The 1,137,614-nt window shown below is 46.3% G+C and overlaps 1 protein-coding gene and 2 long non-coding RNA genes across 4 annotated transcripts; 1 reads left to right on the top strand and 2 right to left on the bottom strand.

Annotated features, from left to right (window-relative positions):
* Positions 1–168,890: 168,890 nt before the first annotated feature.
* Positions 168,891–175,789, bottom strand: LOC146045322 (uncharacterized). The gene is made up of 3 exons (XR_014465412.1): positions 175,657–175,789; positions 169,181–169,342; positions 168,891–169,069 (listed from the first exon to the last, which is right to left on the bottom strand). It is a non-coding gene; the product is annotated as an uncharacterized LOC146045322 (long non-coding RNA).
* Positions 175,790–418,203: 242,414 nt separating this feature from the next.
* On the top strand, positions 418,204–942,722 carry CDH13 (cadherin 13). The gene is made up of 14 exons (XM_083164015.1): positions 418,204–418,642; positions 520,921–521,032; positions 608,657–608,862; positions 639,602–639,712; positions 707,190–707,342; positions 739,255–739,399; positions 785,942–786,120; positions 835,158–835,298; positions 869,465–869,647; positions 872,479–872,732; positions 916,856–916,998; positions 922,009–922,242; positions 925,092–925,310; positions 935,777–942,722. The coding sequence occupies exons 1-14, from the start codon at positions 418,595–418,597 to the stop codon at positions 935,782–935,784; spliced, it is 2,136 nt and encodes a 711-aa protein (XP_083020141.1). The 5' UTR covers positions 418,204–418,594; the 3' UTR covers positions 935,785–942,722.
* On the bottom strand, positions 488,191–493,604 carry LOC146045677 (uncharacterized). 2 transcript variants are annotated; one of them, XR_014465556.1, is made up of 3 exons: positions 493,473–493,604; positions 491,892–492,080; positions 488,191–488,510 (listed from the first exon to the last, which is right to left on the bottom strand). It is a non-coding gene; the product is annotated as an uncharacterized LOC146045677 (long non-coding RNA). The 2 variants fall into 2 exon arrangements; XR_014465555.1 differs by lacking the exon at positions 488,191–488,510 and adding an exon at positions 490,351–490,775.
* Positions 942,723–1,137,614: the final 194,892 nt, after the last annotated feature.

Genomic DNA, 1,137,614 nt, shown 5'->3' with positions numbered 1-1,137,614 from the left:
GACATGCCTGTTCTAATTAATTGTATTCTCATGTAATCATTTTTTTCCTCGTTCATCTTTATCTTTAACTAAAAAACCAGTTAACAGTTAACACATGTCGTCATTACTGTCTCAGGTGTATGATTTTGCAGGTGTTAATGTGTTCCTGAAACACCCCCGCCATCCCGAAGCGTGGTGAGCCCCGCGAGGGGCGGCGGTACGCATCCTCCTGACCTTTTCATACCCCCACTATCCACATCGGTGTGGAGTTGATTCCATATAGTGTGGCGAGTGCAGCGAGCCACCGAGCCCGAAGCATGGCGAGGGGACGCGGAACACATGTGAAGTTATACGTGTCCCCTCGCGGGGCTCATTGCGCTCACCACACTTCGGGCTTGGTGGCTCGCTGCACTCACCACACTATATATGTTCGACTCCACTCCAACGTGAATAGTGGTGGTATGAAAAGGTCGGGAGGACGCGTACCACGTACGCTCGCCACGCTTCGGGATGGCATGGATGGTGGAATAAACAAGGTCGACTGCTGTTACGTCGACTACTGTCATTGTGAACAGATTTAATAGTGTTGTGCACAATGCACCCCTATGTACCCCTATACCCAACTGAATTTTGTGTCTACTACTTGGACGCTACAGCGTCCAAGCAGTAGCCGATTTTGCGTGTACTACTTGGACGCTATAAATGCAATGTTCAGACGCACTGTCAGTGGTGCCGATGAGTCACTACACTGACAGGTCATTGTGGTGCCACAATGACCTGTCAGCACACAGATGAGAGAGTATCATTGCATTCCTGCTGGGGCGTCTGAGACGCTCCTACGTATCACAAAGATGGAGCGCCTCTCTGCCGGTGCCCTCATGATCCCCTCTCCACAGGAGAGAGGATATCATGTGGGCACAAGCGCTGTGTGAGAGGCGCTCACTAGGCTTCATAGGAGCTTAGGAGTAGCAGCGCTGGGCTGCCTTAGAGGAGTCAGCGTAGCACGCTGATAACTTACATTACAGAAGTAAGGCGGCACGGGCTGCCTGACGGTCCTGATGGGTCAAATGCCCCCCCATTGCCACCGACCCTGAAGCGTGGCGAGCTGGCCGCGCATTACTTCACAGATATTATGCGTTGCGCTCGCCACGCTTCGGGCTCGGTGCACTCGCCACACTATATAGGATCAACTCCACGCCGACGTGGATATTGGGGGTATGAAAAGGTCGGAGGACGCGTACCGCCGCCCCTCGCGGGCTCGCTGCGCTTGCCACGCTTCGGGTTGGCGTTCATCGTGGGGTGGCGTTAACAATGGGGGGGCATTTGTCATGTTAAATACCCATAAGGGTGGGTATGCAATGAAAAATCGGGTCCATTGGCCCATTTAACATTGTTCCCTATGTAAAATCGGGTCCATCGCATTGGTCGCATCGCATGCCTTAACATAAGGCATGTGATGGATGCGATTTTTTCATTGTCGGGGAAAAGGCTAAAAATAGCCCTAAAATTGCATCGGTCACGTATATCGCATACCTTAAGTTAAGGTATGCGATCACCTACGACGGGCGCCGTGCTAGGAAACAAGTACCCTTTTTTTATTTTCCTCACTAACACTATTTCTTTAATATTTTAATTACATTTCATTTTCTCTCTCTCTCTCTCTCTCTCTCGCTCGCTCTCTCTCTCTCTCTCTCTCTCTCTCTCTCTCTCTCTCTCTCTCTCTATACATAGCTTCGGCTTCTTACCACTTCGCTGGCCATGGTCGCGTAAAGCAGATGCCTGTACACTGGGGAAAACGCAAATAACCGGAGCCGAGGCCTAATGCCTACACTGACAGGCAGAGCTAATCCACTACCATCCTTGAGCCAGCCAGGAATAGCAATCAATGCCCAGCGCGTCGATCGGGCACACCATGTGACCTGCTATAGTGCAGTGAGTCAGTGACAGGAATAGTTATAACCATCACATGATGCACAATGTGTACCCATGTTAGTATATAGCAGTCGTGTCAACTGCTTCCTTCAGGTACCTGACCGCCTTATGCTTTACCGTCCTGGGAAGGGCTAAATTATGTGATTTGCATCTTTAGCCCCACCCCCTCCCCCCAAAAGCCACGGATTGCGGTAATTTACCGCTGCGACCAGGGAGAATCGGGGGGTGCCGCCAGTATCTGGGAAAGTTGCTCACCTTTCTGGGGGGGCCAGGAGGGGGACCAAATTTTCGGGAGCCTCCTGGCTATTCCGAGAGGGTAAGCAACTCTGGCATAGCCACTGTAACACTTTCTTACAAAGGATACCATCAACATTTCAAATATAACAGTTCAGCTTACTCATAGGGAGCAGAGCAAACAGGCAGAGTATTCACAGCAGTATTAGTGTGCAGAGTCCTCCAGGACAGAGAGCGCTGCTAAAGGTGCAGTCTCTCCCCCACATTACCCACTACTAACTCATGTGGCCTGGTTTTTATACCTTAGCTTGTCCTAATTAAAGAAAAGGGTGTGGTTCAGGGCCGGACTGGGACCAGAAATCGTCCCTGGCATTTTGAGAACACAGGCCCACCTGTAGTAGGCGGGACTGTTGAGCGGCGAAGCCACGCGGCGAAAAGGGGACGTGGTCTCACAAAAAGGAGGAGTGGCATCAGAAAAAGGAGGCATTACACACCGTAATGCAAATTACAGAATATGACACAATCTGGACCCCACGGGCTGCTCCCCCTGTATAATAACAGGAAACCACAGGCTGCACCCCTGCACAATAACAGAATACCACAGGCTGCCCCCCCCTACACAATAAATGGACACCGCAGGCAGCTCCCCCTGCACAATAACAGAACACCACAGGCTGCCCCCCCTGCACAATAAATGGACACCACAGGCTGCTTCCCCTGCACAATAACAGGACTGAGGAGTCAGGACACCACAGGCTTCTCTCAGAGAAGTTTTCTGGCAGAAACCTGTTCTCCCCCTTCACAGATGAGGCTTTGAAGCTGATTTCATATAAAGTATTCCTCTATAAAGCAGTGGGGAGGGGGAAGAGGAACCATTTTAATAAAGCAGAAGAGGTGGCAGTGGGAGAGGAACAATCTTTATAAAGCTGCAGCAGCATGGAGGCCTGAAGAAGGGAGACGGTGGGGATGAGAATAAAAGCAGCTAGTTAACATTAAAATCTTACCCTTGCTGTTGCTCATGCAGGTGCCGCCGTGCTGGTGCCGCCGTTCCGCTGGTGCTTCCGCTCTCAACCCCTCTGTGCTACCCGGGCTAGTAGTGCCTCCAAAGAGAGAGACCCGGGGAGGCTGGAATTTGAAGGAAAGTGACGTCATGACGGGGTACTTCATGACGCCGCTCTTGCAGGACCTGACCCTGGACCTCCGGGACTCACACATGCGCAGTCACATTTTTCACGGGAGACAGGTCCTCAGTGCAGGAGGCCGGCGGCCATGTTTCCTAAGCCGCGGCTTTGAGAATATGGCTTAGGAAAAATGGCAGCCGGCATCCTGCAGACTGCGCCAGCGGATCTCAAATTCGGCCATTCTGCCATTTGCCAGAAGTGCCAGATGGCCAGTCCGGCCCTGGTGTGGTTCCTCCCTGAGCTGCAGGTGATTAACCCTTTCCTCAACCTGTGGGAGAGACTCATTCTGCCACAATGCGCACCTGGACCTGCTCAACCTGCAGTACCCCTGCACCCAGCCACGGCAACACCGCACCCATCCCTCCCCCACTCACATCACCCCCGCTCCCACCCACACCCTCAGTAGGGAACCCTCCATATAAAAGTAACCATATTTTACGTTATACAGTTGTTCCCCTAACAACGGTGTGAAGAGCGCCCATAGGGCGGGATTAATCACCTAGTATGACAATGTTTGCTCATTGTGGAATGACCAGTACACATACAGTGCCGTTAGCAGTAGCATATCTAGCGGACTGCTCTCCTCAGATACTTTAATACTTTACAAAATCATTATGGCATGCATGCTGCATTTTGGGGGCTACAACATTATGGAGCCACTGTGACTCTACCCAAAACCAGGCACTCGTACCATAAGGCAAGGCTGGGGGTAATTTGCAAAGAACCTTCCCTGGTGTAGGACAGTTGTAGATCACCCAAGATTTAACCTTTGTGGGATGTGGAGAAAGGCAGCAACTATCCCCTCTGTCCCCGTCCCCTTCCTCTTTACCAGAACCCCTGTTGAGTCCCATCCTGACCAAATGGTAGTTGTGGCCCTCAATTAAATCAGTGCAAAGCATCAAACAACCCAGAGATAGAACATCTACAATGTTTACTAACCAGGGGAGGCTCTTTCCTGACCGTAGGAAGGGGGACTACCACTAGGCGCGCTACCGATCTCCCCTGCCACTGTCCAGGGTCCCTGCACCTGTACAATGCATCCTACAAGGCACGGTGCATGCACAAAATCCTGGTTCCTATGGGCTGCATCAGCTGCAGCCTACAGAAACTGGCTAAGGCTGTACTTTAAGGCAGGGAGTAGTATTCTACAGGAAGCCAGATCTCTGCTTACTGCAGCCTGGACTGGCAGTCCCAGGGGAAGGGAACACCTCCTAATGGGACGGCCTTATTGCAGTTAACTTCCAATACCAAGTCCCTGCCAGACACAGCAGTTAGTGCAGTCTCATGGACTACATCTATCTTCACTAAAGATGAGCCAGATGGCAGATGGGGTTAAGGGGGTTTGCAGTCCTGCAGCCTATAGGTAATAAGCGCGGTGGGATAGCAGTTTGTAGCGCAGCGCCAGCTAATAGACAGTTTGCACTCTACAGCAGTAAATCCCATACAATGCCGTAGCTCAAACCTTATAAGTTACATTTTTGCCAAATGAAAAATGAATCTGTCAGTGGGAAACAAGAAACATAATCCACAGAAGGAGATTGAATTCAACTCAACAAGAACAGATACAGCAAGATGAATGTTTAATTGAGTTAAGCCAGGTAACACCATTTAAATCAAATCCACACTTCAGCCGTGGCGCCCGGTGTCGTCTGTGTGTGTTCTGTGCTCTCTTGTTTGTATAAATGACTGTAATATTACTGTGTCTGAGTTTGTTACTCTGGATGAGGTTTCCATCAATATCGCTGTTTTCTGGTAGTGTTGTTGCTGCTGCTGTGAGGCAGATGTGAAGTGTGCACATGATTCACATCTCTCTGTTATCCGCATAATTCACTGTAGCTCCCAAATGGATGGAATTCCATTACTGGGCCACTTACCGCATCGCCTGGTTTATGTCCTACCCCATACAAAGTGTCTAGGGAACCCGTTTCAGGGGTTAATTAGTTATGTGTGTAATAATCATTATAGTGCAGAGGAATGTCTAAAAACCAGAACACCTACCCAGAACGGCTCCAATCATCACTGATCACTAGAATGCTCACTGTATTGCATATGGCACAGGCATCAAAAGAGGGGTGCAGCAATGCAGCACACACCAAAGTGTCACCTTTCATGGGGGTGTCACCAAAATGGCAGCTCCTCCACAGTGCCGACAATGTCCTGCAGCAACCAGTTCCTGGCACAGAGAAGAAGCTGAAAATTACTAAGATGGGAGTTCTATTTCACATGGGATGTTGCTATGGGCAACCAATCAGAATCTACTACCGTGGGTGCTGAGAATGCCACCCAGAGTGATGTAATTGGGGCTTCCTGTGGGCCCCCGCACGCTGCCATATCCCGGGTGGTGCATAGCTGAGCAGCCGATGTGCCTGCACTCTCTGGCTCTCATACAGTAGCCAATCAGTGTTCAACAGTCACAGCAATAGCCAATCAGTAAAGGTTGTGATCTTTTCCTGGTCAGGAGCATTCTGGGAGTTGTAGTTTAGTGTTTGTATAACTTCTCGGCTCTCCTCAGCGGCTCAGTACTGCCCTCCAGTGGCCGGTGCCCTAGGCAAATGCCTAAAGCTGCCTAGTGGTGGCGCCAGCCCTGGCCACACCCCATGTAGTGACATCAGGAGAGACTTCCTGTGAGGCCATGTCCCTTTGCAAGTGGCCAGACACCATTTTGGTTGAGTGTCCAGGAGATATGCAGAGGAGTTACTTTTGGCCAAACCGGGTGTCACTGACCCCAGTGCCGCCACTGCATATTGGTCACTGGAATGGTCCCTACATTAATGCCAGCACTAATATTTATCTTGCCTCCAGGGAACTGGGACAAACTTATACCATTGCTAGAAACCTCTCTGTATTGTATATTTGGCATTGGTGTACAAAGAGCTCAGCTGCCTCTCTTACCAAAAAACCCACAGCTCATCTGCATTTTTTCAAATTTGCCCCAGACAGATGAAAACGAGCGCAGATTACACCAACAGTGTTTTCTCAGAGAAGAGTCAGGGAAAATCAAGCGTATCTGTTAGCACTTGCAAAATATATCAAAGGCAGCAGAAATTCTCCTAAATCCGCCTCTGGCAATATAGTAACACTCAGCCGCAGAAAGTGTTAAGACTATCGCACACATCAATCACTGACAGGTCTCTCGCTTCCTACCAGTAGGCTCCCATCACCGGCACTGCCAGTAATGCATCTCGCACACCTTTTATCTGCAATGAGAGCCGTCGTGTCTGATATCAGTAATATGTCTTTGTAATAAATACAACCGGATCAACATAATGAACAATTTGCTCAAAACTTAATTTTGCAGAATAATAATCTTTATTCTGGAACCATTATGGAACGACTTGCTGGGGTTTTGTCGAGTTTTAATTTCAGTAATAATAAATAATGTAGCGCTCTAAGCTGGGGAAGATAAAGGTGAAATTCATGTACTATCCGCTCACTATAATGGAAATATTAACTACTTTGTTCTAGAGAAGGTTTCCAATTAGTTTCTTGGAAAATGATATTCTTCTTTAATATAGATATGATAGCTCATTCTGAAAAGTAATTCTGATATCATATAAACCACTTCCTGGAGAAAAAACTTCCATTGCAATTAACGCTGACTCCGTACACGGCTTTATTAAAATCAGTGGGTCCGAATGATTTTTATTTAGCCACACAAAAATATGTAAATGCCCCTCTTGTAGCAGCTGCTTTCCAGAGCCAATACCGTCCGTCTCCTAGCAAATGCACCATTGCGCAGGCTACGTGCAGGGGCCCATTCTGCTCCTGCCCTGTTGCTAGGCCCCCGGTACACTAGGACCGGTTCAGAGTGCCGAGGTATTGAGGTGCTAAAAAAAAAATTTTGATCACCATTGTGCGATGGAGACGGTGGAACGGGTATTGCAGTAATAGTAATTTCCTGGCTGGTAACCTTGTCATGAGGTGCGTTATGATTTCCAGACGGTCAAAATACCGACAAGCATTGGCAGAAAGTCAAAATACTGACATGTTCAAAATGTCGACATCCATCATGTCTACATGTCATAAATGCTGCCACTTTCAAAACTCTGGCATTACAAATGTCGACATGTCTAAAAGTTGATTTTTTTAAATGTCAACATAGGGCGACATAGACACTTTATAAGTGTACCGCATCCCCTCGCATGGTTTGTTGCGCTCGCCATGCTTTGTACACGCTGCCTCGCTGTGTTCGACACACTATTATAATCTAACTCTATGCCCACTTGGATCATGAAACATGGACCAAGTTGGTGTCAAAGAAAAAAATCACGAATGTCATCATTTTGACTATGTTGGAATGTTGACCATGTCGGCATAATGAATATTGGCATTTTGCACTTGTTGGTAAAATGACTGTATGCCAATGCTTTGCGGGTCTTCCCTTTTCAAAATGTCCTGCTCATTGTCAGGGGATTCCCCTCTGGCTGCTGCCTCCTAAAATGGCCGCCGCCTCCTCTAGCATGCTTAGTAACTCGCTCCTCTCTTTGGGGGTTATTCTAGTTCATTCTTTCTGACAAAATCCTTCTTAGATGGACAAAACCATGTGCACTGCGGGTGGGGCAGATGTAACTTGTGCAGAGAGAATTAGATTTGGTGGGGTTTTTCTTCAAAGTGAGATCTATATTGCAGTGTAAAATAAAGCAGTCAGCATTTTCCCTGCACAGAAACAAAATAACTCACCCAAATCTAATTCTATCTGCACATGTTACATCTGCCCCCCTGCAGTGCACATGGTTTTGTCCTTCTTAGAAGGATTTTGTCAGAAAGAATGAACTAGAATAAACTCCTTTGAGACAGTGGCTATTCTAGGAGAGACATTTTCAATGGAACCACATACAACTATCTGCAGGTCCAGGCAGTGGCAAAGCGAGTAAAAAGGGGTGTGGCCTCTCCAAGAGGGGCTTGTTTTTTTTCGGGAATGATCACTATAAGGGTATGGCCAGTGCTCCTCCAGCCCCTCTGTCTCGCATAAACAGATGTTGTGCGCACAGCATTTATTCATCGCAGCTCACAGTGAGGGATTACCACATGACCCCCCCCCCACCACAGATCAATGCTTGCCACCCCAAAATCAGGAAAGTTGGGAGGCAGACTTTAAGCACGGTGTTTCCAGGCATAGGATTGGCCTTGTTGTAGTTAATTCCCATCCTCAGAACATTCACATTTTGAATGAATGAAAATTCTCATAAATAACAGAATAAACAGATTACTCCTTCCCTGCGCACTGGAGCCGTGTCTGCTAATTACTGCAAACCAACAATTTTAGCAGCACCTAGTGTAGGTTAAAAAAGCAAGAGAATAAATACACCATAGTCAAATAATTGGTGGACATTTATACAGAATCAGTTTAAACCCTTTCATTATACTGAATTGCGGGAAGGTGGCACCTGCAAATAAATCAAGCTATTTTATATTCTGTCAGCCAGTTAATCAGAGATTGGCTGCATGATACTAATGGAACTTGGTATTTATCATGATTATAAATTATAGTATTTACATTCTTATTGTGATGTTAAAATTGCTAGCTGAGGTCAATGGTGTTATAAAGTAGATAAAAAAACACAGAGCCTTACTTATGAATGCAGATCCGGATAACATAGAAATTTTAAAGAGCACCTGTTAGCAGATGGTGATGGCAGCCATTTTCTCTGCACTTGTTGGAGTATAGCAACAGCTGAAGGCTGTGTATGCTGGGGCGACTATACTGGAGCGATAGTAAATGGCGGTGTTTTTTAAGCTATAACTGTGTAGTCTCTATTGTACAATGTAACATTTGCCTCATGGCATGGGGGCATGGCCATGGATTATAGCCTTATTTTTTGTGATGGTGGGGTCTTGCCCTGTGCTTCCAAGCTGCTGTGCTGCTCTCAGTCCCTCTACCTACTGTTAGGCTGCCACGTCATTGGCAGGTGCCTTTGACCACCCTGAGGCATACTTCACTTACTTTTTAAGTTATACTTTCCAGTGACATCATCAAGCCCTGTCCCCACTTCAGCAAAATGCTGCAATGATGGGAAATGCTGCATTTTATCCCTATCCCAGTCGCTCCGTGATTGCCCCTCCTCCCATTCCACAGTAAGGTAGGTGGGCAGAAACTCGCTAACACTTACCATGATCATTACCAGGAACAAAGTTATGGAAGGGCAATGGACACTAGGGGACCCTAGCGCTGTCCCAGAGTCTAGTGCGCATGTGCCGGTCTCCGGAAAAATGGTGATGCGGCCATTTTACCTTTGATTTTCCTACTGCTCATGAGTGAAATGCTGGAAGTATGACCACTGCCGCTGGGACTCCCAGTGGGTAAGTAATGGAAAAAATGGGAGCAGCGTGTGTGGTGTGGGCCCCCATGGACCCTGGGGGCCATGTGCACTGCCCACACTATAATTATTTCTGCTCAGTATTCACTGCTGAAAGAGAGGGGAAGGGGCCACAGTTAAGTTGCAAGTATAGTCAGAAAACTGAGGGAGAGACAAGTACATTTACAGAGGAGAAAGTCCTCACAGAACTCTCAAAACTGAAAGTGGATAAATCAATGGGGCCAGATGGGATACATCCAAGGATACTAAAAGAGCTTAAAGGGGAGCTGGTAAAACCAATAACAGAATTATTCAACCAGTCACTAGCTACTGGAGTAATCCCAGAGGACTGGAAAACAGCGAATGTAGTCCCACTGCACAAAAGTGGAAGCAAGGAAGAGGTAAGCAACTATCGACCAGTAAACCTTACATCAGTAGTAGGGAAATTGATGGAAACACTCTTAAAACAAAGAGTTGTAGAATATCTCAAAACCAGCAATTTACAGGATCCAAAACAGCATGGGTTTACTGGGGGAAGATCATGTCAAACAAATCTTATTGACTTTTTTGACTGGGTGACTAAAGTAATAGATCAAGGTGGGGCTGTAGATGTAGCTTATCTAGACTTTAGTAAAGCTTTTGACACTGTCCCACATCGCAGACTGTTAAATAAACTTGAAAGCTTGGGATTGGATTCTAAGATAGTTGAATGGATAAGAGCGTGGTTGCAGGACAGAAAACAGAGAGTTGTAGTAAACGGAGTACAGTCAAAGGAGGGAAAGGTTACAAGTGGAGTACCCCAGGGATCTGTACTTGGACCGGTGCTTTTTAATATCTTTATTGGTGATATTGCAAATGGAATTGAGGGTAAAATGTGCCTTTTTGCAGATGACACAAAGGTATGCAACAGGGTAGACACACCAGGAGGGGTAAAACAAATGATTGAGGATCTAGGCAGATTAGAGAAATGGTCAAGAGAATGGCAACTACAGTTTAATGCCAAAAAATGCAAAATCATGCACTTGGGTCTCAGAAATCCAAAGACTCAATATAGTATAAATGGCACTATAATGGAAACTACTGAGGAAGAGAGGGATCTAGGTGTCACTATTTCTGGGGACTTAAAAGCAGGTAGGCAATGTAACAAAGCAATGAAGAAGGCAAGTCAGATGCTTGGTTGCATAGGGAGAGGTATCAGCAGTAGAAAGAAAGAAGTAATAATGCCACTGTATAGGTCATTGGTACGACCTCACCTAGAGTATTGTGTTCAGTTCTGGAGGCCATATCTCCAGAAGGATATAAATACATTAGAGACTGTACAAAGAAGAGCAACTAAAATGGTGCATGGCCTACATCACAAAACGTACCAGGAAAGACTAAAAGATCTTAATATGTATACTTTAGAGCAGAGAAGGGAAAGGGGGGACATGATAGAAACTTTCAAATATATCAAGGGCTTTAACAAGGTACAGGTGGGAGACATTCTTCACAGGAAGAGGAGCAACAGAACACGAGGACATGCACTGACACTAGAGGGAGGAAGATTCAGGGGAAATGCGAGGAAGAATTTTTTCACAGAAAGAGTAGTAGATAAGTGGAATAGCCTCCCAACAGAGGTGGTAGACGCAAATACAGTAGTACAATTTAAACATGCTTGGGATAAGCATATTGATATCCTTACAAAAAAATAAGGATCAAATATGGTTTGAGGTAACATGTTTAAAAAAAGGGGCAGACTAGATGGGCCAAGTGGTTCTTATCTGCCGTCAAATTCTATGTTTCTATGCCAGTGGTCACAGTGATACCATATTTATGTACGGGGAACATAGATTGGATATCTGGCCTAAGCATACCCCTTTTGTTGTGTTCTATTGTCAACTGTCCTTCATTTCCACAGGCAGCCTTAAGGTATTATGAGTAGCCGACTGCACACCCTAATTCTAAACATAATGGCCCTTATTTTGATTGAGTCGGACAGGTACACATGAGTTTGGATTGCGTATTCCTGCTGAGTGCGCGTGCGTACAATACGCAATGCGCATGTGCAGCGGTGGCACTCCGCACTCGGACGGATCGCTACACACAAAAAATGTCCATTGAACACTCTCTGACAATATGGGCGTAATGTGGGAGTATCTATGGGCGCGGTTTTAAAATGGGCAAAACTTGGCGTAAATCAGGGTGTCAACATGGGTGTGGACAAAAAGTGCTAGGCGTGCACTCGGACCTCTCACCGAGCGGTCGCTACTCAACACACCCAAAATCTTCGGTGCAAACAAGTAGCTTTCATGTCTCGGAGGGCAGTAGTTCATGTGCAGCACGTTCGGTGGGGCAATCAGTACGCACCGCACCAAAATTACTCTCAGCTGAACACAATACTAACCCACTCCTCTGGTCAATTTACTTTAAGTACCCCATTCCTCTACTGAGATTTCATGCATTAACCCATTCAGTCATTGCAGTCTGCAAAACTGAGGGACACATAAACACAGGTATAGGTTTGAAACTGCCACATTCTAAGGAATACACTGTAATGTTGTAAGGGTTAATGTAAACTGCAATTTGGGTGTACAAACATTTAATTGAATGTTATTGAAAGTAACAGAGGGCGTTCGGTCGGCTGTGCGGCCGATCGGACGCTGAAAGACCATGCAGACTTGTTGAGTTCCGTCCGCACACGGTAGTGTGGATGCAGACCAACGCCACTCCGTCTTATGTGGTAGTCCGTCCGAACGGATGTGGTGGCCTTGCAGGCGTGTCTTCGCTCACTGTATGGATGTGCAGTGCATTCGGTCCTATCCACAACGAACGCACATCCAAACGAGTGAACTAGATTAAGGCCCTATGAGAGGTGCTGCTAAGCTTAGACTTGTAGTTCAACACAGATAAAAAGAGAAAATGCAGGTCACTTTGGCCAAAAATATAGGTGTACCAACCACAACCCAGTGACCTCATCTGACGCACATAACTTCATTAATTAATTATACATTTTTTACCTACAGTAAATGCTCATTGCCAGGGTGTTTTGCTCGTTGCCAAGGGTTTCATACTCGTTGCTGCTAGGGGGTTACATACTTGTTGCCAGAGAGTTACATGCTCATTGCCAGGGGCTTTCTTGCTCATTGCCAGGGGGATACATGCTCTTTGCCAGGGATTACATGCCCGTTTCAAGGGGGTTACTTGCTCATTGCCAGGGGTTTCTTTGCCCTGACTGCCAGGGGGTTTCTGACTTATTGCCAGGGGTTAATACTCATTGCCAGGGATTACATGCTCATTGCTAGGGGGTTTCTTGCCCATTGCCAGGGGTTTATTGCCCTTTGCCAGGGGGTTAATATACGTGCTTGTTGCCAGGGGTTTTCTTGCTCATTCCCAGAGGTTACATGCTCATCACCAGAGGTAACATAGACATTGCCATAGGGTTAGATGCTCATTGCCAGGGGCTTGGTGTTCACATCACACTAGTGCTTCCAGAATCTGGCACTTCCGTGTAGTGCTGTATGCGCTGCACTCCCCTAAGTAATACTAGAGGTCCTCTGCCTCCTCCAAGGCAGCGGCCATTTTTGGAGGGCCATTTTAAACAGATTCTATGCGTACAGCGAGACCGCATGGAGTCTGCAGATAGAGAACCTGAGCCTCGTGCCTTGGGCTGCAGTGGCGTTGTTGCACCACTGATTATAAGGGTAACACTGTCATTGCGTACATCAGAGCATTAGCAAGAGATTGTATCACACAGCGATATACTACAAGACCCAACAATGGTGCAGGGTTGTAGTGGGATAAGCTGCCATTCTTCATCGTTCAGCAGGCACTTTCCAAGGAGGTATCACCACAGCAAACGGTGTATTTCTTCCATTAAAGCTAATGGGACGATAAAAGGAGGAAAACTGATCCCAGCCATTTACGCAGCTGAATGCAGTCTATCAGGACAACTATGGTCATTTACATGTAATGGTGCTGGAGGAATGACTCAGTTAGCATGAGGTGGAGACATCAATCTGTATAATACATTTACTTTGTTTATTTGATTTGCTTATTAGCAGTTATTTATATGTTTTTGTATTTATTATGGGATGTTTAACCTTTTATTGACCAATTATTTATATGATGTAAATGTATGATACAGCCTATACTAGAGACCATTTATAGTGTTAGATATTAATACTGTATTTCATACAGAATCCATTGTATACAAAGAGCAATGTTTCCATTATTATCCAGGGTCATTACTGGGTTGTTTTACTGCTCCCCCAGACTCCCACACTTGCTCCAATGTTCTGCATAGTGGGATATTGTGGATGACATTTGGAAAGTCCCTCTAGACATCCTGCGTTTGTCCCTGGGGCTTCTCTACCAGACCCAAGTAATTTGTACCTACCTCCCTACTGTATAAGACATCAACTGGTGCTTTTGCAATAGTTTATTGCTAAACAACTCTGTATATAGGAATTTGCAGATAGTGGTGCATTTCCACAGCTGCTGTGCATCTTATTACAATGCACCTATGTAGGAGGTCCCTGAATGTGACGAGCTGGAAATTATGTATGATGAGCTGGATATGACGAGCTGGATATGATGTATGACGAGCTGGATATAACATATGATGAGCTGGATATGACGAGCTGGATATGATGTATGATGAGCTGGATATGTATGATGAGCTGGATATGACTGTGCAAGCTCCCATTCTGCTTTTGGGAACTCTCCACTTTCTAAAAGTAGCAATGGGCATTGCGCAAGTCTCAGAGTCATACTCAGTGTTGCAAGTAAGGTGGTACGGCGTGGTACGGAGTACCTGTAAGAAATGTGTGCAGGTACGCAGTACCACTTACCCCCTGACCCACTGTAAATTCTATTTTTATTTTAAGTCTAAATATAATGCATCCGCAGCCCGCCCACCGAGCATTATGAGTGGTGCTGTATGCAGCTATCGGCTACTGTTGATTTAGCCTGTCACACCAACAGGCATCAGCGGCGCCAACAGCATGAAGAGCAGGCTCCACAATTGTAAGCACAAGCTGCCGGTCTCTCCCCCAAGCAAGAGCCAACCCACCCCCAGACATTCCCTGTTTCTCATTCCTTCTCTCCTGATGCCAAGCCACTATTGTCATTTAGTCACTCCTCTAGCTTTGTGTGACCACACCCCTTCATGACACATGGCCACGCCCATTTTTGGTGGAGGCTATTAGTACCACCAAGAAAAAAATTCTACTTGCACCACTGGTCATACTCCCAAAGTGCATTGCTGCCTAAGGGGGTTATTCAGGTTGATTTGCAAGGCTGCGAATTCCCAGCCTTGCAAGTCCACCAAACCCCGCCCGGTAAACGACCGCTCGCCCCCCCACACCCCCTCAAAGTGCGGCTTCGCCCGAACAGCTGCAAATGGATGTTATGCATAAACATCCATTCGTATGGCTTGGGTAACCACCCACTTCTTTCGATGATGTTTAGCGTGTGCGCATATATAAGTGACTTTTCAGTCACTTACATTTGCGTGCACACTGGCATGGATATGGGCGGGCAGCTGACATCCGGTGATGTCAGCTATCCGCCCCCCACACCCGCGTCACTGCCTCATTACCATGAGAATGCCCAGTGTTCTCATGGGAACGCCCATGGAACGCTGGGCGTTCCCATATGGTAATGGGGCAGCCCGGCGCCCCCCGCCCATCTCCTCCCCCCCCCCACACCGGCATGGGTGCGTGCACCCGGCGATCCGAAAGGTCACCGTGGGTGCACGCACCATACGTCTGCACATGCGCAGATACCCGCCTGCGCATGCGCAGACGCGCAACATCGGTACTGCGTGCCAATGGATCTGAATCAGGCCCAAAGCTTCCATCAGCAATGTGATATGTGATGCCCCTGTCCAGGTCTGCTGTCCAGTAGGTGCACACTAACATCACAGACCCTGTCCTCTATGACGTGCACTGGCATAGTTGGCATACCTTGGTGTATTGCAAGGGACAGATGAGATAAGCAGCTATGGAACTTCTGCAAATGGAATCTAACAGAGGAATCGGTCATTCTCCGACTTCTGATTTTGCTTCGCCCTTCTGCACTGCATTGATTAATTGCTGACTATAGTCTACAAACAGAGGTGGGACAGCGTGGTGCATTTATTCTGCTCTATGGTAGTCGCTGAGGGACATCCTCACCCAAATGTAGCAGATATTATCAGACTTCTATAGGGTTTGGCTCGCTATCTCCAGGTGTATAAGCTACAGTACTTAGCGCGATCACACATGACAGGAGCCCCCCCCCCCCATATCCTCATCATGGCACCACAATTACCACTAAATGGCATCAAAGACAGAAAAACATTATGGGGCAAATTTCCTAATGCTTCTAATAACGAAAAGAGGGGATGTTGTCCATAGCTACATCAGATTCAACCTGTTCTGATGTAGCATTATAAATACGCCACTGGGTTAGGCCACACTGTATCCATAGACACTTATCACTAATGCAACAGATCCCACTGGAAACAAGCACAATAATTACATACGGCAATTTCTTCAGCGTTCCTAAAAGTCTATATCATGCCAGATGCAGGGCCGGTTCAAGGCTTTTCAGCACCCTAGGCAAAACTTCAACCTACTCCCCCCCCCAATTTTTTTTTTATCATGTGGTCATCCAATCCCCGTGACACCCCCCCCCCCCCCAAGGTGGCCAAGTACCCTACTTTTCCTAGAGGTCCTCTACACCCTCCCCTTTGCCACCCACAACAGAGTACAAGGAGGAGGGGTGAGCAATGTAGGAAGTATGACTCAAGGGAAAGTATAGAGGTGGGGTCTTAGAAGTTCCACAGCCGCCACCTGCATTAAGTACCTCATAGACATCCTTGATTTTTTGATTTGAAGACTTGGTGGCGCCCCCCAGATCCTGGCGCCCTAGGCAGCTGCCTAAAGCTGCCTAGTGGTAGAGCCGGCCCTGGCCAGATGCACTAAGCCTTGGGAGAGAGATAGATTTCGGTGAGGTGTGTCCAAACTGAAATCTAAAAACTTGTGGGCTACATACAAAAGCAGCCAGTATTTCCCCTGCACAGAAACAATATAAATGTGTTTGGTCTCTTAACACTGCAGCATGGCTTGTTTCAGATACAATGTGGATTGCTTGTTTTGCTTTACTTCCCAATCGGAATCAGGATGTACAGTAAGTAAAAGGTGAAGTGCATCGGTGTGGGAATAAGCCGCAGAGCTACACAACAGCTTTTTCTTTATCTATGCACATAAGATGCACATTGTTAGTGAGAAAGGCTGGTGGTCCGGGACCTGGCGCTCCAAGAGGGGCTATGCTCCGTGATTTCAGCGACAGTGTGTGAGAAGGACACATCTACAGTACACGGTTACAGTCCTGAGAAGATAAGGACCACTAAGCCAAACATTCGTGGTTGCTTCTTACTAGCCACATTTGCATATGTATAATATAATGTATCATATCTTGACAGCTCTTTAGACTTCTGACATTTGCTGCCAGCTGACACCAGCTTACTCTTCCCGCTATTCAGAGAACTCCATTGTCTTTCTCAGCCCTCTCATACATAAAGGAGGTACAAACGCCTGGCTGAGCAGCTTCTTGCAGATAGGTTACTGAGAGGCCGTCTGCTGCACGTAGGAAATGTCTTAATTTGCCAGTGCAATATGGGACCCCCAGGGTGTCATCCGCTGCTGGTGCACCTAATGCCCATTTTCGACCGCACTTTGTACCTGGTATTTAGCAGTTTTTTTTACCGTTTTAAACCGGTCATTTGTGCAGTCTGAAAGGTGCAGAGTGAATTTACCGGTTCTATTGAATTGGTATTTCTAAACGGTAATAAAGCTGGGTCCTACCCGTTTCAGACCCATTTTTTTTTTTCATGCACTGTTTTCTAAGGGTTAAAACGTGTTCAGTGTTGTGACGGAACAAAAACTGCACTGAAATATCATTTAAGGACAGAAACTGCACTGAAATACCGTTTAAGGACAGAAACCTTGACCCACCCACAGTCCATCCATTGACCCGCCTCCAGCCTTTCCCATGACCTGCATTATCATGGCTCTTTTTAAACATTTGCTTCAATTCCATTCTTGATTTTGGACACCTTAATGCCACATACACGTTATGCCACACTCCGTAATGCCCATTACATGTTACATCACACACCGTGATGCCCATTGCACATTACACCACACACCATGAATCCCATTGCATGTTATGCCACACTCACCCCTCCCTCACCCACGCCACACTGGCCTCTCCTCCATTCACAGCACACACATACCCCATCCCCATTCCTTACCCACACCAACCCCGCCCCTCCAACAACGGCGGAACCCCTGCCCCTGACCATCTTCCACCCAACTGCATCTGCAACTGACATATATATATATATATATATTTGTCCAGAGATCCGCACACTTATCCAGGCAGTGTACAAACATGGGGTGCTCCCCTAAGGAAGTCAATTTCCAAATATAGCAACAGGGTCCGGGTTTTTAAGCCAGAGAGGGCACTCACCACCACAGCAGGTAAAAATATTATTCACAGACGATCACATCACATAGTCGACGTTTCGGGGTTGAAACATCGACTATGTGATGTGATCGTCTGTGAATAAATATTTTTACCTGCTGTGGTGGTGAGTGCCCTCTCTGGCTTAAAAACCCGGACCCTGTTGCTATATATATATCTTGTTGTCGTTTGGCTTGAGAAAGGGGCGCAGCCCCGAAACGTTGCCTGTATGCACAAATAAACCCTCTTGGTTTTTGTTCACCTTTACCTGAGTGCCGCCCGTCTCTGCTTCCCATATATATATATATATATATATATATATATATATATATATATATATATAAATATAAATGATAGGATACACAGCGCTATCTAAAAAGTACTCAGTCCAGCAATGAAAGCCTATTACTAGGCAATGATACCACTAAAAGTCCCAGTATATTCGGGCTGCAGCTCCCTCCAAAGGATGATCCCTGGGATTCTCAGGAATAAGAGATGTCTGTATAGGATAGAAGAACAGAGGGGCGCTCCATAGTGCATAAAACAGTTTTATTTTTAAAAAGCACACAGCAGAAGTAACAAGCCAATGGTTGCTCGTACCGAAATTTGCATCAGTGTGGGCTGGATACCACAAGGTTTAAACAATATTTTACCAGGCCAGGCAAAACCACCAGACGTCTGGGGCACCGACAGGATAAGGCAGCCCACGCTGCTTCTTCCCTCACGGGTTACACAGCGCGCTGGGGATCCTTCGTGGGAACAGACGGCAGGAGGACACCTGGACCAAACAGGCAGCGAGCGTCACCGTAGCCACACCCTAACGCGAAGTGTTCCACGAAACGCGTTAGGGCGTGGCTACGGTGACGCTCGCTGCCTGTTTGGTCCAGGTGTCCTCCTGCCGTCTGTTCCCGCGAAGGATCCCCAGCGCGCTGTGTAACCCGTGAGGGAAGAAGCAGCGTGGGCTGCCTTATCCTGTCGGTGCCCCGGACGTCTGGTGGTTTTGCCTGGCCTGGTAAAATATTGTTTAAACCTTGTTGTATCCAGCCCACACTGATGCAAATTTCGGTACGAGCAACCATTGGCTTGTTACTTCTGCTGTGTGCTTTTTAAAAATAAAACTGTTTTATGCACTATGGAGCGCCCCTCTGTTCTTCTATCCTATACAGATATATATATATATATATATATATATATATATATATATATATGTGTGTGTCTAGTGTCTGTGTGACTCCAATACACTACCATCTGTACTGACTGATGTTTAAATGGGGAAAGAAATCTTCTATTAGTAGTAAATGACTTCTCACGCTGAGCTTGTGACAAGAAACTCTGGTATTAGGGTGAAAATAGATAACAGCAATATAAATAAAATGAAATGAAATAAAATGGATTCTTAGAGTCCCTCACTCAGGAGTCGATGGAGATTTTAAGTGGATTTTGGAGGCATTTGGTTAAAATGTAATTGTTAAAAACTGAAATGTGCATTTTCACCACTCAGCTGAATTAGTTAATAGTCTACATTTGAAAAGCTGATATGAAAAGTGCATTTTACAGACTGCGCTTGTCTCCTGCATATGAGACGTGTCACGTTCTTGTGTTGGCATGGCGCTCCAGATCGGCGACTTTCTACTTTCTTCTGACTCATAAAAGGAATTTTACTTCATCTATAAACTTTCTGCAGAACTTCTAGCTGTTCAGAGATGGAGGAAGTTGCATTGACTTTGTGCTCTGTGGCTGGCCAAAAAAGATGGCGACTGCAGGCTTATGCGATCCGCTGCTGCACCCAAAGGCCTGGCTGGGATTTAGTGCTCCAGTATATGGCTGGGAACTAGTGCTTCAGTACTTGGCTGGGACCTAGTGCTTCAGTACTTGGCTGGGACCTAGTGCTATAATACATGGCTGGGACCAAGTGCTGCAGTACATGGCTGGGACCTAATGCTGCAGTACATGGCTGGGACCTAGTTCTGCAGTACATGGCTGGGACCTAGTGCTGCAGTACATGGCTGGGACCTAATGCTGCAGTACATGGCTGGGACCTAGCTCTGCAGTACATGGCTGGGACCTAATGCTGCAGTACATGCAGTGGCGTAACTATAAATTTTGCTCCCCCCTGCCAGCCAGTGGGCAGTGGCAGGCAGCAGCATGTCAGTGCGTCCAGCGGGTGCTGGCACCCACATAGACCAAACAGTGGCTTGCTCCCCCAAGCGGCAGCTGAGGCTGTCTTACAGTAGTTACGCCACTGAGTACATGGCTGGGACCTAGTTCTGCAGTACATGGCTGGGACCTAGTGCTGCAGTACATGGCTGGGACCTAATGCTGCAGTTACATGGCTGGGACCTAGTGCTGCAGTACATGGCTGGGACCTAATGCTGCAGTTACATGGCTGGGATGTAGTGCTGCAGTACATGGCTGGCACCTAATGCTGCAGTACATGTCTGGGATATAGTGCTGCTGTACATGGCTGGGACCTAGTGCTGCAGTACATGACTGGGACCTAGTGCTGCAGACAGTACATGTTCCATCAATATAATCTGTGCTGCAAATTGTCATCTGCTGCTGCCATAAATGGGGGATATTCCACATTAAACGCCAGCAGCAGCCTATAGATTACAACACAGCAGAGCCAACTACTACCACTATTGGTATGAGTGTGAGCGCTCACCCTGACAGATACAAAGATCCTGTGCATACACTTGGGCTTCCCGGTGTAGACTTTATGTAGTATAATTCTGTATTAGTACATAGCAAGCCGGAAAGATGTCAAATGCAAAAGTCACTATGGTAGTTAGCATCAGTGTGCAATATGACTGTCTTGGTGTCCTATAGGGTGTGGTATATTAGAAAAACGTTGAAATTGCTGGCGCATGCACAACCTTTTACACCGCGGTCAACTTGCAAACAATGCAGTGACAGTCTAAAGCGTGACAAGGGTGGCCATGGAGCATAAAGGAGGTGTGGTGCAGACAACAAAGCCGTGTCTGGACAGTTGGGGTGGGCGGCAGTGTGATGTCACTCGCTGAAGCTGCGATGCAAAAGATGGACTTCGCAGGCTGTGCAGCCACATGAATACCCCTAATGCACAATAGGAGCATCGCTGGGAGAGGCATCCCATCCCATTTCTGTACATCCCAGCGGAGCAGGAGGATGCTGTGGGATGTGACCCCGGAGGCGGGTACTGACAGGGTGAGCATCAATCACCCGGGTACCTAAATATATACAAACTGACAACATTGATTGTACTGCCAGCAGGCAGCTAATACCTGAAGCAGGAGGCAATCAGTGACGCCTGACCTAGGCCGATGCACTTCTGGAGCCCTAGCACTAACTATACTGATGTGAACTCGTTCTCTTTTACTAGAAGACATAAACAAAGGAACATGACTTCCCCTCACACACCTGGCCATGCCTGCATTTTCCCTGACACTCCCAGATAACAGCCGGTTGCCACCCACAAACGCCGGCTTCCAGTCACCTGACGTACGGCCAGTGATAAAAAAAGGCGCTGGATTCTATCACAGAATGGCCTCATGTACTGTATGCGCCGTCGTTCGAATTTGCAGCTGTGCGATCAGGTCTGAATTATACCCTTACTGCCGCAGTATTGGGATGAAGAATCCTGTTGCGGACGTTCCCAGTGTACTCGGAGCCGTGTTGTAGATTACTTGCCTTGGGGGTTCTCTCTGAACACGAGGTTATTACTTTCTTTGAGTCAAAATAATAAATAATATAAAAGAATACGTCTGCATGCGATGATCAATGGAAGTTTCTCTGCCTGAGTAAATGAGGTTCTATGGGCCCCAAGACAATGAGAGGTTATGGTATTACTATTGTGGGTAACAGTCCAAAATCCTGACACTCATGTGTGTGATGTTATAGCAAATATAACATAATTTAGAGAATTAATAATACTTCAATATGTCTATTATATATATTCATAATCTTACAGAAGAGAGAGAGAGAGAGAGAGAGAGAGAGAGAGAGAGAGAGAGAGAGAGAGAGAGAGGTATGTCTTTTATAGGGTGCACCTAAATGGTCTTGGTTAAAATGTAACCTTTATTAGTCTCATTAAAACTAGCGAAATATGACAAACACACAACAAAAGTGAATACAAGGGAAAGGTAAGGTGAGTTTATTAAAAATGGTGGCTTACTAGTTGCGCACATGAGTTATATGTATAATTATATGGTGTAGATTTATTTTGTCAACATATATATATCAAATAAATATCAAATTGTAAAAATAATACATAAGTACCGGTAATAGAAATCACTATCCCTTGTGTCTGGGTATAGAAGAAAATGTTGCAAGTTCAAAGTTGCAATCTAGTGCAACAGTGTATCTTTGTGAAAAGATCACTGAAAAATGAGCCCTTTCATATACAGTATTAACAGTACAAGACATTAGTTGGCAAGCTGCTCAATCAGAATGTGATGTCACTCAGGTGCCAAAAGGGAGGGGTAATTCTGGTTAGGAAACAAAATATTTTGTATCCCAATTGCAGTGAGAAATATCCCAATTGAGTGAGAAATATCTACATAATAATGATTGGCTGGACGTTTATCTCTCCTTATCACCCTTGCATTTATCTCTTGTTAAGGCTTAATACATCTGCTCCTATGTATTTATCTATCTATGGGGCGCATTTATCATGATCGCATTTACAATGCGATCTGGGCGGAATATTACCGCCCAGGATCGCATTGTAAAATGCGATCATATCGGGGGATGTATCATTTTTAAGGGCACAGGGACAGGGCTCCGATAGGAGCCCGTCCCTGCGAAGCCCTAACCCGGAAGCTGGGAGGTCAGTGCATGCGCGGTAATCCGCTGACCCCCGCTGACCTCTCTTACCGCACTGCCCTTCTCGGGCAGTGCGAAGTGTAGCCATAGGCTACAATGGGCTATCGCCACATTACAATGGCGATTGCCCATGGGTGCAATGCCGGGCTGCCCGATGTTGATACATCTGGCAACTTCGCATCCCCCATAGAAATCTATGGGAGATGCGGCCGGCGGCGCTGCAGGGAGGATCGCAGCAGGGATTGGAGATCCCTGCTGCGGTCCCCCTTTAATACATTTAGGGGATACTAAATATTTGCGGTGAACCCCCGAAAATGGATGTTTTCGGGGATTTAACCGCAAATATTGCTTGATAAATGCGACCCTATAAAAGGCTAACCACTCCTCACCTTAGAGAGGAAGTACCGCCACTAACCACTAAAGGCCACTGGATGGACCAAATGACTCCTTTGTGTGCTAAAAGATGTTATAACAGAAAGTGAAAGCAATGTTTGCAGGGACACTGATCTGTTTCACACTTGCTGTATATGGAGAGAGGGAGCTGTGAAGACAGAGAATGGAGGCAGGAGCTAAAAATGCAAGGTTATTTATTTATTTATTTACAGGTTCTTATATAGCGCAGCAGATTCCGTTGCGCTTTACAATAGTAGACAGTGATAAAACAAACTGGGTAACAACATACAGACTTGGAGGTAGGAGGGCCCTGCTGCAAGCTTACAATCTATATAGTTGACATTATCCCTTTCATGTCAAGATTACCAGTTACTTAATTACACATTGCCAGAGTGAATTTGCAATGTCAAAAATAGAAAATACCATTGATAATGGGTACAGAAACGTCCAACTTTCACGAAGAAAAGAAAGGGTTGCTTTATGTTGATATATAAAAGATTGAGATTTAAGCACTTCCTCCGCCATTACCGTCCCTCACCCTGACTGCAGCGCACATGTACAGAGGGTGCAGAAAGATCCTGTAACTCCTGACAATGTTGTATTGATTGCTCGGAACAAAATCCATAGCAAGGAGTAAGGTGCTTGTTTATTTTTTTTAAGATGAAGCTCTCTCTTATACAGGTATTGATTGGGGAGAAGTCACCAGGGAAAAGGCTTTCATGTACTGTAGATCACATCTCCAGCAAACCAAACAACTGGCTGAGTAGGATGTGGGGAGCTGAGAGACGCCAAACCCATGTGCAGCCGCTTCTGCAGGTGGAAGTCTTTCAGAAACTGCTTGTGAAGGTTTATGTTTATATTTTTCCTAATGGATTTTGGTTATTAATCCGTTTTATTAGCAGATAAAATATAACAAAGGGGAAGAGAAAAATGAACCAGTGTAAGTTTATCTGGGGAGGCAGCGTTCTAATACCATATTCTGCGGGCTCAATATATCATTCCAAGCATAGGGCCAGCTAACAATGACAGTGGGCACTGACAGCAACAGACTGAGACAGGCGTAATGTCTATAAGGTAAAAAAAGGCTGTGGGGGGAAATTTACTAATGTAAATACGCCTGAAAAAAATTCGTATTTATCGGGGTAAATACGTTTTTTTCAGACGTATTCGTATTTTTGGCATTTACTATGCCAAAGGAATCACCATTCAAAAGATTTTATTTATTATCGCTATTGATCTGGTCCCCTTCTTTCCTGCAGTAGTCCAGGGGGTCTTGGCCTCCGGGGGAGGAGCCGCGCAGCTCCTATGCCAGTACGGCTGGTTCGTTTTTTTGTTTTGCCAAGACCCCCTGGACTACTACAGGAAAGAAGAGGACCAGATCTACACCGGATTAGACCCATGAGTATAATTTCCTTCCACAGGTCCCCTATGGATTACTTTGGACCAGGACCCCAGGACACCGGACCAGGACCGAGGGCTACCTACGGGCTCAAGATAGGTAAGTATGTATGTATGTATGTATGGGCTCCGTGTGTATTAAAGTTTTATTTTTCTTATGTGTCAGTGTGCTTTTATTTAACTATTGGTTTTGTGGTGGAACTAAGAGTCCCAGCAAGCCCATTAATGGGCCGCATGCTGGGAATTGTGGTTCTCCACGTCCCAGTATGTGTTCCAGGCTTGCTGGGACTCATAGTTCCACAACAAATCCCAATGGTTTTATGGTCTATTTTTTTTACCCTTTATCAGCCCGGTACCCACAGCCCAGGGGTACCGGGGACAGCACCAGGCTTCAGCCTGGCCAGGTAAGTCCTGGAGGGGGGACCCCTTTATTGGGGGGGGGGTCCCCACTTCCTCAGGACCCCTAACTCATGTTGACCAGTCAGAGGGATGAATGTGCTTTGGCCGGGGGGACTTGTATAAAAAGTCTCCGCCCGGCTGTGGCATTACCCTGCTGGCTGGTTGGGCCTGGGGCTGGTTCTAAAAATACCGGGGGCCCCTATTCATTTTGTCCCCCAGTATTTTGGGAACCAGACCGGCCCTGGAGCCTGGGGCTGGTTTTAAAAAATACAGGGGAGCTCTGTGCAAATTGTTCCCTGATTCTTTAAAACCAACCCCAGCTCTTTGAGCCTGGTGCTGGTTATGGCTGTGGGGGGGACCCCACGCCATTTTTTAAAATCTATTTATTTATTTTTCTAAATAGGCAGACTGCCTATACGAATTCGTATTAGAGGCCGTATATACGGCCGCTAATACAAATTAATACGACATCGGGGATTACAAAGCAGTCGTATTTGACTGCTTTGTAAATTCCCCTCTGGAATATGAATTTGCATACGGCTAAAACAGCCATATGCAGTCGTATTCATTCGTAATAAGAATACGAATACAAAAAAATAATATTCGTATTCTTAGTAAATTTCCCCCTGTGTGTCGTAGCATGAATAAGGAACACTATCCTGTGATGTAATGTGAATAAGGGACACTACTATGTTGTGTAACATGAATAAGGAACACTATCATGGGTACTTGTGTAATATCTGGGCGCCCAATTTTTTCATTGTATTGCATCGCATCGCATAGCATGCAATATAGTGGCATACAATTCATGCGATGCGATTTTTCATTGTAAAGACCACCACTATCCAACTACGCATGGAGTTGATTTAATATAGTGTGGCAAGCACAGCGAGCCTCGCGAGGGGACGCAGAATACATGTAAAGTAATCCGCGTCCCCTCGCGGGGCTCATTGCGCTCACCACGCTTCGGGCTCGGTGGCTCGCTGCACTCGCCACACTATATAAAATCAACTCCATGCATAGTTGGATAGTGGGGGTATGAAATCACCCATGGATGACTATACAATTAAAATTTGGGTCTTTACAATGAAAAATCGCATCGCATCACATCGCATGCCTTAAGTAGTGGCATGCAATGAAAAAATCGGGCGCCCAGATAATTCACAAGTACCCTATCATGTGATTTAATGTGAATAAGGGACACTACTATGTTGTGTAACATGAATAAGTAACACTATCATTTAATGTAATGTGAATAAGGGACACTACTATGTTGCATAACATAAATAAGGAACACTATCTTGTGATGTAATGTGAATAAGGTTGCACTTCTGTGTGACGTAATTTGATTTGGTACTTCCCAGCAATACCACAACCCTTTCTGTCTCTATTTAAAATATCTGGGTTCTGTGCTGGGAGAGGGATGCTCGGTCATGGTCAGAATGGTCGATGTGCTAGGGGGCACCAGACAAAAACTTGCCTAGGGCATTAAGTTGACTAGGGCCGGCTCTGCTTAAATAATAACTTCATAGCAGCTGCTCCTTGGCTCCCACCTTTGGGCTAACGATAACCTTTTCCAGGACAAATTTAGTAGATTAATCACTTCTAGGTAGATCCAGTCCCCTACCTCTACATTTAGATAGAGGGGGCTGAGTTCCAGCACAGATTGACCTATTATTCTCTAGAAGAGAATCAATGAACCTTGGGATGTCTCCCTAATACATTGGGGCAGCATGTTTGGTGTAATGGTTACCATTATTGTATATTCTCCCCGTGCATGTGTTGGTTACTCCGGTGGCTCCGGTTTCCTCCCACAGCCCAAAAAATATACTGGTACAGTAGGTTAATTGGCTCCAATAAAAATTAACTCTAGACTGTCTGTGTGTGTTTGTGTATGTGGTAGGGAATATAGACTGTAAGCTCCACTGGGGCAGGGGTGAGTGTTCTAATATTCTCTGTACAGCGCTGCGAAATATGTGTGCGCTATATAAATACCCGGGAATAAATAATAAAAAATAAATACATTTCATAACCCCTCAAAGATTTATCTATTTCCTGAACTGCCAATAATAGGTGTTTTGGGGGATTAAAGCGGATGCCTTAGACACACAGGGGCAGATGTACTAAGCTTTGGATAGTGATAAAATAGAGAGATAAACTGCCAACCAATCAGCTCCTAACTGTCATTTATCAAACTCAACCTGTAACCTAGCAGTTAGGAAATGATTGGCTGGTTCTTTAGCCCTTGGAAATCTTAGAGCTGGGGTAGCTCCAACTCCTGTCCTCGAGAGCTACCAACAGTTAATGTTTTCCAGATCTCCTCACCGAATCACAAGTGATGTAATTAGCTCCACCTGTGGATCTTTTAAAATGTGTTAGTGAGTAATGAGTGCACCTGTGCAGCAGCTAGGTGGTCTGGAAAATGTGAACTGTTGGTAGCTCTCGATGACTGGAGTTGGCTACCACTGGCTTAGAGCATCCCTACTTTTGTTGACCAGTTCGAAATCATTACCGGACTTCTGCAGAATTTTAAACAGGTCAAATATAGCACTGGTTCTCAACCTCGGTCCTTAAGGACCCCCCAACAGTGCACATTTTCCGGGTCACTCGGCAGGTGCACTCATTATTCACTGATGGATTTTAAAGATCACAGTTGGACCGCGGTTGAGAACCACTGAAATAAAGGACAGAGAATTTTGGGGCAATGAGTTGGCTTATCTCTGTTTCGGAAATAGACCGCTATGTCTATTTTTATATAAAACTTTGGTATCTGTTTATAAATATGGATTTATCTTTTGGCCAAAGGATCCTATTGGTTGAAACTGATTTGATTAAAATATATATCTTTTTTTTTTTAAAGTTGGTTTTAGGCTTAGTTTTTTCTGCCATCAGAAATCTTCATGAAATAAGCCAGATCCATATTTTGGTTTGTGCAGGTGTAATAGATATTACCTAGATAAGACATCCATAGGACTACGCCAGGCACCTCTATGAAGTTTTCCACAACTTTTGAATTTCTGATTAATTCTGGGATTCTGCCTCCTTCCAAGCTGTGACCATTGAGTGGAAACAGACACATTCTCTCCGGCGAAGACAAGAGCATTGCCCTCTATTCCGACAATTGTGACTCCTTCCGCTGGGAACACACTGTGAGGAATGATTATCTTCACAGATGTCATCATGATTTCTCAAACTTGCCAATATATTTCTTCATTTGGCAGGAGAATGTGACAGCAGGCTTAGCCGTGCCAACCTGAGCAGAGAGAGGTAGCCGTCCGATGAGGCTTATTGTTGGGTGGATGAGACTTAAATGGCCAATCTGAGCGAAAAAAAGGGAAATTTGGCTCGTTACTTACTGTATACGGGAGACAATGATGCAGCGAATTCCTGCCCTTGTCATCCTGCCTTTCAGTTTACTGTAATATAAGAGCTTTTAATCTACCCATTACGTCACTGTTCACAAGGATTTTGTAATCATTTCTGGACTTGGTGGAGGGGATGCTGGAGATTTATGTGGCCAGAAAATTGCAGTGCTTTCAAACCAAAATTAGAAATTCCTTGGTGCGTTAAAAGGAGATACATGATGATAAAATGATGTCCTCTTTATTGATCTATACATTCTTACATAATCTAGATTAATGCTTACAATTGTTAGCAGAAGTGAAGTCCTAGTAGGCTCCTTACAGGTAATTCCCAGCCCCCTCTTCCTCCAGGATCCACAAGTTTCCACATCAGCTGATACCACTTATCTGTCTGACAGATGTCCACAGTATGCCCAACCGCTAGAAGCAGTGAGTACACATGAAGCCTTTCACATAGTACAGTGCTGAATACCAGTCACACAGGACCCTCTTCATTTAGAGGATGGTAAACCCCCTTATGTCTGCAGTTTCAAAAATGCATGTGGGGGTGTGCTACCACTAGACAAAAAAAATGATTGACTAGCACCAAAACAAAAGAACAAAGTTGTCTTATATGTGGTGAACCTAATTGTTAATAAAATTTACTTTTATTCAATTTTTCATATTAAAAACTCGGAAAATATAAAATCAAACGAATAGAAGTGAAAAGACATAAAAAATGTGTAATAACATATGATGCCTTACTGACAGTGCAATGATTTATGATTTCATATGTTTGATAGTTATAAGGCGTCTAACTCGCTGACACTATACCTCTTCTATTAATATAATTGTAATTATTACTATTAGGTATGTTCTGGGTCTATATACGGTTAGCTCTTTAGCCCCGCTATCAAATACATATGTCACTACTGCCAATATAAAATATAGGGGTATTTCAATCATTGGATACCATCACTATGAATGATTCTTTCCCTTGAATTTTCTGATACTGAGACCAGTAATACCAATGTTGTCGAATCAGTAATTATCTTCGATATAACTTTATGATCAATAATTGGGTTAAAATAACCCTGAATTGCAGTTCATATATTTGTGTATATAGATCCCAGACACGGATAATGATGTTATAAGATGTTCGTTACTATATACTGCTGTGATATATATAGCTATACATACCCCCTTTTTTCTTCATTCTCCTTATCATTTTTTCCACTTCTCTCTAGTCCTCTTTTTTTACAATTAAAAATAATTATTGTCAATTTTCTGACCTCAGTGATATACAATTGAATCCTTCTCTTTAATTGTTTTGTATTATATGCAGTTTTTTTGTAAATTAAACCATGACCTCATAGTCATTTTTTTATCACTTTCATCATCATTTTCTTTTTTGATAATTGGTAATATTTATCTATCCTTAATACCTCACCATCTATAGTCATTGTGAGGCTAATTGAGTAATTCAACTATTGATGTATTTTAGTTATATTCGATAGATATTCATATTTTTTTATATACAGGTTGAGTATCCCGTATCCGAGTATCCGTTATCCGAATTATTCCAAAAACCACACATTCCAGAAAGTAAAAAAAAAAATATTTTTTTGATAAAAACACACTGGGGACATTTGTAACAGCACTACTGGTGACATGATATGTAACTGGCACTATATATGTGCAAGAAAATGGTTGCTTGGCTTTCAAATTCAATATCTGAGATAGTACACAAATTTTGTTTCATGTTTTGAAACCTTGTTTTTTGAACAAATAAAATATATTTGTGTGTATTTTATGTGGTAATAAAATATATTTGTGTGTATTTTATGTGTTTATACAGCATACATGCAAGATACTTCAAAATACATAATTGAAATATTAAAATATTCCGAAATACGGAATAATCCGTTATCCAAAATTCTCCTGGTCCCGAGCATTTTGGATACGGGATACTCAACCTGTATATATTTTTTATATATATATATATATATATATTTTTTTTTCACATTCCCTTAAATGACATTACACCCTTATCCATATTAGCACTATGTAATTAAACTTTTCCACAAATAAATTTTTTCAACCTCCCTAATCGATTTTTAGTTATAGTAGCGCTATTTAGCAGCATTTCCCCTAGGTGGAACGCAGGGTGCGTTCCACTCTTAATTGCCTTGGATGCCGAGATCTATTCAGGGATAGCCCTATAACATAAGGAGATCTTCTTATGGTGGAACGCATAGTGCGTTCCACCGCCGTCTCCCGCACTTCCGGGTAGCCGGCGCCTCGCATATATGTTTGGTGTGAAGCACCAGGAAGTTGTTTTTTCTTATGGAACGCATGATGCGCTCCATCATTAATCCCCGCTTGTCCACGCTACTAAAGGCGGATATGACGTCATTGGAACGCATAATACACCCATCGTGCGTTCCATGACGGATAAAATCCCACTATCTCTTTTTTCAGAAACTATACACACCGTCACTGTATGGTTTTTTCTTTATTATGTTAGCGCCAGTCAATTTATTAATACCTGGACTTTTTTACCTTCCCACATGCCTATTTATAGGCACTTTATAGTTCACATCCTATTAACAGCTACAGGAAGTGACGTTTTTTCTACACCCTATATATACCCAGCTCACTCACTGATCTGTCACTCTCACTTTTGGAGCTGAGCAGTACACATCTTTTTATTGGGCTACTAGTAAGTACTCACCTATATTGGTAAATTATTGCTGTTTGATGTCATGGTTTAATATGTGAGTTGAACACGCTGTTGTTCCTCTAAACTCAAATTTTTTTCAAAGAATGTAATCCGTTAATAAATTTTTTTATGTACATTTCTTCAGTCGGAAATAATTTGTTATATATATATATTCTATTTTTCTGTCAATCTCTGCTATACTTGCAGAGATTGCTGAATTGATTATAATAGAATGTCAATTTTATTCACTTCACCAGATTCCCCTTATCTATCTACAATTGAAAGTGGTTATTATAGCCGTATAACTTTGAATGGTTTCTCTATTTGTTTATCCATCTGTAAATGAGCTGGTGGTATGTACTTTTTTCATCATACTTCAAAAGGAAAATAATCTGTTTTGAAATGTTATACTGAGGATTTTATTGAACTTTAATTTTAGGACATTATGTTATAATCACCTAAGGACATCTCCTTTTCGTGAAATTTCTATACATTTGGTTGGTGTCCAAACCCTAAACCATTGACTGGTATGTGATCCAAAGGACCAATACTTAATCGTTTTCCCTCTCCCTTTTCTTACACCTGCTCAACCTATTACCCTCTTCTTATTTGTTTTTATCCAATTTATGGACATTGTATTTATCTGTATTTACTGTAATTCACAGTGTGACCATCGTTGCCTACTTTTGTATTGTGCCCCTGAGGAAGTCGTGTTCACGACGAAACGCGTTGGGCCTATTGGGCGCATCTCGACTATTGACCTGAATCGTGTTTGTCATTTTATACATTGTAAAGTGTATCAATTTCGACCTTTGTTTATACTGCTATGCTCTGTGAGCAAATGTTTATTAAATTTTTCATATTTTAAACTATACTGTCTTAATAATTGAAAGGTCCCAGCGCACCCTGAAAACCTCTTTTTCTCTATTTCTATACTGGGTCCTATCTAACAGGGGACCCCCTCAGGGTTGCTGCTTAACTAAATTCACTGAGCGCATTGTGTGGCCTTCTTTTTCTAGCTATACATACGCCTGAAGGGCAAAGGTTACTTTCATTTAACATTACACCCCCTCTGCAGTGGTGTAAGGAAAGGCAGCCCTAGCAGTCGTGAGGGGGAGCTGGTGCCAACGAGGCGCAGCAGGGTCACGGCGTACTCAGAGCCGAAGGCTATCCTGTGTAAGCTCTGTAGGGAGGAAGCTGTGTATGTAATGCTGAGCTGCCTGTAGGTGGCGCTGCAGCGCACAGCTCCTCGGCTCTCAGGAAGCTCCTCTATCTACACGACATGGGGCTGCCTGAGCTGAGAGACTGAGATCAACCTGGAATGGATGGGTGACAGGCTAACTCTCCAGGACCGGGTGTGTGTGTCCCATGTTGTGGGTGCCAGCCACATGGTCAGGTGGGCACTATGTATGCTGGCCCAGTGAGCACTATGATGTTTTGGTAGCAGCAGTGGGAAGGGGGAGGATAGGGTATGTGGAAACTGGGTGCCCTCCATTGCATGTGGGGGTTATTTGCTTTATTATTGGTGTTTGTAAGTATGCTCTGTGTCTTGACCGCGTTTCAAGCCTCACTTTCATCTTGTGGTGATGGTTTCATTTAGTACAACAGCTTTGTATGCTGAATGTAGCAGAAATATATAAATTTATTTAGCGAATACCGCTCTCTTTGGTTCTTATTGTAATTGTGCATCTGGCATTATCAGTGGGTTTTTGTTTTTATAAACAAGTTATATCGAGTAGTCACCCAGATGAATAGTCGCCATTTTGTTTAGGGGCATTTTGCCCATTTCTTTCTTTTATTGTTATTTCTGAGGACCATGGCTAGTAGTTAGTCTATCTGATCAGAGATACAGTCATAGTTTTATTTAACATATCAAATTTTTCTTGAGATTTAATAAGATTTTTTAATTCATCCAGAGGTCCTTGCCAATTAGCTTTATATATTGCCACACAGAGTTTTAGATCACACAATTTTTTCATTGACCTTGCAATCAACATTATTTGGCTTAATTTTTTTCCGAACAGGCTTTACAGGTTTTAAATGTATATACTACTGCTCTCTCCCGGTGTAACCCAGGCACATATACTACTGCTCTCTACCGGTGTAACCCAGGCACATATACTACTGCTCTCTCCCGGTGTAACCCAGGTACATATACTACTGCTCTCTCCCGATGTAACCCAGGCACATATACTACCGCTCTCTCCTGGTGTAACCCAGGCACATATACAACAGCTGTCTCCCAGTGTAACCCAGGCACACACACTACTGCACTCTCCTGGTGTAACCCAGGCGCAAATACTATTGCTCTCTCCTGGTGTAACCCAGGCACATATACTTCTGTTCTCTCTACCCCAGTGTAACCCAGTGCTCTCTCCTGGTGTAACCCAGGCGCATATAAAACAGCTCTCTCCTGGTGTAACCCAGGCACATATACTACTGCTCAATACCGGTGTAACCCAGGCAAATATACTACTGCTCTCTCCTGGTGTAACCCAGGCACATATACTACTGCTCAACACCGGTGTAACCCAGGCAAATATACTACTGCTCTCTCCTGGTGTAACCCAGGCACATATACTACTGTTCTCTCCCGGTGTAACCCAGACACATACAGTATACTACGGCTCTCTCCTGGTGTAACCGAGGCACATACATAGGTGCCGATTCTGTGGGTGCTCAAGGGCCTGAGCACCCATGGAAATTGATGAGCATCCACGGGCCCGAGTCCCGCTGCTGGGCCGCCATATTAACTTGCTAATTTGTGGCTGCAGCACCCACATCGCCGGACCCGCCACCTGGGAAACAGTATGCCGGGAAGAGTCTATTCTGTCCATGGAGTACCTGCACTGTGGGGGAAATTTATGTACCTGCACTGTGGGGGCATTTATGTATGTGGAACTCTGTTGCTGTAATTTTAATATTGGAGACAACTGTGCTCCATAATATAAATTGGTATTATTTTGTGGCCACACCCCTTCCCCATGAAGCCACTCCTCTATATTTTTGGCTTGAGCACCCACCAGCAAAAACATAAATCGGCACCTATGGGCACATATACTTCTGTTCTCTCTCCCCCAGTGTAACCCAGGTGCATATACTACTGCTCTCTCCTGGTGTAACCCAGGCGGATATACAACAGCTCTCTCCTGGTGTAACCCAGGCACATATACTACTGCTCAATACCGGTGTAACCCAGGCAAATATACTACTGCTCTCTCCTGGTGTAACCCAGGCACATAGACTACTGCTCAATGCCGGTGTAACCCAGGCAAATATACTACTGCTCTCTCCCGGTGTAACCCAGGCACATACAGTATACTACGGCTCTCTCCCGGTGTAACCCAGGTGCATATACTACTGCTCTCTACCGGTGTAACCTAAGCACATACTGTATACTACTTCTCTCTCTGAATAATCCCAATGTTATCTCCTTCATTAGCATAACAATTGTAGCCAGATATACTGTACTAAGGGCAAAACTTTGGAAATCCTTTTTACATTGGTCTTGCACTGTCGTAATCTAAAGTAATGTGTTTTACCTCAATCCATTACCAGAGGCAGGAGGATAAGCACATAACTGGAGGAGCGTGATGCAGCATAATTCCTGGCCATTAATGGTCACTAATGCTAAGACTTATTAATGCTATTTTACATTATTGCTAGAAAAATGCATCAGGCAACGGTAATTCTAAATCAACCATTACATCTTTATTGGATGAAGACCAACACTGTACTTTGTTATTAATATTTTACACGTTTAAGTAGGGTGATCAAATTCCTAAACCAGCAAGATGGGCACATCAGTGTTAAATTGTCCAATAAAAATATAATTATGTGTAATTATAATCTTTCTTGTTGAATTACTCTGACAGTTATGTTTGTGTGTGTGTGTATAGCACCACTGACAGCAGTGCTGGGCCCAGGCACTCAGAGGGGGCGTGGTCAATGCACATATTACACAATGCACATGTTGGGGGAGATTCTCTAAGCTAAAAATGAAGTAAAAACCTGTTATTGGGGTTTTTACCGCATTTTGGGATGCACTAAGCATCCCCCGCCGGGTTACCGCGGCGGTGGGCATCGCCAGAAAAATTTGGCGATGCCCCATAGAAGCCTATGGGCTTCTAACGCAACCCCCCCACTGACCCACAGACGCCCCGCACGGACCCCCGCCGCCCCGCATCGCCCCCCCTCACCTGTGTCCGGTCAGCACAGAGCTGTGCTGCCCGGACCTGTGACCTCCTCCCTGCACTGATCCTCTTCTGGGTGCAGGGAGGAGGAGAGCCAGCCCCCCCCCGCAGCAGCAACAGCCAGCAGCCGGGTAAGGGAGGGAGGAAGGAGCCGCTGACTCACCACAAAGGACAGCTCTTAACGCAAGAGCTGTCCTTTGCCATAATTATCACATAAGTTAGTGCATAAGCGATAATTATGAATGCGATGGGCGGTGATAGGGGGCGGAGCTGGGGTGCGGATGTTAGAACATCCCCCCTTTATGTTACACTGTTTGGATGGGAAACACTGTAGCACCACATTTCCCATTCACATACAGTCACAATTACATACTGAATTTAGGTATGCTACATATTTTAAACGACAGAAGTTGCCTGTGCATCTGATTAGCATAGCAATGTGCAAAATATGCATTTAATGGGACAAGAGCTATATTGACAGATCAGTTTTGCATTTTTAAGGTAAAAAATGTTTGTTACAAATGTGTTCTAATTCTGTACTGTAAGTGAATTTAAACATTGCAGATTCTAAATCACCCAAACAAAACCAGCTGTAATTATGTACGATTGTATACAGCTGTTTTGTGTCCAACTTTCAAACTTTGCTCCCAATACATCGGCCGATGTGTATCTTTAACAAAGTAAAAAACACCTGGATACGACTTTTTAGTGGCAGCTGGTATTCAGAGCCGAATGCTTTTGACTTTTAGTGAACTCGAATGCTATTACATTTGGCGACTTTGTGAAAAATTGGATATTTTACTAAATCTGACCTAAATCGGCTTCTATTGCATCCCGGCATATGTCTTAATAACAATATGTAATAATGATGCTTTTCTTTACAGTGCCCCAACAGTCTTCTTTTTCCTACATATGCAACTGTTTGATTATCTTCAGCCACGATTAGCGAGTCCATAGCCTGAACAATCGCAGCTGCTTAGGAATGTGCATGCCAGCATTAATTAAGCCCACTTTCATTTAGTTGAGGTAGGATGTGCCCATCCCAATCCTACATCTGTCCGAACGTCCAACAATGGTTACCAACACGCAATGAAACGCTCAGCGCCTGATAACTAAGGGGAACAGTAACCTTTAATAAAACCAATGGCAGCAGAAGCTTATTGTATCATAAGAGTGTATCCAGTCCACATTGGATTAATGAGGCTGGTAAAATGATATCAGGAAAGCTATTTTGGGGGATGACTGATGGGAGTAGTAATAGAATCTCTTATTCTCCGCCAAAACAATCCTACTTGTACAGAACCATATGAAAGAGCCTAATTACCATAGATCAAGTTTGACTAAGTCAAGATTAATTCCAGCAGGAAAATGGAAGATGAGGCATTAAAATGGTCAGAATTTTGAATTATTTCATCTCCTTTTCCATTAAAACGAGGCTCATGAATCACCGGGGATACTGGGAGGACAGGAGGATGGGGAGAGAGGAACGCGAAGTGTTTTCTTTTTCCCTCAGATCGCTCTTTGTATCAGATTGCTCCCCAGTGCTCATGCTGTTAAATCATCCCAAGGCTGTCTTTTACGGGAGCGAATGCTGACACGGTAACCATATTCCAGCAGTTATGTCCTCATTGTACGTTTAATTCCGTAGGCCATTCCTGCCGCGAGCGCTGTTACCTTCTCCGGCTCTGTGTTGCGCAGCTGCAAAACTGGGGAGATCCTCTGGGAGGAAACAACAGATATAACAAGGGGGAAGAACTGAAGCCGTACAAAGCACGATAAATCAGAGCGCACAAAACTGTTTTATGTGAGTATATACTGTATATTATGTATAATATATATTGGCATTATACAGAGACAACACAGGCGGAAAGTACTAATGGAAAATGTGATAAAAACCCTGTTTTAAGAGTTTCTACTGCATTTTCATATATACTAAACTTGGGGCCTCGATATTCCGATGAATAACCCTATAGAAGCCTCTGGAATTCTTTTCCCAAACTTTCTGAGAGGTAATTGATACAGATCCCTCCCAGTCAATCCGATTTAAGCCTATAGGCATCTTCCTGGGAGGAATCCAGTATGATTCCTCCTAGTACCCCCTGCAGTCCTCTCATCCCTCTGTACATGCGCAGAGGGACCCCGGATCCAAAACCCATAAGTCCCGGTGTCACAAAGGGCAGTTATTATTGGTGAGACCTGTCCTCTGTGATACTGATTGCATATATTAGTACATAAGTGATTAATATCATTGCAATGTTTGGCATGTCGCTATCGCCCGACGATTAAGATCCTGCACGCAGTATAAATCTAGTCAGATACCAGTCATGGCCAGTGTTCTCACTGGAGAACACTAGCTTTGACAGATTGTTTAGCATCAACAGTTGGAATGTATGTGTTCCCTGTGTGCCCAATGGCCAATCCACCCCTGGCTCTAGAGGGGCCTACACACCGGGAACACATACCTTTCAACTGTACCTTCTTGGCAGGTCCAGTACAATCTTTTTATGGCCTGTACCTTTTTTGAGGTCTACAACTGCCCATTGTAGGTATAGGAAAGGGGACGTGACCACTCCCCCCTTACGCATGGCCACGCACCTTTTCTGAATTTGTACCGGTTTTTGCTCTTCAGATGTTGGAGTGTATGGGAACATTCCCAGTGGGATGACATACTATTCACAAGAGGCCCCACCACCTGAAGAATCTTCGTGATCGGTTTATGTTCAGGGTGTCAACAGAGGAAGACATTTAGTAAGTGTTATGTCAGCACTGCCATTTGGGTCTTGTGTGGTCTGCGGTGCCTCTGGTTACTCAGAGGTGCTGCTGTTATTAATTGCATCCTGCAGTGCCTCTGTGTGGCCAGAGGTGCTGCTGTTTGGCCCTGCATGCGGGGTTGTGGTCTGCGGTGCCTCTGGTTACTCAGAGGTGCTGCTGTTATTATTTGCATCCTGCAGTACCTCTGTGTGGCCAGGGGTGCTGCTGTTTGGCCCTGCATGCAGGGTTGTGGTTTCTGAGGACAGTCCCAGCTGGTGTAATCAGCTGGGCTGGGCTGTTCTCAGAGTGCCATCCCCAGCTGCAGCACATGTGAATAATTGTGGGTTTGTCTCTATGTGCTGCAGCCATTGGTCTGGGCTGCCTTTAACCCCTTCCCGACATTTGACGTACATTTACGTCATGGTCGGGATGTACTTCCCGACACATGGCATAAATGTACGTCATGAGTTCAAACTGTCACCGCGTCTATAGACGCGGTGACAGAGGGACGATGTCTGCTGTCCCTGACAGCAGACATCTTCCCTCATTGCCATGGGGGGGCAGCGATGCCCCCCGCCATCGGCGATCGCTGTGATTGGCTGTTCAATGTGAACAGCCAATTACAGCGTTTTCTGTGTACCGGCGAATAACGTTCGCCGGTGACACAGGGATCGGTGGTGATTGGTGCTGTTAAGTACAGCACCAATCACCACCGGGTGTAAGGGTGACGCTGGTGGTCACCCCACCTCACCCCACCTGCCCCCAAAGGCTGTGATTGGTCCGTCGGACCGACGGACCAATCGCAGCCATTACACCTCAAATGAGGTAACGGAGACAGCCCTGCAGCCGCCATTCCGGTCAGGAACAGCGTGCAGAGCGGTCTCCGTGCCCATCTGTGCCTATACTGACCTGATCAGCGTTGGTGGCATCCGTGCTGCCAGCTCCTGTGACTTCCTGGTGCTTGTGTTGCTGCTGCAGCAGCGTCATTGTGTCAGAAATTGTGTGATATAATTTTGTATCTGCTGCCCCCTGCTGCCCCCCTTTTGTGCTGATCAGTATAAACTAACTGATCAGCACCTTTTTTGGGGTGCAGGGTTTATTTTTTTATATATATACCCTGTCAGGTTGCACCCACAGTTGTGTGCCTGCTGCCCCTCACTGCTAATCAGTTGCATCACTGATCAGCAGTTTTTTTTTTTTGGGGGGGGGGTGTTGTGGGTTTTTTTTTTTAATTTTTTTTACACCCACTGTGATTTTGTGGGTGTCCTGTGGCCGCAGAGCGCTGATCAGTGACGTACATCACTGATCAGCATTTTTGGCACAGGGTTGATCTATTTTTTTTTTTTTATCAAATTACTGTTGCCTTTGACTCATCAGCATTTTTTTTTTTATTTATTTTTTTTGGACGGTGCTGTGGAGTCTTTTTTTTAAATTTTTTTTACACCCACGGTGCTTTTGTGGGTGTCCTGTGCCCGCTGAGCGCTGATCAGTGACGGATGTTACTGACCAACATCTGTGCTCAATTTTTGGCGCAGGAGTTTTTTTTTTTCTTTTAACTTACACGTGTTAAAGCACTACATACACACTACATACCCCCCGTGTTGAAATAAAGTTTGTACCCCCCCCTACACTATACACGTGTTGAAACACTACACTTAAAAATAATAAAAATGTCCCAATCATCGCAAAGACTGTTTTCAGCGGAGGAGGCATATGCCCTTCTTGCCTCTGACACTGACACAGCCAGTGAAGTAAGCGATGAATTGGCATTTGTCTTAAGCTCCTCTTCCTCCTCTAGTGATGAGGGACCCCCTCAAAGACGCCCCCGTAGAGCAGCTGAGACCCCCCCCCCCCCAATGATTGATCTCGTATGGACCCCACCACCAGACAATTTTGAGCCCCAGGTTCCTGAGTTTTTGGCCAACCCAGGAATCAAAGTCTTTTTCTCTGATGATTTTATAAATTTAATGGTGGACCAAAGTAATTTATATGCCCAGCAGTTTATTGCCCAAAACCCCACGTCATAATTTGCTAGGTGGACCCCTGTAGATGCAGTAAAGATGATGACGTTTTGGGGTCTGGTGTTACATATGGGCATAGTTAAAAAGCCAGAAATTAGGCAATATTGGAGTACAGATGTTCTGTACAGCACCCCACTTCATCGTATGGCCATGACCCGGACTCGTTTTGAGACGATCCTTAAATTTTTGCATTACAACGATAATGCACAGTGCCCACCCAGAGATGATCCCACCTTTGACCGGCTATTCAAAGTCAGGCCGGTCATTGATCATTTCAGCGCCAAATTTGCTGAGATGTACATCCCCCAAAAATTCATTTGTGTAGACGAGTCACTTATACATTTTAAAGGAAGGGTTAAATTCCGCCAGTACCTTCCCAATAAGAGGGCAAGGTATGGCATAAAAATGTATAAGCTGTGCGAAAGTACCTCAGGGTACACCCACAGGTTTAGGGTATATGAAGGGAAGGACACAAGAATTGAACCGCCAGAATGCCCCCCCTCCCTCGTAGGTGTTAGTGGAAAGATTGTCTGGGATTTAGTGCACCCCTTCCTGGATAAGGGTTATCACCTCTATGTGGATAACTTTTACACCAGCATCCCCCTGTTTAAGGCCCTTGGTTCAAGAGGTGCAGCAGCTTGCAGTACTGTGCGCAAGAACCAAAGAGGCCTCCCAAAAACGCACGTTGCCCAATTACTGAGAAAGGGTGAAAGCAGGGGAATATGCACCGAAAATATGTTGTTGGTCAAATATAAAGACAAGAGGGATGTCCTTATACTGACAACAATTCACGGAGACAGTACCACCTCCGTCCCTGTACGAGGTACCAGTACCCACACCTCAAAACCTATTTGTATCCTAGATTACAATAAGTACATGGGCGGAGTGGATCTTTCAGATCAGGTACTGAAGCCGTACAGTGCCCTGCGGAAAACAAAAATATGGTATAAGAAGCTGGTCGTGTATATCATCCAGATGGCACTGTATAACGCTTACGTACTATTCCGTTCTACCAGCCAGATGGGGACATTTATGCACTTTCAAGAGGAAGTCATAAAGGGCCTAATATTTGGGAACCAGCAGGCAGAGGGCCCCAGTACTTCTAGTACTGGCCCCCGTATTGTATCAGGGCAGCATTTTCCTAACGAAATCCCCTCCACTGGAAAAAAGGGCAGGACACAAAAAAGGTGCAAAGTTTGCTATAAAAAGGGAATACGAAAGCAAACTATTTTCCACTGTGAAACTTGCCCCGACAAACCCGGCCTATGTATGAAGGAGTGCTTTAAAATATACCACACATCTATGGATTATTAGGTTCATCATTTCACCGTGCTTCGGGGGTCTTGCTAATGCGACATAGCACCCACCATTCATTCCACCAGAATGTGTGCTGCAAAATCCAAATATCACTCCTTCCCTTCTGAGTCCTGCCATGCACCCAAATGGTATTTTTTGGTCACATATGAGGCATTGCCGTACTCGGGAGAAATTGGGGCACAGATTTTGGGGTGCTTTGTCTCCTTCATTCCTTGTGAAAATTAAAAATTTTGAGCCAGAACTGCATTTTTGTGTAAAAAATGTAATTTTTCATTTTCACAGCCCAGTTGTACCACAATTGGTGAAACCCCTGGGGGTTTGAAATGTACACTATACCCCTAGATGAATTCCCTGAGGGGTGTAGTTTGCAAAATGGGGTCACTTGTGGGGGGGGTTCCACTGTATTGGTGCTTCGGGGGTCTTGCTAATGCGACATAGCACCCACCATTCATTCCACCAGAATCTGTGCGGCAAAATTCAAATATCACTCCTTCCCTTCTGAGTCCTGCCAAGCACCCAAATGGTATTTTTTGGTCACATATGAGGCATTGCCGTACTCGGGAGAAAATGGGGCACAGATTTTGGGGTGCTTTGTCTCCTTCATTCCTTGTGAAAATGAAAAATTTTGAGCCAGAACTGCATTTTTGTGTAAAAAAATGTAATTTTTCATTTTCACAGCCCAGTTGTACCACAATTGGTGAAACCCCTGGGGGTTTGAAATGTACACTATACCCCTAGATGAATTCCCTGAGGGGTGTAGTTTGCAAAATGGGGTCACTTGTGGGGGGTTTCCACTGTATTGGTGTTTCGGGGGTCTTGCTAATGCGACATAGCACCCACCATTCATTCCACCAGAATGTGTGCTGCAAAATCCAAATATCACTCCTTCCCTTCTGAGTCCTGCCATGCACCCAAATGGTATTTTTTGGTCACATATGAGGCATTGCCGTACTCGGGAGAAATTGGGGCACAGATTTTGGGGTGCTTTGTCTCCTTCATTCCTTGTGAAAATGAACAATTTTGAGCCAGAACTGCATTTTTGTGTTAAAAATGTAATTTTTCATTTTCACTGCCCAGTTGTACCAAAATTGGTGAAACCCCTGGGGGTTTGAAATGTACACTATACCCCTAGATGAATTCCCTGAGGGGTGTAGTTTGCAAAATGGGGTCACTTGTGGGGGGGTTCCTAACTTTTAGCATCTTATGGTGTCTAGAAACCTACATGGTGCCTAAAAAATAATCTCATAAAAAGGAGGCTCCAAAATCAAGTAGGTGCTCCTTCTATTATGAAGCCTGTGGTTTGGTCAACGTGCACACTAGGGCCACATATAGGATATTTATGAAAACAAAAGAATTGGGGGAATCAATTTTTAGTCACATTTCTCTAGTAAAATCTACTGTGTTCCTTAGAAAAATGTATTAAAATTGAAAATCTGCAAAAAAAATGAAATTTTGAAATTTCACCTACACTTTGTTTTAATTCCTGTGAAACACCTAAAGGGTTAACAAACTTCCAAAATGCTGTTTTGAATACTGTGAGGGGTGCAGTTTTTGAAATGGCATCATTTATGGGGGTGTCTCACATACAAGTCCCTCAAAGTCACATCAGAACTGAACTGGTCCCTAAAAAAATCAGTGTTTGAAATTTTCTTGAAAATTTGAGAATTTGCTATTCATATTTTAAGCCTCCTAGTGTCCAAAATAATTAAAAGGAGGTTGAAATAATGATGGAAACATAAAGTATACATATGGTCTATGTTAGTTATTAACTATTTTGAGTGGTATGATTATTTGTCTCACAAGCATTACGACATTTTGGTATTTTTCACAAAAAAACACAGACTGTATCGACCAAAATTTACCACTAACTTGAAGTACAATGTGTCACGAGAAAACAATCTCAAAATCACTGGGATAAGTAAAAGCAAAAAAAAGTTATCCCCACTTAAGTGATACATGTCAGATTTGAAAAAAAGGGCTCTGTCAGGAAGGCAAAAACAGGCTGCGGCGGTAAGGGGTTAAAAGAGGCATTGGCCCTGAGCTCAGGGCCTTTGATAGTTCTTTGATAGTTCTCTGTTAGTTAGCTTCCTGTTAGTTTGCTGAGAGCTTTCTTATACCATGTCCTGTATCCTGAGTCCTGTATCCTGAGTCCTGTAATCGTGTTTTTGTCCTGTATCCTGAGTCCTGTAATCGTGTTTTTGCATCTGTTCCTGTAATTGTATCCTGTACCGTGTACCTGTTCCTGATCTACGATAAAGCAGTGAGTTCCATCCATCCTGCCTCTGTCTGTCTGTGCCTCCAGCAATTATACCTATCGTGCTGTCCAAAGGGACTCCTAACATTATCAAAGGCCATACCGAATTGCTGGAGGGGCAACAGTGTAACTTTTGCCCTATCTTGTTATGGAGCCTGTTAACCGCAATCAAGTCCTGGCAGATCAGATCATGGCCTTGACTCGTGCCCTGTCGGACTTGTATCGGAAGGTGCAGCCCCCCAAAGCGGTGTCCAATGTGCACTTCCGCAAAGCTGCATCCGATGCCTCAGCCGATGGTGTGCCCCCAGGAGAGGTGGCCGATCCCGTAGCTGATGGTGTGTTCCCAGGAGAGGTGGCCGATGTCAAAGCCGATGTCCCGGTCTCCGCCAGAGGGTCCGATGTCCCGGTTTCCGCCAGAGGGTCCGATGTCCCGGTTTCCGCCAGAGGGTCCGATGTCCCGGTCTCCGCCAGAGGGTCCGATGTCCCGGTCTCCGCCAGAGGGTCCGATGTCCCGGTCTCCGCCAGAGGGTCCGATGTCCCGGTCCCCGCCAGAGGGTCCGATGTCCCGGTCCCCGCCAGAGGGTCCGATGTCCCGGTCCCCGCCAGAGGGTCCGATGTCCCGGTCCCCGCCAGAGGGTTCGATGTCCCGGTCCCCGCCAGAGGGTCCGATGTCCCGGTCCCCGCCAGAGGGTCCGATGTCCCGGTCTCCGCCAGAGGGTCCGATGTCCCGGTCTCCGCCAGAGGGTCCGATGTCCCGGTCTCCGCCAGAGGGTCCGATGTCCCGGTCCCCGCCAGAGGGTCCGATGTCCCTGTCCCCGCCAGAGGGTCCGATGTCCCGGTCCCCGCCAGAGGGTCCGATGTCCCGGTCCCCGCCAGAGGGTCCGATGTCCCGGTCCCCGCCAGAGGGTCCGATGTCCCGGTCCCCGCCAGAGGGTCCGATGTCCCGGTCCCCGCCAGAGGGTCCGATGTCCCGGTCCCCGCCAGAGGGTCCGATGTCCCGGTCCCCGCCAGAGGGTCCGATGTCCCGGTCCCCGCCAGAGGGTCCGATGTCCCGGTCCCCGCCAGAGGGTCCGATGTCCCGGTCCCCGCCAGAGGGTCCGATGTCCCGGTCCCCGCCAGAGGGTCCGATGTCCCGGTCCCCGCCAGAGGGTCCGATGTCCCGGTCTCCGCCAGAGGGTCCGATGTCCCGGTCTCCGCCAGAGGGTCCGATGTCCCGGTCTCCGCCAAAGGGGCCGATGTCCCGGTCTCCGCCAGAGGGTCCGATGTCCCGGTCTCCGCCAGAGGGTCCGATGATCCGGTCCCCGCCAAGGAGCCCGATGATCCGGTCCCCGCCAAGGAGCCCGATGATCCGGTCCCCGCCAAGGAGCCCGATGATCCGGTCCCCGCCAAGGAGCCCGATGTTCTAGCCCCAGGAGGGGGTTCCGTCTGTCTAGCCCCAGGAGGGGGTTCCGTCTGTCTAGCCCCAGGAGGGGGTCCTATCCAGCCCCAGGAGGGGGTTGCTATTGCCCTGGCCTCCGGGTCAGAGGACGTTATTGCCCTGGCCTCCGGGCCTGAGGACGCTGTTGCCTCCGCGGCCTCAGGACGCTGTTGCCTTCGCGGCCTCCGGGCCTGAGCCTGTTGCCTCCGTGGCCTCCGGGCCTGAGTCTGTTGCCTCCGTGGCCTCCGGGCCTGAGTCTGTTGCCTCCGTGGCCTCCGGGCCTGAGTCTGTTGCCTCCGTGGCCTCCGGGCCAGAGTCTGTGGCCTCCGGGCCTGAGTCTGTTGCCTCCGTGGCCTCCGGGCCTGAGTCTGTTGCCTCCGTGCCTGAGTCTGTTGCCTCCGGGCCTGAGTCTGTTGCCTCCGGGCCTGAGTCTGTTGCCTCCGCGGCCTCCGGGCCTGAGTCTGTTGCCTTCGCGGCCTCCGGGCCTGAGTCTATTGCCTCCGCGGCCTCCGGGCCTGAGTCCGTTAATGCCCATGTCATTGAGCATAAGTTGAGAGCCGCCGTGTCGGCTGTCAGTCGCAATGTTCTTTCTTTTAGTGCACTAACGCCTGCCATGCCAGAGGTCCGTGAGGGTCTACCTGATGTGCCAGAGGTCCGTGAGGGTCCACCTGATGTGTCAGAGGTCCATGATGGTCCAGCCCCAGAAGGGGGTCCTTGCATCATAGACCCAGGAGGGGTTCTTTCTGCCCTTGCCTACGGGCATGAGGTCCCGTCTGTCTGGAGAGCCGTCACGGTGGCCGTCATTCTGGGAAATTTTTTTTTTCGAACGGAACAAGATCTTGCCGGTGTCTGTCATCGCAGAGGTCCTGTCTACATATGATGTCCTTGTCGTTCTCAAAGAGACTGTTGCTATTCCCATTAAAAGAGGCATCAGCGTGAACTTTCCCAAAGGCGTCTGGAATCCGCCTTCTCAAGGCGATCAAAGCCAGATGAGGAGTCATCTGAAGACATTTCCTTTGATGGTAATCTTTCCCATTACCAGGTCCTAGCAGATTACTACTTAGATGCCATGAATCATGATCCCTCTTCCGGAGTCAATATGGCTTATATTGTAAAATGTATGATCTTATCCTTCCGAGGAGAAGCACTAGAATGGGTCAATCCACTTGTTGAAGCCAATGATCCTCGACTGCGAGATCTGATATCATTCTCCAGGGCCGTGATTGACAAATTTGGATTAAAGACTCCTTCATCTTCCTTGGTTAAAAGTCTGCCCATGCCTCTTCAAAACCATGGGTCATCTAGATGGCATGCCGAGAGTACTAGAGCTTCTGCAAGAACTCAACAGTTAGGGGCATTCGTGTCGGCTCTTTAGCACTTCATGGTCTCAAAGAATCATCTGCTAAAAAATCTTTGATCTGCACCCCAGAACTAGACTCCAACTCAGATTATGATTCTGAACACGATGCCGCTCCTTTTCTGGGTGGTCTAGTGTTGGCCAGAGCCCATTTTGAAGAGCCAGAGGTGTCACCAGCCTTGAAGGGATCTAAGTGTTCTTCTAAGAAAAAGAAGCGCCGCAAGCGACCTTGAAAATTTCCATGTGGGGTGTTCGGAGCCCACCCCTAGAGGGGAGGGTAATGTCACAACATTCAGTTATTGTTTGGTTCTTACCTGGTTTGTGGCTTCTCCTGTCAGTTCAGCCCTGCTCCATGCTGCAAGGGAGTTCTGTGTGGTCTGAGCTTTGCTAATTGATTACAACACCTGGGTGAGTCCATGCTGCCAGACAGATCTGTGTAACCTGACCATTACTAATGATTAAACACCTGAGTGAGACATGCTCAGCTCTCATTGATTGAGGCACAGGTGATCCAGTTCCTTGTGCTTCCTATAAAAGGCAGTCACTGGCAGACAGAAGGTGCCAGAGTATAGGTTCACTAACCTGCTCCAGCGTTCCCAGTGCTTGGTCTGATATCCCGTGTTACCAGTGTACGATTTCAGCTATTCTCCTGCCTGCTCCCTGTGTACTACATCCGTGACATCCAGTGTATGACCTTGGCTTGTTCTGTGACTATTCTCCTGCCTGCTCCCTGTGTACTACATCCGTGACATCCAGTGTATGACCTTGGCTTGTTCTGTGACCATTCACCTGCCTGCTCCCTGTGTACTGCATTCGTGACATCCTCTGTATGACCGTGGCTTGTTCTGTGACCATTCTCCTGCCCGCTCCCTGTGTACTGCATCCTGTGACTCCCAGTGTATGACCCGGCTAGTACTTGGACTCTTGCTCAAGCCTACTCCTATAGTACCTGTATCTGTCTACAAGTTCCTGACCCGACAAGTCTGACCATGAGTATTCCAGAGCTTACCCTGCCTTACGCCCAGTGTTTACCAGCATCATGTGGGAAACCTGACCAGGGGACCGCGACCGGCGTACCGAGTGCAGCGAAGCCCAAATCCCGCTTGGAGGGGTCACTGGCGAAAACCACCGGTATGGTTAGACTCCGCACCCCTGAGTCAGGTCAAGCCAATTCCCTGTCTGGCATTCACCCGTCAGAGTCAAAAACCGTGACAATATCAAGCAACCACTGCATTCCTAACCATCAATAACTCAAGACCACTTGCTTTATGTTTTCCTGAGGTACTCTTTTTAACATAGCCCTAGATCCGTGTCTTAGACTTTCTTTGAGTAACAAAGGTTGGGAAGGTGACCAGTTGGCACACAGTTTCGGCATTTGATGATGACCTCCTTCCTTATGTCTAACCCTAAACAGGCGATCCCAATTTTACTCCCTCTTTTCTCAGAATTTAAAAAAGTAGATGGTTTTAAGATCAACTATACAAAATCAGAAGCACTGGCCTTTTTTCCAGAAGCAAAGTTAGGTTGGGGTAACACCTTTCCTTTCAAATGGGCTCCCAGAAGTGGGATCGCTTATCTAGGTATTCCTTAACATCCTTCCCAATTATACTCATTGAACTATGGACTCCTATGGTCTAGAACAACTGCTGGGTTTGCTAATTGGGCTCATTTACCCCTCTCTTATGTATGTGGGTAGGAGTTATTTCTATAAAATGATTACCTTCCCCCCAGTTCTTATACATATTACAAATGCTCCCAATTATCCCACCAAAAAAGCATATAGTTAAATTTAACAAAAAGTTGACCAAGTTTTTGTAGTCGGGTAAATGACCTAGGGTACCTTTGTACAAAATGCAAAAAAAAACGGGAACTGGGAGGACTCATCTTACCCTACTTTAGAACATATAGCAGCAAACTACAGAATAGCTGTGGGCTGGATTACGGACCAAGACTTCTCATGAACAAAGTGTTATCCCTGATATCCATCTAGCATCACTACTACATCTGTATTGTTATCTGAAGAAGCCGCTGATACGTCATTTTTGATTGATACCTCTCTGGAATTTCAAGGGGACCTTCTCCATCTGCACCCTACAAGTAACGCTGCCTTGATCACAGTGACTGGGTCACAACAGGCAGGTACAGGGAGTTGTCCCCCCCCCCCCTTTGACTTTTTTGTCTGGCCAGGCAAAGGGAGAAAAAAAGATATCTACTCTGCCAAACTAGTAGATAATTCCACCACTTCCCACCAACCAACAGGACTAACATATATTGCACTGACTGAAATCATGGAGTCCAAGTATATAGTTATTGTGTACTAACAAGCTAACGCGTATATATACTTTTCAATACTAATTGTCATAAATGACCTTAGAATATTCATTGTTTAGATATATTTTATATGTGTTATGTTTTATTAAATGTGTCACTGGCCAGTGAATATTTTTAGTATAATAAATTCTTTTTTTTTTTAATTAATTTGCTTCCAGCGCGATCCTGTTGTTTGTTTCTTTTGGATCTGGGCAGGAAACATCTATATATGTGACTATATATTCTTATACGTATATATCTATATGATATATTGCTATCTTAGAAAATATTCTTTTTAATTGGACAGGTGTGAATACTGGGTTGAGTGCCGACATTCTTGTATGTTTGCCACTACTACATCTGTCTCCCCATACCCTACCAGACTCAGTGAGAGACTGGGGGCCAGATGTACTAAGCTTGAAAAGTGATAAAACGGAGAGTGATAAACCACCACCCAATCAGCTCATAACTGCCATTTCACAGGCTGTGTTTGAAAAATGACAGGTAGGAGCTGATTGGTTTGTGGTTTATCACTCTCCATTTTATCACTTTTCAAGGCTTAGTAAATCTCGCCCAATGTCCTTCTTCGCTCTATACTGTATGTATGGCGTGGAGACTAACCAGGTTCAATATGAAGGCTCTCAAACACACCGCTGCTTAGCGATTCAACCAGAATGAGGCCCTTTGTACCTTAAACAGTTTGATTATAACATTTGTGCTCAAGCATGGATGTGATTAAAACCTGAACTGTATTGGTGCGTTGTCACAAATCCAGCCTGCCCTCAGATACTGCAATCAAAGACAGCTGGTAAATGGCGGTTCATACTTTGGATAAATACACAACTTTTTGGCCACTATGAAGGAATTTACCTACGTTACACATACGTATAGCATAGGCCTCAAGGGCTCGCAAGTTCCATAAAAATCACAAATAATATGTAAGATTAAATGGATTTAATAAAAAAATATGGTACTCTTTACCTAGAACGGCGCCCGCGATTAGAATCGCGGGCGTCGGGGGTAAAAAATCGCGGTCATCGCGGGCAAATCGCGGGTACATAAAAATCGTGTACCCGCGATCACCGCGATTTTCCCATAGGGAACAATGTTAAAAAGCCTGATTGACCGCGATTTTACTTTAAAATGCCTCAATGCCCGCGATTTTCACATAGGAATCAATGTTAAATGGGCTACAGAGCCCAAATAGGCACAATTAACCCTTAAATGTCACCCCAATTTTTGTACGCCACCCCACGATCCACGCCAACCCGAAGCGTGGCGAGCGCAGCGAGCCCGCGAGGGGCGGCGGTACGCGTCCTCCGACCTTTTCATGCCCTACTATCCACGTCGGCGTGGAGTTGAGAATAGAATAGTGTGGCGAGCGCAGCGAGCCACCGAGCCTGAAGCGTGGCGAGCGCAGTGAGCCCCGCGAGGGGACGCGGATACCTTCACAGTTATACGCGTCCCCTCGCGGGCTTCACAGGTATCCGTGGCGAAAAGCGGACACCTGTGAAGCCCGCGAGGGGACGCGTTTACCTGTGAAGGTATCCGCGTGCGCTCGCCACGCTTCGGGCTCGGTGGCTCGCTACGCTCGCCACACTATTCTATTCTCAACTCCACGCCGACGTGGATAGTAGGGCATGAAAAGGTCGGAGGACGCGTACCGCCGCCCCTCGCGGGCTCGCTGCGCTCGCCACGCTTCGGGTTGGCGTGGATCGTGGGGTGGCGTACAAAAATTGGGGGGACATTTAAGGGTTAATTCTGCCTATTTGGGCTCTGTAGCCCATTTAACATTGATTCCTATGTGAAAATCGCGGGCATTGAGGCATTGAATGCAAAATCGCGGTCAATCAGGCTTTTTAACATTGTTCCCTATGGGAAAATCGCGGTGATCGCGGGCATCGCGTCGCGGCCGTTTATGTACTGCCCGCGATGTCGCGATCACCGCGATGGGCGCCGTTCTAGGTAAAGAGTACCAAAAATATATTTCCAAGGCTTAATTATGAAAATATTTTATAAGATGACATACAGGTTATAATGGATTTTTTTTTTCAGAAACTGTTTTTTCTCTGAGTACAGGTACTTTTTACTCTGAGTACAAGTACTTTTATTTCTCTGGGAAGCTCCCCCCGGTGAAAGCACTCTGACATCACTTGCTTTCCCTCTTATGCAGCAGCAGAACCAGGCAGTCAGAGTGTGAGCAGGACTGTAGACACAGGAGTACCAGATTTCATGAGCTATCTCTCTGTATTAGGAAATGAGGAGACACAGCCATTGTGTTTGCATTGCAGCCATATTCGCTTATTGCTCAGCTGCTTGCATTGTTTTTTTTTTTTTTTTCATTTTGTTTGTCATTGTTTGCAGCTCATTTTGAGCAGATCATTACCACATGAATGTATGAAGCTCTACACTACGGAACAATAAGATCAGACCCAGCTGCGAACAGGTTTTTTTGTATGTCAGTATTACACCAAGTTGCGAAGAAGAAACATCTGTTCGGGAGCTGAGATGCCACCTTGGGGACCGATTGTTTTGTGCTAACTTTCCCTGATTACATTTACCGCAGTTGTCATCTTCAGAGCTGGGTCGGGAAGGTCAGCGTTCAATCCGTCCGTTACTACAGCAAGTCCATTCCTCCTAGCCCAGAAGGTCTCTCCAGGAGCCCACAGCCCATTATTCCAGTAGAGAAAAACATATCGTCAATATTCCAAATGGAGAATTCTGCACCTGTAACTGCTCCCACCAATCTTAAGCTGGCCATACATCAGAAAGATCGATCTTAAGATCGATTGCGCTCATGATTGTGTACAATTTCCCTTGAAATCCCCGGCAGTCCTTGGTGGTTTTTGGACACACAATCTACACACAATCCATCTTACAATCAGTCATACAATCCATCTGCTGTATGATTGTGTATACAAGATGTGCACACAATCTGCATACAATCCATCATACAATCAGTCATACAATCCATCTGAAGATTGATTGTATGATTTGTGTACACAAGATGTGCGCACAATCTGCATACAATCCATCTTACAATCAATTGAGATTGTATGATTGGGTACAATATCTTTCTGATGTATGGCCACCTTAACACCTAAAACCATCATGAAGAAACATCTATGAAGTTGGGGGTGAATGTCCTTCTCTTGGAACACAAAGAGGATCCATGTCCCCCAAAGGGTGGCAAAGAGACTTACTTTGTGCATCCCGCGGATGTTATTTATTTCAGTGAGATCTTGCAACAAACATCTGACAGATGGCTACTGCATTGTACATGTCAGCCCTCTCAGTAGAGTCATGTCATGGAATAGTATCTAACAAACAGTCAGTGGTAGAATGGCAAACCTCTGCACCTCCAGCTGGGGTCCAGCTCGCCAGTATCCGCCGTCCCAGGCGCTGAGTCCTCACTACAGGAGAATAGGGTTAAGGTCAGGCTGCAATGAGGGAGGGTTAGGGTTAAGCGGTAAGGTGTGGGGGTTAGGGTCAGACTGGGGGGGTGGTTAAGGTTAGGCTGCGGGGGGAGGGTTAGGTGGTGCAGTGTGGGGGTTAGGCACTAGCAGGGAGGGTTAAGCCTGCAATGAGGGAGGGTTAGGTGGTGGGGTGCAGGGGTTAATGTTAAGCACCAGTGGGGAGGGTTAGGGCAAGGCTGCGGGGGGAGAGTTAGGTGGTGCGGTGGTCAGGCATAAGCAGGGAGGGTTAGGCTACAGGGGTTAGGGTTAGGCAGCAAGGAGGGAGGGTTAGGTAGTGGGGTGCAGGGGTTAATGTTAAGCACCAGTGGGGAGGGTTAGGGCAAGGCTGCAGGGGGAGAGTTAGGTGTGCAGTGGTTCGGCATAACCAGGGAGGATTAGGCTGCAGGGCAAGCTGTGGGGGTTATGGTCAGAGTGGGGGCGGGGCGTGGTAGTGATTAGGGTTAGGCACTAGCAGGGAGGGTTAGGCTGCAGGGGGTAGGGTTAGGCAGCAAAGTGCAAGCATTAAAGTCAGGCTGCAAGGAGGGAGGGTTAGGGTTAAGCGGCAATCTGTGGGGGTTATGGTCAGACTGGGGGGGGGTGGTAGTGATTAGGGTTAGGCACTAGCAGGGAGGGTTAGTTAGGCAGCAGGGGGTAGGGTTAGGCAGCAAAGTGCAAGCATTAAGGTCAGGCTGCAAGGAGGGAGGGTTAGGTGGTGGGGTGCAGAGGTTAGGGTTAAGCACCAGTGGGGAGGGTTAGGGAGAGGCTGCGGGGGAAGGGTTAGCATTAGGTTACAGGGAGGGAGGGTTGGGGTTAGAGGGGCAGGGGAGGGTAAGTATTCTTGACTGACCTCTGTAGGTAATTGCTCCATCGAATTGCTGGCATCGATATTCTGACTGCTTGCATCGTACCACTGGGATTCCATTACAATCCCACGTAGACAAAGAAAGGATTGGTTGAATGAGAGGAAGAACCATGAGAAAATATTATTCTCATGATCATTGTCTCTCCCCCACAAAACTGCTCCGTCAGCGCTGCTCTGGAAAGAAGCGCCTTTATATGTTGTTGTTCTCCTTTATACCCTTGTGTTGGTCTCACGGCAACACTCTAATCATACGGATGACTCTCTCTGATCTCATGCCGCCAACAAATCCACCCAGACAAGCGGCTGCCTAACGTCTGATGATTAGTCGTGAGGAGATTTGCCACTGACAGGATACTCCGTCACTTCACTCCAGATTTACAGGAATAAAACTTTCATTAACAGGATCATTAGCACAACCTGATTTACTTCTGCGCGCTCACCTCACGCATCTCCCAGAGCAGCCATTGCAGCGCGATTGAATTTCAAAGCAATAGGTAGCTCCATTAATCCCATCTACGTCCAACCTTTCCCATGTCCCTTAAATCTGCAGGATTGCACTAATGGCCGGGTACTTCACGTTTTATGTGCGTTGAGATTTAAAGGCGCTGGGAGCTTCATCACGCCAGCGTCTCGTCAGCAAAGCGTTAACTGACGCCGTGATTTACATCTCCTTTGGAGGCATTGTGCAATGTCGCCCCCCTGGAGCTGACGCAAGGTGTCTTTATTATGTTGCACTGTACGCTGGTTTTATGTGAGTGAAACATGAGGCCTCCTTTATCCCCTTTATTCAGCCGTTTTCTCTAAGCATTGTGGGAATTGGTGATAGCGCTACAGAACAAACAGCCCTAAAATATACGACGCGCCTACCTTCTCCCTAACGGGTTTATGCGGCGCTACACTGCTTGTTTACAGGCCAGGACACATCTGATGGAGAACAAGAGAAACTCAGTTTGTGTGCAAAACAAACTCTAAAAGATTTATTTTTTCATTTTGTCTCGCAGCCTAAATTTATTAGGTATTGTGCCGACACGGCGAGGAGCCGCCGACGCTTACAAATATAATTTAAAGTTTGGAAATTATTTTATTAGGAAAGATGTTATGTTTTAGGAGTTCATTTCATAAAGGAAGAAGCGCCGTTACTCCGCGGAAGGCCGATGGGAGCTTTGCATGGTGCGATTATTTTGCGGCGATGGAGGCAGTTTCCTCCCAGCAAAACTATTTCTAAATAAATGTTCTGACACGCTGGAGTAACAAGGTGCAAGTGAACCCCTGTTTAGGAGACTGCAGACTCGCAATGTAACAAGCCGGGCCTGCTTCTGTGTCACACTCTGCTACAATTGCGTCAGCGTCTGTTGTTTTAGACGTGTCTACGACCCTATGCTAATGTATCAGCCCGTCCTCTGACGTACGACCCTGCGCCTGACTGCAAAGACTAGAAAGCCCGTTTTGCTCACTGCAGTGTCAACCATTGAGGGTAATTCAGATCTGATCACATGGCCACGAATTTGCACAGCCCCGCTAGAGTGAAATCCCGCCTTGCGAATCAATGTGCTCGCCGCGGATATGTATGCATATTTACAGCGACAAATCCAGAACCCATTGTAACAGGCTCATCATCGCATGATTTATCCTCTGTGCACCGGTCATCGCAGGCTCAGAGCATCCCTGGATTTATTACTCTGCGGCATATCCGGCCTGGAGCTGATGTCACGCCTTCCCCTAAAGTGCTCAAGCACGCCTAGTGTTTTCCCGGACACTCAGCGGTTTTTACTGGCGCTCCTACATTTTTCTTAGCACTCCCACTACTTCTTCAATCACCTTGTGAACGACGTGTGTACAGAAATAGTAGCAGGACTTTGGGCCAATTCAGGCCTGCTCGCTAGGCGGCGTATATTTGCTGCCTAGCGAGCAGGTAAACGCTGCCCCACCAAAGGACCTACTTTCATCGGGACGCTTTCCACCGAATTGGGGGCCGGCGCTGACGTCATGTCATGTTATCCATCCACCTACGCTTGCTGAGGTCCGCCCAGCAAAAGGGCGCAATGGGCGCACCCACTGGTTTTTTTGGACGCTGGGTGGACCCAGCGACCACCCCCCGCCTGTCACTCAGGCTGCGAGCTCTCCGGCAAATGAAAAAAAATTGCCAAAGGCGCTCGCTGGGGGGGGGGGGGGGGATGTTTTTTTACACATTTGCATTATCACACACGACAGGGCCGAATTCGGACCGGTGCTATCAGGTCAGAATCGGCCACTTCATTGCAGGATGGCTTCCCGCACCTGTACTATGGACCGTACGCATGCGCAGTCTATAGGTAATCGGCCACCGCGTAAATTCGGCGCCATTCGATCAGGCCTGAATTACCCCCTAGAAACGTCATTAGTTGCAACCATCGAATCCAAATTCGTCCGACTCCAACTCAGACCCAAAGTCTCTGGTGGCCTTGTTCCCTTGACCCCCCAGATCTGGGTAAGGAGGTACAGCTAGAGCATCAGTAGAGGGGTGTGACGAATGCTCTACCTTAGGGGCATCACAAAAGCATTCCCCAGCCGGATAAATTGAGTGGGTAACAGGTGACGGGGCATAGAATGGGTTAATAATCTGTCCTTTGCATGTGCTCAGTATTTAAAATTCCATTTCTTGCTGCATTGCATTCTGCAGCGTCAGATATTTTACCTTTGGGAAGCTTTAACTAGTTGGCCAATGCTCCCTGCGGATAGTGAGCTGCGAGAAAGTCATCTATTCGTACAAATTAATTAGGAGCAGAGATATATTTCATGCGAATTACCGCAGGTGTCTCTTTGTGTTGTGTTACTGTTTATCCCTTCCTCCCTCACCGCGCACTAACTCACCGGCTCAGAACGCAGGGATCCACAGCGGCCCTATGAGAACCCCCCCATCTGACAATGCCGGTTAATCATTCTGTAATGCATATCCTAATGTTAATAAACGGGGGAATTCTTTTTCACTCTTAATCTGACATTCTGACAATGCCGCAAATAAAGAAGGATTGACGGCATTTCTGCTCTACGGAAACTGGCAGAACACAGGAAACATATTACTGGGAGCCTAAATAAATTCGGCACCAGCTGTAGACTAGCTGAGGAGTAAACAGAATTACTTAAAGGACCCTGGAACCCCAAATGAGCAGATAGGGACTGTGAGGATAAAAATAAGTCACAGATCAACATTAACCTGACATTCTACTACAGCAATTATTAGGGCTGTCTCCTTATGGCATCTGTTGTAGGTTGGAGCTGAGGACGCAGAGACCATTTATCAAATATCGCATTTACAGTACAATGCGATCTGGGCGTGGAATAATACCGCCTAAGTTTGCATTGTAAAATGCGATCTTAATGCTGGCATGTATCATCCCACAAGCGCAGGGACATCCCTGCGATGCGCTCAGCTGGAAGCCGGGCGGTGGGGGTGGGGGAATCTGCGCATGCGCGGTTAGCACTGCCCCCCCCCCCCCCGCGTCGACCGCACTGCCCCGGCAGCAGTGCAATCCTGTAGCCCATAGGCTACAATGAGCTATCGCCATCCTAGAATGGCGATAGCCCAGGGATGCAAAGCTGGGCTGCCCGATGTTGATACATAGGGCCTTATTCTAGTTCACTCTTTCTGACAAAAGCCTTCTTAGATGGACAAAACCATGTGCACAGCAGGTGGGGCAGATGTTACTTGTGCAGAGAGAATTAGATTTGGGTGGTGTTTTACTTCAAAGTGAGATCTATATTGCAGTGTAAAAATAAAGCAGTCAGTATTTTCCCTGCACAGAAACAAAATAACTCACCAAATCTAATTATATCTGCACATTTTACATCTGCCCCCCCTGCAGTGCACATGGTTTTGTCCAGCTAAGAAGGAATTTGCCTCTAAGAGTGAACTAGAATAAGGCCCCTTAGTTACAGAGTAGGTGAGACTTGCGTCCATCTAGTTCAACCTATGTTTATACTTATCCCTTGTTGTAAAGTATGTTCTGATATTTTAAAGACAGATTATGTTACTTATTCGTACCCATGGACGTTTTTAACCAATAAATGTTTATCCAACCTTATTTTAAACGTATTTATAGTGTCTGCCGACACCACTTCATCAGGAAGAGAGTTCCAAAGTTTGACTGTTTGATGATACATCGGGCAGCTTTGCATCCTCTATAGAAACCTTTAGGGGAGGCGGCCGGTGGCGATGCAGGGGGGATCGCAGCAGGGATTGGAGATTCCTGCTGCGGTCCCCCTTTGATACATTCGGGTGATACTTAATATTTGTGGCTAACCCACGGAAATGGATATTTTCATGAATTTAGCCGCAAATATTATTTAATAAATGTGTCCCGCAGTCACTTGAGCTGCTGAGAAGTCACTGGTACTGCTGCTGGTACTGCTGCACTATAGGAATCCACCAATCCTCTCATTGGCCCTTATTCTGATCGGTGCGGATATATCCGCGTGCGTTCGGCCCGCCGATGTTTTGTGTCTGCGCATGTGCAGAGGCGTCTCTGCGCATGTGCGAGCGGGGCGTACGGCGAAATTCCACATGATATGTGAACACTCCGAACAGGGGGTGGAGAGGGGCGTGAAGGGCTATTTGGGCTCATTACCATATGCATACGCCCCGCGTTTCATGGGAGTTCCCATGAAAACGCTGGGCGTACGCATGGTAATGCGGCCGTGACGCACGCGTAGGGGGCGGACATATGACATCGCCGGATGTCAGCTGCCCGCCCAGATCTCTGCTTTTGCACGGAAAAATGTCCGTGTGGTCTGAGGTTGCGGGTGCTGGTGGAGCGACCATCGAATGATGGGGGAGGTTCCCTTAGATGGAGGAGGCGTATTCCGTGAAAAATACACGTGCGGACAGCTTCTTACCGCATACGGACGGAGTTGGCGATCCGTATGGAAGGCGGGGTTTCGCACGCACGGTCCTGGCCGCATAATCGGCTCCGGCCGCACCGATCAGAATAAGGGCCATTGTGCTTCTGTATAGCTGTCATTTTCTGTGAGGGTGATGATTTACTAATTCTTGGAGAGTGATAAAGTGGAGTGAAATAAAGTATCCATCAGTCAGCTCATAACTCATTTTGCAAAATCATCCTTTAACATGGCAGTTAGGAGCTGACTGGCAAGTAATTTATCTCTCTCCAATGCTTAGTACCACTATCATTCAGCAAGATTTAGCATTGGATTTAAAGAAGCCCTAGGCAAGGATACCCGTGCATACATTTTTTATCTGTGTTTTTATTATCAAAACAAAATCTTATGTACTCACTGTTATATACACTGGTAGATGAATCAGAGCTTCAGCAGAGTGGCGGTCATTCAGCTCACCTGCTGGTGAGTGTATTCAGGTACGAAGTAGTGGTGCAGGATGCTGGAATTTCATCTAAAACAGAATGAGTAAATTTGTGGCACCCACGGGTGGCTCAGATCTTTCGCTCCAGGGGATTGGGGGATAATAAATGAGTGCAGGCTTGAGCACAGATGCAAATTAAACAGGTGCAGTTTTATTTCTCACCCTCTGACAACCACAAGAATCATGGTAAAGGAATCAACAGTAAACACTCCAATATACCGGAGTCAGGTAGCGATAGCACTCCTTCTAAACAATTAAACTTAAATCAGAATATCGACATACACTCAACTGTGTCCCCTGTACAACCTGCACAGAGCTTATCAACAGTATCAATACAGATACCATAATGAAATGAATTACTCGCTGCTTCTACTAAACCTCTCTATACCTTCAACTCGAGACTAAATGGTACCGGTATCCACTTATGGTCCTGGACCCGAGTCTAGAACTCGGCCTGTGCACAGGAATTAACGTACAACGTATGTCTCTAATGGACAACCCGGCCTTCCTACGGATAAATAGCCTGGGTCTCACTTTAATCAGGCCTTCCTACGTATCAATAGCCTGAGTGTCACTCAAATCAGGCCTTCCTATGGATCAATAGCGTAAGTAGGGGCTCTTTCTCCAAGGGATCAGGGTTGCCTTGAATTGGCCTGCTTGGATCCAGGGGTGCTGAAATGCTAGGGGAAGAAAACCCTCTTTATCTGAGGAATCCTGTGGCTGCCAGCTAATGCTGTATTCGCTGGTACTAAAGGACATTAGGCACCCCTTCCCACCTTCAGCCTGCAGTAACCCTATAGGGCCCCATTATCTCTCTGATGGGGCTTACACTGATGGGTTTATGGGGGTTTATGGCCACCAGGGCCAGACTCATGGTTCTGTCACAGTGGTGCTGGGTGGCAGAGGGTTCAGGCTGCCTCTATGCCCCTGTCTCGGGCTGCTGCTCCTTCCGTCAGCCTGCTGCACTGTGTGTGTGTGTGTGTGGGGGGGGGTGATGCTGGGAGTCCCCCCGGCCGCCTGCCCTTGATGAGCGGGACGGCGGGGACACGTGCTGCCTGGGAGTTCGGCACCTGAGGAGCCGTCGTCCGCTTGCTGGATGCCGGGAACAGAGCTGTCACTCAAAGCTCCGTCTCCGGCACTTCCAGCCGTTCTTCCCAGCTGCCGCCTCTGCTGTTGGAGACCTCCATCCCCTCTCTTCTCTCCCCTCTCGTGCCAGCCACTTTCTTCTCCCTCATGCGCGCACGCCTCCTTCTTCCACCCCTGATTCCTCCCAGTCCGCGCCGCTCTCTTCCCCTGTTTCCTTCCGGTCTCCTCGCATCAGCACCTTCAGAGGAGTTTACCCCTCCTCTGCTGGAGGATTCATCCTCCCTGCTTCTCCGCAGTGGAACCCGCTGCAGGGTGCCACAAATTCACTAAAGAAGAGATAATGTTGCCCATAGCAACCAATCAGATTCTGTCTGTCATTTCTCTGTTGCATCCTAGAAAATGATAGCGTACCATTGTTGCACTCTTGTACAGTCAGAATGGTTCTGCACATGCTCAGTAGTAACCTCATGGCCATCTTGGTACATGGAGTGAAACTACCTCGAAGGCACGAAGTGAAAAACTCATGTCAACCTTTTCATGTACAGACTTTTCACACTTTACTGTATCACGCCCCTCTGTAGAATGGTGGCAGCCATTTTGTTGGCTGAACAAGTAAATAGTCTCTCAGTTGACTTGGATTAGTACCGGGGAACACAGGGCTACTGCATTTCCTCAGGAACTTTTACCTGTCTGAAGAAAGTGCTGAATTTTCCTTTCTCTAATATCCTCTGTGCCACAAATATGGAGGAAGGCGCCATTTTGCCTCCTCATCAGTTGTCACCCTGTATTAGTTATAGTGAGCGATGCACCATTTGCCGCTACAACGCGTCCTGCAAAGTGTTGTGTCACCAGGGTGACAGCTGACATCAGATATGTTCTTGATTGTACAGCACTTTATATATATCCATTGATTTATTACTCCCTTACAGTATTAGTACTAACGCTGCTTTCACAGAAATGTGCAAAGTAAACAATAGTGTAGTGGTGTCTCCGAATGGTCCATACGTGGATGGACAGCGCATTTCTAGAGATCACCTCACGTTTGCCTTCATTCTTTGGACTGCTAATGGCTGCAGCGATTTGCAATGTTGCCAGGCTGTTCATACGGAGCAGTGCGGGTCGCGGGCATGGGGTGGCAGCCCTGGGTGTTGCCTATGGAAATGCCCAGCCTTTCATGGGCGTTCCCTGATATCACATGAGGTCAGCTGCCCGCACTGTCTTTGTCCCACTGACTTAGACAAAGATTAATTGTCTAAGATTACTTGTTTCCTAGCACGGCGCCCATCGCATGGCATTGTGTACCTAATTTAGTGGTGTGCGATGCGTGCCATGCGATGCGATGCTTGTACAATTAAATATCGCATAGCATGCCAGCAAATGGGATGCGATGCGATTTTTAATTGTACAAGCACCCATGCCATGAGATGTGATGGGTGCTTACAATGAGATGTAACCCCCAGTATCCACGCCATCCCAAAGCGTGGTGAGCAGCTGCGGTACGCGTCCTCCGGCCTTTTTATACCCCCACTATCCACATCGGCATGGAGTTGATTTTAGATAGAGCCCGAAGCGTGGCGAGTGCAGCGTGCCCCGCGAGGGGACGCAGAATACGAGCCCAAAGCATGGCGAGGGGACGTGGAATACATGTAAAGTAATCCATGTCACCTTGCAGGGCTCGCTGTGCTCCCCACGCTTTGGGCTCGTATTCCTCGTCCCCTCACGGGGCAGGCTGCGCTCGCCACACTTCGGGCTCGGTGGCTCGCTGCGCTCGCCACTCTATCTAATATCAACTCCACTCCGATGTGGATAGTGGGGGTATGAAAAGGTCAGAGGATGCGTACCGCCGCCCCTCGTGGGGCTTGCTGCGCTTGCCACGCTTCGGGATGGCCTGGATACTGGGGGTTACATCTTATTGTAAGCCTCCATCACATCTCATGGCATGGGTGCCTGTACAATTAAAAATCGAATTGCATCGCATCGCATGCTGTACTATTCCAGGGGGATGCGATGCGATTTTTAGGAGCCCATACGATGGAAATCGTGGGCACCGTTCTAGGAAACAAGTACCGATTTAACTTAGTCAGAGAAATCATTCGATGGACTGCGACCACGTGTGAGGGGATGAGTCTTCGAGGTGATATTTGGGGGGGCGGTGATTCGGCGGGGCAGGCACTCGGGGACTCTCTAAGCTGCCAGGGAATCGACCAAAATGAGTGTAGTTACAAGGGGATGGTAAAGTGTGAAAAACTCATGTCGACCATTTCCCATGTTGAGCTTTTTCATGTCGACCTTTTGGGGAACAGACCATTCACAACGCTAAGCCAGGACGACCCAGGATCTCAATACCAGGTCTGACCCGATTCCGACCCAGCATTTTGACATTAAACCCGGATCGCCCATTATACAGAGGGCAATCCAGGTTTCGTGCTTACACGCCGCAGCGAGCCGTGGTGCAGAGGGATAGTGGTACAGTACTAGAGAATGCAATAGACTAGACACCGCTATGGGCCTTATTCTAGTTCACTCTTAGAGGCAAATTCCTTCTTAGCTGGACAAAACCATGTGCACTGCAGGGGGGCAGATGTAACATGTGCAGAGATATTTAGCTTTGGGTGAGTTATTTTGTTTCATAGTTGCCGATATTTGTTTTCTCCTCTCTGGGAGAAGCCCAGAGAGGAGACCCGATAGTAGTATAACAGTAGTATGTCAAGAGGGCGGGGCGAGGCCAGCATCATCTAGTCCCGCCCCCATGGCAGACGAGCACCGCAATTCCCGGGTCCGCGTATTGGGGGAGGGGCTAAAATGACGCAAAATGATGCGGTTTGCGTCATTTTAGCCCCGTCCCTCACAGCGAACCCGTGGAAAACGGTATTTAGGGCAGTATAGAGGGGGTTTGCGGGGGCTGCATGGGAAATGTGGGAGGATTGCCCACCTTCCCGGGGGGGGCCGGGAGGGGGACCCGATTTTCGGGACCCTCCCGGCAATTCTGGGAGGGTAGGCAAGCCTGTTTTGTTTCTGTGCAGAGAAAATACTGACTGCTTTATTTTTACACTGCAATATAGATCTCACTTTGAAGAAAAACTACACCCAAATCTAATTCTCTCTGCACATGTTACATCTGCCCCACCTGCAATGCACATGGTTTTGTCCAGCTAAGAAGGAATTTGCCTCTAAGAGTGAACTAGAATAAGGCCCTATATTTTTGTTTATTTCTTTGCTGTTCACAATTAAGTTGTTGACAAGGCCAGGTCGTTAAGCATCCCATTACCATGACAACTCTATCAGGCCGCCACAGCCCGCTGCGTTACCGCTGTCTCTGGGGCGAGGAGCGTTATCTGTCTCGGGCTGATTTTCATGACATTTGCTAATCATTTTGTGAAATAAAAGTCAGGTTCCCATTGTCACCGTCACATTGTGACTGCTCCCAGCCCACACCTCGGTGGGAATCCGCGGCACTCTGAGAGGAAGATTATCCAGGGGGACCCCGGGGAACAGCAATTATTCACATTTTGGATAATTCTGTCGCCTTTAAACTGCAGCTGAATTCCCAGCGGGCTGCAGATGTCATTATGTATGAGCAGGAAATTTCCCCTAATGGAAATACAATCAGTAAAAACATTTATGGTGTATTTTAATTCTCTTTTTTCCTCCGCTCACACGAATACAGCTTGTATTGTAAGAGCCATGATCAAAGGTGGCATATAGGGAATATAACCACTGGGATATTTAGCAGTTACATGTGTTCCATCATTGCGGAAAAGTTGAGAAAAACACAGAGATAAAAAGTAAATACCTGGTTCTGCAGGTGATGTCATACAAATGGCAGTGATGTCATACACATAAGTGATGTCATACGCATAATGGTTCAGTAGTGTATCTATCATGGGAGCAGGGGAACTGGCGTGTAACATACCCTGCACCAACCAATGCGCCACTATTGCTGCCTGTACAGTGCCACTCCTCCCTATGCCCACTTGGCAGTGCCATACTGTATTTTCGGTGACATATTTGGAAAGATGTCTCCGCACTGGAGCAGTAAAGTCTCTAGTACTGCATATGCAACAGCATAGGGTGGGTGGCTGCTGTGGAGCGTGAGTTCCAGGGGTCTAAGAAGGATAGGCGGGCTCCAGGGCAGTACATTCTAAGTGTGGAGCCGGCCTCCAGCCAATCAGAGCTCATAGATCGGCAGCTGCAATTAGTGATTGGCTGCTGCACTGCAAGCTTTGATAGAGGTACTAGTGATTGCATTATGTGTGAGGCACTACTGGGGGCATTATGAGCCAGAGGCACTACTGGGGGCATTATGAGCCAGAGGCACTACTGGGGGCATTATGAGCCAGAGGCACTACTGAGGGCATAATGAGCCAGAGGCACTACTGCGGGCATAATGAGCCAGAGGCACTACTGTGGGCATAATGAGCCAGAAGCACTACTGGGGGCATTATGAGCCTGCGGCACTACTGGGGGCATTTTGAGCAAGTGGCACTACTGGGGGTATTTTGACCAAGTGGCACATCTGGGGGCATTATGTGTGTAAGGCACTATTGGCGGCATTATGTAGAAATGGCACTAAAATGCCTTGGGGGAAGGCGCAAGGGAGGGGGGGGGGGTGCCATGACATGAGCTTCATGTTACACGTCTGTGCCGATATGCCATCTTTCTAAAAAAAATCACAGAAAAGCCATGCCATCCAAACAGGTATGTGATGGCTTAAACCGTACATCCATTTATTATAGAGTATTATTATTAATAACACACAGTGTAATTTCAATAAATCAGTTAGATGACCCTTGTAGTACCTGTGTTTGGCCAGTGATACTGTGCAGCAGTATAGAGCAGTTTCTTGTGATTATCAAGCATCTACATACAGTAAGTATAATTGAATGATGTGTGTGCGTATGGATGTTCTACGATAACTCTCGAACGCTTTAACTAATCGTCTTCAAACTGTGCACACTACTGTACCTTATCATCTTAAGGGACAATCTAAGGGGCAGATGTATTAACCAGCGTTAAGTGCAAAAATGCACTTAACGCTGGTTAACTGGGGGGGATTACGTCTGTCCTAATGTATTACTAGCGCACCTAACGCACCTAACTGTCCCTGCAATCCCCCCCAGGGATTAACGGCCGGGGTGATGTATTAACAGCCTTCAAGGCGTTAATTCACCCCGGCCGCTTCGCCAGCTCAGGGCTAGCGTTGTCCTATCCCCCACTATGGGGACAACGCTAGCCCTGCGTCTGGCTTGGGCTGCGCTGGAGATCTCGCGGTTTTAGCGAGATCTCGCGCATGCCCAGTAAGCCGGGCAGGGGGGGCGACGGCGACTGCGCATGTGCGGGGCGGCGAGGGAGACGATAAGGAGAGCCGTTAACGCTGGGGATAACGGCTCTCCTTATCGGCTTTGGGGGGGTTAATACATCTGCCTATAACGTTTGCCCGCTTCTCCACGTTATGCTGGAGAAGCGGGACTCGTTATTCGCAAAACGTTATAGGCAGATTAGTACATCTGCCCCAAAGTTCGGAGATGGGTTTAATCGGATGACCGCTTAAGGGTGCTGTCATAAGAGTCCATGCTATTTATTTTGTTTTCATGCATTGTGATATGTCCTGGGTGGGGGTGGGGGGGGGGGGGTGGGGGTGGTGGCTAATACACGTGACCCAAATACTGTATATCACTTTAGTGCACTGTGCTCAGCCCCTGATAACAATGTAATATAATATTTCTCTTTATCACTGTACTTGGTTAACCAGCATTTCCAGTGCGTCAGTCGGTGTGGAATAGCCACTCATTACTGCAGCAATTATTACACTGAAGCGGCCTCTTCACAATGCAGCATTTAAATAATATTGGTACAAATTATTAAAACATAAATTGAATAAAAGCACACATAAGTTTTTGCTACCTGTATGTGGAACACGCACCGTATTGTAACTGTATGAGAGCAGAAATCAGTATGTAACTACAGAACAATGGCTTTCCGCTCTAGAGAAGTTGTTGAACTGGAAACCCTGTAACACGTTACAGCGAAATTAAATGAGAGCTAATTATTATTATTTTTTTGCTAGAGTGGTATTTGTACATGGAGGAGATGTTGAGTACATATCCCACAATCCTTTGTGGTTAGTGGGTAGTACTGTATATATTATTGCAGTTGTTGTATCTGAGCAGCAACTGTTGAGCTGGCATTAGATGGCAGGCATTAGATAGTGGCATTAGATGGCAGGCATCAGTTAGTGGCATTAAATGGCAGGCATTAGATAGTGGCATTAGAAAGTGGCATTAGATAGTGGCATTAGATGGCAGGCATTAGATAGTGGCATTAGAAAGTGGCATTAGATAGTGGCATTAGATGGCAGGCATTAGTTAGTGGCATTAGATGGCAGGCATCAGTTAGTGGCATTAGATGGCAGGCATTAGTTAGTGGCATTAGATGGCAGGCATCAGTTAGTGGCATTAGATGGCAGGCATTAGTTAGTGGCATCAGATAGGGGCATTAGGTTGCAGGCATCAGATAATGGCATTAGATGGCAGGCATCAGATAGTGGCATTAGATGACAGGCATCAGATAGTGGCATTAGATGACAGGCATCAGATAGTGGCATTAGATGGCAGGCATCAGATAGTGGCATTAGATGACAGGCATCAGATAGTGGCATTAGATGGCAGGCATCAGATAGTGGCATCAGATAGTGGCATTAGATGGTGGCATTAGATCCCAGGGGGTGACATTTAGGGGGAAATTTACTAAAGGAAATTTGTAAAAAAAATAGGTGTATTTGTATTTAGAAATACACTTATTTTTGACATTTACTATCCCGAAAATACGGCAATTCGTATTCGTATTGATGTGCTATCATCAATACAAATACGATGGCCACCATTTGGTATCCACCTAGTGTCTCTTCAGGAGGGGGGGGGGGGGGTCTGGGGACCCCTGACAGTGCTGGGCAGAGTAGCACTCTCCCCATGGGCCAGATTCTCTAAGCTTCAAAAGTGATAAAATGGAGAGTGATAAACAGCCAGCCAATCAGCTCCTGTCTGACATTTTTCAAACACAGTCTGTGACATGGCAGGTATGAGCTGATTGGCTGGCTGTTTATCACTCTCCATTTTATCACTTTTGAAGCTTAGAGAATCTAGCCCCTTATCTGCAAATAGGAAGCAAATGTGCAGAAACCACTGTCCCTACACTAAGGGAACCCTTTAACTTTTCAGTAGTGATCCCGTCGCTGGGTCAAGAACGTACCCAGATAAATTGGCCTTAAGTTCTTGATTAAAGTGAGACCCAGGCTAGTTATCCGTAGGAAGGCCTGATTCAAATGAACCCAGGCTACTGATCGTAGGAAGGCCGAATTCTAGATTCAGGTCCAGGACAGAAATCGGGTACCGGTACCGTTAAGTCACATCTTGTTAGGCGTTATAACATTGTGGTTATTAGAATAAGTGAAGTTGTGTATTTGGTACGTTAAAGATAACATTGTTGTGGGTTAACCTTGCATAAGTTGTTTCCCGGGATATGGGTAGTGTCTACTAAGGTTCTGATTAGGTTAAATTCTACCAGATAGTGTACCATTATTATACAAATCCTGGCATTTTGAAATGCGTACTATTGATTACCGTGCATTGGGTCATTAATCTTGTGTTTGCGGTGACTTGTTTACCTGCAGCTGTGACATACCCTCTGGTTGGAGGGCTAGAAATAAAAAACTAAATCTGTTCAAGTACATCATCTTCCTTGAATCTATATTCCTTTATTGCTGTCCCATAACCTGGAAAGAAAGACCCTTGCCTGCCCCGTGCAGGGGCAAACGCAGGATTTTCAGAAGGGGGTTTCCAGAGGGGCAGAGCAAAGCACGGAGATGAACACTTAGGTGACCCAGTATATGCCGGGTCAGTTAAAGTATTATAGATAGACCAAATGTATATAAATAATAATAATATATATATATATATCACACACACATACAGGGGCGTCAACAGCAGTGTAGACCCCTGGGCATAGCAATGTATTGGGGCCCCTACCGATCCTCCAGCGGTAGGGGTGGGGGGTGCTATGAGCGGAAGCTTTGATGTCCCACGGGTGGTAGGGGGTATTATATCAACCGCTTAGCATGTACGGCCTGGATCAGTAATTTCCACTAATTACCCCTTTACTGCACAGATGGTGGGAGAAGGGGGGCATTGGGCTGAATGAAGGGGCCCTGATACATACCTTCCAGGGTGGTAGAGGATGTTTAATATGCAGAGGAGGGGTGTATAGTGGAGTGGGCTTATTATTCATAATTTTCTGGTGGGAGGACAGCTTCCTTGACTGCAGATATCTCCAGTTCCCAGAAATAGATTTCTTAGATTTTAATGGAATGAAACTAAAGAATCCCACCTACCAAATGGTACTGGGGACTAGGGGATCAGAGTTCAGGAGGCAGAGCAATCTGCCAATGAGGATATAAAACTACATACCAGGTGTGTGGAGCTGGGGCAGTAACCAGCTGCTGGAAGGCTGATATCTCTGGTTCTGGGAACAGTAGAGACAAGCTACTAGTGTCCAGCAAATGGGGAGAGTCCCAGCTTTTGGAATATACCATCAGAAAAAACTCTAATGCTGCTTTCAGACCGCATCTCTGGCTTTGACCCTGTATTTGGAAACGTTTCCAAAAACGGGTCTGCCAGATAAAACCCCTTTCACACCGCAGCACTTAAACGGTATATTACCGTTTAAGTCAGGGCTCGACAAATTTCTATAAAATCTAGGAGCCAGGATGGAAATGTAGGAGCCAGATATACTAATAACAGAGACAGTGCGTGCCAAAGCCGTGCACCGAAAAAAAAAAATTGCACACGCCATAATGTCCATTACTTTACATGTACACACGCCATAATGCCCATTACATCTATACATGCCATAATGACCATTACATATACCACACGTCGTAATGTGCATTACACATTTATACCAAACATCCTAATGCTCATTACACAATATGCCACACACTAATGCCTATTACGTATAATACCATATGCCGTAATTACATATTATGCCACATAAGTTCCACTTACCTACATGCTCATTGATATGGGTTTAATGCTTGATGCCATAGGTTAACATGCTCTGCCAGGAGTAAATTCTTGTTTCTATGGGTGCCACTGTGGGAGCCCCCTGGCCTCGCCTTCCCTGGGGCAGGCCTGTAGTAGGCTGTAGTTAAGGCTGGAGGTGTGCTATATTGGAGTGGTCAGGTCTCTCCCTCCAGCCCACGGGTCTTCGGCTGAGCAGCTGCTGGTCACCAGGGGAAGGAAGTCTCCCTGCTCCATCAGCGGCTGGGGGTAAGTGGTAGCAGCAGCCGGGTACATGGTGGCTTCGCAGTGGAAGGAGGAGCTGGACCTGCTGCGGCTCTGTGTGGGGATAAACGGGCTGCTGCGGCTGTGTGCACTGGAGGCCAGGATGCTACCTGCTGGGGCTGTGTGCGAGGGAGGCCGCCTGCTGGGGCTTGTAGTGTTCACTATAGGATTTTTTTTTAGGGCAGGGTTGTAATCACCAAGCAGGGCACATTTTCTCAACTGGGAGGGCATTTGAACTGGCAACACATTTACAATCCCTCCCCAGGAGTGCCATAGAAAAAATGCCCCCAGTAGTGCCATGCTGCCAGTAGTGCCACAGATATAATGCCCCCAGTAATGCCATGCCGCCAATAGTGATAGACAAAATGCCCCCCAGCAGTGCCATGGATATAATGCCCCCAAGCAGTGCCTTGGATATAATGCCCCCCAGCAGTGCCATGGATAACACCCAAATAATACCCACTGCCCTGGCAGGCCTCTTATGAGGGGAGAAGCAGGGCTCAAGCTTCTCCCTCCAATGGACCCCGACTGCCATTTAAAATATGGTGCCAGCCCATAAGCCGGCTGTGCGTCCCCCGCGCCCCAGGCTGTTTGGAAGGGGCACCCTACGGCCAGCAAGAACCGATGCCGATGTCCTGTCCTAGTGAGCCACTCTCAGCAGAGGTGATCAGTGGCATGTCAGCACAGCAGGGAGCACCTGTAAGCGCTAACAGTCGCTGTTAACTATGCTGACACGCCACCTCTCCCTCTGCTGAGAGCGGCTGTCAGCAATTCCTCCACTGCGCTGAAACACCGCTGAGGTCTCTGTTGAACAGAGGCAGCGTGTCAGCTCTCCGGGGAGGGCACATTAGAAACTTAAAAACCGGGCGCGGCGAACACTAGACCTGTGTGCGCCGCCGTGCGGGGGTGGCCGGACTGCTGCCTGCTGGGGCTTGTGTGCGGGGGAGGCCGTGTTGCTGCCTGCTGGGGTTTGTGTGTGGGGGAGGCCGGGCTGCTGCCTGCTGGGGTTTGTGTGCGGGGGAGGCCAGGCTGCTGCGGTGGGCTGTGTATGGGGAAGGCCGGGCTGCCACGACCAGATTCTGCTTCCTCCATAAAAAAAAATCTGGTCGCCAGGAAGCAGAATCTGGTCGCCGTGGCGACCTGGCGCCTGGGATTTGTCGAGCCCTGGTTTAAGTGATTTTTTGACACTGGCAGACCCGTTTTTGGAAACTTTCCAAATACAGGGTCAAAGCCAGTGCAGCCTTCAGCCCTCCCCTCCGTGCAGCTCCCCCCTCCTCCCCCCCCTCGCGCGTGTCGACCGAGAGCGTGTCGACGCCCCCCGCGCATGTCGACGCCCCCCGCGCATGTCGACACCCCCCCGCGTGTCGGCGCGCCCCCCCCCCCCCCCCCCCCCGTGTCGACTTACCCCGTGCCGGTACCTCCGTTGTGGATCCCGGCACTGCAGCTCAGTATGCTCGGAAAGCACTTATGAAAAAAGTGTCTTCCAGAAAATGGCTGCCCCATAGGAAACCCTGTTTAAAAAAACTGTCTTTCGTATGGGGGCAGCCATTTTCTTAAAGACACTTTTTTCATAAGTGCTTTTCCAAACATACTGAGCTGCAGTGCCGGGAACCACAACGGAGATACCGGCACGGGGTAAGTCGACACGGGGGGGGGGCGCCGACACGCGCGGGGGGGGGGGTGTCGACACGCGCGCGGGGGGTGTCGACGTGCACGCGGGGGGGGGGGCTCCAGTGCTGTGAATACTTAATGAGCGCTCATTAAGTATTCACTGTGCTGAATTTAGGACCCAGCTCATTGGCTGGGTCCTAAATACCGTTTCAGAACTGATTTTGAGCCTAAAATACCGGTTCTGAAACGGGTAGGACCCTGCATTTTAACCGGTTAGAAAAAACGTTTTTTTCTAACCGGTTAAGTGGTCCTGCACCTTTCAGACCGCACACATTACCGTTTTAAAACGGTAAAAAAACGGCAATATACCGTTTTTAAAGTGCGGTCTGAAAGGGGCATTAGTCAGACAGAACCTGAAAAATCTGACTGGGAAGAGCAATTAACAGGCATGGATGGGACCACTGATTTGAAGTCAGATATCTCTGGTTCCCAAGGGCCGATTTTTTAAATTCTTGTACCCATGGAAATAGGGGACCCTCAGCTTTCAGCCTAGGGCCCTTAGACTCCTGGGGGGATTCTAGGTACTCAGACCCCCTCCCCTGTGTGCGCCACTGAGTGTATGTATTCCCAACCTGCAGAGATTAGTGTATGCATTCCTCTCCTGCCATAGGCGTGCGCACAGGGGGTGCACAGACACCTCCTAATGCACAGGCACCCCCCGCAAGGTTGGAGCACCAGTTGGGCAGCAGTAGTGATGATGCGGCTCGGCCGGGCTAGCTTGCTGCTGACCACCCGTGTACAGCAGCCTCCTTCTTCCGGCACCTTCTAAAAAAAATTCCCCGGTTATCGGGAGGTAGGGAGGGGGGAAGGGGAGAAGTAGCCCGCATCCATCAGGCACCCGCAGCCGTCCGCCCACCCTGCGCTCCTGTACTTACGTGCACCAGCATGAAACATGCCAGCGGCGGTGAGGAGCCGACATAAGCAACATGGAGCAGTGTGCGGCCATTTCAGAAGCGTTTGCATTCAGGCCAGCCATATCCTGAGCCAGTGGCTGCAGCAGCAAGGAGCAGTAAACCCCCACGCCAACGGTGAAATGCTCTTCGCTGTTGTGGAATGGTACTCCTAGCAGTGGAGCCTGGGGGTGGGGGAATATGTGTATGTTTGACAGATGTCTTATATGGTTGGAAATATATATATATATATACTGTATGTGTCCTGGTGTATGCTTATACTGTATATGTATGTATATGACATTGATAGAGGCTGTGTTTGGCTGCATATATATGTATGTGCCGTGTGTGTGTGTATATGGATGGATGACAGAGGCATGTCAGAGGCAGTGAAATACTTCCTGTTTGTTTGTTTGTTTCATATACAATTTGGTAGCACTTTCCATACAGCATTGTTGGTGTTGGGGGGCAGTTGGCCACCAGGGAGCTGGAGTGTTTAACCGATGTGATAGCATTCCATGCCCAGGGCCAGGTCAGATCATGGTTGTATTGTGCCACCAGCAAAGATCTTTCTCAGATAATCCCTGCAGGTCCTGCTCAAATGGTCCCACTCTGGCACATAGTGTGACATGTGATTGTGTCTGCGACTGTGTCTCCCGGGGCACTGCGTGTCCCCTGGGCAATGAGCATGTAACCCCCACCTGGGCAATGAGCATGTAATCCCCGCTGACCAATGAGCATGTAATCCCCTTGGGCAACGAGCATGTAATCCCCCTTGGGCAAAAAGCATGACATCCCCATGGCAACAAGCATGAATCCCCTGGTATCAAGCATCTAGGTAAGCAGCATTTATGTGGCATAGTATGTAATAAGCATTACAGTGTGTGGCATAATGTGTAATGGGCATCATGTGTGTCAAATAATGTGTAATGGGCATCAATCACAGTGTGTGACATAATGTGTAATGGGCATCACGATGTGAGGCGTAATGTGTAATGGGCGTCACGGTCTGAGGCATAATGGGCATCATGGTCTGTGGTGTAACATGTAAGGGGCATCAGAGTGCGAGGCGTAATGTGTAATGGGCATCATAGTGTGAGGCACAATGTGTAATGGGCATCATGTTGTGAGGTGCAACGTGTAATGGGCAGTACAGTGTTTAGTAAAATGTGTAATGGGCATTCCGGTGTGTGGCATAATGTGTAATAGGCATTACAGTGTACATTTTTGCAGCATGCCTAAGGCGTGCACTGTCCCTTATGTAGTATATATGGGGGGGGGGGGGATAATTAATTCTGAAGTGCATATACATAAATAAGTCACCTAGTTACTTTGCATTGATGCCAAATAGACATTCATAGACACGCCAAGTAGGCTGTGATAGACACGCCCAGTAGGCAGTCATAGACACACCACTCCAATGGTGCACCCCCTAAGAAAATGTGCTGCGTACACCTATGTCTCCTGCACAGGTCAGTGTATGTATTCCTCTCCTGCACATATTAGTGTATGTGTTCCTCTCCTGCACAGATCAGTGTATGTATTTCCCACCTGCATAGATCAGTGTATGTATTCCCCACCTGCACAGATCAGTGTATGTATTCCTCTCCTGCACAGATCAGTGTATGTATTCCCCACGTGCACAGATCAGTGTATGTATTCCTCTCCTGCACAGATCAGTGTATGTATTTCCCACCTGCATAGATCAGTGTATGACTTCCCCACCTGCACAGATCAGTGTATGTATTCCTCTCCTGCACATATTAGTTTATGTATTCCTCTACTGCAAAGACCAGTGTATGTATTCCCCACCTGCACAGATCCATGGGCGGATTGGCCCACTGGGATACCGGGCTTTTTCCCGGTGGGCCGGCCCATTTCAGCCATGCAGCGTCCGCTCGCCCCCCCCCCTGGCTGGGCCGTGGACCGCCAGACCGCCTTCTCCGCGGTTAGAGGCTGCGGCCACAGCACTTTTCCATCAATAAATATGGCCGCGGCCGGCCTCATCCCTGGCAGCAATTATAATGGGCGCGGGAGTGCTGGTGCGCATGCGCGGTCGCACGCAGCAGCTCCCGTGGCCCCTTTGAGTTTGTGTGTGCGGCTGCTAGGTTGATCCCCAGCAGGCAGCGCAGCACGAGTTTATTGCGTGCTGGGGATCAAAAACAGGAAGGGGGCGGCGCTGGCAAAGCAGCAGAATTAGAGACTGAGCAGCAGTCTGCAGCGCCGCCCACCCTTCTGCTAGCCTCCTCCCTATAGCAGCAGCAGAGCAGTAGCCCGGCAGCCACAGCAACAGGAAGAGCCAGCCAAGCATGGGCAGAGCCTGGAGCAGCTCTACAGCTAGCCAGCCAGGTATGTAATGTGTGCTGGGGATGGGCATGATATGATGGGCATCAAGGTATGTGGCATATGTATAATGGGCATCAAGGTGTGTGGCATATGTATAATGGGCATCACGGTGTGTGCCATATGTATAATGGGCATCAAGGTGTGTGGCATATGTATAATGGGCATCACGGTGTGCCATATGTATAATGGGCATCACGGTGTGTGGCATATGTATAATGGGCATCAAGGTGTGTGGCATATGTATAATGGGCATCACGGTGTGTGCCATATGTATAATGGGCATCATGGTGTGCGACATATGTATATTGGGCATCACAGTATGCGGCATATGTATAATGGGCATCACGGTGTGCGGCATATGTATAATGGGCATCACGGTGTGTGGTATATGTATAATGGGCATTACGGTGTGTGACATATGTATAATAGCATCATGGTGTGTGGCTAATGTATAATGGGCATCACGGTGTGCGGTATATGTATAATGGAGCATCATGGTGTTTGGCATATGTATAATGAGCATCACGGTGTTTGGCATATGTATATTGGGCATCATAGTGTTGTAATCTAATGTTTTAAGTAGTCATCCAGCAATAGCAAAGGTTAGCATGGCTTCTGTACCAATTACATAAATGACCGTACGTAGCTGCTTCTGCGAATAAAATACAAAAACTCTGTCCGTAAAGTAAGGACAAAATCCGTAGTGTAAAGTCGTGGCAGCCACTGTTTTGTAGAAGAGATTTTTACGCATGCGCTGTACTGTTTGGGAAAAGTGACATCTGGTGGTCAATGAGTGTAACTGCATGTTACATTTACAAGATTACGTTACGTTATAACGCGATCTATAACGGGACTATAGCGCAAGGAGCAGGCGCGATCCATGCACGATTTGCATAGCGCACTTTATGCGCAACGCAGCCACGATGTACTTGGGCATATCTGTATGTATAATGGGCATCACGGTGTGTGGCATATGTATATTGGGCATCACAGTATGCGGCATATGTATAATAGCATCATGGTGTGTGGCATATGTATAATGGGCATCACGGTGTGCGGCATATGTATAATGGGCATCACGGTGTGAGGCATATGTATAATGAGCATCACAGTGTTTGGCATATGTATAATGGGCAACACAGTAGGGTGACATATGTATAAGGGGCATCACGGTGTGTGGCATATGTATAATGGGCATCACGGTGTGCGGCAAATGTATAATGGGCATCACGATGTGCGACATATGTATAATGGGCATCACGGTGTGTGGTATATGTATAATGGGCATTACGGTGTGTGACATATGTATAATAGCATCATGGTGTGTGGCTAATGTATAATGGGCATCACGGTGTGCGGTATATGTATAATGGAGCATCATGGTGTTTGGCATATGTATAATGAGCATCACGGTGTTTGGCATATGTATATTGGGCATCATAGTGTGTGACATATGTATAATGGGCATCACGGTGTGTGGCATATGTATAATGGGCATCACGGTGTGTGGCATATGTATAATGGCAATGTATTCCTCTCCTGCACATAATATTGTATGTATTCCTCTCCTGCACAGATCAGTGTATGTATTTCTCTCCTGCACAGATCAGTGTATGTGTACCTCTCCTGCACAGATCAGTGTATGTATTCCTCTCCTACACAGATCAGTGTATGTATTTCTCTCCTGCACATAATATTGTATGTATTCCTCTCCTGCACAGATCAGTGTATGTATTTCTCTCCTGCACAGATCAGTGTATGTATTCCTCTCCTGCACAGATCAGTGTATGTATTCCTCTCCTGCACAGATCAGTGTATGTCAGGTTTGCCGACCCTCCCGGAATTACCGGGAGTCTCCCGAAAATCGGGTCCCCCTCCCGGCCCCCCAGAAGGGTGGGCAACCCTCCTGGAATCAGGGGGACCCCCACTGAGCCCCCCGATCGCGGCATTTAAATGCCACAATCCGCGGGTCTCAGGGGAGGGGGCGGAGCTAAAACGAGACACTCGTGTCATTAATGATGTCACAGTCAAGCCCCGCCCCCCGAACGGGTAATGAAAGTCTCCTCTCCGGGCTTCTCCCAGAGAGGATCATTTGAAAGTCGGCAACCCTGATGCATAGTTCAAAATTTAATGGAGGATTATAATAAAACGGGCGGAAGGAGGGGGATTGCCGGGCAGCGGGAGGCAGATGCAAAAATCGGGAGCCTCCCGCAAAATGCGGGAGGGTAGGCAAGTATTGATCAGTGTATGTATTCCTCTCCTTCACAGAGTGTAGTTTGCTGGTCTGAATCAGGCATCATGTATTTCATGTATTTCATGCATTTTAGCGCTAATATTTGAAGAGGGAATTACAGTCAGTTATTGCTAGTCTTTCAAAATGAATTCTTTTTTTTAAATAAATGAATTCCATTCCATCTGCAATGGGAAATGCTTTTGTGTGTTTGATGCACATTATGTGTTAATATAATTATATGTTGAAGTGCAGCTTTGTGTTTTCTGCGTAACATACAGAACATTGTATAAGACTTCTGGCTGTTACTTTCTCTAACACAGTCACACACATTCTGCTGCACAGCTGTATTCCCTGTATTCCTGGCCTGCCATTTCCATTTATTTATGGAAAACAGCGACACAATATTTAGCAGCAAATGTTATCAGCCGAATAATAACCACAAGATACCATACACTAACAAAGTGTTATTTCACATTCCCAGCAACTGTTACCCTTCTGCCGAGCTGGAAATTACTGATAAATAAGACACTGGCATTACGTTCCATGGATATAATACTATCTCGTAATCAGTGTATAATGCCGCAGTGATAATCCTGTAACAGCGCACTACTTAATGGCTGAGCTCAATGGCAGCCGCTGGATAAGCTAAGAATTATTTATGATCTTTATTAATACCGTAGATTGGTAACAACGGCTGTTTCTTTTCTTACGTGAAGGAAGAAATCATGTTCCAATGTGTGTTAATCGTTTCTTTCTGGGATATTCACCCCCGGCGAATATATCAGTCACATGCCCTGGAATTTTGTTCCACATCTCAAAGTGGTTGTCTCTGGCTGCGTGTGATGTCATCACATACAAAGGTCTCCTACAAGGGTTAGGTCTAGATCCTAGTTGGAGAAAGGTCCTGTGATATCACAATCACATGACACAGCACAACAGGGGGAGGAGCAAGGTTCGAACATGGGAGCCCAACTTGCAGGCTCACTTCTGGGCATCGGATCGCAATCGGATTTGGGCACTTATTTACCTGATTTCTTGGTTTTATGTGTCAGAATCGGGTGAAAGGGGCCCAAATCACACTAGTGTATTGCCAGTTAAAGCAACATGGAAGTTCTCAACCCGATTAATACATCATGGGCCTTAGGCAAGAGACCTGCTTGGATTCACTCTTCTGTTAGTAATAAATAAAAGCAAATAATCGCATTAGCATTATGTCAGTCCCTCTGGTCAGTCCTAGGCTGGAGTCTAGTCCCTCTGTAGCTGGTCAGTCCCAGGCAGGAGTCTAGTCCCTCTGTAGCTGGTCAGTCCCAGGCAGGAGTGTACTCCCTCTGTACCCGGTCAGTCCCATACAGGAGTCTAGTCCCTCTGTAGCCGGTCAGTCCTAGGCAGGAGTTTTTTCCCCAAATATTACACAGATTTGATTTAGTTAAGTAATAAATATTTTCCTGAAACCATCGGACAGATCTAACGAGTGATATTCTGGTTATGTATGATAAATGATGTTCCAGCTACTGTCATTTTTCAAACACATGACAGATGGGAGCTGATTGGCTGGAATGCTATTCATCATTTATAACAAATGATAAACAGGAATATTGTTAAGTCTGCCCCAATATTTTAATGGAAAATAAAATGACCAGGGGTTGCTTAGTAGCTCCCAGTATAATGTGTTCCCCATCTTTTGATAATCCCACACTTAGCGACCCTGCTCCCTGCACCCCATATGTATCCCACATTGTTTCTCCTCTGACATAAATCACACTGAAACTTCCCTACTCACAATGATCAGGGGCGGTTTGGGAATTAAAACCAGCCCGGGAAATATCTTGAAGCAGCCCTAATGGGGGGGAGGGTAGCATTATGGGGGTGTGGCCTATTTTAATGAGGCCACGCCCCATTTCCGCTGCTGTGGGGGCATGGCTAGTTGCTCTCCGAGCTGCTGGCTATGTCCCCAGCCCCTCAGGCTGCAGAATAGGCGCATGGGAGGGGGGACGCAGGGTGGTGTAGAATGCTGGGAGGGGAGATGCAGGGTGGCTGAGGACGAAGGGAGGGAGGATGTACGCAGGTTGGCATAGGACGCAGATTGTGAGGGGGCATGGTGGCACAGGATGCAGTGTAGGAGGGGGAACGCAGAGTGACAGAGGATGCAGGAAGGGGAGACGCAAAGTGGTGGAGGATGCAGGGAGGGGAGACACCGAGTGGCGTTGGTTGCATGGTGGCAGAGGATACAGGGAGGGGGACGCAGGGTGGCGTAGGATGTAGGGTGACAGAGGGGAGACACAGAGTGGCATAGGATGTGGGGTGGCGAAGGATTCAGGTAGGGAGGGGGAAGTGGACAGTGCTCGAAGTGGACATTTTAAAGTGGGGGTATGGAAAAATAAAGGACTTATATATGCGCGCGCCGAAGTAGCGCGCGCTTCGGGAAAGGGGGTGTGGCCACTGAAAAAGGGTCGTGTCTTTAAGTGTAGCGTACCACACCACATACCCCTTATACACCACACTAGTAGGGGGATGCGGTTAATTTCCCGGCGGTCGGGATCCCGGCGGTCGGAATCCCGACACTGGAATCCCGACCGCCGAAATCCCGAAACTTTCTCCCTCCGTGGGTGTCCACGACACCCATAGAGGGAGAATAAAATAGCGTGCCGAGCGTGGCGAGCGCAGCGAGCCCGCAAGGGGGGGCGATCCATGTCCCCCCCTTGTCGGGATTTCGGCGGTCGGGATTCCAGTGTCGGGATTCCGACCGCCGGGATCCCGACCGCCGGGAAATCATATCGGATCCCTAGTAGGACCCCTTATACTATCTAATACTAGTGCCCTTACACATTGTGCAACACAGTATGAGCCAATAACTCAAGGACAGCAAGGACAAAGGGACAGAGAGAGTGACAGCAGACAGAGAGTGACAGCGGGGACACAGAGAGAGCCACATATGTATATTGAGCATCACGGTGTGTGGCAAATGTATATTGAGCATCACGGTGTGTGGCAAATGTATAATGGGCATCACGGCGTGTGGCCTATGTAGTGTTCACTCTAGAAATCTTTTAGGGCAGGGTGCTGACCACAGGAAGGGCACATTTTTCAATCGCGAGGGCACATTTTAATTTAAAAGGTCAAAATGGTGACACCTGAGCTACAAACAATCAGCACGTTTATGCTACAGTATATAATCCACCTTGTGACACCTGAGAGCGTCACACCATCGGCACATTTATGCTATATAACCATCTTGTGACACCTGAGCGTCACAGCATCAGCACATTTATGCTATATGATCCATCTTGTGACACCTGAGCGTCACGCCATCAGCACATTTATGCTATATAATCCATCTTGTGACAACTGAGCGTCACACCATCGGCACATTTATGCTATATAATCCATCTTGTGACACCTGAGCGTCACGCCATCAGCACATTTATGCTATATAATCCATCTTGTGACACCTGAGCGTCACACCATCAGCACATTTAGGCTATATAAACCATTTTGTGACAACTGAGCTTCAAACATCAGCACATCATTTATGCCATAAATGTGCTGATTCTTTAAAGGTCAGGTGTCACAAGATGATTTTAAACCATCTGATCACACCTGAGCTTCAAACTATCAGCACATTTATGCTATAAAAACCATATTGTGACAGCAGAGCTTCAAATATCACCACATTTATGCTATATAATATAAACCATCTTAATATCACACCTGAGTTTCAAACCATCAGCCAGGGATGGCCATCGGTGCAGACGCTATCGATGGTTTATTTCGATGACAATTCTGCTCCCAGCCATTGATGGTAGTAAACTATCTGATGGGTAACCATCAATAGTTTTAGCTACCAATGGTCATTCCTTATATATGACTGAATGGGCCTTGGGCCGATCAAAACCCGGGGGCGGGACTTCCGAGTGGCGGAGCTATGCTCCGTGTCCCGGCACCTTGTTAAAAAAAAAAAAAGGACCATCGGTTCTCATTTGCCATCGATGTAGGGAAACCATCTGGTTCTCCCACATCGATGGCAAAAGTATTTAACATCAGCAATAAACATCAATGATTTCAAATCATCGATGGCCATCCCTACCATCAGCACATTTATGCTATAAAACCCATCTTATCACACCTGAGCTTCAAACATCAGCACATTTTAGGCTATATAAACCATCTCTTGCGACACCTGAACTTCAAACCATCACTCTGCAAAGTCATTTATGTAATGTATGGATCAGTGGACACCAAGTAGGTTGACAGTTGTTAGATTGACATGCAGGAAGGTCGACATGGGTCAAGGTGAATATGACATTACGGTCGACACAATCATAAGCACAACATATTAAAGTAGATCGACAGTAAAAGGTCAACATGGGGTTTTTCACATTTTTTAATACGAATGTGAGCAGTGTCGAAATGGACATGGAGGAGGGGAGGGTGGGGGTAGTACCGCGTCCACGCCCTAGTGGATGGTAGGGCATAAAATACCACTTGTCAGCACATGTGTCGGCTCAAAAAACTGTGAAACACACCATGTCGACCCAGTGCATGTCGACCCAGTGCATGTTGACCCAGTGCCTGCATATCATTTATAAAGACATTTTTTAAATCATAGCAAATAATTTAATTAAACACTCAATAAATCACTCCAAAACAATGAAACAGGCTTTGTGATAGTGCAGGACCCCCCCCCCACCCCACCAATAACAGGCATTGTGATAGTGCAGGACCCCCCCCCAACCCACCAATAACAGGCATGGTGGGGTGGGAAGTGGTCCTGCGCTATCACAATGCCTGTTATTGGTGGGGGGGGGGTCCTGCTCTATCCCAATGCCTGTTATTGGTGGGGTGGGGGGGTCCTCACAATGCGCAGGACCCCCCCCCACCAATAACAGGCATTGTGATAGCGCAGGACCCTGCGCTATCCCCCCCCCCCCCCGAAAAAAAACAGTAATATGCCCCCAAAAATTACCTACAGGGTGATTAAATCCTTGAAGTGCCCCAGGTCCATAGAGGATAGTCATGCGCACACACTGCCTAGCAAGGGTAAAAAAGCTGCCCACCAATAGGGTCCTCCCTTATATAATTTTATACTAGCAAGAGGGCTGGGTTTGCCAAGGCGGGAAAGGCAAACCCAGCCCTCCTACCTCACCAGATTATTTTACCCCCAACTGCATTTACGCAGAGTGGGGACTATGCCGATTTACACTATGGCCCTTATTCTGGTTGGTGCGGCCGGAGCCGCACACGGTGCTCCGGCCGCACAAACCAATCCCCGCCCACGAGACGGATCGCCACGGCCGTCCGTACACGGACGGCTGGCGATCCGCATAAAAATGGTGGGGCGTACGCCTCCACCATGGTGGGAGCTGCCCCCTGCATTCGATGGTCGTCGACCATCGAAGGCAGGGCCGCACGCCACAGCAGCTCCCGCAAGCTGAGACCACACGGACAATCGTCCGTGTGATAGCTTGTATGGGGGCTGAGAGCTGACATTCGGCGACGTCAGCTTTCCGCCCCCATCAGTGGCGTCATACCCTGATTAGCATGCATACGCCCCGCGTTTGCATGGGAACGCCCATGAAACGCGGGGCGTATACATAGGGAAATGAGGGTATGAAGCCCCTCACGCCCCTATACGCCCCCTTTGCGGCGGACGAAATACGTCTGCGGCGAATGGGGCTGCACATGCGCAGATTGACCTCTGCGCATGTGCAGACTAAAAACATCGGCGGTACGGCCGCACGCGGGCCGTACCGTCCAATTCAGAATAAGGGCCTATGTTTGACACGTGCATTTCACGTGTCTCACGTGACTCACGTGTCTGGGCAGGCCAAGGAGGTGGGGTGGACAGGCAGGGGGAGGCGGCATGCTGCTTGTAATAGCCCTGACACGCCGCTCACCTCTTGCTACGTGACCGGCATGTCAGCTCGGCAGGAGGGAGGAGGCATGCTGATTGTAAGAGCTGACTGCCGCTCACGTAGCAAGAGGTGAGCGGCGTGTCAGCACGACAGGGGGGAGACATTATGCAGGGCGCAGGGCGTGCGGGCGGAGCGGCCAGGGAGAGACATTAAGATGCGGCACATATTATTATGCAGGGCGGGACAATAAGGGCAGGGCGGAATTGAGCATGTTTTAAAGGGGCAGGGCGCAGCGCCCTGCAAAAGAAGCCTAACGGGAACACTACTATGTATAACCAGTCCATTATACATATGTCACACACCGTGATGGCCATTATACATATGCCACACACAGATGCCCATTATACATATGGCCCACACCGAGATGCCCGTTATACATATGCCACACACCGTGATGACCATTATACATATACCACACACCATGATGGCCATTATACATATGCCACACACCGTGATGCCCATTATACATATGCCACACACCGTGAGGCTCCATTATAGATATGCCACACACCGTGAGGCTCCATTATAGATATGCCACACACACCGTGATGCCCATTATACATATGCCACACACCGTGATGCTCCATTATACATATGCCACACACACCGTGATGCCCATTATACATATGCCACACACCATGATGCTCCATTATACATATGCCACACCGTGATGCTCCATTACACATATGCCACACACCGTGATGCCCATTATACATATGCCACACATCATGATGCCCATTATACATATGCCACACACCGTGAGGCTCCATTATACATATGTCACACACCGTGATGCCCATTATACAAATGCCACACCATGATACCCAGTACACATTATAGCACACACCGATATGCCCAGTATATATTATAGCACACACCGCAATGCCCAGTATATATTATAGTACATAAGTGCTGCTCACCTACATGCTTGTTGCCAGGGGTTATATGCTCCTTGCAGGGGTTACATGCTGGTTGGCACATGGGGGGGGGCATTGAAATCGGGAGCATCGCGTTGGTCTTGTGCCATTATAATGGCACAAGATGAGATGGACTTGATTAAGTCCATTTTACATAGGAAACAATGTGAAATGGGCCAATATGACCCATTTCACATTGTATATGGCCCCGTCATGGTTAAAAAGTTCCGCAACCCCATTGTGAGCGTCACCCCACGATTGACGCCAACCCGAAGCGTGGCGAGCGCATCGAGCCCGCGAGGGGCGACGGTGCGCGTCCTCCGACCTTTTCATACCCCTACTATCCACATCGGTGTGGAGTTGAGAATATAAAGCGTGGCGAGCGGACGCGTATACCTGTGAAGTTATACGCGTGCGCTCACCCCGCTTTGGGCTCGGTGGCTCGCTGCGCTCGCCACACTTTATATTCTCAACTCCACGCCGACGTGGATAGTAGGGGTATGAAAAGGTCGGAGGACGCGCACCGCCGCCGCTCGCCACGCTTCGGGTTGGCGTCAATCGTCAGGTGCCGTTGAGGGGGTAAAATTGGGGGTCTGGGGAATACTTTACATTGAATCCAATGTAAAATAGGGTCCCAGGCATGCGATGCGACCGACGCGATTTTTCCGACACGATCACCCCGATACAAATCGGTGTGGCCGTGCTAGGAAACAAGTATCAACGATACTTATACACATAACGCCCTCAGTAGTAACGATGCTTATACATGTAATGCCAGCAGTAGTAACGATACTTATACACAATGCCAGCAGTAGTAACGATACTTATACACATAACGGCAGCAGTAGTAACAACGCTTGTACACGTAATGCCCACAGTAGTAACAACACTTATACACATAATGCCCACAGTAGTAACGATACTTATACACATAACGCCCACAGTAGTAATGACACCTATACATGTAATGCCCAGAGTAGTAACGATACGTATACACATAACGCCCGCAGTAGTAATGACACCTATACATGTAATGCCCATAGTAGTATCGACATTTATAAATGTAACGCCCACAGTAGTAACAGCACTTATACACATAACGCCCACAGTAGTAACGATACTTATACACGTAATGCCTGCAGTAGTAACGATACTTATACACATAATGCCCACAGTAGTAACGATACTTATGCACATAATGCCCACAGTAGTAACGATACTTATACACATAACGCCCGCAGTAGTAATGACGCCTATACATGTAACGCCCGCAGTAGTAACGATACTTATACACATAACGCCAGCAGTAGTAACAATACTTATACACGTAATGCCCGCAGTAGTAATGACGCCTATACATGTAACGCCCACAGTGTGGCTGGGTGGTGGGTGAAGGAACTTCTTGCGTGGCAGGAGGTTTGAGTGGGAGGTCGGCTGAGTAGGGTGCTGTGTAGGCGGCTGAGTGCATCATCGCCGCAGCCATGCTTTGGGGCCCTTGAGAACGCCTGGGCCCTGGTCAGCTGTACCCTTTGACCCTCCCTGTCGCCGGGCCTGAGTACATCCCCCACCCCCATAGGCAGACATGTCACGTAATCAGATCCCCCTCCAGCACAGCCCCCCACACACACACACACAAATAGGCAGACTTGTCACATATTCACATGCCCCAGGCCCTCCAGCCCAGCCCCCCCCCCCCCCTTCATAGGCAGACATGTTACATACCCCTCCAGCACAGCTCCTATAGACAGACATGGGGGGGGGGGGGGGGGGTAATCTGAATGTCACATGTCTTGAGTGCCTATGGGGGAGCTGAGCTGGAGGAGGATCTGAGTTGTCACAGTGAGTATGTCTGCCCTAATGCAGACAGCAGACAGTCACAGACCCCCTTCCCCCTCATGTGCAGGAATGTCACATACACAGAATCCCCTCCAGCACAGCCTACACTGTAAAACTGGCACATGCAGGGATATTAATTTCCCCTGTTCCCTCACACACAGTGACAGGAGTGAGTCTCTCTTTCTCCCCTTACACACACACACAGACACCCATTCCTAACAAGGTTGCCAATCAGTGTCCCCAGAGCCCACAGTGTGACTTACATAATGGAAGCTGAAGCCCGGCCACAGCGCTGCTGCTGTGAAATCTATCACGGGTAAGTATTTCTGTTCTTCCCTTTCTTTACAGATTCTCCATATAATACTTGAAGACCATTCTCAGTCAAATAATGCAAAACATTTTATTTCACTAAATAACAATATTGGTCAATTTAATACATTTCACATTCAAAGTATTCACAAATAACAATCAGGAATGAAAGTTTTATTTAGCTGGAACTGCGGACGTCTGTACTTCAACTGTCTCCTCCACATCCTACTCCTCAATTCCTAGAATACCTATAACAAATACCCTACCTTCTTGCAATAAGATAATCAAGTTATTACAGACTACAGATACATCTACCATATATATTAAACTGTTACAATGTAAAATAATTCATTTCAATAACAATTTCTAAGAGGCCTCTACTAATTCAATTACTATAGTTTGTTATTATTGCGCAATAATGAGTTCATTTTACCCTTAGTGTCTATGACTTAACTGCAGTTACTCTCCTTTTAGTCAAGCGCTTATAATGTGTAAAGTCTTTCTATCTTGTAGAACTCCAGATTCTGAGGGAGAACAGGTTCCCCAATTAATTTGTAATCCACTAAGCAAAGTACTTTGGAAGGAAGGTACTCGTTAATTGTCCCTGAAGTCACTGTGTGCACTTTACAAGCGCAATAATAACTTCACTTTTACTGCTGATTATAAACTTGTTCCCGTTACAATTGAAGGAAATGTTTTCCTGAATTTTTAGGGAGATGTTGGGTGTCCAAAGTCTACTTGACCATCTCTCTCTCTCCGATAAGACAAATGGGACGGTTTCACTATAGGATGGACTAGTTAATGGTTAACTTTTGTAATCCAAAAGGGTTTAACTTGGTTGACTGAAGGGCTTGCTAATATAAACTTTCTTCACTCCATATTCTCGGATATATATATATACCTACTCAAAGGGTTAATTCTCATTTTTCTCAAGCTCTGCAACTGTCAGCGGGTTTAGTCATAAGTTCACTGTAACTGTTTCTGAAGCCTTTCATATGCACTTTTACTTTAGTAAATCTGTATTAACCATCACCGCTTGTACTGTATTAACATCTCCTAAGGTGCTGCAGCTGGGGCGTGGGTATAAGCTGTCAGTCTGCACTGTTTTAGCTGCTCTGTGTCTAGTGCAGTAGGCAGAACTGGGGATGGCCTAGGCTGCCTGTGAGGGTGCTCTGTAAACTGTCCCTGGAGAAACTGTATTTCCCTGACAACATCAGCTGGTTGTGAAGTAGTCTGTATTTATACTGTACAGCTGAGATTTATACTGGGAGGATACTGATTAATATATATATATATATATATCCCTCCTCACAAAGTAATCACTTAAGGTGTCCCTTTAGCTGTCCATCAATGTCTCTATGAAGACTTGCAGCCAGGCTTTAATCTGGAAGGGGCTGTCCGGAGGCTGCACTATACTGCTTTGGGCGCTGGCTCCATACTCACCACACCCCTCTCTTCTTTTGGACTGCTGCCGAGCTCAACTCCTACTCACTGCCCCTCTCCACAGAGACACTCCATCTTCTCCTCACAGACTGCACAGCCCCACAGTTGCTCCCGCCCAACTGTCATCCCCTGACCCTGGTCATGTGACCAACTCCTGACCTCTTCAACAGTTGCAGAGACTGCTGGGAATTGTTCATCACTCAGACAATGTCCCCTGTGGGGATAGCATATATTACAAACAGATATGGTATCTTGCATTAGGAATGCTTAGTATGGCATCATATGTCCATATATGAAGTTATCACATTTTTTCCCCGGTAAAGCATTGCATGTCCTCAGGCAATGGACTTTATACATTTTAAAACATCAATATATCACTGCATATATATACTCTTAACAATGCAAATCATTACATACTTTTGAATCAAAACAGTTTACATTTTCATCATAAACCCTTATTTACTTTAAACAAGTTTTGCTTAGTCTCTGAATCGGAGGGGTTTCACCCCTCGGGTACTTCTAATGAGTCTGCTGGACATCTCCTCTACACCATCTTTGTGGAGGAATGGGCCACGTTCCACTGCCTCTCTTCTTTTCTCTGCGAGGAGTATTTCCCTAAGGCGCTGAAGATATACTGGGTCTTCCATAGGATGGTAGGGGACTTGTGGTATTGCGTCTTCTTCTGTACAGTCCTGGCATGGCTCGAGTTGGTTTCTGTGTACAATCTTAAGAACTTGGTGGTCATCTCCATCTCTTCTTATTCCATACACCCCAGTGTCTGTAGCCGAAAGATGAACAATTACGTATGGTTCAGATTCCCAGAAGGGATCTAAGTCGTTACTCCGATTGTCATCCAGCTTCCAAACTCTGTCTCCCACTCGGAACGATGCAGCATTCGCGTTCTGGCCATAAATTGTCCCCTGTTGGTGGTGGGCTGTCCCCACCCTTTCTTCCACTACTTTCTCAGCCAGTTCATGCCGATGCTCGTGTTCGTTCACCCTATCGGTCTGTATCATTTCCGTCCCCTCGGGGAGGGTGTCAAGCTCCTGATTCTCTGCTCCGTTTCCCCTATCAAAAGGTTGCCCGTGGAAGAATGGCGGTGGACTTCTGCACTGGATGGGTCTCTGCTGAGGGAATGCTTCCTCCACTCTCTCCCCTTCACTTGCTTGGTCTGTACTTATGCCTTCTCCACCAGATTCGGCAGCATCCTCTACTTTTGTCTGGTAAGACCATCTGCGGAACTGACGTCTGTTGGGAGCAAACCGGCTTCCTTTAACTGGTACACCACCAGGGCCCGTCACGTTGGCTGCCTCAGCACCCTTCTCTCCTTCTACCACATCAAATTCAACCGTCTCGCCCTCTCCAACACTGCGCAGAAATTTCTGGGGGTTGTTTCTCTTTATGGCCGTCTGATGGACAAAGACATCATCTTTTGTGTCATTCCTGTTGATGAAGCCATACTTCTTCTTGACATTAAACCACTTGACGGTTCCTTGTACTTTTGTAGCCAGCACTCTCTTCCCTGCCTGGCTTCTTCGGTCATAGACGGTGTATTGCATGACTCGTCTCGCAGTCTGAGGTCGGTTGAACAGTTCTTGTGTCAGTGTCGAGATTAATTCTTCCGGGCAATTTCTTAGGACATTCATTCCAATTATTATGGGTGGTAGCCATTGGTCTTTAACGGCTGTAATTAAACATCCTTGATTGAGGAGATGAGCTTGTCCTATCTCGATCTCAGCTTCAAAGTATCCGCAACAATCAATACGTTGTCCATTACTGGCTAACAAATTCAACCCGGCCGGTGGTGTGGCTATGATACTTTCTTTCCTCCAATGCTTAATGAACTCATCCCATCGAATCGTAGTCACTTGTGACCCGGTATCCAACAATGCTGGTATGCTGACTCCATTCACTTTGATTTCAATGGTAGGGCAACACCCAATGAATTTTGGTACCCATTCTTGCGATGTGGGACCTTCTACTGAAGATTCTCCCGACGGTTGGTCACGGACCTCGGGAGTTCTGTTTAAATGTTCTGTACTGTGGCAATTTCGCTCAAAATGCCCGCTCTTTTGGCAAAGCCTGCAGATGGGTCTTCCTTGTTCATCGAATGTATCTGTAGGAAGTCGTTGAGAGCTCCATGAAGCGTTTCTCCCATCATTTCCGTAACGGGGATCTCTCTCCATCTGCCAGGGTCTCTGTGATGTCTGCGTCTCTTTCAATGTTCTCAATTCTCGACAAAGATCAGTCATGCCTTGTGTCAATTCAGCAATTTGCTCTTTCATTTCTTCAATGGGGTCTTTAAAGGCAGCAGATTGAACTAGCTGAAAACCGGTTTCAATGGATCCAAGGGTAGTTCCTTTTTTGGGCTTATCACCTAACACCCTTGTTATCAACTCCTTGAAGTCTGCAAAGCTTATAGGTGATTCTTGTCGATGCAACATTTTTACTTGTCCTTTCGTAATCGCGTCGTAGATTCCATCAAGAAATTGATTAGTTAAAGTTTCATCTTCTTCGATCGGTTCTCTTGGGGCACACAACTTTATATCCTGCAATGCCTCCTGTAATTCTACGGCATATTCTCGTAGCGTTTCATGCGGTTGTTGCTTTCTAGAATAGAACTGTGTCTTTTAAGTTCTGATAAAGTCTTAGCATCGAACACTTCCGCTAACTTGTTCAGTATGTTTGTTGCCGATTTCTTTCGGCTTTCCGGCCACGACTTCACTTCCCTTTTCGCAAATCCTCTCAGTTGAGCCAATAGTATCTCTATTTGTTGATTTTCATCTAATCTATATACCTGGAACATGGTGTCACAACTGAAGGGCTGGATGAAGTCGTGTGGTGTGTAGCAACCGGAGACGGACCAGAGGAGGAAGGATTAAATCGTGCAGGTTTAATAATAGAATTCATAAATAGAACAATACACGCTTGAATACTTTGTTAAGTGGCAGTTTAGCAGTAATAAGAATTGAGCCGGCACGGCACTTTGTAAAGAAGAAAAAGTTCATTTAAACAATGACAGTTCAAGCACTGCGGACTGCAGGTTGGGGTCTTGGAAAATGAAGAAATCCGGAAAGAGAATGCACTTGATGGTAATGAGGGATCCTTGAAGACTGAAAGAAGATGGATGATGACAGAAGAATGGGAAGTTGCTTGGAAGCAGACGACTTGAAGAACTTAGGCCAGGAAGCTCAGGGATGCAGGCAGAGACCAGACTGTGGAGAGATCTGGCAGCGATGGGGTTAAGCTGAATCGAGACCAACACAGAGCACTGAAGCAAGGCACCAAGTCAGGAGAGGTGAGTCAGAGAGCCGGAGTCAGCTGGGAGCTGTGAACGCCTCTGGAGACTCTTTGTACTGACACTGAACAGGCCTAGGCAGATCCCCTATATCCCTAGAGGGCGGCTGCCATTGGCTGTCAGGTCAGTATGGGCGGAAACCTCAGACAAGGACCAATCTGCTATTTGCCCTTAATCAAGATGGCGGCACCGGCCTCCCGGCGCCCCTACAGCACATACCGCTACACTTGCTGGCGTCCCACGCTGCCTGCTGCCCACCAGACTGCCGCTGCCTGCTGCCGCTGACCTGGAGACCACTACACGCTAGCCGACGGCGGGCGCGAACGGGTGAGTAGTAAGCCCGCCGCGCACCGCCGCGGCTGCGTGTGACAGTACCCCCCCCTTTCTGGGTGACCCCAGGGCACCTACGCACCTTGTGTGGATTTCTTTGAAAGAACTGTCTCACCAGACGAGGAGCATGAAGATCTGCAGCATCAACCCAGGAATTCTCTTCAGGACCGAATCCAAGCCACTCTACCAGATACTGAAGATGGGTATTGCGGCAACGTGAGTCGATAATGCGCCTCACCTCGAACTCTGTTTCTCTTTCCGAGCCAATCTTGGGCGGTTTAGGCACCTTCTTCTGATATAAGTTCAAACGCAAAGGTTTCAGAAGAGACACATGGAACGAATTTGATATTTTTAAGGAAGGAGGGAGCTGTAGTCTGTAGGCCACCGGATTAATCACCTGAGTGATCGGGTACGGCCCGATGAACCGAGGAGCCAGCTTCATGGACGGTAACCGAAGGCGTATATGGCGGGTAGACAGCCATACTCGATCTCCAACCTTCAACTTAGGAGCTGCTCTTCTTTTCCTGTCCGCCATCCTTTTATATCGAGCGGATGCTTTGAGGAGAGCTGTATGGACGTCTGACCAGATCTTTGCAAACCGTTGTAGGGAAGAAGCAGCTGCAGGGACTTCGGACAATGATAGATCTGAGAACTCCGGAGATCGGGGATGCTTGCCAAAGACAGTGAAAAAGGGAGTGGTGCCGGAGGAAGAATGATAAGAATTGTTGTGCGCAAATTCCGCCCAAGGCAGAAGGTCTACCCAGTCGTCTTGAGAGGAAGAGACGAACAAACGAATGAAGGCCTCCAAGTCTTGGTTGACTCGTTCTGTCTGCCCGTTGGTTTGTGGGTGGAAAGCAGTGGAGAACTTGAGCTTGACTTGTACAGCAGAGCAGAGAGCCCTCCAAAACTTTGCGACGAACTGCACGCCACGGTCAGAAATGATCTCTTTGGGCAACCCATGGAGTTTGAAGATGGTGGAAATGAAGAGCTGAGCCAACACTGGAGCAGATGGAAGACCTTTCAATGGGAAGAAGTGCACCATCTTTGAAAAGCGGTCGACCACCACCCAAATTACTGTATGCCCTTTGGAGGGAGGAAGTTCGCAGATAAAGTCCATAGACAGGTGGGACCATGGTTCTGTTGGTATGGCTAGAGGTAGAAGAGGACCGACAGGGGACGTTCTGGAGGACTTATGCTGAGTGCACTTTACACAGGAAGCGACAAAGGAGTTTACATCGCGACGGATGGTAGGCCACCAGTATGACCGCAATAGGAACATTAAGGTCTTCTGTGCCCCGGTATGCCCTGCGAAACGGGAAGCGTGTGCCCAGGACAGCACTCTCTTCCGGAGATTGAGAGGAACGAAGGTCTTGCCTGGTGGAGGTGAAGGCTGGACTGTTACTTGAGCAAAGACCAGAGGATCGAGGATGGGTCGAGGAGGAGTCTCAAGATCAGCGGAAGTTTCAAAAGAGCGTGAAAGGGCATCGGCCTTGGCATTCATCGTCCCGGGTCTGAATTTGATTTGAAAATCAAAGCGTTCGAAGAACATGGCCCAGCGGGCTTGACGAGCTGTAAGACATTGGGCCTGCTTGAGGAATGAGAGGTTCTTATGGTCGGAGTACACCGTAATTTTATGTCGTGCCCCCTCCAGGAGGTACCGCCACTCCTCCAACGCTGATTTGACTGCCAGTAACTCCTGCTCTCCAATGGGGTAATTCTTCTCCGCTGGAAGAAACTTCTTGGAAAAGAAGGCACAGGGATGAAGCACCTGGTCCTCCCCTCTCTGTGACAAGATTGCCCCTACCCCCTCTGAGGATGCGTCCACCTCAAGAATAAAGGGTTTGTCGAGGTTTGGCTGGAGAAGGATTGGGGCGGAGACAAAAGCATCCTTTAGTTGTTGGAAGGCTTGAGAGGCTTCAGGTGACCACTGACTTGGATCAGAACCCTTACGGGTTAGAGCAGTAAGAGGTGCAGCAAGGGTGGAGAAGTTCCGGATGAAACGACGATAGTAATTTGAAAAGCCCAGGAACCTCTGGATGCCTTTGAGCGTGGTGGGCGCTGTCCAGTCTAAGATGGCTCTTACTTTCTCTGGATCCATCTCTATCCCAGTGCTGGAGAGGATGTGGCCAAGGAATGGAATGGAGGTAACCTCAAAGACGCACTTGTCTAGCTTGCAGAATAATTTATTTTGGCGAAGGCGCCGCAAGACCTCAGCTACTGTTTGCCGATGGAGATGGAGGTTCGATGAGAAGATGAGAATGTCATCGAGATACACCACAATGGAATGATACAATAAATCTCGAAATATGTCATTTACAAATTGTTGGAAGACGGCTGGAGCGTTGCAAAGACCAAAGGGCATCACCAGGTATTCATAGTGGCCGTCTCGGGTGTTGAACGCCGTCTTCCACTCATCTCCAGATCGTATACGGATCAAGTAGTACCCCCCTCTTAAATCCAGTTTAGTAAAGATGGAAGCCCCTCGGATTTTATCGAATAATTCGGTGATCAGAGGCAAAGGATAGCGGTTCTTGATCGTGATATCGTTCAGGCCCCTGTAGTCGATACACGGGCGGAGGGTTCCATCTTTTTTTTTCACAAAGAAAAACCCCGCTCCGGCTGGCGAAGTGGACGGGCGAATGAACCCCTTATCCAAGTTCTCTCGAATGTAGTCAGACATGACTTTGGTCTCTGGCAGAGACAAGGGGTAGATGCGGCCCCACGGTGGGAACTTCCCAGGTATCAACTCTATCGGACAGTCCCAGGAACGATGAGGCGGCAGGGTATCGGCACCTCCTTTGCTGAAGACGTCAGAAAAAGAAAGATATGGTGTGGGTAACGACAAGGGTGGAGCTGGTGAAGATGAAAGACTGGAACCTCCTACTTCTTGAGGATTAGTTTGATGGAGTGGAATGACACGAGGCATGCAAGTAGTTAGGCAGTTCGTACCCCAGGCTGTGATCTCCATACTGGTCCAATCAATATGAGGGTTGTGCTTAGTAAGCCATGGTAGGCCCAGGACTACCTGGTGTGAGGACTGAGGAAGGACAAAAAATTCTAGAGTCTCTTGATGTAAGGCACCGACGAGAACTGTCACTGGATCGGTCTGAAGGGTGATTTGCCCGCTGCTGATGCGACTCCCATCTACTGCAGTGAGAGCCAACGGATGGGCCAAAGGTTGCACCGTCAAGGAATGTTGAAGAACGAAAGAGGAAGAAAGGAAGTTCCCGGCTGCTCCGGAATCTAGTAGAGCCTGGACCTTGATTTTTCCCTGAGGGCACACAAGAGTAACAGGAATGGTGGGCACAGTTGAAGAGGGAGATGAAAGCAGAACTCCTAACCTGCAAGAGCAAAAAAAAGGGAAAGGGTGGTCACCCGCACAGGATCCTCCTTATAGTCGGAGGAAATTGTGGACCCCCCAAAATTTTGTAATAACTAACGTGTAGCTATGAAAATCTCATATGTGGGAGGTGTGCGACCACTGGACACTTAGGGAACAACTTTAATACAGAGAGAGAGAGAAAGTGTGTCCTTAACGGGTGCACCTGAAAGGTCCTTAACAATAAAATTTAACTTTTAATAAATGTTTATTAAAACTCAAGCGAAATATGACAAACACACAAGTAACATAGACATGTGAATACAAGGGAAAGGATAGGTGTGTTTATTTAAAATCGGTGGCCTACTCGTGTCGCACTGATCTGTATAACAGGTTATTTATAACCACGTTTGTTTCTGCACCTTAAAGGTTAATAAAGATTAATAAAGATATTACCGCGTCAGTGTCTTATGTCGTGTCTTCAGTCATGTAAATCTTAGCTAGTGTCTATATATATGCTCGAATCAGATTATGATTCTCTTCACTGAGATTGAACAAAAACACACACCTAAGGAGTGAATGCCTTTGTTCGTATAGGCAAAATCACTCGTGTCGACTCTGTGTCGTCTTCCAAGCTGTATGTTTAAATTTTAGGCCCCTTTAAATAGTGCCTTGTTTATACATCATCAGGGTGCCAGTACATACAGTCAGGTGATTATCTGCAACATCTTCATTGAATTCAGATGTCGAAAAATATATGTGGTATGTCCACTACTACCTGTCGACACCAGGTTTTACGTGTGAATGCAGCAGAAGATGTAGTTATATTTCTAAACCACAAAATCTGTGTGTGGGACAAATCTCCTTTCTGCAGCCCAATCTTTAATCTGACAAATATCAATTTTAAGTCAGATTGGTATAGGGTGTGTCAATCGTCGTGTGTCAACACAGATTACATATATGGATCAGTAAGGTGTGTACTGTCTACACAACACTGTGGGTTTCTACACAGGTTTGTAGAAAGAGATAATTGTGGATTCAAGAAGACACTGTATTTAGACATTTTTGCAAAGCATATCTGAGAAATCAGTGCCTTTATTAGTGTAGGCAAGATCACTTATGTTTATTCTGTGTCGTCTCCCAAGCTGTATGTTAAATCTTAGGCCCCTTTAAGTAGTGCCGTGTTTATACATCATTAGGGTGCCAATGCATACAGTCCGACAATTTTTCTGCAAACACCTTTATTAGATTCAGATGTTTTAAAATTGTGTGGTATGTCCACTACTGCCTGTCGACATCAGGTTTTATCTGTGAATGCAGCAGAAAATGTGGTTATATTTCTAAGCCACCGAGTCTGTATGTGAGAAAAAATCTCCTTCCTGCAGTCCAAATTTTAATCTGACACATATAAATTCTAAGTCAGATTAGTGTAAGGTATGTCAATCATCGTGTGTCGACACAGAATTTATATAGATTAGTGATGTGTGTACTGTCCACATAACGCTGTGGGTTTCTACACAGGTTTGCAGGAGGGGATAGTAGTTAGTTCAGGAAGACACTTTAATTAGATATTTTGCAACATTGTGTTATACGTAAGGTCATGAGCTCATGTAGATAACTCTTATTTAACACATGGTAGTAGTATGTTGCAATTGACACCGGATGGTTACAGTATCTCTGCTGCCTGCACATTTAAATGGGGTAGACTACGATGGTATCTCCCATTGTATATGCAGATACAGGAAGAGTGCAGAAGTAGTAGTAATGAGAATTCCCCGCAGCATACACTGTACACTTATGCCGTGGAGGTAGAGGGTTAGATTGGCGTGTATCTCAGCTCTATGGCTGTGTAGCCAACCCCCTATCTTGCCAGTAATATGTGGGGTTACGTGGTGAGCTATGAAAATGACACAGTGATATTTACGTGCCAGGTATTACAGCTAAAGTCAAACTGCCGCCGTTGCCCGTCTAAGAGATTGCGGGAACAACAGCCGGTAATAGACAGTAGCCACGCTCAGATATAACCTGTGGGTAAAAAATTCATAAATCAAAATGCAGTGCTAAGTATTGGCGAACGAGTAGGCGCCACCGCTAGCCGGCGCGCGCTTCGCCTCCAGCTTTTTCAAGGCCAACCCGACTCTTGAACCGGATGCTCCTTATATACCCTGTTAATGTGGGCGTGTAGCGGAAACTTCGTTACTGCGTATGATGGACATTTGTGTTTCCCTATCAGCAGATTACTGCTGGATAGGGGCGGGCGAGTTACCCGTAACTCGGATTAGCAGCTTCTTCTCAGCCACCGGGTCGCGATAAGGTAAGTATCTTAGTTACAGTGTGTATGTATAGTGATGCCGGAAATTCGTCTTCATAAGAATCATATTCTGTATATGTTGTGATTCTCGGCTATCACTATTTCAAAAGATCCCGTCTGAATGGATGTGTGCCACATGTCAATGGTAGTCATGGTAACCAAGGTACACATATCCTCCTAATACATTGCGTGGGAGGTTTGTGAAGCGCATATAGGATCGAATGGGTAATTGGTTAAGATAGGGTTAAGTTAGGTTCATTCCCAGTTAGGGCTTCCATTCATATCTCGTTTTAATGTCATTGTCGTTCTGTGATTAATCTATTGCAGGTATGGTTTGAGGTTCTAAATGCATAGAGTCTTCACGAATCGCTGGTAGTCATGGTGACTAGGGTAAACATGCCCTTCTATAGTGGTATGGCTGGTATAGTGATACTTAATCTTAATGTGCAGCGTAATTTCTCAGAGATAATGGTATTTATATTATTACATTGCTGCGCTTATCCGCGTATTAATAGAGTGTCAGAAGGGTAAGATGAAATGTAAGGTGCCTGTCGAATCCTACTTAAGTGACAGTGCTAATAGTGATTTGTAAGTGAAATAAAGATAATATCCCACTTCAAGAGAGACTTAAAGTGGGGATAAATATTAGTGAACATGTCAGGCGATCAATCCGATTGCCTGTTAATTATAGTACAATAAAATAGAATAGAAGAATTTTAAGTATAAACGGTGTGACACAGGAGAATCCCTGTCGAGAGATCTAGTATACGTGTGTGAGTAGTGATAAAAAAAGAGAAAAGGGAAAACAGCAAAATCAAACGTGAAACTGTGAGTGTAAACTGTGAGGTGAAGAAATATATTGGAAACGTAACAGTAATAATTATGCGAATTTCATAATGATAGGAAGGTCACCAGCTGGTATATATGTCACAGTGAAAGCACTAGGGGATTTTTAGGGAGGAGTAAACAAGTGGAAGTAGCCAACCATCATGTATCACTGGTACGTAGTGGTGTAAGTATAAATATGGCATAGGATCCTATATCTGAGGTCCTGTATCTATTCTCCTCTATATCCTGTACAGGGGCAGTGGGTGTGCTATCCCTTGGTATTGACCAAGCTCTATTTTTGGATGACACATGATGATAAATAGCGAATGGAAAACCACAATGCATAATGAATGAATACGCCGCAGGTAAGTATGTTACTAAGAGATAGATACCTATCACAATATACAATGGTGAATCCTGGGTTCTGTATTTGTGAGGACGTATCGAGAAAAAGGAGGAAAGAGGGAGAAAAGGGGGAGAAAAAGGCACCATGATTTACTGGGTACCACTACACACGGTTTAAGTAACGAATAGAAATCCATAATGCATGAAAAAAATGCAGCAAGTGGATATGTAGGTCAGAAATAGATACTTCTCCCAGAGAGATACATTACCCCGGTAGTATATTTAGGGGTTATATCCGGAAGGACCAGAGGGAAAGTGGGAAAGAGGAAAGGCATCATGATTTCATGGGTACCAAATTCCTACAGAAAAGATTATGCCTATTTTGTTACAGGAAGGCACTATACTTGTTTTCCTCATTCAGGCCTTTAGGGGACATAGTGTCAAGAAGAAAAATAAGTCGGGTTTCTTGTTTTAAAAGCTCTTTATCAAGATCCCCCTTCCTGATCCCCATTTCCACTTTTAACATTCCAAACGCTTGGATACCTCTAGGGTTGTTCTGATGGTATTTGTGGAAATGGCGGGCTACTGGTGTGAGGGTCTTCATAGCTAGTTTATCTCTTGGAGCATTCTTAATGCTGGCTATGTGCTCTAAAATTCTCTTTTTCAGGGGTCTGATGGTTTTACCGATGTATTCTTTCCCACACGGGCATTTTAAATTGTACACCACCCCTGATGTGTCACAAGTGATGTAATTCTTGATCTTCCAAGTGCTTCCAAACTTGTCGCAGTAGCTGCGCTGTGTTTTCATGTAGGTACAAGCTTTGCAAGTGCCGCATTTCTGGGAGCCTGTCTTGGCCCTCAGACCACCAAGAAGATCAAGAATTACATCACTTGTGACACATCAGGGGTGGTGTACAATTTAAAATGCCCGTGTGGGAAAGAATACATCGGTAAAACCATCAGACCCCTGAAAAAGAGAATTTTAGAGCACATAGCCAGCATTAAGAATGCTCCAAGAGATAAACTAGCTATGAAGACCCTCACACCAGTAGCCCGCCATTTCCACAAATACCATCAGAACAACCCTAGAGGTATCCAAGCGTTTGGAATGTTAAAAGTGGAAATGGGGATCAGGAAGGGGGATCTTGATAAAGAGCTTTTAAAACAAGAAACCCGACTTATTTTTCTTCTTGACACTATGTCCCCTAAAGGCCTGAATGAGGAAAACAAGTATAGTGCCTTCCTGTAACAAAATAGGCATAATCTTTTCTGTAGGAATTTGGTACCCATGAAATCATGATGCCTTTCCTCTTTCCCACTTTCCCTCTGGTCCTTCCGGATATAACCCCTAAATATACTACCGGGGTAATGTATCTCTCTGGGAGAAGTATCTATTTCTGACCTACATATCCACTTGCTGCATTTTTTTCATGCATTATGGATTTCTATTCGTTACTTAAACCGTGTGTAGTGGTACCCAGTAAATCATGGTGCCTTTTTCTCCCCCTTTTCTCCCTCTTTCCTCCTTTTTCTCGATACGTCCTCACAAATACAGAACCCAGGATTCACCATTGTATATTGTGATAGGTATCTATCTCTTAGTAACATACTTACCTGCGGCGTATTCATTCATTATGCATTGTGGTTTTCCATTCGCTATTTATCATCATGTGTCATCCAAAAATAGAGCTTGGTCAATATCAAGGGATAGCACACCCACTGCCCCTGTACAGGATATAGAGGAGAATAGATACAGGACCTCAGATATAGGATCCTATGCCATATTTATACTTACACCACTACGTACCAGTGATACATGATGGTTGGCTACTTCCACTTGTTTACTCCTCCCTAAAAATCCCCTAGTGCTTTCACTGTGACATATATACCAGCTGGTGACCTTCCTATCATTATGAAATTCGCATAATTATTACTGTTACGTTTCCAATATATTTCTTCACCTCACAGTTTACACTCACAGTTTCACGTTTGATTTTGCTGTTTTCCCTTTTCTCTTTTTTTATCACTACTCACACACGTATACTAGATCTCTCGACAGGGATTCTCCTGTGTCACACCGTTTATACTTAAAATTCTTCTATTCTATTTTATTGTACTATAATTAACAGGCAATCGGATTGATCGCCTGACATGTTCACTAATATTTATCCCCACTTTAAGTCTCTCTTGAAGTGGGATATTATCTTTATTTCACTTACAAATCACTATTAGCACTGTCACTTAAGTAGGATTCGACAGGCACCTTACATTTCATCTTACCCTTCTGACACTCTATTAATACGCGGATAAGCGCAGCAATGTAATAATATAAATACCATTATCTCTGAGAAATTACGCTGCACATTAAGATTAAGTATCACTATACCAGCCATACCACTATAGAAGGGCATGTTTACCCTAGTCACCATGACTACCAGCGATTCGTGAAGACTCTATGCATTTAGAACCTCAAACCATACCTGCAATAGATTAATCACAGAACGACAATGACATTAAAACGAGATATGAATGGAAGCCCTAACTGGGAATGAACCTAACTTAACCCTATCTTAACCAATTACCCATTCGATCCTATATGCGCTTCACAAACCTCCCACGCAATGTATTAGGAGGATATGTGTACCTTGGTTACCATGACTACCATTGACATGTGGCACACATCCATTCAGACGGGATCTTTTGAAATAGTGATAGCCGAGAATCACAACATATACAGAATATGATTCTTATGAAGACGAATTTCCGGCATCACTATACATACACACTGTAACTAAGATACTTACCTTATCGCGACCCGGTGGCTGAGAAGAAGCTGCTAATCCGAGTTACGGGTAACTCGCCCGCCCCTATCCAGCAGTAATCTGCTGATAGGGAAACACAAATGTCCATCATACGCAGTAACGAAGTTTCCGCTACACGCCCACATTAACAGGGTATATAAGGAGCATCCGGTTCAAGAGTCGGGTTGGCCTTGAAAAAGCTGGAGGCGAAGCGCGCGCCGGCTAGCGGTGGCGCCTACTCGTTCGCCAATACTTAGCACTGCATTTTGATTTATGAATTTTTTACCCACAGGTTATATCTGAGCGTGGCTACTGTCTATTACCGGCTGTTGTTCCCGCAATCTCTTAGACGGGCAACGGCGGCAGTTTGACTTTAGCTGTAATACCTGGCACGTAAATATCACTGTGTCATTTTCATAGCTCACCACGTAACCCCACATATTACTGGCAAGATAGGGGGTTGGCTACACAGCCATAGAGCTGAGATACACGCCAATCTAACCCTCTACCTCCACGGCATAAGTGTACAGTGTATGCTGCGGGGAATTCTCATTACTACTACTTCTGCACTCTTCCTGTATCTGCATATACAATGGGAGATACCATCGTAGTCTACCCCATTTAAATGTGCAGGCAGCAGAGATACTGTAACCATCCGGTGTCAATTGCAACATACTACTACCATGTGTTAAATAAGAGTTATCTACATGAGCTCATGACCTTACGTATAACACAATGTTGCAAAATATCTAATTAAAGTGTCTTCCTGAACTAACTACTATCCCCTCCTGCAAACCTGTGTAGAAACCCACAGCGTTATGTGGACAGTACACACATCACTAATCTATATAAATTCTGTGTCGACACACGATGATTGACATACCTTACACTAATCTGACTTAGAATTTATATGTGTCAGATTAAAATTTGGACTGCAGGAAGGAGATTTTTTCTCACATACAGACTCGGTGGCTTAGAAATATAACCACATTTTCTGCTGCATTCACAGATAAAACCTGATGTCGACAGGCAGTAGTGGACATACCACACAATTTTAAAACATCTGAATCTAATAAAGGTGTTTGCAGAAAAATTGTCGGACTGTATGCATTGGCACCCTAATGATGTATAAACACGGCACTACTTAAAGGGGCCTAAGATTTAACATACAGCTTGGGAGACGACACAGAATAAACATAAGTGATCTTGCCTACACTAATAAAGGCACTGATTTCTCAGATATGCTTTGCAAAAATGTCTAAATACAGTGTCTTCTTGAATCCACAATTATCTCTTTCTACAAACCTGTGTAGAAACCCACAGTGTTGTGTAGACAGTACACACCTTACTGATCCATATATGTAATCTGTGTTGACACACGACGATTGACACACCCTATACCAATCTGACTTAAAATTGATATTTGTCAGATTAAAGATTGGGCTGCAGAAAGGAGATTTGTCCCACACACAGATTTTGTGGTTTAGAAATATAACTACATCTTCTGCTGCATTCACACGTAAAACCTGGTGTCGACAGGTAGTAGTGGACATACCACATATATTTTTCGACATCTGAATTCAATGAAGATGTTGCAGATAATCACCTGACTGTATGTACTGGCACCCTGATGATGTATAAACAAGGCACTATTTAAAGGGGCCTAAAATTTAAACATACAGCTTGGAAGACGACACAGAGTCGACACGAGTGATTTTGCCTATACGAACAAAGGCATTCACTCCTTAGGTGTGTGTTTTTGTTCAATCTCAGTGAAGAGAATCATAATCTGATTCGAGCATATATATAGACACTAGCTAAGATTTACATGACTGAAGACACGACATAAGACACTGACGCGGTAATATCTTTATTAATCTTTATTAACCTTTAAGGTGCAGAAACAAACGTGGTTATAAATAACCTGTTATACAGATCAGTGCGACACGAGTAGGCCACCGATTTTAAATAAACACACCTATCCTTTCCCTTGTATTCACATGTCTATGTTACTTGTGTGTTTGTCATATTTCGCTTGAGTTTTAATAAACATTTATTAAAAGTTAAATTTTATTGTTAAGGACCTTTCAGGTGCACCCGTTAAGGACACACTTTCTCTCTCTCTCTGTATTAAAGAACTCCTAACCTGGCCTCCCTCGGGGAGGTTAGGAGCGGTCGTTTCCCGGACGCAGTGGGCAGGAAGACAACAGATGAGCGGAAGAACCGCAGTACATGCAAAGATTCTCACGACGTCTACGGGATTTTTCTTCAAAGGAAAGCCGAGAGCGGTTGATCTGCATGGGTTCGTCTGGTGGTGTGGTTGTGGAGGGCCCAGGTCTAGGAACAGGAACAGCGTTGGTGGTGAGACGAGGGCGGAGACGGTCGGAGCGATTTCTCTCTAGTTGACGCTCCTGCATCCGTAGATCTACTTTGTTGCACAAGGAGATGAGTTCAGCCAAAGTAGCAGGAGAGTCATGGGTAGTTAATTCGTCCTTGATACGACCTGCCAGCCCATTCCAGAAGGCGGAGACGAGAGCCTCTTCATTCCACTTTAGTTCCGAAGCCAGAGTCTGGAACTGCACAGCATATTGTCCCACTGAGCGACTACCCTGGCGAATTCTCAGGATCTCAGTAGCGGCAGACGACACTCTGCCAGGTTCGTCGAAGATGTGATGGAAAGAGGTAATAAAAGCTTCATAGTCATTGAGCAGGGGATCAGCACGTTCCCAGAGAGGGGACACCCAGTCCAAAGCTGACCCTGCTAGGAGAGACACAATATAAGCCACCTTTGCCTTGGAAGTAGGAAAGTGAGAAGACTGTAAGGTGAAATGCACATCGCATTGGTTCAGAAACCCACGGCATCCTTTCGGAGAACCATCATATTTGCTGGGGGTTGGTAATTGCATGTGATGAGGAACTATTGGTCCAGGTGTAGGAACAGGGACTGGAACCTCTGGAGCTGGAGCCACAGAAACTGAGGGAGCCGCCGGGGGCGAAGCCAAGACCTGAAGGAATTGAGCCACTTGACGTTGGGTAGCCTCCACTTGCTCCAGACGAGCCATGATGCTGTGAAGTGCGTCCGCCATGGAAGCCTGTTCTTCACCCGACTCCATCGGGTCAGTACAAACTGTCACAACTGAAGGGCTGGATGAAGTCGTGTGGTGTGTAGCAACCGGAGACGGACCAGAGGAGGAAGGATTAAATCGTGCAGGTTTAATAATAGAATTCATAAATAGAACAATACACGCTTGAATACTTTGTTAAGTGGCAGTTTAGCAGTAATAAGAATTGAGCCGGCACGGCACTTTGTAAAGAAGAAAAAGTTCATTTAAACAATGACAGTTCAAGCACTGCGGACTGCAGGTTGGGGTCTTGGAAAATGAAGAAATCCGGAAAGAGAATGCACTTGATGGTAATGAGGGATCCTTGAAGACTGAAAGAAGATGGATGATGACAGAAGAATGGGAAGTTGCTTGGAAGCAGACGACTTGAAGAACTTAGGCCAGGAAGCTCAGGGATGCAGGCAGAGACCAGACTGTGGAGAGATCTGGCAGCGATGGGGTTAAGCTGAATCGAGACCAACACAGAGCACTGAAGCAAGGCACCAAGTCAGGAGAGGTGAGTCAGAGAGCCGGAGTCAGCTGGGAGCTGTGAACGCCTCTGGAGACTCTTTGTACTGACACTGAACAGGCCTAGGCAGATCCCCTATATCCCTAGAGGGCGGCTGCCATTGGCTGTCAGGTCAGTATGGGCGGAAACCTCAGACCAATCTGCTATTTGCCCTTAATCAAGATGGCGGCACCGGCCTCCCGGCGCCCCTACAGCACATACCGCTACACTTGCTGGCGTCCCACGCTGCCTGCTGCCCACCAGACTGCCGCTGCCTGCTGCCGCTGACCTGGAGACCACTACACGCTAGCCGACGGCGGGCGCGAACGGGTGAGTAGTAAGCCCGCCGCGCACCGCCGCGGCTGCGTGTGACACATGGTTTCAATTTGTTCCCTAAAGTCGCGAAACGCATTGGTTTCAGTTATTCTCATATCTCCGGTATAAGTGGGAAGCCATGGCGCACCGATGTAATAGGGCATGGTTATCACTGCCGGTTCTCCTTGGTCCTCGTTGCCAAGCATATCTTCTTGTCTCTCCTGACTATCGTCTTGAGGCATTTTGAGTGACGCTGGGTTGGGTTTTCTCCACTTTTGATGTACGAATCCTGTTCGTCAGACGCCAAATGTGAAATCTATCACGGGTAAGTATTTCTGTTCTTCCCTTTCTTTACAGATTCTCCATATAATACTTGAAGACCATTCTCAGTCAAATAATGTAAAACATTTTATTTCACTAAATAACAATATTGGTCAATTTAATACATTTCACATTCAAAGTATTCACAAATAACAATCAGGAATGAAAGTTTTATTTAGCTGGAACTGCGGACGTCTGTACTTCAACTGTCTCCTCCACATCCTACTCCTCAATTCCTAGAATACCTATAACAAATACCCTACCTTCTTGCAATAAGATAATCAAGTTATTACAGACTACAGATACATCTACCATATATATTAAACTGTTACAATGTAAAATAATTCATTTCAATAACAATTTCTAAGAGGCCTCTACTAATTCAATTACTATAGTTTGTTATTATTGCGCAATAATGAGTTCATTTTACCCTTAGTGTCTATGACTTAACTGCAGTTACTCTCCTTTTAGTCAAGCGCTTATAATGTGTAAAGTCTTTCTATCTTGTAGAACTCCAGATTCTGAGGGAGAACAGGTTCCCCAATTAATTTGTAATCCACTAAGCAAAGTACTTTGGAAGGAAGGTACTCGTTAATTGTCCCTGAAGTCACTGTGTGCACTTTACAAGCGCAATAATAACTTCACTTTTACTGCTGATTATAAACTTGTTCCCGTTACAATTGAAGGAAATGTTTTCCTGAATTTTTAGGGAGATGTTGGGTGTCCAAAGTCTACTTGACCATCTCTCTCTCTCCGATAAGACAAATGGGACGGTTTCACTATAGGATGGACTAGTTAATGGTTAACTTTTGTAATCCAAAAGGGTTTAACTTGGTTGACTGAAGGGCTTGCTAATATAAACTTTCTTCACTCCATATTCTCGGATATATATATATACCTACTCAAAGGGTTAATTCTCATTTTTCTCAAGCTCTGCAACTGTCAGCGGGTTTAGTCATAAGTTCACTGTAACTGTTTCTGAAGCCTTTCATATGCACTTTTACTTTAGTAAATCTGTATTAACCATCACCGCTTGTACTGTATTAACATCTCCTAAGGTGCTGCAGCCGGGGCGTGGGTATAAGCTGTCAGTCTGCACTGTTTTAGCTGCTCTGTGTCTAGTGCAGTAGGCAGAACTGGGGATGGCCTAGGCTGCCTGTGAGGGTGCTCTGTAAACTGTCCCTGGAGAAACTGTATTTCCCTGACAACATCAGCTGGTTGTGAAGTAGTCTGTATTTATACTGTACAGCTGAGATTTATACTGGGAGGATACTGATTAATATATATATATATATATATATATATATATATATATATATATATATATATATCCCTCCTCACAAAGTAATCACTTAAGGTGTCCCTTTAGCTGTCCATCAATGTCTCTATGAAGACTTGCAGCCAGGCTTTAATCTGGAAGGGGCTGTCCGGAGGCTGCACTATACTGCTTTGGGCGCTGGCTCCATACTCACCACACCCCTCTCTTCTTTTGGACTGCTGCCGAGCTCAACTCCTACTCACTGCCCCTCTCCACAGAGACACTCCATCTTCTCCTCACAGACTGCACAGCCCCACAGTTGCTCCCGCCCAACTGTCATCCCCTGACCCTGGTCATGTGACCAACTCCTGACCTCTTCAACAGTTGCAGAGACTGCTGGGAATTGTTCATCACTCAGACAATGTCCCCTGTGGGGATAGCATATATTACAAACAGATATGGTATCTTGCATTAGGAATGCTTAGTATGGCATCATATGTCCATATATGAAGTTATCACACTGCTCCTCGACTCTCGACTCTCCCCTCTCAGACTGACGTCATCAGTCTGAGAGGTGCTCCCCCTGGCTGCCAGCGGCTGTATCTGCAGGCCATTGCAGCCGCAGCAGCAGGGAGGAGGGAGCCGGACGGAAGCACACACAGCCATCTTCATTTCGGGCACAGTGCCACGGCCCAGCACGGAGATGCCGCGACGGCCCAGTTAGGTAGGATAGCGGCACATTCTGACATAAAAGATTAGATCCCCACAGGGCAAATCACATTGGCCCCCACAGGAAAAAACCAAACCTATTTCCCCCCATATAAAAAACAATCACACTGGTCCCCACAGGTAACACAAATAAAATACATTGGCCCTTTAAATGAAAAGAAGAGCCCAGTAAATAAGACTTGAACTGGTGGTGGCTGTAAACTAGTTTGGGCATCTCTAGATCTGGGGGCACACTTGAGAACAGCACTAGTGTGCCACGGCACAGTGGTTGAAAAACACTGATGTAGAGCATAGTTAACATGACAGAACCTATGTTTCCTGGATGAAATATACTGAAATTAACATAGACAACAATTTAACCTAAAGTGGCCAGTTCATAGTTACAGTTGTCAGCACCTCATCCTGTTCCATTGGAATTTCTACGTGACACCCATTCATTAAGCTTGTAATACAAGAGGATCACTGATATCTCCAGGTTATAGTTCTCTCCTGATAGTGTGCATACTTGAATGGTGCAGGACAGCTCTGCTCAGGGGTCCCTGACAGTATATGGCCTGTAACCACTTATCATCCTGCCCACCCTTACTACTAGAAATGCATACCCTCCAACTGTACCGATTTAGCCGGTACAGTACCGTTTTTTTTATGGTCTGTACCGGCTAAATACAAATGTACCGAATGTACCGTTTTTTTCACATTTCCCAGCCGCTCCTCTCACTCCAGTGATGCTGGTCGGATCAGGCACTGCGCAGCCAAGATCTAGCCAAGTGCACCCGTTCCCGGAGGTGCATTGCGGCCTGGGACAGCGTGCGTCGCGCAATGACATCACGCAGCCCACGGCCCTGCTCCCGAACGCTGCCTCACACAGGTTTTAAAATTCTTGGCGGACGCGGCGGGGCAGCAGCGTCTCTGAGGTGGGAGGTGAGCGGGAGCCCCCAGCAGCGGCATATTAAGCTGGGAGGTGAGAGGGAGCGCTGATCACCTTATTCACATGGTAGGTGAGGGGGAGCGCTGAGCACCTTATTCACATGGTAGGTGAGGGGGACCGCTCAGCAGCATATTCAGCGGTGAGGGGACCGCTGGAGTGCCTCTGTTTGTTCCTGTATCAGTCTATTGTGCCTGGAGGGCCCCCTCGGCAGCTGCTTCAGGAACCCACGGAGTGCCCGGCTGATATAGTACATACATATTATATAATGAAAAAAATGGCCAATAAATACACATTTGGAAAGGGAGCGTAACCACGCCCCTTTATCATTGACCACGCCCATTTGCCCACAGCCACGCCCCCTTTCCAATTGTGTACCGATTTCTGTCCATGAAATGTTGGAGGGTATGGAAATGTGAGGGCTCTGATTTCCCAGATCCGAGCCCCCACAAACGTCACTAATCCGAGCCCGGATCCGAGCGGTGCTCGGAGCTTCCCTCCTGACTCGGATCCAGGCCCGCGGACAAAAGTCATATATATAATATCTCTTTGGCTTTTGTGGTGCGTAATTGACTACCGTATATTTTTTTGGTGGTGCATAATTATAAATTGACTACATATAATTTTTTGGTGGTCCGTAATTGACTACCGTATATCTTTCTGGTGGGGCCTAATTTATTGAGTACCGTATAATCGTATATAAAATAAATACCTCTCTATTGGTGCATCTACTGCCATATATACTTGCACTCCAGTGGTGCTGTGCGGTGGTGTAATATTATATTGCATAACTCCACAAAAATAATGGAGATGCAAAATATGGAGACTCAATTAGGGAAAGATGAAGGGCAGTTTCCTCTTACTTCTGAATGTGCTGCAAATTCAAGTAGTAATGATGACATAGACAATGAGATGCCATCAATGTCGTCTGCCAAGGCCGATGTCCAGTGTCAAAATACGGGGCACAGAAAATCCAAAAAGCCAAAGTTGACTAAAAGGAGGACCCAAAAAAATAAATTCAAATCATTGGAGGAGAAACGTAAAATTGGCAATGTGCCATTTACGACACGGAGTGGCAAGGAGCGGTTAAGGCCCTGGCCTGTATTCATGACTGGTGATTCAACTTCACATGACCATGCAAGCCCTCCTACCCCTCCCTTTAGAAATTTGAAGAGATTTCAGCCGTCATCAAAAACACAGCAAACATCTCTGCCTACTAAAGAAGACATGTTATCACAAACCCCTTGTCACGGCTTGTGACTCAGGCTCACCTGTTCTTGATGCGGGAACCGGCTGGATGGATTCTTTGGCAAAGGTAAAGCGTGGAGGATGTATATAGCTCTTTCTCATGAATAGATAGTGGCAGTGAAAACTACCTTAGGTTATGGAAATTTTCAGGAGTCCAAATCGAGGCCAAAACGTCATCATCCTGCGTCGGATTTGGATCTCTATAAAAGGTCCGGCTCCGGCGCCATCTTCATTCTGCATGTAGAAGTCAGACAGCACGGATGTTGCCGTGCTGTCTGCACAGAATATAAACCTATGGGGGACAAAAAAACACTGTGGGGGGATATACTAAGGAGGTGCAACTAATGGGGGATCAAATAGAGGCTGCATAAACTGAGTGGGGCTGCTCAAGGGGGACAACTATAAAAGTCGGGAATCTAAAGGTACATTTACTAAGGGGGAACTAATGGTGCAGGAACTTTTGTACATCTACTAAAGGGGAACTACTAAGTGGAAAACTATTCAGGTTACAGCTACTAAGTTTTTTGTTTTTTATTTCAATAAAAAAAGGTGTTTTTTTTCCTTAACCTGCAAGGGGTGTTAAGTGTGCCATATCAGTCCAGCTGTGCTGCCCAGTGTCCCGTATCAGTCCAGGGGTGCCCGCATGTGTGCCGTATATATATCCAGGGGTGCCCAGTGTCCCATATTAGTCCAGGGGTGCCCCCATGTGTGCCTTATAATTATATGGGTGCCGCCATGTGTCCCATATCAGTGCAGGGGTGCCCCCATGTGTCCTGTATCAGACCAGGGGAGCTGCCATTTTTTTATGAAAAGAAAAAAAATGTTTTGTTTTTTTTTACTCCAAGGGCTGTTAAATGTGCTGTATCAGTCCAGGGGTGAGCCAAGAGTGCCGTATAATTCAAGTGGTGTTACTAAAGTCTGCCGTATTATTCCAGGTGTGCTGCTCTTTCTTTATTAATTAAAAGAATAAAAGTTTTTCTTTTTTTTTTACTGCAGGAGTGTCGCCATGTCTGCCGTATAATTCCATGCCTGCCGCCATGTGTGCCGTATCAGTCCAGGGGTGCCGCCATCTGTGCCGTATAATTCCATGTGTGCTGTACCAGGTCAGGGGTGCCCGCATGTGTGACGCATAATTCCTGGGGTGAGCCAAATGTGTCATATAATTCATGGGTTGCTGCCAAGTCTTCTGTATAATTCATGGGGTGCTGCCAAGTGTGCTGTATTAGTCCAGGGGTGATGCTGTGTGCCATATCAGTCCAGGGGTGATGCTGTGTGCCATATCAGTCCAGGGGCGATGCTGTGTGCCGTATCAGTCCAGGGGTGCTATTAAGTGCGCCATATCAGTCCAGGGGTGATGCTAAATGTGCCGTATCAGTCCAGGGGTGATGCTGTGTGCCATATCAGTCCAGGGGTGATGCTGTGTGCCGTATCAGTCAAGGGGTGCTATTAAGTGTGCCGTATCAGTCCAGGGGTGATGCTAAATGTGCCGTATCAGTTTAGGGGTGATGCTACTTGTGCCATATCAGTCCAGGGGTAATTGTAGGTGTGCAGTATCAGCCTAGAGGGTATGCTAAGTGTGCCATATCTGTCTAGTGTTTGTGCCGCACACTTGTGGGGCTTATCATAGTTATCCAGCTACCTCGGTGCAACCTTTTGCCCTAAAAACAATATTGTAAGGTGTAAGCTGTTCAGAATAGACTGGAAATGAGTGGAAATAAATGTTATTGAGGTTAATATAGCGTAGGAGCAAAAAATAAAACCCCAAATTCTGCGATTTTAGCAGTTTTTATGCTTTTTTAACAAAAAATCAGAACCCAAAACCAAAAAAATCCAAACACAAAACACTTAGGAGGTGTTTTGCCAAAACCCATTAGAACCCAAAACCTCAAGGTAATCAGAACCCAAAACCCGAAAAGTGGCCGGTGCACATCTCCAGTTTGCACCAGAGGATCCTGGGTGGATGCTGGACTGTGTCGGCGGATGCCGAGGTATTACCAGGTTGCACCGATGGGCGTCTGGATGATGCTGCAATGGCCACAGACAGATACAGGGAGCGGTCGGACGTCACCGACAGACTCAATGGAGATACCGAACAGCACCAGTGGGCGACTGGGAGATGTCGGACTTCACCAACGGACTCAGGGGAGATACCGGACTTCACCGGCGGACTTAGTGGAGATACCAGACTGCACCGGCGGACGACTGGAGGGTGTCGGACGTCACCGATGGATTCAGGGGAGATACCGGACTGCACCGGCGGATGACTGGAGGGTGTCGGACTTCACCGACGGACTCAGCAGAGATGCAACGACGGAGCCTGGAACCAAAATAACACTCACTGGAGAGATAGCAGGAAAGCTAGCAGTCACAGCAGCTAGAGAGTTGTTCAGGCACCTGAATGCTGCAGCTGGATCCCTTTTATACCTTCCTGTTCCCCTGGGCAATCAGCAGCAGCTGGAGGACTGGAGAGTGACGTCATTGGTTCACAAGATCAGCTGATCAGGAGGCAAGATGGCAGCGTCCAGCGGAGGACATGTATTCCAGTGTCCTAACAGTCTAGGAGACTGGGACGCTGTCGGGGGACAGAGGGAGACATTGTAGCAGCGTGAGCCGGAGCCACTGCCAGAGCTGAGAGAAGAGGACGGGACCACCAGTAGCTCAGCTGCTATATATAATTTAATTCAAAAATAATATTTGTGCTGCATGGGACTGTACTTGGGTTACCACCTTTGTGTTGAGAGATTCCCGGACAGTGACCTGCCTCTTGCCCCGCCCCCAGCCCCGCCCCTTGATCCGCCCCCACCTCCACCTTTTTTATGTTTTTTTTTAACCTTTGCCTCAATTCTATTCTTGTTTTTGCACATAATAATGCCCCTTACATATTAAGCCACACACCGTGATGCCCATTACACATTATTCCACACACCGTGATGCCCATTACTCATTATGCCACACACTGCGATGCCCCTTACATGTTACACTACACACTGTGATGCCCGTTACACGTTATGCCAGGGCTAGACAAATGTTTTTTTTTTTTTTAAATCTAGGAGCCAGGATGAAATGTAGGAGCCAGACTAAACAAATAAAACAGGGATAGTGCGTGCCGAAGGCGCGCATCAAAAAATTCCACCGTAAATCCTATTACGTCACACATCATGATGCCCATTACACGTTATGTTGTACACCGTGTTGCCCATTACACGATCTCATACACCGTGATGCCCATTACACATTATCTCATACACCGTGATGCCCATTAAATGTTACATCTCACACTGTGATGCCCATTATGTTACGTCACACAACTTGATGCCCATTACACTTTACGTCACACACCGAAATGCCCATTGCACGTTACATCTCACACTGGGGGTTATTCTAGTTCATTCTTTCTGACAAAATCCTTCTTAGATGGACAAAACCATGTGCACTGCGGGTGGGGCAGATGTAACTTGTGCAGAGAGAATTAGATTTGGGTGGGGTTTTTCTTCAAAGTGAGATCTATATTGCAGTGTAAAATAAAGCAGTCAGTATTTTCCCTGCACAGAAACAAAATAACTCACCCAAATATAATTCTATCTGCACATGTTACATCTGCCCCCCTGCAGTGCACATGGTTTTGTCCATCTAAGAAGGATTTTGTCAGAAAGAATGAACTAGAATAAACCCCACTGTGATGCCCATTATGTGTTACATCACACAATGTGATGCCCATTACATTACACACCGTGATGCCCATTACACATTGTGCCACACACCGTGATGCCCATTACACATAATGCCTCACACCGTAATGCCCATTACACATTATGCCTCACACCGTAATGCCCATTACACATTATGCAACACACCATGATGTTGTTTACATATGATGTGTGTATACCACACACCGTAATGGCTACTACATGTTATGCCATATAAGTACCGCTTACCTACATGTTAATAGCCAGAACCTTCATGCTCGATGCCATGGGGGATTACATAGTGACAGGAGGGGGAAGCAAGTGATTTTATCCCAAATAATTGGGATGCTATCACTTTAAGAAGCGCAGTCTGATCTGAATAAGCATTGACACAATTTTATAGTAAAATACTCTGATCAATTTATTCAATTATACAAAGTAATACATAATACTATATGTGTGAAGTGCACTTCACCACATAGAATACAATAAAAAATTAATATAAAAATGAGTACACATATACAAAACAATGACAGACAACATAAAACATAAATGGCTGGCTGTGGTGTTTAGAGGCAGATTTTAAGCAGGCTTGGTTAAGATTTCAAATGGCATTTTGTAATCCTTTTGTATAGTTACCAGTCCTTTGGCAGGGGTTGTGGGTGGATGTAGGTGGACATGCCTCCTTAATAGGAAAACCTCCGTGGGTGGCACTTTCTCTCCTCCTTTACCAGTATAGTGACTGGATATATTACTGTCCACTGATGATATAAACCCAGCTGGTACTCTGTCCAAAAGACCTGGCGTCTGGTTCAGCTCAAAAACGCGTTTCTCCGCCTTGTGTGCTTATCGGCGGCTTCCTCAGTTTTTACATAGTGAATGAATCGGTGGTCGGAGGAAGCCTGAGCTCATCATGAGCTGCCCGTCTGCAGTCCAGACCAGTCCTCTCCTCCAGTCTGGCCGCAGCCTGGGCCGGTACTAGTAGTAGCTGGGGCTGGGTGCTGCACCACCCAGGCAGGTGAGAGTGGAAGGTAAAGAGACACACAGGAGCAGTCAGGACTGCGGGTGCAGACGCGGGTCGGAAACAGGGCGGCCGGCTGGGCTGCACAGCCTACTGTACTAGTTCTACCCAGCGGTAATACTGCGCTGCACCACAACAACTTGGTCCGTCTGACTGTCAGGCTCACACACTGCGGTGCAACCATCGTCACACAGCGAGCGCCACAGGAGGAACCGGAGGGGGGGGACATGACACACTGTCCCTCCTCCGAGCGCGCAGCGGGCGGAATTCCCGGACATTGTATAGTCCAGAGCAGCCACCCGTCCGGACTCCGGATGCCATTCTATACACTGGCCACACTGACAGTGTCCCCACTGTCCCCACACAGTGTCCCCTCTGCAAATGCTGGAAGGATCACCCACAGTGCAGTTCCTGATTTAGATCATGAAGGTGTCAATGTTGTAGACCGAGAGGAGGATATTGATGTAGCAGGCACTGAGAAGGAAGTTGACAAGGAGGATGCTGAGGTGGTTTCCTTAAATGAGGCACCAGGGGGCAAACAGTTGTTGTCCATGCTAGGAAAAAGCCCATCGTCATGTCTGGGCAGAGGACCAATAAATCCACCTTTACGCCACCTCTACGGTCTGGATTTTTTTTATCCGAATCCGGACAACAAATGTATTGCCATATGTAGCTTATGTAAAGCTCCAATAAGCAGGGGTAAGGATCTTGCCCACATAGGGACATCCTCCCTTATACGTCACCTGAAGACCCTTCATAAATCAGTGTTTAGTTCAGAAACTGCGGCTAGCAGTCCAGGGACACCTAAATCCCTTGGTCCTCCTGTTGGAGCCAAGCGCCTAAAAAGCACACCATCAACTCCCTCCTCGTCAATTTCCTCCTCGAACCGGATCGGGGGGAGTCCTGCAGGCTATGTCACCAGCATGACTGACTCCCCTATCCGAGATTCCTCCGGAGGATCCTGCAGCGCTACGCCTACTACTGCCGCTGCTGCTGTTGCTGCTGCTGGGAGTCGGTCATCATCCCAGAGGGGAAGTCGTAAGACCACTACGTCTTTCATAGAAACATGGAAACATAGAATTTGACGGCAGATAAGAACCATTTGGCCCATCTAGTCTGCCCCTTATTTATCCTTCAGGTAATCTCAACCCTTTTTAATACTTATTTCTTTGTAAGGATATTCATATGCCTATCCCAAGCATGTTTAAATTGTTCTACTGTCTTAGCCTCTACCACCTCTGATGGGAGGCTATTCCAATTATCCACTACCCTTTCTGTGAAGTAATTCTTTCTAACATTTCCCCTGAACCTACCTCCCTCCAGTTTCAGTGCATGCCATCGTGTTTTATTACTTATTTTCCTTTGAAGACAAATTCCCTCCTGTACTATGTTAAAACCCTTGATATATTTGAAGATTTCTATCATGTCCTCCCTTTCCCTTCTCTGCTCCAAACTATACATGTTAAGATATTTTAGTCTTTCCAGGTAAGTTTTGTGATGTAGGCCATGCACCATTTTAGTTGCCCTTCTTTGTACACTCTCCAATGTATTTATATCCTTCTGAAGATATGGTCTCCAGAACTGGACACAGTATTCCAGATGAGGTCGTACCAATGACCTATAAAGTGGCATTATTACGTCTTTTTTTCTACTACTGATTCCTCTCCCTATGCAACCAAGCATCTGACTAGCCTTCCTCATTGCTTTGCTACATGGCTTTCCTGCCTTTAAGTCACTTGAAATAGTGACTTCTAGACCTCTTTCCTCCTCAGTAGTTTTCATTATAGTATCCTTGATACTATATTGAGCTTTCACTAAGCAATTGACCGTCCAACAGTCGTTTGCCATGAAGACAAAATACGACAGCAGTCATCCTATGGCAAAGCGGATAACTGCGGCCTTGACAGCTATGTTGGTGTTAGAAGTGCGTCCAGTGTCCCCGGTACCAAATCCTGTCTAGATTCCACTTCACTAGGCAGGCGATACCCCCAATGTACAGGGACATGAGAAAAAGTGTCCTTAGTGCCCTGAAAAATGTGGCTGTACCCACTGTCCACTTAACTACGGACATGTAGACAAGTGGATCAGGGCAAACTAAGGACTATATGACTGTGACAGCCCACTGGGTAGATGCATCGCCTTCCGCAGCAGCAGCATCTCCTGGCAGGCTACGCTGTGTATCACCGGTTTCAGGAAGAGGCACAACGCCGACAAACTCTTAGAGAAACTGAGGGAAATCATCTCCCAGTGGCTTACCCCCCTTAGACTCTCCTGGGGACTTGTGGTATCGGACAATGCCAGTAACATTGTGTGGGCATTAAACTTGGGCAATTTGCAGCACGTGCCATGTTTTGCCCACACAATAAATTTGGTGGTGCAGCAGTTCATCAGAAGTGACAGGAGAGTGCAGGAGATGCTTGTGGTGGCCCGCAAAATTTGCGGACACTTTCGGCATTCTGCCACTGCCTGCCGAAGGCTGGAGTGGCAGCAAAAACTCCTCAGCCTGCCCTGCCATCTGCTTAAACAAGAGGTGGTGACTCGCTGCAGAGGATGGAGGAGAAGCAAAAGGCCATTCAAGTCTACACGGCCACCTACGACATAGGCAGAGGAGTGGGGCTGCACCTGACTTAAGCGCAGTGGAGGCTGATTTCCGTGTTGTGCAAGGTCTCCAGCCGTTTGAACTAGCCACACGTGAAGTCAGTTCCGACACTGCCAGCATTAGTCAGGTGATTCCCCTGACCAGGCTGTTGCAGAAGCAGCTGGAGAAAGTGAAGGAGGAGCTAAAGCGTAGCGATTTCACAAAGCATGTCGCTCTTGTGGATGAAGCCCTCCATACGCTTTGCCAGGATACGAGGATGGTCAGTGATCAAAAAAAGGGAGAGAAAGAAAGACATTTGTTTGTGGATGCACTCCTGATCTGAAAGATCGGTACTATTATTTCAATACATTTTTATTTTTTATATATAAAACCATGGGGACTCCTATTGTCTTTATTAATTTGGTACTTGACAAGGAGTTACCCACAAATTTGCGAAAATAAGAGGTTAAAATATCCCAACATACATACATACACAAGGTGATGGAAAGTAAAGATTTGTGTTGGAAAGAGTTTTAAAATGTAAAGGCAGATTTTAATAGGATGGTCTTGATTTGTAATAATCAGGTAATATTCCCTTATGGCGTGTGCCTTGTTGGTTTGTGTTTGTAAAGATTGACTAAACAGAGGCAATTCCTCAAAATATGTAAAAGTTACTTATGTAACCGAAGCCACGTAAAATGAAAAAACGGACATACATACAGATTCCGGGGCGCCAGAATGTAATACACAGATAGACGGGCTGAGCCCGAGGAGATGATCATTGGCGCAAGACACACACGTGATTAATCACTTGACACCAGCAGCGGCATGACGCCGCACAGAAATGACAGACGCATAGCGAGCCGCGTCATTGGCCGAATAGATGACACGTGACCCGCGGATTCAAAGATGATTGGCGGGACACATAAAGACCGAATGGTGGCTAACAATCGTTTGGCTAGCTTGAAGAAGCACCCAATGCGAAACACGTGTCCTAGACCCGTGCTAGGCAGATGAACAGGATGTAAATTGTGTCATTTGTTTTTATATCAGATTCACTGTTTGTTAAACTATAGCATTACTGCCTAGACCTACTACTGGAGGAACGAAAGCAACCTCTGCTCACGCAGTCTCCCAACATAGGGTAACCTGCAGGGAATGCACTGTATGTCAGTTAAAATTAGAGCATAGCACACCGCCAAACCTAAGGCAATATTATACACCTGATCAACCACCTAATACCAGATCGGTTAAAAAAGGTGAAAGCAGGTGGAACTTAAGAGTGTGTCTATAGCAAAAATAGCAAAAAACATTAAATACCTGAAACAGCTGCACAAAAACCCATTGGCAACCTAGCCAGCAGAACGGTGCTAAATATATATAAAAAAACACCAGCAGAGGTCAGCAGTAACCAGTGGGAGCAAAATAAAATGTATCCAAGACTGCTCATCTGAAATCCTGGGCAGAAAGCCAAACAGGAACAAGAGAGTAGCAAAAAGTATCCACTGAGGGCTATAGAAACTAGATGAATACATTCCTTATCTATTAAATGAGTAATAACATCACCTAGCCTACCAAATACCAACAGGAGGAATTGTGTTATAAGCGGCCAGATATATATATACAGTAACACGCCCTAAAATTAACTGTGGAGAATACAAACTATATCCCCGAACAGCTAAGTGTGACATAGAGCCAGAAATGAGGCCAAATCACACACTTCACTAAATAAAAATCCGAGGAGAATACAGTATATACCACCAAACAGCTAAGTGTGACATAGAGCCAGAATTAAGGCCAAATCACACATCTCACTAATTGCCAAATGCTGACAAACAGCTAAATAGGTATATGTGATAGAAGCTGAAAATTATGTTTACAATGCTCTGTGTGGTATAAAATCACAATCCCCAGGTATAAATCACTGAAACAACCTGTGGGGAACATACCACACACCTATAAAACAATTAAGTGTGACATAGAGCCAAACTTGCGGCCAAATCACACACTCTATCGAACACCAAACGCTGATCTACAGCTAATGAGGTATATCTGATAGAAGTTTAAAGTATATTCACAATACTGTATACATCCTCAGACAGAATTAAATAAAAACAACCTGTGGGGAACACACCATATATTCACAAAAACAGCAAAGTGTGATATAGAGCCAAAATTGAGGCCAAAACACACACCTGATCAGCTACCAAATGCTGACAGAAGCTGGAAGTATATCCGTCAAACTGTATAAATAAGACCGCAAAAACTGCCAATAGGTACATATCAGAAATAAGGGTCAGTAAAGACCAGTGGAAAACGACATAGATCAAATCCACCACTACCCAAAAATCCGCATACCTCCTAATTTAATTTAGCGCAATAAGAAAAGTGATTCAATCTTTACAAACAGTGTGACACACAAACCAAGAAGGCACACGCCATAAGGGAATATTACCTGATTATTACAAATCAAGACCATCCTATTAAAATCTGCCTACACGTTTTAAAACTCTTTCCAACACAAATCTTTACTTTCCATCACCTTGTGTATGTAAGTATGTTGGGATATTTTAACCTCTTATTTTCGCAAATTTGTGGGTAACTCCTTGTCAAGTACCAAATTAATAAAGACAATAGGCGTCCCCACGGTTTTATATATAAAAAAGAAAAATTTATTGAAATAATAGTACCGATCTTTCAGATCAGGAGTGCATCCACTAACAACTGTCTTTCTTTCTCTCCCTTTTTTTGATCACTGACTCCCAGTTGGTCAGGATAGCACCCCCGCTATATGCAATAAAAACAGCGGTAAAAGCCCGACAATATAGGGCAAAACATAGAACAAATTGAGTGCAGAATCCACAACCCCATCTGTTCCTGTACGAGGGTGGTCAGTCTGTTAAAGACAGAGGAATACATTCTGGCCACCATGCTCGATCCTCAGTTTAAAGCGTATGTTGAGTCTTTGTTTCCGGCGGACACAAGTCTACAAAGGTGCAAATACCTGCTGGTCAGGAGATTGTCATCTGAAGGGACACTGTGACACGGCCCCAGCTCCTCCTTCATTTTCTCCCACACCTGTGCCTGCGAGGAAACAACTGCGATTTCCCACACAACCCGCTGGTGAGGATGCAGGGCAGGCAGGAGGGAGTTGACATGTCTACTGTCGGTGCATTGGATGCTGTCACCATTGAAAAAATGGTGGAGGATTACTTTGGTTACAGCATCCAAGTAGACGTGTCAGACAGTCCTTACCTATACTAGCAGGAAAAAAAGGCAGTTTGGAAGCCCCTGTACAAACTGGCTCTATTTTACATGCGTTGTCCCCCCTGCAGTGTGTACTCCAAAATAGTTTTTAGTGCAGCGGGGAACCTGGTCAGTGAGCGGCGAAGGAGGTTGCTTCCGCAAAATGTGGAGAAGATGATGTTTATAAAAAAGAATGATCAATTATTCAATGAAGACCAGGAATTGCCTCCAGAGATTTAAACGGGACCTGTGATTGTGGAGTCCAGCGGGGACGAATTGATAATTTGTGAGGATGAGGAAGTACACACTGAATCAGAGGAATCAGAGGAGGATGATGAGTGACGGTGACATCTTGTCGCTGTAGAGCCAGTTTATACAGGGAGATATTATGAATAGTTTTTTTTGTGTGGGGTCCCAAACAAACCCATAATTTCAGCCACAGTTTTGTAGGCCCTGTCACTGAAATGTTTGGTTTGTTAAAGTGTGCATGTCCTATTTTTGCAACATAAGGGTGGGTGGGAGGGCCCAAGGATAATTCCATTTTGCATCACAATTCAGTAATCCTACTGCTGAGAGTCATTCATACAGTATGTGGGACTTGTCTTTTCAATGCGTACAACTGTTTGCGTTCTTGACATTGATAAGTGGACTTGTCTTTAAATGCATACAACTGTTTGCATTCCACTAATGAGAGTAATTGATTGCTGCACCAATTGCCCACTGCTCCTCGGCTGGTCACCGCCTGTGCTCAGATAGGGTGTTACAGGTGTCTGCGGGAAGCCATTCTGCAGTGTCGTTAATGTAGGCACTGTACCTTAATCACAGATAACTGATACATGACTGTGTCACAGACACTGTAATGCAGATGGTATTCCCTATATTATTCCAAGAGTCCGCCGCTGCCACTCTCACCCTGCATTATTCCGGGAGTCCACCACTGCCACTCTCACCCTGCATTATTCCGAGAGTCCGCCACTGCTGCACTAACCCTGCATTAGTCCGGGAGTCCGCCACTGCTGCTTTCACCCTGCATTATTCCGGGAGTCCGTCGATGCCGCTCTCACCCTGCATCACACAACCAGATGCCGTCGGAAGATGGCCTAAGTGACAGGAGCGTTTCTGCCACTGCCTGCAGAATGCTGCTAAATCTCCCACTGCTCCTCGGCTGGTGGTAAACAACACGATCATAGCCAGATAGTGGTCTTATTAGATATTAAACTGATAACAATAGATTCACAGCACACTCACAGACCAACTCAGTGCTGCACCAATCGCCCACTGATCCTCGGCTGGTGGTAAACACGATCAAGCTAGATATGGGTCTTTTTGGGGCCTAGTTTTTCAAACTACCACCCTGTCTGCTGCTGCATTGCCACTCCTAGATGAGTCACGTGTTTGTGCCACACACTTGTGTGGCTTAGCATAGTTATACAGCTACCTCGTGCAACCTTTTGCCCTAAAAACAATTATGTGAGGTGTTCAGGATAGACTGGAAATTAGTGGAAATGAATGTTATTGAGGTTAATAATAGCGTAGGAGCAAAAAAAAAAAACAATAATTCTGCGATTTAAGCAGTTTTCATGCTTTAAAAAAAAAAATCAGAACCCAAAACCCAAAATGTTTAGGGGGTGTTTTGGCAAAACCCATTAGAATCCAAAACCTGAAGGTAATCAGAACTCAAAACCCAAAATGCGAAAAGTGGCAGGTGCACATCCCTACTTACTACAGAACAGCACTCAGTGCAGCAATGTGCTCTGGACCCTAAGAGAGAAGGGCTGAGGGCACCATTAATACGGCGCTAGCTGAGAACAAGGGGCGGATATGTAATACCCTGTGAGTGGCAGGTTGCTGCAAGAGAACAGCAATTTAGGGGCTGGAGTTAGGTGTGGGAGGGGCATGTCCTAGCTCAGAGCTACTGCACATTGAGGTGTGAGAATACAGCTGCCCAGCATGTGTGGACTACATGCAGAAGCAGCCAGTAACTGAGCACCTGGGTAACCCCATACTGCACTGCAGGGGGCAGATGTAACATGTGCATTATGAGAATACAGCTGCCCAGCATGTGTGAACTACATGCAGAAGCTGGAAGTATTTATCAGGCTACACCATGACCAGGTGCAAAGTGATTGGCTTCTGTTTCCTTTACTCTGAAATCAGAATTGCTCCCTAAATGCATATATTGGGCATTATGCAGACTTGTTGCATCTCTCCACACACTTATTTCCATAGCGGTCACCGTTATCAGTGCACACTTCTACCAGCCCTGCTGTGCTACAGTACGCACAAAACATTTGTCTGAAAACCGTCATAATAATAACACGTATGTACCGCTCTGCACAGCCGACAATGACCAGAATGTGCTATGGTTGTAGCTGCATACAATATCAAGGATCTGTGTAAATGATAAAATGGATGATACAAGAGAGAGATAAAGGGCCTTACTCTGGTTGATGCGGGAGGACCACGTTCGCATGGTCAATCCGAGCAAATTCCGCATTCTCTCGGGAGAGCGTGAGTCCGCCCACAGCACAGCTGTGCACGAACGGGGGTGTGGCGTTCACATGAGCATATACCACTGTGCTCGGACGGATCTCAGCCTTTTCCACCGACATCTGGCGTACATATGAGTGTACGCCACTGTGCTCGGACGGATCTCAGCCTTTTTCGCTCAGAGACTCAGTGTGTCTCCTCGATCGTGAGAGGATGTGCGATGCCGCAGGGAGCCTGAGGACGGTGGCAGGCAGGGAGATGGAAGTCTCCCTGCCTGCCCCAGAACATTTGTGGGGGGGAGGTGGGCTCCCCGGGAGCAAGGCAGCACAGGCTGCCCCCCGGGATAGCCAACAGGGGACCGGGTATTCACTACACCCAATCGTGCATATGTAATGATCGGGTGCAGTGAATATATGAATATCTAATGAGCAGCTCAGCTCCCGGCCCCCTGCTGGCTGCTCTGTGTAAAAAAAAAATATATATATATTTTTTAATTAAATATATATTCATGTGCTTACAGCACATGAATAAAAATAGCATGCCCCTCCTCAGAATAAAATTCCTGATTTTTTGACACCAAATGTAAAAAACAAAACACTTTAGGTACTTGTTTCCTATCTGGGCGCCCAGGTTTTCTACGTACGGCACCGTAATGAAATCGGATCGCATCGCATCGTACACATACACGATATTGAACGATGCGATGCGATGCGATCCGATTTGATTTCCCATAGGAAACAATGTGAAATGGCTCAATTTAGCCAAATTATCATAGGAACAATAGTACATGGGCCAAAAACACCCCTGAACATTGAAATGTCCCCCCAAAAGTAGTTGACGTCACCCCGCCATCAACGTGAACCCGAAGCGTGGCGAGCGCAGCGAGCCCGCGAGGGGCGGCGGTACGCGTCCTCCGACCTTTTCATGCCCTACTATCCACTAGGGCGTGGAGTGAGAATAGAATAGTGTGGCGAGCGCAGCGAGCCACCGAGCCCGAAGCGTGGCGAGCGCAGCGAGCCCCGCGAGGGGACGCGGATACCTTCACAGTTATACGCGTCCCCTCGCGGGCTTCCCAGGTGTCCATGGCGACGTGGACACCTGGGAAGCCCGCGAAGGGACGCGTTTACCTGTGAAGGTATCCGCGTCCCCTCGCGGGGCTCGCTGCGCTCGCCACGCTTCGGGCTCGGTGGCTCGCTGCGCTCGCCACACTATTCTATTCTCACTCCACGCCCTAGTGGATAGTAGGGCATGAAAAGGTCGGAGGACGCTTACCGCCGCCCCTCGCTGCGCTCGCCACGCTTCGGGTTCACGTTGATGGCGGGGTGGCGTCAACTACTTTTGGGGGGACATTCCACTGCTCTAGGGGTTTTTTTGGGGTTTCTGGCCCATTTACCATTCTTCCCTATGCTGATTTGGGTAAATTGATCCATTTAACATTGTTTCCTATGGGAAATCGAATCGGATCGCATCGCATCATTCAATATCGTGTATGTGTACGATGCGATGCGATCAGATTTCTCTACGGAGAATAGCATGGTGCGCAATTAACTTAGCGGGCGCCCAGATAGGAAACAAGTACCACACTTTATTTTAAAAGTTCACATTCCACTTCACCATAAAAAGATAGCGATTGCTACTCTATGAATCATGGCGACAAAAACCTTGAAATGTATTCGCCATCTGGTCATTGAATAGGGTGATTCACCGTTTTAGTCAAAAAATCGCCGTACAGCACGAAAATAGCACAAAATCGCCATAAAACATGGTGAATCAGCCTCATTGAATACTGCCCTATGTGTTATTTAACCATACAACCCACACATTCAGACCACATTCATTCGTTACCCTTCACGTTACATTACATATTGAAGTGATATTACACATCTGTATGTACCTGCCCTTACAAACACTCTAACATATAAAAAAAAAACACATACAAATTCTAAATGTATATTAACTTTTATTTTTAACAAAATAAAACAAATTTTTAAAGGAGGTCCTCAAGTTTGGCAAATAGGATGGCCAGGTAAATGAGGGTAAGGTGAATCTCAACGTGTGGGCCACTCCTATGATTTGTGGATCCTTTTTTTTTTTTAAATATGGGAAACACATTTGCATTAAGGGTGTAGACAGGGCTATTTTTCAGCAGGCTCCAGCAGGAACTGTGGCCCTTATTCTAGTTCACTCTTTCTTACAAAATATTTCTTAGATGGACAAAACCATGTGCACTGCAGGTGAGGCAGGTGTAAAACCCCACCCAAATCTAATTATCTCTGCACAAGTAACACCTGCCTCACCTGCAGTGCACATGGTTTTGTCCATCTAAGAAATATTTTGTAAGAAAGAGTGAACTAGAATAAGGGCCTCAGTTCCTGCTGGAGCCTGCTGAAAAATAGCCCTGGGTGTAGATGTATACAAAATAAATAAATTTACATATTGAAACATGTTTAATTGGATTAATACTACATAAAAATAAACCTCCTTTAAACGGTGAGAAGTGTAGAAAGAGAACCTTCCAAAGTATTTCAGGGCTGTGTTCACATTGCAAAAACCTGCTTTCAACCCGTTTTGAGAGAGCGAGGGCTGCCTAGGCATGAGGGAATATAAGAGTCGGTGCAGTTTGGGATGGTATGACAAAGATAGAAATCAGAGTTTAACTTTGAGAAAAAGGGGAATGTGGGATCTAAACCAATCTGCGCAGAGCTGCCTATATTTCTGGTTCAAATGAAAAAAAGCCCACCCGGACTTTTAATACAATTTAAGGGAGTGTAGAGTATTTGAAAGATAGAAATATGGGCGCTATGGAGATATGTGGAGATAAATGAAGGTTGATACTTCCCTATTCGTGACTTTCTGATATCTCCTTATCTCTTCTTGGTCCCGTATTTGGAATATGAAAAGATAAGAAAAAAGAGGGACAAATCTCCTCGTGTAATCCTGTTTGTACTAGGTGATTACAAGAACCTTCTATATCACAAAGTTGGTAATCCAATAGCTTATAATATTAGCTATTGAGTTAAATGTGGATCAAATGAACATGGGGGTTCTTATCTCCCCCTTCCAAGTGCACTCACACAATAATAGAATGTTATGCGACTTGTAACAAAAATCTTGTATTCAAACAGGAAATGTATCCACATATAATGTATTGGGGGTAGGTCCCCCTTCCAATTTACTCACTCAGAGCTGGAGTACAGATCGCATGTAGTCTGGGTCTTTCTCCAGATGTCCTACGTCCTTGATGGGAGTGTGGGTAAATTTGTTATATCTAAAAGATGACACTGATGGATACTGTATATAATACAACAGGTATCCTTTTTATTTAATTGATAAACATATGTGTCACTTTTAACATAAAACCCATACAAAAAGCCTCTGAGAATACTTTACCTATCAAGGACCGGTACTAACCGAAATTCTATAGTTGTTTAGAGTGGGCAGGCTAAATGGGGCCCCGTTTGTGCCTGACCACCTGAATTCTGGTGTTCCCGTCCTGTAGGTCCAAAATATCCAGTAAGCATCCAAAACAGTTAAAATTCCAGAGAGGATAGTCCACCAACGCGTTTCGATCCGGGCTGGATCTTTATCAAGGTGCATCCTCTCACTGCAACCCTTGTGGTTTATATAGCTGTTTGAATGATGATAATTGGGGGCAGGTCCATCCGTTTTCCCGCCAAAACGAAACAATTAAAAATGTATAACTGATATAGTAAATGGAAATTCCTATGTGATGTTATACATTACACATGTCACAGGCGATTCCCTGGTTTGTAGTCACATGATCTGCTGTGACATGTGATTTCTCCAGTTCCTGAATGGCGATGTGTCCTTCTGTTACGTTCCCGCAGCTCTGTCCAATCAGGATCGCGCTTCCCCGTTACTTCCGCCCGCCGTGGATCTTCTTTGTTTGCGTTCCACGTAGATGTATTCACTTCCGGGATTTTCCATTCTGGTGACGCATCCTGACGCTGAAGGGAACGTCTTGCGTTCCAGATATCATATCCTGCTTGCGTTCCATATCGCGCTGTGCCGGGTTATCTTCTAATACAGTAAAATCTCCTTTTTCCTTTTATCTTCCGATGTCCTGAGGAACAAAGTGCATTATAGCAGCATTTGGTGTGACGGACATTATGAAACTATTAGAACGAAAAAAAAGGAGTTTAAAAGCAAAGGAAATGAGTAAGAGGTATTTCCCAAAAGGGATTTTAGCAGCATATTGTTAGGACAATGTTTTCTTTAGCAGCAGGGGGGAAGGGAATATGAAGGAGGTATTCACTTTAAAGGGATTTTAGCAGCTTATTATTTGAACAGTAATCTCCTTTAGCAGCAAAAAAGTTTTTAAAAAACGTATTAAAAATGATCCAGATATGGAAGTGTGGAAAGAACTTAATATAAATATATAAAAGTTGTATAAAAAAGGTAGAAAAATAAAAAAATTGAGAAATTGAAAAGCATTGAAAAAAAGGGGAGGGAGCGATTATAAAAGTCTTTTTAAAAAGATCTAAAAAAGGGTTTATATTTATAAAAACCATTTCAATTTGAAATCTTGGTTTAACCCTGAAGGCACCAGTGTTTTATAGTTATAAATGCACTTCATTTCTGTTTGTGCCAACAGTTTGGGGAGATTCTTGTTTCTTTCTGTAGTTTTCACAAGTTTGAATCCCCAAAATCCCTTTATATGATTAATGGAGCACTGATGTTCCTTTTTAAAATGTGCTGAAAGGGAGTGCAATTCAAAGCCTTTCTTAATGTTCCTTAAATGTTCTCCCATTCTTATTTTCAAAGATCTTGACGTTCTACCTATGTATGTTTTATCACATGAACATTTAATAGCATATATTATGTTGGGGGTGTTGCATGTGATAAATTCTGTTATTTTAATGTTTTGTCCGTTAATCTGAATTTGTTCAAATTTTGATTGATTTGGACTCTTTATATTGCGGCAACCTGGACATAGTCCGCATCTGTAAAAGCCAATTGAACGGTTGTAGCTCTGTCGGATGGTGTCTGTGGGACAGAGGCTCCGTACCAGTTTGTTTTTAATGTTTTTTGATTTCCGATAAACATGTATTGGCCTTTCGGGTAAAAGCTTACCTAAGACTGGGTCTTGTTTTAAAATTGGCCAGTTTTTCTTAAAAACTTTCTCTATGGCCTGGTGTTGAGAATTGTACTGCGTAATGAAGGCCCATTTCATTCTATCATTTTCTTTTCTTTTCTGTTGCGGTTTGAGGAGAAGTTCTCTTTTTGTGTTTCTTGCCTCTGTTAGACCTTGTTCTATTTTCTGGCTATCATAACCGCATGATTTGAATGCCTCCTTCATTTTACTAGACTGTTCCTCAAAGGTGTCTTCTTCCGTACAGTTTCTCTTTACCCGCTTAAATTGGCCCCCCGGGATCCCATTCAGCCAATTTCTGTGGTGACAACTGTCCGCCTGGATGTACGCCACAGAATCAGTTGGCTTTTGATATGTTTTTGTGCAAATGTTGCCGTCTTTAATAAAAATTGTCAAATCTAAAAAATTGATAGTGATTTTATCAATGTTAAAAACCAATTTTATATTAAAAGGATTACTGTTCAGAAAAGTGCAAAAAAGGTCCAAAGTTTCCATATCTCCATTCCAGATAAATAAAATATCATCTATATATCTGTACCAGGACACCAGGTTTGCCCCATATGGGTTATTGTTCCATATGTATGATTCCTCCCAATAACCCATAAATATGTTTGCATAACTGGGGGCAAACCTGGTGCCCATAGCTGTACCCTTCTGTTGGAGATAAAAATCACCTTTAAAAACAAAATAGTTGTGTTCAAGTATAAAAGGAATGCTCTCTAAAATGAATTCTTGAAGTGATGTGCTCATTGTGGAAGCTCTTAGGTATTTTCTCACTGCCTCTACACCGTGATGATGTTCTATAATAGTGTATAAAGAGCTCACATCCGCACTTACAAGTGTATAATTATCTTCCCATTTAATACTTTCTAATTTGTTTAACACCTCCATAGTATCCTTTAAATGGGACCTGTTTTTTAATACGAATGGTTGGAGGTGGTGATCTACGAATTCAGACAGGTTTGCTGTTAATGAATCCACTCCCGAGACGATTGGACGTCCCGGGGGATTTAAGGGGTCTTTGTGTACTTTGGGGAGTACGTAGATTGCTGGGATCTGTGGATTTTCAATGATCAGGAACTTAGATTCTTTAATGCTGAGAGTTTTATTTTCTTCGTAGTTTTTAATCAGAATTTCCAAAGATTTCCTGTATTCTGTCGTTGGATCCTTCTTGAGTTTTTTATATGTGGTGCTATCTTCTAATTGTCTAAGCACTTCCGCAACATACTTTGTGGAGTTTAACTTACCCATAGAAGTGCAGTGTAGATGGGGTAGCCAATCAGGTGTAGAAGGGGTGGTAGCTTAGGTGGAGGTATATAAGAGGTAGTCAGGTGATCCATCTTCCTCTTGAGTCTGGATTTTTCGTTCAGGATCAGGGACAGAAAAACGAAGCTAAGTAACTTTTATTAGTTTGGTTTCATACCTCTTGCTGCTAGATACCATGCGCCGCTCCCAAAGGCAAGCCCCCCCTCCCCGCTGGCTCTCGGACTCAGCGCGACCCCTGTCTGCCGCAGCAGCACGGGGGGTCACCGCGCGCGAGCCACGGCCTAGCGCCGCTAGTCATAACAGCCCTACCTGCTCCCAGTATCCTGCAGCGGCTGCTGCGCCGCGTTCCCCCAGCTCAGCGGCGAGCGTCTATGGCGGGTCCCCGTCTGGCTCGCCGCTGGACCTCTCCCGCTGCCCAACACAAGCGCCGGGCGGGGCGCGGGGTGTGCACATGGTTGCACAGCCCCCTATCCCCGCGCCGCCGCCCGGCTCACCGCGCGCTGCTCAGAGCAGCCAGGATCTTTTCCTCACCCTCCCCAGCCCCCTCGCGGCAGACTATGAGCCGCGAGCGGCAGCAGGGAGGCATACACCGCCGCACAGGAGTTATATTCCTGCGGCTTCCCAGTCCTCCTCCCCGGGCGCCAGGTCAGACTGGCCTATGATCCACGGGGGGGCCAGGACACCCGTAGATATGGGTGTAGATGAATCCCAGCAGAGTGGCCACAAAGCTACTCACAGTGCTCTGGCGCCACCTGCTGGGCACATAGCGTTAACACAAGGCCCCATAAGACTCCACATAGGGGGTTTTGTGCAGGGTCAGGGCACCCCTTCCTCCGGGGCCCCTCTGGTGGGGCCCATACAGCAGCTTCACACGCTGCCGCCCCCGGGGCAAGGGGGACCATGGGCCCAGCCACCTGGGGCCGCGCTCAGTGGGGACCAGACACAGGGACTCTACCCCGGGTCACTTCCCCGCTTTCCCCCGCTGTTCCCTCCTCCGGGAGGGCAGCAGTTCTCACACCAATGGCCCTACCCCCCGCAGTCAGCCCTAGGCCCTTACATGCAACAGGCCTACCAGCCGCAATGGGGGTACCCCCACACGGCGGGCCCAGGCCCCCAAGTTTTCCAGGGCCCCGGTATGGGAGGGCACTACCCCAATTACTTGGGGCATGGTTGGGCAGGGCAACAGCAATTTACCCTGCAGTACCCGCCTGGCCCATACGGTGGTTTCCCACAGGGTTTCACATCCCAGGCCCAGGCGGCCGGCAGCGCCACCGTCACGTCTGCCGTGGGGCCACAGCGCAGTAGGGAGGGAGTATTGCCAGGTGTCCCCAATGCCTCACTAACCAGTCTTGCTTCTTCCGAGGTGTCGGCCGTCCAGCAGACTTCGGTACCAGATGAGGCACGTCCCTTCAGAGATGGCAACCATGAGGCTGAACAGGAACGGCGAACAACACGCACGACGCCGGCTCCCACAGCTGTAGCAACATCGGGTGCCTCAGGAGCCGCTGCAGGAACATCTCAGGCCGCCGGGTCTCTTGGGGCAGAGGACATACCGGGTGATGGTGAGCACGATGACGATGATGCTGATTCTGCTTGTTCCACATCTGGCCAGTCATCTGGTAGCAGTGACGGGTCAGATACCGGTAGGCGCCCCCGTAAACTAGCCCGGTTAGTTGCGCGTGCAGTGGCTAAAAAGGTGGGGGGTAGCAAACAGGCCCCTAAGGCTAAACCTGCAGAGAAAACACAGCCCCCCACTGACATGGCGCACTGCGGCAACACAGCGGTATCACGCGGCTTGCGCAGGGGCATCAAAGGCAAGATAGCCAAGGAGGAGCACGAAAAGGCCAAGAAAGCTGCTGGGGCAGGGGAAAACCCTTACAGGAGCTTTCACAACTGGCTGAAGGGCTTCCTCATATTTGGGTCTTGTTACCTCGACACCAGGCCTGAGGAACACAACAATGTCCTTAGGTACATTTATTTGGTGAACGAGACGTTCATAGCTTACAAGGGCTCGGCGTGGAGGGACTATGATGACAAGTTTCGTCTTGCGCACGACGGCACCCGAGTAATGCCCATGGGCCTTAAGCACGTGGAAATTTGGTTGGAGGTCATTGGGAAGGGCCACACAGGGGCAGAGGCAACACACAAGAAGCCCTTTCTTGGGGGGAAGAAGGCGGCCAAACCCGCCGCCAAAGGCAGGTGTTTTGCGTTCAACGACTCCAAGTGCGACAGGGGTGCGAAATGCCGTTTTCGCCACGAATGCCGCAATTGTGGAGCCAACCACCCGGCCAAGTCCTGTAAGTCAGGCACGGGGGGCGAGCACAGCGCCGGCGCTAAGTAAAGCCCCCTCCCCCATAGTCATAGAGCAGTTAGAGCTGCGTTTGCGATCCTACCCCAACAGGGAGGATGCCTCATTTTTGTTAAACGGTTTTCGTTACGGTTTTAGTTTGCCAATTCCAGAGGATGTCAGGGTAGTGTCCCACAGGAACCTTAAATCGGCAATGGAGTTCCCCGAGGTGGTGAGACAGAAAGTACAGGCCGATGTGGCGTTGGGCAGAATGGTTGGCCCATTCGCTTCTGACCCAGTGAGTGACTTGTGTTTCTCGCCGTTAGGCGTGGTGCCCAAGAAAGCTCCGGGGAAGTATCGGCTTATACAACATCTGTCTCACCCTCATGGGGCATCCATTAATGATGCCATCCCGATGCGTTGTGCAGCGTCAAATACCAGCTGTTTGATGAGGTGCTGGCATTAGTTCGGGGGTTCGGCAGGGGCGCCCTAATGGCAAAGCTGGACATTGAGTCCGCTTTCCGACTCCTACCGTTACACCCAAAATCCTTCAGATTTATGGGTTTCCGCTTAGACGGGGGGATTTTCCTCGATAAGTGTCTGCCCATGGGTTGCTCCGTCTCCTGCTCATACTTTGAGAAATTCAACACTTTCCTACATTGGTGCGTCCAGGAAACCTCAGGGTGCCCCGGGGTGGCACATTACCTGGACGATTTTCTCTTTGTGGGACCTGGAGGCGGAGACACTTGCGCTTTTGTGTTGTCCGCGGCGATTCGGGTGTTCCAAACCCTTGGGGTGCCCATCGCGGCGGACAAGACGGAGGGGCCCACATGCGTGATCTCGTATCTCGGCATCGAGATCGATACTGCGGCCAGCTGTTGTCGCCTCCCGGCGGACAAAGTCAGCAAATTGCTGGGGCTCATAAGGGAATGCTTGCCGCGTAAGAAAGCGCAACTGCGGCAGGTACAGTCACTCCTGGGCTCCCTGAATTTCGCATGCAGGGTCATACCGATGGGCAGGGTGTTTTGCCGCAAGTTAGAGAGGGCCACAGCGGGGACACGGGACCCACACCACATGGTCAGGTTGTCCAGGGAAATCAGAGATGACATGGTCGTCTGGGCATCATTCCTGGTTAACTTTAACCGGGAATTGCTCTGGCCCTCTGAACCGGCACCGAATGCCAGGCTTCAGCTATTCACTGACGCCGCAGGGTCCACAGGTTTCGGGGCGTTTTTCCAGGGGGAGTGGTGCGCCGCGCCATGGCCTCAGTCATGGGTCGACAGAGGTTTCACTGCCAACTTACTCTTATTGGAACTCTTTCCCATAATAGTGGCAGTGGGGTTATGGGCACGGAGGTTAGCGAACCAGACAATCGTGTTCTGGTGCGATAACCTGGGTGTTGTACACGCTATTAACAACCAGCGCACCTCATCCCCCCAAGCCCTGCGTCTGTTGCGGCATTTAGTATTGCACTGCCTGCAGCACAACATACATTTCATGGCGCGTCACGTCCCGGGGGTAGATAACTGCATAGCTGATGCGTTGTCTCGGTTCAACTTCGCGAAGTTTCGTGAGTTGGCACCCAACGCATCTCCCCTTGGGCTTACTTGTCCATGTTCTGTGTGGCAGATTGTAGAGCAGACATGATGGGGCTAGCATTGCGATCCCTGGCCCCCTCCACCCGTAGGGCGTACGCTGCGGCACAGCAAGACTGGGAGGCGTTTCAGGAGTCCCCGGCGAGCAGCGGTAAGTCGGTCGATGACCGTTTACTGGCGTTCGTATGTGGCCATTACAAAGCTGGCAGGTCTAAATCTGCCATGTCATCAGCCCTAGCGGGGATATCCTTCCACGCCAAATTGCTCGGGGTGCGTGATCCCACCAAGTCCTTTGTATTGACTAAGGCCTTGCGTGGGTGGGCTAAAGAACGCCCTGTAGCAACGGATTCGCGCAAGCCAATCGACCCGAGTATGCTCAGGCAGTTAATTAACTGTGTGCAGAGCGTGGCGGACAGCGCAGAGGAGGCGTCGCTCTTTCGAGCGGCGTTCTCATTTGCGTTCTTTGGGGCCTTCAGGGTGAGCGAGCTTGTAGCGGCCAATAAGAGTGCCACTGATTCCAGTTTGCGGTATGAAGACATGGTCTTCCAGGAAGGTTTAGTCCTTTGCAAAATCCGCCGGTCCAAGACCGATCAGTTGGGCAAGGGCCGCTGGGTCACCCTGAGGTCCCAGCCAGAAGGGGACATATGCCCTGTGCGCCTTGCCGCGGCATATTTGCCTCTGAGGCCGGCAACCCCGGCACAGTTCTTCGCGCACGCTGATGCATCACCCTTGACGCGCTTTCAATTCACTGCTGTGTTTAAGCGCTGTGTGGCTGCGTTGGGTTTGGAGGTCGCCGACTACGGGACGCATTCGTTCCGTATTGGTGCGGCCACCAACGCAGCAGCGGAGGGCCTTCCAGTGAATGCCATTCAGCAACTCGGCCGCTGGAAGTCCTCCGCTTATAAATCTTATATACGTTTAGATAAGGTTTAGCACGCGCCTTCGGCGCTGGATCCAAAAACTATGTTTACAATCGGTTTTGTAACGGCAGCGTTACCGAATCGACGGTGTGAAGGGAATTTTTTACTTTTTCCTCCGATAGTGGGCTAATTACAATTGGCTTCCCCCCCTCAAGTCCACCGGAGGTTTTTTAAGGTTTTCCCCTTCACTTGGATTCTAGTGTACTAATTCATGTTGTGCATTATATGTCTAACCCTACGTTGTGCATTATACAGTTTAAGTTTGAATGCTAACCGGTTAGGGTTTTCTTTTTTAGCCCTTCCCCCCCATTCAACGACTCATGCCACTGTCTGGTTCGTCGGGCATTCATACATTTTCTGGGCATCCAACCATCAGTTAGCTGTCAGGGCCCGGGCAGAGCTAGGGGCGAAGGCAGTACATTGGTTTGGTGTCAGGGGTCTCCGGTGGGATGGTCTTTTACCATTATTGTCTGATAAAGAGCGTCGCTGGGGTCGCCCGGATGTGTTGGTGATACACCTAGGAGGTAACGACTTAGGCCGGGGAACCAGCATAGGCCTTATTTTGAGGATCGAGGCTGATCTTAAGACTCTGGTAGGCCTTTGGCCTGGATTGCGGATAGTTTGGTCCGACATAGTGCCTCGTTTCAACTGGAGGGGCTGCTGGAACCCCAAGTCATTAGAGAAGATCAGACGCAAGGTCAACTTTGCGGTCTCCAAAGCGGTCACGTCCATGGGAGGCACAGCGGTTAGACACCCCTCTTTAGCCCTGGAGACCCCATCCTTCTACAGAAGGGATGGTGTACACTTGTCGGAATCAGGCATGGCCGTTCTACTTCAGGACTTGTTTCAGTTGTTGTAGATAGGGGATTAGGTTTGTGTTACTCTGGTTGACTTAGTTATTGATTGGTTTGGCGGGCTTGGGTTCTACAGTAATTGTCTTTAAGTGGCAATTTTTGAACCCAGCTGTGGCGGGAGGGCGCTCTCGATCAGCAGTCCAGTTTGAAGTACAGGTGGTCACTGTGAGGTATTGCCACCCTCTGCCAGGAAGGCTGGTGAGTTCTGCCCCCGAGGGGGGACGCAGGACACTTTTAGAACTGTCCTCATTAGGCCCTAGGAGGGGCGGCAAGACAGTCACAGCGCAGGCTGGCTTTGAATTCAATGGGGGCGGTTTCTTCGCCCCAGTTACAAGTTGGGGCGTTGCAGTCGCCGCCATTGCTAACTTTATGACTGGCTGGTCGTCAAGCGCTCTCTAGGCCATCCCTTTCAATAGGGTCATACCACAATAAATACCCTTTACCCTTTTAAACTTATGCAGTGGTTGTCCGTGTCGTTATTTCAGGTCACGTGTCCGTGTGAGTTATTTCAGGTCATGTGTCCGTGTGATTTACTGCTAGGGGTAATCAAGGTTTAAGTTGAAAGAAAAGGTTCATCTCAATAATGCATTAGACGCCTTAGAGAGAGCGAGGGCTGCCTAGGCATGAGGGAATATAAGAGTCGGTGCAGTTTGGGATGGTATGACAAAGATAGAAATCAGAGTTTCACTTACCCATAGAAGTGCAGTGTAGATGGGGTAGCCAATCAGGTGTAGAAGGGGTGGTAGCTTAGGTGGAGGTATATAAGAGGTAGTCAGGTGATCCATCTTCCTCTTGAGTCTGGATTCCCACCCTCCCTCCCTTGTGCTAACCTACCACATGGCCTTTTGGCCGTCACCCAAATTTGGCTCTCATCAATTTTAATTTAATTGGTGGGAGGGCGCTCTCGATCAGCAGTCCAGTTTGAAGTACAGGTGGTCACTGTGAGGTATTGCCACCCTCTGCCAGGAAGGCTGGTGAGTTCTGCCCCCGAGGGGGGACGCAGGACACTTTTAGAACTGTCCTCATTAGGCCCTAGGAGGGGCGGCAAGACAGTCACAGCGCAGGCTGGCTTTGAATTCAATGGGGGCGGTTTCTTCGCCCCAGTTACAAGTTGGGGCGTTGCAGTCGCCGCCATTGCTAACTTTATGACTGGCTGGTCGTCAAGCGCTCTCTAGGCCATCCCTTTCAATAGGGTCATACCACAATAAATACCCTTTACCTTTTTAAACTTATGCAGTGGTTGTCCGTGTCGTTATTTCAGGTCACGTGTCCGTGTGAGTTATTTCAGGTCATGTGTCTGTGTGATTTACTGCTAGGGGTAATCAAGGTTTAAGTTGAAAGAAAAGGTTCATCTCAATAATGCATTAGACGCCTTATGCAAACGTGTCTTAAAACGGGTCAAAAGCCAGTTAAACCCCTTTCATATTGCATGTTGTAAAGGTATATTGCAGTTTTAATACTGTTTTTGTACCTTCAGATTCAACCCGTTTCACCCATAGAAAGCCAAACAAGGGCCCTTATTCTGCTTGGTGCGGCTCCGACCGTGCAGGCGAATCCCCGCCTTCCATACGGATCGCCACGGCCGTCCGTACGCGGACATGTGGCGGTCCGCATGAAAATGGCGGGGGATACGCCTCCACCATCTTGGAGCAGCCCCCTGCATTCGATGGTCGCCGACCATCGAAGGCAGGGCCGCACGCTCCACCAGCTCCCGCAACCATAGACCTCACGGACACTTGTCCGTGTGAAAGCATGTATGGGGGCAGGCAGCTGACATCCGGCGATGTCAGATGCCCGCCCCCAACACATGCGTCACAGCCTCATTACCATGCGTACGCCCCGCGTTTGCATGGGAACGCCCATGAAACGCGGGGCGTATGCATAGGGAAATGAGGCTAAGTAGCCCCTCACGCCCCTATCCACCCCCTTTGCGGCGGTAAAAAAAATTGTGCGGCGATTTCGCCTGCACATGCGCAGAGTGCCCTCTGCACATGCGCAGAGCGAAAACATCGGCGGAACGCCCGCAAGCGGCCGTTACCGCTTAGATCGGAATAAGGGCCCAATGTAATTTTAAATGTTTTTTTCCTGCTTGTGGGCGGGGATCATGTGTGGTTATCATTTGTAGCAAATGCCGTTTCTGAGCTGTTCAGACTGCAGGAAAAACGGCTCTGAAACGTGTAGGATCCTGCTTTTAACACGTTTCAAAATATCGGTATTTTGTAACCGGTAAATTGATTGTGGAGCTTTCATATTGCAGATGGTACCATTTTAAAGCAGTTAAAAATCGGCAATATGCCGTGTTGAAACTGCAATGTGAAAGGTGCTTCAGAGTGGTATTGAGCACTCTTTGGCGTCCGACATGCTTGGTGCGCTCGCCGAGCGAGGCGGTTGTCCCTCTGTGCAGTTTGAGTGCACACCCCCGTGTACGCCCAGGTATACGCCCAGTTTTCTGGCCTCTTCCCTAAAAACGCCCACATCACGCCCACTGTCCCCGTGTGATTACGGATAGGATTTTTTGCTCAGGACAGTCCGTTCGTCAGCGGTGTGCTGATGATGCACATGCGCATAGCGAAAAAAAACCTAGGACCATGCAAACGCGATCCTCCCGCATCAACCAAAATAAGGCCCAAAGTTCCTACCTTCCTGCCATGTTACATGCTGTGCTACAAAAATGTCAGTCTTTGTCCAAGCTTTGATAACTCTCCTCCAACGTGTGCGGTGATTGGCGGCAGGGCCGGATTTGTCACTAGGCCCGTGAGGCACGGGCCTAGGGGCGGCACCTACTATGGGCGGCAGCTGCAAGGCACCTGCTGTAACCCAGTGTGTCAGTCTGACACTGACTCTTTTACAGAGCGGCCGCTCGCTGCCGCTCCTTAGTGCGGGGAGGAGCTCTCTCTAGCCTCTCCATGCCCACAGCTGCGTCTGTGTGCTCGGCAGCGCTGCCGCTGTACCTATTCCACCCTGGGGAGCAGCGCCGGCACTGCAGCCTGAAGCTATAGGTTAGTCCTGTGACCGTCCCTCCCTCCCTCCGTCTGAGCAGAGCATACAGGCAGTATGCCTGCCCTGCTCACTCACTGACAGCATGAAGTTCCGGAACCCGGCGTCCACACAAGTTGTCAAAACATGTTACCTACTTTACTTTCTGTTCCTTGCAAGAGCAAGGAACTATTCTCCCTGCACTGCAGTGCACTCGGGTTACGACTAAAGAGCCCTCCCTCCTATCATCATACTGCTGCTTCACGGCCACGGAGCTGAATTAACTGTTTGCATCCTTTCTATTAAATAGTAAGTGCAAACAAACTGTCATGTATTGGGCTGGACTGGGGCAGAGCCTAGGGGGAGGCCCACTTGACAGGGGTTGGAAGGAGCATAGTGGGTTCATGGATAAAGGGGTTGTAAAGGGGGGTGACTGTGTAGTGACATAGGGGAGGGGGAGGGGCCTAACAGGGCGGCAGGATAGTATATATTGAGGGGTTCACGTAGCCCCAGGTCAGACATTTTGTCAAGGATTAAGAAGCTGACTTGCTGACTGATCGGGTGTCACCCAAGCATGACAGATATCGAGACTGCGCTGGCCTCCTTGAGGAAGGCGGCCGGTACGCAGGGAGCAGCCTGGCTACAGGAGCAGGTAGCGGGCCTCATACGGGGGTTGGGGACGGACGCTGACACGTCTGACCCCTCCGGCGCACGGCCTCGGAGGTCCAGGCCTCCGGAGCGCCTTAGCCCTTCTTTCACCCCCAGAACCCGGCGCCGATCCAGGAGCCCCATTCGGGACCCTTCAGGCAGTTCCGCGGGACGGACACCTTCCTCCCGGCAGGCGCGGTCTGGGAGGAATCCTACAGGGCGGCGGGGTTCACAGCGCGGGAAGGGTCGCCTTCCCGTGCGAGAAGAAGCAGCGGAGATGACAGCGGGCACGAGCGCGGCCGACGAGGAGGCCCAGACGGGAGGTCGGGGAGAAGGCGGCAGTACCAGCGGGGTGAGAGCTCCAGGGAACGAGCGGCAGCCGGCTGGCTTCGACGTCGATGATGAGCCTGCACGCAGTGCGGCGCCCGCAGGATCCGAGAGGGGTGCGCGCCCGGCCACAAGACCGAGTAGACCAGAGGAGGTGCCTGGAACATCTGGAATGGGAAGTGCGCGTCTGGACACAGGAGCTGCGGCTGCTGGGTTCACAGCCCCCAGGCAGCCTGGTGAGTCATCTGTTTTGTCTTCTGGGCCCCTGGCAGGGAGTCAGGGGGTGGCGGGTGTAGCTCAGCGAAGTGAGGCTACTACGGGTATGTTTGAGTTGGTGACAGGGTTTGCAGAATGGTTTACAAAGGTGAGGCAGGGGACAAGTCAGTCGCCAGCCAGCGCGTGGGTTACGCCAGGCAGTACAGGGGGCGTTAGCAGTTCGGGGGCTACGCAGAATAGTGGGGAAAGTGTGGTGGAAACGGTGCAAGTCAGTGATTCTGCTAAGGGGGAGGTTTATGTCTGTTTTGAGGGACCGCTGGGGGCTCACTTGAAACAGGAATTAAGGGATAAGGTGTGGAAAGGGGAGTATGTAGACATATTCTCGCTGCTACCATTGGAGCGCTTTAATTTGGACAGGCCACGTAAGGAAGAAAAGAAGGAGGAGGAGGAACGTCGGAGGTATAGGTTGATACCGCGGACGTTTTCTAATTGGCTGCAGGCTTTTGCGATTTTAGCCAGTGTTATAGGGGAAAAAGCGCCAGAGAACTGTTCGGCTTTGTTTTGTTATATGGATGCTATTGCGGAAGCAGAAAGGGTGTACGGGGGTCAGGCGTGGTTGAGATATGATGAACAGTTCAGGCAGCGTAAGGCGGTGCGGCCGAATATCAGGTGGGATCATAAAGATATTGGGTTGTGGTTGAAGGTGACGGCACCAAATAGGTTAGGTCAGCCCTTTCGAGGGGACAGGGGGGGCCCAAGAGAAGGGGTCTCCAGTACGGCCTTGCAGAAGGGCCTATGCTTTGCATTTAATGAGGGAGCATGTCGTTTTGGAGCAAAGTGCAAGTTCAAACACGAGTGCTCCTCATGCGGAGGTGCCCATGGAGCAATTAAGTGTTTCAGGGGAAAACCGAGGGAGGCTACCTCAAAAGGGGGAGACTCCAATACGATTGGGAAGGATGCTGGGTTATCTGCATAGATACCCAAACAGGCAAGCGGCGGTGTTGTTAGAGGAGGGGTTCCGGGATGGTTTTCGAATCCCTTCAGAGGTGGCGGGGATGGGGGTTTTTAAGGGTAACTTAAAATCAGCGAGGGAGCACCCAGAGATAGTGGGGGAAAAATTGAAAAAGGAGGTGCAGCTGGGGAGAATGTCTGGGCCTTTTGCATCACCGCCTATGGCAGATTTGATAGTGTCCCCATTGGGGGTTGTGCCCAAAAAAGAGCCGAATAAATTTCGCCTCATCCATCACCTTTCTTTCCCTAAGGGGGCGTCAGTGAATGATGGTATTGACCCAGAGATCTGTTCTGTAGTTTACACGTCATTTGATGAGGCTGTTAAATGGGTGAAGAGTTTTGGGAAGGGTGCCCTGTTGGCAAAGACAGACATAGAGTCTGCCTTCCGATTGTTGCCTGTTCACCCAGCAAGCGTTAGGTTGTTAGGGTGTTTTTGGGAGGGAGGGTACTTTGTGGATCGTTGTCTCCCGATGGGGTGCTCCCTGTCATGTGCCTATTTTGAGGCCTTCAGCTCATTTCTGGAATGGGTATTTAGGGACGTGTCAGGGTGCAGGTCAATCATCCACTATTTGGATGACTTTTTGTGCATTGGCCCAGGGGACGGCAAGATATGTGAACTGTTGCTGTGCACTGTGGAACGAGTGGCAGCAGATTTCGGGGTGCCATTGGCCCCTGGTAAAACTGAGGGGCCCAAGTCGGAGATTAGTTTTTTGGGGATTACCATCGACACAGTGCGGATGGAGTGTCGATTACCCACAGACAAGCTAGTGTCGCTTAAAGCAGAAGTTGGGAGGGCAGCGAGAATAAAGAAAATCAAGTTGAGGGAGCTGCAGTCGTTGTTGGGGAAATTAAATTTTGCATGTCGCATTATTCCAATGGGCAGGATTTTTAGCCGACGCCTAGCAGGGGCGACGGCTGGAGTTACGTCCCCTCATCATTTCATTAGGTTAGGGAGGGAATTGCGCGACGATTTGAAAGTATGGGCGGAATTTTTGGTGTCGTTCAATGGCAGAGCGATGTGGATGTCGGACACGGTGGTAGCATTTGATATGGACCTGTTTACCGACGCTGCCGGGAGCGTGGGCTATGGGGCCTATTGCCAGGGTCATTGGAGTGTAGGAAAATGGCCGGAGGCATGGATTACTCGGGGTTGGGTCAGGAATCTAGCATTGTTGGAACTCTTCCCCATACTGGTGGCAGTAGTGATCTGGGGGCCTTTATTCAGAGACAAGAAAGTCTGCTTTCATTGTGATAACATGAGTGTAGTGGAGGCAGTCAATCGCTTGTCGGCTTCATCGCCTCCAGTGGTTAAAGTTTTACAACGATTGGTGCTAGAGTGCTTAGCCCTGAATGCTTGGGTGGTGGCTAGACATGTTCCGGGGGTGGCTAACGATATAGCGGACTCCTTGTCTCGTTGGCAGTGGGACCGGTTCAGGGAGCTGGCACCGGGAGCGGATCGGGACGGGGTCGATTGCCCGAGGCACCTTTGGAAGCTGCTGGAAGAATAGCGGAGCAGCTCATCAGGGATTCACTCGCACCTGGCACGTGGTCTGCGTATTGCCAGGAGTGGCAGCAATGGAATGAGTGGTGCGAATCAGTGGGCTTGCCAGAGAGAGAGGACGAGATCAGGGTGTTGTTGTACATAGGCCATTGCAAGGAGATGGGGTGGTCCACCGCAAAGATAGGCAGGTGCATGGCAGCCTTGGCATTTGGTTTTAAGGCTAACGGGAGGCAGGACGCCACCAAGGGGTTTTTGATAACACGTGCTCTTAAGGGTTGGAGGAGGGGCCAGGCGGTGCAGGATAAGAGAAGGCCGGTTTCTTTTAAGCTATTGCAGGATTTGGGCAGACAGCTGGGGTCAGTTTGTAGTTCGGTTTATGAGACCAATCTGTTTAGATTGGCATTTTCACTGGCGTTTTTTGGAGCACTCAGGTTGGGGGAATTGGTCAGCCCAAGCGTCAGGACACCCGGGGGCCTCAGGGACGAGGAGGTCTCGTTGTTTTCAGACAGGGTGGAATTTATCATCAGAAGGTCGAAAACCGACCAATTCGGCAGGGGCAGGCGGGTGGTGCTGTTTGAGGTACAGGGGTCGTTCATGTGCCCGGTGCAATGTTTCAGAGTGTTCAAGGGTTGCAGGTTTGCCGCGGGGCAATTGGGTGATCCATTGTTGTTACATGATGACGGGTCATTTCTCTCCCGTTTTCAATTTATTGGGGTTTTCAGGAAAGGGCTGCGGTTGTTAGGCCTTAGGGAGCAGGAATATGCAGGGCACTCATTTAGGATAGGAGCAGCTACGGAGGCAGCTCGCTTAGGTCTCGGGGAAGATTTAATAAAGAAAATTGGAAGATGGGATTCGGCGCGATTCAAATCCTATGTGAGGGTGGGAATGCTATAAGATGCAGGGAGCGGATCATTGGAAGTTTGTTTTTGTTTATTTTCTTTAGGTTTAGGGCAACCTCCATGTCTCATATGGATCATGGGACACTCTTACGTCTTTTGGGGCGCGGTCCGGGCCGGGATGAGAACAAACGGAAGACGATTGGGTTTGGATGGCCGCGAATTCGATGTCCGCTGGCTGGGAAAGCGCGGCATGGTGTGGAGTGGCGTACTACCAGAGTTCCATCGTTTCGTGAGGCTGGACAGGCCCCCCGAGATCTTGGTGCTACATGTGGGGGGTAATGATTTGGGGGTTAGGCCGTTCCGGGAGCTAATTAGAGATATAAAGTTTGATTTGTTGCGCTTGTGGGCGTTATTTCCAAAGGTCATTACAGTATGGTCCGAGATAGTGCCCAGGAAAGTGTGGAGGGAGGCGCGTTCAGTGGAAAGGATCAACAAGGCTAGGATCAAGGTCAACAGGGCCATTAGTAAATTTGTGGCCATGAATGGGGGAGTGATGGTGCGCCACCTTGAGCTGGAATCGGGGTTGGGCGCATTTTGGAGGGAGGACGGGGTCCACTTGAACGCAGTGGGTATGGATATGTGGGCTTTGGCTATACAGGACGGGGTAGAAGTAGCTGTGGCTTTGTGGCGGATACGCAGGGGGTAAAGGGGTTAACCCCATGCGTTGTGGCGGAGGGGATCCTCGAGGTTGGTGATCATGGAGGCTTGGTTTTTGTGGAGGGGAGGGCCCCATGGCGGGGGCTGGACTCCTCAGGGTGAGGCTATGTGGGTACATCGTCAAGGAGCACGGGGTCTATGCAGATCGGTGCCCTCGAGCCTGCTCAACGGCTGGGGGTAAAAAGGGTCAGAGAGGTGCTCGGAGATGTATGCCAGATTGTTAGGGGTTTTGGGCCTCGAGGATCACCTTTGCGGGTTATGTGGAGATCAGGAATAACTGTTGGTTTTATATATGTTGTTAATGTTTTAATAAAAAATGGCTGCTGTGGCCAATTTAATCCAATATGAAGGTGTGGACTATTATTGTGGGAAAGGGGGTCTGGGGGTATAAGGGTCACAGCGAGTTGACAAATACCCTGTCATGTATTGGGCTGGACTGGGGCAGAGCCTAGGGGGAGGCCCACTTGACAGGGGTTGGAAGGAGCATAGTGGGTTCATGGATAAAGGGGTTGTAAAGGGGGGTGACTGTGTAGTGACATAGGGGAGGGGGAGGGGCCTAACAGGGCGGCAGGATAGTATATATTGAGGGGTTCACGTAGCCCCAGGTCAGACATTTTGTCAAGGATTAAGAAGCTCCCACCCACCCTCCCTATTGTTAAGGTTAGTGGGAATGATTGTATTAGTTTAGGGTAGGTTATTATTTGTCACAGTGGCTAGGGCGGAGGGGATCCTCGAGGTTGGTGATCATGGAGGCTTGGTTTTTGTGGAGGGGAGGGCCCCATGGCGGGGGCTGGACTCCTCAGGGTGAGGCTATGTGGGTACATCGTCAAGGAGCACGGGGTCTATGCAGATCGGTGCCCTCGAGCCTGCTCAACGGCTGGGGGTAAAAAGGGTCAGAGAGGTGCTCGGAGATGTATGCCAGATTGTTAGGGGTTTTGGGCCTCGAGGATCACCTTTGCGGGTTATGTGGAGATCAGGAATAACTGTTGGTTTTATATATGTTGTTAATGTTTTAATAAAAAATGGCTGCTGTGGCCAATTTAATCCAATATGAAGGTGTGGACTATTATTGTGGGAAAGGGGGTCTGGGGGTATAAGGGTCACAGCGAGTTGACAAATACCCTGTCATGTTAAACTAAAAGTATGTGCCTCCCAAGTGTCCCCCCCAGAGCTAATTATTGTGCGTTTCCAACACCAGCATTAGATGCTGGTTTACTACATATGTTGTCGGTGACTGAGTACTGGTGTTCTTATTTATTATGGCATATATGTGTGTGTGTGTGTGTGTGTGTGTGTGTGTGTGTGTGTGTGTGTGTGTGTGTGTAAATATATATATATATATGTATATTTATGTGTGTGTGTGTATATATATATATATATATATATATATGGGGGGGGGGCGGCCAAAGATGTTGTGCCTAGGGGGGGCCTGGCCCCTAAATTCGCCCCTGATTGGCGGGGGAAGTGGACCGGAAGCCTGGTACCCCAACGTTACAGATGCACGTGAGATGGGATCATTGTACCTGTTAATGAATCTGTGGGCCAGGATCAGAGCATTATCTGATCTCCTGTCAATCAGCGGCTGCACTTCTAGAACACAGTTATATTTATCACATCAACTCTGAAGATGATTATAATAAGTTTGGTTCTGTTAATTGCTTGGATAGGAGAAAGAGCCACACACAGCTGATCCCATTCTGATGAGTCATTTAACCCTTTCCTGTTAGTAGGTGACTCTGCACTGCATTGTCAGAGACATCCTTTGTCAACCTTGCATGCAGGCCGATGTATGGCATCGCTAGCTCTGTCGCTGCCAACTCCCCCACCGAGTCCCATCGCCCGCTATGTTGTGCTGGGCACACCTCGTCTAAGGGGTACCCAGCTTAACTCCGTCTGAGACAATTCTGTGGAGCTCAAACAAGAATCCAACTGTTTCCAGATATGCAGCCTTAGAACTTTAAATCTTTACTGTTCAAATCCTTGTAATTCATTATCTGTATATAGACATGGAGATTATTGCCATGTATTCAGTTTTTATTGCCCCACTTTATCTTGAAATATTGTAAGTAATTTTATATAGTGAGAATAACCAAAATTAGATTTTAAGGATGCTAACCTCCTCTAGCATCCTCAAAAATGGTCTGCCGTATGGGGGCAGCCATTTTGTGTGTGTTACTTTTCATTTTTTATTAGCAGCAGGAGCCTGGAGAGCCGTGACCACAGACAGATGCGGCAGGCCAAGTACCAGCAGACGGCAGCGTGTAACAATAGCCAGGGCCGGTGCAAGGCACCGGAGCGCCCCAGGCGAGTCGGGGTGGGGGCGCCCCAGTGCCGGGGGGAGGGGGGGTGGTACCTGTTGAAAAAACTTGTGCCCCGGCATCCCTGCAGTGCTGCTGGGGCGGTCAGGGGTGAGCGCTAGTTATTTTCTATTCACTACAGGGACCCCGCCGGCCGCAGCCAGCTTTATACACATGACGGCGCCGCAGGTACCCCTGCGGCACGGACACCCCTGACCGCTCCAGCAGCACTGCAGGGACGCCGGGCGCAAGTTTTTTCCACAGTTCGCTGGGGGTGATGGGCGAACTGCCGCCCTCCAGGTGCCGGCGCCCTAGGCAAATGCCTAGAGCTGCCTAGTGGTGGCGCTGGCCCTGACAATAGCCTCGCAGACCCCCGGCGCCCACACTTTCTCAGCGCCTTCCCGCCACTGCGGGGGCAGCGGGGCTATAGTTATGCCACTGTTCATCAACTTTGGGTAAGTGAAAAAGTGGAGAGAACCAGCCAATCAGCTCCTAACTCATTTTTTAACCCCAGCCTGTAATATGGCAGATATGATTGGTTGGTACTTTGGGGCAGATTTATTAAGCTTGGTGAAGTGATAAAGTGTCTGTTTTTCATCACTGGCCAATTAGCTCCTGACTGTGAAGTTACAGGCTTGGTTTGAAAAATGACAAGTAGGAGCTGATTGGCCGGTGATAAAAATCAGACACTTAATCACTTCACCGAGCATAATAAATCTACCCCTTTATCTCTCTCTCTTTCTCTAATAGTCACAATTATAATTGTCAACATTCTCCTTATAGCTTGTCAGAGTTATTTACATTACAGAAAAATCAACTTTTTTATTTTATAAAGGTTATTTTTGTTTTGTGTTTAATATATGATTTTTTTGTTGTTCTTCTGTGGTTTTGGCCCACGCGGAGGGACCAGATGCACAGTAGCGTTATGCTGGCCTCGGTATAGTCTACAGTGACAGTCCCCAATGACGGAGGTCACCTTTGCCCATCAGGACCATGATAATAAGTGCCAGGAGTGTATCTCTTTCATGGTTGTCCTATATTAAACGCAACTTAATATAAACTCCTTTGATGATTATACCCAATGGCATCAAGCTCTGAGATTCTGAACCACTTCTACAGTATTTCTCTAGGGTCATCAGTAAATAAGCTTCAAGATAATTTGGGTCTCCTACAGTATATTACCATATCAAAGATGTCTGGAATTTTTGATGTCTATACCTGAAACTTCCTAGGGACATTATAAAATTGCAATATGGGAGATTATACATTTCTTTTTTCGAATGTTCAGAGAAATCATTGTTTTCTCCAAATATAACATTAAGCAACCTTGAGCAGTATCCAAAATATCAAAACTTTATTTAAGAATAACGAAGTGCCTGCAATAGGCATGTAGTGGGTTAAACATCCCAGTCTGTGTGTCACCCTTGGGTAGCATGTGACTCGGGGATCCAATAAGGTTAATGGGTCTGGCGGGTTTAGCTGGGATATCAGGAAGGGGAGGAGGCTTCCTCTTCTTCCTGCAGAATTTTCCCGCCCTCCCTCCCCTTTTGCTTTATTATAGGCTGGTTGGTTTCATCGCGTTAGCTGATGGGCGGGAAAGAACGGCAGGTTTAATCAAATTAGCTTACATTATGTGTTGTTGTTACATATATGGCTTGTTGGTGCACTCATCTCTCATTGACTTAGGCCTTCGCTGGATCACCCGTTCGGGGACTGCGACCCCACCCGGCTGGGTGGGTAGTCAATGCAGTAGGGTAGAGTGGATACCACTTGTTTGTTGGGCCAGTTACGTTTGTAGTTGGGGTGGAGTTTTAGTTTATTAGCCGTTCTTTCTTGGCCACCATTAGTTAATTAATTAATTAATTAAAATAATCAATTTAGTTTAAAAGTTCGATAAATAAATCAGCTAACAATTTCTGCCAAACCTATGTCTCCGAGTCGTTATTTCCGGTTTAGTTATATAAGTTAAGAATGTGAAATGTTTTACATGCTAGAGGAACACATGCTGTAAGACATTGGGATGTTTAAACCCTAATATCGCATAATCTACTACAGCGATTTCACTGTAGCAATCTTCAAGATTAAGTAAATTGAAATGTCCCATATTTTTTTGGTTTCTTGAAGTCTGGGGGTGGTGCTTTGAATATACCAGTTACTGTCACGCTTCAGAGTTAATGTCATGGGCCCACTGGTCATCTGTTCAGATACGTCAATCTGAGCAGCTCCGGCCGTGGCTGGGGTTCACTTTGGACACACGGGTCCCCTCTATGAGGCACACTGCCACTAGCAAAGTTTGATTTAGCGCTTCCAAAATTGCGCAAAGTATGCCTTGCTCGCACTTCAGGGCCGTCTTAACAATCTAGTGGGCCCCTGGGCAAAATAATTTTTAGGGCCCCTCCCTCTCATCCTCCTCAAACCCCCCTCCACCAACCTATGTGCAGCAGCGGAGGGCTGGGAGCTTGAAGTAGCGATCTGGGCAGCATGTGGCGGTGATCCGGGCAGCAGCTGTCACCCAGCGGCATCTGTCCAGGCAGAGGCAGCGGCGACTCATCGGTGGAGGCGGTGTTCCAGGCAGCGGGGGCTGGGAGCTTGATGTAGAGGTGTGTGGTGGGGATCCAGGCAGCAGCCGTCAGTGTTGTCCATCCAGGCAGTTTGCTCAGAACTTGATGTAGTGCTATTTGCCGCCGGGTGGGAAGCGCTGCAGATTTTGAAAAGACTGATTGGCTGAGTGTCCGGCCAATCAGCGTCCGGCCAGACTTTTCAAAATCAGCAGCGCTTCCCGCCCGGCAGCAAATAGCGCTACATCAAGGTCTGAGTCGCCGCTGCCTTGACGGACAACACTGACAGCTGCTGCCCGGAGGATCCCTGACACATGCCGTCCAGATTGCTACATCAAACCTCACGCTGCCCGGATCACCGCCGTCCCCGCTGACAGCTGCTTCCCAGATCCCTGCCAGACGCCGCCCGGATCGCTACATCAAGATCCCAGCCCCCCGCTGCCTGGATCACCGCCGCCACTGCTGAGTCGCCGCTGACAGCCGCTGCACGGATCCCCGCCACCCACCGCCATTCCCCAGGGCAGTGCCGTCTTCCCCATTGGGTGGGCCCCTACAATCCTTGGGCCCCTGGGCAACTGCCCATTAAGCCCAATGGGAAAGATGGCCCTGTCGCACCTGACCACACAATACAGTATAGAACAAAGGTAACATTTTGACCATTCTTCTTTGGCTTACAGGTCCTAAGAACACATAATCAGAAACTGGAAATATGTATTATTTATTCCTAGAAATACTACAGAGCTTTAGTGATAAAAATGGTTACAAGACTTTACAATGATTTTAAAAGTACACACAATAATACAACTCAAATAAAATAAAAGGGTAAGAGGACAGAACTGTATCTTACACCCAAGTACTCATTCTGTAGTGGGGGGGTCTCGACATGAAATCTTTGGTTGCTTCCAGCTAGCTTAATACATACATATATACAATCATCGGGCCATTCTGTTGAATTGTACACTCAGTTTCCAACGGGTCATTTTCCCACATCATCTCTCTGGTAACTAGGGACATCCACTGTTCCAGTCAGGCTCAAGTCATATTCCAGTTCCATTCCAGCTCCAGTCATATATTGGGTCCAGTCCGGCTTCAATCATTTTCCAGTGCTAATCCAGCTCCAATCACATTCTGTTCCAGTCCTGCTTCAATTTCAGTCAACTATCGTTCCAGTCCAGCTTCTATAATATATTACAATTTTGTTCCTGTGCAATATAGTTAATTGTTTCCCTGCATGCCTTCGGGCAATTCCCTTTGAAGCCATGGACCTGATTCTCCAGTGCTCCCTACGGTACCTCTGTGTAGTCGTAAGGTGTCCATACACTACTGTGAGAAGTCGCAGCAGTGTATAGCCATCGGATCCCCTTTCAGCCACTTGGGACTTTCCAGGACAGCAGAATCGCATGCATTACATCGCATGCAACCCCATTCCATGCCGCCGGGAGGGGGTCCAAGTTGAAGGTCGGACGCTCAAGCAGGTTCTGAACTCCGACTCCAATCCGATGAGCATGGGACCGCAGTAGCGCATGCAGGGGGGGTTTCTGAGTATCCAGAAACCCCCCCAGGAGTCTAAGGGCCCTAGGGAACCGGAGATATCTGACTTCAAAACAGTGGTCCCCATCCAAGCCTGTTAATTGCTGTTCCCAGTCAGATATTTCAGGTTCTTTCTGACGTAGAGTTTTTCTGAGGGTATATTCCAAAAGCTGGGACTCTCCTCCTTTGATAAACTGTCTCTACTGTTTCCAGAACCAGAGATATCAGCCTTCCAGCAGCTGGTTACTGCCCCAGCTCCATACACCTGTTATGTAGTTTTATATACTCGTTGGCAGATTGCTCTGACTCCTGAACTCTGATCCCCTAGTCCCCAATACCATTTGGTAGGTGGGATTCTCTAGTTTTTAATTCCATTAAAATCTAAGAAATCTATTTTCGGGAACTGGAGATATCTGCAGTCAAGCAAGCTGTCCTCCCACCAGAAATTTATGAATATATAAGCCCACTCCCCTATACACCCCTCCTCTACGTATTAAACATCCTTTACCACCCTGGAAGTTATGTATCAGGGCCCTTTCATTCAGCCCAATGCCCCCCTCTCCCACCTCATCTCCCACCATCTGTGTAGTAAAGGCGTAATTAGTGGAAATTACTGATCCAGGCCCTACATGCTGAGCGGTTGATATAATACCCCCTACCAACCGCGGGACACCCCCACCCCTACCACTGGAGGATCACTAGGAGCCCCAATACAATGCTATGCCCAGGGGTCTACACTACTGTTGACGCCCCTCTATGTACATAAATATATATTATTATTTATATAGCGATGGTGGCGGCGGCACTCAGGTCTTAGTAAAAATAACTACAGTAGGCTGTAGAAGGTTTCAACGTTTCAGCGCTTGTCGCGCTTTTATCAAGAACAGCATCGGCAAGCGCTGAAACGTTGAAACCTTCTACAGCCTACTGTAGTTATTTTTACTAAGACCTGAGTGCCGCCGCCACCATCGCTATATCTATCGGGCCCCTGTCTCCACGGTGTGCCCGCCCGGAAGGCACCAGGCAAGTACCCCCTCTATCCGGAGTGCCGGGGATCACCGCCTATATTATTATTTATATACATTTGGTCTATCTATAATACTGTAACTGACCCGGCATATACTGGGTCACCTAAGTGTCCATCTCCGTGCTTTGCTCTGCCCCTCTAGAAACCCCCTTCTTAAAATCCTGCATTTGCCCCTGGACCGTGCATCAGATCGGATGGGATTTCATATACATTTGGGCTGATTTCACACAATTTCTCTGTCCGATCTGCCAGAATCATGTGAAATTGACGCAAATCACATAAGCCTTTACTTTATGATCAAGAGCTGGCTGAAGCCACCTAGATTTTCCCCCACAAATAGGGGGGTATTCATTGCAGCCGACGAGGGGTTTAACATCGGGGATTGCCGAAAACAAGCGATCCTTGACGCTTAACCCCCGCGCCGGCCGCTCAGCCTATTCAATGCACTGGGAAAATCCTCGCTGTCAGAGGACAGCAAGGATTCCCCCAAACAGCGAGGCTCACAGATAATGCAGGGAGCCCAGTGCATTTAGCCACTAACCTCGCTGTTTTAGCGTCCGCTTGCACCGTTTCCCCCTTGCTCCAAAAACCTAGCGAGGGGAGAAACGGCGTGTGCAGGGGGTTGAATACTGACCCTACAAGCTATGACAGCGAGCAAGCAGCACTGCTCACTGTCACAGCTCACAAAAAGTTTACTTTTGGGTGTCATTTTTTTCCCCACCTTTCAAATTCACACATCTGACATCTTTTGAAGCGATGGTCGGGTTTGCTATTCACATGTTTTTCTTTAGAGTAGCGGCCTGCATGGAAAGTGTTGCCCCTGTTGAAGAGAGGCTTTCTGGGAGTAAGGTATTGTTTTTATCTGCCTTTTTCCCAATGCTGCCAATAGACAGCCCCCAATTATATGCCTGCAAGTTTTACCCTTCCCTCTGCCTGGGTATATGAGTTTGTCTCCATTATTATTATAATTTTATTTATAAGGCGCCACAAGTGTTTCGCAGCGCCGTACAATGGAACAATACAGAGAGACAAAGCTTGGCATAACATTGAATAAATAACAAAAATACAGTACAAATAAAGAGCGCCACAGATCAATACACATTACAGCTTAAAAGTAGTGAGGACTCAATCAACATACAACTAGAGGCTAGATGCCAATGATGGAGATAAGTATGCGGACAAAGATGGTCACTGAGTGTTGGAGTATAGGATAGCTGTGAGTGAAGTGTGAAGAGAAGAGGGCTTTGACAACAGGAAGGAAGAGGACCCTGCTCGGAGGAGCTTACAATCTAGTAGGAAGGGGAGACAGACAGATTACAAGAGGTGCAAGCAAGTGGGTGGTGGTTAGATAGCAGGATGTAAGCAGGCAAGGGGTCGGAGAACCAGCTGGTTTATGCAGTGGAAGGGTATGCTTTGATGAATAGGTGAGTTTTCAGTGCCCGTTTGAAGCTTTGCAAGGTCGGGGAGAGTCTAATGGAGCGAGGGAGTGCGTTCCACTGAAGGGGTGCAGCACGGGCAAAGTCCTGTACTCTAGCATGGGAAGCAGTGATCAGGGTGGAGGAGAGACGACAGTCGTCAGCCGACCGTATGAGAGTGCCCCCTGGTAAGCAGACGCGCCATGATTCTGAAAAGCAGATGTGCGAGCAGGTGGGTGCCACATTCAGGGAGCTGCTGCAGAATATGAAGAGCGGAGGACTTGCGCTGCAGCCTGCCGCCCACAGGAAAGAAGACGAGCCGCTGCACTGTGCAGGGAGCCGGAGCCTGCCTCCCAGAGAAAAGATGATGAGCCACTGCGCTGTGCAGGGAGCCTGACACCCACAGAGAGAAGACAAGCCACTGTGCTGTGCAGGGAGCTGGAGCCTGCCACCCACAGGAGATAAGATGAGCTGCTGTGCTGTGCAGGGAGCCGAAGCCTGCTGCCCACTGAGAGTAGATGAGCTGCTGCACTGTGTAGGGAGCCAGAGCCAGCGTCCCAGAGGAGAGAAGACGAGTCGCTGCACTGTGCATGGAGCTGGAGCCTGCCACCCACAGGAGAGAAGACGAGCCACTGCACTGTGCAGGGAGCTGGAACCTGTCGCCCAAAGGAAAGAAGATAAGCCACTGCACTGTGCAGGGAGCTGGAACCTGTCGCCCAGAGGAAAGAAGATGAGCCACTGAGCTGTGCGGGGAGCCGGAGCCTGCAGCACACAGGAGATAAGATGAGCTGCTGTGCAGGGAGCCTGCCGCCCAGAGGTGAGAAGACAAGCCGCCAGGGCCGGCGCTACCCACTCAGCGAGGGATGCAAAGCAGGGAGGCGCCAGGCTAAAGAGGCGCTGTCCCTCCCCGCTCTGCATCCCCGCTGATTTATGCTCTGCTCAGCTGTTCTGCTGGTTGCTGCTGCCTGTCAAAGCGTAGGACAGTCAGGCAGGCCGGCAGCAGCGCCGGCAGCTAGGAAATCCTCCCGCCAGTCCCACTCCCGAGTCCCTTTAAAAGCATTAGAATAGAAAGTCAGCGCAGCTGGTCCAGAAAATGGGCGGAGCTACATGGGACATAGGGGCGTGGTTAATCGGGAAAATGGGCGGAGCTACACGGGAGAGCGTTTCCTTTGTCACACTGGCAGCCAAGCAGCTTTATTAAGTAAGTGGGGACAATCAGTGAGAGAATGAGTGTGTGTGTTGTGTGTGTGTGTGTGGGGCATTATTTGTAGAAGTGCTGCAGCTATTGGGAACATTAGGCCTGATTCTGGTTGACCCGCAAAACTGCAAAATGTGCAGCTTTGTGGATCCTTTAAGTGCCGCCCTGAACCCGCACGAACGTCTGCCTGCCCTCACACGCCAAATTTCCCTGCAGGCTGGGAATGGATGTTTTGCATAAACATCCATTCGCAGCCTTATGCGGGAGCAAAATCATTCGATGGTCGCTGACCATCGAATGATTTTGCAAGTGCTCGCAGATGTTAGACATCTCTCTGGTGTCTTACATCTGCGAGCGCCCTGTTCGGGAAGCGGGTGGGCAGCTGACATCAGCTGCCCACTCCCTGCACACGTGTCATGGGTGAATTTCCATGGGAGCGGCCATAAAACGCAGGGCGTTCCCATGGGCACGACGATGGCCTGCTGCCCCCCCCTGTGTGTGAGTGGCCCGCGAATAATCAATTTGCCGTGCCCGCTCGCTCACAGAGGCTGCATATGCGCTTAAATACTTATGCGTGTTTGTAGTCTCTAAAAATCGCACCCCGTGCGAACGTGCAGTGGAGCGATTCAACTAGAATTACCCTCATTATGCGTGTAAGCAGTGCTGCTCCTACGGGCATTATGGGTGTAAATGGAGCGGCTGATATGGGCATTGTGCGTGTATATGGCGCTGATACTTAGGGAATTATGGTGGAAACGGCGCTGCTACAACAGCCAATATGTGTGTAAATGGCGCTGCTAATGAGGGCATTATGCTTGTAAATGACACTGCTACAATGGGCATTATGTGTGTAAATTGCGCTGCTAATGAGGGCATTATGCGTGTAAATGGTGCTACTATTATGGGCATTATGTGGGTAAACGGTGCTGCTACTATGGGCATTATGCATTTAAATGGCGCTGCTACTGCAGACAATATGTGTGTTAGTGACACTGATGCTACTAGGGGCATGGTTTGTAAGCCGTGCTGCTCCTGCGGACATTGGGCCTGATTCTGGTTCATTTGCAAAAGCAAATTCTTTTTCTAATGGACAAAACCATGCTGCACTGCAGGGGAACTGGGGTGTCATAAGAATCAGGGGCACTACGTGTTGTGTAATGTGAATAAGATTTTGCTACCATGTGGCGTAATTTCTAATGGGGATATTATTGTGTGTGTACATCTATTTCTTGTGAGACTACACCCTTTTTTCAGTGCGCGCCTCTGGTGTGCACTCTCCCTTTGTAAAGTATGGGAGGGCGCAAATTTATATTTTGCAGGAGGGCGCTGAACACCCTAGCACCGGCCCTGCGAGCCGCTGTGCTGTGCAGGAAGCTGGAGCCTGCCAGCCACAGGAGAGAATATGAGCCACTGCGCTGTGCAGGGAGCCGGAGCCTGTCACGCAGAGGAAAGAAGACGAGCCACTGCGCTGTGCAGGGAGCTGGAGCCTGCTGCCCACAGGAGATAAGACAAGCCTCTGTGCAGGGAGCCAATGCCTGCCGCTTGAAGGTCGACAGGGCTTAGGTCTAAATATGTAAAAGGCCAACACAAGCATTAGGTTGACAATGGGAAGGTCAACAGTTAAAATGTGGAAGGAGTTGGTGTGACAATGAATATGGGCGCCAAGGGATTTGGAATTTTACAAGATTTATTTATACATAAAAAACAATGGGAAGGTATAAAAAACATTTAAAATCATGTAATAAAAATTCCTATTTACCCCTAAGGGTATTTGGAGCCAGCAAGGATGGAATGTCAGGATGCAGTCCGGAGTGTGCTTGTGTGCTTGTGTCTCCAAATACCTATGCACTAGGGCTGAGTCCTGGGTCAAGTTGTGGGATACCAGTCACTGCCGTCGTGTTTCGAGCATCTGAGTGCTCTTCTTCCTGGGTGCAGTTAAAATGTTGTTGGGTTTTTCAGTTTTTCTGAGCCGACATGTGCCGACAGGCGGTATTTCATGACCTACCTTCAGGGGCGGATTGAGGACTAAAAGTGGCTCTGGAAAATTTCTGGCCTCATGTGAGCGGCAACAAATCAATAAAGGGTGGAGCCAACATAATAGTAGTTGGAATTATTACATCACTATACTTAGATACATTGTTGACAGGCAAAACTAATGCCACACACTGTAATGCCCATTCCACATCATGTCAGGGCTTTACAACTTTTCGTAAAACAGGGACAACAGGCAGAGCCAGATTAAGGTATAAATGGGCCTGGAGCTGAAAATGATCAAGGGCCTATTATGCAGGGTTGTGGCCAGCACCTAATAATGTGGGTGGTGTGATCAGTGTTCTGGTTGGGTGGACTGCTCATGGGTGTGTCTGCTTTTGTGTAAATGCTTTCATATAATTATATATGCCTGGAAAAGGCAGGGGGCTGGCATAAGAAAAATGCTCGGAGATACAGTTTATTGGCGGGTGCCCTCCAAAGGTGCACCCACAGGATGCCAATGTCCTAAGATACTTGCGGGGTGAGGCGGCACTCCAGTCATAAAAAAAATACTGAAAGCCGAAACTTGGTAGACAACATTTCAGCACCTTTTATGTGGTCACCTTAGTTTACCACACCAAATACCCCTTATACAAATCATGCAACACAATAGTAACCCCCTTATACTGTACTTGCCTCTTACATATTATGACATATGGAATGAGCCAAAATTCACACTGTGGCACACAGATTGAGTCAAAATTCATGTTATGGCACACAGATTAAGGCAAAATTCACATTTTGCCACATGGATTGAGCCAAAATGCACACTATACCGGGCATGTCCAAACAGTGGCCCTCCTGCTGTTGTGAAACTACACGTCCCAGCATGCCTTGACATAGTTTTAGCATTCCCTAATAGCAAAACTGTAGCAATGCATGGTGGGACTTGTAGTTTCACAACAGCTGGAGGGCCATAGTTTGGACATGCCTGCACTATACCAAACAGATTGAGCAATAACGCACAATATGCTTCATAAATAGGGGCATTGCGTGCCAAAGGCGCGGATTAAAAATCTACACCATAATGCCCATTACATGTTAAGCCACACGCCATAATGTCCATTACGTATTATGCCAAACACCATAATGCCTATTGAAAATTATGCTACATAAGTGTTGCTTACCTACATGTTCATTGCCAGGGGTTCCATGTTCATTGACAGGGGTTCGATGCTCATTGCCAGGGGTTCCATGCTCGTTGCCATGTGGGATTACATGCTCATTGCCAAGGGGGAATACATGCTCGCGGTAACTGGGGGACAGCCACCGCCGGGCAGAAATGACAGCCATTGACAGCAGGGCCAGATTAAAGCAGGGGCAAAAGGGGTCAGTACCCATGGGCCCCCTCTAGCTAGGGGCCCCCTGTGGTTCGCATGTATTTTTAATAAAAACATTATTAATATTTTTTTTTAGCTAAAGGGTTTGTGCATGAGAGTGGGGTAGTGCTGCAGCTTCACCTATCTGCCAATGTGACAATGATTAATGTTGGTGTGAGGGGGAGAGAAAACCACCGCCACCCCCCTTTCAACAAACAGCTATATCTTCGGAAACAACTGACCCATTTACATGTAGGCTTCGAATGATTTTGGTCCCGTGAAACTGAAACTGGGCCGTTTGGTTCCAGAGAAATCTGTCCTCAAACAACATGAACAGCCATGAAATTACATTTCAGAAATGACAAAAAAAAAAAATTGGTTTACCCACAATATCTCTAGAACCAATGAACCCATATGGACCAGGTATCAGATTGAAGGCCCAGCGATTTGGGTTCGACTGAGATCAACCTCGAGCTTCTGTGATGCCGGAGTGGGAACTGGCAGCCGTTGGAACCTGGTGGAGGTCGGAATTAGCGGGTCCCATGTTATCCTATGGGGACAACGTTCCAGGTTTGCCTGGCGTTATCTCTGGTTCCCGGGGGGCTAGCGACATGAGGCTGGGCTCGTTGGAAAGCCCTGGCCCTCAGCTAAAAAATGGGCCTATTTGTAGAGTGGGCCTGGAGCTGTAGCTCCATCAGGCCCATTTTTAATCCGGCCCTGACAACAGGGATAGTGCGCGCGCCAAAAATTCACAACGTATAGCCTTTTACACGTCACACTCCCATTACATAGCATACCACATGCAACAATGGCCTGCCAGGCTTGCTGGTGCCGGGCCCCTGGCCCCCCCAACTAACGACTACACTACGTACAAGAACCGTTGTTAGTGTTACCTATGATTTTAATTCTAGCCCACAAAGCAATTTACTGCAGACTTTTTTTTAACCTTAATCCTGTATTAAAACATACATCGCTCTCATACATACTCCGCCACTCTCATACATACATACACCGCCACTCTCATACATACATACACCGCCACTCTCATATATACATACATACATACATACATACACTGTTCTACTACAAACACCAATCTCATACATACACCGCTGTCTTACATAAATCACCGCCACTCTCATACATACATACATACATACATACATACACCGTTCTACTACAAACACCAATCTCATACATACACCGCTGTCTTACATAAATCACCGCCACTCTCGTACATACAGTACATGCATGCATACACTGTTCCCATTCATCCCTCCCTCACCCTAGTGCACACACCGTAATCCTGTATTAAAACATACATCGCTCTCATACATACTCCGCCACTCTCATACATACATACATACATACATACACACACACCGCCACTCTCATACTGTACATACACCAATCTCACACATGGGGGGAAATTTACCAAAATGGATTCGTAGAAAAAAGGTGTATTCATAGGGAGAAATACACCTTTATTTTACGAATTTGTATTTTCGGGATTTACAATCCCGAAAATACAACAATTCGTATTCCTAAAGATGGAACATTCGTATTTGTATTTACAAATACGAATGTCTACACCATCGATAGGATACGACAGAAATCACCATTCAAAAGAATGGTGGTTCCTGATGTACTAAGCAGCCGTACTGATAATACGGCTGCTAAGTGGTGTGAAACACCCACGCAAATACGACAGGAAAATACACCTTGCTTTCCCTGTCGTATTTGCTTTAAGCCTGCACGGATCAGTCAGATCCGTGCAGGCTTTAGTGTAAAAAATTGAAAAAAATAAATAAATATTAAAAAAAAATCAGGTAATTAAAAATCAGGGAACCCGACAAATAGGGGTTCCACGATTTTTAACAACCAGCCCCAGGCTCCAGGTCCGGGGCTGGTTCCCAAAATACGGGGGACAAAATGACTAGGGGTCCCCCGTATTTTAAGAACCAGCCCCAGGCCAAACCAGCCAGCAGGGTAATGCCACAGCCGGGGGGAGACTTTTTATACAAGTCCCCCCGGCCAAAGCATTAACCCCTTGACCAGTCAGCCTGGCCAGGGGCCCTGGGGGAGTGGGGACCCCCCCAATAAAGGGGTCCCCCCCCTCCAGGACTTACCTGACCAGGCTGAAGCCTGGTGCTGTCCTCGATGCCCCTGGGCAGTGGGCATCGAGCTGATAGTGGTGTAAAAAATAGAATAATCTATTGTCTAATACTGGGGCACTATGAGTCCCAGCAAGCCTCCCCCGCAAGCTGGGACTTGAGGAACCACAAGTCCCAGCCTGCGGGGCATTAAATGGCCCGCTGGGTCTTGTAGTGCCACAGTATTAAAAATAGTAAAATAAAACACACTGACACACACTTAAAATAAAACTTTAATACATACAAAGCCCTTACATACTGATACTTACCTATCTTCTTCCCGTAGGTAGCCCTGGTCCTGTGTCGTCTTCTGGTCCTGTGTCGTCTTCTGGCTCCATCATGACGTCGCTGTCCATGTCGTCCTCGCTGTCAGCGGTCCGGAGTCCGACGAAATCCATGGAGGAAGCTGTGGAAGGAAACCATACTCACCTGTCCCAGGGCGACGTAGTCCAGGTAAGGGTCTTTGCAAAAAAAAAAAAAAACGACACGCGAAACCAGCCGGACAGCAGAGAGCCGCACGGTGTTTGTGTACATCGTGCGGCTCCGCCTCCCGAATGCCGCTATTGCCCGCCTTGCGGCCTAGCGGCTCCTGATTGGCCGCTAGGCGGCCAATAGCGGCATTCGGGAGGCGGAGCCGCACGATGTACACAAACACCGTGCGCCTCTCTGCTGTCCGGCTGGTTTCGCGTGACGGTTTGTTTTTTTTGCAAAGACCCTTACCTGGACTACGTCGCCCTGGGACAGGTGAGTATGGTTTCCTTCCACAGCTTCCTCCATGGATTTCGTCGGACTCCGGACCGCCGACAGCGAGGACGACATGGACAGCGACGTCGACATGGAGCCAGAAGACGACACAGGACCAGAAGACGACACAGGACCAGGGCTACCTACGGGAAGAAGATAGGTAAGTATCAGTATGTAAGGGCTTTGTATGTATTAAAGTTTTATTTTAAGTGTGTGTCAGTGTGTTTTATTTTACTATTTTTAATACTGTGGCACTACAAGACCCAGCGGGCCCTTTAATGCCCCGCAGGCTGGGACTTGTGGTTCTCCAAGTCCCAGCTTGCGGGGGAGGCTTGCTGGGACTCATAGTGCCCCAGTATTAGACAATAGATTATTCTATTTTTTACACCACTATCAGCTCGATGCCCACCGCCCAGGGGCATCGAGGACAGCACCAGGCTTCAGCCTGGTCAGGTAAGTCCTGGAGGGGGGGGACCCCTTTATTGGGGGGGTCCCCACTCCCCCAGGGCCCCTGGCCAGGCTGACTGGTCAGGGGGTTCAGGGCCGGTGCAAGGCACCGGAGCGCCCCAGGCGAGTCGGGGTGGGGGCGCCCCGGTGCCGGGGGGGGGTACCTGTCCTGCGGCGCTGTGTATTTAAATCTGGCGGCGGAGGCAGCGGGGGTCCCTGTAGTCCATTAGAAATCACGAGCGCTATCCGCCGGGCTATGCGAAAGCGCTTCTGTTGTGAAAACACTGGCAGCACGCTGATTGGCTGAGATCAGCATGCGCCGTGCTGCCAGAGTTTTCACACTAGAAGCGCTTCCGCATAGCCCGGCGGATAGCGCTCGTGAATTCTAATGGACTGCAGGGACCCCCGCTGCCTCCACCGCCAGATTTAAATACACAGCGCCGTAGGACAGGTACCCGGGCGGCACAAAATGCCGCCCTCCAGTGGCCGGCGCCCTAGGCAAATGCCTAGATTTGCCTAGTGGTGGCGCCGGCCCTGAGGGGGTTAATGCTTTGGCCGGGGGGACTTGTATAAAAAGTGTCCCCCCGGCTGTGGCATTACCCTGCTGTCTGGTTTGGCCTGGGGCTGGTTCTTAAAATACGGGGGACCCCTAGTCATTTTGTCCCCCGTATTTTGGGAACCAGCCCCAGAGCCTGGGGCTGGTTGTTAAAAATCGGGGAACCCCTATTTGTCGGGTTCCCTGATTTTTAATTACCGGCCCCGGCTCCTTCAGCCTGGTGCTGGTTATAGCTGTGGGGGGGACCCCACGCTGTTTTTTTTTAAATTTATTTAATTTTTCTATTTTTTTTACACACTGCAGCCTGCACGGATCTGACTGATCCGTGCAGACTGCCTGTACGAATTCGTATTAGCGGCCGTATATATGGCCAGCTAATACGAATTCCTACGACATCGGTGGGTTACAAAGCAGTCGTATATGACTGCTTTGTACATTCCCCTCCGGAACACGACTTTGCATACGACTGAAACAGTCGTATGCAGTCGTAGGGGAAATACCAATATGAAAAACTAGTTTTTTTCATATTGGTAAATTTCCCCCATTATGTCAGGGCTTTACAACTTTTCGTAAAACAGGGACAACAGGGATAGTGCGCGCGCCAAAAATTCACAACGTATAGCCTTTTACATGTCACACTCCCATTACATAGCATACCACATGCAACAATGGCCTGCCAGGCTTGCTGGTGCCGGGCCCCTGGCCCCCCCCAACTAACGACTACACTACGTACAAGAACCGTTGTTAGTGTTACCTATGATTTTAATTTTAGCCCACAAAGCAATTTACTGCAGAGTTTTTTTTAACCGTAATCCTGTATTAAAACATACATTGCTCTCATACATACTCCGCCACTCTCATACATACATACACCGCCACTCTCATACATACATACACCGCCACTCTCATACATACATACATACATACACCGTTCTACTACAAACACCAATCTCATACATACACCGCTGTCTTACATAAAACACCGCCACTCTCATACATACATACATACATACATACATACATACATACATACATACATACATACATACACCGTTCTACTACAAACACCAATCTTATACATACACCGCTGTCTTACATAAAACACCGCCACTCTCGTACATACAGTACATGCATGCATACACTGTTCCCATTCATCCCTCCCTCACCCTAGTGCACACACCGTAATCCTGTATTAAAACATACATCGCTCTCATACATACTCCGCCACTCTCATACATACATACATACATACAGTACATACATACACACACACCGCCACTCTCATACATACATACATACATACATACATACACCGTTCTACTACAAACACCAATCTTATACATACACCGCTGTCTTACATAAAACACCGCCACTCTCGTACATACAGTACATGCATGCATACACTGTTCCCATTCATCCCTCCCTCACCCTACTGCACACACCGTAATCTCATACATACTCCTCCACTCTCATACATACTCCGCCACTCTCATACATACATACATACACACACACCGCCACTCTCATACTGTACATACACCAATCTCACACATACACCACTGTCTTACATACAACACCGCCACTCTCATACATACATGCATGCATACACTGTTCCCATTCATCGCATCCCTCCCTTACGCTGGTGCACACACAGTAATCCTGTATTAAATCTCTCCAAGTGGCTACTGTCCTGCCTCCTCTTCAGGCCATGTACTGTATGTTATATAAAATTAAAATGAGTCCCCTGCCCAGCCGTCGCTGATAAGCGGCCGCCCACGCCGCATGCAGCAGCGCTGTCCACTGCACTGCCCCCTCCAGAGGCGAAACAAGCGAGTTGTGGGCCCCGGTTCAAAAATATGGTTTGGGCCCCCCAAGCACACACAAAAAACACACATTGTGGCTTGCTTTCTTTACTTCAAATTTAAAGCCCATTATACACTGTAGTGCCCATTACACACTGTGGTGCCCATTACACATTCACACACTGTGATGCCCAGTACACATTATACCGCACACCATAGTGCCCATTCCATATTATGCAGCACACCATTATTGATTATTGGCAGCATGGTCCATGTTGTGGAGGAGGAGGAGGGGCAGTGCAGTGGAAAGCCGCTCAGAGAGAGCCTCAGATAGAACTAGCAATGCTGTGACCCACACAACCAGAGTCTAACGCCAAGACCAGGGCCGAAACTAGGCTTTCTGGTGCCCGGGGCAAGACATCCCTTTGGTGCCCCCCTCACGGCCCCGCCCCTCCCGGCCCCACCCCTCCCGGCCCCACCCCTCCCGGCCCCACCCCCTCCCGGCCCCGCCCCCTCCCCCACAAAAAAACCTCGAGACTTTAAGAAATGGCACCATCACATTTCAAAATAGTTTTATTGAAATAAGTCCAAAAAGGAATGCATCTGCAGATTTACATAATTCGGAACATGTATGTATGCTAAGTAATTCCTATCTGGACTGTAATGTCGCTAGTTCCAATATAAAACACAGAAGTTCAAAAGTAACAGAATTTGTGCATCTCTAAACATTGCAACAGAGCAGCCTTAGGATACTTTCAATGTTCTAAAGCATGGGTCCTCAAACTGCGGCCGTCCAAATGTTGTGAAACTACAAATCCCAGCATGCCTTGCCACAGTTTTAACACTCCCTTATAGCAAAACTGTGGAAAGGCATGCTGGGATTTGTAGTTAATAACATCTGGAGGGGCGCAGTTTGAGGACCCATGTTCTAAAGAGTAAAGACAAGGACTGACAGCATGCTGCAGACATTCACAACCAGGACAACATACAACATTCCAACCCTGTGAATGCAATCAGACGCCAAAACTCAAATATAAAAGGTATTCAATACATTCCCTTGTAGTGGAATTTGTGCAGCTCTAAACAGTGCAACAGAGCAGCCTTAGGATACTTTCAATGTTCTAAAGAGTAAAGACAAGGACTGACACCATGCTGCAGACATTCACAACCAGGACAACATACAACATTCCAACCCTGTGAATGCAATCAGATGCCAAAACTCAAATCTAAATGTATTCAATACATTCTTAAACAGTGCAACAGAGCAGCCTTAGGATACTTTCAATGTTCTAAAGAGTAAAGACAAGGACTGACACCATGCTGCAGACATTCACAACCAGGACAACATACAACATTCCAACCCTGTGAATGCAATCAGATGGCAAAACTCAAATATAAATGTATTCAATACATTCCCTTGTAGTGGAATTTGTGCAGCTCTAAACAGTGCAACAGAGCAGCCTTAGGATACTTTCAATGTTCTAAAGAGTAAAGACAAGGAATGACACCACGCTGCTGACATTCACAACCAGGACAACATATAACATCCCAACCCTGTGAATGCAATCAGACGATAAAACTCAAATATAAATGTATTCAATACATTCCCTTGTAGTGGAATTTGTGCAGCTCTAAACAGTGCAACAGAGCAGCCTTAGGATACTTTCAATGTTCTAAAGAGTAAAGACAAGGACTGACACCATGCTGCAGACATTCACAACCAGGACAACATACAACATTGCAACCCTGTGAATGCAATCAGACGCCAAAACTCAAATATAAATGTATTCAATACATTCCCTTGTAGTGGAATTTGTGCATCTCTAAACATTGCAACAGAGCAGCCTTAGGATACTTTCAATGTTCTAAAGCATGGGTCCTCAAACTGCGGCCGTCCAAATGTTGTGAAACTACAAATCCCAGCATGCCTTGCCACAGTTTTAACACTCCCTTATAGCAAAACTGTGGAAAGGCATGCTGGGATTTGTAGTTAATAACATCTGGAGGGGCGCAGTTTGAGGACCCATGTTCTAAAGAGTAAAGACAAGGACTGACAGCATGCTGCAGACATTCACAACCAGGACAACATACAACATTCCAACCCTATGAATGCAATCAGACGCCAAAACTCAAATATAAAAGGTATTCAATACATTCCCTTGTAGTGGAATTTGTGCAGCTCTAAACAGTGCAACAGAGCAGCCTTAGGATACTTTCAATGTTCTAAAGAGTAAAGACAAGGACTGACACCATGCTGCAGACATTCACAACCAGGACAACATACAACATTCCAACCCTGTGAATGCAATCAGACGCCAAAACTCAAATCTAAATGTATTCAATACATTCTTAAACAGTGCAACAGAGCAGCCTTAGGATACTTTCAATGTTCTAAAGAGTAAAGACAAGGAATGACACCACGCTGCTGACATTCACAACCAGGACAACATATAACATCCCAACCCTGTGAATGCAATCAGACGCCAAAACTCAAATATAAATGTATTCAATACATTCCCTTGTAGTGGAATTTGTGCAGCTCTAAACAGTGCAACAGAGCAGCCTTAGGATACTTTCAATGTTCTAAAGAGTAAAGACAAGGACTGACACCATGCTGCAGACATTCACAACCAGGACAACATACAACATTGCAACCCTGTGAATGCAATCAGACGCCAAAACTCAAATATAAATGTATTCAATACATTCCCTTGTAGTGGAATTTGTGCAGCTCTAAACAGTGCAACAGAGCAGCCTTAGGATACTTTCAATGTTCTAAAGAGTAAAGACAAGGACTGACACCATGCTGCAGACATTCACAACCAGGACAACATACAACATTCCAACCCTGTGAATGCAATCAGACGCCAAAACTGAAATATAAATGTATTCAATACATTCCTAAACAGTGCAACAGAGCAGCCTTAGGATACTTTCAATGTTCTAAAGAGTAAAGACAAGGGCTGACACCACGCTGCCGACATTCACAACCAGGACAACATACAACATTGCAACCCTGTGAATGCAATCAGACGCCAAAACTCAAATATAAATGTATTCAATACATTCCTAAACAGTGCAACAAAGCAGCCTTAGGATACTTTCAATGTTCAAAAGAGTAAAGACAAGGACTGACACCATGCTGCAGACATTCACAACCAGGACAACATACAACATTCCAACCCTGTGAATGCAATCAGACGCCAAAACTGAAATATAAATGTATTCAATACATTCCTAAACAGTGCAACAGAGCAGCCTTAGGATACTTTCAATGTTCTAAAGAGTAAAGACAAGGACTGACACCATGCTGCAGACATTCACAACCAGGACAACATACAACATTGCAACCCTGTGAATGCAATCAGACGCCAAAACTGAAATATAAATGTATTCAATACATTCCTAAACAGTGCAACAAAGCAGCCTTAGGATACTTTCAATGTTCAAAAGAGTAAAGACAAGGACTGACACCACGCTGCTGACATTCACAATAATTTTCTTTACCAATGATAACAATTTATCTTCCTAGAATATTGAAAAATAGATGAACAAATGTTTAGTTTAATCTCATAGATTGGCCTAGGTGTCGTGGTCTTTAAAAAGCTGAACATGTCTCTATAATGAGTTCATTCCATCACTACATTGAAGTCAGAGACATTTCCACATTTTTTCAATGGTCTAGACATCTGCACTTCACGTTTGACGTCTGCCAATCTACGATTGCACTACGCATTTGTGTATTTTTCTTTTTTCTATATTCTAGTGTTCGGAATTGTCACCACGGGTAACAAAATTCTCAAAAACATCCAAATCTGCACTTTGCGAGCTTTTTTGGCAGCTAAGATTTTTATAACGTCAGCATAGCAAATACTAGAGGCTCTCTTGTGTTCAATTGAAAGTATACTGAGGTTTGTCAGTCTTTCTTGACCCATGGTACTTCTGAGGTAGGTTTTATTAAGTTTTAATTTAATAAAACTTTATAAAACTCCTGTCTCCTGTGGCGACAGACTGGAAACATTATAAAAATTGTAAGTGCTGTAGTAACATTAGCCTATGCCTCCAAAAGCCTATGTTTGTGGATAAGGAACAAGATGATGATGCATGTAACAAGTCGCAGGAAAAATTGCTTTGGATTTCGCCATGCAACAGACATTCACACAATCCGGACAACATCCAACATTCCAACCCTGTGAATGCAATCAGACGCCAAAACTCAAATATAAATGTATTCAATACATTCCCTTGTAGTGGAATTTGTGCAGCTCTAAACAGTGCAACAGAGCAGCCTTAGGATACTTTCAATGTTCTAAAGAGTAAAGACAAGGACTGACACTACGCTGCTGACATTCACAATCAGGACAACATACAACATTCCAACCCTGTGAATGCAATCAGACGCCAAAACCCAAATATAAATGTATTCAATACATTCCTAAACAGTGCAACAGAGCAGCCTTAGGATACTTTCAATGTTCAAAAGAGTAAAGACAAGGACTGACACCACGCTGCTGACATTCACAACAAGGGTAACATACAACATTCCAACCCTGTGAATGCAATCAGACGCCAAAACTCAAATATAAATGTATTCAATACATTCCTAAACAGTGCAACAAAGCAGCCTTAGGATACTTTCAATGTTCAAAAGAGTAAAGACAAGGACTGACACCACGCTGCTGACATTCACAACTAGTACAATCCAATACATTCCCTTGTATATAGATGTAGCATTCAAAAATATTTCTATAATGCAATAATTTTCTTTACCAATGATAACAATTTATCTTCCTAGAATATTGAAAAATAGATGAACAAATGTGTAGTTTAATCTCATAGATTGGCCTAGGTGTCGTGCTCTTTAAAAAGTTGAACATGTCTCTATAATGACTTCATTCCATCACTACATTGAAGTCAGAGACATTTCCACATTTTTCAATGGTCTAGACATCTGTACTTCACGTTTGACGTCTGCCAATCTACGATTGCACTACGCATTTGTGTATTTTTCTTTTTTCGATATTCTAGTGTGCAGAATTGTCACCACGGGTAACAAAATTCTCAAAAACATCTAAATCTGCACTTTGCGAGCTTTTTTGGCAGCAAAGATTTTTATAACGTCAGCGTAGCAAATAGTAGAGGCTCTCTTGTGTTCAATTGAAAGTATACTGAGGTTTGTCAGTCTTTCTTGACCCATGGTACTTCTGAGGTAGGTTTTAATAAGTTTTAATGTACTAAAACTTCTTTCCCCTGAGGCCACAGAGACTGGAAGCGTTAGAAAAATAGTAAGTGCTGTGGTAACATTTGGATATGCCTCCTCAAGCCTATGTTTGTGGATAAGGGCCAACATGCCTGCTGGAGGGGATGATTTCATCTTTTCATCGACTTCCAAAGCATGAAATTTGAAACTCTCAATTTCATTGATGAACTCTTCTTCATTTATATCTTCTTTGTACATTTGTGCCAGATCCTTTGCTCGTGTTTTCAGGTGCTTTACTTCAGTTGTTTGAATCTCCATCCCATGTAGGAATCCAAATTTTTGGTTGATTTTTTCAAGTGCTTGGAATCTCTTCTTAAGTTCACTTATAATTCTATCAATAATTTCCAGTAGTGAAATCCTCAGCAATTTTTCCTGCGAGTTGTTACATGCATCATCATCAGCTGTTTAATCGAACATCTTCCTTTTCTTTCTTTTTCTTGTTTCTTTATAATCAACTGTAAGGCTGTTAGAGCATGCAATATCTTTAGCCTTTGTTATAGCTTCAGGCACAGCACTGTCTCTTGTTGATTGAATCAGATTTATCAATGCGTGTACATTTCTTACTGCCTTGTCAACTGTGACATCACATTTCTGTAAATATTTGCTCACGCGATTAATTTGTTTTAGTATTCCATACCAAAAACAAGTGATGATTACAAATTCCAACTTGCTCATGTGTTTTAGTAGCGATTTTGCCCCTGTCTTAGTTTCCGGAGAAGACAGAGTACTGGTCCCCAATTCCTCCAGGGCCTTCAGAACTTTATCTAAATGTTTGTATACTGCCTCAACAGCGTCCACCTTTGCAGACCATCTTGTATTACTTTGTGATTTTAATGAGGTTGGGACGTGTTTTTTAAAAACTTCCCATCTCGAGGTTGATGCTGCAAAGAAAAGATAGAGAGAGTGAAGTGTCCCAAAGAACTTCTGTGCTTCAGGAGATACATCAGCAGCATGTACTCCTACTAAATTTAACGAGTGTGCAGCGCAAGGCACAAAGTATGCCAATTCATTTTCTTGGAGTATTCTTCTTTGGACGCCTTTGTACATTCCAGCCATGTTCGCTCCATTATCATAGGACTGACCTCTGCAAAACTTCATGTCTAGACCATCAGCTTTTACTTTCTTGAGAATTTCTTCACTCAAACCAAGGCCTGTCTTGTCAGTAACCACAAAAAAATCAATAAAACTTTCTATAATTTCTGTGCCACTCTCACTCACTTTTACATATCGAATTACCTGTGTCATTTGTTCAAGTTTGCTCACATCTGGAGTGCAATCAAACATGAGTGCAAAATATCTTGCTTCTTTTATCTCTTTCAGTATATCTTCTCTTACTTTTTTGGCCATCACAGCTAGGAATTCGTCTTGAATAGCCGGAGAAAAGTAGCTTACTTGGCCTTTCTTGTGACGTTGTATGTGTTCACGCAAAGGATCATTGTAGTGGGATATAAGATCTATGGTGTTTAGAAACTTCCCACTGTTGGGGTTACCAAAGTCAGCACTTTCTTCAGTTCCTCTTAAGGGACTCCCCTGCTTTGCCAAGAACAATATAGCATCAATAATACAATACAAGACTGCTCGCCAATGTTTTTCTTCCTTTGCTATCTGCTGTTGCAGTTCTTTGTCGATACCACCCATTCCAATTGAGATTTCTAGAGTTTTCCAAGTACAAAAACATGATTTGTGATGTTGTGAGTTCTCATGGTCTGGGATTTTTTCACTGAGCTTTCTCCACTTTGTTAAACCTTCCTGTTTAGCCAAATAGGATAGAGATGTTTCTATTGAAGCTTGAGAAAATAACCTACATGGAATGCAGAACAAAGCATTTTTGGTTTGGCTATACCCTAGCCATGATCTGTTTACTTTATGACCATTTGGTAGCTGTTTGGAAAACCACTCCTTTGTGAGATGTCTCCCATCTCTCAAGCTTTTGCGTAGATCAGGAAAAGATTGTGTCTTTGCTCTCATTCTTGTAATGTAACATCGCTCAAGATCCATAACTATTCTTGGCCATGTACCAGGGTCACTGAAATCAAAAGAGAATTCTGCACAAATAATATCTTGTGAGCCTGACGAGGTTACAGAAATGGAGTCCTGGTTGTTAACGTCTGTAGAGTTGATGTTACGGCCTTGTGAGCCTGACGAGGTTACAGAAATGGAGTCCTGGTTGTGAATGTCTGTAGAGTTGATGTTACGGCCTTGTGAGCCTGACGAAGTACCAGAAATGGAGTCCTGGATGTGAATGCCTGTAGAGTTGTCACTAAGGCCTTGTGAGCCTGACGAGGTTCCAGAAATGGAGTCCTGGTTGTGAATGTCTGTAGAGTTGATGTTACGGCCTTGTGAGCCTGATGAGGTTACAGAAATGGAGTCCTGGTTGTGAATGTCTGTAGAGTTGATGTTACGGCCTTGTGAGCCTGACGAAGTACCAGAAATGGAGTCCTGGATGTGAATGCCTGTAGAGTTGTCACTAAGGCCTTGTGAGCCTGACGAGGTTCCAGAAATGGAGTCCTGGTTGTGAATGTCTGTAGAGTTGATGTTACGGCCTTGTGAGCCTGATGAGGTTACAGAAATGGAGTCCTGGTTGTGAATGTCTGTAGAGTTGATGTTACGGCCTTGTGAGCCTGACGAAGTACCAGAAATGGAGTCCTGGATGTGAATGCCTGTAGAGTTGTCACTAAGGCCTTGTGAGCCTGACGAGGTTCCAGAAATGGAGTCCTGGTTGTGAATGTCTGTAGAGTTGATGTTACGGCCTTGTGAGCCTGATGAGGTTACAGAAATGGAGTCCTGGTTGTGAATGTCTGTAGAGTTGATGTTACGGCCTTGTGAGCCTGACGAAGTACCAGAAATGGAGTCCTGGATGTGAATGCCTGTAGAGTTGTCACTAAGGCCTTGTGAGCCTGACGAGGTTACAGAAATGGAGTCCTGGTTGTGAATGTCTGTAGAGTTGATGTTACGGCCTTGTGAGCCTGACGAGGTTCCAGAAATGGAGTCCTGGTTGTGAATGTCTGTAGAGTTGATGTTACGGCCTTGTGAGCCTGATGAGGTACCAGAAATGGAGTCCTGGTTGTGAATGTCTGTAGAGTTGATGTTACGGCCTTGTGAGCCTGACGAAGTACCAGAAATGGAGTCCTGGATGTGAATGCCTGTAGAGTTGTCGCTAAGGCCTTGTGAGCCTGACGAGGTTCCAGAAATGGAGTCCTGGTTGTGAATGTCTGTAGAGTTGTCGCTACGGCCTTGTGAGCCTGACGAAGTACCAGAAATGGAGTCCTGGATGTAGGTACTGCTTGAATTATCTCCCTGTGGATTTCGGAGTTTCTCTTTTAACTCTACTGCCTCCAAATCACAGGTCTTTTCCATTTCACCTGAAAAAATATACAATATGAAAATATAATATTATACAATTTACTACTTCACCTGTACATCAAGTAAAAACTTAAGTATTATAATATAATGCATTAATATTTTTAACTTACCTGTCTTTGATTTTTTGTCGCTCAACCATGACGACATCAATGATGATAAACGTTGTGCTGCTTGTTCTCTTTGCCTCGCCTTCTTCCTGTTCTCTGCTCCAGAAGGTTTTTTCGACATCTTTGTAACCAATATTCACTTCATGCAAATTGTGCAAAACAAATCTACAAGCCAAATATAAATATTTCAAATCCTGCGCCAACAATTCCATCTCTTTTCTGAAGTTATTTATATAGTGCATATATATATTCCGCATCACTGTACAGAGAATATTTGAACATTCCCATCAGTCCAACACTTCCATGCACAATTAGACTCTCCGCTAGCCTCCAAACTTTCAAGCGTTCCCTGAAAACTCACCTCTTCAGGCAAGCCTATCATATTTAAGTTCTACACGCATAATCCTCTGAGGCACTTATGTATTATATAGCTTCCCTTCTGGACTTGTAACTTGTTGGGACTGCTATGCTATTACTGATGCCTGTCCTTGTGTTTCCCGCCTATATACCAAATAGATTGTAAGCTTGCAGCAGGGCCCTCCTACCTCCAAGTCTGTCTGTTACCCAGTTTGTTTTATCACTGTCTACTATTGTAAAGCGCAACGGAATCTGCTGCGCTATATAAGAAACTGCAAATAAATAATAAATAAATAATCAGTCCCTGCCCCAGTGGAGTTTACTATCTATATTCCCTACAAAGTGGGGGATTTGTGATACAATTTTGCGCTGGATAAACCAAAGCTGCTTGGTACACCAAAAAAACAAGTTTCACCAAAACTTGAAGAGAAGCAAATACAAACAAAAAAAGATTCTTAGTGTGACAAAAGAAAAAGAAAAAAGTTCCTTCTATCGTTGAGTGCCCCTTTGGAGATAAGGATGAGGGAAAAATCTTTAACCTGAGTAAAAGAGTACTCACAGTTGAAGAAGAAAAAGTCCTCAAAAAAGGACTCAAATTCGCCCCAACTAATGATGCTGATCCCTTCAAATTATATATAGATCTGCAAAAATTCACGAGAAAAATCACAATTAAGAAATTTTTTGCAGAAAAAGAAGAAGGAAAAGATAAATCGGTTGAGGTTGCCACCGACTCCGACACTGGAGGTCCATCCGGGTCGGGGTACAGGGGCAAGTCGACTTTTTATCCATCACATATAAAGGGTTGTTTTATTGAGAGCTTCAACAAAATTGTGGCAGAGGAACTTAACTCTTTAACACAACAACAACCTAAAAAAAACAAAAAATTCAAAAATATGAATTTAACATCGAAAGAATTTCGGGCAATTAAATCCTTAAAGGATGATGCAGAAATAGTCATAAAGCCGGCCGATAAGGGCGGAGGGGTCGTGATCCTTAATAAAGATGATTACATCCAAGAGATCAATAGACAGCTGGAGAGTGGTAACACTTATAAAAAACTTAAAACAGACCCATCAATACGCATCAAAAAGGAATTAGATGCACTCATCCTTAGAGCTCTCCAAAATGGAACACTCACTAAGGCTGAATTTGACTTTGTGAGTATTAAGGAGCCTTCTGTCCCCACAATATATATATTACCAAAGGTCCATAAGAACCCATCCAATCCCCCGGGGAGACCTATAGTGTCCGGCACCAACAGCCTCACATCTAACCTGTCCGCTCTTGTGGACTTTTACCTACAACCTTTGGTGAAGAATACAAGAGCGTACTTAAAAGACACTAAAGATGTTCTTAATAAAATTAACAATTGTGAATGGGAAAAGGGTTTCTTGTTGGCCAGTGGGGACGTATCCACTCTTTACACTATCATTGATCCAACCAAAGGCCTGATAGCTGTCGAGTATTTTTTAAACAAATCCGATCTATCCCAGGATGTAAAGGTTTTTATCCTTGAGAGTATAGATTTTATTTTGAAAAATAATTTCTTCTATTTTAACGGTAACTATTTTTTACAAATGATCGGTACTGCCATGGGGACCAGGTTCGCCCCCAGTTATGCTAATTTATATATGGCTTACTGGGAGGACCTCACTATCTGGTCCTCTCCAGAATTCGGGGCGAGCCTGGTCTCGTGGCAACGTTATATCGATGATGTTTTACTGGTGTGGAAGGGGGATGAAAATACTCTTTTACAGTTTTTTAATAAGTTAAATCAGAATGATTTTAACTTGAACCTGGTTTTCATGTGGAGCAATGAAAAAATTGTATTCCTAGATTTAAACATCTATGTCCAAGATGACAAAGTATGTACCAGTAATCACATTAAATCTACAGATTCCAACAGTTATATTGAGCGTAACAGCCAACATCATAATAACTGGTTGGAAGGGATACCTTTTGGACAATTCTTACGTGTAAAACGCAATTGTAGTGACAAAAACATATATGAAGAACAAGTGAAGGATATGTCCAACCGTTTTTTAACAAAAGGTTATGAAGCCAATGATCTTATTGAAGCAAAAAATAAAGTAGATCTTATAGATAGAGGTGAACTCTTGAAAGATAAAAATAAGATAAAAGATCAGAAGAATAAAGAATGGTGTTTCATAACCGACTATAATCCCCATTTTAAGGAAATTGAAAAAATCTTTAAAAGGAACTGGAAAATCTTACAAAGTGACCCTGTAATAGGGGACCAGCTCCCTAGATATCCAGGGTTCATTTATAGAAGAGCCCCCTCACTTAAGGACAAACTAGTAAAAAGTTCTTTAGAAGCTGCACCAAGAACTAGTGACCGCACTAAAGGCTTCCATAGGTGTGGGATGTGTCTCATTTGTAGAAGTGTAAAAGGTACCAGCAAAATAAAAGAGGTCACCATTAATGACATAACGTATAAAATTAATGAATTCATAACGTGCAATTCAAAAAATGTTATATATTTTATCGAATGCAAATGTGGTCTATTTTATGTAGGAAAAACTACTAGAAATCTAAAAACTCGTTTATCAGAACACATATATAATATAAGGAAAGGGACACTAACCCATACCCTTTCGGCACATTTTAAGAATGTTCATAACTCCAGTGAGTGTGGATTAAAATCATTTGGTGCTTTAGAACAAGTTATACCCACCTGGAGAAATAAGAACATAGAAACGAAACTTGCACAGACAGAAATGAAATGGATTTTTAATTTGAATACGTTAGTACCAAATGGTCTTAATGGTGATTTCGAAGTAAAGTGGTTCCTTTAATTTTACTGTCAATTTTTAATGTCATTTTTATATTAATTTTTTATCATATTTTATCCCTTTTTAACATTGTTCTTATTCTTGTCCTTTTTTTTGCATATAAATGGATTTTGTATATTGCTGCGATGGACTGGTATCGGGACAACCAAGTGCAATGGAAGGATATGCCCCTTAAGCATTTGCACTTTAATCCTATGGATTGACCCGTTTTCAATAGATCGAGGACAAGAACAGGAAAACAGGAAGAAAGAATGGACTTCATAGTTTTTAAATTAAATTATTGTTGTTTTTCTCCGATGCTTTATTATAATAATGCTAGTTGGAACGCAAACGGAGATTTTCTTCCTTGAGAACGTCCACTTCCGGCACTTTGGAACGCATAGTTCCGCTGCAGGTGAGACGCAAGCGTCACATACACGGAAGTTTGACGCGCTTCCGGGTCCGGCTAACACGCCGGATGCCGGCTTGTTGCGCGCGTCTTCCACCTTATTTAAACAGCTCTAGCCAGGGGCTACGGTATGCTCCTGATGAAGGACCCTTTGGTCTGAAATGCATTGAGCAAACCGTACCCCTGGCTGGAGGAACGAACACACGCTTTTGGGAGAACATCTCTGACCCGCTGACCACCTATATTTCTGGTTATCCGTTATATCGTCTGGTTTATCCATCTGTGGCTTTGGGTGAGATCCCCCCCGTCTTGAATCACTGACTGGTGATGATATGCTTTTATGTAACCCTATCCTTGTGAGTGCATCTATTAATAAATTGTACCCCCCTATACAAAAGGTGTTGCACTATGTCTCATCTCTTTTGATAAGGGTGCTGTTTGAAAACAGTGGAGCAAACAACGCATTATCTTGGACACATCAGGATTTACCTTGGGCTATATCTGGCATTCTCTTTGGGCATACCCCCGTGAATGGGTGAGATCCCCCCATCATTTATCACCGGCTGGTGACTATATGCAATATATTACCTTATCTTTGTGAGTGCATCCTTAAACAAATTGTACCCCTTTAAAAAAAGGTGCTGCACGATGTCTCATTTCTTTCTATAAGGTTTCCAATTGAACAGTGGAGTTAACAACAGAATCTCCTGGGCATATCAGGATCCATTATATGGTTGTCGACTCTGTTGTCAAAATTAGTGTAAGTCCACCCTTACACTTATCACCTCAGCGCATGGGACACTAAGAATCTTTTTTTGTTTGTATCTATATTCCCTACCACATGTACACAGACATTCTAAAATTACTTATATTGAAACCCAATTAATTTAACTGTACATTTTTGGCATGAGGGAGGAAACCAAATTACCATGAGGAAAATCACGCAAGTACGGGGAGAATATACATGTCAAAACTTCTTTGTTCTCTTTAGAGCTGGATAACAACATAACAATGACATAGCAATAGTGACATGGATAGTCCATATGGTGCAATTTAATTTTTTTTTTTATATGGATAGTAATTTAACTGTCTCAAAAGAGAAAATAAAACCAGATGTCCTCAGCTAACTCCTCCTCTAGTTGTACCAGTTACAAAGCAACATTAGAGCACCTGCAAGGAATAGTACCGACAATTGCATAAGACTCATCCAAAGTTTTGAAACAAGTCAATTACAAGTATCATTGCTGAAGTCATGAATACCACAAACAGCAGTTACATCGTTTATATCATATGAATAATGTACCAACAAAAAGAAGCATACAAAGCTAGAAATCTTAAGGTCCATAAACACAGGGTGACTATGCCCAGCATGTATAGACAGCGATGATCACGTCCAGGCTGGAGGGAAAACCGCTCAGTGCATATACACTGAGCGGCTTTCCCCCTGACTGGTGAAGACGGAGGAGGGAGGACGGCTTTGCATAGTGCAGAGCAACCCTCAAAGCAATAATAATAAACATGGGAGTAAACATATATATACACACACACATAACCCTGAAAACTGTAATTAACAAACAGTAGAAACCAAAAAAAAAAAACAGGAACATACAGTATACATAACATCAATTAGCAAAAAAAGGCCCACGGCGGGGCTCAATAGTACATGTTATGAAATGAGCCTCGGCGGGCTCTAGGCAAACAGGGTGCACCATGCACGGTAACCGCCTGACAGCACAACACAATCCTTAAGAGGAAAGCATAAACATATCCAGAGTATGCAACAGAGCAATCACTGACTATACACAGGAGCTGTACAACCAGTGGGGATACAATACCCTTAGCGGGATCATTAAAGACATACACTGTTAGCATAATATGCACAGTCCCATGGCATTGTGTACATTAATCCAGTATAGTCCATCCATCAAGTATATTGGCCATCAATAAAGTACATACATTGAGATATATAGATATTGCTTGCTGGACAGTAAATAGAGAAAATACTGCTTCACATGTGCCCTCTAATATAAAACAATAATGAGAAAATGTATTCCTGGGGCAATTTGTTTCATTACACTGCAGAATCTGTGAAAGCCACCATTTCTATATTTAATATTTACAGAAGTATGTATATAAAATACATATTAAATATACACACATGTGCATAAAAATTTTATAGTGGCTTTCACCAATTTCAAGTCAAAGGAGTAGCACGTGTAGTGTGTTCATTCACAAACATCCTACACTATCCATTTCACTACAATGGCATATATATACACATGTATATCTATGTATGTGAATATCTATGTATGTGTATATCCATGTATGTGTATATCCATGTATGTGTATATCCATATATGTGTATATCCATATATGTGTATATCTATATATGTGTATATCTATATATGTGTATATCTATATATGTGTATATCTATATATGTGTATCTCCAAAAGGAACGGCACTCAAACACTGTTTTCAAGTGCAAAAAAAGAAGCCTTGGCACTCAGACAATAAGCCTCTATTCAGGACTGTGGTGCCCAGGTGCACGGTGCTGCCAACCAGGTGGAGGGTCTATATATGTAGTAATCCACCGGCACTCACTCGGACATCATACAAAGCAGTGGATAGGCGTATGTAGTCTAATCAGACTATACGCCTATCTACTGCTTTGTATGAAGTCCGTGTGAGTGCCAGTGGATTATATCTCTCTATCTATACATACCCTGTACCCAGCAACCTTGCTACTAGCCTCTGAGTGCTACTTCATTTACAGTGTATATATATGTATATAGTGTAAAAGAAGTGGCACTGGGCTAGTAGCAAGGTTACGGGATACAGGGTACGGCGACTCCTTCATCAAGTTAATTACACACAGTGCAAAAGCAGGCTTAAATATACAAGAAATAAGGAAGAAACTTACCCCCACCCAGTGCAATTAACGGTCTGTGGCCGCCAGAGGTGTCGTCAGCCCCAACTTCCGGGTGTAGCTTTCACTCCGAATAGTGGAAGTTCATCACACGGGAGAATGCGTGTCGTCGGGTGCTGTGTAGTGACATAAGGCATGAAAATCAATAGAATAAATATTATGAATGTGACATAGCTCCTGTGCGCATAAACAGTGGCATCCGAAGTTACAAAAATACAGAGGGGGATGTATGAGTGTGCAAACTGAAAAAAACATTGGAAAATTGAATGGTATATACCATGGGTCCTCAAACTGCGGCCCTCCAGATGTGGTGAAACTGCAAATCCCAGCATGCCTTGCCACAGTTTTCCTATAAGGGAGTGTTAAAACTGTGGCAAGGCATGCTGGGAATTGTAGTTTCACAATATCTGGAGGGCCGCAGTTTGAGGACCCATGGTATAATACGGTCGTTTGGTAGACTGAAGAGAAGTATGTCGACAGTCATTAGGTAGACACCGCTAGGTCGACATGCGGAAATGTCATGGTCAAGGTCGACATGGTATTAGGTTGACATGACCGTGAGGTCGACATAAGGAAGGTCGACTGGTCATAAGGTCCACATGGGGTTTTTCACGTTTCTTGGATCCGACATGTGCCGACAGGCAGTATTTCATGCAATACCATCCACTAGGGTGTGGTCTGAGATTAAAATACTGTTCCCGGGCGAAGCAAGCGATGCAAGGGTACGATTCTCTCTGTCAACTGTGCCCATGTCAACTGTGTCAACATTGGTGTAAAAACCAGTGAAAAACCCCATGTCGACATTCCTCATGTCGACCTAACTGTCATGTCAACCTAAAACCATGTCAACCGTCCATGCATGCTCCCTGTCGAAATAAACCCATGGCGACTTGACATCATGGAACAGTCAGAAGCACTCAGTTTTGCACAGAAAGAAATAAAACCATTAATCATAAGCCATTTGTGTGCTTACAGTCGACACAGCAGAAGGTATTTTTACACCACCAAAAAAAAGATTATACACATATTATTACATGATAGATATACACTCAGTACTCACTATATTCTGAAATGAAATATATATTTAAAAATTATCCCTCAGTACTGTCATTATTGACTCTCTCTGAAGGTAAATTATTAACCAGTTGCTGACTAAGGATTGACTCAGTCAGCAGTTAGGGTTAATAATATAGCTTCAGAGAGAGTCAATGAGACTGAGGGATAATTTATAGATTTTTAATTTCAGAATAAAACCCGGACCCCCAATTTCTCCCCCTGGGCCTGGGCCAGGGCAGGCCCTGGTCCTCAAATAATACTCAGTATTATTTGAGGACCAGGGCCTGCCCTGGCCCAGGCCCAGGGGGAGAAATTGGGGGTCCGGGTTTTATTCTGAAATTAAAAATCTATAAATTATCCCTCAGTCTCATTGACTCTCTCTGAAGCTATATTATACAAAGCTGTTTATCACAAATGACATTTGTCTTTCCAAGCCAACAGAGCATTGCTATCTTGTGTTCCACCTCACTGTGTGATAAACAGCTTTGTACTACTAAATGGTCACTGTAGGACAATGAATTGCAAGAACTACTTTCTCTGTGTCTTGCCAAAATAGCTGTATATGGGGCTTGTTACCTTTAACATAGGCTAAAGTGAAGCATGAGAAACTTCGCAGAACCCCTTAACATGTAATAATGTCATAATATGCACAGCTTAAACCAGAAGTTCCAAAATGGTGAGCTACAGCATGTTTTCTTGTCTTGCCTGCAGCCAGCCCGTATATTATTACCTTAGTGGAGTCGCCCGGATAAATAACTTTTTCACCCGCTCACTGTCACACTTGTCTGACTCTGAGTTCCAGGATGCGCCCTGGGCACAGTGGTGGCAGCCAATTCTTGCCCTGCCTGCTGCTCGAATGTGGCTAGGGCGCGGTGGGGGAGAGGTCTGGAGGTGATCACGCTGGCTTGGTGGCGGTGCGGCACACTGTCATCCGGCCGCTGACTCAGCGGCTGAGTGAGTGACGCTGGCTGAGACTGTGTCCTGGCTGGCTAGTGACCGACTGGGTCTCTGCCCAGGATGGGCTGCCCCCGCCGGCCTCCACGTCCTCGAATGCGGCGGGGAAGGCCTGTGATGGCGCGCTGGCTGGCTGGCAGGCAGCAGCTGCGTACTGCTTCCTCCTGCCTCGCCCGACGCCGACCTGCGCAATGCCTTCCCGCGCGCGGGAAAGTTCATAGAACTACCCGCGCGCTGACTTTCTTTCCGGCGCCTCGTTGACTCCTCCTCCTTGTACGTGTGGGCGGCGCATGCGTCATGACGTCACCCGTACACCATAACAAGGAGGAGGAACCCGGCGGCGCCGCGGACATGTTTAAAAACAAGCGTTTGTGCCCTGCACGGTCAGTGGCACTATTGCGCCCCCCCACTCCAGCGCCCAGTGCGCGTGACCCCCCAGCCCCCCCCTAGTTACGGCCCTGCCAAGACACACAAGCAGTGAGAGAGACTGCTCCATGCAGGAGGAAGGTGAGAGACTCCCTGAAGCACCGACCCAGGAAGGGAGAGATACCCCATTGTGACACCCGCACTTCTACAGATCTGCCCCATGCTGTCCCTGCACAATTAGTGGTCCTAACACATCCCCTCTGCTACTCCCCCCCCCCCCCCCCCCATGTTTCCTACCAAAGCTGCGAGGATGCAGAGAGCAGATCCCTATAAAGCATCCTGAGCAGGAATGGGGCCCCTAATTCGGATGCTTTGGATGTGGCACCCAGTATGCTCCTGCTCTCCATCACCTTCCACATCCTTCCCACTGGTGTGTCCCAGACACCTCTCCCACACACGGACCAGTGTGTGTGTGTGTAGACTGTTTAAAATGTATCTTACTTTTTTTGGGGGGGGGAGGGGGGAGGGGGGCTGGATGGGGTGCAGCTGTGCTCTGCCTCTGGCTGTATATGGCTCCTCCTCATCTTCCTGATGTGCAAAAGGTGGAGTTGGGTACACAGGAGGGGTGCTGTGCTGGGTATTGGGTAGGCACTCTTATACATACATACACCCTGCCGCTCTCATACATACAGTACATGCACAGACACCCTCATACATACACGCACCATCACTCTCATACTGTACATACATACTGTACTCCGGCACTTTCATAGTTACATACATACACTATCACTCTCATAGAGAAAAAAACACAGATACTGGGGTATCTGTTTGGGGCGCCTGTATGAGTGGTTAGGCCTGCAGCAATCAAAAACAGGGATTGTCAGTCCCTACAAAACAAAGGAAAATGTGGGGGGAGATTGCGCAGTATTGATGACAGACCAAGGTTTTGTAAAAATGTAACAATAACAATTTATTAATACATATAACACTCTAAAAGGTGGTGCAATTGCATCGGGGGGATTAAAATGGAAATGAATGAGAAATTGAAAAAGCTGAGCCCAGTAATTAGATAATGTCACCTTATTCACTGGCAAGTGGAATGTGGGAGATGGGGACGATGGAATTGTCCTCCAGACACTAGGATGGGAATGCCCTTGCAGAGTTTCCTCCAAATCGAAGTTGAATTGATGATTATCCTTAATTTGGATTCTCTGTAGCAATAGGGTTCCACTTGTGACCATGTATAGGTACCTTAGATAGGTGGCGTTCCTTCAGAGGTTGGTGCCACGGTGGAGTGGTTAGGAGGTAAGTGTCCCGGTCTGGTTCTCCACTGATCTTGGTGACCTTGAAAAAGCTGCTCTCAAGCAGTGAAACGCTTTGGCACAGGCACATCAGCCACCCCCTTCCACCATTGCTGCTGTTCCAGATATCACCTTTGGCCAGGAAAATTACAATTTCCAACTGATCAGTGGAGAACCAGACCGGGACACTTACCTCCTTACCACTCCACCGTGGTACCAACCTCTGAAGGAACGCGCCACACGGTATGGTGGCAGTGTGCAGGGGCCGGCCCAAATTGCTGGAAATGTCACCCTGCCCCGCGGCCCAGCCTGACTCTGCACCTGCAGCCTTCAGCCTCAGGGGTGGCTGGCCTCCCGGGAAACTTCCCGGTAAGTTTAATGGCCAATCCGCCCCTGCCTACCATCCACTAGAGCGTGGTGAGAAAACATACTAGTCTGCAGAGCATAGTTAGGCACCAAGCTGAAGGATAGCGAGCACATGCAGGGCACTTTTTAGATGTCCATGTCGACTGTGTCAACATTAGGGGGGGGGAATGAAAAACACATTTCAACCCTTTGACTGTTGACCTTCACATTGTCGACCTAAAGCTTGTGTCGACCTTTTGACTATGACAACCTTAGCCATTTCGACCTGTTCCAAGTGTCGACCTAAGCCCTGTTAATCTTCAGTGATCGACCCAATACATGATGACCTTAACTTGGTCGACCCAATGACCCATACCCATTTTGCCGGTGTGCTTACACTCTATGGGCCTTATTCTAGTTCACTCTTTCTGACAAAATCCTTCTTAGATGGACAGAACCATGTGCACTGCAGGGGGGGCAGATGTAACATGTGCAGAGAGAATTAGATTTGGGTGAGTTATTTTGTTTCTGTGCTGGGTAAATACTGGCTGCTTTATTTTTACACTGCAATATAGATCTCACTTTGAATTAAAACCCCACCCAAATCTAATTCTATCTGCACAAGTAACATCTGCCCCACCTGCAGTGCACATGGTTTTGTCCATCTAAGAAGGTATTTGTCAGAAAGAGTGAACTAAAATAACCCCCTATGTGTGTGTGTGGGGGGGGGGGGGTTCTGGTGTGCCTATACTCTATGTGGGATGTGTGCCTATACTCTATGGGGGGAGGATGTGTGCCTATACTCTATGGGGGGGAGGATGTGTGCCTATACTCTATGGGGGGGGGAGGATGTGTGCCTATACTCTATGGGGGGAGGATGTGTGCCTATACTCTATGGGGGGGAGGATGTGTGCCTGTACTCAATGGGGGGGGGGGGAGGATGTGTGCCTATACTCTATGGGGGGAGGATTTTTGTGCCTTTACGCTATGGGGGGGGGGGTGTACATATACTCTATGGGAGGGGGGTGTCCCTATACTCTATGGGGGGGAGGATGTGTGCCTATACTCTATGGGGGGGGGTTGTACATATACTCTATGTGTGGATGTGTCCCTATACTCTATGGGGTGGGGGCATGTTGCTATACTCTATGTGGGGGGGGGGGGGTGTACATATACTCTATGGTGGGGGATGTGTACACTCTGGCCCTTAATCAGATCTGATCGCAGTACAAATTTGTTCTCAAAATGGGCAAAACCATGTGCACTGCAGGTGGGGCAGATGTAACATGTGCAGAGAGAGTTCAATTTGGGTGGGGTGTGTTGAAACTGAAATCTAAATTGCAGTGTAAAAATAATGCTATGGCCTATAATCACGGCGCTGCTGCCAGGCCACACCCCCATTTTTCGCCGCTGTGGGGGCATGCTCAGCAGCTCGATGAGCTGCTGGCCAGCCCCCAGCCCCTCTGCCTGCAAGAATAGACACTGTGCGCACAATGTCTATTCACGGATGACAGGGGGGACTCACAACAACGCCCCCCCACCGCTGCGGGACACTGCCGGCAGCAGGAGGGCAGCGGGACAGCTGGGAGGTATGCTGAGGGCAACAGTGGGCATTATGTATAAGCAACACTACTTCTGTGGACATTTTGTGTAATGTGAATAAGATGGTGTACTGTGTGGCGTAATTTGAACAGAGTGTCCTATTGTGTGGCCACGTCCCTTTTTTTGTGTGTGCGGTCCCTTTGTAAAGTATGAGAGGGCGCAAATGTAAAGTTTGCAGGAGGGCGCCGAACACCCTAGCATCGGCCCTGACGACAAATGTTTTTCTAACCCATTCCATTCCAGAATCATAGCACCGTGCTCCACACAGCATTTTACCGAGATTCGATGGCCTGTGGGGTGATAGCAAACCCGACATAATGCAATTGTAATTTGATATGGCTCCTCCTCCCCACAGGCCCAAGAAACGCGGTAAAATGCCATGGAGGGGACTAATTATGTCTAGTCACAACACTGAGCAACCACAAATACTGCTGTTGCTTTTCTGCTTTTCAGGCTCTGAGTCCCAATATTTACAGTAAGTGCAAGTGCGTGTATGAGGCAGCATTTGTATCTACAGATGGCGCCATTTTCTTTCAGCCCAGCAACGCGCCAAGATGGGGACACGCTAGCATCTCACGCCCACACAGGGGCGTGCTACACAGGCACCTGAATCAATCAGAGGACAAAAGCAGTCGTACTTAAACCCCAGCCTGCAGGGGTATCTACCACACACACCATCCTGAGGAAGCCTTGTTGGCGAAACTATTCGATGTTTGTGGAGATCCCGTCAACGCCGTTTGCACAATACGGCACTGACGGGTAAGTCTGCCGGCAGACCCCCTGTACCCTGGAAACAGGTACTTGTTTGACAGAAGCAACAATGCATATGATGTTAGAAGCAACTAAGCAAGATAATGTTTGTAAGATCTGATGCAACAGTGCATAAGGTGTTATAAATAACTTAGGCAAGAGGTTGTTTGCAAACACAGGTGCAGCAATGCATAAGATGTTATAAATAGCTAGAGCCAGAGGCTGTTTGCAAACACAGGTGCAGCAATGCATAAGATGTTATAAATAGCTAGAGCCAGAGGCTGTTTGCAAACACAGGTGCAGCAATGCATAAGATGTTATAAATAGCTAGAGCCAGAGGCTGTTGGCAAACACAGGTGCAGCAATGCATAGGATGTTATAAATAGCTAGAGCCATAGGCTGTTTGCAAACACAGATGTAAAGCCAGAGAGAAAAGGTTATAACCAGCCTCAATGGTAGCTTCACATCAGGATCTGGGCTGAATGGGAGCTGGGACAAACTGGAGCACAAGGCAAGGTCTCTGACACACAGGAACAGGAACTATCACCAGCAGCTAGTGAATGAGTAACCACAACCAGCAGCTAAAAAGGCTGGCCAGCCCATGTGCACTAATTACTGATTGAGCCCAGCAGCAGTACCTAATCCTACCTGGGCAATGGAATACAAAGGAGGCATTGGACAAGGTGGGCAATATGTACACCCTTTCACCCTGTGCCATATGATTTTGGTGTGCACTGCCCATATACAGGATAATTATATAGCAGCAGGGACACATCTGATGACTTCTCCAAATATCTGTTCAACAAAGCCAATAAAGATCATTAAATAAATGCAATGAAGAGATGAGTCTCCTTGTGAACCTATCTGTCACACCCGAGACATCGGTACTTTGTCTTTATAGCACAATATCTGGAAGCAGATGAGACAGAACTTGTAATAAGTAGATTATTATTTCATAAAGAAGCTTTGATCATATTCCCAGTACTTATACTTATAGTCATTACTCTACCCCATGTGGTAATAATCCTTACAGGTCCCTGCAATACCTGCTGCACTATTGGGAACCTTGTGGTTAACCACTAAACCAATGATTTTTCTGCAGTACAAATGTCATTAATAATTGTCCAAATTTTTTTATTTGATTTTTTTGAATTGTGAAAAACATTTTGAAGAATCGGGCTGTCTCGCTCACACGCTGGCCATGGGTCCCATTGTAACATAAGCTAGATGAAAGCAAAAGGTTGACACATGGAAAGGTCGATATTGTTTTTTCACGTGCTTTTTATTTATTTATTTTTTACTTTTTGAGGCTTTATGATCCACGTGGACCACGGTTGGACTAGAACGGTGACTTTGAATGAGGGAGGGCATGCAAAGTGAGTCATGTAATGGTACGTGCCACACTAATGGGGGATCCATGTCAGCAGGTGTCGACAGTGACACATAGGTGAAACTCTCATGTTGCCCTTTTGCGCGTGTCAACTTTTTGTCAATGTCGGCATTGGTGCCTGAGCGCCATTGTTGGTATTAAGGTGTGTAGTATAATGTGTAATACCACACCCCTTTGAGATGCCACACCTTCTTTCCATTAAGCCACACCCCCATTTGACAGGTTGCAGGTGGGCCTGTGTGCTCAAAATGCCAGGGCCGATTTTTGGTCCCAGTCCGGCCCTGGTGGACTTGCATTCCAGGCGACTGGCGGTTATATGTCTGTTTTGTGTCACCTAAATCCATGAACATCTCACACCTCATATCCAGTCCCCTCCATTATAACAAATTAATTAAATTAAAGTGAACGCGGAAGACTGTGCAATAATGACTAATTTAAGACTCTTAATGACAGACATGGGGTTTGAGTGGTTAAATCTTGGCGCCGTCCTTGGCACGGGCATGCAAAGGTTTGCTCCAAAGATCAGCTGCTGTGACTCCACTCTTGGCCGCCGATATCTAATGTTTAGAAGAATGTGAAATTGAGGTTGAATTTACAGAATCAATTGGATAATGTTATGGAACTGGCAGGAGAGAGAATGCACATTACAGAAGAGTAATTAGAGACTGAGCATGTTAAACAGTGAGGAAACAGGAGATGTAGGGTATTGTGACATGTGTCTACTTATGTGCTCAGCAGCCCTCTATGTAGCTGTGTTACTCTCATGTATGCCTACTAACATACATAACTACTGTATAGTGCACTTTATACAGACACCAATAATCCCAATGCAAACTGTGGTGTATTCCTGATTCCCATGTTCTTGTATGCATGATCCATATTCCCGATTCCCATGTTCCTGTATGCATGCTCCATATTCCCGATTCTGATGTTCCTGTACGCATGCTCCAGATTCCCATGTTCCTGTATGCATGCTACATATTCCCGATTCCTATGTTCCTGTATGCATGCTACATATTCCCGATTCCCATGTTCCTGTATGCATGCTACATATTCCCGATTCTGATGTTCCTGTATGCATGCTCCATATTCCAGATTCCCATGTTCCTGTATGTATGCTCCATATTCCCGATTCTGATGTTCCTGTATGCATGCTCCATATTCCAGATTCCCATGTTCCTGTACGCATGCTCCATATTCCCGATTCTCATGTTCTTGTACGCATGCTCCACATTCCCGATTCCCATGTTCTTGTACGCATGCTCCATATTCCCGATTCCCATGTTCCTGTATGCATGCTACATATTCCCGATTCTGATATTCTTGTATGCATGCTCCATATTCCCGATTCCCCTGTTCCTGTATGCATGCTCCATATTCCTGATTCCCATGTTCCTGTATGCATACTCCATATTCCTGATTCCCATGTTCCTGTACGCATGCTCCATATTCCTGATTCCCATGTTCCTGTACCCATGCTCCATATTCCTGATTCCCATGTTCCTGTATGCATACTCCATATTCCCGATTCCCATGTTCCTGTATGCATGCTCCATATTCCCGATTCTGATGTTCCTGTACGCATGCTCCAGATTCCCATGTTCCTGTATGCATGCTACATATTCCCGATTCCTATGTTCCTGTATGCATGCTACATATTCCCGATTCCCATGTTCTTGTACGCATGCTCCACATTCCCGATTCTCATGTTCTTGTACGCATGCTCCACATTCCCGATTCCCATGTTCCTGTATGCATGCTCCATATTCCCGATTCCCATGTTCCTGTATGCATGCTCCATATTCCCGATTCCCATGTTCCTGTATGCATGCTCCATATTCCCGATTCCCATGTTCCTGTATGCATGCTCCATATTCCCGATTCTGATGTTCTTGTACGCATGCTCCATATTCACAATTCCCATGTTCTTGTACGCATGCTCCATATTCACGATTCCCATGTTCCTGTATGCATACTCCATATTCCCGATTCCTATGTTCCTGTACGCATGCTCCATATTCCCGATTCCCATGTTCCTGTACGCATGCTCCATATTCCTGATTCCCATGTTCCTGTAAGCATGCTCATATTCCTGATTCCCATGTTCCTGTACGCATGCTCCATATTCCCAATTCCCCTGTTCCTGTATGCATGCTCCATATTCCTGATTCCCATGTTCCTGTATGCATACTCCATATTCCTGATTCCCATGTTCCTGTACGCATGCTCCATATTCCTGATTCCCATGTTCCTGTATGCATACTCCATATTCCCGATTCCCATGTTCCTGTATGCATGCTCCATATTCCCGATTCTGATGTTCCTGTACGCATGCTCCAGATTCCCATGTTCCTGTATGCATGCTACATATTCCCGATTCCTATGTTCCTGTATGCATGCTACATATTCCCGATTCCCATGTTCCTGTATGCATGCTACATATTCCCGATTCTGATGTTCCTGTATGCATGCTCCATATTCCAGATTCCCATGTTCCTGTATGTATGCTCCATATTCCCGATTCTGATGTTCCTGTATGCATGCTCCATATTCCAGATTCCCATGTTCCTGTACGCATGCTTCATATTCCCGATTCTCATGTTCTTGTACGCATGCTCCACATTCACGATTCCCATGTTCCTGTATGCATGCTACATATTCCCGATTCTGATATTCTTGTATGCATGCTCCATATTCCTGATTCCCATGTTCCTGTATGCATGCTCCATATTCCCGATTCCCATGTTCCTGTATGCATGCTCCATATTCCCGATTCCCATGTTCCTGTATGCATGCTCCATATTCCCGATTCTGATGTTCTTGTACGCATGCTCCATATTCCCGATTCCCATGTTCTTGTACGCATGCTCCATATTCCCGATTCCCATGTTCCTGTATGCATACTCCATATTCCCAATTCCTATGTTCCTGTACGCATGCTCCATATTCCCGATTCCCATGTTCCTGTACGCATGCTCCATATTCCTGATTCCCATGTTCCTGTAAGCATGCTCATATTCCTGATTCCCATGTTCCTGTACGCATGCTCCATATTCCCAATTCCCCTGTTCCTGTACGCATGCTCCATATTCCTGATTCCCATGTTCCTGTATGCATACTCCATATTCCTGATTCCCATGTTCCTGTACGCATGCTCCATATTCCTGATTCACATGTTCCTGTATGCATACTCCATATTCCTGATTCCCATGTTCCTATACGCATGCTCCATATTCCTGATCCCATGTTCCTGTACGCATACTCCATATTCCCTATTACCATGTTCCTGTATGCATGCTCCATATTCCTGATCCCATGTTCCTGTACGCATGCTCATATTCCTGATTCCCATGTTCCTGTACGCTTGCTCATATTCCTGATTCCCCTGTTCCTGTATGCATGCTCCATATTCCCGATTCTCATGTTCTTGTACGCATGCTCCATATTCCCTATTCCCCTGTTCCTGTACGCATACTCCATATTCCTGATTCCCATGTTCCTGTACGCTTGCTCATATTCCTGATTCCCATGTTCCTGTATGCATGCTCCATATTCCCGATCCCCATGTTCTTGTACGCATGCTCCCTACTCCCGATTCCCATGTTTCTGTACGCATGCTATATATTATGTATGGGGTACTTATTGTAGGTGCAGATGGAAAATCCAAATACGACAAAAAGAATCTTCCCATGCACAGGGTGGATAGAACACATTGAAAAAAGCATTCAGAGCACAAATAGGTTGCACCAGGTAATGTCTGCATTATTCCCACAATAGCGCAGATATAGAAGCAGCTGTGGCGCGCCAGCAGTTAATGCTAGAGTTGCATTACCTTGTTTACACACAATGGGCGAGATGCTGCAAACAAAAAATGCGGTAAAAACCCCGTTTTCAGTTTTTACCACATTTTCATATGCAGCAAAGCCCCGCCACAGGGGCTTCACTGCGGGGGTTACGCCAGTTCTAGATGGCGTAACCCCATGGAAGCCTATGGGCTTCCCTTCGTCCCGCGCCGATCTGCGCCACCCCCCATCACCTGTGTCTGGCCAGCCTCCTGCTGTGCTGCCCGGACCAGTGATCTCCTCCTCCCTGCACCTCTTCCGAGTGCAGGGAGGAGGAAGCAGAGCTGGGTACGGGTCTTATCGCAAGAGCTGTCCTTTGCCTTAATAATCGCATATGTTAGTGCATATGCGATAATTAACTATGCGAATGCCGGCGATGTGCAGCTGCATTTATTAGAAAATCCCGCCCAATATGATAATGCAATGAAGTATTATATACACATAACCGACACCTGGGGGCGCAGTTCCTAGGGGTAGGCACTGTCGCTGCTGAGGGTACTTGAGGGCTGAGACTCTTCCACCTGGTCCCAGCAGCCCCGCTCCCTGGAAATTATGTCACCATGTTACCAGGCACAGGGGTTGACTATAGCTCCGGCGCAGCCGTAGCAGGAAGAATGGAGTCTTGACAGTGATTTTATTAATAAATAGAAAGTTGCATGTTCCGTTTAATGTGTAATTAAATACTAACACCCAACAATTGCAAATTAAATTAAATTCAAACTTATGTTACTTTCCCTTTATAATCAAATGGGAATCTCCTTTCCTGTAGTAGTTTAAACGCAAGTGTTAATTAAGCAATGAAATCAATGCCTGTGATGTCATATAGAAGCCATGTTTTATTTATTTATTTTTTATTTCTCATAATAAGGCAGATTTATTCAAGATTGGAGAGAGATTTAGGGTTCCATGTATACCCCTTTCACACCACAAATGCTGGGTCGCAACCGGGATTTGGACACGGAAGCGGCCCAGCATTTGCAATGTCTTATGCTGCTTTCACATTGCCTAAACGTTTATGGTCTGAGCCACTAAACTCCCTTCAAACCCCTTTCACATTGCAGGTGAAAACCATTTTAAATAGCATGTAATACCATTCACACATTCAACCCATTTAACCTCCAAGGAACACGTTTCAAGCCATAAAAATAGACCCTTCCTCACTGCCCAAAAAATGTCTCTGAAACGGGTAGGACACTGCTTTTTAACCTTTTACCAAATACCGGTATTTGTTAAAGGTTAAAGCACCCTGGAGCTTTCACACTACAGCTCTACCCCTTTTAAAAGGCTAAAAAACCATCAATTTACAGTTTAAGAACTGCAGTGTGAAAGGGGTATTAGACATTATAGTGACCCGGGTCGCTGATGTCAGAAGGGGGCGGAGCTGAGGCACATCAACGGGGGGTGGGGGAGGAGTCAGCACTTGGAGCTGATGTTGTCTCCGAGTGCTGCCTCCTGCATAATGTGAACGAGACCCGGGTTGCTCACCCGTTCACAACCTGGGTCAGAGCTTGTTTTCACAACGCAGATCAACCCAGATTGACACGGCAATAACCCCAGTTGCTTTGGTGGTTTTAAAGGGGTGGTCCTAAGCCTTGGACAGAGATAACAACCAAGCAGGTCCAGAATGCCCATCTGGCTCTTCTGGCAAGTGTCAGCAGGGCCAATGGTCCACCTCCAGCCATGCAGAAAGACCAGGGCTGGCTGAGCACTGGCCAAGATCTTCCTGGTTGCCGACTTTCCTATTGTATGATCTTCGCACAATACAGACTCAATGCAAGTTCCGTGGCACAACTGTGAGTTCTACACATTTACTTATAAAATATTTATTATTTATTATGCAACCAAGGTTCAGCATTTAGGAGCAAGTGGCTAACTGGAAGGTCCTAGTGACCTGTGAGGTCAGTTTGGGGCTTGCACATTGATGAGCACATTTATACATTATTGTTGTCCTGGAAACAGCAGATTAGTTTCATGGGCTGACATCCATCCTGCTTATATCCGGCCCGTCTTCCCAGCAGTGTGCAATTCTCCAACTACCCAACCATAATTGGGAATCTGCAATTTTTGTGTTTGCATTTTAGTTCTATAACAATCTTGTAATTAGATTACAATTTTGTGTATCGTTTATCCCTTCACGTAAAGCTGTAATGTATCTTCTGCTCATCTTTCTCACCTACGCTAAAATATCCTGCGGTTCAAAGGATGGGAAGCCCATTCTAGCATAGAGGGTGTACCGCTTACTCCCACATTTTGTTAGAAAGAAACATGATTTGTGCTTCATACAGCAGTTTTAGGGGTAGGATCCGACAATGTCTGCAATTGTATTGCTGTTTCTCAAAAAGAGTAAACATCAGATCTACCATAAAATTGTAAAGATAATAATTCAGGTGAATCTACACAGGGAACAGAGGCACAAGACATTTGCGGGGAGAGTTATAAAAAGTTGGAGAGAGATAAACTGTAGAGATAATGTGGAGAGCAAAAGTATTTGCTAATCAGCCTCTAGCTGCTAATTTGAAAACCTCACCAGTAAAATTACAGATAGAAGCTGTTTGGTTGGTATTTTATCTCTCTCCAAGTTTTGATAAATCTCCACCTTTTTGGTGGACCATTCTCTAGCCACACCCTTTATGTACCCTCACAGGAAATCCAGCACTCCAGCACTAGGTTGGTTGTAATCTGTGATAAGTACAATTTAGTCCAGGCATTCCCAACCACGGTCCTCAAGGAACACCAACAGTGCAGGTTTTAGTGATATCCAGGCTTCAGTACAGATGGATTAATCAGAATCCCTCAGATACTACTAATTAAGTCACCTGTGCTCAAGCCTGGATATCTAGAAAACCTGCACTGTTGGTGTGCCTTGAGGACCGTGGTTGGGAATGCCCGCCTTAAAGGGTATTTCCCTAGGCACCCTGGGTTGTAATCTGTCTTGTCCTGATTAATCCATGGATTCCTGTTTTGAGCTGCTCAGGTAAATGAATCTACCTGTATCATGTGTATCATGTGGAAAGCCTGTATCCTGCTAATATTTATCTTTCATGAAACTAAACTGGACTCCGTGAACAGTTTCTAATGATCTTGCTACAGTGCTAATGATTTGTGCCCATGGGAAATGGCATGACAGTGTGGCATTTCTGGAGTCTACTCAATAGTTTGATGCAGTGTAAAGAACAGTGCAGTATTTCTCTTTAGGGCATTTACTTATTGTTACTTTTGTCAATTCTATATAGTTTATTATTTGAGAGAATTGTCCAGTAAAACATTCATTATGCAGTATTTTTATTTTTTATTGCAAGGCATTTACTTATGCATGCAAAAATCTGTAACGTCTTATAAATTCTCTACTGTGGAAACTGCTTATTATTTAAGAGGAGTGTCCAGTAAAACATTTAAGAAAGAAAACCGAGGGCTGATTAAGCAAGAGGTGACATAAACCTCCGGAATCTGAGCTGCCTGCACTTTAGGTTGTGTGATGACAGGGTGTTATGAAAAGATTAGTGATAGCCAATTAGGGATCAAGGGAGGAGTTCCTTGAGCTAGAAATAGGCAGGAAGTCATGTGATCTTCCTCTCTGGTCAGAATTTCTACTGAGGATGGTAGGAATATGCTAGTGCTCTAAAGAATCTTTCTTCCTCTGTGTATTTCTTCTATAATCTTTTCTTCCCCCATCTTGAATCTTCTTTCTGTTATCCCTCTCAGCTAAAGTTTAAAAGGAATGTGGTAGAATGCACAGTTAGTGATCCTGCCACATGGTCTCTGAATTTCCTTCTATTCCCAGTGTAAAGCTGCCTTTAATTCCTACTCCGTTCCTTGAATCTTCTTCCCTCTCCTACTCCTTTACTTCCAGCTTTGCTCTCCCTTCCCTGGTCCCTGCTGCTGCTCAGCCTGGTGCCTTGGTGCAGACATTGCAGGCTTCCGGGCTGGTAGGGGTAGCATTGCTGGGGACTGTTGTGCAGCAGACTTTCAGTTTCTTTCTGTATGATGTGTGATTGCTAATGCAGATATTGCAGGCTTTCAGGCTCCAGGGATTAAGGGGGATATTTACCAAAATGGATTCGTAGAAAAAAGGTGTATTCGTAGGGAGAAATACACCTTTTTTTTACGAATTTGTATTTTCGGGATTTACAATCCCAAAAATACAACAATTCGTAGTCCTAAAGATGGAACATTCGTATTTGTATTTACAAATACGAATGTCCTACACCATCGATAGGATACGACAGAAATCACCATTCAAAAGAATGGTGGTTTCTGATTTACTAAGCAGCCGTACTGACAATACGGCTGCTAAGTGGTGTGAAACACCCACCCAAATACGACAGGAAAATAGAACACCATTTTCCTGTTCTATTTGCGTTTTAGCCTGCACGGATCAGTCAGATCCGTGCAGGCTTCGGTGTAAAAAAAATAGAAAAATAAATAAATGAAAAAAAAAAAAACGGCGTGGGGTCCCCCCCACAGCCGTAACCAGCACCAGGCTGAAGGAGCCGGGGCCGGTAATTAAAAATCAGGGAACCCGACAAATAGGGGATCCCCGATTTTTAACAACCAGCCCCAGGCTCCAGGTCCGGGGCTGGTTCCCAAAATACAGGGGACAAAATGACTAGGGGTCCCCCGTATTTTAAGAACCAGCCCCAGGCACAACCAGCCAGCAGGGTAATGTCACAGCCGGGGGACACTTATAATATAAGGTCCCGCGGCCAAAACATTAACCCTACTGACCAGTCAGCCTGGCCAGGGGCCCTGGGGGAGTGGGGACCCCCGCAATGAAGGGGTCCCCCCCCTCCAGGACTTACCTGACCAGGCTGAAGCCTGGTGCTGTCCTTGATGCCGCTGGACGGTGGGCATCGAGCTGATAGTGGTGTAAAAAATAGATTAAACTATTGTTTTTTACTGTGGCACTACAAGTGCCAGCAAGCCTCCCCAGCAAGCTGGGACTTGGAGAACCACAAGTCCCAGCCTGCTGGGCATTAAAGGGCCCGCTGGCACTTGTAGTTCCACAGTTAAAAAAATAGTGCACAAAACACACTGACACACATCTAAAATAAAACTTTAATACACACATTACACACATACTGATACTTACCTATCTTCTTCCCGTAGGTAGCCCTGGTCCTGATGTCCTCCGGTCCTGTGTCGGCGTTCCTCTTCATGTCGACGTCCTTCTTGAAGTCGACGTCCCTGTCGGCGATGGCGTCCGGTGTCCGGGTCCGACGAAATCCATGGAGGAAGCTGTGGAAGGAAACCATACTCACCTGTCCCAGCGCGACGTAGTCCAGGTAAGTGTCTTGGCAAAAAACCAAACCGAACACCCCGAAACCAGCCGGACACGGAGACACACGGTGTTTGTTTACATCGTGCGGCTCCGCCTCCCGAATGCCGCTATTGGCCTAGCGGCTCCTGATTGGCCGCTAGGCCGCAAGGCGGCTAATAGCGGCATTCGGGAGGCGGAGCCGCACGATGTAAACACCGTGCGGCTCTCTGTCCGGCTGGATTCGGGTGTTCGGTTTGTTTTTTTGCCAAGACCCTTTGGGGGGGGGGGGGGCATCCGCTGGGAGATTCTTCGCCTATGGCTGAGCAGTTTGCCCTGCAGGGGCACGCTGTAGATTTCTGAATGCGTGCATAAAATGTTGGGAGCCCCCCGTGAAAGACTGCCCCCAGAATAAGCACCCTTCAGTAAGGCCCTTTCTACTATTAGAGAAGACAGCATGGCCAGCTGGTTGCACAGGTACCCTCATAAACATGGTAGTGTTGCGGGGGCTGCGGCGCAGTGTGCGAGACAGGATCAAGGAGGGGAAATATGTTAACTTCTTTACGATGACGGCGCAGACGAAAAAGGATTACTGTGGTTCGGGGTTCTGCTGGGCAAGATGCAACATCTGTTTAACCATTTCAGGGTTCTGATTGCAGTGGACAAGAAGGAGGGACCGGTCACGTGCCTCTCCTTCTTGGGCATTAAAATTGATACGGTTGCTGGATGCTGCCGGTTGCCCATTGCTAAGCTTGTACGGCTACAAGGGGCAATCGCATGGTTTCTGGTCTCCGGTAAGCTTCGGGTGCGCCAGCTGCAGTCCCTTCTGGGATTGTTCCACTTTGCGTGCAGGGTAATCCTGATGAGGCGAATTTTCTGTCGAAAACTCGAGCGCTCCATAGCGGGCAGCGTTAGGCCACAGTTCTTTGTGCTTTTCAATGCAGAATTGAAGTGCGACTTGCGGGTGTGGGAGGTGTTCCTTAGGCGGTTTAACGGGGTCCTGATCTGGCCTGGCCCCTCTCGGAGCAGTGGTGAGGTGCAATTGTTCACCGATGCTGCGGAGGCGGTATGGTTTTGGGGCTTTCGTGGTGTATCGCTTCCTGGCCAGGGGATTGGGTCAGGAAGGGTCTCACCAGGAACATGCTCCTGCTAGACCTCTTTCCGATCGTGGTGGCTATGGAGCTGTGGGGCGATAGTTTGTGCAATGCCTGCATCACCTTCTGGTGTGATAACCTGGGGGTGGTGCAGGCCATCAAATCGGCAGAGCTTGTCATCGCTGCCGGTGGTGCGTTTGCTTGCACGTTTGGTACTGCACTGCTTAACTTGCACTTTGTTGCCAGACACGTGCCTGGTGTCGACAACTTGATTGCCGATGCGTTGTCCAGAGGAGACTAAATTAGGTTTCAGTCTCTGGCTTTGGGTGCAGACTTAGTTGGTGAGCCCTGTCTTCATTATGTTTGGCAGGTGATCAAGCTGGCATGGAAGAACTAGCCATGTGGGCCATTGCGCCTCAGAAGCTTCAATGCTATCAAGCTGGCTGGCTTGAGTGGGAGCAGTTCAGACTGTCCGCCCCAGGCAGGTAATACTCCTCATGAGGTCATGTTGGCTTTTGTGTGGAGTTTGTACTCCAGTGGACACACGGTGTCAACGGTGAGACGTCTGCTGGCAGGGGTGTCGTTTTTCTCATCTCTGTATGGGAGAGCGGACCCTGGTCGGTCTTTCCTTGTGTCTCGGGCCTTGCGGGGCTGGCGGCGCGCTTCTCCTGTGGCCCCAGACAGCAGGAGGCCTATAGATGTGTCCCTGCTGCCTCCTTTACTGGGGGCGGTACAGGATATATGCTACTCTGATTATGAGGTTCAGCTCTTTCGCCTGGCATACGCCATGGCATACCATGGGGCTTTTTTAGGGTCGGCGAGCTGGTAGCATCCTCAAGGCATCGACCTTCTCCTCTGTTAGAGGATGTGTTGATACAGGTTGACTTGGTTTGGTGCCAAGTGCAGCATTCCAAGACGGATCAGGCTGGGAGAAGTTAGTGGCTGTCGCTACCTCAGTGCCCGGTGGAAGGGATTTGCCCAGTGACAATGGCGAGTGCCTTTGCACTGGTCTGACCTGACCTCCCTGGAGCATGGTTAATGCACAAGGACGGTTCTCCATTGACCAAGTACCAGTTCTGTCACGTGTTGGGAAGAGCTTTGGGCTCCCTTAGCCTGGATCCGAGGGAGTATGGAACTCACTCCTTCCGGATCAGGGCGGCCACATCTGCTGCTGCTGCGGACCACTCCGACGCAGAGATACAGTCTCTGGGTTGATGGCGTTCGGCAGCATTCGACAGATACATTCAGCCTCGTTTATCTGTACATCTGCCTGACCATAGCCGACTGGACGCATAAGTACTTGTCTCACTTTAACGGGAGTCTTGAGGTGGTCCACTTTCCCCCGGGGCCTAATTTCAATCATGACTTGCTAGTTTACTCCGGGGGTTTTCTGTGCAGTGTGCCTCAAGGTCTGGTCGGCTATGGTCCCTTTTCTTCTCCCCTCCACTGGTATGTATGGATATGTGAGCATGGTGAGGCTGACAATGTCATTCGTGCTAACATGTTATTGACATCTTGCAGGTCGCCGAGATTCCAAGACAGTGTGGGTGATGGATCACTCATTTGTCCACTGGACATCGAAGTCCTGTGGGGTCTTGGATGAGCGTGTGCGACCTAGGGCCCAGCGGGTCCGATGGATTGGAGTGCGTGGTATGCATTGGGAAGCATTGCAAGGCCTATTAATAAAATCTGTGAGGAACTTTGGTGTCTCGGAGATGCTTATTTTGCATCTCGGTGGCAATGATTTGGGCCAGTGCACGGCCTTGGAGCTTAGGTCTGTTCTCATCAGGGACCTGCACATTATTGCACAGACGCTCTCTGGTTGCCAATTAGTTTTGGTCCTCAATGATCCCTACGCGGGTCTGGAGGAATGCCAGGTCTGGTCCCCGCTTGGATGGCACCCGTAAAAAGGTTAATTCTGCGGTGCAGCGTTACCTGTTGGCGAACGGAGGGGGAGTCATCCGGCATGATGGCATTGTTTACAAGCAGGACAGCCTGTATAGGTCAGACGGTGTCCATTTGAGTCCAGAAGGGATGGCCAGCTTTCTGGACAACTTTTTTACTTGGTTAGGTTAGGAGTGCTGTGCGTTGTTTAGTGGTGGCGGTGCTGCGGCTTAGGGCCTAGTTTATGGCGGTAAAGAATGGTCCTTGTTTAAATGAATATTGTATGAAGATAGTGGGGTGCGCTCTCCCAACATCGATATGTCGCTAGCCCATGCCCCTTAGTCAGGAGATGGGCTGCACCATCCGCATGGGTGGATCGTGAGGGGAGAGTTGGACACCAACGATGTATGAATGGTGTGTTGTGATCTTACCCCTCTCTCTTTTCTATGACCATTCTTTAGGGCCGCCAACCTTTATAGTCAAGTTATAGCTGTCAATTAATACATTTGACATCATATTTTGAAACGCCAACACTTGTGTCTGTCTCATTATTTTAGTGTTAAATTAGTTTTAAGGTTTTATATAAGTTTATTAAAGTGTGGGGCATAAAAATTGCCGATGGTGAGTTTAATAAACATGTGCTATCTGAAAGTGCCGATGGTGAGTTTAATAAACATGTGCTATCTGACACATATACCTATGCATGAAAAATAAATCTGTTAGTTTCCTATCGTGGAAAAAGACCTGTATTAATGAAAACTACAGTATATGATAAACTTGCAAGTATGGTCTTCAGCGAAGATTGGCTGTGCTATTCTGAATATATGGCATGCTGTTCTCTATATAAAGTTGGTCATCTCTAAAGTGTCCTGCTCTCTATACGTGTCTGTAATCTTGATCATAGTCCACGTGGATCACAAAGCCTGAAAAAGTCCATTAAATTAAGAAAAAAACTACTTTTCAGGTGTCGACAATGGACATGTCGACCCTTTGCTTGTGTCACCTTTTGTCGATGGAGTGCATGTGGACCTTTTGTCACTGTCGACCTACAGTACTGCACATGGACATTTTTGTGTTGACCTAGACGCTGTCGATCTATAATCTGGAGCAAGGGAGCACCGCACCAGACATGCTGTCACTATGCTTGGTGATCTGTGCAGTGCTGCCAGTGCAGGAAAGGTGGGCATTGTAGAACATAGGGGCAGGGTGTGTGATGTGGGCACAGCCTGCACCAGTTCCAGTAGTGCTAGTGACTTTATGGGGGTCCAGCACTCTTCCGTCCCCCAATATTGCCGTTACTGGCACAGGCTATGGGCACTGCTGCTAGAAGCACCTATGGGAGGAGGCTATGAGTACTGCTACTAAAAAGCACCTATGGGAGGAGGATATGGGCACTGCTGCTGGAAGCACCTATGGGAGGAGGCTATGGGTACTGCTGCTGCAAAAGGGAGTTGCACTGCCTATTCCTAAATGAATATAGTTTATTATGCTGTTAATACAGGGTATGGCCACTGGTGCTGGAAGCGCCTATGGGAGGAGGCTACGGGCACTGCTGCTGGAAGCACCTATGGGTGGAGGCTATGGGCACTACTGCTGGAGGCACCTAAGGGAGGAGGCTACGGGCACGGCTGTTGGAAGCGCCTATGGGAGGAGGCTACGGTCACTGGTTCTGGAGGCACCTATGGGTGGAGGCTATGGGCACTGGTGCTGGAAGCATCTATGGGTGGAGGCTATGGGCACTGGTGCTGGAAGCATCTATGGGTGGAGGCTACAGGCACTGGTGCTGGAAGCACCTATGGGAGGAGGCCACGGTAACTGGTGCTGGAGGCACCTATGGGAGGAGGCTATAGGCACTATTACTGGGAGCACCTGTGGGAGGAGGCTATGGACACTGCTACTGGGAGCACCTATGGGAGGAGGCTACGGTAACTGGTGCTGGAGGCACCTATGGGAGGAAGCTATGGGCACTGGTGCTGGAGGCACCTATGGGAGGAGGCTATGGGTACTATTACTGGGAGCACCTGTGGGAGGAGGCTATGGACACTGCTACTGGGAGCACCTATGGGAGGAAATGATTAATAAAATATATATTTAAACAATTTTATTCTACACCAACAACAATAGCACTGAGCAGACACTTCCCAACATCTAAATCAGGAGACACCCATAGAGGAGGAGCAGAAGGCGGAGATGATGGGTGGGGTGAACCATTGCATCATTAAGTCCCGCCCCTTCTGACCACCTAGCCTTAACCTCCACCCCCACACAGCCTAACACTAAATAACCCCCTCTACTGCCTAAACCAAACCCACATGTAAGGGAATAGGGACCACCTACCCTGCCCTACCTCCGTTGCCTCGAGCTGGAGTTGGCGGACGCGTGCAGAACTAGGCTTCGCCAATAATAGCCACGTCCGAAGGAGCTGGTTAGTCCAGCTCCAACCCTGATGCCACCTGGTCTTGAGAGCGACAACACGCCCACCAAGGCCAGAGGAGAGCAAGGGGACAACTAACTAACCCTGCTCAAGGATAGGGGTCCCCGGATTCCCCGAGGGGTGATGATACTAGGCGGTAACCCTTATTGGACGCAACAATGCGTAACGATGGTACAAAGAATAAATGGCAACAATGCTCAAGAGATGTGATACAAAGAAATAGCAACAATGCTACATGAGAAGATATATAAAATGGCAACAATGCTTAAGAGATGTAATATAAAGAAATAGCAACAATGCTTAAAGAGATTTAATATAAAGAAATACGCCACAATAGCAGGAGGGAACACAGGGTGACCCCTGACTTATCTGGAATGTGATGGAACCACAGATAAGCCCCTCCAGACCTCCGCGGATGGCGAACTCTCACAGCACGACAATCCACAGGCACCAGGACTATAGCAGAGCAAAACCAAGTAAGGCAAAAAGGATCCTCCAACAGGCTCCAGGACCAGGAACACGATCTCAGCATACAGCTGAAAGGACGCTATAACCGGCATCTGTCTGAGAGAGACGCCGGCTTATATTTGAATTAGCCGCCCCCTGGGGCGACATCACTTCCTGTCCGTCCTGCAGAGTCTTCCCCCTGCAGAGACGGCCGCAGCGGAAGTGACGTGTGCCGGAAGACGCCAGGTACGGCGCCTAACAGTACCCCCGCCTAACAGTACCCCCCCCCTTGAGGAGGGGTCAAGGGACCCCCAACCCTGGGTTTATGTGGAAATTCTTCAAAAAACCTTCTCTTCAAAGAAGGAGCATGCAGCTCGTTGTCCGGAATCCAGGATCTCTCCTCCGGGCCGTATCCTTTCCAATGAACCAGTAACCTGAGCTGATTGCGGGTCACCTTGGAATCCAGAATCCTTTCTACCACAAACTCCTTGTGACCCTGGACAAGGATTGGTGCAGGTCTCTGGCGCCTGGGCTGAGAATCCTGCTTGAATAGGGAGCAATGAAAGGTATTGTGAATCTTCATGGTCCGGGGAAGTTGGAGACTAAAAGCCACTGGGTTGACTTGACTGATAATCTTAAAAGGGACAATAAAGCGGGGACCAAGTCTATGAGAGACCTGGCGAAGCTTAATGTTCCGGGTTGAAAGCCAAACCCAGTCCCCCACTCTAAACGGACAGGGCCTCCTGTGCCTATCGGAGAACCGTTTGGCAGATGACGACGAAGCAAGAAGAGCCTTATGAACCTTGCTCCAAATGGCCCTCTTCTGTGACAACCAAGAACCGCCCCCAGAAGATCCTGGATCAAACGAATTGGCTCTGGGGTGTTGACCAGAATTACAAAAAAATGGGGACATCTTAGAAGCTGAATGCCATGCATTATTATATGCAAACTCCGCCAAAGGCAGATCCTCCGACCAATTATTCTGGCGTAACATCTTAAGAATTGCTCCAGAGTTTGATTGACTCTTTCAGTCTGCCCATTCGACTGGGGATGATATCCTGAAGATGGACTGAGGTTGATGCCCAAGGCAGAACAGAGTGACTTCCAAAACTTGGCGACAAATTGTACCCCCCTATCCGAGACAATGTCCATCGGGAGACCATGGCGGCGAAAGACATGAAGCAAAAATAATGCAGCCAGTCTCTGGGCGGAGGGAAGACCGACAAGAGGGATAAAATGAGCCATCTTACTGAAGCGGTCCACTACCACCCAGATGGTATCATGACCGGTGGAACAGGGCAAATCAACAATAAAATCCATGGAGATATGGGTCCATGGTTTTACAGGACAAGATAATGGAAGAAGTTGACCCGTGGGTGGGGTGCGGAGGGATTTGTTTCTGGCACAGACCTCGCAGGATTTGACAAAAGATTCCACATCCCCCCTCATTGATGGCCACCATACCGAACGAGAAATTAAATCCAATGTCTTAGATGTACCTGGATGACCTGCAGTCTTGACTGCATGAAACTCGACTAGAACCTTTCCTAGGAGTCTGGAGGGAATGAACAATCTCCCCGAGGGAGTGCGCTCGGGTGCCTCCGATTGTGCCCGTAAGACCTTATCTAAGAGAGTCTGAGTGATACCAACACAAATCCGGGAAGATGGAATAATGGTTTCTAGCGCTGATTCCCTCTCCTGGAGGCCCAAAAAACTCCTAGACAAGGCGTCTGCCTTGGTGTTTCTGGACCCTGGCCTGAAAGTAATAAGAAAATTAAATCGCGCAAAGAATAACGCCCACCTCGCCTAACGGGCATTAAGCCTCCTTGCATCCTGTAGATAAGAGAGGTTCTTATGATCCGTAAAAATGGTCACCTGAAATTTGGCCCCCTCCAACCAGTGCCTCCATTCCTCCAGAGCACATTTTATGGCAAGGAGTTCCCTGTTCCCCACATCGTAATTGCACTCCGCGGAAGAGAATTTACGAGAATGGAAGGCACAGGGATGTAAAAGACCATCCTTGGAATCTACCTGCGACAGTACCGCCCCAATGCCAATTTCAGAGGCATCTACCTCCAGAATAAAAGGGCGGTCAGGATCAGGATGATGTAAGATACGAGCGGAAACGAATGCCTCTTTGAGATGGCGAAAAGATTTACAGGCCTCTGTAGACCAGACAGCAGGATCTGCACCTTTCTTAGTAAGTGCGACGATGGGCGCAACAATATCCGAGAACGCAGGGATGAACCTGCGATAGTAATTCGCAAATCCCAGAAACCTCTGGACCGCTTTAAGAGTAGTGGGCTGCACCCAATCCATGATAGCCTGAACTTTGGCTGGATCCATACAGAACCCCTCCGGGGAAATAATGTAGCCAAGGAAGGAAATACTACGGACCTCAAACTCGCATTTTTCGAGTTTGGCATAGAGACAGTTCTCTCTGAGTCTCTGCAATACCTCTTTAACATGTACTCTATGTTGTTCTAACGAAGAAGAAAAAATCAAAATGTCGTCCAGATAAACAACCACAAAAATACCCCAAAAATCCCGAAGGACGTCGTTAATGAAGTCTTGAAAGACCGCAGGGGCATTAGCCAACCCAAAGGGCATTACAAGATATTCATAATGACCAGTGTGAGTGTTAAAAGCGATCTTCCATTCATCCCCTGCTTTGATTCTTATCAAATTATAAGCACCTCGGAGATCGATTTTTGAAAATACAGTGGCAGAGCGAAGTTGATCAAACAAAACGGAAATCAAAGGCAAAGGGTATGAGTTTTTGACAGAAATCAGGTTGAGTTGTCTGTAATCAATACATGGACGTAAGGTCCCATCTTTCTTGCCAACAAAGAAAAACCCTGGCACCACCGGAGACATCGAGGGACGTATAAACCCCTTCTTTAAATTCTCGGCTATATACTCCTCCATAGCCTTTGCTTCGGGTAACGACAAGGAGTACAAACGACCCTTAGGTAACTTAGCCTGTGGTAGTAGACTAATGGCACAGTCGTATGACCGATGGGGTGGTAACGTATCGGCCTCCCTTTTGGAGAATACGTCAGCAAAGGAAACATAAGGAGCAGGGAGCAGGGGATTGACGAGACTAAAGACCCTGACAGGGAGGTGTAGACATGAGTCAGCGCATGACCCACCCCACTGCAGCAGTTCCCCAGTCTGCCAATCAAAATGGGGGTTATGCAATTTCAACCAAGGCAAGCCAAGCACCACAGGTGCTAAGGGACTATGGATAACAAAAAATTCTAACTTTTCAGAATGGGTGGAACCTATGCTTAGGTCTAACGGCACGGTGCGATGGGAGATCAGTCCCTTGGGAAGAAGACTACCATCCAAGCCAAAAACAGATAACTCGGATGGCAGTGGGACTAATGGAATGGCAAGATCTTGGATCAACCGGGAATCGATGAAATTCCCGGCTGCTCCACTATCCACAAAAGCTTGGGATTCCCATCGTTGAACCCCTAGCCCCAAACATACTAATAATAAAAGTGAGTTATTGGGAGACAAGCGAGATTGACCTAAAAGGATTCCTCCCCTAACCCCTAGGCCTTGGCGTTTCCCGGACACTCCGGGCATGTGCCAACAAGGTGCCCCTTACCCCCGCAATACAGACACAACCCTAAGGAACGTCGGCGTGCCTTCTCCTGGTTAGATAAGCGAGACGCTCCAATCTGCATTGGTTCTTCAGTCCCGCCTACGAACTCTCCCCCTGCATCGGCAAGCGGGCAGGAAGGCAGCTCCCGCTCAGAACGCCTCTCCCTGATGTGCCTGTCGATGCGAACTACCAACTGCATCAAATCATCTAAGGAGGCAGCCGCCGGATACTGCACCAGGAAATCCTTGACCTGATCTGCCAGGCCAAGACGGAATTGTCTCCGCAGTGCAGGATCATTCCAAGTGGTATCCCCAGCATAGCAACGGAATTCGGAGCAATAGGCCTCCGCAGTACGGCGACCTTGTCTTAAGGCCCTGATGTGAGCCTCGGCGGAGGCTGCCTTATCGGGATCATCATACAGCACCCCCATAGCTGTAAAAAACGCATCCACAGTCCTGAGCTCAGGGCTATCTGCCCCTAATCCAAAGGCCCAGGTCTGTGGATCCCCTTGGAGTAGGGAGATCACCAACCCAACCTTCTGAGCCTCGGAGCCAGAGGATACAGGACGGAGACGAAAATACAGTTTACAGCTCTCCCAAAAATTGAAGAACTGCTTCCGGTCGCCAGTGAAGCGGTCGGGTAGATTCATCTTAGGCTCTTTTACTGGTTGGGGTATAGCAGGTGTTACTCTTCTAACCTCCTCCTGTGTCTCCACTCGCAGGGACAATTCTACAATCTGCTGCGTGAGGAGACGGACCTGGTCAGAGAGTACTTGAGCAGGATTCCCTGCCGCGGGGTCCATGATGGACACGCAAGAAAACACAATCAAAAACCTGGGCAGAGCAAAAAAGAAAATCCTCCTCTACTGCTGAGGATCCTTGTAAATGGCCGGTTATAATGTAAGGGAATAGGGACCACCTACCCTGCCCTACCTTCGTTGCCTCGAGCTGGAGTTGGCGCACGCGTGCAGAACTAGGCTTCGCCAATAATAGCTGCGTCCGAAGGAGCTGGTTAGTCCAGCTCCAACCCCGATGCCACCTTGTCTTGAGAGTGACAACACGCCCACCAAGGCCAAAGGAGAGCAAGGGGACAACTAACTAACCCTGCTCAAGGATAGGGGTGTCCCTGCACCCGGACGGACGGCGAGTACAGTGTCATCTGACGCTGCAGACGCAGCGTCATCTGACGCGGCGGGGGACGTTGCCGAGCAGCGTCCCAAGCCTCGCTCTGAGGCTAAGCGTCGGGGCGTTGCTAGGCAACGTCCCCGAGCTTCCGCCCGGCAGCCAGCAACGCGCGCGCGCCTGACGTCAGTCAGGCGGCGCGAAATTCGAATAAATAGCCGGCGTCTGCTGGGCACAGACGCCGGTTATAGCTTTTGCTCACCTTAGCAGTGTGCTGCGCTCCCCGGTCCCCTTGGTCCTTGGTCTCAGCATCCTTGTGGTCAGTCCTTGCTGCAGTCCTCCGGGTCTCCCAGCCTGTCAGCTGCTGTCTGCCTTTGGATTCCTGTGTCCCTGCATTCCCCTGGACTCCTCTGCTGTATTCCATCCTCAGCCTGTGAGCCTGCCGTGGACCCACAGCTTCCATCTTCCGTGGGTCACGTAAGTGCTCCAGTGGAGCTCAGGTCTTTTCCTTCTTTGGTTCCCTGGCCCTCCGTGGCCTAACCCCTCCGTGGGTTTATCCTTGGTTATCCTCTTTTGTCTTGTTGTCCCTGTCTTTTGGTAGTTGTTCCCTCGCCCCCGACTGTCACTAGTGTTCTGGTTAGGCAGGAGTGTCACCGTTCATCCTGATCCCTGCTTTGGGAGTCACGGTCCCTTTGGAGTGTTTTTGGGGACTCCCTTATACCCACTGGTGTCTGCGACTTGGTCGCACTCCCCGTCTTGGCCTGGTGCCGGCAGTCAGGGGCTCATTACCAGTCAGGTCCATTAGTCAGCTTATCCTCTTGAGACTCCTCGTGGCGATCGCTTACCCCTTGTCCCTACATAAGACCTGGCTGCATCGGGGTCGGAGCGGGCCTAACTCGCTCCTTCGAACGCGGCGGCCACAGGTGAAGCCTAACTCCGCAGGGGTTTGCCATCTGCCTCGGGGACTCAACAGAGAGAGTGTAGGACCCGCTGTGGCCATCCTAACCGGCGGTCCCGGCTGTGGGCTCACGCCCTGTTCTCTCTCCGTCTGGAACCTGTGTTGTCCCTGGTGCCCAGACCAGAGCAGCGTAACAAGGGGTCCCCGGATTCCCCGAGGGGTGATGATACTAGGCGGTAACCCTTATTGGACGCAACAATGCGTAACGATGGAACAAAGAATAAATGGCAACAATGCTCAAGAGATGTGATACAAAGAAATAGCAACAATGCTACAGGAGAAGATATATAAAATGGCAACAATGCTTAAGAGATGTAATATAAAGAAATAGCAACAATGCTTAAAGAGATATCATATAAAGAAATACACCACAATAGATGGAGGGAACACAGGGTGACCCCTGACTTATCTGGAATGTGATGGAACCACAGATAAGCCCCTCCAGACTTCCGCGGATGGCGAACTCTCACAGCACGACAATCCACAGGCACCAGGACTATGGCAGAGCAAAACCAAGTAAGGCAAAAAGGATCCTCCAACAGGCTCCAGGATCAGGAACACGATCTCAGCATACAGCTGAAAGGACGCTATAACCGGCGTCTGTCTGAGAGAGACGCCGGCTTATATTTGAATTAGCCGCCCCCTGTGGCGACATCACTTCCTGTCCGTCCTGCAGAGTCTTCCCCTGCAGAGACGGCCGCTGCGGAAGTTCGGGGCGTTGCCTAGCAACGTCCCCGAAGCTTCCTGGTGACGTGTGCCGGAAGATGGCCACCGTCCTAGCAGCGCAGACGCTGCCGAGGGACCTGGACGGCGGCGACGCCAGGTACGGCGCCTAACACCACCTTCCCTGGCCATAAGTTAGCGATGCCCGCATACCTACCATTTGGCATCTGGCAGTTGGGATTCCCGTGCTGGCATTCTAAGTCTTGTTGGTGTTCCGGCCCTGGTCTCCCAGCATCGGCATTCTGACCTGGCTTTACTGCTCACATGTGCTGTATCTGTCAACTCTGTATTTTACTGCAATTCATGTTTTCAGTCAGGTAAAGTATAACTCCCAGCCAGTATGCATTATTGGCATTGCATGATCACAGGCATTGCCGTGACTCTCACCCCATGCCACCTCATCACAGCGCAGAGCATTCCTTGGCACCCGGAACTTTCCAATGGCGCGCAATGTCGTACTTAATTGCATGTGCTGACTTTTAATTTCCCTTTTTTAATTAGAGCTGGTAAACAAGGATAGATGGCATTTAGCACTCGTTAAGCAGAATCGTGCCAACTCAGACCTGAATACTGCGCATGCATGCATTATGGTCATATTAAACATTCAGCGTGTGGATGTCACCTACCCCCTCATTACAGTTATGCCTTCACTGAAAACATCATGTCCCCAGATGAAAAAGAAGACGTTTCTTACTGGAAATAATCCCGGGACTTGGAGAAGGCTCATATGGTATATCTATTATTTCCAAAACAATATGCTGATGGGATAAGGAACAACAGTTTTACTATGCAGATGTGGGGTGCACATTAGCATATAAAGCAGTGCTGAGTCAGTTTTAATACATATACACAATTTTTAATAAAGCAAAAAAATATATAAAAACAATTCAGCACATTGATAATAGTAATAAAAGTATGGTGCCTAAAGGATGGAAATTTTGTGTCAGCCACAGAGGTGGTCTCCGGGGGTAATAATAATCAACAAACTGGTCGCCACAAGTTGAGAGAAAGAGCATACCCCTTAGGTCAGTGGTTCCTAAATTGTGCGCCTGGGGTGACTCAGAACACTTGCAGGCCTAGGGGTGCGGTGAAAAATATTCTGATACTGTGATTCAAAAAGTTTGGGGACCACTGCCATCGGTGATGGAGTCCAAAGCGCTTCTCCTTGTAGAATATTGAGCAATCATTTGTTTTAGGTAAATGGCAGTCCCTCTAAGCAGAGAATATCCACCTCCTGCAGTAACGTCTCCTCCCAAGATGTACAGTATGTGTCCCAGGCTGGTTCAAATGGCAATCCTTAGGCAAAGCGTTGGCGCGCTGATGCCTTTCCCTGCCTTGCATGGCAGCTTTATCATTATATGTTCTATGTTGTTTATATATTGTGTACAGGTATACTGTATGTATTAAAACTGACTCAGCGCTGCTTTATATGCTGATGTGCACCTCACATCTGCATAGCAAAATTGTTGTTCTTGGTTTCTTGTAAGGATTGACTGCCCCACAATTAAAGCAGCTGCTACTGGGGGACTCGTATCAATTGTAACCTTGGTTACTCAGTTTATTAAAGGGCCTGATTCTGGTTGACTTTACCGAGTCCCAGAGTTCCCACCCCACCGAACCCCCCACCACCACCACCACCGGACCCCTTGCAACCATGCATGGGGATGTCTTAACACATCCCCTCGCATGTGCCCGTAACAAAATAAATCATTTGATGGTTGCCAAATGATTTCTCATGGGCTTGCAAAAATATGGCAGTAGACAATGACTTCTATATGCAATCTCCGGGATGAAGAAAGGGCGGACGACTCATGTAGACCGTGCCCAGTCCTCCATTAATAGCTCCGCACCGGGGCAGGATTAGCCCCAGAGTACCCTGTAATCCATATACCTATCCTCCCAATGCCCCGATTAGGGGACTTGATGGCAGTCCTCTGTCTTTCCACCATTATGAAATTTGTGGGGGGCAGGAGATGGGGGGTGGCAGGTATTCCCATAATCTAATTACTTATTTTTGCTAACAACATGGTTGTAGCCAGACTGGGAGATCGTGTGGACGGAGCAGCCACATTTGTGACATAGACACCCCATTGTGGTCTATGGTCACACCCTCTGTCCCACATCCCCACTTGTTGCTACAGTACATGGCATTAGCCTGGCTACACTAGGCTGTGGCTCACAGATCAGGATTAGATCAAGATTTTTAATTGTCATTAAAAATCTCACATGTCAGGAAGAAAGCAGCACAGCCACCTTTGTAAAATACCTGTGTCCCTGTGGCCACCATAACAATGTGGTAGCCGCCACGTTAGGGGTAGCTATATACCCTTGTTGTAGATATGTATATGTTATGAATGTACAGTTAATGTCATACTACAAGTCTCATAGAGAATACTTTATGTTTTGTGTAATAATTAAACCCTATAGGGGACATTAAATGTATGTCTATAGGCATGCCTCCACAGAAGGCAAGAGACTGTTCTTTTAATGGTTTTACACTGTGCTCCCCGCCAGAGAGACATTAGACAGGGAGCAACGAACTGCTGGCAGAAAACCCCTATGTCGATAAAGTTATTCAGCCCGTGCACATGACGGGCACCGTGAGCCACGAGAGCCTGGGTAAAAAACTGACAGCCATTAACGGCTGTTGAGGAGTTGCTGGAGCAGTAAGGAAGTTAGCAGAGCTACGCAGCTGGAGAGGAAGGTGGAGAGCGGTGCTGGAGAGAACCGGACTGCTTACCGGCGTTCAGGCGATCCTCCTGGTCTCTCTAAATCTGCGGTGACCCAGCAGTGAGTGTCGGAGGGAACCCCGGTGGTGTCACGCTTCCTAGCTTCAGACGGGGAGCTCCGGAGTCCAGACGCATCATCAGTGGGAGGCGGCGACTAGGCGGGGCTGCAGCAGACGAGAAGCAAGAGAGAGGGGTGTGGTGAGTCAGTATCCAGCCCCAAAAAGGCCGCCCGGTACCTCCCCCGTCCAGCCTCTCTCACAATACACGCATCAGCTCTAGCAAGCCTGAGTGACAGTTCTTAACCGGCACCCCGCTGCTCTACTCAGCTGTGGCCACTAATCTGTGCAATATAACAGTGTTACCTCCCAGTCCAACCTGTATCCAGAGCCTGCATACAGGATCATTACTTAGTACAGAGGAATATTCTTTATTAACAGTCATGGTTGAAGTTATAAACTATATGGAGGAGCTTTGTAATTAAAGACTGATAACTAAAGGCGCTACATTGCTTTAATAGTAGCCAATAGTACTGGTGAGCTTTACTTTAAGCTGCCAGCCAAAACTAAAGCGCTTCTGGGACACTATATCCGGAGACAGACTCATTAGCAGCAGAGCAGTCTCGTCATTATAAACCTCACCTAAGCAGCATCAGACACAGCTCACAAAGTAAACTCTCTGGAAGATAGGTACTGATTCGGCATTATAAACGCCAGAGAGATCAACGCAGAGCATGGAGGATCGATATTGATATCCCAGACACGTCAGTGCAGCTTACTCTTTTTGGGACCTACAACCTACTCTGTATTCAGCATATAGACTAAGGCAGGATATCACTTAGGGAGACTTACCTTTCCAACCTTGGATTACAAATTCCTAGGGAATAGACATCGCAGCGGGGGACCGGAAATCCTACAATAAAAAGTAAAGACAGTTATTTAAAAGCGCTTACATAACAGGTGACTATAGTCATAAAAGGAGTTAACTCTAGCCTATCATCAGTCAGAAGGGTTATTGCGCAATAATCACCCATTTGGGTAATTGAAGGCCTTATAGGAGATAAAAGGTACTGGGAAATGTTTAACGTTTTGATGTAGTTGATATATAGGAAATGTTTTAACAGTAATTAGTTTACCTATCTATAAAAGTAATAACAACTTAGTGTAACGGCTTAGACAGAGGCCTCTAGGTGCTAGTATAGCATTTATTTGCGTTATTTGCCATGGTAATGTTTTGATTATACATTATAATTGAATTGCTATATACTCGTTTATTCTGCTGTCAAACGGTGGAGCTGATTTTTAAAGCAGTATTGTTAGACAGTAACTTCTCACAAATGTTATGTGAGTGAATGTTTGTATTTGCATGTTTATATTTCATGCCCAATAATAACCTTGATTTCAAGCAGGCTTTCATCGAAAGCAGAGTTCCAGTTTAATAAAACTACCTTATTATTTTATTTTTGTGCTTTATTGTAACGAACTGTTTATAAGTGTATAGTTAGATAACCTGTAAAAGAGAAGAGATACTTACCCGAAAAGTAGAAGATATTTACCTGTGAGGACCACAGAATTGGCGTCGCACGAACAGGATTCGTACAAGAAAAACAGCAAAATGTCCAGCGGAGATTCAGCTGAAGGAACCCCGCAACCAGCCATGGCCACCCCTAACCCAATTACCTTGCCATATCATTTTGGAGCGCCATGGATTCCATGCTATTCTGGCGAAGAAACAGGAAAGGATGGCGTTTCATTGAAAGCATTTAAAAAGAAACTGAACTCTATATTTATACTTCATCCATTAAGTCCACAGCAACAAGTGGAAATAGTTATAGGGCAGCTGAAAGGACCAGCACTAAGGGAAGTTTGGTCCTGGCCAGCAAGAGAAAAGCAGACGGCAGATCAGATTTTTCAGAGACTAGCAACAACCTTCCATATTGCCACTCTATCAGAGTTAAAGTCACAGTTTTATGCAAGAAAGCAAAGGTTGGATGAGACTTTGAGAGATTTCGCCCTGAGTCTTCAGGAAATGCTGAAGGATATACAAGAATTCGATGCAGAAGATGCCCAGATTCCAGACGAAAATGAGGCTCTTATCAACAGATTAATCGAAGGAGTACACCAAGACAGTGTCCGGACCCAATTGAAACTCTTGCGTCTGCAAAAAGACGAAGCCTCATTCCTAGATTTCAAAGATGCGGCCATTAAACTAATTGGGGTTAAGCGTAACACTGGAGCTGGATTCCCGGAACTCCCAGGGTATCAGGAACATTCATTTTCAAGTCCAGATGAACTTTTGGGGGCAGCAAAGGAGGTTAAGACACAACAAGTGAATGCTCAGAATGCACAGTCGGCTGCTGGAGATCTAAACTACATCCTAAAAGGACAGATAGAGGATCTAGTTACAGGAATGGCTGACATGAAGAAAGAGATTCAGAGGTTAGCAAACAGTCGACCCAACGAAAGACCAGATTCTGATTGGCATACTAGAGACCGTTCTTCACGAGGCGGATGGTGGGGCCCTAGTCAAGGAAGAGGCCGAAGGCCAACGGATCAATTCGACGCCCAAGGTCGTCCCATCTGCAGGAGATGTGGCCGCGGTGGTCATATTGAGCGAATGTGTCGTCAGGAAAGACCTTTAAACTTGAATGCCCCGGGGACAGAGACCGATCCCCGGGGAGATTACCCTCAATAGGTCCGTCCCCAGAAGAGTGGTGCTCTCGATATACGGGGCGATGCTCTGTAATACCTGTATATATCGATGATGTCCAAGTCCTCGCCACTCTAGATACTGGGTCACAAGTCACCACCATAGACTATAAACTTTTTTGCCAGCTCTGGGATAGAAAGGAGACACTCCCACCGCCCCCCACATGGCTTAGACTCCTAGCCAGTAATGGCCTGGCCATCCCCTGTGAAGGATATTGTGAGGTCAATGTAAAAATAGGACAGACACTGTTAACTCGGCATGGGTGTCTTATCACGCATACTGAAGATTCGTCTATCCCTGCAATAATCATCGGGATGAACATCCTGCAAAGTTGCCCCAATGAACTGATTAATGCCTTACAGTCAGAATTACCCCACGTGCCTTCCTGTCACCAAAAAGCCTTATGTCAAGTGATAAAAGTGTTGCGTAGCCAAGAACAGTTTGTGAAAGAAACTGGAGAAATCGGAAGAGTTAAGTTCACGGATCAGAGAGCCTTTGTGGTTAAACCAAATACGGAAGTTATCCTATGGTGCAAAGCCCGGTGTGGCCCAATGGGAAGATCCTATCAGGCATTGGTGGAACCGAGCAGAACACAATCCCGACTCGACCTAGTCGTTGCTCGAACCCTTGTCACTGTAAGCAATGGAAGGATACCTGTCAGAGTGCTCAATCCGCATGACTATCCCATCCGAGTAGCACATCACCAGACATTGGCGAAATTGAGCTGGATAGCTTTCCAAGATGTCCATGACGTAGTGAGCTTCAATCAATCCTCCACCGCTACAGCTGAAAGTACAGAAGATAAGCCCTGGTGGAAAGAGATACACATCGGGGAGGAAAACACCCCGGAGGAACTCATAGAAGGCGTTCTGAGAGTGGTGCAGGAAAACGCCCAAACGTTCAGTAAATACCCCTCCGACTTCGGAAAAGTTGAGACCATAAGACATTTCATTCCAACTGGGAACGCACCAGCCATAAAAGAAAGATACAGAACGCTGGCTCCTGCCTTATATCAGCCGGTGAAAAAGATGTTAGAGGACATGAAGGCGAGTGGGGTGATTCATGAAAGCTATAGCCCATGGGCGGCACCCATTGTCATCGTGAAAAAGAAAGACGGAAGTTTGAGATTCTGCGTCGACTATAGAAAACTGAATCAGGTTACTCATAAGGACGCTTATCCTTTGCCCAGAATTGAGGAATCCCTGACGCCCTAAAGTTTGCATCGTACTTCTCCACCCTAGATCTCACCAGTGGCTACTGGCAGATCCAGGTAGCCACTGGGGATCGTGAGAAAACCGCCTTCACCACCCCCATGGGACTTTACGAGTTTGATAGGATGCCCTTTGGGCTTTGTAATGCTCCGGGAACATTTCAACGACTAATGGAGCACTGCCTGGGGCATCGAAATTTTGAAATCGTCTTACTATACCTCGATGATGTGATAGTGTACTCCAGCACGTACCATGATCACCTCCAACATCTACATGAGGTGTTTCAAAGACTGGCAGAATTCGGCTTGAAGGTGAAGCCCTCCAAGTGTTTCCTTCTTCAGAGCAGTGTCAAATATCTGGGGCATGTTGTAAGCGCCCAAGGAATTGTCCCTGATCCAGATAAGATTTCAGCTATCCGAGACTGGCCCGTGCCAAAGACCATTAAAGACGTTCGCAGCTTTCTGGGGTTTATAGGCTACTATCGTAGATTCATAAAGAACTTTTCCCGTGTGGCTGCCCCATTACACGAATTACTACGAGGGATCAATAGACAACAGCAGAACAAACAGACTCCCATTAATTGGACTGAGACCCAGCAGGAAGCTTTCGATACCCTTAAGGAGTTAATGACCACTACGCCCATCCTCGCCTACCCTGATTATAGTCAGCCCTTTCATCTATATACTGACGCCAGCTTTCAAGGGCTTGGGGCCGTGCTGTCTCAAAAGCAACATGATCAAGAGCGTATCATTGCCTTTGCTAGTCGAAACCTAAAAAAAAGTGAAAGGAATGATAGTAATTACAGTGCGTTTAAACTTGAACTGTTAGCCCTCGTTTGGGCAGTCACGGAAAAGTTCAGAAATTATTTGCTTGCAACCCCGTTTGTCGCATTCACGGATAACAACCCGTTAGCTCACTTAGCAACGGCTCAGTTGGGAGCCCTTGAACAGCGGTGGTATTCCCGGTTAGCCAACTTCCAATTTGTCATCAGATATCGATCTGGGAAAAGCAATGGCAACGCCGATGCTCTCTCTCGTGTCTCTCAAGAGCAGTTTATTCAAGAAGATGCGGACAAGTGGGAAGAGATAGAAATGCCAGCTTTCCAAGACATCTTCCTTGGTAAAACCACCGTTTCTAAGGAGAAGAAACAGCTAGCCGCTCAAGCTGAAACCGATACTTCGAGCCCTGAAAACAGAGATTATTGGGAGCAGATTCAGGGGGAAAGTCCACTGTTGACCAAATTGAAGACATTGATAACCGCTAAGAAAAGGTGGAAGTATGAATGCGAACCAGAAGCGGATCCTGAGCTCATCCGATTATACAAACAGAGGAGCAAATTCCGTTTCCAAGGGAACCTACTGGTGCGTGCGATCATCAACCCCAAAACACACGCTTTAATCCGTCAGATAGTGATACCCAGATGTCAGAAGGACAGAGTGCTTCAAGCTTATCACAATGACTCCGGGCATTATGGAGCTGAGAAGTTAGAATCCACTGTGCGGCAACGTTTCTTTTGGGTAGAGATGCGGAAAGATATGGAAGAATGGTGCAAGAATTGCACGAGATGTATACTTAAAAAGAAACCGGCAACGTCACAAAGAGCTCCACTACATCCTATTGTTAGTCATCATCCCCTGGAGCTGGTTCTCATAGACCATGTGAAATTAGAACCGAGTCGCCAAGGTTACCAATACGCCATCACGATCATAGATCACTTCTCCAAATTTGCTGTCATCATGCCTGTGAAGGATCTTACGGCCCGAACCACTGCTGAAATAATTTGGAGAGCCTTTGTAAAACAGTACGGTTATCCCGAAAGAATCCTCACCGACCAAGGGGCTGCATTCGAATCAACCTTGTTCCAAGAACTGTGCAAATGGTATGGCTGTAAAAAGACACACACTACGGCCTATCATCCCCAGTGTAACGGGGCCTGCGAAAGACTCAATCAGTCTCTAATTAACATTCTAAGAGCCCTACCCAAGTCAGAAAGGCAAGATTGGCCTGAATTGCTACCTGAGATTTCTTTTGTCTACAATAACACGGAGCATGGAGCTACCGGATTCACTCCATACTATCTGTTGTTCGGAAGGAATGGCAGGTTGCCTGCAGATCTAAAGTTGGAAGTGCCCCAGGAAATGTCCTCAGTGGAGAATCCAAAAACAGAATGGGTACAAACTCATCAAAAAAGAATCCGTGATGCCTACAAACTTGTTGACCAAAGAAGGGATAAATTACATCAACAACAGACTGAGTATTATAATGAAACCGCACTGGCAGAGCCCTTGGCAGTGGGAGATGTTGTCTGGAAGAAAAAGAACCAACGACAGAGCAAACTGGATTCGTTTTGGGAGGAACAGCTGTTCATCATCAAAGAAATACCAAACCCTGGAATGGACATTTACCAAATCTCAAAATTGGGCGAAGAAAACTCAGTAGTAATACACCGAAACGAACTCAAGAAATGTCATGATTCAGTGTCAATTCCTAAGCTTCCTGTCTCGGAGCCTACAGATACGGACAGCAGCGGCTCATTCCCTGAAATGTTAAAGCTATTCTGGCCAGGGTTAGCCAATGGCATGCCTTACTGCTTTATGAATGTTTCTGAAAATCCAAATGTTGTTAACCTTGGTAATGAAATTCCTGTATTCCCTGAAATTAATGTTTCTGTCATTCCACATGATGAAGTGGCCCAGGATACCTCAGAGTTAAGACGTTCGAACAGAAGTACACAAGGCGTCTTACCTCTCAGGTATAGAGAGTAGAAAGAGAAAGTTTTTAATGTGTTACTGACATGGTCAAATGTAATGCAGTATTGTTTATTTTTTCCTTTTGAATCTTATTCTAAGTAGGAAAGATTCCGTTTATTTTTAAAATTTGTTGCATGGGGACATGCAAGGTTCTACGGGGAAGTGTGTGGTAGCCGCCACGTTAGGGGTAGCTATATACCCTTGTTGTAGATATGTATATGTTATGAATGTACAGTTAATGTCATACTACAAGTCTCATAGAGAATACTTTATGTTTTGTGTAATAATTAAACCCTATAGGGGACATTAAATGTATGTCTATAGGCATGCCTCCACAGAAGGCAAGAGACTGTTCTTTTAATGGTTTTACACTGTGCTCCCCGCCAGAGAGACATTAGACAGGGAGCAACGAACTGCTGGCAGAAAACCCCTATGTCGATAAAGTTATTCAGCCCGTGCACATGACGGGCACCGTGAGCCACGAGAGCCTGAGTAAAAAACTGACAGCCATTAACGGCTGTTGAGGAGTTGCTGGAGCAGTAAGGAAGTTAGCAGAGCTACGCAGCTGGAGAGGAAGGTGGAGAGCGGTGCTGGAGAGAACCGGACTGCTTACCGGCGTTCAGGCGATCCTCCTGGTCTCTCTAAATCTGCGGTGACCCAGCAGTAAATGTCGGAGGGAACCCCGGTGGTGTCACGCTTCCCAGCTTCAGACGGGGAGCTCCGGAGTCCAGACGCATCATCAGTGGGAGGCGGCGACTAGGCGGGGCTGCAGCAGACGAGAAGCAAGAGAGAGGGGTGTGGTGAGTCAGTATCCAGCCCCAAAAAGGCCGCCCGGTACCTCCCCCGTCCAGCCTCTCTCACAATACACGCATCAGCTCTAGCAAGCCTGAGTGACAGTTCTTAACCGGCACCCCGCTGCTCTACTCAGCTGTGGCCACTAATCTGTGCAATATAACAGTGTTACCTCCCAGTCCAACCTGTATCCAGAGCCTGCATACAGGATCATTACTTAGTACAGAGGAATATTCTTTATTAACAGTCATGGTTGAAGTTATAAACTATATGGAGGAGCTTTGTAATTAAAGACTGATAACTAAAGGCGCTACATTGCTTTAATAGTAGCCAATAGTACTGGTGAGCTTTACTTTAAGCTGCCAGCCAAAACTAAAGCGCTTCTGGGACACTATATCCGGAGACAGACTCATTAGCAGCAGAGCAGTCTCGTCATTATAAACCTCACCTAAGCAGCATCAGACACAGCTCACAAAGTAAACTCTCTGGAAGATAGGTACTGATTCGGCATTATAAACGCCAGAGAGATCAACGCAGAGCATGGAGGATCGATATTGATATCCCAGACACGTCAGTGCAGCTTACTCTTTTTGGGACCTACAACCTACTCTGTATTCAGCATATAGACTAAGGCAGGATATCACTTAGGGAGACTTACCTTTCCAACCTTGGATTACAAATTCCTAGGGAATAGACATCGCAGCGGGGGACCGGAAATCCTACAATAAAAAGTAAAGACAGTTATTTAAAAGCGCTTACATAACAGGTGACTATAGTCATAAAAGGAGTTAACTCTAGCCTATCATCAGTCAGAAGGGTTATTGCGCAATAATCACCCATTTGGGTAATTGAAGGCCTTATAGGAGATAAAAGGTACTGGGAAATGTTTAACGTTTTGATGTAGTTGATATATAGGAAATGTTTTAACAGTAATTAGTTTACCTATCTATAAAAGTAATAACAACTTAGTGTAACGGCTTAGACAGAGGCCTCTAGGTGCTAGTATAGCATTTATTTGCGTTATTTGCCATGGTAATGTTTTGATTATACATTATAATTGAATTGCTATATACTCGTTTATTCTGCTGTCAAACGGTGGAGCTGATTTTTAAAGCAGTATTGTTAGACAGTAACTTCTCACAAATGTTATGTGAGTGAATGTTTGTATTTGCATGTTTATATTTCATGCCCAATAATAACCTTGATTTCAAGCAGGCTTTCATCGAAAGCAGAGTTCCAGTTTAATAAAACTACCTTATTATTTTATTTTTGTGCTTTATTGTAACGAACTGTTTATAAGTGTATAGTTAGATAACCTGTAAAAGAGAAGAGATACTTACCCGAAAAGTAGAAGATATTTACCTGTGAGGACTACAACAATACCAGTGGTCAGTGTGATGTTAGTGTATGAGAATGCTTAATATTTGTAGACACTTCCTTACTAATATAAGTAAGCCTGAATCTTCGGTGATGGTCCCTAGGACCAGGGGAATGCTGGGAAGTGGGAGTTCCTGGGGCAGTGTGTCTGGAGCTGGATGGAATAAAAGAGCACAGCAGTGAACTCACTTGTCTCTGTGTCATTATGACTGAATTTACAAACATATGAACAAAACAGTCAGTCAGGTTGTTAGTGGGATGGTTGGGATGAGACTGCAGCCTCGAGTGGCAGATACTGTACTACAGCTGTGCAGCACCAGTGGAAACATGGATACAAATAGGCCCATTACTAGGGGTGTTCAACGGTGCTATGATGACCCAGCAGTGGTGGATCCATACAGGGTGAAGATCAGTGTGGGCACCCCTGAGGCTCATAAAATGTCTCTTCTGGCCGCTATAGAGCAGCACCATAGTCCACAGCACATTGGGACTGTTTTTTAAAGCATAACAGGTACCTTTGTACTCACTGTTGTATACACACTGGAGATGGATTGAAGCTTTGCATGAAGTGGGGTTCTATACAGCTCTCAGGCTGGTGAGTTTATGCTGCTTGCAGGTAGCGGTGCATGTCTCCCCATGTCAATTCTCACACAGCATCACTGTATATTAAGAATGTACAAGATGGCTGTAATACATCAGATTGGAGAAAAAACCTCCCTGGGTCTTCAAACAAATTACAGTATGGTCTTGGTGTAGCACCAATGATTTTGCGGCCTCTCCAGGCTGGGCTTTCCTTGACATGGTCACATCTGATGTGACCAGTCAGAGATGCCCACTATGCAGCTGCAGGAAGATAATCTTCCAAATGCCATTAATCCCAAAGGGTCCTCCCATGTGCCTCTTTATTCCCTCCCCCAGTGTCTGCTGTTCAGCCAATCACTGCTGATTGGGCAACCAAGTGGCACCCTTTACCTGGAGGCTGCAAAGAGCCAAGGAAATGTAAATAAAGCAGTCTCCCATCCAGCCACCACCTCTCTGCATCGCCCCCCCCTCCCATCACTGCTGATGGGTCCATGGAGAACATCGGCAAGTATGATACAGATTAAAGAATTGTCTTGTTGTGCTGACCAGGGGAAGGCCATGCTCTAGCCATGAACTGGAACGTTCAGACGGGGACTATGGTGTTGGGCTTTGACAGGTAATAAGAAACCATGGAAAAAATAAAACAACAATAATATATATACCCGAGCACTCATGGCCATGATGGGAGTAGTAGTTGCCTATCTGCCCTTGACCTAGAATCCACAGTCCCTATAGTGCCCCAGCCAGGACGCATCCAGGTGAGGTCAGCTTTTGACGCTGGCTCTGTACGACCTTGAAATATCATTGTTGTGCAGCTAGGGGTCCACACTCGCCTCCGAGCAGGCATGGAGCTGCCCTCGTACAGATGCTCAGAATTATAATAGTTAAATTGCTGGGAAGGCTTCTGCCAGGAAACAGAACCCGCACAATATCACAGCTTTGTGACAGCTCTGTCTCGCTCTGTATCAGTAACAGTTCAAAGAATGAATAGATTTTTATTATCTCTTTCATCGTGTGAAACAATGCGAGTGCCCATGAATAATCTACATAAAGGAATGCAGAGGTTGCGATTAGATAGGGAGTATTTGCCTGGATGAGTAACTTTGATTCCCCCTTCGCCACAGACACTCCGTCACCTGGTTATTTATCAGATGTAGCGCAGCCTGTGTGGCGATGTATCTAACGCACCGTGTACATTTATATCAGGCTTAGCGGCCCCGTCGTGCTCCGCTCATTACATTAGACGTAGAGAGCAGGTGTAGAACGTGACTGCGGGTAATAGCTCCCAGTCTGACCGCTGTATACCCTTAGATACTTTACATTTTATTTGATCTTTGGATATTTTTCATCTTTCATTTTGTATTAGTTAGTGAAGGTGACAAGGAAATAATATTTTTGGAATTTGGAACCAAATTGACTTTATAAAACTTATTATTTGCAACTGTTTAATGAAAAAAATTTCAGCCGGGTTCAGGCTTACTCGGAAGGCGCCGAAGTCATCCCCGTTCCGATGGTGGGGGGGTCTGCGCATGTGTGTATTTGAGCATGTGCAGAGCCCCCAGCGTTCTATGTTCGTGCCCATGAAAACATTGGGCAGGGTTGCCTACCCTCCCGGAATGGATGGTCCTGGAAATCAGTTCCCCCTCCCAGCCCCCTGGAAGGAGGGGCAACCCTACCGCAAAGCAGCCCGGCCGCTACCCCCCTTCCTCGTCGGGGGGGGGGGGGGGTCCGCGGGTCCAATGATGCGAATCGCTCCATTTTAGCCACGCCCACCGCAGTGCAATTCCTTAAAAATCTCATTGCACATCGGGGGGCATGGGTAAAATGGCTACGCCCCAAAAACAAGAAGCCACTCATGTAGAAAGTAGGTACAGTAAGTATGACATTGGGTGTTCCCCTGGGAACGCAGGCGGCCATCTCCAGCTGAAATAAAAGTCTGTTTTCACTGACTTTTATTTCTGATGGGGATAGAAATCATTAGATAGTCGGCAATCATCAAACGATTTCTCTTCCCTTCGGCCGCATTTTTATTTATTCTTCTTTTTATTTATTACCAGTTATTTATATAGCGCACACATATTCCGCAGCACTGCACAGAGAATATTAGAACACTCACATCAGTCCCTGCCCCAGTGGAGCTTACAGTCTGTATTCCCTAATATCTTGTTACGCCCCTGATTATACGAGAGCGGTATACTGTGTTCACACAATGCTGCTCTGCGTTATAACTTGCAGCGGCATAATTGGGTCATGAATTGTGCTGCAACTTTTAGCTTGTCCTGCGCGGAGCACGCGGCGCTAAGTCAGCCGCTGCTGAAGGGCTGCATACAATAGGGACGTTTTTGATGGAGAATTCAGAAAAACTTGTTCACACAATTTAGGATTATGCAGAATTGCTAATAAAATATCAGCAGGAGTTAATATCAGACGTCTCATTCCTCTCTGTAATTGCTGTTGCACAATAGGGGGCAGCATAGTGCTGCTCATTAATGCCGTGGCAAGAGGCTGCTGGCTGGATTCTCCTTGTGAACAGGTCACCTGTTTTCCTTTTAACATACTGACTCCCCAAAAAGAAGAAAAATCATTCATATTAATAATAATTTATAGCTGTTTGTGGAGCAGCGGGAAATGTGACTTGAGCAAAAGAGTTTTGTAGAGAAAGAGTTGATTATAAATGAAAGTTACATACAATCACCTCCTGCACCCTCTCACAGCGAAATCACATTACCTGTAAAAGCCGCGTTATGGGCAAAATGAAGTAGGGTGCAATTTTTTTACCCTACACTACCCCTAACCCTGCACACCTTTCCCACACTCTGCACTACCCTACACTACCTCTAATCCTGCACCCCTTAAGCACACTCTGCAGGAGGAGTCAGCCACATTAGCAATATCAACTGCTTTCAATTAACTGATTCAAACTTGATGGGGAGGAGAGGTGCCCCCATTGGAGCAGGATCCCGGCGGCAGATTACTTCATTACCTCCCAGAGTACTGCCTCTGCGTAACCCTGCACCCCTTAACCACACTCTGCACTACCCTACACTACCCCTGCACACCTTACCCCCACACTGCACTACCCTACACTACCCCTGCACACCTTACCCGCACACTGCACTACCCTACACTACCCCTAACCCTGCACACCTTACCTGCATACTGAACTACCCCTAGCCCTGCACCCCTTACCCGCACACAGCTCTACCCTACACTACCCCTAGCCAAGGGCATAACTACCATAGGTGCAAGGGGTGCAGCTGCTATGGGGCTCAGAGCGGAAGGGGACCCATCTTTGCTGTCTAACTAATATGTTTTACATACATTTATCACCATCAGTTGCTTACAAACTTTTGCTATGGGGCCTACGAATATCTAGGTACGCCTCTACCCCTAACCCTGCTCCCCCTGCCCTCACACTGCACTACATTACCCCTAACCCTACACCCCCTCCCCACACACTGGACTACACTACCCCAACCCTGCACCCCCTCCCCTCACATTACATTACACTGCCCCTAATGTATATTCATTTGTGCATATCTCCTGACATGCTTGCTACCTGGACTTCTGTCCTACATATTTGGTGTCACTTGTGTTGGACTATTACATTGATAAGAAGATGTTTCCTCACAGGTGAATTCCAGGTAGGAAGCATCTTGTCCATCCTGGAACAGGTCATTTTCAGTTGTATGGATTGTGTATAATGAATTGAAACCGATTGTGTACTGTATTATTATCAGATTAAATCTAATAGTGTAATAATGCCCAGACACTCTGGGCCACTCAGAGCTCCCCCCTCCTAACTCTCCTCTCATCAGTTCTGCTGCTGCATAAGAGGTAAAGCTAGTTATGTCACTTCGCCAGGGGGCCCCCTTACAAACAGGCGCCTGGGGTAGAGTATGCCCTAGCTATGAGACCCTGAGGTGGCAGTAGTGTGGTCGGGTGTTGCAGAAGTACCACCTCCCAGGTGCTGACCAGGATACTATACATTACCATGCACAGTATAAAGCCCCCTCCTGCATGCCAGTACAGTAGTTATGACTGATTAGAAATGATTAGAAGTTCTGTCTGACAAAAGGTGGAATAATGTAACTAATTGGTTGCACCTTTGTTCTGTTCTAAATCTGGATTTCTCCTATTGTTCATCTAATTCGTGAGTTCATTTTGTAAGATGTCTTTGTGTTCCCACATCTGCGTGTGACACAGAATCTATTCTAGTAATGTAATGTGTATTGTCTCATGGTGATGGAATCCAGATCCTGCTCACAATGTAACTTTCCTCATACACAGAGACTATTAATAATGTGATTGAGGTGTCCTACAAATCAGTAACTGTATTATTCTGCTTCCTAACTGACACACACTCCAGTTATATGGTGCTGGGGAAGGGGGTGCACTGTGCACAAGGAAGATAGACAGGTGGGGTCCCCTAAGCAGAGGAGGAGCACTGAGGGCCAACATTAGGGGGCCTGGGTAGGAGCTCATATAGGGGCAGGCAGAAACTTATAAGGTGGTGTGGGCAGAGGCTCTACCATCCATGTGGGCTCTGCTTGGGAACAGCTGACACCAATTAAAAATGGAAAAACTCATGTCGAGTTTGAATGAGGCACAGATGGGGATTGAGGTAGAGATGCACATAGGTAGAGGGAGATGGGGAGGGAGGTGGAAAGGCACAGATGGGAGGGAGGCACTGATAAGGAGGGAGGCAGAGAGGCACAGATGGGGAGCTAGATAGAGGCACATATGGGGAGAGAGGTAGAGAGGCACAAATGTGGAGGAAGGTAGAGAGGCACAGATGTAGAGGGAGGTAGAGAGGCACAGATGTAGAGGGAGGTAGAGAGGCACAGATTGGGTGGGAGGTAGAGAGGCACTGATGAGGGAGGGAGGGAGAGGCACAGATGGGTTGGGAAGTAGAGAGGCACAGATGTGGTGGGAGGTAGAGAGGCAGAGATAGGGTGGGAGGTAGAGAGGCACTGATAAGGAGGGAGGTAGAGAGGCACAGATGGGGAGGGAGGTAGAGAGGCACAGATGGGGTGGGAGGTAGAGAGGCACAGATGGGGTGGGAGGTAGAGAGGCACTGATAAGGAGGGAGGTAGAGAGGCAGAGATGGGGTGGGAGGTAGAGAGGCACTGATAAGGATGGAGGTAGAGAGGCACAGATGGGGAGGAAGGTATAGAGGCACAGATGGGGTGGGAGGTAGAGAGGCACAGATGGAGTGGGAGGTAGAGAGGCACAGATGGGGAGGGAGGTAGAGAGGCACAGATGGGGAGATAGAGAAAAACATATAAGGGGGGGGGGTAGAGAGGCACAGATGGGGAGATAGAGAAGCACATAAAGGGGGGGGGTAGAGAGGCACAGATGGGGAGATAGATAAGCACATATTGGGAGGGAGGTAAAGAGGCACAGATGGGGAGGGAGGTAGAGAGGCACAGATGGGGTGGGAGGTAGAGAGGCACAGATGGGGTGGGAGGTAGAGAGGCACTGATAAGGAGGGAGGTAGAGAGGCAGAGATGGGGTGGGAGGTAGAGAGGCACTGATAAGGATGGAGGTAGAGAGGCACAGATGGGGAGGAAGGTAGAGAGGCACAGATGGGGTGGGAGGTAGAGAGGCACAGATGGAGTGGGAGGTAGAGAGGCACAGATGGAGTGGGAGGTAGAGAGGCACAGATGGGGAGGGAGGTAGAGAGGCACAGATGGGGAGATAGAGAAAAACATATAGGGGGGGGTAGAGAGGCACAGATGGGGAGATAGAGAAGCACATAAAGGGGGGGGGTAGAGAGGCACAGATGGGGAGATAGATAAGCACATATGGGGAGGGAGGTAAAGAGGCACAGATGGGGAGGGAGGTAGAGAGGCACAGATGGGGAGGGAGGTAGAGAGGCACAGATGGGGAGGAAGGCAGAGAGGCACAGATGGGGAGGGAGGTAGAGAGGCAGAGATAGGGTGGGAGGTAGAGAGGCACAGATGGGATGGGAGGTAAAGGGAGGTACATCTGTACATTACTGTAGCCCTAGACAGACACACCAGATAAGAAGGGAGGTGGAAAGGCACAGATGGGGAGGGAGGTAGAGAGGTACATATGTAGAGGGAGGTAGAGAGGCACAGATGTAGAGAGGCACATTTGTAGAGGGCGGTAGAGAGGCACATATGTAGAGGGGGTAGAGAGGCACAGATATGGAGGGAGGTAGATAGGTACAGATGGGGAGGGAGACAAATTGAGGTACATATATACAATACTGACACACCAGATGGGAAGGGAGGTGGAAAGGCAAAGATGGCAAGGGAGGTAGAGAGGCACAGATAAGGAGGGAGGTAGAGAGGCACAGATGGGGAGGGAGACAAATTGAGGTACATATATACAATACTGACACACCAGATGGGGAGGAAGGTAGAGAGGCACAGATGGGGAGGGAGGTAGGTAGGCACAGATAAGGAGGGAGGTAGGTAGGCACAGATGGGGAGGGAGGTAGAGAGGCACAGATGGGGAGGGAGACAAATGGAGGTACATATATATATATATATATATATATATATATATATATATATATAGGGAGTTTGCGGCCCGGCACTCCACTGCCTGGTCAGCTGCCCCAGTGCCCTTCCACAGAGAGATGGGTATAGTAGAAATAAAGGATGGCACTCAGGAGACTTTTAAATACGTGCTGTATTAGCTGTGCAAAAAAGAGACCAACGTTTCGGGGAAGTCTGGCAGGGGACGTTGATGGACAGGGGGGTGTCCGAAGGTGCGCACTATAATCACTCTTTACTTTTCCATACCCCCACTTCAAAATTTCCATACCCCCACTTCAAAATTTCCACTTCGACCACTGTATATATATATATATATATATATATATATATATATATATATATATATATATATATATATATTAATATATATATAATACTGACATACCAGATGGGGAGGGAGGTAGAGAGGCACAGATAAGGAGGCACAGATGGGGAGGGAGACAAAGGGAGGTGCATCTAAATAACACTGAACCCGCACTTCGAGGGGGTGGCAGGTGGGCGTCCATTCCCCGGGCGAAATCACAGCCTTGCAAATCAACCAGAATAACCCCCTATATGGGTAGCCTGGGGCAACGCTGGCTCAGTCTGAGAGGTGGACGATGAAGGCTTAAGAAGAACACAAGTGAAAGATATGCGGGGAATGGCATACGCAACACAATATCAATGGAAATGAAGAGAAGTTCCCTGAATTCCTCTCTTCCTCGCAGTAAGGATAAGGCTGCTGAGAAGCTGGAAAGTCCATCATGTCCTCCTGTAAGATTATGTGGTTAGCACTGTATGGTACTTACACTGTCAAGTTCCACTGAGGCTCTGTATATTCAATGGCCGGCGCTGCTGACACTTTTTGGGGCCTTAAAAAGATTTTAAATGGCCATCTAATCTGTAACCAGGGAAAGACGTCCTTCTGTATTCCAACCGAGAGCAAGATTTCAAGTGGCAGAAAGGACATGGGGAGCAGTATTGTGGCATAATGGGGGTTATTCTAGTTCACTCTTTCTGCCAAATTCCTTCTTAGATGGACAAATCCATGTGCACTGCAGGTGGGGCAGATGTTACTTCTGCAGAGAGAGTTAAATTATGGTGGGGTTTTACTTCAAAGTGAGATCTATATTGCAGTGTAAAAATAAAGCAGCCAGTATTTACCCTGCACAGAAACAAAACAACTCACCCAAATCTAATTCCCTCTGCACATTTTACATATGCCCCCCTGCAGTGCACATGGTTTTGTCCATCTAAGAAGGATTTTGTCAGAAACAGTGAACTAGAATAAGGCCCAATGTTTGCTGCGCCTAACTTGTCCTGATTGGTAGAGTGCATGGAATCGGTTACTGAGGTCGGTATCTTTTCACGAACGGATGTATTGCATTCCCTCTAGACTGTTTAAGTGGGATGCAGGGCCTTCACCGATTTTAAGATGACATAGGCCCTTACTCTGGTTCATTCGCAAAGGCAAATTCCTTCACAAATGGACAAAACCATGTGCACTGAAGGGGGGCAGATATAACATTTGCAGAGAGAATTAGATGTGGGTGCGTTATTTTGTTTCTGTGCAGGGTAAATACTGGCTGCTTTACTTTTACACTGCAATATAGATCTCACTCGGAAGTAAAACCCCACCCAAATCTAATTCTCTGTGAACAAGTTACATCTGCCCCACCTGCAGTGCACGTGGTGTTGTCCATTTGAGAAGGAATTTGCCTTTGTGAGTGAACCAGAACAAGGGCCATAATCCGCCCTGGCCATTTGGAAGTGCCCAATGGAAACTGTGCCATCCCTGCCCACAGGCCGCAGTGTCCCCTGGAGGAAAAAAAGCAGTTTCATGATACCCGCTGGGTGAATAAATACTGTACTATGCATATGCAAATGTGTAGAGTTTGAGGGAAGCTGTTCATTACCGGGGCGGACTTTTTCTCTCTACGCCCTTTCTTACATGCACTTACTGAGGCCGCCCCCCCTTGACGGTGCGTGAATCACCAGAAAATGGCTGCATTGCCCATTATCACAATGATATTTGCAAACGTAGCAGAAAGTGTAATTAAATGGGTACAGGGCGTGTGGTATATGGGGCCCCTGGACCCACATACCACTTCGCATGAAGCTGATTTGACGCATTGCATTGCGGCGACTAAGAAAAACATTAGATTAAAAAGATACTGATTACAAGTTAAGCCGCACTGGTTTCGGCGCACAGGAAAATACTGTATGGCGCAACTGTAGCGAATTAGGACACGTCTGCGATGGAGATAAATATGGTCAGTATTGGTGATGGAGAACCCGGAATGGGGAACTCTGAAGAGAATGTTTGACGTTCGATTAAAAGACATTTTATACTAACTGTTTCTTTGTAATTAAAAGTATTAAAGAGTTTTTAATGTGAACCCTGTGAGGAGAACAGCGGACGGCAACTTTCAGGCCGCAAATTGGAATCTGAGGCTATTGATTGCACTGCCATTGATTCTGGCTGGTTACTTGTTATTATCATTGCAATTTCTTACTGTTAGGACTCAGACTGCAGGAGCTGAGTGTGTGTGTAGCATATATATACGGTATATATATATATATATATATATATATATATATATATATATAGATAGATAGATAGATAGATAGATAGATAGATAGATATAATGTATCTTCCTGGGCACGGATGGAGACGCTGAGCTGGGGCACAGAGGGAAATCTATTCATATTTGCTTATTTCAGACTCTGTCCTAACTTGGCCGGATCTGTTTTTCAATGAAGCGGTGCAGTCTCTCTGTGTACACCTCTGAATCAGCCCCATTATGTGCTGGAGACCCATAGCAGGTGGCAACGTAATCCGGTATGGCTACTGGGGGACCTCATAGCAAGAATCTGGAGGGGCCCCACCCCATTTCTTCCAGAGTGATGCCTTCTCTTCACAGCTGTTTTCCAGTTATGCCCCATTCAATGCACCACAGTGTGGTGTCCCCTGGCAGGTATTGGCCTGCCTGCGTTCCCATGGGTACGATCATAAAATGCTGGTTGTTCCCATGGTCCAGCTCCGTTTCCGCTCCCTGCCCTCCCCGCAATGAATGGCCCGGCTAGTGTTTAAATCGTGGAAACCGTTTGGTGCCGGCTTTTGCACATGCACAGAAATACTCATGCACAAACTCCGACCATCAGGCTAGGGCTGAATTTGGATTGCTACGAGCGATCCTGAATTGGACCCATAGAGCCAAGAACCCTAAAATCACTGAGCCGGTACGTCTGCCTTTAGAGGGCTTTATTGAGTTAACGTCACTAGAAGATGAGGGTAAATTATCATAAATAAGCGCCACTCTCGCCTCCCGTTGCCTGTTAGGTGCAATCTGCATTATATTTATTTAGTGATTTGTTTATTTTCAAATTTGTTGAAGCAGATGCTAAAAAAAAAAGAAATTTGCCACCTCCGCGATGTGAATTTTTTTATTGTACGTTTTATTTGTTGTTGTTGTTGTCAGCTTTAACTTAAGCAACGTGTGAAAATAGACAAAGCATTAAATACTTAGGAAAGATAGTACTGTAGGTAACAGGTTACCAACTGATGTGAGGGGCGCAAATGATATGAGGTACCTTGTCAAGCTGCGGTAAAAGAAAGGGGGTAGTCAGCCCCCTTCTAGACAAATAAAAGGCGAGGGGTTACACTGCGCTAAACAATACACTTATCACTTGGCATTTCTAATAATCTGTTGATAAGTGTATTGTTTAGCGCGGTGTAACCCCTCTCCTTTTCCAAGGCATTAAATACTGCCTAGTATCTAACAAGCTGCAGTAGCGAGGTGGGTAATTTATTCATAGTAAATGGTCAACACCAGCTGCAAATCTACTGATTACATTTACATGTTGGTCCCATATTGGTATGATGAACTGGAAATGGCCTGATGGGAGCGATGGGATTACTTTATCTCACCCCAGATGCCAGCAGTTGGCCATTGTGTACAGCCAGTGTAGATTCGGGCATGGAGGGACCACTGGGGAATACAGTGGCAACGGCCCATGCTTATTGGTGTGGTCATTCTCCAGAAGGGGTGTGGCCAATCACCACATTGGCTGGCCTGACTATTATGCTGCCCATACACTTGTGAGATATCGCAGGCCTTCTTGTTCAATTTCGACTACATCTGGCCAATCAATTGAATGATTGTATGCATTTTTAAGGGACATTTCGAAGTGATGCACGGGCACTCTGCTTGCCGTCTTCCAGCACCCTATAAGCCATCTCAAGATGGCATGCGACATCGGGTGCTGTAAGGGGGCACTTTTTTTGCACCAAAAGATGCGATCGGTGATGGTCATCGCACTTCTATGTCGTATTGTGTATGGGCAGAATTAGAGAGTGCATGGGCTGTACCCCTTAATAACACTGTATATAGTAAATATTGCAGGCTTGCCTACCCTCCCGGAATTGCGGTGAGGCTCCCAAAAATCGAGTCCCCCTCCCAGCCCCCCAGGAAGGTCGGCAATCCTCCCGCATTTGCCAGGGAGCCCCCCCCCCCTCCATGCCGCACTAATTACCGGTTTTCATGGGTCTGTGGCAAGGGGCAGGACTAAAATGACGCTATTCATGTCATTTCGCGTAATTTTAGCCCCTCCCCCTCCTCACGGACCTGTGAATCGCAGCATTTGCATGGATTGGGGGCGGGGCTTTGAGTCATCAACCCCGTCCCCGCCCCCTGACCTGGAGATCCTACTGTCCTCTCCGGGCTTCTACCGGAGAGGCTTTTGTAAAAGTCGGCAAGTATGAAATATTGGTAGTTCAAAAAAGGCAGTGGTGGGTTTAGGGGTCAAGTCACCCCCAATACCTCATACAGTATACACACAACACACTGACAGACACCTAAATGACATAAAGCCCCATACACACTAAGCAATATTACAAACAATGTCACTTATTTTTTGTAATATCGTCCAGTATGTACGTTCTGCACAGGACTATGGTGTATTCACTACATTGCATTGCTGTTACTAATCAGGCACAATATCATGTATGCACTAGAAGTATTTATTTTTATACAGGGCCCAGGGGACCATGCACTAATGGGCAGCCAAACCTCCAACCATGAGCCCCTATCAATACACTTCCTTCATGGGCTTTTCATGTCCGAGTCTGACATAGGCTACACCACTGAGCCTCGCGGCATTGGCGTAACTAGCAATGTTGTGCCTGCCGCCCTCATCTCCTGACCAGTTATATCCAGAATAACATTGATACCTCCAACAAGCTTCTACCTTTCTCACCATCAGTCCTTCATGTCCTCTAATCAATATGACGGCTGTCAGAGCTCATCATTGATTCCATTTCTGGACAGCCTTAGCTTGCTAGATGGGGAATTGATCCACTGACATTCCCAGAAGCCTCCAGTGCCAGAGTCCTGGGAATGCTGCCCAGAGGAGGAATTAGCAACTTCAAAGAACCCATTACACATCCCGATGTCCACCAAAACTGGCACCGCTGCTCCCCTTATTCCCGAGCGAGTCACCTGACTGCAGAGTGCACCAATTCGTCCCTTTGATACTTAAACACCATCAGCATCCGTGTGGCTGATAAGTGCATACAGTCCGGCCCATGGCGAGGGTCCTCCGCCATGTTTTTCTTTTCATTCCCAGCAGCCTGAATTCCAGGGACCTCACATTAAGGCTTATTCACATGGTACTGAGGCCTTTTGTCCTCGTACGCTAGTATCGGCCCTGGGGTGTGAATGTGCAAGGACTGGTTTGTCCAACCAGAGGGCCTATACACGCAGTAATACCTCATCTTGGGGCTAATTCAGCTTTGGGTCCTAATGTGAGAATTTGCAGTGGACTGCGAGGAGAAAGCCGCTGCCCAGACAGAAAGAGTAACGGCCCCTTGCTAACTTGCAAGAGATTTGCGAAGGGATCACTATTTGGTATCCGCTCTTAAATCCATACGCATTTCCTGAACCATAGAACAATTTTTGCAGTCTGTAAAACTATGGGCCTGATCGAGAACCCGCTTGCGTTCTTTCAGGGCGTGATGTGGGAGCCCTGCTAAATGCGGGAGGCTTGCCCACCCTTCTGGTGGGGGCCGGGGTAGGTAAGTACCCTACTACACACTGCACTGCTCCCAGCCTCCCCCTCTCTTAGAATGCCCCTGCTGCATTTGCAACTGTTTTCCTACTTAGTATATTTACTAAGTAACCTTAAACTTGTTCTGAGAGTTCATTTTAACCACATGATGATGTTACAGAGGGACTTCTTCTATCAGTCCCAGTGCAAATAAACCACGTGATGATGTCATAGAGGGTCTTCTTCTATCAGTCCCCGTGCAAGTAAACCAAATGATGATGTCATAGAGGGTCTTCATCTATCAGTCCCAGTGCAAATAAACCACATGATGATGTCATAGAGGGACTTCTTCTTCTATCAGTCCCAGTGCAAATAAACCACATGATGATGTCATAGAGGGGCTTCTTCTATCAGTCCCAGTGCAAATAAACCACATGATGATGTCATAGAGGGACTTCTTCTATCAGTCCCAGTGCAAGTAAACCAAATGATGATGTCACAGAGGGTCTTCAGCTTTCAGTCCCGGTGCCAATAAATCACATGATGATGTCACAGAGGGTCTTCATCTATCAGTCCCAGTGCAAATAAACCACGTGATGATGTCACAGAGGGTCTTCAGCTATCAGTCCCAGTGCAAATAAACCAAATGATGATGTCACAGAGGATCTTCAGCTTTCAGTCCCGGTGCAAATAAACCACATGATGATGTTACAGAGGGTCTTGTTCTATCAGTCCCAGTGCAAATAATGCACATGATGATGTCATAGAGGGTCTTCTTCTATCAGTCCCAGTGCAAGTAAACCAAATGATGATGTTAAAGAGGGTCTTCAGCTTTCAGTCCCAGTGCAAATAAACCACATGATGATGTCACAGAGGGTCTTCAGCTATCAGTCCCAGTGCAAATAAACCACATGATGATGTCAAAGAGGGTCTTCAGCTATCAGTCCCAGTGCAAATAAACCACATGATGATGTCACAGAGGGTCTTCAGCTATCAGTCCCAGTGTAAATAAACCAAATGATGATGTCACAGAGGATCTTCAGCTATCAGTCCCAGTGCAAATAAACCAAATGATGATGTCACAGAGGATCTTCAGCTTTCAGTCCTGGTGCAAATAAACCACATGATGATGTCACAGAGGGTCTTCAGCTTTCAGTCCCGGTGCCAATAAATCACATGATGATGTCACAGAGGGTCTTCATCTATCAGTCCCAGTGCAAATAAACCACGTGATGATGTCACAGAGGGTCTTTAGCTATCAGTCCCAGTGCAAATAAACCAAATGATGATGTCACAGAGGATCTTCAGCTTTCAGTCCCGGTGCAAATAAACCACATGATGATGTTACAGAGGGTCTTGTTCTATCAGTCCCAGTGCAAATAATGCACATGATGATGTCATAGAGGGTCTTCTTCTATCAGTCCCAGTGCAAGTAAACCAAATGATGATGTTAAAGAGGGTCTTCAGCTTTCAGTCCCAGTGCAAATAAACCACATGATGATGTCACAGAGGGTCTTCAGCTATCAGTCCCAGTGCAAATAAACCACATGATGATGTCAAAGAGGGTCTTCAGCTATCAGTCCCAGTGCAAATAAACCACATGATGATGTCACAGAGGGTCTTCAGCTATCAGTCCCAGTGTAAATAAACCAAATGATGATGTCACAGAGGATCTTCAGCTATCAGTCCCAGTGCAAATAAACCAAATGATGATGTCACAGAGGATCTTCAGCTTTCAGTCCTGGTGCAAATAAACCACATGATGATGTCACAGAGGATCTTCAGCTTTCAGTCCTGGTGCAAATAAACCACATGATGATGTCACAGAGGGTCTTTATCTATCAGTCCCGGTGCAAATAAACCAAATGATGATGTCACAGAGGGTCTTCAGCTATCAGTCTCAGTGCAAATAAACCAAAATATGATGTCACAGTGGGTCTTCAGCTATCAGTCCCAGTGCAAATAAACCAAAATATGATGTCACAGAGGGTCTTCAGCTATCAGTCCCAGTGCAAATAAACCACATGATGATGTCACAGAGGGTCTTCATCTATCAGTCCAGCTGCAAATAAACCACATGATGATGTCACAGAGGGTCTTCAGCTATCAGTCACAGTGCAAATAAACCACATGATGATGTCACAGAGGATCTTCAGCTTTCAGTCCCGGTGCAAATAAACCACATGATGATGTTACAGAGGGTCTTGTTCTATCAGTCCCAGTGCAAATAATGCACATGATGATGTCATAGAGGGTCTTCTTCTATCAGTCCCAGTGCAAGTAAACCAAATGATGATGTTAAAGAGGGTCTTCAGCTTTCAGTCCCAGTGCAAATAAACCACATGATGATGTCACAGAGGGTCTTCAGCTATCAGTCCCAGTGCAAATAAACCACATGATGATGTCAAAGAGGGTCTTCAGCTATCAGTCCCAGTGCAAATAAACCACATGATGATGTCACAGAGGGTCTTCAGCTATCAGTCCCAGTGTAAATAAACCAAATGATGATGTCACAGAGGATCTTCAGCTATCAGTCCCAGTGCAAATAAACCAAATGATGATGTCACAGAGGATCTTCAGCTTTCAGTCCTGGTGCAAATAAACCACATGATGATGTCACAGAGGATCTTCAGCTTTCAGTCCTGGTGCAAATAAACCACATGATGATGTCACAGAGGGTCTTTATCTATCAGTCCCGGTGCAAATAAACCAAATGATGATGTCACAGAGGGTCTTCAGCTATCAGTCTCAGTGCAAATAAACCAAAATATGATGTCACAGTGGGTCTTCAGCTATCAGTCCCAGTGCAAATAAACCAAAATATGATGTCACAGAGGGTCTTCAGCTATCAGTCCCAGTGCAAATAAACCACATGATGATGTCACAGAGGGTCTTCATCTATCAGTCCAGCTGCAAATAAACCACATGATGATGTCACAGAGGGTCTTCAGCTATCAGTCACAGTGCAAATAAACCACATGATGATGTCACAGAGGGTCTTCAGCTATCAGTCCCGGTGCAAATAAACCACATGATGATGTCACAGAGGGTATTGATCTATCAGTCCCAGTGCAAATAAACCACATGATGATGTCACAGAGGGTCTTCAGCTATCAGTCCCAGTGCAAATAAACCACGTGATGATGTCACAGAGGGTCTTCAGCTATCAGTCCCGGTGCAAATAAACCAAATGATGATGTCACAGAGGATCTTCAGCTATCAGTCCCGGTGCAAATAAACCACATGATGATGTCACAGAGGGTCTTCAGCTATCAGTCCCGGTGCAAATAAATCACATGATGATGTCACAGAGGGTCTTTAGCTATCAGTCCTGGTGCAAATAAACCACCTGATGATGTCACAAAGGGTCTTCAGCTATCAGTCCCGGTGCAAATAAACCACATGATGATGTCACAGAGGGTCTTCAGCTATTAGTCCCAGTGCAAATAAACCAAATGATGATGTCACAGAGGGTCTTCAGCTATCAGTGCCGGTGCAAAAAAACCACATGATGATGTCACAGAGGGTCTTCAGCTATCAGTCCCGGTGCAAATAAACCACCTGAATTCTGTAAAACTACATAAAGGAACCCTCCCTGAAACTGCTCTTATTTCCCCCACATGAACCATGAAAAACTCATGTCCACCGTTTGACTGTCGACCTTCCCATTGTCAACCTAATGCTTGTGTTGACCTTATCCATGTCGATCTATTTCATGTGTCAACCTAAACCCTGTTGACCATTAGTGGTCGTCCTAAAGTATGTCGACCTCAATACTGTCAACCCTATAACCCATGCCATCTATTGCATTTTACCATAACATACCTCACAACTTTTATGAATGATCCGGTGAGATAAATGATCACGGCACCTCCGCGCCCCCCCCCTCTCCATTTTTACTGCTGCGGGGGCTGTGAGAGCTGCTGGCCATCCCCCTGTCCCTCCCTTCAGTGAACAGAAAATCAGGACAGCTGTCTACATGGGTGTTTAATGATAAAACACTAGGAATAAATGGGTCTATGTACTAAATCCTGGATTCTAAATCCAGATTACAGGCTCTGTTTGAAAAATTATAATTAGGAGCTGATTGGTTGGTGTTCCATGATCTATGTAAGACAACAGGGAGAGAGATAAAGTGATAAAGTGTAGAGAGATAAAGTACCAGCCAGGTAGATCCTAACGCCCATGCTACTGGGTGTTCAAAAATGACAGTTAGGAGCCAGTTGGTTGTGTCCCCGGATCTATGTACTAAGCATGGGAAAGAGATACCACATAGAGAGATAAAGTAGCAACCAGTCAGCTCCTAACTGTCAGGTTACATGCTGTGCTTGAAAAATTTCAGGGGCTAGTTGGATGGTACTACAGGAAGCCTTGGGGAGAGATAAAGTAATGTCCAATCAGCTCAAACTATGTGTCATGGCACCCTGGGGTGCCTCAGGACACTTTCAGGGGCGCCTTGGTTTGGTGGTCCAGGACCAATTTAAAGTATTTATTGTCAATTTAACAGGCCAAACTGCTGGTGGCTACCAATCACAACATATATCCTGTCCATCACCATATAACTGACCATAATTAATTTTTTTTAGGACTTTCTCAGAAAGAAACTTTTGGCCTAGGGGTGCTATGAAAACATTTTAATGTTCTAGGGCAGTGGTTCCCAACCTTTTTTCTCTCTCGTACCCCTTGATTAGGCTTTTCATTTATGAGTACCCCTCCGCTCAGTTTGAGTGGAAGTGAGCGGTATGAATGTCCTTATATTGAGGAGTAGTAGAGGAGTAGTGTGCAGTCAGGAATTGGTTCCCTCTGTCTGGCCTCTGGCTGTGTACTGTCTCTGGGGTTACCGCTAACGCCTGAAGGGTTAATGCTGCTGTTTCCTACACACCGTGTCAATGCAGGGCAGATGATCGCTGATGTCTGTGGGCAGCGCAGCTAGCTCCCAGTGGATTGCTGGTCAGGCAAAAGGAGATGCTGATGATGCTGCAGATGGAACCAGACGTGATGCAAAATTGTTTGCTCCCATGGCAATGGGAGATTTCTTACACCATCAGGAGACTTATTTTTCTTCTTCCGCCATTACCAATATTATTTTCAAGTACCCCCAACTGATCTGCAAAGTACCCCCAGGGGTACTAGTACCCCAGGTTGGGAACCACTGCTCTAGGGGGCCGCGATTCAAAAAAGTTTGGGAACCAGTATCATAGCCCTTAAAGTCCCTAATCCATGCTTCGCTTGTAACAGGTGTGACGGGTTGGAAACTGCTGGGAGGCAGGGGGTTACAAATGCCCCCGGGGTCTGTGATCCCAGAGAGTGTAAACAGAAACAATTGGGAGAGAGGAGAGCAGCCCTGCGCACATTTTCCCCGCAGCGGATGCCGCGCTCTACAGGCGTCTGATCATGAAATCTCCATAGACAGTTTGCTGAGGAGCTGGATGCGGCGTGGAAGGATTTCTCGGGATGCTGAGGGGATTAACATGTCTTATGTCAGCGCCTCATGTCTATTCCAGCGATAAATGACAGTATCTCATATGTATGCAGGGAGCCCTCACTGTTTTATAGCGGGACTCAATTACAATAACTTGTCAATTGCATTTAACCACTGCTGGGACAGAGGGGATTATAGGGCAGGCCAGAGCACGCCGAATCCCTGGAGATGGGGCTTAAATACCCAGCTCATCTCATTTAAATGGCCAAGAGATATCGCTTTGTGACAAGAGAATGGCAACTCAACCTGTCATGTGTTCTCCCTGATATTGTGGTATAGGTTAGCATCTGGCAGCCGGGATAGGGGGCAACTTCTCCCAGACATCAGGGGGTGGGCACTTACGCAGGTGGGAGGGGGTATTATTAGCATAATCATTTAATTTAATTATAATTGAATAATAATATAGTAATTATACAAACACACATCCTATTTTATTTCTGTATTACATCCATCCCAGCTTAGGTTTGCTTTCACAATAAAATTTACACATGTCTGTACTAATTCATAGACTTATTGAGCCGTGGGAAAAGATAAAGTACTGTAGCAGCCAATCAGCTCCTAGCTGCCATGTTATAGGTTGTGTTTAAAAAATGACAGTTAGGGGCTGATAGGCTGCTACTTTATCCTCATCCACTTTATGTATCGCCAAGGCTTAGAACATCTGCCCCCAGATACTGTAGTCAAGACCGTTTTAACAGAATTGTCGGCCCAGGGAAAAGCAATGCACCTGGGCTTCTAAATATATTTAAATGAAAATAACTGATCCCCTCCTGAGGTCCCGCACCTTTACTCCACATGGTTCCACACAGGAAATGACTGTCAGAACTCTGATTGGTGGATAGGTTCAGGCATGCACCATTCAGCAGCTGACATTCACTGTGTGGCTGCAGGCTGGGAGGGGGGTACAGAATGCTGCACTCCGATGGGTGAATAGCTTCAACCATCCATCAATTAGCAGCTGACAGCCATTCACTGTGTGGCTGCAGGCTGGGAGGCGGGTACAGAATGCTGCACTCTGATGGGTGAATAGCTTCAACCATCCATCAATTAGCAGCTGACAGCCATTCACTGTCTGGCTGCAGGCTGGGAGGCTGGTACAGAATGCTGCACTCCGCTTGGTGAATAGCTCCAGTCATCCACCAATCAGCAGCTGACAGCCAATCATTGTCTGGCTGCAGGCTGGGAGGCGGGTACAGAATGCTGGGTACTTATGTAGTATCTGGGCGCCCGATTTTTTGATTGTATGCCTTAAGTTAAGGCATACAATCAGATGCGATGCGATGCGATATCGCATCGCATCGCATACGACCATATCGCATGCGATGCGATGACCCGATTTTTCCATAGGATTCAATGTTAAAATGGACTGAGTCCATTTTAACATGGAATTCAATGGGAAAAAGGGGTCCTTTTCATACCCCTACTATCCAAGTGGGCATGGAGTTGGATATAAACCTGTGGCGAGCGTAGCGAGCCACCGAGCCCGAAGCGTGGCGAGTGTAGCGAGCCCCGCGAGGGGACACAGAATACCGTCCCCTCGCGGGGCTCGCTTCGCTCGCCACGCTTCGGGCTCGGTGGCTCGCTACGCTCGCCACAGGTTTATATCCAACTCCTTGCCCACTTGGATAGTAGGGGTATGAAAAGGACCCCTTTTTCCCATTGAATTCTATGTTAAAATGGACTCAGACCATTTTAACATTGAATCCTATGGAAAAATCGGGTCCATCGCATCGCATCCGATTTGGTCGCATGCGATGCGATGCGATGTGCCCGATCCGACTCGATTTCTAAATCGGGCGCCCAGATACTACATAAGTACCGAATGCTGCTCTCCGCTTGGTGAATAGCTCCAGTCATCCACCAATCAGCAGCTGACAGCCAATCATTGTCTGGCTGCAGGCTGGGAGGCGGGTACAGAATGCTGCACTCTGATTGGTGAATAGCTCCAGCCATCCACCATTCAGCAACTGACAGCCATTTACTGTGTGGCTGCAGGCTGGGAGGCGGGTACAGAATGCTGCACTCCGATTGGTGAATAGCTCCATCCATCCACCAGCAGCTGACAGCCATTCACTGTCTGGCTGCAGGCTGGGAGGTGCGTACAGAATGCTCTGATTGGGTTTCATTTATAACCGGAGGGGGGACCCCACTCCGTTTCTTTCCCATTTTTTGGGATTTAACCCCTTTTTTTGGACATAACCATGCACAGATCACAATGATCTGTGCATGGTTCTGTCAAATTCACCAGTCAGAACCTGGTCTAATTTTTGGGCGATTTTTGGTAACGTTTACCAAAATCGCACCCTATTACATGTGCGATTTGTATACTTCATAATGGGAAAACATCTGGATGCGAATTGAAGTGTGACTAAAAATCGCCACTTAAAAATGTGCGATTTCGTGGCAAAAAGTGCGATTCGCACCCTATTACATGTGCGATTTTTGGAAAACGTGCGATTTCGGCCATTTTTTACCTAAAATCGCACATGTCTAAAAAGTCAACCCCTATTACATTTCGCCCCCGATGTCCAATTTACAAATGTCACGAAATTCAAAGAATTCCGGGTACTTGTGTATTTTGGCGGCGCCCATCGCATCGCATACCATAAGTCATACGATGGTATGCGATGCGACATGATATCGCGCGATATTGTACAATGCCATACAATTTAAAAATTGTATGACATTGTATATGGCATACAATGCCATACAATGCAATGCGATGCGATTAAACATTGTATAAGCACCCTAATGGGTGCTTACAATGTTAAATGCACCCCCCCGCCACCCCCCACTATAAACGTGAACCCGAAGTGTGGCGAGTGCACCGAGCCCGCGAGGGGCGGCGGTACGCGTCCTCCGACCTTTTCATACCCCCACTATCCACTTCGGCGTGGAGTTGAGAATAGAAAGTGTGGCGAGCGCAGCATACCTGTGAAGGCCGCGAGGGAACTCCGATACCTGTGAAGGTATCCGCTGCGCTCGCCACGCTTCGGGCTCGGTGGCTCGCTGCGCTCGCCACACTTTCTATTCTCAACTCCACGCCGACGTGGATAGTGGGGGTATGAAAAGGTCGGAGGACGCGTACCGCCGCCCCTCGCGGGCTCGGTGCGCTCGCCACGCTTCGGGTTCACGTTTATAGTGGGGGGGGGGGGGTGGCGTGGGGGTGCATTTAACATTGTAAGCACGAATTCCGTAATGTGTGTATTTCCCAGTTAAGAGGATTGCGGTAATTACACAGAACAGAGATTATCAGGCTTTGTTCTTACATGATAAAATTCTAGCAGAAGTGCAGGAAGCTTCATAGGGTCCGGGCTCAGCTGCTGCTGCTGTAACAGTAAAAAAAACACAGTTAAGTTAAATAAGTAAATCCTGAAGAATGAACGGCCAATGCTGCTCCTCACCTCTATTGGGGGAATTCAAGTGTTTTGTGTGCCGGCAGCCACTAGATGGCCCCGGACGGTGCAATTCCATCGTTGTTCCGTTAGGTGGTACTCAGCCGCCTGACGCCTGACAATATTGTTATGTCATTATGGAAGTTAAATAAATGCATACAGTATAAAACAATTGCAGCTGTGAGTTATGATTGGGCGACCTGGAGTCAGGTGAGGTGTGCACCATAGAGCATGCTGGGATGCAGTAGGAGGCCAGCAAATCTCCTTTGTGAAAAGCAGCCCATCACCACCCCTCCCCCACCCTGCCCCCAAACGTCGGCCTTATTCTGACTGGATCGCAAACAGTTTTTCTATGATGAGTAAAACCATGCTGCACTGAAGGTGGGGCAGATGTAACAGGTGCAGAGAGCGTTAGATCTGGGTGGGGTGAGCTGACACTGAAGTCGAAATTGCAGTGTGAGAATAAAGCAGCCAGTATTTATCAAGGTTGCCTACTTTTAAAGTCTGTTTTGTGGGAGAACCCCGGAGAGGAGACTGTCAGCAGCACTTCTGGGGGAGAGGCCTGATGTAGACGTCATCAAGCAATTAGCGAGTCTAAGAGTAGGGGCCGGGCTAAAAGACACAATTTGCATATTTAGCCCCCCCCCCCCCCCCCCCCCCCGCTGTGATTTTAACTCTGCTGCTGGGGAGATGGTGGGGTCTGGCAGTACCTTTCTGAGGGCTTCCCACCATTCCAGGAGGGTAGGCAACCCTGGTATTTACCCTAAACAGAAACAAAATAACTCCCCCCAAATCTAACTGTCTCAGCGCATGTTACATCTGCCCCACCCGCAGTGCAGCATGGTTTTGTCTATTAGAGACATATTAAACGGTAAACCAGGCCAAACATTCAATGACGCACATGAGCAATACTGGCCCAGTGTAGTGAAGCTGTAGGGAACAGGGGCATGTTATGGGTGAGATATGATTCAGCTGCTACCACTACACCCACCGCCAATGGGCCCATTGCCAGAGTGGAGTGCAGATAGGCTTCCTGTGCTGAGAGTGCTTGCTGGGTGTATTCTCAGAGGTCTCGGATCATACATTTACTTCCCCATTATCCCTCTATCTCTGTGCTGCTAGATTTAGGCCAGAACATGCCATCTGGAGCGCTCACCAGGACTCATCCTCCAACAATTCTCCTGGCAAGCTCCCTGGGAACATGGGTCCTCTCCGACGTTGGCACAAGCTCCCGGAGCACCCACACAGAAACACTCCCTAGAAAATCCAATCCTGTGACAGTTTCCAAGTGTGTGAATTTGGGCTGTTCTGCTGGAGGCTGCAAGCCGGCTGGGTGAACCTGTCCGTAGAATGGACCCGTGGCCTGAGGTGGGTGATCTTGGATGGACCAAACCACCTGGTATGTGGGGGAAATAAAAAACACTTCTATTTATTTTCATGCCTGTCATGGGTCACGGTACCAAAGCTGTGATACATTATGATAGGATGTTACACAATGACATTGTTAAAATCAGGGGTTCGCTCCACATGTGTCACAAAATACTAAATCAGGGGTGTCAAACTTGCAGCCCTCCAGCTGTTGTGGAACTACACATCCCAGCATGCCCTGTCACAGTTTTAACACTCCCTAATAGGAAATCTGTGGCAGGGCATGCTGGGATGTGTAGTTCCACATCTGCTATGTATGTAAATGAAGCGTATTAGGCTGGGAGCTCTGGGTTGAGTGCGATTTCAGACTCTTTTTTTTTTTTAAAGTTAATAGTCACTAATGGACATCGCATGTACTCTAAAACTGATGCGATGCGATGCAATGAAGCACAAAAAGTACTGCCTGCAGATACTTTGTGTGCTTTCCAATATTGTACCCACGGGGACGCGCATCACATCCCCGCAGGTACATGTTGCAATTTAAGCCGATGCGATGCGTTTTGAACTTTAAAATTTCAAAACGCATGCTGAAATCGCAGCGTGTACGGGCACATTTACAGCTGGTTACATTTACACCAAGAAACAAAGACAAACAAACAAAAAACATTTCCTTGTCAACCTTTAAGTTCACTTTACATTTGTGCCTGTCAACCATTGCTGGAGTTTATATCATGTTGATCTATTGACACTGGCAACCTTTTCACCATGTCGACCATATGGGGTCAACTTTTTGACTATTTCTAGACCTTCTCCTCAAATTATGAAGGGCAGATGTACTAATCCTTGGAGAAGAATAAAGTGGAGAGAGATAAAGTACCAATAGATCATGACATTTTGGAGACGGTTGGCTGGTACTTTATCACTCTCCACAGCTTAGTAGAGAATCCTGAGGCAAATCCTTCAAGTGGACCTCCAAGGCATCATAGTCCACCAGTTCCAGTTATCTGCAATTGGAGCCAGGGGTGGGTTCTCCTCTCTGTCCGAGCCCAGGACTCCAGTCACACAGACTCCCCCCGTGATGGGAACCCAGTGATCACCTACTGCAGTAACACGACATTAGCCACATCTTGGAGAACCCCTCACCGCTCAGACAGAAGGATACAACGACAACCTCTATCCTTCCAGGTGTTCCTCTTCCCTTCTCCTATTCTTGCCTTTATATAACGGAGCCTGTGCTATTGTGACTTGCGGTAGTAGGTAGGTGTCTTGATCAGAAGTCTCATGTCTTTACGGTAATGTTCCTTATCCATTATCCACTTATTTTTTTTTTTACAATTTTATCATTATCTTTTAAAGTTTTCATGGCTGCCTGCTCTTCTTTCATACAATTGGGGTTCCTTCTTCTCTTCTTTCTCTTTTCTTCCAAAAATTCTAAATCTGTATCTACTGCTTTCTGGAAACTTCTATTGGGGCATCTTCTGTGTGTTTAGGGCAGGTGGTCGATATTTCTTTCAGTCCCATGTGTATACTGGATGTATCCAGGTCGTTATCTCTCCATCTTGCCGTGGTTTTTGTTTCCGAAAGATTTTTTTCAAGGTGAGTTTGCAAAGTTTTGGAGATCAATGAAAGTCTGGAATTCAGTCAAGTTATTTGACGGAGCAAATTTGAGACCCGTTCTTAAATCACATAATACTTTGCTTAAATGTGTTTACTTATGTTAAAAATTCCTATTGATTGGTTATACTTCTCTTTCTGTGTTTGTATTGTATCTTCTTCTTGTCTCTTATACTGGGAATACGGAACAGGGGAAAAGACAAGAAAAGATACAAGAAAATCAATAGGAATTTTTAACATAAATATGCACATTTTAAGCAAAGAGGTTTTAAGAACGGGTCTCAAATTTGCCGTCAAATAACTTTAATGAATTGCAGACCTTTATTGATCTCCAAAACTTTACTTGCAAACTCACCTTATAGAAATGATTTTATAAACCAAGATGGACCTGCATACGTATACAAAATGACAGAAATGTGTATCTATAACACTATAATAAATATTATGTAATGCGCTATACACTTACTGAAGCTATATTGCTAAGGAGGACAGGTTTGTGCCCAATAAGACACATTTGGGTGTGGAATAATCTCCTGATAGTCGGTGTTCCAATGGTCAGTACCAACATCAAAATCTTGACTGTTCAAAAGCCCCGACAGTGGGGATCCCGACTGATGGGGGATGTTCTCTCTTGTGGAGGTCCACGACCCCCATAGAACGAGAATAGAACCTGTGGCAAGGGAAGCCAGCCCAAAAGGGCATCTTTGCACCCCAACCCCCACCCCCAGTACTGGTGGCCGGTATACTGACTGTCGGTATCCCAAATATTGGACCATCATACTACACCCGACACATTAATAACACCAGTATTATAATTACAGTGGGCCCGATTCAGACCTGATCGCTAGGCTGGCAGTTTTCGGATCTCAGCGATCAGGTAAACGCCACCCCATACACGCAAAATCCCGCCCATGTGCACAGCTGCAAAGTTTGAACTGCGATCACCAATGGATGGGTGTGCCCAGGTGTTTTCAGGGAAGTCATGTGACATCAGCTCCGCCTCCGATCAAACTGAGGAAGCCGCTGATGACTGCTGAGAGGCGGAGAAACGCGTTTTTGGAGCTGTGTTGATACCAGGATATCGCTAAGTGACCCCTGTATACTGCTGCTAAAATCCTTCTGCAGAGTGGGTACACTCTTTTGGCTGCTGCTATACAGTATCCCTCCTCAGCAATTGAAAACATCTAGCTGAGTAGAGGAAGGACTGAACCCTGACCACATAAAACGTGGGGACATTTCTGTGCAGCCTAAAGCTCTATTGATAGAGCAGGACTGGTAACTATGCATACAAATCTGCCTTGCCAATATTATATTGAGAAATAAGCATTTTGGTCTATCATATATGCCAAGCATCCTTTTGTCTTATGTTGTTTGTCTTGTCTGTCCAATCTATGTTTGAAGTGCACTTCTGTGAATTTTTACTCTATGTATAAATTGTTTATAATTGCTTTTTAATAAATATTTCCATTAAGGGAATTTATTATTGTTATTCTTTTCTGAGTGCAACTGCGCTCCTTGGGTATGCATGCAGCCTAGACAGCATGCAATTTCTTTGAACCGCCTCCGATCAGCCTGATTCTATCACAGCCGCTGAGTAAGTCCTGGGCTACACACAAACTGCACACACTGGAAATCATTACTTGGTGCACGGCTGTTATCTGGGAGTGTCAGGGAATACCCAGGCGTGGCCATGTGTGTGAGGGGAAGTCATGTGATGTCAGCTCCGCCTCCGATCAGCCTGATTCTATCACAGCCGCTGAGCAAGTCCTGGGCTACGCATACACTGCACACACTGGGGAATCATTACATGGTGCATGACTGTTATCTGGGAATATCAGAGAATACACTGGTGTGGCCAGGTGTGTGAGGGGAAGTCATGTGATGTCAGCTCCGCCTCCGATCAGCCTGATTCTGTCGCAGCCACTGAGAAAGTCCTGGACTTCACACACACTGCACACACTGGGGAATCATTACATGGTGAGCAGCTAGTGAATGGATTTGCGGCTAACTCACTAATCAGTGTAATTTTCGCATCCGCACGTTTACAGGGGGGGGGGGGGGGTGTTTCACTCTGTTGGTGCGGCACATACCTGATTCGCTGGGCTCAGCAATATAGCAGTCCAGCGATCAGGTCTGAATAACCCCCTTAGTTCCTAGCATTATCGGATTCGCTCTGCCGCCAACCCTTGTTGATTATCTAAGTGAGCAGTCCACATGAAGAGCATCCATATAAGATGCAGCGTTCTCCCTCCACCAAGTTCTCCATCTGACGCTGCAAGGCGCATCCCGATATGGGTGATGTCACAGCAGAGGAGAAATGGCTTCGCCAGTCGTTAGCATTCTGGTGGTAAATGACACACCGATTGTCAGCAAACAGCTGTCACAGTTATATTGCAGACTGAGGGACAGCTGAGAGAGGACACCAGGGGCTCCCCCCGGATGATTTGCAGTTGCACTGTACCGTTAGCACTGAAATAGAACCCGGCGTGCTCAGGGAATGGTCTGATTCTAAATGAGGATGTCTGTTCTCGCATTCTGCCTGACAGCGTCTATTCTCCCTCTGCAAGTGGGCGGACAGCTGGACGGAGTTACTGCATGGCTGGCTCATGTATGATTGAGGTATATATAATGATACAAATAAATGGCTCTGTGTGAGGTCTGAATGTTCTCTAGAAACAATACACGGAACCAATAGGAAGCGCACATTTCATACGTTTACATGAGGTTATTTCCTGCAATAATAAAACAAGCAGGTTCTGTGCGATTGATCATTTGTTGGGAGCATGAATTGTGCAGCGTGGTGTCAGACTGGTGTCACTGAGCAGTACCATGTACCCAATAAAGGCTTTGATAGCTTACTCTGAATCACCGTCCAGGAGGCGTATCACACTGTGCCCAAAGGGCGTGTCTAGCTCCACATTTGGGTGTGTCTATGCCTAATGCAGCCCATACACGGTCCGTTTTCGCCGGCTCCATTCAGTACTATGCAATGCGCGCTCCCGCGCATCACATAGTACGGTACAAAAAGTATGTGCTGCACATACTTTTTGTACTAGCTACACATCGCATCGGATCGCAGTGCATGCACACTGCATGCACAAGGCATGCGATGCGATCCAATGCGATGCGTGCTAATTAAGTGCCGAACGGATCCGTTAAACGGACCGTGTATGGGCACCTTAAATGCTTGCACAGTAGTTCTATATAACAATAAATATTGTTATAACTTTGTTGCCTGCAATATCAAGGTGGCCATACACATTACAATTATTGTATATAATATCGCATCTCATTGCATCTTGGTTTTATGAAATGAGATCTAGTACAAAATGTATGTGCAGCACATACTTATTGTACTAGATCTCATCTCATCGCAAAACAGAGATGCGATGAGATCAGAGGCGGAACTACCATTGATGCAGCAGGTGCATTGCACCGGGGCCCCTGAGGACTAAGGGGCCCACTACTGCCTAGATCAGCAGCTTGTACATCTGTCACCCACTGTTGTGGGGACCAAATTGTACTTTTGCACCTGGGCCCAGCACTCACAAGTTCCGTCACTGGATGAGATGCGATATTGTATACAATATTTGTAACGTGTATGGACACCTTCAGGTTTCTTGTTTGTATCTTTATAGTCACTGTGATATTTATTTTCTTCTCACTCAGCAGAGTATACATGATTAATGTGATCCCTATGCAATAAATTCCAAATACAATTTGACCTTGTGTGTATTCAACCCTAAGCATGTAAGTATTTTTTCAGTGTATTAGATATTATTTTAACAGTGGAGTGTCTGCAACTTGTAAGTACTACCTATATTGGTTGGATGTACTGTTTTATGTATCATTATAGCATTAGCCTAATCATTATGGACACCAGATATTCATATTAAACAAAGTAATAAAGACCTGAGTTTTCTATTCTTCTCTGTAAGACTTTTGTAATGAAATATAAACTCTCACCCCAGGCAGCTGGCTTCTCCCTCTCCCAGTCTGCATATCATCCTGCTCCACCATAACCACAGGTTCTGGAACAGTCCCAGACTCATGCTGCCCTCGCTGAGGGAATGTGAAACACAGGTAATTCATAGTGTTAGTTGGGCTGCAATGCGTTGAGTAACGGTTTGCAAGCTGAAATACAAACCTCTGTAATACATTTACCAGCAGGAATTATGAGCAAATCACTAGAGGCAGAACAGTGCATACTGTAACTGGGCCACATGGCAGAATCAGGTTAGGGAACACTTGGAGGCAAATATCTGATACAGGGCGTCAGGGGTGCCAAAACACATACATTGTGGGGGTGAGGACTGATAAAATAGGAAACCCCCCTCCCCTCTGTACCCTATCCCTACAAAAAAAACAACATTTTAGTCTCACCTCCTCTCCATCCCTACATGACATCACACATCATGATGTCACATATAGGTACAATTTACAGAGGACCAATGCATTCATGTAGTTGCACAGCCTGGTAGACTTCTCTCTCTCTCTTCCACAGGGTTGCCTACCCTTCCGGAATGGCTGGGAGGGTCACGGAAATCAGGTCCCCCTCCTGGCCCCCTGGAAAGGGAGGTGTCGAAGTTTAATTTCATCTACACACAATTTAGAGTATTATGGACGCCATTTGTGTTTGCGTATCTAAGTAAAGTGTGCATGGAGGGAGCGAGAGAATATGCGCTTGTCAATGGCAGTTATAATGTTACACATAGTCTTATATGTAGCCATTTAGCTTAAAAATGCACTACACATAGTTTAAGGTTAAAACATATTCTTTTTCCCTCATGTTTGGTATCAGTGGGGCAGATGTATTAAGCTTAGGTACGCCCGTAGTTAGGAATAAGGGTAACAGTTTGTCGTAGCATTATGCAACTGACTTATTGTCCATTGTTTACTTAATAAATAGGATTTAACAGGGGCAAGCCTGCCGGAATGCTGCGTGTCTCCCGCGACCTCCCTACTTGGCAGGGGCCCGTGGGACCAAAAGACGCGAATAGTGTAATTGTAGCCCCGCCCACCACAGTGCAATGCCTGAAATACTGGCATTGCATGGCAGGGGTCGTGGACACAATAACGCAATCACGCTGACTACACCCGTAAAATGCATCATCTTGCGTAGCTATGCCCCGCCCACCCCTTTTCCATCCTGTCAGTGGCCCCGCCTAAAAAAACCTCTTCTCTCTCCCTGGCAGCCCAAAAGTAGGCAACCCTGCTCTGCCCCCTCTCTGTCTGGGCCCAGGACTCCAGTCCCTGCACCTTGGCACACGTACCCGTTGTTTCGCCACTTTCCTGTACCCTTGGGTGTTATTACTACTAAAGGCATTATGAGGTTATCATGTTCCATGACTGAACATAGAACAAGACAAATCACACTGAAAACTGTGGAGGCGCTGAGGCCCCTCATCGGACTAATGCTTACTGAACGGTACATTTACTAAGATGGCAGTTCTATTGAAGATAGGGTGTTGCCCATAGTAACTAATCAGATTCTATTACTTATTTATTTAGCACCTTCTAAAACATAATAGATAGAATCAGATTGGTTGCTATGGGCAGCATTAGTAATCGCCATCGATGCCATTTCCGTTGATTGTTACCATTGATGGCAATATTGCAACTGGTCATCGATAGGGCAAACTATCTATACTGGCACCATCAATGTTTATACCTATCAATGGTCATCTTTTTCCTTTGACTGATGGGCCTTTGAGCCATTCAAAACATGGGGGCTGTGCTTCTTGGGTGTCAGGGGCGAAGCTATGCTCCGTGTCCCGGCCTCTTGTGGAATATTCGTTTATGCTTGACATCGATGGAGGAAAACCATCTGGTTCTCCCCCATCGATGGCAAAACTATTATACATCGACTATAAGCCATCGATGATTTTGAATCATCAATGTTCGACGGCTATCCCTAGGCAACATCCCATCTTCAGTAGAACGCACATCTTAGTAAATTAACCCCTGAGTGTCTGGCATTCCGTTATATGTGGCAGAAGTGGAGAATGTTCTGCAAAAACTGGAAAACATTATTGCTGCGTGCGTCTCTAGATTTGATGCTCTATTATTATTTCTTATGTAAAATTGCTTGCATGCAAAATCTGGTTACAATAGCCCGTGATGAGAAAGTCGTCCGCTTGCTGCGATGGCTTCCGCATGGTGGCAGGAGACAGTTTTATCCGCAGTGATTGCCTACCATTTTCATCCATGGGTGCCTGCAAGGAATCAGGAGTCACAGCTGCCTTGCCAGCTACCACGCTGGCGTCGGGCGGACACGAAACCGACACAATATTCTCAGACATTGATGTAAAGGGGACAATTAATTCTCTGCATTAACCTGATGTGCCTGGCCTGGTACTCCCCATGGGTAAACACAATGTACGCAGCAGGAAAGTGGAACCGTCATCACAGAACTATACATCTGCCGCGTAGAGTAAATTTCCTTCGCCCCCTCATTACCTGACACTTATTTTCCAGCAGATATTTGTACTCTCCGGCTCTGCGACATGAAAATGGTTATTTTAATTGTCTATTTACTCCCTGCCTATTGTCCTTTTTTTCCTGTGGTTTTCAATCTGAAACAAATAACAAGCAGAGTAACCACTAGCTACATTTCTGCTTCATGCAATGTACTAATAATCTGCATTCATTGGCAGAGACTGTAACGGGGATCAGGGCACTTATTCAATTGTACATTCTTCCCTCTAGTTGTGATGAGACGTGTATGGCAGAGGAATGTCAGCTCTTCAAGGTCTTCTAAGGGCACGCTGGATCACCAGCTAATACTGCTGTCATTAGTAGCCAGGGAAATGTAAGGCAATCCATGTGGCTGACGGACAATGCAGTGGCGTAACTATCGTCCCGCAGCCCCCGCGATTGCGGGGAGGCGCTGAGGGTATGTGGGCGCCGGGGGGGCTGCGGGATGATAGTTGCCTTCTGCCACCGGACCGGTGGTTTTATTTGCACCACCGGGTCCCAGCTCTCCCGAGTCCCGGCAGCCGCAGCGCTGTTCTAATACAAAAAGGTGACACTTGGAAAATGGCTGCCCCCATACCGCAGACAGTTTTTCATCTGCAGTATGGGGGCAGCCATTTTCCAAGTGTCACTTTTTCATTAGCAGCAGTAACGGGAGAGCCGCCCGGGACCCGGCGCAGACGGATGCGGCCAGCCGGCCACGCCGGCCAGAGGTAACACACACACACATACACACAAACACGTCACACATACATACATACAAACACACACACACAGAAACACAACCCCCCCTCCCCACCGCCGTACCACGGCTCCCCTCCGCTCCGTTTTTTTTTTACCGGGGGGCGCCTCCTGCATTGTCGGCAGGGGGGCGCCGAAAATCTAGTTACGCCGCTGGGACAATGTCTAGGTCAACAGTGAGTAGGTCAATGCTAAAAGGTCGACATGCACAGGGTCATTGACAAAAGGTCAACACAGGCAAAATTTGACGTGGCAATGGTTGACACATGAAAAGGTCTACATGAGTTTTTCACAACTTTTTTAAATTCTTCACTTGAGCCACAACAGGGGACATGGTGCAATAATTGGGGGTTCACATGCTCAGGTGTCGACGTTGACACTAAAGACAAGAGAAACTCGACCATTTTATGTGTCGATCTTGTGCTTCTTTTTTAATCTATGTCGACTTATCCTTCTGCTGTTGAGAGCCATAATGATGTGGGCTGAGCGATCTGTTTAATGCACATGCAGGTGATCTGACGACATCTTGACTGCATGTGCTAAAAATCTGAACAGGCGATGACAGCATGTGGGACCACGCATCACCATTGCTATGGGACATACACATGGGGTGATCAGTAGGGCATTCTAAAGCCTCTTTGCTTACTACATCATATTCTGTGTGACTGTGGTTGCCATGGTAGTTATATGACTTTGTGAATATCTGCTGATTTACTCATCATCAATTGCAGTCTAGAAAAAAACAGTCTAGAAAAAAACAACCCGAAAAAGGACCTTACCAGACATTTGTTCCTGTGATTAGCTGCTTTAAGAATGCCCAGTTCTGTGATTCCGTATGACCTGAGTTTTCTATTCTTCTCTGTAAGACTTTTGTAATGAAATATAAACTCTCACCCCAGGCAGCTGGCTTCTCCCTCTCCCAGTCTGCATATCATCCTGCTCCACCATAACCACAGATTCTGGAACAGTCCCAGACTCATGCTGCCCTCGCTGAGGGAATGTGAAACACAGGTAATTCATAGTGTTAGTTGGGCTGCAATGCGTTGAGTAATGGTTTACAAGCTGAAATACAAACCTCTGTAATACTGTATATTGACCAGCAGGAATTATGAGCAAATTACTAGTAGAGGCAGATTAGTACATAACTGGGCCACATGGCAGAATCAGGTTAGGGAACACTTGGAAGAGTCTATAAGGAGGCAAATTTCTGATACAGGGCGTCAGGGCTGCCAAAAGACATACATTGTAGGGATGAGGACTGATAAAATAGGAAACCCCCTCCCCTCGGTACCCTATCCCTACACAAAAACATTTTAGTCTCACCTCCGCTCCATCCCTACGTGACATCACACATCATGATGTCACATATAGGTACAATTTACAGAGGACCAATGCAGTCATGTAGTTGCACAGCCTGGTAGACTTCTCTCACTCTCTTCCACAGGGTTGCCTACCCTCCTGGAATGGCTGGGAGGGTCACGGAAATCAGATCCTTGAAGAGCTAACATTCCTCTACCATATACGTCTCATCACAACTAGAGGGAAGACTATACAATTGATTAAGTGCCCTGCTCCCCGTTACAGTCTCAGCCACTGAATGCAGATTATTAGTACATTGCATGAAGCAGAAATGTAGCTAGTGGTTACTCTACTTGTTAATTGTTTCAGATTGAAAACCACAGGAAAAAAAGGACAATGGGCAGGGATTAAATAGACAATTAAAATAACAAACACCGGCTACAGTGTGTAGATGTTGCAGAACTAACATGACCGGCAGCAGCCACAGAACTAGTACTTGGTTGCTGCTCCTGCTCTTCTATCGACTGATACATATTGACTCAGTGCTTATAGTTAGTAATGCAAAGCACCTACATGTTGTAGGAAACCTACTGATTAGTGAAAACTATTTTTTTTCTTTTTTTCACAAATGACAACTCGCACTGTGGAGTCACAGTGCTTGTATTTATATGAACACAGTGGGGTACAGCAGCTACAGCACACACAAATTGACCCCCAAAAAGTTTTTTATTTCATTTTCAAAAAAAGTAAACAAAAACATTTTGGGGATCAAATTGTGTGTGCTGTAGGTGCCATACCCCAATTTGTTCACATAAATATAAGCAATGTGCCTTCGCAGCGAGTTGTCATTTAAACTTGCTGCAGAGTCACAGTGCTTATATTTATGTGCATGCAGTGGGGTACAGCACACAGAGTCACAGTACTTATATTTAAATGAATGCAGCGGTGTATATCATATAGAGCACTCACAAGTCGGAAAAGAGAACTATTCAAACAAAACTTTTTTCACAAATGGCAGCTGACACTGTGGAACCAGTGCTTGCATGTATGTGAATGTATGGCATCTACAGCACTGCACCATTGTACAACTTCATCCACACCTTTTGTCATGACAACATTTTGTGTTGACATTCAGACTATTTTGACATTCTGGGGTCAACATTTGGAATGTCTATTTAATATACATTTGACCCAACAGTTGTTGGTTCAGAGCATATTATTTATTTATTATTTATTTATTAGCAGTTTCTTATATAGCGCACACAGATTCCGCAGCGCTTTACAGAGATTATTTTGACCATTCACATCAGTCCCTGCCCCAGTGGAGCTTACAATCTATATTCCCTACCACATGTACACGCACACACAGACATTCTAGGGTTAATTTTGTTAGGAGCCAAATTAGCCAAATCAGTGCTGTGAGGCAGTAATGCTAACCATTACACCATCCGTACTGCCCCTATATTGCATTGTTTTAAGGGGTCCATTTAGCCAGGCCATGGAATGATGGGGAAACTTAGTTGTTTTGTATTTCTCCTGACTTTTGTATTCCTCATGACTTGTTAATGAGAAAAATACAGCTAGTAATTTAGAAGGCAATCGATCTGTAATCAATATGTAGGTGAGTTTCCTTACATATCTCCCTGTGCCAGTAATCTGGTAGAAGCACATTAAAATTTAACGGGCTTTCAATCCTCAGAGGAGCAGCGTCTGCCTGTTGTAGGGGCAAGTCTAAAAACGTATCAAATATTGTTTTACAAACAGAATCGGCTTCAATTAGCGAATGTCAGAGGCGGATGCTTGTGAAGGATGCTTGACTGATTAAAACTGGTTTGCAAACATAAACGTAGAAGAGTAAATGAAACAAAATTCAGTGCTTGACTTATAATACCTTGTAATTTATAAATGATATTAAGTGGTTTGTAAGGCTGCACAGGGCATTAAAAAAGAATTCCTTCCGAGTCATAAGTGGATAGCAGACAAACTAAATGCTTTCTAAATACATACTGATATTAGAACATGTTACAGCGGGTACTCCAGGAAATAGAACGCTTTTTTTTTTTTAATGTGCATCCATGTCTGAGTTTCTGGCTGTGCTTGTGGAGGTGAAGTACTCTCCCAGCAAAGCAGAGAACTCAATTATATTCCCTGACTCAATGCATTTGTGAAGCGTGTTGTGTAGACTTCAGATTCAAGGAGATAAACAGCGGCCCATGCAGTCGTGAGTACTCTCTCAGTGGCATAGAGCTGCTCAAGAACGTTCAACCGCTTTGAAAATCAATTCCACTGGTACGATGGCCACATACTTGTTCATCCTCAGATCCTGATTCAATCTGTGCATCCAAAACTTGTCTCTCCTGTTTTCCCTTTGCAGACACGGTATTGAATTACTGTTTGTTTGCTAACATAATATAAAAAAAACAAAAAAACAACAGCGGTATTCAATTTGCGATTGTATTCCAGGTGTTCTGTGCTTCTACCTTCTCAGGAAAAAAATAAAAAGTTTAAACATTTAAACAAAATTTGAAAGGAGAAAAGTATTTTTACATCTTTTCAATAGAGCCATTTCTACAAGATTATTGGCAGATGCCCAAAAGTTGGTAGGTGCATAGAGGATGTGAGCAAGGATGTGCGCAAGGAGAGACCACATGTTGATTTCAAACCAGAGCGGGTTTAATTGAAGATAACAGGAAACAGGTGGTATAAGAATAAACAGCTGTAAATATGATAGATATAATCTTCTCCTGGGCTAACTACTGTTCAGATGTACTGCACTGCGATGCTCCAATAAAACAGTGACAGGCTTGGGCATAGGAAGGCCCTTTTATAGAGCCAAGTAAACAACATGCTCCTGCAGTCTAATCAACATGGGCCTTTCATTCTGGTAATTTAGATTTTGGGAGAGCTCTCACATTTTTTTTAAAGCGGCAATCAACCAAAATCAACCAAGTTTTTTCAGTATAAATGATTGTTGCTTTAAAAAAAATGGGAAAATCTCCCACTTTCTGATTCTGACACCTTATTTGGCCCCTACTGTTATTGCAGATGATGACAGCTCATAGAGTTTACCGGTTTGAATACATGTCAACAACTTTTAGCGCCCCTACTTGCTGTAATACGAGTTAGTGTATCCTTATATGCCATTATCAATTGCACTTTCAAAACTTTTTCCAACCCTATGGTAGGTGCAGTCTCTCCATCTGTCCATGGCCTCCTGTTGAATCAGACTCTTAGTGCTTGTCAACCTCTACAGCAGCAGGTAATCTCAGCCAGGCTGGAAATGTTCCCCAGTTTAGGAAATACAGCACTTGCTTTCTAAAATGGAAAAAGAGAAAGTTGACAAACACTTTGGAAGTGAAATGATCATCTTCCGTTTCCATGCCGACTGACTTCTCCGTTCTTACTGTCCTGAAGTGCATAGAGCGTCTACAGAGAAATCGGCTGACATGACTTTAACTGGCAATTAGCATGCTGCTAGGAGAAGGCTTGTGCCACGATCCTGATGAGGAACCCACCATACTTCAGTATTATTAACCCCAAAAGTACCCATTCTACTAGATTATTCTGTTCTGTTTACATATGTGGCATTAATTTTGGCACGCAGCATGTATTATGTACACTATGGGTAAACCCGACTGCAGGCATACATTTTTCTGTTATGTTGTTACAAAATTATATTGTCCCCCTAATGGGCTCAAATCACTAAGTGCCGACCCATGACTAAATGTGGCTACTTGTCTCACTTACAGTACAAGCGGACTCATGGGTTTCTGATCGCAGTCCCATAGGGCAATGTACAATATTCTAGGAGTCTGGAATGAGATCGGACTGCGAGTAAGACGAGATTCGCTGCTGTCGTTTCTGCACACAGCACCTGTACGCTGTCACTTGGTCAATAAAATAATCACGGCAACAGGGTTTCCCAAACTGGGTCTTCAAGGTGCCACTAGCAGTTCATGCAAACAACGTGTCCCACCAACACCTCTGCCAGGCAAACAACGTGTCCCACCAACATCCCTGCCAGACAAACAATATGTCCCACCAACACCCCTGCCAGACAAACAATATGTCCCACCAACAGCCCTGCCAGACAAACAAGGTGTTCCACCAACACCTCTGCCAGGCAACCAACGTGTCCCACCAACAACCCTGCCAGGCAAACAATGTGTCCCACCAACACCCCTGCCAGACAAAACAATATGTAGTAGTAGAAAAGAACAAAGGAGATCAGCGCTTCAAGGGTTCCCAAAAAATAGAGCTAACACCACATGTGTAGGATATAATGCAATAAAGTCACCATCCATAAAATGCGTCAAGTTAAATGATCCTTTTGGATTTCTTCCAATACAAGGTTGGTCACTCTCCTCCTCCCCCCCATTAGATGTGGATCACATAAAAAAGGAAAAAGATGGAGAAAACATAGTGCATAAAATAAGTTTTATAGGTTTGCACTTACAATTTTAAAAGGGGTTAAAAGCATGTAATATAAGTCCCAGGCACAATCAGGAACAGTAGATGTTAATGCGAGTCCCAGTTCTGGGTCTGGTGATAGGGTGAGCCGATTCCACATTCCCAAAAAGTAGCCAAGGACTGTCCAGAGCAAGGCAAGGCACGCTTAATGCATTTCGGATTTACAATCCTTCCTCAGGTGTTATTGGGTATTGCCTGACACATCGGTTGTTCAGCTGCATCTTGGTTTATTGTGCGCACAGAGAAACCCAGTTCTTTTTTTTGCTTTCATCTATTGTTTTAGACAATGTGTCCCACCAACACCCCTGCCAGGCAACCAACGTGTCCCTCCAACACCCCTGCCAGGCAACCAACGTGTTCCTCCAACACCCCTGCCAGGAAAACAATGTGTCCCACCAACACCTCTGCCAGGCAAACAATGTGTCCCGCCATGCAAACAACGTATCCCACCAACACTTCTGCCAGGCAAACAATGTGTCCCACCAACACCCCTGCCAGGCAAACAACGTGTCCCACCAACACCTCAGCCAGGCAAACAACGTGTCCCACCAACACTCCTGCCAGGCAAACAAGGTGTTCCACCAACACCCCTGCCAGACAAATAACGTGTCCCACCAACACCCCTGCCAGGCAAACAACGTGTCCCACCAACACCCCTGCCAGGCAAACAAGGTGTTCCACCAACACCCCTGCCAGACAAACAATGTGTCCCACCAACACCCCTGCCAGACAAACAATGTGTCCCACCAACACCCCTGCCAGACAAACAATGTGTCCCACCAACACCCCTGCCAGACAAACAATGTGTTCCACCAACACCTCTGGCAGGCAAACAACATGTTCCACCAACACCCCTGCCAGGCAACCAACGTGTCCCACCAACACCCCTGCCAGACAAACAACGTGCACCAACAACACCCCTGCCAGACAAACGTGTCCCACCAACACCTCTGAAAGGCAAACAAGGTGTCCCACCAAAACCCCTGCCAGACAAACAACGTGCACCACCAACACCCCTGACAGGCAAACAATGTGTCAAATAAAAGAATGTTAAAAAATTAACTAAAATGCTCTCGGGATATTGTTTAGTGGACCCGATTATGATAAATTCATACAAATTACTGTGAGAGATCCTGCCATGAAATACTGTTTGCCCATTATAACAGAACTTCTGTGGCATTACAATGGAGCATTTCCCGTTTGCAGAGTGTTTCCCATTGACGTTTTTGTTGCTCTGACAAAGTGCATCTGAATTGTACTCAAGGCTTTCTGGGTAAGAAAATGATGATGGTGTAATACACTTGTGTGACCTTGTCCAAATGGATGCCTCTTAATAAGAATGAAGGCACCGATTAAATCCCCTGAACCTGTCCTAAACGCCTGGAAATTGCTCCATCAGTGAAGTATAAAAAATGTTTCCGCTTCTATCCTGTGTTTGCTCTACAAACTCTTGGGATCAAAACCCACTAGATTGTGGCCATTAGCGAGGAACGAAGACAACAACATTTCACGTCAGCGAGGTGTCTCGTAGAGCGGTTCTTCAGGGGAGAGGAATCCTCAGTAGAGCGCACAAAAGGAATGGCTGAAATCAAGCAGTACAGTACATTGAGTCTTTGGCACGCGACCTAGATATATATCCACCTGAGGGCAATGTTCTGAGACGCTCCTTCCTATGGCTCAGTATGACACTCTTCCTCACACCTACAAAGCTGCCTGAGACTTCAACGTGAAACAAAAACGAAGTGAGGTTGGCTGAGTCTCCCGGTGGTCCACAGGGGCCTGCTGATAACACAGGGAAGATATATGTATATACACAGACATTATCCCAGCTGATTGAGAACACAGGGAGCTTGGATGGTATTGATTAACTTGTTTGGTTAATTGGATAGTCATTAAGATATGTCATTACCCCCTCCCCCCAGCCCCCCCCCCCCCCCCCCCCCCCCCCCTCCACCATGGCATGGGATTTTCATGCACATACAAAGCATGCAAACTAACGGTGAAGTGTTAAAGTGTTTTGTTTTTAACACCGGCCAATCAGCTCCAACCTGTCATTTTTCAAACCAAGCCTGTAACTTTACAGTTAAGAGCTGATTGGCCGGTGATAAAAACAAGATACTTTATCACTTCACCGAGCTTAATACATCTGCCCCTCAGTTACATGTCAGACATCAGCGGCCCTTGGCACCACTCAGGGTACGTCCACAGGACGATGCTTCATGTTTAACAATATCGCCACTAAGTAAAAGCTCTTATTAATGATTCTCAGAGTCATTATGTGGCACGCCGACAATTCTACCCTTTAAATCCAACGAATCTAAAGAGGAAAGCATGATATTATTATTAGACGCCATTGGGTTTGTAATCTCATTTGTCTTGCAAGAAGCATGAAAGAGGGTTTGGTAATCCATTTTTATTCTGCTTTGCCCGCTTCTTTGAAGAGGAGGTCGCCAAAGGACGTCTTGGAGGACGGGGCTGTGGTAGAAGCAGGCTGTGTATGGATGTGTGTTAAGCATATGCTAAACGGAAATGAACAACGTGAAGGTAGGTAAGAGCCACTTGGCCTACTTCCATACCTGGTCCTTAAGTGTCATATTCCCTTCCTAATCCCCTACTTCCTATACTCTAATACTGCTGTGCCCTCATCTACAGCCATCTTATCTCTACCTCTGCAGAAACAATCACAGCATGGAACTGCTAAGGAGGAGCTTGGAATTGTTCTTACGCCCCTTTCCCTCCCATTGATTGTTGTATGCTTCCCTCTATTGGTCACAAAACCAGTTTTCAGCCTGCTTTTGTGAGTGCTGGTTTATTGAAGTATAACGGGTAAAGCTGTACTCACTGTTGTGTGTGCACTGGTTCTCAATGATGGAAGTATCAGCGTAGTAGGGTTCTTTACTGCTCAACACCCGCTGAGTGTATGCTGCTTGCAGATAGTGGGACAGGAAGCTGGAACTGCTTGATTTTGATGGACTTTCTGGAGCTAAGTCCCTTTTCACACAGTGTCACACAGTCCACTCTGTACGAAAGATGGTTCAGGCACATCAGATTGGAGGACAGACCTCCCTGGGTCTCAGTGTCCAGAATGTATGCACAGTGGAGAGTACGTACTACTTTTTTAACAGGAAAAAGAACATAAATTAAACATGAATAAATTCAAAACATTTAACTGAGAATGAAATATGCGGTACTTGTTTCCTAGCACGGCGCCCATCGCATACCGTACTTAGTGGTGTGCGATGCGTGCGATGCAATATTCTGCTTGTACAATTAAATATCGCATAGCATTGCATGCCACCAAATGGCATGCGATGCGATTTTTAATTGTACAAGCACCCTGATGGGTGCTTACAATGTTAAACGCACCCCCATTGTCAACGCCACCCCCACTATCAACGCCAACCCGAAGCGTGGCGAGCACAGCGAGCCCGCGAGGGGTGGCAGGGAGCGTCCTCCGACCTTTTCATACCCCCACTATCCACGTCAGCGTGGAGTTGACTTTATATAGCCCGAAGCGCGTCAAGAGCAGCGAGCCCCGCGAGGGGACGTGGCATACGAGCCCGAAGCGTGTCGAGCGCAGCGAGCCCCACGAGGGGACACGGAATACATGTAAAGCAATCCGTGTCCCCTCGCGGGGCTCACTGCGCTCGCCACACTTCGGGCTCGCCACACTATCTAGAATCAACTCCACGCCGACGTGGATAGTGGGGGTATGAAAAGGTCGGAGACGGGCAGGTATTCCGCTCCCTGCCACCGAGTAACTGGAACGTGTCAGTGTGTGAAACGCTCGCGTGTACCTGTCAGATGGAGCACCTCTCCGCCCGCATTCGCCAGCGACGGGAATATGGCTAATCCCAGCGCTGGCTGTGAGGCGCTCCATCTGTACATCGGAATCTGTATGAGACCGGCCAAAGCCATCAGATCGCAGAACCAGAACCCATAATGAAAAAATCTATTATTTTGTTCCAAAATAGGACAATGGGCTTTAACCAATCAAATTCTACTTATTTATTTAGCACCTTTTAAAAGATAATAGAATCGGTAAAATCCCATTTGTTGACCATTTTTGAGTCGACCATTGCAATGTCGACCTTGAACTTGTTGCCCTTTTGTACCTGAATACCAAATTACAACTGATTCTGAATCAGGCCCAATGTGAGGATATAATGTACAGTAATCCCACACTGCAGATTGTTCTGCACGCCTCCACAGGGAGTAAGGAATAATCTGCAGCGTTGGTGGTCGTGAGTTGCAGAGAAAATAATTGGAACCCCTTTCGCCCATCACCTGAATCCTCAATCTCCATCCCCCATACGGCGGCCGATTCAGAGCTTGCACATTTTGCTAGGGAACATTTTATATACTGTAGCACTCTAGTAGTGGCCGCGTTTTATTCTACACCATAAATATTTACCTGATTATCCATTAAAAAGGTTTGGACCATTTAATTTCACATAAGTGGGTCTTATAGCTAATACTCTAATTATATGCAGAGGTAATTTCACCCCAAACATCGCATCTAATTAACATTTAATTAACTGAAACAGTGATACGCAGCGGGGGATGTTGTGTAGCTGGTGGGTAATTGACGCCTTACACGGTGAAAATTACACTATGCATTAGAGGTATATACTGTACTGTATACATATTTACACTGCCGTGGATTTTTTTTTAAATGAATGTTTTGTCTGAGAAATCTATAATTTGTCAAGTAAATGTCAATGTACAGTAAATATGTCATGCTTGCACACAGGTGGTACAAAGGAAAATGGAATACGTTATACTGCCGATATTTGGGAGGAAAATGCACAGAACTGTGGATTTATAGCTGCTGGCAGGAATTACGACCTGCAGGCTAAACATACAGGACAACATGGCAGCCACACTGTCTTCTCTGCGGTATCTGTCCTCAGATACGTCACTTGTTCCATCCATAACCATATGATGATACATTGTACTTAATTCATTGTCCTTTCAATTATGTTTTACCCTTCTGAGGCAGATTTTTCTCTAAAATTATAAATTGTAAGTTTTACAAATAAATATTATTATTTCTGATCAATACATTGAGCCCTATTCACCTAACTCATTAGCACTCGCTAAAGGCGTTATGGGACCTGTTTATCATGTAATATTTGCGGCTAATAATAATTCCCGGTAAATGCTAATTTAGCAGCAAATATTAAGTATCCTTCCCTCCGGCAGCCGCATCCCCCATAGGTTTCAATGCGATGCTGCCCGATGTATCAATATTGGGCAGCATTGCACAAGGTCCCGGGGCAAACTGCCATTCTGAGATTCTGAGATGGTGGTAGCCCATTGTAGTCTATGGGGTGAGGCAGTGCGGTCAGTATGTGTCAGCGAACACCCCCAGCACCCAGGGAAGCAAATATGCCAGAGGGGTAGGTGATATTATGTACTAATGACATATTCCTTAGTATCACTGCGTGCTAAACAGAGTATGGGGCGCATTTATCAAGATCGCATTTACAATGCAAATTGTAAAATGCGATCATATTGGGGCAATCATTTTTAAGGGCGCAGGGACAGGGCTCCGATAGGAGCACGTCCCTGCGAAGCCCTAACACGGAAGCCGGGGGGTCAGCGCATATGCGGTTATGCGCTGACCCCCGCCGACCCCTCTTACCGCACTGCCCTGCTCGGCAGTGCGATGTGTAGCGATAGGCTACAATGGGCTATCGCCATATAAGAATGGCGATAGCCCAGGGGTGCGAAGCCAGGCTGCCCGATGTTGATACATCGGGCAGCTTCGCATCCCCCATAGAAACCTATGGGGGATGCGGCCGGCGGCGCTGCAGGGAGGATCGCAGCAGGGATACAGTGACAGTAGTGTAACCTGACTATAATCCCCTGTTTCGCTCCATGTTGCATATTGCTGGAGTGTGCTAATGCGGAGGGGGGCGAGGGAACACTAAATTATACGTTAGGGCTGGAAATTGTTGCATTGAGCTGTCGTCCTCAGTGTAGTTGGTAACAATTGTTGCTGGCCGACAAAACCCTCTATAAAAACAATTTTACATAACAAAGCAAAATCACAATTTCCCTCCCATTCTCCCATTATCCTCTGCCTGATTAAACAAACATTTCTGTAACTAGCACTTGCACATACATTCTGCTCGCTGGCAGGTGAGAGACACGTGGGCTTACAGTCTACTACATTCAAGAACCTTGCCACACCTGTAGTTGCTCTATAAACTCCCTAGGGGTCACCTTCCTCACCTAAGCCAAACTTATCTTATAGAGCCTGTATGTCCAAACTGTGGCCCTCCAGCTGTTGTGAAACTACACATCCCAGCATGCCTTGCCATAGTTTTAGCATTTTCTAAAAGCAAAACTATGGCAAGGCATGATGGGACATGTAGTTTCACAACAGCTGGAGGGCCATAGTTTGGACATGCCAAATGGAGGAAGACATGAAAAACAAGAGATTACGCAAATAAAAGGTCGACATGAGTTTTTATAAGTTTGTGGGGTGTCAACTTTTATCTTGTAGCATACAGACCCCTGTGCGCGGCATACTTTATCTTTCCCAATCATAGTCCAAGTGGCTGGTAAAGTATGAAAAAGTTTAAAAAAAGGAAAAATATGGTGAAAAACTTGTGTCAACTTTATACTGTGTCAACAATGAATATGTCTGCCTATTGACTACTGTATGTTTACCTATTTACCATGTCGATCTAATGCATGTTGAGAGGAATGTCATCGCCATACAGAGGGGTGAGGCTTAATGACGAGGTTTGCACCATTTTAGCCCCGTCCCTTTGTCTTGGATCTGAAAAGCAGCATTTCCACATGTTATCCTCAGTGCCCAAGGACATGAGCTCTTGGTCCCTCCTCCCGAAGTCTGCAGAAGCATCTCCTCTCTGGTCTTATCTCAGAGAAGTCATTTACAGTAGGAAAGTGTAGTTCAGACATGTCCAAACTTAAATTGCTACATTGCATGTGGCTGGTGGTGTTCCTCACTCAGAGCTCCACCCTCTGCCTCTCGCATTCTTTGCTAGGTGATTAGTCTCTAGTTTTAGGGGTCAGGGAATTGTTTTACCTTTTACCCCAAAATATATTTAGATACACCGATGTTACCCCTTTGATTTGAAAGGAAGGAAATTATATCATTGTTATACACACTGTACCCCCAGAAATTGATGATATATCCTGCTAGTACAGTACACAGCCTGGCAGCCGTTGATGATTATGATGATGACCATGTACCACACACAGCCATATAAGGTAATAATCATCATCATCAATGGCTGCCAGGCTGTGTGTGGTACAGCCATTGATAATGTGATGTCCAGGTAACTATTAGTGTCAGGATTACAAGATGATATAGGGACTGTGCAATGTTTACCCCTAGACTAGAGATGGGTATACCTTGAAAGGAGCCTATAACCAGGCAAAGAAATTTGGCACTGCAGCCACAGTACAGACTGCGTACTGCCGAGATGGTGCAGCAACTAGTCATCTCTACTGGAGAAGCAGGGGACTTGGAGGAGGGGCCTCACGCAGGGAAGTGTCTTATACACAAGGGTCTGATGCACTGCACTGCGTCAGATCCTTGTATACTACAGTACTGTAACACACACAGCCCACACTGCACTGCGTCAGGTCCTTGTATACTACAGTACTGTAACACACACAGCCCACACTGCACTGCGTCAGGTCCTTGTACACTACAGTACTGTAACACACACAGCCCGCACTGCACTGCATCAGGTCCTTGTACACTACAGTACTGTAACAGACATAGCCCGCACTGCATCAGGTCCTTGTACACGTCAGTACTGTAATACACACAGTCCGCATTGCACTGCATCAGGTCCTTGTACACTCCAGTACTGTAACACACACACCCGGCACTGCACTGCATCAGGTCCTTGTACACTCCAGTACTGTAACACACACGGCCGGCACTGCACTGCATCAGGTCCTTGTACACTCCAGTACTGTAACACACACAGCCGGCATGTATATAGAATCTATATATAGATTCTGTATGCAATTAAATGAAATTCCTGGTGGTAATGGATGGTTGCGCTGCCGAGACACAGCCTGGCATGCATATAGATTCATATGCATGTACAGCTGTGTCGTGGCAGCCCAACCATCCTTTACCCCAAGAATTTCATTTTTATCCCATTTGGGGTAATTTACCCCTGTTCCTTGACCACTGCTCTAGTTCTTTCTAAAATTCTAAAACTGTTAAACTGCTGGATTACCTGCGTGGCAGACCTCTGCATTTGCTAAATGGAGGTTGGCCTGCTATATTAATATATCCCTATAAAAATATCTGGCATGCTATTAAATACATCCCTATCTGAAACGGGTTGGGATCATTTGGTCTACAGCATGATGGTCGACAGTCATTAGGTCGACACCATTAGGTTGACATGGGAAAAGGTTGACATGAGTCTAGGTCGACATGGGAAAAGGTCAACATGGTTATAGGTCGAAAAGTCATTTGTTCGACAGGCTGTTAGTTCGACAGGTCATTAGTTCGACAGTGTCTAGGTCAAGTCAAAAGGTCGACATGGGGTTTTTCACTTTTTTTAGCTGAATGTTAACACAGTTTAAAGTGCACCGCTTCCCCTCGCATTGCTTGCTGCGCTCAGCACACTATTTTATTCCTCCGCCATACCCTAGTGCAGGGGTGGGGAACCTTTTTTGTGCCAAGGGCCTTTTGTATGGGGGAAAAAATCCTTCGGTGGCCATATGTAAAAAAAATTCTTACAAAATGTCCTGCTGCAGCTGTCCCATGCTCCAGTGGCTGCTGCTGAATAGGACCAACAGTCTCCGGCTGCTGTTGATTAAGAGGAATCTCGCGAGAACTACCGACCTCATGTGAGAATTCCCCTGTACTTGACTCCCGGCAAAGCCGCCGGGCGGGTGGGCGGGCAACTCAGACTGGCTGTGGGGGCCGCATACCGCCCTCGGGCCTGAGGTTCCCCACCCCTGCCCTAGTGGATGGTAGGGCATGAAATACCGCCTGTCGGCACATGTTGGCTCAAAAACCACGACCTAGACACTGTCGACCTAATGACCTGTTGAACTAACGACCTGTCAAACTAATGACCTTTCGACCTAGAACAATGTCGAACGTTTCCCATGTCGACATTTTCCAATGTCGACCTAATGGTGTCAACCTAATGACTGTCGACCATAATTCTGTAGACCAAATGACTGCATCCCATCTCAAACTGTTTAGTACTACCCATACTGTATCTTTGTGACAGTAAAGTATTTTTATGTAGTAGTATTTCTGTAGTAGTTTTCCATGACAACAGAAAGCTCAGAATTCGAGATCAACTAAAAATGTGCACTAAATTCCCTGAATGCTTTGGAGAATAAATTCCATTATGCCATTGTGTCGTTACTGTTAAGAGTTTTCTTTTAAACTTCAACCTCAGTAAAACAATTGGTGATTTGTGTTAATAATTCATAGAAATTAAAGGATATTGAAAGTCTAACATTGAATGCATCCCACATTATTTTACATTAGCATATCTACATAAATTGGGGCTCATGCTGAGTGGGACAGGATTTGCACATGACTTGTAAGCGCAGAATGCCTATAGAAAAAAATAAATAAAAACATTTTGTTGTGCTTACTGAGCACCCCCTGCTGCACCCCCTAGTGACGCCTCTGGAGGGGGAATTAATTACTTGGGGGTCCCACCGGAACTGTCAGCAACAGCTGCAACAGCTCTTCCCATGCTACAGTATGTGCTGTGCTACAATGTAGTCAGGCAGGTGCTAAAATGCTACAGTACTTTATCTGTATTTTATGGCCACACAATTAGGCCACGCCCCCTGAAATGTACCTTGGCCCAGCCAGCCCTCTCTGCTGCCCTGATCATTGATGGACTTGGGTTCTAATATTGTTTGCCTCTCTTCTGGTTGGAAGGACCCTGCCACCTGGCCCTACTAATACCGTTAAAGCACCTGCATCCCCTTCGCCAGCCACCTATTCTTACAGCAGAGACAACGCTAACCTTGCTGCTGGCTCCAGGCTGCACAGGAGATCTTGGGTGAGTAGTGAGATCTTATGCATGCCCAGAATGGCGGGCTGGCGAGGTGTGTAGAAAACATGCTGATGCGCGGTCTCCAGGGGATCTAGCCGGAGGGGGGAGTTTGCGTAGATGTCCCTTCCTGCTTTGCCCCGTTATTGCACCGCTATAATACATCTGCCCCACTGAGAGGTAAATGTCCAGCCAAACAGCTCCCATTGTGCCACTGATAGGCTGTCTTTGTATTTCAGAGAGTCTTCTGCAGAATGCAGAAGGGTGGTGAACTATGGCCAAGATGCGACCAGCTAATGAATACGCAAAGATCCGTTCGCTCAGTGAAATTGCTAGGCCCTGCGGTATTTGACTCAAAATCAGCACCAAAGTAACTAATTAAGCCCTTTAGTAACAAGAGAAGTGAAGGAAGATTTCGGCAGCCACGTAATACATGTGGAGGGGGCACTAGCCCCATCAGAGATACCACTGGGATAACATCATCAATTTAACATATTCCACGTTTGGGATTAGAGTTGCACATTTGCAAGTAAGAAAATGATCTCTGAAAATTCCCCCATGGTATTACAAGGTTCCGGGAAGAAATTATTGCAGGATAGAAGTGAAGATATTTCAGATACGGACACATTGTGACAGATAGATGGCTCCGCTGTGATTTACTTGTTGTGACATTAAGTTTTCCTTTGCAAGAGAGTAATGGGGCAATTCCCTGCCTGGGGGTACGATGTATCCTAGCCAGTTACTGGCTGTTAGTAATTTGCACCAGCTGAAGCTGTGAGATATTGTGCATCAGGGCAGATGCTCTCTGTTACACCTGACAATGCTCCCAATTCCCAGTATGTAACAGGATTGGTACGAAATCCCGGTGGTCAAAATCCTGACACCGGAATCCTGACCGCTGAAAACCTGACAAGGGGGGGTTGTGGATTGCCCCCCCTTGCGGGCTCACTGTGCTCGCCACGCAGCGGGCCCGGTGCCTCGCTACGCTTGGCACACTAATTTATTCTGTGTCGGGAAAGTATCGGGACTTCGGTGGTCAGGATTTCGGCGGCCGGGATTCCGGCGTCGGTATTTTGACCACTGGGATTCCGACCGCCGGGATTCTAACTGCATCCCTATGTAACACAGCAATGCCCTTTATTCACAGTATTTCACACAGCAACTCCCCTAATTGAGAGTATGTCAAACAGAAATGCCCCCAATTCACAGTATGTCACACATCAATGCCCCTTATTCACAGTATGTCACACAGCAATGCTCACTATTCACAGTATATCACACAGCAATGCCCCCTATTCACAGTATGTTACACAGTAATACCCCTAATTCACAGTATGTCACATTGCCCCAATTCATGATATGGTACAGAACAGTGACTAAATGAAATATGCATAACACATGTAAATGCATGTATGTGTAATACAGATTAGGTACATCAGACATATGTGTATACCACAGATCAGGTAGATCAGATACAAGTGTGTACCACAGATAAGTTACATTAGACACACTTGTGTACCACAGATCAGGTACATAAAAAACATGTGTGTACCACAGATCAGGTGCATCAAAAACATGTGTGTACCACAGATCAGGTACATCAGACACATGTGTGTACCACAGATCAGGTACATCAAACACGTGTGTACCACAGATCAGGTACATCAGACACACGTATGTACCACTGATCAGGTACATCAGACACATGTGTGTACCACATATCATGTACATTAGACACGTGTGTACCACAGATCAGGTGCCAGTGGCGTAACTACTGTAAGGCAGCCCCAGCTGCCGCTTGAGGGAGCAAGCCACAGTGGGGTCTATGTGGGCGCCAGCACCCGCTGGACGCACTGACATGCTGCTGCCTGCCACTGCCCACTGGCTGAGCACCAGAGGCAAATCAGCACGCAGCGCGGGTGCGGCCATAGCAGAGACGACAAATCCCCCCCACTGATTCAATTGACTGTACACAGAGCCGGCTATTGGCTACTGTGTACAGGATGGGCGGCCTGGGATGCGTCGGAGCCAAGGGAATCAGCAGTGTCTGCTGGTTTCTCTTCCTCTATCATGCTTCAGCTTCTCTGTTATGCGTGTGACGTCATCACCTCACGCTGGGGAAACACGCTGGAGAGGAGCCCGAGGGGGGCACCACAAACTTTTTGGCGGGGGGAGCAAAATTTATAGTTACGCCACTGTCAGGGGCATCAAAAACAAATGTGTACCACAAATCCGGTACATCAGACACATGTGTGTACCACAGATCAGGTGCATCAAAAACATGTGTGTACCACAGATCAGGTACATCAGACATGTGTGTACCACAGATCAGGTACATCCAGGGCTATTTTTCAGCAGGCTCCAGCAGGAACTGAGGCCCTTATTCTAGTTCACTCTTTCTGACAAAATATTTCTTAGATGGACAAAACCATGCGCACTGTAGGTGAGGCAGGTGTTACTTGTGCAGAGATAATTAGATTTGGGTGGGGTTTTACACCTGCCTCACCTGTAGTGCACATGGTGTTGTCCATCTAAAAAATATTTTGTCAGAAAGAGTGAACTAGAATAAGGGCCTCAGTTCCTGCTGAAGCCTGCTGAAAAATAGCCCTGGGTACATCAGACACGTGTGTACCACAGATCAGGTACATCAGACACATCATGTGCACACCCTCCAACATTGGAAGGGCAGAAATCGGTACACAATGGGAAAGGGGCATGGCCATGGGCAAACGGGGCGTGGTGACATGCGTACTGGGCATTGGACTCTGTAAATATGGGAAAAATTTAAATTGTTAGTAATATGTTATGTTATTTTACATATATGTGGGATCAGGCACCATGAGCAAAAGGTTAACATTAATTTTAAATGTATAAATGTATAAATTACTTGTGTACCCCAGTTTGAGCTCAGTTTGACAGTCTGACACTGCTGCACTTCATCCAGCAGCTCCGAATCCCGCCACAGACGCGGCCCTGTTGCTGCACGGGATTGGGTGAAATCCGGACCACTGGACTGCTGGACCAGCTGTGTCAGTCTCCCTGCAGCCAGTGGCTGCTCTTGCAGTCACTCAGGGCCTTATTCTGGTTGGTGCGGCCGGGCCGTACGCGTACGTCCCGGGGTTTTTTATGATCTGCGCATGCGTACATTCGCTAATGCGCAGGCGCGAACACTCCACAACGCTTACGGACGGGTCTCAACGTGCGAAAAAACCTATACGCGAGTGTACGGGCATTGGGGGCGGCATAGGGGCGTGATGAGGGGAGCGGCCGAAATAATGAGGGAAAATGGGCGTAAATATGGGCGTACACGGGGGTGTGCACCAAAAATGAGCGGTGCTACTACCGCACGATCGACTAAAGCAGCGTTCATTTCGGACACAAAACAGGCGGCCGCCAACCGCCATCTCAAACCACCCCTACAGATACCGCATGCCAGCGTGCGCCTGGATTTGCTAATTTACGCTGATTACTACCAAACACATACACCTGAATGTAATAACCAATGCTGCAGTCTATTAAGTCCAAACCATGATTTCACTACCTGCAAGCCACACACAGCACTCAAACACATTGGAAGCTTATCTTTCTATACTTCTCTACATTTAAAGGTTTGTTTAATTTAAGGTAAGAATCTTTGTAAGACCTGCTTATATATGCTAAGGTAGGTATTTGTTAAACAGTTATACACATTCACTACGTGCTTTCATAGACTTTACACAGTAGCACACTCAATCTACACAAGTCGACATGTGTCAACGTGTTCACTCTAATACAAACATAGGTTTTGTATTTAGGATACAATAACATAAACCACATCTAACACCTACAAAGGATGTTTCAGCAATGTTTTAAGCCCATGGCCACTATTTTGCACATTAATTAATTCAATCAATTAATTAATTTTCATAATTATAGTTGAAAGGCAAGATTTGCAGGTCCATATATGTGAAGGGTATGTCAGCGTACACGGACGTACGCTCACTCTCACGAGCGGTGACATAAGCTGACTTTTCTATTGAAAACAATAGGGACCCGTCCGTGCAAGCTGGCGTACGCTCAGATAGCCGCAAGAAGTCGGTGGGAAGACGGACGAGAGACGTCCGTAAACGGTGGTGTACGCTCAATTGTACGCCAGTTGTCGGAGTGTAAGGGCTGGCCCGTCCGTGTACGTTGGCGTACGCTCAATTGTACGCCACTCCCCTTTGACGTTGTTTCTGGCCGTACGTATGCGGCTGAGTTGTGGGTGGACTTAACCCCAACGGCCGCGTACGGATAGCGTACGTTAATAGCGAACGTACGCACGTTTGGCCGCTCCGATCAGAATAACCTCCTCAGTCCGGGAGCAGCAGCAGCAGTAGAAGGCAGCGCTAGTCCGGAAGCAGATATCTAAGTCCGGCAGCTGCTGCAGCTACGGGGAAGGAGTGTGTGTGTAATCACTCCCTCCCCCACCCCCCACTGCAGGGAGACGGACACAGCTGGTCCGGTCTGGCAGTCCGGTTTTCACGCAATCCCCTGCTTCGCTGCCTTGCACAGCCTCTGGTGTGCGGATAATTTATATCAACGGCGCATGCGCCGCGCGTCCTGTACATAGACAACCCTGCGGAAGCAGGTCCTATGACGCGGCTCAAAGCACGCTGGCTGCCGGGAACGGGAGATGCAAGGCACCACTGGGAACGGGTGCGGCACATAATTTCATACCGCTGCGGGGCCCGATCCGAGCAGTGCAGCCCCCACAAACTGGTGGAGTTGCTGCCGGAATCGTCGGAAATCAGTACATTTATTTCTGGCCGGTACAGACCGTTATAAAACGGTACTGTACTGGCTAAATCGGTACAGTTGGAGGGTATGCATGTGTACCACAGATCAGGTACATCAGATATGTGTGTGCCACAGATCAGGTACATCAGACATACATGTGTAACACAGATCAGGTACATCAGACATGTGTGTGCCACTGATCAGGTACATCAGACATACATGTGTACCACAGATCAGGTACATCAGACACACGTGTGTTCCACAGATCAGGTACATCAGATACATGTGTGTTCCACAGATCAGGTACATCAGATACACATGTCTGTCAAAGATCAGGTACATCAGACATGCAAATACCTTGTAACATTCTGTCTCCAGAAAGAGTGACTTCTGCGTGCTTCTGGCGCATGCTCCCAAAAGGGGGCGTGACCAGTGTTCCCTCTAAGCTGTGCGCTCGTGCGCGCGCACACAACTCGACGAGCGTGCGCACAGACATTACAACAGTGCGCACGAAGCAGCAGTGGTCCCTTTTTGCAGTTGTGGACTCATTTATTGTGTGTTTCACCCATTAACTACATTGTGGGCTGTGTTTTAAATGTTTAATACCATTTTGAAGTAAAGTTAACACATTCTGAACGTCATTTTCCAGTTATATATAAATGACGCACAAAAATTAAAATTTCCTTCCAAAGTTGCACAAACAAAATCTTTTGCCGCACACAGCCTTTGTAAAATTAGAGGGAACATTGGGCGTGACCTCATGGAAATGGGGAGTCATTTTGCAAGACTTTTGCGATCATGAGCTACGCTCAGTTTTCACCACTATAGAGACATGCTGCTTTGACAAAAGTGCTACTTAAAATCACGCGGACCCTTAAAAATCACCCATAAGTTTCCATAATGGTATTAAAAGTTATTCCCAGTGGACCAAGGTCCCAGGTACTGCAGGGGGCATGGTGGCAGCATCGTCATAGTTACACCTTCCCAGAGGTGATAGTTACACCTTCCCAGAATAACTGGGCCGCCCTGGTGTCCAGGTGATCTGTACTCTCTCCCTTTTTGGCATCACAAGTGGATAAAACCACAGAGCCAGTCGGTTTGTTTTCTTTCTCATCTTTTCACCATGTCAGGGGCCGATGCTGCAATAGTACTAACCACGGGCCCCGGGAGATAGGGATGTGATAGATTGGACCATCCAACATGCTCTTTTAGAGAGGACATGGCTCTGTGCGGGCGAGGCTGCTGGTCCACACCTCATTCTACATGTGGTAGTGACATTCTGCAGTTTGCCTGTAGTGCCCCTGGTTATATCCAAACTGTGCCACACAGGAGAATTAATTATCAATACTCATCCCAGCTCTATGCGTATATATCGTTCCAAATAGCTCCTTGTCTCCCCAGACACCCCCCCCCCCCCCCCGATAGGCCCAGAAATAACCATTTTTTGCAAGAATTTTGCCAAGATCGTGCTTTGCATATAATTTATATGACTAAGTTGCATGTATGTGCATAATATGTGTATATCTCATAAATAGCCACATGACACAGTTCTGTTTCTGTAAACACCAGTAGTAGCACATGAAAGGCCATAACAAGGGTGGTGTAGAAGGTGCATGTCACACAGTACATTGCCCTGTGTGTACAACCAGCGGCATCCACACACCATCCCCTTTGTGGATCTGTCTGCTCCCTTCCCGCTCTTTTCTCTCTCCTGTGGCTGTTCTTTCCTCTGACCCTCTCCCTATGCTGCACCATGTCCGACTCCTACCCCTGGATTTTAGATGGCATCCCATGACTGATGTGGTGGTCCCAGAATGCCCATGGGACATACAGCACCGGATGGTCCGCTATCTGGCCGGATCCCCAGTCTGGCAGGTGGTGGGTATTGGTGCTGAGGGTCTCACTGTGGTTGGCTTCCCCAACTTACTGTGCAGCTGTGGCATGCTATCTCTGTTTCAAATATGAGGGGGAAGGGGGGGGGTTTGCATCAATTCTCTTTCTGCACTAAAATATGTAGTTACGGCACTGAGCCCATGCACCTGGTTAACACCAGTAACGCGCCACCCGTGTTTAAAGCTTCTAAGGCGCCTATTGAATTATTGTGCTTAACCTTTTCTTCCAACTTAAACATTGATTACCCCTAGCAATAAATCACACGGACACATGACCTGAAATAAATCACACGGACAACCACCGCGTAAGTTTAAAAGGTCAACAGTATTTATTGTTGGTATGACCCTATTGAAAGGGATGGCCAGGAGAGCGCTTGGAGACCAGCTAAGTCACAAACGTTAACAATGGCGGCAACTACAATGCCCCAACTTGTAACCAGGGCGATGAACCGCCCCCCATTGAATTCAAAGCACAGCCCGCACTGTGACGGTCTTACCGCCCCTCCTATTGCATGGTGAGGACAGTTCTAGTAAGTGGCCATCGTCCCCCCTCGGGGGCAGGACTCACCAGCCTTCCTGGCAGAGGGTGGCAATACCGCACAGTGACCTCCTGTACTTCAAACTTGACCGCTGATCGAGAGCACCCTCCCGCCAATTGTTAATTAAAATTTTTGTGAAACCAAATTGGGTGAAGGCCGAAAGGCCAGGTGGTAGTTTAAGAAACAAGGGAGGGAGGGTGGGAATCCAGACTCAAGAGGAAGATGGATCACCTGACTACCCTTTATATACCTCTGCCTAAGCTACCACCCCTTCTACACCTGATTGGCTACACCTAACAACCCTGTACTTCTATGGGTAAGTGAACTCTTATTCCAGCTTTTGTCATACCATCACAAAATTCACAGGCTCTTATATGCCCTCATGCCTATGCAGCCCTCGCTTTCTCAAGTACTTCTCTAATACATCAGAAACATCTCACGGATGATAATATACCCCTACTTACATACAATATGGGCTCAAAAGCATAAGACAGTCACAGGCCTGAGCAACTAGGAAATCAATGTCAGTTGCTCATTCACAAACAGCCAATCACAAGCAGCGCACTAGTGTAAAGCGCTTTCTCCACCCTATATATGTCACTGATCAACTTATGACAATGGCTGCTTCAAGAGATTCCCGGCTATGTGACAACACGTCTCCAGTATCCCCAGGGCATAGAAATCCCTCATGTGTCTGTAAGCTCAATAATACTCATCCTCATTTATTCTGTCAGCATTTTATTCCTTCCTGAAATAAAAAGGTGGAAGTCCCCCTGGGATCTGTGAGAAGCCCCCCTGGGACCTGTGAGAAGTCCCCCTGGGATCTGCGAGAAGCCCCTCTGGGACCTAAGAGAAGCCCCTCTGGGATCTGTGAGAAGCCCCCCTGGCATCTGTGAGAAGCCCCCCATGGGATCTGTGAGAAGACCACCCTGGACTCTATGTGTAGCCCCCCTGGGACCTGTGAGAAGCCCACCCAGAGATCAGTGAGAGCCCCCCCTAGGACCTGTGTGACCGATTTGTGAGAAGCCCCTTGGGATCTGTGAGAACCCCCCTGGGAACTTGGAGAAGCCCCCTGGGACCTATGAGAAGCCCACCCTGGGACATGTGAGAAGACCACCCTGGGACCTGTGAGAAGCCCCCCTGGGACCTATGAGAAGCCCACCCTGGGACATGTGAGAAGACCACCCTGGGACCTGTGAGAAGCCCCCCTGGGACCTGCAAGAATCCCCCCGTAAGAAGCCCCCCTGGGACCTGCGAGAACCTCACCCTGGGATCTGCGAGAAGCCCCCCTGGGACCTGCGAGAAGCCCCCCTGGGATCTGTAAGAAGCCCCCCCCCCCTTAGATCTGCGATAAGCCCCGCCTGGGACCTGTGAGATGCCCCCCTGGGACCTGTGACAAGCCCCATGAGATATGTGAGACGCCCCCCCGGATCTGTGGAAAAAAAAACCTGGGACCTGGGAGAATCCCCCTGAGACCTGTGAGAAGCCGCCCTGGGACCTGTGAGAAGCCCCCAGATCTGTGAAACCCCCCAGGGACCTGTGAGAATCCCCCTGGGACCTGTAAGAAGCCCCCCTGAAATCTGTGAGAGGCACTCTGGACCCTTGAGAAGCCCCCCCCAGATCTGTGAGAAGCCCCCCTGGGACCTGTGAGAAGCCCCCCTGAGATCAGTGAGAAGCCCCCCCCCCCCCTGGGACCTGCGAGAAGCCCCTCTGAGATCAGTGAGAAGCCCCCCCCCCCCCATGGATCTGTGAGAAGCCCCCCTGGGATCTGTGAGAAGCCCCCTGGGACCTGTGAGAAGCCCCCCCTGAGATCTGTGAGAAGCCCCCCCTGAGATCTGTGAGAAGCCCCCCTGGGATCTGTGAGAAGCCCCCCTGGGACCTGTGAGAAGCCCCCCCTGAGATCTGTGAGAAGCCCCCCTGAGATCTGTGAGAAGCCCCCCTTGGACCTGTGAGAAGCCCCCCCTGAGATCTGTGAGAAGCCCCCCAGAGATCTTTGAGAAGCCCCCCTGGGATCTGTGAGAAGCCCCCTTGGGATCTGTAAGAAGCGAGATGTGCGGGAAAAACAAACAAACCCTGGGACCTGTGAGAAGCCCCCTGGACATTCATGTACTGCAATTTAAAAATCCATGGCTTAAAGCACTGAAGGCGAGGACCAGAATATTAAATGGAGCCCTGAATGGGCCCGGCGGGCAGTGCGTAGCCTGGCAGAGAATGGCAGCATTGGCAAATTGACTAGTAAGAAAAATGAGTTTAAGAGCCGCATTCAAAATGCATTGGGGCAGTGCCAGCTTTGTAAGGGCCGCATTGGACGGCAAAGGGTTACAGTAGTCCAAGCAGGGGATTACGTGTGCATTGGTGCTGTCGCTGTGTAAGGCAAGATGTGCGTTTTCAAGGTATTTGCAACAGGCATTATTAATATTATTATTATTCCTACATTCAAATAGATCTGACATTGAAGCACCTTCTCCCGATTCTAAATTGGCCCACAGGATACGTTGTAAGCAAAAGGAGGTTTTCGGGCAGTTCATGGGGGATCGCGGGCATCTTCTCCCCCAGTATATGGGCACCTTTAGTCCCTTATACTCCATTGTTATTCTGGACCCGTTTGCATATGATCCTAACTGCATAGTTATACGGTAATATGGATGGTACAACATTGCAATATACAACAGCGCAGTGTAACAACATAACAGCCTCGCCGATCACAGATGATGCTTAAATCCTTTAAAAATGTTGGTAAACTGCACTTTTATTGGAGGACAGTTAAAAGCCTGTCACAATGATGGCTTCTGCAATGTACTTTCACTTTGAACTGTGACAGTTTTTGGCCCACAAACTCTCCACTCCACCCCCAGTCCCTATCTGCTCCCACCTTCAATCTCTGTCTTCACAGCTCCCTCTCTCCATATCCAGCAAGTTTGAAACCGATCAGTGTCCCTGCAAAAAGTGCTTTTACTTTCTGTTATTTCCACTTTTAGCACACATAGAAGTAATTTGTTCTGTCAAGTTTCCTCTAGTGGTCTTTGGTGGTACTTCCCCTCATAGAGCAGTAGTTTGCCATTTATATATATACAGTAGAATAACACGTTTATAAGCTATGCAAGGTTGGGGCCTGTAGCCATTGCTAATCCTTATGGCAGAGGAGTGATCAGTAAGTGAAAAATAAATAATTGCCATCTACGTTAATTTCCAGCCGTCACCTAAATCAGGATTCCTGTTCCCACAGATTCCTTGTAAGGAAGTCTCATTACGGAGCTCAGTGGGTAACGCCATGTAAATCATCCGTCCTGACGATTCTGCATTCTCCCTCCGCACCGGGGACTTTGCATCCAGACAGAACGTCAGATGCTGATACAGATATCTCCCATACTTCTGAGATGATGAGTCTGCAAGGATTTGTATTACATGCAGAATAAAAGACCCGGGAATTATATATTGCGCTATAGAGAGGCGTTTCGCTGTCGCCCCACTGCGATTCTAAATTAAATTATTATTATTCATTTAATCCTTTAAACCTCCGTTTGTGTACATATCCTAAATATTCCGGAGTCTTTGTTAGTAAAAGAGAAAATGTGATTTCACGCTTGCATTTAAATGCTAATAAGTTAGTAAATGTTTTGGGCAGTTCAAGCTTTGCTTATCCATTATCGCAAGTGAAACTGTCTGGAATACATACGGCGGTCAGAAGGCATTCCGCGGCATAGGTCTCATTAGCGAAATCCTCCATCGCTCAGAATGTACAGATGATGGAGGACATCGCTTACAACCTGTGGAAGCACGCACCGTTAATTATATTGTGCCTGATTCAACATGGATCTGAAAAGCAAAATCTTTCTCTAATGGGCAAAACCATGGTGCACTGCAGGTGGGGCAGATGTAACAGGTGCAGAGAGAGTCACTACCCCCACAACCCAGAAGTCACCATTACAGATGGAGCGCCTCTCAGCCAGCGTCGGGGCTCGCCAGAATGCTCCCGCTTGCGGTCGCCGGCAGAGAGGCGCTCCATCTGAATGGGACGCACGCGCATCCCAGCTTTCGGGCCGCGGGGGACGCGAACCCTGCCTGTCTCCGCTTCAGGGAGATGGGCAGGGTTAGGGGGGTGCGGGAGGCGGTGGGGACTGGTGGTGAGCTCCATCGGAAGGGGACACATGAGCGCCTCATGCGTGTACGTTAGTGTGGCGGGCACATTGCGGGGCGGGCTTGCCCTGTACTGGGCTCCCTCCCTGCAGCCTAGTGCGACCAGTTGCAGAATCTGGCCCTTTAAGTATAAACACAGGGATAGGTGCATTACTCCTTCCCATCTCCAGTAAGTGCGCCCCCAGTATTTGCTGCTGTATTTTCCTTGCCTGGCTCTCTCCATCTGCCTGCAGAGAAGCCTCTGGTGTGTTTATCCCATTACACCTTGTGCTCATCTCCCTCCCTGAGCTGTGATTTACTGTCAGGACTAGATCTGCATTTAATCTCATTATTCCTTGCTCTCTTAATGCTCTGTTTAATTTTCTCTCTACTGACAGTACATCTAATCTGCTTCATGTACTGTAACTGTTATCTCCCTCATCGCCCGCCGCAACGCTCAATGCTGCAGTCGTACTTGTTCAGCTGATTTCGTCTAGTGGCTTTACGGGAAGTCACCGGGGGGAGAAAGGCGCCATTTGTAGGTTCCATAGCAGAAGTTTTAAATTCCCCTTTGTAACACACAATAGTGAACAATGTATATAACACACATAACATAACCCCTCTCAGCTGCGGGCCCCATAGCAGCAGGTCCGGATCAAGGTTTGTGGGGGCCCTGGACAACACAAGGTCCAGCCCCCCCCCCCCGACGGAGGCTAACTCCTCTCCCCTGGGCCCAGTCGGAGGCAGCCCCCTATGGAGGCAGGCTCCTCCCCCCGGCCCGGTCAGAGGCAACCCCCCCCCCAGACGGTACCTTGGATTGGGGCAGCGTGGTCTGAACGTCCGTGATGTGCCGGGTCCCTGCGGCGGATGTGAAGTCAGTGGTGGGGTCCCTGAGGCGGATGGGAACTACTAGTTCCCGCCTGCCACAGGGACCCTGCGGCGGACTTCACATCCACCGCAGGGACTCGCTGCCCACCCCGCTGCCTGGCACCCACCCACCCGCCACCCCACAGCTGCACTGGTAGGGGCCCTGAAATGTATGGGGACCCCAGGGCGACCACCCCTGTCGCCCCGTGGGTAATCCGCCCCTGCCTGCATATAACACATGTACCTATGATAGGGAAGGTGGCCCCTTTCAGCTCTGGCCTCACAGCAGCTGCACCCCCTGCACCTATGGTAGCTATACCCTGTATATAACACATGTACCTGTGACAGGGAAGGTGGCCCCTCTCAGCTCTGGGCCATCCAGTTTACAATTTAATGGTGTTTGTGTTCCAAACATTTTTGGCACAAAAAATATTTTCAGTTACTTTTGAGTACTGCAATAGTGCCAGTCAGAGCTATCATTGGTCTTTTGTTGTCCTTTGTGTCAGGGCTTAGTTTGTTTGTGAACCCGGACGAGAGCAGATGCCCAGTTGGCTGGATGTACGAGGACGGAAGATGAAAGGTTTGATGTAACAATTATTCATGCATATCTTACAGGTAAGTATCTAAGGTTGAATGAAGAAATTAATGACTTAGGACCAGATGTATCAAGCTTCAAAAAAGCTTCAAAAAGTGATAAAACGGTGAGTGATAAACAGCCAGCCAATCAGCTCCTACCTGTCATGTTGCAGGCTGGGTTTCAAAATGACAGGTAGTGTTAGGAACCATTAATAATGGTTCAGTTCTGTTTTCTGTTCTGTTCAGTTTTTGTTTGGCATTTGACTCTCTGGTGGCCTCCAGTGTTAGGTCTGTGCCACTACAGCTCAGTATTCTGTGAGCTCAATATACAAGTCTGCGAGGTAAGGAGCTCTTTATTACAGCTTGGGAGCTGTCTGGATCGCTCTCAGCTGATTAATCACTTGAGCCCTTCATAGGGGATTCTCTCTAGCTCTGCCCTGCCAGTGATAGCTTTTAGCTTCTAGTCACCAGCTTCCTGTTTCCTGTGCAGGTTGCTGCTTTTTCTGATCCACAGCTGGTCACCTGTCTGGGTACTGCTCTGTTTGTAGTTCACCAGCTGTTTGCTGGTAATTTGTCTGATTCTCCCTGCACTTTGCCCAGTGAAGCCTTCCTGGCCTTTGGCAGTTCCAGTCTGCTTTCATTCAGTTACAGAATCCTGTTTGTCTGCTCCAGTCTGTCCCAGCCTGCTCTTTACCATCCATGTCCTGTGGTCCAGCTGTGCCTGTTCCAGGTCACGTAAGTGCTCCAGTGGAGCCTGGCTTTGTTCTTTGTTTTTTTTTATAAAGTTCTTGCAAGCCGCTATATTCCTTTGTTGCTTAGTTTTGTCTGAAGTTTCTTTGATTCAGCTCTTCCAGGTGTGGAGAGGCCCACGGTAGTGGGCATACGTTTGTTTTGGGGTACTGTGTGTTTGTGTACTTATTATTTACTTTTACGTGTTTTAGGTTGGAGGCACCCCGGTTCAGTTGTGTCCGGTGTTGACGACTGGGTCGCATTCCCCGTCATTTGCCTGGTGACGTTAGGGATGATGCCTTGATAAAGAAACCTTTGGGTTTTGAAATGCGTTGGCCATGGAGACAGAGGGTGGAGGACTGGACCAAACTGTGAAAGGCTGCAGGGACACCTGGTTTCATTATACCATTTGCCTATTTGTCTACATTCTTTATGTGGACCACAATACTCTTGGAATCTGAAACAGTGGTGATTCAACGGTGACGTTCCCGCTCCCCAAATAAGTGAACTATGTCTACCCTAAAAAGTAGACCACCTTAAAGGGTACGGGTTCCATTCATTTCAGATTATCCACAGAATTAATGTTGTTTTACTGTATGTAAAAAATATAATACACTATTGTGGTTTTCTATCTCTTTACTTTTTGGGTACTTACCAAATGAAAGCGAGTGAAAAAGCAATATCAGTGCCAACAAATTGTCGGTATTTTTTTGCACTGTGGTTATATTTTTGTATGTAAGGTGATTCATACAACCTGAAAATATCCTAGGCGGCGATAAGGTCACCCCAAAAAAACCTTTTCCTCGGTGCAACGACTAGTTTCTGCATGGTATAAATCAGTTCCAGCTCTAGTGTATATCAAGCCCATACTTAGAAACCATGGCTTGCAGTGGACCAGAGGAGAGGTTTCCATAGCAACCAATCAACTTTCAGGTACATTTGATCACATACATTCTAAAAAATGATATATAGAAATCGGTTGCTATGGGCAATGTCTACAGTCTTTTCACTGCTTGATACATCACCCTTATGAGACAATGAATTACCCTGGGGATGCACCATTATATTTAGCATTTCCTCGCTGGAGAGGATATTGCTGGGAATAACCCTTGTCACAGGGACAGCATACTTCCACATGAAGGTAATGTGGACCATCCGGTCCAGGTTTTGGAGCAGCAGCAGCAGCAGCAGCAGCAGGAAAACTGATGTGATCAGAGTTGAGCTGATTAGCAGCACCTGTGCTTTCCTGATATGTGTTTCCAGGGCAAATGATCAGAGATCCTGATGGTGGAATATCTGCCCAGGTGATAGGCCCGGGTGTGGGCTATGGTAGGGACCACTGGAACATAGGAAGAAGTTTGTACTATGCTGTGACACCTGTATGCTGCAATGCTGTAACCTTCCTTGCTTATGTTGATTACCTGGTATGCTGTTTACCTGCTACAAAATAAAGACCAAGACTTCATCTGATTAGGTATACTGTATGTGCTTCCTTGTCACACCATCTTATGTATAATGTTTGGCCTGTACACTCTTGTTTATTGCTTCAGACGGTTAATGTTTTTGTATTATAAAAAAGTATTTTTTTATTTTTTTTATTTATGGGCACCATACAGGAAAAACACAAAATATTATTTATAACCTTTTTCTTCTCCTGTTTCCTCCCTTATCTACAGAGATAACAAATATCTTCTTTATTGGATGTTTGTTGTATATTACACATCTCATAAAATGAATAAAATCAATATACGCGCTGTATATTGATTTTTTTACTCTTTTTTATGAGACATGTACATGTGTTCATTTTGTTATTACAGATTATACATGATTGTATTGCACATTGGATGCCAAATCTTTATTATTATAGTCATAAGCGCTGCCACATTATATACTATTCATTATTTATAGAAGCCAATTAATATCAATCAATGTAATATTCTCTCAGAGACTATTTGGGGCTTTTCTTAGTGTGTATGTGTTTGCAGGTCTGGTAACGAGGGACAAATTGCGTAATCCCCGTAAGCAGTGGCATGCGGACAAGTGTCTTCAGATCTGCATTAAGGAGGTTATTCTGGTTGGTGCGTAAATGTCCGAATTCTTTCGGAGCGGACCGCACGCCACGCTGTGCGGACATCGTACGAAGAAACGCCCACCGGTCCTCCGCATTCGGACGGACTCACACTTTAAGAAGAGGGCGTGTTTACGGATGACATCCAAACCTTGCGTGTGCGGTGGACACACACATATTCTGCACGGTCTTACAGCATCTGCACGGTCTTACAGCGTCAGAACGGACGGGAACCTGCCCGTACGCACCGATGCGGTGTATTAACGCAAAACTCACGACTATTATCTGAACTCATAAATCGGTCACATGACACACTTATGCAATTAGGCATAATAAATAAATAAATAAAATTTTATGTTTTCCCTAACTGTAATACATTTTTAATTTGATCCCCAAATGTGTGCTGTTATTGGTGAATGTAAAAGTGACATGGATATTTATATTAGTGATAGCAAGTTCTGTCCATTGCTTGCAGTGTAAATGTGTGTAAAAAATGCTGCCGTGCTTTCAGCATATATTTGTGTGTTTTGTAATGGTCCATTTAAGCTGCAATGGTTCCAATTGAAGCAATGACAAGAGTGTAATTAATGAGTAATGAGTAGAGGAGTGGATTGTATTGTGTTCAGCTGACATTGGTTCAGGTGCGGCCGTACTAATTGGGCGTTCCGAATGCCTAGCGCATGACCGAGTGGTGTCCGCAAAGCAATACTTGCTTATGGAGACCGCATATTTTCTGCCTTTTGGTTCGTTTGCATTCGGTGTTCTGTCCGAATGCACGCCTACCAGAATTAGTGCACTCCCTTGTGTACGCCCATGTTTACGCCCAGTTTAGCCCACTTTGAAACTACGCCCATGTGTACTTCCGAATGACACTCATATTACGCCCATATTTCCCGAGTGAATGCGGTGCACTTTTCTGTACGGTATTAGTGAGAACGAGTACGGAGACCGTGCGTGGCACATGCGCATAGCGTTGCCCACACATGCGCAGACGGCTAAAAACCGCCATCCCAAAGAATTCGGAAAATTACGCATCGACCAGAATAAGGCCCTAAATGTAATACGCTCTCATTAGCCATTGTTCTGTTGCCCCTGCAATACCTGGGTTGTGCTTGCGTGACTGTGGGGTTACCGGTGAAGTAAGACTTGTATTAGGTGTAACAGGTCCTGGGTTAGCATTTCAGGTAGGTGCAGGTATATGTCCTGTGTCTCTGGAAGAACATACTTGGATACTTCTACCTGCTTCTTCTGGGAGCAGAGAGGGAGGGAGCAGCCGTTCCTAAGCAGGGGTGTGGAGGAGGTGGTCTGTGGGAGTGGCATTAGGATTGTATAACTAGCCACGCCCCTGTTTTTCAATGCCTGCATTACCGACACCGAAAACTGGAGGCAGGGCTATGATGACGTAATTTAACTTAATTATTGTGTAATTACTTACCTTCCGAAGCGTTGTCTTCACCTCCAGCATTGTATTTTATTTTAACTATCTCCTCAACTGTTCTCTCATTCACCACTGTCTTAGTCACCTAATTCCATGGTATCCTCTTTTTCCTCCTTGTCCTTTAGGCAACTCCATAGCAAAGACGACAAAACAATTGGCTGCTTCAGAACTATCCTTAAGACATAACCTAGTTCCTAGTGGCTATTGTTTATCGTTCAAAACAGCCGTTTTGAGCGATTTTCAATTGAAAATTGCCTAGTGTGTACGCCCCACAGATTGCCTCCTAGCGATGATGCGAGCTCCCGCATCATCGCTAGCGAGGTCCCACGTCGGCTGGTTTTACCAGCATGCCAGCGATGATGGATGGTTTTTTATCCATCATCGCTGTATGTGTACGCTGCACGGGCTGAAAGATTAACCACTTTCAGCCCGTGTGCCGCCCCGCCGCCTCCCCCTGCTCCCTCCCCCCTCCCCCTGCTCCCAGCACGGAGACGGAGCAGGGAGGAAAAGACTCACTGCCGTCTGCGTCTGCCAGCAGCCGCAGCAAGCCCGCCGCCACGCAGCAGCTCTCGGTCCCCCCTGTCACGGGGACCTGTCCTCCTCTGTCAGCACTCGGTGCCGGCGGCAAAGTGCTCCCAAGTGTCCCCCTACTGACTCAGCTTCACTGCCACCAATGCAAGGTGTCCCAATTTTTATATATATATATATATATATATATATATATATATATATATGACCACTGCCACAATGCAAGGCTATATATATATATATATATATATATATATATATATATATACATATATATATATATATATATATATATATATATATATATATAACCACTGACACCAATGCAAGGCTTCCTAATATTAATATATATATATATATATATATATATATATATTATATATGTGTGTGTATACTGTGTATATATATATATATATATATATATATATATATATTGTATCAATATATATCTATATATCGATATATATCTATATATCGATATATCGATATATATATCGATATATCGATATGTATCGATATATCGATATGTATCGATATATAGATATATATCGATATATAGATATATATCGATATATATATATGTATATATAGATTCGGTATGGAATCCCGGCGGTCGGAATCCCGACCGCCGAAATCCCAACAAGGGGGGGGACGTGGATTGCCCCCCCTTGCGGGCTCGCCACGCAGCGGGCCCAATGCCTCGCTACGCTCGTCGCGCTAATTTATTCTCCCTCTATGGGTGTCGTGGACACCCACGGAGGGAGAAAGTTTCAGGATTTCGGCGGTCGGGATTCCAGCGTCGAGATTTTGACCGCCGGGAATCCGACCGCCGGGAAATTAATCGCATCCCATATATATGCCCACCAATGTATATTATAGTGGTAACGGCCAGGGCGGCGTTTACCTGATCGCTGGGCTCCCAATATACGCAGCCCAGCGATCAGTTCTGAATCAGGACCCAAGAACAGAAACGCACTGAAATTAAAGGGCCCCTGCTCCCACTCTTGGAATATAAACCCCGCCCATTATGTAAATATCCTTTTATAATGAAAGATTTTCATCAAAGTCTTTCGCCGGCTGAAAATCTCTCGCTCTTTGGTGAAAATAGCTCAGTGTGTACGAACTACTTTGGTGAAAGATATATCTTTCAGAGATTTTGGCAAAGTCTTTTGAAATGAAAATCTTTAAGTGTGTATGGGCCTTTATATTAAATGCATCCTTCACCCCAGACCATCATTTATAATTTCTTCATTCACAATCTATCCTCAAAAATAATTCAGTGTCGTTGGATTGTGTCCAGACTGCGGTCCTTACCTGTCTTACCATGGAGTCATTGACACTCTCCCAAACAGTTTCCCGACCATCTTATAAGACCCAGTGATCATGCTGCCAGCCTTATAACACTCTCATTCAGCTGATATCAATAATAAGCCTTCTGTGAAGCCAGCAAGCCATAAGAATTGAATTGGGCCTAATGGATGGAACCCGTCCTTCTCTCTCTTCTGCTTTCAGAAGAACAAACACAACATTCCTGGTGTTTTAAAATATATAAATTGGAAACCTTGGCCAAACATACCAGCCGTCCAACACTATATTATGTCGCATCTCAGAGAGTGTTTATTTGTTTTTTACTTTGGGGGAAAAAAAAGATTAATATTTTCCTAAAACATACGTGTAGAAATATACTTTATATCCAGCAGAGAAATGTGTTAATTACACCTAAACAATATCAGCATAATAAAGAAAAAAAAAAATATATATATATATATATATATATATATATATATAATATATATATATATATATATATATATATATATATATATATATATATATAGCTTTGTGTTTGGTGGCACTCCCGCAATCCACAAGATGCCGTAGAAGGCTTTTATCACAATGACCTGGTGCCCTCCGTGGCGCAACAAACTGCTGCTATATATATATATATATATATATATATATATATATATATATATATATATATATATATATATACCATATATACTCGAGTATAAGCCTACTTTTTCAGAACATTTTTTATGCTGAAAAAGCCCCCCCCCCCCCCTCGACTTATACTGGAGTGAGGGTCCCACTTGATTCAATACGTTTTCCCAGTTTTTTTGTTGTAAAATTAGGTGCCTCGGCTTATATTCTGGTCGACTTATACTCGAGTATATACGGTATATAGAACTCACACATATTATTAAAAAAAAATATATATATAGTCATTGTTCTCAGTGGTTGTGTCATTTTAATGCATTGCTAGGAACATTCAGTACAGCTCCGTAATAGCAAGTGTGACATTACTCTCAAAACAGCTCAGCTGAATGGATGGAGGCTGTAGAACCGCAGCTACAACGGAGACTGAAGAATGAATCGATACAGGTTGTGATGGTAGATAAAAGAATCAAATGGCTAATAAGCCGACCTACAGCACGGGAGAGCATTGAGGAGAAAAGCAGAGACAGATGAGTTGGAATAAGAAGAAAGTAATTATGCCAGGGCTGGATTGTGTACATATTAATTGGGGCAGCTATGATAAGTGGTGAGTCTAATTTGATGCTAAGCGATTGCTCCTTCAGCCTCGCAGCATGGTACGCGGCACGTGAGTCATAATTGAGCGGATTTCTTGAACTTGGGTACAAACGCGATAAGCCAATTAGTTCTTGTGTTCCCACAAACAAATAAACCAATTCAATGTAACACGTTATCGTTCCGCAAAAAGTAGCAATTTATAATAAAGATTCCGTAAAAAGTTTATATGGGATTTCTGTTTTTGAATTGATGCGTCTCGAATCTTGTTGGAAAAACAATGCAAGCCTAAGTGTGGAATTCAAAATCCTTTTTGGGAGAAAATAAAACTCAAGCACACGATTACCCAATTGGGACTGGTACTATTATTCCTATTTTTTTTTACGCACTGTAAATGTTTATATATGAGCGGATCACTAGCTCCCATTCACTATTACAGGACTTTCATCGGGCTGCTCCCATCCTATGGAATGCCCTTCCATGCACAATTAGACTCTCCGCTAGCCTCCAAACTTTCAAGCGTTCCCTGAAAACTCACCTCTTCAGGCAAGCCTATCATATTTAAGTTCTACACGCATAACCCTCTGAGGCACTGATGTATTATATAGCTTCCCTTCTGGACTTGTAACTTGTTGGGACTGCTATGCTATTACTGATGCCTGTCCTTGTGTTTCCCTCCTATATACCTAATAGATTGTAAGCTTGCAGCAGGGCCCTCCTACCTCCATGTCTGTCTGTTACCCAGTTTGTTTTATCGCTGTCTACTATTGTAAAGCGCAACGGATACTGCTGCGCTATATAAGAAACTGCAAATAAATAAATAAATAAATAAATAATAAATAAATATATATATATATATATATATATTTGTGATAAACCGCACCCACTTACTAAGTCAGCCACTGAGTCCAGATATGGCAATGTAATATTTGTAGAACTGAAGACTAGCAACATCAGATTTGGTATAAGAAAAAACTTTTTAGTTCAGGCATATATAAAGTGCAGAGTGACAAATGTACAAAAAAGAGGAGTCCATTTGAACAATTGTAATGATCTCAATAAGTTGAATATACTTAGCGATCATGGTTCTCCTCTACAAAAGGTCATTGCACTGTGCTAAACTGCCTGAACTAAAAAGTTTTTTCTTATACCAAATCTGATGTTGCTGGTCTTCAGTTCTACAAGGAAGGTGAACAACTGAGAGGAGAGTGCCGACTATTCGTCTACTATATATATATATATATATATATATATATATATATAATTTTTGGAAGTATTCCGCTCTCAATTCAATATCGATAAAGGGGGTGCTCCTACTGATGAATCAACATCAAGGTATAGGGGAATTGAAGAGGGCACTCACCAAGTTGTAGTAAAACATCAACTGATTTTTATTGGCATCTGATAACCAAGCGTATCGGATTCAGTATTGAATCCCGGCGGTCGGGATCCCGGCGTTCAGAATCCCGACACCGGAATCCCGACAGCCGAAATGCCGACAAGGGGGGGACGTGGATCGCCCCCCCCCCTTGCGGGCTCGCTGCGCTCGACACGCAGCGGGTCCGGTGCCTCGCTACGCTCGGCACACTAATATATTCTCCCTCCAGGGGTGTCGTGGACACCCCAGGAGGGAGAATGTGTCGGCATTTCGGCGGTCGGGATTCTGAACGCCGGGTTCCCGACCGCCGGGATTTTAACTGCATCCCAGCGTATCGACGTGACGTTACGTTTCGGTCCAATACAGACCATCCTCAGGACAAGGTACAGCATTACAAACAACTGTCAGTAGACATGCGACCTGGCATCCTTTCTCCAGAGAGGAATCTGTATCCTCTCTGGAGGAAGGATGCCAGGTCGCACGTCTACTGACAGTTGTTTGTAATGCTGTACCTTGTCCTGAGGATGGTCTGTATTGGACCGAAACGTAATGTCACGTCGATACGCTTGGTTATCAGATGCCAATAAAAATCAGTTGATGTTTTACTACAACTTGGTGAGTGCCCTCTTCAATTCCCCTATATATATATATATATATATATATATATATATATATATATATATATATATATATATATATATACTGTATATGTCTCCTGTATGTCCGGCACTCCCAGCTTCTTAATCTTAGTGTGCCCGGGTGCCTTCCCCTGTGGGCAGATGTCCACCAATATGTACCAGCAAATGATAGGCGTCACTCTGGGACTAGTGATTCAAAGTTGAAATTTAATGGTGTTCCATGGTCTTCGCCGTTTTGGGCATATGCCCTTCGTCAAGACCAAAACACAGCAAAGTGTACCAAATTTGAGGGTCAGCCAGCAACAACTATATATATCAATATATATCTATATATAGATATATATAGATACATATCTATATATATATATATCTATATATATATTTTACAATGATTATTATTATTATAAATTGGTTTAGCAACTGCTGTACTGGGGCTCCATAACTCTTTGGACAAAAAGTTTAGGGCTCATTCTCTTTCTTTTTCCAGTATAAAATAAATGACATCATTCGGGTCTGAGATTGAGGTGTGGGGTGCATAGGTCGGAATGTAATGCGGTCTGTAATGCTGTCTGCTTTTTATAAAGGGTCAATCAATTACAAGGCATAAGCAAACGTCCGAGTTCTGCTGGCATCCCGCACTGCCGCCGCAATTTCCAAATATATATGAATATTTTTGAAGAAATTTTTTTTCTTCAGAAAGAATGTCCAAATTCCAAAACTTCAGTCAAGTGAATCAGTGTGTGCTCAGCACACCTCATGGTGGATATACCGCTGAGATTGATTTTTGGTGCTTGGGAGTGAGGTAGAGGCGCTTGTAGCCAAACCTCCCACAACGCAATGAGCATGGCCTACCATAAACACTCCATGAGAAGGCTTATCCATGCTCCCTTTAGCAACCACAGTACCCGTTCCCTGGGCTGTCCCGTCTTGATGGTTTTGACCTCTGCTACAACCTTTGAAAAATATGAGACCAAGTGTAAGGGATGCCAGCCATTCTATGGACAAGATGGACCAAGGAGAAACTATTATGTACATTTTAATCATGAACACCACCTTTAAAGTGAACTTGTGACCTCCAATGTGTCCATTCTTTTCAGTTGACCTGTGTACTTTGTTACTAGAAACCAATAACCTCACTCATTCACCATCTACCCAATATTCATGAGAAGCCTGCCATATCCATATTAAACCAGTTCCAAATTCAATCACATTTCAAAAGTTTGAAGGCCCGGACCAATATCACAATATCATTGTAACTTTTCAACACACCTGTGCCGTTTACCCGTGATGTTTCTTATCTTCCTAAAATGTCTCAAAAATGTTACGAAGTTATAAAATAATAAATGTATACATTTAAGATTGAAGGGGTTTCAGGAAAATGTTCCATTCTAGAATGGATTATCCAAAAGGGTTCTAGAATCGATCCACAAAAGGTAGCAGGTATCTTTGTCTGTGAGGTCTATATAATAGATGCCTTGACTAGGTGGAAGTGACTTGCTGTCTTTGTATTCAGAAACATAAAGCTTTATTTTATAGAAAATGACAAAATTGTGTCCGTGTCTTACACTGGGGGAAATGTAATGTTTGGAGACAGATATAGTAGACAGAGAGCACCAACCAATCAACCAACTACTGTCCTTTTTTCAGTGAAACATGACAGTTAGAAGCTGATTGGTTGGTACTTTATCTTGCTCCCCCATATTTCAGTGTTCCCCATTGACACTTCTTAGCTTATAGGTGTCCTTTAAAGTCTAAATGTTTAACATTAAAAAGTGGTACTCTCCGTGACTTCGTTCCAAGCCTTTTCCATAACTCATTGTAGAATACCAATTAGTTCTTTAAACAATATGATTAAGATCCATTACGTTGGGGGGTTTTGTCTGATATTTGACTATTAGCACAAAATATGCCAGGGGATAGCGATGTTGCAAAATAGATTATTCCAAGTAATTATGGTTCAATGTAATTACTACAAAAATTGAGGTCAGTAGATGGCATTTAGCATTACAGACTTAAGAGATTCCTCAGCAGATTTATCCTGCAGTCTGGCTCCACAGCCAATTATTAAAAGCTAACATTTTGTATAACAAGTAGAAAAGTGTTTCCTTTCGGCCTCCAGATTTGATGGATAAGTCAATGTTCTCTGCCTATGCGAATCACGTACACAAACACTCCGTACTTACTTGATGTGCATCTTAAAGAAACCCGCAGCCAAGAAACATGTAAAAATTATTTAGATTGAATAATTAAGCAGTAGAAGTAAGCCTTAGTGGGGCTGACGCGCGTGGGCGCCATTGCCAAAACTTACATTTTTACTAATTAATCACCCATGAATATAAAATACACAGTTTATTGTTACCGACAAATCAAAATCTGAGGCAACAGTTATGTGAGCTGCTGTGACATCACTATTTCTGCTCTCTATTGCAATCCATGCAGCGCCTTCTGCTAAGCAAGCCGGTCAGTCTGCTTACTCACTGCAGAGGTGTGAAAGATGGTATGATACATATAAAGTATATAATTATGTGTCACATTCCAGTTACTTTATATGTCACTAAGATCAGGAATACACATACAGTAGATATTTACACCATAGTTGCGTACCCTCCCATATCCTGCCGGTGGCTCCCATTTTAGGCATAAATCTCCTGCTGTCCCTGCTGATGACTCTCAGTATCCGCCCTTGTGGGGACAGGAGAGAGAGAGACAGCAACACATAACCCCACAGGGTATTCTTATCTGTGCTTTTGGCCCCCCTGGACCCAGGGGCCCGTGTGCATGGCACACCTTGCAGCCATTTTCCTTTGGTGCTCCTAGTATGGCTTCCAGTCACATAGGGGCCAATTCATGAGCCAACTAGTTTCTGGGTGTCTTCTGTAATGGCCCATTTATTGCAAGGGACCCGATGGCTCTGCCTAATATTCAGTAAACTTTGAGATGTTTCCTGAGTTTCCCAGTTGGAAAACCCCCCCCCCCCCTCTCTTTATATGGCTGTGGTCACCGAAACCTCATTACTTCCAATGGACAGGAGCGCCGGCTTGCAAAGAAAAATACACCTGCTGCATACATGAATTCAGGTAACAGGTGCACATTGGGACAGATTTAGGGGGGTATTCAATTGGGTATTCAACAGGGAAAATAGCGGTGGGCGCCTATTCAATGCTGTCTTTACCCACAGCATTGAAGAGGCAGATCGACAGAACGGGCCTGACTTTAAAAGCTGTCGGGCCCGTTTTCACTGCCGAATCTCGACAATCAACGGCCGTTTACATGGACACACCCCCTTTTCACCGATTGGCAGACAGGACATTGAATCCTGGCTGGTGATATGCTGTCAAATACAATGAAAACGGGACGGATCGACAGTCGTGACCCGGGATTGAATACCGAATAAGGAACGCTGGTACTTTGGTAGCAGTTTCAGGGAACAGGACCCCTAGATACAAACGAATGGCTACAATATGTCATGTAAATGGAGAGGGGGAGCGGTAGGGGAGGATGTTACTATATACACAACAGACCGATCTCTATCTTAAGCTTTCCATATTGCCTTAAGATTTTGCAACTTTGTTAAGGAAATATGTGGATAAAGTTTGCTGATTATAACATTGGTGCTTTACACCAGCAATATTCAAGCACGCCATCCTGTGTTATCATTATTAATATAATTTACTGAGTAATAAAACATGCACAAAAAAGCATAGTTATAGTTATCATTTATTGGCATTTATTGTCATTGTTTAGTCAATATTACATCAGGACAAGCGGACGTCTTGAATGAAAAGGGCTAATTTTGCCGCCATTCTGCTTGCGCAGAAGTTTAATGCTTGCCATCTAAATGGGATGTGTTCATAAACAGATTTGTGCTCATCAGCGCGGTGCATTTATCCCAGGTATAATGTAGCCATTACGTGCGCAATCTAATCGGAATGTGCCGTGATAAAAGATTGCAGCCAAAAAAGCGTAAACAAAATAATTTTTTACTGCTTATATGTGCGTCCCTTAAATTCTATTTATCTATGCAATTTCTTTTTATATCCGCCCATTCAGCTTGTTCAGGGCGGTGGTAAAGCCTCTGTATAATACAGCTATGCATATATCTTAATGTGGCGGGGAACGTGCCAAGTGGCTCCAGGCAGATTTACAAAACTGGTGCTAAGATTTAGCATGTTTACGTTTCCATAACTTTCCGCTTATCTATAAATATAATAAAACTGTAAGGGTTGCGTCTGTACACGGCAATTTGTTTTAAAGAAATATACTTCTAGGGACTGTTTATAAACTATGGAGACGGTAAACAAAAACAATCAACATTTTTGAGGGAAGAAGGTGGGATAGGACGGGAAGGGAAGAGCACACAATGTAGAAGAGGGACTGACCCACTGAGGATTTTAGTGCCAAGCCGAGGCGTAACTACAACCATGCGGGCCCCATAGCAAAATCTTGATAGGGGCCCCGCACCACTGTCACTACAATATCCCTTAGGGGACAGGAGAGGGAGATATAAAGATGGTGTCTGAGAAAGAGAGTGCTTTCTGGAAAAAGAGGGAATGAGATAGAGAGGAGGGAGAGAGAAAAGGATAAGAAGGGGCATAGATGGAATTAGGTATAGAGGGTGTCAGAGAGAGAGTGGGGGGAGTTAGAGAAATTGAGGGGTGCAAGCATAAGTGAGAGACATTGTCAAGGAGGGAAGGAGAAGGAATGAGAAGCAAGAAAAGGAATGTCAGGGAGAGATTGGATGTCACAGAGAGAGACCGTCAGAGGGGAGAGTGTTATTGAGAAAGAGTCAGAGATAGAGATAGACAGTGTCAGGGAGAGAGAGAGAGTTTCAGGGAACAATAGAAAGAGTGTCAGGGAGGGGAAAAAGAGATGTAGCGGGAGCAAGCAGGAGCCAGGACAGCTAGGACAGATGGGCATAGACAGACCAGGGACTGGGGCATGGACGGAGTGACAGACAAAGCAACATGTGGATGCATAGATCAATAGATTGACAGAATGGGAAATGATGGACTGAAGGAAAAGGGGGCATAGTAGGACAATACATATATCTAGGAATGCAAATTCTGAGATTTCAGGATCGAAATGCACATGTGCAGCTGATCCCTTTCTGCCAGCAGTGCTCGCTCAAGTGCTGCCTGGCAAACATGTTGTGCTGCTGCACAGAGTGATGTTAGAGATCACCTCCCAGCCAGGCACTGACTGCCCCCTCCATCCTCCTGCTGTAGGACTACTTCTAAGGAGTTCCCAGCAGGAACATGGTGGCAGGAGGACAATCCCAGGATAATGGGATTGAAAAAATGGCCCAGGTTTGGCCTCCCCACATATATCTGTATCATACTTGCCTACTTGCTGGCTGCCTTTTCCAGGAGAAGGCAGTCAGCTCAGTGAGGCAGAGGGGCGGGGCCGCTGCTGCAAGTGGAAAAGGGGCATGGTGGTGGCAGAGGAAAACTGCCTTGTGGGCGTGTCCAAAGCAGCTGCATAATTTAGCCACGCCCCTGTGGCGCAAAAATGACGCGATTCGCGTCATCTGACCCAGGGACCCCCCCTGTCGAGGGGGCAGGTTCCTTGGAGTCAGACAGCTTTCCGTATGTGAAATTGGAAACTTCAAGTGGCCCAGGACAAAAATCTCAACCAAACTAGCCACATTTAAACGGGACTAAATAAAATATAGGTGTGGCCCAACTTAGACCCATGTGGGAGTGCATTTAGAAGAAAGAGGGGGACACACAGAAGGGAGTGGGGGAGGGGGCTGGGGAGCAGGGGATTGCAGACTGTCACCTGCAAGGAGGGGGGTCTCAGGCACACAGGAAGGAGCAGGAAGCAGGCTGTCACATGCTAGGAGGGGGGTGGCTCCCAAGCACACACAGGTGGGTGCATTGAGGCAGATTGTCACCAGGAAGGAGGTGAAGGGGAGGTGTCCCAGATGCACACTGGAGGGAGCAGGCTGTCAGCTGCAAGGAGGGAGGGGGGGTCACAGGAACACACAGGTGGGAGCATGGGGATCACAGTTGAAGGGTAGGGGGATTCAAGCAGCCTGGGAGTGGTGAGAATGAGGGCAAAACAAGTGATTTGCTGCAGGAAGGGGGATGGGGTTGAAGTAGCAGCACCTTGCCCCAAACCCACCCAGACAGTCTGGGTCCAGTATCCTTCCTCTGAACGTTGCACCAAATGTGGAAGCCAGCGAACATCCGGCTCCATGTGCTGCGCTGCCTGGTGGAAGGTACTGCACTGACTTCTAGGGTGACCAACTCATCCCTTTAATCCATATTAATTACACAGGTTCTGTGGCTGGCTTTCACCTGGTTTTAAACTGCCACACCTCAAGACTCCATTTCACCTGGTTTTAAACTGCCACAGAACCTGTGTAATTAATATGTGTCCCGGATTAAAGGAATGAGTTGGTCACCCTACTGACTTCCCTCCCCACATCTGACCTACTTCCGATGTCCCCAGCTGTGCGCACTGCTACGGTACGTACAGCAAAAGAGAGTAGAGACTCTCAGACTGCTCCTCATGTGAAGGAGCCGCCAGGCAATCAGAAAAGGCAGCTGTACTAGTGCCCTCTAGTGTGGCAATCTACGCAGCCTGACATATGCCCTGCTTAGCCTCCACCTGCCTTCTTCCCTACATCGAGCCCCCCCCACCTTAGCGGCCAGGGCTGGGCCCCATAGCAGTTGCATCCCCTGCACCCTCCATAGGTATGCCACTGGTGCCAAGAATCTCTTTTCTGTTCCCAACTGGTTTTGTGAATCTGCTGTTCAGTGCAACTCTATCTACTCAGTTCCAATTGAACAGGTTTTTTTTCTTTCTTGCAGTGTCTTTGCATTGTTCTGCTGGCTTCAGAATAAATTCCTGACCTATACATAACCACTCCTTATACCTGCTGCACAGATGGCCACATATTATCAATGCGCAGTCGGGTATTTTGCACTGGTTGAGTTCCGTTAATTGCTTCGTGCATTGATATTACATAAGGATGTATAATATATAATTGTCACCAGGGCACCTGTTATTAAGGTATTCTATACAGTCATATTATCTTGGACTCCTAATGATGGATTATTGTGAACTATAGGTAAATTGCTAGAAGACGGGATCTTTGAGTAATTATGATCGCGCGCACACAGTGGCTGCTTAATCGTGCTCGTTAGTGATGGAACAAAGCTCTTCATTTAAAAGACATCAAATCTAGGTCAAGCACATACTTCTAATTGGCCATCTACTTATGTTGGTGTCTTCTCTGTTCTGTGTGCATTCTAATGGCTCAGGGCCTGTTCTAAACGTTCTTGGGCACAGTTCTTATTTAGTACGCAGTGGAGCGACTTTATGCCGCTGCGCCTGTGCGACATGGACAAAAAGAGTATTAATTGGCCAAGTGATGCTGTAAAGGGCGGAGTATGAGTGGTAACGCAAACGTAGGCGCTTTGTGACCCTTCTAGGGTAACAGCTTTTGACTTCAGTTACAATGGTTCTGGCTAATTACTTACTGCGGCCGCACAGCGTACCCCTAGGGCTGCGGTAATTGACTGTTCTACCACTGCTGGGATTTGTACATATGCGATTAGTAACAACAAAGGACAGCTCTTGCGATAAGAGAAGTCCTTTGCGATGCCACTCCATCGCTGGACTTCTGGGTCTGATGGAGTCCCTCTAAGCATGTGCAGAGTGGTGGCCCAGAAGTGGGGCATGCTGGGAAGGATCCGTGATGGATTTCTTACATAGTGCTCTAGAGCGAAGCTCATAAGCTTCTATAGGGTATCACCAACAAAAGCGGTGGTGCCCCAATGGAGAGGTTTTAGTGAATACAGAAATGCTGTAAGCCCTGGGGAGAGGGCTCATAAGCGCGCTCCATGTGGGAGTACCTATGCCAGATTCTTAGTTTGCGTTATACCTGACTATGATCCTGCAAGTGCCAGGAGACTCCAGATTTTTTGGGCGCTCCCCCACACCCATGGAAAAGTGACCAGATCTCCTGCATATAGCCCTCTTCCTAGTGACTGATAATCCCAACTCATCACCGAAGGTGCAAGCAGCGTCTCCTCTATGGGCTTCACACAGTAGGGATGGCCATGGTTGGGCTAACCATTGATGGTACCATTGGTGAGTAACGAGGCTCTCTTATTGGAACCCATGTACCGGCAAGTAACCTGCAACAAAACCACACAAAAAATTGCTGTAAATAATGTTACATATTGGGAGGTAATCATAGAGGGCTCCCAGGCAGCGGATGCAAGTATGCACTAACCCAATTCCCCCCTGTAATAGATACCCCACACTTCCTGCTTCTGCGTGAATCCCCGGCCACCGGTGTATGTGATGGTGCTAACAGCACATGTTTATGTATATCACATCCAAGGATTTACTGCTCGGCAGACGCACAATCCGACACAACCTTGAGAACTGCAACAGCCCAGAAAGTTTCTGATGAAATGATTCTTTTCTGCCTAATTTATCTGATGAGCTGCAATCGGCCTCTGCCGGGAATGGGGAGAGCCTGAGGTTTGGGAAGAGTGATGCGCAGAGATCTTCAATTCAATCAGTGAATCTCATTTGTGGAATGAAGGAGTGAGGGAGCCGTATATATATCTGTGGGGCTGCGGTTACTTAGTTACCTGACTGATGCGTCGGCTGTGATGGGCCGACCCATGTCAGTTATTGCTGAGGATAGGACATATCACTGTCAGATCGGATGAGATTGCAAGCTCTGCAGGCGAGAAATTCAGCAAAACATTTAGGGAAAATTAAAGTCTTTACATGTGTCAGATATGAAGAAAGTCAGACTGGAAACAGCTTGGCAGGAATGTATCAATCTGTGTAATCAGTTGTAATGTTGACAAGAAGTCACCATTATAAACCAATCAGCTTCTATCTATCATTATATACAATGTATCACTAACCCCCTAACACATTTATACAGTGGTATTTCTTCTAGGAGAAAGAATACAGGCTACAAGATACACTTATCAGTGAAGATACTATTGGCGATGCCGACACAAAGGAAATACTGAGTGCTGATTATACACTTGTATGCCAACATAGGGGAAATACTGAGTACTAAAGATAAACTGGTATACGGACACAATGAAAATACTAAGCACTGAATATAAATTGGTATGCCGACACAAGGGAAATACTGATTATTGAATATACATTGGTATGCCGACACAAGGGAAATACTGATTATTGAATATACATTGGTATGCCGACACAAGGGAAATACTGATTATTGAATATACATTGGTATACCGACACAAGGGTAAAACTAAATATACACTTGTATGGCAACACAAGTGAAATACTGTGTACTGAATATACATTGGTATGCCGACACAAGGGAACTACTGATTACTGAATATACACTGGTATGCCGACACAAGGGAAATACTGAGTGCCGATTATACACTGGTATGCTGACACAAGGCAAATACTGAGTACTGAAGATACACTGGTATGCCATCACAGGGGAAATACTGATTACTGAATATACAGTACACTGGTAAGCCAATACAATGGAGATACTGAGTACTGAATATACATTGGCATGCCGGCACGAGGGAAATAATGTCGACGCAAGGGAAAAAATTAGTATTCATTGGTATGCCGAAACAATGGAGATACTGAATGCTAAATATACACTGGTATGCTAACACAAGGGAAATACTGAGTGCTGAAGATACACTGGTATGCCAACCCAACAGCGTACTGGAACCAAACATTCAGGTTCTATGGGGTAGATTTATTAAACCTGGAGAAGTGATAAAGGGGGAAATTTACTAAAAGAAATTTGTAAAAAAAATAGGTGTATTTGTATCCAGAAATACACTTATTTTTTACATTTACTATCCCGAAAATACAACAATTCGTAGTCGTATTGATGTGCTATCAATACGAATAAAAATTGCCATATTTTCGGGATAGTAAATGTCAAAAATAAGTGTATTTCTGGATACAAATACACCTATTTTTTACAAATTTCCTTTAGTAAATGTCCCCCTTTTAAGTGTCTGGTTTTTATCACGGACCAATCAGCTCCTACTTGTGAAGTTAAAGGCTTGGTTTGATAAATGACAGGTAAGAGTTGATTAGCCGTGATAAAGACCAGACAGTTTACCACTTCACTGAGCTTAATAAATCTGCCCCTATGTCCGGCTGCGCTGGTTAGTGTGGCGGCAGCTGAGGCCCTCTCGGTCTCTTTCCTCTTCCGGCTCTGCGGCTGTGGGTCCAATAGTGATGGCGGCCCTTAAAGAATCAGGCAACTAAAGCATACGCAAGGAGGAAGGGGGGGGGGGAGTGTCTCTGACTACCAAGAACACCCCCCCTCCCTTCCCAACATGATATTACAAAGATATTACAATAGGGGTGGAGGCAGGGCCAATATGACAATATTCCATTACAATTGGGTCATTCTAATATAAAGTTAATGCCACTACTAAATAATATCTGTAATAAATTAGGGGGGGGGGGGGGTTCGGTGACCACAGTGAACTGTAAAATGTTCTTTTTGGAGGATTTACTGCTGGTTTATTCTTTCCTGTCTCACAGTCAGTTTCCATTACCATCAATATGGAGCAGGAAAATCAGAGGTTAAATAATGGTTAGAGCAGCGCCAACTTCTACTGCGGAAACATCGCCCCTTTATATTGATGCAGAAATGACTGTCTGACAGGCTTATTAATGATCTTGTTTAATATCACTGACACAGAATAGTGAAGCGCTCATCGGCGGTGTCATGCGTGGGAAGCAGAGGTGCGGCCGCTAACTGCGCATATCTATAGCCATGAATATAAATGGCCCTTTAAATTACATCTCGGCTTCACAATTATGAAATAACACTAATAGGATGCATATGTCGCCCGCTGCAGTGGGAGGTGATGTACGGTATTAGAAACAGCATAAATCAGGAGACAAGGTTAATGGATTAATAATCTGCAGCCAATATATGCTAATGGCCGGGAATATAATTAGCAGCAAAAGCGCCATGGCCCCGGATACGGCCTGGAAGGCAATGCACCCGGTAGACACCAGATAGAGATATAATACGCGGAGATCATAAGCAACATATGTATTAGGTGATGGAGCCGTCGCCTCGGTCATATAGTATAAATCTATTCGGTATCACTGGCATACCAGAGATACATACATACTGGCCTATCGGAGGTACATACATACTGGCCTATCAGAAATACATACATACTGGCTACAGGAGATACATACATACTGGCCTACAAGAGATACATACATACTGGCCTACCGGAGATACATACATACTGGCTACAGGAGATACATACATACTGGCCTACAAGAGATACATGCATACTGGCCTACCGGAGATACATACTGGCCTACCGGAGATACATACATACTGGCCTACCGGAGATACATACATACTGGCCTACCGGAGATACATACATACTGTACATACTGGCCTACTGGAGCTACATAAATACTGGCCTACCAGAGATACATGCATACTGGCCTACCGGAGGTACATACATACTGGCCTACCAGATATACATACATACTGGCCTACCGGAGGTACATACATACTGGGCTACTGGAGGAACATACATACTGGCCTACCAGATATACATACATACTGGCCTACCAGATATACATACATACTGGCCTATCGGAGGTACATACATACTGGCCTACCGGAGGTACATACATACTGGCCTACCGGAGGTACATACATACTGGCCTACCGGAGGTACATAAATACTGGCCTATCGGAGGTATATCAATACTGGCCTACTGGAGGTACATACATCCTGGCCTACTGGGGAGTTTCATACATACTGGCCTACCGGAGGTACATAAATACTGGCCTACACGAGATACATACATACTGGCCTACCGGAGGTACATACATACTGGCCTACCAGATATACATACATACTGGCCTACCGGAGGTACATACATACTGGGATACTGGAGGAACATACATACTGGCCTACCAGATATACATACATACTGGCCTATTGGAGTTACATAAATACTGGCCTACTGGAGGTACATACATACTGGTCTACTGGAGGTACATACATCCTGGCCTACCGGGGAGTTTCATACATCCTGGCCTACCGAAGGCACATAAATACTGGCCTACACGAGATACATACATACTGGCTTACTGGAGGTACATACATACTGGCCCACCGGAGATACATACATACTGGCCTACCTGTGATACATACATACTGGCCTACTGGAGGTACATACATACTGGCCTACTTGAGGTACATACATACTGGCCTACTGGAGGTACATACATACTGGCCTACCTGTGATGTACACATACTGGCCTACCGGAGGTACATAAATACTGGCCTACCAGAGGTACATACATACTGGCCTAATGGCGGTACATACATACTGGCCTACCTGTGAAACATACATACTGGCCTACTGGAGGTACATACATACTGGCCTACTGGAGGTACATACATCCTGGCCTACTGGGGAGTTTCATACATACTGGCCTACCGGAGGTACATAAATACTGGCCTACACGAGATACATACATACTGGCCTACCGGAGGTACATACATACTGGCCTACCAGATATACATACATACTGGCCTACCGGAGGTACATACATACTGGGATACTGGAGGAACATACATACTGGCCTACCAGATATACATACATACTGGCCTATTGGAGTTACATAAATACTGGCCTACTGGAGGTACATACATACTGGTCTACTGGAGGTACATACATCCTGGCCTACCGGGGAGTTTCATACATCCTGGCCTACCGAAGGCACATAAATACTGGCCTACACGAGATACATACATACTGGCTTACTGGAGGTACATACATACTGGCCCACCGGAGATACATACATACTGGCCTACCTGTGATACATACATACTGGCCTACTGGAGGAACATACATACTGGCCTACTTGAGGTACATACATACTGGCCTACTGGAGGTACAAACATACTGGCCTACTGGAGGTACATACATACTGGCCTACCTGTGATGTATACATACTGGCCTACCGGAGGTACATAAATACTGGCCTACCAGAGGTACATACATACTGGCCTAATGGCGGTACATACATACTGGCCTACCTGTGAAACATACATACTGGCCTACTGGAGGTACATACATACTGGCCTACTGGAGGTCCATACATTCTGGCCTACCTGAAATGCATACATACTGGCCTCTCCCTTCTAACCCCTCCTCCCCGAAGCCTAACCCTAATCCCCCCCTCTAGTGGCTAAACCTCACCCCTTCCTCAACCGCAGGATTTCATAATTAATGCTGGGATTTTCGGTGCTGGCATCCTTACTGTACTTAATTTCGGCCCTCGGGGGCCTAGCGGTAGTCGGGATGGCGGTGTCGGTATACTGAATGCTGGCATCTTGACTGCACCTACACAAGCTATAGGACAGAGAGAAGCAGCAGTGATAGGCTGGTAAGGAAGGCCAGTTCTGTCCTAGGAATGCCTTTGGACTCTGTAGAGATTGTGGGTGAGAGGAGAATGATCAGCAAGATAACATCATTATTGGATAATGCTTCACACCCTCTCAAAAATATTTTGACGGATCTGTGTAGCACTTTCAGTGATAGGTTGCTTCACCCTCGATGCTCAACGGAGAGGTACCGCATGTCTTTTCTACCTACTGCAATCAGAATGTACAACTGTCATGGTCTGTAGAGACCTACATGTTCTTAGATTCTAGATTTATATTGTTTGGACTTCTTATCTTATTTGCTATTTTCACCCTTATCTGTACTTGAACCTTGCTGTAACAATTGTAAATTTCTCCATTGTGAGACGAATAAAGGAATTCTATCTATTCTATCTATCTATCTATGGTTATGAGAAGGGAACATCACACCTCCTGCATGTATTACTGATCTGAGATGCGTCCTAGGATGCAGTATTGGATCCTCCCTGACACCATCGAGTGGCGAGCGGCATCCATGGAGATGCTCAAGCCACCCTCCAGAAAAAGGTCAAAAGTCTCTTTCCAACAATGGACATCACCATCCTTTTCCCCGCACATCCCTGATGTCGCACATCGCAGTCCCCTCCCTGGCTGTCACTGACTGTCCCTGTCAGTCTGATACTGCCCTTGTGTCACAGGACCCATACTACAGGCATGCACAGTACGCATCCTGCTGAGCAGAACATTGGTACTTTGCATATCAGGGCGTACCTGTAACCACATCTGAATCAGCCCTCTCTGCCTCGCACCACAATGCAAATCCCAGTATATCAGAGCGCCCATTTATTACTTTTAACAGAGCAGCATTAATGATCTCTGTAATTAGTCCAAGCTGACGAGCCAGGGGAATTAAATGTTTCAATCAATACAACTCCAACCTCGCTACTAATTTAGTGGGAGCTGTGATTTGTAGCATCAGAATGTTGCTGCTGCTACATGGTATCATAACCTATGATCTGCACCGTCAATAGCGGCGACAAGAACACAGCGAACAGAAATAAAACATTTGCCGTAACCACGCCGACATCTGACATGCGGTCTTAAATTCTCACCCCACGATGGAGCGGAGCAGAATATTTACTTGCTCAGAAAAAATATAGAAACATGAAAAAGAAAATTCAGCGTGTTACAGAAAACGCGAAATGATAAAACAAGGAAGGAAATCCGCGTCAACAGAGGGGGAAAAGGGAAACGGCAAATATGAAATATGTGGTAATCTCCTGAAAGGCCGCCACGTTTCACTGTTTAATTATGAAAATTTTTCTCTCTTGACAAGTGGAATGAATTTAGCCAGCCATGCATGGTGAGAGCGTGGAAGTGTCTGAAAATTAAATCAAAATCAAAAATGAAAAATCTAAGCGTAGGTTTTATTTCCAACGTGAGGAGAACCATCCTTTACATCTGACATTTTATGATAATCCATCAGGAACGCAATTGTTCACATTTCGAAATAGCGCATGTTGTGGACAGGAGGGGATAATTGAGAATGTTTTGCTGTATTTAAGCAAATATTATAAATCTCCCAATCTACAATTATTCAATATTTGGGTTTGCTTGAAGTTTGTGTGCTTAATAATGCAATCTAATATTGACGGATGCTCTTGGATCATTTATATTAACACTGCTATTATTGTTACTGGAGTCTAGTCCTCTCTTGGGACGGATTTCTCCAAAATAAAAACAGTACTGTACATTTGTAACTAAGAGTCGCAATGACATATATGCATGATTAAAGTGCATCAACTTCATTGAGAATTGTAGCTTTTGCTTTCTTCTCCTTCCCCTCCACCTCCTCCTTATTCTTCTTCTTCTCCTCTTTCTCCATCTCCTTTTTCTCCTCTACCACCACTTCCTACTCCTCCTTCTCCTCTACCACCTCCTCTTTCTACACCTTCTTCTTTTCCTCCTTCTTCTCCTTCCTACTCCTTCGTCTCCTCATCATCTGACTCCATCTCCTTCTTCATCTCCTCCGCCTCCTTCTGCTTCATCTTCTCCTCCTCCTCCATCTCCTTCTTCTCCTCTACCACCACTTCCTACTCCTTCTTCTTCTCCTACACCACCTCCTCCACCTACACCTCCTTCTTCTTCTCCTCCTTTTTCTTCTTACTCCTTTTCCTTCTTCATCTCCTCTACCTCCTCCTCTTCCTCCTTCATCATCATCTCCATTTTCTTTTCCTTCTCCTCCTCCTCACCTTCTTCTTTTTTCTTGTTCTTCTTATTCTTCCTCTTCTCCTCCTCCTTCTTCTTCCTCATTGTCTTCCTCTCCTTCTTCTTCGTTGAAATTTTTTTCTTCTTCTGTTATTTTCGGTAATAACTGCCCCTGTGATTATTGCAGGATAGCATCTGGTTCCTCTGTGTTAATGAACTCCAAAGCAGCGTTCAGTAAAGGAAAGGAAAATTAAAGGTATCTATTAATTAAGCATGAGGCTCACTCGCTTACTGATCCTCACCTTTGATTGCCTTATGGACCAGTCTGCAAAAAACAGGGAGGATAAATAATAATACAGTAGTTCCAAAACTTGGTTAGTGAATTGTAGGGTGTGAGTATATTGGACTTAAGCCTCACACTCCAGACAATGGGTTCCGACCTCTTCACTATGCATATTGGTATGGGAAATGCAATAAATACTGGTCACCAGGCATTGCATTCTGTATTGGTATTGGTGTATTGATGACTAGGCATCATAGTATAAGGACTGCATTGGTTACTGGTCACAAATAAATCTTTCTGTACTGGTCACTAGTCATCACAGTATGGGGACTGCATTGGTTACTGGTCACCAGGCAATGGTTCTGTACTGGACACTAGCCATCCTAGTATGGAGACTGCATTGGATGACTGTCTATCTATCTATCTATCTACTCCTCACCTCAAGACAAGAAAGGTCAACACCGGAAGGTCACAGTGGTTTTTTGATACATTGTTTGATGACTGCATTGGTTACTGGTCACCAGGCAATGGGTTCTGTTCTGGTCACTAGTCATCATAGTATGGGGACTGCATTGGTTAGTGGTCACCAGGCAATGGGTTCTGTACTGGTCACTAGTGATCCTAGTATGGGTACGGCATTGGCTACTGTTCACAGGCAATGGATTCTGTTCTGGTCACTAGTCATTCTAGTATGAGAACTGAATTGGATACTGGTCACCAGGCAACGGGTTCTGTTCTGGTCACTAGTCATCATAGTATGAGGACTGCATTGGTTACTGGTCACCAGGCAATTGATTCTGTACTGTTCCCTAGTCATCATAGTATGAGGACTGCATTGGCTACAGATCACCAGGCAATGGGTTCTGTACTGGACACTAATCATCCTGATATGGGGACTGCATTGGTTAATGATCACCAGGCAATGGGTTCTGTACTGATCACTAGTGATCATAGTATGAGGATTGCATTGGTAACTGGTCACCAGGCAACGGGTTCTGTACTGGACACTTTACATCCTAGTATGAGGACTGCATTGGATACCGGTCACCAGGCAATGGGTTCTATACTGGAGACTTGATTCATTGTATGAGCACTGCATTGGTTACTGATCACCAGGCAATGGGTTCTGTACTGGTCACTAGTCATCATAGTATGGGGACTGCATTGGTTACTGGTCACCAGGCAATGGGTTCTGTTCTGGTCACTTGTCATCCTAGTATGATGACTGCATTGGCTACTGATCACCAGGCAATGGGTTTTATTCTGGTCACTAGTCATCCTTTTATGGGTACTGCATTGGTTACTGGTCACCAGGCAATGGGTTCTGTACTGGACACTAGTCATCCTAGTATGAGGACTGCATTGGATACTGGTCACCACACAATGGGTTCTGTACTGGAGACTTGACATCCTAGTATGAGGACTGCATTGGTTACTGGTCACCAGTCAATGGGTTCTGTACTGGTCACTAATAATCCTAGTATAAGGACTGGACACTAGCCATGCTAGTATGAGGATTGCATTGGTTACTGGTCACCAGGCAATGGGTTCTGTACTGGACACTAATCATCCTAGTATGAGGACTGCATTGGTTACTGGTCACCGGGCAATGGGTTCTGTACTGGACACTAGTCATGCTAGTATGAGGACTGCATTGGTTACAGGTCCCCAGGCAATGGGTTCTGTAGTGGTCACTAGACATCCTAGAATGGAGGCTGCATTGGATACTGGTCACCAGGCAATGGGTTTTGCCCCCTCTAACCCTCCCTCTACAATAATAATGCCACTGTATAGGTCATTGGTACGACCTCACCTAGAGTATTGTGTTCAGTTCTGGAGGCCATATCTCCAGAAGGATATAAATACATTAGAGACTGTACAAAGAAGAGCAACTAAAATGGTGCATGGCCTACATCACAAAACGTACCAGGAAAGACTAAAAGATCTTAATATGTATACTTTAGAGCAGAGAAGGGAAAGGGGGGACATGATAGAAACTTTCAAATATATCAAGGGCTTTAACAAGGTACAGGTGGGAGACATTTTTCACAGGAAGAGGAGCAACAGAACACGAGGACATGCACTGAAACTAGAGGGAGGAAGATTCAGGGGAAATGCGAGGAAGAATTTTTTCACAGAAAGAGTAGTAGATAAGTGGAATAGCCTCCCAACAGAGGTGGTAGACGCAAATACAGTAGTACAATTTAAACATGCTTGGGATAAGCATATTGATATCCTTACAAAAAAATAAGGATCAAATATGGTTTGAGGTAACATGTTTAAAAAAAGGGGCAGACTAGATGGGCCAAGTGGTTCTTATCTGCCGTCAAATTCTATGTTTCTATGTTTCTATGTTTTATGTTTCAGTCTGACCCCCTCAACTAGTGCCTAACCCAGTGGTTCCCAAACTGTGCCTAGGCATCCTGGTGTGCCTCAGGACACTTGCAGGGGTGCCTTGGGATGGTGATCCAGGATCAATTCATATTATTTAAGGACAATGTAACAGGCAAAACCAGTGCTGGTGGCAACCATAACATATGGGGACAAACAGAAGCAAATCATGTCCCTCACCACAGAACTGTGATTTAGAAACACAATGTACTTCATTTCATATTTTTTTCTGAATTTCTCCATAAGAAACATTTGACCTAGGGGTGTCTTGAAAACATTTTGATGCTCTAGAGCATGGGTCTTCAAACTGTGGCTCTCCAGATGTTGTGGAACTACATGTCCCAGCATGCCCTGACAGTTGTGGCATGCTCTTATAGGAAAAAATGTGGCAATGCATGTTGGAACATGTAGTTTCACAACATCTGGAGGGCCACAGTTTGAAGACCCATGCTCTAGAGTGCCGTGATTCAAAAAAGTTTGGGAATCACTGGCCTAACCCCAAACCCTGCCCCCTAAACTTGACCCACCTCTCCACAGCCTAACCCTAACTCCCCGTTCTAAGTGCATAATCCTAACCATCCATTCACCGGCTAAACCCAGCCTATATACTTATGTTCAGCATCCCAGCAGTCACAATTCTGGTGCTTCCTTATTGATGTCAGTATTCCAGCACTGGTTTCCCTGTGTTATTCATGATGCTGTTGTTGGTATTGCAAACTCCGGCATCCTGGAAAAGTGCTAGGAATATTGGTGGCGTAGGCCTGCCTGTCTGTCTCTATCTATCTACTCCTCACCTCAGGACAAGAAAGGTCAACACCGGATGGTCAACCAGCAGAAGGTCAACAGGGATTTTTGATTTTTTTCCCCCACTGCGGTTCCAGTTCATGCCCTACCATCCACTAGGGAATGGAGGGAGAATAAAAAAGTGTGCCGAGCGCAGCGATCTAGACGCCTAAAAAAACACCCGACCTTCTGCCGGTCGACTTAAGGACCCCGTCAACCTTCTGACTGTTGAACTTCCAGTGTCGACCTAAGGAGTGTCGACCTTTCTTGGGTTGACCGAATGATCCATACCTCTCACCTCTATGAGGTGAAGTACTGCCACTGACCACTAGAGGCCACTAAACGGATTAAATTTCTCCTTTGGGTGCTAAAAGATGTCATAACAGAAAGTGAAACCAATTTTTGCAGGGACACTAACATGTTTCAAACTTGCTGTATATGCAGAGAGGGATCTGTGAAGACAGACATTGGAGGTAGGAGCAGCTAGGGACTGGGGTGGAGAGTTTGTGTGCTTAAAACTGTCACAGCTCAAAGTGGAAGTGCATTGCAGGAGCTGTCATTGTGACGGGCTTTTAACTAGTGCATATGCAGGTTGAATATCCCTTATCCAAAATGTTTTGCATTTGGAATATTTTTACATTTGAATGAGGTATCTTGAGGTCTCTTGCATTTATGTTGTATAAACACATAAAACACATGAAATACACATGAATATATTTTATTTGTGCATGAAACAAGGTTTTAAAACATGGAAGTTTGTGTACAATTTTAAGATGCCCATACACGGTTCAATATTGCCATGCGTTTTAAACTAGATCGCATCGCATGCAAATCTACGCAAATTTGCGTGCGATGCGATCCGAAGCTAGTTAAAAAAGCACGGGCTGCACAGACTTTGGCCCTTATTCTGATCGGTGCGGCCGGATCCGAATATGCGGCCAGGACCGTGCGTGCGAAACCCCGCCTTCCATACGGATCGCCAACTCCGTCCGTACGCGGCAAGAAGCTGTCCGAACGGACCGCACGTGTATTTTTCATGGAATACGCCTCCTCCATCTCAGGGAACGCCCATGAAACGCGGGGCGTACGCATATGGTAATGAGCCCAAATAGCCCTTCACGCCCCTCTCCACCCCCTGTTCGGAGTGTTCACATTTCATGCGGGATTTGGCCGTACGCCCCGCTCGCACATGCGCAGAGACGCCTCTGCACATGCGCAGACACAAAACATCGGCGGCACGAACGCACGCGGATATTACCGCACCAACCAGAATAAGGGCCTTTATGTGCTGTGCAATGGAATGCCTACAGGAGCGCGCATCGCATTGCACGGAACCCTCGCACCGTGCATGGGCACCTTTAAACACTGAATTTAAATGCCAAGCAATCATGTCCTTGCACATATTTAGTGCCAGTTACAAAAAAAAAAACAGTAAATTTTGAGAAGTATGCCGTACTTGCCTACTTTTGAAAACTAGTTTCAGGGAGATTATAGTTGTTAGTAGAATTGGTACTTGTGTAGTTTCACGGCGGCAGCCTAAGCTACGTTCTCAGCATAGCCCAACGGCTGCCTAGCGTAGTCAGTGTAGTGTCCCCGCAGCAGCCCTGCATAGTTAGCGTAGTGTCCCCATCAAGCAGTGTAGTCACCGTACTGTCCCCGCAAGCTGCATTTATGTCCCCAGCGTCCCTGGCAAGCCTAGTGAGCACCTTTCACACACACTGGTAACCACCAGATCCCCTGAGGCGATGATGCGGGCGCTGGCGGAGAGGCCGTCCTTCTACCTGAGACGCACAAGCGTCTGAGACACTTGTGCGGCTCAGTAATTCTTGCGCCAGGGTACGGCAACCCTGCCCATGTCCGCTTCAGGGAGACGGGGTTAGGGGTTCGGTAGCACGTGCGTTTCCTGCACAAAGAGGGGTGCGGGCGCAAGTGCGTCTCATGCACAATAAAGGACTCATTTGCCAGTGCTCCATGTTACATACTGGCAAATGCCTCCTTTTCAAACCCCCACTATCCACGCCAGCGCAAAGCTTGGCGAGCTCAGCAAGCCCCATGAGGGGATGCGTTATTCGTCCTCCCAACCAATGTTCCCTCTAATTTTACGAAGGCTGTGTGCGGCAAAATATTTTGGCTGTGCAACTTTGGAAGGAAATATAAAATGATGTGCATCACTTATATATAACTGGAAAATGACGTTCAGCATTAACTTTACTTCAAAATGATATTAAACATGTAAACATTCAAAACACAGCACACAATGTAATAAATGGGTGAAACATACATTAATTGAGTCAACAACTGCAAAAAGGGACCACTGCTGCTTTGTGCGCTCTGTCATGTCTGTGCGCATGCTCGACGAGTTGTGCACGCGCGCACGTGCGCACAGCTTAGAGGGAACACTGCTCCCGACCTGTTCATACCCCCACTATCCATGTCGGCGTGGAGTTGATTTTATAAAGTGTGACGAGCACAGCTCGCCACCGAGCCCGTAGCGTGGCGGGCACAGCGAGCCCCGCGAGGGGACGCGGATTAATTGACGTGTATTCCGTGTCCGCTCGCCACGCTTTGGGCTCGGTGGCTCGCTGCGCTGGCCACACTTTATAAAATCAACTCCATGCCGACATTTATAGTGGGGGTATGAACAGGTTGGGAGGACGAATAACACGTCCCCTCATGGGGCTTGCTGCGCTCGCCAAGCTTTGGGCTGGCGTGGATAGTGGGGAGGACGAATAACGCTTTCTGCATTCCCTTCAAATGCAGCTGATGTTGATGCAGCTGCATCAACATTTGTGTTGGATGATTTGTTGGTTGTTAGGACCAGAATTAGTGCGGAAAGCGTTCTCTGCACCAAGGGTTTTGCGCCAAGTAAACTCCCGCAAGTAGGAGTCAAGGTATTGGCACACAGTGCCCCTCTGTCTCTTGTTCCTCCACTTGCATGAGCCCCAGAGCCTTTCAATGTTTTATTATTTATTTATTTATTAACAGTTTCTTATATAGCGCACACATATTCCGCAGCGCTTTACAGAGATTATTTGACCATTCACATCAGTCCCTGCCCCAGTGGAGCTTACAATCTATATTCCCTACCACATATACACGCACACACAGACATTCTAGGGTTAATTTTGTTTGGAGCCAATTAGCCCTCCAGTATATTTTTGGATTGTGGAAGGAAACCGGAGTAGCCGGAGGAAACCGGGGAGAATATACAAACTCCGCACATTTAGAGCCATGGTGGGAATTGAACCCATGACCTCAGTGCTGTAAAGTATTAAAGGTACTTGTGGAGTATCACGGCTCCCACGACCTGCATCGTATGCAGATCGTATGCTAAAAATCGCATCGCATCGCATCGCATGTGGCATACGATGGCATACGATGCGATGCGATGTTTTACCGATTTTTGACTATTTCAGCTCAAAAATCGTATGCCATCGCATAACATCGTATGCCATATGTAGTGCCATACGATGTCATACGATGCGATGCGATGTTTTACCGATTTTTGACTATTTCAGCTCAAAAATCGTATGCCATCGCATAACATCGTATGCCATATGTAGTGCCATACGATGTCATACGATGCGATACGATGTTTTACCGATTTTTGAGCAAAAATGGTCAAAAATCGGTAAAACATCGGATAACATCGTATGCCATATGTAGTGGCATACGATGTCATACGATGCGATACGATGTTTTACCGATTTTTGAGCAAAAATGGTGAAAAATCGGTAAAACATCGGATAACATCGTATGCCATATGTAGTGGCATACGATGTCATATGATGCGATACGATGTTTTACCGATTTTTGAGCCATTTTAACTCAAAAATCGTATGCGATCGCATCGGATGCCATACGATGGCATCCGATGCGATGGCACCCGATTTTGCACTGAAATGCATCAGAATGCATTGAAATGTGTATTAAAGTAGTGAAATGCCCCCAAATGCCATTTTTCATAGTGCACCACCCCCACTATCAACGTCAACCCGAAGCGTGGCGAGCGCAGCGAGCCCGCGAGGGGCGGCGGTACGCGTCCTACGACCTTTTCATACCCCCACTATCCACGTCGGCGTGGAGTTGAGAATAGAATAGTGTGGCGAGCGCAGCGAGCCACCGAGCCCGAAGCGTGGCGAGCGCAGCGAGCCCCGCGAGGGGACGCGGATACCTTCACAGCTATACGCGTCTCCTCGCGGGCTTTACAGGTATCCGCGTCCCCTCGCGGGGCTCGCTGCGCTCGCCACGCTTCGGGCTCGGTGGCTCGCTGCGCTCGCCACACTATTCTATTCTCAAAGCCACGCCGACGTGGATAGTGGGGGTATGAAAAGGTCGTAGGACGCGTACCGCCGCCCCTCGCGGGCTCGCTGCGCTCGCCACGCTTCGGGTTGACGTTGATAGTGGGGGTGGTGCACTATGAAAAATGGCATTTGGGGGCATTTTTCTACTTTAATACACATTTCAATACATTCTGATGCATTTCAGTGCAAAATCGGGTGCCATCGCATCGCATCGGATGCCATCGTATGGCATCCGATGCGATCGCATATGATTTTTGAGCTTAAATGGCTCAAAAATCGGTAAAACATCGTATCGCATCGATGGCATACAATGCCATGCGATGTTTTACCGATTTTTCACCATTTTTGCTCAAAAATCGGTAAAACATCGTATCGCATCGTATGACATCGTATGCCACTACATATGGCATACGATGTTATCCGATGTTTTACCGATTTTTGACCATTTTTGCTCAAAAATCGGTAAAACATCGTATCGCATCGTATGACATCGTATGCCACTACATATGGCATACGATGCCATGCGATGGCATACGATTTTTGAGCAAAAATGCTCAAAAATCGGTAAAACATCGCATCGCATCGTATGCCATCGTATGCCACTACATATGGCATACGATGCCATACGATGGGAGCCGTGATACTCCACAAGTACCGTATTAAACACCATACATACTGCCCCAATGTTTTGGGTATGAACCCCATTGTCTGGGTCCACGAAATTGTAGTGGTGGTTGGCGCGCGCATGATGGTACCCTGTCTGCTCAAGTTGTTTGTTGTACGTGTGCCAACAATCTGAGTATATGGTGGTACCCGGTTCAATATACATCTGGATGGCGGGCATCAGAGTTCTGGCGTTACGGCTGGCCACTGGTGTTAGGAAACATTCACCTGTCTCACGGGATATGCCACCAAAGAGCCACTACTGAGGCAGGACGCGTCCAACATGATTTTTGCGCTGAACAAATAAACTTTCATCCACCTCAACAATTTTGCCAAGCCCACCAATCCGGCGTTGGGGCTGCGACATCAAATCAAGGGTACACGCCTCCCACATAAGGTTGTTTTAAATAAAATAAAAAATTGGAAATCATAAGGTGGTGCTCACAAAATTTAATGCTTGTTAGCTCCTCTGCCCAAGAAAATATGAAGCTCAGAAGGGTCATAAATGTCAGGTGACATCTGCGAAACCACTGTGCGGCCCGGACACTGACCTTCTTGCCACAGCTTCTTATGTGGCAGTGCCACATTCACTCCTTTACTTTAAGCCACATAGGATGCCCGTTGACGCAGGTCTGTGTCTATGGCAGCAAGTGGTGGCGTTGTAAAAACTCCACGACTCCGCCTCCGTCTGCGGCAGGTTAAAGATGGTTAATGCTTCAGCAGCCATAACTGACACAATGAAATTAGTGGTGACAGAATGCTGACTGACAATGCTAACTGCGTAATGCTGACTGGCTACGCTAACTACGTAAGCTCCAGCTAGCCGTTCTGCGGTACGCTGATTCTGAGAGGGACACTGGCTAAGGGAACACTGGCCGCGGGAACACTATGCTGATTCTGACAGGGATGCTATGCTTACTGCACAAGTACAGTAGAATATTGCACAGCGCCCCATTGAGGGGGCGTGTCATGCTCCACCCAAACTGCTTGTCTAATTCCATATATGGAGAGATTGTAAAAAGAGATTGTGAACGTGGCACTTAGAAGCGTGGGTGTGTACATCTGAGAGGAATCTTTTAAAATGACACAGTGTATATCCAAATGTAGATGAGCCCCAGAGCAGTTAGTAAGAGCTACTATACTTGGTAAAGTGCTGGGAAATGGGGCTGATGATTCAATGTAAATGTATCTCTCTCTCATTCCTTTTTTCACCAAAAATGTAACAGTGTAATGTGGGCTAGGTGACATGAGGGAGATTGCTAGACTAATGAGGGCGAGAGAGAGATTGCTGCTATTTCAGGGAGTCTCCTGCAGAATGCAGGAGGGGAGGTAACTAAGATGTAACAGTGTAATGTGGGCTAGGTGACATGGGGGAGATTGCTAGACTAATGAGGGAGAGAGAGAGATTGCTGCTATTTCAGGGAGTCTCCTGCAGAATGCAGGAGGGGAGGTAACTAAGATGTAACAGTGTAATGTGGGCTAGGTGACATGAGGGAGATTGCTAGACTAATGAGGGAGATAGGGAGATTGCTGCTATTTCAGGGAGTCTCCTGCAGAATGAAGGAGGGTAGCCAACTGTGAAGTATGTTTTTCTGAATAATTTGGATAATGGATATTTGGATAAGGGATTCTCAACCTGTATATATATTATTATATACAGTACACTCTAAAATGCTTCTGAATGAAATCTCTACCTGTTCCATATTTGCAATCAAATGTTGTTGAGCAGTTTATTTGCAGCATAACTGCGCTAATTTGATCTCGCTACAGTCATGGTGGGTTGGTGGTTTCAGGCTTAATCCAGTATCTTCCTTACAGCGCTGCCGCGAAAATATCCGGGCAACTCTGAGCAGTGGTTTTAGCTTTGTGTATGAAAGATTCATATTTTGGGCTTAGAGATCCTTTAAATTCTAATATAAGAATCAGATGAGGAATGCAACAAAGGGACAGGTCACAGGGCTAAGTATCTCTTTCTGCCGCCTCCGAATGTGTTAGTAAGTAGGAGATTTAATGAGGGTGCTCATTGGCCGGTGAAGTTTGCAGGGATTAGGCGCTCGGCTTGCGCAGAATTGAGCAGGGTTGGAATCCTATGATGTGAAATAAGTCCGTCATCTTCAGAGGCTCCCCACACCGCGCCAAAGCTGAAAGGCTCTTATGATTACATTAGTCTCTCCACTCCAAAAGAGACAAACTTTCTATTCTAATATTGAGGTTAATCTCCAAAACACTACAGCACAGCAGCCGCGGCGAGCAGCGCTCTGTGAGCGGACTTTGAATTAAGCAGTGGGAGGTTTTATGTCGCCCGCTCTCATCTTAGCGAGGATGAAACGTCTTCAGAAAACAAACTGCATCTGGCCCGCATATATTTTCGGATCACAGGAAGACGCGTGTGTCCGGCGCGTCTCCATTAGTTTTTACGGCAATGACTCCGCGCCATCTGCTTCCAGAATGAGATGTTTTAAATCACAAGGAAACAACAAGGGCCCTAATCTTATCCAGATGACTTTGGAAATTAGCCTCATAATTACTAGAAAGGTCTACGGTAATCAACACAGCCAGACAAATTGGGTGGAAGCCTGATGGAACTGATGATGTTTTTATAGCCGGAGAAGAACGAAAGAGCCGCGTGCGACTGTAATGCACATGTACGCAGCGAGCACTGGGCCTGACAGCTTTGGCAGCAAAGCAAAACAGAACACAAACGGGCAAAACCATGCTGCACTGCAGGTGGGGCAGATTCAACAGGGTGGGTTATATTGTTTCTGCGCAGGGTAAATACTGGCTGCTTTATTCTTACACTGCAATTTAGATTTCAGTTTCATCACACCCCACCCAAATTTCACTCTCTCTGCTCCTGTTGCATCTGCCCTCCTGCAGCGCACGTGTGTATTTTTACAGCATCACTAATGGAAACGAGGACCAAAGGGCAATGGGGATGTAGGTAAATATGTGTGTGAGTGTGCCTGCGATGCTACAGCTGCCCTTTATATGTAAATAAACATTACAAAAATTGTGCATTTGACCTGGGTACGTACTAGATGATTTATCGTCAGCAATATATTGTGCGTATTGTCTAGTGTGTATACGCTATATCTTTAACAAGGCTCTCTCCCATGGGTAGCTAGTGATGTCCTCCGTTGTCTGTACATTCTGCTCAAATTAACTATATTGTCTGACATCACTGAATGATATCATTAGTAATATCGTTCAGTGTATATGCACTGCTGTATATTGTTTGCCAGGGAGTTCAAGGGAAATCGTTGTCGGAAGTCGCTCATAGACGAATTTGTCTAGTGTGCTTCTGGCTTTGTACTGATTATGTAAAAAAAAAAAAAGGTCTTTTCTATTCAATTCATTTTATTTGCTTATTTAAGTTTTTGTTTTAATTAATGTGTGCGACAGGCGCTCTGGTGTTTTGTGTAGTGTTTTTGGTAGCATTCATTTAAAAAAAAGTATTTTATGCATAGAAAGAAATGTTCCTACATTTAACAAAGATGCATTAAATATCTACATTTTCTGTTCTAGTCCTAAAATAAAAATGTCTCCTCATATACATTGGCAACATTGAATAGATTTGTTTATCCTTTGCTTGAATATATATTTTTTTAAAAAACAGCTTTATTACTGCTTATTTCTTTCTGGTACAGGTTGAGTATCCCGTATCCAAAATGCTCGGGACCAGGAGAATTTTGGATAACGGATTATTCCGTATTTCGGAATATTTTAATATTTCAATTATGTATTTTGAAGTATCTTGCATGTATGCTGTATAAACACATAAAATACACACAAATATATTTTATTACCACATAAAATACACACAAATATATTTTATTTGTTCAAAAAACAAGGTTTCAAAACATGAAACAAAATTTGTGTACTATCTCAGATATTGAATTTGAATGCCAAGCAATCATTTTCTTGCACATATATAGTGCCAGTTACATATCATGTCACCAGTAGTGCTGTTACAAATGTCCCCAATGAGTTTTTAGCAAAAAAAAAATTTTTTTTTCACTTTCTGGAATGTATGGTTTTCGGAATAATTTGGATAACGGATACTCGGATACGGGATACTCAACCTGTACTTGTTTCCTAGCATGGTGCCCAACGCATCGTATACCATAATCTGCTGCGCTATATAAGAAACTGCAAATAAATAAATAAATAAATAAATAAGGCTAAATATGGTATACAATGGGATGCGATCAATGTTCCCTCTAATTTTACGAAGGCTGTGTGCGGCAAAAGATTTTGTTTGTGCAACTTTGGAAGGAAATTTTAATTTTTGTGCGTCACTTATATATAACTGGAAAATGATGTTCAGCATTTGTGATAACTATACTTTACTTCAAAATTATATTAAATATTTAAAATGTAGTTAATGGGCGAAACACACATTAATTGAGTCCACAACTGCAAAAAGGGACCACTGCTGCTTTGTGCGCTCTGTTGTAATGTCTGTGCGCACGCTCATCGAGTTGTGTGCGCGCGCACGTGCGCACAGCTTAGAGGGAACACTGGATGCGATGCGACGCGATATTGTACAATAAAATATTGTATCGCATCGTATGCCATACAATGCGATGGTATGCACATTTTTTATTGTACAACCACCCTGATAGGTCCTTACAATGTTAAATGCCCCCCCATTGTAAACGCCACCCCCAGGATCAACGCCAACTCGAAGCGTGGCGAGCGCAGCGAGCCCGCGAGGGTCAGTGGTACGCGTCCTCCGACCTTTTCATACCCCCACTATCCACCTCGGCGTGGAGTTGACTTTAGATAGTGTGGCGAGCATAGCGAACCACCGAGTCCGAATCCTGGCGAGAGCAGCGAGCCCCGCTAGGGGACAAGCAATACATGTAAAGTAATACGCGTCCCTTCGCGGGGCTCGCTACACTCGCCACACTTCGGTCTCGGTGGCTCGCTGTGCTTGCCACACTATCTAACATCAACTCCTCGCCGACGTGGATAGTGGAGGTATGAAAAGGTCGGAGGACGCGTACCGCTGCGCTCGCCACGCTTCGGGTTGCCGTTGATCGTGGAGGTGGCATTGTCAATGGGGGGGGGGGGGGGGGTTGGGCATTTAACATTGTAAGGACCCATCAGGGTGGTTGTACAATAAAAAATCGTATACCATCGCATCGCATGCATCGTATGCATGTATGTATGTATATGGCATGCGATGCGATCACATAAGATGCCATAAGATGAAAATATTGGGCGCTGTGCTAGGAAACAAGTACCTTCTTTCTTACTTAATCCCGAAAATCTACAGGCACCTGAGCTGCTTTTAGAAAACTTAAAATGGGCACAACAAGTTGAAATGATAAAGCAGGGCTTGGCAGTTATTCCTCTTTTAAATCTCTAGGTATCATCAAATGTCTTATTTAGAAGATGCAGATGCCATAACTTATGGCTTTACATGACTTTGTAATGATTCAGGATAGAGGAGCACCATCCTCCTAAGATGGAATTGTTTTTCCAATATATTTTTTCCAATGTATTAAAATGCTTTCTGTTACCTCAGAGAACATGCTGCACAGAAATATACATGCACTTCAGCTGCTTTTGGAAAATTTACAATGGGCCCAAAAAAGGTGAAATTATAATGCAAGGCATGGCCTTTACGCTTCATAATCCTTACAGATAGAGGAGCACCACCATTCTTAGATGGAATTTTTGGATGGAATTTTTCCATCAATAGATTTTTATTAACACAAAGTTTTATATGGGGTACAGAAGAAGAAAAAGGAGAACTTGGGGGGGGGGGGTGGAGGACTGCATTCGGGATTGGGAACAGTACAGTGAATATAACAGGTGAAACAAAGCAAAAACACGCCGCTACGCAGAGCGAGCTGTACACGAGGCAAGTAATACACAAAACAAAATAGAGCATTAGGGCAAGACTAGATAAACATCCTTTGATAACCATGGCTCTGTTGGCATAAGAAGACATTTTTTTTTTTTTTGGCATCCTGCCTGAATCTGGCTTACTCCTCGGGGGCGGGGGGATAAGCACTAATCGAGTACCTGGGGTGGGGTAGAGTCTGGGTCTGGAATTTCATTAAGGCTGAACATAGATGGCTGCCCAGGGGGCTCGGAGGAGAAGAACTTAGTCCCTGCTCCTTTTGTTGTGTAGGTGCGACAGGGAGCCCATCTGGAGTGGGGTGAGGAGGGTTTGGTCGAGTGGGGCTGGAAGCTGGTCTCCATAAGGTAATGGTGGTTCGTTTTTAGAATAACCTAGAGGAAGGGGGGGGAGAAGGTTGTTTCCATTGTTGGGCTAGATTTGCTCGTGCCGCGATGAGGATGTGTCCGAGAACATATGTTTTCCCTGCAGGGATTTCCTGGGGGTATACATGGAGTAGGGCAAGGAGTGTGTCAGGGGGAAGTGTTATCTGGAGCACTGTGGAAATTAGATTAAAGACCTCCCCCCAATACTCCCTGAGTTTGGGACAAGACCAGAAGATGTGATATATATTACCCACATTCCCGCACTGTCGCCAGCACATATTGGAACATGTTGGCCAGAAGGTATGTAGACGGTCGGGGGTTAGGTAAAGTCGACTGATTCATTTGATATGCATCTCCGAATGATTGAGGCAGCAGGACATTGTGCAGGGGCGGGCTGGGCCGGGGGGCAGAGTGCCACATGCCCCCCAGGCCGGTATGAAGTGGCTGGGCCGGGGCCGGCTGTGTGTGCATCTTGAACAGCGCTGCCGCTGTCTCCGGGTCCTGCCGCACAGTCCTCCATGTACTGTATGGCAACGGCCCCTCCAAAAATGGCCACCGCCTTGGAGGAGACAGACACTAGAGGTAGTGCTGTACCTCTAGTGTCTGTCAGAGCCTGGATGACAGCGCGGCCGGGTCCGCACTCGCAGTCCTAGCGGAAGCGAGGGGGGGAGCGACTGCCTGAACCCGGAGACAGTGACAGGCTGGGGGCTGCAGCTACCCCCCCCCCCCCGGATCTCACCGCGCGGCTCTCTCCTGCTGCCTGGAGAGACGCACGGTGCAGCAGTGCACAGAGACAAGTGTCACGCTGAAGGCTGCTGGAGGAGGAGCTTCCCACCTTTCAGCTCCAGCCTCCCAACCATGGCATGCCGACAACGAGCACAGTCCTGCAGGCAAGCTCCAGCGCAAAGTGTGGCCCAGCATCTGAGAGCATCAATATGTTGTGCATGCCCCCCACCAGGTATGTTCCCCTGCAACCCTGAGTTATCTCCCCCCTAACGCGCGCGCACACACACACTCACTCACTCCCTACAGGAGCCTGCAGTGGAGGTCAGCTGCTGTCTGCTGCTGCTTAAGAGAGAAGGGGGTGTCCTCTCTGTGTCACCCTTGTCCTCTGTGTCAACCATGTCCTCTTCTGTGTCAACCCTGTCCTCTCTGTCACCCTTCTCCTCTTCTGTGTCAACCCTGTCCTCTCTGTGTCAACCCTGTCCTCTCTGTGTCAACACTGTCCTCTCTGTGTCAACACTGTCCTCTCTGTGTCAACACTGTCCTCTCTGCGTCACCCTTGTCCTCTGTGTCAACCATGTCCTCTTCTGTGTCAACCCTGTCCTCTTCTGTGTCAACCCTGTCCTCTCTGTGTCAACCCTGTCCTCTCTGTCACCCTTCTCCTCTTCTGTGTCAACCCTGTCCTCTCTGTGTCAACCTTCTCCTCTTCTGTGTCAACCCTGTCCTTTCTGTGTCAACCCTGTCCTCTCTGTGTCAACCCTGTCCTCTCTGTGTCAACCCTGTCCTCTCTGTGTCAACCCTGTCCTCTCTGTCACCCTTCTCCTCTTCTGTGTCAACCCTGTCCTCTCTGTGTCACCCCTGTCCTCTCTGTGTCAACCTTCTCCTCTTCTGTGTCAACCCTGTCCTCTCTGTGTCACCCCTGTCCTCTCTGTGTCACCCCTGTCCTCTCTGTGTCACCCCTGTCCTCTTCTGTGTCAACCTTCTCCTCTTCTGTGTCAACCCTGTCCTCTCTGTGTCAACCCTGTCCTCTCTGTGTCAACCTTCTCCTCTTCTGTGTCAACCTTCTCCTCTCTGTGTCACCCTTTTCCTCTTCTGTGTCAACCCTGTCCTCTTTGTGTCAACCTTGTCCTCTCTGTCAAGTCTGTCCTCCTTTTCCCTCTCCGTGGCAGCCACTATCGCGTGTCAACCTTGCCCTCTTCGTTTCACCCTTGCCCTCTGTGTGTCACCCTTGCCCTCTCTGTGTCACTTTTACCCTCTCCGTGTCACCCGTCACACTTACCTTCACTGTGTCTCACTGTATGTATATATAGATATGTGTGTGTGTGTATATACTGGCACTCCAAGGTCTTTTCAAAGCGTGTATTTAGAAAAACATGGAACAAACCATGTTTGTTCCATGTTTTTCTAAATACATACTTTGAAAAGACCTTAGAGTGCCAGTATATACACACACACATATATATATATATATATATATATATATATATATATATATATAGCAGGCAAATATATGTTTAATAGGCATTACGGTGTGTGGCATTATGTGGAATGGGCATTAGAGTGTAAAATTTTACAGTGCGCCTTTGGCGCGCGCTGTACCCATTTCGGGTGTGTGTAGGGGAATGATTGTTTAATAATTGCTGCATACTAGATAGAGGGGAGAAGGTAGGTTGGTGAAATGATGGTGATGGTGGTGGGCCACTTGCTTGTGTTGCCCCCCAGGCTGAAAGTTGCCAGCCAGCCCCTGACATTGTGTATGAAGATAAGAAGATCTTACGCCATTGGGGAGCAGAGAGTTGGGTGCCCAGATCTAACTCCCATCTCCTATGAGCGGCTGTCTTAGTAAACTCAGGGGGGGTTATCAGGGTATTATACCAGAAGGAGATGTCACCTGTGGAGAGCGTCAGGAAGGGTCGGGAAAGGACTGGTGGCGACCTTCTGGGAGGGAGTGTTTGGAGAAGTGGGAGTTCCACCAATGGGCCAGTTGTAGGTAGTGGTGGTACTCATGAGAGGGGAGGGAATATGTTTCTTGTAGGGAGGCGAAGGGGAGGATTGTGTTGACGTTCGACACATCTCCTAGGGTTTTGATCCCGCTGTGTTTCCAGAGGTTCAAGTTGAGATTGGGTATTAATTTTGCCACTGTAGTGATGGTGAGAGTAGTGATAAGGGTAGATGGGGCACGAAGAATGGTAAGTAAATGATCCCACACATGTAGCGTGGCAACTGTCGCTGGGAGGAGGGCTGGTAGGGGGGGTCTGATGTGTTTTGGGATCTTGAGTAGGTCAGGAAGAGGAATATGTGGGCAGTGAGATTGTTCAATGTCCACCCAAGCCCTGGGAGTAGGACTTTCGAAGTAGTGCTTAGATGGGGCAAGGAGGCAGGCTACTTGATACTGAGACAGGTCAGGGAGGTTGAGTCCTCCAAATGCCCTCGGGATTGACATTTTGGAACGGGCCATAGCTGGGGGCTTTGTTGACCAGACATACTTCGTCAGGATGGAGGTGGCCATTTGCAGAGACTAGAATTTTTTTTTTATTTTTTTTTACAGTAAATTTAAATGTCTGCTTACTGTTTCATCAGAGAAAATGTCACACAGGAATCTAAAGACACAAAAGGTTAAATTATAAAGCAGGGCATTGCAGTTATAGTCATTAGAGATAGAGGAGCACCACCCCCCAAAAAATGATTTTCTTTTACTGGTGCATCAGAGACCATGCTGCATGGATCTAGCTAAGTATAAGCCCATGAGTTATCCCATTACCGATGCTAATTATACACTAGTTTATTATTATTATTCTAAGGTGGTTTTACTTGTTTTTGTTTTCATACAGTATAAAGACCTTCATCTAACCCTCCCCTGACTCCTATTATATTAAATGACTTCTCTTCTCGCTGCTGCCTGACCCGATGCATCTGCCTAATCCCGGAGTAGCTGCACCTCGCCGTGCCCTCTGTTGGACGTGGTTTATCTGTGAAGGGAAGAGGTGCTCGGTAGCGTGCTCACTGCAGCTTATACACAATGCAGATGGCCAGCAGTTTCACAGACTCCAGCAGCACTGAACTGTGAATATAAAAATCTGAGGCAAATGGCATGAATATTATGGCTCTGTCACGCCACAACAGACAAATTACCGTGCCCCAGTTTACACAGTGGCACCTGGTAAGAATTCATTGCAGTAAACTGCTTGATTTCATTCCATTCCGGGGGGCGGCAGCTCCTGCTTGTGCACAGCTGAGGAATACATTCATTAGGATAAATCTGTGTACCGCGTGTGATGAATCTCAGTGAGGTGCAAGGTGTTCCGTGTCATAGAGATAATATTAAACAATAAAGTCTTAAAGGGCCCCTGTCACCTGACCTAGGCACAAGTCTTACGTATTAATGCAAAGTAAGTGCATTTAGGTCCTACTCGGCACAATGCCTGGTGTACCCCTGATTAAGCGCGCCTTGGTTTCAGGAAGGTGAAAAAATCGGACGAGTTGCGCTGTACAATAATAAAGTATTATTCATCGTGTGTGCATCAGAACTGTATATAAAAGCCAAACCCAATACAAGGCTACATAGAATGTGATAGCAGATAAGAACCACATGGCCCATCCAGCCTGCCCATGTACAGACAGGCGAGGGTTCATTTTTGAGAGCTTTTTAACCTACCAGTATATTTTTGGATTGTTATGCTGTTGTTATAGGAGTATCCGGCCATTTTCACGAGTAGATTCCCTGCCGTCTATCCATTCAGAATCACAGCCATGATCGTCACATCTCCGCAGATCAGGGCTGGATTAAGCCTTCGGGGGGCCCGGGGCACTTTAGACAGGGGGGCCTCCTCCCACAATCTGCACGGAAGAATATTACACTGTCAAAACACAGTATATACAGTAAAGGCGGTATAAACTTGGTCAATGGGTAACTGCAGGGGGGGTTAATATAAACACACACATATATATATATATATATATATATGTACTCCACATCAACTCTGGCACTCACTGCATACAGGTATAGTGGCGGCTGGTGCCCTTACACAGCGTGTCTTGCATATGCAGAAAAACACTGAACATATATTCTGGATAGCGGCACTCAGCAATAAATCAGGCAAGAAAACAGCATCAAGACGCCAACGTTTCAAATGTATTTCACATTTTTCGTCAAGGCAACGAAAAATTTGAAATATATATATATATATATATATATATATATAAATACCACAAGAAAAACCTGTGTTTGTCCCTCTGTACCTTACTCTGTAGGACCCCTGACAGCGCTGCCTCTGATTAAAAACCCTCCCATGACAAGTCTGCTGCTGCTGTCCTCCATGGGCCTGAGAATCTATGATGAGCTCCACAAAGCAGAGCTCAGCACAAGCCTCTCAGCCTCTGACCTCTTGTGCAGTCTCATGGGACTAGTCAACCCCCAGTAATGCATTGTCACATTGGCAGATCGGTGAAGCTGCAGCACTACCCCACTCCCATGCACAAAACCTTTAGCTAAAAAAAAAAACTAACACCCCCCCCCCCTTAATTCAACCCTGTCATAGATGGGATACGTGCCCAAGAGGCGCATCCGTTCCACGTGTCCGTGCAGTGGCCACAGAGCACACCACCTGATCTTAAATCATCACACGTTGGTGCGGGCAGATGGTGCAGTCTGCAGTTGGTTCTGGAATCAGGCCAAAGTACGCAGCCAGGCACTGGTAAAAAGGGGCTTGGCCAGCAAGAGGGCCATTAAAAAAATTAAGCAGGGGATCATCCGGGGGTTGCAACACCTGCTCTCGGAGAGAGAAGGCAGGCTGGTGCTGCAGCTGCTTCTCTCCCCCCGCTCAGCACACAGCACTGAGCAGCATGCGCTGAGCTGGGGAGAGAGGCTGTGCTGGAGCAGCCTGCCCTCTACACCCACTGCCAGGCACCCTGCAGCGAGGGAGGGGGGCGCAGGCCCCTCCATCAGACCTGGGCCTGGGTAAAAAGTACCCCCCCCCCTTCCCCACGCTCTTGACGGCCCTGGGTGTGTGTCCCTGTGACCCAGTAATTCACCAATGGCACATCTGGGAGAATAAATATTCAGTATTACAGCTGATTGTGGAGATAAGGAATCTTTATTTTCAAGTGCTGGCTGCAAATGATAATTAATGAAGTCTTAAGGTTTTTAATTTTTAAATGAAGCTGAAGATAAAATTGTGAGCAGTAAAGCAGCAGCCGATCGGCTTATGCCTTATGTGTTATGAAAACACACACCCTGCCACCACACCCCCTCATATGTGCCCGCCCTGCCACTACACCCCCTCATATGTGCCCACCTTGCACCACACCCCCTCATATGTGCCCGCTGCTGAAGAAATCATTCCATGGTGGGCGACCATCAAAAGATTTTTCTAGGTCTCGCAAATATAAGTCAGTGCAGGCAGCTAACGTCAGCCTCCCGCCCCCGGCACCCCATGTCACACTGGCATCTACATGGGAACGCCCAGCATTTGCATGGGAATGCCCCATGGGTGTTCCCATGTCCCATCACTGTTACAGCCCCCTGTGCAAGGAACACACCGATGCAGGTCAGCGAGGGCGCTAGCACAGAAGCACTGCACATGCACATATGACAATATGCGCGGAACTTCACCATCGGTATGCGTATGCACAGGGGACCTTCAGTAATTAGAATGAGGGCCACAGTCCCCTTATGCACATATTTGTTGTCTAATCCCCATTGAAGGGCCCAGAAAAAAAGCTACGTAACACTGCGCAGTGTCCAATAACTGGCGTCCGCTACCCAAACTAATGCAATCTCCGCTGTGAAATTGTCTCAACATTGCTCCTGGCAGCAAATGAGTTGAAGCAGGTTGAACGGTTTTGTAATATAGTCAGGAGCCGGGTCATGCCAGGTCTTGTCATTCTATCAATTCGGAAAGAATTACGGGGGCTCAGGACGCCGAGCGCCCCCACACCTTGGAAAAGTTAAAGGCTTCAGGCAAATAGTTCAGACAACTCTTTTTCTACTCTGGCAGATTATGGGTATAAATTGTCTGCACTGATTTGCCGCTCTGTAAGTAATATCTTCCTGCCTCTCAGAACAGGGACACGTCTGTAATTGCGGCGAAGAATGGCGCTCCGATGAGGTGAAAAAGTAATTCTGGATCATTTCTGAAAACAATGTAGTAAAATCAGCAGCAGCCTTAGTTATAGGTAAGAGGACGAAACCTTATCCTGCCTTAGTGCGTACTGCAGATCAATCTTCATAAACGGTGATCAAACTGGACACATTAGCAATCAGACATCCAAGGGGAACGGACAGCGATGTCTGGCTGAGCACCGGCCGTGTTATGGAGCTAAAGTTTATCTCTGTCCAAACCTCATTTCATTTTTTCCGTCTGTAAATCCGTTCCCTATCTGCACAATTCTGTATATTCGCCATTGATAAAGGGTTAACACAAGCTAAAGTTCCTCATGGAAAGATTGACATAAGTTTTTGTGTTAATAGGGGTGGTTCCTAACTTGTAGAGTCCTGCTATCAGGTATACGCCGCCCCATGCAAGTGAAATCCCGCCCCATGCAAGGCTGTGAATGGGTAGCTGCAAATCCATATGCACCATTGATTGATTTGATTGGGAGTGTCCAGGCCACTCCCTCCTAAGGTTGTGTCACCTGATAGGGATTTCCACATTCCTGCTGCGCTTGTTGAATTATACCCATGTACAGATTGGTTACCTTTCCACTACAAATGCTACTAACACTGACATATCTGCTGGCCTCACCCTGGCAGAGGTGCTACTATTCCCTCCTGGTGCAGACCTGGCGCATATACTCCCCGTGCAGAGCTGGCGCATATGAAATGCACCTTGTACACCTTTACATCTGCATCAAGGAGGTCATTCTGGTCGGCTCGCAAAGCAGTGGTAATTCACCGCTGTGCAAGCCTTGTAACACCGCCCGTCGGGTGTTCGAATGCTGGCCCCCCCGCTACATTCCGAAAGTCCCCGCTGCACTGCGAATGGATGTTTTGCATAAAAATCCATTCGCAGGCTTGCATCTGGGCCGGAAATCATTTGATGGTCGCCGACCATCGAATGATTTCTGTAGTGCTCGCAAATAGAAGTAATAGTAGTTTGTTTGATTATAAGGCGCCACAAAGTGTCCGCAGCGCCGTACATAGCAAACAAAAACCAAATGACAAGGTAACGTACAGGGTGTGTTGATAAAATACAGCATAAATAGGGGTATAGCTGGTAGAACTAAAATCAGCACCAGTTCTGAAGTAGGTGTCGAAATTGTCGAGGAGACTGAAGATGAAGTAGAGGAAGGGAAGAACAGGGCAGGAGCGCTGGTGAGGTAAAGAGGTAGGGTGAGTATGTGAGGAAGGAGGACCCTACTCATAAGAGTTAACATACTAAAAGGATGTGGGTGGACGAACGAAAAGCAATAGGATAAGTAGGAATGGATGGGAATGGATGGAGGGGTAGGGTAGGCAGGATAGGAGGAGCGAAAGAGGTTAGGAGGAGGAGGGATTAGCTTGTCGGAAGAAGTGGGTTTTGAGGGAGCGCTTGAAGGAGGTAAGGGAATCAGAAAGCCTGATGGGTGGCGGGAGGTTGTTCCAGTGCAGGGGGGGCAGCGCAAGAGAAGTCTTGGACATGGGAGTGGGGGTAGGTGATTAGGTGAGGCGTGCGGTGGCGAAGCGAAGAGGATGGGAGGGAGTATGGATAGAGATCATTTAAGAGAGTTAAGGAGCGGTGGAGGAGGAGAGCCTTGTAGGTGGTGGTGAGAAGTTTAAAGAGAACTCGGAAAGGAATGGGGAGCCAGTGAAGAGATAGACAGAGGGGGGAGGCGGAGGTAAAATGGCGGGAGAGGAAGATGAGCCTAGCAGCGGTATTAAGAATGTATTGGAGAGGGGCAAGGCGGGCAAGAGGTAGCCCGGAGAGAAGGATGTTGCAGTAGTCAAGGCGGGATGACAAGAGAGTGAATGAGAATTTTGGTCGCGTCAGTGGAGAGGAATGGCCTGATGCGCGATATGTTGCGGAGGTGAAAGCGGCAAGACTGTGAGAGAGCACGAATGTGGGGGGTTAAAGAGAGAGAGAGGAGTCAATGATGACACAGAGGCAGCGCGTTTGGTCGGTGGAGGTGATCTCGGTTTCACCAATGCTGATGGAGATAGTGGGAGAAGAGGGGATATTCGGGGATGGAAGATTAGAAGTTCAGTTTAAGCCATGTTTAGTTTCAGGAAGCGTTGGGTCATCCAGGCTGAGATGGCCGTGAGGCATTCGGAGACCTTGGACAGGAGTGATGGGGATAGGTCGGGGGGGGGGGGGGGAGATAGATTAGGGTATCATCAGCATACAGGTGGTAATGGAAGCCATAGGAGCTGATGAGGGTGCCCAGAGAGGTGGTGTAGAGGGAGAAGAGGGCCAAGGACTGACCCTTGGGGAACAACGACTGTGGGGTAGGAGGAGGAGCACGGAGTGGAGATGGAGAAGGAGCGATCGGAGAGGTATGAGGTGAACCAGGAGAAGACCGTGCCAGTGAAGTCAAAGGAGCAGAGGGTGTTGAGCAGGAGAGGGTGGTCAACAGTGTCAAAGGCAGCCGACAGATCAAGCTGGATGAGGATAGAGAAGAGGCCTTTGGATTTAGCCGATAGTAGATCATTAGTGACTTTGGTCAGGGAGTTTCAGTGGAATGTAAAGGGCAGACCACAGATTGGAGGTGGTCTAGAATGGAGTTAGCAGTAAGATGATTATAGGCCAGACGTTCTAGGATTTTTGAGGCAAAAGGGAGGAGGGAGATGGGCCTGTAGTTAGAAGGAGAGTTGGGGTCCAGATTTGTTTTTTTTTTGAGAATTGGGGAGACAAGAGCGTGTTTGAAGGAGGAGGGGAAGATCCCAGAGGATAGGGAAAGATTAAAGAGGTGAGCCAGGTGGGAGCAGACCAACGTGGGTGGGAGAGGTAGTCCACTGAGATAGGCCAAGAGAGGAGCAGAGAGAGAGGAGTTTGGAAGTACCAGAATCAGCTAAGTTATCTAAGGGGATATTAAAGCCACCAAGAATGACAGAAGGTAGGTCAGAGGAGAGGAAGTGTGGAAACCAGGAGCCGAAGTTGTCAAGAAATTGGGAGGTATTGCCAGGGGGACGGTAGATTGCAGCAACACGGAGGTGGTAGGGTTAGTACAGACGGATGGAGTGAGACTCAAAGGAGGCGAAGAGGAGAGAGGGTGCAGGGTGAATGACACTGTAGGTGCAGGAGGCTGACAGGAGAAACCCACGCCGCCACCTTGGTGACCGTCAGGCCTGGGGGTGTGAGAGGTCTCCACTGACTTAGATTAGTGGCGACCTGCTCTGAGAACAGGGGGGCAGCTGACGTTTTTGTGGGTACGCCCAGGAACTACATCCCCCCTTGTGAGAATATGCAAGTCTGCGAAGGCGCATGCATAGAAGCCATGCACATGCCCATAAGTCAATATGCGCATGCGCAGTGCTTCAACATCTAACTTCCTGTGCGAAGGTACAGGTTAGTTCACAAACCAGAATTAGGGCCCATGTGTAACTGACATATGTATATTTAGCCTGGGAATAGACCAGTAGGACACAGTCACACCAAGTACGCCAGCTGTATAGACTACAGTAGAAGTGCCCGTTACATACATATTTGTGGTCTAAACCCAATTTAAGGGCATCACAAAAAGCTAAGTAACACTGTGCAGTGTCCAATAACTGCATCCCTGGGAGACACTGGCGTCCCGCTACCCAACCTAATGTAATCTCTGCTGTGAAATTGTCTTAACATTGCTCCTGGCAGCAAATGAGTTTGAACAGTTCTGCAATATAGTCAGGAGACGGTCAGCCCAGACTCTGTCACTGTCTATTCTGGGAGGAATTACCGGGGCTCAGGACATGGGAGAAAATTTACTGACATCCATTGTCTTCTGATGGTTATCAAGATTTCATTAAAATCTGTATGTAACATACTGTATGGGGCTCTGAGGTTTATGGGATGCAGGTTAGCCAAACCATATGCAAATCCAGATGCACTGAGAAGGCAGGGCAAGGCAAAGCGATTCTAGATATTTAGCCCCACCCTCTTCCCCTCGGACCCGCGATTGCCGGTAGGTATAAAACCATCCTCTGCGGGAGACATGCCTTCTCTTCTGGGGCTGTGAGGTAGTACCCCAAAAATTGTACATCTTGCAAACAAGATACAGTAAATGCAACATGTTTGCCACTGTCATTTGAATGCATATTCTATAAGGAAGTGTGGGGTGTACAGGGAGAAGCAGAGACTGACAGTGAGAGGCAGGGGAGGCAGAGTGTAACAGGGAGAGGCAGAGGGTGACATTGGGGGTGGGCAGAGAGTGACAGGGAGAGGCCGAGCGTGACAGGGAGAGTCAGAGGGTGACAGGGAGAGGCAGGGGGTCACAGGGAAAGGCAGAGGTCACAGGGAAATGCAGAGGGGACAGGGGGAGGGTGAGGGTCACAGGGAGAGTCATAGGGTCACAGGGAGAGGCAGAGGGTGATGGGGAGGCAGAGTGTGATAGGGAGAGGCAGAGGGTGACGGGGAGGCAGAGGGTGACAGGGAGAGGCAGAGTGTGACGGGAGAGGCAGAGGGTGACAGGGAGAGGCAGGGTAAGCAGAATGTGACAGGGCAAAACAGTGGGTGACAGGAAAAGGGTGACAGAGGCAGCAGCGTGCCCTTGTCCTCAGGTGCCCCAGTGCACTGCACCTGTTGCACCAATGGTAGTTCCACCTTTGACATAAATGTAACTTGATGAAACCATACATGCCAGCACTGCTGTATGTACAGTAGGAGACAGAATTGTAGCATCACCCCAGTACTTGCAGCAATGTAACAGAGACATTCTGGCTGCAGAAACAAAATCAGGAAGGCTTAAAAAATCATTACTAATCAATTGTGCCTGCTGCGTCTCCTCACACAGTAATGTCTCCTCAGCAGCCGCTTTCTAACCTAGATTTCCACAACAGCTCCGAGCCTGGCGATAGGAGGATTTCATACACACACTTCTGCCGCAACGTTCACGCGAAACAAGTCATTACTGTATATGCAGCTGATAATATGACAGACGAGGAATGCACATGTAGGTTTTTATCAGCACAAGCTCATAGGGATATTGGGGAATGGGCGCCGGACATTTGGTCTAGATCATAATTGGTTCTGTTCCACAAATGTTTATTGGGTTGTGGTCAAAATTACAACATTCATAAGGTCAATGGAAACATTGAAAGAGTTGGAATGTGTAGAATGTTGACATGTTCACAATATGGACATGTGAAGTGTCATTATGTAAAACCCCAACATTCTGCATGGATGGTTAGGCTAAGGGAGGGGAGGGTTAGGCTGAGGGAGGGGAGGGTTAGGCTGAGGGAGGGGAGGGTTAGGCTGTGGGAGAGGAGGGTCAGGCTGTGGGAGGGGAGGGTTAGGCAGTGGGCAGGGAGGGTTAGGCTGTGGGAGGGGAGTGTCAGGCTGTGGGAGAGGAGGGTTAGGCTGTGGGAGGTAAGTTAGGGTCAGGCTGTGGTAGAGGAGGGATAGGCAGCCAGAGGTTAAGGTAAGGCTGTGGGGGGGGGGGGGGGGATGGTTAGGGATAAGGTGTGGAAGAGGAGGGTAAGTCTGTGGGAGGGGTGGGTTAGGCTGCGGGAGGAGAAGGATAGGATGCGGGAGGAGAGGGTTAGGATGCAGGAGGAGAGAATTAGGCTATGGGAGTGGAGGGTTAGGCTGAGGGAGGGGAGGGTTAGGCTGTGGGAAAGGAGGGTCAGGCTGTGGGAGGGGAGGGTTAGGCAGTGGGCAGGGAGGGTTAGGCTGTGGGAGGGGAGGGTCAGGCTGTGGGAGAGCTGGGTTATGCTGTGGGAGGTAAGTTTGTGTCCGGCTGTGGTAGAGGAGGGTTAGGCAGCCGGAGGTTAAGATAAGGCTGGGGGGGGGGGGGGATGGTTAGGGATAAGCTGTGGAAGAGGAGGGTTAGTCTGTGGGAGGGGCAGGTTAGGCTGTGGGAGGAGAGGTATAGGATGCGGGAGGAGAGGGTTAGGATGCAGGGGGAGAGAATTAGGCTATGGGAGTGGAGGGTTAGGCAGCCAGAGGGGAGGGTTAGACTGTGGGAGGGGAAGGGTGGTTAGGGATAAACTGTGGAAGAGGAAGGTTAGGCTGTGGGAGGGGAGGATTAGGATGCAGGAGGGGAGGATTAGGCTGTGGGAGGGGAGGATTGGGCTGTGGGAGGGGAGGATTAGGCTGTGGGAGGTTAGGGTTAGGCTGCAGGAGGGGATGATTAAGAATAGGCTGTTGGAGGGGAGGTTCAGCTTTGGTAGGAGTGGGTTAGAGGTAAGAAGTTGCTGCAAGATCTAGTGGACTGTGGATAAGAGGCATATGATGTAATTAGGGTATGCGTCATTGGGTTGATCCATATTAGGTCGACCACTGAAGGTTGACACATGAAATAGGTTGACATGTCTAAGGTCAGCAAGGAAGATTCGGGAAGCTGACAGCAAGTGAACCAGTTCTTGGCAGTTATTAGCAATTGCTGCATGCATGGGTGGAATTTGCAAATCAGTTGGGAGGTGGGACATTATACAAAGGCCCTTATTCAGATCTGATCGCAGTACAAATTTGTTCTCAAAATGGGCAAACCCATGTGCACTGCAGGTGGGGCAGATGTAACATGTGCAGAGAGAGTTATATTTGGGTGGGGTGTGTTGAAACTGAAATCTAAATTGCAATGTAAAAATAATGCAGCCAGTATTTACCCTGCACAGAAACAAAATAACTCACACAAATCTAACTCTCTCTATGCATGTCACATCTGCCCCACCTGCAGTGCACATGGTTTTGCCAATTTTGAGAACAAATTTGTACTGCGATCAGAGCTGAATAAGGGCCAATGGGCCTTATTCTGGTTGGTGCGGCCGGGCCGTACGCGTACGTTCCGGGGTTTTTCATGATCTGCGCATGCGTACATTCGCTAATGCGCAGGCGCGAACACTCCACAACGCTTACGGACGGGTCTCTACGTGCGAAAAAACCTGTACGCGAGTGTACGGGCATTGGGGGCGGCATAGGGGCGTGTTGAGGGGAGCGGCCGAAATAATGATGGAAAATGGGCGTAAACATGGGCGTACACGGGGGTGTTCACCAAAAATGAGCGGTGCTACTACCTCACGATCGACTAAAGCACCGTTCATTTCGGACACAAAACAGGCGGCCGCCAACCGCCATCTCAGACCACCCCTACAGATACCGCATGCCAGCGTGCGCCTGGGTTTGCTTATTTACGCTGATTACTACTCAAACACATACACCTGAATGTAATAACCAATGCTGCAGTCTATTAAGTCCAAACCATGATTTCACTACCTGCAAGCCACACACAGCACTCAAACACATTGGAAGCTTATCTTTCTATACTTCTCTACATTTAAAGGTTTGTTTAATTTAAGGTAAGAATCTTTTTAAGACCTGCTTATATATGCTAAGGTAGCTATTTGTTAAACAGTTATACACATTCACTACGTGCTTTCATAGACTTTACACAGTAGCACACTCAATCTACACAAGTCAACATGTGTCAACGTGTTCACTCTAATACCACTTTCACATCGCCGACACGTTTTAAAAACCGGTATTTAAAACGGTAATTAAAACGGGTCAGAGCCTTAACATTGCCGCAGATTACCGTTTTAAATACCGGTTTATACCCCTTTCACATCGCACTTTTAAAACGGTAAATTGCCGTTTTTTTTTTCCCTTTTTAAAACGTTTAAGCCTGCACTGTGAATGCATAGCATTGTACACATTCACATTGCACAAAAAACGGCAAGGAACCGTGTAGGACTCTGCTTTTTACACGGTTCGAAATGCCAGTTAACTTTAAACGGTAAATCGGCTGTGGTGCATTCACAGTGCAGGCTTAAACGTTTTAAAAAGGGAAAAAAACGGCAATTTACCGTTTTAAAAGTGCGATGTGAAAGGGGTATAATACAAACATAGGTTTTGTATTTATGATACAATAACATAAACCACATCTAACACCTACAAAGGATGTTTCAGCAATGTTTTAAGCCCATGGCCACTATTTTGCACATTAATTAATTCAATCAATTAATTAATTTTCATAATTATAGTTGAAAGGCAAGATTTGCAGGTCCATATATGTGAAGGGTATGCCAGCGTACACGGACGTACGCTCACTCTCACGAGCGGTGACATAAGCTGAGTTTTCTATTGAAAACAATAGGGACCCGTCCGTGCAAGCTGGCGTACGCTCAGATAGCCGCAAGAAGTCGGTGGGAAGACGGACGAGAGACGTCCGTAAATGGTGGTGTACGCTCAATTGTACGCCAGTTGTCGGAGTGTAAGGGCTGGCCCGTCCGTGTACGTTGGCGTACGCACAATTGTACGCCACTCCCCTTTGACGTTGTTTCTGGCCGTACGTATGCGGCTGAGTTGTGGGTGGACTTAACCCCAACGGCCGCGTACGGATAGCGTACGTTAATAGCGAACGTACGCACGTTTGGCCGCTACGATCAGAATAACCTCCATAATGTGGAGTATTCTCGCTGGAGTCCAGGATACCTTGGGAATTATGACTTCTCCTGGACCCTGTGAGAGTGGACCAGTGTGCTATTATTATTATTATTATTATTATTATTATATGTCATTGCATATGTCTCTGTGTCTGTGAGCCACCCGAATACTGCCTGGGGCCCGCGCAGTAAGGTTGGACACCCTGATCCTGTAGGCGCTGATGGGGTTTATTCATAAATCTGCTTGGAAATGTGAAAAATGACTTTTCGGCTAAGTTTGTATATAATTCATACCCTCCGGCGTCGTGCCATGCGGGCGCTCAGCCAAGTGTGATGAGGGACATTAGTAAATTACGTCTGATAACAGAAAACACATTTTTGCTGCAAATTAGCCGAGTTTTGCTCCTAACGCCCCTGATTCTGCAACTCGGCGTACACGAGCCTCTGTGGCCTGCCGGGAAGCCGGCGATCTTCCTAATGAGAAGAATTAGGGACAGTTTAAATCATCTCATTCCTGGTCCATAAAAAGCAAAACTCCTCTCACAGAGTGAGAAACACATAAAATAATACTTTATGGAAATGTATTCAATAAAGGAGAGTAACAGCCAAAAAACAAACAGCCCCACTTATTCACCCTCGGCTGGGCACATTCTTCTACACCAGCATCTGTATAATAACGGGGATTGTATTCCATGGAGACGTCTCTATACTCTGTAAAGGCTTCCCTTGTCCATAGGCTGCAAAGCTTACAATCTAATTACTAATGTAGATACTGTAAAATAAGCAAACATTTTGGAGCAGATTCTTGGGAACTGATTCAGAGCTGATTGCCAGGGCAGGCGAAAGGGGGGGGTCAAAGGGGACACTCGTACCGGGCCCCGACCAGTTGAGGGGCCCAAAAGCTTTGAGGAACTCAGGGTCTGTAAGCATGACTGCCTAATCACCTGTCTGGCTACCCGTACTAATGAGTTTAATGACACAACACACCAAACCACACAATGCGCAATGCTGTGCCCTCCCATCTGCCCTTCCCTATTATATTGCATTGTGAATATTAATTATCTGTTTATTTCTATTAAATTAAAAATACATTCAATATGCAATGTAATAACAATCCACGTTCAGTGTTGGGGGGCCTCAAAGATATCAGTGTTCCGGGCCCCAAGATTTCTGTTGCCGGCCCTGCTGATTGCTGCTGTGCGATTTAGCAGCGCACTGTGATCAGATAGTCAGTGCCCAGACAGATGAAAATCCTGCCCTGTGCAAGTCTTGCGAAAATACCGTCACTCGACGCAAAGCTGCAAATCCAAACGCAACTCTCTCACCATCGAATGATATTTTTAGCGTATGCAGTCTCTGTGTAACCCAGGAACTACTGAGCCAGTGCAATAGTATCAGGCTGATCGGGCCGTAGCTGACGTAGCTGGTTTCCCTGACACTCCCTGAAAACGGCCGGTTACCACCCACAAATGGTAAATTCTTATCAAACTGCGACCAACTTGCAAATAAAAAAATGTGCTGATTTTTGTTGCTGCTCAGTGTCACACATGCGCGTTTTTTCCCAGACGCATCAGCAGTCATTCGATAATCGGTTGCTGTATGAATTCACCCAACAGGAATCAGGTCCAAATAACCCCTTAGTTAGGCTCACTGACAATGGCGGGAAATGAAGCATTTCTTTTCTTATGCACACATGGCTACGTCACACTGCACTTGTGATCAGAGTGCGTGCGCACAGAGGGTGACTGACAGTCTGCTGACGCCCTGCGTCCTATCTCACAGGAATGATTTGCGCAGGAATTAGGCCCATTTTCACAGCTGTGGTATAAATGCTCAGTCTTAAAAATGTCTTTAAAATCTTTCGGGCATCACTGTGTGGTAAGTTGGAGGGGTGGGGGTTGTTTGGGGTGCCTGTGTGATATCTGCCATTGGGCAGGTCTCCAGAAACAAGGTGCCGCCATGTCCCAGTGACTAATTTCGCTACTGCACATGTGTGGCGGCCATGTGAGTCTTGCGATTTGCAAAAGGACACAGGTACCACTGTGTCAGATGTTGCCCCTTAAATCAGGTAATGCCAGTGATGTGCAGCCAGTGTACCACCATGATGCACCCACATTAAGTTGTCCCCAAAAGTTTCTGCCAGTTTGGCTGATTTCCTGTAGGCCTGGTGTTCCCAAAATGACCATAACTGCAGATCTCCTCCAATAACGATAAGAGAATTAAGAAATTTCTTATGGGTTATGCATACTATTTATCAAGCTATGAAAAGACCCTTCTCAAGCCAAAACTGATTTCACTGGAGATAAGTTTCACTTACCGATTTAAGGCTACCACTAGCTGGCTATGGCTGCGGTACCGTATCTATCACCAGACAGCGAAAGAAACAGTACAAGAACTGACCAGGTTAATGAGAATACGCCCCAAGTGGTGGTCAGCACGATGCAGGACGCATCTTCCACCTTCATATGACTTGAAATGTTTGACTGGAACATGGTCTTCTACAGACATGACTAAATACATTGGCTTTTTGTTTCTGTCTGCGCTTTTCATCCAGGTTCAGGGGCAAACGCACGATTATCAGAAGGGGGTTTCCAGAGAGGGGCGGAGCAAAGCACGGAGATGGACACTTAGGTGACCCAGTATATGCCGGGCCAGTTAAAGTATTATAGATAGAACAAATGTATATAAATAATAATAATAAATATATATATATATACGCACACACATACACACATATATATATATATATATATAGAGAGAGAGAGAGAGAGAGAGAGAGAGAGAGAGAGAGAGAGAGAGAGAGAGAGAGAGAGAGAGAGAGAGAGAGAGAGAGAGAGAGAGAGAGAGAGAGAGAAGATTGGTTCGTTCCGGACGAAAGAGCAACTACCTTGGTGCCTTCCCAGGAATTGTAGTAGATACTGTTGTTCCCTTAGGCTCTTGAATTTGAGCTTCAGGAAAGAGGCGGCACTCCAAGGGTTTAGTGAAAATAGCAAAACTTTTTATAAGTTCATTGTAAGGAAATTGGACATCAACAGCGACGTTTCAAGGCCTGTCGGCCTTTTCATCAGGATGTCGTCCAAAGTGCAGTTAGTGCTGTGCAAAACAAGTGTCTGAGCTGCAGCTCTCTTACCTGGTTATATGACTTGTGCGTGTCCGTGTGTCTCTGCTTCCCCGGCTCCGTCAGACGCTGGGGAAGCAGAGACACACGGACACGCACAAGCCATATAACCAGGTAAGAGAGCTGCAGCTCAGACACTTGTTTTGCACAGCACTAACTGCACTTTGGACGACATTCTGATTAAAAGGGGTGGGGGAAGCTTTGATGTCCTGCGGGTGGTAGGGGGTATTATATCAACCACTCAGCATTTAGGGCCTGGATCAGTAATTTCCACTATTTACCCCTTTACTGCACAGATGGTGGGAGATGAAGTGGGAGAAGGAGACATTGGGCTTAATGAAGGGGCCCTGATACATAACTTCCAGGGTGGTAGAGGATGTTTAATACGCAGAGGAGGGGTGCATAGTGGAGTGGGCTTATTATTCATAATTTCTGGTGGGAGAACAGCTTGCTTGACTGCAGAGATTTCTTAGATTTTAATGGAATTAAAAACTAGAGAATCCCACCTACCAAATGATATTGGGGACTAGGGGGTGAGAGTTCAGGAGGCAGAGCAATCTGCCAACGAGAATATAAAACTACATAACAGGTGTATGGAGCTGGGGCAGTAACCAGCTGCTGGAAGGCTGATATCTCTGGTTCTGGGAACAGTAGAGACAAGTGTCCGTCAAAGGGGGAGAGTCCCAGCTTTTGGAATATACCCTCAGAAAAACTCTAAATTAGACAGAGCCTGAAATATCTGACTGAGAAGAGCAATTAACAGGCTTGGATGGGGACCACTGCTTTGAAGTCAGATATCTTCGGTTACCAAGGGCCGATTTTTAAAATTCTTGTACCCATGGAAAGAGAAGACCTTCAGCTTTCACCCTAGGGCTCTTAGACATCTGGGGGGGGGGGGGGTTCTGGGTGCTCAGAAACCCCCCCTGCGTGCGCTACTGAGGTTGTATATCACCACAGAGAGTAGTTGATATTCACTAGGAGAGAATGTGATCTGTATTCAACCAAGAGCTGTGTTACAGCTGCAAGGGAATGCACATACCATGCCTTGTTATATAAATGTAAGAGTGAAAAGCACAGAAGGTATATAGTTATTTTGACTGACAGAAAGCCTGCGATTGGGGATGGTAATATGATGTTTACTGGGTGTGCCAGATAAAATACAGGCGTTTCTGGGAAGGGTCTGAAATCAGCACTGGTCTGTCGCAGATTAGTGGCAGTCTCAGAGTTACTCACATTTGCACAGACGGCAAAGTCTTATCGATGTTCCAGGACTTGCAAAGCCCTTTTTGAGCAATATTGTGAACAATATTAAGTAGTGTGCAAGGGGCTTTAGGGACATCCTTAATTTTATTATATGCAGACTCAGAGACGTCCCCCAGACCCTGACGCCCTAGGCAGCTGCCGAATGGAAGAGCAAATCATACATATATGCCCCTTAACACTATGGGGGAAATTTACTAAAGGAAATTTGTAAAATTAGGTGTATTTGTATCCAGAAAAACACCTAGTTTTTACACATTTGTATTTTCGGGATTTACTATCCTGAAAATACGGCAATTCGTATTCGTATTGAGGGCACATTCGTATTTGTATTTACAAATACGAATGGATACACCATCGATAGAATACACCAGGAATCGCCATTCAAAAGAATGGTGATTCCTAATTTACTAAGCGGCCCTATTAAAATACTTATCGGTAAACGGCTGATAATTGCCGGCCAGATACGCCAGGAAAATATACTTCATTTTCCTGGCATATTTGGCAGAAGCCTGCACAGATCAGTCAGATCTGTGCAGGCTTCAGTGTAAAAAGGTTAAAAAAATAAATTAAAACAACGGCGTGGGGTCCCCCCCACGACTGTAACCAGCCCCAGGCTCACAGAGCCAGCCCTAGTTCTAGTCCTAGTAAAAATCAGGGAACAAACCGAGCACTAGGCTCAAGGGGGACACCGGACCCCAGGACCGATGGACGGGGATCTACCTACGGGCTCAAGATAGGTAAGTATCAGTATGTATGGGCTATGTATGTATTGTATTAAAGTTTTATTTTTCTAGTGTCAGTGTGCTTTTATTTAACTATTGGTTTTGCTGTGGAACTAAGAGTCCCAGCAGGCCCATTAATGGGCCGCATGCTGAGACTTGTGGTTCTCCAAGTCCCAGTATGCGTTCCAGGCTTGCTGGAACTCATCGTTCCACAACAAAACCCAATGGTTTATTCTAATTTTTACAGCCCGGTACCCACCGCCCAGGGCCACCGGGGACAGCACCAGGCTTCAGCCTGGGCAGGTAAGTTCTGGAGAGGGGGGACCCCTTCGTTGGGGTGTCCCCACTCTCCCAGGTCCCCTGCCCAGGCTGACTTGTCGGTAGGGTCAATGTTTCGGCCGTGGGACCTTATATAATAAGTGTAACATTACCTGCTGGCTGGTATGGCCAGGGGCTGGTCCATAAAATACAGGGGACCCCTATTCAATTTGTCCCCCTGTATTTTGGGAAGCCTGGGTCTGGTTTAAAAAAAATCAGTGGAGCCCCATTTAAATGGTTTTCTGATTTTTTTTTAAAACCATGTCCGGCTCTTTGAGCCTGGGGCTTGTTACGGCCGCATGCGGGGACCCCATGCCGTTTTTTTACATTTATTTTTACTTCTTTTTTTACACAGTGCAGCCTGCACAGATCTGACTGATCTGTGCAGACTGCCTATATGAATTCGTATTAGCGGACGTATATACGGCCGCTAATACGAATGAAAAATATAAAGCAGTCGTATTTGACTGCTTTGTAAATTTCCCTCCGGAATACGAATTTGCATACGGCTAATACAGCCATTGGCATTCGTATTCATTTGTATTAAGAATATGAATATGAAAAATCGTATTCTTAGTAAATTTCCCCTTATGGTGTATCCTGAAATAGGCTGCCATGCACTCAGTGCAGGTATATTGCACAATGCCTGACTGAAGGTAGTTCTCTTCTATGTATTATACTGTATATGGAAGAGAGAAGTAATGAGGTTTCACATGAGGACAGTGCAATGTGAATAGCTTATTATACTACCTGTGATTATTATCTCGTTGCTCATTTTTGCAGGGTTTCCACAGGTACTGGGAACATCTGTTTGCTGAGCATTTATGCTGCACATTTTCCACGCCTGTTAGAGTTTAAGGAGCAGTCGTCCCTTTGTACATGAATTTATATTTTATGCAGAGCTGACTGAACGCAGCGTAATAAGAAATGTTTTTCTAGGCTGTGTCTCTGGCAGAGAGCGCAGAAAACAAGCGCACCGCGAATGTAAATGCCCCGAGTTAGCAGCGCACAGCGCCGGTCATTCTGTGCAGTGGCATAGGTTCGTCCTAGTTGCCCGGAGGCAAAATAAATATTGATTCCCCCCCCCTACACACACACGTGTATGTATGTATTTATGTTATGTATATTATGTTTAAAATAAAGAGACATCTATGATCCTGCTATGAGGGGAGTCAGCTACAGAAGACGCAATATTGATGGCTTTCAATTAACTGATTCAGACCCGCAGGGGAGTAGAGCCTGGCGGCAGATGACTCCATTGCCTCTGGTACTGTCTTCCTGCCTGGTGGGTCTTGTCTCATTTATTAATAAGTGATAAAACACATTGCATTTGTAGTGGCGTAGCTAGATCACTGAGCCCTAGTGGTGGCGGGGGAGGTAGCCGGCGCAGGGGTGCAGCAGATTTTATGCAGTCTCCAGGAGTGTCAGATTCCAGGAGCATATAACCCCCTGGCAATGAGCGTAGAAACCCCTAGAATGTAACCCACTGGCAACGAGCAGGTAACCCCCTGGCAATGAGCATAGAAATCCCTGGCAACAAGCATGTAACCCCCTGGCAAGGAGCATAGAACCCCCTGGCAAAATGCACGTAAGCTCCTGGCAATGAGCATAGAAACCCCTGGCAATGAGCATGAGTCCCCTGGCAATGAGCATGAATCCCCTGGCAATGAGCATGAATCCCCTGGCAACAAGCATATAACCCCCTGGCAACGAGCAGGTATCGCCTCACAAAAAGTGTGTAATCTCCTGCCAACAAGCATGTAACCCCCTGGCAATGAGCAAGTAGCCCCTAGCAACGAGCACGAACATTTACGATCCCGACAAGGAAAAAATCCCGACATTTAAAATCCCGACAAGGTCAAAATGCCGACATATAGAATGTACAGTGAAACAGTCAACATGACTTTTAGTCGACAGGTCGCGAGGTCGACATGGGTTTTTTCACTGTTTTTTGACCCGACATGTGCCGACAGGTGGTATTTCATGCCCTACTAGGGCGTGGTGGGAGAATAAAAGCGAAGCAAGCGATGCGGTTCACTTCCAACTGTGTCCATGTCGACCGCGTCGACATTCGGGTAAAAAAACAGTGACAAAACCCATGTCGACCTCGCGACCTGTCGACCGAAAGTCATGTGGACTGTTTCATCTGTACATTCTATATGTCGGTATTTTGACCTTGTCGGGATTTTAAATGTTGGGATTTTAAATGTCGGGATTTTGTCCTTGTCAGGATTTTAAATGTCGGGATTTTGTCCTTGTCGGGATTTTGTCCTTGTCGGGATTTTGACCCTGTCGGGATTTCATACCGAATCCGTAGAAGGTATATATGGTAATAGGTATATAGGATAGAAGGTATATATGGTAGAAGATTATATAGGATAGAAGGTATATAAGGCAGAAAGTATATATGGTACAAGGTATATATGGTACAAGGTGTATATGGTACAAGGTGTATATGGTAGAAGATATATAGGATAGAAGGTATATATGGAAGAAGGTATAGTATATGGTAGAAGGTATATATGGTAGAAGGTATAGTATATGGTAGAAGGTATATATGGTAGAAGGTATAGTACTGTATATGGTACTGTATATGGTATTATATAGAATATAAGGCAGAAGGTATATATGGTAGAAGGTATATACTGTATGAAGGAATGTATATATGGTAGAAGGTATATATGGTAGAAGGTATAGTATATGGTAGAAGGTATATATATGGTAGAAGGTATAGTATATGGTAGAAGGTATATATGGTAGAAGGTATAGTATATGGTAGAAGGTATAGTATATGGTAGAAGGTATAGTATATGGTAGAAGGTATAGTATATGGTAGAAGGTATATATGGTAGAAGGTATAGTATATGGTAGAAGGTATATATGGTAGAAGGTATAGTACTGTATATGGTAGAAGGTATATATGGTAGAAGGTATAGTATATGGTAGAAGGTATATATGGTAGAAGGTATAGTATATGGTAGAAGGTGTATAGACATTGCATAAAAGTCCAGCTTAATATTACCTCAATAACGATCGCTGACTCAATCTACTTCTGATAATTTCAGACTAATTACTGATGTTAGTTAATTAGCAGACCGCTGTTACCGTCTTTATAACATGTGACCCCTTTAATACAGATGAATGTTAACAAAGCTCCATTGATACGAGCCCAACACATAAAGGTGCCTGCATGTACAAGCTGTAAAAATAAAGTAATTGTTAACGTATAAAAACTGTCATGGTGAGTTGGTTGGTTGCCATGGTAATAATTTGCTTTTCTTTTTTGGAATATTCTTTACATACAGAACAGGAAAACTGCAAACAACTCATCTGTTGTAGGTTTATGCAATTTATGTGCAGAGCATCCAATGACAGGTAGGGGGAAATTTACTAATATGAATTCGTAAAAAATAGGTGTATTCGTAGGCAGAAATACACCTATTTTTACACATTTGTATTTTCGGGATTTACTATCCCCAAAATACAGCAATTCGTATTCCTAAAGATGGGACATTCGTATTTGTATTTACAAATATGAATGTCTACACCATTGATAGAATACGACAGGAATCACCATTCAAAAGAATGGTGGTTCCTGATTTACTAAGCAGCCGTATTGATAATACGGCTGCTAATTGGTGTAAAACAGGCACGAAAATACACCTTGATTGTCCTGTCGTATTTGCCTTTAGCCTGCACGGATCAGTCAGATCCGTGCAGGCTTTAGTGTAAAAAAATAGAAAAATAAATAAATATTTTAAAAAAACCCGGCGTGGGGTCCCCCCACAGCTGTAACCAGCACCAGGCTGAAAGAACCGTGGCCGGTAATTAAAAATCAGGGAACCCGACAAATAGGGGTTCCCCGATTTTTAACAACCAGCCCCAGGCTCCAGGTCCGGGGCTGGTTCCGAAAATACGGGGGACAAAATGACTAGGGGTCCCCCGTATTGTAAGAACCAGCCCCAGGCCAAACCAGCCAGCAGGGTAATGTCACAGCCGGGGGACACTTATTATATAAGGTACCGCGGCCAAAACATTAACCCTACCGACCAGTCAGCCTGGCCAGGGGCCCTTGGGGGAGTGGGGACCCCCCAATAAAGGGGTCCCCCCCCTCCAGGACTTACCTGACCAGGCTGAAGCCTGGTGCTGTCCCCGGTGACCCTGGGCTGTGGTCACCAGGCTGATTTCAGTGTTAAAAAAAAATAGATGAAAAACTATTGTTTAAAACTGTGGAACTATGAGTCCCAGCAAGCCTCCCCCGCAAGCTGGGACTTGGAGAACCACAAGTCCCAGCCTGCGGGGCATTAAAGGGCCCGCTGGGTCTTGTAGTTCCACAGTAATAAAAATAGTACAATAAATACACACTGACACAATGAAAATAAAACTTTAATACATCCATTACACACATACTGATACTTACCTATCTTGAGCCCGTAGGTAGCCCTCTGTCCTGGTGTCCGGTGTCCTTTGTCGTCCTCCAGGTCCATGTCGGCGGTCCGTGTCGTCCTCCAGGTCCATGGCGGTGTCCGGGTCCGAAGTAATCCATGGTGGAGCTGTGGAAGGAAATCCTACTCACCTGGTCCTGTGGTGAAGATGTCTTCTCTTGGAATGCCGTAGTCCAGGTAATCTTCAAGCTGCCGGCGCTCCCCGCACTCTCCGCATCGCACTGAGGAGAGATGCAGAGATATTTCATATTCTGCGCATCTTCTCAGAATGATTCTATTGGCCGCCTAGCGGCCAATCAGGAGCCAAGAAAGTTGGCTCCTAGGCGGCCAATAGAAATCATTCTGAGAAGAGGCGCAGAGTATGAAACATCTCTGCGTCTCTCCTCAGTCCGATGCGGAGAGTGCGGGGAGCGCCGGCAGCTTGAAGATTACCTGGACTACGGCGCAGTACCGATGTTGCGCGTCTGAGCATGCGGGTATCTGTGCATTTGCAGGCGTATGGTGCGTGCACCCACAGCGACCTTTCGGTTCGCCGGGTGCACGCACCCATGCCGGCGTGGGGGGGGGGGCGGAGATGGGCGGGGGGCGAGGGGCTGCCCCATTACCATATGGGAACGCCCAGCGTTCCATGGGCGTTCCCATGAAAACACTGGGCGTTCTCATGGTACTGAGGCAGTGACGCGGGTGTGGGGGGTGGGTAGCTGACATCACTGGATGCCCATATCCACGCCAGCGTGCCCGCAAATGTAAGTAACTGAAAAGTCACTTATATATGCGTGCACGCTAAACATCATTCGATGGTCGGTGACCATCGAAAGATGTGGGTGGTTACCCGAGCCATGCGAATGGATTTTTATGCAAAACATCCATTCGCAGCTGTTCGGGCGAAGCCGCACTTTGACGGGGGGGGGGGGGGGGGGGGGGGCGGTCGTTCAACGGGCGGGTTTGGTGGACTCGCAAGGCTGCGAATTCGCAGCTTTGCGAATCAACCTGAATAACCCCCTTAGTGCATTTGGCCCTATAACTGCGCTGTCGTCTTGATGTAGAGAAAACAGATAATTTTTTATCCATTACTCAAACACTTTATTGATGAAAAGTCTCCGGCGCTGCAGCTGGGATAATGTGCAGCCTGTGGCCGGCCTGGGGTATTATATTCTCTGCATAGTTCACATTAGCATATACGCCCAACTTCCCAGCATCAGAGCTGACGATCCATGTGCTGATACAGGTTGGACGTGTTCCTTAGATAAATGTTATATAGATAATTATATTGCACAAGGGAAGTGCTGATATTAGTATTTGCATAGTACCGCTCTACCAAAGATGGCCGCTATTGCTCACCCAGTAAGGCCCATACTGAGGGAAGAGGCACTGAGGATATCGCCAGCAGGATGAGGCATGAGGCACCAGGATACAAGGAGCAGGGGAACTGGGTATCAGGCAGAGGAAATTTAATAGGAAATTCCAGATGCAAGGAACATCAATGAGCTAAAAAGGGCTAAGTTTTTTTTATGTCAACAGCTGCCAACATGGGCCCCCATTAGTATAGTGCATGCCCTCTCTTGGCTGGCTTCATTCCCAGTCGGAGTCCACCTGGTTGTTAAATTATGAAAACGTCCAAAATAATGAAGAAAAAAAATAATGAAAAACTCATGTCGATTTTTTCTTGTGTCAACCTATTTCATGTTGACCTTTTACTTGTGTTTTGTGTACTTATTTTGTCATTGAGGACCTTTTGCATGTTGTTCTTTTGGTGTTGACTTATTGACTGTCAACATAGACAACAATGTAGACCTAGCAGGTGGATCCCAACTGAAAGATATAAGGCGCCTAGAGAATTATGCTGTTTTATCTTATATCTATTACTTAACACTTAAGCCTAGAAATAACTCACACTGACACCTTAACTAATAAATAAGACACGGACACCAACTGCGTAAGTTTAAAGGTCATCTAGGATATTTATTTAAAGATGGTATGACCCTAATTGTTTAGGGATGGCAAGAAGAAGCACTTGAGACCAGCACCCTCAAAACGCGGATGCCCCTCATGGCGGCGACCAGGTCGCCCCACTCGCTGGCATCACTCAAATAACTTGTGCGTACAGCCCGCTCCGCAGCGGCATGCCACGCCCCTCCTAGGGCCAGACGCGGGCACTTCCAGGAAGTGTCCAGCGCCCCACCGCGTTGAGTCGGGACTCGCCTACCTTCTTGGCAGAGGGGCGGGCCATACCCTACGGAGACCACCTGACACCACACCTGAGTGCTGGTCGAGAGCGCTCAACCGCCGATTGTAAATCAAACTAAATTCAAATTTGGTGAAGGCTCAAAAAGCCCATGTAGCACTTTAAAAGGGGAGGGAGGGTGGGAATCCAGACTCAAAGAGGAAGTCCTTCCTGCCTGCTTGCCTATAAGTACCCCTCTCTAAGCTGACGCCCCCCAGCTACCCCATAGGGCAGATCTACCTGCCACTCATTATTTGCCTCAGGCCTTATCTTGACATTCACAACTTTATTTAACTACTGCAAATTCACAGGCTCTTAATTACACTCGAGCCTATGCAGCCCTCGTTACATCTAAGGCGCCTAGAGAATTATGCTGTTTTATCTTATATCTATTACTTAACACTTAAGCCTAGAAATAACTCACACTGACACCTTAACTAATAAATAAGACACGGACACCAACTGCGTAAGTTTAAAGGTCATCTAGGATATTTATTTAAAGATGGTATGACCCTAATTGTTTAGGGATGGCAAGAAGAAGCACTTGAGACCAGCACCCTCAAAACGCGGATGCCCCTCATGGCGGCGACCAGGTCGCCCCACTCGCTGGCATCACTCAAATAACTTGTGCGTACAGCCCGCTCCGCAGCGGCATGCCACGCCCCTCCTAGGGCCAGACGCGGGCACTTCCAGGAAGTGTCCAGCGCCCCACCGCGTTGAGTCGGGACTCGCCTACCTTCTTGGCAGAGGGGCGGGCCATACCCTACGGAGACCACCTGACACCACACCTGAGTGCTGGTCGAGAGCGCTCAACCGCCACTGCCTTGGCACTCCTACCCCGCCGGGTTAAACTGTGCCACAAGGCCCGCCACCCTAAAACAACAACCTACGCCCTAACTACACTAAACTAGCGAGAATGTCCTGCAGAAAAATTGCCATACCGGGGTCCGATAGGTGAACCCCGTCTGGCCTATACAACTTGTGGTTAGTTTTCGAAATGGTGGGATGCCTGACTGCTTTACCACCCTTCGCCACTATGTACCTGGACACTGCATGGTTCACTTTCTTTCTGGCCTTCTCAACAGCCTCTATGCTCCGACACCCCCGCCATGTGAAACGGGGCACTATGTCTGACCATACCAGTAATACACCTGGCCAACGCTCCTGTATCCTCGCCATGTCATTCTCGATTTGTATGGTTAATGCAATGCCTGTCCGCTTGACCAGGTCATTGCCTCCCAGGTGTATTACTAAAACATCAGGTACGCCCAATCTCCTAGCTTTGGAGACTAGCAGGTCCCACAGGCCATCCCACTGAAAACCCCTAATGCCCAGCCAGTGCACCTCCTGTGCCCGAGACAGCACCGGGGCCGCGGCTGCCAATGGGTGCCTAGCAGCCCAATATATGTATGAGTGCCCCACTAACCAAACCCTGCCCAGAGTCCGTAAGGAAGGGGGAGGGGCTGAAAAAGAGAAAGCCTAAGGTTAGCATATAATATTATACTGTAAGGCACAACTGGAATGCATGACTATAGACCCGAGTGAAGGGGAAAAATCTTAAAAAACCTCTGGTGGACTGTTGGGGGAAGCCAATTGTAATTAAGTCCCCTGCAGAGGAAAAAGTAAAAAAAATTCCCTTCACACCGTCGATTCCGGAACGCTAAAGTTCCAAAACCGATTGTAAACAATATGTTTTCGGGTCAGCGCAACAGGCGCTATCTACAACTTATCTAACCTTATATATTTCTTATAAGCGGCTGACTTCCACCTCCCCACCGCTTGAACTGAGGATGGTGGAAGCCCCGCTGCGGCTGCGCAAGTTGCCGCCCCAATTCTGAACGAATGCGTTCCATACTCTTTCTCGGGGAGACCCAAAGCCGCGACACACCTCCGAAACACAGCCGCAAACTGGAATCGGGTAAGTGGCCCCACCTCTTTGTGTGCCAGGAACTGTGCCGCGGTGCCTGGTCCGCCCGAGACATACTCCTTAGCCAGGGATACAGGGCATATCGCCTTATTGCAGTGCGCTCTCAATGTAATCCAGACGCCCTTACCCGCTTGGTCTGTCTTAGACCTCCCTATCTTGCAGAGTATCTTCCCCTCACGGAAAACTACATTTTCTTTGAGGAGCCCAGAAAGCGCGCGCTTGTTAGCTGCCACTAACTCGCTTACTCGAAAGGCCCCAAAGAATGCAAAGGAAAAAGCTACCCTGAAGAGCGCCGCCTCATAACCATTCTCCGCCACTCGATTCAGACACTGCATAAGGTCCCCCAGCATGCCCTCATCCACCGGGCGACGTGAGTCTGGAACCCCTGGCTGTGCCCTAGCCCACCCCTTTAGAGCTTTGGATAGTACAAAAGATCTGGTAGGGTCTGGCTCGCCTAGCAACTTGGCATGGAACGCTATCCCCGCCAAAGCCGCCGCCATAGCCGACTTTGACCTGCCATTTTTATAATGTTCCCAGACGAAGGCTAGTAACCGGTCCTCGACCGACTTACCCTCTGCCTCCGGTGAAACCCGAAAGGCTGACCAATCCCTCCAAGCCGCCCCATAAGCTCTACGTGTGGCCGGGGCCAAAGATAGCAGGGCCAGTGACTTCATGCCGACTCTATGACCTGCCATACAAGAGGGGGACATCTGAGCCCTGTGACAGCAGCCTCTGGTGCCAGCTCCCGAAATCTCTCGAACTGGAACCTCGAGAGTGCGTCTGCTATACTGTTATCGACGCCTGGGACGTGTCGGGCCCTAAAGTGTATATTGTGCTGCAGACAATGCAAAACTAGGTATCTTAGCAGGCGCAATGCCTCTGGCGATGTGGCCCTCTGGTTGTTGATCGCATGTACAACTCCCATGTTGTCGCACCAGAACACTATGTTCCTGTCCGCCAACTGGCTGGCCCACAGCTCGACTGCTACAATTATGGGAAAGAGCTCCAGCAGTAACAGATTTACCGTGAATCCACGGTCTATCCATGACTGTGGCCAAGGTGCGCAGCACCATTCTCCCTGCAAGTAGGCCCCAAATCCCGTCGAGCCCGCAGCATCCGTGTATAGCTGTAGTTCCACACTGGAGGCTGGGTCTGCCGGCCACAGCAGCTCCCTGTTAAACTGCTCCAGGAAACAGGACCAGACCGCTAGGTCACCTTTTATCTCCTGCCCTAGCCTGACTGTATGGTGTGGGTCTCTTACCCCCGCTGTGGCCCTCTCCAGCTTCCTGCAGAACACCCTACCCATAGGAATGATGCGGCAAGCGAAATTGAAAGATCCCAGCAGCGACTGGATGAGCCGCAACTGGACCCTCCCCTTCCGCCGGCACTCCTCGATCAGCGCCTGCAGCTTTGCCACTTTATCCTCTGGCAGCCTGCAACATCCACCCTCAGAGTCTATTTCGATACCCAAATATGATATCACCCTGGTGGGACCCTCTGTCTTGTCAGCTGCTATGGGAACCCCCATGGCTGTCAATATATCTTTGGCCCTTTCCAGAATGCGCTCACATGTGTCGTCATCTCCTGGTCCCACAAAAAGGAAATCGTCCAAATAGTGAGCCACCCCTTTGCAGCTCGCACTTTCCTGTATGCACCAATGCAGGAAAGTGCTGAATCTCTCAAAGTAGGAACAGGAGACCGAACATCCCATGGGCAGGCATTTGTCGATGTATATGCCCCCCTCTAACCTGAAACCCATAAAGCGGAATGAAGTGGGGTGCAATGGGAGCAGCCGGAAAGCGGACTCAATGTCCAGTTTCGCCATTAGTGCCCCTTGACCAAAACCCTTAACTATCTCCAGAACTTCATCAAAGAGCTGGTAATGCACACTACACTGTGATTCCGGTATGGCGTCATTGATCGACCTCCCGGGGGGGTAAGACAAGTGTTGTATTAACCTGTACTTCCCCGGCGTCTTCTTAGGGACTACGCCTAAAGGGGAGAAGCACATGTTGGGCAAGGGTTCGGCTGCAAAGGGGGCCCGCCATCCTACCCAGCTCTATCTCTGCATACACCTTTTGCCTCACAACCCCTGGGAAATCCCTGGCCGATTTCAGGTTTTTATGGGATCTCACTAAAACTGACTCTGGTATGGGTAACTGGAAACCAAACTTAAAACCCTTAAATAAAAACTGTGCCGCCTCCCTATCGGGATAAAAGGCTAGGCGGCGAGCCAACTCGTCCAGGACTATGGGGGAGTGGGCCTTACTTGTTGCTAGGTCCTGCCTCACCCTGTTCCTGGGCCCTTCCAGACTTGCAGGTTTTCCCTGAGTGTCCTGCCCCACACCAACGGCACTCGTGTCTGTAGCGGCATTTTGCCCCTCTCTCACACTTCCCGTCGTTAAAGGCAAAACACCTGCCTTTGCCCGGGGTCTTCGCCCCGGGTTTCCCCCCGAGAAAAGGCTTCCTGCCTGTCTGCTCAGTGGATGGCTGGCCTTTCCCAATGACCTCCAGCCATATCTCTACATGTTTGCACCCCATGGGCATGGTTGTTGACCCCTCGTGAGCCCGACAAAACTTCTCGTCATAGTCCCGCCATGCCCCATTCCTGTAGCTGATGAATGTCTCGTTTACCAAAAATAAGTAGCGGAGAACATTCAAATGCTCATCTGGCCTGGTGCTCAGGTAGCACGAGGAAAAAATGAGGAAACCCCTGAGCCAATTGTGGAAGCTCTTGAATGCGAGCTCCCCATTGGCTGAGGATTTCTTGGCCTTGTCAAATTCCTTTTTCATATCGGCCGTCAAGGTGAAGAAATCCACAAACTTCCCCCTCTTGATCCTCTCTTTAACTCCCCTACGGAGCCCCCTGGCTATAGCTGTATTAGAGCAGTGGACCTTATCCCCAGCCGTATCTGTAACGGGGGGGGGTGGCGCCTCCCTTTGTTTGCGCTTTGTGCCTTTGACCCTCTTAGCCACGGCTCGCGCAACCAACTTTGCAAGCTTGCGCGGGCGCCCAGACTGCCCCTCATCCCCACTACTAGCTGTGGAGTGGTAAGATGATGATTCACATAACGAATTGTCAGTGTTCTCACCATCCGTGGATTCGGCCCCGTCCTCGGGTTCAGGCCCTGCTTCTGGGGCCGGCTTCTCTGAAGGCCTGGGCCTTGCTGATCCGCCAGACTGCCCTTCATCACCGGAGGCGCCCCCGGCGTCCCTGTCGCCTGTAACCGCCATGGCGACCGGGGTAGATGACCTTTGACCCGACCCGGAAACTTGCAGGATTCCTTGCGTGGCTCCCTGTGCCGAGCTCGAGGCCCTCCCGGCCCGGTCTGAACCTGTAGACATGTCGGGAGACAAATGCAATGTATTACCCCCAGAGCCTGAGGTTGCAGACAAAACAGCCTCTCCCCCGGGTGCCCTACCCCTTTCTGCACTCCCTGCAGGTGTATAGTGAGGGCGCGTAGGGGTAAAATTTGGCTGCTGCCCGTATGGGTGTGGCTGGACCCCACTCTGATAGGGATGCTGCCACCCTGATGCCCAGCTAGGGGTGGGCTGCTGCTGGAATGATGGCCAAGCCTCCCCATAAGGCCCCTGCCCCGCCCCACCTTGTTGGTGGAAATATGGGAAAGATGGCTGCTGTCCCCAGGTAGGCTGGTGTGACATCGGTTGCTGCACTGGTGCATACCCTGTGTGGCCGGTGGATACCGCCGTCGGGAAAGGCCAGGCCCCCTGCTGGTGTGCGGTGCCCGCGGGCTGGTGAAACTGCTGGAAACCTGGGTAAAATGCTGTTTGACCTAAACCCTGGTGTCCATGCTGCAAAGGAGCTGAGTGAGGGAACATGCCCTGTGGCGCCTGGTTCTGCCCAGGGCCCTGGTGCCACGCTGCCTGCTGCCCCTGGTAAAACTGAGCCGTGGTAGGCCCCGTGCTATCCCCGCTGCCCCGGGTTAATGCTGGTGGCCCCCCAGAAAAAACTCCCGTCTGCGGGACAAAACTGCCAGGCAGTATGGGCTCCCCAGTGTGTGCCAGGGAGGCCTGCAGCGTGACCAATGGTGGCCCCCTTAGCAACGCAGGTAGCCTTGCTGGACCCCCTGTAATCACCTGCATGGGGCTGGAACTAGTTGTGTGTGGGGTAGATGGCCCCCCTCTGTCCCCATAAGGCAGCGCGTACACGGGGGCCCCAGGATCTGGGGGAGGTGTGCTCATCCCCCCTTGTCCCTCCTCGCGGTGGACCTGCACTCTGTGTACCCTAGCGCCTGGTGACCTAGTGTGGGCAGCCAGCGCCTCGGCCGAGGTGCCTGGCATGCCCCCGCGCGTTGGCGTGCTACCCGCCTCGCTAGACGCGGTCTGACGCTGTGCCCCGGCAGCCGCCGGGGACCGCGCGATCCCCGCGACTTGAGCTCCGCTGCTGGGACTGACTGCTGACAGGGGAACAATTCCGCGCTGCAGCGCCGGGGAGAGAGGGCGCGCAGCCTCGCGCTGGCGCTCTGTGGCCTCAGAGTACTGGGCCACGGCTGGTGTTTTACCACCCCCACGCCCTGCTACAGTGATCAGGGGGCGAGCGGCGTCTGCCAACCAACGGGGGGGGGGAGCGCTGCGCTTGGGACGCCCTGACATCTTTAAGTAAAGCAACTAGCTGCAGAACAGAGAAAGTAGAAATACTTAGCTTCGTTTGTCCTTGCGCTTGGTCACACAGGATTGTCTCAGCAGAAATCCAGACTCAAAGAGGAAGTCCTTCCTGCCTGCTTGCCTATAAGTACCCCTCTCTAAGCTGACGCCCCCCAGCTACCCCATAGGGCAGATCTACCTGCCACTCATTATTTGCCTCAGGCCTTATCTTGACATTCACAACTTTATTTAACTACTGCAAATTCACAGGCTCTTAATTACACTCGAGCCTATGCAGCCCTCGTTACATCTTCTCGCTGTACCATACACCATCCCGAATGGAATGTAACTGGGCAGGACATGCACATACTGCCCCTGTATGCTGCGCCACTCAGGGCCGTAACTAGGTTTGGGCAAATCACCCTCCATCCCCATTACCTGCACTTCTGTCTCTCATGGTGCATGGCACAGCTCCCTGCAACCAGTAACGCGGCAGTAGCAGCCCCTGAAGCAACCTGGATTTCGAAGACGGCTGTGCTATCCGGGTTCTGGCAACTCCGCCCCATGCTTGAAGTCACATGCAAAGGAGGTGGGGCCAGCACTGGACGCCATGAGCGCTCGTTACAGCCCTTAGTAAATATGTATCAATATTTTAAAAAAATGTCATACAGTAGTTGCATTTTCATTATTCTATTAAATTCGCTGTCATCAAATGAGGGCCTATGACTGATAAATGAACATAATACAATTAGGGGGCGGCCATTACTGTTGTGCCTGGGGGCACCCTGCCCCTAAATCCGCCCCTGCTGCAGCCAGTTGGTTACTCAGGATGATCAGGGAGTTCACACTGCCCAGGGACAGGTAATCTGGGGCAGAAGACGCAGTCCCGCGCCCAGAAAGGCTGACTGCTAAGAGGGTGAAATGGGCAAAATATTCCACTCAGCAAACTTTTGCCTGGATGAAGTCGGCCACATCAGCTAGTTATTATTATTATAATGCATACTTGCCTACCCTCCCAGGATGCCAGGGAGGGTCCCGCAAATCGGGTCCCCCTCCCGCCCCCATGGGAAGGTGGGCAAGTCTCCCGCATTGTAGCCACAGCCCCTGTTCACCCCTTCCCCTTCCGAATTTTACGTGTCCGCGGGGAGGAGGTGGGGCTAAACTGATGCAAATCACGTAATTTTGCGTAATTTTTGCCCCTTCCCCATCCACAGACCCGCAAAATAATGCGGCTGCCGGTCGTGGGGGCGGGGCTTGGTGACATCAGCCTCGCCCCGCCCCCAAAACGAAGCCTTGTCCAGTCCCCCTTTCACTCCTCTCCAGGCTTCTCCCGGAGAGAGGAGTTTTTAAAAGTCGTCATGTATGTTATAATGTCCTTCGTACAACCATCTTGTTTGCAGCATCGCTGCTCTGGGATAGACATTAATGCTCAGCAGACAATAAAATGAATGACAATTAATAATATCCTTTTCATTAAGGAACATTAGCTTATTCCACAGGAAAACAGAAACACTCTTAGAACCGTAGAGATAAATAACCACAATGGCATATCCCGCAGTCAGGACTTTCAGCCACGGGAATGGGGACTTAGTGAGCGCTCGCTCAGCGTGGCGTGGATCGAGAAGCCAATGCATTAATGAGCCAAGCTGCAATTTCCCAGCAATTAGAGGCCCATTAACTATAAAAGAGCGCACCGCGTTGGTGGTCTGGGGATTGATATGAAGTGCAGCGCGACTAGATATCTGAATTAGAAGGATATCTCTATTACGGGAAGTATGACGCAGCCTTGTGCACAAGGTCATCTGCAGCACCAGCAGCTCCAGGACTCATTTAGAAGGCTTGGAAGCTTTTGTCAATGTGTTGGAAGGAGAGCTGGGCTTTCCGGAGTAATGGACTGCTCCTCAGGCTCACATACAGCATTTAGGAAGAACCATCTAATTCAGCAATGGGGAACCTTCGGCCCTCCAGCTGTTGTTGAACTACACATCCCAGAATGCTTTACTACAGTTTTAGCATGGCCAAATAGTAAAACTGTAGCAGTGCATGCTGGGATGTGTAGTTCAGCAACAGCTGGAGGACCAAAGGTTCCTCATCCCTGATTTAATGGGTCAATATGACTGCTGTCCATCCATGTCACTGCCATTGGTAGTGGAACTCTGTTGGCTGGAAACCATCAATGGGAAGTCGCTATTTGCTATATGTGATGGAGCCAATCAAAGGAGGAGGGTGGGGCTTTAAATAGCATGCTGAGTGCGAGGCTAAACACTATATCTATATCTATATATATAAAAGGCTAAATACACCTCACCTCTGAGGTGAAGTACCGCCATTGACCACTAGAGGTCACTCCATCAGCCAAATTACTCCTTAACAGAAAGTGAAACCAAAATGATCTGTCTGTTTCAAATTTCCTGGAGCTGTGAAGACAGAGATTGGGCATATGGAGGGATTTGATGCTATATAAGGGGCATATGGAGGGATTTGATTCTATGTAAGGGGCACGTGGAAGAGTCTGATGCTATATAAGGGGCATCTGATGCTATATAAGGGGCACTTTTGTGTGAATTTCGGGATTTGGCCCGTTGGACAATGGTGCACCCTTCCCCTGCTACTGAATTCCTAGATGGCTTTCCCCAGGGGCAGTTATTGTGCCCCCTCAGAATCAGGCCTGTAATACTCAGTATGATTCTGGAATCCAGCACATTTGGAGGATGCTTCCATTACCGAGATAAACGGCTGAGACTGTACAAACAGCGCAAACCAGACACATTCTACAGCAAAGTCTTTCCTTTGTTATGCAAACTACAGAACAATGATCTCTGTTCTCTGAAACATCGGATACCACCATAAGATTTATAAACGTGTATATACCAGCAAGCTGCCCGGATGAGATATTCTGCTACATTCTGTATGTGGGGACACATCATAATTCAGGGCCTGGCTGCTGGTGCCTGATGATTAACTGCCGCCCGCGGCCAAGGTAAGATCCGATAAAAAGTGAGGATTTGCGCTGCATCTGTTTTACTAGCAGCGTTATATCCGAGATATGAAGCTTCTACAATAATAGTAACAAAGGAGGAGTGGTGCTTTGTTTCACTGGTCATTTCGAATATGTCAACATCAGGTCCAAAAAAAGGGAAAAACCCCATGTCGACCTTTTGACTGTCGTCCTTTCCTAATGTCGACCTAATGCACGTCCACCTAATGACCCTGTTGACCTAACCCATGTCGGCCTTCAGTCATGTTGACCTGCATGTCGACCTTCATGCATGTCGACCTAGTGGTGTCGACCTAGTGACTGTATACTGTACCAGTGACTCTTTATCATGTTTTGAATTGCCAATCAATTAAAAGTCAAAACTAACTTTTAAAAGGCTAAACAACCAGGTTGGATCCTCCTCTTGTCTGCGGTCCCAGTGCATCTCCTGTTACATTTCAAATATCACTTGCTAAATGGCCACCGCTTTACAGCAGACAGTTATTTAGGATGCTAGAGGAGGCCGCTGCCTCCTCTAGCATCCTTAATAACAGTCTGCTGTGAGGGGGCAGCCATTTTGTAAGGGGTACTTGTGCCGAGACTGCAGACAGGAATCTCTGCTGGTCCCGGCAAGCCAGCAGCAACAGGCTCGGCAGTGGCGGTCCCATTACCAGCAATAGCTTCCGGTCTGAGGAGCTATAGTTATGCCACTGCATTACGCTGCATAAGGCTCTGAATGCATTCTTCCCAATGTGATCTGTACCCATTTACCAAGTTCTGGGTTTATTAGCCCATTCTAAAACTCGGTCCTCAGGTCCCCTACACAGTGCATGTTTTGCAGGTCTTTTCACAGAATCACAAGTGAAATGAATAGCTCAACTGGTGGATCTTTTAAAATGTGTCAGTGCGTAATGAATGCACCTGTGCACCTGTCAGGTGACCTGGAAACCGTGAACTGTGTTGGGTCCTGAGGACCGAGTTTGAGAACCCCTGCTCTACTGTATTCAACTGTAAAGGTGCCCATACTGTACACGGTACAATTATTGTATGCGTTATGGACTAGATCGCATCACATGCGTTACGATTTGCATGCAACGCGATGCGATCTACAGTAGTTCAAAAAGTATGTGCAGCACATACTTTTTGAGCTGTGCGATGGGATGTGCGCGGGATCGCGCATCTCATCGCACACTGCAATTGTACCGTGTATGGGCACCTTAAGTCTCCATTTCTCATTTTGCTTATTTGTTTATGTACTCTGTAAGTGGGCGCTGCAGATCCATTGTGGCGCCATATAACTAAAGGATAATAATAACTAAGCTATATCTTGTCCCTGCATTGTTCACCGGTTGCTATGCCTCTCTGTCAGCTCAGCAGCCAATCGCCAGCCTTATTTTAAAACACAAAATTCCACTCGCCTGCTGCTTTGCGGAATAATACGCGTCCATCTTTTCCTAGGGAGAATATGTCTTTCCGTGAGGAAAATAAAACAAGATGCATCGGACAATGCTCCTCAGTAGGTCACACCGCTGACAGAAATTGATGATATGAATAATAGAATTCTCAGCGCTGGCTCAAGATTACGCTCATGTCTCTCAAATTGTCTCACAGCGAGATCCAGAAATAGCCGCTTTATCGAAAAACAGGGCAGAAAAAGGGAAAAAAAGTAATGTGATATCAGATCAGCAAATAGGAGAAATCATCCGTCAAAACAATTCCAAATGTATCAATGGATCTGCAGCAAGGATGTAATGGGTAATAAAGTGGCCTGTACAGCTTACCTCATAGGACGGCGAGCGGTGCAGATAGTGAAGCAATCATAGAACTTTCTGTATTATTGTGTAATAATCGCCATGACTGTACGATGCATAATTGTACAAGGAAGATTCTACACTCAAGGGGCCAGATGCACTAAGCTTCAAAAGTGATACAATGGAGAGTGATAAGAAGCAGCCAATCAGCTCCTACCTGTTATGTCACAGGCTGTGTTTGAAAAATGTGAGGTAGGAGCTGATTGGCTGGCTGTTTTACACTCTCCATTTTATCACTTTTGAAGCTTAGTGCATCTGGCCCAAGGGGTGTAGACACTGTGCGATTGCTTTGCATCGGGATTGAATCGCGCAGCGAGGCAAAAGCATTGCATTTGAAATATAAAGTACAGATGTAGTCTTGCCTGCACGGTCTATTTTTCTATTCAATTTTAATGCCACGCATCGGGATCAGATTGAAATCGAATGTGTCCGATTTCCTTTCGATTTTATTTTGCTTATAAAATAGACTACATTGAACCATGTGCCACTACTGTACTCACCCTAAGGTTACTATTAAGTGCATACCCTCCAACATGACCCATCCCATTAGGTACAAAATGCTCTGTTCCTGGACTTCCCTGCCAGTGGCAGTTACAGATGTGAGCCTACAGCACAGTCCAATATTCAAAGAGGGGGGGTCACATCAACTCTCAGTGATGTTTGGGATGGCAGCTGGTGTGGCTCCCCTTTTTAATATTGGACTGTGCTGCAGGCTCACATCTGTAACTGCCACTGGCAGGGAAGTCCAGGAACAGAGCATTTTGTACCTAATGGAATGGGTCATGTTGGAGGGTATGTAAGTGTCCTGGCCCATCTATCATAGTGGCTGTATTAAGGCAGGAGCTTTTGTCCCATGTTTGCACGGTGGTAGGTATTGTGCTTCCCAGCAGCTGATGCCATGTACAGAGGCTAGGGGTGCCACCTCAGTCATCTTTGATCCTTGGAGTTTCCACCCCACCACCTTCATGTGGGCGTGGCTTTGTAAACGGACGTGACCTCATCGGAAAAGTGGGCCCGGTCTCTAATACAGACATGTATTGAAGTCCCTATAGTTACATTTAATAACACATTTCCCCTACTGACAACTCCTACACAGAGATACCTCATACATCCTCCCCTCACCCTGACACCAGTGACAACAACTTCACAACAACCTCCCACACCCCCTCACTTCTCTAACATGCAAATCTGCCCCAAACACTGACCGTCCACACACACAAATCTCCCCCTCCACACTGGCCTCGCCATTTCCTCACCTGACAGCACAGACGGCACTGCCCTGGGACTGATACACAGTAGCAGCCGGCTTATCTCTCCTCCGAGGCTCAGTTTGGGAGGAAGCGCTGCTGCAGCATCCTAAGCTGTTGGCTGCACAGTGCTCCTCCGTCATCTCCTCTCCTGCAGCCCACTTTAAATATTTCTGGAGGTGGAGGGAGCTGTGGGGCGGGCAGCAACTCTCAAGTGCTGGAGACGCACTGTGCGTGCCCTGTGGCCTTTCTGGCACCCAGGGCTCGTGCTCCGCCGAAACCACACTCCCTACGCCCCTGACAGTGTGCATACTCAGTTGGGAGGCTGTGGAGGCTTTCAAAGCCACCTAAATTCCGGGACAAAAATGTCCTGGAGGGATGCCACCAATTCAGGGAAAATCCAGGAAATCCTGGATAGTTGGCAATCCTAACAGCGGCCCATAGGCTTCTCAGTGCAGTGAAGCCGACAAGGCCTTTATTAGGTTGTAATGACAATTTAATCACGTGATTGATGAGAAGTCTCATGACTGCAGTATCCACAGGCAAGGGGTACACTGTGCTGTCACTTCCATCGTGCACTTCTAAAGGGGGATGATAAGATGCAATATCTAATAGAACATTGGTGAAGGCACATTCTGCTTGTATATATCCGAGAGGTCAGTACACATGTATCTAACAATACTACACCCAGTGTCAGGGGAGGCTGGTGAAACAGGGATTATACTCCTTACATAGAGGAAAACAATTCTCCAACACACTGCAAAGGTCAGGCACAGAGACATACACTGTACATGATAATAGATTTGCACATTCCATACATTTATGATAAGCCGCCAGCCACAGCAAGGTGTCTCTGCATTGGTGATCCTATGCTATGTGATAATAGCAACACTTTGGGTCAAACATTTATTTCTATATTGGGACCCCACCCACCTGGAGGCACCCAACACAGGGACAAACGCAGGATTTTCAGAAGGGGGTTGCCAGTGGGGCGGAGCAAAGCACGGAGATGGACACTTAGGTGACCCAGTATTATTTATATACATTTGGTCTATCTATAATACTTTAACTGACCCGGCATATACTGGTGTCCATACTATACTAAGTGTCCATCTCCGTGCTTTGCTCCGCCCCTCTGGCAACCCCCTTCTGAAAATCCTGCGTTTGTCCCTGTGTTGGGTGCCTCCAGGTGGGTGGGGTCTCAATATAGAAATAAATGTTTGACCCAAAGTGTTGCTATTATCACATAGCATAGGATCACTGATAGATACATACATACATAAATACATACATATACATACAGGGGCGTCAACATCAGTGTAGACCCCTGGGCATAGCAATGTATTGGGGCCCCTACCGATCCTCCAGCGGTAGGGGTGGAGGAAGCTTTGATGTCCCAAGGGTGGTAGGGGGTATTATATCAACCGCTCAGCATGTAGGTCCTGGATCAGTAATTTCCACTAATTACCCCTTTACTGCACAGATGTGGGAGATGGGGAGGGAGAAGGGGGCAATGGCCTGAATGAAGGGGCCCTGATACATAACTTCCAGGGTGGTAGAGGATATTTAATATGCAGAGGAGGGGTGTATAGTGTAGTGGGCTTATTATTCATAATTTTCTGGTGGGAGGACAGCTTGTTTGACTGCAGATATCTCCAGTTTCTGGAAATAGATTTCTTAGATTTTAATGGAATTAAAAACTAGAGAATCCCACCAACCAAATGGTACTAGGGACTAGGGCAGTGGTTCCCAAACTGTGTGCCGTGGCTCCCTGGGGTGCCTCGGGACACTTGCAGGGGGTGCCACGGGTTGGTGATCCAGGACCAATTCAAATTATTTATGATCAATTATTTATGGACAAAACCAGTGCTGGTGGCTGCCAATCATAAAATATGTGTACAAACAGAAGCAAATCCTGCCCTTTACCACGTAACTGAACCTAAGAAGCACATATAAACAAAATTTACTTAATTTTATATATATTTTTTGGGCCTTGGGGTGCCGTGGAAAAATTCTAATACTCTAGGGTGCCGCGATTCGAAAAAGATTGGGAACCCCTGGACTAGGGGATCAGATTTCAGGAGGCAGAGCAATCTGCCAACAAGTATATAACACTCCATACCAGGTGTGTGGAGTAGGAGCAGTAACCAGCTGCTTGAAGGCTGATATCTCTGGTTCTGGGAACAGTAGAGACAAGCTTCTATTGTTCCTCAAAGGGGGAGAGTCCCAGCATTTGGAATATACTCTCAGAAAAACGCTAAGTCAGACAGGACCATACTGGTCCATTGCAATGTGCGGGGGGGGGGGGGGGGGGGGGTTATACAGCTATTATTCTGTGGATCACTGTCTGAGAGGCGGGTATGGGATCAGTAGCTGGAGGGTTTGCTGACCCTCCCAAACTTGAGTAGCACAGGCCCAGCGCAAAGTTGTGAGCTTTGGTAGTTTGCAGCATGATTTTGCAGCTGCCTTGGGACCTGGATCCACCCCTTGTGCACTGGAACCACCCCCTTGTGCACTGGAACCACCCCCTTGTGCACTGGACCCGCCCCCTTGTGCACCGAATCCACCCCCTTGTGCACTGGATTCACGCACATGTCCAGTTAAAGACACAGCATAGAACATCTCCACTGCTCCACGGTTGTGACCAGTAGGGTGCCTACAGCGGCACCATACATCCAGGAGCTTTGCTGAGGCGTCTTCTAGACCCTCCAGACTTCATCCTGCAGTCTGTGCAGCCCGCTAGAGCATTCTGAAAACTCACTGACACAGGTGACCACGCCCCATTAATGAAATAATCAGTCCTGATATGACTGTAGCTCCACCTCCTTTATGCCACCATTATCCAAAGGCATGACTGGCACAGGGCACCTTGTAGCCTTGTTACAGCACACCTTGGGCACCTTGTAGCCCTGTTACAGCACTGTCTGTATTCTGTACCTATTGTTACCCCAACTATTCTGTTTAAGTATTGTGCGGTTTTCATACTCTGTGTCTAACTTGGGGATTAGCTGCATATAGGTTTCATTGCGCACACCTTTGACATCCATTTAACCCCAACTATACAGAGAAATAGGCAAATTGCACAATTGCATAACAAAGTGTGACTTACGTCTTACTCTTCTCCTTGACTATATTATAAAACAACTAGTTAAATTCCCATCAAAATTACGGCTTCTGCAATGTACTTTCACTTTACTCTGTGACAGTTTTTAGTCCACAGACTCCCCACTCCACCCCCAGTCCATATCGGCTCCCACCTCCAATCTCTGTCTTCACAGCTCCCTCTCTCCATATACAGCAAGTTTAAAACAGATCATTTTGCTTTCACTTTCTGTTACATAGTCATTTGGTCTGTCGAGTGTCCTCTAATGGTCACTGACGGTACTTCACCTCAGAGGTGAAGAGGATTTGGGGCTGCATATATAAACTAATATTTGAGGCTAAATCCCCGAAAACACCCGTTTTCGGGGGTTAACCGCAAATATTAAGTATCCCCCTAATGTATCACAGGGGACTGCAGCAGGAATCTCCGAATCTCCAGTATCAACATCGGGCAGCCCGGCTTCGTACCCCTGGGCTATTGCCAATCTGATATGGCGATAGCCCATTGTAGCCTATGGGTGCATATCGCACTGCCCGAGTGGCAGTGCGGTCAGCGGGGTCGCGGGGGGGGGGGTGTCAGCGCGTAACCGCGCATGTGCAGACCCCCTGGCTTCCAGCACCAGGCATCGCAGGGACGGGCTCATTTCGGAGCCTTGTCCTTACGCCTAGAAGGTAATACATTGGGGCGAAATGATCGCATTTTACAATGCGATCCTGGGCGGTAATATTCCGCCCAGATTGCATTGTAAATGCGATCAGTGGTAAATGGGGGCCTTAGCCTTTTATACATATAAATAAAGCATTGAATGGCTGTATCGATTCGAGGTAGCTTTATCTGTCCATTTTATAAACGTAAGGATAGCTATCACATTCCCCAGATCTGCATCCTGTGGACAAATGTGTGTTCTATATAGAGACATACATTAACCCTCCTCGTTTCCCTGAGGAACTTATTACAACAGAACAAATATAATAATATCTAAGGCGTAAGGTGGAAAACCTTACAGATCCCAGCGGCTGTGCAAGTCCCAGTAAGTAACACACAGGGAACGCATCTCACCCCCATAATAACCTACATAGTAATTGTATGTTTGCAATCCTGCATCTGATAAACACATACGCTGTGTAAGTAATGAGCGGGGACGCAGCGTACAGCGGTATCTGAGGATGGTTTATTTACCTCATTAGTAGATAGAAGCAGATTATATATTGCATTTAGTTATTGGTTCTCCCAGGAAAGCAGGAGTGTGACATTCTGTGATTGCCGGCGGATCCCAGGATGGACGCAGGGAGCCAGCGTAACACGTATCTACTTACCTCCTGCTGAAATCACAGGAGCGACATGACCGACATTGATCTACAGAGGGATGACATATACTTATGAGATGCACAGTAATTAATGCCTTACAGTACAGTGCGGTCATACAGACCTGTGAGGTATTTCCCTAGCGTTGGAAATAACTAAATTTTTTAAAATACGATTTTCAAACTAAAGTTTTTGGAGTTCGAATAATATTTAGAGACGTTGATATTGGTGAAGACATAGGATGAAAAACCTAGTTAAAAACAATAAGAAAATAGGCGATTAAAGACTAAATAATAGAATACGATTGATAAATGGTGCTCAGCCAATCAGCTCCTCATGGTCATGTGTTGGTAAAATGACAGTTAGGTAAAGCACCATTTATCATTCGTAACGAGTGATAACAAGAATATCACTCATTAATGAAATCTGCCCCCAAGGTTGAAACACCGGCATAGCATCAGTCCCGCAGACCATGGGCAAAATGTAATAGGGTGAGAGTTTCAGAAAGTGAGAGATTTTGGTAGAGTTTTCCCATGTTTTTTAAAGCAGCAATCAATTACATGGCAAAATCAACCTGGTTTTGCAGTGTAATTGATTGCTGCTTTAAGAAACATGGGAAAACTCTCCCAAAATCTCTTACAGAGAGATACATTAACCAGAGGTTCCCGGATTCCAGGAACGCTGGCGCTGCCAGCAAGCATGAAACACCTGGCAACGAGCATGAAACCTGGCAACGTGCATTAAACCTCCCTGGCAATGAGCATTAAACCCTGAGCATATATAACTATCCCCCATGATGGCAGTACGGTCATGAACATTACAACTTGCAGCGTATGGTGACTGCCGCCATCTGCCCAATGTGACTGATATGATATGTGCCCGGATATGACAAGGAGTTTGTTACTCTGTATATGGAATTTACTAAGTGATGCTTTGAAACCTCACTGTAATTACAGGCTGTCCTATAAATGATGCTTTATTCTTAGCGCTCCACTTGTACAATATATTTTGCTGTTTGCGGACGCACACGTAATCCTAGGCAGTCGCATTTGCTATATGATCTCTGCAACTAAGGGCCCGATTCAAACCAGCTCACTATGCATCCTAGCGACCAAGTAAATGCTGCTATGCTGAATGCTACCCAAATCCCTGCGCTACACTGCGACGGGATGTGTACGCTTGTGCATCCGCTCGCATGTGGCCGCACAGATGACAAATCATTCAACTGTCGCTCACCATGTGCAGAATTGTCTATTTACTAAGACCCCACTTGGGGCTGGTTGTAATGCGATGCGTGCGGGATCTTTGTGGTCTACCACTCTGGTGCCACCTTTTCTGATACAGTACATCAACTGCACCATGTGGCGCACGGGGATCCCACTGACACAAGGCGCCATCATAGGTATACGCCGGTCTGCAAAAACGATTCTTGGATATAAAACCGTTGAGTCTGTTGTTAAGATCATTTCTCCACCTTCACATGATGAAAGTGACTTGTGAACACGGTTACAGTGTTAGGAGAAGGGATGACTGTGTCAGGCGCGCAGGATAAATACTCTCACTTGGGTGCTGTGAAGATTTGTTAACATTTCGCTACAAAGGTTTGTGCACATTCAGGACCTGCCATGTGAAGGGCAGACAGGCGACGGTGAAATTGGTTTTGTTTAAGAGAAAACAGTAGATGCGTGAAGCCGGCCGCCGCCTTGCTGCGCCATTACCGCAACACGCTGACCTTTGGGTCTGCCACATGCTCGCTTTTAGAATAGGATGGATCTGCTACTGAAGCGTGCAAAAGATGCCTGAGTGATCTGTCTCATCACCGCCTGTCACTGCTCACTGGTTACACCAGAGACACCATTTCCAATAAGCAAAGTAACACATTGTGCTGCTTAGGAGGAGACGGATGTGTATGTGGCATTATCTCATCTTATTCCTTCAGCTTCCAGGACAAAAGCCGTATGCAAAGTAGTGCCCGCTTGTAGGAGATCATTCCCCATCAGATCTATACAGCAAGTGCCAGATACTAATGTGCTATTCTAACCAGGGGTGCTGGTACTTGTAGTTCCACACCAGCTGATGAATACCAGCTTACAAAACCCTGTGTACTACTAATCACAGAAATAACAATACATGGGTTTATTCATCAGAAATAACTTCTACTGAACATCACTGAAAGCTCATTAGCAAAGAACAGCCGAGATAGGGGCTGATTCAGCTTTGTTAGCTAAGCAAAAAAATGGGTTACACCAAGCTGCATTGCAGGTGGGGCAGATGTAACAGGTGCAGAAAGTGTTAGATTTGGGTGGGGTGTGTTGAAACTGACATCTAAATTGTAATGTAAAAATAAAGCCATCTAACATGCTTGGGATACATGCAAAATAAACCTGTATTTACCCTGCACAGAAACAATATTTGCTCACCTCGCAGAGCAACATGGTTTGTTCAAGATATACAGGGGTGGGGTCCTGGGGTGCACACCTTTTTTTAGAGGTGCGACCCTGCGGAGACCTTTCAGTAGAACTGCATACAAAGTCAAAGGTGCAGGTGCACAAATTAAACTCCCAATTTCAAAATTTTTGCAATAAAATTTGTTCAAGACACAAAATGATTTGCTTATATGCATCTGAATTCTAGCATGAAAGCTGGCGAGCAGGGCCCTCCGATGACTATGTCTGTCTGTTTTATTACTGCTGTCTCCAGCTGTAAAATGCACCAAATTTGCTGCACTAAATAAGATGTTAATAAACAATAAATATATAAACTGCTAGAATTTTTTGAAATTCACATGCAAATTATTCCTTGCATGATATTAAGGACCTTATTCCGGTCTGTTCGCAGCCAGCGTTCGTTCGCACAAGGGTCCTTATGCAGATCTTATCGCAGTACAAATTTGTTCTCAAAATGGGCAAAACCATGTGCACTGCAGGTGGGGCAGATGTAACGTGCACAGAAAGTTAAATTTGGGTGGGGTGTTTTGAAACTGAAATCAAAATTGCAGTGTAAAAGTAATGCAGCCAGTATTTACCCTGCACAGAAACAAAATAACTCACACAAGTCTCTCTGCACATGTTACATCTGCCCCACCTGCAGTGCACATGATTTTGCTCATTTTGAGAACAAATTTGTACTGCGATCAGATCTGAATAAGGGCCAAGGTCCAATGTTTAGAGCAGGGGTAGGCAAGTAATTTTTAATGGAGTCCAGATAGTTCAAATTATTTTGATCGAGGTCCACAAAATCATATATCTATAATGTTATTAATAACAAGTTTTTATGTTGGTGCTAAAACTTATACTACATTACACTACAATTTAAGTATAAGTTTCAGCACCAAAATAAAATCTTGAGGCTTAAGACTTTAAAACAAGCCTGCACTGCTGGGTAGCTTGATGTTAGTCCATCTCCTGTGCCTGTATATTTGTTTGCTGGTTCCTTGGGGCTACTCCACGTTGCGGTGCATGGAGGACTGCAATGCACTCAGCTCCTCAGGGGATACGGTCGTATTGTCGACAGCACTTAGGCCGACAGTCATTAGTACACTGTTAGGTCGACAGGTGGCAAGATCGACAGGTGTCTAGGTCGACATGGGTTTAGGTCGATACATGCTGTTTCTTGAGCCGACAGGCGGTATTTCATGCCCTACCATCCACTAGGGCAGGGACAGGGAACCTTTTTTGTGCCAAGGGCCATTTGTATGGGGAAAAAATTTTTTCGGGGGCCATATGTAAAAATTTCTCTTACAAATTGTCCTGCTGCAGCCGTCCCAAGCTCCGGTGGCTGCCGCTGAATAGGACTGACAGTCTCTGGCTGCTGCTGATTAAGAGGAATCTTGCGAGAACTACCGACCTCCCGTGAGAATTCCCCTGTACTTTACTCCCGGCAAAGCCGCCGTGCGGGTGGAAGGGCCACTCAGGCCGGCTACGGGGGCCGTATACGGCCCCCGGGCCTGAGGTTCCCCACCCCTGCATTAGGGCGTGGTGTGAGAATAAAATAGTGTGCCGAGCGCAGCAAGGCACCATGCCCGAAGCATTGTGAGCAAAGCGGTTCACTTCCAACTGTGTCCATGTTGACATTCGGGTAAGAAAACAGTGAAAAAAACCATGTCGATCTAATGACCTGACGACCTAACCCATGTTGACCTAACGCATGTGTCGACCTAAACCCATGTCGACTTAAACACCTGTCGACCTTCACCCATGTCGACCTAGAACCATGTCGACCTTGCCACCTGTTGACCCAACGGTGTCGACCTAATGACTGTCGACCTAAGTGTGGTCGATAAAACGATCCACACCCCTCCAGCCACCACATCAGTCACTTCCTGGGACACCGTGTCAGGCTGATCACGTGACTCATGTAACCAATCACTATAGTGCTGGCACCATGGTGGGGGAAGAAAGATGGATGCTGTTGCCTCTCTGCATCCTTACAGTGTGAATGCTATGCTACTGTAGCTCTGCGGCACTAATCTATATTCTAGCGAAGGTCCGGTTTCCTGTACTTTGCGGTCCGGAGTTGGACCGCGGCCCGCCAGTTGCCTACCGTTGGTTTAGAGTATGCGCATGCACAGCCGCATTTCTGAGCATGTGCATATGCCAGGTGCATGCGGCCACGGTGAACAAACTGTTCGCTGGCTGCTGCCAGGGAGCGTGGGATAGTCGTGCCCATGGGAACGCCCAGAATTTCATGGGCATTCCCATGTAAACGCTGGGCGTTCCCAGTTCCCAGGGCAATCGGGACGTGACATCAGTGCCAGAGGCAGGCAGCTGACATCACTGGATGTCAGCTGCCCGCCCACTTCCTCCCGAGGGTGCATGCAAATATAAGTGACCTGAGAGTCACTTAGATATGCGTGCACATTCCACATCATTCGATGGTTTGCGACCATCGAATGATGTGGGTGTTTGCACATAGGCTGCGAATGTATGTTTACGTTACACAGCCATTCACAGGTCTTGCGTGTGAACACACGCAGCAAGGGGGGGCGGGCGTACCATCCGCATAGCGGGTTCTGGTTGACTCGCAAGGGTGAGAATTTGCATCCAAAAGAATCAACCAGAATAATCCCCTAAAGCTCTGATTCTGAGGTGTAGGCACATGCATTCGCTGCCATGAGTACACAGCAAGTGTGCAAAAATGAGGCAGATACTTGGATTCGCACTGATACGCCCACCGACAGCTTTGCATCATGGAACAGGACTGCCAGAGCGTTAGATGTACCCATCACGGAACAGAATTCTCCCCCACAGTCTTGCTTTAGGAACCACCTAGAGATCCCCCATATTACAATTGCCAAGCAACACGTACCAACTGTACAGTATATATAGATTCCACTCTATTAAAGTCTAAAAAAAAGCATTATACAGCCCCCCTCCTGCTGGTAATAGCATTACCTTTCTCATAAATGATGACTTCCAAAAATAGTTTCTTATATAAGGAGATTGGGGAGTTCGACCAACCGGATCCAAATCCTGATTTCCCTATGGATACTGAGATGTTGCTTCCAGGAGAGATAATAAGAGATAGATTTTAGCATTTACACCAGTTGTCAAGCGTCAGACACAGAACCGGGAGATGGGCGCCCATCTACAGATTATGACCCTTCTCTGCCTGCAGGCCACCGCCACTGCATCCAATGCACCATGGCGTTCTATATATTATTATTCAATAGCCTTCCTTCTACTGCGGAAAGTAAATATACAGTATGCCATATTATCACCCATTTCCTCCACTTAATATAAGTGTAAGGCTACAGAATAAGCCTGTGAGGATGCTGCGGGAAGAATGAGGTGTAAAATATGGGTGGGTAGTAAAATGGGGAAAAGATAGAGAAGGCTGTAGAACCGGGCAATACATGGACGGGAAAGGGGGCTAAGATCTGCATGGGGGGAGAATTAGGAGTGTGGTGTCTAATACTCTATCAGATTTCGTTAGGGGGTTTGTGCACCCAGGAATATTTACTTCGGTATACACAGCACCTGGTGGCATGCCTAGTATCATCTAGAGGGGATTTGTAGCACCAGTTACCTGGGGCTGGGTGGGATCCTCCCATAGGCTACAATGGCAAACACCATCTTAAGATGGTATTAGCTAACAGAGCCAAGCTTCAGAATGGTTTTATCTTGGCAATCTCACAATAGAGCAGCCATTGTGGAAAGAGGGAAACTGTGTTGTCGTCCCAGATGTGTCGGCCATTCTGAGTGACCATAGACTCGCTCATGAAGGCCATGTTTTTTTTATGATCTGCCTCTGATACCATGTACAGTATGTGTGGGATTTGGGCATCTTGGTACATTTCCCACACCCTTAGCCTAAAGCCCCATACACACTAGCCGATATGCTGTATGAGCTATATTAGCAGTTTTTCCCAAGCGATATCGTTCACCGTGACCTGCTGAACATGCAGGTTGTTGGCAATATACAGTAGCCACCAAAATTGACATGAATGTTCAGCATATGGGGGGAGGTTGTTAATGATAAGTGGGAGCATGCATCGTTAACGATATTGAGTATACACACTGGACATTTATTTGAATGATACAACTCACAAGGGGCGGGATGTTGTAACATCCGCGGCCCCCTTCGCCGGGCATCGCATTATTAATAACGGCATATGCTGTAACATATGCGGTTATTAACGGAAGGGACAGCTCTTGCGATAAGAGCTGTCCCTTGTGATGCGGTGCCGGCACTGAACTTCCGGGTCTGTGACTCTGGAGTCCATCTGCGCATGCGCAGAGTGACGCGCCGGCCGCAGGGCATGCTGGGAGGGATCCGTGCTGCGGTAAGAATCCCATAGGCTTCTGCAGGGAATCGCTAGCTTTTGCTGGCGATTCCCTCCGCAGCGCTGCCACTGCGGAGGAACAATACAGCATACAGAAATGCGGTAAAAACCTGATAACGGGGTTTTTACCGCATTTCTGTGATAGAGAATAGCCCCCAAGGGCTCTTCTGAGCGACATCATTTACAGTAATCTCGTCTAGTGTGTGTGGGCTTACCACTGACCCTAAGCCTAAACCTGCCGGCTTCACCAAATATTACAAAACTGCGGTAGTAAGCATATCCCTAACCTTAAACCTCCACCGAACCCTAAACTTAATGTCGCATCTCGCAAAATGTTACAGACAAAGGCATTGGATCACGTCTTTACTTCTCTTTACCAGTGATGTGCAGTGACCCATAGGAACCTATCAGTTTTATCAGTCTAGAGAGGAAACTAAATAAGCCAATGGTTGCTTTGGGTTACAGCACATGTATTAAAAAGGCATTATTTATTTATTTATTTATTTTTCCTGCATCAAATTTAAATGGTATTGGCAGAGGCGTAGGGAGGGCGGAGCCACCGGAGCTCATGCTCCAGGCGCCGATTGGTGGAATGGCGCCGCCGGCCCGCCCCCCCTCCGCAAATAATCCCCTACAAGTATCTCATACTACACTAACATGTGCCAGCGGCTGCCCCTAGCTGCTGGTCCTGTCACTTAGCGTCAGCGTCAGTGGCGTAGATCCGAAGCGGCACCGCTGCAGCTGTCCAAATAGCTATTAGTTAGGGACGCGGAGGAAGCCCTCGCATCCCTGACTCCTCCCCCTTTCCCTACACGCCGCCGGCGCCGCTTGGCAGAAAGCGAGCAGCAGGCTGGTGGGTGACCGTGCGCGGGGAACAACCCGCAGCGTCTGTAACCAGCCGGCACAGCAACCAGCCCGACACCTCCCGCGCCGCTCCCCGGGGCCCCAGGCACCGCTCCTCCGCACTGTGAGAAGCCCTCTGCCTGCCCCTCTCCTCCTCCCGTGGCCCGCTGATGGGAGCTCCCTCCGATGCTGCCCCAGAGACTCCAAAAGACCCTGGGGAGACAACAAAACAGCTGCCTGCCCCTGGTGCCCAGCTCCAAACAAGCCGCAGAGATTTCTTAAAGGCAAGGTGAGCACTATATGAGTACACACTAGGGAAAGGGATTTACATGTCAAAATCCTTCCCTAGCAAACAAGGGGGTGGCAGGGGGTCTCTGCAACAAAGGTGTCCCCACAGGTGTCTGCAAAGAGAAAAAAACAGCAGTGGGGGGGTGGATGGGTTCAACATCCAGAAAAGCCATGCTGCACCAACACCCCACTGGAAAGGCAGCCTCCTGCAGAGCTCCGTCACTGTCCCTGCATCCCCCACGTCTGTCTCCACATCCCCGCCATCTCTGTCCCCACTGCCCCCCGTCCCAGCATCCCCTCTTCCTCTGCCCCCACATCCCCTCCATCCCTGTTTCCCCACATCCTCTCTGAGTCATCGCCTCACCCAAACTCCGGCCCAATCTGTGTGCCACAATGCGAACCCTGGCTCTATCCATGTTGCACAACGCGATTCCGTTATAGCGTCTTACATAGCGCAGCAGATTCCGTTACAGGGTCTTATATAGCGCCGCAGATTCCGTTAGTGTCTTATATAGCGCTGCAGATTCCGTTACAGCGTCTTATATAGCGCAGCAGATTCCGTTACAGTGTCTTATATAGCGCAGCAGATTCCGTTACAGTGTCTTATATAGCGCAGCAGATTCCGTTACAGCGTCTTATATAGCGCAGCAGATTCCGTTACAGCGTCTTATATAGCGCAGCAGATTCCGTTACAGTGTCTTATATAGCGCAGCAGATTCCGTTACAGCGTCTTATATAGCGCAGCAGATTCCGTTACAGCGTCTTATATAGCGCAGCAGATTCCGTTACAGCGTCTTATATAGCGCAGCTGATTCCGTTACAGCGTCTTATATAGCGCAGCAGATTCCGTTACAGCCTCTTATATAGCGCAGCAGATTCCGTTACAGTGTCTTATATATTTCAAATATAACATGCCAACACATGTTAGCCACGCCCCCAATTCATTACCGGGAGGAGGGGGGGGGGCGCGAAATATGCCCTTGCTCCGGGCACCATGGCACCTAGCTACACCGCTGGGTATTGGATGGTATAATGTAGCATCTATGTTCTCCTTCCTTCTCTCTAATATAGTGTCTACAGACGGTAAGATTTGGCTTCCGATGTTCCTGGTGTAATTCATCTCCCTCTTAGTACAATAAAGAGACATGTTAAATTCTAGCACTGATATTTTTATATCTACAGTAATTAAGGATGGATAGATCAATGGAAACCATTGTTAAACAAAATGATGGTTTTGGCAGCGGTAACCAACTAGACTTTGTCATTTTTACTATTTTCCTATAGAAAAGGGATGCCACGGGCAACACGCACTTTTTTCCTTTCACATTTCATAAATGTCGCTTATCAAGCAAATCTCTCCATACCAAAACCAAACACTCAGCTACAAAACTGTATGTAATTGGGAGTATGCGGTTCCTTTGTAATGGGATGGAGTGGGGGAGAGGAGGGGTGGTAGAATATATTGGCGGGTGCGAGGCTACAGGGGACTTGTTGTCACCGAGGACAGGAATATTACCATACACACTAATAGCACACTCATTAGGAGATCAAAGTTACGCTGTCTATGGCAATCCAGCAACAATGGGCTAATTACACATAACTAGGGTCTAATGCACAATGCAGTTGGACAATGGGAATTTTATGAACTAGTTTTAGAGCGAGACGTCCAATTTATGGCCGCGAGGATATTATCAGGGAAAAAAAACAGTTTTTAGCCGTATCATTATTGACAAAGGGAAGATAATTAGTCATAATAGCGGGCCTAGAGGAAACATAATGAGGATGGGGAGAATACAAGACCACAACTCACTCCTGTGCGAGGAGAAGAGCCTGCCATCTTCCACTGTAATTTAAATAGTTCAGCTCAACCCTTATTGATTATTTGTCGCAGAGGCATAAAACAGATATCTAGAAAGATAATACTGTACAGGCGCACGGAGGATGGACCTTCCCCACCAGAGAGGGCCGGAACAAAGCTTTGTCTTGGGAGCATCATGAGATCAAAGTGGGATTAGATGTCAAAGTTCCATCTCTAGTCATCAATGTCTGATGGGGGAGAGATCACATTGCATTAAATTGCATGCATGTGTTCTGGATGCTAGGCTATGATGCGTCGGCACGCTTGAGCTGCGACATAGTGAGGCCATTTTCCCCGGGAAGCCACATGCATTTCTCACATTTCACATTCACACCTGTCTTCTCAGAATGCTTTCCAAAATCTGACGAGTCAATAATGCATTTAATTTAGGCACCAATCACAAGCAGCACTTCTGCAGACAGAAATGATTTGTCCTATAGTACAGGTAATGGACCAGAGAAATTGGATTTGGATCTGTTAAAATGAAACAGGGAATTAGCGGCAGTACAGAGCCAATCCCTTCAGAACCACACAGGGAATTAGAGGCAGTACAGGCCCAAACCCATCAGAAGCACACAGGGAATTAGCAGCAATATAGACCCAATCCCATCAGAACCACACAGGGAATTAGCGGCAGTACAGACCCAAACCCATCAGAACCACACAGGAAATTAGCGGCAGTACAGACCCAATTCCATCAGAACCACACAGGGAATTAGCAGCAGTACAGACCCAATCCCTTCAGAACCACACAGGGAATTAGAGGCAGTACAGACCCAAACCCATCAGAACCACACAGGGAATTAGCAGCAACATAGACCCAATCCCATCAGAACCACACAGGGAATTAGCGGCAGTACAGACCCAAACCCATCAGAACCACACAGGGAATTAGCGGCAGTACAGACCCAATTCCATCAGAACCACACAGGGAATTAGCAGCAGTACAGACCAAATCCCATCAGAACCACACAGGAAATTAGCGGCAGTACAGACCCAATCCCATCAGAACCACAATGGGAATTAGAGGCAGTACAGGCCCAATCCCATCAGAACCACAGAGGGAATTAGTGGCAGTACAGGCCCAAACCCATCAGAAGCACACAGGGAATTAGCAGCAATATAGACCCAAACCCATCAGAAGCACACAGGGAATAAGCAGCAATATAGACCCAATCCCATCAGAACCACACAGGGAATTAGCGGCAGTACAGACCCAAACCCATCAGAACCACACAGGGAATTAGCGGCAGTACAGACCCAATTCCATCAGAACCACACAGGGAATTAGCAGCAGTACAGACCCACTCCCTTCAGAACCACACAGGGAATTAGAGGCAGTACAGACCCAAACCCATCAGAACCACACAGGGAATTAGCAGCAACATAGACCCAATCCCATCAGAACCACACAGGGAATTAGCGGCAGTACAGACCCAATTCCATCAGAACCACACAGGGAATTAGCAGCAGTACAGACCAAATCCCATCAGAACCACACAGGAAATTAGTGGCAGTACAGACCCAATCCCATCAGAACCACAATGGGAATTAGAGGCAGTACAGGCCCAATCCCATCAGAACCACAGAGGGAATTAGTGGCAGTACAGACCCAATCCCTCAGAACCACACAGGGAATTAGTGGCAGTAAAGACCAAATCCCATCAAAACCACACAGGAATTAGTGGCAGTACAGACCCTATCCCATCAGAACTACATAGGGAATTAGCATCAGCACAGAGCCAAGGTTTACCTCTCCTCTCAGAACCACAAAGGGAAATAGCGACAGTACAGAGCCAATCCCATCAGAACCACACAGGGATTAGTGGCAGTGCAGACCCAATCCAATCATAACCACACAGAAACCCAATCCGATCATAACCACACAGGGAATTAGCAAGAGTACAGACCCAATCCCATCAAAACCACACTGGGAATTAGAGGAAGTACAGACCCAATGCCACAGAACCACACAGGGAATTAGCGGCAAACGGACCCAATCCCATCAGAATCACACTGGGAATTAGCGGCAGTACACACCCAATCCCATCAGAACCACACAAAAGTATTAAAGGCAGTACAGTGCCAATACCATCAGAACTACACAGGGAATTAGTGGCCATTCAGATCCAAACCCATCATAAACACAGGGAATTAGAGGCAGTACAGACACAATACCATCAAAACCACACAGGAAATTAGCGGCAGTACAGACCCTATCTCATCAGAACCACACAGGGAATTAGAGGCAGTACAGACCCAATAACATCAGAACCACACAGGGAATTAGAGGCAGTACAGACCCAATAACATCAGAACCACACAGGGAATTAGCGGCAGTACAGACCCAATCCAATCAGAACCACACAGAGAATTAGAGGCAGTACAGTCCCAATCCCATCAGAAGCAATAAGGGAATTGGTTGCAGTAGAGACCCAATCCATTCAGAACCACACAGGGAATTAGCGGCAGGAAAGACGCAATCCCATCAGAACCACACAGGGAATTAGTGGCAGTACAAAGACAATTCCATAAAAACCACACAGGGAATTAGCGGCAGTACAGACAGAATCCCATCAGAACCACACATGGAATTAGCGGCAGTACAAAGCCAATCCCATCAGAACCACACAGGGAATTAGTGGCAGTACAAAGCCAATCACCACACAGGGAATTAGAGGCAGTATAGACCCAATACCATCAGAACCACACAAGGAATTAGTAGCAATACAGACCCAATCCCATCAGAATCACACAGGGAATTAGAGGCAGTACAGACCCAATCCCATTAGAAGCACAAAGGGAATTAGCAGCAGTGCAAACTCAATCCCATCAGACCCACACAGGGAATTAGTTGCAGTAAAGAACCAATCCATTCAGAACCACACAAGGAATTAGTGGCGGTACAAAGACAATCCCATAAAAACCTCACAGGGAATTAGCGGCAGTACAGACAGAATCCCATCAGAACCACACAGAGAATTAGTGGAAATGCAAGCCCAATCCCATCAGAACCACACAGGGAATAAGTGTCAGTACAAAGCCAATCACCACACAGGGCATTAGAGGCAATACAGACCCAATCCCATCAGAAGCACAAAAGGAATTAGCAGCAGTGCAAACTCAATCCCAGCAGAACCACACAGGGAATTAGTTGCATTAAAGACCCAATCCATTCAGAACCACACAGGGAATTAGCGGCAGGAAAGACCCAATCCCATCAGAACCACACAGGGAATTAGTGGCAGTACAAAGACAATCCCATAAAAACCACACATGGAATTAGCGGCAGTACAGACCGAATCCCATCAGAACCACACATGGAATTAGTGGCAGTACAAAGCCAATCCCATCAGATCCACACAGGGAATTAGTATCAGTACAAGCCCAATCCCTTCAGAATCACATTAGTGGCAGTACAAAGCCAATCACCACACAGGGAATTAGAGGCAGTACAGACCCAATACCATCAGAACCACACAAGGAATTAGCAGCAATACAGACCCAATCCCATCAGAATCACACAGGGAATTAGTTTCAGTACAGACCCAATTCCTCAGAACCACACAGGGAATTTTTAGCAGTACAGACCCAATCCCATCAGAACCACACAGGGAATTAGCAGCGTACTGCAAATACCATCAGAACCATACAGGGAATTAGTGGCAGTACAAACCCAACAGACCCAATGACATCATAACTAAACAGGTATTAATGACAGAAGTGAGCCAATCCCATCAGAACCACACAGGGATTAGTGGAAGTACAGACCCAATACCATCAGAACCACGCAGGGATTTAGTGGCAGTTCAGACCTAATCCCATCAGAACTACACAGGGAATTAACAGCAGTACAGACCCAATCACATCAGAACCACACAGCGAATTAGCAGCAGTACAGACTTAATCCCATCAGAACCACATAGGGAATCAGTGGCAGTACAAACCCAATCCCATCAGAACCACACAGGGAATTAGCAGCAGTACAGACCCAATCCCATCAGAACCACACAGGGAATTAGCGGCAGAACAGACCCAATACCCTCGGAACCACACAGGGAATTAGCGGCAGTACAGACTCAATCCCATCAGTACCACACAGGGAACTAGTGGCGGTACAGACCCAATATCATCAGAACCACACAGGGAATTATCGGCAGTATAGATCCAATCCCATCAGAACCACACTGGGAAATAGCAGCAGTACAGACCCAATATCATCAGAACCACCTAGGAATTTAGTGGCAGTACAGACCCAATCCCATCAGAATCACACAGGGAATTAGTGGCAGTACAGACCCAATTTTTTGGAACCACACAGGGAATAAGCGGCAGTATAGACCCAATCCCATCAGAACCACACAGGAAAATAGCGGCAGTACAGACCCAATATCATCAGAACCACATAGGGAATTAGCAGCAGTACACACCCATTCCCATCAGAACCACACAGGGAACTAGTGGCGGTACAGACCCAATATCATCAGAACCACACAGGGAATTAGCGGCAGTATAGACCTAATCCCATCATAACCACACTGGGAATTAGCAGCAGTACAGAATCAATATCATCAGAACCACATAGGGAATTAGCGGCAGTATAAACCCAATCCCATCAGAACCACACAGGGATATAGCGGCAGTACAGACCCAATATAATCAGAACCACATAGGGAATTAGCGGCAGTACAGACCCAATCCCATCAGAATCACACTGGGAATTAGTGGCAGTACAGACCCAATTTTTTGGAACCACACAAGGAATTAGCGGCAGTACAGACCAAATCCCATCAGAACCACACAGGGAATTTGGGTACTTATGTATTATCTGGGCTCCCATGTCAAATGCACCCCATTTTTTCATACCCCTACTATCCAACTACGCATGGAGTTGATTTTATATAGTGTGGCGAGCGCAGCGAGCCACCGCGCCCGAAGCATGGCGAGCGGACGTGGTCTCATAAGAAAAACAGGAGCCCAGATATTACATAAGTACCAGAATTTGTAGCAGTACAGACCCAATCCCATCAGAACTACACAGGGAATTAGCAGCATAACAGACCAAATCCCATCAGAACCACACAGGGAATTAGTGGCAGTACAGACCCAATCCAATCAGAACCGCACAGGGAATTAGAGGCAGTACAAACCCAATCCCATCAGAACCATACAGGGAATTAGCGGCAGTAAAGACCCAATCCCATCAAAACCATACAGGTATTAATGACAGTACAGAGCCAATCCCATCAGAATGACATAGGGATTTAGTGGCAGTACAGACCCAATCCCATCAGAACCACACATGGAATTAGCAGCAGTACAGACTTACTCCCATCAGAACCACATAGAAAATCAGAGGCAATACAGACCCAATCCCATCAGAACTACACAGACCCAATCCCATCAGAACCACACAGGGAACCAGTGGCGGTACAGACCCAATATCATCAGAACCACACAGGGAATTAGCGGCTGTACAGACCTAATCACATCAGAACCACACTGGGAATTAGCAGCATTACAGAAACAATATCAGCAGAACTACACAGGGAATTAGCGGCAGTACAGACCCAATATCATCAGAACCACACAGGGAATTAGTGGCAGTAAAGACCAAATCCCATCAGAACCACAGAAGGAAATTAGTGGCAATACAGTCCCAATCCAATCAGAACCACACAGGGAATTAGCAGCAGTACAAACCCAATCCCATCAGAACCACACAGGTATTAATGACAGTACAGACCCAATCCCATCAGAACCACACAGGGATTTAGTGGCAGTACAGACCCAATCCCATCAGAACCACACAGGGAATTAGCAGCAGTACAGACCCAATCACATCAGAACCACACAGGGAATTAGCAGCAGTATAGACTTACTCCCATCAGAACCACATAGGGAATCAATGGCAGTACAAACCCAATCCCATCAGAACCACACAGGGAATTAGCAGCAGTACAGACCCAATCCCATCAGAACCACACTGGGAAATAGCGGCAGTACAGACCCAATATAATCAGAACCACACAGGGAATTAACGGCAGTACAGACCCAATCCCATCAGAACCACACAGGGAATTAACGGCAGTACAGACCCAATCCCATCAGAACCACACAGGGAATTAACGGCAGTACAGAGCCAATCCCATCAGAACCACACAGGGAATTAGCGGCAGTACAGACTTAATCCCATCAGAACCACACTGGTAATTAATGGCAGTACAGACCCAATCCCATCAGAACCACACAGGGAGTTATTGGACTAAACTATATTTGCATTTATTTAGCTATCTCGAGCCTCTAGTATCTAGTCCATAGGTAAATCTATTTTAGTGACTAGCCCTGTCATTGCCTCTGTAATACAGAGGATTACTATATTCTGATTGCTGTCAGTGGAAGGTAGCTAAGATACAATCAAGAGATTTATTTAGATGGGAGCAGGTGGAGGGGCAGAGATGAGGTCACGCGATGCATGGACGGCTGAGCAGAACTGAAGTGCACAAGTTATCAATAAATTGGAATTGAATTATGCACCTGACAGGAGACTTGTGCAACGTTCAGCTCTGCAAACTGCAACCAGAGCCTTAATAACCGCTCTAGAAAGTAACATGGTACAAGCATTTTCTCATGTGTCGCATACAGTGGGTTACAAATAAGCCAAAAGGACATTTTTTTTAGGCAAATTAAATAAATGGATATCCATAGGTCCTACCATTCTAGACTCACAGGCACCAAGATCTGGGCAGATACCAATTTCTGCTGGCTAGTCATTCCTGGGGTATGGGTCTGCCAAAAAAAGTTGTTGCTACACCCCCTTCAACAGCATCCCAGAACACAGTCTACAAAGGGTCCTTTGTCATGCCCATCCATACCCGGGCCCTCAATGTACCATTGCAGCCTTACTACCAGTTATTACATTGACATGGCCTAATTGCCCTCAAATGTGTATTAACAGTTAAATCTCCTAACTTAAAGACCTGTAACCATTACACATAACTCAAATAATGAAAACATCCCATGCAGGTGTCCAGCCCATGTACAGTAACTCATATCACAGATACTAACGCTTGACCAATCAGCTGCAATGCAATCAAGGTGTGATCATTCCTGGGGAAGTTGCCATTTCAGCACTGGTGGAGGTGGACAGCTCCCACGTATTACAGGTGCTGAATGTCTGGCTAAGGGCCCAATTCAGAGTTGATCGCTGATGTGTGAATACGCTGTCTGAGGCATGCCTAAGGCATTTCAGGGAGTGCCTGACTCGCTCAGCCTGTCTCTGCCACAGATGACCGGGAGGGTCAGACTTACTCCTATTTGCACAGACTGGGAAAATCATTCAATGGTGAGTGAATTGGGTATTGATTGCCACAGTATAGTAGATAGTGATATTTTTGCAATCCATTTGTGAAGGTAAATCCAAGGGGAAATTATTGAAGCTTTTTTATTCAGAAGTGTGGTCTTGAAAAGAGACAAAAGAGTGCAACATTTCCTAGAAACTTGGGAGAGCTACATCTCCACTTTGTCATCCCTGGTTTGTACGCAAATCCATTACTCTTTTACCAGTGATATATGGTATACTGTATGCACAAACTCTAACAGCAGACCCACCTATTGCCCTATGATATATTTCCTTGCTTTGATGGGATGAGAGGAGATTCCGGTACACACAGACGACTATGATTCTTATTTCGCTTTCTTGTTTTCTCTCTTTTGTTGATCAATAAATTTTTGTTTATAATTATCTCATTATATTAATTTATGTGATGTGCTGTAATGATCACCAAAGCAAATATTTCACACACACACACACACACACACACACACACACACACACACATGCTTTTATTGTCAATGTTTACATACATACATTCTGAAACTCTTGTTTACTTTATGTGAATGTATAATGGTGTGTACACACCTGAGATGTGCCGTGCGATGCGATCCCCGATGCGATCAGATCGCATCGGATCACATGGCAGCATGCAATGGTATACAATTTTGACTATATAGTGCAGATCTAGTAGTAGTAGTACGTTTATTTATAAGGCGCCGCAAAGTGTCCGCAGCGCCGTACATAGCAAACAAAAAACAAATGACAAGGTAACATACAGGGTGTGTTGAAAAATACAGTATAAATAGGGGTATAGCTGGTAGAAATAAAATCAGCATCAGTTCAGAAGTAGGTGTCAAAATTGTCGAGGAGACTGAAGATGAAGTAGAGGAAGGGAAGAACAGGACAGGAGGACAGGTGAGGTAAAGAGGTAGGGTGAGTACGTGAGGCAGGAGGACCCTACTCATAAGAGTTAACATACTAAAAATAGGTGGGTGGACGAACGAAAAACAACAGGATAAGTAGGAACGGAGGGGAACGGAGGCAGGATAGGAGAATCAAAAGAGGTTAGGAGGAGGGATAGGCTAGTTGAAAAAAGTGGGTTTTGAGGGAGCGCTTGAAGGAGGTAAGGGAATCAGAAAGCCTGATGGGTGGCGGGAGGTTGTTCCAGTGCAGGGGGGCAGCGCGAGAGAAGTCTTGGACACGGGAGTGGGAGGAGGTGATTAGGTGAGAGGTCAGTCGGCGGTCAGCGATGGAGCGAAGAGGATGGGAGGGAGTGTGGATAGAGATCAGTGAAGAGAGGTAAGGAGCGGTGGAGGAGGAGAGAGCCTTGTAGGTGGTGGTGAGTTTAAAGAGAACTCGGAAAGGAATGGGGAGCCAGTGAAGAGATAGACAGAGGGGGGAGGCGGAGGTAGAGCGGCAGGAGAGGAAGATGAGCCTAGCAGCAGCGTTAAGAATGGTTTGGAGAGGTGCGAGGTGGGTGAGAGGTAGCCCAGAGAGAAGGATGTTACAGTAGTCAAGGCGGGAGATGACAAGAGAGTGAATGAGAATTTTGGTCGCGTCAGTGGAGAGGAATGGTCTGATGCGTGAGATGTTGCGTAGGTGAAAGCGGCAAGACTGTGAGAGAGCACGAATGTGGGGGGTGAAAGAGAGGGAGGAGTCAATGATGACACCGAGGCAGCGTGTTTGGTCGGTGGAGGTGATCTCGGTTTCACCAATGCTGATAGAGATAGTGGGAGAAGAGGGGATGTTCGGGGGATGGAAGATTAGAAGTTCAGTTTTAGCCATGTTTAGTTTCAGGAAGCGTTGGGTCATCCAGGCTGAGATGGCCGTGAGGCATTCGGAGACCTTGGACAGGAGTGATGGGGATAGGTCGGGGGAGGAGAGATAGATTAGGGTATCATCAGCATAAAGGTGGTAATGAAAACCATAGGAGCTGATGAGGGTGCCCAGAGAGGTGGTGTAGAGGGAGAAGAGGAGAGGGCCAAGGACTGACCCTTGGGGAACACCGACTGGCTGCGGGGTAGTAGGAGAGGAGGAGCTCGTAGTGGAGACAGAGAAGGAGCGATCGGAGAGGTATGAGGTGAACCAGGAGAAGACCGTGCCAGTGATGCCAAAGGAGCGGAGGGTGTTGAGCAGGAGTCAACAGTGTCAAAGGCTGCCAACAGATCAAGCTGGATGAGGATAGAGAAGAGGCCTTTGGATTTAGCCGATAGTAAATCGTTAGTGACTTTGGTCAGGGCAGTTTCAGTGGAATGTAAAGGGCGGAACCCGGATTGGAGGGGGTCTAGAATGGAGTTAGCAGTAAAGTGGCTTAGGAGACGATTATAGGTCAGACATTCTAGGAGCTTGGAGGCAAAAGGGAGGAGGGAAATGGGCCTGTAGTTGGATGGAGAGTTGGGGTCCAGATTTGTTTTTTTGAGAATTGGGGAGACAAGAGCGTGTTTGAAGGAGGAAGGGAAGATCCCAGAGGATAGGGAAAGATTAAAGAGGTGAGCCAGGTGAGAGCAGACTGACGGACTGAGACGACGGATAATATTGGAGGGGATAGGATCGAGCGGGCAGGTGGAGGGAGAAGCGGATTGAAGGATAGAGTGGACTTCAGCAGCAGTGGTGGGGTAAAATGAGGACAGGGGTTGGAAGGAGGGGAGTGGAGATGTAGGAGGGGAGGAGGGAGAGGCTGAGGTCATGGCAGCAGTGATGACAGTCCTGAGAGAGGAGATTTTGGTTGAAAAGTAGGTAGCAAAATCAGCGGCTACGATGGAGGACGGAAGAGCTGGAGGAGGGGGGGAGAGCAAGGAATTGAAGGTGGCGAAGAGCCTGCGGGGATTGGATGATTGGGAAAGGATGAGGGACTTAAAGTAGGATTCCTTGGCCAGAGCAAGGGCAGAGCTGAAGGAGGAAAGAATGAATTTGAAATGGAGATAATCCGCAAGGGAGCGTGATTTCTTCCAGAAGCGCTCAGCAGTACGAGAGCACTTTTTAAGGAATCGGGTGATAGGCGAGTGCCACGGTTGGGGGTCGGAGCATCGAAGGGGAATAGAGGAGGGAGGGCAGGCAGAGTCCAATGCCGAAGATAGGGTGTCATTATAGAGGGAGGCGGCGAGGTTCGGGCAGGACATGAGGGCGATTGGGGCGAGAAGAGGACACAGCGTGTTTGAGAAGGCAGCAAGATCAAGTGTGTTGACGTTATGCCGTGAGACAATGCACTTGGGAGGAGGGGTGGGAGAGGGGGAAGCAGTGAGGGAGAAGGAGATGAGGTGATGGTCAGAAAGAGGAAAAGCCAAGATAGTGTAGTCAGTAAGGGAACAAGAGCGAGAGAAGACGAGATCGAGGGAGTGTCCTTGGATGTGGGTGGGAGAGGTAGTCCACTGAGATAGGCCAAGAGAGGAGCAGAGAGAGAGGAGTTTGGAGGTACCAGGATCAGCGGGGTTATCCAAGGGGATGTTAACGTCACTAAGAATGACAGATGGCAGGTCAGAGGAGAGGAAGTGTGGAAGCCAGGTGGCGAAGTTGTCAAGAAATTGGGAGATAGGGCCAGGGGGGCGCTAGATTGCAGTGACACGGAGGTGGTAGGGGTAGTATAGACGGATAGAGTGAGACTCAAAGGAGGAGAAAAGGAGAGAGGGTTCAGGGTGAATGACACTGTAGGTGCATGAGGTTGAGAGGAGAAAACCCACGCCGCCACCTTGGCGACCGTCAGAGTGTGAGAGAAAGAGAGGCCACCGTGGGAGAGAGCAGCTGGAGAGACAGAATCAGAGGTGGAGAGCCAGGTCTCGGTGATAGCAAGGAGGTGGAATGCTCTAGAGATGAATAGGTCATGGATGGCAGGGAGTTTGTTGCAGATGGATCTGGCATTCCATAGTGCACAGGAAAGAGGGGGGGTGGGTTGTGTATTTATGTGGATAAGGTTTTTGGGATTGCAGAAGCGAGGGGGGGTCGTTGGGAGGGTGGGGGTGCAGGGGCGAGTGGTCAGGATAGGTATGGGGTGGGAGTGGGGAGAAGCGGTTGGAGAAAGTGAAGTTGAGAGATTAACAGCCATGAGGACCAGAGGTGAGAGGGTAGGTTAGTAAAAGCAGACAGAGGGATTTGGGGGGACAGACAGCATCTGTAGTAGATTTGCGAGGATGTGGTAGAAAACAGAGTGAGAGAGAAGGTAGCAGATCTGCACTATATCGTCAAGGCAGCCAAGACTTTGTGCCGTGCGATACGGGAGCGCGCATCGATACCGATGCGATGCGTGCGATACCGATGCGATTCTGACTGTATAATCAGAATCGCAGGGTGATTGTACAAGTGTGTACACACCATAACACTTTGATTCAATAGAAAATAATTAAAAATAACAAAAGAAGTTGTCATTTAACAAAACTGATAATGGGTTTTAATTCCGTTCAACAAATCTCAGTACAATAATGCAGGGACATCAGCTAATAAACAGAACTATATGTTTCAACATCTAGATTGTCCTAATGCACTATTTGTTTTTTATTTTATTTTATGTTTGGTAACATAATTACAATATAATAACGATACTGTATAATGAATAATAGTTTTGATGACATTTTTTTGTGTTGAAGTTTTTCCCTGAGTTATTAGTGTAGAGTAAAATGACTGATTGTTTTGACACTCACACAACAATCTGCCAAGTCTGGGTATTAGATATTATTTGAAATCCCATTTTTATCACTTTGACGGGAAGAGGCGCTCAGCAGAGACTTTAAGCATTTCTTCTGACATTTATATTGATGTATTTTTGTTTAGTATCATATATTTGTTACGTGATATATGGCTAGTAGAAATTAGCTTGTTTTTGTATCATAAAAGGAAGCCTCTTTGGCTGTTAATGACAATATGGGAGGAACGCATCAGTAAAGAGTTGTTCATTTTCACATAATGGACAATGGGGGAAATTTACTAAGAATATGAATAATATAGGCGTATTTTCCTATACAAATACGCCTATTTGATGCATATTTTCGTTAGTACATTTCCCCCAATGTGTTTTAAATTATCTGGGCTTGGTTTTAAAAAGTGGACATTGATGATAATTCATGAAATTGCGCAAGAACAGCACAAATCCTGCATCAGCTGCGGATATACTGTACACGGTATTCAGGCACTCAGGATGACGGCGGCCATAATACCAACCCTGGCATCCCAATAGTGAAAATCCTGACAAGGGCTCCAATGCCACCCTAACCTTCCCCCCTACCTTATAATCTAACCCTCTCATGTAGTAGCCTAACCCTACCCCCCCCCAACCTGCCAGTAACCCACACCACTGGTGCCTAACCCTAACCCTAAACCTACCCCCCCCCCTTTGTAGGAGCCTAAACAAGTCCCCCTCTCCGCAGCCTAACTCTAACCTTCCCCTCCCTGCAGCCTAACCCTAACCTTCACCTCTCCACAGCCTAACCCTAACCTTCCCCTCACTTTAGTCCCCCCACTATTGGCTAATCCCCTTCCCCAGCTGTGCACTAGCTAGACCTGTATACTTATTAAGATCAGGTTTAGCCGTGCATAGCAGCTAAACCTGACCAAAGTAATGGGGGCAGCGTGAAAAGTCCTATTTGGGCTCTGAAGTGGATGACATTTTCACCGGTGCGAGTTGAAATGTCGGCATGGAGCTAGATTTGAATAGATCTGATGGGCTCCCTCTAGTGCCTGCCAAAGCAAAACATTTGAATTCAGCCCAATGATGCAAACATGCAGCCACGCCCCCTGAGGGACCGACCACCTATCCACAGCCATGACCCCTCTCCAGATGAAAGCTGGAGACCTAGAACCTTGTTTTATTCATTGGGGAACAGAGAAAGGGAATAAAAATCTTTGCAGATTAATTAACAATGCGCAGCATCGAATACATCACGGGAACCACTGTATACACTTCTTAAACAGAAGATTAATGTCATCCTGACTGTTTTGTTCAGTGATAAAATTCAATTTCCTCTATTACACTCCAGAATCTCAGAACATCTAAAGTGACAAAAAAAATTGTTACATACATTTTAATGGGCTAGCTGTAATTCACCCACAAAAGAACAGGGGGGGCACTTATATGGGCCTATAAAATATTTAAAGCATAGTAAAGTAAGTTTACAGGCATCCAGACGTGCCTCAGATGCGGGTGGTTGGAGAAAATTAGTTGGATGAATATATACATGACTTATGATTGGCAAGGGATGATAAAAACATTAAAAAATAAAAAGATCCCTCATCATTGTGCAAAGACTTTAAATAACCCCATATTATGCATTCAGACTGGTCTTCAGAAGAAGAAGCGTATCAATGCACTAATGAGCTCTGATATTTACTATGACGTCTTATTTATAGAATGACATTTAAGCATTTTTGTTGTTTTTCAAGACTATTCTTTCACGACAAGCCAATTTCCATAAGACATTATGGAAGGCTGGGAGAATGCCATGGATGGAACCATTGGAATAAACTCATATTTTATTGGTAGAACAAAAAAAAGAAAAACTCTGCGTAATAAACCCGCATAGGTAATGCCGCAGAAAAACGTGGATCCGGTGGAATTAAAATACTGCAAAAGGGGAGAGGGGGGTTATCATAAACAGGAAGCAAAATCCCAAGTGATGCTATTACTGTATCTCCGTTCATCCAGATGGACACGGCTTCTGTTATGTGCCTGTCACACGATATCACGAGTACACGCCTAGATCACGGGGAATTTTGAAATCACTTCATTAAGAAAAAAATAGAAAATGTCAATGAAGCATTTGAAGCAGTTCTGCAAAGATTCCAGAGGACGACGCGATGAAGGGCGGTTGCTTACTGTGACAGACGTTGGGCCACCTCATAGGGACTGACATTGGGCCACCTCATAGGGAATCTTAAAGGAGTGAATTTATTAAAATTAGACTGATGCTTTTGCATTACTTTTTACAGGAATTTATGAAGATTACTGTATATTGAGTAGAGCATTGCTTCAATGGAAAAGCAATCTAGAGCATTAACAGTTACTTTTAGGTAGGGACAAAGGCAGAACTTTCTGGGCCCCATAGCAACATTTCGAAGGGGCCCCCTATTAATTATTCTAGAGATGCATCCCTCCATTGCAGTTGCTAATATTATGCCCCATAGTAGAACCCCAGTTTATTTTCTAAACCATAGTAGTGCCCTCAGTCACATTTTGTCACATTGTAGAGATGCCAGCGCACATTATGAAACACATTTCATATAAGAGTTCAAATTATGCCAAATTAGAATGATAAAATTATACTATGCTGCACTGCAGTGCCTCCACTTTATACTATTCCACATTACAGTGCCCCCAGTTCATATTGTGCCACATTATAATGCCTACAGACCATATTATTCCATACTATAGTGCCTCCACTTCATAATTTGACACACTACAGTGCCCCAAGTTCATATTGTGCCACATTAAAATGCCTACAGTTCATATCATGCTACATTATAGTGCCTCCACTTTATATTGTGCCACACTATAGTGCCTCCACTTCATATTGTGCCACATTACTGCCCACAGTTCATATCATGCTACATTATAGTGCCTCCACTTTATATTGTGCCACACTATAGTGCCTCCACTTCATATTGTGCCACATTACTGCCCACAGTTCATATTATGCTGCATTTTAATGCCTCCACTTCATATTGTGCCACATTACAAGCCTTGGAGAGAGATAATGAGTAAGTAAAACCAGGCATAGTTCCCCCAGCTCCATATGTATGTTGAGAGAGATAATGAGGACAGAGATAAAATACCAGCCAATCGACTCACAAATGTTATTTTCTAACACTGCCTGTAACATGACAGTTAGGAGCTGATTGGTTGCTACTTTATCTCTCCACTTTATTACTTTTCAAGGCTTAGTGTGTTTTTGGATTGCATGAGGAAACCGGAGAACTCAGGGTACACCCCAGCAAACATGGTGAACACATATCAACTACACACAGATAACACTCTGTTGGAGAATTTAACCATGACCTCTGTCTTGTGAAGCAGCAGTGCTAACCATTACGCTAGCATGGTCTGGTCTATTAGTGCCATTCCAATAACAGGCCAAGCCATACTTGCTTTCTTTTGAAACCGGATTCAGGGAGAATGTGATGGTAACACGTATGAGCGCGGTGCTATACTATATATGTGATGTCACCTCTGATTACCAGCGACATCCTGTAATCCTTTACCCCATTTTCCATATATACCAACTCCATAATGTGATACATTCCAGGCATTGGTCCTGGTTGGTAACACAACCTTTGGGTGACTTTACATTGGCTGCTACTCAATAGAAAAGGGTTTATCCAGATCCAGCAACCCGGTAACCAGCCAAGCTATTTTGCGGGGTTGGGTCTTGGGAAGGACCCGGATTAAGGGACAGCGCTATTGTGTAAGCCAGGGTTATCCAACACGGCACCCAATGACTGCATGGGGAGCTCCACTGCGAGTGTCATGCTCTCAAGTGCTTTAAGAACAAGTGAAACATTGCACACCACTTTCCATGCTCAGTAGTGGTCATACTTATATAGTAATGATACATAAACGCTGATATAGCGCCACCTCTGAATCAGCCCCAGTTACTGTAGGTAGACTGTGGTTCTGCAGCCTCATGGATTGGCCTTGGCATAGATCCATTCTCTGTCACATTGTAAGCTGGTGCTCAGGCTGCATGAGCACCACATCGGACGGTTGTGTCGTTACTTTGACATTTACTGAATGTGCTGAAACTCAATTTACCGACCTGCTTACGGCTATGAGCTGGAAGGGAGATACAGTATCAATGGCTCATTGATTAGAATTACCAGGACATGCCTGTCTCATTGTCAGCGAGGAGCTGAGAAGAGAGCTGTAATTAGAGGAACATAAATAATTTATCTCCATTGCACTAAAGTCTGCAAGTGTGAAAATCCTTCTATCCATTTATAACAAAGCAAATTGCTCTAACCATTGGTGCCGTGTAAATGCCGGCTTCCGCTGACACAGGCCTGATAATGGGTGGCTCTGTCAACATGTCGGAGATGCAGCAGGGCAATTACAGGACATTTTGGTATCCTATTGCACCTAACACCCCGCCTTCAGTGTCCCCCACATATGCAGGTGCCATTATGGAGGAGATAGGGGCCGCAGGTTCTGAGTCAGACTATCGGAGGGGTGGCCAACCAATCAGAGGCAATGAGCCAAAAAATATATGTTATCGAAAGACAAAGAGCTGATACCATGCAAAAATGGGCGTGGCCTAGCTCCCACAAGGCCGGGGGAACACTACGCTGATTTTGACACGGACACTACGCTAACTATGTAACGGGCGCCGTGCTATTACACAAGTACCGATAAATATGTATTAGATACAGTCCCATAAACATATCTAAGGGAGACGCATACAGTATAGAACAGTTATTGTGACATAGGGCCATATTCAATGAGAAAAATTAGCCGTGCACTCGCCCTGTTCCGGAGGGCTCGCTGCCACTCCTGCTCCCACTATTCAATGTGGTTAAGACTCGCCGCCACTCGCGGCGAGTCTTAACCCCTGCAGTGGATGAGCGACCGCGGCAGGGAGCTGGGGGACGGTGGCAGCCAGGGAGATTAAAGTCTCCCTGGCTGCCCCAGAACATATGTGGTGGGGAGGAGGGCTCCCCGGGACCCAGGCAGCACAAGCTGCCCCCCCCCCCTATAGCCAGCGGGGGACCCAGTATTCACTGCACCCGATCGTGCATATGTAATGATCGGGTGCAGTGAATATATAAATATCTAATAAACAGTTCGAGAGCTCTGGCCCCCTGCTGGCTGTAAAAAAAAAATATATATTTTTTTTAAATTAAATATATATTCATGTGCTATAAGCACATGAATAAAAATAACATGCCCCTTCACAAAAAAAATTCCTGATTTTTTGACACCAAAAAAAAAAAAAACCTTTTAGTTTAAAAGTTCACATTCCAGTTCTCCATGAAAAGATAGAGAATTGCTACACGGAGAGACACGGCGAAAATCACTTAGAAAGACGGCGAAAATATCACATTGAATAGGGTGGTTAACTTTTGGAGAGCAAAATGCTCCTTCCAACGCGAAAATAGCACAAACTCGCCATAAAACACAGCAAATTTTTCTCATTGAATATGGCCCATAGTATTACGCAGTCATCCCATTAGAAATCGTCAATGTTTTGTTTTGCTTTGTTCAGCATTTAAGGTCCACTAAGCTTCCCGGAAGAATCAACTCAAGAACTATCAAAGACAGTTCTATATCTATTATCTCTGTTATTGATCTATATCATTGATCCTGCTATAATTATTATATCTTGCATGTTAATGGGATTCATTTGGTGTGCAGGTGCTGATATTGCAGAGTAATATACATTAGGCACACACCAGCTGATGATTATCACTATGTTACTAACCCATGCGTATTGGTTTATTGAGAGATAGCAGTTACAGCCGTACTCACTGTTACATGTACACTGATGATGGAGTGGAGCTTGCACGGCTGCTGGAACAGCATTACAACAGGTTATAACCGGGTCTCTCATGGGACCTAAGCAGGAGACTTCTGTTTCCCACCATGCCACTCTACACAGTAAAGACAAGATGGCCCCTCCACATGCTCAGTAGAGATCTCTGCGTCCATCTTGGGGCAGGGCATGAAGCCTCCCTGAAGAACAGGATGACTGGAGTCTGTGCAAAGACGCACTCCTCTTTCATCTGGTCTATAGTAGACTGGTAGCTCTCTTAACCTTTTGAGTGCCAACATCTCTGTGTGCAATGTGCAAAATATCCACTTACAAAACCCCAGCGTCGCTCACATTTGTTATATGAATTCAAATAAATGTTGTGTACAAGCTGATTATATTTCCTATATAAGGTAACATTACCGGTCATTATGATGGATACAAATGTTTGCTTAGCAATTTTCACAACTATTTAAAAAAAATTCACATGCCACCCAAAGGGTTAATTGTATTTTCAGTAAATACGCTGAGGCAGACATTGTACAATTGGCCGTGTGTTTAGAAGAGAGGATTGGGGGAGATGGGTGAACTGGGAATCACAAGTCTTCAATAGAGCATTGATGGCTGATTGCTGTGTAATCAGATGTACCAATAATTATTTACGACCCGCTAAAGTGCGCCACAAATGCGATTTTCCGCTTGTGCCTAAATTTGCGCAATTGCAACCAGTTTTTTAGGGAAAGTACAAGGTTGGGTGGCTAAGTAGGATGAGATCTGCGTGGTGGAAAGTTTCAAGCAGACAATAAGAGGGGCTGTGCAGATCAGGGGAGGTCCTTACAGAGTTAAAATAAAGTATGTTATGGAGGTAAAGAGAATTACAGGTGTATGTACAGGGGAGCTGCCTGGTTTACAGGAGGGCACAGCCTTTGTTCCGCACATAAAGGTTGAAGTATTCATCAGCTCCGAGGGGCGAGAGATCAGGTTCCGCTGCATTAACATGACGCATTTCACCACCTCCATTCTCACTTCTGCAGGGACGCTCAACTTTAAATGCATTTCGATCAAAGCGTTATTGCAGGTGATAAATTCCTCAAAACCTTTTGGCCGCCAGGCTTTCTTGGTGGTAGTTGTGTAAGCCACTCACTGCACTCCTTCTTGGATTCGGGCTGGAATTTCATTGGTGAAGGGGATAACGTATGTGGGTGGTCAGTGGAACGGTCTGCATTGTGGGAGATTCCTCTATAGGATGCAATGCTGGAAGGCAGGAAAAAACCTCTCCAACAGTTGCATACTCGAGTCCAAGTTGTTTCACCATCACCACTGCAGCCTAAAGAGCAACTACCGACTTGACAGACTGTCTTGCTCACCAATCAAATCCGTTTTCACCTTAACCCATGAAATTGCAGCTCGGGTACAAGAACATTAACCCTCCCACCACCACCACAACGCTAAGGGCCCCCGTAAGGTTGTGAAATGTATTGTTGCCATTCAAATAAAAAGCCCACGATTCATTTATATCCTTATTTAAAAATATATTTTTCTGCTTGCAAAAAAAAAACTAAAATGACCCCCCCCCCCCCCCCCCCCCCAAAAATGGTTTTGGGATATTTCCCAGGCTGCACCTCTCTTCTGCTAGGAGACAGGATGATCTTTGGTCTCCAGCATGGCTGTGCTGTAATTGCTCAGTTGCCTCCTGAACACCTGGGCTGCAGTACAGCCGCCGCCAAGAGAGTCATCGCTTCCACAGCTCCCCGTGGTCATAACTATATATACTGCAGACATTTCCTCTCTTTAAAGCACATTTCTAATAATGTGCATTATCCGAACCCGGCTCGCAGTCTATTACAAAGGCAGAAATATGATATGAAGCAGGACGGGGTAATAATGTCCTTACTGCCAGCAAACAACATGAAATTACCTCTGAGACTAATTAAATCAGTGTAACCTGTGTACGCTCACTCCTGCGTTTTCCTGGCTTTGTATCTGAATTATTATAACATTTACCCCCTTAGCTAGCGCTGAGGGAACCAGGTGGATCTTCAGACATTTCTGGATATTATTAGATGTTATACTGCAAAGGATTTCTTCTTCTTCCAGAGACTCCTGAAGACGGGTTCTCCTATAGGTGGAATATTTAAACGTCTCTCTAGCTGCCATTTAAATCCATGTCTTTGATACCTGAACAGGTCACAGAGGTGTCATCAATCGCTGTCCTGCCGACACATCAGGGAGTCAACGGAACCTGTGTTAGAGGGCCCGGGTGCCATGTTTCTGGAGACCTACATGTGGTCACAGTAGCTTCTGACACAATGACAGTCTGCACCACCGCAGAAGAGGGGGCCCAAACTGCAAATGGGCCCCTAATCTCTCAAGGCACCTCTGCTTTGACTGATTGTGTTACTAAGGCAATAGAAATAAAGGGCAGACAAGCCTGATTTAGCATTAAGGGCATGATTCAGACCTGTCTGCAGGATCTCCTCGCTGTGCTATGAGCAGATGTGCATGCTTACACATCCGCTCGCAACCGCCCGCACAGAGGAGAAATCATTTAATGGTTGCTCACCGTGGCCTTCTCTGAATTGGGGTCGGGCGCTGATGTCATGTGATGTCATAAGCAGGAAGGGGAACGCCTGCAATTTCTGGGGCCTCCCAGCGTTTCTATGGGCACATTTATTATTTTTGTGGGCACAGCCATGAAGCACCGAGTGACCACCCCGGAATGCCCCTCCTGGCTGCCAATCACTATGCAAACGCCCCAGCAAGTAGAAATCTCGTTGAAGGTGCTCGCTGCAGGGGTCTGCACATGTGCATTACCACCTTTGGAGACGGGGCCCAATCCAGACCTAAACAAGCAGGACTGAATCCGCCCCTATGAGCAATAAGTGGAGAAATATATATTTTTTTATTCAGCTTTAGAAAATAAATGTCACCACTAGGGGCGTTATTTATGAAGTTACTTATACAGTGCTCACATCTTCCATAGAGTCCCTGCACCAATGGAGCTTACAATCCATTCCCCTAATGCAGGCATGTCCAAAGTCAGGCTCGGGGGCCAATTGCGGCCCGTGCTGTAATTTCAAGCGGCCCACAGCCTCCAGCTGGAACCGGGCAGAGCATCAGATGTGGGAAGCACAGGACACTAAAGGTGGGGCCCCGGAGAGGGCGCCTTTACCTTGCTGTCTGCTGCAGTTAGAAGGTGGCAGCCGCCACAGTCAGATGTGTTTGGTGTCCTACCCCTGCTGCTGCAATTGTATATCACCCTACTCCACAATCACAGTGACAGCAGTGTTTGGGGAGGGGGGAAGCTTGCTTCCATAACATGCAGAGTGGAGGAGGGCAGCAGCGGGAGCCCAAGCATCTCCTGTCTTTGCAGTGCCTGCTTTTCCTCTCCTTCCTCTGGCTCACACAAGGGGCTGGGAAACATACAGAGAATGGAGGGGGCAGAGTGGGGGAACATACAGTGAAGGAGGGTCAGGCTGGGGGACATACAGTGAATGGAAGCAGTGATGGCCATTCAGAGAAGGGATGCAGGCTGGGGGACAGAGTGATTGGGCGCAGAGTGGGGAACATACAGTGAATGGGGGACATACAGTGAATGAGGGGTAGGCTGGGGGACATACAGTGAATGGGGGCAGGCTGGGGGAAATACAGTGAAGGGGGACCATTCTGATGTGATTAATGATTCAAATAATGTCAGGCTGAATGGTCGGCCCCCACACATTTACACCTCACCTGCCCTAATGTGAGCGCTCCCTCAGCAATGTTGGCAGCGCCAGTTCTGGCTCTAGCTGTGATGCCGGCATTCATACTGTAACTGCCGGCAGCATCCCGTCTGCTGAGATGCTAAATGTGTCCTGATTACACCTACCCATGCAGGTGACTACTACAATTCAATGTTTTGCTTTCTGACACTTTGGGAACAAACGCCCTTCAAATATACCGCGTACTGGAAATGTGTGAGAGCAGAAACGCTTCCCGTAACCAGAGCCGGGAAAACCACTATTCTATTATTATTTTTTGTTTATTAAAATTTTGCAATCAAATCTCATTAGAATTTAATGAGCAGCCTTTAATGTGGTGGCTTTGTGTACGGATTCCTATATCTCGCTGGCGTCTCGCCAAATGATTCCAAGTGTTGTACGAGACGCTGCTTCCGGAAACTGCGCAGATAATTTATGGCTTTTCCAATATTTCTCAGCACTGTAGATGTGAATAATGGTAAATACTGTACATACAGGTGATGCATTAACCCATGACGATGTAATATACTGTACAGCGGAGTTTTCCTTCTTTGTTGTTATGTGCGTCCTTTTTTTAGGGGGAATTTTTTATTGTTTGTAAGTATTGATTTTGTTATTTAAATCAGTATTGGTAACGAGTGCTCAGCACCGGATCAGTGATACATTGGTATTGACCAGAGCTGCAACTGGACTAGTTGGTAGCCTGTACTAGAAGAAGCATTGGCGCCAGTCCCCATTTTCAGGAACATAAGGTGAGCCCTAATCTCTTATATATTTGGCTACATCTGTTACTCAATGTGTGAGTGTGTCTATAACGCTGGGTGGAGCCTCTGACTCCGCCCACACACACTCACATAGTGACAGAGAACCAGCCCACAGTGCCAGACACCCTCTGCCTCCCCATGCTGCCAGGCAAAGACACTGCTACTCCACAGCCACCAGGTGAGCAGCATATCTGCCTGCACCCCCCCTCTGCCAGCACCCTCCCGCCCCCCCCCCCCCCCACCCAATTGCGGACCCCCGCCCCCTTCCGCTATTCGCGGACCCACCCTCCCGCGATTCACGGCCCCCCCTTTCTGCGATTCATGCCCCCCCTCCTGCGATTCTCGGGCACCCCTCCCGCGATTCGCAACCCCCACGCGATTCGTGACACCCCCTCCCGCAATTCACGCCACACCCCCCAGCCCCCCTCCCGCAATTTGCCCCACAATTCGTGCCTCCCCGCGCCACTCTCGCGATTCGCGGGCCACACCCCCTGTGATTCGTGGCACCCCACGCGATAAGCGGCACCCCCGCGCCCCCCTCCCGTGATTTGCGGACCCCCGCCCCCTCCCGCTATTCGCGGACCCCCCCTCCCACGATTCTAAACCCCCCCTGCGCCCCCCTCCCGCGATTCACGGCACTCCCCGCACCCCTTCCGCGATTCACGGAACCCTCGCGTCCCCTTCCCGCGATTCATGCCCCCCTCGCACCCCCCTCCCACGATTTGCGGACCCCCGCACCCTCCCACAATTCGCGGCCCCCTGCACCCCCCCTCCCGCAATTTGCTGTTTCCCCTGACCCTCCTCTTGCAATTCAACCCCCCAGCGGACCCCCCGAGACCCCGCTCCCGCATTTGACGTACCCCCGTGAGAATGGGGGATCCTGTACTGCCACAAGCAGGTGCCGCCACTTGGTGGGAAATCCGGCCCAGGCTGCCGTGCTGCAGGTTCCCCCACTGCCAGAAGTGTCCCCACGGTCCTCTGCACCAGCGCCACAACTTTTATCAATGTCTTGCCCACATACCACTATTATACAGCCTCCTGCTCTCATGCACGCTCACTCCCTCCCAGTGGGAGGAGATGCTCACCCACTGCCGGGAGCTGCATACTGTCCCTCACCCTCCTCAAGTTCTAGGGATGCCCATCAACCATCAATGATTTCAAATCATCAATGGTTTATGGCCGGTGTTGAACACTTTTGCCATTGATGTGGGAGGACCAGATGGTTTTCCTACATCGATGGCAAAGGAGAACCGATCAAGTTTCAAATTTTTTTATGGTGCCGGGACACGGAGCATGGCTTCGTCCCCCCACACCTGACAGTCCCGACAGCAAGTCCACGGCCTATTCAATCAGATATAATGGATGACCATCGATAGCTACAACAATCGATGGTTATCCAAGTAATATTTTACTACTATGGATGGCAGGGTGAAAAATCACCATCAATGCCAAGCATCTATGGCGTCTGCACCAATGCCCATCCCTACTCTGCAACAGGCAAAAACCTTTACTACCCCTCATGCCCACACACCTCTATCACTGCCCTGCCTCCTGTTCTCCTGCCCCGTAACTTCCGCTAGTGGGGACCCGCTCACCCTGTGTTGCCCACATTCCCTACCACCCAGCCTCCTGCTGTCATGCACCCGAACTCCCACTCAGTAGGAGGAGACACTGACTCAGGGCCACCGTCCTGTACTGCTGTGCTGCCACGGTGGACCCTCACCCACTGGCAGAAGCTGCACAGTGTCCCCCACCCTCCTCTTTAGTCCCCCTTATGCCCACACACCCCTATCACTACCAAGCCTCCTGCTCTCCTGAACCGTAACTTCCACCACTGGGGAGCCGCTGACTCAAAAACACCCTACTATACTATTGCACACACACACACACACCTAAACAACATGCACACACACCCCCCCCACCCACAAATGTCACTGTACCCTCCACACTATCAATGTACATCTTACTCTGTAACCACTTTTTAATTAAACAAAACAATACACACCCCCTTCCAAATCATATGCTCTCTATTTAACACATTTCACCTATAACTCAAGTTGCAATACAGGCATCTTACATACAATTCTAACCATATTTCTCACATCACAAACGTTCACAAATTAAGGGGGCGCAAATTAAGGGTTCTGTGAGTATAGAACACCTATACTCACAGAACACCCATAACAAAATGGATTTGGACACCTGTCCTTAACTATTGTTTATGTACTTAGGGGGTGATTCTTATTGACTCGCAATATAGCAAGCTTCAACCCATCCCAATGTATTGGGGACTGCGCATGCTCTATTACACAGGACATCAGTTACACATCACCTCGCATGTTACCAAGTGGAATCGGTGGCGATGGGGGTGGGGCAGGCGTTCAGATGGGCGGTACCTCTGGCGTCCGGTAAGCTTCAATGTTCGCAGCTTACCGACCCAACTAGAAATGGGCTCTTAATTTGAAAGCTCTTTGTCATTTAGGGCCTTATTCTAGTTGAGTCGGATGGTTCCGAATGCAGGCGGAAGGCCGATGGTTGGCTTATCTGTGCATGTGCGAACGCAGTGCACGTCCGAATACGGCGTGAATTCTGTGCAGAAAATGAGCAGTTAAAGCAATCCGAACAGGGGGTGGAGAGGGGCGTGAAGGGCTATTTGGGCTCATTACCATATGTGTACGCCCCACGTTTCATGCGCGTTCCTGTGAAAACGCTGGGCGTACGTATGGTAATGCGGCCATGACGCACGTGTGGGGGGGGGGCGGACATACTGTATAACATAGTCGGATGCCAGCTGCCCGCCCATATCCCTGCTTTTGCACGGAGAAATGTCCGAGTGGTCTGGAGCATTCGGTGCTGCCTGACCACTCGATCCAGCATTCGATGGTTGGCGAAAGATGGGGGAGGTTCCCACAGATGGAGGAGGTGTGCACATGAAAAATCCGCTCGCGGTCCGTTCGGTCGGCATCTTACCGCATTCGGACGGTGTGAGCGCTCAGTACGGAAGGCGGGGCTAAGAACACTCGGTTCCTGTCCGAAAACACGCATCCGACCGAACTAACAAGAATAAGGCCCTTAGTTACAATATCTTTATTTTACACTTCACATTTCTTTTCAGTCACATCCTCTTTTATTTAGTACCCAGGATTTGAACCTATGACTCTTTATATTGCAATCAGACATGACTTATAAATCTATTTGCTCATGGATGGGAATTATGAGAGTATATACAGTATATGCCTTTAAAAAAAATATGGATGAGGATGAATGGGCTGTCGGACATGAGGGAGAGATGGGGGCAGCCTGCTGTTGATACAAAGAAGAGGAAGTCCCAAGTGAGATTGAATAAGACAGAAACATGACAGGTGCTGCAGAACAGCGCCCCCTACCTTGCAGTGCCCTGTATGTCAGCACAGCCCAAGGGCTGGCTGTACCCTGAAAGTGGAAAATCTACTGGTTGTTCAGCAACTGCTCATTGGATTATTTCATGTGTTACCTGTGGGGACTTTTACTTCAGTCTTAAAGCTCATTCACATTAGTGGTTTTAATACATTTTAGGCCTCATTGCAAGTTGCCACTCATTACTCGCTCCCATTCCCGACTGCAGGATTTTCTTTGGGCTGCACCCACTCTGGGGAATGCCCTCCCAAGCACAATAAAACTCTCCCCCAGTCTCCAAACCTATAAGCGTTCCCAAAAAAATCATCTCTTCAGGCAAACTTATCAAATTCCAGAACCACTCACAGAACCTTGCATTCTGGTGGAATCAATGCAATAAAGAATACAGTATCTATCCTTATGTATCAATGCCTATTTCCCTATAGATTGTAAGCTTGCGAGCAGGGCCCTCCTACCTTTTGACTGTCTGTAAATACCCTGTTTGTTGTATCACTGTCTCCTTTGTAAAGCGCAACGGAATATGCTGCGCTATATAAGAAACTGTTAATAAATAAATACCGGTAAGTTGGATCAGCTCTGCTGCAGAGTTAAGGTACCAGTTACAGACACATGGGGACGCTCTAGTGCGGTTATGTAGTGATACATTGCCGGCAATATCACAGCGCAAGAGGCCCACATACAGTAAGGCTGCTGAAGGACAAACGTGGGCAACTGTACGTTATTTATAACATTGCTATATTTAGTTCTCGTTTTCCTTTAATCCTACCATAGAGAATCCCTGCCCCGTTAATGCATGTGTGCATTAATTACATATCTAAGCAGGGCTTCAGCTGCTGCTTCATATACAGATATAAGCCTTCAGTTAGGTAAGTAAAGACATCTGAACAGCCGAGCGTATATAAATACAGAGTTTGTGCAGCCAGCAGTGTGTAACAGGAGCTCAGTACAGCAGTACAGCCATGGAACACTATACACTTTGTTATTTATATAAGACAATGCTGATTTTTCTACTTCCATTTTATGTCGGGGTCCAGTCTCCTCACTGTGGGGGTTATTCTAGTCCATTCTTTCTGACAAAATCCTTCTTAGATGGACAAAACCATGTGCACTGCGGGTGGGGCAGATGTAACTTGTGCAGAGAGAATTAGATTTGGGTGGGGTTTTTCTTCAAAGTGAGATCTATATTGAAGTGTAAAATCATGCAGTCAGTATTTTCCCTGCACAGAAACAAAATAACTCACCCAAATCTAATTCTCTCTGCACATGTTACATCTGCCCCCCTGCAGTGCACATGGTTTTGTCCATCTAAGAAGGATTTTGTCAGAAAGAATGAACTAGAATAAACCCCTGTGTTTGCACATGGTTGTAAACAGGGCCATAACTAGGTGTCCTGCGCCAGAGAAAGAATTGGTGACACCATCCCCCATATTTAAATGAAGGACAATGCACTCCAAAAATTGGGGATGTGGCTTCATTTGGAAGGGACGTGGCCACAGATCAGTACCAACTGATATTTTGCTGCACAGTGGTGTCAATCATTCAAATTAGGAGAGACATTATACCCTTATACACATTACGCCAGGTACAGCCCCCTATACACATTATGCCATGCACAGCCCCCTATTCACATTATGCCAGGTACAGCGCCTATACACATTACACAGTTAGATTCCCCTATACACATTATGTCAGATAAAGTCCCTTATACTGGTTATTCAAGATAAAGCCCCTTATACACATTACACCCAGTAGAGCCCCTTAAACGCTTTACACCAGCTAGAGCACCCTGCACAAATCACGCCAGGTAAAGCCTCTTATACACTTTACATCAGGTAGCGTCTCTTATAGACATTACTTCAGGTAGAGACCCTTATATACTTTATGTCAGGTAGAGCCCCTTATACACTTATCACCAGATAAAGTTCCTTATACAAATTACACCAGGTAGAGACTCTTATACACTTTACATCAGGTAGCGTCCCTTTATACATTACTCCAGGTAGAGCCTCTTATACACTTTGTGCCAGGTAGAGCCCCTTATACATATTAGGCCAGGTAGAACCCTTATACACATAAACAGAAGTATTGTGCCCACATCTAAATCAGGCACTTAGCTACTTGGGCTGTCTCCCACCTTATAAGATCTTCATAGATAAGCCCAAGGGAGGGGGTGTATATAGGTGCCTAATGCCCCCCTAATCTCGAGGGAGATAAAAAGTTGTGATTTGTCACACAAATTCTTCAATCTGAGTGGAAGGGAGTCTGATTTCAACAGAGAGGGACTACCCCCCCCCCCCCCCCTTTAGGGATCTTTGAAATGTAAACATTAGTTAAGTATTTCCTTATAATATACTGTATGCTGATTCATTGATTGTAGTCTGTGGTCTGTGCACACAACCCTGAAGTATTTAATATGAAATCCTAAGAAACACTCCTGCCTGTTGGAGGTCCATTAGTACATTGCCCAACAAGAGCTTCATCATGAACACCCCAACGCTGGCCATGAATGTATAGAGCAGGCCATTCTCCATAGCTAAACATCCATAACCAATAAGAGGCCTATTCTAACTTGAGTTAGACTCCTGGGCACATCACAAATCTATTCCTTGCTGTCAGTGGGAAACCAAAACACACTGTGTTAAAGAAATCTCCCCCTACACAGTCTTCCAGAAAGCAGGTTCACATTAACTGGAGGAAGGAAGATCTCATGGTCTGGTGACACCAAGATTTACATTTTCGGTCTTATTGCGAACCACTTCAGCGCTCAGCAATTGACATGACAATGATGGAAAGCTTACAGAAAAGACACATTAAATTATCATAATTATAAGGAAATCAGTGTCATGGAGTGGTTTAATTAAGGCACATCCAGAAGTTGTATAATGATTTGAAAATTGCTAGTACCAAAAATTCCCTATAAAAATATATATATACTGTATTATACAGTATATATAAATAACTTTCCCATTGAAATTGGCCATCAATGGGAAACAAGATAGGCCGCGATATACATTTGAGTGGCGGCTCCAGGGGAGTGGCTGCAGTATAGTTCAAAGACGCCGAGTTAGTCTCTGGCTACTCCCAGCTGCGATGACTGGTGACCAGTGGAAAAATTGATCTTCGTTACTGTACACATCTATTCGTACAGCGTGCACATTCATTTGCAAGGTGGGAATTCACTGTGGGTGGCGTCTTGTTTGTTGGCCGCTGCAAATTTCCTCTGCAGCAATCAGGTCTGAAACATCCTTAAAACATAGCGGGGACATTTGATACGGACCGTTAAAGTGCCGCAATTATTAGTACCTTGGACGTTTTTTTCTCTTCTAACATTGGGCCTAATGAATTCGCAAATCGACTGATTATCAAACAACTGAGTATTCTTATGGGCTCGGTGCAGTGACAATAATAAATGAGTTGGATTATAGTCACTGAAATCTCCTTACATCTATCAGTAATAACTTCTAGGCTGAATAATATTTCTGTCTGTGAATATCAACCGTACTCATGTTTGTGTTACGTGCCTTCACTTCCCATGCTAGTAAGAGGTCACTTAGGTTATTCTCTATTTGTATTTATTTTAGCAATCTCTGGTAACAAATTAACACTTCTCTTAAAGTTGAGATAATATTTGTACCTCGGGAGAATTACTGAATTACACTTCAAATGAGTTTCACCAGCAGCAGAGAAAATTAAGATCTTGGTTTTCAGTTTAAATTGATGCTCCAGACTCTCGATGTGCTAATTGTGTTACTGTCAATTCACCAGCGTGGTATTCCGGCCAACTGGAGATACTGCAAAGGGGGAGGGAAGTGATATCCCCGTGGGATCGCATTCGACTTCTCAGCTGCAAGTATTCTTGCTGTTTGTCATTTAGACATTGTTATTAATACAGTAAATTAGAATAAAGGGCCTCATTCAGAGTTGACAACTGATCAACCAATTTCCAGATTGAGAGCTTATCGAATGACTGCACATGCGTACGGATTGCAGCACGCATGCACGATGGAGAAAAGCGACACAAATTCCCTATGGATCATCAATGCAATCAAACACACACACCCCTGCAGTTTGACTGGCAGGAAGCAAGCATTTGGTGGTGGTAACCAGACGTTTTCGAGGAGTGTCAGAGAAAAAGCAGGTGTGCCCAGGTGTTTTCAGGGAGGGTCTGTGACGTCAGCATAGGCCTTGATCAGACGGTCTCTGTCACAGACGACCGGTAGGGTCAGACTCACATTTGTAAAGACTGGTAAAACCATTCGGTGTTTTATAAATTGCGTATGGATTTGTGGGTGGACAGCGGATATCATTCCATTCGCAGACTTGTGCTAAGCATGTTGACATTCTTACTATGGCCCGATGATTGTCATCATAATAACTGTAAAAAAAAAAATACCACGGTTAGCTGGCTGGGAATTTTAGTGTTCTGCAGAAGGGGATTAGAGTTCAATGCTAATAAATATATCAAGAGCGGAAACTGGCAACTTGTGAGTGCACCAGTAAGTCCATATATACTACTTTCTGCTCTCGGATTGGTGGTTTGGATCACATGGCTGGGCCCTGTAGTACCATTGGTTATTCACCGGTCTGCTAACTCTATTCAAAATGGCAGTGCACCGCAGATGGACCATCTCACAAGTAAGGGGTTGAGCGTCCACTACTGTCAACTGGTAAGGAAAATAGCCCCCTCCTGTGGTCCCAATCTTGTTACCTAGTAGTAGTACGTTTATTTATAAAGCGCCACAAAGCGTCTGCAGCGCCGATCAAAGCAAACAAAAAACAAATTACAAGGTAACGTACAGGGTGTGTTGAAAAATACAGTATAAATAGGGATATAGCTGGTAGAACTAAAATCAGCATCAGTTCAGAAGTAGGTGTCAAAATACCTACCCTCGAATCCACAGCCCAAGGGGGTTGGGAAGAACATTGATGCTTTGTAATACTGGTAGTCTGTGTGTGTGTGTGTGTGTGTGTGTGTGTGTGTGTGTGTGTGGGGAGGGGGGGTCTGACCACCCTGGAGCTAGTTCTCATCTCAGAAGAGTAGGAGGTTGACTAAGAAAACTAGGAATGATTGAGTATTTGGTAAGATATAAGGAACTTGGAAGGCAAGTGTCCCCATTTAATATATTTATTTTTAAACAGTGCACTGCGCATGACAACTATTTCCAGAAAAATACACCACTGAATGTGGGACCTCCATATTACTTTATCTCATTACCATAATCTTGTTCTGCAAAATTACATTTCGTTGTTGCACTTCACCGCAAAATGAAATGCGTTGCTACACCTCCATTGTTCTATGCTACGAATGGAATAAGACTCCACCCAACACCTCCAACTGCACAAGTTTACAATGTATGGACCCCGGGCAAGAACCTAGAACCTTGCTTCTTCAACTTACTACACAATGTCCTCTGGCCAAACATTACACCACTCTCCAGGGTCTATGGCAACCTCAGGGAAGCTGAGGGCCACATCGGGCCCCAAGGAGACCTGTTGGACAGCCCTGTTTCTAGCAGATTATCATCCAAGGAATTACAACAACAAAACTGTAAGTAAATGACATAGTAGAAAGTTACAGCAATGTTCCGTGCTAGAGACAACATTCTTTCACCAGTCAGTCAGCATATAGAAGTCAATTATATTTCTGTTCCCCGCTCGTTCCCTCGCTCTGGAAGGCAGAGTGCATTTCTCTGTCAATAAAATACTTAAATGTTCTGTTACTTAGAACCCGCTCATTGTGTTAAATGTAGAACATATTGTAAATTCCAGTCAGGTCCCAGTGTTGTGTTTGCTTCACTTTAAAGGTATTTAACTTGTTTTTTATTCCTGTCTTGAATTTCAAACGGTTGAGTTTATCCGCGGAAGCTCGGGAAAATAAGACCCCAATTCAGCAGCGGCAATGTCTGTCTCTATATTAATGAAAGCTGGAGACAATCGCTCTCCGCGATACCAGATTCACAAATCACTTATGTAACCGTGAGGAAAACGCAAAGTGTTCAGTTAATTTCCAATGTGCTGCAAAGAACACAAGCCCCATATAAAGCACCTACTGCATAGGAACCGGTCTCTGCTCTGCTTAGGAGATTGGAGGCAAAAAAAATTACAATATATGCAAAAAACAGAGGAGGCAAATGTCCCATTATTTCAGCAGGAAAATGCTGCATTGTGTATCTGCTTATTATGTAGGAATAACGATAGAGCGGCATTTACAGATATTTAGTGTTAGGAAAGTAAACAAGAAATCTCACTAGAGGCAGGTGTGGATCATGAAGTTGACAGTAATTAGGTTGAACCCAAATATTCAACGTGCACAAGGTCGACATTGAGAAAAGGTTGACACATGAAAAGGTCAGCATGCGTTTTTCTTTTTTTTTAATAACGTTTTTATTTCATTTCACATTTTCAGACATAGACAAGACAGTAAAGCAGTATGCAAACACCACTTACATATACAGGACAAAAAGGAAATTAATACAGTGACATTAATAAAACACTACGCACAAACATAGATAGTCATATCTCCTCTTCATAGTTCTACCTTCCTATGGAAACCTCCACCATACTCCTGCTTTCATCCCCCGTTTGTAGGCCTACCCCTACCTTTACAAATAGATTATATACCTTTCAGTTCCCCCGCCCCCCTCCTGCTCCCAAACTCACTACTCGTTTCCCACAAAAAACCCGATGCCCGCCCGCACCCCTCCACAAGTTTACATATGACAGAAGGGGGAGATGAGTTGGGATAGAGATATAGAGGTCAACCCCAGGGAGAGAAAAAAAAAAAAAAAACGGGAAAATCCTAATAGTTCCCTGTGTATGGAGGGTGCCTGGTGAACGGCCCCAATACTTGTGCCTCCCCATCAAGTATGGGGATTAGTGACTTCAGTCCTTGGAATTAAAAAAAAGGTGAAACCCTGCCCCCTTTCAAGATTCCCTCCCCCCTCCCGTCCTCCACCCCTGACAGCAGGAATACCCCCGTTGCTGCCCTTGTGTAAAGGCAAAGACGGTGTCCGCCAATACTGGTGGCTCCGACCTGTGCTTCCCTTCTAAACCATCTACCCCTAAAGCGCGGACTGTGAGCCCGTGTATCGTATATGTGAACATGCCTATTTTCACTTTTGTTGGTGACACCTGAGTGTGTGGACCCCCAATAAGTGTAATGCATGTCGATCTTTTAATGCATTGACCATGGCAATGTCAACCTTTTGTTTGTGTCAACCTTTTGTCAATGTTGACCATACGCCAACCATATGTTGTCAACCTATTGACTGTCGACTTATCTTCCGGATCCCCTAGAGATAACTCAAAAGTGTTTTTGGAAAACTTTGAAAAGTGGCCAACGGATGCGTTTGTAGCATGCCGTTATTGCGATAGACACTGAAGGGCCAATAGAACATGCAATAGATAATATACTACACAAGTAGCTTCTTAGCGATCCACAACACATACAATACAAAGAGCATCTTAGTGATCATCGTACAATACAGAGAGCATCCCAGTGACATACATACAATACATTTATATAGAAGCATGACCCTTCCCTCACATTCTCAACATTTGGGTGGAGGTATAAGGACTGTCTATGAGGCCTATTTAGTAAGCCTTTGATTGTGATAAAGTAGATGAAGATAAAGTAGCAGCCAATCAGCTTCTAACTGTCATGATACAGGCTAGGTTTGAAAAATGACAGTCAGGAGCTTGAGCACCGCTGTCGAAAGTACGACATTGGAGCCGGTTTAACCCATCGGAAAGGTTGCAACAAGTCTGCGTTTGAGTCACGATTCTGCATATTGCAAGGAAATGAATCATTCTTTAATTAAATTAACAGTGTTTAAAATTAAAGGAGATCTAAATTGAATCCGCTCCCTTGTAGATGTTTCCTATGTATTCATCCCTGTTTTAGACACTGTTTTAGACAGTATATTCTCCCTTTGTTATGTTCCCGCTGCCGAGTCCTGGCACTATATTTCCTAACGTACAATTCTTTACCCAATGCATTATTAGCAATAATGACGGCAATTAGCTGGGATAGCTTTTTTTTTTTTTTTTAATGATTTGAGAACTTTATCCGAGACGTAATCTAACTCAGCCGATGTTCCTCGTCCCTAATTAAAATATAATGTCTGATTAAAATTATGCTATTTGCCTTCTGTTGTAACACTGAGTCATAATTGGTGGCAATATAGGTCTGTAAATGCAGAGGCTGCTACCTATTGTTATAGGGGACAATCTGCAGTTGTCTTTTGTTGTTTATTTAGTAACAAAATGTTTTTCACACTGTACAATATGGCATATTACATGATCACAGGAGATGCGGTCAGGACGCCGGCCTTCACTATACTGATGGAGGCATGTCGACTGCAGACAGAAGACCGGCGCTGGAACCTCAAAAAGGATCACCGGAATACTCCTAATCTGTCAGTGTGTGGGTATGGCTGGAGAAGGAGTGTCCAGGGGAGGCTCAAGAGGGAGGGGGGGGGGGGGGGGGGGCAGCATGGTTCAAAATTCAAATATGGGAGCCACAGCAACTGCCACCAACTTCCATTCCAAACTGATTCACTGGAATTTGGGGTTCTCCCTTATTTGAATCTTGCTGCAGCCCCTCCAGTCATCACTGGTTAGGTCTAAGCAGTAGGGGGGGGGGGGGCAGGCTTAGGGTTAGGGTGTGTGTGTGTGTGTGTGTGTGTGTGTGGGGGGGGGTTTAGGTTTAGGCACTTACAAGAGAATTAGGCTGCAAGAGTGTTAGTTTTAGGTAGTGGGGTACAGGGTTAGGCACGAGCAGGGAAGGTTAGGGTCAGGCTGCAGGAAGAGGGATGTAAGGGTTAGGCTGATGCATGCGAGGGTAAGGGGGGTAGAGAGAAAGGGTTAGAGTACATACAGGTCGGGATTCTCAATTTTGGGATGCTGGGGTTGGTCTTGTGACCACCGTCATCCTCACAAGATATCCCAGAATACATCAGGAAAAATATTGAAAACTATACTGCGCTAATATATATGTGTGAGCTACAGTATATACTTTCCTACCTTCTACCGAATGTACCTGGAAGGTGAGGACAGAGCTACCCCTGAACGATGACTATACTGTCCGTATCTCCAGAAGTAGGTGCCTGCAAGTTGACGCCTACCACCCCAGTGATGGATACCGGGCTCCATATATGGAAGAGAAACCGTAAGTGGATACTAAAATACGTTATATTATAGACATGTTATTACGGCTCCTGTGCCGAGCGTAAATGGGCTGAGAATATTATTTAAACACTTTGGTAGACTGTGAAATGATTTGCAGACGTGTAATAATATCTGAGTGTGTGACTCACATCTCCCTGATAATCTATATATAACAAGCATTGCTGTGAACATTCATTCATCTTAATCATGTGCGGTATGTGTGCTCCCAGCGGCGCAACTAGAAATTCTGCACCTCCTTGACAAAAATGGTTCTGGCGGCCCCTCATACATTCATTATCATTTTTACTGGTTGTTAGGAGATATCTTACTCATTGCCAGGTGCTTCTTGCTCTTTGCCAGAAGTTTTGTGCTTGTTGCCACTTGCCAGGGGTTTCATACTCAAGTTTTCACGCTTGCTGCCAGGGGTTTCATGGTCACAGGAGTGCCAGCTTTCCCAGCACTTCCGGGTGACGCTGACACACCTGTGCTTCCCTAGCATCTGTCTCCTCCTAGGCGACGACCATTTTTTCAGGGATACTTTTAGCAGAACATGCGCCTATGCTGCGCTGGTTCCCTAAAGCCACCGCTTTGTCAGTGGTGGCATTTCAACCCACTATGTCCTCTCTAAAGGGTCTCATACGTATTCAAAGGTTTCTTCCGCTTGAAATTAACTAAAAAATAAGTATTAGGTACTTGTTTCCTAGAACGGTGTCCATCGCATACAGATGTATCGGGCCTTGTTGTTGCTGGAGATCCGCCAGCAGCATGCTGCTGGCGGATTGCCAGCAACACGGCGCCTCTATCTGACTGAGACGCGCGTGCGTCCCCCACGCACGCGCGTCTCAGTATCCGGGTGGCGGGGCGGCGAGGCGGACGCAATACTGTCCGCCTCCCGCTCGAGGGGGCTGGGGGGGACCTCTGGCCACTATGGAGGGGGGGTGCGGTCGCCCGGTGTGGGCACCGGGCGACCGAGGGCAGCACCGTCGGAATGGCGGCGGGGCAGGGGATGGCGATGGCGACGCCATCGCCATCACCTGCAAAGATGAATCCCGCTACATCTGTACCATCGCATACCTTAACTAGTGGTATGCGATGGTATGCGAGCCGCACTGTACAATTTTAATATCGCATGCCATTACAATGCCATGCGATGCGATTTCTAATTGTACAGGCACCCTGATGGGTGATTACTATGTCAAATGCACCCCATTGTTAACGCCACCCCCACTAGCAACGCCAACCCGAAGCGTGGCGAGCGCAGCTAGCCCGCGAGGGGCAGTGAAATGCGTCCTCCAGCCTTTTCATACCCCCACTATCCACATCAGTGTGGAGCTGATGTTCTATAGTGTGGCGAGCGCAGCTAGCCCCACGAGGGGGCGCGGAATACATGTGAAGTTATCCGCGTGCACTCGCCACGCTTCGGGCTTGGTGGTTCGCTGCGCTTGCCACACTATATAAAGTCAACTCCACACCAACGTGGATAGTGGGGGTATGAAAAGTCGGAGGACGCGTACCGCCGCCCCTCGCGGGCTCGCTGTGCTCTCCACGCTTCGGGTTGCCGTTCATAGTGGCGGTGGCGTTAACAATGTACAATTAAATCATTGTTTTGATCGCATCGATTGCATCGCATGTGATCTGGTCGCATGTGATGCGATCGATGCGATCAAAACTATGGTATAAGGTTAAAATCGTTAGCGCCGTGCTAGGAAACAAGTACCAAGTATTATATATAAAGCTATAACACTGTAAAAATGGAGTGGCGGCCATTTCCTGGAAATTTGTGTGCAAGACATGGAGAAGACACCAAGACCATGGCGCTTTCTTACAGTGCCTGAGGGTCTAGAGTGCCTACATGGTGATTGCACAGAGCCTGCCTACAGGCCCTCTCCTCCTCTTATACCACTACATTAGCTTTTTCCACAAACCTACATGCCACAATTGGTGCTAGATGATAGCCAGATAGACAATGCATTTGTTCATAGTTCCTAAAGGGCACATGCACACCCAAAAAATTATATTTACCACCTTCTGGACCACGGTAACAAAAGGTACCATCAATGGTTTACCCACTGATGGCCGACCCAATAGGGGGTGTATATGCCCTAATGGCACTGACCACACTCACATACAATTTGCCACACCCAAATGACACTGGCCACATTCCTATTGGCTGGTTGAATTTGCAATACTCAGATTTGTCCTCTTGCTGGAACCCTGGAATGTGCAGACCAAAACAGTTTCACCAGGGTTTCTGTTGGGTTGCATTGGGAAAAAGTTAATCGTTCGTCCATAAATGGCCATTGAAATAAGTGTGAGACACACAATTGTTTTGGATCCATGTGGCCCCACTGCTTTCCACTTTCATCGGAGGCTGTAAGATGTATGTTGGATCCCCGGAAAATGGCTGCTTTTTTTTCAGGCTACCCAGTAATGCGCTTCCGAAGATCAGCCTGAAACTTTTCAGCTTCTTAGCAAAGCGTGGGGGGGATGTGTCCGGCGTAGGGCTTTGCTGGATGTGGAATTTTCAGCCATGAAATTCAGAATGTTTGTTTGCTCTACCCTTAAACCTAAGAGCTTGTCTGATAAACAGCTGCATAAAATCTAACGGCGTGAAATTGGCTGTCTGTGTTGCATAATAAGTATCACTGCGCCAGCAAACCCCCAGTCCCGCTCCTTGCCTCTACAGCTACCAGTCAAGGGGATCCAGATAGAGTGAGTTCCAGTTTCAGCTAGCCAGCTGCACCATAGTGCTCCTGTATAGTACGCAGTTTTTTGCTGGTCTTCTTTTGTGTTGTATGTCAGCTCATGGCTTGTTCCAGAATATGACTCCATGTTAAGGCGTCGACACGTTGGGAGAATGTGGGATTTACTTGTACTGTAAAAGATAAACTCCAGATATAGCATAGGGGGGAAATCAACATGTTACTACAATAGAGTACATTGTCAGAACTTTTGAAACAGCGCCACCTACTTTACCTCCAATCTTACCAAGAAATACTTAGCCTGTAGCTGTTGTTACACTCCAACTATAAAATATTAATGTCAGGCCTGTGAATGGGATCTAAAGCAATTTCCCCCAAACGCTTGTACTTCTTGCACCTTATTTCAAGCTGTAGTCTTTACTTGTTTTAATCTCTGCAATCCCCAAGAAGTACGTGGCAGTGGACTGTTGTCAATTACACTCTGTTCAGGACCTCTGTGTCATCTTCTTCTGGCGGATACTCCTTAAAGGATGGGTTATTTACTAAACCCTTTAACACATGGTTACAACTACTGTACATATGGTAACTACTCAATTCATCATGTGTGATCCACCTTAACAACACTAAGGGCTATTTCACACGCTCCGGCTCCTGCCGGGCGGCGAAAACCCGTACGGCCAGGAAGCTGTGCAGCACACAGTAGATTATCATGGAGGGGATGGCCACAGCCCGGCAGCCGTCCCTTGCAGTGGCGGGATCCGGCTGCAACCGTGCGGCCGGGCCGTGGCCGTCCCGTGTGAATGGACACAATAGTGTCCATTCACAACTAATGTGTGCAGCACGGCTCCCTGGCCGTGCAGGATTTCGCCGTCCGGCAGGAGCCGGAGTGTGTGAAACCGGCCTAAGGACTGTTAGGCTTTTATCAGGGAGCACAAGGCATGCGGACAGTCAGATGCCTTTATTAATGTCACAATGAATGTTCGGAATCACAGTACAGAAGCTAATGTGGCATAGGCAGACGGGATAATGATAGAAAATCACGTAAAGGAATATAGGGGGTCATTCCGGTGTGTTTGGTCCCCGGCAAATTCACAGCACAATAGGGACTGATGTTTACACTCTGTGCATGCGCATATTCACATGTGCAGGGCTGCTGTGCAGACGCCTTCGGTGACTTGTAAAGTCATATGAGTCAAGACTGACATATTTGTGAACAGGGGAAGATTTATTCAATGGTCAGCGACCATCCAATCCCCCGTACGCTCCCCTTGTTTATGCTAAACATCCATTCGCAATGCGTCGGGAATGTACGAGCTGCGGCAGGGGGGCCGGGCATTCAGTCCCCTGGCGGACGGCATTAGTTGGCTCGCTAAGCAGTGAATTTATGCTGCTTAGCGAGTCAACCAGAATCACCCTTAATGTATAGTAGAGTTCAGTATACTGTATAAAACAATAATTGAGGTGGTCCCAAAGTCCTAGAGAGACGCTGACCGAAGACCCCAACAGGTCCAGCACAACATCTTACTACTTTCTATGAATTTTGTGTAGTTGGGGAGGGGGCAGGTGGTGGAGATGATACATGTCGGACTTGATGCTTAGTAGCTGAATATCGGAGTGAGGTGCTATAAGACGTCAGCCCACTGAGTAAGTATTGTAGAGGTAAGGACTGTAATTGTACTACATAAGGCGCGTTGGGAGTGTTATAGAGGTAAAAGACAAATGTGCGAAAATGTAACATGTATAAAAACAAGCAACAGGCTGACGTACTATACAGTGCTGAGATAAGTGTTGTATTGTGATGCCCTGAAGCAGCTCTGGGCCCTGTGTAGTCAGTGTACCAGCACCGGGCCCTGTGATTGCTAGTTACCCCATCATTATTGTGTCTAGTTCTAACAAGTCATTAAACTTTTACTGTTTTATATCTCTGTCATTGCTGTGTTATTTTTTCTATTAGATATTTACCAATGATGTCCCTGGGTTTATTTAAAGCCCCTCAGTTTTCCAGCTGATGGATAATTAGGTTTAATATGTTTACCCGATATACAGTATTTTATCCATTTATAATAAATAGCGAATATCTTTAATGATCACCTTCCCCTCGCTCCCCGCACCCTCAGGTCCCCCTCAGCCGTCATTTGCTCTGTACATACGGGGACAATTAATCCGACACAGTGACGACAGCTTTGAAGTATATTTTTCCCACAAGCGCTTTGGATTTGATATCACACCTGAGAGCTGAGAACAGATAAGAGAAATGACTGTTTATAGCCACGTTATGTGTAAGCCATATAGAATTTACAGCTTCTCGTTAGAAGGGGAATAAAGGATGGAGGGAGGAGGGTTTTGGGGATAGAGTTTGATGATAGCAGCAATGCAAATAATTACTAAGATGGGTTATCTCAAGGGTACAACCAGCACCTTCATGGAGCTACACAGCGACCTGCACCCGCCATACCCCCCGAGCGCATGACGTCATGCCAATGAGCCCCAGGGCAGAAGAGCTCTGCCCAGAAGAACAGGTACCCTGGGGTTCAGTAGGTTTTTCAATGGACAATGGACGTTTTAACAACGGTCATAATACAGACACCCATTAACCGATAGTAAAATTATACACCGGGACCAAATACCAACAGTCATTATGCCAACATGTTTAATTGACCGAGATAGTCTGCACACAACACGCTATTATATTCCCTGCCAGGTCCACTGGGATGGTAAAGAATGAACAAGTCTGTTTTTAGACTAAAATTGCTTGAAAACTCATGTCGACATGTTGGCATGTCAAATGTCGTCATTTTGACTATGTTGGTCAATTGAACATGTTGCCATAATGATTATTGCTATATTGGTTGTGTCTGTATTTTGACCTAAGGTCAACGGGTGTCTGTATAATGACCATTGGTAAAATGTCTGTTGGTAAATTGGCTGCTACCGGTACCCTACTAGCCAGATGCCGGAACCGCTGGAAGACTGGACCACACAAAGCGCTGACATGAGCCCCATCCAGCACCTTTGGGATGAGCTGGAGCGGACATTGTGGGTCATTCTAATCCATGAAATCCCCTGAACGTTCGCTCAAGGGAGAGATGGTTTGGGACTGTGAATGCACATACACATGTATGCGCATGTGCAGCCGCTTGGTGAGAGCGGACGTGGCAAATTTCTTATTGTTCACACCTAGCAGTGCGTTCGTGCAGGCAGCGGGTGGCGCACAGATGACACACAAAGCTGCTCAAAGCTTGCATCTTGATGTGCCAACCAGAATGACCCCCATTGTGAGCCCCGGCCTTCTCCACCAACATCAGGGCCATACTTGCCTACTTTTGAAAACTGGTTTCAGGGAGATTATAGTTGGTAAAATAATTTTGCACAGCGCCCCATTGAGGGGGTGTGTCATGCTCCACCCAAAGGGCATGTCTAGTTCCATATATGGAGAGATTGTGAAAAGATATTGTAAACGTGGCACCTAGAAGCGTGGCTGTGTACTGCTACATCTGAAAGGAATTTTTTTTAAATTACTTATATCCAAATGTAGATGAGCCCCAGAGCAGTTAGTAAGAGCTACTATACTTGGTAAAGTGCTGGGAAATGGTGCTGATGATTCAATGTAAATGTATCTCTCTCATTCTTTATTTCCACAAAAATGTAACAGTGTAATGTGGGTTACTTGAAATGAGGGAGATTGTTAGACTAATGAGGGAGAGAGGGAGATTGCTGCTATTTCAGGGAGTCTCCTGCAGAATAGGAGGCAACTATGATCAGGGCCTGACCTCATACTGTACATGCCCTACAGAATGATGGGCACAAATCCCACAGAGACTCTCCAACATCCTGCGGAAGCTTCCACTAAGAGTGGCTGCAAAGGGGAACACTCCATATTACAGTATACATGTATGTGTACACAGGGTCATTACAGTGGGTGTAATGATCAGGCCTCCGTATTGTGTATTCATTTATTCTCTAGAATTTTATGTTGTTTTTTTTTTCAACAGAAGTTTTTCTTGGAAGTGCAGAGAGAGTCACTGGGGTCTTTGCATGTGCGCAGGGGCTCCGCATGTGTGCTGCTGGGGCTCTGCATAGGTGCTGGGTCTCTGCATGTGCGCTGGGTCTCCGCATGTGCGCTGGGTCTCTGCTTGTGCGCTGGGTCTCTGCTTGTGCGCTGGGTCTCTGAATGTTAGCTGGGGCTCTGCATGTGCGCTGAGTCTCTGCACGTGCGCTGGGGTCTCTGCATGTGCGCTGGGTCTCTGCACGTGCGCTGGGGCGCTGCATGCGCTGGGGCTCTGCATGTGCGCTGGGTCTCTGCATGTGTGCTGGGTCTCTGCACGTGCGCTGGGGTCTCTGCAGGTGCGCTGGGGTCTCTGCAGGTGCGCTGGGTCTCTGCACGTGCGCTGGGTCTCTGCACGTGCGCTGGGGCTCTGCATGTGCGCTGCTGCGGCTCTGCATGTGCACTGCTGGGGCTCTGCATATGCGCTGGGTCTCTGCATGTTAGCTGGGGCTCTGCATGTGTGCTGGGGCTCTGCATGTGCACTGGGGCTCTGCATGCTCATTAGAGTAGCACAGTGGCCTGCAGCTACAACTCCTATCACAGAATAGCTTCTTCCGTGGCAACACAGCAGCACTCAGCAAATAAACATTCTTAAATCACACTGAAAGTGATCTTCCTATTGCTGTGATAAGCCATGCTAAGAACACATTACACATACCGCATCATGCTCCTTACATAGGGTTACATGTTACACATTGCTGGATCCAGGGAGAGGTGACAGGGGCGATCGTCCCGGGGCCCCACACATTACACTTACTGCATAATGCTCCTTACATAGGGTCACATGTTACACATGGCTGGATCCAGGGAGGGGCAACAGGTGCAATCGTCCGGGGGCCCCACACATTATACTTACTGCATAATGCTCCTTATATAGGGTCACATGTTAAACATGGCTGGATCCAGGGAGGGGCAACAGGGGCAATCGTCCGGGGGCCACACACATTATACTTACTGCATAATGCTCCTTATATAGGGTCACATGTTACACATGGCTGGATCCAGGGAGGGGCAACAGGGGCAATCGTCTGGGGGCCCCACACATTATACTTAGGGGGTGGTTCTGGTTGACTCACAAAACTGCGAATTTCACAGCTTTGTGAGTCATTTAGGGCCCCATTTATCAAGTAATATTTGCGGCTAAATCCCAGAAAACACCTGTCAGGGGTTAACCTCAAATATTAAGTATCCCCTGAATGTATTAAAGGAGGACCGCAGAAGGAACCTCCGATCCCCCCTGCAGCGCGATGCTGGCCGCATCCCCCATAGGTTTCTATGGGGGATGCGAAGCTGCCAGATGTATCAACATCGGGCAGCCCGGCTTCGCATCCCTGGGCTATCGCCATTCCCTGCGAAGCACTGACCTGAAAGCCGGGGGGTTTCGGCATGTGCAGTTATGCGCTGCCCTCCCCCCCCCCCCCCCCCGCGCGCGACCCAGCTGACCGCACTGCCGCCCGGGATGTGTAGCCTTAGGCTACAATGGGCTATCGCCCTATTTTGGGAGCCTACCGGCCATTCTGGGAGCATAGGCAAGTATGTTTTACAGGGAAGGATTCAACTGCACCAATTTCCAGAAGTAAGGGGCGGGGTTTGGCGTAATACACTATGCCACACCTCTTGTAGATGCTTTTGAAACCTCCCCTTTTGGGTTCAGAAAAGACACAGGCGCTGACATTTGCATTCATAATGAAACCTTGTTGATCAATATGTCAGTAAACGCCTTCCCCCACTGCGTCGGTTATGAACGCATGTGTCGGCAGTCACCAGCATTTACTATATATTATGCATCTGATGCTGACACCAGCTGATTATCACACAGTGCGAGTGCTCAGGAACATAACATGTGAAGGAACAGGAAAATCAAACATCACACTTCACCTTCCCCCACCTCCGAGGACGACTAATTATTTCTCTGAATAGGATGTTTGCAAAGAAGATGGGTGAAATTTAAATGTAATCAAGTCCTGTCTCTGAGCTGCTACTGTCTGCTCTGCCCTCACTACACCATCTGCTGCCGAGAGTGGGAGCAGGTAACACTATGTGCTGCTGTTTATAAAGAAGAATACAACAAGAAAATAGAGCGTTTGTCTCTCACGGAATAGAGTGTTACATCCTGGCGCTACAATATTAGAGGCCCATTAATGATGTCATTCTTTTCCAGCCCGATTCTGAGTTGCATTGCATATCTATTGCAACCTGTGTACATGCTATGGCCTACAGTACAGGAGCAGAGTTGTATGCAGGGCTCTATCAATAGGCAGCTGCCTAGAGTGCCAGTATCAGAGGGGGCACACTGAGTCTGCACATCACAGAAATACACCTGTCTCTTTATTGAAGCATATCAGTGGTATGTCCAGAAATCTTCCAGGCTCAGCTGTGCTGATGGTGCTGGCCAGCTTGACAGATTTCCGGTCTAAACCCCTTTCCAATCCCCTGGGGACTGTCCACAAATCAGCAGAATGCATTACACAGTTAAGCCCGCCTCCCAGTCTCCTATTGGCTAGGGGACAGTATTAAATGTGTAAGGCGCAGCGAGGCAGCTGGGAATCAGCACTAATGCTGTGGATCCCCACTGGCAGCCCACGCTTGCGATCCTGTTATCCCCCTTAAACTCCCTCCCACTGGTGTTTTTTTTTAACCCACCACAGGGGTTAATGCAGGGAACAGCTGTGAGTTGACACCTCCACTTTCACCTGTGGGGCTGCACTATTACTCTCAGCTTAAAGTATATGAGGCACTGTTACTGTGTGGCATCATGTGTAAGGGACACTACAATTGTGTGGGTATAACGTGTAAGGGGCACTACTACTGTATGGGCATAATGTGTAAAGGGTACTGCAACTGTGTGTGCATAAGTAAGGGGCACTACTACTCTAGGCATACGTATAAGAGGCACTGCTATTGTGTGTGATGGACACTACAACTGTGTGGGTACAATGTGTAAGGGGCACTATACCTGTGTGGCATAATGTGCAAGGGGCACTACAACTGTGTGGGCTAATATGTAAGGGGCACTGTATGGTACTACAACTGTAAGGGCTTATGTGTAAGGGGCACTACTTCTCTGGGCATACATATAAGAGGCACTGATAATGTGTGTAAGGGTCACTACAACTGTGTGGGTACAGTATAATGTGTAAGGGGCACTTCTACTGTGTGGTATAATGTGTAAGGGATACTACAACTGTAGGAATAATTTGTAAGGGGCATTACTACTGTATGGGCTTAATGTGTAAGGGGCACTACAACTGTGTGGGCTAATGTGTAAGGGGCGCTGTATGGGCATAATGTGTAAGGGGCACTACTACTCCGGGCATACATATAAGAGGCACTGCTATTGTGTGTAAGGGTCCCTACAACTGTGTGGATATAATGTGTAAGGGGTACTACTACTGTATGGGCATAATGTGTAAGAGGTACTACAACTGTGTGAGCTAATGTGTAAGGGGCACTAATACTCTTGGTATAAGTATAAGATGCACCACTATTGTGTGTAAGGGTCACTACAACTGTGTGGGTACAGTATAATGTGTAAGGGGCACTTCTACTGTATGGCATAATGTGTAAGGGCACTACTACTGTTTGAGCATAATGTGTAAGGGATACTGCAACTGTAGGAATAATGTGTAAGGGGCATTACTGCTGTGTGGGCATAATGTGGAAGGGACACTAATACTGCATGTTCATAATGTGTAAGGGGCAAAGTACTGTGTAGCACAGTGGTAGCCAACCCTAGCCTACAAAAGCTACCAACAGTTCAAAATTTTCAGACAACCTAGCTGCTGCACAGCTGCACTCATTAATCACTGACACATTTTAAAAGATACACAGATGGAGCTAATTAGCTCACTTGTGATTCTGTGAGGAGACCTGCAAAACATGCACTGTTGGTAGCTCTCGAGGACTAGGGTTGGCTACCCCAGGTGTAGCGGATTCAGTATTGAATCCCGGCGGTCGGGATCCCGGCGTTCAGAATCCCGACGCCGGAATCCCGACAGCCAAAATCCCGACAAGGGGGGGGACGTGGATCGCCCCCCCTTGCGGGCTCGCTGCGCTCGCCACGCAGCGGGCCCGGTGCCTCGCTACGCTCGGCACACTAATTTATTCTCCCTCCAGGGGTGTCGTGGACACCCCAGGAGGGAGAATGTGTCGGGATTTCGGCGTCGGGATTCTGAACGCCGGGATCCCGACCGCCGGGATTTTAACTGCATCCCGGTGTAGCACTATGTGTAAGGGGTACAACTACTGTAGGCATAATGTATAACTGTCAATTCTACTGTGGGCCTAATGTGTAATGGGAACTAATACTGCGTGGCATAATTTGTATGGGGCACTACTTCTGAGGCCATAATGTTAATAAATGGAAATAAGAAATATTATTGTGTGATGTAATAAGGGACACTACTATGTGCTGCAATGTGAGTAAGGGGTACTTTTGTGTGGCCACACTGTTTCTCCACAAGACCACACCCCTTTTTTGCATGTCTTCTTTATTTCAAATTGTGTTTCAGTGTGCAAATCTGGCTCTGGTACTTGCCAGGGTCTCCTCAGCCATTTACCTCACCACACGGTCCCTGGTGTGTGTGTTTGCCTTAAAACACCCCTACCAACACACTACGTACAAGAGCAAGGGGAAGTCACATTATTGCGGTCTTTTGGGGAACTTGCCAGAATGGATACCTATCAGACATCAGATCATAAGAAATAATGTTGAAAATAGGATTTCACTTTCATTTTGGGTGTAGTTATCCCTCCATAAGGCAAACCCACACCTACTATAACAGCATTAGACAATGTGTGACCCTACAGCTACTGTGCAACTAAACATCCCAGCATGCTCACTTACAGTAATGGCATATTCCATCAGCAAATCTGTGGCAGAATCTTCTGGGATGTGTAGTTCCACAGCTGGTGCTGTGCTTCCCCTACACTAGAGCATTAATTGCACTGTCAATGGAAATAACATAATAGTCTGCATTTTTTGCCAAATTACTAATTTTTCACAGTTTTTAGCAATCAGCAGCTGTCCTAGAGAACACTGCACTGGACCAAAGTGTCCGAACCCTGGCTAGGTCTAGGAACCCTCTCCATTGTATATTACTGTACCAATGGTGCTATCACTACAATGAGTACTACATACCGGGTATGGGTAAAATCCGGAATCGGATAAGACACCGGAATGCCGGACTGGACATCAAACTCTGCATTCCGGAGCTTGTAGTATCCGGTCTGGGGGTGTCCTGTCCGGGGGTGCTCCATCTGATGGGGCTGCTCTCGCACCTGTCACCTGGGAGAGGAGAGGGGGGAGAATACAGCCTCACCGCATGGTCCGGGGGTGTAATAAAAACTGGAACGGTCCAGACCACACAGGGAGGCTGTAATCTCCCCTTCCCCATGTCCCTGGTGTGAGCAATCACAGGCATCCCCCCGGACAAGACACCCCCCGCATGGGACACCCCTCGGACCAGACACTATAAGCTCCGGAATGCAGAGTTTGATGTCTGGTCCGGCGTTCCGGTGTCTTATCCGGTTCCGGTTTTTACTTAGTCCCCTACATACCTGCCCAGTGCCCACAGCCCTAGCACTGCTGCCCCTCACATGTCAACACCAGCGGCTGCAGCCTATAGTACTCCCTGAAGGGTTGTACATGCAAATATATAACATGCATTCAACTCGATCCAAAGTGTGCAGGATCCCGGATTTCCCTGCACCGAGATTAATCATTCTGCAACATCCCCAGACTCTGCAAGCAGCCTGCTACATTGTATCACACTGACATCCTCTTCTATTTAACCCCCTCAATGCCGGGGTGCGTGCTGCAATGCACGAGCTCTGGTCCAGATACCACTCCAAAAATATAATCCTAATAAAATAATATAAAAGAACAAATTGCTCAGTGCCTGTGTTAATGGGGAGGACAGCAGAGACTACAGCAGCCGTGCAGGAGAGAGGAGGTGATTGCCAGAGGCGGGTACCCAATATCAGCTTTGCAAAGTGGGGATACGACGTGTGATGAAATGCACCTTGTAAAGCCATTGGCTCTGGTCACCAGCCTCTATCCAATGCTTTACTGATGATGCTGCTGATCTATTTGGGAAGTTGGCTGGCTGTCTGAATGCGAAGCTTCTTCTCAAAGGCTGCTCCACAGTGGAAATATGCACAGTGCAGCCTCAGTACATGAATGATAGAGCCCTGTGATAGTCCCTTCTAGCCTGGCACAATGGATCCCAAATCTCAGCTGCTCACCCTGTCCTTGCTGCTGTCCCAGGTAAGGTGCAGTGTTCTCCCATCTGCTGCTGTGTGCACTGGTTCTGTGGCATTGCTGCTGTACAGAGCCATCCTGACTGCCTGCCTGTGTCTGCTATCAGGCTGGAGACAGAGGGTCAGACCCTTTGTTTTTGGGGTGGAGGGAGGCTGATCTAAAATAGGGGTGCTGGCTTTGTGGTCCTGGATCACCCCCACCCTCCTCCTGGCTGGTGCCCCCTTGGGAGATGGTAGCCCCCTCCTCATACTGTAGCTGCATCTCTCAATCCCTATAAAGCCAATGTGTGTCCTTCTCTGGGATTTCCATTGCGGTCTGAGTTGGTTCTTGCTGTGATGGAAACTTGGGGGTGATGGAAGATACTGTACAAGGGGGATCTGGGGTGGAGTTGGGGTGTGGGGGCATTGTGAATGGACTTGCCTGTGAACAGACTGTTCCCTGGATTGTTGTGCTGGTGCTGGAGGATCATGTGTGTATATATAAGTTTGTACTGGAGATAAAACCGGCATCGTCCCCACAGGACCCCTGCAGCCCCCCACAGGACCGCTGCAGGGGCTGGGGATTATTTGTGTGTTGTTTTTATGTATTTATTTGTGTATTTATTTATTTATTATGCATTTATTTATTTGTGTATTTATTATGTATTTAATATGTATTTGATTTATTGCTGTTGTTGAAAATGATTTTATGTGTTTTGCAAAAAGTAGCAAGCTTGCGAGATTTGTAGTGGGTCTGTGTGTGCCAAAATGTTGCACCCTATTGCAGTGCTGAGCAAGACCCTCATACAGTAGATATACACAGATACTGTAGTACAAACAACTGTGTCTCTCCCAAACAAGGCATGTGAGCACTGCTGCTGCTGTCAGTCAGCCCTGGATATCCTACCCTTCTCCCCCCATCCACAGCTCCCACCGCACCCTAATTCCATGGGAAATACTGTACACTTGTCATTTGAGCTTCTCTGCCAAAGACCACTCATCTCAAAGAGCTGCTTATATTAAAGGATTTGAGGGAAGGGTATCACAGCACCCCCTATTACTTTATCCAGACACCACCCCCCCTAAAGTTTTTTGATTACCTATTGCAATATTAGTCCATCCGCAGCCCTTGTGAGCAGGCTCCTTAGCATCTTGCCTGTGAAGTCTCTCTCACCTTGGGCACATAGATCTATGAACCTAGATGTTATATGAAGCAGGGTCTTGGGTGATGTTGTTGCACTGATATACTCAGCACTGATATACTAATTTTAGCAATTTGCCTTTATGTGGCTATTGGTTGGTAGGTGCAGTCCTCTTGGCTTGGGTGGGAAAGGGTTAAAACCCAGAAGTGCATTTTAGGACTGAAAGTAGCCAGAAAAGCAAAAGACTTGCAGAGCAATGGAATCTGAGGGTGAAATCAAGGCAGCTGAGCATCATTTAGGGCAAAGGCATCCAGACCATGCTGCAGCTGCAGCCTATGCCCCCTAACAGTCCAATTCTGGGTTCCTGCTGATTGCAGACTGTCAGAGAACACAGAACAAGTTTGCAGAATCTGACTGTCAGCTTGATACCAAGCCCCCAGCAGAATGCAACAAGGTACATTTGCAGTAACGTGGATTTTAGAGTCCTCTCTGGCAATGAAAGGGTGTTGTGATCATTGTAGTAGGCGGCTATCACAAAAAGAATAAAGGTAGATGGGAGAAATATTTGGTGTCAAACAACTTTCCAACAATGGCTAAATCAGTTGGTGAATACTTAAGTCATATAATCATAAGGTATGTGGCTTATGTAGCTGTATTAACTGATATATAATTGTGGAGTAGGCGAGTGCTATGGAACTAATGCAGGGGGGTTATGGTATGCAATATAAGGATTGTTGCACTAGGTGTGCTAAGCTCAGTCCCAGCTGATTACAGGTAGTGATTACTTTTAGTGCTCTGTATTTCACATTACTTCATGATCAGACAGATCTATCCTCAGCTGCTTGTTCTGCAAAACATATCAAGCACCCCCAGCAGTGATGATCTTTATTCATTTACAAGTTATTATATATCGCAGCATATTCCGTTGCGCTTTACAATTGTAAACAACAGTAGAAATAAACCGACATAGAGGTAGGAGGGCCCTGCTCCCAAGCTTACAATTTTTGTTTAAATATGGTTGTAGATGGCCAGTGCTTGATTACAGCCGCCCATAATACCACCTGTTGCTGCCAGCCCCACCTACCTAATGTTGTGCTGTGACCTCGCACAGGGGGCTTTTGTCTGAGCCCAGAACGTTTCAGCTGTATCCTGTTGACTGTTTGAGATCCAAGCAGACTGATATGATTTAGCCAACCGTTCCATCGCTAGACTGCAGTGTGCCATCTCCACTGTGGGCACAAGTTTATGGTTGGCGAATAGCGTTCGGATTAAAGTTTCCATCAGAAGAGAGATTCTGCTACCAGGATATAAGATTTATACCTATTGCTATTTATTGTCAAATAGAAATTTGTGACCCCATTTAACCTACTGTAGCATGCAGTATGTAGTGGTAGGGTGCCGGTGGCTTCTGAAGGGCAAACTTCAATCCAAGGGGTGTTTTCCACATGCCCATTAATGGTTAAATTATATAAATATTAATTTTTTTTCATTGACATTTTTGGAGGTTACATTCAGCACGTTGTGAAGTTTAACCCTTTAAGTGCCAAGTAAATTTGTCAAAATAGGTGTGAAAATTGCCAAACAAGCATTTGTACCCATCATAATGACCTGTAATGTTACCTTATATAGAGCATACAATCTTTTTTTATTTGAATTTATATATCAAATTTGAGTGACGCTGGCATTTTTAGAAGATATTTTGTGCATCTCTCACAGATGTTGACAGTCAATGGGATTGAATCAGCCTCTACCAATAATCTAGCTGATTGGGCATACACACAGGGCGATTTTGCCCCAATTCTAAGCGATCTGACTAGATTGCTTAGAAATAAAGCATGCTCTGTGTGTATGGCCCCAGGTATAGTCTATTCTGCTAAATCGCAGGGTTTTGCCTATAAACAATATCTCATTGACCCTGTGTACGCTGCTTTATGCTGGAAATACAATAGACCAACTTTCATCCAGCTGGTTGGTTGGTTGGATGGAATAAAAATCTGGTACGGGATTGGAGCAAATGTAATTGATAGTTCAGTAATTTACTCTCAAAATCTGGATATGGAGAAAATGAACTGTCGCTCAATGTCCTGTAGTTGAATCTGATTTAATCAATTTGACTTTTTTGGAAGTTTTTGTGGGTTTGTGAGCAAATTGCTGATTGTCCTATACTCCCAATACAGTACCAGATGTCCAGTCCAACCAACCCACTGATTGGATGAAAGGGTACTTGTTTCCTAGCACGGCACCCATCGCATAGCATACTTAGTGGTGTGCAATGCGATATTCATGCTAAATTAACAGGAGTACTTGTACAATGAAATATCGCATAGTATTGCATGCCAGCAAATGGCATGCGATGCGATGCAATTTTGTAATTGTACAAGCCCCCATTGTCAATGCCACACTATCAATGCCGACCCAAAGAGTGGCGAGCGCCCGCGAGGGGCGGCGGTACACGTCCTCCGACCTTTTCATACCCCCACTATCCACGTCAGGCGTGGAGTTGATTTTAGATAGTGTGGCAAGCCCGAAGCGCGGCGAGCAGATGCACAATACATGTAAAGTAATCCATGTCCCCTCGCGGGGCTCGCTGCGCTCGCCACGCTTCGGGCTCGGGGTGCATTTAACATTAAAAGCACCCATCAGGGTGCTTGTACACTTAAAAATCGGATCGCATTCCGCTATATTGCATGTGATGCGATTGTATAAGATGTAATACAATCAAAATCGGGGGCACCCTGCTAGGAAACAAGTACCGATGAACGTTGGTCTAATGTATGCCCAGTGTTAGTCCGTAAGAAAAACTCAGCAATTTTCACAAAACTGATTTACAGGTAGACTTTACAAATACTTTACACTCATTCATCCTCCCGCGTAGTTACGGCTGCCGTGCACCCTGTTATAACCGGCTGTATACACTTGAAAAATACGTTCTGTAAGTGCCATATATTGACTGAAAGGGATGTTAATTACTGTACCAGAAAGCAGCCATCTGTGTCATGTATCAAGTAGCTGTAATGTGTGGGTGGGAATCGGGATACTGTACCGTTCTAAGGCGCTGTTCTCGCTGGGTACTGCTGTTATCTAGCAAGGTAAGGCCTAGGTTCTCCCTGCAACTGGGGTGTTCATAAGACATTGTGTAACTGTTCTTTCACTATTTAAGATTTGTGGCTACTTCTTTGGTAGGAATTCCCCAATGGCGGCCTGAGTTATTGTAAACCCTGATATATACTGTATGTGTATGTATGTATGTGTGTGTATATATATATATATATATGTATATATATATATATATATATATATATATATATATATATATATATATATATATATATATATATATACTGTGATGTCCCAATGCTGCAAAGTAGATTCCGGGGTGCCCTCCTCTGGTCAATGGCTTGATCAGTGTCTGCAAAACACGGGGTGTGGGTGGCACTCTCTCGGTCTTCAGTAGAGTATCGGTAGAAATCAGGCGGCTGGCACCATATAGTGGTCAACGTTTCAGTTTTATTAGAAAAAAAGGTCCTGACGAAAGTTTTTTTCTAATAAAACTGAAACGTTGACCACTGTATGGTGCCAGCCGCCTGATTTCTACTGATACTATACAGAAGACCAAGAGAGTGCTACCCACACCCTGTGTTTGGCATACACTGATCAAGCCATTGACCATAGGAGCGCACCCCAGCATCTACATTGCAATATTGGGACTGAGTGCCGGACATCACAGTTATTTTTTTTTTTCCACAGTATAGGGTGGCACTCCTCTAATGCCAATAATGTCTGGGTGGATACATCCCCCCTTGCCTGGATGCTCCTGGCAGAGAGCCCAACATATTACATACAAGAAGGCGGAACTCGTATCAACGGGTCAGAGTGGGCAGAAGTTTATTAATTCTTCATCGGGACATGATTGTTTGTGTGTGTGTGTGTGTGTGTGGGTGCGTGACCCAGAACCTGTTCACAGCAAGGAAATAGCTGGTGCTGGGAATTTTGTCTTCTCCAAGCGCTAGCTAGGGTCCGACTTCTGCCTCCAGTGACATCACGACCTGGCATTATTTCCATGTTCAGCCGCCATTGTAAAAAAGGGTCTCAACCCTGGTTCCATCACAGGTAGTGCTAAAAACAAATCCTGGTTTCGACCCGGCTACTCAGTAGTGGTATAATTTATCCTTAATATATTTTCGGCGTATGGGAGGAAACCTTTGCACCCGGAGCAAACCCTCTCAAGTATGGGGAGGACATACAAACGTCACCCAGTTATGGTGGGGGATCAAACCCATGGCCCTCAGTAATGCTATCCATTACGCCAGTCAAGTCCAACCTGTGGCCCTCCAGCTGTTGTGAAACTACACATCCCAGCATGCCTTGCCATAGTTTTAGCATTCCCTAATAGCAAAACTGTGGCAAGGCATGATGGGACTTGTAGTTTCACAACAGCTGGAGGGCCATAGTTTGGCCATGCCTTCATTACGCCCTCCGTGATGCCCTGACTGATGGTTTTCCTTTACGGTTGCCCAGTGTGAGCCTTGTCCTGTCACCAAGGGCCAGTCTGTCATTGATTGAGATATTAGAGCCACAGTATCTGGTAGTTCCCCCTACAATGGGATCACATAAGATCTTGTGCTGTCACAGCCCAGCGTTATGTCCACAGAACTGTAGAAGGCAAAACCAACTGAACAGACCATTAGGAAGTATATGAAGTGATCAGCATGATGCACTAACATCACTTACTGTACCTGAGTGTAGCTGTTCATTAGCTGCAGAGACACTTCCATTATAATAACAGCTGTGTAACTCTTTTTATGTTGCTTCTGGTTGCCAGGGGAAACCTTAGATGGAAATATAGAGTTCGTCGGCGTCCTGTCCGCAGCATCAAACATTGATTGACAGCATCAGCAATATTGCTGGTAATGGCAGCTAATGAGCAGTCGCAGCCTGGCAGGTGCTTGTTTTACTATAGTGAGTGAGTTAAGCTCTATTATTTATTAATATAGAGTGAAATTGCGCTTGATAACTGAAGCCAGATGAGGTGCAAAAACCTATATAGGAGTAAAATATTTGTGCATTCTAATGTATCCCTGAAGATATTGGTGAGGTTGGCTACATACGGATGACCACCAGCATCCAAAGGAGGGTAAGACCCTAACCATTAACCCTAGCCCCCCACATGTCCTACATACTAGTTGTGTGTTGGCCTAAGTGCACCTCAGCGCCTTGATCATCCAATCAGAGCAGTCGGGAAGCATTTGCTATCTGCATGTAGCCGGAGGGTGTATGCAGCCAAAAAGTATGCTGATTGGTTGATGGATTGGGCTCTCCACCACTCGGAGATCAGCATTCTCTACCTACCTTCAAGCCTGCAGCCAGACAGTGAATAGCTGTCAGCATGCTGATTGGCGGGTGGCTGGATCTATCCACCAATCAGAGTGCTGATAGCCAGTTACTTTATAAAAGCATGTTGAGAGATTGCACAGAACCACAATTAAATAATTTCCCACTAATGGGCGTGTAGGGGCCCCAGTGTGTTGCTGTGCCAAGGGCCTTCTGTGCTGTAAAGATGGTTCTGGTGCAGAGAATGTGAGGGCACTAACAGACCCGTCCGTTCGTCCGTCATGTGCGGAGATCTATGAGACATTCACCGTTTTGACCTAAACATGGGATTGAGGCACAAATTCATGGAGAATATTACACAGGGCCGTGTTGCATTGTGGACATAAATGTTTCCATTACGTGTAACACCTTTCACCTAGTGTGTGCGTGTTCCATCTCTGACCGTAATAAACACAGACCAATGGGAATAAACAGCATTACAGGAAGCTCCGATTACCATGCTCAGGGTCTGAAAACCACATTAATGTACCTGTGGTGTATGATGATCCTGTAACCCCCGGAGAAATATATATGCTTTTTACTAATGTATTCACACTCTTGCAGACAGAAAGTTGGTTGTTTGGAGATTTCTCCGGTATCTCGTTTCCCGTGAGGGATGATAATGTGTTACCATAGCATATCTTGCCTCATGTTTCCTCTGGTTTAAACCAATGGCTATTATTGCTGAATTCTCTTGTCTGACCATCTGAAGGGTAAATGTGGTTTTCTGTGGGCCTTATGGCTCAGAGTGATGTAATTTGCTCTTAGGATTGACCTCTGTTATCTTATGAAAATTGGTGCAGCCAACAAAATGGCTGCCTCCATTATGTGACATGTGGAATCTCCCAGTGATGGCACTACATCCTAATGAAGCGCTGGGCTTGCCTCATCAATATTGGTGCAGCAAACAAAATGCCTCCATTGTGTGACCTGTTGTATTTCCCAGTGATGGGTGGCACTACATCTTTGTGAATCGATTTGCTTGCCTCATTAATCTTGCGCAGCCAACAAAATAGCTGCCTCCATTATGCAACATGTTCGATTTCCCACTGATGGCCCTACATCCTACTGCAGTGGTTCCCGAATGTGGTCATCAAGGCACCCCAGCATTACAGATTTTATGTATATTCTGCTTTTGTACAGATAGTATGATCAAGGTACTAAGTCACCTGTGCCTAAGCATGGATAGCCTTAAAACCTGGACTGTTGGGTTGCCTTGAAAACCAGTCTCCTCAACATTGATCAGCCTATAAAATGGCTGCCTCCACTTTGCTGAATGACCTGTCTCCATTTCCTAGTGAACCAAGTGACTTTCGATTTCATGAATATTGCTCCGGGCCTCAAAAAATATCTGCCTCGGGTGTGTGTAGCCCGTTAATGGTCATTCATCACCCATGATGTCCTAGTCTTGTAAGATAATTGTTGTTACCACTTTGGCTAATTGCACAACACAACATTTAGACAGATTATTTTGCCTTTTACTTAAAACCACGAGGTTAGCTTTCCGCCCATCCGTTCTCCTTTCATTAAAGTGATAACGTCATCCTTTCCAATCTTGTTAATTGCTGGGGAGGTGAGAGGCTTTCGGAAGAGTCTGGACATCCCTTATCTTGTTTCCCATGGAGTAGGTAGCAGACTGATGGTCAATTAAATCTTGGCAATGTTTGGACTGATCCAGGACAGTCTGCTATTGTGGAGTAATTCATGTTCTGGCAACAAGCAAGCAGACGGTCTATAGTCTTTCACAGATAATATAGCACCTTTATTATCCAACTTGTCTTCTGCAAATCACTGTCACAATGTCACACTGTTCTCTAATCAGCCACCGGTCTACACAACACCCTAGGCTGAACTATGACCAACTACAGTATGTCAGATGTTTAATAAGAAGATGGCATCAAGGACAAGGGGACAAATGCCCCTAGGGTATTCTCAGATTAAAGTGGAGGGCCACAGAGTCAAATGAGCAGTCTAGGAATATAACACACCTACTCATAGTACAACTTCTGATTGGGAGAGAAATGAGTCCTAGTCTGTTTTGTATTCGATTAAGGTGGCCAATATATCGCCCGCTTGATTGAATGGCCGATATATCGATGCACTATCGGCAATTGTGTACAATCAATATATCTCTTAATGGAGTCGTTAACAGATATATTCAGCTGTGCAACACAGGCAATGCATAGTGCTGTATGGGCGGACAATCCGTCGACCACCCTTGCAGCTGTGCCGGGAGCAGTCGGTGATTGACAGCTCAGTGAGCGGGCATATGCAAATGCACTCATCCATTTGTGATGCCAATCGCAACGGATCGAGAAATGTGTTTGCAGATAAATTGATAAATATTATAATTATACTAATCTAGTGTGTACCCAGCTTTACACTCAGAAGTCTATTGCCTCATTTTGCAGGTCTCCCCACAGAATCACATGTGAAATAGTTCCACCTGTGGATATTACAAAATGTGTCAGTGAGTAACAAGTACACCTGTGCTCCTGCTAGGTGACCTGGGAACTGTCAGTGGTTAATGAATGCACCTATGCACATACCTGGTGACCTGGGAGATGTTTTGGGTCCTGAGGACAGAGTTTGGAAACTGCTGCTCTTCAGATTAGATCTCAGTTTGGTCACAATCTCTCTGCATGTGTTATATCTGCACCACCTGCAGCGTGGAATGGTTTTGCCCAGGTAAAGTTATTCCATTATTGTTTTTTATTTATTCCAAACTCTTAGCCTGCCCATACTGTATATTATGTGTATGCCCCATTACAGTGGGAATCACAGGATTTCTAGAGAGGGGGTTTACAAATGCCATCCGAACACAATCAAAGTGAAACATTGGAGCAAGTGCGGGAGTCTGGAGGAGCGGTAGAAGAACCTAGTAATGACCCTGGACATTAATGTATGCAATTGTCTTATTATATGCTGGATACTCTAAGGAATACAGTATTAATATATAACACTATAGATGGTCTATAGTATAGGCTGGATCATACATTTACATGATATAAATAAGTATAGTCAGGAAAAGGTTAAACATCCCATAATAAAATGCACAAACATAATAGAACCAGTACTGCACATTCTAAGCTCTCATACTCCTACCTCATGGTAAGGCTCCTGTCTCTTCTCCCTGGCAGCTGCTCTCTGGTCCAGTGCACTGATTGAGGACTCCGATCCAGACACCCAGCAGACTTGGTAGAAGAAGCTGGTACACTGGGCATGTGCAGCCGCTCCGCTCTGTCCCTTACACTGCGTGATGTGGGGGTAGCTCTAGTAATCATATTATATGCCATTCCTATTGTTATTATAATTTGAGCCACTTGCTAAGAGGAGGGGGATTTCCAGGCAACTGGTCACCCACCTACATTTGCCTATGCATTAATAAAATACAGTAACCTAATTATTCCTCTGCTTACGATCGTTGGTGACAGGCAGTTGCGGTACATCATAAGTAGTAACTGAACATTATATACAACAAATCCTAATATACCTATTACATGCTGTTACTAGCGAATAATATTTGGGTTCTTTACATATGCAATGAGCCTGCTGCAATGCACCGCTGCCTTACAGCCGCAGGAACGCATTTCATCAGACTCCCACAAAAAAGCTTTAATAACGTTCCGCGACTCTATTTGTACTGTGAAATAAAAAGGATTAGAATAAATTATGCAACCTCCTTATTTGAATATTTAGAGAAATCACTTGTCCCCTTCAGCAGAAAGCCGTACGCCTCACATTTCCATGGGAGATGTCCCTCTATTATTTATCATCACCTGCATAGTGGAATACAATCTGCATCTGTGGTAAAATTAATCGAATCTATTACTTCTTCTCACATTATGGCTCTGCTGACTTCATATAGACTAGAGGCAGCCATTTTGTGGGCTCCAACATGGCTGCTTGTCTCCAGTACCTGTAGCAATGGGCCCTATTTACTATGGTTCAGTGAGGATTTTGCAACATTACATAATGCACAATGCAAGCTGCCATTATGTTTCCTCCTCTGGTGCTGTGAACCAGAGAGCAGCCGCCCTGTATGGTGGTATCTTTAAAGTGTGGCTCTACATCCTGGCATGCCCGGACACAGTTTTTGCTGTGAGGGCATTCCATATGGAACTGTTACGTTGCTGTCCCAGCCTTGTCTGCGTATGGGGGTGCGGCCAGCAGGTAGATGGAGTGTAGGCTGTAAGAAAGCATCATCAAGACCTGCCCCTTGCAATGCTGTGCAGAGGAACGGGGGTTCCCGAACTCTGTCCTCAGGACCCCACGCAGTCCACGTTTTCCAGGTCACCCAACAGGGTCACTGGTGCATTCATTACTCATTGACACATTTTAAAAGACCCACAGGTGGAGCTAATCAGTGGAGGTTTTTACCTATGGGCTGCAGGGCTGCAGCCCCCCCCCCCCCAGGTAAAATCCGCCACTGTCTCTGCCTAGGTGAAGCCAGATGCAGTCTCTGAGACTGCTCTGGCTTCAATGTGACTGGCTGTGGCTTCCTATTGGAAGTCCGACCTGCCAGTCACTCAAGGCAGTCCCATTGAGAGGTGTTCCCTCCCTCCGGGATGCCTCTCTGTGCGTAAATGCGGGGCAGCCCCCAAAACAGGTTCTGCACATTCACAGTATCACGGACTATACTGCGCATGCGCCAGATCCAGGAACCTGATTAAGCCTCTGGGGGCTGTTGCAAAGGTGGACTGGGAGGTGTGGGGAGCTTGGCAGCAGTAGGGGGGGGGGGGGGAGCCTTGCATTGCTGCAGCCTGCCTCCTCCAAAAGGGTAAGAGCCGCCACTGGAGCTAATTATTTCACTTGGGATTCTGAGGGGACCTGCAAAACATGCACTGGGTGGTGTCCTGAGGACAGAACCTGTGTTCTAGAAGCTTAAAAAAGAAACTACATATTTGATAGATCCCACACAATACTTCCCAACTTGGACATCTGGAAAAAGGACACGTAAGACACGGACACTGCCAATCAAGTATTTATGCTGGAACCAGGATTTCTCCATCTGCTGAGCAATGATGTGAAATATGTAATGTCACTTAGTAAATAATGCATCTCCATTTATATAATGTATCATTTCCCCCTACAATGGCCAATACAATTTCCTGTCGGACCTGTGGTATGAGGGCAGGGCAGCTGCCATACAGTATCTGCCACCCGCTGGTCTTAGTACTGAGCAGATGCACAGTACCACATCTTTTATTTACAGCCTTTGTGACACTTGGCGGTAGCGTCACTGTGTATATATCATAACGATAGTAGAAAATATCCCGCAACAGCGTCTGCTATCCACTAACTTTATATAATTGCGGAACTTTCAGGGCTTGCATCCAGGAAGCGACGGCTGTATAAGGAGACGCGGTCTGATTCAGACCTGATCACAGATCTCCCAAAAACAGGACTCAATGGACCATTTGGGGGGGGGGGGGGCGGCTAACACATGGCCAACATCTGGCTTTGGCTGCCGGTCATATACACTTTAGCGATGTGGCAGGACTTCAATACATTAAGTCATAGTTCACATTGACCATGTGATATCACTGCACCCCCACTACGGGGATTCAATTCGTTTTAATAATAATAATTTACTGCGGGCTACAGTAATTGATCCTCCAGGGTTATCAGACATTGTTTTGGGCGTGGGGGACCTAAGAAGGCTCAGAGGGAAACAAAGAAGCCCAATAAAAACTTGTTACCAATCCGGAAGCAAAAACTCATAGGTCCGTGAACTTATCATGAATTGTATTCGGGGGAGGGGGGGGGGCTATCCAGTTACCTGCAGCCATTATCCGAGGTTAACTGGTTCAGGGGCTCACCATTTATAGAATTCCTTTATTCGTCTCACAATGGAGAAATTTCAACCCTGAAATCTCCTGATACCCACACTTATTGGGTATTACACAGACACCGGAATTGCGGGCCAATTTTGGAGGCTAATTGAATAGCCTAGGAAGGGGGGGATTAGCCCAATTTATTTATCGTGCCTGAAAAATATCGAGGCTAATTTAATTCAAGTGATCACCCTCCAAATGTATTAAATGTTATATTCTACATACAGTATATGATGGAATGTACAGTCAGGTGTCCCATTTATTCTATATGGTGTTATTTAATTAATATATATTACATACTGTGTGTTTATATACTTGAGGGTATTATGGGCCCAATTCAGACCTGTTTGCTGGGCTGAGAGTGTTCGGAGCCCAGAGGGCAGGTAGCCACTGAACTCGCGCCCACCTCTGTGCATACGCAGCCCTGCATCATCAAATGATTAAGCCATGGACTCATTCGGCGCTGCGAAGGCCATGGAAAAAAGGCCACTCCCAATGGCTGAGGAACATCTGCGTTTTCTGGGGGATGCCTAGGAAACATCGGCGGCACGCCCCCAAACGCCCAGTGTCAGTCACCCTGCGAGCAGCAAGAGACGGCTAGCCTTTGATCACAACCTTCCATCGGATGGCTTCTGCATGCATGGTCATCCGATAATTAATCATGCTGCTAATTTGCTTCCTGTTGCAGGAGTCCGAATCGGGCCCTATGTGCATAAACACGTGTATGTATTATACACTTAGGATGAGAACTGAATACAGATGTTGGTACTTGTTTCCTAGAACGGCCACACCGATTTTGATCGGGTCAGTCGCATCGCATCGATCGCATCGCATGCGACCAAATCGCATGCGATGCGACCGACGCGATGGCCCCGATTTTTACATTGATTGAAATGTGAATAGGGTCCCTGGGACCCTATTTTACATTGGATTCAATGTAAAATTCTCCCCAGACCCCAATTTTAACCCCCTCAACGACACCCCACGATTGACGCCAACCCGAAGCGTGGCAAGCGTAGCGAGCTCGTGAGGGGCGGCGGTACGCGTCCTCTGACCTTTTCATACCCCTACTATCCACGTCGGCGTGGAGTTGAGAATATAAAGTGTGGCAAGGGGACGCGTATAACTTCACAGGTATACGTGTCCGCTCGCCACGCTTCGGGCTACGCTCGCCACATTTCGGGTTGGCGTCAATCGTGGTGTGACGTTCACAATGGGGGGGCATATACAATGAGAAATGGCCCTTATTGGCCCATTTCCCATTTTTTTTTCACGATTTCAATGTTAAAAATATGTTAACATTGAACCCTATGGCAAAATCGGGTCCATCGCGTTGGTCGCGTCGCGTGCCATGTTAATGCACCCGACCAACGCGATGGACCCAATTTTGCCTTTGCCGGCAAAATGGACCTGATTTCAAAGGAAATCGGGTCCATCGGGGGTAATCGTGTACCTTAAGTTAAGGTACACGATTACCCCTGATTGTGGCCGTTCTAGGAAACAAGTACCCAGATGTTATATGGCAGGTTTATGGTCACATAAGGCCCCAGTATATTGTAATCTGCTTTAATGTCAATAACATCCTTTATTCCAGCACTGACTCAGTGTTTCCTAATTCCCACCCAGCACCCGTACCCCCAATATGTCCCCTGTGACTATTCATAGAGGACCCATCTCGCCTGAGGCCATGTAGCCACTTCTCTATGGGGTGCTATAGATACTGATGCACTATTGTGTCCCTGCATAGTTCAGCATCAATAGCCCCTGTGTGTTGTCACTCTGTACGCGTTGTCATCACCTCTCCCTTTCTGCCCTTTCTTGGGTCTCAAACGCACTTTCACAATCCACAAGATCCAAGAAGCCTCTGCAAGAAACAAAGCCCCCGAGTGTTTCTCCTTGTGTCGGCCTGTGGCTTCCAAGTTCCTAATATCAGATCTGCAGCAGGTTCCGCAGCAGCGAATGCAGGAGGGGAAGCCTGGGGCGATCGCTTCTTAGAGACCCTTTCTTCTGTGCAGTCTGTCTGCATCACAATCAGCAAAGACCTCTCTGATCTGGAATATGTGATTCATAGCTTCCCTCTGATGTCTGAGAGATGGGAATAGGGACCTCTGTGTCTAATGTGTTGATTTGCAGCGTAAATTCCTTCCAGCGTAGAAATGTTCACTATTACTTATTATTAAGATGGAATTTGTCTTCCAGATCCCGTAGCCGAGCGATGTTTTATTGATCGGCGATTAAGATTGCGTTGTACTTATGGTTTCGCCAGCGCTGGGTGAAATCGCCATCACACACTGTATAACAGCAATGCTTTGGATATTTAGCAAGCCTCCAGAAGAGGGCCTCATGTGCAGCACTAAAGGGAGAGCCATACGCTATTATACATGGCATCAGTGCTAAAGCCTGGGATTCATCTGTCCTTCTGGGATGTAAATAGATGAGAATGAGAAATGAATGGATGGCTGTGTGATTCCTGATGATACATTACAGGAAGGGCGATCATTATTGGAGCGGGTTTCAGTTTGTTTGATTTAATTGTTTCATGTTGACAAAATGCAAGTCTCTGGTGTTCCGTGCCAGCCGCGCCATTCTGGGCTGTGCATATTGGGAAGGTGTTGTATGATATACAGTAGTAACACATGCAGGATCGATGCGAATAAATACTCCTGCATTGCACGCACAGGTGGGTGCAATAGCAATTCTAGGGGTCTCTGAGCATTGACAGGTGGTGGGCACACAATCAGAGCGGCAAAGCAGCATTGTCTACGTACCATGCTGATTGGTGGATGGCTGGGCTAGGGTGCAGAATTCCCTACCTGCCTCCCAGCCTGGAACCAGACAGCGAGTACCTGTCAGCCTGCTGATTGGTGGATGGCTGGAGCTGCCCACCAATCAAAGTGTTGACAGCCAGTCACTGTATGGCAGCATTTAGGGAGATGACACAGGACTGTAGGAGGGGGTAGGTTATGGCTTTTTAAATATGTTTCTTTTGAATGGGTGTGGAGGGGCCCCAGTGCGTTGTATTGCCCGGGGCCTACAATTCTATTAAGACCACCCTGAATATGGCAGCTTGTGCATGCCAAACTTTCAGGAGCTATTTCAAGCGGTCAATATTAGGGTGACCAATCCCGGGACCATGATCGGTGGGATGCCAGGATTTGGCCCCAAAATTGCTAGGATTTAAATCCTGGGATTGGAGTATCCCGTTCCGGAATTTCAGGATTAGACTATGCACAGTGTAATGCAGGGCAGTGTCTGAGCACCCGCACACAGGCTGCATAGTGTGACGTCAGAGATCACCATGTGCAGGCCACACCGCCACATTCCCACTCCGGACAGCACCGCACACTCTGCTGGTGCTGCCACCCGCCCTCTCACTCCCTGAGGCACCGCTGCTGTCTGCCTCGCTCCCAACCGCCTGCCCATGTAAGTAAATGTGCAGGGCGGCCGGTGTGGTGGGACGGGGAGTGTTTTATTTATTAGGGATGTCAATCCCGGGATTGTAAAAAATGCCCTGGGACTGGCCTCCCTAGTCAGTATGGCTCTTTGTCTAATATTGCACCTCCATGCAATCTTACTAGACTGCCATTGGCATGGTCAGTGTTGTGCTGCACTGATGCAGGTGTATTGCTTGGCTGCTGTGTGGGGCATCTCAATGAAGGAACACCCCCTAGTGGCTCCCCCTAGTGGCTGCCTTTGGTGAAGTATTTGTGGTACTCAATATTCATGTTCACTTAGGTGTTACTTTGATATTGGTAATAATCTTTTAATTTGCACCGAGGGCCTGCCCTGCTGCCCGCCGAATCTATATGTACTGTTCCTTTCTATCCCCTGCTCTGTCCTGTGGAATAGGTGCTGGAATTGTGCAAGAACATTGTACAGTATACAGGTATTTGTGTGTATGTGTAAATAGGTCCGCATAGTTCTGTAATCTGTATACTCCTGTATTACAGTATATGCATTTACATGCATACTTACTTACCTTTACAGCACATTTCCCATTCCCACCTGGTGTCCTTACCAAGATCTTGTCCAACGTGACCATTCATAGTGGTCCAATCTCCCCTGAGGCCATGTAGCCGGGGTGTGTCGCTGCACAACATCAATAGCCCTTGTGTGTCTTCTTTGTACCTGTTCTCTCTCACCCTCACTCTCCACCCTCTCTGTCTCTCACCCTCACTCTCCACCCTCTCTGTCTCTCGCCCTCCGTCTCCATCCTCTCTGTCTCTCGCCCTCCCTCTCCACCCTCTCTCTCTCCACCTCCCTCTCCACCCTCTCTGCCTCTCGACCTCCCTCTCTGTCTCTCGCCCTCCCTCTCCACCCTCTCTGTCTCTCGCCCTCCCTCTCCACCCTCTCTGTCTCTCGCCCTCCCTCTCTGTCTCTCGCCCTCCCTCTCCACCCTCTCAGTCTCTCGCCCTCCCTCTCTGTCTATCGCCCTCCCTCTCCACCCTCTCGGTCTCTTGCCCTCCCTCTCCACCCTCTCTGTCTCTCGCCCTCCCTCTCCACCCTCTCTGTCTCTCGTCCTCCCTCTCCAAACCTCTCGCTCTCTATCCTCTCTCGCCTTCTCACTCCCCTTCTCCTCCTCCTACTTTCTCTCTATCTATCCATTCACCTCCTCCTTGCAGCTGCTGCTGTCTGCAGAGTATAGCAGACAGCAGCGGAGGCTGTGTGTACCCCTCTGCGGACATCCCCCATTCATGTAAATGGGAGCCGGGTCAGATGACCCAGCGTACCCATTTACACATCCCTCTACCCAGGTCCTAGCCATGTTCTACCCAGGTCAGGTAGCAATGGCTAAGTTGACAAGCCTGTGTCCTGCCCCCTTCCCCGGGTATCTGAATAATCCTTGCTACCAGTTCACCATAGTCTTATTTTGATTATGTTAGAAATGAAAGACCACATTAGAACGGGACAAGAACGGAGCCTATCAGTTAACTTGGAGCCATTGATGTAATTGAGGCATGGGGCACTCTGTGCCTCGTTTGCACAAAATGGCCGCCCCCACAGTGTGTAGGTGACGTGTACACTTTAAGAGAAAGTTATCCTTGCGCTGGTGCATTAAAGCCCCATATTCTGCTGTAGGACGCATCGTTTTACCTCCGCTGCTAGATAAACAGACAGCTGTGCGCTATCAAACTGAATATTTATGCTCACATAGATTTCAGTTGTAATTCCTGTAAATGGCCCAAACTTGGCATCTCCTTGTACACAAGCTGTTCCGGGCCTCCCACAATTCCAGGTTTCTCTGTTCTGCAATTTTTATTTACAAATCATAAACTTCTGTTTTTTTCTCCCAAGACTTAAGTTTTTTTTTTTTTTTTAGAGATTATACAACAAAGTTTGGAACATATTAACCCTTCTGTCATCTGATGGTTTACACCAAACCCACTGCGGTGGTGTTGGTGAAATTGACGGTCAGGTCTTTGCTGCTTTCCCCTCACTGTAATAATGCACCATTATATGACTAATAACCAGTGGCGGCTCTTACACTTTTAAAGGAGGGGGGCTGCCGCAATGCGCCCCCCCTCCTCCGCTGCCATAGCCGTGCTCCCCGCACCTTCCAGTCACGGCCGCCGGTCCCCTGCACGGGGCCAGCGCATGCACAGTAACTTCATACATACGGTACATGCCCTGGCCGCAGCCTCCATGGGCTGCCTTTGCAGCAGCCCCCGGAGGTTTAATCAGGTTCCCGGGTCCGGGACATGCGCAGTATGGTCTGCGGTACTGCACATGTGCAGAACCCGTTTTGGGGGCTGCAGCCCATAGGTTAAAACCGCCATTGCTAATAACATCATGTACAGCTATAAAAGGGATGAATAAACTCCATATAAGTTGTGTAACTGTGGGTCTGATTCAGAACTGGTAGCAAGGCTGCAATTTTTGCAGATGGACAAAAAAAACATGCTGCACTGCAGATGGGACAGATGTAACATGTGCAGAGAGTTAGATCTGGGTGAGTTATTCTGTTTCTGTGCAGGGTAAAGACTGTCTGCTTTATTGTTACACTGCAATTTAGATTTCAGTTTAAACACCACTCTGCACCTGTTATATCTGCCCCACCTACAGCGCAGCATGGTTTTGTCCATCTTCCAAAATTGCAGCCACGCTAACCGGTCTGAATCGGGACCTTAGCAAATACCCTTCTGCTTTATAACATAAGGGTGATGTACTAAGCCCTGGGGAGAGAGATAAAGTAGCAATCTGCTCCTAACTGTCATGTTACAGGTTGTACATATAGAACCTATAAGAACAACAGAAGAACAAAAACAGAGCACATGTAACAATTAGCAGAACAATTCTTAGTACACAATACAGCAGTTGGGAGCTGATTGGGTGATACACTTAGCCCGATTCAGACCTGCCTGCTGGGCTGCAAGTATTCATACCCCAGTGAGCAGGTAGCCGCCGCCCATCCTAATATACTAAAAAATTAATAAGAAAAATGCGAAGAAAATTAAGAAAACCTGTGATTTCTGGGCCGTCGTTATGTATCAAACTGTGATTCCAGGGCTGGGAATAACAAACGAGGGACCCAAATGTATATTGCTTTGTATATTGCTTCTGTCTAATGGGTCAACGTTGTTATTATCCCTGTGTAAGTGACGTAGGCCGCGGCCTTTCGCTCTCTGTACAATCACCTCCCGGGGACGGTAATGGCCCTTATTAAATACTCTATGTGCGCACCAATTTACCCGTAACCTGAATCACACATTTGCTGAGGGAAGGATCTCAGAGGTCTGACCTTATAATAAATCAGAAAAGTGTTATGTGTGTTCCAAGTTCATAATTACATTTTATTTTCCTTTTATTCCTCAAACTCCCAATTTGCATTGCTCAGGGCTGTCTGAGAAGGCGTCTTAGTCCTGCTGTACCAGTAAGTGCATGTTACATGAACAAAGATGAAGGAGGTTCCGCTCGTACGACTGTGATATTTCCATGCCTTCCTGCAACTTTAATTAAATGCACAGCTTATTCTGTCTGTGCTTTTCAGTCCTGTCTCTTTACCATCAGGGCAGTGATTTATCTTGTTGTGGTCACTGCATGGTGTGGTTGAGTCTGTCCAGCAAGGCACGTCATTGGTATAGCTCTTTATGTATTTATATCATGAGAGAGCGCTGTCAATTTGGGATACGGTCATTAGGTCTAAAAACTCATGTCGACATTTTGACTGTTGACCTTCCCATTGTTGACCAAATGCTTGTGTCGACCTACCGACCCTGTTGACCTATTTTAGGTGTCAATCTAAGGCCTGTCGACCTACAGTGGTTGACCCAATACATGTCGATCTAAATTGGGTCGAACCAATGACCCATACTCATCTATTTGTGTTGCTCAAGGTAGGGATGGTCATTGGTGCCCTCACCATTGATGTGACCATTGATGGTAGCAAATAATGCCATGAAGAGACATGAATGGTTTCCACCACTGATGGTCAGCCCTGTAATATCACTCACTAGCCAGTGGGCCAATCAGAACTTCGGGGCATGGCTTTGCAGGGGCATCAGGGGGAGGAGCTCAGCGACAAATCCCAACAGTAATAAATCGAGGGGGGAACATCCGGGGAGCTCAGTACCATTGAGGGTGGAGAACCGTTCTCCATCGCTGGCAAAACTATATAATATTGGTGTTTAACCATTGATGGTTTGTAACATTGAGGACCTAAAATCAAGGACTCTGTACATACAGTATCTGCCCCACCCCACCGGATATCAATGCATGTTACATCCGACATCCCTTATCTGTGGTTGAGTCCAAATCAGCTCCTCCCCAATATATCCTAGCCCCTCCCACACGTCACTCCAAAACACTCTTGACTGCTGAACTGCAGTTTGATTAAAGATCGTCTTTGGAAAGGGTTCACTATAGATGGTGTCTTTGGTGCTTTTTATCCACGGCCTGGAATCCTCAATGGATACCAATTAATGGTTTGAACCAACTACAGTATGTACAGTATGAACATCATTGCTTTGTGACAATCAAGGAAGGGGGTGGGGCTGAGTGGCATGATTAATTTGTTGATTTAAGCAATTTGCCAATCAGGGAAGGAATGGAGTACTGGCCCGCCTGATCCCCAGAAAAAATAAGTTAATCTTTCCTCTCCAATACCAGTGTGGGCAACTATCATTGGTAGCAGATCATCAATGATCGATGGCCATCCCGAACGCCGATTGAATAATATGTTGTTCAGGGTCCTCCCCTTATTAACTCACCAAAACTTTTGATATAGGCTATATAACTAAATGGAGGCACTGGGTAGGGGCGTGACCTGTCCATGGGTAGGGGCGTGGCCTGTCCATGGGTAGGGGCGTGGCCTGTCCATGGATAGGGGCATGACCTGTCCATGGGCAGGGGCGTGTTCCCAGTGTGAACTATGGTAGTTACCCTGCCCATCATTTTGTTCTGAATGTTGATGTAGTTGCTAAGTGTTCTAGCACTGACATATCTATAAGGGGTGCAAGGTCTGTGGTGCACGTTGGCTCCTGATGTTTAGAGAACTGCAATTGATATTGTGCCACAATTGCGACTCTCCCAATTTGCGGAGGACGGTGATCTTGTCTTATAAATCTGATGTACCGGACAATCTTAGTAACGTTTGGGTCATGCAGACGGACAATGCTGATGGTCACAATGGTGATCCAATGCTATGACATGGGGTGCAGTCATCGGTTCTGAGATGGCACCTCCTGTGGCATTACCATGAATTTTGCATAGCGTTTGCCTCCATCTCTATTTAAGCCCCAGAGTGCGAGTAATTAATGTTTTGTGTATGTGACTAGCAACCACAGAAACCAGAATTACTGTGTATCTTATTAAAGGTAATAAAATATGGTCTGTGGTTTTGGACTTTATTGCACATAACTAGATTCTATGACTGTCCCATAAGACCAGTGCCACATTGATGAACAAAAGTTTCATTTAGTGGCGCATTAAACCCAAAGTGTAACCAACACGTTCCTTCATTTTATTTCTTCTTCACCGGATTAATAAAATATATTAGTGGTGGATCCATGCTCTCCCTCTCAACCCTCTCTGTGTCTCGCCCTCCATCTCCACCCTCTCTGTCTCTCGCTCTCCCTCTCCACCCTCTCTGACTCTCGCTCTCCCTCTCCACCCTCTCTGTCTCTCGCTCTCCCTCTCCACCCTCTCTGACTCTCGCTCTCCCTCTCCACCCTCTCTGTCTCTCGCTCTCCCTCTCCACCCTCTCTGTCTCTCGCTCTCCCTCTCCACCCTCGCTGTCTCTCGCTCTCTTTCTCCACCCTCTCTGTCTCTCGCCCTCCCTCTCCACCCTCTCTGTCTCTCACCCTCCCTCTCCACCCTTTCTGTTTCTCGCCCTGCCTCTCCACCCTCTCTGTCTCTCGCCCTCCCTCTCCACCCTCTCTGTCTCTTGCCTTCTCTCTCCCCCCTCTCTGTCTCTCGCCTTCTCTCTCCACCCTCTCTGTCCCTCGCCCTGCCTCTCCACCCTCTCTGTCTCTCGCCCTCCCTCTCCACCCTCTCTGTCTCTTGCCTTCTCTCTCCCCCCTCTCTGTCTCTCGCCCTCCCTCTCCACCCTCTCTTTTTCTCGCCCTGCCTCTCCACACTCTCTGTGTCTCTCGCCCTCCCTATCCACCTTCTCTGTCTCTTGCCTTCTCTGCACCCTCTCTGTCTCTCATCTTCTCTATCCATCCTCTCTGTCTCTCGCCCACCCTCTCTGTGTCTTGCCCCCTCTCCACCATCTCTGTCTTTCGCCCTCTCTCCCCTCCTTCTCCCTCTCTCCCCTCTCTCCTCCTCTCTCTCTTCCTTTCTGTCTCTCCCCCTCTTTCTCCACCCTCTCTGTCTCTCCCTCTCCCAATCTCTGTCTCTCACCCTCCCTCTCTATCTTTTTTCCCTCTCCTCCTCTCTGTCTCTCACCCTCCCTCTCCACTCTCTCTGTCTCTCGTCCTCCCTCTCCACCCACTCTGTTTGTCTCATGCCCTCCCTCTTTACCTTCTCTGTCTCTCGCCCTCCCTCTCCACCCTCTCTGTCTCTTGCCCTCCCTCTCCACCATCTCTGTCTCTCCCTTACCCTCCCGCTCCACCCTCTCTGTCTTTCACCCCTTCTCCCCTCCTCCTCCCTCTCTCCCCTCTCTCCTCCTCTCTCTACCCGTCTCTCTCTCTCTCTCTCCCTCCATTTCTGTCTCTCTCTTCCTCCTCCTTCTCTCTCCCCTCCTCTCTCCTCTCTCCTCTCACTCTCTCTCTCTCCTCTCACTCTCTCTCTCTTTGTACACAGGAGCAAGTAATAAATCTGTCAGCTGCACTATAATGATCAACTGAACTCCATCTAATTATGCACAAACTCACAGTTTATCTATCATTCCGAAAGTGTCAAGAGCTGCATCTACATTTTTAGTGTTTCCAGCTGGGAAACGAAGACTGGGGTCAAGTAAAAAATAGTTCATTCCCATTACGGGAAGACCTGAATCTATCCTGACTCCACGTATTCATAATAGTGTTTTAGACTTGGTCTAATTTGTGGCCATTTTTCTCGGAGTACAGATCGGGAGCAAAGGATGTGGGACATCAATAACCATCGGTGTAACCTAATTAATCGGCACCACCCTCGCATATATACTACAGTGACAATAGTCGCAGAGAGTCTTCGGTTCCAGCTGTCTGTTGCTTGGACAATACATACATCATCTCTGTACATTTAATCGCTACAGTAGCTCTTCCAAGATGTATTACTGTATATTTGGAATCTGCACCTGGTGTCTGTTAATAAATGTACTGTTACTCATTTTAATGCCAGGGTTTTGCTTCTTTGTATGTATGTACTGTATGTGTGTATATATATATATATATATATATATATATATATATATATATATATATATATATATATATATGTATATATTATTATAGCAAATGCTAAACTTGTCCTCCCAATCAAACTTCTTTTATTAATTTAGGATGCTACAGACCTATGGGGAATAGGTCACCTAATGGCTCCTAGCTGCCAGCAGTGACGAGGTCTCATTATTTTTCTGAGCGCTGAGAATTTATCATTTACCATCACCTGCTCCGTACTCCGTCATCTTTCCAGATTTATTTTTGTTTGTGAACCGATCGATGTCGCTTAGTCACAGGTGCTGGTGATCTGCGGTGGAATTCACTTCGGAATATCCCCTGTAATTCATGCAGAATAAGATGCTATATGCATTCAAACTGGAACTTTAAATGGTGTCTAACAAACAAAGCTTGTATTTGCTAGCTAGTTAAAATGAGTTTGCAAAATCACTTGATGTGGACAGTTCTTGGCGGGTATCGTTGATGCCCCTTCCAGACATGGCGACCAATCGCCATGGTATTCTTTTTGGAACATGCATCAGGGGCCGAGTACTTGACCCCATAAGTGTCCTAATAATGTAGTTTACACTGTAGGCCGGTGGAAGCTGGTAGTTTTTGCCCGGGGGGCATTTAGGAGAGGAGAGGACCCGTGTGCCGTCTGTGTGCAGTAAAATGTATATCCAAATGTAAAAGTATGTGTATATATATATATATATATATATATATATATATATATATATATACACAGTCATGCTGGTGAGTGAGGTCAGTAGTATATTGATAAACCACAATGGTGCCCAATAATAATTTGAAAGGTTTGTTATTGTTCATGGTGGTAAAGGCATTCGGCAGGGTACCACATTTATTGTTTTTTTATCTACAGTAAGTGGCCATCTTGGGAAAGGGCACTAAGCCTCCCTCGAGGACAGAAAGGCTGTCTGAAGTAGCATACTCTTAAAAATCCTTAAATATGTAACACTACTTTGTACACTGTATGATAATTCCTGAGCAAGCACACACGTTATGTTCTCCAAAGCCCTATAATTACATGATATTTTTTTTTTTAACCCCAACCAAGAGCCCATTTTTTAAGCCCATTATTATGCTGTAAAAAATGTAATGTGCGCCTATGATTTTTGGGTGAGATCTTACCAGTAACATACATGTTGGCGCCTGTTACAACAGGGATTTTTCCTAAATTGCAAATGTTTCTCCAAAATATTGTATATTTTCCCACCCTCACAAATGTTTTGCGAGTGGGCAAATCCTGCCAGCCACCCATGGTGTGGCCGCTGATGGTTCAGTTTGCTAAGAAATTGAATTGCGCCATCATGACCCCACCCCCAGTGTTTCAAAGCTGAGAATAGCGGCACAGGGGTTGTTGCCACAAAGGCTCTGATCCTCGTCCAATCACAGACTATATATGCATTTTAAATCTCCTTTCATAAACATTAAATCTACAGAACAGAATACATATATATATATATATGGTAATAACTGCTTCCAGGCGAAGATGATAATTTATTGTCCCGGAGATCAATACTACAATAATTAATAATAATAATAATAATATTGGGATATCCCAGGTACAAATCTTTAAATCTCCCACTCTCCCCGGGAACTGGCAACTATGGATTCTGTGGTTGTCTAATTGCTTCATTAAGATCCTGCCGCTGATATGACTGTTCCTAAGAAAAGGCTTCCAGCTGTTTGCTATGAATGTAAATACGCAGCGCAGCAAAATTCCCTGAGCGCGGTAAACAATTCATATGTTTTATTTTCTATGTACAGTAAACATTGCGCTATTTATAAGTAGTGTATATTATCCACTTTATTCCCTGTAGTTTTTGAATGATTAGAATTACAGCTCCGCCTCCTCTCTCGCACACATTTTAATTATATAGTCGACCTTGAGTCTTCCTCATTAATGGCAAATCCCAGCCGTTAACTGGATGACGTTTTACAGATGAACATTCCATGTGTGTCTGTGTCTGGGGTAACTGCCGATAAAGTGTTGCCTAATATGGAATCCATTAACTTAAAAGCGTACTCAATCGCAGGGGTAAGTGCCCTGGGCCCCCTTCTCTCAGGCTTAAAAAAACCATTGCAAATATTTTATAAGGGGTAGTGGCGAGGGAAGATAATTCATTAATATTAAAGATATAAGGGGTGAGGGTGATAATTAAATATAATATATAATGGGTGAGAGGAGAATTTATGAAATATGTTCTCATTTTTATTTGAGGGGTGGAGCAGATAAGGTGCTGGGAGGGGCCTAGTCACCACAGGGGAAGGCCCCCTGAAGGCTTAATCCAGCCCTCACTGATTATTACGTTTGGCCCTGAGTGTCAGAATAACCACCAAGGCCTGATTAATGGTTCCAGCTGCCCTAGGCTAATGCAAAAGTGACACCCCCCCCCCCCCTCCACACATTGATCATTTATTTCCGTACATGCTTGTTGCTGTGGGAGTTACATGCTTGTTGCTGAGGGGGTTACATGCTCATTGCAGGTGGGGGGGTTACATGCTCAGAGCGCACCAGCATTCCCATAATCCGATCTTCCAGGTAGAGCTCATCTGACAGATGCTGAAGGCAGGACTGGATTACGGGCTTAATGGGCCTGGAGCTGAACATTTTCCTGGACCTATATGATTTGTGGAGAAGGTGAGGCCAAGACCATGTATACATGCAGAACCCATGCACTATACGCCCCAATGTCTCCCTAAATATATAACAGTACATTAATGACATAAATGTGTAAAATAGAAATGCAATTGTAATACTTATGATCAGTGGCAGTTTTTACCTAAGGGCTGCAGGGCTGCAGCCGCCCCCCCCCCCCCCCCAGGTAAAACCTGCCACTGTCTCTGCCTAAAGTGAAGCCAGATGCAGACTGCACTGGCTTCACTGTGACTGGCAGTGACTTCCGACCTGTCAGTCACTCAAGGGCATCCCATTGGGAGGTGTTCCCTTCCTCTGGGATTCCTCTCTCTGCGCAAATGCGCAGCAGCCCCCAAAACGGGTTCTGCACGTGTGCAGTACCGCGGACCATACTACCCATGCGCCGGACCCGAGAACCCGATCAAGCCTTCGGGGGCTGCTGCAAAGGCACCCCACGGAGGCTTGGATCAGCGCATGCGCAGTATGTATGAAGTTACTGCGCATGCGCTGGCCCCATGCAGGGGACTCGGGAGCGCGGTGGCCGGGGACAACGGCAGCAGCGGAGGGGGGAGGTCCGCATTGCGGCAGCCCCCCTCCTCCATACTGGCAAGAGCCGCCACTGCTTATGATGTATGTCTGACCATGTGGTCAACTGATGTATGGAGGTTATTCTGCAAGTTGCAGCCTTGCAGAAATGCGCATGCGCACAGCCCGATGCTCCAGGTTGCAGCATGATCAGTCCATTTGCTGATCTGGCTTTGCTAGCCACTGATGGAGATTGAAGCCACTAGGTGGCGCTTGTGTAGGTTTGTGTATGGCAGGGGCGTCAGGGGAGGGTTTAGCCAGGACCCCTAACATGGCACACCATCATATTAGGGCATGGGTTAGTGGTTACACCCCCTGACCCCTCACCGTGTATAATACTGGGGCCTGCGGATTTTATTAAGGAATGTTCCTTGTATAATATTATAGGATGCATTCATGGAACGCCGTCATAAAAGATAGATAATAATAGGCATAGTGTTGACATTGCTAAAATGTGAAAAGGTAACCTGTCGGTTGACTTTGTCACAGTGTCAACAGGTGAAATGTTGACATTGTGTGAGTATCGATATTAGGGTAGGCTGCTGGGTTTGGGGTGAGGGTTAGGCACTGACCTACTATATAAATGCATACATGCCTTCTAATAGAGTCTTGTTCAAAACAATCAGGGATGGGTGGGATGGTCGATACTCCATGTATACATATAAATACACAATATAAGATATAGGGTTGGGGTCCTAACTACATGTAATGAGAGGTGCTACCTTGCTGAAACTTGTAGTGCTGCACACACGGAAGGTCCGTACACATTTGTTCTTTCTCTTTGTAAGTGAAAACCCTGGAAATTATCGCCCCGCGATGGCAGAAATACAAATTGCCATTTTCGGAGTGTCGGTGACTTAATTTTGATCTTGAAAGTAAATGTGTGAAATGATAGAATTTTCCATGTGGGATTCCTGTTCCATAGTCTCTTGCGGGTAATTGTGGATTATATTAAGTAGCGATTATATGGGGATTAGAACGTATGGAAACTGATAATAATGATGATGACATTTGCAGCTTTGCTCACTTGCTCCTGAGACTCTTAAATACCTTTTGACAAAGTATATCAATCTCCATCTGACATCTGGCGAGGAACCATTGTTTTGGATTGGGTCCCGTGGGGATCATGCGGAAAAAGCGATTTAATTGCCTTTAGGATGATTAAAAAATATCATTACTCTGATGAAATGTAGCTATTGGGTCTGGTTGGTTCTAGCTGCAATTCTCAGCTAATTTCCTCCTATTAGTCGCCTCTTCTTCAGCTCCCGGTAACCCACGGGCTGCCCGCTCTGTGCCATTAGTGCTGAAGAGGCGGCACTATGCGTTGTGAGAGCTGTCAGTAATTACGTCTCCTCGTGTATGGGAATGTAGAGGCTGAGTGGGCTAATCACAGATTTATATATTCACTGGAGTGGATGTGCCAAAACCTTTATAATGCAGTTATCCTAAGTATGTGTGTGTATTATATATACTGTATTGTACGTACCATCCTAGCCCAAAAAGGGGAAAATATCACAAATAAACAGAAAGCAGTTTCACAAATGCCCAACTACCCAGCCCTCCTCCTGCCACCCAGCCCTCCTCATGTGACCCAGCCCTGCCCATCCAGGGCCGGCAACAGAATTATTGGGGCCCCATACACTGATATCTCTGCGGGCCCCCACCCCCTATGCTGGAACATAAACTGGAGGCGCCCTGTGCCCTTTACTGGATTGCTGTTGACCAGGGAGGGAGGGATAGATTGGGATGGAAAACTAGCCTGGGACATTTCTGGGAAGCAGCCCTATAACTGCAGCCTGCGCTCTATCAAACTGCCGTGCTCCCTCACCTTGCGTTCTAACACACTGACGCTCTACCTCACCCCACTGCCTACACTCTATAACATTGACAAAATCCCTCACCGTGCGGCCTGAGCTTCATCACACTGACGCAATCCCTCAGTGTGAGAGTGCAGGCCACGGGGTAGTTTCAATGGCGTCACTTCCCAATGGATCGTATGCACGATTTGCATACAATTCGATCTGCGATGCGATTTAGCACACCCCCACTATCCACGTCAGCCCAAAGCGCGGCGAGCGCAGTACGCGTCCTCCCGACCTGTTCATATCCCCACTATCTACGTTGTTTTTATAAAGTGTGGCAAGCGCAGCGAGCCACCGAGCCCGAAGCACGGCGAGTGTCCGAGGAAAACGAACCCGAAGAGTGGCGAGCGGACGCGGAATACACATCCAGTAATCCGTGTCCCCTCGCGGGGCTCGCTGCGCTCACCATGTTTCGGGATCGTTTTCCGTGGCCGCCTTTCCTGAGCCTGCCCCGCTGACTCTAGTCCTGTCCGCCCGGACATCAAAGTCCGCGCCGCCCCCACCGTCATTACCATTTCCACGTAATGCCGTTGCATCGTCATGATGCGGCAGCGGCCACTCCTAAACCGCCCCATGCCTCCAGTAAATTTTCCACAAACTGTTCTGTTCGGCTGAGGGACTCGGGGAGGGAGGAAAATGGAGATAACTGCTAGTTGAGGTACTGAGCATACTTTGGGCCACTCAGATCGGCGGGGCCCAGGACGGTTGTCCCCCTTGACCCTCCTGTCTCCGGGCCTGTGCCCATCTACCAGCCCTCTTCCTACCACCCAGCCCTGGGCCTGTCCATCTACCAGCCCTCCTTCTGCCACCCAGCCCTGGCCATCTATCAGCCCTCCTCCTGCCCCCCAGCCCTGAGCTTGTCACTCCTGCCACCCTGCCCTGCATCTGCCCATCCACCCAGCACTGTGCCTTCTGCTCCTGCCACCCAGCCCTGAAACTGCCCTCTACCCTGTCCTGCGCTTCCCTCCCAGCTCGGCTCTTGCTGCACCCACCACCCAGCTCTGTGCCTACTACACAGCCCTGCACTTGCCATACCTACCACCCAGCCCTGGGACTGCCCTTTACCCTTCCCTGCATCCTCCACCCAGTCCTGCATCTGCCACACCCACCACCCAGTCCTGCGCCTGCTGCACCCACCAGACCAATGACCACCTAGACCAATGTTTTGTACCAGGGATATCTGCACTTACCGCAATGCGTGTGTAATTATGTCAGACTTGTGTTACGTTTGGCATGGACCATATTATCATCCCTCACACCATTAATATCACACATGAATGGAGATGGCACAGACACTGGCACAGAGGGCACACTTTGATCAGATCTGTTACAGCTTTACGTGGCATAAACTTTTCCTGCCAACAAGATTTTGTTTCTATTACAAGCCTACAGGATGCCAGCAGCGGGTGTGAGGCGCCGATACTATTCACTGCAAACGGGGCAACATTTTCTTTTTTTAATCTTTTTAAAAACCCTCCTCAGACCCGGATCTCTGATGTCTACAGGACTTTACTGTTTTTGTTCTGGATTTCTGTAAAGTAATCTTTTATTTTCTGATAAACCCATATTTATTTCTCTTTCCAGCAGCGCAGAAAGCTTATCTGGTGGGATTAGTTCCCCTGAGTCTCGCACACAACCACAACCAGCTTCTTTGGGAAATGTTTTCCAACTTATGTCGTCTTCTTTTATTGAGGGCGGTGGTGCTGTTGGCGAGGGGGAGCACAAAGACACAGTTGCCACTAATCGCTGTGTTAACACAGATGACTGTCACTGTTATCTTACCTATTTGTGCAGTACACTGGACATCTTCATTCCGGTACTCCAAAGTGCATTAAAGTGTGCTGCTTACTCTAAAATGGGCACCGCCTCACCAGCGGGAGTAAGGGGAGAGCTCTGATTGGATGAGGTATAAATAGTATCTTTACAAAAAATAAATTGCTACCAAATATTTAGGCTTCTGTGAAATAGGTTTGGATGGGATACATATGACATTGCCTCGGTCAGGATGCTGGAGGTCAAAAGACCACCCTCGTCACCCTGAAACAGATAATCCTGGCAAGGGCTTAGCTAGTACATAACCCCTCTAAGAACCTGCACCTAACCCCACTTCCAGCAGCCTACACATACCATCCCCCCCCAGCAGCCTAACCCTAACATCTCCCCTTCCCCCAGCAGCCTAACCCTAACATTTCCCCCCCAGCAGCCTAACCCTAACATCTCCCCTTCCCCCAGCCACCTAACCCTAACATCCCCCCCAGCAGCCTAACCCTAACATCTCCCCTTCCCCCAGCAGCCTAACCCTAACATCCCCCCCCCAGCAGCCTAACCCTAACATCTCCCCTTCCCCCAGCAGCTTAACCCTATCCTCTCCCCCACTCCCAGCAGCCTAACCCTAACATCTCCCCTCCACCAGCAGTCTAACCCTAACATCTTCCCCACCCCAGCAGCCTAACCCTAACATCTCCCCCCCCAGCAGCCTAACCCTAACACCCCCCACCCAGCAGCCTAACCCTAACATCCCCCCCAGCAGCCTAACCCTAACACCCCCCCCAGCAGTCTAACCCTAACATCCCCCCAGGAGCCTAACCCTAACACTCCCCACCCCCAGAAGCCTAACCATAACATCTCCCCCAGCAGCCTAACCCTAACACCCCCTCCAGCAGCCTAACCCTAACATCTCCCCCAGCAGCCTAACCCTAACACCCACTCCTGCAGCCTAACCCTAACACCCCCTCCAGCAGCCTAACCCTAACATCCTCCCCAGCAGTCTAAAACTAGCATCTCCCCCCAGCAGCCTAAACCTAACCTCTCCCCCCACAGCAGCCTAACCCTAACATCTCACCCCCTCAGCAGCCTAACCCTAACCTCTCCCCCTCAGCAGCCTAACCCTAACCCCCCCAGCAGCCTAACCCTAACTTCTCTCCCCCCCAGCTGCCTAACCCTAACATCTCCCCCCTCAGCAGCCTAACCCTAACCTCTCCCCCCAGCAGCCTAACCCTAACACCCCCCAGCAGCCTAACCCTAACTTCTCCCCCCCCAGAAGCCTAACCCTAACATCTCACCCCCTCAGCAGCCTAACCCTAACCTCTCCTCCCTCAGCAGCCTAACCCCCCCAGCAGCCTAACCCTAACTTCTCTCCCCCCCAGCTGCCTAACCCTAACATCTCCCTCCCCCTCAGCAGCCTAACCCTAACCTCTCCCCCCTAGCAGCCTAACCCTAACCTCCCCCCCCCAGCAGCCTAACCCTAACATCTCCCCCCCCCCCCCCCCCCCAGCAGCCTAACCCTAACTCCCTCCCCCTGCTGCCTAACCCTAACATGCACTAATTCTATATGATCCTTTTCAAGTTCTGGACCTGGTGTTCTGGCAGTGGTCAGGATGCTGGTGCCGTTATATTGAGCGCTGGCACCCGGACCACCTGGATACTGACCACATCCGGTTTGAAACATGGTGATTATTCAAACGTGAATTCGGTCCCTCGGCCGATGGTGGGGGCCTGTACATGTGCAAACCCCCTGTGTGAACGCTTTTGGCAGGTATCCCACTCGCCGAGGTGTTCTGTGCAGGCAGGGGGCTGTCCAGCGTTTTACGTGCAAGCCCATAGAAAGGCTGGGTGTTCCCCCTGCGTACATAGGCGTGTCGATGCCTGTTAGGGGTGGGCAGTTGACATCACATGACATGACCGGGCAAGATAATAGTCAGTGTAGAGTGAATGATTTTTCACCGACGCAGACGCATGAGAAATGGACGTATATGTACGCTTGCACATCATCCCCTTTGCCTGTGTCTACGTGGGCGAAAGTTAAATGTGGGGATTCACACAGTGGGCAGCGTGCGTGCGTGCGTGGGGGGGGGGGCATTCGGCTGGGCAGCATGTACCTATTCGCTAGGCTGCAAATCAGGCCCATAGTGTAACAGCAGTTACTGTAGGTCAACATGAGCATAAGGCATAAGGGCAACACATGCCAAAAGTTGACCAGGAAATGGTCTACACACAAAAAATGTTGACATGTCTTTTTAAACTTTTTACATCTGAGCACGTAAACCCGGCTAGTGTACCAGGTTCTCTTGCACATATCCACCCCTAGCCTGGATGGTATATGGTCACTAGGTTGACTGGCTTTAGGTCAATAGGGTCATTAGGTCGACTCAAGCATTAGGTCGACATTGAGAAGGCCGACATTCAAAAGGTCGAAATGGGTGTTTTCACTTCTTTTTTTTTTCGAGTGAACATGTGCCGACAGGCGGTATTTCATGCACCACCATCCACTAGGGTGTGGCGGGAGAACAAAATAGTGCACCCATATGGTGTCCATGTCAACTGTGTTAAGTTTGGGGACAAAAAAATTTAAAAACCCATGTCAACCTTCCCAATGTTGACCTAATGATCCTGGTGACCTAAAGCCATATCGACCTCTGGCCTGTCGACCTTTATTTGATCGATCTAATAACCCATACCCATCTGGATCCCCTGCGAGAGAGCGTCCGAATTGATTTATGGCCCCCCGTATACAATGTGCGGTGGCAGCGGAAGGATAGAACATGGATTGCACTACACGGAGGATGTAAATACTACGTTACATTTCTCAGCAGCGATTCCTACAGAGGAGCCGTATTCATAGGAAGCTATTTCTGTGGTTCTGGAGAACGTTTGCAGAGTTCTTTTCAAGGCTTCTCCTATATAAGATAATGCCGTAAGTCTGTCACAGCCATTCACATGGAATATTTGAAGTGCCGCGTGGATCCATCTCATTAAAAAACCCTTTCAGATGCCTTAATTGGACAATGCCGAGGACTTTGCCGATACAATTATGGGCTGAAGCGGCAGATAGACCGAGCCGCCATCTATCATATAAAGCTACACTGCGCTGTAACCCACGCCTAGAATTATATCCGCTCTCAGATCAGAATTTAAGGACCCTTCAGGCAATATAATATATTACAAAAAGGGGGAGAGAAAAAAGGGCTGTTTAGGGGAACGCACTGAAAAATGATTAAAACATAACTTTTATTGATTTTATTTTAATATTCCCTATATCAACAGTTAGGGGAAAAAATGGCGTAAACAGTAAATTCTTAAGGGGTTAAAATGACGTACATACACAAATACATATAGTGTGTTAGAAAGATAGAAATAATGTGTTTTAAAATTAACACAGATGACTGCCCCTGAAAATGTCTGTTTAATAAGCCCTGAGATGAGAAAATGAAATTGCTTAATTAAAGTGTCTCCACCATGGTGGAGACACTTTAATTAAGCAATTTCATTTTCATTTTAACCCCTTAAGAATTTACTGTTTACGCCATTTTTTCCCCTAACTGTTGATATAGGGAATATTAAAATAAAATAAAATCAATAAAAGTTATGTTTTAATCATTTTTCAGTGCGTTCCCCTAAACAGCCCTTTTTTCTCTCCCCCTTTTTGAAATGTACACTATATTGCTGTAGGGAACAGCACCCCCGCCTTGATAAAATATTCTGGGGCCTATTTACCCTGTACCAATCAGGGAATATACTAAATTAAGTAGGTGTGCGAGCATGCACCAACTCCCTTGGGAGTAAACCCCCTTTTTTTTTAATATAATATATTAGCCAGGATCTATATTAACTGAGATATTAAACCCGATTCTAATGGAATTTTGTGATATTAGAATATAAAATGAAACGGGGTGAAATAATTTTTCTTTCTCTCCCCTGGTTATCAAAACTCCAGTGTGCCCCTACTGTTCCCATTCTACTGCCGAGTCGCTTGGGTTGACCAAGGATGTGTCCTTGGATATCTAAACATGTATTGTAGTGTGTATCTATGTATGTGCATTTATCTATCTATCTACCTATCTATTGCTCTCTATATAACTATATGTTTTGTATAAAGGTGAATTTTGCAGCATAGAGCATATTTACGCAGATACTGTACGCAGGTTGGACACAAGTGCGGGCGTTTCAAAATGAATGTCAAATTTATTAATTGACAACTTGACTATGAACAGACTTTAGATGGTGGCGGCACTAAAGAACAGTCAGGGTAGCATAACTACATACAAACCACACATTTTGGTGATCAACTCTCTCCTAGCAACCCACCCGTGCAGGTGGTGTGACTCGTCTCCCGGCCAGGATGATGGGTTAATGACATATCAATGTCGCGAGACATAGAACATAGGGATGGGAGGGAGGGGAAACGCACAAAGAGGACGTTCACACCACTTCCTGTCCTCTCCTAGACTGCCCACTCCTCCCCTTTACAGCCTATTGGCTAAGCCCTTCCTGATCCGATCTCACAGTAACTAACAACAGGCTACTTAAAGTGACAGCATCACAGAACCCTTCAGCGGTTTATGTCACCTCTGTGCTTAATCAGCTATCGGTTTTCTTTATGAGTGCAAACCCGGCGTGAATTGTAACGCATAACCCTGTACCCCTTCCAGATCTGTTTGACTGGACCCTTCCATCACTACTGTGGCCCTTTCCACTTTAACGCTGCAGTCATCTGAGCTGATATACTCTATTAATGGGATACATGCAGTGGTGGCTTCAGGGAGTGGGGCTGCTGCACAGTTCATATTTCAAATAGGGGAGCCACACCCACTGCCAGCGAGTCAGTTAGGAGTGGCAGTGGGTGTGGCTCCCTTATTGGAAATTTGAACAGTGCTGCATTACCCCCTGCCCCCAGTAACCCATTGAGTGCACCTTCCCCAACCCAATGCACCTACAGATATCTGCGCCCATTTGTGCAAGGCTGTCTACCAACTAATCCTCACTTGCTCTGTCCTGCTGACATCACTGTTGTCTCTTCTGTACTCATGTAATACTGGCATATGTCTGCCCAGTCCAGGCATGCCCGGGGGCCAATTGCGGCCCATGCTGTCATTTCAAATGGCCTGCAGCCTTCAGCTGGAAGAGGGAAGAGCATCAGATGTGGGAAACACAACACAGGACACTAAAGGTGGGGCCCCGGAGAGTGCGCCTTTATCTTGCTGTCTGCTGCAGTGAGGAGGTGCCAGCCGCCACAGTCAGATGTGTTTGGCGTCCTACCCCTGCTGCTGCAATCGTAAATCACCCGACTCCACAATCCCAGTGACAGCAGTGTTTGGGGAGGGGTGCAGCAAGGGGGAAGCTTGCTCCAGTAACATGCAGAGCAGAGGAGGGCAGCAGCGGGAGCCCAAGCAGCATCTCCTGTCCTTGCAGTGCCTGCTTTGCCTCTCCTTCCTCTGGCTCACACAAGGGGCTGGGAAACATACAGAGAAGGGAGGGGGCAGGCAGGGGGACATACAGTTACTGGGGGCAGAGTGAGGGACATACAGTGAAGGAGGGTCAGGCTGGGGGACATACAGTGAATGGAGGCAGTGATGGCCATTCAGAGAAGGGGGAGCAGGAGCAGGCTGGGGGACATACAGACATCCCCTCTCCCTTAAACATAAGTGCACTGCTGCAGTTTACAGTACCTTCAACATTGAAGGAAGGTCTTCCTTGTCGGCGCTGGGTCTAAGCTACTGCAGACAGTCCCAGCTGCCTCCCATGTCTACCGCAGCGCACAGTGCTGGCAGCGCAGCAGCATGGGTCCTCCTGAATCCTGTCGAGCCCCGGTGCCAGGAGAGTGGCTCCATCACCACTTGCTTCTCCTTCTCCCTGCTCAGTCACACACAGACAGTGCCGGACTGCCGCTGCGCTGTACGGGACAGCGCCGCTGACACTCACGCTGCGCTGCCCGGAAGCAGGACCGGGCAGCAGCAGCAATTCAGAGAGAGGAGGTCAGAGTGTCAGCCCGCCGCCTAGCCCCACCGCCCGTGACGCTTGGCGGCAGGGACCGGGCGAGCAGGGCAGGAGCCAGGCGCCGGGCAGGGCAGCAGCCGGCGCTGCGCACGCTGCCCGGCCCGTTAGTTACTTATGCAGACAGGGATCATTTGCGGTGGGGGGGCGGGCCGGCGGCGCCAGTCAACCAATCGCCGCCCGGAGCATGAGCTTTGGTGGCTCCGCCCTCCCTACGCCTCTGCATATACCCTACAGGGTTACAGTCTCATGTTACTGTAGAGCCACCCTGTAGATCAGGCACGTCCAAGCTATGGCCCTCCAGCTGTTGTGAAACTACAAGTCCCATCATGCATTGCTACAGTTTTGCTATTAGGGAATGCTAAAACTATGGCAAGGCATGCTGGGATGTGTAGTTTCACAACAGCTGGAGGGCCACAGTTTGCACATGCCTGCTGTAGATGCTGCGTGTCCTCCCCAGTCACAACATTAATTCTGCACTTGTCAGCCGCCTCTCTCCTCGCCTGAGCACCTGGCGCAGCACAAGGGGACGGGGTTATGACACTTCACAGAAAGATGATGACAGAAACGCAGACGACACGTTTTGATGTTCTTCAGGCTTGTCTGAAGCATAAACAGGATTACACATCAAAGCTGCGCAATTCTCTGTCACGTTTTTTTTTTTTTTTATATATATATAGAAATGTCTGGAATGATCTTTCAAGCCCAGAACAAAGGAGGATATTAATAAAGGTATGTGGCCCCTAGGTCACTAATGGTCGACAGTGACTAGGTCAACATTGACAGAAGGTCGATACAAGCTTAAGGTCGACATGTTCGACATGACTAAGGTTGACATGAGTTTTTTAAGGTGGTTCTCCATACTTTATTATTGAAGTGGGCATAGCGTGAGACTATAATAGTGTGCCAAGAGCAGCGAGGCACCGTACCGGAAACATGGTGAGTGCAGCAAGCCAAGAGGGGGAACGCGGTACACTTATAGAGTGTCCATGTTGACATAGACACCAACATTTTTTTTTTTTAAAGACTACCGCCACCTGACCACTAAGAAAGGAGGGGGGCAAACCAGAGCCCTCTTCAATAAGCCACCAAATCCTTTCCTACGTGGCTGGAGCAGTACCCATTCTGTATTGTGTTTAAAATAGCAATACAGTTGAAATTGCTGCCCACAGTATGCAGTTCATATGTCTTTTTGCCCATTGTCAATCTGTGTGGAGTTTGTATGTTCATCATGTGTTTGAGTGGGGTGCCTTGGCATCCATTCGGCACTGCCCGGTATGTCTGCATACCTCCCAACTTTACTAGGTGGGGAAGCGAAAGCAGCCTCTTCGGAAGCATGTCCTGAATAGGGGTGGAGCCTTGGGTAGTAGTGGTGGAGCCTTCAGTGGTAGGGGGTGGGGCCTCATACCACAAGCCCCCTTTTCATCGTTTTGGGGGAGTGTCCCCGTCTCTGTTAGATGCCATGTGCATCCATTCATTGGCTGATTTAAAGAGCCAACAGTGATCACAGGTTCTCCCAACTTGCCCACAGGGGCCTATGGGTGGTACAGTGTCCAATTAGCTGGGCTGTCCGGCTGTAATCATGAAAGTTGGAAGGAATACGTCTGATCTACAGTTTATGTTATGTCTTGAGACGGCAGCTGGGGAGCGGGCAGACCTACACCTTACACAACAGTACAGATGTTTCCTGCTCACTGAAAACATACATATTTCGCATCACGCTTCCGAGGCTAAGGATGCGCAATGTTACGGTGCCATCCTTTAATAATTCATCAGATAAGGAAGAAGCCTTGTCTGATCAGATCACAATTCTGTAAAAGCTGAAATTGAGCATAATGCTGAATGTAATTTTGGAACATCTGCCTGTAATACCTCGGAGCAGCTGCTTAGTATCTGATCTCCAAACAAAACCTGAATTCATTCCTTGCTGTCACAGTTAATTCTCCTCTGTAAGGGTGCTGGAGGATTAAGGACCATGTGCTTGGTTTTATGTCTGTCAGAGTACAAACCTCTGCAGAACCTAAACCGGGAGCGGCTCCTGGGACAGAGAAACCTGCTACCGTGTAACCACCACCGGCACCGGAGCCGCTCCTTGGGCAGAGAAACCAGTTACTATGTATCCACCACCAGCATCAGAGTCTGTGCGGCTAAGCGCGTATCCAGTGCAGGTGGTCTGGTATCTCCTGTATCAAGGGCGTATCCCTCCAGCTGCTGGGGAACCACACATACCAGCATACCCTGACACTGGTTTGTGGGTAGAGCAATGGTCTCCATCCAGTGTTTTACAGCGAATTGTATGAAGGAGACTCTGGTTTTCTGCAGACACGGGCACTGTGGGATTGGATCCGGATGTGGTTTTGAACATAAACTGTTGTGGGTACTTGAGGCCCTCGATGGTGCAATCAGTGGTTTGCACCGTTGGCAGGATACCATTGATGACCAAAACATATTGATGGCTATGTTATCTGCCATTGATGGTGATGAATTATGCCTGGTACATTGTTGACAATTTCTGAGTGCTAGTGTTCCCCATTAGATATATCTGTGCATATGATTATTCGCTCTATAACACGAGGTACTGTAACTGTGGTTTAATTTTGATGGTCTTTGAAATCCCGAAATGAAGTTCATTCATCACTGGGTGACCTGTCCGCCAGCCGCAGTCTGCTGCAGGGAAATGCGCACTGTGCTTTTACAACCAAACTCCATTCCATGTAAATTCTACTGACCTCATAAGTTCCTGACCGTCGTCCAGTTGACTTTGTAATCTTTGCCTCTTGTAACTATTCCGGCCAATAAAACAGAATGATGTTCTGCGTGGCTCTAGATTCAGCAGATGGTTCACAGAAGGCTCACGAGCATGTCATTGTTAGTGCATACTTGCCTACTTTTGAAAAACTTGAGGATGCGCCGTGCGGTGTCAGGGGGCGTGTTACACACTGCCCAAAGGGCGTGTCTAGCTCCACATATGGGCGTGTCTATGGGTAAATGCTTGTTGTTGCAAGATATTTCTATATAACATTAGTAACAATATATTTGGGGCATTTTGCAAGTATTGATACCAACATTGCTGCCTGCGATATGAGGTTTCTTGTTTGCAGCTACAGTGCATCCAGAAAGTATTCACAGCGATTCACTTTTTCCACATTTTGTTATGTTATGGCCTTACGTATTTCAAAATGGAATAAAATCTTTTTTTTTTCACTCAAAATTCTTCACACAACACCCCATAATGAACATGTGAAAAATGTTTTTGGGAGATTTTTGCTAATTTATTTTTACAAATCCAGAGTTTTTTCGCATGCACGTGCGCACATACCTGGGATTTTTGTCAGTGAAAGCGGCTAAAACTGAACACAAGAAGGGTTTTATTGAGTCTTTTCAGGGTGAGCTGCAATGGAAAAGGCTCTTACCCAGGATTTTAAACCCAGGAATCACCAAAAAAGTTGCTGACTGGTCCCTCCTCCGAGAGACTGTTTTCAGCACAGGAATACAGTGCAGTGAAAATGAAGAAAGATCCCAGGTCTGACCAGGGATGTTGTTGAAAAAGGGGTAATTTTAATAAACCCCCTCAGACCTGACAGTAAGGTAGACACCCCCCCTCAGCCCCCACCCCTCCCCGTGACATCCCCCGCTATGTGTAAGCAGCAGCATCACTATCTGGATATGTATTTGACAAATTGCATTGTTTCTCTTTCCAAAGCTGTGGATACATTTAGTTTTACAGCTGGATGCAATAAAATGAAGCTTATTCAGGGTAACTTTTGGATCTCCCGGGGTCCAGATTTAATGTCACCACTATTGAAGTGAGCTCGATAAATCTGCAGATTGGAACATCGCGGCCTTTTCTCAGCAGCTGTTGTCTCCAAGAGTGCGTTTGCGTTCTCACCTGGAAGACTAACTGCAGTTAATATTTTATGGCTCTCCGCTGTCGTTATTATTTGTACCGTTATCTCACCATCGCAGGATTCCTCGTTCCATCACAGTTGTGTTCACCAGCACAATGCTTATGTGGAGCTGGAAAACATTTAAGGGTGCTGGGTACGTTTTAGGACATCATAAAATCTATGGCGCAATCCTCAGTGTCACATTTAGTTTTACGAGTAATTCTCACAGATGCTGACATCTAATAAACATTGTAATTGGCCAGCATCATCCCACCCCTGACACCTGCTTGTGATGTCACACAGCTGCTTCTGTTGTCCACCCCATGAACTGTCCTGAAATACCCACGTTGTCCAGACCACGACCCCCCAACGCAGTAGCACCCACAAATTGCCAGGTCGCGCACCCCCTGCCGGCTATTAGACTGTGGTTGCATTTCCTAGAATGTGACCGCAGTTTCAGGGATCTCTCAAGCGCGCTGCCAAGTGCGCAGATTACCGCAAGTCGGCTAAATGCGATTTTTACTAATTAGTGTTAGAAACTGCATTAGGCCCATGGTTCAAAACAGATGGGTGTATGAGGACACGTGCACATATGTTTGATTTTTATTGTTATAGGTAATTAAGTGCATATTTTGTAGGATGATAATTATTGCCATTTCCTAGATTTTCATGAAAATGAAATTAGCAAAATGATCTTTCCCAACCACAATAGTGTATAAGAAGCCCAATGTGGGTATGTACACATGAGCAGTGCATCCCTTTCACACCCCATTCCCAGTCCAACACGGGATTTTGAACACTGTTCTGACACAGATGTGACCCGTTCACATTGCACTGGTTATTCCTGAGTCGACTCTGTTTACAGTGAGCCTAGAGCCTGGATACCAGAAAGGTAAATATAGGAGAATCGGCCCTTTTCAGGTTCACAAAGGTGACCCAATGTCGGAGCACCACAGGAAGCTCCCATCAGTCCCAGATTGGATAATGCATTTTGAACGGGTCCTACTCGGATTGTCTCCCTGGTCGGAACCGTGTTCAATCCTGCTCACTACCCAGGTTACTTTTTGGGAAGCGTTCTCACTGCCTCAACCTGGAATTGCGTAGCATCCCAGGTATAACGGGTATAAAGGGTGTTAATGAAACTTAGATGCCTATAATACCCCTTTCTACCAAAGTATTTGGTCTGATCTGGGATTTGGAACACTCTTATAACAAGCCAGGTCAGTCCTGCGACCTGCCCCTTTTTCACTGCGATGCTGAGTCGACACAGGTTGGTGCAGTTTTCTAAACACTAGGAAAACTATCAGATTGGGACCTCAGGGGTGTGGCCTCCAGTTAGGCCACACCCTTTAATTGAAGCTGGAAGCTTCTGGGCTGCCCACTGTCTTCAGAGCGGTGCTGCTGTATACATAATAGGGCAGACCACAGCACTGACGGTGTGCTCCGTAGTCCCCAACTGCTCTCCAGACATTGCGGTTCAGGTGGTACAGGCTTTCAGCATGCTGAAAACGGGTCCTGGATCACATGACCTCAGTGATCCATTTACACTGCCCCTTAACCCAGAACCTATTTGTGCCAAACCATGCTTGCTACAGACTACAGGGCTACAGTGTTGGGTGTTCAGGGCCTCTGCATTGGGCAAAAAATGCAGCGGTGCTGCGGAAACTCCGGTCACACATCCTGTGCGTAGTTGGGAGTCCTGTAATTTCTTCTGCTGGCGGCCCAACCCCCTTGAATGACGACACAGTCGGCACATGGTGACTTCCCAGCCTTAGTACTGTCTGGTTGGCTGTTTGCATATTAATGCATACTATTGCAGCTGTTTTCCATATATTACTACAAACATCTGTTCTCTTCTAACAAGAAAAAACCTGTTTGGAATCTGCACATTTGTGCCACAAACCAGTTGACAAACTGAAATAAATAAGCGGATAGATTGCAGCAGCCTTAAAACCAGTAACCGTGTCAGTGGGCGGGAACAGGACACCCTGATCCAATCAGAGTCTGATACTTTTTCTTCCTTCTCATCAGTGCATAGTTTGCACACCTGCCAGCGATAGGCTCATGTATGTCTTTGTGTGGCCCACATGGGCTGATTATTGCTGGGAACAACCCCCCCCTATATCCAGCTTTGGCTTGAATGCACCCTTATTTTTTAGGCCAAGGCTGGCATGTCCCCTCCATTTCCTGTTCCAGCTCTCTAAACGTAAGGCGCTGTAAGTACGAGGCGCGTTTGACTCCGCCTGGGCGTTACAACTGCGTAACCATTTTCTGCCCCCAAAATGGGGGTCCCGTGCTCTTTTACAGTACCTTGTGTCTGTTCTACTGACCTGATTGGTATCTGGTTGATACTGTAGGTCATATGAAGAAGAAGAGAAGATTTGCACTATGGATGCATCCATAGCGCAAATCTTCTCATCTTCTTCATATATTGTACCCAACTTGCCCGGATAGCACCCCCGCCACATGAAATTTGAAAAAAGGCCGTCTCCTAAAATCCCCTAAATAGGTAGGATTAAAATCAAAACAGTGTGCAGATTACCAACCTCCTCCCCCTCTCCCCTTTGAGATGATACTGTAGGTCGGCATACTGTAAAGGTCTTTGAAGAGGTCTTTGAGTTTTTCACGTTTTTTTTCCCCATGTGTTTTCCATACGTTAACATTCAAGTGGACTCCAATTAGGAACGTTAAAATGTGCAGAGAACAGTGTTATCCGGTGGAGACACCATGCAAGGGAAACGCACTACACTGATTGGATGTCTGTGTTGACAGGTGTGTACACATTGACATAAAAAAACCTCATGTCAGCCTTTTCATGTGTTGACCTTTTTGTCAATGTCAACCCTTTTGCAACCTTTTTATTTAATTGACATATTGACTGTCGACTTAGACACTGTAGACCTTTCCATCCACCCCCAAACTGATCATAAGGAACCAAATTATATAGAGCTCAAAAGCCTTGTGCCGCCCCTACCAATGAATAATGGCGTCGTAGGAGGGTGTAATACATACCTTCTAATTCGCCGAATGTTGCTGATTCTGGCGCACCTGGTAGGGAAACCTAAATATTTTCAAGACAACGCAAACGTTGCATAGAAATCTTTCCCTGGATTAGTTCCTACAGTGGGGACATCTGCTCTAATACATTGTGCTATAATATTGTGCTGTGAAAACGAGATCACCGCTGCTATAATTACCATTCAGATCATTTACTGAAATGTGAATTGACATATGTATTTTTCCCCCGCCCGGGCCCATCCTGCCAGACTGCGCCGCGTCAGCCGAGCCTCAATATCCCGCGCTGATCATTTGCAAGCCTTGATTCCCTGCTTCCCTTGTGACCGCATTGCAATGACAATCAGCTGGGGAGGCAGTTCTGCGTAGTCCGGCGGAGAAGCCGTAATATGCTACAAATTGCAAAATATAAGCCATATCAAGAATCAAATCAAGTTTCCAGCACTTGCCAGCTGTTTAAATTGTGCGTTCTGCAATTGGTTTCTATCTGCTCGGCTGTGAAGTGGCTAATACGTTTTGTTTTCTTCTTATAATATGCGTAGTGCAGAGACATGTTCTCTAACATACCTATTACAGGAGCGTCACGCCTCACTGCGCAGCGCCACCGTATTTCTGCCGTGCAATCCCCCCCCCATTGTGGGCCCGATATTAGCCTGGTAGCACAGCTGTGAATTTCACAAGGTGTCTGATTACTGATACCCTGCACATTAGTATGGTTCATAGGCGTGTGGGGTCTAAACCGGCCGTTTAGTGGGGTTATTATTTTATATGTTCTCTTGCCCAATCCAGTCCTTCCCACCAGAGGGGCGTAACAAGATAGGGGTCCCCATACCTTCACCCCTCCCCCTCTGCTCTAGCCATCAGTGCTAAGCTACAGAGTCTAATGCACATGTGCAGGTCTCTGGTAAAATGGATACTAGAAAGATAAATATAGGATAAATAGGTGCAGAAATGGACAAATACACAAGAAGGACATACAAACTCCACACAGAGCCCTGCTGCAAATGAAACACAAGATCTCTTCACTGTAATCCTGACAGCGATGGTCACCATTGTGCTACCGTGCTGTCAGTAAGTCTGTCCATTCTCAGTGGGTTTACAGAAATCTCTGCGACTACTGTGTATGATGTGCGGAAACTTCTAGTGACCTTTGCAGTTACGGTTTTCCTTCCGACAATCTCTGGTCCCAAGGGGCTGCTTTGCATATGCTGTTCTCCCTTTACAGGCTGTATCAAGCTGTTCTTACACATACTCTACACCCAGAAGCAATCTGGCGCACCGCGATGGATATTACTACTATTCTCTGAATCCTGAAACGGGGAAAGTATCATATGGAGTCAAAACTTTCTGTATAATTGTTTCCTCTGTATTTCATGGGGAAAAGTTTATTCAGAAAGGTCACGATTTACGCAAAGGTGATACCCAGAAGCAGAACTCTGTAAATGCAATGGAGTCATCTGCTGCCGGGCTCCTGCTCCCAAGGGGGCACCTCTCCTCCCCCGCAAGTTTAAATCCATGAAATGAAAGCCATCAATATCACTTCTGTGGTTGAGTTCTGAAATCTATATTCTCTCTCAAAATATAACAGATACATGTATATAAATAATTTTATATAAGGTTGTGTGTGTATGTTTGGGAAGGGAGGACACCATTATATATCTTGCCTTCTGACCACTGGTGATACCATGGGCATACACGATACTGTATCACTGACTGTATGGTTACAAATTGGTAGGAGATGGGTAACTCTCACTATACAAAAATAAATGCCACAGGATGTTCTGGAGAGTCCTGCATTTCGGGGATCTCTTCCAAGCCAGCAGATCCGGATTCTAAATCCGCCAACTTCCACAGGGAAGTGGGTTATCTGGGTGCTCTGCCATGCGATTTTTTGTTAATAATGTTATTGTTGCCCAACCCCACCACACAAGGCGGAGACTATTGCATTGTGCATGATGACTGCATTGGCGCTCTGTAGCGGTACCACGTCCCTCGCAATTCCCACCGGTGTCTCTCCCACCTCACAGTGGCCTGGGTAGAAGGATTGGAAAATAACTATTAATTCCTATTGAGAGCTATGCTTCCATATAGTTATGAAAGGATATTTTTATTTACTGTTAATCATGACCTAATGTACGCAGAGATGGCGGCAAACAGACTGCTCCTACAGTATGGACCCAGCCATGCCAACAGCCTCTCCCAGCGTGACATGCCCCAGGTGACTCTTAAGGGGCCTATTTACCATACAATATTTACGGATAATGGGTGTTGTCGGGGGTTAGCCACAAATATTAAAAATCCCCCTGCATTTCAGTTTTTTCCTTCATTTATGATTACCGTTCTCCTCCAGCCGCTCTGCATGATGTCCATGGCGTTTCGGGCAAATAATATATAGCCGGTGCTAAAGGGGAATTACTGGGACGACCCAAAAAATTCTGTTGGAGCTGTAAAATGAATCTTTTTCTGCTATATTGCCCTCAAAAACATATTTAAAGATAAAATATAGACAACGATTCCGAGGATCGTCCGCGCCTTTTCCATCTTTGTGAATTTTATATACGTGGGTCCATGGTTTCTTCCAACACCTAAGGCAATGGAGACAAAGGCTTCAGATCTAATATCCCTATATATTCAAGCCTTCAAAGCTTAGGAATCCTCATCGCTCATCCCTCAGTCATGAGGCACCGTCCCACCACATAGTCCAGATTTCGGTTTACCCCTTGCAAATGGAGAACATTCACAGGATCTACCATGTGTGAGCCACGTCCCCACTAGTCCAAGTTTTCATGGCTCTGGTCTGTGATGAGGACATTGCTGCAAAGATTTTTTTTATTTCCCCATTGATTATGGTTGCCACCACACCTACTAGGATGCTGACATGCCCCAAGGGTATATTTGAGGTTTCTATGATGTGCTTGGTGCCTCATGTCTCAGTGACCTCCTCTATAGATGAATACTGATTGAGCCCGTTTTAAAATTGCTGCGTGCGTTGTGCAGTTGCTTCCGCCTTTCTGATAATTGTGGGGCGATAGATTTGTCAAAATCAATTTTTTTTTTATACACCGTGACAAATGAGCGAGGCCTTACACTAAGAGCATGGCCAACCATATAGTCTGTCACGCCCCCAACATGTGGCCATGCCTCTGTCATGGGCGGAGTAGACTGTTACAGTTGCAATGATACATTATGTGGCCACGCCTCCTTTGTCTCAAAATTTGGCCCAAAATTTCTCTTGGCAACCCCGGTGCATGCCATTGCTACTGTAGTTCCTTGATCAGGTGATTTGGCATGTTCTAAGATCATGTTGGTTTAATGAGATCACCAGCGAAGGCGCCGAATCACTTGCAGATTTTCTGCATCCAGGTCTTAGCTCATTAAAGCTGCAAAACAGTCATACGGGGAGACAGGGGAGCTCAGTGCCTCAGTACATTTGAGGTGAGCATCATATATATGTAAATCACAGTTCTGTATAAGGTTCATCTCGTATTACCAACTGGTTTACATGCAAATTAATTCCCCAGAGATCCAAAGGCGGAATAACAAGAAGAAGAAAAAAACGACAACATTTATAACCGAGATGCAGAGACTTTAATTTCTGGAGGCTGGAACAAATCAGCCGTTTAGTATTATAAGGAACATCACATCTTATTTCAAAGGGATTATTGCAATCACCATTAAAGGCAGGGAACTGCAATTAGCTGCAAATATTTGTTTTGGTCCTTTCAGGCTAGAAAGTGACTGTAAACAGATTTTCCGGCTCCGATTCCAATCAACGGATTTAAACGGTAAACAAAGGGGCACAAACGAGTCGCATTCTGCCGCCATGCCCGCAATCAAGGCGTCCTGCTGGTGCCAATCAGCCGCAACGCTGTGATTCACCAATGGCTTGATTTGTATATTGTCATAACATGGATAGTGTTCCAGAACTCTGCGAGACCAGAGGATTGTGTAATGTGATATTTGTTTAATGTTCAAGGGAAGGTCCCTGGTGATTTAAATGATGTCCATGAGTTAACATTATTTCCAGTCAGTAGTTTAATATGTCTCACCCCATTGATGCCCCTTAAAGCTTGATTTATTGATGTGATAACCCAGGTCCAGTGACCTGGGAATTCAAACCACCTTGTAGGGTTGGTCCTGAGAAGGTCCCGGATTGTGGTTCAGTGACCCGACCCGGGATCTGTTGACAGCACGTCAGCACCAATAGAGCAGGCACTAGGAGATTATCATGCTTAAGTGCAGCGCCTGCACAAGTGAGCAGGAACGTCATCGCCTCGGCAATGAGCCGGCCGCTTGTCTTAAAAAAGTCTCAGCCCGGTCTCACCCAGGATGGACCCGTATATGAAATCCTGGGTGTGACCCGGCATTTACTAAAAAATAAAAATAAACTATATATGTTTTGTGTAAATCAACAAAAATCTGTATTTCTTAACGTGGCGCTGCTTCATTTTGCCGGTGATTTGCACTCAGTCAATGGATTTGTCTCCAGGACATATGGTGGGCGCCATGTTCCTGGAGACCTGCACATAGGTGTAGTAGACTGTGACACAGTCTAAAGTGCTTCCAGAGAGGAGGGGCTGACCTACAAACTGCACATGGGACCTCTCCTCTCTCTCCGCACCCATAAGCACAGCCCAGTCACCTGTCTCCTAGAATTCCCTGGAGACTCCTATAATGTCTCCTATATGGGATTGGCTGGCTGTAAGAAGGGCTTCAAAGCCAAGGAGAAGATGGAGTTAACTGGTAAGACTAATAATCCTCAGAAAATGCTAATGGAACATAATGGAGCCATAGTTTATGGTGAACACTCGAATCAGAAAATGTAACTTCATATTGATTGGTCTCGTTTAAGATCCTTGCAATTATGTGTGCTGTGTGATGGAGATAATGGTCACTTACAGCGTTCCCCTCATTGCTGTAATGGCGGAGGAGAACAATCTTATCCGCCGGATACGGGAGTCATGCTTACATCATGGCCAAATGCCGGGCCACCACAAGCGGCGTTATCAGCAGACTGACTTCTCGTTATCAAATGCCATTATTATTTCATTGTGGTATAAGCTAAAGAGAGCACAGCGGCACAGTGGTTAGCATTGCAGATTCAAAGCGCTGGCATCATACCAGCCATGGACATACTAAAATAATGCAGGTTGTATGGATGTTACGTGGTAGGGTTAGGGCTAAAACCGGCTTCAAACATTATGTCAACATAGTGACTGGTTGTTATGTTGACATGCAAATCAACATTGTGAATGCCGAGATTCTGAACATGTTACTGTAACTCGCACTCACACACACAGGTAGGTTTAACCAGCTTCTGATAAAATGTTAATATCTTTGTGTTTGTCTTTGTAGTAAGGACATTCAGATTGTAATATGCTCCACTGGAACAGGGACAGTTGATTAAATATTCTCTATAAAGGGTTGCGTCTCTGGCATACTCACCTCTCCACTGGTCTGGCAGCACAGCTCAAAAATCACTGGGAAAATGGCTGTCGTGGCCGATTTCCAGTGATACGTAAATGCTCAATAAAGATGTCCCCGGAGACTTGCACATGTGCATTAGACTCTGGCACAATGTCTACCAGACCATTGGAGACGAGGGGTCCCATCGGAACCAGCACACAAGAGCCCCCTCCTCTTAGAGTGCCTCTGCGTGCAGACAATGCATGCGCTATATAAATAACGGGCTCCGCTACTACTGCGCAGTTTACTGTTTCCAATTGTATCCAAGTGAATAGTAAAATATGAAAGAGTTCAATGTAAAACAAATTGTGAAATTGTGACCATTATCATGCTTATATATCTTGTTGACCAATAACTGTCGGCTTAAAGTCCAGATACTATAAATAGCGGTTAATGGCATTGGCTGATGCCTGCTACATGCAATACACACACATACAGTAACATGTTACACACATACACACACATACACAGTAACACATGCTGTGAGACACTGTCCCATGCACAACTACAGTGTACGCTGTATTATTTATATCCTATGCTGCAATACACTATGGGGGTAATTCTAATTCCCTCGGAACTCGGCGAATTGGAGACCATTGAATGATTTCTCCTGCAGCGGCAGCATGCGTGGGGGTGTGTCTTCGTTGCACATCCCCTCGCATGGTTGCGAAGGTAAACGGCAGCGGAGGGCCCAGTATGCTGCGAGCTTCGCAACTTTCCGAGCTGATTAGAATCACCTCCTATATATATTATTAGTTGGTATATTCAACTTTCCAGTGGGCCCTCAATACCCCTCCTCCTATTTCACTTCGGACCACTCTAAATAAGACCATACATAAATAACTTAAGAAAATTATTGTAACTGGTGATAGACAAGCCGGCCAATGGGATATGTTGTTAGACAAGCCGGCCAATGGGATATGTCGTTAGACAAACCGGCCAATGGGATATGTCGTTAGACAAGCCGGCCAATGGGATATGGCGTTAGACAAGCCGGCCAATGGGATGTGTATTCTGATTGATTGTGAGAGACAGAGAATTGAGAACTCTGCAACATCTTTTTGCTCATCTTATAAATGTTCCGTCTCTGAAACTGTAAAGGAACCAAAAATAAAAAAAAACTTCAGATACCTGGTGGTGATATTTCTATAGCTGTGACTGACAGCGGAACAGTGAGACCTGCGCAGTGTCATTATCTGTCACCACTCCGGCTTATTAGACTAAACCGGATAAGTCGGCCGTCGGTAATTGGGCATCTACAGAAGGGAGGGCTTACTGATGTCATCATTAGGGGGGGTCGCACTTATCTGATAGGCCTGGGGTATAGCTGTTCACCTGTAAGAGTCTACATTAGCTGGCTATTATTGTCAGGAGCGCAGACGTAGCTCAGGAAGATGAGCCCCAGCCTTGACCTCCCGCTGTATAAATCAATTTCTTCTCGTTTGGAAACGCTAAGAGCGCCTGTCACCTCCGAGACGGAACAGAAACAGGAAAGAAGCCTCGGATGTGTCCTATTATTTTAGGGTGGTTAAAGTCAAAAATAAATCCTTCAGCGGCTTCCTTCATCCTTCAGCACTCATAGAGATGCCTAATTCTATCTATATAGTAATGGGAGCGGATATACTTGTATGTGGTTTATGATGGTTTGTAGAGGAAGCAGAATGGGAGTTTTGAAACCCACACAATCATGGGGAGAATATACAAACTCCGCACAGTTAGGACCATGGTGGGAATGGAACCCATGACCTCAGTGCTGTGAGGCAGCAATGCTAACCATTACACCGTCCGTGCTGCTACATCTTGGCAGAGATGCAGCCTATAGGTGACAAAGGTGGTATTGCCGTTACAAAAAAAATGTTCTGTTTAATTTCCAGGAAATGTTAAATGACTACAGTGTTTGCAATGGTGGAAAATTTGTTGTTTCCATTTTCAAGAAATTGGAAATTCAACAAGAACTTTAAAAATTATTCTACAGTCAAATTTGTAAAGCCGCATCCAACTGGTTATGGCTTAAAAGGCCAAAAGTGTCTAGATCAACACAAGTAAAATGTCGACACATGAAATGGTGGACTCATTAAAAGTCCCCAAAAAAGTAAAATTCCAAAAATTGCTGCAGACTTTTTCTTGTGTTGACCTATCAACCGGATACCATCCAACCATCCTGTTAAATCAGATTGCTTTTATTTCTTCATTGGCTTTAACTACATCTTCACCATCATTAATTTGTGACATTGCCCATTAAAATACAAAGGGTACTCTTTACCTAGAAGGGCGCCCGTCGCGGGCATCCCGGGTACATTTATGTATGGCCGCGACGCGACCGACGCGATGCCCGCGATTTCCCATTGAAACCAATGTTAAACATGGAAATCGTGTCGGTCGCGTCGCGGCCGGCCATAAATGTACCCGCGATGCCCGCGACGCGATGCTCCCGATTTCCCATAGGAATCAATGTTAAAAGGCGCGATGGACCCGATTTTACTGTTAAATGGCTCAATCCACCCGATTTGGCCATAGGAATCAATGTTAAATGGGCCACAGAGCCCATTAACCCTTAAATGTCCCCCCAAATTTTTAACGCCACCCCACGATCCACGCCAACCCGAAGCGTGGCGAGCGCAGCGAGCCCGCGAGGGGCGGCGGTACGCGTCCTCCGACCTTTTCATGCCCTACTATCCACTAGGGCGTGGTGTGAGAATATAATAGTGTGGCGAGCGCAGCGAGCCCCGCGAGGGGACGCGGATACCTTCACAGTTATGCGCGTCCCCTCGCGGGCTTCACAGGTGTCCGTGGCGAGGCGGACACCTGTGAAGCCCGCGAGGGGACGCGTCTACCTGTGAAGGTATCCGCGTCCCCTCGCGGGGCTCGCTGCGCTCGCCACGCTTCGGGCTCGGTGGCTCGCTGCGCTCGCCACACTATTATATTCTCACACCACGCCCTAGTGGATAGTAGGGCATGAAAAGGTCGGAGGACGCGTACCGCCGCCCCTCGCGGGCTCGCTGCGCTCGCCACGCTTCGGGTTGGCGTGGATCGTGGGGTGGCGTTAAAAATTTGGGGGGACATTTAAGGGTTCATTTGGCCTATTTGGCCCCAAATCGGGTCCATTGAGGCATTTAACAGTAAAATCGCGGTCAATCTGCCGTTTTAACATTGTTCCCTATGGGAAAATCGCGGTGATCGCGGGCATCGCGGCCATCCCGATTTACCCGCGATGCCCGCGATGACCGCGATTTTTACCCCCGACGACCGCGATTTCAATCGCTGGCGCCGTTCTAGGTAAAGAGTACCATACAAAGTTGTCTGTCATTGCGTAGTCTCATAACCCTGGCCATCTTTTTCTCCTGCAGTTTAAAAGACAGGACCCAGTATAGAGATAAGCTTGTCCCATGCGTCAACATCAAATTGTCTTAGCACAATCATCTATGGACATCGTAGGGTACATTGGTCAAAAACCTCCATGTGTACTGTCTGGCTCGTCAATAAGACGAAGGACTGTTTTGGGTTCTTTGTGGTAGAGATAACGCGAATCTGTAGGTCTGTAAGTGGATGGTGCTGCTGATCTTGATCTCTAGTGCATCCTCTCTTCATGGTAGACATAAGGCATGGGTCTTCAAATTGTGGCCCTCCAGATGTTGTGGAACTACATGTCCCAGCATGCCCTGACAGTTTTGGCATGCTCTTATAGGAAAAAATGTGGCAATGCATGTTGGAACGTGTAGTTTCACAACATCTGGAGGGCCACAGTTTGAGGACCCATGACATAAGGCCTCATGAATGCTCAAGGACGGACGTAGCACTTGGTGATCCCTAGGTCTGTAAGTGGATGGTGCTGATGGTGGTAAGTGGATGGGGCTGCTGATATTGTCCTATAGCACATCCAATCTATTATATAATAAAACCATTCTATTTTCTTTACCTAAAACAAACCAGACACGAGGGGAATGTTCCGTCAGTATTTTTCCCTCACCGTACAAATTACCACCAGGCCTTTCCTTCCTCAGGAGAGAGCTTGTTTTTGAGACAGCCACTTGAACTCCCAATTCTGAATTTTTTAAAGGCTGTCTGGCATCGTACAGCCACCTCTTCAGAAATTCACAACTAATTGCAATGTAATTTGCATATCAAAGTAAATTACATCCTAATCAAACATTTGACTGCCAGACACTTCCCTTATTTTAATGAAAATAAGATTTCTCCTTGCAGGATAAAAAATAAATAAATGCTGCGATATCTTTCCGATGTCCGATGCTATTTTTGTACTGTGACAAAAGTGAAACAAATTTAGTTTTATCTTTGCTTTGCGGATTCCAGGGTAATATTGTGATTTAATATTGTCTACATTTAGATGGGATGCTGTTGATTCATATCAACCTTTTCCATGCCGACACATTGCTTGTGTCAACCTTTTGACCATGTTGACTTTTTCTTGTGTCGACCTATTGTTTGTCTACCTAATTACTGTCAATCTTATGATCCATACCCATTTAGATTAGGGGTTTAGAAGAAAATCAGGATTTGTTGAATGTGTTGCGAGTGGTTCTTTGGAGCTGTTTTTACTGCTGTGTGGGCAGAAATCTGTATTCTGTATTTTATTATGTTATAGTCGTTGGCTTAATCCATTGTGTTTAACAAGTGGCAACAAAACCATAAGGCATAACAGTGAGGTTAGGGGGCCCTGCACACCATCTTACAATCTCACGGGAATTTGGTTTGTATGACAGGCGGTGGGGATGCAGGTGGATAGAAAACAGATGCTGCCATTCTGATGGGGGAACCTTAACCACTGGCTAAACCTAACCGCCCTGCAGTTTGGCCCTAGGATCCCCCCCCCCCCGTCCACGCAGTGTAACCCTAGCTCCCCCCCTAATGCTTATTGAGCGCAACCCCATTTGACACTAAGGGCCTTATTCTGATCGGTGCGGCCGGATCCGAATATGTGGCCAGGACCGTGCGTGCGAAACCCCGCCTTCCATACGGATCGCCAACTCCGTCCGTACGCGGTAAGAAGCTGGCCGAACGGACCGCATGTGTATTTTTCATGGAATACGCCTCCTCCATCTCAGGGAACCTCCCTCATCATTCGATGGTCGCAGACCATCGTATGCAGGACCGAGTGGTCCACCAGCTCCCGCAACCTCAGACCACACGGACATTTTTCCGTGCAAAAGCAGGGATCTGGGCGGGCAGCTGACATCTGGCGATGTCATATGTCCGCCCCCTACACGTGCGTCACGACTGCATTACCATACGTACGCCCAGCGTTTGCATGGGAACGCCCATGAAACGCGGGGCGTATGCATATGGTAATGAGCCCAAATAGCCCTTCACGCCCCTCTCCACCCCCTGTTCGGAGTGTTCACATTTCATGCGGGATTTGGCCGTACGCCCCGCTCGCACATGTGCAGAGACGCCTCTGCACATGCGCAGACACAAAACATCGGCGGCACGAACGCACGCGGATATTACCGCACCAACCAGAATAAGGGCCTAAGTTCACCACTCACCCTATACTAGATGTTTGTTCTATGTTCTTCCCACCTTTATTGGGCGGTCTCTCTAGGGGCAGGCATTAAAGCATAGACCGGTATTACATTGATGGCAGAAACAGTCGAAGAAAACAGTCATTGGCTTATGCCATCAACGACCAACAGACCGTAGAGGCAACTAGAGGTGGGACTTGGCTGACCAATCATGTTGGGGGGGGGGGGGGGCAGAGCCAACTCCTGCAGAAGAGTTGCCCAATGCCCACTACCCACTATTTGGGCAAATAACATAATGTACAGTAGTTATAGAGTATGCAGCTGTGGTCATATTAAGCAGACAACAACGCTACACTATGACATAGAAAGTATATGTGCCTTCCCCTCCCCCGCCAGGAAATACTGTACAGCTCTAGGGAGTATTGCATTAGCTGATCAATAAATATTCCAAATATTGTACATACAGTGTATGTAGAGCGCTGTGTAAATGACGTTATTCCTCCTGGTTACCTAAGGGAATAAATCTGTTTGCTTATTGGCTTGCATCTCTTCTGTGAGGGGAAGTCACCGGGGACATTTGTCCTAATATGTAGAGACAGCACAACGAGGTACGAGGTTCTGGATTTAATGCCTGAAAAACTCCATCTGATTGATTTGAATTTGTATGATGGCGACCTCTGCGTCTTTACCCCGTAGTCAAAATATTACTATTTCATTTCTACTATTTTAGGGATTATTTTCTGTTTCAGCCATGCTACCGTTCCCATTCCCAATCCACATGGAGGATAAGTATGAAAAAGTCCAAAAAAAAAGAAATTTAAAAACCTCACGTCGACCGATCCTGTGTCAACCATTGCCATGTCGAGCTATTGCTTGACTATCGACCTTGATACTCAACCCATCAACCAGAATTCAGACACTCTTGTTGCAGTGTTTTAATAACTCTGATTGGTCAGTGGCTGCATCCAATCAGTTTACTGAAATACTCCAAAAGAATCTGCAGCCATTTAGACCCCACCAGATTGGGGGTGAGTTACCGAGGAGCAGTTATGGGTGCTGGATAAATCTGCCGCTATGGGAGGGGTTTATCCCAATAATACCACATTTTACAGTAATCTGCAAACTTCCATGCAGATGTGATCAGGCTGCAGGTAGGAATATCGCAGCCACCCAAACGTGACGCATTGTTTATATCCAAATTATTGCATTTTATCTTAAAAAGGTGCTTACAAGTGGTTGCAGTGCCGTATTGGCCCATCATTGTGCCTCGTTTGTACCACCATACAATGATAACGTTTTTTGTTGTCTGGTGGAGATCGTACCTCCATGTATCTTCTCTGGTCACCGCCCGCTGGGGGAGTGGGACATATAACAAAGCTACTATAGAGAAGTACATTGGTTGCCAATATTAACCAATCTGATTTTATTTATCATTCTTGATAAATGATAGTGAGAACCTGATTGATCACCATAGGCACCATCTTCACTTGTGCTCTTTTAGGAGGTTTAAGACATACTGTATCACACCTAGAATTCTGTTTTAATTGACCTAATTTTGTGTTCATTCTAGCACCCACCATTTTTGAAAACCCATGCAGTTACTCTTCCCTGCCTGGAGTGTCGCTGTCTGCTGTAGTGCTTCTAGCACAGTGTGGTCTGTATATCAACACTGATATGTAAACCAGACCTGTGCAAGCAACAACACAGAAGACAGCGACACCCGAGGCAGGGGACAGGAACTGCATGGGTTTTCAAAGATGGCGGGTGCTATAATGAAAACTATAATTAACTGCATGAAATGATGTAATGATTATTAAGGCATGCAACCTCTCGGAAACTTGTTTCTGTATGAAATATTTTTTTTCAGAAAGATCATAAATACTCAGGAAATGGATAAACATCCCATAATCAATATACAAGGATAACACACCTGTCTCTTCTTGCAGGCAGCTGCTCTCTGGTATCTCTGGTCTGTTGCACTGATTGAGCGCTTTAATCCACACAAGCAGGCTTGGTAGGAAAAGCTGCTGCACTGTTTTGAACCTTTACATGTACTTGTGCTACTTTTTGTCATGATCTGAGCTGCTGGCTAGGAGCAGGGGGGTTCTAGGCAACTGGAACCCCCCTTCTGCTTTGGGTACCTACTCCCAAATTCTGCTCGATTCCCCTGGTTCCAGCTATCACAACTACAGTTGTGCAGCTTCCATTATCCAATCCAGAGGTGGAAGGAATCACATAGGGGGTTATTCTAGTCCATTCTTTATGACAAAATCCTTCTTAGATGGACAAAACCATGTGCACTGCGGGTGGGGCAGATGTAACTTGTGCAGAGAGAATTAGATTTGGGTGGGGTTTTTCTTCAAAGTGAGATCTATATTGAAGTGTAAAATCATGCAGTCAGTATTTTCCCTGCACGGAAACAAAATAACTCACCCAAATCTAATTCTCTCTGCACATGTTACATCTTCCCCCCTGCAGTGCACATGGTTTTGTCCATCTAAGAAGGATTTTGTCAGAAAGAATGAACTAGAATAAACCCCATACTGACTTGGAAAATATTCTGTGGACATCCAATCAGATGTCAGCTACCTTTTTAATACTTGCATGGGATTGCCTTGTTTTCCGATATAATTACATAGGTGGGTCTGTAGAAATGTTCTATAATTATCAGACACCTTTTGAGGAGGCCACAGGTTCCGGGGGAATTAAAACCTCAGTGCATAGACCGTGGAAAACCTCTTTAAAGACCTGAATTACGTCGCGATTGTTCTTTTGATTAATTAATTGAAAATAACAAGCCATAAATACACTCTAACACAACATAACCTCAAAGCCACAGTCTTATGCCTCATTCAATAACCATTTCCTTTTAATTATCAAACTCAGGAAGTAATCAAACTTTTCTCAAGTGCTATTGAAAAATCATTTTTCTGGTTGCATTATCTCGATGTAATGACTGCTGCACTATAAAGGGATAAACTAGAACATAATGTTAATTTTCTCCACTCCTCAACGGCAATCCTGAATAACACACCCGTTAAGGAGGAACGCTCATTTAAAAGACATTGTATCGCCTGGCACATTATAAAATGGAGCCAATCCGTCACACAATGGGAGAGAAATTCTCATACAAACTGTTAGATTGTCTCCTGGCAGACCAATAAAATAACTGATGGACACAATTCCTCGACAAATTGAAATGAACGGTGGGTGAAACGTTTTCTATTTTATTTTTATTTTTTTAAACAATGCATTCAATTTTTTAATTGCAAGCTCGTCAACGTGCACAGCTTGCAAGAAGTTCAAGTGGCTCACGATGACAATGGGAAAATCTTTTGCATATTATTTATCGATTCCTGGCGGCTTGGGCGGCAAATCCGTGGAAGGGAGAATTGCGCTCACAGAAGGAATGTTCTGTAAGAGGGGAATAGAAAACCACTTTCCATCAAGATTATTGTATTTTGGGACTGATTCAGACCTTATTGCCAGTACTCATGTCACAGTCCTCCCCTGAAACGCCAAGACTGTCATGCTTTTTTTTTCTGGCACACCCAGAAAACGTCAGGTTGCCGCCAAGAAACAGCGTCTTCCTGAATAGCGACCGAGTTGCGAATAAATTTTTCTGTGTTTTTTTGTGGCGATCAACTCTGTATCTGGCACTTTGTACTCTGCATTGTAAATAATTCTATCAGGACCGCCATTACTTTATGGGCATTTCCCTTCTTATAGTACAGTGAGCAAATGGTGAGACAGGTTTAGTCACTCTTATACCACTTTTACATCAGAAATACCGGGTCACACCCGGGTTTTTGGACTCTGCTCCAACTCGAATGCGACCCAGCAGTCATTCCCTTTTACACCAGCCCTCCCCTGGCATTAAGCTGGGCGGGCAACACCAGCAAAGGTGGGCCCTGAACCGGCTCTTGGAGATGACATCAAAGCCGACCAACACACTGGGGGCAAGCCCAGCACCTGGAAAAGCTGCTGGGCTCCCAGCCTCCATGCACCCCCAGATTCATTCTGTGAGGTGAATGGATGCTCCACACAGGCATCCATTCACCTTTTCCCAGCCTCCCCTGCTGCCTGCATAGTACCGCAGAGAGCAGTACACGGCTCCTGCCCAACCTCCGAATTGACCGCAGGGCACTGCATAGTACCGCAGATAGCAGCGGAGGCTGTACGCGGCCCCTGCCCAACCTCCGGACTGACCGCAGGATGCTTCGTTTCGGTGGTATGGGCTTCCCTATTTGTGGAATTGGGTCCTCTGAGCATTTGCCGTGTCCGACACCGGGGAACAGGACTCAGGTTCATTTTTTTACTCCATTTACACCAAGCCCCGGCCTGGAGTGGAGTGGCAATAACCCGGGTCGAGGCTCTGGTGTAAAAGGGGTATTTCAGAATACTAATAATGTTGGAGTGGGTTACATATTTTTTTCCTGCTACATCAGGACTCCATGAAATAAAAAGTTTGAAATTGTCAGAAGAAATTGAGAATTACTATTAAATGGAAATCTTTAATTGTAGCCAAAATAAATATATTACATTTTTTTTTGTATTATTAGTAAAGATGTTTAAAAGCATATGGCAGAATATTGTGTAGCTGTAACATCAAATGTGGGGTTGTATACCTTTTTAAGACTTTAAAATAAGAATAACATTTTTTTACTGTATTTTTTGGTACTTGTGTACTAGCATGGCGCCCATCGCATCGCAGACCATAAGGCATACGATGGTATGCGATGCAATGCAATGTTATGCGATGTTATACAATTTTAAATTGTATACCATCGCATTGTATGGCATTGTATGCCATTGTATCGCATATACAATGGTATGCGATTTTAAATTGTATATGCACCCTAATGGGTTTTTTCAATGTTAAAAGTGCCCCCTATAAGATAATTTAACCGTGATGGGTGCTTAGTATGTTAAAAGCACCCCCAACGGCACCCCCACTATGAACGCCAACCCGAAGCGTGGCGAGCGCAGCGAGCCCGCGAGGGGCGGCGGTACGCATCCTCTGACCTTTTTATACCCCCACTATCCACGTCGGCGTGGAGTTGATTTTATATAGTGTGGCGAGCGCAGCGAGCCCGAAGCGTGGCGAGCGGACGCGTATTACTTTACATGTATTGCGCGTCCCCTAGCGGGGCTCGCTGCGCTTTTCACTATATGAAATCAACTCCACGCCGACGTGGATAGTGGGGGTATGAAAAGGTTGGAGGACGCGTACCGCCGCCCCTCGCGGGCTTGCTGCGCTCATAACACTTCGGGTTTAACCATTTTTATTAATTTACAGTCTATTTTCTACTGACCCACTTAGTTTTCAGTAAAGCCCCCATTGAAAATGGAGGGTACTGGGGCTTTTATAGGCTAATGTTAGCTTTGCGTCCGGGGCTTAGAACATATGGGGAATGTAGACAAAAACAGAAACTGGTCTTTTGAATGCATTTTCTATTCAGAGCACAGTAATAATAATATTTACTATTTACTAAATTATTATTACGGATTTAGTATTATTATTTATTAAACTATTGTTACTTATTTATTTATTTTTACATTAGTACTTCAGATTTCTGGTTTGTTTGTTTTTCTAATGCGACCTCTCTCCTATACGTTGTTCTGTTAACGCTCCCCCTTTCTCCCACCAGTTCTGCGACACACTATTAATATCACCAGGTTCCCTGGTATGTACAGAGAATGAGATGAATGGCTCTGTGTTCTGTGACAGCTCATTGCTCTGCCAGCGAATCGCACAATAGCAGAACATTTCCAGCTTCCTTGTCCATAATAATCAGTCCGAGTTCCATTAGTCATAGAAAGTGTTTGGTTTTTATATTTATATACAGTATTATACAGAATCCTTCTTACCCTGTTCCTGAGCTCTGTCTGTCCATACAGTCTGGATCTGTTACCACCCAAATTCAAATGGGCGGTAACAGTTGGCTGGCAGGCTCCCTAGGACACACTGAATTCAACTGAGTGGTAACAGATGGCTGGCAGGCCCCCTAGGACCCACTGAATTCAACTGAGTTGTAACAGATGGCTGGCAGGCCCCCTAGGACTCACTGAATTCAAATAGGCAGTAACAGGTGTCTGGCAGGCTTCCTAGGACCCACTGATTTCAAATGGGCAGTAATAGGTGAGGGGCAGGCTCCTTAGGACCCACTGAATACAAATGGGTGGTAACATGTCCTGCAGGCCCCCTAGGACCCACTGGGTAGCTGGATACTGCATAATATGGAGCTGCTCACAGTGACCATGCAAAAGCCCTTGAGTGTACAGTAGCAAGCAGCGGTGGACCTTGTGAGTGGCGGGCCCAGGCCCCCTTCTCTACCCCAGCCCAAGTTCACATTATGCCAGACAGCAGTGGGTGACAGAGTAAAGCAGGGAGAGAAGCAGTATGACCTAGAGAGGCAGAGGGTTACAATGGAAGGCAACGGGTGACAGGGTGAGGCAGTGGGTGACAGGAGTACAAGCAAAATGTCCTGTATGGTACAGAGAAGAAGGTATGAATCTTGGTGGAGGCAGGAACACAGTGACAGGCACCCCATCATTTGTGCTGTCCTCTGGAGCCAGTTACACCGGGTATGAGCTGCCTTTTATTCCCAACCTTCAGTAAATCAGAAAAAATCTACAGCTATCTGTTATTTAGAGGCAGCATGTGACCATGATCATTAGAATTGATAGGTGGTAAGACTCCGCTATCAGTCCGGGAACACACAAGGTCAGTCCCGCCTCTAATGGGCATGTTCCTCAGGCAGCATGTGACTGTGACCATCAGTATCAGTCTGGGAACACACAAGATCAGCCCCGCCTCTCTAAGGTAATGGGCAGGTCTCTCAGGCAGCATGTGACTGTGACCGTCAGTGCTGATAGGTGGCAGGACTCCGCTATCAGTCAGGGAACACACATGGTCAGCCCCGCCTCTAAGGTAATGGGCAGGTCCCTAAGGCAGCATGTGACCGTGACCATCAGTGCTGATAGGTTGCAGGAGTCCGCTATCAGTCAGGGAACACACATGGTCAGCCCCGCCTCCCTGTATAAAATGATAGGTAGCAGCTGATTGGTTAATATGGGAATCTTCTCCCCCTGTCCTATCTATATTATAGGATACATCTCTGCCTTCCTAGGGCCAGATTCTCTAAGCTTCAAAAGTGATAAAATGGAGAGTGGTAAATAGCCAGCCAATAAGCTCCTACCTGCCATGTCACAGACTGTAATTGAAAAATGTCAGGCAGGAGCTGATTGGCTGGCTGTTTATCACTCTTTATTTTATCACTTTTGAAGCTTAGAGAATCTGGCCCCATATCTGTTACACCAGACCATACTGTGTCCAAGCTCACTCTGGTTTCATCTATAATTGTGTTCCAAAGAGATACTTTCGCTTACTGATCAATAATATTTAAGTTTCTACTGTGAATATATATTTATTAATAAATATATATATATCGGAAACATTGGAAGCCAAATCTTACCGTGTGTACACACTATTAGTCATTACGGTCTTCTATACGATGATACTTAGTGTAAAATGGTCCTCATTCAGGAACATCGCAGCTTACTGAGCGCCTGAGACTCTGCCTGACCGAATACCTGACACCCCCCCCCCCCCCCCCCGCCCCTCTGATGACAAACCTCCTCGGAAACATGCAAGGGGATGTGTAAGAGAATATATCCCCTCATATGAGCTGCTAGCAAGACCATCGAATGATTTGTCCTGCCGTTGCAAATAAGTCAGTCTTAACTGAGTTTTATTTGCGAGTGTCGGGATGAAGACAGGACAGACGTCTGACGCATGTCATGTCAGCCGCTCGCCCCTGGCAGGCATCGGCCCGCTCATGTACCCATGAGAACATCCAGCGTTTTCATGGGGATGCCCATAATACCCTGGCATTCCCATGGTCCAGCACCGTCACCACTCCGGGCCCTCCCTCCCCTCTGTGAACTCACTGCGGCCGTTCGCTGTCGGGGTTTGCACATGCGCAGAAAGTTCATGTGCAATACCCGACAATCGGGACAGGAGCCAAATTCGGATCACTGCGAGTGATTCTGAATCGACCCCAATGTGAGTTGACAGACTGGAGACCGCCAGAGTCCATTCAGTATGATCCATCTGCTGAATTTTCTGAAGTCTTCTGCTCCGAAATAGTCACGGGGTAAAAACAGCATCAGATCTATTCCTATCTCTGTAATGCCGACGTGACAGGTCGTCATTAATATTTCTCAGCTGTTCAACAGTGATTTTTTTTTCCGTATGTCGTCACTCTGTCCTCCTGATATTTGCAGCTCTTCAATGTTCTCCAAGAGATGGGAGAAGTTGTAAGGATTTTAATGAGTCTCTGGAGGTAATTTGGACACTGTGACCGTCTCTGTGACCAGGGCTGACACTAGGATTTTCGTCACCTGGGGTAAGGCAGTAGCCTGTGCCTCTCGCTACTAGATCTGTGGTACAACATTCATGGTGGCAGGATCATCACGCCCTGATCTCCAGGCCAAATGACATGACATTATGCGCACAGTGCAGATAGGGGGAAACATTATTGTGTGGTGCAGGCATGGAACCTGGCCATGATCATGGGATGAGACATTGACAAAAGTTGGGTTGGAGGAGATCCAGCCATATCGGCACCCCCTCAATTCCAGTGCCCGGGGCACTTGCCATCCATCCCTAGAGGCGGACCTGCTGTGACCCATGGTAACATTTCCTGGTCACGAAGCGCAGTGAATTCTCAAGGACTTCACCAATGTGAGCACTTCCAAAGTTTCAGACGAACAACTAGGATGCTGCAGGGTGAGTGCCCAGTGGTGACAACTCCTGGATATCCCTATATTGGGCGAGTTGAAGAGAGATCGCAAGAACTAAAACGTGGTGTCCAAGTCCAGTTGCACTTTCCGAGTCTGGATAACATTATGTGAACCATTTATTATGTGGAATAGTTTGGCTTTGGGATTACTTTTTCTACCCAATTCCAACTCTTAACCCTCTTTTGAATCTGTCATTCCCTTCTCCCTTAACTGTTCAGCAGGGCTCCTCTCCCTGACCATTTCTGGAAAGCCTGGGTGATATTATTTATGTGCGTATCCATCTACTCTTCTGGAATTTCCTTGTTACCCCAGAATAATGGGTTAATGGTTTTTGTCCTGCAGTATTAGAGACTAAAGTAGCCTGTGGGGAAGCGGCGTCATCTGGATGTTCAGTAACCTGATTCACGTCATCATGTTCCCACCCTATAGCACAGTGCCAATCTCTGAGGGTCTCGCAAAGGGGCAAGAGAACATTGCATTGAACATTGCACATGCCATCAAATGGTTAACCATTGATTGAATGGAACAATACTGTAAATGGGAAAACATCAATTGTTAGTTCCCTCTAGTGATACGCATCAGTGGTTCAAAGTGGGGCTAACTGACTGGAAGAGAGTTCAACAGATAAACCACAATTCATAGGGCGGTATTCAATGAGGCAGAATCGCCAAGTTTTATGGCGATTCTGTGTTTTTTTCATGTGTGCCGGCGATTTTTTGAGCTGTATAAGCGAATCACCCTATTCAACGTCTTCTATTCGCCGATGACGACCGGTGAATGAAGCACCAATCGCCAAATGTTATTCTCTACAAATCGACGTTTTTTGTGTATAGGGATTTTCATGGGGATTCGCCGGTAGTCGACGGGAATCGCCAAAAGTGTATTCAATGAGAAGTTGGCGATTCTTATTTCTTGTGTCATATCGCCGTTCCTCACCGAGTGTCCCTCGTCATCTTTTTGTGGTGAACTTTTATCGTAACCTGTGAAATAATTGGTTTTAAGTGTTCAATTTAACTCTGCAAGTGTAATATAATATTATTTGCTGCCCTTGTGTGATGTGATGGTCGTAGAAGTGCTATACAAATATATATTTAATTTTTCCTCGTATTTTTTTTTTCTCCCACAAAGCAATGTTCTTACCCATGGTGCACCTCACTTACCCATGATTCTCCTCCCCACCTCACTCCTTCGTTTGGCGTTTGCGGAGATTACACAGCTTTTGCAGTCTGCTGTATAGGAATCGTTTTTTCAGGGTAATTTGCATTTTTCTTGCATTTCACTGCAATTTCTTACAGTACTGAAGCTGTTTAGGGAAACGCCGGATTGGCTGAGAATCGCCGTTGGGGGCGGCGATTCTCAGCCACGTTGAATAGGGTGACACAGCTAGTCCCGGCGACTCCCTACGCTTGGCGAATCGACGTAAAAAACCGGTGAATGGCTGGCGAATGTAAAATCTGAATCACTGTGACCAACGATTCAGGTCATTGAATACCGCCCATTGTGTTGACATTGGGCTTCTGCCAGCGATGTTGGATCAACATTAGACCACTGGCAAGTACATCGGTTTGAAACCATTGATGGATGGTACCCATCCCTATGTTGCACTGGCAACTATGTGTCTGTGTATAACTTTAGCATTATTTTCTTTATACTGTAATTTTAAGAGCCTTCCGGACACATTTTCCAATATGATGCTCCATATATAGTGTCGCTGAGCGGTGCCACTATATACCATTATTATTAATAATAATTACTAGTATAGGGCCAGCATATTCTGTAATACAGTCTCCTCCTGCTTTTATTTCCCTTTCACGCATCCGAGGCCATCACAGGTCTTGTACCTCAGCAGAATGTTCTGCAAAGTCGTCTCCATTGCTTAAATACAAACTGCAGTCAGTGCAAAGTCTACAGACTGCAGATAATAGTCCAACATCCGGTGTTCCGCTCTTTGATGCAAAAGACTGGATCATCCTGATAAATGGTTAGATTGTACAGATAAGCCTCAGCGGAGAGACACACAATGAGCATTCTCCCCAATCCAGCTGACGCTGCCCGTTGTGTGTGTGACAATGAGCTCGCTTACACTTCTCTGTCTGCTCCTGCCGTGATTTACACTACATGTAATGGTTACTGCAACCGGTGTTCTCATCCTAGGACAAAGCTCCTGAGCATGCTGTATTGGTCCACACACGTTCCCCATTATTGATGGCTGTCCATGTGTCCCCTCACCAGAAGCGATAACAGTTCTATTATAGCTCATGATGATCAGGGTGTCAAAGCATCTCCGTGTTCTTTCTAGCACCCTGCATATTTCTAAACCCGTGCAGTTCCTCTTCCCTGCCCGGGGTGTCACTCTCTGCTCTGATGCTCCTAGTACAGGTCTGGTCTGCATATCCATGCTGAAATACAAACCACAGTGTGCTAGAAACAGCAATGCAAAGAGCGACACCCCAGGCAGGGAGGAGGAACTGCACAGGTTTTGTAAGTTCGGGTCCCAGAATGAACACTTAATGGGTTTATTTACTAAGATGGGAGTTCTAGTTCAGATGGGATGTTGCTATGGGTGACCGACCAGATACTACTCTATGTATTAATTCTACAAGTTGCTAAATAAATAAAAAGTCGTTTCTGAATAGTTGGTCCATAGCAACATCCCATGTGAAATAATGTAGCTTCCGACCCATTTGCTGGGCTGCAAATTCGTAGCCCTATTGATTATTGGACGACCGTGCATGGGCACGATACGCAGTGCGCATGAGTGAGCCCTCTGAACGCAGCGAGCAAAGGCTACCGGGTTTGCTGCGGGCGTTCGGGGGCAATAACGTAGCGTTTTCTGGGAGTGGTTCAGTAAATGCAGCTGTTCCCCGGCCGTTGGGAGGGAGGGCCGCTGACATTATCATTTGATGGTGATTGATCTTCCCCTGTGTGCATGGCGTGTGGTGGGGTGGTGATTACCTGCTCGCTGGGCTCCAAACACTCACAGCTCAGCGAGCAGGACTGAATCACGCCCAGTATGCAGGCACGCACCTGCGCAAACAAACGATTACAGGTCCTGCCCAAACTTCAAAGTTACTTTAAGGTTTAAAACCATTCTTTGTAGATTTTGTAGACCAATAAGAGAAAGTTGGGGTGTTAGACAAAATAAGCGTTACTAGTTGAGCTGATATACAGTATATAATGTTCCAGGGCTGTAACTAGGGTGGTGCTATCGCACACAGCGCTGCAGGGTCCGGGATGCGGTAGGTGGCATTTGTCAATTACTGGATTTACTTGCTTTTATTTGTCCTTTTTTGAGGCCTGGCATCTAAATGCCCCTATCTCCTTCCTTGCTGACATACCCAGGATTCAAACCCATTGCCTGTAGCATTGCAGTCAGACACGCTCTATTTATGAGTTATTTGCCCTTGCATAAGAAGCTAGAGAACTAACTTTTGAAGCTCACCCTTTGTGAAAAAAAAAATGCTTTATTTAAATAAAGCCACTATTTATATATTAAGGCCACTAATGCTTAGTTATGTCTACAGCGTCTGGTATGGGGAATACTTTCCTGTCACCTGAATATCCAGGAGACTTCTAAGAGTAAAGTAGGGTGGTCTCCTGGATCAAAGCAAACTGTATGGGTGCATTAGTTGCATCATTGTGACACCATCCCTAGTGTGGCCGAAATATGCAGCATGGGGGGGGGGGGGGGGGGGTGATGGGCAGAAGCATAGTGCCCCATGGCCACCACAGCTCGCATGCCATAAATGCATTAGGAAAACTTGGTCACATATTCTAATACAACACATGAATCCAATACAGAGAATCCACTGTACACATAAATTACATCTTTATACAGAAACGTTGCTGTAAAGCGCAGTTTATCCAAACCTCCTGACCTGCTTCATTACGGAGCAAGCGGCACCTTGTTCCCCGCAAGTAAATGTTGCAAACGGATTTAATGGTCATGCATTATGTAGTTTTATTTTCATGAATATTTACAATGCATATGTGGCATTTGCTTCACCCAGAGAGAGAGAACGGATTCCTCAGACTTTAGCACCTCGCCTGCTCCTGTGGATTGTGTTTTTTTCACCTTGATAAACTATGAAATGATTAGTCTGATGAACAAGCGGAGGAGATCACCATTGCTCCACGTGGGGAACATCACGCAGACAGTGAAAGCAGGACGGCTGCAGAAGTTTCATTAATATACTGATCTATTTCCCAGTATATGTATATATTATGTTGCTCTTTAAATGCACATGCAGGGGATAATTCAGACCTGCTTGTCAGGCTGTGTTTATTTGGAGCCTAGCGAACAGGTTAATGCCGCCTCACTGAATGGTTGACATGTATGGCAATGGTGCAAGTGGCAATTGATGGCAAGATACTATGCAGTGGATTTTGACCATTGATGGTCAGCCCATTTCTTTGACTACCTTTAGGGTTAAATAAGGGATATATGTATTAACAGAACCCAAATTCCATTCCCCTCCCCTCTTGTACTACATATTAGTTTCCAGGGACAGGTACTAAGCATTGGAGAGAGATAAAACACCAGCCAATCAGCTCCTAACTATACTGTCTCAGGCTGTTTAAAACATGACAGTTTGGGTACTTTATCTCTCTCCAAGGCTTAACACACAGAACTCAAAGTCACCGCTGACTGGTGATAAACCTCTGCTCAGAGCCAACTGGTCCTGCAGGTAACGGAAGGCAATGTGTATGCTCGTTCTCTCCCAGTGAATACTTAAGGTACATATATTAGTAAAATGCAGCTTGACAAATATCGAAAGTGATAAAGAGAAGGTGGAATAGGGCTCCTGAGAATACCCACTTGTCATTAATCTCGTCATTGCCAAGGTCATCACTCATGCAGGAAAATCTCTGCAGGCTGATATCTAACAGACTATACCTAAGCATTAAAGGCCAGACGTACTTGTTGAGCTGATTCTGAACAGCTCTCTCTAATGAAAGGTCTGTCTGTGCCCCGTGTTGACATGCTCCGTCTTCAAGAAGGACACTCGTCTCTCGGAATGTTGTACAAATCATCAAACGTATCATCATGCACTTTGCAAATAAATCGTGTTATTAACTGTCTCATCTTCAAGGGCAGCCGGATTCCGCACCCTCCGCTGCACTGAGCATTTTTCTCATTTTTATCGTTTTTGGCCAAATGAATAAAAATAAAGAGCCGGTCTTCTGGTCTCTGCACGTACAGGAGAAATGCTATTATGAGATGATGACCCTATTCAGGGTTAACTTGTTATGAGCGTAATATAATATGTGTCTGTGTGCGGGATTTCTGGGGGTTGGGAGGTCTGATTAGGAGGTGCATGCAATGAGGATGTTGGACGCAGTAAAGTGACTTTTGACAATTTCACACTTTACCGATACCACGCACACAATGAGGCCAGCGTTTTGGGGAGGTGATGGGGTGGTTGTCTCCTGATATACTCTGTGCTGCTGGGAAACCTGGTCCTCCCACTATGTAATTCTTAGTCTGTGGCTTCCTGCTGCCTCCATTCCCCTCCTCATATCATGTCACTGCCCCTGTCTTCACACATCACTAATCTCCTGATATACTCTGTGCTGCTGGGGACCCTGCTCCTTCCACTATATAACTCTCAGTCTGTAACTTTCTGCTACCTCCATCCCTATACTCATATCAGGTCACATTGGGGACAGTAATTAACCAAAAATGTTGCAGCTCCCTGCCCAAAAAAAGTTTCTGCCACCCCCTGTAGCACCTATCTCCTCCAAGGCAGCAGCCATTTTTGGAGGGATATTTTCAGCAGATTCCATGAGGACAGTCAGACTGCATTGAATCTGCATATACCCTGCACCCCCATTACACCCTAGTGCTCCTTCTTATTTAAAAAAAATAAAAATAAAAAAAGCCTTAAAACTGATATCCTGTAATGGACAAGGGCCCTTATTCAGATCTGATCACAGTACAAATTTGTTCTCAAAATGGGCAAAACCATGTGCACTGCAGGTGGGGCAGATGTAACATGTGCAGAGAGAGTTACATTTGGGTGGGGTGTGTTGAAACTGAAATCTAAATTGCTGTGTAAAAATAATGCAGCCAGTATTTATCCTGCACAGAAACAAATTAACTCACACAAATCTAACTCTATCTGTACATGTTACATCTGTCCCAACTGCAGTGCACATGGTTTTGCCCATTTTGAGAACAAATTTGTACTGAGCTCAGGTCTGAATAAGGGCCAAGATCCCTGCAAGATCATCCAAAATTGAACTTTATTATTTAAATACTGTATATAATTAGTTGCATTTAAAAAAAAATGTTATAGGGCCTTATTTAGAGTTGTTTCAGTTGGGGCAGATCTAACATATGCAAAGAGAGTTAGATTTGAGTGTACTGACTCAACCTGAACTCTAAATTGCAGTGTAAAGCTGGGTACACGCTAGTAGATATATCTACAGACGGATCGGGCAGCGTGTTCTCCATACACGATCCATCGGAACTGACATCAGTATGGGCGAGTGGCTGTGTTGCACAACCAACGTGATATATCTGTGAATGACGCCGTTCAGATATATCGATGGCAGACATTGTCCGATATATTGGCCAGTGTGTACGCACCTTAAGAATAAAGCAGCCAGTATTTACCCTGCACAGAAACAATATAATTTCCCCAAATCTCTCTCTCTCTCTCTCTCTCTCTCTCTCTCTCTCTCTCTCTCTCTCTCTCTCTCTCTCTCTCTCTGCACCTGTTTCATCTGCCCTACCTGCAGTGCAGGATGGTTTTGCTCAGTTGTGTGCTTTCTCACTAACCATGCTGAATCAGGCCCATTTCACACTGTAGTAAATGCATTGAGAACATAAACATTCCTATATTTCACCCAAATCCCAATTTATTTGGGTGTTCAGTTCATTTCCCTGTGGATCACTGTATATTTGTGAGGATGCACGTCTGGAATTATTCACGCCATATACGAAGCCCATTTCGCCAAATATTCTCAGCACAAAGTGTGGGTGTGTGGGCAGGAAGCGAGCGTTGTTACTTGGCATCTCCCATGGCAGTGGCGGATCTGGGCAGAGATAAGACGAGGGGCAGCATTCAGCACTGCCCGGTATACAGCGTATGAAAGCAATGACCTTCTCCTAACAAGTGTCTCCAACAACAGCGCAAGTTCATCCCTCACACTCCGCTCCCGGATCATTTGATGTCTCGCTTTGGATGTGGATTCAGCGGTTCGGGTGCTGTGGGCAGAGGGCACCATTATAGCGAGCTTCTTACTCATTGCAAATGACTGAAGTGAAAATATTAACACCTTGTTGAGTGGTCAGCTACACGGTGGTGAAAATATAACTTTTCTTGTTGCCGTGGAGAGCAGAATAAAATGCTCCTTTCACGCCTTCGTGGGCCACAATCACTACCCGCGGCAGTGCGAGGTGATTTACTACACCATTGCCGTCAGGTAATGTTTGTTATGCTGTGCGTTATGGACGGTACAGTAAACTAATATACTGCTGGCTACACCGCAAGCAGACTGGCGGTATTATATATATATATATATACATACAGTATAGAGAAAGAGAGAGAGCGTGTATGTGTATTTTGCACTGTATTATATGTACTAGCAGCAGTACCCGGAAGCAGAGCCGGATCAAGACTGGTTGGGGCCCAGAGGCAATGACTTTGTGAGGGCCCCCACAAGTGAAAATGCTCAAAACTCCCTCCCCTCCCGTGCGCCTCCGGGTTTCCCTACAGTGGCAGCCTGCACACCCAGTGACTGAATGGCAGGCTGCTGTGTTCCACAATATAGGACAGCTGAGCCGCTCAGCTGCCCTGTTCTGCTATACGGCGGCTCAGCTGTCAGTCAGTGCAGAGGGGAGCTGGGAGCCAATGAGAGATGCCTGCGGCTCCCATCTGCACTGACTGACAGCTGAGTCGCAGGTATGTGAAGCAGCATCTTGGCACAGAGCCACTGGCTGCAGGGAAACTCTGGTGGCGTGGCCTCTGATAATGTGGGGGCCCAGGACAACCGCCCCTACCTTAATCCAGCCCTGTCTGGCAGTCCCTGATAACTAAAGTCTGTTACCTGGGGTTTCCACACTTTGGTAATATATAAGGGTATGGACCAGGATCATTGGGTTGACAGGATTTAGGTGGACAGTCATTAGGTTGACCACTATTGGTGAACAGGCAGTAGGTCGACAAAAAATAGGTCAACATGCAAATGGTTGAAATTAGTTTTTTAGGGTTTTTTTTTTTGTCGACGTAGGTCGACATGGACACTGTGTAAGGGTTCTGCATGCCCTTGTATGGCTCGCTGCACTTGCAATGCAAAGCAAACACTGCCACATTGTATCACATGAGATAACGGCCCCCCGTAATCAGGATCTGTAATACGGCCTACAAAATCAGAATCAGAATCATCGTTATTGGCCAGGTATACTTGCGTATGATTGGAATTTTTTTGTGGTAACAGTGCAGCATCAAGCAGGGAACACAAGCGGGGTGGGAAGAGAGGCATAAACATACATCACATACATTTCACATATATCTAGAACAGTTCGAGTTAGTATTTGGTACGTTCAATACTGTTTAGTTGGTGGACAGCTATTGGGATGAAGCCTATTGTAGTTCTTGTCGTCTTTGCTGGGATGGACCTAAAACGTCTGCCTGACGGAAGGGATTCAAACAGGTTGTGGCCAGGGTGTAGCTTGTCCGCCAAGATCTTTCCTGCATGCTTATTGACCCTGGCTAAGTATAGTTCTTGGACAGTGGGGAGCTCCGCCCCAATGATCTTTTCTGCCATCCTCACCACTCTTTGCAACCTTCGTCTGTCATTCTCTTTTGCTCCTCCGAACCAGATTGTGATCGAGGAGCAAAGGACAGATTCTACTATGGCAGTGTAGAAGATGAGCAGCAGCTCCTGCGGGATGTTGAATTTCTTGAGTTGCCTCAGAAAGAACAACCGCTGCTGAGCCTTCTTGACAGTTGTAATGATGTTGGGACCCCATTTGAGGTCGCAGGAAATCTTTGTTCCTAGGAATTTGAAGGAGTCGACCCTCGACAATACTCTGTCTGATATTATAAGTGGGTGCATGGCATTTGGTTTCCTTCTGAAGTCCACCACCATTTCCACCGTTTTGAGGGGGTTGAGGTCAAGGTTGTTTCCGCTACACCATTTAGTAAGCCGATCCACCTCCCGTCTGTATGCCGACTCTTTTCCATCCATGATTAGGCCGATAACCGTTGTGTCGTCTGCAAATTTTATAATTTTTACTGACTGTTCTGCTGCGGTGCAGTCGTTTGTGTAAAGGGAGAAGAGCAGGGGGGAGAGGACACATCCTTGAGGGACGCCGGTGCTAATTGTGCATGTGTTTGACATGAATGCGCCTGCTTTCACCGCCTGTTTCCTTTCAGTCAGGAAGTCAGTGATCCAGGAGCATGTAGGTTCTGGGACTCCTAGTGAATGGAGTTTCAGGATGTGAGGGATGATAGTGTTGAATGCCGAGCTGAAAGCAACAAATACAGTGGCGTAAGTTCGTCCCAATTGCCCGGAGGCAAGTTAAGTGTTGGTGCCCCCCCCCCCCCCTCCAGCTAATACAGACACATACACACCTCTGTCACTCAATAAAAACAGACACTTCTGTACAGGGGTGGATTCAGAACAAAACAACAGGGGGACCATGACAGGGGGAGGGGTTATTTGTGTGTGCCCATAAAACAACGGGTGTGGCCTCACAACAATTTCTGGCTCCCAAAAGCAGTGGTGAAAACTGAAAAGGTGATGGGGTGAAGAAGGAAGGGAGGCAGTGATGGAGTGGGGAGTGAGAGGTACAGTAAAAGGGGAGAGTGACAAGGAAAGGGGGAGTGAGTGAGAAGGGCGGAAGGGGTGGAGTTTTGGACAGAGAGAGTGGGGGAGTGAGAGAGAGGAGGAAGTGTGGAGTTTTGGACAGAGAGAGTGGGGGAGTGTGAGAGAGGGGAGAAAAGGTGAAAGTGAGTGTGAGAAGTGGGGGGCTGAGAGTGTGAGAGGGGGGAGAGAGATAGAGAGGGTTCTAGAGGGAGAGGGCTGAGCGTAGAAAGGGGGTGAAAGAGGGAGGGTGAGAGGGGGTGAGGGTGAGAGAGGGTGAAGAGACAGAGTTGAGAGAAAGGGGGGGAGAGACTGTCAGTGGGAAGCAAGACAGAGGGGGTTAAAGAGAGAGGAGATGGGTGAGAGGGTGAAGAGGAGAAAGAGTTTGAGAGAGAGGAGTGAGAAAGGGGGATGAGAGCGGAAGAGTGAGTATGCGAGAGGGGGAGAAGAAAGAGGGATGAGAGAGGGAAGAGACCGATATTGAGAGAAGTGAGAGAGGGGAGTGAAAAAGGTAGAAAAGAGAGATAGGGGTGAGAAAAGGAGTGAGTGGGAGAGAAGGGTGACAGTAAAGGAGGGGGGGAGTAAGTGTGAGAGAGGGGGAGAATAGAGGGGAGGTTGAGGGGAGAATGAGTGTGAGAAACAGGGAGAAAAGAGAGGGGTGGGAGTGTGAAAAAAAGGGAGAAAGATAGAGGGGGAGAGGGAGTGTGCGAAAGAGGGAGAGAAGAGAGAGAGAGCATTGATTTAAGTGTGAAGGGAGCAGCATACAGATCAACATTACCTTCTCTGTGTCACTGGATCTCCGTAAGAATGGTAGTGCTCATGCGGGGGGCGGGGGTGCCCAATGTCCCACGGAGGTGTTGCAGCTCCCAGTATGTGTCCTGGCTCCCTCGAAGAGTGGTATACGGGTCGGCCTGCTTCTGTGTGAGGTGACATGCGGGTCGTCCAGCTTCTGTGATATGCGGGTCGGCTGTTTAATACGTAAAAAAAAATCACATAAACGACACGGGTTGTATGTTCACGTGCCTTGGTGGCCCTCCAAAATCTGCCACTTTCTCTGTCACTTAAAACACACCTGTTTCACTGAAAACACACATGCAGCACACCTCTTGAATAACATACACTTCTGTCACTAAAGAAATACACACATACACTTCATTCACTTATAAACATCCACGCACACAGACTGCTCACTTATTAAACGCCTCCTGGCACATCTCACATTATTTGCATAAATGTACCCATTTATTTGGGCTGCAGATAAAGAAAAAATAACCCATACTCACACATATACCTCCATAAAGGGGGTCATTCTAATTTGTTCGCATCCAACGTGCGTTCGCATGGGGAACCTATGTTGTGCGTATGCGCTGGCACATGTGTATCGCCACACTATTCGCCAAGCGCAGGCACCCATGGGAATGCCCAGCATTTTATGGGTGTTCCCATGGTAATCGGCCTGTGACGTGGGTGCCAGGGGTGGACAGCTGACATCACCGGATGTTAGCTGGATGCCAAGTTCCTCTCCAGCGTGTACGCATATCTAAGTGAACTGAGTCACTTAGATATGCGTGCATGTTCCACATTATTTTACTATAGTCGGCGATCATCGAATCATGTGGGTGTTTCCACGTAGCATGCAGGGGGGAAATCGGACTGACATTTGGAGGGCGGTGTATCACACACCTATACACATGCATATATAGTCACACATATATACACATACTGTCACACACTTATACATACCTACACTTATGCATACATATACTCACACACCTATTCACCCATGCACACATTCAAAAAGTATAATAATTACACACAGATAAATACATACTGTACATAATAATTACATACACACACACACACACACACACACAGATAAATACATACTGTATATAATACTCACACACACACAGAGATAAATAAACACAGAGATAAATACATACTGTACATAATAGTTACACACACACACACACACACACACACACACACACACACAGATAAATACATACTGTACATAATAATTACACAAACACAGATAAATACATACTGTATATAATACTCACACACACACACAGAGATAAACACAGAGATAAATACATACTGTACATAATAGTTACACACACACACACACACACACACACACACAGATAAATACATACTGTACATAATAATTACACACACACACACACAGATAAATACATACTGTATATAATACACACACACACACACACACACAGATAAATACACACACAGATAAATACATACTGCATATAATACTCACACACACACACAGATAAATACACACAGAGATAAATACATACTGTATATAATAGTTAAGCACACATACTGTCACACTCACCATGCTACTGCTGAAGGGCCTGGGATGGCTGGCCTGGCAATGACTGTGTGTACAGTCTCCAGTCCAGTGACGTGTAGCCACGCCCCCTTTTCGGACTGCTCCTCCGGAGCAACTCGCTCCCTCTTATCTGGCTGCAATGTGTTGCAGAAACTGAAAGTAAAGCTCCCAGCAGCCCTGAGCTTCCTGCAGCAAGGTCTGCTAGGAGCTGTAGTTTATTTTAATTTTCTCTAATGCTGGCTGTCACAGCATTGTTGTGTGCACTATGCTCCTGAGCTCCTCACTCTGTGCCCCCCCTAGTGGCTAACGCCCGGCGGCCAATGTCTCCATTGCCTCCGGGAGTTACGCCACTGAACAAATAGTATCCTTGCATAGGTGCCTGGACTGTCCAGGTGCTGTAGAATGTGGTGCAGCCCTAGGTTGACTGCATCCTCGACACTTCTGTTTGCTCGGTAGGCAAACTGCAGGGGGTCGAGGTGAACATTTGTCACAACTCTCAGGTGGTTCAGCACCATACGTTCAAGCAGCGGCGTAACTATAGCACCGCAGCCCCCGCCACCGCGGGGGGGGGGCGCTGTGCATGTGGGGGCGCCGGGGGCTGCGGTGCTATAGTTAAACCCCCCCCCCCCTAATCCCCCGCAGACTGTCACTTACCTATCGCGCTGGTCCCGGCGGCTCGTTCTTCTGCTGAGGACCACCACAAAATGGCCGCCCCCATATAGCACACTGTTCTCTGAAACTGTCTGCTGTATGGGGGCGGCCATTTTGTGGTGGTCCTCAGCAGAAGAACGGAGCCACCGGGACCAGCGCGATAGGTAAGGCTGTGGGGGATTGGGGGGAGGGGTGTTTGCATAGGCGGCGAGGCGGCGGGGGGGGGGCCAAAACTTAGCTACGCCACTGCGTTCAAGCACTTTCATGACCACCGATGCTAGTGCAATCGGCCTGTAGTCATTGAGGTCTTTCGCAGTTGAGCTCTTGGGAACCGGCGCGATAATTGAGCCTTTGTAGCAGGTGGGGACCTTGCACATTTCTAGTGAAGTGTTGAAAATCCTGGTAAAGATATTGGCGAGCTGCGTTGCACAGGTCTTGAGGACAGATGGAGACACTCCGTCTGCACCCTGGCCTGTATAATACGCAGGCCAGGATATCATCCCGTGCTTACTGACATCAGCAGATCTTCTTACTGACATGTTCATTCAGAACTCCACACTGTGACCCGTATTCTAGTTCACTTGCAGAGGCAAATTCCTTCTCAAATGGGCAGAACCATGGGCCTTATTCTAGTTCACTCTTTCTGACAAAATCCTTCGTAGATGGACAAAACCATGTGCACTGTAGGGAGGCAGATGTAAAATGTGCAGAGAGAATTAGATTTGGGTGAGTTATTTTGTTTCTGTGCAGGGTAAATACTGACTGCTTTATTTTTACACTGCCATATAGATCTCACTTTGAAGTAAACCCCCACCCAAATCTAATTCTCACTGCACAAGTAACATCTGCCCCACCTGCAGTGCACATGGTTTTGTCCATCTAAGAAGGATTTTGTCAGAAAGAGTGAACTAGAATAAGGCCCCATGTGCACTGCAGGTGGGGCAGATGTAACATGTGCAGAGAGAATTAGATTTCGGTGAGCTATTTTGTTTCTGTCCAGGGAAAATACTGACTGCTTTATTTTTACACTGCAATATAAATATCAGTTTGAAGTAAAACTCCACCAAATCTAACTCTCTCTGCACATGTTACATCTGCATGTTTTTGAACATGCTTCAAAAATATTTTTTTTTTCAGATAAAATCTATATAAGTAAATGAAATAACTTTTTTTATAGTGGATCTGCATTATTGAAGATCTATTTGTACCTTTTTGAAGCATATAAACTGTTATTTGTAACCTGATTCACTGACTGGGGCTGATTGCTAATCATCTGTGCTGTGTGGGGTATCCGGTCTATAATGTCTAGGTCATCCACTATTGGTCGACACCATGAAAATGGTCAACATTGTTTAGGTTGACACTAACAAAAGGTTGACACAAGCAAAATGGCAACATGTCAATGGTTGACACAGGAAGCGGTTGACACGAGTTTAACTTTATTATTTTTTTTAAACAGAATTCATGATCCAAGCAGGCATAGAGGGAGAATATGATAATCTGCCACATGATGTCTATGACAAGAGATGATGACATAGACACAAAAAAGTTGACTCGTGTCGATCTTTTCCTGTGTTGACCATTTCCATATTGACCTTTTTGCATGTGTTGACCTATTGCCAATGTCGACCTAGACAACGTTGATCTGCCCCTGCAAAAGACCTGCTCTGCCCATGTAGAGAGCAGGATAACCTGGTGTCTGCTGTCTCTCCTACATGGGTCCAGGATCACGGCCACAGACTGGACTCGTGGTGATGTTACTCTGGTTACCCCAAAGACCTCGAATGGATATTTGTACACTTGGTGGTGCTGTACTCTGTATTTCCTTTGTTCCCCACATTGTTAAATTGCCTCTTCGTCTTATGGAGCTAAGCGGATATTCCCGGTTACCACCTTTACAGTTCCGTCTTGGTGCTGTTACATGAACGATGCCACAGTTACAGTACATGTATCCTATTGTCAATGTTCAATTAGACTTCTCCGTCCTGTTCCCTGGCCCTGCTATGGTATTTGCTTATTGATTTCCTTTGGGGTGGTAACGTTTCTTGTTTAAATGTTCCACTCCTCTGTTTTACCACTGAATGAAATGTTTCAATGCTCTGTCTCTACACTCATTTAAATATTGGCCTAGCGCTCATAGGGCAAGACTCATTTTAGTTTATTTTGGTAAGATTATGACGGCATAATGATCTGAGGCTAACGATATTAAGGGTCAATTTACTAAGCCTTGGAGAGAGAGAAAGTGGACGGAGCTAATATACCAACTCGCCAGCTCCCAATTTATCTCTCTTAATACATAGTTTGCCATAATTATAATGTTTCATGGATATTTTGCGGCTGATTCTCATTGACTCGCCATTGTGCGAGTTTGGCACCGTCCCTATGCTTTGAGGACTGAGAATACGCTATTATGCCCATGTGCAGCCAGCTTGTGGGAATGACTTTGCCGAGCCGTACACAAGCATCGAGGAATGGGGCTTGCCCATGGGAACGCCTAGCGATTAATGAGTGTCCCCATGGGTACGCAGGTGGGCCGATGCCTCAAATAAAAGGGAAATCATTTGATGGTCGGCATCCATTGTTTTTTTTCCCCTGCTGTGGCATCTCAGATGCTCGGTTCACAGCTTACCAACCTGAATTGGGCCCTGTTTTCCTTTTTAGAGGACATTTGGGGCCAAATGTAATAGGTGAGAGTTTCAGAAAGTGAGAGATTTTGGGAGAGTTTTCCCATGTTTTTTAAAGCAGCAATCAAATACACTGCAAAACCAGGTTGATTTTGCCATGTAATTGATTGCTGCTTTAAAAAACATGGGAAAACTCTCCCAAAATCTCTCACTTTCTGAAACTCTCACCCCATTACATTTGTCCCTTGGCGTCTTGCTACATAATTATTTTTTTAGTTTTATGTCCTGTTTTTTATCTTAGGCTTTACAGTATGTAAAATGGACAATTTAATTAAGGGGATTTCCAATCTATAACCTAATAGCCTGTACCTCTTTTCTTTTTTCTTACACTTTTACTATTATGTTGCAAATTATATCCTTAGTGTCCATCACCCTTGGTTGTACTCTGCATTGTTTAATAATAACTACGTATGTATCCAAAATAATAAGAAGCATTATGAGAACAAAAAGCCAACTAACTGAATATACGGAAACATTGTACCCTCAGCCCCCTGATTCCGGCCTCCTGTTAGAGCCAGCCCCGCTGACCGCCAATTAAAGGCCTTTCCCATACAATAAATATTAAGCTATGGTTTTATAAAGTTAACATTTTATTTCATGCTCGAGCAGAAAGGAAACGGCATTTCATAATTAAGTATAAACATTGAGCAAAAAGTAACATTAACCACCCCCCGACAAAACGCATTTAAATCTAAAACTAATAACTTCTGTGAATATACGTAGTGACAAATGGAACCATTTGCGGAGCCTTATGTACAGTAGGTGATAATTAGCTTTTTCCATGCTATTAACCAGAAGGAAAGCTTAAGCATTCTGCCATTTATAATCGGAAGTGCCCAGGGAGCATAAAGGGATATTTGCATAAAATAACCCCCTAATTTTGCGACATCCGTCTGCCATATTTATAAATGTTACTGGCATTAGTTTTAGTAAATTTGGAGTGTGGATCTTGCAGCTTTAATATGTTCTTCCCCTGCCAGGCAGAGCCGAGCGGGGAGCGAGCCAGAACTGAATGCTAATGAGGAAGGCAAATCATTCAGATCTCCGCGCGGCACCTGGGTGATGCCATTTGCATCAAATTAATAAAACCATTTTGGAGTGATTTGGCAATTTCTCAAATTCATCGCTTCAGTGCGAGGGCTGCGGGAGATCACACCGTGCGCTAACAGTGACGTCCTTGACCGTTTTGTCTGCGAAATATATTTTTTTAATGGGTAGTGATCTCCTTAGTAACTCTGAATCAGAAGATTATTGTAAACACTGAGTTAATCAATTAAGAGTCAAGTGGGAGTCATTTCAGAGCGTCTAACTCCACGGTCAGTCAAAGGGGAAAATGTATTGAAGATGGGGTGTTGCCCATAGCAACCAACAACAACATAATTCACTTTTTTTCCAAATGGATCGGGACGCAAAATTGGCCCAAATCAGATGTGTTTGTTATCCCATCCGACCCAATGCGCGGTCCCGTGTGCAACGGGTTGGACCCTGGAGATTGAACCACCTGCACATAAAAACTATGTACCCATGATGTATTGGGTCAGATTCCTTAGGTGTGTGCCAGCGGTGATGTGCCAGCGGTGAAGCACGGCTGGCACACACCTATGTGCAGGTGGGCAAGGGTGGACAGCGGCGAGTGTTGGACAGCGGTGAGCAGTGGGAAGGGCAGCGACGCCCAGATGGGAGGCTGCTAATTGGCTGGGAGTGCTCTCAGCTCATCAACAGCCGGTCAGTCTTTTGACAGCACCTGCTGCCCGCCCCACCACCTGCAACTGCCCTCCCATATCTCCGCTTGCACCCTCCCGAGGTGGTGAGCAGAAATCGCCCATGGATGAGGGCATTTAAACATTAATTTGGGCAGCCTAACCAGTGCTTTAGATGGGTATAGCTGTTTCATGCATCCGTACCAGTGTTTTGGGGCCAGACAAGTGCCATAATTAATGGGCCCCCAAAACAGTTGAATTGCTTGATGGTCGCAGACTCAGTAATGATATCCTCCTAAAAAAAAAAAAACAGTATCGCCCCCAAATCACTTATACTGTATAGATCATAATCTGCAGAGATAATGTTATATAAGGGGTGTGAAGCTCATCTTTCCCTCTCTGTCTTATATAGAACACCCCTTTTGCCAGCAGGGAAAGTAATCACGCGGCGGTGGCACTTACATTTCATATTTGTTTAAATGTGTTATGGGGAAGTCATTATGTTTGGAAAGAAGACGCTATTCAGAGGGAAATAATTACTTGCTGACAAAAACATTCAATGAGTTTCATTTTCTGCATCTGTAAACAAACTCTGAAGTAAGCGCACAGCGGCCTGATGCCGGGAGACGGGGAAACAGATTGGGGCGCCAGAATTTTCAGTAAAGATTAATTAACAGAAACAAAAATGTATAGCTGCTGAAAAGGAGAATTAATTAGTGATTTTTTTCCTTGATATCAATGTTTTGCCATTAGAACCGTATTTCCCAAGTGGAAGTTGCCATATTATTTCCTTTCTTATTTCTAAGTCTGCACAGACTTAAATTAGTGCATAGTGCCCCTAGTGGACGTTTATAGTGAAACATGGTGAAATAACATACAGGTACCTGCATTAGTGGACCCAGTAGTGTTGAGCAAACAAGACTTGAATAATGGCACAATTCTGCTATTTTGGTAAAATAGAATGACACGGGGCCTAATTTAAACCTTATTGCAGGACATATTTTGTTAGAAAATGGACAAAACCATGCTGCACTGCCGGTGGGGTGGATGTAGAGAGTTAGATTTGGGTGAGGGGTGTTCAAACTGAAATCTAAATTGCAGTGTATGAATAAAGCAGCCAGTATTTACCCTGCACTGAAATGATATAACTCCCCCAAATCTAACTCTCTGCACCTGTTACATCTGCCCCACCTGCAGTGCAGCATGGTTTTATCCATTTGCTAACAAATTGTCAATCCCTTAATTGCAATAGAAAGAGAAAAGAGTATGTGCCAGCACTGGCTGAAAAATACACAAGACGGTATAAAATTAACACATTTAAATTAACTTTTATTAAATTATTTTTTTCATTGATTGCCATTATATTATATACTAACTAGGATTAAAATTTGTTAATTTTATACGGTCTTGTGTATTTTTCAGCCAGTGCTAACAAATTGTGCCCAATGATTAGCTCTGAATTAGGTCCATGATACGGACTATGGGCCTTATTCAGATCTGAGCTCAGTACAAATTTGGGTACTTGTGTATTATCTGGGCGCCCGATATATCGAATCGCATGCCACTAGTTAAGGCATGCGATGCGATTGGACCCGATTTTGAGCCTTTCCCGGGCGGAGAGTACAATTTTAATATCGCGTCGCATCACATGCCTTAACTAGTGGCATGCGATGCGATTATACCCAATATTACATTGTACAGGCACCCTGATGCCTGATTACAATGTTAAATGCACCCCCAGACCTGATTTTTAATTGTACACCCCCCTAATGCGTGATTACTATGTGAAATGCCCCCCCCCCATTGTTAACGGCACCCCAGTATCAACGCCAACCCGAAGCGTGGCGAGCAAAGCGAGCCAGCGAGGGGCGGTGGTACGCGTCCTCTGACCTTTTCATACCCCCACTATCCACGTCGGCGTGGAGTTGATTTTATATAGTGTGACGAGCCTGAAGCGTGGCGAGAGGACGCGTATTACTTCACATGTATTCCGTGTCCCCTCGCGCTCGCCACACTACATAAAATCAACTCCACGCCGACGTGTATAGTGGGGGTATGAAAAGGTCGGAGGACGCATACCGCCGCCCCTAGCGGGCTCGCGGCGCTTGCCACGCTTCGGGTTGGTGTTGATAGTGGGGTGGCATTAACAATGGGGGGCCATTTAACATAGTAATCACCCATCAGGGTGGGTGTACAATCAAAAATCGGGTCTGGGGGGCATTTAACATAGGAATCAGGCATCTGGGTGCCTGTACGATTAAAAATCGGGTCCAATCGCATCGCATCGCATGCAATATGCGATGCGATGCAACCCGATTTTTTAACGTGCCATGAAAAAATTGGGCGCCCAGATAATACACAAGTACCCAAATTTTTTGGGAAAATGGGCAAAACCATGTGCGCTGCTGGTGGGGCAGATGCAGTTTGTTTCTGTACAGGGTAAATACTGGCTGCATTATTTTTATACTGCAATTTAGATTTCATTTTCAGCACGCCCAACCCAAATTTAACTCTCTCTATACATGTTACATCTGCCCCACCTGCAGTGCACATGGTTTTGCCCATTTTTCGAACAAATTTGTACTGAGCTCAGATCTGAATATGGCCCTATGGGTTGACGTAAAATACGGTGACCACTATTGTTTGACGTACATTAGGTCAACATGGACAATTTGTTGACACAAGCAAAATGTTGACATATTCATGACAAATTTTTTGTAACTTCTTCATACTTTTCCCATCCACATGGACTACAATTGGGAACTGTAGCTTGCTCGCCATCCAAGGATACACGGTATAGGTATTGGGGGTCCATGTTCTAATCTACAAATGTACACCAAAAAAATGTGAAAAACTCATGATGACCTTTTTCACGTCAACACTCTGGGTTGACCAAGACACTGTTGTCCTAAATTACAATTGTATTAATGAAAGTCTGCATGTATTCAAAGTGGATGTTGACCATGGGGTCATCCGGAATTTTGACATTGGGTTGTTAAAAAAAATATGGTCAATGTTGATACTTGAGCTTATGGTCCCCCAATAATGCTTCCGGCACGGTACTATCAATGCGATTGGCACACTTTAACATTCCCAAACGAAGCTCACGTGGATGGTAAAGTATGAAAAAGTTAAAATAAAAATAAAAAAAAATGCACGTCAATCTTTCTTGTGTTTTTTTTTTTTTTTTTTTTTGGGGGGGGGGGGGGGGGGGGGGAGAGAGAGAAAAAGAAACCCCCAAGTCTGCTTATCACAAAATTAAGGATGTCTATGAGGGAGGAGGTCATCTGTGTTGCAGACTGTGGCTTTGGAACTTCTAAGATGCCACTTCTACAGTTTCATTTGAGGGGCTGGAAAGTCGGTATTGGAGGCAGTGTGGGAATGGTGGTGGTGGGGGGGGGAGCAGTAGGTTAAAGTTTTGCCTAGGTGCCCATAGGCCTTAGACCGGCACTAGGGTACTTTTGGAAAACCTTGGCTGTGCACAAGTGCTAATGGCATCTTATCAACCTGAGATTTCAGTAGATTGTAGTCAAAACGGGAATTAATTATCAACCAATGGTCAAGGTCATAGAAGATCATGACTGGTATTGAATAATTCAGTCACCTCTGACCTCATAGATCTATAAGTATTTGTCCTTTTAAATAATGAGGGTTTTTGAAAGAGGTGGACGGTCCCTTTAAATCTAACCAAACCTTCTGAGTTCTTGAATCCTACTTTCACATTAAGCCATTAAAAGAGCAAAATACTCACATTAATACAAAGTTTGGACATGGTCCTGTACATAATTGCTAGATCAGCACTAGATCTAAATACGGTCTTTTTAGAATATCAATTGGTTTAATAAAATGGAACAAGTACAGTATATGTGCGTGAGTGCATAAGTTCTGCATGACAGGCTTGGATACCTGACAAGTGTCGCAGCTCTCATTTTAGAAATCCACTTACTGTTCAGTTCAGCTAACAAGGATTTGATTTAACAGGGCCATTAAGAAAAATTATTCTTCGGGAACAGCGGTATAGCGCTGGATTGCAACAATTTACGACTCAATTTTAAAAAGCGGTATTAGGTACCTGTAAATGGAATGGAGGGGGCATGTTCTTATCCAGAGTTCAGGAGATAAGCTTTTAAGAGTTCTCAATTTCATTCCTACTGTTCACACCGCCCCTAAAACATACTGAAGGAGCTCTCAACCGCAATTACAATGGGGCAGGTACCAAACAAAATCATTTTTAAAGTAAACTATTTGTGTATGTATGTATATGTGTCATGGAAAGGTAAGAATGAGAGGGCAGGGAACGTGAAACTACTGTAGGCTACAATAGTGGGATAGCTTACGATTTGAAGATTTTGTTCCTACTGTGGCATCTAGGCAAGTGCCTAGGGCCACCTCCTGCTTGGGGCACCACAGCAAAAAAAATACATAATATTGAATAAACTAGTTAACAGCCCATCAAAATCACAGAACAAAATGTCAGTAATGTCAAGGCCAGTGGCGCACTCGAAACTTGAATTGCTCCAATGGGTTCCATCTAGTGGCCTTTGGCATGCACAACACTTGAATTCACCCATATAGGTGAGGAGCACCGCTAAGCATTTTTATATAATATTATGTTTCTTTTGGTCCTTTACAGATATTTTTTTCATAGTTTATCGAGTTGAGACAATAACTGAAACCTTTAGAATAATGGGGCAGATGTATTAAGCCTTAACAAGAGATAAATGCAAGGGCGATAAAGAGAGATAAACATCCAGCCAATCACCTCCTTACTGCCATGTTACAGGCTGTGTTTGAAAAAAGTCAGCAAGGAGCTGATTGGCTGGACGTTTATCTCTCTTTATCACCCTTGCATTTATCTATTGTTAAGGCTTGATACATCTGCCCCAATGTTATTAAAACAGCTTTTCGGAAACTTACCATCAAACTCCAGGCCAAGAGCAATGCAGAGAAAGAAAAGAACCCCAAAAATCCTAAAGGATGCTATCATGTACAGAAGTAGCCAACGTAAGGTACAAACATCTTACGCATTTCATCTTGGTATAAATATCACATCTAAGATTTCATCAGGGGCATCTTATTAGCTGGGTGGTAACAGGGCATTTGCACGTACAGTAGGCTTAGTTCATAGAGGGGCATGTTGATGGAGTTGTGTGTTATCTGAGTGTTTCCACCTGGTTCCACATGGATCCTTTACACCATGGACAGCGCACTGATAATGTGGGCTATGAAGTGATCTATTCTCCTGTAGGAAGAAAGCACAGAGTATTGGTTACCGAGAGCGAATTACAAAAGCAAATTATTCTTAGAAAACAGAATGAAACCCATGAATAGGAGCACAGAAGTGCATCACAATGCAGAAATGTACCACCGGGATTCAAAACCCACACGTTCCACCTTCCTGGGCCATGACCTTGTGCCACACAATGCTCTTCTGACGACAATTGCACTTGCACTTCAGTCAATGAGGTTTTGATTCCTCTCCACTTAAGATGTGTCCTCGGTTACACGCTGCAATCCCAGGTCTATCATGTTTGCATAAACAGCGGGTCTTGAAGTACCCCTTATACCTGAGAAACCTGATAATAAAGGTAGCACTCCCTTCTGTCATGCACCAGCATTATTCATTGTATGATTATGTGACTCTTATAAGACCAGTTGACTTTCATTGTCTTGGTCACAAAACACTTCAGGAACCTCTTACAAAAGAATAATTTACAGTAAAAGATACATTATATTATAGAGTATATATGGCAGGTAATCTACTCTCTGCATGCATACATCTGCTGTAGGAAACTAGCCCCACTCAGTCAAAGGTGGGTGCACATAGTGGTCTGATTTATGGTAAGCATAACTTAGACCAGGCATGTCCAAACTATGGCCCTCCAGCTGTTGTGAAACTACAAGTCCCGTCATGCCTTGCCACAGTTTTGCTGTTAAGAAATGCTAAATCTATGGCAATGCATGCTGGGATGTGTAGTTTCACAACAGCTAGAGGGCCGTTGTTTGGACATACAGATGGAGCCGGCTCCATCTTTGGCCGGCGCTCGCCAGATGCCCTTCAGCAATAGGGACCGGGATGCGCGTGCGTCTCTCAGTATCACGGCGGCTGGGCAGCATCTCCCTTCCCATCCTCGCTTCAGGAGACACTGCCCAGTTCAGGGGGGGGTGTCGGGCCGGCGAGGTGGACCGGTGGCGAAGTCGGGGGAAGCAGCGGGGACCCCCGGGTGCGCGCGGCACCCCTGGCGGTGGATGGCAGTAGAATCGCCATCCACTGCAAAGATGGAGCCGGCTCCATCTGTACCTGACTTTCGGTGGTTTTAGAAAGGATGGGTCTCGTGTGCAATCTCTTCGCATCACTGTGGCAGAGTCTACTGCACACGCACGGGTCTCTGTGACTACGCTGCCTGCGACATGTTCCCAGTGACTCTTCTACTGCGCATTTGCAGATCTATGGGAAAATGGCAACTGCAGAAATTTACAGTATGTACACCAATATCGGAGATGTGAGTAAGGTGTTGTGTGGCCCTGTAGAACTATAGTCCTGTATAGTCCCATTATAGATGCGCCCTTGCTTTATGTACTGGGGTGATTCAAAGGTGCATGCAAGTTAGCGCAGTCGCACTGGTGTTGTGCTCACAGAAATTAATGTGGCTATGTGCCCATATGCCTACCCTGCTCTTGTGCTTTAAACGGATGTCCTCATTCTCAATACACATTTACTCCAGCCTTATCCTTGGCATTAGAGATGCGCCCGAAAGCTATGGATCTCTGCCAACCCCAAATTCTACCCCTAAAGGTTCCGTTAGTAAGGATGAGGTACGTGCATATTATGTGCATATTTCCTGCTGCCAACCAGAAATGCAGATTCATCCACAAGAGAAGATCCAATTTGCGCGTACAACTCTGAATGTCCCACAGATGCACACCTGCTCACAATGAGTGTAACGCTCTCAAAATCACACAAGACAAGCAAGACAAGCTTGCATGTAACTCTGCAACAACCCCAGACTGAGCTCTTGTCTGCAACAGGGATGTCGTCATGACATTCACAATGGCAACAACACCGTGTTGACAGTTTTGATGTTGGCATGTGCCGAATGTCGATATGCTCACAGTGTTGACCTGTGAAATGTCGGTATTCTGCACAGACCGGCGGAGGAGGTTTAGGCTGTGGGATGGCAAGGTTAGGCATGAGTGGAAGGGTTGGCCACTCGGTGGCTGTTAAGCACTAGGACTAGGGGGTAGGTTAGGTTGTGGGAGAGAAGGTCTGTGTATGTATGTATGTATGTATGTATGTATGTATGTATGTATGTATGTATATTTTGTGACAAGGATCACATACACGAAACTCAGATGAAGACTTTGATGTTTATTTTGAACAGTATGGCACAGCATACAGATTAATTCCACAGGAAATCGTAGTTTCAGGCAGCAGCATACAGCTAATCCCAGCATAAACAGACTCTTGCAAATGCTCCAGTGGTCCATACCATAGCCCACACCCTGGCCTATCACTTGGGCAGCGAATCCACCATCAAGAGCATTTGCACCTTGGAAACACTTATATCCGGAGATCCCAGGTGCTGCATTAATGTGGAGAGATGCTGTCTCTGCCACAATGTATATATAAATAAAATATTGAAATCCTTTCATGCCGACACCACTAGTACGTGGCTTACGGTCAGCTGCCCATTCCCTTTCTACTGAGAAGATTATTTCCCCGCTACAGGTGGGAAGGACGGTCTGGGCTGTTGCCATGGAGACGCTCTTCGGCCCTTTTTGTTTTTCATTAAGGCAACCTCCATTTATCGCGTTAAAGTCGCCATGTCACACATTGTCCGTCAGTTCGTCTTGCAGGTCAAGACCTTGACGTCCGTACCCATCGCCTCCATCTTCCCCAGGACAACAATACATGACCACAGGGATTTTGCAATGTTATTATATTAGCAGAAAGGGCGAGAAGCCCCATTGGATTGTATAAAATCAGTTTTCTGTGCATCCGGAGAGGTGAAATCCTGCCACCGCTCCCTCGCTCTCCATCCTTCTTCATATTGGTAGCTGATAAGATGGCATGTCAGCCGGCTGCGTATTGGGCAATCACTCAGCTGTACAAATGGAAAGTGTTGGAGATGCATGTGCTAGGAGAGGCTGTATTTACAGGTGCAGACCCTATTGACTTTTAGATTTGTGCATTTACTTTCCCCATCCCTGCCATTAAGATCTCCAAGGTCTGTACTTGGCTGCTTTCTGGGCGTCCATAGATCATGGCTTGACAAGCAGCCTGCAAATTAACCGTTCCGTTCCCTTGCTCGGAATCAATGCTGTTGCTGTGAATAATGATCCGTCTGTTTCGCATTTTACCCATAGTAATCTAAACTCCGTACAGTTACAGTTTTCTGCCATCAATATTCCGTTATATAGGGTCAATATTCGCACATCGCTCGGTAACGAGTATGAGCTGCATGGATAACCTTCATTGATTCTGCACATTGCCACAAATATTAGGAAGCTGTCGTTATTCATCGATTTAGCGCAAGTCGCTATCGGTTCCCAGAGAAAATAATAACGTACAGTGTTCCTGACCAGATTATTTGACTAGACATCCTTGCACAGGGCCACATGCCGAAGGTGGGATGAGTACGGCTCCGAAAGGCTAAAGAAGAAGGTAGTGAAGTATAAATATGATATACAGTAGGCTGGTGAAGACCTACGTTTGTTTCAGTGCTTTGTGGTTTGGTGAGCAGGGCTCTCCGGCTGCACTCTGTCAGTCTGATATTACTCCGTCTGGTTTTTATTACAGTTTTATTCCTATGTGTATAACGCAATGGAATTTGCTACAGTAGCACTATATAAATGCAGTTAGGTCAGTAAATGTTTGGGCACTGACACAATTTTCCCAATTTGAGCTCTGTACGCCACCACAATGGATGTGAAATGAATGAACTGAAGCACAGACTTTCAGAATTAATTCAAGGGGGGTTCAACAAACAATAATATGACATGTTTAGTAATTGCAGTGTTCTTTATACAGAGTCCCCTATTTCCAATGTTATTGGAGCATGCTTACTGATCTTCTGCCTGCCCCTCCATCATTCTGCTACAGGTTGGTTTTCGTTTCATCTGCCCAAAGAACGCTGCTCCAGAACCGGGCTGGCTTTTGGCAAAGTTTAATCTGGGATTTATGTTTGTTATGCTAGTGGACGGTTTTGCACCTTGTGGTGAACCCTCTGTATTTGTTCTCCTGAGGTCTTCTCTTTATAGAATACTTTGGTAATGATATAATGACCTTTAGAAGAGTGTACTTCACTTGACTGTTGGTTTTGAGGGTCTTTTCCATGAAAAGGATCCTGTGATCATCCACCACTGTTGTCTCCCGGGTTTAATATGTGTTACAGATCTAAGCAGCGCTTTGTTTTTGTTTTCTTGGAATGCACCAAACTTTAATTTAGCCGAATGCAGATGCAGACCTTATCTTGGACATGGCCAAACTGTGGCCCTCGAGCTTTTGTGAAACTACACATCCCAGCATGCCTTGCCATAGTTTTAGCATTCCATAATAGAAACACTGTGGCAAGGCATGCTGGGACTTGTAGTTTCACACCAGATGGAGGGCCATAGTTTGGCCATGCCCTCATTGATAATGGAATAACAAAGAATAACAAAGACCTGTCCATGGAACCAGTAGCGCACGCAGGGGGGGTTTCTAAGTACCCAGAAACCCCCCAGGAGTCTAAGGGCCATATGCTGAAAGCTGAGGGTCCCCTCTTTCCATGGGTACAAGAATTTTAAAAATCGGCCCTTGGGAACCGGAGATATCTGACTTCAAAACAGTGGTCCCCATCCAAGCCTGCTAATTGCGCTTCCAAGTCAGATATTTCAGGTTCTGTCTGACTTTTAGAGTTTTTCTGAGGGTATATTCCAAAAGCTGGGACTCTCCCCCTTTGAAGAACACTAGTAGCTGGTCTCTACTATTCCCAGAACCAGATATATCAGCCTTCCAGCAACTGGTTACTGCTCCAGCTCCACACACCTGGTATGTAGTTTTATATACTCATTGGCAGATTGCTCTGCCTCCTGAATTCTGATCCCCTAGTCCCCAATACTATTTGGTAGGTGGGATTCTCTAGTTTTTAATTCCATTAAAATCTAAGAAATCTATTTCTGGGAACTGGAGATATCTGCAGTCAAGCAAGCTGTCCTTTCTCCAGAAAATTATGAATAATAAGCCCACTCCACTATACACCCCTCCTCTGCATATTAAACATCCTCTACCACCCTGGAAGTTATGTATCAGGGCCCCTTCATTCAGCTCAATGCCCCCATCTCCCACCCACCCCATCTCCCACCATCTGTGCAGTAAAGGGGTAATTAGTGTAAATTACTGATCCAGGCCCTACATGCTGAGCGGTTGATATAATACCCCCTACCACCCGCGGGTCATCAAAGCTTCCCCCACCCCTACCGCTGGAGGATCGGTAGATATATATATATATATATATATATATATATATATATATATATATATATATATATATATATATATATATATATATATATATATATATATATATATATATATACAAGGTGTGTGTGTGTATATATATATATTATTATTATTTATATACATTTGGTCTATCTATAATACTTTAACTGACCCGGCATATACTGGGTCACCTAAGTGTCCATCTCCGTGCTTTGCTCCGCCCCTCTGGAAACCCCCTTATGAAAATCCTGCGTTTGCCACTGCATGGAACAGCTTTTGAGTCAGTTGTCCAATTATATATGGCCCTTACTTCAATATTACAGGCTGTGTTTGAAAAATGACAGGAGTTTTATGGTACTTGGTCTCTCTCCACATTTTCTCTCCCTCAGGCTTAGTACATAGACCCCCAGATTTGCTGTCATTCATTATACATCTTCTGGGAAAGCTAATGTGAGCTGAAGAGTTTTGCTTCTCTACCTTGCGTGACCCAGGCCCCATAGACTGGATGGCGTAAGAATGCCAGTGTTAAATATACGGAGGTCGATGGGAAGATTAGGGCTAGGCACTTACAAAGGGGTTAGGCTGCGGGGCTCTTAGGTTTGGGCACTAAAACTGGAAGTCAGGCTCTGGGGAGGGAAGGTTGGGGGGTTGGGGCAGAGGGTTAAGGTACCTATGGAGCCCCCCTGTCAGGATTCATCAGAAGACCTGTAATCAATGTTGATATATTGCATGTTGACCTTTGGTGTGGACCTATTGTCTGTGAGCTAATCCACGCCTGAGTTACAAAATAATTCCAAAAATAATGGGCTATTTCCACGTGCCACACAGTACTGTCACAGCATTGATTACAATGTTCTAGTAAAACGCAGTACTGTATATGTAATTGTTGAACCAGTCCGCTATGAAGAATTGTACCTAGACACTAGACACAACCTAAGATCCAACAAAATCAAGACACAATTGATAAGGATGACAGTAAAATAAAATACTGTACTACCTTTTATTAAATTAGCAAAACTACTTATCTGGCCAAATCCTTTAATCGTCTCCTAAGGAACGAGAAGTGTCTCTGTCACCCTCCAGCTTATTTGTGATGGGAGAGAATTGTTCCGGCCTTCTTCACCAAGGAAACATTTCCAAAAATTACAGTTCTGCGAAATTCAAGCTGCTATGTACAATGGGAAGTGGATTAAAATGACAGAACACTTCCAATTCTTCTGAAACCTCTGAGATTCCATAGATGGTTCTATTGTAGTTTGAGGACTATACTGACACGTTCTTATTTTTTTTCTGCATAGAAATAAGTCCATTCTCAAAGTTTTCCAAGTGTACAGTAGGAGGAATGGGAAATGCTTGAATTATTTCCAGCATAAGCAAAAACTAAAATATATTGTTATTAAAAAAACAAAACCGTGCTGCGTGTTAGGATGACATCGTCCCCAGGAGAGCGCGGGAAATAAATATATTTTGGCAGCGCAAAATAGATTGTAGAATAAAGTTATTGTTCTGTTCCATTGAGACATGAAGTTATATATTATTGACGCAGTACAAGAAGAGAGAAAGATGTTTTAAGACACTTTACAGAAAAGTACAATACGGCTGTAAATATTTTATGGATCCAAACTTCACAGAATTAGGTGTCTACGGTACATACTTTCCTGCACTGTGTTTAACCAATAATGTCCATCGTTGGAGTTTGTATGTTCTCCCCGAGGTTGTGTGGGTTTTATCAGAGTACTCCAGTTTACTCCCATTCTCCAAAAACTTACTTGTAGCATAATTGGGCAGCACGGGTGGGGAAATAGTTAGCATTGATGCCTCAGGGCAATGAGGTCTGGGGTTTCATCTCCACCACCTAATTGTGTGGAGTTTGTATATTCTCCCTGTACTTTGTCACCGAGGGGGTGTTGCCTAGCAGAAGGACAGCCCACTCCCCCCACCCTCTCATTTTATGGGAGTATAATGTAAATATTTTGAATCTTTTGGACGCATCACAGTCCTCGATAGATATCTACCGTTGTCTCTCCATTTCTGACAGCAGGGACCAACAAGGCGCTCATGAGGGTCATAAGCAGGGGCTTCTGAGCATCAATAGCAGTCGTGGTCACTGCAGTGAACCCCTGTCCTTGCCCAAAAACTTTGTTGGTTGACTGGCAGGCCGAATTGAGCTTAAATAAAGAATCTAAAGAATTTGGGGTTTTAGATTTACAGTGGGAGATTACACTAAAGTGGGAGTCTCCCACAAGATGTGGGAGGGTAGAAAACTATGCTTTAGATGGAGGAAGTCTGTAGTCTGTACCGTTTTGATAGCCACTTTTATGACACCGCTGTTTATTTCTGCATTACCGCTGTACTGCTGATACTGCTGTTACTTGTGTGTTTCCCTGATGTTACCAATAAACCTGCTTAAGTGGATCTGTGTGGCCTTCTGTATCATCCACCTGTGGAATTGTACTGTTGAGCAGGAGTCCGTACCAAGCTGCAGGGAAAAGGTGATTCCAGAATGGGGAACTTGAATTTCTAACAATTATAAAGTGGCCGTTCTGAGCGTTGCATGTTCCCCCACTACATGTTTAATTCCCATGGAACAGAATAGCAAAGTGTCCAGGACACTGCGCCTCTCCCTCGCTGCTGATTTAGATTAAAAGCAAAAAAAAATTCTCTTGTGAAAGTCGTCTCTTATCCATCAAACACTAATAACTCATTCACGCTATTCTTATTAAAGCGCCAGAAGATCACGGTACAAACTATTCAATCAAAACTTGATTATCCATGTAACTACTTTATTTTCCCTTGGGGGTTCCAAAATGTAAGTGTGGTCAAGAAGAGTCAATACGGTACTCTTTACTTAGAAGGGCGCCCACGATTTTGATCGTGGGCATCGTTAGTAAAAAATCTCGGGCATTGAATGCACTAAAAAATCGGGTGCGATCAACGGACGAGATGCCCGAGATTTCCCATAGGGAACAATGTTAAATGTCTCAATTGACCCAATTTTCCTGTTCAATGCCTCAATTGACCCGATTTTTCCATAGGAAACAATGTTAAATGGGCCACAGAGGCCAAATAGGCACCCTGAAGTGTATAATGGCCACCCGAATTGTTAACGCCACCCCACGATCAACGTCAACCCGATGCGTGGCGAGCGCAGCGAGCCCGCGAGGGGCGGCGGTACGCGTCCTACGACCTTTTCATACCCCCACTATCCACGTCGGCGTGGAGTTGAGAATAGAAAGTGTGGCGAGCGCAGCGAGCCACCGAGCCCGAAGCGTGGCGAGCGTACGCAGACAGCTGTGAAGCCCGCGAGGGGACGCGGATACCTGTAAAGGTATCCGCGTCCCCTCGCGGGGCTCGCTGCGCTCGCCACGCTTCGGGCTCGGTGGCTCGCTGCGCTCGCCACACTTTCTATTCTCAACTCCACGCCGACGTGGATAGTGGGGGTATGAAAAGGTCGTAGGACGCGTACCGCCGCCGCTCGCCACGCTTCGGGTTGACGTTGATCGTGGGGTGGCGTTAACAATTCGGGTGGCCATTATTCACTTCAGGGTGCCTATTTGGCCTCTGTGGCCCATTTAACATTGTTTCCTATGGAAAAATTGGGTCAATTGAGGCATTGAACAGGAAAATCGGGTCAATTGAGACATTTAACATTGTTCCCTATGGGGAAATCTCGGGCATCTCGTCTGTCGCATCGCACCTGATTTTTTAGTGCATTCAATGCCCGAGATGGCCGAGATGGGCGCCCTTCTAAGTAAAGAGTACCGTCAATACAATCTATTATGCTACGTTAAGGTTATTACGCTCTGGAGGCGGAGCTTTATTATAACAAACGTGGTTTCGTATTGCCAATATTGGCCTTGTGGTGTGTGCAGAGCGTAACGCACCCTGTTAGAGAAATGGCACTAGTTTCCCCAGGCATTCAAGGCAAATTCACTCTCTACTGGACAAAACTATGCTGCACTGCAGGTGGGCAGATGTAACGTGCAGAGAGAGTTATATTTGAGTGAGTTATTTTGTTTCTTTGCAGGGTAAATACTGGCTGCTTTATTTTTACACTGCAATATAGATATCAGTTTGAAGTACACCCCTCACCCAAATCTAGCGCTCTCTGCACATGTTACATCTGCCGCACCTGCAGTGCACATGGTTTTGTCCATTAGAATTTGACCCCCTATGTCTGTGACCCACATTTGTCGCCCTTTTGTCTTTTTCATCCGCACTCAATAATTAGGCCAGAATCGGGGGCCATTGCTAGGATTAGAACCGTTTGTAAATCACTGTTCTCTTTCCATTGCTATAAATGTGCTGGGTTCACTGTATACTGTGCAGAGGGGCTTCATAAGTTACAGTATAAATTATATACATTTCTCCAGGTGTGTAGTGTGATTTGTCGGCTGGCTTGTGTAAGAGCGCGGTGTGGTGAAGTATGCATCAGAGGTGCATCTCTGCTGTGTCATGCCAGACCAACCGCCCTCTCCTGCCATCACGCTTATGATTTTTGGGCACATTTCATTAGGGTGTGTAGGAATATTCTCGCCCACATCTGTTCCTGAAAATGTTCCATTGAATGTTCCATTGTAAATGCGATCAATGATAAATGGGGGCCTAAGGCCCCCATTTATCATTGATCGCATTTACAATGCGGTCTGGGCGAAATATTGCCACCCAGGATCGCATTGTAAAATGCGATCATGTCACCTGAATGTATTATCTGCCGAGCGCGATGCCTGGAGCCGGAAGCCGGGGGGTCCTCGCATGCACACCCCCCCCCCCCCCCCCCGCTGCCTCTCTGTCTATAATGGGTGCACATGGGGTGATGGGGTGTTGGGTCTAGAGGGGCACACGCTGCACCCATGTTCCTCAATACTGTACCTCTCTGGCAACAGCAGTGCAGCATATTCACGGGGAAAATGGCCACCACTCCATTTTCCCGGAGACCTGTTCATGCTATATACCCTGGCACATCACCAGGGTGTGCTCACTTGTGCCGATAGAAACAGAGGTGTATCTATAATTGGTGCATTGTGCATGACACACATGGGTCCTTGAGCCCCAGGGGGGGCCACACTGCACCCATTTTTAATACTTACCCCTCTGATGTCCCGCGATGAAGGCAATAAAAGTTCTGTGCATGCGAGGTAGAGTCTAAGCCTTCTAGCGCTCCAACTTTACTGCTCTGTGTGCTGGTCAGGAAAAAGGAAGGTGACCGAACGGAGGAGGTTGCACAAGGCCCGCCTCCTCTCTTACAGCGCCTCTGGCTAGAGCGGAGGCTCGGCCAGAAATCGCACTCAGAGTATACAGAGTTGTTAGTAGCCAATCTAAAAGGGCTGGATGTCTATAAGGCATACATCCTTGTACATAATACAGGTAGTGGCTGTGGATCTACTAAGACGCCACCTCCACACTTTCACTTAAAGAGCTGAAAGTTGGGTATTGGTGGCAGTGTGGGGCTGAGTGGCAGTAGTTTGATGTTTTGTCTAGGATACCCGAAAAGCTTCATACTGGCTCTTCAATCAAATCTATTTTGGAGCACCTGCTTTTCCAAACCCTGTAGATATCTGGGCAATACTACACTTTGTGGGACCTAACTATGGGGATTATTCTAGTTCACTCTTTCTAACAAATTCCTTCTTAGATGGACAAAACCATGTGCACTGCAGGTGGGGCAGATGTAACATGTGCAGACAGAATTAGATTTGGGTGGGGTTTTACTTCAAAGTGAGATCTATATTGCAGTGTAAAAATAAAGCAGCCAGTATTTACCCTGCACAGAAACAAAATAACTCACCCAAATCTAACTCTCTCTGCACATTTTACATCTGCCCCCCCCCCCCCCCCCTGCAGTGCACATGGTTTTGTCCATCTAAGAAGGATTTTGTCAGAAAGAGTGAACTAGAATAAGGCCCTAACCTACTTATTCCAGAGTGTGGCGGCAACTATACGTAGCCAAGCTGCCCTTGTATGGACTAGTGGGACCTAAACATCTAATTTGGTCATGATACACCTGGCCTAGACTTCCGGAAAGGTTTAGAAGCCTCCCGAATCTCAGGGAGCTCTTCTGGACTCACAAGGCCAGATCTGCCCATTTGGAGAGTCTTGATGACTCCATATGCAGCAATTTGGACCAACATTGCCTAGTAATGCATCAGTATGCAATCGTGGCTGGGTGGGCGCGATTTACGGCGCCCTCTCCAGCATCACCCACCTTGGTCTCCCCTTCCACCTGCTTGTGTAAGTTATAATCACTGGAGTGTACGCTGGAACAGACACCTTCTGTCCAATTTCTGATTGTCCTCATTACTGTTGACAAGTTCATTCTCATAACGCTGTGTTAGTATATCATTACATTATCAAAGCTTTTCATAGCCTTGTCTTGGGGATAATTGCACTTCTGACATTTTAATTAGTTTCTGCATCCTACCAATAGCAGGTAGCTGCCCGATGGTTCGCCGGTTCTGCAGCAATGGTGTGACTGCTGCAATCAATCTACCGCGTGTCCTCATTTCTAACTCTGCAAGGTCAGCGCTGGATCGGAGCGCAATGCTATTCCACTTCCTCTGCATAAATCTTCCTCCGAATATAAAAATAATGGATGATAATTCTGTATCAAACGCAGGCTCGGATGTATATTTCTTACTGCTAAAATAAACTGTTTCCCGTGACCTTTCGTGTACAATACTCCATCTCTGTTAGATAATACTCATTGGATGAAATTTGTTATCTCATAAAATAAAGTTTCTGAGGACGCCGGGTTCCGATCTTGCTTTAGCGATATCTGACCTCCTGGTACAGTCTTGTTTTATATTCAGGACCAGCGAGCGCTCAGCCTTACAGGGAACAACTTTTCTGACATCCCCCAGAAACTTGTGCTAAAGTTTTATCAACTGAAAGATGCAGATTGTGACCTTAATAATAACAACAGAATGGGATTAGTTCTCTTTGGGGGCGGGGGATTAAATGGGTTTATCTGATTGGCGCATAAACTGTATTTCCGTGTATTAGTCACCTTGCCAAGGGCATGCACAAACAAATGCAAATATCACTCACAAATGAAATGTTCATTAACCCTAGGTGTCTCACCAGAGCAATGGTTACATCGATCTTATGGTGGTGGAAAGGCTGGCGATGAAAGGGCACACACCAGTTACCTGGGTATAAACGGGTCTTGGGGAACTGCAAGTCTCAGCATGGTCGGTCTGCCAATCAGCGCCTATTTATAATTTAGTGGTGGGATGTCATCTCAAAATAACAGCCTTCAAATATATATATATATATATATATATATATAATATTATACACAGGTGCGTACATGTGCATTTTAGCCTCCTGTCGCATTAAAAAGGTGTCTCTGGGCTTTTCTCTGCTTTTTCTTTTGAATAGCGTCATATCTGCAAAACGGCACAAGCAGCTTATGCTGATTAAAATGATATGCTACATGCGGCTTTGTCTGCATACGAAATGCTGAGAGTGCTACAGAGTCACACAGAGCTGAAGCGTTATGTAAATGGAGTATAGATGTATGTGGACACAGCTGTATATATTACTGTATACATGGATCTCCATGTATTAAAAAGGTTTTCAGGAGGTATTGGTGGCTTCTACCATAACTATCCTGGACCTTGTTCCAGCTGGCAAGTGACATCAATAGATGGCGTCGGCATTAGAAGCCTATGGGTGTATTTTCACAAGAATCCATGGAGTGGGATCCAAAGGATCCCACTCCATCATATGCCAATAGCTCTCATGCGCATTTGGACCTCTGGGTTATAAATCCAGAGTTCTCTAGCACTGGGACAGGTTTATAGATATGTCCTGGTAAGATGGCTAAATGTAAACAAGAATCCCAGTTTGCAAATGATTCTACTGCAATTTATATGTATCCTCCACCCCCGGAAGTTATTCACAACTTGTGTAGCAGATGCTGATGTTGGCTACTGCGCATATTAGTTGTAGATGCTTCAACAATGATCCTGCACAATAATCCTGCATTAGGCCTAATGTCCGCTCTAGTACATTTGTAGTATGTATCCGTGCAGTGTCAGCACTTGTGGCTTGTGGGCCACAAGTGCTGCCACTGTACAGATACATACTACAAATGTGCAAAAATATCATTTGGGCAGAGGGTGAAAGAAGGAGGCAGGGGAAGCAGAGTGGGTAACAGCGAAACACAGTGGGTGCAAGGGAGAGGCAGGGGGAGGCAGTGAGCAGGGAAGCAGAGTGGGTGACATAGAGGCAGGGGAAGCAGTGAGCAGGGAAACACAGTGGGCGATAGGGAGAGGCAGTGAGCAGGGAAACATAGTGAGTGACAGGGAGAATCAGGGGGAGGCAGTGAGCAGGGAAACAGTGGGTGGCAGGAGAAGGCAGTGAGTAGGGAAACACAGTTGGAGATGGGGAGAGGCAGACGGTGACAGAAAGAGGTAGAGGGAGGCAAGGACCTTAGACACCGCCCTCCGCCCGCATTGCTGGCCGCCCCCCCTTGCACACAGTACCCCCCGCGCAGCTGCAAATGGATGATTTACATAATCATCCATTCGCAGGCGGGGAGAAATCATTCAATGACCGAATCAATCTGAGTAAGGTCCTAGGTGTGTCATGGAATCACAGTGGGAGACAGGGGCAGCAGTGGGCCCCCTATTGCCCAGGGGCCCTGGTGCTCTGGACCTGCTGCACCAATGGTAGGTAGATTTATTCTGGTTTAAAATGATTTCTCATTCTGGTCTTCCCATGGGATGCAGTTACAATCCCGGCAGTCGGGAACCCAGGCGTTCAGAATCCCGACGCCGGAATCCCGACCGCCGAAATGCCGACACTTTCTCCCTCCGTGGGTGTCCACGACACCCCTCGAGGGAGAATAAATTAGTGTGCCGAGCATAGCGAGGCACCGGGCCCGCTGCGTGGCGAGCGCAGCGAGCCCGCAAGGGGGGGCGATCCACGTCTCCCCCCTTGTCGGCATTTCGGCTGTCGGGATTCCGGCGTCGGGATTCTGAACGCCGGGATCCCGACCGCCGGGATTCAGTACTGAGGGGTGAATTTATGAAGCTTGGAGAAGTGTTATCTATCCCCATAAAGAACGTTATGAGCAAGGTGATAATGGTTCAGCCAATCAGCTACAATATGTAAATTGACAGGTAAGAGCTCATTGGCTGAACCATTATCACCTTGCTTATAACGTTCTTTATGGGGATAGATAACACTTCTCCAAGCTTCATAAATTCACCCCTGAATCCCTTCCCATTCCCAGCAACTGCGGATCTATTCCCCACAGCTACTGTGGGATAATCGGAAACATTTCCTCTACACATTTGTCGGTATTTATGGGCGCCCGATTTTAACATCGGGTCGGAAAATCGCATCGAAATTGCATGCGAGATCGCATGCAATCCGATGTGATTCGATGCGATTTTTCATAGGATTCAATGTTAACAAGGTCCTGTTCATTTCCCCACTATCCAAGTGGGCATAGAGTTGATTTTATATAGCGTGGCAAGCACAGCGAGCCACCGTGCCCGAAAGCGTGGCGAGCTGCCGCCGATTATTTAAAATGTTTTCCGCGGGGCTCGCTGCGCTCGCCACGCTTCGGTCTCGGTGGCTCGCTGCGCTCGCCACGCTATATAAAATCGACTCTATGCCCACTTGGATAGTGGGGAAATGAACAGGACCTTGTTAACATTGAATCCTATGAAAAATCGCATCGAATCGCATCAGATTGCATGCGATCTCGCATGCAAATTCGATGCGATTCGATGTGATTTTGCCGAAAAATCGCGTCGAATCGCATCTGATTGTATGCCTTAAGGTAAGGCATACAATCACAAAATCGGGCGCCCAGATACTACATAAGTACCCATTTGTCTGTTTCTACTTAATTCTATAACTCCTGACAGTAAGACGATTATTGTTAGTGACTGACATTTTCTTCTGTTATACTTTGGTTTATAAATGTGCCAATTTATTATCAAATCAACCTAATTCATGTCGACCACTAGTGACCCACCTGTTCACTCTCTGTCTGCCTCAAGGCCAGATGCTATCCCTGAGCACAAATACAGCTGGGTACACAGTATACAATATGTTCCACTGCTGATTATCGTTATCGGACAAGCGATATAGGGCATACCCACTGTGACATCAGCCAGCTGGACATACTGTCATTGACGATATACTGTAGGCAAAATTTGACTACAAATTCAGGCGACAGGGGGGTCATTATAGTGAGTACACACTAGACCAGCGGTTCTCAAACTGTGGGTCCTGACCCCCAAGTGGGTCCCGACCTTCTCAATATGGGGTCGCAACTATTCAAAAATCTGTTGAATTGTTTATTTTAGACTCCTCTCATCATTCTATGCCTCCACAATGCTGCCATGCAGGTGCTCTCTGAGGACTACACATGTTATGTGATCTTCTGCAGTAACTTTCTGGGGTCCCGTAATTATTTTTATTGTCTGATGGGGTCCCAGAGCAAAATAGTTTGAGGACCCCTGCACTAGACGATAAGCAATTATATAGTCACCGATATACAACAGTTGTCTTGCATATTGTTTAATAAAATCTTATTATGTGTGCACAAATCTGTCGTTCTATATAAAATAACGCAAAGCTTAGAATTGGTGGCCCATTAGCTAAGCTATTTTTGCTGGTCTTCCTGAGAAATCACACATGTGGGATGCTATATATGAACCCAGCGCTGCAAAATGCATTCATGCTACAAAGATTTGTATGTGCGGATCTGCAGTAAATATGGCTATGGTATGGCGTTTGCCTGCGGCAAAGGTTACGCCATTAGGGTTCCTCATTTGTTAAAACATGATTTACTGTGCCTGAAGATGATGTTTTATACATTGAAGCATTGCTGCTGTACTTCTGCTTTTTAGTGTTTTATTACCATGTCTCACCGAACCTGACTCCTGCTGAGGAGATGTACGAATGCACCGGGCTCTGAGCCCAATTCAGATCCATTTGGAGGGCGGCAAATTCACTGGGAGTGTTCAGGGGTGACTGGTATTTGTTGGTCTTCCCCACAAAATGGTGGGTGTGCAGGAGCAGAGCCACGGCCACCAGCGCTGCTGCCCACCAAGTGCCCCACAAGCCACCAATGATCACTGCAATTGCCTAGTTTGCCTATGCCTAGGGCCGGCTCTGCATCCCAACATGCCTGGACACAGTGCAGGGGTAGTGAACATGTGGCTGTGGAACTATACATCCCAGCACGCACATCCACAACAACAGCCACACCCTCCGCACACCACATACCGCCTCCTATTTCCAGCCATGCACCTCACAAATCCCCCCCCACACACACACATGTACCAGCTCCTGCTGTGCCAGGTGCAGGAGTTGATGCGTGCCCTCTAGGTGCAGGGGTATTGAACATGCAGTTGTGGATCTACACATCCCAGCATGCTCTGACATTGTTTTGGGGGGGAAATAAAATTTTGGCTGGGCATGCTGGAATTTGTAGTTCCACAGTAGCATGTTAAATACCCCTGATGTATTATAAAACATGATAAATCGAAGAAACATATGCGTCTCAACCTTTTGGTTATATACAGTTTTGCAGCTGTCATGTTGCGCCAGTGTCGCCTGGCGCTGGCGGAGAACGACATATCATTGCGCACCTTTCAGGTCTCACCGTCACCAGTAGCTGCAGCTGAATAGAACATTGACCTGTATCCCAACCACAGCAATGGGGATAGAACATGCACTATGGAGGAATCTCATTTCTGAGGATAGAGAACGCTTTGTCTGCCTTTATTCAGAGATGCAGATGACCGTTTCTATCTGAAGCTCATAGCATCCCTTTAACATAACCTGTGAGTAAGCCGATGGGATATTTGTCAGGTTCCTAGTAAACTGGTAATTCTGCTGTCTGTGCAAATCTATCCGGTTCCCCAAGAGCTTGATGCTGACATGTTTCCCTTTGTCTCCCGCAGGTTCTGGCTTTCGCTGTCGCACGAGATTATGATTGCATCCCCGGATTCCAGCAGAAGATCTTCTACATCGAGCAACCCGTGGAATTTTTGGTGGACCAGATCGTCCTGAATGGTAGGAGGTCATAGTCTTCCTCTATAAAGGTTTATTTCTTGGTAGTGTTTTGGGGGCTTTGCGTTGTGCAGAGGGTGTATGACACGTACATTTTGATAACCGTTTGCAGTCACGGTAAGGAGGCTGATAATGATGGAATAATTCACGGTGAAACGCATTGTGTCGTCAACTGCCAACTTCACTGGTAAAGAGGGCAGGATGCAGGAGTGGATCCCAGAAGAACCGCCTGCTACCAAATCTGGGAGTCACCTGGAAATTCTGTGATCACTCCCTTGTAGACATGCAAAATGGGAACGTAGGCCTCAGCTAAGAAATTTGTTTGATTCGTGTTGCTTTTATCCAGTAGTATACCGGATGGGATGTACAAAGGTATTCATTCATGTCTATGGCGTGTACGGAATTAGGCTGCTGCCCTACAGGAGATATTGTAACATTAATATTTGCAATATTGCAGGTAATGACTTGACCACATGTCCTGTTTGAAAATGGACTTAGAGCTGCATTTGTGTTATGAATGAAGTTACTCTAAAGCAGAGCTATGGTCAAAGTGACAGACTTGAAGTAATGTATTGTTTTCAAATATGCATTTTCCATGAATGGGGGACAAATGGTAGGCAAGAATATTAAGCTTCTTCATGGGCAAACAAGCTGGAAACTCTATTCTGGTGTTTTGTGCTCTGGTCTTAAGTTGTGGATGTGTAAATTACATTTCCCAGAATGCCGATCTTTGGGGCTGGCACTACTCCTGGGCAAACCTGTGTAATTGCCTGGAGCAACCATGAGTAGAGGGTGTCTAGTACACCAATGGAGTTACATAACGTCACTCAGTGTTTTTAATACTGTTGTGGATCTCTGGCATCATCTAAGGTGGTGTTGGATTACCACTTGCAATTGAAGGTGGCTTCTTGGTAGTGAATTTATTAAATGTCCACACAACAATGCAATGGTTGAGGTCTTCTGCTAATTTCGGAGTCCCACAAACACCCCGCAGGGAGGGGTGTGTGCAGGGGATGAGTGTGTTCTACTGTTTTGTTAGTAGACCTACTGTAGAGCGAAAGCAGGAATTACATGGGGGAAAAGTATTGACTGAAGAAGTATAACTTTTCTGGAATGTATCTGTCATAATTGCAGAATGGTTCGTTACATAACAAGTGATTTGTGTTTTTGCTTCTGTTTCCATTTGAAGCATATTTTTATCCGTCGTACACTGTGTAACGTTTGTATAAATTGCATTATGAATCTGTAAATTGCTATTGATCATTTGCTCGTAAAAGGCTGACAATAATCCGACACTTTGTTTTTGTTGTGTTGCGAAGAGCGGGTTTCAATAGATCACAGAGCGAAATCAACAGCATTTTGTTCAATAAAAGTGTCTCTACCGAGGCGCCGGTGCCACCGCTACCAGCGCAATAAACTCCCCGCCATAGCACACAGTTCCTTAGGGCTTTATATTATTTTATATCTGCATGAAATAGAAATGTAAAATGTTCACAAAGTGGTTTAAATCCTATTGTTAGCTGAGGATACAAACATAATATTTTCAAATAAAAATCCAATCAGCCGCTTTTGTGATATTACCTGAGCTTTACAATATGATATAAAATTGACTGCAATGTACCCCGGAGGAACGGACGTTAAACCGACAGGCCACCAGTAGGAAAAAAAACAAAAATGGGGACATAAAATGTCATATATTCAATATTCCACCATTTGTGCAGGAGAAGTAAAGAAAATAGATTTCACTTTGCATACTAACCGGAGGCGGTCGGAGACGGTGGTCTCACAATTAGGAATTGAATTTTTGTAGAGCAAAAAATTAAAAAAATTGCAGATACAATATATGTTTATGGACATAAAGCAATGTGATTCAAACCACACACAGGGGGTTATTCTAATCCACTCTTTCTGACAAAATCCTTCTTAGACGGACAAAACCATGTGCACTGCAGGGGGGGCAGATGTAACATGTGCAGAGAGAATTAGATTTGGGTGAGTTATTTTGTTTCTGTGCAGGGTAAATACTGACTGCTTTATTTTTATACTGCAATATAGATCTCACTTTGAAGTAAAACCCCACCCAAATCTAATTCTCTCTGCACAAGTAACATCTGCCCCACCTGCAGTGCACATGGTTTTGCCCATTTAAGAAGGATTTTGTCAGAAAGAGTGGATTAGAATAAGGCCCACAATGTTGATTTCACATGGGTCAGGAAACATGGCATTCACCCATTCATTCCAACTTTTCAAGATGTCTCCTACAGTATTCTCTCCCTGCTGCGACCCAACCCAATCCCATGGCAGTCTCCCATGCGTCCCAACTTCTCGATTTGTCTCCTACAGTACTCTTTCCCCACTGCGACCCAACCCAATCCCATGGCAGTCTCCCATGCACCCCAACTTCTCGATTTGTCTCCTACAGTACTCTCTCCCCACTGCGACCCAACCCAATCCCATGGCAGTCTCCCATGCGACCCAACTTCTCGATTTGTCTCCTACAGTATTCTCTCCCTGCTGCGACCCAACCCAATCCCATGGCAGTCACCCATGCGTCCCAACTTCTCGATTTGTCTCCTACAGTATTCTCTCCCTGCTGCGACCCAACCCAATCACATGGCAGTCTCCCATGCGACCCAACTTCTCGATTTGTCTCCTACAGTATTCTCTCCCCACTGCGACCCAACCCAATCCCATGGCAGTTACCCATGCGACCCAACTTCTCGATTTGTCTCCTACAGTATTCTCTCCCCACTGCGACCCAACCCAATCCCATGGCAGTCACCCATGCGACCCAACTTCTCGATTTGTCTCCTACAGTACTCTCTCCCCACTGCGACCCAACCCAATCCCATGGCAGTCACCCATGCGACCCAACTTCTCGATTTGTCTCCTACAGTACTCTCTCCCCACTGCGACCCAACCCAATCCCATGGCAGTCTCCCATGCGTCCCAACTTCTCGATTTGTCTCCTACAGTATTCTCTCCCTGCTGCGACCCAACCCAATCCCATGGCAGTCTCCCATGCACCCCAACTTCTCGATTTGTCTCCTACAGTACTCTCTCCCCACTGCGACCCAACCCAATCCCATGGCAGTCACCCATGCGTCCCAATTTCTTGAGTTATCTCCTACAGTACTCTCTTCTTACTGCTGCCCAACACGATCCCAGGTTAATTGGGGTGACTGTGATGTTCGCCATTGCTGCTCCCACTCTAGTGCCCAAGGACAGAAAGTGATGACTCCCCTGAATATGCTGCAACCACTGGGGATGCAATTCCACGTTTAAGGGCATGTACAGTGAACATCACCACAACCAGACCATCAGCCACCCTCTGGACAATACTGTACACAACATGACTGGTCACAATGGGTGTCCTTAACATGGTCCTTCACTAGCATGGGCCCCAACAAGTCACTTGCTCCAAGGTCTCCTTGGCCCCAACCCAGCCCCAACTTTCACCATGTGTATGTGGCAGAGACTAATAAAACAAGAGACCTTACAAATGATGAACAGAGGAATGACAATAGTATGCAGTATGGATGACGACTGATTGTTAGCAACCAATAGCTTTGTCATGGGTGATGGAGGTCTGATGGATCTACACCATTGATAGACAAGAATCCTATCTTGCTATTGGTGTTGGACTGGCCCACCACTTAGATGGAACCCAACCCTGCGCCACTCATCCCATGCCTCCTTTCTCTGGTCTGCTGGGGATAACCATAAATGTTCTCCTCCAGTAGTTTCTTACTGTCGATGATAAGCACAGATGTTAAACTATAGAAGGGTCAAAAAAAGGCCTGCCTTCAATCCACTCAAACACCACCCACTTTATGTCAAAACAGTTCTTATTTTTGTGTAACCCTCATCCTCAAGACCGTCATGATGAAATTGTGATAGTTTGTAGATAGTTCCTCTCCAGCGTTGCCCCATACATACAGTGTACCACCGACTGGTCCCCAACTCTCCTATGCTTGTAGCAATATCCATTAAGATGATTTAATCGGCTGCTTATCTACTAATCTAATTCCGTGCACTTCACATACAGAAATGAAGATAAAAGATACAAATACAACACAAATACAATTGCAACATTAATGCAACACAAATACAATACAAATACAACATAAATACAACACAGATTCAAATAACAAATTCAAACTCTTTATACTGAAATGCTGCAAAAGAAGTTCAACAATTCTAGTAAACAGGAGAAACATATATATATATATATATATATATATATATATATATATATATTTATATATACCAATTATAAAATATTGAATGTCCTTTACTAACAAATTAAAATAATTTAATTTGGCACAAGTTACACGCCTCACCATTCTCATTATGTCCAATTTCTCACAGTGTTTAGATATTGTGTTGCAAAATGAAAAATTTGTATATTTTTTTGCTTGAACCCCTTTTGACCCTTATGTACGTTACCAATAATATCACCCACCCCCTGCCTATTATATATTTATTATTTATTAACAGTTTCTTATATATCGCAGCAGATTCCGTTGCGCTTTACAATAGGAGACAGTGATAAAACAAACTTGGTATTTACAGACAGACAGAGGTAGGAGGGCCCTGCTGCAAGCTTACAATCTATAGATGGTATTAGCCAATATGACTGCCACTCTGTGTATTTGTGGCAATAATTTATACCAGTGTTTTTCAACCACTGTGCCGTGGCACACTAGTGTGCCTTGAGCTGTTCTCAAGTGTGCCCCCAGATCTAGAGATGCCTAAACCAGTTTACAGTCACCACCAGTTCAACTGGTCTCTTCTTTTTATGTAAAGGGCCAATGTATTTTATTTTTGTTACCTGTGGGGACCAATATGATTGTTTTTTATATGGGGACCAATAGGTTTGTTTGTTTTTCTTGTGGGGGCCAATGTGTTTTGCCCTGTGGGGATCATAGTGTGCCTTGGGATTTTTTAAAACTTATTTAGTGTGCCCCAAGGTAAAAAGGTTGAAAAACACTGATCTATACTGGGATCTATTGTGTTATGGCCAGTCCTTAGTCAGCGCCGTATACTGTATGTATTTATATCTAGGGTTACTTAATGTGTTTTGTCGCTGGGTAAGCGTGTGGGACACTAATGGTGTTATTAGTATGTCACAGATAACATCTCTGCTGCCGCCCATGCTAATCATCTGCTTGTGTTAGAGCCGCGTAATTTCTAGAAGGTGCCATTAGCGATCCGAGCATTTTATGGCAAGCGCAGACATCTGTGTTGCTAATGGGTTTATTTAGCTCATTTTGCTGGATCACAACATGTTGCAGAGCTGATGGTTTCCTGTTTGTTGCTGTACTAACTGTCAGACTAAGAAATACTCAGAATCCATGTAAAGCTTGATTGGAAATCGCCAATTTCATTGACCACAATCACGTTGGTTACCAGTAGCGACCATTGGCGTCATATTACAAGCTTAAAAAAGAAATTATAATTTTTTTCTTTATATTCTGCATATTTAATAATGGGATCCTTTGATGATCATACAGATGTGTGTGCAGTGATTGGATTGCATGTCAACTGACTTTGCTATAGAGTTATAAAAGGTTGGAGAGAGATAAAGGAGACAGTGATAAAGCATACTTGCCTTCCCTCCCGGATTGGTCAGGAGGCTCCTGAAAATCAACTTCTGCTCCCGGCACCCTGGAAGGGTAGGTAAGGATCTTGGAGTTGGCCACAGGCCCCCCGCGTTCCCCCACAGCCAGCCTTGAAAATGGCCGATCTGGTAACTTGGCATTGAAGATTAGGGGAGGGACCATGACCAGGCAATCACGCCTATATCTGTTGTGAGGTCACAAACCCACTGCTTTGTTACAGGCTGTGTTTTGAAACAGTTAGGAGCTGTTTGGTTGGTACTTTATCTCTCTCCAAAATTTGATACATCAGTGATTAAAATTCTGTTTTGTAGCATCATGTCTACCCGGATTATATGTTGCCATGGTAAACTGCCGACAGACTGACAGGCTAGTTTACCGGTCTCTAAGCCTCTCCCGATGGCAGTGATGGCTCCAGCGTATACTTTTAGGTCTCAGTGATGCTTTGACAGTGGCTTGTGGCGTGGGCAAGAATCTCTCCCCATACATATCCTCAACCTCAGGTGACACATAAAAGAACCAGGTTGAATTCTCAGGTATTAAAACAGAACATATTGGGGAAAAAAGTTGTCTGGACCAATATCCATATAAGGGTCAGGGCAGGCAGCATAAAATCAATTACTGTAGATCCAGCATCTAGTTAGGATTCAGTACAGGCAGTAAACAGAACCAATGTAGATATCCAGGCATGTATGATGGCAAACAACAGAACCAGGTCCAATATTCAGGCAAGGATCAGTGTAGAGTTGTTAAGGGTCAGGGCAAGCAGAGAAAAGTGCAAGAACAAGGGGCCTTATTCTGATCGGTGCGGCCGGATCCGAATATGCGGCCAGGACCGTGCGTGCAAAACCCCGCCTTCCATACGGATCACCAACTCCGTCCGTACGCGGTAAGAAGCTGGCCGAAAGGACCGCACGTGTATTTTTCATGGAATACGCCTCCTCCATCTCAGGGAACCTCCCCCATCATTCGATGGTCGCAGACCATCGAATGCAGGACCGAGTGGTCCACCAGCTCCCGCAACCTCAGACCACACGGACATTTTTCCGTGCAAAAGCAGGGATCTGGGCGGGCAGCTGACATCCGGCGATGTCATATGTCCGCCCCCTACACGTGCATCACGACTGCATTACCATAAGTACGCCCAGCGTTTGTATGGAAACGCCCATGAAACGCGGGGCGTATGCATATGGTAATGAGCCCAAATAGCCCTTCACGTCCCTCTCCACCCCCTGTTCGGAGTGTTCACATTTCATGCGGGATTTGGCCGTACGCCCCGCTCGCACATGCGCAGAGACGCCTCTGCACATGCGCAGACACAAAACATCGGCGGCACGAACGCACGCTGATATTACCACACCAACCAGAATAAGGGCCAATGTTATGGATATCAGCAGTGCAAACCGAACTCTCTATACAGGTGCACTGCACCTATCACAGGCAGTGAATGCTCCATGAGTTTATCTCCTGTATCCGGATATTTCATGCTTTTATGCTCCACAATTTGGACAGGGTGCAGTAGCCAAGCAATGACCTAAATATCTCTCCTTCATACTATCCTGGTATGTAGGTACATATCGTATAGATGCATGTGTATCATTTAAAAGCCTTTATCACTTGTCAAGGTTCTTCTGAAGGTCGCATCTCAACCTCCAGGTGGACATCCAGCCGCTGGCTGCCGTCCCCATTTCCTGGCCGCCCTCCTTCCCACCGCAGTGACATAAACCGCCAAGACCTCCGCGCCATATGCAGAGGATCCCTTTCTAAACATTAATCTTGTTTATTCTTAACATGATTTTGTGGCTTTTCAGGGGATTTTTAATTGACTATAAATCAAACCCAACATGTGAGAAATGAAGGCAATTAAGAGGAAAGCATTTGGCCATGCATTCTGCATACCAGAGTGGCGAGTATCCGAGCGGTGATTTAAATGTCAGAATGAAGGGTGTTTTGACCCGCGCTGAAAAGCTTTAATTCCGAGTCTAATTAATGACTGACCCTTTGTTCTGCTGGTTGATGGATTATAGGTTACATCAGGATGCAGAATATCTTAGTGCCGCTGTAGGTCTGCGCGCAGTGTTGTCGCACTTAGTACAATTCCAATTTAATGTAATTGTTTTACGCCGTGTCAAGTTGCAGCTTCGGTGACCTGTCTCTCCCATTTTACGTTGATTGCGAGCAGCCCCCGATGGGTTAAACGGTTGATCTATTGGACACCTGTGGAGTCCCCAAATAAGATTTAATTTATTTAAAGGCCACTAGCATTAATGCAAATTGTGTAGTAGAAACTGAATCCTACGGTATTAATATTACTTTTCAGTATCTCTAATGGGAAAATAACTCGCTTAGCATTATTAAAGGTAGTCATTACAATAATAAATAGCCCAAATGCATTCATTGTAAGGAAGTGTTCAATCAAAGAAAAAGCATTCTCTACATATCATGGAAAATGTGCTCATTTTAATTGCTTTTAAGTATCGTTAGCTTTGTATAGGGTTTCATAGGGTTGTGGTTGCCCAGAAATCTCAGATTATGATAATAATAGCAATGGTATATAATATGATTACTAGAGCTGACATCACATTGTGCAGTGTAAGGGACAGAGTGGATCAGCTACACATGCCCAGTGGTAGCAGCTTCTTCTACCAAGTTTGCTGTATGTGTGTGGATCTGATTCCTCAATCAGTGCACTGGACTAGAGAGCAGCTGCCAGGAAGAAGAGACAGGAGCTTTACCATGAGGTGGGAGAATGTGAGCTTAGAAAATGCAGTACTGGCTCTATTATGTTTATGTATTTATTATGCTATGTTTAACCTTTTCCTGACCACTTATTTATATTATGCATATGTATGATACAGCCTGTACTACAGATCATCTATAGTGTTAGATGTTATTACTGTAATCCATACAGGATAGAATGTATAATGACCGATGTGTACATTTAATGTCCAGGGTCATTACTAGGTTCTAGGTTGTACAGCTCCCCCAGACATCCGCACTTACCCCAATGTTCCCCAGAGGGGGAGATGGTGGACAGCGCTTGAGGCACAGATGAGTATCACTCAGATCCCCTTTTATTGATAAATGAAGGCAGATTACATTTTATGTTCATGGGTGTCTTCGTCTTATTTATTTTTTACACAGATCACTGATTAATTATCAGATTGTGGTAAAATTGTGGGAAATATAACACAATATGCTTTAAAACGCGGGAGAGATAAAGTACCAACCAATGTGCTCCTAACTGCCAAGTTACAGGCTCTATTTGCCTATAGAGTGTAAGCTTGCTAGCAGGGCCCTTCGACCTCCTATGTTTGCCTGTTATTACTAGGTTTGTTCTATCACTGCTGTTTCCAATGGTAACAGCATTGAAGCGCTATATGCGACACTGTTACATAATGATTTCCCTCTGTTTTATCTCTCTCCTAGCTTTCATATTTCCCCCATAATATGTTGCCCCCTATGTTGGATCGCAGGGCTCAATTTAAGGTTTTAAAAAATGAAAGGCATTATGATAAACATGCGACGGACTCCATTGCGTTATGTCTGTGGCGGAGGATGGCCAGCTGTTTCTCTAATTGGCTAAGGCGTCAGGCACACGTTCAGTGTCGGCTAATAAGCCAGCTTTCCACAGTGCTGGAAGCCTCTGATTAACTACAATTATGTGCTCGAGATCTCTTAGCAGACTATTATAGCAAGCGTTTCACTGAGATACAATGTTAACGAGAGGTATCCGGAAGATAGGTCAACAGTCAAAGGTCGACACCAAAAGGTCAACATGCAGAAGCTTGACATTAACGAAAGGTCGACATACACAAGTTAAACATTGTTTAAAGGTCACAAGAAGAGCGACATGTCAATTGTCAACACATGAAATGGTCGACATGAAGTTTTTCATGTTTTTTTTTCTATTTTGTTGGTCTTTTTCATTCTTTACCATCCACTTGGACCCAGATTGGGAACGGTAAAGTTGACTAAATCATGATGACGGAAGCAGACACTATTTCTGGGTCCATGTGCTCAGTTGTCAATATTTGACACCAAAAATAACGTGAAGAACCCATGTCAACCATTGCCATGCCGACAAGGAGAGACAGGCAGCCTGCCATGAGGTGGGAGAATGTGTGCTTACAAGTATTTATTTTTCTAGACCCCCATAGGTATTCAGTGTCTGTCGAGCTCCTTATTTTTGGCGAGCTTTGTTGTTTTCTCGACGAGAGGTTGGTTTCTTATGAGGTTACCTATTCATTGTCTAGTTTTCTCGACTTGTCGAGCAGAGCTCGCCTGATTTGGTTTTAGGTTTCCTCAACTGTCCAGTTCAACATTTCTCAACTTGTCGAGTTATTTTCGGTAAAATATGTCAAGATACTTCCTGCATCCTATTCAATGTCAATGTCATCTGACCTCGACTGTTTGAAATCACTCTTCCCTCAAATTTAACTCGACAATTCTTTCTGTCGTGACAGGGGAGTTTCTCTTGTTGCATGTCCAAAAATTGTGTTAAGTGTATATGCAGGAATCCCTAATGTTTGTAGTGCTTATCTTGACTTCTGTCTTTTTGTTTCATTTTTCATTTGCTGCATGTTTATATGGTATGTTTTATTTCATTATTCCATTGTCAGCATCAGTTTTCAGCTTGTATTATTATGCATTTGTTTAAATGATTCCATTTGCCATATAAGAATGATTCACTTTTTTTCTGCTCACCTTTCACGTTCACTGTGCTGGATTTTGCCCATTGAAAGTCTTCTGTATACATGTATTTGTGTCTACTTCTGGTTTGACCACCAAACACCTATGTTTAGGTCCCTTGTATCCATGCTGGGGCAGAATTACCCAGGATTCAATGTTTGTTGTTGCCATTCTTTTGTTTACTTCTCCCACAATGCACTCTGTTTACTTCAGAGCTCTCACTTCTGTACTGAGACTTCATTGCGCAGTCTGCTGATTTGGAAATGGATTTTATAGGAGAATTTGCATTTTTAACAAGATATCTACTTTCATGTCATTGACTACAATAATGGAGCCTATCTCAATCACCACTTTCCTCTTTGAACTTTTTGTGGTCCGACGTTGTCATCAACAATAGGGGAGAACTCGACCTGTCGAGCTAAATTTTCATGTTGAGCAAAACAAGAAAAACAAATGCTTGACAATTTGGACTGTTACTTGTGGGATTGAATACCCCTCTATGTCAGAGTTTTCCTAACTATGTCATTACAGTCCAGGTATTTAGGATATCCATGCTTGAGCACATGATAATTAGTTATTACTATTTATGCAGTTGCTGACCTGGCTTATGGCTCTCCATAGTATGATGTGGTCAGAGGTCACCAGGGCCAGCAACAGAAATCTTAGGGCCCCGTACAGCATAGCTGCCTACCCTCCTGCATTCTGCAGGAGACTCCCTGAAATAGCAGCAATCTCCCTCTCTCCCTCGATAGTCTAGCAATCTCCCTCATTTCACTTAGCCCACATTACACTGTTATATTTCTCTATCATCCGTATGGGATATTGGGGATTTCATCATAACATAGGGGGGGAGAAGAGAGGTATCCGCAGGAGACAGGCACATAGAAGCTCTTTCACTGGGTGTACTGGCTCCTCCCCTCTACTTCCTCCCACATGACCAGTTTAAGAAAATGTGCCCTCAGGAAAGGGTGCTCACTGTGAAGCTCCAGTTTCATTTCTTTATTATTTTGGGTCTGCTGTTTGTGCTTAAACAGCATTCCTGCATTGTGGGAAACCAGGGGAAGGGTTCAATTGCTGGCCTCTTCAGGTATCAAATTGACCCTGCTGCAGGACCACTGTCCTGAGAGGGGGGAGATTCTCTAACAATCGCGGCACAGCTCCGCTCCCCTTCGCCACCCATCGCATACATAATTATCGCATATGTTCTAACATATGCAATAATTATGGCAACGGACAGCTCTTGTGTTAAGAGCTGTCCTTTGCGGTGAGAGTCGATGAGTCCCAGCGGCTTCCCCCCCTCCCTTACCCGGCGCTGCTGCTGCGCCGGGCCCTCCTCCTCCCTGCACCCGGAAGAGGATCATAGTGCAGGGAGGAGGAGGTTACAGGTCCGGGCAGCACAGCTCTGTGCTGCCCAGACACAGGTGAGGGGGGTCGGTGTGGGGTGATGGGAGGTCGGTGCGGGGCGGCAGTGGGTTGGCTTCTATGGGGCATCGCCAGATTTTACTGACGATGCCCTCCGCCGCGGTATCCTGGCGGGTGATGCTTAGAGCATCCCAAAATGAGGTAAAAAACAGATAACGGTGTTTTTACAGCATTTTTAGTTTAGAGAATCTCCCCCAGGGTGTTTGCCACCACGGTCGCTTAGATGTCAGCGTAGCTCACCCCCAGCATGCTGCACACCCCTGGTTCAGCCCGACAACATCAGTGGTGAGTATGACCCAGGGTTTCCTCAGTGGGCACCCCGGTATGTGATGCAGCAAGATGGCGGTGGCGATCGCGGCATCCCTGCAGGGGCCACGCAGCCCTGCCACAGACTGGATATAGGTGCAGCCACTGTACCCCAAATGCAGTTCACCGCATTAGGGCTAATTATGCCCATTTTTCAGTATAAATATGTAACCCCCAGTGCTATGCACTGGGCAGGTCTTGCTCAGAGTGGGACCTGACCTCTGAGATCACCAAACTAACAGTTTACTGGGCTCTGTAATCACCATTATTCACCTCCTGGGACACTCCTCGGCAGGGGGGAGGAGAGGGAGTTCTGCAGCAGTGACAGCACAGGTTTTGGGCGCTTTTAACCTTGTGAAGGGTTAATAACTGCAAGTACTGTATATATGTAATCCTCTGATGTTATGTATGTTACCAGCTCTCTCCAATCTGAGAGATAGGTTTTTGGCAGTGGTGTAGCTAGGTGCCTCGGTGCCCGGAGCAGGGGCATGTTTTGTGCCCCCCCCCCCCCCCGATTTGTAGTAGACGGGCTCTTGCGCGACGTAACGCCAATTACACATAAGGTCACACATGATGCCCATTACATACTATATAACAAACCATAATGTCCATTACACATTTGACACATAAGTGCCACTTACCTACATGCTCATTGCTAGAAACCTCATGCTCAATGCCAGGGTCTTCATGCTCGTTGCCAAGCGGGACTAAATACCTCATTGCCAAGGGGTATGCAGCCCGCTCTCCGCTGGATTGAATTAAGTCTCCCGCTGGACTGCTAGCCAATAGGCGCTCGTGGTTCAGCAGCCACCAAAGCTGCTTCTGATTGGCTTACGTACACGTTTACACTTCCCCTTAGTAAGGGTCCTTCCTGGGACCAACACTGCAAGCTAGCAGGGTTGGATTTCCTGATCACTGGACCCGGATTAATCTTTTTTCACTGAGCCATAATCTGTGTTAGCACTAATACCCCATTATTGCCATGATATCAGCAAAGGGTCTCGGTGAAATACGTTTGTGTAGCCATAACATACCATGTGGATGCAGAGGCTATGTGAATATACATGGACTGCAGCAGACATTAGTGATATCTTTGCACTACCCCTAATGATAAATACAGTAGAAGAGAAGCTGTGATAACCTTTGATCAGGCAAAAACAAAAATTCTGGATATCAGTGCTTCATAAATAGACACCCTAAGGTTATAATTTTACATAAATAAGTTTGCCTTGGAGTCAAGGTCTTCTGTTGAAAGGCATGAATGATCCTCAGCTCCTCGGATAGGCAGCTATTGACAAGGCAGCTATTGAAAAGAGGCTTTCTATCAAACAGTGGTGAGACGATTACTACTGTACCTTGAAGCTGGTGGAGCAGTGGTTGGGGATGTGTCTTCCACCTCGACATGCTCAGCCTGCAGCTCCCGCCTCAGGTTCTCCCTCAGGCACTCCGCGGTCACCGCTCCATTCCCTGCCATATATGTAAAAATATCGATGGTCATCCATTGCATAGTTTAGCACTATCGATGGCCAGTTGCAGAATTGCCATCGATAACGATGGCCATCCCTACAAATGAGGTGCCTGAAGTGGGGGAGGATTTAGATGAGCCCTTACAGGACTCACAGCCTGCACTTACACTCATTATGGCCATTAGGGATGTGTTAGATCTCCCTTTAACTGAGTCTATAGTGGGGATCCATTCTTTGGAGCCCAGAAAAAGCAGCCTATTGTTTATCCAGAACAGGCTGATTTGGAGGACATATTCAAGGCGACTTGGAAGTCCCCAGAACAACGTTTTAAACTTACCAAGCGGTTTATGTCTGCATTCCCTTTCGAGCCGGCTGGCCAAAAGGTGTGGGAGGAGCCTCCTGTTGTGGACACGTCCTTATCACGCAAGGTGGTACAGCCGGTACCATGGTCCTCGTCTCTGAAGGACAGCTCTGTTAAAAAGGTAGAAGCTACCCTTAAGGCTGTTTATACCGTTAGCGGCGCATGTCTGCGCCCAGTTCTGGCAAGGTGCTGGATGGCTAAGGCCATCCACACCTGGGCCTCCCAGATACTGGAAGGTTTGTAAGGGGACATGACTGTGGCGCAGGTTACAGAGAAACTGGGCCACATCCAAGATACAGCCAAAATGCTGGGCGATGCACAAAAAGAATTAGGTGCAATAAATGCACGCAATTCAGCCATGGCAGTCTCCGGACGCAGAACCCTCTGGCAACGCCAATGGGCGGCTGACGCTGATTCGAAGCGTAGCGAGGAAAATCTCCCTTATACGGGGAGATTGTTTGGGAGCGAGTTGAATGACCTGATTTCCAAGGCTACTGCTGGGAAATCAACATTCTTCCTGTCTACTCCCACTGTGCACCGCCAGCCCTTTGCAGGTCCGGCGCAGCAGTAGTTTCGGGCCACCAGATTCCGCCAGAAGGTGAGAGGTGGCTCCAATGCGCAGAGGGGTTCTCGGACAAAGTTCTGTAAGGCCACAGCCTCTGCAGTCCAGGATCGTAGCTCCGGAGCTACGACATCCAAGCCTTCTGCATGACCACCACGGGTCATACTCGAGGTGGGAGCTCGTCTGCTGGACTACGCCCAGGTGTGAGAGGCTTCCTGTACCAATCCTTGGGTGCGGACTCTCATTTCGCAAGGCTACAAGCTAGAGTTTGCAAAGCCACCCCCGCACAAGTTCTTCAAGTCAGGGCTACCAGCTTTGGAAGAGACTCAGGCCACCCTGTTACAGGCGATTCAGAGACTATTACTGTCTCGGGTAGTTATCCCGGTCCCTCCTCGGGAAAGGGGCAGGGGTTACTACTCCAACCTTTTTGTAGTACCAAAACCAGATTGTTTGGTAGGGCCAATTTTAAACTTAAAGTCTCTCAATCCATTCCTTAAGGTAACTACTTTCAGGATGGAGTCCTTCGGGCGGTCATAGCAGGATTGGAGCAAGGAGAGTTTCTAGCATCTCTCAATGTGAAGGATGCTTACCTGCACATCCCAATATGGGTCCCACATCAGGCATTCCTGAGGTTTGCTATTCTGGAGGACCATTATCAATTTCAGGCCCTTCCCTTTGGTCTGTCCACTGCACCCCACGTATTCACAAAGGTGACGGCGGAGATGATGGTGTTACTCAGAAAGAGGGGGATAAACATCATACCCTATCTGGACGACCTCCTTACAAAAGCCAGCTCGGAGGAGGCTATGAATCTGGCAGTTCAGGTATCTACACAGGTACTTAGGTACTCTTTACCTAGGACGGCGCCCATCGCGGGCATCGCGTCCATCGTATGCACTAAAGTAACGGGTGCGACGCGACCGACGCGATGCCCGCGATTTCCCATAGGGATCAATGTTAAATTTTTCAATGGACCCGATTTTTCAGTTCAATGCCTCAATGCCCGCGATTTAGCCATAGGAAACAATGTTAAATGGGCCACAGAGCCCAAATAGGCACCCTTAGCAGTGAAATGTCCCCCACAATTGTTAACGACACCCCACGATCCACGCGAACCCGAAGCGTGGCGAGCGCAGCGGTACGCGTCCTCCGACCTTTTCATACCCCCACTATCCACGTCGGAGTGGAGTTGAGAATAGAATAGTGTGGCGAGCGCAGCGAGCCCCGCGTGGGGACGCGGATACCTTCACAGGTAAACGCGGCCCTACGCGGGCTTCACAGGTATCCGCGTCCCCTCGCGGGGCTCGCTGCGCTCGCCACACTTCGGGCTCGGTGGCTCGCTGCGCTCGCCACACTATTCTATTCTCAACTCCACGCCGACGTGGATAGTGGGGGTATGAAAAGGTCGGAGGACGCGTACCGCCGCCCCTCGCGGGCTCGCTGCGCTCGCCACGCTTCAGGTTCGCGTGGATCGTGGGGTGTCGTTAACAATTGTGGGGGACATTTCACTGCTAAGGGTGCCTATTTGGGCTCTGTGGCCCATTTAACATTGTTTCCTATGGCAAAATCGCGGGCATTGAGGCATTGAACTGAAAAATCGGGTCCATTTAAAAATTTAACATTGATCCCTATGGGAAATCGCGGGCATCGCGTCGGTCGCGTCGCACCCGTTACTGTAGTGCATGCGATGCCCGCGATTTTTTACACCCGATGACCGCGATGGACATCGTGGGCACCGTGCTAGGTAAAGAGTACTGGTACTTATTGCACACCGGTGGTTACTGAACCTTCCCAAGTCCTCGCTGATCCCATCGCAGCGGCTGCTGTTTCTGGGCACGGTACTGGGGAGCAGAAAGTCTTTCTGCCAGGGGACAAGGTTCAAGCGCTCCAGATCCTGGTGAGCAGTCTATACTGGCTGCGGTACAAGTCTCTGTCCATCAATGCATCTGGGTCCTGGGCAAGATGGTTGCCTCTTTCGAGGCGATCTCATATGGGAGGTTCCACTCCCGTGTGTTCCAGTTAGACCTCCTAAGCAAATGGTCAGGATCCCACCTGCAGATGCACAGGAAGATTTTCCTGCCCACGATATCCAGGGAATTACTGAAATGGTGGCTCCATCCTCCAAACCTGCTGGTAGGCAGGAGGTTTGGGATCCAGAATTGGATTCTGCTAATGATGGACACCAGTCTCCAAGGATGAGGCGCCGTGATGCTGACTTTCCAAGGCAGGTGGTCCCTTTGGGATTCCAAATGCCACATAAACAACCTGGAGTTGAGAGCGGTGTTTTACGCCCTCCTGCAAGCTGCACCTTGGCTGGAAGTTCAGGCGGTAAAAGTCCAGTCGGACAATGCAACGACAGTGGCATTTATCAACCACCAGGGAGGCATGAGAAGCAAGTCCTGCATGAGGGAGGTCACCAAGATCCTCAGTTGGGCAGAGGCTCATCTGACTGCGTTGTCGTCACGACCTTCACCCGGGGGGGGGGGGGGGAATGGAGCCTGAAAGAGCAAGTCTTTGCACGCATTGTGGATCGGTGAAGAAACCCACAGATAGATCTGATGGCCCCCAGGCTCAACAAGAAGTTGGCTTGGTACTGCTCCAGGACCAGAGATCCTCAAGCGGAGGCAGTGGACGCACTGACAACACCTTGGTGCTGCGACCTGGTGTATGTATTCCCGCCAATTCCATTACTACATAAGGTTCTAAAAAAGATAAGATCCGACGGAGTGGAAGCAATTCTGTAAGCTCTCGACTGGCCTCACAGAGCGTGGTACGCAGACCTTCAAGCCATGTTAGCGGACGACCCTTGGCGCCTCCCTCAAGAAAGGGACCTGCTCACTCAGGGTCCCTGCATCTGCAAGGCCTTAGAGCAACTATGTTTAACGGCCTGGAGGTTGAGCGGCAGATTCTAGCTCACAAGGGATTGCATGCGTCAGTCATCTCTACGATGACTAAGGCCAGGAAGCCAGGAAGCCGGTGACTTCTGCACATTATCACCACATTTGGAGGAGTTGGGCCTACGTTTAGGTGCCTTGAAGGTACAGATTTCGGCCCTCTCCATTTTCTTCCAGAGGAAATTGACCTCTTTGCCGGAGGTCCAGACTTTCCTGCAAGGGGTGCTGCGTATTCAACCCCCCTTTGAGCCGCCTACACCTCCATGGGAATTGATTTCTTGGTCTTAGATTTCTTGCAGTCTTCTTGGTTTGAACCCTTGAACTCAGTGGAGTTAATATTCCGGACATGGAAGACAGCCGTTCTGTTAGCTTTGGCTTCAGAATGGAGGGTGTCAGAGCTGGGCACTCTGTCTTGCAAGAGCCCATACCTTATATTCCATGAGGATAGGGTGGAGCTCAGAACGAACCCACGTTTCTTCCAAAGGTTGTTTCGGCCTTTCATTTGAACCAACCTAGTGTGCTTCCAGCAGGTGGGCCTCACTCGGAGATCCCTGCTACGTTGGATGTGGTTCGGGCTCTCAAGTTGTACGTCCAGAGGACGGCTAGGCTTCGTAAAACAGATTCCCTCTTTGTTCTGTACAATGCTCAGAAATAAGGTCATCCAGCCTCAAAGCAATCAATTGCTCGCTGGCTTTGTACTGCTATCACACAGGCCTATGCTGTGGCTGACCTGCCTGGCCCTGATACTGTTAGGGCTCATTCTACCAGGTCAGTGGGTGCATCTCAGCTGCACGGGGTCTTTTGGCTCTGCAGCTATGTATGGCAGCTACATGGTCGAGGCAACATACATTTGTCAAATTTTATAAATATGGCACCATTGTCGAGGAGGACATTCAGTTTGGGAATGCGGTACTGCAGCAATCTCTGCACATTCCCGCCCGTCACTGAATCTTGGGTATAATTCCCATACATTATGATGAAATCCCCAATATCCCATATGGATGATAGAGAAAATAGGATTTTAATACCTACCGGTAAATCCTTTCTCGGAGTCCATATGGGATATTGGGCGCCCGCCTCAGTATGGGATCTTGCTGCCTTGTTGATCCTGAATAATGGATCCTGTTACTGTTATCTTGAATTACAGTTATACTGTTTCTTGACTTCAGGTATATTGCCAAAATTGTTCTTGGCCATTGTTGTGTTACGGGTGTGCTGGTTGCATGTCACCACTTTAATACATACTGGGGCAGATGTGTTTAGCCTTAACAAGAGATAAATGCAAGGGTGATAAGGAGAGATAAAGGTCCAGCCAATCAGCTCCTTACTGACTTTTTTCAAACACAGGCTGTAACATGGCAGTTAGCAGGTGATTGGCTGGACGTTTATCACTCCTTATCAACCTTGGATTTATCTCTTGTTTAAGCTTAACAGATCTGCCCCTTTATATGTTAACACATAGTTATATCCTTTTCTCATTTACTTTCCATTCCTTCAGGCACAGTTTCATATTAACTGGTCTTGTGGGAGGAAGTAGAGGGGAGTAGCCAGTACACCCAGTGAAAAGCTTCTATGTGCCTGACTCTTGCGGATACCTCTCTTCTCCCATACGTTATGATGAAATCCCCAATATCCCATATGGACTCCGAGAAAAGGGATTTACCGGTAGGTATTAAAAGCCAATTTTTTTTTTTTTGGGGGGGGGGGGGGGGGGAATGAATAAGAGACAGATACAGTTACATTGAATCATCAGGACCATCTCCTAGCACTTTAGCAAGTATAGTAGCTCTTACTAACTGTTTTGGGGCTCATCTACATTTGGATATAAGTCATTTTAAAAGATTCCTCTCAGATGTAGCAGTACAGACCCACGCTTCTGGGTGCCATGTTCACAAATTCTTTTCACAATCTCTCCATATATGGAACTCGACATGCCCTTTGGGTGGAGCATGACACGCCCCCTTAATGGGGTGCTTTGCAAAATTCTATTACCAACTATAATCTCCCTGAAACTAGTTTTCAAAAGTAGACAAGTATGCCGTACAGTGATGTCTCTCGGGCCCCCCGCCCTTCATCCACCATCAACCCCGCCCCCACCCATATGCTAGAATATAAACAGCCAGTGACCTGTACACATTACTGGACCACTAACACATAAACACACAGATACGCATACAAACATATATAGCTACACTAGGGCCGGCAACAGAAGTCTTGCAGTCCAATTCACTGATATCTCTGGTCCTCCCCTCCCCCCCCCCCCCCCCCTTGACCCCAGACCCTCACATTACATAGGGCAGTGGTTCCCAAACTCTGTGCCATGGCTCCCTGGGGTGCCTTGGGACTCTTGCAGGGGTGCCCCGGGTTGCTGGTCCAGGACCAATTAAAATTATTTATGGTTAATTATTTATGGGCAAAACCAGTGCTGGTGGCTGCCAATCATAAAATGTGTACAAACTGAAGCAAATCCTGCCCTTTACACATAACTGACCCTAAGGATCGCATATAAACTCAATCTACTTAATGTTTTATTTATTCCCCTTTTTTTGTGGCCTAGAGGTGCTGTGAAAAAAATTCTAATACTCTAAGGTGCCGTGATTCAAAAAAGATTGGGAATCCCTGACATACAGAATATTATCCATGTATTTATTTTTTAGCTGCTCAGAATGAGTGCTAGACCCTAGGTACCTCCAGTCTGTCCTGGCTGTTTCTCCTGCAGACAATGCACTGCTCCTCTTAGGTGGAAAGACCCGGACTGCTACAACAACTGAACAGAATGGCAGGAAGGAGGGCACAATGTTGTGCAGGTTCGTGTGTGTCGGTGTGAGGTAACTTATAGCCACTACAGGGATACAGAAAGGTGACCTGGGGTAGGGCAAAAACTAGGGCCCCTGTCACCTTGGTTGGCTAACTATAGTCATACATTTATAAACGTATTTGGTCTGCAGTTTAACAAAAAAAAAAGTAAATACAGTAATACATACAGTACATACATAAATACACACACACATATGCACATGAATTGGGTATGGGTAAAAACCGGACCCAGACATGACCCCGGACCGCACATCAAAATCCTCTGTCCGGAACATGTAGTGTCCGTTCCAGTGGGGTGTCCCATCCTGTCACCACGGAGAGGAAGAGGTGGAGAATAAATCCTCCCTGTATGGTCCGGGGCATGTAGCAAAACCGGAACGGTCCGGACCACACAGGGAGGCTGTAATCTCCCCTTCCCCATGTCCCTAGTGAAAGCTATCACAGGAATCCCCCCGGACAAGACACCCCCAGGACGGGACACCCCTGGACTGGACACTACAAGCTCCTGACTGCAGCTTTTGATGTCCGGTCCGGCGTTATGGGGTTTTGTCCGGGTCTGGTTTTTACATAGCCCCCATGAATATATAGTCACACATACTGTACTGTATATATACATTCCCTCCAACTTTACCGATTTTGTACCGAACTGTACAGGGTGCATTGCGGGTCCTGGCCAGTGTGTGTCGCGCTGTCGTCACGTGGCTCCTGCCCGGACCCTCCCGCACTCTTCCTTGTGGGCCCGTCGGCGCATGCGCTGCTGAGAATACTAGACGCCATGGAGCAGGAGGACTTGGGATCACCTGTGGCGGCTTGCAGGACGTGGCGCAATGCGGTGAGAGGGGAGTGTGGTTCAGTGGCACTAAATAGGCATACACACACTACACTACACATTCGGAAAGGGGGCGTGGTCCATGACCACCCAGGCTTTACCCGTGGCCACTCCCTCTTTCCGGATGTGTACCGATTTCTGCCCTTCAGATGTTGGAGGGTATGTATATATATACTGTCACACACACATGCATACATTTACACACATATAGTTACACACCTACTCACACAGCCACACACATGCGCACATTCACACAGTCACAATTCGTACACACACAAAAAGTGTTAGTACACTTGATAAAGTCGCGTCCTCTGCCACGAAACGTTGGTAAACTACACCTGTCGTGTATTTCTTTACGAGTGCCGCAGTCCTCTCTCTCTCTCTCTCTCTCTCTCTCTCTCTCTCTCTCTCTCTCTCTCTCTATATACATACATATAGCAGACCGTTCTATGTGTATCTTGTGGTGTGAATTCATTTACAGTTCTGTATTTATGGTTTCTCTGTAGACATGTGTTTGGGCTAGGCAGCGTTCTATAGCGAGAACCGTTATGTTTCATGTTACAGTAGCTGGGAGCAGAAGAGCGAGTCTGTGACTCAGATCAGGATTCTTGAAAGTCCACAGAGCGGACCCTCCACAAAATACCCCTACACAAGGAAACGGCGAATGTCGGATTCTCCTAACGAGATCTTCCGGGAATGCTCACACCAAAAACTACCAGCCAAGATCAAGGACATTTGTGTTGTAGGGCATTTGCATGCGTCTGCCATGCGCATCCCAACTCAGCTTCATAGTAACTGCTCTCTTCCTTGGTTTTGTTGTGATTTTCCGTCCTCGGGAAGCAGAAACTTGTCTATTGGTCTCAGCAATGTCCTGCAGGTGGTACGGTGATGGAATGGTTGATCTGCAGACAAAGATGAAGACAGGGTTACCCCTAGCCCCAGCCTTCCTCTTCCTATGGGAGACCATTTTACTGTCCTCTCTGCCCTCCACAATAGCACATGGAGCCTTTGTTCCTAGTCCTTGTCTTAAGGTGCATACACATGGATAGATTTGGGCAACAATTCAATGTCTTTAACATTTTCTTCTGAACTCCTGCACAAACAATTTGGTGTCAAATGATGAACGATTGAGCAAACGATTACACATGAACGATTGATCTTTAACGATGGTGGAGGGAGAGGGAGCCAGTCAATCAGCCTTACCAAATCGTTCATCGTGCATACACAGGAAACGATTGGTACACATCGCTAACGATTGGTCGCTGATCTATCTGCATGCAGGAAAGATCAGCGACCTCTACCAACGACCGGCGGGTACGCACATCGTCCGATATATCGTTCATACACACGGAACGATTTGAGCGTTAGGTTGTTTCAATCCGTCGGGAACGCCCAGATCTTTTGCCAAATCTTTCCATGTGTACGCACCATTAGAGTACATTTTACCACTCCACGTCTCTTCTGGTCGCATGGTCCTAGCTGATGGACCCAAATGGATCAGCTCCTGATGTTTTAATGTCACTTTCTCTGCACAGAGCTCTACCTGTTGTGTTTGTCCATTATACTCATAAAACACTCCATGAAACTTGTATTCTGTGTCTGCGTATGACCAGCCTGAATCCACCAAGGGAACAGGGGAGCAGTTCAGAGAAGTGCAGCATAGCGAGTTTAATGTTAAATTTGGGTCTTTTTTACAGCGAACCACTAATCTGAACCAGAGATGCCGATACAGATTTAGGGAGAGTTGTACTTCACGTCATTGATTAATCGAGGGGAGAGAGAAAGTACCAGCTAATCAGTTCCTGGCTGTCATGTTACAGGCTGCGTGATTCAGAGTTGTTCGCTGTTGTGCAAATTCTCAATCTGATCGTTTACCAAATGACTGCGCATGCGTACGGATCGTAGCGCACATGCACAAGCCCAAAATAGAGACCGGAATAGCTTACTGTATGGATCTAGTTGCAATGCCCTTGCAATTTGACTGACAGAAAGCCGGCGTTTGTGTAGTGTTCATTCTAGCACTCACCATCTTTGAAAACCCATTCCGTTTCTCTTCCCTGCCTGCAATGTCTCTGTCTTCTGTAGTGCTTCTAGCACAGTGTGGTCTGTACATCAGCACTGATATGCAAACCAGACTTGTGCTAGAAACACTACAGCAGACAGCAACAACCCAGGCAGGGAAGAGGAACAGCATGGGTTTTCAAAGTTGGTGGGTGCAAGAATGAACACTATTGTGGGTGGTAACCATCCATTACAGATGGAGCCTGGCTCTCGCCAGGGGTGCGTGCGCACGAGACGCTTGCGCGCACCCTGTGGCTACGGTGCTTTCACCGCCACCTTCCCTGGTGCCCCTTGCCGCCCTGCCATCCCCCTATGCCTGCCTGTCTCCCTGAAGTGGAGATGGGCAGGGACCCGCAGCGGCACCATCTAGAAACTGGACCGCGCATACGTGTGAGACGCATGTACCTCTGCGCCGGCGAGCGCCAGCACCAGCATGCTGGCAAACCCCGGGCAAGAGCCAGGGGTGCTCCATCTGAATCTGCGATCAGATCTGAATAAGAGTCTTTGTACTCTCCTCTCTCTCTGCACTCTCCTCTCTTTCTTTCTGCACTCTCCTTCTTTCTCACTCTCTCTACACTCTCCTTGCACTTTCTGCACTCTCCTCACTCTCTCCGCACTCTCGTTTCTATCTCTGCACTCTACCTCTCTCTCTTTGCACTCTCTCACTCTGCACTCTCCTCTCTTTCTTTCTGCACTCTCCTTCTCACTCACTCTCTCTGCACTCTCCTTTCTATCTCTGCACTCTCTCTCTGCACTCTCCTCTCTCTCTCTGCACTCTCCTTTCTATCTCTGCATTCTCCTTTCTATCTCTGCACTCTCTCTGCACTCTCCTCTCTCCCGGTCTCTCTGCACTCTCCTCTCTCTTTATCTCTCCGCACTCTCCTTCTCTCTCTCCGCACTCTCCTTCTCTCTCTCTGCACTCTCTTTCTCTCTCACTGCACTCTCCTTCTTTCTCTCTCTCTCTGCACTCTCCTCACTCTCTCTGCACTTTCCTTCTCTCTCTCTCTCTGGGCCATATTCTCTAAGCTTCAAAAGTGATAAAATGGAGAGTGATAAACAGCCAGCCAATCAGCTCCTACCTTTAATGTCACAGACTGTGTTTGAAAAATGTCAGGCAGGAGCTGATTGGCTGGCTGTTCATCACTCTCCATTTTATCACTTTTGAAGCTTAGAGAATCTGGCCCTCTATCTCTCTCTGCACTCTCCTCTCTCTCGGTCTCTCTGCACTCTCCTCTCCATCTCTCTCTTCACTCTCCTTCTCTCTCTCTGCACAACTCCTTCTGTCTCTGCACTCTCCTCTCTCTCTTTGCACTCTCCATCTCTCTCTTTGCACTCCTTCTCTCTCTCTGCACTCCTCTATTCTGCCCTCCATCTCTCTCTGATCTCCTTCTCGCTTTTCTCTCCCCTCTCTCTGCCCTTTATCTCTCTATCTGCCCTCCATCCCTCTCTCTCTGTGCCCTCCATCTCTCTCCATCTTTCTCCCTCCACTCACCTTCTCTCTCTCTCTCCTTTATCTCTTTGCTTTTCTTCTCGCTCTCCCCCCATTCTTTGAGAGAGTGTGCACCCTGGAACCCCCCCCATGCAATCCCATCCCCTATAATGGTACCCCCCCCCTATAATTTTCTTCTGGATCCGCCTCTGGGCCTACAGTATGTTACATTGCCCTTTCCTAATTCCACCTCTCCATACGAATGGTTAGGTAACGCAAAGAACACTGCGCAAACTGGCGTTTGGCCCTCTGCATAATCCCCTCTTGCGCCATCATTAGAACAAGCATATTTTATGAACGTTACAAAAGTATTGTGTACAGCCCTAGCTCCTATTAATAAGCACTGGTTCAGCAAAGGGTAAGGAACATCTGGTTACTTGCATATCCCCCCCCCCCCTCCCCTCCCCTCTGAAAACTTTGTTCTAGAGGTTCCGTGCTCCGATCAGATCAGTTGCATGCTCAGAAAATAATATCTCTCGCATAGGCGGATTTTCAAAGCAATTTGTCCCCTTGATGTGGAGTTTCAGATATCTGCCATTTTGGAGTGTCCGCATAAACCACAGACCGAGAGTACATGAGATCTCTTAATCAGGGCTTACTTTAGTACATCAAAATGAGCGTTGCATCCCATTCATCTCCCTTTCCCGCGGACTACCGGCATCTAGCAGATGCAAATACCATCAATCTGAGAGTATAAACATCTGAGGCATGCATACGTCTGCCACTTACACATGTATCACTGGGAATGTTATCTTCTAACACTGGAAATGTCATTATGGGGTGGGGGGAGTTTGCAAATATGTGTCTGCCATTAACAGATCATCCATCGTGGCATTATCACGGTTTCGTCTGGTCTTGGGATGAAGGCTTTCCAATGTTTTCCACAAAATATTCAGAATTTACTAACATGGGAGTTCTTTGGAGGATGGGATGTTGCTATGGGCAACCAATCAGAATTTACTTTTTATGTATTCAGCACATTCTAAGGCGGGAGGGACAGTTGGGAGAGCCGGTGATCACCGTTGGTCTGCAGAGCAGTCGGTGATCACTGAATAGAAGGGATCTATTTATGTGGGGAGGGCAACTGGGGGCATGCCCCAGAGTGACACATAGCCTCCGCCCCCACACACATACACACGCACCTCTGGCCCAGCAAGTCACGCTTAGGGAACTTTGAAAGTTGGTAGGTGAGTCAGGGGCTCCGAACTCTAAAGCATGGTCATGATGCACAATAGATGATTATAGCAGTCACGGAGGGGTGAGGGAGTCCACTGTAGGTCACACCCCCTGAATTCAGGTCTCCGCCTTCTTTCCATCTGCTCCAGAGAACAATAGCACATACTGGGCAAATGCAATCATAATGTAATAGATCGCATTTCTATTAAGGTTCTGAAAATTATATATATATATCATCAGTATTTCATATAAGGATATCGTATATATCATCAGCATTTCATATAAGGATACCGTATATATCATCAGCATTTCATATAAGGATACCGTATATATCATTAGCATTTCATATAAGGATACAGTATATATCATCAGTATTTCATATAAGGATACCGTATATATCATCAGTATTTCATATAAGGATACAGTATATATCATCAGCATTTCATATAAGGATACCGTATATATCATCAGCATTTCATATAAGGATACCGTATATAGCATCAGTATTTCATATAAGGATACCGTATATATATATATATCATCAGAATTTCATATAAGGATACAGTATATATATCATCAGTATTTCATATAAGGATACCGTATATATATCATCAGAATTTCATATAAGGATACAGTATATATATCATCAGAATTTCATGTAAGGATATAGTATATATCATCAGTATTTCATATAAGGATACCGTATATATCATCAGTATTTCATATAAGGATACCGTATATATATCATCAGAATTTCATATAAGGATACAGTATATATCATTATATCATCAGTATTTCATATAAGGATACCGTATATATCATCAGTATTTCATATAAGGATACTGTATATATATCATCAGTATTTCATATAAGGATACCGTATATATCATCAGTATTTCATATAAGGATACCGTATATATCATCAGTATTTCATATAAGGATACCGTATATATCATCAGTATTTCATATAAGGATACCAAATATATCATCAGTATTTCATATAAGGATACAGTATATATCATTATATCATCAGTATTTCATATAAGGATACCGTATATATATCATCAGAATTTCATATAAGGATACAGTATATATCATTATATCATCAGTATTTCATATAAGGATACCGTATATATCATCAGTATTTCATATAAGGATACCATATATATCCATACCTCCCAACTGTCACGATTACAGCAGGACAGTCCCGATTTTCGGGTCCTGTCCCACTGTCCCACCCGCGGCAGGCATTGTCCCGCTGCGGGGGGTGCCAGTTGAGAGACCCCCCAATCTAATAGAATAGACGCAGTGCGCATGCGCACAGCGTCTATTCTCGTATGAAAATGAGGTCAAAGCTAATTAGCATAAGCCGCGCCCTCATTTGCATACACTCCGCCCCCTTTTCGGACGCGAAGCCGCGCGAGTGTCCCTATTTCATTTCATCAGAAGTTGGGAGGTATGTATATCATCAGTATTTCATATAAGGATACCGTATATATCATCAGTATTTCATATAGGCCGCTCGTATTTGGGGCTCAGTGATCCTGTAAATGGGGGTCTTATAATGCTCAATTTGGTTTTGTCCGCTGGTACTGTTAAACCCTGACGTGCGAGTAATATCTATAGCAGCGCTGTAGAGTAATTCCTGCATTATACATGTGTATAAACATGTTCAGTGATGTGTATCTGTAACCTCAGTACAGAATCATAATTATTTACACTTATGATAATTTACTGCCGTTTCCATCGCCTGCGAGTTGCGTGGTTAAATCAGTGATGTATGTTATACATATTGATAGATTCCATGCCCCCACATCTATTTTGCTTGTAAAGTAATTAGTTTTCTAAACATGCTGCCTGCAAATGTGCCACGTAGGTAATTCTGCCACTTGTCGCCGGTAATGCTCAGATATAAATGTGATTATTCTTTTGCATTTCTGTATTCTCTTAGTGGCCGTTTTAGTTTTATCCCCTTTCCAGAAACACTGGCAGAGCTGCCTGCAATAACAAGTGCAGAGTATCCAGCTGTTGCCTCTGCAGACATGAGAGATGGCGCACTGGTCATAGCAGCATCTGCTGCACGCATTATAATACCTGCCCTGTGACCCAGTGGTGCGTGATTGCACAGCTAGTATAAAAGATTTAGGAAAGGATTCACCTCCATGTCGGTTTGTATCTACCCAGTTTGTTTAATCACTGTTGTTTCCGATTGTAAAGCACAACGGAATCTGTTGCGCTATATAAGAAGCTGTAAATAAATAATTGTTTTTCAATATTGCGTAAAACAGCAACTAAAAGAATAACGTGTCCGCCCACAGGATTAATGGTCTAATAATGTAGTTGTGGCTCGTTCTAAGGAGTGTGCATAATACTAAGCAGTGGTGTAAGCCGAATCGTGTTGTTACAGTGTATGCGCGGGTGGGCATAATTACAAGATTGTGAACAGCTCCAGAAAGCTGATAAAGTCTGAGCCTAAGAATGCAGCTCCTCTCCGTAAATCCACTTCCAGCCAATCACAGGGCCCACATCATATGGTGCCTGGAGACCTACTTTATGAGGCTTGCTGGCAGGACAGCACAACAGTCCTAGGGCAGTCCATTACCAAGTGTCATGTTTCTCAGAAGCTTCTACAGGCAGACTCCTAATCAGTGGTGGTCTTTACCTATAGGGTCAGGGCCGGCTCTACCATTAGGCAGTATTAGGCAGTTGCCTAGGGAGCCAGGATCTGGGGGGGGGGGCACCACCAAGTCTGCCTATCAAAAAATCAAGGATGTGCTCTCATATCAGGGGAGTAACACAGTTCCATATAACCATTTACCCTTCCCCTTTTCCAAAAACACTCCTGGTCTTCCGCCCAACTTGCGTTATGCTAAACACACCCTTATTAGGAGCAAACCTTTTAAGCCCTGTACACACAGTGCAATTCATTTTCTATTCAATCTCGATGTGATAAGGATCGAACCGCACGGTGCAATGTACACATTCGATTTTTTACTATATAATACAGATTTAGCCGCACAGTCTATTTTTCTATTTGGTTTAGATGCTGCAGGATTGCACATCGGGTTCGAATCACCATCAAATGCATCTGAAAACCGTTCGATGTCTATTCGATTTGATTTTAACTATAAGACCAAATCGAATCGAAAGCTAGTCAGAATCGTGTGTATGGGGCCTTACCTTGTACTGTATTTTTTAAACACATATGACATTTTCTTGTCCTTTTTTGTAACACAGTAACAGTGTGCTGCTCTTAGTATTCAGTCCGACATTTAGGTTCAGCTGCCGTAGTCTCCCTGTATCTGATGGAATAATGCTGCGAAGCATTAGTATGTGTCGTGCTATGCCAAGTAGTGAATACATCTGAAAAAATTATGCTAATCTGATAGGTGTTAAATGTGTCTCGAAGGTGTAAGCTCAAAGGCCATGGAATCTCATCATGCTTTCAGCGACGGATGATGTGTGAAATACCCAACAGGTCACATCACCTGCATCACAGACATGGCTAGGCACGTGTGACAAGGCGTACCACTTTGTACTGTTATATATTAGCAGCCAGCATGCCTGACATTTATATTGGCAGTAAATAAATTCCTAGAAATAAAGATTCTCTGCAATTCAACTTGTGGAAATTCAGTATGTTCTCATAAAAACTAGAAGTAGGGGACATCTGCAATTGGTGCAGCGAGCAGGATCATCTGCAATTGGCGCAGCGAGCAGGATCATCTGCAATTGGCGCAGCGAGCAGGATCATCTGTAATTGGCGCAGCGAGCAGGATCATCTGTAATTGGCGCAGCAAGCAGGATCATCTGCAATTGGCGCAGCGAGCAGGATCATCTGTAATTGGCGCAGCGAGCAGGATCATCTGCAATTGGCGCAGCGCGCAATATCATCTGCAATTGGCGCAGCGCGCAAGATCATCTGCAATTGGAGGAGCAAGCAGGATCATCTGCAATTGGAGGAGCAAGCAGGATCATCTGCAATTGACACAGCATGCCGACTCAAAACATTATTTATTTTTAGTTTACCGGAATAACTGCACCATCTTCCTCTCTTTGTACAGAATATGGCAGGCTTTAGTGATGTGCTAGCAGATAATGGAAAGAAAATACATACCACTATGACTAAATTTAATAAACTATCAATGATATTCTGTTGTGTCAACAGCCATCTCCCTTTCCAGAGCCCAAGTAGTAATTATTCCGCCAGAACATCGGCTAGTACTATATGAGGTATTATTAACTTACAGTGCAGTCTTTTAAATGCAATAACACAGATGAGTGCTCGCTATAACAACAGTTTTGTTTATAAAGGGTGTGTAGCGGAACTGTATTCTGCTTATTATAGGCATAGCTGTAAATAATATTGGCTGTTAGAAATGATGTGACCTAGAAGGCAGGGAACACCACCTCTCCATCTGTGTTCCATTACCGGGAATCTCAGCCGAAGATCTTATTATGAAAATGGATGGGATAAGATTAAGCAGCAGTCACAATGATTTTCTGCTGTAGTTACACCAGATACAGGGAACGTTTCCAATATGCCTTTCTTCTCATAAGTTCCATCTTGGAGAACAGCAAGGCCGCACTATTATGTTCCCAGAGACCTCTTCAGGAGACACTAAACATTAATTGGTTGTATTTGGTTTTATTCATTGTAACTATGGAAAGGAAGGAACAGGTGGTTCGTTGCCTGGGCTGTGCCATTATATTCCCAAATCTTTCATTTATTTGCATGATCAGACATTAGGTTTAAGAGCTGGCGGAGACCAGAATGCCGATTGTTGTACTAAGGTGTATGCAGAAGTATCCTAAATTACTGTATTCCTAGCCACCTGGGAGTACAGGAGTGCGGGTCTAGTAGCTAAAAAATATGCCATAAGGAACAGACTCAATACAGCTTATAATAAATGTATCCAGAAAGTTCTATAACTAAATAATGAAAATGTATGTATATGCAATTCATGTGACATATTCGTATGGAAACGTCCAGGGATACTATGAGCTCCAGTGGGCCCAGTGCTTGGGGGTTTGGTAATATCTATGGGATGCCATTGGACGGATGCTCTTAGCAGAACACTGGTGTAGCCACAGAGTAGGGTAGCGGCTGCCCAGCGGTTCAGTAGGTCACTATAGGTCACATGACATGCACTTTGTGGATGACCTCTTAGTATCATACGTTCACCTGGTGACTTGGTTTCATAAACTCATGGTGGTGGCTAGCCAGGGGGATGAACGCAGAGGAATATGGGTCCAATTTGGTGGGGCAGTGGGACATTATACAGATATTTGGGGCTTTATGAATATTATGTGTTAATATAACTGTGTGTATTATGCAGGGAAATTATTTCCCAAGCCTTACAATTTGTAGCTGTGTTTGCTTGCTACTGACTGTCTACTCCATATTACTTTTCAATTGTGGGAATTGGGAATTACAGCAGCACCGAGTCCATTCTATTGTGAGCAGCCGGAACTGTAATAACAGTCACAGATCCATATAACAAAATGCGTGTAGTCTGGATAGCGAATAGATTAAACCAATCTTACTTTTTATTTTTTAATCCAATTTCAGAGAAGTATTTGTATTTATTGTAGAACATATTACATACTTGCCTACTTTTTAAAATGAATTTCAGGGAGATTATAGTTGGCAGGAGAATTTTGCACAGCGCTCCATTGAGGGGGCATGTCAGGCTCCACCCAAAGGGCGTGTCTAGTTCCATATATGGAGAGATTGCGAAAAGAGATTGTGAACGTGGCAACTAGAAGCGTGGGGGTGTACTGCTACATCTGAGCGGAATCTTTTAAAATTACTTATATCCAAATGTAGGTGAGCCCCAAAGCAGATAGTAAGAGCTACTGGGAAATGGCGCTGATGATTCAATGTAAATATCTGTCTCTAATTCCTTTTTTACCCCAAAAATGTAACAGTGTAATGCAGGGTTGCCGACCCTACCGGAATTACCGGGAGTCTCCCGAAAATCGGGTCCTCCTCCCGGCCCCCCGGAAGGGTGGGCAACCCTCCCGGAATCAGGGGGACCCCCACTGAGCCCCCCGATCGCGGCATTTAAATGCCGCAATCCGCGGGTCTCAGAGGAGGTAGCGAAGCTAAAACGACACACGTCATAGTCGACCCCCCCCCCCTGAACGGGTAATGAAAGTCTCCTCTCCGGGCTTCTCCCGGAGAGGAGCATTTCAAAGTCGGCAACCCTGGTGTAATGTGAGCTAGGTGAAATGAGGGAGATTGCTAGACTAATGAGGGAGAGAGGGAGATTGCTGCTATTTCAGGGAGTCTCCTGCAGAATGCAGGAGGGTAGGCAAGTATGACATATTAGGGTTTCTGGTACTATCGCAGAAGGTATTCGAATGTGCTGTAGTTCTACATGTATCCTGCTGTAATGTACAGAAAGACGTGAGTACAGTACAGTACATCTGATGCACCATACTGCAAATGGAAAGGGCACGGAGGGCATTTAATATAACAGCAGTGTTATAAACCTCCAGCTTTTATAAGGGAGGGATTTGGTTTCTGTTTGGGCTGTTATTGCGTTATGGAGGATGGAATGGCTTAATTCCCGGAGGCAATGGAGACATTTGGAGGGGGTCACTGGAGCAGGCACCAGGACCACAATTGCCTTTAGCGGTAGATTACATTGTAGCTGCGACAGCCGGGAGCACCGGAAGCGTTTACATGAACCGCTGCTCCGGATGCGCTCAAACCCAGGGCTTGTCTTGTTGGGGCTGCTCAGGGTCCTGATGCTGAGACCAGGGATTCCTCCGTGGTACCTGCCCTCTCACATCCCGTGCTTCTGAGGAGGCTGCTTTTTAAAGTTAATGTCAAGGGGATCCCCCGTGTCCACTTCAGCCATTTTGCTGTGCTGCTTGGTCTTCTCCGTGGACCCTGGACTTCACTCTGATAAATCCTTTTACAGACGGGCAATTCCAGGGACAGCTGGGTGCTGAAATGGGTCTTTACCACATTTTCGGTTTAGAGCATCCCGCCCCCAATCTATTACGTTATTAACGTACATTAAAGTAAATTGCAACTGTGTTCATTAAGGCATAGTTAAAATATTTGTTTTCTGTTGTGGAAACCGTCCCATAAGTGCTTCATCTTATTTTTAATGTGTTTCTTTCCCGCTGTTGGTGCTGGCAAATCACATTTACAGCAAATAGGTGCGAACGGGACTTAATATAGTCATCTCGAAAACATGACTTCTAGAATCCGTCTCTGCGCTGCTTACCTGCCTCTGTGTCAGCGCTCAGCACCAATCAGTGTCTCCGCAGCCGCGTCACTGGCACATCTGCCGACAGTCTTCAGGAGCCAGAGCCACAAACACTGGGAAATGGGAATAGATTTGTTTTCTGTTTTTAGCTACAACACATGATTTGCGCTGTAAGGATAGGCAGCGCCTCCGACATACGGTATAGACGTCAACGTTGTTCTGTGTCTGAGGAGATGGAACAGCAGGATTCTGCTAGGACATCACCCAGAATGCATTGCTGTAGTCCTCTAACCTCCCTTATTCTGCAAGAGTCCAAATATAGGTGGCCGTCTTCTCACCCTTGTGATCTCATGTCTATGTTATTAATACAAAGTGATATCCTATTTGCAGTAGGATAAAAAAAAAAACTTTTAATAAATCAAAATGTCAGCCTTTTGGGCAACTTTGCCTACTTCATGCTGACACCCTCTATCTGCAGAACAGTGTCTACATTGGTCTCCATGAACTTGCAGACATCTCTTCTGCATGCAGCCATTTTGCTGGTGACTTGTGCTGCTACTGCAGCGCACACACTGGACTTCATAGAGATAAGTGGGTCAACTTGGGTGCAGGGCGTGTGCTGTGTATAGCCAGATTAACCATTTTAGGTCCAACGTCTAGTCAGGATCAACAGCCCTAGCACTAGTAGCAGATCCAGTGGTGAGCCGCTTTAAAATAAGAACATTATAGTAACATAACATAGTTCAACTTTATGCAGACCATTTTTGAATAAAAAAAATTACAATTAATTTAAACATTTAAACCAGACAATTGTTTCAATTGTAAAACAAAATTGGACTGCAAAGGGTTAAGGAAGGGGCACAGAGGGTAGCTTGGGGTATAGTATTCCCTACCAGGTATAGTATCCCCTATAAGCCCCCCCCCCCCCCCCTCTACACGCGCACACATAGAAAATCCTCCTGTTTTATGTGCCGCCCCCCCAAGGTTTAATCTGGGCCTTGGTATGGGCCCCCTTGTTCTAAATGCCCCAGGCCCCCCAAAGGTTTAATTCAGACTTGGTGGTGTGAGCCCTTGGGCACAGGGTGTGGTGTGCAGTGCACACCCTGCTCTCAATTTAGATATGCCCCCTATGCTGCAGCCCCCGATTTAGTTGTCCTATTTACCAAAGAATAACATTAGTTGAGTAGCCTATTTGTTACACTGTATAAAAATTCCCAGAAGAGGGCTCTTAAAGAACCCACCCCAGCAATGGCATTAGTGTATTACATATTATCCTTCCTGACACATTGGCCATTGACCACATAGTCCATGGGCCTTATTCTAGTTCACTCTTTCTGACAAAATCCTTCTAATTATCTCTGCACATTCTACATCTGCCCCACCTGCAGAGCACATGGTTTTGTCCATCTAAGACGGATTTTGGCATAAAGAGTGAACTAGAATAAGGCCCCATGTCCATTTCACATTTGTAGAATTATAAAGGTCCAAGTTATTCTTAAATTGCCTGTCCCAAGTGAAGTCATTAGCAGATGCAGGTAACCAGAGCTGTAAGGATCGGTGGGCGACTAGTGCCACTGCCCATGTCACAAGACTACGGGGTTAGCACTGTTGCTGCCCCAGTGGCACAATATTTTGGCATGTAGGAATCCTAGAACATCACCCGAACCTCGTCCTCTGCATGACTTCATGGAGTAACACAAGGACACCTGCTGTCACCCCCATCAAGTGGATACCACGTTGTACTCTGAAAGTATAGTGAAACTGCCTAACAAATAACAATGCCACCGCAGTTCAAGTGGTGACTTTGGGGAGCTGGCGCCACAGACTGGCACAAAATCTCTGCAGATTCCAAACGGATGGCCAGACTGCATGAAATCTGCTTAAAATGGCCCTGCAAACAAGGACACCACCTTATTTATTCATTTATTCACAGTTTCTTATATAGTGCAGCATATTCCGTTGCACATTACAATTGGAAACAACAGCGATTAATCAAGCCGGGTAGAAACAAACCAACACAGAGGTAGGAGGGCCCTGCTCCCAAACTTACAATCTTGACGGAGAAAGTTGTCTGCGAATATGTAACCCTGGGCAACAAGCATTTAACCCTTGGTAATGAGCTTGTAGGTAACACAATTGTAATTAATGGGGGGGGGGGGGGCAGTAACGTCTTTGGCAGGGGGGCACAACATTTCTGGTACGGTGCACGCTCTAGTGGCACTTCTAGTATTACCATGTTTACTACAGACATGCAGTTCTGCCCTCTTACATAAAACAGATACATTCCGATTTTCACCTTTATCCACAGCATCCCGATTCCCTGCTACATTCTTCTCTTCGAATTATTGCCCTTTCCTGCCCGTAGTAATGTAACATGATATCATAAGTGCGGTGCGGACGGGAGACAGACAAGAAAAATAAAATGATACTCAAACAAGAGTGATAGAAGAGATATCTGTATCTATGTCAGCGGGTAACATCACTACTCATGACAGATAATAACATCGTACACTACTCCAGGCGCGATAGGACTTCTCTCCGTAAAGCCGGTGGTTGACAAATATAATCTACTTCATACACAACGGTGTCTGAACAATTCTCTATTCTTATGTACAGTCTGGACCGTACTTAGCTGCAGGCTTGTACTCCAGCCCTTCTCGGCCTCTTTCCCACCCACCCCCGGGGCACACTGCCCCAGATCCTGCCTATGTGGCACCGCCATGTGAGAGATTCATGGCTTTCATCACCCATTAAACAGAACTTTTAAAAATAAATAAATGAAAAAATTAAATGGGTACTTGTGTATTATAACGGTGCCCGATTTCATCTAAATCGCATACAATATCGCATACGATATCGTATACGATTAAGCGGCTGATTTGCGGGCTATTTTTGGCCGATTTTCCGCGATTTCCTGCAGATTTGCATGCTATTCCATCCTTGCACACCCCCACTATCCAAGTCAGCCCGAAGCGTGGCGAGTGGATGCGATACGCATCCTCCCGACCTGTTCATACCCCCACTATCTACGTCGGCGTGAAGTTGATTTTATAAAGCGTGGCGAGCGCAGCAAGCCACTGACCACTAAGTCCAAACTCCGGAGCTTGGTACATATGGTATATGTGGCCAGAGTTTCCAGACAGACTACTCACATAAAGGCAGCACATCGCTGTCACACAGTACTAAGTGCAGCACATTCCCACCTTACTGACAGTGGCACATTCCGGCCTCACTGACAGTGGCACATTCCGGCCTCACTGACAGTGGCACATTCCCACCTCACTGACAGTGGCATATCCCAGCCTCACTGACAGCAGCACATCCCAGCACAGCAGCAAATAGTGCATTCTATAAAGTGTAGCCTGTAGAACGAAAAAGAAAATTCTGTCTGGAGCAACACTGCAATCCTGTGGCCCATTTTTAATGGGAGGCCTGGAGCTGCAGCTCCATTAGGTCGATTGTTAATCCGGCCCTGGGTAACAGGTAAAATTTGTCAGTAATAAATAAGTGCACCTGTCGGGTTACCTGGATGCGTTAGCTGTGTGGAGTTCTGAGGACTGAGTTTGAGAACCACTGCTATACGGGAAATGCGGTCTTCTTCACCATGCTAGATGCCGATATCACCAAGGCAGCTGAGTATCACTTGCGTTTCCTAAGCGCCATCATCAGACTAGAGCCCTATTTCGGGGCCGGCCAGATTGGTTGCACTCGACTGAAGTTGTTTGTGCAGTTTAGAGCTTCCCCCGCAGGGATAACCTCTCAGCGTCCGTGTTCCGTTCCAGGTAAGTCTTATTTTAGTTGATGGTAACTGCTGTGCTCGTTTCCTCCAGATGCTCTCATCTTTTCACTTTATTTAGTTACTTTACTCAAAAGCAAGGACATTAGAAAGAGCCAGCTGCCCACCCCCCCTTCCCCGCCACTGCCAACCCCCCACCCCTCTCGCCGCTGGCACATCTTCTGTATGTTGGATAAATTATGCAGCTCTCATGTCTGCTGTGTTAGTGCATTGCATTACTGATGGCATGCAGATTCATTGCCTACACCTGTAGCTGTACTGGGAGAGGAGATCTATATACTGGTCATAGGTAGGTGCCAACTGCATGCCAGTCCTTGCAGATCAGCATTTCTACCCCTCCCCCCAACACCACTCATGCCCCCTCCCTGCAGTGCAAATCTGCCCCCTCCCCCTGTCTTCTCTGCTTGAATTAAGACCTGCCTCCTGGTGATGTCAGATATAAATCATCGGGGGTGGGGGTGCTGAAGTGATCAGGGCCGTTATTGAAAGGGGTGTGGCTTAATTGGGCAGGTATGCCCATACCCTCTACATAGAAAGTATGAAAAAAAAAGAATTGTAGAACCATCGGGCACTGGTATCGGGTGGTTGTCAATTAGTACCTCTTTTGTTACATTTTGATAGTCACCGCCAATGATGGCCTTTAATAAATAGGGCAGGATATACTAAACTTGCGCAATACATCCCGATCACATCTGTACTATTCGCATATGTACTAAGAGCTGCCCTTTCTGGAATCTGGAACCACTGGATACAGTCACCTTTTTATGAAAGAATAACTTTGCAGCAATAAGTAGACACATAAGATACATTTTAAAGTATTTTCACGTTAGGGAAGACTAATTAAATACTATAATTGAATATATATGTATAATATTATCACTATCACTATAGATGTTTTTTTTATTTTCTTTTTTATATGTATGTGTGCAATGGAAAAATGAAGTTGAGAAAACCTGTCTCTTTTTTGTCCTGACTCATAGGCATAGAACAAATAAATATGAAAGAGGAAGGGAAGAAGGGGAAAGGGGGAGAAAAGGGAAAGAAAGGAAAAGGGGGAAGAAAGGGAAGGAAAAGAGAAGGGAAAGAAAGAAGAAGAAGGGGAAAAAAAAAAAAAGGGAGAGAGGAGAAGTCAAGGGAAAACCAGGAGAGTAAAAGTGAAAAGATGGGAGAATGTCTAATTTAGCGGGCCCAATAGGGGATAAGTGATACAACATAGGCGAGCCGACAGATAGTGATAAGGGGGGGAATTTACTAAAGGAAATTTGTAAAAAATAGGTGTAAAAATAGGTGTATTTGTATCCAGACATACACTTATTTTTGACATTTACTATCCCGAAAATACGGCAATTCGTAATCGTATTGATGTTCTATCAATACGAATACGAATTGCCGTATTTTCGGGATAGTAAATGTTAAACATAAGTGTATTTCTGGATACAAATACACCTATTTTTTACAAATTTCCTTTAGTAAATTTCCAACCAACGTTTCCGATAACCAAAAAAGAATGGGTAGATTAGTTAGTCTCAAAAATAAGCAAACGCGATATCTAGCACTTTAAGAAGATATTCTTCAAATCATGTTAAAGCACCTACACAAGCTGTATGTATGTATGTATGTATCTATGTTTGTAATGTATTGTATGTATTGTTTTTGTAATATAAAATGTAATAAAGATTTAAAGATTTAAAAAAAAAAGGGTACTTATGTAGTATCTGGGCGTCCGATTTAGAAATCGGGTCGGATCGTGCACATCGCATCGCATCGCATGCGACCATCGGATGTGATGCGATGCGATGACCCGATTTTTCCATAGGAATCAATGTTAAAATGGACTGAGTCCATTTTAACATGGAATTCAATGGGAAAAAGGGGTCCTTTTCATACCCCTACTATCCAAGTGGGCATGGAGTTGGATATAAACCTGTAGCGAGCCACCGAGCCCGAAGCGTGGCGAGCGTAGCGAGCCCCGCGAGGGGACACAGAATACCGTCCGCTCGCCACGCTTCGGGCTCGGTGGCTCGCTACGCTCGCCACAGGGTTATATCCAACTCCATGCCCACTTGGATAGTAGGGGTATGAAAAGGACCCCTTTTTCCCATTGAATTCCATGTTAAAATGGACTCAGTCCATTTTAACATTGATTCCTATGGAAAAATCGGGTCATCGCATCGCATCCGATGGTCGCATGCGATGCGATATCGCATCGCATCGCATCTGATTGTATGCCTTAACTTAAGGCATACAATCAAAAAATCGGGCGCCCAGATACTACATAAGTACCAAAAAAAGAGCTGCCCTTTCTGCTGACCACCAGTCCCTGGACTTCTGGATTTCGGACCCAGGAGGTGCACAAAAGGATGTGGCAGCTGCAGAGGATGCTGGGAGGGATCCAATCGGATACCTCTGACAGAAAGAAGCCTATATGCTTCTATAGGTGCACCCAAAGCTACCACATTTAGGGCTGAGTACATAGGGGAAAACAACTGGGGGTTTACTCTAGGTTTCTGTTGGGACATCCCACCCATAGAATGAAACATGAACTTACGGGTAGCACAAGTAATGTAAGATAAATCCATGGAGAGCTTTCAGTCTTCTTCCCTTTGCTAAGTGTCTTCGCTTGTTCTAGAAACCCTTTCTTAAAAAGTAAAAAAAAAAATGAAATAAATAATCCGATGCTGGCTCCCCGCACTCTATTAATACTTCTCATATAATTGAATGTTCCTATCGCATCACCTCTGTCTCCTCTCTCCTCTAAGCTGTACGTGATCAGCCCTTAAAGTCTCTCCCGATAAGACTTGGTATGCGGCTCATGCACCGTTTAATGGCCATTCTCTGTTTTTATTATTTTTTTTTTTAAATGTCTTTTTGGAGCGAGAGCCCCTCAAACGTTACTCAGTCCTAGCGGTGAGGTCTCCCGGAAAATGCTGTGTCCCAGATACACATAATGCCCCCAATAGACCAGATGTATTTTATTACCATATATAAGAGAATAAGTAAACTTTGCACTTATTAAAGTTACACAGATATTACACAGAGTTTAATTAAATTGTTGAGCGAAGCCCTCAATGTGCATGTAGTGGTGGTGTTGTTAAGGCAGCAACTTGCCCCCAATTTACCCTGAAAACACATCGGGTGGGGTGTTTATTTAAATACCACTCTAGGGGCTAGCATAAGTGCGGCATAGGAGTGATTACATTGTCAGCATTCCCGGCATTGGGTAAAAAGGAAAAAGAGAAAATGCAGGCACATACTCTATATACTAACAACACTGAGAATACATCCTGCAATTTAATATGCAGTAAAATTGATGTTTTTAGCATAATTTTGGCCAAATATATGGGACCACCTACCATGGCCATGTGACCTCCTCAGGCGGGTGCCTGCCTAACATTCCTAAGATTAAGGGCCAGAGCATGGTATCCCCCCCCCCCCCCCAAACCTATAAACAGTATAATTCCCCTGTAGATAGAATATGCCACCAGAGAGAGCGTCATTTTATGATTGAGCCCAGCACTCCATCAGCTACTGGGCTGCCCCCAGCCTATCCCAAGACATGCCCTTTCTCTCGCCCCCACCCCCCCCCCCCCCACCCCATACAAAGCCGGTAATATTGGCATTACTTAGTGGGGGCGTGGCTATGATGATGTCTCCATTAAGCCACACCCACATCTGTTGCCTGCCACATTGAGGCACACTGCCGATACAATCACTATGACAGGCCACACTCCAAGCATCCAAATGTAATAGAGCATGAGACAATCGGTCAGATTTGGAATGCAAAGAAAATAAAAATTGGTACATTAAAGGCCCTTACACACTAGAAGATTATCTTTCCAATCTGGCTGGTTGGAATGAAAATCTGGAAAGGTATGCAGTCATCTGCATAAATGTCCATACACACTAAAAGATATTGGCATCAATCTCGTTCAGAAAGAGGCTTCTGAAAGATATTGATGGCAATATCTTCTAGTGTGTATGCCTAATATCTTTAACAATGTGCCCCCAGGCTCATTGTTAAAGATAATGACATCTTCCGGGAAATTTGTTAAATCTGCCAATATTGCTTGTGCACCCATCGTTCAGTGTGGATGCACAATATCTTTCATGATCAGCTCAAGGGAAATCGTTCACCAATATCTATATGCTCCAATCACGTCTGGGTGTCCGTTCCCATTGTATAGGAGTCCATTGTCTACAGACCACCACAAACACTTGAAATTCAAAATCCATCTCGCTTTTAGCATGAAACAATTTGGACTTGCTTGGATACTAAATGGTTGCTTCCCCATTGCTGGGTATCAATTTGCGTGAAAGAAGTAATTCTTCTGCTGCCTAATCATCTGTACTTTACAGCGCCGTTTGCGACTTGATCCAGGTTCCAGAGACGAGACAGATTTTTTTTTTTGTCTACATTTTTAATGGCTTTTTAAGTACAGCTTTTACTACTAAAATGCATCTTATTGCAAATTGCAGCTCGCTGTTCTCTGGGAGGGCACGGGAGACAGGCGTTTCACCAAATGTGATTTATTATCAAGTGAAGAAAAAAAAAACTTCCATTTTCTTAGGAGTTACTTGAAGAATGTCAACTGATTCTCTGCATATGCTGAGACAGATGGCTGTTCTGCTGTACATAAGTATTTCTCCGGCAAAGCTATTGACATCTTGTATTATATGATGTAATATCGTTGTCTATGTCTTGTAAGCCTACGCAGTCCCCCTGGATGGCAACTGGAGTCACATTCGCTGTTAGTTAAGGGATCGATGTCACATTATCTTGTCTTGTATTTGGAACCTTGCCATTGCATTACTGGTATTTAGACTATAAATATAAATATTTGGCTACATGCATCCATTTGTCTCTGCGGCCATGTGCTGAAATCCTTCAAGAGACCTTATGATGTGCATATGAAATCTACAGGGTGGACGCTGGTGCTGTTGGACGACCGTGAAGAATGGGAAATTTTGCACTATGTTGTATATTCCATGAGGTGGGAATTACACACAATTAGAGCAGTCAGGCAACATTCTTTACCTGCCAGCTTGCTGATTGTTGGATGGCTGGAGCTATCGACCAATCAATGTGCAGCATTCTCTACCAGACTCCCAGCTTGCAGCCATTCAGTGAATAGATGTCAGCTTGCTGATTGATTGGTTAATAGCTCCAGCCATCCACCAATTAGCATGCTGACCTCTGTTCACTAAATGGCTACAAGCTGGGAGTCTGGTAGACAATGCTGCACATTGGTGGATGGCTCTAGCCATCCACCAATGTGCAGCATTCTTTAGCAGACTCCCAGCTTGCAGCTATTCAGTGGTAGATGTCAGCATGCTGATTGGTGGATGGCTAGAGCTATCCATGTGACCCCTGCAGGGCTGCCATCAAGGGGGGGGGGGTTATTGGGAAGCCAGTACCTGGCTAAAACTGCGAGGGGTGCCTGTTTCTTAATTGGTGCTGGGCTGCAAAGTGACTGCACCTGGCATACCGGCCAACTGCCACGGACAAAGCACTAGCAGCCGCTGTTTTTGTGAGTTGCTCATTTGTTTATGTATTTAGGTGCTGTGGAACCCTTGTGGCGCCATATAACTAAATAATAATTTGAACTAAAAAGTGGGCGGAGCTTTGTTTTTATATAAAAATCAGTTACAATCGACAGTTTTCTTTTTATTGCTACATGAAAGCCTCACATCAGTATGTGTTTCTTCAAGTCAAATGTCATAATTACTGATAAATCATGCATTAACTTTTTAATTAACCGACGGGTTTGCCAAGCCAGGATAAATTGTGATGTTCAGCTGCAACTAATTATGCCTGAAGGCCTGACGAGCCGAGTATACGTTATCAGATCTGACATTTCCACATTCTTCAAACTTACTTTCTTTATATTCTTCTTAATTACAATACTCATTTGCAATGAACGCAATCGTTATTATGGCAGGATCTCACTAAATGTTAGATATCGGTGTAAATATTGATGTACGAGCGTAACCTGGGACCGTCCGTGCTTATAGCTGCCATTTATCAAGGCCCAGAGGTCTGATGCTCAATTCTTAGTCCACGGTTGATTCTATCAATAACTGGGTGAGTGCTGACACAGTGTAGGGCAGTAATATGTGGCAGGGCATGCTGGGATGTGTAGTTCCAAAACAGATGAGTTTGAAACCACTGCTGTAGGGAGTCCGGGGCGTTTTTTCCCTCCATATGTAGAAAAACAAATATGTTATAAAGTTGCAGAATTATTCCTGACCTTGGAATTATGTGTAAATCATGTCAATGAATGGACCGCATATTAATGGGAATATGTTAACCCTTTGAGTGACAACATCTCTGTGAGAGATGTGCGCTACAATTCCAGCGTCATTCACATTTATTATATAAAATCAAATAAAAAATGTTGTGTAAAAAAAAGATTAGATTTCCTATATACTGTAAGGTTACATTACCAGTCATTTTGATGAATAAAGATGTTTTCTTGGAAATTTTCACAACTATTTTGACAAAGTCACATGGCACCTAAAGGATTAATACAAGGATTTCTTCTGTTCCCGATCTCCCTCATCCTGGAACCTACAGAATAACCTCGGTGCTCCCTCATCCTGGAACCTGCAGAATAACCTCGGTGCTCCCTCATCCTGGAACCTGCAGAATAACCTCGGTGCTCCCTCATCCTGGAACCTGCAGAATAACAAACCTCGGTGCTCCCTCATCCTGGAACCTGCAGAATAACCTCGGTGCTCCCTCATCCTGGAACCTGCAGAATAACCTCGGTGCTCCCTCATCCTGGAACCTGCAGAATAACCTCGGTGCTCCCTCATCCTGGAACCTGCAGAATAACCTCGGTGCTCCCTCATCCTGGAACCTGCAGAATAACCTCGGTGCTCCCTCATCCTGGAACCTGCAGAATAACCTCGGTGCTCCCTCATCCTGGAACCTGCAGAATAACCTCTGTGCTCCCTCATCCTGGAACCTGCAGAATAACTTCGGTGCTCCCTCATCCTGGAACCTGCAGAATAACCTCGGTGCTCCCTCATCCTGGAACCTGCAGAATAACCTCGGTGCTCCCTCATCCTGGAACCTGCAGAATAACCTCGGTGCTCCCTCATCCTGGAACCTGCAGAATAACCTCGGTGCTCCCTCATCCTGGAACCTGCAGAATAACCTCGGTGCTCCCTCATCCTGGAACCTGCAGAATAACCTCGGTGCTCCCTCATCCTGGAACCTGCAGAATAACCTCGGTGCTCCCTCATCCTGGAACCTGCAGAATAACCTCGGTGCTCCCTCATCCTGGAACCTGCAGAATAACCTCGGTGCTCCCTCATCCTGGAACCTGCAGAATAACCTCGGTGCTCCCTCATCCTGGAACCTGCAGAATAACCTCGGTGCTCCCTCATCCTGGAACCTGCAGAATAACCTCGGTGCTCCCTCATCCTGGAACCTGCAGAATAACCTCGGTGCTCCCTCATCCTGGAACCTGCAGAATAACCTCGGTGCTCCCTCATCCTGGAACCTGCAGAATAACTTCGGTGCTCCCTCATCCTGGAACCTGCAGAATAACCTCGGTGCTCCCTCATCCTGGAACCTGCAGAATAACTTCGGTGCTCCCTCATCCTGGAACCTGCAGAATAACCTCGGTGCTCCCTCATCCTGGAACCTGCAGAATAACCTCGGTGCACTCTCGCCCCTTTACAAATTTTAGGTCTCCTTATTAGTTACAATATTCACAATACATTTTGTTCTCCATAGTAGCGACTAAACAACCGTGAGAACCTTCGGGGCTCATTTATCAGCGATATGATAAAACTCGTTAGTGATGAAACTCAATGGGCCAGATGTATCTAGCTTCGATATGTGATAAAGTGGAGAGAGATAAACAGCCAGCCAATCAGCTCCTAACTGTCACGTTACAGACTGGGCTTGAAAAATAACAGTTACTGTAGGAGCTGATTGGCTGGTTGTTTATCACTCTCCACTTTATTACATTTTGAAGCTTGATACACCTGGCCCATTGTGTATGATTAACCCTGCAAAAAAAAGTAAAAACTCATATTGACCTTTTGTCTGTCGACCATTCCATTGTTGACGTACTGTATACTTGCGTCGACCTAAGCCCTGTTTTTGCAAATTTAGTGAAAACCTTGTAAAACCCAGCAGTTCGTCATCTCCGAGAGCGTCGTCCATCATTACCGGCACATTATGTGATATATAATTGCTACTTGGAAAGTTCATACCACTCAGCAGAACAAACAGAAGGGATCCAGCCTTGGCGAGCATTGATCTCTGTTCAGAAATTGCTGTAGTGCCGTAGTAATGGAAGTGTTATTGTGTAATCGATGGCGTCTTTTGTTACAGCGCATGTTCATTATTACAGGGCGCCGCGTTGTGGGGAACCTAATGGACAGGAATCTGAAAATAATACATATAGCGTTACATTTCTCCTTGTATGCTATTGCTTGTCACTCCAGTATCTCAGCTTCCATACAGAAAGAAGGCTCCAGATGTGTAATAAGATGTAAGGGGACACTGGTACAATGGGCTTAGGGAGATCTCCCGGCCGACACCATCAGCATCTAAGTGTCTGTTAAACGCACGTTCGGAGGCTAGATGAATCGGAAGTATCTCTTACATTAATCACTAATACCGTAGTTCATAGTCCGTTGACATATTTCTGTATTCTTTTCCCTATACCAGATCAGGCTAGATACACACCATGCGATATATGGTTCCTGCAGCAGGCAAATGATATAACATCGTGTGCAGACACATCACATCGGGCCGGCAGCGCAAGTGATTCTGATAGATCTTGGTATCTGGTTGAGAGTCACTAAAGCGCAACGGAATCTGGTGCGCTATATAAGAAACTGTAAATAAATAAATTAGGTCCACATGCTTTTATTTTTTATACTTTAACATCTACGTGGACTCCAGTTGGGAATTGTAGACCTTGCCCAAAACACGGCGAGCGATGCGGCACACAAATTTGTGCTGAAATCTATAAATTGACACCCCAAAATAGTTTTTTTTTCAAAAATTCATGTTGACATTTTCATTTGTTGACCATTCCCGCATCAACATTTTGACTATGGGACGTTTATACTGTAACCCTTGCAGATATATCCTTACATCTGAATGGGTTACATAAAGGCGTGGATGGGCGACCAAATGGTTACATTTGTTTTGAGATAATGTAATAATGTAACAATAATGTAATAATGAAGTGTGTATGTGTGTGTGTGTGTGTGTGTGTGTGTGTGGGGGGGGGGGGTTGATTGTAGCATTTCCATGTAACCAGTGAGTTGGATGCATAATAACAATTCTTCTATACGCAAATGAGAAAACTTCAAGGAATTGATGCTACAATCTCCATCACTGGATCAATGTCTATATTCAGAAAAGTTTCATATGGTTATTTTATGACTTCCATTGATCAATTTGATGCGCAACACTTGTCGCAGGACCGGACAATTTTTGGGGGGATGGTCATGCATCAGGCCCAAGGCCGGCAGTGTCCCGCAAAGAAGGGCAGTTGGTAGTCCCCCCTAAATGTCGCACATCGTCTATTCCAGGAAACAGAGTGGCTGGGGCCCTCACAACGGCGAAAACGGGGCATGGCCTCGCATGAGAGTCGTGAGCATAGGCCACGTCCCCTTGCCACTAGACCACACCCTCAAATTTTGGGTGACTGCAGGATCCCGAGTTAGGTTTTTCACAAGTTGGGAGGTATGATATAGATACTAGGTGTATGACATCTGTATGAAGTCATGTATACAAGTCCGATAAGTAAGAATGCTATACGTTATAAGATACAGATCATTTTTGCATAAAGACAAAACCATGCTGTGCTGCAGGTGTGGTAGATGTAACATGTGCAAAGAGAGTTAGATTTGGGTGGGGTGTGTTCACACTTAAATCTAAATTGCATTGTAAGAATAAAGCAGCTGGTATTTACCCTGCACAGAAACAATATACCCCCATGGGTGGTGCAAAGCTTTCCCCCACGCCCTGTCAGATGGGGGAAGGCTTTGTCTGGGAGATCTTATGCACCAAGCTCGGAGGGGGCTGGCACAAGCTCTGATATTAATAATGCCAGTTGTGGTCTACATGGAAATGATTGACATGAGTTTTACGTGTTTCTTTTGTAAACATGGACCCCAAAGAAGTGTTCCGTCTCAGGAGTGTGACCTCGCTTCAGGATTTGCTGCGCTATGTAAGAAAATGTTAATAAAAATAAAATAATAAGAAAATACCTAGAGGCAGTATTTTTGTTTTTGGTGTATCTGGAACTTTTAGTTCAGGGTACTGTACCTGCATTTAAGAAAGCATGTAACCAGCATATACTGTATATAGCACAGATTCTGAATCCAATGCACAGCCATCGGCATTTGTTATCAGCATTGGTTGAAGTGTAACACTTGACTTGCGCTGCACTAGCGGAGGTTCTGCTTCCCGGTCTTCACCAATTACAGGATCTACAGCAGATAAGAGGGATGGGGGCCTGCGGTGGCCCAGCGAGAATTTGTATTTTATTTGGCTTCCCAGGGAATGATTAAAGACCAGACAAGATGTTCCCTTACTTTCTAATCTTAGATTGAAATCGGCAGCAGTCATTCTTTTCATCCAATTACCGGCTAAGTAAAGATTTGATCCGAAGTAACCGGCTGGGGCAACAGGGTCTAAGATAGGAATTTAATAGGTGAAGAATTACCTTTCCCGTTATCTCCTACGCAACCACCAATTTCTTCATGAGAAACATTTGTGTGTGTCGGAAAATGGGAGAGGGACGGTTCTAGTAAATGGAAGCAGACCGACCTGTTCTGGGATTATTCCATTTACAGCAGCTCTCTGGGATAGCCATACATTGTTCAGTAGATAATAAGTATTGATTATTCTTGATGGCAATAAACTCAAGTACTGTAAGTGTATGGTATCCATTTTCCCACTGAAGCCACATTTGCCTACTCATGGCCCCTGGAATCATGGGCAAGTCTCCTGGATGGTTGGCACACGACACCCCCCCCCCCCCCTCCCCTGGCCATTGGCAGGGGCCAATGATGGAATTCTTGCTCAATTGCTTCATCGTGATCCCATCTCTTGCCCCACAATGGCCGTTATCTCACACCTACTTTTTCACTAATACAGGTCCCACCATACATTTTAGTTAGGCCCTGGCTACCATCACTAGCTGTAGCCTGTAGGCTTTTGCTACATTCTTCAAAAATTTCCAGCAGAGGGATCCTCCAGAACCCTCTGTGGTAATGGCTGTTGCTCATGCATGGTTGGCGTACTGCTCATGTGTAGTGGCACTGTGGAGAAACAAAACAGCTTCTAACACTGGCTAGTGGTCAAACTCTAATAATTAATAAAAAATAAAAAAAAATCAGCGCTCCCTCGTATGGCACATGCTGTCAGGGGATTTCCCTCTCCCTTTGGTTGGGGTCTGTCATGTCTGCCCCCATTATAATTGTCCTTCTCAAAATGGCTGCTGCCTTCTCTAGCAACCATATTAACTGTCTCCTCCATGGCAGCTGCCATTATTGGAAAGACATTTTTAATGTGAGGCAGATGCAACAGACACCAGCAGTGGTGGACAGAGGGGAGGCAATCTTCTGACAATGAGCAGGTACTAGTGCTAGCAAAAGCCCACAGAGATACCTAGTGCCTCAAAGCCACCTGGGTGGGCTATTACAATGCCAATGATGTCGGGCTCTTGCATATGTTTGAGTTTTTGCTTTCAATGTTTGGTGACATCTTCCTGAAGATATCACTAAGAAAATCGCATCTGCCACAGGTATACTCTGGAGGAGGGGGGGGGACGGGGCAGTGGAACCAGGCACCACCTGGACACCTCCACCAGTCCAGATAATTGGTGATGCTGCCACTTAGGGGGAAATTTACTAAAGGAAATTTGTAAAAAAATAGGTGTATTTGTATCCAGAAATACACTTATTTTTGACATTTACTATCCCGAAAATACGGCAATTTGTATTGATAGTACATCAATAGGACTACGAATTGCTGTATTTTTGGGATAGTAAATGTCAAAAATAAGTGTATTTCTGGATACAAATACATCTATTTTTTTACAAATTTCCTTTAGTAAATTACTCCCTTAATGTCAAGCCTATGTCTTTAATTGTGCTACAAGTAAGGGCTATGGCATCAATGTAATTATTCTACTTTCTCTATAAAGAAAAGCCTGATTAAAAATCAATTTATTAACGACACGCAGTTATTTGATCTGTGCTCAGATTTTTAAAATCTATACAATATAATACGTCTCCGTCTTTATTTGTTCTGATGAATTCATTGGGGCGACCAAAACAAACAAATTAATTTCCCGTTCAGAGTTTATCTACAATGGTACATAAATATCGCCCTCGGCTTCCTGATTAATGGAGGAGAATGTTGCCCCGTGTTTATATATTTGCACATCACAAACGTGACTTCAAAGGGAACAATACAGCGAAAACGTAAGACGGTTCTCTTTATCTATATACAGGATGGAATACGCGGCGTCTGTGCTTATCAGGACTGACAATTATTAGTTATAACTCTGCGTTCTATACAAAAACACAACTTTGCTAGATAACAGCTGCAATTTCTCATCGAATGGCGAATAGTGCAAAACACTGACTGCTGTCCTATCTTGTCTGCATATGTATTGCAAGGAATACTGGAAAGTCTAATGCAGGGTACACACCACGACGACCCGCTCACGATGCACATCGTGAGTGGGTCGTCAGTGTCTTGTCCGACCCGCTCACAGTGATGCGGGGGGGCACGACCCGCTCACGATGTGCACCGTGAGCGGGTCCCAGCCGATGGTGACCCGCACCCGGCTGTATGGTCGTCATTCAGATCCTACCTGCAGCAGGTAGGATCTCAATAACGACCGACCCGCGGGACCGGTATCGGTCCACACCAGGACAGAAAAGGGCCCAATCACCACACAATCTACATCCAATTGGTCGGAATTGAATCTAGATTGAGGGGATCGGGCCCTAGTCGTCCTGGTGTGTACCCAGCATTACTGCGACTCGCTTGTAGCCCGTGTCTGCAATATGATGACTTATATGATGACTTACTGTGTCCTTATAGTGCTGCAAGCTTATCTCCCAGCATTTAAACCCACCCATGATTTGATCGAAGCCTAACCCCATCTTCCTAGGAATACCCACTTTTCAGGGAAATACTCTACCACCCTATTCAAGGTCTGCCAATTGGGACTGTCCTAAGAAATGCAGGAGTTGGAGACAAGGTGGTCTCCACTTTTTAGTTGCTGTGGAACTACAAATCCCAGCAAACCCCTGCAGCTAATGCTGGCCCTACATCAGAAAAACCTGTTCACAATCATGATTGTGTCCAGATTTCCCTTCAACTCCCTGGCAATGTGCTCACAATGGGCACACAATCCAGCATACAATCCAGCTGCTGCATACAACCAAGGGGTCAGTGCTCGTTGCCAAGGGTTAATGCTCATTGCCAGGTGTTATAGCTCGTTGCCAGGGGTTATTGCTCGTTGCCAAGGGGTCTCAGAACCTCGGAGGAGACAGATGCTAGAGATCATATTTAAACCTCTATCATCTGTCAGATGTTAGAGGTCAAATATGATCTCTAGTGCCTGTCAACTGTGAGTTGGAGGAATGCAGGGAAAGGCAGCAGCAGGGTAGGCGGTGGACCCGTTCAATGACCGATGCATGCACATGCAGTCTGATCCAATCATGACTGATCAGAGACCATTCAATTGACTGATTGGGTGCACACAATCTGCATGCAATCTGTTTTACAACCCCTTGAGATTGTAAACTTGGGTACAATCTTGTTCTGGGCATACACCATAGAACGATATATCTGATGCTGAAATTGGATGCAATTTCCCTTGAACTCCCCATGGAGCTTCCCGGGAGTGGCACTTTTCAGATGATATATCGGCCCGAAACATTGAAATTGGCCAAAGTCGGGCAAAATCGTTCTAATGTTAAGGGCCCCTTAAGTTATAACGATGGGACCACCATCAGTTTAGCCATTAACCCAGCACTTTGACTGGCACCTCTCAAATATTTTGAGGGGGGAGCACCCCTTGCTCCCTCCTGTTACAGCTCCTGCAAGTCGCGGTGGACGTGTAGTGGGATCTTTTGGATCCCTTTCCAGTGATTTGCAAAGAAGTTGTACTAATGTAAATCGCTGTTAATACGACCACTGCACCAGATCTGTGTAAGTTCATCAGAGTCTCAGCTCCTTACTGCCCACAGCCTATAAAATGACAGAAGCTGATTGGCTTGTACTTTATCTCTCTCTGAGTTCCTCTGTCTGTCTCTGTCACGCTCACGTTCTCCTGTCTACCAACCTCTCTCTCAGGCTGTTCCCACCGCCGTCTCCCTCCCTCTCTCTATAAGTAAAGCAAATGTTCTGCTTCCCGCCGATCTTGTGCGAGCATGGAATAAATAAAAATTATCATCAATATGAAGAATAAATTGCTGTGATGGCAGAAGCTCGTCGCTCAGGTAATTTACATTAACTTCACATTTTTTTTCTCTTCCAAATCCCACAGCAAAATGAATTTCAAATAAATCGAATTTCCCAAAGAGAAAAGTGTTACCTGTAAGCTAGGGGCGGGTGCAAGAATTAGGCTCCTCCCTACTACATAACTTGTTTGTGTCATGTAGGGTTTTTATTTTTGTCATTTCCAGGCTCCTAATCACATGACGGAATGGTAGAGGACACGGCGACCCTCCGTGGGTGCGTTCTGAGCGGCGTCCTTCAATGCACATGGTTAATAACTACATTTAGAATTCAAGGTTATGCGTATTACCGAAGTGTTGCCTACCGTGGAAACCAGAATAATGTTGTGTCTGCTCTTATTTGCTCTGTACTCATCACCCTTTTACAAGACTGCACTGAGTCCTGTAGGATAAAGAGCGCTATATAAATAAAATTATTATTATTATTATTATTATTATTATTAATAATAATAATAATAATAATTGATAGTAATGTAATAATCTTGTTTAATTTTTTTTTTTTAAATGCAAAAATTACAGACTTGTAAAAATCTAAAGCATTTCAATTTTTTAAATTATACTTTATCGCCAACCTGCAATGGTGGTAACAATGCCTTACCGGTAATGTGGCGGTAGTAGTGCCAATATCTATTTGGTTAAATAAGCTTCTTGTGCCCTTTATTTATAGGGGGAAACCTATCACATGGGTATTCGCTGCTTCAGGCCTTATTTCACCCTAATGTGCCCTACACACATGCCAATGTGTGTAGGGCAACCTACAGTAGCTATGCTAGGTTGGGCCGTTCTGCTCCTCTGTCGCTCACAGAGCTGACAGCACACACACAGAGCGAGCTGTTAGCTTTGTGTGTTGAGTGAGCAGACAGCGCCAGTGTTCTCCGGTGAGAGAACCCTGGTGATGCCGATAATGATGGACACTATTCATCAATCTCGGCCAGCGATGCGTGGGGATGCACATTGCTGTCACTATAGCCCCTATACACACACACAGATGTAGGGGCATTTTCTAAGCGACTTTGCCAAACTCAGCAAAGTCGATTAGAAAATGCCTTAATACCGGTATGTGTGTAGGCCGTATAAGATCTACCAGTCTAACAGATTCCTATTTTCTATTTATTGTGGACAGGTTCCAAATAATCTATCACAGTACCATTTTTTACTCTCTCTCTCTCTTTGGTCGGGATGTATTAATATACAGTTCATCGCCGCCCCTCACCGCCCAGCCGCCGCGATGCTACTGCATATGTACTAACATATGCTGCTAGCATCGCGGTGCGGTGACGGAGACCTCCATGATACCTGTAATGAGGTGTGCGGGGTCTCCATCACATCCCGGTCGGCTGTCAGTGTCCCCGGCGTCTCCTCCTCCCCCTGCAGCCGGATGTCCTCCCGGCTGTGACACCTGCTGGGGGAGGAGGAGATCGATGGAGGACGGGAGGGGGGTCGCGCAGGCAGCAGGCGGTGATAGATGCCCAAAGACTTCTATAGGGTATCGCCACCCAGAGGTGGTGATACCCTGCCCGGCGGAGACGGGGCGGACGGGTAATGGTACATAGAAAAATGCAGTAAAACCCCCGTTTTACCGCATTTTCCCTTTAGTACATCCCGCCCTCTCTCTCTCTCTCTCTCGATCTATGAATTATACAAAGGGTCCAATCATCATGGTTCTACCTGCTAGGCCACTAATAGATTGACTGGGCCCAGATAGTTGTGACTGTGCATGGGGGGTATCCTGACCTTGGCTACACCATCTTGGTAGTGTGGTTCCACCTCTTGCACAAATAATCTTGGGTACTTGAACTTACTCTCCATGGCCCTATCCATCATGTATCTACCCAATGGCCACTGTGTCCAAACATAAATAAATATACAGTATATATATATATATATATATATATATATATATATATATATATATATATATATTAATGATGTTCTTTGTTCCTGGCAGAGGGCCACACTATTCTGTTCTTCAATGACTCACAAGAACCCCCATAGTGCTCACCACTATATTACGCTGATGTATGGGAGCATTAGGCTTCACAGTGTACGGTATATGGAAACCAGGCGGTTACACGCCGCCTCCGCAGCACCCAGGACAATTATACATTACAGATGCTAGTTAGCTGGCAGATTTCACGGATTCTTAGCACTTTCATTATTAATTTACTAGCAGAACGCGGAGTCACAAACAGACGGCTCGACCATGTTGAGTGAAGCTCATGCATAAATGTACTATGATATATCATTCGGAACCTGTCAGCAAATCACCACCGGGAGCCTGTTAGTTTATTCTTCAGACATCAGAACATTTAACATGCGGATGAAAGAGACATTTCTCATCTGTGCAACGCTAGAACGCTGCAGCAATGTCTACATATGAGGTGTGACAGGTTCTAGAGACACCATGTACGGTACAGAATTAAATATATGTATGTAGTATAAGTGTGTGTGTGTGTGTGTTTGTGTGTCTGTATGTGTGTCTATGTATGTATGTTTATACATGTATGTATGTATATTAACTAATTGTCTTCAAACTTTGCACACTACCTTATCATCTTAAGGTAAGTTCAGAGTTGGGTTTAATCGGACGACCCCTTAAGGGTGCTGTCATAAGGGTCCATTTCCGTTGTTTCCATGTATTGTGATTTGTCGTTGGAACTTAAGGCTTATGACTTTTTGAATTCAACACAATAAACAGATTCCCTTAGATGGACCCTTAAAGGCCTATAACAGTCCATTAAATGAAAAACATTTTCACTTTACAAAACTTTTGACAAACGGCATGAATAAGCGACTCATCGGCAGAGTGGTTTATGAATTGAACACTGTAGATATCGTTGTGCAATCCGCGTGAGATCGATCCCCAGTCAGTTATTTTTTCCTCTTCATTGTTTGCTTATTCATTGAGGGTTTTCAGGATCTTCTCTACCGGCTGCAGCAGCTAGTGCCCTGCTGTGATTGGCAAGGGTAGGAGGATAGTTGTAGACTTGCTGTACCTGCTGCAGCAGCTTCTGCCCTGCTGTGGTTGGGTAGGGTAGGTGGATATTTGGAGACTGCTCTGGCTGCTGCAGCTGCTCCTGCCCTGCTGTGGTTGGGAAGGGTAGGTGGATATTTGGAGACCTGCTCTGGCTGCTGCTGCAGCAGCTTCTTCCCTGCTATGGTTGGGAAGTATAGGTGAATAGTTGGAGACCTGTTCTGGCTGCTGCAGCAGCTTCTGCTCTGCTGTGGTTCGAAAGGGAAGGTAAATAGTGGGAAACTTGCTCTGGCTGCTGCAGCAGCTTCTGCCCTGCTGTTGTTGGGAAGGGTATTTGGATGTTGGAGTCCTGATCTGGCTGCTGCAGCAGGTCCTGCTCTGCTGTGGTTGGGAATGGTAGGTGGATAGTTAGAGACCTGCTCTGAGTGCTGCAGCAGCACCTGCCCTGCTGTGATTGGGAAGGGAAGGTAAATAGTTGGAGACATGCTCTGGCTACTGCAGCAGTGTCTGCCCTGCTGTGGTTGGGAAGGGAAGGTGGATAGTTGGAGACCTGCTCTGGCTGCTGCAGCAGCTTCTGTCCTGCTGTGGTTGGGAAGGGTAATTGGATGTTGGAGACCTGATCAGAGCTGCTGCAACAGCAACTACCCTGCTGTGGTTGGGTAGATGGAACAAGAATTGAATAAGCATACCTGAATGGGCCCTAAGTGTATGTATGTGTGTATGTATGTGTGTGTGTGTATATATATATATATATATATATATATATATATATATGTGTGTTAATTGTAGCTCCCTGCACCTTTTGAAACCTGTGTGCAGTTCCTGCCTTGGGTATTGCTCTCTGCTGTGGTGCTTATATCACAGACTAATCTGTAGTTCAGCAGAGAAATACAGACCACACTGTGCACCACATCAATGGTGGTGCTTTTATCTGCACATGGCTGGGGTTTGAGCAGTGGCTAGAATGCACCTGCCATTAATATAAAGCAGGGCCAGCCATCCTGTTCGTTGAGCTAATATTTATTTTAAAATGTATTTCTCTATCATCCATATGGGATATTGGGGATTTCATCATAACGTATGGGAGAAGAGAGGTATCCGCAGGAGACAGGCACATAGAAGCTCTTTCACTGGGTGTACTCGCTTCTCCCCTCTACTTCCTCCCACATGACCAGTTTAAGAAAATTTATCCTCAGGAAAGGGTGCTCACTGTGAAGCTCCAGAGAGTTTTCCTACAGTTTCATTTCTTTATTATTTTGGGTCTGCTGTTTGGGCTTAAACAGCATTCCTGCATCGTGGGAAAACAGGGGAAGGGTTCAATTGACAACCTCTTTAGGTACTGAATTGACCCTGCTGCAGGACCAATGTCCTGAGAGGGTGTTTGCCACCACAGTCGCTTAGATGACAGCGTAACTCACCCCCAGCATGCCGCACACCCCTCAGCCCGAAAAACATCAGTGGTGAGTATGACCCAGGGTTCCCTCAGTGGGCACCCCAGTATGCGATGCGGCAAGATGGCGACGGCGATCATGCAGCCCTGCCACAGACTGGATTTAAGTGCTGCCACTGTACCCCAAATGCAGTTCACCGCATTAGGGCTAAGTATGCCCATTTTCCAGTATAAATGTGTACCCCCCAGCACTATGCAATGGGCGGGTCTTACTCAGAGCGGGACCTGACCTCTGAGGCCGCCAAACTACCAGCTTCCTGCTTCTCCCTGGGCTCTGTAATCCCCATTATTTACCTCCTGGGACACTCCTAAGCGGTGGGGAAGTATAGGGAGTTCTGCAGCAGTGACAGCACAGGTTTGGGGTGCTATTAACCTTGTGAAGGGTTAATAACTACAAGTATATATTAGAGATGAGCGGGTCCGGATCTCCGGGATCCGACAGATCCGAATATCGCGATCCGAGTCTGGATCCGAGCCGGCTCGGGAGTTCCCGCCTAAATTCCGGACCGAAAACGAGGCAAAACGTCATCATTGCGCTGTCGGATTCTCGCGGGATCTGGATTCTATATAAGACGCACGCGCGCCCCGCCATCTTTACTCCAGCATAGGAGAGGGAAGAGGGTGGTTGTGCTCTGTGCTGTGCTATAATAATAATATATTATTTTCCTGCTGCTCACTCGATTAGGGTCTGCAGGGGCTGCTGTACACAAGTCCAGTGTACAGGGGCTGCAGTGGCCAGTGTACAAGGGGCTGTACAGGGGCTGTGTTCAGTGTGACAGGGCTTGTGTGTCCAGTGTGACAGGGCCTGTGTACAGAGTGACAGGGTCTGTGTCCAGTGTACAGGGTTTGTGTCCAGTGTACAGGGGTTGTGTCCATTGTACAGGAGCTGTGTACAGGAGCTGTGTCCAGTGTCCAGGGGCTGTGTCCAGGGGCAGTGTCCAGTATACAGGGGCTGTGTACAGGGCCTGTGTCCAGTGTGACAGGGCCTGTGTCCAATGTGACAGGGGCTGTGTCCAGTGTACAGGGGTTGTGTCCAGTGTACAGGGGCTGTGTACAGGGGCTGTGTCCAGTGTACAGGGGCTGTGTCCAGTGTACAGGGGTTGTGTCCAGAGGCTGTGTCGATTGTCCAGGGGCTTTGTCCAGGGGCTGTGTCCAGGGTAACGGGCTGTGTCCATTGTCCAGGGTGACGGGCTGTGTCCAGTGTCCAGGGGCAAGGTCCAGGGGCAGTGTCCAGTGTGATGGCTGTGTCCAGTGTACAGGAGCTGTGTCCAGGGGGGGTGTCCAGAGGCTGTGTCCATTGTCCAGAGGCTGTGTCCAGGGTGACGGGCTGTGTCCATTGTCCAGGGGCTGTGTCCAGGGTGACGGGCTGTGTCCAGGGGCGGTGTCCAGAGGCTGTGTCCAGGGCTGGCGCCACCACTAGGCAGCTCTAGGCATTTGCCTAGGGCGCCGCACACTGGAGGGCGGTAGTCCGGCCCTGGATGTAGGTGAGCGGCTAAGCGGCTCCCCCGCCATCCCCAGCAACCTCGTCGGCTGCCGATGCATCACACCCTCCCCCTGTCACTTCACTTCCGACAAGTTCAACCCACCCGTCCAACGCTGCTGTGGAGAGACGCGGCACCCGGCAGGTGAGCGGCTTCCCCCCACTCCCACCAAACTCAGCGGCTGCCGCCGCATCACTACCCAACCCCTGCCCAACGCCGCTGTGAATCGACATGGCAGGCACCCGGCAGGTGAGCGGGTTCCCCCCTACCCCCAGCAAACTCGGCTGCTGCCGCTGCACCGGCCCTGGCTGTGTACAGTGTGACGACTGTGTTCAGTGTACAGGAGCTGTGTCCAGAGTGACGGCTGTGTCCAGTGTACAGGAGCTGTGTCCAGAGGCTGTGTCCAGGGTGACGGGCTGTGTCCAGTGTCCAGGGGCAGTGTCCAGTGTCCAAGGGGTTGTGCCCAGTGTGACAGGCTGTGTCCAGTGTAAAGTAAGAAAAATAAATAAAAGTAATAAATAAAATAAAAACACATTTTTGGAGGATGATGGAGGAGGAAATAGTGGGAGATCAACAACCTGATAGAAGTGCTGAAGCTGCTACCACCAGTCATGACAAGGCTGATACCTCTTTGTATTTTTTGCTCTTTGGAGCATTTCTCTTTTTTTGGGATAGTTTATTAAACTGCCACCCTGTCTGCCTCTGCAGTGCCTCTCTGCTTCCAAGATGTGCCAGGTTGGCAGTGTAAGGTCCACATGGATGTGATGCCCACTGCTGTCGCTTAGCTTAGTCATCCAGCTACCTCGGTATATCCTTTTGGCCCAACTACAGTAAATGAAAACAATTTTGTAAGCTGTGAAGTGATCAAAATTGACTAGAAATGAGTGGAAATTAATGTTATTGAGGTTAATAATACTTTAGGGGCAAAAACAGGCCCAAATTCTGTTATTTGAGTCATTTTTAGCATTTTTTCATAAAAATCCAGATCCAAAACCAAAACCAAAACCCACAATGGTGGTTTTGCCAAAGCCAATCCAGATCCAAAACACAAAGGGAGATCCAGATCCAAAACCAAAACCCGAAAAAGTGGCCGCCGCACATCTAGTGTATATATATATATATATATATATATATATATATATATAGACTCTTGTTTCAGTCCGGCACTCTCCCCTGTTCAATGCAGCTTACGTGGGTGCCTTCCGGATACATGTATAGACGTCAGTTCCAAACAAGCAGCAGCACTCCACGATTTACTGTGATCAAAAAATTTATTCCAACGTTTCGGGGCGTATTCCCCCCGTTCTCAAGGATACCTGTTGCACTGTATCCTTGAGAACGGGGGGAATACGCCCCGAAACGTTGGAATACATTTTTTTATCACAGTAAATCGTGGAGTGCCGCTGCTTGTTTGGAACTGACATATATATATATATATATATATATATATATATATATATATATATATATATATATATATATATATATATATATATATATATATATAGCCACTCCAGATAGCGAGCACACACGGACTTAGCAACAGAGAGTTATCCACAACCAAAGCAAACCCTGTTTGGTTGTGGATAACTCTCTGTTGCTAAGTCCGTGTGTGCTCGCTATCTGGAGTGGCTGTATTACTATATCTGCTGAAGCACTGCGGCTGTTGTCCTGCTGTAGGAGGGTGCTCGTCTACTGGACTTGTGTGTGTATATATATATATATATATATATATATATATATATTTATATATATATAATCCTCTGTGATTTATGTATGTTACCAGCTCTCTCCAATCTCAGAGCTAGGTTGTTAGTGTACAGGTCCCCCTTAGTGCCTCTGAGTCTTACCCACAGGCTTGTTAAGCTACCACACATAAACTGAAATCGTACTTGCCTACTTTTCAAAACTAGTTTCAGGGAGATTATAGTTGGCAGTAGAATTTTGCACGGTGCCCCATTGAGGGGGTGTGTCATGCTCCACCCAAAGGGCATGTCTCTTTCCATATATGGAGAGATTGTGAAAAGAGATTGAGCACGTGGCACCTAGAAGTGTGGGTGTGTACTGGGGGCCTTATTCTAGAGGTGGATAGCTAATGACGCCAGCCCTGGAAGCACGGTCTGCGGCCCAGCTGAGGGAAATCTGGACTGGTCCACCGGGAAATGGCCCGGTTTCCCTGTGGGCCAATCCGCCTCTGGGGATGTGTTAGACCTCCCTTTAACTGAGTCTGTAGTGGGGGATCCATTATTTGGAGCCCAGAAGAAAGAGCCTATTGTTTATCCAGAACAGGCTGATTTGGAGGACACATTCAAGGCGGCTTGGAAGTCCCCAGAACAACGTTTTAAACTCACAAAGCGGTTTGTGTCTGCCTTCCCTTTCGAGCCGGCTGGCCAAAAGGTGTGGCATGAGCCTCCTGTTGTGTACACGTTCTTATCACGCTTGTCCAAAAAGGTGATACTAGCCGTACCAGGGCCATCGTCTCTGAAGGACAGCTCTGATAAAAAGGCTGTTTATACCGCTAGTAGTGCATGTCAGCGCCCAGTTCTGGCGAGTTGCTGGATGGCTAAGGCCGTCCACACCTGGGTCTCCCAGATACTGGAAGGTTTGCAAGGGGACGTGACTGTGGTGCAGGTTTCAGAGAAACTGGGCCACATCCAAGATACGGCCAACATGCTGTGCGATGCACAAAAAGAATTAGGTGCAATAAATGCACGCAATTCAGCCATGGCAGTCTCCAGACGCAGAACCCTCTGGCTACGCCAGTGGGCGGCTGCCGCTGATTCGAAGCGTAGTGTGGAAAATCACCCTTATACGGGGAAGAGATTGTTCGGGAGCGAGTTGGATGACCTGATTTCTAAGGTTACTGCTGGGAAATCAACATTCCTCCCGTCTACTCCCACTGTGCAATGCCGGCCCTTTGCAGGTCCGGCGCAGCAGTCCTTTCGGGCCACCAGTTTCCGCCAGAAGGCGAGAGGTGGCTCCAATGCGCAGAGGGGTTCTCGGACAAAGTTCCGTAAGGCCGCAGCCCTTGCAGGCCAGGATCGTAGCTCTGGAGCTACCGCGTCCAAGCCCTCTGCATGACTACCCAGCACCACCACGGGTCGTACTCGAGGTGGGAGCTCATCTGCTATACTACATCCAGGTGTGGGAGGCGTCCTGTACCAATCCTTGTGTGCAAACTCTCATTTTGCAAGGCTACAAGCTAGAGTTTGCAAAGACACCCCCCGCACAGGTCAGGGCTACCAGCTATGAAAGAGACTCAGGCCACCCTGTTACAGGTGATTCAGATACTATTACTGTCTTGGGTAGTTATCCCGGTCCCTCCTCGGGAGAGGGGCAGGGGTTACTATTCCAAACTTTTTCTAGTACCAAAACCGGACAGTTCGGTATGGCCAATTTTAAACTTAAAGTCTCTCAATCCATTCCTTAAGGTAACTACTTTCAGGATGGAGTCCCTTCGGGCGGTCATAGCAGGATTACACTAGTTACACTACACTACAGTTGCATCCACGACAGAAGGGAGTGAATCAATAGAATAAAATGAAAATGGTTTAATAAAGATACTGTGATACAAGTTGATACTGATGGCACAAATAATATACTGTAGGTTATGCAAAAGTAAAAGTCAATAGTCCAATACGTTATTGAAGAATATGATGATGTTTGGTACTTGGAAGAATATTATAGTGTTGATTGAAGAATTGAAGAATAACTGAAGAAAAGGAATTTGAATTGGGTAATTGAATAATTGGTTGAAGGATTGGAGGTTTGAATGAAGACTGAAGCAATAACTGAAAGATTGGATGGTTGATTGGAAGATTGGATGGTTGGTTTGAAGATTGGATGGTTGGTTGGAAGATTGGATGATTGGTTGGGAGATTGGATGGTTGGTTGGAAGATTGAATGATTGGTTGAAGATTGGATTATTGGTTGAAGATTGGATGATTGGTTTGAAGATTAGAAGAAGAAGACTGTCCTTGCTGGATTGGATCGTGGCTGCAATCAGAGGTGACCTTGGATATTAACCGTCGGGAATGATAAGTAAGATAATACCCCTTTGGGAGGCTAACCTTACTTGGTCCGCATTGGCGGCAGTGGAGTCCGTGGTACACGAGAGGAGCAGTGGATGATCTGCAGGAGAGTACTTCACTAGGAGACACGAAGGTTGTAGTGGGAACTACAGAGCCAGACCGGAGCAATGATGCTTAGGGATAGACATCATTGTACTGACTGCCGGTCTAACCCGGCCAGTCAGTACTTAACAGCTGAACTGTGCGGCTATTGGTCAGCCAATTGACAGGGGAGGTGGAGCCGCACAGGACAGGCTGAGGCAACCGAAAAGATGGCAGCCGCCAGAGGGGCGACAGGTTTCAGCCGGCAGTGAGTGCGCGCAGCTGCGCAATTGCTGGCATTCAGGCAGAGGCCTAACCAGGCACAAACACACATGGCGGCTCAGGTCTCATGCCACCCAGGCTGGGCACAGCACAGGGGATTTGGGTGAGAGCCATGGTGGATGTGACACATGGATTGTGATTGGCCAGACCTGGGAATTATCTGGGAGCATAGTGGGATTTCAGGAATAGCTGGATTCTTAATGGAAGAATGCCTGGAATGTATTATCCAATCAATTGGCTGCTTTTCATTTACAAATTTTCTAAACTTGTTGGCACTTAGAAAGCGCTATAAATGGTGGCCATTGTGTGTCCTCGCTACATGTACAGGCAGGGAACCTCTACCCACCATCATTTATTCATAAGTCATATTGGGGCAGATTTATTAAGCCTGTTGAAGGGATAAAGTGAAAGGTGATAAAGTAGCAGCCAATCGGCTCCTCTCTTGTTACAGACTGGGTTTAAAAAATGACAGTTAAGAGCTATTGGCTGCTGCATTTTTACCTTTTATTTTATCACTTTACCAGCTGAATAAATCTGCCTCAATATACCCTAGTTATAAAGGAGTTATTGATTTATCATTTAACCATTGGCCCTGTTCCTAGTGCAACCTCTGATTGTATAGTATAGGGGAACAAGTGACTATTGTATCGATGGCCCATGGATATCCGCAATCAGATAACGTTATACAGTAGCAGTCCTATCATGTCATCCAGCAATCTGCTCATCTGTCGTCCAAGTCTCAGCAGCAGAAAGAGTTTTCTACTTTTAGCTTTTTATTCTATCAATGGGAATTCAAATCACATTTCACAGGCGAGGTACAAAGGTGCTTCCATAATGGAGGTTGTGAATGTCACGCGAATTAGAAAAAAAGGGACATTGTAAAAAGGGGACAATAAATGAAAGATCGCTGCAGAGAATAGGCTGCGGAGTTTAAAGGTAGAGACTCGGAATATTGTGAATAAAAAATGGTGGTAATGTTTCATCTCTCACCTGACCTTTACATGTGACCCTGGAAGCCACCAGCACAGCTGCAGCCAAGGATTTACCGCGGGAAACATGAACTTTCCCTCTTTCTGATCCAAAAATGTTGAATTGGAACAAGAGGTCTTTGAAATGTTCCCCTGTACAGCAGATCTATAAAAAGAGGAGATAGTACAAGTACAGACTATCCGTGCGCTACGTATGCCCTCAGCCTGATTCTTATATAGAAACAGGCCTGCCGGGATTGCCTTGAATAATACCAGCCTCCTGCGGTTGTTCCATGCAGACGAGGTAGCATCAGAACTCCCACCCCCCCCTCCTCTCATGTCTTGTAGATCTTCCTAGTGCCATCTTGATATAGAAATGGGGCATGGTCTTGTCCAATTGGATCCGCTCAAAGCACATTCTGAATATTGTGCTCATCTGTGGCATGCATCATAGTGGGCGTGAGATGAACATACAGTAGATCCTAGCTATCAAACTCCTGCTATTGACGGCCAACTCAGGAATAAATAATTAGGAAGGGGAGCGCATGCTCTCTGCAACAGAATATGATGAGATTCTTCTTCCTCCATCCATTATCCCAGTAAGACACCACACCAAACCCTATACCCTTACATCCACCAAAATAGGTAATTTTACACCATAAATTAGTCTCTACCTTAAATTAGTCACTTCTGCCAACTAAATGCTCATCTGCCTCCTGTAGATCAAATAAATAATATCAGTACCCAGATCCTTCCCTAAAAGGGAAACCAATGTGTGTGACCCAATATGGCACTATATATTAACATTCCTAACTTTCTTAGTGTTAGGCGTAGGGTTTTCAGCCTGTCTCCAAAGAAGGAGCTCTGCCAAGATCAAATTATTATACGTCTAGGAGCTGACTACTAAGCGCTGCAGGGCATTATGCCTCGGTCGGAAGGGGTCATTGTAGAGAATTTGAAACTGTTCCACTTGTTCCATGTGGACTCTAGTTGCCACTGTAGCACGCACCACCAAACTTTTCAGTGTTCAGAACACCCCTGATAATACCACACAGTAATGCCCCTTACACATGACACACATTATTAATGTCCTTATAACCATAATGCCCCTTACACATTATGCCAACCTTTATTAATGCCCTTCATACACATAATGACATACATAATGCCCCTTACACATATGTTGCACATTATTAATGCCATTATACACATGACACACATAATGCTCATTACACATATGTTGCACATTATTAATGCCCTTATACACATGACACACATGCCTGTTACTTATATGTCTCACATTATTAATGCATTTATACATGACACACATAATGCCCCTTACACATATGCCGAACACTATTGCACAACCAACCCACCCACAGACAGCACTCGCACAGCCGCTAACATTATCCCGACTGCCCGGAGTCAGACAGCATGGCGAGCGCAAAAAAGCCCCTTGCGGGCTCGCTACGCTCGCCACGCTACGCTCGCCACGCTACGGGCACGGTGGCTTGCTACGCGAGCCACCTATTCTATTCTCCCTCTATGGGGGTCGTGGACGAGGGAAAATAGCGGGTGGCAGTCGGGCACCCGGCTGTCTGCGTTTTGACAAGTCGGGATCCCGACATCGGGTAAATAACTGTCGGGATCCCGACTGTTGGGAACCCATCCGGCACCCCTTGGATACAGATGTTTCCTCATACATCTTGTCTCAATAGGCCATGCAGCTCCTGGCCAGTTCTGCTAACGTTGGGTGCCTTTTTTGCTGAAAATTTGTCTTATTTGCATTGTTATGACCAGCACACACAAGGAGCTTCCGATGATTAAAATGATATGCGGCATGCCTATATTTTGTGTGCGACTGTGGCTGTACCTGCATACAGAATGCTATGTTACAGTGATTTCCATGAATACACTATTTCATATGCAGATACAGCCTCACTCACACACAGAATATAGGCATGCTGCATATCATTTTAATCAGCAGAAGCTGTTGATGCCCCCAGGCATTCCAAATGCCCTAGGCAAGTTTGCCTATGCCTAAGGCCTTCTCTGCAGTTGGGAGGCATACTAATGTGTCAAATAATTGGACAAACAAGCCACCTCCCCAGATGTACTCACCATTCCATACCACTGTGGTGCCAAGGAATACCCTTCCCTGAAAAGTAAGCCAGCATGTCAGGTAACACCCAAGGCACTCATGTTTCCTGAAGTCCATGTCCTGCCAGTGACGGACTAATTAAAAACAAGGCTATAGGTGCAGGCTCAGAATATATTCCACAGAGAAAATGATGCACCCCTTTCTTTTAAGCCACCACTGTGCTTTTCTGGGCATTCATGGGCCCGGTGCATGCATAGTAAAACCCCAGGGCAGAGTTGTGGGTAGTTTGGCATTCCTTTTCCACATTAAACCCACAGCCTATGCAAAGTCAGCAGTTCCACCACTGTATTGGTGCTATAATGACGCTATACCCTATCCGTGAGCAGCTCACTGGGACACACAGGTTATTATTCCTTGGTGCTCAGGCATACTGATGGACCAAGTAAAACCTAAAACCTGATGCAGGTGATACACTGGTACTGCCGTCATATCTCCGGGTCACAAAAGATTCCCATCAAGCAGCTTGTTGGATAGAGAAATCTAAAATGTATTTTTTCTCTCTTAAAGGGTTAAATAAAACACTTTCTCTAGAAAATGTGTTTTTCAAGACTATTCCCGTAAATATATTTAAATAATGTCTATCTCCGTCCAGGCAATAACTATTTTCACTTGCACTTGAAATGTCTACGTCTCAATAACAATTTACCTTGAACAAGGAAAAAAAAATGTAATAGTTTTTATTTGTGATATATCCATTATCCGCGGAATGCATTACCCGACGCTACTGTAACTAAGGCGAATGGTACCAACAAGAGAACGGCAAAATACGAAATTACTCACTTAGGCCTAAAGCAACTATCTTGAATAAAACTTTCCTTTCTGCTTCTCCGAAGGACTGTTTATCGAGCGGATTTATGGTCTGCGCAAATTGATCTCTTATAGTGTAAGGAATATTTTAATACCTCGCATAACTGTTAACCCCTGCTGACATTTTTAAGTCGGGCGCTTTTAAACACTGTATTGCTGAGTTTGATGACTCGTTGCCTGCGGAGACCTGTAACTTGGTGTACTGGGTGTGACTAGAAAATTCTTTAATGTCTAGATAGAAAATCAAAAGGACGATAGGTTTTGACTGTTGACCTTGACGCTGTAGAGTAGACCTATCAACCAGATATCGGTGTTCACCGCAGAAGCTTAATAAATCTAAACACACTTTTTAATTTATAAAAAAAAAACGCATATGCCGCAGCCTCTTTAATATGTGCTAGACTTTATGAAAAACCGATGCTTCCTCCTGCATCTGAAAACTTAAACCTTCTTGTAAACGTTCTTGACTGATGCCATTTCCTTGCCCCTGCGGTGCAGCCCTTTGTAGACGATTCCAGATCCCATTTTCTTATGCACGGTTTGAAAGGCAACGTTTGATGTGGAAGGGAAATGCTTTGGGACGGCGTGTATACAGTTAGATTACATGACGCACTTTTAATGATATTGTCCTCTGCAGCGATTCAAGTCAGATCTTGGCGTGCAAGTCAATATTTCAATGGAGATTTATTCGATTTTGTAACCATTAGCAAAACTCTGATAATCTGAAAGCTAGATAAGAGAAGCAGAAAACAAAGGCTGGAAGGAGGGAAAAAAAATCCCCACCGTCCCTTTCTGTCAGAATATACAGATCTGCAAGATAGTTTCATAGAAATAATTGCGATAAGCCATTATACTGAGTTACTTGGCTTTTTATTTCTTTCTATTTTTTTTAATCTAAGTTCTTTTAGGGTATTTCATGACTTATCATCTCCTATTACGCTGCTAATGGCTATTGACGGCCATTATAAGGAGACCACCAACAGCCATTTTGCTAACGATCAATAAACATTACCTCATAAGCGTTGGGTTATTTAAGAGCAAGGCGTATTATTTTATAGTTTTAATTTACTGTATAAAAGGTCATTAAGTTCCAGTAGATCTTTTATTAAGAATATCTGATTGGAAATATAATGTAATTTTATGACTTCTGGTAAAGTAAATGTCGAAAAGTCATGCACAGCAGGGAGCCATTTTGGTGCGGTGAAAGAACATCAGGAGGGCAATGGGGTCTACAGGCAGATGAGATGTTTGTTTATCTGAGGTAGTCCTTGTATACATTTCATTTGGTGTTCTCGCTTTTGGATAAACTCTCCATTGCGGCATAACGCCCAACATTTGAGAGCTTGGACGCAATGTGTGTAGCACATCACAGTGTATTGATGGTGACTGTGCACCTGATCTACGTTTGCAACCACCTGTCTCCAATTATCTCCCAAACCCTGTTGGATGGCATGGCCATTAGAGAATTCCTGTTGTATTTGTCTACATGGATCCATCGGTTGACATTTGGGAGAAGGATGGTCTGTGAGATTCAAGGACAGCCAGCAGAGATGGAGGTAGCCAACCGCCTGATACAGAGATGAAGGGGGTTATTCTGGTTCACTCCTTCTTGGTAATTCCTTCTTAGATGGACAAAACCATGTGCATTGCAGGTGGGGCAGATGTAACATGTGCAGAGAGAATTAGATTTGGGTGAGTTATTTTTTTTCTGTGCAGGGAAAATACAGACTGCTTTATTTTTGCACTGCAATATAGATCTCACTTTGCAGTAAAACCCCACCCAAATCTAACTCTCTCTGCACATGTTACATCTGCCCCACCTGCAGTGCACCTGGTTTTGTCCCTCTAAGAAGGAATTTGCCAGTAGGAGTAAACCAGAATAACCCCCAAAATGTGGTTGTAGATCACAGAGCCGGGAGTGCTATGATGTTCCCCCAACTTCTGGTTGGTGCTTGGATCTAGCAGCCAGACCACTTTGTTGCAACTGGTAGATGGCACACAAATACTGTATGTCTACTTTTTTTCAAAGATTTAGTAAATTAACTTTTTAGAAACTACATGATTTCCTTTCACTCCAAATAGAATGTTATCCCTAAATCAGTGCCATTGCTCCCACTTCAAAGGTGTCGCGCACATGGTCGGAGTGATTCTCTGTGGAACCCATTGCTTTGTGTGTCTTACCCAGTTCCTAATAACTTGCACCTAGCTGCACCTGTCCCTGGACATGACCTGCAGAACAGGTTTGGAATTCCTTACGCGCTACATCTGGTCTACAATGCTTAAGTGACCCAGGAGCTGCTCTGTCTGGGGGATGCTGTGTGATGCTTTGTTAACTGGGGGATGCTGTGTGACACAGTGTGAACTGGAGGGCGCTGTGTGACACAGTGTGAACTGGAGGGCGCTGTGTGACACAGTGTGAACTGGAGGGCGCTGTGTGACACAGTGAGAACTGGAGGGCGCTGTGTGACACAGTGTGAACTGGAGGGCGCTGTGTGACACAGTGTGAACTGGAGGGAGCTGTGTGACACAGTGAGAACTGGAGGGCGCTGTGTGATATAGTGTGAACTGGAGGGCGCTGTGTGACACAGTGTGAACTGGAGGGAGCTGTGTGACAGTGTGAACTTGAGGGCGCTGTGTGATACAGTGAGAACTGGAGGGCGCTGTGTGATATAGTGTGAACTGGAGGGCGCTGTGTGACACTGTGTGAACTGGAGGGCACTGTGTGACACAGGGCCTTATTCTAGTTCACTGTTTCTGACAAAATCCTTCTTAGATGGACAAAACCATGTGCAGGGGGTAGATGTAAAATGTGCAGAGAGAATTAGATTTGGGTGAGTTATTTTGTTTCTGTGCAGGGTAAATACAGGCTGCTTTATTTTTACACTTCAATATAGATCTCACTTTGAAGTAAAACCCCACCCACATCTAATTCTCTCTGCACAAGTTACATCTGCCCCCCTGCAGTGCACATGGTTTTGTCCATCTAAGAAGGATTTTGTCAGAAAGAGAGAACTAGAATAAGGCCCTCAGTGAGAACTGGAGGGCGCTATGTGACACAGTGTGAACTGGAGGGCGCTGTGTGACACAGTGTGAACTGGAGAGCGTTGTGTGACAGTATGAACTGGAGGGCGCTGTGTGACACAGTGTTAACTGGAGGGCGCTGTGTGAACTGTGGGATGCTGTGTGACGCAGTGTGAACTGGGGGATGCTGTGTGACAGTGTTAACTGGGGGAAGCTGTGTGACAGTATAAACTGGAGGCCGCTGTGTGACAGTGTGAACTGGGGTATGCTGTGTGACAGTGTTAACTGGGGCATGCTGTGTGATGCAGTGTGAACTGGGGGATGCTGTGTGACAGTGTGAACTGGGGGATGCTGTGTGACGCAGTGTTAACTGGGGGATGCTGTGTGACGCAGTATGAACTGGAGGGTGCTGTGTGACAGTGTGAATTGGAGGGCACTGTGTGAGAATGTGAATTGGAGGGCACTCTGTGACACAATGTGAACTGGAGGGATCGATGTGACACAATGTGAACTGGAGGGAGCAGTGTGACACAATGTGAACTGGAGGGAGCGGTGTGACACAATGTGAACTGGAGGGAGCCGTGTGACACAATGTATACTGGAGGGCACTGTGTGATACAATGTAAACTGGAGGGCGCTGTGAGACATAATGTGAACTGGAGGGTGCTGTGTGACAATGTGAACTGGAGGGCGCTGTGGAATCGCCAGCCCCTGCAAGCATGAGCCGCGCTCCATCTGTATATTCAATCCACATTATCAATGACTGTATGCTATAAAAAAAATATTATCTATATATACTGTATGTCTGTGTCCGCGTGTCTCTGAAACACTGCCATCTGTTGGCAGCGAGTGAAACTACATCTCTTTCTCTCTCACACATGCAAAACACGCAATCACAAGGTAGCAGACTAGCTTTCAAAGCATTTGCTTCAAGCGGGGTTCCTAGTGTGTATATATAAGCCCCAGCCTGGTGTCTCTGGTACATGGTAAGGGGTGTTTTGCTGCGTCTCTGGTACAAGGTAAGCAGTGTTTCTCTGAGTCTCTGGCAGTGCCAGATTAAGCCTTCGGGGGGCCCGGGGCACTTTAGACAGGGGGGCCCCCTTGCACTTGTCATTACTGGCCGCAAACTGCATGGGAGAATATTACACTGTAAAAACACAGAGTAAAGACAGTATAAACTTGGTCAATGGGTAACTGCTTACTCTGTAGGACTGTTGGAGACCTCACAGTCCCAGTGCTGCCTCTGATTAAAAACCCTCCCATGACTTGGCTGCTGCTGCTGTCCTCCATGGGCCTGAGAAGCATGTAATAAGCTCCACCAATCAGAGCTCAATTTATTTTATTTTTTTAGAAAATACATGCCAACCACAGGGGGTCCCTAGCTATAGGGGGGCCCCAGGGGAACTGACCCCTTTTGCCCCTAATTTAATCCGGCCCTGGTCTTTGGTACATGGTATAGGGTGTTCCGCTGCGTCTCCGGTACATGGTAAGGGGTGTTGTGCTGGGGCTCTGGTATACGGTAAGGGGTGTTTTGCTGCGTCTCTGGTAAATGGTAAGGGGTGTTCGGCTGCATCTCTGGTAAACGGTAAGGGGTGTTTTGCTGGGGCTCTGGTACAAGGTAAGGGGTGTTTCTCTAAGTCTCCGGTACATGGTAAGGGGTGTTTCTCTCAGTCTCCGGTACATGGTAAGGGGTGTTCGGCTGCATCTCTGGTACACGGTAAGGGGTGTTTTGCTGCATCTGTGATGCAAATAAAATGCAAAATATAAAGAAAAAGATGATACTCCATCTCTCAGTGTCTCAGTGACCGTGGTCCTCTCGCACCGCATGGCATTTAGGTGCCGCGTAGGTGTATGAGGGAACATCTATACTGCGCTTCCATACTCCCTTGCATCACTTGCCAACCAGTGTCATCTATGCGCATATGATGATACAGTAGATGCAAAAGACACCGCTCAGAGAACTAATGAAGATTTCCTGGGAACTGACGGATTATACCATGTGAAACAGACCTCATGGATACATTTTTTAATTGTCAGCTTGTTATAATAATAAATAAAAAAAACAGTGACCCACAGCTAATTGTTAAATGAGAGTAGATTCTAAATGAATTTGTTTGTCTTCCGTCATTCATAACCTGCGCCGTCGCTACTAATTTCACTGTTATGGAAGTGAGATGTTTCCTGAGAGCGATTGTTTTTCTGCTCATGCTGACACGTCGGAATGACAGCTTATTTACATGGCGCAGTCCCGTAGGACGGGGCTTGTTTACCGATAGATGATATGTGATAATATTCTTTTAGGTGATCTCTTTGAACAAAGCTGAAACAGAATAACATTAAGTTGTTTTGTTTACGGTCTCCATAGATTTATTTGGCGGCATCTCGACTGAGAGACAAATGAATTCTCGCTACTGTAGATGTCGCAGTATACGGTAAGCGATGACGGGGGCGCCAGCTGTTGACGCACATAGGACGCAGACCCTGTGGGGTCAGGCAGAGGCATTCCAGACAGATCTGCCCCCCTACCCCATCCCTCTTTCTGTGTTTTTGATACCTGCCAAGACCAATGGCTGTCATTGGTACCAGCCATGCCTCTTACAGCCCGCTTACCCCCTTGTAGTTGCTTTTGTAGAAGCGACTGAATTGCGCAAGATACACAAGGTGCTTTTTGCACCCACTTATGTGAGTGCTGAACTGATATAGAAACTCTCAGAACAGACAAGGTTTGAGATTTGTTCAACTCCACTCACTTACAGGGCCTCTGATTTTATCAAGATTATTGGGATGCTCAATTTGCGGATTACTGCCATAGCAGAATATTCCATTAGAATTTAAAAAAGTATAACATGTTGCTTATCTGGATGTAAATCCAATCTCACAGCCCAACCCTTACAGTCCCCTCCCGCCGTCCAACCCTTACAGTCCCCTCCCGCCGTCCAACCCTAACAGTCCCCTCCTGCAGCCCAACCCTAACAGTCCCCTCCCGCAGCCTAACCCTAACAGTCTCCTCCTGCAGCCTAACCCTAATCTCCCCTCCTGCAGCCTAACCCTAACAGTCCCCTCCCGCAGCCTAACCCTAACAGTTACCTCCCGCAGCCTAACCCTAAACCTCCCCTCCAACAGCCCAACCCTAATCTCCTCTTCCTGCAGCCCAACCTTAACCCTCCCCTCCCACAGCTCAACCCTAACCCTCCCCTCCCGCAGCCCATCCCTAACCGTCCCCTCCCGCAGCCCAACCCTAACCGTCCCCTCCTGCAGCCCAACCCTAACCTTCCCCTCCAAAGCCCAACCCTAACCCTCCCCTCCCACAGCCTAATCCTCCCCTCCCATAGCTCAACGCTAACTCTCCCCTCCCATAGCCCATCCCTAACCCTCCCCTCCCACAGCCCAACTCTAACCCTCCCCTCCCGCAGCCCAACCCAAACAGTCCCTTCCCGCAGCCTAACCCCAACAGTCGCCTTCATCAGCCTAACCACAACAGTAGTCTCCTGCAGCCTAACCCTAACCTCCCCCAACCTAACCCTAACAGTACCCTCCTGCAGCCTATCCCTAACAGTAGCCTCCCGCAGTCGACATAGACACAGTTGGAAGTCAACCGCAGCCCCTCGCATCGCTCGCAATGCTTCGAGCACGGTGCCTCGCTGCGCTCGGGACACTATTTTATTCTCCCACCATGCCTCAGTAGATGGTAGGGCATGAAATACCGCCTGTCGGCACATGTGGGCTCTAAAAACAGTGAAAAACCCATGTCGACCTCGCGACCTGTCGACCTAACCCATGTCAACCTAACGCATTTGTCGACCTAAAACCATGTCCCATGTCGACCTTGTTGCCTGTCGACCCAACGGTGTTGACCTAATGATTGTCGATCTAAGTCGGGTCGACAATACGACCGTATCCCGTGCCAACCTTGTGCATTTCAACCTGTTGTGCATGTTGACCTTTTTGGTGTCAACCTGTAGACACTGTCGACATATCATCCAAGTACCTGAGCCGGAACAACCAATGTATCCAATCATCACCATTGCCGCACATACAGTATACAGTAATGCATAAGGCTGCTACAGGACATATGGAATGTGGATTATTAGACTAATACCCCTTTCACAAAGAAAATAAAATGACGTGTCCTTTTTCTGTTGGAAAGAGTCAACCCGGCTTGTTAATCCCCAAAACTGGAATTAATCAGGGTCGAGAACCTGGGATTTTTGACCCTTTCATATAGAAGAAATAAACGTGTTAATCAGAAAACTGCGGGTAGACATTTTTAATACAGGAATTTGCTTTCCTGTGTGATGGAGAGTGTGGGGGGGGGGGGGGGGGGGGGGCGGTGTCAGCCTGGGACCGGGGAATGACTCAGCACTGAAAATTCCATGCAAAAGTCAGGAATTTCAGACATTTCTGTCTGAAAGTGGTGTGCTATTGATGGGAAGTTTCCCATAGCAACCAATCAGATTGTATCTGTTATCTTCTAGAAGATAAATAAATAAGAAGTAGATTGCTAGAACTCCCACTTTATTACATTTACCCCACAGTGTCTAGATAGAGGGTCAATAGGTCGACATGCAATAGGTGGATAGGGTCAAAAGGTTGACATGGGAAAGGTCAACAGTGTAAACCGATCAAGATGTTTTTTTAAGTTTTATGTGTCAATGATGACAACTGTTGACTTAGAACCCCAATTATTGCAGTGTGACCCCTCTCATACTTCGCCATGCTTAGGCCTTGGTGCCTCACTACGCTCGGCAGAGGGTTAAAAAAAATCATGAAAATCTTGCGGCAACTTCGTCATGTCAACCTTTTTCACCATTCGGCCATTTTCATGTTGTCCTATTGCATGTCAACCTTTTCATTTTGACCTTGCCATTATTGCGACTATTGCATGTCGGCCTTTTGGAGTATACCTAGTGCTGACAGTCTATCGGGGGGGGGGGGGGCGGCGCATCGGGGGTGCAGTCCCCCTGAATCCGGGAGGGTTGCCCACCTTCCCGGGGGGGGGGGGGGGCGCGGGAGGGGGACCCGGTTTTCGGGAGACTCCCGGACATTATGGGAGGGTAGGCAACCCTGATCTAGACGCCGTAGTTCGATCAACCGGAACCAATTGGCAACATAGACTATAAATAGTGCACAGTACAAACACAGGTGGGGGAGGGGGGGCACCCCCATCTGTCGGCACGTGTCCCCTGTAGACCCATCACCCCGGATCTGTCACAAGGTGAGGGTGGCCCGGAGGTGATCAGCATGAGAAAATAATGCCACAAGATGACCCAACTAATTACTCAGGACAAGGCTTTTATATTCATGGATTTCTAGTCGCATGAACACCTGCATTAGATTCTCTGCTCTGCTGAGTACACTGTCAGCGCTTGCAGGAAATGAAGATATAATTAGTATTGCTAATTAACTATCGGAGACAAAATGCATTTCCTACATGTATTTTACTGGTGTACTCTCTATGTGGACACTGTTGTACGGGGTATGGCTGATTACACACGGTAATGACTCTGGTTTGCAGGTCAGCGATAAGCAGAATATGCCGCACATGTGCTAAAAAGACGGAAACGTTATATATGAAAGTGAAAGAGATAATAACGGGGGCGTATGATAAGAACGTACCCACTAAAGGCCCCCATACACTAGGGAGACTTCTCCTAAGGACAAGTCAGCCCCGATTTCCCCTGAGCTTCCCGGGCAGCTCCCCGGGGAGCTTGATAAGATTGGGCGCAGCGGAAGAATAGAAAGAAATCCTATTCAAAAGACTGGGCGGCCGCTGATTGGCTGGGAACTCCCGCCCAGTCTTTTGAATAGGATAGTTTATATTCTCCCGCTCGCCGTGGGGACCGCAGAGCAGCAAGAGAATAGAAACCATCCTATTCAAAAGACTGGGCGGCCGCTGATTGGCTGAGTTCCCAGCCAATCAGCTGCCACCCAGTCTTTTGAATAGGATTTATTTCTATTCTCCCACCGCGCACCCGGTCTCTGCTCTGCATCTGCGGTCCCCGCTCCCTGCATGCCGCTACATCTCGTGCAGCTCCCCCGGACCGGTCCCCACTCCCAGCCTGCTCCTGCCACTCCCCAGACGGCTGCACATGACTTATCTTATGTGCAGACCGTCCGACATCTGGATCTGATCCGATGCGCACAGGACCGCACATCGGATCAGATCAGATGTCATACCCTACGCAATTTGGCCAATTTCACCCGATTTCTCGGCCCAATCCTCCAGAATCGGGTGAAATCGGGGCCAAATTGCGTAGTGTATGGGGGCCTTTACTGTCTGAGAGACTCCTGGATTGTGGGTGGCTTTCCTGTAATAACAAAGATCCGTGTACCGCGCCCTTGGGTCACCACCTGCATCACCATAGCCACTGCAGGTAATTGCAGTTCTCTGTGGTCACTTCTGTCTCCCACCAGCGGGTACATTTACTAAGATGGGAATTCTATTGAAGATGGGATGTTGCTCATAGCAACCAATCAGATTCTACTTTATTTAGCACCTTCTATAACAGGGATGGGGAACCTCCGGCCCTCCAGCTGTTGTTAAACTATACCTACATACAGAATTCCATGCTAGAGTTTTGCTTTCTGGCCATGCTAAAACCATTGCAGGGCAGACTGGGATGTGTGGTTCCACAACAGCTGGAGGGCCAAAGGTTCCCCATCCCTGTTCTAGAAGATAATCAATAGAACCTGGTTGCTATGGGCAACTTTGCAACTTCTGTAGAACTACCATCTTAGTAAATGTAACCCCATGGGTGAAATTTAATATGGTAGGATGGGAATCGGTACATCTGTCAGAATGAACTTAGCTCTACAGTCATTAGGTCGACTGGCAGGAAGGTCGACCTGATTTAAGGTCGACATGGGTCAAGGTCGACATGACTTAAGGTCGAATTTGCATAAAGGTCGACATGAGGAAGGTCGACTGGTCATAAGGTCGACATGGGTTTTTCACTGTTTTTTGAGCCGAATGTCGACACAGTCGACATGGACACAGTTGGCAATGAGAATCGGACCCTCGCATCGCTCGCAATGCATCGGGCACGGTGGCTCGCTTCACTCGCCACAGCTTTAATAACCTCCTCCACGCCCTAGTGGATGGTAGGGCATGAAATACCGCCTGTCGGCACATGTCGGCTCAAAAAACAGTGAAAAACCCCATGTCGACCTTATGACCAGTCGACCTTCCTCATGTCGACTTTTATGCAAATTCGACCTTAAGTCATGTCGACCTTGGCCCATGTCGACCTTAAGTCAGGTCGACCTTCCTGCCAGTCGACCTAGCGGGGTCGACCTAATGACTGTAGACCTAAGTTCATTCTAATAGATGACCGCTTCCCGTAGGATGAAGGTAAGAGATTTGGTAAGAAATCCCCAGGGTTTTTTAAAAGCAGCGATCATTTACACTGCAAAATCAAACTGGTTTTGCAGTGTAAATGATTGCCGCTTTTACAAAAACTGGAGATTTATTACCAAATCTCTCACTTTCTGAATCTCTCATCGTATTACATTTCCCCCATGTCTCTATCCACAGTCTCTCACACAGTTCTGCAATGGCTCCGCACAGTAGTGATGTCAGTGGTCATCTTGGATAGTGGCATGAAGCCTCACTCAAATCTAAATCTCTCTGTGCATGTAACTTTTGCAGTGAACAAGGGAAGCTGAACTTGCCAACATTAAACTGTTCCCTTCGAGAGAGTTCCTGGGGGAGAGAGGTAGCTGATCAGTGCAGAGGCTGGGACCTTCTATGGCTGATGTCCATCCATAGCTGGAGTGGCTCTTCTGGGACCCCCTAAAAATTAGAGTGTCAGCCAGAATATATCCGTAAGAAAATATAATTGACTGTCAAAATGACGTTTTCTGCAATGTACTTTCACTTTGAGCTGTGACAGTTTTTAGCCCACAAACTGTCCACCCCACCCCAGTCCTGCTCCTACCTCCAATCTCTGTCTTCACAGCTCCCTCTCTCCATATCCAGCAAGTATGAAACAGATCAGTGTCCCTGCAAAAATTGCTTTCACTTTCTGTTATGACATCTTTAAGCACATAAAGGAGTAATTTGGTCCATCGAGTGGCCTCTAGTGGCCAATGGTGGTACTTCACCTCATAGAGGTGAGGTGTAGTTAACTATATATATATACACACACATTTGTAGGGAAGCACCTGCTATTATATAATAACCAAATATACATGTATTTTAATAGCACAGCCAAGTACAATTATTTGTCATTGTAGGATCCATTTGAAGCATTTTAATCATTTTCCTCCAGCGCAGCTTAAAATAATGACTTTGTTATTAAATTCATGATTTATCCTTTTTCATGTTAAATGCTAGCTAGCCGCGGGGCCGCAATGTCGCACGGGTACCAGAGGTCAGTTTTTGAGAGAACATCTTTTATATTCCGAAGTGCACGGCGAATATTTATTTATTTTTCTACATAATAATCAAAAACATGCAAATGAGTCACTTAGAGAGTCCGTCCGTCCGGCGCCGCTGCGCGAGGCGCATACTCGATAGCAGTCCTTGCAATTGGACACAGTTGTCATCCATATGGCTGATTAAGCACAATAACGATGTTCATTTGCAGTTCACTAATGAATAGACTCTTAATTCAATCATGCATACAACAAATTCCCACTTGTGAATGCGCTGACATCATTGTCCTGTCTACGCTTCAGTGAGAGAAGCCTCCTGGATCTCCATGACTGGCGCAGCCGATTCATTGTAGTACGTGCCAGGAGGAGCCGAGGATCGTTGGCACAGAAAGAGTTAAACAAACCCAAGAATTAAAGCCTGCATTAATGTGTTGCGTCTGCTTTCCCACAATGTCATGTGTCGTCCCCTGTCTTTGTTGCCAATACTGACATATAATGGGACATTTATCTTCCTGTGATGTAATTCGGTAGTATGATGGCTGTGATACTGTGGTATTCATGTTATGGGCCCATCCCAGCATGCAAGTCTTGGGAAACGGATGCTATCAAACCTAAAAAGACCAGTTGAATGGGTTTCCCAGTGTGACCAATCAGATTGTAGTTCTCATTTAGAATGTTTTAGATAAATGACAGCTAGCACCTGACAGGTCCTCTTTACAGGGACGTAACTAGATATTCGTAGGCCCCAAAGCAAACGTTTGTAAGGGCCCCTATTTAGCAACTAATGGTGATAAAATTATGTAAAACATACTACTTAGAAAGTAAAGATGGGCCCTCTTCAGCTCTGGGCCCCACAGCAGCTGCACCCCTTGCACCTGTGGTAGTTACGCCTTTGTCTCTTTAGCAGGCTTGATGACCCGCTTACTCATTTTTCACCTTTTCCCTTTCTCAGTTCTGTAGGCCCCGAGAACTCCTCTAGTGATTATTGCTGTTTTCCAGTGGATTAGATAATCCTGTCTTTTGTTGCTCATTACTGATGATGACCTGCAGAGGCCCCTACTGAGTGTCAGAGCTGGATATCCATTAGGCAATCTCAGCCTCTGGTTGGAACTCATTTTGGGCCTGGAGGAGTCAGATTGCTGTTATTGGTGTAAGGCCGAAGCAGGGTTCATGGAGAATCTGAGCACCCAAAGTATGTACAAGGTACAGTAGCTCTGCAAGTCACCGGACCAAGGAGAAGTTATGGCTCTGATTGGATTTTCTGGGATACTTGCTTACTTTTGAAACATCATGTCAGTGAGGTTGTGAAAGCGGCACCTGGAAGCGCAGTTGGCGTGTACTGCTACGTGTGAGAGGCGTGTCATTCGTGACTTCCATCCAAATGTAGATGAGCCCCAAAGCAGACAGTAAGATCTATTGTACTTGTTGAAGAGATGGCATTGATACGTGCCGGGGCTTGTTCCTGTATTGTGTATTACACGTGGCTCCATAAAAGTGGCCACAAAAAGCCTAATTTAAATTGCAAGTAGTCATCACTGTGCCCTAAAACCAATACATGGAAATGGCTGATGATTCCATATGAATGTATATACTGTATGTTTGTGTGTGGTAATCCCTAAAAAAGTATTTAGCTTGTGGACCCAACAGTTCAAGTACTTAGCACGTCACCTCTATATGTGCGTTACTACCATTTCACCGTCATCCTATTGTGTGTAATTAGAGGAGGGACACAGGGCTTTCAGCATCCTCATGAAAACCTCAGCTTACTGCCCCCACCACCACGCATACACCAATATCAACTTTCCGGAACCTCAGGGGCCCGTGTGGAGATGGCGTCTTCCAAGCCCAACACCTGCCGTTTGCAGGAATTTCAGCAAGGACGCCTCTCTCATCATTCATTTTGTAATGGTCAGACTCAGGGGCTCACCCCATATTCTGGAGCCCCTAGGCAGCTGGCCATTGATAGCGTGGGCCCTGGTGGCACTCCATGACAAGAGCTCATTGGCTGATACTTTATCTCTTACCAAATGACATATGCCGTTATGCTCTCCAAGCTACGATGACTCATCCGAACATTGAGAGGAGATCCATTTCTGCTAAACCGTTTATATAATGCCGGAGCATTACTGTACCTGCTATAACGTGTGGATATTATTTCAGGGAATCGACCCTGCTGTATGTATCTCGGAGGGGTCCCGCTTTTTAGTGGTTACATAAAAATCATTGAAATGCGCTTTTAGATCAATCTTTTTTGCCCGCGGCTAAGATAGTTAACTTATTTGTCAAAGTACCATCTGCCAGACAACTCTGCTATGTATTATTAATTTGTGAACAGTTGCTGGCGTTACAACTTTGTATTCTGCAGATTTAAAATGCTCTTAGAGATGTAGAGGGAGCGCGCGAGCACTAATCTTATATGTACGATTGCAGTTATTCCAGCAGTGAAGCCTGTAAGCAGTTATTATCTGTGATGTGGAAACACCTCGGCGCAGTCAGCGTTCGCAGCAGAACTGGCCGCTCTCAGCCCTCCTGTATGTTTCTGTCTTCCCGAATTTCAGCAGCTGTAATGCTAAGAGACAGATCATAAAAACACAATCTGAAGCTGCGTTTGACTGGGCTCAGAGCAGCAATTATTGTTATACGTCTAAACGGGGGCCCCAGGGATGAGCGGGAAACACAGAACTTTAGAATAAAGAATTATAAGGTGAATTAGAGAATAGGAAACAGGACGCCAAAACATTTTGTTACCTTTTGTTAATTCTCTCTGCACAAGTTACATCTGCCCCACCTGCAGTGCACATAGTTTTGTCCATTTGAGGAGGAATTTGCCCATACTTGCCTACTTTTGAAAACTGGTTTCAGGGAGATTAAAGTTGGCAGTAGAAGTTTGCACAGCACCCCAGTGAGGGGGCGTGTCATGCTCCTCCCAAAGGGCGTGTCTAATTTCATATATGTAGAGATTGTGAAAAGAGATTGTGAACGTGGCACCTAGAAGCGTGGGTGTGTACTGCTATATTTCAGTGGAATCTTTTAAAATGACTTATATACAAGTGCAGATAAGCCCCAAAGCAGTTAGTAAGAGCTACTATACTTAGTACAGTGCTGGATAATGGTGCTGAGGATTCAATATAAATGTATCTATCTTTCATTCCATTTTCCCCCAAAAAATGTAACAGTGTAATGTGGGCTAGGGGAAATGAGGGTGATTGCTAGACTAGTAAGGGTGAGAGGGAGATTGCTGCTATTTCAGGGAGTCTCCTGCAGAATGCAGGAGGATAGGCAGCTATGAATTTGCCTTTGCAAGTGAACCAGAATAAGGGTCATACTGTATTTATATGATAGCACTAGGTTACTTGCTGAAATCACAACTCTGGACAGGTGCTGTTGTTTGTCTTCTCTTTGCCATACTTCAAATGTCTTCTTCCAAACTCTCCATGTAAGTTCTATATAGATGTAATTAGGGTTACCACCTTTGTGTTGAGAGATTCCCGGACATTGACCCGCCCCTTGACCCACCCACAGCCCCACCTCCTGACCCACCTTCATTATTTTTTTTTAAACACTGCTTCAATTAGGGTAACAAAGTTATTTTAAATATTAATAAACTGTTCATTTAATTTATGTTTAGCTGCTGCAGCCTAATACAGACAGTATATGTATAGGGCAGTATTCAATCAGCGAAATCAGCCGAAAATCAGCGACCTTCGCTGTTTAACCCCTGCGCCGACCGCTCCCCATTTTCAATGTTCCGGGGAAATCCTTGCTGTCCCCCTTGCACGGGGGCACCGTCAAGGGGGCTGTTGTGGCCAGGCCGCGACAAAACGGGTCTGCACTGCCGGGGAAGTGCCAGGCATCACTATCTACTGCGGTGCCGGGCTTCCACGAAGCATCAGAGGAGTAGGAGGCAGGCTGTTTTATCGGGGCGCTGCCAGAGGGGCAGGGCGCATTTTGCCCTTTATAAATCAGGCAGGGCTCAGCGTCCCGCTAAAACAGCCTAGCGGGAACACTATATGTATATGCTGGGTGCATGTGAACTCAGCGAAAAATCACTGGGCGTACACATGCTAATGCGTTTGTGACGCACGTGGAGGGGGGGAGGTGTCAGCTGACATAACCGGATGTCAGCTGCCCGCACAATTCCCTGGATTCTATGTTATATGTAGGTATGTATTATGTGTATAAGGAGCACTAATACTGTGGGCATTCGGTGTATAAGGTTCAATACTACTCTGGGCATTTTGTGAATAAGAGGCATTACTACTCTGGGCATTATGTGTAAAAAGTCCATAATTCTATTTAATTTTGGGCCTCATTTACTGTATATGGGTGATCACTGCTTCCTCTTAGTTAAGAAGAAGCATATTGCAGAGAATCACTTTAATATTGCAGTCCCTGGTTTTTCTGTGTCTATGCAGTGTCTCTGTGGTGTGTTCCACGGCAGGATTTAGAGGTCAGGCTACCCCTAGGCATGACATTTTTGGCTGACCGCCACCCTGCTGCAGCCCAGCACACACGGATCCCTCTGCCAGCCTGACCCGATCTCCGGTACCATGAGTGGGGCCTCCAGCAGCTTGTGCAGAGCCGGCAGCTGCTAAATGAGCTGGACGTCCTCTGGGAAATTGTACACCGGGGTCTCCTGGGCTCTGGAAAGTTTGTGCAAATGAAGGGGTCCATGTCATCCAGGTACTGCACCCTGCAGACCCATGGTGGCTTCTGATGTCGGACCCTGCCCTGTACAGAGCTCTATACTGCGGCAGGAACACTAGCCCCAAGATGGCAGACAGCATGAGGCGGGAGTACCCTAGTGCCATCCCTGGTCGCGATCTACCTCCTGTGATAGGTGCCACTCCTAGCAGGGCCGGTGCTAGGGTGTCCGGCGCCCTCCTGCAAACCATACATTTTGCGCCCTTTCACATTGCCATTGCAAATAGCTGCAGCCCGATTGTGGGAGTGTATGCAACATGCGATCCTATGGAGGATCTCGGGTGCATGTACATGTATGCATACACCATCTCAGTGCTGTGTCCGCAAAATGTTGCAGGCACTAAAGGTGCCCATACACGCTGCGAGAATCGCATACGTTATGGGCTAGATCGCATAGCACGGCATGAATGCAATGTGAGTGCGATGCGATCCGAAAGCAGTACAAAAACTATGTGCGAGGGGAGGAGATAGAGGGGGTGGAGTGTTGAGGACTGGCAGTTGCACTGGCACAGCACACTGAGAAGAGGGAAGGAAGGGGAGGCGGCGCTGCTGCCTGTTTGTCATTTGATTGACAGCTGACAGGCGCAGGGAGCAATGGGTAGGGGGCGGATCCGGACATGACATGTCATCCAGGCATTCAGAGACAGGGCTACATGCCTCAGCGCAAGTGTCCGTGAGGGGGCAGGTCGCAGGAGGAGGACAGTGTGTGCGTGGTGCAGGGAGCTGCTCAGCCTCCCCATACTGCTGCCCGCTGTCAGACAGGCGCTGTGGGCGGTGTGCAGGAGGCAGTGACAGTGAGGGCTGAGGCAGCTTTAGCAGAGCAGGGAGGGAGACAGCGCCTTTTCAGCATGGCGCCTCCCTGCTTTGCAGGAGCTGCTGAGTGGGTAGCGCCGGGCCTGACTCCTAGGCCCTTACCTCATGTGTGTTCTTTTTATCAAGCAGAAGTGTTGTTGGTGACCGTAGGGTCCTAGTGAGGCTGAGTGAGAATACCTCTGCATTCTTCCTGGCACCAAGAGAAACGCTGGGTTAATAAATTGCTCCACAAGTCATTCCATATGTTGGACTGAAATCACAGTGTAAGAATAAATCTTACAGGTATGTTTGTATGTATGTGTATGTATGTATGCTCATTACAAATGCTGGTACGGCTCTCCCTGTATAAAACAAATGCCCCACCCCCTATCCATATCCATATAGCAAGGCGTTCACCATTTTTGGAGACCCTTTCCACTGTTCACTAACGGTAACAGTCAACTCATTCCATAAAAGCGGCCATGAATTGTACATAAACCTACTCCATCCTCCCCTGCAGTATAATCAGGCTCCAGCCAATCAGGATAAATGATGTTGCTGATGGCGTTACCCAAGATGGAGGTGTCTCTACAATGAATGTGTGCAGCCATGTAATATCTGTAGTTGCTACATATAATCCTCATCAGTGGATGGCTTTGTATTATTGGAATGGTGTGTTGGACACATTAGTATATGGATGTCTCTTTCATGTAGGGTTATAGACGCGGGTGCCGGTAAGAAATGTCCTACAGTAAATTCTGTTTGGATGTCGCTAGCAGGTGTATGATAGATACTCATTTATCCAGCAAAAACCAAGAATTCCGATGCTTCATTCATTGTAATACTAGCATGCCTAATTATATATACAGCGGAGTATAAAAGCAATAATTACATAATGAAGGGGTGTTGGGAAGAAGATTATGTAGCCTTTTATATGCAATAAAACATGCTGCAGATGTATCACAGAACACACAGGATACAGTAACCTCTGTCTGTCTCCCCCTCACCTAGCACAGCGCACAGGGCCACAAATAACCTAATATTTAGATTTAATTTGCACTATGTAGTGATGTGCGCTACTGTCTCCTGGGCTGACCCTTACACCTCCACGTTCTCATACCCGATGAGTGCGCACCTTACCGTAATATATTGTATATAAAGCTGGCGCTGTCTTCAGAGAACCGGGAGCTGTGGTGGGTTTGGTTTGGGCTGATAACAGGTAAGAACAAGTGATTGATAACTGGACTGTCAAATGTGCTGCGTTTTGTGGCTTCTGATATTAATTTGCGCCATTTTCCCATGCACGAAGGCCTTGTATAATAGCTGCCGCGCCATTTTCTTGGTGATTATTGCAGAGCTGCTGCTGCAGGGCTCCGAAGGGTAAGTATTAAAAGAAAATGGTGCACGGTGTGGGGCCCCCCTGGACCCTGGGGGCCGCTGTGCACTGCACACACTGCACCCATTATAAATACGCCAGTGTTCTGCCCGTCACTGGTCTGTGTATTTTAAAGGTTATTCGTAAGTTTCCTTTGCATGTGAAAACATGAAAAACTCTTGTCGACCATGTCTATGTCGACCAGAACCTTGTATCAACCGTTTTAGTAATGTTGACCTTGGGTATGTTGACCATTTTAAGGTGTTGACCTAGTCTCTTTCTCGAGCAATAGTAGTTGACCTAGTGATTGTGGACCTAGACATTGTCTACCATTTATACCGTAACCCTGTCATGTAATGGACAATATGTGGTAGATGCTCACGGTGTGCTGCTGCAGCCTGGGGAAGAGTGGGGGAAGGGATGATGGTTCTAGCAACCCATAATACTGCACCGATGGCGATACTCCAATCGGCCCTTGATAGCAATAAACTATTGATGGTCATCCAAATTCTTTGCTGGAATGGCCCATGGACCAATCAAAATGTGGAGGTGGGGCTTCATGGGTGTCGGCGGATGGAGCTATGCCTCGTGTCCTTGCACTTTGAAAAAAAAAAACGGTACTTGTTTCCTAGCACAGCGCCTGTCGTCGGTGATCGCATATCTTAACGTAAGGTATGCGATGGACGCGACCAACGCGATTTTAGAGCTATTTTTAGCCTTTTCCCCGACAATTAAAAAATTGCGTCCATCTCGTCCATCGCATGCCTTAAGTTAAGGCATGCGATGCGACTGACGCGACCAACGTGATTTAACATTGAATGCATTGTATTTAATGTTAAATTGCTATGTAAAATCGGGTCCATTGTATGCCATTATAATGGCATACAATGCGGCCGATGCGATGGACCCGAATTTACATAGGGAACAATGTTAAATGGGCCAATGTGGCAAGCGCACGCGTAATACCTGTTTTTGCCACGCTTCGGGCTCGGTGGCTCGCTGCACTCGCCACACTATATAGAATAAACTCCACGCCGACGTGGATAGTGGGGGTATGAAAAGGTCGTAGGACGCGTACCGCCGCCCCTCGCGGGCTCGCTGCGCTCGCCACGCTTCGGGTTGACATTCATCGTGGGGTGGCGTTCACTATGGGGGGCCATTTGACCCATCAATGAAAATTGGGGTCTGGGGGGCATTTAACATTGAAACCAATGTAAAATCGGGCCTCAGGGACCATTTTACATTGGTTCCAATGTAAAAATCGCGTTGACGCGATTTTTTGGGACCCGATGGATACAATTTCCATCGCTGGCGCCGTGCTAGGAAACAAGTACCGAAAAAAACAAGAGTAAAACATTGGTTTTGCTGTGCCATGGATGGAAGGAAACCATCTGGTTCTCCTCCATCAATGGCAAAAGTAATCAACATTGGCCATAAACCATCGATGATTTTGAATCATCAGTGGTTCGTGTCCATCCCTAAAACTGCCTGTGGCATGAAGTGTGTATGTATGTATGTATGTATGTATGTATGTATGTATGTATGTCTTTATCTGTTTGTATTAGTTACTTTGTGACTGTACCGTCTGAATCGCCTCCTACTTTTATACAGCCAGCACCCGGCTAATAACGTCCACGGTTATCATTACTCGCACTGCTAAATAAAGCTGAGCGCAGCCGTTACCACTTTTGCAGGAAGGAAATCAGATTTCTTTATGAGCCGCACATTTTCCTACAGCACCTAAACCTGCTGCGTAAGGCAGCTGCTTAATGGGGATATTTATCAAACCTTCTAATAGGACTGGCCAATCACATTCCAGGTCTCTAGTACACTCTATAAACCGCAAGCTAGGACCTGCATGGTTGCCATGGGAAACGCCTCTACTCATTCTGTATGTAACACTGTATATCCCTGTAACAGTAACTCTTTGTATAATAATGTTACATGAAGTAACACGGTGTTCCCCAGCATGGCACGCCGCTGGCACACAGGAAGATGAGAGAACTACATTGGCAGGAACCGGATTGTGTGTGTTTTTTTCTTTTCTTGGAATCAGTCTCGCTAATTGCCGTGTCATTATATGCCTAATGGTTTGAATATTAGATATTGGTTGGTTTAATTAGTGCAGCCACACTTCTTAGGAGGAACAGAATGGATAAGATATGGGTATGTGGGTTTCCGAATAGCTGCCAAATAAAACAGCCGGGTGGAAATGGCCTATTCTCTTCCCCTTACTCCCAAGGGCGTAGGAGAACGCCACAGCTGAAACAGAAGCTTCTTTATGTCACAGTGCTACATTGTACACAGACAATAATCCAGATGGATTTTATTTTTAAAAGATATTACGCTGGGAAAAACGTTTTTTTTTTCTAGCTCTTTTGATTTACGTTCACGGTCTGCAAAAGGCAATTGCAAGACTCCTGGTAGATACAGCCGCTCACTGCTAGGGTTATTAGTTTAAAGGAAAATTGTCTTTGTGGCACAGGCTGTCATTCAGAATTTGGGGTTGACTCAATTAGGGGTGTTGTGTGGGAGAGGCTGGCATTGTGTTCTAGCAGCATTGGTGTGCCAGCCACAGTCATTGCCCCTATACTGCCCAGATGTCAAATCTACAGTGTGCATTTTTAGTTTGAATGAGGTGTGTATTAAAATTCTGGTTTTATGGGCTCCACCTACACAGTAGTGCCCCTATCACCATATTATACCCCACAAAGTAATGCCCCTTGCACCATATTATGCCCACATAGTAATGACCCTTGCATACGGTAATACTGCCCCTTACTAATTATACCACAGTACCTGCTTGTTGTCTGGGGCACGTTTGTGACTGCTGCCTCCTCTAGCATCCTTTACAACAGTCTCCTCTGAAGCAGTTTACGGAGGGTAATTTTCAATAGGATTCCATAAGGAATACTGCCTGCAGCACTGGCCATGGTGATTGCACCACTCATCCAACCCTAGAAACGGACCTGCGGCTGGTTATGTACTGCTAGTGACATCACCACTGCTGCATATTGTGGTATTTCCATTATACTGCACATCTGGGATTAGTAAGCATCCAGACTCTGGAATGCCCAGAGGATTCCCGGGTGTGGTCTACTACACAATGGGGTAGATGTATGAAGCAGTGATAAGGGAGGAGAAGTGATAAAGTAACTTAAAAGCCAGGAGCTGATTGGCTGGTGATAAAGTACCAGGCACTTTATCACTTCTCCTTCCTTACCCATTTAACATCTACCACACAGTTTGACATGCCAGACCCAGTATGTAATGTACAGCAACAATGCCTTACTGGAAATTCTGTCTATACTGTATGTTGGTAGCTGATGTTGGAGGCTGTATTAATGGAAATAATTTAGAAAGCGGTCACCGGGTCCAGTTATAATGGATGCAATCTTAGTAAATGTCACTGGTTACGCTCTGGCCCTTATTCTGGTTCACTCGCAAAGGAAAATTCCTTCTCAAATGGACAAAACCATGTGCATTGCAGGGGGGCAGATGTAACATGTGCAGAGAGAATGATATTTGGGTGAGATATTTTGTTTCTGTGCAGGGAAAATACTGTCTGCATTATTCTTACACTGCAATATAGATCTCACTTTGAAGTAAAACCCCACCAAATCTAATTCTCTCTGCACAAGTTACATCTGCCCCACCTGCAGTGCACATGGTTTCGTCCATTTGAGAAGGAATTTGCCTTTGCGAGTGAACCAGAATAAGGGCCTTTGAATCCAAGACACCAGGTTTTCCAGGGTGTAGGAGAATAGTGTTCTGCTTGGTTATATTATACTATTGCATATTGGCATTGTCTGCACCAGGTGACAGAACTGTAATAACATATATATACTATAATATAACACGTCCCTCTCTCTAATTCTCCTCACAGTGCAGTTTGATGACTGCCAAGGTAACGAAGACGTGGTATATGAGGTCTCTAACCCGGACTTTATGGTGGAACCCGATGGATCGTTAATCGCACTCAGGAATGTGAAGGAAAATCTCAGGGCTTTGTTCATCCATGGACGCTCCTCCCATTCTGACGATATGGCAGAAGTGAAGATCCTCGGGAGAAGGGACAGACACGACGCAAAGGTGAGACATACTGTACATCGCTAGATGCTGCTTGCATTACAGTATCATCCATGGGATACTGCCAGGGACCGCTCCACTATTAGGCAGCTGTCTAGGGGGCTCCAGAATCTGGGGGGGCACCCCTGAGTCTATCACTAAAAGAAGTTAGACTCTGACGTTTTACCATGGGTAACAAAACCCCATGCACCAGCCCTGGGAGCTGGGAAGGTAACGAGAGCTATTCTCCAAGCATTATTGCACAATGCCCTATACACTTAACATTCTTAAACAAACAAGGATAAAAGAAAGTGGAGCCTGTAATTGAGCCCCCTGCCTACACTAATAGCGCGGCGGTCCTGTTCCACCTGGCGCTCAGGTGTCTGTGTATTTACCATTGCAGCAACAGATTATTTGTGGTTTTCTCTGTGTGTCTGACGTGTTTCGCATTATCTGGGCAATACGGGTTACTCTTGTCCTATAAATGTAATATAATGAAATGCCGCTTTACTACATAAAGTTTTACAATTCCTTTTGGTAACAAGAGGCCAAAACGTTTTACTGTATTATAATAATACTGAAGATCCCATAATTACCGTTTTGACCCAAGGCCGTTACAGTTATGCATTATGTAGGGAATCTCTACGGGAGCCTTAGATATGCAACTGAGATGCATAAACCTCCATTCCCCAGAGGCACCATCTGCTAATGATGGGACATATAGTGGCAGCTCTGTTCTGTTATAGGCTTATGGTGGACAAGTTGCCGGTGGCATGCGTGGGACATAGGCAGCCGTATTGCTGCGGTATGGATGCCAGCCAGGATCAATGTGTAGCAGCCTTTGCCAGCAGACCCCATAGTGGCTTAGATGGGCTGGGTAAAGGTGGGCATACATCTACAGATCGAGTGTCAGATTGGGCTGGTTGGAACAAAAACCTGATAATATCTGAATGACAGCTTTTGGCAGTTTTCCAGCATTTCAAAGCAAATGGTTAACTGTCATTTGCTCTCATCCATTACCAGGATTTTGTTCCAACCAGCCCAATCTGACAATCGATCTGTAGATGTATGGCCAGCTTTAGTGTGGTCATCATACAGTAGGACTTCGGGGACAGGGCTTAAAATGGTCCTGGAGAGGTGGTGGAACGCATTTCCCTCTGCCACCTTATTACACCCTGCCCCAATTAGGCAGAGTTGGGGCCGGTGGTTGGGTGTTTGCCCCCCCCCATAAAACTATAATGCTTTTCTGTTAGAATTACTGTGCAGGGCCACAGTGGAGGTTGAACTAGATCCACCCTACCATTAGAGGTCTCCGTTCCACCCCGTTCCCCCCACTTTAGCCCCTGTACAGGAGCTATAGCTACCCCGATGCCGAGACCTGCATATCTACTTGTCCCTGCACTCCACTAGTTGCCATAAAAATGCCCTGCACAAAATGGCCCCCTCACAGCAGACAGTTATTGAGGTTGCTAGAGGAGTTTATTTTTTACGCCACTGAGCCTTCCATGTTATTGTACTACAAATACCCTCACTAGGGCTGGGTACACACTTAGCTGACGCATCCACTGCGTGTAGAAACAAGTGTCTGTGGAGTAATTCAGCGCAATAAATTAAGTAGGGTGCAGCTGTTCAAACAGGAGAAGGTACACCACCTTCAAGGTACAGATTCAAAGAACAAATATGTTTGAATGGTAGCGCAACCCCCTTAAAAAGATGTAATGGACACAATAAATATTTATAAATTTATTGTGACAAAGAATGATAAAACAAGCATAATAAAATACATGTATGATATTTACAAAAGATCCAAGGGCAGGTTTCAATTTCCTATGGTTACACCAGGCAAATATAACGAAGACTTTCTCTCACCATATGATGGGATTGCGGTGGGCTATGCTCCCATATGAAGTCCTGCGGCCACACCGCAGATGGCTTGGTGTAGAAAGAGTCCTCAAGTAAAGTGCTGGTGCGTCCTTCAAAAAGTGTCTGGTCGTTTTAAAGTGCAAGGTGCCAGTGCACTGTGATGGGCAGTCTGTATCCAGAAAAGCTGCAACGCGTTTCGGAGAACTAAGTCCCCTTTTTCAAGCTGTGTATGGATACCTTTTGCCACAGACTCCTTTTAAACCCACTTCCTGGGTCTGATAAGTCTGCTCTTCCAATCAGAAACGCTGACAATTCGCGGGCAGGAAGTGCCGTGCGTTCCACACGGCACTTCCGGTTTGCGTTCCATTTGCCGCGGCAAATGGAACGCAAACCGGAAGTGCCGTGTGCCCGCGAATTGTCAGCGTTTCTGATTGGAAGAGCAGACTTATCAGACCCAGGAAGTGGGTTTAAAAGGAGTCTGTGGCAAAAGGTATCCATACACAGCTTGAAAAAGGGGACTTAGTTCTCCGAAACGCGTTGCAGCTTTTCTGGATACAGACTGCCCATCACAGTGCACTGGCACCTTGCACTTTAAAACGACCAGACACTTTTTGAAGGACGCACCAGCACTTTACTTGAGGACTCTTTCTACACCAAGCCATCTGCCGTGTGGCCGCAGGACTTCATATGGGAGCATAGCCCACCGCAATCCCATCATATGGTGAGAGAAAGTCTTCGTTATATTTGCCTGGTGTAACCATAGGAAATTGAAACCTGCCCTTGGATCTTTTGTAAATATCATACATGTATTTTATTATGCTTGTTTTATCATTCTTTGTCACAATAAATTTATAAATATTTATTGTGTCCATTACATCTTTTTAAGGGGGTTGCGCTACCATTCAAACATATTTGTTCTTTGCATCCACTGCGTGGCCAAACTAACAAGTGGTGAGGTTTATGCATATACACGTACCAAGCGCCCGCCTGATATGTCTCATTTGAATAAGCCCCCTCCAGTTGCCATTCCATATTCAATGAATTCTACAGCTGGTATATTAGAGGGGTCGTCCGCACACACAGGCAGATGGACTGACCTGGGTGATATATAAGCATTGGCTGTGAGGCAGTGCGACCTATGTCCATGAACGATGTCATTTACCAACATTTCAGCTGTACACACAAGCACATGGTCCAGCCAATGGATTGTTAATCGCTGTATGAATGATATATCACATAGTGTGTCCCTTGCCAAATATTTTGCATTCATTTAGCATTAATTGCAGAAAAACTGAGGTACTTATCATCATTTTTACCAACCACGACCACTTCTGAGTCCCCCAATGCAGCACAAACCAGTCACGTCAAGGGTTATATCCCTGATTTCTGAATTTAGATGTAATTAATATGAGGACATATGTGAATATTATGGATAGGCAGCTAACTGAAACCAATGCCAAGTTACAGCCCTTGCTAAGGATTCTGGGAGTAAAAGTTACCACATACAGTAGACTGTAGTTTCCCTATAATCTCTTCTGCTTTTTGTTGCTGTTTTTGTTTACTGCAGCCGTGTTCCTCTGTTTCCGTACAGCTGGCTCAGCCCGAACTACTGAGCCAGCATGTAAATCATTTTACTAAGATGCCTGTAGTCATCCGTGAACAGAATGTAGCACCCCAGCTGAATTACACTCCACAACCCCCCCCCCCCCCCCCCTCTCTTTCCCCCCTAAAAGACTTAAAATGTGTATTTTATGTGTTGGGTAGCAAAAAAGACCTGGGAATATTATGCGCGGTAGTTACCAGGCCGCAGAGCACCACTTAGTAAACATGCCATAATGGGATGTAAATGCTCGGCAGTGCAGGCACCACGGGGTGTGGGCACTTTGTAGCAGTTTTAGAGTTGCAGAGCCAGGCAGAGAACCGTTGTGGCAATGATCACAAGTTTGGCATCATAGAGCGATGATTTTTCCAAGCGAACAATAAAAAAAAAGAGAGGAAAAACAAAAAGCTTGAGATAAAAGCATGCACGCTGCCCTGCAGCAGAGCCTGTGTGTTCTGCACGTTCTGCACAACAGTGTGAGCCGCAGTGATTAAATGGAATCTAGCGGGCCCTTAAGTCACTTGCAGGCTCCAGATGGGAGCGGTTAAATGATTAGAAGGAAGGGGGGGAGCATCTTGGGACGATGAGAAGTTGCTGTCGCACAAAACAGGTGGTAAGTAGGGGAGGGGGTGCAGACACGTCTCCTCTCCCTCTCTGTGAGTTTCTGCAGGGAAAACACTTTGAAGCCCTTTCTAGATTGCTTTACTATCCATGCACATCACAATTGTTGTGAACGCAACCGGAGGTTGGGACATGGCAACTGTAACCTGCCAAGACCAGTGCCTTAAAGGGACTCTTCTCTGGAAGGCTGTACAAGTCTCAGGAGCAGTGGCATCTGTGTCGTTAGCACGTGGGCGCTCAGTGTTTCTGTGCTAGGAGGACCTGGCGCTGTCTGTGTGCATATATCTATCTAGTGTTGCTGTTCTAACAGAGGTTTGTTCACATTTACTTATAGTTGGTTCTGCATTATCCAGTGCAGGCAGATACTGGGGCTTGCAGTCTGAATTAGTCCCAGTGATGTTCCGTGGCAATGTGACGCACCAGGAATATATATTGTTATTGTCATATGTTGGTGATTTTGTTTCTGTAAACAAAAGGGGATCTGTAGCAGTTGGGAGCAAGTGGGCCATTTGGCCTTTGTGTATCCCACCGCTCAGCAAACACTATGTAGATCTGGGGCATTGGTCATTGAGTTGACCCATATTAGGTCAACATGCATTGGGTGGACCACTGAAGGTCAACACATAAAATAGATTGACATGGCTAAGGTCGATAGGGTTGGAAGGTTAACACATGCATTAGGTCGACAATGGCAAGGTCGACAGTCAAAACTTCGACATGAGTTTTTCAAGTTTTTTTTTATACCAAATGTGTTTTTTTTTGGGTGTAAAATTGTAGATTGCATCATATGGACTCCAAATTAGTGTAGCGCAGGGGCAGCCAACTCCAGTCCTCGAACTACCAAGAGTTCACCTTTTGCAGCTCACCTCGTAGGTACATAGATGCACTCATTATTGATTGACACATTTTGAAAGATTGACAGGTGGAGCTAATTACTTCACTTGATTCTGTGAGGAGACCTGGAAAGCATGCACTGTTGGTAGCTCTCTATGACTGGAGTTGGCTATCCCTGATGTAGTGTGACCCCTCGCTCAGCAATGTTGCTGTACCGTGGTTGACATAGACAAAAGGTCAACATAGGTTTTTGGTGTAAATTTTTCATCAAATGGACCCCTTTGCTCGCCATGCTTCAGGCAAAGTCCGTCGCTCCACTTGGCGCACGTTACTGTTCCCAATCAGAGTCAATGTGGATTGTAAAGTAAGAGAAAATAAAAAAAAAAATAATAATAATATTAATAACTTGACATTTTCATGTGTTGACCATTGCCACATCAAACTTTTGTTTGTGTCAACCTTGTCAATGTTTACCATATGAAATCGATTTCAAATGGAAAACCATGCTGCATTGGAGGGGGGGCAGATGTAACATGTGCAGAGAGACCTTAGTAACACCATACTGCCCTGCAGGGGGCAGATGTTACATTTGCATAGAGACCTGGGTAACACCATGCTGCACTGCAGGGGACAGATATAACATGTGCATAGAGACCTGGGTAACACCATGCTGCACTGCAGGGGACAGATATAACATGTGCATAGAGACCTGGGTAACACCATGCTGCACTGCAGGGTGCAGATGTAACAGGTGCAGAGAGACCTGGGTAACTCCATGCAGCATTGCAGGAGGGCAGATGTAAGATGTGCAGAGAGAGAGAGATTGGTTGGGGTGTGTTCAAACTGAAATCTTAATTGCAGTGTAAAAATAAAGCAGACAGTATTTACCCTGCACAGAAACAATATCTCTTTGCACATATTACATCTGCCCTCCCTGCAGTGCAGCATGTTTTTTTGTATTAGAAAATAATTTTTCTGTTGAGATCTTTGCTGAATTACCTTACTGACATCTTACTGACACTTTACTGACAAAGCAAGGCTGATAGAACACAGGTGAGACTACTGGAGAAATCCCAATTGCCAGGCTCCTCTACTGCCAACCAGTAATTGCAACCGAGTGGGGTTTTCTTGGCAAACCTGGGATGGAAGATAAGATGGAGATCTATCGCCCACAGTACCTCTGTCCCTGCAGCGCTGCATATTATATCCTATTATACTGCACCTGTTTTCACCACATTCAATATAAAACTTTCTTGAAACTCTGGAAGTGTTTAATTTGCAGAGAACATAAAACGGCAGCAGTACCCCGAGAGCCCAGACGCTGCAGCATATGTGTGTGGGCACATTTCCCCTTCCCAAAATATGCTTTATTAATAAGCTCATTTATTTCCCTTTATTTTAATGTTAACGGTCATTAAAACATGAGAAAAATTGTTCATTATCTGAAGCAAAATCTGCACAATAGAAAACCTACGTACAGATGGGAGAAATTACTCCCGGCCTGTTCCAGATCGCCATTTGGGGAGTCAGAATTCAGCGACATCTTTGGGGAATGTCTGAAGTTTTCTCTGTATGTGTTGGGAGCGTACTTTCCCCCCATTTCAAGGGACACCATGGTGGTCCCAGCCACATTTGCAGAGGGCATGTAGTCAGAGGTTGACCGTAGCAATGTCGACATTCATAATTTTTTTTTTTTTTTTTATTTAATTTTTCTCTTATATCATTAATAAAGGAGCAACAAAAACTGCTGAAATCATGCAATTTTTGCAATCTGAATCCCAAAATTTGGATTTAAAATTCAGATTGGAAATCCACATTTCGAACCACGAAAGAATCGGAACTGGGGTTCAGATCAAACCTCCTTAGTTCAGATCCCCAAAATTCAGGTGGATTTGGATCTCCGGAGAATCAAAATAACATGTTGACATTGTTAGAAAGTTGGCATACGGGTTAGGGTTATTCACTGTCTACATAATGAATGTCGTCATGGTCAACGTAGACGTTCTGGCCACGTCACGGAAATTCCCACACATTCCCACAGAACCTGGAAAACGCAGCTGATCACCACTGGGTCCCCAGGGGAAAATATTAACACAGTATAATCCCAATACTAACGTCAACATTCACTCAAGATACGAAGAGGCAACTTCTGGCTGCTGGTCCGTGAGCTAACGTCAGCACTAAATAAAAAAACCGCCACCAGCATTGTTCCCCCATGGTTGCCTGCAGGTGGTACAGATCATCACTACTGCCATGTAGGCCCCCTCTCTATCCAGGCCCACTACTGAAGTCCCCACCATCTCTCCTTTGATGGCTTCCCTGTTTATGTAAAATAAGTTCTGGTTAGTTCTCCACGCTGCACGAGTTGTGAGACGACAGCGGACGCCCTTCCGCATGGAAACTTCATCCTGTCCTTCCGTTGGGAGAAGGGTCAGCTCTCGCTGTACCTCCAGCCCACCCCCTCTAACTAGATCTGCCAGGCTGGAATTAATGCTATCACATGGCCCCTGGTCTGACGCTAATTGCCAGGTGTTGCTGATTTATTTGTATGCTGCAGCAATGAGGAGCGATGAAGTATCCGACCAAATGACTATTAAGCCGCTAGTATGATTACAAGGAAAGCAATCCGTCATCCTGCACCCAGATAATTTTCCTCTTATACATGTAATTGCTGTAACCAAGGCTCGTACAGCCGCCTTTGCTGTTCTCAGGCCCTCTCCCACTTCCCATTACATTTCCAATCAAAAGACTTAATGCTTAATTTTATAGAGACAAATGCATTTGAAATAACTGAGCGGAGGACACCAGAGAAGCATAAATATTTGATAAGTAGATGTTTCCCCTGATTAGGCTGCTAATGTTGGGTTGCAATCCATAGGGTGGGGGGACTGTATCGCAACCCCCCCCCCCCCCCCCCCAATTGTAGCACAGATAAGGCCACTAACTCTGCTGCCTGGAAATCATAGTGTTAAACATTGAAATCGATAGAAGACCGTTCCGGCCAATCTCCCAGAAATCCTTATATAGCAAATGGCCGCTTTTATCAGGAATGCCATTCTTTGTGAATTTAGTCTAGTAGCATACGGCATTACTAAATGCGGATGCGCTTGAGTTCAGCGACGGGATGCATCCCACCCTATACACAATAACAGGACTGCTCTAGTTCAAACCGGTGTAATATGCACCGTATCCAAAATGGCCGTCTTAATCACAGCAGGTGCTCAATGTATTGCAAATAAAATATATTGCGCCTTCGGATGTCAACTGAATTGTGCAAAGAAAAAAGTACTTAATATAGTTTCAATGCTTTGAATGATGCTTACATCAATGGTTCGTTACTTAAATGTATTTAAAAGAAAAACTGTGTGCTACATGTGTGATAACCGGTACGCTGCCTCAGGAAAAGTTTTAATTGAAAACCATTATGACTGTCCTTAACATAAAAAGGCTTTTTAATTAATCCCATGACTGCCGGAGTGGCTGCCGGATGCGGTGCTTGTGCCTTTTAGAAGTCGATAGGTTAAAGAGTCTCCCTGAGCAGATACAGGGCTCCCATGGGGAGCGGTTTTGGGAGTTTTCTGTGATGAGCTAGAATAGTTGTTGATGTGGCCAAATTCATTCTGCATGTAGAACCTTACCTTATGGAAGGAAGACGTAGCAGGGAATGCATCCAATAAACAAACTGAGAACACCAATTCATGGGGGGGGGGGCTTTGGACCTGTGACCAGTAGCAGCTAAAGAGTTGGGGCTGCGGCACAGTCAAAATTCATAGTTTGGAATGGCAGTTGGTTGCAGTGGGTGTGGCTCCCCTTTATGAAGTTTTAACTGACCCTGCTGCCACCCCAGTACTGGGGGGCTTCACGGTGTGGCCCTGGTACTGATACCTACCTTGGGCTTCTCAATTAGAGCAGCAATCAAATTCAGGACTGCCCAACACCCTCTTTCCACTGGTAGATGCTATCCATGTAGCTAGGCACCTGCACTTTGACTAAACCTTTGCAGCTTTGGTTGATAGAGCTAGAGGGTGAGATATAATAGAGGAGTGACCAGAATGTCTGGCTGTGGGCTAGTTGTTTGGGAACTGGCAGTTGAAATGCTGGGCTTATTTTTATGGCTTCTTTGGCTAACTAAATCCTGATGGTGGGAAACAAATGCAGTCCTCATATCCCTTATACAGTAGCTTGCGTTTGTTGTAGGCGATGGAGTCGATTATCCTGTGACATCCGGACTCTGGTACCTTCCGCAACAGTGGTGGCGCTATTCAGCCTCCAGACTTGGTAAATATTGGAGTCCACTTGACGTCTGTGCCAGTCCATGAACACCATCTGGGCATCTCGGAATGGGCTCAGTGATTGGGCCAACACCTATACGGTTGGTGCTCAGGATGCCTGGCAATGTATTGCTTGTTGTGATGGGCGCCTTGGTTGCAATGGCTCCATATTGCTGTCATCGTCATCAAGGTCCTAATATACCAGTAGCACCGACGGTCTTTGGACATCCGGAGCTGGTGGTGTGGGTAGAGTTGGCAGAAATATTGGCCGTAATGGACCTGTAAAATATGTTAATTACATTTAATTAACACTGAACCCTCTACAACATTCATGTAAACATGTTAAAAATCATTCAGAATAATTGTTCATCTATGTAAAAGGGATTATTTACTAAGATGGGAGTTCTATTGAAGATGAGATGTTGCTATGGGTAACCAATCGGATTGTATTATCTTCTAGAAGATTCTAAATAAATCTGATTGGTTGCTGTGGGCAACACCCCATCTTCAAAAGAACTCCCACACAAATTTTCACAATATACTTTGTTCTGCTGTGCGCATGTTGATGATCTGATTGCTTAACTGGGACGAACTTACGCCATTGCAGGCTGACCCTATGTTAACCCTGCATATAACCGGCTGTCTGGTGGCTGCAGCCATAGCTATAGAGCGAGGAACACAAGACACTGAGCCTCATTCTGTGCTGAGAGCTGAAGGACAGGCAAAGTTATTTAAGTGCAGCATTTACCCAGGCGGTGCTGTCACACAGACGCTCCCATCATTTACTCCTACTTTAATAAGCAGCGCTGCTCGACTTTGCGCTGGATCCTCTTCTTTATGATCAATCAGGACGTGACAGATAAGGACACACGCGTTCCATCCCCACCGATAAGTGTTCCTGACTGAGTGACATTAAGTGGTACATTTTAACATTTGTCTGAATAATAAGTTCAGACAATAAACATGCCGGGAAGTAAAATTACCAGTTTCAAACCTTCTATTCTGTATATGAGTTTAAATTGGCCCCTTTTCTTTAAATAAGTAAACTTTCCCCGTATGATTGTGTTCTTGTAATCCTTCTGCCACAATACTCACACGGCGTAGGCATAGCTGCTAATCTAGTCTAAGAGAGACTTCTAAGTCCAACTTCATATACAGTATATCTAGATCTACCCTGAAACTTTCCCCATGGTCTAAACATTTAGCAGTAATGACAACAAAATGATCTTGTACTTAGTGGCGGATCCTTGGAAGGGGGGTGGGGTGCTTTTCCTCCCCTGTAATTTTGGTCTGGATCCTCCGTTGACACGCCATCTTCAGTGGAGCAGAAATGGGTAGGTTAGGCTCAGGCCAAGCTGTCCTACCTACCAAATATGTATAATTTATTAAAAGTGAAATAAAATGTCACCGTTCCTTGTTTTTTGCCATTATATTTAATTGTCAATCATCAAATGAGAGTTTATAACCAAACTATGTAGCTGTTGCACCTAGGAGCGACAGGATCCCTAAATTCGCACCTGAGTGACACTCAAATGGACCTCCATGGATGATATGATTCATTTGGTGGGTCCCAGGAATGTTTTTTCCGTCCCCTCCGTAGGCCCCTGATCGGCCCTCTTGAGACCACACGGGCCAGCGCTTGCGCAGTGATTACTGCCTGGGCTTTCAGGCGCTCCGCTGTAATCTTTACTTGCCAGCTACAGACACAAATGAACTCAGAAAATGTTGTTTTATTTCGCTGCAAGTGGATTTTTCTGCACATCGCCTTTATTCAGTTAGCAGCGGATAGTGGCGGCTAATCCCAGGGTTGTGCGTTCATCCATGCTAGTGTAAGGATGTATTTACAGACCCGGAGAGACACCTGTCTGAGACATTATTGTCCTGTCCCCATGTTTGTCTCTGTTTCCTTTTTCATCACTGCGCCAGCTGGCCTCCCTCCAGTCAGAGCCGCGAAGAGACATTGCGTGGCGTGGCGTGAACCTGCTGCATTCACAGACACTAATTCCCTGCAGAATTATGCAGAGTTACCTAGGCAGCACAACATCTAAATACAACCTTGACACCGCGTGTACGCACATTACTATAAAGACATTTAATATGTGCAGTTAAGTATAATTTACATTCATTTAAGAGTTATTGTGTCATTTTGGACTTAGCGGAGACTCTACGTGTGTCCCGTCTCTGGGTAATACTGCGCAGATCTCTCGTATGAATAGAGAAATTCTGTTTATATTTACTGTACTCAGGGCAACATTCCCGGATCAAGGGAAAGTTTTCTTATGGGGCCTATATACAGGGCGACACTGCTGAGCAATCTGAGCAGTGTAGAGCGCTGAGATCACACTGGCCCTGCCTGGTGACTAAGTAGATTTATCCAGCATGCAGGATATTAATTGCCGGGCGATATCGCAATGCATCGCTATCGCCTCTACACTTGGAGTGTTGTAGTCATATCTGTCTCCTGACCTGGCACACGCCTATCTCCTGACCTGGCACATGCCTGTCTCCTGACCTGGCACACGCCTATCTCCTGATCTGACACAGGCCTGTCTCCTTTCCTGGCACACACCTACTGTAGACTCCTATACCTGTAGTAGAGAATGTGTGTTCTGGGCACAGGTGTGCCAGGAAATAGATGTGGCATGATGACAAAGTTCCCCGTGTGCAGCCTTTGTGTGTAAGTCATTATTTTTATCGCACCGCCGGGTTACAGCTTTACTAAAATAAAACAAGACAAAGGCGCCTTACATCCCCAAAGTGACTGAAATCAATTTTCAGATGCAAATGAAGGTGACGGAGGTGAGCTTGTTTTATACGCCATAAATTGCTTGTCTGTGGTTTGATCTTATAGTCGCATAAACAAGAAGGATTGTTGGCTGAGAACTGCGTTACAGTCACGGAAAGTTTTATGTTGTCGGAGAAGCTGTAACCGGGGAAATTACAAATATGAATGTCCCAATTTCTTACCTGGACTTTTAACCATTCTGGGCACTGAGAATCCAGTCTCCGGGGAATAGGTCGAAAATATCTAGAAGCACAAGGTCGACAATGAGAAAAGTGTGCCACGAAGCATGGTGACTTACTGGGGGTCCATGTGCTCAGGTGTCAACACAAAAACAACCTTTTTACCTGTTGACCCTTTACAAATGTTGACCCTTTACACATTTCAACCTTTTCCATATTGACACTTTACATGTGTCAACCTTTTTTTTCAAGGTTAACTTTTAAAATTGTTAACCTTGTGCATGTGGACTTTTTTGTCCACGTCGACCTTTTGGTGTCAACCTATTGACTGTCTATCTAGAAACTTTAGATCTGGAGCTGAGTATACAGCGATTCCAATCAGTAAGCACCCAGCTTAAACGCAGACCCCCAGATAGAACTGATGCAGTTTTTCAGTGATGTCACTGTGACTTTATATTGCCTAGTCCCATGATTCCGGGCTCATTTAGTGACTGATGACATCACTGTATTGATTCGTATTCATGATCCACCATTTACAGTATGTAACAAAAAAAAGTGCCTCTACAGTAATTCTTTCCTAGGTCAATAATGACATTAATTATTTACTGTAAACAAAGATGTCTGTTTTGCAGCATGGTCCATTGCTGGGTTGGAATCGTTTGGTCGCCAAGCATTAGGTCGATACCACTAGGTCGACATGTGCATGGTCGACAGTCAAAATGTCGACATGGGGTTTTTCACAGTTTTTTTACCCGAATGTCGACCCTGTTTGAAGTGCACCACATCCCCTCGCATCCCTCGCAATGCTTGAGGCACGGTGCCTCGCTGCGCTCAGCACACTATTTTATTTTCCCACCACGCCCTAGTGGATGGTAGGGCATGAAATACTGCAGCACATGTCGGCTCAAACAACAGTGAAAAACCCCATGTTGACCTTTTGACTGTCGACCTTGCCCATGTCAACCTAATGCTTGTGTCGACCTAGACCCATGTCGACCTAGACCCAAGTCGACCTAGCTGCCTGTCGACCTAATGCTTGTCGACCAAGTTGTTGTAGACCCATTGACCTTATCCCCCATGGCTCACGTGTCAGCTTATTCCCACGTGTAATCCCGAATTTGCCATTTGTTTGCGGAACTCATGAGCTGTGAAGTTCAGTCCAACTTTGGGGATTCACCCGTAGGACAGTCCCAGCTAAGTGGATTGCTGCAATTAGCCACAGAGTAACACATTGTATACCTCCCCCCCCCCCCCCTCTATAATATGAAGCAGATAGATATCTGCTTCTAACAAATGGAACATCTTTATAAATATGTGCTAAAAATAGTAAATCAATGACAAATTCCTGAGGACTACAAGTCCCAGGATAGATAGCTGTACGCAATGGCAGCTCTATTGATAGTCTCAGTTCCTGAACTGATGCATCTACTGACATCAGTAGTGAAAAGAATAGGGGGCCCTTGGTGTTTTCTAGGTAATTATAAATTAATTTGTCATCATAAATAAAATAGATAAACTTAATTGTTCATTTAAATTATTGGCAAAATCATGAGGCTGGTGACACAGAGGACTTGCATCATTTATGGGGATTTTCCCCCCGAGAAATACTAATTTCACTTTATATTGTGCTATTAAAAAAGAGTCTTGTCGGAGCCAGCGACTTTCCCCATTCAGTGAGAGACTTCCTAACTGCCCACACTTACCAGAGAGGGATCTGGGTCCCTCTCCATTGATACTGAAGCCAATTTTTGGAGCTTGATAAATTAAGCCAGACCTTTTGCCCCCTTTAAATACTATGGGTTATGTGTGTGCCCAATGATCTCTTAAATCTTTGTAATATACCTGCAGTAATATTGCGCCTCTACGGCCTTGATATTAGGATTTATTCAACATTAAAGCCCCGTACACACGGGGGAGATATATTGCTCAGCCATATATTGCTGAGCAATATATTGCTCAGTTTCTCCTTTTCATCAGCGACCAGAGATGGTCGCTGATGAAAAAGAAACTGCTGGGGGAGCCCGGCAGTGGTAATCAGCTGGTCGCAGGAGCATGTTCCTGCCACCAGCGATCACTACAGGGGTAAAAACGGGAGCGCGTACCCGGCGATATATCGCCGGTGCACACTCCCATCGCTTAGCGACCATATTTCCCGCAATATTAAACAAAATCGCCCCCATGTGTACGCACCTTTATACTCCACTCCCCCTTATTTCATAGTTGGTAGACTCCCCCCTAAATGTTTGTGATCAGATATTGTCTGGAATGCACTGCGTTCTAATGTAACGCTATACAAATAAACAATTGTAATGGTAACCATGACTACAGTACCTGATTGATCACACTAGAGAATAGAGAATCTGCACTTTCACGCCTATTGGTTGAGGCTGCCCCCTTGTGCCCAGGTCAGGTGATAGAACGGGTCAGATTACCGTCACAAGCTCTATACCCTGCCAGCCATGGCTCCTTGCAGATTTGTCTTAGTCTCCCCTCTCCGATGCTTTTTTTTCAATTAGTTCCAGTCACATCTTTTGGTTGAAGCAATTTCGTGTGACACGTTGCTCCTCCGGTGGGAAATCTACAAGACGGTCTGCCCTTCTGTCTGCGGCGAATCTGGGGAGCTTCTGCCATCCTAATACCCAGCTAGACATGACAAGTGCTAACCTGCTTATGTGTGCCGTCCCCTGGGTGCGCTTCTCTGATCTGCACTGACGGTTTGTTCTGCTTACACCACCAAGCATGGCTGTTTTTATTATTCATGTGCAAAGGGTTTAGTGTCACAGCTGTAACCTGGAAACACTGCGCCGTAATGTGGTGACTAACATACAGCGGTCGCAGGTGCATGGGCTGCAAATGGGCCTCAGCTGGAAATTGGGGACGGATTGAGTATTTTGCTGATAACTTGAAATGGGAGTCTCCTGCTTACAAAAGTGTGCCATTTTTGAGGGGAAATGAAATTTTAATACTGTACAGTATAAATCATGACGTCTTCAGTGCTGAAGAATTCATGCCTCTGTATGTAATGCGCCTCTATGTGTCCTGTATGCAAAACCATCTCATGTAGCAAAGGGCAGGGGTGTCCTAATACCTCCCACACACATGTTAATAACCCAGTGCTGTCACCTCTAAGCCTGGGTACACACCAGCACGATCCTGATTGTTAGTAGATCGTTAGCAGATTGTGTGATGGTCGCACGATCTGTTGGAGCTAGGGTGACCAACTCATCCCTTTAATCCGGGACACATTAATTACACAGTTTCTGTGGCTGGCTTTCACCTGGTTTTAAACTGCCACACCTCAAGACTTCATTTCACCTGGTTTTAAACTGCCACAGAACCTGTGTAATTAATATGTGTCCCAGATTAAAGGGATGAGTTGGTCACCCTAGTTGGAGCACACTAACGATCTAATCTGATCCCAATCCAATCTGAGTCTGTATCCCAGGCTTTCCCAACCACGGTCCTCAAGGCACACCAACAGTGCAGGTTTTAGTGATATCCAGGCTTCCGCAAATATGGTTTAATCAGAATCACTCAGGTACTAATTAAGTCACCTGTGCTCAAGCCTGGATATCACTCAAGCTGTGTACACACGGGGGTGATAGGGGCTGAAATCAATGGAAATATGGTCACAGGCGACCATATTGCCAGTGATGGGAGTGTGCCCTGGCGATAAATCGCCGGGTGCGCTCTCCCATTTTCAGCCCCATATCTGGTCACTGATGAAAAGGAGAAACGGAGCAATATATTGCTCAGCCATATATTGCTAGCAATACAGTATATGGCTGAGCAATATATCTCCCCCGTGTGTATGGGGCTTCAAACCTGCACTGTTGGTGTGCCTTGAGGACCGTGGTTGGGAAAGCCTGCTGTATCCAGTTGAATGGATCTTTTACAGATCCTACCTGCACCATGTAGGATCTGTAAAACGACCAAACGACAGCGGGGACGCGCATCGTATTGGAATAGGATCGGAATCGGATCTAAACATGCAAAAACATGCCCAATCTACATACAATCTACATCCAATCAGTCGGAATTGTACCCAGATTGATGGAATTGAGCCCTAATTGTTCTGGTGTGTACCCTGCCTAAGATTTGGCCACATAGATGATTCTCTGCAAAAGTCTTCAGTCACTACATGGCTTATCTCAACGTTTCATCTAATTAAATCAGATTTATTGTTAGAACTCCATAATTCCAACAACTATTTCCCTGAAATGTAGCATATTTAAAATGATGAGGACAGAACATTAATATATAGTTTAATGTGACAAAGAAAGTCACAATGCCTAGTGAATGTAAAATATATGTGTGTGTGTGTGTGTGTGTATAAATCTAGATATACCTCTATAAGGAGAAGTACCGCCACTGAACACTAGAGGCCACTAACCACTACATTACTCTTTTGTGTGCTAAAAAATTTTCATAACATAAAGTTAAAGCACTTTTTGCAGGGACACTGATCTGTTTCAAACTTGCTTGATATGGAGAGAGGGAGATGTGGGCTGAAAACGGTCACAGCTCAAAGTGAAACTAAACAAAGTGAAAGTGGATTGCAGAAGCCGTCATTTTGACGGGTTTTTAACTAGTTTCATTATATTTGATTATATAAATAATTCTACAAATACAGAGGGTTTACAACATTAGGATGAGGCGGCTTTGTTATTTTTGGATCTAATTCTGTATGAAGGAACGCAATTCCCCTAACATTTTTTAAAGTTTAGTGTAATGGGTTCTTGTGATTCGTTATTTCTGTGTAGATATAATAAGGCCCCAGAAAATGTTATGAGTCCATAAAGTCCTCATACCCTCTGCAGGGGTGTAGGAAATATTTTACAAGTTACGGTAAGTTATTAATTGACCCCTAAACCCTACAGTATACATTGTTCTACATAAGAGAACTAGGGCACAGCAGCACTGCAGATCTCCTTACAATATGAGGGGGAAATCTGTGGCGCTGATGGTCGCTATGTTCCGGGGAAACGGTGACCGTTAATCTTGGCTTTATTATCTAGGAAACCGTAGTTTAGTTTGAGTTCAGTTTCAGCACTTTTACAGTAGAATGAATCGTCTGTTTTTCTGCTAAAGATAAAGTGACGCCCACAGGGGTCAAAGTAAAATGTCTGCGTTCAAGTAGCAGCTGTATTTAGAACCCATTCCAGAACCAATAATTGCAGCTGTAACTTTCCTAGGGTTATACTGAGAAACAACATATAATTTGCCATGAATACTATCCTAGTTGTACAGTATATTATGTGCAGACTAATTGTGGGCTCCGTACGTCCGTACAAAGCCACTGAAGCGCACGAGCAGAACGTTGCAACAATTGAAACAAAGTAAAATGTTCCATTGGTTTTAAACAGGCGCACAATGCAGCGTATCTGGACCGTGCAACTTGGTGGGCCGGGCATGGTCGAGTACCAATCACTACCTAGCACCAGAGGTTAACATAAGGGGGAACGGGGTGGAACTGAGTTCCACCACCTCTAATGGTGAGGTGGGACATTTTAACCTACACATTGGCCCTGCACAGTAATTCTCACTGGAAATCATTCTAGTTTGCAGGGGGGTGCCAAAAACTCTACCCCTGGCCCTGTCTCTGCCTAATGGGGGTAGGGGAGGGGGGTAATTAGGTGGCATAGAGAAATAAGTTCCCCCACCTCTGCATGACCACTTTAAGCCCTGCTTAGCAAAGACTATGAAATTACAGTCAGAAGGTGGATGGTTGCTTTGGGCATCTTCTCTGTTTTATGTAGAGCCAAGGTTTGATACATTTCCCCCTATGTGTTGCTTAGAACATTTTCCCGGTACCTGTTGGTCAGAGAGGCCCTTGTCTGTGACAGTTGCATCCACCTGAGGCTCATTGGCTCAGTGTAATGAAAGTCTTATAGGACAGCTGATCCCCACAAAGCAAACCCCCTTCTTGCCACTGCAGACTGTGACATTGACGTCCTCTTCAGTCTTTTTAACCCGGAGCTGAGCTGATTGTTCTGCCTTCTGCTCTGACCTTCGTCCAGCTCTTTTAGTAAGAGTACACGCTGGTAATTAAATTTGTTTCTGAACTTGTAGAATTCTCCAAGGGTGATCGAGCACTGAGAGATAATGCTTCGTAGGCCAGCAGCTAGCCGCAATGCTTGGGCAGAGAAGGAGAACATTAATACAGGGAATGGGTCCATTGGTCTTATTCTAGCAAGATCGGATTATCTCCACTCAGAACGTACTTAGAACGTACTTGGTGTAAGCTGGGAGCTGCACCATCTGTCATCCAGAATAGCGGTTTAAGGTCTTAAACTGTCCACACCTGAACGAAAGTGGCCCGATATGATCTAGTGGTCAATAGGTCCACAGTGTCTAGGTCAACATTGTCGAGGTTGAAAAAGACAAAAGGTGAACACAAACAAAAGTATGACATGGCAACAGTCGACACACCACATTAGTTTTGGTTGATTTTTTTTTTTCTTTTTAAAAACCTTCTCATACTTTACCGTCTGTGGACTATGGTTACGGTAAGGGTGCCAAGTGCAACGGAGCATTCATTCACGCCAAGGCTTCCTTTTGATGGAGTCGTGTCGTATTCGCCTGACCGTAGTCACACAGTCCAATCAGTGATTGGGTAGGGTTGTTACAGTGAGTGCAGTAATTGGTTGTTTATGTCAGAGGCCCTTATTCTGATGTGTGCGGTACGGCCCGCGTGCGGCCGTACCGCCGATGTTTTCACTCTGCACATGCGCAGAGGTCACTCTGCGCATGTGCAGGCGAAATCGCCGCACACAAAAATTATACGCCGCAAAGGGGGCGTATAGGGGCGTGAGGGGCTTGATAGCCTCATTTACCTATGTATACGCCCAGCGTTTCATGGGCGTTCCCATGCAAACGCGGGGCGTATGCATGGTAATGAGGCTATGACGCCAGTGATGGGGGCGGAAAGCTGACATCGCCGGATGTCAGCTCTCCGCCCAAATACAAGCTTTCACACGGACGATTGTCCGTGTGGTCTAAGCTTGCGTGAGCGGGTGGAGCGTGCGGCCCTGCCTTCGATGGTCGTCGACCATCGAATGCAGGGGGCAGCTCCCACCATGGTGGAGGCGTACGCCCCACCATTTTCATGCGGATCGCCAGCCGTCCGCGTACGGACGGCCGTGGCGATCCGTCTTGTAGGCGGGGATTGGTTTGTGCGGCCGGAGCAACGTATGCGGCTCCGGCCGCACACATCAGAATAAGGGCCAGAGTGAGGGCAGTACAATCTGTGGTTGGGTGAGGCTGTCAGAGTGAGTGCAGTGTAGTCACCCAGGGCCTTATTTTGGTTCAATCTTTCTGACAAAATCCTTCTTAGATGGACAAAACCATGTGCACTGCAGGGGGCATATGTAAAATGTGCAGAGAGAGTTAGATTTGGGTGGGGTTTTACTTCAAAGTGAGATCTATATTGCAGTGTAAAAATAAAGCAGTCAGTATTTTCCCTGCACAGAAACAAAATTACTCACCCAAATCTAATTCTCTCTGCACATGTTACATCTGCCCCCCTGCAGTGCACATGGTTTTGTCCATCAAAGAAGGATTTTGTCAGAAAGAGTGAACCAAAATAAGGCCCCCAGTCCGAACTGTGATTGGGTGGGGGTTGTTAGTGAGCGCAGGGATTGGGTGATTATGTCAGAGAGATTGAAGTATAATCACACAGTCCAATCTGTGATTGGGTGAGGATGTCACAGTAATTAAAGTGCAGTCACACAGTCAGATCTGTGATTAGGTGGAGATGTCACAGTGAGTGTAGTGTAGTCATACAGTCCTATCTGTGATTGGCTGAGGATGTTACAGTGAGTGCAGTGTAGTCACACAGGCCCTTATTCTAGTTGACTCGGACGGATGCGTATTTTCAGATGGCCGCCACGTGTTCTTATCCCTGCCTACCATACGGATCGCTCACACCGTCCGAATGTGGTAAGACACCGAGCCAATGGACCGCAAGTGAATGTTTCATGTGAACAACTCCCCCATCTGTGGGAACCTCCCCCATCCTCCGATGGTCGCTGACCATCAAATGATGGACCGAGCAGTCAGATGGCTCTGAGTGCTCCAGACCACTCGGACATTTCCCCATGCGAAAGCAGGGATATGGGCGGGCAGCTAGCATCCGGCTATGTTAGCTGTCCGCCCCCCACACCTGCGTCACGGCCGGATTACCATATGTATGCCCAGCCTTTTCATGGGAACGTCCATGAAACGCGGGGCTTACACATATGGTAATGAGCCCAAACAGCCCTTCATGCCCCTCTCCACCCCCTGCTAAGATAGTTCGGACCAATCGTTTTCTGTACGGAATTCACGCCGTATTCGGAAGTGCGCAGCGTTCGCACATGCGCAGAAACGCCTCTGCACATGCAAAAACACAATACATTGGCCATCCGACCGAACACGCAGCCGTCCGACTCAATCAGACAGTCCAATCTGTGATTGGCTGAGGATGTCACAGTGAGTGTAGTTTAGTCACACAGTCTGATCTGTGATTGGCTGAGGATGTCACAGTGAGTGTAGTGTAGTCATACAGTCTGATCTGTGATTGGCTGAGGAAGTCGCAGTGAGTGTAGTGTAGTTTATATTCATCTGATCTGTTAGCATATGTGAGTCCGGCTGCTCTGTCACCAGTATAAATCTCCCTGAGACTGGTGACATTATAACCGTTTCATTTTTCTAGCTGTGCATTTAATAATTGCTTTTAGAATTGCTCTTGATTTTCCCTCTGAATAAAAGATCCCTTCCTCACTCCTGTATATGTGTTCGAGCATTCTCCCTCTAGCGCATCAGCTGTAATGTGTAATCACAGGGATGGTTTATGCTGAGAACCCCATTTACTTATGCAATATTGACTGCCGCAGTTAGTGAGAGCATAATATTTACCTGCGCATGCAAATTGCGCCTAAAGGCAACTGATTACACCCAGACAGGTGCTAGGGACAGCGTCATTCTTATCTCGCTGCGCCTGCTAGGGCTCATTATCTTGTCACTACTAATATATTGTATATTCCTGCATCCCAAAAAGGCTGAAATTGTATGTAAATCAATGTATGCGCCTGAAGAACACTGTGATCGACCGGACGAGAGATGGAGTTTAGATAAGAAAGATTAGACCTGGTGGTTCCGTCACAGTGCATAATGTTGTATATCATTGTGGTCTTTTCTCCGAGGACGTGGCTTAGTGGGATCCACTCTGAAATCACTTACATGTTCGGGAGGAAGTGGGCGGGCAGGTGACATCCGGTGATGTCAGCTGCCCACCCCTCTGCACCCGAGTCATCGAGGCATTTGCATATGAACGCCCAGTGGCCTATAAAATGACCGAAGCTGATAGTCACTATGGGTGACTTAACTTTATCTTTTTCGCAGGTTCTCCACCTAAATTGTATAGTTACCACAAATTAGTTTGTATCTCCTTTCTGGTACACGTGCCTATACAACATCTGATTGGCCGGGTTAAAAAGTGTTTTATTTGAAGTCTCTTAATCAGAACGATGCAGCAAGTGTCGCATCCTATGGCAGGCGGTGCGTTATCCCCTGCGCCATACTGATTATACTGCAGTAGCTGCATTTTTTGTAACAGGGATTAGGAGATCGCATACTAAATCTGGCTTTGGGTTGTACTCTTGGCAGGAAATAAATGCATAGACATAAAGATGTTCTGTGCATTTATCTTCCCTTCACAAATCTTGGGTTATCACTGCGCCCTGCCATATTTACACACAGTGCTCCTGACTCATCAATATACCTAGAGAACTGATTAAGGCTCGTTCTTATCCTGTGCACTACAGCTGCTCCCAGCTCCTCTTCTTCCCTTATCTGCTCATTTTACTGGAGCGTATACTGGAGATTGTGGGCATTATGAATCCAAGTTTAGTCCCTTTGGGACACTTTATGCTGAATAAGTAAAGAGAAAATGATGCAATATTAATTATTGCATCTGATAGCACAGTCAGGTCTGGCTGTAAATGTCTACACCATGAAAAGATAGGACATTCGGGAAGGAATAATGTGTTATCAAACTCAACCATAATCACCCAAGACTTCGCTCTTCACTCTTTTTGCAGTGCCACGAAAAAAAAAAAAAAATGCCCTACTGACTCCATGATTCAGCCCTCTTGGCAATCCCACGGGGCTCGAAGTGGTTGCCTAGTGGTAAATCTGCTGCCAGTTAGCAACCATCAATGGTCTGATGGCAAATATAAATCATCGATGGGAGACCATTGTTGGAAAAACATCTGTGTAGATTAATTGATTCTATAAAACCGCTGCTCAGTCCACACTCAGGGATACCACCCCCTCTGTAACCACAATCCATTACGATGGAAAAACAGATGAGGGATGTTCACATAAAGGTGCCTTTAAACCAGATTTCTCACCCTCAGTACTGCTTATAGGCCTGCAGATGATATATTCAGGGAACTTCCCCTTGACTGTATGGATGCAGGACCATTTGTCTACAACAAGAAGATAGACAGCCATTAGGTCGACACCATTAGGTCGACTTGCTTTTAGGTCGACATACCACTAGGTCGACATGTCATTAGGTCGACAGTGTCTAGGTCGACAGTCAAAAGGTCGACATGGTTTTTTTCACTGTTTTTTTACCCAAATGTCAACACAGTCGACATGGACACAGTTTGATGTGAACCGCAGCCCCTCGCATCGCTCGCTTCGCTTGCAATGCTTCAGGCACACTATTATAATCTAACTCCACGCCCTAGTGGATGGTAGGGCATGAAATACCGCCTGTCGGCACAAGTCGGCTCAAAAAACAGTGAAAAAAACCATGTCGACCTTTTGACTGTCGACCTAATGGCAATGTCGACCTAATGGCAATGTCGACCTAATGACATGTCGACCTAATGGTATGTCAACCTAATGGTATGTCGACCTAAAAGCATGTCGACCTATTGAGTTGTCGAACTAATGGTGTCGACCTAATGGCTCTCTATCTTCTTGTTGTAGACAAATAGTCTGGATACCGACTGTATATATTCACCTAGAATAAGGTTTAGATGATCCTCAAAATGTTTTTTCAGGTCAGATTTATATTCTCTCAATGGTTTGTAGACATGCCAATGGTATAACCATGGCTGTTACTAGAAAAGCATATTTATTCCTTCAGAATTAGAGAAGAACGGACTGTTTTTCATCCTAAAGAGACAGTGCTTGTGAACCACTCATCTGTCTGTTTAAGCATAGACATCGATGGCTCGCAAATGATGGTCGGTTGATGATGGTGGCAAGCACCCAATGTATTACTTATCAACACAATCTCTTTTGCTGAGGGGGTCTGAATAATTCTTCATCATAGGAGATACGTATGAACTGTCATGCTGTACTCTCTTGACTATTGGTTTAGAAGACAAAATGGCCGCCTCACCACAGCTTCCCCTTACACAACTTGTATCTATCCAGTTCCTGCTGAATAGAATCACTTGCCTGCTGTACAGCTGTCAAGAATGGTAATTTAGACGTGTCAAGTCATTTAAAACCTTAATGAACTAGACCGTCTCTCCTACATATCAGATTGGAATCAACCAACCGTTCCCTTCCTTGATGCGCTTGCTACAATTTAGAAGGGTTAACGAAACTCCTGTGAAAGATATCTGCAGTAAATTGAGACTCCGTCTTATAAACAGAATTATTTAAAGTTTCATAGCTTACTTTATAACACAAAAAAAATCTAATTTAATATTTATTGCTGCCATGAAGAATCCCCAAGCAAGAAGGTTCATTAGTAAGCAATCGCCTTATAGATTTTTTTTTTAAGGGATCTGAAATTCAGATTTCACACAGAGAGAGGAAATTGCCTTATTTCTTCATTCCTTACAAACATAACCAAGCAGCTTTCCAGGGCGCAGGGTTCCCCTCAGAGTAACTACAATTATTGGCTTATTCACGAATTTTACATGTGATGTTCTGCACGTAATATCAATTTGAATATATCTGTGGGGTGAGCGAGGGGTTTGAGGATGCAAGTAGGTTTTAAATCGCAAAGTTTGGCAGTTATTTATATAATAGTCATCAATGCATGTATAGGGGGAGTTGGGGCATGCACTCCAACGGCCCCCACCGATTGAGATGAGGCAGACTTAGCTGTAGAGCAGTGTTTTTCAACCACTGTGCCGTGGCACACTAGTGTGCCTTGAGCTGTTCTCAAGTGTGCCCCCAGATCTAGAGATGCCCAAACCAGTTTACAGTCACCACCAGTTAAAATGGTCTCTTCTTTTCATGTAAAGGGACAACATGTTTTATTTTTGTTACCTTTGGGGACCAATGTGATTGTTTTTTATATGAGGACCAATAGGTTTGTTTGTTTTTCCTGTGGGGGCCAATGTGTTTTGCCCTGTGGGGATCATAGTGTGCTTTGGAAAGTTTTAAAACTTATTTAGTTTGCTGCAAGGTAAAAAGGTTGAAAATCACTGCTGTAGAGGGTGAGGCCAGCTGGGCCGCCAAGAAGAGGGGTGGTATGCAAGCGAGGGAGGGGAAACGGAACAGGTAAGTGGATAGAGAAGGAGCGGGCAGACTTGGTAGATACCTGGCGCCTTACCCAGTTCTACTTAAAGGGAGGAGGAAATGTGGTTGAATCTGAATTTCATTTAGTTTTCCTACAAAATAGATATGTTTGTTCTTTTTGATTAATTAAAGCCTCATACCATATTATGGACCATATTAAAGAACAGCATGTCTACATATTGTACATAAGTACATTGGTTGCTATGGGTAACCTCTCCACTGATCTACTTAACCACTCTCTTCACTAGTTGATACATAAGCCCCTAAATAGAGATGGCCATTGACCATCTATGATTCATAAATTCAATGGTTTATAGCTGATGTTGAATACTTTTGCTGTCAATGGGGGCCAACCAGATGGTTTTACTCCAACGATGTCACAACATAACTGATTTTTTTTATTTATTTATTTTTTACAAGTGCCGGGGCACCTGTAAAGCCCCACCTCTAGTTTCTAAATGGCCCATGGACCAGTCAGTGAAAACACAGTTGGTAAAACCCTTAATGGTTATCCATTGTATAGTTTATAACCATTGATAGCCACTTGCTTTATGACCACACAGATGGCCATCCCTACCCCTTAATGTCTTAATTCCCACTTCTACTGAAGTCAAATGGTTCATGTGACTTTGGCCAAAGAATCAAAGACCGAAAGGGAACATTTACTCTTCAGAGGAGGAGTTAGGATCCAGGATGGGGTAATATTAATTATAATGGTGGAAAAGGAGTGACTTCTCTGAAGCCGTGGGTCTTGAATGCCAAGGAGACAAATTAGGACCTTTTAAGGTTCTTCTAATTATCTGTATGTTCTCATCCAATGGGTTAGATAATGTGAAGCTCAGTTTTACCTGGCATACGGAATTGATGTTCTAAATTTACTGTACAGTTATATAATGCATGGGGAAAGCCCTGTTGGAATACTTGTTGACTTTGTAGAATTTAATAATTGATATTGGAATGTTACGAGTACAAGCTGTGAGCTTTTGTACGACATTAACTTTTATCTCTTCGTTCAGTTTAAATAAAACCCATTGGTGATATGTGTAGTACATTTTGCGGAGGCTGGAACGCTGGGTTATGGCCGCCAGTAAAAAGATTTTTAAACAAACTCTTAGAAATACTTAACCGAGATCAATAATATGCTGGGGAGTCATTTGACTTTATTTTTCATATACACCACTAGACAATTTGACACAATCAAGACTAATTTATCAGCATTTCTCAATGACGAGGAAGGCAACAGCCACTTAAGTAGCTAATAATGAGCTTCAGAAGGGCTCACCTTTCAGATATTTTTTAAATGTTCCTCCTGACAGATCAATATGTTTCTTGCATTCTTGCTTATTCCCATGACAAGGCCTAATGAAGTTTCCCAGCCAAGAGTGATGTCGCCGGTTCTCGGATACAGACTGGATCATTTATTTAAATTTTCCCAAACGAACGAGATTCCCCAAAGATTCGTAAACAGTACAAAAATTATTTGATTAAGTGATATTAGCCAAGATGAAGACATTAACTGGTTCGTTCCTAGGTGTTATGCAGCTCCGAGCTCAGCAATTATAGAGGCTAGTCCATTCACAATTACTGACAAGTAAATCTAGAGTCCAGGTGGTTTAAGAGGTTGGAGTACAGCTACAGGGCTGGCAATTACTTTAAGGTTATTGTGAGTCAACGGTCTATTTGTATTGCCTATCACAGAAGTAACATAGGGGATTATTCTATATCAGTGTAGCATGGATAAAATAAGGTATTTTTGAAAAAAAAAATCCCTATGAACAAACAAAAGCTTTTTCATTTTCTCTTTTACTAGAGATAACTTTATCAGCCCATCTATGTGACGGGCATCAAAATAACGCTGATAATTAAAACATTACAGATAAAAGGCTAATCTCTAGAAGATTATATTTGACATTTTAATGGTTGATTATCTCTCTTTTCCATACTTTTGACCTCTGGCTTTCACCAGCATACTCTCATTTTAGAGTATTTTGTTATCAGAATTTTTGTCAGATGTACAGTACTAAGCCTTAGAGATGAATAAAGTGGGGAGAGATAAACTACCAACCAATCAGCTTCAGTAATTTTTTTTAACACAGCCTATAACATGGAGCTGATTGTTACTTTATTTATCTCCACTTTATTACTCCCCAAGGCTTTGTTCATCTCTCCCTCATTCTTGCTTTATGTTCTGGGCACAGTAGATCTTACCTACAACAGGGGTTCCAAAAGTCACTACTCAAGTCCCCAAACCGTTCATGTAGAATGTGACTGTAGGTCACAGAAATGTGCCCAGCTAGGTGGGCTGGGAAACGTGAGCTTATTATGGGGTCCTGGGGTCTCGGTTTGGTCATCACAGGTCTATTAGATGTGGGAGATGGGACAGTTCACTTCCTGTTTGGGGCGGATGTGTTAGATAATGCAATAAACAGATAAAATCTCCGTCGACGGTTGCTAATTTATACACCAGTTTTAAAAAATAATAATAATATACACTTAACTAAAACAAAGACCAGGAAACATTTTTCAGGGAAAAGAATTGGCAAGGGAAAAGAACTGGCGAGGGAAAAAACTGCCTTACATGCAATGTTCTCTATTCATCCGGGTTCAATGGTTGGCACCTGTTGGTCCATCATCATCAAATCAATGCCTAATTGGGGTTCAACTGCCAGCCCATAATCAACTCAATGCCTAGTTGTGGATCAACTGCCAGCCCATCATCATCATCCCAATGCCTAGTTGGGGGCTAATTACCAGCCCATCATTATCAACCCAATGCGTATTTAGGGGCCCACTGCCAGCCCATCATCATCATCATCAACTCAATACCTAGTTGGGGATCAACTGCCAGTCCATTATCAGCATCAACCCAATGCCTAATTGGGGCTAATTGCCTGCCCATCATCATCAACTCAATGCGTAGTTGGGGGCTAATTGCCAGCCCATCATCATCAACTCAATGCCTTGTTAGGGGCTAATTGCCATCCCATTATCATCAACTCAATGCCTAGTTGGGGGTCAACTGCCCGCCCATAATCATCAAATCAATGCATTATTGGGGGCCAAATACCTGCTCATAATCATCAAATGAATACCTAGTTGGGGGCAAAATGCCAGCTCATCATCTCCAATTAGGGTAGAATCAGCCAAACCCATGAATTAGCCCAAGGAGAGCACCTCAAGCCTTACAGCAAGAAAGCCACAAGATAAAAGGCAAACAACATTATTAAAAAAGATTAGAGGGAAGATGAGGAAGTCCTAAGAAGCAAGATACCTCCCAGATCTAAATCTCTGATATGTCCAAATCATACCATGCCCTGCTGTAAGACCAATTTTGGTACTAGTTTCCTATCTGGGCGCCCAGGTTTTCTACGTACGGCACCGTAATGAAATCGGATCGCATCGGATTCGGTACTCGATGATGTACGATGGCATACGATGCTATCCGATCCGATCCGATTTCATTTGAAATCGGATCGTATCGCATGCGGTGACGCGATCAACCTGATTTTTACATTGGAATCAATGTTAAATGGTCCCTGAGACCCGATTTTACATTGATTTCAATGTAATAACCCCACAAACCCACGATTTGTATAGGAAACCCCCCCCCTGATGGTTTAAAATGCGCCTCCATTGTTAACGCCACCCCAGTATTGACGTCAACCCGAAGCGTGGCGAGCGGCGGCGGTACGCGTCCTCCGACTTTTTCATACCCCCACTATCCACGTCGGCGTGGAGTTTAGAATAGAATAGTGTGGCGAGCGCAGCGAGCCACCGAGCCCGAAGCATGGCGAGCGCACACGGATACCTGTGAAGCCCGCGAGGGGACACGGATACCTGTGAAGTATCCGCGTCCCCTCGCGGGGCTCGCTGCGCTCGCCACGCTTCGGGCTCGGTGGCTCGCCACACTATTCTATTCTCAACTCCACGCCGACGTGGATAGTGGGGGTATGAAAAAGTCGGAGGACGCGTACCACCGCCCCTCGCGGGGCTCGCTGCGCTCGCCACACTTCGGGTTGACGCCAATACTGGGGTGGCGTTAACAATGGAGGCGCATTTTAAACCATCAGGGGGGGTTTCCTATATATCCTATGGGCCAACCATGAAAGCGGGAACGAAATCGGATCGCATCGTTCAATATCGTGTATGTGCATTTGTGGTATCCGATGCGATGCGATCCGATTTTTATACGGAGAATAGCATGGTGCGCAATTAACGTAGCGGGCGCCCAGATAGGAAACAAGTACCCCAATTTTCTCACAAAACATGAACCTCTTACTACTTCATGTGTGCTGACTCCAGCCTCGGAGGTGTAACATCCAAGAGGCACAGGAACTGTCTTTCATCGGTACTCTTTACCTAGAAGGGCACACACGATTTTGATCGTGGGCATCGTTAGGAAAAAAAAATCGCGTCAGTCGCATCGCATGCGACCAAACGCGATGACCACGATTTCCCAACAATGTTAAATGTCCCAATTGACCCGATTTTCCTGTTCAATGTCCCAATTGACCCGATTTTCCATAGGGAACAATGTTAAATGGCCCACAGAGGTCAAATAGGCACCCTGAAGTGTGAAATAGCCCCCCCAATTGTTAACGCCACCCCACGATCGAAGCGTGGCGAGCGCAGCGAGCCCGCGAGGGGCGGCGGTACGCGTCCTCCGACCTTTTCATACCCCCACTATCCACGTCGGCGTGGAGTTGAGAATAGATAGTGTGGCGAGCGCAGCGAGCCACCGAGCCCGAAGCGAGCCTGCCACGCTTCGGGTTGACGTTGATCGTGGGGTGGCGTTAACAATTGTGGGGGCCATTTCACACTTCAGGGTGCCTATTTGGCCTCTGTGGGCCATTTAACATTGTTCCCTATGCAAAATCGGGTCAATTGGGACATTGAACAGGAAAATTGGGTCAATTGGGACATTTAACATTGTTCCCTAAGGGAAATCGCGGTCATCGCGTCGGTCGCATCGCATGCGATTTTTTAGTGCATGCGATGGCCGCGATGGGCGCCCTTCTAGGTAAAGAGTACCCTTTCATCTCCATTGCTTCCCTCAGACCTCCGAGTTATGTCCCTTTCAGACCACACTTTTTACCCATTATTTTGCTGTTTTTTTACCGTTTTAAAACGGTAATTTGTGCAGTCTGAAATGTGCAGAGTGAATTTACCGGTTCTATTAAACTGGTATTTCTAAACGGTTATGAAGCAGGGTCCTACCCGTTTCAGACCCGTTTTTTTTTTTATCCACTGTTTTCTATGAGTAAAAACAGGTTCAGTGTTGTGAAGGAACAAAAACTGCATTGAAATACCGTTTAAAGACATGCGGTGTGAAAGGGGTTTTAGCTGGCAGACCCGTTTTTAGAAATGTTTTAAAATACCTGGTAGAAGCCAGTTTTGCGATCTGAAAGCAGCATTAGAGGAATGGGCAAAACACGTTCCTAAGTAGTATTGCAGTTCTTATAAAATTCATATAATACTTCCTACTGTGGTGGGAAAGTTCTTTAAGTAAAGTGCTGATATTTTTGTATTAAGTAAGTCCCATGTAAAAAATAAAAAGTTTGCATTATTATCTAATTTGACAAACTTTGTGATTACTTAAAGAAAAATGAACATATTTAATTATTTTTTTTAGGTATTTCTTGTCATAAACACTTTTTTTCTTTCTGATCATACAGTATTATAGAGATTTTGGTGTAACTTTGGGGTGCTGATTCCGAATACAACATCAGTTTATCTAGACTGGCGCTAATTTTTGATATACAGGGATGCTCAACTACCAACTGTCTAGGATTATTCTAGAATGATTTTAACTAAAACATATTCACATGTCTTACCTTCCAGAATGTTCCGGAAGTTTCTCATATGCATGCATTATGACTAAGTTCCCTATTGTGTATCCATTACCTAAAGAACTAGAGCCAATTTGGAAAAAAAAAAATATTTCTGAATTCAGCAACCCCCCAAAATACCTTAAATCATTTAAGTATCCTTGGTAGCTAAGCAATTCTTTTGTTGGGCTGTGTTATTATTGATATGTTTCCAGTTACATATTGATCTTTTTTTTTCTCCTCAGAACAAATCACAGAGACATCACGCACTTATGAGACATAGGAGAGCAATTGTTGCACCAACTATCTCTATTCCAGAGAATCAAAGAATACCGTTTCCCAAAACGGTGGGCAAGGTAAGTGTCCATTGTGTCCTAATACTGGTACAGAATATCCATTATTCCAGACTATTTTAGATGTATATATTTTTGGTGTGCTCGTGTTCCCGTCTGTTCTGTTTGCACAATATGGGTAAAACCTACAATCTTTTTACCCATCTTTCTAAAAAAAAATAGAAACAAAATATAAGGCCATGCTCAGAACATTAACTATCTAAATCATATTGAAATATGAATTTATTAAAAGCATTTTGAACCCTTAGCAAACACAATATTAAAGCAACACCAGTCTTGGTTACCACTAATGGGATAACTGCCAAAGAAACATGAGTGGTGTAGACACTTGGGTGGCCAAATGTTAGAGCACAGTAATTTCATTGTGCAACACAAAACTAGCAACAAATATACTTCCAATATTGTTAACCTCATTGATGTCAGGATAGTGCCGGTCTTCTGGCCCAAGTCCAGATGCAAGAGTAGGTATTCTGACTGCCAGCATCCTGTCCACTGGGATTGTCCCCGAATCCCCCTAGAGATAGTTAGGATGGGTTTGGTCTTGGCTTGGATTACTGCAGCTTTGGCTAGACTGTTATTGGTGGATATAATACTAATGTCAGCCCACACATGGTACGTGGCCAAAATTGGCAAAATCTGTCAGTTAGCTCTTAGGCAGTTGGATAGCTTGTGGCTCTCAGGGGCCATGATAGTGGTGGTTTGAAGATGAATGTGTCCGCAAGTCAACAGAGGCCATCTTCTGTACGTATTTTCTAACATACCTATGAGTGATTATTCCATTGGACCACTTTTATGCATGAAGTCGTCTTAGATTTCCACTTGTCCCAAATCTCTCTCAGTTATCACATCACGATTAGTATTATGTGGTTAAATAAGAAGAGTCCCTTATTTTAATATGGCCTACCCCATGGAGTTTGGGTTCTAAGCTAAATGCTCATTTATGTGTCATGGCTAATGAGACTCTTTGGGACAGTTCATTTTGGATTACGGCTAGGAAGCCTTCTTGGGGTACACCTGCTGCCCGCTTACTAAAACAGCTCATAGATTAACTTGGTAAGATAAGAATTGGTCCAGTAAATTATAAAACGGTTATCCTACATACAATATTTTGTTTTCTTTTGTTAGACTTAAGATGTACGTGATGTAGGGGATCTGACATCTTCCAGGGAAATTACATTTTCAATGATTGATTAGTTTGCATCTTGTACAGTAAGAGTTCACGTTGTTTCAAGGTCGATTTACTCATACTAGCATTTACTGTCACTCACAACAAGCCCGTGGTTCCCAAAAAATAAAGAGAAAACCGTGAACCTCATTGCAAATAAATTTGGCTTAGTAACCTTTTCGTCCGGTGACTGGTCTGGATCTGCAGAGTTGCTATTTCTCAAGTTACTCTCATTACTTCATACTGTAACCTAGCAACATACATGCAATACCGAGAAACCAATAGAATTATCCTCCAAAAAAGTGGCTTTTAACTGGTGTATAACTCCCCCTATATAAATAGGTGCAGTACGGATGGTGTAATTACTGCCTCACAGCATTGAGGTCATGGGTTCAATTCTCACCATGGCTCTAACTGTGCGGAGTTTGTATTTTCTCCCCGTACTTGCGCGGGTTTCCTCCGGGTACTCCAGTTTCCTCCCACAATCAAAACATATGCTGGTAGGTTAGTTGGCTCCCAACAAATTAACCCTAGAATGTCTGTGTGGTACATGTGGTAGAGAATATAGATTGTAAGCTCCACTGGGACAGGGACTGATGTCAGTGTTTAAATATTCTCTGTAAAGCGCTGCGGAATCTGTGTGCGCTATATAAGAAACTGTTAATAAATAAATAAATGTATATATATATATATATATATATATATATATATATATATATATATATATATATATATATATATATATGCAGATAACGACCGGCACTTGGTACATCCAGGCAATAGGGGAGGTGCCTTCCACAAAATAATATAGCAGCGGTTTTCAGATAAATGAAGACTGGAGGCGGCACTCTCAGTGAAGCATGACAACCTTGTATTAAAACATCACAGTGGTAAAAATCACAGTGGAAAAAATTTCAGCATTGTGAGTCGACAGTTTCGGAGCTTGCGCCCCTTCCTCAGGACTACTGACTGTGCAACAAAGCTCAACAAAAGTGAAGTGCAGAAAAACAACAGACATATAAAACAACTTAGTTTAAATAGATAAGCACACTTACGTGATCCTGAGCCCTGACTGTGCAGCGGGGCCGACTTCCGGCAGCGTGCCCACGTGACAACTGACGTCAGTCCGTTGTCCAGGTAACCCGCCGGGCCGGCGTCAGCTCCAGCTGACAGACGGGGGGTGAGAGGAGACATATTCAGAGTGTGTTTGCCTGCAACAAGTACAGGGGCGCACATATTAGTGAAGATAGGCATCGGGTGTGAAGATTTTTAAAGTAGCAAAGTGCTTATACATTATAAAAAATTTAAAAGACAGAACAACACTACATAAGGATACATCCTGTATGCATCTCATGTATAAGATCACATTAGTGTGCTTTTAACATGTACAGTAGATTGCGTAACATATATATAGCAGCCTGCAATATACAATGCATGTTAATTAACCAATGGCTGCCTATATTCAACTCAAAGACATATTACAGCAGCCTAGTGGATTGCATATTTACAACATGTTTTTATTCAGCAGATAGTATGAGTACTACAAGGAAAGTGGATTGCAAATGTGATGTCCCCCTAATTCCAGTACTACACAGGTTAGATGAAAGGGGTCAGGTGTGCAGTATAACAATATAACAACACTATGGCCCTTATTCTGGTTGGTGCGGTAATATCCGCGTGCGTTCGTGCCGCCGATGTTTTGTGTCTGCGCATGTGCAGAGGCGTCTCTGCGCATGTGCGAGCCGGACGCACGGCAACATTCTGCATGAAATGTGTACACTACGAACAGGGGGTGGAGAGGGGCGTGAAGGGCAGTTTGGGCTCATTACCATATGTTTACACCCCGCGTTTCATGGGCGTTCCCATGCAAACGCTGGGCGTACGTATGGTAATGCGGTCGTGACGCACGTGTAGGGGGCGGACATATGACATCGCCGGATGTCAGCTGCCCGGCCAGATCCCTGCTTTTGCACGGAAAAATGTCTGTGTGGTCTGAGGTTGCGGGAGCTGGTGGACCACTCGGTCCTGCATTCGATGGTCTGCGACCATCGGATGATGGGGAAGGTTCCCTGAGATGGAGGAGGCTTATTCCGTGAAAAATACACATGCGGTCCGTTCGGCCAGCTTCTTACCGCATACGGACGGAGTTGGTGATCCGTATGGAAGGCGGGGTTTCGCACGCACGGTCCTGGCCGCATATTCGGATCTGGCCGCACCGATCAGAATAAGGGCCTTAATGACTTTAAAACATGTGTTGTATCTTCAGCCAGCCTTCTCCTGTGACATGCAGAGCGGCTGAAGTTAGGTTCGCACTCTGTGGTGCGGCCATTTTGATTTATGTCTTCAGAGTCTTGAGTAACTTTTGTGTATAAATGGTGAGGCTGGAATTAAATCAGTTACAATAAGTGAAAGAAACTGTATCCATCCAAAGCACAAGTTGTTTCCCCCGTGTAGTGGTGATAGCAGATGATTTCTGTCAGTACAACAAAGTGGCTCTTTAAAATGGATTTTAAAGGTTTATGTAGACATTTTAAGAGAGTTTCAGGTATTGCACAATATAAATGCATTGATTGGTTTAAGGATATTGATGTATAGAAGTGGTTCTCAACCTCGGTCCTCAGGACCCCCACACAGTGCACGTTTTCTAGGTCACCCGGCAACTGCACAGGTGCACTCATTACTCACTGACATATTTTAAAAGATCACAGGTGGCACTAATTACTTCACCTGTGATTCTATGTGGAGACCTGGAAAATGTGCACTGGGTGGGGACCTGAGGACCGAGGTTGAGAACCACTGCTGTATAGTGTCTATTATTACCTTGTGCCTATTATTACTTCTGTGCCTTTCTCCTTATTTCTGCTTGTTATGTTGGTCTGAATATATATATATATATATATATATATATATATATATATATATATATATATGTATATGACAGCTAAGGCATTTTTATTTAAATATTTGGCTTTGGAGCTAATTCTGTTTAGTTTTCCATGAACAGGTAAATAAGATGTGGCAGGTTGTGTTGCACCACACAACATCGCCCGCAGCAATATACTGTACCTCGTGCTCAGAGAAAGTTGCAATTCGAGGGGCCTGGCCCATTAGTTTGCACCTTTGTTGGGATTCTCTGTAAGTTGCGTTGTGTCAATGTGCTTATCAAGTACTGTGTGCATCTACCGCACATGCCCACGGCATTTTGTGGTTAGGATGGTGATAAGGTTGGTTTGCCCCTTGTGCCTGTGTCTACCCCTTCAGTATGGTGTGGCTAGACCCTTTTTCCTGTGGGCCCAAGTCATCTCATTTACATATCAGGGACGGTATTGGGAGCTACTGTACTGTATGTTACAGTGTATGGCATCATGGATTACGCCATCGGAAAATGTATGATCTAGTAAAGCATGAGGCGTGATCAACTGCTACAGTAACATAACATCGCCTTGCTGCTGGCATCTTCCAGTCATTCTGGAACCTAGGAAATTATATTAGTTAGGAATTTACAGCGACACAACCACATTTGCAACATTATACATTTTATAATTTTGGGCTACAGTATTGTGAGTAAGGACAGGTCCAGATTATGGCTCAAATCTTACTCTCTCTGCACATGTTACATCTGCCCCCTTGCAGTACAGCTAGACCTGCCCATTTTCACCCAAGGCACACCCACATCCCTGTGTGGCCACACCCCTTTCTGGCTACCAAATCTGGACAGTCCCAGTAAAACAGGCACTGTTAAGACCCCCATTTAGAACATTTTGTACTTAGACGGGGAAAAAATGAATTAAATACAGCACTGTAACCCAAACCAGGTATCATTTCACTAAATACAAACCGATATCTGAGTGTTAGACATGAATGCCATTACTTTGTGCAACGGTTTTCCTAAATGTTCTCAACCTCTCCAAAAGTTCTTAAACATGATGTAATATACATACATCCAAGCAACCCTGGTTAGAAAGTTTCCCAGTTCGTTAAAGCTACTGGGTAAGAGAGATCAAGCACCTACATAGGATACCGAATCTGGAATCTAAATGTTGTTGACCAATATAGACATGGCAGAATTGGCTTACTACACGTGGGCCTGAAACTCTGATCTGTAATCCCGATACAGTCATAATTTTATTTACGTCATTGAAGGGCCTGGCTGTGTTAATCCACTTAGCGACTTTCCTACATGCCTCATTAAATGGCTTCTGCCCCAGCTCGGCGTGCCATCTTGGAAGGGCGCACTGAGAGCTGTTATGTGACAAATCACATAGGGCGCGCCGTCTTAAGGGATAACAATGGATATTAAAATGTTTAATAACACTCTTGGCAGCTTCCGGCTTTGTGTCCAGATGGCGTGGGTGACATCCGCCAAGCGTTATTGATGTTGCTCTTCCCTGGCTAGCCGATGCTGGCAAAGGGAGGTTATATTCTTCTGGTTCTCTTTTCATATACGTCTTATCCAATGTACTTGTTCACAGCGACCGAGATGAAGATGGAAGCAGCAGGCCGCTCCGTTCTGCCTTAATTACAGTGACTATTTGTCTGGGATCCATTAGCGCTGATGGATTTGTGTCGCGGATTTTCTATGATAAACTGAGAGCTACGCAGTTTACTGACTAGTGATCGCCCATTGTCCGCCCTTAATTGTGGCTCTGCGGCCTGTCGGCCTTTTTTTCCACGTCAAGCTCGAGCGTTTTGACAGAAAACTAATATTCTACAAAGGGGCAAATTGAGAGGTTTGGGTAAATGTATGTTATTATGCCTCAGATATGGTTTTTAAGAAATCTATCGCTTAGAGGCTTTTGAAAATCTCTTATTGAAGTTCTCGCCGTATAATTTACAGTCCGAGTCTGCTCCCTCGGGAGGAAAACTTTCTTTTACTGCAGACGGTACATATTTTTTTTCTGTATACTGTAGCTGCAATTTTTTTCACCCCTTTTTGTCGCCAATATACAGTATATTATTAGGTACTTGTTTCCTAGAACGGCCACAATCGTGAGTGATCGTGGCTCTTAATTAAGGGACACGATCCTCACGATGTGGCCGATTTTTTACAATTTTTTCCCTTTGATTGACAGAAATCGGGTCAATCGGTCGGTCGCGACCAATTAAAATCGGCCGCGATGCGACCGACCGATTGACCCGATTTTTCCATAGACTTCAATGTTAAAAAATCTTTTAACATTGAAATCGGTCGGTCTTGTGCCATTATAATGGCACAAGATGAGATGGACTTGATTAAGTCCATCTCACATAGGGAAAAATGATAAAAAAGGTGAAATGGGCCAATATGACCCATTTCACATTTTTTATGTGCCCGCCATGACCCCACGATAGACGTCAACCCGAAGCGTGGCGAGCGCAGCGAGCCCGCGAGGGGCGGCGGTGCGCGTCCTCCGACCTTTTCATTCCCCTACTATCCACTAGGGCGTGGAGTGAGAATAGAATAGTGTGGCGAGCGCAGCGAGCCACCGAGCCCGAAGCGTGGCGAGCGCAGCGAGCCCCGCGAGGGGACGCGTATACCTGTGAAGTTATACGCGTCCCCTCGCGGGGCTCGCTGCGCTCGCCACGCTTCGGGCTCGGTGGCTCGCTGCGCTCGCCACACTATTCTATTCTCACTCCACGCCCTAGTGGATAGTAGGGGAATGAAAAGGTCGGAGGACGCGCACCGCCGCCCCTCGCGGGCTCGCTGCGCTCGCCACGCTTCGGGTTGACGTCTATCGTGGGGTCTAGCCCACTTAGTAACATTTGGGGGGGCAATTGAAAATAATCATGTGAAAAAAAAAAAAAAATCGGGTGAAAAATCGGTCGGTCGGATCGGTCGCATCGCATGCGACCAAATCGCATGCGATGCGATCGATCCGATTTTTTATCTTACGACCACAACGATCTAAATCGTTGTGGCCGTGCTAGGAAACAAGTACCTATTATTATTTATATATATAATTATTTATTACTAGTTATTTATATAGCGCATACATATTCCGCAGCGCTTTACAGAGAATATTTGAACATTGACATCAGTCCCTCCCTGCCCCAGTGGAGCTTACAATCTATATTCCCTACCACATGTACACGCACACAGACATTCTACGGTTCATTTAGTTGGAAACCAATTAACCTACCAGTATATATTTGGATTGTGGGAGGTAATCGGAGTACCCGGAGGAAACCCACGGAAGTATGGGAAGAATATACAAATTGCGCACAGGGCCATGGTGGGAATAGAACCCATAACCTCAGTACTGTGAGGCAATAATGCTAACCATTACACCATCACCAAAATGTAACATCTACGGATCTGACATGTACGGTTATAGGTACTCTCCTCTTTTGCATAATGGGTCTGGGACTAAGCCAAGGAACCCCGATTTACTACCTGCCAGTATCCAATCACATTCGAGATCCATGCATCTGCAAGCGTAATCCTGCATAAACCATTGCAACATTTGAGATGACCATGGTCACCATCGACGATACCATTGATTGGCAACCTTGATGGTGTGACACCATCTGCAAGAAAACCATCAATGTTTCACCCACCAATGGACTACAATGCATTAAAGCCCAGTAGCAGAGCTTTACGGGGGTATATGGATGATAGGTCAACATTGACAAAAGGTGGACATGCACTAGGTCGACATAGTCCGGAAGTCGACACAGGCAAATTGTCAACATACCAATGGTGGACATGAAAAGGTCAGCATGAGTTTTTCACATTTTTTTTCTTTTGTTGGACTTTTCGATCATTGTGGACTACAATTGGGAACGAGCATGCGTGGTAAGTGCTACACTAATTTGGAGGTCCATATTGACGGGTGTCTACACTAACACAAAAAAAAGACATGAAAAACTCATGTCAGCATTTTACACGCGTCAGCCTTTTTTCATGTTGACTTTGCGGTCATCCTATTGGGATGAACTCTTGACTGCCGATTTAGACACTGTCAGGAAGCATGTGCTGCCAAATTGCGCTAATTTTAGATGCACACCAATGACACTCCAACTGGTCAGCGCAGTTCCGTACCATCGTATTGGTGCTACCAGTTCAAAATGTAATCACAATTTTACCAGATTTAAGGCACCAAACATACTGTATATATGGTAGAATTGTCAATAGATCCAGATGGAACTGTTGGTGAAAGTTGCAGTCCGCAAACACTTTTCTTTTTACCTTTTTTTTTCAAATAAGATTTTTTTACTGTAAGTAATTGTAATTTATTTACAACCAAACTTTGGACACTACTGTGACGTTCGCTGCTCAATGATCGCACTGAGGGCCTTATTTTGGTTCATTCTTTCTGACAAAATCCTTCTTAGATGGGCAAAACCATGTGCACTGCAGGTGGGGCAGGTGTTACTTGTGCAGAGAGAATTAGATTTGGGTGGGGTTTTACTTCAAAGTGAGATCTATATTGCAGTGTAAAAATAAAGCAGTCAGTATTTTCCCTGCACAGAAACAAAATTACTCACCCAAATCTAATTCTCTCTGCACATGTTACACCTGCCCCACCTGCAGTGCACATGGTTTTGTCCATCTAAGAAGGATTTTGTCAGAAAGAATGAACCAAAATAAGGCCCTAAGTGTTTTTTAATCATTGTATATATTAAAAGACTAATGCTGTTGCTCACCTCTATGGGGGGAATTCAAGTGTTTAGCTCAACAGCGGCCACCATCAAGCATTGCCCTATTTCAAGCATTGCCTTGTTCAGATGCGCACAACCGTCGCCTCTGACATTACTGTTATCTTACGTTGTTCAGTCATTTATATAACAGTTCTACAATTAGAGAACTCCATCTAAAATGTTTGTTTTTATTTTAGAACCCATTTGTCAGGCAGTTCAGAGTATTTCTTGCAGACTGGGCAGCTGTACTGTAGGGTACAGCCATTCTCTACCAGACCCATCAATCCATATAAAGCACATTCATAAATACAGGGATTCAAAACTCTGCAGTCTTACTTATAAACTCATTGCAAGTATAACCCTTATACAACAGATATGCCAGTATTGTCTTTATTAGGCTGATTAGTATTCTACAATATGTATTTTACTTGCAGAACAAGCCAGCTTCTTACAAAAAAAAAAATCAATACACAGTGCCATATTTCTAGGTAAGTCCATATCACTGCCAAATCACAGGTGTGATTCAATAAGAGTGATACCTGCAATGCAGAGTGATGTAGGGGGTTATTCTGGATGTGCCCACCAGACGCCAACCTGCAAATGCCGGTACATCTACTCCCCACCATCCTTTGTATATTTTACCCTTACTTGTGTGGGTTTCCTGTTCCTGTGGGTGCTCCTGTTTCTTCCCACCCTCCAAAAATATACTGGTTATAATGAACCCCCAACAAAAAATATGAACCCTAGTGTGTAAGAGTAAATGGGTGGGTCATATCCGCCATCACATTCTGTGTTTCTGTGTAAAAGCGAGGATGTTTTGGTGCCATCCTAAAGTTGTACAAGTATGTCCCCAGCTTACTTGTCTAGACTCTTGTGAGACTCCCAAATCTCCGAATGTCTGTTGGGAACCCTGGACGGGTAATCCATCCTCTCAGATCCACATGAAGCACGGATCGCTTTATTTATGGCCGTGCCTTCATTCTGGCCCTCATTAGTACCATGATGAGGTCACTGTAGGACCTGGATCTCCTGCAAACCTATTTATAATAATTTGCGTCAGTTGCTGATTTTCTATTCCTGCAGCCCATTATCATATCCAGGATTCCCAGATACATTATCTGTGTTCCTATAAAGGCAGCTGATTTGGGAACCTTTTAGTGTTGAAGCCTCCGCAGTTGTTGGCTTCTTGCAGACCAGAAGTATACAGCAGATCTGTCTGCTCCCCATTACAGTAATCTGTGAGCCTAGCTAATTAAGGCAGCTGGGCATCGTTTCTGGGTGATGTTCGCGGAGTTAGAGAGTTGTTCTGTTGGGCATGAAATGAAGTTGGCATTTCATCAGAGTAAACAAGTCATTTACTGATATGTAAAGCCGCATGTCGCATCCTAGCTGGATTATACATTTCTGCATCCTCTTATTGAAGTGTGTCATAAACTAGAGATTAAATAATGTTCAGGTATGGTTAGAACTGCAGCTGGTTACCCATGGGCGGCCCTCGCCCCTTTCCTTGTGGCCCTTGCTCCCTCCGAAATCTTCCAGAAACTTTATTAAGCTTTGACTTATGTATTGTACCCTATCGTCTCAGCGCCAGGGCTGAATGATTACCTGCATTGGCTGCCTTATAGCTTTACTCTTAAGGGGCATATACACGGAGCAAATGTGTGCTATTTTCTAAACAATCTGACTAGATTGCTTAGAAAGTAAGCACAGATCTCTCCGTGTGTATGCCCCGAGATATTAAATACCTTTAGCTAACTAGATACTGATCGCAATCTCTCATTCTGATCCACTACCCGGCCTTTTTTTGCTTAAGCAAAATTGCTTAGCACAAATCTCTGCATGTGTATGTGCCCCATTTTTGGGGGGAAAAGGAATGAGAGACAGATACATTTACATTGAATCATCAGCACCAGCACTTTAGCAAGTATAGTATCTCTCACTAACTGCTTTTGGACTCATCTACATTTGGATCTACTGTAAGTCATTTTAAAAGATTCCTCTCAGATGTAGCAGCACACACCCACACTTCTAGGTGCCACGTTCACAATCTCTTTTCACAATCTCTACATGGGCCGGATGCATTAAGCTTCAAAAGTGATAAAACTGAGAGTGATAAACAACCAACCAATCAGCTCCTGCCTGACATCAAACACATTCTGTGACATGGCAGGTAGGAGCTGATTGGCTGGCTGTTTATCGCTCTCCATTTTACTTTTTACTCCATATCACTTTTGAAGCTTAGTGCATCTGGGCCCATATATGGAACTAGATGCGCCCTTTGGGTGGAGCATTACATACCCCCTCAATGGGGCGCTGTGCAAAATTCTGCTACCAACTATAATCTTCCTGAAACTATTTTTCAAAAGTAGGATAGTGGTTTTGTCTCTAATGGATGAAACTTGAATGTAATATGACTTTTTTTTTTGTTTACTCTTTAATAAGTTGGGGCCGCCAACAGCTGTGTTATGCCCAGGTAATGGAAGGGGGTGTGGTCAATGCAGGTGGGTTTGGGTTTAGGAAATAAAACAAAAATAGTTTTCAAATAAAAGAATATAACGCTACAATTAAGATTCTACAAGATCCTGTTTATTGGCAAAGATAAAGGGCATTGAGTAGGTGTTTTCTGTACGCTGCACTATTCCAAACAAAAGTTCCAATTTGCAATAAAGTAGAAAAAGTTTGCAATAATTTAAACAGTTTGCAAAGAAGTTCCATATATAATGTAATAGTTTGCCATTAAAACACTACTTAAGGGTTTTTGAAGTCAGACAAAAGCTTTGCCAAGGCCTGGAGAACTGCAGCCTGTCATCTATTTGGGATCATAAATCTGCAATCCTTTTACCTACAGTATGTCTGAAAATGTTTCCATCTCCTCTTGTTTTGGAAATCAATTACTGTAAAGTGCACTGGTCCCTGTCACGCAGCTGCGCCTGTTGTCGGTCATCGGATACAGCTGCAAACCCCTTCCCCCTATGTATATACATTTGACCAAAAGTGCCAACACTGAGCTGCCCACTTTTAGCGTTCGTGCATGGTGTAATACCGGTTCATGCATCTTTGTAGGGCCATCAAAACTTATATCATCCCTATGCAGCTTCTCTGTATAACCATGGCCTCCGATGCCTGCCACAGTGCGGCTAGGAACGCAGCCACTTCCACGCACACAGGCAGCACGGATGGTGTAATGGTTAGCATTACTAGTATACAGTACTGAGGTCATGGGCTTGAGTCCCACCATGGCCCTGACTGTGTGGAGTTTGTACATTCTTCCCATGCTAGCGTGGGTTTTCTCCGGGTACTCCGGTTTCCTCCCACAATCCAAAAATATACTGGTAGGCTAATTGGTTGCCAACAAAATTAAACCTAGAATGTCTGTGTGTGTGTGTGTGTGTGTACATGTGGTAGGGAATATAGATTGTAAGCTGGGACTGATGTGACTGTTCTCTGTACAGCGCTGTGGAATGTGTGTACGCTATATACAGTAACTGGTAATAAATATTAACCCAAAACACCCATAACATGCCCATTGAACACCCATGTTTTGTCTGCACTGCTTGCCACCTTGCAACATTTCTGATGACGCCATGCACTGTATGTGCTCTCAGAAATTTTCACGCTTGCGCAGTTACATAAAACCGCTCACCTATGTGCGTCTGTGCGGATTGCGTCCAGCTTTTGCCGCAGCCGGCAGATATCAGTAAGAAATCCCCCATTCTCTGACCTTTTATCTTTCACTAAACTCCTACAAAGCGCATCAGGCAGCGATCGCTCTCAGTAAGTTTTACGGGACAGAAATTAATTATCTCTGTGAGTTTTCTCTTTTTTTATGTATTTTGTGCTGTGTTCGCTGTCAGCACTTTCACGCAGCGCCGCGTGCAGGATAATGTGACGGAAATGCAAACAAGAGATGAGATTAAATCATATTTTGCTTCATCTGCAAATCCAGCTAAAAACAAGTGTAGTACCTAATGATTGACTGGGTCAGCAGAATCGCAAACTTCCAGCCTATGGCGCAGCGCGGCCGGCGCTTAGTGTGGAGGCGGTATTACTCAGGTAGAATCGCTTACAAGGGAAAGAACTGTAAAAGTCCAATTACTGTTCTGTAATCCGGGTTTGCTTTTTCTTTTGTTTGTAAAGTGGAGTTAATATACTGAAAAAAAGGGTTCTCGATTAGAGGGTAGACGGTGTCTACTCAGACAGTGAATAGGTTGATGCCAAAAGGTCGAAATGTACAAGGTTGACAAAAGCAAAAGGTTGACATGAGGTTTTTTCACTTTATTTGGTGTCAGTGTCGATACCTGGGCACGTAGATCGCCAATTAGTATTGCACCACATGTAGCCCACTCACTCACTGCCCTGCGCACCTATTGGTTTATTCGGGGGAATGGTTTATGGGCATTGTGCTTCTCATTAGGCCACACCCTTTGCCATGAGGACACACCCCCTTTTACTGATCACCGCTTTAAAAACATTGTGAGGTGTGGGTAAGACAGGGTTGCCGACTTTTAAAAGCTCCTCTCTGGGAGAAGCCCGGAGAGGAGACTTTCAGCAGGAGGCGGGGCTCAAACGTGACATCATTAAGCCCCACCCCCACGAAGGAAAGTTTCTTAGTTTGCCTATCTCCGTGGAGGGGGCGGGGCTAAATGACGCAATTATGATGCTTTAGCCCCGCCCCCTCCCCGGTGATCTGCAGACATAAGGTGATTTAAACGCCGTGGTCAGGGGGGGGGCGCAATCAGGGGGGTGGGAGCGGGGGTCCCCAGAATCCGGGAGGGTTGGCCACCTTTCCGGGGGGCCGGGAGGGTGACCCGGTTTTCGGGACCCTCCCGCCCATTCCGGGAGGGTAGGCAACCCTGGGGTAAGAGCCCACGGGAAGCAGTAAAGCACGTTACTCCAACCTGTGGCACCCTTCGTAGCTACTGCGCTTATGCAGAGTTAAAGCTATGCGTGCGCAATGTGATAACGGCCTCGGTGCAGAGCGGGAACTGCTGCAGCCCAACCTTTGACCTAATACATGTCAGCCACAAACATAGATAGGGGTGATTCAGGTTGGCTCGCAAAGCACATTTGGTTTGCTGATGGACAAAATAATGTGCACTGCAGGTGGGGGGGGGGAGTGTACTTCAAACTGATCTCTATATTACAGTGTAAGAATAAAGCAGCCAGTATTTACCCTGCACAGAAACAAAATAACTCACCCAAATCTAATTCTCTCTGCACATGTTACATCTGCCCCCCTGCAGTGCAACATGATTTTGTCCATTAGCAAACCAAATGTGCTTTACAAGCCAACCTGAATCACCCCCATAGTCATCAATCCATAATCCACACCCGTTAAACATCGTTATCATAGACAACTCTGGGGATGACTGGTGCGAGAAATATTGGAGGTTGCGCTATGATATTACAGGGAACTGCTCATCCCCCAACAATATTGTATTTTGACTAGGGATGTGCACCGGCCACTTTTCGCGTTTTGGGTTCTGATTATCTTCAGGTTTTGGGTTCTAATAGGTTTTGCCAAAACACCCCCTCAAGGTTTTGGATTTTGGGTTCTGCTTTTTTTTTTTGAAAGCATAAAAACCGCTAATATCACTTTTTTTTTTTTTTTGCTCCTACGCTATTATTACCCTCAATAACATTAATTTCCACTCATTTCCAGTCTATTATGAACACTCCACACCTCACAATATTGTTTTTAGGCCAAAAGGTTGCACCGAGGTAGCTGGATGACTATGATAAGCGACACAAGTGGGCGGCACAAACACTGGACTGATACAGAACACTTAGCATCACCCCTGGACTGATACAGCACACTCAGCATCACCCCTGGACTAATACAGTACACTTGGCAGCACCCCATGAATTATATGGCAGACTTGGCTCACCCCAGGAATTATGTGTCACACATGCGGGCACCCCTGGACTGATAAAGCACACATGACGGCAGACATGGCGACACTACTGCAGTAAAAAAAAAGAAAAACTTTATTCTTTTAATTAAAAAAAGAGCAGCACACCTGTAATTATATGGCAGACTTAGCAACACCCCATGAAATATACAGAACACTTGGCTCACCCCTGGACTGATACAGCACACTTATCAGCCCTTTCAGTAAAAAAAAAAAAAAAAAAAAAAGGACAGCTCCCCTGGTCTGATATGGGACACATGGGGGCACCCCTGGAATTATACGGCACACATGCAGGCACCCCTGGACTGATACGGAACACATGGAGGCACCCATGGAATTATATGGCACACATGCGGGCACCCCTGGATTTATACGGGACACATGGGGGCACCTGTACCCTTTCGTTTTCCCCATCCAGCAGCCCCATTAAGTTATGCATCCTGTTAGTTCCCCCTTGTTTGTCCCCCGAGCAGCTCCCATTGTGTCGGGTGCCAGACGGGGTCCCAACAGTCGAGATCCTGACAAGCATTCACCCGGTGTCGGGATCCAGACTGTCAAAACACCGACAGCCGGGTTCCCGACGGCCGTTGGCTATTTTCCCTTGTGGGGGTGCCCCCCTCCTGCTGAAGGCAGCACGGACACATCTGTGCTATCTGACTTTCACACACAGACTGAAGATGAAGCCGGAACTTACTGTATGTAGAGTTCCGGTCTCGTGAGAATCCGGCGCGGGATCATGACGTTTTGGCCTCGTTTTCGACCCGGATTATCGGCGGGATGGACGTGAACGGCTCAAGAACGCCGTGGATAAGGTAAGTTCGGGGGGGGGGGGGGGAGGGGGTGTTCGGATCTCTAGGATCCAAACCCGCTCATCTCTAATTTTGAGAAGATACAAACCCAGATATCGGTTACCCTAATGCAATAATTAATCTAACACCCATGGTAATATTTTAGTAACTACAATCAGCTTTGTTAGATACTGAACCCATGGAATATTCCCTAATAACCTTTGCCCCAAGGCGAATAGATTTTATCCAGCATAGTTACAGTTAAAGTCAACATTCGGTTATGGTTCAATTAGGTTCACTTTTAATGCTGTTCCAAACACACAGCGCTGTGATGATTATTCTCACCAGCCAGCCTGACTCTAATTACTTCCATTCCAATGATAACACTTCAACAACTCTAAAATGTTCACTTGTACTAATTAACGGCGCTAGGGCCAAGTACATGAGCCAAGTAATATTGAACGCCTAGTACAATATATCTGTGACTGTGCCAGGGACAGGCACAGGGACAGCCAAAATATTGCAGATCCTAGCACCTGTCAGGACTTCTCAGCGATGGATTTTGGGTCATCTACTTACTTTAAAGTATATAGCCTAACTTCTGGAAGTAATCTGAGCGAGATACGTCCTGGGGGTCATTCATGATGAAGCCTCAGTTATCGGCCACTGTGGCATTGCATACAGTATATACCTTTGTGTTATGCACATATATATTTTGCAGATGAGCGATTACCTGCTTGGACAGATGGGCTGACGGCTGGGCTTTATGGATGGGTAGTCTGTAGATGTAATGCCCCGAATTATGTGTTGGAATGACTTTATAATGGGTTTTCATTTCATGGGCTATATAGTAACTTGTACCACAAGGGGGGCAGAAGGCGTTTGCATTTTCAGTTAGGAACGGAGCTTTTAATGTGCAATTCTACGATTTTTACGAGGACCTACAATTTCCCCGTTAATGCCTAAAGGTGCCCATACACGGTACAATTGCTGGGAGCGATGAGATGCGCGCTCCCTTCACACATCTCATCGCACAGCTCAAAAAGTATCTGCTGCACATACTTTTTGTACTAGATCTCATCTCATCTCCTTGCATTGCAAAACCTATACGATGCGATGTAGGCCAAATTGTATACAATAATTGTACCGTGTATGGGCACCTTAAGTCTTTCCTTTGGTCAGAATGGGGCCGATGTTTATTGCAGCACAGTGTAGCTGTGATACGGTGGGTTTACCATCTGTAAGGGAATAATTCAGGCAAGAGTTTTGCAAGCTGCTTTTATATATTATAGTGTTCATTCTAGCATCCTGCATCTTCCAAAAACCCGTGCAGTACCTCTACCCTACCTGGGGTGTCGCTCTCCGATGTGGTAATGCAGGTCTGGTCTATATATCAGTATGAAATACAGACCAGACTGTGCATTTAAGCACCACAGCTGAGAACAGCACCCCAGGCAGGGAAGAGGAACTTTGGGTGCTAGAATAAGCACTATAATCAATATTTATTTATAGTATAGTATACACGAGTAGCGTGTTATCAACACTGCGTATGTTACAGTCCGTGATCTGCAAGGATTGCTGCGACATACTGTAGTCCATAGATTTAAACGGTAATAACATAACAGGCGAAACCAGCCTGTACAATTAGGGTTAATGCTATCATTACGCATATCTGGGTAGTTGCCAATGGTTATGTGAGGGGCGTGGCTTCCACTAGCTCTGAGTATAAGGAAACCTTTTGTTTCTATTTTTTTGTATTTTATGGTACTATTTACTAAGTTCTGAAAAAGTGGAGAGAGATCAAGTTTCCATGTCATGTTACAGGCTGAGTTTGTAAGTGACATACAGGTTTCTCCCAAAAGGGGGCATGGCCTTGGCAAAAGGGAATAGTGAGCCACACCTCCCGATTTTGGCATTGGGGAGCCCCAGATCTCACCAGCCCCTCTGCCTACTGTGAATAAATGCTGTGCATATTATGCACACAGCATCTATTCACTACAAAGCAGCAGGTGACAAGGGGCTTCCTAAATGCTCCCCCCCCCCCCCCCCCGCACACGCTCACACACACGGGACATTACGGCCCACCGGTGGGGCAGTCAGCCAGTTAAAAAAAAAGTGACTGTCACATGAAAATCGGGATGGTGTGGAGTTCAGCAGTTGGAGCTGAGAGGGCAGCCAGCTTGGCATAGCAGGGGGCTGGGCCAGCGGGGAGGGGGGGGGGGGGGCGATTCTATGGGTGCTCAAGGGCTCGAGCACCCACGGAAATTGGTGAGCACCCACGGGCCCGAGTCGCGCTGCTAGGCCGCCATATTAACTTGCTAATTTGCATCTGCAGCACCCGCATCGCCAGCCCTGCCACCTGGCAAACAGTATGCCGGAAAGAGTGTATTCCGTCCACTCTTTAGTGACCCGGCGGCTGCCGCATAAAAGATGCTGCCCAGCGCCATTAACAGAGCTGACAGAAGCATCTTCCCGGCATTCCTATGCATGGGGGTACGTAGGGTTATCAGAGAAACAGCTGCAGGTCCACAAGTTATGTGTAAAAATTATTTGAATATTGGAGACAACTGTGCTGCGTATTGGTATTATTTTGTGGCCACACCCCTTCCCCTTAAAGCCACTCCCCTATATTTTTGGCTTGAGCACCCACCAGCAAAAACATAAATTGGCACCTATGGTGCAGACTAGAGGGGTTTGTGCAGTGTGCAGAGGGGTGTTGTGCAGTGCAGACTAAAGGGGTTTGTGCAGTGTGCAGAGGGGTGTTGTGCAAACTAGAGCGGTTTGTGCAGTGTGCAGAGGGGTGTTGTACAGTGCAGACTAGAGGGGTTTGTGCAGTGTGCAGAGGTGTGTTGTGCAGAGGATGGCGGGCCTTTCCGGGGGACCAGGAAAAAGGTTCAAAACGCGGGAGACTCCCGCTTAAAGAGGGAGGGTAGGCAACTATGAATTGTACTGGTCGTGTGTTAAGGTGGCCATACATCAGAAAGACCGGTTTTACAATCTTGATTGTGTCCAATTTCCCGTCAACTCCCCAGCAGTCCTTTGTGGTTATTGGACACACAATGTACTCACAATCTGCTATACAATCCGTCATGCAATCCATCTGCTGCACAATTGTATGATTGAAGCTTCATTTAAATAGGGGGCTGGCCTATTAGGATCAAAAGGATACGAGTACCAAAAATCTATTTTTTGATTTATTTATTTTAATTTACATCTGCTCACATCTGCTGTGTTATGCCATTATTAAATTGCCCAAATGCAGCAATCATCTGACAATTGTTTTCAGAGTAGTGACAGAATTGTGCAAAAGGGCATCCACCGCTCTCTTCAGCCTCCTGCCCGTCTGCCGCTTGGATACTTCTGCGGCTCCCAGCATCTTCACTGCCACGGGCCGCCTGGAAGCTGCACTTCTCTTCTCTGCTAGTCAGTCACATGACTGATTGTATGAGCCATCTAAAGACAGATTGCATGTGCTTAAAAGCACATGCAATCTGCTCCCAATCCCAATTGATCTGACGTGCAGAACGTCAGATCAGAGGACCAATCCTCCAATCTCTTGGGGCCGGGAGATTGTATGATTATGTACACACAATCTGCATACAATCCATGTACTCATGAATGTAGACAATGGCATGATCCTGATGCCATGCGCGTGTGTCTAATTCGCACCCGCGGCTCATAGAAGCGCACAGAGTGTTGATATCATATTGTGGCTACATCTGTAGTATATATTCCCGGCTCCGCAGGCCCAGCAATCCCCGCTGTGTCCCTGTAAGTGAGTCTCGCCTGCAGGAGTTTGATTCATGAGTGTCTCTGCTAGTTACTTCATGCAGTGCTTCAGAACTTATTTTAAGACTAATCCTTTCCCCCTTTATAATATTGTTTGTGTAAATTATTGCTGCCCACAGGCCGCAGCCCAGCCACCGGTGTGAAGGCGAACGCACCGAGCTGATTCTCATCAATTTCCAGCTCAGTGACCTGCAGCTAACAGTGTTTGATCCCTTCCGAGGTAGAAGCTTCTAATGGACAGGTCTGACTTTGAATCATGAGAGCAGCGGTGTATGCCTGAGAGCCCCGGCCAGGCCTGTTACACTGATAAATCTCACAGACTGCGCCACTACTTCTTTTTTAAAAAAAAATATTTGTTCATTTTTACAGCGGAATGATTTATATCCAGTATAAGATTTTTTCCGAGTTGTTTAAACAAACACGGTTAAAAATATAATAATGATAATAATAATAAAGCAAAAAAAATCAATAGGCGCCCTGCATACATTTCTGGCGGACATTTTTCAGCGTTCTAAAATAATAACCAGTGATTATACTACGACAAATCTGATGTTTAACAATGGATTATTGTATGAAACTAATCACAAATCACCAGCAAATTCTGGGGTATGTTTGTGCTAATATGGTGGGTGACCACAGTAATCATTGTCCCCTTATGCCAATTGCCTCCCTAGTCCTGTTCTGGGAATGTCCCTCTGCTCTGCCCGTAGTGTCCTGCCATGGGGGAAGTTGGGTGGGAGCGCAGACACCACTGTGCACTCTCCAATGTCCAGGGAGAGTGTAAAGGGCAGCCCAGTATCTCATAAAGGACCAGATGTACTAAGCTTCAAAAGTGACAAAATGGAGAGTGATAAACAACCAGCCAATCAGCTCCTGCCTGACATTTCTCAAACACAGTCTGTGACTTGGCAGGTAAGAGCTGATTGGCTGGCTGTTTATAACTCTCCATTTTAACACTTTTGAAGCTTAGTGCATCTGGCCCAGGGTAATGCCAGGGGTTTCCCCTGCACCTCTATGGCCAAGTCCAGCCCAGTGTGATGGTGACAGTTTTACAAAATGGGCTTGTGTTGTCCCGGTGTTGTAGGTGTGCCAAAAAAACTGGACACAGCATGCCAAAAAAACTGGCAAGTCCTGTAGTTGTAAATGGCTACTGGATGCTTGAGTTACAGAGAGAGTGGGCACAAAGGCATCAGAAGATGGGCGCAGACCCATCTTCCACTTGCGCCAATGTAGGACTGCTAAAGAAATGCGCTGTATGTGGCAATCGCTGACTTCAAAGAACCACCTAAAATACACATGGGTACGCCTGTGATTTCACAAAAACACCCAGATGACCCCAGGTTAGCACCCCTAAACACTGGCTTCCTGCCAATCAAACTGTGGTTATCCTGCAACTTCTATGCGTGCAGATATTTACACTATTCGGTCCCTCGCTTTTGCAGTACAAACGCCACGCAGTTGTTCGATATTCGCTGAATTAGGCCCCTTGTTAGACACAACCCTGCCCTTCAGAGTTAACCATCTACAAAACTCCATTCTCTTTGTTTTGTAGCCGTTTGAAGTTCGATTCGGAGAAAGGTTTTCCCAGGTGATAGTTAAGCACAGTTTCCCTTCTAATCTTTCCCGAGACGCCACTTCTGCACCATTTAATGTGCGTTTCATGGGGTCCAGCATCTCACAAGTCAAACTGTTCCAATAAAGATCTCTGCTAAATTTGGAAAAATTCACCGGCGGGTTTTAAAGACACAAAGCTCAGACAAAGGGGACATAGAAGTTTCCATTCAGGCTTTTGTGCGCAGAGGAAATATCACAGGCCTTGTTGTAAATTCAGTGTATTCCCAGCGGTGCCCCTGCCGTACATCTGCCGATTGTACACCCAATGATTGCACTTTTCACAGCCACTAACACAAATACAACTTCTGAAGATGAAAAAGAATCCATTTATTGGCGTTCTAAAGCTTCCTGCGTAGTCCTGAACTGCCGGAGTCTTTTATATGTGTCACAGTAAAAGTTCTACATCCTGATATTTTTAGTTTCCTCCCGAGTTCCGTCTTGCTGCCTCCCCCCCCCCCCCCCCCCCTCTTCTGACAGGATAAACTCCTTATATTCCACTGCGTGTAAAAATGCCAAAGATATCACGTTTAATAGGTGTCAGTGCCGCCCCTGCGCGATGCAGTGTTTGATCTGTATTTTACCACTGTTAAAAATAGTTTTGCCTGAGAAGTTCTGGATTACACCAGATATAGAAGGGGAAAATATCCCTGGCTTTCGCTCGTCAATTTTCATCCAGCACGAGTATGATGGGGAGTGGGGTGCATTCATATTGTTCCCATTGCAGACATTACATAACCCTTTGAGTGCCAAAGCTGCTGTGAGATATTTGCTAATTATCCGCTAAAATGCACAGCAACATTTTTTTTTTTTTGGTTGGGCAGCAATAACTAAAGTGATTCACATTCCTCTACTTCGATTTTTAGCAGATATTTTGCACATCTCTCACAGCAACGTTGGCAGTCAGAGTTATATAAAGGGGAAAAAAATTACAAACGAGTAAAAAAAAAACTTATGGGACTGAAATTGGTACAGTACTTGTGTAGTTTCACTGCGCCACTTACGTATTCAGTGTAGTGTCCCTGTCAGCATCAGTGTAGTGGTCCCGCGGACAGCATAGTGAGCGTAGTTAGCATAGTCAGTGTCTCTGTCAGCATCAGTGTAGTGGTCCCGCGGACAGCATAGTGAGCGTAGTTAGCATCGTCAGCGTCCCTGTCAGCATCAGTAGTAGTACGTTTATTTATAAGGCGCCGCAAAGTGTCCGCAGCGCCGTACATAGCAAACGAAAAACAAATGACAAGGTAACAGATAGGGTGTGTTGAAAAATACAGTATAAATAGGGGTATAGCTGGTAGAAATAAAATCAGCACCAGTTCAGAAGTAGGTGTCAAAATTGTCGAGGAGACTGAAGATGAAGTAGTGGAAGGGAAGAACAGGACAGGAGCACAGGTGAGGTAAAGAGGTAGGGTGAGTACGTGAGGCAAGAGGACCCTACTCATAAGAGTTAACATACTAAAAATAGGTGGGTGGACGAACGAAAAACAACAGGATAAGTAGGAACGGAGGGGAACAGAGGCAGGATAGGAGGATCAAAAGAGATTAGGAGGAGGGATAGGCTAGTCAAAAAAAGTGGGTTTTGAGGGAGCGCTTGAAGGAGGTAAGGGAATCAGAAAGCCTGATGGGTGGCGGGAGGTTGTTCCAGTGCAGGGGGGCAGCGCGAGAGAAGTCTTGGACACGGGAGTGGGAGGAGGTGATTAGGTGAGAGGTCAGTCGGCGGTCAGCGATGGAGCAAAGAGGACGGGAGGGAGTGTGGATAGAGATCAGTGAAGAGAGGTAAGGAGCGGTGGAGGAGGAGAGAGCCTTGTAGGTGGTGGTGAGGAGTTTAAAGAGAACTCGGAAAGGAATGGGGAGCCAGTGAAGAGATAGACAGAGGGGGGAGGCGGAGGTAGAGCGGCGGGAGAGGAAGATGAGCCTAGCAGCAGCGTTAAGAATGGTTTGGAGAGGTGCGAGGCGGGTGAGAGGTAGCCCAGAGAGAAGGATGATGCAGTAGTCAAGGCGGGAGATGACAAGAGAGTGAATGAGAATTTTGGTCGCGTCAGTGGAGAGGAATGGTCTGATGCGTGAGATGTTACGTAGGTGAAAGCGGCAAGACTGTGAGAGAGCACGAATGTGGGGGGTGAAAGAGAGGGAGGAGTCAATGATGACACCGAGGCAGCGCGTTTGGTCGGTGGAGGTGATCTCGGTTTCACCAATGCTGATGGAGATAGTGGGAGAAGAGGGGATGTTCGGGGGATGGAAGATTAGAAGTTCAGTTTTAGCCATGTTTAGTTTCAGGAAGCGTTGGGTCATCCAGGCTGAGATGGCCGTGAGGCATTCGGAGACCTTGGACAGGAGTGATGGGGATAGGTCGGGGGAGGAGAGATAGGTTAGGGTATCATCAGCATAAAGGTGGTAATGAAAACCATAGGAGCTGATGAGGGTGCCCAGAGAGGTGGTGTAGAGGGAGAAGAGGAGAGGGCTAAGGACTGACCCTTGGGGAACACCGACTGGCTGCGGGGTAGTAGGGGAGGAGGAGCTCGGAGTGGAGACGGAGAAGGAGCGATCGGAGAGGTATGAGGTGAACCAGGAGAAGACCGTGCCAGTGATGCCAAAGGAGCGGAGGGTGTTGAGCAGGAGAGGGTGGTCAACAGTGTCAAAGGCAGCCGACAGATCAAGCTGGATGAGGATAGAGAAGAGGCCTTTGGATTTAGCCGATAGTAAATCGTTAGTGACTTTGGTCAGGGCAGTTTCAGTGGAATGTAAAGGGCAGAACCCGGATTGGAGGGGGTCTAGAATGGAGTTAGCAGTAAGGTGGCTTAGGAGACGATTATAGGTCAGACGTTCTAGGAGCTTGGAGGCAAAAGGGAGGAGGGAGATGGGCCTCTAGTTGGATGGAGAGTTGGGGTCCAGATTTGTTTTTTTGAGAATTGGAGAGACAAGAGCGTGTTTGAAGGAGGAAGGGAAGATCCCCGAGGATAGGGAAAGAGGTACTTGTGGAGTATCACGGCTCCCATCGTATGGCATCGTATGCCATATGTAGTGGCATACGATGCGATACAATGTTTTACCGATTTTTGAGCATTTTTGCTCAAAAATCGTATGCCATCGCATCCCCATCGTATGGCATCGTATGCCATATGTAGTGGCATACGATGGTATACGATTTTTACCGATTTTTGAGCATTTTAGCTCAAATATCGTATGCGATCGCATCGGATGCCATACAATGGCATCCGATGCGATGCGATCGCACCCGATTTTGCACTGAAATGCATCAGAATGCATTGAAATGTGTATTAAACTAGTGAAATGCCCCCAAATGCCATTTTTCATAGTGCACCACCCCCACTATCAACGTGAACCCGAAGCGTGGCGAGCGCAGCGAGCCCTCGAGGGGCGGCGGTACGCGTCCTACGACCTTTTCATACCCCCACTATCCACGTCGGCGTGGAGTTGAGAATAGAATAGTGTGGCGAGCGCAGCGAGCCACCGCGCCCGAAGCGTGGCGAGCGCACGCGGATACCTGTGAAGCCCGCGAGGGGACGCGTATAGCTGTGAAGGTATCCGCATCCCCTCGCGGGGCTCGCCACGCTTCGGGCTCGGTGGCTCGCTGCGCTCGCCACACTATTCTATTCTCAACTCCACGCCGACGTGGATAGTGGGGGTATGAAAAGGTCGTAGGACGCGTACCGACGCCCCTCGCGGGCTCGCTGCGCTCGCCACGCTTCGGGTTCACGTTGATAGTGGGGGTGGTGCACTATGAAAAATGGCATTTGGGGGCATTTCACAAGTTTAATACACATTTCAATGCATTCTGATGCATTTCAGTGCAAAATCGGGTGCGATCGCATCGCATCGCATGCGATTTGATCGCATGCGATGCGATTTTTAGCATACAATCAGCATACGATGAAGGTCGTGGGAGCCGTGATACTCCACAAGTACCGGGAAAGATTAAAGAGGTGAGCCAGGTGAGAGCAGACTGACGGACTGAGACGACGGATAATATTGGAGGGGATAGGATCGAGCGGGCAGGTGGAGGGAGAAGCGGATTGAAGGATAGAGTGGACTTCAGCAGCTGTGGTGGGGTAAAATGAGGACAGGGGTTGGAAGGAGGGGAGTGGAGATGTAGGAGGGGAGGAGGGAGAGGGTGAGGTCATGGCAGCAGTGATGGCAGTCCTGAGAGAGGAGATTTTGGTTGAAAAGTAGGTAGCAAAATCAGCGGCTACGATGGAGGACGGAAGAGCTGGAGGAGGGGGGGGAGAGCAAGGAGTTGAAGGTGGCGAAGAGCCTGCGGGGATTGGATGATTGGGAAAGGATGAGGGACTTAAAGTAGGATTCCTTGGCCAGAGCAAGGGCAGAGCTGAAGGAGGAAAGAATGAATTTGAAATGGAGATAATCCGCAAGGGAGCGTGATTTCTTCCAGAAGCGCTCAGCAGTGCGAGAGCACTTTTTAAGGAATCGGGTGATAGGCGAGTGTCACGGTTGGGTGTTGGAGCATCGAAGGGGGATAAAGGAGGGAGGGCAGGCAGAGTCCAATGCCGAAGATAGGGTGTCATTATAGAGGGGGGCGGCGAGGTTCGGGCAGGACATGAAGGCGATTGGGGCGATAAGAGGACACAGCGTGTTTGAGAAGGCATGAAGATCAAGTGTGTTGACGTTATGCCGTGAGACAATGCGCTTGGGAGGGGGGGTGGGAGAGGGGGAAGCAGTGAGGGAGAAGGAGTTGAGGTGATGGTCAGAAAGAGGAAAAGCCGAGATAGTGTAGTCAGTAAGGGAACAAGAGCGAGAGAAGATGAGATCAAGGGAGTGTCCTTGGATGTGGGTGGGAGAGGTAGTCCACTGAGATAGGCCAAGAGAGGAGCAGAGAGAGAGGAGTTTGGAGGTGCCAGGATCAGCAGGGTTATCCAAGGGGATGTTAAAGTCACCAAGAATGACAGATGGCAGGTCAGAGGAGAGGAAGTGTGGAAGCCAGGCGGCAAAGTTGTCAAGAAATTGGGAGATAGGGCCAGGGGGGCGGTAGACTGCAGCGACATGGAGGTGGTAGGGGTAGTATAGACGGATAGAGTGAGACTCAAAGGAGGAGAAAAGGAGAGCGGGTTCAGGGTGAATGACACTGTAGGTGCATAAGGCTGAGAGGAGAAAACCCACGCCGCCACCTTGGCGACCGTCAGGCCTGGGAGTGTGAGAGAAAGAGAGGCCACCGTGGGTGAGAGCAGCTGGAGAGACAGAATCAGAGGTGGAGAGCCAAGTCTCGGTGATAGCAAGGAGGTGGAATGCTCTAGAGATGAATAGGTCATGGATGGCAGGGAGTTTGTTGGGTGGGGGGTAGGGGGGTGGGGTGGGTTGTGTATTTATGTGGATAAGGTTTTTGGGATTGCAGAAGCGAGGGGGGGTCGTTGGGAGGGTGGGGGTGCGGGGGCACGGGGGCGAGTAGTCAAGATAGGTATGGGATGGGAGGGGGGAGGAGTGGTTGGAGAATCAGTGTTGTGTTCCCGTGGACAGCATAGTGAGCGTAGTTATCGTAGTCAGTGTCCCTGTCAGCATCAGCGTTGTGTTCCCGCAGCCAGCATAGTCAGCATAGTTAGTATGCGTCCTCCTGACCTGTTCATTCCCCCACTATCCACGTCGGCGTGGAGTCGATTCTATAAAGTGTGGCAAGCGCAGCGAGCCACCAAGCCCGAAGCGTGGCGAGCGGACTCGTAAAATGAGCTTCGCTAATTACTTGACGTGTATGGTACTTGTTTCCTAGCACGGCGCCCAATATTTTCATCTTAGGGCATCTTATGCGATCGCATCGCATGCCATATAGCCGCATGCAATGCGATTGTACAACCACCCTGATGGGTCCTTACAATGTTAAATGCCCCCCCATTGTCAACGTCGCCCCCAGGATCACTGCCAACCCGAAGTGTGGCGAGCCCAGAGAGCCCGCGAGGGGCGGCGGTACGCGTCCTCCGACCTTTTCATACCCCCACTATCCACGTCGGCGTGGAGCCCGAAGCATGGCAAGCGCAGTGAGCCCCGCGAGGGGACGCGTATCACTTTACATGTATTGCGCGTCCCCTCGCCACGCTTCGGGTTCGTATTCCACGTCCCCTCGCGGGGCTCACTGCGCTCGCCACACTATCTAAAATCAGCTCCGCGCCAACGTGGTTAGTGGGGGTATGAAAAGGTCGGAGGACGCGTACCGCCGCCCCTCGCGGGCATGCTGCACTCGCCACGCTTCGGGCTGCCATTGATCCTATGCCCCTATAGTTGCCTGAACCAACCTTAGCTCTGGGATCTCGCACTACAACTACCTGGACAACTTTTTTTCCCAGGGTCACCATCAGGGTGGGACCACCGGGACTCCAGTACCAGTCCCAGGCAGCGAGCGGGCCCATCCTCGGAGTGGTGTTAAGCCACAGGCTCATTGCAGCTGGCACATGGCAAGGCATTCTTGGAGAAAGCGCTGGTTGCATTCTAAGAATGGCACAGGCCGCATACCAATGAGAGCTTGCAGACAGGCAGCAAATCAGAAGCCACATCAATGGGGGGCTGCCTATTTTACCTCTCCTGGGCACCACAATGTCTGATGGCAGGCCTGCTTTTTCTGATCCTGGAGGCCCCACCCTCTCAATATGACATCATGATTGTGTCACATCTGGGTCGGGGATAGCCTATAGATGAGTCAGGTGGTCCGCAGATGCTCAATGACCTGAAAGTGCTGAATTAAGTTATTTACATTTCATTTATAAACAAACAAACTACTATAGTTATTTATATATGACGGATCTAATGGGTTTGAAACATGAATACATACAGTATAAGAAATGACTTGATAATTGGGCATCTTAGTGTGACGGGGCGAAGGGTTCTTCTTTCATGTATTAAAATAAGTGGTAATGAGCCCTATGGTTGCTGTAAATACATTTACTAAGGGCAGTAGGGTCGGTGCCCCATCATTAATTCACCCCATTATCACAGTTATGTCACTGGCTGCCGGCCAGGGTAATGCATACAATCCAGTTTTGCTGTGTTTTCTATTAGACTTTGAAAACTCCTTTCATCTCTGTTCATCTATCATCTGGGTGATCAGTTTGTTGAAGTTTAAAGAAATATAAATAAAATAAAGGCCGTTATTCCTGCGCCCGGGTCACGCAGGCGGCAACTCGTTTCACTAAATTGATTTTCTTTCCCAGCGAAAGGATTTATCTCTTGATTTTGAATGAATTGATTTTATTACTTGGCTTTGTATTTTGAGCCGTCCTTCCTACTCTAATGCTCGGAGAAAGCATTGCATTTAAACAGCAATACATTGGCTGCATTTGTGTTTGATTGAGATCCGCATACTGCTAAAGCAGCAATTCTACATCGTTTTGGATTACTTCAAATAATAAGTTGGTGTTTTAAAGAATTTTTATAAGAGGCCTTTATAAATCGTTCTCTCCTTATCAAAATCTCTCTGGAGGGTGCAGGAAAATTATGGTTGCACCAAGTTCACAGCTCTCACTATGTCATGTGATAGGGGCTGTGCGTGCCCCAATGGAGCAACACTTGATTTAATCCATCTGGTGGCGCTTTGTAGAAAATACTTGAATTCTCCCCATATAGTCTTGGATCAGTTCCCCTCCTCTGTTAAAATGCTCCTGCATGGAACCCATACACTTTTGTAATTCTCTTGTATAATCTAAATGGCTGCACAGTGTGCACGGGGCTGGTGTGTAAATCCAGCACTCCAAGCTCTTTCCTGCACTCCCATTAAGCCGCCGTCCTGAGCGTTTCTACATAACTGCCGCCACCAAGTTTTATTTAATTTCCACATGACAAGTACAGATAGACTAGACCACAATGCTGATAGATAGCAGTCTGGGCTGGATAAAGTGATGGATTGGACCCTGCCGGGGGCTGACACAGGCTGTAAATAATACATGTGGTGGGGTTCCACTGATTCCTTTTTTGCTTATTATTTTCTATTTATTTTTTATTTTTTAGTCACTTTATTTATTCCTAAACATATACAACCTTTGTCTTTGTGGTACCATTGGTGTACGGTGAAAGCAGGAGATTCAACAAATATCATGATTGATGGAGGGCACTGTAATGTGGCACAGTATGAACTGGAGGGCACTGTAATGTGGCACAGTATGAACTGGAGGGCACTCTAATGTGGCACAGTATGAACTGGATGGCAATGTAATGTGGCACAGTATGAACTGAAGGGCACTGTAATGTGGCACAGTATGAACTGGAGGGCACTGTAATGTGGCACATTATGAACTGGATGGCAATGTAATGTGGCACAGTATGAACTGGAGGGCACTGTAATGTGGCACAGTATGAACTGGGGGGCACTGTAATGTGGCACAGTATGAACTGGAGGGCACTGTAATGTGGCACAGTATGAACTGGAGGGCACTGTAATGTGGCACAGTATGAAATAGAGGGCACTGTAATGTGGCACAGTATGAACTGGATGGCAATGTAATGGGGCACAGTATAAACTGGATGGCACTGATGTGGCACAGTATAAACTGGATGGCAATGTAATGTGACACAGTATGAACTGGAGGGCACTGTAATGTGGCACAGTATGAACTGGAGCGCACTGTAATGTGGCACAATATGAACTGGAGGGCACTGTAATGTGGCACAGTATGAACTGGAGGGCACTGTAATGTGGCACATTATGAACTGGATGGCAATGTAATGTGGCACAGTATGAACTGGAGGGCACTGTAATGCGGCACAGTATAAACTGGAGGGCACTGTAATGTGGCACAGTATGAACTGGAGGGCACTGTAATGTGGCAAAGTATGAACTGGAGGGCACTGTAATGTGGCACAGTATGAACTGGAGGGCACTGTAATGTGGCAAAGTATGACCTGGAGGGCACTGTAATGTGGCACAGTATGAACTGGAGGGCACTGTAATGTGGCACAGTATGAACTGGAGGGCACTGTAATGTGGCACATTATGAACTGGAGGGCACTGTAATGTGGCACAGTATGAACTAAAGGGCACTGTAATGTGGCACAGTATGAACTGGATGGCAATGTAATGGGGCACAGTATAAACTGGATGGCACTGATGTGGCACAGTATAAACTGGATGGCACTGATGTGGCACAGTATAAACTGGATGGCAATGTAATGTGGCACAGTATGAACTGGAGGGCACTGTAATGTGGCACAGTATGAACTGGAGGGCACTGTAATGTGGCACAGTATGAACTGGATGGCACTGTAATGTGGCACAGTATGAACTGGATGGCACTGTAATGTGGCACAGTATGAACTGGATGGCAATGTAATGTGGCACAGTATGAACTGGAGGGCACTGTAATGTGGCACAGTATGAACTGGAGGGCACTGTAATGTGGCACAGTATGAACTGGATGGCACTGTAATGTGGCACAGTATGAACTGGATGGCACTGTAATGTGGCACAGTATGAACTGGATGGCAATGTAATGTGGCACAGTTTGAACTGGAGGGCACTGTAATGTGGCACAGTATGAACTGGATGGCACTGTAATGTGGCACAGTATGAACTGGAGGGCACTGTAATGTGGCACAGTATGAACTGGATGGCAATGTAATGGGGCACAGTGTGAACTGGATGGCAATGTAATGTGGCACAGTGTGAACTGGAGGGCACTGTAATGTGGCACAGTATGAACTGGATGGCATTGTAATGTGGCACAGTATGAACTGGAGGGCACTGTAATGTGGCACAGTATGAACTGGAGGGCACTGTAATGTGGCACAGTATGAACTGAAGGGCAAGGTAATGTGGCACATGAACTAGATGGCACTGTAATGTGGCACTGTATGAACTGGAGGGCACTGTAATGTGGCACAGTATGAACTGGAGGGCAATGTAATGTGGCACAGTATGAACTGGAGGGCACTGTAATGTGGCACAGTATGAACTGGATGGCACTGTAATGTGGCACAGTATGAACTGGAGGGCACTGTAATGTGGCACAGTATGAACTGAAGGGCAAGGTAATGTGGCACATGAACTAGATGGCACTGTAATGTGGCACTGTATGAACTGGAGGGCACTGTAATGTGGCACAGTATGAACTGGAGGGCACTGTAATGTGGCCCAGTATGAACTGGAGGGCACTGTAATGTGGCATAATATTAACTAGGGCACAAATATGGTTCAGAAAATGAACTGGAGCATAAACCTAATAACTATTACGGAGAGGTGTCTCTCACAAATCACTGGGACAGAGGCCCCTTCGATATGTTGCGGTGGGTCCCAGAAGTTGGAGTTACGCCGCTGGCCATATCCCTTGTTCATACCCACATCATAAACTCCCCATCAGGTATCCCCAGGTCCACACCTTTCCATCTCACCATAAACTTAACCTAAACCTTAACACTAACTTATCTAATAAAAAAGACACAGACACAAGTGCTGGCGTTTCAAAATGAATGTCAATTTATTTTGACAATTAAACTAACTATATATATAATGGTGGCGGCACCAAAGAACGGTCATTATAGGAAAGTGGGGTTAAAGATGTTACCATACACACCATCGCTGGTGATCGCTCTCCCCGGTCATCCACTCGTGCTAGTGGTGACCACCCCCCGGGCGGAAGCATGGCCGATGACCATCGATGTCAGGGGAGAGCGACACCCCACTATCTACACACACACATCAAGATCTTACAAGGATGACCGTTCTTTACCGCCGCCGAAGAGAAAAGAAATAGGGAAGGGTGGGCGGGGCTTTTTCAGACAGAGGAAGAACTTCCTGTGAGTATGTTCCTTTTCTTCCCTGTCTATACTCCTCCCACAGCTCTGATAGGCCTTGTGCCCATCCTATTAACATATCAGCTGACCTTCCAGCGTAACCTGGGGAACCATCAGGGGTTTATGCTCACTCAGTGCTTAATCAGCATTCGTGGTTCTTAAACTCCCCATCAGGTATCCCCAGGTCCACACCTTTCCATCTCACCATAAACTTAACCTAAACCTTAACACTAACTTATCTAATAAAAAAGACACAGACACAAGTGCTGGCGTTTCAAAATGAATGTCAATTTATTTTGACAATTAAACTAACTATATATATAATGGTGGCGGCACCAAAGAACGGTCATTATAGGAAAGTGGGGTTAAAGATGTTACCATACACACCATCGCTGGTGATCGCTCTCCCCGGTCATCCACTCGTGCTAGTGGTGACCACCCCCCGGGCGGAAGCATGGCCGATGACCATCGATGTCAGGGGAGAGCGACACTCCACTATCTACACACACACATCAAGATCTTACAAGGATGACCGTTCTTTACCGCCAAAGCTAGGCCCTAAGCCGCAGCACCGCCACCGAGTAGGAAAACGCTCAGCACTGTGTATCTAACCAACTAAAGACATCGCCCAAAAACAGAGCCACGCCCTCCGGGCTCAGATGAACGCCATCGCTCTTATACAGCGCACTCCGCTGAAAGCTGATGGCGTCATGGCGAATAACACCCCCGCCATTGGTCAGCAGATACTTCTCAACTGCAGCGTTCACTGTCTTCCGTGAACGCTCCAGGCGGGGGCAGGACATCGCATTCCTCCACACTATCCTCGATATAATAGAGGACCACACCAACTTACATGCAGGCAAATACAAATAAATAAAATAGAGGTCCCGCACAATCACTGAGCGTAGCTCGAGAGCGGTCACCCGCCCTAAATCATTGCCACCCAGGTGGAAAATAATGACCCTCGGGACCCCAAAATTTCTCAGGGCTCGAATCAGCCCGGCCTGCAGCCCTTTCCACAGCATACCTCTCTCACCCAGCCACCTAACCTCCCCAGCTCGACCAAACACGCGTACATCAGATGCTATGTTTGCCCTGGAAGCCCAATAGACAAAGGAATGTCCAATCATCCAAATGGACTTAACGTCCTGTCGACCTGAAATATTATAAAGAGGTTAGAAGGCTGTCGACAAGCTTGCATACCATGCATTCACCACACTTGTTAGAGAGAGGAATGAGAAAAACCGTGGCCGACCAGCTCTTGAGGCACAAAACACACCGTCTGGAGTAAACTAACAATTACGCCATGCCAGATTGTAATTATAGCCGAATTGTGCCCCCAGACGGATGTGAAAACACACCTCAAGGCCCCCACTGGAAGTTGGCGAGCGCTTATGCGTCCAGTTGACCATGGTGGAAAGTGACAGATAAAGCTGGCCGAATGTACCTCCGGAATGCTGCCGAGCGCCATCGACCCAGAGATTGAATCTCTGCGTCGGAGCGGCCCTCCGCAGCCGCCGAGGTAGCAGCCCCAATCCTGAAGGAATGAGACCCAAATTCCTTAGGATCGAGACCCGTGGCCTCCAGCGCCCGTCATAAGACGTGACAAAATTGGTATTTGGTGAGCGGTGACCCATCCTCGTGCATCAGCCATGCGCCTGGAAGGTCCGGGCGCACCTGGGCGAAGGCCGAGACCAACGTCACAGGGCACGCCCTTTCCACCGTGCACGGGAGCAAGGACAGCCACCGCCCCCTCCCAGCCTGGTCCGTCTTAGATCGTCGCAGGTGACATAGCACCGAGTCAGCTTGGACCACCAGGTCGTCCACAGCCAAAGGCGAGGGCGCCCGTTTTGACGGGGCCACCAGCTCCCCAATCCTGAAGGCCCCGTGGTATGCCATCACATACGCCGTGCGGAACAAGAGTACCTCGTAATGAGGCCAGCAGATGTCCCCCAGAGCGTCCAGCAGTGCTGGAAGTAACGACATATCAATGGGACGCCTACAGTCCGGGGAGGCAGGTGTAGCCCGCCGCCAACCCCGCAGCGCCCTAGACACCAAAAATGACCGGGACGGGTCCGCCCTACCCTGCAATGAGGAGAAAAACGACACCCCTGCCAAAACCCTGCGCACGGAGGCGACAGAGCGACCATTGGAGAATGCACTCCATACAAAGGCCACCATGGCCGCTTCAGGTGTCTTACCTGCTTGAGGAGCAGACAGTCTGAACTGCTCCCACTCCTGCCATCCAGCCTGATAGCAGTGGAGCGTCCGTGGTGCGATAGCCCGCATGGCTAGCCCCACCAATCCGGCCTGATCATCTGCCAAATATAAGAGGGACAGCATTCACCAACCATAGATGCATCAGGAGCCAGGGCCCGAAACTTCTCCCAGTCGGCCCTGGACAATGCGTCTGCCACAGAGTTCTCTACTCCGGGAACATGTTGTGCCACAAACTGTATGTTGAACAGCAGGCATCGCAGCACCAATCGCGCAAGCAGGCGAACTACAGGCATGGAAGCTGAACCCTGCCTGTTAATAGAGTGTACCACTCCCAAATTGTCGCACCAAAATATGATGCTGGAGTCGCGAAGCCTGTCTGCCCATAGCTCAAGCGCTACCACAATGGGGAACAGCTCCAACAGCAGTAAGTTTTTTGTAAGCCCTTCCGCTACCCATTCCACTGGCCATGGCGCAGCGCACCAGGACCCGTGCAGGAAGGCTCCGAAACCCACCCCGCTCGCTGCGTCAGTATACAATTGCAACTGCGCATTGGTGCACGGGCTCGCCGGCCAAATCAGGACACCGTTGAACTGCTCCAGGAAGGAGAGCCAAATGCGTAAATCCCTCTTTATCTCTGCCGAGAGACGTACATAATGGAGGGGGTGCCTGATGCCTGACATGGATCTCTCCAACTTTCTACAAAAAACTCTACCCATGGGTATGACCCTGCATGCAAAATGCAGAAGTCCCAGGAGCGACTGAAGCTGGCGCAACTGTAGCTTACCCGTGGCCGATGCCAGGCCAACGGCCCCGTGTAGCCGAGACAGCTTGTCCTGGGGGGGGCGGCAACAGGCCGCAACTGTGTCAATTTCTATCCCCAAGAAGGACAGGCACTGTACAGGGCCCTCCGTCTTGTCCGCCGCAATGGGGACACCGAACTCCCTGAAAAGATCCTGCAGGTATGTCTGCAGGAGCTTGCATCGCTGGGAACCGGCCGGGCCCACGCACAGGAAGTCATCCAAGTAGTGGGCCACACCAGTTTCGCCTGAACCCGACACCACGCACCAATGCAAGAAACTGCTAAATCGCTCGAAGTAGGCGCAAGAAATCGAGCAGCCCATCGGCAAGCACCTGTCCACGTAAAAACCCGTGGGAAGGCGAAAGCCCATGAACCGGAATGATTCCGGATGGAGAGGGAGAAGGCGAAAGGCGGACTCAATGTCCACCTTGGCCAGCAAAGCCCCGTGTCCGTGGCTGCGCACTATATCAAGAGCCTGCTCGAACGACTGGTACCGCACGCGGCACAAGTGTTCAGGGATGGAGTCATTAACAGAGCTGCCCGGGGGATGGGACAGGTGTTGGATAAGCCTGAACTTGCCGCTGGCCTTCTTGGGGACCACCCCTACCGGGGAGAGAACCAGGTTCTCTATAGGGGGAGACGGGAAGGGGCCCACCATCCTGCCCAAGCTCACTTCTTTGTCCACCTTTTCCAAGACTACCTCGGGCATCTGCATTGCGGATTTTAAGTTACGGGGGGCATGCGCTACTACCTCCCCCCTGATTGGCAGGCGGAAACCCAGGCGGAAACCTTGCTCTAAAAATACAGCCTCCTCCCTACGTGGATACCGTCCCAGCCATCCGGCCAGGCGGTCAACCCGCACAGGAGAAGGGGCCTTACTGAGGTGCACCCCCGGCTGCTGCAGCCTGGGAGGTGCCACCCTGCTTTCCCTTCCTACAGTCCCTAAATGGGTGATTGCCCCAGCATTTTGAGCATGCGTGCTTGAACTTGCAAGAAGCTCCGAGGGCGCAGCCCGCTCCGTTAAATGCAAAGCAACGCCCGGCGGGGGCTCCCCCCGCCCTACCGCGAAAGGGTTGCTGTTGCTTGCGAGGGGCGGGGCTGGAGGCTGGCGCAGCCGCAGCAGCAACCGCAGGAGCGGCCGCCGGCTTTGGCCCCATCCAAATCTCCACGTCCTTACACCCCAACGCCATAATGGCCAGCCCTGACTGCTTGCGACGGAAGTTCTCATCATATGAGCGCCATGAGGAGTCGGACTCTGACAGGAACATCTGATGAATCATGTGCATGTAGCGCACCATGTTCATGTGTTCCTGCGGTCTTGTTTCTAAGTAACAAGCCGCGAACATAAACATGCCCGCCTGCCACCGGTGATAGGTGCAGTAGGCCTCCTCCCCAATACCCCCTCGCCTCTTCGCCGCGCGATATTCCTTTTCGGCCTGCGCCGTCATGGAGAAGAAGCTGACGTACTTCCCGTCCCTAATGCGTTCTTGCACGCTGCGTCTGAGTCCCCTGAGCACTGCCGTGTTCTCGCATTGGACTACCTTTCCCCTGGGAAACAACGGGGACCCTGAGCTACCGCTGGAACTAGAATGCCTACGGCGCCTACGCCTGTGCCGCCTGCGGGATTTGCGGCCTCCCGCCTCCTCCGACGTTCCCGAATCGGACCCGCCAGAGGAAGAGGAGGTATGCGCGGCCCTACGCCTGCGCCGCTTGCGCTTAGACGCCGACCCACCTGAAGTACCTTCCACTGGTACGAGGCTCATCTGAGAGGGCTCCTCCACCAAACCCACAGGAGGGGTACCCGAGGCAACGATATCCCTTGCCGTGAGAGGGGGCGTAGGTCTTGTAGCCACGGCTGGGGCTGTCCCACCTGACAGGGCTGGGGTAGGAATCACTGGAGTAGCCAGAGGAGCGGGACTGTTGTCTAGGGCCCCTCCTACCTGCGCAGGTGACTGCCTCATAAAGTTGGATAGCAGGGACAGGAACTGCTGCACCCCCCCATCCTCGGCCGCAGGTAGCGGGGGGGTTGAAATGGGCACGGGTGCAGGAGGGGCAGGGGGCTGGGCGCTGCGTATTGGGACTAGCCTGGCCCTTCGAAGCAGCTGCCGCCCCGCCATGTGAAGAGAGGACCTCATCCCTGTGGCCCTAACCCCCCTGGGGGTTTCAGCAGGGGCTGCTGGCCCCATCTGGGCCCTATTCGGCCCCTGACCCCCACCCCTGGCTCGCCCACGGCCTCTACCCGATCTACCAGTAGTGGGAGAGGGGGCTCCGGATGGGAGACCCCCTTGAGTCAACCTGGAAGCCAGGATGGGAATGGATGAGGGGCGGGGGCTGTGTGAGGCTCTAGCATCAAGCTGGGTGTTTGGCAACCTTGCTGGCGCTGACCTGGCCCTGGCGCTGGACCGGGCGGAAGGCCGCGATCCAGGCCTAGCAGCCGCGCCATTGTATATGCGGGGGCCTAGGCCTCTTCCGCGCACTTGTGCGGCACGGGCTCTACCCCTGCCCGACCCCCCTTGCACACCGCGGCCCCCGCCGCGCGCACCGCGGCCTGTACCGGCTGCACGCGAGGTCCGGCGCCGGGCCGCGTCATCAGCCGGCGCCGCGACCATCGCGTCATTCCGTGCGGGCGGCTCAGGCGCCGCCAGACCCCGGCGCGATCGCCTCCGGTCCCCACTAGAACCACCAGGGATCACGCCGCTAGGCCCAGCGACCTCCCAGGCAGCCTCCGCATAGTCATGGAGGCGGGCAGGCGGGCGGGTAGCCCTGCGCGGCCTGTAGGCCATGATCAAAGCGCAGGTAGGCTGCTACACTAAGAAGAGAGGGACAGATGGAGATAGAGAGGGACAGATCTAGAAGACAGGAATTAAGAAATATAGAATGAAAGCTCCGTTGGTAAAGATACAATACAATTGATTGCTGCAGAGCAGCGCTTGCCTGATCCTGCAGCAGCTTTTTCAGACAGAGGAAGAACTTCCTGTGAGTATGTTCCTTTTCTTCCCTGTCTATACTCCTCCCACAGCTCTGATAGGCCTTGTGCCCATCCTATTAACATATCAGCTGACCTTCCAGCGTAACCTGGGGAACCATCAGGGGTTTATGCTCACTCAGTGCTTAATCAGCATTCGTGGTTCTCTCTGTAATCGGCTTGGCTGAACGTGTCGCTTCATCTGGGCCATTTGATACTACTTAGTGCCAGCATTATTAGTGCTGTGCTAATAGAGCGCACGGCAGGAGGAGTCGCACGCTTGCACAACGCGTTCAAAGGGCCTAGGAGTCATTATCCGGACAGTGGTAGCGTTCTGTGCGACTACAAAGTCCTGAGTGACCAAAAGAGAGAGGAAATAATGAGGAGAATGACAGCAGGTTTGTTGTGATCACAAAATGTTTTCTGCATGATGGAAGATCAATACGCTCTCGTCATTACCAGACACGCTGCGAAATGGTAAAGTGAAAACAACTATGGACTGGCCTGTTGTGGTAATTGGCGGAGCTGTCAGAGCAGTGATCAGACCAGCTCCCAAATTACAAGTTACAATGAGACCATCAGAAAACTTGCTGTTTACTTTAAATGGGAGAAGTTCTGTGCTCCGTCCCCCAGCCCTTCATAGAAACTGGATAATTACTCTCTCCTCTTTGTGAGGGAGGGCGACCATGTTGGCTGTGGAATGGCACAGAATTGTCCCAGTCATCAAGCTTTGTAATGACAAGGCGTTTTATCGGCTCACTTATACTGTAACAGGCTGCTTAGTTTTACCTTTTCATTAGTAATTCTTTGGTTGCAATTGGAAAGTGTACAGGACCATTCTGCACACACACACACACACACACACACACACACACACCTCCTTCATCAATTAACATATCTCACTGGATAACTAAAAATAAAGTAACAATTCCTATAGAGGGCATACACTTGGCATACCATCGTTCCAGAGGATGGCAGTCATCACCCCGGGACTCGGGGGTGTTTACATTCTGGATGTCGACCAAGGGCACAACTACAACAGGTGGTGGTGGTGGGGGGGGGGGGTTAGGTGCAGCTGCTATGGGGCCCAGAGCTGAGAGGGGCCCATTTAGCCTGTCGAAGTATCATGTGCTGTATACATTTTTCAGCATTAGGTGATAAATAGGGGCCCTTAGAAACTTTTGCTATGGGGCCCACGTGTATCTAGTTATGCCACTGATGCCAATTGTTTGTATTTCGGCACCAGCATTGTGAACTGCGTCGGCGTTCCGGTATCCCAAGTGCCGGTATACTGTATCCAACCCCTATAGAGTGCACCACTGGACATGGCACACGTATGGATAACTAATGTTTATTTGTAAATTTAACAGATTCAAATATTAAATGAATCTGCTGCAGGTTACACATTGCACATTACAGGGGGAATGCAATTGTCCACATTATTTTACCATGATCCCCCAGGGTACCCAATTCACCCCAAAGTGATCACGATGCTGGCACTTATTGCCGATCACGCTGTTTTCATGATCATGACAGCGAAAACACGTAGGCCAGTGAACTTATGCCTGATTCTATGGGCGGGATGTAATGCGCTGCGAGCCCGTCGGCCATGCGGAGTGGAGGCCGAACTAGGAGTTTTTTTAAAGGGGAAATCCTTTAAAATACTGCCTCTTTACCTCAGGGTTTGCCCAGCATCCAGCATTGACATTTTTGGGGATTTTTTTATGCCCAAAAACAGGTAATTTTTTGGGACCCTAAAACCAAGCTCTAATTGGATTGCCCCCGCAAAAAATATTAAAAGACTAAAAAGTTACCCTAAAGTCAGGTTTTTAGCGTCAGAAACATTATCTGGCTCATTGGTTTCCCCCGTATACTGTATGACACCCTAAAGCCCTATACACTTTAGGATAGTATGAAAGATATCTTTCACTATATCGCCTAGTGTGTACAGTCAATATCGTTAATGATGTGCACTCTCACGCATTGTTAATGAGCCTCGCTGTCTGCTGAACATCTAGGTCAATTTGGCTACAGTATATAGCCAATGAGCTGCATGATCAGCGGGTCCCACTGAGTGATATAGTTATATACCAGGGTTGCCGACTTTTACATTATCCTCTCCGGGAGAACCCCGGAGAGGAGACTGTCAGCATCACTTCTGGGGGCGGGGCCTGATGGAGACATCATCAGTCCCTGTCCCCACTGATGCAATTCACGCAAAATGCGGGTCTCCAATTAGGTGGCTGAGCTAAATATACCTGATTTGCATATTTAGCCCCACCCCTTCCACCGAAAAGCCGCAAATTCAAGCTTCTTCTGCACCCAGGTACATGAGGGGGGAAGAGGACTGCCGGAATCCGGGAGGGTTGCCCACCTTTCCGGGGGGCTGGGAGGGGGACCCGATTTTCGGGATCCTCCCGGCCATTCCGGGATGGTTGGCAACCCTGTTATATACCAATATTGTTAACTATGTCGGCCGCGGTCAAAATTACATAGTGTGTTTGGGGCTATACAGTTGAATCATTGTTAAGCTTACGTACAACAGACTTTCGGGTGAATCCAAGATCATCGCCGGTAAAAGGAATGACCCTTTGTTGGGCCTTAAAAGTGAGACATGTGAAGACCGTTCCAACGCTGAGTTAATACTCCGATCCTAGTAGATGTCTACTCTTAGGTAAGCAGAAGGACAAGTTGCTGAGGACAGATATAAATGTGATATTTGAAACACTTGGAAGATTCAGTAAAATCTCTTGTTGTATTGTCAAAAGGAAAATTTTACATCACACTGAAAAAATCAACCTCTGTAGTGAGTAAAAAGCTACTTTAAGAGTTACCATAAAGATTTTGTTACAGTTAGTTATTTTTGACACATCCACAAAAGATAAATGTGAGGCTTCAGCAGAAAAGACCGTCCTGTAAGACGTTACAATAGACCTATTATGTGCTAAGGTTGTGTGGCCAGTGGCTCAAGAACTTTCATCTGACAGAAGGAAGAATGGATTTAACCCAGAGGTTCCCTAACTTCTGAATCGCGGCTCTCTGGAGTATCTGCATTTATTCTTTGGCACCCCGAGGCCAAAAAAGTTTCTTATTGAGAAACTCAACAAAAATGATTAAGGAAATTGTGCTCCCCTGTCATCCTCAGGGGCTGCTACGAGGTGAGGGACAGGGCTGCGCTACATGGTGGGGACAGGGCTGCACTACGTGGTGGGGGACAGGGCTGCACTACGTGGTGGGGGACAGGGCTGCACTACGTGGTGGGGGACAGGGCTGCGCTACGTGGTAGGGGACAGGGCTGCGCTACGTAGTGGGGGACAGGGCTTTGCTATTTGGTGGGGACAGGGCTGCGATACGTGGTGGGGGACACGGCTGCGCTACATGGTGGGGGACTAGGCTGCGCTACATAATGGGGGACAGGGCTGCGCTACGTGGTGGGGAACAGGGCTGCGCTACATGGTGGGGGACAGGACTGCGCTACGTGGTTGGGGACAGGGTTACGTGGTGGGGGACAGGGCTGCACTTCTGTCTGTCCACATATTTTGTGATTGACAGCCCCCAGCTCTGACAGAAAATGGTTTTCTTGGGAACTGGACAACCAAACACTGCCCCTCTGTCTCTGTGCCTGGTCCCCCTGCCAAATATCACCAAGCCGCCAGTATACCGCTGTTGGTATTTTTACAGCATCCCCCACAAAAACGTGGCTTCATTGTGCTAGTGTACATTACACTGTTTTTGCAATGTGTAATAATATAATGACGCATCATAAACACCAAAGAATTGTGGTTCGATTATTTGTAAATGCAAGCCAAATTCTCAATGTAAAATGGTTATAAAATGTTACTCAATATAAACTTTGTTATGCCCTTTATGAGATCGAAACCCCTTTCAGATCGCACTCAAACGTGGGTTATTGCCAGGTTGCTGCTGGGTCAAGGTGCGGTGTAAAAAGCAACAAACCTTATAACCTGGGTTGACCAACCTGACTATTCGGCACTGGTTTTAAGAAGGCTAAAACCCGGGTCGCCCTGTGTATAAAGGGTGACCCGGGTTTAGCGTGAAGGTGCCGGACTCCGGGCCAGCATTGCGATCTGAAAGCGATATCATGGGAATCTTTCCTTCAGTATGTCCAATGTACTGTAAATGTTAATTAAGTCAGGCACAACTGAATTGTATTATTATAGCACACCTGCTTCTGTGATCTAAAGCCGAATCACAAGACCCCTACAAGAAAATGGCAGCCTCCTACACTGGGGACATACAGTATGTAGTGTCCGGGGATTGGAGATGATGGTCACCATTGCATATCACCTTCTCGTACGCATACTGTATCTGGGGAGCTACTGTGCCATGCAGGGCCATCTTAACAGCAGTGTAGGCCCCTGGGCAAAGCAATGCACTGGGGCCCTTAGTCATTCTCCCCTCCTAGGGGTGGGGGGGTACTATCAGCAGCAGCTTTGATGTCCCACTGGTGGCAGGGGGTGCTCTATCTTCCACTCAACATGTAGGACCTGGAGCAGTAACTTCTTCTAATTACTCCTTTACTGCACAGGTGGTGGGAGGGAGAAAACTAACCTGTGGAAGGGGGCACTGAGCTATAGAATAGAATAGAATTCCTTTATTCGTCTCACAATGGACACATTTTCAATCGTTACAGCAAGGTTCAAGAACAGATAAGAGTAGTAGCATAATAATAAGAACACACATAATAAGATAAGATCCAAACAATATAACTCAAGAATCTAGGAACATGCAGGTCTTCTTCAGAACATGACAGTTGTACATTCTAATTGCAGCCGGAAGGAAAGATCTGCGATATCTCTCCGTTGAGCATCGAGGGTGAAGCAACTTATCACTGAAAGTGCTACACAGATCCGTCAAAATGTTTTTGAGCGGGTGTGAAGCATTATCCAATAATGATGTCATCTTGCTGATCATTCTCCTCTCACCCACAATCTCTACAGAATCCAAAGGCATTCCTAGGATAGAACTGGCCTTCCTTACCAGTCTGTTTAGTCTCTTATTGTCGGCTGTTGAAACACTGCTGCCCCAGCAGACCACTCCGTAGAATATGGCCGATGCCACTACACAATTGAAGAAGGTCTTCAGGAGCGCTCCCTGCACTCCAAAGGATCTCAGTCTCCTCAGCAGATAAAGTCTACTCTGCCCCTTCCAATACAGAGCATCGGAATTATCAGACCAGTCCAGTTTATTGTTAAGGTGAAAACCCAGATACTTGTAAGTTCTTACGATCTCAATATCCATTCCCTGAATGCTCACAGGAGTTGGGGGGGTATGCTGACGTTTCCTGAAATCAACTACCAGCTCCCTAGTTTTCCTCGTGTTAAGTTGAAAATGGTTCTCCACACGCCAAGTAGCAAAGTTCTGCACAAGTTCTCTGTACTCCTTATCGTCCCCATCTACGATAAGACCCACAATAGCAGAGTCATCAGAGAACTTCTGTAGATGACAGGTTGATGTATTGTATGTGAAATCTGCAGTATAGAGAGTAAAGAGAAATGGTGCCAAAACTGTTCCCTGCGGCGCCCCTGTACTACAGATAATAGTATCGGACTGGCACTCCTTGGTCCTCACATACTGTGGACGGTTTGTAAGGTAATCCAGGATCCAGGTGATTAGATGATGATCCACCCCAGAGTCAACCAGTTTCTCCCCAGGAGCATGGGCTGAGTGGTATTAAAAGCACTGGAGAAGTCAAAGAACATTATTCTCACGGTGGCCCCAGCTCTCTCCAGATGAGGTAGGGACCTCTGCATCAAATGTAGGACAGCATCATCCACACCAATTCCAGGCTGATAAGCAAACTGCAATGGGTCCATAGCAGATCTCACTAGAGGTCGAAGATAGCCAGGGACCAGCCTCTCCCGGGACTTCATCAGTTGAATGAAGGGTCCCCTTGTAAAGGACTTCCAGGGAGGTAGGGGGTGTTTTATACACAGTGGAGGGTTGGATAATGGTGCGGGCTTAATATTTGTCATTTGTCACCGGTGGAAGTGCAGCTTGTTTGACTACAGATATCTCCATTATCTGGAAATAGATTTCTTAGCCTTCAATAGTATAAAAACCTAGAGTCCCAACTTTCAGAAGGTGCTGGGGATCAAAGATCAGACTGAGCCAGAGGAATCCATTGACAAAAATATAAAACTGTACATCAGATGTTTGGAGCTGGAGCAGGGACCGGCTGCTGGAAGGCTGATACAGTATCTCTGGTTCTAAGTCAGACAGAACCTGAGAAATCTGACAGTGAAGTGCAATTAACAGGTCGGATGTGGACGGCTGCTTTGAAGTTAGATATCTCCATTTCCCCAGGGCCGATTTTCTAAATTCTGGTATGCCTGGAAAAAGGGGATCCTCAGCTATCAGTATAGGGCCATTATACGCCTGGGGCCCTTGGGCAAGAGCCCATTAAGAGCATACGAAAAGAAAGCCCTGTGCCATGGCATGCTCCCTGTGCACCTCTCCATATACAGGAGACGGGGTGCATTACTGTAGTCACACCTCCAAATATGCCGTTTTCAGAGGTTTATCTGCATACGGCTTATGCACCAAGCTCTGAAATGCATGGATGCGGAGGGCAATGCCACCTTATATGAGTCTATGATCGTCTTATCACGTTTCCAGCATAAGATGTGTCCAATCGGATCCCTATAGCAGCAAGACCCAAAAGTCCTATCATCTCAGAGGACAACTCTTACCAGGAGAACTGTGCTTTGGGATTTTCTTCATGCTTACAGCTTGAAGTTCACATACCCAAAAGTCACGTTGGTGCATGCTCTACACCAGGGGTTCTCAAACTCAGTCCTCAGTACCCCACACAGTTCACATTTTCAAGGTGCACTCATTACTCACTGACACATTTTAAAAGATCCACAGGTGGAGCTAATTACTTCATTTGTGATTCTGTGAGGAGACCGGCAAAACATGCACTGTGCGGGGTCCTGAGGACCGAGTTTGAGAACCTGTGATCTACACTAAAACAACCCTGTGTGATTAGTATTTTGGAAAGCAGCATCCCAGATTCCACTCATTCCTTTTATATCTCTCCATCGAATGACGATATCGTTCCTTTCTATCCTACGTAATGGGGCCAACTAAAGGGCACGGTAATGACCATCTGTCTCGAAGTGCCGTGTGCCTGGAATTACTACTTAAGGGAAAATATCAGTCGCTCAATTAAGTGAGTGGAACACAAGCGGGCGGCTTTGTATAGGTGGTTACAAGTTCATGCTGAAGGTCACAGGGGCACAGGCACAAAGACTAATGTAATGGAAGCGTTCATAGGTTTTCATTAATAGAAGTAGGACACTCTTATCGCAATCTCCTCCCAAGCTGCCCCGGCCTCTCCGCTGCACAGGGATTAATGTGCATTATTGCCAGATTGTTTCTTTTCACAGACTTTAACAGGAAGAATTTATAAGGAGCTAGAACCTGAAACGTCAACGATTCTGCAACAAAAGGAAAAGTCAATTGGAAAATGGCCTTTTTTTAGAACTCTACAATACCTCACATAGGGGCATATTTATTATCGGGTCCTAGATCTGAACATTATCATTTCAGTAGATCGCTAGGATGTTTTAATAATCACACGTGGATGGGGGCTTCAAAAGTCCATGTCCATGCAGTATGAAACTAATGCAATAGCCTCATCTTTCCTTTCGGTGCTGTGTGCACTACTGAGCGAGTGATGAGTCCCAGGGAGGGATCCTGGGGATCCCCTCCTGGTAATGTTTATGAAGTGCAGGCCATAGGCCACAACATTTAAAGCAATCTGGAGATGACTTTAGCTACTGGGACCAACATGTATTCTAAAGTGGCTTGTTTATCTTACTGGCTGGTGGGAGTGATCGTCAGGTCACACGTGATGCCATGCTAGTCTCTCCTTTCCAGACTAGACCGTTACTTAGGGGTCAGTGACAACGCTTTGCCGCATGGGTCAGCTGTTGGGCATGACCAGAGCGAGTAGGTGGAAACCATGCCTTGCCACTTGCTTGGAGAAATGGTGTCCGCTTTTGGATTGCCCGGGCTCAGCGTGGGCCTGATCTGCCCGCTTTCTCCTTGTCTTGATATCAGTTATATAGTCATTAACGTTGTTCATAAAGTGATTTTTATTGAAGATGAGATGTTGTCTATAGCAACCAATCAGAATTGTCTCTTTGATTATTCACCAGAGTTTTACGTTTGTATCTCACTGGTTAGTTATATACTATTATATACTATACTGTTCTATAACTCCCAGGTACTGTACAGACCCATTCCAGGGCAAACACAGGATTTGTAAGGGGGTTCTTATAAGGAACAGAGGGCATCCTCATCATCTCCTGGAGCCCATAGCATGCCCCCAGGGTGACAGAAACTGGGGGATGTCACTTCCTGCCCGACCACAACCTTTGCTGCGCGGTCACGACAATTCTTATGGGCGTTTGACGGACTTTATCCCTTGTTGTTTGTTGGAGAGATAGAGCATGATGCAGACTTGGATGCCAGTCACAATGTGGATGGATCTAGCGGATGTGCCAATGTAGGACACAGACAAAAGGTCAACGTGAGTTTTTCTCCTTTCTTTCCATGTTCTCATACTTTACCATCCACTTGGAAACGGTAAAGTGCGCTGAGCGCAGCGAGGCATCAGGCCGGAAGCATGGAGAGTGAAGCAAACCATGCAATTGTATGGGGCTACACCAATTGAGGGCTTATGTTGACAGTCGTCGACATTGACAAAGAAAAACAACTTTTTTTTTTAAATTACGTCAACCTTTTTTCTGGTTAGCATTTTGTCATTGTTGACCTTTTGTATGTCAATCATTTGTCAATGTCAACTTGTATGTTGACCTATTGACTGTCTACCTAGACCAGGCCTGTCCAAACTATGGCCCTCCAGCTGTTGTGAAACTACACGTCCCATCATGCCTTGCCACAGTTTTGCTATTAGGGAATGCAAAAACTATGGCAATGCATGCTGGGATGTGTAGTTTCACAACAGCTGGAGGGCCACAGTTTGGATATGCCTGACCTAGACATTGCAGACCTATCCATCCACACCTCTGTGGAACTAGACATGTCTGACCACTGGAACCAGATGTGACCTCATCCTCGCTGGTTCCTGCCACCAGCATATAGGCCGTCAGTGCTTTGTAGACAGTCAATAGGTCAACACCAAAAGGGCAAAATGCAATATGTTGACTTGGAAAAGGTCGACATTATCAAAAGGTAGAAGCATAAAAAAGGATGACGTGTTTTTTTCAAATGTTTTTTATTTTTTGACCTTTCCATGCTTTACTGTCCACTTGGACTGCAACGGAGAACAGTAAAGTACGCTGAGGGAAGTGAAAGTATGTGTTCTATTGGGGGTCCATGTCGACATTGACACAAAATTGTGAAAAACTCATGTTGGACTACTGCATGCAGATGTCGACCTTTTGGTGTCGACCTTTTGACTGTCTATCTAATAAATAATGATCCACACCAGCTGTAAGTCAGCTGTCCGCTCACACTAGCGGGTGATGCCCGTTCCATGCCATATATCTGTGAGATGTTGCTGCACATGTTCGCACCTGGCCTAGGACTGCAGGAGGGATAGTCGGAGGGTAGCGGCGCCCTCTCTGACCAAGCATTTCCCATTTAATTATAGTTAGTGTATTTTGTTAACATGAAGCTCTCGATTTTAAATCAAGCTCGGGCACAAAAAATGATGAACGACCCAATAACACGTTCATCAGCCATCTGAAATCACTCACCATTAACTCTAATTAAACTGATTTTTCTTCCACTGAGCAAATAAAATCAATCTGCAAACCGACATAGACCCAGAAAAGCTGCAGTCTTTAAACTGCTGACAGAACGACGACACGATGCAGCCCGGTTTTATCCGTCATTAATTCCTTCACTGCCGGTGGGGCCTGCAGCACATCGCACAAAGGAAATCTGGGATTAAAAACACTGAATGCTCAAATTGCAGCTTCCAGCAACCGCGGTGTTAATATCGCCCGTGAGCTAAATGCTGGGATGAGCGGAGTGTGCTGAAGGCTTCTATAGTACTTTGCAGCAAAAAGGTAGACAGTCACTGTAGGTCGACAGGCCAAAGACTCACACAACAAAAAGGTTGACATACATTAGGTCGGCATAGACAAAAGGTCAACACAAGCAAAAGGTTTCACGTCAACCAGAAAAAGGTAGACATGATTTTGTCACACTTTTTTTTTTTTTAAAGGACTTGTTCATACATTATAATCCCAGTGGACATGGAGGGGATATAATAGGGGACACGGTCATTAGGTCGACAAGAATTGGGTCGACATGCAGCAAGGTCTTCATGGGTCTAGGTCAAAATGGGCAAGGTCGACACAATCATTAGATTGACATGGGCAATGTCAACAGTCAAAAGGTCGACATGGGGTTTTTCACTGTTTTTTGAGCCAACATGTGCCGACAGGCGGTATATCATGCAATACCATCCACTAGGGCGTGGTGGGAGAATAAAATAGTTTGCCGGGCATAGCGAGGCATGCGAGGGGATGTCGGGCACTTTAACCTGTGTCCATGTCGACTGTGTCGACATCCGGGTAAAAAAAAATGTAAACCCCATGTCAACCTAATGCTTGTGTCGACCTAGACCTAGGTCGACCTACACCCATATAGACCCAAGGCTTGTCGACCATTGTGTTGTAGACCTTATGATCCATACCCTATAACAGTACCAGTACAGAGTACACTTATGCATTGTCCATGTTGACATACAGTAGATACCAATTTGAATAAAATCCATGTCAACCCTTTTACAGGTTGACGATTTGCTTGTCTAACTTTTGTCTATGCCGACCAAATACCTATCAACCTTTTTGGTATGTCGACCAATATTTGTCGACCTAGAAGGTAATTCTAACCACTAAGCCGCCATATTTTATATATACAGTACGTCTAGTCACTTATAGTTATATGCATCCTAATTCATGTCGGCCCTTTGTCAGTGTCGACCTATTGGCACTGTCTGTGAGCCAATCCACACCCGCTCTGCAGCGCAGGGAGCCACAACACATCGGCGCTCTGCATCTGTCCAGGGCCCTTTCACCTTCAGATAACTTTTTCTACCTTTAGAATAACCAATGTTTATCCCCTGACCTTCCATGCAGAGCGCAGCCGCCTCGATTAGTCTCCAAAGGGACCGGTGGCTGAGGAAAATCTATAATTAGATCTCTGCAATATACACTGCATTGGGAAAAGGGTGTAAAGCCGATTAGGAAAATGGTGTTACAAGCTTTCAAGTGGTGGGGTTAACTCTGCCGGCGCCAGAGGGGCTCACGCCGGTGACATCACTTCCAAGTACCGGACGGAGCCTTTGTTTTCCAAATGAGCTTTGAGCGGAGCGGCTGGGAGGCGAGATGAGGTAGGGGGAAGGTGAGAGAGGAGGGGTGATGAGGTGGCGGGAAGGTGAGCGCGCTGGCAGGTACATAATGCACATGATAAAACTCTCCAGTCTCCTGCTTCTCCCTCCGCAGGGGACGCCTGGGAAAAGGCTTCTTTTCTTTTTTAAACTATGAGGTTATACATCTTTAGACTGTTATGGCGCTGGGGGGTTTACATGACTTACTTTTATTTTAATTATTCCTTCTTTTACATAGAGGACACGACTTCCCGGCTGTTTATTTCGGGAAATAAAATTAATTAACAGACGTTAACTGTCTACATTTAGGGCCGATTCAGTCCTGATTGCTGCTGAGCTAATGTGCAGTGGCCAGCGTTCAGGTAGATGGCATAGTGAACTCCCGCCTTGCGAATAAATGTGTACGCCCTGCGAATAGATGTATACGGCTAGCGGAGATTTTGCAGCTGAGCCAAAATATCTAAAACCCTTCGTCAGACGCTCACTGTCAAATGTTTTTTTTTTCCCACTGGGCGCCAGTCATTGCAAGCGCTGCGTAGCCAGAGATTTAGGGGGTCATTCAGACCTGATCACGCAGCTTGAGTTTGCAGCAGCCAGCGATCAGTGAAGCCACCACCCCACTCCAGTGAGATCCTGCCTTGCGGATTAAAGTGCGAAATCCTTCGTAATGGGCTCACCATCAAATGATTTACATAGAACACAAGTCATCGCAGTGGTCTGAGACTTAATCAGCGGCTGCGATGAAAACAGGCACATCCGGACTGAAGCTGTTGCTGTCGCGCCTTTGTTTTCCCTGACACTCCCATCGGTTTTTCCACCCCCTCACGCCCACTCCCCTCACTCCCCACCAATTGCTCTGTAATGTGACAATGTGACCAATGTACTAAACCTTGGAGAGAAATAACCAACCAACTCCTATCATTATTCGAACAGAGCCTGTAACCTGGCAGCTAGGAGCCAATTGGTTGCTACTTTGGGTTATATTCAATGCCGATCAGGCGAGCTATGACGATGAGCAGTGCCTATTGCTCGCCGTCATAGCCCTCCCTTAGGCGGCGAGGGGGTTAAACACCAAGGATGGCTTATTTTCATCTACCCTCACCATAAAAGCCCCCTCGCCGACCGCATTAAATATAACCCTTTATCTCACTCTAAGATTTGATACTTCCAGCATCTTTGAAGACCACATTGTTACTGATACTGAGCATTAGCGCTGAAGTGTGTGCAGCAGCTGAGATTTCCTAGTGTGTAAACACCCGCTATAAATATGAATTAAAACCATTTATCTGCAAGAAGCACAATCTTCCTCATAGGGGATTAGAGAAACGTTTTACATAAATCCTGAAACCTCACAAATAAAAATGCTCTTTGCCATTCTATATGCAGTAATAGAAAAGGACACTTTATAATGTAGAAGAACTGCAGCGGGCTACATTGGGAATGGTTATACTCACAGAGCCCTTTACTTACACTTTATATTTCTGTAAGAATTATGTTAAACAATGGGATTGCATCATTGTGCACAGAAACATTAGGGGAAATTTACTAAAAATGACATGGCTACAAATACGCCTATTCGTAGCCATTTCTGGCCATAGTTAAATTCTGGCCATAGTTAAATTCTATTTAACTATGGCCAATATATGGCCATTCGTATTCCAGGAGTGAAATGCAAAACTTGGCTCCTGAATGGCCGCTTGGCGGGGGAGGAGCGGAAAATGTAAACAGCGATGGCTCATAGGCCCTTATTCTGGTTGGTGCGGTAATGTCCGCGTGCGTTCGTGCCGCCGATGTTTTGTGTCTGCGCATGTGCAGAGGCGTCTCTGCGCATGTGCGAACGGGACGCACGGCCAAATTCCACATGAAATGTGTACACTACGAACAGGGGGTGGAGAGGGGCGTGAAGGGCTGTTAGGGCTCATTACCATATGTTTACACCCCGCGTTTCATGGGCGTTCCCATGCAAACGCTGGGCGTACGTATGGTAATGCGGCCGTGACGCACGTGTAGGGGGCGGACATATGACATTGCCGGATGTCAGCTCCCCACCCAGATCCCTGCTTTTGCACGGAGAAATGCCCGTGTGGTCTGAGGTTGCGGGAGCTGGCGGAACACTCGGTCCTGCATTCGATGCTCTGCGACCATCGAATGATGGGGGAGGTTCCAAGAGATGGAGGAGGTGTATCCGTAAGAAATTCACTCGTGCTCCGTGCGGTCAGCGGATTACCGCATTCGGACGGAGTGAGCAATCCGTACGAAAGGCGGGGTTTAGGACGCACGGTCCTGGCCGCATATTCGGCTCCAGCCGCACCGACCAGAATAAGGCCCATAGTTACATAGTAGTTACATAATTACATAGTAGATTAGGCTGAATAAAGACTTGCGTCCATTGAGTTCTAATAGCTTATCCCTTGTTCTATGTAGTGTATTCTGATATTTTTAAAGACAGATTATGATTCTTATTTGCACCCCTGGATGTTTTTTACCAATAAATGTTTGTCCAACCTTATTTTAAATGTTTTTATTGTGTCAGCCGACACCCCTTCACCAGGAAGAGAGTTCAAACAAAATCTTCTTTCTTCTAATCTAAACTCGTGCCCACATGTCCTAGAGTCCTTCCTTGCAGTAAAAATGGCGCTTAACAGATCCTTATATTGGCCCCTGATATATTTGTACATGTTGAGCATGTCCCTCCTTAAACGTCTGTTCTCTAGTGTAAACAGTCCAATTTGCTCAATCTGTCCTCGTAGCTTAAATTCTTCATTCCCTTAATTAGCTTTGTTGCTCTTCTTTGGCTCGGGTCAGCATTTTGTTTTTTTACCTGCTGTGGACTCAACTTAGAATGAAGATGACTTCATCCACGCCGGAAGAGCTGGAGAGTATAATTTCCTTCTGAATGTACCAAGAAGGGGACAGGTTCTTTGGGTCATGGTAGGTAAGTATAAGTGTGTCTGGGCTCCTGCAGGGCAGGCGCCACCACTAGGCAGCTCTAGGCATTTACCTAGGGCGCAGGCCACTGGAGGGCGGCAGTTCGCCCCTCGCCCCCACATGGAGGTGAGTGTAGGTGCTGGAGCGGGCAGGGGTGTCCGTGCCACGGGGGTACCTGCGGTGCTGTGTATAAAGCTGGCGGCGGCGTCCCTGCTGTGAATAGGAAATAACTAGCGCTATGCAGCGGCACAGGAAGCGCTGCTGGGTTTGAAAACACTTGCCTCATGCTGAGATTCAGCCAATTAGCGTGTGGCCAGTATTTTCAAAATCAGAAGCGCTTCCCGCGCCACAGCACAGCCAGGCGGATAGCGCAAGTTATTTCTTAATCACTGCAGGGAAGCCGCCACCGACAGATTTATACACAGTGCCGCAGGTAACCCCGTGGCACGGACGGACACCCCTGCGCTCTCCTGTCAGTTGCCGGCACAGACCCCCCTGCCCGCTCCCCAGACGGCGCAGCAGGTACACCCCCCCCCCCCCCCCCCGGGCACCAGGGCGCCCCCACCCCGACTCGCCTGGGCCACTGCGTAGTCTTCCACCGGCCCTGGCGCTCCTCATGAAATAAAGTCGTACTTTTAAGTGCGTGTGTTTTTTAGCTATTGGCATTGTTGTAGAACTACAATGCCAAAGGGCACTTTATTGCCCCCACATTCTGGGACTTGTAGTTCTCCAAGTCCCTGCATGTGGTGCAGGCTTGCTGGGACTTCTAGTTCCACAACAAGGCATAATTGATCTTTTGTTTACACTGCAATTAACCCAGTGCCCACCACCCAGGTTTTCAGCCCAGGCAGGGTTCATTCTGGGTGTCCCCACTCCCCTAGGGTCCCTGCTCGGGCTGACTGGTCAGGGGTTAATGGTATGGCAATAAATAGTATGCAATCAACCCAGTGGCCACTGCCACCAGGGACAGCCCGGGCTTCAGTCCAGGCAGGGTTAATTAATGGGCTGACTAGTCAGGGGGTAAATGGTATGGCCATGGGACCTTATATAATAAGTGTCCCCCGGCTGTGCCGTTACCCTGCTGACTGGTTGGGACCGATGCTGGCTCTCAAATTATGGGGGGCGGGGGGGGGGGGGGGAACCATGCCGGGTTTTTTTAAGTATTTATTCATTTTATACATTTTTTACATTGAAGTTAAATGGTTCTGACTGATCCATGTGCAGGCTGCGGAATCATATTTGTATTTGGTGGTTTCAAAAATTGGGGCATGTCGACCCTATGTTCTGGAAGTGGCTAGGCCAAGGACTGCACTGCAAGGTGGTGGTGGTATGCAGGCAGGGGGCACCATTTCCAACTCTGTGGCCACATTTTGAAGAAGGCCCTTTTCTGTTCCAACATGTCTGTGCCCTAGGCACACAGCAAAGACTATACAGTAGGGCGGAGTGAAAAAGTTGAAATTGAGATATTCAAAATCGGCTAGTGTGGAACAGTTGTGACTCGACCTAAATAAGAAACATGCAAGAGCGTTTTGCTCTAAGTCAATATCTTCTGTTCTTCTGTTCCGGCAAGACACCTAAAGTTGATTTGGATGAAAATAACGAAACGTATGAGGAAGCTCCGATCTAGTTAAAATTATGTCAGGAAGTCTTAGAGTGGTTCATTAATATACTTTTAGCATAGTAACAAAACAACAAAAAAAACAGTACAAGCTTGTCCTAGTACAAAGTTATTAACTTTGGCGGGAGAAAAAATTCCCTGATAACTGACCCGTTTTCATGGTCACAATTGTGAATATTTTGAGTTTTCATCTGAAAATGTTTTTTTTCTTGTTTTTTGTTTTTTTGGAGCAGATGCTCTGTAATTGAAGTGACCAAGAGAAAATACTTGGGGCAAAAAATCAGGGTAAATCCCTTTTGTTTGCCCTTAATAGAATAGTGCACCTCTGTGTCTTCTAATGTCCAACTCTTTACTGAATGCTACAGTAAGTTCAGTATATGCCAATCAATTATCAGCAATACTGTATTTCCTAATTATTAGACTGTTAAATTGGGTCAGTAAGCACATAAAAGTGCTTACTGACCCAATTTAACAGTCTAATAATTGTGGACATCAATCACAAGTGGTTTGTATAAAACTGAACTCAAAACAATTTTTTAAAGAATGATTTTATTTTTCAAAACATTAGTTGTTTATTACAGCATAATGCATGTATTTAACTGTTAATATATTGGCTAATCTTTTGCATAAATATTTGCTCTAATGCAGCCCAGTTTAAAATAAACTGCCACAATTAAAGACAATAAACAGAAGTGTATAAAATACTGTACCTAAATAACCGAGCGTAATGCATTGTTAAGAGAGATGGACATTAGAAGACACAGAGGTGCACTATTTTATTAAGGGCAAACAAAAGGGATTTACCCTGATTTTTTTGCCCCAAATTTTTCTTCTTCTTCACTTCAATTACAGAGCATCCTCTCCAAAAAAGAAAAAGAAAAATACTTTCAGGTGAAAACACACAATATTCACAATTGTGACCATGAAAACAGGTCAGTCACAGTATCAGGGATTTTTTTCTACCGCCAAAGTCAGTAACTTAGCACTAGGACAAGCTTATACTCTTTTTACTATGCTAAAGTATATTAATGAACCACTCTAAGACGTCCCGACATTGGCCATTATTCTGGTTCACTTGCAAAGGCAAATTCCTTCTCAAATGGACAAAACCATGTGCACTGCAGGGGGGGGGGGGGGGGGGCAGATGTAACATGTGCAGAGAGAATTAGATTTGGGTGAGTTATTCTGTTTCTGTGCAGGGTAAATACTGGCTGCTTTATTTTTACACTGCAATACAGATCTCACTTTGAAGTAAAACCCCACCCAAATCTAATTATCTCTGCACATGTTACATCTGTCCCCCCTGCAGTGCTCATGGTTTTGTCCATTTGAGAAGAAATTTGCCTTTGCAAGCGAACCAGAATAAGGGCCATCATTTTAACTAGATCGGAGCTTCCTCATACGCTTCGTTATTTTCATCTAAAAAGCTAAACTTTAGGTGTCTTGCTGGAACAGAAGATATTGACTTAGAGCAAAATGTTTTACACGTTCCTTATTCAGGTCAAGTCACAACTTTATCACACTAGCCGATTTTGAATATCTCAATTTCAACTTATTTACTCCGCCCTACTATACAGACCTGCTGTGATGAGTCTGGTGTAGAGAATGTGACTGGCCCGCACAGAGCCCGGACCTCCGCCCCATCCACCACTTTTGGAATGAGCTGGGTGGACATTGTTAGCCCCCGGGCCCGAGCCATCGGTTATGGTATAAAACATAGACAGACTCATCATAGACAGTCATATGGTCGACCACTAATGGTCCACAGTCACAAGGTCAAGATCATCGACATGCAAAACGTTGACATGGTTAAATGGTCGACATGTTTAAAAGGTTGACATGAAAAAGGTTGACATGAAAAAGGTTGACATGGTCAAAAGGTTGACATGAGTTTTACCTCTACGCACTAGTGGATGGTAGGGCATGAAATACCGCCTGTCAGCACATGTCGGCTGAAAATTTAGTAAAAAAATGCATGTCGACCTTTTGACCATGTTGACCTTAACCCTGTTGACCTTTTCTATGTTTACCTTTGGACCCTGTAGACCTATTGTGTGTCGACCTTTAAACCCTGTCGACCTTTTGACTGTCGACCATTAGTGGTCAACCATATGACTATCGCTATGAGGCGGTGGTGGAATAGCTACTGGCCGGGGGGGGGGGGGGGGGGGGGCAGACACTACTCACCAAGCTTCAGGTTCATCCACCGCACCGCCACGCTTCCGTCTGCTAGCTGGTGACGTCATCCAACAGCGACCAGCGGCCGCAGCCTGGTCACAAAGTGCAGCACAGTCCAAAACAATATATATAATATATGCATATATGCGGCGGACATATTTGTTTTGGGCTATGCTGCCGTTTGTGACCAGGCTGCGGCCGCTTGCTTATATCCCCACATAGGATGACCCCAGCCGTGGAAGCACGGTCAGCGTCCCAGCCAGAGGGAAATCTGGACTGGCCCACTGGGAAATTGCCCGGTTTCCCGGTGGGCCAATCCGCCTCTGTTCCTTGTGCTCGGCACACTATTTTATTCTCCCTCCACACCCTAGTGGATGGTAGGGCATCAAATACTGCCTGTCGGCCATTAGTGGTCGACCATATGACTATGATGAGTCTGTCTATGACCAGTCCGGATACCGAGCCCTCAGCGCCTGACCTCGTACATGCTCTACAGAAAGAATGAGCACAAATCCCACAAACCCCATATTATTGTAGATGGCTATAATAATGCTTTCATAGGGCTGCTGCTTTAAATGGCACCTGTCACCTTAGCACAATGGAAGTGGCCATTTTGTGAGCTGAACAATTAGCCAGACACACAAAATGGCCTTAGAATGCTGACTGGTTCCTAGAGAATTAATCGCCTCCATTCTCCAGAGTATTTGCGCCTCATTGTTCTCACCGGTTCCTGTGACTTCCACATAAAGGTTACTCACATGTTATCTGACAGGTTAAACTTTAAAGTGGAATTATAATTTAATAATAATGATTTCTAACTATTTAGAATATAATAAAAAGTTTAGTGTAGTAACAATTGTTGCAGACTTTACCGAATTCATTTAATAACTATTATTATCATTTCTCCGCTGGCAGCTACAGGTGTGACATTCATTATACTATGCATCAATTGTTGTGCACCTATTAGATTGTAAGCTCATTTGGCCAGGGCCTCCTGTATCTTCTGTTTCAGGTTGTCGTATGTTCTTTAGCTGGAGCAGGATTCCATAAATGTAAAGTACTACATACATATTGCTGCTTTTACAATAAAAAGGAATAATTCGAATTTAAAAAAAAAAAGACTAAGAAAAATATTTAGCTTTATGGCCGACAAGATCAAAATGCTGACATGGACATGGAATGTTGCTAACTGCCCAACTGACACACTTTGTGAGGACTTTCACCCTGTGGGCTGTAGTGTCCTGCGGTGGGTTGTGTGTGTGTATGTGTGTGGGGGGTGGTGGGGAAGTTTTGCAGGGCTAGGATGCAGTCAGTATTATGGTTAGGCTGCAGTTAGTGCTAGGATTAGGCTGTGGTTAGGGTTAGGCTGCAGTTAGGATTAGGCTGTGGGTAGGTTTAGGCTGTGGTTAGTGTAAGGATTTGGCTGCAGTTAGTGTTAGGATTTGGCTGTGGTTAGGGTTAGGCTGCAGCTAGGGTTAGGCTGCAGTTAGTGTTAGGATTAGGCTGCGGTTAGGGTTAGGCTACAGTTAGTGTTAGGATTAGGTTGAGGTTAGGGCTAGGTTGTAGTTAGTGTTAGGATTAGGCTGCGGTTAGGGTTAGGCTACAGTTAGTATTAGGATTAGGATGAGGTTAGGGCTAGTTTGTAGTTAGTGTTAGGATTAGTCTGCGGTTATGGTTAGGCTGCAGTTAGTGTTAGGATTAGTCTGCGTTAAGGGTTAGGCTGCAGTTATTGTTAGGATTAGTCTGCGTTAAGGGTTAGGCTGCAGTTAGTGTTAGGATTAGTCTGCGTTAAGGGTTAGGCTGCAGTTAGTGTTAGGATTAGTCTGCGTTAAGGGTTAGGCTGCAGACAGTTAAGATTAGGCTAAATTCTGACATATTGTCCTACACTGGCCAAAATACAATGCTTAGTTACGGAGTCACCTTCCAAGAACTGGTAGCCAGAACGCTCCTTCATGTGCTGAATACGCTGCGGACAGGTGCAAGGCATTTTGCGCTGCACATTAATTCCGCATGATTGAGGAACATTCTGTGATACAGTGCGTCAGTATTGTAGCCAGTATTGCAGGCGATATTCTGCATATTACAGAGGCTGTAGCCAGGGAGAATTTAGCCGCCTTATTTGTCTGGAATATAATCTTGAATTCACATTTCCTTTCAGTCCATGTCCAATTCATGGGACTAATGAGCGAGTGTACAGAGCCTTTGTATCAGTGTTCCTGGAAGACTCTGCGATGGTCGCACAGAACAACCATTCCCCTTTGTAAGGATGAGAAAGGGCACGCTATCAGCTTTTGTGCATAGTCCGTGCTCCTAATTGACCTTCTCAGATGAAAGAACTTGTCTTGTGTCTGAAATTGACTAATGCACCCCCTCCCACTTACACCCCAAGCGCCTCGGTTTCATGGAGAACTGTTACGTTTCCTTTTGTCTACAAAACACATTCCCGCATGTTTCCTCTGTGAATATAATCATTATTCAGAGTTAGGTTTAAGTAAAACGAATCCACTGCAAATTGTCTCATGCATCTGTACACTGCGCGCGGCTATAACGCAAGGATGCGTGGTCCAAGTACTGTAGTAGCAGGCTTTAGTTTTTAATTATTAACTCTTTGTAAATAGCCCGTATGCCCTGTTGTTATGTGTCAGGGTCTTCAGTGGCTAAGAGTAGAAATGAGTGAAAAAATATTCCATATAGCACTAGCACTCAATTAAAATGTTCTGCGGGGTTCTTGGCGTTACCATCAGAGTCAGAACTCTCAAAGCAAATTTGGAGGCTGTCTCTGGCTGGGGTGCCGATATCTTTGCCGAGCAATGGTACTAAGGAGGGGATATGGCCAGTCCCTGGTCACTCTAGCGCAGTGATTTTCAATTTTTTTAAATCGTCATGGCAGTTTCAGGCCCCCATGAGGAAAAACACATTGGCCCCCACAGGAAAACAAACATACCCAGTGGTCCCCATATGAAAAAACAATCACACTGGTCCCCTCAGGTAACAAAAATAAAATACATTGGCCCTCACATGAACCAAGAGACCAACAAATAACAGTTGAACTGGTGATGGTGGCTGTAAACTGGTGTGGACATCTCTACCTCCGAGAAGTCGCACTAGTGCCTTAAGTCCTCAGACTTTGTAACAGAGAGACCATGGAACTGATTTATAAATTATTTCACGTGTAAATTAAAATGAGATAAAGGTTTTTTTTAAGTACAATACAATTGTTAGAATAAATATTTAGGTTACTACAGGTGCTGGTCCTATAAAAGGACAATGCTCCAATTTAGCTCCTACCACATATTGCGAGCAGGGAGTGGCCCCGCCCCCCAATCACCATCGGAGCCTGACTGATGTATCAGCGGTGATGGGTATCATTATGTTATACGTCTGAAATCCTTGTAAGGCTAAATACACCTGAGGGGAATGCGATAGACTTAAAGTAACAATAATAAAATTACAGACACAACAGGTATATAAAGAAAAATGACCACTTCAGCGCAGGCCGCAGTACAATGCATGGGGGGGGGGGGGGGGGCACTATTTTTATTTGTCCTTTTAAAATGTCGATGAATATTTACCCAAAGAAAACAGAAAACATTATTTAACCAATTATCCACTTATTTGAGTTTTCGTTAGATGATCAGCGGCGTTCTCCGGATAAATGGGATTAAACAGCGTGACAGCTTTGCTCTCCTCATAAAGACACCCACCATTTTTTCAATAACCTCACATTAAGTGTTTTGTTTACCGTCAGAGAATAGGCCTCAGAGCGCACGTTCCGCCTTTTGCTGTATTCCGTTCCTGTATGAAGGAGGAAGCGTTTTGTCATTTTGTAGCTCGGAGCTTTATTGATCTGGAGACCCCTGAACGCCGCCTTCAGCTTTGTTCCATGGCGTATTGACTGATTAAACCTGTGGTTTAATGATTGCAGGTGTCGGCCGAAGCGTCCCTTTCATGGCCAGCCGGGGCTTATCGCCTCATTGCTCCTGAGAGATGAATGCCACCTTTTGAGCTTCAAATATTTATGAAGTGAGCAGATAAAAGCAGCACAGAAGGAAATATAGAAGTAATGACGCTTTTCTAGCCATTAACCATGAGATAAATAGCCGGCTGGAGATTTGGTAGTGCGCCTGGGGAGGCGTCAAGTAAAAGGTGGCAGTTCTTCATTAGAATTTGACTTTTTGATTTTTCTGATGTTAAGATTAAAAGGTTTCAGTGTATTGCTGTTCTGATTGTATTGCAAACAACTCATTCCTGTCATTAATCCTTTGGTTTATGGTCCCCGCTGTTTTTAAGGGGGGGGGTTTAATAAGAAAAAAATCATTAGGGCCTAGGAATTCCCCCAACCCGAATATGTGGCTCCCACAAAATCAAGTGGACCTTCCGGCCCCCGCAGAAGGACTAGGTAAGTCTCCTGATTTTATGGTGTCCTCGTCCTGCTGCACACTTGGCAAGTGCTGTGGTCCCTCCTTCTTACATCGTGGGGTACAAAGAAAGTAGTATGTAACATAGGGCCTTATTCTGGTCTGTGCTGCCGGAGCCGATTTGCGGCCAGGACCGTGCGTCCTAAACCCCGCCTTCCGTACGGATTGCTCACTCCGTCCGAATGCGGTAACCTGCTGACCGCACGGAGCACGAGTGGATTTCTCATGTATACACCTCCTCCATCTCTGGGAACCTCCCCCATCATTCGATGGTCGCATACCATCGAATGTAGGACCGAGTGGTCAGGCAGCTCCCGCGAGCTGACATCGGCAATGTCATATGTCCGCCCCCTACACGTGCGTCACGGCCGCATTACCATACGTACGCCCAGCATTTTCATGGGAACGCCCATGAAACGCGGGGCGTATGCATATGTTAATGAGGCCAAACAGCCCTTCACGCCCCTCTCCTCCCCCTGTTCGTAGTGTAAACAATTCATGCGGAATTTGGACGTATGTCCCTTTCGCACAAGCGCAGATATGCCTCTGCACATGCGCAAACACAAAACATCGGCGGAACGAACGCACGCGGACATATCCGCACCAACCAGAATAAGGGCCATAATGAGTGTAGGCTGTAACATGTGAAGGAGAGGGGGGGGTCCTATTATCCACCATCATTTTCTCCTGAAAAAAAAAAGGTCCAATTTTTTGAATGATGGACATTATTGGGCTAACCAATTAAAGCCCTTGCTTCAGAAAAAAATGCCCCATTTTGGGGGAGGATGACACATGGGCTCTGGGACGAGTATCCGGAACTAGGTGTTATGGCAGCCCTGATGGCGGCTTATTGCTTATGATGCTTCGGATACATAATCCCTGGTCAGTGCCCGCTGTCGGGGATAATTACAAATTAATTAGCTTCAGTAATTAATTGGACACCACCATAAGGGGTGGATTCAGTAACCCGTGACAAAAAAAACTGCTGTTTTGGTGATATTTAACTAAATATAACATACTGTATGGGCAATTCAATTAATGTCCGATATTATTGGAATAATGTACCCAAAAAGCACAGCCTGAACCATTCCCTGTTTCTGAGATTCTAAAACCGCCACCAGACAGACCCCTGCACTCATGTCATGGTCAAACTCGCTTAGATGAAATCCCGTCACCTTCTGATGTTTGGCCTGGACAACAGCTGAACCTCTTGACCATGTGACATGTGCATACTGTACCTTTAGGCTGATTATTACTAGACCTAGGGATTTGTTTATTAAACTATACATATGTATCCCATGTAACTCTGCTCACGTTGGGTGCCTTGTACTATGTGACTAGGATGCACACAGATACTGCACTGATAAGTGCATAGTTGCCTACCCTCCTGCATTCTGCAGGAGACTCCCCGAAATAGCAGCAATCTTACTCATTAGTCTAGCAATCTCCCTCATTTCACCTAGCGCACATTACATCATAGTTATCTCCCCTCCTGCATTCTGCAGGAGACTCCCTGGCATAGCAGCAATCTCCCTCTCTCCCTCATTAGTCTAGCAATCTCCCTAATTTCACCTAGCTCACATAACACTGTTACACCATAGTTGCCTCCCCTCCTGCATTCTGCAGGAGACTCCCTGACATAGCAGCAATCTCCCTCTCTCCCTCATTAGTCTAGCAATCTCCCTCATGTCACCTATCCCACAATACACTGTTACATCATAGTTATCTCCCCTCCTGCATTCTGCAGGAGACTCCCTGACATAGCAGCAATCTCCCTCTCTACCTCATTTCACCTAGCCCACATTACACTGTTACATCATAATTACCTCTCCTCCTGCATTCTGCAGGATACTCCCTGACATAGCAGCAATCTCCCTCTCTCCCTCATTAGTCTAGCAATCTCCCTCATGTCACCTATCCCACAATACACTGTTACATCATAGTTATCTCCCCTCCTGCATTCTGCAGGAGACTCCCTGACATAGCAGCAATCTCCCTCTCTTCATCATTAGTCTAGCAATCTCCCTCATTTCACCTAGCCCACATTACACTGTTACATCATAGTTACCTCTCCTCCTGCATTCTGCAGGATACTCCCTGACATAGCATCAATCTCCCTCTCTACCTCATTTCACCTAGCCCACATTACACTGTTACATCATAGTTACCTCTCCTCCTGCATTCTGCAGGAGACTCCCTGACATAGCAGCAATCTCCCTCTCTACCTCATTTCACCTAGCCCACATTACACTGTTACATCATAGTTACCTCTCCTCCTGCATTCTGCAGGATACTCCCTGACATAGCAGCAATCTCTCTCTCTCCCTCATTAGTCTAGCAATCTCCCTCATGTCACCTATCCCACAATACACTGTTACATCATAGTTATCTCCCCTCCTGCATTCTGCAGGAGACTCCCTGACATAGCAGCAATCTCCCTCTCTTCATCATTAGTCTAGCAATCTCCCTCATTTCACCTAGCCCACATTACACTGTTACATCATAGTTACCTCTCCTCCTGCATTCTGCAGGAGTCCCTGACATAGCAGCAATCTCCCTCTCTACCTCATTTCACCTAGCCCACATTACACTGTTACATCATAGTTACCTCTCCTCCTGCATTCTGCAGGAGACTCCCTGACATAGCAGCAATCTCCCTCTCTACCTCATTTCACCTAGCCCACATTACACTGTTACATCATAGTTACCTCTCCTCCTGCATTCTGCAGGATACTCCCTGACATAGCAGCAATCTCCCTCATTAGTCTAGCAATCTCCCTCATGTCACCTAGCCCACAGTACACTGGTACATTTTTTGGAAAAAAAGGAATGAGAGACAGATAAATTTACATTGTATCATCAGCACCATTTCCCAGCACGTTACCAAGTATAGAATGTCTTATTGACTGCTTTGGCGCTCATCTACATTTGGATATAGGTCATTTTACAAGATTCCTCTCAGATGTAGCAGTACGCACTCACAATCTCTTTTCTCAATCTCTCCATATATGGAACTAGACACGCCCTTTGGGAGGAGCATGACACGCCCCCTCAATGGGGCGCTGTGCAAAATTCTATTTCCAACTATAATCTCCCTGAAACTAGTTTTCAAAAGTAGGCAAGTTTGGATAAGTGTGATATGTGACACTTGTATAGTGTGTGTGTGCGTATGTGTTTGTGTGTGTACACGGAGAAGAACATAACTTGTATTGGATACAAGCTGCTGCAGCGGCTACATTGTAATAGTTCCTGTACAGACACTGATACATACAAGTGTTGTGGTATACGACTTGGACTTCAGTTCTACAGTCCATAGGATGGGCACTAATTGGTCGACAAGGACTTTTAAACGATCGATATAACAATGGTCGACACATACAACATGAGGTTTCCGAATTGATTTAAATGATGGCGTGACAGTAGCAATGATGCATGAGGCCACATCTATATTTGCAGTCACTCCTGATGAATCCTACATTACTTATATACCAGGGCCATCTCTATTCAGCGTAACCCCAATAGGTAGAAGCAGCCTCTTTATATGTGGGCGCAGCTCTGGGTAACCAGACTTGTTCCTTCAATGCAGCAGAATTCTATTTAGACTTGATCCTCATCCGCAGACCTAAAGCGCAGCATTGGGGCAGAATTGTCCATGCAGGAGCTACAGTAAGGGATGAAGTCACCGAATTACATGTATTTGGCTGAGCGGAGCCTGGAAGTGTCCCCCCGTTACCTGACACCACCACAGAGAACATATGCATCAGCCGCAGGAAGGACTAACTTGGCAGCGCTCAGGACCCATGTAAACATTTCATCTGGCCGGGGACCAACACAAACAGCCCAGTCCATGAATTATAAAGTGAGGTCCAGGTCTGAGTCTGAGCTAGGAGGCAAAAAGGGCCATCGTTCTACACACGTTCCCTACTGCGCAGGAACACTGGCCAGCGGCGCACTAAGGCGAAGGAAGATTTAAACGGGCAATATTGGACTGGCACCAGTTTGTCTCATTTCCAAAACAGCATCATTTTCATCTCTGTAATATCTTATACTGGGTGCAGCTGCTGGTTTCAAATACATTACAGTAGGGTTTAAATATTATTATAACAATTACTATTTTTCTGTTTATATAACTCCGTTATGGGCAACTGGTGACCACCCCCCCCAAGTGTCCCCCACATTCCCCAGCTACACACTGTATGTATTAATTGTTGCCTGTAATACAGTGCTAGGCCTGCTGATATGGTATTACAGGTGGATGCCTCTGTCATTGATTACAGTGATGGTAAGGGGGCATATTGCTATTGTCGTGGCATTTATATGTCAGAATTGGCAGCCCGATCCACACCCTTCACTGGGCCTGATTCACACCCAGGTTTGGACTGGCCCACAGGGGAAACTCCTGGTGGGCCCCAATGTTTGGGAGCCCTACCTGATCTAGGGGCTATAGTATATTTTCTATAGTGCATTGCCATTATTAATCTGGTACATTATCATACAGTACATGCTCTAGCAGTATATTTACTATATATGCCATGATATTGCACTCTCTAAGGGTTTGTCAAACCTCTGTTGCAATTGGCCACACCCCCTATGGATATTAGCCACACCCCGAAACAAGGGTCCCTCTCACTGCATTCCCCTATGGGCCCTTCATGTCCCAGTCCGACACTGTTCACACCTCACACTCACTAGTGCAACACTGCTACTTTACCTTATGGGGCAGCAAATATCTCTGAGCAAGATCCCAGCGCAGTGGATGTTGTGCAGAATTAGCCGGGTGAATCTTCTGGCATCAATTAAATTCCTTCCAAAGAGGGAAGTGCTGCCCTTAGGAATCCGATACACTTGTGGGCCCTATATACTTGGGGCCCTGGTGCAGACCTTGGATGTATCCGGTTATCTATCACTAAACTATGTGATCTTCAGGGAGTACATGAGTAATATCACATTGGAGCCATTTTCAGTGATTGTGAGGGAAGAGGTAGACCCATTGCCTTGGTACAGTATTGAAGACCATTTTGTAAGGTACCTTGTGTCTCATTGATGCCTCTAGTTACTAATGAATTGACAGGTTCCATTCTCGGGTATATCGGTTCAGCAACGCATCAGTGCGCATTAATAATAACAGGGCCGACAGTGCTAGGAGGTCGATAGTCAATAAATCAACACCAAAAGGTGTACATGCACATAGTCGACAGACAAAAGATAGGCATTGAAAAGGTTGACACATGAAAAGGTAGACATAAGTTTTTCACAGTTTTTGTGTGTATTAATGTCCACACCTGAGCATGTGGACCCCCAATACATGTAGCCATGCTCCGGGCATAGTGCCCACTCACTCCGCTATTGCCACGCTTGGCACACTACCGCTCCCAATCATAGTCCTCGTGGGTGGTAAAGTATGGAAATGTTCCAATAAAGAAAAAAAAATATTGTGAAAAACTCAATGTTGACCTTTTCATGGGTCTGCCATTATCATGTTGATTGTTTGCTTGCATCAACCTGTTGTCCATGTCGACCAACAGTGGTCGACCTATTGACTTTTAATACATGTCGACCTTTAGTATAATCCAGATCCTGTGTTACAAGTTGTTGGTGTAAGATACACGCGTCACATTGATGAATGTTAATTACGGAACACAATCATGTTTGTCTGAGAATCCTCATTAATGCTTCCCATTCACATCTCATCCCCCCAGTTCCCTGCTTTGTGAATAGCTTACATAGGAGTCTTACACATAGATCCTGCATTGTCCTGCAGAGCTGGCCTCTCGCACACCACTCAAAGCATTGACCCAAAGGTGGCGATACCCTACACTGCGGTATCATTTTTGATACATTGGAAAATGCAGTAAAACCGGGGTTTTACCGCATTTTCCATTTGATACATCTCGCCCCAAATCTCTCACTTTCTGAATCTCTCATCCTATTACATCTCACCCAATGTGTCTGCTATATAGTATGTACCATATATGATGTACATCCTTATATAATGAGGGCCACTAATCTATGGAAAATCTGTTGTACACAGCATTACATAATACAGCAATAATGGGAATTGTTTGATAATGTTGTATTGCACAGCCATGGCCACCTATAGTATTAGTCAGATCATGTTGTATCGCACAGACATGGCCACCGATAGTGTTAGTCAGATCATGTTGTATCGCACAGACATGGCCACTGATAGTGTTAGTTAGATCATGTTGTATCGCACAGACATGGCCACCGATAGTGTTAGTCAGGTCATGTTGTATTACACCGACATGGCAACTGATAGTGTTAGTTAGATCATGTTGTATCGCACAGACATGGCCACCGATAGTGTTAGTCAGATCATGTTGTATTACACCGACATGGCAACTGATAGTGTTAGTTTGCAGTCACTGTGCCAGAGTCACAAGTTGCACCCGAGTTTGATGCAGTTATGATCCCCCTGCGTGTAACAGCTAGTATTGAACGTAATCTGAGTTGTGCGCATTATGCAAAAAGCCTGCTCCATGATCACTGCACAGTTTCACCGGCCATGTACCTGGTGCAAAATAGTCATGTGTTGTGTGTAGGCAGCGGGCTCAGGTACTGTGGGGTATGTCCTAATGGAAAGGGACGCAGCCACACTACCTTACAGAAAAAATGTCGTTTTAACGTGGGCTGGGGAGACAGGATGAAGCTAAAACTGTTGAAGGGCATGCTGGGATGTGTAGTTCAACAACAGCTGGAGGGCCGAAGGTTCCCCATCCCTGCTCTATTGCATACAGTGTCCTTTATGTAACAAGACCGATGAATACGTTAATGTCCAGGGTTCTTACTAGGTTCTTCTACCGCTCCCCCAGACCCCCAATGTTCTGCAGAGTGGAAGATTGTGGATGGAATTTAGAAACCCCCCTTCTAGAAATGCTGCTTTTGCCAATGCACCCCCCGGCTCAAATGCTTATGCTAAGGACAAATTTGATGGCCCATTTATCAATGAGTCTTAAAAATCATAAGTGATAAAAATCATTGTGTATTATAAATAGTGCTGCAGCCAATCAGCTCCCAACAGTTATTTCTCAACACCTAGCAGCAGCTGATAGGCAGCAGCAACATTAAGCACACACAACAAGCTTTAACACTCTTTGTAAATGGGCTCCTATAAATATATCCCTATGTTTATACAGTCACAACATAAAATGTAGTTCCGGTTCTGGCTTTCAGGCCACCAGTTTGATCCTTCCACTGTAAACCATGGGCCATTTACTTACTTTTCGGAAAACACATGCTGAGGCATCTTGCGGTATGAACGTGCACTATACTCAGTGCTTGTGATGCTATCATTAAAGTGGATCCATTTTCTCTTTCAGGTGGTGGTCAGCGATAGGATACAGGGATCACGGTTGCGCCTGTTTGGAAAGGGCGTGGATGAGGAACCCAAGGGCCTATTCAGAATAAATGAAAATACAGGAGAGGTTTCGGTGACGAGGGCACTTGACAGAGAGGCCATCGCATTCTATCAGGTAAGTAACAACGACAGACTGTGACATCTGGCTTCATTAGCTGAACATTGTTACTGTATCAGTTCCTAGTCAGTGTATCTTTTGCATATCTAATTGGATACAGTACCTGGGGTGGGGGGGGGGTGGACTTTATCCCTATTGCAGCTTGTGGGCAGGGGCGGGGCTTGAGTTAATAGGGGGGAGTTTATATTGTCTTATTACAGTGAGCAGAGCCTATTGTTACTGAGTGCGTCATCACCAGCAGAGCGTGCACCATTAGTGTGTAATAGTGAGCAGATCCTGTTGTTACTGAGTGCGTCATCGCCAGCAGAGCGTGCACATTAGTGTGTAACAGTGAGCAGATCCTGTTACTGAGTACGTCACCACCAGCAGAGCGTGCACCAGTAGTGTGTAACAGTGAGCAGAGCCTGTTGTTACTGAGTGCGTCACCACCAGCAGAGCGTGTACCATTAGTGTGTAACAGTGAGCAGAGCCTGCAGTTTTGTTTTTGTACCCCACTCTGAATGGGGAGCTGCTCCAGTAAATAAATGGATATGGGGTTTGGTGCTAGGAGAGCTAAAATTTTAAAAGTATACAACGTGACAAATATGACAATATAATACTAAGGGGAGTGGGAATGCTGATACAAATGAGGGTGACCTTGTGATGGAAATTGGTGCAATTAAGGTCCCCATATCCTGTTAGCTGGTTCTGTTAATCCAAAGTTTTTCAAGACTGTCCTGAAGACCCTGGAAGTGCAGAGCAGGTTTTCCAGACTTGCAGCAGATACTGAATAAAGGCAGGACAGGGGGGCTTTGGGAGCTGGGATGCAGCAGGCAGGCTGGACTGGGGTAGTTGTGTGTTACAGGAGCTGGTACTGTAGCTCTTACTTGTGCATTGTGAGCTGAATGATTGTAAAGTTGTATGCTTTTTTAATGTTAGCGCTCCTAGCACCAAACCCCAAAGTGAGCAGAGCCTATTGTTACTGAGCGCATCATCACCAGCAGAGTGTGCACCAGTAGTATGTAACAGTGAGCAGAGCCTATTGTTACTGTGCGCGTCATCACCAGCAGAGCGTGCACCAGTAGTGTGTAACAGTGAGCAGAGCCTATTGTTACTGTGCGCGTCATCACCAGCAGAGCGTGCACCAGTAGTATGTAACAGTGAGCAGAGCCTATTGTTACTGAGTGTGTCACCACCAGCAGAGCGTGCACCAGTAGTGTGTAACAGTGAGCAGAGCCTATTGTTACTGAGTGTGTCATCACCAGCAGAGCGTGCACCAGTAGTATGTAACAGTGAGCAGAGCCTATTGTTACTGAGTGCATCATCACCAGCAGAGCGTGCACCAGTAGTGTGTAACAGTGAGCAGAGCCTATTGTTACTGAGCGCGTCATCACCAGCAGAGCGTGCACCAGTAGTGTGTAACAGTGAGCAGAGCCTATTGTTACTGAGCGCGTCATCACCAGCAGAGTGTGCACCAGTAGTATGTAACAGTGAGCAGAGCCTATTGTTACTGAGTGTGTCACCACCAGCAGAGCGTGCACCAGTAGTGTGTAACAGTGAGCAGAGCCTATTGTTACTGAGTGTGTCACCACCAGCAGAGCGTGCACCAGCAGTATGTAACAGTGAGCAGAGTCTATTGTTACTGAGTGCATCACCACCAGCAGAGCATGCACCAGTAGTGTGTAACAGTGAGCAGAGCCTATTGTTACTGAGCACGTCATCACCAGCAGAGCGTGCAGCATTAGTGTGTAACAGTGAGCAGTTGCCTATTGTTACTGAGTGCGTCACCACCAGCAGAACGTGCACGTGTAACAGTGAGCAGAGCCTATTGTTAATGAGTGCGTCATCACCAGCAGAGCTTGCAGCATTAGTGTGTAACAGTGAGCAGAGCCTATTGTTACTGAGTGCATCACCACCAGCAGAGCGTGCACCATTAGTGTGTAACAGTGAGCAGAGCCTATTGTTACTGAGTGCATCACCACCAGCAGAGTGTGCACCATTAGTGTGTAACAGTGAGCAGAGCCTATTGTTACTGAGTACGTCACCACCAGCAGAGCGTGCACCAGTAGTATGTAACAGTGAGCAGTTGCCTATTGTTACTGAGTGCGTCATCACCAGCAGAACGTGCACGTGTAACAGAGAGCAGAGCCTATATGTGTAGATAAGTGCAGAGCACTCGTTAGTCCTGCACTTTGTTCCTGTGCTTCAGCGTCTTTACACTCTGGGAGATTACTCCTAATTAATTTGTACCTGCTCCTATTGTTTTTTCTTCTTCACAAATGGATGTTAATGTGTCTCTTATATCCTGCCTGCTCTGCAGAAATGCTCACGATCGCAATTAAACCTGCAGTGTAACTATAAAAATAATAGAAACACTTTAGTAACTTCAGTATACAAAAAGGATTTAAATACTAGTTGCTTTAGACCACATTCATTTACATTACATGAGCATTACAATCCTCCCACCGTCTGCTGCAGCGGTCACATCTACGCCTCAGCCAGTGTCTGCCATTTGTGAGCAGGCAAAGTCTCACCCCCCTCTCAGACTGACCCTTGCCCTCATGCCTCACTGCCTAAACCTAACCCTCCCTCCCCACAGCCGGACCCTGACCTCCTCCTCTTCCCCGTAAGCCTAACCTTACTCCTCCTCTTACATGTGCTTAAACCAAGCCTCCCCTCCCCACAGTCAAACCCTGACCTCCCCCTCACCCCACAGCCTAACCTTACTCCTCCCCTTACATGTGCTTCAACCAAACCTCCCCCTCCCTACAAGCAATCCCTGACCTCCCGTTCACCTCACAGCCTAACCTTACTCCTCCCCTTATATGTTCTTAAACCATATTTCCCCTCTGCCCACAGCCAAACCCTAAACTCCCCCCACAGCCTAACTTTACTCCCCCCTTGTAAGTGCCTAAACCGACCCCCACTTCTCCACAGCCAGACCCTGACCTCCTCCTCTTCCCCGTAGCCTAACTTACTCCTCCCCTTACATGTGCTTAAATCAAGCCTCCCCTTCCCCACAGCCAAATCCTGACCTCCCCCTTTCCCCGCAGCCTAACCCTACCCCCCCTTGTAAGTGCCTAAACCAAACACCCACTTCCCAAGCCTTACCCTAACCTGCCCTGCATACTTACTGATTGGGATTTTGGTATTTCGGCACCCTCACCCCTGTGACGTTCCACCACGATCTTCTGATGGCAGTCATAATGCCGGCTTCAGTATCCTGACCCCCAGGACCTTGACCACCAGGATGCTACCCGCATCCCAATTAGTGTACATCCCCTCGCATGCCTCGCTTCTATTGCCATGCTTCAGGTCAGGTGTCCCTCTCCGCACCTCTGTGCCCAGCGCACTTTACCCTTCCCAATCACAGTCCATATGTATAAAAAGTCCAAACCTTAAAAAAATCATGTTGACCTTTTCTTATGTTGACCTATTGCTTCTGTCTACCCTTTGACCATGTCAACCGTTTGCATGTTGACCACGTCGACCTTTTGACTATCAACCTAAACATTGCCAGTCATCCACCCAGAGACCATCCCATGCTGTTTCATGTCTTAGGGGGTTATTCTAGTCCATTCTTTCTGACAAAATCCTTCTTAGATGGACAAAACCATGTGCACTGCAGGTGGGGCAGGTGTTACTTGTGCAGAGAGAATTAGATTTGGGTGGGGTTTTTCTTCAAAGTGAGATCTATATTGAAGTGTAAAATCATGCAGTCAGTATTTTCCCTGCACAGAAACAAAATAACTCACCCAAATCTAATTCTCTCTGCACATGTTACATCTGCCCCCCTGCAGTGCACATGGTTTTGTCCATCTAAGAAGGATTTTGTCAGAAAGAATGAACTAGAACAGCGGTTCTCAAACTGTGGGTCATGACCCCAAAGTGGGTCCTGACCTTCTCAGCATGGGGTCGCGACTCCATGTTTCTGACCATCAGGCTAATGACTTTTCTAATCTCAGTGATTCAAGGAGTCTAAACAATCTGTTATATATGTGCTGTCTGCTGACTACACATGTAATGGACCTTCTGCGGTAACTTGCTGGGGTCCTGTCATTATATTTAATGTCTAATGGGGTCCCAGAGCAAAATAGTTTGAGGACCCCTGAACTAGAATAAACCCCTTAGTGATGAGTGTGAAGGAGTTGGCAATAGGGGTCTAATATGGGGGTCTGCGCAGGTGGACAAATAAATCACCCCCTGATCTAAATCATTAATCATATTAGAAGTCAGTGCAGTCATCCAGTATGCTGCTAATCTATTTACTGTATTATATGGTCCCGCAGCTCCCCTGTTACTTCTAATGTGCTTATACTGGATGAGATAATGTTCCCTTGCTGCAAATTATATTACCTAGAAGGAGTGCGAGAGCGAGGACACAGGAGCTGACTGCAAAGCGATGTCGGCAGAACAGGAAATACATATTTATAATTTCATGCAGATGTCTGATTTAAATATTGTATTAATCAACTGTATGGAGCTGATGATAAATACCTGCGCCAGGGAGCGATCTGGGCAGGAACTGCATGTGTTTGACTGAGCGTGCAAGAGGAGAAATCATCGCCCGGCCTCTCACCATTAATCCTCTCACCCGAATTTAGCTGCCTCTACTATTTTTTTAATTTAATTACTTAGATAATATCAGGAGATTTTTAATCCCGATGCCAGGCTGATGAGAGATGAGCGGCGGGTTGTTTTTTTCTTTCTTTGTAGGATGATGAAGAACACTTATTTTATTGCTCCTTGCTTCGGAAGAGGTAATCACAATTAATAACAATAATGGGCGGTGTGTTAAATTGATTAATCTTGTGTAGGAACTGCAGAATGCCACATATTCTCATTCATCTTGTTTATAGAGCAGCGAGCATCATGTGGGAAGGAAAACAATGCAGGTTTTTAGAATATGCTGCTTCAAAAATTTGTGAACTGTGAATTTGGAATATTTTGTTGGCATGTCAGCACGTCGGCATTCACTGTGTTGACACGTGCAGCATTTTGACATGGTGAAATGTTGACCAAACATTCTTGTTCGGTTTTCATAACCAAACCCGCCACTAGTGCCTTACTCTGTTTACCCTACTGCAGCCCCACCCTAATCCTCCCCCTATAACATAACGCCTCTGACCATCTAGCTATCATAATGCCTCTGACTATGTACAGTACGTAGCTACAGTATAACACCATTAACATAACACCTCCGACCATGTAGACCAATAACCTAACGCCTTTGACCATGTAGACATCACACCAATAACATAATGCTTCTGACCATGTAGCTATCACACAAATAACATAACACCTATGACCATGTAGACATCACACCAATAACATAGCGCCTCTGACCATGTAGCTATCACACAAATAACATAACACCTATGACCATGTAGACATCACACCAATAACATAATGCTTTTGACCGTGTAGGCATCACACCAATAACATAACGCATCTGACCATGTAGACATCACACCAATAACATAATGCCTCTGACCATGTAGACATCACACCAATAACAACATTCTGAACATGTAGACAGCACACCAATAACATAATGCCTTTGACCATGTAGACATCACACCAATAACTTAGCACCTCTGACCATGTAGCTATCACACCAATAGCATAGCGCCTCTGATCATGTAGACATCACACCAATAACAAAGCGCCTCTGACCATGTAGCTATCACACCAATAACATAATGCCTTTGACCATGTAGACATCACACCAATAACATAACACATCTGACCATGTAGACGTCACACCAATAACTTAGCACCTCTGACCATGTAGCTATTACACTAATATCATAACCCCTCTGACCATGTAGACATCACACCAATAACGTAATGCCTCTGACCATGTAGACATTACACCAATAACATAGCACCTCTGACCTTGTAGCTATCGCACCAATAACTTAATGCCTCTGACCATGTAGACATCACACCAATAACATAACACATCTGACCATGTAGACGTCACACCAGTAACTTAGCACCTCTGACCATGTAGCTATTACACTAATATCATAACTCCTCTGACCATGTAGACATCACACCAATAACATAATGCCTCTGACCATGTAGACATCACACCAATAACATAATGCCTCTGACCATGTAGACATTACACCAATAACATAGCACCTCTGACCATGTAGCTATTACACTAATATCATAACCCCTCTGACCATGTAGACATCACACCAATAACATAACACTCTGACCATGTAGACATCACACCAATAACATAACGCCTCTGACCTTGTAGACATCACACCAATAACATAATGCCTCTGACCATGTAGACATCACACCAATAACATAACATCTCTGACCATGTAGACATCACACCAATAACTTAGCACCTCTGACCATGTAGCTATCACCCCAATAACATAACGCCTCTGACCATGTAGCTATCACCCCAATAACATAGCGCCTCTGACCATGTAGCTATTACACTAATATCATAACGCCTCTGACCATGTAGACATCACACCAATAACATAGCACCTCTGACCTTGTAGCTATCTCACCAATAACTTAATGCCTCTGACCATGTAGACATCACACCAATAACATAATGCCTCTGATCATGTAGATATCACACCAATAACATAATGCTTTTGACCGTGTAGGCATCACACCAATAACATAACGCATCTGACCATGTAGACATCACACCAATAACATAATGCCTCTGACCATGTAGACATCACACCAATAACATAACACCTCTGACCATGTAGACATCACACCAATAACAACATTCTGAACATGTAGACAGCACACCAATAACATAATGCCTCTGACCATGTAGACATCACACCAATAACATAATGCCTCTGATCATGTAGACATCACACCAATAACAACATTCTGAACATGTAGACAGCACACCAATAACATAATGCCTTTGACCATGTAGACATCACACCAATAACTTAGCACCTCTGACCATGTAGCTATCACACCAATAGCATAGCGCCTCTGATCATGTAGACATCACACCAATAACAAAGCGCCTCTGACCATGTAGCTATCACACCAATAACATAATGCCTTTGACCATGTAGACATCACACCAATAACATAACACATCTGACCATGTAGACGTCACACCAATAACTTAGCACCTCTGACCATGTAGCTATTACACTAATATCATAACCCCTCTGACCATGTAGACATCACACCAATAACGTAATGCCTCTGACCATGTAGACATTACACCAATAACATAGCACCTCTGACCTTGTAGCTATCGCACCAATAACTTAATGCCTCTGACCATGTAGACATCACACCAATAACATAACACATCTGACCATGTAGACGTCACACCAGTAACTTAGCACCTCTGACCATGTAGCTATTACACTAATATCATAACTCCTCTGACCATGTAGACATCACACCAATAACATAATGCCTCTGACCATGTAGACATCACACCAATAACATAATGCCTCTGACCATGTAGACATTACACCAATAACATAGCACCTCTGACCATGTAGCTATTACACTAATATCATAACCCCTCTGACCATGTAGACATCACACCAATAACATAACACTCTGACCATGTAGACATCACACCAATAACATAACGCCTCTGACCTTGTAGACATCACACCAATAACATAATGCCTCTGACCATGTAGACATCACACCAATAACATAACATCTCTGACCATGTAGACATCACACCAATAACTTAGCACCTCTGACCATGTAGCTATCACCCCAATAACATAACGCCTCTGACCATGTAGCTATCACCCCAATAACATAGCGCCTCTGACCATGTAGCTATTACACTAATATCATAACGCCTCTGACCATGTAGACATCACACCAATAACATAGCACCTCTGACCTTGTAGCTATCTCACCAATAACTTAATGCCTCTGACCATGTAGACATCACACCAATAACATAATGCCTCTGATCATGTAGATATCACACCAATAACATAATGCTTTTGACCGTGTAGGCATCACACCAATAACATAACGCATCTGACCATGTAGACATCACACCAATAACATAATGCCTCTGACCATGTAGACATCACACCAATAACATAACACCTCTGACCATGTAGACATCACACCAATAACAACATTCTGAACATGTAGACAGCACACCAATAACATAATGCCTCTGACCATGTAGACATCACACCAATAACATAATGCCTCTGATCATGTAGATATCACACCAATAACATAATGCCTCTGACCATGTAGACATCACACCAATAGCATAACACATCTGACCATGTAGACGTCACACCAATAACTTAGCTCACATGACCATGTAGCTATTACACTAATATCATAACCCCTCTGACCATGTAGACATCACACCAATAGCATAGCACCTCTGACCTTATTGCACCAATAACATAATGCCTCTGACCATGTAGCTATCACACAAATAACATAACACCTATGACCATGTAGACATCACATCAATAACATAATGCCTCTGACTGTTTAGACATCACACCAATAACATAATGCCTCTCCCGTGTAGACATCACACCAATAACATAGCGCCTCTGACCTTGTAGCTATCACACCAATAACTTAATGCCTCTGACCATGTAGACATCACACTAATAACATAATGCCTCCATGTAGCTATTACACAAATAACATAACACCTATGACCATGTAGACATCACACCATTAACATAACGCCTCCGACCATGTAGACATCACACCAATAAAATAATGTAGCTATTACACTAATATCATAACGACCATTATTTATTTATTAACAGTTTCTTATATTGGGCATCACGAATGGTGTAATGGTTAGCATTACTGCCTCACAGCACTGAGGTCATGGGTTCGATTCCCACCATGACCCTAACTGTGCGGAGTTTGTAGATTCTCCCCGTGCTTGCGTGGGTTTACTCCGGTTGATCCGGTTTCCTCCCACATTCCAAAAATATACTGGTAGGGCAATTGGCGTCCAACAAAAATTAACCCTAGAATGTCTGTGTGTGCATGTACATGTGGTAGGGAAAATAGATTGTAAGCTTTACTGGAGCAGGGACTGATGTAAATGTTCAACTATACTCTCTAAAGCAGGCATGTCCAACGTTGGCCCTCCAGATGTTTTGAAACTACACATCCCAGCATGCTTTGCAATAGTTTTAGCATTCTCTAATAGCAAAACTGTGGCAATGCATGCTGGGATGTGTAGTTTCATAACATCTGGAGGGCCAACGTTGGACATGCCTGCTCTAAAGCTCTACGGAATATGTATTCGCTATATAAGAAACTGTTAATAAAATAAATAAATAATAGCGCAGACATATTCCGCAGTGCTTTACATAGAATATTTGAACATTCAAATCAGTCCCTGCCCCAGTGGAGCTTACAATCTATATTCCCTTCCACATATACATGCATACACAGACATTCTGGATTAATTTTGTTTGGAGCCAATTAGCCTACCAGTATATTTTTGGATTGTGGGAGGAAACAGAGTACCCGGAGGAAACCCACGCAAGTACGGGGAGAATATACAAACTCTGCGCAGTTAGAGCCATGGTGGGAATTGAACCCATGACCTCAGTGCTGTGAGGCAGTAATGCTAACCATTACACCATCCGTACTGCCCCGGACCATACAGACATTACACCAGTAATGAAATGCATCTCTATTAAAATTCATGTACAATTTCTCATAAGCTCGGAGTGTCGACGTGGTATAGACGGCCCGTACTTCTTATTAGTGGTATAGTCTCTGTAGAGTAAGCTGCAATATACAATATCCATTTAACAGGTCCCAGAAGAATTTAGAGAAACAAGAACTCTGTTCCCAGAAAATGTAATATAAATGAAACGTGTCAGAATATTGCGTCGGCAAACTCGCTGCAGGATAAAATAGAACCTTTACTGGCATCAGGCCTTAAAGTCTGATATTTTTGTGTGTGGTTTAAAACCTGGCTCCATGGTACAAGGACATCGGGACACAATGTAAAACACTAGTTTGTCCTTCCCGTCACCATGAATCTCAGTGTCCGCCTTACATTTGTACAGGACGCCGCAATGTGAGAATTACTATTGTGTGTATATCTCAGTAACATTATAACCGTGTAGTAATACGTGTCCGCGTCATAAAATCACATTTCATTCCCAGATTTGGAGAAGGCACCGGGGCCATTACTCCCCCAATACGTTCTCATTGAGGAGTCGTTACCAGTAAGAGGCCGATTCAGTGATATCAAGATGATACGTCAACAGTGTCTAGATATACAGTTAATATGTCAATAGACACAAAAATGAAAATAATGACAGCGCCCAGACCACTGCAGCCTAGGGATACACCTTGAGATTCCCAAATCTCAACACATAGACAGTACAAAAGAAATGTTGTTCCAAAATGGCGCTGTGGTCTCCTCTTTTAGGATGTGTGATTTTATTATCACCAATAGGGTGGAATCAAATCTCCCTCCTTCCGTCCAGTCGTTCTTAAAGACAACCACAACTGACCTGGGTAAAATTCCCTATGTGCCCGTAATGGTTTCTTTAATTTTCCACGACCTCTGCATGCATAAGTGACGGTGCCAAATCAGTACGATCACCAGGACCCCATGAAATGTGAACTCACCAGAATCAGGTGCCCTATGTGCATTCCCACAGGTAGACAGCTTACTCCATGGAATTTTTGCAGTATCCAAAAAATTTATTTCCAACAATAAAAATACATAAAATGGATAAAAAGTGGGAAGGAAATCCCAAGGTGTGTGGCGGTCTGGGTTACCTCCCAATCCGGATGGAAGGCCGCCCAGTTGCTGAAGATGGTAACCAGCACCTACCACAAACCTCTAGGGTATTTCTCTTTCTCCTCCAACCACCAACGCGTTTCGGGCTATGTGAATAAGCCCTTTTTCACCATCTTCAGCAACTGGGCGGCCTTCCATCCGGATTGGGAGGTAACCCAGACCGCCACACACCTTGGGATTTCCTTCCCACTTTTTATCCATTTTATGTCTTTTTATTGTTGGAAATACATTTTTTGGATACTGCAAAAATTCCATGGAGTAAGCTGTCTACCTGTGGGAATTCGGAGGCAAAAGAAACCTTTCCATGCACATAGGGCACCTGATTCTGGTGAGTTCACATTTCATAGGGTCCTGGTGATCGTACTGATTTGGCACCGTCACTTATGCATGCAGAGGTCGTGGAAAATTAAAGAAACCATTACGGGCACATAGGGAATTTTACCCAGGTCAGTTGTGGTTGTCTTTAAGAACGACTGGACGGAAGGAGGGAGATTTGATTCCACCCTATTGGTGATAATAAAATCACACATCCTAAAAGAGGAGACCACAGCGCCATTTTGGAACACCATTTATTTTGTACAGTTAATATGTCGACACCAAACGTTCAATATGCAGAATGTCTACATTGACAAAATGTCAACATGGACTAGGTCTATTTGGACAAAATATTGACACACATAAGATGTTGACATGAAGTTTTTCCATTTTTGTTTCTTTTTTTGGACTTGATTCCATCCATGTGGACTCCAAATGGCATTGGTAAAGTGTGCCAAACGCAGCATGCCGTGCAAGGGGATGCGTTACACTAATTGGTGGCCCAAGTACTCAGGTGTCGACATTGACACACTAATTTTTTTTTAATGAAAAGCTTATGTCAACCTTTTTCATGTGTCAACCGTTTCCATGTTGACCTTTTGCTTGTTTCGGACATTTGTCACCTTCCACTGCATGTCGACGTTTTGGCATTGTCAACATTGTGCATATCAACCTATTGGTGTTGAGCTATTGATCGTCTATCTGGACACCGTCGTCCCTTTAAAATGTCACAGTCTCTACTCCTGAGGGAGCGGATGTTAAAGGAAAGAGGCGGATCCTTGCCTAGCACCCTTCTACAATAACCTATACCGGCCCCTAAGCAGTCCCATAATACCTGCTATGGGCTGATAGATCGGGCTCTGCACCCTGATACTGCTTCTTTGCCAGCGAGCCCATAAAAACGTGGTGCCTTCCCCTGCGGATGCAGGCGTGTTGATGAACTCACCTATCTCCACCCAAGGTAAAAGTCTGTTGAGACTTACAGTACTGTTATCTGCGAACGGGAGAAAAAATCATTTGATGCTCAGCAACCATCCACATGCGAGATTATGTGCAAGCGGGGATTCAGGCGGCGGGCAGCGTTTATCTGTTCCCTAGGCTGCAAACTTACGCAGACTAGCGAACTGGTCTGAATCAGGCCCTTCATTTTTTAACCCCGCCCCCATTACGAAACACGTTGCGAAGCCATGATACATACAGTAATTCTCTGCATACATTGAAGTTAGATGCTACTTACATTAGGTGAATCCATTCTTCCCCGACATCCTGTTACTTTACGACGCGTGCTGTTATATTTTACTTTAGCTCATGGTCAAAATCGTTTTCTTTTTGCTTGGGAAGAATGAATGGTGTTTACTCCACTTTCTTTTCACTAGACAGCTTTATAATGTAGTATAAATAGTCAGTGAAAGGTAAGTAGCTCTCCCTGCATAATGACTCAGAGCTTTGTAAATAGTTAAACTCCTTAGATGATGCCTTCACAGTGTACTCGGCTGCCTTGCAGAAGATGCCTCTATTTCCCATCTGATTTGTACACAGCATTATAAAATCACACCGTATCGGCCTTGCCAAGAGTGTGGTTTGGCTCATATGCATTCGCCCAGGCGAATCAGCGCTATAATTGTGTTTGCTGCATCATAGCGGGTGGAGGGGGTCATTCGGTCGGCCAGGCGATGGGTGTGAGATGAGGGGCCTTTGCCAGAGTCACCGCAGTGCAAGCAATTGAATCCCTTCCCCATAATGTCAACAGTCATATTGCCACAAATGTCACGAGGGGTTGACTCCAGAAGGCATCTGCTTATACAGGAAACAGGCAGCATAGTCATAATGTTGACATACTGTATGGAACATGGTGGCTCAAACACCATCCACATAACCCAACCATAGCTCTTCCCATTGTTCCACAACATGTCGATATACTACTATAAATACCTGTTTCCTGTATAATCAGATGCCTTCTGGAGTTGCCCACTCATGACATTTGGGCTCTTGGTAGTCATGAGTGGTCAACTCCAGAAGGTATGTCATTATACAGGAAACAGGCATCTATGGTAGGATCCTGATATATCATGACCACCATGGTGGCTAAACTGCCCCCAAAATCTATCTTTATGGGTCTTTTTCAGAAATAAGTTTTATTTTTGCCTCTTTGAATTTAGCTATTTGCTATCTGTACTTTATAGGACATTTCCAGTTGCTGTGAATGTGTACGTCCATATTCAAATCTTACATCCACCCAGTGGCGTAAGTTCGTCCCAGTTGCCTGGAGGCAAGATAAATATAAGTGCCCCCCCCCCCCCCCCCCCCACACACACACATACCACCTTATATAAACGTATGTTATGTATATTATGTTTAAAATGAAGAGAGTGTGACATCTATGGTCCTGCTAGGAGGGAGAGTCAGCCACAGAACCATTATTAATGGATTTTAATTAAATGATTCAAACTTGGTCCTTACCTAAAGGCAAAAAACAGTGGGTGGATTTGGAGTCCCAACTGTTTTCCCAAGTATCCCTGTTAGATCTGCTCTGGACCCCGGCCCAACAGAGACCCCCAGCACACACCGCTACTCGGGCCATATCGGACTCCCTATTTGCATGGGACACTTTAGTTATATCGTCCAAAATGGTATCTCTCCCCTCCCGCAGCCTCTCTGTATATGCCCTATCAAAAATGTTACCCAATATGAACCTCTCTACCTGGATAAAATGCGGCATTGATTCCATCGCAGACCTAATAGATGGTACTTCCATAACTCCCTTTAGCTCCCTCCAGGACCACTTTTCCCTACCAAATAAAGAACTCTTCACTTATGGCCGGATCGTCCATTGGCTAAAAAGTGTGATCAGATCCTCAGGACCAATCCTACTACCTCCCCCTAAAATTCTATCAAAACTAGCTCTTGGTAACTCCAAAGGATCAATAAGCTTTTGGTATTCAGAGAGCCAGGCTGACACCTTAGATACTAAATCCACTACTCAAATCAAATGGGAAGACGCCCTGGAGTGTTCCTTTTCCCAACACCAATGGGAAAAAATTTATCTTGCATCACATAAAATATCCAAATGTACCAACCATCTCGAAATGCACTTTAAACTCCTACACGATCTATACTTCACCCCTGCCAAACTCCATAGAATCTGGCCCTCAACCTCCGAAATGTGCTGGAGAAATTGTTCAAAGATTGGTGACACATATCACATTTTCTGGGCCTGCCCGAAAATAATACAACTATGGATGGAAGTTTTTAACCTTGCTTCCAAAGTCATCGGGGCCCCAATCGTGGGGTCCCCCCTCCCAGCGCTGTTGCATATATATCCCCCTGATCTCCCACAGACCAAATGCTACGTCTTAGGCCATTTGTTTATAGCTACACGAGCAGCAATAGCCCAAGATTGGAAAAAGCCAGCTCCCCCACCTCTCAGTAAAGTTATCAGGAAACTACACCAGGCGTTCCAAATGGAAACTATGGGGTTAACATACTCAACTAAAACACCTTCTCCCCTAGTGACTTGGTCCTGTTGGCGAGATTATGTTACCACCCCAGAAGGGGCACTACTGATATACAACACGGCCTAAAATATTGCAAAACCCATTTGGTCAACTCCACTCTATCGCCAACCTTTTATCTGTATGTATTGCATTCAACTATGCCCTCAGTGTAACTTCTGTGTGTATTGGCATTTCTATATGCATCTGCTTAAACTGTTGTATATTGGATTGTACCCCCCCCCCCCCCTCCCCTTCTTTATTCTGTACCCAGATCCCCTTCCGTATGAAACGGAATAAAACTCTCAATAAAAATTTATATTGGAAAAAAAAAATGATTCAAACTTGCAGGGGAGGAAAAGGTGCCCCATTGGGAGCAGGAGCCCGGCGGCAGATGGCTCCATTGCCTCCCAGAGTTCTGCCTCAGCATCCACCTGGATTTGTACTAAGACGCCCACTGGTGGTTTTGCAAAACCCAGCAGCTGCATGCGAGGACCCAGCCGCTGCTAATCAGTTGATATCGAAGTTCTGAGTAGACCAAATCCTTTTAAGTGCAATTCTCACCCTCTATTCTTATCCTTGGGCCTCACAGGGAAATCTATATTGAACAATAACATTTTATAAATTACGCACGCCGCTGCTCACTATTAAAACAGTTTTGTCTTATTTCAGTTAGAAGTAATTAATTTTGCAATTTTCAGATGTTTCTGCTGCGATTCATTCTGCGGCCATGGATTTACCCGCATATTTAATATGATCTAGACGTGCGAACGTGATTAATTAGCTAGACGACTACAGTTAAAACAAGAGGCGAAGAGGAATAACTAGCTGCTCCTCAATGAAATATTGATAGGTTTGTATTATTGTTATTCTTCCCTGGGATTGTTCTGTCTGTTGCGCGCCTCACACTGTGTGTACTGATGATATTTGTGCGGCTGCTGTTCTAGCTGCGATTTATAAACGAGCTGCAAAGTGAAGTGGCAGAAAAAATTCAATGTTATCGATCCTGTGTGAAGCCAAAAACAGGATGTGTACCGCCACAGAATGTACAATGTGTTCGTCATCTATGCACAGACAAGGCCCTCATGTCAGGGGCCAAATCGGTAATAATACTGTACGTCCAATCAATTCACAGGGGGCCAGAGGCACTAAGGGGCATATTTATTAATAATTACATAATTCATTTACATAATGAACTTGGGAGTCAAGTCACTGGCTGGTGTGAGGGCTGAAGTGCTAAATTGGAAAACTGGTTGAGGTGCTAAACTGGTAGCTCTTGCGTATGGGTAATGTCTTGGACGCAAGGAGAAGGCTGTGTGTCCAGCATAGCTTGGAGTAATCTGGCTGCTGGTGATCGGAGGCTCTAGGATGACAGCCAATACTCAAGTGGATGACTCCAGAATGCACAGCGGTTAATAAATGGCTTTCATAAGGCTGAAACCAAGGAAAATCTAGGATCGGACTGGAACTGGAGGATTACCCTGGATCGAATTGGACATGGAGAAATACACTGGATTGGACTGAGAGCGCAGTAATACATTGAAATGGACCGGAACCAGAGGAATACACGGGATCGGACTGGAACCAAAGGTGTACACTGGATTGGACTGGGAGTGGAAGAATTCACAGAAATGAGCTGGGACTGGAGGAAAACACTGAACCTTACTGTAACTGGATGCATATACTGAATGGGACTGGAGCCAGAGAAATACTGTAAATTGTACCAGACTGGAACTGAGGAATACACTGTACCAGACTGGAAGCAGTGGAATACACTGGACAAAACTAGAAGCGGTGGAACACACTGTACAGGACTAGAAGCGGTGGAATACACTGGACAGAACTGGAACAGGAGGAATATACTGGATGGGACAGGAACTAGAGCAATAAACTGGAACTGGAGGAATTTACTGAACTGGACTGGAACCAGCAGTGCAGTAAGTAGCAGCTTCACTGGTACCGCATTTTCCAGGAACAAGGTAATGAACTTCGGAGCATAACAAGCAGCGCACAGCATGGACTGTGTATGACATTACACTGGCCAAGGCTGAATGTAAAGGAAGACCCTTTATACTGTACCCCTGGCTCACTAGGTATTGGACATAGACATCATGTGGTGGAATACTGGTCTCCCATTTGTAGTGCGGTGGTCAGCTGGTACAGACTGTCTTGGCGACGCCCATCAGCCAGAACTAGTGGGAAAGCATTGGAGTAATTACCACAAAAGTGGGGCATTGGAGGACATGGGAGCAGAAGCCACAGCTAACATGAAGCCACAGATGAGTGGGGACTGGCTGACTGTTGACTGGACTAATATCACAGATAAGTAACCTTGTGGCACAGGATCTGGACAAGGTTTGTGACACTGTCACTGGGGCATTTACAGGGCCGGATTAAGCCTTTGGGGGGCCCAGGGTCACTTTAGACAGGGGGGCCCCTCCCACTTGTCATTGCACGGGAGAATATTACACTGTCAAATGGGTCACTGGGTAACTGCAGGGGCGGGGGAATTAATATAAACATAAATATATAAATATATATATATATATAAAAAATCCGTACAATATCACTAGAATTTTGCGCTAGATGTTAATAGGTCGCTAATAACACTAGATCCCCTACTAGACTAGAGGGATCCACACCAATCAAATACAAAACCAATAGTGTTAAGCAGCGCCCAAATTAATTTCTGTCTTTCCTACTTCTTTTACAATTAATAGTCAACCAAGATTCCTTCTTACATATAAAACATTTATTATAAAATACATAAGAACAAACATTCTTAACATGGAAGTATTTTCTTGGGATTAAGGATCATACCAAGTACCCAACGCATTTTGTCTCTTTATGAGACTTCATCAGGGGTTTGATACTTTTAGTATGAATCTTTAAGAATTCGATGGTATTGTAACTTTGAGTAGAATTCTAATAGTTTTCTTGATAATAGAAGTTCAATGCAAAAAATGGAGATTTTTTGCTGTATTAATTAATACTAGGTATATGATCTGCCAATATTCAATCTTCCTTTATTTCAATAATAATAAATATGAGCCATTAGTAATTAAGTAATAATTTCATCATTTAATTAGGAACGTGTTTCCCAGGACCAAAAAACTGTGTTCATGTAAAATAGGGGTGTCAATAAAAGTGACAGCCTTTTTTTTTCTAACCTCCAAAAAAATTAATGGAACAATAACTTTCTAAAATAAGGCTTGTAACAAGGTTTAAGATCCCCTCAATGTGGCCTGTGCATGTGAACTCTCCAACATCCAAATGGCAAGTCATTGGATGCTGCTGTCTTCCATGGGCCTGAGAAGCATGTGATGAGCTCAGCACAAACCTCTCAGCTTCTGACCTCTTGTGCAAAGTCTCATGGGACTTAGTCACCTTCCAGTAATGCACTCCAGTGTGCCTTGGCTCCCGATGCTCAGCACCCTTAATCATTGTCACATTGGTAGATAAGTGAAGCTGCAGCACTACCTACTGCCATGCACAAAACCTTCAGCTAAAAATAAAAAATATATATATATTTTTACATGCCATCCACAGGGGGCCCCTAGATATAGGGGGACCCAGGGGTACTGACCCCCTGTGCCCCTCCTCCTTAATCCGGCCCTGGGCATTTAACCACTAAATCACTGTCATGACTTGACCCTACATGTTCTATTGTAGAATACCTCTTTACTAACTCTTCAGGCATCAGTGCTGAAATAACAATGTTTTAATCTGTTTGTTCCATTTGATAATTTAAATTATAATAGAATGGTTATTTGGAAATTCAGGGACAGATCTGGGTGGAAGGGTCCAAGTTGGAGGGTCTGATGTCATAAACAAAATAGATGGAATTGTCTGTGGTAAACAAAGTGGGTCCGATGGCAGTACCCAAGTAACAATTACCACTGTCGCCTTCTCCGCCTGTGTTCCATGTTCCCAGGTAATGGCAATGGGAGCCAACTAGCTTGAGAGAATATAGGAGGACACTGTATCAAGCAGTGTAAAGAGTGAAGAGGTTGCTCATCGCAACCAATCAGCTTCTACCTATGAAGCTCGTTGGTTGTCATGGGCCACTTCTCTACTCTTTCTGGTGCTTAATACATCTCCCACATAAGTCTTTGGAATGGAAAGTCAGTTTGTTACTGCGGGTAGAACTGTGCCATTATAAGAAGAAAAAAGACAATTTTATTCTCCAAAATTGGAAATGGTGGAAAGGCAAGTGTAGGAGTAAAGGGTGTTGGTTCAAGTCATCGAGGTTTCTATTGGAGTGACCAGTAAGGTGGTGATGTGACTTGTGCAAGTAATATTGGATATTCATATTACCGTATATACTCGAGTATAAGTCGACCCGAATATAAGCCGAGGCACCTAATTTCACAACAAAAAAACTGGGAAAACTTATTGACTCAAGTGGGACCCTCACTCGAGTATAAGCCGAGGGGGTTCTTTTTCAGCCTAAAAAATGTTCTGAAAAAGTAGGCTTATACTCGAGTATATATGGTACTTTGGTTCTAGAGCGTTTACTTCTTTACTGCGTATCCAGATGGCCGTCAGACAATGTCTAAGTCGACAGTCAATAGGTTGTCAACATTTGGTCGACAGGGGGAACAGGTCGACACAAGTAATAGAACAATACATAAAAAAATTGTTGAGTTTTTCAAGATTTTAAAAATTTTTGGACCCTTTTGAATTTTTTGGATTTGTCAACTCCGATCAGGAACAGTTAAATCTGCCGAGCGTGCCAGTAGTGGAGTGAGACACCTGGCCTGAAGCATGGCGGACAAAGCGTTACACTAATTAAGGGTCCACAGGCCTAGGTGTCGACATTGAAACTCCAACAATAAGTTAAAAAATCATGTTGACCGTTTCCCAATGCCAACCTTGCGCATGTCTACATTTGAGGTTAATGTAATATGCCACATACTTTCTACTGTGGCTGTAGAGACAGCTGAGAAGGAATTCAGCCACTGTCTACGTCTCCTACGTGGTCCAAGATGTTTTCAATGTAAATCTCTCACAATTGTTTTGTTGTTGTCTGGGTTTTCTCTTAGAAAACAGATGATTACTCAACTTTTATTTCTTCTTTATCTCTCTTCGATATAATTGCCGCAGAAAAGCAGACGCTAACCTGTGATTACCAGAACATTTAAATATGATTTCCAAAAATATTGACTAGATTACAAATTATGTGCAAGAGTCTAGACGTTTCTTTTGCAACATGAGAGTAACCAACCGATTTCCCTGGAATAAATAAAGTAGCGATACAGTAGATTTTTTTTGCAAATTGGACAATTAAGCATGGTTCAGTTCTCGCCTTAATGGAGTCTCTCTACGGCAAGTCTTGTTTTTTTCCATTTTTATGAATATGCCACAAGGAAATCCACTTGTAGTAATAGCACAGTTGTAATAGTATCTTCTAAAGATCTCTAATATTCTCCGTCTGGAGCCTCGATGTCCTAGGTTTTAATTTTATTTCCAACCATTAGCTTTGCATAGAATAAACATTACAACACTGGGACCTAATCGTGTTTCTGCTTTATTAAATCACCAAATAAGAAAGTCAGGAACTAGTCTGCGTTTAACCCCTCCCTGCCTGTTTGGGCACATCAAGCTGCAGGAGCTGAGAACCAAGGGAAAGAGCCGTCATCAGTGTCTGGTAATGACTCCATTTCCGTCCAGTCTGCAAACAGTCAGTTCCGCCTGGCTTTTGGAGAAGCCTGGCCAACAATGGAGTCTAGCTCTGGATTTACAGTCTTTCAGACTGATGCAGTTGGTCACTAGCCCCTGCCCTTGGTGGAAGGCCTAAGGACAAACACATCTTTGCATACTTCACTCAAGATATAGTTCTGTCAACACATTCTCTCTAAACTTTGCCAACATGCAAAATGCCCCGTTAAGGACCCAGTGACGCCCCTTCCACCTAGATGAGTTTGTCAATAGGAGTTATCCAATTACTGTATATGTGGTAATCAGATGTTAAAGCGGGGGGGGGGGGGAGACTGCATTCCACCCCCTGTAATGATGAGGTTGAACGAGATTAATCACCACCTTTGTTCTGCACAATAATTCTTACAGAAAAGCATTATAGTTTGCCGTGGGATGCCTACCGATGTCCCTGGCTCCGGGGGAAAATTAGCTGGCAGAGGGATATGAGTTCCAACACCTCTCCCGGACCATTTCAGACCTGGTAGTAATAGAAGGTCAGGTTCCATTAGGCTCCTGAATAAGCTGGAAGCAGCCTAGCCTCTTGACCATATGTTGCTGGTAGAAACTGACCTAATATGATCCTCGTCCCTTCTACAACCACCACACTCTGTACAATGAATTGACCATTATCCCAGCTAGTATAGTCTACGATGCATTATACTGTAGATCTAAAATATGATGTGCCATTTGTCTGATCCCCTTTTTCAGATGCATTTTTGTGTTTTTGGTTTATTTTCAAAATTACTTTTAAACACCATTAATATAGGTTATATTATGTAATGATATTTATAGGTCTGTCTGATGGGCAGAACTATGTGGACTCTCTTCTCTTTCTTTTATCTCATGAATACTAAACACAGTATTATTGGCTGCTACTCAGGGGATGTGGCCTTGCGGTACGGCCCTGTGTCTTTATCAGCCAGGTGGACCGGCCCATCAGGCCATCGCCCTTCCGACATTTGCCACAAGTGCCAGATGGCCAGTCCGCCCCTGTACATATTGCACAGTATCAGTCCCACCCACATCAGCCCCTACCCCAGTGCAGCTTGCAATCTATATTTCTTAACACTTGGCCACACACATGCATTAGGGTTTATTACTTGAACCTACTGTACAAGCATGTTTTTGGCATGTAGATGAAAACCAAAACTCATGAAGAAAGCCACGCAAACACAGTAAGAACATACAAACTCCCTTGTGCTTTGGGACAGCAATGCTATCCACTGGGCCAAAGTGATGCCCCTCAGGCCAGCAAAGCTTTGTACAGTTACCGTACATCTGCTTTTCTAAGGGATTCGGGGGCAATAGTTGTTGGAGATGGAGGATGATACTGCGTATATTCCAAGATGGTTCCTCCAGGGATGCTGCATTCTATACCAAAGATGGCCACCGGAGATAGTACCGGCATTCACTGCACCAGCTTGAGTGACATAGTGGGAGATGAACATCTTTCCCTTTACTCCAGAGAGATCCTGCATTACCCTGCCTCACACCACCATCCCAGCATCCTGCCGATCTTGTGCATGCGACCTTTTGGTGTCGACCTATTGAATATCGATTGATATCATCCGGAGAGGGTAGGGTTGAACTACAGGGGTGGGAGAGGTTAGAGTTACATTTTGGGGGGTGTTACTTAAGGATAGGGTGCAGGAGGGGTTGTTAAGGGTCAGTCTGCGGGAGGGATGGTTCGTTCAGAATCCCGACGCCGGAATCCCGACAGCCAAAATCCCGACAAGGGGGGGACGTGGATCGCCCCCCCTTGCGGGCTCGCTGCGCTCGCCACGCAGCGGGCCCGGTGCCTCGCTACGCTCGGCACACTAATTTATTCTCCCTCCAGGGGTGTCGTGGACACCCACGGAGGGAGAATGTGTCGGGATTTCGGCGGTCGGGATTTCGGCGGTCGGGATTCCGGCGTCGGGATTCTAAATGCCAGGATCCCGACCGCCGGGATTTTAACTGCATCCCCTTATTACACATCATTATAAAATGATAAGATTCATCTACAAAAGAAGTTTCCTTTTAATGAGCAGCTATTACTAGTTGCCATGGGATACTGCAGTAATAATTGGAATATAGTGCACATTGTATTACTCTTTCCCCGCTGTCAGGGGCTTATTACTCCGGGATCTCTGCAGAGCTGACTCGCGTCACAATGTTCTGCACACAGCCGATATTAATGTTCCTGCAGCCGTCATCTGTCTGTCAGCAATCTCTGATGTCTGCTAAGATTACATATCTAGCTTACTGGGTAATTATTATTTTACATAGGAAAATGTAATTGTTTACCATGAATCATTTACGTGCGCAGTGTGACATGACATCATGCGCTGTTAGCAGTGTGACATGGGGCAATTATTTCCTCTGCAATGAAATATGTGTGTTAATGTATATATATTACTGGTAAGGAGATCGGTGCTGCTAGGGTTGTCAGTGCAGTCGCTAGTACAGTGGTTAGTAGCGCAACGTACGCAGGATAACGTTGTTGTCATGGGAGCAGGGGGCCAATGCTATGGGTTACGTATATACTGATATATACGATTAGTATTGCAAAGGATATCTCTCGCGATAAGTGCTGCCAATCAGTCAATCTACGCATGAGGGGCGTGGCAGCTGGATGAGGTGCTGGGAGAGATCTGATTGGATCCTTCTCAGAGCAGAATATCGAAAGAAAGCTTCTATATTCTAAGCTGGCGCTACCCACCACATGGAAGCCCAGCATTGGGGCCTTTAGTAAAGTGTCATGGGACTTAGTCAACTCCCAGTAATGCACTGCACACTTGTGTAGTCAGTGTGCCTTGGCTCCTGATGCTCAGCACCATTAATCATTGTCACATTGGCAGATAGGTGAAGCTGCTGCACTACCCCACTCCCATGCACAAAACCTTTAGCTAAAAAATCAACACAGGGGGCCCCTAGATAGAGGGGGGCCCAGGGGTACTGACCCCTGTGCCCACCTTAATCTGGCCCTGCATAGGGGCCAACGTCCAATGGTTGTTTTACAGCACATGTGCATTGTCCACAATACGCATGCCCTAGGTCAGTTTGAGAGCACCTTCGGCAAATTTTTCTACTTGCAAGGCGTTTGTGTTGGGATGGATCCCCAGCGTTTACTGGGCGTGCACGCAAAAATAGTGGGTGCACCAACGGAAATGTTGGGAGTGCCCGGCCAAATGCAGGGGTGTTTTGTCTGCTAGGGGCGGGAGCATGATGTCGGCACCCGCCTGAAAATGGCTGTTATGTTTGCAGCCGCAGAGTGCGTTCTGGGCTAGACGGCAGCTGCAAGCATCGGGGAGAAGAGGAGAATAATGGGGCATAATATGAACTGGTGGCACTGTGGGGTATAATATGAGCTAGGACTCCTCTATGGGGTATAATAGGAACTGGTGGCACTGTGTGGTATAATATGAGCAAGGACACCTCTTTGGGGCATAATGTGAACTGGTGGCACCATGTGGTATAATGTGAGCTATGAAACCTCTATGGGGCATAATATGAACTGGTGGCACTGTGTGGTATAATATGAGTTAGGGCATCTCTATGGGGTATAATACTACAGCAAGATTATGGGGCATAAAAGAAAACATATGCGGTACAGGGAGGTGTTTCTATAGAAGCATTGGGACAGAGATGGGCATAGTGGGGGAACGTGATGCTTAATAGGTGGTGTGACCGCAAACCAGATCATTGTGTCCACGATAACATGTCAGTGTGGATCCCGTCGTTGACCCCCCCCCCATCAACTGCACACCTGTGGACAACTGATGGGTTGTTGCCAAATGTGGGGGTGCGTGGACAGGTCGTGTCTGGCCAGGAGACTTGTTTACTCCTACAGGGAGCCAGGAGCACCACCCAATTTTTGGGAGCCAACCAGCAATTCCAGGATAGTGTATGATTGGTGCATGTTGAACCACCAGATCCCTGGACTATTACTGTATGCACTACCATGCAGTGTTATTATACAGCAGTGCAGTCCGTCAGGGGAGGAGGCATTTATAGATGCACAGTCCGGACTTCCCCTCCATAGAGAAACCTAGGCTCCTGCCTGCAGCCCAGCAGATGCTGAGGGCCTGGATTACCACTACCTGTTTTTACGATAGTTTGAAAATGGAGAGGAGAAGGGGGCTCAAATTACTATGTTGCTTTAGGGCCCAATAATGCAACACTCTCTCATAATTAATTGAAACCATAAAAAAAAAATCAGCATTTAGGAGACATAAATTCGCTTCCCGCAGTCTACCGTCACATCTATCGGACTGTCTGCCCTCACCGTGCCACCTATACATCTGGCATTATCCTCCACCCAACAAAATAAGCTGAATTTATGACAATTTCTGACTGCTGCTATTTATGACCTTGTTATTAATAGAAATAATCCTTCAGTATGATGATTAATTCATCACACTATTATCATTCCAGTCTGATGCGAAACCCCCCAAAATTGCAGGAATACACCTGCCCTCTCGCGTGCGCCCCGAACTTGCTGATTCTGTTGCACTAAACATCTTAATCAGCGCAGAATTGTTTTCCAGCAGAGAATGAATACAAACAGCGGCTGCAATTATCCCTCCGACCGTTGGGTTCATACTCGCTCACCCTGTGTTTTCTCGTGCCAAGATCATCTTTTGTTACATTTTCGGAGCGGTCGGTGCGGAGTGCAGCAGTCTGCGGCAGCTAGTCGCACGCTGTGAGGCGCTGACAGAATTGGAATCAGCCACAAATGAGAAATGATTAAAGAATCTTTGATCGTCTCGCTTTATGGGGAATGTTTTCATTCTCCAGTCTGTAAAGAGAGGAAGAGATGAACATGTGTAGATGCCGAGATCAGAGGTTATCACACTCCCGGAGTCACATTCTGACGGGCTGACAAGAGCCCCTGTGTAGGCGGGCGGCTGGAGTCCCATCTTTCTGCTACTCAAATGAATAATCAGTGTTAGATGTAAGCAATGTCTCTTCTGCAGCAGTAACATGGGCAATACTCCTTCCATGTGTAAATCCTAATGCATAATTTCTTAACCAAGGCCACACAGTAAATGGGAGGGAGGCCAAGGCCGGGCTGCTGAGAGAATGGGTGGGCCCAGGTACTAGGAGTTTGCGGCCACTGGCGAGGGCGTGTCTATACCCAGCTACGGTGTACATACTATGGTGCACGCCACCACAAGGCCACAGTGTGCACACTGCTGTCATTTACACCTTCACTGCCCTTGTCGGACCCTCAGACGCCCGGGGGTAAGGTACATTATATACACTTCCCCCTTCTCACAAGCACTGGCCCCAGTTGTGAAGTGCTGTACAGTGCTATGATTTGGGGTATTGTGCATTCACCGCAAAGTACATCATTGAGGCCCCCCAGTCTGCCCATCTCTTTAGACAAAAAGTCAACACAGGCAATAGGTTGACATGACAATAGATGACACATGTAAAGGTTGATATGAGAGAACAGTAAAGTATGCTAGATGCAGAAGAGTGAGGCATCTGGCCTGTAGCATGGTGAGCTTAGGCGGTGGGTTCACAAGCTCTGGTGTCGACCTTAATCCCAAAAAATGGAAAAACTCTTGTTGACCTTCGCCATGTGGACCTTTTGGATTTGTCGCCTTTTTTGTTACTGTAGACCCTGTGCATGTTGACCTTTTGGGGTCAACCGTCAACCTGTTGACAGACACTATCTACACTATTATCCATATAGGATGTGTCCCGGTAAGCATCCCGGCCAGTGGCATAACAAAAGCCCAGGGTGGCTTGTGGGCACTGCGGGCCTGTGGGACTATTGTTAACACTGCTGACACCTCTATCTCGCCTCCTATCCACCTACGTTTCCTTTGTGCCGTCTGAGTCCTATTATGCCTGGAGGCAATTAAAAGGTCCCTCTCACCCTGGTCATTATAGGGGATCCCCCATCCGGCCGCCAGGGTCTGGCAGAGGATTTCTGCCTCTGTTACTGGGGTCCCACCGTGCCTGTCGGCTAAAATGTCCTTACCAGATGGCTGCTGCGGCTGCCCCATAGAAGACAGTTATCATAGATGCTAGAGACGTCAGCTGCCATTTTGGGAAGGACATTTTCATTGCCGACAGATGCAAAGGGACCCAGCGACGGAGCCAGAACAGAGGGGGTGGGGGAGTTCTCCGTATTGGGATGCTGGTATATAATATGTGTGCGTTCTTCTCATCAGGCGGGTTGTCTAATTTGCTGTTGCCATGGATATTCCAGACACAGTTCTATTCCATCTGTAGAGCCAATCTATTTTCATTGTCGGGGTGACCGATTGTTTTCTGTAGACCAGGTTGAGGTCAAATCTCAAATCTCGTTTGAACTGACCGTTGACCCTGATCTGCATATTATGGGGATCGGTCGGATGCCAGTTAGGATTCGCAGATGTTGCTGTCAGACAATTACTTCATAGGCGTCCTCATCCACACTAATTGCACAGTATTAGGTGTAACATCTTGGTGCTGCGGCCCAGGGGCCAGATCCTCTCAGGAGAGGCCAATGTTAGGTCACCTTTTACCCTTCACTACAGATAACGGTTGATTGTTGCACTAGAGAGAATGGGGTTATTCAGACCGGATCGCAAAGCAGATTTTTTCCCCTCAAATGGACAAAACCATGCTGCACTGCAGGTGGGGCAGATGTGACAGGTGCAGAGTGTTAGATTTGGGTGGCGGGTGTGCCAACTGAGATCTAAATTGCAGTGTAAAAATAAAGCAGCCAGTATTTACCCTGCACAGAAACAAAATAACTCCCCCAAATCTAACACTCTCTGCATGGGTCACATCTGCCCCACCTGCAGTGCAGCATGTTTTTATCCATTTTAGAATAAAATCTGCTTTGCAATGAGGTCTGAATAACCCCTAATGTTTCTATATGCAGCAATTAAATAGTACTCCTAGTGGACACTATTGGAACAACCATGGTCTTATTATTTAAAATCCGTCTCACCCATACATGTCCCGAAAAGACAAATGGTGTTTTTTTGTTGAATTAGTTGGATTTCTATGTAAAACATCCCTCTTAGGTTGATGCGTTTCCATACATTACAGTAAGTAATAGCAGATGTCACTGTGGCTTCCTGCTTACAGGTCTGCAGAGAATTAATGAGTGTTTCGTCTCCCGGTGACATGTAAATAATTACACTTCCTATACCCAAGTGATATAAATATGATTAATACGATTTACAGTCGCTTCTGTGTCATATCGGATCGGGATTATTTTTTCATTTTTTGAAATATTATGTATTATTTATTCAACAGAGATGACGTCAGCAATTAATATCAGGCTTATATTTTCATTATACCGGGTCATTTAGAGAGAAAAAATTCATTATCCTGGAGACAAAGCTCTATGAGCCCGTAATAGCCTTTGTCATATTATAAAAGCGGAAGAAAATGAAAAACTGTCACACAAATGGCAGCCAAAGACACTCTCTAATTACGTTGCGGCAAAGTAAATGAGTTTCCATAGTTGTTGAATGAAAACAGGGGGCAGTTTACTGATCTCACCCCACGTGCCAAGATGTTTCTGCTGCGGCTCCTGGTCACAGTTCCACTAAACCGTGTCTTTCATTATCGATCCGCTATTAGCCAGTGAAGATGGTGTAATCAATGACGCCAATCACTGGAGAATGGAAAAAGAACGAGCTTGGAATGTCTTCTGGCCGGGCCTGTGTTCTGTATGATGAGAATAGTAATTCCGTGTAGGGGACAGGTGGCCATGTTGTAGTCCAACAAAAACCAATAAAGTATCACTTTCATTTTGCTTCAACTTTCTCTGATCATAACTTGTAATCTGAATCGATAGCACAGTGGTTAGCAATGTTGCCGCCTAGTTTAGGAACCCTGGCTCTTATGCTGGCTTTGCGGCATTGCATAATATCCCCATGTTCACGCAGTTGTCCTTCGGATTCTCCCGTTTCCCCAACCACCATCTGAAACGAGATTGTAAACTCCACAGCCCAGTAACAGGCGCAGTGCCCATTAATAAGTTATTTACAAGTTTTGAAAGCACTAACTTTGTGTTGTTCTTGTGGTTGTAATATTGGGCCTCATTCAAATCTGATCGCAGTACAAATTTGTTCTCAAAATGGGCAAAACTATGTGCACTGCAAGTGGGGCATGTATAGAGAGAGTTAGATTTGGGTGAGTTATTTTGTTTCTGTGCAGGGTAAATACTGGCTGCATTATTTTTACACTGCAATTTATATTTAAGTTTCAACACACCCCACCCAAATTTTACTCTCTCTGCACATGTTACATTTGCCCCACCTGCAGTGCACATGGTTTTGCCCATTTTGAGAACAAATTTGAACTGCGATCAGATCTGAATAAGGCCCTTTATTAACTGGTGTGGACCATGCAGAAGTGCTGAGACAGGGTGCAAATTATTGTGCGCCAATAGGGTACAGCTGGTATGTGCAGAGGCAATGTGTGTATAGGGGGTGAGAGATGCTTTTCGGTCATTTTGGGTATCTGGACTCATGATAGATTGACTCTAGTTCAACAGTCATAAGGTCGACCACTATTTGTCAACAGGGTCAAAAGGTCGACATGGGTTTAAAAAAAAAAAAAAAAAACCTTTGAGCTGAAATGTGCCAACAGGCGGTATTTCTTGCCCTACCATCCACTATGTCGTGGAGGGAGAATATAAAAGTGTGCCGAGCACAGAGAGGCACCGTGGACACCGTGGATGTTGACATGGACGTTGTCTATGTCGACATAGACACCCCAAAAACATGAAGAACTCATGTCGACCTTTTGACCCTGTTGACCTTTTGACCCTGTTGACTTTTTGACTGTCGACCTATAGTGATTGACCTTATGAGTGTAGACCTAGACATAAGGGTATCCTTCCTTCTGCACCCAGCGATGCCATAAACACTGTATCTGATATATGTTGACATGGATTGGGATGCCCAATGGCTGATTTTTGGTTTTACGATAAAATGTCCTGACTGGAGAAAGCACCATATCCGACTTGTCCTCCATGACAGACTGATAAGACAGATTCTATGGCTGCATTCATCCGAGCCTGTAACAGTTAAACAATGTCACTTATTGTGTCGGCATTCTCACCGCATAAACACGTTACTAGCCCATTGTCCTCCTGAGTAAAAGGATATTGTATATTACAGTTGGTAGTAGCCATGTCGGCATTCATAGGGGGAAATTTACTAAGATGTCAGTTGTATTTCACATGGGATGTTCCAACCAATCAGAAACTACTTTTTTAGCACCTTATAGAAGATAATAGATAGTATCTGATTGGTTGCCCATAGCAACATCCCATGTGAAATACAACTCACATCTTAGTAAATGTTCCCCATAATGTTGACACAAGAATGTCACCATACAGCTGGAGAATCCAAACCACTCCGAACACTACCCGGCTCGACGTCTGCGAGCCATGCTTTGCGAGTTTACAGCTTTGTACGGAAACCCGACCGCGGGCGAACACGTGAATCTGCCGTCAGATTCTCGCGAGACGCCCAGTCTATAAAAACATCACACTAACAGACCAGTGATGCGGTCATGAGTAAGGCCACGTTCTGTGGCCGAAACGTCGACCTGATCTGTATGTTTTCACTTCTGTGATGGAATAAATATCCAAACTGGATTACAAAGCCCTGGTGAGTGCCATTCTTATATATTGTTTGTTAATGTGGCTTCTACGTGGGACCACTGAAAGGCTATCCCAGGCATTGGATGCTTTATAAGTGTGTGCTAACCTGCTCCAAGATAAGATATATATATATATATATATATATGCAGCGTCTGGGCTCCGGCACTCCTGCGGACCGCCCCCCACGGGGGTATCGTGCTCCTGTGCCTTCCAATGGGCCGCGGTCCAACCATATAGCAAAACGAAAATAAGGCGGCACTTGGAGACTTGCAAAGGTCTTTGCCGCCTTATTTTCGTTTTGTTATATATATATATATATATATATATATATATATATATATATATATATATATACACACACACACACACACAACCAGGGCATTTCTGCTGGCTCTCTATAAATAGGCCTGCCATGATATACAGTATATCCAACAGTTGAGATTGATGTGTTTGCAATATATGAATTGATCTAAGGTTTTTGCCAGGATCTACTTAAACCAGTCTGACATAATGACAAGACTCAGACTTCTCGCATCATCCGTCAGCCCTGACTAATGAACTGGGTGACGTCAATAATTGTCACCTCACATGCCAAGAGGGACGTAGCTGATTATTCCAGAGGGGCGCAGTGTTAGAAACATGCCTGGTCACTGTGTATCAAGTGTCTTATCAGAGAACTTGTTAATGAACAAACACAATTAAAATAGTCAATACAACACAAGTCTAATTATCTAACGTAAGACAGTAGCAAGTGACAATTTATTTTTCTCGCATTACTTTGTTGCTGTTGCAAGCGTTGTCGTGGTGATGATACGTTATACTTCATATGACCATCTGAATATGTTTGTGTCCTAATAAAAGACCCTTTCATTTGTCTCATGAAGGTAATTTGGAGGATTTGTATGCCAGACATCCCCTATGTGACAATGGTATTTATGCTTCCCTTAAACCCTGTAGGACCCGCAGTTCCGTCAGTAGTTCCTCACTTGATGTAACCTATGTGAGAAGGCCACGTCCCCTCATTTTTGTCAGAGTTCGCCATTTACCAATGATGATTCCAAATCATTGATGGTTTATAACTGATGGTGAATATTTTTATAAGGGATAATTAGATGTTAATGAGCCTCCGGGCAGTTGCACAAGTCCTACAGTATGGTGGATGAGGTACAATTTAATAAGATTGCTTGCCACCTTTGATTGAAACCATTTGGGGATATGTTTTATATGTAATACGTGGATTTAGCTATTGTCTGGATGGTAAAAAAGAGAAATACGTTAAAACCAAACTTCTGTATTGGATTTATTTACTAAGCCTTGGAGAAAGATAAAATGTTAATAGGTAAAGTACCAACCGATCAGCTCCAGTCATTTCTCAAACACAGTTAGGAGCTGATTGGCTGATTTCTTTGGTTTGCTTTATCTCCTCCCAAGGCCTCCCCTTGGTGGGTAAATCATGCTAAAGTTGATCAATATGTAAATCTTGTATCAATGATTGGCATATTGACCTTTTGTACGCCTCAAACTTGAGCACTGTCTACCTTTGAACCTTGTCAACCATATCTTGTCCACCTATTGTCAGCTGGTGTAGACATTGGAACCCATGCAGAGCTGGATTTCCAACATAAATCCATAAACCCACATGTATCTTTTGCAAGTGGCATAGTCTTGGTGTAAGTTCTGCTAGATCAGTGGTAGCCAACTTCAGTCCTCTAGAGCTACCAACAGTTCACATTTTCTAGATCACCTAGCTAGGGCACAGGTGTGTTCATTACTCACTGACACATTATAAATGATCCACAGATGGAGCTAATTACTTCACTTGTGATTCTGTGAGGAGACCTGGAAAACGTTAACTGTTGGTAGCTCTCGAGGACTGGAGTTGGCTACCCCTGTGCTAGATGATGATAGTGATTAGTAACAATCAATAATTTTGTGAGTCCTAAATATAAAACCCACCATTATAAAAACATACTTTATTATCTCTTCTTTCACCACCAGTTACGAGTGGAAACCATGGATGAGAGTGGAAAAACTCTTGAAGGACCTGTTGATCTAGAAGTCGTGGTCATTGATCAGAATGACAACCGACCAATCTTCAAAGAAGGTCCATACGTTGGCCATGTCCTCGAAGGGTCTCCAACTGGTAAGTAATGTTGATGCGTTGTCTTTCTCTACGGTAAAGTGTACCAAGTGCGGCTTAAGACTGATCTCGGCCAGAGTTTTGTGGCGGTGATCCATACACAATGCTACAACACTTTTTTATTTCTACTTTTCTTATTTCTACTTTTCTTATTGTTACATTTGCAGAATACAATATACAGGGCTGTGTAAGTGTTGCTTAGGAAAGACTCATTAGAGGGCGAGGGAAAAATACGGTAACATACATTATATTATTGTCCTATATTATTGACACGCGTCTCCTCCATAGAGGTAACCTCAGAAGATTTTTTACTTTTAAAAGTATACAGCATGTCGTCAGAGTATTATATATTCCATGTACTAAAGTGATCCAGTTTAAACAAATAAAAGAAAGTGGAAGATCTATTTGAACACTTCTAGCAGTCATGCCTGGTTCTAGAGGTCAGGCAGTGCGCCACAGTCCTCGGCAGAACCACTAACTGGTGATATAGGCTAGTGGCTACAAGGCCGCAGGGGAAACGGAAAAACAAAGCAGAGTACATTTAGGAGAGTTTGCATTTGGACAGAGTGAGTTAGCAAGTGAATAAAGAAGTCAGAAAATAAATATTGAACATTTACTATAAATGAATAATGCTGGTCTAGTTCTTTGCGGAGTAATTAAGGAAAAATTCTATTCAATGCCAGAAGAGCCGATAGCCTGATGGGCCGGAACAGCCACCTGACCGCAGTGTTTTGTTCAACCGGTACTGAGATTGGGGAGTGCTGCGAGGCCACGTCCTGTGATGTATGATCCTGCCCTTTTCATCTGTGCGCAAGCAAAAAGTGCGCCCACAGAATCCAGCTCACATTGCCATCATTGTTTTTAACAGGTCAGCAAAAACAGGTGGCGCTGTATTGACACTGTGAGGCATGATGAACTAGGGGCACTGTGGGGCATAGTGAACTGCGGGCACTGTGTGGCATAGTAAACTTGGAACACTGTTTTGCATAATAAACTGGGGGCACTGTGCGGCATAATAAAGTTTGGGCACTGTGTGACATAATGAAGTGGGGGTACTGTATGGCATAAATAACTTGGGGCAATGTGTGACATAATGAACTTGGGGCACTGTGTAGCATAATAAACTTTAGGCACTGTGTAGCATAATAAACTTTAGTCACTGTGTGGCATAATAAACTTTAGGCTCTGTGTGGCATAATGAATTGGGGGCACTGGTGTGGCATAATGAAGTGGGGACACTGTGTGGCATAATGAACTTGGGGGAATTGTGTGGCATAATGAACTGGGGGAATGAGTAGCATAAGGAACTTGGGAGTTTGTGGGTAAACATAAATTGGTGGCACTGTGTGGTATAATATGAATTGGGGTCACTAATATGGGTTTAAAAGCATTGGGGTCACCTTCAAAATGTTGATAAGGGGCCCGCAAAGTTCCTGCCCATCTGAATTCTAGCAGCCACTTTGTGCAAGTAGAAGATGAAACATCACTTAACAACCCCGTATAGTGTAACCCTCCTTTAGCGGTTCTTGAGATATTTATAAATTACACTGATAGCAAACACATTCTCCCAGAATGCTTTGCAGACTCCTGAATTTAGATGATTTCTCCCAGACTCCGGGGAACTCCTAAACCCCACCAACATCTATAGTGATATATATAGTAAAATCTAGCTGAAGTCCTAACGGCGGAAGCCCCAAAACTTCCAATAAAAAAATAAAAATGAATCAGCAGCAGCATTGATCCTAGTCGCTCCAATTCCTGTCTGGTACAGGCACACAAGCCGGTTCCCCAATTTGTACAATTGCTTAAAAGCATTTCATTTTCAGCCGTAGAGCCCCATTCATGGGAATAGAGACATAGCGGTATATAATTACTAGGTAAATGAAGAGGGCTCTTAGTGAGCGCTGCTAACAGAATTAGGCGCGCTATTTTGACAGCCCATAGAAATGCGTCATAGGTTGGAATCTGCGCAGGGCCACAGGCCGCCCACACACTAGGTATTGATAACTATTCACAGCACGTAATTATATATTGTTTTCTTTCCCCAGCAAAACGAATGCTATTCATATTGAGTCCTGTTTTCCCTTGGAGTATAAACATTTAATTAGTAGCGGTATGTTTTATTTAGAGGCCTATAACATAGGCGTACACGTTAAATTATAGAAGTGACAACTAGTAATTGGTTTACAAAAAAAATAAGGAAAAGGCGTCCCATCATATAACATCACCCAATCTTTATTTATGGATGTCTGGCTGATAAGTGCAGATACGTTCTGGCTGCACAAAGAAACACATTGAATGGCTCAGTCTGTGATATCTGTATACAGTAATGCTGAGCGGTGTGTAGCATGTTATATATAAGCAATCAAGCTATCATTTTATAGAATGTGCTAGAATCTGATTGGTAGCCTCAGGCAACCTATCACTCAAAGGAAAACCTTTGAATATAAGATGAGATTCCACTTCCTTTGGTGACTCTCGCAAACATCACCACCACCCGCTGAAGGGGTAACTTCTTCACCGTGGGACAAAGGCCCTTATTCAGATCTGATCGCAGAACAAATTTGTTCTCAAAATGGGCAAAACCATGTGCACTGCAGGTGGGGCAGATGTAACATGTCCAGAGAGAGTTACATTTGTGTGAGTTATTTTGTTTCTGTGCAGAGTAAATACTGGCTGCATTATTTTTACACTGCAATTTAGATTTCAGTTTCAACGCTCCCCACCCAAATTTAACTCTCTCTGCACGTTATATCTACCCCACCTGCAGTGCCATGGTTTTGCCCATTTTAAGAACAAAGTTGTACTGCAATCAGATCTGAATAAGGACCAAAATCACATAACCGCCTCCACTTTGCCTAGATCGAAAGTGCATTGCATGGAGTGAGACCGTGATGATCATAGTGCCACACCCATTTACCTACCACCTGCCTGTTCAATACCCTGGACCCCTGCCGGGAATACATGCAGATGACCGGCGGTGAGAATACTGATGCCGGCATCCCGATAGAGAGAATCCCGACAGGGGTCCAGTAAGTATACTTAACTTCGACCCTGCCCCTCCTTAATTCGACCCTTCCTCCCCACAGCCTAACCCTTACAGCTTTTACCTAACACTAGCCATCCTTCCCCACAGCCTAAACTTAACCCTCCTGCCTGCAGACTAACACTAACCCCACTTCTAAGTGCCTACTAACCTTAGCCTTCCATTCCTGAGTTATTACAAATGGTGATATGCTGGTCACTGTGATGTATAGAATACTGGTCATTAAATATGGTAATGTGCTGGTCATTGTGGAGTATAGAATACTGGTCATTGCAAATGGTGAATTGCTGGTCATGGTGCAGTATAGAATACTGGTCATTGCAGATGGTGATATGCTGGTCATTGTGGAGTTTAGAATACTGGTCATTGCAAATGGTGATATGATGGTCATTGTGGAGTAAAAGATTACTGGTCATTGCAAATTGTGAACTGCTTCTCTTTGTGATGTATAGACTGCTGGCCATTGCTGATAGTGACATTCTGGTCATTGTGGAGTATAGAGTACTGGTCATGGCAAATGGTGAATTGCTGGATATTATACAGTATAGAGTACTGGTCATGGCAAATGGTGAAATGCTGGATATTATACAGTATAGAGTACTGGTCATAGCAAATGGTGAAATGCTGGTCATTGTGGAGTAATGAATACTGTTCATTGCAAATGGTGATATGCTGGTCATTGTGGAGGAATGAATACTGGTCATTGCAAATGGTGAAATGCTGGTCATGGTGCAGTATAGAATACTGGTCATTGCAAATGGTGAAATGCTGGTCATTGTGGAGTAATGAATACTGGTCATTGCAAATGGTGATATGCTGGTCATTGTGGAGCATAGTATACTGTAATAGCAATCTACTGGTCACTGAAGACTGCAGCAGGAAGTGCTCATCGTTTGCCTTGTGATGTGCACAGTTTCACAGAAATAAAATATCACCATGAATTAATATTATATCTGTCACCGTCTGTCTCTGGATTGATGTGTCAGGACCTGATTTTCCTATATGAGAGATTGAACTGTCAGATTATAATAATTTGGACGTGTCCTGCATTATCCATTATATTGCAAAGTTAATAATGTTCATTATTATGGCGGTAGGTGCTGCCATGTTTCCAGTGACGTCTGTAGATCAGAATCTAGTTACTGACTGCTGTACTGTACCTGCCAGTGGTCCTGGACCTGTAATATAATATAATTGTCTATGGAAGATTTTATAAGACACTTTTACTGACGTGCTCCATTATTCTCTGTTCGCATTTCACTAGATGTAAATTCAGCTAGAATCTAAAAACATCACTTTCCTGACAGCGGTTTCATTGTCGCCCATAAAACAATTGCTAATTATGCAGTGACCCATCTCATCTGCTGCGTCCTCCACTTCACTAATTCCTCTTCTGTTGTAACGTTATCAGGCGTAAGTGCGAGTATTGGTCTTATGTCTGTATATACTTATAGTGGCAGAAACTAATTCAGGCCGTAGAACTGTAGGGTCGGGTGTAGGATGGGCACCAGGTCCAGAAACTGCTTCTTATCAATTCACAAATTTATATTAACTTTAGTTACACATGAAACCTAATGGGAATGCAGTTATTGATGTTGTGGTTTGGTTGTTTGTAATTTTCTAGGTAAATGGTGATAAAAACAATAGACATTTTATGGCAGTGAATAATGAAGTCAGAGGTTTGATCATCCTAAAACCCCAAAAATACACTTTCCAGTAATGTTTGTCTACATTTGTGAATAGTCCCTATATCGTATATAAATCTCTTTATTCTTTCTTTATTCTCTTATTTATTCCAGAATGCTTTCCATATTGAATGACAGTCTCTGGAATGCTTTCTGCATTGTAGGGTGGTCGCATGAATGCTCTCTGTATTGTTAATCAGTGTCTGGAATCCTCTCTCTTTATTGTTTACCAGTGTTTGTCATGCTCACTGTGTTGTATGTTGGTTACTGGGATGATCTCTGTATTGTATGACAACTCTCTTTGTGTTGTATGATATCTAGAATACTCTCTTTATTGTATGACATTCTCTGGAATTCTCTCTATATTATTCGATGAACAGAACCCTCATTTACAGCTTGGTATGTGACATCAGTACATTGTACATCTTTTTCACTTATCCCTTACTGATTTACCTCCTTCTCCGTGACCCTTGTCGCCCAGCTGTCAGAGATGTACACATTATACTGTACATCAGGCTCCTGCATTGTGTCACAATGTGGTGTTCCGCATCTTCTATACCAAGCCTGTGGCAGATACAGTCTCTTTCCTTACTCCCTGACATTACTGTGTGATTGTGCATTTAATTCTTGTATGTATCATTGACTTTTCATGTGGATTTCAGTGTCTTGTGGTTTGAATCTGTGGCTATTATTTAGCAAAAGATCTGCAGGCGGCTCAGTCTTCTAGCGAGTAACAATTCCGTGATGTGATGGGTGACTGGATGATATTTTGGAAGTGAAGATCGTTTCTTCTGCTTATGTTCAAAAACTGTTACCAAGGTGACAACCTTCTTATACATTCACACATTGTCATTGTACAGAAGGGTCACATTATGTACAGCGGCACACTTATAATGAGTGGCGCGCTGGGGCCATGTAGTCAGGTGCGCTCCTGCTCCTCTCGCCCTGCTCCCAGATCAAGTGCGGTAATAGAGCATGGGACACTGCAACCTGTGGGTGGGACAGCAGGGCAGTGTCCAATTAATTGGGCCCACTGGGGGTTTGCCCTGTACCCCTGGCCAGGCCGAGCTGCGTTTGCTCCCCTCAGGTCAGGGGAGTGCACTTCCTCTATGTTTTTACTATATTTATGTTGGATTATTCTGCATACACACTGCTGTATGTTTATGGAAACACAATGCCCCAGTTTACAACTTAGCAAGGTAGAAGTATATTCATGTATTCCTTGTCTGTGTATTCATGCATTATATTATACATTGTATACATCAGCTTCTTGTTCCTGGTCCTGTAATCTGCTGCTGCTCCTGAAAACGCATGTAGCAAAGAAGGGTGACTGTAGGTCAGACTATTGATATGGTATCAGATCATGCAGAAATAGTACAAGTCCAATAATCATGGCCGGACAGACGATGTTTTCCTGGTGTCCTTGTCTCTCCGCAATGGACAAACCATGAGCTCTGACCCCAAGGTCAGACAGAGGATGAACTCAGGGAAGTGTAATAGCCGGTGACTTAAGATCGGTGAGTCTGCCCAACGTGTTAATGGGGCAATCATTCAAAAGGTAAAACCAAGCTTCTTTTGCCATGTACATGATTTACACTTTAAAACAATTGATTATATTGGGCGGTGGATCAACATCAGACTGAAATATCAATTGTTTTGAAAGATCGATATGCAATAGCCAACCTTACATAAGGGATTGTGGGAAAGCAGTGCCTGATCAACCAATAGGCTGATCAGGCTGCAGTCTGGGGTGCTGGGGGAACGGGAGCCAGGTCTCTAGCGATTCCATGTGGACGCCATGGAATATGCAAAAGCAGCCTCCCAGAAATGTCCGCCGCCCTCTAGGAGACTAGACCTCTATTGTCTGTCAGGGTAAGGCAGGGCACCCAGCACTACACCCACCTTTGTACATTTATGGTGATCTCCCCATTGAACACCAGGGTAAGGTTTCCTTACAATAGTGAAACCGTTCCCCCACCCACTGCCTGTTCCATTACATCACGCCCCTTCCTGGCCCTTACTTCTTTCGTTGTTGGCATTTATGAGCTAAACTGAGTAAAAAAAGTTACACCTGTGCACCGACAAGCCGATTCCCCCAGTAATTGATAATAATCTTAAGGATACCCATGCTTAAGCACAGGGGAGTTAATTGGTACTTCGGACAATATCATTAAAACCACCTGCATGCGCTCAATCTTGGATAACCTTAAAACCTGGACAGTTATGGTGCTTTACGGAGCAGAGTTTGGGAACCACTGGGTTAAATCCTGTTAGAGAAGCACCTTATAACTGTCGATGGCGGTAATGGCGCCCTTCACCTTGGCTGTATGGTGGCAGATGTGCTCCGTAGTCAGTACTGCATGCTGAGCATGGAAAGCTTCATCTCATGTGGACTTCTGGGGATGTAATGGGAGCTTACGGAGACATAAATTACCCAGTGATACAGATATAATGTGCTTCTAATCTGCTAAGGATTTACAAAGAGGCATCTGTGTTAAATCACAGCACTGTGCGGGCATTGCACTGTATTATTCTACTTTACCGCACGTAGATGAGCTGACAGCCCAGTTTTATCTTTATTTAGATGGATGGAATATGGTACTTTGGACATCTTGGCATAACTGAGCCTCATTACTTTTTTTTTCAAGTAAGTAAAATTATATTCTTCAGAAGAATTGTCTAACCCTGGGAACCGTGCGCCATCTAACGTGTCTACCTGGTGCTAGCCGGGGTCATTATAGAGATGAATGGCACATTGTACCTATATTCCTGTAGTGCAGAGGACAGAGCACCTGCATTCCTGTAGTGCAGAGGACAGAGCACCTGTATTCATGTAGTGCAGAGGACAGAGCACCTGTATCCCTGTAGTGCAGAGGACAGAGTACCTGTATCCCTGTAGTGCAGAGAACAGAGCACCTGCATTCCTGTAGTGCAGAGGACAGAGCACCTGTATTCATGTAGTGCAGAGAACAGAGCACCTGTACCCCTGTAGTAGAGAGAACAGAGTACCTGTATCCCTGTAGTGCAGAGGACAGAGTACCTGTATTCCTGTAGTGTAGAGGACAGAGTTCCTGTATTCCTGTAGTGCAATGGACAGAGTACCTGTATCCCTGTAGTGCAGAGGAAAGAGTACCTATATTCCTATAGTGCAGAGGACAGAGCACCTATATTCCTGTAGTTCACAGAACATAGTAACTGTATTGTTGTAGTGCAGAGGATAGAGCACCTGTATCCTTGTAGTGCAGATGATCTAGCACCTGTATCTCTGTAGTGCAGAGGACAGAGTACTTGTATACCTGTAGTGCAGAGGATAGAGCACCTGTATTCTTATAGTGCAGATGATAGAGCACCTGTATCCTTGTAGTGCAAAGGATAGAGCACATGTATCCTTGTAGTGCAAAGGATAGTGCACCTGTATCCTTGTAGTGCAGAGGATAGAGCACCTGTATCCTTGTAGTGCAGAGGATAAAGCACCTGTATTCCTTTAGTAAAGAGGACATGGTACCTTTATTCCTGTAGTGCAGAGGATAGAGCACCTGTATCCTTGTAGTGCAGAGGATAGAGCACCTGTATCCTTGTAGTGCAGAGGATATACTGTAGCACCTGTATTCCTTTAGTAAAGAGGACATAGTACCTTTATTCCTGTAGTGCAGAGGTTAAAGCACCTGTATTCCGTTAGTAAAGAGGACATAGATAGTACCTTTATTCCTGTAGTGCAGGATAGCAGAGGGCAGACTTAATACTGTTTTTCTGTGCATTTCAGAAAGGTCTTTATATCATCCTCTGTCCTCTGGTCCCCGGTTACCACTGTCCTCTGGTCCCCGGTTACCACTGTCCTCTGGTTCCTGGATACCACTGTTCTCTGGTCCTTGGTTACCGCTGTCCTCTGGTTCCTGGATACCACTGTTCTCTGGTCCTCGGTTACCACTATTCTCTGGTCCCCGGTTACCACTGTTTGTTGATCTCCAGATACCACTGTTCTCTGGTCCCCGGATGCCACTGTTCCCTGGTTCCCGGATGCCACTGTTCTCTGGTCCGCGAATATTACTGTTCTCTGGTCCGCGGTTACCACTGTTCTCTGGTCCCCGGATACCACTGTCCTCTGGTCCCCGGATACCACTGTCCTCTGGTCCCCCGTTACCACTGTCCTCTGGTCCCCGGTTACCACTGTCCTCTGGTCCCCAGTTACCACTGTCCTCTGGTCCCCCGTTACCACTGTCCTCTGGTCCCCGGTTACCACTGTCCTCTGGTCCCCGGTTACCACTGTCCTCTGGTCCCCGGTTACCACTGTTCTCTGGTCCGCAGTTACCACTGTCCTCTGGTCCCCGGATACCACTGTCCTCTGGTCCCCGGATACCACTGTCCTCTGGTCCCCGGTTACCACTGTCCTCTGGTCCCCGGTTACCACCGGAATTTATAAGACATCACTGATGGTGGGCAGCCTGTTTATTCTCCTGTTTCCTGTCACTGTCAGATGGAGCACACGTGGGTTTTGTCTTGTGTAGGAAGAAGAGTACAGCCATGCTCTGCAATCATATTGCACACTCCATAGTAGTTTGGGCACAGGGTAACTATATCCTGCTTCACCAAGTTTTAAGGCTGGTGTCCCAAAAAGGAATTACACAACTGGAACTGTGCCTCCAACACTTTCAGAACCCTTGACTTCTACCTGTCACCATGAGCTCTTATGAAACGCGTCATAACATCCTTACTTTAAAAAAATAAAGTATAGGAGTCATTTTCTTTGGTCAGAATAGGGATTTACTAACCTATTTAAAGTTTTCAAATACTGAATCGGCTTGTCTCTCGGACTTGCTGTTCCCCCTCATTTGCAGAGTAGAAGAAAGCAGATGCAGCATAAATGATCAGCTATTTTTATCTTTACCTCTGGGACGTGATTACTCTCCAACCTGTACAATTACGTTCCAGGGCAATTACAGAAACAAAAGAACCCTCAGGATTTGGCTGGATCCAGAACATCCCTATAATAAATCCTGTCTGGCGGCCTTTCATTTGCAGTAGGATAAAACAAAGCCCTTTCCCGTAAACGGAATATATTCTCCATTCAGACCTGAAATAAACCAAACACCTCCCGTCCCATTATTCATGCTCAAATATTTATTGTAGCGCAGAGAGTTCTGGTCATTCCCGGTGACCTTTTACAGTCAGTGCGGCCAAAATGTCAGCTCTATATGAAATATTTGAACATTAACAAAAACCTGAGAGCGCGTTCTTATTTCTCCTGTGAATTGTATGTTCTGCCTGGCGCCCTGCCCACCTGTGTCACCAGTCGACTCTACAGCAAGAGACGATATAACTTTTCTGCCAGCCTTCAGTTCTGAGGTTTCGCCATTCCAATTGTGACATTTTCAGCAACATATCTCCTGTCCTACCCCAGCCGACCCAGCTGCAGAATGATTGGACTACACTCACTTCTGACGCTTTTCGTAGACTATAAAAAAATATTTGAGAAATACTGCGCTCCAAACAAAGCCCTATCCAAGAGTAGTCACCAGGCAGCTACTCCAAAGATACGAATGTAAAGAGGGGGATTCGCATAAGGCGCTCCCACTTGAGATACAAAATACAATGGCTGAACTTGGGACGTGGCACCAGTAGCGCACGCAGGGGGGGTTTCTGAGTACCCAGAAACCCCCCCTGGAGTCTAAGGGCTTTAGTCTGAAAGCTGAGGGTCCCCTCTTTCCATGGGTACAAGAATTTTTAAAATCGGCCCTTGGGAACCGGAGATATCTGACTTCAAAGCAGTGGTCCCCATCCAAGCCTGTTAATTGCAATTCCCAGTCAGATATTTCAGGTTCTGTCTGACTTAGAGTTTTTCTGAGGGTATATTCCAAAAGCTGGGACTCTCCCCTTTTGAAGGACACTAGCAGCTTGTCTCTACTATTCCCAGAACCAGATATATCAGCCTTCCAGCAGCTGGTTACTGCTCCAGCTCCACACTCCTGGTATGTAGTTTTATATACTCGTTGGCAGATTGCTCTGCCTCCTGAACTCTGATCCCCTAGTCCCCAATACCATTTGGTAGGTGGGATCCTCTAGTGTTTAATTCCATTAAAATCTAAGAAATCTATTTCTGGGAACTGGAGATATCTGCAGTCAAGCAAGCTGTCCTCCCACCTGAAAATTATGAATAATAAGCCCACTCCACTATACACCCCTCCTCTGCATATTAAACATCCTCTACCACCCTGGAAGTTATGTATCAGGGCCCCTTCATTCAGCCGAATGCCCCCTTCTCCACCCCATCTCCCACCATCTGCAGTAAAGGGGTAATTAGTGGAAATTACTGATCCAGGCCCTACATGCTGAGCGGCTGATATAAAACCCCCTACCACCCGGGGGACATCAAAGCTTCCCCCACCCCTACCGCTGGAGGATCGGTAGGTGCCCCAATACATTGCTATGCCCAGGGGTCCACACGGCTGTTGATGCCCCTGTGTGTATATATATGTGTGTGTGTGTGTGTGTGTGTGTGTGTATATATTTTTTATTATTATTATTATTTATATACATTTGGTCTATCTATAATACTACTTTAACTGACCCGGCATATACTGGGTCACCTAAGTGTCCATCTCTGTGCTTTGCTCCGCCCCTCTGGAAACCCCCTTCTGAAAATCCTGCGTTTGCCACTGCGTGGCACCACCAGAATGTTGCCCTGGTACGTGGCCACACACTGTTTTGCAGAAACTTCAATCAGCTCTAGTTTACTCTAGACGGAGACCACAATGGCAGGGACAGGGCTGTGCCCCTACATACAGTACCTATACTCGCAGCACTGGGATCTCAGATGTCACTGCAGGGAGATTATACCTGTCATCAAAGTGTCGTCCACAGGGGTGCCGACAGGTCTGCCGGACCCAGGTAAAATGGAGGGGGCGAGGCCACATCCCTGTGGGGAGAAAAAAATACATTTTGTGCGGGTTGCTGGGTTGGGGGTGGTGGGCGGGATTTTCATAGTCACACGCAGAGAGAGAAAGGACATGTGCTGAGCTGGGGAGAGAAGCTGTGCTGCAGAAGTATCGGTACTTGTGAGTTATCCGGGCGCCCGATATGGTCATCGCATGCCATTATAATAAGCATACGATACGACGCGATGCGACGCGATTTTCCATCGCGTCGTATCTCGTCGCATCGTATGCTTATTGTATGGTATACAATTGGATGCGATGCGACGCGACGCGATGTTTACACTTCCCGCCCATTTTTAAACCCGCCCTCTGGCACATCTGGCAGAAAATCATTGTGAGGTAGTTTCCAGAGGAGAGAGCAAGTGTTTGAGTGAGAGAAATTGATTTTCAGCATTGTTGCATATTACTGAGGTGAATTATTGGACATTTACCCCAATATTGCCCCATTTGGCCCTTTACACCTGCCCCATTTCACCCCTTACACTATTATTGCCAAAATGGCTGTGGTTGATGGCATCTTCAGCCTCCCAAAAACAGAGGAAGAGACAGTCACATTCCTGCAGGAGAAAGGGCTGCTCCCATTGACTGCCACATGCCCAAATGGCCACCCTATGCGCCTGTCCCTGAAAGAGCGCAAATGGCGCTGCTATATTAAAAGCTGCAGCAAAAAGCAGAGTCTGCGGGCCTCCCTATTCTATCCTGGGTGCAGGCTCCCCTTCATGACGATCCTGCGCTTTATCTGGTGCTGGTGTGAGGAACTGACATCAATTGAATTCTGTGTCAAAAATTTGAAACTCTGCAATAAAAGCACCATTTTCTACAATGCCCTGATGCGGGAGGCCTGCCAATGTGATTTAATGGCACAGCCACAGCAGCAGATTGGAGGCCCAGGGAAAATGGTGGAGGTTGATGAAACCCTCTTTGTAAAACGCAAGGCCAATGTTGGCAGAGTACTCCCACAGCAGTGGGTGTTCGGAGGAGTGTGCCGGGAGACAGGGGACTGTTTTATGGTTGCAGTTCCGAAAAGAGATGCACCCACTCTCATTGGTGCAATTGTGCAGCACGTGGCACCTGGCAGCACCATTGTAAGTGACTGCTGGCGTGCCTACCAAACCAGTGAACTGGAGCGGGCTGGTTACAGCCACTTGCGGGTAAATCACCGCTTCAACTTCGTCGACCCAGAGACTGGTGCACACACACAGAACATTGAGCGACTTTGGGGGTGTGCAAAATGGCGCAACAAACGCCAGCGGGGAACAGCACGCCATCATTTAGATTCCTATATGCAGGAGTTCGTGTGGCGAAAATGCCTGGCGAGAGACAATGCATTTGAGCGTATTCTGCATGCGCTCACGTTAGTTGATAAATCATGATGTTGATTGAGATTATTGTGTGCTTTATGATTATTTGTTATTCTAATTTATTTCATTCTTATGTTAATTTCACAGTTATTACCTTTAATTCAGTTGTCCTTAATGTGTCAGATATGCATGATATGGATGAATGATATTGGATGCTCACAGCCACTCCACTATCAACGTGAACCCGAAGCGTGGCGAGCGCAGCGAGCCCGCGAGGGGCGGCGGTACGCGTCCTACGACCTTTTCATGCCCTACTATCCACTAGGGCGTGGAGTGAGAATATAATAGTGTGGCGAGCGCAGCGAGCCACCGAGCCCGAAGCGTGGCGAGCGCAGCGAGCCCCGCGAGGGGACACGGATACCTTCACAGGTAAGTGCGTCCCTTCGTGGGCTTCACAGGTGTCCACGTCGCCATGGACACCTGTGAAGCCCGCGAAGGGACGCGCTTACCTGTGAAGGTATCCGTGTCCCCTCGCGGGGCTCGCTGCGCTCGCCACGCTTCGGGCTCGGTGGCTCGCTGCGCTCGCCACACTATTATATTCTCACTCCACGCCCTAGTGGATAGTAGGGCATGAAAAGGTCGTAGGACGCGTACCGCCGCCCCTCGCGGGCTCGCTGCGCTCGCCACGCTTCGGGTTCACGTTGATAGTGGAGTGGTGTTAACAATGGGGATGGGACTGACATTGTGTCACTTTTTGGGACACTTTCTTAGGGGTTTTACACTGCAAAAATCGGGTGGTATCGCATCGCATCGCATCGCATGCCATGTGGTTAACATGCGATGCGACGTGATGACTTTACATAGTACCCGATGTAAAATCGGGTTCGGGTGGTCATCTCGTCGCGTCGCATCGCATGCCATTTGGTTAACATACGATGCCATGCGATGCGACGCGATGCGCATACGACCAAAAATCGGGCGCCCGGATAACTCACAAGTACCGAAGTATCCTATCCTATCCTCTATCACTGACTGCTCGGTTCCCTGCAACTAGGGAGCGGGCACGGACAGCTCAGGTAGACCCGGGTAAACAATACACCCCCCCATCTCAACGCCACTGGATGTCCACTTCCCCAGTAACGTTCAGGGGTAAATTTACTAAAGCTTATAAAAATGAAGAGGTGATGTTTCCCATAGCAACCAACAGATTCTATCTATCATTTCTCTTTTGCATCCTAGAAAATGATAGACTGTGTTTCCATGGTACTTCAACCATAAATGTGCATTTATATGAGAGAACATTGCAAGGGTTTCCATATGTAGTTATACTGTAATTGCAGATACATTAAATGACCGCAGCTGAGGCACTGGATTTGGCATTTGGCAGCTCCCGATGTGGCACCTGCATACCAAGCATTTCAGGATTTGTTTCTTTTTAATTGGCATCCTTGTAACTGATCACAATCCCTAAACCAAGCCACAGAAGAGGATTTAAGGACTACAAAGGTGTGAGGATCTCTGGCTCCCGAGCAGCGAGGCTCCAGTCAACCTTTAAGGGTCAAACTTTTAATGGAAGGAATTATAATGAATACAGAAAGCAACAGAGTCTATAACTCGTTCAATTGGGGGAAGTGTGAGTCTGGTGGCCAAGCAGTGGAAAGCACTTCACGGCGTATGAACAGAAATTCATTTATAAAAACAGCACCTGATACTGTACTTCGAGAGTTCAAGGGTCATGTTTTAAAGCACCATTTGTTTGAATACTACAAGTACCAGCATGCACAAGCCTCCATCATTCATTACTACTGTATATCCCCTATTAACATTTCTTTTTAAATTGTACACTTACCGTTATTTTTTTTTTTATTATTATAAATTGCTCCCTGTAATGTATTCATTACATATATGTAGTGCCAGAAATATCCACTGATATAATAGGCTAACGATGCTCCTTACCACTATGGGGGGAATTAAAGGTTGTGCTGATTAGTAACCCCTAGATGGAGTAATTCAAGTGTGTTTCCATTCAAGTGTGCTGACATTACTGTTATGTTGTCCTGTCATTTTGACTGGCCAGTAATTAGTATGTATTTATTATTTTGGGCTTAATGAGGTATGTATTAGTTGCATAATACGTAGATTGAATACATAGGTCTTATTAGGTTGTGACCGCGATTTCACCAGCCCAGGGCCATTTCCTGACTCTTTATGTGTATTCTGCGGAGTTCATGCAAATCATCGACGGATTCTGCCATCAAGCACGATGCACAGTGATACTCCGCAATACTTGGGTCTTTAATCTGGTGTTTAGAGGGAAATCGGCGGTGATCTGCCGCAGGTGTGAGCTCACCACCAAACCACTATCTAATAAACCACTTAATTTATGCGTTATGCAAATCCACAAACAAACAAACTTCCAGTACCATAGGCAAGAAATCCCCAGTACGTGCTAAAAGCAGAGTTAAAATATCATACAAATTTCCCAATCTTAGGCCCAGCAGACGCTTGCCTTTCTAGTAGAGTTTCCCAAACTCCAGGTTTTAAGGATTTCAATGCTTGCGCCCAGATGGTTACATTATATTGACTGAGGTGCTAATTAAATCACCTGTTTTCAAGCATGGCTATACTTAAAACCTGGACTGTAATGGAGAAGTTTGGAAAACTCATATTGTCATATTGTATAGATCATATTCCATACAGCAGGGGAGGCCGGACTTTTGTAACCCTGGATCTACTTTTTGTACACTTACTTACTGGTGAGCTACCGGCATCTCCTCCTGTGCAAAATATTCCCCTCCCAGTGCAATATGCCCCTTACACATTACGCCACACAGAATAGGCCAAATTCACATTATGTCACACAGTATGAGCCAAAATTCACATTATGCCACACAGAATTAGCCAAAATTCACATTATGCCATACGGAATGAGACAAATTTCACAATATGCCACACGAAATGATGCAAAGTTCTGCCATGGGGTGGGAGGGCGAGTAGGAAGGGAATCTCTTCACAAGTGCAGGTTCATCCCAGTTGCTTCCTGTGATGGAGTTTTTAAAGGAGGCACAAAACTCGATCGGGTAGATCGTGGTTGACATTTTAGGCAGCTCCGCCCTACGTATAATGATTGAACAAAAAGTACACAGACTCCCCTTGTACTTACCGTGTTTGGCCACAACCATCGTTATAAGGGGCATAATATGAAGGTTGTAATATAATGAACTGCTCATATATACAGAGCACAGTAAAACATTATTATTCATAATGCCAGCCACGCAGTATTTCTATTACCAAACCGAGCATTGTAGTAGAACCCCTTGCAATGACGTCCAACATCCAAGGGCTCCTCCTTTCCTAAAAGTCACTTTTTTTTCATTTAAATTTCTTTCCTGCTTGCGCTGCCGTGGGCCCCTGACAGTGCACTTATAGTGTGGTGTGAATGTTTGAGACATGAAGTGGTATGCCACGTAAGATCACAAAATACGACCCCCGAGTACATACAGTACATACATCTGTCTTCCATTGCAACACTCGCTGCCACGTTCCGCTGCTTTTGGAAGTGACATCAGCAAAAAAAAAAAAACCTTTTTCACTGGCACTTTATGGATTGGGTTCCATAATTGTAATTTATAATACAAGGATATTATAGGGAATTGTGTGCTTTTAAAATTTGTAGCAAAACTTTGCGGAAGGCTTATTACTTTTCATGCGACAATGCCCCACGCATAAAGCAAGACTAACTAAAGAAAATAAATAAATGCTTTTCTAGATTTGGTGTGGAAGAACGCATTGGGCCCTGACCTCACCCCCATCGTACACTGTTCCAGGTTTATTTGCCAGCTTCACATCTTAAATAATTCAGCTGTTCCCAGATAGACACATTGGTGGAATCAGTAGCAATACTATACAGAGTAACCACATCTAATGTCGCACTACGCGTTTCGCAACATCCACTTTAATTGCAATATAGAACATAATTGTCAAAACGATCTTATTTGGATCAATGAGCCCTGTGTAGCTCCACAGTAGTAAAAACTGCACCCTTGCTGGTCAGACAATGATGCTGCACATGGTGTAGCGGGATACAAACACTAAACCCATTTATACTTTGCAAGGTATTAAAGACTTCCAGAACATTCATTTATTGCATTGCCCAGATTGAAGGAAGCTCATACATACATTTTATGTCTTTATTAACCACCTTTTAACTTTTTTTTTTAGCCACTTCTAAACATCTAAATCAACTGTAATTAAAAATAAAATCATCTGAAAATTAATCTCTTTTAATAAAATACAGAATTTCCATGAGCGCAATTAGCTGATGCTATGGGGAGGCCAATTATGCAGCTAATCCTATGCAGCCTTGCTACGCGGGATTGTTCCTTTAAAGAAAGTTTTTTGGGGAATTTATTTCCAGACGTCCGCCTGTTTCCCTTTCTTCTTCCATGCAAGAAGTCACGCAGGTAGAAATACATTGAGCCGTCACCTGCAGCACATCAGGGAGCGCGGTCTTTTGTACAGTTCTAAGCATGAGATACAAATCCTTTCCATTTTATAGAATGGCCTTGCTTTCATTAGGCAAGACAATAAACTAATCCAATCAGTATTACATCGTGCCATAGTAAGTGCATTACCTGAGCTACTCAGTGCTTTAATAAAATGCCCCGGCTGGGATCCGCAGCTTGGATTACATTCTTCAGATATTTACAGACAAGCGAAACCGCCTGGACGCCTTGTGCTTATTGCGGTGTTGTGTCTTTAACCTGTTTATGGATTATTACATACATGTTAAAAGCTGCACATTCAGACCAATTTTGACTCTATAGCCATGTGTTCATCGGGTCCCGGTGACGTCACTGAATTACATCGTTCACCGATACCATTAAGTGTGTATGCTCAATATCGTTTTCCCGGGAGTTGACAGGGAGACACTTCCTACATTGCTCGTAAAGCATTATCAGTTAGTGTGCAGTGATCTTATAATGTCACTCACAGACCCCCAACATAGTCAATCACAGGGGTAATGTTGGCTGCCAATGACAATTACAATGGTATATAATATGATTACTGGAGTTGTCGCCACACTGCTGAACTTGCCCAGTGGTAGCAGCTTCTTCTACCAAGTTTGCTGTGAGTCCTCAATCAGTGCACTGGACCAGAGAGCAGCTGCCATGAAGAAGAGACAGGAGTCTTAGCATGGGGTGGAAGTATGAGAGCTTAGAATGTGCAGTACTGATTCTATTATGTGTGTGTGTTTATTATAGGATGTTTAAATTTTCCTGACCACTTATATTATGTAAATGTATGACCCAGCCTATATATAGACCATCTATAGTGTTAGCGGTCACTATTTCTGTAGATTATTAGGTGGGTATTGTTCTCTAACAGGTTAGTAAATGTTATATTGGGAAGAAATAGCTTTGTCTTTGTGACATTAGTATTCTTGTTGTGTAAGCATTTTAAATTACCACAATATGTTTTCCATGCAAACAGACTTTGAGGGATATTTTGCATGTTAATCCTAAAATTAGTTCATTTGCATCCATCACAAAACCCCCTACCCACAAAGAAATCAAAAAAAGCCAGAAATGCCGATAAGGCAGCGTTCTGATCTGGAAATAAATTTTTAGGAAAACTAATTGTCTTTTCGTTAACCTGCATAAACAAATATGACGGATCAAAGACAACAAATTAGCTTTGTATTTTCCTAAACAAATACATTTGCACGTAATGGAAAATAATGAATTTCTTTGTTCTCGCTGAGCCGGCTGAGGGGCTCCCCTCCCAGTACTCCGATAGCATCTAGATTCTCAGCCACTTCAAGGCATGCACATGGGGGTCTGTGGCTTTACCGAGCACTCCGACAATCCCCTCACGTTACCTGCAAATAGGGGACAGTCTTTAAGACAATTCAGGAGAATAATGAGGTCTGATTTGAAAAACAGATGTTTATTGCATTCGGTACTTGTGTAGTTTCACAGCGCCACTTACGTAGTCAGCGTAGTGTCCCTGTCAGCATCAGCGTTGTGTTCCCGCAGCCAGTGTAGTCAGTGTAGTCCGCATCCCTGTCAGCATAAGCGTCCGGTTCCCGCAGCCAGCGTAGTCAGTACGTTCGCAGCTAACCAGAGCTTACTTATTTAGCGTAGTCAGTCAGCGTTGTGTCACCGCTCATTACGCGTCCTCCTGACCTGTTCATACCCCCACTATCCACATTGGCATGGAGCTGTTGTTTAAAGATCCACCGCGTAAAAGGAGCCTGAAGCGTGTCGAACGAACGTGGATTACTTGACGTGTATTCCGCGTCCCCTTGCAGGGCTTGCTGCGCTCGCCATGCTTCGGGCTCGGTGGATCGCTAGACTCGTCACACTTTATAAAATCAACTCCACGCTGACGTGGATAGTGGGGGTATGAACAGGTCGGGAGGATGCGCACTGTGGGGCTCGCTGCGCTTGTCAAGCTTCGGTCTGACGTGGATAGTGGGGGTTTGAAATGGAGGCATTTGCCAGTATATGACATGGAGCACTGGCAAATGTGTCGTTTATTGTGTATGAGACGCATTTATGCCCGCACCCCCCCCCCTTTGTGCATGAGACGCACGCGCGACCGAACCCCTAACCCTGACCGTCTCCCTGAAGCGGACACGGGCAGGGTTGCCGTACCCTGCCACACGAATTACTGAGATGCACTTGCCTATGAGAGACTCATGCGTCTCAGGCAGATGGAGCGCCTCTCCGCCAGTGCCCGCATGATCACCTCTCCGTCGGCGTCCGCCAGCGCAGGGAATCTGGCGGTTACCGCGCTGTGTGAGAGGCGCTCACTAGGCTTGCCAGGGACGCCGGGGACAGAGCTGCTGCTCACGGGGACAGTATGGTGTCTACGCTGACTAGGCTAGGCTGCCATTGGGCTATGATGACAGCACAGTGTAAGGTGGCCCCATAAAACTACAAAAGTACCGCATTTACTGCTAGATGGAATCTCTCACTGGGATCACAAACAGGAGGAGAACTATGCCTGCACAATGACCCTATTAGATGCCTTGTATCCCAGCTCCTCCTCACCTGTCATTGCTCCCAGCCTCCTTTCTAGGATGGGACCTCTCAACCTCTGTGTCCTGGGCTCCTTCTCACCTGTCATTGCGCCCAGCCCTTTTCCTAGGATGGGCCCTCTCAGCCTTCGTGTCCTGGGCTTCTCTCCTATCATTGCTCTCAGCCTCCTTCTTAGGATGGGACCTCTCAGCCTCTATGTCCCTGGCTCCTCACCTGTCATTGCTCCCAGCCTCCTTCCTAGGACAGGACCTCTCGGCCTTCGTGTCCTGGGTTTCTCTCCTATTGTTGCTCCCAGCCTCCTTCCTAGGACAGGCCCTCTCAGTCTCTGTATCCCGGGCTCCTTCTCTCCTGTCATTGCCCCCAGCCTCCGTCATAGAATGGGCCCTCTAAGCCTCTGTGTCCTGGGCTCCTTCTCACCTTTCATTGCTCCCAGTCTCCTTCCTAGGATGTGCCCTTTCAGCCTCTGTGTCCTGGGCTCCTCTCCTATTGTTACTCTCAGCCTCCTTCATAGGACAGGCCCTCTCAGCCTTCATGTCCTGGGCTCCTTCTCACCTGTCATTGCTTCCAGCCTCCTTCCTAGGACAGGCCCTCTCAGCCTCCATGTCACGGCTCCTTCTCCCCTGTCATTGCCCCAAGCCTCCTCCAAGAATGGGCCCTCTCAGCCTCTGTGTCCTGGGCTCCTTCTCACCATTCATTGCTCCCAGCCTCCTTCCTAGTACGGGCCCTTTCAGCCTCCGTGTCCTGGGCTCCTCTCCTATCATTGCTCTCAGCCTCCTTCAAAGGATAGGCCCTCTCAGCCTTCATGTCCTGGGATCCTTCTCACCTGTCATTGCTCCCAGCCTCCTTGGAGAACATACAGGTTAAGGTTGAGAGTAAGCAGTAAGGGATTGGAGAGGTTACTGCAGTGAGCAGGTTGTGTAACAGTAGGTAGTGTAATCAGGTGCCACTTGCACAAATCTATCAATAAATGCATGGAATCCTTCGTACAGTATCTGAGCGCCAGGCTTTTAGCAGATCACAATACGGAGCTGCTGGTTTTCTAAGCATCCTCTGAGCACGTCACCACCGAAATGTAGCTACTGAAGTAGATCAGGGATTACACACCACAGTATGACTGTAGGCATTTATGTACCAGTGGATATTGTCCATTTCATTTACTGTATTTTCCATGCGCTGAAGCACTCACCACCGCACACTGGGCGAGAGCTGCTCCTGTCAGTGGTTCAGTGTAAAGCGCAATACCTACAAGGGCCAGCGCTGCGTGATTCACAAATCCATAAACCAGTAAAGTGCTCCTACTATGCAGAGTGTAGAGGTGTTTTGTGCCTTGATTTTGTGCCCCATCGCGCCTAAAATTACCACCCAGTGCAGGGTAAGGTGATGCTTCTGTGCTATGTAGACGTGATCCCAGGTGTGGCGGAAGCACAAAGGGCAAGTGTTTCAAAGCCAGGGCAAATCCTACACATTACGTTAATCATGAGAGTAAGAGGGCATTTCTGCGGTCTACAGCATATTAGCACCTTTCTGTTCTGTGCATATACTGTATATCCCCTCTTACACCTTATGCCATGCGCTGCGAGACGCTCACTCCAGTGTGACTCTGTTAGCGTTGGGCGTCTTCTTGCCTGAGAACGTCTGATTCCCAGCTACACCCCATTTTAATAGCCTTATATATTGGTGAATATGGTTCTGTGCCATTATATAAAACTAATTCCCAGCCCGTCAAAATGATGGAACAACATAATTATGTTAGTGCCAGCAGCTGTGTGTGCTCGAACGGAGCAACACTTGAATTGCTTCTTTGGGTGCCATTTAGTGGCCATTGATGCACACAACACTTTAATCCCTCCTATAATGGTGAGGAGATTAGCCTTTTATCATAAAGGATAACCTATCATGACTCACCTGCTTGTTACAGAGCGTGCCGTATAAATAACGTCAGGGTATTACATTGATACTGATAAGCTTTGTCAATGAAAGCCGCTGTAACCAGATTTGAGCCAAATGAACATAAACCTTTAATTTTGCCCAGAATTCATGTACAGACTCTGCAGGATAATTGCACTGCTTTCCCCATAATATGTTGTGCAGTACGTAATTAAGCACCATGTTAAACTAGCAGCAAATTGTAATTCCCATGTAAGTCATTTATAATTAAGTCCTTACTGCAAGCCGTACCTGTAGTGTCCTGCCAGAGGACAGCAAACCAACCTGTCCTGCTCTATGCTACCCCTAGTGGTAAATGGGCGGCACTGCAATATCCCAGACATTCACATTTGATGCAGTGTCTATTCCCAATGCAAGTTTCAGATGACCTGCTATGGTCTGCTCGCCTTTACAGTTATGCTTTATATAATATATAGCAAGGTCATTTTCTTCTTTCATTTAAGAAGAAAGGTGACACCTTGAAATGGTCAACATAGTCAATGTCGACACTGACAAAAGGTCGACACAAGCTTATGGTTGGCATATACACAGTCGACATGAGTTTTTGAATGGGCTCACCAAGGCCTATTATTTTCAGCTGCAATACATAGTTACATAGTTACATAGTAGGTAAGGCTGAAAAAAGACTTGCGTCCATCTAGTTCAACCTGGTATAGATATCCATTGCTGATTTGGTAGGTTCTGGTATTTTACAGACAAATTATATTTCTTATTTGTACCCATGGATGTTTTTCTCCAGTAAATGTTTGTCCAACTTTGCCTTGAACGCATTTAATGAGCCAGCCGTTACCACCTCTCTGGGAAGAGAGTTCCAGAGTTTGACTGTTCTGACCGTAAAGAAATTCTTTCTACTAGCTGAATGAAATCTTTTTTCTTCTAATCTATATTCATGCCCTTGTGTCCTAGATTCCTTTCTAGTAGAAAAGAGGGTGTGTGACAGTTCCTTATATTGGCCCTTGATATACTTGTACATGTTGAGCATGTCCCCCCTTAAACGTCTCTTTTCTAATGTAAATAGTCCCAAATTGCTTAATCTCTCCCCGTAGCTTAAATTCTCCATTCCCCTAATAAGCTTTGTTGCTCGCCTTTGGACTTTTTCTAATTCTATGATGTCCTTTTTATAGTGTGGGGCCCAGAACTGTACTCCGTACTCTAGGTGAGGTCTCACCAATGCTTTATATAGTGGCATAATTACCCTCGAGTCCCTAGTTTCCATTCCCCTCTTAATACATGCCAGAATTTTGTTGGCCTTTTTTGTAGCTACATTACAATGGGCACTACATCCTAGTTTGCTGTCTATTTGGACTCCTAGATCCTTTTCAAGTATGGAATTACCCAGTTCCTCTCCGCTAAGGTTGTAACTTGCACACTGGTTGTGTCTCCCAAGGTGCATAACCTTACATTTATCTACATTGAACCTCATCTTCCATTTTTTTGCCCACTCATCGAGAATTGCAAGATCATTTTGAAGCATGGTGACATCTTCTGATGATTTGATGACTTTGCTAAGTTTTGTATCGTCCGCAAAGATGGATACATTGCTGAGTAACCCTATCCCAATATCGTTGATAAAAATGTTAAACAAAATGGGCCCCAAAACCGAACCCTGGGGCACTCCACTTAGTACGGTATCATATCTGATACGGCACCATTCACAACCACTCTTTGTTCTCTATTACATAGCCAATTCCCTACCCATCTGCAGATATTTTCACCCATTCCTAGGTTCTCCATTTTATTAATCAATCTCGTGTGTGGGACAGTATCAAATGCTTTAGCGAAATCTAGGAAAATCACATCTACAGCATTTCCATTATTGAGGTTTTTGCTAACCTCTTCATAGAACCCTAGTAGATTAGTTTGGCATGAACGATTTTTTACGAACCCATGTTGGTTAGCACTGAGTAGACTGTGATGATCTAAATATTTCTGGATACCATCCCTTAAAAATCCTTCAAATAGTTTACCCACAATTGATGTTAAACTAACGGGTCTGTAATTAGCGGGATCTTCCTTTTTTCCTTTTTTGAATATTGGCACTACCTCTGCTATTCTCCAATCTTTTGGTACTATACCTGACGATAGTGACTTGCTAAAGATATAATGTAGGGGGGTAGCTAGTTCATCCCTTAATTCCATTAATACCCTCGGATGAATCCCATCTGGCCCTGGTGATTTATTTTTTTTGAGTTTGCTTAGCCTCAGTATTATTTCCTTCGGCGTGAAATCCACAATGAGATCTGGCTTATTTGTCCCGTTTGTGGTAAATGTTCGTTCCACAGTCTGCTCTCCCTTAGTAAACTATGAATACAATACATAGAACAATACAGTAGGGGATTAGCAGAGGATTAAGTCCGACAGCTCTGGCTCACTTACGGGCACATTTATCAAGATCACATTTACAATGCGATGTGGGCGGAATATTACCGCCCAGGATCGCATTGTAAAATGCGATCATATCACCTGAATGTACAGTATTAAGTTTGAGGGCGCAGGGACAGGGCTCCGAAGGGAACCAGAAGCCGGGGGGGTCTGCGCATGTGTGGTTACGTGCTGACCCCCCCCCGCGACCCCGCTGACCGCACTGCTGCTCGGGCGGTGCGATGTGTAGCCATAGGCTACAATGAGCCATCCCAGAATGGCGATAGCCCAGGGGTGCGAAGCCGGGCTGCCCGCATCCCCCATAGAAACCTATGGGGGATGCGGTCGGCGGCGCTGCAGGGGGGGATCGCAGCAGGGATCGGAGATTCCTGCTGTGGTCCCCCTTTAATACATTTAGGTGATACTTAATATTTGCGGTTAACCTACGAAAACGGGTGTTTTTTGGGATTTAGCCGCAAATATTACTTGATAAATGTGCCCCTTAGTCTTATTAAAGGTCTAGATGAAGATGGCTCTATTTATATGTCATGTACATGTACACTGTAAAGGTGTACCGCATCCCCTATTATGGCTCGTTGTGCTCGCCACTCTATTATATTCCTGCTCTATGACCACCTGGAGTGTAAAGTATGAAAAAAAAACCTTTTGGGGGGAAAAATTGTGAAAATCTCCTCATGCCGACTTTTTTTATGTCGGCCATAAGCTTGTGTTGATCTTTTGTCAATGTCAACCTCGGGTATGTCGACCATTTCAAGATGTCGACCTAGTCACCATCGACCATTAGTGGTCGACCTAGTGACTGCCAATCCAGACATTGTATACCCTGTGATCGTACTATAGCAGGTCGGCAGCGGAACGCATCAGGAGAAAACTAATTTTCTATCAATTTACTTTTATATATCCCCGAGAATATTTCAGGTAATGGAATCTGCAGCCAGCAAACCCCCGACCTCTGGAACTCCTAATACAATTTCCTGTCCAAGACCCCGGAGAGAACTGCACCTGCCTCTCATCACACCGAGCACCCCCTGACATTTACAGTGTGTCTCGTCATTTTAATTCAGGCTCGACTGAGTAGTGATCCCCCCCCCCCCCCCCATCATCTGCACCACGGCCTCTTGGAAATGCTTTGTGCAGGTGTTCTGAGTATGTGCATAGAACAAGTCAGATTATATCATCAGTTCAGAAAATAAGTTTTCCATCTCTTGCTATCTGAGCCATTGTATATCCTGCCTGTGCTAGTGAGTCTCCCAATGTGTGACTGTTATTACAGTAATTGTCTCATCTGTTCCTGTATATACAGCATTTACTGATCCCTTGTACATGCCTGCTTCATGTAACACTTCTGTCCGGCTTTGTAAATTGAGTTGGAATCATAGGCGTGCGCACATTGAGTGTTAAGGGTGCACAGGCACCCCCTAATGTTGTGCCCCCATCCCACACTTATTGCTGCTAGTAATACCATCAATACCTTTTACCAAAGACTTTTGCTTTTTAGACCTGTATTCCATTAAAATAAGCGCCCATCAATCAATTATGTGTGTTTTGCAATATTAATTTTATTACACCATTGTAATATCACTACATATCTGTGTCATCCAGATATGATTTTGACTTTATTTGCATGTACTATTACACAGAGTAATTAGAAGATTAAAACTGAAATAGGCAGAAGATTATGGTGCGGATGAGGGACGTTTTATATTGTAGTGAGTGCACGCCTGATTGGCGGTGTTAGACAGACCCAATGGCGGTGTTAGACATGCCCCATAGGTGGTGCTAGACACACTGCTTTGACAGTGCACCCCCTAATAAAATGTGCTGCGCACGCCTATGGTTGGAATATGGTGGAAAATTTCAAAGGAGCCTGTTGTGATTATTGTGAAGAGCACTTGCACCTGTTTTACTGGCTGTGATGGTTTATCTCCTGATATACTCTGTGCTGCTGAAGACCCTGCTCCTCCTCAGTCTGTGGTCTCAGTCTTCCTGCTGCCTCCATTCCCCTCCTCACATCATGTCACTGTACCTATCACATGCAGCCCTGTCCTCACTGACACATTGTACATCTCCTGATATACTCTGTGCTGCTGAGGTCCCTGCTCCTCCCACTCTATAACTCTCAGTCTGTGGCTTTCTGCTGCCTCCACCCCCCTCCTTACATCAGGGTACTGACCCTGTCACATGCATCCTTGTCCTCCCTGACACATCACTCACCTCCTGATGAACTCTGTGTTGTTGGGGACCCTGCTCCTCCCACTCTATAACTCTCAGTCTGTGACTTCCTGCTGCCCCCATACCCCCCTCACATCATGTCGCTGACCCTATCACCTGCAGTCCTGTCCTCACTGACACATCACTCATATCCTGATATACTCTGTGCTGCTGTGGACCCTGCTCCTCCCACTCTATACCTGTCAGTCTGTGGCTTCCCGCTGCCTCCATTCCCCTCCTCACATCATGTCACTGCCCCTGTCCCATGCAGTCCTGTCCTCACTGACAGATCACTCATCTCCTGATATACTCTGTGCTGCTGGGGACCCTGCTCCTCCCACTATATACCTGTCAGTCTGTGGTTTCCTGCTGCCTCCATTCCTCTCCTCAAAATATGTCACTGCCTCTGCCACATGCTGACCAGTCTCAGAGGCATTTGAAAATATGTGTGGCACATTCCTAAACATCCCCCTTTTGTTTCAGTCTGACACCCCCCCCCCCTCCATTTCCTTTACTTTTCCTGTTTTTTAATCTATTGTTTTAAGCGTAATGAGAATTGTATTATATTTCATTTTTTTCTTTGTCTGTGTTCACAGCGCAATTTGTATTTCCACATATCAAACAATGAAAGAGCCAAATTAAATCTGAGAGCGAGACAAACACGACGAGCCCCACCCACCGTGCCACAGGCAATGGCGGGAAATCAATTCCTCCAAAATTAGGCATAGTTCAGAAAATTGTAAAACTGCAGTTTTCTAAAGTACAGTCAATACATTTCCGCCTGATATCCTAATTGTGGGAGCACTTCCGCTCCATGTCCCCCAATAAGATACTGTAACGAGACTTGGTGGGAGTTCATTTAGATACTTTGGGGGAATTACGTTTCTCATTTCTATGCAGTTACCAGTATGAGAGGCCAAGGATGTCCCTTGCATGGAGGCAGCCTGGTTTCCATGGCAACATTAAACTAAACGCATACAGATTGCAATGTATTAGTTTTTTACCTATACAGTAGTTTAAAGCTAACGAGATCATGTAGGACCTTATTCTGGTTTAATTGGTCCCCCTGCTCGTTCGCATGGGGACGATTTTTGGTACTTGTTTAGTTTCACGGCGGCAGCGCCTCAGTCGCAGCAGCGTCTGTGTCCCCTTGCGGGGCTCGCTTTGCTCGCCCACGATACGGGCTCGGTGGCTCGCTAAAATCAACTCCTTGCCAATGTGGATAGTGGGTATGAACCAATACACGTTGGCATGGACTTTATTTTAGATAGTTTTCCGAGTGCCGAACCCGGAAGTAGCGGGCGGCCATGCTGCCGCCGTGAAACTAAACAAGAACCCGATTTTTTTCGTGCATAGTATTTATGCACATGTACAGCTGCTGTGTGCAACAGTGCGGCCGGGGGATGTGGAGCGGCGGATATGCAGCCACCGTGTGTTCATGTGTTTGTACAGTGCTCTGATGAATGTTTCATCACATTGTATTTTCTGTCTATGGCTGGGGCTCATCCGAGATCAAGCACCATGTCCGCTGCTTTGTCTCAGTCACTTACGCTCTGCACATCTCACATCTGTCTGTGCAGGCAGAGAATATGTGCAATGACATACAGTAGGTATCAAAAGACCCCCTCTATCCTGAAATAGGGATCACCTTTAAGCTATGTGCGGCATTCATGTCCCCACCTGCTCAGTGATGTGTTCTACTGCATGGCAAATGCACCTACAATGGAGGTAAACATAGGGATTGCTGATTCTTCTGAGGACTTTATACCCTTGAACTTTATAGAGAGTGTTAGAATCCCAATCCCCCCCTCCCCCCATTGTCGGCTGACCCCCCCAGGTCTTGAGGAGGCCGCCAGAGAGATGCTACCGTTCTCTAGAGAAAACACAACCTTGACCCAAGACGGCAGTATCAATCATTATGATGCTGCTAGCTTGAATATCTCACAAACCCCCCCCCCCCCAACCTCCCCCCCCCACACACACACACACACACACACACACAGATGCACACACACTGTGTGTCACACCTGTTATATCAGAAATGTGGAGTTAAATAATAAGGCTGATGCTCTAATCTACGTTTACAGATTGTTCTTTTTTGGGTGCAATGTTTAACTAAACTTCAGTTGATTGACTTGGCTGTATCTGTATTTATTTATACTAAATGAACAGTGGCTGTGAGCGGCGCTGGCATTTTTAGCGGATATTTTGAGGCTCGCTTACAGCAGCTTTGGCACTCAAAGGGTTAATAATCCCAGTTCTTTTCATAGAATCTGGAACATAGGACACCAGCAAGAAGAGAAGCGCGGCGTCCCATTACAAGAAAGGAACAGCTGCCAAACTTAACTGGCACTAAATATTTGTCCCGCAGTCTCACGGATAAGGGAAAGAAAAATCCTGAATTTACATGCAAAGTGGATGGGAGTAACGGCAGAGCGGAGCACGCTACCACAATCTGTCTTTAATAACTTAATGCAATCTCAGCTGTAGGAAACATAATTGGCTAATTACAATATAATATATGAAGTTCTGAATCAACGACTTCATTTAAATTAAATATTGTGACTTAAAGAGGATAGACAGCTGAACCCCCCCCCCCCCAACAAAAAAAAAACCCGGGAGAACATGTAAAATATTCCTCATCTATTTCAGTCCACAAAGCACCACCCACTACGCCCTCCTGCATATTGTGTGGCTGGTGGCTCTGCTGTGTCTTACATCATTGTTACGTTTTATTCCAATCTTATACAATCATTCTGACATTACTCTTAGTTACACAGCATTCTCACAAAAGAAGAAAAAGAGTCATAATCTGAAGTTTCTATATCGTACTTCTGGGGAGCGTCCAAGCTGCGCTCATCGAACCTATGCTTGTGGTCCAGCAGGACCTCTAGCATATGTCTTCTCTAAGGTGGAGGCCATTTTTGGAGGGCCGTTCTAAGCAGTGGATAGCGAACTGCATGGAATCTGCAGACAAAGACCCTGCGCAACTGTGGGTCACTGGTCCTCCCACCCCACACTGCTTGGCATTGTGACAGCACTGCATTGTTACACTTTGTATGCAGGTTAAGAGACTCAGTTGTACACAGTATACAAGTGTTGCATGTAAGATTAATCAGCACAGTCTCCTGTTGCATCCCAACCACATTGCATTTTCATCCAAAATTGGGCCGCTATATGGTATGTGGTCGAGTGGTTAGCCGCTATAGGTTGACAGGACAAAGATCAACACCACAAAAAGGTTGACCTGGTGAGCTCTGCGGTACACTAAGATAGGTGTCCATGTCGACAATTGTCAACAGACCATGCCGACCTCTTGCTTGTGTTGACCTTTTGAACATGTCGACCTGTTACATGTGTTGACCAATGGTGGTAAACCTTTTGACTGTCGACCTGTTTACTGTCAACAAAACAATCCACACCTCCGCTGTGCTGACCTTAATCTCGCCACTATTAGCAAATACATAAAAACATAGAATTTGACGGCAGATAAGAACCACTTGGCCCATCTAGTCTGCCCCTTTTTTGAAAATATTACCTCATACCATATTTGATCCTTATTTTTTTGTAAGGATATCAATATGCTTATCCCAAGCATGATTAATTAGTACTACTGTATTTGCCTCTACCACCTCTGATGGGAGGCTATTCCACTTATCCACTACCCATTCTGTGCATGTCCTCGTGTTCTGTTGTTCCTATTCCTGTGAAGAATGTCTCCCACCTGTACCTTGTTAAAACCCTTGATATATGTGAAAGTTTTTATCATGTCCCCCCTTTCCCTTCTCTGCTCTAAAGTATACATATTAAGATATTTTAGTCTTTCCTTGTACATTTTGTGATGTAGGCCATGAACCATTTTAGTTGTCCTTTTTTTACAGTCTCTAATGTATTTATATCCTTCAGGAGATATGGCCTCCAGAACTAAACACAGTACTCTAGATGAGGCCGTACCAATGACCTATACAGTGGCATTATTACTTCTTTCTTTCTACAGCTGATACCTCTCCCTATGCAACCAAGCATCTGACTTGTCTTCTTCATTGCTTTGTTACATTGCCTACCTGCCTTTAAGTCCCCTGAAATAGTGACAGCTAGATCCCTCTCTTCCTCAGTAGTTTCCATTATAGTGCCATTTATACTATATTTAGTCTTTGGATTTTTGAGACCCAAGTGCATGATTTAGCATTTTCTGGCATTAAACTGTAGTTGCTATGCTCTTGACCATTCCTCTAAACTACCTACAGTAGATGATCAATCGTTTGTTTTACCCCTGCTGGTGTGTCTACCCTGTTGCATACCTTTGTGTCATCTGCAAAAAGGCACATTTTACCCTTAATTCCATTTGCAATATCACCAATAAAGATATTAAAAAGCACTTGTCCAAGTACAGATCCCTGGGGTACTCCACCTGTAACCTTTCCCTCCTTTGACTGTACTCCGTTTACTACAACTCTCTGTTTCCTGTCCTGCATCCAAGATCTTATCCATTCAACTATCTTAGAATCCAATCCCAAACTTTCAAGTTTATTTAACAGTCTGTGATGTGGGACAGTGTCAAAAGCCTTACTAAAGTCTAGATAAGCTACATCTACAGCCCCACCTTGATCTATTACTTTAGTCACCCAGTCAAAAAAGTCAATAAGATTTGTTTGACATGATCTTCCCCCAGTAAACCCATGCTGTTTCGGATCCAAGCCCCTTAAACTCCCAATTTCCCTTTTGCTTTGTCATTGTACTATGGATAGATGTATTTTTAGGCAATTGAATCCTCTCTGATAATTCTCTGCCAGCGGAATAAAACATTTCAGGGGATAGTTTTAAAAATTCTGCCTGAAACCGTCCTTTTTTTTTTCTAATGATAGTTGGCTTCTATGTCTGGGAATGCAACACTGTCAGCTTATTATGAGCAAGTGACATCTCTGAGGTCTGACGAGACCCACTGGATGACTAAGAGACACATTGTCACATCGTCGTCTGTCTTCTACAACTCAATATTTCTAGTAAAAAAAAATACTCTGGAAATAATTCAGCTGCTGCTGCTGCTGCATATCCAGTTCCGGTTTCTCTCTGCGGCTGGTAATTGCTGTATGGGTGGGTGCACAGATTGTTCGTACATAGGCGCCCAATGAAAGAGGAGCACCAGAAACTTTAAATTAAGTTTGATTAGCTTTTTTAATTTGAGAAGTGTCTCGTCGTACATCTGCCGCGCGTCCGTAATTGAAATCTGTGAATTTTGTTCTTGTTCATTTGTAATGCAGACGCCCTGGCAGCGCCATCTCCGTGAATAGGAGAATGTTGAAAAGAAAACCTTATCTATCACTTATTTATCCCTTGGTTTTGGCTGAGACCGTGATGACTTTTTCATGAAGCAGATGTCTTTAAAAAGAGGACATCTGTCGCCTTCTGGAGATTGGAATTCATGGTGCAAAGTGATCACCTATAAAGGGAGCCGTTCTAGCGCAGAATTCCTAACCGATATGGCTGCAATTTTCCTCCTTGCTGTTTTTAATCAGTTTTCTTGTTGCACAGAATATACGGCATGATAAATGGTCTCCATCTCATCCATACAAACAGATCTTCCCCAGCAGGTGGTTAGCAGGAACCCGGCATGTCCTGTCCTGAATCCAGTCCCCAGTCCTATCCGGTAGTGCAATAGTTCAGTGTTAATTCCCATTACATTATATTGGCTGAGGATGTGCGTGATTTTGTTGTGATGAAGTCAAGACTCATTAAGGTTGTCTTAGATAGTGCATCTGTTTGTAACAACAAGTCCCAGCATGACCTGCCTTATTCAGGGGACGCGGAAGGGAAGGTGTCACAATGAATTACTAAGCAGCAGAGAAGCTTCCTTTGATTTGTGCAGCTACTCCACAGTAGTGTGATTATCTGTGTGACAAGGATTCACAATTACAATGAAGTCTGGTTCTTTATTTGTAGCAGGTAGACAGTATACCAGGATAACAGTTTGGACATTCTTAGTTTACAGCAATGCAGTTCTAAAGTTACAGCAATGGCAGGTTTTAGCAGGCAGCACACAGGATTCACTTTAAGGGAACTACAGAGAATCCCTAACGTAATACCCACATTCCCCCTAGCCTGTGGCTGAAAAGCATTCAGAACACTGACCCTCTGCTCTGGACAAACATATAACAGGAAGTAGCAGGTGTTGTTAATTAACAGACAGTAATTCACCATACATTTAACAAAAACCCAGACTGGTTCTCACTATCCCTGCTGCTGCTTTAAATCCTGGACTGGATCTTCCACATTCACCTCATGTGAAAGTATGCTGTCCCTGCCACAACTGCAAGATGTGGCAGGGACAGTCTCTATAAATGTCTCTATACATGCACCTGTTCAGCTGCAGTGTAATTGCAAGAAGACAGTGTCTGTACGTGCAGCTGTAACTAATTGCAACGGTTTGACTCTTTGTCACCTGTGGCATCCATGTACCAGGAAAACGTACTACTTTCAGGAATGGCGGCTGTTATATGTAATGCCTGTTATAGTCAGTTCAGTAGACCCATGGTATATATGTCATACTTGCTGACTTTTCATCTCCCCTTTGCGGGAGACCAGGGAGAGGGCAGCTAATTAGGGGGCATGGGAGCTCTCAAATGTAATTTGGATAGCTCCGTCCATGGCCCTGCTCCATTTACGGCACAAAATGGGGCGTGATCATGGGCGGAGCTATAGAAATTACATTTTGAGATAGTACCGTAGCACTTTTTAAAGGAACCCTATTAAAGAAAAAATAGTGGGGAGCAGTGGGAGGGAAGCACGAAGCAGCTAGTCGCTATCTTACCATTTCATCTGCGGCGCTGCCTTCTGCTGCTTGTGCCACTCCCTCTGCTGCTTCTGCCCCCTGTGCGCTGCTGCTGTAGCCACTGCGACAGATCCCCTGCCGGACAGCCATGACATCTTCCCCAGAACTTTGTGACTTGCGCATGCGCAGTCACTTTTTTTTTGCCAGACAGGCTAAAAAACCGGGAGGATCCCACATATTACCGGGAGACGGGGAGGAACAAATAACGGGATACTCCCGCTAAATGCGGGAGGTTCGGCAACCCTGATATATGTGTGCCCTTACAATTACTAACAGGCATGATTATCAATTACCTAAAAAGGTTTTCTTTATCCAAGAAAGGCTACTGGTGTCTCTGTCTCCATATCTGCTGATTTGGAACTAATTCCCAGCCAGCCCTGCGCAGAACCTGCCTAGTGTGTAAGGAGGAGTGACATTAGGAGTGTGTATTTGTTGTATTTAGTAGGTTTTTATGAATGGGGCCTACCTCCAAAATTTTGGACTTTACTTTGATTTACTTTGATTTACTTTGGAATTAACTAAAGGCTATTACAGAACCAATCACTGAAGGTTCAACAAGGGCGCCAACTTACAACTGCTGTCCACATTCTCCTTTCCCCCATCCAACAGGGGTCCTTGTAAGTCCGGCAGCCGAGAGTTAGTAATAAATAATAAGGTGGCGCGTAATAAGAGTCTGCTCCCCATATATATCTATAGATTGTAAGCTTGCCTATAGATTGTAAGCTTGCAGCAGGGCCCTCCTACCTCCAAGTCTGTCTGTTGTTACCCAGTTTGTCTTATCACTGTCTACTATTGTAAAGCGCAACGGAATCTGCTGCGCTATATAAGAAACTGTAAATAAATAAATAAATATATACATATGTATATGGACATAGGACGGCGGCACTCGGGACTTCTCAGTATTTAGACTCGGACTGTTGTCTTTAAGTTCAACGTTTCAGGGCTGTGGCGCTTTTATCAAGAACGGCATATATACCACGGCGCACTGGGCAGTACATACCTCTGAATGGAGTGCCGGGGATGATGTACATATATATATATATATATATATATATATATATATATATATAAATGTCTGTGTCAGCCCGGCACTCTCCTCTCAGTAGTCAGCTGCCCCTGGTGCCCTCAGCAGATTTAGATGTAGCGTGTAAAAGAAGTAGCGGCACTCAGACGGGTCTTTTCAAAGGTTGTATTCAGTGAAGAAAAAACTGACGTTTCGGAGCTCTTAGCCCCGTTTTCAAAGTGAACCAATTTCACTTTGAAAACGGGGCTAAGAGCTCTGAAACGTCAGTTTTTTCTTCACTGAATACAACCTTTGAAAAGACCCGTCTGAGTGCCGCTACTTCTTTTACACACTATATATATATATATATATATATATATATATATAACCTTTTATTATGTCTTTATATATATATAATGGAGCGGTCATCCGGCAATCAGCTCTGAACTGTTTGTGGGCCCCGTGCCATCGATAGTGTGGAGCGATGCTGGACCAATATGCATGAAGCAATAAACCGCGGCACTCGGGACTTCAGCAATAAAACAACATACAGCCAATAGTGGGTTGTTGATGTTTCCAGAGCCGGCCTTAGGTATAGGCCAACTAGGCAATTGCCTAGGGCATTTGGAATGCCTAGGGGCATCAGCAGCTTCTGCTGATTAAAATGATATATGATATATGATATGTATTCTGTGTGTGAGTGAGGCTGTATCTGCATATGAAATAGTGTATTCATGGAAATCACTGTAACATAGCATTCCGTATGCAGGTACAGCCACAGTCGCACACTGAATATAGGCATGCTGCATATCATTTTAATCATCAGAAGCTCCTTGTGTGCGCTGGTCATAACATTGCAAATAAGATGAATTTTCAGCAAAAAAGGCACCGAATGGGTGCGCTGGTTCTATTTAAAATATTGCGGGTAGGGACACCAAAATGATGACTGCTATGATGAGGGATGATGGTGCTGGGAAAGGGAAGCAGGGTCAGAGACGGAACTAGTGGCGGTGCTAGGGGGCACCAGCCAAAATCTTGCCTAGGGCGTCATTTAGGCTAGGGCCGGCTCTGGATGTTTCAGCCTTTAATCAGGCTTTTTTTTTTAAAACAGCTTACTGTACATACAGTATCTGGAACCCCCTTTAGAAATCCTGCCTATGCCCATGAGCACTGAGATATATATGACAGAGCTGTATCCTGTCTGATTTAGTATTGTCAGTCAATCTCGGAAATGTAAGTGTTAAAAGTGATGATTTTACTATAATAGTTTTATGATTATTAAATATTCAAAAATAATATGTATTATCCGGTCTTGCAATTATGCTACTTATTAGCAACTCTTAATTAATATTAGAACTTTTTATTTAATGCCACCTGGAGGTCAGAAGTAGACACGAGCCATATGGCAGATGGAAACAGCAGCAGCAGCAGCAGCATTCCAAGCGTGTCTTCCTCTAACACATTCAGTCATCATATAAATGGGAATTCTTATCTGCCAGGAGAGAATAGGGTGATGCAGTCATGTTACAGAACAGATCACAATGGATAAAGGAGTATATTACATTATATCCATCTCACCTGCTTTTCCCAGGCCATAGGGAAAATGGGCTGTCATAGAGCCAGGTGATTATATAATGCAGTGATTCCATTTATGGTTCTTTATGGATGAACATCAACCAAACAGGACCCTTGATTCATTGTGCTTAATTAAAGTGCTAGCGACGCCACTTCTTCTCTACTGTCCAGGCCCTTGTGTTACTGGGCTCCATCATTTACTGTATATACTGTATGGGCTTCATTAAATATGGCCAGTATACAAATGTACTTTATTATTCAGAGACAGCAGCCGCTGCTTAAGGAGAGGGTTTCTCTGGGATACATACGGATGACCGGAGGTCAGAATACAGAAGCGAGCATTCCAATTCAGGGAATCTATTCCTAACACAACCCCCCCCCCCCAGTGCCTAACCCCCGTACCCCACTACACCTCCATTTTAACCCAGAAGTCTTGCCCCTATTTCTAAGTGTCTAACCCTCCCTACCCGTAGCCTAACCCTTAGTCAGGGGTGCCCTCTATAGGAAAGGACAGCCAGCTAGGAGAAGCAAGGGCTGGGGCTGGCGTGTGTGCTGAAAAAAGGGAGGGGCTAGAGGTGGAGATCAATAAACAAGCCTTGAGTGGGGGCATGGCCACTGTGATTGCATCATTGTGGCCATGCCCCAAGCTGTGCAATGCAGGTATTACGATGATATAATTCATATCAACAGGTCCCCACAGACCCCCCTCCAAGGGAGGATAGCGGAGGACTTGCCCACCTTTGGAGGAGCTGGGAGGTGGACCGGATTTCCCCTTATTGCCTAACCCTAACCCACTCTTACATTCAGTAATGTAGTTGATGCTGGGATTCCTGTGCCAGTCTCCTGGCGGCTGTTGGGTTACCGGCGTCTATATTGTGAGCTGAATGCATCCAGTTTCTCTACCTTGCAAATAACTACAAATTACACTTTGGGACAGGAAGTTTCACAAGTTGATTGTGATACCTCATGCCTCTTTTGCATGCATATGGGTGAAAAATATTGCTGTTGTCATTGGTTGCTTCATTTTGGAGTTAAGTGTCAAAATATCCGCCTTCTATTTTGAATGCATCACCATTGTGCTCTGGAAAATTGCACACTTGGTGAACTCTCCCTGTGCAACATGTGACCCGCTGAAACTGTGACAGTTATTTGCAGCCACCCACTCAGCAGGGATTTTTCAAAATTCAACTCCTAAGGAGATGACAAATGTTCCGTTCAGCAAACCTCTGCATGGGTGTAACCGTGCACATCAATTAGCTAAACTGTGATGTTATTTCCTCTTGTGTACTTCATGTATTGAGTGAGTGTAATGTGTGAGTCTAATCAGATTGGTTCAGTTTCTGCTCCCCCCAAGCTATTTGTACATGTCCAGTGTACTTTATGTGAGACACCTGTTGGTATACACACACAGATAACCTGGGTACTGATTACACATCAGCCCTTATGTAATATTATACATGCAGCTGGTATAATTGATATGATATGTCAGAATTTGTAAGAGTGTCTGTGTTAAAAATACATAGTTTGCATTTTAAGCCTCAGAGATTTTTTTGCATTTCCTGTTCTATGTGTATAGAAGTGTTGTGTGTATAAAAGTGCTTGTATATGTAAGTGCCATGTGTATAAGTGCTATGTATAAGTGTGCACGTACTTTGCACATCCCAGGATGTAATACAAAGGATTATGAGATACTATATAGAGCGGCACTTAGCAGAGAAAGCACTGACTGACAATGAGTGCAGGACCAGTTGACATTATGAAAATGCCCAAACCCAAGGTCCTTTTGCAAAAGGTGCAATGATGATTTTCTATGTGATACGGACAGCTCTGCAGTGAGAAGCCAGTGGCAGGTTGGTCTTCAGGGGTACAGGAAACATTCCTGCTTCGGGGGGTCGCAGATTTAATGATTTTGGGGCACCGGGAAAGGTCACACGTCAGGTGCACTCAATCACAGTAACTCCTACAGCGGAACATAACACGCTGATCTATGACGGCTCTTCTTGACCAACGTGACAAGATACCTTGGGCTGTCACTGAGCCTTGATTGTCTGTATAGCTGTGAAAGAGAGGGATGTATTCACATGTGGGACAGTTAACTATTTCCCACTGAAAACTCTTTCACCATGCAAAAGTCAGAATTATCTATTTTGATTTTTGATTTATGTAAGAATCCAATTCAGTGTGCAATTAGACAAAGCAACTGGCCACGAGAGCCTGGGGATTAGCTGGCCCAGCGGACACGTCTCCTCGGGCTGTGGGAGAGCGCTAGAGTCCGCCACTGTGCTATGCGTATAGGAGAGAGCGTTGTGCACGATGGAACCAAATTGAGTAAAAACTGCAAGGGTCATTAAAAGTGCAAGTCACACTTGTTGGGTTGGTACTCTGCCATGTCGGTAAATGGCTAGCCTTACTGCCAGTCATTGATGATTAATTGATGATTAAATGGCTGGCCTTACTTTAAGTCATTGATGATTAATTGATACCATTGATGGTGGAGGTCCGTTAATAAAAAGTGTGATACTTTCTGATCCAGAGTGTGGGTGGCCAAGTGGGGGTGGCCATTTACAGCTTTAATGCCCACCCACCCCACCACTCGCCATTGCATGTCCTCAATAGACTCTGTGTGATGATCCTGGTGATACAGTATCTGCTGTATGTAGGGACAGGGTGTGCAGTACTGGCACCCCTAGACCCAGATGCCCATGTGTACAGCACAACCTGCACCCATTATAGATATACCCATGTTCCTGCTTTGCATATGTGCGTGGTCTTCCGTAATCATCCATCAATAGTTTTTATGATGATGGGTTGGAACCAGTTGTGGCTCCAGAGGGGGCTGCGGCACTGTTCAAGATTCAAATAGGGGATAAACCCCAACTGCCACCAACTGCTGTTCCTAATTGACTCACTGGCCCTGGATGTGACTCCACTATTTAAAAGTTGAACTGTGCTGCAGCCCCTCCTCTGGAGCCACCACTGGTTTGACCTATCCACCATTAATGGTTATCCCATCCCCGGACTATCCTAGTTGGTGCTGTGTTGCTGGGCTCTAACATCATATACACACTCCCAGCATGAGAGCAAGAGTGAGCAAGGGAGCACATGTGGGAGATTACCCAAGGAGACCGGAGAGGCTTATGTAGGGTGTTCTGAGGTCACACAGTCAGGGCTGTCTCTACCATTAGGTCACTTTAGGCAGTTGTCTAAGGCACCAGGTCCTGGGAGTCTGATACAAAATGATGGATGTCTATGAGGAAAACATCCTTGTTGTACTTAATGCAGGTAGCGGCTATGGAACTTTTACGTTGCCACCGCCACACTTTCCCTTAGTGTTTTGGAAATGGATATTGGTGGCGGTGTGGGCAGTAGCTGAAGTTTTGCCTAGGGTGCTGACAAGCCTTGCACCAGCCGTTACATGTTCCAATGGCAGCATCTGTGGGGGCGCATACAGACAATGTAGTTAAATATTTACACGTATAAAATATGAGATTTTGTATCACTGATTAGGTTGATTAAGGTTGTTCTCTGCTTTCTAGGAGCATTGTTCCCAAACAGAATGATGTCTGCATTCCTCAGGGGTGGTACGGCCTTGGGCTCTTCTTGTAAGTTCAGTGCATCTTCCAGCCACACATTATTAAGGTGTTTAAGGTGTTTCAGCCAATGCAATAAAACCATTTGTTGCATCACCGTATCCCCTCCCCTATCTTTACAGCAGGACCGCCCCTGAGGAGCAATCACATTGTCGCTGCTGCATTTCTATTCAGTAATAAAGCATTGCTCTTGGTAAGAAAAGGTAACAGATGCTCTATATATATTTGGTGCTGTGGTGTTTCTCAGATACTCTGGGAAAAATGTCCTGTTCCTATAATCTGTTTATATTGAGATATCTTTTTTAGCTTGTACCATATGGGATTCCCTCCAGACCCATGGCGGGTGCTAGTGACTGTAATACCTAATCTGTTTATTCTTCCTTTGGCCTCTGTTTTGTTCTTTTTGCTTCCACTTCAGTGCACTAACGGTCAATGACAGAAAGTGTACACCCCCCCCCCCCCCCATGGTGCACCAATAGCTACACTGGTTACTGCATTATCATGTGGGGGAGCAAGGACAGGTAATACAGATGGACGTATGCCTCAGGTCCATCCGTACAATGTATCTGCATTCTTAGTTTTATCATTTAGTCGGGTGAGGACTGTAGCAATGATTATAGTTTCAATAGCCAAATAAACCAATTTTTGCACATCCTTTTAAACATGTGTAGCCTTGGCATTGTCTATATTATAGCAACTTCATGGTATGTTGGTTCTGTAAAGTAATGTACAGTATATGTTTTTTGTCCTTGGTGTAATGAGTCTTTCCTTAATTGTGTTGATGATGAGCCCATTTATTCATACAGTATATTTAGTAAATCCTGCCAGTGCATGCATGAAAATGTTTTACATTAATAAGACCTACTGTAGTTGTTGCCCTCCCTAGCCCCTCCTCTGGGATGATGCGATTCAACGCGAATTGCGTTACCGTGTCTCCCATGGTCCACCCACCAGTGCTCGTAAGTGGGCGGCCGATGGGGAGGGGTGGTTGTGGGCGGAAAGGGGGAGCAGAGTCTGTGGGAATGTGGGACACTTGCCCCCATTTCCAGAGGGGCCGAGAAGGCCACACGATTTTCAGAGCCTGTTGCCCATCCCGGGATGATAGTTAAATATGTTTTACTAGTAAGCCGGCACAAAGCAAATGCTTCAAAAGCTAGCCTGCTACCTTGTGATTGCCTCTGTGTTTGTGCATGTGTGAGAGAGAAAGATATGTAGTTTCACTCACTGCCAACAGATGGCATTGTTCCGGAGACATAAAAACAGAAACTAGACATATATATATATATATATATATATATATATATATATATATATAGATGGTTAAGAGCAATGTACTTTAGAAAATACAACAAAGTGTGTCCTATAATGTAACATACGTGTAATTCAAGATCACAGTCTTCATTCTGACTGCGTTTGGGAACAAACAAGGTAATTAAACAAGACCATGTAGAACAGGTAGCTGGGCCCTTTATGTAGTTCACAAGAGACCGTTGCCATTAATCGCGGAGTCACATGGTGTGTCGGCGCGTCAGATGTGTCACCACAGTTTCCTGTAATCAGCATTCAGGTACTTCTAGGTTTCATCTCTTAGAATTCGATAATCTGTATGTACAGTCTCCCCGCCGGTGACACCAGAGAGCAACAGTAATTATCACTGGATCAAACGGGTCAAGAGCACAGCGGCCCATCCATTTATAATGAAACACAGAATGAGTCAAAGCAGCGAACAACAGGAGCCTTATTCAGAACCCTACATGAGTCTAATGTGATACTTTGTACAAATGTTCGTTTGCATATTAATCAGGCTTGTTAAATAAATGTTCTGTATCTCTATATACCTCACCCCTCCGCACGGCTGTCCTGTAATCTTTTTAAAAATAAACTTATAATTAAAATGCCTCTTCACGGTCAAATAATCTTAATAAAAGTCCATTATGCAGCAGGAAGGAGCACGCAGAGTCCCAGTGCCAGCCGGCATTATCGTTGGCACAACCTGACGAGCTTCTGCATAATTATTGTGTGGCGTTATGGTCTATGCCAGGGATAGTAGTACATGCTGAGACTTGCAGTTCCACATCAGGTGGAGAGTCACATGTTGCCTGTTCTATAATGGTTCTCGATTTAAAGAGCAAGTTTGATATAATACATATTTACTTAGCATGTTTATATACTGTAGCGTCATATTACACTGTACAGTATATACAACAAGCTAGATAAAACGGTCATGTTTATACGCATATAGCTATGGGCTGATTCGGAGTTGGACGCTGCTGCTTTTGCAATAACGACCGCTGTCAGAATTGCGGAAGGAATCATATACAAATGCTAATGTCAGCCTTCCCGTTGTGCACCGGCTGATGACACAGAGAACAAGCACTTAGCACTGAGATGGCACTTTTAGTGTCCGACAGGGCCGGACTGGCCATCTGGCACATGTCAGAATAGCCAATGTTGGGTTAGGCCAGTCTGACCAATCAGAGAGCGCCGGGCTGGCCTAGCGGTGCAGGCTCCGCCGCTCCTGGCTGTCTGCTCTGATGCCTGTCTTCCCTCCATACCAAGGAGCCAGAACCCCATGATTTGTGGCTATCCACCCCTTGTCTCATGTGCGCTGCGGCACTCACAGTGGCATGCCAGTGCTGCTTCACAGCACCAGTCTGTATCAGCTGATAGGTGAAATTGTGTTTGCACAGCACTCAGAGAGAGAGAGAGGGGTGAACCCTTAGCAACCTGCAGTTGGGGGGGGGGGCGTCCTGGAAAAATTGCACAAATCAAATTTTCGCATCTCATTAAATGTCACCTCTGATACCCAGTGACATTGGACAACTCTTATTTATCACCCAACCCTAGAGCGCCAGCACCCCCCATTCCTGTTCCAGCCTGTATCAGGACCAGTGTGTGTGTGTGTGTTTGATATACATTATAACATTCAAAGCTTCAAGTAGTAAGAAAAAACAACTATTATATAAAGTGTATGTATAGAACCTCTTGCGGCAGTTCTGTAGAAATATTGGGGATGATTTAAGTTAGTTTGCAAAGCGCATTTGGTTTACTAATGGACAAAACCATGCTGCACTGCAGGGGGGCAGATGTAACATGTGCAGAGAGAGTAGATTTTTGTGAGTTATTTTGTTTCTGTGCAGGGTAAATACTGTCTGCTTCATTTTAACACTGCAATATAGATACTGTATCAGTTTGAACACATACCACCCAAATCTAACTCTCTCTGCACATGTTACATCTACCCCACCTGCAGTGCAGCATGTTTTTGTCCATTAGCGAACCAAATGCGCTTTGCAAACTAACTTACTATCCATGCATTTACCTTATCCTCTGCCATTGTTGTATAAACCTTGATATTTCCATTTTGGTTATGAATCAGTTTACCTCATGGGAAATGTTCTACTTGCTGCAATACTGGTTTATGTGTTTAAGAGGCTCAGTTACCAAATAATATTTGCAGCTATTTCCTCAAAACCACAGTTTTTCAGGGGTCAGCCACAAATATTAAAGAACTCTGTAATGTATGTAGGAAGGTCCACAGCAGGAATCTCCGATCCCTCCTGTCCCCATAGGATACCAATGGGGGATGCAAAGCTGCCGATGTACCAAAAATGGGTCCTGGGCCGCAGCTACCGCCATTCTGAGATGGCAGCAGCCCTTTTCAGCCTATGGGCTAATTACTGCACTGCCAGCGGGTTAGCACTGGACGCACAAATCTATGGTCCCTGAATCTGCAGGATGATGCATCCTGCCAATAGGATCACATATTGCAATGTGATCCTGGGCAGTAAGAGCCCACCCAGATCACATTGTGCATGTGATTCTATAGGAAAAGGGGCTCTTTAAATCATAGTTTGTGAGAGTTGGCTCTGGGACATCCTTGAGAGGATATTCCCAGTGGTCACTGCACAGGGTGGGGTGGCATGAAATATGTCATTACATCCCCACCCCCGCTGTAAGATGCCACTATCTGCTGAATTTAGCATGGGGGGGCCCCCACCCCACCTGGACCAGTGGTTCTGCTAAGCCCAGTAGGGTAGAAACGGCCTAGTCATGTATTGGAGGGTAGAGCAGCTCAGGACCTACAGTAAGACAAGGCACTTATACTGACAATCTGTAGTTACTGTAACTACCATATATACTCGAGTATAAGCCTACTTTTTCAGCACATTTTTTATGCTGAAAAAGCCCTCCTCGGCTTATACTCGGGTGAGGGTCCCACTTGAGTAAATAGGTTTTCGAAGTTTTTTTTTTTTTTTTTTTAATTAGGTGCCTCGGCTTATATTCGGGTCGACTTATACACGAGTATATACGGTACTGTAGTTCGAGGATTCTATGATCTCTTGTCTAGAAGCGGATGCACTAATGGGCAATTGCCAACACCTTTTAGTTTATGCCCAATGTTTAGTCACTCCTGTGTTACTGTACATGTATTGTCACTGAGTCGTATTACTGCACGATTCTATGTGCGGAAATTAGTGAAATCTGCAATTAATTAGGAATATCATTCCCTATTTTTATCGCTTTCTTAATGCTGCTAAAGTCTATATTTCATCTATGGAGAGAATGATTTGGAATTACATACAGAAAATATACACTTACCTAATAGGAGAGGAGCAGAATATAACATTAGTTTGGATTGAAATCCGTCTTATTCAGTCTGTTTATTGCTTTTTTACTTATTAAAAACTAAACGAATGAGACAAAGCAATGAAGTATGAAATGGGATAAGATGAGCCCCTTTAATTGTAAGCTTTTATACTAGTTCTAGGTCTTGGTGTTAACAGGGGTGGGGGACGTTTCTCTTGTGCGGAAATACAACATGTTTTGTGCTCAAGTTTCTTTATATTTCACCCAATGTTACACACAATTCAATTGCCTACATGGAATAGTTTGATTGGGTTACATACGGATGGCTGCTAATCCAGATGCCAGTGGTCCTAAGACCAACAGTGAGACCCTTGATGCTAAGAACCCTGACATGGGTACATTAAGTATATGTTCCCCCTCTAATCCTAACTAGTAGTACCGTCTGGCTAACCCCCTCACTTCCTATAGCCAAACCATGCCCCCCCTCTTAGTGCCTAACCATGCCCCTCCCCCTTCTTAGTGCCTAACCCTCCCTTCCTACAGTATATCCTAACCATGGCTCCCGCTTCTTAGTGCCTAACCCTACCTTCCGATAGCCTAACCATGCAATTAAACTAACAGATGGTTATGGATAAAAGAGTTGGCAGTGGATGGTAAAGTTGTGCCGACTTTTTTATCAATGTCGACCTTATTGCAGTCTATCTAGACACTATATAGACTAGGACTCTGGAAAGGTAAGTATTACAATATGGATGCAGTGTGCGTGGTGTTGGGCCCCCTGGACTCAGGGGACCATGTGCACCACACCTATTATAGAAACTGCTATGCTCCCATCCCCCTCTGTATACCTCCCACCATCGTTTGTAACATTGCTGTGTGGTGTCTGATTCTTTTTTTTTTTTTACTTTTTTTTTTTTACTTTTTTTTTTATTGGTTTTAATGACACAACATCATAGACCCGCCCCTACAATATACTGTAGCGCTCTCTTCTTTTTACCTTTGATTTGAAACAATGTATTGAGCTGATGCACTCTACAAGCGGTGATCACATTCTATACATTGCAGTATGCAGCTGTCTGATGTAATAAACACCCCAATAATGTATAGTTTCCATCCTACGCCTGGCCTGGAAGCTCCCAATTACTTTCATATAATGAATATTTTGCAGATAACGATTCTTTTTATATTTTCATTAGTATGAATAAAGGAGGTTTAAGCTTTTCCATAGAACTGTACAGTAACCAAGGAGACTCCTTCTAAATGACCTATTGTACTGACAATCAGCTACTGTATTCCCTATACACTTTTCACATACTGTAGACTACTGTATTTTAATATAGATTTTATTTTCAGCATTTGCAAACATTTTTGTAAATCACTTTATTCCATATACTGTAACAGATGTTTTGGCACAATGCTAAACCGTGAATTTTTTTTTACCATCAATTACTTATAAGCTCCTTGGGGGCAGCTCAATTGTAGATGGCCCCACTTTACCCATTGGGCGTGATAGTCCATTTGAATGGGCGTCTATATTGGTGCTATTTAATTATTGCGTGGGTGTGAGAAACAATGTGTGAAAAAGTCTGTAGTTTGGGTGACGGAACCCAAACTTTAGACACCCGATCAAAATCTTGGGATGGGTTTAAGGCTAAGCACATTATCTACTAATGGTCATCTGAGCAGTAATGTAATAGCTCTGATAGATGCCTATTCCCATAGACAACCAGCAGGGGGTGCACCATAATTGAATTACCCCCTTATGTTTTTTTTTATGTATTTGTTTATGTATTTTTGTAAATATAAATTGTATTGCGAAATTTGTATCTAAAAACTGGAGTGTACAGATGGAGCGGGTCTCGTTCAGGCAGGGGCTGGTGGTGGATTCGCCATCCGCCAGCCCACGGCAGATGCCGGAAGGGGATATGCACGAGTTGCACGCGCATCCCCATTCAACCGGAGGTCCCCGCCGTCCCCCACCTCCCTGCTCCCTGAAGCGGAGACGGGGAGGGTTTGCATCCCAGCCCGCCCGGTAACTGGGAAGCTCGCTCGTCTCAATCAGATGGAGCGCCATCTTGCCAGCGGGCGCATTCTGGCGAACCCCGGAGCTGAGTGAGAGGCACTCCATCTGAATAGTCCAACTGAACGGCTGCTACTGGGGGGCAGATGTACTAAGCCTCGGAGAGGGATAAAGTACCAACCAACCAGCTCCTAACTGAGCACATAAACCAGACTATCCTATATTGTGACGTCGTTGACTAGTGTAATATTTATTGTATTTTCTTTAATTTTATCACTAAAAATAAATAATAACAAGAATTATTGCTGCAATTAATAGAAGATTACAAACAAATATGAAAATGATACAGATGGCGACAGCGTAACCTCTTGGTTATTTCTCCTTGCAGGTACCATAGTGATGAACATGCTGGCTTTTGATGCAGACGACCCCACAACAGATAACGCCGTCCTGCGCTACAATATTCTCAAGCAGACACCGGACAAGCCCTCGCCGAACATGTTCTACATTGACCCGGAAAAGGGCGACATCGTGACTGTGGTGTCTCCGGCACTGTTGGACCGGGAAGTGAGTAATGTAGTCACTGTTGTTACCTGTACAAGAGCGTCGCTATTATACAAATAAGGGGTACATTTACTAAGATGGGAGTTCTATTGAAAATGGGATGTTGCCAATGGCAGCTACAGAGGGGCAAGCTGCAGCACAGTTCAAAATAAAAATAGTGGAGACACACCCACTGCCACCAACTGCCATTCCACACTCACTCACTGGCAGTTGGTGTCTTTCCTTATTTGAACTCCTCTGTAGCCGCCACTGGATGTTGGCCATAGCAACTAATCAGATGCTACTATTTATTTATTTAGAACCTTCTAAAAGATGATAGATTCTTATTAGCTCTAGCCCAAAGATTTAAAGCAGAAATGTAAATAAGAGTCTATGGGGGCAATTCAATTGTCTGTGATGTCCCACCAGGAGGGGGTTGTCATTTGGAGAGAAGGTCGCAATGTCTGTTTTTCCAAGCACCCTGTATTAGCCTCAGAGAGAGATAAAGTGGAGAGTGATAAGCTACCAACAAATCAGCTCCTGTCATTTTTTTAAACAGTATCCATTATGTCTTGGTGGACAGTCAATATGTAGACATCTTATGGCCAACATGCACTAGGTCAACATTGACAAAAGGCCGACACAAGCAAAAGGTCGACTTGCCAATGGTTGACACATGAAAAGGTCAACATTATTTTTTCATGATTTGTTTCTTTTGTTGGATGTTTTCATGCATATTGATTCACGTGGACTACAAATGGGAACAAAAGCAAAGAAAGCCTGCTGAGGGTACACGCTGCACTGATTGGTCCATGTCGACCTTTTCATGTATCTAACTTTTTCCTGTCGACCTTTTGCTAGAGTAGACATGATCCATGAAAACCCTTTTTTCCATGTCGACCTTGTGCCTGTTGACCTGTTTAGGGTTGACAACCTAGAAACTGTCAACTCTTTGATCTTCACCCTTTCAAGCACAACCTATAACATGGCAGTTAGGAGCTGATTGTCTGGTACTTTATCTCTCTCCAAGACTTTGTCCATAGACCCGACAGTTATTAGCTGCATGGTCCGTTACTGTCTATATTCAGGGGTAGAGACTTGTGCTAGTTCCACGCATGAATATAATAGGTGTACTGTATCTTTAAACAAAGTGACACTGGGGAGAAATGTATCAAACCTTGTAAAGAGGCATAGTCCATATTTATTTATTTATTTACAGTTTCTTATATAGCGCAGCAGATTCCGTTGCGCTTTACAATAGTAGACAGTGATAAGACAAACTGGGTAACAACAGACAGACTTGGAGGTAGGAGGGCCCTGCTGCAAGCTTACAATCCATAGCAGCCAATCAGCTAGTGCTTCACCTACAGTCATTGTGCGAGAGCAAACAGCAATGTGTTTCACCACTGTCAGTGTGGGAGAGCAAACAGCAATGTGTTTCACCACTGTCAGTGTGGGAGAGCAAACAGCAACACGTTCCACCTCACAGTCAGTGTGGGAGAGCAAACAGCAATGCGTTCCACTTCGCAGTCACTGTAGGAGAGCAAACAGCAACGCGTTTCACCTCACAGTCAGTGTGGGAGCACACACTGCAAGTGTTTCACCCTCAACCATTGTGGGACAGCAAGCAGCAATGCATTTCACCTCACAGTCAGTGTGGGAGAGCAAACAATAATGTGTTTCACCACAGTCAGACTGTAGGAGAGCAAACAGCAACGCGTTTCACCACAGTCAGTGTGGGAGAGCACACAGCATGTGTCTAACCCACAGTCAGTGTAGGAGAGCAAACAGTAAAGTGTTAAATATCGGCACTAGGAAAATGTCAACATGAACAAAATACCATTAAATTCTATATCGCCCTAGTGAAAATGACAACATTTTGTATTTGGTCTGTAGAAATAGACTGCCCATGTTGTGACCATGTCGGCATTCATATGTTGATACAATGTATCAAACCCATGTAATATTGTTTTTATTCTTGCATGACAATGAATCTTGCATATTGGCATATCTGGGTCACAGACTATAGGAAGTGATGATAAAGGCTAATAAGCATTTCTGCATAGAGCAGAATCTCTGATCAAATGTTGGCTTAATGAGGCTGTCCCGTCATCCCTACAAATTAGGCCCTAGCAGTAAGTTTGCATGCTAAACACCAGCGTCTGAGTGTGTCCTGTGCGCCTATCCTCAGGGATTTCCCAGAAGCACTTGCATCTGAAATTCACTTACTGCTTTGGAACGGCATTGTTCTTTGTAGATAAAACTTCCCGTTCCGGCAGACGCCAAGATGAAATACAAACCGCTTGTTGTTGTTGTTGTCGTCCGCCCTGACAGATGGACAAAATGAGAACCCATTTTTTTTTTCTCTCCGTCTTTTCTTTGTGTGTTGTAATAAGCATCTTTAAGCAGTCAATACACTTATTACAGTAAACCATCTATATGCAAATGTTTAAACCCGCCGTGCGCTCTGCGTTTTTAATGAAAAGATATTAATCTTTACAGTCAGCGATCTTGCATTTCATGTGAAATATTCCCTATTTAGAGACATTGCAAACACTTTCCCTTTGTTGGGAACTAAAACATACCTGTCAATGGTAAGATGCGGGCCAGGGTACTGCAGGAAACCTGCTACGGCCTTCACCGTAAGGGTGCTTGTCCCAGGCCACTTCCAGGCTAGGATATAAATGGACAGTCCTATTATTATACATGGATTTTAATATTGTATATCAAATGTGACATTTACTTTTATTAACCCTTAACTCTAATTGGTGAACCAGGGCCAGTGCTAGGGTGTCCGGCACCCTCCTGCAAATCATACATTTTGCGCTCTTTCACATTGCCATTGCAACAAGCTGCAGCCGATTGTGGAAGCGTATGCAACATGCGATCCTATGGAGGATCTCGGGTGCATGTACATGTATGCATACACCATCTCAGTGCTGTGTCCGCAAAATGTTGCAGGCACTAAAGGTGCCGATACACGCTGCGAGAATCGCATACGTCATGGGCTAGATCGCATCGCACGGCATGCATGCAATTTGCGTGCGTGCGTTGCGATCCGAAAACAGTACTGTACAAAAAGTATGTGCAGCACTTGTGACTAAGGGGGAACGGAGGGGAGAGAAGGAGTAGATGGAAGAAGGGGGGAGGAGATAGAGGGGGTGGAGTGTTGAGGACTGGCAGCGGAACTGGCACTGTACACTGAGAAGAGGGAAGGAAGGGGAGGCGGCGCTGCTGCCTGTTCGTCATTTGATTGACAGCTGACAGGCGCAGGGAGCAATGGGTAGGGGGCGGATCCGGACATGACATGTCATCCAGGCATTCACAGACAGCGCTACATGAGTCAGCGCAAGTGTCCGTGAGGAAGAGGGGGCAGGTCGCAGGAGGAGGAGGAGCAGGTCGCGTGTGTGCGCGTGCAGGGAGCTGCTCAGCCTCTACATACTGCCGCCCGCTATCAGACAGGTGCTGCGGGCGGTGTGCAGGAGGCAGTGACAGTGAGGGCTGACGTAGCTTTAGCAGAGCAGGGAGGGAGACAGCGCCTTTTCAGCATGGCGCCTCCCTCCCTGCTTTGCAGGAGCTGCTGAGTGGGTAGCGCCGGCCCTGTGGTGAACATCACTTATTACTCCCAAATCTCTGCTGCTTTTTAAGATCCATGTCATGTTGGATCCAATGCTTGTGGCGTGTGAAGGAGACTTTGGCTTTAGGCTGACCGGCTGGGATGTGGTATTCGACTCCGACAGTCGGGATAGTTATGGTCATTATACCAACATCGGAATTTCGACCGCCGGTACTCCTACAGGGGGGCCGAGCACAGAAAAGCTTCTTGCAGGCTCGCTGCACTTGCTGCAGGTTCAATTCTCCTTCTATGGGGGTTGTACACAAGGGAAAATAGCCTGTGCAAGTCAGGATCTTGACTGTCGGGCATTTTAAAGTCGGCGCTTTAGCACAATGTACATAAAGTAATGGTTCCATCATGAAGTTACATTGGCACAGTCATCTGGCAGTCACCATAACAACTTTAGGCCTTAACTTTACTGATTGGCTGTCAATTGTAAGCCCCCCACCAATCATCACCTGAATACACTCGTAAGGTAAGGAGACAGATGCTAAGAAATCCAGTGCTGTCGTTTTTGATCACTGGACTTCCAGATTTAGGATCCGGTAATCATTCTGCGTATGGGCAATGAGACGCGGGTGCCATGGGTCTGATTGGATTTCCTCTTAGGGTAATGGAAAGAAAAGCCCATAAACTTCTATTGAGTACAGCCATTGCTTGGTACACATGGGAATGCGGTTTTGGAGTTTTGGCTGCTTTTTCAAGGTTAGCAATGTGAATGCCTGGATGATACCATCAGAACCAGAGTTTGATCACTGCATGGCATTCCCATGACAGAATTCAGGTGGGGGCCCAGCAATGCTGATGTAACCATGCAGGCCCCCAGTCCTCCCCTTCATGTCACTCAGAATAGGAATCTTGCCTCATTTTTGCTTTGAGCCTTCAAGGCTTTCTACACACACCTCTGATGGGGTGATGCACTACAGAGCACTGTGCCCTGTAGCAGCTGCACCACCTCATGCCACTGCCACCACATGCCTACATAGAAATCTGCCCGGTACCAGCAGATCATCTAGCACGTCCCTCTCATTTCCAAGACCAAGTTCTTTCTATTACTGTATCTTTCCTCCTCCTGATCCGAGTGCATTATCCCGCTGGTGTGACAGCAGCTCATCACTCCCATCATCATGCAAATCGCTTCCCCATTCCAGCGCCATTATCGTCTTGAAATGTGCTCCACATTCATTTTCTCCGACCGTCATTTTGAGCTTTATCTCTGTTTGCTTGTAAACCAATTAATTATTTTGCAGCGAGCCTTTTATAGCCGAAGACTGACCATAATAGCAGACATATTTTTATTCAATTAATGAGTGGTTGACAAACGGGTAATGCATCCTGACTGTAACGACTCGCTGTAGGGAAGCTTGCGGCTTCTCCCCGCCACCGGGCAGTGAATAATTCAGTACCCAGTAAATAACCAAATGATAAAATACTCAGCAGCCTCTGAGAGCAGAACTATTATATTAAAAAAGATTGAGTGTGTAGGAACGATATTCTTTCTTTATCATTAGACTTAAAGAGTAACATAATAACATATAATAAACACGATAGATTAAAAGCAGCAATTAGTTTTAAGGCTTAACCATTTGGTTGCCGCTTTAAATCTAGTGGTTATCTTGCAGGAATCGAGTGTGTGCAAATCCTGGGCTATAACACTTGGGCCAGTGGGTATAGGGCCTTATTCTAGTTCAATCTTTCTGACAAAATCCTTCTTAGATGGACAAAACCATGTGCACTGCAGGTGGGGCAGATGTAACTTGTGCAAAGAGAATTAGATTTGGGTGGGGTTTTACTTCAAAGTGAGATCTATATTGCAGTGTAAAAATAAAGCAGCCAGTATTTACCCTGCCCAGAAACAAAATAACTCACCCAAATCTAATTCTCTCTGCACATGTTACATCTGCCCCCCCTGCAGTGCAGCATAGTTTTGTCCATCTAAGAAGGATTTTGTCAGAAAGCGTGAACTAGAATAAGGCCCATAGTGTAGAAGATGTAGAGTTTTTATACATCTCCGATAGTTATTGATCTGCATGCACACAGAGCTCATTCTGCAACGGCAGGTGCAGTGGTCCATGAGGTGCCTGATTGGAGGCGGGCACGGCGGCGGTGAAAGTTTGACAATACAATGGTTTTCTCCCTGGCTGTGCATACAGACAACATAGCCAACATTAATCCATTATTATTATTATTATTATTATTATTATTATTATTATTATTATTCTGTATGTATATGGTGCTGTAAGGGATCGGCACCGCCCATTTTCAGAGAACAGAAAGGAATAGACAAAACCAGTGACTTGCAGCTGAATACAGTAGAGGACAAGTATAGGGTATATATTTTATTTATTTATTACCAGTTATTTATGGTGGGAATCGAACCCATGACCTCAGTGCTGCGAGGCAGTATCGGTAACCATTACACCATCCCTGCTGCCAACATAGTTGCATCAGCAGGGAATAAGTATCAGTGTGGCAGAAACCGCATGATTTGGTGGCATCGAAGATGGTCTTAGGAAGAGAAGGAGAAGCACACAAGGTTTGAGGGCCCTGCTCGTGAGAGCTTATTATAAAAGGGAGGGGCAGAGACACAGGTGTGACCATATATTAATAAATACCTTTCTGCTTTTCTGACCAAAGTCTTAGTAACTTGGATCCCACAGTTCAATCTGGGTAAGGAACAGGCCATCATCGTAAATTTAAATGTTATAAGAGACCTGGCAACAACACCCTAAGGTCATACTGATGAGGGGATGTTTCCCTCTGCACCTCATGGCCTGTAGACCCAACAGACCTCCCATCTTCTCCTGAGATCAGCCACATAATGAGCCCACGGGTGGTAGGGGCTCATGTGCTGGGTCTTGGCTAACAATCCGAGACTGCATCATGGTCTGGGCGCTTCATAAATATATACATGAAGTACTGATGGTGCGTGCGTGATACTGTACCAGATTAATAATAGTAATGCCCTGCAGAAAATATTATTATCATCTCTTATTTCCATGGCACCACAAGGGATCTGCAGCGCCCGATGTATAATGTACCTCTTACGGTGATAAACAGAGACTCTGTACTCTGCAATGAGTTAGAGAAAGGCCCATACACACTGCACAAACCACCGCCAATACCGTTTTTTTTTGGGGGGGTGGCTACAATGGGGGAGGAGGAATGTGGCCATGTTGCAGGTTGGCCCATGACGAGAGCTCAGAACGAAGGGCCCTTCTGAGCGACATCTTTACTTTCTCATTTAGTGTGTATGGTGACCTATCTCCGACTGACACAGACGTTTTGTCCCGATTTACTAAGCATTGAAAAGTGATAAAGTGGAGAGTGATAAAGTACCAGCCAGAAGCTGATTTGTCTGTATTTATCTCTCTGCACGTTATGACTTTTCAAAGCTTAGTACATCTGTCCCACAGTGACTAGGCGGATGGCGGAGGCAGCGTCATCTGCAGATACAGTAATATGGACACCCAGCAGCAGCAGGCCGGTTATACGCATTGGGACACATGTTGTATTGTCGGGATGGTCTAGATGAATGCATAAATAAATAAGCCTCTGCTATTGGCAGCTTTACGTGTGTTGTATATAACAGGTACCAGATAATTCCCTGTTGTGTCATCATATTGTTCCTATGCGTGAAATTGCCCATGTTACTATATCTTACTAATCATCATGGATTGTAAAACTGGTTTACAGATCATTGAAGTAGCGCAAAGTATTCATTTTACTTGTGGTAATTACCGTGGTTACACAATGAGATACCTGCACCTGTGTTACAGGCAGAAAACAATCCCTTCCCGGTGCTGTACAGAGCTAACATCCTTCCCGGTGCTGTACAGATATAGCACCCTTCCTTCCCGGTGCTGTACAGAAATGACACCCTTCCATACCTCCCAACATGACCCTCTCCAGGAGGGACACAATGCTCTGTTTCTGGACTTCCATCTTAATTTATGATTGCCATCACCTGTTTTAAACAGGTTCATTGATAAGAAAGGGGCTTCAGCACAGGTGATGGTAATCAATAAATTAAGAGGAAAGTCCAGAAACAGAGCATTGTGTCCCTCCTGGAGAGGGTCATGTTGGGAGGTATGCCCTTCCCGTTGCTGCACAGATAAAGATCCCTTCCTTCCTGGTTGCTGTACAGAAATAACACCCTTCTCGGTGCTGTATAGAGATAACAACCTTCCCGGTGCTGTACAGATAAAGCACCCTTCCTTCCCGGTGCTGTACAGAAATAACACCCTTATCGGTGCTGTACAGAGATAACACCCTTTCCATTGCTGTACAGATATAGCATTCTTCCTTCTCGGTGCTGTACAGAGATGACACCCTTCCCGTTGCTGTACAGATATAGCATTCTTCCTTCCCGGTGCTGTACAGAGATGACACCCTTCCCGTTGCTGTACAGATATAGCATTCTTCCTTCCCGGTAATGTACAGAGATAACACCCTTCCCGTTGCTGTACAGAAATAACACCCTTCCCGTTGCTGTACAGAAATAACACCCTTCCCGTTGATGTACAGAAATAACACCCTTCCCGTTGCTGTACAGAAATAACACCCTTCCCTGGTGCGGTACAGAAATAACACCCTTCCCTGGTGCGGTACAGAAATAACACCCTTCCCGGTGCTGTACAGAAATAACACCCTTCCTGGTGCTGTACAGAGATAACACCCTTCCCGGTGATGTACAGAAATAACACCCTTCCCGTTGCTGTACAGAGATAACACCCTTCCCTGGTGCGGTACAGAAATAACACCCTTCCCTGGTGCTGTACAGAGATAACACCCTTCCCTGGTGCTGTACAGAAATAACACCCTTCCCTGGTGCTGTACAGAAATAACACCCTTCCCTGGTGCTGTACAGAAATAACACCCTTCCCTGGTGCTGTACAGAAATAACACCCTTCCCTGGTGCTGTACAGAGATAACACCCTTCCCTGGTGCGGTACAGAAATAACACCCTTCCCTGGTGCTGTACAGAAATAACACCCTTCCCTGGTGCGGTACAGAAATAACACCCTTCCCTGGTGCGGTACAGAAATAACACCCTTCCCGGTGCTGTACAGAAATAACACCCTTCCCGTTGCTGTACAGAAATAACACCCTTCCCTGGTGCTGTACAGAAATAACACCCTTCCCTGGTGCTGTACAGAGATAACACCCTTCCTGGTGCTGTACAGAGATAACACCCTTCCTGGTGCGGTACAGAAATAACACCCTTCCCTGGTGCTGTACAGAAATAACACCCTTCCCTGGTGCTGTACAGAGATAACACCCTTCCCATTGCTGTACAGAAATAACACCCTCCCCGTTGCTGTACAGAAATAACACCCTTCCCTGGTGCGGTACAGAAATAACACCCTTCCCGTTGCTGTACAGAAATAACACCCTTCCCTGGTGCGGTACAGAAATAACACCCTTCCCTGGTGCGGTACAGAAATAACACCCTTCCCGGTGCTGTACAGAAATAACACCCTTCCTGGTGCTGTACAGAGATAACACCCTTCCCGGTGATGTACAGAAATAACACCCTTCCCGTTGCTGTACAGAGATAACACCCTTCCCTGGTGCGGTACAGAAATAACACCCTTCCCTGGTGCTGTACAGAGATAACACCCTTCCCTGGTGCTGTACAGAAATAACACCCTTCCCTGGTGCTGTACAGAAATAACACCCTTCCCTGGTGCTGTACAGAAATAACACCCTTCCCTGGTGCTGTACAGAAATAACACCCTTCCCTGGTGCTGTACAGAGATAACACCCTTCCCTGGTGCGGTACAGAAATAACACCCTTCCCTGGTGCTGTACAGAAATAACACCCTTCCCTGGTGCGGTACAGAAATAACACCCTTCCCTGGTGCGGTACAGAAATAACACCCTTCCCGGTGCTGTACAGAAATAACAGCCTTCCCGTTGCTGTACAGAAATAACACCCTTCCCTGGTGCTGTACAGAAATAACACCCTTCCCTGGTGCTGTACAGAGATAACACCCTTCCTGGTGCTGTACAGAGATAACACCCTTCCTGGTGCGGTACAGAAATAACACCCTTCCCTGGTGCTGTACAGAAATAACACCCTTCCCTGGTGCTGTACAGAGATAACACCCTTCCCGTTGCTGTACAGAAATAACACCCTTCCCGTTGCTGTACAGAAATAACACCCTTCCCTGGTGCGGTACAGAAATAACACCCTTCCCGTTGCTGTACAGAAATAACACCCTTCCCTGGTGCGGTACAGAAATAACTCACTTCCCTGGTGCGGTACAGAAATAACACCCTTCCCGGTGCTGTACAGAAATAACACCCTTCCTGGTGCTGTACAGAGATAACACCCTTCCCGGTGATGTACAGAAATAACACCCTTCCCGTTGCTGTACAGAGATAACACCCTTCCCTGGTGCGGTACAGAAATAACACCCTTCCCTGGTGCTGTACAGAGATAACACCCTTCCCTGGTGCTGTACAGAAATAACACCCTTCCCTGGTGCTGTACAGAAATAACACCCTTCCCTGGTGCTGTACAGAAATAACACCCTTCCCTGGTGCTGTACAGAAATAACACCCTTCCCTGGTGCTGTACAGAGATAACACCCTTCCCTGGTGCGGTACAGAAATAACACCCTTCCCTGGTGCTGTACAGAAATAACACCCTTCCCGTTGCTGTACAGAAATAACACCCTTCCCTGGTGCTGTACAGAAATAACACCCTTCCCTGGTGCTGTACAGAGATAACTCATTCTGGAGAGAACTCCACCACTGTAACCACTGGCTGGGCATCCATGTATGGTTGAGTTTAGATCCAAGTAGGCTAAAGACCCTTGTCCCTCGCCCTGCCCCTTACCCTCCCGCTACTTAACTCTAACCTCCTTGCAAGTGGATTGTTCTGACCGATCGTTTTCTGTTCGGAATTCACACCGTATTCGGACATGTGTGTCGTTCGCACATGAGCAGAAAGGCCTCTACACATGCGCAAACACAAAACATCAGCCAAAACAATCAGTATAAGGGCCTATGAGGAGGAGACGGGTCGTGTGTGACATGGAGGTCCTTTAGGCCGCTTAGATCTACCATCTATCCTTATGGACCTCAGTAGAGGGTGGAGTTGTGGATTGTGGGTGAGGGGCATCAATTAGTGCATAAACCATTTTTTTTTAGCTTGGGTTGTGGTGATGAGTGTTATTATGCCCCAGCCACCTCTCCCTCACACACATACCCCAGAGTTCATCCATCCAATGGCGGGCATTTTGTTTAGGACATTTCCATACAGGAATCTTCAGTCAGAGCTGCAGAGGCGGGCCCCCTCTCCGTCTGGGCCCAGTATTGCAATCTCGGCAGACTTTCCTGATGGCTGCCCTCCATGTAGCACAGTCCGTGTGATATAACCATTGATAGATGTCTAGTTGGAGTTACTAGTGGCAGCTTTCATCATGTTCACACATGATCCTCTGATCAGGCTGCAAGCTGCCCAACAGGCCACACAGGTGACCAAAGTGACAACCCGCTGTAGATATTCACCGATTTGAAAAAATGTTCCCTTTTTGTAACTTTAGATGTCGTTGGTCCCCAATGCCCCTCTCCTTTGGAAGCATCTCCAGATAATGAAGAAGACTGCATTCAAATCTCTGATGCTCCTGCCCTGAGCCCTCTCTGGCAATGTAAACAAATGTAATGTATTAGGTGACGCATTCGTGCTAATCCTGCTAGGCCAGGTCAACTATCCCACCAGAAGCCACATACGTGGGAAACTGGATCACTTAGGGTGAGTTTGTTTTAGTCGCACATCAGCCGTGGATGTCAGAAACCAAGTAAAGGTTGCCGCTAACTGTTCCTGCAATGTGTACCATTGCTGTTCTGTAATCATGGCTGTTTTACAGTCGCCGTATGTGGTCGTTAAGGACCAGTTTTCTATCTTTGAGCGCACCCGATGGGATCACGGCTTTGTACTTCCTCCCACGCACTGCTGTAAAACAGTGTCTCATTACGGATGCACGCGGTACCTTTTATTTTACATTCCAACTTGATTAAATTACCTCTTAGATGTGGTTATTCACGGTACAGAACTAAATTAAACTTTGCACCGTTTCCGAAGAAGCTAAATCAAGTTGATGTTTGTGAGCCGCCAAACTAATCATAACAGAAAGTTAATGATGTCTCCAGAACGGTGCACTTGACATGTTGGGAGGTGGCTGAGCGATATCCAGCGGGGCTCAGAGTATATGCAGGTGCAGGGAAACACAGAACAGAGACCTGAAGCTCAGCAATGTTATAGCGGCCTCATGTACTAACATCTCCGAGATTAGGCCCAGAGATGGCTGAGCATAGGGGGTGCTGCACCACATAGTGCTCCACCTGCTCCAGCCACAGAGGGACCGCAGAGAACAATGTAATGAGGATATGATACGGTGGCAGATAAATACCACTTGCTACATACAGTAGCTAAAAACACAAGGCATGAAGGATTTTCTAGCACAGCTGCGGAGCCTTGCAAATATATCTAGCTGTCAGTTACCCATAACAACGACTTTGTAACACACACACTGAGTATTTTTTAGTATGACGGGACCAGACAGTGGAGATAAGGGGTTAAATCTCTCATTCACACTCATTACCCTTCTCCGCACAAAACTTTCCTCCAAATCTTCAGGCGTTCCCAGAGAACTCACTTCTGTAGGCACACTTCCCAAATTTAAGGAGCACCCACCTATCTTCTAGAAGCTACTCTGCCCACAGTACCTCCCCTCCAGCGGTGACTCTAGAGATGGGGTGCAGCGTAGTCCAAACTACAAATAGGGGAGTCAGTGAGACCCAGTCGGCAATGTTTGGAGGGGAGGGGGGGGGGGCTGGCTTTTTTGAATCCAGATTTGAGTTGTGGACTGTGCTGCACGTCACCTCTGCAGCTGGAGCCAAATTTGTACAGCCAAATTAATTAATGAAATTAATTTTTAAAGGCAGATATTGCCCGCCTGTAGTATAATGGTGGATTATAGACAGTGCTGCACACCTGCGCTCTCTGTCTGAACCATGCCCTGTCCCCTAAAGACAGAGAGAGAGATCGCTGTTAGGCCCTGATCGGTCTCCCACATGTTTGCACGGGGGACCGATGTTGAAACACTGTGTATGTGCAGGGCTTCTGTGCGGGCACCTTTGGAGACTTGCATAGTCTCTGTGGTGCTTGCACAGGGGTGGGAGGGTCGTGGAGGAGGCTGGCAGGGCTGTTTGCATGCGAGCAAACTGCCCTGCCAGCCTGCGTTTCCTGCCACCATGTGACTGCACGGCTTGTCCGCTGCTGACTGCCTCCCACTGACCACGTCCCTCTCCCACCTCTTGCAGCTGCCGCCAAGCGCATTACCTCCCGTGTTTGATGTTCACATGCATAAAGGATTAACCCCAGGCTGGGCTGGACTGTGAGGAGCACTGGGACTGGCAGCATAATCTAGTTGACACTTTTAGGGCATTTAAAAAATGTCACTATTGGGGGCATTGTGTGAGGGGCACTGCTGGTGGCATTGTGTGAGGGGCACTGCTGGTGGCATTGTGTGAGGGGCACTGCTGGTGGCATTGTGTGGTGGGCACTGCTGGGGCATTGTGTGGTGGGCACTGCTGGGGCATTGTGTGAGGGACACACTGCAGGGGCATTGTGTGAAGGAAACACTGCAGGGGCATTGTGTGAGGGGCACTACAGGGGCATTGTGTGAGGGGCACTGCAGGGGCATTGTGTGAGGGAAACTGCTGAGGCATTGTGTGAGGGACTCTACTGGTGGCATTATGTGAAGGGCACTGCTGTGGGCATCATATGTATAAGCAGGAGTACTGGGGGGCATTACAGTATGTGTAATAGACATTACGGTCATGTGCAATGGACATCTCGGTGTGCAGCATTATGTGTAATGGGCATTACCATATGTGGCATAATGTGTGATAGGCATTACTGTGTACATTGATTTAAGGAGCCTATCACTGTTTGGGCTTGGGGGTGATTTGTGTGGCCTACTGGGTCACTGTGTGGGCCTTCATGTTTATATGTCACTGTGTGGCCTTCAGTCGGTCAATTTAAGCATGGAAGGACAACAATCATTTCTGCGGTAACTAATGTCTAGTCATGCAGGTTGCAAAAGTGAGGTTTAAGTATATATTTTCCCACCGCCACCAGGTCATGGTGCCCCCACCCATTAGCAAACAGGAATGATGGGATATCTCCTGCACCCTTTGGTGTGTGGTTCTGGGCATTGCTGTCCTAGCCCAGCACTACAGAGTGCTTATGGACCCAAGCAGAGAGCAGTGTTTATGGTAATGGCCCAGTTCATGGGTATGAGCGAACAGGCTAGGGGTTGTGCGCTGAGTATTCTGCTTTCCAGCCGCCAGTTATGGAAGATAAGACATCATGCCTAACTACTGTATATAATGTTACTAATTAAACAAACACCATAGTTGCAAATAAACAAAGAAACACTGAATACGATGCAGCATTCCCTAAATACTGGATAAATATTGACACAAGCAGCAGATATCATTGTCTTATGCAGATACATTGTAGTAAATGTAAGCCCCAGCATCCCAAATCTGCGACTCCAGAGAGATTTATGGTCAAACACAAGAGGAAACGTTTTGTCAGCAACCAATAAAACATCTGCTTCCATTGCCTAAGCGATACAATTAAATCTGATTGGTTACTGTGGACTCATCCACCTGCGCTGGTGAGATTACAGAGAGCATCAGCAGTTCATTCCAGGTTACTGATACTCCAGAGCTATTCCAGGGATGTCATAAAATACACCAGGGCGTCTCATCCTGCGCACAGAGGAGAGAACGCTCTTCAGGGCTGCGTACAATGATCCAATAAACATCTGTCATGTATATTTAAAATTGCCATTACAGTGTTTTAATTATATTATCTATGCACAAGTCCTTTCCACCAGAGAATCGGAGTGGCGGTTCAAGGGCTGGAAGGAATAAAAGATGACACCGCTCATTCTTTTCACATCCCCAAGCTAACATTTAAATTAATTTTCTTTTATCACAACAAAGTATGTTAATTGGAAATTAGTTTGGATTGTACACATTTTTTTCCTCTTAGTAACAAGGGTCTTTGATGTAGTTGTATAAGATGCCGCAATCAGGGATCTGTTTATTCCCATAGAACTTGGAAACCGATTTATAAGAACAGTTTCTTATCCCAAGTGTCATGTGGGCTGTTCCACCAGGGGGCAAAGGGCAACAAAACGCTGCCACGTATGGGCTGTATGGGTAGGAAGAAGACTGCGCGCAGGGGTTTGGGGGTCTATGTACTATGGCTTAAAAAGAGATAAAGTAGCAGCCAGTCAGCTCCTAACTCTGTGTTACAGGTTGTTTAAAAAATGGCTAGTACTGAGTATCTCTCTCATACCACTTTTACACCAGAATACCGGATAGGACCCGGGAAATCGAACACGGGATATTGCCAGGGCATGCCCTGCCTCAGACCCCATTTACACTGCACTTCAATCCGGGTTATTCCCGGGTAAGGCCCTTTCACACTGAAAACGGATCAGCCCTGTCTTTCCTTGCTGGTGCCATTAAAAATGGACCTTTGGGCTGTTTGAGATGAGGTCACAAGAAAGGGAAAAGGGAGGGGGTGGGTTCTGCTCCCAGCATTGCAGAAAAGATGGCAGACGGAGTAGCTGTGTTGCAGTTGCAGACATGATGGTGCAGATCAGGTTTGGGGTCAGCCAAAGTGGAACACACTGCGTGACAGCCAGTGTGTGCTGCAGCAGATGAGGCTGTAAACAGTGTGGAGTGTGCTTGCAGCACAGAGCGTGGTAACGCTGCTGCTGCGCTGCTACATGCGCCCTGTGCGGGTCTCCAGCAGATGACATCATCTGCCAGAGCTGCAGAAGCACCAATCAGCTCTTAGCGCCCCTCTACCCTCCAAATAACCCGGATAATGACCATTTACACCACCCTGAGCCCCGGATAAGCCCCGTGTCCGACCCTGAACATTTGCCGGGTCAGATTCCCGGGAAACAGTACCCGTGTTATTTTTTTTCAGCCCATTTACACCATGCCCTGCCCCGGACTGGAGAGGCAATATCCCGGGTCCAACCTCTGGTGTAAAAGGGGTATTAGTAGTCCTCAGGAGTGGGGGAGGATCCATACAGACAACATTTTTTTGAAGGTTTAAATGTGTTTTTTTTTTTAACCAATAGAAGAAACTACTTACGGAATAATTTTAGTAGTTTTGAGATTGTTGGTGCGCCCAGCGTTCAGTAACAGTAACTGATTGGGGGGTTTTTGTTTGCTAAGAGGCAAATCCAAAAGAAAGAAAATGCTTTGTGGGCGCACTCTTAAGATATGAAATATGGAATTATTTTAAAAACATAACTGTTATATAACTTGGTACTTATGTAGTATCTGGGCGTCCGATTTTGTGATTGTATGCCTTACCTTAAGGCATACAATCAGATGCGATGCGATGCGATTCGATGCGATTTTGCATAGGATTCAATGTTAAGAAGGTCCCGTTCATTTCCCCACTATCCAAGTGGGCATAGAGTTGATTTTATATAGCGTGGCGAGCGCAGCGAGCCACCGAGCCCGAAGCGTGGCGAGCGGACGCATATTTCTTAAAAAGTATTCTGTGTCCCCTCGCGGGGCTCGCTACGCTCGCCACGCTTCGGGCTCGGTGGCTCGCTACGCTCGCCACAGGTTTATATCCAACTCCATGCCCACTTGGATAGTGGGGAAAGGAAAAGGACCCCTTTTTCCCATTGAATTCTATGCTAAAATGGACTCAGACCATTTTAACATTGAATCCTATGGAAAAATCTTGACCATCGCATCGCATACGATTTGGTCGCATGCGATGCGATGCGATCCGATCCGATTTCTAAATCGGACGCCCAGATACTACATAAGTACCTATAACTTTTATATAGACCTCTTAAAATAAATGTCAAAAGATTAGATTGAATAACTCATAGATGTTGTATGATTGGTTTGGTGGTCTATCTTCATGTAGATCATTTATAAATCACACATTCATTTTCATTTTAATGCATCATGTCATCATTAATATTTTGGACAATGTGACCATAGGCAGAAAAAAATGAGTGAAATTACCAAGTGCAATATCCTAAAGAGGAAAACTTAAATGTTGTAAAGCACAAAATAAATAGTATGGGATTAATTACCCCAAAGGCACCGGTGCATTTGCTCTGTAGTGGACAGTGGCTCATGCAGTAAGTGTCTCCAGAGCCGTTGATTTTTGGGACATGTACAGTATAACCCTTGTTTTTATGTTAACCACACCCGGTCCGGTCTTCTCCAGACACTTCTCCAGGGCACTATTTTATGCTCTCACCATGCCGTAGTGGATAGTAGGGCATGAAATACCGCCTGTTGGCTAAAAACTCAAGTCGACCTTCCCATTGTCGACCTAATGCTTGTGTCGACCTTCCGACCCTGTCGACTGTACCCATGTCAACCTATTTCAGGTGTTGACCTAAGGCCTGTCAAACTTCAGTGGTTGACTTAATGTATGTCCAGCTAATGACTGTTTCCCAGTGAAGTAGTGGTTAGCATTGCTGTTTCACATCACTGAGAGGCTGTGGGGTTTATTCAATGCTCTTTAGCGAGCTGTGACGGTGAGCAGTGCTGACTGCTCCCCATCACAGCTCGTGGGTCAGTATTCAACTGACCCCCCTACACCCGCCATTTCCACCTCACTGGGCTTTTACAGCGAGGTGGAAACGGCGTGTGCTGCCACCAAAACATCGAGGCTCGTGGCTAAATGTCGCGGGCTCCCTGCGTTCGCCACACACCTTGCTGTTTAGGGGAATCCTTGATGTCCTCTGGCAGCAAATATTCAATTAGAACATTGAATAGGGTGAGGGGCTGGTGAGGGGTTCAAACAGCGAGAATGGCTTGTTTTCGGCTACCCCCGCCATAAAAAATCCCTTGCCGGCTGCATTGAATACATCCCTTTGAGTACCATTCCCCACCAAGGCTCTCTCTGTGTGGAGTTTGCATTCTACAGCAGTGAGATTAAAATACAGAAACTTAGGTGACCTCACAAGAACATGACCTAAAACAATGGAATAGATTGCAAGCCTTTGTGGCTCAGCTTGGCTCCGCTAGAGGTGTCTTGACAATTAACGCTCTAAAACTGCTCTGAATTGTCAAGGACATGATTAGAGTCATCTGTAAAACACAGGAATAATAATTTAGGCGGGTCGCAGCCGCCCCCTCTCATTGCCGATCATGACATTGAAAACACTTTCTCTCCTGAACGTGCCGCGCGATTGATCTGAGATAAGCTCTGGGGCGTATTGCTAGTGGGCTCCCCTAATTCTACCGCTACATCTTCTTCCCTTTCATCTTGACCTTTCCATTCTCGATCAATACTTTTGTTTGTTCAATAAAAAGAATATCCCGTCTCTGTGCGCGCTGCCCACGGACGAGCCTTTCGCTTTTTACTGCAAATGGATTCAACAAGGTGACTGAAGGCGCATGAAATATTTATCATCCATGCAAATGCGGGTTCCCGGACACCTCTCAAATACTGAAGCGAACTCGCCGAGCAACGTTCTGCTGCTGCGAAACAACTCCAGACACTGATCGCGGCTTTTACGTAGTTCAGGTGTAATGTCAAAAATTCATTTATATTTAGAATACTGGATTACATGACCCAAAATGGGTCGACACCATGAAGGTCGACATACATTAGGTTCACCACTAAAGGTCAACACGTGAAATAGGTCAACATGGCTAAGGTCGACAGGGTCAGAAGGTCAACACAAGCATTAGGTCAACAATGGGAAGGTCAACAGTCAAAATGTCGACATGCGCTTTTTACTTTTTTTTGTGCCGACAGGCGGCATTTAATACCCTACCATCCACTAGGGCGTGGATTGAGAATATAATAGTGGGCGCAGTGCAGCGGGCAGCCATGCGAGGGCACGCAGTACACTGGTACTGTGTCCATGGCAAAATTCTTGACAAAAAATTAAAAACTCTTTCGATTGTCGACCTTCCCAGTGTTGACCTAATGCTTGTTGAGCTTCTGACACTGTCAACCTAATCCCTATCGACCTTTAGTGGTCGACCTAATACATGTCGACCTCCACAGTGTCATGTCCCTTAAAGTATTATTACTGTTCCTGAACCTCTCATTTGGATCAGACGTATCAAGCTTCAAAACGTGATAAAGTGGAGAGTGATAAACAATCAACCAATCAGCTCCTACCTGTCATTTTTCAAGCCTGTAACATGACATTTAGGAGCTGATTGGCTGGTTGTTTATCACTTATTTTCAGTAATAGGGCTCCAGGCTGTCAGTCACTAGGCCCAGCCCCCAAAATGCCATGACTCGTGTGTCCAGGGAGGGGAGAAGCTAAAGGACACACGCCTTTAATCCTCGCTCACCCAATATAACACCGCAATTCCCCATAAAGATCTCCCAATCCTGCCTGCTTCACTTTGCATCTGGTGGGATTCCGGAGAACTCTCTTCCATGGCTGCGGGGAGGGGGCTTTCCAAAAGATCAGGAGTCTCCTGCTTACTGGAGAATAGGCTAGTATGGTGTACAGACCTTTAACCCTTTGATAGATAAAGAGAAGCTCTACCGGTGGCATAATCACACATCTTACTGCAGAAAGGTGTGATCCCCCTTTTACATGCCTAGCCCACCCATTGCTGACCCGCACAGAACCCCATGTACTGCTCATTGCCTGGCACGCACTCCCGAGTGCTCCTCTGTCTCTACAGTAAGTGCCTTGTGTCCCCTTTCTTGCTCTTCCAGGTACCATCTCTCTCTTCCTACCTGTCTATAAGGCCATAGTGTTCCCTCTATTACCCAGCTGCGTCACATAATGGTGAAATAATGCTGTATAAGTCTGGCGACATTGCATAACATCAAACAGGATCTATAGCCTCACTTTTAATTTAGCGGGCACATTAGTCAGAATGGATTTGCTGACCTGACCCAACCATCCCACAGAAGGGTACTTGCAGCAGGCCAGGGACTCTCTCTATAGCTGTTCGAGCCGCCTTTACCCAGGAGCCCAGGACAAATGGAATTGGAAATTGCATCTCGGATATTAGTTTCAGATGGATGCGGTGAAGGCTGTTTGTCTTGTCTATGGCTGAAATCAGTGCCTTGAATGTATAAGCACTGACGTGCGGCGTCTCCCTGCAGCACACTCCCCTCTGCCACTGTTCCTAAAGAGTTAATCTGCCTCTTACATCGGTGCCGCTCCTGTTTAATATGATTAGCTCAATAACTCTCTCGATCAATATTTACATGCATAATTTGTTCATTCCTACACACACATATACAATGTGTCCTTTGCAGATTCTGTATGCATTGCTTAATTATGGCTGCTTAATGAGAATCATTTAGGAAGACAGATGTGTGCAAATGTCCTGCCGGCCCCCAAAATCCTGGATGTAATGAGTAATCCTGTATTTTCCACCTCTGCAGCTGCAATAGCCTGGCCGCCCTTACAGCCATGAGGACATTCTATTGTTTCATTATGGGAAAACAAACAGTCGGTGGCCAGTGGGGCCACAGTCAAAAGTTAGTCCTCCCCCCTTCAATTCTGAACCATCAGTTAAAGCCAGGTGATTTTTGGGGTGTCCGGTTGATAAGTTTACAGTGTCTAGGTCAGGGGTGGGGAACCTTTTTTGTGCCAAGGGCCGTTTGTATGGGGAAAAAATCCTTCGGGGGCCATATGTAAAAATGTCTCTTACAAATTGTCCTGCTGCAGCCGCCCCACGCTTCGGAGGCTGCCGCTGAATAGGACTGACAGTCTCCAGTTGCTGTTGATTAAGAGGAAACTTGCGAGAACTACCGACCTCTCGCAAGAATTCCCCTTTACTTGACTCCCGGCAAAGCTGCCTGGTGGGTGGGAGGGCCACTCAGACGGCTACGGGGGCCGCATACGGCCCCAGGGCCTGAGGTTCCCCACCCCTGGTCTAGGTCAACAGAGAAAGTGTTTACATGGACAAAAAGTTCCGCATGCAAAAGTCAAGATTGACTAAAGGTTGGCACAATCAGATGGTTGGTATGAAATATACTGTAGGTCGACACATGATGTGTTTTTCACTTTTTTCTCTTCATTGTTTGGGCTTTTGCATACGTCACCATTCACGTGGATTCTGATTGGGAATGGTATAGGTGCCAAGCGCAGCAAGGCGGGCAAGGCACTGTAATAACTGGAGATACAGTACATGCCGACAGTAACAAAAAACAAAATAAAACTCATGTGTGGATTATTAGATTGACAGTCAATAGGCTCAACACTATTGGTCGTTAGGCAAATAGGTCGACACACATAAATGGTGTACATGGTCTAGGGACACATTGACAAATGTCAACATGAAAATGGTTGACATGAAATAGTTAACACATATTTTTCATGTTTTTTGTTGGTGTCTATGTCGACATTGGTTGACATGGACACCGTAGCATACCACGTCTCCTTGCTGCCCTCGGCAGACTATTATAGTCTCCCTCTATACATATTTGGATTGTGAAGTAAAAACTAAAGCTTGTGTCAACCTTTTCCAGTGGCAACCATTGCCATGTCGACATTTTGCTTGTGTCAACACTTTTTCAATGTCAACCTAGACCATGTTGACCTTTTTCATGTGTCGACCACATGCCACAAAACATGTCAACCTTTTTGCGTGTCTGCCGTTTTCATATTGCCCTTTTGCTTGTGTCAACATCGATCTTTTGCATGTTGACCTTGTTTTAATGTCGACCTTTTGGTGTAGACCAAGTGCCTGTCTACCTAGAGACTGTAGACCATTCCATCCTCATCCGATCCTCGAGTTGTTTTCTCTCTGCAAATACCAGGAAGGATTGCTCATTCCCATTTATTGTGGAGGAACGCTCCCCCTGTGTGTTCTATAACTGTGTCTGTGCCGTTTCCCGGTGTATCTTGTGCACTATGATTGCTAATGCTGCTGCTGCTGTATCGCTGCTATTTGTCCAATTATTCCGCCAGTAACACAGCACCCCTGATGTGGTGTCACGGTGGATGGGTACGATGGTGCCTCTCTCTCTCTTTACTGCTTCAAGACTATTTTCTCACCAAATGTTTATAGTGTAGTCCAACAAAGAAGAAATTTCACACACATTTGGGATTATTCTGGTTGATTTGCCAGGCTGCGAATTCGCAGCCTTGCAGGTCCACCTGGCGCTGCCCCCCAATTGCGGTACGCCTATTCCCCACTCACACGCCGCATGGGCTGCGAATGAATGTTTAACATAAATATACTGTACATTCGCAGGCTGTGGGGGAACACCCACATCATTTGATGATCGCCGTCTGTTCGCTGTGGCCGCACGCACCTGGCATATGCACAAGCGCAGAAATGCTCCTGCGCATACGCCCAACATTGGTCCCCCGTGCAAACGCACAGGGGGACCAATGTGATCTGAATAAAGGCCATTACCCAGAAAATACTTCCCGGCAGATGCGATAAGGCGAACAACAGCCCTTTAATCTACTTTGTAACCTGATTTCTCTATTGGGAGATACAGGAGTCTGTAGATCTTCTACACATTGCACACATTCTATTATTATTATTATTGCTATTATGTACGAAAGATAATCCCAGTAGATGCGGAGTTGTGATGTCACCCAGTAGATGCGGAGTTGTGATGTCACCACTTGGTCATTATTTCATAGATTTATGTTTTAGAGGTGACATCGCACACCTAAAAAGTTGATACCAACCAATCAGATGATATCATTTCTCTGTTGCATAAAACAAGAAAGCTACAATCGGATTGGTGGCTAAGGGCAATGTCACCTTTTTTAAATAATTTTTAGAATCTTTATTAGGTTTAGACACTGCAGTCAAATAAAACACATCCTAACTAGGGTGGCCAATCCCCAGATCAGGATTGGCGGAATCCTGGGATTTGGCCCCAAAATTGTCAGGATTTGAATTCCAGTGCTGCTCAGACACTGCCCAGCTGTTCCTCTCCTGGCTGTGCATCTCTGCACTGTGTGACGCAGTTAGAGGTCACGCTGAACAGCCCACCAGCCACAGCCCACCAGCCACACACCCCGCACCGCCACTCTCTACGGCTGCACCTCCGATACCCGGACCCTCTCAGATGTACAGTGGCTTCAGACGCTCTGCCACTCCCTCCCGCCCTGCTCCCAGATACACCGCTCACATAAGTAAATGTGCGTTGTGGGCATTTTTTTTTTCGTAATAAGGGAGGCCAATCCCAGGATCCCAGAATTGAGCAAAAAATCCCTAATCCTGACCCCCTGTCTTCCAAAACCGTACCCCATATGATACCAGCACAGATCATTACGGATGTTCTAGTTGCCTAGCCACTGTAGCCAGGGCCGTATTTTGAGCAGACATGGGAGACCTGGCGGGCTTCCACATCTGCTTTGGAACCATAAGTCCCAGCATCTCACACACACTCTTACAGCAGATATATTTGTGGCGCGCTGCGTCGGCGAGCTCGCAGACTCCATGAATATCTGAACTCCCGCTACGTATGGAATTCTCACTGTGTGTAAACCAGTGTCATTTCCACTTTATCTTGATACATGAGCAGAGCGTGTGTTCAGGGATGATTCCGAATGAGCGCTAGTCAGCGGATGTAATCGCGCTCCTTATTAGCCATGCAATGATAAGCATTCAGTGTGTTTTGTTGAAAAGATTGCCGCCGTCTTATTCCAGTCCCAGGAGGTGACCCGTAAAGTATTTTTGCCTCTGGATATAAATATATTCATGCCACACAGCTGTTAGGCTGCACAATAAGAGAGTTCTCCCTTTCAGGAGACGACTGCACTGGGATTTAAGCCGCCACAGATTTTCCATATAAACCGGCACATCAAAACAAGTGAAATCTCTGTATGGTCTGTTCAGATTCAGTCCTCTCGCCTGTCAGTCCGGGAGTAAGCAGAGCTCTGGAGACCGTGCGTCCAACAGTTTTAATCCAATTTAAAGACAGTTGTTTAACAAGCAGATCCTAGAAGCTGCAAGGCATATTAAAAAAGAAAAGAAAAAAGGTCCCCGTGACATAGATTGTCAAAAGCAATCATCTCGTGCAATACAAAATCTCGAAAACCTCATACAGACTGTGACTGCTGCAATTGCTCTGCAATAAGAGGTGTAAATGACCCGGAACCGGTACGGTACGGGAATTGGGCAGCAGGTTAAATTCTACTTGAAGTTTTATGTTGCAAATAAGCTCATACTGTACATCCTGCCCGCCTCTGATATCCTGTCATGGAGCACCTGGCGTGTATATGCTACTCAGGGACGGATTAAGCCTTTGGGGGGCCCGGGTTCACTTAAGACAAGGGGGCCCCCTCCCACTTGTCATTACTGGCCATAAACTGCATGGGAGAATATTACACTGTCAAAACACAGAGTAAAGGCAGTAGAAGTTGGTCAATGGGTAACTGCAGGAGTCCTGACAGGCTCAGCGCTGCCTCTAATTAAAAACCCTCCCATGACGAAGCTGCTGCTGCTGTCCTCCATGGGCCTGAGAAGCATATGATGAACTCCACTAAGCAGAGCTCAGCACAAACCTCTCAGCCTCTAAACTCTTGTGCAAAGTCTCATGGGTCAACTCCCAGTAATGCACTGCACACTTGTGCAGTCAGTGTGCCTCAGCTCCAGTTGCTCAGCACCATCAATCATTGTTTGTGAAAAATACATGCCTCTAGATAGAGGAGGACCCAGGGGTACTGACCCCCTATGCCCTCCCCCCCCCCTTAATTTGGCCCTGACGCTATGTAGGGTGACGGTCATTTGTCACTTGGGGGACAATGTATTAACATGCTCAGCTCTGCATTGCAGGATGTTTTTCACGCTAAATCGTATCACAAAGAACCGGTGTTAGGGTAACCACCTCTATGGCAAGCTCAGTCCTGCATGTACGCTGGTGTTGATGGTGTATTTTTCTGTGATCCCCAGCGCTTAAATCCATCAGATCACATTTGCATATGCGCAAATCTCTGTAAAAATGGAGCGGTGGCCATTTTTCCTATGATTTCTGCATCACTGCTGCTGCCGGCAGAAGCGCGCCCCTGTCGGGTCTGAGCACCAGAGCGTGCAGTCTTTACTGTGCATGTGGAGATCTCCAGGAGATGGAGCAGTGGCCATTTCCTCACAATATCTGAAGTGCTGATGCCGCAGTCGCAGTACTTAGGGGCCACCTGCACCGCTCATACTGCACCCAAGCAAAATTTCTAATGGGCAAAACCATGCTGCAATGCAGGTGGGGCAGATGTAACGTGCAGAGTTACATTTGGGTGAGGTATTTTGTTTCTGTGCAGGGTAAATGCTTTATCTTTACACTGCAATTTAGATTTTAGTTTGAACATACCCCACCCAAATGTAACTCTTTGCACCTGTTACATCTGCCCCACCTGCAGTATAGCATGGTTTTGGCCATTAGCAATTTTGTTTTTGCGAGCCAACCTGAATAAGGCCCAAAATGCTGAAAAAATAAGTCCCGGCCTTGTTCCACCACCTGTTATCTCCAAAACTTATTGACAACATTCTGCCCATTTCCTTGAATGCTCCACCCTCTTTCAGGGTTGACCTTCAAAGTTAGGAGGAGTGATCTGCATAATTAACATTTTTAAATAAGTGCCAGAGGAAGGGTAGGGTTAGGCACTAGAGGGAAGTTTAGGGTTAGGTTGGGGGAGGAAGGGTAGGGTTAGGCACTAGAGGGAAGGTTAGGCAACAGAGGAAAGGTTAGGGATTGGCTGTGGGAGGAAGGGTAGGGTTAGGCACTAGAGGGAAGTTTAGGGTTAGGTTGGGGGAGGAAGGGTAGGGTTAGGCACTAGAGGGAAGGTTAGGCAATAGAGGTTAGGCAACAGAGGAAAGGTTAGGGATTGGCTGTGGGAGGAAGGGTAGGGTTAAGGCTGCAGTGGATAGGGTTAGGCACTAATGGGAAAGGGTTAGAGTTGAGCTGCTGGTAGGGATGGTTAGCGTACTTCCCTAAAAGCAGGGCCGGATTTCCCACTAGGCCAGTGAGGCACAGGCGTAAGGGCGGAACATATTACAGGTGACAGGAGAAAAAAGAGAAACTCTGGGTGGGGGCACCCTTTATCACAGATCAAGAGTGTAAATACATTAAAATGTAGCTTTTATTATGTATACTCTAAAATTAAATATGTTGGTTCTTGTGCCTGACTATTAAAAAGTGCAGCAAAAATATGATTGTTTGATATAGAGACAATCACTGGTTATTTAAAATGGTTATAGGTGATCCTCATTTCTCCCAAATTGATACCAATATATAGGTCTGAATCAATGGGTTGTTAAATCATAGGACCTTTTTTGTAAAACCAGTTGTGTCTCAGACACGGCAGGGATCGCTGCAGAGTAAATGGTGCAGCAGATTGTATGTAAACAGTGCAGGGGCACATACATGTAACCAATGATTGGATATATACCACAATATAGCACAATACTGTTAGGTATAAGTAATGCCACTGGTCGGAACCAGTGGTTACCTGTGAAGCCCAACCGGCTTGTAACAAGAAGCCGAAGTGTGGTATGCCGCTGTGTGCAGGGAAGTGAGAGCCCGCCGCCTTCTGCTCGTGTCCCTGCCTGGAGTGTGCCGGTCACGTGAGTGCACCACATGATTCGGCGGAGTCCCCGTAGGGTGACTGACCTCCTGACTACTGGCAGCAGCATGGAATGGTCGAGCGGGCAGCAGCATGGCCAAGTGGGCAGCAGCAAGTGACAAGTGACGCTGCTGCCAACATGAATCATGTCACTTGGCCATGCACATGAATGATATTTGCCATCCCAGTCCGGAGGCTCTGCCGATTAGCTCACTGGCTTAGGCTGAGCTGAGCCACTGCTACCCGGCACCCTTAGGAATACACAGCCTATTGACTGCTGTGTATAGAATGGGCTTGCAGGTGTGGTGACAGCTGAGTAGAGCCTCCGGGTCCTCCCTCCCTCCAGGTCCAGGAGGCGGGCAAGAATATTGTGCCTAGGCGCGGCCTGACCCCTAAATCCGGCCCTGCCTAAAAGGTATTGGCGTCCTGACCATCACAATGCTGTTGTCAGTCTTCTGACCCAACCATTGTAAAAACTACTAGAGTAAATATTTACTTCTAAAATCTCATACATTCAAAATAAAAACTAAGCCGCGCAGGGGGTTGACACTGAGAACAAGAACAGGTCAAGGGCCAAGACCCAGAAACCTGCAGTCGCAGTTAGCAATGCGCTTGAAGTGCTGCATTCCTGCATCTCACGCTCATACTTGTTTTGCGTGTCATTGTATTTTAATACCGACACCGATGTGGCACTTATTCCATTACCGGGGGCTTGGGTCTCTGTCGGCTAAAGGTAACAATTTGTGGCTGAAATAACAGAAGACATTTGATGTCACAGCTTTGGATCCGCACTGTGTGTAATAGTCTGCCGAGGTCTATTCTGCGTGGCCTGGGAGTGTAATTTCCCATCAGCGTGTGTTCAGGTGAAACGGAATTTTCTTTTCAGCCGTAATAAAACAAAAATTGACAAGAAGAGACGCGTATTCATGGGCGCAAACTCGCATTCAGCAAAGCACAACATTTTAAATGCTCCTTGAAATGTGGTTCTTGGCCGACACACTTTATTTATCGGCTAATGCTTAGGATGAGTTACTGGAGGTGACTGCGCCTTACGGGTGATCACAGATAGAGACAGAAATATTAGGCTGTCCCGAATTGTGTGGGGATGCCACAGATAGACCTTACTCCTATGTACACAGGTCTACTGTATGTGGGTAATTGTATTTGCTGAACTTCAGTTAACCCTGCACAGACCCACTGACCTAATACAGACGTACTGTAGGGACTGTTTATACCGGGTGTAGTAGGTACAGGAAGTGCCGGTTCACCTACACCTAGGTCATAGATTCAGTACAAACTGTGGCACAAAAGTAATATGTACTAGGGCACTGGTGGAATGGTATCCAGCCAATGGGTCAACAATGTGTAGGTTAACATAGAGGAAAGGATGACACATAATCAAAAAGTTGACATGGCTTTGGTCAACACATGGAAAGTTTGACATGAGTTTTTTAAATATTTTTGGGGACATTTTTGTACTTCATCATCCATATGGACTCTGGGGGTGGTAAAGTGTGCTGAGCGTAGTGGTTGTTTAACGAGGCATCTTGCCCAAAGCATGGCAAGCCAAGTGGTACACTAATTGGGAATCCACATGCTCAGGTGTCGAAACTGACAACCCAAAAAAGTGAAAAAACAAATGCTGACTATTCCATGTTTACATTTTGCCTGTGTCAATCTTTTCTGTCGAGCTTATGTCCTTTTGGTGTCGACCCTTTGACTGTTGACCTAGATACTGTCAACCCTTTATACCATAGCTGGTGGAATAAGATAAACCAAAGACAGTTGTGACATATAGTTAGCTGGTGTCACTGTGTGGTATAATATTTACTGGGGGCACTGGTGGAGTAATGGGATTTGGAGGCACTTACTGTATGGCACAATATTTACTGGGGGCATTGGTAGAGTAATGGGAACTGCAAGCACTTGTGGTATAATGTGATCTGGGGTCACTGTGTGGCATAATATGAACAAAGGATATACTGTGAGGCATAAGATAAACTAGGGCACTACCATGTGGCATACTATGTGGGATAACATTTACTAGGGCACTACAATGGTCCAGGAACTGATATAGAAAGAGGTATTTGTATAAAAGAAGTGAGACCGGGGCCACTTGGAAATGTTGCTATAGGGCCCACACTTTTGGGGCTACACACTCCTGCCCCCACCTGATACGCAAAATCAGCTCCATACTGTAGCTATTTATTTTTTCAAGGCCCCCGGGTGACATATTAGAGTTGGAAAACACACCAGTATGGACTGGCCTAAATAGTGTAAATGTAGAGATAGCTCGGGCTATGTTGTTTGAGTGAAGATGTAACTGCCGGTACATCTATGTGTTGCGCACACACACACACACACACACACACACAATCAAGGAGATACATTTTTATTTTTGTTGCTACGTATTGTTTTTAATAGTCCTTCAGAAAATATCCCACTCACCCTGTTGCACTTCCAAAGTAGCATCCTCAATTGCTTTGTCTACTCTAAACCATCACTATCATTAAACCTTTCTACTGGATGAAGTACTGTATGTTTCATGTCTAAATCAATGAAACCACAAAAATATTACCATAGATAAAGACACATACATTTTGACAAAAGAGAAAATAATACTAGCTATTTATTTACTTTACTTTTAATTAAGGGAAAGTATGGTGGTAAAGAAATCAGTCTGCAAAGCCCCATTAATACCAACCACATGCATTATCAGCATGTTTGAATTTGGAGTGCCCTTTATTACACCTTCACCCCCTTAGACCTTCTTTAAAAGTAGAAGTTTAAGAAGTACAGTACTGTGACTTGCAGCACTCGTAATGGGATGCTCCTGTTCTACAGACTGATTCATAATTGTTATTTCACACTAGGACAGGAGTACAGCTAATGTAGTTACTTGTAACTGCCGCCACACCAAATGAAGATACAATAAGGTAGGGGGATGAGGTACTGAGACCCTTACCTGCAGTTATTAAAAGACTTGAGAGATAATTTGATTTCAGGAAAAAAAAAGGTACTCTTTACCTAGAACGGCGCCCATCGCGGTGATCGCGACATCGCGGGCAGCACATAAACGGCCGCGACGCGATGCCCGCGATCACCGCGATTTTCCCATAGGGAACAATGTTAAAAAGCCTAGTTGACCGCGATTTTGCATTCAATGCCTCAATGCCCGCGATTTTGCCATAGGAATCAATGTTAAATGGGCTACAGAGCCCAAATAGCCCCAATTAACCCTTAAATGTCCCCCCAATTTTTGTACGCCACCCCACGATCCACGCCAACCCGAAGCGTGGCGAGCGCAGCGAGCCCGCGAGGGGCGGCGGTACGCGTCCTCCGACCTTTTCATGCCCTACTATCCACGTCGGCGTGGAGTTGAGAATAGAATAGTGTGGCGAGCGCAGCGAGCCACCGAGCCCGAAGCGTGGCGAGCGCAGCGAGCCCCGCGAGGGGACGCGGATACCTTCACAGTTATACGCGTCCCCTCGCGGACTTCACAGGTGTCCGTGGCGACGCGGACACCTGTGAAGCCCGCGAAGGGACGCGTTTACCTGTGAAGGTATCCGCGTCCCCTCGCGGGGCTCGCTGCGCTCGCCACGCTTCGGGCTCGGTGGCTCGCTGCGCTCGCCACACTATTCTATTCTCAACTCCACGCCGACGTGGATAGTAGGGCATGAAAAGGTCGGAGGACGCGTACCGCCGCCCCTCGCGGGCTCGCTGCGCTCGCCACGCTTCGGGTTGGCGTGGATCGTGGGGTGGCGTACAAAAATTGGGGGGACATTTAAGGGTTAATTGGGGCTATTTGGGCTCTGTAGCCCATTTAACATTGATTCCTATGGGAAAATCGCGGGCATTGAGGCATTTTACAGTAAAATCGCGGTCAATCAGGCTTTTTAACATTGTTCCCTATGGGAAAATCGCGGTAATCGCGGGTACCCGATTTTGATGTACCCGCGATTTAGCCGCGATGCCCGCGATTACCGCGATTTTTTACCCCCGACGCCCGCGATTCTGATCGCGGGCGCCGTTCTAGGTAAAGAGTACCAAAAAAAAAAATTATTGCCCTTTTTTGGGGATGCAGCTGACTGGGACACAATCTGTACAGTACAGTAATAAGCGTGGTCTCAACACATTCTTGAAATATGATTGAAATTGAATTACAGTATAAGTGATTTGAAATTATTATTGAGACCACAACAAAAAATAATTTTTTTGGGGTGCAGCTGACGGGGACACCTCAACACCTCAACACCTAGCAAGTACAGTAATATAGATGGCCTCTCAAAAACACGTGTTATAATATGATTTAAATTGAATTAAAAAAAATACTACATATAAAACAGAAAAAGAAATGGTTTTGCTGCATTTTACTGTAGCAAAATAGTTCCGTCTTCCCCTTACACATCCTCTCACCAGCGGCTGTCGCACACCGCACTATGTAATACCTGCGTTATTAATGAGCCAGTCAACAGATGTACTAACTAGGTGTAAGCACATTATATTTCCAGAGTCCTTATTTGTCAGCCCTGCCGACTGAGAAACGTTTGACCTATGGTTGGGCTCCATTCCGGAATGACTTGTCTGCAGTAGCTGGTGATACAACACAGGAGCCGTCAAGCGACTGGTTAGAAAATATAGAAGTGTAAAGCATTGTGCTTATAAATTGCAAAATCCATTATGCCCAGAGAAGGCCACTCGCAAGCACCTAATAAAAGGTTCTGTGGGTATAATTTATGCCTGCAACGCTCTACACTTTACCGACCAATGTCTTTTATTTTCATGAGAAAGACTTAGACCATTTATTATGGTATTGCGTGGAAGTAGCAACCATTACATCTATCCTGGCTGTATAACTCATTGGTTCCCAATCACAGGGGTGTCATCAAAAAGTTGTGGGCTAAAAATACAAATTTTAAGGAGCCCACACCCCATATCTTCTAGAAAGACACCTCACACCACACCTAGTTCACATTATGCTGCACAGCGCCCCTAGTTCACATTATGCTGCACAATGCCCCTAGTTCATAATATGACACAATGTAGTGCCCCAATTCATATTATACCACATTTTAGTGATCCAATTTCCGATTATACCACATTTATAGCATCCCCCAGTTCATATTCTGCCACATTGTACTGCTCTGTTGTACCAATAATACAACATTGTAGTGTTCCCCAGTTCATATTGTACCACACTATAGTGTTCTCCCCGTCCGCATTATGCCACATTTTACTGCTCTCCACTCTGCTCCTTTTAGGCAAGTATTCAATGCCGAGGTGAGTGGTGACAGCGAGCAGGGCTTGCCTGCTCGCTGTCACCGCTCGCCACCACAGTATTCAACTGACCCCCCTAATACGCCGATTCCCCCTTGCTCCTTTTTCCCCCTCGTTTTTCGGAGCGAGGGGGAATCAGCGTATTTTGCTGCTGAAGCCGCAAAACCTGCGGTGAAATGCAGCTGATTTGCTGCATTAGCCACGGGTTTCGCTTTTAGGGGGAATCCTTGCCGTCCTGTGACAGCAAGGATTCCCTTCAGAACGCTGAATAGGGCGATCGGCCGGCGAGGGGGTTAAACAGCGAGGATCGCTGGTTTTCTGCGATCCTCGCTGTTTAACCCCCTCACTGGCCCGCGGCGACCCACATTGAATATGGCCCTTAGTCAGAAATCATTTGGAAGGCTCCCACAATCAGTCTCTGTGCCACATAGCAACCATAGCTATTCCCATGTTTAGTGCAACAAAAATACATGTAGGACCTTATTGGATGGTGGACACAGTGGCGATGTTGCACGTAAGCGACCGCTGTTGTAAATCTGCTCATGTGTTCCAGTTGCTACAGCTCAGAGACGCCATACAGAATTGTATCCGGGCCTGTGGATATTAGTATGCATTTCTCAGATGCCGATGTGGGAGCAACACTCCTCTCGTTTTTTTTCTTCATTATGATAAACATCATTTAATTATAGTGTAAGTAATTTTTTTTAAATGCTGTCATTTATAATGTCGTTTTTGGGGTCGGATTAGTACTTTTTTCTGTTGTCATGATGACTTGTTAAACTTTCAAACTTTCAATTTGCATTTTGTGAACCGGATTCCTTTCCATATCTAGCAATGAAAAGTAAAATACTGAATAGTCTCCCCGTACTAATGTGTCTAGTACAGTAGCTCCATAATATGTGCACCACATGTTGCCACAGGTCTAGCATTGCGGCTCTGATCCCTGCTCAGGTGGCACATTCTCCCAGGGCGCACGCTGGTAACCTCCCATGGTCCCAATACACACTGCTACGTTAAATGGTTTCTGACTACGTTTCCCCAGGTTTATATGGTGTGTGTTCCTGTGTGGAGGTGGCAGGAAAATTGGATAGTCAGGGATAAATAAATAGTCACTATGCAGCTCCATATATTGGGGCTATATACAAAAGGATATTATTTATTCAGGGGCGTAACTAGATATTCATAGGCCCCATAGCAAATGTTTGTAAGGGCCCCCTATTTAGAAACTGATGGTGATAAATGTATGTAAAATATATTACTTACCCAGCAAAGATGGGCCCCTTCAGCTCTGGGCCCCATAGCAGCTGCACCCCTAGCACCTGTGGTAGTTATGCCCTTGTTTATTGTCATTTATTTATATAATAAATACATATTAAAAAATGTTTATCTGAGAATACTAATTAATTCACATCAGTCTGCCCCATTGGTGCTTAAAGTCTACAATATGATTACATGTATTTGCTTTTAAGCTCCTACTAAAATCTAATTGCTGTGAGTGAGGCGGAGATATGCTACTGTCGGTGAGGCAGAGATGCGCTGCTTTCAGTGAGGCGGAAATGCACTGCTTTCAGTGAGGCGGATATGCTGGGCTTATTGTTTTCTATTTGAAAGTACCTACTAGTTGGTCTGATTGATACATTATTAATTTGCAAAACATTTGTTTGTGCCGCTGCTCTGTTGCTTAGTAACAAACCGGCCTTTGGCCTATGCTGGTGAGCAATATTGTGAACTGTGAAGTACAGTAGTCCAAATGTAATGGAATTGAGAGGTTAAAAAATAAAGCCACTGAATAGCTATATCGTCTAGATCAGGGCTGGGCAATTGCGGCCCTCCAGATGTTGAGGAACTACACATTACAGCATGCCTTGCATCAGTTTCAGCATGGCCACATAGCAAAACTAATGCAAAGCATCCTGGGATGTGTAGTTCCTCAACATCTGGAGGGCCGCAATTGCCCAGCCCTGGTCTAGATCTAGCCATGGAAGTGTCAAGTGAGGTGGAATGGGGCTTCACCTGTCGGAATACTGTATGCCTTCACAGAAGAAGGTTTCTACTTACTGACGATGGGATGGTCTATGTCTCCCAGAAGCCATGGAACCCCTGGTCACCTGCACAGTCCTAGATACAGTATGAAAGGCTCCAGATAGATGCAGCTAGGTCACCACTAATAAGCCACATTTATCTAATTCCTGTATAATGTGAGGTTTCCTTTCACGTAATTGTTTTGCCAGTTTCTGAACCCTCTGAGGTTACTCTGATGCCTTGGTGACAGATTTCAATACTGTATATTCCATATATGAACTGAGTGGTGGTAGTATTATGGGCTGTACTACTACTGTATGTTTGTAGTATACACGGTGGATATGTTAGCTGTTGCAGCAGCCACCTGACATTGGGTCTCCTTTTCCATGTTAGATGCCCCAATTGTATTTCATCTAATGTAATGAATAAGTAGGATCACTATGACCACAGCCTAAGTACAGGACATTACATTTATCTACATTACATGGTCCTAGCACAGCCAATCATAACTTGGCACTCTCATATGATCTCATATATCCCATAATATACCTCTATGGGATGGTATCAGGATCCTGGCGCTTGGGATGCAACTGTAAACCTCTTAGTGGGTAACCCTAACCCTCCCTTCTTAGTGCATCAGCATCTTAATCTAACCTTCATGCCCCCACAGTGTATCCCTAACCTCCCCCTCGCAGCCTAACCCTAACTACTCCTATATAAACCCCACCACTGCCTTACCCTAACTTTTCAGTGTCTAAGCCCCCACACACACCCTAATGCTACCTCTCCACTCCCCACACCTGACAGCTTAACCCAGGGCTGGCCAAATCAGTCCTCAAGATCTACCAGCAGGTTACATTTTTGAGACCCCCCTCCCTAGCTGGTGCACAGGTGTTGTCATTACTGTCAAGTTTCCCAGATTGCTAAGTGTAGTCATTACTGTTATATTATCAGACCACCTAGCTGGTGCACAGGTGCATCCATTACTGTTACATTATCAGACCACCTAGCTGGTGCACAGGTGCAGTCATTACTGTGATAGTATCAGACCACCTAGCTGGTGCACAGGTGCAGTCATTACTGTCATATTATCAGACCACCTAGCTGGTGCACAGGTGCAGTCATTACTGTCATATTATCAGACCACCTAGCTGGTGCACAGGTGTAGTCATTACTGTCATATTATCAGAGCACCTAGCTGGTGCACAGGTGCAGTGATTACTGTCATATCAGACCACCTAGCTGGTGCACAGGTGCAGTCATTACTGTCATATTATCAGACCACCTAGCTGGTGCACAGGTGCAGTCATTACTGTCACCTTACCAGACCACCTAGCTGGTGCACAGGTGCAGTCATTACTGTGATAGTATCAGACCACCTAGCTGGTGCACAGGTGCAGTCATTACTGTCATATTATCAGACCACCTAGCTGGTGCACAGGTGCAGTCATTACTGTCACCTTACCAGATCACCTAGCTGGTGCACAGGTGCAGTCATTACTGTCATATTATCAGACCACCTAGCTGGTGCACAGGTGTAGTCATTACTGTCATATTATCAGAGCACCTAGCTGGTGCACAGGTGCAGTGATTACTGTCATATCAGACCACCTAGCTGGTGCACAGGTGCAGTCATTACTGTCATATTATCAGACCACCTAGCTGGTGCACAGTTGCAGTCATTACTGTCATATTATCAGACCACCTAGCTGGTGCACATATGCAGTTATTACTGTCACATTTCCAGACCACATTGATGGTGCACAGGTGCAGTCATTACTGTTATATTATCACACCACCTAGCTGGTGCACAGGTGCAGTCATTACTGTCAACTTAACAGACCACCTAGCTGGTGCACAGGTGTAGTCATTACAGTCACCTTACCAGACCACCTAGCTGGTGCACAGGTGCAGTCATTACTGTAACAGTATCAGACCACCTAGCTGGTGCACAGGTGTAGTCACTACTATCTGTCAAGTTTCCCAGACTGCTAAGCTGGTACACAAGTGTAGTCATTACTGTTATATTATCAGACCATCTAACTGGTGCACAGGTGCAGTCATTACTGTCACCTTACCAGATCACATAGCTAATGCACAGGTGCAGTCATTACTGTTATATTATCAGACCACCTAGCTGGTGCACAGGTGCAGGCATTACTGTCACATTATCAGACCACCTAGCTGGTGCACAGGTGCAGTCATTACTGTCATATTATCAGACCACCTAGCTGGTGCACAGGTGTAGTCATTACTGTCATATTATCAGACCACCTAGCTGGTGCACAGGTGTAGTCATTACTGTCATATTATCAGACCACCTTGCTGGTGCACAGGTGCAGTCATTACTGTCATATTATCAGACCACCTAGCTGGTGCACAGGTGCAGTTATTACTGTCACATTTCCAGACCACCTAGCTGGTGCACAGGTGCAGTCATTACTGTCATATTATCAGACCACCTAGCTGGTGCACAGGTGCAGTCATTACTGTCATATTATCAGACCACCTAGCTGGTGCACAGGTGCAGTCATTACTGTTATATTATCAGACCACCTAGTTGGTGCACAGGTGCAGTCATTACTGTCATATTATCAGACCACCTAGCTGGTGCACAAGTGCAGTAATTACTGTCATATTATCAGACCACCTAGCTGGTGCACAGGTGCAGTCATTACTGTCACCTTACCAGATCACCTAGCTAGTGCACAGGTGCAGTCATTACTGTCATATTATCAGACCACCTAGCTGGTGCACGGGTGCAGTCATTACTGTCATATTATCAGAGCACCTAGCTGGTGCACAGGTGCAGTCATTACTGTCATATTATCAGACCACCTAGCTGGTGCACAGGTGCAGTCATTACTGTCATATTATCAGAACACCTAGCTGGTGCACAGCTGCAGGCATTACTCATGGTCAGATTTTCAAAAATGTTGTTGTACAGTATGTTAGTTTACATAACAGAGCAATGGTTTATTAACCCCCCAGGAGACTGCAGCTGTCAGCAAGGGTCCATCTGCTGCAGTACCCCTGTGCTAAACAAACACCTTAGTGGTTTATATAATAACTATGGCACTGCGACGTTATCATTCCCTAACTCTTTTACGGAGGATGATGTGATTAAGGCGGGTGTGAAACATTCAGGTTTATTTGGCTTTGTGTGTTACCCTTGGATCAAGCTCTATATAAGGAAAGGCTGGGCAGATTTGTGCCTTATTACTCTCCTTTGTGCTGAAAGCCTTTGGAGTGGGAGATTGTGGCTATTTGAATGATACATCCATCATACTGAAAGTTTATTTGGGTAGAGTTAACTGCCAGGATAATAAATCAGCAGCTACTTCTGCGGTCTCCTTTATCTGGGTTACAGTGCTCATATCACTATATAGAGACGTAATATTATATTAGGGTACTCTAAGGCTGATTTTCTCTTTGGAAATGTACTTTAATATTATTCTCCTGAACTTTCTGTCAATTACAATGAATCCACCGGGCTCATTTCCTGCAAAGAATGTGATCCTGAGCTGCAGGAGGCCAGGTAATTCCCCAGCCGACCTTAGCCAGGGGCAAACGCAGGATTTTCAGAAGGGGGTTTCCAGAGGGGCGGAGCAAAGCACAGAGATGGACACTTAGGTGACCCAGTATATGCTGGGTCAGTTAAAGTATTATAGATAGACCAAATGTATAATAATAATAATAATAATAATAATAATATATATATATATATATATACACACACACACACACACACACATATATATATATATACATGTACGGGACGGCGGCACTCACATTCAGCAAATAAACTGAGTCCACTCAGTGCTTGAATATTAACGTTTTCGGTTTACTTAACCGTCATCAGATATAAAGCAAAAACTGTGTTACTCACCAAATATATACAAGTGTCTTACCCCATTCACGTGTACTCCCCGTGTGCGCTGGGTTTCCTCCCTTCTCCTTCCTGACCGTCCGGTCCTAGGTGCAAGGGGGAATGGATTCCGGCTATGCTAGTGGTAACCTAGCAACCTGTAACCATGACACTGCTGTCATAAATTTAATGTGATGCACACAAGGAGAGTTCACGTTAGTGATGCGCTAAGACTTACATACGAATGCATGGCACAAGACATAATAGTTATAAGAAACAATTAAGCGGTAATTGTTCATTTAGTCCTGCGGGTGCCAGCGTATTCAGCTTGTGTATCCAGTATGTCTCGCGGCGCAATAGTTTTAAGTTTCGGTCTCCTCCTCTACGGTCCATTGGTATATGATCGATCATGAGGTATTTAAGACTTGATATTTTATGTTTAAGTTTTTGAAAGTGTTTTGCAACCGGCTGTTCCGCTGTTTTGCCCTCTAGTGCAGCTTTTATTGCACTTCGATGCTGCGCCATGCGTGTTTTAAAACTGCAAATTGTTTTGCCTATGTAGTATTTACTACACGGGCATATAATGCAGTATACCACAAAACTGCTATTACATCCCAATCTATGTTTTATTGGTATTTTATTACCATTGTGTGGATGCTTGATGTAGTCCGTTACAGTTAGGTACGTGCATGTAATACAGCCGGTGCACTTGAAGTTGCCCAATTTTCTTCTGAGGAAATGTGTTTCCTCCGTTCTATCAAACTCTGAAATGTCCGTTTTTACAACATGGTCTTTAATGTTTTTACCTCTTGTATAACAGGGTAATAGTTTTCTGTTTCTGAATCCTTTCAGGTCAGGGTCATTTTGTACTATTGGCCAGATCTGCTTGGCCAATCTTGTCACCGACTTGGATTCTGTGGTATAGTTGTAGTAAACAAGTAAGAGAAGCACAACTCAAAGCACTACAGTATGAGAATAACACAAATACAGATAATGTAAAAAATGAGAAAGAGATGATCGTTTGGGTGAACAACTATACCACAGAATCCAAGTCGGTGACAAGATTGGCCAAGCAGATCTGGCCAATAGTACAAAATGACCCTGACCTGAAAGGATTCAGAAACAGAAAACTATTACCCTGTTATACAAGAGGTAAAAACATTAAAGACCATGTTGTAAAAACGGACATTTCAGAGTTTGATAGAACGGAGGAAACACATTTCCTCAGAAGAAAATTGGGCAACTTCAAGTGCACCGGCTGTATTACATGCACGTACCTAACTGTAACGGACTACATCAAGCATCCACACAATGGTAATAAAATACCCATAAAACATAGATTGGGATGTAATAGCAGTTTTGTGGTATACTGCATTATATGCCCGTGTAGTAAATACTACATAGGCAAAACAATTTGCAGTTTTAAAACACGCATGGCGCAGCATCGAAGTGCAATAAAAGCTGCACTAGAGGGCAAAACAGCGGAACAGCCGGTTGCAAAACACTTTCAAAAACTTAAACATAACAAATCAAGTCTTAAATACCTCATGATCGATCATATACCAATGGACCGTAGAGGAGGAGACCGAAACTTAAAACTATTGCGCCACGAGACATACTGGATACACAAGCTGAATACGCTGGCACCCGCAGGACTAAATGAACAATTACCGCTTAATTGTTTCTTATAACTATTATGTCTTGTGCCATGCATTCGTATGTAAGTCTTAGCGCATCACTAACGTGAACTCTCCTTGTGTGCATCACATTAAATTTATGACAGCAGTGTCATGGTTACAGGTTGCTAGGTTACCACTAGCATAGCCGGAATCCATTCCCCCTTGCACCTAGGACCGGACGGTCAGGAAGGAGAAGGGAGGAAACCCGGCGCACACGGGGAGTACACGTGAATGGGGTAAGACACTTGTATATATTTGGTGAGTAACACAGTTTTTGCTTTATATCTGATGACGGTTAAGTAAACCGAAAACGTTAATATTCAAGCACTGAGTGGCCTCAGTTTATTTGCTGAATGTGAGTGCCGCCGTCCCGTACATGTATATTTGGACAACCAGTCCTAGGAGGGCACCGCACAAGTTGGATTACAAATTATCGTTTGGAGTGCCGAGACCAAGACACTGGTATATATATATATATATATATATATACACACAGGCGTCAACAGCAGTGCAGACCCCTGGGCATAGCAATGTATTGGGGCCCCTACCGATCCTCCAGCTGTAGGGGTGGGGGAAGCTTTGATTTCCCAAGGGTGGTAGGGGGTATTATATCAACCACTCAGCATGTAGGGCCTGGATCAGTAATTTCCACTAATTACCCCTATACTGCACAGATGGTGGGAGATTGGGAGGGAGAAGGGGGCATTCGGCTGAATGAAGGGGCCCTGATACATAACTTCCAGGATGGTAGAGGATGTTTAATACGCAGAGGAGGGGTGTATAGTGGAGTGGGCTTATTATTCATAATTTTCTGGTGGGAGGACAGCTTGCTTGACTGCAGATATCTCCAGTTCCCAGAAATAGATTTCTTAGATTTTAATGGAATTAAAAACTAGAGAATCCCACCTACCAAATGGTGTTGGGGACTAGGGGATCAGAGTTCAGGAGGCAGAGCAATCCGCCAACGAGTATATAAAACTACATACCAGGTGTGTGGAGCTGGAGCAGTAACCAGCTGCTGGAAGGCTGATATCTCTGGTTCTGGGCAGAGTAGAGACAAGCTACTAGTGTCCATCAAAGGGGGAGAGTCCCAGCTTTTGGAATGTACCCTCAGAAAAACTCAAAGTCAAACAAAACCTGAAATATCTGACTAGGAAGAACAATTAACAGGCTTGGATGGGGACCACTGTTTTGAAGTCAGATATCTCCGGTTCCCAAGGGCCGATTTTTAAAATTCTTGTACCTATGGAAAGAGGGGACCCTCAGCTTTCAGGCTAGGGCCCTTAGACTCCTGGGGGGGTTTCTGGGTACTCAGAAACCCCCCCTGCGTGCGCTACTGGCAGCGATATCCGCAATAAATACCACCAGACAGAGGTGGGCACAGAATAGAGCACTTCTTCTCTGACTGAGTCACCCACATATAGAGATTTGTTTATTAAAGGACAAAATACCCTACAGTAAGGGGAAATGGGGGTGTATTGCAGAGTGATGGAACACGTCTGTGTAATTGAATACAGTCCACCGGAGCCCAGAAGTGTAATCGAGTGCAGGCCATCATGGTGAGGGAGCGTAGTGTTCATTCTAGCACCCGCTATCTTTGAAAACCCATGCAGTTCCTCTTCCCTGCCTGGGGTGTCGCTATCTGCTGTTGTGCTACAAGAACAGTGTGGTCTGTATATCAGCACTGATATGAAAACCAGACCTGTGCTAGAAACACCACAGCAGACAGCGACACCCCAGGCAGGGAAGAGGAACTGCATGGGTTTTCAAAGATAGTGGGTGCTAGAATGAACACTAGAGCGCATCAGTGTGATAGAGTGTAGGCCATGGGTGAGGAAGGTCATCACTGTGGTAAAGTGCAGGCCACAGCAGCCCCTAAGTCTGATTGAGCACAGGCAACAGGGAGCATATTTGTGTGACAGAATGCAGGGTGGGATGGGAAGGGGGGGCATATTGATGTTATAGTATGCAGGTCCGGGGGGAAGCATGTCAGTGTGATAGTAACACATCCACCAAGGCGTAGTGTGTCTACCTATACCTGGTACAGTGTTTGTGTGTAAGGGGCTCTACTTTGTGTACAAGTGGCAGTGTGTGAGTTGATTTGAATAACTGACACCACTATGTGGTGTAATGTGAATAACAGATATTACTGTATGGTGTAATGTGAATAATGGATATTACTGTGTGGTGTAATGTGAATAACGGATACCACTGTATGGTATAATGTGAATAACTGATACAACTGTAAGCATGAGGGTGAAAGATATATATGAAATGATGGCTAGGAGGGTGGTGCATACCAGATATAGTTCAAGAATTCTGCATAATTTGCATACTCGGGAAGAAATCAATAATTGTTCCCATTAATCCGACCAGGTAAGACTATAACATAAATAATCGGTAATCAGTTATCTGGCATATGGATAGTGAGCCTCTACAAATGATATAGTTCATAGTCTAATTCACTCCAGATAGTATCGGAATACCATTTTCTAAACTGTATATTATGGAGGTATCCATAAGATAACATCTGCCAGGGTTGCCGATGTCACAATACTATCTGTTATAACTAAATGCAATGTTGCTTTATATGAGACAATTATACAAGCAATAGATTATTGCAGACATTCAACAGTAGGCCATACTGTATGGCCATAATACAAACATATAATTATTAAAGGCATAGCATATTATTGTGGCAGTCAATATAGGCATACAATTATTACAAGCATAATAAGCTTTTGTAGCAGATAGCAGTATAAACAACAAAAGTAGGGGTACTATACAAGACAACAAATGCCCCCCATTGAGCACCTGGGTAACACCATGCTGCACTGCAGGTGTGCATATGTAACGTGCAGAGACTTAGGTGTGGGAGGGGTCTGTCCTAGCTCAGAGCTACATTGCAGTGTGAGAATAAAGCTGCCCGGCATGTGTGGGCTACATGCAGAAGAAGCCAGTAATTGCACACCTGGGTAAAACCATGCTGCACTGCAGGGGGGCAGATGTAATATGTACAGAGAGTTAGGTGAGGGAGGGGTGTGTCCTAGCTCAGAGCTTCAATGCTGTATGAGAATAAAGCGGACCAGCATGTGTGGGCTACATGCAGAAGCAGCCAGTAACTGACTACCTGGGTAACACCATGCTGTGCTGCAAGGGCAGATGTAACGTGAACAGAGAGTTAGGTGTGGGGGGGGGGGGGGGGGGCATGTCCTAGCTCAGAGCTACATTGCATTGTGAGTATAAAGCTGCCCAGCATGTGTGGGCTACATGCAGAAGCAGCCAGTAACTGCACACCTGGGTAAAACCATGCTGCACTGCAGGGGGGCAGATGTAATATGTACAGAGAGTTAGGTGAGGGAGGGGTGTGTCCTAGCTCAGAGCTTCAATGCTGTATGAGAATAAAGCGGACCAGCATGTGTGGGCTACATGCAGAAGCAGCCAGTAACTGACTACCTGGGTAACACCATGCTGTGCTGCAGGGGGCAGATGTAACGTGAACAGAGAGTTAGGTGTGTGTGTGTGTGTGGGGGGGGGGGCATGTCTTAGCTCAGAGCTACATTGCATTGTGAGAATAAAGCTGCCCAGCATGTGTGGGCTACATGCAGAAGCAGACAGTATTTACCCTGCATGTAAAGCCAATAAATAAATGTGCCCTCTTTGTATTGTAGCAGGGTTTGACGTCTTTATTTTTGTTTGCTGTGCTCCCTGCTCAGAATCAGCCTTGTGTGAGACTTTCAATTTTGAGAGTAAATGTATTTAGCTTTTCTTTATTCTGGAAAAATCCACGTTTCTGCGTTATTCCGCACACGGAGCCCTATTTTCTGTATTTGAACACTTATTGTTATGGATAGGAGCTGTCATATTGATTTCTCTGCCAGGGTAGAATTAAATATTATTCATAAACCGTAAATGAACAGAACAAAGGAAACGCTTGCATAGAATTTCCATCAGTAGCATTTGGGAAAAGCAAATCTCTGACGTGTGAACGCTTTTCTCCAGTATTCACTCTGCATTAAAGGTCTTTGGAGTGAGTGGTCTCTACATTATATAAGCTCCTAAATGTTCAGCAACATTGTAAAATGTCCGAAATCAGTCACAAGTAGTGCAAAACATGAAAAAAGTTCCAATGCGAACGCAACTGGTGTGTCCGTGAACGAGATGCAATCGTTATTATGGACACCTGCCGAGCTGCGACTGGATGGATGAATGTTTTTAGGATTATGGTATTGGAATGGTTGTTCTCTAACTTCAGCCATCTGTGGTCTGCCTCAATGATCATGACAATGCGGCCAGTTAGATACATAATCTGGGTTATCTATCTGATACTGAAGGCCTTAGCTCATGATTGGCAAACAGTGCCGCTGCCCAGTGGCTCCTGTATTTCACATGCAGTGTACCTGCTAGGGCACGATGCATGCTAAGGAGGTGCCACCTGGGGAGCCCTTAGGATGCTCTGGTGCCTCAGGTTCTCCATGATGGTGCCATCAGCAAACCATCAGAGCGACCATTCAGCAACCAGAAGAGCAGGATTTGGTTTAATGTATATCCAGCTCTCTGGTTGGTTAATGGCCAATGTTGTCTGTCAGAATACTGGGAGCTGATGTTCAATGTTGGACTGGCATTAGACCTAAGCCTTCAACCCACCTGCATCGACACGCACCAGCTTGGGCAATTTAGTCATTTATGTAGCTGTATTAGATAAGCTGTAAGTATTAACTATGGTCAGTCCATTTCAGTTATATCAATCTGTCTACCATTCTAATATGAATGGCAATAATAGGACAAGTGCCCTAGAACTTATGCCCTTGGGTGGGGTTAGGACAGGAATCCTATGCCCAGGGGGGTGGGGTCAGGACGAATAACCTATGTCCCTTTTGGCAGATTACCCCTTATGTGCTGCAGAACAGAACTAGTCCCTTTTAAAGCTGAATGTTCCTTATTATCATCCTGGTACTGTCACACCATAACCACCTCTGCTGGAGTCTACTTTCCATACATTATTGAAATAATATCGGATGATAAAATGACAGCTCTGATGATCTACATACGATAAAGCAGTTTAGGGAAGACCACATGTATGCGCGTTAGGTCCCATGTACTACTACTTGTCAGTAATTATTTCCTATCACAGTTGCATGTACCTCTGGGCTGTTGTTATCCAGCTCCTTGTACATGTTGTGTTCTGCACCCGCTTCCAGTAAGTGCATGTTTCCCCACGCAGCCATTTATTTTCTGCCTTTTACCATGGCCTCCCGCTGACTGTTCGCATTAGGGCTGCACATTACCTGGAGAGGAGCTGCTGATTACACCCTCTTGCAAACATTTAGTATATATGCAGAAGCCGTCCGCAGGAGGGGGTGAGGGTGGGCCGAGGAAACCACAAATAGTTGCAGCTATAAATCTTGTGCATTGTAATATGTTCTAAACCAATTCGCTGCATAATGTGTAGATCACGCTGGGGTTTTATTTGCAGAAGTTGGGAAAATCGGAACACATAGCCTGAAGGTCATGTCATACAGTGGCATACATCTTAGCCACGGTGGGGGGGGGTGGGGGTCAGTTGGGAAGCAATCGTTACTTTAATGTATGTAGACAAACTTTGATTCATGCACAAAACTACTAAAAACAAGTTACCAGCCGGAACAACATAACTGTACAGCTGACACCGGCAGGCACTAGATGGCGGCCGATGGATTCGGGTGTTGCTCCATTCGGGCAAATACGGCAAAATGTGTTAATAGTAGAGTATCTCAGTGCAGGAAGCTGTTATTGTATTTCCAGGAAAAAGATATCATGAAAAATTGGAGAAATGGCGTGATTTTTCACCACCCAACCACATGTGGATAGACGGACTCCATGGCATAACTGTGACAGGGTAGCAGATATATGTACATATAGATATTACCGCATTTCACCCAGCCACGTAATAAGGCTTCCCTACTTATACAGATTGCCCTTATAAGCCTGTTTAGCATTTATAGTTTTAAAGCTAATGGTGGGTTGTAAACTTTATGTGTCCATACAAAGGTCTAATGGGCCATTACTACATGGGGCAGCGAAAGATCATGGCCCAAATGTTGTGCGGATATTATGTTCTTTATGTAGATGTACTGCAGCCGTTCTGTCCTTTACATGGCGAGAGCCCATTATCTCTGGTGCCGCTGTCCGAGGTGCTGAACCGTACTGCGGCCGTTCTGTCCTTTACATGGTAAGAGCCCATTAGCTCTGGTGCCGCTGTCCGAGGTGCTAATCTGTACTGCGGTCATTCTGTCCTTTGCATGGTGAGAGCCCATTAGCTCTGGTGCTGCTGTCCGAGGTGCTGATCTGTACTGCGGTCATTCTGTCCTTTGCATGGTGAGATCCCATTAGCTCTGGTGCCGCTGTCCGAGGTGCTGATCTGTACTTCAGCTGTTCTGTCCGTTACATGGGGGTTTATTCTAGTTCATTCTTTCTGACAAAATCCTTCTTAGATGGACAAAACCATGTGCACTGCAGGGGGGCAGATGTAACATGTGCAGAGAGAATTAGATTTGGGTGAGTTATTTTGTTTCTGTGCAGGGAAAATACTGACTGCATGATTTTACACTGCAATATAGATCTCACTTTGAAGAAAAACCCCACCCAAATCTAATTCTCTCTGCACAAGTTACATCTGCCCCACCCGCAGTGCACATGGTTTTTGGCCATTCTGTCCTTTACATGGTGAGAGCCATTAGCTCTGGTGCCACTGTCCGAGGTGCTGAACTGTACTGCGGCCATTCTGTTCTTTACAAGGTTAGAGCCATTAGCTCTGGTGCCGCTGTCAGAGGTCATCACTTTGAGTTCAGTTATGTTGTATATTGATTTATTTATATGGTGCCACAAGGGATCTGCAGCCCCCAGTTACAGAGTACAGGAACTTAGAGGCAAACCAGGGACAGTGACAGTGACTTACAGCTGAATACAAGTACAGGCTACATAACCATGGTTATGAGTCATGTCCAAAGTCCAGGCATGTCCAAACTGTGGCCCTCCAGCTGCTGTGAAACTACATATCACAGCATGCCTTGCCATAGTTTTAGCATTCCCTAATAGCAAAACTGTGGCAAGGCATGATGGGACTTGTAGTTTCACAACTGCTGGAGGGCCATAGTTTAGACATGTCTGGTCTAAACAATTAAGGTCCACCAGGCCGTAGGACGACACATGAAAAATGTTGACATGATAAAAAGGGCGACCCAAGCAGTAAGTCAGAATGAAAAATGATGACATGTGTTTTTTTGTGGTTTTATGGTGTCGACTTGCATGGACACCCTATAAGTGTACCGCGCTGCTCGCCATGCTTCAAGCACTATTATAATCTGACTCTGCGTCCGCTTGGATGGTAAAGTATTAAAAACGGTATTTAACTTTTTTTTTTTTAAAGACAGACCTTTTTTTCATGTCGACATTTCCCATGTCCACATATTGATTGTGTAAAAATGTCAATCATGTCAACCTAAGGTAAGTCGATCGTTTTCATGTGTCAATCAGTATTGTTCAACCTATTGACTGTCGACTTTAATTGTGTCAACCTGCTGATTGCTTTTCTATAATCACAACTGCATCAGCAGATGGCACTGAGATAAGTATCAGGGATGGGGGGGGGTGCAGAGATTGCAGGACTTGGAGGCATTGAAAGAGAAGGAGAATCACACATGATGGAAGAGGGCCCTACCCGTGACAAATTGCATTATAGTTACAAGCCCATCAGAATGACAGATCAACATAACAGTAATGTCAGAGCAATACTTTAATTGCTCCAAAGGGTGCCATCTAGTGGCCTCTGGTGTACACAACCATTTAATTCCCTCCATAGAGGTGAGGAGCACCTCTAGTTTTATTATATATGCTATTGTTCAAAATGACCTGCAATCTAGATGTACATGAAGCTCTAATAGAGTCTGCGTTTAAACTCTGGTCCCATTCCTAGGATCTGGCGTCACATATTCCAAAATACAGCAAATTCCGCTATCCGCAATGCGTCTGGTCCCTAGCACTTCAGATACGGGAAACTCTACCTGTAATGCAGCCATTGTGTATTAGAGAATAAGCAGAAATGAACTCTCGCTCCCACGCAGATAACTTTATCTATTGAGACGTTACTGTATCTTTTTTTTATTTTTAACTAGTTGTTCTTATGTAGCAATAAAGATGTTTTACAGCGGAGTCTCTGCAGATGACCTCAGAATTCTTCCTGCACCTGTAATATACCCGCCGGAGGAGCCCTCAGCGTTCAGGCAGTTACAGTATGGAAGTGTTCAGTGTAAAACAACATTAGGCGGCAAATTGGCAAAGAAATTGTCATATCGGAAGCTAGCCTTGTGTGAAGACGCAGTAACCATTAACAACAAGAGCCCAGGAAGGTGCCAGGAGCAGGGCAGTTTTAGCCTCTTATTTTTGCTTCTACTGTAGTGATCGATGTTTCTTCTTCCACATAAGGCGGCAGCCTGCTCCGCGGCGTACTGATCTCCTGCTGGGGAATACGGCTAATGTATCACTGATGTTTCCATTGTAATTTGAAACCTAATGTTTTGGAATCGCTGAGAAAGCAGATTTTACAGCGGTTACCGACCATGAATTGTTGCGCAGAAGTTTCATTCTTTCCCCCCTTAAATAATAAGTTTAACGCTACTAGGAAAGATCTGCGATTGCTGATTGGCTCGCTGTAGGCGGCTTGTGCTCTCCAGTTCTTGTAGAACTAAAACTCCCAACATTTACTTTCAGTGACATATCGGTGGAGATATTTAATGCAATAATATTGGGGGAACACCTTTAAAGCAGGGGGCTATTTACGAAGATGGGAGTTCTATTAAAGAGGGGGTGTTGCTTCGGGAAACCAATCAGATACTATCTATTATATTCTAGAAGGTGCTGAATAAATAAGTAGATTCTGATTGGTTGCCCACAGGAACATCCCATCTTCAAAAGAACTCCCATGTTACATAAGCTGCAACAGCAAGCACACACTCAGGCCCTATAACATACTTCGGCCATAAGCATCCTGTTAGTAAATAGCATATGGTGATATATGTGATGTCACTATCTTCCTCACATCACCCGGGCTGCCATCAAATATTGGCTAGTGGGCAGCACCAATTTCACCATGGCTGCCTGCTCATGATGGCATCATTACTACACCGGATCATACTCTCCTACTCGTGAGAGCAACTTCTGGGCAATACCAGAGGGGAAGGAGGGGGGGTTATGGAATGATGGATATGATATTGTGATTTCGGGCAAACCTAAGCAAATGTTAGAGTTGTGGAGCAGGGTACTAAAAGTGGGTACACCCTAGCTTAAACACCTACATGGTGTAAGCCAGGGTGCCCATGTAGCATCCGCATGTCCAGATGGCACAGCATGGTGTTCTCTATAGAAAGATTTCATTGATCTATTTTATATAAACTGACAATACAGCGGATTCTGAAGCCACGTTTGGCCATGGGAGCACTCCTGTTTCCTAATATACTGTCAGTATGAGTGTGTTCTACTTCTATGAGAAATATATACAGTTCCCAGCATTTGGAGGTTAGTGCTGGTTCTATGCTGGATCAAGGATGTTGATACAAAATGTTTCCATTGTCCCAGAATTCTATTATATATAGCATAGAATAACGAGGAGATGAGGCCCTCACGCTGACTTTGGACAAGTGATGGAAGTTTGTATAGCTATTGTATACACAAGCACAATTCTATCATATAAAGGTTGCAACAATAACGCTACTCTGGGGATAAAGCACAGGTGTATTTACAGAGCTATGTACAGTATGTCGTTATATAAATCTATTTTCTGCTGTAATTTTGAAAGCAATGCATGTAGTTCAGGATGAAGGAAGGTATAGATAAGACAAAAAAACACTACAGCCATCTAAAGGTTGGGAAAACTAATTTTAGTGTAAAAGTGATTGCATACTGTATCGTGTAATAAAATCCAGAAGTGTAATGATCTCTCTCCTCTTTCCTCTTAGACGTTGATAGCCCCCCAGTATGAACTGATCGTAGAAGCCAAGGACATGGCTGGAATGGATGTCGGGTTAATCGGCACAGCGACCGCTACCATTGTGATCGACGACAAAAATGACCACCCCCCAGAGTTCACCAAGAAAGAGGTGAGTTTCCTCATATGCATGTTCTATCACTGTAAATGAATATTTTAGAGGTGGACGTTCAATTAAAATATTTACAAATCAATTTCCCCTCCCCGCTCAGTCAACCCCTCCAGCATCAGCAGCACCCCACTCTCCACGGTGCCCTTCCTGCAGTGTCTGTTGTCAGCAACTGCGCTAAAGCACAAATCCCAGCACGGAACCCCACCGTGCGGCCAGCCTGGGTACCAGGAGGAGGGGGGGGGATAAGAGTCTCAGATCCTTAGTAAGAGTGTGTTCAGAGCCTAGGAGTATTTATTCACTGAAGTCAGGGACAAGGTTGTTGTTTGAACTCTGTAAAATGACTAATCCACAACAGAATTCACTGAACACGATCAATCTGGATTACAGAAAGATTGCAGACTGTACAATGTTTTCTCTCCGTGATTCCTACAAGTAAACCGTCTGCCCAGGGCAGCATGCAAGCAATAACAGGCCTTCAGCATCATCATGTTCCAGATAACTGGATGCTGTTTTCATAGATACAAAGTGACAGCAAGCACACAGGTCCATAAAACTTCCAATAACGCAGACACAATGCTCCGGCGGAGCTCGGTTGGGAGGCCTGGTTGTCTTATTTTTCTTGCCTGAAAGCCAGAGAGAGAGACTTTATTTTTCCTTGGCGAGGTTATGAACTACATAAAGCAATATTCAATTGCAGAGACAACCACTTCTCACTGAAGACAAAATGGTACAAGACCTTAATAAAGAAATCTGGGCTGCGGAGCTGCCCCGAAGCGATTGCTGCACAGACATTAATCACTGCTCTCTCCGTGTGTTTGACTACGTATTAATCACAGTGGTTTGATTTGTGTAATCTTCTCAGTATGAAGTCTTTGTCATTGTTACTTCTCCCTGGTAGATGGACAATGCTCTGTAGCGCCTATATGCGGTGTCCTGGGCACTGCCAATCTGTGCTGGGGTACTAGATGTGGCTCTGCACCCGCTCCCAATTGGGCTGCTTTATAAACCACAGCCAACATTGGTTACCATAAAGTATATTTATTACTGTGCGATTTATGAGTACTGAGCGACCTCATCAGTGGCACGAATGTGATGCGTTTCTCGATGGGGGACATGGAACCTGCTGTGAAGGTGCTGTTACCAGCAATTGGAGGGTCAGATTGAGCCTTTGTGTGGAAACCCCCTGTACACAGCACTGCTCCGGTTACACCCATATATGCCCACAGAACCCCCTGCACACAGCACTGCTCCGGTCACACCCATACAGTATATGCCTGCAGAACCCCCTGCACACAGCAATGCTCTGGTCACACCCATATATGCCTCCAGAACCCCCTGTACACAGCAATGCTCCGGTCACACCCATAGATCACTGCAGAACCCCCTGTACACAGCACTGCTCCAGTCACATCCATAGATGCCTGCAGAACCCCCTGTACACAGCACTGCTCTGGTCACACCCATAGATCACTGCAGAACCCCCTATACACAGCACTGCTCCAGTCACATCCATAGATGCCTGCAGAACCCCCTGTACACAGCACTGCTCCAGTCACACCCATAGATCACTGCAGAACCCCCTGTACACATCACTGCTCTGGTCACACCCATATATGCTTGCAGAACCCCCTGTACACAGCAATGCTCCGGTCACACCCATAGATCCCTGCAGAACCCCCTGCACACATCACTGCTCCGGTCACACCCATATATGCTTGCAGAACCCCCTGTACACAGCAATGCTCCGGTCACACCCATAGATCACTGCAGAACCCCCTGTACACAGCACTGCTCCAGTCACATCCATAGATGCCTGCAGAACCCCCTGTACACAGCATTGCTCCGGTCACATCCATAGATCACTGCAGAAACCCCTGTACACTGCACTGCTCCGGTCACACCCATTTATGCCTGCAGCACCCCCTGTACACAGCACTGCTCTGGTCACATCCGTAGATCCCTGCAGAACCCCCTGTACACATCACTGCTCTGGTCACACCCATATATGCCTGCAGAACCCCCTGTACACAGCACTGCTCCGGTCACATCCGTAGATCCCTGCAGAACCCCCTGTACACATCACTGCTCTGGTCACACCCATATATGCCTCCAGAACCCCCTGTACACAGCACTGCTCCCGTCACATCCGTAGATCCCTGCAGAACCCCCTGTACACAGCACTGCTCCGGTCACATCCGTAGATCCCTGGAGAACCCCCTGTACACAGCACTGCTTCGGTCACACCCATATATGCCTGCAGAACCCCCTGTACACAGCACTGCTCCGGTCACATCCGTAGATCCCTGCAGAACCCCCTGTACACAGCACTGCTCCGGTCACACCCATATATGCCTGCAGAACCCCCTATACACAGCATTGCTCCGGTCACATCCGTAGATCCCTGCAGAACCCCCTGTACACAGCACTGCTCCGGTCACACCCATATATGCCTGCAAAACACCCTGTATACAGCACTGCTCCAGTCACACCCGTATATGCCTGCAGAACCCCCTATACACAGCACTGCTCTAGTCACACCCGTATATGCCTGCAGAACCCCCTGTACACAGCACTGCTCCGGTCACACCCATATATGCCTGCAGAACCCCCTGTACACAGCATTGCTCCGGTCACATCCATAGATCACTGCAGAAACCCCTGTACACTGCACTGCTCCGGTCACACCCAAATATGCCTGCAGAACCCCCTGTACACAGCACTGCTCCGGTCACACCCATATATGCCTGCAGAACCCCCTGTACACAGCATTGCTCTGGTCACATCCGTAGATCCCTGCAGAACCCCCTGTACATAGCACTGCTCTGGTCACACCCAAATATGCCTGCAGAACCCCCTGTACACAGCACTGCTCCGGTCACATCCGTAGATCCCTGCAGAACCCCCTGTACATAGCACTGCTCCGGTCACACCCATATATGCCTGCAGAACCCCATGTACATAGCACTGCTCCGGTCACACCCATATATGCCTGCAGAACCCCCTGTACACAGCACTGCTCCTGTCACATCCGTAGATCCCTGCAGAACCCCCTGTACACAGCACTGCTCTGGTCACACCCATATATGCTTGCAGAACCCCCTGTACACAGCAATGCTCCGGTCACACCCATAGATCACTGTAGAACCCCCTGTACACAGCACTGCTCCAGTCACATCCATAGATGCCTGCAGAACCCCCTGTACACAGCACTGCTCCAGTCACACCCATAGATCACTGCAGAACCCCCTGTACACATCATTGCTCTGGTCACACCCATATATGCCTGCAGAACCCCCTGTACACAGCACTGCTCCGGTCACATCCGTAGATCCCTGCAGAACCCCCTGTACACATCACTGCTCTGGTCACACCCATATATGCCTCCAGAACCCCCTGTACACAGCACTGCTCCCGTCACATCCGTAGATCCCTGCAGAACCCCCTGTACACAGCACTGCTCCGGTCACACCCATATATGCCTGCAGAACCCCCTATACACAGCATTGCTCCGGTCACATCCGTAGATCCCTGCAGAACCCCCTGTACACAGCACTGCTCCGGTCACACCCATATATGCCTGCAGAACCCCCTGTACACAGCACTGCTCCAGTCACACCCGTATATGCCTGCAGAACCCCCTATACACAGCACTGCTCTAGTCACACCCGTATATGCCTGCAGAACCCCCTGTACACAGCACTGCTCCGGTCACACCCATATATGCCTGCAGAACCCCCTGTACACAGCATTGCTCCGGTCACATCCATAGATCACTGCAGAAACCCCTGTACACTGCACTGCTCCGGTCACACCCATTTATGCCTGCAGCACCCCCTGTACACAGCACTGCTCTGGTCACATCCATAGATCCCTGCAGAACCCCCTGTACATAGCACTGCTCTGGTCACACCCATATATGCCTGCAGAACCCCCTGTACACAGCACTGCTCCGGTCACATCCGTAGATCCCTGCAGAACCCCCTGTACATAGCACTGCTCCGGTCACACCCATATATGCCTGCAGAACCCCATGTACATAGCACTGCTCCGGTCACACCCATAGATCACTGTAGAACCCCCTGTACACAGCACTGCTCCAGTCACATCCATAGATGCCTGCAGAACCCCCTGTACACAGCACTGCTCCAGTCACACCCATAGATCACTGTAGAACCCCCTGTACACAGCACTGCTCCAGTCACATCCATAGATGCCTGCAGAACCCCCTGTACACAGCACTGCTCCAGTCACACCCATAGATCACTGCAGAACCCCCTGTACACATCATTGCTCTGGTCACACCCATATATGCCTGCAGAACCCCCTGTACACAGCACTGCTCCGGTCACATCCGTAGATCCCTGCAGAACCCCCTGTACACAGCACTGCTCCGGTCACACCCATATATGCCTGCAGAACCCCCTATACACAGCATTGCTCCGGTCACATCCGTAGATCCCTGCAGAACCCCCTGTACACAGCACTGCTCCGGTCACACCCATATATGCCTGCAGAACCCCCTGTACACAGCACTGCTCCAGTCACACCCGTATATGCCTGCAGAACCCCCTATACACAGCACTGCTCTAGTCACACCCGTATATGCCTGCAGAACCCCCTGTACACAGCACTGCTCCGGTCACACCCATATATGCCTGCAGAACCCCCTGTACACAGCATTGCTCCGGTCACATCCATAGATCACTGCAGAAACCCCTGTACACTGCACTGCTCCGGTCACACCCATTTATGCCTGCAGCACCCCCTGTACACAGCACTGCTCTGGTCACATCCATAGATCCCTGCAGAACCCCCTGTACATAGCACTGCTCTGGTCACACCCATATATGCCTGCAGAACCCCCTGTACACAGCACTGCTCCGGTCACATCCGTAGATCCCTGCAGAACCCCCTGTACATAGCACTGCTCCGGTCACACCCATATATGCCTGCAGAACCCCATGTACATAGCACTGCTCCGGTCACACCCATATATGCCTGCAGAACCCCCTGTACACAGCACTGCTCCTGTCACATCCGTAGATCCCTGCAGAACCCCCTGTACACAGCACTGCTCTGGTCACACCCATATATGCTTGCAGAACCCCCTGTACACAGCAATGCTCCGGTCACACCCATAGATCACTGTAGAACCCCCTGTACACAGCACTGCTCCAGTCACATCCATAGATGCCTGCAGAACCCCCTGTACACAGCACTGCTCCAGTCACACCCATAGATCACTGCAGAACCCCCTGTACACATCATTGCTCTGGTCACACCCATATATGCCTGCAGAACCCCCTGTACACAGCACTGCTCCGGTCACATCCGTAGATCCCTGCAGAACCCCCTGTACACATCACTGCTCTGGTCACACCCATATATGCCTCCAGAACCCCCTGTACACAGCACTGCTCCCGTCACATCCGTAGATCCCTGCAGAACCCCCTGTACACAGCACTGCTCCGGTCACACCCATATATGCCTGCAGAACCCCCTATACACAGCATTGCTCCGGTCACATCCGTAGATCCCTGCAGAACCCCCTGTACACAGCACTGCTCCGGTCACACCCATATATGCCTGCAGAACCCCCTGTACACAGCACTGCTCCAGTCACACCCGTATATGCCTGCAGAACCCCCTATACACAGCACTGCTCTAGTCACACCCGTATATGCCTGCAGAACCCCCTGTACACAGCACTGCTCCGGTCACACCCATATATGCCTGCAGAACCCCCTGTACACAGCATTGCTCCGGTCACATCCATAGATCACTGCAGAAACCCCTGTACACTGCACTGCTCCGGTCACACCCATTTATGCCTGCAGCACCCCCTGTACACAGCACTGCTCCGGTCACATCCGTAGATCCCTGCAGATCCCCCTGTACATAGCACTGCTCCGGTCACACCCATATATGCCTGCAGCACCCCCTGTACACAGCACTGCTCCAGTCACACCCATATATGCCTGCAGAACCCCCTGTACACAGCACTGCTCTGGTCACATCCGTAGATCCCTGCAGAACCCCCTGTACATAGCACTGCTCCGGTCACACCCATATATGCCTGCAGAACCCCCTGTACACAGCACTGCTCTGGTCACATCCGTAGATCCCTGCAGAACCCCCTGTACACAGCACTACTCCAGTCACATCCATGGAAATCAATCCCTTTGTTACTGTAGTGCATTAGCGGTATTAAGCAATCAGAAATAACTGCAATTAGGGGCACGGTATGGATCTGATCATTACATTTGGTATATGTAACAAACCGCAATCAAGATAATCACTTATAAACGTAAGCCTCAGTGTATCAGTGATATGAGCACATTAACTCGTGTGTTACTGAATGCTGAGCACATGGAAAGAGATAGATTTATGCATTGATGGTATAGGTGGATATCTCCCATTAGGAGGGGGCTTACGTATGTCCATGTCAACACATGTCGACACACATTATACACAAAAACCATGAACAATTGTGTCAACATTTTCCTGTGTCTGCCGTTTTCTTCTGTCAACCTTTTGTCATAGTGGTCAATCTATTGTTGTCTTAAGTACTGTTGACCAAATGATCCACACTCCCTCGCAAGCACCACGTTGGCTTGATTGGCTTCCAGTCTGTAATCTGTAGGTGAGACCTGTACCAGGAGTCAGAAATATGGACGATGTCTGCCTTCAGCAGACTACTAGCCCACTATACAAGGTGGCTGACTCCATTATTGATAGGTGATGATGAAAGTGGGCACAGCTGGGAATTGCCTCCTTTGTAAAACACATTTACTGCATATGTACCTGCTGGATGTTCTGGAAACCAGATAATCCAAGTTTGAAAATCAGTAACTCTAAGACAGGCATGTCCAAACTGTGGCCCTCCAGCTGTTGTGAAACTACACATCCCAGCATGCCTTGCCATAGTTTTAGCATGCCCTAATAGCAAAACTGTGGCAAGGCATGATGGGACTTGTAGTTTCACAACAGCTGGAGGGCCATAGTTTTGACATGCCTGCTCTAAGCTATATCTCTCAGTTCCCCCATAACACCTCCCAGGTCACCCTTCTGCGTATGGGCAGAAGACAGAAAATGCTCTGGGCAGAGTGCCCGTCTATGCTATACCATACCTCCCAACATGACCCATGCCAGGAGGGACACAATGATCTGCTCCTGGACTTCCCCCTGATAATGTACGATTGCCAGCACCTGTTTTGAAACACCTTTCTTATTATTTAACCTGTGCAACACAGATGATGTCAATCATAAATTACAAGAGACGTCCAGGATCAGATCATTGTGTCCCTCCTGGCATGGGTCATGTTGGGAGGTGTGCTAAACCTACATTGGTGCCATTCTCTGACAACATCGTATGATCAGTGTCACAGCTGGCAGAGAAGCACTGCGGATACACTGTCCTGTTCCCGGTACGGTATAGAATGGTTGCAGATTTATGGAAACCCAAAGGGACGTTCTGTGTATCCAGGATTCTATTGGCAATAATGATTTAGGAATGCTCTTGACTCATATGAACAACACAAATTACGCACTATAGGAAAAGCAATAGATAAAATGTTTCTGTGCTCTTCAGCAGTGACTGTTGCCTGTCTGCCTAGAGCAGTGGTAGCCAACCCTAGCCCTCGAGAGCTACCAACAGTTCACATTTTCCAGACAACCTAGCTGCTGCACAGCTGCACTCATTAATCACTGACACATTTGAAAAGATACACAGATGGAGCTAATTAGCTCACTTGTGATTCTGTGAGGAGACCTGCAAAACATGCACTGTTGGTAGCTCTCGAGGACTAGGGTTGGCTACCTCAGGCCTAGAGCCTGTTACTGAGCTTTATATACAGAGTATATATATATTCTGCGGTGTCCATTGTTCCAAAGACAATAAGGTGGAGGCTGTAAGCTGCTCATTCACACCCCTGAGAAACCAGATTTAGTTTTTGGAACTTTAACGTGAATTCCTGACACCTGGGTAACAATATGAATTTTGATGATGTTTGACGGACATAAATTGTATGTGTGTCATTTTATTAATGAGCTGAAAAGGTCTGTGAGACCCTAAAAATGATTATTGGTGTCATTACCTTTTGTAACGCTGCTTGCTCAAAGGTCATACATTCAAATAAAGATTACACTCAAGGAAACATAAAGCATTGTTGATATTTGGGGGATGGATTACAGCAGCTGATTGTCCTCACCATCTTCTCCCAGAGACATGGGCGGTTAGTCATGTGATTTCATGGATGCAATAGAATAGCTATCCAAATGTGAGGTTTGTTTTGTCCCACGTCTCCCTGACCTTACTGGTCCCTCTGCGGCAGATCCTCTAGAGATCCTTAGATACCAAAGCCTCTGGGTATGCCAAAATTGCCTCCAGGTGCTGTACAGATGTAGTCGCACTCATTGGTGCCACGCCAGGTGCCACGTGTGACATACATGCATATTGGTGCGTTCCCCTCACCACGCTCGTGCACCTAGGACCTTATTCTGGTTGACTCACAAGGCCCAAAGTCTGCCAAAGGCCCGGCCGCCCCTCACATCCACGGCTGCGAATGGTTAATTTGCATAATCATCCATTCGCAGTTGTTTGCGAAATCAGTCGATGGTCTCTGATCTGCGAGCACCTTGTGGAGGAAGCAGGCAGGCAGCTGACATCCGCTGCCTGCTTCCCGCACCTGTGTAACCGGGCTATTACTATGGGAACGCCTAGTGTTTTAAAGGGAATGCCCATGAAATGCTGGGCGTTCCCACGGGCTGTGCCCACCGCCGCCACCACGCGCCCCCTGCCCGCACTTCTAGGTGTAGTTTGCCATGTCCGCTCACACCCCACATCTGCACATGCTCAGACGCAAAACATATTTTTTCACACGGGACCGAATGAACTAGAACCATGGTCACCAACCCATCGCTCGCAAGCTACCGGTACCTGCCCCTCCATTATCGCCCGCCCACCTTCTCCCTCTCAACCTGAGGGGAGGAGAGTGCATTGCGCGTCTCTCCTACCCCTCACTGTGCATCCTTGTGACTGGGCCGCCCGCCCGCCCAGTCACAAGGAAGTGAAGGGAAGGGAAGGAGAGAAGCGCGGTGTGCTGTGCTCTCCTACCCTGAGAAGAGAAGCAGCTGTGGTGACACTGCAGGAGGACACCGGACTGTCCTCTCCCCGGCAGCAGCAACAATGGTGAGTGTGCTGCTGCTGGGAAACACCTGGCACTGTGGGGGCATACTTGTTGCTGGCACTGTGGGGGCATACTTGTTGCTGGCACTGTGGGGGCAAACTTGTTGCTGGCACTGTGGGGGCATACTTGTTGCTGGAATTTTTGGGGGCATACTTTTTGCAGGCACTGTGGGGGCATTGCTGGCACTGTGGTGCATACCTGTTGCTGGCACTGTGGGGCATTGCTGGCACTTTGTGGGTGTTGCTGGCACTGTGTGGGCATTGCTAGCACCATGGGAGCATATGTGTATCTGGCACTATTGGGGGCATATGTGTATCTGGCACTATTTGGGCATATACTGTATATATCTGGCACTGCACTATTGGGGGCATATGTGTATCACACCCCCATTTTCATTGGACGCACCCCATGTGGCTATTATTTTGCGCACGCTGTAGGCACGCGGTTATGTATGTGGCATTGAGTGTCAGGTGCATTACAGTGTGCGGCATAATGTGTAAAGGGCATTATTTGGTTATTAGGCAGATTTTTTTTTTCTTTTTTACATTTTAGTAGCTGTTCGGGTGGTTTATTTTGCCGCGGGTAGCTCACACCCCAAAAAAGGTTGGATACCACTGAACTAGGATAACCTCCCTAATTGACACAAACGGCTCATAGAAATGCATTGCGTGGTGCTGGCAAATTGACGGTAAATTGATTCTACACCACAGGTGCGCCAAACATGCACGAGCGGCCATGTCACAGAAACACCTGTACAGTAAGAGCAAGTTTCATCTTTGCTCCTTTGACCATGGCTAGCCATGGCTAGCCATGGGTATACTATTGTTCTCAGCTGCAATACAATACGTATTGCAGCTGAGAACAATAGAATAGCCATGGCTAGCCATGGCCAAAGGAGCAAAGATGAAACTTGCTCCTACTGTATGTCAGGGCCTAAGGGAGCCATCAGGCACGTGTCCAAGGTCTCAGTCACTCCTTGGACCCAACATTTTGTCCTCCCATCCTGTCTGTCTTCCAAAGTGAAGGCTAGGTTTTGTATCCTGCATTTCTGTTATACATTGTCACCCAAGAGTGCAGAATGGATGTGGGACTGTTGGGTCAGAACTGGATACCAGGACACATAGGTACTATCTGACCTAAATGTGGCTTTGAACCCCCAATAGAATATCAGATAGATGCAAAGGCTGCTTCCATTAGATGACACCAAATTAAAGGTCTTGGTTATAGATTTGCAGAATTATATCAGTGCTGTAATTGGTTACTTATTTTCGGAGTTACTTTGCAAAACGTTTGCCTGCCATGTACAATGCATCACCATTGTGCTCTGAAAAATGTAACCGTTGATGAACACGTCTTGTGCAGCTGCCAGGTGACCTAGATCATGTGACCTGCAGATGGTCCTAAAACTGTGGCAGTTATGTTCAGCCACCCACTAAGCAGGGATTTTTCAATTAGACCCTTAGGGGATGAAAAGGGGTAAAATGTTCTGCCAGAAAACCTTTGCCTGGTTGAAACTGGGCACACCAGCTAGTTATTAATACTGAACCAAAAAGCCATAGATTCTACATCATATTAATTTATAGTATATATTAATACATTTCCTGTAAATATTGCTTTTTGGGGGCGAGGAGATTTGGGGGCCACTTTTAGCAACTGCTCCTGGGCGATAACCGTGGATAAACACGTGGTAATTCTATGCATGCTGTATGTATAAGGCGCGTTCGTCTCTTGGATCGGACGCGCCTTATACAGAACATGGAATGTTTCTCTAATCCTGTTTCTTCTGGAAAGCAAACGCTTCAGCAGATCTAGGCAGACGGCTTGTGCATCAGTGCGCGCCATGATGAACACTCTCCGGACTGTAATAAAGTTATACAGCAGAAATAGAAATTCGGAGGCGCAGGGGAACCCAAAAACAAAAGCAATCTGTACGGCTTTACCTGCGACCATTTTTCTTCATAATCTACTGAAACAGTGAAACAGGAGTACAAGCGCAAAGCGTGTGCTCATATATATTATGGACATATGCATAATATCAATCTATTTACAGAAATGCTGCATTGCTCCCCCCACCTGCATGCTGGATGCTGGATTGTTGTTGAACAGCACAATTTGATTGCACCTGTTCTCCGTGTGAGGTTTATGACTCTGGGTTTTTATCACTGGTTAACGCGTTATCGGCTGCTCAATGTTGTTGAAGCGCCATACAAGGCGTTATTGTCGTTACTTACTCGTATGTGGGTGGTGTTTTTATGCAGCAGCTGAAATGAAGGAAATATTTCAAATTGTAGGTAAATATGACGCATAAGTCCCGCTTACCACTGCACAACCCAGAAGGGCTCATATTATGGCAAACATTGTCCAACCATAGCAAGCGTTGTCGAAGGCTCGCTGTGTGTACCTGGCACCGTCAGACGTTTGTCATTGAAACCTTGGTATAAAGTCAGAGGGGATGGAATGGGGGGGGGGGGGTGGGGTGTAGCAGGAGAATAAACATTGTTAGGATCATTTGGTTCGGTTTGCTATAATTTCTGATGCGTACACTGCAGAAGGTCTACAAGTGCACTCAAAACTCATCTAAGGGAAGGTTATTCATTGTCACATTCAAGCGGCGATGTGTTAAAGACCAAGATAGGAAACCTGCGTGTCTCCATCGGTTGCAGAACTGCAAGTTCAAACATGCCCTGATAGCCACGCTGGACATTATAGCAAGAGCTGGTGATCCACCAGTCACCTGACATGATTGTAATCTATCATCAGGAACTGTAGCGGGTGACCCAGAGGTCAGTATAGGAGGGGGAGAGAATCCAAATGCCCAGCAAGCAGCTGGAGAGGGGTCTATACTGTACCTACTTCTTCCAATTTGCTTCACTAAGACGTTACCCCCAGAGGAATTCCAGATCTGTCAGGTAGTTACAAAACTATAGACCGCTAAGGCAATGTATCAACCCCTAACTGTCATGCATTTGAAAAATGACAGCTAAGAGCTGATTGGCTGGAGCACCATTTATCATACACAACCAATGAAAACAAGACTATCTCACATGTAGCAAACCCCCAAACTGGTTGAGGAGCCGTCTGTGTGTGATGTTGCTGCAGACACCACTTCTGAACAGAGCATCTGACCCTGTCGGAGGATGCAGCATCTTCTGTACATCAATGCACTTTAATATTCTCTGCAGGGAACGTGCTGCTCTATATGACATCACAATGCAGCTGAGACCTCATAAATAAAAGCCTGCGTGTAACATGGGACCTTTTAGGAGCTGTCATCATAAAACTACACTGACGGGGTTTGTGTACAACCACCGACTGACTGATTAGAGGAGAATCAGGCAGGACAAGAGCGGAGATGACACAGGTGTATAATGGTGCCCTCCCGCACATTGCTAGCGCACACATTGCATGTGGTAGGTTCATCTCACTGGCCGGTGATGTCATCTCTCCAAAGGGGGGGTGTATCAAGTCTTGTAGATAGAGGGGAATTTGCCCAAAGCGACCAATCAGCTTCTGTAGAACACTTTTTGAAATGGCAGCTGATTGGTTAGTTTCAGAAACAATTTATTTCCATAAGGCTTGATTCACAAAAAGGGGCAGCCATATACAGTACAATGCATGGTTCTGCCATGTAAGTGATTGCCCCTTAAAAAAACAAACTCCAAGTTCTGCTGGATCCGCATGGCCACCGGATTCTCATTATATTACATCCGACTCAATGTCTAGGTCAACAGTCCATACAACGAAAGGTTGACATGCAGTTTGTTGACACTGACAAAGGGTCAACATGCACTACGTTGACAGTGACAAAAGGTTGCCTTGCTATGTGCAGGATGCTGCCTGGATATCTGGGGGATGTTGCCTTGTTACCTGCGGGGCATTGCCTTGTTACACACAGGGAGTTGCCTTGTTACGCATGGGGCATTGCCTTGTCACGCAGGGGACGTTGCCTTGTTATGCGTGGGGCATTGACTTGATACCTGCAGGGCGTAGCCTTGTTACGCGCTGGGCGTTGTCTTATGTGTGGGGCGTTGCCTTGTTATGTACAGGTGATGTATAGAATTTTGCATCAGATCATAGATCTCCTTTCCTCCGCACTGATTTGCCCTGGAGACAGCACACATTATAGCAGTCTCCAGCAGCTCAGTTCTACTCTCGAGCTGACCTTCTCGCCATGGTGCGCAATCTTCTGAGGTCAGCAATCCCCGCGTCTCGCACATTCCCGGAGTGAGCTAGGGAGGAAGCAGACTTAGGAGAGTATATAGTCAATGGGTAGCTCGCTGTGTTCCATCTCATTGGGGTCGCAGATGAAGAAAGTTAAATTCCGAGTGCACAAGGCACCATGTAGTAAAGGAATAAGAAGGCAATATAGGTGGCAGGTTTCCTTTAACTATATTTATAGATGTCTCCTGAATCTGCTCGTAAATGGTAGAACGTAATAATTTTCAGCATCTTGCAGATTTTTCTAGAACTTCCCCACATTATTGCAGTTTCTGTTCTGCGCCCCGGCTGGGCGGCCACTCATGGACTTGCCAAATGTGCACGAGCTCTTGGGACAGCAGAGCAGTGATTGTCCCTTCTGCCGGATGAAGCATAACATCCGATCGCTCTGCAGTAACAGCAAGAATCTGTGAAAGCAGAGCAGCTACACATCACAGCTGCAGCGCAGACGGGTCAGGAGCCTGAAAAACGCAGCCAATGGCCCAGCATGCCCTCTGGTAGCGTAGAACTGCCCTTTGTAAGCGATCCATGGATTTCCCATCCCGACGTTCCGATTAACTAAGCCTTTTAAGCTGACAGCTCCTGTGGTCACTGCACTAATTGACAGAACTCCGCGGCCTTCGTAAACTGCTGTAAAGGGGTCGCGCCGCAGAGCTACATAATAAACTGGCAAAACGGCAAAGATCACGTGCCCGTCTAAGCAGCTGTATGTGAGGCAATGCCTCATGTATGTGCCAACTGGGAAGTCGCCATGACTTCAAAACCCATCAGAAGGAACCTGGGGAGGTGGGCGATTTACTCATTATATTCCAGTTCTCATTAATAGGCTTTTTCCTCTGTATAGAAGTTTATGTTGCAAAAATGCAAATGCAGACAGGGTCCCTGGTTTCTGCCCAGTCTATTTATTTATTTATTTATTTATTTATTTACAGTTTCTTATATAGCGCAGCAGATTCCTTTGCGCTTTACAATTGTAGACAGTTATAGAACAAACTGGGTAACAACAGACATACATGGAGGTAAGAGGGCCCTGCTGCAAGCTTACAATCTATAGACTATGTAGCTAGGTGTGTACTGAAAAGTGCAGGTTCTCCACACAGCACATCAGCACCATGTATTTGAAGAAATATATTTTTCAGATATCTGTGTTTGTCTTTCCATGGCGTAAACGTCTAAACAGATCACAAATAGATAGTGATAGATTTTTTTTATGCCATTGCGCAAATATCAAAGCTGCACTGTGAAGGATTATCGACAACAGCTGCAAATAGTATTTGCTTGCACAGTGGGGGTGTTTCACTATGGCTCGGATGGGGGCGATTTTGGCCCCGTTCTGATGGTGGGGGGTCTGTACATGCGCGTATATTCGCATGTGCAGACCCCTCTGTGCAAACGCCTTTGACAAGTATCACACTCGCTGAGGATTCGCACAGGTAGGGGAGGGAGTGTGATGGATAGGGGGTGGCTGAAGGGGAATGCCCAGCATTTAATGGGCATCCCAATTAAAATGTTCTCCTGGGAACGCAGGTGGGCTGATGCATGCCGGGGTGTCTAAGGAGAGCTTTTCTGCCTGAGACAGGCTTACTTAGAGGTCCGATGTGTGACCAAGATGCAGCTGGTGTCTCTTATATTTTCCAAGTCGCTAATGTAAGGGGCAGTTCCAGTGCAGATGGGTGGCTCAGCAACATTCTGGAAAGTATTTTTACGAAGACAAAAATTTAACCCATCCTCTCACCTCCCTCCACAGCCTAACCCTAATCTACTCCCACAGCTTCATCCTAACCTACTCCAACAGCCTCATCCTAACCTTCCCTCCCCACAGCCTCACCCTAACCTTCCCTCCCCACAGCCTCACCTTAACCTTCCCTCCCCACAGCCTCACCTTAATCTTCCCTCCCCACAGCCTCACCCTAACCTTTCTTCCCCACAGCCTCACCCTAACCTTCCCTCCCCACGCTAACCTTCCCTCCCTCCCCACAACTTCACCTTAACCTTCCCTCCCCACAGCCTAACCCTAACCTTTCTTCCCCACAGCCTCACCCTAACCTTCCCTCCCCACAGCCTTACCCTAACTCTCCCACCCCACAACTTCACCTTAACCTTCCCTCCCCACAGCCTCACCCTAACCTTCCCTCCCCATGCTAACCTTCCCTCCCCACAGCCTCACCTTAACCTTCCCTCACCACAGCCTCACCTTAACCTTCCCTCCCCACAGCCTCACCCTAACTCTCCCAGCCCACAACTTCACCCTAACCTTCCCTCCCCACAGCCTCACCCTAATCTTCCCTCCCCACAGCCTCACCCTAACCTTCCCTCCCCACAGCCTCAACCTAATGTATTCCTGCAGCCTCACCCTAACCTTCTCTCCCCAGAGCCTAACCTTCCCTCCCCACAGCCTTACACCCTAACATTCCCTCCCCACAGCCTCACACTAACCTTCCCTCCCCACAGCCTCACCCTAACCTTCCCTCCCCACAGCCTCAACCTAATGTATTCCTGCAGCCTCACCCTAACCTTCTCTCCCCAGAGCCTAACCTTCCCTCCCCACAGCCTTACCCTAACATTCCCTCCCCACAGCCTCACACTAACCTTCCCTCCCCACAGCCTCACCTTAACCTTCCTTCCCTACAGCCTCAACCTAACGTATTCCTGCAGCCTCACCCTAACCTTCTCTCCCCAGAGCCTAACCTTCCCTCCCCACAGCCTTACCCTAACTTTTCCTGCCCACAGCCTCACACTAACCTTCCTTCCCCACAGCCTCAACCTAACCTTCCTTCCCCACAGCCTCAACCTAACCTACTCCCACAGCCTAACACTAACCTCTCCAGTGGCACTGTCGGAATTGTAAAAATGTTGAATTTTCACACTGCATCACATGGCAACCTTTCAAATGTAAACATTGTGAACATGTCAACTTTCTAAGGATGCATGTTGACATTAAACCATATTGTCATTCTGGTGTCGGCATTGCTATGCCAACATCATGGAAGTCAACATGGTCACAGACAACCATCTGACAGGTTATATCATGTAGCCTAATTTGCTATGCAGTCTATTTATTGACCAAAGGACCAGATTACAGTCCCATCTCAGTCAGGGTTAGATTTTAACATAATTTACAGTCAAAGGACAACATAGGATATCTCCTTGCAGAACGAGTCCTCAGGGAACGGCTTTACCGGGGGAATAGAACCACCCCTAAAGGGCTTAACACCAGCATGAGCTAACAACAATTCCTCAGGGGAAGGCTACACCAGGGAATAAGACCACCCCTGAGGCTCTTACACCAATTTGAGCTAAACCTGGTCTCTGGGGTGGAAGCCAGGTGAGTGATGTTCGGCCTAGATTATATATAAAGGTGGCCTGCACGCTTAGTCACTGGGCCCCAGTGCAGCTACTGTAGGTATGGAAGGCCAGAAAGACGCTTCTTCATTATCTAGTCGCCTGATTCCTGTGCTGGACTGTGAGGAGAAGAGTAATGTAAAACAGATTATTCTCTGACCCATGTAATGTGTCTGAGATACAGAGTGTTGGGTCCCAAACACATCACACAGAACCAGGTTACTCCGCCCGAGGGCCTGTTCTCCACAAATAATTTGTTTTCCCTGCTATTAATTAACTTTTTCTTCCCACACGTTTACGCTGAAATATTCTTCTCTGTAATTGATTCTTGTAGATCCGCAGCGCTCCTGTGAAACAAGTCTAAGTCGTGCAACAATGAAGTACAGAGACAGTGCTCATTGTGAAGTGCTGATGATATGATCTAATAGTGCCATTGTTTTAGTAAAATACATAGATGAGCTAGAGAGGGTTCTATAAATTCTGTATATTCAGTCTCCCACCTGAGAGTATTCTCATTATATATATATATATATATATATATATATACACTTCCCATCGCAATGAGGGCTAAGTGTGATAGTACTGCTGGCTGGTAGTGAGGGGTGGTGGCTGGTAGCAAAGGCTACGTGTGATTGTACAGGTGGCTGGTAGTGAGGGCTGGTGGCTGGTAGTGAGGGCTACGTGTAATTGTAAAGCTGACTGGTAGTGAGGACTGGTGGCTGGTAGTGAGGACTGGTGGCTGGTAGTGGGGGCTGGTGGCTGGTAGTGAGGACTGGTGGCTGGTAGTGGGGACTGGTGGCTGGTAATGGTGGCTGGTAGCGAGGGCTACGTGTGATTGTAAAGCTGGCTGGTAGTGAGGGCTGGTAGTGAGGGCTGGTGGCTGGTAGTGAGGGCTACATGTGATTGTACAGCTGGCTGGTAGTGAGGACTGGTGGCTGGTAGCAAGGGCTACGTATGATTGAACAGCTGGCTGGTAGTGAGGGCTGGTGGCTGGTAGCGACGGCTATGTATGATTGTACAGCTGGCTGATAGTGAGGGCTGGTGGCTGGTAGTGAGGGCTACGTGTGATTGTACAGATGGCTGGTAGTGAGGGCTGGTGGCTGGTAGTGAGGGCAACGTGTGATTGTACAGCTGGCTGGTAGTCAGGACTGGTGGCTGGTAGCAAAGGCTACGTGTGATTGTACAGCTGGCTGGTAGTGAGGGCTATGTGTGATTGTACACCTGGCTGGTAGTGAGGGCTGGTAGCTGGTAGTGAGGGCTGGTGGCTGGTAGCGAGGGCTACGTGTGATTGTACAGCTGGCTGGTAGCGAGGGCTATGTGTGATTGTACAGCTGGCTGCTAGTGAGGGCTGGTAGTGAGGGCTGGTAGCGAGGGCTACGTGTGATTGTACAGCTGGCTGGTAGTGAGGGCTATGTATGATTGTACAGCTGGCTGGTAGTCAGGATTGGTGGCTGGTAGCAAGGGCTACGTGTGATTGTACAGCTGGCTTGCAGTGAGGGCTGGTGGCTGGTAGCGAGAACTACGTGTGATGGATCAGCTGGCTAGTAGTGAGGGCTGGTGGCTGGTAGTGAGAGCTATGTGTGATTGTACAGCTGTCTGGTAGTGAGGACTGGTGGCAGGTAGTGAGGGCTGGTGGCTGGTAGCGAGGGCTATGTGTGATTGTACAGCTAGCTGGTAGTGAGGGTTGGTGGCTGGCAGTAAGGGCTGGTAGCGAGGGCTACGTGTAATTGTACAGCTGGCTGGTAGTGAGGGCTGGTAGCAGGTAGTGAGGGCTGGCTGCTGGTAGCGAAGGCTACGTGTGATTGTACAGCTGGCTGGTAGCGAGGGCTATGTGTGATTGTATAGCTGGCTGGTAGTGAGGACTGGTGGCTGGTAGTGAGAACTGGTGGCTGGTAGTGAGGGCTGGTGGCTGGTAGTGAGGGCTACATGTGATTGTACAGCTGGCTGGTAGTGAGGACTGGTGGCTGGTAGCAAGGGCTACGTATGATTGAACAGCTGGCTGGTAGTGAGGGCTGGTGACTGGTAGCGACGGCTATGTATGATTGTACAGCTGGCTGGTAGTGAGGGCTGGTAGTGAGGGCTACGTGTGATTGTACAGCTAGCTGGTAGTGAGGGCTGGTATCGAGGGCTAAGTGTGATTGTACAGCTGGTTGGTAGTGAGGGCTGGTGGCTGGTAGTGAGGGCAACGTGTGATTTTACAGCTGGCTGGTAGTGAGGGCTATGTGTGATTGTACAGCTGGCTGGTAGTGAGGGCTGCTGGCTGGTAGTGAGGGCTACGTGCAATTGTAAAGCTGGCTGATAGTGAGGACTGGTGGCTGGTAGCGAGGGCTACGTATGATTGTACAGCTGGCTGGTAGTGAGGGCTGGTGGCTGGTAGTGAGGGCTGGTATCGAGGGCTACAGTACGTGTGATTGTACAGCTGGCTGGTAGTGAGGGCTGGTATCGAGGGCTACATGTGATTGTACAGCTGGCTGGTAGTGAGGACTGGTGGCTGGTAGTGAGGACTGGTGGCTGGTAGTGAGAGCTGGTAGCAAGGGCTATGTGTTTTTGTACAGCTGGCTGGTAGTGAGGGCTATGTGTGATTGTACAGCTGGCTGGTAGTGAGGGCTACGTGCAATTGTAAAGCTGGCTGATAGTGAGGACTGGTGGCTGGTAGCGAGGGCTACGTATGATTGTACAGCTGGCTGGTAGTGAGGGCTGGTGGCTGGTAGTGAGGGCTGGTATCGAGGGCTACGTGTGATGGTACAGCTGGCTGGTAGTGAGGACTGGTGGCTGGTAGTGAGGACTGGTGGCTGGTAGTGAGGGCTGGTGGCTGGTAGTGAGGACTGGTGGCTGGTAGTGAGGGCTGGTGGCTGGTAGTGAGGGCTACATGTGATTGTACAGCTGGCTGGTAGTGAGAACTGGTGGCTGGTACTGTAGCAAGGGCTACGTATGATTGAACAGCTGGCTGGTAGTGAGGGCTGGTGGCTGTTAGCGACGGCTATGTATGATAGTACAGCTGGCTGCTAGTGAGGGCTGGTGGCTGGTAATGAGGGCTGGTAGTGAAGGCTACGTGTGATTGTACAGCTGGCTGCTAGTGAGGGCTGGTGGCTGGTAGTGAGGGCAACGTGTGATTGTACAGCTGGCTGGTAGTCAGGACTGGTGGCTGGTAGCAAAGACTACGTGTGATTGTACAGCTGGCTGGTAGTGAGGGCTGGTGGCTGGTAGCAAGGGCTACGTGTGATTGTACAGCTGGCTGGTAGTGAGGGCTGGTAGCGAGGGCTACGCAAGATTGTACAGCTGGCTGGTATTGAGGGCTGGTGACTGGTAGAAAGGGCTACATGTGATTAGACAGCTGGCTGGTAGTGAGGGCTGGTGGCGGGATGCAGTTCAAATCCCGATGCCGGAATCCCGACCGTCGAAATCCTGACCGCCGAAATCCCAACTCTTTCTCCCTCCATATGTGTCCATGACAGGCCCACTATGTGGCGAGCACAGCGAGCCTGCAAGGGTGTGTGTGTGTGGGGGCAATCCACATCCCCTCTTGTCGGGATTTCGGTGGTTGGGATTCCGGCATCGGGATTTTGAACGCCGGGATTCCGACCGCATATCAATCATCTTGTGGCTGGTAACGAGGGCTGCGTGTGATTGTACAGCTTGCTGGTAGCGAGGGCTGGTGGCTGGTAGCGACGGCTGGTGGCTGGCAGTGAGGGCTGGTGTCTGGGGGTGGCAGCAGGAAAATGGAGATTGGCTTTATCACTTAAGGGCGTGGCTAGGTATGCCAATAATGGCAATGCATCAGCAAAGGGTTCAGTGATTTTAAAACATAATTTCACGTGTGTGGATCAAAGGATAGACAGTCTAGGTCTGGGGTAGCCAACCCTAGTCCTCGAGAGCTACCAACAGTGCATGTTTTGCAGGTCTCCTCACAGAATCACAAGTGAGCTAATAAGCTCCATCTGTGGATCTTTTAAAATGTGTCAGTGATTAATGAGTGCAGCTGTGCAGCAGCTAGGTTGTCTGGAAAATGTGAACTGTTGGTAGCTCTCGAGGGCTAGGGTTGGCTACCACTGGTCTAGGTCAACCTGCACAAGGTTGACATTGTCAGCATGGGTTTTTCCCATTTTTATGTTGCCGGAGCATGTGAATCCCCAAATAGTTTTGCGTGTGGCACGCTTCACTCACCATGCTTCAGGCCAGTTGCCTCACTCTGCTGCGTGCGGCGCACTTTACCGTTCTCAATCGGAATTACATGGAAGAATGAAAACGTCCAAATAAAGAAAATGTTAAAAAACTCATGGTGACCAATGTGTCGACAATCTTCATGTTGAAAAGTTTATAACCAAAGCACTGGGATAAAGAGTGAAATTAATTAAAGAGATAGGTGAGAGATAGTAAAAAAGACAAGTATGCAATACCAAAATAAAAAATAAACAACGGCTTCAATGTTTAAGCTCTCTTTTGATGTTTTAGCAAAGTCTTTTTAGCCAGTATTCAGAGACCAAATATCATGGGTGAGTGCTAGCTAGCGCTAACTATGGTACCGTAACAGGACGCGGCGTCTTCTCTACGCCTGGCGTCCCGTGCGGCGGCTTCCGGCTTTGGCGCTCGTACTTCTGGTGATGGTCCTGTCTTGCTTGCGGCTTGCGGCTCTGCTTTGGGTCTTTCTCCAACGCGTTTTGTGCTTGAAGCACTTAGTCATGGTTACCTGCGCTTCAAGCACGAAACACGTTGGAGCAAGACCCAAAGCAGAGCTGCAAGCCGCAAGCGAGACAGGGCCATCACCGGAAGTACGAGCGCCAAAGCCGGAAGCCGCCGCACGGGACTCCAGGCGTGGAGAAGACGCTGCATCCTGTTACAGTACCATAGTTAGGGCTAGCTAGCACTCACCCATGATATTTGGTCTCTGAATACTCGCTAAAAAGACTTTGCTAAAACATTGAAGCCGTAATTTTTTATTTTTATTTTGGTATTGCATACTTGTCTTTTTTACTATCTCTCACCTATCTCTTTAATTAATTTCACTCTTTATCCCAGCGCTTTGGTTATACACTTTTCTATATGCCATTTACCTCCCCCCAAAAAATCAAACGCCTGGCGCAAAAACCACAATTTTTTGTTAACCCTTGTAATCTTCATGTTGAACTTGTGTCAATATTTTGTCTATGTTCATTCAATGCATGTTGACCTTAACATTAACCTATTGATCTCACACTGGTGGCTTTGAATCAGACCCATATCTGACACGAGGACATCACACTAGGCCACGAATATGCATGGGAATAGTCTTCTGTGTTACACGTTTACAGTAACGGGACCCTAATACACTGCAGGGGAAAATGCCTCATTTATAATCCTACCCAGCGGACTGCAAATAGGACAAATAGAGGCCATACTGGAGGGGACTGTGCTGATGATATGATTGGGCGGCCTCAGCACCCCATCCAATCAGGTGACATCTCGTAACGTCTTCTAGAATTTCTGTTGTTATCCGTAAGCCATAACAGATTAATATAAAATCAGGAAAATGTGTTTCTATTTGTAACGTGCACCTAATTAGTCAGTGGGTTGAACAAGCAAAACCTTTTACAATATCAGTCAGGCAAAGAGAGACCCCTAGCACCCCAACGGAACGCACGTAATGGTTAATACGCTCCAGATGGGCCAGTATCCATTCTTTCTGTTCCACTGCCTAATTTGCCCTCTGAGATCTAATTATATAAAACTCTGGTTTCTCCCGTTAACAACCTCGTTCTCTGTTGGATTATTTCTGTGAGGTTTTTCTTCCTATGGTTGTTTTTTTGTTTCACAACACAGTGAAAGATAAATGGAGGTAAAGAGAAGAATAGGGCTTTCATTACAGTGACGGGTGGTCTACGTATGGATACAGCAGGAAACCCATCTCTTATCAACCCCAACACCCCATCCCATCTCCCGCCTATACACACCCCTGATATCAAAGCCCCGTCCCAACATATATCTCCGCCAAATTCATATGCTAATTTTCAGAGAGCTGATCGTAAATGGCTTCACTCGGCCGGAACGTCCCACCGGTTGGTCGTAATTATTCTGAGTACGTTTTATTGTTCCTCTGTTCTGGATTTCAACAAAGATCTTCTTATCTTATGCATGGGAGGCGTAGAGCATTGTTATGTAGTGCTAATGTAGCGATAGATTTCAAGACATGATAATAGGCTGCACTTTGTATTAGGACTTTTTAGAAACAGACGTTTGGGTTTTGTCTGAGTTGGGGAGATTTAGCAATTTTTAAAGTTGCATAGTACAAATTATATATAAAAACTGGTCTTTGGAATGATCTGGCAAAACCCCCAATAGTCCTGATGGTTGTAGGACAGTCCCAGTTTTCCAAAAGTAAAACTATTCACAGCGCTTCACTTTTTCCACATTTTGTTATGTTAAAGCCTTATTCCATAATGGAATAAATACATTTCCCTCAAAATTATACACACAATAGACAATACCCCATAATGACAATGTGAAAAAAGTTTTCTTGAGATTTTTGCAAATTTATGAAAAATAAAAAATAAGAAATCAGGTGTACATAAGTATGTAAGCCTTTGCTAAATACTTTGTTGATGCACCTTTGGCAGCAATTACAGCCTCAAGTCTTTGTGAATATGATGCCACAAGCTTGGCACTCCAATCTTTGGCCAGTTTCACCCATTCCACTTCGCAGCACCTCTCAAGCTCCATCAGGCTGGATGGTATGTATCGGTGCACAGCCATTTTCAGATCTCTCCAGAGATGTTCAATAATATTCCAGTCTGAGCTCTGGCTGGGCCTCACAAGGACATTCACAGAACTATCCTGAAGCCACATTTGTGATATCTTGGCTGTGTGCTTATGTCATCGTCTTGCTGAAAGATGAACCCTTCGCCCCAGTCTGAGATTGAGTGCTCTGGAGAAGGTTTTCTTCCAGGATGTCTCTGTACATTGCTGCATTCATCTTTCCCTCTATTCTGACTAGTCTCCCAGTTCCATCTCCACAGCATGATGCTGCCACCACCATGCCACACTGTAGAGATGGTATTGGCCTGGTGATGAGCGGTTTCCCCCATGATGCCTGGCATTCACAACAAAGAGTTCAATCTTTGTCTCATCAGACCAGACAATTTTGTTTCTTATAGTTTGAGTCCTTCAGGTGCATGTAGGCAAACTCCAGGTGGACTATCATGTGCTTCTTACTAAGCACTTACTTACCATACAGGTTTGGTGGATTGCTGCAGAGGTGGTTGTCCTACTGCAAGGTTCTCCTCTCTCCACAGATGAATACTCTAGCTCTGACAGGATGACCATTGTGTTCTTGGTCACCTCCCTGACTAAGGCACTTCTCCCTAGATCACTCAGTTTATGGCCAGCCAGTTCTAGGAAGAGTCCTGGTGATTCTGAACTTATTTCATTTGCAGATGATGGAGGCCATTGTGCTCATTGGGACCTTCAATGCAGCAGATATTTTTCGGTACCCTTCCCCAGGTTTGTGCCTGGAGACAATCCTGTCTCAGAGGTCTACAGACAATTCCTTTGACTCCATGCTTGGTTTGTGCACTGTCAATTGTGGAAACTTATAAAGACAGGTGTAACTGAATTTACCAGAGGTTGACTCCAATGAAGCTGTAGGAACATCTTAAGGATGATCAGTGGAAACATATTGCACTTGAGCTCAATGGGTACGTAAAAATTGTGTCATGGTAGCCCATCATATGGCAAGCGAAGCAAGGGTATGCATTACACTAGTTAGGGGTCCACGTGCTCAAACGTCAAAATTGATAGTAAAAAAAAAGGTATAAAAATTCATGTTCACCTTTTCTTGTGTTAACTGTGTCCAAGTTGACCTTGTGCATTTTGATGTTTCGGGGTCGACCTAAACATCCGACCTAATTAAGGTCAATCCTATGATCCACACTCCTGTATCCATAGCAGAAATTTGTTGGATATGGCAACACTGCAACGCTAGTCGTTCCGATTAGGCTTACAGTTGGCAAGTCACTGGGATCCGGACTGCTTTGTGGGCTTGCTGGGAATCGGTTGAACAGAGGATGGCTGCTGCCGGCAACCTGCTCAGATAGACATATAGAACTGCATCAGTCGAGAGGTTTTTTTAGTAAAATTCTGAATTCAGTTTCTTTCTTGTTAAATTACTAACCACTTGGGGTTTATGTCTGCATAAAATCAATTAAATCTCAGACACTTTTAATTAGTTATTTTAAGCCCCGATGACACCTCTCGTCCTTTTTGAGTGCGAATTGTAAATGAACCTCTGTCAGGATTGACAGGAACTAATCAAAAAGTTTTTACCAATATTCAACATGAAAATAACAAAGAAAGCAGAAAGTTTTACACTACAGTCACACATGTTTTAACCTCTTCAGGGATAAATTTAACATAATTTCAATAATTTTTTACATATATTTAACTTTTTATTTAACTTAATGTTCAATTTGGCATTTGCTCAGCTTCTATAGTTTTTGATTCTCGTCACCTGATGCGGTTGTTGGGTGTGACATGTTTGTGATGTGGGTACTGGAGCCTATTGATTACATTTAGGCAGGGCCGGTGCTAGGGTGTTTGGCGCCTACCTGCAAACTCTAAATTTGCGCCCTCCCATATCTTATAAAAGAGCGCACGCTAGAGGCATGCGCCACAAAAAAGGAGTTGTGCTCTCACAAGGAAGGTTTTCTCAAATTACCACATAGTAGCACATATTATCCACATTACACCGCATCTAGTGCCACTGATTCAAATGATACCACACATCAGTTTCCCTTATTCCCAATATGAAACACAGTAGAGTCCATTATTCATATAACGTCAGCAATTTGTATCCTTCATACACATTATGCCACACAGTAGTGCCCCTTATATAAAATGTAAATAGTAGTATTGCCTTTTACACATTATGTCCACAGTAATACATCTTACACATAATGCCGACATTATTGCCACTTATACATAATTTCCAGAGTAATGCAAGTTACACCTTATGCCCACAGTATTGATGTCTACACATAATTCCCAGAGTAATGGTGCTTACACATAATGCCCACAATAATACCACTGACATATAATTCCCGAAGTAATGCAGGTTAAATATAATGCCCACATTACAGTTGCTTACACATAATGCCTAGACTAGAGGAATGCAGATTACACAGTGTGCCCAAGAATAACACAGGTTACAAATAATGCACACACAATGCCTAGAGTAGTGCCCCATATACAAAATGCACACAGTAATGCCACTTACACATAAGGCCCACAATAGTGCCCTTTCACATTATGACAACAGTAGCCCCGCTTACACATATGGCAATAGCGTGATTACACATAATACTCACAGTAGCGCTGCATACACATAATGGGGATTGGATGTCCAATAAATTGTATGGTGTGTACACTCAAGTTGGATATGCACACAATTAAGTGGTAATTCCTGAAAAAAGTTTACACAGTTTCCCTAGAAGAAGGCAAAAGCCGAAACGCGTTGGAGGGTACATACCAATGACCACTGACACTTCAAGCCGACCAAGAGACCAACACCTGTGAGAACCCCACAAGTAGGTGAGCGGCGGGTGCACACGCCGCCACTTAACGGAAGACGGAGAGAGACTGACACGGAGCAAGTGTACCGGCAGTGGTGAGTATCAAACAGGAGGGGGAGCAGGGCGAGCCAGCAGGGTCCTGTCCGAGAGGTAAGCGGTCACCGCGAAGGATTCCACATCCTGAAACGGTGAACCGCGACACCTCGCCAAGACAGGGAGCAGCGTCTGCTTTCACTGAAGCCCGGTCAGCCGTGTTACACATGGAGCTGCCGGTGCTCTACAGTACACAGACGTAGAACACCCAGTCCGGGACCCAGGGATCCCCAGCAACCTCAACTTAGAAAAAAACGCTCCCGAACACGAAGCACCGCGCGCACAGGTATCATCATCATCATTTCCTTTTTAGGAAACATCTCAAACCATAAAGGAATACAAATAGCGGGATGCCGCTTCACATTGCAAGACTGTGTAAACTTTTTTTCAGGAATTACCATTTAATTGTGTGCATATCCAACTTGAGTGTACACACCATACAATTTGTTGGACATCCAATCCATGACCCAATTTATTTCATTCTTCAACATTTTTTCTATTTTTCAAATTTTTTTCATTTAATTGTATTCGGCTATTGTGTAATTCAGGCACAACATTCATGTACCACTTTGTAAATCATATCTATTGACCTTGAAGGAATGCACTCTTTTAAGCCAATTGACTGAACAGTGTATTGAAAAGGCCGATTGCTCTATGTATAAAAGCTACATTTGTAAAACAAATAAAGAACATTATTTTATCAAACATCTGTAGAATTTCAGTGACAGAGCGCGGCACCACCACCCATTCCAGTATCTTGTACAAACGGACCCAGTCATCCGTTCAAAGTGCAGCTACTAGTCAAAGAAAACACAAATAGATTCAGTGCGCAGGTACAAAAACTTCTTCTATAATGGGGATTATTCTGATTCACTCGGAAAGGCACAATCACTCTCTAATGGACAAAACCATGTGCACTGCAGGTGGGGCTGATGTAATATGTGTAGAGAGCATTAGATTTGGGTATACTTCAAACTGATCTCTATATTGCAGTGTAAAAATAAAGCAGCCAGTATTTACCCTGCACAGAAACAATAAAACACCAAATCTAACTCTCTCTGCACATGTTACATCAGCCCCACCTGCAGTGCATATCATTTTGTCCATTAGAGAGTGATTGTGCCTTTTTCCAGTGAATCAGAATAACGCCCAATGTCAACAATAGCGATGCTTATGCATAATGGCCACAGTGGCACAGCTTTCACATAATGCCTAGAACAGCGCTGCTTACACATAATGCCCAGAGTAACGCCCCTTACGCATAATGACCAGACTAGCATTGCTTACATAAAATGCACACAGCAGTGGCACTTACGCATAATGCCCAGAGTAGCACCCCTATACATACAAAATATGGAAGCATAAAATCATCCATGCCCAAATGAGAAAGGGCAAGATGCACTAACCAATGGCGGAATATCCCGCCACACATCACACGGATACTAATCTCCTATGTACTTAGTATTACAAAGTATAGCTCTTCTGATAAGAGCCGTCCTTAGTGATAAGTGCCAGCCACTCCATTTCCATGTTTCGGCCCCGGGGTGCTGGAATGTACCCAATTGGATATCAGGATTAGTAAATATAGGAAATGTGAGCAAAGCATTTTTCGTTTGAGTACATCCCGCCAAAAAGAAACAGCGTCAATTTATCCTTATCAGTAGTTCACTTGTCCTGGTTCCTATTGTCATTATTATCCACTATTAGAACCTGCCCATGACCAGCTATAATTGTTTTCACAATTCCACAACCATACCTTACCTCCTTATAATAAATCAGATTAATCTGCCCAATTCCACCCTTCCAGACAAACTTTAAGGTTAACCATTGCCTGTGTTTTTTTAAATAATCCCATTTTGGATAACTTTAAATACATGCTAACTGCGGGAGACTGTATATTGTACTTACTGGCTCCCCCAGTGTGTGTCCCGACTCCCGCGCCTCTGAGTCATCCTGCTTTATTTAAAACTGGCCACCAGCACTTCACCCTTGCAGGCAGGTGTGCGCTGCGAAAGTGTCACTATGTCGTCTGTCCAGCTTGACAGGGTGAAGGGAATCCAGGGTCTCCCATCACTGATTGTGACCCAACAAGGTCCGCCGGACAGGAGGCGGGCAGCGTCACTCAGGACTTATTACATGCGGACCTGCTGTTGCGAGCATTCGTCCGACTGCTTGTCGGGTAGGCTAAGTCTGCTGTCTGCGACGCTGCCTGCCATATACTTTGACAGGCGCAGGCTGTGGCAGCCGGCAGCTTAGTGCTACAGTATTGGAGGAGGGGAGGAAGCGCCTCCAAGGGCCGGCGCCTACCTGCTTTGCAGGCTGTGCTGAGCGGGTAGCGCCGGCCCTGCATTTAGGGGTTCAGCGTTGTAGGTTTTTTTTTTTTAAATCATTCTTGTATTTATTTCCGTGACAAATTGTGGGTGTCATGGATCATGGTCCATTAGATGTATTAGATGATCTGGTGCCAGATGGTAGAACACCATAAGGGCAGAGGGCCAAAGGAGAGGAACAGGCACCAGGCAGGTGACAGCTAAGTGATGGGGTGCCAGGGACAGGACCCCAGGTAACAGGATCCCATGGATCCTGATAGGGTTAGGCAGTAAGATTCTACTGTTTGGGTTAGGAAGCAAGATTATACAGTTAGGGCTAGGCAGCAAGATTGTACAGTTAGGGTTAGGCACTAAGATTGTAAAGTTAGGGTTAGGCACTAAGATTGTAAAGTTAGGATTAGGCATCAAGATTGTACAGTTAGGGTTAGACACTAACATTGTACAGTTAGGGTTAGGCGGTAAGGTTATAAAATTAGGGATAGGCAGTAAGATTGTACAGTTAGGGTTAGGCACTAACATTGTACAGTTAGGGTTAGGTGGTAAGGTTATACAATTAGGGTTAGGCAGTAAGATTGTATAAACTTTCTGCCTAACCCTAACTGTATAATCTTACTGCCTAACCCTAATTGTATAACCTTACCACCTAACCCTAACTGTACAATGTTAGTGCCTAACCCTAACTGTACAATCTTACTTCCTAACCCTAATTGTATTATATTACTTCCTAACCCTAACTGTATAACCTTGCTGCCTAACCCTAACTGTATAACCTTGCGGCCTAACCCTAACTGTATAACCTTACTGCCTAACCCTAACTGTATAATCTTGCTGCCTAACCCTAACTGTATAGTTAGGGTTAGGCAGTAAGGTTATACAGTTAGGGTTAGGCCGCAAGGTTATACAGTTATTCCTTTATAGGTTAGGCAGTAAGGTTATACAGTTAGGGTTAGGCAGTAAGATTATACATTTAGGATTAGGCACTAGGATTATACAGTTAGGGTTAGGCAGTACAATGTTAGGGTTAGGCAGTAAGATTATAAATTTAGGGTTAGGCACTAGGATTATACAGTTAGGGTTAGGCAGTAAGATTATACATTTAAGGTTAGGCACTAGGATTATACAGTTAGGGTTAGGCAGTACAATGTTAGGGTTAGGCAGTAAGATTATACATTTAGGGTTAGGCAGTAAGATTATACAGTTAGGGTTAAGCACTAAGGTTATACAGTTAGGGTTAGGCAGTAAGGTTATACAGTTAGGGTTAGGCACTAAGGTTATACAGTTAGGGTTAGGCAGTAAGATTATACAGATAGGGTTAGTACGATTATACATTTAGGGTTAGGCAGTAAGGTTATACAGTTAGGGTTAGGCAGTACGATTATACATTTAGGGTTAGGCAGTAAGATTATACAGATAGGGTTAGGCAGTAAGGTTATACAGTTAGGGTTAGGCAGTAAGGTTATACAGTTAGGGTTAGGCAGTAAGGTTATACAGTTAGGGTTAGGCAGTAAGGTTATACAGTTAGGGTTAGGCAGTAAGGTTATACAGTTAGGGTTAGGCAGTAAGGTTATACAGTTAGGGTTAGGCATTAGGATTATACAGTTAGGGTTAGGCACTAGGATTATACAGTTAGGGTTAGGCAGTAAGATTATACATTTAAGGTTAGGCACTAGGATTATACAGTTAGGGTTAGGCAGTACAATGTTAGGGTTAGGCAGTAAGATTATACATTTAGGGTTAGGCAGTAAGATTATACAGTTAGGGTTAGGCACTAAGGTTATACAGTTAGGGTTAGGCAGTAAGGTTATACAGTTAGGGTTAGGCAGTAAGGTTATACAGTTAGGGTTAGGCACTAAGGTTATACAGTTAGGGTTAGGCAGTAAGATTATACATTTAGGGTTAGGCAGTAAGATTATACATTTAAGGTTAGGCAGTACGATTATACATTTAGGGTTAGGCAGTAAGGTTATACAGTTAGGGTTAGGCAGTACGATTATACATTTAGGGTTAGGCAGTAAGATTATACAGATAGGGTTAGGCAGTAAGGTTATACAGTTAGGGTTAGGCAGTAAGGTTATACAGTTAGGGTTAGGCAGTAAGGTTATACAGTTAGGGTTAGGCAGTAAGGTTATACAGTTAGGGTTAGGCAGTAAGGTTATACAGTTAGGGTTAGGCAGTAAGGTTATACAGTTAGGGTTAGGCATTAGGATTATACAGTTAGGGTTAGGCAGTAAGATTATACAGATAGGGTAAGGCAGTAAGATTATACAGTTAGGCATTAGGATTATACAGTTAGGGTTAGGCAGTAAGATTATACAGATAGGGTTAGGCAGTAAGATTACACAGTTAGGGTTAGGCACTAAGGTTATACAGTTAGGGTTAGGCAGTAAGATTATACAGTTAGGGTTAGGCACTAAGGTTATACAGTTAGGGTTAGGCAGTAAGGTTATACAGTTAGGGTTAGGCAGTAAGGTTATACAGTTAGGGTTAGGCAGTAAGGTTATACAGTTAGGGTTAGGCAGTAAGATTATACAGATAGGGTTAGGCAGTAAGATTATACAGATAGGGTTAGGCAGTAAGGTTATACAGTTAGGGTTAGGCAGTAAGATTATACAGTTAGGGTTAGGCAGTAAGATTATACAGTTAGGGTTAGGCAGTAAGGTTATACAGTTAGGGTTAGGCAGTACGATTATACAGATAGGGTTAGGCAGTAAGATTATACATTTAGGGTTAGGCAGTAAGGTTATACAGTTAGGGTTAGGCAGTAAGGTTATACAGTTAGGGTTAGGCAGTAAGGTTATACAGTTAGGGTTAGGCAGTAAGATTATACATTTAGGGTTAGGCAGTAAGGTTATACAGTTAGGGTTAGGCAGTAAGGTTATACAGTTAGGGTTAGGCAGTAAGGTTATACAGTTAGGGTTAGGCAGTAAGGTTATACAGTTAGGGTTAGGCAGTAAGATTATACAGTTAGGGTTAGGCAGTAAGATTATACAGTTAGGGTTAGGCAGTAAGGTTATACAGTTAGGGTTAGGCAGTAAGATTATACAGTTAGGGTTAGGCAGTAAGGTTATACAGTTAGGGTTAGGCAGTAAGATTATACAGTTAGGGTTAGGCAGTAAGATTATACAGTTAGGGTTAGGCAGTAAGGTTATACAGTTAGGGTTAGGCAGTAAGGTTATACAGTTAGGGTTAGGCAGTAAGGTTATACAGTTAGGGTTAGGCAGTAAGATTATACAGTTAGGGTTAGGCAGTAAGATTATACAGTTAGGGTTAGGCAGTAAGGTTATACAGTTAGGGTTAGGCAGTAAGGTTATACAGTTAGGGTTAGGCAGTAAGATTATACAGTTAGGGTTAGGCAGTAAGATTATACAGTTAGGGTTAGGCAGTAAGGTTATACAGTTAGGGTTAGGCAGTAAGATTATACAGTTAGGGTTAGGCAGTAAGGTTATACAGTTAGGGTTAGGCAGTAAGATTATACAGTTAGGGTTAGGCAGTAAGGTAAAGTTATGCAATTAGGCACTAAGATTATATTTATAGTTAGGCACTAGGGGGGGGGGATTTAGGGTGCAAGGGTTAGGGTTAGACACCGGGGGCACAGTTAGGGTTAGGCACTATGGGGAGGGTTAGCATTAGATATGGGCTATAACAACAACAACAAAGTCGACCCTTTGTTTTGATCATTTCTAGTTTGCCCTTTTGCGGTATCGACCTATTGATGTTCTACCTAGACATTGTCAATATGTTAATCCCCACCCGTCCGTTTCCAGCAGCGCCTTTATCACTAATGCGATTTGTCAGACGGTCTCTTACATATTAGGTACAGTACAGTGAATACTCAGGCGGTGTGTTTTCTCTCTCCGTCGCTGTATCAGGGTATTACAGTAAACCACATGAAGAATCAATTTATTGCTGAGAGCCAGCACAGCGCTGATAAAGACACCATATAGTAACATGAAACGAGCATGGCACCACTCGAGACATTGACGGATTACCCAATATGTTACAGGATTTGTTTTTCAAAGTGCCTCTTCCCAGCTGGCTCAGACAGATTGCACTTTCTTACCTGTCTATTGCCAGCGTAGTCAGATGTGCAATGCTCTGCAGACGCTTGCTAATGAGATGCCAATGAGATATTCCTGGAAACCGTTTCATATTCATTTCACTGTTGGAGGCATCTGTAAATGATCAGAACCACTAGTTCTCATGCACATAATTATATCCAACACAAAAAAAGCAGTGTAATTTAAACACAGTGTATTCAGAACGTCCCACAGCCCGCAACTTCTGTGCTATAAAATCCCTTTTAAGTACTTAGCGATACATTTTATTGTTCATAAAATATTGTATTTCACAGCATAATAATGCCTCAGCCCACATGTTTAGGTCTAATGAGACAGCTCCTGATGTATAAATGAAAGGCGTGACTAGTCATCAGTACTGAACGGAACCTGTGACAGCGGCGCACCCACCAACGCACAATACAATTGTTTGGGGCACCCGTTATTTGTGCTCCCACCCTCCTGTGATGATGTGCAGGAATCTGCCCGAAGTCTGGCTTTGGGGCAGCTACTGTAATTGGCTGTTTTGCCCAGATTTAGAAGCTTAACGCCTCTAAACCTGATGCAATTGGGTGTAACAATTGTAATAGGTAATGGGTTTATGCCCAACTGCAGAACCATCATCAGTGGAATGTAGGTAGTGACCAACGCGTGCAGTGCAACGTAGTTGGTATGGGCATCTGGATGTGCAAGGACGGAGATGCCCACATTTACTGACCCCATCGAAAATTGCAACAGCGCTATGGCAGGTGCAATTTCCTATCTGCTATGGTGTCCTGTGTCTGTGCAGCTATGAACAACACAGATTGCACTGATATGCCGCGACACATTGGTAAAACACAACCAATTTCGCACACCCTACAATCACATTTCCTTGCAGCATACCCACGTCAAATATGGTCACGGTCTGCACAGAGTTTATATACAGTATGTTGTATGAACTTACTGAACAGGCGCTCAGCATACCAGCAGCCACACACTGTTAAATCACAGTTATTGTGTGTGGGTGTGTTTGTGTATTTCTTGCTAAAATATGGTAATGTAAATTTTAGAAAAAAAATCCCATTACTTTGCAATAACCCTAAATAACTCATTTCGTCGCCACAAAGAGACAACATCTATATTATTTTAGACTGACTGCTTTATGCTTTTCCTATAGGTGATTTGTTCATTGCAGGCGGAAGATTTACAGCGTGAGAACACTATTTTCCAGCCTCGTCTTGTCGGCAATCTATCAAATGTAGACGTTGTTAAAGGGCAATATCTCATCTATTTTCTGGAAACAGATTCATGGTTTTGGGTTTAAAGAAGTAAACTTTCTGTGAAGAAACAAGTAGTTTATTGTTGTTTGGTTCCATAAGTTTCCGTTGTGTAACTTTTTGAATGTTGTTTTTGTCTTAGTTTCAAGCCACAGTGAAGGAAGGAGTAACTGGGGTCATGGTCAACCTGACTGTTAATGATAAGGACGATCCAAATACGGGAGCTTGGAAGGCTGTGTATACTATCATCAATGGAAACCCTGGACAGAGCTTTGAAATTCACACCAATCCAAACACCAACGAGGGGATGCTCTCTGTGGTTAAAGTAAGCAGCCATCGTCTGTTACATCACGTAATGTTGGGGTTTCGTAAGGACATGGGCAAAATGCATCAAAGAATATTAAGGGTTAAAATTATTTATCATTATAAATTATACTGTCATTTACTGGAGTAACTCCTGATAATTGCAGAAGGATATTATACATGAAATCTCCAGTTGAAAGCTCAGATACTACTGCTTGCCTGAGCCAGCCCTAACCAATTTGATGCCCATGGCAACATTTTGGCTGGTGCCCCAGAACTCCTCTGCTAGTTCTGCCTCTGACCCAGCACCCCTCTCACATCCTTTGAACAGGGACAGTGCATGACGGTGGCGCACATTACAAAAAAAATGGCATTGTCTTCCTGAGAAGGTGCATGGTCACACAGTAGTCTCTGAATTTCAAATTATGCCTTAACAGTGCCCCTTATTCATATTATGTCACACAGTAATGTTCCTTATTCATGTTACACCACAACATACAGTAGTGCCCTTTATACACATTACACCACAAAGAAATGCCCTTTGTACCATATTTTCTTTGCACATTAATTCCTCTTGCACCATATTATGCCCCAAACAGTGATGCCCCACACCATGTATTTCCCCACACAGTAATGTCCCTTACAAATTGTGTCCCTATAAGTAAGGTCAAGACAACCCCAACTTTTAAACTTTGTGACAAAAGTGGATGTGTTCCTGCTTGTTATCAATGGTTTTATCTGCAATATGTCACCCCATGTTTAAAAATGTTGACATGTTCGGAATGTTGACATTTAACATGTCAACATCAGTTAAAATAGGCAAAAATGTGTTGACATAATGCATATTACTTTTACAATTATTATAAGGAACATTCCTACTGAGACTGTTATTACATGTTGTGCTAAGCTGCTGGATGCAGGGAATTCCCATCATCTGTCTCCGGCCCGCCTCATCTCACATGCACAACACCCCCCCCCCACCACCACCACCCCCTCCGCTCAATGACACTGACAAATAGCAGAGCATTAGAGAGGGGGAATGTTCATGCAAAGGTTTATACTAAATATATGAAGTTCCCGCTTTCATCTCACTGCTCATCCATTTTTAATAACTCTTTGTTTATCTTTGTCATTACTCTGCTGGGATTAAAAATGATCATATACATTGCAGCACATACACACCAGTCATCCAGCGAATGCAGGATTGTGTTCTGTGCGTGAGAGTAGGGAGACAGCTCTCCATAGCAGTTGTTCATTTTATGCCCCATGGTACAGTAGTTCTTTACTTACTGTTATGCCCCATAGTAGTGCCCTAGTTACTGTTATGCCTCCAGGTAGTGCCCTGGTTATGGTTATGCCCCATCATAGTGCCCTAGTTATTCCCTGTTATTACCCATGGTAGCATTCTCCTTACTGTTATGCCCCATGGTAGTTCCCTAGTTACTGTTATGCCCCATGGTAGTGTCCTACTTACTGTTATGCCCTATAGTAGCGCCCTAGTTACTGTTATGACTCATGGTAGTTCCCAAGTTACTGTTCTGCCCCATAGTAGGTTCATAGTTCATGTTATGCCCCATAGTATCACCCTAGTTTATGTTATGCCCCGTAGTATCGCTCTAGTTCATGTTATGCCCTATAGTAGCACCCTAGTTCATGTTACTCCCCGTAGTGGCATCCTATTTCATATTAAGCCCCGTAATAGCACCCTAGTACACATTATGCCCCATAGTAGCACCCTAGTTCATGTTACGCCCCATAGTTCATGTTATGCCCTGTAGTAGCACCCTAGTAAATGTTACATCTCATAGTAGCACCCTAGTTTATGTTACGCCCCATAGTAGCACCCTACAGTATTTCATGTTACGCCCCATAGTAGCACCCTATTTCATTTTATGCAACATAGCAATGCCATAGTTACATATATATGTAACCATGTTCATCTATGCTACATTGCTTATGTTCCTGGCATACGCACTGCAGCATTTTGCACACAGAGATGGGCAGAGGCGTGGCAGTGAAGCTGACACATCATCGCTTACATCTTAGGGTGGCATTACACTTATTTACATTCCCGATGGCGACCTCCTAATATATACTGCACATGCATCAACTTCACTTCCCATACACGCGCATTACATTTAATAGAATCTGTTTTTACTGGCGACTCAGTATCATCTAATTTCAGTGGCGACTCGCAGCTCTCTGAGCCACATACCGAACACTTGTTAGATTGCTATGTACTGTAGGTTAGTAGACTTTGGAGCTTTCCACCGGTGATTGCTATTTATATTGTAAGTTCCCATCACGGCATCATTGTAACCGGCTGTATTGTCAGTGTGTATCCCAAATTATCCTTTGGTTCTGAATTGCACAGCACTGCAATAAATGTTACCTATATATAAGAGCACATAATTGGGGAACTTATACCATATCCCATGTGTTATCGGACTAAATTAAAATATAAATTGCAATTTAAAATTAAAGATTTCCAGTAATCAAAATCAGGTGGAATGGCTGTCCAGATGATAGGTCAACAGTCACTAAGTCTACACCATGTAGTCGACTTGGTCAAACGGTCAATAGGTTTAAATGGTCGAGACTACAATGATCGACACAGGTTTTTTGGGGTACTGTTTTTTGCATTTTCTTTCTACTTTTTCATACTTCACCATCCCCAATGGTAGCCCAAGCACAGTGCAAGTGGGGCAAGGCACCTTGCCCAAAGCATGGCCTGCGAAGCGGTTCACCAATTGGGCTATCATGTGCTGAAACCTACATTTTAACACCCCCCCCCCCCCCCCCCAAAAAAAAAAATTGGACGTATTCACAGGTTGCGTCTTTTCTGCGTTTCAGCCCCTGGACTGCGAGATTTTGGCGTTTCACACGCTGCTAATCAAAGTCGAGAACGAAGATCCTCTCATCCCAGATGTGGGCTATGGATCCAGCTCTACAGCGACCGTTCAGATCAATGTATTAGACGTGAATGAGGGCCCCGTATTCCAACCTGACCCAATGAAAGTGTCAACGCAGGAAAACCTTCCAGTGGGATCCACGTTATTCACAGTGAGCGCTACAGATCCAGACACATTGCAGCACCAGTCTATGCGGTAAGTTGGCCGGTTTTTGTGCTGACATTTGATATCGGCTTTGGTCTTGGCTGTCTGCCGTCGTATTACAGAGATTTGGTTCTGTTTGATCGCCAGGATCGTGAATGAAAAGGATTGTGTGTCGCCTGTGTCCTTACAAAGACTTTCGTGTTGGAGAATTAGACCAGGCGTTGTTACTTTATCATTACCAGATGTGATTTAAAGATAGAGGGCCTTATTCAGCTTTGTTAGCAAAGCTAAAAATCACACAACTGGACAAAACCATGCAGCACTGCAGGTGGGTCAGATGTAACGTGCAGAGATAGTTAAATTCGGGGGAGTTATTTTGTTTCTGTGCAGGGTAAATATTGGCTGCTTTGTTCTTACACGGCAGTCTAGATTTCAGTGTGAAGACACCTCCCCCAAATCTAACACACTCTGCACATGTTACATCTGCCCCACCTGCCGCGCAGCATGGTTTTGGTTCTGCTAAAATTGCATCCTTGATAATAGGTCTGAATCATACCCAAAGCTATCTTACATGTGTGGGCTACATGCAAAAGCAGACAGTATTTACCCTGCACAGAAGCAATATAAATGCATTCTCCCCTTGCATAGCAACACGGTTTATTACAGAATTACATGCTTTTTCGCATCACTGAATCTGGCCCAGAATCCACTCCTTTGGAGATTGCACCTATATACCCCCCTGAACGTCATGCATTATTGTCTCTCTTTTAGTTGCATTGTATCAGTATACAGCATAGTGTTGTGGTTTGTTGCATTGTCTGACTAAGGCAGGATAATAATCATATATTGCATTCTTGCTAGACAGATTCTTTGCCGTAACCGTAAGGTGTTCAGGCTATAAGTAATGAACGATAATGGGTGTAACAGTGATAAATGCTGATTGGTTGCTGTACTGACACATTCAGTGATGTGTACATCACTTAATGATGTTCTCAGGTGGTATAAAATGCCTTTTCTAGAGCTCCTTACACGTGTAAACCATAGCATCAGGGTTGTGAAGCAGATAAAAGTTGTGTTTGCGTCTATGTCGCCAACACTGGCTGTGGTGGCATTGGCATTTCTATAATGGGTTGCAATATGTGCAGTGCACACAGGCCCCTAGGTTCAAGGGGGCCCGCACCACACCCATGTTTTTTTAACTTTCAGGAGTCTCAACTCACAGCTGCAGCCACATTAAAAAAATCCCTGACAAAATGGCCACCATGCATGCACAGGAGGGCTTTTGTCTCCAGAAACAAGCCATTTTCCAGGGGTTGGGAGCGAATGCTTTATTATCATATGCTCCCAGATATTACCAGATTGTTGTTCCCACCAGACAGATTGGACAGATAAATCTGTTGGTGTGTACCCAGCTTTAGATAGTGTTGCTGATCAAGGGGTGCACCAGAGTAATTGCTTTGTATAGTTTTGGTGCTTCTATGTGTTTTAATTATGCAAATAAGACTCACAATTTGGAGTAATAACGACGCTCGTACAGCTGAGTCACACCGGACAAAGTGCGCTGAAAGCCGTCCAGTTCAATCCGTGCAAATGTTCGGCGCGATTAACCCTTTGAGTACCAACATCTGAGAGATGTTCAAGATATCCGCTGAAAATGCCAGCATCACTCACATTTGTTATTTAAATTCAAATAAAAAATGCTGTGTACAAAACCAGATTAAAATTCCTATATAAATTAACATTACAGGTCATTATGATAAATAATATATACAACTACCCATGCTCCAGATTGCTGTATAATGGAACCTGGTGGAAGGCTGGGATCCCTTTACCAAGCAATTACCACGTTTTTTTTAAATATTTAGAATGTTTAATTTACAAAGAAATAAAAAAACATTCTGTAATACTTTCAAATAAAGGACAAATGTCTGATGTACAGATTGTACTGGCAGTCAGATTGCTCCTATCAGTCCTTGTTAATTGCGTGTTACATATTGTTCCAATAGGGAACAGCGGAGGTTATTAAGTGATGCCGTGTACATATATTTAAGAATAAAAAAAAAATCAATTACAAAGCTAATTTCCTGACATCTGATTATTATTCCCAGAGCTGAGATCCTGGAGGATGTTTGTCATAGTTATTATTATAATGTGCTAATCCCTCTGCATTTCCATCCTCTGTCATATACAAGCTCACCGTTGTCAATCAGCTGAGACCAGGGCAGGATTAAGGTTTCGGGGTGCTCAGGGCACTTAAGGCAGGCGGAGCAGGGGAAGGGGGGGGGGGGGGGTTGTATATTAGATTATCATTGTGTATATTAAATTTAAACCACTGAAGTAAACTCATTATATAATAATGTCTGGGAGCTGGTTATAGTTCCACTTAATTGAGGGACACTTATTTTGTAAACTTTCCTTTACATCTGCTGGCAGCGAGTGAAACGACATCTCTTTCTCTCTCACACATGCACAAACACAGAGGCAATCACAAGGTAGCAGACTAGCTTTCGAATCATTTGCTTTGAGCGGGCTTACTAGTATATACATATATGGCTAACTCCTCCTCTATGAGATGAAGTACCGCCAGTGACCACTAGAGGCCACGCACTAACAAATTACGGTACTCTTTACCTAGAAGGGCGCCCACGATTTTGATCATGGGCATCGCAAGTAAAAAAAAATTGCGTCGGTTGCATCACATGTGACCAAAAAATCGCATGCATAGGGAACAATGTTAAATGGGTCAATTGACCCGATTTAACATTGGGACCAATGTTAAATGGCCCACAGACCCCAAATAGCCACCCTGTGCCCCCCCAATTGTTAACGCCACCCCACGATCAACGTAAACCCGAAGCGTTGCGAGCGCAGCGAGCCCGCGAGGGGCGGCGGTACGCATCTTCCGACCTTTTCATACCCCCACTATCCACATCAGCGTGGAGTTGAGAATAGATAGTGTGGCGAGCGCAGCGAGCCACCGTGCCCGAAGCGTGGCGAGGGGACGCGGATACCTTCACAGGTATCCGCATCCCTTCGCGGGCTTCACAGGTATCCGCGTCCCAGCGCGGGGCTCGCTGCGCTCGCCACGCTTCGGGCTCAGTGGCTCGCTGCGCTCGCCACACTATCTATTCTCAACTCCACGCCGACGTGGATAGCGGAGGTATGAAAAGGTCGGAGGACGCGTACCGACGCCCCTCGCGGGCTCGCTGCGCTCGCCACGCTTCGGGTTCACGTTGATCGTGGGGTGGCGTTAACAATTGGGGGGGCCCAGGGTGGCTATTTGGGGTCTGTAGGCCATTTAACATTGTTCCCTATGTTAAATCGGGTCAATTGACCCATTTAACATTGTTCCCTATGTAAAATCGCGGTAATCGCGTCGGTCGCATCGCATGCGTTTTTTTGGTCGCATGCGATGCGACCGACGCGATTTACATTTTAACATGGTTTTCTATGTAAAATCACGGGCATTATATGCATTATAATGGCATGCGATGTACATGCGATGCCCGCGATGGGCTCCCTTCTAGGTAAAGAGTACCCAAATTACTCCTTTGTGTGCTACAAGATGTCATAACAGAAAGTGAAAGCAATTTTTGCAGGGACACGGATCTGTTTCAAACTTGTTGTATATGGAGAGAGAGGGAGCTGTTAAGACAGCAATTGGAGGTGGGAACAGATAGGGAATGGGGTGGAATGGAGAGTTTGTGGGCTAAAAACTGTCACAGCACAAAGGGAAGGTACATTGCAGAAGCCGTCATTTCCAGCAATGTACCTTCCCTTTGAGCTGTGACAGTTTTTACTTTCGCTTTTAGCTGGACTTTTAACTCGTAGAAAAATAAATTGAAACATTTATCTGCAACAACAGCAGCAGCCTCTGTACACTGGGTGATATTGCATACCCTCCAACTGTACCGATTTTGCCAGTACAGTACCGTTTTTTAACAGTCTGTACCGGCAAAATCAGTTTGTACCGAATGTACCGTTTTTTTGTTTCCTTCTTTGTTTTCCTATTCCTCCTCCACTCCTGGCTGTTCCAATCCTGTGCGTGCTTCCCTGCGCCGGCTCTCCCCTCTCCCCCTCCGTTCCCATAAGTGCATTGCGGGCATGGCGTCATGACATCAGGCACCAGCACCGCACCCTGCGCACTCAAGGGAAGGATGTCTATGTACCCTCACTGTCTGCGCATGCGCAGGCAGAGAACTGAGCGAGGGCGCAAATCTCTGTGAGGGAGAGAGGGGTGTGGTGGCCAGTCCCGGCACGCATGTGAGTGCTCAGTGCAGCAAGTAGGTGCCATCTAGACTACAGGTCGCCGTCCGGAGTCTGCCACACATTGGAGTGCAGCAAGTAGGTGCACTAAATCACTCCAACTGTGTCTGCTATATCCAGCACCTGTTGGCCTGCAGCTCATGTCACATGGTGGCTTGGTGGGCTGCTGGTATATTAAATAAGTATATTTAATATACTTATTTATTAAATAAGTATATTAAATATACTTATTTATTTTAATATGCCAGCAGCAGCCCACCAAGCCACCATGTGACATGAGCTGCATCAGGTGCTGGGCGGGGGGGGGGGGGGGGGGGGACACCTATAAATGTGGGGAAAAAACTGCCCAGAACACATTCGGAAAGGGGGCGTGGCCACGCCCACTTTACATGTGACTACGCCCACATTACCCGTGACCACGACCCCTTCCTAAATGTGTACCGAATTCTGCCACTGAAATGTTGGAGGGTATCAGGGCCGTTTCTAGAGGCAGACAAGCCGTGCAGCAGCCCGGGGCGCCGCACAGCTTGTCCGCCTCTGAAACAGCCAGGGCTCCCGGCAGTCTCCCCCCCAACACCCCCTAGCCGCCGCTGTCTCCCCGGCCGGCCCGACTCCACGCTGGAGAGGGGAACGCATCGTGCGTCTCTCCGTCCCCTCGCTCACGTCACTGGGCTGCCGCTGTCAGCCAATCAGAGCTCGGGCGCGAGATATGAATGGCTGACGGCTCAGCTCAGGTACACACACTGAAGGGGAAGGAGAGAGGCACGATGCGCTCCCCTCCCCTCGGAAGCAGCGGAGACAAAGTGAGTGTGGCACTGTGGGGGCATATATTTGTGGCACTGTGGGGGCATATATTTCTGTCACTGGGGGCATATGTGTGGCACTGTGGGGGCATATATTTCTGTCACTGGGGGCATATGTGTGGCACTGTGGAGGCATATATTTGTGGCACTGTGGGGGCATATGTGTAGCACTGTGGGGGCATATATTTGTGTCACTGTGGGGGCATATGTGTAGCACTGTGGGGGCATATATTTGTGTCACTGTGTGGGCATATGTGTAGCACTGTGGGGGCATATATTTGTGTCACTGTGTGGGCATATGTGTAGCACTGTGGGGGCATATATTTGTGGCACTGTGGGGGCATATGTGTGGCACTGTGGGGGCATATATTTGTGGCACTATGGGGGCATATATTTGTGGCACTGTGGGGGCATATGTGTGGCGCTGTGGGGGCATATCTGGCACTGTGGGGGCATATTAGTAAACGGCATCAGTTGTGCGGTAACGGCACATGGGGAATAATGTGTAATGGGCATTACGATGTGGGGAGTATTGTGTAATTGCCATCACAGTGTGGGGTCTAATGGGCATCTTGGTGTGCGGTGTAATGTGTAATTGTCATCACGGTGTGCGGCGTAATATATAATCGTCATCACAGTGTACGGCGTAATGTGTAATTGGCATCACGGATAAATAGTGTATAATGATTTAAGTAGCCTGTCATTGTTTGGCCTTGATCTGTGAGGCGTACTAGGTCACTGTGTGTGGGCTTCAGCCGGCCAACTTAAGTGCGGGAGGACAATAACAATTCCTGCAGCAACCAATGTCTGGTCATGCAGGTTGCAAAAGTGTGATATAAGGTAATTGTTTTCCTGCTAGACCACGCCTTACATTAAGCCACACCCCCTTTTAAAATTAAGCCACACCCCCTATTTCGGCGCGCGCAATTTCTATGATACCATGTTATGTATTGGGGGGGGGGGGGGGCGCATTTTTATTTCTTCGTCCTGGGAGCTGAATTGTCTAGAAACGGCCCTGGAGGGTATGATATTGGTGTGCCATACCTCCCAACTGTCCCAAACTGTGGGACAGTTTCACTATTTAGAGACTGTTCTGCTGTCCCTCCTGTGGGTGCCAATCTTGGGCGGGCAGGCAGTTGCATCTTTTCAGTGAAGGAAAGAGGCAGGGAGGGCAGGAAGGGGGCCGGGGGCTGCCCGGTCGCAAATGGAGCGCTGGGCACGCCTACAAAAATTATACAAACTGGGGCTGCAGCACCAGGCCCCACCCCCTCCACACAAGTCTGCTCATTTCCCCTTAGCCACGCCCCCTTTCAGCAGGGCAGCTGGACCTTTGGTGCGACAGGTCCCGACTTCCGATTTAGGAATCTGTCTGGCTATGACTGAGACTTCTCTTTCGCTCCCCAGCCAGCTACAGGTGGGCACATTGCACACGAGTAAAGGGAAAGCTTCTGAAAAGTTTAAAGGCCATGCAGTTGCCTTAATATTAATAAATTACCGTAATATCCGCCTGCATGCAGTAGCGTCACTGTATCACTGCTCGATATACGCTGCGTACCAGAACACTGAGGGTTAATATCTGGCTTAGTAGCAGACTCCTTTCTCTGCTCATCTGTTGCAGACTTTCTTCTTCTTCCCACCTTAATCCCCGGGGAGGGTTTGGAAGAGGCAGCAAGCTCCAGGCTTCAGTTTCCTTCTCGCACAATCTGCTTTCTTCTGTACTGTGCCGCTGGCACATTCTCTGCTTTCTTCCTGCATCACGTGCGCAGGACGTGGCATTAACACATACCTGTATCTCCAGCTACAGGATGCTTAGCGAGTGCCATGTCTCCGTATATCAGACTAGTATGAGACATATAGGAAAGGGGAAAAGGTGTTCTGGAAATCTTCATGGACAGAGATGAGTATAAGGCATCGTATACATTGAACCTTGGTATGCACATACTGTATGTAGTTATTCCTGTACATGACAATGGACACACTGCTCTCTTGGTAAATCCCTTTATTGTGGACAACATGTAGGGTTCACCCTATGCAAATACAGCAGAGTTTTAAACAAAGCTACAATTGGGGGGGGGGGGTTTACTAGAGTCCTGGGATCTGACAGAGGAGGGGGCCCAGCCTGGCACCTACAAATAGAACCGCGCCATTGCTCATGCTTCTGGCATGCAGAGTGCATGGCGCGGCATCCTGTAGCCAGTAGGGCATCAGTACATGCCCAGACTTTGGGGACTGCTGTAGTTTCCAATCGCCAGTGACCTCAACCCCTTTTCATCACGCCACACATAAAGGAGGAGTGGCAGACACAGGGCGCCGGAAGCGCTAGTTACAGCGATGCCTATTTCTTCTGTTACTGTCTACCATCTTCCCTCTCTTTATTTTCTCATTCTTGCTTCATCCCTTCCCACATAAGAATCATAACAGGTGGCGGGGGGCCCTGGCCCCACCATATCTAATGGCATGCCAGGCTATAGACCCTGAATGGGAGGAGAAAAAAAAATCAGAATCACCCACATTTGAAGAGGGGAATCAGGCGGTCATTGTGATGTTTCATTTAGGGGAAGAGATCGCACTTTGTGTCCAAACTCCCCCATACAGGACTAAAAACTTGATGTCCCCCTTGTTTTGAGTGGCAAGAAGACATCTATAGAACATTCTTTGCTTTGTGAATTGTGTTACGGTATATCCAGGCTTCATTTACCTCAGAGTATAACCTATTACACCATCCATAAAGGAGCCTTTATTTACTGTAAAGAGCAGATAATAATCTATAACCTGGCGCTCTCAGGCAAGCGTTATATATATGGGGTAATGTACTACGGGCTGTACGATATACAGGATGAGGCCGTCTATAATATGACAATGTATAATAACAGAGGCATTCATCCATATAATAGTTTTCCTAATGAACACTGAAGAGATGACGCAGGATTTATGGTTTGTACAAATATTACTGGAAGGAGTTTATACATCTGTTGGCGTCATGTATCTGATAAATACAAGAGGATTCTGCAAATAGATACAGTTGGATGATTCTCTGTTTGTCGCAGACTGTGGTGTGTACTAAACACTGGCTCTGGGAATGATGTTCTATTGCTGACTATTACAGCAATGAAAGATACTGTATATAGCAGCAAATCAACAATAAAAATTCGGACCTGGGATTTTGAAGACGGGTCCGACCCAGATGCAAACCAGGTCAGATGCAGTTGGCAATGACATCATTAACGCGCACCAGGAAATCCAGCTCACACTCAGATGTCTGGGATTGCCTGTTTACAGTGAATCATGATGCGGGCTGTTCCTGTGTCCAACCTAGGGATGGCCATCGGCACATCCCCCATCGATGGTTGCCATCGATGGCTTCTAGAGAAGGAAACATCGATGGCTATAAACCATTCTACCTCACACCATCGATGGTTCCTGCCATCGCTTAGCTGCGCATGCGCAGAGCAAAGGGAAGGGTTGGTGCCTGCAGCCTGCCCGGCCGGGATTCGCGTGCATGTGCAGAAACTTTAGCCATCAATCCGGTTTAAGTTTCTTTTGCACACACCTCCCGGCGGGACGGGCCACCCGTAGCAACGCCGCTGGATGCAATGACGCTGCGCACACAGTGAGAATGCACCCCCAACTTTTACCATCGGATGGCATAAAACTATTCGACCATCCAATATCGATGCCCAAAACAACGAGCATTAGGTCCCAACCATTGATGTTTTGGGAACATTGATAGTCGATGGCCATCCCTAGTCCAACCTTGGTCACTGAACTGGCGCATCTATAATGGGTACAAGGTGTACACCCATTTAATGTTACTCACCTCTCTGTCTTTCCACCGCTGCGCAAAAATCACTGGGTAAACCTGCATGCGCAATAGGATTGTCCTCAGGAACGCAGTGCAGACCCCATGTTACCGGAGACCTGCATAATGCCAGAGTCTCTGCACCCCCTGGAGGGGAATGGGGCCAATCAGAGCCTTCTCTCTTAAAGCACCCAGGTTATTTTTTGGGGGGACCCTTTCATTAGTGACCTAGACGAGCCCATTAGCTCTGGTGCTGCTGTCCGAGGTGCTGAACTGTACTGCGGCCGTTCTGTCCTTTACTTGATGAGTGACAATTAGCCTTTGTCCCACTTTCCGAGGTGCTGATCTGTACTGTGGCCACTCTGTCCTTTACATGGTAAGAGCCCATAGCTCTGGTGCCACTGTCTGAGATGCTGATCTGTACTGCGGGCGTTCTGTCCTTTACATGGTGAGAGCCCATTAGCTCTGGTGGAGCTGTCCGAGGTGCTGAGTGGTACTGTAGCCCTTCTGTCCTGTACATGGTGCGAGCCCATTAGCTCTGGTGCCACTGTCCAGGGTACTGAACTGTACTGCGGCCGTTCTGTCCTTTACATGGTGAGAGCCTGTTAGCTCTGGTGCCTCGGTCTGAGGTGCTGATCTGTACTGCGGCCATTCTTTCCTTTACAAGGAGTGATCCCATTAGCTCTGGTGCAACTGTTCGAGGTGCTGATCTGTACTGCGGTCGTTCTTTCCTTTACATAAGGTGAGAGCCCATTAGCTCTGGTGCCGCTGCCCGAGGTGCTGATCTGTACTATGGCCATTCTGTCCTTTACGTTATGAGAAACAATTAGCTCTCTTGCCGGTGTCCGAGGTGCTGATTTGTAATGCGGCCATTCTTTCCTTTACAAGGTGTGATCCCATTAGCTCTGGTGCCGGTGTCCGAGGTGCTGATCTGTACTGCGGCTGTTCTGTCCTTTACAAGGTGAGAGCCCATTAGTTCTGGTGCCACTGCCCAAGGTGCTGATCTGTACTATGGCCATTATGTCCTTTACGTTTTGAGAAACAATTAGCTCTGGTGCCGGTGTCCGAGGTGCTGATTTGTACTGTGGCCGTTCTGTCCTTTACATGGTGAGAGCCCATTAGCTCTGGTGGCGCTGTCCAAGGTGCTGATCTGTGCTCATCACTTTGAGACTTCAGTTACATTGCAATATTGATTATTATTATCCTTTATTTATAGGGAGTAACAAAGGATCTGCAACGCCCAGTTACAGAGTACATAAACAAAACAAGAAACAGTGACTTAAAGGTGAATACAAAAGAGGACAAGTAGGGGATACGATCGGTAGTTTTTCACTTTTTTTCCATTATTTCCTACCCTACCATCCACTAGGGCGTGGAGTCAGGATATAATAGCGTTTAGAGTGCAGTGAGCCATGATAGGAGACGTGATACATTGATACAATGTCCATGTCAACTTGTACCGAAATTCGGTACAAAAAAAGTAAAAACTCATGGCGACCTCTTTAATGTTATCCTTCCCATTGTCAACCTAATTCTTGTTTTGCCCTTCCCTGTCGAATTTAGCCATGTCGACTTATTTCATTTGTCAACATTTAGTGGTCTACATAATGTATGGTGACCTTTATAATGTCGACTCTATGACCCATACCCAACAAGTACAGGGCACATAACCATAGCTGCTTCAGCTATGACATAAGTATCAGGGTGGCAGAGAACATGGTGCCATCAATGAGTGTTTACGTAAGAGAAGGTAAATCACATGAGGAAAGAGGGCCCTGCTCGTGAGAGCTTACATTCTAGTAATGCAAACACCCAAGCAATTGAACTATAGCACCTTCTTTCCTGTGCACCAGGATTAGTAAGTGTTCTCATGTGCTTTATTTATGGAGAGCAATGTGATTTATATTCACGAGGCTTCACTTTATGATTGGCCAGTGCCATTTATTTTCTGCCACACATTTTACTCGTACTGTTCCCCCAATGCCTCGTAATTCTGGGGCATAGAACCCAAATATTTATAAGGAAAAAGACATTCCGGTTCTGTTGCTCTCAGGGTTCCAGCCGGGAGAATTAACTATCCATCGCATAGAAGCAATAACGTATTAATAGACTCTTAACGACATTATCTGAATTTTGATTTAATAATTAGAAGTCAGCTTGCATATACGGGGTCAGATTTAAGAGTTTAATATTGGGTGCTTCTTTTTTTTTTGCCACCCTAGAAATTATAATTAGAGGTTTTAACTCTGTATGTCAGCAGAAAGTGATCGGGCTAAGTTTAATAAAGTCTTGCACCCAGGGAAATTAGGAGAGCCCAAGTATGGCAAACTATATGAATAACGGTAGATCTTAATTAAACATGAGAATAATTATTGCTGCTAAAATCAGGCTCCTTCTCTTCGGTCCCTTTTTTATATCAATGTGGAAATCGCAGCTAATAATAATTTTAACAGTGCGTATCCGTATTCCGGACAGCTGAGAAATGACTGGAATGATCGGTCCCTGGTGCAGGCAGGAGAATGTCTGCAGAATTCATACTAGCGCTGCTTAAACAGGGTGCATTGTTCATCGGACGTCGTTCTGGTCCAAGCGCAATGTTGCAAATTCACAATGGTGCGCAATGTTTTCTTACTGCACATGTGCATTTCTGCAAATGTGCATGCCCCGGGTGCGAGCAGCCACGGCGAACACAGTGTTTACAGGGAGCTCGCAGCCACCAGTGTAGGCATGGGGTGGCAGGCCAGGGGATGCGCCCATGGGAGCCCCCAGCGTTTCATGGGTGTTCCATGGTAATGAAGCAGTGACACGGGTGCCGGGGGGCGGGCAGGTGACATCACCGGATGTCAGCTGCTCGCCCTGTCCTCGGTCAGGACACACACATACCTAAGACACCTGAAAGTGTCTTAGATTTGCATGAGCGCACCACATCATTCGATGTTCGGCAACCATCGAATGATGTGGGTGTTGCCCCATAGGCTGCAAATGGATGTTTATGCAAAACATCCATTCGCACCCGTGCGGGCAAATTTGCCCTACAAAGAGGGAGTGCAGCGCTGCGAACCAGAATACCCTCCACTGTGCATTGGTGGTGTATACAGATATAACTGTCCTGATTATTTCTGATTTTTGTTTTTGTTATATTAGCTATATTGTGTCCAGGCAGATGGCTGTATTAATAATGGGTCTATTTATTAAAAATAATGCACAAAGACTGGTTCGGTCAAGCTGTCCTTAATTACATTTCAAGATGCAGACATACCTCGGATTCAAACCCATGGCCAGTCAGGGACTGTATACATGGAGCTTTCCATACCTGCATAGAAAGCTAGAGAATTCTAACTATTTAAAGGTGGCCTTGTACTTTCTGGAATAAAAATGATCAGCATTGCAGCTGAGCAGATCTGTGTAGTGTGTGTTTGCAGTGGATCTGTTTTGTAGCTGTACACTACATAAATCTGCTCAATTACAATGCAGTTTATTTTATATATTTTTTTTACAGTACAGGTAGCTTCATATAGTTGAAAATCTCATAATTTGTATGCAGTATCAAATAGCTCAATGAGTAGGATGACTGGAATGCAACATGGGTACTAATCTAAAGGGTATTGTAAGTTAAAATAGGAGTTATGAAATCACTGTTTTTTTTTTTTCTTCTCACATCTCCAGGGAAACTATGATTTTTCCTAAAATCACTGGGACTTGCTCTGGCACCCTGCCCTTCACAAGTTTCTGATTGTTAATTGAGAGCAGGGTCTTCTGCAGCAGCAGGGGAAGCGAGTGTGAGGGAGTGCATGTGTGTGTGAGCTCCCCAAAGGGTTGGCCACTGGGAGAATTACATTGTCCAGCAACCCTATGACCTTTTTATGAAGACTTGGATACCTCAGATATCCGGGGCATGCATGTCCGCAGGAATCCAAAATTGGATGTGAGATACTGTAAGCAAGGTTTTTTTACCTTGCTAAACCTTGTTCCTAATTAAATCCCCCCCCCCCCCCCTTAGTGTAGGGGGCCCTACACTAAGGGCCTAATTCAGGTTGACTCGTTAAGTAGCAGTCGTTCGCTGCTTAGCGAGCACCTTAATGTCGCCCTGACAAATGCCCCCTTCACTGCTAACACATGCCCTTACATGCTGCCGCTTTCAGGAGAAATGATTTCTCGGGGCTTCGGAAATATGTTAGTCTACACTGACATCATGTGACATTGGCTTCCCGTCCTGTGCACTTCTGTGTAATGTGATATTCCTAGGGGCCCGGACAATACAGGCAGTGGCGTTACACATAGTCGCAGTGTAGCCAGCGGACAGGCAGGCGGTATTGTGTGAGCATATCGCTATATAGTGAAGCGCATGTATTCAGCAATGCTACATTTTTGCCCAGTGCTGGGGGGCCCCCCTACAAACCAACACCACAAAATGAATGAGGGTCTTTGTTTAAAACCACGGTCATCTCCTTCCTCTGCCTCTCATTACCCCACGCTACATACACACAGATGTAGATACACTACAGGACAAGCCCCTTCCTGCTGACATTAGCCATGTCCGTGGGAGTTTTGGGAGAAGGTATGTTTAATAATTAAGCCCTTAAATGACTTCTGTATAATGTGATATTTAGGAAATGAACAATACACCAGGTAAAAGATGACAAAGCAGATGGTGCAGAGACAGACTGTAGCTGTGCTGTTATTAATGGGGGTTGTATATTGTTCAAACAGTCATGTTGTGCTTTTCTTTATTAATGTTGATACAGTCATGTTGTGTTTTTTAATTACTGGGTGTTGTATGTTGTAGTAACAAACGTGTGTTTTATTAATGACTGCTGGATGTTGCTGGGCTCGGCAGTGTGCGAGATCGGCTGCGCCTGGAATTGCTGTTTGTTCCGGGAAGTAATTGCAGATGAACCATAACTCAGCGACGCCGTGCCAAATGTGACTGACATTGAGTCTTTCAAGGGGAGTTTTCTCCATGATGCAAAAATCAGATGAGTTATATACACGTACAGAGATACAGACGTTCGGAGGCGTCTATGGGATGAAAACCGCCGTAACTTACCTAAAATACTCATTTCAATAGATATATTTTGTAACTGATTTATTTTGCTAAACGTTGGAGTCATCTGTATATCACAATGTTTTACCATTCACAGAACATGAATATGATTGGTAATCCTAGATAATAAAAGGCTAACGCTGCTCCTTAGCTCTATTGGGGGAATTCAAGTATTTTGCATGCCAACGTGCACTAGATGGAACATGCAGAGGGTGGCAATTTAGCTAGCATCAATGGCTGCGAGGTGCCGACCTGTGGTGTAACTAGATATTTTGCTCCCCTCACCAAAAAAGTTCCTGGTGCCCCTACCTCCCCCCCATTACTTTTTACCTACATGCTCGTTGTCAGGGGTTACATGCTCGTTGCCTAGGGTACATGCCCACAGACACACCAGTGCTCCCAGAATCCTGCACTTCCAGGTAGTGGGATGTCTTCATTCTTGGACTGCAGTGGCATTGCTGCACCACTGTTACCAACATTATATCTATGTGCTAAAACATGGTGTCTTTGCCACTAGTGCAGTGTCCAGTCCTTGTGGCCATAGCCGACGCTTAAATCCGATATTCCTTACTTTAGCGTATAGGCTACGAATGTGTATGCAATTGCCAATGAGTTTGCGATAGCTCCGGATCTCTAAAACGAAAATGGGCCAGATTCTCTAAGCTTCAAAAGTGATAAAATTGAGAGTGATAAACAGCCAGCCAATCAGCTCCTACCTGACATTTTTCAAACACAGTCTGTAACACGGCAGGTAGGAGCTGATTGGCTGGCTGTTTATCACTCTCCATTTTATCACTTTTGAAGCTTAGAGAATCTGGCCTAATGTCACTTGGTAATATCAACAGCTTCTCAGCCTAGAGAATCGCAGTTGCATACAAACTTGAATAAAGCCCTAAGAACATTTAATCAATAATATGTAAATATTGACCGTTAATAGACAAATATGTGTGTGTGTGTATGTACTGTATGTATGTATGTATGTATATATATATATATATATATATATATATATAAAATAATTTTGTCTTTATTGAGCCACTTGTGTGATGGGTGTATTGCAGTAATAAAATCACACATACAGTATAGGTGAATGGACATACGGCTGAGGTCCTCTCATGTGATATCTCGGTTGGTTGAGTGGAAACGACATTTCTTATTAATGATATTATATTAATGGCCCCAACAGGTCTCTGGAGTGTTGACCGCTGGTTGTCAGTCATACCGTAGCGCGTCTTTCCGATCTGATAACTCTCGCATTACGTCTTTATTTGGCCGTTCCGTTTTGATAGCAGTTTGACGACAGTGACAGCTCGTCATATTCCCCAGATGGATTGTCTGGAGTTTTATCAGCACAGATAATTCATGAATACTAATGACCGGTACAGATAAGTGGCACTCACTGTGAGCAGAGAGACGTCTATCTTACAGTTATATATATATATATATATATTTTTTTTTTTTCTTCTTTTCGGGAAGTCAAAAATAGACAGATTTATTCATTGGATCACCGGTGCCATTTAATACATCTTTATCTTTGCAGAGAGGTACCTGTAATTCCTCTATTGTAATATTAAATGGATTTTATGTCATTGCTGGTGGGGGGGATGATATCTGTTGCCACAGTTATTAGAGGGCTAGCCCTGACATTCGACTAAATCCAGTTCCATTTGGACCTTGGTGTATGTCATGTCCATCACAGGAAGGGGGGGGGGGGTTGAAATTAGAGGGTCTGGGCCTGACTCTGTGAGCAACTAAAGGTTAAAAAAATGAAGAAGCCCATAGCAACCAGATTCTATAATTTTCTAGGATGCAATACAGATGTTCTAGACAGAATCTGATTGGTTGCTATGAGCAACATCACCTCGTTTAATTTTCTTAGAACCTTTAGTACTTTTTTCTCCATGTAAGGTTTGACCTTTAATATAGAAAGACATGTTCAGATGGTTATAGCGATGTCTGGCGGCTTCTACTGGAGATCTGTCCCAGCTGTAGCTGTGAAGGAATAGGGAAATAAGTTCTTGTACCTTTGCTGCAGGATACGTAGCCGTGCGAGAAGTACTGATGCAGCGCTATGGACCTGGAAGCACCAATTGTCCCCGGAGAAATGTGTTCAAGCCCATTCCTGCAAATACTTCCTGGCGCTCTGTATTCCCATACGTGACGCCAGGCTCGCTGCAGGCACAGGAACATAATTGATTTCAGGCGCTGGTGGGAACAGGTCACACACCTCGCTGCTAGGTGTTATATGTCATTACTAACACTGTATAACTCTCCCCAGCTTCAGGAAAGTGGTGTGAGAGCTCCGGCAATACAACAAAAAGTACAGACTGAAATAATATACATACGAGGAGGGTGGGATACGTTTCCGGGAGCACCAGAAGTTATTGTATTTACAAACTAAGTGAATGTTACATGTTTTCAAAGTATCCATCAGAGGAGTCTGTGCAGCCTTACGTGCGCTCAAACCACTTGGAGACGTAGATGGACCAGCCTGAAGCAAAAATGTATTTTGCAGGTGAATGTCTCCACTGCAGCTTCCGGTGGTTCCTGGGCATCTTGCGCTTGATTTGTGGGAAAACTAAGAAGTTGCAGGGAACCAGGTGTGGACTGTATGGCGGATGACCAAGCGCCTGGGTGTGTTCATGGGCCAGAAAATCCACCACTTTCCTGGACTATTGGGCAGGTGGGATGTTGTGATGGAGAAGAATGACCATGAGTTCTTGGACAGCACCTTGAAATTGTTTCCAGCGCCAGGCATTGGTTGGTGTACCAGTACCCAGTGATGGCACCCTGCTGCCCTAGTGGTACAATAGCTACAAGACCAGTGTTAGCAACAAAAATGGCCACCATCTTCTTGACCACACTGTGCTCATGTTGGAACTTCTGTGGTGGTGTCTGTGGGGTCCCTGGGTCTGCCTGTGGTTTGATCTCAGGGATGAAACACAGCACTAAAGCTTTGTACTGTGCTTCCCCCAAAAAGCACCACACAGTCCATCAGTACCCCTGCTGTCACAGACCACTCTTAATCCCAGTGTTATTGAAAATAAAGAAAATATTGGCTATTGGTAGAAGAAATTTCCCATGGAAATGATAAACCTATGCAAATTTCTCCATTGTATTTGTGCCCACCAGCAGGTACTAACCTCTCACCCAAGTTGTCAAATGTTGGCGTAACCCAACCCATAGCAACCAGATTCTAGTTATCGTTTATCAAGTGCAGCGGTTTACAACCATTGCACCATATGCCACAATAGTCATGTAGCAGACACATGAGTAATCTTTCCTTTCCCGTAGTTGGGGGGGGGACTTTTGTTTAGGGTTTCATTTTATTAGCATTATTATTTACATCATACTTTACGCGATTACGCCTAACCACTTGTCAACCATGAGAACAGCTGCCAGCTGCCAGATTGAGTGCAGTCCAACTGATGTCGCCCACCCTCTCCCTGTAATCCAGGACTGCCACCCTGTACCTGGTGTCACACACTGCTGTAACCCTCTTTTTGGCTACACCCATTACTTTCATGCTCTCCTTAGCACCAACTAATGTCACACACGCCCTGTCACCCATTGCTGTTGCCCTATCCCTAGCATCACCTTCTCCCTATCACACACTGCCTCACCCTGTCACCCTCTCATTGGTGTCACCCACTGCCTCTCTGTTACACACTGCCTCTCTGCTTCACCCTCTGCCTCTCCCCTGCATCACTATCTCATCACAATCTCTCTTCTGTCACCCTCTGCCTCTCCCCAATCACTATCTCCTCATCACAATCTCTCTTCTGTCACCCTCTGCCCCTCCTCCGCATCACTATCTCCTCATCTCAATCTCTCTTTTGTCACCCTCTGCATCACTATATCCTCATCTTCTATCACCCTCTGCTTCTCCTCTGTATCACTATCTCCTTATCACAATCTCTTCGTCACCCTCTGCCTCTCCCCGCCATCACTATCTCCTCATCACAATCTCTCTTCTGTCACCCTCTGCCTCTCCCCACATCACTATATCTTAATATTAATCTCTCTTCTGTCACCCTCTGCTTCTCCCCCACATCACTATCTTCTCATCACAATCTCTCTTCTCTCACCCTCTCTAGAATATTTAGATCATCACCGTCTACTCAGTACTAACCAACATGGGTTCGTGAAAAATCGTTCATGCCAAACTAATCTACTAGGGTTCTATGAAGAGGTTAGCAAAAACCTCGATAATGGAAATGCTGTAGATGTGATTTTCCTAGATTTCGCTAAAGCATTTGATACTGTCCCACACAAGAGATTGATTAATAAAATGGAGAACCTAGGATTGGGTGAAAATATCTGCAGATGGGTAGGGAATTGGCTATGTAATAGAGAACAAAGAGTGGTTGTGAATGGTGCCGTATCAGATATGATACCGGTACTAAGTGGAGTGCCCCAGGGTTCGGTTTTGGGGCCCATTTTGTTTAACATTTTTATTAACGATATTGGGATAGGGTTACTCAGCAATGTATCCATCTTTGCGGACGATACAAAACTTAGCAAAGTCATCAAATCACCAGAAGATGTCACCATGCTTCAAAATGATCTTGCAATTCTAGATGAGTGGGCAAAAAAATGGAAGATGAGGTTCAATGTAGATAAATGTAAGGTTATGCACCTTGGGAGACGCAACCAGTGTGCAAGTTACAACCTTAGCGGAGAGGAACTGGGTAATTCCATACTTGAAAAGGATCTAGGAGTCCAAATAGACAGCAATCTAGGATGTAGTGCCCATTGTAATGTAGCTACAAAAAAGGCCAACAAAATTCTGGCATGTATTAAGAGGGGAATGGAAACTAGGGACTCAAGGGTAATTATGCCACTATATAAAGCATTGGTGAGACCTCACCTAGAGTACGGAGTACAGTTCTGGGCCCCACACTATAAAAAGGACATCATAGAATTAGAAAAAGTCCAAAGGCGTGCAACAAAGCTTATTAGGGGAATGGAGAATTTAAGCTACGGGGAGAGATTAAGCAATTTGGGACTATTTACATTAGAAAAGAGACGTTTAAGGGGGGACATGCTCAACATGTACAAGTATATCAAGGGCCAATATAAGGAACTGTCACACACCCTTTTTTCTACTAGAAAGGAATCTAGGACGCGAGGGCATGAGTATAGATTAGAAGAAAAAAGATTTCATTCAGCTAGTAGAAAGAATTTCTTTACGGTCAGAACAGTCAAACTCTGGAACTCTCTTCCCAGAGAGGTGGTAACGGCTGGCTCATTAAATGCGTTCAAGGCAAAGTTGGACAAACATTTACTGGAGAAAAACATCCATGGGTACAAATAAGAAATATAAATTGTCTGTAAAATACCAGAACCTACCAAATCAGCAATGGATATCTATTCCAGGTTGAACTAGATGGACGCAAGTCTTTTTTCAGCCTTACCTACTATGTAACTATGTATCACAATCTCTCTTCTGTCACCCTCTGCTTCTCCCCGCATCACTATCTCCTCATCACAATCTCTTCAGTCACCCTCTGCCTTTCCAAGATATCACACTCACCCCATCATACACATACAGCATTCCATTTGAGGCCACACCTTTGTGACAGGACCTCACCCACTTTTGCAGGTGCCCCCCTATCATTGTGTTCTGGATTCTTCCCTGCCGATGGGCTAAGCTTTCACTTCCAGGGCATGTGTCAGATCCACGGGCAGACAGGGGGCCAGGGTGAGTGACCGTGCCAGCTTTAGCTGTACTAGGGCAATGGTGCTGCTGGAAGTGGGTTTGAGAGGGTCCAGCACTGGGGGCTGACCAGGGACCGAAATGAGGATTTTTGTCACCAAGGGAAAGGCCGAAATTTGTCTCTGCTCTATCACCCCCCTCTACCTGCACATAGGGGTATCACATCCATCACCCGGGCCATGCGACTCCCTAGCCCCCCCCCCCCCCCCCCTCCCCCTCCAGGTTGTGGCTCTGGGGATAGCAGTCTGGGATAGGTTCTGGATTTAGAATCCTCCGCAGTGTATTCTTCCTCTGCAAAGGAGTAACTATGAATGACTTTCCATGGTGTACAGTGTATGGCCCTGTATTCTAATTATTTTGTATCTTTTGAAACATTAGAAGATGATGCATGTAGGTCAGTGATGGCTGGCACCGGGCCTTGGCAATGTCAGCATCTTGTTCTCTATGCTCTTAGGGTAAAGGGGTGGAAAATAACTGATCTAAAACATTGTAATAAACAAAAATTTGAATAGAAATGGTTGCTACCGGCAATTCCTGGTTCTGGGCTGTATACCGGTTAGTTTAGCTTCTGTATACTCATTACTTCTTGTTCATTTCTTTGGTTCGGTGTAGATATATATTATTGTTTTGTTAATTGTTTACATTGCGTTTAATTAACCAGTTCCTAAGGGCAGACATTTCTTTAGCAGAGATCTCCCTCCAGCAAGTGTTCAATGATTCCCAGTGACAGATTTATGTTACATTGTAGCGCTGCAGTCACACACTCTCTGTGTATATGTGTATACACTGTGAATACTGTATGTGTGTACTCTCTGCGTACATGTGTGTACTCACTGCGTACATGCGTGGGGGGGTATGTCTGTCGTTAAAGCCGACCTCCCTCCTCTAAACATGCAGAGCGAGGGAGGGGGTCGTTAACTATGTGTAGGAGCGCGCACCGTTAACGATAAGCGTGTACACACTAGGCCCTTTCTGAGCGATATTGTAAACAATGTCATGTAGTGTGTATGGGGCTTAAGATGGGAGTTCTATTGAAGATGGAATCACAATCTACTTATTTATTTAGCACATTCTAGAAGATAATAGATGGTTTCCCATAGCAACATCCCATCTTCAATTGAACTCCCATCTTAGTAGATAACTAATGACTGCAGGACGCAGCTTATGATTAGCACCTCATCCCAGTGCTGTGATTTCCCCCATCACAGTCGCTCCAGTATAACCAGTACTGTGCATCCCCGTCGCAGCAATTGGCAGCAGATCACAGGAGAGAGGCCAGTTACACACTCAGCGGGTTATTCTGGTTCAGAGCGATGTTTTGCGTCTGCGCAGATGCTGGGAGCATGCGGCCATGGTTAACAGGATGTTCGGGGGGGGGGGGGGGGTGTGAGCATGGAGGGGTGGTGGGCCGGGCCATTCTCATGCAAATGCCCCAAAGACGTGGGTGCAGGGAGGCGGCCAGCTGACCTCACCGGCACTCAGCTGCCTACCCACTTCCTCACGAGCATCAAAAGCTCTTAATGCTTTATATATATATATATATATATATATATATATATATATACACACACTAAACATCGGCACTCACCTGTCCTAGTTTTGGGGTGCCCTATGGCTTGTGACCACATTGTTTAAACAGACATTGTAGGGGCTCTGCACACACTAAATTAACTGATAATAAATAGTGGAGATTTGGTTCATGAATTGATCAATGCATTTAAGCCTGCAGCCCCCGTCAAGGGACCCCACCTTTCTGCAGGTCCTAGCACTATCGCTCAATATGGCTACAATACACATAGCTACAGTATCACATGTTTGATTCCAGGCATGATATCTGGTCTAAAGCTCACAGCAGACTGTGCTTTTATAGGTGAGCAGTTACCAACACAACTGTCACTAATCATCTAGGGAACTGGTTGACATAAGCTATGCATTATGGGTTAAAACAGGGTGCATGAGAGAATGTGACCACAATAAGACTAATTAAAAAAATTTATCTAATAAACAATATATACACTAAACATCGGCACTCACCTGTCCTAGTTTTGGGGTGCCCTATGGCTTGTGACCACATTGTTTAAACAGACATTGTAGGGGCTCTGCAGTTCCCTAGATGATTAGTGACAGGTGTGTTGGTAACTGCTCACCTATAAAAGCACAGTCTGCTGTGAGCTTTAGACCAGATAGCATGCCTGGAATCAAACATGTGATACTGTAGCTATGTGTATTGTAGCCATATTGAGCGATAGTGCTAGGACCTGCAGAAAGGTGGGGTCCCTTGACGGGGGCTGCAGGCTTAAATGCATTGATCAATTCATGAACCAAATCTCCACTATTTATTATCAGTTAATTTAGTGTGTGCAGAGCCCCTACAATGTCTATATATATATATATATATATAATATATATATATATGACAGAGCACCCGACCCTAATGTCACCCCACTGTCAGAAGATAGCCCACCCCAACCCTAATGTCACCCCACTGTCAGAAGACAGACCACCCCAACCCCAATGTCACCCTACTATCAGAAGGCAGAGCACCCCAACCCTAATGTCACCCCACTGTCAGAAGTCAGACCACCCCAACCCCAATGTCACCCTACTGTCAGAAGACAGTGCACCCCAACCCCAATGCCACCCCACTGTCAGAAGACAAACCACCCCAACCCCAATGCCACCCCACTGTCAGAAGACAGACCACCCCAACCCCAATGTCACCCTATTGTCAGAAGACAGAGCACCCTATTGCCAACACCCACCCACTGTAGAAGAGCAGAGCACCCTAACCCTAATGCCACCCTACTTTCAGAAGACAGAATATGCCAGGAGAGATACGAGGCAGTCACAAGTTCCCACATAGCAGCTTTCCATACAGGTTGGGTCTTCCCTTGTAGATTTTTCAGAGAACAGGATTACCAGTAGATGCCATAGTTGTCTCCATGTTCCTGGACTGCCTGCCATCATAAATAGGGATTTTTAGAATGTCAGCCCAGGTCCACATTATAGCACTTTGAGTCCTACTAGGAGAAAAGTTCTATATAAATAACATTATTATCCATCTATCTGATGGATAGGTCAGCAGCCAGTCTTCTGAGGAGACGGCGTAATGTAGACAGATTAGCCTCTGAGGCTACGGTCTAGTGGGTGCGTGACTACATCTGGATATGTTGTACAGGGCTGTATTACCATATGCTATTTGCACCACTGTCCTGCTATTGATCTTAGAGGTAGTCTTGGGTGTCATGGACTGTCTCAGAGGCGGACGCCATGCTGATGTTTGCACACGCATATTAGTCCCACTGCACATGCAGCAGGTTCCATTACAGACTTGGTGGACTTGTGTGAACTTGGGCGCAATGTCATTGGCAGTGAACGAACATTTGTGATGGGTAATGGCAGAGGAAATTGAAACAAAAGCATATGGCAACCATTTTATGGGGAAGGGGGGGGGGGTCTGATTCTACAGTACCACCGCAAATTCATATGCCTTGGTTTAAGGCTGCAGTGTCTTCTAACCATTATTATGAGTGCAGGGCTGCACAGAAGTGTGATGGTGCGTCTTCCTGCTGAGTCGCTGCTAGTGAGCGTCTCCATGCAAATGCTGGCACCTGCAACATTTACATACCTTCCAACATGACCATCTCCAGGAGGGACACAATGCTCTGTTTCTGGAGGCGTCTCTCTTAATTTTTGAATAAAATCTCCTCTATTGAAATGCCTTTCTTCTCAATAAACCGGTTTAAAACAGGTGATGGCAATCATTAATTAATGAAAGTCCAGAAATGGATCATTCTGTCTCTCCTGGAGGGGGCATGTTGGGAGGTATGCATTTGTATATTTGAGCTAATTTGCTGCGCATGGTATTGCAGCCACACCTACATTTGTGCGCACCTGTGAATCAGGCCCTAGTGAACTGTATGATAATGCTTAGCCCACACCTCGTGCGTGGTCTCAGAAAGCCTACGAGACTAATCCACAATATATCACAGTAGTGAGCAAGTGATCCCATATATAATGCATCTGCATCTCACAGCAGAGTACCTGTGAGGTTCTGGGTGGTCTGTTATTAGGATGTTTCCTTATTCCAATCCCAGTGGCAATTGGGCTAGTGCGGGCACTGGTGGACTGGCATCCGGGACCATGCCTGCCACAGTCAAAGCCCCATTGCTCTATTTCACTTTTAATTTATTCTTTTTGACTGATGTTAACAAGGAGAACTTTGTAATTGAGAACTGGTGGCGGAGTAACACGCTCAGCATACAGAGCTGGGATAAGTGTCAGAGACGGACACATTCAGCGTCGCATCTGTCATGTTTGTGCGAGGCAGTGTTTGTGATCAAAGAGAACACACAGCGGATAAATGAGGCTACGGATCCCTATGGGATGCAGTCAGTATCCCGGTGGTGGGAATCCCGGCAGTCGGAATCCCAACCGCCGAAATCCCGGCACTTTGTCCCTCTATGGGTGACCATGACACCCATGCCTGCAGGGCCGGTGCAAGGTACCCCAGCACCCTAGGCGAAATTTCAGCTTCCCCCCCCCCCCCCCCCGCCCTACCTACTGTACAAGGATGGAGGAGCCAGGTAAATTGTAACACAAGGCTTGGACACATGAGGGGAAAGGGACAACATATGAGTGGGGCGGGAGGGTAAGAAGGAAAACAGGACATGAGGGAATGAGACAGTACCTTGGCACATAAGGAGGGGAGGCCACAGGACACGAGGGGGGGGGGGGGTTGAGAGGGGGAGGAGGGACACACCTGGGGACATGAGAAGGGGGAGAGGAGAGGATGGGCACAGGACCTCGTGGCATGAGGGGGGGCACAGGACCTGGAGAAATGAGTGGGAAAAATGGGAGAGGAGGGACACAGGACTTTGGGACATGAGCGGGGAGATGGAGAGGATATCAGGGGGAAGAGGAGGAAAACAGGACCTGTGGACAGGAGGGGAGGGGGAGATGACATACACATGACCTGGGAATATGAGCAGGGAGGGAGATGAGTAACGCAGGACCTGGGGACAGGCTGGTAGAGGAAGATGTCGGACACAGGACCTGAGTACAGGAGGGGGGAGGAAGGCGAGGGACATGACACAGGACCTAGGGACATGATAGGGAGGGAGAGGAGGGACGTAGTACCTGGGGACAGGTGGGGGTGTGAGGGAGAGGAGGGCTACATAACCTGGAGACATGAGGCGAGGGGGAGGAAGATGAGGGACACAGGACCTGGAGGCAGGTGGGGGGTACAGGATCTGGGGACATGGGGGGTGGGGGGAGATGAGGGACACAGGTCCATGGGGGGGGGGGGGGGGAGTAGAGGGACACATTGGCCTGCAGACATGAATGGGAGGGGGTGATGAGGACACACAACCTAGGGACTAGAAAGGGGTGGAAAGGAGGGCATATACAGGATACTGCACTGCACAAGTGGTCCAGCCTTGCACATGCTGGGGGAAAGTGTCCTCACCTGGAATTAGTTTCTCTGTATCTCTGCTCCTGCGTTGTGTGGGCGGCTCCGGTCAGGCTGGTTTGCCTGGCTGGCAGTAACCACTGCAGACTGCTGGGGGGAACATCGCCAGCCGGGTACAGCTTCTGGCCTTCAATTTCTGTGCATGCGCGATGACACCTGCAAGCCAGGGCACTTGGATGTGGGGATGATGCCGCTCTGTCCGGATCTCACTTTATGGTGCGCTGTGTCCTCCTGCTTTGCGTAGTTGCCGCTTTCCTACTACACAGGGGGGAGGGGGGGTGCCCGCGGCCGGTATCCTACTGCGGAGGCGTGTGGGTGCTGCCTGTGGCCACGTTCCTACTACATATGGGGGGGGGGGGGGGGGGGGGGTTTGTTACCCGCAGCTGCTAGCATACTACCCGGGGTGGATGCATGGGGTGCGCTACCCGCGGCCAGTATCCTACTGCAGAAGGGGGGGTTACTGGGTGCTGCCTGCAGCCGGTATCCTATTACAGTAGGGGCTATTACAGTAATAGTTTGAGGGAGCTACTGTTCTTGCTGGGATGGTTTATTGGCGGGCGGGTTTCTTTCATGCTCCTCACTGCTTTCAAAGAGCTCAGCTCGGTGCCGCCCTCCAGTGCCTGGCAAGTGCAGCGAACCCGCAAGGGGGGGGATCCACGTCCCCCCTTGTCGGGATTTCAGCGGTTGGGATTTCATACCGATCCCATCCCTATTATTATGTACAGCTCATTTCCAAGTGCACAAATTGTTCTTAGTAGGGGTGTGTGGTCTGTTATGTTAACATGGTTGGAATGTCGACATGCAGCATGTAGATTGTAAGCTTGCAAGCAGGGCCCTCCTACCTCGGGTCTGTTACTACCCAGATTGTTTTATCGTTGTTGTTTCCAATTGTAAAGCGCACTGGAATATTTTGCGCAGCTGTAATTGTCAGAGTCATCTGAAACGCCAAGGTTCTGATAATACCTAACCTAACCCTGGGTCAATGGGTCGACCACTGAAGGTTGACAGGCCTTAGGTCAACACATGAAATAGGTCGACATGGGTAAGGTCGACACAATAATTTGGCTCGACAATGGGAAGGTCGACAGTCAAAAAGGTAGACATGAGATTTTCACTTTTTATTGTTCCAAATGTCGACACAGCCGACATGGACACTGGCTAAGTGTGCCCCTGCGCTCGCCATGCTTCGGGCACGGTGCCTCACGCACTATTTTATTCATCTACCGCGCCGCAGTGGCTGGTAGGGCATGAAACACAGCGCAAAAAAAACTGACGGATCTGTATAGAGCGGTTATCAGGGCTGATTCTTTAAAGTGAGCTGCTGCTGAGGGGGTTAGTCAGGCCCCTGGAATAATGAGAGAGAAACACAAGATGCAGTGCTCAGTTAATGATATGAGTGAGTATTTCAATTAAAAAAAAAACATTTAATTATGACTAAAAAACACAAAACACTTTAAAAGCAGTAATTTGATAAAGCATTGGGACCTGAGTGAGTATGGGTGGGATAAACCTGCTCTGGAACATCAGATTCCCGGAGTGGAGTCCAATTGTAATCCGAATAAGCCCCAGTGGGCCAGGGAGTCACTGTGGATGTCCCACTTGAAGTGGGTAGATGTTGTCCAAAACGTCCCTTCTGGACGTTACCACCACGGGATTCCACATATTTGAGATAATCCTGAACTGCGCCTCCACACATTGGTTTGCAACGCCTCCAGCGGTCATCTTGGCACATTGCAAGTACAATCGTATCGCAGAGGGTACTTTTTGGACAACATCTACCCACATCAAGTGGGACATCCACAGTGACTCCCTGGCCAGCTGGGGCTTATTTGGATTACAATTGGACTCCACTCCGGGAATCTGACGGTCCAGAGTAGTCCCTCAGGTCCCAATGCTATATCAAATTACGGTACTTGTTTCCTAGCACGGCCACAATCGCGGGCATCGGGTGTAATTTTTAGTGGTCTGCGACGCGACCGACGCGATACCCCCGATTTTCCCATTGAAAAAAGTCAATATCGCGTCGGTCGCGTCGTATGCGGCTAAAAAAAGGCTTAAATGGTCCAGACGCGATGCCCCCGATTTCCCCATAGGGAACAATGTTAAATGCCTCAATTTACTCGTGATGCCCCAGATTTCCCATAGGAATCAATGTTAAATGGCTCAATTGACCCAAATCATCATAGGGAACACTGGTAAATGGGCCAGAAAACCCAAAAAACACCCCTGAACAGTGAAATGTCCCCCCAAAAGTAGTTGACGCCACCCCACGATCAACTCGAACCTGAAGCGTGGCGAGCGCAGCGAGCCCGCGTCCTCCGACCTTTTCATACCCCCACTATCCATGTCGGCGTGGAGTTGAGAATAGAATAGTGTGGGGAGCGCAGCGAGCCACCGAGCCCGAAGCGTGGCGAGCGCAGCGAGCCCCGCGAGGGGACGCGGATACCTTCACAGGTAAACGCGTCCGCTCGCCACGCTTCGGGCTCGGTGGCTCGCTGCGCTCGCCACACTATTCTATTCTTGACTCCACGCCGACGTGGATAGTGGGGGTATGAAAAGGTCGGAGGACGCGTACCGCCGCCCCTCGCGGGCTCGCTGCGCTCGCCACGCTTCGGGTTCGCGTTGATCGTGGGGTGGCGTCAACTACTTTGGGGGGACATTTCACTGTTCAGGGGTGTTTTTTGGGTTTTCTGGCCCATTTACCAGTGTTCCCTATGATGATTTGGGTCAATTGAGCCATTTAACATTGATTCCTATGGGAAATCGGGGGCATCACGGCTAAATTGATGCATTTAACATTGTTCCCTATGGGGAAATCGCGGGCATCACGTCGGTACCATCGTACCCGATTTTTTAGTGCCTGCGATGGCCGCGATGCCCCCGATTTTTGCTCACGATGCCCACGATCATGATCGTTGTGGCCGTGCTAGGAAACAAGTACCCAAATTACTGCTTTTAAAGTGTTTTGTGTTTTTTTGTCATAATTAAATGTTTTACAGTGTTCTGTTCTCCGTATATAGGATCGGTATAATTTGGGTGGGTGACACTAATAATAAGCATAATGACTGTATTCATATCGCAGATGGGCAGAGAGCGGCTGCATGTAGAAGACTGTCGGATACCTTCACAGGTAAACGCGTCCGCTCGCCACGCTTCGGGCTCGGTGGCTCGCTGCGCTCGCCACACTATTCTATTCTTGACTCCACGCCGACGTGGATAGTGGGGGTATGAAAAGGTCGGAGGACGCGTACCGCCGCCCCTCGCGGGCTCGCTGCGCTCGCCACGCTTCGGGTTCGCGTTGATCGTGGGGTGGCGTCAACTACTTTGGGGGGACATTTCACTGTTCAGGGGTGTTTTTTGGGTTTTCTGGCCCATTTACCAGTGTTCCCTATGATGATTTGGGTCAATTGAGCCATTTAACATTGATTCCTATGGGAAATCGGGGGCATCACGGCTAAATTGATGCATTTAACATTGTTCCCTATGGGGAAATCGCGGGCATCACGTCGGTACCATCGCACCCGATTTTTTAGTGCATGCGATGGCCGCGATGCCCCCGATTTTTGCTCACGATGCCCACGATCGTTGTGGCCGTGCTAGGAAACAAGTACCCAAATTACTGCTTTTAAAGTGTTTTGTGTTTTTTTGTCATAATTAAATGTTTTACAGTGTTCTGTTCTCCGTATATAGGATCGGTATAATTTGGGTGGGTGACACTAATAATAAGCATAATGACTGTATTCATATCGCAGATGGGCAGAGAGCGGCTGCATGTAGAAGACTGTCGGATACCTTCACAGGTAAACGCGTCCGCTCGCCACGCTTCGGGCTCGCTGCGCTCGCCACACTATTATATTCTTGACTCCACGCCGACGTGGATAGTGGGGGTATGAAAAGGTCGGAGGACGCGTACCGCCGCCCCTCGCGGGCTCGCTGCGCTCGCCACGCTTCGGGTTCGCGTTGATCGTGGGGTGGCGTCAACTACTTTGGGGGGACATTTCACTGTTCAGGGGTGTTTTTTGGGTTTTCTGGCCCATTTACCAGTGTTCCCTATGATGATTTGGGTCAATTGAGCCATTTAACATTGATTCCTATGGGAAATCGGGGGCATCACGGCTAAATTGATGCATTTAACATTGTTCCCTAAGGGGAAATCGCGGGCATCACGTCGGTACCATCGCACCCGATTTTTTAGTGCATGCGATGGCCGCGATGCCCCCGATTTTTGCTCACGATGCCCACGATCATGATCGTTGTGGCCGTGCTAGGAAACAAGTACCCAAATTACTGCTTTTAAAGTGTTTTGTGTTTTTTTGTCATAATTAAATGTTTTACAGTGTTCTGTTCTCCGTATATAGGATCGGTATAATTTGGGTGGGTGACACTAATAATAAGCATAATGACTGTATTCATATCGCAGATGGGCAGAGAGCGGCTGCATGTAGAAGACAATTTAGCCCAAGGGAATCTTTTATTGTAGGTCCGGCCAGGGTGGACAGATTGCTAATCCTATTACACGCACGTATCACGGGCCTTTATAATATGATCTGAAATGATTTTATTTAGAGCCGCCGTAACTAACCACCATATGAGATCCTCGCTGTTAAGCCTTGCAGAGAGTCGCACTATCTCCCTGTATTGCACATACTGTACCTGGAATAGGCATATCACGGTCACGCCCGGATAATACGACAATTTCAAGGTCTTCAGTGAGGCGTCCTCGTTATGGGAACCTTCTGCTTACAAGAACGACGTGCCCCAAGGCCAATGACAGATTTAGACTTCATTAACTCAGCCACCAAGTCATCTTTCTCCCTTTGAAGCGTCTCCCATACTCAGAAATCTTGTTGGTTTGGGCCGACTTAATTTCATTTATATCTGTTTAACAAGCCATGAAGAAAATTACCATGGACTTGTGCAGAGTGGCCCTGTTGGCGAGGGGTGATGCCCGGTAGCACGGTCTATACCACCTTACTGAGCACCTGCTTTCTATACATAAAGGGGTTTGTGCTCCCATAAACCCTTCCCTGGTTGCTAAACGTCCCGTGGACACATAAAGTAAGTGTCTCCCTGGCCTACACAGTAGCTGAAACGTGTAGATTATAGATCTAAAGGTTTTACATCAGGGGTGGGGAACCTTTTTTGTGCCAAGGGCCGTTTGTATGGGGAAAAAATTCCTTCGGGGGCCATAAGTAAAAACTTCTCTTACAAATTGTCCTGCTGCAGCCGTCCCACGCTCCGGCGGCTGCTGGTGAATAGGACTGACAGTCTCCGGCTGCTGTTGATTAAGAGGAATCTCGCAAGAACTACCGACCTCTCACAAGAATTCCCCTGTACTTGACTCCAGGCAAAGCCGCCGGGCGGGTGGGAGGGCCACTCAGACAGGCTACGGGGGCCGCATACGGCCCCCGGGCCTGGGGTTCCCCACCCCTGCTTTACATGGTCAACAGGTACAAAATCAATTACTATCAATAGTCTTTGTTAATCAGACCCCTTAATTCTGCTATCTGGCATCAGATACTGCACCTCTTCAGGCATCACAGGGCCGCCACACCCTGCTCATCTACCCTATGTACTCTCCTACAGCCCAGTGCACAGCGCTCCTTTCATGTGGCTCATGTCCGGCAGCGAGTCATTGTAATATGTCAGATCGTATAACTTCCACTCCTTTCCCCCCACTACAACTTAATCTTCTCCCTGTGCGGGGGGCTCCAGCTATCCCAACTCTCTCCCTTTATCTGCTCGCTGCTCCCCCGCCACACACATCCGTACCCCTGGCCCTCTCATCCTCTTCCATTCCTATTGATCCAACAAGCACATGAAATTCTAGTTTTCCATTTCTCAATTATTTTTACCCTGCTGAAACTTCTCTTCCCCAAAGATCTGCAAAACTCGGCTTTCAAGTCATAAAATATTTGTAGGACGTAGAATATTCTATTTGGCTGTGTTGCGGGATACAGTAACTTCTATTAAATGTGTCTATCTTAGGTGTTCTCCATAGTATCATTACTGAACTGATTAAAGGAGAATTACCTGTGAGGCCAGAGGCAGATCTGCACCTAGTCATCTAGGGCCTTATTCTAGTTCACTCTTTCTGACAAAATCCTTCTTAGATGGACAAAACCATGTGCACTGCAGGGGGGCAGATGTAAAATGAGCAGAGAGAATTACATTTGGGTGAGTTATTTTGTTTCTGTGCAGGGTAAATACAGGCTGTTTTATTTTTACACTGCAATATAGAGCTCACTTTTAAGTAAAACCCCACCAAATCTAATTCTCTCTGCACAAGTTACATCTGCCCCACCTGCAGTGCACATGGTTTTGTCCATCTAAGAAGGATTTTGTCAGAAAGAGTGAACTAGAATAAGTCCCCTAGTGAGGGGATGGGAGAATGTGCTGTAGGTTAAGTCGATGGTTTGCACTGATGGTGACCGATCTTGCATGGGCCTGTACTGTGCGTGTATGTGGTATCGTTACGTGAGATCATGCCAGCGCCACTGTTCTTGGCTTGTTTAATGCAATTTCTGTGAACAGCGACAATACTAAATTTCCTGAAACTGGATAAATAAGCCAATTAGTATATATGATATGTTCATGGAAGTCCCAGTATTACAGATTTTGGAATAACCACTCACTGAAAAGCATTAGCCAGCACAAAGTGCAGTGTTCCGTATCTGAGTCGCAGGTGGAACTTAAGCCCCGTCCACACGGGGGGGGGTATATCGCTCACGATGAGCGATATATCGCTCAGAGTCCCCTTTGCATCAGTGACCAGAGATGGTCGCTGATTAAAAAGAAACTGCCGGGGGAGCGCGGCAGTGGAAACCAGCTGGTCGCAGGAGCATGTTCCTACGACCAGCGATCACTACGGGGGGAGAAAACGGGAGGCCGCTCCCGCTCCCTTTTGAACATTAAGTTCCACCTGCGACTCAGATACGGGTGCACACTACCATTGCCCGCGATATTAGACATTATCGCCCCCATGTGTACACAGCCTTACTGAGCCAAACGGGCGCTATCGCCTATATCACAGGTCCGATGAGTACAGCTATATCTGTATGTTGGTTCTGAAAAGACCAGGCCCTCCACTCCCCCCACAGAGTTAAGTCCACAAGCAGCTATTAAGCAAATACACCAGCAAACTAGAAATCCCTGCGCAATAATACCAACTGCCTAACAATGGAAAATTATTATTTCAAATCTTACCTTTCCATTTCAGTTGGGCTGCGAATAATCAATGCTATCAGCGCTGATCTGCCTTTGGCCTCGGCTGATAAGGATAGCGAGTTATCTCAGCAGGCCCGGAGCCGACATGTTTACATCACCGCGCAGGAACACTAAACTAGGGCACGATATTGTGTTTCCGATCAGTTATTGTGTCTGCGGCAGGTGAAAGCGTTCTACCAAAATAAATTCTGCTCCGCATTGTTCATTTAATATAGTCACACAATACACGGAATACAAAAAAAATACTTAATTGGCGAGTGGTTAATTAGTCCCCGGGAATGCTCCTTGCCATGCACCATAATTATCCCAAATTTGCAACCTGCCTATATAAAGATAAGCCACAGTAAGTGCAGATTCTAAAATAGTCTCCTGCTTTCAGGGCTCTTAATTAGCAGCGGGGAAATGAATGCAGGAAACATGGAAACTATAAAACACAGGAGAGAGTTATTGACGAGTTCTATTGACCGGCTGAATAAAACTATCTGTGTTGCATTATAATACATGAAATCACAGACAGGTCCTTGTATCATTATAAGCACTGCCACCAGCCATTGGGGACAGGGTGGAACATACTCAGTGATGTGTGCAGAGAGCAACTGGCATCGCCGGAACACCTGTGCCAAGCAGACACCAACACTGCCAACTTACAGTGCTGTACTATCCTGCCCCATAGAAAAAGGGGCAATGTTGGGCTACATTAATTCTCTGCAATTGGTGCCGAACGGGTATGGGTCGCAGGGCTGACCGTAATAAGGTCGACGGTCAATAGGTGGACCATAGATTAACACATCAAAAAGGTCAACATACCTTAGGTCAACAGATCAAAGGGCTGACACAAGCAATAGGTCGACATGAAAAGGTCAACATGACTTTCTCACGGGTGTTTGGTGTCTGTTGACATAAACACCGTATAAGTGTACTGCTTCGGGCATGATGCCTCGCTACGCACGGCACACTATTATAATCAAAAGTATGAGAAAACGCACATCAACCTTCCTTATGTCAACCTTTTCCATGTCAAAGCATTGCTTGTGTCCACCTTTTGACCATGTCGACCTAAGATATGTTGGCCTTTTTTAACGTGTAAACCTATATAGTCTGTCGACCTTTAGTGTCAATCTGTGGACTGCAGTATTTCCCCTATACTAGGTCAGCATTATATACTGTAGATATAATATCCACACACACACACACACTGTGCAAAGCTTTAGGAAGGTGTGGAAAAAATGCTACAAAGTAAGAAAGCTTTCAAACATAGGAGTCATAATCAGGCGTGCGCAGAACATTTTATTAGGGGGTGCACCGTCAAAGGAGCATAGCTCCACCTATTGGGCGTGTCTAACACCACCAATCAGGCATGTCTTCCATCATCTATTGGCACTCGCTACAATATAAAAAGTCTCTCAGCCACACCAAAATCTCCTGCCTATTTCAGTTGTAATCTTATTACTCTCTGTAAAGGAACATGCAAATACAGTCATAAATATATATATAGATGACCAGTGGCGTAGATTGCGCAAGGCAGCCCCCGCCACTGCTTGGGGGAGCGGGGGCTGCGTGGGCGCCTGCTCCCGCCCGGCGCACTGAGCAAGGCGAGGTGCTGGTTTGTGTCAGTCAGACTGACATTATGTGCTGCTGGTGACCATACGCCGCCTGCCGCTCCCTCACAGGAGAGTCGGTCGGGGCTCGGGCGCAGCCATGATAGTCTGACAGATTCAGTGTCAGACTGTCACATTGGAATGGGCGGGCGGCTGTCCAATGGGAGGGTAGGCGGGCGGGCGGCTGTCGAATGAGCGGGCGGGGGTGTGGCCTGGCACAGAGTGACAGGGTAAGGCAGCAGCAGTGACTGCTGGTTACCCTGCCTCAGTATCACCTATGCGTGTGACGTCATCACGTCACACGCTGGAGAGGCCAGACAGAGGAGCCGACAAGCTGAGCATGCAGGGAGGGAGCCTCAGGGAGCAGAGCAAAGAAGGTTTCACTGAGTGTGCGGCTGTGCGCTCCTCCGCCACGCTGTTTACGGAAGTACAGTCTGCTGCTAAGAGCAGGGGTGGAACGGGACTGGATGGGATGCACCTGTAACAGCTGACAACCTCTCTCAGCAGGAGAGGTGAGCGGGCTGTCTGTGTGGCGGGGGACTGGATGTGGCTGGAAGAGCTGACATGCTGGCCAATTCAGATCAGCACATCAGCTATTAGCCGCATCTCATCCCCCGCCGCGCAGACAGCCCGCTCACCTACTCTGCTGAGCGCCTTGTCAGCATTTCCAGCCCCCTGGACAAAGAGCATGAACTGCCACCCTGGGAAAAGTGCATAAAATTCCCCCCTTGCAACCAGCATGAAATTCCCCCTTTGCAACCAGCATGAAATGCCCCCTTTGCAACCAGCATGAAATGTCCCCTGGGCAACCAGAATAGAACCCCCCCCCCCCCCCCACCCCCCGGTGGCAACCAGCATGTAACTCCTGCAACCAGCATGTAGGTAAGCAGTACTTATCTGGTTTAATGTGTACTGGGCACTACGGTGTGTGCTATAATGTGTACTGGGCATAACGGTGTGTGCTATAAGGTGTACTGGGTATAGCGGTGTGTGCTATAATGTTTACTGGGTATAGCGGTGTGTGCTATAATGTTTACTGGGTATAGTGGTGTGTGCTATAAGGTGTACTGGGTATAGCGGTGTGTGATATAATGTTTACTGGGTATACCGGTGTGTGCTATAATGTTTACTGGGTATAGCGGTGTGTACTGGGTATAGCGGTGTGTGCTATAATGTTTACTGGGTATACCGGTGTGTGCTATAATGTTTACTGGGTATACCGGTGTGTGCTATAATGTTTACTGGGTATAGCGGTGTGTGCTATAATCTGTACTCGACATAACAGTGTGCCATAATGTGTACTGGGCATAACAGTGTGTGCTATAATGTGTACTGGTCATAACGGTGTGTGCTATAATGTGTACTGGGTATAGCGGTGCGTGCTATAATGTGTACTGGGCATAACGGTGTGTGCTGTAATGTGAACTGGGCATAACGGTGTGTGCTGTAATGTGTACTGTGCATAACGGTGTGTGCTGCAATAATGTGTAATGGGTATAGCGGTGTGCTATAATGTGTACTGGGCATAATGGTGTGTGCTATAATGTGTACTGGGCATAACGGTGTGTGCTATAATGTGTACTGGGCATAGCGGTGTGTGCTGTAATGTGTACTGGGCATTACGGTGTGTGCTGTAATGTGTACTGGGCATAACGGTGTGTGCTGTATTGTGTACTGGGCATAACGGTGTGTAATGTAATGTGTACTGGGCATAACAGTGTGTGTTGTAATGTGTACTGGGCATTACGGTGTGTGCTGTAATGTGAATTGGTACTACTATGTGACAACACCACTTCCCCTCAAAAAACATGCCCTAAATTTTTAGCGCGCACCTTCGGCGCGCACTGTCCCTATTTTCAGGTTTACAGATGGGTCAGGTCCCATCTTTGCAGGGGATGGCGCTGGCGTCGCCAGCCGCCATCCCCCGCCAGCGCCATGGCGATGGAGAGAAGGGGACGCGCGCGCACGCGCGCGCCCCTTCCGACGGCGCTTCCAGCCGTTCCCTGGGTCCCCGCCGGCTTGCCGGCGGTAACCCGGGGTCCCCGCCGCCTGCCCGCACCCCCCCTAACCCCCCCTAACCCTGTCCGTCTCCCTGAGGCGGAGACGGACAGGGTTTCCGTCGCGCTAGCGACGGAGACTGAGACGCGCACGCGCGTCTCAGTCTCCTCGCTGGCGTGGCTGCTGGCGGGTCGCCAGCGCGTACGTTCTGGCGACCCGCCAGCAAGGATGAAAATAGTAACATACTGTATATAGTTTCTAGTATATATGTATCTTTATGCGAGTGGGCCAATTGATACTTCCCCCCGACCCACATGTGCCATGCTGGGAAGAAGGGGAGAGGAGGCTTTATTCCGTTGGGACCCAGAAAATGTCAGGTAGGACCCCAGTTTTAAGAAGTAAAGGGCCCCCGGGACCCACTTTTTTGGGTGGTTTTCGCAAACACTGTGTGTGTATATATATATATATATATATATATATATATATATATATATATATTTTATGTGGGGGGGGGGGGGCGCAATACATTTTTTGGCAGGGGGGAGCAAAATTTATAGTTACGCCACTGTAGATGACGCATGTATTTAGTGATATGACAATGGTCTAGTTCAATTAACAATGCAAACACACATATAATTGATTGATGGGTGCTTCTTTAAATGGAATACAGTTCTAAAATGCAAAAGTCTTTGTCTTTGGTTAAGGGCAGTGGCGTAAGTTCGTCCCAGTTGCCCGTAGGCAAGATGTGTATTGCTGCCCCCCCCCCACTCCCACACACACACACACACAGACACAAAACCTTATATACACACGTTATATACACAAAAACTGTATATACTGTATGTCTGTTATGCAGGGCCGGTGCAAGCCTCCCCCCGCCCCAGGCAAATCCCCCACCCACTCGCCACCCGCTGCTGGGGAGATTTCAGCAGGCAGCAGATGATACTGCACCACAGGGTGGGGGTGCGGGCGACACTGCGACATGCGCCCACAACCCCCGTGTCCAGGGGGGGGGAGGGAAGCTACGCTTCCTTTCTCACCTGCTCCCAGTCCCCGCTGCAGGGGAAATTTCAGTGGACGGCGGGCGGGGGGTGCGGACTATACTGCCCTGTGTCCAGGGGGTGGGGGGGGAGGGAAGCTACACTTCCTTTCTCACCTGCTCCCAGTCCCCACGGCACATCCTGGTTTCTCTATGGTATGGGTACCTCTATGGTACCTCTCCTCCTCGGCGGCTCAGTACCACCCTCCAGTGGCCTGCGCCCTAGGCAAATGCCTAGACCTGCCTAGTGGTGGCGCCGGCCCTGCTGTTATGAAATATAACAGAAATATATACATATGTACAGTATGTATACAGTATACATATATATAGAGAGAGGGAGAACACATATTTCAGAACTCAGCAGTGATATCAATGGCTTTCAATTGAATTTAAAATTGCAGGGGGGGGGGTGCCCCCTTGGGAGCAGGAGCCCAGCGGCGAATGACTCCATTGCCTCCCAGAGTTCTGCCTCTGGTTAAGGGTATTGCTGGTATTGTTAGCAACAGAGGTGTTCATAAGGGTGGAGCACAGCATTAGGGGGTACCTGTGCACCCCTAACACTCAATGTGCGCACACCTATGGTCGTAATAGTTTATTTTTCATCAATTAACGAAATGCAAAGTGAATGAACAGAAGAGAAATCTAATCAATATTTGGTGTGTCTAGTCTCTGCCTTCTAAACAGCATCAATTCTTCTATTGCACACAGTCATAGATTTTGTAGGATAGGTTTATGATTAACTAGTCATACACAACAGGGGATTATAATCATAATCTTCACATGTAGGCTGAAACAGAAACAGCTATGTAGGATGCTTAAAACTGGGTAAGGAACAGCCACAGGTCATACACCATGGCAAGACTGAGCACAGCAACAAGACACAAGGCAGTGATACTGCATCAGCAAGGTCTTTCCCTAATCCTGCACCATGCTCTAATAAAATCTAAAACATATAAATAACGGTTGACGGTTATTTATCTGCAACAGAGCCCAGCGGCATGTGAATTAGGTAAAAAGAGCAGCAAGAGCACAGTCGTATAGGTATAAATAGTCCTTTCTCAATTAAATCATCCATAAACCATGTAATGGAAGTTTCACGTTCTTAAAAATGTATGTATCTTCAAACGGTAAACCCCAATCCAATGTCCTGCAATGTAGAGGTAATATAGTACATTAGGGGCCTGATTCAGTGGCACTCCCTAAGCAGTGGTCATTTGCTGCTTAGCGGGCGACTTAACCCCGCCTGGCAGAGCAAATTTTTTATGAGCCTGACATGGTCATCTGTTTTACTACATCCGTATACATTCCCAGAGCTGAAGTCTGAGTATTTGCAGCATTTAGCGCTTGTATACCAGTCCGCATTGTTGCCTGCCAAACCTACAGTGACCTGTATTCATCGTACATTACAATAAATTAATTGAAATATAGGAATGGAATATCGTCCGCGTGTGATATAATTGTTGCGCATTTTGTTTTGAAAGCTGACATGTCATCGAAACAAACAATGACATCAAGTGTTTTGTGTGTTTCTGGCAGCCGTCTCACGGTGGCGGAGTGTGCGTCTGACACCAGCGTGTTTGCCATTGTTCTGTCTGCGCTATCTGACGCTTGTTTTTCTTCTTCGGTTCCTTATTTTTTTCAAGGATGGATTTTGAGAGAATAATTGTGCATTGTTTTAGGATTCTTTGAAGACAAGATAACTTTGCCACCAAATAATGATAATCTCAGTCTAACACAAACACAAAGAACACATTACGCGGAGTTCCAGACGGCGGCATCAGCAGTGCGGTTTGTGCTGCCAAAACACAGGGAATGGGAAACAATAAGAAATCTGTTGCCGGTATTGTCACAGACATCAGACAGCGCAGGCAGCCATGTTGGTGGCTGACCTCATATATATGAGAATACACCCTGTTTACTAGAAACCAATGACTACCGATATGTACAGGGGATTAGGGTTAAGTTACTTACACGGATCCGTCTGGATGCTGTTGTCTGATGACCCAGTCATCGGCCATAGTCTCTCACTTGTATACTATGTGATGACCCCGCCATTGGCCATAGTCCCTCATCTGCACTGTGTGATGACCCCGTCGTTGGCCATAATCCCTCACCTGAACTGTGTGATGACCTCGCCGTTGGTCATAGTCCCTCATCTGACCGGTGTGATGACCCCGATGTTAGTCATAGTCCCTCACCTGGACTGTGCGATGACCCCATTGGCCATAGTCCCTCCTCCGCATGTGCTGTTGGTCGGTTCCTCACCTGAACTGTGCGATGACCCCGCTGTAGGTCATAGTCCCTCACCTGAACTGTGTGATGACCCCGCCATTGCCCATAATCTCTCACCTGCACTGTGTGACAACTTTATTTTGTTTTGCAAACGCCAATCTCTAATTGAATAAGTCACTAGAGCGACAGACTTTGTGCATCTCACCCACCCCCACAATCTGCCTTCGCTTCTATGACAGGTTACCTAGACCACTCTCTCTCTTGCTCCCCCTACAGGTCAAGGAAGTCTTGCTGAGGGCCTCATGTCTCCACTAAGTTGTGGGTGCTTTCTCAGTAATTTAACTAGCGAATGGAATAAACACTATATATTGTGACTGCGCACAAGATGGCTGCCCCCTTGGCGTGAAAGCTACGGGTGCGCTTTTAGCATCCTGCTATCTCTTATCCAAGCTGCATTTCCCCATTGTGTTATTCCACATACATTGGCGTATTATACACAGAATCTGTCCGCTTTTATCTGCGGCCGACACTTTTTCCTCACAGTGATTGCGACAGAGCCAGCGCCAAGGTGATTTCTTGCAGCTCATTTTGTAAATGGCTCGCTTTCATGCCTGCAAGTGCCCGCCGCTTCTGTCTTCTCCCCAGCTGTAAATAAGAGAATCGCTTTCTCCTCCGGACGGGCTGCCCGCAGGCTGGGAAGAAAATTGCAAATGAAATTGGCAAATGTCTGTTATTTCAGCAATAATTCGCCCTATTGCTGGCGAACTCAATATGTTCAATATGTTTTATTTTGCTGTCCCCCCCTCTCCCTTCTTCCAATGTTGCAGCCAAGTCTGGTGTATGATGTGCCTGGCACGTTCATCTCTCTGGAACGTAGAACCGTGATTGTTTTCTGGGCTTACGTCTGGCAGTCTGGGCACTCTCCTCTGACCTTATGCCGGGAGCCTAGTGCCCGTCATTCCCTTAGGCCGCACGTCCTTGCCCAGGTAATCAGACTAAATGGCAAGAAATTATTTTTCACTCTTTTATGTAGGTTGTTGCTGTTTGACGGCTGAAAAAAAGCTGCGCTAGTAGCAGAAGCTCCTTAGGAGCCTAGGGCGCCCGTGTGAAGGCTCTGATCGGGCCCCTTCCTGTCCGGGGGGGGGGGCAGTAGACTCTGGCAAGGCATGCGCAAGCCTCCGGGAACATAGTACCCCTTCCAGCACTACCGGAATCACCTCCGCGATGCGCCATGATGACCATTTTCCCAGCTCTGCAGAGAGCACCGGTCAGCTACTATTGGTCGAGCAGCATGGCCCTCCTTTTGATCTAGTAGATCAAAACAGAAATAGCATTTGACTGTGCAGGCAAGTCTGTTTCCCATCCCGATGCTGCGCATCAGGATCAAATCTGGATCGAATGCGGCTATCACTGCGATTCTGACTTTCTTTTAAATTTTGACTATATAATTAAATTCCAATACAAAGTTAATCAGAATCGCACCGTGTGTGCACAGCATAAGTTACTTGTAGTCACTTATACCCCTTAAACATTGCAAATGCAGGTTCGCACACGGAATCTGGACACGGGTCCGACCTGGCATTTGCCAAGGTGAAGCTCCCACAGCGAACCGGCAATGAGCCAGGCCTCTGACATCATCAGGAGGGCAGGTTAATCTGGCCATACATCAGAAAGATCAATCTTAAGATCGATTGCGCTCATGATTGTGTACAATTTCCCTTGAAATCCCCGACAGTCCTTGGTGGTTTTTGGACACACAATCTACTCACAATCCATCATGCAATCAGTCATACAATCCATCTGCTGCATGATTGTGGACACAAGATGTGCACACAATCTGCATACAATCCATCTTACAATCAATTGAGATTGTATGATTGGGTACAATATCTTTCTGATGTATGGCCACCTTAAGAGTGTTGGCACATCACCGAGGGCAGGGGAGGAGGAAGCACTTGGACCAGACGCTCTTTCCTTTCCTATAGTGTGAAGGGAACTGGTTGCTTGACCCGGGTTACCTGTTCACACTGCTCAGCAATCCGGGTCCAACCCAGTTAAAACCCTTCTTTTAGCCCGGATCGGATTGCCGGGTTGCTGGACACTGGATTTTTCAAAGGGCCCTTTCACGCAGCGCAGTGACCCGGGTCAATATAGGTTATTTGTGCAGTGTGAAAGCGGTCAAATACTCCTTTCACATGGCACAAATAGGGTTGTTGCTGGGTCAAGGTGTGGTGTGAAAGGGCCTTTTCAAACCTGGCATTAAAGAAAGGTTAATTCCGGGTCAGACCCGGGTCGCTGGGCAGTGTGAATGGGTGACCCGGGTCCCGTTTACACCATGGAGAAGGCAGCGATTGGCGACACTGCCTCCTCCCTTGCCCCCCAATGATGCGCCGTTGCTGTGCCCAATATAAAAAAAGCATAGAATGCAGATGAACGCTGTGCGATTCTGACTAATTTTCTATTTGATTTTGACTATATAGTCAAAATCGAAAGCCAGAACCGCACCGTGTCCCGACAAGGACACTATGTATGCGGATCTCTTGTGGTGCCATATATATAAAATATAGTAATAATAATAGTAATTGTTGCAGAGTACCGTAGCTGCTGGTTATATCACTGACCGGTGGCGTTCCTTTATCTGCATTCCCATGGAGTTGTTCTCATACTGAAGTCAGTGGTGACCTTATGCCCTAATTATAATTTGCACTTGGCTATATTTGATACATATAAGAAAAGTGCTGAATGAATGAATGTGTGATGAACACTTGAACAGCATCTTAGGAGATGTATATTGATGGCCTTGAATTAAATGGCGTCCTGCATTGCATACAGAGGATCCTACAATGGGTGCAACGTTTCCTCTTCGCCCCAATAATCTATTTCAGTGACAAGACGGGAGACAGCTCTCACTGAGCAATAAGAAAGATCTAAGGTGTCAGACAAAGGGGCCTATTTACTAAGCATTGGATGGAGATTAAGTACCAACCAAACCGCTCTAAACACAGCCAGTAACAGGACAATTAGAAACCGATTGGCTGGTACTTTATCTCTTCCCACGGCATAGTCAATAGTCCCCATTCCTATCCTAAAAGCTGAAGGTTAGAATTAGGCACTAGGGGGAAAGATTAGGCTACAGCTAAAGAGCGTTGGGAGTATGAGACATAGGGTAGACACTGTGAATGTCGACATACCTTAGGTTGACCACTAAAGGTCGACACATGAAATAGGTCAATATAGCTAAGGTCGACACAAGCATTAGGTCAACAATGAGACGGGTGACCGTCAAAAGTCGACATGAGTTTTTCTCCCGAATTTCGACGTAAGTGAACATGGACACAATCTGTGTACCGCGTCCCCTCACTGCACTCGGCACACTATTATATTCTCTCTCCACGCCCTAGTGGATGGTAGGGTCTAAAATACCACCTGTTTTGGAAAAAAAAAACGTGAAAAACTCATAGCGAGAGACCAATATGTACTGCAGGGGTAGCCAACTCCAGTCGTCGAGAGCTACTGTACCAACAGTTCACGTTTTCCAGACAACCTAGCTGCTGCACAGGTGAACTCATTACTCACTGACACATTTTATAAGATCCACAGGTGGAGCTAATTACTTCACCTGTAATTCTGTGAGGAGATCTGGAAAACACGCACTGTTGGTAGCTCTCGAGGACTGGAGTTGGTTACCACAGGTGTAATGTGTAAATACAGTATAAAAATATACGATCAGTGTACTCACTTGTCCGGTATAAATCATCACTCCAGTCTGATAATAATGATCCCAGACAGCGACCTCTCCTCACTATACTGTATGGAGGTAATTACAGTTTGCACGCTGTGGCTGCGTATAAGATAAATGGGTTTTGAGTGCTAACATTACTTATAACATATTCAGTCCAAAGGACACTGTGTAACATTGTGCTGCTCTGGGACACATGATTGGAGGTTGTATAGTGCGACTGACCATCACCACCACATAATAAAAATGCATGGTCGGGAAGGCGGCGAGGGTGATAGGATTCCGGTACTCCGGTATCGCTCCTATACCGGGATGGAGATCTATTAATTTCACCAAATTTTTTATAAATTGTTATTTCCATTTACCAAGTAACGCAGGAGCTATAATGGCTCTCTCCGGCCTACCTGTCACTCTCCGTCTGGCCAGCTGTCCCCATACGCTATACAGGGACCCCATACGCCTTGTTTATGGTCATTTACTGTAGGTATTGTTAGGTGCTGTGAAACCCTTGTGGTGCCTTATAAATAAACAATAATAATCTCCATCTGGCATTTGTTCCCTGTGGAAAGCAGTCATTGGTGCATAGAGGGGACCAATTGTATCCCTCCGCCACTGCCCAACTCCTTCCGCCAGAGGTTGCCCATGCATAAATCTTTCTAGGGGCTTATTTAGTCATTACCAACCGCCTTGGCATCTCCTTACTGTGCTCTATGAGAACGTCACAAAATGGACCCGAGCCACAAGCGAAAAAAGCAGCCAATCTATTTTCTGTCCCCGTGTCCTCTACCATCCCCCCTCCCCGAAGTCCATGGGTCCCTTCTGCAGCTCTGACATGGGACAGCCCATTGATCAGAGTCCGTTAGCCACAAGGTCCCGTAATAGTCTTGCACATTATTTAGACCAACAATCATGTTGCTGGAGCCCATGGCTTATTCCTGCTGAACAAATGAGCGAAGATCGTTCAATAAAAGATCACTTGGAAACATTACGGCGACAGGACTACCTACAGTACGATGGACTTTGAGGCCAATGGAACGAGCGCCCAAGACTGGTGACTATAGGCGCTGATAAACAAAGACGTTCAATATGATGAGTGTGTTTTACGTGTATCTTTGACCGATTTACTAACACCACCCACAACGTCACCGGGATCGTGGGCATTTCCTCTGTAATACTATGTTATGGTAATAGTCCACCATGTGTATGTGCCTTGGCTGATCTCTCTGACCTGTCCTTCCAGGTTCTCAATGCTGAAGGATGACGCTGGCTGGCTCTCCATTAACCCAGTGAATGGGACAATCAACACCACAGCCCCCCTCGACCGCGAGTCCATGTTTGTCCATAACAACACGTACACCTCGCTGATCCTAGCAATAGACAATGGTGAGTAGCGGGTGATGCCTCGCAAAACCCAATAGGTGCCACCGGGTATACTGTGGTAACAGAGGCCATCCCCAGTGCATGGGCAGCACGGTAATAGCAAACGCTGCTGGTCGGAGACATTTCTCAGTTATATTGTATTTCAGGTGCATGTCCTCAGCCTTGGAGAGAGATAAAGTAATAGTCAATCAGCTCCTAGCTGCCGTATTACAGGCTGTGTTTGAAATGACATGATCTGATTGGCTGGTATTTTATCACCATTCACTTTATCTCTCTAGAAGGCTTAGTATATAGTTTGTGGTGGGGTCAGTTGAGAGGTTGAGTGGCAATAGGTCGACATGGACAAAAAGGTTGACACACACACTAGGTCGGCACATGAAAAAGTTGAGTGTTTTATGATTCTTTTCATTCAGATATTGGGGCAGATGTATTAAGCCTGGCAAAGAGATAAACTGGAGATAAAGTGGAAGGAGATAATGCACCAGCCAATCAGCTGTGTTTGAAATATGACAGTTGGAAGTTGATTGGCTGGTGCTTTATCTCCTTCCACTTTATCTCCAGTTTATCTCTTCACCAGGCTTAATACATCTGCCCCACAGTAACTTATTCATACTTTACAGTTCCTGAGTGTAGTCCACGTGGATCGTAAGTGCCACACTAGAGTACACGTTACATTAATTGTGAAAAACTCACGTTGACATTTTCATGTGACAACCATTTTCCTGTCGACCTTTTGAATGTGTCAACCTTTTGTCCATGTTACCTTGTGCATGGCAACTTTTTTCCTGTGTTTTTGACATAATGACTGGCGACTAAATTACTGACAATCTAATAATACCCACTATGTGCTGAGCCATAGTTTGGTGGTGGTAACCATTAGCAACCAGCAGCACGCCTTATCCCCGCCATGGATCAGCAGTTCCCCCTCAGTAGAGGAATAAATGGCTCTCGTCCTATTTAGAGCTTGATTAATGAACTTACATACACACAGGTGCAGCACTTGATACTTTCCAGTATCTCCTACATCCCCAAATGACTGCACGTTATAGCGCAGGATGATTAATCATTTTAGAAATCAGTCAGCTGCAGGCGATGAATAATAAATGAAGAGCTTACATAAGAGCGACAGTATTTAGATTTCTTTATAACATTAAATTTGGGATTTTGATACACGTGCCAGATATACAGCCTATTGGCGTGCATGCAGTAAGAAGTCTCCTCCGCACCAGAAGGGTCCCGTACCTGACAGCATTCCAGTGCAAGCGTTTCTGACACAGTAAACCACACCTTCTATATTGCCAGGCCACGCCCAGCTCCAACCACGTTCCACCCCCAAATGTGTGCGGGAGGACATGTTCTACACGTGCAGAAGGCACATACAATGGCAGAAGAGGTTTGGCCTTGCAGGTAGGGGATTAGCTTCATGGGTAGGGGGCATGGCCGTGGCATCATAGCACAAACCCCTGTTCTGTTAATCTGGGGGTCCGGAGATGCGGGCTGCCCCTAGAAATCACTCTGGCTCCTACACAATGACAGGAGCTGTGTGCTGCAGATAATAATGCAGTGCAATGCAGTACAAGGACAACACTGGCTGAGCAGATATATGATGCAATCCCTCATTGTACCTGCAAATGTTTTACTATCCCCCACATGTACTGACATTTTAAGAGAATATTCCATACGAACGTAATTACAATTATCCCCACATGTGATATTATGCCCATGTGATCTAGGGAAATAAACATCTGTAGCTGGGGCACACAAAACCAAGGCCCTGGAGGATCTGGACTATGAAAACTCATGTCGACATTTTCAGTGTCAACCTTTTGTGTGGGTTGACCTTTTTCCCACATCGACCTAGTAAATCTTTGTGCCTTTAAAGCACTCAGAAAGCAGACTAATTGCCGCATTGTGCTTCTACCGGATTTGGTAGAAATCAGACAATTAGTTTGATAGCAACACAATTAATTCTCTTATCATGTACTCGCCACTGCGATGATTAAGCACTGTGCGCCAGATGCATCTCTTTTTGCTATTTTAATCATATAAATTAAAGGCAAAATATTGCTTTAATATGTCATCACACATTCTTGATTAAAAATTAAAGTGATGAAATCAGTGTTTGGTGCAGCTGCTGAGCTTCAGTGCTTATCACCGCGTCTAATACAGATTTCCCATGTAAATTACAGAACTATCAGCTAAGTATATCGCAGGAAATGTTATTGCAATGTGTATAATAACTGGCTTTAGCGCAACATTGTATTACGCTACAGATCGCGGGTTACATGTACATATGGAACTGCGTTTCTGACATATTTCCAGTATAAAATCACATGGATTGAAAATTGGGTCCACTACATACATGATTTCTAATCAGTTATAGTTGTTTACAAATAAAAGAATATGACCCCTACTAAATGGTGGGGAGATGAATGTCGCTCTGCCAGATGACACTTCCTCCCCCCCCCCCCCAGAATATCAGAGGGCACAGTGACGACGGAGGACACTGGCCCTGACAGATCGCTCAGCACACATCGCTGGGCGCTGAGAGATCTTGCTGATGCCATCCAGCATTGCTCAGCGGTGTTGCTAAGTGCGACACCGCTGTGCCATTAATTCACGCAGATATGGCTATTCTACTTGACTTCCAACGCGTTTTGTCCTAAGACGTCCTCAGGGGTAAGTTCTAGGTGGTACAAAATAAATCAATACAATTCTAGTTCCAATAGAATTTACAGTTTATTTACTTTTAGGATGGTCTTGGATTAAATTATAGATAACTACAGTGCGCCAATATGGTTTTATTGGTTATGCACACTCTATGGGGTGCATCTAATGCCTCTTTCACACCAAAATCCGGGATAATGAACACAGGTTCAACCCAATGTAGATATCCCTTTCACAAAAAGGGAAAGGACCCAGGAAAAACCCAGATTACGTGTCTGTGTGAATGAGACACGGTTATGTTGCTGCAGTCTGAAAGGGCCCATTGAGCACAGTTAGAGTAACCTGGGTCCCCCCTTTCACATGAAGTATGTGACCCTCCCAGAGGAGTCTTCTCACCATACTCCCCTACTCTTCCAAAGCTAGTTGTATACTCCCTAAAGTCCAAGGGCACCCGATGGCAAGATTTGTACTGAAGCACATCATCATGGTCTTGTCTCCTCAATAACGCAATTGTGACACCGCACCCCCCTGCACAGTCCACCTTTGTGGCCACTATGCCCCCTACATTGCTCCCACAAACCAACCACTGCTCGGCACGGCCGGCATCGGCAAGTGCTGCACCTGGAGAAATGAGCAATGGTTGCCGGGAGATCATGGTCTCCTCCTTCTTGCTGTGACATCAGCAGCCCCTGAGGTAACGGCACAGGACCAGGCGCACACAAACCACTACCCACAGCACGCAGACAGCCCCTAACGCAGCCAGATTCCTCATTCTTACAGCAATGGTTTTATTTTCATCTTACTTTTTTTCTCTTTGATATCAGTAACTCAGAAGAGAATACAGATAACGCCTCTACCAGACGCTATCAGTCCGGCCTGGAAATAATGCATTCGCAACCAAAGACAGCAATTTTAATTAAATGCTTGAAACGCCGACTTTTGTGATCGTATTTCAAATACTCCGTTGTGTTTTTATCCATTCTCTCTCATGACTTTTCTTAATATTACATCAAGATCAGAGAACGTGTTGGATTTCTATTACAGACTCAATTAGTCCAATCAAAAGTGAAAAATAATTTATTTTTCATTAAAGAGAGTCGGGAGCGGAGTTTGGTCGGCTCGGCTGATTAGAATGGATGAAGTGTCACCGGTAGTATCGCGTGACATATCAACTTGTTGTCCCGTGCCGCGTTTAATGGCAATTTAGTCTACTGCTCATTTACGGTATTGTAGAGCGTGATTTATAATGACGCCATCTCTCCCAGAGCACGAATATCTCCGCAGCAAAGCAGATTTTATTCTTCCAAGTGTAATTAAAAATGGGATAAACTGAAAATGCTGCCAGTTTTATAGCAATCTGCTCCCCACATAGTACCTCTCATGATGGGCATACACTAAAGTATTTGTAGGCAGCACAACACCGGGGTCGAAGGTTATCAGGGCGATGCATACACACTTACTGCCACCGGCCGTAACGAGCAACAGTTGGGGGTGGGGCATCCCTTGCTAGCGATATCTCCTGTCACCCGATGGAGGGCGTCACTGATGACAAGTGGAAGAGCGTATTATCAGTAACATTGGACCTGACTAATACCTGCTTTCCGGACTGGGAGTATTCGAAGCCCAGCGAGCAGGGTAACGGCGCCCCCCCCCGCGCTCCCGCCCCCATGCAAAGCTGCAAAGGCGCTCACAGCCGTGCACACAGGGGAAAATGACTCACCATGGAATGATTCTCCCCCTGCTGACAGCGCTGTATAAGTCTAAATGCGCTCAGCGCTGCGAAGGCCGTGGGGAGAACGGCCGGGGAACACCTGCATTTTCCGGGACACATTCAAAACACGCTGGCGTTCCGATCCAAACACCCGCAAGTTGTCAATCCCCCAGCTAGCCTTCCCATGGTCCGTTCGCAAGGTGACCCCGTGCGTGTGTACTGCACGCACTGTCTTTTGATAATCTGCATGGTTGTGAATTTGCAGCCCTCTCTATGGGATTGAATCAGGCCCATAGTGCGTACTCACTAGTAGATAAAAAGTTCCATTAGAAAGCACACACGGAACATTTTGTCTGTGCAGGGCCCTTTCGCTCAATAGCTCCGTTAGGGCAGCTGCCAACGCTAATATTTGAATTCCCCCTTAGAGAATGATAAAGTGGAGAAGTTGCACATACTGTACTGTAGCAAACAATCACCCAGCTGGTGTCTCTGGGGAATGACGGCACATCCACCGTAGATTTCTCCGGCACAAGGAGCTCTAGTGCAGATGCGCAGGACGTCCCGTCAGGTTCTGTGCTATATCTTGCGCACTTGGTAATGTATTTGTGTCTAATCATGTGTACCTGTTTCCCCAGGCACCCCACCAGCTACCGGCACGGGGACGTTACAGATTACATTAGGAGATGTCAATGACAATGCACCAATCATCTACCCAACCTCAGCAAAGATGTGCGAAGACACGAAAGATCTTAACGTTGTGACCTTGGGGGCGTGGGACCGAGACCTGCATCCCAACTCCGACCCATTTAAGTTCGACTTGGGCAAACAAGCCGGATCAGACAAAGCCTGGAAAATAACCCAGCTGAACAGTAAGTGTAACTCTGCCTCATGTAACAGTATGCACGGTGCTGCGCCGTACACCCATGTACCAGCCAATCAGCTCCTAGCTGTCATTTTTTTCAAACACCGCCTATAACATGGCAGATAGGAGCTGATTGGCTGGCATTTTATCTCCATCCACTTTCTCTCTCCATGGCTAAGTACATGGTATTAGGATGGCTGACAATGTCTCGTCGACAGTCCACAAAGGTCGACACACTCAAAAGGTCGACGTGTGTTTTTCACATTGTTTACCATTTTTCGGGGGACTTTTTATTTCGGTAAAGTGTGTAGTAGAGGAGCGAGGCACCAGACATGAAGCACAGCGAGGAAATCGCTACACTACTTGGGGCTCCACATGCTTAAGTGTCGACATTGAGACCAAAATATCCTCATGTCACCCTTTTGCATGAGTCACCCTTTTCTATGTTGACCTTTTGGGGCCTACCTATTGACTATTAATCTAGATGTTGTCTGTGAGCTGTACCACACCCTTAGTACGAAGGGAGAGATGTACCAAGACTTGGAGATAGATACAGTGGGGAGCAGTTACCCATAGCAGCTTCTGTCCGGTCATAGACTGTGCTAGATAGAAGACAGAGGCTGATTGGTTGCACTTTCTGGTTATTCAAAGCTCAAAACATCTTCCCCCTGTATCCCACCAGAGCAGCCTCATTAGGATTCCCCTGAGACATGGGGGATGTGCAGAGATACAATCTACACACAACGCAGTTCTATGGTTATCTTGCATCCGGCAATCTGGGTGATGAGTCTGATTTCTGAGCCGCGTGTTGGGGTAGGTGCTGTGTATTTAGCATTGCCATACACTGAGCAGGAACTGTAAGTGAGTAAGGTTGTGCCGCAGGTAAGACGCTGATCTCAGACACATGAGGGTAACCAGATGCAACTGGCTCCCATGGCAGCAGACTTTTAGTCCCCCTACGGATACACATAGTAAGTCTAATGTAATGTCAGGAACCACTGGTGTATATATCTATAATACATGCATACCTCTCCCCCATACATTTATACTTACAGTACCTCTCTGCTGCCCCACTACAGCCGCCGCTGCAGTCCCTGGGAACATAACGCGGACGCCATGTTCCTGAAGACCTGGGCATTTTCAGCAGTCTCTAGCAATAAAGACATGATCTACTGCGCTGTCAGAGAGGAGAGGGATGCAAAATGGTTCCTCTCCTCTCTTAAACCATTCACACGCATCAGAAGCCTTCCCTTGGCCATCTATACACGGCCCCCAGAAGTGTATTGCATTAACCCCTTATAACCCATTGCATGCTTCCAGTGTATCCCAGTGATGACACTGGTAGACGAATGAGGCCCTAAGTAACCCCCAATTTGCCTTTAAGCACATGAAGCATTGCAGCTCGTACACAGAAGCATTGTGATTCCTTCTACAGGAATACTCCGGCATCTGCGGGAAATGTTCACAGTATTTTTGCACATTTAAATGGACATTGAGATTTGTACGGCAGCCATCCCACAATACAGTGTCTGTGATACGGGCTCATAAAGGGTTAATTATAGAAGAATGATTTAATGTAAAATAGAACTCTGTGGTTTGGATACTCTGCGGTCTGAGCTCTGACACATGAAGTCATTTTGTATCAGTCTAAAATCTTTTGTGGAATCATTTCTGTATCCAGTAAATTGCAGAACTGGTTACATAAAGCGGTCGAGGCCCCAGTGGTGTAGGGGGCCTGGACCACATATTGATCGCATCCCCTCCCCATTACTGTGTGATATGAAGGGAAGAGAACAGAGAAGCAATGTCCTCAGATAAGAGATGAACAGTTAGCGGGTTCTGTACAGGGGTCTCTCTATTACTGTGTCCTGTAATGGGCCAGATTAAAGAAGGGGCAAAAAGGGTCAGTACCCCTGGGCCCCCCTCTAGCTAGGGGCCCCCTGTGGTTGGCATGTATTTAAAAAAAAAACAATGACAATGATTAATTTTGCTGAGCATGTGGTGCCAAGGCACACTGACTGACTGCAGTGCAGCAGTGCATTACTGGGAGTTGACTAAGTCCCATGACACTTTGCACAAGAGGGCAGAGGCTGAGAGGTTTGTTCTGAGCTCTGATTGGTGGAGCTCATTACATGCTTCTCAGGCCCATGGAGGACAGCAGCAGCAGCCTAGTCAGGGGAGGGTTTATAATCAGAGGCAGCACTGGGACTGTGAGGTCTCCTACAGTTCTACAGAGTAAGGTGCAGATTGACAAACACAGGCATTTCATGTGGTATGTACTGTATGTGTATATATATCCCCCTGCGGTTTCCCATTGACCAAGTTTATACTGCCTTTACCCTGTGTTTTGACAGTGTAATATTCTCCCATGCAGTTTGAGGGCAGTAATGATAAATGCAAGGGGGCCCCCCTGTCTAAAGTGCCCCAGGCCCCCCTTAGCCATAATCTGGCACTGGTCCTGTATGATATAACATGAAGTGGACAGAAAAGCAATGTCTTCAGATAAGAGTTGAACAGAGTTAGCTGGTTCTGTACAGGGGTCTCCCTATTACCGTGTCCTGTATGATATGACGTGAAGTGGACAGAGAAGCAATGTCCTCAGATAAGAGATGAACAGAGTTAGCTGGTTCTGTACAGGGGTCTCTCTATTACTGTGTCCTGTATGATATGACGTGAAGTGGACAGAGAAGCAATGTCCTCAGATAAGAGATGCACAGAGTTAGCTGGTTCTGTACAGGGGTCTCCCCGAGCTCCTGTATACAGTTATGTTGCATGAAGTTGTCTGTGTATTCTTTGCCTTGGTTATTAATATGTTGTGCCTTGGTTATTTATATGTTGTGCCTTGGTTATTTGCAGATACCCACGCACAAGTCAGTCTTCTGCACAACCTGAAAAAAGCCAATTACAACCTGCCAGTGGTGGTGACGGACGCCGGGAAGCCGCCTCTGACGTACAGCACAGATGTAATGATCCAAGTCTGCTCCTGCAAGAAAGGCAAAGTGGACTGTAGTTCAGCCAGCGTCCCCCACCTCAGCATGGCCGTCGTCCTCCTGGTTACACTCTACAGTCTGTTCTGTAAGTTACTGGCTTAGTGCTATTTATCGGGGACCTTATCGGGTTGTCCGGCTTCTGGGGACTTATTGGCTCCTGCGTGCCCTATGGGGCCAAATAAACAATGGGACTACAGCCCCAGGTCTCCGCATAAAAATAGGCCCATTGCATCACAGGAGGATGACTAACAGTTACCCAGCAGGCCACACGATCAAACACAGATCATGCAAATAAAATTTTTATTAAGTGTTTTCAAAATTTAGCAATTTCCATGATTTTTACATATTTAGGGAAGGATTGGGGCTGGTTCTCGCCACACCCACATAACACTAGCCACGCCTCCTGCTAATAGCCCCTTCATCCAACAATGATAAAGGACCGGAACGCCAACCGCAGGACAGTTCCTACAACTTAGGACAGTTGGGAGACAGGCTTTGCTATAGAGTGTTACTGTGGGGGTCATAAGAACCTCTTTAGTAGTGCTCTAATTACCGTTTCATCCCACAATAGTACCCTAGTTACTGTTGCCCCACATTAGTTCCCTAGTTACTCTTACACCCCACATCAATGCCTAGTTAATTGTATGCCCAGCAACAGTGCCTTAGTTTACAATATGCCACATTGTAGTGTTACCAGTACACATTATACCACACATTGCCCAGTACACATTAATGCCAGTCCAAACCCATTCTACCTTTGGTTCTTCTAATCAGGGGCATATATAAAATGAGTGCATATAGAACTCTGGGAGGGCTCACACCATACCCATTCCAATAGACAGTCCTTGCCCTATTTGGCAGTAGCCTTAGAAGAAACCTCCGGGAAAATCAGGACAGTTAGGAGGTATGGCACCAGGAAAATGCTGCTAGTTTCCCAGAGTCCACCATGTGCCGAAATACCTAGAGGGGCCAATCAGCCTCCACTCATAAGACTCCCCTGCTTCTAATATATAAAAAATGCCCCATATACAGTAATCTTAATGTCTATAACTGTGAGACAGATGCTCCTAATGCTGTCATATTGAGCACACCTGTGTGTTCCACGCCCTTCACATGTCCAGCACGTCCATAGTCCCAAGTCACAATCTCAGGGGACTTCGCTGAAGCCCTTGCACAGGGCCACAATGTCCAAAATACTGTATTAACACAAATATGAGAGCTGTAAAATCAGCCATTAATTGGTATTCATGTCTATCATAACTAAAGGTGCTGAGAGCTCTTATGCCAAGTGGTGTAATGTGTTTAATTAACGACCGGCACGCCAGGTGACCCGTAACACAGCAACACGTATGTGTAGGGTCATGAGCGATTACAAGCTGGTAATTAAGCCTGGTAGGAGGCAGACACTGCTAATATCCTCTAACAAACTACTCAAACATGGTGGGGGAGGGGGGGTGGGGGAGGGGGGGGGCGCTCCACAATAAAAACAACAGTGACCATAACAGAGAAACACACAAGTTCCATTTCATCCAAACCACTAAAAACAGTAACTACAGAGTATAATGGCTGAATAGGGAAATCTAATGGTGGCTGCAATAAAACTCTAAAATGTAACCCCAATTTTATATTTAACCAGCATCATCGTCCGTTGCACGGATATGAGGCCAAGATTATTACCTACTAGTTAAAAGCCCATCAAAATGACGGCTTCTGCAGTGTCCTTTCACTTTGAGCTGTGACAGTTTTTAGCCTACACATTATGCCACACCACCAGAGTGAAATCCCGCCCTGTGCAAGCCGCTCACCATGGAATGATTTCCCAGTGTGTGCAGTCTGTGCGTAGCCCAGGACATACTGGGCGGCTGCAATAGATAGAGTCAGATCGGGGAAGGAGCCAACGTCACATGACTTCACCTCAAACGCCTGCATTTTCCCTGACACTCCCAGAAAACAGCCAGTTACCACCCACAAACCTCTGCTTTCTGTCAATCACCTTGCGAATGGCCAGCGATTTAAAAAAGTAGCAGGAAACATTACATGACAGCCTGGCGCATGTGTACATATGCAGCCTGTGTGATCAGATCGGAATCAGGCCCTGAGGCCGCCATATTTGCCTTGCTGGAGGGTGCAGCGATGGCACAGCAGATGGCAGTATGAACACTCAGGAAGGCTGCCAACACCAATATAAATAAATACATTTGTAAAATATAATTTCTAAGGATTAAAACTGTTTTGAACTGACCCAACCTTCGCGCAGTTGTACCATGTGTCAGAAAGTGATCTTGTTAGCACCTATGGGACAAAAGGGGCTTATTGCGTCCATTATTGCTGCGGATGCCTTATGTGGTGTAATACTGTAATCCGTATTATCAGTTTTATTTTGTCTTATCGCTGACTGTCACAAAATGTGATGAATGTTTTACGGTCAGGTGAATTTACCGCCTGTTGGAACCATGCTTAATGTAGGTCTGAAACCCAAGGCCATCTCTGATTAATCTCTGATCCAAACTGGATCCCACTTATCCCAACAGCTGACTGGAAACGTATCTCCGCCTTAAGGCTGCAGCCAGCGTCATCGCTCATACTAAGTGGTGACATGCTCTGGGGGGGGGGGGGGGGGGGAGCTGCTTCCTACACCTCTGTCCTCATAGAGAATGTATATGTGATCACGTAAGGTCATCTTCATCCACCCACGTCACATCGCATTGTTCAGATCAGACCGCACTTTGGACACTGGGTAGCGGCAGTTTTCAGGTGCCAGCTGGATAACGCCATAGAAAGTCCCACAGACTTATGGGGCCTATACACGTAGCAATTTTTGCCTATTTTGTAAGCGGTCTATCTAGATTTCACTAGATCGCTTAGAAATTAAGCACAAATCGCTGTGTGTGTAGGGAACAAAGTGCTAGTGATGCGCGGCCACATGTGTCGCTATCACTGGGCTACATATTTCAAGCATACTTCAGACATCTAGCCATCGCCCATATTCTCTCTAGTGACAGATCGCTCAGCACAAAGCTCCCATTAGCTACCAAAGACTAGAGAAGATCCTGGTGGGGCCGGCATTGGGCAGGTATCTGCGAATAAGGCTGGGGTGCACTTTTGTCACGCTAGTAATGGAGGGGGGGAGGGGGGAGTCTCGCACATAGCACAGAGGTGATCCAATGGTCCTGATTCTTTTAGCTTTGTTCCCTGACATGTTCGCATGGGGGACCGATGTTTTCTTTCGGTGAATGTGCAGGGCTGCTGTGCGGGCGCCTTACTAGCATAGTGCCATGGCGCTCGCACAGGGGGCGGGCGGGGTGGAGGCAGGCAGGACGCGTTTCTTGGGCATATCCATGAAAACACTGGGGGTGAGATTTAATAGGATGAGAGGTTTTTTTAAAGCGGCAATCATTTATACTGCAAAACCAGTTTGATTTTGCAGTGTAAATGATTGCCGCTTTAAAAAAACTGGAGATTTCTTACCAAATCTCTCACTTTCTGAATCTCTCAACCTATTAAATCTCACCCTGGGTATCAATGGATGTGTATGCAAAATGACTTCGCAAAGTGTGTGTGTGTGTGGGGGGGGGGGGGGGGGGCAGCAGGTGGCACGTCCATACACTAGGCTGTGAGTATACGCAATGCGGGATATGCTAAAGGAAAAGCAAAGGTAGACCGGGCACTTGAGTGGGAAGGGAGAGGTTTTGAATAAAATCAAAATACTGTAAGGAAATAATAATAAAGATAAAAAAAATAGAAATAAAAATGAAAATAGAAATAAAAAAATGTAAATAAAATAAATAAAAATTAAAAAAAGAAAAGATAAATAAAAAATTAATTAAATATAGACAAACACTGGTGATAATGTTTACAGTCCCTTGAGGGTGGGTTGAGATTAGTGGTCCCAGAGAGAGCAATTCTAGCACTTACTTGCCCTATATTATTACCTGGAGTCCGCGCAGTCGGCGCTCCAATATGCGGCTGGGCGGCAGGCGGCAATGAGCAAGTCCACGGCTTCAGCGTGTCCGGAAGTTCGGGGTGAGTATACGCAGCCTAGTGCGCAGGTCTGAATAAGCCTCTAATACAGGATAAGGTAATCATATAGCCGGGAGATATGGTCTGTATTTCCTTGCTATTAGCCAATTACCAGGGAGCCGTCTCCCCATGACGCCGGCACAGGGAGCGCGCTCTGATTTGAGAGCCATTAATAGCCGTCACTTTGCAGGCAATAGATGGTTAAGAAATAAACCGATGCAAAGACAGGCTGATGTCTGAGCGCCCTCTATTCTGAGACACACTCTGTGACTTCTGAACACAATGGGCGGTATTCAATGTCCTGAATCGCTGGTTACAGTGATTCAGATTTAACATTCGCCTGCCAATCGCCGGTTTTTAGCAGTGAATCGCCATGCATGGGGATTCGTGGGGAGTCGCCAAGTCACCCTATTCAACGTGGCTGAGAATCGTCGGCCCTAACGGCGATTCTCAGCCATACCGGCGTTTCCCTACACAGCCTCATTAATGTAGTCAGTTGTTTAAAAAATCGCAGATAAATGCTAGAAACAAGCAAATTACCCTGGACAAACGCTTCCCATACAGCAGACGGCAAACGCTGGGAAATCTGGTCAAAGGGCAAACGAAGGAGTGAGGTGGGGAGGAGAATCATGGGTAAGTGAGGTGCACCATGGGTAAGGACAGTGCTTTGTGGGAAAAAAAAAATACCTGAAAAAATTAAATATATATTTGTATAGCACTTCTACGACCATGACATCACACAAGGGCAGCAAATAATAATACATTAGACTTGCATAGTTAAATAGAGCACTTAAAACCAATTATTTGACATGTTCCTATAAAAGTTCACCATAAAAAGATGACGAGGGGCACTCGGAGAGGAACGGCGATATGAAAGAAGAAAAAGGAATCGCCAACTTCACATTGAATACACTTTTGGCGATTCCCCTCAACTACCGTCGATTCCCCATGAAAAATCCTATACACAAAAAACGGCGATTTGTACAGGAAAACATTTGGCGATTGCAGCTTCATTCACCGGTCGTCAACGGCGATTCTAGCTCATTGAATACGGTGATTCGCATTTGGAGCTCCAAAAATCACCGTCAGCCACGAAAAAACCCCGGAATCGCCATAAATTTTGGCGATTCCGGCTCATTGAATACCGCCCAATGTCAGGGAATAAATGTGAATACTCTCCCGTCCTCCTGAGAATTGCTCACTCCGCTGCCATGGAGCTGTGCAATTATCAGCGCTTCTGGGATCTGTATGTAGATTTATGTATATAGGTGGGTTCTGTATTCCTGTATCTTACCAAACCAACCGATATCATGATTATAACATCCCCTGTCCCAGTTATTCAGTCCCAACGTTTGCCAGCAGATGGGTCAATTCTGGGCAACGGAACTAAGTGTATCAGTGTGGCTGATGTAGTGAATGTCCCATCTGATTGGACGGATGTCAGAGTCAGGTGCGGCGTTCTCTACACTCCTCAGCTTAGCACTGCATCATGGTTATTTGTAGCACCTATCTTGTTACGTTCTACAGCACCTGTGGCTCTCCAGCGGTTGTGAAACTACACATACCAGCATGCCTTGCAGTAAGTCTTCGCATACACTAATAAACAACTGTCCCATGGCATGCTGGGACTTGCAGTTGCACATGGTTGCTATGCCTGTTCTAGAGGATTTAACAAAGACACCAGTGCAAAGGTTACGGAAATCCTGGTTGCTGTATACCTGCACTACCATGTTATCCGATCTGTGACACGCAACCTGCTGTGGAACTACATGTCCCAGCATTCCCTGTCGCAGTTTAGCTGTTTGGACATGCTGGGATATGTAGTCCCACCACAGCCAGAGTGCTATGGACTTGCCTATCCCTGTGTTTCGCTTTGGCTCACCCAGAAGCCAGTCCTGATGATGCCGCACTTTGCAGGATAATAAAAGCCCCTCATTGGGTTAACCAGTGAATTAAGTGGAATGCAGCCGCACGCCTGTGTCAGCAGATCCAGCTGCGCTCGCTGTCTCCGAGGCACCCGGGAACGGCTCCTTATTTTGCTTACTCCTGAAACCTAGATGCCAATGTGTGTTTAGGATCCCTTTCAAGGCCTTTTAGTGCTGATCTGTATTCTTTTGATGTTGGAAGCGTGGAGTGAATTTCAGAAGTTCCAACATCAAACGAAGCAAGACAACTGGTGCGCGCGTGAGTGGCTCTTGTGCACATTCATTAATATAAATTGAAGTTTTACTGTATAGCCGTATAGAAGAGAAGCCACAGACATTAGCCAAGTGCTTTATATCAAAGTTATTCTGCCCTGGTCTCCAATGAGACACATTTATCACCCTGCTCGGCTGCCGCAGTCATTCAGCTGCGAGGTGTGACAACGTGTTACGCATAGAGAGCTATACTGCGACAGACAATACAGCGGCGCACAGGTGTGTGTGGTGCCAGGTTGCCGCACAGGTGTGTACAGTGCCAGGGCAGACTGTCCAGCCCTCTGAAGACACCACCGGCTTGAAGCATTACGGCTATGCCAGTGGCAGGGTCAGCAGAGAGTAATTGACGCCAAAAGGTCAACATGAATGGGATGCATTTATTAGGTCAACCACTATTGGTCAACAGGCAGAAGGTGGACACAAAAAAAGGTAGACATGCATTAGATTGACATGGTCAAAAGGTCAACATGAGATTTTTATTTTTTTCTTTCATACTTTACCATCCCAGCCGGCAGAAAGGTTGAATATAATAGTGCGCCAAGCGCCAGGATAAGGGACGTGGTACAAAAATATGGTGTCCAGGTCAACCTATGGCCCTGATTCTGGTTCACTCGCAAAGGCAAATTCCTGCAGCTCATCACTTCCAGGCCGTTCTCGGCAGAACAAGCCCGACAGCTAGTGAAGTCTGGCTCGTTCTGCCGAGCAACCCTGCTCAATGCCGGGGAAGACAGCATTGAATAGGGACCGGTGGCCATCTCCCCTGTGGGGAATACCCCCCCTAAATATATACCTTTTCATGTGTTGACTTTTTGGCATTGCTATGTCGACCTTGTGTGTGTGTGTTTGTGTCAATCTACAATGATATCCTAGTGATGAAAGACACTGGGGTCCAAGTACTAAGTCTTGGAGAGAGATAAAGCATTAGCTCATAACTGTCATTTTCCAAACAGTCAGTAACATGTCAATTAGAAGCAGATTGGTTGGTACTTTATTTCACTCCACATTATTTCTCTCCAAGGCTTAGTAAATACATCACAATATATTTTAATACAGCAACAGTTCCAGACCCTGTGCCATCTCCTGCGCTCCAGTGCCAGACTCTGTACCATCTTCTGCGCTCCAGTGCCAGACTCTGTACCATCTTCTGCGCTCCAGTGCCAGACTATGTGCCATCTCCTGTGTCAGACTCTGTGCCATCTCCTGCGCTGGCGACAGCTTTCTGAAGACCTCCCCAGAAAGATGGCGTCACCAGCAATAAGTACCATATATACTCGAGTATAAGCCTACTTTTTCAGAACATTTTTTATGCTGAATACTCGAGTGAGGGTCCCACTTGAGTCAATAAGGTTTTACCAGTTTTTTGTTGTAAAATTAGGTGCCTCGGCTTATATTCGGGTCGACTTATACTCGAGTATATACGGTATATACGGTATAAGGAAGGCCTGGTACACAAGCACAGGGGCAAATCTTTCCAGGGTGCATGGTGTATCTGTCACCACGTAGTACACCCGGCACATGCACACACATCTTTTTTTTCTCCAGCATCTACCGCTGGCCGTGTATGTGCACCAACCAGACAGGTCCGAACTAGATACCACCTTAGCGATTGCTTCTTTTTAAGCTTTGACTGGTATGGCTATCAAAGCCATTGTCCTGGCATATGAAATAGCCCTGAAGAAAGCTTTCCAAATTTCTATGATACGCGTCAGCAAGTGATGCTAAATTTCAGGGAGCCCGTGCTGGCATAGTCCATAATCGTACTGTATAGCAGTCTGGATGATGCCAGAGCTGAATTAGCAAAATTACATTACCGATCAGTCCCGCAGTAACTGGCGCAGTGTGGTACCATATTTGCAGAAGGAACCTGCACAGACACTCAGAGGGCGCCCCGCCAGTGTAAAAGGCAGGCTTAGCCGTCACCGATATTAAATCATTACTCATTATTTCACAACTAGCAAACAGAGCTTTAATGCAGACAGTTCCAACGTCTAAATTGCCACTTTGCGGATAAAGTCACGTTTTTTCTAAATATGTTGTGCACTTTGCCACTCAGCAATTATTTACAAGTGCTGACACATCCGCCAGTGGTGCAGAATGTACTTCAGCGGCTATTAATGCGCTTGTTGACAACAGCGATTTGGGAAGAAAAAACAGAAGATAAATACTGTTGCCATTTGCAAAAGTGCTATTATATAATAGTGTCTGAGAAAACGGTAATTTATACCAATGGGTGATAAGTAGGGTTCATACAAGTGGGTAAAGTGGAAACCGTTTGTACAGGTGCTGCCCCACATTCCTGCGCCATGTGCGACGACATCAAACACTGAACAATTAGAAGCGTAGGATGCACTATTTATACATAAACTACGTTACGCGCAGAAGCCAACACAGGGCTGCAGTTTGGTGATGTCACCTTCTGCTCACAAACATGACATCACAATGAGGATCAGAATCCTCCTCCTATCCGCATTAATCCCATTACCCAGATCCTGAGTGACACGGGACCTTATTGTACTGTCCACAAATGTATACTATGCGCTGTGCTCCAAACAAAAAAAGCGCCGTCCTAAAACGACCTTCATTTCAAAAGCTTTTCTGAAATAAGTGCGACTAATAACGCCAACAGAGGGGGAGGGTAAACTGATTGTTTTTATTTTTGGAAACCAGCAAAAATAAAAATAAAGACCTCACTGGCATCTTATTGAACAGAGATACAACCCACTACGCAGCTGTTTTCTACCCGGTGTTCCTTGCCGGAGAGTGTAATCTGTGGCCCAGATCTCTATGGAATGACAAGTGCATTCTCGTTTTCCATCAAGCCCGGCAATAGCTGACAGTGTTATTGAATCAATACAATTGCTTTTTATTCCTGCTTGCCTAATGTACTTCAAGGAACAGGCCCCCCCGTCGTGCCACACTCCAGTCAGCATGCTCCCCAGACGCAGCGCTAAGAGGTTTTATGTCAGAGGAAATGTATCCTTGATATAATACATATTGATGCTTCTAACCTGCACCGACGCAGCCTTGTGTGTTCACATGTCGGCATTGCACATATAGCTTAATGAGCAAGAGATGTGTATTGGTGCCAGGTGATTTCTGCAGCACTAACGTTGGCGCAGGACCCTGGAGGGGTAAATGTGCCACTCAGATGCACCAGGAGACTGATTCATTTGATATGTGAATTTGGTGTGGAAAATACGGGCGCTGCATTGCAGACTCTGATTTAGAGACTCATTCACACACAAATATATAAGTGCTATATCACATTAATCAGCACAGTCTCTTTGTTCGTCCTAGTCGCATCATGTTGCAGCCAAGATGCATTTTAGATGTCTGGCGCTAGCAGAGACTCATGGTACCCGGCGCACCACGGTGGCTTTCCGGCGTGACAGCATCATTGATGTACGCAGAGACATCTGTAATTCCCAAAGTTTAGACATACACAAATAAGCCTTGTTCCCAGAAAGTCCATCCCAAAGGGTGAAGCTCCGCTCAATTCAGGTTCTCCAAATCGAGGCCGTTGGGATACAGTAGTACATTATGTTACACATAGTGGCGTTTTGCCTATGATTGTAACTACCGTAGTCTAGGAAGTACTCTGGCACTTTGGAATACCTGCACTGGTCTCTGGGGGCAGCCCGCATCTCCCGGACCTCTTAGTAATATACTGTAACGGGAGTTTGGCCCGCGAGGTCAAACCTTTACCTGAGAAGTCACATATAAATTGGCGCATGGTCATTAAATGCACCACAGTGCCACAACTATTAGTGACGCCTGTACATACGGGATCAGTATGAAATCTGCTACAAGCATAGGGACCATCGAGACAACGATGATGTTTGATCAAACGCCAGAGGGTATATTAAGTTAAGGTCGATGCTGGTCAATGTCGATTGGAATTTTTTTTATCTCAATCGATGTTTTGTTTCAAGGGCTAGAACACACATTTACTAACATTTAAAAGTCAATATAAAAATTAAATTGTCAGCAAATGTGTATTTTAGCCCTGGAAGCCCTACATCCCTTAAGATCGATTTGTGATCAAAATCAAGCAACATCGAACTTTAGTAAATACGAGTCTATTCACACCGCACTCATCAGCAGTTATTGTTATTGGGGGCTTATTTTACCTGTTGCATGTTGCAAATGGTATGTTGCAAATGGTATGAATTGTAAACCAGTATGAGAGCTGTACCTGTACATGCAAACTGCAAATTGGTTGGTACTTTATCTCTCTCTCCAATGCTTAATACATTTCTGTTACTGTATGAAATCTCCAGTCGCTTAACACAGCTTTTCATCTGTAATGAGGGGTATTTTCTGTCTCCCTTAGGTGTGTGAGCACCCGGATCTGTCTACGTCGGCTACCGTATTGCCATGGCAACAGGATGAGCGGGGAGAAGAAAAAAAAATGAAAATAAAGTGTTTATTGGAAGACTGCAGTATTCAGTTACTACAAGACCTGTCCTCAATTGCTCTAGACTCTGTTTAATTTGCAACCTCAATTAGTCTTTAAAGCGGTGCCCCAGTCCTCAGCCGCCTCCGAACCTGCATCCTTTGTATTAGCGGGCCCTCGCTGGAGACAGCAGCGCTACAAGAGTATTTTTCCTTTCCCCCGTCTGGAAGACACGGAGAACATTTGTTTGAACTTGTCCCGCTCAAGGCTGAAGGCAATGATCACATACACAACACCCGCTTTATTTCTACTCTGTTGTACTGATTACCGAACCTAAAACAGTCTGTCAGATGCGTGTGTACGTGTGCTTCATTTTAATACAGACCCGAGACCACCCCCCACCCCCCCCTGCACCCCGGACGCGCCTCGCGGCTGCGAGCAACACGTTCTAAAGCAGCATGTTGTGTGCACTGAACCAAAACACTCCACAGAAGTACAGGAAAGGATTTCTTAATGGGTTCATGTTAATAAGATTACCAATCAGCATTTGACAAGAAGGCAGCGCTGGCGAGGCCGGGATGCCGAAATAACACATTAAGGATACATCGACGGTGCAAATAAAACGTAATAAGATGCCACTTAAACACATTGTAAGGCTGTCAGATATAATTAGAGTATCTTAACCCCGTCCCTTTCTGGTGACCATGGTATCAGTTTCTCTACAAAGCAGTAGATAAAAATAATTATAATTATAATGGTAGAGGTCTATGTTTTATAGAAGTTGTTGCCGATTGAAAGGCAGAGACACATGTGACGCATTATACCGCCGCTTGCTGTGTGTGTGTGTGTGGGGGGGGGGGGGGTATTAATGTCTGCAAGGAGTTGCTTTGGGGTCAGTGCGCCACTATGTTTATAATATGCAATCTTATGGATGATTCGCCCTTGTGTTATATTGGCTAGATCAGTCCTTCGCCCTTAGCATATAATGTATTGCATTGTAGACAGTATACAGGCAGAATACATATGTTAATGAGAACATGTCATCAAAGTGGCTTTTATTTGTATCTTATATACTACAGCACCAAGCGCACCCCTGGCTCCGAGAGTGCGGCCGGCTGCCCCTTCATTGCTGGCCTGGGAGAGACCTATTCGGATTGAGTGCACTATATTACGTAGCCTCTCCTGGACTAACAAGGTCCCAGTTAGAACCTTGATTATTAAATAAGTTCAAAAGGACCTAAGGTCATAGTGGGGACATCTTCGCTTTAATACTAACGGGGTTTTATTTTTGCAGGGTCTCTGTAACTAATGTGTTTTGAGCTGGGAAATGGCACAAAGAGAGGACAGCAGTAAATTATGCTTAAAATATAATATTATAATAATGCCACCATAAGATATATGGCTGTACAGAGAGTATCTTTTATTTATCATCCTGAATCCACATACATTATATATATAAGCAGCAATCATTTACACTGAAAAACCTGGTTGATTTTTCCATGTAAATGAGTGCTGCGTTAAAAAAAAAAATGGAAAAAAATCTCTCACACCCTATTTCATTTGGCCCATAACATTAATTCTATTGCCCTGCATCTTTCAAAACCTGTGCCCTGCTCTGTGCTGTGGTGCTTATAGCACAGTGTGCTATGTATTTCAGCACTCCTATACAGATCAGACCTGTACACACACACACACACTGAAGTACCAGTTGAACACTGTTTGGGCCCCGGTTGGTTTCCAGCACTGTAGCAATGCCAACCACTATGCTACCGCAGTGCACCAATGGCATGGCTTCTGACTCACTCAGCAAGCCCCGCCTCTTTTGCAGCAGCTTCCACCCCCAACCAAACCAGTTCATTTATCTCTGAATCCCCCCCGTCAGAGCTTTCTCAGCTATGCAAATGACACACAGAAAAATTAGCGTTGCAAAGTGAACAGGTTTCAGAGTAACTATACGGGGCCGCGAAATAAAAAAAACCCGACATTGTGAAATGTAATTTCCTTACACATGAAATTGCAGAATGTTTAGCGCTGTTGTGTCTCCGCGGGGAGTTTTCTATCAGTAACTTCAAACGTTCGAGATCTTTATTTTATTTACTTTGTATCCTTCCTAATTTTCGCTTCATCATAGGGAATAAAGCACAGCGGCCTTGCGGTATATCTATAGAAATATATAGGCAGAGAAAAAAGTTACAGAAAAAAAAAAGATATTTTTATCAGTCTTTAGAAAGATTAATTAACGTTTACTATATACGCGAGAGTGTCCGCTGCAGAGAACAAATGGGATTATTAATATATCATTTATCAACCTGTAGATGACGCCATTAAAGCGCACACCAAATTTTTATAACGCATTCTACTAGTGACGGGCAGCGGGCCATTAACAGTTCCAGCGGTAACTAGGGTTAAAACACACACAATGATGACATCTTTAGTAACAAGTTGTAAAGGAATGAATGGTAACCCCTAGCAACCAATTCGATATCTGATGTTAGCATTGTGGGCTGACCCCGATATCTCATTGGTTGTTAGGGATCACATAAAACTGTTGCTATGCGGTTTCTATTATACAATAATATATTCCATCTCAGCTACAAGGGTCTTTCAATGACAAATTAAGGGAGAATGTCGTTAAAGGAGAATTTTTTTTTATTCCGTAGCGATATTTACAGATGCATTCACCTACTGTATGTACTAAGCATTTCTATTGTGTTTTTCCGTTTTGGTTCTGTTTTCTGTAAGGCTACACTGTTTAGTATAGGAATTTTTACACTCAGAAAACACGGTAATATTATAGCACGACAACGATTTCCTAAAACGTGTTTTGGTGACTTAGAATAAGTTGTACAATAGCCGAGTCTTAATTACTTGGTAACGTTCCACAAAATTAGGAATAATTGCTAAATATTTAGAAAATTTACTTTTTTATATATATATACATGTTAAAAACAAAAAAAAGTAATTTCCAACGTAATTAGGAGGAAATCCTATGCCTAATACTAGATACTGTATATAGAATACTGGGCACGAAGGTTTGGAAGGATTGTAGTGCTTTCATCTGTACAAACACTGGGCGTGGTACGTCAGGACAATTATGTGTCCTAATTAGCGTTACTGAAATGTAACATCTGTGATTAGTACAGGGCTGGGTTTATATAGATAGGATTTGGATTTGCCCGCTTGTGTACAGTAATGCAACTATCAGACACAAATCTCGTTAAGACTATGGTCGTTAAGCATGACCGTTGTAGGGAAGGCGCCAAAGCCATGTGCACTGACTATGATCATAAACTGTGACACCCTTAAATTGGTGGTGCCACGTCCTCACTATCATGTCCCACTAATAGACGCCTGTCCGATGGGCACTGATGGCCGATGTTAGCGACATTGGATGGGAGATTATGGAGGAGGGCCTGGGAGTATTCCAGCATATTATCTAACCCCCCTCTGAGGTACAGAGCCCATTTTTACATGCACACCCACACTGCACCGATCTCGAGATACAAACGATGGGGGTATAAGAATGTAAAGGAAATCCTTATACCTGTTATCACGCTTAGGGGACCGGCAATAACCCGGTAACTGTCCCTTTACCCTGTGCGCCAGTCTAATCTATGCCAAGGTGTGTTACCAGGCACACAAACCTACATAAGTCACATCACACATTGTCGTGTATATTGGACAGACACAATATTTGTTTTGTCCCCAATGACAGTCACACAACACACATGTGGCACAGTAGCATGACACATACAGGACGAGGGTTGCAGTGGTGGCGACTTACTGGAGCAATTCTGCATTGCTCCGGGGCATGGACAGCTGGTCCAGGGATAAGTAACACTGATACCACCATAGCTGTGATACTTCCCGGTGCCCACTCTGCCGATTGCATATGTGTAACCTGAGGTTCGGCATGCGCATGGCCGCTGGGCACTCAGTGCAGAGGCGGCAGAGGGATCTGCTTGAATCCCTCTCCACAACCCCAGGACCTCCTTCCCATAGGAAGCAGGGCTCTAAGCAGCCCCTTCGGGCCCTAATGATGAAAGAGCCCGTTACCCCATACTAGTTCTTACACATGTAAATCGTCTTTTATATATAATTGTAGTGGAAACCTACATTTAGTTTGAACCGGTGAAGAACAGAGAATTTCTGATGTGCACCTTTCCGCACCACTAGTGTGAGTACCCTGAAAGGGGGAGTTCCCCGACTTTATACCTGCCTCCTTGTCATTTGAATCTAGATAAGGCAGAATTTGTAAGCTGTTATATCAGTATTGCACAAGGGCAGAAGCCTTCTCTCTCTTGTTGTTTTTTCATATACCATCAAGAGAATTTCAGAAGGACTGCACCCGACCTTCACCCAAACCAGGGAAGTAATGTGTATTTAGCGCTTTGTAATAGGTGAAGGGCAATTTTTTGTCACAAACATTGGGGACAATGCCTCTACCCTCTCCGTGACCTTATATTGTCTACTTGTGACATGGATGTAAGACCCGTACTTCTACCACCAACATGAACGTAGCCTCTGGACAAACAGTAAATTGGATAATGTTGACATTAGCTGGATAATCTAAGCTGTGCACCATCATCACTAGCTTTGTCTTTCCCTCATACAATCATTCTGCCGTGGTCCATTGGTGGGAATAACTTTCATGTTTAATGCAACGGTGCCATCATAGGTATCAATGGTCCTCACAGTCCCAGCAACATAAAGTCAGGGTTTACGGGGCATAAGTGTAAGCGCCCTGACATTCTGCGCACGTGTACGATGTGCTCAGTCCTGCAGAAGGGTCACATTTCCCAAGCTCCCTGTAGCGAATGCCATATTCAGATGGCGTTATCCTAAGAACTACTGTGTCACCTACAGACCACCCAATGGCCTCTACCGGCACAGATTTAGACACGAGCCCTTTATGTTCCCAATGATGGTGGTAGACTTACTATAGAGTGCTCATGGGGCAGACACAGCCTGGGGTGTATTCTATGGGATTCCTTAGTATTGTATACATGTAGGGGTGGATTTGCCACAAGCCGGCAATGTGCTGTTGCGATGGTTTGGAAATGCCGATAGCCGCACATAATCTCACCCCAGACTCAAGGGTTTCTGTGTGCAAATCTATGAGGCTGCGACCAAATATCTGTCAGTTCATGGCTAGTGTATGAGTATTGTGTACGGTGCACATGGGTCCAGCGGTCCACACCCCGCCCATCTGTTTAGTACTTCTCTCTCCAGAGTCCTACGCTGGCAGCATCAGCAAAATCGCAGTAGAAAAATGGCCGCAGCGCCAATGTGCATGTTCAATAGACTCTATAGACTCTGTATACTCTAGCACACTGCTAGAGTATACAGATGCTAGACCACCTATAGAGAGGAGAGGACCTGGGTGAAATCAACCGTGATGTTCCGCTGCGCACATTATCCTATATTGCCCATCTTTCCTGCGCTCCGCTATAGGGTATGAAGGGAAGTCCGAGAAGACGGAGGATTGCATAGTGCAATTCTCGGCCTCTACTGTATGCACACGTGGCCTGGAACTGAATCTGCCCCATGTATCGCAGTTTGTATGGTCTAAGTCTAACTAGGTGATGTCTTCCCACCTTGGCATTGACTAGAGTGACATGCAAGGATGACATCTCACATATCACACTGAAATGTCACATGTGATTATAACACAGCAAAGCTGAATACTTTGTCACTACCAGCTTACATGGACACCCAATGACAAACAGCCAGACGAAATACCACCGCCCAATTCACGGTGGCCACTTCTGGCAGAAACACCCTGCTGCCTCCACCGACCCCCAGGCCACTTTTGCATCTCCTTTATAATCTCATTATTGCGTCTTTTAGCCACAATTGCAGAACATGGTTGGTAAAACAGACTAGTACTGACATGTAAGCTAATATCAGTATTCAGTGTCAAATGTTGTGTAATGAATGTGACCAGCTGGCAGCCTTTATGCCAGGAAAGGTACAGGCTGGACCCATGCTGGCGCTGTTGTGTAATACATTGCTATACGTCACCTGACAATACAAGATTCCTACTGTACTTCATGCAATCAGAGACCTCATTACATCGCCTTATCAGATGACTCAAATCACTATATTTCTTCCTAACCCTATCACTGTCTGTGCAGACCCCGATCTATAGTAGACGAAGGGAAGAGGCCTCAAACAATGGCACCTTTTCTGGAGATATGGCACTGCCAGCGTAGGAAGTGAATGCAACAGAACTAAAACCACTTGTAGACGTGGCGGGCACCAAACTGACTCCCTAGTACTGTTATGTGGGAAAGGCACTTTGTAAGCCGCACCAATACTCAGCCTTTATATTCACTGGGACCGGATTGTGGGTTTCCGGGTGACCTTTTGTACAGTATGTTGACTGTTTGGTGACCTAGACACTATCTACCATGTATACCATAACCCTGTTGGCATCAGTGAGGCATGAGGCTGTTTGTACCTCATGCCTCAGTGATGCCTTACGTTCCCAAAGAATTTGTAGGCTGCGTTGCCATGGATACTGGTCCAGCTCACACAAACAACCTACAAAAACGACTGAGACTTATAACCACACATAATAGGATTACACTGTGTTCACAGTAGGGATCTGTACAAAGTGCGGTTTCATTATAACCAGACGTAACTGAACAATGCTGTCAATACTGATTTGATTTTTTGATCTCTGTACAGTGAGAACGGTCCTTCACCCCGGATTTATTTTTGAGCACATGTGATTCTAGACACAGGTCCCAGGCCCTAGTTGCTGAGCTGCTTGCTGTTCCTGAGGTGTAAATAGCATTTTGATTTATGATGTGGTTGCAAAGAAACTTGTAATTTATTTGTGAAATGCTCAAATAAAGGAACTCTGGACTTTTACCTACTTTGGTCTCACTTCGGGTGTGTTTCTTTGTGGGTGTGATATGCTACGCATCTCATCCGTGATGCCATATACCCACCACGAGTTTTTAGGACCCAGGAGTTCTCCTGCACATGCACAGAATGCTGCACCTCCTGCGACAAGGGCCTCTGGGAGGGACCATGGCCACTTCTCCCAGTTCCAGGTATGGGCACATAAAACATGTGTGTGGTATATTTGGTTGACACCAAAAGGCTTACACAAGTAAAAGCTTGACACAGTATATGTTGACGTGGGGTTTTCAAGGGTCTTTAGTGTCAAATGTAGACATCTGAGCACGTGGACCCATAATTAATGTTTTGTGTTCACTCACTAGCTTAGCTACTTTATCATTCCCAATCACACCCATGAGTCATGGGTTTTTCATACTTTACCATCTTCATGGGCCATGACGATGGTAAAGTATGAATAAAAAGTTTAAAAGAGAAAAAAATCCCCCAAAAACTCACGTCAACCCTTTCACGTGTCGACACAGTCATTTCGACACTGTGTGTGTCGACGTGTTGCAATGTAGACTTACAAACTATTGACCTAGACCAGGAATAGCAAACCTTTGTCCCTCCAGCTGTTGTTGAACTTCTTATCCCAGCATGCCATGCAACAGTTTTAGCATGGTCAAATAGCAAAACTGTAGCAGTGCATGCTGGGATGTGTAGTTCAACAACAGCTGGAGGTCTATTATGGATACTATAAAATATTGGTGCTGTCACTGCTGCATCTATGGTTGACGCTGTCCTTGATGCTGGGCCACATATACTCGCCGTGACCCTGTGTCTCGTTATCATTTTTCATGCTGTGTCCCTTCAATTTATTAGGAAAATGTTGTATGGCCGAAATATGCAAAGTCTCAGCAAAAAGTGTAATTTTTGGATTGTTTATGGCAAACCGCAGCTATTTAACACGGTACAGCTTCATTATAATCAGCTGCTTAGCAATTCACTACTTTATGACCCTGACAGAACGGAGATAAATCCTTTCTGCGATTTCCTTGAATGTGGAAATTGTGTTGCAGGTCCTGCGCTCCGCTTGAAGCTGTGATTTAATTGGTATGGCTTTCACACATCATCCCAGGGAAAAAAAGGGGGTCAATTATCGTAAATCCTCACGTTATCACAAAACCGGAGTCATATTTCCTATTAATGTAGCCAAATTGAATCCGTTTAGCGATTTAATTACTGCTGTTGGAGGATTCTCATTATTCACCGGCATAAATACGCTAAATAAGGTTTATTATCCGCAGATAAAACCATTTTTTTCCAACTGGCTCAGTCATTTGTACAGCGAGCAGTTTTATAGAGGTAAATTCTCTGCAACATCGCAACAAATGCCGGGACACTAAATCTCTCCGGATAATTTATGTACAATGTGGGGTATGCATTGGCCGCAGCACAGACTATACATTACTGATGGGCAGATCGTTTGTAGATGCCACGCTTCTATTGACTGTTTATAAGGTTTTGCAACCTCTGTCTGTGGAAATTGGCTGGAACAATACTAACATAAACTGTATTACCAAGGCAATGTCAGATACACGATGTAGATACATGATACCCATGCCAATGTGCCGTGCCAAGGACGATAAGGATGGCATGCACCTGGAAATGCACTATTCAGAGCCTATGGCACATCTGACACCTGAGTCTGCATGTCTTACATGTCAGGCGTGACCCTCACTGACTCATTTATTATGGGAAGGAGCAGTGTCCTCTTGCAGCACAGAAAAGTAATACAATGGAAGAGGCCTGAGTCAGTAGAAGCACATACCTCCCAACTGTCACGATTCCGTCGGGACAGTCCCGATTTTCGGGTCCTGTCCCGACGTCCCACCCGCGGCAGGCATTGTCCCGCTGCGGGGGGTGGCAGTTGGGAGACCCCCCAATCTAGTAGAATAGACGCTGTGCGCATGCGCACAGCGTCTATTCTCGTATGAAAATGAGGTCGCGGCTAATTAGCATAAGCCGCGCCCTCATTTGCATACGCCCCGCCCCCTTTTCGGGCGCTCGCGCGGTTCATCCGGACACAAGTTGGGAGGTATGGAAGCAGGTATCACCAGCTTGGCATGTTCCTGATAATCGGGGCCGTAAGTGGATAAGTCAATCACCAATCTCTGTTAAAAAATCTACTGAACTGGACTGTCTGATTATAGAAAGAAGTCTGCAGTCTGACTGCTTTATAGTCATGGAGGTGTACTGGCTGGACACAGAGTGGAGGCAGCCATTTTGAAAATACAACAACCCAGAATGGCCATTTTGCATTTCTCTCAGTAAAGTCTCCTATACCCCTTTCACATCACACCTAATTACCGGGTTCATGACAGTTTTTTGCCGGTTCGATGCGGCAATTGGTGCAATGTGAAAGGGGTTACCAGGTCCAAAAAACTGCTCCAAGCACTGCCTCCTCCATAATGTGAACGCTTGACCCGATTAACCCATTAACACTGCAAAGCAACACCACAATGAATCGGTAAGAACCTTTCTTTTTTACCAGTTGGTATTGCCGTGTTCCTACCACAGCAGGAACACGGCAATACAAACTGGTAAAAAAGAAAGGTTCTTACCGATTCGTTGTGGTGTTGCTTTGCAGTGTTAACGGGTTAATCGGGTCAAGCGTTCACACTATGGAGGAGGCAGTGCTTGGAGCAGTGCCAGCTCTAAGCGCTGCCTCCTCCCCTGATGACACTCCGCCGCTCTGTATCACCCCCGAATGACATCAGCAAACCGGCAATATTGCAGGTTCACTGAAGCGATTTGAACGGACCAAAATGCAGGGTCGCACAGGGACTGAACTGTTTCAAAGTCCCAGTGTGACTCTGCATTTGCGGTCTGAAAGCAGTACTAGTGAACTGAAGCTTAGTAACACCTCTTTCTGTCATCTCCAAGCCCTGGCTATATCCCAGGTCTGGCCGGCCATGGGACCAGGATTTCAGGCAGCTGTGATGCAGCTTTTAACCATGTTCAATAACCAAGGTCGGACCAAAGATATAACTGTGCACCTGGGCAAAACCATGCTGCACTGCAGGCGGGGTAGATGTAACACGTGCAGAGGACTTAGATTTGGGCAGGGGGTATACTAACTTAGATGTAAATTGTAGTGTAAAAATAAAATTGTCTAACATTTGTGGGCTACATGCAAAAGCAGTCGGTATGTACGCTGCATGCTAAAATAATGTCTTGCCGAAACGGCCAGTAGGCTCCCCCTAAAGAACAGGCGAGTCTCACAATTTTTGAGGGACCCCTGCATGGCCACTTATTTAGCGAGTAAAGTGGGACATCCTGCTGTCTGAAGATGAGATTCTGGATGAATGGCATCATCGTAGCTACGCCCTCAATGTCAGTAATCTCTGCATTGTAAAGCTTCAACGATGAGACTGCAGCCACCACACCCCTGTACCGCCTCCTTTTCTCTGGCTACTCCCCCACCCTGCCCCCTTTTCGTACGGTCGTACCTCACCCCCCCCCCCCCAAGCTAAGCTGACCAGCCCAGAACTCAGCAACTATGTATTTGCTAGCATTTTTAGGTGCAATGCATTATGGGTTATCTCCAGCGCACAGCAGTGGCAGAGCCCCTGACCTTGTCTGCGCGAATTCTCTCTGCTGGGCTACAATGTATTCTCTTGTTTGATACACATTATTGTTACATGGATAAAAGGGACTTTAGGAGGTTATTACAGAATCTAATGATAATGGGGTTTAAATGAATATGGAAACGTATATAGCAATTAATATGCAAATGGGTGAGAAAAAGTCACAATTATGTATATGTCAACTGAGGCCAAGAGCAGAATTGATAATTATAGGATGGGGATAATTACACCCGATCTACACCAAGTGTCTTTTAGCTATTTAACCCTTTGTGTGCCAACATTGCTGTGAGCAATCCTCAAAATATCCGCTAAAAATGCCGGCGCCACTCACAGCGACTGTTCCTTTAGCATAAATAAATACAGATACAGCCAAGTCAATTCATTGAAGTTTAGTTAAATATTACACCCAAAAAAACAAGGAACAGTTGCTGTGAGCGGCGCTGGCATTTTTAGCGGATATTATCTCACAGCAATGTTGGCACTTATCGGTAAGCACATTTAATACTTTACTGACCTGCCGAAAGTGCCACGAAATAAATAAGGCAGGGAACCGCTGCCCTGTATGATGCAGACTTAGACAGTTTCATTGAAGAAGTCCCACAGAGAGCTGCATCTACTTTGGTACGACCTTCACATCGACAGATATTCGGCGGCAGCAGCAGGTAGAAGCTGATTGGTTCATAGTAAGGACAACTTCTCCACTGAATATCAGGTTTAATACTCTCTCCACCCCACCCACATGTTTGGGCCATTGGGAGACGTGAGTGGGGTCTGTGTCAGCATACTGTATTTTTGGCAACTTTGTTAAAGTACTGCACAAATTAGGTATTTTCTGTATGCAGGAGATCCACCTATGGCCACTCCTTGACTGCCCGCTAATAATGTCACAATTACTATTATATATACGAATATATATATATATATATATATATATCAAAATAAAACAAAGGAGGAGTGCTCCATAGTGTAAAACCACAAGTATTTTAATGTGCAATAAAAAGCTCCCAGGTTACAGCCGATAATTGCTCGTACCAAAGAACACACGGCTGTGGGATGGTTACCACAAGATATCGCACATGGACAATCCAGGCATCCTACCACATCCGGAGCTCTGAGGGAAACTCTGCAACCCGCGCTGGTCACTGCATGTGAACACGGCGTGTCGGAGACCCGTATTAAAAAAAACAGCGGTAGTAGGGGGATGCCTGGCAGAAGGAGAGCAGTCGTTATCAGGCCCCGCCCTAACGCGTTTCATATCAAACTTCGTTGCCGGTGACAGATTGCTCAGAGACTAAAACAGAAACAGTGACCAATCAGGTGGCAAGATGGATAGGACCACAATTTTGAGCTCATATCACCGTCAAAAGTATTCGGGCTATAAAACATTTAGGATATGTTTTCACAAATACAAACCATATTTAAAACATTATGTTTTTACAATACAGAAAACAGAATTACAATTACGCTCTCTCATATTCTGAGTGGTATTAATTGTAGCAGCAATATTTTAAAATAGCAGCAAATTTACCCTTAAAGAGCCAAGCTCACGTCCGTATATTAAATACACAGTAGAATTAATCACGACAAAAATGATTTTTTTAAATTATAAATGAAACATTATACAGTATATAGAAGACAAATCTAGTTTGTCAAGCAGGTCTCTCAATCAGAGCCTGGGGCTGGTTCTTAAAATATGGGGGACCCCTAGTCATTTTGTCCCCCGTATTTTGGGAACCAGCCCCGGACCTGGAGCCTGGGGCTGGTTTTAAAAAATCAGCGAAGCCCTATTTGTCGGGTTTCCTGATTTTTTAATACCAGCCCCGGCTCTTCAGCCTGGTGCTGGTTACAGCCGTGGGGGGGGGGGACCCCACGTTGTTGTTGTTTTTTTATGGGTAAAAGGGTGACTAAAATGTAGATGCATAACCCATCTATATAGAAGTTTAGTCACCCTGCCGGCTGACTAAAGTTCTATATAGACGGGTTTGCTACTTTCGCGTACATAGCGGTTTGCTATAATTATGCCCTAACCCAGCCCATTATGATAATTTTGCTCACATATGACGTGTCAATAGCCCAAATCGAGACAGTGTGTACAGTGGTACAATCTTTTTATTGTGACTGTTTGGACGGGAGTACATCGGACGTCGCAAGTAAAATTGTACAGGTGTGTACGCGCGTGATCGGCTGTTGTTTGTGGTAGGTCCGACGGGAGTATGGTAGGCCGAACGGTTGCAAGAAACAGGGACTGTATATATGTGTACCCAGCTTAAGTTTAGAATTGAATGTCTAGAAATATAGAGATAAATGGTGTCAAAAAGGTTCAGAGATTCATAAACGGGGTGATATCATATGTGTTTAGGGTGTTTAATGACAGAATCCAATAGGTTTCTCTATCACCCCCCCCCCCCCCCTGTTTTTGCTGCTACTGTGCCACTGCTACCAATTCCAAACCTGACTTCCAGACCCGCTGGACCACTATTATGAACATTTTTAAAATGTCTAGAGACACTGTGGTTAAGGACACCATGCTTTATGTTTCTCATGCTCTAAAATGTGGGTCTTCAAAGTACGTTTTATCTTGCCCACATATTGAGAGCCACAAGGACAGGTTAAGAGATATACGATGTATGCTGAGTTACAATTGATAAATTGATTAATTTTACAAATAGTCTTATCAGGAGTTTCAAAAGATATAAATGTTTTCATAAAAAGGACAAACCTTGCATCTGCTGCATGGAAAGCAGCCTTTTAATGTAAGAAAAGATGATACTGTATGTTTGATGGCAGAGCAGCTATTTGTAGCTGGCTTTGTGACACCCGCCCTTGTGAATACCAACCTAGGACCAGCATGGGGACCCAGGATGCGGTCACACTTCAAAACATGCCAGAAAAAAAAATTCTCACCATCATTATACTTAGTAATGAAAATACAATCTGACTTGTTATAATGATCATTACTCCTATTTTTATATTGAATGATCTCCTCCCGAACTGAGCTTCTGGGCTTTGTTACAAGCATGCTCTACCACTTTTTCGGGGTGGCCCGTTCCCTAAATCTTTGTTTATACACTAGGGTTTGATTTTCAAACGTTTCTAAGATGGTACAATTCCTGCGCGACATGTGATGAATATCTCTATACTACAATGCTTATATATGTGTAGAAAGTGAATCACTTAAAGTGCTAATATTCCAGCATGGCTATCGCAATGGTCATGCTGTGTTAATGTGGTAAAAAAAAATGGATACAAAAATGAAGAATAAACAAAAAGTTTTTTTTATAGCAACTCTGCAGAATATCTAGGACTTCGAAGGTACGATTTTTAAAAACGTACCTTCGAAGTCCTAGATATTCTGCAGAGTTGCTATAAAAAACTTTCTGAGGTGTCGACCTAAGCACATCTCATCCTTCAGGGGTTTACCCAATGCATGTCAACCTAAAAACACACACACACACATATACAAATATACAATTATATAAATATAAATATATATAAATATATATATATATATATATATATATATATACACACACACACACACACACACACACACACATAATAAAGGCCAATTGCTTATTTGCATGTAATAAATGGAATATATCACCTTATGATCACAGTCAGTATGTCTGTTATTTATTCAGTGCCTTGTGCTGCAGAGCGCTGCGTGGGCGCTGCATTTTCTGCCGTGATTTTGGGCCGGACGCACTTGAGGTCCTCAGATAGAGTCAGGCGCTGTGAGCAGACGTTGCATGTAATGTACAATGCGCCACCAGTGAGGCCGGGGTATTATTAGCTGACATATAGTGTAATGATGGTTATTAGTGGATATCATTCACAGCAAGCAAACTCACTTGATATTTTCATAGTCCACTAAGCATTCCGACACCCAGCGCAGAAACGGACAGAGATAAGGCAGCACGGATGTAAAGGACAGAGATCACAGAATACCGGCTATAATCAAATTAGTGCAGATTAAAGGGCTGTTCATCCGGACTGTACATCCAATTCCCATTCATACAGAGAGGCCTATAATTTACTTGTTACTTTATATGCCCCCTGGTATCTAGCATCACATTTCCTATTGAGGAAGACAGAATTTGGAATTATTACTAATGTATTGCTGTCATTTATACGGTGATAAGTGATTTTATATATATATATATATATATATATATATATCTGACAGCACATATATGTATGTATGTATATATATATATATATATATATCTATATATATATATATATAGATATATATAGAGAGAGAGAGAGAGACAGAGAGATCTATCTATTTAACCTCTCCGGAGAGGCAACACCTCAGGGGGGGCTGAAGCAAGGCTGACATCACTTGGCCCCGCCCCCATGCCAGAAAACTCAGGGCTTAAATGCTGTGAAATGCTGCGGTCATGTCATTTTAGCCCCGACCCTCACCGCGGACCCGCGATTTCAGGTAATTAAACCAGGGGGGAGCGGGGTCAGTTACCAGAATGCGGGAGACTTACCCACCTTTCCGGGGAGGCTCCTGGCAATTCATAGAGGGTAGGCAAGCCTGAACTATTAGCACATCATAGCTAAAATGAACATGTGTTTTTTCTTGGTTTAGAGCTCACCTGCCAACTACCTTATGGCTTTTAAAGACGAGGCAGTCATCTAACACAGCACCTGAATTAGTATTAAAGGAGCAGCTGTCACAGGTTACAGATGAATGATCTTATCTAGGGTGCATGAGAAAGCTATGATCACAGTATCAGAGGTTAATTAAAAATGAACCCATACATAGAGATACAGATGTACCACCACACTCGCCATTCCTAAGAATGGGGTGCAAAGCTTAAATGCATTGATCAATTCATGAACTAAATAATTGATTATTTGTATTTTATGGTGAGTTAGATTATGGTGATCGCTGGGCCATGTGTGTGTGTAATCTATATATATATATATATATATATATATATATATATATATATATATATATATATATATATACAGGGGCGGATTGGCCATTAAAGTCACCGGGAGGTTTCCCGGGAGGCCGGCCGCCCCTGAGGCCGAAAGCTGTACTGCAGGTGACGTCATGCCCCTCTTCCTGCTTCACGCATATGCACAGCGTGAGCAGGAGGAGGCCAGCCAGAACAGCAGCTCATCAGGTAGTGGAGCTGCAGCTTGGAAGACAGCGGGGATGCCACAGGGGGATTGGGCAAGTATCATCACCCCCACCCCCCCCGTGACACACAGGACCCCCTTGCCTTTCCCCCTGCTGCTGCTGCACTCAGTGGCTGCCGATGTCTGTCACAGTACAGGCAGCAGCATCAAGCAGAGCAGAGGCTGAGCTGAGAGCTAATTCCCAGCTCCCAAGTTCCAACACCGGCCTCACCTACATCAGTGTCAAAGTCAGCAAAGACTGGATAGGGGGCGGAGCTATACGGGACGCGAGTGGGCGGGGCTACACGGTTGAGGGGGCGGGGCTACACGGGAGGACACCAGCAGGGCTGATGAAAGGAGAGGGTGAGCTGCCTGGCTGCCACACACAGATTGCAAGGTAAAAAAAAGTTTGTGAGAGAGAGTGTACTGTCATAATGGTGTGGGCATTATGTCCAGAAGAAGCCATTCTCATTGTACCTGTCCCCAGCGTGCCAATCGCCGCGGTGCGCTGAGGATTCTGACATGTGTGCGTCTCCAATGCCCGCCCCATTCCCGGCAATGGACATGCGAGTGTCCGAGACGCTGGCGTGTCCATGTATGCTGGTGGGCCACCTGCTTTTTTGGAGCATCTGGCGCGCCAGCAGCAACATTGAGGCTGGCTCCATCTGTAAAAGTAGCGTAGTACTGTGGGCAACTGGTGTGGGCCTTACGTATCAGAAGCGCTACTACTGTCATCAACTGTTGTGGGCATAACATATAGGCAGCACTACTACTGTCGGCAACTGGTGTGGGCACTACATACAGATGGAGCCGGGCTCCCTCTTGCTGGCGAATCGCCAGAACGTCACCGCTGGCGATCCGCAAGCAGCCCGGCGTCCATCTGACTGAGACACGCGTCTCAGTTTGCGGGCGGCTGGGCGACGGGAACCCTGTCCGTCTCCGCTTCACCGAGACGGACAGGGTTAGGGGGGGTGCGGGGAGGCGGTGGGGACCCCGGCTGACCGCCGACAAGCCGGCGGGGACCCGGGGGAAGCCGTTGGAAGGGGACGCGCATGCATCTCGTGCGCGCGTGTCCCCTTTCGCATATACAGATGGCGGGTGGCGGGAGATGGCGGCTGGCATCGCCATCCCCTGCAAAGAAGAGACCCTCTCCATCTGTATAGGCAGCACTACTACAGTCAGCAACTGGTGTGGGCACTAAATATAGGCAGCACTACTACTGTCGGCAGCAGGTGTGGGAGTAAGGTATAAGAAGCGCTACTACTGTCTGCATTTGGTGTGGGTGTTACGCATCACTACTTCTATCGGCAACTGGTGTGGGCATAACATATAGGCAGCGCTACTACTGTCAGCAACTGGTGTGGGCATAACATATAGGCAGCGCTACTACTGTCAGCAACTGGTGTGGGCATAACATATAGGCAGCGCTACTACTGTCAGCAACTGGTGTGGGCATTAGGTATAAGCAGCACTCCTACTGTCAGCAACTGGTGTGGTGCATGTATAATGTACATTACGTATGTGCGGGCTCGGATTGCCGGGGATCCAAGCGGCGTTCGGAGTTTTATTTTTATTCTTATTTTTATCTTTACTTATTTTTATTTATTTTTATTTGCACCTTTATAATTCTTTCTCTGTATTATCCTTACCCCTCCAACCCTTATCCTCCACCCCCCCCCCCCCCCCGACAAGCGCCTAATAATCCTTTTGCTTTCAGCAATAAATACCTCGCACTGTATAGTTTACTCATTGGGCTGCTCCACCACAAAGCGAAACAACGTTTGGGAAACCCCCAAAATCTGCAAGTCCAGCTGTGCTGCCCAGTTTACCATATCAGTCCAGCTGTGCTACCCAGTGTCCCGTATCAGTCCAGGGGTGCTGCCCAGTGTCCCCATTTTTTTAATTTAAATAAAAAAGGTGTTTTTTTTTTTTACCTGCAAGGGGTGTTAAGTGTCCCATATCAGTCCAGCTGTGCTGCCCAGTGTCCTATGTCAGTCCAGGGGTGCCCACATGTGTGACGTATAATTCCATGGGTGACGCTATGTGTGCCTTATCAGTCCAGGGGTGCTGCCATCTGTGCCGTATAATTCCAAGTGTGCTCTATCAGATCAGGGGTGCCCGCATGTGTGACGCATAATTCCTGGGGTGAGCAAAGTGTGTCATATAATTCATGGGTTGCTGCCAAGTCGGTTGTATAATTCATGGGGTGCTGCTAAGTGTGTCGTACCAGTCCAGGGGTGCCTGCATGTGTGTCGTATAATTCCAGGGGTGAGCCAAGTCTGACGTATAATTCATGGGGTGCTGCCAAGTGTGCCGTATTAGTCCAGGGGTGCTGCTGTGTGCCGTATTAGTGCAGGGGTGATGCTGTGTGCCGTATCAGTCCAGGGGTGATGCTAAGTGTGCTGTATCAGTCCAGGGGTGATGCTGTGTGCCGTATTAGTGCAGGGGTGATGCTGTGTGCCGTATCAGTCCAGGGGTGATGCTAAGTGTGCCGTATCAGTCCAGTGTTTGTGCCGCCCACATGTGTCGCTTATCATAGTCATCCAGCTACTTCGGTGCAACCTTTTGGCCTAAAAATAATATTGTGAGGTGTTCAGAATAGACTGGAAATGAGTGGAAATGAATTCTGCAATTTTAGCAGTTTTTATGATTTTTTGAAAAAAAAACTGAAGGTAATCAGAACCCAAAACATGAAAAGTGGCCGGTGTACACCCCTATATATAAGTAAATGTAATGTGAATAAGGGGCACTAGTTGCTGTGCAGGGCAATAACTAGGTGTGTGCCAGTAGTGCCTTGCTTATTTGCACTGTGGGTACATCATGTGCAGCTGCAGTTATTGATTGGCTGTCGGACCGAGAGCTCTGATTGGCTCAAAAGCTGGTGCCCTATTTGAAAATCAATTCAGTGCCTCTGCTGGGCTCAGGACTGGACAGGACTGGATTACACAGTGAGCAGTACTGAAGGCATACTGCAAAAGGCACTTCTCTGGCCATTGTGTGTATAAGCAGGAGTACTTGGGGCATTACGCATAGCATAATGTCATATGGGCGTTAAAGTGTGCAACATATTGTGTGAGGGGAATTTCGGTGTGTGGCATAATGTGTAAGCGCATCACAATGTGTGTCATAATGTGAAATAGGCAGTACTGTGTGGCATTACCATGTGTGTCATAATGTGTAATGGGCATTACGGTGTTATTGGTACTGTTATGTTGCCACGCCCCTTCCCCATGAAGCCTAGGTGGAAAAGCATGCATCTTTCAGCTTCAAGTTTAGCAGCTATACTGATGTAGTAACCCCGCCTACTGCTATGCTGGCCCCACCCATTTTGTTTTGGTGCCGCCCACATGAGGCCGCTTCCTGAGATTTTCCAGGGCCACTTTTGGTCCCCAATCCGCCCCTGTATATATATATATATATATATATGCAGGGGTACCCCCCTTCCCAGAAATGAGGAGGCGGAATGAGGCGGCACTCACAGGACTTGGTATGAAAAAAACGCTGGTAGGGGGTACCCCTGCATGTACTACATTTCCAGGAGGGCAACCAGGTAGTCAACTTTTTTCATCAGAGTGCCGGGTAATACAGACTATATATATATATATATATATATATATATATATATATATATATATATATATATATATACACACACATAGACTCTCCAGGGACCGGCACTTCTCAATCTCCCAATGGGGATCAGCCGGGCTGTTCACAAAAATATGGCATACAGGCAATACAGGAACACTGCGTGCACTCCCACGGACTTCAGAAAGAAGGACTCAGACACAGTAGCGAAGGTGCTGACGTTTCGGGATTTAATTCCCGTTTTCAAAGCATAACAGTGGTGCAAGTGCGTGTGTGTGCAATTATATATATATATATATATATATATATTGGGTGCCTGTCATGTGGCATGCTACCTCTGTGACTTCACTGTTCATACAGATGTTCTGTTGTCTATAAGACTCTACAGTCCAAGTAGAATACATGTTATTATGATTAGATTGAGCCCTTCTATTGGTCCGCGACCGTGTGCATGGCTTATGTTGGCACCACAATAAATTTTGTTATACAGCACCCAGGGGGTGGTATTGTGACTGTGACTGGGGTGTCAGGATATCAGACAGAGTAAAACTATAATTATGGTATTTTATTATGTGTAGGGATTAATGTACTTTTTAGTCCGTCTGTACCCTGTGTCCATCATGCTTATGTCACTATTCCCCCCCCCCCCCCCGCGGTGGGTGGGTAACTTCCCTGGACTCCAACTGTAGTGTCACCCTGTACATTATATGGCGTTACCCTTATATGGTCACACAGGATGGATGCCAGGAGAAACTACAGTAATTTCACCAAAAGGCAATCTCCACAGGGGATGATCTAATTATCCTGTTATTGTTCCTTCTATTTACCCTTCCTTGTGCCTTCCTGAACTCTAACAGACATTGCGGAGCCTGACACAGCAGGTGGGCAGCAGGACATTGACAGCTGTAGCATGAAGGAGGGATAGACCTGATGCTTGAACCCACCAATCAGGAAGCTGGGCAAACCCCACTGATGTTTCAAGCACCGTGGTAATTCGGAAGCTCTTAAAATCACTTGCACAGGCCAGCTCCTCATGTTGGTCACTGTCCTGGGCTAAGAGGTAATACTCTGCCTAGGTATCTTGTGGAACGCATCATCTGCCCTGAGTGTGCCCTACTACGCTCCGGTGTGGAGCGTCCGGTGCTGTGTGGACTTATACAGGTTTCCTGCACTATCACGGCTGTGTGGAATACATGATAGGGTTGCGGTGGGGATCCCTGTGGAATTAGGACGACTAATCTGCTATCGCTGCTGTGTGGATAAACGATAGTTTTGCTTTGTGGAATTGGTTTGGAACTATGACGCTACAAGGAATGCCTGTTTGGACTGCTACCTGGATATCGTTTCTATGCTACATTTGTCTCTTGTTCCTGTTTATTCTCTATTTGTTTTAGTTTTTTTGTTTCATCTGCTCAGTGTCTGAATGATTGAGGAATCCCGTATCCTCACAGGGGGTAGTGGGTGTCACTAACTGCGGCATGAGCTGCAGCCGAGTGACGTTGAATGGGCGGGGGGACCTGCTCAACCGGCGGTTACTATGGCACCCCTGAATGCCGCAGTACTCCGATGCGGATGAACGTGACCGGAGGTGATGTTTGCGGTCCACCAGTTCACACGCGTTCTGGCCAAGCGAGGTAGGGCCGCGGTCAAACACGGATGCACTGCACGCTTTCTGGAGTGGCAGTGTGTGATTGCCTGGCTGTGTTTAGGTAAGTCACAGGTGTGGTGGAGATTGGCGGGCACTCTATTCCCTATTTAGTCATGTACCTGTTCATTGTATGTTATGCTCTTGAGGAAGGAGATCACTCTCCGAAACAGCTGCCAGGCAGAAAGGGCAGGAAGGGGTTAACCTGTCCTGACTTCAGTTCCCTCGGACCATGATAAGTAACATTGCTTTTGCAGCTATTCTAAATGATGGTCATGACTTTTTTGGGATATCTTTAAACTAAAACTTTTTTGCATATTAATGGTGGTGTGCTGGGATGCAGTTTAAATCCCGGCGGTTGGGATCCCGGCGTTCAAAATCCCGACGCCGGAATCCCGAATGCCGGCTTTTCATGCTGAATCCAGTGTGCTGGCTCTTGTCTCCTAAACCTGTTGAGGGACTGGATTCACCGCTACATAATTGATATGACCCTTTGTCTGGCTCTAAATGGCTCTTTCCAGTGGAGAGAGAGACATGCGCCTTGTTCTGGTGAAAAATGTCTGTTTACGCTCCTGAATTCACACCCCCCATTTTTTTTATCATTTAATTTTTCAGGAGCTAACCAAAGCATTTCATGACATTTACGGCCTGACTTAAGTGGTGATTAGAAAGGAATTGATCAGACATCGGATTTGCGCATAAACAACCTGTTGTAAATCCTTCTCGCGTTTAGCGAGCAGACGACCGCACTGGGTTGATGGCGAAGGCACGGAGAAGACTCCGCTCTGCTTTTGCTTAGAGCAGAAGACGTTCCCCACTGCAGGCTGCCTTCTGTATTAACGCTGGTTATAATCCTATTTCATGTCACTTTATCATACAGTCTCTCACTCACAAACCTGCATCTCAATGAGCAGATGGAAAGTGTAAATTAATTGAGAGCTTGCTGTGCACAGCATGTAGCATGGAGAACATGGGAAGGAAGTCATGTATATCAATTTACTGGAAGGATGAGCTGTATATTTTGACTCTATAATAGCCACAAAAGCCACGGGGCTGATTTTAAAGCCACTGTACTATTGGCCACCGCACTGCAGGGGGGTGGAAGGCGGTAACCACTGCATTTTCAGCAACGCCGTCTCCTACCTGGATGCATTCAGTTAATGGAGACAGTAAAACCATTTAACAGGTTCTGTAATCTCTTACACAACTGGTTTTAGAGAAAAATGTGGATGTTTTTTAATGGTTACGGATTATAATGGTTATATAGTTACATAGTTACATAGTAGGTAAGGCTGAAAAAAGACTTGCGTCCATCTAGTTCAACCTGGTATAGATATCCATTGCTGATTTGGTAGGTTCTGGTATTTTACAGACAAATTATATTTCTTATTTGTACCCATGGATGTTTTTCTCCAGTAAATGTTTGTCCAACTTTGCCTTGAACGCATTTAATGAGCCAGCCGTTACCACCTCTCTGGGAAGAGAGTTCCAGAGTTTGACTGTTCTGACCGTAAAGAAATTCTTTCTACTAGCTGAATGAAATCTTTTTTCTTCTAATCTATACTCATGCCCTCGCGTCCTAGATTCCTTTCTAGTAGAAAAGAGGGTGTGTGACAGTTCCTTATATTGGCCCTTGATATACTTGTACATGTTGAGCATGTCCCCCCTTAAACGTCTCTTTTCTAATGTAAATAGTCCCAAATTGCTTAATCTCTCCCCGTAGCTTAAATTCTCCATTCCCCTAATAAGCTTTGTTGCTCGCCTTTGGACTTTTTCTAATTCTATGATGTCCTTTTTATAGTGTGGGGCACAGAACTGTACTCCATACTCTAGGTGAGGTCTCACCAATGCTTTATATAGTGGCATAATTACCCTTGAGTCCCTAGTTTCCATTCCCCTCTTATGATGGTATCAGCGAGGTCGTCTATTGTAGACAGAGCTGGAGTAAGGGCCTTGTGGGCCTAGAGAGGAAAATGTTCAAGGGCCTTTTATGATACATCAAAATAAAACCAATGCCATGTAGAACTCATACACTATGGACCTTATTCTGGTTTAATTGGACCCCCGCTCCTTCGCACAGGGGTCCGATGTTTTGTGACTGCGCATAGTTATTTATTTGCATGTGCAGAATAGCCACAGCAAATAGATTATTCACCGGGTTCTCACACACAACAGTGCGGCCAGGGGGCGTGGCCTGGGGGAATCCTCCATGGGAACGCCCAGCAGGTGCAGGGCAGGGCACTGCTGGATGTCAGCTGCCCACCTGCTTCCCCCACAGGACGCTTGAAGATCAGAGACACTATAGAGGTGCTGGAGAAATCATTCGATGGTCGCCAACCATCAAAGGATTTCTCCCCGGCTGCAAAATGGATGATAATACAAATCATCCATTCGCAGCCCTTCGGGGATTCACTGTGTGTGTGTGTGTGTGTGGTGAGGGGCACACTGCGGGCAGCGTCTGGTGAACTCGCAGCCTTGGGAGTCAACCAGAATAAGGTCCTATATGCCCCATTGTCTGTCTAAATACTTTTAATACTTGGATTATGGACGACCATGTGGCCTGCTGGTGATCTTGGGCCTATCTTTATGTGGAGGCCTGGAGCTGCTGTTCCATCCGCCCCATAGAGGTGCTATTAGACAGTATGGATTTTGGGATGGTCTATGCATAAAGGAATTGGGGGTTATATAAACAAATGAAAGTGACACTTCGCATATCGGTGGCTGGAAACATTACTGGAAATGCAGGTGCCTCAAGTCGTGCTGAAGCAGCGCTACTGGCCAGCTAGCGAGATGCAGGGTGGGGCAATAATGGTGCTTCCCCCAGGACCCCCCCTTATCGGGCCTAATGGAGGGCACTATACACTAGGTGGCGCTCCATGGTCCAATTTGTGAGAGAGAGGGCTATAAAAGTATGCAATAAATATTTAATCACATAAGGGATATTTATTTGATATTTAACCATATACAATAGTACAGAAATATATATATATATATATATATATATATATATATATATATATATATTTTATATTATAGCTGTTACCATAATATAGCCCAAATAGCATCACAAAGACTACTTTGAAATACAGAGGATGTCCTAGTGACCACCATACAGTACAGAGAGAGCCTGGAGCAAGCACGTACTGAGATGTCCCTTACCCCCTGCAGTACATCTGGTGGAAGGTGAATGTTCTGATTGCAGAGGGCATGTGGTGGCAGAGGATGAGCTGCAGGGTCTCCTGATGAATACATATTAATGTATGGCCTCATTGAGGTGGGGGCAAGGCCAAGACAGAACAGCCACACCCCTAAATGAGCTTTGCCCTCTGCCAATGCTCTATCCCAGGACATACCTCACAACATTGTGCCCGCTATGACAGCAGGCAGAGACCTCAAACCATGCCCCAGATAGGGACTTTGTTGCTGTGAATCTGCTAGCATTTAGAGCACTCAGGTAACATCTCTACAGCATGGTGCTAGGGAGAGTCATACATACTGGCCTACTCTCCTGGAAGTCATCGGTGACGCACAGTCTTTGGAGTAGTCATCCACAGGGCCGGCAACAGAAATCTTGGGGCCCGGTACACTTATATTTCTGGGGGCCCCCCAACCCCCTCCCCTGAATCCCAGACCCACACAATAAGATTAAGGGGTTATGTAAAACCATCTGCTATTTCCCCCGGGCGGAACTAACGTCTGACAGTATTCAATCCCGGCAAAGACTCGCCTGCAACAGGTTCACGTCCCTATGATGGCAAATCAATATTGTTGGCAACAGAACAGAATTATCGAATCCACAGACGTTTATGACTGTCAGCGGATGTTTAAGCCGATGCTGTGTAGACACCAACCTCCTGCACCAGGTTCTAGGAAAGATATAAGTTTTGGGACCCTATAATAATAAATTATACATACATGTATAATTTATTTAGAGATAGATACAGAATAACACACACACACATCCTGTCTTGCATATATGGAGTGACATTATTTGACTAGTTATAAAAACATTGTTACATTAAAACATCCACCCTTTTCATGTATTTAATTCACACTTTTTATTCAAAGTACCATGATGAAGTAAGCTCATGCACAGATTGGTCGAACGCCCCGGAGCCATCCCTCCCAAGCAGGTACATGCGCCCTCAGATGTATAGCCCCCTAAGGTCCATGCTGCCACTTGTGCCTAGCCTGACAGTCAGTGGGCAGTGCTGGAGTCCTACTCCTGACCTGCAGGTGCTGCATGATGCCTTCACTGACCTGCCCATACCACTCCGCTCATCACGTTTTCTGTAACATCTCCTCCATCTACCCCCGGAAGAGTAGGTGAATGTAGCACATTACATCCTAGTGAAGCGGGCAGGATGGGGAGGTGGAGGCACCATACCTTGCCGCCAACTTGGCATAGGAGTATGGATATTTTAGCCTCAGTTTTCACATCCTGCAGTGTTCTTTATAGTGAGCAGTAAATTGCTCTTTCCATGTTCCAATTAGTGCGTATCCATCATATGGTATATAACCACGAAGCAGCGTACGGGAAGCAGATGTATAGGCATTATACCCTATGCCTTCTGTCTCCAGCCATCTGCTGTGATTACAGACCAGTACTGCAGGAACACCTGTAATAATGAATTAGACTAATGAGCCCGCCACAAGACACAGACAATGTCCTACAGTCTAGGATGCTAGGGGGACAGAAGACATAAGCCGATGACTTGCATGGGGGGGATCATTGGTGTAGGAGGCTTGTACCCATCCCGCATCTCTACTGGTCACGTCCAGGCTAATGCTGGAGTTTGGGAATTCTGCTCTCTTTATGGGAGACTGATACTTTATGAAGACATTAAAATCACTGTCTTTTCCTATAAGCCTCAGAGACAATAACATCACCTTGAGGGTGAGAAAACCAATTACAACAGATGCGTTACAATATACTGTAGCTTCTATAAAAGCCCCATTCACACTGGATGGGTGCGCTAATCGCAGGGTGAAAGTCAATAGGACGACCTCTATTGTTGGACAAGCAATAGTTCAAAGCTGAACGCGCTGCGCTCCCCCGTCAGACACGAGAGGTCCAGTAGGACCCTTTATAGCAGGCATGTCCAAAGCCAGGCCCGGGGGCCAATTGCGGCCCGTGCTGTCATTTCAAGCGGCCCGCAGCCTCCAGCTGGAAGCGGGGAGAGCATCAGATGTGTGAAGCACAGCACAGGGCACTAAAGGTGGGGCCCTGGCAAGCGCGCCTTTACCTTGCTGTCTGCTGCAGTGAGGAGGTGCCGGCCGCCACAGTCAGATGTGTTTGGCGTCCTACCCCTGCTGCTGCAATCGAATATCACCCTACATAGTGAATGGGGGTCATGCAGTGAATGGGAGTCATACAGTGAAAGAGGGTCAGGCTTGGGGACATACAATGAATGGAGGCACTGATGGACATTAAGAGAAGGGGGGAAGGCTGGGGGTCATAGTGAATGGGTGCAGAGTGGGGAACATACATTGAATGGGGGATATACAGTGAAGGAGGGGCAGGCTGGGGGACATACAGTGAATGGGGACAGGCAGGGGGAAATACAGTGAAGAGGCAGGCTGGGGTACATAGAGTGAATGGGGGCAGAGTGCAGATTCTGATGTGATTAATGATTCAAAGAATGTCAGGCTGAATGGTCGGCCCCCACACATTTACACTTCACCAAATCTGGCCCTCGTCGCAAAAAGTTTGGACACACTGCTTTATAGCATAGGTCTCCTCCAAGGTGGTGGCCATTTTCAGTAAATTCCATACGGATTTTCAGACAGCATGAGACCTGCAGAGTTCCTCTGCCCTCTCCCCCAAGCTTCTGCGGCATTGTTACATCACTGTACAGCGCTGAAGAGTTACAACAATAAAACTATCTGACCCCTAATAATGATGGCATACATTCCTTAAAGCGTCTGGTCTTTCCGAATGTGTTAAACAGCTTTTAAATATTTTCTTCCCATCATACGAGCCCCAGGGGATGTACGCCGCAAGCAGACAGTGTGATTCTAACGCATAAAGAGATCAGACTTCCATAGTTGTTGGTCTTGCGCCAAAGTAGTTAATTGTTTCGACATAACCGTTTTACAAATTACATAACCACACAAAACTCTAATGATAATAATAAAAAATACACACAAACCACAACCATCACTTAATACCGTGCCCGAGACCTTTGCGACAAAACCAAATTCCAATCCCATTATCTTTTCTATTTTACTCTCTGCAAAACACAATCAACTTTTAATGGTATGCAAATCAGTTTGGAAAGACGTAACACTTGTTTAATAAAATCACATTAATCCGAAAATGTCAATTTCTAACGCTAAGCGGCCTTAATTTTTTTATTTTTTTTGTTATAGCAGAGAGTCTATGGGGAAAAGACAGCGACATGGAGCAACGCAAGGAAGACGTTTAATGCGGAAGGCTGATTGCGGGGGCAGTTCTTCATATTTGTAACAGATTAATATGTTAATTATAGCGCATATATTTGCTAAAGATTAAGTCAAAGTACATTTAATGATTTTTATTTTCAAGACAGATTTTTCTATTTTTTTTCCCTTTTCTCTCGTCCCGTTCCAGCCTGTAAATTAGCCGGTGGAATATATAATGAGACAGGGAGATTGCTAAAGCATTATACAAACTCTTGCGGCACATAAGAGATAATGTCTTTTATTCCAAATAAGCACATTATTAAATACAACCCCGACTTTCCTGTAACACCTGTTATTTTCTTACAAATTATCTGCCAGGAAAGAAAAAATATATATAATACGGAGAAATGAAATGTGAGGCTATAAATGTATTATCATAAATCAAGTATCTGTGAATGCGGCGATTATTGTCAGGCTGAACGCCCTTCTCTCTGGAAATCCGGGGACCAAAAGGTAATTTTTTTAATATGCATATTTTGCTTATTTTTTAACTTCTGTTTGACATAATCGGTGCAGGCTGTTTGTGTTAAGTGCTGCAATTTTGTAAAATGTTTTATTACTTTGGTTGACGTTTACTTGTTATTATTCTGGCATCTTGCCGAGGACTCGGATTTCCAGCCGTCTGTTTTGCTGTATGACAGCCCATGTGGGAGTAGGGCAAGGACCCGGTACAGAAGACCAGACTCCATTGTATGGAAAGGTAAGTGGAGCCAATTCAGCAGTCATGACTCTCAGATGTACGGCAATGTAGGAACAGAGTTGTTGATGCGGCATTGTTAGCACAAAAGCACGCAGATGGGCAAGGGGTACGCGTCATTGGGTTGCCCCCATTTAGGATGACATACATTGAGTTAACCACTGAATGTCGACAGGCCTTAGGCCGACAATGGGAAGGTCGACAGTCAAAAGGTTGACATTAGTTTACACAAGTTTTTTTTGTTCTGACTGTCAACATATTCGTGTACCACGTGCGCCCGCCGTGCTACTGGCATGGTGGCTCGCTGTACCCCGGCACATGATTTCATTCACCCATCACGCCGTACTGAATGGTAGGGCATGAAATACCACCCATCAGCACATGTCAGCTCAAAACCACCTTTCGACTGTCGACCTTCCCATTGGTGACCTAATGCTAGTGTTGACCTTCTGACTTATTTCAGGTGTCGATTCAATGCATGTCAACCTAAATAGGCTCGACCTAGTGATCGTATCTCATGCGGCCATGCAGGGGGCAGATGAAACAGGTGCAGAGAGTTAGATTTGGGTGGGGTTTGTTCAAACATGAAATTTAAATTGCAGTGTAAAAATGAAGCAGTCTACTTGTAGTATAAGGTCCCTAGGGCTACATCAACTAGGTCCACAAGCAATAGGTCAACATTACTAGGTCTACATGCACAAAGGTCGACATATGGTTAGGTGGACAGTGTCATTAGTTCAACATGGGGTTATTCACTTTTCTTTGGAGCCGACATGTGCCAACAGGCAGTATTTTATGCCCTTCTGTCCACTAGGGCATGGTGGGAGCACAGCGAGCCATGAGAGGGGAGGAATTGCACTATTTCAGTGACTGTGTCGACATTTGGGACAAAAAGTGAAAAACCCCATGTCGACCTTCCCTATGTCAACCTAATGACCCTGTCAACCTAACCCCATGTTGACCTTCATGCATGTCAACCTAGTTGCTGTCTATCCAATGATCCATACCCCCATCTGTAGGCTGCATGCAGGCAGTATTTACCCTGCAAAGATAAATTATAAATATATTTGCAGAGCAACATGGTTTGTTCCAGACACAAAATGAGTTGCTTTTTTGCTTTAATGTCTCTGGTCTAAGGGGACTGTGTACATATATTATGGAGGGTAATACAGAACACAAGAGATCTTGGACAGGATGTCCCGTGGGTGGAATGATGTAAAGGGAGATGCTACAGATAATCAGTGTTATCACACAGCTGCTAAATGCTGTGATTGGTCACACAGGGAAGCCAGGTCACTGTGACGCGTTTCACCATGAATTGCACGGAAGCAGATCACTGATGCATTTCACCATGAATTGCAATGTCAAGCACCCGGCCATATCTTGCCCTGGCCACAGGGATGGGGAGACCTTATAACAATTTTGTGCAATGTACACATAACTTTTTATATGTGGGTACAACTCTAGATGTATTTGTAAGGGGGGTTCTGGCGCTTTTTAGATTTGTTTGTGTACCTAAATTATGTCTAATGCTAGGAACACTGATGATCCTGGATTGCGGCCGATGGGATAACCAGGGTAAAGACACATCGGTTGTCTGTAAACACTGAGCGATAAAGAACGCCGTTGCATCGAGCTGCAAGCTGTTGGGTTTACGGTCATACTGCCATCAGCATAGCAGATGAGATATTCCCAATGGCGGCTGATGTGCACGTTACAGTATTTCGGCACATGGAGATCGCCTAGTGTGTACCCCCGTCCTTGATGTCCATAATGTGCATTTGGATAGGTTGTGGAGATCCAGGGCAACTTGGAATGTTGACACGTCGGCGAAGTGATGACAGAGTGCATGGCTTATACCACCGATTAACAACTTTCAGCTCCGCAAGGGCCAGAAGAGCATTTTTAGATAGTGTTAAATAAAGAAAAAATATTGGGGAGATGCATCAAACATTGGATAGAGATAAAAGGTACTTGTGTAGTTTCACGGCTCCACTAAATCGCATGCGATTTAGTACCTGTTCATACCCCCACTATCCATTACGGCACGGAGCTGATTTTATATAGTATGGCGAGCGCAGCGAGCCCGAAGCATGGCGAGCCCCGCGAGGGGACACGGATTACTTGACATGTATTCCACGGCCGCTCGTCACGGTTCGGGCTCAGTGAATACATGTCAAGTAATCCGTGTCCGCTCGCCACGCTTCTGGCTCGGTGGCTCCCTGCGCTCACCATCCTATATAAAATCAACTCCATGCCGTAGTGGATAGTGGGGGTATGAACAGGTACTAAATCGCATGCGATATCAGGTGGCACTGTGAAAATACACATGTACCGAGATAAATTCAAGAGTGACAAAGTACTAGCCAATCAGCTTCTGACTGCCACCTTACATGCAGATTTTGAAAAATGACTGCTAGGTGCTGATTGGTTGGTAACTGCCGTAATACTTATGGCTAGTAGATGGTAGAAATAACAGCTTAGTTTGGAGTGGTGCCACATTACACTGGGATGTGCCATATGCACCACTGAGCCACGTCCAGTCCTTATACCCTTCCTGAAAACCACTCCACGTCAATGCTCCGACGTGCGCTAGCAGCGGGTACGGTGTAGTGGGGAATACCTCCATACTGATATGCAAAATGCCAGGATGGTCTCCTCAAATTGGCACTACTGGGATAGAGGGCAGACTGATTATTCCTTTAAAAAAAAAAAATGAATAAAAAAAGCATTTTAAATAACATTTTCCATGCAAATGCCCCACGGCGAATGAGTTGAGACAAATATTTCACTCTGTGCCCAATGCTCGGACAGAGGTCCACCCTACAAGTGTATTGTTACGGAGAAGTATTTAAATATCAAAAAGGCAAAATTTAACCTGCAAAACCTATTCTTATTCATTTTAGTTTTTGCAAACACAATGAACAATTTCTTTGAAGTGAAATCTCGTTTTTTATTAATTGAAATAGAGCTCTTTGCGCATCTCATTATAAGGTGGCTATTGAGTGCAGTAAATTAGCCATGAGGGTGGTTTTTCCTCCCCGTTTGCCGAATAGAGAAAAAAAAAAGGAGAGAAAAAAAATGAAACAAAAGCAATAGCATCAGGGAACATCCAGATCATCAGATCCATATTAAATTAAGCGGGATGAAGATGACCATAAAATAGAACGCTTCATCGTCTGAGGGGCATAAATGATTCAATTATTATTTTAAGTAGAATTACAGATATGCTGGAGAGGAAATTACATTTATATTAGAAATTAGGAGAAAAGGAGCATGTTTAATACCCGGGAGCACAAGAGCCAGGATATAGAGGACGAGGAGCTCTCCAGGGTCCGGAGGCAATTTACAAGAACCGGGAATCCATCGTAACGGATCCAGTTACTAATGCTGGCCACACATCAGACCAAATTTCCTCCAACCATCCAACTATTTGCTTGGATGGTATAAAAATATGGTACTGGATGGGAGCAAATGTAATATTTACTTCAGAAATTGGCTCACAAAATCTGGAAACAGGACAAAAACCATTCAGACACGCTACTGTAGTTGAACCTGCTTGATTTACACAATTTGACTGAATGTTTTTGTCCATTTTCCTGGGTTTGTGAGCACATTGTTGATTGACCTTTTCTCCCATACAGTACCAGAATTTTATTCCATTCAAGCAACTAGTTGGATGGTTGGAGGAAAGTTGGTCTGATGTGTGGCCAGCATAAGGCTATAACCATAGACAGCTGCGGTGTGGATGAGCTCAATGTCTCGGTAGACTGTCAACAGTTCGACACCAAGAGGTCAACAGTCAATACAGGGGCGGAACTACCGCCGGTGCAGACGGTGCACTGCACCGGGGCCCAAGGGGTCAAAGGGGCCTGGTGCCACCGTCCGCCCGGCATGCCGCCGTTTCCGTTTAGTAAAAATGTGAGAGCATCAGCCGCCATCAGGGGGACTCGGTGCGTGCGCAGCCCCCCCCCCCCCCCCCCCCGAACCTGCGGGGTTCGTGGCTTGCAGGTGCCAGGTTCACTTAGTTCATGTGCGCTGCGCCGCGGAGACGGAGAGTGGCCGTGCTGCTGTGTGCGTACTTACTGCTTACTAGAGATGTGTCGTTCGCGAACGATCCGGTTCTTTTGAACGGATCCATCAAAAGAACGAACGAGCCGCCGATCCCAAAATGGTGATCCGGATCGGTTTCGCTTAGCATTACATACAATACAATGCACATTGCATTGCTTGAGCTCAGCACTGCCCCCTTTGGCAGCTGAGATATTTTCTTCTAATTGGCTGCTTGTGCTGCTGCTGCTGCTGCTGTGTCACGTGCAGATCTAGATTCTTCTGAATCTGGAAGCCCTGAGGGAGGTCTGGTGACTACACATCAACAGCAGACTAAGCAGAGCAGAGGCATTGGCACTGGCAGGCATTTCAAGATTGCTTCACCTGAGTTCACCAGTAGTATCACAGAAAGGTGTGTAGTAGAAGTATGAACACACAGACACACAGACATAAATTAGGCAGTGCACATGTGTTTTTTTTTTTTTTACTAGATCTGTGTTTGCTGGGCTGTGTAGTACATTTAACTTTAATTTGGAGGGGGAGGGGGCCTTCTTTTAACTTTCATTTGGGGGGGGGGAGGGGGGGCTCGGCAATGAGCAAATTTAGTCTCCCTTGGCAACGAGCAAATTAATACCCCTTTTACACCGCTGCAAAACCCCGGGTCTTCAGCGGGTCAGACCCCTGTCAGCGGCAGTGTAAATGGGACACGCCGTGTCCCTTTATACGGGACTTCTACCCAGGTCCTGGGAACTGGATTGTTCGTCAGACAAGCGTTGGTCAGACAGTCACTAGGTCGACATGCAGAAAGGTCGACATGGGAAAAGGTTGACATGGGAAAAGGTAGACATGGACGTTAGGATGACATGAGGAAGGTCATAAGGTCGACATGGGGTTTTCGCTGTTTTTTGACCCGAATGTCAACACAGTTGACATGGACACAGTTGGAAGTGAGAATCGGACCCTCGCATCGCTCGCAATGCTTTGGGCACAGTGTCTCACTTCGCTCGCCACACTATTATAATCTCACTCCATGCCCTAGTGGAAGGTAGGGCATGAAATACCGCCTGTCGGCACATGTCGGCTCAAAAAACAGTGAAAATCCCCATGTCGACCTGCGCCCTCAAAATTGATAAACTGCCCCAATATGATCAATACCCCAGGACACCACCTCACAAAGGATTATTCCCTGTATTTGTCATTGTACAAGTATATAGGTAGGCATGAGGGAAATGGTTGTATTTAATGGGTGAGTAGACACTTTTATTTTTATATCATAGGGACCCCCTCCTCCCTCCCGAAACTGGCAATGAAAAGGGGTCTTCAAGAGGGAGGCCTGATTTGTACAGTGAGCCACAGAATGTCAGACCCCACCTCCCCCTACTGCCGTATCCGGCGGCATGTATGCCTGAAATGCTGAGGGCCTATTGGGGAGATATTCAAGGGGAGGGGCTACAGGCTAATTGTAGTAGTAGTACAGAGACCGGTAGCCCCACAGGAAGGGACCCTGAGATATATAAGGGGGCAAACCCGACGTATTCAATATTCAATTATCTACTGTGTTTACCACGCAGGGCTATTCAATTATTAGTCAATTTCCCTTGTGTGTAAAACCATAGATTCTACGGGCTAATACTGTGGAGAACAATCTATGTTAAGTGCACCACCTAGGTCAGGGTTAGAGAACCTTTGGCCCCAGCTGTTGTTGGACTACACATCCCAGCATTCCCTGCAACAGTGTTATCATGGCCAAATAGCAAATTGTAGCAGGGCATGCTGGGATGTGTAGTCCAACAACAGCTGGAGGGCCAAAGGTTCCCCATCTCTGACCTACGACTTTGCTCTGTTTATGGACTTCCCTCTTAACGAATGATTGCTATTACCTGTTCTAAACAGGTAAATGGGCAAGAAAGGTGTTTCCACACAGGTAATAACAATCAAACATTAAGAGGGAAGTCCAGAAACAGAGCATTGTGTCCCTCCTGGAAAGGGTCATGTTGGGAGGTATGGTACACTAACTCAAACCATAAATAACTGTCTTTTTTTCACAAACTGATCCGTAGAGCCGCCCAAAGGATCTAGATCTTTTCAGTGACCGACCCGGGTCGAGCCGGGGCCGCGAAAAGATCCGTTTTGCCCATCTCTACTGCTTACTGGTGGAAGTCACCATCAGGAGGAGCTGGAGAGCCAGCAGCCGGGGCTCTGTTTCAATGAAGCTGGCCACGCCCACCACACAGAGCAGGCCCTGCTCTCCCTGCTCCTCTCCCCGCTAAGCTGCCTCCCTCACCAAGAAGCCGGGTGACCTCCAAACAAGAAGCAACACAAAAAGGTATAGACTGGGGGAGGGAGGGTTCTGATTAATGTGAGGGGGGCTGTGTGTAATGTAGTGTGTATAGGCTGTAATGTAGTGGAGGGCGTGGCTGCATGTACTTGTATAACATGGGGAGGGCTGTTTTCAAATGGTGTGTGTATAGTGGTGTGAGTAATATGGGGGCTATGTTTGCTATGTTATATAGTGTTGTGTGTGTGCTAAGAGTAATATGGGGGACTGTGTGTGTTGTAATGGGGGAGGGAGTGCTGTGTATAGTGTAATATAGTGTGTGTACTGGGTGTAATATGAGGGGAATGTGTAATGTAATTTGTTGGGGAGTGCACTGGGTGTAATATGGGGGCTGTGTAACATAATATAGTGGTGTGTGCACTGAGTGTAATATGAGGTGTATAGTGTAATATAGTGGTCTGTACTGGGTGTAATATGAGGGGGCTGTGTAATATAGTGGTCTGTACTGGGTGTAATATTAGGGGGCTGTGTAATATAGTGGTCTGTACTGGGTGTAATATGAGGGGGCTGTGTAATATAGTGGTCTGTACTGGGTGTAATATGAGGGGGCTGTGTAATATAGTGGTGTGTACTTGGTGTAATATGAGGGGGCTGTGTAATATAGTGGTGTGTACTGGGTGTAATATGAGGGGGCTGTGTAATATAGTGGTGTGTGTACTGGGTGTAATATGAGGGGGCTGTGTAATGTAATATAGTGGTATGTGCACTGGGTGTAATATGGGGGGGGGGGCTGTGTCTAATATGGTGGGTTGCCTACTCTACAGCATTCAGCGGGGAGGCTCACAATTTGTGAATGAACCACCTGCTGCCCCGCACCTTAGTTTTAGTGTATTGCTCCCCTAAAATACGGACTTGTGGATGCGCAAGTCCAGAATGCCCTGGGAGGGGTGCCTGCATGGGCAATGTCATGCGCTGGTGTCTTGACTGCCACCACTATGTTCTGGGTAGCTGTTGCCACGGCGTATGGGAGTGGAGTGGTTTGTGTGTGCAGAGTGCCTGGCAGACTGTCGGCGATTTTACCAGCAGCAGGAGGCCAGGTGCTGTGTTATGCTGAGCTGCTGCTTCATGTTGCTGACCTGTTTTCTCCTGCAGTGGACCCCTGCAGTGAATTGGAATCTGTCACAGCAATCTCCTCTTGCTGGCTATGTTCCGGAGACTGACCTCAGATGCAGCCGCTGCAGTAGAACACAGATCAGCAGGACAGTAAGTGCTAGAACCCTTAAGCCCTGTGCACATGGATCTGTGGCACCCTGTACTAGAAGCAGGTGGGCAGCTGACATCTGCCGATGTCAGTTGCCCGCCCCCTGCACCCGCGAATTACCATGGGAACACCCATGAAACACTGGGTGTTCCCATGTGTTCCCATGTGTTCCCACGGTCCGCCACCCCATGTCCCCCACCCGCTGCTGAAAATTGTACCCACTCAAATCTCCCTGAAAATGATTTTCAAAAGTAGGCAAGTATGACACACGGGGAGTTGAGGAGGGGAGCCGTGCATACGGGGAAAGGTGGAGAGGAGCCGCACACACAAAGCGAGTGGAACCAAACACATGGAACCCCACGGTTGGCAGCTACTGTCAGTGCTGGGAATGGGTGGGGTGGCCTGCAGAGGGAGATGTCAGGGTATTTGTACATTGATAACACAGTCTGTGTGTGACTGCCCCTCTGCTCACCATTCCCCCACCCAGCCATCTGTCTGTCTATGCCCCCTCATCTGTCTGTCGAGGCAATGCCCATCAGACAACCTGACTGGCTAACTATGCCTCTTTCCATCTGTTTATGAGCCCCCACACCATCTGCCCGTCTATGCACCCACATTCTATCTCTCTCCCCCTTTAGCACCCTGTCTCCACCTGTCTCTCCCTCTTTCTCTCCAACACTCTCTTGTTTCCCTCTTTCTCTCTCCCTCCCTCTCTAACCCTCTCTCACTTTCATACCCCTCCCTCTCTTGTATTGTAGTGACAATGGTGTGGGGGTGGGTTGGGGGGTGGTGGGGGTCTTTCTAGAGTTTTCTATAGGGCACACAAAGTTCTAGTTAGACCCTTGCTGGCAGGACCAAACCCAATCAATCAGTGGCGCTACATTTAAAATGGCCTTAGGCCGGGGCAGCAAATCGTCATTTGGGGCTGACAGCCAAGGACAGAATAGGCTTGTTGCTGTCCGCCATTGATATTGCTGTCCATTTAATATGCCAGATGATCTAAGTGGGACTGACAGCCCCCACAACAGCTAACCTACACTATCGTGACCTGCAGATAAATGACATGCTTCATTCCTCATAATCACACATGTCAGCGTCCCATCAGCCACATCCCCCATATAAATATGGAGCTGGGACCTGTGCACAGGTAACCATTGAAGGGAACTGTCAGCACTGGACTTGCTACTCCAAGCCAGGAGTCAGACCGACAGAAGTGGACACCAACCCCAGGGATACCACAAGGAATAGACAGCTAGGGACTTCCTTATCTCTCCCCCTGCATGCCTCTCTCCTGTTCTCTCCCTGTCTATCTCCTCTGTGTGCCCCTCACCTGCTCTCTCCCTGACAGGGCAGACCCAACCATTATGCTGCCAGAATAGATGCCTCATGCTGGGGTGCAAAACATAGTGAGCATTACTGTAAGGGGCACTACTGGGGGCATTATATGTAATGGACACTACTGGGGGCATTGTGTAAGGGGCAATAATTGGGGTATTAACCTTATAAGCAGGAGTACTGTGGGGAATTACATGTAGCATAATGTGTAATGGGCATTACGGTGTGTGAATGTGTAATTAGCATTACAGTGTGCTGCATAATGTGTATTGGGCTTTAAATTTGAAGGAAAAAAAAACTATGTGTTTTTCTGTGTGTGTTTGGGGGGCCCAGACAATATTTTTGCACCTGGGCCCATAACTCTCTTGTTCCGCCTCTGAGTCAATACGTTGACATTGATGAAAGGGTGACACAACCAAAAGGCTGACACATGAAAAGGTCATCGTGAGTTTTTCAGGGCTTTTTGGTTTTGAAGTTAACAACATTTTTTGTATATTTGCAGGACTGTTCCAATGGGCAGAAGCCAAAAAGATTGTAGGTCAAAGTTGCTGGAGTTACGACTTAATTTTTGGGTGTTGATTTGTGCGAGGGATGGGCAGATCGGGAACAACGCAGGTACACTATTCTATTCATTATAAGTAAAAGGGGTCTGGGTCATATGATCGACAGTCATTATGTCGACACCACTAGGTCGACATGGGTCTAAGTCGACTAGGACAAGGTCGAAAGGTCATTGGGTCGACACAAGCATTAGGTCGACATGGTCTAGGTTGACAGTGAAAAGGTCATCATCGGGTTTTTCACAGTTTTTTATCTGAATGTTGACAAAGTGCTCCGCGTCCCCTTGCATGGCTCACCCTACTTCGGGCACACTATTTCATTCTCCCACCATGCTCTAGTGCAGGCATGTCCAACCTGCGGCCCTCCAGATGTTGTGAAACTACACATCCCAGCATGCCTTGCAATAGTTTTAGAACTCCCCAATAGCAATACTATGGCAAGGCATGCTGGGATGTGTAGTTTCATAACACCTGGAGGGCCGCAGGTTGGACATGCCTGCTCTAGTGGATGATAGGGCATGAAATACCGCCTGTCGGCACATGTCGGCTCAAAAAACAGTGAAAAACCCCATGTCAACCTTTTGACTGTCAACATAGATTATGTCAAGCTAACGCTTGTGTTGACCTAATGACCTGTCAACCTTGTCCCATGTCGACCTTTCAGGATGTCGACCTACTGGTGTCAACCTAATGACTGTCGACCAACATGCTGTCGACCTAATGACCGAATCCCAAGTAAAAGTACCAGTGCCTTCTGGCAGGTTCTGGCTGCAGGATATTATTGTGGGCACTCTGCTAGCCAGAATTACAGGCCCCTGCTTGGACATCTAGGAAGCTGAATATTGCTCACCTGCCACCCAGCGCCATCATATGAGCCCAAACCGTATGCTGGACTACCGGTTCAAATTTCTCCTACTAGATAGAACGTTCTCCAGTCGTTATTACTTGTAGCTACACAGTAAGTGCACTCATTAAGCAACAGTAGGAGCTGTGAAATATGCATCGTGCAATCCTGTTGCTTAATCTGTATGCTGGTTCCGTAATTCTAACAATCCCCGCTGACTTCACTTCTAGTTCCCAATATATGCTGCTACATGTCTCCAGTGTTGGACACGTTACGCAGACAATATGCTTATCGAGGGCAGAAATGTGACAAACATATTAATGTGATTTCCAGGGACGCTGAGCTCACGCATCGCAGCGCGTCATGCCCGGCGCAGTCTAGGAAGATGGCCATTAGTACAAGTTTACAGAACAGTGATTATTGCCCAGTCTTAACGACTCCAAATGCAACTGCTAAATAGACATTAATGTATAAATCCCTGACAGTGAGAGAAATGGTGATACATGCGGTGCACTCATTATGCAGAAGAGGCACCGCACTAAAACACTGCGACGAGGATTAAAAATGGAGACGGCCCCTAGAAATGAAATCCAACAGGACCCATTAAATAAGGCTCTCTGTTGGAGCGTTATGGCATAAGGCAAAGTGCGGTCAGTAAGGGATAGAGGTCTGTTATACAGGGCCAGTTCTGCAGCCAATCAAAAGACTCAGTCTCCGCCGTATTACATGTTTAAAAAAAGGCATACTATGCAGCATTTTGCAGAGAATAGGAGCATGCAATATATATGTCCTACTGTAAGTACACACTCTTACAAAGGAAATATTTTGGATTGTGAGTGTAAACCGACACAAGTACATGAAGAACATACAAACGTTTAAATGCACAAACATCATGCTGGTATGCTATTCCAGGGAAGCTTCATTCCCTACACCAATATGGCTGCTGAGGCTACTACTGAGCATGTGCAGAGCCATTTAGCTTCAGTAAGACATGTAATTTCCTTTTATACAGCACCAATAATCAGTGCTTACTATTTGTACACACACTGGCTGGCCTGGGGAGATGTAGAACACACCAGTACACTCAAGCTATGCTCCTTCTACAAGTGCGTATAACAGTGAGGACGGCAGAACTTGCTTAATCTCCAATAAATCCAAAAATACTGGTTATGTAACTGGGCTGTTGTAAGGCATCCCCTGGTGTGTACAGAAACTCTTCTACATTCTCAGGCCTGAGATATAGATACCCTACACAACACTGGCCCCTCTTCACATCCCCAATCCATTCCAGCTTCTTATATTCACTTAAAAAGCCCTCATCACCCATTCCACATCTCACCGTATTATTCTTTACACTTCCACCCGCCCTCTTCACTCCACACAGGCAGGCCCTCTGTCCTGCAAACTACCTTCCTCCTATTCCTACCTCCAATATATGGACTGTGGTGTTCACTACCTCTGGAATTCTCTACCTCTACCAATCAAACGCTCCAACACTGTACAGAACTTCAAAAGGGCTCTCAAATCCAGGCTCACAGCCTACACCTCCCCTGTAGAATGTAAGCTCCCACGAGCAGGGCCCTCTCCCCTCATTCTTAGACTATTTTCTACTCCTTACCTGGCACAGAACCCTCTGTATGGGTGACATGTATATTTGCCATGTAATTGTCCTGCATTGTCTTGTACTGTAAAGTGACGGTTCTTCTGTTAGTCCAATTTCTACACTTTGTTACTGTAGGTGCGGTGGAAGGCTTGCGGTGCTATATAAATTAAAATTTCCAGAATATATATATATAAATAAATAAAATGTGTTGTAATCCCACCTGCAATTGCACGTGAGATGTGACTTTGGTTAATGTTACACTACAGGAACGTATCTACTTTCCATTGTAAAACTTACATTCATCAAAGTACATTGTGTCGGCCTTGGAGCGTGTACCTATCTCGGTAGAGTATTGCTGCCGGATGCTTTTAAAGTATATCTACGAATATACAAAAGATGTTTAATTAAAAGTGGAAAAAGAAAAAGATCCTTATTGCTCCCTACTTCTGGGACTCGCATTTCCGCTGCTATCTCATTTCAAAGTCATTCTGCGAAGCGTCGGTGAGAAAACTGAATGAAGCCGGTATTCCTCGGATATCTTTACACTCATACAGCCAATACAGTTATATTGTAGAGACATCAGGATATATACATTACAGCAGCTGTATTTACCAACCTGAAATAGACAGATGCTAACCTCCCATTCTGTCTCATGTTCCGTCTGCGCCAGTCTCCCGCGCCATGCACAGGGCCTGGTTGTAGCCAGGGCAACTATTCAACAACAGTTGAAGCCTCAATAAAGATGCGGAAATAAAATGACAGATATAACATAATAGAAAAAGGTATTATCTGCCACAAAACCCCCTCGTTAATTGGTTTTTGCTCAAGTACCTGGCTATTTTCAGACTGACCAGTATTCCTTCTACAAAGGTTTGATTGCAAGCTTCTGGGGACAGGGTAGTTTTGCGCTGCAATAATATTTATTTCTGAAGTGATACAATTTTATCAGCCTTTAATGCTTACAGGGTATATGATTTAATCTGTATGCCCCAATATGTTAATTTTTTTTACCTTTAGACTTATGGGGCAAATAAGGAATATACAGTATTAATGCTGGTTACAATTGTAACCAGCATTAATAAAAAAAAGGGGGGGAGGTCTGAGGGTACAACAGAGAACAACTTCTTGTCCCCGACATTAAGAAAAACGACCAACCTGAGAAAATACGATTCATTGGAACATTCTGCCAAGAATGGCGTGAAGTCCAAAATGTACTTAACAAACACCTTCACGTTCTCAAAACGGACAAAGAATTGGAAAAAATTCTAGGGAACAAAGTGGACATTAGTTGGAGGCGGAGTGACAACCTCAGAGATATATTGGTCCACAGCCACCTTGAGAAAGAGACCAAAGTAATCATCACGAGGAAAGGATCCTTTAAGTGTGGCACATGTAAAACTTGCTCCTTAATGGTACCACGAGATTCCTACACTGATAGGTTTGGAAAAACTTGGAAAATCGGCCAATACATAACTTGTGACACCACAGGGGTCATTTACAATCTATGTCCATATTTCGCAACTTTTTTAAGATGTACCCAATAAAGGTTACATTTTGTTTAATTTCTCTTGAGTGCACCACATTGTGACATACTTTTCTTTCTTTTGTATTACAATCGTATCTACTCTTATGAAGCAGGGTACAAAGTAGTCAACGCCAGAGTATAGAGATTACTATTATCAGTGTTGTTGCTTAGTAACCAGAAGCAGTATCCCGCGGTAACGGGCAAGGCTCAGAAACAAGACAAACATTATAGAGTCAGAGACTGATTTACATATCCTGGGACCCTAAGCAAGATATCAATTTGGGGGCCCCCTCCCTCAAATACATGCAACACACACACACACACACACACTGCTATGACTGCTATTTCTGTAGCAATTGCATCATTGTGAGAATTGCAATCAGACGATTTATGCACTTCTGCACATGCAATCGCATTCTGGAAGGATGCAAATGGACTTTGAATGACAGCAGCCGGCATCAAGGGGGCGGAAATGCTGTGTTTAGGGGGAGTGGTCAGGATAAGGCAGGTGTGTCCAGACCAGGGCCCTTATTCTGCATCGTGCGGTACGGCCCGCGTGCGGCCGTACCGCCGATGTTTTTAGTCTGCACATGCGCAGAGGTCAATCTGCGCATGTGCAGCCCCATTCGCCGCAGACGAATTTCATCCGCCGCAAAGGGGGCGTATAGGGGCGTGAGGGGCTTCATACCCTCATTTCCCTATGTATACGCCCCGCGTTTCATGGGCGTTCCCATGCAAACGCGGGGCGTATGCATGCTAATGAGGGTATGACGCCACTGATGGGGGCGGAAAGCTGACGTCGCCGGATGTCAGCTCTCAGCCCCCATACAAGCTAACACACGGACGATTGTCCGTGTGGTCTCAGCTTGCGGGAGCTGCTGTGGCGTGCGGCCCTGCCTTCGATGGTCGACGACCATCGAATGCAGGGGGCAGCTCCCACCATGGTGGAGGCGTACGCCCCACCATTTTTATGCGGATCGCCAGCCGTCCGTGTACGGACGGCCGTGGCGATCCGTCTCGTGGGCGGGGATTGGTTTGTGCGGCCAGAGCACCGTGTGCGGCTCTGGCCGCACCAACCAGAATAAGGGCCCATGTTCGGGGTAGCTGTGTGACTTCACAAGCAGACGCTGCAAAAATGGCGGCACCGAGTCTGCCTTTGTGGCAGGGGTCATCCCTGCAATTGCAGAGATTTTTGCAATAAGCTATTTGAGGGTCACAGCAAACGGAAAAACTCCTAAACTTTGCACTAGGAAATAAGTGCGGCCCTGGGGGGATAATTCTGTAAGCATTATGTCTGTGATCAGACTCTTTCTTTATTAATTGAAAGCAGCTGCTTCAGTAAACAGACAGATGTGGGGAACGTTATTGGTAAAGCAGCATCTTAAATACTCTGCACAACTGTCTCTCATCAGCATGACTGATGCCCACATTGGACCAGGTGAAGAACCAGCCGCTAATGAGGATTCTGCAGGGGGCATTAAGCCAAAACATACAACTGCGGATTTCAGACAGACAGCCAAAGCCGGAATTTATGTTTGTGTGTGTGTCATCTTATAAATGTAGAGCGTTATCCTAGGTGCCCGGTCAAGTCACAGACTGAGAAATTGAGAAAAACGATGCTAAACGGCTTTAAATTCTCCAGAAAAAGATTGATCCCTGAGAAGGGATGACGCTTTCAGCCAATCAGGGCTGAGCTATGAGTCTCCATGTAGACGCTAACAGCCTGTATAGTGCTGGGACTGCGCTATAAAATCTGTTACCAGCGCTGCAGGAAGCCGGCTCACCCTGCTGTCGGTGCAGGGTGAGCTGGCAGTGGAGGAGGGATACAGTGCTGGACCTTCGTCCTGTAAGTATGTTGGTGTAAATTGAGGTGTGTGTGTGTATCTAACAAAGTTGTACTTTTCTCTGTCTGTGTGTTTTATTTTAACATTCTTTTTACAGGTGGACTTCAAGGTGGTTCGCCAAGTCCCAGCATGCGGGGGAGGCACTTTTAGTTCACCTGTATAAAGCAATGTTATGTATGAATGATTTGACCCTATCAGGCCGGCGTCCACAGCCCACTGATGCTGGTGACAGCCCCGGGCTTCAGATGGGAGTTCTATTGAAGATCTGATGCTGCCCATAGCAACCAATCAGATTCTACTTTCAATTTAAAAAACAATAAGAAAAAGTAAAGCAGCGCTGTACTTACAATGAAAAATTTATTATACACAATAATAATAAAAACACGTAAAATATATATATTAAAACATGAACCATTGGCATGTGCAAAAGTGGATATAGACGTATTGGTGGACCCAATAATTATAATCACCAGTATGCAAGTGGTATTAAAACCTGCTCTGATCCTGGAGAGAAGTGGAGAGTCCTTATTTGCCACTGGGTGGTTTCCTGAAGCTGTTGTCAAGGACTTCAACTGATGGCATCGATGGAATTAGCCTATCAGGAGTCCCACTACTGCGAGTGGTCAGGTGTCCAACAGATGTTGATGTGGCTTGAGACTTCCAAGGTGGTAAACGTCCGATCAGGTGATTGGGCAGGTAGGAACAGTCCTTTGGCAGCAAAAGATAGTGTCCCTGGGTGATTGGGGTCCAAGATGGGATGGTCACCAACGCGTTTCGCAGTGCCTACTGACTGCTTTATCAAGGTGTACATTATGGTCTATGGGTGCCATTTTTATACCTGGCTTCCCTTGGGTTCATTTGCATACCAAATTGGTTCAGTGTTGTACAGCATCTCAAAAAACATAAAATAGACTTACTCGGAGACAGTGGAATTAGTCATCTATCTAAAACATATAATCATGACACAATTCGAATGTTATAAAGTTAAGAAAAAACAAAAATAAAATTTAATGACATTTCAAACACTTCCGGGTCAGTGCCCTGCTATGAGTGAATCTAATCACTTCCGGGTCAGAATTTATTTATCAATAATTATATGTTCCCAGTATACTAGGGTCTCGTTTGAGTACTCTATTGAGAGATTATATAGCGGCAGTAATATCACTGGTTGTAATTGGCCCCGATCGTACATATAATGTGTATTGCGGGGAGTTTGTTTACTTCTGTCCGGAAGTGATGATACACTAAGCATCCTTGTTGTCATGGATGCAATCGTCTGAAATCGGAAGTGACGTCGCGCTAGGAGTCTGGAGATGCGCGCGTCACTTCCGGCTCATGTTAGGTCCTGACGCTGATTACGTCCGGGCAGAGAGACTCCGGTGAAGCATCGCGGAAGTGTCTCTCCGTTGCTAGGGAATACATTCCGTCATTTCCTGCGTATGACACGCAGATGGGATAGCTATATCCTGATATTTGAAACTCAAGGTGGGCAGAGACATCTACGTTATTTCCTGCATGTGACACGCAGTCGGAATAACAGCTTCCTCATACTTGAAACGCAAGATGGAGTTATAAATCAACCACTTATTCTAGACGAAGTTATTATAAGCAGTTTTACCACAAAGTAGTATCAAATTCATTAGACATAATTTTTTACGTGATACTAGAGACGGATATATAATACAGACATTATTATTCTTATTTCACATTTGATATAGACAATATTATATACATATTATGAGCGGAGAGGGACCAAGAATGGATTTTATTATTAGTTCTTATTTCATTTCATTTGGCCATTGGGAAGGGGCAAGAAAGATATTTTTTTAGTTGTATAATTGCTTGAACATAAAAATAATAAGAAGTGGAGATACATATAGTTATATAGTGTATATTAGGGGGGGAGGGGGAAAAGGGGGAAGAGGGAGGGAGAGGGGATGGGTACAATGGAAGTGAGGATAAATCATAAAGATGGGAGCAGCAAACCAGTATAAAATTAGAAGGGTGGGCGATATTTCTTACAAGACAACATTTAACTCTAATGGATCATTCAATGGAAGGGAGGATGAACCATAAAGATAGGAGCAGCAAAACAGTATAATTTTAGAGGGGTGGGCAATATTTCTCATAAGACAACATTTAGCTCTAATGAATCATTCAATCCTTTCGGATAAAGGGAATTAAATTTAAATATCCAATATATCTCTTGATTACATAATATCTTGAATCTATTTCCGCCCCGTTTTGAAATATCAATCTGTTCTATGCCTACAATGCTTAAATCTTTAGGATCACTCCTATGACATTCAGCAAAATGGCGGGACACACTGTGTAGTGGATTCTTATTTATGATATTTCTGCGATGTTCGAGAAATCTTACTCTCATGGGTCTTGTGGTTCTACCCACATAGTGTAACCCGCATGTGCATGTTAATAAATAAATGACATAGTCACTGTTACAATTAATGAAGTTTTTAATAGTATAAGGATTTTTTTCTCCTTCTATTGGAATCTGTTTTGTTTTATTTTTAATGTATCCACATGTGATACACGAATTCCTCCCACATTTGTAGCAACCTAGAATTTTGTTTGGCAACCACATATCTGGGACAGTTGATGTTGTTTTTAGTTCTTTATTGTTATGTTTAAGATCTTTTAACTCGCTAGGAGCCAACATAGTTTTTAGTGTTCGATTTCTTTTGAAAATGAATGATGGTTTTGGGGGCAATATCTCTCGTAATGTCTGGTCTTGTTTTAAGATATCATAATTTTTTTGGACAATAGTTTTTATTTCTTTATATTGTGTATTGAAAGTTGAAATAAAAGAGATCCCTTTATCTATTGGAATTTTGGCGATTTTCTTTCTTGGTACTAGCAAACCATCTCTATCATATTTTTTAACCTCTTCCATTGCGTTCTTAACTATATATTCAGGATAACCTCTCGTTGTAAATGAGTTAGCTAGTTCAGTAGCCTGTTGTTCGAATACTTTTAAGTCTGAACAATTCCGTCTTAGGCGGAGCATCTGACCTTTAGGTATATTGTTCTTCCAGGAGGGGTGATGAGCACTCTGATAGTGCAAATAGGAGTTTGTATTTACCGTTTTTTTGTAATTTGAAGTATGAATCATATCTTCTTTAATTTCCAAGCTGATATCCAGAAAATCCATTTTTTTAGGGTGAAAAGAATACGTGAAATTAAGATTAAACAAATTATAATTAAGGTGTGTGACAAACGTGAGTGCAGAAGATAGATCCCCATCCCAAATAATAAAAAGATCATCTATGTAACGGCCATAGAGGACCAGGTTCGACTCCCAGCCGCCCCCCCACACGAGGAGGTCCTCCACCTCCCCCATGTAGAGGTTGGCATAGCTGGGCGCGAACCTGGTCCCCATGGCCGTCCCCATAGTCTGAAGGTAGTGGGTATTAAGGAAAGTAAAATAGTTGTGATTAAGAATAAACGTAATAGAGTCAAGAAGAAACTGAATATGTTCCACACTGAGATCCCCATCTTGGTAGAGTCTTTTTTCTACCGCTTTGACTCCCAGTTGGTGGGGAATATTGGAATAGAGACTCTGGACGTCAAGAGTCATAAAAGCATACGAGTCTTTCCACTTAACCTGACTGATCAGGTTCAAAAAGTGGGTCGTATCTTTGATGTGGGACCTCAGTGTGGACACCCGTGGTTGTAAATAAGTGTCTACATAATGTGAAAGATTAGAAGTGAGGGACCCTACACCAGAAATAATAGGACGACCAGGAGGTGCAGTGAGGGATTTGTGTATCTTAGGGAGGTGATAATAGACAGGGGTGATTGGATGATCAGGAAGGAGAAAGCGGAACTCATCTTTTGTGATGACATTCGCTTCAACTGCTGATTCCAGTAAAAATTTAAGAGATTTGATAAATTTTAGAGTCGGATCTGAGGGTAATTTTTCATATGTCCCCTCATCCTCCAACTGTCTTAAGGCTTCACAGATATAATCCTCTCGATTTTGGATTATTATCCCCCCCCCCTTGTCCGCCTGTTTTATTGTGATAGAAGTGTCTTTTATCAATTTATTAAGAGTATTTCTCTCGTGTCTTGTGAGGTTATCTTTTATTAGCTTATTTTTTGAGTTTTGTGTTGAACACAGATTTTTAAAATCTTCAAGGGTCAATCTATAGAAACTTTCTATAAATGTCCCTTTCGATTTTATCGGAAAGAAATCGGATTTTTTATGGATTGAACTTTTATCTATATTGAATAATTTTTTCTCAATATCTTGGGAATTATTTTCATCTAAGAGTATCATTAGAGAGTGTAATGCTTCATCATCTTCACTATCAAGAAGAATGGGTATTGAGGGTTCATTAATTTTATCTAATTTTTTATTTGCAAAATATTTCTGCCTACATAATGTTCGTACGAATCTATTCAATTCGACGAACAGGTTGAACATATTTGCCGGGGTAGATGGTGAGAATTTCAAACCCTTATTGAGTAGTCTGGTTTCTTCTATAGATAAAGGTTTGGAAGATAGATTGAAGACAACTTTTTGTTCATCTTCAGTTGTTTTTGATTTTAGTCGTTTTAATTGAATTTTCTTGCCCCCCCTTCTCCCTCTACACTTGAGAACCTTCTCCTTTTCGGGGTTCCTTCCCTTGCCTCTTTCTCTATTTTGTGATTTCTTTTCTGGCGTAATTCTAAAAAATCATCATGGTCCCTTCTAGTTTCACTATAGTTTTCTCTTGTGTTTGAGTCTTTGGGTCTGGCTCCCTGTGTTCTATACGAATTTTTTCTATATGGACGGTCTCTGTTGTAAGGACGATCTCTACTGAGATGATCTTTCGTGGAATCTGACCTAGGACTTGAGTCATACACTCTTATATTTTTTACTTTTTCTGATTGTTTTTTATATGGAAAATCTCCATCGGAGGTTCTCTGTCTATGTTTATCTCTAAAAGATCTGATATTACCTGAATTGTAATCATCTAGGTCCCGTTGGAACTTCTTACATTTATTATCGATAATATTTTGTTCGAATTTGGTTACCTTTTCTGTTGTTAATATATCCCTCTCCTTATATTCCTTTGTGTTACTGAAAGTCTCTAGCTTATTTTTTAGAGTCTCTATTTGTGCTTCAAATGATTTGGTTTTTTGTATTCTAAATTCAATTACCAATTCTAATAACATGAACGAACACTTATCAAGTACAGCATCCCATTTTTCTTGGTAATTACTGTCACCATTAAAAACTGATGGCTTAAACAGCCTTAGACCTCTTGGGATCATTTTTTTGTCTAAGTACTTCTGGAGGTTCGTTGCATCCAGCCAGTTTTTTGTTTCGGATTTTAACAAATCCTCCAGAAGGTTAAAATCATCTTTAAGATTATCAACATTCTTTGTGATACATTCTGTGGGTTTATCCCACTTAGAAAAATAAGTTTGTCTCCGAGTAAGTCTATCATTGTAATTGAGAAAACAACTCATGGTGGCTGCTCCGTTAGACTATAGAAAAATCTGAGCAAAGGGACCAACCTGGGTTGGTATGGAGCGCCTTTCAAGAGTAGTTTAATCAAAACAGCAGCTGCTTTGGGGAGTAGTCAGCTCCCAGATACACAGGAAAAAACAATAAGAAAAAGTAAAGCAGCGCTGTACTTACAATGAAAAATTTATTATACACAATAATAATAAAAACACATAAAATATATATATTAAAACATGAACCATTGGCATGTGCAAAAGTGGATATAGACGTATTGGTGGACCCAATAATTATAATCACCAGTATGCAAGTGGTATTAAAACCTGCTCTGATCCTGGAGAGAAGTGGAGAGTCCTTATTTGCCACTGGGTGGTTTCCTGAAGCTGTTGTCAAGGACTTCAACTGATGGCATCGATGGAATTAGCCTATCAGGAGTCCCACTACTGCGAGTGGTCAGGTGTCCAACAGATGTTGATGTGGCTTGAGACTTCCAAGGTGGTAAACGTCCGATCAGGTGATTGGGCAGGTAGGAACAGTCCTTTGGCAGCAAAAGATAGTGTCCCTGGGTGATTGGGGTCCAAGATGGGATGGTCACCAACGCGTTTCGCAGTGCCTACTGACTGCTTTATCAAGGTGTACATTATGGTCTATGGGTGCCATTTTTATACCTGGCTTCCCTTGGGTTCATTTGCATACCAAATTGGTTCAGTGTTGTACAGCATCTCAAAAAACATAAAATAGACTTACTCGGAGACAGTGGAATTAGTCATCTATCTAAAACATATAATCATGACACAATTCGAATGTTATAAAGTTAAGAAAAAACAAAAATAAAATTTAATGACATTTCAAACACTTCCGGGTCAGTGCCCTGCTATGAGTGAATCTAATCACTTCCGGGTCAGAATTTATTTATCTACTTTCAATTTATTTAGCACCTTCTAGAAGAAAGAATCGTATGGTTGCTATGGGTAACATCCCATCTTAAATAGCACTCCAGTCTTAGTAAACTTACCCCTACTGTATAAGTGCAGGGGCGGACCTATATTTTTTGTGCCCTGAAGCTTGATGGAGTCCCTGAGCAAACAGCAATAGGAAACATCCAACAAAGTCCGAAGCACTTTTCTACCCTCCCAAGGACCAGTCAGCACCAGCACAATGACCTTATTAGATGCCTCTGTGTCCCGGCTCGTTCGTATCTGTCATTGCTCCCAGCCTCCTTCCTAGGACGGGACCTCTCAGCCTCCATGCTCCAGGATCCTTCTCACCTGTCATTGCTCCCAGCCTCCTTCCTAGGACAGGCCCTCTCAGCCTCCATGTTCCAGGATCCTTCTCACCGGTCACTGCTCCCAGCCTCCTTTCTAGGATGGGCCCTCTCAGCCTCCATGTTCCAGGATCCTTTTCACCTGTCATTGCTCCCAGCCTCCTTCCTAGGACAGGACCTCTCAGCCTCCATGCTCCAGGCTCCTTCTCACCTGTCATTGCTCCCAGCCTCCTTCCTAGGACAGGCCCTCTCAGCCTCCATGTTCCAGGATCCTTCTCCCCTGTCATTGCTCCCAGCCTCCTTCCTAGGACAGGCCCTCTCAGCCTCCATGTTCCAGGATCCTTCTCCCCTGTCATTGCTCCCAGCCTCCTTCCTAGGACGGGACCTCTCAGCCTCCATGCTCCAGGATCCTTCTCACCTGTCATTGCTCCCAGCCTCCTTCCTAGGACGGGACCTCTCAGCCTCCATGCTCCTTCTCACCTGTTATTGCTCCCAGCCTCCTTCCTAGGACAGGCCCTCTCAGCCTCCATGTTCCAGGATCCTTCTCACCGGTCATTGCTCCCAGCCTCCTTTCTAGGACGGGCCCTCTCAGCCTCCGTGTGCCTGGCTCCTTCTCACTGTTATTGCTCCCAGAATCCTTCCTAGGATGGGTCCCTCTAAGATTCTGTGTCCTGGGCTCCTTCTCACCCATCATTGCTCACAGCCTCCGTGTCCCTGGCTCGTTCTCACCTGTTGTCGCTCCCAGCCTCCTTTCTAGGATGGGCCCTCTCAGCCTCAGTGTCCCGGGCTCCATCTCACCTGTCATTGCTCCCAGCCTCCTTTCTAGGATGGGCCCTCTCAGACTCAGTGTCCCGGGCTCCTTCTCACCTGTTGTCGCTCCCAGCCTCCTTTCTAGGATGGGCCCTCTCAGCCTCTGTGTCCTGGGCTCCTTCTCACCTGTCATTGCTCCCAGCCTCCTTCCTAGGACGGGCCCTCTCAGCCTCAGTGTCCCGGGCTCCTTCTCACCAGTCATTGCTGCTATATAATTTGCTTTAATTCAACAAATTAGCAACTCCATTTTACCCTCTAGCAGATCACTGGATTGTCTGGAGATCCAATTTTTTTTCCTTTTACCATAAATATATTCATTTATTCAAGACTAAATATGGGAAGGCCAAGCTAGTTCTACTTCTCAATGTCAGGCACTATTGATCAAAGTACTTCCTTCCCATCAACATTTGACCATGTATTATGATGGCAGTGTGAAGTATCTTCTCTCGCTCTCTCTCTCTCGTTACCCACCGTTGTCATTGGTAACAGACAATCTGACCTTGCTGCATCAGTTTCTTCCTTTCACTGATTTTAATGCTCATTGTAGGATACCCATTATATGCGAAATCTAATGAACACAGGTTGAAACACAAAAAAAAACAACAGATAATGACATCTCACAAAACAACGTAATAACGACATCCAGATATCTGACAAAAGGACAGGACCTGACGAGAGAACGCGCTCAGCGCTCATTGTTTGCTGAGGTCTTCATTTTTGTGAATAGGCCAAATGATTTCAATGTTCCAAACCATTTCCCAACAATTAGGACGTTCAGTGCTGCCAATCCATCATTCTGACTGCAACGTAAATAGGTTACAGCTCCAATATCCCTGGCATCGCCGGTGCATGTTTTACATGAAGGAAGCTGCACTTTGTCTGCGGAGCCTGTCTATAATAATGCTAAGGTAAGTAATCAGGATAGGATCATTCCAGGTGTTACATATTAGCTCAACCCACTTATTACTTCCTCCACCAGCTTCAGCCAATTTATCGTGGCGGCTTGGATAACCATTAATACTCAGAGGCTGGTTGAGTGTTACTTTCCACAATCACCTGTAATGAAATAATTGAGGGTCACATTAAGTACCCTTGCTTGAGCTGTCCTCCTTCACTGCAATGAGCATCCCCACTCTATTAGACTCTCCCCCACCTTGCAAAACTTCAAACAGGCAGGATATCCTACCTGTTCCTCACAGCGTACCCTCCTGCCTCACCTAGGCCGCTCTCCTACCTGCCGCCATCCCTGCCATGCTCACTTCCTGCTTCCTGGCCTGTCTATTTTGTAAATTGAGGGCCCACAATGTATGAATGCTGCTGTGGGAGGCACGGGGGCGCGCGGCCTACGCTATCGCCCGCTGCGCGGACTCACCTCGCTGCGCTCCGTCTCTCACCTTCAGGCCTATGATGGTCCTGGTACCTTCCTCTTGCTCCACTGGTTTCCAGAAGCGACTGCACCTGTAAGGGGAAACGGGGGGGGGGAACCCCCTAGGGGGGCATGCTCATCACAGGCACTATTGGCCTCAGACTTGTGGAACCCGGCAGGTGTAACAGGGGTGGGGGGACGCTCCGGGTAGGGGACGGAGCACAAACAACACAACAACAGATGCAATACAATTTCTACTCCCCAGTCGTCTACTGGTCTTCCGTCACGCTTCTGATGCGGATACCGGCACCTGAAAATGAACTCACGTAACCTCCTGCTCCCTAGGGCAGGGCAATACACCAACGCGCCTGCGGCTTAATGCCCGCGCAACCTGCGGCCTGAAGCCGTCTTACGTAACCCGCGACCTACCGCTGGATCCTTAGTTGCCACAGCCTAGCGTCGTGCAACCTGGCGCCTAACGCCCGCGCAACCTGCGACCTAGCGCCGGATCTTACCATGCCACGGCCTAGCGTCGCGCAACCTGCGGCCTGACGCACACAGAACCTGAAAAGAATACAATGCCACGGCCTAGCGTCGTGCAACCTGCGGCCTGACGCACGCAGAACCTGAAAAGAATACAATCTGCACAGGGCCACAATTGGGTGAACCCAAGTGCAGCATACAGTACACGGTGCCAAATAAAACAGTACAATGCAACTAGACAACACTGCACCAACACCTAACGAGGACCTACCTCCCTCTGGCTGTACCTAGCCATACCACAGTAACCCCCTTTGGCGATTACTGAATTTGCGGCCTGTCGTCGCAGGCCTATTACTTCTTCGGAGAGGCCTCAGCCCTGGGGGGGGTCTGGGCCTCGTGCACAACAAGGGCCTCATGCCCAGCAGCAGATGGGCCTGTTGCCCAGCAACACAGATGGGCCTGATGCCCAGCAACACAGATGGGCCTGATGCCCAGCAAACACAAATGGGCCTGATGCCCGGCAGCAGATGGGCCTAAGGCCCGACTATATGGGCCTAAAGCCCAGAGCACAACAAAGGGGCCTAATGCCCAATGCCACAAACCTGAGGCCCCCACGGACCTAGAGCCCAAATATGTCACCGCAGGCCTAGTGCCTGAATTGGGCCCACGGGCCTACTGCCCAAACACATGGTGGTCTAGGGAGGGGACCGACATGTGGGGCAGTATTCAATGTAAAAAATCGCGGTGTGCAGCGAATCCTGTTTAGGATTCGCTGCACACTCACTGTGTTCCGGAGGGCTGGCTGCCACTCGGTCTCCCAGTATTCAACGTCGCAGGGGCTCGTTGCCCCTCACGGCAAATCTTAACCCCTGCAGCGGATGAGCGTCCGCGGCAGGGAGTCGTGGGACGGTGGCAGGCAGGGAGATTGAAGTCTCCCTGCCTGCCCCAGAACGTATGTGGAGGGGAGGAGGGCTCCACAAGCTGCCCCCCCCCCTGAGCCAGCAGGGGACCTGGTATATTCACTGCTCCCGATCGTGCATATGTAATGATTGGGTGCAGTGAATATATGAATATCTAATGAGCGGCTGTCGGCTCCGGCCCCCTGCTGGCTGTTATGTGTAAAAAAAGTATATATTTTTTTAAATTAAATATATATTCATGTGCTATAAGCACATGAATAAAAATAGCATGCCCCTTCACAGAATAAAATTCCTGATTTTTTTTACACCAAAATGTAAAAAAAACTTTTATTTTAAAAGTTCACATTCCACTTCTCCATGAAAAGATGCTACATGGAGAGACACTGCAAAAATCACTTAGAAAGACGGCGAAAATATCACATTGAATAGGGTGGTACACTTTTTGAGACCAAAATTCTCCGGTCCGTCTTCACCGGAGGTGGGATGCTTCCCACCACCTCCGGGCTTCCTGGAGTCTTCACCGGGGCAGCGGGGACCAGGGCAAGCTCTTTTGCATTGCACCCCACCGCACCTGGGCTTCTTCCGTCTTCGCCAGCTGTCCCCGGCAGCGTGTAGCAGTCCTGCGCACACAGCTGCCACCTCCCGGAGCTTCCGGCACTGTCTCTGGTCACTCCGGGGCTCTTCTCGGTCTTCCTCCTCCGTCGCCGCACTCACTTCCTCGCTCCCGGCACTGGTTAGTTCAAACAAGCACCCGGGGGCGGGGCTCGTGACGTAGCGAGCCAGGAATGGCTCGCCGCCGCCGCTTCCCATTGGGCGCCAGAGCGAGAGCCATGATTGGCTCTCCTTTGGTGCCACATTTCAATTCCCTTTGTTCGTGGGGAGCAGCGGCGAAGACTCACCGCTGCCCCCACACCCGGCGTCATTGGAGGGTCTGCTTCCGGCTCCCTGGGGTGGCACCAGGCCACCCCAGGCAAGGAAGCAGGCACCAGCCAGCAGCAGGGCCAGTGACCGCACGAGTACACTGGCCCTGGCTGCAGGGGGCGGCACCACCCGGCGGCGGCACTGCCACTTCCACCCCGGGGCTGCTGCACCGGAACATATCTCGACACTGCCTTGCATGGCTGTGTGTGGATACGTCACTGGAATCTGCCTCTTGCAACAACATGTCAGATGTACCCTCAGATGGTCGTGCCCTACGGTGCTAAACTTGCATTTGCATCGCCTTACAGTACCGCGCTTGCACGTGCACACCCCTGATCTACCTTTAGTGCCAGTAGAAGACCGCACACCTCAGAACTAAGCGCATTCCACTGCAAAGTGCGACTAATTCTACATCAGCATAGAAAGACTTATTGCGTCCTTGCTGCCATATATTAATAACACTGGTAACGATTTTGCCTTGGTACAATGGAGATGCCACACTTGCATATGGAGTCCGTTATTGCAAAGTGACATACTGTTGCCGTCAGTGAAGAACTATGTACTGTACTGCAAACGAGTCACTGACTACAGTCTTCACAAACCCGGGCGAATGTGATGGATCCGGCTGTTACTCTCTGACATAACACAGCTTTAAGTGCTACTAGTGCGTATTAACAGCTTTGGCATTCAGACGTGGCAAATGTAAACTGCCTGCTCCAGAATAAAGCAGTGACCTCTGCTGTGTAATGTGACAAGGGCATGTTCTCCTATATTACAAATGGGCATCACTTTATTTCCCGGTGTCAGTGAGCGCGCAGAAACAACGGGCGGATCAGTATTCTGTATCGCACACACAGAAATGGCAGGTAGAGGCTCGGTTACTCAAATCTGATCATTATCCTGCTGCGACATCCAGCGAGAGGGCTGAGGTTCTATTCCAAGGTCGCACAGACACATAAATAAGGACAGGCTGATTTGCTGTAAGTAGGGTTATCAGGACTGTACAGCCCTCAGCGATGTCAGACTATGAAAGTTATGGCTTTAGCTGCCTGAAATCCCCTCAACCAAATGACACCCTGATGTGTGCGCCACAAGGCTCTAGGACTATTGAGCCGCAGACTGAAGAATCTATAGCGTGGCCGATCCCTGGTGCACTGATACAGTAGGACAAAAGTGACGTAAAACAAAACGTCCCACGGACCTCATTTAGGATTAATATTGCATTCATATACAAAGCAGGGCCATCTTAACCTATGTAAAGGATGCATTTGAATCAAAGCAGCCAATAAAAGTCAGCGTCCGATTGGCTGATATCATTTTGTGTACATTTTGCACCTACAGTACAGTAAAGGTTACACAGGAGCCCTAAATAGTGGCACAGCAATAGCCCCACAGAAGCAGGGAGGTGCAGTGTAAGTGCGGGAGCCGGGGGTCTGCAGGGCTATTGTAACGCCGCTGCCGCGTCTGTGCTGCGGCCGGGACCCGCAGATTTACTCATCTGCACTGTGGTCCCGGCTCCCCTCCTGGCTTCTGCAGCTATGAAAACGGACATAAATTGTCCGCCCCCATAAAGCAGTTCTCTGAAACGGTCTGCTGTATGGGGGCGGACATATTGGGATGGTCTGTTTTCAAAGCAGCAGAAGCCAAGAGGGGAGCCGGGACCGCAGCGCAGACAAGATCTGCGGGTCCCTGCTATTAAAGCGCTGAGTGGAGGGGTAAGGCAACTTGGATGACTGGAACCGCGTTCCAGTTTCCGGTCTGTGAAACGCATGGTGAATTTCGTGGGTATTTTAGTGTTTTCTGTTTATTTCAGTGGCCAATGAAATAAACAGAAAATGCTAGACCTCTTAGTGGACATCTGCCTGTGAAATGCACCATGCGTTTCACAGACCAGAAACTGGAACGCGGTTTGCGTTCCAGCGACCGGAAATAGAACTCATTCTTAATAAAAAGTCCTTTTCTATAATAAAAATTATACTATGTGTATATATTCTTGACATAGATGTTGCTAATTATGTACAATAGGTCTGTCTCCTATTTTAAAACTTTTTACCATATATTGCTGCACATTGCACTTCCTGTATTTAGGTATAAAAACCCTAACCAGATACTGGGCAAGTATTCCTTTGAAACGCGTCAGTATACAGCCACTTTGCCAAATCCATTGTACTTTGAAGCACACCAGATTTATACCCCGCTGTGACTGTATGGCCCAACACTTTGCCTGAGGTCTGACTTCCTTCACTGGAACATAGCATCCGGGATACCATCACCTGCTCAATTTCTTAGGTTGCCTTTTCCACCAGCCTGTGATCCTGCCCCAAGAAGAGATACCACAACACAGTGCCAAGAACCCGGCCAGGTTTTATGGATACCCAAAATTACAAGTTCCAGTGATATTTAAAAACAAGGAGGACGAAACGAACCACAGGGCCAATACGGACTTAAACGGGTTACCACCATAAGTATACTGCTCATTCCAATATTTTATTTTATTTTGTTTTATCTATTTTAGTGTTTCAAGTGTATTATCTGGCTATTAAAAAGTGAATTATATTTTAGAATGTATAATAAAATTCTCATATTTTTGTGATACCCAATTGATCTATTTATTTTCAATTTAATTTTGATTGATACTTTGCGCTCCACTTCGATCTTTCTTCTTTGGGGTGGGTTCTTACTTTGGAGGGGCGGAAGAGAAAATGGTGAAAAGGGGCTTGTGCATTAAAGCCTTTCGTGCCTCAAAAGGTGCCTGCCGCGCTTGCGTGCCAATGCGTTTCATGCCTCAAAGGCACTTTTTCAGGATACTTGAAAAAGTGCCTTTAAGCCATGAAATACATTGGTGCACAAGCCCTGGCATCCCCACCATCAGCTGCTTACATCTCCCACACCCACGTGCTACGGACATCGTGGTGACGTCATCAAGTCGTATCCCGCCGGCACCGGACCTCCACGCCACATCCAGTGGCCGAAAAACATCGGACATCATACAGCGGAAAGCCAGCAAGGCTGAGGAATACCGCTCAGTAGGGTAAGGCAGGGACAGTGGTGTTAACCAGGACTTTTCTCACACTCTCCAAAATAGGAGTGTAAACATCATTAATAATTTCTTATTCACAGGTAGGTGTCCACTCATTACGATTCATCTGCTCATTATTGTAATTTTATCTTTATCCGTCTTTATTTCTACCTTTTCATTCTTTTTTTCCTTTTCACCATTTCTTCTTCCAATAGAATTAATCTTTCAATCATATATACTGTATATTTTTAGCTTTTTTACCTAGCGCTCTTATCTCACCAAAATTCTACCAATAAATATTAATAAGAGCTGCTGAGATATATACCAGCGCGCCATTCAACCTTTTTTCCATTTACTGGAGGACCGCTGCTGGAATTTACGGCGCGGAGGGGGGGGGGGGGGGAGGTGGTGTGTCGCAGATATGATAGTTACGCCACTGGCTCTAAGCCTTGTGTAGATGATATGGTGTGCATGCAGACTGAGAGTTATATAGTGAGAGGAGCAGGTTCACCGGCAGCACAGAGTATAACAGGAGATGAGTGATGTGTCAGTGAGGACAGGGCTGCATGTGACAGGGGCAGTGACATGATGTGAGAAGGGGAATGGTGACAGCAGGAAGCCACAGACTGAGAGTTATATAGTGGGAGGAGCAGGGTCCCCCAGCAGCACAGAGTATATCAGGAGATGCACGATTTGTCAGTGAGGACAGGGCTGCAAGTGACAGGGGCAGTGACATAAAGTGAGGAGGAGAATTGGGGCAGCAGGAAGCCACAGCCTGAGAGTTATATACATTCTATACACATTCAGCATAATTAAATAGCATCTGTGAAAGCTGTAAAATTGGGCATTGTGGGAGGGTCTACTCTCTCTGCAGTCCTGGATAACACTCCATATACAGGACTCTTCCGTGAGAGTATACAAGCATGCAGCACACGCTAACACCTGCACACAAGCCCTTCAGTCATTAGTGCATCCTCTGTATGGTAGGAGAGGCCCTGGTTAAATACTCGGCTGTGCAGACGCAACGCAGCCTAAAGAAATAAAATGGCTTAAAAAAAGTCATAAAAGAATAATTAAAGTTAAGTGAAAACAATAAAACATGGTTCTATTACATTGTGCATATGGCTTTATATAATATTCATTCTACAGAAAGCCATTGGCGCTCTCTATAGCGGTCCTACGTGCGGCAGGCGGCTTATTACTGTGTACTCGGCGGCTGCGATCGTCCCATTTCTGCCGACACTGGTGTCTGTTCTAGTTTTTATGTGTTTTCTTCTTTCTGGAACATTACCATTGTTCTCCCTCTTCAGCCTATTTACTGCATTACTCTCTATGGAAATGTGCTTTGGAAGTAAAAGCGAATTCTGCAACAGAGGCAGAAATTATGTAACACAAAATAATGAAATTTAACTTACAAAAATCCAAGGGGAAGAGATAAAAAGGAGAAAGTGGGTAATAAGGAGACTTAAGCTTGTAGGACAAGTCCCCGCTGATCCTTTTCCATAAGCTAAGCGCCTGTCAGGGTGTCCCTTACCCATAATCCTCTGTACAGTCAGAATATGCAGCAAATATATGTATATTTTGCTGTCGCTCTGTTGTTATCCAGAGAGCTTTGTGCGCTGTCGCTTTGTAAATGTTAAAGTAACAAAGATCCTTTCGCTTGGAAACTCACCACTTAAGGTGCGTACACACTTGCCAATATATTGGCCATTCAATTTAACAGCCAATATATTGTTGGAATATCGGTCAGTGTGTACCAGCGATATATCTGTGAATGGCGTCGTTCACAGGTATTTCACCTTGGCTGTGCAACACGGCCAATGCCCGATACATCTAAAGATCGATTGGCAGATCAGCAGACTGCAATAAAGCCACTGGTGATTGACAGCTCAATTGAAAGGCAGATGCAGATACGCCCACCCAGTTGTGAGGTCAGTCCCGACAGATTGGGCAGCATGTATGGGGAACACGCTGTCCGTTCTGCACTAGATATATCTGCAGATCAATTGATCCCCCTTGGCTGAAATATCAGGCACTGTATACTGGGCGGCGGGGCTATGATGATGATATTCAGCGCGAATCATGTCCTCCGATCCCCTCACACTGCCCATTTATACTCACCGATGATCATCCCTGCTTTTTTACTCACTGATTCATGAGCCAATCAGTGCATCAGGGTGGAACTAGGATCTGCGTCCCTGCACCACCAGCTGAGGTGGGGAACCGTCAGATGGTTCTGTATTATTGATGGTGGCTCTCCACCATCAATGGCAAAAATAGCCAATATGGTCAATTAAACATTGATGGTTTATAACCATCGATGATCAACTCTAAGCTGCAGTACTATGGAGCATGATGCAAGGAAGCTCTGTGCAGTCTCTCTGATAACAGTTAAGCAAACAACTGGGGTGGTGTCTGTGGATTATGTACAATGGATTATGACCCTTTATAATCATATACATTGCTCATTTACTACAGACAAATGCTACATGTTTGTAGAATATCAATTCAGCAAGCATCAGGCTGACTACAGTGCCACAGTGTATCCAACCACAAGCATCTTCTATCCAGACAGGGTTAACCAATACGATCACATTAGTATTCCAGCCCCGGATTACAGGGAACCAGCAGGAATCCAAAAGAGTAATACCATCCAATACAACATTGCCTGGTTGTGCTAATAAGATTTGTAGCGGAGAGGATGTGCTGCCCACTGCCTGGGCATAACACCTGGCGCACACGTCACCCTGACATCCTGCAAGGTGAGAAATAAAGTCTTGGGGTGCAAACCCAGTAGTCACAGTGCTTTCATTAACGCAAGGAATGTTTTATGATTGAAAGGAAGATGCTAGAACTCTCCGTGTGCTGCATTACGGCTGCAGATGTCTGCGCTTTATGTCTGATTGTCACAATAAAACTAAATTACTCCAAACACACGTTCTGCATATAAAAGGTTAAAACATTAACGAAGTAACAACTAATAAGGACACAAAACAAACAAAGAAAAACACAACAGACTTTGGAGAAGTGACTAAACGTGAAGGGTGCCTGTAGCACCCCAATAATCACCACGAGGCAACCAATTACCCGCTACTAATAGTCCAAGGTCTCCCTACTTGGACCTAGTTTCACCATCGCAGGGCGATGCTACAGTCGAAGGACATTATAATGGCACAAGGTCCTAAGATGCTGATGAAACGTGGAACTCTGGCCTCCTGAACACTTCCCTTCAGGTAGCGCTGCACGTCCTTACCTCGTCCTTTTGGATGGGGTAGGACAATTTTTCACACCCCCACCCTGGCCTTCTGGCTAGGGTATCTTTATTATTTATTTCTCTTCCCCTCTCACGTTCGTCACTTTTCACGTTCCTTGTTTTTTATAGTTTGTCACATTTTTTTGGGTAGTGTGGTCGACCCTTTCGGGCCTTCCATTTCCCCATTGTGCCGAAGCTCTCGCCTTTTGGGGAGAGCTTCGGTCCCCCGAGGACGACCCCGAGCCGCAAGGCGGAGAGAAGTCTACTGAGGGTCTCTCCAAACCTTCGGGTGCAGAGGACCCACCGTCCTAACCCTTCCGGGGGTTGAGGAATGAGGGTCTCTCTAAGCTTCGGCGAAGAGGACCCACCGTTCCCTATTTTCCCCTCTTCCGCCTTATGGTTGAGAGGGGTTAGGGGAAAAACGGGGCCCATCTCCTTCGGGAGATGGCCCAATTCGATCGCACGGCCCCCTTTGCACGTGTTTAGGCACAGCACTGGTGGTAGAGAGCACACCTTGGGCTCCTGGGTTTCTTCAAACTCTGGCCTCCTGAAGCTGCTCACCACCAGCCCTCTCCTGTGGCCTTTATGCAGATGAGGAATTGCCAAGGACTAAGCCTTATTGTGGGCCTTAGCAGCATAGAGAGAAGGGGCTTCAGGTGACTCCATAACTCAGGTGCATGCGGCTGCCCACTTACAAGCACGTGTAGGCGAACAACATGACACGATTCGGGCTGAACTACGTCATCGTAGCCTCGCCCATCTTTATACATATAATGAAAGCTTATAGACAGCGATATATACTTACTGTGTCTTATGAGGGATAAAAAGGATTACAAAGGCTTTATTATTACAGTATTTTGTCCATATGGAGTCGATCAATATCATTTTAGCGGTTTATTGCCGTCACACAGCGTATGTTTTAAGACAACAAAGGTCAGCTGAGAAATGGTGATAATACAGCAAAAACCTGATTAATACACACAATGAAGATCTGATACACTGAGAATGCAGTGACACCGACGTACACCCTAATACATAGAATGCCCACAGAATTGCCGCCTATACACATAATGCCCCCAATAGTGCCACCTATACACATAATGTCCCCAGTAGTGCCACCTATACACATTATGCCCCAAGTAGTGCCACCTATACACATAATGCCCCCAGTAGTGCCACCTATACACATAATGCCCCAAGTAGTGCCACTTATACACATAATGCCCCAGTAGTGCCACCTATACAAATAATGTAGTTCTGCCTATACACAAAATGCCTCCAGTAGTGCCGCCTATACACAAAGTGTAGTGCCACCTATACACATAATGCCCCAAGTAGTGCAGCTTATACATAATGGCCCTAGTAATGCTGCTTATACACATAATGCACCCAGTAGTACCACCTATACACATAATGCCCCCAGTAGTGCCACCTATACACATAATGCCACCAGTAGTGCAGCCTATACACATAATGCCCCCAATAGTGCAACCTATACACATAATGCCACCGGGAGGGTTAGGCATCAGGAAGTTTGAGGTTAAGCTTATGCCATGGAAAAGGACCACTTGAACTGTAGCTTTCATGTTCTTGACCATTTCTCCATCCTCTCTACATCCTCACTCATTTGTGTTACCCCTCCTGGTGTGTCTACCCTATATTTGTGTCATCTGCAATGAGGCATACTGTCCCTTCTATACCATTTGCAATGTCACGAAAAATCGTTCCCCCTGGAGGTGTAACAGACCCCGCCACGCTATAGATTACTGCAGAGAACCATATTAAGTACTGTAGCTCATATACAGTATACACAAAAAAAAGATGAATTAAATGTATTTTCACACCTCTGACCATCTGCAGATACTATTGCCATATACTGTCCATCGGCTGTTATTCTGTACACTTACAATAAGTAGCAGTATATAGCTACGATGAGCATATGTATGAGATATACTTGTAGTGGCGTCTATCAGAAAGAGAATCTGTTATCAGATTAGAACCATCACAGCCGCCCAGGTGCCCCGGTGTCCTTGAAGCAGAATTGCAACATGAAAATGAAGAATTTATGATTGCTGCATTCATTGATTTTCAAATGACTGAAGGTAAATCAATACATTAGAAAAAAGGGCCGACCCTGTACCCCATGGGGAATGAGCTGAGAGAAAGAGGGGGCCACATGGAGAATTCCCAGGGGAGAATAACCTTAAGGAGGAGTGGGTGGGAGGATCGGGTCTGAGGAGCGTGGTGAGAGTAAGAATATGTCACCAGTCTGTCAGAGAGAAATGTACAGCAGCCAGCCTTAAACCACGTGTAATAATTAATATATATATATATATACACTGTATATAGAAATGATAGACAGATTACATGAAAGAAATAGATAAGCCGACTTCTGTGGCTTTATACGGGAGAGGGAAATTGAAGAGAGAACAAAGGTCCAGAGCAGGACAGAGATACAAGAAAGAACAGATACAGGGGGGGGAATTTACCAAGATTGGAGTTCTATTTCACATGGGATGTTGCTATGGGTAACCAATATCTGCTTCCTCTAAGGCAGTGGTCATTCTGGAAGGGACATTTCATAGGGAGGCAAAGGCGACAGACCCCAGCAGTGGCAGATGGAGGAAGGAGGGAATTCCCTAACAATAATGCAGTGGTTGCAATAGCCCTCATAGTCTCCCAGCACCTCCTAGTCCCCATGGGGGTTATTGCTACACCACTGAGTGAGGCGCAATGGAGAGAGGACACCACGGATTGCTGAAGTGACTGTAAATAATAGTGAGTCACGTGTAAGTCTGGGGCCACACATTCAGCTGGACCCGCTTAGCCGAAAGGAGCTCGAAATTTATGTATTCCCCTTGAAATCTGTTCTGTGGTAGGACCCAGCGGCTTCTGCCCTGCTGCTTATGTGTGGGCACCCACATAGGAGCCTATGTGCAGGTTGGGATGCACATTCCCTGAATTACAGTACCAGTAATCTATCCTCGCAGGAGGCGATAAACATTCCTGGGATTGTCAGTAACCGACCATCGCAGGAGGTGATGCACATTCCCTGGATTGGCAGTACCTGATCCTCACAGGATGTGATGCACATTCCCTGGATTGGCAGTATCCGATCCTCGCAGGATGTGATGCACATTCCCTGGATTGGCAGTACCTGATCCTCACAGGATGTGATGCACATTCCCTGGATTGCCAGTATCCGATTCTCGCAGGATGTGATGCACATTCCCTGGATTGCCAGTATCCGATTCTCGCAGGATGTGATGCACATTCCTGGGATTGCCAGTATCCGATCCTCGCAGGATGTGATGCACATTCCTGGGATTGCCAGTACCTGATCCTCACAGGATGTGATGCACATTCCCTGGATTGCCAGTATCCGATTCTCGCAGGATGTTATGCACATTCCCCGAATTACCAGTGATTTATCCTCGCAGGAGGCGATGCACATTCCCTGGATTGCCAGTATCCAATCCTCGCAGGATGTGATGCACATTCCCTGGATTGCCAGTATCCGATCCTCGCAGGATGTGATGCACATTCCTGGGATTGCCAGTACCTGATCCTCGCAGGATGTGATGCACATTCCCTGGATTGACAGTATCTGATCCTCGCAGGATGTGATGCACATTCCCCGAATTACCAGTAATTTATCCTCGCAGGAGGTGATGCACATTCCCTGGATTGCCAGCATCCAATCCTCGTAGGATGTGATGCACATTCCCTGGATTGCCAGTATCCAATCCTCGCAGGATGTGATGCACATTCCCTGGATTGCCAGTATCCGATCCTTGCAGGATGTGATGCACATTCCCCGAATTACCAGTAATTTATCCTCGCAGGAGGTGATGCCCATTCCCGGGATTGTCAGTAACCGATCCTCGCAGGAGGGGATGCACATTCCCTGGATTGGCAGTATCCGATCCTCGCAGGATGTGATGCACATTCCCAGAATTACCAGTAAATTATCCTCGCAGGAGGTGATGCACATTCCCTGGATTGCCAGTATCCAATCCTCGCAGGATGTTATGCACATTCCCTGGATTGCCAGTATCCGATCCTCACAGGATGTGATGCACATTCCCTGGATTGCCAGTATCCAATCCTTGCAGGATGTGATGCACATTCCCTGGATTGCCAGTATCCAATCCTCGCAGGATGTGATGCACATTCCCTGGATTGCCAGTACCTGATCCTCGCAGGATGTGATGCACATTCCCTGGATTGCCAGTATCCGATCCTCGCAGGATGTGATGCACATTCCCCGAATTACCAGTAATTTATCCTCGCAGGAGGTGATGCCCATTCCCGGGATTGTCAGTAACCGATCCTCGCAGGAGGGGATGCACATTCCCTGGATTGGCAGTATCACTGGACCTCTAGCATCTGTCGGTGGAATGCAGCAAGTACCCCTAAGTACAAGATTCTTGGAGCACTAGCGCACTGAGCAGTAAACCCCTGGCAACAAGCAAGAAATCCCCTGGCAACAAGCAAGAAAACCCCTGGCAATGAGCATGTTTATAAAAAAAAAAAAGAAATAGAATATATGCAGAAAAATTCTAGTTAAGCCATTAGGGAGATCGCTGGGCATATGCATCATGGCAAAGATTACCCTGGACACACCTATATGTGTGAAAAAGTTCTATCTAGACACTACAATTCCTGACAGATTAGTTGTATCATTAAATCATAGCCATAAACAAAGGCAGCCATCATGGGTTTGTCATATTAGCCTCCTGCTCTCCCTGACTGCTCTGTAACCTGTGAATCACACCAGCGGGGAAACTGTCTGCACAAGGCCAGAAGCAGAAAGACACAGACATCCATATTTAACAAGCATTCATTCCGTACACACCGGCTGCATTGTCTTCTCATCACTCGTGTTGGCAGGCAGGCCTATTGTCTGCTGAGTGGCATATGGTAATGCCGGAATTGGGGACTGCAATCCCAATGGGACAGATTTGTTTACATTAACGGGTCGTTATAAGTCAACTATTTAATTCTACCTTGAAATGAATTGTGCCCATGTCACATTATTATTATGAAATTCTAAAATCCTGTCAGGAAGGTTTGCGATGCAAATGGAGGAGCGTTTCCAGACCTGCCCTTCCCTCATAACGTGCCCACAGGACTCCCCTCACATGGCTGACCAGCCGGTCACCAGGGAACTGTGGGAGAAACGGCTAAAAATACTAATTCTTCTTCATTGCCGGTATTTAACATAAGTATAATGGTGAGAGAGGAGGAGGCAGCCATCTTGGCCACAGTCCCTAATGGAAATCCCTTGGTTTATCAGGGACTGCAATATAAGTTATTTTATTTATGCAGGATAATTATAAATTTACCAGGGACACAGATATACAGCATATGAATTTATCAGGGTTATATTTATAGATATATTCTTACAGAGAATCAAATGATCGTTTAGGGGCGAATTATGTGGGGGTAAAACAGATTTGGGAGCCTGACCAAACTCAATTCTAAATGGCAGCATAGTTGCCCACTTTCTTCAGCTCCCCTCATTGCGGACCAGACAGTCCCCCGTCGTATCTCCCTATCCTTCCCAGGGTGCAACCAGGGTGGTGCAATGAGGCATGGTGTTGGTGGGTTGTCCAATTGTCAGTACGTGTCAGTTAAGGGTCTTCACTATTTTCACTTGTAGCTTCCCACCTCTTTGATGCCCCTACCTCCTTCCTAGCAGACTCCCCCTCCCACCCACAGCAATACTAACCACTGTGTCCCAATGCTTCCCAGTATTAAAACCCTAAGAAGAATTGCACTCTGGATAATGCAAATAGAAATAAGCTTTGAAATGTTACATAATTATCCCATACTAGCACAAATAGGCTAATAGTTTTTTTCAAACTAAATTATAAAAAATACTCAAGGTGTTAAAATTGAAAGCACAATATCTCACTATAACATACTAGTTACTCCAAAACACAACACCGTTCTAAGATACGTACATTCAATTTAATAAAAGGCTAACAAAGCTCCTCATCTTTATGGGGGGAATTGAAGGGTTTTGTGCACCGGTCAGGCACTACATGGTGCCTGACTGTGGCCAAACGGAGAAATTATTCAATTGTTTACACAGCCGAAAGCGCTGACATTACCGTTATGTTATTCCGTCATTTTGACAGGCTGGTAACTAGCAAATTACTAATGCTATTCCAATCCTGGCATATGATGCAAAATAAAGGGTTGACATTAAAAGTCAACATGAAGATTACAGCGTCCGCTCCAAGGCTTATGTTGTCACACAGATCCATAACCTATCATTCCCCATCATGCTCTATGGCCTATTTGTCACTTCTCGATGGGATCCACATCAGCTGGAGAAAGGTCTTGCTCTTTGCAGACTGACATGCTGGATAATGAGATTGGGACACAGCATAAACCAAGTGAGACCAGAGACCCCTGTGCTGGATTCAGGTGACTGCGGAATGGCAGGACGCACTCATGTTCCGTGTGACGGGGGAACTACTGCATCAATATCAATGCTAAGGTCAAGCTGCTAAATCATTCCATCAACCAAACGTGTGGTCATGACGCCAGCGTACAGAGGCCATGCTGTAGAACATCATAGTTGGATCCCCGACTAATAGTGCTATGAGATGGGGCAGTTTTATTACAGGATCCTAGTGCCAAAATGATGTATTAGATCTTTTCTGAGCAACCATGAAACAGAACACGTTTTTTAAACGATGACACTCCCAGGGTGATAAACACACACTGTACATGTTCTTGTACTATGTAGAGGATAATTTATAGTTGGAGTTTATTATATTATATAACTTGTCCTACATAATAAAAGGCTAATGCTGCTCCTCACCTTTACAGGGGACATTTAGTGTATTGTGTAAGCTAGCAGCCTCTAGATGGCGCACAATAGAACAAATCAATCTTGCTCTATTAAAGAACTGCCAGAGCTGATGTTACTGATATGTTGTCCTGTCATTGTGATAGGCCAGTAACATTGTTGGTTTGCCGTTTACTGCTGTTTGTATTGCCATCACCTTGACAAAGGTCCGCACCAGGATCGAAACGTTGGCAGGCTATCGCTTTGATTGGATTAAACTCTGGACTTATACTTTCATGAGAAGACTGGTGAGTGCTGTTTTCACTCTTTTGGTATTTCTGGGTATGTAATTGAGAGTGCTGAGTATTCTATAAATGGCACCCTAGCAGACGACATCTGGGTTAAAAAGTGAGAGTACAGGGCTTTTGGTTTCATATAGATCACGGGTCTTCAATCTGTGGCATATTGGAACATGTAGTTTCACAACATCTGGAGGGCCACAGGTTGAAGACCCATGATATATAGATAGATATAAAATCAGTGCTCCATATCATGGACAGAGATGTGCAGATCAGAGCTCAGCACCATGGACAGCAATGTGTTGGTCAGAGCTCAGTACCATGGTCAGTGACGTGTTCCTCAGAGCTCAACACCATGGACAGTGATGTGTTGGGCTCAGCTCAGTAACATGGACAGTGACGTGTTGGCTAGAGTTCAGCACCATGGACAGCAACATGTTAGTCAGAGCTCTTGGTATCATGCACGGCGACGTGTTGGTCAGAGCTCAGTCCCATAGACAGCGATTTGTTGGTCAGCGCTCAGCACCATGGACAGTGATGTGTTGGTCAGCGCTCAGCACCATGGACAGTGATGTGTTGGTCAGAGCTCAGTACAATGGACAGCAATGTGTTGGTCAGAGACATGTTGGTCAGAGCTCAGCACCATGGACAGTGACATGTTGGCCAGAGCTCAGCACCATGGACAGCACCGTGTTAGGTAGAGCTCAGTACCATGGCCCTTATTCTGATTGAGTCGGACGACTGCATGTTCAGTCGGACGGCCGATGTATTGTGTTTGCGCATGTGCAGAGGTGTTTCTGTGCATGTGTGAATGCCGTGCACGTCCGAATACGGCGTAAATTCAGTGGAGAGGGGCATGAAGGGCTGTTTGGGCTCATTACCATATGCATACTCCCCGCGTTTCATGGGTGTTCCCACGAAAATGCTGGGAGTACGTATGGTAATCCGGCCATGGCGCACATGTGTGTGTGTGTGTGTGTTGGGGGGGGGGGGCAGCTGACATAGCCGGATGCCAGCTGCCCGCCCATATTCCTGCTTTCGTACGGAGAAATGTCTGAGTGGTCCGGAGCACTCGGAGCTGTCTGACCACTCAGTCCATCATTCATCGGAGGATGGGGGAGGTTCCCACTTGCGGTCCGTTCGCTTGACGGGTTACAGCATTCGGATGGTGTGAGCGATCCGTATGGTAGGCAGGGCTAAGAACACTCTCGGTGGCTGTCCGAAAATACGCATCCGTCTGAGTCAACTAGAATAAGGGCCCATGTACAGAGTTTGGCAGAGTTTGTATATTCTCCCCGTACTTGCGTGGGTTTCCCCAAGGTACTCCGGTTTCCTCCCACAATACAAAAATATACTGGTAGGTTATTTGGCTCCTAACAAAATTAACCCTGGCATTAATGTCTGTGCATGTACATGTGGTAGGGAATATAGATTGTAAGCTCCACTGGGGCAGGGGCTGATGTGAGTGTTCTAATATTCTCTCTACAGCGCTTGCGGAATATGTGTGGTAATAAATACATACATTAAATAATAAATGGACAGTGATGTGTTGATCTGAGCTCAGTACCATGGACAGCTGAGTGTTTATCACACAGCAGGTGGTTAAAAAACCCCAAAGGCATTTCTAGAAGTATCCGTCACCCTCATGTGTAACATGACCATAACATGATGCAACGTTCTGCAGAATTTTTCCATTTCCATCTATCTGCAGTGTCTGTGAGATGGATATTAACAGCCGGACACCTGGTACAGAATGATTCATTTGTATCACCATCAACCAACCTGCTGCCCATTTCTGCTGCTCAAACCTGCCACCCAAACCTGCCGCACTAACCTGCTCCACTGCAACATAAAATACAACTTTACAAATAGCAAAAAAAAAAAAAACCTATAAATAAAAATGCTCCAGAGAATTAATGTAATTAACCAATGTTTTCTCAATATTTCCTCTCTCTGCTCGACAGTCGATGCCAGAATTTCAATAAAAATTAAAGCCGATGTAACTTCAAGGATGATTTCCCGTACACAGAAAGTTGCCGGCTGCAGTCAATTTGAAGTATTAAAATTTGATAACTCTTTAATCACTTTATTTAATGAGATAGAAACAGCAGGAGAAGGGGATATTCATCTTGTCAGTTCGAGTACCTGGCTGTCTTCCTACTGTGAATATTTAACATGACACCAGTTCCTGAGCCCTCCTTTAGCTGCCGACGCTCCACGAGCCGATACTTTATGTCTACCAGAATGTTTGATTTCCCTCCAGAATCTACGTCAAGTCGGATCTTATATCAAAAAGTCCCTCTGGAGCCATGAAGGGAAAATCATCACAGAAACAGAAAGACTGAATTGTGTGTTTACTCCACAAAGTGTCCTAGGATGGGAACACATTAACAAAATCATGTGTCTCCTTTCTGGCTTCTGATATTGCACATTCAGGATGTACTGGAGGGGAGAAACAGCAACATATATTGTAGCAGTTTACTTTTGTGATAAGCCACCAATATGATTTCTAGTGCAGGGTGGTTGCTACAGATTAGAGGTGTCAGCACCACTTTCACAGATATTAGATATTAGAACACCAGTGGCCAATCAGTCCTAAAGCCTAAATATAACTAAAGGTCCCACAGATTCCTCCGCATTCCATTCACATACAGTACCTTTAGATCAGGGTTTGGGAACCTTTGTATTCAAATTGTAGTTGAACTACACATCCCAGCATGCCCTTGTACAGTTTTGTGATTTGGCCTTGCTGAAACTGTTGCAGAACATGCTGAGATGTGTAGAAACCCAAAAGGTAACCCTATCCCTGCTTTAGACCCACAATGCTTCTATATGTCCATTATATCCACCCATGCCTATGAACTGCGCACCAGATCCCCAACTTGCCTGAAATCTGCCCGTCAAGCCTCAACTCTGGCAGTGTGTGCAGATGTGCAAGTCTCCGGAAAGATGGCTACCATGCCTTGTTCCTGGAGACACATGCTGCGGTAGACATTTAAGCATGTTAAGCATGTTTGCTTGAAATCTTGGTCTGTTGGGACTTCCTGTCAGCTTTAAGCTGGATACACATAAGACAACACTGCAAACAATACAATGTCGCTCATGTTTTCCCTTGAACTCCCTGGAACCCCAGGACACACGATACAGTGCGTACACAAAGATCGATTTTACAAACGATATCACAAGTGGCCACATCCAGTACTGTATCGGTTGTTGGCGATATCCTCCGATTCAGCTGCATGTGCAGACGATATTGCTAACAATTCATAAGATTGCGCAAATTAACGATATAGTGCGTACACACTGGACTATATACACATAAATGCTCATTTAAAATATTTGTCTTGTGTGTTCACACCTTTATTTTCCTCACAGCTACCAATGATATAATATTATGGCTATTACAGTAATATTATAAATATAAAAGGTTTTTCTTGTACTCTTTAGAACAGTGATGTATTTATAATGGACTGAAACTATTTCTTGGAAGATTCAGGGGAAATGTGAGGAAGAATTTTTTCACAGAAAGAGTAGTAGATAAGTGGAATAGCCTCCCAACAGAGGTGGTAGACGCAAATACAGTAGTACAATTTAAACATGCTTGGGATAAGCATATTGATATCCTTACAAAAAAATAAGGATCAAATATGGTTTGAGGTAACATGTTTAAAAAAGGGGCAGACTAGATGGGCCAAGTGGTTCTTATCTGCCGTCAAATTCTATGTTTCTATGGTGCAATTAGTGCAGTGCACATGGGCCTAAGTCTCAGGGGGGCCCACACTGCACCCATTTTTAATACTTACCCCTCCAAAATCCCAATATGAAGGTAGCAGTGCTGCTGTATTGCCTGAAAAAATTGCTGCAGAGGCCATTTTTTTGGAGTCCCTCTAGTGCTCAGACTCTACTGTGCTGTGCACTAGGGCGGCACTGGTCGGAAGAAAGAAACGCACAGAACAAGTCCTCCTCCAGGACTATGTAAAAACCGGACCCGGAATAAACCCCGGACCACCAGATCGGACATCAAAATCTGCAGTCCAGAGCTTGTAGTGTCTGGTCCGGGGGTGTCTTATCCGGGGGGGGATCCCTGTGATAGCAATCACCTGGGACATGGGAAAGGGGAGATTACAGCCTCCCCGTGTGGTCCGGCCGGTCCAGTTTTTGCTACATGCCCGGATCATACAGGGAGACTTTATTCTCCCCTCCTCCACTCCCTGGTGACAGGTGACACAGGCAGCTCCCCGGACTGGACATCCCCAGCTACAAGCTTCGGACTGCAGATTTTGATGTCCGGTCCGTTGGTCCGGGGGTCTTCTCCTTGTCTGGTTTTTACCCATACCTGTCCTCCTCCTCTCTTACAGCACCCCTGCTTTAGAAGTTTCTGTTTTTCACCGTGATTAGGGGCACAGAGGGCAGAACAGCTGCACATATGACCCGTTATACATGCTCATCACTAATGTTGCTATGGATTCAGACTGTCATTACTCTGTATATGTCAGGCATTATACAATTAGCGAGTGACCTTTGTTCCGTACATACAGCTGCATGTGGGCTCTTGACAGCTTTAAGGTTTGAATGGAAATAAAAAATCTTGTTTCTCCGTTACTGGGTGTAAGGGTGCCGTTTCCACTGACAACCAGAGGAATCCATGGATAGGGAAGACTATTACAGTGATCTTCTGTTATGGAACAAAGCCAGCCGGACTAGGTAATGGAACTATTGTAATCGCAGACTATAGGCCGGAACAGGTGTGCTAAGAATGAAATGGCACAGTATAGTAAGTATGGAGCTGTAACAAGGGGCCTTATTTTGGTTCATTCTTTCTGACAAAATCCTTCTTAGATGGGCAAAACCATGTGCACTGCAGGGGAGCATATGCAAAATGTGCAGAGAGAGTTAGATTTGGGTGGGGTTTTACTTCAAAGTGAGATCTATATTGAAGTGTAAAAATAAAGCAGTCAGTATTTTCCCTGCACAGAAACAAAAATACTCACCCAAATCTAATTCTCTCTGCACATGTTACATCTGCCCACCTGCAGTGCACATGGTTTTGTCCATCTAAGAAGGATTTTGTCAGAAAGAGTGAACCAAAATAAGGCCCAAGGTAACAACATGGAAAATGAAAAAGTTAAAAAATAAATAAAATAAAAATAAATAAAATTATACACACACACACACACTGTTCTAGATGGTGTGCTTGCTTGGTTTCAACTGGGCAAATGCTTGCTGGGCGGAACATTCTACCCCTTAGAAGTGGAATCCCAGCTTAGCTGGTGCCTGCACATACTTTTCACAGTTTTCAGACCACCCAGCAAGTCGCATTATCTAGGCTACCCGCAGAGTTCACCAACTGTCACCATTTCCAGAGCACATTGGTGATGCATTGTAAATGGCAGTTGGTGAACAAAAAGATACGCAAATCGACAATTCGCTGACATTCTAGGGGCCAGATTCTCTAAGCTTCAAAAGTGATAAAATGGAGAGTGATAAACAACCAGCCAATCAGCTCCTGTCTGACATGGCAGGCAGGAGCTGATTGGCTGGCTGTTTATCACTCTCCATTTTATCACTTTTGAAGTTTAGAGAATCTGGCACAGGGTGTTCTCGATCTATAGACTGTAAGGACTACCTGCAGTATACCAGATATTCTAATGACATAGCTCATTATCATGAGCCGGACACGAGAACACAATACGGGGGTCACTATGACAACACACAGGGGTACATCATAAAGACTTGAGTTTGCTTATTTGGTTTAATTTCATTATCGGTCCACATGACAGCATTGCAGAGCTGACACCCTTCATTGTGCATAGAGTAGACCATTTACAGGATATAGTAACACTATGGATGTCATCATTTGCCGACACCAGCAAAAGAGAAGTAATTTATGCTGTTAGTTTATCTAGTATCACGTGAATTCTCGGTCTAGAGAAATGTCTACTCTCCACACTGGGCCTGACTTTGTCAGAGACATACTTTTATATAAAGTAAGCTCCATATTCAGGCAGCAGCAGCAGCGATTACAGAATATTTCCCCGCGTCCTTGTATGGCTCCGCCGATCATTTATTCATAAACCTCACACTACAGACGCAGCTGCTGCAAAGTGTCACGCAGTAGAGATGTCAGCTTTGTAACAGAACGCCAGCGTCCGAGGCCGCCGTCCCGCAGCACGCCAATTATACTAAATCATCGCTGCTAACATATGCTCCACTTGAAGACGGTACATTAGAGTTAGTAAATCAGAGCACGCAGGAAGGAGTCCGTCTTCCACTTTCTGCAATATTTGGGAAGTGATGAGTATTAGACAAAGAATTCTGGCAGATGAATCCATTACATGTTACCCTGAAGCTTCCTCCTACTGTGGATTTTGCACGGGGATCAGCTAGGAGTCAGACTCAGAGACGTGGAGACATCTGGCAGCAGAAAGTGAATACAAATATTGGACATAAGCAAGGCCTTCGGCTTCCACTAATGCTATTGACACATTAGTAACCAGAAGGAGCAGAGAGCGGGTCACGCAGAGATGTGGATCTTACTCTGCAGACCTGGGCTTGACGTTCCCATTGATTTATGCACTGAGATAAGTCAGTTCTACAAACACTAGAGTACAAGACGAAGGCTGACAGAGGCCTCAATGGACTGAAGGGGGTTAAACCCTGGAGCTGTGCAAGACTTTGTTCAGGCCTCTCGAGCACTGAAATAATTCAGTGTGCTAGTATATGCAGTTATTATAAGCAGGCCCCCAGAAAACCAGAAACTTAACTCTGGGTCCAGCAACTGACCTCGGGGACAGGGTAGTCACTGCAGCAGCCATGGGACGAGGTCGAAGATGACACAATCACAAGCATCACACCCTGTGCGGTTCCTACTAAGCTGCTGGGAAATTGATGGAGATTATGGCCTCAGCACTCCCAAGACATGGTGGCGACCCACCTCTGTTTTGGGAAAAGGAGACCGCTGCCACCTGCTCCCCACCCCAAATGGCAGCAAGCTGTTAATCTCCTGACTTCTGCAGCCACAGTGCACCCAACAAAGCAGAACCCATATGGAACCGGCAAATGCACAAAGTATCGGACGTGGTTCCTCTGCGCCACGTGTCGCACCTACAACCACGTCTGTCAGGGCCTCTAAGCAGAGATGCTGGTTATGTGCAGGGCTGATGCTTGTAGCAGTGTGCAGCCAGGATCTGTTCCCAGTGTGTTGCCCCAACATTGCTGTGCGGTGTGAGTTATAAATAGACAATACGGGATACTTTCATCCTGGATGTTAGTTATATCACATGAGCATCTGATGTAAGTGTATCTTATAGTGAATCTCTAATTTCCCCCTAAACACAAAACATGCAACATTCTCCTGATCCGCTGTTATACTGTGCGCAGAGAGGAGAGGTGGGGAGACAGACAAGTCCTGCACAAGAATCTGGCAGGTGCCACGGTTCCTACAGGAAGCCAGCTCTCTGACATCGCAGCCCGGTCAGGTAGTCCCAAAGGGACTGTGATAGTGTCTGCGACTGGTGAGGTAGGACTTCCAATAGGCAATCACTGCCAGTCTTATGGACTGTGTCTGGGCGCTGAGCTGGTTGGTGGATTGCGCTGCGGGGACATAGGTAAAATCCACCACTGCTTGATACTAACAAATGATGTTGAGGAGGATCACTGTCATATAAACCATGTACCCTCCCAGTAAGGGGCAGATGCCTGCACACACACCCCCCCCCCCCCTCATGGAGGGGTCCGTCAGTCAGTACGCCATGTATTCATAGTGAACGATGGCATGCACTCTATGGTATTAAATGCAAGCAGACAGCTTTGTTTTCTGGTAATTATTTGACAAAGCATCTTCCCAAAGTCTTATCACCAGCGGCAACCGTTAGGAAAGAACCCTGTCACTTTTGTCCTAAGCCCACTTATTAAACCATCCCCTGGTCCTCCGGAACGTGTTGTATTCATTAGACGTAGGACTCATCTCAGTCACCACTACAGACACATACTAACTACAGTATACAGCAGTATTGAAATATTTAGCTCCTCCGACAGCCCCAGCACATTAATATTAAAGTTGTGAGACAGTGCGGTAGATGTAACAATGGCTTATCTGATCAGACACGTACCTGCAATCCATACCTGTTAGCTGCACTGTATACACTCAGTATTTTCCTTGTTTGGCTTCCATCTGTCACTCACATTATCTATCAGACAAGGAGACAAGCAAATCCAGTGACAGCAAAGTGACAATTCCCCCATTGTGTACATGCGATGGGTGCAGCAGATATTATACCCACCAGGGACATGTCTGAGTCATTAGGCATTATAGCACATTCACGTATACAAATGTAGCCGCCCACATCTTTGCAGGGGCTGGCGTTTCTATCACCAGCCCCCGCCAGCGCCCGGCTACCGCCAGGGGCACGAGACGCTCGGGCGCCCGTGGCAACGGAGCCTGCCGGGGGTCCCCCGCCGCCTCCCCCGCCATCACTGCCGTCTCCCTCACTGCCCCGACCCCCTCCCCCCCCAAACTGGGCAGCATCTCCATGAAACGGAGAACGGCAGGGAGAAGCTGCGAGTCCCGCCGTGATACTGGGACGCGCATGCGCATGAGACGCACGCGCGTCCCTATCCCCGGCGCTTGCCAGTGAAAGGGATCTGGTGGGCACCCGGCAAAGAAGACAGGCACTACATCTGTATACACGCTTATATAGAATGACTTCTCCAGAAGGGGAATACTACAGAGCTGGCAAGTCTGGGATATATTACAGCAGCACAGTATCCCTTCCCCGAGGATGCACAGTGGAACTTCCCTGGTTCTGTATGCTGGTAGGAATAGGTGGCTGATACCACGTCTTTGGTTCTGTATGCCGGTATGAATATGCGAATGATACACAGTAGTACCACTTCTTTGGTTCTGTATGCCGGTATGAATATGCGAATGATACACAGTACCACTTCTCTGGTTCTGTATGCCAATAGGAACATGTGACTGGTACACAGTACTGCTTTCCTGGTTCTGTATGCTAGTAGGAATATGTGATGGATACACAGTACTACTTCTCTGGTTGTGTATATGATTTATGTGACAGATGCACAGTGCCACTTCCCTGGTTCTTTATTGTGGGATATACTGTAAATACAAGTCATACAGTACCAACAATCCCGGTAACACAAAGTCACTATTATGTATAATTTGGGGACTGCTGGCTGCGCCTATTTATGAAGCTGCAAGTACAGAGGCTCTGCCGCTCAGTGCTCGCTAATAAGAGGTTAGCTGCTGTAGTTGGTGGGAAAAGCATCATAGGAGAAAGATCTTCTGGGGCCAAATGCAATATTGGGCCTAATTCAGACTTGAGTAAGGGGTTTGGGTACTTGTGTAATAGCACAGCGCCCGGCTACGCTAAGCTTTCAGCGTAGGCTGAAATATGAAATCTAAATTGCAGTGTAAGAGTAAAGCAGACAGTATTTACCCTGCATAGAAACAAAATAACTCCCCAAAAGGTAACTCTCTCTGCACATGTTACATCTGCCCCACCTGCAGTGCAGCATGGTTTTTAGAAAAAAAGTCTGCTTTGCGATGTTGTCTGAATTAGGCCCATATTCACTAAAAACTTCCTCAGCTTACTTTATACACCTAAACTTCATGGACTTACTCTGCAGACGAGCGCACAGATGACGCCGATCAGTTATACCTGTGATGAACGCACTAGACAGAAATAAGCCTTTGGCATACAGAAGAGAAATGGAGACTCTTACAGGAAATGAAATGCAGGTGCCACAATTGATAGAACTGTCACTAAGAATTATATCCTACAAAATATTCTGTACGGCGAAACCCATCCCATCCTTGTGGTTGGAGAAACTATCATGGAGTCAATCGTACTCAACAACTAGTCTGGCGCGCCACCGGTGGCAGATGAGCAACCAAGGAGTCTCCTGTCAATGGCAAAATATAAATGCACGGGTGGCAAGTGAGGGCGGGTGGTAGCCAGAGAGGTGCGAGTCACCGAGTCCAATTTATTGTGACCACACCCCTTACACTGGAAAGACATTTACATATTCACAATGGGGCATGACCACACCCACCTAACTAGCAACTCCCAATAAGGAGCAAATTAATGACCCTGGAATGGGTCATGTTGGCAGATCTGCACAATCTATTATAACCTCACCCTCACCCCCCCCCCCCCACCCCCCACACACACACACCTTCCACCGGGGCACCTCCAAGGCTTAATCTGGCCCTGGGTCCAGCACAGCTGCACCTAGAACAGCACGCTGTGACAAGTTGTACAGCCCAGATCCTGGCATGTACCCAGCACTGGGTACAGCCGTCCGGAACGTCCAGAAACTTTACTCTTTCTTCTGATGACATCACGGTTTGGGAGCTGTGGCATCAGGTAGTCTGCCCCCGCTCTGCCACAGTCACGGAATATCATTTTGTCCACAATTTGAATTACTGCCCACGTAACTTCTGCCATCAGAAGACACAAAATGTTGGGCGCCATCTAGGCAAAGCCATCTTGAAGTGCAATTGCACAAGCTACCCATATGGATGGGCTTATTTGTCTAAATACAGGCTATGACATCACAGGGAATGGGGTGCAGTTATGCATGTTATATATTTTTAATAATTCCTGATACCTTCAGGTTGGATTAATGAACGGCATCATGCAATTCGCTGTTAGGGGATCCAGGGCATTAGTGCTATTTGCTCAGTGTAATGAAATAATCCTAAAAAGAGAGAATTATAGAAGTAAAATACCTGTGAAATCCTGCAGCTATCGGAATAAACTTGTCTCACGTTTGCATTCAATTTGATTTAAGAAAAAAAAAAAATTATATATATCTCTTATATACAGTATTTAGCCAGATCTGTCAATCACCTGTGTGTATAACATTGGGCAGAGTTACACAGGTGATTGACAGGCTCCCCAGCCAGCATTATACACACAGGGTGATTCACAGATTAGCATATTCCACCCCCACGCCCAGCGTTATACAAACAGACGCTCCCAGCCAGCATTATAACACAGCCCCCCCCCATCATTATACACAAGCTCCGTCCCCCCCCAACACACACACACATGCCCTCCACTCAGCGTCACATGGGCCTAATAGCCTATCAGCTTCCCCAATCTCTTCTTAAGAAAATAAAAACAGGCAGCCATTGGGGACGCTGTCATTGCCCCTGATCAGTGGGGTTCCCAGTAGCACAGCATCCATGGCCGCACCCCCCCCCCCCCCCCCGCCAGCATCCATCTCTGTCCCTCCCCCCAACATCTCCACCCGCAGCCCCCACATCCATGGTCAGCCCCCCAGCCTCCCCCCGCGATCTGCCACCAGCATCTTTGCACACACCAGGGGCGGTGGCTCCAGGCTGCAGCCGCGGTTCACAGATGGATGACGTCACCCGCGAGCAGATTGCAGCCCGAAACCTGAGGAACGACAAGTCAGTAACACCCCCCCCCCCGCCCCCGGGCACCAGCGCATCTCTCAGAGCCCCCCCCCCAGTGGTGCATCCCCCATTGCTCCCCCGCCCCCCCCCCCCCCCACAGGAACGCCCATGACACCCCCCGAAACCCCTCCCCAGGCAGTAACGCGCAAGATCAAACACCCCACCCGGTGCTGGTCTTGACATCGGCAGCCACACACATATGTGTTTTAGGCTATGCTTCCCCTCTATGCAGCCTCCAGACTGCGGCCGCGAGTTGCAGATGGACGACGTCACCCGCCGCGAGCGGACTGCAGTGTGAAACATGAGGAACCTGAAGGCAGGTCAGTATCCCCCCTCCCCCGCCACCAGCGCCCCCCCCCCCAGAAATCGATGCCCCTGGCACCCACTCAGATCCACCTGAACCCCCCTCCCCACTAGCTCCCGGCTGCTTCCATGCCCGCATCCTCCCCCCATGCGATCTGCGGCAGCATCTCCACAACCCCCACCCCCATCTCCACCCACTTCCATGCCCGCACCCCCCCTTTAGCTTCCATGCCATCCGCACTCCCCTCTAGCTGCTGCCAGAATCTACACCCCCCACCCACATCAGTTCCACTAACCCAAATACACACCCGCACCCCCCCCCCCCACCAGGAGACCCCAGCAACGCAGCATCCATGCCCGCACCCCACTTCCCCAAACCTTCCGGCTGCTTACATGCCCGCCCCCCCTCTTCCCATAATCTGCTGGCAGCATCTCCGCACCTGCCAATCTCCACTGGCACCCCCCCTCCCACCTGCTTCCATGCCCGCACCCTCCCACACGCGATCTGCAGCAGCATCTCGCCCAAACACACCATCTCACCGCCTCTCTTACATCCCCTCCTATTCCTCCTCTCTTCCGTATACCCCTATTCCTGCTCTCTTCCATCTCCCCCTATTCTTCTTCTCTCCTCCTCTTCCGTCTCCCCCTATACCACCTTTCTCCTCCTCTCCTGTCTCGCCCTATTCCTCATGTCTTCCGCCTCAACCTATTCCTCCTTTTCTCCTGTCTCCCACCATTCCTCCTCCTCTCCCACTATAAATCTTTCTGCAATGAAGGACTAATGTCCTAATTGTTGGGAATCTGGATATGTGGCGTCATACACTGTATTTAGACATGCCCCTTTATGTTGCCACACCCTCTTTTGGGGGAACACGCCCCCTTTTCTAGAGCATGCACACCTTCACCGTGCACATAACTGCAACCATTAATTTGCCAGACCCCCACTTTAATATTTCCACTTTCAGCACTGCCAGAAGCGACAGGAGCATCCCCCCTGCCATGTAATCCACTATCTAACCCCCCACATACACACCACCGCATCACACACGCATCCCCCCATCACACACATACTATATCCTGCCTGCATCACCATCTGCACACACTCCCGCCATGTCTCCAGTCATCAAACACCCGGCAACATCACCAGCCACAACCCCCCAATCTCCCACCTGTGTCAGTATCCCTCACACTCAGTCCCCCAGCGCCATTATCACCCGCAGCCCCACCCCTGCGCACCAGCCGCAACACCCCACCACAATCTCTCGCCTGTGTCCCACTGCAGCAATGCCACCAGTACAGCAAACACCCTCATCTACGGACAGCGTCCCCACACCCTGCCCCCCAATAAATCTTCCACCAGTGCCCACAGCCCTCAGTCTCCCAGCAGCATCACTAGCCACACCGCCCCCAATCTCCACCCCCCCAATCTCCAGCCCAGTGTACCCAGCCATCACACCGCCACTAGCGCCAACATCCACAAACCCAGCCCCCGGCAATCTCCCTCCAGTATCTACCGCCCTTACTCCCCCGGCAACATCGCCATCAGCACTGCAAATCACCCACCCCCGCCCCTCTCCAGACAGTCTCCCCATCCCTCAGTATCCCATCAGCATCACCAGCTGCCCCCCTAAAAAGTTTCCACAGCCCCTCGCCTATCAACCAACCACAACACCTGCTGAACCACACCCCCCCCCCCCCAGATCTCCTGCCACTGTCCCCAGTCCCCAGCAGCATCACCAACCAAACCAAAAACCCCTTCCCCTTCATCCCAGGCAATCTCTGGACAGTGCCCCCAGCCCTCAGTCCCTTTACACCATCACCACCCGCACCCCCTCCCACTGATCTCCCGACACTGTCCCCTGTCCTTAATCCCCCGCAAGAATCACCAGCCGCCCCCCTCCCCTCACACCTCCCCCATCCACATGAAGCCATGCACCTAACCAAACAACAACACCCACACGTCCCAAACCACACCCTGCAACTACACAACCCACATTATCCCCAAACTCACCACTCCCCTGCCCACACCAGCCCAAAGCACCTACCCCCACCCATATAACCCTTGCACCCCACCTTCACCCCCGCAATAAATCCCTTCACAGGTTAAGATGGTGCAGTCCCTTACGACGGTGTGAAGAGCTCCCGGAGGGCGCGATAAATCACCTAGTATGTATAATATATATATATATATATATATATATATATATATATATATATATATGCTGTGCTGTTTTTTCCCATCCCCAATGCTGAATTAGTTCTACTTCTCTATTTCCATTTTTCGTTTACTTCCCACGGGCTGAAGGCAAGTTTGCACACGTCATTGTCGGAGGATGGACATGACACGTGTGACAGCTTGCTGGAGCGTGGCATTGTGGGAAGCTCTCGGAGACCACTAATAAATCATTCTATCATATAGTTTGTCAGGGCTCAGAACTCATGCTGCAAACACGGAGCGTATTTTGGTGACATGAGCACAGTGACCTTGAAAAAGGCTGAGGAACAGATACAGAGATATCCGGCTGACATCTGAACAGTCTTGTACATAAGAGAAACAGCAGCGCATTGTCAAGCCGCAATTAAATATTTGGCTATTTCATTCTTAGTATAATTTAATTTGTACTTATATCATAATTGGCCAGCATGGAGAATTAGACCAGTCCAAGGATCCACCATGATTTACCCATAGTACCTTGCTGTGAAGTTCCACACTCTCTGCCATTCTGCTATAATGTACTCGGGCCTCAGTGGGGGAATCTAATCATACCACAATGATGGCGGCTGACAGGTTAGAAGCATACAGGCTGATGGAACATGGCAAGGCCCCCTCTAGTCTCCTAGGAATAATGAATCATTATATAAAGCCCCACCCACTTCTGCAGCATGGTGTTGCAACGGAGGGAATTACTAGGCGCGAGGTGCTATGTTCCAGATTGCATTGCCATACCTTCTGGAATGTCCAGCTTGGACCTGACCCTACAAGTTCTCCTGAATAGGAGACATACATCAGTAATGCTTGTTTGTGATAAGAGGTCTGTGTACATACTGCAGAGTCCATTTACTGGATGCGCAGGTCAAAATGTTGGAGGTTTATAAATAAATAATAATAATAATAATGTTGATCACCTCATAGGATTAACACATGAAGGTGTCGACTCCTACCTGGGCTAGCACCCATCTCACCTGCCCAAAGGTGAGTTTAATCAGTACAGGTCCTTTGTTTGCCATCTATATATTAAAATGGGAACGGTCTTAGTTATATCCTAAATAAGTATATATTATGTGTTAGCATTATGGATGTTAGGGACCCACCTGATGAGGTTCACCTTGACATGGTAGGTGGGGATGCATTTCTGTCCAAACGTGCAAAGAACCTTATTTAATCTACTCCATGTAAAATTGTAGAATTGATTACTTTTGTTCTGACTATTCAGAAGGATTCCCAAACTTTTTGAATCACGGCGCCCTTCAAATATAAAAATATTTTTTTCTATCATGCAGCAGGTGACACTGGAACTCACATTGGGGTTTAGAGCTGGGACAGCTGGGAGCTAGGCACTACTAATTTGATTAGGGAAGGCTACTCCTCCCCTCTAAGCCCCATCAGCCCCCAGTTAGAAAATTGTGCTCAGGGAGCTGGTCACCATTCTACCTGCTCCTGCAGGTTGTTCGTTTTTCTACTATCTACACTGTGAATACAGAGCCCTTCCCTGCTTATTTTAAAAGCTTGGGTCCGGGTCTCCTGCGCCCCTGGTTCTGAACCAGGTTGTCGGTCAGGGCCTCTCTAAAGGTGCCTGCCCAGATGTTTTGTGCTCCTGCCAGCCCTATGCTACAAAGGGTCTGCCAGCCACTCAAGCGGTAGCAGCCTCAGGGTAAGTACTATGCTTTTTTGTCCCCCTCCTAACTGCTGCCGTTTTCACGGGAGCCTAAGCCACCTCAGAAGCCGGTGGCATGACGGTTTGCCAGCTTTTGTGGGGGATCCGGTGGTGGGAGCTCGCCTGTTGGACTTCAGAACCCAGTGGTTCTCCCTTTCGGAGGACCCTTGGGTTCGCAGGCTCATTTCAGACGGTTATCGAATCCAGTTCGACCTTCCTCCCCCCACACGTTTCTTCACCACGGCTCTTCCCGTGTCTCAGGAGTTTTCACAAAGACTCTGTCAGTCATTATCGCCTCTCTAAGACATCAGGGGGTGACCATAATTCCATATCTGGACGATCTGCTCATCAAGGCGTCGTCGGTGGAATTACTGGAGGAACACGCGCATCTGACGGTTCGGACCCTCGTCAGCCTGGGTTGGTTCCTAAATTTCAAGAAGTCCACTCTGACTCCTTCCAAGAGGATTCTTTTTTTGGGACTCTGGTTGGACACTTCGGTTCAGAGAGTGTTCCTACCGGAGGACAATATCAGTTCCATAACAGCGATGACCCGCAGGGTTCTGCAACCGCGTCGAGTTCAGCTTCACTTGTGTGTTCAGCTCTTGGGAAAGATGGTGGCTTCCTTCCCAGCGGTAACGTGGGGAAGGTTCCATTCCAGACCTTTCCAGCTGGATCTCCTAAGGAAGGGAGCGGGGTCGCATCTGTCTCTACACAGACTGGTTCGGCTTTCAGCCCGGGCTCGTCAGGCCTTACTCTGGTGGCTTCACTCAGAGCACCTCAGACAGGGGCGAAGATTTGCCATCTGGGACTGGATGAGGGGTTGGGGAGCAGTGGTGCTCGGTCTTCGTCTGCAGCAGCCTTGCTAGCAGCACAGGATTATCTTCAGGGAAGACCAATAAAGATTCAAGCAGACAACGCCACAGCGGTTGCCTATGTGAACCGACAGGGGGGCACGAGAAGCAGGATGGCCATGGCAGAGGTATCCAAGATTCTGCAATGGGCAGAAAGCAGGCAGGTGATTCTTACTGCCATGTTCATTCCGGGAGTAGAGAACGTGGAGGCAGACTTTCTCAGCAGAGAGGATCTCCATTTAGGAGAGTGGACTCTACATCCTGAGGTGTTTCGGGAGCTCACGGATCGTTGGGGGACTCCCGAGGTGGATCTGATGGCATCCCGAAAAAACCATCAGCTTCCAAGATATGTGGCAAGGACAAGAGATCCTTACGCCATAGGGACCAACGCCCTAGCAATGCCGTGGACATTCAGGTTCGTGTACCTGTTTCCTCCTCTTCCACTTTTGGGTCAGGTTCTAAAGAGGTTGAAAAGAGAATCCGTCCAGGCAATTCTCATTGCCCCATGTTGGCCGCGCAGAAGTTGGTTCTCCGACATTCAGCAGCTTCTGGCGGACGAACCATTTCCTCTTCCCCAGCGGCACAACCTTCTTCAACAGGGTCCGTTCCACCATCAGAAGTTGTCGTCCCTCCATTTGACGGCGTGGCTCTTGAGACCGAAGTGTTAAGGGCGAAGGGAATTCCAAGTTCAGTCATTCCGACTATGTTGAGGGCTCGTAAGCCATCCTCGGCGGCTCACTATCATCGCATCTGGCGTGCCTATGCGGACTGGTGCAGATCTCAGAGTTGGCCTTTCAGAACTTTTAAGTTGTCCAGGATGTTGTGGTTCCTCCAGAGGGGCTTGGACGCTGGTCTGCGTTTGGGATCTCTGAAGGTGCAGATCTCGGCGCTATCCATTCTTTTTCAGAGGAAGGTAGCACTCATTCCTGAGATCCAGACTTTCCTTCAAAGAGTTGTACGGGTCCAGCCTCCGTTTGTCCCACCAACACCTCCTTGGGACTTAGCCTTGGTCCTTTCTTTCCTCCAGTCCAGGACTTTTGAGCCTTTAGAGGAGGTACCTTTAAAGTTCCTCGTTTGGAAGACAGTTCTACTACTGGCTCTAGCTTCAGCCCGCCGAGTGTCTGAGCGGAGCGCTTTATCTTGTAAGGCTCCGTATCTTATATTCCATGAGGATAGAGCGGAGTTGCGTACACATCCGTCTTTTCTTCCAAAGGTGGTGTCAAAATACCACGTGAATCAGCCTATCGTGGTTCCTGCCTTTCGGAGTGATTCTTCTTCTCAGTCTACATTGGATGTTGTTCGGGCTCTGAGGATTTACGTGGCAAGGACTTCATCTATCAGAAAGTCTGATTGTCTTTTTGTTCTATATGACGCTTTCCGCAGAGGTTGGCCGGCGTCGAACAGACTTTGCCCAGGTGGATACGTCTGACCATTGCACAGGCGTATGTGCAGGCAGGGAAGTTGCCGCCTTCTACGGTGAAGGCACATTCCACGAGATCGGTGAGTACATCCTGGGCCGCTCAGAGGGGAGCCACGGCTTCTCAGCTCTGTAGGGCGGCCACGTGGTCGTCAGTGAACACGTTTGTTCGCTTTTACCAGTTTGATACGTTTGCCTCTTCATCTACGACTTTTGGTCGTCTGGTGTTGCAGGATCCACAGAGCTCTCCCACCCGGGGCATGGTCTTTGGAACCTCCCCAATGTGAGTTCCAGTGTCACCTGCTGCATGATAGAGAAAAGAGGATTTTGGGTACTTACCGATAAATCCATTTCTCTGAATCAGCAGGTGACACTGGACGCCCTCCCAGCTCTGGAGTTTTTCCTGCCTTTTGTGTTCTTTCGTGCAAGTTCGGTTACTTTTATAGTATGATTTGATGAATGTTGCTGTCTCAATGAACAATTTACTATTACCATCTCCTCTAGTAGGACAATTTCCTAACTGGGGGCTGATGGGGCTTAGAGGGGAGGAGTAGCCTTCCCTAATCAAATTAGTAGTGCCTAGCTCCCAGCTGTCCCAGCTCTAAACCCCAATGTGAGTTCCAGTGTCACCTGCTGATTCAGAGAAATGGATTTATCGGTAAGTACCCAAAATCCTCTTTTCACAGCACCCCCTAGGCCAAAAAGTTTCTTATGGAGACATTTAGTAAAAAAAACTATTGAGATTAAAGTGTATACATCATCCATATGTAGTGTACACACGGTTCGATGCAGTGTATTTTTCAATTATTTTTTGCTTACACAGTATAAGCAAAATTGAACGCATTCTATTATGATTTGATCCCAATGCATGGCCCTGCAGCATCGAAATCAAATAGAAAAATAGAGTGTGCAGGCAAGACTATATAGTACAGGTCTCTACTATATAATCTTAATCGAATGTGCACGCGTCGCCGTTAGATTCAATCAGAATATCAAATTCGAATCGGGATTGAATAGAATGTAAAATCACACGGTGTGTACAGTACTTACAGTCAGTTTTGTGCAGCCTGGTGAGTGACACATTGACCATAAATACAGATATGACCCCACTCCTCTTACACACGCTGCATACATACAGTATGTAAGAATAGCCGCGCTGTGCTGCAGCTAGCTGCAACCGCGACACAGTCACTATAAGTTAATGGATATATATATATATATATATATATATATATATATCTTGGAGCAGCTACGGGCACAAGATACAGCATAAGACAGGTAGTGACATGCACGACCACGCACATCATTTATATGATAAAATGCCCGTGCAATTTACTGTATATAGGGAAAACTATCAACACCCTGCGAACAAGAATGGCTCTCCATTGGTCCTCCATTAAAGCTGCAATTGAGGGAAAAACCAAAGGAAAAGTCATGGAGCAACCGGTGGCAAAGCACTTCAAAGAAGCAGGCCACACACTGGAACAGTTGCAATATCAGATTATCGACCATGTCCCCCCCCAATCTCAGGAGGAGGAGACAGGGGAGGTCGGCTACTACAGATGGATGATCAGGCTCAAGACAGTGAGCCCTGCAGGACTGAACGAAAAAAATCACCTGGAGCGTCTTTTAAAGAGAGAAGGATCTCTAACGATCCAGGACACTTATATTACATAAGAGTGTACTGGGGGAACGGGACAATATCAGGCATCCACACACAGGACATACACGTCACGCACCTACACTTCAGTACACCTGTCACCACAACCTGTCACACTCCTGACAGCTTCTTTCATTCACGTCCCCAAGTTTCACTTTAGTTACCAGCACTTAAGTACGGTTGTTTCCTTTTTTCACAGCACTTTTCTTTATGTAGACACATCCATTACACCGACACATAGCATTTTATTCCCATTCAGGTATTTATACAGCACACCACACATGTCACCCACCACATAGGGTCCTATGGACGGCCTGATAGTACACCCAAAATAGCCTGGACATCCAACAGGCAGCCCAAGCAATTACATTAATCATGAAGTAAGATTCAGCAACATCCCAGCGTGTATTTCCTACTATCAACGGAAAACAAGTACCGACACGGGACAGGTCGACTGACCACTCGGCTCGCCGGCTGATGGGGATCAGCCCAAGCATGAAAATATAGAACTTCAGTAATGCATATTATAGAATTTGTATATACCCTAGTATCTGTATGCTTTTTACAATGTTTTATTATAGCACAATGTCCCTTTTCTTCACGTTAGGTGCTAGGCCTGCAAATGATGACGCCTAAGGGACGCCGCAGGAATCACCATGGTTACGCGGTGAGTCAGAGTGGTGCGACGGGAGGGAGGCGGAAGCATGCTGACGCGACTCCCCCCTGACCCCGCCCTTTCCGGAAAGCGATCAGAGCAGCCGCAGGGTGGAGGGCTCTTTCCCCATCTATTTAAGGTAAGCACCCATGGGTGTTTGTATATCTCTGTCCTTGAAAACGGGGCACACGGGACCCCGAAACGTCGGCACAGAGATTTGTGTTGTCACTCAGTAAAAACTTTTTTGGCAAAGCTGATTCGTCTCTGTTTGTGCTGCAGCAAACACACCCAGCTACTATATATATATATATATATATATATATATATATATATATATATATGATGGACAAAACCATGTGCACTGCAGGTGATACAGGTGTTACTTGTGCAGAGATAATTAGATTTGGGTGGGGTTTTACACCTACCAACAAGGTTGGTATGTTTCCTTTAGGTGTTCAGACATCGCTCCCACGGATCAGATGCTTCTGACCTACCACCGCTGTCTCCTAGCAACGGACGCTTTCCAGGGAACCCCGTGTGAGATCAGCTGTCTGGTCCCGGTCACGTGACCAACCAGGAAGCTCCGTTCTGTGAGCAACGTGTGACGGGGAGAACACCGTGAGGTGGGATCCGGTGCACATCTATATATGTAAGTACTTTGTTCATTGTAATTTGTTCTCTCCTTGACAACGGATTAAACTCCGAAACGTTGGAAACTACAGCTGTAGTCTGACTGCTTTTTGTGAAAACCCGAGTGCGTGCCACTTTTACCTATGTCTATATATATATATATATATATATATATATATATATATATATATATATATACACGTCTGCATTTGTGGACGCGCTTGTCGCTGATACATTAAAATGATACATTTGGCACAGAGTGTGGGCACCACTGTTTGAGAATGTGTACCTGCACTTTCCTTTTGTGTGCGTTGTATTTACAGCGTACCATCCGATGACTCATCTCGTAAGGGCGCACATTGTGCAATGTACTTGGGGAAACCACAGCATTCCTTCAGGCTGTTAGAAGCAGCTTTTGTGTCTCGTTAATAGATCAGTGATCACCTTTTCTTTCCGCTTCCTTCCTAAAAGTAAATATTTGTCAAACCTTTCAGTGCGACTTAGTGCAGACACAGCGCCGCCGCAGAGATACAAAAGACAAGCAACCATTCAATAACTCAGACACAAAAGCAAACAGGTTCCAGCCAGTAAAGCACACGTCCAAGCTGGTGAGGAAGGTGATTGTAGCATTTTAAAGTCATGTTAAAGCTTCATTGAGCATAAATCACGGAGGAAACTTTTTGACCTTTCTTAAAATGCTCTTTTACTATTATAGGAAGGAGAGTCGTATCAAGGCAATGTGGCTTTCAATGGGCCACTCCACAGCCATTTGTCAAAAAAAGGGGGCATGGCCTCGCTTCAATGGGTGTTGCCTTATTGGAAAAGCCTATTTCACACTGACCCAATAGTGCCCTTACACCATATTCTGCCCCGCATAGTAATGCTCCATGAGCCACATTCTGCACCACACAGTAATGCCCCATTAGCCATATTGGTCACAGCAGTTCCGGCACTACTAAGCTGATCATGCCTGCCTCCAACAGTCTGTTAAATAACCTTCCCCAAATGGTTATTGGCTCCTCGATCAAACTTCAAAAGTGCCTTCACTGAGGTGGTGGCCATTTTGGGTTGGACATTTTCAATAGTATTCCAGGCAGATGGTCAGGCCGCATAGATTATGGTCTGAAACAGGTAATGGCCATGACCACATGCACCCCTGTGAATTCAGGGTGGAAACCATTTTGTTGATGCAACTGTTTGAAATAGTGGTTCCCAAACTTGGCCATCAAGGACCCCCAAGCATGGATAATCTTAATACCTGGATGAGGCGTTGAGGATGGAATTTGGGTACCACTGGTCAAAATAATGTATTGGAGCCATGCAGTGCAGTGCTATAAATCCCACAGCAGACCATATGCATTGGAATGGAATGGAAGCGCCCCCTAAGTTGTTAAGTGTAAATACCTGCAGTTCTTACAGTGACCAACAGATGACAGTGTTGCAAAGGTTTAATAGGTGGAACATTTTACCCCTTTAGGAGGCCATACCCTGTCATACCCCTGCTTAATGGGTGGCTGCACATTAACCAATACACTTTCCAGACCGCTCAGCAGGTGCACAAGGAGAGATCACCAACTGTCACAATAGTGATGCATTGTGATTGACTGGTGCATGTTTTTGCCACATAATTTAATTCAGAATTGCACCATTCTGAAATGGAGCAATGGATTACAATGGCAATATAATTCTGCACATCTCCGGACCAAGAGATTTAATTTGGTTTATGATATGCCCTGCTCAGCAACCGCATCAAAGAAATAACTTACTCATAACAGTCGTCCTTCTGCTACTAATATATAGATAGAATAAAAGCATGTCTTGGGCATATACTGATTTTCCACAGTACATCAATTACTTAGAGACGGAAATACCTTGTACAGCAAATAATCATTTGAAGAGTACGCCTTATTAGGGACACTTGTTTGGTTGTGGTTCTGCTACCGGGTTATGAGGTTCAAAGACCCCCCCAGTAATTTTTTCTCCCCCCCCCCCCCTACACGTACACTCCTTTGATTGCCATACTGAGCACTTTCCGCTGGGCCGATATCTGCAGCTGTGCTTTTAGGGAGACAGTGTGTGCGCCATTTAGGTGAATTACGAAGCGCGGGCACATTAGTGCGTGCACATAAACTCAGATGAGTTAAATATGGAGGCAGAAATGTGAAGCTGTAAAATAGAGGCAGCCCAATGTCCCTACGGGGGGTTATTTATTAACATTACTCAGAGGGAGCACAGTCACTTACACCACAGTCATTCATCAGTACTTAGCTTCCATTTGCCTGGTGCGACTGGCACAATAAAAGCTATTGTCTCATCGTCAGGATAGTTTTAATGCCATCATGACAAATGCAAGACATAAATAAGGATCCGCTGAGTAATATTTCAGGTGATAAAAGGACAGGTGTGACTTGCCTGGGGTAAGGAATACGTTGCGAAGTAAATAATTGGACGCAATGCTTCTACTTCTGTCCCAGGTCACGGGCCAAAACCTTCCATAACATTGCAGTATGAAATCATCTTTAGCAAAGCTCCGGAATATGTGCTGGTATTGTTTTCCGGTGCCTGGGGTGTCCCTCTCTACTGTGGTGCTTCTAAGCACAGTATGGTCTGTATTTCAGCACTGTTATGCAGACCAAACCTGTGCTAGAAGCATCAGTGGAGGCTGCACGATGCCCTGTGAGATCGGGGATAGCCACCCAGTGCTCTGCTTGGTTGCCCAACCTACAAAGTGTGCCCCTCTGTGAGATGTGACCACCCCCCATGAGGCTCAGACACGCACCCTCATCATGCGCATAACGCATAATAGAATGCCAGGGATGCGTTGGAGCCCAGTCCGTCCCTAATAAGCTTGCAGACACTGATGCCAGTGATTTATGGTACATGCCCCATCCACTTTTACAACAAGGTCCGCCGTTGGCATGATTAAACATTGGAACAGCGGTTCAGTTTGTATGTAGCCGCCCAGGGATCCGGATGATAGGTCAACAGGTCAACATTAACAGTCAGCACAATTTCATTTTTTTTTCAGACTTTACCATCCATGCGGACTCCGATCGGGAATGGTCAAGTGACTAAAGCATGGTGAGTGAAGCGAGCCATACGAGGGTACTAATTTGGGGGTCCATGTTCTCAAATATACAAAATAATTGGGTACTCAGAACCCCCCTGTGTGCCCTATTGCTGCCAACTTAAAATAACTGCTACACTTACCTACAGTATGCCTAAAATAGAAGAATAGATTCTCCCCTCCTCATTCTCAGGTACGGGGCATAGAGTCGACCATATTAAAGGGAACGACGCATGCAAGCATTGGCTTTACCTGCAGCACCAAACAGATTACTAGTCCCCTAAGCCTAGGACAATGAGGAAATACGATCCCTGGCTCAATACTATAAATGTCGACATACATTGGGTTGACCAATAAATGTCGACAGGGCTTAGGTTGACACATAAAAGAGGTTGACGTGGCTAAGGTTGGCAGTGTCAGAAGGTCGACACAAGCATTAGGTTGACAATGGGAAGGTAGACAGTCAAAAGGTCAACATGAGTGTTTCAAGTTTTCCTTTCTTCTGAATTTTGACGTAAGGCGACATGGACACCATATCAGTGTACCGCGTTGCTTCGCAGGGCTCGACCATGCTTCGAGCGCAGTGCCCCCCTGCACTTGGCATGCTATTATATTCTGCCTCCATGCCCTAGAACAGGCATTCCCAACCACGGTCCTCAAGGCACACCAACAGTGCAGGTATTAGTGATATCCAGGCTTCAGCACAGGTGGTTTAATCAGAATCACGCAGATACTAAGTAAGTCACCTGTGCTCAAGCCTGGAACCTGCACTGTTGGTGTTCCTTGAGGACCGTAGTTGGGAATGCCTGCCCTAGTGGATGGTAGTGTATACCGTCTGTTGACATAAGTCAGCAAAAAAAAAAGTGAAAAATTTATTTTGACTGATGACCTAAGCCCTGTCAACCTTTGAAGTATGTCGACCTTCATAGTGTTGTCCCAGGGACCGTATTACCTCATTCTCCTAGGCTTAGCGGACCAGTAAGCGGTTTGGTGCTGCAGGTAAAGCCAGTGCTTGCATGCATCATTCCCTTTATTACAGAGCCCTGCAGATGCTTTATGTAAGAATAGCAGTATGTTCACAATGGTAACATGGCAGCAGCCCCTGGCACCTGCAGCGACACGCGCGCACGCTTCTGCAGCTCTCCGGGAGAACATTTGTTGTGCGTCTGTCACTGATTTCCAAACCTTGTAAATAAAATTGTTATTTTGGTCCTTCGCGCTGCAAATAGCCACTTTATCAATTTCCAACACATTTTGAATATGCTTCAGTACATCAACCACCTGCCAAGACATTAGCTGAATCCGAAGGTTCCAGACCATTGGCACCTTAATCATCGCCGGCTCTAGAGGTCGTCAAAATTGTAGAAAATTGTGTGCTGATTGTTGGCAGGAACAGCGTGGGCAGGCGACCCAAGCGCGGCTCGCTAAATCTAGGTCCGCTCGTTTATTTTTCCATTTTCCCCTTTAGCAATTAAAACGGTCACAGCGAAACGTGCAGTGTTTTTACCACTGAACCTTAATGCGACTCTGTAAACTAATCCCATCTGGGCATTTTAATTCCAAGGCCCTGCATTATGAGACACTTTAATTCTGCTCGTCCGAGACTGTAGCTCATCTTTACACTAAATTATGCTGGCAAAAGGAGTTCAGATTCTGTGGTCATTCGTCTATTTATCTGTACACGCATGAAATGTCTATTAGGCACGCTGCTACTATGGAATTAGCTATGTAAAAATGAAGGTGAAGAAATCCCTCCAAGGTCGTTTCTTTATGGTATCGGAACCAGGATTCTATCTGCTGTGCACATCATCCCCCTCACCCCCATGTAAAGCGCACAGGGATACCATTATTAAATTTTTTAAGATGATTTCATTTGAAACGGGGTTAGTAACACCCACTTTTTGGTCAAGACTCTCATCGCCATATGTGCTCCATGGAAGGGGTCCACAAATGTTCTTGAGCGAACAAGTGGTACTTGCTAAAAGCCCATCAGAATGACAGATTAGTACCTATCTGCTCCTACCGCAAATCTCTGTTTGACAGATCCCTCTGTCCATATCCAGCAAGTTTGAACCAAATCATTTTGATTTCACTTTCTGTTAAGGACTAATTTGTTCCATCAAGTGGCCTCTAGTGGTCACTGGCTCTACTTCACCTCAGAGGTGAGGAGTATTTAGCCTTTTATATTTATCTATATATCTCTATCTATTTATCTATATATGCATCTTAAGCACAGTACTACTTGTATATCTATGTGTGACTATGGGCCTTATTCTAGTTCACTCTTTCTGACAAAATCCTTCTTAGATGGACAAAACCATGTGCACTGCAGGAGGGCAGATGTAACTTGTGCAGAGAGAATTAGATATGGGTAGGGGTTTTACTTCAAAGTAAGCTCTATATTGCAGTGTAAATATAAAGCAGCCAGTATTTACCCTGCACAGAAACAAAATAACTCACCCAAAGCTAATTCTCTCTGCACATTTTAGAGCTGCCCCCCTGCAGTGCTCTGGTTTTGTCCATCTAAGAAGGATTTTGTCAGAAAGAGTGAACTAGAATAAGGCCCCAAGTCTGTACACAAAGTGCTCCAATGTTCAGCATGGACAGTATAATGGTTAGCATTACTGCATTGCAGCATTAAAGTCATGGGTCCAAATGCACAATGCTATAGAGCCAAGGAGAGGAAAGAACATACAGGCAGCTGTCCAAGGTCCTAAAGGTACAATGCTATAGAGCAGGCATTCCCAACCAGGGTCCTCAAGGCACACCAACAGTGCATGTTTTAGTGATATCCAGGCTTCAGCACAGATGGTTTAATCAGAATCCCTCAGATACTAATTAAGTCACCTGTGCTTGAGCCTGGATATCTACAAAACCTGCACTGTTGGTGTGCCTTGAGGACTGTGGTTGGGAATGCCTGCTATAGAGCCAAGGACTGGGCAGACCTTAAAGGCAGCTGTCCATGGTCCTGAAGGCACAATGCTATAGAGCCAAGTAGAGGGCAGAACATACAGGCAGCTGTCCATGGCCCTCAAGGCACAATGCTATAGAGCCAAGGACTGGGCAGACCTTACAGGCATCTGTCCATGGTCCTGAAGGCACAATGCTATAGAGCAGGGCTGGGCAACACCGGCCCTCCAGATGTTGATGAACTACACATCCCAGCATGCCTTGCATTAGTTTCAGCATGGCCACATAGCAAAACTAATGCAAAGCATCCTGGGATGTGTAGTTCATTAACATCTGGAGGGCCGTTGTTGCCCAGCCCTGCTATAGAGCCAAGGAGAGGACAGAACATAAAGGCAGCTGTCCATGGTCCTGAAGGCACAATGCTATAGCAACAAGAAAAGGACAGAACATACAGGCAGCTGTCCATGGTCCTGAAGGCACAATGCTATAGCAACAAGAACAGGACAGAGCATACAGGCAGCTGTCCATTGTCCTGAAGGCACATTGCTATAGCAACAAGAACAGGATAGAACATACAGGCAGCTGTCCGTGGTCCTGAAGGCACTATAGACTAGTCATGTACATACTATGGCCCTCCAGCTGTTTGAACATAACAGTTATAGAGCCAAGGAGAGGATGGAACATACATGCAGATGTCCATGGTCCTGAAGGCACAATGCTATATCAGGGATATGGTCATTTCGTCTTTAGTATGTTGGTCAACAAGTATTAAGTTGATACCATTAGGTCGACATGGGGTTTTTCACTGTTGTTTGAGCTGACATGTGCCGACAGGCGGTATTTCATGCCCTACCATCTACTAGGGCATGGTGGGAGAATAAAATAGTGTGCCGAGTGCAGCCAAGCACCGTGCCCGAAGCATTGCAAGCGAAGCGAGCGATGGGATGCAGTGCACTTCAAACTGTGTCCATGTCGACTGTGACGCCATTTGTGTAAAAAAAAGAAAAATTGTGAAAAACCCCATCTCAAACTTTTACGCCCTAGACACTGTCGACCTAATGCTTGTGTTGACCTTATGTCCAGTCAACCTAGACCCATGTCGACCAACATACTGTATACCAAACGATCCCAACCCCTATAGCACCAAGAACAGGACAGACCATACAGGCAGCTGTCCGTGGTCCAGGCAGGGGGAGACGGGCTGCAAAAAAACATACAAATGAATGGGCAGCCACTGATTGGCTGGGAGCTCTCTCAGCCAGTCAGCAGCCTACCATTTGTGCAGCCGCTGATTGGCTTAAAGAGCTCTCAGTGGCTGCCCATACATTTGTATGTTTTATTTTATTTTTTCAAAATTCGCCCAACTGGCTTGCGGCATCCCCTGTCCGTCTCCCTGTGTCCCCCTGCCAGCTACTAGCACCCCCCCCCCCCCCATTGGACGCAATACAGCACCAGTGCTAAAAAGCACACACGATGGGCCATTGATGGCTGCACATAAGATTTATCTTATGTTCAGCCCGTCCGACCTCAAACTCCGATGTACACGGGACCGCGCATCGAATCAGATGTCATACACATGCGATTTGATCCATCGGAATCGGGTTAAAATTGGGCCCAAATCGCATAGTGTATGGGGTCTTTCTACTCTACATTTAATTTATGGAGACATTTCAAAATAATACAGACAGGAGTCGGATGCAAGTCCAGTTAGGGATGGCTCTTTCAGACACTGTACACTGCACAAGGTCTATATATAGCAATACAGAGGAAGGAGTTAACACTTTGCGCTAAAGGTGTAATTGTTGCTCTGGTAGATACCGGTGAACAATATGAAAGCTGGACACACCTCTGAATTTAGTATATATTATTTATTTAGTACAAAATAAAAGTAAAAAAGACAATAAAATAAGCAAATGGAGCTTTTAAGTATAATAAAACATGCAGTAAATCGCTGAATGTATTGCACAGATAATAGAAAGCTATATATAGCAATAGCAAAGCTTAATTTAACTGTTCATCACGCATGCAGATTATTTCTCCGTATAATTAATGTGTTTAGTAGCAGTGGCGGATTCAGGGGGGGGGGCACCTGGGCACGTGCCCCCCTGTCATTTATTTTGTAGCTGAGGACCAGGGCTTTCTAACGAGCCCAGCCCCGTGTCTCTAGCCCCCCGGGAACCGGAGATATCGCCTGGCAAACCTGTAACGTTTTTTCCCCATAGGATAATATGGGACCCATCAATTCCGACCCCCACCCGGTTCCGACGGCTGCCAGTTCCCGCCCTGGCATCACAGAAGCTTGTGGTTGATTTCATTCAATTCCAAATCGCTGGGCCTTCAATATGATATCAGGCTCGTCCAAATCGGTTAATCGGTTCCAGAGATATTGCGTGTAAACCGATTTTTTTATTTTTGAAATGTAATTTCATGGCTGTTCATGTTCTTTGAGGGCAGATTACTCTGGAACCAAATGTTCCAGTTTCAGTGGACCAAAATCATTCAAAGCCCACTCAAAAGTTCTTCAATATAATACTTGTCTCATGTAAATGGGTCAGTTGGTTCCGAAGATAAAGGCGGTTAAATGAGATAACTGGTTAAAGGGGGGAGGGGTGGTTTTCTCTCCCCCTCACACCAGAAAATGCAGGGACTAGGCTGGTGTAAAAGGGGCCAACCTGGGAATGCATTTTCTGGTGTGAAAGGGGTATTATTTCAAATAGCCGGGACCTGCAGTGCTCTGAATACAGCCAGGCTCTGCCACTGTCAGTGGCTATCACTTCTGCTGTCCCCCATTTACCACGAGCATGTATTCCCCCTTGGCAATGAGCATGTAATCCCACACGGCAACGAGCATGGAACCTCTGGCAATGAGCATGGAACCCTTGGCAATGAGCATGTAGAGAAGCAGCACTTATGGAGCATAATTTTTAATAGGCATTATGGTGTTTGGCATAACACATAATGGACATAATGGCGTGTAACTTAACGTGTAATGGATATTATAGTGTAAATGTTTAATGCGAGCCTTTGGTGGACAATGTCCCTGTTTATGAAGTGTATTGTGAATTTTGGCTTAATCTGTGTGGCATTATGTGAATTCTGGCTCAATCCATGTGGCATTATGTGAATTTTCGCTCAATCCATGTGGCATTATGTGAATTTTGGCTCAATCCATGTGGCATTATGGGAATTTTGGCTCAATCCATGTGGCATTATGGGAATTTTGGCTCAATCCGTATGAAATTTTATGCATTTGTCTCAATCCGTGTGGCATTATGTGAATTTTGACACAATCCATTTGGCATTATGTGAATTTTGGCTCCATCCGTGTGTGTAATTATGTAAATTTTGGCTCAATCCATGTGGCATTATGTGAATTTTGACACAATCCATGTGGCATTATTTGAATTTTGGCTCATTCCATTTGGCATCATGTGTAAGGGGCAAGTATAATGGGGTCTAGTATTTTGCTGCATAATGTGTAGAAGTTGTATATGGTGTTGACACGCCCCCTGTTGAGTGGCCACACACCCTTTTCCGGAGCGCGCCTTCGGCGTGCGCACAACTACATCCTTCACTTTTGTCGCCATGGTGGGCCTGCGTACTTTAAATGCCAGGGCCTATTTTTAATTCCATTCCCACCCTCTCCTGTCGCTCTCTTAGTATGTACACTGGCACCACTAACACCGCCCCTCCCCCACCCAAACCCTTTTTTATCATGGTGCCCCCCCTGTCATTTTATCCTGGATCCGCCCCTGTTTAGTAGCACAAAAGCTCAAGCCAAGCCGAAGAGTTAGTAGAAGACAAGCTAAAGATGATGAGCCCCTTTTTGTTGGTTAGCATGTATATAACACGCACAAGGCAGTCCAACGGGGTAACACAATAGCTTTATATTAATTGAGTTAGAGCAGTTATCTCACCCTTTCGTAGTTGTGGGGAAGGAGGCGGGGAGCCTGATGTCTCTGCGGCTCAACCCGCTGGAATGAATGAGTGGCCGGCTCAGATGTTTTTGCCGGATAGCGGGGAATGAATCTCAGTCCGCTTAATTAGAAGTCGGAGGGGAGCAGGAGTAAGGTACCATAAGGTGTAGTGTTGGCGTCCGTGCCTGTCGAATCAGGTGGATGGAAGGAGCCGGTGGTATCGTCTCACTTTGCAGGGACGTGTCGGTCCGGGCGAGCTGGGCTGAGCTGGGCTGGAGTAGCGGAGAGTGCTGGCGTGATGACGTCAAGTGAAAGTATTAGGTGTCAACGCGTTTCGTCTCTATGGTAACAAGAGACTTTCTCAAGACTATATAGCAATCGCAGACTATGCAAATCCTCTAACTACATATGCATACTTATGGAAATGGACAGTGCGGATGGAGTGATCTGTCCTCTGATAGATCTCTCACTTAAGGAGACGTGTCTTCTAAGGGGCTATCTTGTGACACATGGAACAAATCCATCTCGGAGTGTCAGGGGATTGTTGTGAGGTGTGGACAGCTTTAGAAACACCTGTTTCTGACGGATCCTCTGCACTCAGCATCTAGACGAGCACCCTCACTGTGCTGACAGATAATCAGCACTCGCGCATTACTATAAGGTGGCGAGCAGTCTGCTACAGATGCATCTAATTTAGAGTCAGATCCTACAGTGTGTGGGTCTATACAATAGTGGATTCCTGCATTCTTTCCAGTGAGCTCCGTGGTGGACAACTACAGTTAGATTACAATATACTGTAAACCAGACCATAGGCCCAGAGTCAGCCCCGAACAATTTGGTGGCCTTGGCAAGATCTCGTCAGCCCCCCCCCCCCTTCTCCATGTGAGACACCACCTCATCCCCTCCTTGTCCCTCTCCAGCCAACACAATCGTCTCTCCAGCTACAAAACAGTCAAATAGTGCACAGTTATATAATATCTCAACAACACAAATTAAATCCCTGCGGACTTCACAAGCGTCTCCCTGGCCATCACACTTGCCTTCTTTTATGTCTTATGACTGTACTCTGTAATAGCATCACTGCTCTGCCAGTCTTAGCGGTGCTGAATGATGTGATGTCATGCACGCTGCACCGCAATGAACAACAAAAACCTTATTGCACCGGCCACCACCAGTGCAAAAAAGCGACAGGGTCTACAGCCTAAAATTGCTCAGATGTCCAGTCTGCCCAAATGTCCCTCAACATTTACCTATACTGCCTATGACCAGGTCTGCACCAGCATAACTATGCCAATGGGGGTCATCAGGTACCAACCAACTGCATAATGTGCAATAAACTACAGCAACCAGCTTTTATCTGCCGAAGGCAAATTCGTTCATTATGTGTAATAAAATATCTACTGTTAATAAATAAGCCCTTACCATTAGGACAATAGCTTCATTAGTGCGCTCTTTGATATAGGACCCCCATCCCCTCTAGTTCTGATAAAGTAATGGGAGTGATTTTAGCGACCAAATACAGTTTATTCGAATGGGTTTTTCTAATTGTAAAAACTGTACAAGCACCTTAATATAACAATTAGCATTAACAGATACAAGTAAAGCCACAAAAGAGTGACAGTATAAATAGCGATGTTACTATTGACACACAGGCGCTGGAAAGGTCACAGTGGAAAACCAAGTACAGGGATTCAGCGAGCTTATATGAAACAGATGTAGCTACAGTACAGTATATGCAGGTTTCTATCGCACTGCACGATTTCTAACTCTGCTTCATTACATACCACAACCCTGGTTTATGGGCTCAGTCACAAAGCAGATTCCCATAGTCTTCGGCTTATCTGAGAGGTGACTCATCCATTAGAGTTGCCTTGCTTGTTAGTTACTCGTGTGGTTACCTTGGACACGTCCTTGGATAGGTGTCTATGACTAGTGTTCATTCTAGCACCCTGCACATTTGAAAACCAGTGGACAGCAGTTCCACTTTCCTAGTTGGGTGTGACTCCCTGCTCTGTTGCTTCTAGAACAGTCTGGTCTGTATCTTAATGGTGAGATACAAACCAGACTTTGCTAGAGGCACCAAAGCAGAGAGCAACCCCCCAGGCAGGGAGGAGGAACTGCATGGGTTTTGAAAGGTGCAGTGTGGTAAAATGAACACTATGGGGGTTATTCCCAGGCAAAATTTTCACCAAATCCACCATTTCCACCCATTTTTGGGGTAAATAAGATTTGCCCTATTCAATCCCAATGCTGATTTTTCACCTGGGCATAAAAATTCCAGCATTAGCAAAAACCACATGGAACAGCGAATGTGATGCAAATCCACATGGTTTTGGTGAATTTGTGGCCTTTTTGGGGGCTGATTTCACCCATGCCAATTTTCCAAAACTAAAAAGGGAAACTGAATCAGCGAAAATGGACTAAAAAAATTATTGAAAACACCCGTAATTGAATAGTGATAGGCAAATTAATGCCAATTTTTTTGCCTGGCCAGGAAATTTGTTCAGGATTGAGTACCCCCCTACATATTTTATCTTGGCCTCTGCACGATGTGTTCACATCTTTGTTATTTTGCAAACCTCAAGGCTGGTTTCTGGGATTGTCTAAAGACTTTCTGTCGATTGATCCTTCACCAGAGATATTTGTACTCCCATAAGACCCACATAAACAGTCACCTCCCAGAGGACTTCCGTTGCATTTCTTATGGTAGTGCACATCCTGCGTCTTCCCTGATGAATGCCCTACTGAAGACATTCAATGATCTCTCCTTAATCTGCAGTTATATATGGGAAGTAACAATTCATGTCAGCCATATAATAACCCCCCTGTATTTCTCCAAACACCTGTGATCCACATGAGGACCTGCCTTCTCCCCTCTCCTAACAATCACCTCCAGATAAACTGCCGGCGATTAATACGGACGTAAATACATTCATTTGCTTTTTTACTGAGGTCACCTTCATGTAAATTACCATCGATATGCTGCTTGTATCATGGGCACTGGTTTACTGGAGGTCAATAAATCTTTATATTTTAATGTCTTCTAATGGAGGATTTCATACAGCAGTATCGCCGTAATGTGACACATTCATATTTATATACTGTGCCGCATATATCATGAATCGCAAGGTCTCAATAAACGTCAGCGTCTGACAGAGGATGTTCTATAAGTCACTGAAGCCCTCAGGAAATTCTCTACCTGCCAAAATTATCAATCAGTGTTTGATATAAGGGGGAGGGGGGCTCCTTACAGCTCTGGGGGAATATTTACTAATCTGCGGCTTTAAATCAACAATTTTTCCCCTACTGAAAATGATCTTGAATGCAAAAAAATTTCTGGGTTTCTCTATATGAATAGGAGAAAGAGGTTTTATGACTGACATATTTCTAAGATGGCATTGTAGCAGGATACATTATATACAAAATTACAGGTCTTGGTCTGCAGATTTGCAGACAAATATTGGCATTGCAATTGGTTGTTTTGTTTCGGAGTCTTGTTGCAAAACATCTGTGTTCCATCGACAATGCATCACCATTGTGCTCTGGAAACTGTGACAGTTGGTCACCTGCTGTGTGACCTGAAACATGTGCCCTGCAGGATGGTCTGGAAACTGTACAGTTATTTGCAGCCACCCACTACGAAGGGATTTTTGAAAAATTACTCTTAAGTGGGTGAAAAGGGGTAAAATGCTCCACACAGCAAATTTATTATTATTATTATTTATTAACAGTTTCTTATATAGCGCACACATATTCCACAGCGCTTTACAGAGAATATTTGACCATTCACATCAGTCCCTGCCTCAGTGGAGCTTACCACATATACACGCACAAACAGACATTCTAGGGTTAATTTGTTGGGAGCCATTTAGCCTACCAGTATATTTTTGGATTGTGGGAGGAAACCCACGCAAGTACGGGGAGAATATACAAACTCCGCACAGTTAGAGCCATGGTGGGAGTCTAACCCATGACCTCAGCGCTGTGAGGCAGTAATGCTAACCATTACACCAACCTAGTTTCTTTGAATTCATCTAGTTTATAATAACGGGCATATTAAAGTTTGCATGCAAGAAAAACCCAGTCAGTCATGCTGCTCCACGCCCACATTTCCACCTAGTATTACTGGTGGATTACCGGGTACTTTTCCTGGGAAAGACATTTCTCCACCAATGTACAGTAAGTGATTTTTTGGCCATTTAGCCGTGAATATAGCGGCAATTCGCTGCTCTTACATGGAAGTCTATTAAAGTTTCAGTATAACAATAATCTATACTTTCCTACAGCAAGGCACAAAGGAGCTGACAATTATCTCTCGGAGAATAATATGTCGGAGCCTCGTGCCAGAAAAGGAGCTTAATCAGCCTGTAAGTAATAAAGTTCTTTCAGCATGAAAACTGGTAGTAGAGAACTATTGTCTGCGCTGATAAACTGTTTGTCAGCTCCAAGCGTGCAACCGCCCCATCCTTTACTGTAACAATTGCAACGGCGAATTCATTTTATCTTTGAAGAGCAAGTGATTATTTTTATACAGATATGATTGGCTGCATTCTTACATGCTACAGGAAAATAAAGACGTATTGCTTCAGTGTCTCAATACAATCACAGATTACACAACGCAGGTGCCCTGCACCAGATCTGGAATGGAACAATGGTCTTTGCAGATGAAGGCCCCTTTTATAAAACAGTAAACTTCTTTCCAAATCATGACCGCGATTTAAATATTTCTAATCAAGCGTTTCATAAAACACAGAGCGACATGAAGCAGTCACCTACAGTAGGTGCAGCAATATGTAATGCATTGCAATTCTGTATAATAAAAGGCTAATGCTGCTCCTCACCTCTATGGGAGGAATTCAAGTGTTGTGAGCTCCAGGGGCCACTATATGGAGCCCATTACTGCACTTCAAGTGCTGCTCTGTTTAGGTGCACACAGCCTCCTGCGCTAACACTACCATTACATCACAGGTTGGTAAGTATTATTATAATAAATATAAAATTATATTAATTCTGAGTGCTGTGCCACTCCCTGACCATGTCAGCGCAGTGAACGATGTATTCTGACTGTACATGTTTCTGAGTCGCACTGCACCTTCATCTCGACTGTCTGTGTAGAGTCCAGCGGCGTAACTATAGCACCGCAGCCCCCGCCATCGCGGGGGGGGGGCGCTGTGCATGTGGGGGCGCCGGGGGCTGCGGTGCTATAGTTACACCCCCCCGCCCAATCCCCCGCAGACTTACCTATCTCGCTGGTCCCGGCAGCTCCGTTCTTCTGCTGAGGACCACCACAAAATGGCCACCCCCATATAGCACACAGTTCTCTGAAACTGTCTGCTGAATGGGGGCGGCCATTTTGTGGTGGTCCTCAGCAGAAGAACGGAGCCACCGGGACCAGCGAGATAGGTAAGGCTGCGGGGATTGGGGAGGGTTTTGCATGGGCGGCGGGTGCTTGGCAGGGCGGCGGCGGGGGGGGGGGGGTGCTTGGGAGGGGGGGGGCGCCCAAAACTTAGCTACGCCACTGGTAGAGTCACAGCACAGATTCAGACAACGGGTCTAGGAAATGTATTGGGCGTTTGCCCCTGGGTAGTAACTGTTAGGGGGCAAGTCTGATGCATGGAGATACAGCATCTTATAGGTGTGTTATGTGAGTGTTGCGGTCTTCTCGCTGAAAGTAGAGGCTGACTGATGTAGAGATATATTCTAATGTGTGCACAACTATGCAAGTACCGCCAAATAGATATGTACAAAGACGCAACGTCTGACACAGGTGAGTCAAATTTGAAACTTCGGGGGAAACCCCACAGTGGCACAGCATGGCCACTTTCACAGTAGGAGTCGCAGGTTAAATCACACCCCAAAAGCACTTGTGACATGCCTGCCCAGTAAATGTACCCCAAATGGTCCCTGCCTGTCATTGACTTTGCAAATAAATCCCCTCTGTGGCCACCAACACAGGACCATATGCAGAGTTGGATAATAATTGCTCAACTGCCTAAAAATCGTGTCTGCGTTTCTTTTGGAGTGAGGTCCACAAAGACAATCTCTGACACTGGAGGACACACAAATGGAGAATCTGCACCACGCCTGACGCAGGTGGGAGTCTTCCTGGTGACCTCTAAAGACCCACTAAGCGGTTTGACAGTGAAGATACTGTAGGCGTCACGGTCCATGCACATTGGAAGGCAGGTCCGTACAAGTGTATGGTAGTGGCATTCGCATACATTGGCGGACACAGACACCCACACAGCGATCGCTGCACCTGTCTCGCATCAGCCCCGGTCAGTGTTGTATTTTATGTTATAAAGCAGGAGAGCTAGCTGTAGAAATCTCCTGCCTACGACAGTGCTGCCGGTGAACTTTTGTGTCTACAGCTCCGAATTAGATTTCAGAATAATTTATAACTTTCCTAATGCGCGAGAAAGAGGTCAAAAGAAACATCTCAATTTTATATATAACTAATAAAGACCTTTCCAAGTGTTCACGGCTCACACGAGTTCTTCTCCGTTTTTTTTTTCTTCTCTACTGCAGCAGAAATTGAACTGTCGGCCTTCCTGGCAACATCGCTGATATGCGCTACTAATTAACCCCCTGACCGTGTTCTGGAGAAGACTCGCTGGTCAGAGGTTGGAGGCTGAATCTCACCAGTAAGATATGCAGGTACTGGACCTAGATACAGCAATACAAGCCTGTGCTAAAATCTCCCCGCAAACAACTGACTAGTATAGGCACGGCCTGCACTGGAGACGGAACACGTCAGGAATCCATTTATCAAAGTATGGTTGCTTATTGTCGGGTCGCCCAGGGGAGCTTCATTTCGCTCCCAGTGTCCAAATCCCAGAAGAGACCTGGTATTTGCGATGTGAAAGGGGTATAAATATGGCAGACCGAGTTATTCATGATAAAGTGGGATACGGTGCCACTGGTGGGAAACTCCTTCAGTACATTTGGGAGGGAGACTACTGTTAAGGGCCGATGCCAGCAGGTCGTCCGCAATGAGTGAATTTTGATCAATGCCCAATAGCAGAAGGTGGCATCTTTGTCTGGTAACGTTAGTAAAAGATCAAGTGGACATTTTAATTCATTCATTGAGGGAGGCAGCCGGGAGCACAGTGTAGGGAGCAGGGAGCAGAGTGGTGGTGGTGGGGGGGGGGGGGGGGCAGAGTGTGGGGAGCAGAGTGTGTGGCCCTCCATGGGCCGGGAGACTGCTCCTGTCTGGGCATGACATCAGATTATCTGTACAGTGACTGGATGTGTCACCTGCCGTGACCCCTGTCCGTCTCACTGTGAATAGAACGTGTCCTCACGAGTGGAGCGTGTTTGGATTGCTGTCTTTTTCTTTCACATCCTCGGCTTTGGAAGACATAATCCGTAAATGTGAGCTGAAGGATCTACAACATTTTCTTTTGTTCAGCAGCTTTATCCAATGGCATAAATATACATCTGTCACTATTGTGATTATTCTTTGTAGCATTATGAGGAAAAGCATAAATCTTATCCAAGTAAAAGAAATGTTATGTCAAATATTTATTATATAGATTACATACATACACACACACACACACACACACACACACACACTTACCTACTCTGAGTCTCCTCTCTCGGAGAAGGCCCCACCCCCAACATAAGGAAACACCTGGGTCTGAGGCGAGGGGGCAGGACTAAGGGCCCAATCTGTAGCCCTTAGTCTACATACTGTGTCCTTTCACAACAGCTGGAGATGCCATAGTTTGGACGGGTTGGGATCTTTTGGTCTACAGCATGTTGGTCAACAAGCATTAGGTCGACACCACTAGGTCGACATGGGACACGGTCGACATGGGTCTAGGTCGACATGTCATTAAGTGGATGTGCCGACCGGCGGTATTTCATGCCCTACCATTAAAACATTGAATTTGACAGCAGATAAGAACCATTTGGCCCATCTAGTCTGCCCCTTTTTTATCCTTCAGGTAATCTCAAACCCTTTTGATCCTTATTTCTTTGTAAGGATATTCATATGCCTATCCCAAGCATGTTTAAATTGTTCTACTGTCTTAGCCTCTCCCAACTCTGATGGGAGGCTATTCCACTTATCCACTACCCTTTCTGTGAAGTAATTCTTTCTAACATTTCCCCTGAACCTACCTCCGTCCAGTTTCAGTGCATGCCCTCATGTTCTATTACATTTTTTTCCTTTGAAGAAAATTTCCCTCCTGTTCTATGTTAAAACCCTTGATATATTGAAGATTTCTATCATGTCCCCCCTTTCCCTTCGCTGCTCCAAACTATACATGTTAAGATCGTTTAGTCTTTCCTGGTACGTTTTGTGATGTAGGCCATGCACCATTTTCGTTACCTTTCTTTGTACACTCTCTAATGTATTTATATCCTTCTGAAGATATGGGGGGACATTCTGTGGGATGAGATGTGTGTTTTTTGGCGAATATTAGTAAAAAAAAATGGCAACATCACATTTTTCCTTGAAATCGCATATTTAATAGGATGCGCTAAGGCTGGGGTAGCCAACCCTAGTCCTCGAGAGCTACCAACAGTGCATGTTTTGCAGGTCTCCTCACAGAATCACAAGTGAACTAATTAGCTCCATCTGTGGATCTTTTAAAATGTGTCAGTGATTAATGAGTGCAGCTGTGCAGCAGCTAGGTTGTCTGGAAAATGTGAACTGTTGGTAGCTCTCGAGGGCTAGGGTTGGCTACCACTGCGCTAAGGGATGGATATCGCATATTATGTGCGATAACTCATGCGGACTGAAAGGGTGTGAAAAATCGCATTTTTAATCACATCCAGATGTTTTCGTACATAAAAGTATACAAATCGCTTATTTAATGGGATGTGTTTTCGAAAATCGCACTTTTAAGGTGTCTAATAATCGCACAGGTTCTGTTGGGCGATTTGGCCCAGAACTCACTTTGGTCAAGTGCACAAATGGTTAATTTCAACACAGGTGCCCTCAATTTCACTCAAAAACACCCCTACATATACCCCAACATCATTAAGGACACCTGTGAGGGTTTGAGACATGGAGAGTGGTTTGGAGTTGCTGATTTGTGATGTGGCCCATTTGGAGGAGCTGCGCAGGAGGGAGGAAGCTACACACCAGATCCAGGTAGCCCCCCGACTACTGCGTACCCCACGTATGTATCGTGCTCGGCTGTACCTGGACTCCCTCTCGGATCAACAGGTTGTGGGGATGTTTAGGCTGAACCGCAATAACCTGTTGGACTTATATGAGCAGTTGAGAGATGATTTGGACCCTTTCGGGGGAGGCAACTATGCAGTGTCTGGACTGCAGAAATTAATGTGTACCCTCTACTATTTGGCCACAGGCTCCACTCAGTCTGTGACCTCATGGTCCTTGGGGGTATCACAGGCCACTTTCTCTAAGCATTTTACTCAAGTGTTACTTGCTTTAAAGAAGTTGTGGCGGACATACAACAGATTCCCACGTTCTGAGTTGGAGTGGCAGGACCACAAGGTGGCTTTCTATAGACTCTCAGCATTCCCTCACGTGCTGGGAGCTATAGACTGCACACACATTGGGATTAGGGCACCGCATGTGCGGGGATACGCCTATGTCAATCGGTGTGGGCAGCACTCTTTGAACGTACAGGTGGTATGTGATGGTCATCTCAAACTCCTAAGTGTTGTAGCAGGCTTCCCTGGGAACTCAAATGACGCCTATATTCTGAGGCACTCAGCCCTCTGCAACCGATTCAACCAACAACAAATGCCAGAGGGCTGGCTACTTGGTAAGTACATTTTTACATATTACCCTCTCTGTCCTTATTTGTACCTGCTCAAACGTGTGCGTTTCCAGTTTCACAAGCATATTGCTCTTGTCCCAGTGACTCCTGTTTGCACAATGCACATACCTTACCATATAAGGCAATAACTTCCTATCTGTGTTTTAGGTGACTCAGGATATGGGTGTGTTTCCTGGCTCATGACACCTTTGCGCTCCCCAGTGGGCACTGCACAGCACCGGTATAATGAATCCCATATTGCAACCCGCAATGTGGTGGAGCGTACATTTGGAGTATTGAAAAGTAGATTCCGGTGTTTGGACCAGTCATCGGGTATGCTGCTTTACCACCCAGCAAAAGTAGTGATGATCGTCCAGGCTTGCTGCATGTTACACAACATAGCCCTGTCCCAACCAGCCTATGTGGAGGAGGAACATGCAGCAGTCGTGCAGGAAGCCAAACCTACCACACCTCGGGTAGTGAGGGGTATGCAGAGGGGGAATCTGGTGCGTTCACAAATCATCAGGCGTTACTTTTCTGGTAAGCACATGTGCCCTGTATTCCAACATGTACCTTTGCTGTAAGTGTACTCATAAACAAATTATTTAGCAATACCATCTGTTTCCACCCACATTTAGCCTAATACACAGAGCCCAACTGATGCAGCTGGTGGTGCTGACCTATACCTTGCTGTAATCAACCTTGTAAGTACATTTGTAACATGTATGAATTAATTTTGCTCTAAAACATGGCTCACCTGGTGTTGTGGAACTACACGTGCCAGCATGCCCTGACACACTATAACCATTACAGTCCAAACAATGAGTGCCAGAGCTTGCTGGAATATGTAGTTCCACAACCTTTGACAGGCCAGGAGTTACCCAACACTACTTTTCAGCAATCCCATTGCCATATACCATTACACTATGTCATATTTCACACAACAATTGTTTTAAAAATAATACACAGACAAAATGGTATGCGTTTAGACATTTTTACTGCAGTATAGTATGTCATAAACAACCTGCATTTTTGTCACTCAAACATTCGTACTGTCGGGGGATGTTACAAGATGTATTGCATATTACATGCAAATTAAAAATGTAAAAAACAAATTAATTATTTTCTCCTACCATCAGCCCACCCTAAACCACTTCTTGAAGCTGCACCCAGGCCACCCCGGGTCCTAATACTCCGACGGGGTGGGGGAGCCACTTACTGGGGTGCTAGATACACTACTCAGTGTAGATGCTGGTGCACCTATGACATTGCCTTCCATCTGCTGAATTTGTGTCTGCATACCTATTAAGGCATTGGTCTGCGCTGTGCATGATTGGCTTAGTGCATCTATACTTTGCGCAAGGCTGCCAATATGGCTATTCTGTTCCCTTACAGCAGAAGTAAGATCTGCAAAACGGGTGTCAATGCTATTAGTCATGCGCACATGAGTACCTACACCAACCCGTACACTCCTTGAAATTGTTCTTAATTGAAGAAAAGTGTGACGCATGTACCCCTGGATGTTCCCTATTTGCAGGCTTTGGGAGGCCATAAATTCAATTTGTTTCTCCTTGAAATTTACCAAGGAGTTAGCTACTTGTGCAACAGAAGCTGCTGTATGGGGTGTGTTTGTGGGTGGGTTTGTGGGTGGGTTGTGGAAGATCACTCTGTGATGACGTCTGTATTTCCTCCTCAGCACCACTTCGCCGCAAATCGCACTACATCGCACTTTTCAGCCTCCAAATCGCATATCATTAAATATGCGAATTATTACAAAAAAATGCGATTTCAAAAAGTGCGAAGAGCGGCGATGTGGAGCGAGATAAAAAAAGTGCGCTTTTATCTCATCCCAAAGAATGTCACCCATGGTCTCCAGAACTGGACACAGTATTCCAGATGAGGCCGTACCAATGACCTATAAAAAGTGGCATTATTACGTCTTTTTTTCTGCTACTGATTCCTCTCCCTATGCAACCAAGCATCTGACTAGCCTTCCTCATTGCTTTGCTACATTGCTTTCTTGCCTTTAAGTCACTTGAAATAGTGACTCCTAGATCCCTTTCCACCTCAGTAGTTTCCATTACAGTACCCTTAATACTATATTGAGCATTTGGGTTTTTGAGTCCCAAGTGCATAAATTTGCATTTTTTAGCATTAAACTGTAGTTGCCATGCTCTTGACCAATTCTCATGTTTACAAAGAAAGGGGTATGGATCCACACAGACTTCAATCATCAATTAGAACATTCTCACTTAAACATCTGTTGACCAAAATGTTGGACTACTTTTGTAGATTTTTGTAGTCTTGGATTGGTGGTGCGCCCAACACATTCAGTAATTGTCACTGAATAGAAGGGGGTTTGTTTGCAAGAGCCAACCCGGTCCAGATTCGAGCAGTGCCAATAAGGGGCCAGCCTACTAAACAGAGAGGAGACTCCTGGTGAATAACTGGTATGGTAACACAGGCATGGTGATCAAACAGCAGATGCACAGGAGCCACCGGCTGTGGGAGCACTTTTTCACGTGGGCCTTTGCTGACTACCAGTATCTACTAATTTTTTGGATAAAAAACATTATCCCCTATACAGATCACCGAAGATAATTATCAACATCATACAATATTAAACAAATGTGTGGGAACACCTGGGCTAAGCTGGCAAAGTTTAACAATGTTATTTGCTAAGACAATCGAAATATGATATACGAGTGATTAATCAATCATTTAATCTTTATTGACAAAAGTGTGAAACGTCACAAATAGGATTGTCACATACCTAGACAATCAAAATACATTGTGTATTTATGAATTTATGTTTGTGTTTCGTGTTTTTTGATTGACAGTCAAAATATAATGTGTAAAATGACTGATCAATAATTGAAAAAATATTAATGAGTGCTCCCTATATTTTAGATGAAGAAGCACATTAAAAGTTATGTTTTAAGTGAATAATCAGGTCAAATAATTAATAGAGTAAAGAGTGCGCCCAAAAAGGCACATTTGTCTTTCCGTTTGCCTCTTGCAAACAAACCCCCTTTTATTCAGTGACAATTCTCATGTTTACCTAGATCATCACTTATTTTATTTACCCCTACTGGTGTGTGTACTCTGTTGCATATCTTTGTGTCATCTGCAAAAAGGCATACTTTCCCTTCAATACCATTTGCAATCTCACTAACAAAGATATTAAAGAGCACTGGTCCAAGTACAGATCCCTGGGGTACTCCACTGGTAACATGACCCTCCATAGAATGCACTCCATTTACTACAACTGTCTGTTTCCTATCCTGCAACCAGGTTCTTATCCATTTAATTGTTTTATAATCCAACCCTACACTTTCAAGTTTATTTAGCAGTCTGCGCTGTGGGACAGTGTCAAATGCCTTACTAAAGTCTAGATATGCCACAGCTACGGCCCCCCCCCCTTCATCTATTATTTTGGTCACGGAGTCAAAAAAGTCAATAAGATTTGTTTGACATGATCTCCCTGTAGTAAAACCATGCTGTTTTGGAACCTGTAAATTGTTTAATTTAAGATATTCCTCTATTTTTTCTTTTAATAGTGTTTCCATTAATTTCCCTACTACTGATGTAAGGCTCACTGTGCTGTGGTTACTTGCTTCTTCTTTGCTTCTGTTTTTGTGCAGTGGAACTACATTTGCTCTTTTCCAGTCCTCAGGAACTGCACCTGTATCTAGTGACTGGTTGAATAAATCTGTTTATGGTGCTACCAGCACATATTTTAGTTTTTTTTAATATCCTTGGATGCATTCCGTCTGGCCCCATTGATTTATCCACTTTCAGTCTTGAGACTTCTGTTAGGACTTTCTCCTTAGTAAATGTTCTTCCATCTACCTTGTTTTTCTGAATGTCCTTGCAACTTAACTGTGATCCCTTCCCTTCTCCTTTTATAGTGAACACGGAGCAAAAATAATTATTTAGATGATCTGCAATTGCCTGGTCTCCCTCCACCAAATTCTCAGTGTCTGTCTGAAGTCTTATTATTCCTCCATTTGATTTTCTCCTTTCACTTTTATACACTAAAGTTTTTCTTCCTTTATCTACTGACTGAGCCATTTTCTCCTCAGCTTGTGCCTTTGCACGCCTGTTCACTTTCTTAGCCTCCTTGCGTCTGGCAAGATACACCTCTTTGTCGTTATTAGGTCATGATGGGAGAATAAAATAGTGTGTCGAGGGCAGTGAGGCACCGTGCCCAAAGCATGGCGAGCGAAGCAGTGCACTTCAAACTGTGTCCATGTCGACATTCAGGTAAAAAATGGTGAAAAACCCCATGTCGACCTTTTGACTGTCGACCTAGACACTGTCGACCTAATGCTAGTGGGCATGCACATCGTTAACATTATTGAGCGATATTACAAACAATATTGACCAGAAGGGCCAAAAGTATTGCTATAGTTTGTAATATTGCTTGTTGTGTATAGAGCTTACGATACACCTATCACACTAGGCCGCTCTATGAACCACTAGGAGACTCTATATATACCCTGTATGTACTGTATATGTATCATTCTCTGCCACCAGTTACCAACGTAGAGTTTAATCAAGCTTTGATATCATTGCAAAGAACACCCATTCTCCCTTCCATTCCTGGGATTATTATTTCAGGGTTATTGATGGCAGCTCCTGCCACGTAATGGCCACGGGATATGATTAGTGGGTAGAAGAGATCAACGATTTTTCAGGGGCACATCTGGACCTCACCAAAAGTATTGATGAAACAATTCCTAGTCGTAGAGAGAATTATAGGACTTATAGATATATAAGTAGCGGCAGTGACTGATATCTAGGTTACCTTGCGCCAGTTTCCCAGACTTTATTGGGGTTTAAGAATAGGGGAAGGGGGCTTAATATTCCATTATTCCCAGAATTGGCTCGTGATTGAACAACACTTTCCTCAATTGCATCGGCAGCTGTTATTTGTTGATGTGACAGACAGCAGAGAGGAGACGTCACGTCTCCGGGACTAACTCTGCGCTAATGTATGATGATTTATTTTGCCTCTCCTCCCTCTGATCGTGCTTCCATGTTTCTGTTGACATCTATTCCCCAATTCCATTCATTAGCTGTCTCTTCTGGGTAATAAACAATGACAAGTCTTCACTGTATTATAATACCAAAGACAACTGATAGACAGGCTAAATTCCATGACTGATGGATGTCACATTGCGTCTATCCGATGCAGAGTCCTGACATCAGGAAATTAAACGTCTGCCATCAGCCCATAGATTTATTTAAATGCTATGTAAGGAAGATGTCCATGAGCACAGACTTCTGGGTAATGCCATCATCCCTTTGAATCACTGGAATGGCTCATTTGCATACTGGATGCAGGGCATGGAGTCTGAAAGTCTCCCTAACTTTTGGCAGCAGTGTTGCCTGCCGTGCAGACTGCAGGATAAATATGGGAGCTGGGACCTGATTGGCTGCCAGTGGTCTGTACCACCACTGCAACTATTGTCAAAGCTTGAAGCCTATGGACAAAACCAGGTGTAGATGCCTACATATGCCGATGGGCTCAAAGGTGCATCCAGTAGGCCATGGGCTGTCAACTTGTGCTTCGTCCCAGAAGACAGCAGCCTGAAGTCCCTGTGCTGTCTGGGCCAAGGGATGCCTAAAATGTACAGGTACAGGTGCTGGTTCCGCACCTCTGCAGTAGAAAGTCACTTTATTGTCCGGATGCACTTTGGATTTTACACCTTCTTGTGTGTTTTTTTGTGTGTCACATTTTTGCTGGTTTTATGAGACACTTATGGGGCACCCTCTCCCCAAGTCTCTTGAGGCTCTCTTAGGGGGTTATTTTGGTTCACCCTGACAAATTCCTTCTTAGATGGACAAAACCATGTGCACTGCAGGGGGGCAGATGTAAAATGTGCAGAGATAATTAGATTTGGGTGAGTTATTTTATATCTGTGCAGGGAAAATACTGACTGCTTTATGTTTACACTGCAATATAGATCTCACTTTGAAGTAAAACCCCACCCAAATCTAACTCTATCTGCACATGTTACATCTGCCCCCCTGCAGTGCACATGGTTTTGTCCTTCTAAGAAGGAATTTGTCAGAAGGAGTGAACCAAAATAACCCCCTTAGTTTGGGGAGAGCAGAAGAATCTGTTCCCCAGGGAAACACTTTGGCAAACCATGTGGAGAAAGGGGCCACCCGAGCCTTGCAGCTGAGAAAGCACGAAGACCCTTGCACCCTAAAGGGATTTGGGGATCTGGGAGTCGGGGATTAAAGAGGTCCCACCCTAGCTTCAATGAAGGGATACCTTTAGATTCCCTTTTCCACCCTCAATGAGGCCTGAGGGGATAGGGAGAAACAGGACCCTTCTCCTACTGTAGAGCAGGCATTCCCAACCACGGTCCTCAAGGCACACCAACAGTGCAGGTTTTAGTGATATCCAGGCTTCAGCACAGATGGTGTAATCAGAATCCCTCAGATACTAATTAAGTCACCTGTGCTCAAGCCTGGATATCTACAAAACATGCACTGTTGGTGTGCCTTGAGGACCGTGGTTGGGAATGCCTGCTGTAGAGGGTCCAAAGTCACAATTCCCCCTCTACACCAGGCAATGGGAATCCCAAAAATAAGATACAACTGCTCTCCATAGTGTGAGAGGCTGTGGCAGGGGTGGCCTGTTACCAGTCAGAGGGTGAAAGGGGAAATCACTGATACAGTACTTTCCGTCCGCAGCCACATGCCAGGTTCAGGCAGGTATTATAATTTGTGTGTGCCACATTATAAATACACTCGTGATCAATGCTCAGTAAACAGTCCCCTCATAGTGACAGGCTATTCCATACATTTCTATAGACCACAATGTATGTTGGTGGTGGCAGATTTGGACCACCAAGCATAAAATCATTCAATGCTGGGTATACGGTCATTGGGTCAACACATATAATAAGATTGACATACATTGGGTTGACCAATGAAGGTCAACACATGAAATAGGTGGATATGCATAAGGTCAAGATGGCTGGAAGGTCGACACAAGTTTTAGGTTGTCAGTCAAAAAGCTGACCTGTGCTGTCACTTAGGGGTGGGAGATAAAGCACCAGCCAACCAAATCCTAACTGCTATGTTACCTACAACAGATCAGAGCGGATTAGTAAATAATCCACAGATTAGTACATACTATAGGGCACAAGGGTCACTTATACCATCCCCATGTTTGGGGAAACTGCACCCACACAGAACCCATTTTGCACATATGCAGGGTTGATTCCGGGATCTCATCAGAATAATACGAAAGTCTCCGTCTAATCGACAACTGTGCGCAGGAAAGGATGGGGCCTCACAACGCCCCCTGCGACTGGAAGCCTTAGTAAGGCAAGAGACTCAGGATGCAGTCTCAGAGTAGACTGAGGATGTGATGTTCCTTTAGAACTGGTAAGCAGGCAGGGGGCAGTAGGAAGGTGGAGGGGCAGTAGGAAGGTGGGAGGGGCAGTAGGTAGGCATGGGGCAGTAGGCAGGTGGGAGAAGCAGTAGGCAGGTGAGAGGCACAGTAGGCAGGCGAGAGGGCAGCAATGCGACGCGATGCCCGCGATTTCCCATAGGGAACAATGTTAAATGTCCCAATTGACCCGATTTTCCTGTTCAATGTCTCAATGCATCAGGCCCACATTCCATTAATATTCCAAAGGATTGTACACAATAAAGTCACAGCCGCACTAGTTATGGACTGAGATGTTCCAGACTTTCACCAAGCGATGCTAAAGCCAGGAAATGTCAGACTTCTGCTGCATCGTAAATAATCCATCTATTGTACCGCAGCTCTCCATAGAGGCGCTAGCAAGAGACGGTGTGCTGCATAGACAGAGTTACCCCTGTCCTTATACACTGAGTAATGGACTCAACCCTTCCTGGATGCTCAGCAAGAACAGATGTACAGGAACGTGTAGCACAAAGGCAAGGGTATTAATAACACAGCAGATGCATCGGCCATGACAGAAAAATATCATCATAATAGCTGTACCATATGTATATCATCAGATCCGGCCTAAAGGAGTTCTGGAACTGAAGTTTGGAGTTGTAGCACCAGGAAAGTTACGTGATATCCAACCTCTGCGCCGAAATGTTTCTGCACAAATAAAAAATATTGTGTAAAAACCTGAAATGTTGGTGCCGTGCTGTCCAATCAGACCCGCAGTGTAAGTGCGGTCCGTCTGCGTCATGTGCGTAAAAGTATAGCGCACACCTACCTGTGCCTGTAATCCTGCTCCCGGTGTGGTAGAGTGCTCACATGGGGTCACTATGCACGGCTGAGGAGAATGAGCCCCTTGTTACTAAGCATCCTTGACTTCCACTTCTCTACATAACCCTATATGATCGTCACTTAGGGCAGTATTCAATGAGAAATTCTCCATCTTTTGATGGAGAGCTGGAATGTGAACTTTTAGGGCGGGATGTATTAAAATACATCGCCGCCCTTCGCGCCCCCCCCCCCCCGCCGCGATGCCGCCGCATATGTACTAACATATGCGGCTGGCATCGCGATGCGGTGACGGAGGCCCCCCGCGACACCTGTCCTGTGGTCTGCGGGGGGTCTCCGTCACCTCCCAGCCGGCTTCTGCAGCATCCACGCCGGGGACAGCTAAGCAAGCTGTCCCCGGCGCTTCCTCCTCCCCCTGCAGCCGGAAGGACGTCCGGCTGCGTTGCTAGGGGGAGGAAGGGCTTACCTTCCGGGGTCCAGGAGGACCTGCAAGAAGGTAAGCCCAAGGGAGGGGGGAAAGGGGGGGGTCGGCGAGGCGGCGGGTTGCGGCGACGCGGCGGGCGGCGAAAAGAAGCCCATAGGTTTCTATAGGGTATCGCCACCCAAAGGTGGCGATACCCTCCCCTGCGAAACCGCTGCGAACGGGTTTTAGTACATAGGAAAATGCGGTAAAACGGGGGTTTTACCGCATTTTCCCTTTAGTACATCTCGCCCTCTATCTAAAAGGTTTTTTTTCTTAATTTTGGTGTAAAAAAATCAGGTTTTTTTTTTCTGTGAAGGGGCATGTTATTTTTATTCATGTGCTTATAGCACATGAATATATATTTAATTAAAAAAAAATATTTTTTTTTTTTTTTTTTTTTTTACACAGTGCAGCCAGCAGGGGGCCGGAGCGCTCGAGCCGCTCATTAGATATTCATAGCACCCGAACGTAACTATGCACGAACGGTGCAGTGAATACTGGGTCCCCCGCTGGCTATAGGGGGGTGCAGCCTGGGTCCTGGAGAGCCCCCCTCCCCTCCACAGTCCTCTGGAGCAGCCAGGGAGACTTTAATCTCTCTGGCTGCTTCCGGCTCCCTGAAAGCTCCCTGCTCCCTGCAGGGGTTAAGACTCGCCACGAGTGGCGGCGAGTCTTAACCACATTGAATAGAGGGAGCAGGAGTGGCAGCGAGCCCTCCGGAACACGGAGAGTGCATGGAGAGCGAAATAAAACGCTCTCCATGCACGGAGAACTTTTTCATTGAATACTGCCCTTAGAGGTGATGCTGGAATGGCCTAGGCTCAGTGCGGCATTGAGAAATAATGGGTCTCAGAATGAAGATGACCAGGCCACGGTGTGTGTCTCAGAATAAAGATGACCAGGCCACGGTGTGTGTGTGTGTGTGTCTCAGAATGAAGATGACCAGGCCACGGTGTGTGTGTGTGTGTGACAGTAGCGGGTAAGGGGGCATATGACATTGTGAAGTTCAAGCTTCATCTGTAGACGCAAGGCAATGCACAGGCGAAAGCGGTTTGGATTTACCATGTTGGGCACGTGGTGGCGGCTCTTTGTCTGACTTTGTACCCACACCGTTCTGCACCCCAATGACTACATACTTGTACTTTCAGGTCTGTATATTGAGCTACATGCCTCTTAAGGTATGTGCAACCATAAATTCAATGTATAGAGATCTCCAAAGCATCGATATAACAGTATCAGCATTTTATCTGGTTCTCATTCTCATAGCAATGTAACTTGTGATCTGTGATGATCACAGAGGACTGTTCACAACTCGCATCTCCCCTTAGTGCACTGCACTAATATATTATATGTTTGTGTCTGAGAACAGAACTCCATTACTTAAAGATAACCGATCTGTAATACTTCATTGCTTACATTGTTTTATAGGTTCCTAAAGCTGAAATTGGGCCATATAGCAAAATATTAATACCCCTCCAACAAAGAAGTAGTGTTATCAAAATAGATGCTGAGCAGATGTCTCTCAGCCCAACATAAAACCGTACGCTCGCTTTGTGAATCCTATAAACCAAACAATGTCCGCTCCAAATGGAGGGTGATATAATACTGGCCATAGATTTGATGGATCACAGAAAGGCTGCGCCCGTGAATTCTGGAAAAGAGAACCCGTTCTTCAAATCTATATTGTCAGAGCCATTTCCTGTCCAATAACAGCGCTCGTAAAACGTTACAAGTGTAATGGCTCTTTTACTCGCCGTTAAGAAAAAGTGCATAAACCATCAACGCATTATCCGTGACATTTTAGTTGATATACATTTATTGTGCTTGTCCTTCTCTAGACCTCTAAATATATCAAGTCTAAAAACAAAGATTCCTATTTACTGGTTTTTGTTTACATCCTGTTTTGTTCTAAAAATCCATTTTTTTTTAAAGTTTGCAATAAACAACTTTATTTTGAGGGGATGCAGTCAATTTGCCGGCGGTCGGAATCCCGACACTGGAATCCCGAAAGCCGAAATCCCGAAACTTTCTCCCTCCGTGGGTGTCCACGACACCCATAGAGGGAGAATAAAATAGCGTGCCGAGCGTAGCGAGGCACCGGGCCCGCTGCGTGGTGAGCGCAGCGAGCCCGCAAGGGGGGGGCGCTCCACGTCCCCCCCATGTCGGGATTTCGGCGGTCGGGATTCCAGTGTCGGGATTCCGACCGCCGGCATTACATATCGGATCCATTTTGAGGTTTTATTTCCAAGATTTACTTTTTTTGTGGGAGATATATCAAGCATACTTGTCTACTCAGTGACCCCTGCACTCACAGAAGAGAGGCCATTTCTCCCCCATCCCACTCATGTCCTATTCAGACGGGCAGGACGAAGAGTTTCTATCGGTAATTGTGTGAGGGGGTGGGGCTTACTAGCGTGTCAACAGAACTGCTCCTCTTCTATGTGAACAATAGTTTGGGGTCAGGCCTAGTGACGGACAGCCTGACCACGCCACCTGAAGTGGGACACAGAGTCTTCTCGAAGTTATTTTTTCCTCTTCATGTTACATTGAGCTCATACCTGAGCTTCTTTCTAAATCACTAAGCTATACAACAGTAAGAATGCCATTTAAATTCCTCCATTCGGTTTTTCCTGATGTCAGTGAACACTGTCGACCTACCGCTTGTGTCGACCTATTGACCTGTGGACCAACTTGCTGTAGACCAAACGATGCTAACCCTCTATAATTGGACCGGTAGCAAAAAAAAATCAGCTTTTATACAATGTACTTGGTAGATGCTAGTTACAAGCTAAATGGTTACTATTGGCAACTTCTCCAGATGTCCATGCTTTACAAGGCTTGTTAAGCCCCTCCCTATATCTTGTACCATATAGACCCAAGCAAAGCAAAACAAATTAACATAAGCAGACTGGAGGGGGCTCCATCTACTGTCCAAACACATCACATGATTTACTAAGATGAGAGTTCTATTGAAGAGGGGATGTTGCCTATAGCAACCAATCAGATTCTACTTCTTAATTATTTTGCACCTTCCACAAGGTAATAGGTATAATCGGATTTGTTGCTATGACAACGTCCCATCTTGGTAAATACACCCCATAGTGTAGCTTGGAGCTTAATGTTGCCTTATATTTATGGCCATGCATGCAGGTGTATATTTTGCACACGCCCATGCCTGGCTCTTAAATCCCTGTGAGAAAAAGCATTGCACCAAAACTGGGTGCCATAGAATAAGTGCCTTCTCCCTCCCCCCTCATTGATCACCCTGTAGCAGTTCCATACTCACTATGGAAGCCATTTTGTGGTCCATGAGCCAATATTTAGGAACCATTGGGCATCACTATTACGATCATGGGTTCAGCCAATAAAATGGCCACTGCCGCTGTGCGGATGACACGTACACTTTAAGTAAAATACACTATTAGTATTTAAATGTGCTAAAAACACAAGACCTCGAGGTTCTTTCACAGAACATTTTGTTTTCCATAGAACGTCGTCTGTATCCAATTATAAATGTCCTGTATGTCGGAAAAAACTGCGCTAAGCCGCACAGCAGTCGTTTTTCAAGCACTTTTAATTAGCACTTGTGACAAATTGCATTTCTTACATAAAGCAAATGGGGAACTTGTTTATTTGCATATTTAAAGTATTTAAAGCATCTTGTTGTTATTGTGTAAATTCTGACGCTATTTATTACAGGTACAAAAGCACAAATTAAAAAAACAAACGCAGCAAAGACAGATTTGTGCTTTACTCTGCTAATTGCAGGTGACAAAGGTGTTCTGCGAGTTACCGGAGTTGTGGGCTGCAGGCTTCACCCACATATATGAACACGTTCCCAATCCTTTCATTTTCCTAATTATTTTCCACAGGCGAGAGCATACCCTCCAACATGACCCATTCCATTAGGTACAAAATGCTCTGTTCCTGGAGTTCCCTACCAGTGGCAGTTACAGAGGTTGGACAGTGATGTTTGGAGTGGCATTAGGTGTGGCTCCCCTTTTTGAATATTGGACTGTGCTGCAGCCCCACAGCTGCAACTGCCACTGGTAAGTAGGCCAGAAACAGAGCAATTTGTACCTAATGGAATGGGTCATGTTGGAGGGTATGGGCGAGAGGCGACCATTGATTTTTGCATTCACTGTCTATTGCTCTGTAGGGGTGCCGGATGACTGACCAGCAGTCGGTATTCCGACAGTCATTACACCGACGTCGGAATCTTGACTGCTAAAACCCCGACAGCCAGGCAGCGGCTATTGTCCCTCGTGGAGGTCCACGACCCCCATAGAGGGAGAATAGAATAGGCGGTGAGCCACTGTGCCCGCAGTGTGGCGAGCGCAGCAAGCTCGCAAGTGGCTTCATAGCGCTCGCCCCGCTGTCTGAGTCCCGGCAGTCGGGATTCTGACGTTGGGCTAATGACTGTCACAATCCCGACTGTCTGTGTGTTATACCACACCTGCTCTGTAGCTGGTGCTATTTAGAATATGGCATATATTGAACACAAGCTTATTTCATACTTGTCTACCCTCCCAGAGGCTGTGGGAAGCTCCCAATTGTTGGGGTAGTCCCTCCGCAGCCCCGGACCAGTTGATGGCTCCTAGTGAAGTGGACAGGATTATATGTTGCTTAATAGCGGGAGCCATGAAAAGGGGGTACGGCTAAATGACTGGATTATGTCATTTAGCTCCGCCCTCCATGAATTGTGGGTGTTCCCCTATGTTGGACCTCGCCCACTGAAGTACCCTGCAGAGTCTCCTGACCTGGCTTCTCCTGTAGAAGAGACTTACATAATAGGTCCATATCAGTGCTGCTATCTAAATGATAGCAGGCCGAATGTATAGCTGACCATTCCGCCTGCTGACAGTTTTGGCTTCGCCAGCAGAAGGCTGGTATAGCCCTATCTGAACAGCAGGGACAGCGCTGTCTCTGCTGTTAGCTGTGGGCTGCGCTGCGGATCTCGCATGAGCAGCGAGATCCCACGCATGCGCCGTCGAGCCGGCCGGGGGACAGGAGACAGCGCATCAGTGTAAACTGATGCGCTATCTCCAGGAGGGGACATCACCGGAGGGGGGAGTTAGCGCTCCCCCGCTTCGGCAGACAAGATGTTAAAACATCTTGTCGACGTCCCTTCCTGCTTCGCCTTGCTAATGAGACGAAGAAAGAAGTATTATTGCGCCGCTATAATACATCTGCCCCATTAGTATATAATGCATCATTGACATATGTAATAGGAGAACCACCTATACAGGATTGTGTTGTCTTTATAGTATTTGAGGTTCCCTTTTTGTGCAGTACCCATAGTGCCAGCAAATTTATTTAAATGTAAGGTCTTTTTAAACCAATAAGTTTGTCACTGACCAAGGCCCCTAAATAAGTGGGTTCTGCCAGCCCCACACAATGCATTACCTGTCGTAGAGGATGTTTATCCGTTATCTGGTGGTTTTTAGCAGTGGAATGAATCTTCCCCAGTGCTTTAGGAATCACTATTCCAGCCAAAGAGAAAATAAATAGGATGGCTCCCGGCCAATAAGCTTCTCCTGTCCAAAACTAAGATTGGTAGAACACCAATCAACACAATGGTCTATTCCACCCCCCCTCCCCGTTCCACGTACAGAGTCCCATTTCAAATGATTAATTCCTGACCTTGCGCGCTGACAATACTTATAAGCAAGAAATTCATGCTGGGAAGAGTCATAGGCAGCGAGTCAGGTTATATCGCTTGTCCTGGTCGCCACAGTCCCAGAGACACCTTACTATAAACCTTGTAAGCATTCCCAATCCGCACCCAGGAGAGGCCACTTTACTGCAGATCAGAGCTGCCTTCTGCCATTGTAATCCAATCATTGTGTGTGGGGCAGGGGTCTCTTGTTGTTGGCTGTCATCGGTGATTTATGCCAGTACCTACAGTATATAAGTGGAGGGCAGGGTCCCCGTAGAACCACGTGTCTTTCCTCCTGTCTGTTATGCAATACATACATCCTATAAAATAAAACATGAGAGCACCTGATCCTCTCAAGGTATTCAATGACCATTTCACTTCTTCAGCACTGGAGAGACTGTAAATTGAATTTCTTATCCAGGAAAATGAGTTCTCGTCACCTGGCAAAAAGCAGAATTACCTGCGACACAAATATGTCCCCTACCAGCGGGGACAAGGACGTCACGTAGACTCATTTTACTGACTATCTGGCTTAGGACTCCCCAGGCCACCACTCACAGGACTGCTGCCCCCACCCCAGGCCACCACTCACAGGACTGCTGCACCCACTCACAGGACACCACTCACAGGACTGCTGCCCCCACTCACAGGACCACTGTCCCCACCCCAGGACACCACTCACAGGACTACTGTCCCCACCCCAGGACACCACTCACAGGACTGCTGCCCCCACCCCAGGCAACCACTCACAGGACTGCTGCCCCCACTCACAGGACACCACTCACAGGACTGCTGCCCCCACTCACAGGACCACTGTCCCCACCCCAGGACACCACTCACAGGACTGCTGCCTCACTCCAGAATAAGTGCTTTGACCTTCTAAACAAAATGTGCACAGCTGCAGCGGTAAGTGGGATTTCGGGATTTAGCAGACACCCATCACCTGTGCCTCCATCCCAGTCCCAATCCTTTAAACATGTCTGGCTGAACACAATTCTATTAAAACAAGCACAGAAACAGACTCCATGGAGATGGCCAGGGAGTACACACAGGGGGAGATATATTGTTCAGTGTCTCCTTTTCATCAGCGACCAGAGATAGTCGCTGATGAAAGGGAACCTCTGCCGGCAAGCTCCTGCTACCAGCGATTAGAACGGGGCTGAAAACAGGAGCGCGCACCATTTATCGCCAGGGCACTCTCCCATCACTGGCAATATGGTCGCCAGCAACCATATTCCCAGCGATATCAGCCCCTATATCAGCCGTGTGTACACGGCTCTAGCCTAGGAGAGAGATAAACTATCAGCCAATCAGGTCCGAAGGGGCAGATGTATTAAGCCTGGTGAAGAGAAAGTGGAAGTTGATAACGCACCAGCCAATAACGCACCAGCCAACACGACACTCACTCGTTTTTCAAACAAAGCTGATTGGTTGGTGCGTTATCACCTTCTACTTTATCGCTTTTCCGGACTTAATACATCTGCCTAAAACTGTCATTTTCAAAAACACCCTGTAACACGACACTCATTGGTACTTTGGGTGACATTCTATGCTATGCGCTAAATGCGCATGTTTAATTCGCACACCATATCGCCGCAAATCGCCTATTTTCAAATCGCATTTTTCAGCCTAAATGCGCATATTTAATGTGATGCGCATTGGAGGCTGAAAAGTGCGAATAGGGGCGATTTGCGGCGATGTGGTGCGCTGTTTTTAGTCCAGAAAATGTGCGATTTTCATGTGTGAAAATCGCACATTTGCAGGACAGCGCAAGGTGTAAAGAAAAGAACCGAGCGCGGGGTCCCCCGCCCGAGTGTAACCAGCCCCGGGCTCACTGAGCCGGTGCTGGTGACATAAAATCAGGGTCCCCGACAAATAGGGGTCCCCTTGATTTTATGAAACCAGCACCAGACTCAAGGTCCGGCGCTGGTTCCCAAAATACGGGGGACAAAGTGACTAGGGGTCCCCCGTATTTTAAGAACCAGCACCGGACACAACCAGCCAGCAGGGTAATGCCACAGCCGGGGGGAGACTTTTTATACAAGTCCCCCCGGCCAAAGCATTAACCCCCTGGCTGGTCAGCATGGGCAGGGGTCCTGGGGAAGTGGGGACCCCCCCAATGAAGGGGTCCCCCCCCTCCAGGACTTACCAGCCCATGCTGATAGTCCGGGGCTGTCCTCCATGCCCCTGGGCTGTGGGCATGGAGCTGATGCTTTGTGTAAAAAAAAGAATGTAAACTATTGTTTTACACTGGCGAACTATCAGTCCCAGCAAGCCTACCCCGCATGCTGGGACTTGGGGAACCACAAGTCCCAGCCCGCTGGCACTTGTAGTTCTGCAGTGTAAAAAATAAAAAAATAAAATAAAACTTTAATACACACAAAACACACTGATACTTACCTACCTTGAGTTCGTAGGTCGGTCCCTGGATCCTGGATTCGTCCTCCGGGGCTCCAGGGCAGAAGAGTCCGGTTCCGGGGCCTTGGTCCTGGTTCCGGGGCTGGTCTTGGGGTTCCGGGGCTCCTGGCGTGAAGAATCCGGGATCCGTGGTAGTCCAGAGGGGTACCTAAGGAGGAAAATCCTACTCACCTGCTCCCCGGCGGCGACCTCCGGTGACAGCGCTGCTCCCGAATGGTACCCGGCTTCAAGGAGTTGGTCCGGCGCTGAGATGTTTCCTCTTCGCCGTCTCTGAACAGAATGATTTCTCGGCCAATCAGGAGCCGAGAAAGTCGGCTCCTGATTGGCCAGAAATCATTCTGAATATAAACGCCGACGGAGTAACATCTCAGCGCATCCAGAGCAGAGATGTTACTCCGTCGGCGTCTATATTCAGAATGATTTCTGGCCAATCAGGAGCCGACTTTCTCGGCTCCTGATTGGCCGAGAAATCATTCTGTTCAGAGACGGTGAAGAGGAAACATCTCAGCGCCGGACCAACTCCTTGAAGCCGGGTACCATTCGGGAGCAGCGCTGTCACCGGAGGTCGCCGCCGGGGAGCAGGTGAGTAGGATTTTCCTCCTTAGGTACCCCTCTGGACTACCACGGATCCCGGACCCCGGATTCTTCACGCCAGGAGCCCCGGAACCCCAGGACCAGCCCCGGAACCAGGACCAAGGCCCCGGAACCGGACTCTTCTGCCCTGGAGCCCCGGAGGACGAATCCAGGATCCAGGGACCGACCTACGGGCTCAAGGTAGGTAAGTATCAGTGTGTTTTGTGTGTATTAAAGTTTTATTTCACAGGGTGTCAGTGTGATTTTGTGCACTATTTTTTACACTGCAGAACTACAAGTGCCAGCGGGCACTTTAATGCCCTGCATGCTGGGACTTGTGGTTCCCCAAGTCCCAGCATGCGGGGTAGGCTTGCTGGGACTGATAGTTCGCCAGTGTAAAACAATAGTTTACATTCTTTTTTTTACACAAAGCATCAGCTCCATGCCCACAGCCCAGGGGCATGGAGGACAGCCCCGGACTATCAGCATGGGCTGGTAAGTCCTGGAGGGGGGGGACCCCTTCATTGGGGGGGTCCCCACTTCCCCAGGACCCCTGCCCATGCTGACCAGCCAGGGGGTTAATGCTTTGGCCGGGGGGACTTGTATAAAAAGTCTCCCCCCGGCTGTGGCATTACCCTGCTGGCTGGTTGTGTCTGGTGCTGGTTCTTAAAATACGGGGGACCCCTAGTCACTTTGTCCCCCGTATTTTGGGAACCAGCGCCGGACCTTGAGTCTGGTGCTGGTTTCATAAAAAATAAAGGGGACCCCTATTTGTCGGGGACCCTGATTTTATGTCACCAGCACCGGCTCAGTGAGCCCGGGGCTGGTTACACTCGGGCGGGGGACCCCGCGCTCGTTTATTTTTTTATTTAACCATTTATTTTACTTTTTAAAGCAGAACCCTGCACAGAACATTGCGATCTGTGCAGGGTTCTGCCTAATTCGCCTAACAGACCCAGGTCTGAAATAAGTGCGATAATTAGTCACTTAAATAATGCGATGTGCAAATGCGCATAGCATTAAATAAGCGACTTGTATACTTTTCTGTGCGCAAACATCTGGATGTGATAAAAATGCGAATTAATCTTGCATTTTTATTCACCAGACCTTTACGCACAAAATATGCGATTTCAGCCCCTGTGCGCATCCCATTAAATCGGCGATTTAATGGGAAAATGCGATAGCGCCATTTTGTGGTCTAATTACCGCAAAATCGCGCTAATCGCAGAGCATAGAATGTCACCCTTTATCTCTCTCCAAAGCTTAGTACTGTACATCTCTGTGAGAGGGTCATAATATCTGCTAAAAATGCCAGCATCGCTCACATTTATTATATAGATTCAAATAAAAATGTTGTGTAAAAACAGATAATATTTCCTATATAAACTAACATTACAGGTAACATACAAGATTTTTGCTGGGCAATTCTCACACCTATTTTGGCACTCAGCGGGTTAAGGTACATTGAATTATGACTGAACAAGTTGTGGAACACATATTCTGACACTTTTTACATGTCAGAGCCCATTCTCTATATGAGTCTGAGAAGTGACCATGCAACTGGTGAGAGCGTTATTTCATCTCCCCTCTGGGTGAGATACGCCAGCACCAGGCAGACGCTAGTTATATCATTCCCATGCTTGTGCCAAGGATGCTGCACAGCACCAGGCCTGATAACACACGGCCAACCTCAGCTTACAGACAACTCAGAGTTAATTGCTAAACATAAAAACAGTCAATGGTGGGTATGGTTAAAAACCGGACAAGGACAAGACCCCCGGACCGGACATCAAACTCTGCATTTTGGAGCTTGTAGCGTCCGGTCCGGGGGGTGTTCTGTCCAGGGGGCTGCCTGCGACACCTGTGACCAGGGAGAGGAGGAGGGGGGAGATTAAAGCCTCCCTGTATGGTCCAGGCATGTAGTAAAAACCGGACGGTCCGTACCACACGGGGAGGCTGTAATCTCCTCTTCCCCATGTCCCTGGTGAAAGCTATCACAGGTAACCCCCTCCCCCCTACAAGCTCCGGACTGCAGATTTTGACGTCCGGTCCGGCGGTCCGTGGTCTAGTCCCGGTCCGGTTTTTACATAGTCCTGTTAGGCTGGTTTTACACACTCCGGCTCCTGCCGGACGGTGAAATCCCGCACGGCCAGGGAGCCGTGCCGCACACAGTACTTTATCATGGAGGGGATGGCCACAGCCCGGCAGCCGTCCCTTCCAGTGGTGGGATCCGGCTGCACCCGTGCGGCCGGGCCGTGGCCGTCCCGTGTGAATGGACACAATAGTGTCCATTCACAACTAATGTGTGCGGCACGGCTCCCTGGCCATGCGGGATTTCACCGTCCGGCAGGAGCCGGAGTGTGTGAAACCAGCCTTAATGGTCTTTAAATCTGAAATCCCAGTTTAGCAGGTGTCAGCCCATCGCCAGGCCACCCCCATCCAGGTGTCAGCCCATCGCCTGACCAGCCCCATCCAGGTGTCAGCCCATCGCCTGACCAGCCCCATCCAGGTGTCAGCTCATCGCCTGACCAGCCCCATCCAGGTGTCAGCTCATCGCCTGACCAGCCCCATCCAGGTGTGGGATTTTCAGCTTGTGCATATGCAGCACACAGCTGTTCCTGCATGAAATTAAGCACTGAGACTTTCCCCACAGCCCTGCAGTGCAGCATCCTGGTAACTACTCAGTACTGCACAGTAACCACACGTACTATTGCTGAAGGACTGACAAACCATCTTAATCGGTCCTACCTGTAGGAATTGAAGATCTGCTGCATATGTGTGGTGACTTCTATCTCTCCTGTTGCAACTGAACAGTGACTGTGTCTGTCTGTCTCTTCCACAGTCATGTATATACCGATTGCAAACCAAAATACCAAGTGTTATATACCCTGGCAGCAAATAGATACAGGTGTTATTATATATACCATGGTACCAAACAGATACTAGGAGCAATGCACATGCAAATGGGAGAGACAACAAACCAGAAACAGTATGGTCATCACTTACCTTGTAGAGGTTTGTGAGGGTAAGAAGTGCACTGTTGTCTACAGGGAGTACTGAGTAGCACATGTGTGTAGTGAGTGCAGGAAGGGGAGTGGCCTACAGGCATTACATACACAGGGGTATGGCCTACAGACATTACATACACAGTGGTGTGGTGATAGGTGACTTCAAGTGCACACAGGGGTGTAGTCTGCAAGCATCAGGGGTGTGGCCTACAGGCATTACATTCACAGGGGTGTGGCCTACAGGAAGCAGTGTAGCTAGGTGTCACGGCGTCCAGAGCAAGGGCAAGTTCCCCCCCCCCCCCCCCTGATTTGCAGTAGGCGGGGCTCTTGCGCGGCGAAAAGGGGCCGCAGTCTACCATTAAAAGACACACTGTAATGCCCATTACACAAAGCCACATGCCATAATGCCAATTACACATAAGGCCACACATGATGCCCATTACATACTATATAACAAACCCCAATGCCCATTACATATTTAACACAAGAAAACTTTTTTGGAAGGAGGGCACAACATTTCTAGTTACACGGCAGGAGCCGTCATGCTTGCAGTTATATGTACACACAAATATGTATATATGTGTGTGTGTATATATATATATATATATATATATATATATATATACATACAAAATGAGGATCTGCGCAACGTCACAATAATAAAGGTGAATCCGTCCTTTTCAGATGTAGTGCTGCTCACCCCCAAGAGGCTTTGTCACGGCCTCAATGTATGGAACATGTAACAAAAAGAAAGGAGGAGCGCACACATGAGCATAGTAACCAGTATTTACTGAAAAAGAGTGTAGGCTCACATACAATTCAAAATACTTTGGTCTGCATACGTAGCATTCACCGCAGCTTAACAGCCTGTAGCACGGGCACCAGAGGACATCCAGCAAACCGGCAAAGATGGATCGGCGGCAGCGGCGGTGTTCTCCACGCTGGAACCACGGACCGATAAGAAACACCACAACAGGGATCCGATACGTCAGGTGACCACGCCCCAACGCGTTTCGTCACACGACACTGCACCTAAGCAGCAGGGCGTGCAGAGAGGGGCGCTACTTGCAGTGGTGCATGTTCCCCGGCCAGAGGTGGTGGCTGGGTAGGTGAGCCTATGTGATGCTGGGGCTGGCACCATGCCCGGCTCATGTCCTCATTGCAAGCATGCACCCCAATAGACCCCACACTGTGATGGAAATTACACAATTACTCCCCACACCGTAATGCCTATTACACATTCTGCCCCACGCGCCGCTGCCGCACAACTTATGACGTTTACTAATATGCCCCCACAGTGCCACATATGCCCCCACAGTGCCACACATATGCCCCCAGTGACAGCTATGCCCCCACAGTGCCACACATATATGCCCCCACAGTGCCACACATATGCCCCCACAGTGCCAAATATGCCCCCACAGTGCCACAGATATGCCCCCACAGTGCCAGATACGCCTCTACAGTGCCACATATATGCCCCCACAGTGCCACACATATGCCCCCACAGTGCCACACATATGCCCCCACAGTGCCACATATGTTCCCACAGTGCCACACAAATGCCACATATACCCCCACAGTGCCACACATATGCCCCCACAGTGCCACACATATGCCCCCACAGTGTTACACATATGCCCCAAGGTGCTAGAAGCAGCACAACTCCCTCCAGGAGGGACACTATTCTCTGCTTCTGGACTTCCCTCTTAATTTAGGATTGCCATCACCTGTTTTAAACAGGTTATAAGAAAGGGTTTTTCAACACAGGTAATGGTAATCTTAAATTAAGATGAAAGTCCAGAGCATTCTGTCCCTCCTGGAGAGGGTCGTGTTGGGAGGTATGCTAGTACACCTGCGCTCTCATCCTGCCCCACCCCCATATCCCCTCCTAGTACTCCTGCACTCTCATCCTGCCCTACCCCCATATTCCCCTCCTAATACACCTGCTCTCTCATCCTGCAACGCCCCCATATCCCCCTCCTAGTACACCTGCTCTCTCATCCTGCCACGCCCCCATATCCAACCCCTAGTACCCCTGCACTCTCATCCTGCTCCGCTCCCATATCCCCCTCCTAGTACACCTGCGCTCTCATCCTGCCACTCCCCCCATATCTCCCTCCTTGTACACCTGCGCTCTCATCCCGCCCCGCCCCCATATCTCTCAGCCAATCAGCAGCGCTTTTTTCTTCAAATTTAAAAAAAAAAAATTCTACTGCCATCCGCTGCCCACCACCAGCTGCAGAGAGGGGAGAGCGCATCTTTTGCATGGTGCTTCCCCATTAAGGGATCAGATGTGATACATCATGGAAGCTCAAAAGCACCTTCGATATGCCTTTGACAGCTGGACATATGATTTATCTTATGTGCAGCACATCCGACCTCCGTTCCGATGCTCACAGGACCACAAATCAGATCAAATATCAGACACATCCGATTTAGGCCCATTCTCGGCATGATTCGTTGGAATTGGGTGAAATCAGGCCCAAATCGGACACACCTTTTGTATCCAGGACCACTTTAAGCACTGCATAGAAGTGTGGTGATAGGTGACTTCTTGTGCACACAGGTGTGGCCTACATGCAATATATACACAGGGGTGTGGCCTACAGGCAATAGATACACAGGGGTGTGGCCTACAAGCATTGCAGAAAGTTAAGTCCACATTGCACCCCAGACCAGTGGGTGTTGGGATAATTGTGCATATACGTAAAATGATAAGGAAAAAAAACAAAGCCCAAAACACTTTTTCTGTGTGGCACTACAGATCACAGCAAGACCTGGCAGCCATAAACTGCTTCTGTATCATTATACTTTCCCTTTTTAACTGGGAAATTTGTGAATGACAGGTTCTGTGGCTGATTAAACAATATGGCACGCAGGATTCAAGTCAGACGGCCACAGAACTTGTGCCATTCTCAAATTTCCCAATTTAAGGGTATAGTATGAGAAGCCTAAGCATGCTGGCATTTGTAGTACTACAGGTGTCTCCATATGCAGGGCCACCAAGAGGGGGGGTAGTTACTGATTGAGGGATCTAAGATCAGTGGGACCTGCTGACCCCCCATCTCCTGGCCACGCGTGTGACTTAATTGACCCCATTTTCATCACTCCTGGGGTATGCCCAGAATTCCCATAGATGCCGGGCTGCCCCAAGTCTGTCTGGCTTCACTGCCGGCCCCTACACTGTGACAGCAGCCAAGTGCTGCGCATAATGTTACAGTGCAGCATTTGACTCCTGTTACTGAGGAGGAACCAGCATTTTGTTGTTAGCCCTCAGTGGGTGGCTCGCGCCGCCTTAGCAGGGACGTGCAGTCAGGGGAGGCAGGGGAGGCAGAGCCTCCCCTGTCATAATGATGAAAATAATAAAAAGAAGATATTTATATATCTTCTTTTATTATTTTCATCATTTCTCCCTCTCCGGCTGCCTCCCACCCTCTTACACTGCTGCATGTGAGGGTGGGAGGTAGTGGGAGAGGTGCCTCCCGCTGTTAACATTGAAACTCCGGGCAGCGTGGGGCGGGAAGGGGTGGGCAGGGGGGCAGGGTGCAGCAATGGGCTGTAAAAGCCCATTGAATATGAATGGGGAAGCGGCATTCATACTGGTGCCGCAATGACAGGGGCACCAGTATAAACGCACGCCCCCAGATGTGATTGGGCCAGCAGATCCAGTGCTGGATCCGCTGTCCAATCACACATGCAGGACCCGTGAGAGGATGCAGCAGCAGCGCAGGCAGCGGGGAGTCCGCCGCCTGCTGGGAGACTGCCGTTGTCACTCACCGCCGTGGAGAGGACCGGCCCCCGTCACCGCCGAGAAGAGGACAGGTGAGTCCGCCGGGTGGTTGGAGGGCAGGTGGGGCGCGCATGTACCGGCGGCCGCTGCATACCTATGTATGCCTGTGACTGTGAGTGACAGGCTGTGAGCTCCCTCCCCAGCAATGGGATTGGTTACTGGGGATGGCTGTGATCGTGAGTGACAGGCTGTGGGCTCCTTGTTCCACGAGGAGATGATGCTGCCGGGTTATGCCAAGATGGCGATGCCCCCTGTCTGCAAATCACCTTCCAGTCACAGTGGGGGGGATAATGTCCATTACATGGAGAACTAATGACAGGCTGCTGCTGTTACTGACTCATGTACCCACCGGCAGGCAGCTGCTGTTACTGACTCATGTACCCACTGACAGGCCACGGTCATTACTGACTCATGTACCCACTGAAAGGCCACTGCTGTTACCGAGTCATTCTCCCGCTGACAGGCCACCGCTGTTACTGACTCATGCTCCTGCTGACAGGCCACCGCTGTTACTGACTTGTACCCACTGACAGGCCGCCGCTGTTACTGACTCATGTACCCCCTACAGGCCGCCGCTGTTACCGACTTGTACCCACTGACAGGCCGTCGCTGTTACTGATTCATGTACCCACTGACAGGCCGTCGCTGTTACCTACTCATGTACCCACTGACAGGCTGCTTTTACTGATTCATGCACCCACTGATAGGCCGCTGCTGTTACTGACTTGTACCCACTGATAGGCCGCTGCTGTTACTGACTCATGTACCCACTGACAGACTGCCAATGTTACTGACTCATGTACCCACTGACAGGCCGCTGCTGTTACTGACTCATGTACCCACTGACAGGCCGCTGCTGTTACTGACTCATGTACCCACTGACAGGCCGCTGCTGTTACTGACTCATGCACCCACTAACAGGCTGCTGTTACTGACTCATGCACCCACTGACAGGCCGCCGCTGTTACTGACTTGTACCCACTAACAGGCCGCCGCTGTTACTGACTCATGCACCCACTGACAGGCCGCCGCTGTTACTGACTTATACCCACTAACAGGCCGCTGCTGTTACTGACTCATGCAGCCACTGACAGGCCGCCGCTGTTACTGACTTGAACCCACTAAAAGGCCAAGGCCGCCGCTATTACTGACTCATGTACTCACTGACAGGCCGCTGCTGTTACTGACTTATGTACCCACTGACAGGCCGCCGCTGTTACTGACTTGTACCCACTAAAAGGCCAAGGCCGCCGCTATTACTGACTCATGTACCCACTGACAGGCCGTCGCTGTTACTGACTCATGTACCCACTGACAGGCCACTGCTGTTACTGACTCATGTACCCACTGACAGGCCGCTGTTACTGACTTATGCACCTGCTGACAGGTTGATGTTACTGACTTGTTGACCCGCTAGCAGGCAGCTCTTACTGACTTGTGCACCTGCTAACATCTTGGGAGGAGCAGTGTTAGTCTTTTACATATAGATTTATTTATTTTAAGCTTAAATCACGAAATAATAATAAATACTACAGTAGACGGTGCTGATAACTGATGGAAAGGTATAAAAGCTCCATACGTGTAATAAAAGTTTGTATTCACTTGCTCTCTGGACATTTGACCAGATATTTTACATATTACCTGGTTGCTGATATTTGTTGCAGAAACAATATACCATTCATACATGTCACCTGCTAATCAGTGACGTGTGGTGAGGTCAGTGCCTCCCCAGGCAATGACCTCACCGCACGTCACTGCGCCTTAGTTTTGCCACTGCCCGTGCTATGTTACAGGTGACCACTGTACTGTCAAATCTATGGAAACGTTAACTTAAGTACGCTAAATTAAGCGCTTATTTATATTGATAGATTGTAAGCTTGAGAGCAGGGCCCATCTACCTCTGTCGGTCTGTTATAACCCAGTTTGTTTTATCATTGTTTCCAGTTGTACGAGCACCGGAATATGCTGCACTATATAATAAAACTATAAATAAATACTATCCTTGGGTGCAGGACCCCCTTCACCCCCCCCCCCCCCCCCCCCCATATTGCAATGCTCAGTACAGTAATGTCTAACTACAGTATTACTGTTAAGCGGAAATTATTTATTTGTGTTCAGCTTTAGTCTTGTAAACGCTCATTTACCCCTATAGGAAGAGCATTCAGCAAATAATAAAACCTTGCACAATAACCTTTCATTTCACATTGTGCTCCCCCAATATTCTGTCCCTTATATATTACATGTAAAGCAGAACCCAAAGCCTCCAACACAATTCCAGGGAAAAACATTTTTTAGTGATTATAATAAAAGGGATAAATGTTAGGCTAAATGAAGGTCATCATAGAGTTTATATCGAATAGCGAAATAGGTTTGAATTACAGTGAACATTCATTAGCTGTAAAGTTCATGTTCAGATGTGCGCATAAGCGGGGTAAATGTGTTCTCCGATGAAATGAATGGAGCCATCTGTGAGCCGCGTTGTGGGAGAATTCGTAGTGAGAGAAGATACCATGTTCTCCCATCTCACTGGGGCTCGTAGAACTAAGGGGGTTATTCCGACTTGATCACTGGGCTCAGATTTCACACGGGACGATTATGGAATGACAGCGCATGCATACGGTTTCCAGCTCACATACGCAAGCCCATTGAGTGAAAATAAGTCCAGCGTCTTTTCTACTCGCTGGCCATTGGGATAGGCATATGAATATCCTTACAAAGAAATAAGGATTAAAAAGGGTTGAGATTACTTGAAGGATAAAAAAGGGACAGACTAGATGGGCCAAATGGTTCTTATCTGCCGTCAAATTCTATGTGTCTATAAGTTGATTGACAGGAAGCCGGCATTTGTGGGTGTTAGGGAGTGGCAGGGGAAACGGCAGTGTGCCAGATATGGTCAGCAGTGAAATACTGTAATTATGTTTAATTTTTTTTGTTTTATTAATTAAAAGCTAAATATAGGCTGTTAGCTTCACTATGCTCGTGTAGAATTCAGGAAAGCAGATGGGTGTAATGGTTATCACTGGAGCGCCGCAATATCGCTCAGTTGCCTTCGTGATAATTCCTGAATGGCGGCAATAAGATACATCGACACAACAATAATAAGAATCCCATTTGTGGCTGGGATCAGGGATGTTCTGCCCCTACAACTGCTGATAACTCACTGTTGGATACAAAGGAATGCGAGAACAATAACAGTGTCACATATGAGCAGACCTCACTTTAAAGCCAATGTGATGTTCAGCATTGGAATGATTGTTGATGTATGCGAGAAAGGAGATCCGAGAAGCGCAGATAATCCCCGCCAAGGCTATTAATTGAATAATATGCTAATGCCCAGAAAGAGATTGCACAACAATGCAAATGTAAACTGTAGCCTACAATATAACTTAATTACATTTCTTAGAAATCAATCATTAGCATGCGTAGAACAAAATGTACAAATATACGTGGGTGGTGATATTCCGTCAGTGATCACTTGTAGAATCACTTATTAAATGCACATTCAAATGAATTATATGTGGGCACAGTATGGGTAAATGAAACAACTAGGACCTCCTATGCTGGGGGCGTGGTTATGTATCATGGGGGCGTGGTCAGTGGTTCTGTGCAGAATGAGACATGTTTCCTTATTTGCTGGTCGGACTGGGGTAATAGGACAATGGGGCACATTCACACTTGCTCGCTAGGCTGCTTGTGTTTGGAGGCTAGTAAGCAGGTTTATGCCGCCCTGGTGTCCTAGCCCCTGTGCAGGGCTGCGAATGGATGTGTACGGGTACACATTAATTCCCTATTGCCCACACAGAGGTTGCTTATGAATGATTTTTTTGCCCCGCTGCCCAGCGCTTGCAGCTGCCATGTGACCCTGGAGTCACTAAGTGGGTGTATGGATCAACGCAAAATTGGGCCGAGAATCGATGTTGCCCACCCAACCCAAGCAGGCAGTGGTACACCTGCATTCCCTGGGGCCCGCCCACCGTTTTTGTGGGCCCGCCCCTGAAGCGCTGGGGTCTCACCCAGCAATGCCCCCTGACTGTCACTCTGGCGGCGAGTGCCCCCCCCCCATCGCCCATGTTTGAGGGTCACTGCGGCATAAAGTGAACGGTACTTTTATGTTAGTTGGGCGCCCACTAAGCTATTTGCTTAGTTTTCCGCATCCCTAGCACTTACCATTCCACTTTTGCCTGAGTTAAATACATTTACAGTCACTGTGTCACTGTGTACGTTTCGCAGAAACATAAAGTACAAACAAACACTAATCACAACATGACCTTCCCACACGGATATTCTGCATAATATGAAAAAAAGCTAGAATTAATGATCTAAACTAATGAACAAAATATCATTAAATGCTTTACATCTGTTCATTAGTAAACAAAATACACACAAAGAAAAGGAAACATCACTATTGAGGGGAAGCCATATGCTGACATAATAAAAGGAAACATCACTCATTTCAAATAAATGTTAATACTGCAGTTCCACTACATTTTTTTTGTAATGTTAATTTAATATCAAGTTGGCTAACAGACCACAGCATGTGATAGACATAGTCAAAAGGTTGACCCAAGCAAAAGTTTGACATAGCTATGGTCAACACCTGAAAATGTTGACATGAGTTTGGGGGATTTCTTTCATTGTTTGAACTTTTTTAAACTTTACTCTGACTGGGAAAGGTAAAGTAGCACAATGCATGGCGAGCGAAGCAAGCATACGAGGGGACGCAGGTCCACGTGTCCAGGTGTCAACTATGACACAAAAAACCCTATTAAAAACTAATGTCTTTTTCATGTGTCAAATGTTTCTGTGGTAATCGTCTTGTTGTGTCAACATTTTTCCAGTGTCGGCCTTGTATTACATGTAGCACACCCATGAAAGGGGGGGAGGGGGGGTTATTACACATTGCCTAAACACACCAGGAGATGTGTTGCTTGGATTTAGATTTGAGAGGTACCGGGTGGATTTTTCGGTAAACCGGTCTGGGACAAATGGCGGTGCAGCACCAATCAGGGGCAGAGTGACCCGGAGACAGTAAGAGGAAATGAGGGCTTTCCATGTAGCAGATTTTATTCATGGGACTCATCACTATTCTGTCTGCAGAGGGGTGTGCTTAGAATAGCGAGGGTGATCAAATTGAATAACGCTCATTGGTTGCCCCTGCTCTGCCCTCTTGTGACCCCCGATTCCACCCTCATTGTACTAATTGGGATGTGTCATCTTCTAAGCACTTGAGGAGCAATAAGTTTATTTACTAGACTAGTCCTGGCCCAGTATTGGCACAGCATCCTTTGGATTGCAGCATCGCTGCGGATGTGCCTATTGCAGGTATGGTTTGGTATAAATTGGCTACTTTTGTGTATCATATATTCCTGACACAGGGATGTCCTTGCTTTCCAGCAAAGGAACAAAACGTGGGGGGTCCCTGTTGAAACTGGGATTCATTATACTTCAGTTATCGTACAGTTCTAGGGGAAGGGTTGTGTTTAGGGATGTGCACCGGCCACTTTTCGGGTTTTGGGTTCTGATTACCTTCAGGTTTTGGGTTCTAATGGGTTTTGCCAAAACACCTCCTAAGTGTTTTGTGTTTGGATTTCTTGGGTTTTGGGTTCTGTTTTTTTTTTGTTAAAAAAGCACAAAAACTGCTAAAATCGCAGAATTTTTTTTTTGCTCCTATGCTATATTAACCTCAATAACATTCATTTCCACTCATTTCAAGTCTATTCTGAACACGTGACACCTCACAATATTGTTTTTAGGGCAAAAGGTTGCACCGAGGTAGCTGGATAACTATGCTAAGTCACACAAGTGTGCGGCACAAACACGTGGCTCATGTAAGAGTGACACTGCAGCGGTAGATACGTCAGTATCAGGCAGTGGGTCCCAGACCAGACAGGTAGATACGGCAGTATTAGGCAGTGGGCCCCAGACCAGACAGTAGATACGGCAGTATTAGGCAGTGGGCCCCAGACCAGACAGGTAGATACGGCAGTATTAGGCAGTGAGCCCCAGACCAGACAGTAGATACGGCAGTATTAGGCAGTGAGCTCCAAAACAGACGGTAGATATGGCAGTATTAGGCAGTGGGCCATAGACTAGACAGGTAGATACGGCAGTATTAGGCAGTGAGCCCCAAAACAGATGGTAGATACGGCAGTATTAGGCAGTGGTCCCCAGACCAGACAGGTAGATACGGCAGTACTAGGCACCAGACAGGTAGATAAGACAGTACTAGGCACAAGACAGGTAGATACGTCAGCAATACTAGTATTATGCACCAGCAGAATTTATAATAATTAATTGTATTATTAGGTACTGCTTGGCAGTGGCACTCAGTGGCACATGTCAGTGCACCAGCAGCATAGAATTATTTTTTACAGTCCCACACAGCACAAGTATTATTTTTTAATTAAATTAGAAATAGCAGCCTAGTATGTAGTTGTACTACTAGGTAGGTACACTTAGGCAGTAACACTGCCAGTGGCAACAGTGGACTGAGTAAATAATACTGGCAACCTCTATTCACCGTATTCAGTGCAGGCAGCACCAGTGGACTATATATAATTAAATTAATTATTAATAATATAGCAGCCTAGTAGGTAGAGAAAATAAACTACTAGGTAGGTAGGCAGGCAGGCAGGCAGGTAGTAGCACTGCCAGTGGTCACCACAAAAGGTAGTTATTATATTACACACCACCAGTAGCTTTATGTAGTGCACCAGCAGAATTTATAATAAATAATTTTATATTATTAGGTACTGCTTGGCAGTGACACTCAAGTATTATTTTTTAATTAAATTAGATATAGCAGCCTAGTATGTACTAGGTAGGTACACTAGCTAGGCAGTAGCACTGCCAGTGGCAACAGTGGACTGAGTAACTAAATAATACTGGCAGATTCAGTGCAGGCAGCACCAGTGGACTATATATATATATATATATATATAATTAATTAATTATTAATATAATATATAATATTACAGCACAGCACCAGAGGTAGGCCCCAGCACAGAGGAGACAGTAGTACTACAAGTACACAGTCCTCCTTGCTAGGGAGAGCCCACCCTAAGCAGAGAGGAGAACAGAGCAGCACTGAGGGAGACAGCCCCAGCGAATAAAATAATTACAGCACAGCACACCAGAGGTAGACCGCACAGAGGAGACAGTAGTACTACAAGTACACAGTTAGACTACACAGCAGCACTGAGAGACAGCCCCAGCGAATAAAAAATATTGCGTTCAAGGTCAAGCTCAAGTTTAAGCCCCAGCAGCAGCACCAACACACCCTCTATAGACTGGAGTGAAGATGGCGGGCGCAGCAGCCGCTATTTAAAGCCTCGCGAAATCCGGCGCCGGGAGATGACGTTCTGACCACGCGGACGGACCCGAGTCAGGCGGGAATCTCTGAGCGCTGCTCGGAACCGGGCTCGGAATGATGACGTCCGTGGGGGCTCGGATCTCTGGAATCCGAGTCTGCACATCTCTAGTTGTGTTTAGGGTTTAAAAAAGTCAACCTTTTCTGTGTTGACTAGTGGCGGCTGTAGCACAGTTCAAAATTCAAATAGAGGAGCTACTACCACCAACTGCCATTCCAAACTGACTCGCTGGCATCTGGTGTGCTCCCCTATTTGAATTTTGGACTCTGGAGCTGTCACTGATGACCACTTCAAAGCAGTGCCATATTTAATGGGCCTGGAGCTGAAAATGATCAGGGGCCTATTATGCGCGATAATAGGGGTTGTGGCCAGCACCTAATAATGTGGGGAGGCGTGACCAGTGCTCTGTTTGGGTGGTCTGTTCATGGGTGTGTCTCTATTTGTGTAAATAATTTCAACTAATTATATATGCCTGGAAAAGGCAGGGGGCTGGCATAGGAAAAATACAGGGAGATATATTGGCGGGTGCCCTCCAAAGGTGTACCCGCAGGATGCCGATGTCCTAAGATACTTGCGTGGTGAGGCGGCCTCCAGTCATAAAAAAAATACTGAAAGCCGAAACTTGATGGACCACATTTCAGCATATTTTATGTGGTCACCTAGGTTTACCACACCATATACCCCTTATACAAATCATGCAACGCAATTGTAACCCCCTTATGCTGTACTTGCCTCTTACACATTATGCCACATGGAATGAGACAACATTCACACCGACTGAGTCAAAATTCACACTATGGCACACGGATTGAGTCAAAATTCATGTTATGCCACACAGATTAAGACAAAATTCGCATTTTGCTACATGGATTGAGCCAAAATACACACTATACTAAACAGATTGAGCAATCATTTATTTATTTATTAACAGTTATTTATATAGTGCACACATATTCCGCAGTTCTTTGCAGAGAATATTTGAACATTCACATCAGTCCCTGCCCCAGTGGAGTTTACAATCTATATTCCCTACCACATGAACATGCACACACAGACATTCTAGAGTTAATTTTGTTGGAAGCCAATTGACCTACCAGTATATTTTTGGAATGTGGGAGGAAACCCACGCAAACACTGGGAGAATATACAAACTCCGCACAGTTAGGGCCATAATGCATAGTATGCTTTAGAAACAGGGACATTGCACGCCAAATGTGCGCATTAAAAAGTTAAACCATAATGCCCATTACATGTTAAGCCCCACATCATAATGTCCATTACGTATTATGCCAAACACCATAATGCCTATTAAAAATTATGCTACATAAGTGCTGCTTACCTACATGCTCATTGCCAGGGGTTCCATGCTTGTTGCCATGTGGGATTACATGCTCATTGCCAAGGAGGAATACATGCACGCGGTAAGTGGGGACAGCCGCCGCCAGGCAGAAATGACAGCCATTGACAGCCGGGCAGAGAGCAGGGGCTGCCCGGCTGTATTCAGAGCACTACAGGTCCCAGCTATTTGAATATTACTGCTTTAAGACCAGAAAATGCAGGGTTTACCCGGGAATATTGTCCCAGGATCATGCAGGGACATTTCCGAGTTGCCCCCTTTTACACCAGCATTGTCCCTGCATTTTCTCTCCCTCACACCCCCTCCCCCTTTAAACAACCAGCTATATCTTCAGAACCAACTGACCCATTTACATGTGGGCTTCGAATGATTTTGTTCCCGTGAAAAAGGGCCGTTTGGTTCCAGTGAAATCTGTCCTCAAAAAACATGTACAGCCATGAAATTACATTTCAGAAATGAAAAAATCGGTTTACCCGCAATATCTCTAGAACCAATGAACAAATATGGACCAGCCTGGTATCAAATTGAAGGCCCAGCGATTCGGGTTGAACAGAGATCAACCTTGTGATCAGCTTCTGTGATGCCGTAGGGGGAACTGGCAGCCGTTGGAACCGAGTGGGGGTCAGAATTAGCGGGTCCCATGTTATCCTACAAGGAAAACGTTCCAGCTTTGCCTGGCGGTATCTCCGGATCCCGGGGACTAGGGACACAGGGCCAGGCTCGTTGGAAAGCCCTGGCCCTTAGCTATATTTGGAGAGTAGGCCTGAAGCTGTAGCTCCATCAGGCCCATTGTTTATCCGGCCCTGCTTCAAAGTTATGACCCTTTCAACCTATTGACTGTTGAACTGCTGTTAACCCATTCACTTGCTATATACAGTTTATCGTTTCATCCACACCTACATAGGAGGGGTAGGGGTGGCAGCTTCCTTTTTAATACTGCAGAAGGGCCACAATTCATACCCAACCTGTTCATGGCACCCACGCGTGCTGACCCATCTCCCCATGTGTGTTGTTGAATAGATCACTTTGCTGATGACTTGGATGTACAGGCTTTGCTTTGTGAAATACAATCTTGTTTTCGCTTTATTTTAATTCTGAATAAAGCCCTGGTTGTTTCCGGAGTATTCCTGGCAGCTCCTATTGATACGCTGCTGATCTCATCCTCTCTAGGCCTAATGATCCAAATGCCATTATCAGTGACATATACAATGACCTATTGTAAGCCCAGCTCATCCATCATTGTCATCATCGCTGGTGGAAGTAATATTAGATTAATTGTAGTACAGAGATCAGATGTATCCATACAGATTCACAACACTAGGGTGATGTTTGTGCAGCCTGGGCAATGCCTCTGCATCTGGCCACAGACAAAACAATAATAATGCAACAATTACACAGAATTATAGGTGTGTTGGCCACCAGTTGGTAAGCAAATGGAATAACTGGTTATAGTAAATCGTCTGCATCACCATTTCCAGAACGCTTGTATGAGATTACGCTTCTGTGGCTAGAGTGTAACAGAAAACGCCACAGAGAAGATCCGGCAGGAAGATGACCAAAGACAGTTAGAGACAGAAGAAGACACTGTAGAGAAGACGAAGTGCTCCGGTTGAGTCGGCGTCTCTGCCCCACTCCGGGAAAGCCTTGTAAGTGCGCCCTGAGGCTTCGGGAAGGATGTGCAGCAGGTAAGGCCACAGAAGGGTGCTCATTTTTGTTTCCAACTAGGCTGCCAGGGGCTGGCTTCACCGTTGCGTGCTCTAGGCCTGAGACTGTATTGTGGGCATTAGGCCTACAGATTGTGGGTCAATAGGCTTCCAAGATATTGGGAGGAATAGGAGGGTACCAGGTACAAACTGCATTGGGCACTAGGCCCCTTAGAGTCATTTAAAATCCAGGGAATTACACGAATTCCCTTCCCATCTTTGAGCATTCCAACTGGCTGCATTTTGATACTAAGCAGTGGGAATGAGTACAGTAATTATGAGGCCAAAAGTGCCAGTGATGACCTTCACCCGAACCAAGCGAGGGTCATCTGGACATGGCTCATCTGCTGTACTTTGCAGGGGCCGAAGATCAGGACTTAAACTCCTTCACCATAGCCACAGGACCATCACCACAACGGCGGTGTGAGGTAAAAAGCATGTGTGGCAAGTGAAGCGCCTGACTACACCTCCACAGCAGCTCCTACAGATATACCCACACCCATTGTTCTGCAATATGACCGCTGGTGCCCGTTTGGCACTGGCAGTCACACCCATGGTGCGGAGTCGCAACTCTGCTCCTTGCACTACTCAATGCTTTTTGTGTGAGCCACGTGTGCAAATTAGGCACACGAGCGTGGGGACAGGTGAGCGCCTTTCAAGGCGGATGTCGCGCATGGTGATTGGCGCAGCAATGATGACCACAGCTATATCTGTAACTGTCATTTTTTTATGCACAGTCTGTAACATGGCAGTTAGGAGCTGATTGGCTGCTGCTTTATCTCTGTCTACTTTAGCTTTCTCTAGAGGCCCCCATACACAATGCGATTTGGGCACGATTTCACCCGATTCGGATGAATTGGGCCGTGACGTCAGCGGGCGGGAGATGCCGGCTACCAGAGAGGGAAACAGAGGGTTTTATTTTTTTTTAAAGTGCTTCCGATGGCGCTGCCCAGCAGCGGCTTCCCCTGCCCGCCACCCTGGTTCCCTGTACCGCCCCCCCTGCAGCTTCCCGGGAGTTGCATGTGGCAAATCGCAGGTGATTTATCACATGCAAAACTTGGCACATGAAGTGCCTAATCGCGTGTGATTCCCTCCAGGGGACCTGCCAGGACAAGTCGGACTAATGTATGGGGGCCGTCAGGCTTCGTACATGTCTCCCGAGAAGTGTATTCTTAAACAATTTAGGTTCTGTTTGTGAGATCACTCTGCAGATCACCTCGTGGTGAAGCTGAAGTGGATCACCATCTAAGCACACAAATAATACATCACACGCTAAGCACATCACGCAGTTCAGCAGAAAGGTTAATGTTAGATATTTTCAGTGCCGTGCACCTAAGAATAAATTCACGCCGTTAATCAAATGAAACGCTGCCCCTTACTTCTGCTTTACTTGCTGCAGCAATTCCACTGCGGTAGCACATTCGCCACAAAAGGTCTTGGCATTTAAGAAACCGATAAAGTTTAATTTGTCTGTTTGATAAACAATTCAGGTTCCAGCAGGGACACAAAGGAGACGCGCCATTTACAGGGGACTATTAAGAGAAAATGGGTTTTGTGTGCGTTTAGACTAAATTTAAAACCTGGGTTAAATTGTAAGCGACATTTCACTCCAAAAGCATATTTGTAAGTTCCATCTCGCGCTTATGTGAGGTTGTGTCTTTTGCTAAATGTACCTGCCGGCGGTTCCTGTCACCAGGCTGCAGCGCAGACTAAAGACTGCAGGGGGAGCTGGTCAGCACATATCAACATCCATGTAAGTTGTATGGAACACTTTGACTCCAATTAATAGGGGTAGCAGGACATACTGTAACCCGGGCATAACTCCCAACATGACCTATTCCAGGAGGTACAAATGATCTTCTCCTGGACTTGCTGCCAGTGGCAGTTGCAGAGGTGGGACTGCACCACTATCCAAATTCAAATAGGGTAGGCACACTTGCCAGTGAGGCCCAGAATGTGGTCTTTGGGGTGGCAGTTGGTGGGGCTCCCCTATGTGAATTTTGGACTGTGCTGCAGCCCCACAATTGCCACTGTTATGAAAGTCCAAGAACAGAGCATCTTGTCCCTCTTGGAATGGGTCATGTTGGGAGGTATGCCCGGGGGCTCCTGTCCGGAGCACACAGCTTTCCCTCTTATGCAGCAGCAGAACTAGGAGGTCAGAATGCAAGAAGGTATGCAGTATGCAGTGCAGGCAGCGACACAGAAGAATCAGGATTTATGAGCTACCAGAGGAGAGATAGAAGGGTGGACACAGGGATTCCTGCTTCTCCTCCTCCACTGGATATTACACTAGTCTTAAGTTCTGATTGTATTCACATGTGATGAAGCACCTTTCTTAGCAATTAGTGACCCCAATCAAATAATAAGAGTGAAGTCCAGGTAGAGAATATTTGACCCTTCTGGAATGGGTCATGTTGGGAGATACACACAATATAATATAACCCCCCTATCCAGGGTTCCCCCCTTTCTTAGACACTAATGACATGTATACATTTTAGAAATGTGGGCATATCTCTGCTGTACCTGATCGCTGCGCTGCCTCCGGCACAGCTTCCTGGTCCCAGCGGTCATGTGACCATACCTCCCAACAATCCCGATTTCAGCGGGACAGTCCCGATTACCGGGTCCTGTCCTGCTGTCCCACCCGCGGCCGGAGGTGTCCCGATGCGGGGGGCAGTTCAGAGCTCCCCCAATTTGACAGAATAGACGCTGTGCGCATGCGCACATTAACGGAGAACAACGGGAAGCGTCTCATTTGCATAAGCCACGCCCTTCATTTGCATAACAGACGCCTCACATGGGCCCTTATTCTGAATCGTGCGGTACGGGCCGCGTGCGGCCGTACCGCCGATGTTTTCAGTCTGCACATGCGCAGAGGTCAATCTGCGCATGTGCAGCCGAATTCGCCGCAGACGTATTTCGTCCGCCGCAAAGGGGGCATATAGGGGCGTGAGGGGCTTCATACCCTCATTTCCCTATGCATACGCCCCACGTTTCATGGGCGTTCCCATGCAAACGCGGGGCGTATGCATGGTAATGAGGGTATGACGCCAGTGATGGGGGCGGAAAGCTGACGTCGCCGGATGTCAGTTCTCCGGCCCCATACAAGCTATCACACGGACGATTGTCCGTGTGGTCTCAGCTTGCGGGAGCTGCTGGGGCGTGCGGCCCTGCCTTCGATGGTCGACGACCATCGAATGCAGGGGGCAGCTCCCACCATGGTGGAGGCGTACGCCCCACCATTTTCATGCGGATCGCCAGCCGTCCGTGTACGGACGGCCGTGGCGATCCGTAGTGTGGGCGGGGATTGGTTTGTGCGGCCGGAGCACCGTGTGCGGCTCCGGCCGCACGATTCAGAATAAGGGCCTTGGTCAGGCGTGGAAACTAAAAGTGGGCGTCCCAGTCCTTGCACATCAATGTGCAAAAGCTCTGGAGTTTGTGGCCTATTTGTGTAAAGCCGCAGTAGGCCCGTGGCCGATAGATGCTGCTGTGGGCGCGAGACTGAGATTCAGGCTATTGGTATTCTTTTATCGTTGCAGATAACTCACACTATGTAGCCGCAGTCATGAGCTCTTTAAGCAAAATGACTGAAACAAAAGCCTCAGAGCAGAGATATTAATTGTGGTTGTTCTGTAATTTTACAATGTTGTTTACACTGGGATGTACTTTAAATAATGTTCTCCGTTAAGGAAACAAATGAGATACAATGGCATAATGAATTGAGCATCTTATATCTGCGAAGTCCCAATTTGTAAAACATTTCTTCATTTGTACTTAGTAATTCCCTCTGAGGTGTGCGTGCTGGAACGCTGGGGTTTAAAGGAACTGGTATAGGGCCCGATTCAGATCTGATTTGCTGCTAAGCGAAGTCGCACAGCGGCCAATTATCGATGGACTGTGCATGTGTACCCGTACCGCCCATAGTACCCATGCTCGACGCCTGCTAGCTAAGAAATCCTGATCCTTTTTCCTTTCATCAGCCATTCACAACAGTCTCTGCGAGCGACGCTGGCATCTCTACTAGATATTTTGAGGCTGTCTCACAGCAACGTTGGCACCCAAAGGGTTATAGATACCTAGACATGCTTTCCTGTAAGTGTAACACTAGTGGGGGATCACCCACAGGACGGTAGAGGAATTTTTGTTGGGATTAGGCTAGAACTAAATATATATCCACAGAGAATTGGAATTTCATTGTCTGATTATTAAACTATTGTGTTCTGTTCGCAGCACTTGGAGAGAGATAAAGTGGAAATAGAAAGTACCAGCCAATCGGTTCTTAGCTGCTATGTTACAGGCTGTGTTTGAAAAACAACAGTTAGGAGCTGATTGGCTGAGATTTCAAATTGCAGAACTAGACTATTGTTAATAAATAAAGTGGGTGGAGCTTGAGCATCCTCAGTGGTGCCCTTTCCACGCACACCCACTCCCATGCCATAAAATCTTTTGAACTATGAGTCTGTGTTTGGGTTGTGTTCCTATAATAAGACAAAATAGTCCCAATGCACATTGGGGGTTATTCCATACTTGCCTACTTTTGTAAACTAGTTTCAGGGAGATTTTAGCTGCTAGAAGAATGCGCCGTGCCACCGAGAGGGTGTGTCATGCTCCACCCAGAGGGTATGTCTAACTTCACCTATGGGGGTAACTATTGAGATTAAGGGGTGTGATCTGCAGTGGCAGAAGAACACTCTGACACAAGGAATGTGGCCAAAAATTCACATTCTGACACAGGAAATGAGCCAAAATTCACGTTCTGACACAGGAAATGAGACCAAAATTCACATTCTGACACACAGGGAATGTCACCGAAATTCACATTCTGACACAGGAAATGAGTCGAAATTCACATTTTGACACACATGGAATGTGCCACGAAATTCACATTCTGGCACACAGAATAAACCAAAATTCACATTGGGGTTTATTCTAGTTCATTCTTTCTGACAAAATCCTTCTTAGATGGACAAAACCATGTGCACTGCAGGGTGGCAGATGTAACATGTGCAGAGATAATTAGATTTGGGTGAGTTATTTTGTTTCTGTGCAGGGAAAATACTGACTGCATGATTTTACACGGTACTTCTGTACTTTCACGGCGCCACTAGAAATCGCGGGCATCGCGGCCATTGAATGCACTAAAAATCGGGTGCGACGCGATGCCCGCGATTTCCCATAGGGACCAATGTTAAATTTCTCAATTGACCCGATTTTACTGTTCAATGCCTCAATTGACACGATTTTTCCATAGGAAACAATGTTAAATGGCCCACAGAGGCCAAATAGCCACCCTGAAGTGTGAAATGGCCCCCACAATTGTTAACGCCACCCCACGATCAACGTGAACCCGAAGCGTGGCGAGCGCAGCGAGCCCGCGAGGGGCGGCGGTACGCGTCCTCCGACCTTTTCATACCCCCACTATCCATGTCGGCGTGGAGTTGAGAATAGAATAGTGTGGCGAGCGCAGCGAGCCACCGAGCCCGAAGCGTGGCGAGCGCAGCGAGCCCCGCGAGGGGACGCGGATACCTTCACAGGTAAACGCGTCCCTTCGCGGGCTTCACAGGTATCCTCGTCCCCTCGCGGGGCTCGCTGCGCTCGCCACGCTTCGGGCTCGGTGGCTCGCTGCGCTCGCCACACTATTCTATTCTCAACTCCACGCCGACGTGGATAGTGGGGGTATGAAAAGGTCGGAGGACGCGTACCGCCGCCCCTCGCGGGCTCGCTGCGCTCGCCACGCTTCGGGTTCACGTTGATCGTGGGGTGGCGTTAACAATCGTGGGGGCCATTTCACACTTCAGGGTGTCTATTTGGCCTCTGTGGGCCATTTAACATTGATTCCTATGAAAAAATCGTGTCAATTGAGGCATTGAACATAAAAATCGGGTCAATTGAGAAATTTAACATTGGTCCCTATGGGAAATCGCGGGCATCGCGGGCATCGCGTCGCACCCGATTTTTTAGTGCATTCAATGCCCGCGATGACCGCGATATCTAATCTAGTGGCGCCGTGAAAGTAAAGAAGTACCTTTTACACTTCAATATAGATCTCACTTTGAAGAAAAACCCCACCCAAATCTAATTCTCTCTGCACAAGTTACATCTGCCCCACCTGCAGTGCACATGGTTTTGTCCATCTAAGAAGGATTTTGTCAGAAAGAATGGACTAGAATAACCCCCATTGTAACATACAGAGAATGTGCCACGAAATTCACATTCTGACACACAGGGAATGTGCCACGAAATTCACATTTTGGCACACGGAATGAGCAAAAAAAATCACATTCTGACACAGGGAATTAGACGAAATTCATGTTCTGACACAGGGAATTCTGTTATGCGGGGGTTCATCTCAGTTTCTGCCTGCGATGTGGAGCACAAAACTCCATAACAGGCAGCATCTGGGATGAACTTACAATTGTAAATACACCCCTCCCCCATCCCACTGCATAAAAGCATATAAAAAAAACTGTGGACTGTATAGAAACTCATCCCCCCCACATGCAGGGCATATACCCGCATTCTAATATTACAGTGCTTTGCAGCTGTCAGGATCCCCACTGTTGGGTCCAGCTTGGAGCTTCCCGCTGATACTTCACTGTGACTGCTGCCACTCCCCCACATTATATACACCCCCCACACCCCCACATTATATACACCTCCCACATTATATACACACCCCACTCCCCCACATTATATACACCCCCCCCCCCCCCCCCACACTTCCCCAGTATACACAGCACTCACCTGGCTGTGTTGCTCCAGCGTGGAAGGTGCAGGGACCAGGCAGTGTGGTGGGGGAGGCAGCTCACCGCATTCTCAGAGTCAGAAGCAGGAAGAGCAGGGAGAGCTGGCCTCACGGAGCTCAGTCAGGGGTAGATTTATTAAGCTTGGAGAAGTGATAAACGGTCTGTTTTTATCACCGACCAATCAGCTCCTACCTGTATGGTACCTTGGTATGAAAATGACAGGTAAGAGCTGATTGGATGGTGATAAAAAAACAGACAGTTTATCACTTCACCGAGCTTAATAAATCTGCCCCTCAGTGTGGTGGGCGGAGCCAGCCTCTGGGAAGCAGCAGACCTCTGGCTGTTAGCTCTCTCCTCTGTGCTCCTTCCGATGCCCAGTCACACACAGGGGTAGATATACGACCTGTTGATCAGGGGGATATGCGCATAGATAGAGGTGAGTGATAGAGGCGCCGCAGGCGCATTGGAAATTTCGGGGGGGGGGGGCTAATTTCGGGGGCATGGCCTATACTCGTGGCTCTCTCGCGAGGCCACGCCCCCTATCGACTTTGACAGCTGCAGGTGGCGATGCCCTATGCCCACAGCAGGGACTGCGCTGTCCCTGCTGCTGGCTCTGAGCTGCGCTGGGGATCTCACGTGAGTAACGAGATCCCGCGCATGCGCAGTGCGCCGGCCTGGGGGGAAGGAGACAGCGCGTCAGTGTTAACTGATGCGCTGTCTCCAGGAGGGTACATTGATGGAGGGGGGAGTTAGCGCTCCCCCGCTTCGGCCGGCAAGATGTTGATACATCTTGTCGGTGTCCCCTCCTGCTTCGCGTCGCTAATAAGGCGAAGCAGGAACTGTTATAGCGGTGTGTTTAGCGCCACTATAATAAATCTACCCCACAGTGACTTCCTGTAAGCGGCAGCGTTACAAGTTACAGCAGCTCAGCCACCGCTACCCTGTGGTGGCCGGCTGCGAGCCCAGACCCCACCATTTCCAGATGCGCGCATGCGTATTTTGGAACTCTCTGGAGGGGTCCCAAAAAACGGGAGGAAAGGGGGCAATGGGAGGCTTCTGTAAAATTCGGGAGCCGCGGGAGGGTAGGCAAGCTTGGGTTATTCTAGTTCACTCGGAAAGGCACAATCACTCTCTAATGGACAAAACCATGTGCACTGCAGGTGGGGCTGATGTAACATGTGCAGAGAGAGTTAGATTTGGGTGGGGGTGTACTTCAAACTGATATCTATATTGCGGTGTAAAAACAAAAGCAGCCAGTATTTACCCTGCACAGAAACAATAAAACACCAAAATCTAAAGGTGCGTACACACGGGGCGATATATCACCAAGCGATATATCACTCAATGCCCCCTTTTCATCGGCGACCAGAGATGGTCGCTGATGAAAAGAAACCTCTGCCGGCGGTGCCGCAGAGGTAATCAGATTAGAACGATTAGAACGGGGCTGAAAACGGGAGCGCGCACCCGGCAATTTATCGCCAGGGCACACTCCCATCACTGGCAATATGGTCGCCAGTGACCATATTCCCAGCGATATCAGCCCCTATTGCTGCCGTGTGTACACGGCTTAACTCTCTCTCTGCACATGTTACATCAGCCCCACCTGCAGTGCACATGGTTTTGTCCATTAGAGTGTGATTGTGCCTTTGTGAGTGAACTAGAATAACCATGGGGTGAAATGTAATAGGATGAGAGATTCAGAAAGTGAGAGATTTGGTAAGAAATCTCCAGTTTTTTTTAAAGCGGCAATCATTACACTGCAAAATCAAACTGGTTTTGCCGTGTGAATGATTGCCGCTTTAAAAAAACCTGAAGATCTCTTACCAAATCTCTCACTTTCTGAATCTCTCATCCTATTACATTTCACCCACAATCTACACATAATTAAATAATTACAAATTGAGCAACGCCAACTCTTACCCTCCTTTCCATGCAGATCCTCCTCTAATCCCAGTGCTAAACTGATCTAATTTCCACTAAAACAGTGTGACCTGCTGGTCAGAATGGGGCTGCTTTCTATAGGGCAGCGGTGTGCAGAATGGGGCAACAGCACCAGTGTTCCTTCTAAGCTGTGCGCACTTGCGCGCGCACACAACTCGACGAGTGTGCGCACGGACATTACAACAGAGCGCACAAAGCAGCAGTGGTCCCTTTTTGCAGTTGTGGACTCAATTAATGTGTGTTTCACCCATTAACTACATTGTGTGCTGTGTTTTGAATGTTTAAATGTTTAATATCATTTTGAAGTAAAGTTAACACAAATGCTGAACGTCATTTTCCAGTTATATATAAGTGACGCACAAAAATTTAAATTTCCTTCCAAAATTGCACAGCCAAAATCTTTTGCCGCACACAGCCTTCGTAAAATTAGAGGGAACATTGAACAGCACCCCTGCATGCGTTGGCAGAAATGTGACCCTTTTGTAGAAGTAATTACTACACTGGCCAAATTATTTTGCAGAAGGGAGCAACAAATTCCACGTTCCGCCCAGCAGCCGTCCGACAGCCCAACTCTAAATACTGTATAACCGTTTTGCTATGAAGGAAACCATACATTAAAAATATTAATGATCTCATGAATCTTGGTAACAACCACCGAAGTCAATTTTATGGAAATAAAATTCTTATTAATAAAGAGTCTCCGTCCCCCCTTTCTGAGCGCATGTAACAGCTAATAAAGGCCCAGACTTTATTGTGCATGTTGATTTAGTAGTTAGAACTGTATAAAGAAACACGATTCAGCATCACATTAACTTAATCACCCTGTACTTGGATTATTATTACAAACGATGCCGTGGCTCCAGCCTCATTCTGGAACATGGGATCTTATTTTTATGTAGTCTGTTAATGTTGGTTGGTTAGCTAATTTACTTATCCTCACCCCCAAATTCAGAAAGGGTACCTGGAGGTCTTACTAGACAATGGGCCTGATTTGGCATATCTCCCAACTGTCCCAATTCTTTGCGGGACAGTCCCATTTTTGTTTGGGACTATCCCGCGTCCCACCTGGTGCTGGCAGTGTCACGTGGTGGTGGTGGTGGTGGGGGGCAGCTGGGAGTAGATGCTGTGTACATGCAGTACCATAAAATGATAAACTAGTAAATTTAATATTTAATACCAATCTATTACAGAAACAATTATCCCCAGCCTATAGGTACAGGGAAGGCATAACAGTGCCTACCACAATGCTTCTTTATACTTTGCAAAAATGGGGAGATGTTTAAGCGATTCATTAGCAGATTGGAGGAACGTGAAAGGAGTGCAGGAGAGGTGGAAAAAATAAAAAGTCCAATACTAAAGGCAACGGACATTTGTATCAAAAGGGTTAAGAAAAGCACCAGGAAAAGGAAACCAGTGTGGTTTACAAAAGAGGTATCAACTAGTGTAAAAGCAAAAAAGATGGCCTTTAGGCAGGGGTGGGGAACCTTTTTTGTGCCAAGGGCCGTTTGTATGGGGAAAAAATCCTTCGGGGGCCATATGTAAAAATTTCTCTTACAAATTGTCCTGCTGCAGCCGTCCCACGCTCTGGCGGCTGCCACTGAATAGGACTGACAGTCTCCAGCTGCTGTTGATTAAGAGGAACTACGGTACTTTTTTCCTAGCACGGCCACAATCGTATGGATCGTGTACCTTTAAGTTAAGGTACACGATCCATACGATGGACCCGATTTCCTTTGAAATCAGGTCCATTTTGCCGGCTAGGAGACAATATCGGGGGCATCGCGTCGGTCGGGACCATTAACATTGGTCCCGACGCGACCGACGCGATGCCCCCGATATTTCCATAGGCTTCAATGTTAAAAAATATTTTAACATTGAAATCTTGTCGGGAAAGGTAAAATATCGGGGGCATCGCGTCGGTCGGGACCATTAACATTGGTCCCGACGCGATGCCCCCGATTTTTCCATAGGCTTCAATGTTAAAATATTTTTTAACATTGAAATCTTGAAAAAATGTGAAAAATGTGAAATGGGCCAATATGACCCATTTCACATTATAGATGTCTCCGTCGTCACCCCACGATAGACGCCAACCCGAAGCGTGGCGAGCGGCGGCGGTGCGCGTCCTCCGACCTTTTCATTCCCCTACTATCCACGTCGGCGTGGAGTTGAGAATAGAATAGTGTGGCGAGCGCAGCGAGCCACCGAGCCCGAAGCGTGGCGAGCGCAGCGCGCCCCGCGAGGGGACGCGTATAACTTCACAGGTATACGCGTGCGCTCGCCACGCTTCGGGCTCGGTGGCTCGCTGCGCTCGCCACACTATTCTATTCTCAACTCCACGCCGACGTGGATAGTAGGGGAATGAAAAGGTCGGAGGACGCGCACCGCCGCCCCTCGCGGGCTCGCTGCGCTCGCCACGCTTCGGGATGGCGTCTATCGTGGGGTGGGGTGTACGCCGTGACATTTGGGGGGGTTGGGAATATTTTACATTGAATCCAATGTAAAATCGGGTCCCAGGGACCCAATTTACATTACATTAAAAAAAAAAATCGGGTCCAAAATCGGTCGGTCGCGTCGATCGCATCGCATGCGACCAAATCGCATGCGATGCGATCGACCCGATTTTTCCGACACGACCACCCCGATGTAAATCGGTGTGGCCGTGCTAGGAAACAAGTACCGGAACTACGGACCTATTGCGAGAATTCCCCTGTACTTGACTCCCAGCAAAGCCGCTGGGTGGGTGGGAGGGCCACTCAGACCGGCTATGGGGGCCGCATACGGCCCCGGGCCTGAGGTTCCCCACCCCTGCCTTTAGGACATACAAGCAGACTCAAAATAATAATGACAAAGAGGTGTATCTTGCCAGACGCAAGGAGGCTAAGAAAGTGATCAGGCGTGCAAGGGCACAAGCTGAGGATAAAATGGCTCAGTCAGTAGATAAAGGAAGCAACACTTTTTTTAAGTATATAAGTGAAAGGAGAAAATAAAATGGAGGAATAATAAGACTTTGGACAGACACTGGGAATTTGGTGGAGGGGGACAAGGCAATTGCAGATCATCTAAATAATTATTTTTGCTCCTTATTAACTATGGAAGGAGAAGGGAAGGGACCATAGTTAAGTTGCAAGGACATTCATAAAAATAAGGTAGATGGAAGTACATTTACTAAGGAGAAAGTCCTAACAGAACTCTCAAGACTGAAAGTGGATAAATCAGGCATTCCCAACCACGGTCCTCAAGGCATACCAACAGTGCAGGTTTTAGTGATATTCAGGCTTCAGCACAGATGGTTTAATCAGAATCCCTCCGATACTAATTAAGTCACCTATGCTCAAGCCTGGATATCTAGAAAACCTGCACTGTTGGTGTGCCTTGAGGACCGTGGTTGGGAATGCCTGGGATAAATCAATGGGGCCAGATGGAATACATCCAAGGATACTAAAAGAACTAAAAGATGTGCTGGTAGCGTCATTAACATATTTATTCAACCAGTCACTAGATAAAGGTGCAGTTCTAGAGGACTGGAAATCAGCAAAGGTAGTTCCACTGCACAAAAGCGGAAGCAAAGAAAAAGCAAGTAACTACAGACCAGTGAGCCTTACATCAGTAGTAGGGAAATTAATGGAAAGACTATTAAAAGAAAGAATAGTGGAATATCTTAAATTAAACAATTTACAGGTTCCAAAACAGCATGGTTTTACTGCATGGAGATCATGCCAAACAAATCTTATTGACTTTTTTGACTCCGTGACCAAAATAATAGATGAAGGGGGGGCCGTAGATGTGGCATATCTAGACTTTAGTAAGGCATTTGACACTGACTGCTAAATAAACTTGAAAGTGTAGGGTTGGATTATAAAACAATTAAATGGATAAGAACCTGGTTGCAGGATAGGAAACAGACAGTTGTAGTAAATGGAGTGCATTCTATGAAGAAACATGTTACCAGTGGAGTACCCCAGGGATCTGTACTTGGACCAGTGCTCTTTAAAATCTTTGTTAGTGACATTGCAAATGGTATTGGAGGGAAAGTATGCCTTTTTGCAGATGACACAAAGATATGCAACAGAGTACACACGCCAGGAGGGGTAAATCAAATGACTGATGATCTAGGTAAACATGAGAATTGGTCAAGAGCATGGCAACTACAGTTTAATGCTAAAAAATGCAAAATTATGCACTTGGGACTCAAAAACCCAAAGGCTCAAAATAGTATCAAGGGTACTATAATGAAGGAGGAACTGATGACGAAAGAGATCTAGGAGTCACTATTTCAAGTGACTTAAAGGCAGGAAAGCAATGTAGCAAAGCAAGGAAGCGAGGGAGGCTAGTCAGATGCTTGGTTGCATAGGGAGAGGAATCAGTAGCAGAAAAAAAAAAGTAATAATGTCACTGTGTTGGTCATTGGTACGACCTCATCTAGAGTACTGTGTTCAGTTCTGGAGGCCATATCTTCAGAAGGATATAAATACATTAGAGCAGGCATGTCAAACTCATGGCCCTTTAGCCGTTGTGGAACTACATATCCCAGCATGCCCTGCCACAGGTTTTATATAATGGATTCCTTAAACTGTGGCAGTGCATGCTGGGATGTGAAGTTCGACAACAGCTGCAGGGCCATGAGTTTGACACCGCTGCATTAGAGAGTGTACAAAGACGGGCAACTAAAATGGTGCATGGCCTACATCACAAAACTTACATGGAAAGACTAAAAGATCTTAATATGTATAGTTTGGAGCAGAGAAGGGAAATTGGGGACATGATAGAAATCTTCAAATATATCAAGGGTTTTGGTACTTGTTTCCTATCTGGGCGCCCACTAAGTTAATTGCGCACCATGCTATTCTCCGTAGTGAAATCTGATCGCATCGCATCGTACACATACACGATATTGAACGATGCGATGCGATGCGATCCGATTCGATTTCCCATAGGAAACAATGTTAAATGGCTCAATTTAGCCAAATTATCATAGGAACAATAGTAAATGGGCCAAAAACACCCCTGAACATTGAAATGTCCCCCCAAAAGTAGTTGACGCCACCCCGCCATCAACGTGAACCCGAAGCGTGGCGAGCGCAGCGAGCCCGCGAGGGGCGGCGGTACGCGTCCTCCGACCTTTTCATGCCCTACTATCCACTAGGGCGTGGAGTGAGAATAGAATAGTGTGGCGAGCGCAGCGAGCCACCGAGCCCGAAGCGTGGCGAGCGCAGCGAGCCCCGCGAGGGGACGCGGATACCTTCACAGGTAAACGCGTCCCTTTGCGGGCTTCCCAGGTGTCCGCGTCGCCATGGACACCTGGGAAGCCCGCGAGGGGACGCGTATAACTGTGAAGGTATCCGCGTCCCCTCGCGGGGCTCGCTGCGCTCGCCACGCTTCGGGCTCGGTGGCTCGCTGCGCTCGCCACACTATTCTATTCTCACTCCACGCCCTAGTGGATAGTAGGGCATGAAAAGGTCGGAGGACGCGTACCGCCGCCCCTCGCGGGCTCGCTGCGCTCGCCACGCTTCGGGTTCACGTTGATGGCGGGGTGGCGTCAACTACTTTTGGGGGGACATTTCAATGTTCAGGGGTGTTTTTGGCCCATTTACTATTGTTCCTATGATAATTTGGCTAAATTGAGCCATTTCACATTGTTTCCTATGGGAAATCGGATCGCATCGCATCGCATCGCATCGTTCAATATCGTGTATGTGTACGATGCGATGCGATCCGATTTCAGTACGGTGCCGTACGTAGAAAACCTGGGCGCCCAGATAGGAAACAAGTACCAGGGTTTTAACATAGTACGGGAGGGAAATTTTCTTCAAAGAAAAAGAAGTAATAGAACACGAGGACATGCACTGGAGGGAGGTAGGTTCAGGGGAAATGTTAGAAAAAATTACTTCATAGAACGGGTAGTGGATAAGTGGAATAGCCTCCCATCAGAGGTGGTAGAGGCTAAGACAGTAGAACAATTTAAACATGCTTGGGATAGGCATATGAATATCCTTACAAAGAAATAAGGATCAAAAAGGGTTGAGATTACCTGAAGGATAAAAAAGGGGCAGACTAGATGGGCCAAATGGTTCTTATCTGCCGTCAATTTCTATGTTTCTATGTTTCTATAACATGACTTTATAATATAGTCAAATCCAGCAATCCCGCGCAAAGACTGCTGTACGCCTGGAACAGGACTGCGATGCATTTATATACGTCGTCCCGGATGCAAGAAACCATTTTTAGATTTGTGGTGAGAAATTGATGATTTTTTTTTTATACATATTTTAAAGAGAAATAAAAAGTGAAGACTCCGGAGCATTTGTCACTGTCAGACGCGGTGCAAAGTGTAATGTAATAGAGACGGCAGGGATGGGAGTGATTTATTGGCTGCGAACGGCTCTATTGGGGAAGTATTATCATGCAATGAGGAGGGTGCGTGTGCAAGATCATTACAGAATCCCAGCCATAGAATGCCATCGGCTAAATGCGAATCTGCCGGCTGAGTGACAGGCGACACAAACAGATCTAGAGGAGGAAGGGCTGAAAATCCTAATTAACACAATCAGCACGATTCATTAATCCTTTCTCTACAACGCATAATATATTGGAATACAATTTAATCTCAGCCAGTATCCGTCTATTTACAGTGTATATCGGGAGTCGGTTAGCAGACTGTCTAGGTCGACATTCAATCGTTCAGCACCAAAAGGTCGACATGCATTAGGTGGATGTTGACACAAGCAAAATCTTGACATGGGAAAAGTCAACACGTGAAATGGTCAGTGTGAGTGATTATTTTTTTCTTGGTGCCGAAACCTGAGAACGTAGACCTCCAATTCTGTAGCGCGTGCGTCCGCGCGGCTTCTGGCCAGGTGCCTCATCGCCTCGGCACACCTACACCTTACTGTACCCAATCAGAGCCCATGTCAAAGATAAAGCATGTCGACCTTTTCAACATCTTCCTTGTGCTGATTTTTTTTGTTAATGTCGACATTTTGCCAAAGCATGTCAACCTTTTCTCACTGTCCTCCTGGTATTATTAGCAGATGAGTCAGATCTGGCTGTGCCCATGATTCTCCCGATGCCCCACTAGTAATCTCAGTTAGCCTTATAAGAGCAGAGTAAGGTCACCAGGAGGGTGGAGCAGCTTTGCCATATAGCCTGGTTGGATACAAAAACCACACAGGGCAAGATGAATTGGTACAGCACTGGCTTACTAGGGAACATCTTCTAATGAAGCTTGTCCCAATATAACCTCCTGTGCAGCTATTTGTATGCTTTTACCTAAAATGCTATTTACTATTGACATGCTGAGATTGGTAGTAAAGTAACAGCATGGGAGTCACATAACGCCAGGATAAAGTCATCAAGGTCATCGCGTTTCTGATTCGTGTAGCTAACGTGACATACAGTACATCTCCATTAACATTCTGGCTGGGAAATGTCTTACAATGCTAAAGACAATAGGGCCTATTTATCAATCCTGTTTTATACTAAAATACTGTATATTGAGAACAGATGTATTCACTAACTTCACATTATTTTAGTATCATTTAAATGCCACATGGATTTTGGAGATTTCCTCTCCGTGCCCTAAAATTCACAGGTAATCCTGAGCACATTTCCCATACCGCTTTTGGGAAATGCATTAAGCTCAGGTTTACCATTCTATATTTGGAGAGAGCCTCACTAAATGAATGCCATCTTCAGATGCAGTTATGAGAGGCTTTCCCCTGTTCTGCAGCAGGGAGAGGGATCTTTGCAGATCCCTCACTTGCTCTCTCACTGTGCTGTGCCAAACAAAGAGGCTGGGGATTGGTATTGTTGCAATACCCTGTTCTCTTGTCTGCTATGTCCAGCAGTTGTGTGGAGGAGCTGGATCTTTGTGGGTTCATCCCCTTTTCTTCTGGTGTGCTGTGAATAGTGGAGAGGATCCATCCCTTATTTTTATGTTGTGTCCTATGCCCAGCAGAGAGGTGGAGGTGAGGAAATGTTTTGGATCCATCCCTTGTTCTCCTGCTGTGCTGTTCCCAGCAATGGGGTGGAAGAAAGGGGTCTTTGAGGATCCAACCCCTGTTTTCCTCCTGGCATGGAGATGGAGGGGAGGACTATTTTTGGATCCATCCCTTGTTCTCCTTCTGTGCCCAGCAGAGAGGTGGAGGTGAGGAAATGTTGTGGATCCATCCCTTGTTCTCCTGCTGTGCTGTTCCCAGCAATGAGGTGGAAGAAAGGGATCTTTGAGGATCTAGCCCCTGTTCTCTTGCTGTGCTGTGCCAGGCAGGGAGGCTTAGGAACAAGATCTCTGCAGTCGAAAGACACAGCAGGGATTTATTTATTTATTTGCAATTACTCAGTATATAGCGCAGCAGATTCCATGGCACTTTACAACTGATGACAACACTGAAAGAACAAAACTGGGTAAAACAGACAGACATAGAGGTTGAAGGTCCCTGCTTGCAAGCTTACATCTATAGATGGGAATAGCATCTACCCTTAAATCAGGCTTAATTAACAGCCAGTATTTAGCAATGGAGAACCATTACAAATGACGTCTTCATTTACAGTATTTACATGTATTTATAAAGCGCCAGCATAGTTTGCCTCACTTTGTAAATGGAACAAACAGTACTAGAAGACAAGGAATTAACAAAGACAAAGCAGTAAGAAGGTGCAGACTACAAAGTGGGGATTCAGTGGTGTCTTCTTGCAATTAGAATGTAAGCTCTTGAGCTACTACTGTACAAATCATTTTTTTATCTGCGTTTATTTTGTCTACCTTTCATGTCCCTGTTTTATGTGTGTTCCCTAAACAACTGTGCACAAAAAAGCAACAGTGCTTCCACTCCGGTGAATTCAAAACAGGTAAATCACAATGTGGGGAATATCATGCGGTTAATTTAACTGTATATCAAGCAGGTATGCTCATGCAGGTGTAAGAGCCCAAAGCAGAGAGATGAGGACCCGGTGCACACTGTAATTATATGTATCATGCGCTTACAGCGTTACACATCTGACGCTTTGACACTATCAATTTGCTTAAACGATAGAGAAAAAAAACTCCAGATGAAAAGTTGGTATCAGGCTTTCCTCACAAGGGCCCTTATTCTGATAGTCGGATGGCTCCGAATGCGGACGGACGGTTGGTGTTTGCGCATGTGCGGAGGCGTATCTGCGCATGTGCGAATGCCTCACACGTACGAACACGGCGTGAGTTCCGTACAGAAAATGATCGTACAGAACCATCCGATCAGGGGGTGGAGAGGGGTGTGAAGGGCTGTTTAGGCTCATTAACATATGCGTAGGCCCCGCGTTTCATGGGCGTTCCCATGAAAACGCTGAGCATACGAATAGTAATCCGGCCGTGATGCACGTGTGGGGGGCGGACAGCTGACATAGCTGGATGTCAGCTGCCCGCCCATATCCCTGCTTATCCCGTTCGGTCGGCGTCTTACCGCATTCGGACGGTGTGAGCAATCCGTACAGTAGGCGGGGCTAAGAACACTCGGTTCCTGTCCGAAAAACGCATCTGTCCAATTCAACTAGAATAAGGGCCAATTTCTCATGTAGTTACCCCCAGGAGACCAGCACAACTCTAAACCTAGAATCTGATCCCTTCTAAAGCGGCCAAGTAGGGTAGTAGTCATGAGCAACCAATAAGGTCTAGCTATTCGTTCATAGCATTGGTCTAAAAAGACCAATGTCTACATCAGGCATTCCCAACCACGGTCCTCAAGGCACACCAGCAGTGCAGGTTTTAGTGATATCAAGGCTTGAGCACAGGTGACTTAATTAGTACCTGAGTGATTCTGATTAAACCATCTGTGCTGAAGCCTGGATATCACTAAAACCAGCACTGTTGGTGGGCCTTGAGGACCGTGGTTGAGAAAGCCTGCATGAATATACAAGGTCTTTAATAGGTTCTTCTACCGCTCCCCCAGACTCCCGTACTTGCTCCGATGTTCTAAATGGGGGGGAGATTATGGGTTGCATATGGAAACCTCCCCTCTAGAAATCCTACCTTTGTCACTGTGTTACATAATGACATATATCGGGCACCAAATGGCCAATCGGTGAGCACTACCTCATCTATCCCAGCGTTCCGTACATACCACTAGGATGTGGGTGGCTGGCGCTCTCTCCTGGGAGTTGTAGGTGTGGACTCAGAGTCACGTAAGTACATTATACCTATACATCTAGTAGGATGTTATCCTTGTTATGTGGTTTGGATTTGCTATTACAGTAAAGACTTTACTTAATGCAGCCCTATTAATACCATTTTGCCACCTTATATTAATTAATACACTGATTACTTAAAATGCCTGTCTGAAAAAATAGACCTAATGAAACAATATTCATATACAGGAGCAATTGTGAGGGAATCGTACACACGGCTCTGGTAGATACAATGAATTATGTATCGGATGTATTATTAAAATCATATTTTATCCATTATTAACATGTTATAGTCAGTAAATGCGGCTGGAAATCTCGGTGGAAGGTGGCGGCCGGGGGTGACCTTATCAGGAAAGCGCCGCCATACCGGTATTGGGGCTGGATTTTGTCTTAATTCTCGAGTCAAAGGGCACAAATTGAATATTCGGCTCTTTCATTAGCGCTCTGCTTCGGAGTGCGTCTGAATCTTGTCTTCACAACTATAATGTTAACTGGAAAGGGATTAGAGTGCGACATCAGACTGGTAATTAACACGGGCGTAGCATTTTATTTCTGAAGCTGTTCTGATGTTACACATGTTCTACTGACACCTAGACGACAGCCCCATGACTCAGACACCGGGGCCCTCGGAAGGTGACATGACGTAGACGGTGATAGTAGGTGGCTCTATAAAGGGACGTTTAACCCTTACAGTGCCAGATCACGGGGAAACGTCCTCGCTATCAGGCCCAAAGAATTGGATATACACCACCTTCACCTAAACTAACTGTACATATGTTTTACTAGTAACCCCACTCGAAGCAAATGCTTCAAAATGTAGTCTGCTACCTTGGGATTGCCTCTGTATATGTGTAAGAGAAAAGGAGATGTAGTTTCACTCGCTGCCAACAGATGGCAGTGGTTCAGAGACACAGAAATGGACACTAGACATATATATAGATGATATTTAAGAATGCTGCACAGACATTTATTGTTGCATCCTCCCCCTACTTCTCCCCCTCTGCCTTTGCACCAACGCTTATGTCTGGTAGTGAGATAAAGTGGGTTTCACAATATCGACATTCATTATGCCAACAGTGATATTATGTGTTGTTGTACTACTGTAGTGTTCTGCTGATTCTGTCCCTAACGCTGACTCCATCGGGAACCATAAACCTCAGTCTCCTGGATAAATTTATATTCTGACATTTCCAGTATGGATGTTCGGTTAGTGTCTGATTATTTTGTGGAAGACATTAATGTTGCTGACTTTTTACCACAGTGTTCGTATCTCTTCTTTCTCTGGCTTGTTGTGGGAAAAACCTTTTTAAAAATAAACATAACAAACAGCCAATTAGAAGCTGTAACTATCCCCACAAATAACGTTTCTCTTTTGTCCATCCTGGTGACACAGCTCAACCATGGGAAGTAGGAGGGTCCGCAGGAGTAAGGCACCTTTGCTGACTTCTTTGAGAGGCAGGCTCCTCCCTTCTGCATCCTCAGTTTGTTTTAGGTGCCCACCGGAGTGGGTGCTGTGCTGACCGGCTGCGGGCTGCAGATGTTTTTGGAGTAGATTAGCTAGGTGTTTTTTATTTTATTACTTTCACTAGTTAGTGCAGGTTTCCAGTGTGTGACTTCCACAGGAAGTTCAGACACACTGAGAGTGCAGCAGGGGCTGACAGAAGCGTGTCCTGTCAGCTCCCTCTGCACAGTGCTTCAACCTCCTTGCAGAGAGGTTCCCTGGGCCCGGGGGCGTCCTGAACCGGCTCCCTGCTTAGGGGGGGATCTTGGGGAACAGACCCCCCCGCGATGGCGGGCGCCATCTTATAGGGGTTTATAGGTTGAAATCCTGTAAAGGAGTTGAAGCCTATTACAGGAGTCCAGCGCAGCGCAGTGGTCCCAGAAGGAGGGAAGACACTGGAGGTGAGGAGAAACACTGGTGGGAGCGGCTGAAGGGGGAATAGGCACCAATAGGCTTCCTTTCCCACTGAAGAAGGGACTTGGTCTCTTCCTGCCCTCTGTTCTGGCGCCCTTTCTCTCCATACTGTGGAGCTGAAGGAGGATTTCATTGCTGTGCAGAGGAAAGTTTCTCCTGGGCAGCGCTTTCCCCGCTGATCGCTGAAGATCCATTGCAGGAAGCAGACAGATAAGTACACTGAAACTTTATTCTGTGCAATTGCCTGACATTGTGCACTGTGTGGTATCATGACAGAAATGTGTAGTGCTGCTGCTCTTGGGGAGGGAGCGCCGGCCATGTTAATTAACTGCAGATTTTGTGGTGTTAAATTAACCATTGAAAAGATGGATCAGGGGGATTTGTGCCCCTCATGTTAGTCTGTGCCCAGTGGGGCTCAAGCCCAGAGGTCTGAGCAGTCTGAACCTGAGTGGGCGGCTGCATTGGGGAGGTCTATGAATGCTTTGGTTAAGGCTTTGAATAGGCAGATGACCTGGTGCCATTTCCTGGCCCCATTTCCCCCTCTCAACCCTCTGTGGGCTCTATTTCCCCTTCTCAGGGGGACCCAGCGTTGTTGCAGGTCATGCAGGACACTGCGCAGTGTGTTCATAAAATGAATGTGTTTATGGAGCAATTTGCCAAAACCCCTGAGGTTACTTCACCCAGACATCCCTTATCTACACCTCCCCTGTTGAACTTAGATTCATATGAGGAAGGTGTGTGCACGGAGGATGTTTTTTGGGACCAGAAGGAAGAGTTTGCATCTTCTGTCCCTGGTTTTGAGGATTTGATCCTGACAATTAAGCAGACTTTAAATCTTTCAGACGAGGATAAAGTACCTGCTCATTGTGTTTTCAAGAAAATACGCAGAGATTCTGTAACATTTCCCTCGGATGAGGGCATGATTTCCTTACTGGGGGAAGCATGGAAAACTCCAGACAAGAGGCTTCTTATGCCTAAAAGGTTTGCAAACATGTAGTGTATGTCAGTGGATGCGCCTGTAGCCAGGCTGTCTAAATCCACAGCTCTACCAGTTCAGGGGGGTGCTGCATTTAAAGACCCGGTGGACAAGAAAATTGAAGGATGCCTTAAGGTGGTGTTTAAGGGGGTGCGAGTTACCCTACTTCCTATTATTGCCTCTGCGTGGGTATCCAAGGCTATGATTAAATGGGCTGAAGCCTTAGGTGATCAGCTTCAGCCGGACTCTGAGGCCTTTGCATTGGTTGAAAAGCTGCGGTGTGCGGCAGAGTATGTACAGTATGTGAGACTGGGGAAGAAGGCGCCAAGATGGCGTCAAAAGTGTCGGCCACTTCTGTGACAGCAAGGCTCTGGCTTAAGGCTTAGACAGTGAGTCTAAGAAATCTCTTGAGGCCTTGGCTTTTGGGACAGAACTCGAGGCCATTATAAAGCAGGCCACGGGGGGAAAGAGCACCTTCCTTCCCACCACATCAAAACATTCAGTGTCTAAGTTTGGGGCTTTTCAGCCGTCCTTTCGTTCCTTCTTTTGAGGGGGTGCGTCTAACAGAGGACAGGCAGGAAGAGGAAAAGTTTCAAGCCAGTAAGGGAAGGGCACCCAGATCTCGGTTCGGGGCCTTTGCTAAGAAGCACCTGTCCAAAAGCGAGGATAAGTCCTCCGCATGACGGGGCGGAGACTCCCCATTCTGGGTTCAGAGTGGGGGGTCGCCTCCTACAGTTTCGGGACCAGTGGAACATCTCCACCACGGACCCTTGGGTTCTTTCCATCATTTTACAGGGTTACAGAATAAATCTCAAGGGTCCCCTTTCCCCAAAGAGAATTCTTCCAACACCTTTACCGTGGGAAGCTCACCTGAGGAAATCTCTCTTGGGGACGGCAACGTCCCTTCTCGAGACGGGAGTGGTGGTCCCGTTACCTCAGGAAGAAAGAAAGAAGGGATTGTATTCCATTCTTTTCTTGGTCCCTAAACGAGGTGGCTCCTTCAGACCCATTCTAAAGTCTTTAAATCTGCATCTATGGGTGGACCATTTTCGCATGGAGTCTCTTCGATCAGTGCTGTTAAGCATAGAGTTTGGAGAATTTCTAGCATCAATGGACATCCAGGATGCTTATCTACATGTGCCTATCTGTAGGGAACATCAGTCTTCGCCTGCATTTCGCGATAGGAGAGACTCATTTACAGTTCCAGGCTCTTCCTTTTGGCCTGGCCACAGCGGCCCTCAGACTAAAAGGGATAGTAATTATCCCATACTTGGACAACCTCCTGTTCAAGGCGGTTGGCGGAGAAGTTACAGGAACATCTGGCCATTGCGACACGGTTCTTCCAAGACCATGGGTGGTTCTTAAATCTCCCAAAGTCTTATTTGACACCCACACAGAGACTTCAGTTTCTGTGGGTGATTTTGGACACACACCTACATCACGTGTTTCTCCCAGAGTACAAAGCAGTGAACATTCGTCACTTGGGTCTGTCGATCCTGCAATCTCCGAACCCAACAGTTTGGCAGGGAGTGAAACTGCTGGGCAAGATGGTGGCAACCTTCGTGACACTGCAGTTTGCAAGGTTTCACTCAAAAAACATTTCAGTGGAACATTTTCTCATGTTGGTCAGGAAATTCAAAGACCATGAAGCAGGAACGGCTGTCACTGTCTCAGGAGACCAGGGAGTCCTTGATCTGGTGGACGGATCTGGAGTCTCTGCAATTGGGGTATTCCCTCTGCTCGTGGGAGTAGATGGTTCTCACGACCGATGCCAGTCTCAGGGGCTGGGGTGGGGGGGTAGTTCTGCACCTCAGGTTGCAGGGTCTTTGGTCCAAGGAGGAATCCAAATTGCCGATCAATATCTTGGAGCTCTGGGCAGTTTGGAATACCCTTTTGCAGGCAGAGGATCTCCTGAAGGGATCACCTGCATACAGTCAGACAATGCCACAGCTGTGGCTTACCTGAATCATCAGGACGGGACTCGCAGCAGGATTGCAATGCAGGAAGTCTCGCGGATTTTCAGGTGGGAAGATGTGAACATTCCTGCTCTGTGGGCTGTGTTCATTCCGGGGATCCGGAATATAGAAGCGAATTTCCTCAGCAGGGCAGAGCTGCTGGAGGGAGAGTGGGCGCTTCATCAGGAAGTCTTTCAGGAGATAGTGACTCTCTGGGGGCTCCCAGAGATAGACTTGATGGCATCCAGGAACAACTGTCAGGTTCCCAGGTTCTGCTCTCGGACCAGGGATCCGACCGCGTGGGCAGTAGATGCCATGATAGTTCTGTGGCACTTCAACCTAGCCTACGTGTTCTCTCCGTTCCCTATGATTCCGTGGGTCCTGAAGAGAGTGAGGACGCAGGAGGTACAAGTCATTCTGATTGCACCGGACTGGCCCAGAAGGTCGGGGTATTCAGACATACTGAGGTTCTCAATGGACTCTTTGTATCTTCCTCTTCGACCGGACCTTCTCAGACAAGGACAGTTTCTACACCTGGTCCTAGCTCGTTTAAATTTGACGGCCTGGCTTTTGAAACCTCCCTACTAAGGAAGAAGGGGTTTTCGGAAGCGGTTATCCAGACCATGCTCAGGGCTCGCAAGCCTGTATCAGCTGCAAATTATCATCGTGTCTGGAAAATCTATATCAGGTTGTGTGAGCTTAAAAAGGTACACACTTCTAGGTTCAAGGTCTCTAGACTGTTAGAATTTCTCCAAGACGGATTTTCGGCAGGGCTTAGCCTACAGTCTTTAAAGGTACAGTTGTTGGCCTTACCCATTTTCTTTTGGAAAAGGGTAGCCCTGTTAATTGAAGTACAGAACTTTTTACAGTGAGTCATGCGACTTAAACCCCCATATAGGCAGCCGGTGGCGCCTTGGGAACTGTCTTTGGTTTTGTCAGTGTTACAAAAACCTCCTTTTGAGCCTTTAAAGTTGACTGATCTTAAATTTCTGTCTTGTAAACTTACCTTTTTATTGGCTATAGCTTTGGCTAGGTGAGTGTCGGAATTGGGGACCTTGTCTTGCAAGTCTCCATTTCTGATTTTCTATGAGGACAGGGCTGTGCTTCGTTCAGTACCTACATTTCTACCTAAGGTAGTGTCAAGTTTCCATTTAAACCAGGAGATTGTGCTCCCGGTGTTTTGACCTCCTGAGAAGGCTAGAAAGAGAGACAAGTTGAAGAAACTGGACGTTGTTCGCGCTTTGCGTATATATGTTGAAAGAGTAAAGGATATTCGCAAAACTGATTTGCTTTTGGTACTATATGACATACATAAGAGAGGGTGGCCTGCTTCTAAGCAGACCATTGCCAGATGGTTAGGTCAGTAATTGCCTTTGCCTACACTAAGGTAGGTAGACCTATTCCTTCACTGATAAATTGCCATACCATCAGGGCAGTTGCTTCCTCTTGGGCTGTGCGTCACGGGGCTACAGCAGAGCAGTTATGCAGGGCTGCCACCTGGTCCTCTGTTCATACCTTTACCAATTCTATAGGTTCCGTAAGTTCGCATCGGGGGACGCTTCATTTGGGCAAGCAGTGATGAGAACTGTAAGCCTGAGCGTACTCTCCCAAAGGACCGGCTCTTGAACATCCCATGGTTGAGCTGTGTCACCAGGATGGACAAAAGAGAAAAGGGGATTTTTGTAACGAACTTACCGTTCAAACCCCTTTCTCTGAGTCCATCCTGGTGACACAGCGATCCCTCCCATACGCTCAGTAAGCTTATACCGTTCATGTGTTGTCATGTTATTGGTTAATTTGATTGTGCATATAATATGTTCAGGCGTTGTACTGAGTAATGTATCCTAGTGTGCTTTAGAAGTTGAACTGAGGAATGCTGGGATGCAGAAGGGAGGGGCCTGCCTCTCAAAGAAGTCAGCATAGGATAGGTGCCTTGCTCCTGCGGACCCTCCTACATCCCAAGGTTGAGCTGTGTCACCAGGATGGATTCGAGAAAGGGATTCGAACAGTAAGTTCTTACAAAAATCCCCTTTTCGATACATTTTTAAGCACCATGACTACAGGGCTTTTAGTATTTGTGTAATCTGAAGTTACCTAAGTATAGATACATGTACTGTATACCAGGGTATCACAATTCAAGTTACAGCAATAGTGTTCTGCCAGCAGGGCTATAGTGAGGGCATGGTAGCCAACCAGCTGCCCAAGAAGCAATATGGCTGCTGCTACCCCAGTACAGCATACTTCTAATTGGTGGTGGGAGTAATGCCCTCTTACTTAGGGCATCAGAATGTCTAACTACGTCTCTGACTTTATCTCTAACATTATCCATTACACAGTTCCAGTTTCTGTACTTGTATCAAACTGGGTACACATTTAGTTATCCCTGCCACCACCAATATTGTCAACTATAATCGGTGGTGTCACAGGAGAACTATATTGTCAAACTGAGTTTCATGTAGAGATGACAGGGGGGTCTTGAAATATGCACAGGAGCGTGCATCATAACTATATAAAGTGCAAATTGCTCAGTGTGTATGGACTATGGGGGGGGGGTATTCAATCCGGGATTCAGAATGTCCCGACAGTTGGAATCCTGGGCCGTTTTAGTTTCATACGACTGTAACGCGACAGCCAGAATTCAATGTTCCGACTGTCGGAAACTCAACGGATCAGACAAAATGGCCGCTGATTGTTGAAAAATGGCTGTGAATTCGACAATCCGCAACCGTTTCTGACAAAACAGATCTGACTTGTTTAAAGACGGATCTGTTTTGTCTGAAGCTGCCTTCAATGGTGTCTGTAACTGCAGCATTGAATAGGCGAGTGCTGCAATTTCCGCATACCCCCATATCGCTCACAGTATTGCTCTTGTCCAGGGGTGGCCAACCGGTCAGAGGTAAAGAGCCGAAAAATATCGGTAGTCAAGCTAAAGAGCCGACATCATGCGTGCGCCAAAGGCGCATGCGCCAAAAAAAGGGGCGTAGTCTATTTTGACCCCTTGGGTGGGTGTGATACAAATATGCCTCCAATAGTGCAGTGCCATATATACATATGTCCCCAATAGTGCCAGATACACATATGCCCCCCACGGTGCCAGGTATGCACCACATGGTGCCGGGTATGCCCCCACAGTGCCAAAAAGCTGCTATGCCCCCACAGTGCCACAAACTGCTATGCCCCCACAGTGCCACAAACTGCTATGCCCCCACAGTGCCACAAACTGCTATGCCCCCACAGTGCAAATTTCCCAGCAGCAGCACTCACCGTTGTTGCTGCTGCTGCCAGGTGTGGAGAGGACAGTCTGGTGTTCCCCTGCAGTCCTCCTGTCATGTCACCGATGAGAGGAGAGCACAGCGGCCGGCTCCTGATTGGCTGCTGGCCCACGAGCTCTGCTTGGCAGACGGCCCAGTCACAAGTATGCACAGTAAGGGGTAGGAGAGATGCACGATGCGCGCTCTCCTCCCCTCAGAAGGAGAAGGGATTCAGGGACCCGGCAGCAAGGGGGACTGGGACAGACGGTGGGCGGCGGGCAGCAGTGGGAGCAGGAGCCGCACTTTACAAGGGGGAGAGCCGCATGAGGCTCAAGAGCCACAGGTTGGCCACCACTGCTCTTGTCGATATTGTTTACAGTATATCGCCCAGTGTGTACCTAGTTTCATGGCTGTGAGGAGAGGAGACAGGGGCTAATAATTGCAGTTTTGATTCGCTCTCACTTGTATTCATTTGGAAGCAGCAGAAATGTAATTAAACAATAGATCACTGGTTATTCTTTAGCAGAAACAAAAAATAAATGAACCGTTCACAATATGGTCGTATCCAGAACATTTAACTTCAATGTGAATAGTAAGCATGTAACTTAATCAAGAGAACTGCTAGAACAAAGCACATTTCTGGAGGGAGCCTCGCAGAATGTACAATAGTTGTGTTTGCTGCCAAAATAAACGTGACATTCCCCCTTTATTAGTCCTGGTGTAGTCAGCGCAGCTGCTGGTTGGTTCCAGAGAGGCGGTGTGAGACTGAGTACATACAGCAGTGACTACATGTATGTGCTAAACACTCCGCAAATGCACTGACATTTTGGGTGCATCATCTAGTGCCCAGGTTCTCAAACTCGTTCCTCAGGACCCCACACAGTTCATGTTTTCCATAATGTGACATTTGGTGATACCTGCCAAAGTGACCTGGAAAACATGCTCTGTGTGGGGGGATCCGATACGATTTCCCGGCGGTCGGGATCCCGGCGGTCGGAATCCCGACAATGGAATCCCGACCGCCGAAATCCCGACAAGGGGGGGACATGGATCGCCCCCCCTTGCGGGCTCGCTGCGCTCGCCACGCAGCGGGCCCGGTGCCTCGCTACGCTCGGCACGCTATTTTATTCTCCCTCTATGGGTGTCGTGGACACCCACGGAGGGAGAAAGTTTCGGGATTTCGGCGGTCGGGATTCCAGTGTCGGGATTCCGACCGCCGGGATCCCGACCGCCGGGAAATTAACCGCATCCCGTGTGGGGTCTGGCAGTGGTGTAACTCTAATCAATGTGCAACCTCCCACTGGCAAAATTTTCACGCACACCCCCAAGCCCCCACCTGAATGCGTGACTAGTGACAGACCCTGGTGACGGCCAGAGGGAGAGCGGGAGCCAATGACAACAAGCAGGGTCGGGGCAAACCTGCTTGTTGTCATTGGCTCCCGCTCTCCCCCTGGCTGTCACCAGGGTCTTTCACTAGTCGCGCATTCAGGCCTGCCACTATTAAAAATGTCCCTCCCAAAATGGTCGCCACCATCTCTAGCATCTATAAGAACTGTCTCCTATGAGGCGGTGGCCATTTTGAGTGATACATTTTCAATGGAGAGAGGTGCAGACCCCTGTCATGCTCAAGCTACTCAGTGCCTCCAAGCCACCCCAGGGTCTGTTGGGGCTATTGCTATGCCGCTGTCCTTCGGTCCTACATGCAGGGCAAAAGGAGGATGTCGTTACAGAAGGCCGTGCTGCCAAATCATATTCTGTCTATAATTAACATAGAAATGACAGCTAGAACCTAAATATTTTTAGAAGATTTAGTATATCGGAATCCGTTATTTAATGCACAGTAATGAACTGTGCTACTTATCAGCTGTTACAGAAAAAGCGGGCTCATCCAGCGGTTTGCACGGTCTCTCCTGCCGCAAACTGCATTGTGGGCATGTAATGGGAGTGTCATGGGTGTCCTTGGGCAGCACTTGGACACAACGAAGGGTGTAAGTGACTCACGGCAGGTACAGCACCATAGGAGACCTCCTGCACTTAGGCAGTTTTACTTTTGGGAGTGATTATTTTTAAGGTAACAAGCAACAGTCAAGCCGGCCGACGGGACTCGTTGCCCATACATCAATTCCCTAATAACGTTCTCAGTAAATGTTGCGGTTCAAATGAACGACTTTAAACAGTCCCCCAGATGTTTATTCAGATAAACTAATCTGTTTGTCGCCTTGATGTTTGCAGATGAAAACGTAGGAACAAATACGTACAAAATAATCCATGCTACTCTGCGTATACAGACAACCCCTCCGCCCCCAGGGACCCGGCACAACGCGCAACTGCTGAGTGAATAATTAGTTGTAATTAGTCCTAAAAACTGATGCCTTCAGAGATACTCTGCCAAGTTTTTAAGCACTTTAATACTAATGGATTTTTTTCACCAGGATAAATCTTTACGGAGGAAGCGAGCGTAAATTGATTTTTAAAGAGCCTGTCCATTGTGAAATTTATCTTTGGAAAACATTACATTTGAAAACAACTACATTTGTCTTGTGCACATTTCACGGTTTCCTTACAGTGCTCAGCATTTCTTATCTCCTCAGCACTTGTCACCGGAATGGAAATGGCATTAAGTATAGGGATACAGTATATTTACTAAAGTGGGAGTTCTACTGAAGATGTGATGTTGCCCATAGCAACTAATCCTATTCGATCTATCTTCTAGAAGCTAGAATCTGATTGGTTGCTATAGGCAACATCTGCCATAGGGGCAGATTCGGTTGATAGCAGGAGGTTTGAAACAGCCCACAGCATGGTTGAGAAAATGAGACGTCTTTTTCATACACCCCTAGAGTAAATCTCGCTGTCCGTATCAAATACTGTTGAAAATGTCCCTCCCAAAATGGCTGCCACCTGAGGGGACACTTTTGTAGGATACTAGAAAAGGTGGCACTCATTTTAGGAAGGACATTTATTACAGTCTAACAGAAGAGGGTGCTAACAGCAGTAGCGGAGAAGTGTCGGGATTCCCGGTGCCACATGCCCCCCCCAAGATTCTAATTATCTTGCTTAGCAATTACTCCCAATTCGCAATTCCCGGGATCATCATAGAATAAGTGCCGTCTGTGCAGATCTAAGTCGGTCTGAGGCTTCCACTAATCTGTGACTTGGATAGACTGTCAGTGGTCAGCGCGGACATCAGAGACCCTCTGGGTGAGCCTGCGTTATTTTGCACATACCCAGAAAGCACTGGCTTCCTGTTAGTGAAACTGCAACAGGATTGTGATTGTGCATTTTCATTCCTTATCTCATTCCCATCTCTGTTGCTGTGGTGCAAGCCTGCTCCCAATATATTGACGCTGTGCCGACGCTTCTCCTCTCCTCCTTTTTGCCGAACCGTCCTCTCTCTCCCGGGCTGTACCATCTCTGTCTCTGCGACGTGAGCTTGCCATTACTGTATAGATATTTTGCATTTAGATTCTTTTAATAATTAAAAACAGACGTCAATGGAAACCTTTATAGAAGATAAATATAAGGCATTGGAACAGACGCGGCTGGGCGGCTGGGCCCGTAATATATCCCACAATCAGTTTCCAGCACAAGTCTTATGTTGCTTTAGTAATTTGGGATGTTATGTAGAAATGTAATTTGCCATGTTTATGTCTTATTTATGAATTCTGGCTGCAGATTTTAATTTGGACGAGGCGGCAGCAGGAGAGACAACACGCGGGGTTAACTGCCCTGCATCAATTAACTCCGCAGGCACAAACCTATCAGTGTGGTCTCTCCGCCGCCGTCGCCAAATGAGAAGTGACTGCTGCGCAGAGATCACATCTCAGGTCTCTCTCAATATGTGGTTATAGAATATGAGTCGTGGCTGGTAGACATGGCCAGACTGGCACTGACAAAATGATGATGGGCAAACGGGATAATTGAAAAACAGGAAGTGTAGCGTGAGAAATCAGGATTATTAATAAGTCCTAATAACTGTGTCCGAGCACCTAATCTACTGTACGATCAGCTGGGTTCTGCTCTCCATGTACATGCTGTATCAGAGACGGCGCCCTGTGATACTCATGTGGCTGATTTATCTATAGCGCCCTCTGCTGTACAGAAAATATATATCATTCACATGAGACCCTGTCACGCTGGAGCTGCCAGTCCTTAGCTAATTATGCAGCACCTTGCAGCTAGGGATGGGGATGGGCGAGGGGCCATCCTGATGCGATCCACCACATATTGGGTCATTCAGCCTCCGGGCATATGCATCAGTGGGCTACTTTTACTGGAATGTGGGAGAGTCATAAATTTCCAGGAGTGATGGTAAATAAGACCTGGATAAGGCCATGGTTGGAAGCAAACCCATGAACCCAGCGCTGTGAAGCAGCAGTGCCAACCACTGTGCCATCGTGCTGCCCATCAGGTCTCAAAAAATGGATTGCTATGATCTCCCTTTGGCCGGCCTATTCCAGGCCGCGCAGGAGTAAGGCTCCGATGTGTGGGTGATACGAGCTCAGGGTGATTCATGATGTCAGAGCCCACAATCTAATGCTGGAGGAACTGATTCTGGTTCTACAGTTGTAGTTTGATCAGTGCCAGCTGCACCGCATTGGTGGCTGTTGCCTGATTAGTGTCAGCTACACCGCATTGGTGGCTGTTGGCTGATTAGTGCAGGATGCACAGCATTGGTGGCTGTTGCCTGATTAGTGTTGGCTGCACCGTATTGGTGGCTGTTGCCTGATTAGTCTTAGCTGTGCTGCATTGGTGGATGTTGCCTATTCAGTGCTGGCTGCACCGCATTGGTGGCTGTTGCCTTAATAGTGTCAGCTGCGCCGCATTGGTGGCTTTTGCTTGATTAGTGTTGGCTGTACCACATTGGCGGCTGTTGCCTATTCAGTGCCAGCTGCGCAACATTAGTTGCTGTTGCCTGATTAGTGTCAGCTGCACTGTATTGGAGGCTGAATTGGTGAGTATGCCGGGGTCAGGGACATAGTCAGGAAGGTAGAGGTGAGTGTGGAGGGGACAGCATCAGCATGCTGGAGTCAGAAGTGTGAAAGACCACTACAGGTATACATACTAACATATTTGCTCAGGTCTTTCCTTGATTCCGCTTCCCTATGCCTCGGATCTTGCCTTTGCTCTGCCTCCTCCTGCCCACCTGATCTCCGGCGGGACCAGCAAGGCTGTAACATTGGGCCTTATTCTAGTTCACTCTTTCTGACAAAATCCTTCTTAGATGGACAAAACCATGTGCACTGCAGGTGGGGCATGTAACTTGTGCAGAGAGAATTAGATTTGGGTGGGGTTTTACTTCAAACTGATATCTATATTGCAGTGTAAAAATAAAGCAGCCAGTATTTACCCTGCACAGAAACAAAATAACTCACCCAAATCTAATTCTCTCTGCACATTTTAAATCTGCCTCCCCCCGCAGTGCACATGGTTTTGTCCATCTAAGAAGGATTTTGTCAGAAAGAGTGGACTAGAATAAGGCCCATTTTAACGGTATCACCCAAGTAACCTTTTATCTGCCATATCCAGGGGCAGATTTAGGGGTTATGACACTATTAGGCACAAAATTATGGACCACCCCACCGTCCAATCAATTGTTTTCATTATTTGATTACAAGCCCTTGTTATAGCGATTGGTGGTTTAGTAATATAACCTGATAATAAAACAAGCCATGAGCCATGGTATTTATATTTAATTATGTATACATATTTACTAAGTAGGACAGCTTCCGTGGGCCGCCTGGGCTGGCCATGTGTTACCACACTATTCCACTGACAGTAAGGACTTGGCTACATCCGTTAACGCCCGTGGTAACATCTAGCGAGACAAAAGAGATTTGTCTCTCAAAGATGGCAGAACTTTAAACGCTTCCTTCTGATTAAACTTTTGCCGCAATCCAAAAGTTATCTCCAATCCACGTCCGTAATGGATTTCAATGTAAAAGGAGCTTCCCGGAGACTGAAAATTGCAAAATTGCAGGCAGTCGCTCAGACGGCACGTCAAAGATGAGACAATTTAGCTGAGATTTATTGCGCGTCCTTAAAAATGAAATGGAATTGGCGCACGCGGGAAGGGACGACGGTATATCGGCAACGAGGTAGAGATCCGAGATTATATTTATGCAGCTCTGCAAACACTTAAGGCACTGGAACTATAAGCTAAATGTAATATCATTTCTATACTCATAATTCTTAGGGTTGCTGTCACAGACGGCTTTCTAGAGAATATATTTACATGATCACCGAGAAGGAAAGTTAAAAAACAAATACCATTTCTCCATTACAGTTCCCAGCATCTCACAATGGTCCTGCGCCAAAAGAGAGTCTATTATTTATAGTTAGAACAGAATGACTAGCATTCATCATGCATGGAAGAATAGTAAAGCAGGTGAAGGATTCTTCTTGATTCATATTGAAGGGTAATGTCTGAGCAGATTTACATACTGACAGTGTTTTAGTACATTGCTTCAGTTACGGCTGGGGTATATACAGTATAGAAAGAGATCAGAGACTGGCACCGGTAATAACGCCTAAATCTCATAGGCACATGCAGGAGGGGGTTCCAGTTGCCCAGAAACCCACAATTTTCCTGGCCAGTGGCTCAACTCATTTACACAGTAGCAAAACAATATAATGCCAGTTTACTCGAGATGGTAGTATAGGAGTCAGAACAGAACTACTGTATGTGCCACTGCCCAGTGATTGTAGCTTCCCCTACCAAGTCTGCTGTTGGTGTGACTCTGCTTCCCTCTTGTCTGTATAGTCTATCTATACTACGGTATAAAGTATGTGGACAAGCCCCAAATATATAGCGCTATAAGCTAATCACCCCCCCCCCCCCCCCCACTTGAGTTTGCTATACTCCCAGGAGTGGATTGAAGGGTCCACAGTAGAAGGTTAATATTGACTAAAGGTCAACACACACTAGGTCAAAATTGACAAATGGTGGACACAAAGGGTCGACATGAAAAAGATCGACACACGAAAAGGGTAAACATGATTTTTTTTCACTTTTGTTTGGTCTCAATGTGGACACCAGAGCATGTGGACCCCAATTAACGTAGCTCCCACCTTCCTATGGCTCACCTTACTTGTCGTACTCCCATTCGGAGTCCACGTGGATGAAAAAGTCAGACTTTTCATGTGTCAACCATTGCCATGACAACATTTTCGTCAATGCCAACCTAGTTCATGTAGACATTTTGACAATGTTGGCATATTGGTGTTGACCTATCATCCAAGTGATGACAATCGGTCAAATCAGCCAATCAATGCATGGTTTAAATTATTATTATTTAATGTATGTTACTGAAAATGATCGGGATTGGTTGGTTGATTAGACCTCTCTGATCTGTTCATCCGTTGTTCAGCCAACTACAGGGTGTGAATTGAGTTACTCCGGTCATACATCTGTCACGCTTACCTTGGGGCCAGCTGGATATTATTATATATATGATCATCAACCTTTTAAATGGGGACTATGTAAAAACCGGACCCGGACTACACTCCGGACCGCCGGACAGTACATAAAAATCTGCAGTCCGGAGCTTGTAGGGTCCGGTCCGGGGGGTGACCTGTCCGGGGGGTGTCTTGTCCGGGGGATCCCTGTTATAGCTATCACCAGGGACATGGGGGAGGGGAGATTGCAGCCTCCCTGTGTGGTCCGGACCGTCTGGTTTTTGCTACATGTCCGGATCATACAGGGAGACTTTATTCTACCCCTCCTCCTCTACCTGGTGACAGGTGTCACAGACAGCCCCCCTTACAGGACACCCCCGGACAGGACACCCCCCGGACCGGAGGCTACAAGCCTCAAAATGCAGTTTGTTGTCCGGTCCGGCGTTTTGTCCTGGTCCGGTTTTCACCCATACCCTTTTAAATGTCATATTTGTATTATGTCACATTTTCTCGCCCTCCATGGAATACAAATCTCCCAGAATAAATGTCCTGAGCAATACCTGTGTGTTCTCACACATCTGTAGAAACTCTAATTATCTCTTTATAAATGACTGCAATCTTACCACGTTCCTGAGCACAACTTTCCTAATCTTGTATCTGTCCACATCCACAACTGACATGCCGGATAATTAACTTTCACTAACGAGGTGAACAATAAGTCTGAGGGAAAAAAACAATAGCAGGCTTTATCAGATTCAGAGGCGTTCTAGGAAAACAAGATCAATTAGTTTTGCAATGCAAATTAACAAGAGGAGACGCTGGTCTATTACATGTGTGTTAGAGAACTTGGCGTCCTTGTCAGACATAGAGGACTGGAGTCAGATGCTGCAGGCTGCAGTACTAGATAATAGGCGCCTGCTACGGTCACAGATCACCTCGCTACAGGTTGTGTTAATTACACAATTCCTGGTAATACATTTCTGGGGTCTAGCAGGGATGCCACATTTGTGTCTCACTTGTATAACGTGCAACATGCCGACAGAGACCGACGTGTATACACGTAGGTGCCTGTGGTGCATATTGTGACTCTCAACATATGGACGATGGATAAACAAGACTCGTAAACTGGTATCTGCCAAACCATTACTTAAATGCAATCTGTATTATAACTTGTTTACATTTGTTTAGCAGTTAGAAAATGAGGAGGGCCTGATGCAGGGGCTGACTGAGTCAGGAGCAAGCCTAAATGCATACATATACCGTAGACGTCTGCACCTTCAGCCAATTGCAGACTGCACCAGTGCCGCCCCATGCATTGGCACACAGACAGAGTGGCAAAGTGTAAGGTCTGACCCAGGGCCGGACTAGGACCAGAAATAGGCCCTGGAATTTTTGAGCACACAGGCCCACCAGCAGCAGACGGGACCCTTGCGCAGCAAAAAGGGGGCGTGGCATCACAAAAAGTAGCATTACACATTATGGAACACACCGTAATGCCCATTACACCTTGTGGCACACACCGTTATGCCCATTACAGAATATGACACAATCTTTATGCCCATTACAGAATATGACACAATCCTAATGTGACCACAGGTGTACGTTAGTTGTGCTCTCTTGCTCAAAAGGGTTAACACTTTATTTCCACCATGCTAAACAACCAATTGTTTAAATATCAGTAATTCATACACAATGACAGTTGAATAATGTACCACATCCGCTATCTAACTACGATCACAGGGATCGCTGCGTCCCCTTTTCTTCCAAAACACGGGTTAAACAAATAATCAATGCCGTTCACTTCTTGCTACTGTTAACTGCACTACTGTCAAGGAGGTACTCTTAATTGAATATAACCTCTGGCATCATATTCACATAAATCAAAACAACACAGATAATTATTTTTGCATAGACAAATGCTACTTTCCCACTGCAGACCAGGTTAAAGTACTGGTAATCTTAAATGGTATTTAAAACGGTATTAGCATTCCCACTGCAGCAGATTACCGTTTTAAATACCATTTAAGTACCATTCCCATTGCAGTGAACCTTGTAAAATGTAGAGTGCCTAACCCCCCCCCCCAGTGTAAAGAGTGCCGAACCCCCCCCCCCAAGTGTAGAGAGTGCCTAACCCCCACCCCTGTACCTGCCCTGTGACCCCCCCCTCCCCTCCCCTTGTACTTACCTGCACGGGGATGCAGGGCAGCGGGGATCCATGCAGGGTCCATGCGGGGTACAGGCAGTCCCAGTGCCTGATGAGACCTAGTAGTTCTCACTTTGCGCATATGTAATGAGTGCACGTGCATACTAATGAGCCGTTCATTACATATGCGCATATGTAATGAGCGGCTCATTAGTATGCACGTGCACACATTACACATGCACAAAGTGAGAACTACTAGGTCTCATCAGGCACTGGGACTGCCTGGAGGCTAAATAACGTTTAAGAGGCATTCCCACTGCCTCTTAAACGTTATTTTAACGTGTAGGACTCTGCTTTAAAAACGGGTTGAAATACCATTTAACTTTAAACGGTATTTCAACTCTGTCACTTTCCCACTGCAGCCTTAAAACGGTAAATTGCGCTGAAAATCGGCAATTTACCGTTTTTTAGCTGCAGTGGGAAAGGGGCAAAAGATAACCAGAGAAATGTCATTGCATGCATAAGAATAAACAGAGAATTATTATTGCGCAATAATACATATTTTATAGTGCACTGGTTGTACCTGGATGATATCACTGTTAGTCCTTATAGAATCCTTGGAGAGGAAAGTTCAATCACCCCTTAAAAGTCTAGAGTCTATCACAGAGATCCCAACGGGTCAGTTCCTGCTTTGGACTATAAAACTTGTACTGAATATTTGTAATCCACTGGGTTTTGGCCATAGTTAGTCAGATATTAAATGTCTTTCCTGCAGCAGTCTTTTGTTCAAGAGGATCCAACTTTAAGACAGGGTTGCCGACTTTAAAAAAATCCTCTCCGGGAGAAGCCTGGAGAGGAATCTTGCATTACGAGTTTTGGGGCGGGGCTTAACTGTGATGTCATTAAGCCCCGCCCCCATTACATCAAATAGCAGAAATAACTGATATCCATGGAGGGGGCGGGGCTAAAACGACACGATTGTGCCGTTTTAGCTCCGCCCCCTCCCCTGAGACCCGCGGATTGCGGCATATAAATGCCGCGATCGGGGGGCTCAGTGGGGGTCCCCCTGATTCCGGGAGGGTTGCCCACCCTTCCGGGGGCCGGGAGGAAGGACCCGATTTTTGGGAGACTCCCGCAAATTCAGGGAGGGTCGGCAACCCTGCTTTAAGAGATTAAAAACAAACCAATGCAATAGGATATTGGTTAACTCAGCTGCCTCTTCTATAAGCTGTAACCACATGGGCCAATGATACTTCCATTCCCTGCCACTGAGAAATTCTGGAGTTATTCAATACAGTCTATCACCATGACAGTCTCTCTTGGTGTGGCTTGTTAGATTTGGGAGAGGGTCACTTGAAGATGAATTCTGTTTGCCCAGCTTCTTAAAGTGTCCATTTACACAAACTTACATGAGATCCCAGTATAACCTGCTGTTCCAATAGCTCCCCACTGTTCTCTGCTCTCCTCATGCTCAGCAACTTCCTGGTTTCTTTCTCAGTCCTGCAACTTTATTTAACAAAATGCAAAAAGCACAGTTTGGCTGGGATAGTCCATTCCCTCCATCCTTATATATATATCCCTGGGATATTTTCCTTTTAACAGAGTCCAGTCTCATTCAAATAGGCAATTTAATGTATGCATACATATATCACACTTATGCCCATTACACCTTGTGGCACACACCGTAATGCCCATTACACATTGCGGCACACACCGTTATGCCCATTAGACATTGTGGCACATGCTGTTATGCCCATTACACAAAGTGGCACACACTGTTATGCCCATTACACATTGTCGCACACACACCGTAATGCCCATTATTAAACATTGTGGCACACACACACCACAATGCCCATTATTACACATTGTGGCACAAACACTGCAATGCCCATTATTACACATTGTGGCACACACACCGCAATGCCCATTGTTACACATTGTGGCACACACACACCGCAAAGCCCATTATTACACATTGTGGCACACACAAATCGCAATGCCCATTATTACACATTGTGGCACACACCGTTATGCCCATTAGACATTGTGGCACACACTGTTATGCCCATTACACAATATTGGCACACACTGTTATGCCCATTACACATTGTCGCACACACACCGTAGTGCCCATTATTATATATTGTGGCACACACACCACAATGCCCATTATTACACATTGTGGCACAAACACTGCAATGCCCATTATTACACAATTATTAAGCCCTGAGTGCCTGAAAGACAGGAGGCAGCGGTGCAGGCTCAGTAGCGCCCTCCGCGTCATGACGCTGCGGCGTCATGACATGTTGCCATTATGGCGTCAGTATGCAAATGACCCGGCGCTGCTGCAGACGGGACCATATCATAGGTAGCACAATATGAGCAGAACATGTGAGCAGCACAATATCGGCCCACTGGTCCATCGGCCCTTCTGGCATTTGCCAGAAGTGCCAGATGGCCAGTCCAGCCCTGACCTGACCTGTCCGCATTTCCCATCAATGCCGCACCAGCATACATTATTTATTTATTTATTAACAGTTTCTTATATAGCGCAGCATATTCCGTGGCGCTTTACAAAGGAGACAGTGATACAACAAACAGGGTATTTACAGACAGTCAAAATGTAGGAGGGCCCTGCTCGGAAGCTTATAATATATTGCACATCATTACACCTCTGCGTACCTGTCTCACATCATTACACCTCTACGTCCCTGTCCTACATCATTACACCTCTACGTACCTGTCCCACATTATTACACCTCTACGTACCTGTCCTACATCATTACACCTTTACCTCCCTGTCCTACAGCATTACACCTCTATGTCCCTGTCCTACATCATTACACCTCTACATACCTGTCCCACATCAATACACCACATACCTGTCCCACATCATTACACCTCCACGTACCTGCCCCACATCATTACACTTCTACGTACCTGCCCCACATCATTACATCTCTATGTACCTGTCCCACATCATTACACGTCTGTATACAGTACCTGTCCCACATCATTACACCTCTACGTACCTGTCCCACATTATTAAACCTTTGTATACAGTACCTGTCCCATATCATTACACCTCTACGTACCTGTCCCACATTATTACACCTCTACATATCTGTACTATATCATGACACCTCTATGTAGCTGTCCTACATCATTACACCTCTACGTACCTGTTCCATATTTTGTGTAGGTACAGTATACACACTTTTGTCTTGATATTGCACAAATGATTCAGTATTGAGCTGACGATTCACGAGAAGTCTTTGTGCATCTACTACTATGTGCGTTCACAGCCTGAATACAATGAGCCCCTATATGTTCTCTATCCAGGCCCTCCGTGAATGTAGACTGTGTCTACTTTAGCAACACATAACTTAATGGTTTGTCCCAATGAACCCAACAGATGGGGTTTGGAAAATGTAATAACTTTATGACGAGACGTCTCTTAAAATGTATTTTGTTTTGCTCGAATAATAGATCCTCATATTATTTGCATTATTCCATTTTTTCCCTTCTTAAGCGGGCAGTCTATTATTACACGCTACCGCGACTCCTCTGACAACACATCCAATTTCATCTGCCAGTAGATCATTTTCATTCTTATTTTAAATTCTAATTTACGTAATTTGAATTCTACCAAGAAAACTTCATTTTTGGATTGTAAAGAAGGTCCCGGGAGTTTATATATCAATTTCAATTCAATTTAAGCTCTTAAGTGGAATTTATCTCATATGAGTTCTGAATAACGCTGACATTACCAATCCCACAAGTGATTAATAAAGAAAAACTTTAATTAGATAAGCCCAAAATGTGAGATTTGCCTGATTATATTTTTTTTCAAATAGCTGACCCCATTATTCTCATATTAAAATGGAATAGGAGTGATTAATAGTGCATATGCCCAAACTGGATGTATTGACGTGGATATTTCAATGTAGTGTCCTATCACTGTAGTTTGTTAATTTAGGGAAAGATTTATCACATTTTGGAGAGAAGTAAAGTGCCAACCAATCACAGACTGTAAAATGCCAGATGCTGATTGGACGGTACTTTATCTCTACCTCTATCTCTACCGTACAGTGGCCCTTATTCTGATCGGTGCGGCCGGATCCGAATATGCGGCCAGGACCGTGCGTGCGAAACCCCGCCTTCCATACGGATCGCCAACTCCGTCCGTATGCGGTAAGAAGCTGTCCGAACGGACCGCACGTGTATTTTTCACGGAATACGCCGCCTCCATCTAAGGGAACCTCCCCCATCATTCGATGGTCGCAGACCATCGAATGCAGGACCGTGTGCTCCACCAGCTCCCGCAACCTCAGACCACACGGACATTTTTCCGTGCAAAAGCAGGGATCTGGGCGGGCAGCTGACATCCGGCGATGTCATATGTCCGCCCCTTACACGTGCGTCACGGCCGCATTACCATACGTACGCCCAGCGTTTTCATGGGAACTCCCATGAAACGCGGGGCGTATGCATATGGTAATGAGCCCAAATAGCCCTTCACGCCCCTCTCCACCCCCTGTTCGAAGTGTTCACATATCATGCGGGATTTGGCCGTACGCCCCGCTCGCACATGCGCAGAGACGCCTCTGCACATGCGCAGACACAAAACATCGGCGGGCCGAACGCACACGGATATATCCGCACCGATCAGAATAAGGGCCAGTATCTCTCTGACAATATTTTAGACAGCTGTCCCACAAATGTTTTCACTGTTACTTTTGTAGTAGTGAAAGTCTGAACTAAGGGCCTAATTCAGTATCACTCGGAACGGGGCAAATTGGGCACCGATCATATGTTTGGGGGTCTGCACATGCACAATGGTGCTGGACTTTGGGAACACCCAGCATTTCTGGGCGTCCCCATGAAAACGCCGGGTGCTCCCAGCGGTTGTAAATATAAGACAGTTTTCACTGACTTTTATTTGCGAAGGCAGGAGAAATCATTCGATGGTCGGCGACCATCGATGGATTTCTCCTGCTAGCGGAAGCATGCAAGAACATGTGTTCTTGTACGCATCTCCTCACATGGTACTGAGGGGGTGCCTACGTGTGCACAAAGTTCCAGCGTTTGGCGGAAGTAATGGACGGCAACCTGCAAAACCATTTTTTTATTGTTCAAAATAACATACACAACTGGCCCCAACCCCCCCCTAAATTCTGTACATCGGGTCCAAGCGATTTTTGGTATACACAGGCCCACCTGCGCTGAAGCGCTCACGTGAAGTGCGAAGCTGAAGAAAACTTAATGACTGCTCTGTGTGTATCTTGGGATAAGTCAAGGTCATTCGAAGATCGGAATTGTCCTAACAAAAATAAGTCTGCGTCTCGTATTCCAGAAGATATAAATGATATTGCTAAGCGAAGTTATTACCGTTTCCTAATGATATGATCATAGATGCTAATTGTAATGATATACAAGTGTCCTCGTTCACCAGGGAATTGCCGGATGATGCTGTCTCTGTTTCATGTTACAGATGTTAAGCGATGGGCGATGAAGAGGCGGGTGAGCGGGGTCTTGTATCGGAGAGGATATATTACTCCATCAGCTGTATTATTGTAACTCTATTTGCCATATTAATTTCCTCTTTCATTTAATAACACACTATATTTTTAGATTTCCTGACTAGTAACGCTGGTTTATTACCCTGTCTGTTATCAGCACACTAGCCATTAATCTTTTTGTCTCATTTGCTTTATTTTGCTTACTAATGGGCGCAATGGTTGTTTCTTATAGTCCCCTCCCCATGGCCCTTATTCTGATCGGTGCGGATATTCCCGCATTCTTACGGTGCGGTCCGCACGCCACGGTGTTTTGCCGCGTGCGGCCATCGTCCGTAGAAACGCCCACGTGTCCTCCGCATTCGGACGGACTCACTCTTTAAGAACAGGGCGTGTTTACGGACGACATACAAAGCATGCGTGTGCGGGAGAAACACTCCGATTCGGCACGGTATTACAGAGTATTACAGAGTATGCTCGGGAATACCGCATCCGAACGGGAGCCAAGCGGTGCTACCGCACGTAAGCGGAGTATTTACGCCAAACAACCCACTATGAAGTATCTTCTGCTATACATCACATGACCCACTTATTCAATTACCTATCCTCATAAAAAACTTCTTATTTTGAATTGGAATCAATTAGATGCCAATATATCCTTACAAGCATGCCTAACACATGCATTGCACACATTAACCCTTACAGCAATTGAAGTGCAATGGTTTCAATTAAAGCACTGACAAGCGTCCTATTAGTGAGTAATGAGTAAAGGAGTAGATTCTATTGGGTTCAGGTGTTAATGGTTGTAGTCATTAGGCGTACGTTCGCCTAGCGCATGAACGAGTGGTGTCCGCAAAGCAATAGTACACTTGTGGACACCGCACATTTCTGCCCTTTTTGATCGCGTGCATTCGGAGTGGTTTCCGAATGTACGCCCCCCAACATAAGTGTACTCCCCCGTGTCCGCCCATGTTTCCGCCCCGTTTTGCCCACTTTGAAACTACGCCCATGTGTCATTCCGCATGACGCCCATAATACGCCCCTATTTCCCGAATGATAGCGGTGAACAGTTCTGGACGGGATCTGGCCGAACTGGTACCGAGTCAAGGCGTGGCACATGCGCGTTGCGTTCTCCACGCATGCGCAGACGCCGTAAACACGCGATCCGAAAGTATGCGGTAAAGTCCGCGTCAATCAGAATAAGGGCCCATGTCCGGATGCTGAAGTATCGCAAGGGTTGGGCCTATCCCCCCAAACTGCTTCTAATGGTGTGTACACACGGGGGCGATATGCCGTGCTATGCGAGTCCCGATGCACTCGCATCGCACGGCATGCTAGAGGAGCACAATTTACACTATATAGTGCAGATCTGCACTATATAGTCTTGCCTGCCCTCTCTATTTCACTGCCGATTTGCGCTCACACAGGAGCACGCATCGGCAGCGCATCGGGCTCGCAAGCCCTAAAAAAGCATGGGATCAACATGCGATATGGCTTCCGATGTTCACTATATAGGCAACATCGGAAGCCATATCTTACCGTCTGTACACACCATTAGGCTTATTCTGGACATTTACAAAACAGCTTGAAAAATAAATGGAGATATTTAAAACAAGCAAATAAGAAATCAGACAAATGGCCTCCTAGCCAAAATAAATGACCCTGTCTGGCTGATATAAAGGCTTTGCTAAAAAGCAGATGGGAATCAAACTCATTATTCAAACCACCTACTCTAACTCATACATGGGCAGGTGCAAATGATCAAGTTTACCATTTCTGATTGGTTGTGCTGAATTACATAGTTACATAGTAGGCTGAAAAAAGACTTGCGTCCATCTAGTTCAACCTGGTATAGATATCCATTGCTGATTTGGTAGGTTCTGATATTTTACAGACAGATTATATTTCTTATTTGTACCCATGGATGTTTTTCTCCAGTAAATGTTTGTCCAACTTTGCCTTGAACGCATTTAATGAGCCAGCCGTTACCACTTCTCTGGGAAGAGACTTCCAGAGTTTGACTGTTCTGACCGTAAAGAAATTCTTTCTACTAGCTGAATTAAATCTTTTTTCATCTAATCTATACTCATGCCCTCGTGTCCTAGATTCCTTTCTAGTGGAAAAGAGGGTGTGTGACAGTTCCTTATATTGGCCCTTGATATACTTGTACATGTTGAGCATGTCCCCCCTTAAACGTCTCTTTTTCAATGTAAATAGTCCCAAATTGCTTAATCTCTCCCCGTAGCTTAAATTCTCCATTCCCCTAATAAGCTTTGTTGCTCGCCTTTGGACTTTTTCTAATTCTATGGTGTCCTTTTTATAGTGTGGGGCCCAGAACTGCACTCCGTACTCGAGGTGAGGTCTCACCAATGCTTTATACAGTGGCATAATTACTCTTGAGTCCCTTGTTTCCATTCCCCTCTTAATACATGCCAGAATTTTGTTGGCCTTTTTTTGTAGCTACATTACAATGGGCACTACATCCCAGTTTGCTGTCTATTTGGACTCCTAGGTCCTTTTCAAGTATGGAATTACCAAGTTCCTCTCCGCTAAGGTTGTAACTTGCACACTGGTTGTGTCTCCCAAGGTGCATAACCTTACATTTATCTACATTGAACCTCATCTTCCATTTTTTTGCCCACTCATCTAGAATTGCAAGATCATTTTGAAGCATGGTGATGTCTTCTGATGATTTGATGACTTTGCTAAGTTTTGTATCGTCCGCAAAGATGGATACATTGCTGAGTTACCCTATCCCAATATCGTTAATAAAAATGCTAAACAAAATGGGCCCCAAAACCGAACCCTGGGGCACTCCACTTAGTACCGGTATCGTATCTGATACGGCACCATTCACAACCACTCTTTGTTCTCTATTACAAAGCCAATTCCCTACCCATCTGCAGATATTTTCACCCAATCCTAGGTTCTCCATTTTATTAATCAATCTCTTGTGTGGGACAGTATCAAATGCTTTAGCGAAATCTAGGAAAATCACATCTACAGCATTTCCATTATCAAGGTTTTTGCTAACCTCTTCATAGAACCCTAGTGTCCCGATCCGAGCTCTCAGACAGACTCTCTTACCGGCTAAGTGCCTCCGCAGGCTCAGCTTGCGGTTCAAGTGTCATCCCTGCCGGCGTCCTGTCTGCCGTGCGCCATCACCGCTGCCATCCTCCAGTCCTCTCAGCGCTGCTGAGTCCGGGGCTGCGCGGCGCACCGCTCTCCTGACTCCCAGTGACAGTACCCAGTGCACGGCAATCCGTCTGTCTGCCGCCATTGCTCCCAGTCACAAGCATGGCGTGCACAAACACTCTTTCCCGCCATAGCAGACATGGGGGCTGCCATGTTTTTCCCAGTGAAGTGCATAATATAATATATACATGATTTTCAAAGGCGTTTACCAAATAAACATTTCCGCATCTCTGAAAACGAGGTGTGAGCGTAAGTGGAACGCAATATTGACGCTTGGCGCGTCTGAACGAAAACGAGGCTTGGATAAGTCTAAACAGCGCAAGCGCACACTAAGCCCTAAACGCCATAAAAACTGGGCGACGGGGGCGCACTACATCTACGTCCTTCTGATGAAGCGGCCGAGTGTGAAAGGCCGAGAAACGCGTTAAGGAGACTAGACGCTGACCGCTACTTCATTGTGCCTTCCTGCATACCCCTCACCTCCGTGATCGCACCTCCGCCTGTAGACCTTACCTTGGGAGCTGTTTTGCAATTAGCAAGGAATCAACAGCCGGATAAAGAATCCCTCACAGGGCGGATGAGTGACTGAATCGAAGGAGAGCAGGTTATAGCTCAATTGAGCACCATTTCATTCCCTCCATGTTTTCATCATTTAACCCATTCTAACCACAAAAGCATGCATGCCATAATCTACTAACCTGGACTGAGCTGTGAGAGAGCTAACCGTCCATTTATTCACTAACAACTACATCTGTACTAAAACTGGAGTGAAAGAGAGTGGATTAATATTCATTGCAGCAAGCCACCAACCAATCCTATTGCGTATTTTTGCCTTATATATCTTTTTAATTATTTTTTCATTGTTTTTTATATGTGTATTTTATACATTGAAGTACCGGCCGGTATTTAAATACCAACTGTATTAATTGTGTCATAATAAATTTTAAATGATTATTTGAATCAGCGCTGCCTCTGAAACTTTTTCTTTTTTTCTATCTTGTCTAACTACAAGGACTTTCTGGCGTATCTTCGATGAGCCTGGGCGATCAGCATCTGCCTCCACTGAACTCCTCCGTCTCAGACAGGGACCCCGCTCCGTCGGGCAATATCTAGTCCAATTCCAGATTCTGGCATCTGAACTCTCGTGGTGTGATGGGGCCTTATACGCAGCTTTCTGGCATGGTCTATCCGACCGTATTAAGGATGAACTCGCTACCAGAGACTTACCCTCAGGTCTAGATGACCTTATATCATTATGCATCAAAGTAGACCTAGGCTTCCAAGAAAGGGCTGTAGAACGTCACAAGAGCGCTCCAGTTAAAGTGCCAACTCCTCCGCCTTCTTTACCTGCTGCTCCCGTGGCTCATTCCAAAGAAGAACCAATGGAGATAAACCGCTTCCGTTTGTCCCCAGGAGAACGTCGATGACGTGCTGAACGGGTCCGCAAGTGGGGGTTGCCCACTGAAAGTCTTTCCAAGACTGTCTTCCTTACTGCTGTGGATGGCAGTAGGATTCCTGATGCAACAGTCTCCCGCAGAACTTTGCCACTTACAGTGAGAGTGGGAGTCCTGCACACTGAACTCTTGTCCTTCCTGGTATTACCCCGAGCCACTCATGCTCTGGTTCTGGGTTTACCCTGGCTCCATCTTCACAATCCTCGCCTTGATTGGAAGACATCCGAAATCCTTTCCTGGGATCCTTCCTGCTCCGGTACCTGTCTCCAAAAGGTACTCCCAGCTCGTCATTCTTCAGCCGATGCAGCAGACCTTCCGCCTCTTCCCTACCAAGAGTACTCAGATGTATTCAGCAAGTCTAGCGCTGATATTCTACCTCCTCACAGACCGTGGGATTGCCCTATCGACCTTATCCCAGGCAAGGAACCACCGAGAGGTAGAACCTATCCTCTCTCTCTTCCAGAGACTCAGGCCATGACCGATTACATCAAGGAAAATCTGGCAAAGGGATTCATCCGTCCTTCGACTTCTCCTGCTGGCGCAGGATTCTTCTTCGTAAAGAAGAAGGATGGAGGCCTACGTCCCTGCATTGATTATCGCGGCCTCAACGACATCACAGTAAAGAACAGATACCCGTTGCCCCTCATCACCGAGCTGTTTGACCGTGTCAGCGGTGCAACCATCTTCACGAAACTCGACCTGAGGGGCGCATATAATCTCATCCGCATACGAGAGGGCGATGAGTGGAAGACGGCGTTTAATACCAGAGACGGCCACTACGAGTACCTCGTCATGCCCTTCGGGCTCAGCAATGCCCCAGCCGTGTTCCAGCACTATGTCAATGAGATTTTCCGGGACATTCTGTATCGACATGTAGTCGTATATCTCGATGACATTTTAATCTACGCCAATAACATCAAAGAACATCGTTATTGGGTCAAAGAGGTCCTGTCCCGGCTGCGAGCTAATCATCTTTACTGCAAACTGGAGAAATGTGTCTTCGAGGTGAAGTCTATACCCTTCCTAGGGTACATTGTCTCTGGTTCTGGTCTACAAATGGACCCAGGAAAACTGCAGGCCATCCAAGATTGGTCAATTCCCTCTTCGCTGAAAGGTATTCAACGTTTCTTGGGTTTTGCCAATTATTACAGAAAATTCATCCGTAACTTCTCTTCTATTGTGGCACCCATCACTGCCCTAACAAAAAAAGGATCCAATCCAGCGAAGTGGCCGGCAGAAGCCATCGAAGCCTTCCATCTGTTGAAGCAGAGGTTCACTTCAGCTCCTGTGTTAAGACAGCCTGACACCACCTTGCCCTTTATTCTCGAGGTCGACGCCTCCTCCGTGGGTGTTGGGGCAGTTCTCTCGCAGAAAGCGCCTGATGGACGTCTTCATCCCTGTGGGTTTTACTCTCGTAAATTCCTGCCTGCAGAGCGTAACTATGCCATCGGCGATCAAGAGCTCCTCGCCATCAAGTTGGCATTAGAAGAATGGAGATATCTTCTAGAGGGCGCTGTCCATGAGATCACAATTATCACAGACCATAAGAATCTTCTGTATCTCAAGTCTGCTCAATGTTTAAATCCCCATCAAGCCAGATGGACACTTTTCTTTTCCAGGTTCCGTTTCAAGCTGTCATTCTGTCCAGGGACACAAAATCGAAAAGCTGATGCCCTTTCCCGCTCATGGGAGCAAGATAGTGAGTCAAAGTCCACACATCAACATTTTATTATTGATCCAGTGGCATTCTCCGCAACAGGAGTTTCAAATCTCACGCCCCCTACAGGGAAAAGATATGTAAAGCCAGCCCTAAGGAAGAAGCTGCTTTGTTGGGCGCATTCTTCAAAATTTGCTGGCCATGCAGGCATTCAGAAAACTTACGAGTTTATCACCAGGTCCTACTGGTGGCCGTCCCTCAAACAGGATGTACAGGACTTTGTCTCCTCTTGTGCTAAATGTGCTCAGAACAAGACCAGTCGTCAGTCTCCTCCTGGGCAATTGATGCCACTGTCAGTGCCACATCGTCCTTGGACGCATATATCTATGGACTTTGTAACTCATCTTCCAGAGTCTGACAAGTTCACTACCATCTGGGTGATTGTTGACCAGTTCACCAAGATGGCTCACTTCGTCCCCCTCACCGGTCTTCCGTCAGCTTCCAAGCTGTCCCAGCTCTTCATTAAAGAGATATTCAAGCTTCATGGACTGCCTCTTGAAATCATCTCCGATAGAGGAGTCCAATTCGTAGCCAAATTCTGGCGAAGCCTGTGCTCCCTGCTTCAAATCAAGTTAAAGTTCTCCACAGCCTATCACCCTCAAACAAATGGCCAAACGGAGAGGGTGAATCAGGATCTTGAAGCATTTCTCCGCACATATATCTCTTCCTCCCAAGATGACTGGGCTCAACTTCTTCCATGGGCAGAATTCTGCCATAACAACCAATATCACTCTTCATCAAATGTCACTCCATTCCTTGCCAACTATGGGTTTCATCCTCGAGTTCCTGACTTCACTCTGCAACCTGTGTCCTCTGTTCCAGCGGTCGACACGACCATCCGGCAATTCATCAAATCCTGGAAGCTCATTCGTTCTTCACTCCTGAAAGCTTCAAGCAGGTACAAAAAATTTGCCGACAGGAAACGCAGAGCTGTGCCAGCCCTCCGTCCAGGAGATCGTGTCTGGTTGTCAACCAAGAATCTTCGATTGAGAGTGCCATCTATGAAGTTCGCTCCCCGATATATTGGTCCATTCCCAGTTGAGTGAGTCGGCAATCCTGTGGCTTACAAGCTCAAGTTGCCGCCTTATTTGAAAGTGCCAGCTACATTCCATATTTCGCTGCTCAAGCCGCTGGTCCTGAATCGCTTTCATTCCAAGCTCCCCAAAGCACCTAAGGTTTGCACCCAGCGTGGAACTGAATACGAGGTCAGTAAAATCTTGGACTCTCGCATCTGATATGGTCGTCTGCAATATCTGATCGATTGGAAGGGCTACGGTCCCGAAGAGCGGTCATGGACCAATGCCAGCGATGTCCATGCTCCCAGACTCATCCAGGCGTTCCACTCCAAGTTTCCCCGCAAGCCTAAAAGGTGTCCTGGGGCCACCCTTAAAGGGGGGGGTGCTGTCACGATCCGAGCTCTCAGACAGACTCTCTTACCGGCTAAGTGCCTCCGCAGGCTCAGCTTGCGGTTCAAGTGTCATCCCTGCCGGCGTCCTGTCTGCCGTGCGCCATCACCGCTGCCACCATCCAGTTATCTCAGCGCTCATGAGTCCGCGGCTGCACGGTGCACAGCTCTCCTGACTCCCAGTGACAGTACCCAGTGCACGGCAATCCGTCTGTCCGCCGCCATTGCTCCCAGTCACAAGCATGGCGTGCACAAACACACTTTCCCGCCATAGCAGACATGGGGGCTGCCATGTTTTTCCCAGTCACATGTTTGCTCTGTCCAATCCTGATGGTTCTGATCTCCCAGTCATACCTGCCCAGCCAATCCTGGCCACTCAGTGGGTATAAGTATGCTGGGAGCTCTCAGAACCATTGCTAGTGCTTCAGTTGTCTCCAGTGTGTGTTCAGCTGTCCTTGTCTCCGTGCAAGTGTATTCCTGCTGGTGTTGTCTCCTCTATGCTGCAGTGTATTCCAGGCATTCCATCTCCTGTGAAGTCCAGGTTATTCCATCTCCTGTGATCCTGCTTCTACAGCCCAGCACTCAAGCCTAGCTCTGGGACTCTGGTCCTTCCGATGTTCCATCATCGCTCACCATTGATGTTCCATCATCATCTGTAAAGTCCGATATTCCGGATCTCCTGTTTCCTGTTTCCGTCCGTCATTCCGGACCCACAGTCTCCACTCCATATCCGACATTCCGGATCCGATGTTCCACCATCGATACCATACCATCATCATCCAGCTGTAAAGTATCGCTATCTGCATAGACTGTATCATATCTCCTGCATACTTTACTGTCTGTCTATTTACAACCATCTGCTAAATAAAACTCGGTTGTATTTTATTTCTGACTGTTCATTGGCTTCGGGTGCACTGGCACGCATTCTATGCGTAAGGGTCCTCTCCAACCTCCCCGGTTCAGGTACCGGTCCAGGTCCCCACCAGAGGTCTCAGTCTCGTTGACTCAGACCCCTGGTGTGACACCTAGTAGATTAGTTTGGCATGAACGATTTTTCACGAACCCATGTTGGTTAGTACTGAGTAGACGGTGATGGTCTAAATATTCCTGGATACCATCTCTTAAAAATCCTTCAAATAGTTTACCCACAATTGATGTTAAACTAACGGGTCTGTAATTAGCGGGATCTTCCTTTTTTGAATATTGGCACTACCTCTGCTATTCTCCAATCTTTTGGTACTATACCTGACGATAGTGACTTGCTAAAGATATATTGTAGGGGGGTAGCTAGTTCATCCCTAAATTCCATTAATACCCTCGGATGAATCCCATCTGGCCCTGGTGATTTATTTGTTTTGAGTTTGCTTAGCCTCAGTGTTATTTCCAACTTATTGTTGTATCATTGCTCCTCCCCCACTTCACGATGACCGTAATCACCTTGTCACGCACACACGGCCCACTTTATTGTGCCAGGAGTGCCCTGCTGCCTACTGCATCTTACCATAACCAACCTGGCTGCCCTTTCCGAGAGGACGGTTGGCAATTAGAAGTTGATTGTCTGGTACTTTATTTCCACCTACTTTTTCTTTCTGCGATGCATAATACATACATTGGCGTCACTAATTGCTGTCTCCTGCTCAGTAGCAGGATCCGGATTCTGTACTTTAACCTTGCACGCAGCACCTGATCTCACACCCTATTGGGCAGTGAGCACTTCTGCGCAAATCCGTGCTGCCGTAAAGTGCGTCAGCTGCCACCACAATTCACACCCACGATATCATCGCGGCTAATTGGACTGACCCTTTTGTATTTTACTGTATTGCAAATGTTAACATTTTCGAATGCAGGCAGAAGCCACGCCCCCAATAGGCATTTTCCTGCATCAGACCAGGTAAAACAGGAGGCAGTGACAGCATAGAGGGGGAGGTCAAAGTTCAAGATTTGTTTATGCAACTGAATGTGAATTTATTTGCGATTATGTTTTGCGGGTCTGTATGTGTCTGACACTGAGGGGGTTACTCTAATTCATTCGGTCCCCCATGCGGACTGACGTCAGCGGATGTCAGCTGCCCATCTGCTTCCCGCATAGGCGGCAAATGGATGATTATGCAAATCATCCATCCCCAGCCATGTGGAGGATTACGGCGTGCGAGGGGGGGGTGTAGGTGGCGTGCGGCCTTTGGTGGCTCGCAAGGCTGCGAATTTCGCAGCCTTGTTAGTCGACAAAAATAATTTTCTAAGACCCAATGTGTGTAATTTTGTGGTCCCAGACCAGAGTAACATCCAATTGCAGAACTGCATCCGAACTTACCTACAAAGTTGACTCCACTTTGCTCCGCTTCTTTCTGCAATAAAGTCTGCGTTAGACATTACAATGTAGAGTTGCGTCAGACAGGTTCCCAGCCTAGTGGAGCTTATAAGTGAGATGGAAGTGAATTAGTGCAATCGTCTCACACACATTAGTTTCTTAGAACGTTTTCTGCCTGTCTTCTCTCAAATGACCCCTTTTTCTCCTTCCCGTTATATCAAATGTTATTTCCGCCAGTAATAAGGCTCTGAATTTGTACAAATTAATGATGCATTAAACGAGCCTTCAGAAGTGGAGGAAAAAAAATAAAACTGTAAAATGTTCCAAAGTGGGAACATTTCAGAGAAATATGAGTAGAGGAGTTGGGAGAAGAATCAAGGTCGTGACATTAAATACAACATATTCTGTTATTATTAAGTGGAAAACCTCATTCTTCCCACACAAGCCCACCCGGGGGACTCATGACACACAGATTACATTAGAAAGACAGCATTTATGATACAATATTTGTCTTTTTAACTGCAGATCACAGGCATCTGAAAACACCTCTCGACTACTTCTAGATGGAAAAGTAGATGTCGTTTGATTCTGTCTCTTCTCAGTGAGAATGGCTGAAATATGTGAGCGCAAAAATGTTCTAGAACATAGCAATATTCTCCTCTTCCTTCGCTTATATATATAAAGGTCACTACACTTCCTATCCTCAGAGGTCAGATAATACACAAGTGACTTAAAAAGTAGCGTTCAAAAACAGCCAACTTTATTTATAAATGACCGGTGAAAACGAAAGAAAGAATGGAAGTAGAAAGTCAAGATACTGATGACCCCCATCCATTATACACCCACATTATATATCCACCCCATTAGACCACACCAACAGTGTCAAGCTAACCAAGCCAACAACCTACAATTCTTAAACCAGGATGAGGTCAGCATGCCGCCGGTTGGGGTGCAGGCAGATGCAATCCTGGTGCTGGAATGTCATCTGCTGGCCATAATACCGACATGGATCGCAATCACAACTGCCAGCATAATGATCGTAAGTATGCCAGGTCTGGTTAGGGTTAGGTCATGGGTTAGGTTTAGGCACTATGGGGGGCATGTTTGGGTAAAGTGAGTAGAGGTAAAGGGTTGGATTACTTACGGGGTGCTTGTCGGATCCCCAGCCTTCTGACCACCAGTATCCAGACCGCTGGTATGTATTCCCTTTAATCTATCTGACCGCGATTCCCATTTTCTTTATTGGAAAAGCCTGGTTAGTGGGTCAAGGGGAGTGGGGGGCAGAGTATATAGACCGGTTGGTTAGCCTATATGTAGTAGAGGAAGAAATAAACTGGGGGGTAGAGGGGGGTTATATAAGGTCTGGAGAACCCAGCCTCTTTCTCAGTAGTGGTTGCACCCCCTGCAACTACTACAGTATAAACCCCCTAGTGGTCACTAGAATGCATTGTGCTCTTGAAATGCTCTCTCTCTACTGTATACAAGTCACTAGAATGTTCTCTTTATTTTATATTGCTTACTTAGATTGGATGCTCTCTATTGTATATTGCTTACTTACAAGCTCTCTGTATTGCATATTGATGCTCTCTGTCTTGCATACTGGTCACTAGAATGTTACTAGATTATTCTGCGTTGTGTATACTAGTGAGATGGGTTGTGTTTGACTGTGACTCTTTGACACACAACTTGCTTTGTATTGCCCTAGCCTACCCAAGTTATAAATAGCATCCGTACACGTCTGTCACATCCATCTGTCCCGCTGCGAATCCTGTTACTCACAAGAGGTCGACAAAGCAACAAAAATATGTTTCTATCTAGAGATTGCGTTGGAACGAGGCTTTCCTTCAAGCCATTACTGACAGGCAGCGCTTTGATGTGATGTCCTAAATACAACTGTCCATAAGCAGTCAGCGGGGGCTGATTCCTCAGCTTATAAAATATATACCATTAATGATTTAAGGCCGCGCAGTATCCATCATGTTTTGACCGCGTGGCGGAATGTCTACTAAATTACCCACTTTGTTAACAGGAGCCTTTGTGCCTGGGCCGCCACTGGAACACGAATAGTATCTGGCCCACTACAATTACAGCTACGCTCATCCTGTGACTTGACATAGAAAGGTTTAACGGGAAAGTTTCACTTGTCATTCTGTTCCTGATTGATGGTTACACAACGGAAAAGTTCTTCTCTATTCTTTCACAGCGTTTAGTTGTTTTTACCCAAAGATCTGTGCACGGAATCTCTGTAGCGGAATTCTAAATTGAAGACAGAGAATAAAAGAAATAATATAAAAGCTCCAAGAGAATGCCACACAACACAATGGCGCGCTTGGCGCCAGCAACTGTGCGGGCCCGGAGCAACAGTTGAATTGCAACAATTGTTGTCCTTTTCCGGTGTCAACTTTTTTAAAATGTTGACCTTTTGCTTGTGTTGGGCTTTCCTCCATGTCCACATTTTGAATGTTGACCTTTTGCCAATGTCAAGCTTATGCATGGCGACCTTTTGCATGTCGTCCTTTTATCAATGTCGTCATTTTGCATGTTGACGTTTTGATGTCGACCTCGATACGGTAGACCTTTCCATCCACACCCGGGCAGCAAAATGTGGTGGTTGTGAATGTTATAGCTACAACATGAAGGCGATGATAATAGTTATAATATTATGGTTTGTCCCCAGATGTCCGGCACCAGGCTGGCTAGAGTAGGATTCCTCCTCTGCCAATATAGGGGTTAGGGCTGGGTGCTGGAACAGCGGTCATGCAGGATACGGTGTCTTGGAGCTATGTAGGAGATGTCCATCTGCCACCATATAACTGGTACACAGTGGCAAGATGGTGCTGTGCATGCAAAGTATTAACTATGACGGCCATCTTGGTGCGGGAATGAAGCCTCCCCTGAGGAACCAACATGTGACACACTTCAGTCTCAAAAGAAAAGTGTGACTTGTCAGAAGTGATCCAATTCTTCATCAAATGGGGATGTAGTCATCATTAGCAGTGTCAACATTCCTGTTTAGGTCAACACCACTTGTCGGCATTTGCAGAATGTCAGCATGTGAAATGCAGAAATTTGGAACTGGATGGATAGGGTTAAGCTACGGGAGGGGAGGACAAGGACATTTTAAGAGAGGAGGCCCATGTGAAATCGGGTGGAGGGTCAGAATGAGAGGTTAGGATTGATCATAAGTTCCACGTAACGTGATGCAGGATCTGGCAGAAGTAATTGTGATGTCACCACCAAACCTAGAAGACATCACTGGAACTGTGGGACCCACCATAAAACGTATGTTACTATTAGACCAGCAGCAGAGTTTTGTTGGCATTCTAATCATGTCAACCTATCATCAGTGTAGACAAGAATGTCAACGTGGTCAATGTCGACATTACATGCACGATGATTTGCTACATGTTAACATTACAGCCATACCACACTCCAGCAAGTATGGGCATATTTGAGCGAATTAGATCAGGGTTAGGGTGATTCAGGGGTGTGGCTTATAATGTCCCCATCTTGCACATTTGAATGCTGGGAGGCATCAGACATGCAGCGGTTAACCTTGGCTCATTGCACGTATAAGCAGCAGCATTTTGGTATTCCGCTCACAGATAGACAGAGCGCACGCAGCCGTTTGAATATATTACAACCCACAAGAGCCCACTTCCTTGCCATAATATACTCGCTCCCCGCTCCAATCCCAACTACGTGTTTAAGGCAATTAATTTATTATTTCAATTTATTTATACAATGCTTACTTCATCTGAAATCCACTACTGATTAGTGTTCATTAAAGGTGCGATTCATATGTTCTGCTCTAATTAATTTCAGCAGAAGAAACATTAAGTTAATGTCAGTGCGAATTCTGCTCTCATTCAAAATCCCAAATATTAAATTAAATTAAACGAGCGGCGGCAAAGGAATAACAGACACCTTTGAAAACATTAGGGCCGTATTAATAAAGTGCCAATGGGCGAGATTGGCATGTGTACTTATATGTCCGCAAAAGTGCGCATATCTGCGGAGGAACATGTTCTCGTTTCCATAGGAGCAGCAATAAAAATAAATATATTTGTTACCAGGGCTCATTCTCAATCTGCGCTTTTTATTATGTCTGTGGACATGCGACTGGTACCATCGCACACAGGGCCTTATTCTAGTTCACTCTTTGAGGCAAATTCCTTCTCAGATGGACAAAACCATATGCACGGCGGGGGGCAGATGTAACAGGTGCATACAGAATTAGATTTGGGTGAGTTATTTTGTATCTTTGCATGGAAAATACTGACTGCTTTATTTTTACACTGCAATATAGATCTCACTGTGAAGAAAAACCCCACCCAAATCTAACTGTCTTTGCACATGTTATATCTGCCCCACCTGCAGTGCACATGGTTTTGTCCATTTAGAATAAGGCCCACAGTGTGGGGAAGCTGGAGGGTGTAACATTGCTCTCTATTGGCACCATCTGGAATGGCACCCTGCAGCCAGTATCGCTACTGCGGGGCTCCCTTGTATGCTCTGGACAGGCTACTTTAAGATGCACTGTTCAGTATTCTACTTCGCAGAGCCAGGCGGCTACGTGCATATCATGGGTTTAGGGGCGGGACCACCACAGGGCGCACTGCAGCCTGTTACGGTACTGATATCTGAGTCATATGCTGGAATGGAATGGCTGGAATGGCTGTAGTCCGGACAGTTAGATTTACCTCATTATGCAAATGCCAGTATCCGTTCATCTACTCAAGTATCTGTCCATCTAAAGGCCCAATTCATACCCGATCGGAAGGTGCTGAATCCTGCCCCGTTCTGATGGTTGGTGGTCTGCGCATGCCCATTTATGCACATGTTCAAACCCCGGGAGGGAATGGGCTGGAGCAGGAGATGCCCATAAAACGCTGGTCTTTCCCTGGTAATGCGGGTAGCCAATGCCGGCTCTGGGCTTAGGCCCCAAGCAGGTATCATAAACATCACTGCTGTAGCGCTTTACTGTATTGGTAGAGACTAGACCGCCTTCAGTTTTGATTACAGGATGTGACATTAAGTGAGGGCGGAAGTTGTTAGATGCCCTAGGTTATTTTGGCTGCATTGTACCCTCATGGGCTCGCTACACTCACACGCTTCGGGCACAGTTTTATATCCCCCCTCCAGGTATACGTGGACCCAGTGCATGATGGGAAAATTGGCAAAACTGAAGGGGATCTAGACACTACCTTACTGTATTACTGACTGTTATATGGAGAGGCGGGCACAGGACAGGAACCGAGATGTACAGGTCTGTGCACCAGTGAGAATAGGCTCCCTTGGGCTCTGGTATAACTCGGAACTTGTTTCCTAGCAGGGCGCCCAGTTTTCTTATGTACGCTACTGAAATTGCATCACATCGCATGTGTCATTTTAGTGCCGTGTGATGCAATGTGATTTTTTTATGTCATTTATTCACTGCTCTGTTGGCCCCAGGGGATCGCATTGCACCTCCCGCAAAATTGCATGCGATTCTTCCACAACACAGACTACTATATCACAGACACTTGCTCCTGGCACACCCCAGTTATGGAGTTATAGGTACTTGTTTCCTAGCAGGGCGCCCAGTACGCTATTTGCGTACAGGGCTATTCTCCGTACTAAAATCGCATCGAATGGGCCATTTTAGATGCGATGCAATGCGATTTTTTTAATGTCATTTATTCACTGCTCTGTTGGCCCCAGAGGATCGCATCGCACCTCCCCCAAAATCGCATGCGATTTTATAGGGTGCGATGCCATGCCATTAGCTATACAGTTGTATGACAAACAATGAGGTTTCCCACTATCCACACCACCCCGAAGTGTGGCGAGCGCAGCGGGACCTTTTCATACCCCCACTATCCACGTCGGCGTGGAGTTGATTTTATATAGTGTGGCGAGCGGACGCGGAATACATGTACATTAATCCTCGTCTCCTCGCGGGGCTCGCTGCGCTCGCCACACTACATCAAATCAACTCCACGCCGACGTGGATAGTGGGGGTATGAAAAGGTCGGGAGGACACGTTTCACCGCCGCTCGCCACGCTTCAGGGTGGCGTGGATAATGGTGGGGGGGGGGTGACTAAAACCTCATTGTATGTCATACAACTGCATAGCTAATGGCATGGCATCGCAGCCTATAAAATCGCATGCGATTTTGGGGGAGGTGCGATGCGATCCTCTGGGGCCAACAGAGCAGTGAATAAATTACATTAAAAAAATCGCATTGCATCGCATCTAAAATGGACCATTCGATGCGATTTTAGTACGGAGAATAGCCCTGTACGCAAATAGCGTACTGGGCGCCCTGCTAGGAAACAAGTACCTATAACTCCATAACTGGGGTGTGCCAGGAGCAAGTGTCTGTGATATAGTAGTCTGTGTTGTGGAAGAAGACTAAGCAGCCCGGGAAATCCATTGATTGACCACCGGCCCTCAGTGGAGTGGGGAGTAGGAGGAGATGGCACCTAGAGAAGAAGGTGGGACTTTTTACTGCACATGTCAGGGACAGATGTCTTAGTACATTATACGAATTTCTTGATACAAGAGATATATTCCCTCAGCCTTCTCATATCTATCAAAATCTGTTATTATTCTCTTCTGTAGATATATGTCATAATCACATTACTCACAACTGATTTTAAGTTGACCATGGATCCTTGCAGCTAAATGAAAGGAGTCCAAAGAAGGTAAATGACACCCAATAACATGGTT

The sequence above is a fragment of the Crinia signifera genome, chromosome 11 (assembly GCF_055691185.1).
Source record: "Crinia signifera chromosome 11, ASM5569118v1, whole genome shotgun sequence".
NCBI lineage: Eukaryota > Metazoa > Chordata > Amphibia > Anura > Myobatrachidae > Crinia > Crinia signifera.
This window is presented reverse-complemented; position numbering and strand designations above follow the sequence as displayed.

Bases quoted from the DNA above. Each gene is read 5' to 3' on its own strand.
- CDH13 (XM_083164015.1), top strand. From the start codon at position 418,595: ATGGATCCCAAATCTCAGCTGCTCACCCTGTCCTTGCTGCTGTCCCAG. The intron at 707,343-739,254 runs GTAAGTAACAAC...TTTCACCACCAG, and splicing joins AGGCCATCGCATTCTATCAG to TTACGAGTGGAAACCATGGA. The intron at 916,999-922,008 runs GTGAGTAGCGGG...CTGTTTCCCCAG, and splicing joins GATCCTAGCAATAGACAATG to GCACCCCACCAGCTACCGGC.